Here is a 1,077,931-nt window from a genome sequence, read left to right as displayed (position 1 = left end):
TTCTCCACTCTCTCTCTCTCCACTCTCTCTCTCTCCACTCTCTCTCTCTCCACTCTCTCTCTCTCCACTCTCTCTCTCTCCACTCTCTCTCTCTCCACTCTCTCTCTCTCCACTCTCTCTCTCTCCACTCTCTCTCTCTCCACTCTCTCTCTCTCCACTCTCTCTCTCCTCTGTGTAAAGAAATTCTGATATTTTCTAGTTTTATCAGGTCAGCAAGATGATTGAAGAGCACAAGGCAGTAAACATATACAAGGATTAAGCAAGGTGGAAGTAAAATACGAAAGTCTGCAGACACCAAGGTTTGAAGTAAAAACAGTGCTGGAGTTTCGACATAAACAAGGTCTTTGACAAGGTCCCTCATGCCAGGCTGGGTCAGAAGGTCAAGTCACATGGGATCCAAGCCAAAGTGGATACAGGTTTGGCTTGATGGTAGGAGACAGAGGGAGGTATTGCAGGGTTGTACCTCTGATTGGAGGTCTGAGGCTAGTGGTGAGCTGAGGGATGGGTGCTGGGTCCCATGTGGTTTATTTACATTCATGACTCGGAGGACATTGAAGTTGGCATAGTTAGTAAGGAGGGGGTGGTAAAGTGAACCAGTGAAGAAGGTTATCGAAAATCACAACAGGATCTGAATGAACTGGAAAGTGGGCCGAAAAATGGCAAAGCGGTTTTTAACTTGGACAAGTGCATAGGTTAAACCAGATCTGGACTTACACGGTGAATGTTAGGGCCCTGGAGAGTGTTGTAGAACAGAGGGAGTTGGGGGAACAGGCACAGAGTTCCATGAAAGTGACGCTGCAGGTTAAAGGGATGGTAATGAAGACATTGTAATGCTTTCCTCCATCAGTCAGGGCTTTGAGTACAGGTCATAAAACATCATGTTACAACAGTACAAGACATTGGTGGGATTACTCTTGGAGTAAAGTGCACAGTTCTAGTCACCCAACTATAGGAAAGATATAATTAACCTGAAAATGGTGCATAAAAGATTCATAAGATGTTACTGGTCAACTTGAATTATGAGGAGGATCGATTAACTGGGACCTTTCTCCGTGGAGTGTCAGAGACAGAGGGGGGGAATCTTAAAGAGGTTTATAAAATTATGAGGAGTAAAGATGGCCTTAATAATCTGAGCCTTACACCCTTCCCCACCCCACCCCCACCCTGCAGAGTTGGTGAATTTAAAACTAGAGGGCTTAGATTTAAGGCATTTTTTTCCCCACTCACATACCACCTAAAGTAATCCCTGACTAACCACAGAATGTCTATGCCATAGTTGCTCTGTAGTTAGTCAGGGATTACTCAAGGTGGTATGTGAGTGGGAAAAAAAGATTGACAACCACTAATTTAAGGGAGAAGGTATGGCTTTAATAGGGACCTGACAGAAACCTTGGTCACACAGAGGATGGTGGGTGTATGCAACAAACTTCCAGATGAAGTGTTAGAGGTGGTGACAACTGCAAAAGTTAAAAAGCACTAAGACAAGTATGCGTCTTCAAAAGGGCATCAATCATCTGGTACCCAAGAAAAGTAGTGCGCGCTGCCTCAACGACCACCGCCCAGTAGCACTAACTTCTATTGTGATTAAGTGTTTTGAGAGGCTGGTAAATGGCCAGAATTAACATATACCTAAGCAATGATCTAGACCCACTGCAATTCCCCTATCATCACAATCGCTCTGCAGCAGATGCAATATTGCTGGCTCTCCACTCAGCTCTGAATCACCTTGAAAATATCTGCTCTTCAATTACTACAGCTCAGCTTTCAACATCATTATTCCCTCAGTGCAGGTCAAGAACCTTCAAGCCATGTGTCTCTACACCCCCCTCTGCAACTGGATGCTTGGCTTTCTCATCAGAAGACCACTGTCAGTACGAATTGGAAATAACATCTCCTCACTGATTATCAATACAAGTGCACCCCAAAGATGCATGCTTAGCCCACTGCTCTATTCATTATCCACCCATGATAGTGCAGTTGGGAACAATCCCAATACTATCTACAAGTTTGCCGATGACACCACAGTTGTCAGTAGAATCACAAACGGCAATGAGGAAGTGTACAGGAGAGAGATAGATCAGCTCGTTGAATAGTGTAACGACAAGAACCTTGCGCTCAACATGAGCAAAACCTAGGAGATGATTGTGGACTTCAGGAGGAAGTCAGGTGAACACGACCCAGTCCTCATCAAGGGCTCAGTGTTGGAGAAGGTCAAGAACTTCAAATTCGTGGGTTGTGAACATCTCCGAGGATCTGTTCTGGAGCCTCCTTGTTGATGCAATCACAAAGAAGGCTCCCCAGCAGCTATACTTTGTGAGGTATTTGAGGAGATTCAGTATGTCACCGAAGACTCTTGTAAACTTCTACTGGTGTACCATGGAGAGCATTCTGGCTGGTTGCATCACTGTCTGGTGTGGTGGTACCAACTCTCAGGACAAGAATAAATTCCAGAGTGCTGTTAACCCAGCCTGCAATATCACAGGCACCAGACTTCACTCCATCGAGGATATCTATATGAAGTGGGATCTTAAAAAATAAGCCTCTATCCTCAAAGACCCCCACCACCCAGCACATGCCCTATTCACTCTGCTACCATTAGAAAAAAAGATACAGGAGCCTAAAGAAGACACAAGGACAGCTTCTTCCCCATTGCCATCAGATTCCTGAATAATCAATGAACCAAAGACAATCTTACTTTTCATGCCCTGTTATTGATTTTTATATATAGTAATGATGTAAGATGGTTATAATATGAATGTTTGCACTGTGATGGTGCCGCAAAATATCACCGATGCATAGATGCTCTGTCATAATTAAGGGATTATTTAAGTTGGTATGTGAGTGGAAGATAAAGGTTGAGAACCACTGGTTTAGAGGGATAAGGGCTGAATGAGGGCAAATGGGACTAGCTTAGCTGGCATGGATAAGATGGGACCAAGGGCCTGTTTCCGTCCTGTAGAACTCTAACTCTATTTCACTTTTTCAGGCATCTCAGACAAGCCTGGAAATTTTTGGTATTGGAGGCCATTCGGCAGATTCGGGTCATCAAGGGTTCATCCCAGTACTTATTCAATGTGACGGGGTTTCCTTCTCCAAGACCCAGGCAAGCAGTGACAACTAAACATCCACTCCTCAGTGCAGACGCTTTCCTTTCACATGCCTCCTATCCCCTCACAAACTACTTTAAGCCCCCTCCTTAATGAAAAGAAAGAAATCCATCATATTCTCCTTTTCTAAGCCTTTCATAATCTTAAAATCAGACCTGAAAAGCTGGTCATTTTTTACTTCCTGTGGATGCTGCGCGACCTGCTGAGTTTCTCCAGCACATTTGTGACCCCGGCACCTGCAGATTTTCTTGTTTAACTCTCATCATCCTTGCCACCTGCCCTTTCTCCAAAAGAATCCCCAGTCCTGGCCACGTCTTAGAATCACCTTCAAACCCCGCGAGCTCAATAATCTGGAGCAATCATTGGGACTGCACCCATCACTCCTCATGTGTCCCCTCCACTCCAGTTTAAGCTTGTAATATTACAGTGAACAGAGTTCTAACCTGTGAGGGTTTGCCTGCAGTCTCTGTGATAATTGATTAAAGGACTGATTTAAAGTTGTCAAAATAAAAAGTACTTGTGTTAAAAACAAACTTGATGGGTAGGAAGAACAAGACCCAGAGATAATCAACTGCAAGTCCACAAGGGAGTGGTGAAGACGGTGCAACTGCAACATCAACACAAACCCAAGGAAGTGGGGGAATAGACACAGGATTTTCAAAAAAAATGATGGAATCCATGGAGATTCCAAGTGGAAGATTATCCAAGGTGGAAAATGTACTAAAGGAGATGGCAGAAAAAATAACAGCACTGGCGGCAGCTATTGAGGTCCTGAACAATGGGGGGAGGGGGGGGGGGCAGATTGAGAACAGCCTGATAATGACACAAGAACATCCAAAAACCCTGGTGGAAGATATAAAGAAGTGGAAAGCAAATAAACAGCTGCTTCTGGATAAAATCGACCACATGGAAAATTTCAGCAGGAGAAATAATGTCTGAATCATCAGGCTGAAAGAAGGGACTGAGGGGAACAATCCAGTGAAATTCTTTGAAGATTGGATCCCACGAGCTTTGGGAGTGGAAAAATTCAAGGAAACATTACTATAGAAAGAGCCCATCGGACCACAAGAGTGGATGAACAAAGACGACAACTGGTCTTGGTAAGATTTTTGGCCTAGAGAAGAAAATAACAGAATTAGAAAAAGAATACCAAAGAATAGGTTTGACAGAAAAATATAAAGCTTTGGTAAAAAAATTTTAAAAATTGAAATACAATACATTACAAACATATAGAACAGAAAAAAATTGTTTTAAAGTCAAAGAAGAAGTATTATGAATTGAGAGATAGAGCGCATAAAGTTTTGTTTTGGCAACTAAAGACAGAAGAGACATCAAGGATGATAAATGCAATTTAAACAGATCCTGACAAATTAACATATAACCAAAAGGAAATCAATGATACTTTTAAACAATATTATACAAAGTTATACAAATCAGATTTGATAGGGGATTCTATTGAAATAGACAAATTTCTCCCAGTGATTGAGCTGCCAAAACTGTAAGATAGAGATCAGAAGGAATTAGATGCCCCCTTCACTAGAGAAGAGATTTTTTTTAAACGCCAGAATACATTACAGGCAAATAAGTCACTGGGAGAGGATGGTTTCCCACCTGAGTTTTATAGACAATTTAAAGACCTTTTGATTCCTGTTATTACTGAGGTATCAGACCAGGTGGCTGAAACGAAGACTCTTCCAGAATCCTTCTCAATAGCTAGTATTACGGAACTAACCAAAGAAAAACAGACCTACAAAAAACATCTTCATACATACTCTCCTTGTTAAATATGGATTACAAAATTTTGGCAATAGCACTAGTCAATAGTCTTGGGAAATATCTACCTAAATTGATAAATTCGGACCAAGTGGGTTTTGTTAAAAAAGACATTCTGCAGATAACTTGAGCAGACCATCAAAGAACTCCAAGTATAACTGTATAATTAGATCCAGAAAAGGCATTTGATTATCTAGCATGGTCTTTCCCATTAAAGTACTAGAAAAGTTTGGAATGGGATGAACATTTATTGATTGGTTTATGATAGAGTTTTTATCCACAATCTAAAATTATTCTTTCTTCTTTGGCTTGGCTTTGCGGACGAAGATTTATGGAGGGGTATGTCCACGTCTGCTGCAGGCTTGTTGGTGACTGACAAGTCTGATGCGGGACAGGCAGACACGGTTGCAGCGGTTGCAAGGGAAAATTGGTTGGTTGGGGTTGGGTGTTGGGTTTTTCCTCCTTTGTCTTTTGTCAGTGAGGTGGGCTCTGCGGTCTTCTTCAAAGGAGGTTGCTGCCCGCCGATCTGTGAGGCGCTAAGATGCACGGTTGGAGGCGATATCAGCCCACTGGCGGTGGTCAATGTGGCAGGCACCAAGAGATTTCTTTAAGCAATCCTTGTACCTTTTCTTTGGTGCACCTCTGTCTCGGTGGCCAGTGGAGAGCTCACCATATAACACGATCTTGGGAAGGCGATGGTGCTCCATTGTGGAGACGTGACCCACCCAACGCAGTTGGGTCTTCAGCAGCGTGGATTCGATCCTTGCGGACTCTGCCAGCTCAAGTACTTCGATGTTGGTGATGAAGTCATTCCAATGAATGTTGAGAATGGAGTGGAGACAGCGCTGATGGAAACGTTCTAGGAGCCATAGGTGATGCCGGTAGAGGACCCATGATTCGTAGCCGAGAGGAACGTGGGTATGACAACTGCTCTGTACACGCTGATCTTTATGTGTTTCTTCAGGTGGTTGTTTTTCCAGACTCTTTTGTGTAGTCTTCCAAAGACGCTTTTGGCTTGGCGAATCTGTCGACTATCTCTTTGTCGATCCTTGCATCAGATGAAATGGTGCAGCCGAGGTAGGTAAACAGGTTGACCGTTTTGAGTTCTGTGTGCCCGATAGAGATGTGGGGGGGGCTGGTAGTCATGGTGGGGAGCTGGCTGATGGAGGACCTCAGTTTTCTTCAGGCTGACTTCCAGGCCAAACATTTTAGCAGTTTCCGCAAAATCTAAAATTATAACCAATAGCCAAATGTCATCAATGTTTCCTTTGAGTAGATCTACCAGACAGGGGTGTCCGCTATCAACAGACCTCTTTGTCTTGGCAATTGAACCATTAACAGAAATTATAAGGAGAGATCCAGATATAAAGTGATTTAGAGTTGGCCAGGAAGAGTTGTGCTGTTATACTTATCAGATCAAGCTGAGTCCTTGGCCAAACTATACTGGAAAAATATGAAAGAGTATTAGGTTATAAAATAAATTTAGAAAAAAGCAAAATTATGCCATAAACAAATTTTGATTATGAGAGATATCAAAAAGGAAGCCAGTTCAAGTGGTAACTGGAAGGAATTAAATATTTAAGAATAATGGTAGATAATAATTTACAAAATTTATATAAACCTAATTATCTCACCTGCTTGGAAAGATAGAGGAGGATTTACAAAGATGGAGAGATCTGCCTATAACATTAATTGGAAAGAGAATTGTGTGAAAATAAAAGTGATGCCAAGACTTCAATAGTTGCTGATTTCTTTGCCCAAGAACGTCTTTAAGATACTTATAAGATACTTACAAATAAGAAAGTAAGATACTTAATGGTCAAATAAGAAAGTAAGATACTTAATGGTCAAATAAGAAAGTTTCTATGGTGTAACAGCTGTGACACACACAGAAACAGGCAGTGGACATGGCAGAGGTTTCACTTGAACTGTTTATTTGAATTTAGCACACACCCCTTTAAAGCCAATGGGAGTTCTGCCCTGCGCAGCGGTAATGTCACCATGTTGCCCAGGGCGCAAGCTGTGGCCTAAGCCACAAGGCAATCACCAAACCCCAATGGTGCCATCTTTCTGCAGCTGCCTCATCAGCATGGCGATACAGGTTGGGCTGGTTCGCACACAGAGATGTGCACCACCACAGAACCCCCTCAGAACCAGCTTTTCGTGTCCAGCCACTTGGGCGGCCGACCCCTCCATTTAGGTTGGGCCATCTGTATGGGTTGGTCTAAGTCCACATGCGCCGGCTTCAATCGGTCAACCGTGAATAATTCTTCCCTGCTCCCAATGTCCAGGGTAAAAGTCTTTCCCGATCAGTGAAAGACCTTGTACGGGTCCTCGTATGGGCGCTGCAGGGGAGGTGGGTCAGGTGTGGGCTACGCCGGATGAAAATGAACTCCGCTAAGGCCAGCTCCTTGGGGGCTTTCATCGGGTGCTTGCTGTGGTGGGTTGGTGGTGGGGGTGCCAGTGAGGCAAGTCTGTGGCAGAGGTTTGTGAGAAGGGTTGGGATCTCACCTCCGGATTCTGCGACTATTCCGAAGAACTCCCCTGGTAGTGACAGCGGTGCACTGAAGACTAATTCCACGGAAGAAGCCTGGAGGTCCTCTTTCGGAGACATTTGAATGCCAAGCAGGACCCACGGCAGCTTGTCTGTCCAGTTGGGTCCTTTTAGTCATGCCATGAGAGCTGCCTTGAGGTGCCGGTGGAAACGTTCTACAAGTCGATTCGCCTGGGGATGATAAGCTGTGGTGTGGTGGAGCTTGATTCCCAAGCGGTTTGCCAATTACACCCAGAGAGTGGAGGTGAAGTGGGCACCCTTGTCGCTGGTCATGTGGACTGGAATGCCGAAATATGCGACCCAGTTCATGAGCAGGGCTCTGGTGCAAGACTCAGCAGAAGTGTCCCTGATGGGAATGGCTTTTGGCCACTTCGTTGTCCAGTCGATCACATTCAGGAGGTAGCGGGCATCCCTGGACACCGGTAGGGGGCCCATTATATCGATATGGATATGGTCAAACCTCCTGGCTGGCGGGTCGAAATGTTGTATGGGGGCTCTGACATGGCGCTGGACTTTGGAGGCTTGGCAATGCATGGAATTCTTTGCCATCTTGGCCATTTGTTTTTTCAGTCCGTGCCAGACGAAATGTTTTGCCACCCTACGCACCGATGTCTTGACTAAGGGGTAGGCCAGGTCATGAATCATCCGGATTTCCCTCCTGCCTCCACCATGTGGGAAATACCGGTCGCGGAGAGCTGGTTGAGACATCACATAGGATCGTGTCGTGGCTGTCCGGCAGCTTCAGGTCCTTGAGGCGTAGGCCGGTGATGGCAGTTCGGAAGGCCTGCACCTCTTCGTCCTCTCTCTGGGCCTGAGTTAATTGACAACCCTTGAGGTTGTCTTGCCTGGGGAACTGTTGTATGGCCTTGACCTTGTCCTGGACAGTGGTGATGGTAGTGCCCAGAAACTGTAGCGACTCCTTCCCGAACTGACATTTGCCACCTTGACAGCGAGGCAGAATTCAGCCAGGCGGGCGAACAGTGTGCGGAGATGGGTCTTGTGATCATTGTGATCTCGACTGGCGACGAGGATGTAATTGAGATAGATGAACACGAAGTACAGGTCTCTACCCACTGTGTCCATGAGCTGGTGGAACATTTTGGCTGCTTTCTTCAGGCCAAAGGGCATCCGCAGGAATTCGAAAAGACTGAACAGGGTGATGATGGCAGTTTTGTCAATATCATCAGGTGTACGGGGATTTGATGGTAGCCCCTCACCAAGTTGATCTTGGAGAAAACCTTGGCACTGTGTAGGTTGACTGTAAAGTCCTATAAGTGGGGGATGGGGTACCGGTCAGGCATGGTTGCGTCGTTGAGCCGGCATAGTCCCTACATGGACGCCAATCCCCAGAGGCCTTTGAGACCACATGCAGGGGAGATGCCCAGGGACTGTCCAAACTGCGGACTATGCTGAGTTCCTGGAGGTGGGGGAACTCCTCTTTCGCAAGCTGCAGCTTCTCCAGCCTTGGCATGGAGTGGAGTGCCCTGTGTGGCGATGTGGTGGCGGATGCCATGTTGGGGCATGGTGGCGGTGAATTGTGGCTGTAGAATGGCAGAGAACCCATCTAGGATGTGGGAGAACTCATTCCTGGGCATGGAGACAGTGGCTATACCCAGGCTGTGCGCGCTGGATGGCTAGAGTCGGAGGGTCTGGAAGGTACGGGCATACACGAGTTTCCTGTCCTTCAGGTCGACCAGCAGGCTGTGGGCTCAGAGGAAATTGGCAGTTCTCACGGTGGCTAGTAGTAACTTCCAGTGGTATTTGTCTGCCCCGAGGTGTACCTGAATGGTCCTTGTGCCAAAGATCTTTACCTCAGTGCCGTTCGCTGCCCGCAGGGTCAGGCCTTGTGCTCTCTTGAGAGATTAGAGTGCGGTCAGGGGAAGCACACTCAACTCTGCTCTGGTGTCCACCAGAAAACACCGTCCATTGGTTTTGTCAACCATGTGTAAGAGGCTGATCGTGTGGCCAGCCATCGCAGCCATCAGCGGCAGCTGGCCTGGTAATTTCCCAGGTATAAGCAGGGCTGGCGGCATTTGCAAGCTTGTGCTCCCCATTGTTGGTGATAGAAACACCAGGCAGTTTGGTGCTCCTCCAGTTTCTGCCTGGGGGCGGGCTGTGGTCGGCTGGGTCCAGGGCAGGTGACCTGATTCATGGCGGCCTCGTTTGGTTCACCACGACATGTCGGCGCAGGCTGCAACCTTCCAGGGATCCGAGAAGTCCGAATCCACTAGTAGGAACTGGATGTCTTCCAGCATTTGTTCCAGGAAAGCTTGCTCAATCATCAGGCAGGGTTTATGACCTTCTGCCAGTGTGAGCATTTTGTCCATTAGTACAGACAGAGCTCTGTCCCTCAGGCCATCGAAATGCATCAGCCTGGCCACGCGCTGCCGACAGGAGAGACCAAAAGTGCCGAGAAGGCCTTTGAGGGCGACATACTTGCCCTCCTCTGGTGGATCAGGTCATCCACTATGGCCGCGGTTTAGTCATCAAGGACGCTCACCACATGGTAGAACATTGTGGAGTCAGAGATGATCTGTCTGAGATGAAATTGCACCTCCGTCTGCCCAAACCACGTGTGAGGTCGATGGGTCCGGGGGAGTTTCACGGAGACAGCACTGATTGCCGACGAATCCATAGTTGGAGACCAGATAACATCTGGGCTCTATGGGGTCGCCAATGTAGTGACTGCTACACACACAGAAACACACCATTGGATATGGTGGAGGTTTCAGTTGAACTGTTTATTTGAATTTCGCAAGCACCCCTTTAAGGCCAACAGGAGTTCCACCCCATGCAGCAGTGACATCACCATGTTGCCTGGGGGACGAACTGTGGCCTAAGCCATGAAGAAACAAGCAAACCCCGAAGACACCATCTTTCTGCAGCTACCCCACCAGCACGGCAATACAAGCGGGGCCAGTTCTCTACAAGAGATGTGCGCCACCACAATGGAATAATAAAATGTAGGATTGCCATGGAAAAACTGACATGGGAATAGGTTGGCAGGATTAAGATTACCGGATTTTAAAAATTATATTATTTAGCAGCCCAGGCAAGGTTCCTCTCATCCTTTTTGGAAGAACTCTCCCTCATGGATTCAAATAGGACCACATACAATGAGAGAGGGTGCTGTGAAGGATTTCATTTATAAATGGAATGTCAAATTAATAACAAAAAAGATAACCCCATCCTAATACATATTATTAAAATTTGGAATGAGATTAATGACAGTATTGGGGAAAAAAAGTGGGGACATCACCAAAAGCACCATTGTACCAGAACGAACTATTGCCCATGGATTTGGGCAATAGAATTTTAAATATTTGGCATGGAAAAATAAATAAACACATTGAGGATTACTATGAAGAAGGGCTACTTATGTCTTTCGAGCAACTGAAACAAAAATATAATCTGTCAAATGGAACCTTCTTCTGCTTTCTTCAGTTGAGGACCTTCCTGCGAAAGAATTGGGGCCCCTCAAAGGCCCCGCCCTCAAGCAATGAAGTGTAGCGGATGCTTTAATTGGGAAATGCATCTAAATTCATAACCAGGATGTATTCTGCTCTCCAAGGCAAAAGTGTTAAGTCAGGCCTACAAAGGTCGAGGGAGGTGGGAGTCGGATTTAGGTGTTACAATTCCAGAGGAATGCTGGTCTGGCTAGTGTTTGGACAGTATGACATCAACGATTTATGTGAGATATGGATTGGTTCAATATAATTTTCTATATCAATTATATCTTACGCCATAAAAACATGCTGTCCTTCTGTTTTATTATTGTACTACCTGATGTACATAAGTATGAGTTGACTTGCCTGTACAGAACACAAAGAAATGTTTTTCACTGTACCTTGGGATAGATGTGGCAATAAACATTCAAATCAAATTGAATTTGATTCATTAACTCGATTTCTCATTCAATTGATGACATCTCAGAATACTTACAGCATTTCCTGATTTTATTGCATCCTCTCTCCATTGGCTACATACTCTTTTACGGTACAATTTCTCATGATCACTGCTCCATGAGTTTCGCTATTTGCTTACGACACCTACTTAGGGAAAACAGGGATACCCCGCTTTACAAAACTAGAGCATTCCTACAGAACCTTTCGTAAGCAGAAATGGCTTAAAGTGAAGCAGCGCTTACCATTGATTTCTATGGGAAAAAATTTTCAACGTTTCCAGACCCCAAAAAACCCCCACCAAATCATACCAAATAACACATAAAATCTAAAATAACCCTAACATACAGCAAAAGCAGGAATGATATGATAAAGTAGAAATTTACTTTTTGAACCTTCTAATGCGCTCCAGTCAAAGCCCACACCCCCGCACAGGGCTGCCGCCACACCCCGGTCATACAAGGAACCCACACACCTATGCTCAGTACACTCAGACACTCGGTCCATATGATATCAACCCTGGTGATGTCACTGGGTGGGACGTACAGGAGAATGGGATGTAGGAGAAAGAACTTCTCATCGTAGTTCCCGGGGAAGGAGCTGCTCGGGATACGCACAGAGCTTCTATAACAGCTTGCTGCGTTCTTAAAAGCCAAAAATCTTTTTGTAAAAATGAACAGAGGTTTCTTTGTAAAAGTAAATTTCCTTAAAGTGAGTATTCGTAAAGCAGGGTGGCTTTCACCAGGATACATAAAGCAGCTTTGTGCCCCCATGTGGCACTGGATTGCACATAACAGGATCTTGGCTGCACATCATGACACTAGAGGACCCCAAAACTAAACAGCAATAGAAATTCACCAAGACAAATGGTCACTTAAACTAAAGTTGCTTTTAATTTTCTTTAAGCATTAAAATAGGATATTAACTTCACCTAAGTTAACCCACTTCTAAATCTAAGCGCACGTATATGTAATATGTAAATGTTCAGGAAAGTTCTTAGATTCACAGTCCAATCTCACTTCTCACTTCTCCAAGTTCACCAGTGTCAGGCATTTCTTATTCTGTGCATAGAATTTAACATTTATGAATTTTCACCAGGCTCTAGTGAAAAAGTAAATGGTTACTGCTCAGGAAGGTTCTCATTGGTTTCAGAGAGAGATTTGTTGCTCATTGGACACAAACAAACTGATTTCCTCTGATCAGTCTTGCTGAAGAAACTTGCCACTTCATGGGAGAGATGCACAGGGAAAGCAAATCTCCTGAAGGATACTTCAGGAACAGGCAGCAGAATGAACACATCTCAAGTGGGAAGGAGCAGGAAACGAGTTTACTCACACAGGACATAACCTCTTTTTCCAGGTAACCACAGAGTTCCTCGTGTTTCCCTTATTTCAGGAGAAACACTTCAGCCAACCATTTCCTCTTCTATGGACCACAAGGGCTTTGAACGGGCTGAACTCAGAACTCACAACCCATCTTCAAAATGGGGAATCTTGTTTGGTCTTTTTCTCTCGCGCTCTCTTCTCTCTCTCTCTCTCTCTCTCTCTCTCTCTCTCTCTCTCGGCTACGAGTGTCTGCAAGGGGCGTTCAGGTGGCAGCACTGATGGTGGTGCTCTGCCACCTGAATGGTGTGCAGCGGGGAGAGTTGCCACGGAGCAAATGCCAGCTCCTGAGTCGGGGCAGGGGCAGCCGTCTGACAGCTCTCCTCCCCACTGCCGACAGCCCCCCAGCGTGGGACTATGTGGCTGGAGCGGCCGGTGCGATGCCCGAAGTCCTGCGCCAGCTGTTCCAGCCCCGTAGTCCCGCACCAGGGAGCTGTCAGGCAGCAGGGAGGGGGGCTGTCGGCAGATCGTCAGCTGACTGTCATCAGCCTGCCCACTGCTAGGCATCTGAAAGCTGCTAGCCGTTTTGCCTTGCTGTTTTCAGGTGCCTAAGGGGAGCGCTCAGAATTGGAGAATATACCTCCCCGAGGAGGTTAGGTAAGTGTTCCTGAGGGCAGGGTTCTCCACTTTCAGGTGGCCTCCCGACAGCCGCATTAGAGTATTTTAGGCAGCTTTACATTCGGGTATTCTGACCAGCTTGTAAAATCAAATGACCCCTCTTAGAGCACCAAACTGCAACCAGACAGATTGCGGCACCGGAATCAACACCTACTTGTGAACTCTCCATAGGCACTCTTCAAAGTTTTTGGAAAATCATTGGTGCCTCAATGTCTCACTTTCAGCAAAGCTCTTGCATTTTAAATGAGATCTGTTTTGTGAAGTATTTGTGTGTTAAGTGAACTCCACTAAACCCCCACAATCTATCTCCTTTCAAAAACATATTCATACATAATATAAAATGTAATATACCTTGTCACATCAGAGATACGTATTCCTCCTCCACAAATATGCCTCTTGTTAATGTCTTACAATCACATTTAATTTACTGTACTTATAATTTCAAGATAAAGCAGGGTCACAGGCCCTTCCTGCCCACACCACCCAAATACATGACCAATTGACCCTACCATCTTTGGAACATCGAAGGAAACCAGGGCACCAGAGAAAACCCATAAGGGTCACGGGGAGAATATACAAACTTCATCCAGACAGCAAATGATTTGATCCCAGGTCACTCGCACCGTTATAGTGTCAGTTTGTCAGTCTGAACCTGAGACCCATCTTCTTTTTTTAAAATACCATCACCTCACAGTTAAAACTATATTTAATTTAGTAATTAAATAATTACTTTCATATTAATTTGTGCCTTTTCCAGCTGTGGGAGTGATAGGACCCACTGCAGGGTGAGGGTTTAAAAAAAAAAAGCGTAATAACTCTCTCACCAACCCAGTTCTTGATAAATTGCTCTCTGGGCTTAGACTACATTTACACAGGGTACACAAGGGTCTGTTGCAACTGGAATTGGAAAATGACGAGGGCACTGGGATTCAAAGTTGGGGGGGGGGGGCGGTGTGTGTGTGAACAATTTCTCTGTGGATAAGGGAGGTCATCTTAGAAGAAGGATGGCAAGTAATATTAACACCTCATTACTAAAGAGGAGAGATGCACAGGGAAAGCAAATCTCCTGAAGGATACTTCAGGAACAGGCAGCAGAATGAACACATCTCAAGTGGGAAGGAGCAGGAAACGAGTTTACCCACACAGGACATAAACAAGATTTTCTGGTGGAGGAGTCACGTGATGGAGTAGTGGCCGGACGGTGAACTCCAGCCCTCTCCAGAAAAGTCGGGAAAAACAAGAGAAAATACAAAGGCACAGAAATAAAAGTTAAAGAAAAGTGAGTATAAAGGTGGAAAGAAGATGGCGACAAAAAAAGAAAAATCAAAATCAACGGTAAGAAGAGAGGAAGAGAAGACAACGGAGGAAGAAGGAGAAGGCCTTACCTGTCCGAAGAGGCCCGCTGTGGAGAGAGAAGCCCGCTTCCTCAGGTCGGTAGAAATAGGACTACAAAAATGGCTCGCAGAGCCGAGTAAAAGTGTGCATCGCGCATGCGCGATGAAAAAAAACACACCAACGGGAGGGGGGACCAGCTGGGGAGTCGATCTCCACAGCCGGCAACGACAGCTGCAGAACACCTGCAACAAGAAGAGACCACAGAAGACAATGAAAACAAGAAAGAAGAGAAGAAAAGGGCAACAAAGAAACAACAGATGGCCAACCCAGAGGAAGAAGAAGAGGAAGAGTACAGTGAAATAGAAGAAGGGAAAGGCAAGGTAAAGGATATACTTTCTCTTGTTAGAGGATACATGGAGTCATTTAAAGAATGGCAAACACATGAATTTAATGATTTAAGAAGAAGAATAAACAACACAGAAGAGAAAGTGAATAAAATAGATATGACCTTAACAGAAATGGGAAAGAAAATGGACAAGATGGAAGAGCGGGCAGTAGCAGCAGAAATGGAGGTAGAAGACTTAAAAAAGAAATTGGAGGAATCTAATAAAAAAACTAAAGAGACACAAGAACTACTAGCTCAAAAAATAGATATAATGGAAAATTATAACAGAAGAAATAACATAAAGATAGTGGGCCTTAAGGAAGATGAAGAAGGCAAGAATATGAGGGAGTTTATAAAAGATTGGATCCCTAAGACCCTAGGATGTCCAGAACTACAGCAAGAAATGGAAATAGAAAGGGCACATAGAGCATTGGCCTCTAAACCACAACCACAACAAAAACCAAGATCTATTTTAGTAAAATTCCTAAGATATACTACAAGAGAAAAGGTACTGGAGAAGACAATGGAAAAAGTAAGAGAGGGCAACTGGAGTATAAAGGGCAAAAAATCTTCATTTATCCAGATATAAGTTTTGAATTCCTAAAGAAGAGAAAAGAGTTCAATACAGCAAAGGCGATTTTATGGAAGACAGGGTATAAATTTATACTAAAGCATCCAGCGGTATTGAAAATATTTATTCCAGGACAACAAAACAGACTATTCTCGGATCCAGAAGAAGCACGAAAATTTGCAGAACAATTACAAAAATAGACTGAGGGATGAAGACGGGTAATGAGAGTAAAAATGATCACGATTGATATGTATGTGGGTAAAGACAAAAATAGACTGAGGGATGAAGACGGGTAATGAGAGTAAAAATGATCACGATTGATATGTATGTGGGTAAAGAGGTATAAGAGTGAATAGAGACAATGTGCATACGTGAATGTATCTGTACTTAGAGGAAAATATAGATAGTATAGACAAGAATTAATAAGGGAAGGTAATGGAATAGAGAGAATAAGGTGGGAATTAAAAGAGTGACCTTTGTGACATATGAAAAGTGAAATCTTTTCTGGGGGGGCTGGGTGGGGGGGAAATAGCGGTCACTGCAAAATCAGTTGACGCTTGCGAGTGGTTTCGCAAACCCAAATGGAGAGGGGAGATGTGGTTGTCCGACAAGGGATAAAGGACAACTCAGGAGGGGAAGGGGAGATTGGGGATAAAGAAGATATAAATAGGAGAATAAGGAAAATGTTGGATGTTGTAGGAATGTTGTCTTATAAAGAGTTGAAAATAAGAAACAGAAATGGAAAAGGAGGAAAGGTAATGATGGAAAAACGGAAAGAGAAGATAAACAAAATATAAAATGGCTACGCTGAACTATATGACTTTAAATATTAATGGAATACATAACCAAATTAAAAGGAAGAAACTACTAAATTTACTGAAAAAGGAAAAAATTGATATAGCATTTGTCCAAGAAACACACTTAACTGAATTGGAGCACAAGAAATTAAAGAAAGATTGGGTAGGACATGTAACAGCAGCATCGTATAATTCAAAAGCAAGAGGAGTGGCTATATTAATTAGCAAAAATGTGCCATTTAAAATAGAAGAGGAAATAATAGATCCAGCAGGGAGATATGTTATGATAAAATGTCAGATATATTCGGAGTTTTGGAATCTACTTAATGTATATTCACCTAACGAAGAAGATCAAAAGTTTATGCAAGATATCTTTTTGAAGGTAGCTAATACGCAAGGGAACATACTAATAGGAGGGGATTTCAACCTGAATTTGGATCCAAATATGGATAAAACGGGGAAAAAAATTAACAGAAAGAACAAAGTGTCCAAATTTATAATTAAATCAATGCAAGAAATGAAACTTTTGGATATATGGAGGAAACAAAACCCAAAAGAAAAGGAATACTCATACTACTCGGCTAGACATAAAACATACTCAAGAATAGACCTATTTTTGTTATCAGCTAGTATGCAGGATAGAGTAAGAAAAACAGAATATAAAGCGAGAATGCTATCGGACCATTCACCCTTAATATTGACAGTAAAGCTAGAGAGTAAAGCCAAGAATGTATAGATGGAGATTAAACCCCATGCTACTTAAAAGACAGGATTTTAGAGAATTTATTGAAAAACAATTAAAAATGTATTTTGAAGTAAATACGGAATCAGTGGAAGATAAGTTTATACTATGGGACGCAATGAAAGCATTCATTAGAGGGCAAATAATAAGTTATGTAACCAAGATGAAGAAGGACTATAATCAGGAAGCAGAGCAGTTGGAAAGGGAAATAGTAAACATAGAAAAAAAATTAGCAATGAAGGAAGATACAACTAAAAGAAGAGAATTGGCGGATAAAAAAATAAAATATGAAACATTACAAACATATAAGGTAGAGAAGAATATAATGAAGACAAAACAGAAATACTATGAACTAGGTGAAAAAACGCACAAAATCCTAGCATGGCAGCTTAAGACAGAGCAAGCTAAGAAAATGGTATTGGCATCAAGGAAAAAAGACAAACAAATTACATATAATCCAAAAGAAATTAAGGAAAACTTTAGAGAATTCTATGAACAATTATACCGAACTGAAAACGAAGGGAAAGAAGGGAAAATAGATGAATTTTTGACTAAAATTGAACTACCAAAACTACAAATAGAGGAACAAAATAAATTAACAGAACCATTTGGAATAGTAGAAATACAAGAGATAATAAAAAAATTACCAAATAATAAGACACCAGGAGAGGATGGATTTCCAATAGAATTCTACAAAACATTTAAAGACTTATTAATACCGCCCCTCCTGGATGTAATCAACCAGATTGATGAGACACAAAACTTACCAGATTCATGTAAAACAGCAATAATTACAGTAATACTAAAACAAGGGAAAGATCCACTCTCACCAGCGTCATATAGACCAATATCTTTGCTAAACACAGATTATAAGATAATAGCTAAACTATTAGCAAACAGATTAGCAGAACAGGTACCGAAAATGGTAGATTTAGACCAAACTGGATTTATCAAAAAAAGACGCACAACAGACAATATTTGTAAATTTATTAACTTAATTCATGCAGTAGAAGGAAATAAAGCACCTGCAGTAGCAGTTGCTTTAGACGCAGAGAAGGCCTTCGACAGAGTAGAATGGAATTATTTGTTCAAAGTATTGCAAAAATTCAGTTTACCGGAGAAGTATATTAATTGGATTAAAGCATTATATAAGGGACCGTTAGCGAACGTGACAGTAAATGGACATGTATCAAAGCAATTTAACTTAAGCAGGTCAACGCGGCAGGGATGCCCACTATCACCTTTATTGTTTGCGCTAGCTATAGAACCACTAGCAGAATTGATAAGAATAGATAATAATATAAAAGGAATAAAAATAAAAGACAGGGAATATAAAATCAGTTTATTTGCGGATGATGTTATAGTGTACTTAACAGAACCAGAACTATCAATAAAAGAATTATATAAGAAATTGAAGGAATATGGAGAAGTGTCGGGTTACAAGATAAACGTAAATAAAAGTGAAGCAATGCCTATGAATAATGCAGATTTCTCAAAATTTAAGAAGGAATCTCCATTCAGATGGCAAATGCAGGCAATAAGATACCTAGGTGTACAAATAAACAAAAATCTAGGCCAATTATATAAACTCAATTACAATCCACTAATGAAAAAATTACAGGACGATTTAAAGCATTGGAAAGATCTACCACTAACACTGATAGGAAGGATAAACTGTATTAAAATGCACATTTTTCCAAGGATATTATACTTATTTCAGGCATTGCCAATACAACTGACAGAAAAATTCTTCAAAGAGTTAAAGAAAATAATAAGGAAATTTTTATGGAGAGGGGAGAAACCGAGGATAGCACTAGATAAATTAACAGAATGGTATAAACAAGGAGGCTTACAATTGCCAAACTTCAAAAATTATTATAGAGCCGCACAATTAACATACCTATCAGATTTTTATCAAACAAGGGAAAAACCAGACTGGACGAGATTAGAATTAGATAAAATAGGGGAAAAGATACCTGAACACATATTGTATAAATGGGACGAAAAATTGGTACAACATAGAACTTCTCCAGTATTACATCATCTCCTCAATATTTGGAAGAAGATTCATGTAGAAAGAAATAAAACAAATTATCAATTACCAAAACTAATATTGACGCAAAATAAGCTACTCCCTTTTACAATAGATAACCTTTCCTTTAGAGAATGGGAAAAAAAGGATTAAAAGAATAGAAAATTGTTTTTCAGGAAGTAGATTCTTATCCTTTGAACAAATGAGAGATAAGTACAATATAACTGGAGATACAGCGCTGGCATATTACCAACTGAGATCCTACTTGAAAGATAAATTAGGAAGCAATTTGAGTTTACCAGAGGGAAGTAACCTTGAATATGTGATTACAGATACAATGTTAATCAAAAGATTTATAACAAATATGTATATTAAACTGCAAGAAAAGGAGAATGAGGAAACAAATGGTAAAACTAAACAAAAATGGGAACAAGATTTAAATATAAAGATAAAAAAGGAAACATGGGAGAAATTATGTTCTGGAACGATGAGAAATACAATAAATACGAGGCTACGTATGATACAATATAATTGGTTACACAGACTATACATTACACCGCAAAAGTTAAATAAATGGGACCCAACAGTATCTGATAGATGTTTTCGATGTAAAAAAGAAATGGGAACAACAATTCATGCAATCTGGACATGTGAGAGAGTAGAAAAATTTTGGGATGATCTCAATCAGATATTAAATAAAATAACAGAAAACAATATACCAAAGAATCCAGAGATCTTTCTCCTAAGTAACATAAAAAACAAAGAATTTGGAATTGATTTGGAGGATGCACAAAAAAGATTTGTTAAGATAGCCCTAGCCGTAGCAAAAAATGTATTATGTCAACCTGGAAATTGGAAGATAATTTGAAAATACAACAATGGTATATAGAAATGAATAAATGTATTCCATTAGAAAAAATAACATATAGTTTAAGAAATAATATTGAAATATTCGAACAAGTATGGGAGCCTTACATTAAATACAATAGCGAAAACCTACCGGGGACAAACATTACCTAAGTTGATGGAAGGAGAAGGAAAGAAAAGAATGGACTCAGTAGAATTTCTGGTGTATTTTTGTTGAATGACAACATTGTCTGAAGGGTTTAATGCAACCTAGATTGTATACCTAAAATGGATGAGGGGGGGGGGGTGGGGGGTGGCTTGGGAGGAGGGGGGGGGGGAAGAAAAAGTCACTGTATATGTGTGAAAAATAAAAAGTGTACATCATGGCTAATGTGATTTATGGTGTGAAAAATAAAAAATTTAAAAAAAAACAAGATTTTCTGGTGAAGATTACCATAAATATTAGAGTATATTGCAAAATAATTTGTACCGAAATTTGAGCTCAAAGTAGGAGGGTTATAATTTTTTTAAATTTCTGCCACGTTTAACAATGTCGTCAGGTGCTGATATATGCTATACAATTTGAAGATGCAACCATTGAAAGCTCTATGGGCTGTATGATATTTGCTGGTTCATTTTGAACCACTCATTATTAGCAGCCGACGCCAGCGCAACTCGGGGCGGGCGAGGGAGATGCCAGCGCGACTCGGGGCGGGCAAGGGGAGGGGGATCATATTATACGGGGGTAAACTTTTTCCCTTTTTCCCCTCAAAAATGGTGGGGTCGCATTATACACGAAACGCATTATACACGAATATATACGGTAAACATTTTTGAACAATGCATATGGAGGAAGTTGAGAAAGTGAGAGGAGGATTGCAGGAACATGTGGACATATGTTTGCAAGTCCGAAGGCGGTATGTTAAATGAGAAGGTCTGCAGATTCTGGGGTCTGGTGCAGTACACGCCAATGCTAGAGAAACTCAGCAGGTCAAGCAGCTTCCACAGGAAGCAAAAGGCATTAAACGTTTCAGTTCTGGGTTTGCCCGCTGTGGCCTCCTCTACATTGGAGAGACTGGGCGCAGACTGTGAGATTGTTTCGTTGAGCACCTTCCCTCTATCTGTTGCAATAACAGGGATCCCCCAATGGCCAACCTCTTCAATTCTACACACCATTCCCACACTTTCATGTCTATTCATGGGCTCATGCATTGCAAAACCAAGACCTAATATTCTGTCTGGACACTATCCAACCGGACGGACAGCATTAGCATTGACCTCCAGTTTCTGTTGGTTCCCTCCCGGCCTCTCTCTCTTTCCCTATCCCTCTGTCAGCTTTCCTCCAGCTACCCATACGTAGCCCTACCCTCTCCCTTCAGAGAGCTGCCCCTTCCCCTATTATTTCATTGTTGTTTTTCTCTCTACCCTCCAACCTATATCCACCTACAACTTCTTACCCATTAGCCTGTGTTCCTCCCCCACCTCTTCTTCCCTCCTCTCACCCCCAACCCATGTTCTCTAGTTCTCTCACCCAACCTCAGTGGATAAAGCCTGCTTGCATTTACTCTATCTATTCGCTGCAATTTTGTACACCTCAATCAAATCTCCCCTCATTCCTCGATGCTCCAGGGAATATAAAGTACTAACCTGGTTAACATTTCCATGTAACTCAGTTCCTGAAGTCTGGGTAACATCCATGTAAATCTTCTCTGCACTCTTTCAATCTTATTACCTTTCCTACAGTTTTGTGAGCAAATCTGCACACAATAATCCAACTTTGGCTTCACCAATGTCTTGTACAACTTCACCATAACATCCCAGCTCTTGTACTCAACACCTTGATTTATGAAGGCCAACATGAAGTTATCAACTGAAAATGCCAGCTGCCTTTCCAATGGCTTCAAATTTTCCTCGCAGACACTCAGTACACAATGGCAGCCAGTGCAGTACAGGGGGCCATTCTCTCAACATCCCGATCAAACCCTCTGTCTCCATAATATTCAACCTCTTGTTTTCCATTCACTAAGATTAGTAAGAATGTACAACAGTACAATTCAGGCCCCACGGCCCACATTGCTGAGCCGACCCACATAAACCGACACCACGATCAGTCTAACCCTTCCCTCCTCACATCCCATTACTTTCTATTTCTTTTACATCCATATGCCTATCTAAGAGTCTTTTGGATGTCACTATTGCACCAGCCTCCACCACCATCTTCAGTGATGCATTCCAGGCACTCACCAGTGCAAAAAAAAGTACTTCTGACATCTCCCCAAAACTTTCTTCCACACCCCTTTAAACAGATGTTCTCTGGTATTGGCCATTTTCACCCTGGCCCTGGGGAAAAGGTGCTGACTGTCCACCCAATCAAAGACCCTCATAATCTTATACACCTTTATTAAGTCAACTTTCATCCTTTGTCATTTTAAAGAGAAAAGTCAACATGTTCTCCAATCCAGGCAACATCCTGGTACATCTTCTCCACATCCTCTCCAAAGCATACACAACCTTTCTGTAATGAGGTGTCAAAATCTCAGTGTGTGGTCTAACCAGAGCTTTAAGAGAGCTGCAACATTACTTCATGACTCTTGAACCCAATCCCCTGACTAATGAAGGCCAACATACCATACACCTTCTTAACTACTATCAATATGCATCAGCCTCGAGGGATCTATGGTCCTGGGCCCCACAAAGTCTCTGGTCATCCATGCTGTTAAAAATTCTACCATTAACCACACACTTCACCTTCACATTTGTCTTCCATTTCACACACATCCTACCATCCAATTCTACTGCTGACAGCTCTGTTTTAAACGGTCTGTTCAACAAGCCAATGGTGTTTTATTTAAATATTGCGACAGCGGGGTTTGGGCCCAAGATGGCAGTGTCTGTGCTTTTCAGCAGCCTTGAGGAGATGCAGACTCTGGGGAATCAGTGGACTGGTGCAGAGCACCAGGAATGGGGAGAACACACCCCATTGAGAAGGAGAAGCAGAGGAGATGACCATATGGAGAGTGATCACAGTGGCAGACCAGTCAGCAGCTCGAAGGCCGAAGGACCCACACAGGCGGCAAGTTATTGGCAATTTGTGGGCGAGAAACCCAGACAAGCTGCGGGCTGCTGGCTACTTGAGGTCAAAAGACTCACACCAGGCTGCGGACTGCTGGAGACCAGCTCATGAACGCCATGTATCAGAACTGGGATTTTACAAGATGCTGATAGCAAATGGGCTCCCAAAGGGCCTCAGCTGCTGAAGGCTTCCTCAATGATGGAGGTTTGGATCTGGGCTCAGGAAGCCGATGGTTTGAAATGAGCTGGAATCTTGTGCAGCTGCAGAGGCTGTGGGAGTGCTAGAGGTGAATCTATGGACCAGTGTTTCTCAACCGGTGTTACCCAGAACCCTAGGGTTCTGCAAGAGGTCCCTAGGGGTTCCGCAAAAAATAGGCTAATGCAATTTTGAGTAATTTTTGTTTAATTTTATATTCACAGTTTTACTATACCAGACGGCATATTGTTGGAAAATCCTTGGTTATTATAATAAAGGCTTCAACCTCTTAGATTATTTAAAATGAAAACCTCAGTGTGAGGTCTCAAACGAGGAGTATGTTTTTTTTGCATTGCCAATAAATTTGACAAAAAAATGATGTAATTTTTTTCCTTGGGCAAGTTATCAAAAAATGTTTACCACGGGAACTGCGAATAAAAATATAAAAGAGATAGATATTAATGATGGTATATAATAATTTTTATGCTGGGGTTCCCTGAGACATGAAAACTATTTCAAGGGTTCCACAAGGATAAAAAGGTTGAGAAACGCTGCTATGGACACTTGGTGACTCTGGAAGGACTCTCTTTTGCTTCTCTTTCTCAGACTGTAAGGGGTGCCAGAAAATACAAATGGGGAATCTTTGTCTGCCTGATGGTAGACTAAAGGTAATTTTGTGTAATATTACACTTCTATTTTTATTACATGACAATAAATAGTATCTGATCTGAACTCCCTCCCCACTTCTCCACCCAATCCCACATCCTGTCCATATACTGTAGTAACCTCTGACAACCTTCTACACCATCCACACCTCCAATCTTCATATCATCTTGCTAACTTATTGACCCACCACACCATCCAATGATTTACAGTCAATCGTCACAAAGAGCAGGGGGTCCCAGAACAGATTCAAGTTATTGCCTTAGGTGCAAGATGCACAAAATTCTTCTTTTGCCCAGCATAGGCAAACAATGAGGCATCAAGTAATTCAACTCCATTATTATTCAGTGATAAACCTTGACATCTGCATGCTGCTGTTCTCTTTCCTTCTCTCCACTTGACTGCATTTGATTCCTATTCTGCTTGCTCTCTGTGACACCCAAGTCCATTAGTCCTTAGACCCTTCAATTCTTGGTTCATTTGCTTTGCCGCAGGGAACAAATTAGTCTGCAATAAACAGAGAAAGTGGCTGAAGCAATCAATGAGTCAACTGCTGGGTTCCAACAGAGGATTGTGGCCCAATGTTACCTCATTCTTCTCCTTGAGCAGATGGTTGGCCTGCTTTGTCTCTTTTAACCCAATCAGCAGCTCTGTACAATTGTGCAGCAATAAAATGCAAAGAACATAGCATCATTGCGGTACACAAAAGTGCTGGAGAAACTCAGCAGGTCACATAGCAATCAGAGGAAGTAAAAGGCAGTTAACATCACAGGCCTGAGCCTTTCATCAAGAATATGGGTTAAAAAACAACAGCAAGATGCATGAATAAAAAGGTGGGGGATGGGAGAGGAGCACAGGCTAACAGGTGGGAGATAATAGGTGGACACAGGTGGGAGGGTAGAAGCTGAAAAGTGTAAAAGGGGAAGAGGGCTAATTCTCTTATTGGAGGATGGGAAGGGGGTGGGTAGCTGGAGGAAAGGAGGCAGAAAGGTCAGGAAAGAGAGAGACCAGGGAAAGGTGTTAATGGAAATTGGTGGTCAATGTTGATGCCATCTGGTTGGAGACTGCCAAGAAAGAATACAGGGTTATGAACAAGATCCATTCCTAAGTTGTCTTTAAGTTGAATTTGTAGGCAAGTCAGAACAGGTACATACGGTTCTTATTTAGCATCGGTTAATCACATTTTTGTCTTAGTATATGGTATGTATTTTACTTTTTTATGCATATAAAACTACTGGTGTATTTCTTGAAGTAGGCACACTCAACACAGTATTAATGGCAATGTGATCCGGTTTAAAATGGCAGACAGCCTTTTCTTTACTCCAACCGACGCACTGGAAACCACGTGCAGCCCGTTCATAAATACGAGTTGTGCAAAAGTCAGATATTCATAACTTGGGGACTGCCTGTATAAGGTATTGTTCCTCTAATTTTTGGGTGGCCTCAGTTTGGCAGTGCATGAAGCCATGGACAGACAATTTGGTGTGGCAATGATGTGTGGAACTAAAGTATTTGGCTACCAGGTGGACCCCCCCTCTCCCCCCCCCCCCATTATTGTGGCAGCCAGAATGGAGGTGCTCAATGAAGCAATCTCCCAGTCTGAATCTATCTCCCCAATGTAAGAAGCCACATCAGAAGCACTGGATACAGTAGATGACCTCGACAGATGGACAGGTGAAGTTTTGCTTCACTTGAAAGGACTGTTTGAGCCCTTGAATTTTGGTGAGAGAGAATGTGTACGGCAGGTGTAAATGTAGCACTTCTTGCAGTCACAGGAGTTAGGTACCAAGGGAGCAATTGTTAGGAAGGGATGAGGGGGCAAGGGAATGCAGTGGGAGCAGTCCCTGTGGAGAGTTGAGGGGAAGATCCATCTGGTGGTGGGATATTGTTACTAGAACATTAACATCTCATTTTTTGTGATTATCTTTTCAGTAGTTAGAAGGAAAAGTAAGAACAGGAGAAGGTAAAAAAGAAATGGAAACAGTGAAATCAGATGCTGGGTTCCAACAGAGGAGGGTTATCCAAAACTGAAAAAAATTGATGTTCATGCTGTTGGGTCAAAGGCTGTCCAAGAGGAATATGATATGTTGTTCCTCAATTTTGCATGTGGCCACTCTCTGAGAATGGTTGAGGCCGAGGACAGACATGCTACTGTTGGAATGGTTGGGGGAGTTGAAATGGTTGGCTATTGGAAGGTCAAGTTTAGACCCACACCCAGAGCACAGGTGCTGGGCGAAGCGATCACCCAATCTGCGTTTGGTCTCACTGATGTAGAGGAGACCACACCTGGTCCACAGTAACCTGGTGGGACAATATGCAGTAAAGCTCTGCCTCATCTGGAAGATCTGTTTGTGGAAGTTAGTGGGGGGGAGATGTAAGGACAAGTTTTGCACTTGCAGAGGTAACAGTGGGAAGTGCCTAAGGCAGTGGAAGGGTGGTGGGGAGGGAAGAGCAGACCAGAGAGTCTCAGAGGGACTGATGCCTGTGATAAGCAGGTAGGGATTGAGAAGGAAGTTGTGGCTCATGACGAGATGTGTGTACAGGGTTTATCAATGTGTGTACACATTAATTAAAGAAAGAGGACATTTTGGATATCCTGGAGGGAAAGGCCTTATCCTGGGAGCACACACACAACAGGGGAATTGTGAGAAAAGAATTGTGTCCTCACAAGGGACAAAGTGGGAAGAGGTATAATCTAGTTAACTGTGAGTGTTAGTGGGCTTGTAATAAATATCTGTGGATAGTTTTCCCCTGAGATAGAGACAGAAAGATCTGACTCCTTCTGTCCGATGCCCTATCACCTCTGGGCCCCTCCCCCAGGCTCTTTTCACTCTTCATAATCTTAATACCGTTCCCTTTTTTTCTTTAGTCGATGAGGGGTCCCAACCCAAAACGTCGACTGACCATTTCTCTCCACGGATGCAGTCAGACCCATTGAGCTCCTCTGGCAACTCATTGTTATCACTCTCTACAGATGCTGCTTGACCAGCTGACTCTTTCTATCTTTGAACCAAGAATAGTCTGTGACCCTAACCAACAAGAAATAAGCTCCTGTGACCCTCATCAACAAGAACTTACCTTCAGTGATCTCACCAACAGGAACTGACCTCCCGACACCCTCATCAACAGGAACTGACCTCCTGTCACCCTCACCAATGGAAGCCAAACAGGGAGGATAGAACCTTGAAAGGGATGGCAGGAGTACGAGAGGACTAAATTGCTCTTTGTTTGCATGATTCAATGATTCACCTGCCACTGACCTGAGTCGCTTTGTAAATTTCCTCTCCCAAAGCCCACACTTAAACAATGATTTATTTTTCCAATAACTAAAGACAGCTGAGTCAGCCAAAAGATAGGTGACAGAAACACAAGATTCTATGTGACATGGCACAATGTTCCAACACTCTCCTGTGAGAACCACTCTTGGAGGTCAAACAATTGCAAGTCAATAAGCCAGACTTGACTGTCAAAGGTCCAGCAGTCTGCATTTTGATCGAGATAAGGCGAGGATGGTCTTTCTGGATTTTCTCCAGCAAAACCACAGCACAGCCCCACAATGCTTCATTCTCCCATGGAGCTGAGGTGCAATGCATCCAACTAGCATTCCATCCTCAGGGGATTCAATCAAAGATTATTCTTTCCTGCATTGTGTTTAATTAAACTCCTACATTTACAGGTCTGGCAGAATTTTGCCCAAAACAAAACATCAGCTAGGATTACTCTATTTGACCCAGTCAAGAAGTATTCATATGTTTGAGATCTGGAAAAAAAAAGTAATATGTAACAGAGTATCTCTTGGTTCATAAGTTCTGATCGATTTGGGGTTGCTAGGTTACATTGATTTGGGGTTGCTAGGTTACCTGATACTGCTCATGTAGTCATTATAAAACCACAGAATCATTATTAATATAGATCGCCTTGGGAATGTATTATCTTGTGGTCACTAGCCAGCTACTGTGCACTTACAAAGCTCCTTTCACTGCATCAGTTTTCCCCGTGAAACCAGCTGTACATACATTCACTGGCCTTATGGCAACCACTCAGACCATTGTCCTAATGACCTACCCCCAGTATGAACGCAAATTAAAGTTCGGATGCCATTACAGTTTATCCTCACTCGATATCAACAGATGTTGCACCAATTATTTCTCCCTACCTTTCCCTCTTGCGTTTGGGTGATGCAGGGCTGACTGGTACCCACACAGCACGAGTGTCGCTGCCTGCAGGGACACCTTGTGATGCTCTGGAGATCAACTCATAAAAGCTTCCTGCTTTGTTTGGTGCAGAACGAGCAGGACACAAATGCAATAGGGAGCTCACCAGGTTTTACTTTCCCCACCCTGTCCCAGGAACAAAAGTCACCCAGATGTGCCCTCACTGCAGCCACAAAGTTTAAAAGCGAGGCACACTGCTCACACCAGGACGATTCCACTTGGAATCCCAGATAGCAGCACTGATGGCAATATCTCCTGCCTGACACTGAAGTGAAGGGATGATTACCTCTGAGAACTTGCCGTCTTCATTCCCCTTAGTTGCTGCTCCAAAATCCAGAAACACAGCAATACATCAAACATCTGACCAATGCTTGGACTACAAAGCATACACAAAGATTGCATCCTCAGTGAAGTACAGGAGCAACTGGTCGCATGAAACTTTATCCTCACTGACCAATGCAACTATGTCGAAGCAATTATACCTGCATTTATCCCCTTTTTTGGAGAACATCAACAAGAAACAGACAACAGAATAAGCCAATGTTAAAATGTTGTACAAAGTTCTCATGACTTTGGTCTCAAACTGGCTCAGAGATATCATTCTTGCCCCTGAGTTAGAAGATTCTGAAATGCAAAAAGACAAAGGTACACTATCTCAATTAATATAGAATGTTACCCTGCAGGCCCTTCAGCCCACAATATTGTGCCAATCTATGTAAACCTACTCACCCATAACCCTCTATTTTTCTTGCATCCACATGCCTATCCAAGAGTCTTTTGAATGTACTGATTGTACCAGCCTCCACCACTGCCGCCAGCAATGCATTCAAGGCACCCACCACTCTGAGTAAAAAAAAAATCTTTCCTCTGACATCTTCCCTAAACTTTCCTCCACTCACCCCCTGGGATTTGCCCCAGGAAAATGATGCTGGCTGTCCACCCTAACTAAGCCTCTCATAATCTTATATCCAAGTATTGTCATCTCTTTTCCTTCATCGCTCCAAAGAGAAAAGTCTTAGCTCTGTTAACCTTGCTTCAATCCAGGCAATATCCTGATAAATCTCCTCTACCCCCTATCTAACCCTTTACATCTTTCCTGTCATGAGGCAACCAGAAATAAACACAAACCTCCAAGTGTGGTATAACACTGAACTGTGCCCTGGGGGGAGGGTGCATTTTAAGAGAATGCCATCCGCATATGTCCAACGAGTATACAAGACCCAATAGCATTATTTCAAACAGCTACAGAGGGCACTTCCCCAAGATTCTAGGCTGATTTATCATTTATCAACGTTATTTATTTTTAAAAAAAGAGAGATACAGCCGGGTAACAGGCCCTTCCAGCCCACAAGACTGTGCCACCTAAATACACCCATGTGACCAATTAACCTACCATCTCTGTATGTCTTTGGCACATGTATGGAAACCAGCGTAACTGGAGGAAACTCACGCAGGACATGGGAAAAAGATACAAACTCCTTTCCGACAGCGACGGATTGGAACCCATCGCTGGTGATGTAATAACATCATGCTAATTGTGCCACCCTAATTAATGAGATCTCATTGGACAAATGAATACTACCCTCTTTGTACAACAACTAGTAATGCCTCATTACACCTTGGAACATTCTGAACCGCAATTCCAGAGTTGAAAGAAAACAATTTAAGACAGTGGTAGGTGGAAGGGGGGCAGGTAGTGGTGAAGAGGTGCCCAACGATACCCACTATTTAACAGAAGATACACCCTGCTGGAGATGATACTTTGTAAGTGAAATAAAGAAAACATAAAAACAAGATCTGTTGGTGACTGTTTCCTCAAATCTGAATATCAATATAAAGCAAGACTTCAGGCATTCAGCAAAAAAGACAGAAAAACAAGTGTCCCCCCCAAAAAAGTAGAACTACATAATTAGGCGAGCATTCCACACTATTCTTACACAGAACGTTGGACATATTTCATCCTTGGCCATCCTCGACAACCACCATCCGTTGCAGCATCTGTGTTAACTGGGAATCTCTCAAGTTCAGACACATCACCTGTCTCTAAGATATGAGAGAGAAAGAGCTGAGGGCAGGGATCGTAATACACAGAAAGTCACAGTACATCAACAGAGCTGTCCCACATCAACAGAGTGATCCGAAATTGAGAACTGCCTGCCACTGGCCTGGACTGAAAACTGATGCTTGGAGACTGAACCTAATATCATATGGGATCCTGGGATGGAGGAGACAACCAGGGTGGGGGGGGGGAGAGAAAAAAGCCTTTAACGCAAGTCTTCAGCCACATCAGAACAAAATGGATGATGATACCATTGGTCACTCCTTTAAGGAGTTGTGGGGTTCCTGCTCCCAAACCCCCCCAATCCAAACTTCTGTTGATCTGATCAGAAAATTGAATTAACATTTAATTCTCCTACACTGTCGACAAACCCTCTTGGATGTACAGAACAGTTGCCACCCTCATTCCTAAAGGCACTATTTAAATTCACCTTTTGCTTACCTTTTTTTTCCCCAAATAGGAATCAAACCCTTGGGTGAAGTAGAAAGGAGAAAATGAGCAATAAATATGTAAAATAAAATATTTCTTGAATCACAAATCTAAATATTATCCAGAGCTTTCTCCACTAACATAGTTATGAAGAATATTCACACAATTTGAGCTGAAAAATGTCAAAATGTCACACCTTTGTCCAACCAACCTAATGTCTTGTAAATAAGAGGTTACATTAAGCTTTGGTTGTTGGTAATGTCCTTGGGAGTCATTTATTGAGCCAGCATAAAACGAGTATTTGGGAAGCAGCCGGATGATCCCTTGATAGACTGTGATCTACAAAACCATGTCAAAAATTGGAACTGGGATGTGTCCCGAGAGCTTTTATTTTGCCTGGCAAACATAATGGACTAATAATCTTTTGTTCCAGAGTTTTCTTTGCTCTTTGACCAGCACCAGAAATGAAAGGAGATTGTTGAATCCTACATTTTGAATCTGAATTAGCTTTATTGTTATGAACATGTCATGAAATTATTGTTTTGCAGCAGCAGTAATAGTGCAAATTACTATAAATTACAATACTGTAAATACAAGATTAAAAAAAAAATAAGTAGTGCAAAAAAAAAGTGAGGTAGTGTCTGTGTTTGATTGTCTATTCAGAAATCTGATGGCGTTGGGGAAGAAGCGGTTCCTGTCATGTTGAGTGTGTGTCTTTAGGCTCCTGTACCTCCTTCCTGATGATCGCAGTAAGAAAAGGTCATGGCCTGGGTGGTGAGGGTCCTTGGTGACAGAAGCTGCTTTCTCGAGGCACCACCTCTTAAAGATTGTATTGAAAAATGCCCAGTTTGCGAACTGAACGTCTCCCACCACCCATCCCTTATCCCTCCCCGCACACAATGCCGACATTGAAGTGGATGCATCGCATGGTCAGGAGGCACTTTGGTAACCAATCAGGAGAAAACATCGGGCAGTCTGAACCCCAGTCTCTCCCACAATTGCTGCTTCCCCTGCTCTCTCCCTACTGACCTAAATCCAACAAGCTTGTAAACTCCCAGTTGCTTCAGCACGCAATCTGATCTTTACCATCAGGCAGGGACTGGGATTGAGACACACAGATGTTCAAATTTAGTTAAACGTAATATTCATTAGACTAATATCTTACTAATGAGGACAGTCAATTTTAAGACACGTCCCTCCATTAATATTATAGGTGACACTGGTTAATCACAATAATTACTGGAACAGATGGTCTGTAATTATTAACAAGCTTCTGGTGTAAGAAGCCTCATACTGCACTGGGTGTTTAAGTGTTAATATTAGAAATGTACATGCAAAGTAAGATACCTGCTGATATTGTGTTATAGAATAATGATTGTTGTTCCGGATCAGCACACAGTACCAGCTCCAATTTCAAAAAGGACAGCTGGTAGAAGAGACAGCAAACATGTAAACTTTATTCAATAAAGGTAACAGAATTAGTCAACTTCTAAGTGTTTAATGTCAGCGGTAGGGGAATTGACCCGACTAAACCCACTTGGAAAGGCAGGGACTAATCTAAGACAGCTAGGATGCCATTTTCTTTAAGTGAAGAGATGCTGTCCAATTTTTAATTTAGACATACAGCACGGTAACAGGCCATTTCAGCCCATGAGTCCATGCCACCCAATTTACACCCTATTAACCTACACCCCCATTACGTTTTAAATGATGGGAGGAAGTCAGAGCCCCCGGAGAAAACCCACGCAGACACAGGGAGAATGTTTAAACTCATTACAGGCAGCGTGGGATTCAAACCCTGGTCTGGTCCCGAACGTTGTTTTGCATGCTATCCAGGGAATTCAACCCATACATCATACAACAGATAGAACAAAAGTAAAATAAAATCAAAAGTATTGGGAAAAGTGCTGCAATAAAACAAACATCTAGTTGTAAAATAAAAGCACACTTGAACAGTGCAAGGTACCATCTTTTACTAATGAGAGGTCCATTGAAGAGTCTGATAACAGTAGGAAACATGGATAGAACAGGTTTAAAGGGATATGGGCCAAACGTGGCCAGGTGAGTCTTTTGTGGGTGGGACAATTTGGTCAGCGTGACCAAGTTGAGCTGAAGGGCCTGTTTCCACACTGTGTGTCTCTGGGACTCCATGAAAGAAACTGTCCTTGAATCTGGAGGTGTGTGTTTTGAAACTCATGTATCTGAGAGAGTGTGACCAAGATGGGATCATCCACAGTTCTCCAGAACTGCAACATATCTGTATACCTTTATGCACTCTCATGTGTATCCTTTACACTGGGGAGACCAAACACAGATTAGACAACTATCTGGTGGCCTAGTGTGGTAAAAGGCCCTCCCGGCCAGCAAGCTAGCTGCCCGAATATGCCAATTAACTTCAGACTTCAGTGTATTCAACAGGAGTTTAAAGGACACCAGCTCATCTTTCAACAAAGCATGCTAGGGAGAGAAAGCAAAGACTTAATGGAGCTTTCATTCATTTTAAGTGAAGAGAAACAGTTTCCGATTGCTGATGGGCTGATGATAACCACAGGAATGTATACTCTTTGCCAACAAGTGGTTAGAAGTTGGAATATACTGATAACTATTCAATCATGGCTTTCCAAAGAGAATGAGGTGAAGGTTCAAAAAATATTAAGAGGGGACAGTGCGAATCCAACGAAAAAGGTGCAACCTGCTGGGGACAGCATTATCCAGGGAGACCAAGATTTCTGAATTGGTGTAGAACTCAGAATCTGAGCCAGAGTTGGAGATTTCCTTTCCCACAGCAAGTGTTATTCTCTGTTCGATTCCTACCATGCCTGAAACGTGACAATTCATCAAAAAGGGATTGGCTGCTTTCTGCATTTTCCAACAATCGTATCATTAATGTGCCACAATTACTTCCTTCCACTTCAGCTTGTTTGCTACCAAATTTATCTGAAAATTCAAGTTAGAATGTGAGGTGCTTCACTGTGGGGTGGGGGGGGGGGAAGAAAAAGGGGTGCTCTTTTCACAAGATCAAGGAACAGAAGTAGGCCACTTGGCCCATCAAGTCTGTTCTGTAACTCTACCCTAAGTTGAATTATACTCACACCTATTTCCAATTGCCAGCCTTTTCCCCATATCCCCTGATGCCCTGACCAATTAGATACATCAATCTCCTGCTTAAACTCTCCCAATGATCGGGCCTCCACTGCTGTATGCAGCAATGCTAATGGTGAATCTTTGTCAGCCTTAATATTGCATTTCTCTTTTATTACAAGACATTAAATAATATCTGATCTGATACAAGAAGAGTGGAACCAGCACTCAAACCTGCTCCACCATTTAAAGGGCATCAGCTGATCTGATCAATAGTACAATGCCACACTCTGATCTACACAATCACCTCAATCTTACTCCTCACTCCCACACTTATTTATCAAAACTGTGCCTACCCTTGCCCCAAATAGATTCAAAGGCTCTGCTTGCACTGCCCTTTGAAGAAGACGTAACTGAAGACTCACCACTGGCCTTAAAGAATGGTTAGTGGAGGAGGTCACTTTACCCAGAGTTGCTCATCCCACCTGCAGCACCTTATCCTTCACCTTCCATGGGTGACCCTCATTTCTACACAGACTCCCTACTTTTCAGATTTTTTTTTGGATTCAGATTTCAGATTTATTGTCAGAGAACATACATGACATCACATACAACCCCAAGATTCTTTTCTCCCGCAGGCACGGCAGAATTACCATGAATTGGTAGTGCAAAAAATAAATTGTACACAGTGTAAGCATGTAAACAAATAAAGAACTGTCAACAGGTAACAACATAAACAAACTGACTGCAATACAGAGAGAATTTTTTTTTAAATCAATAAAGTGCACAAGTTTAAATGAATCTCTGAATGAATTTGTAGTTGAGGAGTCTGATGGTGAAAGGGCAGCAGCTGTTCCTGAACCTGGTAGTGTGAGTCTTGTGGAACTTACACCTCTTCCCTAATGGCAGCAGTGAGAACAGAGCATATGCTGGGTGGTGTGGATCCTTGAATGCTGCCCTCTGACAGCAGCATTCCCTGTAGATGTTCTCGATAGTGGGGAGGGTTTTGCCTGTGATGTCCTGGGCTGGGTCCACTACCTTTTGGAGGGCTTTACACTCAGGGGTATTGGTGTCCCCATATCAGACTGTGGTGCAGCTGGACAGTTTTGAGTCACTACATTTAAAAAAAAATGTTTTATGCTTTATTATGTTTAAGAGGCATTTGGACAAACTCTTAAAAATAGATACGGCCCAAGTGCCTCCGTTGGGTTAGAGCAGATGGCCAGAATGGTTGGCATGGAAGTGGTGGGTAAGGAGACAGATTCAGTGTTCTACAGCTCTGTGACTCAAAATTCTCCTGTAAGAGAGAGGATCCTCTCCACATCCACTCTGTCAAGGCCCTCTCAGATCTCAGATTTCATACTCTTCCCTCTCACTTTCCTGAACTCCAATAAGTATAATCGGATCTGAGCCAACCCAATCCATCTTCTACATCATACCTGCACTTTTAAACAACTTTTCCTTCCCAGTTTTGTCTCCACTAACCCGCAACCATGCACAATGATGACTGGCTGGCAGTTTTCAAGCAATGGGGTGATTATCATAGCAATTAGTGTGATGCTATGACAGCACCGGTGACCCAGGTTCCAATCTGACACTGACTGCAAGTAACTTTCACAGTCTTCCTGTGTCTGTGTGGGTTTCCTCCAGGTGGTCTGGATTCCTCCCACATTCCAAAGACGTTGGGGGTTAGTAGGTTAACTGGCCACCATGGGTTTATTTGCATGACGCAGGCTCATGGGCCAGAAGGGTCTATTACCTCTCTCTAACTCTCTGTACACACTGGGGAAAACAACACAGCGTTCAAAGAACCCCAAGTACGTCACCCCACATCTCCCTTATTTACATCCCCACCTGGGAAAGCTTCTCCTTCGTTGTTACCATTCCTCAAGAAGGCAGCCCACGTCATCAGGATCCCCACCACATTGACCCCAACCTCTTCTCACAGCCTGGTTTGGCAGTTTAAGTACCCCAGGAATGCAGAAGGTAGCACACATGGCTGGGTCCATCACCAGGCTCCAACCGCACATCTTGTCAGCCTGGTTAAAGACAGTTTCAACACTACAAAAGGACTGTTCACACACTATTGCAAGTAGGGTGGCCATTCCAAAAGGAGGACATGGTCATCGGTTACTGTATACTTTTTTTATAAACACACTATACATATATAGGTAACCGATGACCATGTCTTCTCTTAGAATAGGCACCCTAATTACAACCTTTTTTTTTTTTTTTTTTACACACTGGAATATCTATCCTATGTATTGTCTTTTTTAATTAATTTAAGTTTACTATTGAAAGATTGAAAGTTTTTTTTTTAAAACAAGTACCTTAGCTGCAGCAAAAAGAATTTCAGTGCATTACACAACATGTATGATAACATTATTATCATCACAAGGTCAAAACACTGGGAGATGCATATGAACAGGTATGGGGGTGTTTTGGAGGAGGGGTGGGGAATTAGGTACTTCAAGAGGGGAGGACATGGGAGAAGGATGGAGGAAGGGAGGGGATACAGCCCTTATGATAGGATGTGGACAGCCATTTGGCAAAGGAAGACACTCTAAGGCATTTCCAGGATGCAATGCACATTTCCATTCTCAAGTAGGGTCTCGTGAGAACCCATGAGCGGGGATGGTCCAGAGTGACCCCTTGCCCTGGCACATGCACGGACCAGAATGACCCCTCACCCCAGTGTGAGCACAGTCCAGAGTGACTCTTCATCCTGGTGCAAGCACGGTCCAGAGTGACCCCTCACCCCAGTGCAAGCACAGTCCGGAGTGACCCCTCACCCCAGTGCAAGCACAGTCTGGAGTGACCCCTCACCTTGGTGCAGGCACCACACCAAAGGCATCCCCTAACCAGTTGGGTGTCACAGGGGCTATGCTGACCTGACCCCACCTCATGCTTCACATGACACCCTGATGTCAAATTAGTCTGTCATCCATTAAATGAACACATTCCTGAAAAGAACAGAAGTGAAACAACAAAGTCTGCAGATGCTGTGAATGTCATTTAACACACAAAAATGCTGGAGAATCTCAGCAGGTTACTCAGCATCCATAGGAGGCAAAGATATATTCCTAACATTTCGGGCCTGAACCCTTTGTCAAGGTACAAGCAAAAAGCAGGCCCTCCTATCCATGTTCATCTACTGCTTCTTGGCTGCGACCTGTGCTCCTGCCCCTTCTTCCCTCCTCCTGCCTTTTTATTCAGGTGCCTGCCTACTTTATGCTCATACCTTGACGAAGGATTATTATATCTTTACCTCCTCTGGATGCTGCGGGACCTGCTGAGTTTCTCCAGCCCTTTGGGGAATTAACCTGAAAGAAACAAGTACCTATCAGGAATCGCAAAGGCAGCATTTCTTCAAATTATTGACACCTTCAGAATGTGTTAATCAAATAATATGCTGGAGGAACTCAAGAGCTCAAGCAGTGAGAGAAAAAGAATGCCAAAATAAATACCTCTGTAGGAGTTGCAGTTCATGCCTGCAGTAAGGATATATTGAAGGAGTAAGATTTCCCAGTCTGTTCCCAGGGTTTAATTATCAGTTGATACGACAAAGCTGTTTTGACATAAATTTGCAATACCTTCAGCCCCAGGCACTTACTAATCTTCTGGTGTTTGAAATTATGAAGGGATTTGATGGGACAGAATTTACTTGTTGCTTTAAATGGACTGTAGTGCAGGAGAGCACTTTAAATTCAGGCAATTGAACTGGGAGAATGTTTTTCCACACAAAAAAGATAATCCTCCACCCTAGAACTCCCCACGCCTACCACTTTGCACATCCCTAATTAAGTTTTCAAAAATTTAGATAGTATACGTATCTCATGGGTGAAGTGGAGATTCTGGATGAAAATGAAAACATCAAGGGACACCCGACAGCTGTGGCAGGGCCTAAATGCCATAACCGGTTACAAAGCCAAATCTGGTAAAGCGGAAGAAGGCAAAGCTTCTCTCCCAGAGGAACTCAGTGCCTTCAATGCCCAATATGATGACAGTGACGGTAAATAACCACCCCTCCCGTACCTCCACGTCCCCTGACAATCCCATCCTGTCCTTATCCGAGGATGACATGCGTGCAGCCTTCAAGAGAGTAAATCTGAGGAAAGCATCCAGCCAGATGAAGAACCTGGCCAGGTATTAAAAATCTGTGCTGATCAACTTACATGGATATCTTCAATATCTCACTGCCGCGGGGCTGGTATCACCTGTTTCAAACAGGCATCAATCATACCATTGCCCAAGAGTGCATTAACCTGCCTTAATGACTATCAACCACAAGCATGGCGGCAGAATTAGGCCACTTGGCCCATCGAGTCTGCCCATAAACTCAGCACTTACTATCCTTTTCAACCCCATTCTTCTGCCTTCTCCCCAATACCCTTGATTTCCTTTCTAATCAAAGCTCTATCTAACCCTGTCTTGAATATACCCAAAGACGGCCTCCACAGAGGATAGCGGCAATCGACCAATAGCACCTACATCAACAGTGATGAAATGTTTTGAAGGGCTGAAGCACATCAGCTCCTGTCTGAGCGGTGACATGAATGCGTTCCAATTCGCCTGTCGTGGTAACAATTCTACAGCAGATGCCATCTCACTGGCTCTACTCAAAGCCCTGGAACACCTGGACAGCAAAGACACATACATCTGGATACACTTTACTGACTACAGTTCAGCATTAAAAACCATCAACCCCTCGAAACTGATCAGCAAAATCAAAAACCTAGGAGTTAACACCCCACTGTGTAATTGGATCCTGGATTTCTCACCTCCAGACCACAATCAGTGAAAATTGGTAAGAACTTCTCCTCCACAATCTCCACTGGTTCCAGAGTACCACAGGGCTGTGTTCTTCACCCCCCTGCTCCACTAACTTTATACCTACGACTGTGTATGACACTAACGCCATCTACAAATTTGCCAAATGATATCACATCAGTGTAAAGGAGAGAGATTGGAAACTTGGATGAATGGGGCACCAACAACAACCTTGCACTTAATGTCACCAAAACTAAGGAGCCGATTGGAAGGGAAAGCCAGAGGTGTACAATCCAGTGATTATTGGGGGAAATCAGAGGTGGTGAGGTTGAGCAAAGTTCTTGGGATTCACTATCTCAGAGAATCTTTCCTGGACCCAATACAACAATGGCATTGTTAAGCAAGCACGCCAGCGCCTCTACTTCCTCAGGAGTTTGCGGAGGTTTGGTATGACACCAGAAACCCTGGCAAATCATCAAGAATCCACACCACCCAGCACACACTCTGTTCTCACCGCTGCAATCAGGAGAGAGGTATAGGTGCCATAAGACTCGCATCACAAGGTTCAGGAACAGCTGCTACCCCTCCACCATCAGCCTCCTCAACGACAAACTCAGAGACTCATTTAAGAACTCTTATTTGTGCGTTTTAATTATTATCTTTTTGTTCTCTCCGAATTGCACAGTTTGTTTAGAGTTCTTTGATTGTTTACTAGAATAGGCTGTACACCGTTTATTTTTGCACTACCAATTAGTCGTAATTCTGCCATGCTTGCAAGAGAAAAGAATTTTGGGGTTGTATGTGATGTCATGCATGTTCTCTGACAATAAATCTGCATTTGTGGGCAAATAGAGTTAGAGTGAGAACCAGCAGATGCCGGGGTCAAGTGCAATACATAAACATGCTGGTGAAATTCAGCATTGGTAGGAAGTAAAAGGCAACCAACATTTCAGGCCTGAGCCCTTCTTCAGAAATGTGTATTGCACTGTGAATAGAGTAATAGTTCTGCCAATCAACAATGGAACCAATTTGGTTGAACTAAATTCGGCTTAGTATTAGTATCTCTCAGTATAATATGACAAATGAGAGCAATACACAAAAATGCTGGAGAAACTCAGCAGGCCACCCAGTATCCATAGGAAGTCAACATTTTGGGCCTGGGCCCTTCATCAAGGTAAGAACAAAAAGCAGGCAGGTGCCTAAATAAAAAGCTGAGGGTGGAAAAAGGTGGAGTGAGGAATGGACAGGCAGACTAACAGGCAAGAAGTCATGCACTGGCATTCTCCAACCAGACAGCATCAACAATGACTTCTCCAATTTTCATTAAACTCTTCCCCCTAGTCTCCCTCTTTCCCTATTCCTTGTCTCCTTTCCTCCAGCTTGCCACCCCATTCCTTTCCCTCTCCATTCAGAGCCACCCCCTCCTCCTATCACCTCAGTTTTTTCCCCCTCTTCCCTCCCACCCATATCCGCCTATGACTTGTGCATTGCACTGCAAGTACAACACTTGTTTAACTCTATTTCAGAATTCTGCAAAGGAGGGCGAAGACACAGATGAGGGAAAGGGGAGAGCAGACTGCGAGGAAAATCTAGCAAGAGACGAAGAGTAAAACTTTTTTTATAACTGGCAACAGAGTAGAGCATGCAGAGACTCTATCTTCAGATCAGAGGCCCAGGTTAAATATCGATAGAGAGTGCTGGCATGGGTTTTTAACTGCTCTCCCTCAGACTGCATGGGTTCCTCTGAGCATTCCAAGTTCCTACCGCATCCCAAAGATGTGCAGATTGGCAGCCTAATTGGCCACTGTAAATTGCTTCCAGTATGTAGAATGGATGATCCTGGGAATTGGTAAGGGCATACAGAGAACAAAAATAATGGAACTAATGCAGCATTAGTATAAATGGCGTAGATGGTCAGCAGCCATTCAGTAGTTGAAGAGCCTCTTTCAGTGCTGCACTAGACTATCGCATGTAGACTATCTCAAAAGGAAATGATTTGCAAAGGTTAATGTGGGTCCCTCACAGTGAGAACAAAAGAAATAATTCTGGGGAGTGAGGACATGGCTGAGAAATTCTGCAAATGCTTTCTTTCTGTCCTCTTCATGGAAAGAGAAATCCTGTGAATTGTGGAGAAAACAGGTTTTGCATTTGAGGTGCATAAATAAATTAGCTTTAGTGCAGAGGTGGGGTGGATGGGGGGAAAGCAGCATTGAACAAATTTGTGGGACTTTGAGCCTGATGCGTGTATCCTTGGGTTCTGACATTAGAAATATCAGCCAAAGTAATTATTGTCCTCCAAAAATCTGTTGTGTCTCAGATTATTTCGTGGACTGAAAGACAGTAACCGTCACTCCACTGTGTAATAAAAGGGAAGGATAAAAAAAACCTGGTTCCTGATTTCAACAGTTGGGAAAATGCATGGATCGACGATTGCAAAAGATACAATAAGAAACTTAGAAAATAATAATAGGATAAGACAGATTTAGCATGAATTTATGAAAAGGATTATGGAGGAATCAGTGGATACAATGTACTTCAGAGGCTTCTGATAGAGTGACACATTAGAAGCAAAATTAAAGCATGTGGAATTGGAGAAATGTATTGATATTAAATGGAGGGTATAAATGAGCCATATTGGGTCAGGGAGGTCGGATGCCACAGAAATCGATAATAATATCTGTGGATTCCCAGTTGGGTGGAAGTGAGAGCTGAGGGAAGGCAGGGGAAGTGAATGGGAAGGACACACCTGATGGAATTTCATGCAAGAAATGTGAGTTCACCCTCTTTTGTAGAGGAAGTAGCAAAACAACATTTTATCAAGTGGTGGACATTTGAAAAGTGTTCAGAGGGATTGGATGTCCTTGTACACAAATCACTGCACGTTAGCATTCAGGTAGAGCAGGCCAAAAGGAAAACTAATATTCTGTTGGCCTTTTATGGAAGAGAATTTGTGTTCAACAACAGTCACATGTGCTAAGGTGAGCAGCCCAGCTCGGCATCTCATACATTGTACAGCAAGTGAGTTACAGTACAGAGTGAGGGGAGTTGGAGCAGAGCAATGGTACCAGTGTGAGATTCATTCAGGTGTTCGCTAAGGGAGGGGAAGAATGTGTCCTTATATGGGGTCCTGAGACCCCACCTGGAATTTCAGTAAGGAAGGAAATACAACCTAGGTTCACTGGATTGTAGTGAGGAGAGGAGAGCCCAGACTATGGAGAATCTCCTCAGGGTAGACATTATGTTTCCATGGGCGTCTTAAAAACGGCCCATCCTCCAGGGATGGAATGAGATGATACGCCAGAGAGCAGTTGAGATGGGTGTGGTGGTGTGGGGAACCGGGCGCCGATCATGGTGTGAATGAACCAGAGGTGTTTCCGCTGCCGACGAATGAAGCCCATCTCTTCCCCCACCCCCCACCCGCTGTCTGGAGCCGCCCAAGGTTCAGCTCTGGTGGTGGGGAAGAGAAACACATCAAGCATTGGCTCCACCGAGAAGTAACACGGCCAGTTCCAAATGCAAAGAGCCACGTTCAAACAAAAGTGAAAGAGAGGGAAATAATCCAACCTTCCCGAGGCAGGTGGCCACTGGCGATCGAGCAGACTGCAGTGGATCTCCCACAGCTCCTGTGAAAATTGCGGCTCGTTCAGCTACACAGCGAGAGGTGGCCTCTCCACACACACACACACACACACACACACACACACAAGCCTTTTGTATGATCAGAGAGAGACCAGTTACCATTTTGGGTCCAAGTCCTACTTTCTTTCTAAAACAAGGCAAGGGGGCGCCGGGGTTCATGTATCCCGGGTACCCGACACATGGAGGGAACCGGGCTGCGAGGTTAGAATCGGCATGGCATTAACAGAGTAGGAATCGCTGGGGAAACGCACAGCAGGCCAGGCAGCCGCCGCGGAAGAGGAACCAACGTTTCGGGACGGCGACCCCTCGCTCGGGCAATAAACAGAGAGGGGATCATTTCTGCCTCTGATCGGATAGATGGACGTTCAGAGACAGGCGCCGGTTAAAGAGGGGCGGTTTCCTACCAAACCCCACGCTTCAAATAAACAAGTGGGATTCAAAAGCGGTGAAGTGAAACACGAAAGTCTGCAGAGGCTGCGATTGTAGTGAAAACAGAAGCGCTGGAGGCGCGTCCATAGGAGGTGAAGAGACATTACCGACGTTTAAAGCCCTTCTTCAAGGTGGGCTTTAAAATCGGTGGGATGGGGAGGGGATTAGATTGGACGGCGGGCGTCTGCAACAGTTTTCACTGGCTGATCCGCGACAAGGTGACACGGCTGCCTGAGTGGAGAGTCACGCAGACTTTCCTGCCGCTGCAGCTCCCTGCAGCCACCCCCACCCCCGCCAACAGTAAACCGGGGAGGGGGAAACGGAGCCGTGCGGTCCACGCTCCCACAGTCCCTTCGGGGAAAGGCTGAGGGCGGCGGACGTCTTCTTGGGAGAAAATCAGGTTTCCCCGCGGGCAGCAGCTTGATCCACGCTGCGTGTGGGGGCCTACGGCGGACCACGGGGAAAGAACCCCCCGAGACCCGGTTGCGTCCGCAACGTAGCCGGACCTGGCATTTGCGGAGCCCTATTTGCAGAGGAAACGACGGCGGCGCCTGTGGAGGTGCTGGTCTTGGTTTTTACAACTTGGCAAGCCAGCTTTGTATCTGCGCCAATCTCACAGCGTACCATCTCCCACTGCCACCTCCTCTCCGTTCCTCAGACAGCTCACCACCCCCCCCCCCCCCCCATCATCTCCCGACGTCAGCTGACGACAGGCACAAAGCTCAGCTATCATCAACCCTCCATCACGTCTTTACTCGCACCTGGATCACTCTCAGCCCTGGAAAGTTGTTCATGGTGAATAATTGATGGTGTATGAACCACGCGCGGATGCACTAGGTGCTGGCGGTGTCTGGCCGGGCAGCGACGCTCCAATGTCTGGGAGTGGGCGTCTCTGCCTGTCGCCTGAGTGTCCAAGCGATCCGAACACAACATTCCTTCCCCCATCCCACCTACAAAGACAGGTCTGGCAAATACACGGGGGACGGCCAAGCCCCGGTTTCTCCAAGCCAAGGTCTGACACACAACCCCCCCCCCCCCAGCATCACGGACAGCGAGCGGGCAAAACAGGGACGAGAAACTTGTTACTCCGGCTAAGGACACTGGCCCCACCGAGAGCCCGAGGTATCTCTCTCCGATTCCAGGACCACTCCCCCACATCCCGGGACCTCTCCCCCAGTATCTCCCGAATTCCAATTCCTGGTTCTCTCTTTCCTCCTTCCCCTGGAACTTTGCGGCCAGAAACTCTAACAGAGCTTGGAGGATGAGTTACGTCTCGGGCTTCGATCTCTCCGCCGCCCTCTCGAAATCCCCCCCTTCCGCTCCGCTCCCTGACCCGAGCAAGCGGCGGCTGAATGAGCCTTATCGCCCCGTCCCACAGGTAGCAGCCACGCAGCGCTATGCATCCCACCCGGAACATTACGTCCCACTGGAAATATTGCATCCCAACCGGGAGCATCACATCCCGCCAGGAACCTCAGCCTGACAGGACCGTCCCTTCGTCCCTGGACAATTTAATAGCACCGGGAACGTCACACACCACCGGGCGCAACCCTCCCAACCCCGTCGAACCGGGACCTTCTCAGCGAACTGGGGAACACCGCATCCCATCCCTCCGGGACGGTGCCCGCAGGAGCATGTCATCCCGGTGGGAGCATCTCCACCCCAGGGGTACGCGTGTGTCAGACCGTCCAGCGCCCCAGCCCGAACCGCCGGCTCCGACGCATCCCTCTCGTCCCCAGCCCCGGCCAGACCACCACCCCGCCCTGCCCGTGCCGCTGGGACTCACGTGTAGTTGGCCGGGAAGCTGTACCCCGCCGCCAGGTCGGTCAGCAGCAGCAGAGCCACACACAAGGCGCTGCCAGCAGCCGCCATTTCCACAGCGCGGCCGCGACCCACACGCCGTTCCATTTAACCAGCGAGAGGGAGGAGAGAGCGCGCGCCCGCGCCGCGCGGAGCCGGACGTCGCTCCATTTCACCAGCGAGAAAGTGCGCGGCGCGCGCCCGCGCAACGCCGCTCAGCACGGCCGAGAACGCGACGGCAAAAGGGGCGAAGCGGGCCGCCAGAGGAAGAGGGGTGGGAGGTGACGAGGTGGGGGTGGAAGTGATGGGAGGGGTGAGAAATGATGGGAACGGGGTGGGAAGTGATGGGAACGGGGTGAGTGTCAATGGTGAGGGGAGGGGGTGTGTGGTGATGGGGAGGGGTGGGTGTCAGTGGTGATGGGAGGGGTTGGGAGGTGATGGGGTCGGGGTGGGAGGTGATGGGGAGGGGTGGGAGGTGATGGGGAGGGGTGAGTGTCAATGTTGAGGAGAGGGTGTGTGGTGATGGGGAGGGGTGGGTGTCAGTGGTGATGGGAGGGGTTGGAAGGTGATGGGGAGGGGTGGGTGTCAGTGGTGATGGGAGGGGTTGGGAGGTGATGGGGTCGGGGTGGGAGGTGATGGGGAGGGGTGAGTGTCAATGTTGAGGGGAGGGTGCGTGGTGATGGGGAGGGGTGGGTGTCAGTGGTGATGGGAGGGGTTGGGAGGTGATGGGGAGGGGTGGGAGGTGATGGGGAGGGGTGAGTGTCAATGGTGAGGGGAGGGGGTGTGTGGTGATGGGGAGGGGTTGGGAGGTGATGGGGAAGGGTGAGTGTCAATGGTGATGGGACAGGGTGGGGGGGTGTAGTGATGGGAAGGAGGTGTGTTTAAGAGCTGAGTGGGGCTGATGAGAGAGGGGATTAATAGGTGGGAGAGTAGGTTTTCTGCTGTTTAAGGATGTTTTGATTGGGGAATTGTTGGGGAATAAGGGAATGGCAGATACTTTAAACAGGCCTTCAAAATTGATCGAACCAAATCATAGGAGGAAATCCGGGCAGATTAACAATCATTATCGAGAGAGGAAAAAAATCAGTCAGCGAACAACAGAACTGAAAGCTTGAACCTAGATCCGAAAGTGAAATGAGGTATCCTGCTGTATTCTACATGAGTTGTGATGTTCCAAAATCGGCCACATTTTGTAGAGATCCCAGAGGGCTTTATGACTATTATTCAGTAAAGTCACCATCTCAGACAATCTTTCTTGGACCCAGCACACAAATGGCATTGTGAAGAAAGCACATCAGCACATCTACTTCCTGAGGAGTTTGCGGAGGTTTGGAAACACTGGCAAATTTCTACAGATGGGTGGTGGAAAGTGTGGTGACTGGCTGCATCATGGTCTGGTACGGGGACATCAATACCCTTGAGCGCAAAGCCCTGTAAAAGGTAGAGGACATAGCCCAGGATAACATAGGTAAAACCCTCCCCACTGTCGAAAGCATCTACAGGGAACACTGCCATCAGAGAGCAGCAACAATTATCAAGGATCCACAACACCGAGCACATGTTCTGTTCTTGCATCTGCCTTTGGGAAAGAGGTGTAGGTGCCACAAGACTCACACCACCAGGATCAGGAACAGCAGTTACCCCTCCACCATCAGATTCCTCAACAACAAACTCAGAGACTTATTTAAGGACTCTGACTTTTGCATGTTTTTAACCTCTCTATTGCACACAGTTGCTTACAGTTCTTTGTTTGTTTACAGGTGCACATTGAGTTTATTTTTGCACTGCCAATAAATGGTAATACTGCCTCGTCCACAGGGAAAAAGAATCTCAGGGTTGTATGTGATGTCGTGTCATGTATGTACTTTACCCCAATGCACAAGGACAGGATTACCCTTGTCCCCAGCGGCATTCACATCCAACATATCATCCTCTGCAATTTCTGCCACCTACAACCTGATCCCACCACCAGATACATATTCCCCTCTCTCCCCTCACGGTCTTACCACAGTTTCAACAGCCTGTGAACTTCACCACCAGAGGAGAGAACTCCCTGGACCAGGTGTACACCAATGTCTCTGGTGCGTACAAGGCTGCACCTCACCACCTCCTTGGTTACTTGGATCACATATCTGTCCTCCTAACCCAGGCATGCAGACTGCTGGCTAAGAAAACTGTATTAGTTTGCAGGGAGATCAGGATATGACTGGGGAGAGGGATGGGGATGCATAGCAGCACTGCAAGACTGCTTTGAGACCACAGACTGGAGTTGTTACAGGGACCACGGACTGGAGTTGTCCCACACTGGCTTCATCAGCAAGTGCATTGAGGATGTCACTGAGATCAAATGCTTCACAACCAGGGCTAATTAAAAACCATGGGTGGATGCAGAGGTCCAGGCCCTTCTCAGAGCTCATGATGCTGCCTTCAGATCAGCCATGGCTGAAGTCTCCCGTGCAATCCGGAAGGCAGAGCAAGGGCATGCAGAGAAGATCCATAGGCAGCTGTGTGACACCGGCAACACAAGGCGCATGTGGCAAGGGATCAAGGCTAATACGATCACAAGCCAACTTTGCAAATTAAGGACAATGACACCTCCCTTCTAGGCAGACTGAATATCTTCTATGCATGGTTTGATGCCAAAGAATGCCCCTGCATAGCCATGGCTGAGGTGAGGAGACCCTTATCCAGGGTGAAACTACACAAGGCAGCAGGTCAAGACAACATATCTGATTGGGTACAGAACAACTGACAGAGGTCTTCACAGACCAACTCAACACCTCACTGCAGCAGTCCATCATTCCCACAGGCTTCAAGACAGCCACTATCAACCCAGTACCCAAGAGGGCAACAATAACAGGCCTCAATGACTACTGCCCTGTGGCACAAACCTCCACCATTATGAAATGCTTTGTGTGTCTGGTGATGGAACGCATCAAGGCACACCTCCCAGGGATGCTGGATCCATTTCAATTTGCTTATAGAAGAAACTATTCCACACCCTTGCCATTTCCCTCCATCCTGGTCCACCTGGAGAATGATGCCTCATGTGCCAGGCTGCTGTTCATTGACTTCAGCTCGGCATTTAAAATGATCAATCCCCAGAGGCTGGTGGGGAAGCTGTCCTCACTGGGACTCAACAGCCCTCTCTGTAACTGGATCCTGGACTTCCTAACAAAGACGACAGTCTGTCCAAGTCAGTAGCAGAATATTGAGTGCCGTCACACTGAGCACTGTTCATGCTCCTGTTCACGCTACTGACTTACGACTGCATCACCAGATCCAGATCCAACTGTATCATCAAGTTTGCACATGACACAACAGTAGTTGGCCTCATCAGCAACAACGATGACCATATAACCATTTACTGAGCGGAAACAGGCCATATTGGCCTTTCGAGTCCGCACCGGTTCACTGATTTTGTGCGCCCTCTTCAGGCATTGGTCCCAGTAGATCTTCATTCAATAACGATGGGTGAATTCAATGCAGGTGGAATCTTATTGAAATTTATAAGGTTAGAGGAGTTGTGGTTAGGCTATCGCAGGTTACAAACGGATATAGAGTTGGACTACAGAGAAGAGGTGGAAAATCTCATGAAATGGTGCGAGAATAACAACCTGAGTTTCATCATCTTAATAATCGGGGAAGAGATAAAGGAGTATCAGAGCCAGCACCACCAGGCTGAGGAACATCTTCTTCCCACAGGCAGTGAGAATGGTGAATGACCAAAGGAACTGCTCACATTAAACATCTGAGACTCTCATTTGTAGAAAACAATATTTATTTATTTTTATAGCTAAGATACTTGTCCTGCATGTGTATTATTTGTCTGTATGTGTGTTATGTCTGGTTGTATGTCTGCATATTTTTGCCCCAAGGACCAGAGAATACGGTTTCGTAGAGTTGTACTTGTACAGATGACAATAGACTTGACTTCTGCAGGGACCATTCCCTCCGTTAATCCCTTGTCCACTCATCCCTTCCCACCAATCACTCCCTTGGCACCTGCTCCTGTGACTGCAGAAAATTCAAGATTCAATTTATTATAGTAATAAAACAGTGTCAATTATATGAAATTTCTTTTTGCCTGCTGCAAGGCAGACTGATTTGCCACTGGCAGGTATTGCCTAAGCGCTTCTTACAATCAGAGAGAGAAGCAAATGACAGTGCCCCCAGAGTCACTGAGTGTCTGTAGATTCACTTCCAGCTCTTCCACAACCACTCAAAGTCCAATCTAAACCATTGGCGACCCGAGCTCCAGATCCGAACCTTTGACATGATCAGGAACCCTTTATCGCCCTCGGCACCTCCTTGCATCCCGGTTCCGATACCTAGTGCTCTTCCGGCCAATTCAAGCCAGACTCCAGCAGCCCACAGTTTCCGCAGGTTCCTTGCCTCGAGTCACCAGCAGCCCGCCACATCCACTGGTCCTTCAGGTGCAGAACCCCCTCGCTGGTCTGCCGCCATGGTCACCGTCCCCACAGGTCATCTCCTCCGCTTCTCCCTCTCAGACAGTGCGTGATCTTCCCATCCTCTGGTGCCCTGCTCCAGTCCTCTGCTTCCCCACTGCAGCCCCTCGTGACTGCTTCTGACTAATAAGCACCGCCTCCACGGCCTGTGGTCGTGAGCTTTCGACTAAAACTGCCGTCGGGTTCCTCAGTGGCCCATTCAAAGCCCGTGTGAAGCCAATGGCAGTCAACTGGGTGGCTGGACCCCTCGGGAGCGCTGCATCTCCACTCCCTCATGCCCTGCGGGTCCACACCAGTGGCAATGTCACCATCTTCCACTTGAACCCACACCTCCTCCCTCACCAGCATTCGGGGCCCTAAACAGTCCTTCCAAGTGAAGCAACATTTCATTAGTGAAACTGCAGGGGTCATTTACTGCATCTGGTGCTCCCGTTGTGGTCACCTCTACATCAGAAAGACCAGACACAGACTGGGAGATTGCATCAGTGGAGCACTTTCACTCTGTCCTCTGTGATAGTAGGAATTCCCCAGTGGCAACCATTTCAATTCCTTTCCCCTTTCCTATGATGACATGTCTGTCCTTGGTTTCGTGCACTGACAAACTGAGACCACCCACAAATTGGAGGCACAGCACCTCACTGGAGGAACAACACCTTAATTTCCACTTTCTGTTAGCACCCCCAATCCCTTCTTCCACGTCTCTCTTTCCCTATCTCTATACCTCCTTTCCTACAGTTCTGCATTCACAAAGCTTTCCCAATCAATTCTCAGCTTTTGTCTCCTGCCCTCCTGTTCATGTCCACCTAAGACCGATGAGCTCTTACCCTGTGCTTCTCCCCCTTCCCCACCTTCCCCAACCTTTTTAATTCAGGTGCCTGCCTGCTTTATATTCATACCTTGACGAAGGGCTTAGGCCCGAAATGGTTGAAGTCCAGGTGACGTAACACAAAGTGGAGGCCAGCTGGATGATATCAGCTGTTGGCCTCGTGGCAGTCGGTGAATTGAAGTAGGTCCTGGTCCTTCGACACTTACGATCTTTCTGAAGGTCTGTAAAACTGAAGTTCGATTTCACTGAAGCATATCCTTCACATGTTTGCATTCAATTCCTTTCAATAAATGATAAATTAAGTTAGCTTGCCTATTCAGCATTCTCTGAATCATGCACGAGGACACCCATATCCCTCAGCATATCAGAGCAATGCACTCTCTCACCTTTTAGTTAGCATGCTTCTCTCATTTGTTTCTGCCAATATGAACAACTTTACATTTTCCCACATTGTACACCATAGATTGGATATTTGCCCGTTCACTTGATCTGACCGTAGTCCATTATGAACTCTTTATGTTCTCAACATCATTTACTTTACAGAACATGGAAAATTAGAGTACAGGAACAGGCCCTTCAGCCCATATGTCTGATGTCCAAATCAAATTAAAACTCTGCCGCTTGATAGATATCCTTCCAGCCCCTTCACCTTCATGTGTCTATCTCAAAGCCTCTTTTTAAATATTTTTTTTATAGATTTGAAGCCACAATAAATTCATTCATTTTACAAGTATATAATTCAAATCCCAATACATGTGGTACATAAAAAAGAGAAAAAAAAGATAGATCTGCCCAGAACCCCCCCTTCACAACCCATACTAACCCCCTACTGAAAAAAAGAAAGAAAGAAAGAAAGGGACCAGAGCTCTTCAACAGGAGTTTTATTACTATTATCTCAAAGCTTCTTGAACTCAATGATTGTATTTGCTTTCACTACTTTTTTAATATACTAACAAACTTAGCTCAAAACTATCACATTACAAGACACACACACAGCTACAACTAAAAGCCGCCATTAACATGTGGCAACTAAACTACAAGAAGCCGTAATCACTACCCCCTCCCTATTACACAGCATTAAAATCCGGTTTTCATCATCAACCACGCATGCGATTCCCCTGTGGGTCCACCATGCCCAGAGCTCGGCCACTGTCCCCTCGGACACTGCATGCTCCTGCTCCAACACTCTGGACGTAACCCCGAAAAATGGGCAGACAATCAGCTCGCCCCACCCCCTCAACTGTCCGCTGTCTCGACCCCGCGAATAGCCATTTTGGCCAATCCCAACAGCAACCCTACAAGGAGATCCACTGAACGCACTTCCCCCCCCCCTCCCCGTCCACACTGGAAGACTGTATTTCAGGAGTGAGGGGCTGAAGTGCAACCAGAATTTGAGGTAGGCAAAGAGGGCTGCAACCTTGCACACTTCACAAAGATGTCGTTCACCGTGACAGATGGCCGGGGTGTCGGTGAACCAACTCGGGAAATGGTTACACAGTACTGCTTGGTGCAACATCCTCCACCCCAGGTCCCCGATGTAAAGGGGGAGGACTCCTGCATACAGAGACCTCTACTGGGACCCCCCTGCTTTCACCATTACACCTGGCAGCCCACTCTAAGCACCCATCTCTCTGTGTGTAAAATATTTCCCCTGTGCTTTTCCCTTAAACTTCCTCCCCCCTCACCTTAAACACACGTCGTCTAGTGTGTGATGATTATACCTTGGGGAAGAGATTCTGACTGTCTACCCTATCAGAGCCTCTCGTGATTTTATAAACCTCTATCATGTCTCCCTTCAGCTCTGACACTCCAGAGAAAACAACCCAAGTTTGTCCAACCTCTCCCTATAACTCATCCCCTCTAACATCCAGGTAAACCTCTTTTGTCCCCTTTCCAAAGCCTCCACTTCCTTCTTGTAAGGGGGCAACCAGAACAGCACCCAATATTCCAAGTATGACCCAACCAATTTATATCGCTGGAAAATGACCTCCTTACTTTTATACTAATGTCCCACCCAATGAAACCAAGCACTCCATACGCCTTCTGTATCACCCAATATTCACAGGCCCTTTGGCCCACAATATTGTACCAACCTATGTTCAAAGTTCAAATTTATTGTCAGAATACACACATGACATCCACCCACAAAATGGAGTGCCAACACCAAATATTCCATCTGGGTACTCTCCGAAAAGTTGACATCAACATTGACCTTCAATTGCCAGTTCCCACCTCCCCTTGTTTTCCCCTGTCTCTCAGGCCCCATTCCTCCTTCTCTTTTGTTTTTCTTTCCCGCTCCCTGCCCTCCCTACTGGCTCATCACCCACATCTTCCGTCCTCCAGCTCCCCACCCTCTTGGCTTCCATTTCCTATCAGCTTGCACCTTCCTCAGCCCTCTGCCTCTTTTTCCTGTCACCTCCTGGCCTCTTACTTTTTTCCCCATTTCTTCCCTCTCCCACCTGTCATCGCCTATCACCTGCCAGCCCGTGCTCCTCCCCCTTTCATTAAGGTGTTTCTAGCTATTCCTGTTTTTGAGGGGAAACGTTGCCTTCTCTGGACTCTGTCTGATTTGTTGAATTCCTCCGGCACTTTGGTAAGTGGTTAGTGGGCCAGTTGTCTGACAAGAGCTGGGCTAGCACCTTTGATCTCTGATATGCCTGGTGAAATCTTCCAGGTAGGGGGTTTCAGTGGCAGAGAAAATGGAGGGCTTGTGAGAAGTAGCTTGAAAAAAAATAACTGTGTGTAAAATGTGACACATGAGCAGTGGAAGACAATACTTAACCCATTGTCATTTTAGTTACGGTCCTCAGTCCGAAACAGTTAAAAGAAAATTGCAACTAATCTTTGCTCATTCAGCTAATGGCTATTATGCAAGTCTTTTCAAATGTCTTCAGATAAAAAAGATTGGAGAAGTAACGGATTAGTTAATGCAATGCCATGGCAGTAAGAACAACTGCTGCATTCTGTTGTGTGTGTAGCGCACACCACGTAGCAGTGGTGTGATAATGTGCTGGGAGTGCGTCGGAGACAGTGGGCAGGCTTCCAGTGCAGCAGCTCTTACAGAAGGAAGCTGGCCAGCCTGAAAAGATGTTCAGCAGAAGGTGAGTCCTCCATCGCAGTTAGCACCCCTCCTTTTGAGGACAAAGTGTTGAACCAGCTGCCATAGAATCTGCATTGGGAACAGATGATCCTTACTCGAGCTGTGCCATGCCCTCAGGGGAGGTGAAAGAGCAGCAAGTAGAAAGATTTCGGGAGGACACTGACAATCATGGGTGTAGGAGAAGGCCATTCATCCCTTCAAGCCTGCTCCACCATTCAACACATCATGGCTGATCACACAGCCTCAATCCTCTATTACTGCTTCCTCGCTATACCCCTTGATCTTTTAGTTCATTGGGCCACGCCTAACTTTCTTGTGGAAAAACTGATCTCAACAACTTTCTGTGGCAGAGGGTTCCCCAAGTTTACAACTCTCTGAGTGAAGATATTTCTCGTTATCTCAGTCCCAAATACCTTGAGGGAAAGGTTGAGCGAGCTCATGTTTTTCTCCTTGGAGGATGAGAGGTGACTTAATGGAGGTGCATAAGATAATGAGGGGCTTTCTTTGCCATCCACTGAGAAGTGACCCATCCTGGACACACAACTCCTCACTTGTCAGGAAGGGGTAACAACGACTGCACTTCCTGAGAAGACTGGGGATTGCACTAGGAAATGAGGCCATAATTTTTCAGTGTGAGATGACGTCATCTGATGCCAGTGATGAGAAGATTTTCCTTTCACACTAGACACTTTAAAGGCCAATTGGCTGTTAATTCCTGGGACCACTTGCAAGTGTGAAAGGGGCTTATGTTATAATTAGGCATGATTAATTTTGTTAAATTGAAAATCATAACACATTGATCAGGATTTAGGGCAGGTCCACCTTGCTCAATGCGCCATGACGTTACCAGTAGAAGGTAGAACAGTCCTAACCACGGAGATGGCTCCTTGCAAATGTGAACGCGCACAGTGTCCCAGTTAAGAGTGGTTGCTTGAACAGCAAAAATGTCATTCCTATCCCAGGACCCTGAATGGCCGATTTAGTAGGACGCAAGTGTAAAAGAGGCTAATGAGATCCCCCTTTCGTTCTTCTAAATCCCAGTAAGTATAACCCTGGCCTGTCCCGCGTTTCTTCATACATCAGACCTGCCGTCCCAGCGATAAGTCTGGTGAACCTTCCTTGCACCCCCTCAATTGCAAGAATAAAGAATAACAGGAAATAGCAAGGTTCTGCAGTTTGAACAGTTTGGTGTACAGGCTTCACCATAATCAGTGGATGACATGGTTAGTAAACGCTATTACAGCGCCAGTGACCTGGGTCCAAACAGTGTCATCTGGAAGGAGTTTGTACATTCTCCCTGTGTCTGCATGGATTTCCTCCAGTTTCCTCCCACATTCTAAAGATGGACAGGGTTAATAGGTTAATTGAGTGTAATTAGACAGTGTGGGTTTCATGGGGACTTCTCCCATGCTGTAAAATTTAAAACAAAAAAAAAATCAGGCAGTTTTCCATCTTAACTTGCAGAGTGCTGGAGGAAGCATTGTACACATTCACTTGGCCCTCAAATCAAGAAGAACTAAGAGGTTCCTGTTCAGCATCAGATGGAAAATTCTATTGAGAGCTCCACAATAATTATTATTAATGAGTTGCAAATATTGTGACGACATTGCTGATTACTTCATTCATTCTCTTTATTGTGAGGTCGTTGGCAAGTTAAACAAGTCTTAACAACCAGTGTGGAATGACGATACAGATAATATCTCAGCAGAGTGTATTAATAATTAAAGAGTCAGAGGCATGGTTTTTGTTGATTTTCACATGAAAGATATGAAGAGGAACATTTACCACTGAGTGAACTTGGTCACCCTTGGAGCAAATCTATAAATATTGGCATGCTTCTCCTTTTGCTTCGTGCAAAGCCACACTGGAGTGAATACTTTGCAACTCTCTTTTTAAAGGCTTAGTTCAAAGTTCAGATTTATTGTCAGAGTACATACATGACACCACCTACAACGCTGGGATTCTTTTTCCTGCGGGCCAGGCAGAATTTCTACTTCTTGGTAGTGCAAAAAACAACTCGAGAGAAATCTATGTTGTGGTCACACTAGGCACACAGCGAGCATAAGATCCTCACAGAGTCAAAAGTGAGTTGAACCAAATGACTTTTTTTTTTGAAAATTTTATTTAAAGTTTTTTTAAAAATACAAACATAAAACAAAGTAATACTAAATCTACCCCCTATAACCCTCCCCCCACCCTTCAAACTACCCCACCCCTTATACCTTCCACCCACCCCTTCCAACTATCCCACCCTTTATACCCACCCCCCACCCCTTCCAACTCTCCCACCCCTTATACCCACCCCCCTTGGAGCTTGTATATAAAAAAACATTTATACAAAATCAAAATAGGTTAAGTTGTCAACCTACATGTCAATCTACATCTTTAAACATAAATAAAGTATCTACATTTAAATCCATACATTCCAAATACAAAGACCACACTTTAACAAAAAAAGAGTAATTATTTAGTAAATTATATGTTATCTTCTCTAAGTACAAACACGATTGAATTTCTTTATGCCATCATTGTATACTTAACATCATTTTTCCAAGTTACTGCTATACATTTTCTGGCCACCGCCAAGCCCAATTGAATAAATGAGATTTGAGGTTTTTCTATACGTACTGTGATTGGATTCATGTAGCCCAATAAACACATCCATGGATCCACATACAATTCTATTTGGAATAAATCTCGCAAAAATTTAATAACTTTCTCCCAAAAAGGCTTAACCTTAATACATTCCCATATTGACTGCACAAACATACTGGTCTGATCCCCACATCGGAAACACAATTCAGACTCAATAAAACCATATCTCTTTAACTTTTTAGGGGTTAAATATAACTGATGTAGAAAATTATAATTAACTAAACTATAACATACATTAATTAATTTTGTAACACTCTCCAAACACAATTCAGACCATTGTGGAACCTTGTGACATCAGCCGCCAAGCTGTGGGCTTGCCCTGCACTTGGAGCTCTCATTGTCAGATCTGCTATGGACTTGCCTGTGACTCCATGAGCCGGTTCGCCTGATGCGTGGGCGAACTACCACATGGCGTACAAAAGAGATAAATATGAGCAAAGAAAAAAATGTTAACAAACTGACTGTGCAGAACTGAAAAAAAATTCAGTAATAAATAATGTGCAAAGTAAGAATCCTTAAATGAGGCTCTGATTGGGTTTGTTGTTTAGACGTCTGATGGTGGAGGGGTAGCCTTTCAAGATTCTTTTATTGTCATGTAATAGTACAGAACATGTACTATTCTGCCTGCTGTAAAGCAGACAAAGAGTCTTCAATCTTGAATCTTGCTCCTGTTGTGGCCTTCACTACCTCAGAGTGACTGGATGCAGTCCAATCTCTCTGACAATAAATTGAACAATTTAATAATTCAAATTGAATGACAATAAATTATATGACAATAAATTGAATCTTGACTGGGAAATCGCGTCGCTGTGCACCTTCGCTCTGTCCGCATCAGTAACAGGGATCTCTCAGTGGCTAACCACTTCAATCCCACGCCCCACTCCCATGCTGACATGTCTATCCATGGCCTCATATACTGCCCTACCAAGACTACCCATAAAATGGAAGAGCAACACTTCATTTTCCATCTGGGCACTCTCCAAACGGATGGCATTAACACACTTGGTTTCTGCTCCCCTAACCTCCATTCTCTCTCCTTTTGCCCTCCAGCTCTCCACCCCTTTCCTTTCCATTCTCAGAGATATCCTTCCTCCCCCTGCCTCCTTCCCTTATCCACCTATTCCCTCCTACCCATGAGACTGTGCTCCTTCCCTGCCCCTCTCCCCCACCATTTTGTTTGGGCACCTGTCTACATTTTTTCATACCTTGATGAAGGGCTCAAGCCTGAAACACTGGTGATGTATCTTTATCTTTACTATATAAAGTACACTGTTTGACCCGCTGAGTTTCTCCTGCATTGTGTTTTTGCTACTAATTAAGAAATGCTTGGCAAGATCCTTCACAGCTGTTCCTCTCCACTGAATTCGGAGAGAAACCATCACAGTGCCAGATTCCACCTGGCATAAGACCTGCTTGTGGCTTCTCCTCTCTGCAAGTGGCAAACATTTAAATATTTACATGCAATCCCCAAGCTGATATTCAATAAAGAATTTCATAGTGTGCTTTTTTTCCCCCTGTCCTAATTGAATGTGAAGGCAACAGACCCCCCTGGAATTCACTGCAATGGACTGACTAGAAAATTGAACATTGCAGCTTGTGGGAACATCCTTGCTCCAAGTCCTCCCTTTACCTTGTCCACATGGGTTTCCTGCAGGTGCTCCTGTTTCCTCCCATGTGCCAAAAACATACAGGGGTTAGTTGGTTAATTGAACACATGGATGTATTTGGATAGCACGGGCTTGTGAGACAGAAGGGCACGTTATCATGCTGTACTTCTAAACATTTTAAAATGATGAACACTGAGCAGAGCAATATTTTTATTGGCGTCAACTGGAAAATTTGAGGGATGACTTGTAGAACATTTTACAATAAATTTACCATTTTTCTTTTAATGATATAACACAGTCGGAGGCCCTTCTACTCCATGAAACCTGTGCCGCCCAACTACACTCAATTAACCTCCCAACCCCATATGTTTTTGGAACGTGGGAGGAAACCAAAGCCCTGGATGAAACCCATGCAGACACAGGGAGAACATGCAAACTCCATCCAGACATTCAAACCCAGGTCACGTTGCACTAACCACTGCACTAACCGTGCCTCTTGGAAAGTTACTGGATCAAATCTCTGATAGAAACGATAGCCTAGCTTTTTAATGTTCTCTGCTATTTTCATTTATCCCACCTCACTGACAAAAGGCAAAGGAGGAAAAACCCAACACCAAACCCCAACCCACCAATTTTCCCCTGCAGCCGCTGCAACCGTGTCTGCCTGTCCCGCATCGGACTTGTCAGCCACAAACGAGCCTGCAGCTGACGTGGACTTTTACCCTCTCCATAAATCTTCGTCCGCGAAGCCAAGCCAAAGAAGAAGAAAAGAATGGTATACATACTGTACAACTAAAATAATTCCAAACCCACAGGCAGCTCTCCTGGTTCCTTGACTGCTCTTTCCAACAGCATTTTATCTTGGCACCATTTTCAGTGAGGGAACTTACAAAAGCCCACATGCTTAGTCACACATCCCGATATTAACTCACAAAGCATGCCACTTTCCTTGTGAACTGAAACCTGAAGGCAGAGATGAATTTGCATGACGGTCATACGGTTAACATTTCTAGCAATCCACAATGCTAGACCTGGTTTGCAGTTGCTGAATGCATTTTCAATTAGATGAAACATTTGTTGGAAGAAGGATAGTTTTTTTTTGGAGTGTACTTCAGCAAGAACCTAACTTTGTACAGCAATGTCGATGGTTGGCTAAGGAAACACACCAATGATCACTTCCTCAGATGCTGGAGGAAATTTAGCATGTCCCCAACATTTCCTGGTGCACCTGCAGTGCTTTGTCTGAATGCATCACAGCTTGAAATGGGAACTGCTCTATCCAAGACTGCAAGGATCTGCAGAGACCTGTGAACACAGCTCAGGTGATCTGACAAACTCCCTCACCTCTTGCAGTCTCGGGATACTTGGCAATTACAGCTTCCGTCCCACCCCGGTCACACTCTCGTCTCCCCTCTACCATTGTGCTGAAGATTCAAGGCCTTGTAAAAATAACCTGCGGATTCCAGGAGTTTCTTTCTTGCTGTTTTCAGACTCTTGTCTGGACTTCTCACTGTTGAAGGATGATGCTTATGCACTCTTTAACTGTACTTTTCCCAATAACACTCCATCATGGACTCTTGATTCACTGTAACACTGCACCCTGCTCTCTTTGACTTACTTAATACAGAGCTCAGTCTGGATCCGGCTTCCAGAGCTGAGGGAGGCAGGGCCAGTGGTGCAGTATTGCCTCCCACTACCGTGACATCAAACTTACGTGCCAGGAGAAAGCGGCCTATACTTGACAATCATGACCAAAGAGCAGGTAAGAGTGCGAGTGCAAGCAGCCTTAGGTCCCAGGCAGAGCTCCTGCCCAACGTAATAGCCTCTATTAACCATATGGGTCTTTTAAATTTGCGCTCCTGGGTCGCGGGGTTACGGTGTCATCAAGACATCATCAACCCTCCCCTTTGTAGCCACTTCCAATGGTATTCCTTTTATGGAGGAGATGGAGCGACTTCATTCTACCTAAAAGTGTACCCTCTGAGGCGGATGGAAGCTGAAACGAGTTCTAGCAGTCAGTCCGGTTTTGGACCGTTTATGGAGGTATGTGCAGCAATTTTAAGATGGAGAATTTCTGTCTTTACATTTGCTATTTTCCCTTTAAAAGGGCCCAATGATTCACTGTAAAACCACACCCTGCTCTCTGTAACTCCCTGTAGCACCGCACCCTGCTCTCTGTGCTCTCTGTGACTCCCTGTAACAGCACACCCTGCTCTCTGTGACTCCCTGTAACACCGCACCCTGCTCTCTGTGACTCCCTGTAACACCGCACCCTGCTCTCTGTGACTCCCTGTAACAGCACACCTTGCTCTCTATGACTCTCTGTAACACCGCACCCAGCTCTCTGACTCCCTGTAACACTGCACCCTGCACTCTGTAACTCCCTGTAACACTGCACACTGCTCTCTATGACTCCCTGTAACACCACACCCTGCTCTTTATGACTCTCTGTAACACCGCACCCGGATCTCTGTGACTCCTTGTAACACCGCACCCTGCTCTCTGTGACTCCCTGTAACACCGCACCCTGCTCTCTGTGACTCCCTGTAACACCGCACCCTGCTCTCTGTGACTCCCTGTAACACCGCACCCTGGTCTCTGTGACTCCCTGTAACACCGCACGCACCCTGCTCTCTGTGACTCCCTGTAACACTGCACGCACCCTGCTCTCTGTGACTCCCTGTAACACCGCACCCTGCTCTCTGTGACTCCCTGTAACACCGCACCCTGCACTCTGTGACTCACTGGAACACCATATCCTGCACTCTGTGACTCTGTGACATTGGCGACTTCAGGGGTTTCTATGAGGCTCTAAAGGCCCCTCACCCCAAGTCCAAAGCCCGCTGCGCAGCTCAGACGGCAAAGTCCTCCTCAGCGACAAGATCTTCATCCTCAACCGATGGTCAGAACACTTCCAATCTCTTTTCAGTGCCAACCGCTCAGTCCAAGATTCCGCCCTGCTCCAGCTCCCTCAACAGCCCCAAAGGCTAGAGCTGGATGAGGTCCTCACCCAGGATGAGATATATAAGGCAAATGAACAACTGAAAAGTGGCAAAGCAGCAGGTATGGATGGATTCCCCCCAGAGGTCTGGAAGGCTGGCGGCAAAACTCTGCATGTCAAACTGCATGAGTTTTTCAAGCTTTGTTGGGACCAAAGAAAACTGCCTCAGGACCTTCGTGATGCCATCATCATCACCCTGTGCAAAAACAAAGGCGAGAAATCAGACTGCTCAAACTACAGGGGAATCATGCTGCTCTCCATTGCAGACAAAATCTTCGCTAGAATTCTTCTAAATAGAATAGTACCTAGTGTCGCCGAGAATATTCTCCCAGAATCACAGTGTGGCTTTCGCGCAAACAGAGGAACTACTGACATGGTCTTTGCCCTCAGACAGCTCCAAGAAAAGTGCAGAGAACAAAACAAAGGACTCTACATCACCTTTGTTGACCTCACCAAAGCCTTCGACACCGTGAGCAGGAAAGGGCTTTGGCAAATACTAGAGCACATCGGATGCCCCCCAAAGTTCCGCAACATGGTAATCCAACTGCACGAAAACCAACAAGGTCGGGTCAGATACAGCAATGAGCTCTCTGAACCCTTCTCCATTAACAATGGGGTGAAGCAAGGCTGTGTTCTCGCACCAACCCTCTTTTCAATCTTCTTCAGCATGATGCTGAACCAAGCCATGAAAGACCTCAACAATGAAGACGCTGTTTACATCCGGTACCGCACGGATGGCAGTCTCTTCAATCTGAGGCGCCTGCAAGCTCACACCAAGACACAAGAAAAACTTGTCCGTGAACTACTCCTTGCAGACGATGCTGCTTTAGTTGCCCATTCAGAGCCAGCTCTTCAGCGCTTGACGTCCTGTTTTGTGGAAACTGCCAAAATGTTTGGCCTGGAAGACAGCCTGAAGAAAACGGAGGTCCTCCATCAGCCAGCTCCCCACCATGACTACCAGCCCCCCCATATCTCCATTGGGCACACAAAACTCAAAACGGTCAACCAGTTTACCTATCTCGGCTGCACCATTTCGTCGGATGCAAGGATCGACAACGAGATAGACAACAGACTCGCCAAGGCAAATAGCGCCTTTGGAAGACTACACAAAAGAGTCTGGAAAAACAACCAACTGAAAAACCTCACAAAGATAAGCGTATACAGAGCCGTTGTCATACCCACACTCCTGTTCGGCTCCGAATCATGGGTCCTCTACCGGCATCACCTACGGCTCCTAGAACGCTTCCACCAGCGTTGTCTCCGCTCCATCCTCAACATTCATTGGAGCGCCTTCATCCCTAACATCGAAGTACTCAAGATGGCAGAGGCCGACAGCATCGAGTCTACGCTGCTGAAGATCCAGCTGCGTTGGCTGGGTCACGTCTCCAGAATGGAGGACCATCGCCTTCCCAAGATCGTGTTATATGGCGAGCTCTCCACTGGCCACCGTGACAGAGGTGCACCAAAGAAGAGGTACAAGGACTGCCTAAAGAAATCTCTTGGTGCCTGCCACATTGACCACCGCCAGTGGGCTGATATCGCCTCAAATCGTGCATCTTGGCGCCTCACAGTTCGGCGGGCAGCAACCTCCTTTGAAGAAGACCGCAGAGCCCACCTCACTGACAAAAGACAAAGGAGGAAAAACCCAACACCCAACCCAAACCAACCAATTTTCCCCTGCAACCGCTGCAACCGTGTCTGCCTGTCCCGCATCGGACTTGTCAGCCACAAACGAGCCTGCAGCTGACGTGAACATTTACCCCCTCTATAAATCTTCGTCCGCGAAGCCAAGCCAAAGAACACCCTGCTCTCTGTAACTCCCTGTAACACCACACCTTGCTCTCTGTAACTCCCTGTAACACCGCACCCTGCACTCTTTAACTCCCTGTTACACCGCACCCTGCTCTCTGTGACTCACTGGAACACCATATCCTGCACTCTGTGACTTCCTGTAACACCGCACCCTGCACTTTGTGATTCACTGGAACACCATATCCTGCACTGTAACTCCCTGTAATACCACACCCTGCTCTCTGTGACTTCCTGTAACAGTGCACCCTGCACTTTGTGATTCACTAGGCTTCTTCAGGTATATTCTCCACTAAGAATGCGCCTGAAGAAGAGAAACCGGCCCTTTGACTTGCGGTTCAGGTGGCAGCGCTAAAAACGCAGCCCTGGCCACCTGAAGGGATAGCTGCACCGGGATGTGCATCTGAGCGCACTCTGGCTCCTGTCCCTTGAGCTGTCAAGTTAGGATGGCTGGCTGTCAGCTGGGGCAGGCAGTGCAGGCTATCAGCGCGGGGACATCCCCGTGGAATGTCCCTACACTGATCGCTCTGACCCCCGGCGGGGAAGAAGGGGGCTGAGGTGGCTAGCGGGGGAGAAGGAGGCTGGAGCGGCTGGCAGGTGAGTATGGCGCTTGAGTTGGGTACCGGCATTGTTTCGGCCAACCCCCTTCTCCCACGCTGGCTGCTCTAGCCCCCTTCTCCCCTGCCGGCCGCTCTAGCCCCTCAGTCCCTGTGCTGACAGCCCAGCCAGCTACCCCTGCCCCGACATCCTGCACCGGGGGGAGGGGCAGCTGAGAGAGGAGCTGTCAGGCACTCAGCAGATGGCTGGGGAGGCCACTGTGCTGTGGTGATTATCCCTCTTGGAGGAGGGTTACAAAGTTCACCTTGCAAGCGCCTCCTGCACATTCACGTGGCCTCCCAACAGTCGCATATTACCAAAATATGTGGCTTTACAAGCGGGGCAATTGGCCACCTGAAAGTGCCTACTGTAACACAACACCCTGCTCTCTATGACTCACTGTAACACCGCACCCTGTGACTCACTGTAACACCGCACCCTGCATTCTGTGACATGGTAAAAGCACACCGGACACTTTTACTTTATTATTCTATGGCCTACTGCACTTAAGTGTGGGTTGACATGCCTGGATAGCACACAAAACAAAGCCTTTCACTCTACTTTGGTACATGTGACAATACCCAATTCAAAAATTCAAGTATAATAGAGCAGTAGTAACTGGTCTGGATGCAAGAGACACAAGTCCTGATGCAAACTCAACCTGAGACCTCGACCACCATTCTGCCTGCACAGATGCTGCCTGACCTGCTGCGTTGGTCCAGCTGTTTGCTTTCTTTCTGATCCGGAAACACACTCTAACTCCCTTTTCCTTTGGAAGAGTTGGAGGGCATTTTGAACTAATGAATGAGCATTGGCACCTGAGCCCAGAAATGCCTTCGCACTGGGAAACAGAACTTACTGCAATGCAGTAGACCTTTCAGCCCATTGAATGCATCTCATGCCATTACAGCAGTCCCATTCACCTTGCATGTTTTTCTAGCCTCTCTCCTCATCCATGACCCTCATCTCTTGGTTTGCCACTAAACTGCACCAGGGCTGATTTGTAGCAGCCCTTTAAGCAGGAGGTGATATAGGAAAGCATGCAAACTCCATGCCAATAGCAGTTGAGGTCAAAGTTGAAAGCTGAGAGGCAGTGCCACCTCGTAGTTCCCTTCTACATCAGCTCTTGGTGGTGCAGGTGGGAACAGCAAGTAGTTTGCCTGGTATCCTCATGCTAAACCCTGTCATGTGGAAGGTGGTGCAGTAGGGCAGTAGGTTGCACAGAGATCTCTTCTCTGGTTCTCCATACCAGCTGGAGACCTCTCAGAGCAAACCACGAGAAGCTGGAGGGACCCAAAGGATCAGGCCTCACCCATGAAAAGAAATGGGCATTCAAAGTTAAGGTCAGGACCATTCCTTGAGACCAAGGTTGCAGCTGTTACTCGCTGCTCTGGTACTTAGGGAGGTTGTGGCCGGCACAAAGGGGAGGGGGAGGATCGGTTGATTGGGGGGGGGGGAGGAAGTTGTTGGAGTCTAATCTCCACTGGGGAGAGGGGAGGGTGGTGGGCAGAAGGCCACAGGCAGACAATCAGGGGAGAATCTGCACCAGAGGTAATGGAGGGAGAGGCACTTGGTGAACCATCAGGATAGGCTCAGGTCATGGTGCTGGAGGGGATGACATGGCCTGGGGGGCTGGAGAAAGGGGGAACTTGTGGACAAAAAACCCAGCTCATGTCAGGCTTTCTCAAGTTCGTTCATTCAAGTATATTGTCATCTGATTCTAAATATACAAATACAATCTGATGAAACAGTGTATCTCCGGACTGTAGTGCACACACACGGTGCACCCTAAACACAAACAACATATATACGTAACAATCCAAAATAAAAAATATATATAAATAATTCACGTGTTTTTAGCATTGTTCAACAGTCCCACCGCCTGCAGGAAGAAGCTGCTTCCCAGCCTGGCTGTCCTGGCTGTTTCATGTTCCTGTACCTCATCCTTAAGGGTAGTGTCTCAAAGATACTGTGGGCTGCGGGAAGGGTCAATGATTATCTAAACCTCTTTAACCACCGCGTCTTGTGGATATCATTGATAGAGAAAAGAAAGACCCCAGGGAGCTTCTCAGCAGCTTTTATCACCTTATGTACTGACCTCTGATCTAATGTTTAGCAGCTACTCTACCACACTACGATGCAGCCAACCAGGATACTCTCTCTGTTATGGTCCTGTAGAATGTTGTTAGAATGGAGGGCAGTTGTTCTCCTCAACGTCCTTAAGAACTCCAGGTGCTGCTGCACCTTTAGAATCCGGAATCAGAATCAAAATCAAAATGTATTGTCATGAACATGCCACTAAATTTATTGTTATGCATCAGTGTAACATTTATGTAAACCACACTACAAAATAAATAAAAATAGTGCAAGATAAAGAAAAAAAGGTAAAGTAAGGTAATCTTTATGTTCATTGTTCATTCAGGGATCTGATGGTAGCAGGGAAGAAGCTGTCCTTGTGCCATTGAGCGCTTGTCTTCAGGCTCCTGTATCTTTTCCCCGTGGGTAGCAGAGTGAAGAGGGCATGGCTTGGGTGGTGGAGAACCTTGAGAATAAAGGCTGGCTTTCTGAAGACACTGTGTCTTGTAAATTTGCTTGATGGAGTGAAGTCTGTTGCCTGTGATGTTGCAGGGTAAATTAATAACCCTCCGATGTTTTTCTTGTCCTGAGCGTTGGCATCCAGACAGTGATGCCACTTGCCTTAATGTTCTCCACAGTACACCTGTAGAGGTTTTCCTGACTTTTTGGTGACATACTGAATCTCCTCAACACCCTATAAAGTATATCTGCTGGTGAGCCTTCTTCACGATTGCATCAACATGGAGGATCCAGGACAGATCCTCAGAGATGTTGACACCAGGAATTTGAATTTCCTGAGCCTCTCCACTTAATGAGGACTGGTTCGTGCTCTCCTGATTTCCTCCTGTGGTCCACAATCATCTCCTTGGTTTTACTAATGTTGAGTGCAAGATTCCTGACTAGTGAGCAGATATAGTGGGTCCAAGATAAGTCGTCCTTTAAAAGGATGGCAAGGAAATTTATGCTCCCCACTCTCTCAATGACGGAGCCATTGATATGTGGTGGGGAGTGATCCTTTGTCCTCCTGAAGTTCACAGTCATCTCCTTTGTCTTGTTCACATTAAAACTCAGGTAGTCGCCTTTCAACCTCCTCCTCATTGTTGCAACAAAGCCAGTTACCATTATGTCATTCACAAACTTGATGATTCTGTTGGAGGTGAATGCGGCTGGACAGATGTGAATTGGCAGCATGAACAGTAGCAGGCTGAGCACACAGCCCTGAGGTGCGCCAGTGTGATGAGCCTCGTGGTTTTGCTACCAATCCAGACAGACTATGTTCTCTCAATCAAGAAGTCCAAGATCCATTTGCAGAGAGGGGTACTAAGTCTCAGCAAGGACAATTTATCCCCCAGCCTCTGTTGTACGATTGTGTTGAACATCAAGCTTAACTCAATGAACAACAGCTGGTGTATGAGGCATTATTCTCTAGGTGGGTCAGGGCAGAATGGAGGATCAAAGCTATTGTATCGTCTGTGGATTGGTTTAGCCAGTAGGAAAACTGCAATGGGTCCATTGTCACTGGTAGGTGTGCTTTGATGTGCTCCATGATCATGGAAGTCAGTGCCACAGGACATTAGTCATTTAACCAGCTACCGTCACTCTCTTAGGCAGCAGGATGATGGTGGCTGCCTTGAATCCTACGACAATCGAGTGCTGAATTGAGATTCTGAAGATGTTCATTTGAACTTCAGTCAGCTGGTCCACAGAGACACTCAGCATGCAACCAAGTATGTCATCTGTCTTGCTGCATTGCGTGGGGTCACCCTACATAGGATCCTCCTCACCTCAGAGGCAGCTCTGCAGGGTGCCTGTTTCTCACCATGGGGTGTTGGGTGGGGGTGATGGGGGTGGGGGAGCAGGACTTTTTTTTAGACACAGCATGGTAATAGGCCCTTCTGGTCCATGAGCTTGTGTTCCCCAATTACACCCAAATGACCTTCATCCCCCATATGTTTTCTTCAATGTCATGCTGTTTTCCCCATCAAACCATGCGTAGAGGGTGTTCAGCCCTGTCAGAAAGGGAGGCATCATTATCACTGACCCACTGATCCATCATGGTTTAAACACCTTGCTATATGCATCTCGTGTTGCCAGCGTCACACAGTTGTCTGAGGATCTTCTCTGCGTACCCCTGCCTTGCCTTCCCGATTGCCCGTAAAGTTTGGCCCTTACTGTTCTTAGTGCCTCACCTGAAAGCAGTGTCCTGAGCTCTGAGTAGTGCACGGACCTCTGTGTCTTGCCATGGTTTCTGGTTCACCCTGGCTATGTAATGTTTGGTCTCTGTACACTGGAATGTCACGTACATGGTACATGACTACAATTGTAAAACCCACAGCAAGTACTCGAGCAATCAGTTTTCTAATTAAATTCTATGGCACTGTGCAGACAAATGCTGCTGTGCGTAATATAAATTCAAGGCTCACATGTTTCTCTTCATTAGAACATGCACAGACTGATAAGATAATGTTCTATATTATTTTGTGTGGAATGCGAGATTTTGTCTAAACTTACACAGAGGTCTTACCTCTGCATCCAATGCATCGTATCAGTGGGAGCTTTAAACAACATTTTAGGTGCATCGCAACCCAATTCTGGAGCAGAGAGATAGGAAGTCAGTTTGCTTGCAAAACCGTTAAAATGATATGCAAAATGTGATGGAATGATTCTGGTTCTGAAGGCATGCAGAATTATGAGGACTGTGACTGTGAATGCAAGCAGGGCTTTCTCTTCTGAGGTTGGGTGAAACATGAACTAGAAGTCATGGGTTAAGGATGAAAGACGAGATGTTTAATGGAAACATCGGGGAGAATGTCTTCACGCAAAGAGTGGTGAGTGTGTGGAATAAGCTGCCAGCAATGCAGGCTCAATTTGACATTTAAGAAAAATGTGGACAGGTACATGGATGGAGGGGTGGGGGGGGAGGGTACAGAGGGCTATGGTACAGATGCAGATCAATGGGACAAGACAGAATAATACTTTGGTGCAGACTAGAAGGGCCAAAGGGCCTGTTTCTGCACTGTAGTGTTCTATGGTTCTGTGCTAAAATCTGGAGCAACACACAACCTGCTGGAGTAAGTTACCGTTCAATGATATTTAAAACCCATTAAAAGCAAATTAAATGATTTAAACAATTAAATGCCAAAAGCATTTTTTTTAAATTAAAAAGTAGAAAACTAAAAGCACAAAAAAGCACTTAAATATAATTGAAAGCATTGAAGTAAGATAATGTTTATAATAAACTCACTTCCACCTCTGCTTCCTGACAAGGAGAACTAGAGTGGATATCCCCAAGTACTGATGGGATAGACCCCCAGTTATTGAAAGAGAAAAGTGAAGGGATTTCAGGGGCCTTGACAAGGATCTTTCCATCTTCTCTGTTACAGGAGAGGTCCAGGAGGATTGGCGAGTAGCAAATATTGCAACTCTGTTTTAGATCGGAAGGACAATTCAGAAAATTACAGACTGTTAAGCCTCACATCAGTGTACGAAAAACCTGTTAGAAAGGATATTTTGGGATAGGATTTATGCACATTTGGAAAGCCATCAACAGATTAGAGACAGTTAGATGACAAAGGTGGTTGATGAGGGTAGGGCAGTGGATGCTGTGAATTCAGACTTCAGTAAGATGTTCATCAAGATACAGGGGCATTAGAATCAGAACTCCCAGGCTTCTTCCCACAGTCTGTGAAATCGATGAATAGTATCCTATAATCTAGTAGATCATCCAAGAATAGTTAGATATATTTGTTTTAAATTATATCTTTTTATATTTATCTGATTAGTGTGTGCAATGCACCTAAGTGCTGGAGAAATTGAGCAGGTCACACAGCATCCACAGGAAGTAAAGGGGAACCAATGTTTCGGATCTGGGCCCTTCGTCATGTGTAAGAAAAAATAGGCAGATGCCTGAATAAAAAGGTGGGAAGAGGAGGGAGGGGAAGAGGAGAGTGACAGAGTGAATGCGGATGAGATGTTTCCCTTGATGGGTGAATCGATGACAAGGGGTCATAGTCTTAAAGTTAGAAGGTGTCCAATTAAAACAGAGAGGAGGAAGAATTCTTTAGTCAGAGGGTCGTGGATCTGTGGAACTCACTGCCACACAAAGCAGTGGAGGCCAGATCACTGGGAGTATTTAAACAGGAAATGGAAAAGTACTTCATTAGTAAGGGGATCAAGGAATATGGGAAAAAGGCTGGAAATTAGAACTAGGGATGAGCATGGTTTAGCTTAGTGTAGAGTCACGGAACAGACTCGATGGGCCTAGTGCTTCTGTTCCTTTATCTTGTGATATTGTGATCTTGTGAGAGGAGGGAGGAAGGTGCTGTATATTGTGTGTTTATGTATGTACACTGTGGTCTGGAGAAATCCTATTTCGACTGGTTGTAGATGTACAGTCAGATGATAAAAAAGTTGATTCAGGAGGTGCAGACTGTGGTGATATGTAATTACACCACTACGTCACCAGGGGTCATCCCGGTGACCTTGTATATAAAGCATTCCAGAGCTACAGTCTAGCCTTCCAGGTTCATCTTGCAGAGAGACAAGACCTCTTAGTGTACATCTTAGTTTATTAAAGCTGTCTTATACTCGCACTGCCGGTGTGGTTATTGTCAGTACACAGATGAAATCCATGATGATTTCATTGTGTGGATATGGAGTGAGCTGTCCCAGAGAAGACAGAGGGTAGTTGTGGAAGTGTGTTGTTATTCAAGTTGGAGGCCTGTGACCAGTGGTGTTCAGCAGGAATCAGTGTTGGGACCCCTGTGGTTTGCAATGTATATAAATGACTTGGATTAAAAAGTAGGTGAGTGGGTAAATAAGTTTGCAGATAATACAAAGATTGGTGGAGTTGTGGGCAGAGTAGAGTAGCCATTCTCAGCCTTTTTTTGGCCATAGCCACCTTCAGACAGCTCACAATTTATGGACAGAGGATTATCAAACAATACATCAGGATATGAATCAGTTAGAGATATGAGCAGAGTGCTTGTGTGCAAGGACACCCAAATCTCTCCGAACACCTTTCTATCTCACACCGTTATATACAAAACGCTCTTTACAATTTTTTTCTTCCAAAATATATTCTTCCAGGTAATAAAAATGTTTCTCAGAATCCAGTAGGGTGGGGGTTTTCGCTCCATGAATGGTGACCACTTTTCTGACAGAGCCCCCCCACTGAGCTGTTTCATGTTGTTTACCCTAGACTTGCAGCGCTGCTGGCCTGCTGTGCCCCCTCCCCCCAGCACATCTGGAGAGAGCGGAGTTTGAATCAATATCACCCTAGTTGGATGCAACTTATGGTTTTTCTGGGTATATAAGATTATGAGGGGTGGAGAGCCAGTACTTTGTTCCTGGGGTGATAGTTGCAAATACCAGAGGACATCAGTTTCAGGTGAGGGGGAGATGTCAGACATAAGTCTTTTACATAGAGAGTGGTGGGCGTCTGGAAAATATTGCCAGGTGGGGTGGTGGAGGCTGGTACAATAGGAACACTCAAGAGATAAGCACATGGATTAAAGAAAAATAGAGGGTTATGAGAATGAGGGAGGGAAGAGTTGGATTGTTGTGGATAGGTTTACATAGGTTGGCACAACACCGTGGCCCAAAGGGCCTGTACTATTCTGAAATGTTCTATGTTGAATCTCTGAGGACATTTAAGGGCTGTTTATTCAAAATGTGACAGGGTTCACACAAAGGTAAGACTGGGCAAGGACAAGGACTCACTAACCCCAGGGATATGAGTGACCCATCTTGCTTTGCACAAAGGGCCAACCACCTCGTGGTTGAATTGCTTACACCTGCTTGTTCCTCCAGTTGTAATTCAAAAACTAAATTTGGACAGTAGTGGACAGCGAGGAAGGCTTTCAAGGCTTGCACCGGGATCCGGACCAGTGTAGAAAATGGGTTGCAAAATGGTGGATGAAATTTAATGTGGAGAAGTATGGGTGGTGTATTTTGGGAGGACAAACCAAAGTAGAACATACAAAGTAAATGATAGGGCTCTGAGGAGTGCAATAGAACAGAGGGATCTGGAAATACATTCATAATTCCTTGAAAGTGGCATAACAGGCAGATAGGATTGTAAAGAGAGCTTTTGGCACATTGGGCATATTTTAAAGTATTTAGTGCAGGAGTTGGGATGCTATGGTGAAGTTGATTAAGACATTGGTGAGGTAAATTTGGAGTATTGTGTGCAATTATGGCCACCTAACTGCAGGAAGGATTTCAATAAGATTGAAAGAGTGCAGAGAAGATTTACAAGGATGTTGCCGGGTCATGAAGAACTGAGTTAACCATATAACAATTACAGCATAGAAACAGGCCAACTTGGCCCTTCTAGTCCATGCTGAACACTGTCTCCCACCTAACTCCACTGACCTACACTCAACCGATAACCCTCCATTCCTTTCCCGTCCATATACATATCCAACTTTTCCTTAAATGCTAATATCAAGCCTGCCTCTGCCCCATCATCTGAAAACTCATTCCACACAGCCATCACTCTGAGTAAGGAAGTTCCCCCTCATGTTTCCTCTAAATTTTTCCCCCTAACTCTCAACTCATATCCTCTCATTTGTATCTGCTCCTTTCCACATCAACTCTATCCATATCCCAAATAATTTTAAATACCTCAATCAAATCCCCTCTCAACCTTCTATGCTCCAAAGAATAAAGACCTAATTTAGTTAACCTTTCCCTACAACTTAGACCCTGTAACCCCAGCAACATTCTAGTAAATCTTCTCTGTACTCACTCCAAATTGTTGATATCTTTCATATACTTTAGTGACCAAAACTGTACACAATACTCCAAGTTTATAAAGGCCAGCATACCATAAGCGTTCTTCACCACCCTATCCACATGTGACTTCACCTTCAGGGAACTATGTACCATTATTCCTAGATTCCTCTGTTCTACTGCATTCTTCAATACCCTATCGTTCACCGTGTGTGTCCTATTTTGATTAGTCCTACCAAAATGTAACATCTCACACTTATCTGTATTAAACTCCATCTACCATCTTTCAGCCCACTCTTCTAACTGGCCTAAATCCCTTTGCAGCTATGAAACCCTTCTTCACTATCCACAGCTCCACCTATCTTCTTATCATCTGCGTACTTACTAATCCAATTTACCACCCTATCATCCAGATCATTAATGTATATGACAAACAGAAATGGTCCCAATACTGAACCCTGAGGCACTCCACGAGACACCAGCTTCCAATCTGACAGTTACTCTATTATTGTCTGCATCTCCCATTCAACCAGTGTTGAATCCATTTTTATCACTTCAATGTTAATACCTAATGATTGAACCTTCCTAACTAACCTTCCCTGAGGAACCTTATCAAAGGCCTTACTGAAGTCCATATGTACAACATATGCCTTACCCTCATCAACTTTCCTAGTAACCTCCTCAAAAAATTCAATAAGATTTGTCAAACATGATCTTCCCCTCACAAATCCATGTGGATTGTTCCTAATCAAACCTGCCTATCCAAATATTTATATATACCATCTTTAAGAATACTTTTCATTAACTTACCCATGACTGATTTCAAACTTAGAGGCCTATAATTACTAGCTTTACTCCGAGCACCTTTTTTTAAACAATGGAACTCCAATCCTCTGGCACCATTTCCATTACTAATGGCATTTTAAATATCTCTGTCAAACCCCCATACTATTTCTACACTAACCTCCCTCAAGGCCCTAGGGAATATCTTGTCAGGACCTGGAGACTCAACCACCTTAAAAGCACCCAGTACTTCCTCTTCTTTTCATAACTTCCCTACTTATTTCCCTTACTTGACACAGATCAATATTCTTCTCCTAAGTAAATATTGAAGAAAAAGCACTGTTCAAAATCTCCACCATTTCTTTTGGCACCACACATAGCCGTCGATTCTCATCCTCTAAGGGACCAATTTTATCCCTCACTATCCTTTTGCTCCTAATGTAGCCTTTGGATTTATTTTCACCTTATTTGACAAAGCAACCTCATATCTTCTCTTAGCCTTTCTAGTTTCCTTCTTAAGATTCTTTTTACATTCCTCTAACGCCTCATTTACTTCATGCTGTTGATACTTTTTGTACATCTCTCTCTTTTTCTGAACCATATTTCCAATAACCCTTGAAAACCAAGGCTCCCTAACAGGAACATACCATCTCTGTACCCTTAAAATTCACCTTTGAATGCCCTCCAGTTTCCTTCTCATAAAACGACTTATCCCAGTCCACACCTTCCAAATCCAGTCTCATCTCCTCAAAAATTACCTTTTCTCCAATCAAAAATCTCAATCCTGGGTCCAGACCAGGGTTACAGGAAAAAGTGAAACAAATTAGGACTTTATTCCCTGGAGAATAGAAGATTGAGGGGAGATTTGATAGAGGGATACAAAATGAGGACAGGGAAAGATAGGGTAAATGCAAGTAGGCTTTTTCCACTGAGGTTAAGTGAGACAAGAGCTAGAGGACGTGGTTTAAGTGTGAAAGGAGAAAGGTTTAAAGAGAACATAAGGGGGAAATTCTTCATGCAATGAATGGTGAGAGTGTGGAATGGGTTGCCAGATGAAGTAGAAAGCTAGCTCAATTTTGACATTTAATAAAAAATTGAACAAGTTCATGGACAGGAGTGGTATGGATGGATATGGTCCAAGGCAAATCAATGGGACTAGGTAAAATTACAGTTCAGCACAGACTGGATAGGCCGAAGGGCTGGTTTCTGGCATGTAGTGTTTTACTATGGTTCCAAAACAGCAATGAAAGCTCTTGAGGACCTATTATTATGACTACCTAATCAGGTCTTTGAATAACCAGTGGACAATTGTGGAACCGAGGCAGGGTGGGAGCAGGGGTTGGGGAGGAGTGGCCATATGTTTGAGATGAGAGGAGGTAGATTTAAGAGGGACCTGACAGACAACATTTTCACTCAGAGGGTAATCTGTACCTGGAGTGAGCTGCCAAAGGAAGCTGTAGAAATGGGACCCATCACAATGTTTAAGCGGCAGATGTATAGATAGGAAGGGATGTGGACTGGACACAGACAAATGGGGTGCCCACAATGTCATCTGAGCTTGCATGATTGAACAGGGCTGAAGGGCCTGTTCTGTGTGGTGCGACTTAGTCTAAAAGAACACATCCCCTGTGCTTCAGAATCTAGTTTTATTTAGAAATGTAGTTTCAATAGTTCAGGGTTTTAGCCAGGCTTGAAATGAGAATAACATTGTCAGATTTCAAATACTTGTTACATAATTTTTCCCATCGCATGCCAGCTAGGATGGTTCAGGGCCTCAATTTGGACCTGAATTTCTCACTAAGAGGGAATACAGCATTCCAGTTGGAGAAAGGGCACCTTATATTCCATCTGGATACTCTCTGACTACACGGCATATACAACGACTTCTCCAGTTTCCATTAAATCTCTCCTCTGAGTCTCTCTCTTTCCCTATCCCTCTGCATCCTTTCTTCCAGCTCCCCACCCCTTCTCTTCCTTCTTCAATCAGAGGGCTACCCTCTTTCCCTATCACTTCTCAGCTTTTGTCTTTTCTTCCCTCCTACCTATATCTACCAATTACCTCCTACCTGTTAGCCTCTGATACCCCCCCCCCCACCACCCGCGCCCCTTCTTCCCTCCTCTCCCCACCCCTTACTTTTTTATGGAGGCACCTACCAGGTTTTGACTCACACCTTAGCGGTGCCCAGGCCCGAAACGTTGGCCACCCTTTACTTCCTGTGGATGGTGCATGACCTGCTGAGATTCACCGACTCATTTCTGTATTGCACTCAGCCCCTTGTTTAACATCAATTTGTAAAACCAGTTTGCAATGAAGATTCACCAGATATTTAATAAACTGAAAAATCAGACTATTCAGGCAGGTCAGATTATAGCAAAGAAAGAACTCCTTGGGGTTAGGGTGCATCAAGCCAGCGACATTTCCAGCAAAGATAACTGTGCCATCACTGATACAACTCAATGCCTGTTGATAATTACCACACTTTAAAATAATCAATAGATAATCTCATTTTCATTAAGCATGCAGACAACATAGGATGGATATTCTTAATACATATATTAAACCCATTTTAGAAGCAACGTTTATGAGTGTGACCTTTATCTGTTCTGTCAGCTTAAAAGAGTAAGGGAGACCAGTGTGGTACTGATAATAAGCAAGGTTTAAAGGGCAGTCTACAAATCCTATGGTGTGGCATTTGCTTTTTAAACACGAGGCAGACTTGAAATTTGTGAGCATGTTAAAAGAGTGAGCACCGTGGAAACAACTTCCTGGCAGGGGCTGTGTATATTGCATGCAACCAGTAAGGCATTCAAGGGCAATGCAAAAAGTTCCCATGTGGTTTGAAAATGGCCTCCCCTCCCCCCACACCTCCTGGAAACCCAAGCTTATGGACCACAGCTGGCCCACTGCATAGCACTGGATTTATCTAACATCATCATGTTGGGGGAAAGGTCACCTCAGGTGTCGCCGCGAGCACCAGCAACTGCTCTCAGGCCTGTGAGGGGCTCAGCAAGGAGTTAGTTGTGCCTGTTATTGGGGTCTTGATGGTGGGTTCTTTGTGCCAGGAGGGACGACAGGAGCAGGGCAGAGGGGGAAGAACCTTAGACCCTGGGGTTGGAGGGAGAGAAGGGCTCTTCCCAGGAGAGCCTTTCCCACAAGCATCCATGATGGGTCCTCAGAATTTTAGTGGGATGGGATGGGGCAGAAGCCACAGATGCCTAAACACTAGCACCTCCAGGTTCAAGGACAGTTCTTTCCAACAGCTATCAGACACTTGAACTTCCCTAACTTTCATCAAGATCGGCTGACACATCACATTTAGTGTACATTTTCTCTATTTTCCTCTTCCTTTTACATGATCTTTTTCTAAATCTTCTCATGTGTTCTTACGTGTTGTGTTCTCCATGTCCCTGGGAAGCTGCAGCATGAAAGCATTTCATTGCATTTCTGTTCACAACAATGAATCCTTGTTCATTCGTTCAACCTACAAGAGTGCCAGGCTGTCTCAACATTACTGAGGAAGGCCCCCATCTTGACATCATTTTGCAGGAACTCAATTGAGAGTATCCTGCTTGGCTGCATCAGTGTGTGTTACAGTAGCTGCAAAGCATCGGACCGAAAGTCAATAAGAGGATCATCAAAACGGCTGCTATCACTGGGGGTTCCCTTTCCTCTATTGACAACATTCACCAGGAGCATTGCTTAAATAGGGCCCAATGAATTATCGGAGGACCCCTTCCATCTAGCACGCAGGATCTTTGACCTACTACTGTACCTTCAGGAAAGAAGTACAGGAGCAGCAAAATCTGGACTGCCAGGCAGTGGTATATGGCAGGTATGACACGTGCCCTGGGAGCCACTGCAAGCAGGGGTGGGGGAGCATTGAGCATTTCCTATTAAAGTCAGAAAAACCATCCTCTGAGGAGCAGAACTTTTGTGCACTTGTGCCTGTGTATCAACATTGCTGCCACTAAATGGTTCAAACTCTAGAGGAGTGACGTGTGGGCTACCATGGGAACGGGAGACAAGACTCTGGCACCCATCCAGGGGCTGAGGCTGCGAATCAGTCGTTAAAGCATGGATGCAGCAGTGAGGCCCAGCCCGGTCCAGCCGTGTCAATCGATGGCACCTGCCTCAAGTGGTTCCAGGATTGCATTTACGAGGCATTTGTCCTGAGTGTTTTGAGGAGCTGCTGAACCATGGTAACGTGATGCAGAAGCTTCTCAATGATACGCATGTCGAACACTGCCCATCCATCCTGTTGGCCTTCAGGAGCCAGCTACACTGAGCCTCCACAGGTCAAGGCCGACTCTGTGATCTTGCTCTGCTGAGTGTAGAATGAGAAGAAACTGAAAAAACTGACTTTGATCACATCGTAGAGCAATTGGCATCAATGAAAGCAAGGAAGGTGCAGTTCTAATTTTCATGTAGTGCAATAATTTGTTAATTAACTGATAAATGAACATGACTTTTATTTTTGAGCTGATATTATGGTAAAACTTATCTAAAAAATAGGTGTCAGATGTTTGAACAGGGGTGCAATTTCAATGCTTGCCAGAGGTGCTATTTTCCATAGATACGTCCCTACAGGGTGTAGGATTAATGAAAGGTATCCTATTGCTCAGTAAGTAAACCCAAAATATTTATTTTAATTGATAGGTGTGTGTGTGTGTGTGTGTGTGTGTGTGTGTGTGTGTGTGTGTGTGTGTGTGTGTGTGTGTGTGTGTGTGTGTGTGTGTGTGTGTGTGTGTGCGCGTGTGCCTGTGTAGGGGTGCATGTGTGTATGTGCGTGCAGTATGGTCTGGAGAAATGCTGCTGTATAAGCTTAAATTTAAACATGGTGGAGCCTTCCACCATCAAAATCCTGGGGGTCACCATGGACCAAAGCTTAATGGACCAGCTCCATAGACACCATAGCTGCGAATGGAGTCACACAGAGAAGTACTGGAGGAGTTCAGCAGGTCACAGAAAGCAACAGGCAGTCGACATTTTGGGCCTGAGCCCTCCATCAGGAATTCTGAAGATTGGGTAAATGCCTCCATAAGAAGGTGGGGGAAGAGAGGAAGGGGAAGGGGGAGAGCACATTGGCACATGATATGTGGATACAGGTGGGAGGGGGGAAGAAGAGAAAGGAGCTGAGAGGTGATAGGAGGGAAGAGGGAAAAGGCTGAGAAAGCTGCACTCTGATAGGAGGAAGGAAGGGAGGTGGAAGGAGAGAGACGTGCAGGGGAAAGAGAAGGAAAGGTGAGGAAAAATAGAGGGGGGTGGGAAGGGCAGGAGAAGGAGCCCTTACACCAGGAGGTCAGTAGCATTTTAGGAAATCGATACAGTTGCATTATACTAGGGGATAGGGACAGGTGGTCCAAGGTAAGAACAGGTCTTCCTGCTGATGCCTACACCATCCAAGATACTACTGAATGAGGTTGCCCTTTTGGGAAAATTACTGCCTCACTGCCTTTTTAATAGAATCTATATAAGTGAATAATAAAAACAAAGTATATTTTTTCTCTGTGTAAATGTCAGCTCTCGAGTCACTTCTAAGCCCTTTGAAGTGGATGGGTCATAATTACAAAATCCCTGTCCATTTTTGAACAGCAATAAATTTCTGCTGTTGATTCAATATCAATCAAAAGTGTTGAGGGAAAATTGGTAGAGGCCTTCGATACGTACTTTAATAATGACATTTTTGTATGGAATATACTGGATCCATGTAATAACTATTGCCCAAAAATATCTATGAGACGTGTTTTAATGTTTAATGAATTTCAGGAGATTCCCTTTTCAGGCCTTCAATACGTACTTTAATATTGACATTTTTGTATGGAATATACTGGATCCATGTAATAACTATCGCCCAAAAATATCTGAGATGTGTTTTAATGTTTAATGAATTTCAAGAGATTCCCTTTTCAGGCCTTCGATACGTACTTTAATATTGACATTTTTGTATGGAATATACTGGATCCATGTAATAACTATTGCCCAAAAATATCTATGAGACGTGTTTTAATGTTTAATGAATTTCAAGAGATTCCCTTTTCAGGCCTTCGATACGTACTTTAATATTGACATTTTTGTATGGAATATACTGGATCCATGTAATAACTATTGCCCAAAAATATCTATGAGACATGTTTTAATGTTTAATGAATTTCAGGAGATTCCCTTTTCAGGCCTTCGATACGTACTTTAATATTGACATTTTTGTATGGAATATACTGGATCCATGTAATAACTATCACCCAAAAATATCTATGAGATGTGTTTTAATGTTTAATGAATTTCAAGAGATTCCCTTTTCAGGCCTTCGATACATATTTTAATATTGACATTTTTGTATGGAATATACTGGATCCATGTAATAACTATTGCCCAAAAATATCTATGAGACGTGTTTTAATGTTTAATGAATTTCAAGAGATTCCCTTTTCAGGCCTTCGATACGTACTTTAATATTGACATTTTTGTATGGAATATACTGGATCCATGTAATAACTATTGCCCAAAAATATCTATGAGACATGTTTTAATGTTTAATGAATTTCAGGAGATTCCCTTTTCAGGCCTTCGATACGTACTTTAATATTGACATTTTTGTATGGAATATACTGGATCCATGTAATAACTAATGCCCAAAAATATCTATGAGACGTGTTTTAATGTTTAATGAATTTCAGGAGATTCCCTTTTCAGGCCTTCGATACGTACTTTAATATTGACATTTTTGTATGAAATATACTGGATCCATGTAATAACTATTGCCCAAAAATATCTATGAGACGTGTTTTAATGTTTAATGAATTTCAAGAGATTCCCTTTTCAGGCCTTCGATACGTACTTTAATATTGACATTTTTGTATGGAATATACTGGATCCATGTAATAACTATTGCCCAAAAATATCTATGAGACGTGTTTTAATGTTTAATGAATTTCAAGAGATTCCCTTTTCAGGCCTTCGATACGTACTTTAATATTGACATTTTTGTATGGAATATACTGGATCCATGTAATAACTATTGCCCAAAAATATCTATGAGACGTGTTTTAATGTTTAATGAATTTCAAGAGATTCCCTTTTCAGGCCTACGATACGTACTTTAATATTGACATTTTTGTATGGAATATACTGGATCCATGTAATAACTATCACCCAAAAATATCTATGAGACGTGTTTTAATGTTTAATGAATTTCAAGAGATTCCCTTTTCAGGCCTTCGATACGTACTTTAATATTGACATTTTTGTATGGAATATACTGGATCCATGTAATAACTATTGCCCAAAAATATCTATGAGACGTGTTTTAATGTTTAATGAATTTCAAGAGATTCCCTTTTCAGGCCTTCGATACGTACTTTAATATTGACATTTTTGTATGGAATATACTGGATCCATGTAATAACTATTGCCCAAAAATATCTATGAGACGTGTTTTAATGTTTAATGAATTTCAAGAGATTCCCTTTTCAGGCCTTCGATACGTACTTTAATATTGACATTTTTGTATGGAATATACTGGATCCATGTAATAACTATTGCCCAAAAATATCTATGAGACGTGTTTTAATGTTTAATGAATTTCAAGAGATTCCCTTTTCAGGCCTTCGATACGTACTTTAATATTGACATTTTTGTATGGAATATACTGGATAAATGTAATAACTATTGCCCAAAAATATCTATGAGACGTGTTTTAATGTTTAATGAATTTCAAGAGATTCCCTTTTCAGGCCTTCGATACGTACTTTAATATTGACATTTTTGTATGGAATATACTGGATCCATGTAATAACTATTGCCCAAAAATATCTATGAGACGTGTTTTAATGTTTAATGAATTTCAGGAGATTCCCTTTTCAGGCCTTCGATACGTACTTTAATATTGACATTTTTGTATGAAATATACTGGATCCATGTAATAACTATTGCCCAAAAATATCTATGAGACGTGTTTTAATGTTTAATGAATTTCAGGAGATTCCCTTTTCAGGCCTTCGATACGTACTTTAATATTGACATTTTTGTATGGAATATACTGGATCCATGTAATAACTATTGCCCAAAAATATCTATGAGACATGTTTTAATGTTTAATGAATTTCAGGAGATTCCCTTTTCAGGCCTTCGATACGTACTTTAATATTGACATTTTTGTATGGAATATACTGGATCCATGTAATAACTATTGCCCAAAAATATCTATGAGACATGTTTTAATGTTTAATGAATTTCAGGAGATTCCCTTTTCAGGCCTTCGATACGTACTTTAATATTGACATTTTTGTATGGAATATACTGGTACCATGTAATAACTATTGCCCAAAAATATCTATGAGACATGTTTTAATGTTTAATGAATTTCAGGAGATTCCCTTTTCAGGCCTTCGATACGTACTTTAATATTGACATTTTTGTATGGAATATACTGGATCCATGTAATAACTATTGCCCAAAAATATCTATGAGACATGTTTTAATGTTTAATGAATTTCAGGAGATTCCCTTTTCAGGCCTTCGATACGTACTTTAATATTGTCATTTTTGTATGGAATATACTGGATCCATGTAATAACTATTGCCCAAAAATATCTATGAGACATGTTTTAATGTTTAATGAATTTCAGGTGATTCCCTTTTCAGGCCTTCGATACGTACTTTAATATTGACATTTTTGTATGGAATATACTGGATCCATGTAATAACTATTGCCCAAAAATATCTATGAGACATGTTTTAATGTTTAATGAATTTCAGGAGATTCCCTTTTCAGGCCTTCGATACGTACTTTAATATTGACATTTTTGTATGGAATATACTGGATCCATGTAATAACTATTGCCCAAAAATATCTATGAGACATGTTTTAATGTTTAATGAATTTCAGGAGATTCCCTTTTCAGGCCTTCGATACGTACTTTAATATTGACATTTTTGTATGGAATATACTGGATCCATGTAATAACTATTGCCCAAAAATATCTATGAGACATGTTTTAATGTTTAATGAATTTCAGGAGATTCTGGGACAGAACAAATATAATTCAACAAAAAATTTAAAAAAACTTGTAAATTTGTTTTAAGAATTCATAAGAAGTGGGAACCTGGGGAAAAATTGTGATGATTGGGAAATCTGCAGCAATGTAAAAGGGGCAGGATATGAGGGGGAGGGAACTGGAGTGAATTGTTTTACTGTCACACGCTCCCAGATGTAACTTTGTTTTGTTAACTATGATGAGTCAACATACAGAGAGGAGGTTGGTTGGCTCTTAAAATGGTGTGAGAACAACACCCTGAGTCTCAACATGGTCAAGACAAAGGAGATGACTGTGCACTTCAGGACATTGAATGTTAACCATTCTCCAATGCACATCAATGGGGAGAGTGCAAAGCTCTAAGTTGTGAATTTAACGGATGACCTATCCTCATTGGTCACGAATGTGCAGCAGTGCCTACACTTCCTAAGGAGATCGAGGAGGGCAAGACTACCGGCTCCTAGACATTGTACAGGAGCATTGTAGACAGCCGCTGCCACCAGCTGCTCTGCCTCTGATATTGTGTCGCGAGACACAATACAACCCTGAAGGGACTGCACCATCTGATGCGCACCGTGGAGGATATTGCCACACAAGTGGCCAGCGCAACTGTGTTCTCAGCCCTAGACGTGAAAAACCCCTTCTGGCAGATCAAGCTCGACTACAAATCATCACTACTGATCACATTCAGCATTGGGTTCGGTTGATACAGATTTCTGCCGATATCATTTGGGATCAATTCAGCCAGCGAAGTATTCCATAGATTCATGGAGCAAGCTTTTGTCGGCTATCCCTGTGCCATCATAATCGATGACATACTCATGAGTGGCAAGAATCTAGAGGAACACGATGTAAATTTAAAGATACTTGACTGAGCCAGGAATGTGAACCTTAGGCTTAACCGTCGGAAGTGCAAATTCCGTCTGAATCAGGTAATTCTTAAGGGCCATAGCTGAGGGCTGAAGTCGGACCCCTCGAAAACCAAGGCAATCAGCAAGATGCCTGCACCAGTGGGTGTGACAGCCCTACAAAGATTCCTTGGTATGGTTAACTACCTGGGAAAGTTCATTCCGAACTCAAGTGAACTCACAGCTCCACTGCAAGACCTGACGCATTAAAATATGGAGTGGACATGGCACGAGCAGGAATAGAACACATTCAACACTTTAAAGAGGCATATGTCATGCCCACCAGTTTTGACGTACTACAACATACCAAGACCAGTGCTGCTGACCTGTGACACATAGCAGTTTGGCCTGCGTGCAGTATGCCTGCAAGACGGGATACCTGTGGCCTATGCATCAAGGTCACTCATTGACAGGGAAACCAGGTGCGCACAGATTGAAAAGGAATTATTGGCAGTGGTTTTTGCATGTCCAAGTTCAACGACTATGTCTATAGTAAGCCAATGACCACAGAGACCGACCACGATATTGAAGAAGCTGATACACACAACACCATCGAGGTTGCAAAGAATGATGCTCAGATTTCAAAAGTACAACATCACTTTGGTATACAAGTGTGGAAAATAGATGCACCTAGCCAACGCGTTATCCCACACCCCCAGAAAATGCAAGGTCCAACAGGTCGAGGAAGAGGACACTTTTGATGTAATGACAGTCATCCATATTTCCTTGTCCCGGATGGAGGAACTAAGAAGACATACGGCTGAAGATGCCACTGTAAGGACCTTAGGTACTTTTATCAGGGGTGGTTGGCCAGACAAGCAGCGCAGCCTATCACCAGAAGTACAACTCTACTTCCCATTCTGTGACGAGCTACTATAATGAAGGGCCAGAGAGCCCGAGTCCACTGCAAACATATACGGTGACATCCTGCACAGAGGGTATCCAGATGCAGAGCCAACAAAATGAAGGGTATGAGTTTTTTGGCCAGGAAAAACCTTGATCAAGAAGTGCGAGCTTGCTCGGTGTGCACCAGCACTAAGCCACACTAGCAGAAGGAGTCACTGCTGCTTCACCCAGTGCCAGACCTACCCAGGTCAACGGGGGCAATGGAGATTTTCAAATGGTGAAGTCAGCAATACTTGATACTAATCGATTCGTACTCAGGATGGTCCAAAATAGACCTGTTATGTGACGCTACCTCCTCGGCAAAGCTAAAAAGTCTCTTTTCAGTACATGGGGATCCTCACACTCTGCTATCAGACAATTCACCAACGAAAGATTCCGAGACTTTGCAGCAACGTGGGACTTCCCCCACATCACCAGCAGCCCAGAATATCCACAGTCAAATGGGTTGGCTGAGAGCTGTAAGAAGGGCAAAACAGCTCATGGAAAAGTTTCACAGGGAGAAGACAGACTGTAATGATATGGATTGCACATAGTCATTGGCTGGTAAAGGCACGGGCTGGTCCGGTCTCTGATGACACTCTCCCCTGTGACCTAGGCCATAAAGGTTGAGCCACCTCTCCCTTCCCTGCACTTCCCTAGCTTGGATCCGGGCCAGCTCAAGTCTTCTTTCCAATAAAGCCAATGGTTCCCCTCAGTCTTTGTCCTTGGGGTTATTGGGACAACTGGTAGTGCCCATCACAGAAATATTCCTCAGTCTGCTTAACCTGATGAATGACATCACATTGGGGTCTCCGGCGCAAAGACTAATATCAAGACAGACACGGACGACTCTTCTGGTGGTGACGACGACTCTTCCGGTGGTGAGGAGGCTTCTGGAGCCTCAATTGAGGAACCCGCAAAAAAAAAATCTGCCTAGCTGCTGAGCAAAGGACTGCTGAAGAAGAAATGCTGCGACCGAACAAGCCGACTGCTCAAGCCATTGGGGAGAAGGGCAGGTCATCAGAATGCAGACTCCGCAGGGCTACGGCTGCATGGGCGTAGTCGAAGGGAGCTGCCAGGACCCCAGCTCATACCTGATCTGATCAGAAGGGAGGGTGTGCAGAAGAAACTGATGACACATCCTTCCAGTAAGGGAGCCACCCGCATCCCAAACTAATCGTGATGAGACTGTGTTCCAGGATATGGAAAGTAAGCCTGAGATCAGCGGGACTCTCTCAGTGACCACACATGAGACAAGGGACAACACCTACTCTCAGGCTGAGGCATCCCAAGCCTCCACATCTACAGAGGGCTCCTGCAGGACGTGCTTCGGGCATATCTGTAAACCTAACCCGAAGTACAGAGACTGAACTGAGTTGGCTGTTTAGTTACTTAAATGTAATCAGTGTAATGTATTAGCTTTAACTGTGGTACATGGGGAGTTGCTTAAGAATGGGGATGTAGACACCGCTGCCATCGACTGCTCTGCACCCATTGCAATTGCATGGCAGCAACCGTACTCGCAACAGCGCTCTGCGCATGCACAAACCACACGAAGGCGTGGCGGTGAAAAAACAGGATTTGGCATGGAGTGTAGGCCATGTTAGCTCCTCTCTTGTGTAAACAGTTTGCTTAACGTTACTCTCAGTAGTTGTTATTCAGTATGCGATACCAAACAAGCACAATTAAGAGTGTCCTGTCTGGCTGCGTGGCACGGCATCAGACTGGAATTCAATACAAAGGATCGTCACTGGGGTCACGCTTTCCTCTAGTGACGACTTTCACTGGGAATGTTGCTTAACTAGGGCTCAAAGAATTATTTAGGACCCTTTCCTTCCAGCAGACAGGGTCTTTGACACACAACCATCAGGAAAGAGGTACAGATGCATCAAAATCTGGACTGCCAGACTATGAGATTGATGAACGATATCCTGTAACTGAAAAAAAATCATCCAAAATATTTATCTATGCTCATTTTAAAATATATCTTTATGTAGACAAGGCAAACCCTGTATAACATGGTTTGAAATTTCTGACCCACAGTTTTAAATTTGCAACGTTAAAATTTTATTGATGTTGCTATTTAAACCACCTCATAATACTTTGCAAGACTCTAGTTTAAAATATTTGAAATATAGGCACTGAGCTGTGGAATAGAGAGAGTTAAGTGGCTGTGATAAAAGTTTTGGCTGTCTCCGCTGTGATCAGGCTCCATGCATTATCCCACAGCACACTGCCTTACACTGATAGGAATCTGGGTTTTTTTGTCACTGCTCTGAAGTGGCAGACCAGCGACATTCCAAACCACTGAACAACACCATTTTGAATGGAGGGGAACCCCTGGGTTAGGGTTAGGGGCAGACCAACAAGTTTCCGAAAGAATGAAAGACACCAGTTTGTATGGAGGGGTACCCCTGGAATTTGATGTGGTATAGAGGGAGTTACGTGACTGCATTGAAAGTTATCGCTGTTCCGGCTGTGATCGGGCTCCCTGCACTACCCCACGGTGGTACTGATCTAACTTTGGTGAAAATCTCATATAAGTGATTTGACACAAATCTACGTTAGACAAATATTTTCTGAAATAAACGATGTTCACTTATTGCCAATAAAGATCAGTTTTATATATCCCTTTTATGGGATTGAAACGTTTTACAATTGAACAATTGTGGTTTCCCAGAAAGCTGAACTTGCTTGGAATGTATTAATCGTGTTATACAGGGTATGCCTGTGTATGTAATTATTATGTGCTGTATATTGTGTGTGTACATGATCCAGAGAAATGTTGTTTCATATATGTACAGTCAGATGATAATGAACTTGAACTTGGATATCCAGCCCAGTCAGCTCAGTCAACTCCAGTTGACTTGTCAGCACTCCCACTCATCCAGTGTCGGGTGGCCCACTTAGGTTACCCAGTCTCAGGTGCCTTCCCCGTTGCTTACCATCCAGGTTCACCTTCCATCCACTCCCCATCTCATCTCTGATGACCCACATTCACACTTCCCACAACCCCACTCTTTCCCCTCCCTTACTTCTCCCACTTCAAGAGATCTCACCTCCCCACCTTCTTCTCCTCAGTCACCTGCTCTGACCTGGCCACACTATCCAATACTGAACGTCCCATTCTCAGCAATGGTCTTGACTTTTGTGCCTCGATACCCATGGCTCAGTGAATTCCATGCTCACCATGATACAGAACACTTCATCTGCCTTTACCCCCTTCCCTCAATGTTCTGGGATGCACCTTGTCTGGACCTGAAGATTTATCCATCTTGGTACTATATGAGACTGCTAACATCTTTCCACTTCTGGATGCCAGCAAGCCCTAGGTTATCTTCAGTAACATCCATTCTGGTTGTCCTGCTCTACAGTCATTGCATTCACAAAATATTCATTCATTCAAGAAATAGATCTCAACCTTTTTTTCTCTGCTTATTTACCACCTTAAATTATCCCTTACCAACCACAGAGCCCCAAAGCATTGGATTTCCTAGAACCTGCCTTTGCCTCTATCTCCCTTGTTAATCAGGGTTCCTTTACCTCGCCATTCCTGCCCTTTATCTGACTGGGAACATATTCATCCTGGACCTTCCTTATTACATTCTTAAACGTCTCCATTTGGCAGTCGTGCTTTTACTCTCTCACATTTGCATCCAGTCAACTATTGTGAGGTCCTGTCTAATCTTGTCAAAATTGGCTGTGCTCCAATTTAGGATTCTTACTGAGGGCCGGTGTTATCCTTTCCCATAACCCTAAAGCTCATAGAATTGTGGTCACTGGTCCCCAAATGTTCCCCTACTGATCACCCAAACAGATTAATTCCCCAGTACAAAGCCCAATATTTAAGAAAAATTTACCAGTTAAAATTCAAAATGTAATTACAGATCTGGCGGGTAGATATGTAATGGTAAATTGTCAAATATTTTCTGAGTACTGGACTTGGTTAAATATATATGCACCAAATACAAATGATCAGAAATTTATACAAGACACTTTTTTTAAATTTAACAGATGTCCATGAAAATATTTTAGTAGGAGGAGATTTTAATTTTTGTTTAGATCCTTTGCTGGATTAATCATCAAGAACAATAGTTAAATCAAAATCAGCTAAAACATTATTATTTTTAATGAAGAATTTAAATTTAATTGAATATGGAGAAGGATACATCCTAAAGATAAGAGACTATTCCTTTTATTCTCATAGACTTGTTACATATTCTAGAATTGATTTTTATTTTGCTTAGGGCTCAAAATCAAAGAGTTTTGAACATTGATTAGAAAACAAGAATACTATATGATCATTCTCCATTGTTGATTGAATTGAAATTTGCGGAATAACAACACTCAGTATATAGATGTTTACATCCGATGGCAGTCTCTTCAATCTGAGGCGCCTGCAAGCTCACACCAAGACACAAGAGCAACTTGTCCGTGAACTACTCTTTGCAGACGATGCCACTTTAGTTGCCCATTCAGAGCCAGCTCTTCAGCACTTGACGTCCTGTTTTGCGGAAACTGCCAAAATGTTTGGCCTGGAAGTCAGCCTGAAGTAAACTGAGGTCCTCCATTAGCCAGCTCCCCACCATGACTACCAGCCCCCCCATATCTCCATCGGGCACACAAAACTCAAAACGGTCAACCAGTTTACCTATCTCAGCTGCACATTTCATCGGATGCAAGGATCAACAACGAGATAGGCAACAGACTTGCCAAGGCAAATAGCTCCTTTGGAAGACGACACAAAAGAGTCTGGAAAAACAACCAACTGAAAAACCTCACAAAGATTAGCGTATACAGAGCCGTTGTCATACCCACACTCCTGTTCAGCTCCAAATCATGGGTCCTTTACCGGCATCACCTACGGCTCCTAGAACGCTTCCACCAGAGTTGTCTCTGCTCCATCCTCAACATTAATTGGAGCGACATCATCTCCAACATCGAAGTACTCGAGATGGCAGAGGCCGACAGCATCGAATCCACGCTGCTGAAGATCCAACTGCGCTGGGTAGGTCACGTCTCCAGAATGGAGGACCATCGCCTTCCCAAGATCGTGTTATATGGCAAGCTCTCCACTGGCCACTGAGACAGAGGTGCACCAAAGAAGAGGTACAAGGACTGCCAAAAGAAAGCTCTTGGTGCCTGCCACATTGACCATTGCCAGTGGGCTGATATCGCCTCAAACCGTGCATCTTGGCGCCTCACAGTTTGGCGGGCAGCAACCTCCTTTGAAGAAGAATGCAGAGCCCACCTCACTGACAAAAGACAAAGGAGGAAAAACCCAACACCCAACCCCAACCAACCAATTTTCCCTTGCAACCGCTGCAACCGTGTCTACCTGTCCTGCATCGGACTTTTCAGCCACAAACGAGCCTGCAGCTGACGTGGACATTACCCCTCCATAAATCTTTGTCCGCGAAGCCAAGCCAAAGAAATTCTTTATTATTGAAAAGGGTTTTTGTTCTTTTATAAGTTAACACATAGAATTATTTTGTGATACAAATTTACATTCAACAGAAGATGTTTATTATCTGGGATTCGTTTAAAGCTTATTTATGAGGACAAATTATGTTATACTTCAAAACTTAAAAAGAAATATATGAAGGATATAGATAAATTAGAAAAAAGAAATAACAGTGTTGGAAAAAGAAATTACAATATAATACAATGCTAACATATAGAACAGAGAAAATTATATTATGGTCTAAATAGAAATATTATGAACAAGGAGTACAATCCCATAAAGTTTTATTTTGGCAATTAAATGCAGAACGGACCTCTATAACAATTGATGCAATTCAACAGAATAACAGTGAAGTGACATTTCTTTTCTTTCTTCTTTGGCTTGGCTTCGCGGACGAAGATTTATGGAGGGGGTAAAAAGTCCACGTCAGCTGCAGGCTCGTTTGTGGCTGACAAGTCCGATGCGGGACAGGCTGACACGGTTGCAGCGGTTGCAGGGGAAAATTGGTTGGTTGTGGTTGGGTGTTGGGTTTTTCCTCCTTTGCCTTTTGTCAGTGAGGTGGGCTCTGCGGTCTTCTTCAAAGGAGGTTGCTGCCCGACTGAAAAACCTCACAAAGATAAGCGTATACAGAGCCGTTGTCATACCCACACTCCTGTTCGGCTCCGAATCATGGGTCCTCTACCGGCACCACCTATGGCTCCTAGAACGCTTCCACCAGCGTTGTCTCCACTCCATCCTCAACATCCATTGAAGTGACATTTAAACCACAAGAAATAATACATCTGCAGGAGAGGATGGGTTTCAAGTTGAATTTTACAAAGAATTTAAAGATTTATTGATTCCTCTACTTATGAAGGAAATAGAACAAGCTTTTAAATTGCATTATCTTCCAGAAACTTTTTCAACAGTGATAATTACAGTTATTCCTAAAAAGATATAGATCCATTAAAATCAGCTTCATATAGACTTGTATCTTTATTAAATGTTGACTGTAAAATTATAGTAAAAGTATTAGTGAATAAGATTAATGATTATCTTCCTGAATTAATAAATATGGATCAGACAGGTTTGGTTAAAAATAGACAAACTTCGGAGAATATAGTAAAGTTACTAAGTATAATTCACTTAGCACAGAAGAAAAATGATTTGAGTATAGTAGTGGCTTTAGATGCAGAAAAGGCTTTTGATGGGTTAGAATGGGATTTTTTTATTTCAGGTCTTGAGTAAATTTAGTTTAGTTCTGAATTTTATAGATTGCATTAAAGCTTTATATAAAAATCCTAAATCCAAAGTAATAACAAATTACAGATGTCTCAATCTTTTAACTTAACCGCATTGAGTAGACATGAAAATCCTTTATTTCCAGCTTTGTTTGCTCTGGTTATATAACCAATTGCACAAAAGATTTGCATTGATCAGCAGTTGAAAGAATTTGTAATAAATCAGATTGAACATAAAATCAGTTAATTAAAATCAGTTTATTTGCTGATAATGTGTTCCTGTATTTAACTCAACCACAATTGTCATTACTTAGACTTTATAAGCAGTTGTTAGAGTCTGGAGAAGTTTCAAGATATAAAATAAAAAAATGAAGTAATGGAATTGGCACAAGGAGTCTATTCACAATGTCAAAAAGAAATTCAATTTAAGCGGACAGATAAGTTTAACTACTTAGGCATGCGTATTGATATACAGGTACACAATCCTTTATCCGGACATCTAAAATCCGGAAAGCTCCAAAATCTGGCAAGTGGGGACCGGCAGTTTGGGGAGGCAGCCAGGTGGCCGAGGGACTGAGGTCGGGGGAGACATCTGGGCGGCCGAGGGACCGTGGTCAGAGAGACAGCCGAGGGACCGGCAGTCGTGGGAAACTGCCAGGTGGCCGAGGGACCAGTGGTTGTGGGAAGTGGCCGAGGGACTGCAGTTGGGGGAGATGGCTGGGTGACTGGAAGGGGGTGGGAGTGGACACGGCAGCACAATTCGGGTGGGCTTTCCAAAATCTGGAAAAATCCAAAATTCAGAACACACTGTCTCCGCAAGGGTTCCAGATAAAGGATCATGTATCCGTAATTTGAAAAATTCATATTAATTAAATTATATTCCATTATTTAAGAAGATAGATAAAGATTTTTAAAAATGGGTGAAATTGCCTATTACCTTAATTGGAAGAGCTAATTGTATTAAAATGAATATTTTTCCTAGAATTCAATATTTATTTCTGACTTTACCTATCTCTATATCTCAAAATTATTTCAGGATTTAAATAAACAAGTTAAGAAATTTCTTTGGAAAAGAAAAATGGGAAGAAAATCATTAGAAAAATTAACATGGAAATATGAACTAGGAGGATTACAGCAGCCTAATTTCAAGAATTATTATAGAGCAGCACAATTAAGATTTATTGTTTCTTTGTTTGCAAAAACAAAACCATCTTGGGTGGAAATTGAATTAAATAAAATTGGAAAAAGTATATCAGAAAAGTTCATTTATAAATGGGAACCAAAATTAATAATAATGAATAGTGATGCTCCAATATCTTTTTATACATTTAATCCTCTAGCTCCCAGTGACTGTTTTATGGTCTGTAGTATATACCCACATCAAGGTAACTACTCCTTTTTCGTTCTTTATTTCCATCTACACTGTTTCACACGATACTTCTCCCACAGTATCTTCTCTAAACACTACAACAATATCTTTCTTGACTAATATTACAACCCCCGCCACCTTCCCTCCACCTCTTTGCCCACCATTCTGATCACACCTGTAACTATGGTATCTCAGAACATTAGACTCCCAGACCTGGTATGCTTTCAACCATGGCTCCGTTATGGCTGTAACATCCCTTTGTACTGTACCTATCCATATTCTAAGCACGTCCTCTTTCCCTTGTGTTAAAATAAATACAACAAATGCACCCATTTCCCCTCAATGCTTGTCCAGAAGGCCATAAGATGTAAGAGCAGAATTAGGTCATTCATCCCATAGTCTATTCCACCTTTTGAATCATAGCTGATGTATTTTTCCTCTCAACTTCAGGTTGTGTGCTGTCAGTGGTGTAGGGTCTGAGGTTCAGGTTCAGGGTGTAGGGTCAGTGATATAAGCTTAACAGTGTATGGTCAGGAGCATAGAGGCAGGCATGCAGGGTCAGGGATCTTGGTTTTCATTGCTAGAGGGATGAATAAAGTGCATGAAAGTTCTGCTGCAACTGAACCGGGTACTGATGAGGTCGCACCTAGTCATTTGTGTGCAGTTTTGGTCTCCTTACTTAAGAAAGGATACACTGGCTTTTCAGGTCATGTGAAGGAGGTTCACCAGGTTGATTCCAGAGATGAGGGGGTTAGCCTGTGAGGAGAGACTGAGTCACCTGGGACTACACTCACTGGAATTTAGAAAATTGAGAGGGGACATAAAATATAAATTACGAAAGGGATAGATAAGATTGAGGCAGGAAAGTTGTTTCCCCTGTTAAGGTATAGAGCCTCAAGGTTCGAGGAGTAGATTTAGGACGAAGGTGTGGTGAACTGCTGAACTGTATTGTATTCCTTATTACCTGGCTCCACCCCATCCTGTGACTATACCTGTGGCCCCTCCCTCTTTTGACCGTGAATAAAGCCTCCACCACCCTGACCCTTCCCCAGAAAGCCCTGGTCACAGCACAATATGAGGTCCCTGTCCATTGTGAATAAAAGCCTGTAGATCAGGGACTCAGTCTCAGCCTCTCGAGTTATTTACTGTGCACCAGAAGGTGAGGAAGAACTGTTTTTCTCAGAGAGCAGTGAATCTGTGGAATTCTCTGTCCAAGGAAGTAGTAGAGGCTGCCCCATTGAATGTATTTATTGAGTCCACGACCTTATCAGCAATCATCCTGCTGAATAGTGAAGCAGACTTAATGGGCCAGATGGCCGACTTCTACTCCTACTTCTTATGTTCCTATGTCTGTCAGGGGTATTGGGGCAGGGGGTGTAGGGTCAGTGATGAAGGGGTCACCTGGGGTAACTTCTCTTTGACTTTCTCTTTTATGTGGATGATTGTAGGGAAGGATTCTACTCAATCCAAACTCGTTTGATCCCAAATTCCCCTTTGTGATATCCCTGCCCTCACCACTGTGGAAATTAAAATGATGTGAATGACACTTCCCAGGATTGTCAATGTCAGATCCGATGTAATCTCCATAGAGAGCAGGAGCTGAACATCCCAGTGGTCTCTTCCACACAAAATAACCTGATCACAAGAGGAGGCTTTGTATTCAGGCAGGTTTAAAAGGTTTATGGTATGCTGGCCTTCATTAGTCGGGAGATTGAGTTCAAGAGTTGTGAGATAATGTTGCAGCTCTACAAAACTCTGGTTGGACCACACTTGGAATGTTGTGTCCAGTTCTTGTTGCAGTTCTTGTTAGGGAACGAGCTAGGTCAGGTAGCGGACATTAATGTTGAAGAACCAATTGGGTCTAGTGATCATAATTCCGTTAGTTTTAGGGAAGAGCAAGGAGAGGCCTAAAGTTGAGGTTCTGGATTGGAAAAGAGCAAATTTCAAAGGAATAAGAAGGGATTTGGGGACTATTGAGTGGGACGGGATATTTTCAGGTAAGGATGTTAATGAAAAATGGAGGATATTCAAAAAATAAATTTTGAGGGTACAGAGTAGTTATGTCCCAGTGAGGATCAAAGGAAAGGCTGGAAGTCATAGGGAGGCTTGGTTTTCGAGGAATATTTGAAATTTGGTTAGGAGAAAAAGGGAGGTGTACAAGAGGTATAAAGAGCAGGGAGCTGAGAAGTTGAAGGAGGACTAAAAGGAGTGTAGAAGGAATCTTAAGAAAGAAATTAGAAAGGCCAAAAAAAGGCATGAAGAGGCTTTGGCAGGCAGAGTAAAAATAAATCCAAAGGGTTTCTATAAGTACATTAAAAGTAAAAGATTAGTGAGAGATAAAATTGGACCCCTTGTAGATAGCGAGGGTATGCTGAGTGAGAAGTCTGAGGAAATGGGGGAAATTTTGAATGATTTCTTTGCCTCGGTATTCACTAGGGAAAAAAATGTTGAACCAGTTGAAGTAAAGAAAAATAGTGGGGAGGTCATGAAGCATACAAGGATAACCGAGGAGGTAGTGATGGCTGTGTTAAAAAAGATAAAGGTGGATAAATCTCCTGGACCGGACAAAATATTCCCTAGGACACTCAGGGAGGCTAGTGGACAGTTAGTGGGGCCATTAACAGAAATATTTAGAATGTCACTGGCCACGGGGGTGGTACCAAAGGATTGGAGGGTGGCGCATGTGGTTCCTCTGTTTAAGAAAGGGTCCAAATGCAAACCTGGGAATTATAGGCCTGTAAGTCTGACGTCTGTGGTGGGCAAGTTGATGGAAAATGTTCTGAGGGATAGTATTTACAAATTTTTGGAGGTACAGGGATTGATAGGGAGTAATCAGCATGGTTTTGTCAGGGGTAGATCATGCTTGACAAACCTGATTGAGTTCTTTGAGGGGGTTACAAAAAAGGTTGATGAAGGGAAAGCTGTGGATGTTGTCTATTTGGACTTTAGTAAAGCTTTTGACAAAGTTCCCCACAGGAGGTTAGGAAAAAAGGTGGAGGCATTAGGTATAAATAAAGAGGTAGTGAAATGGATTCAGCAGTGGTTGGATGGGAGGTGTCAGAGAATAGTGGTAGAAAATTGTTTGTCCAATTGGAGGCCGGTGACTAGTGGAGTTCTTCAGGGTTCGGTCCTGGGTCCACTATTATTTGTTATATATATTAACGATCTGGAAGTAGGGGTGGAGAATTGGATAAGCAAGTTTGCGGATGACACAAAGATTGGTGGTGCTGTGGACAGTGAGGTAGATTACCGTAGATTAAAAGGTGATTTAGGAAGGCTGGAGGTGTGGGCTGAGAAATGGCTGATGGAATTTAATACAGATAAATGTGAGGTGCTACATTTTGGAAAGGCAAATTTAAATAGGTCATATACATTGAATGGTAGACAATTGAGGAGTGCAGAGCAACAAAGGGATTTAGGAGTTATGGTAAATAGTACCCTCAAGGCTGATACTCAGGTAGATGGTGTGTTGAAGAAGGCATTTGGAATGTTGGCCTTCATAAATCGGAGTATTGAATTCAAGAGTAGGGAGGTTATGATGAAATTGTACAAGGCATTGGTGAGGCCAAATTTGGAGTACTGTGTACAGTTTTGGTCACCAAATTATAGGAAAGATATAAACAAAATAGAGAGAGTGCAGAGAAGGTTCACAAGAATGTTGACAGGATTTCAGGGTCTGAGTTACAGGGAAAGGTTGTGCAGACTGGGGCTTTTTTCTCTGGAGCGTAGAAGATTGAGAGGAGACTTGATAGAGATGTTTAAGATTTTAGAAGGGACAGACAGAGTAAATGTGGATAGGCTTTTTCAATTAAGAAAGGGGAGATTCAAACTAGAGGACATGGTTTAAGATTGAAGGGGGAAAATTATAAGGGGAACATGAGGGGAAATTTCTTTACGCAGAGGGTGGTGGGGATGTGGAATGAGCTTCCGGCAGACGTGGTCGAGGCGGGATCATTGGTTACATTTAAGGAAAGACTGGATCATTACATGGATAGGAGGGGACTAGAGGGATATGGACCGGGTGCTGGTCAGTGGAACTAGGAGGGTGGGGATTTGCTACGGCATGGACTAGTAGGGCCGAACTGGCCTGTTCTGTGCTGTAAGTGGTTATATGGTTTATATGGTTATCATTACAGGAAGGATGTGGAAGCTATTGGAGAGGGTGCAGAGGAGATTTACCTGAATGTTGCCTGGATTGGAGAATGTGTCGTATGAGGAAAGGTTAGCAGAGTTAGAGTTTTTCTCTTTGGAGTAAACAAGGATGAGAGAGAACTACAAGATTATGAAAGGCAAAGATAGGGTGGACAGCCAGAACCATTTTCCCTGGGCAAGAGTACCAAACACCAAAGGACATCTGTTTAAGATCAGTGGAGGCTGGTATAATAAGCACTTTTAAAATTAGACAGGCACATGGATGTGAGGTAGGGAAGGTTGTTTATTGAGTAGGTTAGCAGTCGGCACAACATTGTGGGATGTCAGGCCTGTACTCTGGTGCAGTGTTCTGTGTTCTATGTACTATGTGCATCGTCACCTGAGACTGCTTCATTGTTTTAAAATGAAAGAGATGCTCTCCATTCCTGAAATTTATCTCTGTCTCCTGTTTGTAACAGGGTGTCTGTGCAATGCAGATAGGTTTTATGATCAGTGTTGTGCAAACATGCATCTTTCTTTATCACTTCAGGAAAATAAAGCCTTCAGAACATTTGTCGGGGTTCCAACGATACCTGTGTCTGGTCCTGCAATTGGGTCTCATAGTTGTGGGTGAAAATGGCAGCAATGGAGGAATCACACAAAGTGCATAAAATAACCATTCCAGGTGTGTGAAAATCCAAACAATGCAGTGAATTCAGTGTGTGACAGGGCAAGGCATCCCATGATGCAGTAGATCCAGTACTTGGAAGGCCATGGACTCACGTGATGCAGTGAATCCAGTGTGTAGCAGGGCAAGGCATCACATGACGCAGTGGATCCAGTGTGTGGCAGGGCAAGGCATCCCATGATGCAGTAAATCCAGTGAGTGGAAGGCCAGGGACTCATGTGATGCAGTGGATCCAGTGCATGGCAGGGCATCACGTGATGCAGTGGATCCAGTGTGCGTCAGGGCATCACACAACGTAGTGGATCCATTGTGTGGCAGGGAATCACGTGACTCGGTGGATCCAGTGTAAGTTATAGTAAGCCACTCCTGAGACAACTCTTGCACCTTTTGTCTCATTTAAGATGAAAGCAATACTTTTTGAGTTCAATTTTCTCTTTTTTTAGCAGTGCGCACCATTTAATTTGGGGCTGCAATAATAACCCAAATTTTGGGAGGAAAAATGGTTCAAATGAAAGGTTAAAATGTTCAAAGTGCTAAAAGTTCAAGAAGAAAATCACAGCAAACAGAGCAAAGTTTTGAGGATGCCACAGGTTCAATGTAAAACACCACATTGGAAACTCTCAGGTCAACAGGAAAGTCTGCAGACTCTGGGGTCCAATGCAATACATTAAAGTGCCTGAGAAACTCAGCAGGTCACGCAGCAGCCACAGGAATCAGTCAATTGGTCAGGCAGGAACAGTGGAGGGATGTAATCTTTCAGGTGGATAAACTTTGAGAATGCAACATGAGAATTACATGAATACCTTCTATTAATCTGATGAGAATGAAATATAAAAGCATTAAGACTCTCACAAGCTAACAAACAGGTTCCAGTTTTACAGGCAGGCATAAATTCTATTCTGTCCAGAAATTGAAAACTACCCCAAAATCACTCAAGGTGTTAACCACACCTGCACAGTATTGTGCTGAACAGCATCAAAAGCACACACGACTGATAAGAAAGAACAATGACTGAAAGTGTGGCGAGAGGAAACTAGTTCTGCTATTGATTGGAACTAAGGTCTGTATGGAGTTAAGCAGTTGCTGGGGTCCAGTGCAGTGCAGAGCAGTGCTGGAGAAACTCAGCCAGTCACGCAGCAGCCACTAGAAGTAAAAGGCAGTCGACATTTATGAAGCCTTCGTTAGGCTGACGCCCAAATACAAAGGTGGGGAGAGGGCGGAGCACAGGCGAACAGATAAGAGGCATTATGTGGATCCAAGTGAGAGAGAAAGAAGCTGAGAAGTGATGGGGAGAGGACAGAGGGCCAAGAAGGGTTGCTGTCTGATAGGAGAAGGAAGGGAAGGGGTTGGGGAGCAGGAGGAAGAGAGACAGAGGGATAGAACATGGAACACATCAGCATAGCACAGGCCCTTCAGCTCATGATGTTGTGCCAACCTGTGTAACCAAACTTCACATCAATCTAACCCTTCCCTACTTCACTCATATAACCCTCTATTTTTCTTTCATTCATATGCCTATCTAAGAGTGTTTTAAATGTTCCTATTGTACCAGCCTCCACCTCCACCCACATCAATACATTCCAGGCATCCACCACTCTGAGCAAAACACTTACTGGTACCTCTGATGTCCACCTTAAACTTTCCTCCACTCACCTTAAACAGATGTCCCATGGTACCTGCTGTTGTCACCTTAGGGAAAAGATGCTGGCTGTCCACCTTATCAATGCCCGTCATATCCTTGTAGACTTCCATTAAGTCACTGCTCAGCCTTCGTTGCTCCAAAGAGAAAAGCCCCAGTTCTGTCAACCCTGCTTCATAAGACATGTTCTCCAATCCAGGCAGCATCCTGGAACATCTTCTCTAACCATCTCTAAAGCTTGGGATGAGGGAAAGAGAGAGACTGGGGAAGGTGGGGTTACCAGAAATGGAAGAAGTCAATTTTGATGCCGTCTGGTTGGAAATTGCTGAGGCAGAATATAAGATGTTGTTCCTCCAAATTATGCAACTTTTCTCCCCATGGCTCTATACTTTTGCACTTCTATGCTGTGCTTTATTTGCTGCACCATGCACAAGATGTCCACTGGACTGCTCGCAAAACAACAAGGCAGTCGGTGGGAAAGTGCCAGACAAAGGGAGAGAAAGGTAAAAGATTCTGAGCCCTGATCTGGTTGGGCTGAGATTATGAGGGAAAACTAAAGGCTTTGATTGAAGTTACTGGATATCATTTGACTCTGTTGGCATGTTCCCTCTCTATATGGCAGGAGTTTGGGCAGAAATCTGAACACCTAACAAGAGTATCTTCCCTGCAACATTGGCAGGTGGCAGCAAAACCTGAATGTAGTTGATGGAGTGGTACATGTAACTGGGTACTTGATCTGGAACCACTTTTCAATTTATAAGAGTTTTCAATGAATCAATTAGTGCGATAATACTGTTTGATGCAGAAGTTCATATATTACCATTTTTAGTTATTCCAACACAAAACTGCAATGCTTTTAGATGATCTTGTGGAATAATAGATGTATAAGATTATGAGTGGATTAGATCGGGTGGACAGCCAGGAACCTTTTCCTGGGGCAACAATGGCAAATGGACATCTGTTTAAGGGGGTGGAGGAAGATTAGGGGAGACATCAGAAGTAAGGTTTTTATGGGGAGGAGTCACGTGATGGAGTAGTGGCCGGACGGTGAACTCCAGCCCTCTCCAGAAAAGTTAGAAAAAACAAAGCAAAACACAAAGGCACAAAAATAAAAATCAAAGTAAAGTGAATATAAAGGTGGAAAGAAGATGGCGACGAAAAAAGAAAAGTCGAAACCAACGGTAAGAAGAGAGGAAGAGAAGACAACGGAAGATGAAGGAAAAGGCTTTACCTGTTCGAAGAGGCCTGCGGTGGAGAGAGAAACCCGCTCCCTCAGGTCGGTAGAATATGGACTACAAAAATGGCTCGCTGAGCCGAGTAAAAGTGCGCAACCGCGCATGAAAAAAAACACATCGACGGGAGGGGTGACCAGCTGGGGAGTCGATCTCCACAGCTGGCAACGACAGCTGCAGAACACCTGCAGCAAGAGGAGAACATAGAAGACAACAAAAACAAGAAAGAAGAGAAGAAAAGGGCAACAAAGAAACAACAGATGGCCAACCCAGAGGAAGAAGAAGAGGAAGAGGAAGAGTACAGTGAAATAGAAGAAGAAGGGAAAGGCAAGATAAAGGATATACTTTCTCTTATTAAAGAATACATGGAATCATTTAAAGAATGGCAAGCGCAAGAATTTAATGATTTAAGAAGAAGAATAAACAATACAGAAGAGAAAATGAATAAAATAGATATGACCTTATCAGAAATGGGAAAAAGAACGGACAAGGTGCAAGAACGAGAAGCAGCAGTAGAAATGGAGGTAGAGGACTTAAAAAAGAAATTAGAGGAATCTAATAAAAAAGTTAAAGAGACACAAGAACTGTTAGCTCAGAAAATAGATATAATGGGAAATTATAACAGAAGAAATAACATAAAGATAGTGGGCCTTAAGGAAGATGAAGAAGGCAAGAATATGAGTTTATAAAAGATTGAATCCCTAGGATCCTAGGATGTCCAGAACTACAGCAAGAATTGGAAATAGAAAGGGCACATAGAGCATTGGCCTTTAAACCACAATCACAACAAAAGCCAAGATCTGTTTTAGTAAAATTCCTAAGATATACTACAAGAGAAAAGGTACTGGAGAAAACAATGGAAAAAGTAAGAGAGGACAATAAGCCACTGGAGTACAAAGGGCAAAAAATCTTCATTTATCCAGATATAAGTTTTGAACTCCTGAAGAAGAGAAAGGAGTTCAATACAGCAAAGGCGATTTTATGGAAGAAAGGGTATAAATTTATACTAAAGCATCCAGCGGTATTGAAAATATTTATTCCAGGACAACAAAACAGACTATTGTCGGATCCAGAGGAAGCACGAAAATTTGCAGAACAATTACAAAATAGACTGAGAGATGAAGACGTGTAACGAGAGTACAAAAGACTGCAAACTAAAAAGACATAAGTTTTGGACTCCTGAAGAGGAGGAAGGAGTTCAAAACATCGAAAACTATCTTATGGAAAAAAAAACTATTCTCGGATCCAGAGGAAGCAAGGAAATTTGCAGAACGACTACAAAACAAACAGAGAGAAAAAGACATGTAAGAGTAAAAATTACCACGATTTATATGTATGTGGGTAAAGAGGTATATGTGTGTATATGTATAATGTGCATACATGAATGTATCTGTATTTAGAGGAAAATATAGATAGTATAGACAAGAATTAATAAGGGAAGGAAAAGGAATAGAGGGAATAAGGAGGGAATTAAAAGAGTGACCTTTGTCACATATGAAAAGTGAAATCTTTTCTGGGGGGGCTGGGTGGGGGGGTGTTACGGTCACTGCAAAATCAGCTGACGCTTGCAAGTGAATTCGCAAATCCAAATGGAGAGGGGAGATGTGGTTGTCCGACAAGGGATAAAGGACAACTCAGGAGGGGAAGGGGGGATTGGGGCTAAAGAAGTTTTAAATAGGAGAATAAGGAAAATGTTTGATGTTTTAGGAATGTTGTCTTATAAAGGATTCAAAACAAGAAAACAGAAATGGATAAGAAGGAAAGGTAATGATGGAGAAATGGAAAGGGAAGATAAACAAAGTATAAAATGGCTACGTTGAACTATATGACTTTAAATATTAATGGAATACATAACCAAATTAAAAGGAAGAAACTGCTAAATTTACTGAAAAAAGAAAAAATTGATATAGCATTTGTGCAAGAAACACATTTAACTGAATTGGAGCATAAGAAATTAAAGAGAGATTGGGTAGGACACGTAACAGCAGCATCGTATAATTCAAAAGCAAGAGGATTAGCTATATTAATTAGTAAAAATGTGCCATTTAAAATAGAAAAGGAAATAATACATCCAGCAGGGAGATATGTAATGATAAAATGTCAGATATATTCGGAGTTTTGGAATCTACTCAATGTATATTCACCTAACAAAGAAGATCAAAAGTTTATGCAAGATATCTTTTTGAAGATAGCAGATATGCAAGGGAACATATTAATAGGAGGGGATTTCAACCTGAATTTGGATTCAAATATGGACAAAACTGGGAAAAAAATTAACAGAAAGAACAAAATAACTAAATTTATAATTAAATCGATGAAAGAAATGCAACTTTTGGATATATGGAGGAAACAACACCCAAAGAAAAAGGAATATTCATATTATTCGGCTAGACATAAAACATACTCAAGAATAGACCTATTTCTGTTATCAGCTCGTATGCAAGATAGAGTAAAAACAAACAGAATATAAAGCTAGAATACTATCGGACCATTCACCCTTAATATTGACAGTAAAGTTAGAGGACATCCCTCCAAGAATGTATAGATGGAGATTAAACCCCATGTTACTTAAAAGGCAGCATTTTAGAGATTTATTGAAAAACAAATTAAAATGTATTTTGAAATAAATACGGAATCAGTGGAAGATAAGTTTATACTATGGGATGTAATGAAAGCATTCATTAGAGGGCAAATAATAAGTTATGTAACCAAGATGAAGAAGGACTATAATCAGGAAACAGAGCAGTTGGAAAGGGAAATAGTAAATATAGAAAAAGAATTAGTAATGAAGGAAGATATTACTAAAAGAAGAGAATTGGCGGATAAAAAAATAAAATATGAAACACTACAAACATATAATGTGGAGAAAAATATAATGAAGACAAAACAGAAATATTATGAACTAGGTGAAAAAACGCACAAAATCCTAGCATGGCAGTTTAAGACAGAACAAGCTAAGAAAATGGTATTGGCATCAAGGAAAAAAGACAAACAAATTACATATAATCCAAACTAATTAAGGAAAACTTTAGAGAATTCTATGAACAATTATACCAAACTGAAAACGAAGGGAAAGAAGGGAAAATAGATGAATTTCTAACTAAAATTGAACTACCAAAACTACAAATAGAGGAACAAAATAAATTAACAGAGCCATTTGGAATAGTAGAAATACAAGAGATAATAAAAAAATTACCAAATAATAAGACACCAGGAGAGGATGGACTCCCAATAGAATTCTATAAAACATTTAAAGATTTATTTCATCCGCCCCTCCTGGAAGTAATCAACCAGATTGATAAAACGCAAAGCTTACCAGATTCATGTAAAACAGCAATAATTACAGTAATACTAAAGCAAGGGAAAGATCCACTCACACCAGCGTCATATAGACCAATATCTTTACTTAACACAGATTATAAGATAATAGCTAAATTATTAGCAAACAGATTAGCAGAGTATGTACCGAAAATGGTAAATCTAGACCAAACTGGATTTATCAAAAAAAGACGCACAACAGACAATATTTGTAAATTTATTAACTTAATTCATGCAGTAGAAGGGAATAAAGCACCAACAGTAGCAGTTGCTTTAGACGCAGAGAAGGCCTTTGACAGAGTAGAATGGAATTATTTGTTCAAAGTATTGCAAAAATTCAGTTTACCGGAGAAGTATATTAATTGGATTAAAGCATTATATAAGGGACCATTAGCGAAAGTGACAGTAAATGGATATGTATCAAAGCAATTTAACTTAAGCAGGTCAACACGGCAGGGATGCCCACTATCACCTTTATTGTTTGCGTTAGCTATAGAACCACTAGCAGAATTGATAAGAACAGATAATAATATAAAAGGAATAAAAATAAAAGACAAGGAATATAAAATCAGTTTATTTGCGGATGATGTTATAGTGTAACACCAGAACTATCAATAAAAGAATTATATAAGAAATTGAAGGAATATGGAGAAGTGTCGGGTTACAAGATAAACGTAAATAAAAGTGAAGCAATGCCTATGAATAATGCGGATTTCTCAAAATTTAAGAAGGAATCACCATTTAGATGGCAAATGCAAGCAATAAGATACCTAGGTGTACAAATAAACAAAAATCTCGGCCAACTATATAAACTCAATTATTATCCACTAATGAAAAAATTACAGGACGATTTAGAGCATTGGAAAGATTTACCACTAACACTAATAGGAAGGATAAACTGTATTAAAATGAACATTTTTCCAAGGATATTATACTTATTTCAGGCATTGCCAATACAACTGATAGAGAAATTCTTCAAGGAGTTAAAGAAAATAATAAGGAAATTTTTATGGAGAGGGGGGAAACCGAGGATAGCACTAAATAAATTAACAGAATGGTATAAACAAGGAGGCTTACAACTGCCAAACTTTAAAAATTATTATAGAGCCGCACAATTAAGATACCTATCAGATTTTTATCAAACAAGGGAAAAGCCAGATTGGACGAGATTAGAATTAGATAAAATAGGGGAAAAGATACCTGAACATATATTATATAAATGGGATGAAAAATTGGTACAACATAGAAGTTCTCCAGTATTACATCATCTCCTCAATATTTGGAAGAAGATTCATGTGGAAAGAAATAAAACAAATTATCAATTACCAAAACTAATATTGACGCAAAACAAGTTACTCCCTTTTACAATAGATAACCTTTCCTTTAGAGAATGGGAAAAAAAAGGATTAAAAGAATAGAAAATTGTTTTTCAGGAAATAGATTCTTATCCTTTGAACAAATGAAAGATAAGTACAATATAACTGGAGATACAGCGCTGGCATATTACCAATTGAGATCCTACTTGAAGGATAAATTAGGAAGCAGTTTGAGTTTGCCAGAGGGAAGTAACCTTGAATATGTGATTACAGATACAATGTTAATCAAAAGATTTATAACAAATATGTATATTAAACTGCAAGAAAAGGAGAATGAGGAAACAAATGGTAAAACTAAACAAAAATGGGAACAAGATTTAAATATAAAGATAAAAAAGGAAACATGGGAGAAGTTATGCTCCAGAACGATGAGAAATCCAATAAATACGAGGTTACGTATGATACAATATAACTGGATACACAGGCTATACATTACACCTCAAAAGTTAAATAAATGGGACCCAACAGTATCTGATAGATGTTTTCGATGTAAAAAAGAAATGGGAACAACAATTCATGCAATCTGGACATGTGAGAAAGTAAAAAAATTTTGGGAAGATCTAAATCAGATGTTAAATAAAATAACAGAAAACAATATACCAAAGAATCCAGAGATCTTCCTCCTAAGTAACATAAAAAATAAAGAATTTGGAATTGATTTGGAGGATGCACAAAAAAGATTTGTTAAGATAGCTCTAGCCGTAGCTAAAAAATGTATTATGTCAACCTGGAAATTGGAAGATAATTTGAAAATACAACAATGGTATATAGAAATTAATAAATGTATTCCATTAGAAAAAATAACATATAGTTTAAGAAATAATATTGAAATATTCGAACAAATATGGGAGCCTTACATTAAATACAATAGCGAAAACCTACCGGGGACAATCATTACCTAAGTTAACGGAAGGAAAAGGAAATGAAAAGAATGGACTCAGTAGAATTTCTGGTGTATTTTTATTGAATGACAACATTGTCTGACTGGTTTAATGTATCCTAGATTGTATACCTTAAATGGACGGGAGGGGGGAGGTAGGGAGGGTGGGATGGGAGGAGGGAGGTGGGGGGGAGAAAATGGCACTGTATATGTGTGAAAAGGAAAAAGTGTGTACCATGGTTAATGTGATTTATGGTGTGAAAAATAAAAAATTAAAAAAAAAAAGAAGTAAGGTTTTTATACCAAGAGTGGTAGGTATCTGGATTGCATTCTTAGGGGTGGTGCTGGTGTGGAAACTGGCACAATAGGGAGATTCTAAAGAGTCATAGGCATGTGGATGTCAGAAAAATTCTGGGCATGAGATAGGGAAGAGTTAGATTGTTGTGGAGAAGGTTCTCATGGGTCGGCTCAGCATCGTGTGTTGCAGGGCCTGTACTGTGCTGGAATGTTCTATGTTCCAGTTGATCATAAGGTGTGTGCGGTTCTCCTTTTACCTTTTAAGTACAGTTGCAAGTTCCTGCTCTAAAGCTCAAAGTATGGAGTCTATCCCGATGGCTGGGAAGAGATTTCCTTACCTCATTTCTGGAGACCAGCCAGTTTGAACCCGCTGAACTAAGCTCGCTGGAATTCAGAAAAATAGGAAGGGATTTTATAGAAATATGGAACATCATGAAAGGGGTAGATAAGATTGAGGCAGAAAAGTGGCTTCCACTGGCAGGTGAGACTAGAACTAGAGGGCCTCAAGATTCGGGGAGTAGATTTCAGATGGGGATGAGGAGGAACAGCTTTTCCCAGAGAGCAGTGACTCTGTGGAATTCTCTGCTCAAGGGAGCAGTGGAGGCTTCCTCTTTAAGACAGGGTTAGATAGAATTTTGCCTGGTTGAGGAATTAAGGGTTGTGGTAAAAAGGCAGATAGGTGGAGCTGAGTCCACAGCGAGATCAGCCTGCTGGGGTGACTCCTGCTCCTACATCTGCCGTTCTGATGTAAGTCAGAGAAGAGAAGCTCTACTATCTTCATTCTTTCTACCCTTCCCTGAAGCACTCATGCTGGTCCTCAGTCCCCAACCAGAACAACCTCACTCTAACAAATATAGCAAATAAATGTAGAAAGCCCATGTTCTCATCCAATTTCACAAGTTCAATCATTAAATGATGAATACAGAAGTGAACTGATCAACCTTGTGCATTGTCTTAGCATCCATCTCCCATACTCCATGGGCTAGCACACTTATGACAAATTACAGGGACATCCTAACACAGACCCGAGCTTACCAAGAAACACCACCAATAACCCCAACACTAACTCTAACCCTAACAGCATACAAATTGTAAAAACTTTTGAATGAATGATATAGACACCTACCGGAGAAGATACGAGGCCAACAGAGACTAGAAACAGACACAGAGTAATGAAAACATGGGCCAGCACAAAGTGGCAGTTCAGAGTGACACAGAACCCCAGAGAGGGGAAACGTGTGAACACAAGAGGGATGATTATCCCACTGCCCACATATTGACAACCTCACTCCAACAAATATAGCAAATAAATGTAGAAAGCCCATGTTCTGATCCAATTTCACAAGTTCAATCATTAAATGATGAATGCAGAAGTGAATCGATCAACCTTGTGCATTGTCTTAGCACCCATCTCCCAGGAGCCTTTGCTCTTCTCATGCAGCCTATCATGCCAGGGAAGGCAGGCAGTGGGTTGAGGGCAATCTGGGAAATGGAGTGAAACACGAAAGTCTGTAGATGCTATATTGCCATAGGAGGTAAAGATATATTACTGACATTTCAGAAGGGCTCAGGCCCGAAACATCATTATCTTTACCCCCAAGGACTCTGTGAAACCTGCTGAGTTCCTCCAGCATTTCTGTGTGTTTACCCTGGGAGATGGAGTCTATTCCCACCATCTCAGCCAGTGTGTGCTGACAGGCTGGCCAGTACCAGGGGCATATGTGGCAGGGCAGAGACCTGATTGAAAGTGCTCGGTTGAAGTCTCTCTGAAATGCTGCTCAAACCCAGGTCAGAGAGTAGGGAAATCAGGGCCTGGGTTCTGAGGATGTTCCCTGGGTAACCTGGCAACCAGTTATCAGCTGCTGGAACCCAGGGGAAATGAGGTGCTGCCGATGGGAAGTTAATCCCAGCAGTGGGAGAGAGGGAAGTTCCTGATGGAGGGCGCAGGCCCAAAACATTGATTACTTTTTACTTCCTGTGGATGCTGTCTGACCTGCTGAGTTTCTCCAGCACATTGGTGTATGGCACTTGACTCCAGTGTCTGGAGACTTTCTTTCTGAACGCTACTGGCTGCAGGAACCTGCTGCCCCCAGATCGTTGTCTGTCTGCCTGTCGTAGAGCCTGTGTGGGAGTACACTCTCTCTCCATAGCCAGTCATCCTCCCTCTACCAAGCCACAGCTTTCAGTGTACTTGTCACTGGTTGTGCATGCTGATCCTTCAAACACACACACACACACACACACACACACACACACACACACACACACACACACACACACACTCATATGCTCATGCACACACACACATGAACACGTGTATATACACACACGCACATGCACACACACTTGCATACTCATACAGATACACACATGCATGCACGGACACACACACATTGCACACACACATGCATGTGCGGACACATACACACGCTGCACACACACACAGTGCCCACACAGACAGATACATGCGCTGTCTCTCTCTCTCCCACACACACACACACACACACACACACACACACACACACACACACACACATATGCTCATGCACACACACACATGAACACGTGTATATACACACACGCACATGCACACACACTTGCATACTCATACAGATACACACATGCATGCACGGACACACACACATTGCACACACACATGCATGTGCGGACACATACACACGCTGCACACACACACAGTGCCCACACAGACAGATACATGCGCTGTCTCTCTCTCTCCCACACACACACACACACACACACACACACACACACACACACACACACACACACACACACACACTCATATGCTCATGCACACACACACATGAACACGTGTATATACACACACGCACATGCACACACACTTGCATACTCATACAGATACACACATGCATGCACGGACACACACACATTGCACACACACATGCATGTGCGGACACATACACACGCTGCACACACACACAGTGCCCACACAGACAGATACATGCGCTGTCTCTCTCTCTCACACACACACACACACACACACACACACACACACACACACTCATATGCTCATGCACACACACACATGAACACGTGTATATACACACACGCACATGCACACACACTTGCATACTCATACAGATACACGCATGCATGCACGGACACACACACATTGCAGACACACATGCATGTGCGGACACATACACACGCTGCACACACACACAGTGCCCACACAGACAGATACATGCGCTGTCTCTCTCTCTCCCACACACACACACACACACACACACACACACACACACACACACACACACACACACACACACACACACTCATATGCTCATGCACACACACACATGAACACGTGTATATACACACACGCACATGCACACACACTTGCATACTCATACAGATACACACATGCATGCACGGACACACACACATTGCACACACACATGCATGTGCGGACACATACACACGCTGCACACACACACAGTGCCCACACAGACAGATACATGCGCTGTCTCTCTCTCTCCCACACACACACACACACACACACACACACACACACACACACACACACACACACACACACACACACACACACACACACACACACACACACACACACACACACACAGCCCCATAACTGCCCCAACATGTAAAGGCCCTTGAGGAATTTCACAGCAAGTTCACCAAACCAACTTGGATGTTAAGTTCCATGTCATTTTCCTTCTCAGTTGTTGATGGGCTGTCACATTACTGCAAGGCCAGCATTTAACTGCCTCCTGAACCCAGACAGCAAGACAAGTAGAACTGCATTGCTGAAGCCTGACAGTCATGTCTAGGACATAACCAATGAGGACAGCAAACCCCCTCCGAAGAACACTCGGACCCATGAGGGAGCTGGTGGCGAGCAGGGGATCCGGGAGAGGCCTCAGGTGCTGACAGCTTCCCGATCATATCAGAGGTCCAGAACCAGGAGCGCTGGGTCACCACTGGAATAGACAGGGGGCCATGAGGCTGCAGAGGCTGTGGGAATACAGTAGGCAAATCCACGGACACTTGGTGTCTCTAAACCTCTCCTCCTCTGGTTGGTGGAGACGCCGGGGCTGTGGTTCCTCTTTACAGCAAGGAAAAGTTAACAAACTTTGTGTGTGAAGCACCTGACAAAAAAGGAACCTTGAATCCCTCCACTTTTTAACATTTTATTGGCATTTAGGACCACCTCTCGTCCATTGACCCATCTCTTTCTCTGTTAGTATCACTGCTTTAGAATTATATTGGAATTTTATCACTTAATCAGCCACTTTAGGTGTGAAATGTATTCACTTAGCTCTTGGGTTAATCTTCTGAAATTCATTAAAACCCTTCACTGGAACACACAAGTGGTAACTCTGGTAATGAAATAATTAGCAGAATAAACAATGAGATCCTGCTCACACAGTAACACCAGAGACCACAAAAGTTGGAATCTGAAGCAGAAACCAACTCTCTGATTTCAGTTTCTTCCTCAATCCTTCTGATCCATCCAGGTTGTCCCATATGTTCCCCTCCATAACTTCTGGACCTCTCTCCCCCAGCCCCCTGAGAGCCAAATTCTTTCCCCTCTCCCACCTACACCTGCCCATTACCCACACACTCCACCCACTAGGTCCCCTTTCACCTACCCCTGCTATTCCCATCTCTCCTTCACCTTGCTCAACTCATCAGATCACGTTGCAGTTGTATAAGATGTTGATGAGGCCCCATTTGGTGTCCGTGCTGCAGGAAAGATGTTGCCAAGCTGCAGAGGGTGCAGAGAAGATTGATGAGGATGTTGCCAGGACTCGGGGCCTAAGCTATAGGGAGAGATTGAGCAGGCTGGGGCTTTATTAATTAGAGCACAGGAGGTGTATGGAATCATGAGAGGAATAGATTGGGTGAAGACAGAGTCTTTTTCACAGAGTAGGGGAATTTGTAACTGGAAGACATGGTTTTAAGGTGGGGGGGGAGATTTAACACGAGCCTGAGGGGTAACATTTTAACACAGAGGATGATGAATGTATACAATGGGCTGCTGGAAGAGGTGGTTGAGATATGCACTGTTGCAACGCTTAAGAAACATTTGGGCTGATACATCGATTGAGCGGGGTTTGAGGGATTTGGGCCAAACACAGGCAGTTGGGACGAGCGTGGGTGGGACATATTGGTCGGCATGGGCAAGTGTGCTGAAGGACCTGTTTCCACGCCCTGTGACTCAGTAACTCTATGCATGAATTGTCAGCCTCCTCTGTTCCAAGAAGAACCACTGACTCTTTAATACCACTTCCAGATATGGTCCTCCCTCTGTTCTTTAATACACAAAAGTGCTGGAGAAACTCAGCTAGTCACACAGCGTTATTTATGGCAGAGATATAGAACCAACATTTCAGGCCTGAGCCCTTGGTCAAGGTTTGAGCAAAATTCAGGCAGGTACCTGAAAGAAATGATGGGAGGAGGGGCAGGGGAGGAGCGCGGGCTCACAGGCAAGAGACCATAGGTGGATATTGGTGGGAGGGCAGGAGAAAAGAGCTGAGGTGATAGGGGTAGGGGATATCTCTCTGAATGGAGAGGTAAGGGGGGGTCGGGAGCTAGAAGAAAGGAGTCAGAGTGATAAGACCATAACCCATAGGAGCAGAAATAGACTCTTCTGCCCATCGACTCTGTCCGCCATTTAATCATGAGCTGATCCAGTTTTCACACTCAGCCCATTCCCTGGCCTTTACCCCATAACATTTGATGCCCTGACTAATCCAGTACTTGTCAATCTCTGCCTTGAATGCAGCCAATGACCTGGCCTCCACAACCGCCTGTGGCAACAAATTCCACAGTTTTATCACCCTCTGGCTGAAGAAATAACCACACATTCTGTTCTAAGCAGACGCCCTTCAATCCTGAAGCTGTGCCCTCTCCCACCATGTGAAACAACCTTTCTATATCTTCTCTGTCCAAGGCTTTCAACATTTGAAGTGTTTCAATTAGTTCCCCACCCACACCCCCATTATTCTAAATTCCAATGAATACAGACCAAAATAGGGAGAGATCATGGGGAGAGAGAGACGGAGGCGGGGAGGGACCTAAAAGAAACTGGAGATGTTAATGATGACTGGTTGGAGAGTGTCCAGATGGAAGATAGGAGCTGTTCCTCCAATTTGTCCGTGGCAGTGCATGTGGCCATGGATAGACATGTCGGTGTGAAAATGGGGTTTGGAATTTAAGTGGTTGCCACTGGGAGATCCCAGTTATTCCAGTAGACAATGTAGCTTTTCCTCTTCTACCATCAACTTAGTGCACACCCACAAATCCTTCATTATCCGCACATCTGCCCTGGCCCCCTCCACCCCCATGCGCTACAAGGACAGGATTTTCCTTGTCCTCACCTACAAACCCACCAGCCTCCACATCCAGTATATAATTCTTCACCATTTCCGTCACCTACTACGTGATCCAATAAAGGAATCTTGAATCTTGAATCTTATGCAATGATGTGAGCATCGAGTAATGACTTATGAAAGCTTATTGTCATGTACAGAAGTACAATGTACAGATACACTGACATTCTTACTTGCTGCACCTACACCAAAGATACACCAAATACAATAGTATGCATTACATACCAGAATATACCAAGACAGAAAAAAGGGACAATAAATAGAAAAGCTTAGATAAATAAATATTGTTGGTTCCAATTAGTGCAAGAAAAAGACTCACAGTGCAGAGAGGTCTTTTGTTGGTGCCAGGTGGTATATGGTTAAGGAAGTATGGGGAGGTTCAAGAGCTTGATAGCTCTTGGATAAAAACTGACCTTGAATGGAGTGAGGCAGAAATCAAGTGAGACAGCACTGAGTATTAAAGCAGATGGAATAGATTTAATAAATGTGGTGTTCTATTCAATTACTGTGCAGGATAATGGCACTAAAAAATGAGGGTCTTTCCCACATGAAGATCAAAACCTCAATCCATTGTGACTGTTAGCTGACTGGATACTTGTACTTTTCTGCATTGGCCAGATTGATACACTGCTAAAGAGGATTAAATTACGAGACTGCATAGTCTGGCAGTGAAGTCCTTTGCATGCTGAAGATTGCTGGCTGCTCTAATTAAAGTGCTTAAGGTGATTAACGGATTTGATGAAGTGTGCAGCAGGAACACATGGTTGCTGAGAGCAGCGGAGATAATGTGGAGTGTATTGACTTTCCAAAGATGCTTCACAAAGTGTCGTATAAAAAACTTGCTGGAGAAAAAAATAAACAGTCGGGTTATAGGGACAGGGCAGAGTGGAAACAGAATTAGTTAAGGAACAAAGTTTATGGGCCGCTTTCCCTGTGATGCAATCAAGTTTGGGTTTCTTCCATGACTGGGTTTATTCCCTATATATTATCTGCGATTCAACCACAACCCGAACATCATAGGCAAGGAACAAAGACAAATAGGATTAGTGTAGATGGGATATAGAGTCAGCACAGAGATGTTGGACTGAAAGGCCTGTTTCTGTGCTCTACATCTCTGCAACCCCATCTACACTAGATTTCTCTGATTATCCAAACAGTTCCGGTCCCAGTGATAATCTTCCTTGAACCATCCTCATTGGAGGCTGTCTTCATGCACATTCAATGGCAAGGTACTTCTCCCTGTTGGCATCTAGAATTCCACTGAGGTTCTCCACAGGTTTGATTGACTTTCATTTTAAATCACTTAAAGGGTGTGATTTTAAATTTCTTCTCTGGGAAGCAAAATTATTGTAAGCGTCAGTTCCAGCACATACACTTCAGACGTCTATCAACCACATTCCTTTGGTCTGGGCATAGAATTGTGGTTTATTTTTCTGTGGGCAATGCTTTCCTTGAAGCTGGTCTCACAGTCTTGTTGGTATCAGGAGATTTCTGCTTTTCTTTCTGTTTCTATCTCCCAGAACCCATTGATGATCACAGATTATACTGTTTACCACGGCGCCAAGTTCTTTGTTTTATGTTGAAATAATTCAGGAGCTTAATCAAAAAGCAAAATACCACAGGGCTGCCTAAAATAAATAAGAACAAATAACTGTGGAGAGAGGGAAAGAGGGAAGGAGAAAGAGAGAGAGACAGACAGACAGACAGAGAGAGGGAGAGAGAGACAGAGAGAGAATTCATTTTACAGGGGACAATATTACGTCAGAACTTTCTTCGACCTAAAACATATAAGGTGCTGAATATTTCCAGAATGTTTTATTTTATTTTTGGATGGCCTGGTTTTATGCGTTTAGATGAAAACATACATGGGATGATTAGCAAGTTTGCAGATGACACTGAAGTGTTTGCTTTTGTAGATAGTGAAGATGGTTGCCAAAGTTTAAGCAGGGGGTTGTTCATTTGGGCAAGTAAGCATAAAAATAGTTGATTGAATTTAATACAGAGAAATATGAGGGGTTGCACTTTGATGTTGATAAGACCCACACAGTGAATGCTAGGGATCTGGGGAGTGTAGTAGAGCAGAGGGATTTAGAAGTGCATCATACCTTGAAAGTGGGATCACAGATGATAGAGCGGACAAAAAGGCCTTCAACACATATTAAGCAGTCAAAGTATTGAGTATAGAAGACTGGTGATCATTTTGAAGTTGTAGAAGATGTTGGTGGAGTATTGTGTTCACTTTTAGCAGGGTTGGTGCCAAGGTGGGGCATTCGCAGGCATTCCCCTCCAAGTGAGGTGCTGTGCCTCCCATATGCTCGAGGCCATCGCTCATCATCTGATCCACCCCGACCCGCCCCTGCCTGCATCACTAGCTTGCGTCAAGCCTCGCTAGCGTCCAGCCTGATGCACACTAGTGACTCTTCATGCAATAAAAGCCGTGCTTTCGTTTGCTATGACGGAGGGATGGAGGACATTAATGTTCGTTCAGCAGGTACCAGCATCCACCCCGACCCCACTGAGTGAGTTCAAGAGTGTTGGACTGTCTCCCCCCCACCACCTGATTACCCTAATGTCCCCCTCTAACACTCATTCTGTTACTGACCCTGAGTTTTGGTCACCGTGTGACAGGAAAGATCTTGTCAACCTGCAGAGGGTACAGGGAAGATTTATGAGGATGTTGTCAGGACTTGAGGGCCTGAGCTACAGGGAGAGGTTGAGCAGGTTGGGTCTTTAGTCACTGGTGTGCAGAAGGTTGAGGGGGAAATCTCATGGAGGTGCACAGAATCATGGGAGGAATAGATCAGTTGAGCACACAGAGTCTTTTGCCAAGAGTAGGAATCTGTAACCAGAAGACATGGGTTTAAGGTGAGGGCGGAGAGATTTAACAGGGACCTGAGGGATATGTTTTTTAAATCTTTTTTACACAGAAGATGGTGGTGTATAGAATGGGCTGTCAGAAGAAGTGGTTGAGGCAGGTACATAACAATTATTAAGGAAAAATTGAACAGAATCTTGGATCAGTAAAAAAGGGTTTAACTTCAGAACACGGATCATATCACAGAACAACATGATCACAACAGAGAAGTATAAAAAGTATCTTATATAAGGGAATTTTATATGTATTATTTGTATAATCTTTATATTCAATATTAATTTTGGACATAGAATGAGTTATGATTTAATTGTTTAATTATAATAATAGAATTTGAAATTAAATAGTTATGTAATAATGCTTTATTATGCTTCTAATTTACAATTGATATGTGATATGTATATGATATGATTTGATTTATGTTATCGTTAGTTTACCCTGTGTGAAGGGTTTTTGTTAACTCAATAAAAATATTTTAAAAAGAAAGAATCTTGGATAGAAATGGGTTTAGAGGGATCTGGGCCAAACACAAGTAGGTGGGACTTGTGTGGGTGGGACATTTTGGTTGGCATGAGCAAGTCGGGCCAAAAGGCCTGTTTCCACGCTCTGTGAATCTCTCTACATTATGTGTCGATCAAGCACAGCTCTATCCAAGCGGTCGGTTCTGGCCCTGGTGACAACAGTAGATGTTCTGTGCTCTTTTGTGGGAGGAGATTGCTGAGCAGTCAGAGGAACATTTAAAATTTTTAATTTTTAAGAACTTTTAAATTAAATTTCAAATTTTAAATGTAGATGCAGTAACAGGTCCTTTCAGCCCACAAACCGTGCCACCCAATTGCACCCAGTTAACCTATAACCCCCCGGTATGTTTTTGAATGGTGGGGGGATAATCAGAGCATGGAGGAAACCCACGAAGACACAGGGAGAATGTGCAAACTCCTTACAGGCAGTGCAGGATTCAAACCCCGGTTCCGCTCGCTAGCGCTGAGACAGTATTGCGCCAACAGTGCCGCCCCTTCTAAAAAGATCCAAAGATGTTCTCAAAGCTTCACTGAAGAGGCTGGGTTATGGGCTGTGAGGTTGGGATGGGTTAGATATTCGAGACATTCCTCATCCAGTTTCCCCTCTGTAGCTACCGTTCATCTTTTAAGAAGCACTGATCCAGCCGGGAATATCAAGACAAAACTCAGCAGGTCCCACAGCATCCACAGGAGACAAAGACACATGACCAACATTTCAGGCCTGAGCCCTTCATCAAGGATTGAGCATAAAGGAGGCAGGTGCCTGAATATAAAGGCGGGGTGTGGGTTGGGGGGGGGTGGGGGGGAAAAAGGTGGGGGAGGAGCACGAGCCCACAGGCATATTCATGGATAGGGAGGCAGGAGATGCTCGGGCCCGAAACGTCAGTTATATATCTTTACCTCCTATGGACGTTGCAGGACCTGCTGAGTTTCTTCAGCACATTTGTGTATTAATGATAATGACAGCATCTGCAGAATTTCTTGTTTCACAGGGAATATTAAAAGACAAAGACACTCAGACATTGCCTTTCTGAGGTCTGCCTTATTGTTCTATTTATCTTGCTCTCCTGTGCATTAAGAGACAAATTAAAGTTTTGATTTGTTTCAGTTAACACTGTATCTGAAAGATAATTTTTCATTGCATGAGGTCAGTCTGTCCTTTACCGCAAGCCCCTTTCCTTAAGTGCTACTGATTTGAAATGGCATTGAATAATGATGATCTGCACTCCCAGACTATCAGCTAGATCTCTCCCAGCTCCCCAACTCATCTGCTCCCATTCCGCACCCTTCAAAAATTGAACCTCTTCCCTACATCTGGGTCAAAAGAGTCTTAAATAAATAGGTGGGAGAGACAGCTCCCTGTCTCGGGGAGGTGGGAGAAATGCCCTCCCCCCATCTGGACCAAGAGACAGTTCCCTGTCTGGGGGCAAATGGGAGAGATGGTTCCCCATCTGATGTCAGGGAGGAGTTGACGGTTTCAAATCTGGGTGCAGGTGAGGCGAGACGGCACAACATCTGGGGCCGGTTGGAGAGGTGGCTCCCCATCTGCGCACAGGTCATAGAAATGGCTCTCTGTCTGCAACTCTCTGACTGGAGGGAGGAGGGAGAGATGACACTGCATCTGGGGGTAGATGGGAGAGATGGCTCCCCGTCTGGGGGCAGGTCTTACAAGGGAACATGCTATCTTGGATCTGGTCATGTGCAATGAGACAGGTAAAGTTAACGATCTTGTTAGTGATACTCTTGGATGATCACACAATGATTGAGTTTATCATACAAATGGAGAGTACAAGAGTTCAGTCTAAAACCAGTGTGTGATCCCTAAACAAAGGAAATTACAAGGGGAAAAGGGAGGAATTAGCCGGGATAGACTGAGAATGCAGGATATATGGAGGGATGGTTGAGGAACAGTGGAAGACTTTCAAAGAGATTTTTCATGAATGTGATAGTTCAGATTCTATCACCAATGTGTATATGTATAGATTGTAGTGTAGGATGATTGTGATTGGCTGAGAGTGTAGCTACGCCTATTGGCAGGTCTTAAAGCAGGGGCCTCAAGCTTGCGGCCCGCGGGCCAACTGCGGCCCTCAGGACGATAGTTTGTGGCCCCGCCTTAATATGAAAGTTTAATGTTAGTGCGGCCTGCGAGTTTGATATGATTGGCACTTTTCAGTGTTGTGTGCGGAGCTGAATGAACCTACCAATCACGGTGGGGTATATTGCTCTCAGGGGTGGGACATCGGCTGGGCTTATTGTGAATATAAGCATATTTGTGTGCATTTTCTATTTGTCATTATATGGACGCGGCACATGCGCAATTTCCGCGGCCGCTCCCGCTTCACGCGCTTCGGCGTACAGTCTGAACCCGGAAATTGTTGCTCAGCGGGACAGAAAAAGAAGTGGAAAAGATGCATCGGCTAAACACTGAAACAGAGCCACATTTCCTATTTTTGCGGACCCCTTCTCCTTTGATGTGCAAGATGCCCCTCCTGTGCTTCAAATGGAGCTCATTGACCTGCAGTGCAACTCTGAACTCAAAACCAAGTTCAGGGAGGTGAGTAGAAAAGCAGACAAGCTTGGGCAATTTTTGAGAGAATTGCCCCCCAGCTTCCCTGAGCTTTCCCGAATGTTCAAGCGGACCATGTGTCTTTTTAGGAGCGAAAATACTTGTGCGAAAAGCTCTTCTCTACCTTGAACTTCAATAAGTTCAAGTACAGGTCCAGACTTACTGATGAGCATCCTCAAGCCCTACTGAGGGTCTCAACTGCCTCCTCCCTTAAGCCAAATGTGGCTCGGCTATGCCAGAGGAAGCGTTGCCAGATCTCTAGCAGTAAGAAGTAGGCAGAAGAAGACATGTTCATAACAGTTTATGTTCAATGTTCCATTCATGTTCAGAAAATTAAAGATTAAAGAACTGTTAATACAGACATTTGAATCTAAATAATAATAATTACATTTCTCCAGTCAGCAATTATATGTAGTTTCTTCAGTCTTCTATATCTGCTGTATTATTATTATTTTCATTATTATTATTTTCATTTTATTTATTTATTACTGATTGATTTATTTTTTTTCTTATGAATTGTTAATTTATTTATTTATTCATCTTATTTTGTGTTAAAAAATAAAAATAAAGACATTTGATAACATTGGAATGTTTTTGTAAGAGCTTTTCTTGTGGAAAACCTGATGCGGCCCAGCCTCACCCAGACTCTACCTCCAGCGGCCCCCGGGTAAATTGAGTTTGAGACCCCTGTCTTAAAGGGTTGCTCCTAGCCAGACCAGGTCATTCTGGACTGGTCTACATGTGATACTACTCTTTGCAGACGATGCCGCTTTAGTTGCCCATTCAGAGCCAGCTCTTCAGCGCTTGACGTCCTGTTTTGCGGAAACTGCCAAAATGTTTGGCCTGGAAGTCAGCCTGAAGAAAACGGAGGTCCTCCATCAGCCAGCTCCCCACCATGACTACCAGCCCCCCCACATCTCCAAAACTCAAAACGGTCAACCAGTTTACCTATCTCGGCTGCACCATTTCATCAGATGCAAGGATCGACAACGAGATAGACAACAGACTCACCAAGGCAAATAGCGCCTTTGGAAGACTACACAAAAGAGTCTGGAAAAACAACCAACTGAAAAACCTCACAAAGATTAGCGTATACAGAGCCGTTGTCATACCCACACTCCTGTTCAGCTCCAAATCATGGGTCCTTTACCGGCATCACCTACGGCTCCTAGAACGCTTCCACCAGAGTTGTCTCTGCTCCATCCTCAACATTAATTGGAGCGACATCATCTCCAACATCGAAGTACTCGAGATGGCAGAGGCCGACAGCATCGAATCCACGCTGCTGAAGATCAAACTGCGCTGGGTAGGTCACGTCTCCAGAATGGAGGACCATCGCCTTCCCAAGATCGTGTTATATGGCAAGCTCTCCACTGGCCACTGAGACAGAGGTGCACCAAAGAAGAGGTACAAGGACTGCCAAAAGAAAGCTCTTGGTGCCTGCCACATTGACCATTGCCAGTGGGCTGATATCGCCTCAAACCGTGCATCTTGGCGCCTCACAGTTCGGCAGGCAGCAACCTCCTTTGAAGAAGACTGCAGAGCCCACCTCACTGACAAAAGACAAAGGAGGAAAAACCCAACACCCAACCCCAACCAACAAATTTTCCCCTGCAACCGCTGCAACCGTGTCTGCCTGTCCCGCATCGGACTTGTCAGCCACAATCGAGCCTGCAGCTGACGTGGACTTTTACCCCCTCCATAAATCTTCGTCCGCGAAGCCAAGCCAAAGAGAAGAACATGTGATACGCTCCAATCTTCTAGTTAATAAAAGCCTTGGTTTGGATCAACAAGCCTTTGATTCTTTCGACTTGCTCTACAATGGTGCTCAACAAAAGTATATTCCAGTTAAAAGCAAGGACAGTAAGGCTGGTGACAGCCAGCCCTGGATAACTAAGGAGATCAAGGAAGGCATCAAACTAAAAGCTTGTGCATGCAAAGTTGTCAATAGCAGTAGGAAAATAGAAGAATGGGAAAACTTTAAAAAGCAACAAAGAAACACAAAGTGAGCAATTAAGAGGGGGAAAGGTAGATGATGAGAAAGGTTTAGCACAGAATATAAAAACAGACGGTAAAAGTTTTTATAATTACATAAAGCGCAAAAGGGTGGCTGAAGTGAAGGACCCTTGGACGATGAGGAAGGGGGATTGATATTGGATAATGAGGAAATGGCTGACAATTTTGTGTCAGTATTCATGACGGAAGCCTCATCGATCATGCTAAAGACAGATGTTATGGATGTGATGGGAGGTGAGGACCTGGATGTAAGAGCTATCACTAAAGAGGTTGTACTCAGAAAATCTGAGGGTCTAAAGATGGATAAATCCCCTAGTCTTGATGGAATGCATCCCAAGGTACTGAAAGAAATAAGAAAAGTTATAGTTGAGGCTTTAGTGATAATTTACCAAAATTCTCTGGACTCTGGTCAGGTCCTGGTGGATTGGAAGATGACGAATATCACGCCACCATTCAAACAAAAGATGTAGTCGAAAAGCAGGGATCTATAGGCCAGTTAGTTTAACATCTGTAGTTGGGAAAATAATGAGGCATCTGGAACGAAATAGATCCATCATGGATTCAGCAAAGGTAGATCCTGTTTGATAAATATTTGGAGTTCTTTGAGGATATAATGAGCGTGGTAGATGGAGGGGAGCAGGTGGACATTATTTATCTGGATTTCCAGAAGGCATTCAATAAGGTGCCGCATAAAAGACATATACAGAAGATAAGGATGCATGGAGCTGGGGGCTGATGCATTAGCAAGGATAGAGGACTGGATAACCAATAGAAAGCAGAGTTGGGGTACAGGTGCTTTTTGGTTGGCAATCACCGATGAGCTGTTCACAACAAATGATCTGGAAGAGGGGACAGAGTGTAGTGTATTCATGTTTGCTGATGACACTAAATTGGGTATAAAAGCAAATTGTTCAGAGGATATGGAGAGTTTGCAGAGAGATTTCAGTAGGTTAAATGAGTGGGGAAGAGTCTGGGGGATGGAGTATGTTGTTGGCAAATGTGAGGTTATCCACTTTGGAAGGGAAAATGGAAGATCGGAATATTATTTAAATGGAAAGCGATTGCAGCATGCTGACATGCAGAATGACTTGGGAGTGCTTGTGCATGAATCGCATAAGGTTGGTTTGTAGGTGCAGTAGGCTATTAAGAAGGCAAATGGAATGTTGGCCTTCATTGCAAGAGGGATTGGATTGAAGAGCAGGGAGGTTATGCTGTAACTGTACATGGTACTGGTGAGGCTGTATCTGGAGTACTCCATGCAGTTCTGGTCCCTATTGAGGAAGGATGTACTGGCTTTGGAGGCGGTGAAGAGGAGGTTCACCAGCTTGATTCCAGAGATTAAGGGGTTAGCCTATGAGGAGAGATTGAGTCGTCTGGAACTGTACTCCCTGGAATTTAAGAGAATGAGAGGAGATTTTATAAAAACATGAAAGGCATAGATAAGATAGAGGTCGGTAAGTTGTTTCCATTGGTAGGGGAGACTAGAACTAGAAGACATAGCCTCAAGATTCAGGGTAGTAGATTTAGGGTGGAGATAAGGAAGAACTGTTTTTGCCAGAGGGCGGTGAATCTGTGGAATTTGCTGCCCATCAAAGCAGTGGATGTGGCCTCAGTAAATATATTTAAGACAAGGAGAGTAAGGGAATTAAGGAATTATGGGAAATTGGCAGGTAGATGGGGATGAGCCTATCATCAGATCAGCCGCGATGACATTGAATGGTGAAATAGGCTCGACGGGCCGGATGGCCTACTCCTGCTCCAATTTCTTTTGTTCTTATGTAGGAGGGAGAGATGGTACTGCATCTGGTGGCAGGTGGGACAAGACAGGGGGACGTTAGATAAAATTCTTCGTGCATGGGATCTGACTGTGATGCCCAGCACAGTTTACTGCAGACACTACTGCATATTTCCAGAGAACCTATACTGGGAATACTAAGCAGGATTGAGAGCACATTGATTTATTTTATTGATGAAAGCTTTAAACCATTAAAGGATTGGTTCAGACTGAAGATGCATGCCAGGAGAAAATCAAAGCCTGTTCTATTGAGCACTATTTAACAGTGATGCTATTGAGATTAAAATCAATTAAATGGCTCACGTGCACTTTGACCCATGGCAAGTTTGTGAAAACAAACCTGCCTTTGTTCACATTGGCTGAGCCAGAGGTGTGAATGGGCGCCAGGCCAACACAGAGGTGGAAGCTCAGCCAGCTTGTCTCCTGGAGAAAATGTCCACTGACCAGCTGATATCAGGTGGCAACATCAAGAGGGTCACTGCTCAGGTGAATGCTCACAATCTTCTCTCCAGGGTAAGGAAGTCTAGGACAGGAGGATGTTGCTGAGGAAACTCAGCAAGTCACACAGCCATCGGAAGTCCATGGCAGCCAACATTTTGGGCCTGGACTCTTCATCTATTTCATATGGATGTTGCATGACCTGCTGAGTTTCTCCAGAGCATTTGGCTGAGACTAAAAGGCGCACGTTTAAGGTGAGAGTGGAACAATTTTATTGGGATCTTCTCTCACGGAGAGTGGTGGGTCTGTGCAATGAGCTGCCAGGGAAAGTGGGAGAGCCAGGGACATTTGGTCAACCAGAGAGACTGCAGATCCTGGAAAAATAGAGAAACACACAAAGTGCTGGAGGAACTCTTTGGAGAGGGTGCAGGCGAGATTTACCGAGAATTTTGCCTGGATCGGAGAATTTCTCATATGAAGCAAGGGCTTTTCTCTTTGGAGTGACAAAGGATGAGAGGTGACTTAATAGAGGTATGTAAGATCATGAGGGACCTAGATAGAGGGGACAGCCAGCACCTTTCTCCTGAGGTGATAATAGCAAATACCAGAGGACATCAGTTTTTTACACAGGGAGTGGCTGGAATGCATTGCCAGGGGTGGTGGTGGATGCTGGTACAGTAGAGACATTCAAAAGACTCTCAATTAGGCACAAGGATGTAAGGAAAATGAAGAGTTATGGACTGTGAGGTAGGGAAGAGTTGGATTGTTGAGGAGTAAATTTACAAAGGTTGGCACAACATTGTGGGGTGAAGGGCTTGTACTGTGCTGCAGTGTTCTGTGTTCTATGTACCATGTAACTCAGCAGGACATGGCAGGAAATAGACAATATTACAGACTGAAACCCCATTCATTAGGACTTCATGATTTTCTCGTGAAGGTTTGCAATCTGAAACGTCGACTATTTATTGCCTTCCACAGATGCTGCCTGGCCCGTCGGGTTCCTCCATCAGTTTGTATGTTTCTTAAAAAGATGTTTGATGGTTAGGGAAGGTTTATGCATGAATGAAGAACTTATTGTCATACACAGAAGTACACTGTACAAGTGCAGTCTAATGTGGCAGCGGGGTTAGTGCAGAGCTTAGCGCAACACTATTACAGTGCCTGCAGCCTGGGTTTGAATCTACCACTGTCTGTAAGGAGTTTGTACGTTCTCCCTGTGAACTGCGTGAGTTTCCTCCGGGTGCTCCAGATTCCTCCCACCCTCCAAAGACGTACAGGGTTAGTCGGTTAATATATCACGCAGTGTATTTAATCAGTCCAGGCTCATGGGCCAGAAGGGCCTGTTACCATGTTCTGTCACTAAATTAAAAACAAAGCCTCATCAGAGGAAAGGTCAGTTGAGTTCACGAAACAAGATAATGCCTCCTATCGCATTCAAAAGTGATGATTTTCAAACTAAATATTTTAGCAGCGCTGAGGTGCAAATGACCAGTCTGTTCCTGCCTGGAGCCATTTCACCCTCTCGCCCTTTTGAGTGGGATGGGTCACATTTCCATGCACCAGCCCTCTGCATGGCCGTCTCTTGGTTGCAGTGGTCAGGTGTGGTTGGCCTGCTCGTATTTCCACCACACCCACTCGTATAGGGACTTGTGAAGAGCAGTGGAGTGGCAGGGAGTGGGGGGAACAGGGAGGGGGAGGAGGGGATGGGAAGGGAAGGAGGGGGATAAGGAGGGAGTGGGAAGGGGAGGGATAAGGAGGGAGAGGGAAGGGATGAAATATGGAGGAAGGGGAGGGATAAGGAGGGAGAGGGGAGGGATAAGGAGGGAGAGGGGAGGGATAAGGAGGGAGATATGGAGGGAGAGGGAGGGGAGGAATAAGAAGGGAGAGGGAAGGGGAGGGATAAGGAGAGAGAGGGGAGGGATAAGGAGGGAGAGGGGAGGGATAAGGAGGGAGAGGGAAGGAGTGGAATAAGAAGGGAGAGGGAAGGGGAGGGATAAGGAGGGAGAGGTGAGGGATGAGGGAGAGGGAAGGGATGGGATATGGAGGGAGAGGGAAGGAGAGGATAAGAAGGGGAGGGATAAGGAGGGAGAGAGAAGGAGTGGGATATGGAGGGAGAGGGAAAGGGTGGGATATGGAGGGAGAGGGAAGGGGTGGAATAAGAAGGGAGAGGGAAGGGGAGGGATAAGGAGGGAGAGGCGAGGGGTAAGGAGGGAGAGGGAAGGGGTGGGATATGGAGGGAGAGGGAAGGAGAGGATAAGAAGGGGAGGGATAAGGAGGGAGAGAGAAGGGGAGGGATAAGGAGGGAGAGAGAAGGAGTGGGATATGGAGGGAGAGGGAAAGGGTGGGATATGGAGGGAGAGGGAAGGGGTGGAATAAGAAGGGAGAGGGAAGGGGAGGGATAAGGAGGGAGAGCAATAGAATGAGATGGAGAGAGAAAGAGAGCAGAAGGGAAAGAAGGGGAAGGATAAGAAGAGGTTGGGACTGGGTTAGCAGAGGAGGGAGAGCGATATGCAGGAAAGGCAATGGACTGGGACTGATGAAGGGTGCCAATCTAAAACGATGACCATTCTTTTTCTCTCATTGATGCAGCTCGACCCGCTGAGTTGCTCCTGCAGATTGTTTTTTTTTATTTGCTTAGCCTTTCAGGAGATTTGAATTTAGGCTAATTTCTGGATGATGTCCAAGCAGAAATGGACTCTTTGGCACCTGCATGCTACTTTTGGATCAATAGTATGCACATTCAATCGTGCTGCCTGACTCCGGAGATGTACATTCAGTTCCGACTGCAGAGCTGAGTAAGTAGCTTGGTCAACCCTTGGTGAATTAGTGCTTCATGGTTGAATTTCAGGTTTCACATGAGTTGTAAAATCAAAGCTCCATCTGCTGCCTCGGTTATATCTCTGTCCAAAGAGCCCACGAGGAAGGGTATCATTCAAACACCCAGAACCGCAGTTAGCACTGAAATGACTTATTCTCCACAGTCAGCTTGGACATTACCACATGCCAGATGTGTCTTTTCCTCAATAAAAGGAAAAAGCAAAAGAAATCTGAAATAAAGCCAAAAGCCAGCAAATATCATGTTATTGTTATGATATTGTTTCAGGTGGAAACTCTGTGAAGAGTGAGTTGCAAAGATATTGATGTTCGGGCAGGATTTACTCAGGTGTGGCCAGGACTGGAGCTTTGAGTGACAGGGAGAGGTTGGAGAACTTGAGTCTTTATCCCCTGGGGTGTCGAAGGCTGAGGGGTGGCCCTGTATAAAATCATGAGAGGCCTGGTTAAAATTATCACACACAGTCTATTTCTCAGATACATGATTCCAGATCTGAAGGCCTTAGGACTGGAAGTATGCAATGCTGCAAGAACTGTCCGTTGCCCTCTTGCCGTCCTGCCCTTCACCTGTTTGCTGTACTGGTTGGAGACCTAGTACCATGGAAACCAGGGTTCCCACCTTCATTGGGTGTTGGTGGTAATAGTACGATTCCCCGCTCAGACACTGCGGAGTTGTGATGCCCTGTCATGACAGTAAACAGTCACAAGATTCAAAGACTGAACAACAGTCTTTATTCAGTATAAAGTCTCTACTGTAGCTAGCTGTGCTCTGCACCCGAGTGACTGACCTCAACAGGGGCCGGTTGTGGGTTATATCCTCGGTGGATGATTGGCAGCCGGGTGGGGTTTGGTCCATTCAGGTCGACTGATTTACAGCCGGCCAGTGACCTTCCTGCAGGTACAGTGGTTGCCCCCTGCAGTAGGCTAGTGATGTATCACCACAGGAATGAGCTGCCCCCCTACTCATACATGGGCAATATAGGCAATACACAGGAGTGATGAAGAAACTCAGTAACAAGAAATAAAGGGTAACCAATGTTATGGGCATGAGCCCTCATTATGGCACAAACGAAAAGCAGATAGACAACTGAAAAAAGTGTAGGGAGGAGGGGGTGGAGGAGGGAAGAAGGGGCAGAGGGAAGAGCACAGGCTAACAAGTCTTAGGTGGATGTAGGTGGGAGGGTAGAAGCTGAGAAATGAGGGGCAGCTCTCCGCTAGGAGACGGAAGGAGGTGGGGAGCTGGAGGTAAGGAGACAGGGATATGGAATGAGAGAGATCAGGGAGGGGGTTGATGTCAATACCGTCTGCTCGGAGAGTGCTGAGACAGAAGACAAGGTGCTGTTCCTCCAATTTGTGGGTAGCTTCAGTTTGGCAGTGCACAAGCCCATGTGGGAACGGTTGGTCACTGTGAGGTTCTTACTGTTGCAGCAGATAGAGCAAAGGTGCTTTGATGGGTGATGTATAGTTCCTTACAAAAATAGCACCCAGCGGGGTTCGAAAGGAAGGTGTGCGCTATTCTTCCTGCTTTCCTTTGCGCTGTTTATACACTGTGTTGGACTCTCAGTTTGAGAGGGCACATCAGCATGAGGTGAAGATGGACATCACGGGCACCCAAGCTGGATACAATCAATGCTCATTCCACCAGGAGTAATGACAGCAGCAGATTCAAATCTGGGGTCGCTGCACTGCAATCGCATGTTAACCACTACACTAACTGTGCTGCCCTGTGACAGAATAATGATTAATGCAAGTAAATATCACAGGCTCAAACTTTGAGTGAGTGTTTTCAAATCTCATATCAAAGGCTGGTTAGAAATGGGAAGAGAGTGTACAAAATTAGTCAGGGGCAGGAGAGATAAGAAATCAGCTTCAAGACAGAGTGGGTTCGTGCAAATGATTGTTTTTCTGACTGCAGAGAGGCAGCGAGTTGTGCTGATCTAAGCTGGCGCCAGCAATTCTCGATGGCCACAGACAGCTAGTGTAATATAAATAAGCAGCAGGCTTCGAGTGTACTGGCTGGTAGAACAAGCAGACAAATCGAGGAAAATTGCAGATGAGACCTCCTGTCCACTGAAGATATCCATGTAAGGTGCTGCTTCATATGGTGGTCACAACCTCTTCTCACTGCTACCTTCAGGCAGATGGTACAGGATACCAAAGATCAGCCGCTTCAGGTTCAAGAACAGCTTTTCATCCAACACCCCATACTTCCCTCACCATAAACCATAAACAGGACCCCCAAAATATCTGTCTGCATTTCTGAACAACATTCTTTTTTCTTGCACTTACTACAACTGTGACTAATTATTTATCTATCATTTTATATTTATTCTCTTTTGCCATCTTGGCATATTGTGGTAATTTAATGCACACTATAGACCAAGAGAACATTACAGCAAAGAAACAGGCTCTTTGACCCATCTAGTCCATGCCAAACTATGATTCTAACTATTATAGGTAGGAGGTAGAAGAGAAAGATGCTGAAAAGTGATGGGGGAAGCTCTCTGACAGTAGGGAAGGAAGGGGGTGGGGAGCTGAAGGAAAAGAGTTAGAGGGAAAGAGAAAGAGAGAATCAGGGGATTAAAGGAAATTGGAGGCATTGCTAATGTCATCTCATTGGAGAGCACCCAGACAGAATATGTTATTCCTCCAATTTACAGGCAGTGCATGAGGCAATGGGCAGACATTGTTGTGGGAATGGAGTGTGGAATTGAAGTGGATGACCACCGGGAGGTCTTGGTTGTTGCAGTGGACAGAGTGAAGATGCTCAGCAAAATGATCTCTTGGTCTACATCCAGCCTCTACGAAGTGGGGGAGGCCAGTTGCAGTAGATGACCCCCGCAGTTTCATAAGAGAAGTGTTGCTTCACTTGGAAGGACTGTTTGGGGCCCCAAATCGTGCCGAGGGAGGAGGTATGGGTGCAAGTGTAGCATTTCCTGCGGTCACATGGGTAGTAGCCCGGGCTGATTAGTGGGGATTTTCAGCGATGGTGGGATGAAACAGCAGCCATTAAAATGTAGTGTGGGCCCATTGCTGAATAATGGCAGGATATCTTGTGGTGTTGGACGACATGGGGACTCTCAGCACAAGATCATTACATGGGAACATGATTAGCGTAGGGGTTAGCACAATGCTCAGTGACTGGGGTCATATCTGGCATTGTCTGTTAGGTGTTTGTACATTCTACCCATGACCACGTAGGTTTCCTCCGGGTGCTCCACTTACCTCCCACCCTCCAAAGACAGTCACATGAGTGTATTTGGGTGGTGTAAACTGGTGGACTGGAAGGGCTTGTTACTGTGCAGCAAATCCAAATTAAAATTAAACACATGCTAAATGCTCATGAAAAGATAATACACAGGAGCAGAATAAGGCTGTTTGGTCCATTGATTGGTATCATGAGCCTTGTGTTTTTCCCTTTCGACCCATTCTCCTGCCTCCTCCCCGTAACCTTTAAGACCATAAGACTGATAATGCAGGGTAAGTCAGCAATTCCATGTGACACCCCCATAATGACCAGCTTGGGAGGTTTTGCAGTGGTTGAGCTACATTCTGTACAGAGAAGAATGTTCCCATGCAGCTGAATTTGGACTGCCTTGTCTGTTGACATTGAGCGTAATCGGAGTGGATTTTGCTAGCAAGGTGATTTATTGACAATGGCAGAAGTGATAATCTCCACCATCATTACTAATATACCAAGTCCACGTCAAACGGAAGATGACAGTGCTGTACATGTTGCAGTAAATAATGGAAGGAGTGGAGTTCACAGTGAGAGTTGGACTGACTTAGCACTTCACACATTTAATGCTCTTGAAGGTGACATGAACATCCCTATCTGCACAGGTCTCACTGACGGAGAAAAGGATGGGCATCGATCAATGGGAGCATAGGTAATGATTTTATTGGTCAGACACCAATAGCCCATTCCCAAACACTGTGAATGGCAGCATAATGAACTTGTGTGTTGATAGAGAGGAAGGAAATTCATGAATATACAGATTCCCCACTGAATAAACAATGACTCTCTATTCAGGCAAGATCACACAGATGCAGAGGAGATATTGGAGTGAGAGTTTATTGCCAAAAACATAAGTAAAAATGTGCAGGAGCAATGAAACTCTCTCTGATTTGAATTCAATGGCATTAATCCAATGTTCAATATCATTTGAATTAATTCAATATTCAATATTATTGGAACAAATCCAATGTGCAATATCATTGGAATTAATTCAATTATTTTTGCACTAGGATAACTATGAACATTTATTATTTATCTATTTTGTTGTATTTATTCTCTTTTTAATTCAATTACTGTATATGCCAGTGTATAACATGGTATTTGAATCTTAAAACTGTCTCTCCAAAACTAGGGGTCATCTTATACGCCAAGTACAAAATCTGAACCTTAACAGTGAAGTCTCAGCGCTCCCCCGTGTCAAGTATAAAATCTGAACTTTAATAGCAAAGTCTCAGCACTCCCCCACAGGGTCCATCTGCCCAAACTGACAGCCGTCGGCTCTTTACAGGTTTTAAATAGCCCGTTAAAGGAACCGACAGTGGTTTATTTTAAAATATGCTAATAACATTTAAACCTTTACTGGGTAATTTGCTTTTAAAATATTGTGACAGCATCACTCCACTGGTCAGTGGTAAGTGCCAGTTTTGGGGTAGTCTTATATAATGAGTAAAGCTCAAAACCTACATTTTCAGTGGAAATTCTGGGGTTGTCTTATACACAAGTTGTCTTATATGCTGATGTATATGGTAAATATTGGAGAAGGTTTTTTTTAAGTTCCTTTTTCACAAAGTACCTGTTCATCTGCAGCAAGTCAGAATTTCGGGGCACATCAAGTTCAAGTTTATTATCATCTGATGTTTCATGTACAATCAGACAAAACAGTGTTTCTCTGGACCACGGTGGACACACATAAACACACACACACACACACACACACACACACACACACACACACACACACACACACACACACATACATGTATGGTATATGCACGCACACACATATAGAGCAAGAATAATCAGCACATATAAAAAAAATAATATAAAGTAAATAAGTTTGGAACAATTTACATAATGATGGATGAAATGTTACATCAATCTCACAATCTGTAGGATGAAGTTATTTCCCAGCCTAGCAGTCCTGATTTTTATGCTGCTGTACCCCCTGCTGTACAATCTCAAGTCTCTTGGGTGGTCTGATTTGCCGCTGTGACTGTCGTAATACCGGCTGTGACTGCAGCGCAGCAATGGGGTCCTGGACAGTCTGGGGTGCCTGTATGCAGTTGTCAGCATTGGCTTGGTGGGTGCATGGCACTGAGTTTGGCATGCCATCTGTTGGGGCTGGGGTAATATGCCATGGCCCTGGTGCACCATAGATGACGAGAGGTGAAAGGGGTGCGGGGCAATCAGAAATGGTTTCTGGAGCCCCTGAGGTGCCAGATGCATAATAGAGACTGTGTCATCATGCCCATCAGGGTACGCCACATAGGCATATTGGGGTTGGCATGAGGAGATGGACCCTTTTAAGTGGGTTGGACTTGTGTCTCCTTGCATAGTTCCGGAGTAGGACCGGCCATGGGGACGTCAGTCATGCCGGCAGCGTGGCCCCTGTAGTGGACTTCCTAGGAAATTAAAACATTCGTTCATGTGGTACGGAATTGGTGGCAGTACCAATGGTGGCAGTATTGAGTGGAGCACCTCAGGGAGGACCTCTTGCCAGTGGGAGACAGGAAGGCCTCTAGACTGCAGGGCTAGGATGATGGCCTTCCAGACTGTGGCATTTTCCCTTTCCACCTGCCCATTCCCTCGAGGGTTGTAGCTGGTGGTCTTGCTCGTGGCGATACCTCTGGCCAGCAGGTACTGGTGCAGTTCTTCACTCATAAAGGAGGAACTCTGGTCACTATGGATATAGCAGGGGAAGCTAAACATGGTAAAGAAACTGCGTAGGGCCTTTATGACGGTACAGCTGTGATGTCTGGGCAGGGGATGGTGAATGGGAAACGTGAGTATTCGTCAATGATGTTGAGGAAGTACACATTGTGGTCCGAAACAGGAGGGGTCCTTTGAAATCGATGCTCAATCATTCAAAGGGGCAGGTGATTTTTATTAACTGCACTCTGTCTGGCCGGTAGAAGTGCAGTTTGCACAGACCTGGCAGTTTTTGGTCATTGGCCTGATCTCCTCGATGGAGTAAGGCAGATTGCAAACCTTAACAAAGTGAAAGAACCTGGTGACTCCAGGGTGGCAGAGATCATTGTGGAGGGCTTGTAAGTGGTCAATTTATGCACTGGCACAGGTTCAGTGGGATAGAGCATCTGGAGCCTTACCGCCTCAACAGGGTCTCCTTTTCAACAGAGAAGTGCTGAATTTTGGGGGCCTGGAGGGTGCAGGAGAAGAAGGAGACGGGTCTACCCACCTGGCTAAGTGTGGCAGCCAGGGCAAAGTCAGATGCATTGCTCTCCACCTGGAATGGGGTGGATTCGTCTATAGCGAGCATCGCAGCCTTGGCAATGTCTGCCTTGATGTGGCTGAAGGCTGCACGGACCTCTGGTGTGAGGGGAAAAGAGGTGGATTTAACATCCACATAGTTGGGGACCCACTGGGCATAGTAAGAGAAAAATCCCTGGAACCTTTCCAGGGCTTTAAGGCTGTGGGAGAGTGGAAGGTCCAAAAGTGGGCACATGCGGTCAGGGTCAGGGCTATGACTGGCATTCTCAATGATACAGCCAAGGATGGTAAAGCGGGTAGTGTGAAAAATCCATTTGTCATTATTGTACGTGAGGTTGAGGAGTCTGGCGGTCTGGAGGACTTTTTGGAGGTTGGCATCATGGTCCTGCAGGTCATGGCTGCAGATGGTGACATTGTCCAGACGCGGGAATGTGGCCTGCAGCTCAAACTGATCAACCATGCGGTTCATCTTCCACTGGAAGACCGAGATCTTGTTAGTGATGAAAATTATAGAGGCAGCCATCCATCTCAAAACCAGTATGTTGGTGGTCCTCTGTGCCAATAGGGAGCTGATGATAGGGCAACTTAAGGGGTAAAACACAGGATTCTGGTGACACCGTGGTTAAGTGAAAATGCTGGAGAAACTTAACAGGTCAAACAGTGCCTTTATGTAGCAAAGGTGAAGATACATCACCAACATTTTGTGCTTGAGCCCTTCATCAAGGTGTGGGGGAACATGACAGATGTCCGAACAAAAGGGGGAAGGGGGGAGGGGGGGTGGTGATGGTCGGAGATGAAGGGTGGAGGGTAGGGAGGACCGCAGGAGGGGGGGAGGAGTCTAGGCTAGGTGGAGAGAGAAAGGAACTGGAATCACTAGTTAAAGGGGGGGGGGGAGGGGGGGAACTTGAGGTCAATAGTGGAGTATAACCGTTATTGCACAATTTGTTCACCATGTCAGATGTATGGGGGAATGGGTACACGTCCAACTGTGTGTATCTATTAATGGTCTGACTGCAGTCAATAAGTACTCTGCTTTACTCCATGTGGTCTCCAAGGGCTGGTGCTGGCTTCAATGATCCCCTCATTGAGTAGCCGCTGCACCTCCTCCCTAATAAAGACCCTGTCCCTGGCACTGTACTGCCTACCTTTGGTGGTAATGGGTTTAGAGTTGGGGGTTAGCTTGACAAACAACAGTGGAGGGCTGATTTTGAGGGTGGAGAGTCTGCTGGTCGTGCACACTGGCTGGTTAAGTTATTGGCTGGAGGCGGTGGGATGGGGGATGGGGAGGCTGAGGGGTAGTTGCCGGTAGAGCACAATGGGGGGTTTAAAAACTACTGGTTACAGACAGTGCGGGGAGGATGGGGCTCGTCATACTCCATTGTCATGCTTTTAAGGTGACAATGAAAGTCCAATCTCAGCAGCACAGCAGAGCAAAGCTGTGACATCACTAGAAGTTTGAACTCCTTATAATCCATGCCCTGCACAGTCAGGGTCGCTACACAGTAGCTGTGGACATCAGCCGTATAGGACTTTGAAGCCAAGGAGACCTTTTGGCTTACTAGCTAATTATGAGGGAGTAGTGCTGTACTGCGCCGGGGTGGATGAAGCTCTCCGTGCTCCCACTATCAAACAGGCAACTCGTCATGTGTCCATTTCCCTGAATGTCCATCATTGATCTGGTGAGTGGATGAGGACTGTTCTGGTCCAACATGATGGAGATTGCTGCTTGTCAATGCAACAGATCGGGTGTTCAATCAGAAGATGGCGGCGTCCAAGATGGTGGCCCCCACAGCTTGCATGTGGCACTGCTGTGTCTTGAAGATAGCGCCCAAGATAGCAACCCCCATGGCTTGTGCGTAATGCTGCTGGGTCTTGAAGATGGTGCCCAAAATGACAGCCCCCATGACTCACACGCACTGCAGCTGGGCCTCGAAGATGGCACACAAGATGACATGCACGTGGTGCTGCTGGTTCCTAGGGATGGCAACATCCAAGATGGTGGCCCCCATGACCAACACACGGTGCTGCTGGGTCGAGGTGGTTTGGATCTACACACCTTCATGTAGTGCCCCATCTTCCTACAGCTGGAGCAAACCACATCTTGCCCAGGCCACAGAAGTAGCACTTCAGGTACTCATGGAGTACAGCGGTCATGGGTGGGTCACTGAAGGGGAATGGTGATGGTGGTGTTTGGCACTTGTGGAGTATGGCTGCCGTAGTCAGATCGTTGGCGGGCTGTGATGGTGACGGCACGTCCCAAGTTGGCGGCACCCGGAGCGTTTTCGGCCTAGTAGGCCTCATATCCTGAGGGCCACCTCCAGTATGCCTGCCAATTCGACCGCCCTCTGTATGTTGAGCTCACCTTGCTCTAATAGTCTTTGATGGATGTAATTGGACCTGATGCCTGTGACATAGGCATTTCTAATCAGGCCTGTCAGTGCTCAGTTCCCTGGGATGCTGTTTTCAGGTCACTAGGAGATGTCTTATGTAGACCTCATTTACCTTTCTCAGGTACTGGCCTTTCAAGATGCCCATCGCTTCCAGATACGACGCAGCATCCCTAATCATACACTGGGTCCTAACCCAGGAGTGCAGCACCTGTAGTTTGTTGTTCTCTGACCAATCGATGCCCGATGATGCCTGCAGGAATGCCTTGAAGCAGGGCAGCCAGAGTTCAAAGTTGGTAGATGCCTCGGGCTTCCCCGGCTTCAGGACCTGCTCCATTGTCAAAATTTATTGTGAATAAAATTGATGCAGCATCAATAATTCCAAATAGACTGGAAGTTATGTAAAACTGGCAGCCTTTTATTCACAATAGAATGGAGGCCTGTCCATGTTGGTTGACTGTCTTGAGCTGGGGAGGGGGCTGTGGGACAGACACCTTTATTCAGGAGTCTGTGGGCAGAGCCACAGGTACAATCAGCCAATGGGTGTGCCCCGACAGATAAATATACAGACAGTGGTTTACCACAGGGGAGAAGTAGGCAGGCAATGTCAGTTGTTGTATTTAACACTGAAGCTGTCATTAAGTCTGATCACGCTAGTCACTTTTCATTTCTCAGCTGGGAAATGAATCATTCATAGAAGAAGTGAGTGATCTTGCCTTAAGGATCAACTTCATGCACAGGAAAAGTTCTTTTGTACATCTGTCAGTTCCTGAAATGTTCTTATTGGGCTGAGTACTGCTCCTATCTGTTTAACATCGAAAAAATAGGTCTCTTGTTTACAGTCTGACCCAGAATCCATTAAGATGTCTATTCTATTGTTTACTCATTGCAAGAATATATACTGCTGGGTGTTGGAGAGGGTCATTCACTGGCACTTCTGTGGTGTGATGGTTCCCCACTGCTTCACAGCCCATCACTGGGTGTCTAGGTCCTGCTACATGCAGACATGGACTGCTTCATTTTCTGAGATCAGTCATAGAGTTACACAACGTGAAGGCCCTTCAGCCCAACTTGTGCCCACACCTGCTAAAATGTCCGACCCACACTAGTCCCACACTACATCCCTCTAAACCAATCCTATCCATGTATCCATTCATTTTTTTTCTCAAAAGTTGCATTAGTTCCCACCTCAGCCCATTCCATAAACCCACCACCCTCTGTGTACACAATGTTACCCCTCAGGTTCCTGTTAAATCTCTCCCCACTCACCTTAAACCTGTGTCCTCTGGTTATCAATTCCCCTCCTCTGGGCAAAAGACTTTGTGATCTACTCCTCTCGTGATTTTGATCTCATCCAAAAGCTCCAGCCTGCTCAACCTCTCCCTATAGTTCAGATCCTCGAGTCCTGGCAACATCCTTCTCTGCACCCTCTCCTGCTTGACAACATTTTTTTTCTCTGTAGTACCATGACCAAAACTGAACACAATCCTCTAAATGGGGCCTCACCAACATTTTATACAACTGCAACTTAACCTCCCAACTTTGATACTCAATGTGCCAAAAGCCTTTTTGATCATCCTATCTATCTGTAATACCACTTTCTATGTACTATGAAGTACACAATAAATTCTACTGATTATATATATATTTTTCCTTGATCTGTCCGCTCTACCACACCTCCTAGATCCTTAAAGAATATGCACAGAGAGCCAAGGGGTTTGTTCCCTGTGGTATAACTTCATGGGTCTAGTAATCCAGAACACAGGTATGCAGGTTTTGTGGCACTGCCCCACAGAGGGAATATACGATACCTTTTACCATGAAGAAGCTTCATGAAGCACAGTGTTTTCTACAAATATACAAGAACAGTCATTAGCGGCAGCTCCACTTGAGCTGGTGAAATTCTGTACTAGTCCATCCTGATTCATCACACCCTCAGCATACTAAGTGAGGGCAACCTTGCAAGGGAATCAATATACAACAAACCAATTCTCTTTGAAGATCTGTCTGGCTTCAGCGATGTTGGTCAGACACAGTACTGATTACTGCCACATAAGTCATCGATCTTTTCAGCACAGCACAGGCCCTTCAGCCCACGATGTTGTGCCAACCTTTGTAACTACAATTTCATCCTTCCCGACCTTGTAGCCCATAAACCTCTATTTTTCTTATATCCATGTGCCTATCTAAGAGTCTTTTGAATGTCCCTCCTGTCCCAGCCTCCCGTCGCCCCTGGCAATGGATTTCAGACACCCACCACTCTCTGTGTAAAAACACTTAACCTCTGCCATCTTCCCTGAACTTTCATCCACTCCCCTGAAACAGATGTCCTTGGTATTTTCTACTGTTACCCAGCTGTCCAACCAATCTAAGCCTCTCATAATCTTATACACTTCTGTTAAGTCAACTCTCATCCTTTGTCACTTCATATGACGTTCTCCAATCCAGGCAACATCCTGGTAAATCTTGAATGCCTCTCCAAAGCAGCTACATCTTTCCTGTAATGAGTCAACCAGAACCAAAGACAATACTCCATGTGGTCTAACCAGTGTTTTAGACTCTAGTGTTAGCAGCAGACAAAATGATTTGCAGAACGAGAGAGCTACACTCAGGTTGGGGAGAAGAGTTTAGAAGGAATGTTTCATGGGTCTCGTCGGGAACTGTGAGAGCGGGACTGTGGAGGAAAAAACAGCAGGAGAGGTGGGTGCAGGTTTAAATTTCTCCATTGGCTAATTAGCTGCAGCCAATAAAAGGAAGATAAGGTCAAGCAGAGTGGCCATTGTGAACCAGCCAGTGTGTTAGTGACCCAATAGAGGAAAGGGAATTTGAGGCCTTGGTTCGAGAGGCTTCAGTGAACAGAGGCAGAGATAAGAGTTGAAACAAGATAAGGACATGTATTTCTAACTCTTTCCTCTTTAATAGTTTGTGGGAATGGCAGCCAGGGCAGGGCCATGCTCCTCTTGCAAAATGTGGATATTCAGGGAAGCCAACAGTATCCCTGACAACTTCAGTTGCAAGAGGTGCAGCCAATGACATCCCCTTACAGACCATGTTTGGGAATTAAAGCTGGAGTTGGATGAACTCCAGATCATTCGGGAGGCTGAGGGGATGATAGACAGGAGTTACAGGGATGCGATCACACCTAAGAGGTAGGAGGAAGGTAGCTAGGTGACAGACAGGTGAGGAAAAGGGAACAGACAGGCAGTGCAGGGTACTCCTGTGGCCATTTCCCTCAGCAACAGTATCCCTGTTGAGAGGAATGACCTATCTGGGTCAGGTAGCAGCCAGTCCAGTAGCTCTGAGCCTCAGAAGAGAAGGATGAAGTCAGGTAGGGTGATAGTCATAGGGGACTCGATAGTCAGGGGATAGGAGATTCTGCAGCCACAAATGAAACTCCAGGATAATGTATTGCCTCCCGGGTACTCTGTTCCAGGATGTCTCTGAGTGGGTGCAGAATATTGATAAGGGGGAGGGTGAGCAGCCAGAGGTCATGGAACATATTGGTACCAATATCATAGGCAGGAGTGGGGTAGAGGTCCTGCAAGGTAAGTTAGGGAGTTAGGAAACAGGCTGAATGTAGTACCTCCCAGGGGATAATCTCTGATTTACTCCCAGTTCCACAAGCAAGGGAAGGTAAGATCAGCAAGATATTGCAGACAAGAGCGTGGCTGAAGAGCTGGAGCAGGGGGCAGGGTTTCAAGTTCTTGGATCATCAGTTTTTAATTACTGTAAATATTTCTTACTTAACCTTGGGTTCTTATTCTGCTGTATATATGAAGAAATTCTAGAATCAATAATATTAAAAAAAAAAGACTTTGGGATGAAGGTTGGAACTGCCTGAAATAGGTTCAAGAATTTAGGTAAAATAATCATTGTAACTGTGTTAATTTGACTAATCAATGATAAGGACAAAGGAGGCCATTTAGTAAACGATTGTTTAACATGGTCAAAGAAGGGTAAAAAGTTAACTTTAAATAAATCCTTATGCTTCTTAGTGATTTAACACCCAAATAAGTAAATTGATTAGTAACCAACCTAAATGGAGATTGGTCATAGATTGGAACATGCATATTTAACAGAAAAGCTCACTTTTATTGAGGTTCAATTTATAACCAGAGAAACTACTAAATTAAGCAAGTAATAACAGTCCTGAAGGGATAGATTACTCAGGGTTAGAAGTATGTAGTAGCAAGTCATCTGCACATACTGATACCTTATGTATCCCATCCCCACGAATAATACCACACATATTTTGTGATTCGCAATTGCCAGGGGCTGCAGGTGATGTCAAATAATAAACCTTGTCTAGTTCCTCACAAGAGCCTAAAAAAGGGGGAATCGCTGATTATTGCTAGACCCCAAAGCCAAAGGTGAGTGTTATATGAGTTTTATGCAAGAGATGACTTTTGGGCTAAAATTAAAATTCTCAAGTGTATTAGTCCCATTCAACTCTGTTGAATGCCTTTTCAGCATCAAGTGAGATAACACATTCTGGAGTTTTAGATGAAGGAGAATATACAATATTCATTAACCTCCTAATATTGAAATGCCAATAACAATTCTTGATAAATCCTCTCTGATCTTCAGAAATGATTTGTGGAAGGACATTTTCCAATCAAGTAACGATTTTTTTAAGAAAAAAATAATATTCAGTATATAATTCTCTGGACACAAGATTTGGATGAAATTCAATGTCCACGATAGGTGAGTCTTGAGCATGGGTTTGTGCAGGGGTTCACATTGGCTTCTATTTTAGGGGCTTCATTCCCCTTTGCACTCAACTAAATTGAATAAACAAATGACAAATCCAATATTTAAACATTCAATATGAATATGGTTTCAATTTTGTAAATTTTTTGGATTAAACAAATTGATCTTGTTAAGTCCTATTCTATCTAATTTTTTTCTTCCAACCATCTAGAATTGATCAAGGTTTTCTTCTATGGAAATCAAAGGGAATAGTCTGTTTTTGTGATTTATTTATGGATAACTGCCTCATGTCTAATAAATATAATTGGCCTAGATCACATTTTTTCAGTTATCTACAGATAATGAACTTTTTAAATGTTACTTTATCGACTTTTCCAATACTACATCAGACTGAAGTTACTGATAAAATTTTATGTTTAAATCCTTTTCAGAAGAATTTAATAGGCGCAATTTATGACTTGATCCTGAAGGTACGTCCAGTGATTTCTAACAAAATTAAGAATGAATGGGAAAGAGAACTTCAGATACTGTTACCTATAGAGACATGGGGGGAATTTCTCAAATTAGTTAACACTATTTCAATGTGTCCTTGACACTTTTTGATACAGTTTAAGGTGGTTCATAGGACCCATATGTCCAAGGACAAGCTTTACTCCCATATAAACCCTATCTGTGACAGATGTCATTCTGAGGTGGCTTCCCTGCCACATATGTTTTGGTCCTGCCCTTCCCTGAAAAAATATTGGAAAGATATTTTTGTTATTATTTCAGCAGTTTTCCTCATTGACCCACAACCTCATCCTAATACTGCACTTTTTGGACTGCCAATTTTGGACTCTGGCCACTTATCTGCTTCAGTTTGTCATGTGATTGCATTTGTTACTTTAATAGCCAGGAGATCCATTCTACTCAAATGGAAAGACCCTAAACCACCTACTACATTTCAATGGTTTTCCCAAACTATAGCATGTTTAAATGTAGAAAAAATTAGAAGTGGTTCAGTTGACCTTTTGGTTACATTTGAAGAAACATGGAGACCATTCATTTAACATTTTCATATGATGTAAGTTGATCTTTTCCAAATCCTTTTCAGCATTTAGTGGAGAGGAATTAACCACAAACTAATTGTTTTAACTGGTCGTCCAGCTTTTGTTTTCTTTTTTGTTTTGTTTCTTAGTTAAGGGGATATTTTTGTAATAAAATTTGGTTCCTTTTCAAGTTTGGCCTTTAAGAGATTGGGAGGCTCAGTCCACATATGTTGCTCGATGTCTGTGAACAAGAAGAGGCTGACTGAAGAGGTACCAGGTATCAGAACTGGGATGTGAGAGAATGCTGAGGGCGCCAAAGGCTTTCTCATCATGTCAGAGGTTTTGATCTGGAGTTTGGGTTGGCGATGGTTTGGATGGAAGGCTGTGTGGCTGCGGAGGCTGTGGGAGCACTGGGAAGTGAAGCCATGTCCACTCAGTGACACTGGGGGGCTGTCTTTTGTTTGTCTTTCTCTGGGGCACTGGGCAATGTGTGTGTGTGTGTGTGTGTGTGTGTGTGTGTGTGTGTGTGTGTGTGTGTGTGTGTGTGTGTGTGTGTGTGTGTGTGTGTGTGTGTGTGTGTGTGTGTGTGTGTGTGTGTGTATGATATACTGAGCCATGTTCATATCTCTCTGCAGTTCCTGGTGGTCTTGGGTGAAACAGTTCCCGTTCCATGTAGTGATGCACCCTGACAGGATGCTTTCAATGGTGCCCCTGTATAAATTAGTAAGGGACACAGGAGACACACTGAAATTCTTAAGGCCACTTTCCAAGTCATAACATCACCTTGGTTGGACAGGACAGGAAACTGGTGATATTTAACTCAAAGTCTTCCCCATCACCACCTCAACACATTTGCTGCAGATAGGGTCAAACTTTCCCCTCCATTTCCTGAAGTCCATGACCAGCTCCTTCGTCCTGCTGGCAGGGAGGCTGGTGTTTATGTGGGCCACGACCCACCTCTCAGACCATTACATCATGAGAGGTGTCAAAGCCACCGGCAATACAGACTTGCTTTCCTTTGAGGGTGGGAAACCAGAAGTAAAGGAGGGTGACTGGCAGCTCGGGTTCACCGCTGGACATGACAGGAGGCCACACGGCAGCAGAGATTGTGGGGTGCAGGAGGTGGCAGCATCAGAGGAGGTGGTGGGATCCACAGGTAATTGGCATCTCTCTTTGGTTCTTCCTTCTTGAGGTGCTGGATTTGTGGCACCTCTTTGTGTGCCTTTACAGAGAAAGCCAAGGAAAGAAAACATTGTGCATTTATGCACCTGACCACAAAAAAGTTAAACAGGAATGTTGAGTCCAATACACAAACATGCTGGAGAAGCATAGCAGGTCATGCAACGTCCATAGGAAGCAAAGTGATAAAACCAACATTTCGGTCCTGAGCCCTTTGTCAAGACATGAGCACAAAGCAGGCAGATGTGTGAAAAAGGTGGGAGGAGGAGAGAGGAAGGGGCAGAAGGTGGAGCATAGGCCAACAGGTAAGAGGTCAGAGGTGGATCTGGGTGGGAGGGTAGAGGGAAAAAAATTGAGGTTATGGGGGAGGTATAGCTCTCTGAATGAAGAGGGAAGGCGTTGAAAAGCTGGAGGGATAGGGAAAGAGAGAGAGACTGGTGGAGGGGGTTAACCAACTGGAGATTGATGTTAAAGCTGACTGGTTGGAGAGTGCCCAGATGGTGCTGTTCCTCCATTTTCTGGATGGCCTCGGTTTGGCAGTGCATGAGGCCGTGGACAGACATGTCAGTGCAGGAGAGGGGAGTGGAATGGAAATGGTGGATTCTAGGAGGTCATGCTTTGATGAAGGGCCAGACACGAAATGCTAGTTACACTTTGCTTCCTCCAGACGCTGCGTGACCTGCTGAGTTTCCTGCTGATTTTGGTCCCAGGGTAATCATGGACTTCTTGAAGCAGGTGGGAACTGCAGCTTGTGGCAGGGAGAGGTTACAGATGTCCACATTCATTGAGTTACACAACTTGGAAACAGGCTTTCACCCCAACTTGCCCACGCTGACCAAAATATCCCACCCACCTAGTGCATTTGGCAGTCCTTGGCATAGGTTTTGAGGACAAGGCCAAGGACTCCTTCCAAACCAGCCTCACTCTCAGGAAGACAGTGACATTGAGTGTAATACTGAGGGGGTTATATTTTTTTAATTTAGAGACACAGCATATAGTAACAGACCCTTTGGCCCATAAGCCTGCATCAATAATTACATCTTAACCCACTAACCCTTGTCCATCTCTGGAACGTAGGAGGAAACCAGAGCACCCAGAGGAAACCCACACAGGTCATGGGGAGAACATACAAACACCTTGCAGACAGCGACGGATTCGAACATGGGTCATTGGTGCCGTGATAGAGTTGCACCAACCATTATACCAACAGTGCTGCCTAATGCTAACTCCTTAGTGGTGGGGATTTATTAAACTCTTCTCCTGTATCATTACTGTTCAACAACTCTTTCATGGCTTTGCCTCAGTTTCCATTAAGTTTGTGATCACTTCCTTTATTACATGCATAAAAAAACTTTAATTATCAGTTGCTTTCCACCTCACCAGATTTTTTTTCCTTTGCTCTATTGGTCTTTTCCTGGATTCTGAATTAATCTCAACCAGTCCATAACAAACATGGGACACCATGATTCATACATCTCCTGACAACAGTGGAGGATGCCGTCAGAACATCAAGTGTCTTCCAGCAATGCCTTCAGCTCAGTATCTCCCTTCTAACCTATAGCCTCACACGTGCCCTCCCTGATTACCCCTTCACCCACCTTAATTGAAGTAGTCACCTAACTGACCGACCAGCACATCTTTGGGATGCGAGAAGAAACCAGGGCACCCTGGAGGTCACAGGGGGAATATGCAAACTCTGCGCACACAGCACCCGAGGTCAGGATTGAACCTGTATCCCATATCTGCACGCTCTCTTCCACATGTGCAATTTCTCCTTTAACTACATACCCTCTGTGTGAATTCATTTTTGTGGGTGCCAGTTTCTAGTCTACAGGAAGATTAAAATGACCCATGGTTATGCACCAGCTGTTTAACATTCCTCCCCCCACCTCAATCAGCCTTTCCTTCACACTCCTTCCTTTAGTGTCCTGACTGTTGGGAGCCTAGCCATTACTCTTCCACTCCCTTCATTCTCTTGTTACTTTTCACCTCAATCCCAATGGACTCGACATCTGTCAGCCCAGATCATCTCTCCCAACTGCATTTACTTCATCTCTCATCAGTACAGCGAGCTCACCGTCTTTTCTTACCTGTCCACCTTTTCAAAAAACCAATTGACCCTGAATATTGAGTTCCCAGCGTTGATCTCCCCGTAACCACGAGTGTGTTAATGGCCATCAGATCAGACCTGTTCATCTCTATTTGTGCTGTCACTTCATTGATTTTGTTTTAGATATGACCTGCATTTAAATAAGGAGCTCTTAATTGTGTCTTTTTATAAACCTCTCACTACATTAACTTGTACATTAATACAAGACAAAGTTGGGTTTTACCAAGCAGATGGTTCCACAAATGCAGGACCTAATGGAACCAGAATTCATCCTTACAACACAGCCAAAAAAGTTATAGAGCCATAGTCAGAGTCACACAGTATGGAAACAGGCCCTTCAGCCCATGCTGACCAAAATATCCCACCCACATTTGTCCCACCTGCCTGCATTTGGTCCCCATCCCTCTAAAACCATCCTATCTATATATCCATCCAAACATTTCTTGAACGTTGCACAAGTACCTGTCTCATCTATCTTCTTTGGCTACCCGTTCCAAACACCCATGACCCTCTGTATAAAACAAAAAATTATCCCTAAGATTCTTGTTAAATCTCTACCTCCTTAACCTTAAACCTATGTCCTGTGATTATTGATGCTCCTACTCTTGGCAAAAGACTCAAGATTTTGTACTCTTCTATGAGATCACCCCTCATCCTCCTGAACTCCAAGGTATAAAGCCTCAGCCTGCTAAAACTCATCCTACAGTTCAGGCCCCTGAATCCTGGCTATATCCTCATCAATCTTCTCTGCACCCTCTCCAGCTTGACGACATCTTTCCTGCAGCACAGACACCAAAACTGAACTCAATTTTCCAAATGGGGCCTCAACTGCAACATGACCTCCCAACTTCATTACTCAATACTCTGACTGATGAAGGCCAATGTGCTGAAAGCCCTTTTGACACCCTATCTACCTGTGACTCCACTTTCCAGGTACTATGTTCAAACACCAAGTTCAAAGTTCAGATTGATTCTCAGAGTATATACATGATCTCACATACAACCAAGATTCTTTTTCCTGCAGACGAGGCAGAATTTCTACACATCGGTAGTGCAACAAACGATACTCATGTAACACATACTGATACCTTTGTAGTCTTGATGGTGAGGGCAACGATACCTTGGGGGCGGTTCTGAAAGCCAACTTGGTTGGCATGGATGTGTTGATCTGAAGGGCTGTTCCATGCTGTCTGACGTTACGCCATGGGACATTCATTGTCACTAGAGGGCAGGGAAGAGCATTTAATTTGCACTTGAAACTGAAGACTTTTTTTTTAATTGAATGTGACAATCTCAGGCTCTTGTGTTGCTGCTCTTGCATCTGTGACATTGCTGGGCAGCATCTTCACTCCCCAGAGGAACCATGACCCAGCTAATCAGAACTGGAAATGGCCACACTTCAGGCTGACCTCGCCCAAATTCAACACTCAGCTGCTTTGGGCTCTTGAGCTCTCATTAGCTTGCACTCCAGTGCACTGTGTAACTGGTTCAGTCTCAGCCCTGGGAATCGGAGAGGGCCATTCAAGCCTGCGGTCAGCTCCTACCCCTTCCATCATCATTATCTATATCTCAGCATCTCCTGCTACCCTGCTCCCATAACCTGACTCGACATAAAGCATTTGGCCCTCTCTCCACCCCTTGCTCTCACCAGTTCTCTCAGTATTCACTGAGCACAAGAGTGGATGCATGCAGAAGGCAATTCCAGCTTGATATAAGAACAACCCAACTGGTTCCACTCCTTGCTCCCTCCCTATAGAACATGGCAGCACAGTATAGGCCCTTCAGCCCACAATGATATGCCAACCCATATAAATCTACTCCACAATAATCTAACCCTTCCCTGGTGGTGTAATAGCATTGTGCTAACTGCTACACCAACCATGCCTCCCTACTTAAGGACAATTAAATGCTGGGTCCACCTGTGATGTCCACACCCTAAGAAGGAGGTAGATGCTTTGCTTAACACTAAATGCTCCAAGGTGCATGAAGACCTCTGCAACTGGATTCCGGACTTCTTGACTGAAAGATCACAGTCAGTCTGGGTTGGTGGCAAACCCTCAAGCCCCATCATACTGAGCAGTGGCGCATCTCAGTCTTGTGTACTCTGCCCACTACTGACCCCAGCAGCACAGCCAGATTCAGTTCAAACAGAATCATCGTTTGCAGATGATACAATAGTAGCTGGCAACACTGATGAATTGGCTTACAGAGAGGAGGGTGAAAGGCTTGTAAAATGGAACAAGAACAACCACTCTCAACATGGGCAAGACAAAGGAGATGATTGTGGACTTCAGAATGAAGGTTGACCACTCTCCATTATGCATTGTGTCATGGAGAGAGTGGAGAGCACAAAGTTCCTTGGTGTGCAGATAATATCCACGACCTACAACACCTCCTCATTGGTCAGGAAGGCAGAGCAGTGCCTACACTCCCTAAGGAGACTGAGGAGGGCAAAGACTACTGGCCCCCATCTTGACAACATTCACTTCCTATGGATGCTGAGTGACTTGCTGAGTTGCTCCACTGTGTTTGTGCAAAGCATTAACTGGTTCAACCAGTTCTCTGACGATTTTTATTGCTGCTAACATGTCAATGTAGAACTGAATTTGACTCTATGCCAATCTATTCTTGTCTAATTCCCTCTGTTATTTCCTTTTTCACATCACTCCTTCAAAATGTTATATTTAGCCTGATTCTTCTTTGGATTTTTTTGACACCTGTCATTTTTCTGAGAGCTTTCACTTTCTCCAGTGACCCCTTCCACCTTTGGCACACATCCTCATGGTGTTGAGAGCACCTTATTAAAGCCTTGCCTTTATTCTCTCCCCGCCCCACCCCCCCTCACATCTCTCCTTCCATTATTTGATCCAATTCACCCCAAATAACTCCCTGAAATTAGCATTGTTCCAGTAATTTGTTTCTATTCCTCATCCTTCTCCAAAACTAATTTGGAACCCATGATGTGTTAGAGCCATAGATTTGCAGAGTGATGCAGCACGGAAAACAGGCCTTTCTATCCCACTAGTCTCTGGTGACCAAGCTAGTCCCATTTGCCTGAGTTTGGCCCAAATCCCTCTAAACCTTTCCGATCCAAGTACCTGTCTAAGTTTCTTTCAATTCTTGTAGTTGTCCTCACATCTATCACCTCCTCTGGCAGCTTGTTCTCCATATCCACCACCCTCTGTGTGAAGAAGCTGCCAGTCCAGTTGTCTTTTAAATCTTCCACCTCTCACCTTAAAGCTATTCCCCTTGGTTTTCCATTCATCCTACTCTGAGAGAGAAAAAAAACTACACACAGCCCCTCAGCTGTGTTCTCTGGACTTCACAAACTCACACGCTATCACAAGGCCTATCACAGGAAAAGGTTGTCAGGCGGATAGGACTAACACTCAGTATTTACAAGATAAAAGTCCTCTAGCAACTCAACCTAGCCACCCCCTGTGGTGAATCAATGACCATTTGCAGGCATGAAGCAGGTAGTCAAAGGCTTTATTGATCAGAAGACTTAAGTATGCCTCTACATGCTGACGGCTCACATCCAAGGCACATATGAGGGAGGAGACTAGGGCTCTCGGCCTTTATTAGGGGATCTTATGGGGAGGGGCTAGAGGTACAGAAGGCGGACCAGCCTGCCCAGCCCAGTGAGGACCTGCCCGGACGTGCCCGCAGTACTGTGTTCCACCACATTTCCCCCTCCTGTTTTCGAATGAAGTCCAGTGGGGGTGCGGGGCAATGTCTATCGGCACAGGTCTTGTAGTCCATACAGTTCAAAGGATCATCTGCTCTGGGGGTTTTATCGGCATTGAGATTTCTGAAGTACTGCTGGCTGTATTGTTGGTTCCAGCGGAACGGTGACTTGATTGCTCGGCTGGGTGTTGGAGGGATGAACAGTGTCTGTGTCTACCGGGTCTGTAGGGGTTGGGGAATTTGCTTGTAACAGTGAGGGGTGGGGGGGGAAGAATACTCCAGTGGGGGGGGAGGCAACACTCAAGGGACTGAGGTGGAGGTGGGATCACTACTTCACCTGTCAGGGTGATCCCTGGGACTGACTGGTCGTGCCCTGGGGTATCGGGTGCACTTCCCATGGCGGGGCCCTCGCTCATGCCAGGTCCGGGATGGACACTGTATTGTTCCATCCGTCCAGGTACCTTACCAATACATGCTGGGATTTTGCATATAGGAGGTGCACTTCCTTGACAAGTGGGTTCGCCTTGTGCATTCTAACATACTTCCGGAGAAGCACCAACCCTGCAGTCATCAGCCAGACCGGCAGCTTGGTTCCTGACGCCCACCTCCTAGGGAAGGAGAACAATTTTTCATGGAGCGTTGCGTTAGTTGCTGTACAAAGTAGGGACCTGGTGGCACGCAGTGCTTCTGGAAGGACCTCTTGCCACTGGGATATGGGCATCCCATTCGTCCTGAGGGCCAAAAAGACTGCCTTCCAGATTGTACCATCCTCCCTCTCCACCTGCCCATTCCCACAGGGGTTGTAGCTGGTTGTTTTGCTTGTAGCTATGCCCTGAGAAAGGAAGTATTGCCGCAACTCCTCACTCATGAAGGCGGATCCCCAGTTGCTATGAACATAACTGGGGTATCCAAACAGAGTGAGTACTGTGCGGAATGCTTTAGTGACCATGGATGTGGTCATGTCGGGGCAGGGGATGGTGAATGGGAAATGTGAGCACTTGTCCACGATGCTCAGGAAGTAGATGTTCTGATTCATGGACGGGAGGGGCCCTTGAAGTCCATGCTGAGACGTTCAAAGGGACAAGTGGCCTTGAGTTGGACTCTCTCTGGCCTGTAACATTGCAGCTTGCATTCCGCACAGATCAGGCAATTGCGAGTCAGCTCCCTGATTTCCTCCACTGAGTAGGGGAGGTTACGGGCCCTCACAAAATGGTAAAGTCTTATGATCCAGGGGTGGCAGAGGCTATCGTGAAGGGTGTGGAGGCAATCAACCAAGCAGGGAATAATACCTAGGTAACATGACTGAACCTCTCTTTACCATTTAGCTGTTTGTACTTAAACACAGCACTTGTTATAAATTAGCAGTGCCAAACATGGTTTGTACCATTCACACCTCCTGTTTTCACACAGAAAACATTTGGCAATGAATGCCAAATGCACAACAACACTCTATTAGACCTTTCAATCTGAATATGTTACTTATTTGTCGATGCGAGACAGGATTTTGAATTACAAAATTGATGTGATCAGAACCATAGTGCACCACAGTACAGAAACAGGCCCTTTGGCCCATCTAGTCTGTCCAAATTGTTAAGTCTGCCCAGTTCCATTGATCTGCACCCGGATCACAGTCCTCCATGCCCTTCCCATCCATGAAACTATCCAAATTTTTCTTCAATGTCAATATCGAGCTCGCATTCACCATTTCAACTGGTGTCACCACTCTCTGCAGGAAGAGGTTGCTTCTAATGTTCCCCTCAAACATTCAGACATTTCAACCTTCACCCAAGTCATCTAGTTCATGTCTCACTGAACCTCAGTGGAAAAAGTCTGCTTGAATTTAACCTGTCTATACCCCTCATAATTTTGTAGACCTCTATCAAGTCCGAACCTGTTTAACCTTTCCCCGTAACTCAGTTCCTCAAGTCCTGGCAATAACCTTGTAAATCTTCTCTGTACCCTTTCAATCTTTCAATCAAAATTATTGTGCATTTCTCATTTAGCTAAGGGAGCTCTCCTCTGCTGCACCAGAGCGATCTTTCGTGCAGCTTTAGGAGTTGTTATGACAACCCTTCATCAAAGTGTCTGCAACATCTCTTCCTTGCAAGCTGGACGACAGAACCCCTTGTTGCTAGATGCTGGTTGTCACTTCTGCTGGGCAATTCCAGAGAGCACAAGGGGCTTTAAGCCACCTCCCATTCATTGCAGTGACATCTACTCAAGGCCAGCTATTAGTGCCTTGTTGTGAGTTCTGATGGTCCTCTGGGCGATCGGGACTAGCAAACTCTGAAGTGAGTTATTTTTACATTTGGCTGGGATTGGATTTTCAGTGGAATGAAATGCTTTTCAATTTTCATCTCAATGCAATCATTTATGGCTTTGAATGAGACATGGAAATGCTGTGGCTCACGATGCTGGTCCTGCCCGCACAGCTTTGTGAAGGGAAGGTCATGCCTCACAAGCCTAAGCGAGTTTTCTTGAGGAGGTAACAAAAGAAATTGATGAAGGTTGAACAGTAGTTTCAGATTTATTGTCACAGTACATACATGACATCACATACAACCCTGAGATTCTTTTCTCTTGCTGGGTGGTATGGATCCTTGATGATTGCTGCTGCTCTCTGATGGTAGCATTCCCTGTTGATGTTCTTGTTGGTGGAGAGGGTTCTGCCTGTGATATCCTGAGCTGTGTCCACTACCTTTTGCAGAGCTTTATGCTCAGGGGTATTGGTGACCTCATACCAGACCATGATGCAGTCAGTCAAGGTTTCTGGTGTCATACCAAACCTCCACAAACTCCTGAGGAAATAGAGGCACTGACGTGCTTTCTTCACGATGCCATTTGTGTGTGGGGACCAGAAAAGATCTTCTGAGATAATGACTCCCAAGAACTTACATTTGCTTACCCTCTCTGCCTCTGATCCCCCAATAATCACTGGAATGTACACCCCTGGTTTTCCCTTCTTGAAGTCAACAATCAACTCCTTAAATTTTAGTGATGTTGAGTGCAAGGTTGTTGTTAGTGCACCATTCAGCCAAGTTTTCAATCTCCCTCCTGACTCATCATCCCTTTTTATAGAACCCACTACCATGGTACCATCAGCAAATTTGTAGATGGTGTTGTTGTCGTACCGAGACACACAGTCATAGGTGTAAAATGAGTAGAGCAGGGGGCTAAGAACACAGCCCTCTGGTGCTCCAATACTGATGGAGATTGTAGAGATGTTGTTCTTACTAATCCTTATTGATTGGGGTCTGGATGTGAGGAAATCAAGGATCCAATTACACGGTGGGTTGCTGAGTCCCAGGTCTTGGAGTTTACTGATCAGTTTTGAGGGGATTATGGTGTTAAATGCCGAACTATAGTCGATAAAGAGCATCCTGATGAATGCATCTTAGCTGTCTAGGTGTTCCAGGCCTTTGTGTGGAGCCAGTGATTTTGCATTTGCCGTATACATGCTCTTGCCGTAAGAGAACTGGAATGCATCCATGTCACCGCTCAAACAGGAGTTGATATGCTTCATCACCAGCCTTCCAAAACACCTCATTACTGTTGAAGTGAATGCCACTGGTCGATAGCCATTTAGGTAGGCTACCACATTCTTCTTGGGCACCAGTACGATTGAGGACTTTTTGAAACAGGTGGGTACCACACCCTGCTGAAGTGGGATATTGAAGATATCCGTGAATAAACTGATAAGTTGGTCAGCACGGATTTTTAATACTCAGCCAGGTACTCCATCTGGACCAGATACTTCCCTAGAATTCACTCTCCTAGTGCATATGGATGTTAATAAGACATTTTACAAGGTCCCCCATGGTAGGCTCATTCAGAGAGTCATGAAGCATGTGGTCCATGGAACCTTGGCTGTGTGGTTTCAGAATTGGAATGCCTGTAGAAAGCAGAGAGTAGTAGTGGATGGAACATATTTTGCCTGGAGGTCGGTGACTAGTGGAGTTCCACAGGGATCTGATCTGGGACTCCTGCTCTTTGTGATTTTTATAAATGACATGGACAAAGAAGTAGAGGAATGGGTCAGTAAGTTTGAAGATGACATGAAGGTTGGAGGTGTTGGAGGAGTCACGTGATGGAGTAGTGGCCGGACGGTGAACTCCAGCCCTCTCCAGAAAAGTCGGGAAAAACAAAGGAAAACACAAAGGCACAGAAATAAAAGTTACAGAAAAGTGAGTATAAAGGTGGAAAGAAGATGGCGACAAAAAAAGAAAAATCGAAAGCAACGGTAAGAAGAGAGGAAGAGAAGACAAAGGAGGAAAAAGGTGAAGGCCTTACCTGTCCGAAGAGACCCGCTGCGGAGAGAGAAACCCGCTCCCTCAGGTCGGTAAATAATGGACTACAAAAATGGCTCGCAGAGCCGAGTAAAAGTGCGCAACCGCGCATGAAAAAAAACACACCGACGGGAGGGGGGACCAGCTGGGGAGTCGATCTCCACAGCCGGCAACGACAGCTGCAGAACACCTGCAGCAAGAAGAGACCACAGAAGACAATAGAAACAAGAAAGAAGAGGAGGAAAGGGCAACAAAGAAACAACAGATGGCCAACCCAGAGGAAGAAGAAGAGGAAGAGGAAGAGTACAGTGAAATAGAAGAAGAAAAGAAAGGCAAGATAAAGGATATACTTGCTCTTATTAAAGGATACATGGAGTCATTTAAAGAATGGCAAACACAGGAATTTAAGGATTTAAGAAAAAGAATAAACAACACAGAAGAGAAAATAAATAAAATAGAGATGACCTTAACAGAAATGGGAAAGAAAATGGACAAGATGGAAGAGCGGGCAGTAGCAGCAGAAATGGAGGTAGAAGACTTAAAAAAGAAATTGGAGGAATCTAATAAAAAAACTAAAGAGACACAAGAACTACTAGCTCAAAAAATAGATACAATGGAAAACCATAACAGAAGAAATAACATAAAGATAGTGGGCCTTAAGGAAGATGAAGAAGGCAAGAATATGAGGGAGTTTATAAAAGAGTGGATCCCTAAGACTCTAGGATGTCCAGAACTACAGCAAGAAATGGAAATAGAAAGGGCACATAGAGTATTGGCCCCTAAACCACAACCACAACAAAAACCAAGATCTATAGTAGTAAAATTCCTAAGATATACTACAAGAGAAAAGGTACTGGAGAAGACAATGGAAAAAGTAAGAGAGGGCAACAAACCACTGGAGTATAAAGGGCAAAAAATCTTCATTTATCCAGATATAAGTTTTGAACTCCTAAAGAAGAGAAAAGAGTTCAATACAGCAAAGGCGATTTTATGGAAGAAAGGGTATAAATTTATACTAAAGCATCCAGCGGTATTGAAAATATTTATTCCAGGACAACAAAACAGACTATTCTCGGATCCAGAAGAAGCACGAAAATTTGCAGAACAATTACAAAAATAGACTGAGGGAGGAAGACGGGTAATGAGAGTTAAAATGATCACGATGGATATGTATGTGGGTAAAGACAAAAATAGACTGAGGGATGAAGACGGGTAATGAGAGTAAAAATGATCACGATTGATATGTATGCGGGTAAAGAGGTATAAGAGTGAATAGAGACAATGTGCATACGTGAATGTATCTGTACTTAGAGGAAAATATAGATAGTATAGACAAGAATTAATAAGGGAAGGTAATGGAATAGAGAGAATAAGGAGGGAATTAAAAGAGTGACCTTTGTGACATATGAAAAGTGAAATCTTTTCTGGGGGGGGCGGGGTGGGGGGAAATAGCGGTCACTGCAAAATCAGTTGACGCTTGCGAGTGGATTCGCAAATCCAAATGGAGAGGGGAGATGTGGTTGTCCGACAAGGGATAAAGGACAACTCAGGAGGGGAAGGGGAGATTGGGGATAAATAAGATAGAAATAGGAGAATAAGGAAAATGTTGGATGTTGTAGGAATGTTGTCTTATAAAGAGTTGAAAATAAGAAAACAGAAATGGAAAAGGAGGAAAGGTAATGATGGAAAAACGGAAAGAGAAGATAAACAAAATATAAAAGGGCTATGCTGAACTATATGACTTTAAATATTAATGGAATACATAACCAAATTAAAAGGAAGAAACTACTAAACTTAAATGAATAAATGTATTCCATTAGAAAAAAATAACACATAGGTTAAGAAATAATATTGAAATATTCGAACAAGTATAGGAGCCTTACATTAAATACAATAGCGAAAACCTACCGGGGACAAACATTACCTAAATTGATGGAAGGAGAAGGAAAGAAAAGAATGGACTCAGTAGAATTTCTGGTGTATTTTTGTTGAATGACAACATTGTCTGACTGGCTTAATGCAACCTAGATTGTATACCTAAAATGGATGAGAGGGGGGGGGGTGGGGGGTGGCTTGGGAGGAGTGGGGGGGAGAAAAAGTCACTGTATATGTGTGAAAAAGAAATAGTGTATATCATGGCTAATGTGATTTATGGTGTGAAAAATAAAAAATTAAAAAAAAAAAAGGTTGGAGGTGTTTGGTTTGTGCTGAAAGTTGTTACAACAGGATGTAGACAGGTTGCAGAGTTAGGCAGAAAGGTGGCAGATGGAGCTCAATCCGCGTAAGTGTGAAGCGATGCATTTTGAAAATCCAATTTGAAAGCAGAGCACATGGTTAATGGCAGGATTCTTTAACAGTGTGGAAGAACAGACAGACCTTGTGGTTCAAATCCATAGATCTCTCAAGGTTGCCGCACAGGTTGATAGGGTAGTTAAGAAGACTTATGTTGTGCTGGCCTTCATTAGTTGGGGTATTGAGTTCAAGAGCCATGAGGTAATGTTGCAGCTCTATAAAACCCTGGTTAGATGGCACTTGGAGTATTGTGTTTGGTTCTGGTCGCCTCATTACAGGAAGCATGGGGAAGGTAGGGAAATGGTGCAGAGGAGATTTAGCAGGACATTGCCTGGATTGGAGAACGTGCTTGTAATGGTTTGGATTGTGTATGCTAATTGGCTCAGGCTGGCCCACCCCCTGATGACATTCTTACCTGGACTCCTCCCCTGAGACCCAGGCTATAAAGGTCGGGCCACCTTCCCCTTCCCTACACTTCGCTAGTTTGGATCTGGGCCAGCTCAAGTCTTCTGTGCAATAAAGCCTATTGTTCCACTCAAGTCTTTGTCATTGCAATTATTGGGGCAACTGATAGTGCCCAACAGTGCTTTATGAGGTAAGGTTGGTAAAACTAGGGCTTTTCTCTTTAGAGCGAAGAAAGATGAGAGGTGACTTAATAGAGGTTCAATAGATAAGATTGGTTTGATAGCCAACACCTTTTTCCTGGAGTGACAATAGCAAATACCAGAGGACATCATTTAAGACGAGTTGAGGAAAGTTAAGCCGAAATGTCAGTGTAAGTTTTTTTAAACACAGATTGGTGAGTGCCTGTAATGCTTTTCTGGGGGAATGGTGGAGGCTGGAACAAGAGAGACATTCTAAAGATTCTTGGATAGGCAGATGGATATAAGAAAAATAGAGGTTTATGAGCTATAAGGTCCAGAAGGGTGAGATTGTTGTGGTGTAGGTTCACTTAGGAATGCACAACATCATTGGTCAAAGTGTCTGAACTGTGCCATAATATATTAACACTGCATTAAGCACAGGACGTATATGAACAAAACCCTTCCAACCCTTTTACATTCAAATGTCCTTCTCAAAGCCTCTTAAACACTGTTACCGAATCTGCTTCCACCACTATGCCTGGCAGCCCGTTCCAGGGACCCACTCTCTTGTCCCCACACATTTCCCTTAAACATCCTCCCCTCACCTTAAACAAACGTCCTTGAGCAGTGAACATTTTTACCCCGTTTAAAAAATTATGATTGTCAACCTTATCTACTGTATGCTTCTCATAATTTTATAAACTTCTATCGGCACAGGTTACGAGGTGCTCAGTCCACCAGTGGCTCTTTATCCAGTCCGAATGTCTCTTTTAGCAAAGTTGATACTGCATTTTTACTGTCAGTTCCTTTAGGAACCCCCACTATGTTATTTCTCCAGGGCCTCACATCCAAATCCTCACATCTGTTTTCCAGCTTTATCATTTCAGTGGTGAGAGTTTTATTTTTCTTTTGCATTGAGCAGATGTCATTGGTACACTCAGGCTTGAAAGTTCTATCTCTCCGATAGTATTTTTCATTTTTCTGGGTCTGATGTCCATGGATACTTTTTCGGACACAAATTACATTTTCACAGTCTCCAGCTCGACTTAAGGGCAGCCGTTCCTCTCCAATACGTATTCTTATCTCTTAATGGTCTCTACAATGTTCTTTACAAAGTTCAGTCCACACTGCTAGCTTTAGTTGCTTGAAGTCAGTAACCTGTTTTTGCTGGTCTGACAGTGAGCTGAGCGGAATGTCAGGATCAGGCAGGATGATAATTTAGTCTGCTGGGTAGGCCTCTGGGACTGCTACATGCTGTCTCCACTTTTAGCCTTCTTGTTAGGCTTTTCTTTTTCAATATTTTTATTAGCATTGAAATTTCACATCCAGAAATACAGAGTACAGGCGGAGACAATTGTTACGTTCAGAAGAGATTTGAACAGACGCAGGACAATAAGAGGGATAGGAACCAAATGCAGGCAGGTGGGACTAGCTCAGCAAGACACTTTGGTCAGCATGAGTGAGTTGGGCCGATTGGCCTGTTTCCATTCAAAGTTCATATCACATGCAACCCTGAGATTCTTTTCCCTGCAGGCCAGGTGGAATTTCTAATGACCAGTAAACTGTACCAAAAAAAAAGAAATGTAAACAAAAGGAAGAAATGAAATGAGCAAAATACAAGTCCTGAAATGAGCCCCTGATTGAATTTGTTGTTCAGGAGTCTGATGGCTGAGGGGGAACAATTATTCCGGATCCTGGAGGTACAAGTCCTGTGGCACCTGTACTTTTTTCCTGATGGCAGCAAGAACAGAGCATGTCCTGGTCGGTGTGTATTCTTGATAATTGCTGCTTCTCTCTGAAGGCAGCGTTCCCGGCAGATGTTCTTTATGGGGGGAGATGTGCTGTGTTGGACTGTGTCCAATACCTTTTGCAAGACTTTCTGCTCAGATGTATTGGTGCCCCCATACCAGGCAATGATGCAGCTGGTCAGCACACTTTCTACTACAAATCTGTAGAAGTTTGTCAATGTTCCTGATGACATACTGAACCTCCGCAAACTCCTGAGGAAGTAGAGGCACTGACATGCTTTCTTCACAATTGCATGAATATGATGGGTCTAGGATAGTTCCTCCAAAATCATGAACCCCCCCCCCCCCAGGAATTCAAAGTTACTAACTCTCTCCACACCTTATTTCCCCAATGACCACTGGATCATACATCTCTGGTTCTGTGCTGTAACGCTCTGAATTGAATTGAATTACTTAATGTCACATGACTGAGATACAGTCAAAAAAACCTTGTTCTGCATGCTATCCAAGCCAGTCAACCTATCCTTGAGCGTATCATGAAACAAAAGTGTAAAATATCGTGTAACAGAGAGAGGTTCGATTAAAACTGCAAGGGCTGCATTGCTAAAAAGATAGAAATGCTAGAGGAATTCAGCAGGTCACACAGTGTCCATAGGAGGTCAAGAGATAGGACCAGCATTTCAGGCCCCAAGCCTTTTTTCCTCCAGAACATTTGTGTTTTTACCACAATCTTAGCGCCTGCAGACTTTTGTGTTTTGCTTCAAGGGCAGCATTAGATTCTGATAACAGCGGGGAATAAACTGTCATAGCGTGGAGAATCTGCCCATGCACACCAAAATGTCTAAATCAGAGTAGTCCTACCTTCCTTCATTTGGTCCATATCTCTCTCAACCCATCCTATCCATGTATTCATCCAATTTTTTTCTTAAACATCGCAATAGCCCCTGTCTTAATTACCTCCTCCAGCAGGTCATCCACAACCATCTGTGTTTAAAATGTCACCCCTCATGTTCCTGTTAAATTTCTCCCTTGCCTCCTCCCCCGGTCCCTCACCTTAAATCTCTGTCCTCTGGTTACTGATTCCCCTACTCTGGGCAAAAGGCTCTTCAAAATAAAGGCATAAAGTGAATGTCTTTTGATTGACAGAATGGAGCTATAAATTTTTGAAATTATCCCTCTCACTCCTGGTTGTTTGACAAGTAAGTTGGGTAACTGAGGGAAGTTTGAGAAAGACTGAATAAAATATCAAATCTGAAAGTAGCAAAATAAGTGTGTTGCAGGTAGCCGTATGTGTGTGACAGAGAGGTGAAGCTCCTAATCATTCCATCCATAGAGGTGGTGAAGACGTTTGATTCCTTTACTTTGCCGTACGATTAAAAAAACTATCAGTAACTGATGGTGAGAATAAGAGATTGATATTTCAGGGACCCTGAACTGATGCAGCTGCCCACTTAAAATGACATCTCATCTAGTAGCAACATTTTAACGTATTGAGCCCCACTGGGTTGTTGGTGCGGTTAGAGGGTTTATTGGGCAATGAAGAATATACCATGACAGCAGAAATTGAGGAGAAACTGTGGGAATAGGCTATTTAGAGAATTAGCTGTGCCACCTTCTGTGCTCAGTTGGGGCTTATTCAGTTCAAGGTGCTGCACAGGGGTCACTTCTCTTAATCCAGACTGCCACCCAGTTATCCAGATCAAATGCAACCAGTGTAATGGCTCCCCTTGTCACCTAAGTCACATGTTTTATCAGTGCCCCAAAATACAGGGCCTCTGGAGTGGAGTCCTTAGCACATTATCCATAATATTTAAAGTTAATTTTTAACCCTGCCCATTGACTGCAATATTTGGTTGGAATCTCTGACAACTCCCTAAATTCTCTACAGAAAGACATCAGGGTGTATGTCTTTATCAGCTAAGTGTTTAGGCTTATTGCACTGTAAGTATGATTGGAGTCCCTCTATTACACAATGGATTAAGGACATCAGTTTCTTTAGAATCAATTTATTTTTTATTGCAAAATCAGTTTTTTCCTTAAAACTGGAGAAAATCAAAAACACATTAAGAGGGTCCACCAGAATTTTTTTCATAAATGCAACCCTTTACGCATTATTTCTCTGAATTCTAAGTGTTTATGGAGTAAATGTCTTACTGGGCGATGTATGCAAGAGTATAATCAGTAATGATACTGTCAGCAAAGTGCCAAGGTGGTCGGGCTCTGGCTTTGTATCTGAGGATGCATGTGAATATTTATATAACCATATAACAATTACAGTACGGAAACAGGCCATTACGGCCCCTCTAGTCTGCACTGATTTAAGTGAACTCTACTAGTCCCACCTACCTGCTCCCTCTCCATAACCCACCAGTCCCCTCACATCCATGTACTCATCCAACCCTCTCTTAAATGACAAAATTGACCCTGCTGCAACCACCTCTTCCGGAAGGTCATTCAACTCAGCCACCAATCTCTGAGTGAAGAAGTTTCCTCTTACGTTACTTCAGAAGTTCTGCCCCCTAACCCTTAACATAATCCCTCGTTCCAATCTCACCTATTCTCAAGGGGAAGAGCCTATTTACATCTACTCTGTCTATCCCCTCATAATTTTAAATACCCCTATCAAATCCCCCCTCAACCTTCTTCACTCCAATGAATAAAGACCAAGTCTACTCAATCTTTCCTTGTATTCTAAATACTGCAATCCATATATATGTGTGTGATAGTTTTTCTGTAAATAAAGACGGGTATAATGTGAACAAAGTTATTTTGATGCTCAATAAAAAAATTTTGGGGAATATTTTGTGATCACCCGATCTTTGGTTTAATCTTGATAAAGGGTCCTGACCCAAAACCCTGACTGACCCTTTCTCTCCACAGATGCTGCATGAATGGCTGAGTCCCTCCGGTTTCTCATTGCTCCCTCAATATTCCAACTTCTCCACTTTTTGTGATCTTACCTGGAGCTTTCTCCCAGGATCCTCATCATTCTTTACAATGCTGTGTAAGATTGACCAAGCCTTTGCTTCCCTGTGCTCACCTCCCCTTCCCTGGAATGCCATTGAGCTTCATTGAAGGATACTCCTGTGACGAACCCTATGGTGTTTTATCACCAACCAGGGGCTGTGTGGATGGAAAATTGGTTCTCAAAGAAGGGTACATTACAAGCCTTGTCATGAATGCAATGTCCAGAATCAACCAGAGGCAGATGTTTGAAAACCACAAATTGCAAAAGAAAGAAAGGTGTGCCTCAGGGATCAGTGCTTGGTCCATTGTTTGTCACCTGTATCAATAATCTGGATAATTATGTGGTAAATTGGATCAAAAAGTTTGCAGATGATGGAAAGATTGGAGGTGTGGTGGACAGTGAGGAAGGTGTTCAAAGCTTGCAGAGGGATCTGGACCAGGTGGAAAAATAGGCTGCAAAATAGCAGATGAAATTTAATGCAGACAAGTGTAAGGTGTTGAATGTTGGAAGGGCAAACCAAGAAAGGTCATACACGGTAAACAATCAGACATTAAGTGTCATAGAGCAGAGGGATCTGGGAATTCAGATACATAATTCACTGAAAGAGGCGTCACAGGTGGATAGAGTCGTCAAAGAACTTTTGGCATATTGGCATTCATAAATCAAAGTAGAGATATTATAGTGGGACATTATGGTAAAGTTGTATAAGACATTGGTGAGGCCAAATTTGGAGTATTGTGCGAGGTTTTGGTCACCTAAATACAGGAAAGATATCAATAGGATTGGAAATGTGCAGATAGGATTTACAAGGATGTTGCCTGAATAACAGGGAAAGATCAAACAGGTTAGGACTTTATTCCCTAGGGCTTTGGAGAATGAGGGGAGAGCTAATAAAGGTATACAAAATTATGAGGAATATTGACAGCTTTTTCCACTGACGTTGAGTGAGACAAAAAATAGAGGACATCAGTTAAGGGTGAAAGGTGAAATGTTTAAAGGGAAAATTAGGGGGAGCTTCACACAGCAAGTGGTAAGACTGTGGAACGAGCTGCCGGCTGAAGTCGTGAATGCGGGCTCAATCTTGACATTTAAGAACAAGCGTGGACAGGTAGATTGATGGGAGGGGCATGGAAGGCTGTGGTACAGGGCAGGTCAATGGGACTGGGCAGAATAGCAGTTCAGCACTAGGTGAGCTGAAGTCCTGTTTCTGTGCAGTGGTATTCTGTTGTTCCATTCTTCTAAAAACAGTGGGAGCTTATTGGAAATCAGCAAAGGAGTTAGAAGTGCAACAAAACAAGTTCCATTCCATCCTCTGGGTACAGACTTTCTCCAAATGAGGCGACAAATTCATTTGAGCCTATATTCTGTGAGATCAGTTCACTTTGACAGCTGAACAGAAACTAGCGGATGAGCTGGGGAAAGCCATCAAGATGTCCAATATACCTTCTCCGCCAAAAGAAAAATCAATTCTTGCATCTTCTGGTTGAAATTTATCAGACTAATGTTGTTCCTGTGTTCAGAAACAGAGACACCTCTGCAACCTTTGTGGAAAAAAATGTTTATTGGATTTTTTTTTATAAGATGCTATATCAGTGGCTCAGATGCTCTCAATGAACGTGAAAATGATGCAGGTAAAATATAGCTGACAGCTAGAGACTGTTAAACTATGGAAAAGCAAACAGCCGTGTATCATTGCAAAGCGCCTCCAGGTCATCAAATTGCAGCAGAATTAATAACAAAGTATTTTACAATCATTTTCCTCAGCTGAGCAACTAGGGCACTCTGATTCACTGCTGCACACACAGCAGTTAGTACCTCCCTTGTGTCCTCACCCTCCTCTCTCCATCCTCTGCTCACCAGAATTCTGACAGGAGAGGGGAATGTTATGCCAGAAGGTGCACATTGGTGTCAGAACACGCCTGTCCCACCCAGGCTGTGGGCCTCGCTCACCGATCCCATCTCCAACTCACTCCCATCCGCTCAGCACTGGCAGGAAGAACAGGAGAGGCCATATGGCCCCTAATTCCACTATGCAACAGGATCTTTGTTTCAGAAACTTTGTGGCCCATCCCCATAATCCCTTGAGGAAGGACTAGAGTTGCAAAGTCAGACAACATGGAGCAGGCTCTTCAGCCCAACTTGTCAATGCCAACCCATTGGCCTGGGCTCATTCCATATGCCTGCATTTGGCCCTTGTCCTTCTGAACTCTTCCTATCTGTTCATCTATCCAAATCTCCTCTGAATGCCCTAATTCCCAAGGGAAGACTGTGTCCAGCAGCTCGTTCCAGATACAGACTACCCTCTTGATAAAAAAGTTCCTCTCTTAGGTCCATCTTGAATCTCTCCACTCTCGATTTGCACCTATGCCCTCTGTTCTAGAAGCACCTGAGAAAAAGACCGACTTTTCACCTTATCCATCCTCCTCATGATTTCATAAACATCTATAGGGCCACCCCTCAGCCTCCTTCACTCCAGGCAATAAATACCCAACCTATCCAAACTCTTGCTATAACTCCCTTGTGTCCTCACCCTCCTCTCTCCATCCTCTGCTCACCAGAATTCTGACAGGAGAGGGGAATGTTATGCCAGAAGGTGCACATTGGTGTCAGAACACGCCTGTCCCACCCAGGTGAATCTCCCCTACACCTCTTCCAACTTAATGATGTTCTTCCTATAGCTGGGTGAATGGAATTGTGCACAGTCTCAATGTAACAATTCCCCTCCCAGACCCTGGAAAATATGGGGCATTTTTCCCTGGAGTATAAGTGGCTGAGGGCTCACCTTTTAGAAGTTTATAAAATTGATGTGCACGTAGAAAGTGAATGCTCACAGTCTGTTTGAGTAGAAGCATTTATCTGTTCTGTGTAACTCTCTGACTTTAAACCTCTGGGCTAGCAAATTCCAAGGATTCACAACCCTCATGTTTGGAATATTGTGTGCTGTTTTGGTTGACCAGCAATGGAAAAGATATTATAAGGTTAGAAAAGGTGCAGAAGAGGTTTGCAAAGTTGTCAAATTAGGGAAGTTGAGAGACTGGAAAACTAGGCTTGTTTTCCTAAGAAGGTTGAGAGGGAACCTTATTGAGGTCTACACACTCATGTGGGGCCAAGATAAAATGAATGGTGACAGTCTGTTTCTAAGAGTGGGAGAGTCTAAGACATGAGGACATTACCATCAGGTGAGGGGAAGGGGGTGAGATTCAGAAGGGATGTGAGCAGACTGTTCTTCACTCAGAGGGAGGTGGGCACATGGAATGAGCTGCCAGACAAAGTGGTGTATATTCGTTTCCTTTAAGAAACATTTAGATAGCTCCATGGATGGGAAGGGATTCGAGGGGTCTGGACCTATGGTGGGAAAATGGGATTAAAGTAGGAGGTCAGGATGATCGGCATGGACAAGCTGACCCATTTAATCTACTGCTACAGCTCAGTAAGGCTGTGAGGGTGTCCCTTCTCAGGACCCTGACAGGGAGGCTGCCAATTGATGGCATCCAGCAAATACATATACTGAGTAGGACAGGCAACCTATGTGGAGAGAGGAAAAGAGTTACCGTTTCAGTTTGATGGCATCTTACTGTGGAGAGCTCGCCATAGAACATGATCTTGGGAAGGCGATGGTCCTCCATTCTGGAGACGTGACCTACCCAGCGCAGTTGGATCTTCAGCAGGTGGATTCGATGCTGTCGGCCTCTGCCATCTCGAGTACTTCGATATTGGTGATGAAGTCGCTCCAATGAATGTTGAGGATGGAGCGGAGACAACGCTGGTGGAAGTGTTCTAGGAGCCGTAGGTGATGCCGGTAGAGGACCCATGATTCGGAGCTGAACAGGAGTGTGGGTATGACAACGGCTCTGTATATGCTAATCTTTGTGAGGTTTTTCAGTTGGTTGTTTTTCCAGACTCTTTTGCGTAGTCTTCCAAAGGCGCTATTTGCCTTGGCGAGTCTGTTGTCTATCTCGTTGTCGATCCTTGCATCCGATGAAATAGTGCAGCCGAGATAGGTAAACTGATTGACCGTTTTGAGTTTTGTGTGCCTGATGGAGATGTGGGGGGGCTGGTAGTCATGGTGGGGAGCTGGCTGATGGAGGACCTCCGTTTTCTTCAGGCTGACTTCTAGGCCAAACATTTTGACAGTTTCCGCAAAACAGGACGTCAAGCGCTGAAGAGCTGGCTCTGAATGGGCAACTAAAGCGGCATCGTCTGCAAAGAGTAGTTCATGGACAATTTGCTCTTGTGTCTTGGTGTGAGCTTGCAGGTGCCTCAGATTGAAGAGACTGCCACCGAGACAGAGGTGCACCAAAGAAGAGGTACAAGGACTGCTTAAAGAAATCTCTTGGTGTCTGCCACATTGACCACCGCCAGTGGGCTGACATTGCCTCAAACCACGCATCTTGGCGCCTCACAGTTCGGCGGGCAGCAACCTCCTTTGAAGAAGACCGCAGAGCCCACCTCACTGACAAAAGACAAAGGAGGTAAAACCCAACACCCAACCCCAACCAACCAATTTTCCCTTGCAACCGCTGCCACCGTGTCTGCCTGTCCCGCATTGGACTTGTCAGCCACAAATGAGCCTGCAGCTGATGTGGACATTACCCCTCCATAAATCTTCGTCCGCGAAGCCAAGCCAAAGAAAAGAAGAATCTTACTGTAAGGGGTGCCAAACAATATTAATGGCCTCAACTCTTTGTTGCCTTACAGCAGGCTGAAGTCAATTTCATGTAATATTACATGTTCAGTACTATTGCATGACAATCAAATGACTCTTAAATCTTGAATCAAATCAAAATCTGTTCATTTTTCACTGAACCATTTCTCATGCTTCTAAATTCAAATACGTTCATTATAATCTGATTATACATGTACAATCAGACAAAACATTGTTACTCCAGACCACAGTGCATACACATACACACACAGTGCACAGCACATAATAATCACATATATGCATAAAAATATAACATAGAATAAATATGTATAAATATTTTGAAATAATTGACTTTTTCAGTTATAAGAAATCCAAGGTTACAGGACACTGTTCATTAATCTAACAGCCTGCGGGAAGAAGCTATTTCCCAGCCTGGCAGTCCTGATTTCAAGGTTCAAAGGTTCCTTTTATTGTCACGTAATAATACATAAAAATCTAAAATGCATTATATATTTCAACCTTTTTCTGTTGTAAGGAAAACAAAATGTCGCCATGAGCATTTCCTGGTGCCCTAACAATAGGAGAAAGAGAAGCAAAAGAGAGTCCCTACAAAGACATTGGGTGTCAGTGGATTCGCTTCCAGTGCTCCCACAGCCTCCGCAGTCTCACAGACACCTTTCAAACCATCACAACCCGAGCTCCAGATCCTAACCTCCAACATGATCAGGAAGCCTTCAGTGCCTGAGGCCCTTCTGGAGCCCACCACCTTTAGGTTCCAGAACAGTTCTTTTCCAATAACTGTCAGGTCTTGAACCTCCCCTTGTTACACTACCAGGGGCTGTTCCAACACCATAAAAGGATTGTCTGTACTATTGCACACCAGTTTATTTTTGCACTCAGGTAAATGTGAATATTTGTTATCTCTTTTATTTTGTCTCTTTAATTCAATTATACTATTGTTATATGGAGGGTAACCTGACCTCTTTAGGGGAACCTGGTTGGAAGTCACCTCAACTGCCAATCAAAGTCAGACCCACCCACAGGTGAGACTATGCTACAATTGGTTGTCCTTCATACCTTAAGTCACATGTGCTGGTATACCTGAGCAAGGCTGTCACATCTTGCTCTTTGTTTACAGTTAGTTACTGAATACGCTGTGGTTAATCAGGGTGCCATGCCTGCTAATGGGCAATTAAAAGCGATCCGTGGGGAGTAGCGATCATTGGATTTAGTTGAGTGCAATGTATATGAACTGTGTGTAGGCGCTGTGTCTGTGTGTGAGTGTGTCCCTCCTGTTGTGAATTCCCCGCGTGTAAATAAAGGCCACTGTTCACGAGCAAACCGTGTCCAGATTTGTTACTTCCTGGACCCGCAAATCTTGTTCTCACCATCACAACTATTGTAATTGTTTTTACAAAGTAGCTGTTCAGCTGCTACAAGAATTTTGGTGCAGAGGTGCATTGCACAACATGTGAGATAATAACTCAACATCATTCCCTTTTCACCCAAGATCACAAATTATAGGAGCAGAAGTAGGCCAATCGGCCCATTGAGTCTTCTCCGGCTTTCTATTAAGAGCTAATCCAACTTCCCACTCATCCCCACTCCCTGGCCTTCTCCCCTTGATGCACTGACTAATCAAATACCTGGGAATCTCTGCCTTAAATACACCCAGTGATCTCGCTTTCACAGCCGTCTATGGCAAAAAGTTCCATAGTCTTAACTTCCTAGTTTATGTGGTATGCACCATTGACACCACAAAAGTGCCAGTTAATGACACATTCACATTCACTTTGCATTCCCTTGCTGGGTCCTTCACCAACAGCAACCCCTCCAACACTGGAGCACAGTGGCTGGAGTGCATACTGTCTCCAGAGGATGGAGTGATTAGTTACCCAGACTGCTCTCCTAGGCTAAGCCCAAGGCGAAGAACAAACAAAGCGTAGGTCACGTAGTCAGGTTACCACCCGTTTGTACCTCCTCCCTGTGACTGCATGAGTTCCCTCCCCCATATCCTAAAAGTTTGAAAATAGATCAATTGAGTCTTTGGTTTGTGTGGGTAGGCAGAGAAGTGGGAGAATTGGTGGCATTGGGAGGGAATCAGTGATGGGAAACTATGTGGCTGAGTGGGATAAACGTGGAGGAGTAGAAACCCGAAGGGCTGAATCGCCTCCCCTCCCTGTTGTATGAAATCCTGGAAGGAGACTTGGGGAAGTGTTCTTCCTCGTTCTACAGAGAGAGACAGCACATGCAAGTCCTGTCCCTTGGCATGCTTCACTGACTTCAGGAGGTGGAGAAGGGCAGAGACTACACCCTGTCCATATTAATTGTGCTGAAGCCAAAAGCTTGGTCAGGTTTAGTGCTCAGGAATCTGGGTTGGTAGCAGAAATGTCAAACACCATCACGCTGAGCACTGGCTCATTCCAGGGCTGTGTGCTCAGCCCACTCCTGTTCATGCTACTGACCCACAGCTGCATCACCAGATCCACCTCCAACAGTGTTATCAAGTTATCCACTGGCATCCCAGTTAATTGGCTGTGCAGTGTCCCAGGATAGGAAGCCATTTGTGCTGTTTCCACTAGGCCACCTTTAACTGGGACACTGACTGTTTTTCCACTGAACACAACTCATCCCTAGGGAGCAGAGAGACTACCTTCCACTGGTTTAATCAGTACACCAGCGTCAGCTGATGCCAGGGATATGAGTAGGAGTAGAGGCTGTCAATCTCTGGAGTGATTTGACATCATTTGACGCTGGCATGCTGTTTGTTTTCCTTTTCCACTGGGCCCTTAACCAGTTAATTCCCCATTAATTCCTGGGACAGTGGAAAAGGGGCTAATGTCTCCAATGACCTGCCTAGGGGTGGGCACATAGACATGGCAGTCAAAAATTGGGAACAACACCTCCACCTTCCTGGAAATCTGAAGAAGTTCAGCATGCACTGCAACAGCAAGGATCTGCCAGTGGCCGACCATTTCAATTCCACACACTGACATATCTGTTCATGGCCTCGTGCATTGCCAAACCAAGGCTATTCACAAATTGGGGGACACCGAATATTCCGTCTGCCAGACGATATCAACACCAACTTATCCAATTTCTGATTGCTCCCCTTCTATTTCCCTTATCCCTCCGACTTCTTCCCTTCCCTATCACCCAGCTCCCCACCCTCCTATCACAGAACATCTTTCTCAGCCCTCTGTCCCCTCCCTCATCACCTCCCAGTCCCTTCCCTCTCTCCCCTGAATCTTGCCTGTCATCTGTAAATCTGTTCTACTTCCTCCCACCTGTTGCAGGGCTTAGGCTTGAGGTGTCAACTGCCTGTTGTTTCCCCATGGATGCTGAGTTCCTCTAGCATTTCTGTGTACTTCCTGGGTGCTTCACAGCGTGGGAAGGGAGATGCTCTGCTCAAGATCAGAAGCTGCAGGAAGTGATGAATGCAGCTCAGAACATCATGCAAACTTCCCTCCCCTCCACAGGCTCTGTCTGCATCCCCTGCTGCCTGGGAAAGGGAAGGAGCCTTCCTAACCCTGGACACAGTCTCTTCTCCCTCCTCCCATTGGGAGAAGGCTCAAAAATGTGAAAACAGCACCACCAGTCTTAAAGACACACTTTTCTCCATCGCCATCAGACTCCCAAATGAGTCCCACAACCTACTACCCTTGCTTGCTACTAATTGACCTTCCTTTGCTTTGGGGCTGGTGGACAGCCTTTTATTTTCAAATCATGTTCATCCGATTGTACAAGTACAACCTGATGAAACCGGTCCTCAGAGCAAAACTTGTAGTTACACAAGCAGACATAACACACATAAAGATAAACAATACATTTTCAGACAAGTATTACATCTAGGCAAATAATTATTGCTTAATGAAAATGAGAGTCTCGGATGGTTAGTGTGAGCAGTTCCTTTGGTCGTTCAGCGTTCACACTGTGTGTGGGAAGAAGCTGTTCCTCAGCCTGGTGGTGCTGGCTCTGATCCTCCTATATCTCTTTCCCGACGGGAGCAGCTGAAAGATACTGTGTGCAGGGTGGAAGGGGTCCTCAATGCTTTTGCGCGCGCTCTTCAGGCAACAATCCTATTAGACGTCGAATGGGGGGGGAGGAGGGAGAGAATTTCCATGATCCTCTCTGCCACAATTATAGTCCTGTGGATTGACCTCTAATCCATTTCTCTGCCGTATCTGTACCATAGTTTTTGTTTACTAACGTACAAACTTTATTCAAAATTACAAGAATCAAAACACACAGAGCTACAACTAAAAATTGCCATTAACGTGGCAAAAAAACCACGAGAAGCAGTAATCACTACCACTTCGTTATTACACTGCATTACCCATCGACTTAAAACACGAGTTTTATCATCAACCACACACGCAATCCCTTGGGGAGCTCACTGTTCATGGAACTCGGTCTCTGTCCTCTCAGATACCGTGGGCTCCTGCTCCAACACCACATGGACCTGGATGTAACCCCAAAAGATGGGCAGACAATCAGCTCACCCCACCCGATCTACTGTCTGTCACCACAACCCGTGAATAGCCAGTTTTGCCAACCCCACAAGGAGATCCTCCGAACACCCTCTGCACTGGGAAACCACAATACCACACTGTGATGCAGCCGGCCTGGATCCTCTCGATAGAGCTCCTATCAAAGGTTAGCATGATGGTGGATGGTAGCTTTGCCCACTTCAGTCACTATACGTGCCTTCCTGACAAGTGAGAAGTTGTTGAGTTTCCATGATTCATCACTAGTTAAGTGAACTCCATGGAACTTGGTGCATCTACTAGATTTGTTGGAGATGTGTAGTGGAGGGTGGTCATTTCTGGTCCTCCTGAAGTCCACGATCATCTCCTTTGTCTTGTCCACACTGAGACTCAGGTTGTTCCTCTCGCACCATTTCACAAGCTTTCCCACCTCGATAGTGCGACTCATCATTAGTGCTTATGACTCCAACGACTGTTGCATCGTCTGCAAACTTGATAACACTGTTGGAGCTGGATCTGGTGATGCAGCTGTGGGTCAGTAGCATGAACAGGAGTGAGCTGAGCACACTGGAATGTGCCAGTGCTCAGTGTGATGGTGTTTGACATTTCTGCTACCGACCCAGACAGACTGCGATCTTTCTGTTAGGAAGTCCAGGATCCAGTTACAGAGAGAAGCGAGTCCCAGTGAGGACAGCTTCTCCACCAGCCTCTGGGGAATGATTGTTTTAAACACTGAGCTGAAGTCAATGAACTGCAGCCTGGTGTATGAGGTGTCGTTCTCCATGTGGCTCAGGACAGATTGAAGGGACAAGGCTACAGCATCGTCTGTGGAATGGTTTCTTCTATAGCTGAATTGAATTGAAATGGGTCCAGCATCTCTGGGTGATGTTTTTTAATGGTTCCATCACCAGATGCTCAAAGCATTTCATAATGGTGAAGGTCAGTGCCACAAGGCGGTCGTCATTGGGATCTGTTTTTGTCACCCTCTTAGGTACTGGGATGATGGTGGCTGTCTTTAACCCTACAGGATTGATGGACTGCTGCAGTATGGCTTTGAAGATCCCCTGTGCAGTCCTTCAGTAAAGGACGAGTCTTGGGCTGATAATAGCAAACCCCAGACATCAGTTTAAGAAGAGTGGAGGAAAGTTTAGGGGAGGTGTCAGAGGTAAATGTGTCACACAGAGAGTGGTGGATGCCTAGAATGGTGGAGGTTGGTGCAATAGGGACATTGAAAAGACTTTTAAATAGGTACATGGATGTAAGTAAAATGGCGGGTTATAGGTGTGAGGTAAGGAAAGGTTAGATTATTGAGGGGTAGGTTTACACAGGTCGGCACCTGTTTTGTGCTGTAAAGATCTATATTTTTATTGTGACTCTCCACTTTGTAAATTGTTCCCTAAACACTGCTGTATGAATGTTAGAGATAACCTGTCAATCTTCTCGCAGAATCACACTTCTTGTTGCACAAGGTATTTTGCATTTTAAACTGATTGCATTACCTTTGTTATCTTGAGGAATGTGTTTCATGGAACAAGATGGGCCCTGAGGCAACTCCTTCAACTCTCACTGAGGAGCTGATGGGACCTTCACATTTCTGTGTGAGTCCAAGGGTGAACAGTGCGTGCCTCAGCTCCTCAAACCATCCCACACTAATTGTGCTTGACAAGTGTCTGGTAGGGTTAGCCTCAAGCTCCTGGGAGGATTGATGAAGTTGTCTTTCCAAAAGTCTCTCTGCCTCATCTGGAAAGAACCAGCCCCACAGACTCTATAAGAAATATATTTAATTGATTGTATTCCACAACCAAATGTAAAACTGCTCAGGCAGACATATTCAAGATTCCTTTATAGACATGCAATAAAGCAGGTGAAATATTACATGAAATTCACCATAAGGCAGAGGAGTCACGTGATGGAGTAGTGGCCGGACGGTGAACTCCAGCCCTCTCCAGAAAAGTCGGGAAAAACAAGAGAAAATACAAAGGCACAGAAATACAAGTTAAAGAAAAGTGAGTATAAAGGTGGAAAGAAGATGGAGACAAAAGGAGAAAAATCAAAATCAACGGAAAGAAGAGAGGAAGAGAAGACAACGGAGGAAAAAGGTGAAGGCCTTACCTGTCCGAAGAGGCCCGCTGTGGAGAGAGGAGCCCGCTACCTCAGGTCGGTAGAAAAAGAACTACAACAATGGCTCACAGAGCCGAGTAAAAGTGCGCAACCGCGCATGAAAAAAAACACACCGACGGGAGGGGGGACCAGCTGGGGAGTCGATCTCCACAGCCGGCAACGACAGCTGCAGAACACCTGCAGCAAGAAGAGACCACAGAAGACAATGGAAACAAGAAAGAAGAGGAGGAAAGGGCAGCAAAGAAACAACAGATGGTCAACCTAGAGGAAGAAGAAGAGGAAGAATACAGTGAAATAGATAAAGGGAAAGGCAAGGTAAAGGATATACTTGCTCTTGTTAGAGGATACATGGAGTCATTTAAAGAATGGCAAACACAGGAATTCAATGATTTAAGAAAAAGAATAAACAACACAGAAAAGAAAATAAATAAAATGGATATGACCTTAACAGAAATGGGGAAAAAAATGGACAAGATGGAAGAACGGGCAATAGCAGCAGAAATGGAGGTAGAAGACTTAAAAAAGAAATTGGAGGAATCTAATAAAAAAACTAAAGAGACACAAGAATTACTAGCCCAAAAAATAGATATAATGGAAAATTATAACAGAAGAAATAACATAAAGATAGTGGGCCTTAAGGAAGATGAAGAAGGCAAGAATATGAGGGAGTTTATAAAAGAATGGATCCCTAAGGCCCTAGGATGTCCAGAACTACAGCAAGAAATGGAAATAGAAAGGGCACATAGAGCATTGGCCCCTAAACCACAACCACAACAAAAACCAAGATCTATTGTAGTAAAATTCCTAAGATATACTACAAGAGAAAAGGTACTGGAGAAGACAATGGAAAAAGTAAGAGAGGGCAACAAACCACTGGAGTATAAAGGGCAAAAAATCTTCATTTATCCAGATATAAGCTTTGAACTCCTAAAGAAGAGAAAAGAGTTCAATGCAGCAAAAGCGATTTTATGGAAGAAAGGATATAAATTTACACTGAAGCATCCTGCGGTATTGAAAATATTTATTCCAGGACAACAAAACAGACTATTCTCGGATCCAGAAGAAGCACGAAAATTTGCAGAACAATTACAAAAATAGACTGAGGGATGAAGACGGGTAATGAGAGCAAAAATTATCACGATTGATATGTATGTGGGTAAAGACAAAAATAGACTGAGGGATGAAGACGGGTAAGGAGGGTAAAAATGACCACGATTGATATGTATGCGGGTAAAGAGGTATAAGAGTGAATAGAGACAATGGGCATATGTGAAAGTATCTGTAATTAGAGGAAAACATAGAGAGTATAGACAAGAATTAATAAGGGAAGGTAATGGAATAGAGAGAATAAGGAGGGAATTAAAAGAGTGACCTTTGTGACATATAAAAAGCGAAATCTTTTCTGGGGGGGGCTGGGTGGGGGAAAAGAGCGGTCACTGCAAAATCAGTTGACGCTTGCGAGTGGATTCGCAAATCCAAATGGAGAGGGGAGATGTGGTTGTCCGACAAGGGATAAAGGGCAACTCAGGAGGGGAAGGGGAGATTGGGGATAAAGAAGATAGAAATAGGAGAATAAGGAAAATGTTGGATGTTGTAGGAATGTTGTCTGGTAAAGAGTTGAAAATAAGAAAACAGAAATGGAAAAGGAGGAAAGGTAATGATGGAAAAACGGAAAGAGAAGATAAACAAAATATAAAATGGCTACGCTGAACTATATGACTCTAAATATTAATGGAATACATAACCAAATTAAAAGGAAGAAACTACTAAATTTACTGAAAAAGGAAAAAATAGATATAGCATTTGTCCAAGAAACACACTTAACTGAATTGGAGCACAAGAAATTAAAGAGAGATTGGGTAGGACATGTAACAGCAGCATCGTATAATTCAAAAGCAAGAAGAGTGGCTATATTAATTAGCAAGAATGTGCCATTTAAAATAGAAGAGGAAATAATAGATCCAGCAGGGAGATATGTTATGATAAAATGTCAGATATATTCAGAGCTTTGGAATCTACTTAATATATATTCACCTAACGAAGAAGATCAAAAGTTTATGCAAGATATCTTTTTGAAGGTAGCTAATACGCAAGGGAACATACTAATAGGAGGGGATTTCAATCTGAATTTGGATCCAAATATGGATAAAACGGGGAAAAAAATTAACAGGAAGAACAAAGTAACCAAATTTATAATTAAATCAATGCAAGAAATGAAACTTGTGGACATATGGAGGAAACAAAACCCAAAAGAAAAGGAATACTCATACTACTCGACTAGACATAAAACATACTCAAGGATAGACCTATTCCTGTTATCAGCCCACATTCAAGGGAGAGTTAGGAAAACGGAATATAAAGCTAGACTATTATCGGACCACTCACCCCTGTTATTGGCAATAGAGCTAGAGGACATCCCTCCAAGAATGTATAGATGGAGATTAAACCCCATGCTACTTAAAAGACAGGATTTTAGAGAATTTATTGAAAAACAATTAAAAATGTACTTTGAAGTAAATACGGAATCAGTGGAAGATAAGTTTATACTATGGGACGCAATGAAAGCATTCATTAGAGGGCAAATAATAAGTTATGCAACCAAGATGAAGAAGGACTATAATCAGGAAACAGAGCAGTTGGAAAGGGAAATAATAAACATAGAAAAAAAATTAGCAATAAAGGAAGATACAACCAAAAGAAGAGAATTGGCGGATAAAAAAATAAAATATGAAACATTACAAACATATAAGGTGGAGAAGAATATAATGAAGACAAAACAGAAATATTATGAACTAGGGGAAAAAACACACAAAATCCTAACATGGCAGCTTAAGACAGAGCAAACTAAGAAAATGGTATTGGCAACAAGGAAAAAAGACAAACAAATTACATATAATCCAAAAGAAATTAAGGAAAACTTCAGAGAATTCTATGAACAATTATACCGAACCGAAAACGAAGGGAAAGAAGGGAAAATAGATGAATTTTTGACTAAAATTGAACTACCAAAACTACAAATAGAGGAACAAAATAAATTAACAGAACCATTTGGAACAGTAGAAATACAAGAGATAATAAAAAATTTACCAAATAATAAGACACCAGGAGAGGATGGACTCCCAATAGAATTCTACAAAACATTTAAAGACCTAATAATACCGCCCCTCCTGGATGTAATCAACCAGATTGATGAGACACAAAACTTACCAGATTCATGTAAAACAGCAATAATTACAGTGATACTAAAACAAGGGAAAGATCCACTCTCACCAGCGTCATATAGACCAATATCTCTGCTAAACACAGATTATAAGATAATAGCTAAACTATTAGCGAACAGATTAGCAGAACAGGTACCGAAAATGGTAAATTTAGACCAAACTGGATTTATCAAAAAAAGACGCACAACAGACAATATTTGTAAATTTATTAACTTAATTCATGCAGTAGAAGGAAATAAAGCACCGGCAGTAGCAGTTGCTTTAGACGCAGAGAAGGCCTTCGACAGAGTAGAATGGAATTACTTGTTCAAAGTATTGCAAAAATTCAGTTTACCGGAGAAGTATATTAATTGGATTAAAGCATTATATAAGGGACCGTTAGCGAAAGTGACAGTAAATGGACATGTATCAAAGCAATTTAACTTAAGCAGGTCAACGCGGCAGGGATGCCCACTATCACCATTATTGTTTGCGCTAGCTATAGAACCACTAGCAGAATCGATAAGAAGAGATAATAATATAAAAGGAATAAAAATAAAAGACAGGGAATATAAAATCAGTCTGTTTGCGGATGATGTGATAGTGTACTTAACAGAACCAGAACTATCAATAAAAGAGCTATATAAGAAATTGAAGGAATATGGAGAAGTGTCGGGATACAAGATAAACGTAAATAAAAGTGAAGCAATGCCTATGAATAACGCGGATTTCTCAAAATTTAAGGAGGAATCCCCATTCAGATGGCAAACGCAGGCAATAAGATACCTAGGTGTGCAAATAAACAAAAATCTAGGCCAATTATATAAACTCAATTACAATCCACTAATGAAAAAATTACAGGACGATTTAGAGCATTGGAAAGAGCTACCACTAACACTGATAGGAAGGATAAACTGTATTAAAATGAACATTTTTCCAAGGATACTATACTTATTTCAGGCATTGCCAATACAACTGACAGAAAAATTCTTCAAAGAGTTAAAGAAAATAATAAGGAGATTTTTATGGAGAGGGGGGAAACCGAGGATAGCACTAGATAAATTAACAGAATGGTATAAACAAGGAGGCTTACAATTGCCAAACTTCAAAAATTATTATAGAGCCGCACAATTAAGGTACCTATCAGATTTTTACCAAACAAGGGAAAAACCAGACTGGACGAGACTAGAATTAGATAAAATAGGGGAAAAGATACCTGAACACATATTATATAAATGGGACGAAAAATTGGTACAACATAGAACTTCTCCAGTATTACACCATCTCCTCAATATATGGAAGAAGATTCATGTAGAAAGAAATAAAATAAATTACCAAATACCAAAACTAATATTGACGCAAAATAAGCTACTCCCTTTTACAATAGACAACCTTGCCTTTAGAAAATGGGAAAAAAAAGGGATTAAAAGAATAGAAAATTGTTTTTCAGGAAGTAGATTCTTATCCTTTGAACAAATGAGAGATAAGTACAATATAACTGGAGATACAGCGCTGGCATATTACCAACTGAGATCCTACTTGAAAGATAAATTAGGAAGCAACTTGAGTTTACCAGAGGGAAGTAACCTTGAATATGTGATGACAGATACAATGTTAATCAAAAGATTTATAAAAAATATGTATATTAAACTGCAAGAAAAGGAAAATGAGGAAACAAATGGTAAAACTAAACAAAAATGGGAACAAGATTTAAATATAAAGATAAAAAAGGAAACATGGGAGAAGTTATGCTCTGGAACGATGAGAAATACAATAAATACGAGGCTGCGTATGATACAATATAATTGGTTACACAGACTATACATTACACCGCAAAAGTTAAATAAATGGGACCCAACAGTATCTGATAGATGTTTTCGATGTAAAAAAGAAAGGGGAACAACAATTCATGCAATCTGGACATGTGGGAGAGTAGAAAAATTTTGGGATGATCTCAATCAGATATTAAATAAAATAACAGAAAACAATATACCAAAGAATCCAGAGATCTTTCTCCTAAGTAACATAAAAAATAAAGAATTTGGAATTGACTTGGAAGATGCACAAAAAAGATTTGTCAAGATAGCCCTAGCCGTAGCAAAAAAATGTATTATGTCAACCTGGAAATTGGAAGATAATTTGAAAATACAACAATGGTATATAGAAATGAATAAATGTATTCCATTAGAAAAAATAACATATAGTTTAAGAAATAATATTGAAATATTCGAACAAGTATAGGAGCCTTACTTTAAATACAATAGCGAAAACCTACCGGGAACAAACATTACCTAAGTTGATGGAAGGAGAAGAAAAGAAAAGAATGGACTCAGTAGAATTTCTGGTGTATTTTTGTTGAATGACAACATTGTCTAACTGAATTAATGCAACCTAGATTGTATACCTAAAATGGATGAGAGGGGGGGGGTGGGGGGGTGGCTTGGGAGGAGGGAGGGGGGAGGGAGAAAAAGTCACTGTAAATGTGTGGAAAAGAAAAAGTGTATATCATGGCTATTGTGATTTATGGTGTGAAAAATAAAAAATTTAAAAAAAAAATAAAAAAAAAAAAAATTCACCATAAGGCAGACAAATTCAACATCAGTAGAGATTGTCGGGAGCCTTTTACAGTCTGAGTGTCTGTGCATTTGTCTCCAGTGGTCCTGGGGCCTTCACAGTCACCCAGCCTTCAATCCAAACCATCCTCAGCTCAAGCTTCAGATCTGGTCCTCTGGCACGATCAGGAAGCCTTCAACACCTTCAGCACCCTCTCTCATCCGATATTTTATACCCCTTCAGCCAGGCTCAAGCCAGTCTCCAGCAGTCTGCAGCTGGTGTGAATCCTTTAACCATAGATCCCAGCAGCCTGCTTGGGTTCTTTGCCTCCAGTCACCAACAGTCTATTGCCTATATCTTCTTCAGCTGCAGAGCCCATCACTGGTCCACCGCTGTCTGGACATGTATAAATCTGATCTTCCTTGCAGAGTTGAGCTGCGTTCTGGAGTGGTTGTACAAACAATTCAGCATGCAACTGTCACTGGCTATCAAAGAATGTAATGATTAACTACACAAGGGACCAGAATCAGAAGTTACAAATTGGTCAGGTGACTTCAAGTATAATTCCTGAGAAAGCTCAGAGGAACTGCTTTGAAAAGACACTCTATTAAATGGCTGTAGTCCAAGTGTGTAATAAACTGTGTTCTGAGCTGGGACAGATGCACCACAGAGTTACATGGTGACCCTTCAGCCCAACTTGCCTATGCTGACTTGCTTATGTCCCACCCACACTAGTCCCACCTGCATTTGGCCCGTATCCCTCTAAACCTGTTCTATCCATGTATCCGTCCAAATGTTTCTAAAATATTGCAATAGTACCTGCCTCAACCACCTATGGCAACCCATTCCCCATGTGCATCACCCTCTGTAAAAAGTAACCCCTCAGGTCCCTGCTAAATCTCTCCCCCCTCACCTTAAACCTCTGTCCTCTGGCTACTGATTTCCCTATTCTGGGTAAAAGACTGGGTGCGTTCACCTAATCTATTCAACTCCATAAGATCATCTCTCGTCCTCCTGCACTCCAAGGAATAAAGCACCAGCCTGCTCAACCTCTCCCTCTGGCTCAGGCTCCTGGGTCCTGGTAAAAAATCCCATAAATCTTCTCTGCACCCTCTCCTTCTTGACATCTTTCCTGTAGCACTGTAACCAAAACTGAACACAATCCTCCAAATGGAGCCTCACCAATGTCTTGTACAACTGCAACATAACCTCCCAACCTCTATACTCAATATTCTCTCTTTGGCTGCTCTCCCCTTTTTCTCTCCTATTCTCTCTCCTCTCTTAATCACTCTCTCTCACTCGTGCACTCTCACACATATTCTCCCTCTCCCCCTCTCTCTCTCTCCCAGTCTCTCCCTAACTCACTCCCCTTTTTATTTCTCTCATTTATTCTCTCTCACTCTTGTTCACTTTCTCTATCCATTTGTCTCTCTCACTCCTCCAAATTCCCTCTCTCCCCACTTGATCTTCCCATTTCCCTCTCTCTCATTATCTCTGCTCAGTAGCTCACTTTTTCTGTCCCTTTCCCTCTCTCCTCTCCTCACTTTCTCTTTCACCCACACTCTCTTTCTATCTCCCCTCTTCTCACATTCTCTCACTCTGTAAATTATATTGTTTAATGCTTTGTTAGTTTAATCTGTTGACTTATCTTCTGGTAACTTTGAAGGAGTGAATGGGCAATGGATCAGAGGTGTGGGATCTCACAGGATTGGACGGGCAGTGGATCAGAGGTGTGGGATCCCACAGGATTGGACAGATGAGGTATGGGATCCCACAGAATTGGATGGGCAAGGTATGGGATTCCCATGGGATTGGACAGGAAGTAGACTGAAGGTGTGGAATCCCACAGGATTGGACAGTCAGGGAGGTAGCACTGCTTCCTCACCGTGCCATAGACCCCTGCTCAGGGCACAGTCTGCGCTGAATTTGCATGTTCTCCCTGTGAACATGTGGGCATTCTCCCACTCTCATTTGCTCCAGTTTCCTCCTGCACCCTACAGACATGTGGGTGGTAACGATAAAATTGGCATCCAGTGTCATTTAATAGCACAACGAATCAAAAGAGAGCTGATAAGAGAGTTTGGGAGTGCAGGAACATGCACAGCCAATTTCATTCCATTTTATAACAGAAGTCTCTTTGCTCTGTGTAATCAGTGGCAGAGGTTTGTAAAGGTTGTTCTGTTGCCATGGTGACTGTTTTTATTTACTGATTACATCCTCCGGAACTGTATTTCTCCCATTCTTCTGACCCAGGGCTACATGCTGCAGGCTTGTATCTAACGCAGTGTCTCCAAACAGATATTAGTTCCAGAGAGAACGTACCCTTCCCATCATCAGTGTTTATCTCACCCTCAGGATCCTTGGACGAATTTCCTGTCAAGGATGGGTACCCTAACCGCGGGGGTACTTTATGTCTTAAATGTGTTGTCGTACATTAAGTTTAATAAGAGAAAACTAAGATGAAAATGGGGAAAAGAGGGATGGAGGTGGTGAAGAGGTGGAAAAGAAATATAAGCAAGATTTAAGATGGCCATGTTGAACTATATGACTGTAAACATTAATGGAATACATAATACATAACCAAATCAAAAGGAAGAGGCTACTAAATTTATTGAAGAAGGAAAACATAGATATAGCATTTGTGCAGGAAACACATCTATCTGAAGCGGAACATAACAAATTAAAGAGAGACTGGGTAGGACACATAGCAGCAGCATCTTATAATTCAAAAGCTAGAGGTGTAGCCATACTATTTAACAAAAATGTACCAATTAAAATAGAGGAAGAAATATTAGATCCGGCAGGAGGTATGTAATGATAAAATGTCAGATATACTCCAAATTTTGGAATTTGCTCAATATATATGCACCTAACGAGGAGGATCAAAAGTTTATGCAGGATATTATTTTGAAAATTGCAGACACACAAGGAAATATATTGAAAGGAGGAGATTTTAACCTTAATTTGGACCCAATGTTGGATAAAACTGGACAAAAGACAAGTAATAAGAATAAAGTAGCCAAATTTATGGTTAAGTCAGTGCAGGAAATGAAACTGATGGATACATGGAGGAGGCAACACCCAAGAGAGAAGGAATATTCGTATTATTCGAGTAGGCACAAAACTTACTCAAGGATTGATATGTTTTTATTGTCAGCCCAAATGCAAGAGAGAGTTAGGAAAACTGAGTACAAAGCTAGACTACTATCAGATCATTCACCCCTATTATTAGCAATAGAACTGGAGGACAGCCCACCAAGAACATATAGATGGAGATTAAACTCCATGCTATTTAAAAGGCAGGAATTTAGGGAGTTTATTGAATGCCAAATTAAAACATATTTTGAAATAAACACAGGATCAGTGAAAGATAAATTTATATTATGGGATGCAATGAAAGCCTTCATTAGAGGGCAGATAATAAATTATGTGACTAAGATGAAAAAGGATTACAATCGGGAAACAGAGCAGCTGGAAAGGAAGATAGTAAGTACAGAAAAGGAATTAGTAAAATGGGATGATATAACGAAAAGGAGAGAATTGGCAAACAAAAAAGTAAAATACGAAACATTACAAACGTATAAGGTGGAGAAGAACATAAAGAAAACAAAGCAAAAGTATTACGAACTGGGAGAAAAAACACATAAAATATTAGACTGGCAACTTAAAACAGAACAAGCTCAAATTACATATAATCCAATAGAGAGTAATGAGTATTTTAAGGAATTTTATGAACAATTACACCAAACTGAGAACGAGGGAAAAAATGACAAAATAGAGGAATTTTTCGCTAAAATTGAATTGCTGAAATTGCAGGAAGAGGAACAAAACAAACTAATAAAACCATTTGAAATAGAGGAAGTACAAGATATATTAAAAAAGCTGCCAAACAATAAAACACCAGGAGAGGATGGATTTCCAATAGAATTTTATAAAACATTTGAAGTTATTACTTCCTCCTCTCCTGGAAGTAATGAACCAGGTAGAAGAAACACAAAACTTGTCAGATTCATGTGAGACAGCAATAATTACAGTAATACCAAAGACAGGGAAGGATCCATTAACACCAGCATCATATAGACCAATATCTCTACTTAACTCAGATTATAAGATAATAGCGAAATTATTAGCAAACAGATTGGCCAATTGTGTACCAAAAATAGTAAAACAAGATCAAACTGGATTTATTTACCTTTGTGTCAAAATATTGTTTTATGGTTTTATTGGTTTTATTGTATTGTATATGTTGAATACTAATGGGTTTTGGGGGGTGGGTAGAGGGGAGGGAGGGAAAGGGGGAAAAAAAGGGAGCAAAGGTCACTGTGTAAATTTAATGAGAAACATTTGTACATATTTTGGTTGACATGATTCACAGTGTGAATAATAAAAAAAATTAAAAAAAGGATGGGTGCCCTCAAACTGACCCTCATGGTCATGGGCACACACGCACTCTCACAACTCATTTCCCCTCTGCACATTCTTTTAAGTGTGAGACCAACACCTTACACTTGTCCAGATCAAACTTCATCTTCCAATTCTCTGTAACTGATCTCTCTCTTGTTGTATTCAATGATAATCCTCCAAAATACCACCAATCCTTGTATCATCTGCAACCTTACTAACCTACCCCACCTACTTTTTCATACAAGTCAGTCATAAACAACAGAGACCCCAACACCGATTTCTCTGGAATTCCACTGGTGGAAGGTCTCCAGCCTGAATAACACCCTTCTATGGACAGCCAATTCCAAATGCAAGCTGTCATTTCATCATGGACGCCATACATATGCATCTTTTGGGTGAGGGCCCATGTCAAATGCCTCGTTAAAATCCACATAGATAATATCCACTGCCTTAACCTCAACAATCAACTTCATCACCTCCTCAAAAAAAGTTGTAAGACATGATCTTCCCACACATTGCAGGAAACTATCATCCGATATAATTTTATCTAGTCACCCCTCAGCCTGCAGTCCAGGGTAAACAAGCCCAGGGTATCCAGCCTCTTCCCATAACTAACATCTGCTAATCCAATCAACATCCTGGTGAATCCCATGTGTCAGCTTACATTCCACCTTGTGCCAATACTACTCCTTTCTGCCTTTCAAATGGCTGGGACTTGCCTATTTATCTCAAGGGATGTTGATTGGGAGGATGGTGCATGTTTTTCAACAGTAGGACACCACAACTGAGTTGGTGTGAGAGGGAGGGAGTCTCACAGCAGGGAAGCAGGCCTTGGGACCCTTCGTCTGGACTGACACTAATCTTATTGCATTCTCCCCACATTTCGATTAGCTCCCTCCCAGATTCCACCTCTCCCCTGACCCACTAGAGTCGTTATATAGCTGCCAGTCAACCCACCAGCATGCATTCCCTGGTTTTCCTTTCAGAGCAGAGGCCTCACTTAAGAAAATAGAATATTCCAGCACAGTACAGATCCTTCAGCCCAGGATCCACAACAATCTAACCCTTCCCTCCCTCACACCCATAACCCTCTATTATTCTCATATCCATCTGCCTCTTTGAAAGTCTTTTAAATGCACCTATTTTTTTTTACATTTTATTTAAAATTTAAAATCACATAACGTTAGTTACTACATATTAATACAGACATAGTGTGATTAATCATTTATATCAAAACAAACCCCCAACCACCCTACTAATACCCTCTCTCCTCCCTTCCCCACCTACAAAGAAAGTAAAAGGAGATTATCATCTACGACAATCATATTTAAACCTTTTGGCCACAAGAATGGTGGCATCCATCAAAGTGGACCGAGAGACCAAATTTTAACACCAATAGTTTTCAAAGGGCTCTAAACTTTAGTAAAGTAAAAATATTTAGCTCTTAAATGATATGTAATCTTTTCTAAAGGAATACAGGCTTTCATTTCATTATGCCATCTTTTCATACCTAAAACTGAGTCTGATTTCCATGTAATAGCTAAACACTTTTTAGAAACAGCCAGAGACAAAAATTAAATTTGATACAGAGTCAATCTCAATCTTAAAGCTATCAACTTAATATCTCCTAATAAAAACAACAATGGGTCAAAATGTAAATTCACTTTTAATATCCGTTCCAAGAACTATTTAATTTGAAATGCCCCTATTGTACCAGCCTCCACCACCACCCCTGGCAGCAATGCATTCCAGGCACTTTCCTCTCTGTGTTTTTTTAAAAAGAAATTACCTCTCACATCTCCCCTAAACCTTTCTCCATTCACCTTAAACACATATCCTCTGGTATTTGCTACTGTCACCCTTGGAAAAAAGATCTGGCTGGTTGAGCCCTTCATAATCTTATCTTCTTTGGCTTGGCTTCGCGGACGAAGATTTACGGAGGGGGTAAATGTCCACGTCAGCTGCAGGCTCGTTTGTGGCTGACAAGTCCGATGCGGGACAGGCAGACACAGTTGCAGCGGTTGCAGGGGAAAATTGGTTGGTTGGGGTTGGATGTTGGGTTTTTCCCCACCTTTATTAAATCACCCTCTCATCCTTCATCGCTCCAAAGAGAAAAGCCCTAACTCTGTCAACCTTGCTTCATATGACATGTTCTCCAAACCAGGCAACATCCTGGAAAAACTCCTCTGCACCCCCTCTATAAAGAATTTGTATACTTCCTGTAAAGAGGCAACCAGACTGAACACACTACTCAAAGTCGCCTAACTAGACTTTTATAGAGTTACAACATTATGTGGCAACCTTAAGGGAACTATGGGCCAGGATAACTCCACCTTCCAGTTCCATCTTCAGAGCATAATAAATCCAAACCAGTACAAATAAATTGCTGCTTCTCTCAGATGAGGAGTTTAGGGAACTGGGAAGTGGAAGAGAAGGAGTGAGTGCTGAAGTGGGGTTTGAATTTCTGGGGGATGGGTCTGTCTGGCTGCTTTGCAATCCCTGACCAAGAGCTCAGGGCCAAAAGATTGACTGTCTTTTACAGTGCATTTGCTGCCATGTCGTGCTGAGTTTCTCCAGTGCTCCTGTGCATTAGCTCAACGGTTTTTGCAAAGTGTCAAGCCAGTTTGCGAAAGTGTTGTGGCTTCTAAGTGACCCGGTGGTGGTGATTTTTGTGAGTGGAAAGTCTGCTCGGGGCTAGAAGCATGAAGCAACACCTGGAACACAGCTGGATGCTCCCTCTGTATCGGGAATTGCTCCCTTTGAAAAAGGATTTCTCATGCCAGACATCAAAGGTTCAGTGTTGAGAGGCAGTGTGAGATTTTAAAGCGCTGTGGCCCTGCAAGGTGGAATTACTGCCTATGAGACTTTCCGCTGCTGAGCATATGTGTTTGTTGCAGTGACTCCAAACAAATTAAGAAGACAGAACTCAGATAAAGTAGTGATTGGCTCATGATGCCATCATTCATTGAGAAGCTGTCTGTAGCTTAAAAATTATCCCTGCAAGTGAGCTACTTGGACTCTTTGTGTTCCTGGGCTGATTCGATTCTTCTCCTATGACCAGCAGAGTGGCCAGTGTTCAGTTTCCAGCATCCAGTGTTCAGTATTCTGTGCCAGTCCCGAGTGTGCAGTCAACAGTGCCCAGTGTTCAGCCTCCAGTGTCTAGTCTTCAGTTCCAAGTGTTCATTGCATTGTGTCCACTGCCCAATTCCTACTGTCCAGTGCCCAGCACCCAGCATCAAATGTTCTATTCCCAGGGCCCAGTTCCCAGTTTACAGTGTTCACTGTCCAAGTACAGCGTCTAGAGGCCAGTGCTCAGCCTCCAGAATTTTGTTTTTTAGAGCCACCGCACAGTAAATGACCCTTCCATCCAACAGCACACACTGCCTAAATACACCCACGTGACCAATTAACCTCCTGACCCCCACACGTCTTTGGAAAGCAGGAACTAACCAGTGCACCAGGAGGATACCTACACAGGTCATGCGAAAAATGTACCTTACAGACAGCAGCGGTTTCTAACTCTGCCACTGGCATTGCAATAGCGTCAGGCTAACCGCTACACTATCCTTGCTGCCTGTGCTAATTTTTCAGAGCCCCATTTTTCACACATCCTCTCCTGACCCATCGACCAGAGCCTCAATGGTCATTAGGCAGAAGTCGCCAGGTTAGGGGAATATTGGATTTCTTCAAGGAGGCTTTCAGTGTTCATTATTACCTTGGTGTGATCTCATTCATGAGAAAACTGGGAATTCTAAAGGTGGAGCTGCTCTCGTTCTTGTAAAAACACAGCGAAATGCTGAAGGAACTCAGCTGGTCTTTTCACTGTCCATAGGAGACATAAATATACTGCAGACGCTTCGGGCCTGCGCCACCCTTCAAGGAATAAGTAGAATGTTTGCTTGAAGCTCAATCGGCACTGCGTGCTTTGAAAAGCTAATTTCAATTACTGACTGTGGACTAATTGAAGTGCTGCTTCGTGGATCGTAAAGGAGCAGGACGATGATGATCATCTGTGTAAAAGGACTAGGTTTGAGCAGAGCTCTGTGTCAAGCTGACACAGTGTCATCAACCCTGTCGTCAGCTGAAGATCTTGCCCATTTCATTACTTGTCCACCTATGAAGCTTTCCAGTGAGTGCAGAGTGGATGCACAATCAAAAGGAATGTGGTGTATCCAGAGTTAGGGATAAGGAGGTGAATGTTGACAATAAGGATGATTCAGCAGCAACTCCGAGCCCGTAAATCACTGTCCATCGGCCCAAATTCCATCTCACGGGCAGAGAAGCCCGGGCGAGTGCTGGGAAATAGGATCAGTGTGACAAGCACTGACAGCAGGTATGGACACTATGTTCAGGTACGGACACTATGTTCGCACACGCACACAAACGAACAGAAAAACACACCTGATCATTAATTCACTAAGTGATCTTCCCTTCCAGAGCTTCTCACAGCAGACACAGTGGGGATGGGGGTAGGGGTGGGACAGTGTGGGGTCTGTGTCAAGTGTATGGTGGGTGACTGATCCCACATTCCAGTAACTTAGAAGGAGCACAGTATGCCTCATTGATGTCACTGGGCGATGCAGTGGGTGAGGAGCACACTGGGTGACATCAGAGGCCATGACACCAAAATGAATGCCTATAAAATTTTTGTGCAGTGTTCCAGCAGAAGTTTATTATTTTTTACAAAAATATCCTTGTAGTTATTTATAACAACATTTTTCGTAAGCCCAGTTTCATGCATCAATAAACCTACAGGGCCAAAGCTCTATGCTAATTTACTTTTTAAACTTTCTAATGCGCTCCAATCAGAGCTGTCGTTATTACCCAATTACAATGACGCTTCAAATCACATGGTTTCGTCTGTACGCGCTACAAGCACGAGATGTTGTTTTTGATGCGGCTGGTGTTTTTATAGTTGCTGCTTTTGTCAAATTTTATGGTGTTTTAGCTACAATATTGTGGTCATTAGTATTTGTGAACTCATATCAATAACTTGAAAATGAAATAGTAATTAAAGGAAAAAAGGAGAAAAATCAAAAAAGCTTCTGGTCTGTTACTAATAATGTAACTAATAATGTTGGAATTCAATGTAGAAAGATTTTACAAAACAAATCTAAGAAATATCACATTTAAGCTATTTATCACATTATTCTATATTGTTACAACTACAGTATACATATATATATTTTTTTTCAAATATTGCTAATGTGATGGGGTGGGGGGGAACACCAACCCTGGTTACACCACTAGTGGGCCCTCACACTCAGAGACAAAGTTTCCCTCTGGTCTGGAGGCTTTTGAACAGCGAAGCCACGAGATTTCTTGGCAAAGGTATGTTTTCCTTGGCTAGGTTCGGTCAGCAAGGTGCTGAGGAAGAACACTGTGATATGCATAGACATGGACCAGACAAGTGTTATACTAATACAGGGCTTTTATTAACAGACTAGAACCACCACTAAACTGGCCAGTGGGAAAGCATCTCCATCTGTTATACCAGTAGGGTGGAATATCTCTACAGCCATAGCCAATAGCAAGCAGTCAGTATAATACGCCCCCCCATTACATCATCACACACTGGCAACCTTAATCCTTCTCTCCCCATTCCTGCAGCCGCCAGAAATTCCAAAAGGAACAGCCCTGTTCACAGGAATAAGGGGGAAAGTCCAAGGTGTAATTTTCCTAGCCCTCCCTCTCTCGCGTCACTCCCTCAATATCCTCCTTCAACCCAGAATAATCTCAGGCAACACTGCTGCAAGAAGGCAGGAAGGAGTGTCACAGGGGATGTCCAGGGAACTGGTTCCGACCTCCCATCCATTGCAGGCTTCTCTTTGAGGTGTTGCCTCAAGGAGGCAACCAACATCAAAAAGGACTGCCAGCATCCTGGTCACAACCTCTTCTCTCTGCTACCTTCAGGCAGGAGGTACAGAATCCTGAAGTCCAGCACCTCTAGGTTCAATAACCATTCATATTCAACAGCTATCAGATGCTTGAATCTCCCTGAACTATCCTACCCCATGACCACCAAAAGGTCTGTCTGTACAAATGAAGCATCACCATTTTTCCACCAGCTTATTAGGTATTTCTCTCTTGTGCATTTTTAATTTACTTTTTTAATTCAGGCATGCAGCATTGTTCACAGGCCCTTCCAACCCATGAGCCTGTGCCATCCAAATACCCCAATTAACCTACAACCCCAGCATGTCTTTGGAGGATGGGGGAAACCCACGCAGACGCAGCAAGAATGTACAAACTCCTTACAAACAGTGCTGAATTCGAACCTGGCCCTGTAATAGTGGTGCACTATCTGTGATGTTCACTGTGCATTGTGTTAATTTATACTTTTATTTGTTTGAGTGCTGTATGCATATTGCAGCTGCAATTAGCAAGAATTCCACTAAAATCAGTGCATTGTACTTAGATGGATGACAAGAAGTCCCATCATTAGACCAGGTTCATAGAGTGGGTGTAGGAGTGGAAGAGATTTGGGCCTCCTGCCCCAGATTCAGATACCCAAGCAGGGGACCACTGGGGAAGGTCAACCAGTCAAGTGACACTCTGCTGAACCTCTGCGGGCATTGGGATGGATGATTCTAGCAGGCCTGAATTGTTCTCCCACCCAGCACAAGCTTTAATCCCACCTTCCATCCCACTACAGGTAGGATATAGACCTATAGAAGCAGAAAACAAGACAGCACAAATAGGGCCTTCAGCCAATCTTGCCTGTGCTGAACTATTATTCTTTCCCATTGACCTGCACGCAGATCATAGCCCTCCATCCACAGAACTGTCCTCATTTTTCTTAAATGTTGAAATGGAGCCTGCATTCACCACTTCAGCTGGCAGTTCATTCCACACTCTCATCACCCTCTGAGTGAAGAAGTTCCCCCTAATTTTTCCCCTAAACATCTCACTTGCACCCTTAACCCATGTCCTCTAGTTTATGTCTCACCCAACCACGGTGGAAAAAGTCCTGCTTGCATTTACTCTATCTATATCCCTCATCATTTTGAATACGGCTATCAAATCTCCCCTCAGTCTCTGATGCTCCAGGAAATAAAGTCCAAAGTTAATTTTTTAAATTTTTTTTTTTCAAATTTGTTATTTTTTTTAAAGTTAGACATAGGCACAGTAACGGGCCCTTCTGTTCCATAAGCCCATGTCACCCAAATACCCCAATAAACCTACAACCTCTGTACATTTTTGGAGGGTGGGAGTAAACCAGAACATCCAGAGGAGTCCACACAGAAACAGGGAGAACGTACAAACTCCTTACGGCCAGCGCCGGATTCGAACCTGAGCCATGAGCGCTGGAACAGCATTTCAATAACTGCTACGCTAACTGTGCTGCACTTGCTTACCCTTTCCCTGTAACTCAGTTCCTCAAGACCCAGCAACATCTTGTAAATCTTCTTTGCACTCTTTCAATCTTCCTTGCAATTGGGTGACCAAAATTGCACACAATACTCCAAATTTGGCCTCATCAATGTCTTATACAACATTTTTATATCATTGTGTCCATGGGGTTATTATGTGCTTTGTATTGTGTGTATGTGTGCACACTGTGATCCAGTGAAATGCTGTTTTATCTAGTAGTATATGTACACAAAGATAAGCGTATACAGAGCCGTTGTCATACCCACACTCCTGTTCGGCTCCGAATCATGGGTCCTCTACCGGCACCACCTACGGCTCCTAGAACGCTTCCACCAGCGTTGGACATTGGCGACTTCAGGGGTTTCTACGAGGCTCTAAAGGCTGTGTACGGCCCCTCACCCCAAGTCCAAAGCCCGCTGCGCAGCTCAGACGGCAAAGTCCTCCTCAGCGACAAGATCTCCATCCTCAACCGATGGTCAGAACACTTCCAATCTCTTTTCAGTACCAACCGCTCAGTCCAAGATTCCGCCCTGCTCCAGCTCCCTCAACAGCCCCTAAGGCTAGAGCTGGATGAGGTTCCCACCCTGGATGAGACATATAAGGCAATCGAACAACTGAAAAGTGGCAAAGCAGCAGGTATGGATGGAATCCCCCCAGAAGTCTGGAAGGCTGGCGGCAAAACTCTGCATGCCAAACTGCATGAGTTTTTCAAGCTTTGTTGGGACCAAGGTAAACTGCCTCAGGATCTTCGTGATGCCACCATCATCACCCTGTACAAAAACAAAGGCGAGAAATCAGACTGCTCAAACTACAGGGGAATCACGTTGCTCTCCATTGCAGGCAAAATCTTCGCTAGGATTCTACTAAATAGAATAATACCTAGTGTCGCTGAGAATATTCTCCCAGAATCACAGTGCGGCTTTCGCGCAAACAGAGGAACCACTGACATGGTCTTTGCCCTCAGACAGCTCCAAGAAAAGTGCAGAGAACAAAACAAAGGACTCTACATCACCTTTGTTGACCTCACCAAAGCCTTCGACACCGTGAGCAGGAAAGGGCTTTGGCAAATACTAGAGCGCATCGGATGTCCCCCAAAGTTCCTCAACATGATTATCCAACTGCACGAAAACCAACAAGGTCGGGTCAGATACAGCAATGAGCTCTCTGAACCCTTCTCCATTAACAATGGCGTGAAGCAAGGCTGTGTTCTTGCACCAACCCTCTTTTCAATCTTCTTCAGCATGATGCTGAACCAAGCCATGAAAGACCCCAACAATGAAGACGCTGTTTACATCCGGTACCGCACGGATGGCAGTCTCTTCAATCTGAGGCGCCTGCAAGCTCACACCAAGACACAAGAGAAACTTGTCCGTGAACTACTCTTTGCAGATGATGCCGCTTTAGTTGCCCATTCAGAGCCAGCTCTTCAGCGCTTGACGTCCTGCTTTGCGGAAACTGCCAAAATGTTTGGCCTGGAAGTCAGCCTGAAGAAAACTGAGGTCCTCCATCAGCCAGCTCCCCACCATGACTACCAGCCCCCCCACATCTCCATCGGGCACACAAAACTCAAAACGGTCAACCAGTTTACCTATCTCGGCTGCACCATTTCATCGGATGCAAGGATCGACAACGAGATAGACAACAGACTCGCCAAGGCAAATAGCGCCTTTGGAAGACTACACAAAAGAGTCTGGAAAAACAACCAACTGAAAAACCTCACAAAGATAAGCGTATACAGAGCCGTTGTCATACCCACACTCCTGTTCGGCTCCGAATCATGGGTCCTCTACCGGCACCACCTACGGCTCCTAGAACGCTTCCACCAGCGTTGTCTCCGCTCCATCCTCAACATCCATTGGAGTGCTTACACCCCTAACGTCGAAGTACTCGAGATGGCAGAGGTCGACAGCATCGAGTCCACGCTGCTGAAGATCCAGCTGCGCTGGATGGGTCACGTCTCCAGAATGGAGGACCATCGCCTTCCCAAGATCGTATTATATGGCGAGCTCTCCACTGGCCACCGTGACAGAGGTGCACCAAAGAAAAGGTACAAGGACTGCCTAAAGAAATCTCTTGGTGCCTGCCACATTGACCACCGCCAGTGGGCTGATAACGCCTCAAACCGTGCATCTTGGCGCCTCACAGTTTGGCGGGCAGCAGCCTCCTTTGAAGAAGACCGCAGAGCCCACCTCACTGACAAAAGGCAAAGGAGGAAAAACCCAACACCCAACCCCAACCAACCAATTTTCCCTTGCAACCGCTGCAATCGTGTCTGCCTGTCCCGCATCGGACTGGTCAGCCACAAACGAGCCTGCAGCTGACGTGGACTTTTTACCCCCTCCATAAATCTTCGTCCGCGAAGCCAAGCCAAAGAAGAAAAAAAATATGTACAGTCAGATGATAATAAACTTAATCTATTAACCTACCATCAACATGAGCAAAAGGGAAGAGTCTGCCCCTGATGCAGCCCAGAAGGCACAGAACCAACTCTCTGCTCACTTAACGAGGTGCTGAGAGAGCAGGGGGAAGGAAGCCTAGACAAATAAAACCAACAAAGTGAGTGTTGAGGTGAATACTGTACTTTACAATGTGATTCATCTCCAGGGTTCGGCATAGTAATATGTCAGTGCCAACCCTGAGAAACCTGGTGTCCTTCTGCCACCAAGGCAGGTTATCAGCTTGTCCCTGCCATGTCCCCTCACCAAGACGCTGCAATCGGGAAGCTAATTACTGGTCTTGCTTCAGTCTCCGTCCCTACACCTGCAGATTCTAGCCTGAGTCACTGAAATGTCAGCTTCACAAAAAGGCCGCCTACTTCTATTGTCTGCAATAGATTGAGTGCAAAACCTTCAGAAGGCACTCGAGGGTTTGCACCTCAGTGTCACGTTTACCGCAACAACTCTATGAAGAGCGATAATGAACAGATTACAGTTTCCAGGAGAGAGGTGACTTCTATTTCACACCAAATGCTGGCATTTCAACACAAGATAAGGAAATCAAGTGGGATTGCAATTCTGATTCGAACAGAAGCAGAATGGCTTTGTTTTAAAGCAGTTAACTTTGTACAGAGTTTTGAGTGCAGAGAAATAGCAGTGGGTACAAGAGACTCAGCAAGAATGGAAAACTCTGGAACCAGCTTCATTATCTCTTGTTTGAGGAAGAACTTCAGAAAGGTCCTGTAGAGGACTGGACACACTCACTCAGTTCCAGTGGGAGTCCACAGCTGTCCAATTTAGGTCGCATGCTTCAGGCAAAAGAAATACTGCTGGAATGATTCAGAGCTGAGGATTGTCCATGGGCTCATGCAGTGTTAAACCAAGGCCATCCACAAATTCGAGGAACAACACCTCTCAACAACATCTCCAACCGAATGTGTTTAACATAGTCTTCTCCAATTTTCATTAACCCTTTCCCCGTGCATCTGTCTTTCCCTATCCCTCTGTCTCTATTCCTCCTGCTCCCACTTCCCTTCCCTTCCAGGGGCCTCTCCCTGATCCTCTCCTCCTATCACTTTCAGCTTTCTTCTCTTCTGCACTCCCACCTCTATCCATCTATGACCTCCTACTTGTTAGTCTGTGCTCCTTCCCCTGTCCCTTCCTCCCTCCTCTTCCCCCACCTTTTTATTCAGGCACCTAATTGCTTTTTGCTTATATCTGTACCTTTAAGAAGTTCCCCAGACCTGAAACATTGGCTGCCCTTTTCTTTATTCAGATGGTGCCTGACCTACTGAGTTTTGCACTTGACCCCAACGACTGCAGGCCCTCTCGTTTGACTCAGTACCGAAGAACTTCGGTGCTGTGCGACGATGTGTGGAAAGTTGGGATTGGTCTCCTGAAAGCTGAATTAGGGTCAGTGGCATCTTGGTTGAGACATTCGTAACCACAAATGGCTTTATAAGCTTGAAAAGGGAGGAACTGTTTCCACTGCTGATGGGGTTGGTAGCTAAGGACCTGAAGTTAAGGAAGTTGGTAAGAGCCTGAGGTGAGAAAAGGAGGTAAAACAGGAAAATGGGAAACACTCAGCTGGACGGACAGCATCCACATGAGAGAGTAAGAGAGCTCGTGTTTCAGGACCTTTGTCAGAACTGGAAACAATTGGAAGAGGGAGTGGGGAAGGAACTGAAAGAAGTAAGTAATGTCTCTGAGAGGGTGAGGTAAGGATGATCTTGATGGTGATGTCTTCTGTTATGTCATCACAGTCTAATCTGTCAGGCATTCCCAACTGCCTGAATTTCACAGCTTTTACATCCCATTGCTCATGTTCTCTCTCCAATCTTCCCAGCTAATTAAGTGAACATGTGCATGTGTGTGTGGGGGAAGGGGGGTGCAAAAGAGGTGTGTGGAAAATGATTGTGTGGAGATGGAGAGACCCTCCCATGCCCATGCCCCCCCCTAAGCCTTGTCTAGAGGGCACGCCTGACATCTCACATCACTGCTGAGATAGGAACCTGCTGTGAGAAAGTGTCAAAAACTGTTCTGGAATACATCCCGCAACAGAAGGAATCAGTGCATAAATGGCAACGTTCACTCATGGTTGATCCCACTGAAAGAGGCTCCGCTGGTTCAGTGGTGGAGAGTTCGCAATTAGGGAAGGCGCTGCCAATGGAACTGTCGCTCCTGGACAACCAACCTCCAGAAAATTAAACCTCTGCTGAAGGCGTCCTTGACCTTGCACCATATTGGACAATGTAGAAGATCATAGATGGTTACAGCAGGATGTTGGGAGGATGCATAGTTGGGCATAGAACATGGTTAATAGCAGGATTCCTATCGGTGTGGAAGAACAGAGGGATCCAGGTCCATAGATCCCTCAAGGTTGCCAAACAAGATGATCAGGTGGTTACGAAGGCATATGAAGTGCTGCCCTTCATTAGTCAGGGGGTTGAGGTCAAGAGACGTGAGGTAATGTTGCATCTCTATAAAACTCTGGTTAAACCAGAGTATTGTATTCTGTTCTGGTCGCCACATTACAGGAAGAATGCAGATGCTTTGGAGAGGGTGCAGAGGAGATTTACCAGGATGTTGCCTGGATTGAAGAACATGTCTTATGAGGCAAAGTTAACAGAGCTGGGGGTTTTCTCCTTGGAGTGACAAAGTATAAGAGGTAACTTATAGAGGTGTATAAGATTATGAGGGGCTTAGATAAGATGGAGAGCCAGCTTCTTCTTCCTGGAGAGACAATAGCAAATGCCAGAGGATATCTGTTTAAGGTGAGTGGAGGGAACTTCAGGGGAGATATCAGAGGTAAGTATTTTAATCGGTCAGTGGTCGGTGCCTAGAATACATTGCTGGGCGTGGGGGTGCTGGTGGAGGCTGGTACAATAGGAGCATTTAAAAGACTCTTAGATAGGTACATGGATGTAGGAAAGATAGAGGTTTATGGGCTGTGAGTTAGGGAAGGGTTAGATTGTTGTAGAGTCGTCACAACATGATGGGCCGAAGGGCCTATACTGTGCTGGAATATTCTATGTCCTGATCACCCATCCGTACTGTACTTTCTGATCTGTGTGGACTTGCTGCTTTGCAATTTGCAGTTACATTATTTTTATCCTTTTTGTATGCTCATATCTGGTCTCTGCCCACCCATCTCATGTCACCTTCTACAGCCCTGCAATCCTCAGAGGTGCCTTTGTTCTTGTACATCCCTCTGAATTTAATGGCCTTCAGGATGCTGAGCTCCAGAATTCTCCCACCCCGCCTTCCTGACCACCCTCCGTTCAATCTCCTGTCAGACCGTGAGGCACTGACAGGAATGTGGATCACCTCAGGTCATGCTGCTTTTCCCAAGTAAGTTCAAAGTTCAACTTTATTGTCAGAGAACTGACATCACATACAACCCTGAGATTCTTTGCCCTATTGGCTGGGCAGAATTTTTACTTATCACTAGGGCAAAAAATGTACTCAAGAAAAGATGTGCATAGAAAAAGAGATAAATATAAATAAACTGACTGTGTAATACAGAAAATGAATATTTGGTAATAAATAATGCACAAAGAGTTGTTAAATGAGTCTTGATTGTTGTTGAAGAGTCTGGTGGTGGAAGGGTACCAGCTGTTCCTGAACCTGGTGGTGTGAGTCTTGTGGCACCTGTACTTCTTCCCTTTTGGCAGCAGCGAGAACAGAGCATGTCCTGGGTGGTGTGGATAAATGCTGCTGCTCTCCAATGGCAGCGTTCCATGCAGATTTTCTCAATGGGTGTCCCAAAACTAGGCCCTGATGCAGCCAGTCAACACACTTTCCATGACACTTCTCTGGACATTTTCTTAGGTTTTCGATCCCTGGCATAAACTCCTGAAGAAGTAAAGCTACTGGCATGCTTTCTTCATGATGACAATGGTGTGCTGAGCCCAGGAAATGTCCTCCAAAATAGTGATTCACAAAAATTTAAATTTGCTCACTCTCTCCACCTCCGATCCCCTAATGATCACTGGATCATACAACCCTGATTTTCCTTTCACTTTTCATTCAGAATATCTGGAATGAGTTAATTTGTAAAAAATTTGGACATACAGCACTGTTACAGGCCCGTTCGGCCCAGGAGTCCATGCCCCCCAATTTATACCCAATTAACCTACATTTTGAATGGTGGGAGGAAACTGGAGTCCCCGGGGAAAACCCGGGGAGAACACACAAACTCCTTACAGACAGCACAGGATTCGAACCATGGTCCCGATAGCTGGTGCTGTAAAGGCATTGCGCTAACCGCTAGGCCAACCGTGCTGCCCTTAGCGTGAACACAATCCCCCATTACTACAAATTTTGCAGTCAAGTATCCCACATTTGGGGACATTGCAGGTGTCAGCACACCTGAAGTGCAATGGGATAGGTTTGTCCTGGGAGATCAGCCATCCTGACCACTGGTTCTCCCCTGCTAGGTGAGTTGCCAGACAAAACTGTAGAAGCAGGTATAATTTCAACATTCAAAAGGCATTTGGACAGATTTATGACAAGGAAAGGCTTAGAAGGATGTGAACCAAATGCAAGTCTCGCCCAGAATGCCAATTTAGTCAACATAGACAAGAAGGTTCAGAGGGTCTGTTTCTTGCTGTATGACGCTGTGACTCATTGAATACCAACACATCAATGAAGCCTCCAATGGGCATTTGATAAAAGAGATCAGAAAGTTTGCAGTTGACACTAGGATTGGAGGCGTTGTGAACAGCGAGAAAGGTTTTCAAAGAGATTTGGACCAGCAGGTAAAATGGACTGAAAAATGGCAAATGGAATTTAATACAGACAAGTGTGAGGTGTTACACTTTGGGAAGACAAACAAAGGAAGGAAATTTACAGTAAACAGTTGGACACTGAGGAGTGCAGTGGAACAGAGGGATTTGGGAATATAGATCAATAATTCCCTGAAAATAGCTTCACACTTAAATAGGGTCCTAAAGAGAGCTTTTGGCATATTGCAAGGATGGCCAAATTTGCTTAATGTAAGAGGCTCATACAAAAAACTTCAGATTTTTGAGAGCCGCAAGACATGAGAAAATATTACTACTACAAATGTTTTCTCTACATGCACATATTATTACAAAAACTGTATATAAATATTGAGAAATACACGTACGTAATAATATTTATTCATGCATGTAGTTTTTAAACTGCTAATTTGTATTAGTTTCAATAATCAAAAAGTGCAAAAACGTGTAATAGTTGAATTTTGTAGAACAGTTTTTTGGGTAAATTTTAAGGGGGTCAACCTTTACTCGCACACTACATTTGACCATGGTAAGTACCTGGGCTGTTCAGGGTGTAGAAAGTTCGGATGGGCAGACGGGTTGCTGGGACTGTGTGCTAAGTCGATGTTCGGGGCATCAGGAACTCAGATGGGCAGGCGGCTGGAGCCTAGGCGAGACTCCATGGTCGGAATGTCAGGACCACAGATGGGAGGGTGGTGGGGGCGTCGGGAGCTCAGATGGGAAGGTAGCGGGGGCATCGGGAGCTCAGATGGGAAGGTGGCAGGGGCGTCGGGTGCTCAGATGGGAAGGTGGCCAGGGTATCAGGAGCTTGGATGGCCTGGCATCTGGGGCCAAGGTGAGAGTCCGCGGTCGGGGTGTCGGGAGCTCTGGTGGATGGGCAGCCTGGACCTAGCAAGACTCTGCAGTCACAGGCAGCTCTTTGGCATACAAGGTGCAGCTCGTATGATTCCTGTCTCGGCCAACATATTTCTGCAAGCCACACATTACATATCAAAGACCCGCATGTGGTTTGCCAGCCCCAATTTGGCCATCCCTGGTATAATGGCCTTCATAAATTGAGTAAAGGAGTTTGAACATTATGGTGAAGTTGTGTAAGACCTTGGTGAGGCAAAATTTGGAGTGTTGTGTGCAGTTCTGGTCATCTAACTCCAGTAAATATATCAATAAGATTGAAGAAATGCAGAAAAGATTTTCAACTATGTTGATGGGACTCTAGGAACTGAGTTACAGGGAAAGGTTAAACAGGTTGTGTCTTTATTCCCTGGAGTGTCAAAGAATGAGGAGAGATTTGATAGAGGTATACAAAATTGTGAGGGGGATAGACAGAGTAAATATAAGCAGGCTTTTTCCACTGTAGTTGGTTGAGACAAGGACAAGAAGATATGGGTTTAGGGTGAAAGATGTAATGTTTAAAGGGAGCATTAGAAGGAACTTCACACACAGAGTTGTGAGAGCGTGGAACGAGCTATGAGCTTGATTTTGACTGTAAGAAAAATTATGATAGGTGCTTTAGTGGGAGGGGTATTGAGGGCTATGGTCCAGGTGCAGGTTAGTGGGTCTAGGCAGAATAATAGCTCAGCATGGACTCAATGGGCCTCAGGGTGTGTTTCTGTGCTGTCGTGTTTGACGGTTCTATGGATAATTTTCCTGCATTGGATATAGAATGCTGCTTGCAACTGGTTACTGGGAATGGTTAGTTACATGGACAGATGTAGCATTTTGTTCTGATGTAGGCAATCCAAGTCAGAATAAGATTCTCAGATATTATCAGAACCACATATCTACCTTCTTCTATCTTCAGTGTTAAACCAAAAAAACACCAGTCAAGGGAATAAAAAAAGAATCTAATATAAAGGAAATGATAACAGGACACTTGGAAAATATCAATGGGATTAGACAAAGTCCATGTGGATCTATGAAAGTGAATTCACGTTTGACAGACTTGTGAATTTTTCTGCGGATGTAACTGGTAGAATAGATAACTGGTGGATGTGGGTGGATTCAGAATTTCAGATCCTTATCAAAAATCCTACATAAGATGTTGGTGTGCAAAGTTAAAGCACATGGAATTGGGGAGAGGAAAGGGATAATGTATAGCATGGATTGAGAATTTATGTAAGTGAAAAACAGAGTTGGAGCAAATGAGTTGACTCATGAAGAGCAGTGTTTATGTCTGATATATATCAAGGATTTGGATTAAAGAACTAAATGCAAGATTTCTCAGTTTGCTAACCTGTTGGGAGGGGACTTAAATGTCTGTACTTAATGACAACTCATAAATCTGAGCCAGGCAACCGGCAATTTCTTCTCCAACTTCCCATTTATCTTTATAATCATCAGGAACTTCAGCACCTCCTCAACTTTATTGAACTTTAATACTGACTGATCTAAGGACATTACCATTGACTGGACTGGAAGTTCCAGCAGGGGTTCAATGCACTGCTCAGATCTCAGTGGCAAAGTATTAGAGAATCCACCGATCTCCCAAAGACCCTGCTCCAGCCCAGAACCCACAACTCCCTCATGCATGAAGTGAAAGGCATGGGTGGTAGGTTGGAGTGGGCAACAGGTTGTCCCTGTCTGCTTACCTCAATGAGTACTGCCCCATGGAAGGGTATGATGTTGAGTTGAGAGTGTGGAGGGGAGAGAGAGAGTCAGTGTGATGCAGACAAGGGGGCAGAGGGGGGGTTGGTGAATTAGGGGAAGAGTGAAGATGGAGGAAGGTACCAGACAAAGAGATGGAGAGGGAAGAGGAAGAAAAGTTAAGATCAGTTGGAGGAAGATGAATAATACAGGGTGATCCTGGAGACGTCCAGAGTGGGTGGTTTGTGGAAACAAAGGTTATGAGTGCTGAAATCTGATATGGTGATATAGGGGAGAGTTGAAGAATAGATAGGACCAGGGGGAAGAGATAAGGGGAAGAGGTGTGAATTCTATTGGTGAAATGTGGGTGGAAAAGGATGTAATCAGAAGAGGGTGGGGATATGCATTTGGGAGCAGGGGAATGGGAAAAAGGGACAAAATATGGTGGGGGGGGAGAGGGTTTGAGAATGAGGGGGGAGAGAATAAATCAGGCTTGATGTTCAGATGGATCTGTTTCTGTGCTGTAACTAACTTCTGCGCTGTGACTTCACACCTCACTGGACTTTTACAAAACATAGGGGGATAATTAGGCCTTTCAGCCCATCAGGTCTACCTCCCCCCAATTCCATCATGGCTAATTCACTATCCTTTTCAATCCCATTCTCCTGCCTTCTCATACCCTGGATTCCTTTCTTACTCAAGAACATATCTCCCTCCATCCATCTCTGTCTTGCAGTGGTAAGTAATTCTCCTCTTCAGTGGTTATTACACTGCCTGGATCCTTTGGTTAAAATCCTATGGAAAAATGCTCAATCTTTGAGTATTGTGGTCAGGGCTAGGCACCTCATTATAGGAAGGATGTAAATGGTTTAGAGAGGATGCAGAGGAGATTTTACCACGATATTGCCTGGTTTGGAGAACATGCCTTATGGGAAAAGGTTGACAGAGCTAGCACTTTTCTCTGTGGAATGATGAAAGATGAAAGGTGACTTAGCAGAGGTGTATAAGCTGCACGAAACTGCACGAAAACCAACAAGGTCGGGTCAGATACAGCAATGAGCTCTCTGAACCCTTCTCCATTAACAATGGCGTGAAGCAAGGCTGTGTTCTCGCACCAACCCTCTTTTCAATCTTCTTCAGCATGATGCTGAACCAAGCCATGAAAGACCCCAACAATGAAGACGCTGTTTACATCCGGTACCGCACGGATGGCAGTCTCTTCAATCTGAGGCGCCTGCAAGCTCACACCAAGACACAAGAGAAACTTGTCCGTGAACTACTCTTTGCAGACGATGCCGCTTTAGTTGCCCATTCAGAGCCAGCTCTTCAGCGCTTGACGTCCTGCTTTGCGGAAACTGCCTAAATGTTTGGCCTGGAAGTCAGCCTGAAGAAAACTGAGGTCCTCCATCAGCCAGCTCCCCACCATGACCACATCTCCATCGGGCACACAAAACTCAAAACGGTCAACCAGTTTACCTATCTCGGCTGCACCATTTCATCAGATGCAAGGATCGACAATGAGATAGACAACAGACTCGCCAAGGCAAATAGCGCCTTTGGAAGACTACACAAAAGAGTCTGGAAAAACAACCAACTGAAAAACCTCACAAAGATAAGCGTATACAGAGCCGTTGTCATACCCACACTCCTGTTCGGCTCCGAATCATGGGTCCTCTACCAGCACCACCTACGGCTCCTAGAACGCTTCCACCAGCATTGTCTCCGCTCCATCCTCAACATCCATTGGAGCGCTTACATCCCTAACGTCGAAGTACTCGAGATGGCAGAGGTCGACAGCATCGAGTCCACGCTGCTGAAGATCCAGCTGCGCTGGATGGGTCACGTCTCCAGAATGGAGGACCATCGCCTTCCCAAGATCGTGTTATATGGCGAGCTCTCCACTGGCCACCGTGACAGAGGTGCACCAAAGAAAAGGTACAAGGACTGCCTAAAGAAATCTCTTGGTGCCTGCCACATTGACCACCGCCAGTGGGCTGATAACGCCTCAAACCGTGCATCTTGGCGCCTCACAGTTTGGCGGGCAGCAACCTCCTTTGAAGAAGACCGCAGAGCCTACCTCACTGACAAAAGGCAAAGGAGGAAAAACCCAACACCCAACCCCAACCAACCAATTTTACCCTGCAACCGCTGCAATCGTGTCTGCCTGTCCCGCATCGGACTTGTCAGCCACAAACGAGCCTGCAGCTGACGTGGACTTTTTACCCCCTCCATAAATCTTCATCCGTGAAGCCAAGCCAAAGAAAGAGATAAGCTTATGAGGAGCTTAGATAAGGTGAACAGCCAGCACCTTTTTCTTCAGAGTCAATGGCCAATACCAGAGGACCTGTATAAGTTGAGAGGAGGGATGTTTAAGGGAGACATCAGTGCTGAGTTCTTTGACACAGAGAGTGGTGGTGCCTTGAATACATTACAAGGGCTGGTGGTGGAGGCTGGTACAATAGGGACTCCCAAAAGGCTCTTGTATAGGCACATGGATGTAAGGAAAATAGAAGGTTATTGGTATGCGGCAGGGAAGGATTAGATTGTCATGGAGTAGGTTTACATAGGTCGGCAGATGGTGGCCCAAAGGGCCTGTACTGTGTTGTAGAGTTCCATGTCTCTCAACACAAAGCAGGCACTGAGCCTCCAACATGTTCTGCAGGTCATCGTTACAACAGCTGCTAAAACAGGTCAGAGGGCAAAAGAGAAAGAGGGGGTTAAGACCTAAGAGTGCCTTCCACATATAATGGTGAGCCCACCATCGAGACTCAGGTCAGTGGGCCCTGGGTCTCAGTGTCGAGGCTATGAAACATCCATGGTTACACATCAGAATGGATCCAGCATGACAAGTTGTCAGTTAGTAGACATAATGTGAATGAGATGCTTCCTGCCGCTAATGGAAACTCTGCTTTGTTAATAAAATAATATTTATTCATAAAATTAATTAAAGTCACATTTTATCTGGTAGACTGTCATATTGAAGATCTTGTTCAAATGCTAAGGATGAGTTCATCTTGTTATCTCCCAACCCTGGTATAGGGCAGTCTAACAAACCTATTAACTCCTTGATTTTATCTCACTAAATGGGTCAAGTTTCTCATTTAACTTTGATTTGTGGCTGCATTCAAAATGGAGATGAATTAGTTTCTGTTCATTCTGATCAAATTCTTTTCTCGTTCAACAGAACCTGGATCCAATTCAGCAACAGGTCTGTCACAAGCTCCTGGCAGCAGGATGGACTTAATTTTCCCCAACCACTGGACACAATAAGTTTATTGTCAAACACATTGTACAATGTACAAATGCACCAAAATTCTTACTTGCTGCAGTTGAACAGAAAAGCTACAAAGAACAACTAAAATACAACTACAGTGGTATAATTAAGTGAATTGAGGGGTAACTTCTTTCACACAGAGAGTGGTGGGTGTATCGAATGGGCTGCCGGAGGAGATGGTTTAAGACAGAAACATGGTTAGGAGGGGTTTGGAGGGATGTGGGCCAAATGCAGGCAGGTGGGACATTTTGGTTGGTGTGGGCAAGTTGGGCCGAAGGGCCTGTTTCCAGGCTGTATGACTCTGTGATTTGCATCCAGTTTGCCTACTTGCCTTAGATCCCAATGGCTCTAAACATTTGCACTGGTTCCCTGTGTGAGACCTTGTCAAAGGCCTTACTGTAAACAACATCAACTGCACCACCCTCATCAGTACAATTGTTACCACTTCAAAATCATGGCTAAAGGATGGATGTTAAGTGGGAGCTGATTCAGGTGTATCAAAAGGATAGGCAGGAAGGTAGAGGGGCTGGGAAGGCTCTTTTAGTAAAGAATAACATTAAATCATTATAAAGAGATGACATAGGATCAGAAGACATAGAATCATTGTGGGTCGAGTTAAGAAATGGCAAGGGTAAAAGGACACTGTCAGTTAAGTCGACCTCCAAAGCTGGGATGCAGGCAACAAATTAGAACAGCAAATAGAAAAAAGTCATGTCAGAAAGACAATGTTATGGTAGTCAAGAATGGGGGGAGTTGGGGGGGGAGGGTTTCAACTAGGCCGGCCTTAGGAGCTGTGAGGCCCAATTGGAGACATTTTTTGCAGGGCCCCAGTTTCACAGCCAAGGTCTGTAGAATTTTAGAGATAAAAAGTTTATTATAGACTTTATATCTCTATGGTAGAATGGAAAGCAATCAAAATGTGTGCTTAAAAAGTGCATGTGAGTTAATGGACCAAATGGATCTAAGCATATTTTAATATAAAATTGCCTTTTACAAAAGCGCGGGGCCCCCTTAGGTGCGGGCCCAATTGGGAGCAATTAGTCCAATTTGGCTTAAGCCAGCCCTGGTTTTAACATGCAATTAGATTGGGAAAACCAGGCTGGTACTGGATCTCAAGGGAAAATTTGTAGAATCTCTATGAGATGACCTTTTAGAATAGCTCTTGATGAGCGCACTATGGGATTGGCTGGACTGGGTTGGGTGCTGTGTGATAGGTTCTTGATTAGACAGGGTATTAAAGGTTATGGGAAGAAGGTCAGGCAGTAGGGCTAAGTGGGAAAATGGATCAGCTCATGATTAAATGGTGGGGCAGTCTCAATGAGCAGCTCCTATATCTTATAGCTTTGAAATAGTGTGTGAGTGTGTATGTGTGTAGATCGGAGAGAAAGACTGTGTGTGTGAGTGCATTTGGGTTTGTGTATGAGTATTTGTGTACATGCATGCATATGAGAGTGAGTGTGTGTGAGAGAGAGAATGTGCCCCATGCTCCACCCTTTCACACCCTCACATTCTTACACTCCTACACTGCCAATTTGATGCCCTCTTTCTCTCTTCTTTAATCTCTTTTTTTACTCATCTATCCAACTAACTATCTCCAAGACCTTGGACTTAACACCCTAATGTGTAATTGGATCCTGGATTCCCTCACCTCCAGACCATAATCAGAAAGGATTGGTAAGAACATCTCCTCCACAATCTCTATCAGTTCCAAAGCACCACAGGGCTGTGTTCTTAGCCCCCTGCTCTACTCACTTTTCACCTAAGACTGTGTACCTCAGTATGACAGTAACATCATCTACAAATTTGCCAATGCCACAGTAGTGGGTTGTATAAAGAAAGGTGATGAGTTAGCATACAGGAGGGAGATAGAAAACTTGGCTTAATGGTGCACCAACAACAACCTCACACTCAATGTTCCCAAAACCAAGGAGCTGATTGTTGACTTCAGGAAGGAAAAGCCAGAGGTGTACGATCCAGTGATCATTGGGGGATCAGAGGTGTAGAGGGTGAGAAATGTAAGTTCTTGGGAGCCACTATCACAAAGGAATTTTTCTTGACATAACACAACAATGGCATCATGAAGAAAGCATGTCAGCGCCTCTACTTCCTCAAAAGTTTCTGGAGGTTTGGTATGACATTGGCAAATTTCTACAGATGTGTGGTGGAAAGTGTGCTGACCAGCTGAATCTCAGTCTGGTATGGAGATACCAATATCCCCAAGCACAAAGCCCTGCAAAAGGTAGTGGACACAGCCCAGGACATCACAGGCAAATCCCTCCCCATTATTGAGAACATCTACATCTGTCAGAAAGCAGCAGCAATCATCAAAGATCCACATCACCCGGTACATGCTCTGTTCTCGCTGCTACCATCAGGAGAGAGGTTTAGGTGCCACAAGACTCACACCACCAGGTTCAGGAACAGCTGTTACCCCTCCACCATCAGACTCCTCAATGTCAAACTCAATCAGAGACTCATTTAAGGACTCTTACTTTTGCACTTTATTGTTTGTTTTTTTCCTCTCTATTGCACAGTCAGTTGTTTATATTTTTTTGTTTAGATGTGTGCATTGTGTAGTTTTTTTTTGCACTAACAATTAATGATAATTCTGCCTCGCCCACAGAATCCTGGGGTTGTATGTGAAGTCATGTATGTTCTTTCTTCTTTGGCTTGGCTTCGCAGATGAAGATTTATGGAGGGGTATGTCCACATCTGCTGCAGGCTCGTTGGTGACTGACAAGTCCGATGCGGGACAGGCAGGCATGGTTGCAGCGGTTGCAAGGGAAAATTGGTGGGTTGGGGTTGGGTGTTGGGTTTTTCCTCCTTTGTCTTTTGTCAGTGAGGTGGGCTCTGCGGTCTTCTTCAAAGGAGGTTGTTGCCCACCGAACTGTGAGGCGCCAAGATGCACGGTTGGAGGCGAGATCAGCCCACTGGCAGTGGTCAATGTGGCAGGCACCAAGAGATTTCTTTAAGCAGCCCTTGTACCTCTTCTTTGGTGCACCTCTGTCTCGATGGCCAGTGGAGAGCTTGCCATAGAACAAGATCTTGGGAAGGCAATGGTCCTCCATTCTGGAGACATGACCCACCCAACGCAGTTGGGTCTTCAGCAGCATGGATTCGATGCTTGCGGACTCTGCCAGCTCGAGTACTTCGATGTTGGTGATGAAGTCATTCCAATGAATGTTGAGGATGGAGCGGAGACAGCACTGATGGAAGCGTTCTAGGAGCCATAGGTGATGCCGGTAGAGGACCCATGATTCGGAGCCGAACAGGAACGTGGGTATTACAACGGCTCTGTACATGCTGATCTTTGTGTGTTTCTTCAGGTGGTTGTTTTTCCAGACTCTTTTGTGTAGTCTTCCAAAGGCGCTATTTGCCTTGGCGAGTCTGTTGTCTATCTCTTTGTCGATCCTTGCATCCGATGAAATGGTGCAGCCAAGGTAGGTAAACTGGTTGACCGTTTTGAGTTCTGTGTGCCCAATGGAGATGTGGGAGGGCTGGTAGTCATGGTGGGGAGCTGGCTGATGGAGGACCTCAGTTTTCTTCAGGCTGACTTCCAGGCCAAACATTTTGGCAGTGTCCGCAAAACAGGACGTCATGTGCTGGAGAGCTGGCTCTGAATGGACAACTAAAGCAGCATCGTCTGCAAAGAGTAGTTCACGGACAAGTTGCTTTTGTGTCTTGGTGTGAGCTTGCAGGCGCCTCAGATTGAAGAGACTGCCATCCGTGCGGTATGTTCTCTGACAATAAATCTACAATATATGCCATTGTATTGGATGATCCTTGGAACTTAAAATTTCATCTTAAAATTGGGTTGTCCTATACTATACAAAGAGATTAAACTTCTTACCTTGATGACAAAGACACAACACTGCTGCCTCTTCCTGCCGGTTTCAATGCAATCTCGTCATGCTTTGTTTGTCATTCGCAAAATCTCAGCGCTCCTCCACGGGGTCCATTTGCCAGTCCTACAGCTTTCGGCTTTAAACACCCTGTTACAGGAGCCAACAGTGATTTATTTTAAAACATCCAAATAAAATTTAAACCTTTAAATGATTATTTGTTATTAAAATATGCTGATTTGTTTTTAACAGCATCCACTGGTCAGCATTAAGTGCCAGATTTGGTGGTGGTGCATCATCTTATTCAAAAGGTATCCCACAGAACCAACATTTTAGGTGGAAATTCCTGGGACATCCTATACAACAGCATATATGGTTTCTATCAATCTATCTGTCTATTTTTCTCAATCTCTCAAATTGGCTTTAACCCCCTCTCCTTCTCTCACACACTCCACACACAGGACACTGTAGTGTGCCTGCAGTGTGAGTCAATTGGAGTGCTGCTGATGTTTTATGGCAATGCCCTGTACCTGATCGCCACCTGCTGGGCTTCTGGTGACTTGCAGGTTTGTTGGTCCCAGATGGGGTATCTCTAAGTTGGCTGTGTTCTTAATGTCTCCAGTTATCACCTCCCTTCACCAGTTCATTCAATGCCAGGAGACTCTGCTCCATGGCCCCAATGCCTCATGGGCATTGGTGTTCCCATACCAATGACAGGAGGACAGAAGTGTCAGATAGATGGGCAGGGAATCCCACTGTCCCAGGTAGAGGGTTCCCATTGCCCAAGGTTGGAGATTATTTTTGCCCCAAGTAGAGGTGGTCCTTCTCTCCCAGCTAGAGATGGGGATCCCATTGACCCAGGCTTTGCAATAATTAGTGTGCAGAGCCTGAATTATGTCATAATGAATTTATGTAGCAGCACCATTCCTGTACTGGAAGCAGGGTACTTCTGTAACACTCAGCAGATCAGGCAACAGCTGTGCAGAGTTAATGTTGGACTTGCCAGCATGCTCCTGTTGTCATGCAGAAGTTCCGTGAGATGTGTGTGCATGTCAGTAACTCTATCATTCTGATAAGCCTCATTCCTCACCAGTGTTGTCTCCAACCTTACATTGACACCATCAGTAACAAAGCTGTCATTGGCAGGTCAGGACATTGCTCAACGCTGATTACTTCAGGAGGCAAAGAGTGATGGAGGGAATTGCAAAGCTTCAGGGCTCTGTATCTCAGGACAATGATGAAAGGATAAACATTTCAGATTTATTGTCAGAGTACATACATGACATCATGTACAACCCTGAGATTCCTTTTTCCTGTGGGCATGGCAGAATTACCACTAATTTGTAGTGCAAAAAAATTAGGTGTACAAATAAAGAACTGTTAGATAACAAATGTAAACAAACTGACTGTACAATTCAGAGAAAATAAAGACAATCAATCAAGTGCACAAGTAAGAGTCCTTAAATGAGTCATTGAGGAGCCTGATGGTGGAGGGGTAGCAGCTGTTCCTGAACCTGGTGGTGCAAGTCTTGTGGCACCTAGACCTCTTTCCTGATGGCAGCAGCGAGAACAGAGCATGTGCTTGTTGGTGTGGGTCTTTGATGATTGCTGCTGCCCTCCGACGGCAACGTTCACTGTAGATGTATTCAACAGTGGGGAGGGATTTGCCAGTGAAATTCTGGACTGTGTGCACTACCTTTTGGAGGACTTTACGCTCATGGGCATTGGTGTTCCCATACCAGACTGAGATGCAGCCGGTCAGCACACTTTCCACCTCACATTGGTTGAAATTTGCCAGGGTTTCTGGTGTCGCACCAAACCTCCACAAACTCCTGAAGAAGTAGAGGCGCTGATGTGCTTTCTTCATGATGCTATTGGAAAATCAAGGACTGCAGATTCTGGGCAGAGATGATGTGATCCATGAAAGTTGACACAGTTAGGTGGGGTGGTGAAGAAGGAGTGCAGCACGTTTGCTTTCATTGGTCAGGGCACTGAGTACAAGAGTTGGGATTTAGGTTACAACTGTACAAAATATTGATGAGACAGCATTTGGAACATTGTGAGAAGTTCTGGTCCCCACACTGCAGGTGTGGAAAGGGTGCAGAAAGGGTTCACATGGCCCAAGATGTTGTGCTTCACTATTCCTTCACACCCATAACTCTATTTTTCTTTCATCCATGTGCCTTTCTAAGAGGCTTTGAATGTCCCTATTGTACCAGCCTCCACTGCCACCCCCAGAAATGCTCTGTGTAAAAAAAACCTCTCCCCTAAACTCTCCCTCACTCACCTTAAACAGATGTGCTTTGGGATTTGCTGCTGCTGTCCTGGGACAAAGGTGCTGACTGTCCACCCAATCAAAGCCTGTCATAATCTTAGACACAAGAAGGAGAGGCTAGATAGGCTTGGTCTTTTTTCCCCAAGGAGAATGACAGTAGACCTTATGGAAGTTTTGTAAATCGTGAAGGGCAGCAACAATAAGATAAATAATCAGCCATTTTCCCAGGGTAAGGGAATCTGAAATTAAATTTAAAGTGAGAAGGAAACATTTAAATGTGACCTGAGGGGTAACTTTTAGAGTGGTGAGAGTGGGTAAATGCAGGCTCAATTTTGACATTTAAAAAAGATTTGGACAGGTACATGGATGGGAGGGTTATGGAGGCCTATGGACTGGGTGCAGGTTATTGGAACTAGGGCCTGTTTCTGTAGTATTCTCTGGTTTTATGGGACGGGCTGCCTTAGGGCCTCAGTCACAGGGTTTGTATTACCTGCTTCATTTTGAGAAAGCATGATCTCATCTCACCACACAAGTGAATATGCTTTCAGATGCTGGTTGAGAGATGACTAATAGCTGGCGAGGCGAATGTTACAATAGGATCTTTATTATCTGTCTAATAGTGACAAGGTAGCTTTGGTTAGCCAGTATACTATCCTCCATTCATAGAATTTTCTAGAAAAAATTGACCTGTTTTTGCTGCTATTGTTTCTGTTCTGTCAGGTTGTTAAATGGACTTTGATTCCTAAGTCAACTGACTTTGGTTTATCAAACTGTTACTTGGATAACTGTGCAATTCTTGAGCTTTTCTTTTTTTCTTTGGCTTGGCTTCACGGATGAAGATTTATAGAGGGGTATGTCCACGTCTGCTGCAGGCTCGTTGGTGACTGACATCCGATGCGGGACAGGCAGGCACAGTTGCAGCGAAAATTGGTTGGTTGGGATTGGGTGTTGGGTTTTTCCTCCTTTGTCTTTTGTCAGTGAGGTGAGCTAATATATGCCAAACAGCGTTGGAGGTGGATTCATGAATTTATCAGCTTGCTATCTAATAGGCTGGCTGGTGGGCCATGTGACCTTCTGCAGCCCCAGTCACTGGTTGGATGTCGTGTTGGGAATAAAGTCTCGGTAAGTGAAAATACTAGACAGAATGTTTTGCTGTAACCCCTTACGTGAATGAGAGATAAAAGCAAAAGAGAGGGCATACTGTATTGCAAAAATTAGCAGGAAGCCAGAGCTTTTAAAAACCAGGTGAAGGCAACAAAACTGACAATAAGGGAGAAAGGATGAAATATGAATGTATGCTAGCCAATAATATAAGAGAATACCAAATTTTTTTTAAAGAAATATGAAGAGAGACTGATGCTGGAGAAGTGGGAATGGGGAATAAAGAAATGGTGGAGGAACTAAATTGGTATTTTGCATCCATCTTCACTGTTGGGAGAACAAGCAAAGTGGCAGATGGAACTCAGCATAAGGAAGTGTGTGGTCACTTTGGTAAAAGGAATAAAGGGAGCAAACTATTTTCTGAATGGGGAGAGAATACAGGAAATGGAGATCCAAAGGAACTTGAGAGTCCTGGTGCAGGATTCCCTAAAGGTTGACTTGCAGGTTGCGTTGATGGCAAGGAAGACAAATGCAATTTTAGCATTGATTTCAAGGGAACTAGAAAATAAAAGCAACGATGTAAGGCTGAGCTTCATAACGTGTTGCATTTGGAGGATTATGAGCAGTATTGGGCCCCATGTCTCAGGAAGGAACTGCTGGTGTTGGAATGGGTACAGAAATCCTTCAAAATCCTAAAAAGAAAGGGGGGGGGAGATTGGCATTGCCTAATTTTAGATTATATTATTGGGCAGCTAATACTAGATATATTAATTTTTGGATTCATCATAAAGACAGACACTAGATGGATTAATTTGGAAATTGATTCTACCAAGAAGTATTACCTCATTTGGATAGTTGGAGCTCCATTACACTTTCTTGCTTCTAAATTTACTGTTAATTTTGTTGTTAAGCAAATGTTGAGGATTTGGTTTCAATTGAGAAAACATTTTGGATGCCATAAATTTTTATTAATCAGTCCTCTTTTAGCTAATTTCTTTTAAAAAAAAACTTTTGCTCAAGATTTTGGTTTTTGTCAATAGTCAGAGTTTGGTATCCAATCTTTCCAAGATCTCTTTATTAACCAAAATTTGGCCTCTTTTGAACAATTATCTTCTAAATTTAAAATAACCATATAACCATTTACAGCAGCAGAAACAGGCCACGTCGGCCCTTCGAGCCTGCACCAGTTCACTTGAACAACTTCACTAGCTCAAGCCTCCCGCTCTCTGCCCATAACCCTCCAACCCCCTCACCACTATGTACACATCCAACCTTCTCTTAAAAGACAGAAGGGTCCCTGCCACAACTATATCTTTTGAAAAATCATTCCATTCTGCCACCACTCACTGAGTGAAAAAGTATCCTCTAATATTTCTCCTAAAGTTTTGCCCCCTTAACCTCAACTCATGCCCTCTTGTTCCAACCTCCCCTGCCCTCAGGGGAAAGAGACTGTTTATGTCTATCTATTCCTTTCATAATTTTAAATACCTCTATCAAGTCCCCTCTCAGTCGTCTACGTTCCAATGAATAAAGTCCCAGTCTCCTTAATCTCTCCCTGTAATCCAGATGCTGTAAGCCAGGCCACATCCTTGTAAATCTTCTCTGCACCCTCTCCACCTTATCTATATCCTTTCTATAATTTGGAGACCAGAACTGAACACAATACTCCAAACCAGGCCTCACCAATGCCTTAAACAGCTGCAGCATCACTTCCCACCTCCTATACTTTATACTATGATTTATGAAGGCCAGCATACAATATGCCTTCTTAACCACCCTGTTTACATGGGAATCCATCTTCAGTGAACTCTGTAGCATAACCCCAGGTCCCCCTGCTCCTCTGCATGCCTCAATGCCCTCCCCTTAACTGCATATGTCCTATTCTGGTTATTTTTACTGAAATGCAGCACCTCGCACTTGTCTACATTGAAATCCATCTGCCATCTTTCAGCCCACTCTTCCAAACAAACCAAATCCTTCTGTAATCCAAGAAAACCTACCTCACTATCCACCGCTCCCCCTATTTTCATATCATCTGCATATTTGCTTACCCAGTTAACCACACCCTCCTCTAAATCATTAATATAAATGATAAACAACAAGGGACCCAGCACCGAGGCACCCCGCTTGTCACAGGCTTCCAACCTGACAGACAGTTGTCCACCATGACTCTCTGCTGTCTATCTTCCAGCCACCTCTGAACCCATGTCACAATCTCTCTACTAATCCCTAGTGACTGAACCTTCCTTATTAACCTTACATGCGGAATCTTATCAAAAACCTTACTAAAATCCAAATAAATGACATCCACCACTCTACCTTCATCCACATTTTTGTCACTTCCTCAAAAAACTCAACAAGGTTCATCAAACATGACTTTCCTTTTACAAACCCATGCTAGGTGCCCCTAATCAATCCCTGCTGATCCAGATATGCGTGCATACTATCTCGAAGAATACTCTCCATAACCTTCCCCACCACCGAAGTCAAACTCACTGCCCGATAATTACTTGGTCTACACCTACTGCCTTTTTTGAACAATGGAGCAACATTTGGAACCCTCCAATCCTGTGGTGCCACCCCCTCCTCCAGTGATCTTTGAAAAATCACTGTCAGTGCCCCCACTATTTTCTCCCTGACCTCCCCTTAAAGTCCAGGGAAAAATCCCATCAAGACCAGGAGACTTATCTACCTTTAGTGACCTTAGAAGCTCCAAAGCCCTTGCTTGACTATCCCTATCCTCTCCATATCCAAGCCCTTTGCCTCGCTTATCTTGTATAGCCCAATGTCCCTTTCCCTCATGAATACGGATAAGAAAAAATTGTTCAATATTTCTCCCATCTCATTCGGTTCCTTACATAGTTCACCAATCCCATCATCCAGTGATCCTATTCTATCCTTAACCCTCTTTTTACTGTTCACATATCTGTAAAAACCCTTAGGATTCACCTTTGCCTTATTAGCTATGGATACCTCATACCTTCTTTTTGCCTTTCTAATTTCCCTCTTATGGTTCTTCCTGCGATCTAAGTAATGATCATACATCTCCTCAATCCCCTGTTTTTTATATTTAGTATAGGCCTCTCTCTTGTCTCTTACCAACTTCTTAATTTTACCAGAAAACCACGGCTCCCTCGAACCTTTGGTCTTCCCTTTCAGCCTGACTGGAACATAAAGATCCTGTACTCTCAAAATCTCACTTCTAAATGCCATCCAAATTTCCCCTACATCCTTTTTGGCAAAAAGATCAGTCCACACAACTCTCTGCAAATCCCTTCTCATTTCTCCAAATCTGGCCTTCCCCCACTCAAAGACCCGGCCTATCCCTTTCCATCATTAAGCTAAAGCTAATGGACCCATGATCATTGGATCTGAAGTTCTTTCCAATGCTCACCTCCATCACCTGCCCCATTTCATTCTCAAACAACCCCCTCTAGTGGGCATCTCAACATATTGCTGCAAAAAGCAATCCTGAACACAATGCATAAATACTAAGCCATCCTGCCCTCTTACTGACTGTGTTTCCCAATCTATGTTTAGAAAATTGAAATCCCCAACCAACACCACCCTATTTCTACTGCACATCTCACCTATTTCCTTGCACATTTGTTCTTCTAGTTCCCTTTCCCCAATTGGAGGACTATAATATACCCCCATAATAGTAACCTTATCGTTCTTATTTTTCAGTTCTACCCACACTGGCTCCCTCGTTGAGCCCTCCAGTCTATCTTGCCTCAGCACTGCTGCAATATCCTCCCTGACAAGTAATGCCACACCTCCCCCTCTTACTCCATCAACTCTGTCACACCTAAAGCAGCAAAATCCTGGAATATTTAACTGCCAGTCACAAACTTCCTTCAACCATGTCTCACTAATGGCCACAACATCATAATGCCACATGTCAATCCACACCTTTAGCTCATCCAACTTCCTTACTACACTTCTCACATTAAAATAAATACATCTCAGGGATCTCCTACATCCTACCTTCTGCCTCTCCTCCTTTCTACCATTCTCACAATTGTCACTACAACATCTTTTTTATTACTTCCTGCAGTTCCTCCCTCAAATTATTTAAACATGCCTCTTTCCTTAGCCTACAAACCCTCTCCCTGCTGTCCTGCCTAACTTGAAACCCTGTCCCCAACGATACTAGTTTAAAACCCCCCCCTCCCCACAGTCCTAGCAAATGCCCCTACCAGGAGACTGGTCCCTCTGGGATTAAGATGTAACCCATCATTATGGTTATAAGTCCCATCTCCCCCCAAAAAAGGTCCCAGTGGTCCAAGAACTTGAAACTTTGTCTCTTACTCCACCCCTCTAGCCACATGTTTAACTTCCACCTGATTCTATTTCTGTCCTCACTGTCACGTGGCACAGGAACTAATTTTTTTTTTAGATATTTACAGATTAGGGGATTTTTAAAATTACTTGGTATTAAAACTCTGACAAGATTTGGAATTAAAGATGATAGTGAAGATTTATAATCTTAAACCAAATACTAAAAAGTTGATATCTGCTCTCTATGAGCTATTATTGATGTCGAGTGGCGGTTCCCTGGACAAGACTAAGAAATGATGGGAACAAGATTTTCAACAAGAATTTTCTGATGCTACATGGGATTCTATTTTGAAATTGGTTAATTCATCTTCTCTATGTGCCCGACACTCATTATTACAATTTAAAATAGTACATCGAGCTTATTTTTCTGAAGTTCAATTGGCTAGGTCTTCGAGTGGGGTAAGGCCAGATTTGGAGAAATGAGAAGGGATTTGCAGAGAGTTGTGTGGGCTGATCTTTCTGCCGGAAAGAATGTAGAGGAAATTTGGATGGCATTTAGGGTGAGATTTTGAGAGTACAGGATCTTTATGTTCCAGTCAGGCCGAAAGGGAAGACTGAAGAAGGTACATTATTTCATATATTTAGGTCATGTTCCTTGCTTTCCAATTATTAGAAAACTATCTGTACCTTGTCTTTAGTTCTTAATGTTAATTTGACTCCTAATCCTTTTCTTGCCCTATTTGAAGTGAGTCAGCGGATTTAAATGTGTCTGGGCTATAATCCCATGTAGTTGCTTTTGCTCTTCTTATTGCTAGAAGAGCTATATTTGTGAGATGGAAGGACACTGTCCCTCCTGCACATGCTCAATGGTTATCTGATGTGATGGTATGTTTGACTCTGGAAAAAAATTAGATGCTCCACTAATAAAATGAACCTTAATTTTATAAATTTATGGGACTCTTTTCTTAACTATCTTCAAAATTTATAAGATTATTGGATCCCATTTTATGGTTTGGTCGTCCTTTCTTTCATGCATTAATGGAATATACATGTTTAATCAAAACTTCACAAGGATTAGATCATTTAAATAGCTTTTGCTTTATATACATTTTGTCTTTTGGTCTCTTTCATAGGTTGTTTTCAGCTATTTGTTAATCTAGGTTTACTTTGTTGGATATATATTCTTGTTATTACCCATGTATGAGCATGTGATCCCAGGGATGAGAGGGTTAACATAGGAGGAGTATTTGATGACTTTGGAGTTCAGAAAGGTGAAGGGGATCTCCTCAAAACCTAATCAATACTGAAGAGCTGGTTAGAGTGGACACAGAGAGGATGTTTCCAATGGTGGGAGAGTCTGAGACCAGAGGGCACAGCCTCAGAATAAAAAGGACATCCCTTTAAAACAGAGATGAGGAGAAATTTCTTCAGGTGTCGAATCTGTGGAATTCATTGTCATAGATAGCTGTGGAGGCCAAGTTATGGGTAGATTAAAAGAGGTTGATATATTTTTGATTAGCAAGTGTGTGAAAGGTTATGGGGAGAAGGTATGAGAATGGGTTTGAGAGGAAAAATACACGAGCCATGATTTGAATGACAGAGAAGACTCGATGGGCCAAATGATTTAATTCTGCCTCCACTTTTCATGTTTCTGAGTTCAGTCAGGTTGTGTACTGCAAAATATTTCATCTTCAGTGAGGAGAGAGCAATATTTTTTTTTAAAAAAAGCAAAGACAGCAGGGAGCCTTCAATGTGCAACACTTTATTTTGGAAGAATAAATCACACTTAAATGAAAACCAATCCCTGATTCTGTCCCAAAGTCACCAAACTACATTTATCCCACAGAATTCAGAGTGTGCCTGCTCCTTTGCCCCTCCCTTCCTGTTGAGCCACAAAAGAGCTGGGGCAGAGGACAACACATGCAGTCCTCCTGCCGTAGGTGCCTCCAGTCCTGTTGAGGAGAGAATGGCTTCCATAATTGTATCAACACTTTTTGACTTTTTGCTGCAAAGCTATGCCTCAGTTCCAAAAAGGCAGGAGTGGAGAACAGCAGAGATGGGCGAAACTGTTCAACTAATATGGCCACTAGAACCAAGGTCACCCAACTTCATTCATCACGGTGAGGAGTGCAGATGATAGTTAGATCTGGACATGTTTGGAGGCCAAAGTCAATTCATCAGTTTGTTCACTGAAGTATGCAAGAGAAAAGGGCCTTAAAATTACATTTCCAAATTGAGGTCCTTCATCAAGCTTGCCCCTCTGAACAACATGACGCTTCAACAACAAATTAGGCAACATGTTCTATTTCCCATGTATCCATAGTTGCCCCAACAGATGTAAATGATAAAAGGCACCAGCATAGTGATTCAATGTCTGAAGAAAAGAGAGGGTGGGGAAGAAGGTGGGGGGGGGGTGGGAAGGGTGTGAATGCAAGTTTTAAAGTATTAATCAAAATAATATTGTAGAGAACTTTCCATGTTTAGATAATTCAATAAGGTTAAAGAACAACTCCTTATTTGGTAAAACAGTAAAAGACTATTAACCATTGAGTAAGAGACACGACCCTGATTCACGAATCCCAAGAGAATTCTAAGGAATATGTAGATTATATGGAACAGTCTGTTTGAATGCCCTAGAAACCTAGGGGTCAGAAGATATAAAAGACATGAATTGTTAACCATGAAGAGACTCTCTTAGGGGGCGAGACTATCTGTTTGTGGCAGAGGTTCCTGCTGCAAAGGAGTTCCCATGCTTTGCAAAGTGATTAAAAATCTGTTAGTGCAGCAGATGTTTGTTTTCAAAAACCAAAGGTTGTTTTTATGGGGGAGAGGAGGGGATAGGAGAGGAAAAAAAAAGAGGTGGGGAAGAGAAAAGGGGTGATCTGGAGGAGACAATGAGACCTGCACTCAGGCTTCCCCAGAGAGGTGAGAGACACTGGCGAGGGTAGGCAGCAGGTGGGAGTACACTTCGATGCCCTTCAGGAACACCTTCTCATTGAGGTATTCATTGTGGTCGTGCAGCAGGATGGGGGTATGGTTCATTGGGGAGAATCCAATTGCTGGGTAACCCATCTGTGGGCAAGAACATGGGCACTACTCAGTAGTGGAACAAGCAACCCCACACTTCAACCATACACAGGCCCACCACACAGCCCCGTACCCTCCCATACCCTCTTTGCACCCCCACCCCCACACACAGACAGACAGACACACAGACAGACAGACACACAGACAGACAGACACACAGACAGACAGACACACAGACACACAGACAGACACACAGACACACAGACAGACACACAGACAGACAGACAGACACACAGACAGACAGACAGACAGACACACAGACAGACAGACACACAGCCAGACACACAGACACACAGCCAGACAGACAGACACACAGCCAGACAGCCAGACACACAGCCAGACAGCCAGACACACAGCCAGACAGCCAGACAGCCACAGCCACACAGCCACACACACACAGCCACACACACACAGCCACACACACACAGCCACACACACACAGCCACACACACACAGCCACACACACACAGCCACACACACACAGCCACACACACACAGCCACACACACACAGCCACACACACACAGCCACACACACACAGCCACACACACACAGCCACACACACACAGCCACACACACACAGCCACACACACACAGCCACACACACACAGCCACACACACACAGCCACACACACACAGCCACACACACACAGCCACACACACACAGCCACACACACACAGCCACACACACACAGCCACACACACACAGCCACACACACACACAAAACCCCACCCCCACCCCCTCTGCCAGCATCATGGCTGCTGTGGGGAGACTCACCTCCCGAATAAAGCGGGTGTCGGTGGAGGCGGGGAAGATCTCTGTCTGCACAGTCATATCCCTGGAACACAGGAGGAGTGTGCATGGACCAAATGTCAGCATCATTCACCCTCACACACTGCATCTGAACACAGACCCGCACTATACTGCAGACCCACATCAAAACACAGATTTCAGAGTACAGACCCATACAGGAACACAAACCTTTGTTCGAAAGAAGCCCCTTATTGGAACACAGATCCCAGAGCACAGACCCGCACCTGACTGCAAATCACGGTCAGAGTGCATCCCACACAGGAATTCAGGTAATCGTCAATGGCCTCATCCTCAGAGATCCTCATCTCACAGGTCAGGGTTTAGGTGTCAGTGCAAAGCCACTCCATCACCACAAAACATTGCTCAGAACTACCACAAGAGATGGGCAGAATGCACCCTCCTTGGGGTAGAGGGAGGAGGGTGAAAGGAGCCACCGCAAATGGGGAGTGAGGAGGTGGAGGGGAGAGTGACAGGAGGCCCTGCAAATAGGGAGTGAGGAGAGGAGAGTGACAGGAGGCTCTTGTGGTTGCTTCCCAAACCTACTCACATCTCTCGGCATGCACTGCTGAATGCGTTCCACCACGGGTTGGAGAGATCAGTCGACGTCAGCTTATCACTCATGGTTTTCTGGGAGGAGAAATCCAAATCAGCAATTATCCCAAAGCCATCCCCATCACCAGCTTTAGTTACCTCGTTAGTTACCCCTGTTGGATGCCCAATTTTCAATCAGTGTGGATCAACATCACCTCCACACTGACCATCGACACAGGGCACCTCAAGGCTGCCTGCTTAGTTCCCAATTCCTTTCCATGGACACTTATGACCCCATAATGAAGTTCAGCTCCAGCGCAATCTACAAATTCGTTGACAACACCACCGTTGTTGGCAGAATAACTGGAAATGATGAGTCAAGATACAGGATGGAGATCGAAAACTAGTTGGGTGATTGCCAAACAACCATCTGGCTCTCAAACGTCACCGAGGTGATTGTTGGTTTTAGGAAAGAAAGGCTGAGGGATCTGTCTGCATTGATGGGATGGAGGTGGAGAGGGTCAGAACCTTCACTTTCCTGGGAGCCTGTATATGAGAAGAGCTCTCTCCTGGAGCCAGCACATTGAGGCAACTGTGAAGAAGGCACACCAATGCCTCTACTTTCTGGGAGTCTGGGAAGATTTCGCATGTTGTAAAATACTCTTATCAAAGTTCTACAGGTGCACTACTGGTTGTATTACATCCTGATTTGGGAATTTGAGTGCTCTGGAAGGCAAATATAGCCAAGTGCCTCAAGAAGACAGCCACCTCACAAAGGACCTACATCACCCTGGTCACAACCTCTTCTCACTGCTACCTTTCAGCAGAAGGTATGGCGTGGTTGGTTTAGTAGTTAGCGCAATGGGTTCAAATCCAGCACTGTTTGAAACGAGTTTGTACGTTTTCCCTGTGTCTGCATGGGTTTTCTCCAGGGGCTCCAGTTTCCTCCCACCATTCAATAATGTACTAGGGTGTGGTTAATTGGGTATAAATTGGGAAGCACTGACTCATAGGGCTGAATTGGCCTGTTACTGTGGTGTATGTCTAGATGCAATTTTTTTTTAAATTTTAAGCCTGAAGACCATCACCACCTCTAGGTTCAAGAACAGTTTTTTTCCAACAGTGGCTTTTAAACCTGCCATTGTTACATACAACATTTAGACTGAAAAGCTGAAGTGCAGTATTTACATAGGCTAGACATGGGGCAACACTGCGCGAAGTATAACCTACGTGCGACATACAGCGTCACTGCATAGACATTTTATTCAATGGATACAAATTCCCCGCCCTCTATCCATTCTTCGGGACAATGTTCAGACATTTCCCACCTTTTGCAATTTTCTCCATTCTTATAAAAACGTGTCGGTGCAGGAAATGACCGGCTTTGCCAACCCTGCAATGGCAGATGGTACCAATTATCCTTAAAATTTATTGCAGCCCCTCTTTTTAAACATTTGCCTGATTTTCTTACCCAACTGTTTGGGCACACATTGAACCTTGCTACATGACTATTGTTGGAGAAGAGTGTTTCATGTCATGGGGACTAGCAGCTGGGGTTTAACCTGCTCCCCGCTCCAACATCAGCACTGCTCAGCCCACCAGACCATTCAGAAAATGCCCCTGTAATTCCCAAGGCTTGCAGGTCAAGTGTTCAAATCCCCTTCACCATCTACAGTTACATATCTGATTCTGGAATGAAGTACTCTAAAACAATAATATATCCCTGAAACTACCAGATTTGTTTTAAAGGAAAAATAATCTTTCAGACCTATGTTTATAGGGAGATCAGATGGGTTCTCAAAATACGTGGAAATAAATATCTTTTATGATAGCAAGTACAAATGTCCTCAATAATGGAACAGGTTTAAGTCCAGTATTCCCCTGGGATTACCAGGATCTCCAAACAGACGGAGTGCTTTCAGGACCCATGCTAACGCCCAGGACCGTTGGGTCTGCAGTCAGTGCTGCTGTATTACACATCATTAATATGTCCTATTCATAATCTCATTGCTGTGGATCAGTTCAGTATAAATTTCCTCGGGGTCCAGGAGGTAAAATTTTGGAACGGGAATGAGTTCCTCATTTCTGTTCCAATCTTTTTACACAGACTGCATTCCTGAAATTTGGGAATAATTTCCCAGAACACAGTGGCTGTGTAAAAAAAAAACATAGGGACAGCTCCATCACCACCAAAGCCCTATTATAACATGATTTTTTATTTCCCTTGCATTGTGGTAACTGCATATTTATTAAATACATACCTTTTTTTTTTTAATTTATCATCTTAATTTAATGTATACAATTGTATTTATTATTACTCATGAAGTAAGTGTTTGGCTGCAACAAGAATTTCAGAGCATATGTACTGAGCATCATTGAATGATCCCACAAACCAGTCTAGACAAGAGGGGAAACCGGGCTGGACCAACTGCATTAGTTGGGGAGGAGATGCTTCTGGACAAATCACCCACATGGGAGAAACTTGTTTCGGGTGTCCATCTCATTGTACTACCCAGACAGATCAGTTTGGACACGGCAATCCTGGACCTACACAGGATGAACAGTCTGGATCCACTGTGCAGACGGGGACACCAGCTATGATTATAACCAGCAGTTGGGTGACCTGTGCTAGGGATGGGGATCCAAGGTGGAAGACACTGTGTACAAGCCCAAACATCGCCACCAGGAGCTGAATGTGGGACAGTACCAAATCCCTGCAGGTTATTCCTGGAGTACAAATTGTCGGGAATGATTTGCAGCTTTTGTTTTATTACCTGAAAGAATTCAAAGAAAACTCCTTCCCCTGCATTCTGGCACCATTTCTTCAGCTGCTCCTCAAATGCCTGAAACAAGACAGAGGATCACATCCAGACACAGAATCACTCTTCCCCATCTCCCCCCAGATCTCCCTTTGTCCTATCGCAGACACAAGGCACCTACCTTGCACCTTGCCGTCACATGCCATTCAATAGATCAAGACCTACCTGGAGGTCCTCGGTGGGAGGGATCCTGATGTCAAAGGAGGCTATTAATTCATTGGGGATGACGTTGTAGGCCACGCCTCCTTTTAAGGTGGTCAGATTGACAGTGGTCACATTTCCCAAGGTCAAACACTTGCTGCTGTTAAGCCTAAACACAAGAACATGGTGACACTCAGAACAAGGAGCTACTTGTGCCCTCTTTACCCTGCTTTCTCTGCCTTGTAACCTGTGGTCTGCTGCAGACATGCATGCATAGAACATTACAGCACAGCACAAGTCCTTCAGTCCACAATGTTGTGTAAACCTACCCCACAATAACCTTACCCTTTCCTACCTCACATCCATAACTCCCTATTTTTTTTTTTTACATCCATGTGCCTGTCTGAGAGTCTTTTTAATGTCCCTACTGTACCAGCCTCCACCACCTCCGACAAGGTGGTGTTTACTATCATCACCCCAGGAAAAAAGATGCTGGCTGTCTACCCCATCTAAGCCCCTCAATTTCATACACCTCTATTAAGTCACCCCTCATCCTTTGCCACTCCACAAAAAAAGCCTTAGCTCACTCAGTCTTGCTTCACAAGGCATGAGTTCCATTCCAGGCAACATCCTAGTAAATGTCCTCTGCACCTTCTTCAACGCATCAACATCTTTCGTGTAATTAGGCGACCAGAACTGAACACTTCCCCCATCTCTGCACTGTGGTCACTGGCCTGTCCAGTTTACCTCATTATCTACATGCACTATCCTTTGCTGACTCTGTTCTGGGTCCTTTATGCATTCCAGTCCTATGCTCGTGGAAAACAGGCCCTTCACCTCATCTGATCCACGTTATTTACCCGAGCTCATCCTACCTGTCTGCATTCAGTCCTCATCCCTCCAAACCTTTTCTGTCTGAGTAACCGCCCAAACAACTTTTCATGGCGTGACTGCCTTTGCCGCCAACACTCCCTCATGTGTGAAGCAGGTGCCCCTCTAATCTCTTAAATCTTTCTCCTCTCATCTCTTGTTTTAGATGGTCCTATTCCATTAAGCAGGCCATTCTCATTATTATAGAACCACAGATCACTACAGCATCTTCAGTCCATCTAGTCTGTGCTGAATTATTACTCTGCCTAGTTCCATTGAACTGTATCAGGTCCATAACCCTCTCTTCCCCTTCCATCCATGTACCTATCCAAATTTCTCTTGCATGTCAAAAATCAAGCCCATGTTCATCACTTCAGGTGGCAGATCCTTCCAGTCTCACTCTTCTCTGTGTGAAGAAGATCCTCCTGATGTTCCCATTAAATATTTCACCTTTCATCCTAATCTCACTTTATTGCAATTGCACACACCTCAGCCTTCTACACACATAGGAAAACAGTCGCAGCCTCTCCAAGCTCTGAGAGGCTTAATTCACCCGTGTGTGAGATGGTTATTGTGCATTCATTCTCCTGCATTCTGACAGCTGACTTTGCATGGTTTTTCTTCCATGTTCTATCCTTGTCTCGTGATCCTACGCCTGGGACCAAACACCTTGCTAATGACGGTCATCGACTCTGACCACAGGCTGCCGAGAACTCAGGGCTTCTTGAGCAAACAAGGGTTTGCTGAAGGAACTCAGCAGGTCAGGCAGCATTCGTGGAAAGCAAGAGCTGGTTGACATCCTGGTCCCGGAGCCCTGCATCAAGAATGCCAGAATCTGAGCATCGGCCCAAATCAGAAAGTGGAAGGGGAAGGATGGAGAAAGAGAATGGCACTGCAAGGTGATGGGAGAAGGGCACAGAGAAAGAATCAAATGATGCTCACTGCAGTCCAATACACTGCATTGCAACACCAGGGTGGAACACAGGAGAAACACCTTCTCTACAAGGAAGGAGAAGTCCGTGTGCCAACCAGCATCAGTAGGAAGAAAGGACAGGAAATGTTTCAGGTCCTGGCCCTTTATCTCCACAAAAAAAAAACTGAGATGGGTCTAGCTCTTCAGCTCTGAATGCAGTTCTTCACAGCAGTACACAGATGCTGAACCCTCCTCCATTTCATCGGCAGTTCTGGGCTGATGGCACACTGAGATTTTTCCTTTTGCTGAGAGATGCGCTTGAATTCTGCCCACCACTCCTCCCCTTCCAGTGAAGAACCCCCCCATAGAGGCTCTGTGGAGCAAGCATGATGTCCAAAGTGACCATAATGCAATAGGAAGTGAGGAACACTCCAGAGACATCAGTAGCAGGTGACAGAGCACATGCTAACCAAATACCTGGAAACAATCCTGTTTCTCAGATGTCCCGACTACATACAACAGTACAGCATGGGAAAAGGCCCTTTAACCCACATTTCTGTGTTGAACACAATGTCCAAATCAAACTAAAACCCTACTGCTTGCATCTGATATATATCACTCCATCCCTTCATATTAAATGTGCCTGTGTACAAGCTATTGCATCAGTTTCCACCACTACCCCTGCCAGCCCATTGTCGGTACCCACCAATCTCTGTAAAAAAAAATAATAAACTGTCCCGCACATCTCCTTCCCTCTCCACTCTTAAATGTGCACTCTCTAGTTTGTGGAATTCCTACCCTGGGAAAAAGGATTCTGAATGTCTATGCTATCAATGCCTCTCATTATTTTATAAATTCCTATCAAGTCTCTCCTTGGCCTCAAAAAAAAATCCAGTTTTCCCAATCTCTCCCCATATCTCAGACTCGCACCTCCAGGTTCAGGAACAGCTGCTACCCCTCCACCATCAGACTCCTCAACAATAAACTCAATTAGGGACTCACTTAAGGACTCTTACTTGTGCACTTTTTTGAATTTCCTTTTGTTCTCTCGGAATTGAGGTTTCTTTACATTTGTTATTGGTTTACAGTTCTTTATTTGTTTACATGGTTATACAGTTTCTTTTTACACTACCAATTAGTGGTAATTCTGCTGGGACACAGGTAAAAGGAATCTCAGGGTTGCATGTGATGTCATGAATATACTCTGACAATAAAATTGAAATCTGACTTGTGCATTGCATGCAATTCTGACCACCACCCCATGGAGGAGGATGTGTCAGTTCTGGAGAGGCTGCAGAAGAGATCCACCAGGACACTGCCTGGGATGGAGGGCTTCCATGGTGAAGAGAGGCTGGGATTGGTTTACATGGAGTGGAGAAGGTCAAAAAGGAGAAACTGACAGTGGTGAAAGAACTCTGAGGCAATGACAGGGTTGACAGGCCAGCTGCGAGTTTACTTACCTGAATAATATACAAGACTACGCTTTGCACTGCATCTGGGTACATGTGACAATTAACAAAATTTCAGATTTCCAGCATCTTGTGTTTTTTTAAATTTAGAGATATATCACAGTAATAGGCCCTTCCTGCCCACAAGACTACATTGTTCAATTATACCCATGTAACTGATCAACCTACTAACCCCATATATTTTTGAGGGTGGAGGAAACCTGAGCACTCAAAGGAAACCTATTCAGTCACAGGGAGAACATACAAGCTCCTTACAGACAGCAATGGATTCGAACCCAGGTCACTGGTGCTCTAATAGCATTATGCCAACCGCTATGTTAACCATGTCACCTTCTGGATTGTATTCTTGATTTCCCTCACTGTTTACTCCAAGCATTCCCCTCAGAATTTTATACACCTCAATCAAATCTTCTCTGGGTTTCCCTTATTCCAAAGATAACAAGCCCATCCTTTACAGTCTCATCTCTACTGGAATCATCCAGTTCTAGTAACAGGCTTGCAAATTCCCTGCACAACATCGGTGACACCATTCCATCCTTCCCATAGAATTGTGACCAGAACTCTTTGCATGTGGGACTGATGAGTGTTGTAATTGTTCTGGTAATAACCACCTGCTCTTGCTTTCCACACCTCAGCAAATAAACATCAAATGTCCCATATGTATTCTTCACCATCTAATTATCCTGCCACATTCAGGGATCCATCGACATGCACTCCCGAATTCGCCTTGCATCTCTACACTTTGAGAATCCTACTATGCACATTTCCCCTCTTCCCCGCTCCTGATTCACTCCCTCACATTTTTTCACATTGAATTTGTCAACATCATGGCCACCTAATCAGTACAGTAACATCCAGCGCGGAAATAGCTCTTACGCCCAACTCCTCTATGCCGACCAAAATGGCTTCCTGAGCCAGTCCCTTGGGCCAGCGTTCAGCCCCTATCCTTCCAAAGCTTTCCTATCCATGTACCTGTCGAAATATCTTTTGCACATTATAATTGTCCCTGCCTCTACCACTTCCTCTGGCAGCTTGTTCCACAAATTAGGCAAGGTTGCCAGCCAGAAATTTCCTTCAGGAACTTGTGGAATAATGCAAAAAATATATATTTAAAATGCTGTATTCCCCAGTCTCTGATCACTAGGTAAAGATTCTAACCTCTTGATGAACCAACACAGGCCCAACTATTTTAACAGCATGCTATAGACAAGTTGAAATCAGTTTGGAGCACTTCAAAGGATTATAACAGGACACCCCCCCTAGGCAATTCAACCATCTCCCCCACTCAATGGTCACAAAGGCACCACTTCAATCTTTTTTCCCCCCCCTAAGGTGACATTAGCCAATACATCTGTTTAAGATGAGTGGAGTAAGCTTTATGGGACATATCAGAGATGTTTTTTTTTTAAAAAAACAAAGTGGCGGGTGCTTGGAATGCATCGTCAGGGATGGTGGTGGAAGCTGGTACAGTAGAGACATTCAAAACACTCAGACAGGCACGTAAATGTAAGAAAAAAAGAGGGCTATGGGTGTGAGAGAGGGAAGAGTTAGTTGTGGAGTAGGTTTACATGGGTCAGCACAAAATTGTTGGCTGAAGGGACTGTACATTGCCACAATGATCTCTTAAATCTCATCCTTGCGTTCAGGTCACTTCCCATCTCTTGTGGGCCTTCATTTCCAGGCCCACTGGCAGTCCCTTGTATAAACTGTCAGTTGAAGGGAGATTGAGCAAGAGCCATCGAGGCCCCCCCAAGCTCCTTACCAGTCTGATTGCTTGAGGGGTCTCATTTTGACAGCACTTTTTCAGTCACCTGTGCTGACAGCTCCCTGCATGATGCAGAGTCAGTTTTTGCTTGGGGAATGGGGGTCAGCCATTCATTTAACAGCAAGACACTTCACAAGTTATTACTGGTGCAGCTCAGCAACCAGGACAACCCCCTGTTCCCCATAAGGTGATGTGATTATGTCCACCTGACTGGGCCGCTGGTTTAACATTACGTCCATCCTTAAAATGGCACGTGTAACTAGGTGGCACACCAGTATACCAGTCAGATTAAGGCAGACCTTGCTGCAGATGGCTAGAAGGAGACACAATGGACTGTGCAGGACAAACACAGGAATAAAGATGCCACAAATGGAAATAAGATGTGGAGACTCACCTCTTCTTCTCTTCCTCTCTGAACTCCAAGAACGAATTGAGAACTCGACGCTTCGATGATTAAACAAAAAAAAAGAAATCGAATGAATCTTCACAGAACATTACAGCACAGTACAGGCCCTTCAGCCCACGATGTTGTGCTGACCTACTGAATGTAAACCAACTCCACAACAATCTAACCCTTCCCTACTTCACACCCATAACCTTTTATTTTTCTTGCATCCATGTGCCTATCCAAGAGTCGGTTGAATGTCCCCATTGTACTAGCCTCCACCACCCTCAGTAGGGCATTCCAGGCACCCACCATTCTCAGTGTAAAACACTTACCTCTGACATCTCCCTTAAAATTTCCTCCACTCACCTTAAATAGATGTCCTCTGGTCTATTTTTCTTGCCTTCTGTTCCTCAATATGGCTTAATCATAATATCTACACCCTCCATGTCTTCAGGCCCTCCCTTTAAAAATTGGTCCCGGATTGGTCACCATATTCCTGGATATGGTGGCATGGTATGGCATGGTAAGTGCATCACAACTACAGGACCATCAACCTAGGCTCAAATTCACCACTGTCTGTATGGAGTTTGTACGTTCTCCCAGTGACCTGCATGGGTTTCCTCCAGATGCTCCGGTTTCCTCTTATTCCAAAGCCATACAGGGTTAGTAGGCTGGTTGGTCACATGGCTGTACTTGGGCAGTGCTGGCTAGTGAGCTGGAAGGGCATGTTATTGTGCTAGGTCACTAAATTAAAAATTAAATAGAAAGATGTGGAGTGGTCAGGCAAGAGGGGTCAGTCTGGAGGAACAAGGGTCTAAAGCAAGTGTGTAGGATGGCGTTGTGGGGAAATGGAGTGGGAATTAAATTGCTTATTATCACATGTACCAAGGTAAAATGAGAAAAAACTGTACCGTACTATCCTAGCAAGTCAACCCTTCCATTGTACAGCAGGAACAAAAACAAAATTGCACGGGGCACTTGGTGCCATGCAAGACAAATGTGCAGGGTATGGTGTTAACGAGAAAATGACCAGTTAAACAGGACAAGGCAGCAACTTGAATGAACTAATGAGGGGTCCTTCCAAGAGCCTGAAAGAAGCAGGGTGGAAATGGTTCTTGAACCTGGAGGTACACGTTTGCAACTTGGCATGCCAACTGAAGGGGAAGAAGCGTGTGACTGGAGTGGGAGATGTAGGTAGAGCCAATTTGAAGGAAGGGGAAGGGTTTAAGCAAGTAAAGATATGGGGGGGGGGGGGAAGTCTGGGGGTGCAGGGGCTGGGCAAGGATTCACACGCTTTAGTTCAACACTTACCACCTTCTCTCCTGCATTGTTCTCGATGAAACGCGAGCCATGGCCTGGGCTACCTGGACAATGCACAATCACCCCTGGACACACAAACAGACATATGTTGGACAGATCAACCACTGAAAGGCCTCCTCTTTGCCCTGTCCATTCCCCAGTCACACTGCCTCACATCTGGGAGCTAGACCTCTCCATAACCAGATCAACAACTCTCAGGGAAAGCGCACAATGAGGATTAAGGATACATTTCCCCTCCCCCCCCCCCCAAAACTTTCCTCCAGTTCTGGATACCACCTGACCCGAAGCAAGACTCAGTGGATGACAGTGTTTGAGTGAGTGCACAAAGGAAGCTTGTTAAATGTGGATTGGCATTACTCCTCCCACCCCAACACACAAGGTCAACTGAAAAAGTTGATGATATTTCTTGCTGCGAAGATTCCCCGCACACCCCCCCCCACCACCCCCCCCCCCCCCCACCTTTATTACTTTCTACAGAGTTCCATTGCACATTCCCAGGGTAAAGAAAGAATTGTGCAGAATACAGAGCCAAGCTCCTGGTTCACTGTTCAACTATTTTCAAAATCCACAACCTCTCCTTTGGGCAACATTATTGCAATACCAGCAACCCAGGTTCGAATCCACCGCTATCTGTAAAGAATGTGTACATCTCTCCCACATCCCAAAGCCGTGCTGACTGGTGGGGTTAAGTGGCCACTGTAAATTATCCTCCTCCCTCCACCCACCCACATGGAGGTGAGGGGTAGAATCCAAGTGGAATTAAACAGCAACAATCAAAGGGCTGGAGAAACTTAGCAGGTCAGGCAGCATCCCCAGAATGTATTAGGACAGTGGTTTCAGGTCAAAAAAAACCTTCCTCAGGAATAGCAGGAGATGGGTAGAAGTTCACCAGCCATCTCCTCCATGATCTTCAGCAACAAATCATTTGTATTTTAAGAAAATGCTTTCACTATAAATGCCCTAAAAGGGAAACACTTTGTTGAAATCTGTGTGAGCACATTTTCCTTGTGCATCAAGCCAGGATTACGAATCGATAATCCTTCTAGTTTTAAAACGTCAAGTTCATAAATTTTCATTCCCTCGGATCACTGACTCAAAATTTCTGCAGGGGTGCGTGTTACCTGCGGCGATTTAAAAAAAAGATTTCCGTGCCCCCCGACAAGAAAAACAAGGTTGCCAATGCAAATGCTACAAGTTGTTTGGAAACCAAATGAAATGCTGGCATTTCCTTGACTGATACTCACACAACTGCTATTCCTGAAAAGCCCAGAAATCGAGCTTGATAAATGCTTAATGCTTGAGATGCATAGAGGAAAATTCTAAAAATCATCAAAACACTTTTAAATTTGCTTCTACCTGGAGCAGATCCATCATGGTGAATTTCTACAGAGGATCCAAAATAATAAACTATTGAAATGTTTTGAGAACTATTTACGAATGAGCCCTGGTCTGAATAAAAGGGTGGGCAGGGGGCAGATGATTGGTAAATACAGATGGGAGGGAGGCGAAATGGGAAAAAGCTAGGAGGAAGCTGCACTGAGGGAGGAAGGGAAGGTGGCAGGAAGCTGGAGAAAGGAATATAATGTGAATGAAATAGAATGCAGAGAAAATAGAATTTGTGCAAAATGATTAATGGGTTAATTCAAGCTCAATGGACCAAAGAATTTGTCACCTTACTTTAATGGTCTGGATTGTATGTACTCATTGGCCGGTAAAGGCTTGGGCTGGCCCACCCCCTGATGATACTCTTACCTGGACTCCACCCCTGGACCCCAGGCCATAAAGGTCAGGCCACCTCTCCCTTCCCTGCACTTCCCTAGCTTGGATCTGGGCCAGCTCAAGTCTTATGTACAAGCCTATTGTTCGCCTCAGTCTTTGAGCTTGTGATTATTGGGGCGACTGGAAGTGCCCAACACTTACTGTATGGCTGCATGACACAACAAAACTTATCCTTTGGTGCAGAAGAAAGTCAGATACAAGTCATGAACATAGCGAGCTATGGCCCAGTCACCTGCTTGAAAGGGAGCTTTGCTCAGAACATGGAGTGTGTAACCAGAAACAGTAACGGGAGCAGAGTTCACAACATCTTTTGTTTAATCAAGGAAGTGAACAACTAATTGGAACTGTTTAACTTGAGTCATTCTAGGAAAGCAACACAGATAGAGGGCAAAGATTTCCCAGTAAGAGGTTTCGCAGTAAGGGATTTCGCTACAATAGATTTTGCAGTAATCCAGCCACACAAATCATTCATAGTTCAACTGAAAGGATTTTTTTTTTTTAAAAAAAAAAAAGATTTCCGTGCCCCCCGACAAGAAAAACAAGGTTGCCAATGCAAATGCTACAAGTTGTTTGGAAACCAAATGAAATGCTGGCATTTCCTTGACTGATACTCACACAACTGCTATTCCTGAAAAGCCCAGAAATCGAGCTTGATAAATGCTTAATGCTTGAGATGCATAGAGGAAAATTCTAAAAATCATCAAAACCCCTTATTATAAAACAGTTTCTCTCTCCTCTCCCCCCCACCCCCCTCCAAGTTCCAGATACCCTCACCAGATGGGCATCATCCACTTTTGGCCCACATGTCTGTGCTGAACATGATGTGCAATATAAACGAACTCTCTGCTGCTTAATCATGTGTCTATCTAGAAGCCCTTCAACACGATTCCTTTAAGGGGATTAGGGTTGGATAAATTTCAAATTGCATTTGTACATTTAGCATTGTCTGTAGCTCGAAAATGTGTAGCAAGTACATGGAAAGATAATATAGTGATTAATATAATGCGATGGCATAAGGAATTGAAAGCTTGTATTGTTATGGAAAAAATTACATACAATTTACATGACAATTATTCTCTTTTTGTTAACAAGTGGTTACCATATTTGGAATATATGCATTTAAATATATTTTGATTTATTATATACTTTTAGTTTCTGTTTATATATTTTTAGCTCTCCTTAAGAGAGTTGGCTGATGGGGTGGGAAGGGAGTGGGGATTTAATTTTTTTTTAAGTTGTCATTTTTTAAATTTTATTTTTTTTAATGTATACTCAAAATTTTCTTTATGGAAAGTACTTTGTATTACTATTAATGACTCTTCAAATAAATAAAGTTTAAAAATGGTAAAATGAAATTACAAACATAAAAAATAAATGCTTTTTTGAGAAATGTTTAAACATGGTTTCACATTTATCTGCTTACAGGTAAAAAACATTTGCTTTAAATTTCACCCCACCCTTACTTTTTAAAAAAAAACTCTGGGAAAATGGCTCTGACCGTTTACCCCATCAATGCCTCTCAATTTTATAAACCTTTAATCAGGTTACCCCTCAGACTCTGACCCTCCGAGAGAAAACAACTCAAGTTTGTCCAACCTCTACCCATAGATTATACCCTCTAATCCAACATGGTAAACCTCTTGCGTACCCTTTCCAAAGCCTTCATATCCTTCCTGTAATGGGGCAACCAGAATTGCACACAGTAATGAAAGGGGAAATTAAAGCTTCATGGCCTGACATTCAGTCTGTCCTCATCTCCCCACAGGTGCTTTCTGACCCACTGAGAATTTCCAGCATCAGAAGCAGTTCTGTTTCTTTCCCTTTGCTAGCTCCTGAGTGAACCTCAGACTAATCATATCAATTCCCTGACTCTATTCTAACCTATCTGTCACTGTTACTCCATACTGTTTCATTTGCTGTACTATGCATGGGTTAAAAACAGTGCTGGAAAAACTCAGCAGGTCAAACAATGTACTTTGTATAGCAAAAATAAGGATACATAACCAACGTTTTGGGCTTGAGCCCTTCATCAAGGTATAGAAAAATGTTAGCAGGCGTCCGAACAAAAAGGTAAGGAGGGGAGAGTAAAGCACAGTCCCAAAGGCAGGAGGTAATAGGTGGATAAGGGAGGGAGGGTATAGCAGCAAGCAGGGGGAAGGACGGGTAGAGAGCACAGGAAAAGAAGACAAGGGGTGTGAAGGAGAATGGAGAGTAGATCAGCAGAAACCATAGAAGTCGATGTTAATGCCATCCAGCTGGAGAGTGCCCAGACAGAAAATCAGGTGTTGTTCCTCCAAAGAACAGTGGTCTTGGTGGTACATGAGGCCATGGACCGACATGAGAGTATAGGAGTGGAACGCAGAACTGACACAGTTGGACACTGGGATGTCCCGATCACTGATGACAACAGAGCATAGGTGCTTCATCAAACCTTTCAAGCCTGAAATGTTGGTTATGTATTTTTATCTTTGCTATATAAAGTACATGGTTTGACCTTTGAGTTTCTCCAGCATTGTACTTTTACTTCAACCATGGTGCCTGCACACATTCATGTTTTACTTATGCATGGGTTAACTTTTTAAAATTTTATTTACAACATGCTAGAAGTCAATTCTGGCCTTTTATGCCTGTGCCACTCAGTAATATGTACTCTGTACATTTTGGAGGGAGGGAGGAAACCAGAGCACCCAGACGAAACATTGAGGAGAATGTACCAACATCTTACAGACAGCACCAGATTCAAACCTGGGTCTCCGACACTGTAAGAGCATCAGGCTAACCACGACACAAACTGGGCCGCCCTTGCAAGACAGCATGCAAAACAAACCTTTTAACTATTATCTCATTCCTGTTAAATCTATTCTTTCCCCTTCCCCCCGCCTTGAACCTATGCTCTCTGGTTACCGACTTCATTATTCTGGGGAAAAGACTCACTGCGTTCACCCAATCTAATCCTCTCATGGATTTATGCACCTTGATGAGATGAACCCCCCCCCCCACTTCCCCCTGTATAAAGCCCCAGCTTGGTTGACCTCTCCCTATAGCTCAGGCCCACCCATTCCTTCTCCCCCACCTCCCCAACTAAGTCCTGGCAACATCCTTGTAAACATCAAATGCTCCCCAGCAGCCATAAACAACACTACATTCCATCTCACCAGTCTCCAACCAAACTGTATCAAGACCGACTTCACCAATTTCCATTTACCCTCTCCCTTGGTCTCTCCATTTCCCTATCTGGATTTCCCCTTCTGCACCTCTCAACCCCTTTCCCTTCTCCTATCAGAGAGCAGAGTATCTCTCTCATCCCTCTATCCCCTCGCCCAGTCCTCTCTCAGCTCCTTTCTCTTTTTCAACCCTCTCACCTGCTAGCCTGTGCTCCTCTCCCTTACCCTCCCCATCCTCCTTCCTATTCAGGCATGCCTGATTTTTGGAACACCTGATGGGCTCAGGTCTGAAACATGGACTGCCTTTTACTTGCTTGACCTGCTGAGATCCTCCAGCACTTTTGTGTACTGCACTAGACCCCAGCACCTGCAGACTTCCTAGTTACCTCCAGATCCAAAGAGTGACCTATCTTCACACCACCCACTCCTCTAACCAGAGAACACCTCCCCCAGGGCAATTGTTTGGAAAGAGAGCAATGATCGTTACCATCACATGGAATAAAGTGACCAGAAACAGCAGTGGGAGCAGAGCTCACGGCATCTTTTGTTTTATCAAAAAAAAAGTGAAGAACTATTCGTAACTGTTTAATTTCAAAGAGTCAAGGAAGGACAGAGATTTCCCAGAAAAAGATTTTCCAGTAATCCAACCATGTAAATCATTAAGATCATGGTTCACCTGACCTGATTTATTTTGTTTACCATGAAAGGCATCTTAGATAAGAAAAACAAGATTGCCACATAAATGCAGCAAGTTATCTGGAAACCGAATGAAATGTTATCGTTTGACCCATTTTCCTAACGGATACCTGCACAACATCTACTCCCATCAAACCCAGAAATCTAGCTTGAACACACTCAAGATTCAACCTCAGAGATACATGGTGGTGAATTTCAAAAATCCTTAAAATCTATCTCCAAACTATGCTCTTACTGCAACCCCTCCCCCCTACCAAGTTGCAGATACTCTCTCTCTCTTTCCCCCCCCCCCAACCCCACCCAGGAGGTACATCACTCCCCTTCCTCTCCAATGCAAGAAGTTCCTCCCTGAGACAATAATCCCATTGTGATCTCAGCAAAATCCAGTGTGTGTGTGTGATGAGATGAACTTTTTATATCCAAGCCCCTTACACCAAGGCCACCATTTCATTAGCCATCCAGATGTTGTACCTTGCATGCTAACCTTGCTTGTCTTGTATTGGGACACAGAGTTCCACCCTGTAGACCGGAATTCATTACACCCCATCTTTGGTTCCCACCAATGCAATTAACCTCAAAGTAAATTTTTCATTCTGCATCTCACCCTGCCTCAATAATCACCCTCCTCACAGTGTACAGTCACTTCTATCCCCCTGAATACACTCCAAAATCTCTTAACCTCTGAATTTGGATCGAAAACAAGCCATCACTAAATATTTAAAAGGCAGAGTCTTTTGTCGAGAGTCGGAGAATCAATTGCCAGGATTCGAGGGCTTGAGCTAAAGGTACAAGTTGAGCAGGCCGGGACTTTATTCCTTGGAGCGAAGGAGGACGAGGGGTGATCTCACAGAGGTCAATAAATTTTTTAAAAATCACAAGAGGAATAGATCAGATGAACGCAGGGACTTTTGACCAGAGTAAGGAAATCGGAAACTGGAGGATATCGGTTTAGGGGGCAGCGATTTAGATAAATAACCCCTCAAGTTCCTGTTATCTATTTATCTATCTATCTATTTATCCATTTATGCAGAGAGTGGTGGCTGTATTGAACAGGCTGCCAGAGGAGGTGGTTGAAGCAGGTACAATTGCAAAGATAAAGAAAAAAAATACATGGATAGGAATGGTTTAGAGGGACCTGGGCTAAATGCAAGCAGGTGGGACTAGTGTGGGTGGGACATTTTGGTCAGCATGGGCAAGTTGGGCCAAAGGGCCTGTTTCCCTGCTGTGTGACTATAAACTGGGAAATAAATGAGCCCCACAGACAGCCAAGGCTCTGACTCAGGTACATCTTATCATGCAGAGGACATCCTATTCATTCATGTCATTTGCTTTTAGTTAAGCACAAAAAGCCATCAACCTCATCCCAATCTGGCACTTTATCTAATCCCTGTTGGAATCAAATCATGCCACACCCACTTTACACATCCACAAAAACCTTGAGTAAATCATCTAAGAGCATTTTCCCGTCTCTAGTCCACTATCATTCTAATGAACTTTATTCTGATACTAATGGTGTCCAGATTCTATTTCCTGTAGAATTACCGGTAGTTTAGATCAAATGGGCCTGCACTTCCTGCTCTCACCCTCCACCTCTGTCCTCAAATGGTGAGGTTACACATGCAGCAAACCAATCTACCAACAGTTTCCCACAAAGTGGGCAACTTGGAGAGCTCAGAAGTGATGCACCTCTGCATCCACCTCCTCACTGTCTCACAATGCAGGTGGACAGGGTGAGATGAGATGAGCCTTCTTCACCACCCGAGCCAGGAGTAATCAGAATTATATTGCCATGAACAAGTCACAAAATTTGTTGCTTTGCGACAGCATTACATGTTCAAATAGTGCAATAATTAAAGTTTCAAAAGAAATAAATTCATGCAAAAGAAGAGAAAGTGAAGTTGTATCTGTGATTCATTGTTCCTTCAGAAATCTGATGGCAGAGAGGAAAAAGCTTTTTTTGTCCTTCTGGGGGTTTTCCTTCAAGCTCCTTCCTAATAGTAGGAGTGAGAAGAGGGCATGGCCTAGGTGGTGGGGGTCCTCGATGATAGAGGCCGATTTCTTAAGATATCGCCTCTTGCAGATATCCTCAATGGAGTGAAGACTGATGTCCGTGATGGCGCTGGCCAAGTTCACAACTCTCATCTTTTCCAGTCCTCTGCATTAGCACCTCCATACCAGATAATGATGCAACCAATCAGAATGTTCTCCACAGTACACCTATAGAAATTTGGAAGAGTCTTTGGTGAGATTCAAAACCTCCTCAAACTCTTCACTAAGTATAGCCACTGGTGAGCCTGCTTCACGATTGCATCAAAACGGAGATCCCAGGACTAGCCTTCAGAGATGTGGACATGCAGGAATCTGAAGTTTTGCATGTCAACATCCTGTAGTTAATCTACCCTCGTACATTTTTAACTGGCATTAACGGGGTTACATTTCTCCGGACCTTGCAGCTGACTATTTTTTATTTAGTTTTAGCATTTGATACTGCTTGTCCAATCTCTGAGGTTTCCCAGTTCATGTCTTTGTAGGGTTAGGTTCAGAATCATTTGAGTCTGAGATAATAACTGTCAAACATCTCCTGCCCTTATTAAAGGGGCCAGAGTTTTGCCTGCCCCTCCTCCCAAGTGAAACCCAGTGAATTTTCCTTGGATTGTAATGAAAGGTCTGTGACCTGAAACTCAATCCCTCCTTCTCTCTTCAAAGGTGCAAGAACAAAGAGCATCAGGCCCTTCAGCCCACGATGTTGGTCCGTCTACTATAAATTTTATTTTGTTTTTATTTACAGCATGATAGAAGCTGATTCCAGCCATTTAAATGTGCAATGCCCAGTTACACCCAAATTAACCAACAACCCCATACAACCAGTGCACCTGGGGAAAACCCACGTAGACACAGGGAGAGAATGTACAAACTCCTTACAGACAGTGCCAACTCAACAATCTCAACCTTCCCTTTTATATAAAAAAAGATATTTCTGGGCTCAACTTTCCTGCTGCCTGACCCTTTGAGTATCTCCAGCATTGACTGCAGAATTTTAACCTTGGACCCCTGAGCAAACTAACATTCCAACCAACTCTGTACACTGTACAGTGTGATTTACTATGGATAGGTTGATATGCAGGATAGAACACAAACATTGTACCTCGGTGCACAAGACAATAAACCTCAATTCAAACAATGGCCACCCTTTGGCCATTTGAACCCTGTGAACAAGGCTCAGCCTGAGGGCCAACCGGTGAGCCCACCCACGAGGGACAGCTTTAGCCCCAGGCCCTCGATGACAGATACAGCGCTCAGCGGCAATGACACAAAGGGCAGCATACTGACTATCTGCATCCAACAGACACCACAACAGGCCAGATCCAAAAAGCAAACCAGTACTCACACCACACATTCCTTTCACCGTAGAACGCTGTGTAGGCATCAGTGGGGTTGGCCAAACCTGCAGGGATGAAGGTCAGAAATTAGTAACTGCACTCAGAATCCCACAGCACAGATATTAATATCAAACATTACACCACAGTACAGGTCCCTCAACCCACAATGTTTGGTGGACCTAGGTAAACCTACTCCACAACAATCTAACCCTTCTCTACCTCACACCCATAATCCTCTACTTTTCCATACATCATGTGCCTGTCTAAGAGTTTTGAATGTTCCTGTTGCTCCAGTATTCAGCCATGTATCCCAATACACTTTCTCAATCCATATAAACCTGACCAGTCTTTTTAGGATAGAAATTCTATCTCCCTTCACCACCTGATCAGACAGCTTGTTCCAAATACTCACCATGAAAATGTTACCCTTCAGATCTCATTAAAATTTCTTCCTTTAAACATGTGCCCTCTAGATCCCCTGCCCTGGGAAGCACCTCTCTGTCCTAGTCATGTCCCTTATAATTTTGTAAGGGTCACCTGTCAGGCTTCTCATTTTCAACTTCGATTTCAAATCGTCAGACGCCAGAAACCAGTGCGTGGGAGTAGGGTGACTGAACAAATCTCCGTTTTAAAAGGATTACATGGAGCATTCGAGGCAGAGCCAATCCACTGGCCCCAGGTCTCAACTGCCAGGCAGCACTTGGTGGGTCTCAAGGCTTCCAGGGTTCACGAGTTACTCCGCCTGCAGCAAGTTTAGACTCCCAAGCCTCACCGCTTAAACACCAAGTTTAGACTCCCAACCCTTACCACTTAAACACCAAGTTTAGACTCCCAAGCCTCTCCGCTTAAAGTCCCCACTTGATCATGTGCGACACTAATTTGGTGAGCAAGAGGCAGCTGGGAAGGGCCAAGGGCAGCCCTGGCAGGGGTTGGGTCATGCGTCAAAGGCAGGGAGCCAGCGAGCAGAGAAGGAACTGGAGAGGTGGGAGGTAGGGCAGTGAAGACACAGGCGAGCAGGGTAGGTGCTGCCATATACAAAGGAGTGGGCAGAGAGAGACCTGAATCATAGAGCTCAATCGGAGCACAGAAAGGTCAGTCAGACCTGCTGCAGAGAGAGAGTAGGGAGTCTGGGACCAGGGCAGCTGAGGGACTGAAGGACAAGAGATGAAAATTGCAGAGTTCTGACCATGACTCAGACCATAACAACAACCACCCCCATCCCATCCACTGAATCCATCTACATTTCCCATTACCTTGGAAAAGCAGCCAACATTTTAAACACATCCCACCCTGACCGCACTCTCTTCACCACAACACCCTCCCAAAGGTAAGTGTTGATCACTCACGAGCAAATTCTTTCCTGCCCTTATCAGACTCCTGTATGAACCCCTGTATGAGCCTCAGCACTGTACCGACTCAGTACTGCGTTTTAAGTACTGTACTAAGCACAGGTTGACCTGTTGGATTCCTTGCAAAACAAAACGTTCTCACTGTACCTTGGCATGCGACAATAAACATGATCTTGATGATAGTCTTAAAAAGGGGACTCTGCCTCAGTGTACAGCGTGAAGGTCAGGTTGGAGCCACAGCCAGCTTACTCCTTTGAAGAGACACATCCAGAAATAAAAAGCATACCACCTAGTTCATGGGGCAATGATAGATCATCAATCCTCCCACTCTGATATTGGAGATTTCTGCTCAGACCAGTCACAGAGGGAGGAGGGGAGCTGTGGATGGAAACAGAAGGAGACGACACAGGGAGCCCTTGCTGAAAGGAGATGAAAATAAAATGGGAAGAGAAATAGAATCAGAAGCGGTGGGGGGGGTTGTGGGAGAGAAGGGCGAAGAAACATTCCTTACCTTCATCAAGGGCAAACCCGATGTTCAATGCTCGGAATGCCTCGTGTTCTGTCAGCTTCTTCATGCCATTCTGACCTCCAATTTCCTCGTCTGGAATAGAGGGAGCACATTTCAGAATCGGCCATGCGAAGTCCCCTCCCTCTACCACTTCCATCCTTGGCCTGCTCCCATTAGCCTCACCAGAGGGGCTCACTCCCCAGCCATCACATACCCATGCAGGCGGCAAAAAGAGGTGGGGAGGGACCAGTTTGTCCTAATCCCCGAAGGGCCATGGGTCTAAGGACCAGACCACCATCTCACTGAGGGAATATTACTTTTCAGGTGCCTGCTGGACCAAGCTCCAATCACCAGATGTAAAACATCCCAGGACGTTGAAGACAAATGGAGTGGGGAAGGGGGAACACTGCTATTCATGGGATCGTGCACCCAATTGCATGGTTTGATCATAGAATTGCTTGGATCAGACATTAATTGAATTACCTTTTCTAGTCTTTGACATAATGGCTGGTACAGGAGTGAATCGCAGAGAAGGACCTAAAGGAATGGTTACTCCCAACCAAGCAAACAGCTAGCTGCTAGAAGAACTCAGTGGGTCAAGCAGAATCAATCAATGGAAGATAAAGATCGGTCAATACTCTCACCTTCTCATACAGATCCTAGCAAGTGCATCCTTCATCTTGAATACTCATCATTCTCCACCCAACCTCAGATTTTCTTGCCTCCCTCTCATTTTGTCCCATCTGCCAATCCCCTGCCTCTGTCCATCATGTTTCATCTCTCCTTGGTTTACCAATCCCACACGGGGCCTCTGTCCCGTCCCCTCCCACCCTGACCAGTCTACGTTGACCTAATTTCCCCATCCCCAGTCTCGATTAAGGCTTTGCCCCCAAAATCCAACCATTCTTTTTCCTCCCACTGACGCTGCTCAACCTGCAGATTTCCTCCAGCAGATTGTGTTTAGCTTCAGATTCCTGTGGCTGCAGTCTCCTGTGTGGTACTGCTGGCATCTGTCAATCACTCCAGTGAGAAAGGATGAAGCTACAAAGACAGATCCCATCTCAAAGCAGTGGCAGGAAGAGGACTGGAATGGTTAAATAGCTTTAGAACTTTGGATCCAAGCAGCTGTTCCAAACTCGGAGCTTTCTATTCTTTTCCATTAAAATTATTTTCATTGAGTTTTATCATTAAACAAATACATTGCAAATCCATGCAAATTAAATATATTATACATCTAGATTGAGATCCTATGTATATAGAAATAAGAATACATGGAGTCTTATTCCAATTCATACACATATTGAGTAGCACAAGAAAAACTAAAGGGTGGGGGAGAAAAAAGGTTGGTTCTGATAATCTGACCCCAGCCACCAACCAAGGTTGAAATTAGTATTCTAAGTGTCTTGAAGGATCGACCAAGCACACCCATTTACTGCATCCCTCGCACCTTGATCATTCCAATTGTGAAAGTAAGCCATAAATGGACACCTAGTCTTATCAAATGAGATCTTAATCTTAACATTATGTCTGATTTTTTACAAACTTAGAAAGGACATAATATCCAGTAGCCATCGTCAATGGGTGGATAAGAATGTCCTCTTTCCACTTCAGCAATATTCCTAATCAGCTAGGAATTAAAATTTTCAAATATCTTTTTATTCAACAAAATTTTGCATCATTACAACAATTGATGATGAAATTTAATCTGCCAAATAGACATTCTTTTTTAGGCACAATCAAATTAGACATTTTATTTGTTCTTTTCTTTGGCTTGGCTTCGCGGACGAAGATTTATGGAGGGGTAATGTCCACGTCAGCTGCAGGTTCGTTTGTGGCTGACAAGTCCAATGCGAGACAGGCAGACACAGTTGCAGCGGTTGCAAGGGAAAATTGGTGGGTTGGGGTTGGGTGTTGGGTTTTTCCTCCTTTGTCTTTTGTCAGTGAGGTGGGCTCTGTGGTCTTCTTCAAAGGAGGTTGCTGCCCGCTGAACTGTGAGGCGCCTAGATGCACGGTTGGAGGCGATATCAGCCCACTGGCGGTGGTCAATATGGCAGGCACCAAGAGATTTCTTTAGGCAGTCCTTGTACCTCTTCTTTGATGCACCTCTGTCTCGGTGGCCAGTGGAGAGCTCGCCATATAACACGATCTTGGGAAGGCGATGGTCCTCCATTCTGGAGACGTGACCTACCCAGCGCAGTTCTAAACTTTCAGTATTTTCACAACTTCTGGATCAGAATTTTGTAGATGAACTTTTTGAATTACAATTTGTACATAAAGGTATAATATCTACTTTATATTATCAAATATTGAATCTCAAAACAATCTCTTTAATCAGGATCAAAACTGAATGGGAGAATGATCTTCACACATGTCTGTCAGAAGAAGATTGGATTTCTATTTTGGCTATTATCCATGATTCATCTCTGTGCGCTAGGCAGAGCTTGATTCAATTAAAAGTGGTGCAATATAAAGTCGAGCATATTCTAAAATTAAGCTCGCTCGAATTTACCCAGATGTCAACTCATTGTGTGACAAATGTAAAAGTTTTAAAGTTTTTTTGATACATGTGTTTTGGTTTTGTCCCAATCTGTTAGAATATTGGACTGATATATTCAGAATATTTTTGGTCATCTTTGGGATTGATCTAGAATCATGTCTGTTAATTGCAATGTTAGGCTTTTCCAGAGATATAAACATAAATTTAACATCTAACCAAAGACAGGTCTTAGCATTTTCTACATTACTGTCAGAGCTTTCCATTCTTACCAGGAACAATTGACAGGTGAATTGTTCGCAAATATCTTTTTCCCTCCGATTTCAACTTACGAATTGCTTCAATGTACCTGGAAGGAAGAGGTGACAAGTGATCTTGATAGCTAATAGACAAATCAAGGCATGGAAGACCCAGCCTTGGAGGACTGCACATCACTAGGATCTCGCTGTCCAGGTTCAAGATGAGAAGGTCACATTGGTCGGAATGGGTGCAGCCAGTCTTGGGCATGTCAGTGTCACAATGAACACTCCTAGAACAGGTACTCTTTTGATTAACAACTGAATAACCTTAGATCAGCCCAACAACAAGGGCCAAAGGGCAGTACTGTGATGTATGTAAACCTACTCCACAGCAATCTAACCCTTCCCTCCCTCACACCCATAACCTTCTATTTTTCTGACATCGATGTGCTTATCTGAGTCTTTTGAATGTCCCTATTGTACCAGCCTCCTCCACCACCACTGGTGATACATTCCTGGTACCCACCACTCTCCTTGTTTAAAACAAAAACTACCTCTGATGTCTCCCCTAAACTGTCCCCTGCCCACCTTAAACAGATGACCTCTGGTATTGGCTATTGTTGCCCAGGAGAAAAAGTGCTGGCTGTCCACCCTATCTCTGTAAATTGTGCCCCTTTTCTTCTGCTTTATACAATTGTATGAATGTTAGAGATTACCTGTTAGACTGCTTGCAGAAGGATCTCAGGGTTGTATGTGATGTCATGTATGTACTCAGACAATAATTCGAACCCTACTCACTATATCATGTGACAAATGAACAAGCTTTTATCCAAGGACCTCTTCATCACACACCTTGCGAAACAGGACCGCAGGGGAATATTATTCAACTCAAACACATACCTCCTCCATTTACAACTTTGAGTTATTGGACAGCAATGAGGATCAGAGACCAAGCTGATATTGCTCTCCCAACTTATTTTCATGGTAGTTCCCTCCCCCATGCAACAGCTCAATAGGTTCACAAGGGCTGAAACTGAAAATCGACTATGAGTCCCTCTGAAATTTCAATAGAGAATACTCCAGATACCCAACAGCTTATACTCTGCATCTGTTCTGCGGTTTAAAAAAAAACATTGAACTGAGGCACCAAGTGTTTCTCTTCCCACAGACACTGTCCTGCCCCAATCATTTTTATTTCAGATTGCCAGCATCTGCAGGCTTTTATTTTCCATGACTGGATCCCCTCCCCCACCTCCTCACACCACTTGGCTTTCCAGCCTCAGTACCAGTCCAGGGGCACAGCCCTGGTGTTGAACTCACTGAATGGTCACACATTTCATGTCCTGTGCCCCTCGGCCATAGATGTTCCCCTCCTCATCCTTCTGAGCTGCAAATGGATCAAACCTCCACTGGTCCTGCACACAGAAAGAAGAATGAGCCTAGATCCACCATAGAGTTAGTCAGCACAGAAGTAGGCCCTTCAACCTAACCTGTCCACGCCAGCCACTCACCCACCCAAGCCAGTCCTATTTGCCCACACTCAGCCAACATCCCTCCAACCCATCCAATCCATGCACTCATCCAACTTCTTGAAACATCACTGTCCCCATCTCTACTGCTTCAGCTTAGCCTATCTATCCACTAACCTCTGACTGACAAACATTACCCCTCTGATCCCTTTTAAATCTTTCCCTCTCACCTTCAGCCCCATGCTCTCTACTTTTAATGTGGTACATAAACATGCTGGAGAGACTCAGCAGGTCATGCAGTATCCATAGGATAAATGGTAATCAAACTCTTCATAAAGTATGGGAAGAACACATAGCAGTGCTAGAGAATCTGGGTGATGTTTGGACTGAAGGCTGTGTGGCTGCAGAGGCTGTGGGAGCACTGAAGGTGAAGCCATGCACATTCAGGACTCTGGGAGGGAACTTTCTTTTGCTTCCCTTTTTCTGGCTGTAAGGGACACTGGGCAATATTGCTGATAGTGAATCTTTGTCTGCCTTGCTGTAGACTAAAGGAAATTTTGTGTAATATCATATTTATGTTTCATTACATGACAATAAAATAATCTTGATTACACAGTGGTAGAGCTTGAGAGCAGTGGGATAGCATCATCCACCTGATGAAGGGTGCAGGCTGGAAACATTGATGGCCCTTCACTTCCTGTAGATGTGGTGTGACATGCTGAGTATCTGCAGCAGGTTTGTGTGTTGCAGTTGACACCAGAATCTGCAGACTTTCTTGTTTAACTCAGTTAAAGACTTGAATTGGGACAAGGCTTGAGACAGGAACTTGGTCATAGCTGTAGAAAGGGAGAAGGAGGTTGACAAGTTGGGAGGAGCTTAAGAGGCCATGTAGGGAGAGATCAGGGACAGCACATTTCTGTTGGTGTGCTCCTGTTGAATGAAGGCAAGGCTGGCGGGATGAGGGAACATATTGCACTTGATCCCATAATCTACACTTTCTGGTTTGGCCATTCTACTTTTAAACTGTCTTTTCATTACTGGGACCTGCCCCCCCCCCCAACCTCACCCCACTTTGTTTGCTGGGCTCCATACCAGCCCAGGGGCACACCCCTGGAGAACTCATTGAATGGTCACACATTTCACACCCTGCCATCAGAGGCCTTACAAGTTTCCCTGCTCATCCTTCTGCAAGTGGATCAACCCTCCAGCACTCCTACGCTGGGAAAAAGACCATGACCATCCACCTTATTCGTACTCCTCATGGTTTTCAGTCAGTCACCCCTTAGCCTTCTTTGCTCAGGGAGGGCAGTTCCAGCCTCTCTTTACAAGTCGACACACTTTTGCAACCCGACGCCACACTGCCAGACAAACCGCTCTCCGGGCCACTCACCTCAAATGCTGGAACCACATCCATGTGGGAGTTGAGGAGAATGGACTTCAGCTTTGGGTCAGTTCCTTCCCAGCTGACAATGAGGACCACCCTGCCAGGTGTGACCTGCACAAGAAGAACACAGTCCCTAGTCTATTTCAATGCAAGGGGTATTGTAGGAAAGGCGGATGAGCTTAGAGTATGGAACAAGGACATGGAATTCCTGCAGTGTTGCCATCAGTGAGGTTCAGTTCCAGGGGTGGGGCAGAACTAGCAGCTCAATGTTCCAGGGTACCATTATAGAAGAGTACAACACAGTAGAGGCCCTTCAGTACAACACAGTACAGGATGTTCTGGCTTTGGAGGTGATGCAGAGGAGGTTCACTAGTTTGATTCCAGAGATGAGGGGGTTAGCCCATGAGGAGAGATCGAGTCGTCTGGGACTATATTAGCTGGAATTTAGAAGAATGAGATCTTAGAGAAATGTATGGGACTATATTAGCTGGAATTTAGAAGAATGAGATCTTAGAGAAATATATGAAATTATGAAATAGATAAAATAGAGGTGTGTGTTTCCATTGGTGGGGAAGACCAAAACTAGAGTACATAGCCTTAAGAATTAGGGTAGTAAATTTAAAACAGAGATAAAGAGGAACTGCTTTTCCCAGAGGGTGCTGAATCTGTGGAATTTACTGTCCGTTGAAGCAGTGGAGGCTACTTCAATAAATATATTTAAGACAAGGCTGGGTATAATTTTACAAAGTAGGGGAATTAATGGATATGGGGAAATGGCAGGTAGGTGGTGATCATCAGATCAGCCAGGATCTCATTGAATGACGGAGCAGGCTTGATGGGCCAAGTGGCCTACTCATGCTCCTTTTTTAAAAAAATGTTCTTTTGTTCAGCCCACGTGTTGTGCCGACCTATGTGAACTACTCCACATCACTAATCCTTCCCTAGCTCACACCCATACCCTCAGTTTTTCTTCCTTCTATGTGCCTATCTAAGAATGTTTTAAATGTCCCTATTGTAGCAGCCTCCACCACTACCCCAGCCAGTGCATTTCAGGTACCCACCATTCTTTTTGTAAAAAAAAACTTACCTCTGATATCTCCCCTAAACATTCCTCCACTCACCTGAAACAAATGTCCTCTGGTATTTTGCTATCATTTCCCAGAAAAAAGTTGCTAGCTGTCCACCTGATCTATACTTTTCATATATTGTTATCGATGTGATAGAACCGGAATAATGAAAGGTGAAGGGGAGGTTTTGCTAGTCAGGTAAAATATCACATCAGTGCCTAGATAGCACAGATTAGAGGGATTGTCTACTGAGGCTATATGGTTAGAACCAAGGATCAAGAAGGGGATGCCCATATTAGTGGGGTTGTATTACATACCTCCCAATAATCAATGGGAATTGGAGAAGGAAATTTGTAGATAGCAGTCAGAAACACAAAGCTGTGACCGTGGGGGATTTTAACTTTCCATATATTGACTAGGACTCCTACACTGTAAAAGAGCAAGATGGATTGGAGCTGACCATTTCTCTCCCCTCATTGATGTCGTCTGATCCACCTAGTTCCTCTAGCAGATTATGTTGAAGCCTAGAGAATATGTTTGGGTAGCAAAAGGATAAGCAGCAGAAATGGAATTCCAGAGCTTGGGGCCGCAGGCAGCCAAAGGCACTGGTACTACTCACTGAACAGGAGGGTATTAAGACCCACCCATTTCCCTATCTGTAATCCCCCTCTCCTTATTACCTTCTGAACCCTCTCACTCATTCTCATCAAGTCCCCCTTGCCACTTGCTACATGAAGAGAAAATTGCAGTTGCATATTAATCGATCAGCAGGTTGGGCATTGGTGGAAATTGGAACCCCACGCAGTCACTGGGGTGGGGGGGGGGGGGAGGGGGTGTGCGAACTTTACACATTCAGCACCCAATGTCAGAAATGCACCCAGATCCCTGGAGCTGCGACGGTGTGGATCTACCACTTGCGTCACTGTGCTGCCTAGTTATCAACAGCAGAGTGATGAAAACCAGCTGATTAACAGGTTTAATTAAAAGGAACCAGGACTTGAGAGTTGAGCAGGTTGCAGAGATGGTCAGCTCAGCTACAAGGGAATTCTGAGTCAGAGTCAGGGATGTTTTTTTTTCGGTCCAGTCACCAACAAACCAGGAGTTAACAAGCCTAATGCAACAGTCTATAACACTTGTGGCTATTATTTTCAATGGCTATTTTTTCCTTGAAATTTCTGTTGATAAGTGGAAATCAAATTCTGCACATTGCTGCAGTGAGATCGGAATCCAGATCTACAGTTGGGACTCAGGATGTGTAAAGCTGTCATACTACAATGACACAGGCTCTTGGGAGAGACCTTGCCTGCACAACGCTGGTCCTTACCCAAAAACAAAACATACTTGATGTAGTAAAGGAGCAAAGATTCACCAAATTAGTTGAGGGATAACAGGTATGGCACATGAGGATAGATTTTGGAGACTACACCTCAAGTCTCAAGAAGATAGAAAACTGGAGATGCTGAACCTACAAAATACTCTAAGGGCTGAACACAAATATGGAGAGGTATCTCCCCTGACAGAAAGCATAGTGGTTAGTGCAACACAATTAAGGGGCCAGTGGCCCAGGTTCGAATCCAGCATTGTACATTCTCTGCATGACCTATATGGGTATCCTCTGGGTATTCTTGTTTACTCCCACATTCCAAAGATGAACAGGGGTTAATTGATCAAATGGGTGTATTTAGGCAGTATGTGTTAGAGCTTAGAACACTGGAGCTCAGTACAGGCCCTTAGGGCCACGTCTGTGCTGAACAGGATGGCCAAACTAAAACTGCTGCTTGTACCTGTTAGAGATCCCTCCACATTTGCATTTTTCTAGAAGCCAGAAAACACCACTACAGTATCAATTTCTACTGCAACCCCTGGCAGCCCATTCCAGGCGTCCACCACTCTGAGAAAAATATTTGCCCTACTCATCTCCCTTAAACTACCCCCCCCCCAACTCCTGCCCTCACCTTACATGCTTGTCCTCTTTGTGATGCAGTTGCCACAGAAAAAAGATCGATGAATAAGCAGGAATGTGGCACAGATGTCCTGTTGAATAGTGGACCAGGAATAACCCATTTAACCTCTTTCTCATTTGTTTCCCTGAATAATTCCCACATCTCTAAATGAATTTGAGTAAATCGATGGTGTTGAGGGTAGACTGGGAAAGAATAATCTCTCACCTCAACCTTCTTGTAGGGAAGTCCGACTTCTGTAGAGAGCTTCTCCAAGAATGCAATGGCACCATCTGAAAAATACAAGTTCATGCCATCCACCTTGAAGTCTTTGCAGACACGGAGCTCACAAGAGACAATCAACAGCAAATCTGATATCATTGCAACAGGGGACAGACAACAAGATCAAGGAGCTAGTTATACACATCTAGAGCAAGGCCAGGGATCACTCCCCAGTCCACACCAACTGTTCTGATGTTGATTTAGCTGGTAGCTTCAAGTTTCCAGGTTAACCTCTCCACAGACTTGTCGTAGTCTACCCACATGGCCAAGAAAGTGCAATAATGCCTCTACTTCCTCAGAAACCTGAGGAAATTCGACATGTCACCAGCACAACCTGTAGAGGTTATTAACAAGAAACTGCATATGGTTGTAAACATGACTCAGACCCTCACACACACTTCCCCTCCATCTACAACTCAGGCTGCTTTGGAGAAACAGCCAACGTATTAAAAGATTTTTTTTGTCAGAGTGCATACATGACATCACATACATCCCTGAGATTCCCTTCTCCTGCAGGCGCAGCCAAATTATCACTAACTGGAAAGAAAAAGGTTGAGGACTACTGGACTAGGCAGATTAACTTCAGCATAGACTAGATGGGATGAAGGGTCGGTTTCTGTGCTTTAGTGTTCTACGGCTCTATGGGTACTCTCCCCTTGCATGGATGAGTGCTGCTCCAATAACACTCAAGAAGCAGTCACCACCTAGGACATGTAAAGCAGGTGTACATCACCAAAACATGGCACTGTGCACCAACTACAAGGCACACAGCAGATATTCCAACAGTCCCATCACCCCCATCATCCAGATCAAGGGCAGCAGGTGTGTGGGAACACCAGCACTTTTTGCAACTGACACCATAATCACCTGGAAATAGATCACTGGTCTTTCATTGTGGCCATGTCCACATCCTCCTACCCCTAAATTGAGATGGGGTTGAGACCTTCACCACCCAGGCAGTAGGTAGCTCATCAACTATAGTATGCTGGCCTGGGCCAGGTTACCCTCAGCTAGTGAGAGAATTAAAAAGTACATTTCTGATCAAATAATCCCTTGACCCTTCTCCTGACCCACAAATGCCGGGGTGTAAGACTGTTGGTGATAAAAGCTTACCATAATGATGGAGTACCCACAAACCTTAACTGTTTTGAACACAGGCATTCATTGACTTAATGGTGTTGATAAACCAATCCACTGTATAGCCATCGACACTTTAGAGTCAGTTTCCTGGATACAAGGATTGATTTTATTGGTATGCCACCCTTAGCCAATACAAAAGGTTCCAAAATAATCAATGCATTTCACCAGTCTTTGGTTAATGAAATTTCACCATCACTTGGAACACATTCCTTATGTGATTGGAGGAATTTCTGTATACACATTGACAATGCATCCACAGAAAGGGAAAACAATCCGATTGAAGAAATATGTCATCAGATTCCTTAATGATCTCCCCATTATCCTGAGGTTAGACCCCTTCAGGTCTTCCCCCCCACCAAGGTGAGGAAACATCCCCCTGAACATCTCTCCTTGCCTTCAGGGGTATCTGTGGTCATAGTAGTGAAAGATTTATGGACATTCCACGATGGTGGTTTAACAGGAGTTTTGTCACCCAAAATTTGATACTGAGCCACAGTAGTAGTTTTAGGAGTTCTTTCACTAGGAGCTTTCACTGCATCACAGCTACTGCACAAGTCCACATAATTGTGACCAGCCCTGCACTCAGAACAACATGTGCACAGAGTCAACTGCATACTGCTAACACTCTCACAAGGAGGCTGGCAGAGCAGCACCACATGTCAGGAATCTCAAAGGGTGCAATCGTCTGCAGAAAAGGGAAAAGGTGGGTTTGGAAGGAGAGGCTGGAAAGGTGTCACAGGCCCACCAATTAAACAAAGCATCACTGAGATCACTTGGACCCAAAAAGCACAGGTACAGCGTTCCAAGGTTTAGTTGCGTGCATCATGCCACTGGCGTCCAGCATGCAGTTCCAGCACTAACCAGTAATATTAATCTATTGGTAATGGATCAGATGCAAAGTGAACTTTGACCCTATTGCCTGACATAGAACATAGAACACTACAGCACAGTACAGGCCCTTCGGCCCTTGATGTTGTGCCGACCCACATATTCCTTAAAAAAGGACCAACTGCTCCCTGCCCTGTATCCTCCTTTTTCTTTCATCCATGTGCGTGTCTAAGAGTCTCTTAAATGCCCCTCATGTTTCAGTGTCCACCACCATCCCTGGCAAAGCATTCTACATACCCACAACTCCGTATATATAAAAAAAAACCTTACCCCTGATGTCTCCCTGAACTTCCCTCCTTTAACTGTGTATGCATGCCCTCTGGTGTTTGCTATTCTTGCCCTAGGAAACAGGCAATGGCTGTCCACCCTATCTACACCTCTCATAATCTTGCAGATCTCTATTAAATCTCCTCTCATTCTCCATGCTCCAAAGAGAAAAGTCCTAGCTCTGCTAATCACAAAGTACTAATCACCAAAGCCGTAGCAATGTGACAAACCGCACTCCACCAGTTCCCCTCCACTCCGTGTTAGATTGCCTGGACTACAGGAACACCTAGTCATTGACCACAGCTCAGTGTTCAACACCATCAGACCAATAATCAAACTCAGGGATCTAGGACTCAGTTTTTCCCTTCTGCGCCTAGATCCTCAACTTCCTCATTGGCAACATCACCACCTCCTCCTCACTACACAGGGGATCCTCAAGGTTGTGTGCTCAGTCATCTGCTCTATTCCAATGCAATCTACAAATTCACTGACGGCACCACCATTGTTGGCCGAATCACTGAAAGGGATGAGTCAGAATACAGGATGGAGATTGAAGATCTAATTGAGTGGTCCAGAACAACACCCTTATTCTCAACATCACCAAGATAAAGGAGCTTATTGTGGACTTTAGGAAGGGGAGTCTGAGGGACAAACACACTGGTTTTGATTTACAGGATAATAATGGAGAGAGTTAGCAAGTTGAATTTGCTAAGAGTCCTTATAATCTGAGGATCTCCAATGGAGGCAACCATGAAAAACACACACCAACACCTCCACTTTCTAAGGAGTATGAAGAGATTTGTCATGTTGTCAAATACTCTACTCATCTTCCACAGGTGCCCTGTAGAAAGTATGCCTTGTACCCGAAAGGTTTCGGGATTTGACTACCCAACTGTCCAACAGTCTATCAGGTTCCTGAATCTCCTCGAACCACTCCAATCTACTCAAAATCCTCCAAAAAAAATTGTTTTTTTTTTTAAAAATCACAAGATAAAGGAAAAGAAGTAGGCCATTCAGCCAATCAAGTCTGCTCCGCAAATCCACCAAGCTAAACTATTCTCACATCTAGTTCCATGTTCCAGACCTTTCCCCATATCCCTTGATCCTTGACTAAATCAGATACCTATCAATCTCCTCCTTAAATTCCCCCAATGATCAGACCACCAGAGATATACGTGGCAACAAATCCACAACCCTCTGGCTAAAGAAATTTCTCCTCATCTCAGTTTTAAATGGGTACTTTCTGATTCTAAGACTGTGCCCTTTTGTCCTGGATTCACCCAAAGGAAACATCTTATTCACATCTACTCTGTTCAATCCTTTTAACATTCAAAATGTTTCCGAGATCCCCTCTCATTCTTCTAAACTCCAATATAGTTCAAGAGTTGCTAAGTATTCTTCATTTGTTAGCCCCTGCATTTGAGGAATCATCCTGGTAATTCTTCTTTGTATTCTCTCCAAGATAAGGGGCCCAAAACTGCACACAGCTCTCCAAATGAGACCCCATAGAGCCTCATCAACACCTCTTTACCCTTGTACATTATTCCCCTAGAGATGAATGCCCACATAGCATTTGCTTTCTTTACTGCCGATCCAACCTGGTGATTAACCTTTCGGTTATCCTGCACTAGGACCCCCCCAAATCCTTTCTCATTTCTGAATTTTGAATTTTCTCCCCATCCAAATAATAATCTGCTTGTTTATTTCCTCTTCCAAAATATACAACTTTACATTTCTCAACATTGTATCTCATTTGAAATTTCTTTGCCCAGTCTGCCAAGCTGTCCAAATCTCTCTGCAACCTTTCGGTTTCTTCAACACTTCCTACTCCATCACCTATCATGGTGTCATCCGCAAACTTTGCCACAAAACCATTCAATCAATAATCTAAATCCTCAATATAAATTGTTAAAAGAAGCAGCCCCAACACTGACCCCTGCAGAACACCACTAGTAACTGGCAACCACCCTGAACAGGATCCCTTTATTCCCACCCTTTGCTTCCTGTAATATCAGCCAATGCCCCACCCAGTCTTATATCTTTCCTACAATTCCATGGGCTCATATCTTATTAAGCAGCCTCTTATGCAGCATTTTATTGAAGGCCTTTTGAAAATCTAAATACACAACATCCACAGCCTCTCCCTTGTCTGTTCTACTTGAGATTTCCTCAAAAAATTCCAATAGGTTGGTCAGGCAGGACCCATGCTTCATGAACCCATGCTGGCTTGGACCTATCATGCCATGCACCCAAAGGTATTTCATAACCTCATCCTTGAGGATCAACTCCAATAACTTTCCAACTACCAACATCAGACTAATAGCTCTGTAATTTCCTTTTTTCTGCCTCCTTCCTTTCTTAAATAGCAGAACTATATTTGCAACCTTCCAATCCTCCAGAACCATGCCAGAGTCTATTGATTTCTGGAAAATCAATTCCAAAGCCATGTCCTTCAGAACCCGTGCATGCACCTCATCTGGTCCAGGAGACATATCCATCTTTAGTCCATTCATCTTACCAAGCATTTTCTCTCTAGTAATCCTGACTGTACTTAATTCTGTTCGCTGAAACCTCTTTCAGGTACATTGCTATTGTCTTCCACAGTGATGCAAAATATTCATTTAGTTCCTCTGCTATCTCTTTGTTATCCATGATAATTTCTCTCGCATCATTTTCACTCGGTCTTATATCTACCCATATCTCTTACTCTATTTTTTTTTTTTAAACTCTTACTACCCTTTTGTGTTATTTGCCAACTTCCTTTCATAATTCACCTTTGCTTTCCTAATGACTGTCTTTGCCCCTTTGTGCAAGTTTTTAAAAAGTTTCCCAGTCCTCCATTTTCTAACTAATTTTTGTTTCCTCATCTGCCTTCCCTTTTGCTTTTATTTTACTTAACCTCTCTCATTAGCCACAATTGTGCCATTTTTCCATTCAGAATTTTCTTTTTTCTTGGAATATATCTATCCTGCATTTTATTTCTTGTAGAAATATCATCCCTCCATCTAGCTTTCTTTTCCAGTCAACTTGAGCCAGTTCCTCTCTCATAGCTCTGTAATTTCCTTTGTTCCACTGAAATATTGACACACCTGACATCATCCTTTCTTTTTCAAATTGGAAACTGAACTCAATCATGTTATGATCACTGCTTCCTAAGGGTTCAATTACCTTTAATTCCTTAATCACCTCAGGTTCATAACACATCACCCAATCCAAAACCACCCATTCCCATGGTGGGCTTATCAACAATTTGCTCCAAAAAGCCATCCCATGGGCATTCTGCAAACTCCCTGTCCTGAGATCCAGTACCTTCCTGACTTTCCCAATCTCCTTTCATGTTAAAATCCCCCATAATTATTTTAACATTTTTCTTCTGACACTTTTTTTTTTAATTTCCAGCTGTAACTCGTAATCCACTTCCCGGCTGCTGTTTGGAGCATGTATATAACTGCTATTAGGGTCCTTTTAGATGTACCATTTCTTAACTCAACCCGTAGGGATTCTACCACTTCTGACCTTATGTCCCTTCTTTTTAGTGATTTAATATCATTGCTGACCATCAGGGCCATGCCACCCCTCTACCTACTTGCCTATACACCGTGTATCCTTGGACATTCAAAAGATTGGTCTGGATGACTGGGATGTCATTATTTTGTTTTTTTTAAACCTTCTATTCCCGACCCATACAGCCTCCCCTCCAGTCCCAGTAACATACTGGTCAATCTTTTCTACACTCTTTGCTGTTAAATCACATCCTTCTTGTAGTGTGGCGACCACAGCTGCACACAAGTATGGTCTCACCTACATCTAGCCCATCACACCCAGTGACAGCCCTGTCCTCAGATGGCAACTCCAATATATGGAATTCCTTCCTTTAATCTCTAGGACCTGCTTTCCTAAATAAGCCCACCACCATTTTGTGAACGCCTTTCCCAATACTTCAAGTGGCTCAATATTTTTGCTTGATGACATTCTGTGAAGGAAACGGGCCACATTAAAAGGCACTGTACAAACTAATAATCTCACAATGCTATACAGTGATGAAAGCTTATTATGAAACCATTAAGACTAAAAAGGAGAAGAAAGCTTACCATAATGATAGAGTAAGCTTCTTTGCAGGAACTCAGTTTGGGCAAATGTAGGGAATAGGAAGGATATGGGCCAAAAGCATGCAAACGGGACCAGATTGGTATGAAGAAGCCTGGGAGCAAATTGTGCAGCATCGAACTGTGCTGCACAACTCTATAAAGAAACAAAGTTCGAGTTTAACAATGACTGCTTAATTGTATATAAGATTTTTGCATATTTGATAAGATAGCTCTGCCCAATGAAATTAATGAAAATTTTCCATTCAGGCCATGCCTGGCAATATTCTTCACCAACTTGCTGAGCCCACAGCTTGTGAAGCAACCAAACATTTCAAGTCAGGCAGTGAACACAGAACAATATGGCACAGTACAAACCTTTTGGCTCACGATGCTGTGCAGACCTATGTAAATGTACTCCCCCACAATCTAGCCCTTCCCTACCTCATACCTATAACCCTCTATTTTTCTTACATCTGTGTGCCTATCTAAGGCTCTCAAATATCCATATTGCACCAGCCTCCACCACCAACCATGGAAATGCATTTTTTTTTTGTTAAACAAAAAAAATTACCTCTGATGTCCACCCTAAACTTTCCTCCACTCACCTTAGATAAATATCCTCTGGTATTTGCTATTGTCACCCCAGAGAAAAGGTGTTGGCTGTTCTCCTTATCTATGTCCCTCTTAATCTCCTCTATTAACTCATCTCTCATTCTCTGTCACTCCAAAGAGAAAAGCCCTAGCTCTGTCAACCTTGTTTCAGAAGACATGTGCTCCAATCCAGGCAAATCTTCTCTGCACCATCTCCAATGCATCCACATCCTCTAATGAGGTGATCAAAACTGAATGCAATGCTCTAGACCTATCTAGATAAGAGTTTTGTTCAGGTGCAGCATTCTGGAACCAGGACAGATAACAGGAGTTAAGCCTATGAAACCAGTTATTTGAAGTTCAGACAATTACGCACATAGAAATGGCAAGAACATTTGAGAAGACTCACGAGAGCAAAGCTAAAGCAGCCAGTCACCAAAATAAGTGGCTTTATTTACCTAAATTATGTGTATATCCAGCTTGCAGAGTGTGGGGACTCTGCTTCTAATGGCGTACAAAAGAAAGCTTTGCACTATCTTGGTAAAAGTAACAATAATAAATCTAAACGCCCAATCCTTCAATAATGGAATCTTGTAACAACAAAACACCAAAGAATAACAGAGAGGGATCAGTTAAAGCAGGCCAAAGGCAACATTATTTTGCTAGCATAAGATTTGTTCAGCAGGCGAAGAACCTTCCATCCAATGAATGCATTTATGTGAGGTGCTACCACAAAAAGGCAGCCAACATCATAAAGGGTCCCCTTCATCTTGATCACAACCTCATCTCGCTGTGCCCTTTGATATAAAGTATACAAGCCCAAAGACCAGTACCTCTAGGTTCAAGAACAGCTTCTATCCAACAGCCATTAGGCTCTTGAACCTCCCTGCACTACCCCAACCAGGAACTACTCTGGAACCACCAAAAGATCCAAAACATCACTTTTCTATCTTGCGCTAATTACAACTGTCAATATTTATCTATTCTTTCACATTTATTATTTCTTTATTGTCTTGGAAGTCTATACTACTAGTTAGTGCAATTACTTTCTCGCTCTAGCCAAACAGGTATGAATTCCAGTGCCTCTGCACATTGCACTTACATAACGACAATAAATCTTGTCTCATCTAATCATGGACTTTGTTCTTATCATGAAACTTCATAGTGGAACATCAGCAAAAACAAGTTTATGTCTATGCAGTTAGTGCCTTTAACATAGCAAATGTCCCAAAAGAGCTTCACAAGAATGTCATTGTACAAAAATTTGAGTTGCTTGCAATATCTGCACAAATAGTCACAAGATAGTCAAGGAGATAGAGTTCAAAAGCCTCAAGATAAGCAGGGCAGAGAGGTTAAGGGAAGAAATTCCAGGATGTTAACCCTTCACACACAATTCTGGTTGTAACTCCTCATCCTCTGCTATTTGTTCAACACGCCCCCAAAAAACAAAATTGTATCAGCCATGCTTTCAAGTAGCATTGTTCCAGATCCCATGTCTCTTCTTTGCATCTTGTACATTTAATTTTCGATTTTCTTTCAATTAATTGCTGACAGAATCCTCTTTTTTATTAGTGTCCTGAACTATCTCTGCACACTGTGGAAGTAATGGGAAGACAGAGTGTGCCTGTTTAAAACGACGTTGGAGAAAGGCCCTGCAAAGTTCCTCATCTGAATGGGCATTCAACACAAAGTGCCTTAAAGTGGACAGCCAGTGCTTTTTTCCCAGGGCAGGAATGGTGAAGGGAGGAAAGTTTAGTGCAGACATCAGGGGTAAGTGTTTTTTTTTAAAAAAAGAGTTGTGGGTGCATGGAATGCTTTGCAGGGATGGTGGTAAAAGCTGAAAATATTGGGAGTATTGGATAGGCACATGGATACAAGAAAAATATAGGGTTCTGGGTGTGAGGTAGGGAAACATTAGGTTGACGTTGGACAGATTTACATTAGTCAGGACATCATGGGCTGAAGGGCCTGTACTGTGTTGTAATATTCTATGTTTTACTCGTGCGTTTTGTTCAGAAGTTAGCATCATGCTTAAATTTGCACTTAGTTCTTGTAATTAAGCTTCTTGTGATAGAATACTAGCAACAATAATTTGTGTCCATAAAGTGCATTTAACACTCGTCCTTAGTTTCACAAGAATAACATCGAACTAACATTTGAGCCACTTGTGATACACCAACCGATGTTCACAAGATGGTCAAGAAGATAGATTTTAAAGTGCTTATTTAGGTAAGCAGGGCAGAGAAATTCAAGGAAGACATTCCAGAATGTTAACTCTAATTCCTCAACCATAGAACATTACAGCACAGCAACAGGCCGAACATTTATTTTGCCTAGTCCCACTGATATGCATCATCATTCTATACCCCTCCCATTCATGTACCTGTCCAAATTTTTCTTCAATGTTAAAATTGGACCTGCATTTTCCAAGACAGCTGCTTGCTTCTCATTTCTACAACTCACTGTGTGATGAAGTTCCCCCAAATTTTCCCTTTAAACCTTTCCCCTTTCACCCTTAACCCACATCCTCTGGTTTGAATCTCACCTAACCATAGTGGAAAAATTCTACAACATTAACTCCATCTATACACCTTATAATTTTATATACCTCGATTAAATCTCCCCTCATTCTCCGACACTCCAGGGAATAAAGTCCTAACCTGTTTATCAATTTCCTGTAACTTAGTTCCTCAGGTCCCAGCAACATCCCATTAACTCTTCTCTGCATCACAGCCTGGTTTGACAATTTGTGTGCCCAGGAACACAGAAGGCTGCAGAATATGGTGAGCATTGTCAAACCCAACACAGGCTCCAACCTTCCTCCATTAAAGACAAGCATTCAAGGCAGGCCTCAAGAAGGCAGCCAACATCGTAAAGGACCCCAAAATCACCTGGTCACAACCACTTTTCACTGCTACCTTCAGGCAGAAGGTACAGAAGCCTGAACACCAACCAGCTCTTCCAAGTTCAAGAACAGTTGCTTTCCAACAGCTACCAGGGACTTGGACCTCCTCTATCATAAACTATTCCAGGATAATTGAAACATCACTTTTTTTGTTCTTGCACTAACTGTAACTGTGAATATTTATTATCTTTTATATTTATTATCTTTCTGTTCAGAGCCAATTTAATGCATACTATTGTAGACAGAGTACCTTGCATACCTGTGTGTGATAGTACAGATTCTATCACCAATGTGTATATGTATAGATTGTAGTGTAGGATGATTGTGACTGGCAGGTCTTAAAGGGTTGCTCCTCGATAGACCAGATCATTCTGGACTGGTTGACCTACATGTGATATGCTCCAGTCTTCTAGTCAATAAAAGCCTTGGTTTGGATCAACAAGCCTTTGATTCTTTCGATGCGCTCTACACTATGTGGTTGCAGCAAGTAGGAGTACACTGCACAAGTACATTGTACTTAAGTATACAACAATCAACTCATTATAAATTACATATAACTATCATAAACTACAGAGCCACAGATGGATTATGGAGGACAAGTCATTGGATATATTCAAAGCAAATGTTGATAGGTTCTTGATTTGTAAGGGTGTCAAGGTAATGGGGAGAAGGCAGGAGAATGGGGTTGAAAGGAAAAATGCATCAGCCATGAGTTAAATAGCAGAGCAGACTCAATGGGCTGAATGGCCTAATTCTGCTCCCAAGTCTTTCAATCTTATCATTGCTCAGGTTCTTGGGAGACATCGCTGCAGTGGCTTTGTACTTTAGTATCAAGGAGAGTTCGACACAGGCACAATGCAGCAAGACTGCATTTACTACCAATGAGCTCCCAACATTAAGAACAGAATCAGAATTAGAAAGAATACCTTTTGTTTGGACAAATAGCAGATTGCAGTTGCACTCCATCAGCCTCCCCTACCATGTGCTTGCCCACAATTCAAAGACCCTATGGCCATTTGCCTGTTCTCACCCAGGCTCCATCCAGAATCAGAGGTGGATCAAGTCTCCTGAGGAAGGGGGGGGGGGGAGAAATTTGCCCAATGTGGCCCTTATCCTGACAGACCCAATGATGCCTGGTCCCTGAGAATACACTCTGCCGATGCTCTGTCTACCCCACATCACAGGCATGGGCCTGACCATGATACATTTTGTTCCGTTGGCCTGATAACACCACGATCATAGAATCTAACAGCACTGAACAAGCCCTTTAGCCCAACATCTCTATGCTGACCCAGTTGGCATTCTGGGTTCATTCTATTTGCTGGAATTTGGGACATATCCTTTGAATCCCTTTCCCTCCATTTATCTTCCTCCCACTTAGATTCCAGTGGGAGGGAAGGCTGGAATCAGCAATGGTCTAGCAGCGACCAGTAAACTAGTCAGGACCTCTGGATAAAATGCTATCTGAATGTAATCTGAAGAGTACTTTGAGGAAGCTGCACAGGAAAAGATGGTGTTGCCCAGCCCATCAGCTCCCCCCAACTGACTGCTCGGATCTGATGGCAGAACACCCCATGACCACAACTCTCAAACAAGCATCAAGACCTTGGCGAGAACCTTCTCCACAACCTTAGAATCTCCGTACCATCACACAGAGTCCTCAGGGTGGCTGCAGTCCAGTCAAGAAAGGAGCCCATCTCCCCGGAGGACTTTCCGCCAAGACCACCGGGAAAGAGATGGTGCTTGTTGAGAGGTGGAGGGCTTTGTTGAGATTCAGCTGTGGTTCACAGGAGTCCTGTACACCACAGGCTAGTTCCAGAGATGCACAGAGGGAACTGTCAAGTCACGGAATGATTCTGCATAGAAACAGGCCCTTCAGCCCATCACATGAATGTGAACCACAAGGTACCTATTCATATCTGATACCAGCACTTCACCCCTAACCTACAATTTGGCAGTTCAGTGCTGGATGATGACCACTGCAGCCCAGCCAAGATTTGCTGGCAGGTCAATAGATGTCCACAACCAAACCACGTGGTCAGCAGAACGCAAGGCTGATGAGATTAGTCGGTATAGACATTGCAAAGGTTCTGTGGGGAAAGGCCAGACCAGAGAGCTCTCCCCAGTTGTACTGTGGAGCAAGAACCTTCCTACAAAGAAACGATTGCCACGCCGAGGTAATGTAAATGGAACGTCTTATACCGTACATGTCCACAAATTAATTGATTTAATAAGAAATGCAATCAACTGCATTGATAAGTTAGAGACGGCACTTTCGGAGGCCGCACCTGCAACCGGGATGTCCCATGCATGAACCACAGCTTGGTCGCTCACCCCACACACACAACTTACCGTAGTCTGGGTTTGGATGCACCGTCCTGATCCTCAGGTAGTCCCGGAATAGTCCGACGGATGGATGTTCTTTGCCCTCGATCTTAGCCATCCTTGGGTAAAGCCTGGCGACGGAGAACAAGCGCACGTCAGCGAAACAGCGGTTACTGGGTCGGGATTAGAACCAATTACAACTAATACTCTCCGATCCCCGTCCTGCCTTATCCCTTCCCCTCTCTCCACCCTGCCCCCGCCGATCCTCTCCCCCACCACCTCGGACCTAGTTCTGCTCACACCACTACGTCTCGACCGGGGCGTTACTTCGAAAGAAGCCGCAGCTACTGCCACTTAAACAGAAACCCAAAGCCCAGCCACGCCCCGGGGAGGAGCGGGGGACGGATGTAGGATAATCCGACACCGGGAACGGGTGATTCTCTACCAGTTTTCACATTCACTGAGTAACAAACTCCCCTGGTGTCACAACCCCCTGGTATCACACTCCCCGGCTTCACACTCCACAAGTATCACATTCCACGGGTATCGCACTCCCCGAGTATCGCACTCCCCGAGTATCGCGCTCCCCATGTATCACTCTCGCCATGTATCACACTCCCCGTGCATCACACTCCCCGGTGTCACACTCCACAAGTATCACACTCCACAAGTATCACATTCCATGGTTATCACACTCCCCGGGTATCGCACTCCCCATATATCACTCTCCCCATGCATCTTACTCCCCGTGCATCACACTCCGGTATCATAATCTCCGATATCACACTCCCAATGTATTACAATCCTGGTGTATCACACTCCCCGGGTATCAATCTCTCCAGGTATCACACTACTTTCCAGGTATCACACTCCTAATGTATCACTCTCCCCAGGTATCACACTCCCAATGTATCACACCCTATGCATCACACTCCCCCAGGTATTGCAGGCCCTGGTATCACACTTCCCGAGTATCACACTCCTCAGATATCACATTCCCCAGGTATCACACTCGCTAATTAGCACATTCCCCAGAGTGACACACTCCTGATGTTACCTTCCTCACCAATGCCTGTACATTTGATGAAGACTTTGGAGATGGCTCATGCATATGGATAGTCTACAGGTGGACTGTGGAATGTATACTCAATGGTTGCACCATGTGCTAGTTTGGAAATTCAACAGCCCAGAAATGCAGAAGGTTGCAGATGATAACAAACAGGTCCTTTCCAGGGTATGACATCCCATCCATTGTTTGCATCTGTGTGAGGCACTGCATCAAGACAGCAAGCACTCCAAAATCGTTTGGGGTTGGTTGGTTAATTGGGTCTAATTGGGCAGGGGTTTTAATCGCTGGAATAAATGTATATTTAAATTTAAATATCATAAAGGACCTCTCCCCCCCCCCCCCACCCCCCACCCCCATCTCCCTGGTCACGACCTTTTCTCACTGCGACCTTATGGCAGAAGGTAGAGGTCTGGTCCACCACTCAAGGTTCAGAAACAGTTTGTTTCTTTTGAACCTCCCCTTAACAACACTAATTATAAATTACACTAAGACCACTAAAAGGACTGTTCTCACTATGGAAATGCCCTTTTTCCTTTTACACTCTGGTAATTCTGATTATTTATTGTCGTGTGGCGGCACACTCGCTCAGGGCGAACCAGCCCCTCTTGTAATGCTACGTGGCGGGGCAGCCCTGGGAAGATGGCGCTGTCGGGGGGGTTTCTTCCCCAGTCGAATCTCCCGCATGGCGCACATCCCAGGCATCTTCTGTGATGTCATCATACACAGGGTGACTGAGCCAGAAATTCAAATAAAATAGTCGTTAACTACCCTCAACGTGGTGATTGTGTCTCTCTCACTGCTCATACCACCACATTGGTGACCCGATGAGCCCAGACAAATTTCTGGATTCCTGAACACCATGGATTCAGCAGAGCTTCAGGTGATACCGACCGAGAATGTGGTTCGGGCAGGCGGAAGCACAGTTTCAACTCTGCAGATGCCACGATGTTTTACCACATCGTGGGCGCTCTGGACCAAGATACAGCAGCAAGGGTGGACGACATCATCCACCACCCCCCGGCTGTGGGCAATTACATCGATAGTCAAGACCCCCTACTGCACGCTAGGCCTAGACAGCTGCCACCTGAGAAGCTCCAGCAAGCAAAGGAGGAGTTCTCCAGTCTCCAAGAACTCAGAATCGTCCGGCGCTCAGACAGTGCCTGGGCATCACCGCTGCATATGGTTCTGAAATCATCTGGGGGCTGGAGACCATGCGGGGACTACCAGCGGTTGAATGATGCAACCACCCCCGACAGGTACCGGGTGCCCCACATACAGGATTTCTCTGCCAACCTCCACGGAACATGGATTTTCTTCAAGGTGGACCTCGTGCAGTGATACCATCAAATCCCGGTGCATCCAGACGACGTGGATAAGACAGCCATTATTACCCCTTTCGGCCTCTTCGAGTTCCTGCGTATGCCCTTCAGCCTAAAGAACGTGGCCCAAATGTTCCAGCGCCTCATGGACACGGTAGGGACGTATTTGGACTTTGTGTTCATTTACCTGGATGATATACTCATTGCCAGTAGCAGGCGTGACGAACACTGCTCGCCTGGTGGATTTCGGCCTCACGGTCAACGTGGCCAAATGCCAGTTTGGCAAGGAGACCCTCCAGTTCTTGGGGCACACCATTTCGGCGGCCGGGGCTGCACCAGCACCGGAGAAGGTGGTGGCCATCCAATGTTTCCCCAAATCCCCCACCCTAAAAGGCCTTCAGGAATTCGTGGGGATGGTGAACCTTTATCATCATTTCACCCCCAGAGCTGGTCACACCATGCGCCCATTTTTCACGCTGATGGCCACCAAAGAAAAGACTCTATCCTGGCCAGAAGAGGCGAATAAGGCTTTTGTCGCGATGAAGGAGGCCCTAGCCAATGCAACACTACTAGTGCACCCATGGCCAGAGGCGCACACGGCGCTCTCCATGGACGCCTCAGCTACGGCAGTAGGGGGGGGGGGTCCTGGAACAGTGGTTCAATGGACACTGGCACCCGCTGGCCTTTTTCAGCAAGCAGCTGCGCCTACCAGAACTCAAATATAGCGCCTTTGACTGGGAGCTCCTGGCGCTGTACTTGGCCATCTGCCACTTTCGCTACTTCCTCGAGGGCAGGCCGTTCACAGTCTTCACAGACCACAAGCCCTTCACCCAGGGACTGGCGATGGCCAAGGATCTGTGGTCCGCCAGACAACAGTGCCACCTTTCGACCGACACCCGACACGGGGCTGGTAAGGACAACGTGGTGGCAGATGCACTTTCACGACCCCCCATTAACACTCTCGCCTCCAGCCTAGATTACGCTCAACTAGCCCAGGCCCAGAGGAACGATGCAGAGATGCAGGCCTTGCAGACCGTCATCTCGGGCCTCAAACTCGAAGACGTCCAGTTGCCTAGCAGCCCGGACACACTGCTCTGCGATGTGTCAACACGTATGCCGCATCCGGTAGTCCCGCTGCACTGGAGAGCGAGGGTCTTCAGTCTAGTCCATGACCTCACTCACCCAGCGGTGAAGATGATGGTGCATATGGTCGCAGAACGGTTCGTGTGGCATGGGCTCGAGAGAGAGGTGGCGGAGCTCGCCAGGAACTGCACCAGGTGCCAGATCTCCAAAGTCCACTGACACACGCAGGCTCCCTTACAGAACTTTGACTCAGCAGCTCGCAGGTTCCAACACATCCACATCGATATTGTTGGACCCCTGCCAGTGTCAAGGGAGGTTCATTACCTTCTCACGGTGGTCGACCGTGCCATAAGGTGGCCGGAGGCTATCCCGATCAAGGAAACCTCTGCAGAGACGTGCGACAAGACTCTGGTCAACCAGATCGCCCGATTCGGAGTCCCGGTGCACATCACCAATGACAGGGGAATGCAGTTCACGTCTGCCCTGTGGACTCAGATGGCGAAACTCCTGGGGGTGAAGCTCCACACCACACCACGGCATACCACCCGCAGTCCAACGGGTTGGTGAAGAGGTTTCACAGGCACCTGAAGGCATCGCTCATGGCCAGGCTCTCTGGACCAGATTGGGCGGACGAGCTACCCTTGGTCCTCTTTGGGATTAGGACGGCGCCCAAGGAGGACCTACAAGCCTCGGCAGCGGAGATGGTGTACGGCGCACCGCTTTCCCTACCAGGTGAGATTTTTGGCTCAGACCCCAACACCACGGTCACTGACGCAAACGTGCTGGCGGACTTCCGCAGGAGACTGAGCTCCCTGTCTCTCCTACCCCCAGCATGCCAGGGCACTCGGCCAATCCACCTCCCCAAAGAAGGGGGCCGCAGGGCGCACCGCTGCAGCAACCGTACAAGGGGCCATACAAAGTCTTGCACCAGACTGAAGGAACCTTCACCCTAGACATTGGGGGGAGGGAGGAACTTTTTACGATGGACTGCCTGAAGGCGTCCCATCTGGACATCTCAGCCGGTGCAGTCAGCCAAGCCTAAGCGATGGGGGCCACCCATCCAAGCGGTGGGACGTAGCCGATTCTGGGGGGGGTTGTGTGACGGCGCACTCGCTCAGGGCGCCCTGGCCCCGCTTGTAACGCCATGTGGCGGGGCAGCCCTGGGAAGATGGCGCCATCGGGGATTTCTTCCCCAGTCGAATCTCCCGCGTGGCGCATGCCCCAGGCAGCTTCTGTGATGTCATCATGCACAGGGTGACTGAGCCAGTGCTGCCCTTAAAGGGGCACACACCAAATTCAAATAAAACAGTCGTTAACGACTCTCAACATGGTGGTTGTGTCTCTCTCACTGCTCACATCACCACAGTCCATCTTTTATGTTTATTATCTATTTTAATTTAATTTAATCTAAACTATTACAAGTTTTTAAAGACGTATCTGTTTGACTGCAGCAAGTAAGAATTGCAGTTCATACATATTGTACAACGTAAAAGACAATAAACATTGTCATCATATTCACACACTATCAACCTTCTCCAGGTGTACTGTGGAAAGTGTACTGAATAGTTATAGCACAGTCTTATTTGGGAATTGAGTGCCCAGGAATGCAGAAAGCAGCAGAGTGGCAAAATGAGCCACGAGCCAAGTCCTTCACTGGCTCTCACCTCCCATCCATTGCAGACATCTCTGTGAGGCGCTGCCTCAAGAGGGCAGTCTACATCATAAAGTATCCCCATCACCCTGGTCACAACCACTTCTAACTGCTAACTTCGGGCAGGAGGTCATTCAGGAGCAGTTTTCATCCAACAGCTCTTTACTACCCTGACCCTAACTATAAACTACTCCGGGACCACCAAAAGATCTGTCTGCCTTGGAGTTTGTGAGCTCATCCAGAGATGAGGGGTTGAAATATAAAGAAAAATTGAATAAGAATTATATTCCCTGGAGTTTAGAACAAAGTGGAATAGAGGATCCTGAGGGAAAATGACAGCACAAGAGGCATTCCCATGGCTTGAGATTCTCGAACAGGGGGCATCGTCTCAGAATAAAAAGCCATTCAGATTGAGAGGAGAATTATTTTGCAGATGGTTATCATCTTGGGAATCCTTTGTTTTACTTTTTCTTACACTAAATGCAACTGAATTATCTGTTCTTTTATATTTATTATTTATTATTTATTTATTTTTCCATCTTAGCATATTGTAGTGATATAATTTATACTCTTGTAGTTGGTCGATTTTATATACCTCAGTAGCTGCAGCAAGTAAGAATTATGGAGCATCAGTACATTGGACACGTATGCAATTGGAGAATATGTCAGATGAAGCATGGCTGACAGAGCTAGTGTTTCACTTTGGAGAGACGAAGGATGAGGTGGCATTAAAAAAAATGGTGTAGCAGCCCACTAACCGGGACGCAACCTGGTACACAAAATAGCCAATGAATGCGGTGACCACACAGACCCCGTGGGGACCAATGACCTTCATCCCAGGTGACCAGCTGCATAGTAGGAAACGGCGAACAACGGCGGGAATGCCACTCAGTTGGAGATCGGCACTGCCTTGATGTCACTCCCAACGTCAGCAATGAGGAGTGAATATAAGCAGAGCCAGCAGTGCAATAAATCAGTCTTCGACCCACTCCTCGTGTGTGTTGTGTTTTTTTCTGCACTTTGTGGTAGAGCGTACGCTACAATGGCATTTTAAAAAATGGCGGCACTGCCAGAGCTGCTTTAATTGCAGCACTGCCACTGGTGTGAACCCAGAAGAGTGGAAAATGGAGACACAGCGCTGCTCCGAAGGGTTCAATCACGTGGACCTAATGCTGGTGTCTCTATATAGGCATTAAATGGTTTGTTAGAGATGGTATTTTTTAAACTAAAATCCTGCAAACATAGGTCTGTGACACAACTTCAGGATTAAAGAGTGTCTGCTTATAACAGAGATGAAGAGGAATTTCTTCAACCAGATAGTGGTAAAACTGTGGAATTTGTTGCACAGGCCAGGTCATTGAGCATATTTAAGGCAGAGATTGATAGGTTCTTGATGAGCCAGAGCATCAAAGGTTAGGGGGAGAAGGCCGGGCAGTGGGGCTGAGTGAGAAAATAGATCAGCTCATGATTGAACTGCGGGGCAGACTCGATAGACTGAATAGCCAATTTCTGCTCCCGTAAGGAATGGCACGGTTAGCATTGGGGATGGCATGGTTAGAGTAGTGGTTAGTGCAATGCTGTTACAGTGCCACCGACCGGGGTTCAAATCTGGTACTGACTGCTTTTACGTTCTCCCTGTGTCTATGTGGGTTTCCTCCGGTGCTCCGGTTCCCTCCCACCCTTCAAACTGTATCAGGGTTCTAGGCCCATTGGGTGTAATTGGGTGGCATGGCTCATAGACCAAAAGGGTCTGTCACTGTCCTGTATGAGTAAATTTAATTTAAAATTGTCTTATGGGAGGCTGAAGGCACTTTCAGGTAATATTACAGGTTCTGTACTGTTACATGAGAATAAGGAATCTTGAAATCTCATTGAGATTTTGAGCGGCTTAGATAGGGAAGGCAGTTGGCACCTTTTTCCTGGAGCAACAATGTGAATACTAGAGGATATATGTGAGTGGAGGAAAGTTTTGGGGAAATGTCAGAGGTATGTTTTTTACACAGAGAATGGTGAGGATCTGGAACGCATTGCCAGTAGTGGTGGTGGAGGCTGGTACAATTGGGATATTCAAAAGACTCTTCGATAGACATATGATAGAGTTATAACTGTGAGAAAGGGGAGGTTTTAATCCTTGAGTAGAAGGTTGACATGGATCGGCGCAACATCGTGAGCTGCGGGGACCTGTGCTGTGCTGTAATGTTCTATGCTCCAAGTGCCAGATGTTACACTTTGAGAGGTCAAATGTAAAGGGAATATCTACTGTCATTGGCAGGACTTTTCAAAGTATTTTTTTTTAAATTTTTTTATTTTTCACACCATAAATCACAATAGCCATGATATACACTTTTTCTTTTCCACACATTTACAGTGACTTTTTCTCCCCCCCCTCCCTCCTCCCAAGCCACCCCCCCACCCCCCCCCTCTCATCCATTTTTGGTATACAATCTAGGTTGCATTAATTCAGTCAGACAATGTTGTCATTCAACAAAAATACACCAGAAATTCTACTGAGTCCATTCTTTTCTTTTCTTCTCCTTCCATCAACTTAGGTAATGTTTGTTCCCGGTAGGTTTTCGCTATTGTATTTAATGTAAGGCTCCCATACTTGTTCGAATATTTCAATATTATTTCTTAAACTATATGTTATTTTTTCTAATGGAATACATTTATTCATTTCTATATACCATTGTTGTATTTTCAAATTATCTTCCAATTTCCAGGTTGACATAATACATTTTTTTGCTACGGCTAGGGCTATCTTGACAAATCTTTTTTGTGCATCTTCCAAGTCAATTCCAAATTCTTTATTTTTTATGTTACTTAGGAGAAAGATCTCTGGATTCTTTGGTATATTGTTTTCTGTTATTTTATTTAATATCTGATTGAGATCATCCCAAAATTTTTCTACTCTCTCACATGTCCAGATTGTTCCCCTTTCTTTTTTACATCGAAAACATCTATCAGATATTGTTGGGTCCCATTTATTTAACTTTTGCGGTGTAATGTATAGTCTGTGTAACCAATTATATTGTATCATACGCAGCCTCGTATTTATTGTATTTCTCATCGTTCCAGAACATAATTTCTCCCATGTTTCCTTTTTTATCTTTATATTTAAATCTTGTTCCCATTTTTGTTTAGTTTTACCATTTGTTTCCTCATTCTCCTTTTCTTGCAGTTTGATATACATATTTGTTATAAATCTTTTGATTAACATTGTATCTGTAATCACATATTCAAGGTTACTTCCCTCTGGTAAACTCAAATTGCTTCCTAATTTATCTTTCAAGTAGGATCTCAGTTGGTAATATGCCAGCGCTGTATCTCCAGTTATATTGTACTTATCTCTCATTTGTTCAAAGGATAAGAATCTACTTCCTGAAAAACAATTTTCTATTCTTTTAATCCCTTTTTTTTCCCATTTTCTAAAGGAAAGGTTGTCTATTGTAAAAGGGAGTAGCTTATTTTGCGTCAATATTAGTTTTGGTAATTGATAATTTATTTTATTTCTTTCTACATGAATCTTCTTCCATATATTGAGGAGATGGTGTAATACTGGAGAAGTTCTATGTTGTACCAATTTTTCGTCCCATTTATATAATATGTGTTCAGGTATCTTTTCCCCTATTTTATCTAATTCTAGTCTCGTCCAGTCTGGTTTTTCCCTTGTTTGATAAAAATCTGATAGGTACCTTAATTGTGCGGCTCTATAATAATTTTTGAAGTTTGGCAATTGTAAGCCTCCTTGTTTATACCATTCTGTTAATTTATCTAGTGCTATCCTCGATTTCCCCCCTCTCCATAAAAATCTCCTTATTATTTTCTTTAACTCTTTGAAGAATTTTTCTGTCAGTTGTATTGGCAATGCCTGAAATAAGTATAGTATCCTTGGAAAAATTTTCATTTTAATACAGTTTATCCTTCCTATCAGTGTTAGTGGTAGCTCTTTCCAATGCTCTAAATCGTCCTGTAATTTTTTCATTAGTGGATTGTAATTGAGTTTATATAATTGGCCTAGATTTTTGTTTATTTGCACACCTAGGTATCTTATTGCCTGCATTTGCCATCTGAATGGGGATTCCTCCTTAAATTTTGAGAAATCCGCGTTATTCATAGGCATTGCTTCACTTTTATTTACGTTTATCTTGTATCCCGACACTTCTCCATATTCCTTCAATTTCTTATATAGTTCTTTTATTGATAGTTCTGGTTCTGTTAAGTACACTATCACATCATCTGCAAATAGACTGATTTTATATTCCCTGTCTTTTATTTTTATTCCTTTTATATTATTATCTATTCTTATCGATTCTGCTAGTGGTTCTATAGCTAGCGCAAACAATAATGGTGATAGTGGGCATCCCTGCCGCGTTGACCTGCTTAAGTTAAATTGCTTTGATACATGTCCATTTACTGTCACTTTCGCTAACGGTCCCTCATATAATGCTTTAATCCAATTAATATACTTCTCCGGTAAACTGAATTTTTGCAATACTTTGAACAAGTAATTCCATTCTACTCTGTCGAAGGCCTTCTCTGCGTCTAAAGAAACTGCTACTGCCGGTGCTTTATTTCCTTCTACTGCATGAATTAAGTTAATAAATTTACAAATATTGTCTGTTGTGCGTCTTTTTTTGATAAATCCAGTTTGGTCTAAATTTACCATTTTCGGTACCTGTTCTGCTAATCTGTTTGCTAATAGTTTAGCTATTATCTTATAATCTGTGTTTAGCAGAGATATTGGTCTATATGACGCTGGTGAGAGTGGATCTTTCCCTTGTTTTAGTATCACTGTAATTATTGCTGTTTTACATGAATCTGGTAAGTTTTGTGTCTCATCAATCTGGTTGATTACATCCAGGAGGGGCGGTATTATTAGATCTTTAAATGTTTTGTAGAATTCTATTGGGAGTCCATCCTCTCCTGGTGTCTTATTATTTGGTAAATTTTTTATTATCTCTTGTATTTCTACTGTTCCAAATGGTTCTGTTAATTTATTTTGTTCCTCTATTTGTAGTTTTGGTAGTTCAATTTTAGTCAAAAATTCATCTATTTTCCCTTCTTTCCCTTCGTTTTCAGTTCGGTATAATTGTTCATAGAATTCTCTGAAGTTTTCCTTAATTTCTTTTGGATTATATGTAATTTGTTTGTCTTTTTTCCTTGTTGCCAATACCATTTTCTTAGTTTGCTCTGTCTTAAGCTGACATGCTAAGATTTTGTGTGTTTTTTCACCTAGTTCATAATATTTCTGTTTTGTCTTTATTATATTCTTCTCCACCTTATATGTTTGTAATGTTTCATATTTTATTTTTTTATCCGCCAATTCTCTTCTTTTGGTTGTATCTTCCTTTTTTGCTAATTTTTTTTCTATGTTTATTATTTCCCTTTCCAACTGCTCTGTTTCCTGATTATAGTCCTTCTTCATCTTGGTTGCATAACTTATTATTTGTCCTCTAATGAATGCTTTCATTGCGTCCCATAGTATAAACTTATCTTCCACTGATTCCGTATTTACTTCAAAGTACATTTTTAATTGTTTTTCAATAAATTCTCTAAAATCCTGTCTTTTAAGTAGCATGGGGTTTAATCTCCATCTATACATTCTTGGAGGGATGTCCTCTAGCTCTATTACCAATAACAGGGGTGAGTGGTCCGATAATAGTCTAGCTTTATATTCCGTTTTCCTAACTCTCCCTTGAATGTGGGCTGATAACAGGAATAGGTCTATCCTTGAGTATGTTTTATGTCTAGTCGAGTAGTATGAGTATTCCTTTTCTTTTGGGTTTTGTTTCCTCCATATGATCACAAGTTTCATTTCTTGCATTGATTTAATTATAAATTTGGTTACTTTGTTCTTCCTGTTAATTTTTTTCCCCGTTTTATCCATATTTGGATCCAAATTCAGATTGAAATCCCCTCCTATTAGTATGTTCCCTTGCGTATTAGCTACCTTCAAAAAGATATCTTGCATAAACTTTTGATCTTCTTCGTTAGGTGAATATATATTAAGTAGATTCCAAAGCTCCAAATATATCTGACATTTTATCATAACATATCTCCCTGCTGGATCTATTGTTTCCTCTTCTATTTTAAATGGCACATTTTTGCTAATTAATATAGCCACTCCTCTTGCTTTTGAATTATACGATGCTGCTGTTACATGTCCTACCCAATCTCTCTTTAATTTCTTGTGCTCTAATTCAGTTAAGTGTGTTTCTTGGACAAATGCTATATCTATTTTTTCCTTTTTCAGTAAATTTAGTAGTTTCTTCCTTTTAATTTGGTTATGTATTCCATTAATATTTAGAGTCATATAGTTCAGCGTAGCCATTTTATATTTTGTTTATCTTCTCTTTCCGTTTTTCCATCATTACCTTTCCTACTTTTCCATTTCTGTTTTCTTATTTTCAACTCTTTACCAGACAACATTCCTACAACATCCAACATTTTCCTTATTCTCCTATTTCTATCTTCTTTATCCCCAATCTCCCCTTCCCCTCCTGAGTTGTCCTTTATCCCTTGTCGAACAACCACATCTCCCCTCTCCATTTGGATTTGCGAATCCACTCGCAAGCGTCAACTGATTTTGCAGTGACCGCTGTTTTCCCCCACCAAGCCCCCCCCCAGAAAAGATTTCACTTTTTATATGTCACAAAGGTCACTCTTTTAATTCCCTCCTTATTCTCTCTATTCCATTACCTTCCCTTATTAATTCTTGTCTATACTATCTATGATTTCCTCTAATTACAGATACTTTCACGTATGCCCATTGTCTCTATTCACTCTTATACCTCTTTACCCGCATACATATCAATCGTGGTCATTTTTACCCTCATTACCCGTCTTCATCCCTCAGTCTATTTTTGTCTTTACCCACATACATATCAATCGTGATCATTTTTGCTCTCATTACCCGTCTTCATCCCTCAGTCTATTTTTGTAATTGTTCTGCAAATTTTCGTGCTTCTTCTGGATCCGAGAACAGTCTGTTTTGTTGTCCTGGAATAAATATTTTCAATACCGCAGGATGCTTCAGTGTAAATTTATATCCTTTCTTCCATAAAATCGCTTTTGCTGTATTGAACTCTTTTCTCTTCTTTAGGAGTTCAAAGCTTATATCTGGATAAATGAAGATTTTTTGCCCTTTATACTCCAGTGGTTTGTTGCCCTCTCTTACTTTTTCCATTGTCTTCTCCAGTACCTTTTCTCTTGTAGTATATCTTAGGAATTTTACTACAATAGATCTTGGTTTTTGTTGTGGTTGTGGTTTAGGGGCCAATGCTCTATGTGCCCTTTCTATTTCCATTTCTTGCTGTAGTTCTGGACATCCTAGGGCCTTAGGGATCCATTCTTTTATAAACTCCCTCATATTCTTGCCTTCTTCATCTTCCTTAAGGCCCACTATCTTTATGTTATTTCTTCTGTTATAATTTTCCATTATATCTATTTTTTTGGGCTAGTAATTCTTGTGTCTCTTTAGCTTTTTTATTAGATTCCTCCAATTTCTTTTTTAAGTCTTCTACCTCCATTTCTGCTGCTATTGCCCGTTCTTCCATCTTGTCCATTTTTTTCCCCATTTCTGTTAAGGTCATATCCATTTTATTTATTTTCTTTTCTGTGTTGTTTATTCTTCTTCTTAAATCATTGAATTCCTGTGTTTGCCATTCTTTAAATGACTCCATGTATCCTCTAACAAGAGCAAGTATATCCTTTACCTTGCCTTTCCCTTTATCTATTTCACTGTATTCTTCCTCTTCTTCTTCCTCTGGGTTGGCCATCTGTTGTTTCTTTGATGCCCTTTCCTCCTCTTCTTTCTTGTTTCCATTGTCTTCTGTGGTCTCTTCTTGCTGCAGGTGTTCTGCAGCTGTCGTTGCCGGCTGTGGAGATCGACTCCCCAGCTGGTCCCCCCTCCCGTCGGTGTGTTTTTTTTCATGCGCGGTTGGGCACTTTTACTCGGCTCTGTGAGCCATTGTTGTAGTTCTTTTTCTACCGACCTGAGGTAGTGGGGTCCTCTCTCCACAGCGGGCCTCTTCGGACAGGTAAGGCCTTCACCTTTTTCCTCCGTTGTCTTCTCTTCCTCTCTTCTTTCCGTTGATTTTGATTTTTCTCCTTTTGTCTCCATCTTCTTTCCACCTTTATACTCACTTTTCTTTAACTTGTATTTCTGTGCCTTTGTATTTTCTCTTGTTTTTCCCGACTTTTCTGGAGAGGGCTGGAGTTCACCGTCCGGCCACTACTCCATCACGTGACTCCCGATCGACTTTTCAAAGTATTGATGTGCAGTGGGATCTGGGGTCCAGGTCCAATCCTTGAAAGTGGCCTGACAAGTAGATGGGTGGTAACAAAGGTGTTTGGTAAGCTTAGCTTCATTGGGCAGGGGACTGAGTATAAAAATAAGGAGGTCACATTGCAGCTACATAAAACTTTGATCAGGTCATGCTTGGATTGTGTGCAATTCTGGTTGCCCTATTATAGTGAGGAAAAGGAGGTTTCAAAAACAGAAGAGATTTACTAGGATATTGCCTAGATGAAAAAGTATGAGGTGCCTGTGATTTTGATGAACAGTATCCTGTAACCCTAGTCTCCAAAAATGAATGAGTAAATTATTCTGAATATTTCTACCTATTTATTTTATATTATGCTTTTTTGTGTGTGTGATTATTATGTGCTGTGTGAGAAATGTATTTTATATTATGAGTATGCACCAAGGTACGGAGAAACACTTTTTTGTCTGATTGCATATGTACAGTCAGATGCTAATAAACTTGAACTTGAACTTGGTTGACTGACAATTTCTATCCATGGATACTGTTTGATCTGCTGAGCTCCTCCAGCAATTCCTTGCCTGCTCAAGGTTCCAACACCTGCAGCTTTTGTGTTCCTCTATTAATTAACCCTTTTTTTGTATACGTATTATGTACCAGGAGCAAGGGGGAGACGGCGGCCCCGGCCTCGGTCGAGTGGGGCAGGGGGAGGCCCCGATCCGGGCAGAGAGTGGGAGGCGGCAGCCCCAGTCCAGGCACAGGGTGAGCTGCGGCGGCCTCGGCCCCGGTCCGGGCAGTATGGACCGACCTAGGAGGGGAGGCAGGCCCCTCCAGCCCGGGTAAGAAACCTGCATAGGAGAAGGCCACTCCGATATAAAACCTACGACCCAAGGACCTCGCTGCCACGTCCCAGCTTGCTTGGCCACGGCACACGAACCATGGGTGTAAAGGGTGGGGCCAGTACTGCGCGCACTGCACTCCACCTAAAAGCTCCTTTGCGCAGGCCCGAGGACAGGTCCACGTCCTCCCCCTCCACGTCCTCCCCCTCCACGTCCTCCCCCTCCACGTCCTCCCCCTCCACGTCCTCCCCCTCCACGTCCTCCCCCTCCACGTCCTCCCCCTCCACGTCCTCCCCCTCCACGTCCTCTCCCTCCACGCCTTCCCCCTCAAAAGATGCTCACAAACTCAAGCTAGCATGCTGGAACATCAGAACCATGCTAGACAAGGCTGACAGCCACCGACCTGAACGTCGGTCTGCCCTCATTGCACATGAACTCCTCAGACTTGACATCGACATAGCCGCTCTCAGTGAAGTCCGCCTGGCAGATGTAGGCAGCCTCCAAGAACGCGGCACGGGCTACACACTCTACTGGTCTGGCAAGCCTTCAGATGAACGACGCCTATCTGGTGTAAGCTTCATGGTCAAGAGCTTCATTGCCTCCAAACTCGAAAACCTTCCGACAGGCCTCTCGGACCGAATCATGTCCATGCGACTCCCCCTTCAGAACAAGCGTCACATCACCCTCATCAGTGTCTATGCTCCAACCCTCCAGGCGGAACCAGCAGAAAAGGTCAAGTTCTACACCGACCTGCGCAACCTCATCCAACGCACCCCTACAGCCGACAAGGTTGTCATCCTGGGCGACTTCAACGCTCGTGTCGGCAAAGACTCAGAAACCTGGCCAGGAATCCTGGGCAAGCATGGCGTCGGCAAGTGCAACGACAATGGGCGCCTCCTGTTGGAGCTCTGCGCAGAACAGCGGCTTGTCATTACAAACACCCTTTTTCAGCAGAGGGACAGCCTTAAGACCACCTGGATGCATCCCCGATCCAAACACTGGCACCTCCTGGACTACATCCTGGTGCGAGAAAGTGACAAACAAGATGTGCTCCACACCAGGGTCATGCCTAGCGCGGAATGCCACACTGACCACCGGCTGGTTCGCTGCAAGCTCAACCTTCACTTCAAGCCAAAGCCCAGGAACAATAAAGCCCCCAGAAAGAGGTTCAATGTTGGAAACCTGCAGTCAGACGAAGCGAGAGGAAACTTCCAGGCAAACCTCAAAGCAAAGCTCGACGATGCAACCCGCCTCACGGACCCGTCCCCTGAAACCCTCTGGGATCAGTTGAAGACTACCATACTGCAATCCACTGAAGAGGTACTGGGCTTCTCCTCCAGGAAAAACAAGGACTGGTTTGACGAAAACAGCCAGGAAATCCAGGAGCTGCTGGCAAAGAAGCGAGCTGCCCACCAGGCTCACCTTACAAAGCCGTCCTGTCCAGAGAAGAAACAAGCCTTCCGTCGCGCATGCAGCCACCTTCAGCGCAAACTCCGGGAGATCCAAAATGAGTGGTGGACTAGCCTCGCCAAACGAACCCAGCTCAGCGCGGACATTGGCGACTTCAGGGGTTTCTACGAGGCTCTAAAGGCTGTGTACGGCCCCTCACCCCAAGTCCAAAGCCCGCTGCGCAGCTCAGACGGCAAAGTCCTCCTCAGCGACAAGATCTCCATCCTCAACCGATGGTCAGAACACTTCCAATCTCTTTTCAGTGCCAACCGCTCAGTCCAAGATTCCGCCCTGCTCCAGCTCCCTCAACAGCCCCTAAGGCTAGAGCTGGATGAGGTTCCCACCCTGGATGAGACATATAAGGCAATCGAACAACTGAAAAGTGGCAAAGCAGCAGGTATGGATGGAATCCCCCCAGAAGTCTGGAAGGCTGGCGGCAAAACTCTGCATGCCAAACTGCATGAGTTTTTCAAGCTTTGTTGGGACCAAGGTAAACTGCCTCAGGATCTTCGTGATGCCACCATCATCACCCTGTACAAAAACAAAGGCGAGAAATCAGACTGCTCAAACTACAGGGGAATCACGTTGCTCTCCATTGCAGGCAAAATCTTCGCTAGGATTCTACTAAATAGAATAATACCTAGTGTCGCCGAGAATATTCTCCCAGAATCACAGTGCGGCTTTCGCGCAAACAGAGGAACTACTGACATGGTCTTTGCCCTCAGACAGCTCCAAGAAAAATGCAGAGAACAAAACAAAGGACTCTGCATCACCTTTGTTGACCTCACCAAAGCCTTCGACACCGTGAGCAGGAAAGGGCTTTGGCAAATACTAGAGCGCATCGGATGTCCCCCAAAGTTCCTCAACATGATTATCCAATTGCACGAAAACCAACAAGGTCGGGTCAGATACAGCAATGAGCTCTCTGAACCCTTCTCCATTAACAATGGCGTGAAGCAAGGCTGTGTTCTCGCACCAACCCTCTTTTCAATCTTCTTCAGCATGATGCTGAACCAAGCCATGAAAGACCCCAACAATGAAGACGCTGTTTACATCCGGTACCGCACGGATGGCAGTCTCTTCAATCTGAGGCGCCTGCAAGCTCACACCAAGACACAAGAGAAACTTGTGCGTGAACTACTCTTTGCAGACGATGCCGCTTTAGTTGCCCATTTAGAGCCAGCTCTTCAGCGCTTGACGTCCTGCTTTGCGGAAACTGCCAAAATGTTTGGCCTGGAAGTCAGCCTGAAGAAAACTGAGGTCCTCCATCAGCCAGCTCCCCACCATGATTACCAGCCCCCCCACATCTCCATCGGGCACACAAAACTCAAAACGGTCAACCAGTTTACCTATCTCGGCTGCACCATTTCATCAGATGCAAGGATCGACAATGAGATAGACAACAGACTTGCCAAGGCAAATAGCGCCTTTGGAAGACTACACAAAAGAGTCTGGAAAAACAACCAACTGAAAAACCTCACAAAGATAAGCGTATACAGAGCCGTTGTCATACCCACACTCCTGTTCGGCTCCGAATCATAGGTCCTCTACCGGCACCACCTACGGCTCCTAGAACGCTTCCACCAGCGTTGTCTCCGCTCCATCCTCAACATCCATTGGAGCGCTTACATCCCTAACGTCGAAGTACTCGAGATGGCAGAGGTCGACAGCATCGAGTCCACGCTGCTGAAGATCCAGCTGCGCTGGATGGGTCACGTCTCCAGAATGGAGGACCATCGCCTTCCCAAGATCGTGTTATATGGCGAGCTCTCCATTGGCCACCGTGACAGAGGTGCACCAAAGAAAAGGTACAAGGACTGCCTAAAGAAATCTCTTGGTGCCTGCCACATTGACCACCACCAGTGGGCTGATATCGCCTCAAACCGTGCATCTTGGCGCCTCACAGTTTGGCGGGCAGCAACCTCCTTTGAAGAAGACCGCAGAGCCTACCTCACTGACAAAAGGCAAAGGAGGAAAAACCCAACACCCAACCCCAACCCACCAATTTTCCCCTGCAACCGCTGCAATCGTGTCTGCCTGTCCCGCATCGGACTTGTCAGCCACAAACGAGCCTGCAGCTGACGTGGACTTTTTACCCCCTCCATAAATCTTCGTCCGCGAAGCCAAGCCAAAGACCTGGCGGTGCAGTATTTCTGATGTTTCTTGGAGGGGAGGACTTTTATCATCTTCATTAACCAGAAACCCCTCACTCAGGCACTCATGATGGCAAAGGACCCCTGGTCGGCCCGCCAGCAGCGTCACCTCTCCTATTGTTTTGAAATTTACCACCGACATTCGGCACAAGGTGGGGAAGGACAACTTGGTCGCCGATGCATTCTCGCGACCGGCCATCTGCACACTGACACCCAGCCTTGACTTTGACCAGCTCGCCCGGGACCAGAAGTCCGACGAGGAGACACGAGTCTTCAGGATTGTCATCACGGGCCTGCGGTTCCAAGACCTCCCAACTCCGACCAGAAGAAGCACCGTCCTGTGCGATGTCTCCATGGGTACCCCGTGGCCAGTGGTTACCCAGCATTGGCGCAGGCAAGTCTTCCATTACATCTACGACCTTTCGTACCCGTCCATCAGGTCCACAGTCCAGATGGTGGCAGAGCGGTTCGTCTGGCACGAGCTGTGGAAGCAGGTTGCGGGCTGGGCCAGAACATGCACCCATCCAAGGTAAACAGGCACACTAGGGCGCCCGTGCAAGAGTTCAAGCACGTCCAAGAATGGTTCAGCCACATTCATGTGGACATAGTTGGGCCCTTACCCGTTTCCCGGGGCAACCGTTACCTGTTCAAGGTGGTGGACCACACCACTCATTGGCCCGAGGTGATCCCGATGCCAGACGCCTCCATGGACTCCTGCTCCCGAGCGCTGTTGCACGGTTGGGTCGCCCGGTTTGGCATTCCGAATCACCTTACCAGCGATCGTAGTGCCCAGTTCACCTCTGCACTCTGGGCACAGTTCGCCAACAGGTTGGGGATCGAGCTACGCTGCATCACGGCCTATCACCTGCAGGCCAATGGGCTGGTCGAGCGTCTGCACCGCCACCTTAAGTCGGCACTTATGGCCTGCCTCACCGGACCCAACTGGGTGGACGAACTACCTTGGATGCTCCTGGGCATCTGCTCCAAACCCAAGGAGGATCTGCAGGCATCATCAGCTGAGCTGGTCTACGGCGCACCACTGGCACTTTCTGGTAAGTTCATCAATGCGCCTCACCACCCCCAGCGATCGCCGCATGAGCTGCTTCCCCACCTCAGGGCCCACTTGAACTCCTTCGTACCCCCAGACACGGCACACCTCACGCCCCCAGGAAGCTGCTTTCCGCAGAGTACGTTTTTATTCGGCAGCGTCCACCTGTGGCACCTCTGCAGAGACCTTACAAGGGGCCGTACAAGGTTGTCCAGCGCTCAGGGTCTACATTCACACTGGACATCAGCGGCAGGCAGGAACTGTTTACTGTGGATAGGCTGAAGCCAGCACACCTCGACCCCACCGAACCAGTGATGTGGCCCAGCCCAAGAAGCGAGGCCACCCAGCTAAAAAGGACATTGGCGCTGGTTCTGACGGGGGGAGGGGGGGTGGCTGTGTGGCGGCACACCACTAGGCAGGCGAACTGGCCCCGCTTGTAATCCACGCGGCGGGGCAGCCGGCCAAAATGGTGCCGTCGGGGATTTTCCCTTCTTCTCAGCACAGGGCTCAGAAGCCCGCGCTGGGGGAAACACGTGATGACTGGGTGACATCAGCGCCCCCCAGTGCGGTTCTCAGCCAGGTCCGGGCTTGGAGTAAAGTCCAGCCCAGCAGCCTGCAATAAATCAGTTCTGCTCACTGAGCTCAACCCGTCTGGTTGTGTGTTCTTTCAGTAGCAATGTAGCTGCTGCTACATACCCATTTTTTCTCCCTTCTGTACGTATTTACTTGTATACAATAGATTCATGATGTAATCATCATTTATTATGTATGTTTATATGTTAAACTCAATAAAAATATTTTAAAAAGTGTCATAATAATTAGGGTCCAGTATTGTAAGAGCCAAAAGTGTGCTGTTTGTGGTTGATGGTTCAGCTACGGGTGTTGGCGGATTTCTAGGGTACAGAGGCTCTGCGCCTTCTGTTGCTCTGATGTGCATGTGCTATTCATGGCGAATGGTTGGCGCACGTGTGTGGGTTTGCAGGGGTTGGATTTTAGTTAGCCCATGTTGATTGGTATGTCGGGATAGACAGTGGGTGAACAAGGTGAACAAGGACATTACCATATAGGATAGACATTACCATGGACATTACCATATTAGCATGAACGTTACTGAGTTATGAGGCTTTTTATGTTCATTAATAAACAGTTTAAAAACGTATCTGGACTTCACTATGAATTTTTTCTTGCGTGTCACAGTTAAGAGCCTACTTAGCCGCCGAGGGATAGTTGTTGCTACACTCCTGTAAATTCCCTTGTTTAATACTGCATTCTTCTTCAACTCTCATATACTTCAATCATGAAATAAATCTTAAATCAAGTACAACAGCAACCTCTCAGTAGCCAACCATTTCAATTCTGAGTCACACTCCCAGACTCACATTTCTGTCCCTGGCCTTGTGTACTCTTCCACCCTGGCCACCTGCAGATTGGAGGAACACCACCTTATTTTCCACCTGGGCACTCTCCAGCCAGATGGCATGAACATTGACTTCTCTGCTTTGTGCTAAACTTATTCGCCTTTTCTTTCCCATCTTTCTAGTTCTCCCCTCCCTTACCCACCCAGCCCTCGTTGCTGCTGCCCCCTCCCTCCTTTCTCCATCCTGCCTTTGCCCCCCACCCCCGCAAACCCCTCCTCTCCTCCCTACCTTTTTGTTTGGGTGCCTGCCGGCCTTCTCTCATAGGTTTGACCTGCTGAGCTTCTCCAACAGTTTGCTTTTTACATCTCCTCCATGAACTTGCTTACGATTCTCTGTTCTGTCTCTACTGAGAGGAACAATAACGATGGTGTGGAAACAGGAGGGGGGAAAATTCAGTGAAAGAAGATTCAACAAGAAAAAATATCCATGCATCACAACATTGGTGACATCTGATGACACCCCTCATTCATCGTGGGCTGGAATGAATTGGGCCACTGGCGTGGGCGGGGCCAACATAGCCTAGGGGCTATGAATATGCATACTTCTTGATCGGCGGCTGCCACTCAGCGGCCGCCGAGCCTTCATATTGATGAGACGTGATGGCGTAATCGGAAGCGTGTGCATGTTAATGAACGCGATGAGGTGGCTGCGCTCGCCATCTTGTTTGTTTGTGTCCAGGTGGTTGTGAGCGAGTCGCTCGTTGCTCCGTCGCCGAGTGAGTGAGTGAGCGAGTGAAGGAGGGAGAGTGGCCCCTTCGATAGGGTAAGTGCCTCAGGTCAGACTGAAAACTGGCGCGTCAATGCCGGAGAAGTCAGGAGTGAGGGCAGAACGAGCAAGCGGCGCGTCCTGTGTGGGAGGCCCAGGCCGGTTAGGATCGCCCCGACGTATGGGAAGGGGGTCCCGGTCTGGGACAAGGGTAAAGGGAGGGTCATCGCCACCCCGGCCGCCCCCTTCTCTTGTGGTTGGTTTTTGCTCCGCTCGCATCCCCTTCCCTCCGCTCGCATCCCCCCCCCCCCCACCCTGGCCTGCCCCCCCCCCCCCTTCCCTGGTTCTGATGAAATGCATCCCAGGATACAGAAAGAAATAGTGGAAGATATAGTAGATGTGGTTGTGGTAAAATTTCTCTAAACTTTGAGCATGAATTAGCAGATTGAGAGAGAGAGCAGATGTCATGTCACTTTATTTTTAAAAAGTGAACAAATGGCAGATAACTGCAGGCCTTTTAACCTGATGTCGGTGGTGAGGAAAGTTCTTGAAGATATCATTAAGGAAGCAATAGTGAGACACATCAGGATAGAAATTGTTTCATCAGGCAGATGAAACATGAATTCAGGAAAGGGAAGCCATTTTTGACAGACTTACTGGAATTGAGGCTTAAACTAATGCAGTGAATGAAAGAAACAGGTAAATGGTGTATACTTGGATTTTTGGAAGGTGTTTGATAGGGGGCAGCATAAAAGATTTATCTAGACCAGGTTGCATTGAGTTGATTGGTTAAATGACAAGACAGCAAGTTGGACAAAATGGTAAGTTTCTCTGGTTGGCAGTGGTGAGCAGAGTACCATAGTGGTTGGTGCTAGGCCTGTTCTATTCATGATATGCATGAATGATTTGGAAGAGGCTGAGGACTGAGGTGTAGCTATTTTTGCTGATGATGCTAAATTGAGTGGAAAAGCTAGTTATGCAGAGGATGATGAGAGTGGTAACTGAGGTCCTCCACCGGAAGGAAAAACAGATGAGATTATTTAAAATGCTGAAAAATTGTAAGATAATGTTGCATAGAGGGACTTAGGAGTGCTGAAGTGAAACATGAAAATCTGCAGACACTGGTTAAAGTAAAAACACCGTGCTGGAGAAACTCAGCTGGTGAAAGTGTCCTTTATGAGCAAAGATAAAAATGCATAACTGACATTTTGGACTGAAGCCCTTCATCAAGGAATGGAAAAATGCTGGTAGATGTCCAAATAAAAGGTATTATATTTTTTAAGACAGCATGGTCGCAAAGGCAGGAGAAGGAAGGAAGGGCACAGCAACAAGCAAGGGGAGGAGGGATGGTGAGGTGAATAGAGGGGGAAGGGGTGGAGAGCTGAGGGAAAGAATATGGAGCAGGAGATAATAGGTGGAGGAGGGAGGGTACAGCAGCAAGCGAGGGTAGGAGGAATGGCTAGGTGAGTAGAGAGGGCATGCTTGTGCCTGAATCACAAGGTTGGTTTGCAGGTGGAACATGTATTCAGGTCAAATGGAATGTTGGCCTTCATTACTAGAGGGATTGAATTTAAGAGCAAGGAGGATCTGTTGCAATTGTGCAGGACACTCATGAGGCCATGGTGTACAGTGTGCAGCTCTGGTCTTCTTGTCTGAGAAAAATGTATATTGGTGTTCGTGGCAGTGCAGTGGAGGTTCACCAAATTGATTCTGAAAGTGAGACGCTAAGCCTGTCAGGAGAAATTGAGTCACTTGGAAGTGGGCTTTGGAATGGGAGAGTATCTTATGGAAATGCACACCATTGAGAAGGGATAGATAAGATGGAGGCAGGAAAATAGTTTTCACTTGGTGTTGGAATATAGCCTCAAAATGGCCTCGATACAGGGGAGTAGATTTAGGGTGGAGATTTCCTAGAGAGGAGAGAATCTGGAATTCTCTGCCTAAGAAAGCAATAGAGGCAGCCTCATTATATTTTTTTAAGACAGCATGGTTGGCGTAGCGGTTAGCGCAATGGCTTTACAATGCCAGCATTTGGGACCAGGGTTCAAATCCTGTGCTGTCTGTAAGTTTGTATGTTCTCCCCATGTCTGGGTTTTCCCCGGGGGCTTGGTTTCCTCCCACTGTTCGAAACGTACTGGGGATGTAGGTTAATTGGGTGGCATGGACTCATGGACCAAAATGGCCTATTACAGTGCTGTATTTTTTTTTTTTAAATATAATTTTTTTTTGGCATAGTAAGGGTATTGATTGTTTTGGGGAAAAGTCAAGTAAGTGGAGCTGAGTTCATGGCCAGATCAGCCTTGATATTGTTAAATGGTGGAGCAGGCTTGACAGGGCAGATGGCCTACTCTTGTTCCTCTGTTTTTATGTTTTCTCTTTATCCATTTTATTTGATACATTTTAATAAATTAGTGAAAACAAAAAGGCTTCAATTCCCTACTCCTTAATAAACTTGTCCCAGACTTCGACCTCAGCACTCCCTTACAACTGGATCCCTGACTTCCTAACAGACCACAATTAGTGAAGATGGGGAGTACACCTTGATTGCATTCAACACCCACACCATGTGCACTCAGCCTTCCACAATACTCCCTTTACACCATTGCTGCAGGCAAATACCATTCCAGCACTACAGAAATAGGCTAGATATCAAATAATGATGAGATGGATGTCTAAATGTCAGCAAGGCAAAGAAGCTGCTTGTAGGTGTTGATAGAACACACTTTCTACATCCATACTGTTGAAGTAGAGCTGGTAGATAGTTTCAGGTTCTCAGGAGTAAACATTGCCAGTGACCTCTCTTGGACTAGTCACGTCAAACCGGTCAAGAAAGCACAGCACTGCCTCTAATCCTTTAAAAGGCAAAGGAAGTTTTGCATGTCCCTCAAGAAATTAGACAGGTGCACTATTGAGGGCATTCTGGCTGTATGCATCACCACGTAACATGGGAGTTGCTCCAACCAAAATTGGAAGAAGCTATAAGGTGGTAAATGCAGCTCAACATCACATCAAACCTCCATCTGCACTTCCAACTGCCTCAAAGGCAGCCAACCTACTTGAGGATCCATCAAACCATGGGCTTACCTCTCCTCTCCACTCCTGATGGGGGAAAGGTCCAAGAGCAGGACATTGCACACCATTAGGTTAAAATTAGTAAAACTCTTGAACTTCACAATAGTGATCTTGTGTTGCTCTTGCTAGGCACTGTTTGTCCCTTTCTCTGGATCACTACACACTAAATGCATTTGCTCTCCTCCTTTGTATGCATATTAGAGTTCACTTGTTTGATTGCTCGGAAATCTTCACACTCTACCAGGTAAAATGTGATGTGAACTTAGAAGTTGGAAAATGCAGGCATTAAAATGGGCAGCTGGAGTTTAATCTAGACATTTGTGAGGAAGTATTCAGTAAATGGCAAGATCCTTTGGAGCATTGAGGTACAGAGGGACCTGGGGATTCCCTGAAATTGCATAACAAGAGAGCAAGATGGTTTTAAAAAATAATTTGCAGCATTCGTGCCTTCATGTGTAGGCACAATGAGTATAAAAGTCACAAATCACACTGCAGCTGTATAAACCTTTGATAAGGAGGCATTTGCACAAATATGTGCAGTTGTAGTTGCTTCACATGGGAAGGTGGAAGCTTTGGTGAGGGTGCAGAAGTGGTTCACCAGGATGTTGTTTTGATTGCAGCATCTCTGCAATAAGAAGTTGGACCCACTTGGATTGTATTCTCTGGCTCAAGAAGACTGAGGGGAGATTTAATAAAATTCCGAGAGACGTAAATAGGCTAGGGAGTCAGTATTTTTCTGAGTGGAATTGTCAAATAGTAGAGGGCTTCAAGAAATGTAGTATTGACAGATGATCCTTGGAGATAATTGGACAGTCCAGCACCAACACTGGTTCAAATCTGGTGCTGTCTCTTTTCTTTGGCTTGGCTTCGCGGACGAAGATTTATGGAGGGGTATGTCCACGTCTGCTGCAGGCTCGTTGGTGACTGACAAGTTCGATGCGGGACAGGCAGACACGGTTGCAGCGGTTGCAGGGAAAAATTGGTTGGGGTTGGGTGTTGGGTTTTTCCTCCTTTGTCTTTTGTCAGTGAGGTGGGCTCTGCAGTCTTCTTCAAAGGAGGTTGCTGCCCGCCGAACTGTGAGGTGTCAAGATGCACGGTTTGAGGCGATATCAGCCCACTGGCGGTGGTCAATGTGGCAGGCACCAAGAGATTTCTTTAAGCAGACCTTGTACCTCTTTGTTGCACCTCTGTCTCGGTGGCCAGTGGAGAGCTCGCCATAGAACATGATCTTGGGAAGGTGATGGTCCTCCATTCTGGAGACGTGACCCACCCAGCGCAGTTGGGTCTTCAGCAGCATGGATTCGATGCTTGCGGACTCTGCCAGCTCGAGTACTTTGATGTTGGTGATGAAGTCATTTCAATGATTGTAGAGGATGGAGCGGAGACAGCACTGATGGAAGCGTTCTAGGAGCCGTAGGTGATGCCGGTAGAGGACCCATGATTCAGAGCCGAACAGTAGCGTGGGTATGACAATGGCTCTGTACATGCTGATCTTTGTGTGTTTCTTCAGGTGGTTGTTTTTCCAGACTCTTTTGTGTAGTCTTGCAAAGGCGCTATTTGCCTTGGCGAGTCTGTTGTCTATCTCTTTGTCGATCCTTGCATCAGATGAAATGGTGCAGCCGAGGTAGGTAAACTGGTTGACCGTTTTGAGTTCAATGTGCCCGATGGAGATGTGGGGGGGCTGGTGGTCATGGCGGGGAGCTGGCTGATGGAGGACCTCAGTTTTCTTCAGGCTGACTTCCAGGCCAAACATTTTGGCAGTTTCCGCAAAACAGGACGTCATGCGCTGGAGAGCTGGCTCTGAATGGGCAACTAAAGCGGCATCGTCTGCAAAGAGTAGTTCACGGACAAGTTGCTCTTGTGTCTTGGTGTGAGCTTGCAGGCGCCTCAGATTGAAGAGACTGCCATCCATGCGGTACCGGATGTAAACACCGTCTTCTTGTTGAGGTCTTTATTGGCTGTAAGGAGTTTGGATCTTCTCCCTGTGTCTGTGTGAGTTTCCTCCCAACTTTCAAAACGCATTCGGGTGTTGTAGGTTAATTGAGGCATTTGGGTGGCACAGGCTCATGGGCCATAAGGGACTGTTACTGTGCTGTATGTCTACATTTGGAAGTTAATAATATAGGGCTCAGGGCAGTTGAAGTTGAAATGAGTAGTCTGTGTCTGGATACAGGACTAAAGGTGCCTAATTACACTGCTAAAATGTATAACTTTTAATTGAAGTTAACGGGATGAAAAACAAAGAATTTTGGTGTATATGTACATTGAACATGTGTATCCGACAATAAACTTGATTTGAGCATACCTTGAAGCTGAAGCCATGCATTACAGGGTTCTAAAAGATGGTGGCAAGATAGTGGTACAGCAATTAAACTGCTGCTCCATAGCTCAAGGCCAAATTCAATCCTGAGCTAGGGTGCTGTGATTACAAAGTTTTCATTTTCATCAACATATGAGTTTCCACTGGGTGCTTTGGTTTCCTCCCAACGGCATGTGGCCATGTTATCAAACTACAGAAAATTACTAGTTAGTGTATGTTAATGGAAAAATGAATCAGAGTAATTGATGGGAACACATGAAAGAATAATTTGCAGGGGTACATGTAAAAAGCTAGAGACTGAGATTAATGAGATTGTACCACAGGAGCTGCCATTGACCCAAAGGGCAGATGAACCGCCATCTATGGGGTTGATTCTTCAAAATTCTTTGTTTTCTGCAGCAGTGCAAGTAAATTGGAAGTTAAGGAAATGCTATACCATTATTTAAGCAAAGGAGGAGCCATGCAACAATTGACTTGACTTGGTAGTCAGCAGAGCACTGAGCCATCATTAATGAACAAAAAAATCATAATATGTGGAGTTGTTTGCCATATTTGATAGTTTTAAAGGTGTAATTGGCAGGCTACATACATCATGGGATTGTGGATAACAGCATTGTCAGAGGTTTGGTTCAAGGGCAGAAAATAAGAATAAACATTCAGGGTTGTACAAGTATCAAGGTTTTGGCTTCTCAGTGCCCTCCATAATGTTTGGGACAAAGACACTTTTTTCCTTTATTTGCCCCTGTGCTCCTCAGTTTTAAATTGAAATAAAACAATTTTTGTGATTAAAGTGCACATTCCAGATTTTATTCGAGTTTATTTGTATACATTTTGTTTTGACCATGTAGAAATTGCAGCACTTTTTGGACCATTTCAAGATACCATAATGTTTGGGACATTTGGCATCACAAGTGTTTTGCTTCATTGGTGCAGATATAAGAGAGCTAGACTTCTAAGCTTTTGAACACCTTTGGAGTCTGTAGGTGCCATTTATCAGCGTTAGAACCTGTTATGCCAGTGAAAGTCAAAGAAGCCATTATGAGGCTGAAAAACAAGAATAAAACAGTAAGAGATAATGCCCAAACTCTAGGGTTACCAAAATCAATTGTTTGAACCATTAAGAAGAAAAAGTGTACTGGTGAGCTCAGTTATTGCAAAGGGATTGGTAGACCAAGGAAAATCTCCACTGCTGATGACAGAAGAATTCTCATCAAAATGAATAAAATCTCCAAGCACCTGTCTGACAGATCAGAAACACTCTTCAAGGGGAAGGTGTGGATGTGTCAATAGCCCCTTTACCTTGGCAAAACGCTAAATTTACAGGTGAATAAACTGTTTAGAAAAACACACTAGACCAAGGAAAAATGGTTCTATGCTCCCTTTCACAATGCCTACCTGGAATGCAGAGTAAAGCAGCGCCTATCCACCAGCAGTGTTGTCCTGAGTGACACCGAGCAATGGCGGACCTGCCCTCCCAGAATTCTGTGACAGAGAAACTCCTCCATGAGCGCCCTCACAGCCCTTTTATTATCCCAGGCACACTAAAAGAGGGGGGCTTTAAAGGAATTTAAAAAAATTTAAAGTATCTGTCTCCCTCTCCACCTTTTCTCTCCCAACCCTCTCATTCATGGACACATCTTTACTTGATTGTTGTATGTACCCAACTGTTGTGTGTGCATATACTTCATCCCCACTGTGACTTTCCCATGTTTGCTATAAATTGTGTGCATTTTATTGCTGCTACCACTTTCCCACAGTCCTTTATAAATTGTGCCTGTATGTTTTATTAAATTGTGTGCGTATTTTCCCATGCTCTTATTCATGTGTATTATTCCTGCTACGATTTTCTGATATTGGAGTAGGTTTATGTAGTTGCACAACAGCATGTTGCACAACAACATGGGCTGAAGGGCTTATACTGTTTTAATTAAGCATGAATAATTTTGTTTAAATACAAGATCATAATACATTGATCAGGATTGTGAATATAGTAAATTGAATACAAAATTTGTACCTTTTTTAATCAATGTTGTATATTTGGAAGAATATCTTTTTGTTTCCTTCACATTCCTACATGCATGCACTAATTGGATCCTGCATACTAGGTGTCCCATTCACAGTGGGTGATCTAGTATACTAATTCAAAACAGAATGACAATGATACACTCCTCCTAGGTGATTCATCCCCGGGGTGATTACTGAGTTAAAGTGCCAGTGTGAAAGGGGCTACTGTCCACAGAGGCTACACTGCAAGATGGATGCCACTAGTTAGCCACAGAAACTGGATGACCAGATTACAGTTTCAGGAAATATTTAAAAGAGCCTGCAGAATTTTGGAAAAAATGGTCTTGTGGACAGATGAGTCCAAGTTTAACCTATTTCAGAGTGATGGCAATATCCAAAGCATACCACCTCATCCATGAAACATGGTGGAGGAAGTATTATGGCCTTGGCATTTGTGCTGCCACAGGTACTGATGCACTTATCTTCATTGACAATGCAAAATTGTCAATGGCAGTAGCAAAATTAATTCTGAGGTGTATGAAAACATCTGCTCAAGTTCAAGCAAAAGCCTCCAAACTCATTGGACAGCACTTCATCCTACAATGTTCCCAAACATACTGCTAAAGTAACAAAGGAGTTTTTCAAAGCTAAAAACTGGAAAATTCTTAAGTCCAACTCAGACACCTGAACAAAATCCAATTAAGCTTGCCTTCCATATGCAAGCCCCCAAAACAAGCAGGAACTTCAGTTGCGGCCTGGCACAGCATCACAAGAGAAAATGCTCAGCACCTGGTGATGTCTATGAATCACAGACTTCAAGCAGTCATTGCATGCAAGAGATATGCAACAAAGAACGAAACATGACTACTTTAATATACCTTTAATTGCTATGTCCCAAATATTATGGTGCCCTGAAATGTGGGGACTATGTATAAAAAGTGCTGTAATTTCTACATGGTCAAATAACCTTGAATAAAATCTGGAATGTGCACTTTAATCACATGTGAATTGTGAGTTTTTAAAAATATTTTAATCATTATACAATAAAATGTTTAAGTTGAAGAAGTTTTCAGTCATTACATAATGGTTATAACCCCTTCCCTTCCTCTCCCAACCCCTCACCTCCTCCCCCTCTTAAAGAATAAAATATATAATATAAAGAAGTAGTGTCGTTTCCTGGAATACCTGGAGTATCATTTCTTCCCCCCCACCCCCCCACGAAATGCATATTTCATATGATAATTTTCATTTTAAGGAAGAAGGTTAACACAGGTCTTAAGAGGCTGGAAGAACATTTCTACATATTTATTCTTAAAATTTGTGTATACAGGCTCCAAATTCACAAAAATGTAGGATATTTATTTCTTAAATTATGTAATTTTCTCTAAAGGGATACAGCTTTGAATTTCTGCATTCCATCTTCCCATATCTAAATGAGTCTGATTTCCAAGTCACTGCAATATATTTCATTGCTATTGCCAATGCTATTTTAACAAATTTCATTAGATATATTGACAATTTTAATTTGGGTCTTGTTCCTTCTATATTTCTCAGTAGAAATTAATCTAGGTTTAATGGAAATACTATAGCTGTAACTTGTTCTAAGTTTCATAGATCCACCCAAAAAGGGTGAATTGTTTGATGAGAAATTTAAAATGCAGAGTACTGGGACAAATAAAGGAAAAATAACTTTTTGTCCCAAAAATTATGGAGAGCACTGTACTTGGGTGAAAAGTTTTGTGTAGACAAGTTTGCAGTTGAGACAGAGTTCGATTGTAAAGTAAGTTGCAGAGGACATGGGCTTTAAAAGTATTTGTAGCCTGGTTCACCCAGTTGACCAAGAAAATATTGTTCCTTTTCTTAAGCAGAATGGAAAGCAGTGCTACATATGCAGAGTTGTCTTCTTGTATTGGTTCACAAGGTGCAGAAAGTAAACCTGCAAGTTGAGCAAGGGAACAAGAAGTTAGTTTTTTTATGCAAGGATTTTTTTATGTAAAAGTAAAGAAATTTTGGTAAGTTTGTATGGGGTCTTGATTTTGGGAACTGAGTAGTTTTGGTCTGAATAAAATGATTTCGAGTCAGTACAACAGATTCATGAGATTGGTTTATGAGATGAGGGGCTTTGCAATTCAAATTGTCTCATTTTGAAGGAGGCGATGGCATTAAGATGCACAAAGTTCTGAAGAGGAATTGACAGATAAGATGCCTTGAATTTGGTTGGGGATAAGACACTGGCTATCTTGGAACAAGATGAGAAATTTCTTTGTAGAAATATTTGAAATTTTCTAACTCAAACAGCTGTGAATGCTTCACTGCGTAGATTTAATTGAGATTTTTAAACAAACGCTCATTTCCTATCTTCCTCAATCCATAGTTTTCTGGTTTACCATATTGAGCTATATTACCTGCTGCATTCAATTTCTAAAGCTAAAGGGCAGATGGATCAACAGTCAAAGTTAATAATAGTTTGATAAATGTTATATAAACTAAAGTGAAGTCCCAGCACATTGAATCTTCACTCAATTGCAGAATGTCATGAAAATCAAGCATCCTGAATTCAACAATATAAATCTGCACATATACTGGTAGAAGCGAGAAACTGTATTAAGTGGGGGAGGGGGGGGAGAAGAGAGAGAGAGAGAGAGAGAGAGAGAGAGAGAGAGAGACAATGTTCATGCCATTAGACTTGAGGCTTTCCAGGATGAATAAGATGTGATGTTCCTCAAATTTTCATTTCGGCCTCACCCTGGCGATGGATAAGCCCAAGGACAGATGTGTCATGTAAGAATGGTAAAGGGAGTTAATTGCAGGTTGTACGCTGAACCCAAAGTTTGGATTAAGTGAAACATTAAAATCTGCAGATGCAGCAATTGAAGTAAATACACATTGCTCGTGAAACTCAGCAGGTCAAACTGCACTTTAAGTAGCAAAGATGAAGATGGATAACCAGCATTTCTTTCTTTTTAATTATTTTTATTGAGTTTTATCATGAAGCAAATACATTAAGTCCATATAAATTAAATATATTATACATTTAGATTGATATATTGTATAGAAATAATAACATTTGAACTAGTATTCCAATCCATACATAAATCCATACATATATTGAGTAGCACAAGAAGAAAAATAAAACATTTTTTTAAAAAAAGAGTTGGTTCTGATAATCTGACCCCAAGCACCAACCAAGGTTGAAATTAGTATTCTAAGCAGATTTGAAATCGAGCAACACCCTCCAGAGGACCGACCAAACACGCCAATTTACTGCATTCCTGCACCTTGATCATTCCAATTGTGAAAGTAAGCCATAAATTGACCCCATCTTATCAAAAGAGATCTTAATCTTCTTGACATTGTTTTTTTTCCAACCTTAGAAAGAACATGATATCTAGTAGCCATTTCCATTTCAGCAATATTCCTCTTCTAGCCAGTAATGTATATAATGCTAAAACCTGTCTTTGGTTAGATGTTAAATTTATGTTTGCATCGCTAGAGAAACCAAACATTGCAACTACGGACATGGTTCTAGATTGATTCCAAAGATGACAAAAGGTTCTGAAAACATCAGTCCAATATTCTAACAAACTGGGACAAAACCAAAACACATGTATCAAAGAGACTTCAAAACTTTTACATTTGTCACATATTGAGTTGATATCTGGATAAATTCGAGCAAACTTAATTTTAGAATATGCTCGACTTTATATTGCACCACTTTTAATTGATTCAAGCTCTGCCTAGCGCACAGAAATGAATCATGGATAATAGCCAAAATAGAAATCCAATCTTCTTCTGACAGAGATGTGTGAAGATCATTCTCCCATTCTCCCATCCTGATTAAAGAGACTGCTTTTAGATTCAATATAATAGAATATAAAGTGAATATTATACCTTTATGTATAAATTGTAATTCAAAAAGTTCATCTACGAAATTCTGATCCAGAAGTTGTGGAAATATTGAAAGTTTAGAACAAATAAAATGTCTAATTTGATTGTGCCTAAGAAAGAAAGTGTCTATTAAATTTTTTCATCAGTTATTGTTTTTTTAAACTTTATTTATTCATTCAAAATACAGATAATAAGTAACATGTATAAGAATAAACTAAACATGAATGATATATTTTATATATATATTAAAAAAAAGAAACCCCCCCCTTAGCCAACTCTCCTAAGGAGAGCCATAGAGAGAGAAAAAAAAGAAAAATTAACCATACATATTAAGATCTAATCAATGTAAATCAAAATGTAAATATTCTGAATACAACAACCACTTATTAATAAAGAAACTAGTTATCACGCGAAACATATGTGTGATTTTTTTCCATTATTAAACAATATTTCATCTCATTATGCCATCTATTAATATCAATCATATTCGTATCTTTCCACGTACTAGCAATACATTTTTTCGCTGCAGATAATGCTAAATATACAAAAGCAAGTTGGAATTTATCTAATCTCAGACCTTTCAGAGGTTGCAAACTACCCAATAAAAATACTGTCGTATCTAAAGGTATTTTAATCTTATACAGGTATTCCAGAAACAATTGTACTTTCTTCCAAAAAGATTGCAAATAGCATGAAAAAAAGTTCCAACAGCGTTACCACATCTAAAACACAAATCTGATTCATGAAAACCATACTTTTTTTTTTTAGCTTTTCAGGTGTTAAGTATAATTGATGTAAAAAAAATTATAATTAATCATTGCATAACGTGGATTTATAAGTCTATCATAACAAATATCTGACCAATCATCCTCGGAAAAAATAAAACCAATTTCCGCTTCCCATTTACCTTTAGATTTATTCCAACCTTTTTTATCCATGCCATACTGAAATATAACCCTTCTCTGGTACCTTCATAAGAAAAGTCTCAAATTTAGTCATTTCAGGTAAAATCATATCTCTACCAAACACATGCTTTACCAAGGATCGAATTTGATAACAAAGAAACAAAGAATTCTTATCAATACCATAACTGTCCCTCATCTGATCAAAAGATAAAAATTTACCTTCTTTAAAACAATCTCCCAAATTTTCCACACCTTTAAATCTCCAATATAATAAACTGATTATGTATTGAGAATGAAATAAGTTGATTATTATACAACGGAGTCAAGGCCGACAATTCACCACTAGAACCTATAATTTTCTTTTTCTTTGTCCATAGCTTCATTAAATGTTTTAATATAGGCACATTATGTTGCTGTAACAAATTTACATTCCATCTAAACAAAAATTGATGTATTTCAAATTCAAAAATATTTGCCATCTCAATTTTGGCCCAACTAGGGGGCCGTTCCAAATCCATCAATGAACTAATAAATTTAAGTTGGGCTGCTTCATAATAATTTCAAAAATGTGATAAACATAGTCCCCCTAGATCATATTTCCAAGTTAATTTATTCAAGGCTACTCTTGAAAATTTACCGCTCCATAAAAACTCCCTAACCATTTTATTCAAATCTTGAAAAAAAAATTATCAAGTAAATACGGAATAGATTGAAATAAATATTGTATACGTGGAAAAATATTCATCTTAATTGTATTTATTCCACCCAATAAATTAATAGGCAAATCTTTCCATTTAATCAAATCAGTTTTAATTTTTTTATTAATGGAACATAATTTAATTTATATAAAGATTGATAATTAACATCCATGATTTTCCCCAAATACTTAATTCGATTCGTCCATTTCAAATTAAGAATATTTTTATAAGATGAATAATCTCCTTCACTCACCGGTAATATTTTGCTTTTTTCCCAATTAACTTTATATCTAGAAAGACGTCCATATTGCATCAAACACTCCTTCAAATGCAAAAGTGATTGAGCTGGATTTGTTAGGTACACCAATACATCATCAGCAAATAAATTAATTTTATATTCCTCATCTAAAACTTTCATGCCAGACCTTTGTGACATATGAAAAGTGAAATCTTTTCTGGGGGAGGCGGGGTGGGGGGAAATAGCGGTCACTGCAAAATCAGTTGACGCTTGCGAGTGGATTCGCAAATCCAAATGGAGAGGGGAGATGTGGTTGTCCGACATGGGATAAAGGACAACTCAGGAGGTGAAGGGGAGATTGGGGATAAATAAGATAGAAATAGGAGAATAAGGAAAATGTTAGATGTTGTAGGAATGTTGTCTTATAAAGAGTTGAAAATAAGAAAACAGAAATGGAAAAGGAGGAAAGGTAATGATGGAAAAACGGAAAGAGAAGATAAACAAAATATAAAAGGGCTACGCTGAACTATATGTCTTTAAATATTAATGGAATACATAACCAAATTAAAAGGAAGAAACTACCAAATTTAAATGAATAAATGTATTCCATTAGAAAAAATAACATATTGGTTAAGAAATAATATTGAAATATTCGAACAAGTATAGGAGCCTTACATTAAATACAATAGCGAAAACCTACCGGGGACAAACATTACCTAAGTTGATGGAAGGAGAAGGAAAGAAAAGAATGGACTCAGTAGAATTTCTGGTGTAATTTTGTTGAATGACAACATTGTCTGACTGGCTTAATGCAACCTAGATTGTATACCTAAAATGGATGAGAGGGGGGGGTGGGGGGGTGGTTTGGGAGGAAAGGGGGGGGGAGAAAAAGTCACTGTATATGTGTGAAAAGAAATAGTGTATATCATGGCTAATGTGATTTATGGTGTGAAAAATAAAAAAATTTAAAAAAAAAAAAAAAAAAACTTTCATGCCCTGTATCTGTGTATTCTGTCTTATCAACTTTGCCAAAGGTTCGATCACTAATGCAAACAAAGCTGGTGATAAAGGACAACCTTGACGAATAGATCGGGTCAGTTTAAACGGTTCCAAAATCAAACCATTCGTCAATATTCTAGCTACAGGTTTACTACATAAAGCCTTAATCCAACCAATAAAAAAAAGGACCAAACTTAAATTTCTCCAAAACTTTGAACAGAAAATTCCACTCAACTCTATGAAACGCTTTTTCGGCATCTAAAGATATCACCATCGGATGGTCTGAAGATTGTCAAAATCTATTAATCAAACTAATCACACGTAAAATATTATCCGAAGCATATCTATTCTTCATGAAACCTGTTTGATCCATGTGAATCAGCTTAGGTAAAAACTTAGCCAATCTATTCGCTAAAATTTTAGCTATAATTTTATAATCTACATTCAACAACGAAATCGGTCGATATGAAGATACTTTCAAAGGATCTCTATCTTTCTTTGGAATTATTGTAATTAAAGCACTAGAACAAGACTCAGGCAATTCATAATGTTCTCCAACCTGACATAGTACATCCCCAAACACTGGAGAGAGGTAATCGTAAAAAATTTTATAAAATTCAACCGAAAATCCATCATCACCAGGCGATTTACCGTTCGGTATTTCCATCATAGCCATTTTAATTTCCGAGTCAGTAAATGGTGCTTCCAACTCCTGTATATCTACATCTTCTAACGTCGGTAAGTTCAACTGTGATTATAAAAAAAAAGATCAATCGATCCGTTTTCTTGTTTTCCATCAGATGTATATAACTTTTTATAAAATGAACAAAATTCATCATTAATCTCATGAGGTTATACGTAATAAACGAATTCCGTCTAACAGCATTAATAGTCCTCGAAACCTGTTCCTTCTTTAATTGCCATGCCAATACCTTATGTGCTTTCTCTCTCCATTCATAATATCATTGTTTAGTCCTGTTAATCATACACTCAAATTGATAAGATTGCAAAGTATTATATTCCAGTTTCAACCTAGACAATTCTATTTTCTGATCTTCTATGGCATCTCGCTGAAATTCCTTTTCTAAGTCACTAATCAGTTTCTCTAACTCAAGACTCTGATTTAATCGATTCTTTTTAATTTTGGAAGTATAACTAATTATTTGTCCTCTCAAATAAGCTTTCATAGCATCCCATAGTTATTGTAAAAATGCAAGATTTTGTGGATAAAAAGATCCTTGAAAGTTTTAATTCTAACTGACTCCATTCTTCATAGCTAGTATCTAAAATAGGTTGAAATAGATGGTTAAACAGGACTAGTAAATATAAATCCCAAAATTCAAAAAAATTCCTAAATTGACTTCAAATCTTCAATCTCTGTCTCATTATTAAATTCTTTGTTAATTTTGGAATAGAGCGGAGGCATGCCATGTGATGAGGTAGGGTTAGACTGATAATTTCTGCTCTCCTCGAAAAAGTTGAGAAAGTGATTTAAAAAAAATACTATAAAAGTTACAGAAAGTGTAAGGAAAAATTGTCTGAAGACGTACAGAAGACATTAACAATGACACCAAACAAGGATAAAGGCATTGCTGCAATACAAGAAACTGAGCAAGAAAAGGAAGAGGGCCTACCTTGAGAAAGGATCCTGGAGCTGTTCATAAGATAACATGCAAAGGAGAGAGTCCAAAAGGCGGGGAGACCTTGGACACTGCTGCACAAGGCCTCCTCTGACAATGGCCGCCAACATTGACTGAAGAAGTGACTCTGTGCATGCACGAGGAGTTGCACAAGTGCAGAGCACATTTAAAAAAAAAAGGAAATTTAAAAAAAGATACAAGATACTCACAGCTCCAGTGATCAAGAAGAGGACCTAGAAAAGGAAAGATCAAGAATGACCTACAATCAAGAAAAAAGCAGAAAAAGGTACAGAAGTTTTATCTTCTGGAGGAATGAAGCAACTTTTAGATTCTTTTCAACAATTAATGGAAGTATTAACTGATGAAATCAGGAAGAATGGTGATAAAATGGAAAGATTAATGCAACAAGTTAACACTAGATTTGAAATAGTGGATGATAAAATTAAAGGGAATGAATTTGAGATTCAAAATATCAAAGACCAAATGAAAGTACAAGCAGAGGCTGCTGCAAAGAATGACCAGCTAATACAAAAAAAAATAGACATTTTGGACAACTTTAGCAGATTGTTGGACGTGAAGGTCAAGAAATGAAAATTTTTTTGCAACGGTGGATACTTGAATCTTTGGGTTAGGCATAATTTCAAGGAGATTTGGAGATTGAGCGAGCTCATGGGACATTGAGCTAAACCTCAGCCTGACCAAAGGTCCCATCCAATACTGGTCAGATTCCTTCGATATGAAGTGAGAGAGAAGATATTGGAGTTGGCAGCAAAGCAAACCAAAGAAAGACCAGCACCTTTGATTTACAATGGAAATAAGATTTTCTTTTATTTCAGACATATGTTTTGAATTCCTAAAAAAGAGAAGAAAGTTTAATTTGGTTAAAGATGTGTTATGGAAAAAAGGCTTTGCTTTGTTCTGAGATATTCAGCTCGATTGAAAGGATTCGTCCCGGGAGGGAGGAATAGTGTTTTTTTACTGAGTCTAATGAAGCAAAGGTATGCTGATTCATTGCCTGCTAAAGACCAGCAAGTGGCTGTTGATACCTGAATTAATTACATAACTGAAAGAATTTTGCTCTAACTGAAAGTATATTGTGTTTCAACAGAGCTTAATGGGGGAGGAAGGTTTAATCTATAATATGCGTGATCTTTTATATTTGATAAGATTAATGGATTATTAGATTTATTGGAAAGATTATAGTATAGGACGGTATGGTTTTTCGAGTGAGTTAGTGGATAATTTGATGCTGACCGCCACGGATTCATGGGCACCAATGTGATATCTTTTGCATACCACATAGATCAGGGGAGTAGAGACGTTTAAACATCTGAGGTTTTTCCTTACTTTTTTCATCTCATTTCTTTTCTTTATTTTTTTTTTGTTTTCAGCCTGGACTGTTTATATGTGTAGTATGTTATATAAGGAGAGTTGGGGTGAGGAGAGAGGGGGACGCTGGATGGACATGTACTTTAATTTTGATGTCTAATGGCAGGGAAATTTACTTTTATTAGTATTAATATTAATGGAATTCAGAATCGGATAAAGAAAAAAGGTTAAGTTGCATAAAAAAACTAAAGTAAATGTGGCTTTTTTTTACAAGCCATTCATTTAATGGAAATAGAACATGCAAAACAAAAAAGAGATTGGGTAGGAAGGGTATTATCTCATTTAATTTTAAAGCTAGAGGGCTAGCGATATTAATAAATAAAAGTTTACCATTTAAAATATTGGATGTAGTTATTGATAAAGTAGGGAGATGTGTGATGGAAAATTGTAAAATTTATTCTGAATATTGGACTTTGTCTATATTCAGTGCATATGCGCTGGGTAGGTCACGTCTCCAGAATGGAGGACCATCACCTTCCCAAGATCGTGTTATATGGCGAGCTCTCCACTGGTCACCGTGACAGAGGTGCACCAAAGAAGAGGTACAAGGACTGCCTAAAGAAATCTCTTGGTGCCTGCCACATTGACCACCGCCAGTGGGCTGATATCACCTCCAACCGTGCATCTTGGCGCCTCACAGTACGGCGGGCAGCAACCTCCTTTGAAGAAGACCGCAGAGCCCACCTCACTGACAAAAGACAAAGGAGGAAAAACCCAACACCCAACTCCAACCAACCAATTTTCCGCTGCAACCGTGTCTGCCTGTCCCGCATCGGACTTGTCAGCCACAAATGAGCCTGCAGCTGACGTGGACATTTACCCCCTCCATAAATCTTCGTCCACGAAGCCAAGCCAAAGAAAGAAGAAGAATATTCAACAATGATAAATTTATACAAGATGTTTTTATGCAATTAGCTAATGCAAAGGGGAAAATAATTATGGGAGAAGATTTTAATTTTACTTTTGATTTGAAGTTGGATAGATCAGGTGGAATTATGGTTAAAAGCAAGGTAATTAAAACTATGAAGAATTTTATGAATGAAATTAAGCTTGTCAACAGTTGGAAGAAAATGCATCCTGATATTTAGAGATTATTCATTTTATTCTTTTAGACATGACATATTCATGTATAGATATGTTTTTACATTCAGGCAACTCTCCGGGTCCAGATGGATTTCCAGTGGAGTTTTATAAATTACTTTCTAAACAACTTATTCTGGAATTAAGCTTTGTACTGAAGGATTCATTTCGAGAAGGGAAAATACCTCCTTTCAGTGATGCTGTGATTTTTTTAAAAAAAGGGAAAGAGCCAGATAATTGCATCCAGTGGACATGAAGATTTTGTCAAAAATTTTATCACATAGATTAGAGAACATTCTGTCAGGAATGATAACCAACATTTCTGGCTTTAGTCCTTAAGTTATGAGCACAGTGTAAGCAGGTGGGAGGAAGGACCCAGGGAGGACCACAGGCAAGAGGTCTTGGTGGATAAGGGAGGCAGGGCACAAGAGAAAACAGGAGGAAGGGGATGGTCTGTGAATGGAAAGGAAAGGGGGTGGAGAGCTGGAAGAAAGGAGACAAGAATAGGAAGAAGAATGGGAAGTGGTTTAGCAGAAACCAGAGAAGTTGATGTTAATACCCATACGGAATATTAGGTGTTACTCCTCCAATTTGTGGAGGGTTTAGTTTGGCAGTGCATGAGGCCATGGGCAGACATGGTGGCATGTGTGTGGGTGCAGAATTTAAATGGTAGGCCAGTCATTGATGTGGACAGAGTGAAGGCCTGGATTAAACCCAGGTCTTTGGCACTGTGAGGTAGTATTGGTTTATAAATAGGATTGTAGCATGAGTTTAACCTGCCAAATTGGCGGGTTATCTTCCCGTGTACAGGCCAATTGGTGGGTAGGATTTAAAAAAAAAACTGCATGGGTAGGCAAACCTCCTTGGAGTGGATTGTCTGCCCATGTATACGCACTGTGTAGCTGTTAGTGGTCAATTTGTAAGTGATCGATGGCTTCAGGTAGAAAATTTCATCGGCACTTGCGTGCAAGGCTGTCTTTTTTACCCATAATCCCTCATGCCAGTGGAATGTCAGAGTGGTTCCAGCAGTGTGGGGGTGGGGGGCGGTTATGGGTAAGAAGGACAGCCATTGCTCTTGCCTCAACTCCGCTCCCAGCCGGCCCACTCTGCTCCTTGACAGCGTCTCACCCCGACCCCGCATTCCTCCCCCGGCCATAACAGCATTGTGACTCTGCACTCACCCTGGTCCCAACAATGGCCTGCCACTGTGCCCACCCCAGACACTTATCTTTTGGAGGCCAACACAGGGAACAGGGGAATCCCTGCAGGGCCTTTGGTGATGCAGTGAATGCAAGACACATCACTCACTGTGTCATCAAAGGGGCAGGAGCAGCGCTGTTGGACCAGGCAATTTATGGTCCAGTGTGTAAGGGGCTGCAGGGGCCCGCTACATGGGGCTCGTGCATCCCCAGTTTGTTAACCCCAAGTGACTCTACCACCACCACCACCATGCTGCACAGTCATTTACCCAAGCTGCTGTTAGCAGGGGTAGAATAATGCATTTCATTATTATTTACTGTTAGTTAAATGGTGGGGTGGGAATTTAATTAACAGTTGTGAGAATTTTAAGAGGTAAACTTGGCATTTTGCTACCAAATTTCTGTGTCTGGATTTGGGGCACATGACCATTTTTAATATTTCCACTCACACTTGATGCTTTGCCTGAGGATTGTTCAATGTGGAAACACCAATTATGAGGATATGCTGTGGCACTTGCAGGAGCTGAAAGAAATCATTGCTGCCACACCGGAAGGTCATTAATGACTGTTTTTATTCAAATTCAGCACACCCCTTTAAGGGCAGCATGAGATCAGTCACCTGGTACATTGTGACGTCTTAATCGCTGCCCAGGGTGCAATACAAGTGGGGCCGGTTCACCATGAGGATGTGTGCCGCCACACAACCCCCCCACCCCAGAACCGGCTATACATCCTGTCACTTTGGTGGCCGGCACTTGGGTGCAACCGTCTGCACCGGTTGTGACAAGTCTAAATGAGCGACTTTTAAGCGGTCCACCGTAAACAGTTCTTCCCTGCCCCCCGCATCTAAATTGAAAGTTCCACTCGACCGCCGGAGAACTTTGTACGGTCCTTTTTATAGGCGCTGCAGCGTGGCCCTCTGTGGTCCTCTCTGGACGAACACGAATTGTGGCACATCCAGTTCTTTCGGTCGATGGGAAGATCGGGTGCCATGATGCAATGGGGGCAGCGGGGTTAGGTTGCCCAGTTGTTTATGGAGGTCCGCGAGTCGCTCACCTTTGTGCGTCGTCTCGGCCTCCGGTCAGAAGAATTTGCCTGGCAGGGAGAGTGGCACGCCGTAAACCATTTCTGCTAATGAGTCTTGCAGGTCCTCCTTGGGCGCCGTCCTAATCCCAAGGAGAACCCAGGGCAACTCGTCCACCCAGTCGGGGCTGGCAAGTCTTGCCATCAGAGCGGACTTTAGGTGTTGGTGGAACCTCTCTACCAACCTGTTAGACTGTGGATGGTGGGCTGTGGTGTGGTGCAGTGTTACCCCTAAAAGCCTTGCCAGCTGCGACCATAGTGGGGATGTAAATTGGGTGCCTCTGTTGCTCGTGATGTGCGCCGGCACGCCGAAATGAGCGATCCATTGGCTGACCAGGAATCTAGCACATGTCTCTGCTGACGCCTCATGGACTGGGATGGCTTCTGGCCACCTGATTGTCCTGTCTACTATGGTAAACGGGTACCGCGACTCCCTGGACACCACCAAGGGGCCCATGACATCCATGTGGATATGCTGGAACCTCCACGTTGCCGAGTCAAAATGTTGAACAGGGGCCTGAGTGTGCCTGTGGACTTCAGACGTTTGGCACCTGATGCAGTGGCGGATTAGTCTTTACTGAGGGGTTGGCGAGATCGTGGATAGAGCTGATGAACCTAGCCCTCCACTCCTGTGGGACAACCAGGTGCGGTGAACCAGTGGAGGTGTCGCAGAACAATGGTTGGGCGGAGTTAGGAAGCTGGATATCCCCGAGCTGGAGACCTGAGATGGTGGTCTAGAGAGCTTGAGTTTTGGCGCTGTGCTGCTGAGCCTGTGCTAGTTGTGCGTAGTCGAGGCCGGGAGCTAGCGTGCTGATGGACGGGCGGGAGAGCACATCCGTGACTACATTGTCCTTGCCCGCCTGGTGCTGGATGTCTGGTGAATTCAGACACGTAGGACAGGTGGTGCTGTTGCCTGGCTGACCACAGGTCCTTGGCCATAGCCAGTGCTTGGGTGAGGAGCTTGTGATCGGTAAAAACGGTGAAAGTTCTGCACTCCAAGAAGTATTGGAAGTGGTGACAGCCAGGTACAACGCCAGGAGCTCCCGGTCGAACACACTGTATTTAAGCTCCTGCGGCCGCAACTGCTTACTGAAAAAGGCCAGTGGGCACCACTGCCCGTCTAACCACTGTTCCAGTACTCCCCCAACTGCCTTGGCAGAAGCGTCAACTGAGAGAGTCGTGTGTGCTTCCAGGCGCAGATGTACCAACAAAGTCGCCTCTGCGAGGGCCTGTTTCGTTGCAGAGAAGGCCTCATCCACCTCCTCCGACCAGGTCAGGGTCTTCTCTTTCGTCGCGATCAGTGTGAAAAGAGGGCGCATGATGCGGGCAGCGTTGGGGATGAAACTATGGTAAAAAATTTACCATTCCCACAAATTCCTGCAGGCCCTTGAGGGAGGAGGGTTTGGGAAAATGCTGGACAGCTGCCACTTTCTCCGGTGCTGGAGCTGCCCCAGACGCTGAGATGGTGTGCCCCAGGAACTGTAATGGCTGTTTCCCAAACTGGCATTTGGCTTTGTTGACCGTGAGGCTGAATTCTGCCAGCCAGGCGAACAGGGTACGGAGATGGACCTTGTGCTCTTCGTGGCTGCTACTGGCTACCAGGATGTTAACTAGGTAGATGAAGACAAAGTCCAAATCCCTACCCACTGCGTCCATGAGGCCTTGGAACGTATGGGCCACATTTTTCAACCTGAACGGCATCCGGATGAATTTGAACAAGCCAAAACGGGTGATAATCGCAGTCTTTAAAACGTCATCAGGGTGGACCAGGATCTGGTGGTATCTGCACACCAGATCAACTTTTGAAAGGAACTGCGCACCGTGGAGGTTGGCCGCGAAGTCCTGGATATGGGGGACCGGGTACCTGTCTGGAGTCGTAGTGACATTTAGCCGTCTGTAGTCTCTGCAGGGCCTCCAACCCCCTGATGACTTTGGGACCATGTACAGTGGCGCTGTCTGACCGCTGAACGATGCCCAACTCCTGAAGCCTGGACAGTTCCTCCTTTGCCTGTTTTAGCTTTTCTAGTGGCAGCTGTCTAGCTCTGGCATGCAGAGGGGGACCTTTAGTGGAGATGTGATGGGAAAAATCCATGGCGGGGAGGCGACGTCGAAGTGTGGCTTTAGGATGGCAGGGAACTCGCTGAGGATCTCAGCGAACTCGTCTGTGGTGGTGGCTACCGTGGTGATTTTGGGTCTGTCGTCGTTCGCCGTGCCCAGGCGCACCGAGTGAAGGGTGCGGGAGTTGAGCAGCCTCCTGCCCCTCACGTCCACCAGCAGACCATGAGCCCTTAGGAAGTCAGCTTCTAACAGCGCGTTGCCCACTGATGCCAGGATGAACCCCCAAATGAAATTTTCATCCCCTATCTGTGCCCTACGGGTGTCATAAGTCTTTATTGTGGAACCATTGGCAGCTCTCAGGGTTGGACCAGGGGTCTGGGTTCAAGTTTCCAGCGCTGTAGGGGGGAGGGCGCTCAGCTCGGCCCCTGTGTCCACCAGGAACCAGCGGCCCGTGGACGTCAGTGATGTAAAGGAGGCTGTTCACGTGGCCAACCATGGCAGCCATCAAGGGCAGTTTGCCTGGCCGTTCCCCTGTAAGTCGCAGGGCTGGCTGAAAGTCACAGGGCTGGCAGCACTTGCGGGCTTTCACTCCCTAGCGCTGGTGATAAAGGCACCACGTTGACTGGGTTCCCTCTGGCTTGTGCTTGGGGGAATCCTGCGGATGGCAGGGCCTTGGCTTGGAGACTTGGCTGAGGGCTGCCTCATTCACCTGTTTGGCGCGCCAGAGGGCATCTGCCCGGGCTGTGGCCTTGCAGGGGTCAGAAAAGTCCTCTTCGGACCAGATGGATCCAGATATCTTTTGGCATCTGTTCAAGGAATATCTGCCAGGAGAGGAAACACGGCTCATGATCCTCTGCCAGAGCCAGCATTTCGTCCATGAAGGCTGAGGGGCTGCAATCCCCCAACCCATCCAGGTGTAAGTGCCTGGAAGTACTCTGCTGGGGAGTGAGGCTAAACTTCCCCAGGAGTAGAATTTTGAGGGAACTATACTTGCCCACTGCTGGTGGCCGGTGAATGATGTTGTCCACCCTCGCCGCCGTGTCCTGGTCAAGCACGCCCATGACGTAAAATTTTGTGGCGACGGCTGAGATGTTGCGAAGGTGAAATTGTTCCTCTGCTTGCCCAAAACCACCTCTATGGGTGATGGGGCCAGAAGAAGGTGGGGGGAGTTTGAGGGCTACAGCATCTCAGCTGCGTCCATCGTTCGTTGGGTCCTGATAACAATCAGGGTCCGTCGGGGTCACCACTGTGATGCTTGCAGGAGCTGAAAGAAATCACTGCTGCCACACCGAAGGTCGTTAACGACTGTTTTCAAATTCAGCGCGTCCCTTTAAGGGCAGATTGAGCTCAATCACCTGGTACATTGTGACGTCATAATTGCTGTCCAGGGTGCACGCTGGAAGGGATGCTGGAGTCAGAGAGAAACCTCTGATGACGCCATTTCCCCATTGCTGCCCCGCCACGTGGCGATACCGGTGGGGCTGGTTCGCCATGAGGATGTGCGCTGCCACAGTGCATCAGTTTTCTCTGCAGTACCCTTGTGTGCAATGATGAGGTGGGAATGGGGAACCAATAAACCAATGTTTTCCAATTTTCTGTTTCATTACCTATCAAATATTTTAATACACAGCACTGAATGGTTGCTCCACTAGTTAACAGGGGTGGTTAGGGGAAAGCTTAGCTCCTTTCACACTCCCAACCCTCCAAGGAAGTGAGTAAACTTACTGGGAATGTAGTAGCCAGTAAGCCACTCACACTGGACCATGATTTACCTGGTTCATTTGGATCTCTTGGATCCAAGGGCCTGCCCACCTCCAGCAGTGACAACATGAGTGACTTATTACATGCTCAGGGCAATTTACTCTCATCCAAGGAGGGTTGGCGGTGTGAAAGGGGCTGTTGACTTGGAAGCCATCTTGTGTTTTGTATGTGAAAGCCTGACCCTTTAATATATGTCATAGTCTGGCTTTTGCTGTTATTTTTAAAGGATAACTTTCCAAAATCTGCAATGTGCCAAACTAATAGTTATTTTTCTATTATAAATGCCATGCTTTGTTATACAGCCAAAGGCAATCTAATTTTTCCCAGGAAAGCTATTGAGAGGCTGAGTTCCTAGTTCACTGTTAGCTACACTCCTGCAAGAGCCCCATGGATGTACTGAATGATAATGGGGAGGAGGTCAGTGGTTCACTGGAAATTACAAATCAGAAGTTTTTTCTCATTTTTAGAAAAATGCTCTGCATATTCAGCACAGAACTCTTTGAAGTTGATGCCTTAATCAAACAATATCTATATCAAATGTTGCCCTGTCTTGTTCCACATGGGTTTTATAAAGGAAGATTTCAGATCCTGCTTGTGGATCATACATCTGAGCTTCTCACATTTTATCTGAAATTGAATCTTTTTGCTGCCATCAGTCTGCTATCAGGATTTACAAGATATGTATATGGAGTGTGAGAAACTTTATGGATTACAATCATGTGTTTGTGACAGCAACTATTTCACAATCTTCTGTTTATTTTTTTAATCCTTCCCCTACGTTTCAAAGAATGTTGACACGAGTTTTTAATGTTAAATTGAATGTTGATTCTCTTTATCTTCTGCTAAAATCTGTTTGTCCCACCACCACTTCAAGCTCCTGGAAAGGTATGCAATTGTTGCTTCACTCTGGATTCTGGCCATTTTTAACCTTTCATAATATATACTTCAGACTAGGTCCATGGTTAAACTACAGATTGAGCACTAGTAAGAACCAGTCCTGGAAGATGATATATCTTTGCTGGTAGCCCATGAAAATGGGATACAGAGTCCAGAGGTTTAAACAAAGTTCCTTCTGTACCCATTCCTTTCTAGTGGAACAATTCCCCCACCCCCCCCAACCTCAAATTAGATGAGCAATATAAATATATGAGGGGGGTATGGGTCAGAACATAAGAAATAGGAGCAGGAATTGGGCATGTGACCCATCAAGCCTGCTCTACCATTCAATAAGATAATTGTCAATCTGGTCATGGATTCAACTCCACCTACAAGTCTTTTCCCCATAACACTTCATTTCCATACTATGAAAAATCCATCAATCTGTACCATAAAAATATTTAATGCTAAGTTCTCTACTACTTGAGCAGAGAATTCCACAGATTCACCATTATGGGAATAGCAGTTCCTCTTCATTTCTGATTTGCATCTACTTCCTCTAACTCTTGAGGCAATGCCCTCTAGTTCTAGTCTCACCTGCCATTGAAAACTACTTTTCTGCCTCTATCTTATCTATCCCTTTGATAATTTTCATGTTTTGATAAGATCCCCTCTCATTCTTTTGAATTCTAAGGAATTTAGTCCCCAGCAATTCAGCCTCTCCTTGTACACCTAATCTCTGGAATCAACCTGATGAACCTCCTCTTCATCACCGCTAAATCCAGAATATCTTTTCTCAAGAAGTAAAGCAGTGCTGGAAAAACTCAGCTAGTCAAACCAGATACTTATATTAGCAAAGATGTAAAGATGAAGATACAGAACCAGTGTTTTGGGCTTGAGTCCTTCATCAAGTTATGAGCAAAATGTAGGCAGGTACCTGAACAAAATTAGGTGGGGGGCTGAAGGGGCATAGGCCCATTGGCAAGAAGTAAAAGGTGGAAAAGGGTGGGAGGGCACAAGAGAAAACTGGGAGGGGGATAGCTCTGTGACTAGAGATGGGGAGCTGGAGGGAAGGAGCCGGGGAGCGGGAGGGAAGGAGCCAGGGAAGAGCGGGCGGGAAGGAGCTGGGGAAGAGTGGGCGGGAAGGAGCCGGGGAAGAGCGGGCGGGAAGGAGCCGGGGAAGAGCGGGCGGGAAGGAGCCGGGGAAGAGCGGGCGGGAAGGAGCCGGGGAAGAGCGGGCGGGAAGGAGCCGGGGAAGAGCGGGCGGGAAGGAGCCGGGGAAGAGCGGGCGGGAAGGAGCCGGGGAAGAGCGGGCGGGAAGGAGCCGGGGAAGAGCGGGCGGGAAGGAGCCGGGGAAGAGCGGGCGGGAAGGAGCCGGGGAAGAGCGGGCGGGAAGGAGCCGGGGAAGAGCGGGCGAACAGGGAGTGGTCTAGAAGACACTGGGGAAGTTGATGTTAATGCCATTCAATTGAAAAGTGCACAGACGGAATATTAGATGTTGCTCCTCCAATGTAGAGTCCTTGGTTTGGCATACATGAGAACATAGACATGTCACCACTGGAGTGGAGTGCCAAATTGAAATAGTTGGCTTCTGGGAGATCCCTGTTATTGATGCAGACAGCAAAGGGGCTTAATTAAGTGGCCTCCCAGTCTCTCTGATGTTGAGAAGCCCACAATGGGAGCACTGGATGCAGTAGATGACTCCTGCAGATTCGCAGGTAAAATGTTGAGAGAAGATGTATGGGCGCATGTGTGGCACTTCTGCATTCATGGGAAGATGCCAAGGAGACAAATTAGTGGAAAGGACCAAGGCAGTCACGGAGGGAGCAGTCAATCAGAACTGCGTGCATTCAGTGATCCAGATGTTCTCACCAGTACCAGAATCTCCTTGCTCTTTAATTCAATCCCTCTGGCAAGGGAGATCAACATTCCATTTGTTTTCTTGATTACCTATTGCACCTGCAAACCAATCTTGTGATTCATGCACATGCACTCCCTAATCCCTCTGCACAACAGCATTCTGAAATCTTTCACTATTTAAATAATCTGATCTATTTTGTCTTCCAAAGTGGATCCCCTTGCATTTACAAACATTATCTCATCTGCCAGACCCTTTCTCACATGCTTATCTTTCTCTCTCATCTTCTGCACAATTGGTTTTTCATCTGGATTTGGTGTCATCTTCTGCATCCGGTGCTCATCTTGTGGCCTCCTCTGCATCGGAGTCTGAACACGGACTGGGAGATGGTATCGTTGAACATCTTTAATCTGTTCACTGCAATGACAGGAACCTTGCAGTGGCCAACCATTTCAATTTGCCACCCCATTCCCATATCATTATGTCTGTCCGTGGCCACCTGCAAATTGGAGGAACAATGCCTAAGATTGCGACTAGGCGCTCCAACCATATGACAATAACATCAACTCCTCCAGTTTCCATTTGGTTCCTCTCTCCTTTCCTCCAGTTCTCCACATCCTTCCCTCTCTATTTGGAGAGTTACCCCTCACCCTACCATCTCTGTTTTTTTCTTTTGTTCTCTCATTCATACCCACCTATGCCTCTTGCCTGTCGGCCTGTGCTCCTTGTCTCCTTCCCCCCACCTTTTTATTTAGGCACCTGCCTGCTTTCTGTTCATACTTAGTGTAGAATTTTTGGAAGGTTAGTTTAAGTTGGAACTTGATCCGATGTTATTTTTACTTAGATATAGTACAACAGACTCAGAAATCTGGCCAGGAATCCTTGGCAAGCATGGTGTCGGCAAGTGCAATGACAACGGGCACCTCCTGTTGGAGCTCTGCGCAGAACAGCGGCTTGTCATTACTAACACCCTTTTCCAGCAGAGAGACAGCCTGAAGACTACCTGGATGCATCCCCGATCCAAACACTGGAACCTCCTGAACCACGTTCTGGTGCGAGGAAGAGACAAACGAGATGTGCTCCACACCAGGGTCATGCCCAGCGCAGAATGCCACACTGACCACCGGCTTGTACGCTGCAAGCTCAATCTTCACTTCAAGCCAAAGTTCAAGGACAGTGGAGCCCCCAGAAAGAGGTTCAATGTTGGAAACTTGCAGTCAGATGAAGTGAGAGGAAACTTCCAGGCAAACCTCCAAGCAAAGCTCGAGGATGCAAACTGCTTCCCGGACACGTCTCCTGAAACCCTCTGGGATTAGCTGAAAACGGCCATACTGCAATCCACTGAAGAGGTACTGGACTTCTCCAGGAAAAACAAAGACTGGTTTGATGAAAACAACCAGGAAATCCAGGAGCTGCTGGCAAAGAAGCGAGCTGCCCACCAGGCTCACCTTGCAAAGCCTTCCTGGCCAGAGAAAAAATGAGCCTTCCGTTTCGCATGCAGCCATCTTCAGCGCAAACTCCGGGAGATCCAAAATGAGTGGTGGACTAGCCTCGCCAAACGAACCCAGCTTAGTGCCGACATTGGCAACTTCAGGGGTTTTGTTGAGACACTAATGTGTACGGCCCCTCACCCCAAGTCCAAAGCCCTCTGTGCAGCTCAGACGGCAAAGTCCTCCTCAGCGACAAGATCTCCATCCTCAATTGATGGTCAGAACACTTCCAATCTCTTTTCAGTGCCAACTGCTCAGTCCAAGAATCTGCCCTGCTCCAGCTCCCTCAACAGCCCTTGAGTCTAGAGCTGGATGAGGTCCTTACCTGGGAAGAGACATATAAGGCAATTGAACAACTGAAAAGTGACAAAGCAGCAGGTATGGATGGAATCCCCCCCAGAGGTCTGGAAGGCTGGCGGCAAAACTCTGCATGCCAAACTGCATGAGTTTTTCATGCTCTGCTGGGACCAAGGAAAGCTGCCTCAGGACCTTCGTGATGCCATCATCATCACCCTGTACAAAAACAAAGGCGAGAAATCAGACTGCTCAAACTACAGGGGAATCGCACTGCTCTCCTTAATAGACTAATACCTAGTGTCACCGAAAATGTCCTCCCAGAATCACAGTGTGGCTTTCGCGCAAACAGAGGAACTACTGACATGGTTTTTGCCCTCAGACAGCTCCAAGAAAAGTGCAAAGAACAAAACAAAGGACTCTACATCACCTTTGTTGACCTCACCAAAGCCTTTGACACCGTGAGCAGGAAAGGGCTTTGGCAAATACTAGAGCGCCTCGGATGCCCCTCCAAGTTCCTCAACATGGTTATCCAACTGCATGAAAACCAACAAGGTCGGGTCAGATACAGCAATGAGCTCTCCGAACCCTTCTCCACTGACAACGGCGTGAAGCAAGGCTGTGTCCTCGCACCAACCCTCTTTACTATCTTCTTCAGCATGATGCTGAAACAAGCCAATAAAGACCTCAACAATGAAGACGGTGTTTACATCCGGTACCGCACGGATGGCAGTCTTTTCAATCTGAGGCGCCTGCAAGCTCACACCAAGACACAAGAGCAACTTGTCCGTGAACTACTCTTTGCAGACGATGCCGCTTTAGTTGCCCATTCAGAGCCAGCTCTCCAGCGCATAACATCCTGTTTTGTGGAAACTGCCAAAATGTTTGGCCTGGAAGTCAGCCTGAAGAAAACGGAGGTCCTCCATCAGCCAGCTCCCCACCATGACTACCAGCCCCACCACACCTCCATCGGGCACACTGAACTCAAAATGGTCAACCAGTTTACCTACCTCGGCTGCACCATTTCATCTGATGCAAGGATCGACAACGAGAAAGACAACAGACTCGCCAAGGCAAATAGCGCCTTTGGAAGACTACACAAAAGAGTCTGGAAAAAAAAAAAACCACCTGAAGAAACACACAAAGATCAGCATGTACAGAGCCATTGTCATACCCACGCTCCTGTTCGGCTCCAAATCAAGGGTCCTCTACCGGCATCACCTACGGCTCCTAGAACGCTTCCATCAGCGCTCTCTCTGCTCCATCCTCAACATTCATTGGAATGACTTCATCACCAAAGTCGAAATAGTCGAGCTGGCAGAGTCCGCAAGCATCGAATCCACGCTGCTGAAGACCCAACTGCGCTGGGTGGGTCACGTCTCCAGAATGGAGGACCATCGCCTTCGCAAGATCGTGTCATATGGCGAGTTCTCCACTGGCCACCAAGACAGAGGTGCACCAAAGAAGAGGTACAAGGACTGCTTAAAGAAATCTCTTGGTGCCTGCCACATTGACCACCGCCAGTGGGCTGATATTGCCTCCAACCGTGCATCTTGGCGCCTCACAGTTCGGCGGGCAGCAACCTCCTTTGAAGAAGACCACAGAGCCCACCTCACTGACAAAAGACAAAGGAGGAAAAACCCAACACCCAAACAACCCCAACCAACCAATTTTCCCTTGCAATCGCTGCAACCGTGCCTACCTGTCCCGTGTCGGACTTGTCAGTCACCAACGAGCCTGCAGCAGACGTGGACATACCCTTCATAAATCTTCGTCCGCGAAGCCAAGCCAAAGAAAAAGTACAACATTGATTTTGGGATTAAATTGGAGAAATTTCAATTTTCATTTATTCGACTAGCCTTAGCAGTGGCTGGGAAGTGTATAGCAATTACTTGGAAAACTGAAATTGAATTGAATATTCAACGATGGCATGCTGAGTTGCGATCGTGTATTCCATTGGAAAAGATAACTTATAATTTACAAGATAATTATTTTTATATTAAAGTATGTGACCCATATACGAGATGTATGTGTTTAGTATTGTAATAAGAGCTTTTTTTGGGAAAGAGAGTGCACCCACCAGAGCAATGGGTAAATGTTAACTCCACTATACTTTATTTGTGGTCATTTGTGGGGGGTGGGGGTGGGGAGGGTATGAGGAAGGGAGGGAGAGAAAAAGGAGGACAAAAACTTTGTATATCTATTTTCTAACATGTATGTAGACTTTAACTTTAATAACTTTTAAAAAAAACAAAAGGCTCAAGCCTGAAACATTGGTTATATACCATTGATTCATGTGGATGCTGTGTGACCTATTGAGGTTCTCCAGCACTTTTGTGTATACAGATTCTGTATATTTGTTCACAAAATAAGCAAAAGTATTTTTCCATTGCCCTATAAAGGTACACAGAGCAATTGATATAGTGCTGCTTTCAAGGCACGAAAGAGAAATGAGTTCCACAGTGTCAGTGTCCATGGATCCCAAAGCCTCCTAATGATGACTATCACCTCCTGCTCTTCTTTAATCGCTGTCACCACATGGCCTCCTGTCCTCCAGCAATGAGCCTACCTTGAAGCATCCAAGACACCCTCCTTTGCCACAGGTTCTGAATCCCTAAAGTGATTTGAAAGCTGTCAGCTCCCAAGGCACTGAGAGAGTTCTGCTTGTCAGTCTTGATGCCTGATTCCTACAAGCTGGTCACCATCAGCTACAACACGATGTGAGTCATTAGTCCACAAGGCCTCATGCTGGTCCACTACTATGGTTTCCTACCCTGTTGGGTCTTTTCCAGGTTTTTTCTCCTCATCAGGATGGTGTTCAACTCTGGTGCCCAGTATAATACAAAATTGAAGAATGCTTCGTCGTAAAAATACTGAAATCTTTTTCAGCCAGAGTCTGAAACTAGGAGATAGTCTTGGAATGAAGGGTAGAGGTGTATCACTGAAGTTGGAGGCATTTCTTCATTTAGGTTAATGAATCTTGGAAAATGGATGCTGTTCTTAGTACAGTCAAAGCTGAGACTGATGACATACGGAGTGTAGGGAAATGAGGAAAGATGGGAATCAGGCAGAGAAGTGGAGTTGAAGTTGTGGTCATATGCAATTCCTATGCAGTTTAAGGGCCTGTGACATCTAGTCCTGCAATTTCTTTTACCCTTGAATATCCCAGAACAAATGATGACTCGGATGAATTGAGAATCTATGAAACTTGTTGCTAATGGTGAATTATTTGTCATGTACAAAAGTACATACTGTAGCACGGGTGCACCAAAATTCTTACTTCCTGCAGCCATACAAGTATGTGTGATACTCCATCTGCAATAATAAGTAAATTCTACAAGTGTCCAGACAAAAAAAAGATAAATATTAAAGGATAAATAAATATTGGAGTTAGTGCAATAAAATAATCATGAAGTTTCAGAAGTGCAGACAGATATTTTAATGGTTTTGAATTAGGGATGAACAGAGAAGTTCAAGATACTAATGGCTGTTGAATAACAATTGCTCTTGAACTTAGAGATGCTGGACTTCAGGCTTCTGTACCTTCTGCCTGAAGTGAGATGAGGTTGTGACCAGGGTGATGGGGTCCTTTAAGAAGATGGCAGCCTTCTTAAAGCAGCACCTCACATCGATGCTTTCAATGGACAGGAGGACTATTAGTATACTGATGAATTATTTGGGATAAAATTTAACAGTTGTGAGGTATTTTGGGCATGTGTTAGAAGCATGTTCCCTGATTTAGATGTGGTTTACTTGGTTTCATCAACCCCAACATCTGGGGGTGGGTGTTGCAGGAAATATATTGACAAAAAAGTTATTTTGTCTTCACCCATGTGCCTTGTGATCTGCCCATCTATGCTGATCATTTACTTCAAAGCTATAACCATTTATCCTTCTTTTTTTAGCCTGTTTATCTCCAAATTTTATCTTTGAAGGCTCTTACTTTAGCTATCAAGGTTCTAAAGTTTCAAAGTTCCATCCTGAAACCTCTTGTGCCTTAAAATGATCCTTAGCTTGTATTCACCCTCTGCTGTCTCATTACATGGCTGTTTTTCATTTGATGGGTATCTTGTGAAGCATCTTGGAATGTTTGCACCAAAGAAACTAATCAAAATTATTGTTGAGCAAGGGACAGGTGTGAGAAATGGAAGGGTCAGCAGCAAAAGTAAAGATTTAAAGTGTGCACAGCTATTTCAGCAAAGCACTTAATCCTTGGCAACTAGCTTATCATAGGAATAAAGCTTCTCAGTGGGGTCACCTTTCGTTCTTTATAGCGAAATGGCTGATTCATTGAGCGCCTTCTGTTTGAACAGATTTAATTGTTTATTTCCAAGCAATGGACATACGTAATCAGAGAGGCTGGTCTTTTGGCATATGTGCATGATTGACCTAGCTATTGGAAGCAGTTCATATTAGTGCATACACTTGTGGTCACCTTCAGTGTGGGAAGCAATTTCAAATTGCCTGATTGACTATTTGGATCTGTCAACAGCAGCTATATCTGGATGTATCAATAGTAAGTGGACTCTAGTATTATTGATTTTTTTTTCCATAAAAGTAACTAGTAGCTCATAATCGGATTAAATTGTGTTCAGAGTGGTTTGAACATCCAACAGTTCTTACAGTTAGAATTCTAGTTGATTTAAAATCTGTATCAAACGACCCAAATTAAATAGATGAACTCTTTCAAAAGCCTACAGTTCTTGGATTAGTTTTCTGTCCATTGTATAATGCATTTATCAGCATTTTAATTCTAAAGTGATGTTTCTGTGACACGCACTCTTAGCAGATCCTTTCCTATTGCTTTTCAAATTTAACTGTTTCTTGAACTAACTTTTCATGGTTCAGTCATGACATTTACTTTTTATCTGGAATTTAACTCTTTAACAAAAAACAATTTCATGTATCTAAATAGCATCAAAATAGAAATGGTGTGCCCCTTTGTTATTCAAAATGAAAAACTGGATTATGCTCATGTTGGAATCAACCCCAAGTATATTTAGTCCTCATTCATGGCTTTCTCCCAAGACACGATGAACTGCTGGTGTGCTCTTTCCAATCTGATGTGCCTTTCATTATGTTAACTACTTGAAGCTGAGCCCAATATTTCAAGTATTTCAGCTTAATACTGTGTATGAATATAGTAATATTGTCTGTTCTTTATAGTGTTTTGTCGTGTCCTGCATTTTGCCCTTTTGCTGATAAAATGATCCTGCAAATGAGTCATATTTCTGAAACAAAAAAATGTTATATGCATCCTTTCATCCATTTCTCCTCCAAATCATACTTTTTCATTTAGATCCTTTCACCCATAAGTTCCATTACCATGGATTAAACAAAGAATGGTAGATCTGGTTATTTAATCACTGTCCTTTCATATTTATAAACTTTCTTAATTGATGTGTCTTCTGTAATGGAACACGTTGAAAAGTGAAGAATTCTATCCTGCATTCCATACTTCAAGAGAGCATTGCAGCCCAACATCGATCCATTTATTAGTCTGCACTATAATTGGGAAATCCTTTTTACTCATGAAAGCCAGATTTCTGAGGCCAAATCTAGTAGCGTTTTGACAAGGTCACAAAGGTGGATGGTATATGTAACGTGAGAAAGTAATTATTGCAATTGTATGATCTTTCACCAGAACATCATTTCACTATTCACACAGCTACCTGATTGTAAAGTATTTCTTAAATTTACTTGTTTTATTTCAAATAGATTTTCCCATTTAATTTCCTGTCTGCTATTAAATTTACTTTGTTTTCTAGGGAATCCTATCATCGATTAGAGACTCTTTGTCACATATGCACTGTTCTTTTAGTATCTGCCTAATGGAGGCATGATTTTTCCTTTCACATAACCTTGCTTTCAAAAAGTTGCTGTGTTCTATCTTGATGAATGTTGAAGAAATTTTCAAACTTTCATAACTAAACTTGCTGAACTGTCCTTCCTGATTTTCTTCCCTTTTTCTTGAGTAGGGCGTAAAGATTTTTATCAGCTTTACAATGACTGATTCTCTCAAATTCAACAATCTTTGGAAAAGATTTTTTAGAAGCTGCTGGTCCTTAAATTCATCAACTTCCATTGAAAAGGATGATATTCATTTAGCCCTTGTGTTCTGAAATCTTTGTAATTTTAAAATCTATTTTGAATACATCTACAATTTCAGAAATCTAATGCTATCTGTAAGCTTCAGACCTGCCTTTGAAATATGTTCTTTTTTTAAAAAAAAATGCATTTTCAAAAATTGGGTTTGTTTTTTAAAAAATATATTGCTAGAGGCCTGGCCTATTACTGGAAGGGAAGATTTTAGGAAGAAAAGATGCAGGATCAATCTGCACTTAGAAAAGCAGTGTTTGATGGGAAATGTTTAGCCAACTTTTGAAGATTTATTTTAAAATTATTTTAAGTTTAATAAGAAAAACAAAAAAAAGCAGTAAATCATTTGCAATGAAGCCTTTGCAGATTTACAAATAATAACATATGGTACAGTGGCAACACTAAAACTTTTGAAGATTTGACAAAGATGTAGCTAGGTATATAGGAAAGGGCCATGCAGTTGATGTCATTTATGTAGACTTTATTAAGGCTTTTTCAAAGTCCCGTATGAGCAGCTTGTCCAAAAGATTGTCGAAGCACATTGAAATGGGTTGCTTTTGTGATTGTAACATCAATCATTGCTGCTTGTTATATTGTTACAAGATCAAACCAGCAACCACAAAGAAGGCATATCACAGGGATAAACAAAAATTTACCTTCAAACTTTAATTCAAAATCCCCTCTTTTATAACAATATCCACTAGTTACTATGTAAATTTCTATAACAGTTTAAAACTAATGAATTCCCCAGCCTAAATATAACATATGTAATTAAAGTCTAAGTTATATTTCCAATAAGCCCACAGAAAAACTTAGACACAAAACACACAAGACTCACAAAACTTCGATCTCAACCGAAGCAAAGGTCATAAACAAAATTCAGTTTGTTTGGTAAACTAAAGCCAAAAGGTCTTTGAGAGAGAGAGAGAGAGCACAAAATTCGAAGTTGTCTTGTGTTACTTGCAGAGAGAGGAACCACTGGCTTGGTCTGGATCCTTCTGGCTGCCTTTGGAATGTTCATCCCTTTTAAAATGCCCAACATTCTAAACTGACCTCCAGACCATGACTCGTGCTCTGGGCCTCCTTCCACTCCACAGCACACGCAGTGTTTTGTGATTTGTTATCCAAGTCCAGAAATTTTTAGATCATTTTCTGCACATGGTCAGTCTGTCTCCCGCTCTCTCAGCAGTCCACCTTCAACTTGGCTCTTAAAGGAAAACTGTCACTTTCCAACACAAAACCACACAACACAGAACTCTGTAACAATATCCATTAACAACTTAGACATATGATTAGTAAGTTTGTCATTTACATAAAAATGATGGGGTTGTGGATAGTGAAGAACATAGCTTCAAGGTATAAAAGGATATCGGGCAGAGCAATGGCAGATAGAATTTAATCCTGACAAATGCAAAGTGATAAAACAGTGTGCTCGCACTCTTCCCCCTCCCTCTGCCTTCTTTCACAAAGCCTTCCCCCCCAGCCCAATTAATTCTCACCTTTCCTCTCCATATAAACACCTTTTGTCTGTTGGTCTTTACTCCTCCCCTCCCATTCTCTTTTTACCAGCTTTTTTAATATAGGCACCTATTTGCTTTTTACTCCTACCTTGAAGGGCTCAGGTTTGAAACGTCGATAATATAATCTTCTCCTTCTATGGATGCATGAGACCTGAGTTCCTTCAGCCTTTGTGTTTTTATTTAGTGCAGGGTGATGGACTTTGAAAAGACTCAGGTATCGAAAGAGTGGAAGGGCCCAAGGGAGTATCAAAAATTTGTGTACCTCCAATGGCTCCTCAAGTTGGCAGCAAAACCAGTTAAGGTGGTGAAGAAGCAGGTGGGATGCAATCCTTTATTAGCAAGGGCAGAGAAGAAAAGCCAGGAAGCTGTGGTTTACAAAACCAGTCACATCTAGAATATTGCATACAGTTTTGATTCCATCATTACAGAAAGGATTAGATTTCTCTTGAGAAGGTACAGAGGAGATTCATCTGGATGTTGCCTGGACTGGAGTGTTTCAGTAATAAGGGAAAACTGGACAGGCCTAGAAGTAGTGAAGTATAAAATAAGGAAGACAGTTGTAAAATTTCTTCCCCATGGAAGAAATGTCTATAAGCAGAAGGCATATATTTAATGTCGTAAGACCGTTATAGTATGTACATTTACACTGTGATGCTGCCGCAAAACACTGAATTTCATGACTTGTTCCTGACAATAAATCCTAATTCTGGATGCTGCATGACCTGCTGAATTTCTCCAGCACATTCATATACTACTCTAGACCCGGCATTTGCAGATTTCTTGTTTACTTTGCGATTTGCCTGACATGGTTTACACCTACTTTAATCTAATTGTCAAAAAAAAAATTGAATTTAAGCCAAAGAACACAAACTGATGTTTCAACCCATCTTGTTCATGCCAACCATCGACACAAATCCCATTTACCAGCACTTAGTTCCTAGTCATCCATGCCTCATTCTTTCACTCAGTTAGCATACTTGCTACTTTTTTGGACTACTCAACATGGACGCTGCAGCAGAAAGTGCTGTTGTGTTGAAACTGCTCACCTTCAGAACACTACGACCCCATGCATGATTTGGACAAGTAGAGGCACAGCTCCAGGTTAAACAAATCTCCTCTGGCTCTACCAAGTATTACCACCTGGTCAGCTCCTTGGACCAGAAGACTGCGGCCAGGGTAGACTACCTTATCCAGGCCCCACTGGTGGAAGGTAAATACAATGCATTGAAAGTGTATGGGTTGTATAGACGTGAGAGGGCAGCCAGGCTCATACACCTGGATGGCCTGGGGGACAGAACACCATCTGCCCTCGTGGCCAAGATGCCATGCTGGCAGAAGGACTCAAACCCTGCTTCATGTTCAAACAGGTTTATCAAGAGCAGCTGCCCGACAACATTCAGCTGATGCAGATTTCAGTGAGCCTAGGAATGTTACAGCCAAAGCAGGCAATCCTCTGGCATACCAAACAAAAAAACTAGTCCACTGTCAGTCAGCTGACCAAACCTCAGACTGAGCCAGAGACCAAGCCCTGCTCATCCCAACCAACAGCCCAGGAAAACAACTGAGGGAGCAGATAACAAATGGTGTTTCTACTGTCAAAGGTAGGGAAAATGCCAAAAACCCTGGTGGTTTCCAGGAAACACCACAGCCAGTCACTGCTGTTGGCTTTGGCGATTTGCCAATCAAACAGCCTGCTTTGTTAGAAGATCACAGGCCGCAGGTTTCTCGTTGACACAGGTTCAGAAATCAATGTCATTCCATTAATGGCACTCGAAACCTGTACAAGACAGTTCGCAGGGTGGGGCCGTGCTGCTATCAACAGCTCTATAGGACCTTCGGAAAGCAGTGGGTAACGGTTTGGTTAGGAAGTGAGACATTCAACTGGGTTTTCACAGTCTTCTCAATGGAAAAACCACTCCTGGGGGCAGATTTTGTGCATAATCTGCTGATTGACCTCAAAACCAAAAGACTGGTCCACGTTGAGACTTTCCAAACATTCCCTCTTGGAGAGGCTGGAATGCCGGCCCCTCATCTCTCCTTGGTCACGTCTTCCACCGACGAATACAGCGCCATCCTGGCTGAGTTCCCGCCCATCTTCAGGCTGCAATTCACCTCTACCAAGCCAAAGCACAGGGTGCAACACCATATAACCACCCAGAGACCATGCACGTGTCCGACGGCTGCCATCAGATAAACTGCAAATGGCGATAGAAGAATTTAAGCGCATGGAGGAACTGGGCATCGTACATAGATCTGATAGCCCCTGGGCCTCACCATTACACATGGTCCAGAAGGCCATTGGTGGCTGGAGACCATGTGGGGATTACAGATGCCTGAACTACACCACCACTAAAGATTGTTACCCTGTTTCCCACATCCAGGATTTTGTGCAACCTACACAGAGGTTGCATCTTCTCCAAGGTTAACAGCCAGAAGACCGCCTTAATTACCCCTTTTGGACTCTTTGAATTTCTGTGGATGCCATTGGGCCTCAAGAACGCGTCACAAACGTTCCAGAGCCTCATGGGCGCAGTTGGAAGGGACGTGAACTTCCTGTTCATCTATCTGGATGACGTCCTCATCACAAGCAGAGATTGCCAGGAGTACATTTCCCACCAGCTGTACACTTGCCTCAGCAACCCTGCCAAGTGCCAATTTGAGTTAGAGTCCATAGACTTCCTGGGCCATAGGATCACCAGGGACGGCGCAACACCCCATCCCAACAAAATGGAGGCAATCCACCAGTTCAGCAGACCTACCATAGTAAAAGGTCTGCAGGAATTTGTGGGTATGGTTAACTTTTACAACAGTTGCATCCCAGCAGCCGCCAGCGTTATGCGCCTGCTGTTCACCGTGATGGCAACAATGAAGAAAGACTTGGCATGGAATAACAAAACCGCAGCAAGTTTCCAACAGACTAAGGAGGCTCTAGCCAACACCCAAGAACTGACATCCCCACCGCCCTAACTGTCGACGCATCGAGCACTGCAATTGGGGAAGTGCTAGAGCAGCTTCTGGACAGCAATTGGAGACCCCTGGCATTTTTCAGCAGACACTTACAACCACCAGAGCTGAAATACAGTGATTTAGACAGGGAGCTCCTAGCTCACCATACGACATTTTTGATACTTCCTGGAGGGGAGGCCATTCATGGTTTTTACGGACCAGAAACCTTTAACTTTAGTATTTTCGAAAGTCTCAGAGCTCTGGTCAACCCAACAACATGCCATCTTTCCAACATCTGAGTTCACAATGACCATCCGACTCCTCTCAGGGAGAGACGATGTAATGGCAGATGTCCTGTCTAGGGCTGCACTTAAGACGTTGATTACTCTGATCTGTGAAAGGCCCAACAGGTGGATGCTGAGACCCGCAGCTTACTGCAATCACCGGCTTACAGCTGCAGGACATACTACTAGGCCAAGGCAACAGGGTGCTGGTTTGCGATGTGCCCACGGCCGACCCCCGCCCCATTGTTCCAGGACCTTGGAGAAAGAGAGTGGTTAACTCAGTTCACAGCCTTTCACACTCCTCAATTAGAACCACAGTCTGCATGGTTTCCTCTTGTTTTGTGTAGCAGGTTTTGCGGAAACAGGTCAGTGAATGGGCATGGACGTGCAAGCAGGGTCAAACCCTCCAAGGTCCACAGGCACACCAAAATCCCCGTCCAGCTGTTTGAAATGCTGACCCACAGGTTTGCCCATATACACATTGATATTGTGGGGCCCCTACCAGTATCGCACGGCTACCGGTACCTCACCATAGTAGACCATTTCACCTGGTGGCCTGAAGCTGACCCAATCACTGAAACCTACTCACATTCAAGTGGGGGAGGTGTATAGTAAATGTAATAGAGAAAAAGTTTACTTCAAATTGAGTGGATGAGGGTACTGAAAATGTGTTAACAAAGAAAAAAAGTTATAGCTCATTAAAGACTTAAATTGATAACAACACACATGAGATGGTAAACCTCTCAATTGTATTATTGATCACAGTTCCTCCTTTAAATAATGTTCCACCCTTGTTTTAAGCTATTGTAATATCTGACTTTCCATGGGGTATTTCCTCTTCATTTTTAAAAATAACGTCGCCTGAATGAAGCGTGTTTTCAGTGCAGCATTTATAAACAGCTTATGTCATCATCTGGACTTAAGCCAGCCAGTCCCACTACAGCCAGCCAAGCACCGTGGTAGACCTCCTAAACAAGACTGTACAAACTTTGAGCAAGGCAGTCACTAGTGCTGGTTCTTGGGGGGGTGGGGGGGGGGTGCGGTTGTGTGGCAACGCACATATTTGATCAGTGTTATGCATGCGCCATCAGAGCAGCTACATCAAAGATGGCATCCCGCAGCCTTCTTTTCCAGTAGAAGCTCGGGTCCCTCATGTGCACAGGTAGTGCGCTTGCGTCACGACAGTTTCCGGCACGCAGAGGCGGGAGCTTTAAATGCCTTAAAAGCGGCAGTGTGCTAGTCAAAAAAGCTCAAGTTTCAAAGAGCCCACCGACTGCTGGCCTCGTTCTTTCACTCGTTAGCATGCTCGTAACAGTAGAAGAATTTCACTCACTGGACATGACAATTTATTGAAATATTGCAGCTAATGAAGGTTCAGAATTTCAATATAAATTTTTTAATATGCTTTACCATAGAATAGGTTGTTTTTTATGCTGGAAAGAATTCTGCTTTCTGATTGCTTTATCCAAGAGCCAAAAGTTGCATCTCCATATGTTATTCTGGACATTCAATTGTAGATGGTTGTTTGAATATTGGATTGTCAACATCAAGGAAATGGGAAAATTCAGTAAATATACAGTCCTAACTTTTGCATCTTAAATAATCTAATGAGTCTAGTGTTTTAGTTATTGCTTGTCCTTGATTAATTGCAAACTATGATGCTCTGTATATTATTGTTTTGCAATACCTTATTGCCACAGTGGAATATTAGTAGCGCAGGATCAATGGAGCTGGTAACATTTAATTGCTGTGCTTATCATTGCTATTTCTAATGGTCTCATCAGTTTCATTTTTAGCTTTTAAGTGATCCTCCTTTCCATGTTACTCGACTCAGCTGGAAGTCTTGAATAGTTGTCTCAGAAGCTTTTGCAGTTAGAGGTTTCAGTTCCTTGTAACTACCAAGTTTGTGTTGTTGAAAGGGCACAATATCCTAAAGTGACATTTGGAGATGAATTGGGGGATACTTGAATGGTAACATGTATCACTTTCTATGGCAAATGCTGTAAATCTGCAATGTGGTTTGAAATTTTTTAAAAAGCAGGCCTTAAATTTGGCAAGCAATATTGCAAGACCATTAATAGCATGTTGGATTGAAAGCTGAGTTTGAGTAATTTCAATTTGAAAGAGTTTGGATCTTGGTGAACCTGCAGATGGCTAAATTTATTGGTGCCATTATTCAATAATTGCATGAGTGGGATTTTGATTCACTGCTGCCAGAACCAACAAACTGCAAGCTACTTTCCACTGGAGCTGGTGCTCCTCAATGAAGAAAGCACTGATTCTACTGCTTGTAATTTCAAGTACGTGGCATCGAGTGCAAAATAGTCACATATCCACCCTTGCATTTTCCTGAATGCTCTTGTATTTTTTCCCCACTTACATGCTGCCACCTGATCCAGTGGCTGATCACCCTGGACTGTGGAGGCATTACTACTGCATGATTCATGTTCAGCTGATTTCCATAAACATTGCGCTGATTTTGATTTCCTTGGTGACCAACAGCTTTACCAATTGTGCAGTTTAACTCCATGCCGCTGCTCGAATTTTTCATCATACTATTGAGAAATCTCTACATTTTGCTCACCAGTACAACAGTTTTCCCTGTTTTTAGTTTCTGTAATAATTTGATAGCTCAAAAGTGTCTTCCTTCCAAAGCACTCTTAATTTAATAGATTCAGGTGCCAGCCTGTTTTCTGATTCTTGAAGAAGAGCTCTGGACACAAGGTTTGGCACCCATGACTTCCTGTGGAGCCTTAGTCTCCCCAGCATATTTGTGAATTGCATGTGAACCCAGCATCTGCAGACTTTCTTGTTTAACTCTGATCACAAGTTGGTCCATGTGGAGGAATATTGAAAACTACAACCAGGCTGGATGTGCCATATTTTGGATGATATTTATTTAAAACACACAATTGAGGCTAGAACTGGAGAGTTTCAGGAGATAAGTCGGAGGGGAAGGGGAGAGTTCGAGTATTCGGGGTCCAAAGCAGTGGTTTTCAACCTTTTTCTTTCCACACGCATACCACTTTACTAATGAAGGAGCACTGATGGCATAGGGATTACTTAAAGTGGCATGTGAGTGGAAAGGAAAAGGTTGAGAATCACTGGTGTCAATTTTATTTTTTTAACTGAATTAAAAAAGCGATACTTAATACAAAAGAGAAAAAGATGATTTCAAATTGAGTGGAAATAATAGGGTTAACATAGAAAAAAATTATAGCTCATTAAAGACTTAAATTGATAACAGCACAAATGAAATGGTAAACTTCTCAATTGCATTATTTATCACAGTTCCTCAAAATAACGTTCCTCTCTTGTTTTAAACTATTGTAATATTTGACTTCCCATGGGGCATTTCCTCTTCATTTTTAAAGGTAGCTTGTCGCCTGTATGAAACATGTAGGCTGCTTATAAATGCTGCACTGAAAGCATCACTTGCATTACGAGTCACAACCGCATGCTTGTCATTTTCAGCCCTTTTACACTGCGCTAGTTTCTGAAAGGATGGAAACCGCGCCATTAGCGGAACAGACCGTATTCTTATTGTGCATTGAGAACTTCTGTGTGGTTTAGGCAAGTAACTTTTCAATAACTATATGTGCAGCAGGATGGCTGCTAATTGTACTGATCTGTTCATATTATCTTTCTTTCTGGATGACTGCCTACTTATCCTGGTATGTAGATAATCACCTGGTTTGTTACATTTACTACTTTTGTACAAGTTATAGATATTGAGGAATGCAATTTTTCCATTTTAAAAATCACGTCTTAGCATCCTTGTGCTGTCTGGGACTCTGAATAAGCTTCATTTCACTTTAACCAACCAGTACCACTTTTATGAGGAGTGTGAAACTCTCCAACAGCCTCCTAATGACAATTCTTAGCTTTAAGGCCACCTGGAAACAGTAAGATTGTTCAAACTGTTCAGTGGACAATTTAATTGCAGCCAGTTCAAAGCGTTAATTTAACATGGTAACAGAAGTATGAGATGAAAGTCAGTGGATTTTAGGTGAGTTTACATTTTTCTTTTTCTTTTTCCTTTTTCTCTTCAGAAGCAAGCATTGAACAGGACTTCTGTGGATCTTGGAAAAACACTTCCCTGGCGGTACTTGGTTCTGGGGCTAGTCTTCTGGCCCGAACACCAGCAGCCAGCGTAGCCAGGCCTATGCGCTGTGCTCCATGTCTCCTGTGAGTTGTGGCCCAGTAACGCAATGTGCCTTTTGGACACCATGGAATTGGGGAAATATAGTAACAACACAGTTCCAGAGAGAAGCAAAGGAGTTCTCTTGGAGCCCTTCAATCATCAGGTTGGCGGACACACCAGTATGATGCGCTATGATGATCATACAGTTTGTAAACCTCTCATCAGTCGAGAGCAGAGATTCTACGAGTCCCTGCCGCCAGAAATGAAAGAATTTACTCCAGAGTACAAAGGTGAGACATCAACAATCCTTTTGACAAAAAAAATTTATTGTCAGTTTCTACATGACATCACATACTACCCTGAGATTCTTTTTCCTGTGGGTGAGGCAGAATTACCACTTATTGTAAAAACTACTCAGTATACATATGTAAACAAAGAGAACTGAAAACAGATAACAAATGTAAACAAACTGCAAAACGGAGGAGAATAAAAAAAATAAAATGCAAAAGTAAGAGTCCTTCAATGAGTCTCTGATTGAGTTTGTTATTGAGGAGTCTGATGATGGAGGGTAGCAGCTGTTTCTGAAGCTGGTGGGGCAAGTCTTGTGGCACCTAGACCTCTTTCCTGATGGCATCAGTGAGAAGAGTGTATGCTTGGGTGGTGTGGATATTTGACGATTGCTGCTGCTCTCGGATGGCAGCGTTCCCTGTAAATGTTTTCAACAGTGGGGAGGGTTTTGCTTGTGATGTCCTGAGCTGCGTCCACTACCTTTTGGATGGCTTGCGCTCAGAGGGTATTGGTGTCCCCATACCAGACCGCGATTCAGCCGGTCAGCACACTTTCAACCACATATCTGTAGAAATTTGCCAGGGTTTCTGGTGTCTTTCCAAATCTCTGCAAACATCTGAGGAAGTAGAGGTGGTAGCATGCTTTCTTCACGATACCATTAGTGTGTTAGGTCCACGAAAAAATTATCTAAGATGGTGACTCTTAAGAACTTAAATTTACTCACCCTCTCCACCTCGGATTCCCCAATGATCACTGGATCATAATCTGTACCTCTGGTTTTCCCTTCCTGAAGCAATATCTGTGGTCACTATTTTTTTCTAATTCACTTTTAATATATTAAATAAATTCAAGTGTAAATTGCAAGGACTCATGTACTTAGTTTGATTTAGTATAGCTAAGACTGTGGCAATTGTTTGCTGCCTGGATGAAATGGCAACAATTTGACAGGATATTTGACTGTTCACTTTCTGTTGATCTCCACAATATTTGTGCTTCAATAGATGCAGTGTGTGATCCATTATCACGTAAATTAGTCTCAACGCTGGAGAACTGGATACGTATAAATTTTAAGAATAGTCCTTGTTGCTTTTTGATCTAGTTCCATATTTGTCATTGTGTGAAAGTTGCATTCTCCAAACGCTTAAATACCCAATTTTCTTTTTAGATTTCTAAATTACACTAGTGCTGATGGAAGTTTGGCTTGAGTAAATGCACACATGTAAGGCTATCTTTTGTAAACCTGTAGACATTGTTGGCTTTGGCTGGTGGTAGTTTCAGTATGTCCCAAAGTTGGATCCATGTGGAATCCAGCAGCAGAGCCTGACTGGAGAGTCAGGTGTTGAAATAGGGACACTAAAAGTTTGGGATTTCAAGCTTGGAAATTGGGATTCAAAAACTTTGTTATTTTGTTTTCATTTTAATATTTAATGATTTATTAGTGTTTTAATGTTTATTTTTTGTTGTAATTTTAAAATTCATTTAAACCAAATTAAAGTTATAAGTGCAGACAGAGGATCACAAGAAGAATACAGCATATCATCACAGCATTCGTGTGTAGAAATTTGAGGTTGAAGCACCCTATCAAGACAGACTTGATAAAAGGTCTCCACCTGAAATGTTGACTGATCATTTCTATCCATGGATACAGTCTGATCTGCTGAGTTCCTTCAGTAATTCTTTGCTCAAAATTCCAGTGTCTGCAGCTTTTGTTTCTCAAGTTGTAAATCTATTGATCTCACTTTACTTTGTAAAAGCTTTTAAATTGCTTTGATAGCAGTGAGGCTGTTCTCCCAGCCTTGCTTCATCTCAAAGGCTGTTCCCTTGCCTAGGTTTCAACTATGAGCTCACTCCACCTATTTGGATACTTCTCGGGTGCTCAATTAGTGTCTGGCATCCAAAACAGGTAAGTTCTAGGAGGCAGAGATTATAAGTGTCAAGTCTTTAATCCAGCTAATTTTAGCCCATTACAGGTATTGATGTAAACATAAATGGGAATGCCTGAATTAGTGAATTTCAGGTAATCATCGAACTTCCGATAGGACATCCAGTCCTACGCTTTCTAACGTGAGTGGTTGTTCATCATGCCCACGAGTACAGGGTGTGGTTGATATAGCAGAAAAGGCTGAAATAGAACCCCAGCTGGATGGGTTTATTTCTTCCCTCTTTTTTAGTCAAGCAATTTTTCACCCAACCCCCAAATGAGCACATAATTGGGATCCATTTGCTCGATGGTACATCACCATTGAGCTATGAGGAGAACTTTTCTGTCAATGCTTTTATTTACCGGCCCATTCATTTCATTGATCAGTTCTTTCTAAATGACCATTGATGTCCATCTCAAAAATTAACTGCATTCCTTTTATTATGCAAGCATCTGCTATGTCTCCAGCCTCTATTTTTTTCCCCTTAAATATAAGGATCTAGTAAAAATCTGTTTTGCTAACATTAGGAGAGTGTGATTTTAATTATGTCCAAACTTAAGTATGCATCAAATTAGGAGAAATCATTTAGTCTGATGGAATGATTGAAACCACAAGTTTTCTTGAATTTTTCATTTTGGATACCATTCATCAGCTGCAGTATGATTAAGAACTTGGAATCAAGGAAGCCTTTGTATTTTTAATGTGACTTCTCAGTTCATATTGTCAGTTCAATTTTTTTAAGTTAATAGTTTGGTGTCATTATAAGAACAGCTTTCCAATTAATGTTAAAGGGGTGAATTGAAAAGCTCTCCAACAAAAATTAGTCACATGCAGTTGGAATGAATGCACACTTTAATTAGGGACAGGTCATGTTTTATGACCAAAAATTTAAGATCTTGGGTTTGGCATAAAGGCTCTTGGGCATTTGGGCTTTTTGTGGTTGTGGGTATTACTCCAGGCCAAAATTCAATGACATTGTAAACCAAGTAATTGGTTTGCACCAACATTGCAGCTACAAATACAAAGAAAACTCTTGATTTTGATTCCAAATCCATCTGTAATACTTATTGAAGTTTCCATTTGGATTCCAGGCCTTCCTCTTTAAACAGCTCTAATTCCATTACAAGCAATATGCTCAGAATGTCACCATTGTGCACTAATAATTTTTAAAAATTATCTCCACCTCACTACAATTATTTCCACAATTGATGCCAACAAGATACAGTATTGCTAATTGACCTCTTAACAGTTCCATGAACTGAACAATGCATTCTACATGTGACCGGTCAAATCACAATTTGCACATCCTCAGAAATTTCATTCCAGCTCCTTACCCTTGCTGCTCGCGTTTTCCACGGTTTGTTTTCCTTGTATAAATCTGTTCTTTGACAGTTTAATCAAACATGGGATCACGTTTCAAATTCCTCTCTTGATTCCCTGTCTGCTATGTGTTGTCAGTCTGCTGATCCAATATCTAGACTTAACAAACTATAATATCTTTCAATAATCTTTCAGCTGCAACACCTTTTCTACTGAAGAGAGTATCACAGCCAATTCTGATGGTGCCATAACAAATTTCACCAGGCTGGAGTCACAAGCTGCTGATAAACAGTGGGATCCTGTAAAGAAACTCTGCAGATGCTAGAAACTAAAGCAGGAAATGTTGAAAACACTCAGCAGATGAGGCACTATCTGTGGAAAAAGAAAGAATTAATGTTTCAAATTGTGAACCCGACTCCTTTTTTTCCCACATGGAGTCCAATCTTACTATTCCTTTTGTTAACACATGCTAAATTGTGAAGGCTGAAGCTGAAATCATCTTTTTGTGTTGTTTAGTACTATTTATTGGGCAGTAAAGGACATTCTTGTTTTAACAAATCTGTAATGACCTAAATCCTGAAAGTTCATCTGAAACTCATACTAACTGCACCTTTTTATACTTTTGGAGTTGCTTGAAGCTAAGAAACAAAACTGGCAAGCTGGAACAAACCATTCCCCAGTGCTGCACACAAAGCTACGGATGATATTTTGCAATGTAATATCAAGAGCATGTCTCAAATTAGATAAGTGTAGATGTTTTAGCGGAGTGCTCAGAATGCATTACATAGAGATTGGAGAGATCATTTCTATTTGTGGCACTGCCATGTATATAATTGGTGAATATCGCCTTGTGTGTCTGCAATGTTACACAGTGGAAGCACCCACTTTTAAGTCTTGCTGCAGGGTTCTGGCCCAAAAGTTTCCCCATTCTTTTTCTCCCACCGATGCTGCTCGACCTGCTGAGTTCCTCCAGCAGATTCTTTTTTTTGCACCAGACTCCAGCATCTGAAATCTGTGTACCTACTTTTAGTTGCTGGTTTAAAAGCACAAGAATCTATTTGAATTTTCGAGACATGGCATAAACTTGGTTTTCTGTTTATGGTTGAAGTAATAGCAAATAATTTTGATGAGATAAATTTGACAAGATTTCTTCCTGTGGAGTATTTAAAACAAGGGAGTGCCAGTTTAAAAATAAATTGAAGGCAGTAAGAAATAAAATGAGGAATGAAATATGCATTTCTGTCCAAAGGCACAGAAGATGCTGAAAGCCAAAATAAATTTTTGGGTTATATTTTTGTTAGAAAGATACAGAACAAAGCTGGCAATTAGAATGGGTGGGGGGGGTGGGGGGGGGGGAAGCAATAAGCTCTGATTAAATTGATGGCTTGAGGTTGTAGTCCAGCAGCTATTTCAATAAGCAATCTTTGCTGGCTGTCTGAACCATGGCTTTTCCCCATAGTATGTAAAACCCTGGACCGCATCTATTTCTGCCATTGTGTTCTCAGCACTCTCCTCCCACCAACCCCACCCACGGGTCAACACATGATTAAGATTCCTTTATTGTCACGTAAAAGTATGGAACATTTAATATTGTACGAAATTGCCTTCTGCCTGCCTCAAGGCAGACAGAGTTGCCATTAGTGCTACGTGATGCCCCTTACGGTAAGACAAAGGGTAGCACCTACAGGGATTGTGGATTTTGGATATGCACATTTTCCAGTTGACTGAGACTCACTTTTCCAACACCTAATTAACAACTCTTGCATTAAGAATACACCATTTAAAAGACAGTGCAAAATGTAATTTGAAAAAAAAATCATTATTGTTGTCTTTTAATTATATAAAGTTCACTTTAATCAGCTAATTCCCATACTACAAAATTTAAATTCGAACCCAGGTTGCACTAACTGATCCGCCATCATAATTAACCCCACTACCTGAATTGCCTCCGCACTGGTGTCCTAGTCAGGCCTCCGGCACTACCTGACTTGCCTCCACACCAGTGTCCCGGTCAGGCCCTCGGTGAACCTTCCTTTAAATTCAAACCCCATTCATGAGTGCTGCAACATCATTGCACTAGCCACTATACTAACCGTGCCACTGCCATAATTAATCCACTCCTGTTACAAACCGCATGTAACGAGGAGCAACAGACAGTGTTTAATTTTAAAACACTAATTTTATTTCTAACTCTTAAACTATAGTCTTTTAAACTATCCTTAAAATTAAATCTATCCCCAGTTATGCGCAGATGTCTAGTGTATATGTGTGTAATATTCCCAAACCATTACAGTCCAGGCCAAAATCTAAAAAGTTATCTCAAAGTTCAGTCTTTCTAATTCAGTGTTGAAGTGTAGGCCTTTGAAATTTGATGCCCAGACATAATGTTGAACTGATAGGAAGACTGGAGTTGTGGCTGCGACAGACTCATGAATTCTTGCATTGTCTTTGAAGAAATGTCCATCTACACGAACTGTGGTCATGACACTCCTGGTCTTTTGGTAGGCAAGACTCAAACTGGGAGGCCTCCACGAAGCTTCCAAGACCCTGGCACTGGTCTCTCCAAGTGGTCTTCTCTGTTAGTCACACTCAACGTGAAGCACTTTGCTTCCCAAAAGACCCTCCTGGCACAGGTCACTCCACCAAAAAAGCCCAGTCGTTCACAGAGCATGCTTTGCTCTGAATTCCACAAAAATGACTGGATACAAGAGCTACTTCAAAAAGCTGTTTTCTCTTCAACAGTTGGAATGGTTCTTCCTTTGCATCAAATTCTGGAACAGACTGTGACAAACCTTCCCTCATTTCTATTGCTGGACTGTGACTTTTGTTGTGCTTGTGTTAAATGTTAACTGTGACCATTCAGTCCCTCCTGTCTATACTATCTCTTACAGTGATAATCACATTTTTCAAAAACAGGACTTCATAATACTCCACCCAAGTTTACAGAGAAACCTTTACTAATATACTAATAAAGATGGTTTTACCAGGCGGGGATAGGGAGACACATTGAGAGAGTCGCCCCAGTGGCATCGGCTGGCTCTTCATCCTTGATGCTGCCATTTTATTCAAACATAACTTTATTCAAATAGCTGCTTCAGGTGGGGCATGACCGGGGTGCTTTGCTTGCTGAATGCTTGCTCAAGAGATGGTGGTATTGCTTTGAAGAACCTTCACTTCTACAATTTTAAACTTTTATTTCAAACTTTTATTTATTGCTGGTTGTTTGAGTTTCTGGTTCTTGAATAATGGGGATTTTACTGTATAATTCATTTTCCAAAGGAGTTTATTTTTTAAAAGTACAGGAAATGGGACCCTGTCAGTGTAAAATGACTGGAGAATTGAACCTAGTCAGTTTAAAGCTATTCTTGGAAACTGGCCTCTCTTGTGTGTCATGGAGCACTGGAAATGGGGTTTGCTCAGTTCAAAAGGAGTGGGAAAATGTTTCCCAGTGTCAAGACAAATCATTCAGGTTTCAAAATAATTAAACCACAGATTATCAGAGTTTTGACCAAATGCAGAATGGGTGTTCACTTTGCAGATGACCAGCACTCATTACTTGGGGTGACCATGAGCTTTCAATTGCCTGCACTTCAATTCCCCACGCCACTCCCATAATCGTACATCTGTCTGTGGCCTCCTGTTTTCCAGCAGGTGCTTAAGAGAAATCTCATCTTCCATTTAGGCACATGGAAGCCTTCCACACCCAATACTAAATTCTCCAGTGCACAAAAGTAGTGGAAGAATTTTGCAGGTCACTCAGCATCCATAGAAAGTAGAAGGTAGCGAGTGTTTCAGGCCTGAGCCCTTCATGTGAAGAAGGCTCCTGAAGAAGAGCTCAGGCTCAACTTCAACTGTCTTTTACTCCTATGGATGCTGCATGACCTGCTGAGTTTCTCCAGCAGTACTTCATCAGACTGTTTACTGAATTATCCAGGTTGAGTGAACTTGTTCTTTCAGTTTATCATAACTGGTCATTTCTGTCAGTCATGCATTAGTGTTTTAGTTGGTTTTTCTATTTATTTCTGTGCACTCTGCTGGTTACGTCCTGCTGCGTTGCTATTAGCAACATGTAACGCAATTGAAGAATTATAATCTGATTCTGACGGCCATGTTTGCCCATTTGGCCTCGCCTTATCAGAGAGATTCCCTTTGTCGACCTATCCCTCCCTCCGCACCTTCTCTGCAGCTGAAAACCAATTTTGCTGATTAAAGGACTTGGCCCTTGAACATGAACTCCATTTCTCTTTCCATGTTCGTTGCCTCACCTGTTAAGTGCTTCAAACTTTTTATTTCCAATTTCCCGCATCTGTGATTTTAAAATAAAAAAAAGCTGTCCTGCAGTTCTGAGCCTGTGCTTCTGTGTTGAATCTCAACATTTCTAACAGACACACAGAGATTATTCAGTCTCTCCGCCGTTCGCTAAATTCACAACTGGTCAAAATCCAGGACAGAATCAATTTATTGTCATGAAAGTGTCACGGACATGCTCGTGACAATAAATCTTGACTCCATTTCAGATTAACTTCACCTATTCATCCAAGCTCTTGGCAAATCAATGGAAATAAATCTTTGTCTCCTGTGGACGCTAAAAGACTGGATGAGCTCCTCCAGCATTTTGGTATGTTTTTACTACAATCACAGCCTCTGCAGACTTTTGTGTTTCACACTAAATATTGTACAAATAATAACCTTTCATTTATTGTCACCAAGATCAAGGAGCTGCTTGAGACTTTAGGAAAGGAAAACCAAAGGTATACAATCCACTCATCATTGGAGTGTCAGGTGGAGAGGCTGAGCAACTTTAAATTCCTGGGCTCACTAGCTCAGAGGACCTGTCCTGGACCCATTATTATTAATGCAATTGTGAGTCTCATTTGCTATGTCATTGGAAACCCAACACATTTGTGTATTGCACTTGATTTCAAGCATCTGCAGATTTTCTTACTAACTTCATCTGTGTTTTCAGGTGATATCAAAGTCAAAAATCTGAAAATGCTAGGAAACAGTTTTGGGAACATGCATGACATGTCAACTTTCTGCCATTGCTGCCTGCCCACAGTGATTCCAGGATTTTCTATTTATATTCACTTTGTTAATTAGTCTTTGTTCCCATAGATCCTGTTGGACCAACTATTGAATGTCGAGAAACCTGTGTGATGTTGTCAATTTCAAGAGAGTTTGCAAGTTGGCTATTAGCAGGTTAAGTAAACTTAAACAGAGTTACAACAGATGAGTGAGCTCAACAGCTCCAAAACGATGCAGCTTTAATTGGATCAATCTGAAAGTAGTTTCTGTACTTGCACGGTCATCACCTGGCCTCAAATATCTCTATTGCATTCTAATGCTAAAATAAGAATGTGCTGTATCTATTTTAAAAGCTCGATGGCTGCCCCTTGGGATCGATGATGACAATTTGCTTCCACTCTTTTTTGTGGGGCCAATGTAGGAACAGACTTTTTCACTGAAGGGCCAGGTGGGTGGGTACTTTGAGGTAGGTGCTTCTTTTACTGCACGTGTAGGGCTTCTGCATACTCCTGACTCGTGCTTCCATGGACCTGAGATTTTTAATATGTCCTCCAGTTTGAGCTGCTGTGAACCAGAAATTTCCTGGAGCCTGTGGGAGCACACTTTTTTTTGAGGAAGTGTTAGCCATATTCTTTCATCATTTTCTCCACCATTCAGAGCTTGAAACTCAGGAGGAGGGGGGAGGGGGGAGATCAAGCTTGTGACCTATGCTCCAGGGAGCTGGTGGCTTGAGAATGGAAGCTGACGTTGGTTTGATTATTGTTCCATTGAATTGGGAAGATTTTAGAGAGAATGCAGTGGTGGTTTCTCCTCCAGATTTCTGAAGTTCCTGCTGTAAATAGGTCTCTGAAATATAGGAGGATTGGATTGCTACTGTCTAGGTTTTATGCCAGATCTGAGATCTATCTTCAACACCCTCTTCCTCAAATAATTTAGATACTAATTATTGTCATAAAGCAGAATTAATATATTACATGAAATTGCCTTTAGAAAAAGGTTTGCCATTAGCTTTGTGTGACACCCCTTACAGTCAGAGAAAGGGTCGCAAAAGAGAGTTCCTTCAGAGTCGCTGAGTGTCCATGGATTCGCCTCCAGCGATCTCACAGCCTCTGCAGCTACACAAGACTCCAGTTCCGTTCAAACCTTAGACAACCTGAGCCCAGATCCAATTCTCCGACATGATGAGGAAGGCTTTAGTGCTTTGTGCCCTTCGGGATCCCTTCTTGTTCTCAGTACCCTCTCAAATCCTGGTTCTGATACCTGGTTCTCATGAGCCAGTCTCCAGCAGCCTGTGTGGGTTCCTCAAATGCACGTTGCCAACAGCTTGTTGCCTGTGTGTGTCCTTTTGCTGCAAAGCCCTTGCTGGTCTACCACTGTGGTTCTCCTTAATAAGGGGTATTCTCCCTGATGCTAGTACCCTGTGCCTGTCTGCTGCTCCCCTGGAATCTGCAAATCTTCGTGGCTGCTATCAAACCCATGAGCTGCTATCTTGAGGCCACACCTCTTGGTTGCAGGATTTTAAATAAAACAGTCAACTCCTTCAACAAGTTGTTTAAAGCCTGTATGGAGACGTTGACAGTCAGACTGGATATGTGGAAACACTGTGTCTCCACTACCTGCTCTCCCAGGTCCGCACCACCAGCAGCAGTGTTGCCATTACTTTGTGTTCTTTGTGTCTAGCTTTGAAAGCCTCTGGTTTTTCCCCCCCACCACCACCACCTAATGAAACTCATCCCTGACTTCACTCCTATCTCCTTGAATATTTTGATAGATCATTTTGACATGCACTTAAGAACCTGCACATCCTGAATTTCTGGTGGACCTTGTTATCAGGTATTTGTAAAGTGGTTTCCTCTTCTCCTTCACTCCTTTATTCCCTTGTCACTAACAATATACCAGTCCTGTTTTTTTTTGGTGAAGGAAATAGTCTCTTCACAGGTGGCAATTATGGCGGCCTTCAGGGCAGTTCATGATCTGTGGACAGTGTGGAGTACCAGTCGACTGAGAATTAGTGTCTGCAAACTGCTGTCTGAGAAGAGCTGCCTCTGTGGACTCCTTGAGCACTTTGACCTGAATTAATATAAAATAATCTGCTGAGCCATAGTTAGCGCAATGCTGTTACAGCACCCGCACTGTCTGTAAGGAGCTTGAACGTTCTCCCTGAGTCTGCGTGGGTTTTCTCTGAGGGCTCCTGTTTCCTCCCACTGTTTGAAACCTAGCAGGGAGTTGTAGGTTATTTGGGTGTAATTGGGCAGCATGGGTTTGTGGGCCAAAATGGCCTGTTACCGTGCTGTATGTCTAAATTTATAATTTTAAAAAACATTTAAAATTAAGATGATCTTTTTGCACCTGGCTGCTAGAGATGATGGAGCAGATTGGGCAGCGCTATGGCATGGGTGATGTAAATATCTTTTTAATATCTTGCATGGTCAATGGTATAACTGGTGTCAGCGCATGGGCCTGATGTGTTGCCATGATATCTTGTGCTTGTGCTCTGCTTGTGCTTGACAGTGGCCATGAGGGGTTGTAGATTCCAAGGAGCAGCAGACTGGCGCCAGGCACCAGAAGCGGGAAGCAGAGGAGACAACCCAATAGGCAAGGTGACTATGGCAGCGAATAGCGAGGGGCTCAGTGAACTGAAGGACCCTACAGGGCAGTGAATAAGGCAGTGAATCAGCAAAGGGCTCAGTGGCTGAGGGCAACCTGTGGTCAGGGTGCCTGCATGGACTGTGGCTGCTGCAGCCTGGCTCATGGGAACCAGGTATTGGAGCCGTGATTAGTGGGAGTGTTGAGGGCAAGAAGGCTTCCTGATCATGTCAGAGGTTTGGATCTGGAGCTCACGTTGCCAATGAAGTCTATGCAACTGGAACCAAATTCACAGACACAGTGACTGAAGGGACTCTTGCTTCTCCATTTATCCCTTACTACAAGGGGCACCGGGCAAGACTAATGCTGACTCTTTGCCTTGTGGCAGGCAGAAGGCAATTTTGTGTAATATTACAAAGAAACTTGAATCTTGAAAATGGTGTGTCGTGACAAGACTACTTCTGAGCATTTTGTGAAGAGGATGACATTGCAGGAGTTGGCCTTCCCTATTTCTTTGCCATTTGCAGCTTACCATTGTGTTCCCATGATGTCAACAACTCCTCCCTACCAGCTCTGGCTACACACAAGGCGCACATTCCCTATTCATTCTCTCCGGGATCCTCCCCTACACCCCCAACCCCTTGCCCTTGATTTCCCCCACAGAAATCAAAGCAATACAAGGAAGTTGACATTCTCATGGGTGCTTGGTTATGGCCAATAACCTACAACCTGAAGTAATCATGTTCTGTGAATGAATAATACAGAAAGGTTATTGAATAATATATTCAAATATACTTTCTTAAGTCATAGTAACACTGGAGGAAAGACGTGAGATGTTTGTTGCAGCTAAACAAGGTGAAACAGGCTACCTCTTTTTGCCTAAGCATCCTACCATGGGTTGTGCTTTTGTTTCTGTTAATCTCAATAAAAGGCACATATTGCTTGAGATGACTTTGGTCAATAAGATTAACTTAATCTTAGCATACGAATTTGTGTATTTTTGCCTAACATGCCAAGTTCCAGCTTCATAATCCATAGATAATTGCGAAGTTCTTAAAAATTGAAAAGAATAAACATTACCCAGCATTAGGTGCTGTCTCCTCCTCCTCCTGAAGTGGCTGCTGATATCACTATGGATAGCTGTCAACTCATTAATCAGCCAGGTTGTGGGAATTGGCTGGATGAGTTTAGACTGTGACCTTTCCTGTCCAGACTGCCTGTGACTACTTAAGCCGTTAATAAGCTGTGTTATTAATAGCTTTCATTATGCATGAGGATATTTATTAATAAAACAAACTCTTCAGATCATGCAGCTGTCCATGATTGTGTTCAGCAGGCTCTCTTCATTATCAAATAGGACCAGGGTAGTTCATGGCATTCAATAACCAATCATAGAGAATAAAGTCTCTCTCCTTGACATTCAAGAGCAAAGCCATTCAATGCATCCATCAAAAAATGTCTCCATTGGCCATGAACTTGGCCAGCCACATGTACTACAGAGGGGGAAACAAAGAGAAGCTGGAGAGACTTGGAAGGTCAGATAGCATCTATGGGGAGAAATTATCAGTCAGCATTTTGAGTTGGGACCCTTTATTAAGATTCCAGCATTTGCAGTTTTTGGACTTCGTTTTCTCGAAAGTTTGTTCCATTTATAAAACACAGTTCATTATGATGGCATCGTCTTATTTGCCAGGGAGAGTTCATCTCTAAGTGTGGATTGTGGAGAGTCATGCGACCTCACTAACTGAAACCTAGTCAGAAGTCACCTCCTGCCAAATCAAGGTTAAGCCCTGCCCACAGGTTAGTGCACACCTGGTCATTGGCCCCTTTAATTACCTCATTGATACCTGGGCCCGACTCTCCAGATAATGGCACTATAAAGCCCACCTTATGTGGACCATCGGTTTCATTTTTTCTTCTCTCCCAACCCAACCCCAGAACAAACACAAGCTTTAGTCCAGTTTGGAAACCATGGGCAATGCTGGAAGTCGTTGGTAAGGGGTGAGCTGACAAAGGGTTGGGAGCTGCAGTAATGCATAGAAATTTCTGTCCTTCGTTGAGTTAAGAGCTGTGTCGGCACTATATCAATTGTGTCAGGTATTGCATATTATTATCTTACTTTAAAATTATCTGTCTGTGATTGGATGTGAGTATGTAGTACATTCTGGCAAGTGTTTGAGTGTGTGCCTTTTATCCCTGTTGTAACTCCAGGTGTGTAAATAAATATTACTGTTTAACTAACCCATGTTCAGACTTGACCTGTGGAACCAATTTATCCACACACAACAACCTCCGACAACTGCAAAGTAGCTTGTTTGATTGACACTCAATCCGCCATTCCAAACATTTGTTTTTCATGCTGACCACCCATGCCTACCACATCACGCATTGGAGTCATTTGCCATGGATTTTTTCACAGAAAACTCTCAATCTGTGACTTCTGACATCAAGTCCAAGTGCTGCAAATGCAGAAAAGCATAACTGTCTCCAGATTTCACTTTCAGACACAATTTTAACTGGGCTGGGAATAAATTCTGAATTTGTAATTGTCACTGAATTGGTCCTGGCAATCTTCAGCTATAGCTGCCAGGTTTTCCAAAAGTTCAGGAAGGCAGCTAACCATTGCCTTTACTGCAGTGAGGACATGATCATAGTGTGCTGGCATTGCTGTAAAAAATATCTCAAGTAACCTGTCAAGCTGCTCTAAATTTGTTTATATTACTTTTTTTTTAAACATTAACTGCCCAATTTGTACAAGTGAGAACTGATTTGATTGTGGGCCAGCTTAGAAAACATTGGAAATTGATAATATAAGAGGTTCTTTTGAGGCTCCAGATATTTCACATTATAAATACTGGCCTTGTGGAAATTTCAGTGTTTTCTTATCAATTGAACAAGTAGACATGGGTACTTGTGAATGAGGACACTTTAGTTGGAGCTGAAAAGGCCTTGTGAGGCACAATGTTGACAGCACCACCCTGACAAACTATCTTTACATTTGTTGATTGGCCTGTAAGTGTGCATTAGTATTTTTCTTTTATTAATCAAAAGCACAAAATAGCAATAAAGTAGGAACATGTGTTACAAATGTACTTATTTTGAAATAACTCAACAAAATTTTGCTAGTTTCATAAATACCAATGTTCTTCTTATCCAGGTGTTGTGTCAGTGTGTTTCGAAGGAGGTTGTGATGGTTACATTAACTTGGTCGCATATCCATATGTGGAAAGTGAAAATATGGAGCAGGAAGAGGTTCAAGAGAGAGAGCAACCCCGCAGGAAACATTCACGGAGAAGCCTTTATCGGTCAGCTAGTGGCAGTGAGCATCTGATCCAGATTGACAATTCAGATAATACAGAGAGGTAGGTGGAGTGGTTTCAGGATGTTTCAGAATACTTTTTTTAAATGGATTATGTTAGTAATCTCGAGAGCCACAATTCTATCAAAGGTTTTGCACTGTTTATATTCTAAAGCCAGAACTACACCACAGCTCTTGGTCTCCGTTATAGCTTTGTGTAGATTTGGCCTGGGGAGATACAGAGCAAAGAATATTCTATAGGACTAACATTTTGATTTGGTGTAATGCATGCGCTTTTGGTTCAGGCTGAGAGAACTGACCAGGACTTGAGATTCTAATTGGCAGAGTGGATCAGAGGAACCTGTAAATCTGTGTATTGATCTTGAAGGGGATCTTTGGTTAGTACCAACAAGGTATGAGTGCAATTAGGACAATGGATTGGGAATTAGTTAACAGACAAAGAGAATGTTAAAATAAACAGATAATTCATTAATTTGCTAGTTCATTTTTTCAAAGAACTTTAACATTTCAAGAGAAACTTTGTTTCTTGCTAGATTACTCTTGTGGAAAATGATGACATACGTTCATTGCATCTAATTCTTTTAACAATCTCAGCTGCAGGCTGATGGAAAATTAATGGAACTAAGAATGATCCACGCCACCCAATTATGCTAGTCTTTTATTAATCCAGTTTTTTTCTCCACATATTACCATAAACTATCCATGCCAGCCCCTGAAGAGTTTATTGCTCATGCACATTCAGAGCAATTTAGTCTCCAATTAACCTTAACCTCTCAAATGCCACATTTTTTGGTTGAGGGAGGAAATGGGGACACCTGAAGGAAACCTATGCGATCACAGGGAGCTTATGAAAACTCAATACACTGAATGTGTTGGAGAAACTCAGCAGGTCACCAAGAGGAAGTAAAGGGAAACCAATGTTGACTCTTGGCCCCCTGCACAGAGCAGTCGGTTCCAGCTATGTGGGGCATTATGGGTAAGGAAGACGGCCATTGCTCTTGCATTGAGCCGTCGCCATGATTTGGTACAGTGCTCAGTAAACTCCAGGCTCGGCAGCACTGTACCCCTGCTACTGTGTCGGGAGTTAGATGGGGGGGGGGGGGGCTGTCTCGATGAGCTGATGGAGCACCTGAAAGCTACCAGTATTTGGCTCCTGGCGGGCTGCTCTTCCTGCAGCTCTGCACCTCATGTCCAGCCTTCTACCCCGCTTGGCTGCCGACTCTGAGCAGCTGACGCTGGTCTCCTTTTTTTGCCGAGCTCCTGGGCCACCCTGTCGCCTCCGACCTCCTCCTGACTGACGCACTGGTCAAGAGCCTCGTGCGACGCACATCGAACCGCTGTTCAGCCTGGTCAGCCTAGCCTAGGGTGCAGAATAGTCTGTCACCAGCCAGGTGGAGGGTGAGGGGTGTCAACAGGCGACGGGGGATAGGACATCAGGGGATCCGTCCCTTTAAGCAAATGGGACTGAAATCAAAATGATTCCAAAATCCAGAAGGTTTCAAACAAAGGCAGTTGTGCGGTCCCGATGATCCTGGATAAAAGGTTAGGCACCTGTAATCGCTTAACATGCTTGTATGATCCCACTCCTTAGTTCCAACACGCATGAAATAGTTCTCTCATCAGCCATTATTTGTCATCCTCTTGGTTCTTGAAAAATTATGTAGTGAATGCTCATTCGTGTATCACTTCTGCCCTGTTGAATTTCTTTGGTCCCAATGTATTCCTGAGGTCCCTTACAAACAAAGGGAAAGCCAAGAGTGGGGCTGTGTGGGAGTATGAACCAGCTCATGATTAGAACAGCAGCCCTACTTGTGCTCCTATATCTTGTGATCTTGAGCCTGAGGATGAGAGTTGTGGGAAGAGGTTGGGTTTCTTTCTCTGGAGCATAGGAGGTTGAGGGTGACCTGGTAGAGGTTTATAAAATCATGAGGCCTTGCTACGGTGGGCAGACATTCTTTTGACACTAAACCACATACTTTTCAACTGAGGGAGAAGGAAGGGAGATATGTGGGGCAATGTCTTTACAGAGAGGTAGGTGCATGGAACAAGCTACCAGGAGTATTAGTGGAAGCAGCTACTACAGTAGTAGTGTTTAAGAGGCTTTAAGATGCACATGAAAAGGCAGGGAATGGAAGGGACATGTGCAAGCAGCAGTTTTAGTTTGATTTGGACATGATCTTTAGCATACACATGCCTATTCCTGTGCTGTACTGTTCAATGTTCTAACAATTGTTACATGATCCAGAAAAATCTCTTAAATCTCAAGTTCATGTGGCAAATTAGTAATATATGGAATTGATGTATGTTTTAAAGTTTAAAACAAAAATCTCTTAGAATTTCATAAGGAGAACCTACAAACAAAACTTTATGTCGAAACTTTTAGACAATTGTTAGATATTAAATCTAAAATGCTCAGAACTTGGCTGGTCAGGCAATAAATGGAGAGAATGCAACAGCTAATGTTTTTCAAATTTCTGCTAACCTCAACCCCTCCCTGGTCTCTTTCTTCCCTTACCCCCCTGTCTCCTTCCCTCCAACTCTCCACCCCATTCCCTTCTATTACAGTGCTATTATCTTTCTTCACCTTGTGCCCTCAACCCATTTCACTTCTCGGCCTCTGTTCTCTTCTAGCCTCTCACCTGTATTAGCCTCTGTTCCTTCCTCTTCCTTCTTTCTCCACCTACTCCCCAACTTTTTTTCCAGTTGCCTGACAGAGCACTTTACCGACACCTTCATTGCCTTTCACTCACTACGGATGCTGCGTGACCTGCTGAGTTTCTCCACCCCTTTTATGCATGTACAAATTTTCTGATATAACTAACATTTCACGTGAATGAGTTTCATAATTTCCAAGAAATGCCAATATGTAGCATTATGGCATTAAAGGCACAGTTGCCCATGATGCAAGAAAGGAAATTGAGGCTGGAATTGGAAGAAGGGTCTGGAGGTGGGCAAGTCTTGAGAGAGTCAAAGTACAAGCAAGGAAATTTTTTCACAGGCATTTTCAGCAGTTTCTGAACAATTTTATAGATCCCATGAGAATAGTTATTGAGTGTCAACATTTATCTGATTGTGAGAAGTATTGTGAGACATTTCAGGGTGAAATTTTAATGTAAAATACACTGAAATAATTTGGTATTTGAACAGCAGTTTAGTACCTTTTGAGAAGGGTGGATGAGCACTGGAAACTAACCTCTCTTTGGTCCGATGGAACTAATGTGCTTGACCAGGATAGCTCTCATATTTCCAATGTTGATTGCTGGAACATATCTTCCCGATCGATCCCTTACTGGAATACATCATCTGGCTTAATATGTTTACAACATTGGTAACTATTGTTTTACTACTAGTGCGATAGTAAAACTAGTTGCCCTTAATTGTGTTAGTGTTGTGTTCATTAATTAACCCCAACACAGTTTTTGATTCCACAGAAGGTCAAATTTTATCGATATTATTTTGATAAGGTCGGCATCTTTGGAATGTCCGTGGTCTGGGTTTGGCAAGTGTGCCAGGTATAATGAGACAGGAAAATTTTGTTCAGGAAATTGGTGCCCCTCAACTAGACTTCCATCAACATTATGATGTCCATGCAATTATCCACGATGACCTTCTGGATTTCAAAAACCTCCTTTGCATGTAAACAGATGTTCAAAATGCAAAACTGAGGAGACCAATGAAAGTTGAACTGGGTTAGAATGGACAGGGTAGCATGGGTGAATGGAAAGGAAGTGGGCTCACTGGGCCAGACTGTTCACTTTTTCAAAAATATTGGGAAAAATAGGGTGAATATTTTTGTAATCCAAAATAGACCTCATTGTTTGTCTTTCCATTCATAAGGTCACTAATGACAAGCTTATATTTCTGAATTTATTTTTTCCCCCAAGAATTCCCATTTTTCTCTCTAGCCTTCTATATAAAATGCATGTGATGACGATGAAAAACTATAGAGGTGGCTTAGAGGTACAGTGAATAGAGCTGCTGCTTCACGTCGGTGCTGTCTGTGTGGAGTTATCACGTTCTCCTTTTTTTTTAGTTATCACGTTCTCCTTGTGACTGTTTTTTCTTCCCAGTGTTCCATTGTCCTCACATTTACAAAAAATGTGGTTGTTGAGTTAATTAGCTGCTGCCATTTGCCCCAGGTGAGTGGTGAATTGGAGGAGTGGAGAGAATTACATCTCCTCACTTGTCAGGAAGGCCCAACAGTGACTGCACTTCCTGTAAAGACTGAAGTGGGCAAGACCACTTGCCACCAATATGTCAACCTTCCATAGGAGCTCTTTTGAGAGCATCTTGGCCGGCTGCATCACAGTGTGGTACAGTTCTGCAGAAAAATGGATCGGAGGTCAACCCACAGGATCATAGGAGTGGTAGAGAAGATCACTGGAGTCTCCCTTCTCCCCACCCCCGACCCCATTGACATGATCTTTGAGGATTGTTGTCTGAAGAGGGTGTTCAAATTCATTGAAGACCCTTCCACCCTGCACACATTATTCAGCTGCTCCCGTCAGGGAAGAGGTACAGGAGTATCAGAGCCAGCACCATCAGGCTGAGGAATAGCTTCTTTCCACGGGCAATGAGAATGTTGAACGACCAAAGGAACTGCCATCCAAGGCTTTCATTTGTACAAAACAACATTTGTTCATTTTTATGGATAAAATACTTGTCCTGCATATATTAAGTTTGTCTGGATGTATATCTGGATGTTTTGCATTGATGGCCAGAGAATGTTGTATCATTGGGTTGTACTTGTACAATCAGATGACAATAAACTTGATAAAATAAGAATAAGATCAGTATCTTAACACACTGTGGCTGGAGGAACTCAGCAGCTTGAGCAGCATTCAATAGGAGAAAAAGAATGGGTGCCAACAGATAGGTTTAGCTTCAGATTCCAGCATCTGTCGTCTCCTGTCTCCCTCCAATAGAATTTGACTGCTTTCAAAAGAAAGATGTGGGGAATTGATGGCTGTCAGGGACAAGATGTTTTCTCTGCTGTGGCTGAGTCAATACTGTTATGGATAGAAATTAACTGAGAGGCAGGTTACTATTTTTGATCAAGTCAGCAGTGTACTTTCCAAATAGAAATATTTTTGCTTGGTTGTACATTTTGGAACATTTCCAATTTACCATCCACTGTGGAAAATCAAATTCCAAGCAGATCAACTGTTTCTGCGCTGCACACTAATGACTACTCCACATGTATGGAAATAGTTGGGCTCTGAAGAACAGGAAAATCTGGCCTGTTTTCATTTGCTAATTATACATCCTGCATTCCAGAATAGATGATTGGATAGTGTGCAGAGGTGGGACTAATTATTTACTTATCCCCGCCACTGAAAAAGCTGAAGTAGATCATGCTACTTACAACCTCCTTTGAAGAAGACCGCAGAGCCCACCTCACTGTCAAAAGGCAAAGGAGGAAAACCCAACACCCAACCCCAACCAACCAATTTTCCCCTGCAGCCGCTGCAACCGTGTCTGCCTGTCCCGCATCGGATTTGTCAGCCACAAACGAGCCTGCAGCTGACGTGGAGTTTACCCCTCCATAAATCTTCGTCCGCGAAGCCAAGCCAAAGAAAATGTTCTGATATGAGCTCATTGACTTAAAAGTTGAATCCAGGGTAACCCTAAAGCAACCAAAGTTTGCAGGAGACTGCCAGTGGTGTGCAGTATCTGTGTGAGGTTTTTGGATTTTAAAAGAAAATGTACATTCACCATGGTAACAAGCCTTTTTGTCCCACAAACCTGTATTGCCCAAATACATCAATTCACCTCTTAACCCTGTATGCTTTTGGAGAGTGGGAGGAAATGAGGAGAGCGAACAAACTCAACAATGCTGGATTTGAACCCAGGTAACTGGCACTGTTATCGCATTGCATTAACCATGCTGCAGCTGTGCCACTAACACGACATATGTATGCAGTGTCACAAAAATGACTTGTGATTGTCCTTACATTCAGCACTATTCAATAGTTATGTAACTCCCCAGTAGCAGATTCTTCATGATTGGCTGGAAGTATTTGTAGCTTTTCTGTCATTTATAAGAAGTTTAAGGCAATTGGTTTTCAATGCAACATGTATTCATGTCTTAAGGAATATTGTTCCAGTATGGAGAGAGGGCTTCCAGTCTGTCCCTCACCAACACTTTGCTTTGTGCCCTTTAAAAAAAATGCTTGAGACTGGGCTGAGGTTTGAGAGGGATTCCTGAGCCCTTTTATGGAAGATTGTTGGACTCTGCTTCAGACTAATCACGTAGATGCATTTAACCAATGAAAATTAGCATATGGAGGAAACCATTAAAGATCCTCTCCTCAAACACCGCTTATGCCAGTTGGGGCAGTATGTGTTTTAGCCACAAGAACTTCTTCACTTTCAGTACAGAGAAATCCCAGCTGTTGGGAAAGCAGTCTCCCACCTTGATAATGGGTTTGAGAATTTGGGGGTAACAGGAGTGTTCCAGAAAGTGAATCTTCAGCAGGTGCCAAAATTAAGCCTTCTGGTACATCTTGATTGTTCACAGAGACTACTCATGAAGGCTACAGAATATCTGGTTTAAAGAACAGGATCCCGAGAGTGGTGGCCTGAACAACTAGAAGAATGAAGGTGTCATTCTGAATTCTGTTCAAGATTGTGTATTATATTCCTATGTGTGGGGGGAGGGGGGGCGTTAAGAGGATGACTTGGTATATATGGCACCATTTACTGTCACGTGAAGGTAACTGAAACCTTAGGCAAACATTTGAAGAAATTAAATTGCCACAGCATACAATTGTGTTGATATTAGCAAAACACGAATCACAAGGACTGTATGGATGGAGGCCTCTTGCAATGAGTGCAAGTCATTTCATTCCTTTTGCCTTGGCACAGTCAATAGAAACAGATTATTACTTAATGGCAAGGCTTGTATTATAAAGTAAATGGTGTCCAGATCATTGAGTCTGACTTTTAGCTTGGTAGTAAGGTTGCATATTCCTCACTGGGTTTATGTCAATCCTGCTAGTGTTGTAAGCTGGTTGTTTTATACATCTAATATTATGTGCCAGTGCTGTAATCGAGATTTCATTGTAAAATATTTTAAACTTTTGGAGCAATGAATGTGCAACTGCTGACAAACCACTTTTAGAATATTGGCATTTCTCATCTAATTGAAGTATTGGGTTATGTTGTGATTACATTTAGATCAATGTGTCTAGAAAGGCACCAGCCCTAGCTTAAATGTGTATAACTGTATGTTAGTTCAATGAATGGCCTCTTCCCAAATCATTATATCCCTCACTGTCTGGTTTTCCCATAGCTCTCAGGAGATGAAGAGTCCAAGGATGGAGTTGCAGATTTCGTCCGACATTCCCTTCCAGATGCTGGATAGCAACAGTACACTGATTTCAGAGAAGATCAGCTTCAACCCTTGGAGTTTACGCTGCCACAAACAGCAACTGAGTCGCATGCGCTCTGACTCAAAGGACCGTAAACTGTACAGTATCCTCAGACACCCATGTGTAATGTGCTAGAGTTAATGATATCCTGGTTACTCTTCCATACTATGATTTGCTAGGAATTAAAATGGGTTTGCAGTACCTCAAAAGGACGGATCAGAAAGACCCTCTTCATCAACATCTGAACACACTTAAAAGTACAGTTGCAACAATCCCAATGATAATACAGTACAGCTCCGATTATCCGAAATGGTTGGCGCCAGGAGCCCGAGGTCCACTGTGTTGCTGCTGGCACCGGGAGCCTGGTGTTCCCGGTCAGCTCAGCTCAAAAATTTTTTTTGGAAAACTGAGCATTTCAGAGAATCAGATTTCGGTTAATCAGGGGTTGTTTGCATTAATGTACTGCCCATTAAATGGAGATGTCAACAGGCTAGAGCCAAGGGCGGGTTGGGACTAGGAGCCAAGGGCGGGTTGGGACTAGGAGCCAAGGGCGGGTTGGGACTAGGAGCCAAGGGCGGGTTGGGACTAGGAGCCAAGGGCGGGTTGGGACTAGGAACCAAAGCCTTGGAGAACAAGATTGGTTTGGGTTTTTAAGGAAGTGAAAGGAGTTGATGGCTGCCATTTCACAAGAGGGAAGTTGTAAGAAAGAAATCATTGAGAAAGAGTGTGGATGGGAGAGTGTTGCTCAACTGGAGGAGTTTACTCTTAGAGAAATGAGTGATGAAAGGATTATGGGAGAGCTGAGCAGATCAACAAGGGTGGGTGATTGACATCAACCAGGCTGTGGTTTGGGGTGAAAAAGTGAACAGCTTTTTGGATATTGAAACTCTGGAGGATAGGAGGCTAGTTGAGAATATTTTGGAATTGCGGCATCTGGAAATAACTTTTTAAAAAATGAAATTTCAAATGAGGGGAGGTGAATGATATTGCAGAGATGTTACTTATCATTACTTCTTTTGAAATTCATATTACAGTACAACACAAGATTGCAAGCTGATAGTCTGTGGAAATGGAGAGAGGTTTGAGATCAGTTCTGACATCTGCAAGTTGGGATATAAGCTGATCTTTTTACTTTTTTCTTATAAAACTGTATTTCCATCTTGTCAAAGTTAAGAATTCAGTCTCATGGATGTTCTGATGCAGCTAGTCATAGGGGAGCAGTTTTATACTGGGAGTTCAGGACAAATACCTGGGGCTTCTCGGTATTTATCTGCATAACATGTCAAGTTCTCAGATACTTCTGTCAATGTGTGGGGAAGTCTCCTTTCCACTGTATCTTATCTGATCCATCACTTCATTTTGTTTTTCATTTGCACTCCTTTCAGGGCATTGCAAAAGTCCTTTTAAAACTTGAATATTATAAGGAAACAGCAGTAGGCAATTCACACAAACTGGTTTAGCGATGGTGATTGACATAAATCCTCTCAAAGAATTCTTTTGTACTCCAATTGCCAGTCTGATTCTCTAGTTCCACACCCAGCTCCATTGTCAAGGTTGAGCATTTAGTTAATTGCTTAGCTGGAGGTTGAAATTCTTTTGCACCATGTGTACTGAAATTAAATCTGTGCCAATTTTGGGAAATCTGCTGCGTCATAATCCTTTATAAAGATTTGAGGGGAGATACTCCAAGCATGTTTTTGTATGGTCTGCTGGCTCTTTTCCAGTTGGCAAATGGATTTGTGTTGCCAGTGTGTCGGCTGCAGTTTGTAGTTGGTTATAAGATGTTGATCTTTGGCAACAATGAATTGGAGCTTTGCTTGTATATAAAATAATGGTTTAATTTGAACACAACCCAACCCCAAGTCTTTTTTTCCGAATGCATCTTTTATCCTCTTGCCCTTTTTAGACAAAACTCTGCATGGGGTAAATAGGATATAAACAGGAAGTCAGCATTGGTTTATTTTTAGCAAATTTTGCATTCAAGCTACAAGTCAAATTTGTGCAGTCAAGGTAATTTGAGGTAGGGTCAGAAAATCTACCCTGGGAAGCCAAACCTAAACCTTCATCAAAACCACCACCTCCAAAATCCAGGGGAGGGTCATCAGAGAGGAGAAATTCAACCAGACCAAGCACAGTAGCTCGGGCGAGACAAGAGCAGGATAGGCAGTGGATGTTGTGCAATGACTAACTTGCCCCTGGACTTGCAAGCCTTTTCCACCATGCAAAAGGCACATTATAAGTGTCAAAGAATCCCAGCCACTTTAGTAGATGAGCACTGTTTCCACAAAACATAAGTGAGCACAGTGATACCACGTTAATTGTTTATTCTCTCTACTGTTACCACTCTGAGGACTTTGTGCCGACAAGCTATAAACTGTACTGAAGCTTCTGTATAGAAACACCCATGGCATCCATCAGGGAGAAAGAAGGCAGCAGGGCCTCAGGAGCATCAGCTTATAAATTTTGGTCAAAGTCGCAGATTATACTGTCCTGGAAATAAAACAACTGGAACCTTTGCCAACAGCATGGACTATTATCCTCACAGGGAGTGCAGCAGTTCAAGAGGCAGCAAGATGAAATTTGTGATGAAAAGCTTATGTGGATATCCTCATCCATGCATGTTTTTTTTTTAAAAACCTTCCAATTCCATACATGGTATTTAAAATGCTTAAAGGAGAGGTATCAGGTAAAATATAACTCAGACCACTAGAAAATATTATATTTGCCTAAAAGCTTGGACATTAGAGAGTCCAAAAGATTAAGGTGGAGAGGTTTTAGAAGATAATGGCAGAATTTGGAGTGAGAAAGTAGATAGTTGAAGACACTGGAATTAACAGATGCGGGCACAACAAAAAATGAACTGCAAGTTTTCCCTTTGGAGACTGCCTGCCTCTTGTGTTCTGTGCATGTGAAGTTTGAAAAGAAAGTAAAGTTTATTTAGGAGTGGTACAATTAACATAGCAGTTAGTCCAACACTATTATGGCACCATGACCCGGGTTCAAATTCACCTTTCTCTGAGGAGTTTGTAAGTTCTCCCTCTTAGTAGGTTAATTGGTCACATGGGTGTATTTGGGCGGCTCGGGCTCATGGGCAAGAAGGGTTTGCTATATTTCTAAATTTGTTTACAATCTCTAAAGCTCATCCATTGTTTCCATTTACTTAGTACAGCCTGTTTAAGCCTTCAAAATTCATCGTTGGCTGGTCCAGGACACAATAAAATGGTTATTATGCTGTTACGTTAAAGGAAAATCTTTATCACCCCATAGTTGCATCTGCCTTGTTTTCATTGGGAAGCAATTAAAAGGAATGGTAACTTCAGCATTCACATGACAGTGCACAACACCTTTTTTCAGACAAGTACATGGGGCTTATCACTTCATCCTGGGATTCAATGGTGAAATAAAGGCTTGCTAGGGAAAACTTGAATCCAGCAGAAGTTTGGACTCGTGGAAATCAATGGAACTACTGGGATTATTTTTTTTTAATTAGACAGTATTACAGCACAGAAACAGGCTCTTTGCCCCAGCTTGTCCATGCCAACTAAGTTGACCCCCTCCCATTTGCCTGCATTCTGCCCTTATTCCACTTGTGTAGCTGTCTGTATAAATTTTAAACATTACAATATTGTTTTTCATTTAATGTTTTAAATAGTTCAGCATTCTGGGATATTTTTAACATTTTTTTATTTTTAATTTTTCAAGTATTTTTGGAAATCAGACATTTAAAACATTTTAGCTATTAGAAGAGCTGAGGATGAGGATTTGTCCAATGACTTCATCACTGCACTGCTAGAATTCTTGCCACTGAGTTCCAGCTTATTTCAGACCACCAAAATTTGGCTTCTGTGGAATGTGGGAAGTTCAGGTGGTGATTCCAAGTGATGGACAGAAATACTCCATGAGTACCTTTTCATCCCTTTCTATTGGGATTTCCAGATATTATTCAAGGAGCAAAGGTATTGGCTCATCAGCTGAGGAAATTGTTACTAGGTTTTCCTGCACTTGTTTTACCTAATGTTGGGAGACTGCATGGGTTAGAATCCTAGAACACTGCAGCACCAAAACAGGCCATTTGGCCTTTCTAGTCTGTACTGAAACAACATTCCGCTAGTTCCACTGCACTGACCTGCACCCATTACATAACCGTCCAGACCCGTCCCATCCATGTATCTATCCAATCTATTAAAACTTAAGAGTGAGCTTATATTTACCATGTCAGATTGCAGCTCAAAAACTCCCACCATTCTCTGATTGAAGAAGTTCTCCTTAATGTTCCCCTTAAACCTTTCTCCTTTTACCCTAAAGCCATGTCCTCTTGTATTTATCTCTCCTAATCTAAGTGGAAAGAGCCTACTCCCATTTATTCTGTCTATACCCCTTATAATTTTGTAAACCTTTGTCAAATCTCCCTTCATTTCTTCTACACTCTGAGGAATAAAGTCTTAAACTGTTTAAGCTTTCCCTGTAACTCAACTCCTGAAGACCCGGCAACATCCTCAAATATTTCTGCACTCTTTCACTCTTACTGATATCCTTCTTGAAATTTGGTGACTAGAACTGCACACAATACTCCAAATTTGGCCTCACCAGTGTCTTTTACAACCTCACCACAACATCCCAACTCCTGTACTCAATACTTTGATTTATGAAGGTCAAGATACCAAAAGCTTTCTTTGTAACCCTATCTACCAGTGACATCACTTTCAGGGAATTGTGTTTCTGTATTCCCAAATCCTTTTGTTCCTCTGCACTCCTCAGTGCCCTACCATTTCCTATGAATGTCTACCTTGGTTGTCCTTCCAAAATGCAACACCTCACCCTTATCTGCATTAAATTTTATCTGCCATTTTCTGACCCTTTTTTTTCCAGTTGACCAGATCCCTCTGCAGGCTTTGAAAGCCTTCCTCCCTGTCCACAATGCCTCCAATCTTGGTGTCATCAGCAAACGTGAAGGATTAATGGGGAAACTTCAGTATACTTCACTCCATACCAGAGCTCGATCAGACTTCCATGATCAAACAATGTGTTTTTTTATTAATTTTTTATTTTTCACACCATAAATCACAATAGCCATGATATACACTTTTTCTTTTCCACACATTTACAGTGACTTTTTCTCCCTCCCCCCTCCCTCCTCCCAAGCCACCCCCCCACCCCCCCCCCCCTCATCCATTTTAGGTATACAATCTAGGTTGCATTAATTCAGTCAGACAATGTTGTCATTCAACAAAAATACACCAGAAATTCTACTGAGTCCATTCTTTTCTTCTCCTGCCATCAACTTAGGTAATGTTTGTTCCCGGTAGGTTTTCGCTATTGTATTTAATGTAAGGCTCCCATACTTGTTCGAATATTTCAATATTATTTCTTAAACTATATGTTATTTTTTCTAATGGAATACATTTATTCATTTCTATATACCATTGTTGTATTTTCAAATTATCTTCCAATTTCCAGGTTGACATAATACATTTTTTTGCTACGGCTAGGGCTATCTTGACAAATCTTTTTTGTGCATCTTCCAAGTCAATTCCAAATTCTTTATTTTTTATGTTACTTAGGAGAAAGATCTCTGGATTCTTTGGTATATTGTTTTCTGTTATTTTATTTAATATCTGATTGAGATCATCCCAAAATTTTTCTACTCTCTCACATGTCCAGATTGCATGAATTGTTGTTCCCCTTTCTTTTTTACATCGAAAACATCTATCAGATACTGTTGGGTCCCATTTATTTAACTTTTGCGGTGTAATGTATAGTCTGTGTAACCAATTATATTGTATCATACGCAGCCTCGTATTTATTGTATTTCTCATTGTTCCAGAACATAATTTCTCCCATGTTTCCTTTTTTATCTTTATATTTAAATCTTGTTCCCATTTTTGTTTAGTTTTACCATTTGTTTCCTCATTCTCCTTTTCTTGCAGTTTGATATACATATTTGTGATAAATCTTTTGATTAACATTGTATCTGTAATCACATATTCAAGGTTACTTCCCTCTGGTAAACTCAAATTGCTTCCTAATTTATCTTTCAAGTAGGATCTCAGTTGGTAATATGCCAGCGCTGTATCTCCAGTTATATTGTACTTATCTCTCATTTGTTCAAAGGATAAGAATCTACTTCCTGAAAAACAATTTTCTATTCTTTTAATCCCTTTTTTTTCCCATTTTCTAAAGGAAAGGTTGTCTATTGTAAAAGGGAGTAGCTTATTTTGCGTCAATATTAGTTTTGGTATTTGATAATTTATTTTATTTCTTTCTACATGAATCTTCTTCCATATATTGAGGAGATGGTGTAATACTGGAGAAGTTCTATGTTGTACCAATTTTTCGTCCCATTTATATAATATGTGTTCAGGTATCTTTTCCCCTATTTTATCTAATTCTAGTCTCGTCCAGTCTGGTTTTTCCCTTGTTTGATAAAAATCTGATAGGTACCTTAATTGTGCGGCTCTATAATAATTTTTGAAGTTTGGCAATTGTAATCCTCCTTGTTTATACCATTCTGTTAATTTATCTAGTGCTATCCTCGGTTTCCCCCCTCTCCATAAAAATCTCCTTATTATTTTCTTTAACTCTTAGAAGAATTTTCTGTCAGTTGTATTGGCAATGCCTGAAATAAGTATAGTATCCTTGGAAAAATGTTCATTTTAATACAGTTTATCCTTCCTATCAGTGTTAGTGGTAGCTCTTTCCAATGCTCTAAATCGTCCTGTAATTTTTTCATTAGTGGATTGTAATTGAGTTTATATAATTGGCCTAGATTTTTGTTTATTTGCACACCTAGGTATCTTATTGCCTGCATTTGCCATCTGAATGGGGATTCCTCCTTAAATTTAGAGAAATCCGCGTTATTCATAGGCATTGCTTCACTTTTATTTACGTTTATCTTGTATCCCGACACTTCTCCATATTCCTTCAATTTCTTATATAGTTCTTTTATTGATAGTTCTGGTTCTGTTAAGTACACTATCACATCATCCGCAAATAGACTGATTTTATATTCCCTGTCTTTTATTTTTATTCCTTTTATATTATTATCTATTCTTATCGATTCTGCTAGTGGTTCTATAGCTAGCGCAAACAATAATGGTGATAGTGGGCATCCCTGCCGCGTTGACCTGCTTAAGTTAAATTGCTTTGATACATGTCCATTTACTGTCACTTTCGCTAACGGTCCCTCATATAATGCTTTAATCCAATTAATATACTTCTCCGGTAAACTGAATTTTTGCAATACTTTGAACAAGTAATTCCATTCTACTCTGTCGAAGGCCTTCTCTGCGTCTAAAGCAACTGCTACTGCCGGTGCTTTATTTCCTTCTACTGCATGAATTAAGTTAATAAATTTACAAATATTGTCTGTTGTGCGTCTTTTTTTGATAAATCCAGTTTGGTCTAAATTTACCATTTTCGGTACCTGTTCTGCTAATCTGTTTGCTAATAGTTTAGTTATTATCTTATAATCTGTGTTTAGCAGAGATATTGGTCTATATGACGCTGGTGAGAGTGGATCTTTCCCTTGTTTTAGTATCACTGTAATTATTGCTGTTTTACATGAATCTGGTAAGTTTTGTGTCTCATCAATCTGGTTGATTACATCCAGGAGGGGCGGTATTATTAGATCTTTAAATGTTTTGTAGAATTCTATTGGGAGTCCATCCTCTCCTGGTGTCTTATTATTTGGTAAATTTTTTATTATCTCTTGTATTTCTTCTGTTCCAAATGGTTCTGTTAATTTATTTTGTTCCTCTATTTGTAGTTTTGGTAGTTCAATTTTAGTCAAAAATTCATCTATTTTCCCTTCTTTCCCTTCGTTTTCAGTTCGGTATAATTGTTCATAGAATTCTCTGAAGTTTTCCTTAATTTCTTTTGGATTATATGTAATTTGTTTGTCTTTTTTCCTTGTTGCCAATACCATTTTCTTAGTTTGCTCTGTCTTAAGCTGCCATGCTAAGATTTTGTGTGTTTTTTCACCTAGTTCATAATATTTCTGTTTTGTCTTCATTATATTCTTCTCCACCATATATGTTTGTAATGTTTCATATTTTATTTTTTTATCCGCCAATTCTCTTCTTTTGGTTGTATCTTCCTTTATTGCTAATTTTTTTTCTATGTTTATTATTTCCCTTTCCAACTGCTCTGTTTCCTGATTATAGTTCTTCTTCATCTTGGTTGCATAACTTATTATTTGTCCTCTAATGAATGCTTTCATTGCGTCCCATAGTATAAACTTATCTTCCACTGATTCCGTATTTACTTCAAAGTACATTTTTAATTGTTTTTCAATAAATTCTCTAAAATCCTGTCTTTTAAGTAGCATGGGGTTTAATCTCCATCTATACATTCTTGGAGGGATGTCCTCTAGCTCTATTGCCAATAACAGGGGTGAGTGGTCCGATAATAGTCTAGCTTTATATTCTGTTTTCCTAACTCTCCCTTGAATGTGGGCTGATAACAGGAATAGGTCTATCCTTGAGTATGTTTTATGTCTAGTCGAGTAGTATGAGTATTCCTTTTCTTTTGGGTTTTGTTTCCTCCATATGTCCACAAGTTTCATTTCTTGCATTGATTTAATTATAAATTTGGTTACTTTGTTCTTCCTGTTAATTTTTTTCCCCGTTTTATCCATATTTGGATCCAAATTCAGATTGAAATCCCCTCCTATTAGTATGTTCCCTTGCGTATTAGCTACCTTCAAAAAGATATCTTGCATAAACTTTTGATCTTCTTCGTTAGGTGAATATATATTAAGTAGATTCCAAAGCTCCGAATATATCTGACATTTTATCATAACATATCTCCCTGCTGGATCTATTATTTCCTCTTCTATTTTAAATGGCACATTTTTGCTAATTAATATAGCCACTCCTCTTGCTTTTGAATTATACGATGCTGCTGTTACATGTCCTACCCAATCTCTCTTTAATTTCTTGTGCTCCAATCAGTTAAGTGTGTTTCTTGGACAAATGCTATATCTATTTTTTCCTTTTTCAGTAAATTTAGTAGTTTCTTCCTTTTAATTTGGTTATGTATTCCATTAAAATTTAGAGTCATATAGTTCAGCGTAGCCATTTTATATTTTGTTTATCTTCTCTTTCCGTTTTTCCATCATTACCTTTCCTCCTTTTCCATTTCTGTTTTCTTATTTTCAACTCTTTACCAGACAACATTCCTACAACATCCAACATTTTCCTTATTCTCCTATTTCTATCTTCTTTATCCCCAACCTCCCCTTCCCCTCCTGAGTTGTCCTTTATCCCTTGTCGGACAACCACATCTCCCCTCTCCATTTGGATTTACGAATCCACTCGCAAGCGTCAACTGATTTTGCAGTGACCGCTCTTTTCCCCCACCCAGCCCCCCCCAGAAAAGATTTCACTTTTTATATGTCACAAAGGTCACTCTTTTAATTCCCTCCTTATTCTCTCTATTCCATTACCTTCCCTTATTAATTCTTGTCTATACTATCTATGTTTTCCTCTAATTACAGATACTTTCACGTATGCCCATTGTCTCTATTCACTCTTATACCTCTTTACCCGCATACATATCAATCGTGGTCATTTTTACCCTCATTACCCGTCTTCATCCCTCAGTCTATTTTTGTCTTTACCCACATACATATCAATCGTGATCATTTTTGCTCTCATTACCCGTCTTCATCCCTCAGTCTATTTTTGTATTTGTTCTGCAAATTTTCGTGCTTCTTCTGGATCCAAGAACAGTCTGTTTTGTTGTCCTGGAATAAATATTTTCAATACCGCAGGATGCTTCAGTGTAAATTTATATCCTTTCTTCCATAAAATCGCTTTTGCTGTATTGAACTCTTTTCTCTTCTTTAGGAGTTCAAAGCTTATATCTGGATAAATGAAGATTTTTTGCCCTTTATACTCCAGTGGTTTGTTGCCCTCTCTTACTTTTTCCATTGTCTTCTCCAGTACCTTTTCTCTTGTAGTATATCTTAGGAATTTTACTACAATAGATCTTGGTTTTTGTTGTGGTTGTGGTTTAGGGGCCAATGCTCTATGTGCCCTTTCTATTTCCATTTCTTGCTGTAGTTCTGGACATCCTAGGGCCTTAGGGATCCATTCTTTTATAAACTCCCTCATATTCTTGCCTTCTTCATCTTCCCTAAGGCCCACTATCTTTATGTTATTTCTTCTGTTATAATTTTCCATTATATCTATTTTTTGGGCTAGTAATTCTTGTGTCTCTTTAGTTTTTTTATTAGATTCTTCCAATTTCTTTTTTAAGTCTTCTACCTCCATTTCTGCTGCTACTGCCCGTTCTTCCATCTTGTCCATTTTTTTCCCCATTTCTGTTAAGGTCATATCCATTTTATTTATTTTCTTTTCTGTGTTGTTTATTCTTTTTCTTAAATCATTGAATTTCTGTGTTTGCCATTCTTTAAATGACTCCATGTATCCTCTAACAAGAGCAAGTATATCCTTTACCTTGCCTTTCCCTTTATCTATTTCACTGTATTCTTCCTCTTCTTCTTCCTCTGGGTTGGCCATCTGTTGTTTCTTTGATGCCCTTTCCTCCTCTTCTTTCTTGTTTCCATTGTCTTCTGTGGTCTCTTCTTGCTGCAGGTGTTCTGCAGCTGTCGTTGCCGGCTGTGGAGATCGACTCCCCAGCTGGTCCCCCCTCCCGTCGGTGTGTTTTTTTTCATGCACGGTTGCGCACTTTTACTCGGCTCTGTGAGCCATTGTTGTAGTTCTTTTTCTACCGACCTGAGGTAGTGGGGTCCTCTCTCCACAGCGGGCATCTTCGGACAGGTAAGGCCTTCACCTTTTTCCTCCGTTGTCTTCTCTTCCTCTCTTCTTTCCGTTGATTTTGATTTTTCTCCTTTTGTCTCCATCTTCTTTCCACCTTTATACTCACTTTTCTTTAACTTGTATTTCTGTGCCTTTGTATTTTCTCTTGTTTTTCCTGACTTTTCTGGAGAGGGCTGGAGTTCACCGTCCGGCCACTACTCCATCACGTGACTCCTCTCCGATCAAACAATGTGTTGATGCATAGTGAGTTCTGCAGTTGAGTTCCATGTCATTGTAGTGTTTAAAAGAATGGCTTCACACTTAGTACCCTTCAAAGATTCTCAACCACCCTGCTCCAACATTCAAAATGTAGACACTTCCCATATCTTAATGTTTGGTAATATTTTGAGTTAAATACCAGTTTTTGCTTGACAGACAGGCTTGGTGAATTGGATGTTTATAGTTACATAAATTCCAAGTGGGACCAATTTTAATTGATTCAATAATTCCCAAATTCTTGGATTTTGGTCCATTTTTAAAAACTGTTTTAACACTTGCATCATTGCAATTGCTGAAATCCTCTGTGGTTTAGTTTACCTCTGACGTGGGGTGGGGAGGTGGGGGGTGGTTGAGGAACATTCCTCTCATGCCCTCGGCATGCAAACTCTGTAGGTCACAGCAAATGCTGAGATGTACTGATAAATTTCAGACACTCATGAATGCACGTTGTTATCTTTCCACCCCACCCTCCACGTCCACCGAGCCCTGTTCTTGACTTATCTCTCCTGTCTCCAGAATAGTAAAAGGAAACAGAGCAGTGTTTTAAATTGCATTAAAATGGTGGGTATGAGCACCGGTGCAAAGATGTCAGAATCCTTGGGGGAAGAATGAGTAAAAAATGTTTTAAACTATTGCAGTATTATTGGCCAACACTGATATAATCCTTGGTTCGTTAGCACTTGCACCAAAGGTAGAGGCTGTAGTGAAGAATAATTTGCAAACATTTCACTTGACATTGACATTAGAAATAGCAGCAAGAGAATTCTTTGCAGTTCAATGTTGTATCTGATCTTGCCTTAGCCTTAACTTGCCTATTCTGCCTCTTCCTCAGAGCTCTCAGTGCCCTGTAGACCAGACCTCTTCCTATTCTAGTGTTAATGCATTCAATAACTCTCCAGGGTAGAGGATTGCAAAACCTGATGGTCAGAGAAGAAATTTCTCAAATGGGCAGCCCCTATTCTGAATCTATGCAAGGCTGCAACTCCTGGTCAAGGTTCCTCCATGAGGGAAGACTTACGGATGTCTTCCTCCAAATCCTGCATGTTTCAATAAGATCACCTTTCATTCTTCAATATCCGAATATGTATAGACTCAATCTTTCCTCATTGTCAGCTCCCTTATTTCAGGAATCAACTTGATGAAACTTCTGATCTGCAAGGTTAGCGCAATGCCTTTACAGCGCTAGTGATTGGGACTGGGTTTCGAATCCTGTGCTCTCTGTAAGGCATTTGTATGTTCTCCCTGTGTCTGTGGGTTTTCCCTGGGGGCTCCAGTTTCCTCCCACTGTTCAAAACATACCAGGGTGTAGGTTAATTGGTATAAATTGGGCAGAATGGATTCGTGGGCCAAAGTGGTCTGTTACTGTGCTGTATGTATATCCTTTAAAGAAACCAAAATTGTACACTGTATTCCCAACTGCACATTTTGCAGTGTACAGTGAGCATAACTTGACCACGTTCATACTGCATCTCCATTAAAGTAAGGGAGAGCCTTCTGTTTGCCTTCAGGGTTGCTTGTTACACATGTATGCTAAGTTGTTTTTGTGAACCAAGTCTATTTCCTTTTGCAGAGGAGTATTCTTTAATCTTGTACTGGAGACCCCATCCCTTTCTCTACGTTATGGCCCTTGGTGTACAGAAATTTGCCCTTACAGAATTCACAAATCAATACCAAAAAGAAAATTCGCTCTTACAGAATTTGTGAAAGTACAGTATATTAAAAAAACTGCAAACTATTTTTTTTGCATCTTTGTGAAATGGATTCCCCTCATATTCCATATGGTGGAATCTTGCCCATTTGCTTGACTCAGATTCTTTGAAATCTATTATTGTGAAACTTTCAGTATGTCTTGGAAAATGGATTTTTAAAAAGTGTATTTTTTGGTTTTGATCTAACAGTTTAGTTCTTGATGGTCAGGTAAGTTTGTGTATCTTAATAGTTTTGATTTAACTGGAATAGTTTCCAGTTAACTCTTGAGATATCAATTCATGAGTAACCTGACTGAAATACAGATTCAAAGCTTTTTTTGTGGTTAGCAAGCATGATCCTAATGAGATTCTATGGAGATACCATTGTATCTGGATGTGCTCGGAATTCTTTCGTATTCCTGTTGTAGATGTTCCTTGACAAAGTTCCCTCCAAGAGTTTCTTTTGCTGGAGAATGTGGTTCATCACTTTGGGTATCCTTGTATTCTGGATCTGAAGATGGGGACCAGGCAGCATGGAGATGATGCTTCAGAGGAGAAAGCAGCACGGCAGATCAAGAAGTGTGAATTGAGCACGTCGAGTGCACTGGGAGTCAGAGTCTGTGGGATGCAGGTAAGTTACTGATTTAAACATTATTTGAAAATGTTTGCTTCAACCTTCTCAAGCAAAGAATTATTCTGTTTAAATCTGTATTTGAAAGTCAGTGAACAATGTTCTTTTGATTCCAAGAGTTTTCCAAACACACCCAAATTATTATAATTTGAGAGGATCAAAACTGGAGAGAATTTCCCATGCAAACTTAATTTAGAGGTTTAGGAGGAGAGGAAGAGAAAGCCATCCAGTTCCAGCCATTTTCAATGAGGGCCCTAGGGCCACCCCCAGGGGTGGTGGGGGGGGGCACAGCACATTTAAGTAAAAGCCTTGTTTTTTTTCACCTTGCCTAACATTTTCTTTTGTTTTTGTATGTCGTCAGCAGGGGGGAGAAGTATAGAAGAAAACAAAACTTGAATTATTCGCAGGGAAGGGGGCCCATAAACTTGGAGCAGAGTCCTAAGGAGGGATGGGGTCATAGCCAAAAAAAGTTGAGAATGGCTGCTCTATTTTATTGGCTTCATCATTTCACAAAATGGGCACATTTCACACATTTAGCTTCAGGGCCCCAAGAGAACAAAGGGAGCTTAGCTTGCCCATGTAAGTGGAGTCCTTGAGGCTGCTGGGGAAGAAGGTGTGCTGGATGAGGTGCCTCAGAGACTGTTGCTCAACTCTTTGCCATTCTAATTTTACCATAAGGCAATTTAAGATTTATTAACTGAGTGCAAACTTGTCCAAAATGCAGGTTCCACTGAATTAAGTGATTGGAATTTCAGTTCTGACATTCTACTTCTATCAACTTACTTTTCCTGAAATATTGTTGCAAGTAGAATGTCAGAGTTGACACCAATGAAGTGAATCTTTGCTGCACTCCTATCATTTTTGGGTAAGGAGACAAAGCTGGACAAGTACTCCAGGCATCTCAATGAGGTCCTGCTTAACTGTACCAAGGCATTTTTGCTGTCGTTCTCAACCTTTATGCAATAAAGACTAAATACCCATGTTCCTTGGGTTCCTTCAATATCCAAAAATTTGTTTTGACCACAATCATCAATGGCCATAGAAAACCAAAAATTCATCTTTATTTGATTGAAGTCTTTTGCCTAACCTCAGAATGTATACCACGTTCCCTCTCAAATTATACTACATTCCCTCTCAACCTCCCAACCACTAATGTCGACTACGTTCCCCCTCATAGATCCACTGATGTACTCTACATTCCCCTCAACCTCTCACCCACTAATGTCGACTACGTTCCCCCTCATAGATCCACTGATGTACTCTACATTCCCCTCAACCTCTCACCCACTAATGTCGACCTCGTTCGCCCTCACACATCCACTAATGTACTCTACATTCCCCTCAACCTTCCACCCACTAATGTCGACTACGTTTCCCCTCATACATCCACTAATGTACTCTACATTCCCCTCAACCTCTCACCCACTAATGTCGACCTCGTTCGCCCTCATACATCCACTAATGTACTTTACATTCCCCTCAACCTCCCACTCACTAATGTCGACCTCGTTCCCCCTCATACATCCACTAATGTACTCTACATTCCCCTCAACCTTCCACCCACTAATGTCGACTACGTTCCCCCTCATACATCCACTGATGTACTCTACATTCCCCTCAACCTCCCACCCACTGATGCCTACGGCGTTCCCCCATCCTCCACCCACTGATGCCTATGGCGTTCCCCCATCCTCCACCCACTGATGCCTACGGCATTCCCCCATCCTCCACCCACTGATGCCTACGGCGTCCCCCATCCTCCACCCACTGATGCTTATGACAAGATAACCTTTTATTGTTATTGTACAAGTACACATCCTGACAGTGCACACATACATCAAACAAATAAGATTTAAAAACAATACAATATTCAGTGTTTGGCAGTATTCAATTCATGTATGACTCTGGGGTAAAAAAACTGTTTTTAAGTTTGTTTGTCCATTATTTAATGGAGCTAAAACGTCTACCGGAGGGCAGCAGGTCAAACATGATAATCACGGTGGTAAGGGTCTTTCAGGATTTTGACTGCTCTACTAAGGCAGCAAGAGCTGAATAAATCCTCTAAAGAGGGCAGTATGTAGCCGATAATCTTCTGGGCCATATTGATGACCCTCCAAGCAGCTGGAAAACCATGAAGAAATGCAGTAAGCCAGCAAGCACACTCTTGATGGAGCAGCGATAGAATTACATGAGCAACTTCTTCTTCAGTTTGATGTTCCTGAGAATCCTCAGGGCATGAAGTTGTTGTGGTGCCTTTTTAACGACTGGGATGATATTGGTGGCAAAATGTGTACCCAGAAACTTGAAAGCAGTGATTTTTCACACAGTCCCCATTAATATATAATGGGTCTGGAACTATACTGTTCCTTCTGATGTCTATTAAAAGTTCTTTTGTTTTTGAAGCGTTCAAGGCGAGATGGTTCTCTGAACACCACGCTGTCAGTCTTTGGACTTCATCCCTGTAGGCTGTCTCATCTCCTCTTGAAACAAGTTCAATCATAGTTGTGTTGTCCACCAACTTGATGATATTGATAGAATCTGTGGAGGTGCAATCATGGGTACAGAGGATAGGGCCCAATACACACCCTTGTGGGTAGCCAATACTAAGGGTAGAGGAGAGATGAGTGCCAATTTTAACAGTCTGGGAGCGGTTTGTTAGAAAATCCTTAATCCAAGAGACAAATAGATTGAGAACATCCTAATTAAGCAAGTTTTGTAACCAGACTGCCCAGGATGACTATGTTAAAGGCAGAGCTGAAGTCTATAATAAAAGCATCCTCACATAGCACCCTGTGTTTAAGGTGGGTCAGTGCAGTGATGATGGGATCCACTGTAGACTTATTTGCTCTATAGGCAAACTGATATGGATCAAAGGTGGGAGGAAGGCTAACTTTTGTGTTGCAGGACCAGCCTCTCGAAGCACTTCATGATAACCGGTGCAAGTGCTACTGGATGGTAGGTCATTAAGGCTGCTGATAACATTCTTTTTCAGCAATGGGGTTAATAGTGGCAGACTTCAGGCATGGTGGGATATAGGGACAGGTTGAAGATCTTTGAAGACCTCAGAGAGCAGGTATGCACACTTCTTGTCATACCATCAGGGCCAGCAGCTTTCCTTGGATTCACCGCACTGAGCACCCATCTCACATTATACTCCTGCACAATGAGGATGTAGCTGTTGGAGGATGATGAGGGTGTTGTGTTTGCCTCTGCTGCCTTCATGTCAAACAGAGCAAAGAAATTAATCCTCAGCCAGTGTGGCACACCGCTGACTGTCGTTCTTTTGCTGGTTTTATGATTGGTGAAATGTTGGATGCTCTACCGCACTTGCTGTGGATTGTTATTGAGATCCTCTATCTTTCTTATAGGCTGCTTTAGCATCCTTGATGCTTCCCTTCAGGTTGGCTCTAGCGGCACTGTATAGTGCTCTATCGCCAGACCTGAAGACAGTGTTAAGATCCTGGTGTTTTGACCTGGTTCGAGCCATGTACGCCGCCATCTTCCGTTTACTTCATTCCCCCTCAGCCACCCATTGATGTATATTATGTTCCCTCTTGACCTCTCACCCACTAATGTCTTCAACGTCACCATGCCACAGAAGGCATATTAGAAACATTAAGCCAAGGAGAGTCACCCTCTCTGCTATTCTTCTGTTCCTCAGTCCAATATTGACATAACTTTGTTCACACATAAATCTCCATGGTCTACTTTGCTCCAAACATCCTGTCTCATTAATCATTTTAATTATAAGCTCTAACCTGTCAGCATCCTCAGGAATCTCCTCTAATGCTGCAACGTGTTCTATGGTGTGGTGACTACAAATCTGTCTAATGATCAGCTGTGATCTAAATGGTGGCAAAAAAAACCTATCTCCTAGATGAACTCAGCAGGTTGAGAAGTATCAATGGGAGAAAAGGAGCGGTCAATTTTTGGGGTGAGAACCTTTCAATGAGACAGAATGTAGAGGGAAGGTGGCCAGTATATTAGGACAGGGTGAGATGAACCAGGGTGGGGTGACGGATGACTGATAGATGGGGACAGGAGGCAGTTGATTGGCTGATGCAGACCAAGGGAAAGAGAGGCAAGAGAAAAGGGGTCAGGTGAAGGAAGATAATCAACACAGTGAGTTTGCATGTGATTGGTGTGTCTCCAGTTATCTCATTAGTGACAATTCCTCCCTGTTAAATTCTCTGACAAATGTGCCTTTGCCACTATCGAGCGCTATAGTAATGAATGCATGCATATTGAGCTCACTTTCTATGAATGTGTTGGTATTCCACCACTTATTATGTATTCTTTCTGCTTTCTATGTCAACCTCTTAATTATAATTAGGCTAGAACTCTTATTTGCCACTTGGCCTCTCACCCGGTCCATTATTAATTCTTCTTCATTAACTGAACTCCCAGATTTGCTTTCATCAGCAGATGTGTAAAATCCACCTCATTGATACCTACCTCAAAAAGGAAGAGGTCTCGTACCCCATTGTTTATGAATTAGCTGCTTGAACGTGCCATCACTTCCCTCCCACTTCTCCAACTGCACATGAATCTTTCGTTACTAATTTTTGCTTTCTTCCATGGAAGCAATTAATCTTGCCACTTTCCCTTGCATTCCTTAAACACTTCCTTTCCTGATTAATCTGCCTTGAAGACTTTATCAAACGCCTGAACAAGTCTACTTGTGGGGTGCAGACCTTTTTTTATTTGGTGTACTCCTGCCTCTTTCCCCAATTATACATCAATACACATTAGCCCATCTCCAGTTCTCCAACATTATATCTCAAGTCACAGGATTGAATAATGCTAGCCAGAGCCTCCCTTCTTGGCACTGTTACTGGCTATTTGTGGAGTTGCAGCCTTTCACATTTCTGCACGCAAATCACATCATCATCCTTACTTCCTCACTCAAAAACCACTTGCCAGCAATATTATTTTCTGTTGTAAGAGCAGAAGAAAGGTGGGAATGTTGGTCAGGCAGGGTTGGCACCTGTGAGCTATCGCTCGCCGTCAGACCTGCCGCGTCCGCGTCACTAGCGTGTATCACGGACATCTAGCTTGACACACGTTAGCGACTTGTCACACGCCCCTGGCTGTGTCATTAGTTTGCATCAAGTGTCACGAGCATCTAGCTTTTGACACTCTACGCAATAAAAGCAGGACTTCTGCTACATCGGAGGGATGGAGGACGTTAATGCTCATCAGTAGGTAGAACCAGCATTCTTCCCCCCACCCCCCACCAGCTGAGTGAGTTTACGAGCCTTCACCCCCAAATACATTAATGCACCCCCTCTAAAATTCATTCTGGTGCCAATCCTGTGGTCAGGTGAGACAAACACTGTTCATTGTTATGCCTGTAAATCCAATGCATTGAAATGATCTCCAGTGATGGTAATTTCCAGTCCAGTCTGTCTTTCCTTCCCTTTAAATCAACAGAGCTTCTGCTAAAAATTATTGGAATCCATTGTAATTTAGTTTCAATGGACTTTGTGTGATTAATTGGGGTGTAATGCTGAAATGTATAGCAGATAAAAATTCCCTCATCTCATCCTGCATACAGATGTTAAAAACCTATCTTGAGTATTTCAGGTTGTCATATTGTGTTGAATATGCTGAACGCCACACTGAGCAGTCACGTTTGCTTCTCTCTCCCAGGTTTATCAGTTAGACTCGGGGCATTACGTGTGCAGGAACAAGTACTACGGCCGTGGTCTTTCCATCGAGGGGTTTGGCACCGCTTTGTATGAGTTCCTGCACAATGGCAGGTACCTACGAAAAGACTTGTTTGACGCCATTCTGCAGAAGCTTCAAAGTCTCAAGGGGGTTTTGGAGAAGCAGGCTTCTTACCGCTTCTACTCCAGCTCCTTGCTGATTATCTATGACGGGAAGGAAGAAAAGCTGGGTGTGAGACAGGACTCTGCTGAAGCACTGAGCCAGGGCAGCCTGCAGGAAAGCACCAGTTCTTTGCCATCTTCCTCCTCCACCACCCCTGGGATCCTGCCGAAAATTGACGTTAGGATGATAGACTTTGCCCACAGTACCTACAAAGGATTTCGGGATGACCAAACCGTGCATGATGGGCCAGACAGGGGCTATATCTTTGGACTCGAGAACCTCATTAGCATCCTTGAAAAGATTCAGCTCCAGAATCAGTAGCATATGGAAATCCCTTTCCTCTTTCTTTCTCTGTTACTCTGGGGAAGGGTGTGAGCTTCACCTGCTCAGGCACCTGCTTACTGCTCATTTTGAAGCTCGTCACACCGATGACACCACAGGAACAAGTTCTTGTCAATTTCTGACATGATTATTTAGTCAAAAAAAAACTGTTTGAATTGTTTGTTATACCCCAGAATATGTGTGTGTGTGTGTGTGTGTGTGTGTGTGTGTGTGTGTGTGTGTGTGTGTGTGTGTGTATATATATATATATACATACGTGTGTGTATGTATGTATATACACACACATATATACATATCCATTATATAGTTATGTGGAGAAGCACTGCCTGGACAATCACAAGTGCAAAGGAGCAAGGTCATTCACTTCCTGAATCGTGCAGTCGCCAGCGTGTGGGCAGCCACCTTGGTACCAAAGTTGCAAGCAGGCCAGGTAACTCCTCCGCTGTCCACAAAAGCTGAGGCTGCATGATAACTTGTGCATTTGTAAATGCTGGGACAAACTTTACTCATTTATGACCACCCGAATGTGAGTAAAGAACTCCATCACTCAGGTTCTTTAGCTGACAGGTGCGTGGGTTTGCTTTCGAGTTTCCCCATCGCCCCTGAGTATTATTCCCTTATGTACCTTGCCGAGTTAATGCACAGACCCTGTGGCTCATCTGCTGCATGCTCAGAGGGCAGGTCAGAGTGATGCTCCAGAGCTGGATCACAGACCAGCATTGTTTTATTGCAGAGGACTGGGTACCGCAGAGTCTGAGCTTCACAATGGCTATGGATGAGAATATCCTAACGCCAGCTAATGAGCACAAACCTATTGATGGTGTTTGAGTAAGCAGACAAACAAATGAGCTCAATGCTGTTTCTCGTGAATGTAACTGGAAGTGGAAATACTTCCCTTTGTTCATTCCCACATGAATTTGACTTTCACCTGTTACTTGTACACCTGCGTATATAAATCTTGCTGCTTCAGGGAAATAGTAGGCCACCTGTACCCTCTTAATGTAAAGCACATATAAAGCTCTTAGGTTGCCATTCTTCTCTTCAGAATATGCTTATTTGATACACCTTTGTGTACAAGTACATAATAACTTTTAATTAATTTTACTGTGTTTTTAAGATTGCTGTGTTACATTGATTTTAAGTCGTGTGTGTGTATACATTCAGTCCCACTTCATGACCCACTACCTTGCAGAGTGCTGTCCATCCCCTTTCAATCATCTGTAAGGGAAGCTGAGAGCTGCAGTGGTGCGGATCTCCTCAGCTGAACACATTGCTCAGCTTTGCTCCAGTGTCGAAGCCCCTGTGGACTGGTTGGCTGGCAGCTGAGAACACTGCCCTACGTGGCCCAAGTTGGAGAGCAGACTGTGAAACCAATGAGCATCATCAGGATGGGGCTAATTGCCCACAATCCAAGCATTTTAACATCACCCAAGGGCACGTTGGGAGCCCCTCCCAACATGCCAATGTAAATTCAATTCTCTTAATGCATCAGTTCCCCCCAGCATTGCACTCTGTCACCAGAAGCAAAGTTGAGAGAAGTGATTTCACAATTTTCTGCGAGCTCCAGGGTCTACTATTTGTCAGGTTTGATCAGTTTCCATCTGTGACCACTATGATTTTGGGCATGTGTTTTGAAGTGCCTTTTTGTGTGGAACATGAAATGTAGAGAATAGATCTGGAAGACCATTTGCAGAGAGAACTGAGGGGATGTTTCCAGCTGTTACATTTCAAAATAGTCTGTTTTTGCTGGCTTACTTCAACTGCTTGACAAGATTCCGCTTCAATGAGTTCTTTGACTACAAGTTGCTCACAGGTTGTTAAGAGCATGAGCCATGGACCATTTATATTGTAGTTATCAACATAAAATTTTAGCTTGAATGTTTCAGATTCTCTATGCACTTTGTCCTCTAGACAGATCAGAAGGCTTACTGTGTTTGCCAAACACATACCAGGGAACATAAACCTAGGTTCTTTCTGAGAAGCCATTGCTTCTAAGCAACTCCACATGAATTAAAGTTCGTTTGTAGACAGGGCCTGAACATTCCTGTTTCTCTTTCAATGTGCCCATCCAATATCAAAGACCCAACTTCCCTCCAGAATTAACCACTTGAATTCACAATAGGATCTCCTATAAGCAGTCTGTAGCAAAATTTTCATTATTGTAGTGCCCTAGGTTAGTTAGAACTACTTAGAGGGATGTTGAAACCAGTTTGCCTTGATAGAACTGAAAGTTTTATTCATTGCCCTCATTGTATAATCGACTGGACTCTTGATAGCATTTTGAAGCAAAGCACTTTGGTATCACCTCGCTCTGGAGGCTGTGTGCTAGAGGCTGCTCTTGAGGATAGGACTGAGCACATGCAAAGAGCACCAAATTCACAGGCCATGTTCAATGAGGTTGATGGTACCAAGGAGTGAGAAACTTGTTCAAAGAGCCAATTAGAGGGCAGGAGAAAGGAAAATTGTCAAGGAAACTGGTGAGTTGAACGACTTTTTAAAAATCTTAGCATTAGTTTTGTATTCTATTATTTTCCAGTGGAACTGGATATACCGGGACCAATGAGGTTGCCAGATGTTTGATAAAATTTCGGGCATTGTTTTTTTAAAGTTATTTTAGAAGCAGTTGTTCATGGGCTGTTTAACAGGAGATTTAAAAAAAAATTGTATTAATCTTTTATTGTTGTCATGCAGTGGTTTGAACGAAGGACTTGTGGTCAGACACCCCACTCATTTGTAATGCAGATTTTCACATCTGACCTTGCCAAAGCAAAATCAAGTTGTGTGTTAAAATGGGATTTCAATCCACATTACTGATATCTGTTGAGAAACCTTGCACAAGTCTCTCTGGCAGGTGGATTTGAACAAGTCTTGAATTTGATGGCCCCTAAGGAACAGTGAATGAAACTACTTTGGAGTCATTTTTACATTGTAGTTTAAAGCCTCTCTTCCAAAAGGAAGGCAAATAAGCTCAGAATGATTCCACTTCTGAGATGCCTTTCATTGAACATGAAAAAACACTTCCAATGTCCTTATCTGATATTCTTTCAAAGAGAAATGCAGGAGGAAGATTGCCTTAAAACAAAAAGCATTCTTCAAAAATTGGGCCTACAAAGAGAAAGGGAGGATTGGAATGCCAATCCAAGGCTTGGTTTTGCAACACCACGTCTTGGAATCTGGTGTGTTAACTCATTCCTGAAGCATTAACCTCACGGAAACTGTTCCATTTGGCAAGGAAGATAGAATTATCTCCAATTTTGCTCATCTACAGAAATAAACCTTAAGGAATGAGATATGTTGGATTTGGAAATGTTTCAGGTCTACATAGTCCTGGAACAGGCTGCAGACTGGTTGTAAGGGAATGAACTGATATAACATTTCACTGAGACATGCAATTCCAAAGGTGTAGTCTTCTGCCCAGCTCTTTTAGATTTTTCAGACTTGGTTTTGCTTTCAATGATTTCAAACAGAAGTGACAAGTGTACAGAACTGATGTTAGTACTTCTGGAATTTCAAACCAGGTAGGTTTAAAAGTGCAATCATTATTTGAGAGCTGGTGTTTCCCCAAACCAAGCTGGCAGTTTTACTCCCCACTCGAGGTATAATATATCTTTTGAGAACTCGCAGTTGGTAACTGCTGCTTTTCTCTCAACATTCTATCCCTGGAGACTGATAGTTAAAGCATTATGCCAGGATAAAAGCAGAGCTGGTTGTCCTGTTCCTTGCCTGAGCAAGACCCGAATTAACCCATTGAGCAGGGATGCTATGGTCTTGATGGAGGTCATGTGGGGAAGACAAAGCCAAAACTTTTCCTTATTCCACGGAGGTTGCTCAAGTCACAAAGGCTTTTGAAAGCTGTAGGGAATGTATGTCAGAGATGTAGGGAAGCGTTAATTTTCTGCACAGCATTAAACCAGACATGAAGCCCCTCAGCTGCCAGGAAAGTATGGGAATAGCTTTATTGTGACTAATTTATTCAAAGTTTCCACTGGTTTATTTTCATTGTATTTCTGTTGCTACTCTTATCTAATGCTAATCAACTATCTTCAGGAATCTGGGCATGAGTAAACTGTTTTTCCCTGTGATCTGTGTTTGATAATGTTACCTCCAAGTTGTCACAGTTATGTATCAAATAAATGCATTTAGGAATCATTCTGCTTGAACTTTCATTGGTTATTTTGTTGGACAGTGCAGATCAGGTCAGCAAAAGGCAGTTAACGTTTCAGTAATGTACATGTAACATAAGAGAAGTAATGACCATCTAACACATAATATAGCTGGGTTGTCTGCTTTAAAGGCACCAGTGCAGTTTTCTCCATCAGAATCTGGGAAGATCAAATACATTCTGTGTTCCCCTGCATTGAAACAGATGGCATTGGTAGGTACTGGAGACATACTGTAGAAGATGGAATCTGAAGCAAAGCACAATCTGCTGGAGGAGCTCAGTGGGTCAAGCAGCGGCAGTGGGATAAAATTAACAGTCAATTATTTAGGCTGAAACCCTTCATCAAGGCTGAGTGTAGAGGGCAGAGAGGGCAGTGTGTTATAAGGGCTCCACATTGGATTAGAACCATAGAACATTACAGCACTGAAACAGCCCATACTAGTGTGTGCCAAACCATTTATTTTGTCTAATCCAACTGACCTGCATCCAGTCCATAGTCCTCCATACCTCTCCCATCCATGTACCCGTCCAAATTAGTCTTAAATGTTAAAATTGTATCCACATTCACCGTTTCAGATGGCAGCTCGTTCCACACTCCCACCACTCAGTGTGAAGAAAGCCCCCTCATGTTTCCCCTAAACTCTCCCCTTTCATTCTTAACCATTGTCCTCTGCTTTGTATCTCACCTACCCTCAGTGGAAAAAGCCTACTTACATTTACTGTCTCCCTCCTAATTTTAAATATCTCTTATCAAATCTCCCCTCATTTTTCTACTCTCCAGGGAATAAAGGCCACACCTGTTTAACCTTCCTCTGTAACTCAGTTCCTGAAGTCCAAGCCGCATCCTAGTAAATCTCCTCTGACCTCTTTCTATCTTGTATCTTTCTTGTAGTTAGGTGACCAAAGCTGCACACAATACTCTAAATTTGGCCTTACCAATGTCTTGTACAATTTTACCATAACATTCCAACTCTTGTACTCAATAATTTATGAAGGCCAATATGTTAAAAGCTCTCTTTACAACCCTATCCACCTGTGACACCACTTTCAGGAAATGGTGTATCTGTTTTCCCAGATTGCTCTGTTCTATTGCACTCCCCAGTGCTCTATCATGTACTGTGTATGTCCTTTCTTGGTTTGACCTTCCAAAATGCAACACCTCACACTTGTCTGCATTAAATTCCATTGCTATTTTTCCCAGTTGGACCAGATCCCTCTGCAAGCTTTGAAAACCTTCTTCGTTGTTCACTACACCTCCAATCTGAGTGTCATCTGCAAACTTGCTGATCCAGTTTGCCACATTATCATCCAGATCTTTGATATAGATGGCAAGCAACAATGGTGGTCCCAGCACCAATCCCTGAAGCATACCCTAGTCTGAGAAGTGATCATCTGGCTTCTCCCATCCAGCCATTGTCGAATCCAGTTCGCTACTTCACTATGAATACCTAGCATCTGAACCTTCTTGTCTAACCTCTCAAGTGGGACGTTGTCTAAGGCTATATTAAAGTTCATATCGACAAAATCCACAGCCTATTTACCTACTACTGACATCAGGCTCACTGGCCTTTAATTTCCAGGGTACCTATGAAGCCTTTTTTAAACAATGGAACAATGTTTCTACCCTCCAATCCTCTGGCACAATACTCATGGCTAAGGACATTTTAAATATTTCTGCCAGAGCTCCTACAATTTCTACACTAGCCTTTCTCAAGGCCCAAGGGAATATCTTGTCAGGCCCTGGGGATTTATCTACACTTATTTGCTTTAAAACTGCAATCACTTCCTCCTCTTTAATCTGTATAGGTTCCATGACCTCACTGCTTGTTTTCTTCCCATAACTGCAATTTCCTGCATAAATACTGATGGCAGGGGGGGGGGGGGGGGTGGAATTTAAGATCTCCCCCATCTCTTTCGGCTCCATACAAAACCAACCACTCTGATCTTCGTGGGAACCAATTTTGTTTGTTGTTATCCTTTTTAATATACCTGTAGGATTTTCTTTTTACATTGTCTGTCAAAGCAACCTCATGTCTTTTAGCCTTCCTGATTTCTTGAGCTTTTGCATTTTTGTCCTCCTCCAGTACCTTAGTTGCTCCATGTTACCCATATCTGCTCTACAGCTCTTCCCCTCTACATCAGCCTGCTCTTTCTCACCCCAGCACTGTGCAGGAAGCCATCTCAGTCCCATATCTTAAGCCACCACTCCACAAATGCAACCTGTGCTCACAAACCAATTTCTGGTTTCTTTTGGAAAGTGTGCAAATAAAGAATATGTACTGGAGATCCTATTCCCAAGGAGAACATGGATACAAAGCAAGCATTCCATGACTCATTTCTTGAACATCTCTAATAAATCATGAAGGAGAAGTTTTTTAAAATTCCCTACCAGTTACTGGAAAAACAAATAAGATAGCGACCTGATACACAAAATGGCTGACAAACACTGACCACGCAGACCCTAAGGGGGCCAACGATCTTCACTCCAGGTGACCACCTGCACAGCAGGAAACAGCAAGCAATGGTGGGAACGCTGCCTAGTCAGAGATCAGCGCTGCCGCGATGTCAGCTCCAAGGAGTGAGTATAAGCAGAGCTGCCAGTGCAATAAATCAATCTTCAACTTCTCGTGTGTGTCTTCTTTCCACACTTTGTGGTAGTGTGCACACTTCATTGGTGACCCCAACAGGTCCAACCAGCAGTTGGACCCGAAGATGATGAAACAAGCAGTTCTTGCAGTTTTGTTGAAGCTGCCAATAATCTGGGCGTCGCGGCCACACGTGTAATTTGAATAGCCCAGTTCCACCTTCAACAGATCAGCGCCGACTACACCCATCACTACTACATGGTGGCCTTGGTCGCCCAGGAGACAGCAGCAAAGGACTTCCTACAGCAGCCACTGGAGCAAGACAATATGATGCCCTCAAGGAGCTATTAAAACACCTTTGGGCTCTCACAGCAAGAGCATGCTGCCCAATTGCTGCATATGGACGGTTTGGAGGTCAGGGCCCTTGCTGAGGGACACAGGCCTTACCTGCTCTTCGAGCAGATTTTCCTGGAGCAGCTTCCTAAAAATATCCAACTCTTGCTTGCCGACGAGGTCTTCAGTGACCCCAGGAAAGTCACAACCTGGGTGGGCGAGTTACCGTGTCCTCCTGGGGATCTGCACCACATCCAAAGAGGACTTCAGTGCTTCTCAGCTGAGACAGTATATGGCTCACTGTTGGTAATACCTAGGGAGTTCTAGGCTGCTGCCAAGCAGCCGGAGGACCCCACAGCCTCATTGGTTAAGCTGAGGGGAAAAATTGGGAACTCTAGCACCTCTGCAGCCTCTGCCACAGCCGTATGAGGGACTGTATAAAGAAATTAGAAACAATGGGTTGATGTGTGCTGGATATCGGCAGTAAGGAAGGACTTTCACCATTAACTGCCTCAAACCAGCACACCTGGACATTAGCCAACCGGTCTCTCTGCAGCCCCTGCATTGCAGAGGTAGGCCACTGAAAGCAGTGAGCAGCGCTCTGATCACTGATTCTGGGGGGGGGGGGTTGTGTTGTGGCCTGCTAACCGGGACATGACCTGGTACACAGAATGGCTTAAGAAAACGGCGGCTGCGCAGAGCCCCGTAGGGGCCAATAACCTTCGTCCTAGGTGCCCACCCATGTGGCGAGAAACAGCGACCAATGGTAGGAATGCCACCCAGTTCGAGATAGTGCTGTCGTGACATCACTCCAGATGTCAGCAGCGAGGAGTGAATATAAACAGAGCTGCCAGTGCAATAAATCAGCCGTGTGTGTGTGAGTGCGTGTCTCTTCTATCCACACTTCGCAATATCTCAAGGTATTGCCCACCCACTTAAAGGCAAAAAGGCAGTACAAATGTGTGGGAACATGCACTATAACCCTCACTCCTCCATTGTAAGATTGAAGGAGGTTGGCGGCAGTAATGAAAAGTTCAGGCTCGACTAGACCATCAATATCAATAACTACCCCACCAAACATCCACTGCTTGTTTATTCCACCCTGTGTTACTCATCTTCCACTTGACCGCTGTATCTTTCCCCCCCCCCCCTTTTATCTGGCATCCAGCAATCCACCGTCAGAGTGGATTCAAAGGGAAAGTTCAGAATGTAGAGAAAAGTTTAAAACAATACAGGGACATCATTTTTTTAACCAATGAGAGGTCCAATTAAGAGTGGGAATAGCAGGAAAGAAATTGTCCTTAAATCTTGAGCCTCGTATTTTCAAACTTGTACATCTTCTGCCCATCAGCAGGGGGTGGTGAAGAGAGTGTGACATGGGTGGGATGGGGCCTTTAATGTTGGCTGTTGGGGAGTATCGACAGAGTTGATGGAGAGGAGGGTTGGTTTGTGTGACGGACTGAGTGGCATTCACAGCTCTGCAGTTTCTTACGGTCTTGGGCAGAGCAGTTACTGTCCCAAACTGATGTATCTGGAAGGATACTTTTGTCACTGTTGTGTTTGAAAGAGTATCAGGTTCAGTGGGTTCACAGAGAGACGAGTCGGGACACAAGTGTTTTACAATTACAAATAAATTTATTGAACACACAGGAGACGAACAGGGAGAATGTCAAATAATACTTAATTACTACTGAACAATTTTCTAGACATTCACATTGGACCCAGGTTGGACTCCGATACCAGTGGCTGCTGATACTCTACATGCTCTCATATGTGTACGCATGCTACAGATGGGACTTTCACAACCACTCCAGGTTTCCTGTACAAATTAGGGTGTGACTCCCTGCAAGCACTGATCTATTGCAATACTACGGCTCAACTTAAGTGTAGTGCACACCTTATCCGCAACTCCTCCATCGATGTCCACAGTGGTGACCTGGTATGGAGCGATGTCTAGGGCTTGGACCATCAGGCAGAGAGAGAGAAATGTGCTATGCATTGATGTTTTATACAGTTCTGAGCTGGGCGAATAGCCAATAATAACAAACATAAGTAATTAAAATTAGCCAATGGAAAGGTCTTAGTTGACAGGTGATGCAACCTCCAAATATGTTTCAGACAGGGAGGACAAATGACCATCTGCAATCCACAATATTCCAGACAGACGGAAGCCACATTTCTCCCCCCCACCTCCCCCCACATATAACAGGCACACAATTTAAAATTGTACTGGAGAAACTGGTCACGCAGCATCGTTGGGAAGCAAAAGGAAACCAACATTTTGTGTCCGAGCCCTTCATCAAGTTATGAGTGAAAAGCACGCAGGCACCTGGCTAAAAAGGTAGGGGAGGAGAGAAGAACTGTTTGCATCTGTCAAACTAGGTAAGACCCCAGGAACCTGCTGAATTTCCTTGGGCTTCTGAGGAAGGAGAATTGTAAGTGAGCTTTCTTTGAACCCTAGAACACAACTAAAGTGCAGAAACGGGCCCTTCAGCTCATCTAGTCTTGCCAAACAATTCAGCCTATTCTCATTGCCCTGCATCCAGACCATAACCTTCCATACCCCTCCCATCCATGTACCTATCCAATCTTGTATGTCGAAATTGAGCCCACATTCACAATCTCTGCTGGAAGCTTGTTCCATACTCTCACCACTGAGTGAAGGTCAACACCCTCATTTCCTTTTAAACATTTCATCCTTAATACATTTTCTGGTTCTTGTCTCTGGAAAAAGCCTGTTTGCATTTACTGTATCCAAACCCCTCATAATTTTGTAAACCTCTATCAAATCCACCATCATTCATTCTCACACTCCAGGGAATAACAATAACTTTTCCCTGTAACTCAATTCTGTAAGTCCTGGCAACATCCTTGTAAATCCCCTCAGCACTCGTTCAAACTTATCTCATCTCCTGATCCTCTGAGATGGAACCTTGTTGCGGTGATTCCGTCTGTGAGTTATGTATATGGGGGAACCCAATGTCTTGAGCAGCAATAGTTACTTCCTGAAGCCACCAGGTGGCAGCTGAGTGCTGCCATTCTCCAAGACAGCAGGTAAGTGGTGCTGGTGTACTTTTGGCTAAGATCAAGTGTAGTTCACCAACTGCAGGGGTGGCCAAACTTTTTTGGTTATGAGCCACATACATAAAAATATTTGGAATTGTTTGCCAAAAAATATTAAAACCAGCAGTTTTCAACTTTTTTCAACAAAAAAAAAGGGTGTTTTTAGACCAGGACACATTTGTACCAACAAAATCACTACATAACATTACTGAACAGTTTAACTTGACATTACAGTAATTTATAGATGTCTATTACAGTTGGCATTTCTTTATCTGCTGCTTTTGAATTTAATTGAAATTATTACAATAAAATGCTAAAACTCATTTAAAAAGCTGGGTGTAAAATAAGAATAGGAGAAAAGATCAAGAAAGACACAAGGCCGTCTCCAACATTCCTCCACAACGCTCAGTAAATACAGTTCATGACCCAAGCGTTCACCTTGATGTTTATGATTCAATGTGTAAATCTGTATATAGACTATTAAAGTTTACAGGTTCCTTGCAAATCAAATAAACACACTTCTGCCTGACTACTGAGAAAAGTATTCATTTTTTCCACCACGTCTGAAATTTTCAGCACCTCCCTTGCTATTTTTGTCTTTTTGGTTCTGCTACATTTAATTAACTGAGATAAACATTTTTCAACTGAGGTTAAAAAATGTTTTTAACTTGGTAAACATTCTTTTTAACTGAGGTAAGCATTTTCATTGTTGAGTAATGTTGCAACAGTGGGGTTAGTAATTGTTTAAAATAGCAGCAATATCTAGTGTTGAAGCTAAGAAGCGCAATATATATACATTGCAATTTGTTGTCAGAGTCTATGTTCTAATGGGCTATTTAAAAATTGGCATTGGGCCACAGTTGGTTCGGGGTCAATAGTTTGGCCACTCCTGATCTAGTATGAGCTGATCATCTGTGAGAAGCTGTAGCATCAAGAAGAAAGAGGAAGATACCTGGGAGTACCGTTGGAGTGGAAGAGATGGAGTCCATGGATGGGAGGGGTTTATGTTCTGAGCTGCTTTCATCACCTTCTATCCCTTTTTCTGATCGTGAGTAGAGCAGCTTCTGTCCCACACTGTGATGTATCCAGCTGGTCTGCTTTCAAAGGTCTACCTGTCGAAGTTGATGGACAATGGAGACATGCTGAACTTCCTTCATCTTCTGAGAAAGTGGAGGCGTTGGTGCTTTCAATTTGTTTGTTCCAGGTTGGATTGTTGGAGATATTTACTCCTTCAACTTCAGTACCACTGATGTACACAGGATTGTGCGCTTCTCTTTCTCCTGAAGTTGCTTGGTGACTGAGTGTGGACAGAGTGGGTGTCTGGATCAGTAAGGTGTGCTTGTTGCCTGTGGCCTACAATCACACTGCGGTGCAAGGGCTACTCGGAGGAGCAGGAGGGAGAGGCGCACAGAGCATCCTGGAGGAAGAATGTATTCATGGATATCTTCACAATGCACCTTGGCAGGGTGAGGTTCCCATCTGTTTCAAAGAGGACTTGAGCGTAACTGTGCCCATGAAGTGTTGTAACCTGCTGAAATGACCACTGATCAGTGGCACTCGCATCACACTGATGAAGTGTTTTGAGAGGCTGGTTTTGAAGCACATCAGCTCCTGACTGAGCAACAACATGAATCTGTTCCAATTTGCCTACCTCTGCAACAGATCTACGGCAGATGCCTTACCACTGGCTCTACACAAATCCCTGGAACACTTTGACAACAAAGATTCATGCATCAAGATGTTCTTTATGGATGACAGTTCGGCAGTCAACACATCATCCCCTCAAAACTGATCAGTAAATGTTTCTAAGACCTGGGCCTCAATACCCCCCTGTATAATTGGCTCCTGGATTTCCACACCTCTAGACCTCAGTCAGTAAGAACATTTCCCCCACAATCTCCATCAGTACCGGAGCACCACAGGACTGCATTCTAAGTCCCCTGCTCCACTCACTTTCCACCAATGTCTGTGTAGCTCAGTACAACAATAATGCCATCGACAAATTTACTGATGATACCACAGTCGTGGATTTTCTAAAAAGGTGTGATGAGTCACCATATAGGAGGTAGATTGAAAAGTTGGCTGAATGGTGTGCTAACAACAACCTTGCACTTGCTATCACCAAAACCAAGGAGCAAATTTTAGACTTTAGGAAGGGAAAACCAGAGGCGTATGATCCAGTGATCATTAGGGGATCAGAGGTAGAAAGGGAGAGCAAATTTAAATTTCTCGAGTCACTATCTCAGAGGATCTTTCCTGGATCCAATACACCAATGGCATCGTAAAGAAAACTCATCAGTGCCTCTCTTTGGGTTTGGTCTGACATCAAAAACCTTGGCAAACTTCTGTAGAAGTGTTGTGGAAAGTGGGCCTACTGGCTGCATCACAGCTTGGTAAAGGTTTAACAGCTTGGTTCCTCTGAGAGGGAAACCCTGCAGAAGGTAGTGGGGATACAGCACAGTACATCACAGGCAAAACTCTCCCCACCTTTGAGAAAACCTACAGGGAATGCTGCCGTTGGGTGACTAGTAGGAATCATCAAGGATCCACACCACATGTCCTGTTCTCACTGCTGCAATCGGGAAAGAGGTCTTGGTGCCACAAGGTTCAGGAATAGTGGCTACCCCTCTGCCATCAGACTCCTCAATGACAAACTCAATCAGGGACTCATTTAAGGACTTACTTTGCACATTATTTACTAGTGAATATTTACATTTCTTTCTTTGTTTATATTTGTCTTTTTTGTTTACATATCTTTTCTCCAGTTCAGTTTTTTTGCACTGGATAAATATAAATTCCACCTGGGCCTCAGGAAAAAGAATCTCAGGGTTGTTTGTGATATCATGTACGTACTCTGACAAACTTGAACAAAGCATCCACTCTGGATCAACTGCTTTGGCATGGAGTGGTACAGCTACCTCCCCACCTCCAGCAATGCCAATTCAATCTGGACCTCAAGCTCCCACAACTCCAAAGGTTCATTGGCCAGCATAATTTGTCTCTTTTGTGTGAAATAGCAGCAGGATGTGGGAGGGATGGAGAAGAAAATGTGACTGTCATTTGTCAGCATAGAACAAAGGAACATTGGGAATACCAGCCTCCTTGAAAATTAGCAGGTTAACTGCCACATTTTGGGATGACGGGCTCAGGCTTGAAATTCCGACCGCCGATTGCTTTCCATGGAGGCTGTGTGACCTGCTGGGTTCTGTCAGCATGTTTGTGACGTGTTGGAATGAGGCTGCCAACATTTGTTCATTCTATTAAGCATTGCATTGGCCACAGCTGGAGCACTAAGTACATTACCTGAATTGGTCAGGGCATGGAGGACATGAGCAGGGGCGTCAAATTACAATTGTTAAATTGGTGAGACTGTGCTTGGAGTATTGCGTTCAGTTCTGATTGCCTCATTGCAGGAAGGATGTAGGTGCTTTGTACAGGGCGCAGAGATTTACCAGGATGCTGCCTGGATTGGCGAAGATGTCTCATGAATCAAGATGCTGGCTGTCCACCCTATCTAAGCCCTTATCATTGCCTCTCATCCTTCACTGTTCTCAAGAGAAAAGCCCTGGTTCTGTCAATGAGAAGGGCTTAGATAGGGTGGACAGCCAGCATCTTTTTCCTGGTGCAACAATAGCAAATACCAGATCACATCTGGTTAAGGTGAATGGAAGAAAGTTTAGGGGAGACATCAGAGGTAAGAGTGGTGGGTGGTGGCGATTGGGACTAACCCAGATTGACAGCGTGGTCAGCATGGACAAGATGGGCTGAAGGGCCTGTTCCATTCCTTGTGAATTTTTAAATTTCAATCCTTCTGGGCCTGGCACACATATCAAAGGTACCCCAGCCCATCTCCACTCTGAACCTGGAGGTTTCAGTGAGCAGCATGTAGGATAACCTTGGATCACGGAGTAAAGCTCATCAAGACACAGGCAGAGGTGGAGTGCAACCACTCCCTCTCCACCCCCCCCCCCCCACAATTGTCTCGTCACAGGGAAAGCCTGCAGACAGACAAGGGTTTTCTTTGTACTGTAACAGTTTGTTATATTTTATATTGTATATAGATATGTTTTAAAGGAGATAAATTGTAGCAGGTTTTTTTTAAAGTGTAGGTCATGTGCAGATCTCATTTAAAATGCCAGAGCTCTGCTCAAGCCAGACAATCCAGGCTCCGAGTGCCTTTGCAAAAACTTTGAAGAATGCATATAAGGACTTCACAAGTAGTTGTTAATTGGACATGATGTGGAGTAATGTACTATTGTTTTGGAAAGCAACAGATGAATGAACTCAGAAGATTGGGTCTGGTGCCACAGTCTGAGTGCAGTTTGCTGTTCAAGGAAGGTTATGGTTTTGCAAGCAGAGAGAGTCAAACAGGCTTTTCTCTGTGTGTGTTTGTGTGAGAGAGAGAATTCAGTTCCACAGTTCTCCAGTTCAGCAACAACAACTGGGACTGGAATGTGACAAGCTGGCAAGCTTGTGGAAACCACCATTTTGGAGGACTGGTTGATAGGTCTTAGGTCAGCCTGGTCAAAGCCCTTGTGGTCCATACAAAAGAGATACCTGGCTGTATAATGAAATAAGGGAAACAAAAAAGAACTCTGTGGTGACCTGAAAGAAAGAGGTTATCATCTGGAAAACCCTGATGGGGCAAGTTTCTTCAGCAAGACACTGAAGTGGCTGATCGGAAGGAATCAGTTTGTGTCCACCGAGCAACAAATCTCTGAAAATTGACAAGAACCTTCCTGAGCAGTAACCATTTACCTTTCAAGCACCAAAGCCTGGTGAACTTCATAAATGTTAAATTTTCTGGGGCGTGGCAAGATGGCGTAAGGAACAGACGTGCCTTCCAGTCCTCGCCTGACTCTAACTTATTGTTTTGTCTTTAAGTGCCCATTAAAACTTTTTTAAAAAGTTTATAAATAGTATGAGGTGTTGAATTAATACCTAATGGTACATTTGTTAAAAAAAAGTAAAAGGAAACATCAACAGATTGTTAAAAAATTATATTTTCCAAAATTATCTGAGCCTGCTTGTTTACAAAAAGCCACGACTCAGCGTGAAATGGATCCAGGAAAAGAAGTGAAGAATTCGGCCTTGGAGCTCCGTTCTGATTCCGTAAGTCTTTCTGAAGGTCGTTTTCAGCTGCCTTTAGAACAAAGGGCTGGCCGGATGCCAGTATTTCAAACAACGTCTACTGAGACTTTGACTGCTGAATTAGCTGGGGCGCCACCAGTTGGAGATATACCACCAGTTACAACAGCTCTTCCAGATACTGACATAACGAAGCTTTTAAAGGAGGTTTGGATCAAAGATAACCCTGATCATCAGCCTCCTGATACTTCTGGGGGGTCTGTGGCAGGGGCTCTTACACGGAGTCAAATTGCAAGAAAAACTACTAAATTAAAAGAAGGGATAGAAGGTCCTCTGATTCCACAAGAACAGCAGGATCCCACCATGTCTGGATCTACTGATGTTGATATACTTTTCAAGAGTCTTGAACATAAGATATTTTCTTCAATGATGCATTTAGGAGATTCTATGAATAATTTTACTTCTAAGATTAATGCATTGGTGGATGTCAATACTCAACAGATGGCTGATTATGGAGCTTTTAAAGTCGAAACTATTGAAAGACTTGAGATGTGTGATCAAGGATTATCTGATGTACAAGATCAATTGCAAGATGTGAATAAAACAATTGAAATGCTACAGATTCAGAATAAACGTTTAGCAAAAAAGGTTGATTATTTGGAGAACCAATCTAGACGGAATAATGTGAAAATTGTTGGCTTGCCAGAAGGCATAGAAGGGTCAGATCCAAGAAAATTTTTCACTGAATGGATTCCACAAGTGTTGGGACAAGATAAGTTTCCTGAAGGTTTAATATTGGAATGGGCTCATAGAGCTTTGAGAAGGAGACCTTTCTCAGGGCAGAATCCAAGACCTGTTCTGGTTCGCTGTTTAAATTACTGTGATAAAGAGACTATTTTATATATGGCTATTAGAAATGCACAGCAAAACAGATCTCCTTTGATGGTTCAGAGTAATCGTGTTTTCTTCTATCCGGATTTGAGTCAGGAAATTATGTTTCAACGACGTGAATTTAATTCTGTGAAAGAATTATTGTGGAAAAAAGGATATAAGGCAACATTTAGATACCCTGCGGTACTGAAGATTTTTCAGGATGGATATCAACCAAAGTTCTTTGATAATCCTAAAGAAGCTATGGATTTTGCTCAGTCTTTACCAATTACGCAATTCCAGGAACGACGTAGTCCTCCACGGTCTCCTCCAAAGAGGGCAGAGCTGCAAGAAGGGAATTTGATTTCTGGAAGAAATGGAAGAAAAGGTGGTCGCAATGGCAAAGGAAACTCATTTAATAGATAAGGAACATTTGAAACTCAAACATGAATGGGTTGGGCACGTTTTTTATTCTTTGTTTAATTCTAAGGCAAAAGGTGTGGCAATTTTGGTACATAAGAATCTACCATTTTAGTTACAGAGTGAAGAGAAAAATGGTGGAAGATTATTAAAATTAAATTGTACAATCTTTAATGAGGCATGGACTTTGCTTGATGTTTATGCTCCTAATGTTGAGGATACAGTTTTTGTTGTGGATATGTCTTTATTACTTGGACAATCGAACTCTAATGTGATGTTGGGGGAGATTTGAATGTGGTGTTGGAGCCTTTATTGGATAAGTACTCAAGAGTAATTAAGAAGTCTAAGATGGCAATCCAAGTGATTAATATGATGGCAGATTTGAATTTAATTGATATTTGGTGAAGAGTTAATCCTACAGAGAAAGATTTTTTTTTATTCCTCGCGACATAATTCTTTTTCTAGAATTGATTATTTTTTAATAGCACATTTGCAGGATAGGGTTACATCTGTGGAGTATAAGGCTAGATTGGTTTCGGATCATTCATTATTATTATTAGAATATTTGAGTTCACAAGATGTTCAGAAAGCTTCAAGATGGAGATTTAATACTATGCTATTACGACGCGAATTTAATTCTGTGAAAGAACGGTTGTGGAAAAAAAGACATAGGGCAACATTCAGGTATTCTGCGGTACTGAAGATTTTTTAGGATGGAAATTAGCCAAAATTCTTTGACAATCCTAAAGAGGTTATGGACTTTGCTCAGTCTCTACCAATCATGCAGTTTTAGGAACGATGTAGTCCTTCAAGGTCTCCAAAGAGAGTAGAGATGTAAGGTGGGATCCAGATTTTTAAAAGAAATGGAAGCAATGGTGATCGAAGTGGTAACGTTGATTTAAAAAAATAAATCTTTTATCTTTTTTTTGAAAAGAGTTTAAATAGTTTAAATAATGATGATAGTTTAATGAAGTGGGAGTTGGGAGAGGGAACTGGGTGGGCACGAGTTTCCAGAAGTCATCAGCTACCTGTGAGTTATCTCACACCCAATATTTTGGGGGAGTTACCGCTTTGGGCGGTTTAAACAGGAGGAGGTAGTTGTGACCTCCGACCTGTTTTTTTTTCTTTTTAATTTTTGGGTTAAGAAGTGAAGGTTTTTTTTATTATTTTTTTTAAAATACATTTTTTTTTAACTCTTTTTGTTTTCTGATTGTAATTGAGAGGGAATTAGGAGGTTTTTTTTCTCTCCTTTTTTTTCTCTTTTTTTGGGGGGGTTTTCTCTTTTTTCTTTCTTTTTTAAGAGGATGATGTCACAGAAGATAATAAGTCAAAAATTGAGGATGTTGAATTAGGTGAAGAGGAAGATGAGGGGAAAGGTGATAAGAAGAGAAAGAAGAAAATTAAGTACAAATACATTGAGGGAGAAGAGTTTAATAAAATTAAGTTAATTTTGATAGAGAATTTTGAAGATGTTATAAATGAAGAATATGGAGAATTTTATAAGTGTTTGAACTTTTTCTTTTTTTTTCTTTTTTTATATAAGGGGAGGGGAAGGGAATAAAAAGTTTATCTGATTGTTTTTCTAAGGGATGTTTTTGTTCTCTCAATGAATTATAAAGGAAACTTGGTATTAATGGAAATTCTGTATTTATGTATTATTAATTATGATTTTTTGTATAACAGATATGTGGTTGATATATGATTTTAATATTTGAACTTAGTTTTAAAGTGGATTTAATTTGTTAAATACATGAATTATGTTTGATTTAAATATATGTTTAAGGGTATTATTTTAGTATTGATATTTTTTTTGTTGTTAGCAATTTTTGTTGTTAAGTTTTATCTTTTTTTTGTAAGTGGGTTTTTTAAAATTTTATTTACAACATTGTTAATTAATTCTTCACTCTTTATTTTGGGGGGAGGGTTGGACTAATTTTAAATTAGATGATTAATGTGTTATAATTATTGGGGGCGTTAATTTGTGTAGTTTAATGGCTGCACCATTTCATCAGATGCAAGGATCGACAATGAGATAGACAACAGACTCGCCAAGGCAAATAGCGCCTTTGGAAGACTACACAAAAGAGTCTGGAAAAACAACCAACTGAAAAACCTCACAAAGATAAGCGTATACAAAGCCGTTGTCATACCCACACTCCTGTTCGGCTCCGAATCATGGGTCCTCTACCGGCACCACCTATGGCTCCTAGAACGCTCCCACCAGCGTTGTCTCCGCTCCATCCTCAACATCCATTGGAGCGCTCTCATCCCTAACATCGAAGTACTCGAGATGGTAGAGGTCGACAGCATCGAGTCCATGCTGCTGAAGATCCAGCTGCGCTGGATGGGTCACGTCTCCAGAATGGAGGACCATCGCCTTCCCATGATCGTGTTATATGGCGAGCTCTCCACTGGCCACCGTGACAGAGGTGCACCAAAGAAAAGGTACAAGGACTGCCTAAAGAAATCTCTTGGTGCCTGCCACATTGACCACCGCCAGTGGGCTGATAACGCCTCAAACCGTGCATCTTGGCACCTCACAGTTTGGCGGGCAGCAACCTCCTTTGAAGAAGACCGCAGAGCCCACCTCACTGACAAAAGGCAAAGGAGGAAAAACCCAACACCCAACCCCAACCAACCAATTTTCCCCTGCAACCGCTGCAACCGTGTCTGCCTGTCCCGCATCGGACTTGTCAGCCACAAACGAGCCTGCAGCTGACGTGGACTTTTTACCCCCTCCATAAATCTTCGTCCGCGAAGACAAGCCAAAGAATTCTAATTTTTATTATCTTATTTTTTATTATTTCTTTAAATGTAATTTTTATTTTATTCATGTTATAAAATTTTAAATAAAGTTTAAAAAAAAAATGTTAAATTTTCTGCACAGTATAAGAATTGCCTGATACTGATAAACATGGAGGTGTGAGAAGTGAGATTGGACTGTGAATCAAAGAACTTTTTTGAACTTGTATACATATTACATACGTGTGTGCATAGAATTAGAAGGGGCTTAAGTTAGGTTAATTAAGTTAATAGTAATGTTAAAGTTTGATCCTGTTTTCATGTTTAAAGATTATTAAAAGCAACTTTAAGTAACCATTTGTCTTGGTGAATATCTATTGCTGCTGGGTTTTGGGGTCCTCTTGGCTCATAACAATTCCATCCACTTGTTATGGCTTCTCTGCCCAAGAGAAAGATTCAAGATTTTGATGGTGACCCACTTCACTTCCAAGCGTTTACGAAAAATTTTGAATGCAGTATTGAATTAAGAGCCAAAGCTTGGAGGATTGTCTATATTATTTGGCACAATTCACAAGTGGACAACCACATGAACTTGTAAAGAGTTACCATCATGTGGTCCCAAACAAAGGATTTGAAAAGGCTAAATTTTTACTAAAGAAGAATTTTGGCAACAAGCATAAAATTGCTGAAGCTTATGTGTAGAAGGGTCTTTCAAGATCATCAATAAAGCGGATGACACAAAGGCTTTGCAAGCTTAAGCCCTCTTTCTAAGAGGGTGTGGCAGTGTCATGACGGAGATCAGCCATCTATGAGAGCTTGACATATCTACTAATGTGCAGGGTCAGCACTACCTCTAGGCGAACTAGGCAGCCATTTAGGGCGCAGACCTCAGAGGGTCACTGTCAGATTGGGCAGACGTCCGGTATGTAGGGGCCAAATGTGCAAAAGTGTACTAATTTTATTAGTCAGTGTCCCAGGGTCCATTGGCTGGGTGCAGCCATCTTTATTCTTGTGTGCATACGTTAGTGCTTGCTGGCGTATGTGCGATGAATTATGTCCCACGAGTACAGGCTGATGCATACATGTCACAGTATGTCCCATTACATCGAGCGTACAAACTTTGCAGCGTTTATTGGGAGCGACTCTTGATTTTTCTTACCCCTGTGATTGGGGAGGGGGCGGGGCTAATTAAAGATACCCGTACTGAAATCTAATTTCAAAAGGAACCCAGTCCTAATGACACATTCACTTGAACTGCAGTTTTCTACTGGTGAGTTGGATGTTTTGTTTGTTAATATGTGGGTGAAATTTTTCTGCACTATAATGTAATTGTAGCAGATTGATGACAAAAATTCTTTCTTTCTTCTTTGGCTTGGCTTCGCGGACGAAGATTTATGGAGGGGGTAAAAGTCCACGTCAGCTGCAGGCTCGTTTGTGGCTGACCAGTCCGATGCGGGACAGGTGTGACAATAAGTACCCAGTTTCTGGTACTGTATTGCATTGAATTGTTTAAACCCAAATCAGTTTAACATCTGACTTTTAACTCTTTCTAGTAGATTCATTTGAATTTTACATGGGATGTGTAATACAGTGGAAATTCTATGCTCAAATTTAAACTTTTCCAAGTATTAACAAAAAGTTAAACAGAAACTGCATAATCCACTGCAAAATTGAACCATCATTGGTATCTGCATCAGCTGTAACGAAAATAAAATCAGTCACTGTCACGAGCAGGAAGCATTGCTGCACAAACTAAAAATTCTTTTGACAATTGCTTGAATGTGTTGACTATTCTGGAAAGGGACTTCACTTTGGAGAAAGTAGACGGAATTTAAGTGAGTTTTTCCCTCCTGTGTGCATATCATAACCAAATAATGAAAGAACAAATTCAATGCTGTCATTCCCCACCCATTTCCCTTGAACCAACATTAAAACAATGTCAAACGGTAAATGATAAGAAATGTCCATTTGTTGTTAAAGTAGGGACAATGCCAGCCTAACATTTTACAGCCAGTATTAAAAAATGTCTCTGAGACCCTATTGCTTTGCTGCCTGTTGGAAAGCAGAAATGCCTTCATGTCATTTGCTTGGAAAATTAAAAGAAACAAAAAAATACCTCTGTCACTTAGAGTTTCACCTCAAAGCATAATTTTAAGGTACTGCAGAGATCCTTCCATGACTTCCAATAAAAGACAAACTCCTACTGTTTCAGCTCTGAACCAAAACATCCTTTTGAATGAATGGTCTGACTCAAGTAAAGTAGGAGCTCTTCAGTACCTGAATGTCATAGAGGATGAAATGCCACATATTTTACTGACATGAAAGTACACGGGCATTTTTCTAGTCACATTCATATAGGTGCTTAAACAAATGAAGATTTCAAAGTGGTGTAATAACTGGGGGGTTCAACACCTTCTCGTGCTCTTATAGATGTGCTGCTGTGACTTTATAGGGAAATTTCAGAACAGTTTGAAGGAATAGTTCTGTCATAGGAAACTTTTACATCAGTGTTGTGAAATTTGGATAATCTATTCAGAATAAAAACATAAATGATCTTAATGTAGAAGGATCTGTGTTGCAGACTTATAGCAGCAGTAGCTCTCAGTGTCTAAACCACCACATACTACAACAAAAAGTCCTGGATCATGTGCCCAATGTTTCTGTTGCTCTAAGGATTCTTCTCACATTTCCAATATCAGTGGCAAACTTATAAAAACTTGTATACGCTCAACATTGTTGCATCAGAGACTAGATGGCTTGGCAACGATCTCAATTGAACATGCCCAGGCATCAGTACTTGATCTGATTTAACTGGTGACATTTGCAAAGGAAAAGACTTGCAAAGTGAAATTCTGATGTGCCTGAAATTGAAACTTTTATGAAACTTAAATTTTAACAACACAATTCACAAAATTATTACCTCTAACAAGGAGGTTACATTGACGTTGCCTCAGGCACAAAATAGTCTGGCACTGACCCTATTGCTAACCTCTTTTCATAATTCGTCTTTTATCCCATAATCACCTTAGATGTCTTCTCCAAGTATTTAAGTTTCCCAGTCCGCTACCTTCCCACTAATTTTTGCTTCCATCTATGCCCTCTTTTTTGCTTTTACTCTGGCTTTAACTTCCTTCATCAGCCACAACTGTCTATTTTTCCATTCATAATATTCTTTCTTTTTGATATGTACCTATCCTGCATGTTCATCATTTCACGCAGAAACTCCAGTCTTTGCTGATCTGCTGTTTTGCCCATGAGTGTGTTTTTCCCAATCGACTTTGGCCAATTCCTCTCTTGTGTGACTGTAATTTCCTTTACTCCACTGAAATACCAACACGTCAGACTTTAGCTTCCTTTTCAAGTTTCAAAGTGAACTCAATCACACTGTGTTCACTAAGGCTTCCTTTACCTTCAGCTCTCTAATCACCTCTAGTTCATTACACAGCACCCAATCAAAAACAGCTAATTTCCAGGTGGGCTCATCAGCAAAATGCTCCAAAAAGCCATCCTCAGACTCTCTCTCTTGGGATCCTGTACCGAGCAGACTTTCCCAATCTACTTTCATGTTAAAATTCTCTAGAATTATTGTAATGCTGTCCTCTGACATGGTGTATCCATTTCCACTTGTATTTTGTAGTCTACATCGTAGTTGCCATTAGTGTCCTTTTACCTTTACCATTCCTTAACTCAACCCATCAAGACTCTGTCTCTTCTGATCCTATGACCCTTCTTTCCAATGATTTAATATTGTTGCTTATCAGCAGAGCCAAGCCACCCTCTCTACCTACCTGCCTATCCTTGTGATACACCATGTATCCTTGGAATTTCAGCTCCCAATGACATCCACTACTCAGTAATGGCCACAGCATTGTTCTTTCCAACCTGTAGCTGAATAGTAAGATCATCCACTTTGTACCTAATGCTGCATCCATTTAAGTATAATACCTTCAGACCAGTTTTTGAATGTACTGTGTCTCTTTCATCCCTCTGGCTATGTTTGTGTCTTATTACCTATGTATCATCCTTGCTGCACACTATCTTCACTTCACTGCTATTTCCCCCCTTCTTCAGCTTGAGTACTCTCAAATCAGTTTAAACCCTCCTTAACATCTACAGTACAACTCCGATTATCCGAAATTGGATTCTCTGAAATCCTCATTTATCCAAAATTTTTCAGAGCCGAACTGACTGGGGATGTCGGGCTCCCAGTGCTGGCAGTAGTGGTCCTTGGGCTCTCGGCGTCGGCAGCAGCAGACCTCGGGCTCCTGGCACGAGCAGGGCCTCAGGGAGGAGTCGGTGAAGGCCAGCATTTTTTTTTTGGTGACAACTAAACATTATTTTAATGCTTAAAAAGCCTTGTTGTTTGCTGTTGTTTAAATGCTGTTACAAGTGACTTGCTGTTGCTACTAGGCTGGTTTTTTAAAAAAATGACCGGTTCTTAGAAAAAACATTTATCTGAAATGGGCCAGTCCCAACTATTTCGGGTATCCTGCCCCCAAAGATATTGGTTCCCTTTCGGTTCAGGTTTAACCCTTCTTTTTTGAATAGGTCATACCTTCGCTAAGAGATCCCAATGATTCAAGAATCTGAAGCCCTCCCCCTGCACCAGTTTCTCAGCCATGAATTTATCCGCCTGATCTTGCTATTTTTGCCCTCACTAGCTCGTAGCACAGGCAGTAATCCTGAGATTACCACGCTGGTCGTCCTGCTTCTCAGCCTCCTCCCTAATTCCCTGTATTCGTTCTTCAGGGCCTCCTCATTGATCTTGCCTATGTCATTTATGCCATCATGTCCTTCTCCCCTCAGAATGTTCTGGACTCGATTTGAGACATCCTGTACCCTGGCACCAGGGAGTCAACACATCATCTGGGTGTCTTCACCGGGCTCACGGAATCTCCTATCTGTTCTCACAATGGAATCTCCTATCACTACTGCATGACTCTTCACCCTCTCCACTACAGAACCCTGCTCAGTGCTGTAAACCTGGTTCCTATGGTTGTCCACTGTCAGGTCATCCTCCCCAATTCTATCCAGAATGATAAACCGTTTGCTGAAGGGAGTGGCCACAGAGCTGTTCTCTACAGACTCCCTGTGGCTCCAATCTATCACTTCCTCACTCTCCCTAATGAGCTGCAGCTCAAGTTGCAGCTCCAGTTCCTTAACTCAGTCTCTTAGGAGCTGCACCTGGTGCAAATGTGGACATTGGGGAGGCTCAGAGTCTCCCATGGACCCTGCATTTGACACTCAACACAGAGTACTAACCCTACGGTCATAATACCTAATCTATTAACACTAATAAGTACTGAACAATATACTGTCATGACACTGATTTGCCACAGCTTACAAACAAATGAAGAATACACTCACTCATTTCTGTCAGGTCACCATGAATGTGACTTTCTTTTATTATTCACTAGACACAACATTGCATTTTTCAACTCTCCGAACACCACCCAGCCAAATGCCTCTGACTTTCTCATTGGCTCACTGCCACACAGGTGAAACCCTGACACTCTCCCTCTCCTCCTCCTGCATCTGAGGTTCATCACCCATATACTGACGCTTAACACATCCAAGTATGCGCACTACTACCATCGTGGGTCGCACGGCTTACGTCATCAACGGCGGCCAGCACCACTCCCGATGAAGGTAAGTATATGAGCATGACAGTGTTTTCCACCCCCCACCCACCCCCAGCCTCTGAGCCATGCAAGGAGGTGACTGATTGGAACTGTCCTACTATGTAATGGTCTGGAGAGCTGACAGTTTGGCCTGACCTCATATGATAGTGCAAAACAGGTGATGCATATCCAATTGGCAAGGATGCGACTGGCGTTCTGACCCTGGCTCCAACGCAGAACGTGGACCATCGATATATGTCAGTGGTAACCTGTCGATCAAAGCAGTGTCAGCTTTTCCATTCCTGTCTCAGTGATCTCACGTTTCCCCGAAGACAATCAACATAACCAGCCAGATCATAGAGTGTCATGCATGGACTCAGATTCACAAACTCGCCTGGCAAGGTCAGTGTAGTGTCATATACTAGCTCTGCCGCTGAACATCCTTAACAGCAGTACGCACTCAAGGAGCACCATGGGCAAACGTTTGTTCCGTGTAGTTGCATCAACATGTTGCTTTCAGTTGTCGATGGAAACAATTGCAGATGGTAAGCCGTAGTGCAAATACAGATCAGTGAGAGCTCAGAACAACAGTGACTTGAACTGAGACCCTCAATCCATTGTAATAGTGACTGGAACACCAAAAGATGGAATCCAACAATCCATGAAAGCCCTAGTGACTGTCTCCACAGAGATGTCAGTAATAGGAATGGCCTCCTGCCACCTCACTGTCCGGTCTTCACGCGTGAGCAGGTAAGTATATTCCTGAGATGGCAAAGATGAGCCTGCCAAAACTAGGTGCACATGCTAGAAATGAGAATCTGGAACAACAAAATACCCCAGCTTGGATTTTGTATGCTTGGAGACTTTAGAACACTAACACGGCAAGCAGGACCTTGCCCTTGATCCCACATCCTGTTTCACTGAGGCCAGGTAAAAAGTTACAAAACTAGTTTAATTGATGCTCTTCTATTAGGATGCGTTAGATTGTGGAGAGACTCAAAAATCCCCCGTCTCATAAACACCAGCACAAAAGGCTTAGGCCTTCCTATGGAAAAATCACAGACTAACTTTTCACCCGTTTCATCCAGGCTCACATCTTGAAGATGGAGACCAGAGTTGATCCAGCGATACCGGATGAGATCAGGATTGGTGTGCTGTGCACGAGCCATGGCAGTGAAATCAATGGCAGTAGGTGTATGTAAAGCATCAATGTTGCTCCTGGACAGGGTGTCGACCATGGCATCCACTTTTCCTCGGATGAACCGCATGTCCAATGAAAATTGTAGGATGAAATCCAAGTGCCGAATCTCTGGGTGAGTAGAGATGTGTGCTTGTACTCGCAGTATGCTAAGAGGCCAGTGGTCTGTATAAATGGTGACAGGATGACCTTCCAATAAAAAGCGAAAATGTTTCACTGCGAGACAGATGGCCAAGAGTTCACAACAAACGTACTATAAATTGCCTGAGCTGGTGACAGCTTAGCTGAGAAAAATGCCAAAGGTTCCAATTGCCCATGGACTCGTTGTTCCAACACTGTTCCCACAGAAATGACAGATGCATTTGTGGTAAGAGAGAGCAAGGCATTGGGCTTTTGATGTACAAGCAAGATGGCATTCGCAGGTGCAGTCTTCACACAGCACCATCTCCCAAAGTTAATGGATTTTTTTTGGACATGGACTTATCAGATCCTTTTAATAATTCAGTAAGGGGTAATAGAGATGCTGCGGCATTTAGCAGGAATCGGTGATAAAAATTCAGCTTGCCTAAAAAAAGTAACTGGTCAAACGTAATGGGTGTAAGAAATTCTTGAATCTCTCGCACTTTTGATTCATTGGGCAAAATACCATGTTGCGTAACTCTATGTCCCAAAAATATAAGATCAGCAGTGCCAAAAATGCATTTACTGGGATTAAGCACAATGCCAAACTCATCAAGCCTCTGAAACAAGGAGATGAAGTGGTGCTTGTGCTCCTTTTCATCCACACTTGCGACCAGAATATTGTTGATGTAAACAAACACAAAATTGAGGCTGGCAAGAACATGGTCCATAAACCGCTGGAATGTCTGAGCTGCATTCCGTAGTAGACCGAATGGCATTCACAGAAACTCAAATGTATCGAAAGGGGTAATTACTGCTGCCTTTGCAACATCAGAAGGCTCTACTAGAATTTGATAGTAAGCACATACTAGATCTATTTTCACAAATACTGTAGATGGTTACCATGGAGATTTGCTGAAAAACACTTGTTCTGCTGGGAATGTTGTATTGGTCAGGCACTTCAGAATTGCTCAGGGCATGATAATCACCCCAAGCAGATAGGCGATTAGTGGAGGTTTTAAATAGCCAGAAAGTGAGGAACCATGCAGCAGAGCATTCATCAAGGGAGTGGTCTTCATCAAAGTGGTAGAAGTCAAAGTGGTAAGGCTTGTGCCCAACAAACTTCAGCGAGAACAGGCAAGAGGCAAGGGTTTTATTTGGCTGAGTATTGTCATGACCTTCGTCAGGAGCGATCCGGCTGCAGCTGATGACCTAAGCGATGCGACGCGCAGGGGTATAAGCACACATGAGCAGGTGTGTTAAGCATCAGTATATGTTGAATTGGGACAGTGGACGCAGGCCAATGCTGTTGGCGAAACTCTTGAATCTTACAAGCACCATCATCACCTGTTGGACCTGTTGGAAATTCCAACTCCCCCTCGCTTTTGCTGCAAGCACAGTTCTGCAGACAGAGAAACCTCTGCGATGCACACCCAAAGTTTCACTTTGGTGCCTGACACAGGAGAGTGTGGAGTCCGTGCCTGTGAGAATTCTGAGTGGTGGGTTCAGTCACAAGGAGAGGATGGAGTTACCCTGTCAGTGAGGTGGACTGGGACAGTCACTCCTGGAGAGAGGATCAGAGTAGATGCAGTCACATCTGGATAATGTGTGGGAATGTGCAGTGGTAGAGAGTATAGTTAGGCATGGATGGATGGAGTGGAAGTGGATGTGGTCACTGCTGGGTGGAAGGGAAAGTGGGTGTGTTTACCACTGGGTAGAGGGGGAGAGAGATATGGTTCCCCCCCTTCCAGGTAGAGGAGAGGGAGGTGGTTACCACTGGGTGGGGCAGGAGTAGGGTGTAGTCACCCCCGGGTCGAGGGGGAGTGGCGAGGTCACCCCCAATTGGAGGAGAGAGTGGCGTGGTCACCCCGGGTGGAGGGGAAGCGGTGTGTGGTCATCCCCAGGTGGAGAAGGGAGGGACTTGGTGATCCCTGGGTGGGATCGGGGGGGGGGGGGGGGTAGTGGTGGAAGATACGTGGAGGGGAAGAGGGGTGGTTACCCATGGGTGGGTGGGAGGAAGGGACATGATTGCCTCTGAGTGGGTGGAGGGGGGAGGGACATGGTTCCCCTGGGTGGAGGGGTGAGGGATGTGATCACCCCTGGGTGGAAGTGGAGAAGGACTGGTCACCCCTGGGTGGAGGGGGAGAGGGATATGGATGGTCACTCCAGGTGGGAGGAAGGGATGTGAATGATCACTCCCGGGTGGGGGGGGGGGGGGGGGAAGGGAGGGACATGGTCACCACTGGGTGGAGGGGGAGAGGGAAGTGGTTACCCATGGGTGGGTGGGAGGAGAGGGATGTCACCACTGGGTGGATGGATGGGGCAGTGGTCGCCACTGGGTGGGTGGAGGGGGTGAGGGATGTGGTCACCCCTGGGTGGATGGTCATTCCGGGTGGGGTGTTGGGAGGGATGGTTACCCATGGGTGAGGGGGTGGACAGGGGATGGGAGAAACGTGGGGAAGAGGTGGTGTTTGGGGGCGGCACTGCGCTCTCGCCCAGCCTGCCTCCGCGCCGCTGTTGATCGCGTTTCGAATTGGCGGCCGCGCAGCCACCGTAGAGCATCATGGCGGCGCAGCCGGCTCGGTAAAGCTAGTGGCCAGGACGTTACTCCGCAGGAGACGAGTGTGTGTTAGCGGCGGCCATCCTCGGAGCAGAGTCGGCCGGCGGGGCAGGTGAGGTTGCACCAGGGGACAGGGGCCACGCTCTGAACACGGCCTATGCAAGGAGTATTGAAGCCCCAGATTGAACGGTAATCCTTGTCCTCCTCCCCATCCCCACACACCCCGCTTCACTCTCACCATCCACCCACCCACCCCTCTCTGCTACCTTCAACCCACATTTACCCTTCCCCTCATTCTTCTGCCGAACCTCTGATCACTGTCAACGACCCCCCTCCACCAAACTGTCTGTAGTTTTAACCACCACTGTGACAGAACTTCCCCCCCACTCTGACATCCCCTTCACCCCATTCCATTACCCCATCTGCCCCCCTCTTTGACACACCTCTGTCTCCCCCCACCGACATCCCCCCACCGACACCCCCTCCGTCTCCCCCCACCGACACCCCCTCCGTCTCCCCCCACCGACACCCCCTCCGTCTCCCCCCACCGACACCCCCTCCGTCTCCCCCCACCGACACCCCCTCCGTCTCCCCCCACGACACCCCCTCCGTCTCCCCCCACCGACACCCCCTCCGTCTCCCCCCACCGACACCCCCTCCGTCTCCCCCCCACCGACACCCCCTCCGTCTCCCCCCACCGACACCCCCTCCGTCTCCCCCCACCGACACCCCCTCCGTCTCCCCCCACCGACACCCCCTCCGTCTCCCCCCACCGACACCCCCTCCGTCTCCCCCCACCGACACCCCCTACGTCTCCAGCCCCACCGCTCTGACACCCCCTCCGTTTCCTCCCCCCCCCACTGATACCCATCTTCCACTCCTACATGCCGATACCCCTCATCTCCCCTCCCTCCACTGCTCTGATACCGCCTTCATCTCCCACCACTGCACTCTGACACTTCTTTTACCTCCCACCCCTTGGCTGTGACATCCCCTTAACCACCCAGACTCTCTCTGCCACTCAACATCCAGTTCACCTCCCACTTCTCTGATAGCTCCTTTACCACCCACCACTTCATGTTGTCACTTAATTCTCTATCAGTTTTGATAAACATGCCTTGAGTTCCATGCCCATTCACCCCACCACCACCTCACTCCATGCATTTCTTTAGTCCCACTGTCACACCTGGTAGAAGACCCTACCCCTTAACTTTCTCCAGACCTTGTTTGGATTTACAAATTAAGTTTTCAGATTCCTTCTTTGTTTGTCGTGACCAAAACAAAAGTAAAAGATAAAATAGATTTCATTTTGTGACGCAGTTTATTTTTCACCTCACTTGTGAGTCTGCAGAGGTCATTTACAGCAGCCATTTAAGGGGGTCCACAAACTGAAAACATAAATTATATTTTTTAGTCTGTTGGATTGAAGGCCAGCAGAAACCAACTAAACTTGATTGCTTCATAGGGAAGCGGCCCATTATCTTTGAGCAGAGTCCTAAGGGGGCCATAACCAAAAAGAGGTTGAGAATAGCTGATCGACTGCATCCGGTGCTTCTGCTATGGCCTCTTCTACATTGGATACATTGGAGAGACTGGATGCAGACTGGGAGATTAATCAGTTGAGCATCTTCGTTCTGACCGCTACAATAACATGGACCTCCTAGTGGCCAAAGATTTTAATTGAACACATCAACATGTCTGTCCATGGCCTTGTTCACTATCAAACTGAGGCTACCTGCAAATTGGAGGAACAACACTTATTATTTAATCTGGTCACTCACCAACCAGAAGGGATTAACCAATTTCTCCTCTGAGTTTCTCTCTTTCCTATCCCTCTGTCTCCTTTACTTCAGCTCTCCACCCTCTTACCTTTCTTCTCCATTCAAAGAGCTGCTCCCTCCCCCATCACCTCATCATTTTTTTCTTTTTGACCCTTCCACCTTTATCCACCTCTTGCCTACTCCTGCCCTTGTCTCTTCCCCCCCCCCCCCACCTTTTTATTCAGTTGATTGCCTGCTTTTTGCTCATACCTTGATAAAGTGCTCAGGCCAGGAGCGTTGATTACCCTTTACTTTCCATGGATGCTGCGTTACCTGCAGAGTTTCTCTAGCATGTTTGTGTATGCACTGCAATCACAGTGACTGCAGACTTTCCATAGAATACTACTGCACGAAACAGGCCTTTCTAATCTGTGCCAAACTATTATTATGCCTAGTCCCATTGATCTGCATGCGCACCATATACCTCTATATCCTTCCCATCCCTGTACCTGTCCAAATTTTTCGTAAATGTCAAAATTGAGCCTGCATTCACCAATTCAACTGGCAGCTCGTTCCTCACTCTGAAAAAGTTCCCTCTTGTGTTCCTTTTGAACCTTCCCTCTCACTCATGCCCTCTAGTTTTTAATCTCACCTAATTGCTGGATAATCTCAAGTCAGGTTTAAGTTTATTTTATTTCCTTGTTATCGTCTTTTGATGAGTTTTAAGTTACGTCATTGAGTTTTGGATAACTATGTCCATTATGACATGATGGGAGCATTGTAGTAAAGGCTCCTCGACTTGTTCATGCACCAGTTTATGTTACAGACACACCGATGTGGAAAATGACATCGAAAGGAACCAGTGCAGTGTACTCCAGGAAGAGTTATCAGTTGACCTCTGACAATGAAAAGCCAAAGGTCACAGGTATGTTTGGGTCATCTGACAATGTGGCTGTTTGAACCAGTAAAAATGCTATTTGGGATGTGCATGCCCATTCATACTTGTAGAGTTTGTAAGGAAACTGTTTTCTCCCTGGTGAATTGAAGTATGGCATGAAATTTATGACATCTTGTGCTTAGATGGCAACTTCTGTACTGCATAATGATGTGATGGCAAAATGATTTTCTTTCCATTTTTGGTTCAAGATTCTTGAAGTGCAGGCAGCTTGGTGAAATATTTTCACTCAGGGAAGATTGTGGTTTCAAACATGCTGACAGATTGACACGAGGATACATCAGCGGTCCCACTAGATTGATTAAAACATTTAAAAACAAATCCTTTTCGCATATTTTTGGTGACAGTGTGCGATATTATTCATGACTTGCCTCAACCAATGTTGTTAAATCATCATGATATATCAGGTTTTTATCACATTGCAGTGCTTACATTGGACAAAATTTCTATACTGCAACAATCTTGTACATGAAAAATGCTCAATTAGTTATACCACACATCTGAAGTCTTTTTAATTGCGAATATGAGCGGAAAATGCTGGATAATCTCAAGTCAGGTACTGTCAGTGGACAAAGAATCAGATGTCTGTCTATCAGATCTCTGACCTTTTAGCTAATTCTGGTTATATTTGCTGACTTGCCTTATTTGCTGCACTTTCAGATTGATCTCAGATGACAAGAAATCATGTTGCTCTGCCTTTGTATTTTTTACTGTGCCCTCTTCCAGGTTTGCCCAGAAAGGGTTCCACCATTTGGGGGTAATGAGCCTGATTTTTCAGTGTAAGTGGAATCCAGGTATATGTTCATATGACCCATATTCTTCCCAGTGGAACAGAAAGTCAGACTGCACAGAAGTGAAGTCAATGTGAAGAAGGATGCAAGGGTCCTTGTCATAGTTCATCCCCAGCAGCAGCATGACAGAGGACTCTATCTGATTTAAGGGCTATTCCTTGGGACAGATGCAGAGACAGACATCCAGAGCTGCTGGAAGGACATCATCTTGGTGAAATACACTGTTTGGTTGTTGATGAGGGAAGGCTACTGACTCCAGGCTGCAGGAGTACGTGCTGAGGTAGCACTGAGGCTTGGTGCAGCCAATGTGAGGGCAATGTGAGGAAGGACACAGTATGGGGACCTTTTGTCACTGGGCATTGAGGGTCTGACACCAAGGGGAAGAGGAGGAGTAACAACAATGGTGCTAAACAGAGAATGAATGTAACAATGTACAGTGAGATTGACACCAGGATGTGAAAAAAATGTGAAAGGTTTTCTTTTGTAAATAATTTATTGTGAAAAGTGTATTTTTGAAATAAAAATTTCATGTCCTGACACCAGTTCCAACTCCCCTTCCCCTGCCTCACACCAAAAAAACAAGATAAGTAAGTGGGATTTGGTAGAACTTTGGAGATCCTCCTGTGAAAAGAAACTGTCTATCTATTTGGCAATTTGACTTGGACTGTATTGAGTCTGGTGGCATGTTCTCAACTGTGTTTGTGTGCCCAAGTGTGCAGGGTCAGCCAAATGTTCCGTGCACACAGTAACTGAAAATGCTGTAAAACTGTGCCAAATGGGGTTGAGATGGGAGGATTCCAATGGAGTCAAACTTGTCTGTGACTTTGCCAGAGCTGTTTGAGGGTACAGAGAGCAGCAATACTTCCTGACTCTTGCATGTATAATCACAGTATAGCATGGGGGCTTACTTATGGAGGATTAGTTTTTATTGTAAAGTTTAGTTCAGGGAGATTGAAGAGCAAGATAGCTGTTGGAAAAAGACCAACAAACATTGATGTCAAAACTCATGAGTGTAAAATTTGAAAGTAAAAGCTTGTCAGCCCAAGAATTTTAATATATTTGTAAGTATTAACTAGTAGGCTACAGCATATGGGTGTGATATGGGATGTGAATTGTGAGGATTGTACACAGTTGTTTTCTCTGTAATGAGAGTGTAACATTGTGGCCACACAAGATTTTCTTTTGATTTCCCGTGCTTTCTCTAAAGCCCCTTTTCACACTTGCCAGTGATCCCAAGAATTGAACTCCAATCGACCTTTAAAGTGACAAGTGTGAAAGCAAAATCTGCTCAACGCCAGGGTCAGATGACATCTTCTCATACTGGGGATTGCTGGCCTCAAGTCCTAGTACAATCCCTGGTGTCTGCAGGCACCGGCATTGGGATCAGGCAAGTGTGAAGCGGGCAGCAACATTGCAGGCACTTCTGATTAAAGATAGAACAGAACAAACGCTGGGGATAAACCCTTGCAAGTGTGAAAGCGTTCAGTGTCCCTGTTAGAAATGGACTCGTGTGAAAGGCCAAAGCCCCCATTCCTATCCCTGAACACTGAACTGCCGATTTACTGGAATGCAAATGTGAAAGGGGCTTTAGTTATCAGCCCTGCAGAAGGGAATTTAGTGGCTGTTCCATGGGCAGGCTATTCATTGTGGTGAAAGAGTTAAACACGCAAGTCTACATTTGCTGCGATTGTAGTAAAAACACCAAAATGCTGGAGGAACTCAGCAGGTCTCACAACCATAGGCGGTAAAGATATATTACTGACGTTTTGGGGTGGACTGACGTCAGAATATGGTTATGCATTTAAATTCAAATGGATTTTTTTCTTTAATGTGATTGATAAACTATTTTCTGTTTGTTATATCTTTAACTTTGTTTGAGATGTCTGAGGACTGTTAAATTGCCAATACACTTTGACACGCAGACTTAGTAGTTTTCAATGAAGAGAGTGGAGTTATTCAAGTAGCAGGGTAGGCAAGTTGGGAAGGGAGATTCATAGGTTCAGTACAAGGCTAAAAGTAACCTTCCATCTGTACTGATATTTGATCACCAGCCTCTTAAATACCATGGCTGCAGGAATAGATCAGAAACTGGGTATCATGTGGCAAATCCTGGCACCATACAATCTCGCCACCAACACAAAGCGTATCAGGAATGTGATGGAGCACTGCATTTGTCTGGATAAATGCAGCTTCAACTCTTGAGAACATTCAAGACGAAGTAGTTTGTGACTGGCAACCCATCCAACTGCCTCAGTGCTAACCCTTTCCACCACCAGTGCACAGAAGCTGCAGTATGCACTGTCTACAAAATGCACTGCAAGTTCATCGCCTGGATAACTCCAGCAGTACCTCCCAAACCAGTGACCTCTGCCAAGAATGACAAGGACAGCAGCTGGTTGGAGCACCACCCCCTATTGGTTTGACATCAAGTTGAAATTAAGATTATGAAATATATTGCTGAAACCCAACTGTTGGGTCTAAATCACTCCTCCACTGCACAGTGGCAGCATGTTCAAGGTGGTGGCTCACCATCAAGAGTAACTAAGGATGTTACCCTTGCAAGCAGCAATATAAGTATGAATAAGTGACAAGAAAAAAGAACATTAGCAGTTTGACTTAAACCAACTAAGCATTAGGAGGGCAATGGAAATAAAACAATAAGATATAGGAGCAGAAGTAGGCCATTTGGCCCATCATGAGTTGATCCATTCTCCCATTCAGTCCCACTCCCCTGCTCTTTTCCCCATAACCTTTGATACCCTGACTGTTCGGATATCTATCAATCTCTGCCTTAAGTACACCCAACCACAGCTGCTTGTGGTAGCAGGTTCATCACTCTGACAAAATAAATTCCTCCACAACTGTTTTAAATGGGTGCCTTTCAATCCTGATATTGTGCCTTCTTGTCCTAGAGTCCCCTACTATGCCACATCTACTCTGTCAGGCCTTTCAACATTTGAAATGCTTCTCTGTGGTCCTTTTTCATTCTTCTGAACTACAGGGAGTAAAGTCCATGAGCCATCAAACATTCCTTGAATGTTAATCCTGTGGCAGTACGCCATTAGGCAGGTGAACTGGTCCCACTTGTCATGCATGCGGCGGGGCAGCCTGCCAAAATGGTGTCATTGGGGGTTTCTTCCTGACCTCAGCACCGGGCTCAGAAGCCCGCGCTTGGGGACCCACGTGACGCTCCAGTAACGTCAGGGCCCCCCAGCGCAGTTCTCAGCCAGGTCCGGGCTGGGAGTACAAGACCAGCCAGGCAGCCTGCAATAAATCAGTTTTGCTCACTGAACTCAACCCATCTGGTAGTGCGTTCCTTCAGTTAGCTGTGTAGCTGCCGCTACAATCCCTTCATTCCTGGAATCATTCTTGCGAATCTTCTGCGAACCCTCTCCAATAACAGTACATCCTTTCTTAAATAAAGAGCACAAAATTGTGCCCCTAAATGAGACCTCACCAGTGCCTTATAAACCCTCAACATCACATCCCTACTCTTGTATCCTGTTCCTCCAGAAATGAATGTCATATTGCATATACCATTTTCACCACCGATTCAACCTGGAGATGACCCTTTAGGGTATTCTGCACGAGGACTCCCAAGTCCCTTTGCACCTTTGAATTTTGAATTTGCTTCAATCAAATAATATCTGCTCTTTTATTTCTACCAAAGTGCAGGACCATCCACTTTTCAACATTATATTTAATTTTCCCATTCTCCTAATTTACCTCTTTTTCTGCAAACTCTCCATTTCCTCATCACTGCCTGCCCCTCCACTATCTTTGTATCATCTGCAAACAGCTCCAAAGCCATTTATTCCTTAATCCAAATCATTAACACACAACCCAAAAAAGAAGTAGCCCCGAGATGGAACCCTGCAGAGCACCACTGGTCGCTATCCAGAATAGGATCCTTTTATTCCCACTCCCTGTTTCCTGTTGATCAGCCAACTTTCTACCCATTCCCTCTGCCTCTTTGTTTCATGTACTGATCCAGCTGCGCTGGATGGGTCACGTCTCCAGAATGGAGGACCATTGCCTTCCCAAGATCGTGTTATATGGCGAGCTCTCCACTGGCCACCGTGACAGAGGTGCACCAAAGAAAAGGTACAAGGACTGCCTAAAGAAATCTCTTGGTGCCTGCCACATTGACCACCGCCAGTGGGCTGATAACGCCTCAAACCGTGCATCTTGGCGTCTCACAGTTTGGCGGGCAGCAACCTCCTTTGAAGAAGACCGCAGAGCCCACCTCACTGACAAAAGGCAAAGGAGGAAAAACCCAACACCCAACCCCAACCAACCAATTTTCCCCTGCAGCCGCTGCAACCGTGTCTGCCTGTCCAGCATCGGACTTGTCAGCCACAAACGAGCCTGCAGCTGACGTGGACTTTTACCCCCTCCATAAATCTTCGTCCGCGAAGCATAGCCAAAGAAAGATGTACTGATGCCATTTTGCACTCTGCAATTGCAACAATGGTTTTTGGGATGATTTTGAGATGCTCCTTAGAAATAGCAGTGGAATTCATGGAATTATTTGGACTTGCCCAGTGTAACAAACTTTATCGTTATTTAGTTGAGCGTAAGCATTCCAGTATGTTCCTGAACAAAGTGGTTTAATGAGTATCCTGTTTAATTTGCACACTGTTTATTTGATTTCATCTCTGTTGGGGAACAGTGGAGATGATGGCATATTGGCATTTCTCTTTGTTTGGGCTGGTGCTGCTTCAGGATCTTCATTCTGGACATCCTCTAGTGAATGACATTGAACAGACTGCATCAAATGTAAGCAGCTGATCTCTAAAATAAGTAGCCTCTTAAATTTAAGCCTTTGGGTACTTGATACGATATTGGTGAAAACACCTATCTGTCTCTCCACTTCTGATGGGGTAGATACAAGGAAAATGTATTTTAGAGAATTGAGGGTGAAACCCTCACTGAGACCCACCCAGAGAGCAATCCCTCATACACCAGACTGTTGTTCATTGACTTGAACTCGGCATTCAACATGATCAAGCCTGAGACTGGGGGGGGGGGTAAACATTTCTGACTTCATGACCGAAAGATGACAGTCAGCCCAGGTTTGTAGCAAAATCTCAATTACTGTCATGCTGGTGGGATCTCAGGGCTGTGTGCTTAGCCTGCCGCTATTCATACTGCTGACTCATGACTGCTCTGCCAGATTCAGTTGAAACAGAATCATCAAATTTGCGGATGATACACAGTAGTTGGCCTCATTAGTAACAATTATTAGATTACAGAGAAGAGGTTAGGAGGCTTGTAAAATGGTGAGAGGACGACAATCTGACTCTCAACGGGGACAAGATGAAGGAAATGATTGTGGTCTTCAGGAGGACAAAGGTCAACCACTCTCCACTGCACATCAATGGTTCTTTCATTGAGAGAGTGGGGAGCATAAAGTTCTTCCTGGACTACAACAACCTGCTTATTAGTCAGGAAGGTTCAGCAGTGCTTACACTTTCGAAGAAGGTTGAAGAGGGCAAGGCTACCAGCCTCCAACTTGACAACATTCTCCAGGAACACAGTTGAGAAGGTCCTATCTGGCTGCATCAGTGTGTGGTATGGTAGTTGCCTGGAGGTCAATGCAGAGAAGCATCAAAACAGCTAAGAAGATTACTGGGGTCTTCCTTTCTTCTATTGACTACATTCACCAGGAGTATTGCTTAAATAGGGCTCAAAGAATGATTGAGGATCCTTTCCATCCAGTACACAGGATTTTTGCTGTACAACTATCAAGAAGGAGGTACAGGAGCATCAAAATCAGGACTGCCATGCTGGGAAATAGCTTCTTTTCACAGGCTGTGAGATTGATGAACAGTATCCTGTAACAGTAAATCACCCAAAATATTTATATGTTTATTTTAAATTTAGTATATAAAAGTGATTATTATGTGGTGTGCGAGTGCATGCACCATGGAGCTGTTTCTCCTGGTTGAATCTGTACAGTCAGATGATAATAAGCTTGAACTTGAAATGAAAGGCAGACAGTTTTAATGTAAATAGGGAGGTACTTTTTTGTTCATTGTCTACCACACCAGAAAATATTAAGACAAGTGTAATGTGTCTGATTTCATGATTCTTTTCTTTCGCAGGTTTTGTGAATGATAGACTCCTCAACAATTACCTTCACCATGTATTCCCCTCCTCTGAAAATACTCAGCCAGCTGCTACATCCAGGTATACCATGTTTGATCAAGTGCATTTGTGGGCAACCTTGGCTCCTGAGGATGTAAAATGTCTATGTTTTTTTTGAGTGGCTGCATTTTTCAGTTTCTGCCTATTGAAGATGGTATAAAATTTCCCATCAGTTGGCAACCATGTGCTTGGTTGGATGGTTAATTCATTGATGTACTCAACAAGAATATCCTGTGCATTATTTTGGGGATTAAGAGATGAATCAGTGTAGGAGCCATTAAGTGAATGCTCTCTGCTATGCACTAAGATATTTGGGGACAATTATGCTCACCTACTTTTACAGAAAAATACTAGTAATGCACCTTATTTCATTGAAATTGATTGTAAGGGCCCTCTCAATGAAATTGTTAACATGGCAAGGAAATTCATGCTTGCCCATCTAGACTTGTGGCAACTGCATAAAGTACTCTCTAGTTCTGTTTGACAGCTGCCTAATATTGTGGTGTGGTGACTGTGAGTAAGGCACTGGAGAATGAAGCTGGTAAATGTAAAAGGTCTTTATTCATTATGACAAGGAGGCATTCTCTTGGAGACCCAATCAGTAGAGTTTCTCTGAGCTCAAAGTACATAGAGTTTTTAATACTCTTAAGAGCAAAGATAACAACAGATGATTCAATGGCACTTCAATAATTAGAATCAGATTGTTTGGGTTTGACAAATGATTCCATTGAATTGCTTCTACTAACTGATAAGAACCTCTGTATGTTCAAACATCTTTGTTTGGATAAAGTAATTCACATGGATAGTCTAAAAGCCTCTTAAGGACTGAGAGCCCATATACCCAAAATTAGTGTCATGAAGGCTGAATCTCTGGGTATCCCAAATAAGAAGCATGCTTTTGACCATGTTTGATGTGCTTAGTGATAGAATGTTTTTTTAAAATAGTGTGAGCATTTATTTTTGAGCATAATATGTAATACATATCCACACAAAACAAATATTAAATTTAACCTTCTTTAATTTGTCTGTTCCTCAGTAATTAGATTTTGATTTAAATGATGGGAGAGTATCAGGTGTCAGGATGTATAAGAAACTTTGTGTAGCCTGTAATTTCCCTTACAGAGAATGGGCTAGTGTAAACTGCTTGACTTTTGCATGGAGCTGGAACTGACTTTGTGTGAGTTTGCATTTACTAATAATAGCTTAATAGTGCAACTGGATGATGAGGCTCAGATAACACAGCCCTCGTGGTGCAGATGTTTTCCAATAAGGTTCCATCCCCATTCCTTATCTGCGCATTTAATTTAATTTAATTGAGATTGAAACACAAATCTAGCCAATAGCTTGACAAAATAAAAGAGATCAGGTAACCAAATAATAGCAAACACTTTTTAATTGCCTTTTGAGAAAGCAGAGATGACTAAAACAACTCCTGCAGTATTCGGGATATTTCAACTGATGCTGGAATGACCTATCAGAAGGTAGCAGGAATGTTATTGGGACCATGCTAGACTCTGAGGCTCAATGGGAAGGATTAGGTGAGGCAAAGCAATAGTGGAGGAGATTCCATCATCAAGGCTACAGGATCATGACCAAGTGGCGTGCCTCTGGGTTTGGTATGAGGACCCTTGTTTTTTGTAGCAAGTGTAAATAAGTTGGACAGGGATGTTTGTGGCAAGGTGAGTAAGGATACTGATGTCATGAAAATGTAGGTTGCAGTGGACAGTGAATTAGATTACCTGGATTTGCCATGGGATCGAAATCAGATGGGGAACTGGGCTAACAAATGGCAAATGCAAACCAACTTGGAGATATATAAGAAGTTGCATATGGGTAAATTAATCCAGGCAAGACTGACTTTGTTAATAGCAATGTCCTAAAGAGTATTATGAATCAGAGGGACTAAGGGGTGCTGGTATGTAGCTCTTTAAATATGACAGAACAAGTAGACAGAGTAGTGAAGAGAGCTTTCATCTTGCATTCATTGGTCAGGGCACTAAATGCAAGTGTTGAGATGTCATGTTAAAGGTCTTGCAGGATGTGTTTGGAACATTGTGTGTAGTTTGCATGGTTTTGCAATTTGGATTATTTTCCACTGAGTGCAGTTTTGTATTTTATATTGCACTTGTTATCTTGGACTAATCAAATCAACAATAACACTTGGGTGGTGAATGATCATATTTAAGTGAGACTGTATCTGAGTCTGTTCCTGGAGCAATGTCATGCCTCAGTTTTGAAAGCATTTTTACCTCCTTCTTTCCCATGTTCTTTAGGTGGAGGTTCAAACTGCCTGATTAAAAGTGTTTGCTTCACACTGTTCAAACACTCACTTCCACCAAACCAGGCTGAGCTTCTGTTTGCCCCTGGAATATTGAAGCTAATTGTACGGAAGCTAAAAACTTGGAGTGGGAACAAGTCATCCTTATTCCAAGGAACTGCTGAGGAAGAAGTTGTATTGATGCAGTCTCACGGTCCAGCATATTCTAGACTCTCTCATTAATGTCACTCCACTGTTTAAGAAGGGAAGGAGGCAACAGAAAGGAGACTGTAGACCTATTAGTCTGACTTCGGTGGTTGGGAAGATGTTGGAATCAATTGTCAAAAATTGAGGTGACAGAGTACCTAGAGGAGCATCACAAGATAGGTCCAAGCCAGCATGGTTTCCTTAAAGCAGTGGTTCTCAACCTTTTTCTTTCCACTCACATTCCACTTTAAGTAATCCCTATGCCATCAGTGCTCTGTGATTAGTAAGGGGTTGCTTAAGGTGGGATGTGAGTGGGAAGGGAAGGTTGAAAATCACTGCTCTTGACCCAATTGTTACTGAAATATTTTGCTTGAGAAAAATTGTCATTGGCCCATTTCCTTTGGAGTTATGAAACCATGCACATAACAAATCAATTAGATACGATTAAAACAGTGGTTTTCAAACTTTTTCTTTCCATTCACATCCCACCTTAAGCAGTCCCTAACTAATCACAGAGCACCTATGGCATAGGGAATACTTAAAGTGGTAAGTGAATGGAAAGAAAAAGGTTGAGGACCACTGCCTTAAAGAAACATCATGCTTGATAAACCTACTACAATTTTTTAAGGAGATAACAAACAGGATAGACAGGGAAGAAGAAGAGAATGTTGTGCATTCAAAAGGCCTTCGACAAAGTGACACATATGAGGCTGCATAATGAGATGAGAGCTCCTGGAATTACAGGAAGGATACCAGCATGGGTGGAGCTGTGGTTAATAGGCTGGAAGCAGAGAGTGGGAATAAGGGAATTTTATTCAGGTTGGCTGCCTGTTACTAGTGGTGTTCAGTAGGGGTCAGTTTTGGGGCCATTTCTTTTTGTGTTGTATGTAAATAATTTGGATAATGGAATAGAGGTCTTTGTGGCTAAATTTGCAAATGACACCAAAATAGGTGATAGAGCTGGTGGTGTTGAGGACCCGTAAAAGCTGCAGACAGATCTGGGAATGGGCAAAAAGATGGCAGATAAAATACAAAGTTTGGAAGTGTACAGTCATATGCTTTGATACAAGAAATCAACAGGCAGACTGTTATTTATATGGGAAGAAAAATCAAAATTCCAAAGTGCAAAGGGAGTCCTTTTGCAAGATATCCTAAAGTTTAAAAGTTTAACATCCAGGTCGATTTGGCAGTGGAGAAAGCAAATACAATGTTGGGATTCATTTCTAGAACAATAGCATACAAGAGCAGGGATGTAATGTTATGACTCAAAAGGGTGCTGGTGAGACCTCACTTGGAGTACTGTCCACAGTTTTGGGTGCCTTGGGAGAGGGTTCAGATATTTTCTTTAGCCAGAGGGTCATGAGTCTGTGTGACTTGTCACAGTCAGCAGTGGTCATTGGGTGTATTTAAGACAGAAATTGACAGGTATGTGGTGGCGCGCATCCTAGTGGCGAACCATCACTGCTTGTACCGCCGTACCGGTGGAGCAGCCGCGAGAAGATGGCGTTGTCGTGGGAACTCCGTGTCGCGTGGGTTAGAGCAAGGCACGTGCCTCGAGCAAGCGTGGTGATGTCACCGCTGACACGGGGGCAGAGCTCACGCCGCCCTTAAAGGGACGCACGCGAAGTTTGAATAAGCAGTTCGTTGAAACCTCCAACGTGGTCGTGGTGAGTTTCAATCTGTGTACCAGTTGCTACATTGGTGACCCCAGCGAGCCCAGACCATTTTCTGGCCTCCCGATATGGATTCCGCAGCAATCAACGCGGTCGCGGTGAAACCCCTCCCCTTTCTGGACACATCGCCCATGCACTTGGTTCGGGCAGGCAGAAGCACAGTTTCACCTCCGACACATCACATCAGACACCACGATGTTCTACCATGTCATGAGCGTGCTCGATGAAGAAACCGCAGCCAGGGTGGACGACCTCATTCACAACCCAATGGAGGAAGGTAAATACCTCGCTCTCAAAAACTTCCTCCTCATCACCTTTGGCCTCTCCCCGTGGCAACGCGCCTCCAGGCTCCTACACCTGGATGGTCTGGGCAACAGAACCCCATCTGCCCTCACGGATGAAATGCTGGCACAAGCAGAGGGCCACAGACCCTGCTTCCTTTACGAACAGATTTTCCTCGAACAGATGCCTGAGGACATACAAGTCGCAGCCCGCTCAGACATCCTCTGGCGGACCAAGCGACAAAACAAGGCCGCCCTCAGCCAGGTCGCCCGCCCAGTGCCCAATTGGCCGCAAGTGCCCATCAAGTACAAACTGGAAGAACACAACCCCACCTGGTGTTTCTACTATCAACGCTGGGGGGCCGAAGCCCCCAAGTGCAGGCACCCCTAAACATTCCAGGGAAACAACCTGGCCAGCCGCTGTTAATGGCTGTGATGGCTGGCTGCACGAACAGCCTCCTCCTTGTGACCGATAAGTCCAGTGGCCGATGTTTCCTGATAGACACTGGAGCCGAACTGAGCATGCTCCCCCTGACCACCCTCGAGACCCGTACCCACGCACGGGGCACAACCCTGCAGGTGGCCAACAGATCCAGATTGACAAGGACAAGTTCTGTTGGAAGTTCGTGTTGGCCTCTGGGCACAGTGCTGTTGGGAGCCGATTTCCTTCAGGCGCACAGCCTGTTGGTGGACATCAAAGGCAAGCAGTTGGCAAATACTCGCATCCTCCAATCCATCTGCCTCGATGACACTGACTTGTGCGGCCCGTGGATAGTTTCCATCAGCGCTCCCAAGGATGAGTATTCTCGCATGCTCGACGAGTTCCCCTCCACCCTGCAGTCGCAGTTTACTTCCACCATGTCCCAACATGGAGTCTGCCACCACATCTCGACTCAGGGACCACCCTCCACGCCAAAGCCAGGCAGTTGCCCCTGAGAAGCTGCAACTGGCAAAGGAGGAGTTCTCCCGACTGCAGGAGTTGGGGATCGTCTGCAGATCAGATTGCCCTTGGGCCTCCGCCCTCCACATGGACCCCAAGGCTTCCAGAGGTTGGTGCCCATGCAGGGACTACCGTCACCTCAGCGATGCGACCGAGAGTCGGACCTTGCTGGCAGACTTGCGGGGTAAGCTCACCTCACTAGCGCCCCCACCACAGACCCACCACGTCGGCTGCCCATCCTGTGTCCCAAAGGAGTTGGCCATGGCCGATTTCGTATTTGTCCGACAAGGTCCACACACCGCGCCCCTGCAGCACCCCTACGAAGGCCCCTACAAAGTCTTTCAACACTCAGGCAAGACGTTCACCCTGGACATCAGGGGCAACGGGGAATTATTTACAGTCAACCGACTCAAGGCGGCACACCTGGACCGTAGCCAGCCAGTAGTGATGGCCCAGCTGAAACGACGAGGTCGCCGCCCAGGTGGTGAGACGTGCAAGTAGGTTCTGGGGTGGGGAAGTTGTGTGGTGGTGCGCATCCTTGTGGCGAACTGGCCCCGTTCGTTCCACTGCACCGGCGGGGCAACCATGAGAAGATGGCACTGTCGGGGGACCTCTGTGCTGCATGGGTTAGAGCAAGGTGCATGCCGCGGGCGAGCTTGGTGACGCCACTGCCGACACAGGGGTGGAGCTTACGCCGCCTTTAAAGGGATGCCCATGAAGTTTGAATAAATAGTTTGTTGAAACCTTCAATGTGGTCGTGGTGTGTTTCAATCTGTGTAGCAGTCGTTACAGGTATTTGATTAGTCAGGGCATCAAGGGTTGCAGGGAGTGGGGCTGAGTGATAAGGATCAGCTCATGATTAAATGATTAAATAATTAAATGACATAGTAGACCGAATCATGGGTCCTCTACCGGCATCACCTACGGCTCCTAGAACGCTTCCACCAGCGTTGTCTCCGCTCCATCCTCAACATTCATTGGAGCGCCTTCATCCCTAACGTCGAAGAACTCGAGATGGCAGAGGCTGACAGCATCGAGTCCACGCTGCTGAAGATCCAGCTGCGCTGGGTGGGTCACGTCTCCAGAATGGAGGACCATCGCCTTCCCAAGATCGTGTTATATGGCGAGCTCTCCACTGGCCACCGTGACAGAGATGCACCAAAGAAGAGGTACAAGGACCGCCTAAAGAAATCTCTTGGTGCCTGCCACCTTGACCACCGCCAGTGGGCTGATATCGCCTCAAACCGTGCATCTTGGCGCCTCACAGTTCGGCGGGCAGCAACCTCCTTTGAAGAAGACCGCAGAGCCCACCTCACTGACAAAAGACAAAGGAGGAAAAACCCAACACCCAACCAACCAATTTTCCCCTGCAACCGTGTCTGCCTGTCCCGCATCGGACTTGTCAGCCACAAACGAGCCTGCAGCTGACGTGGACATTTACCCCCTCCATAAATCTTCGTCCGCGAAGCCAAGCCAAAGAAGGAGACCTGACAGACCAATTGGACTCCTTCTGCTCCTTTACTTTGTCTTAAAATCAGGTTAGAGGTCCATTCTGGTTCAATTATTATATATTTCTGCACAAATTTCTGTCACCATAGGCTGCATTAAGAAACTGCTGGTGGCCCTTGGATACAGCAAGGCTATGGGTCAAGGCTATGGGTCAAGGCTATGGGTCAAGGCTATGGGTCAAGGCTATGGGTCAAGGCTATGGGTCAAGGCTATGGGTCAAGGCTATGGGTCAAGGCTATGGGTCAAGGCTATGGGTCAAGGCTATGGGTCAAGGCTATGGGTCAAGGCTATGGGTCAAGGCTATGGGTCAAGGCTATGGGTCAAGGCTATGGGTCAAGGCTATGGGTCAAGGCTATGGGTCAAGGCTATGGGTCAAGCTATGGGTCAAGCTATGGGTCAAGGCTATGGGTCAAGGCTATGGGTCAAGGCTATGGGTCAAGGCTATGGGTCAAGGCTATGGGTCAAGGCTATGGGTCAAGGCTATGGGTCAAGGCTATGGGTCAAGGCTATGGGTCAAGGCTATGGGTCAAGGCTATGGGTCAAGGCTATGGGTCAAGGCTATGGGTCAAGGCTATGGGTCAAGGCTATGGGTCAAGGCTATGGGTCAAGGCTATGGGTCAAGGCTATGGGTCTAGGCTATGGGTCTAGGCTATGGGTCAAGGCTATGGGTCAAGGCTATGGGTCAAGGCTATGGGTCAAGGCTATGGGTCAAGCTATGGGTCAAGGCTATGGGTCAACTCTCCTGAAAATCTGGGCTTCAGAGCGAGGCCCTGCCTTCTGGTCAAATTGATGGAACATTGGAATCTCCAACGCAATGTGGAACTTGCCAAGCTAAATGTGCTCACAGCAAAAAAATGAGACCACTCAAGTTCCTACAGCACTTTTATTATTGTGCTGGTGCCCCAGCATCTGCAGACTTCTTGTTTACCTCCATCACCTGCTCTACTGTAATCTCTTCAATGCCTTCCCTGGAGGTTTTCGTCCTTTCTTTGAATGACACCATAGTTGTAGATGGCCTTGGAATTGTGCCTGGCCAATCATCATGGGTGTATATCGAGTAGAGCAGTGGGGTAAACACGTATCCTTGAGGTGCGTTTGTGTTGATGATCAGTGAGGAGGAGACGTTGTTTCTAATTTGTACAGAGGGGGGTACAGAGGCTTAGCATATGTAGCTTCTTGACCAAGATTGAATTAATATTGGTATTGAAGGCTGAGCTATGGTCTATGAAGAGCAGACGTTTGTGTGATTTGCTGTTTTTGAGGTGATCCAAAGCTGAGTGGAGTCTTCCTAGATGGTTAAATACGTCGCAGAATAGCCGCCTTAAACATGTCGTATGAACGACCAAACAAACTGCTCACACTAACTGTCTCTGAGACTCATATTCATGAAACAATATTTATTTATTTGTATTTATGAGTACTTGTCCTGCATGTGTATTGTTTATATGTGCATTATGTCTGGTTATGCACCAAGGACCGGAAAATGCTGCTTCGTTGGGTTGTACCTGTGCAATCAGATGACAATAAATTTGACTTGGTGACATGGTTGGCATTGCAGTTGACACAATGTCTTTACAGTGCCAGCAATAGGGACCAAGGTTCGAATCCTGCACTGTATATTTTCCCCGTTTCTGCGTGGGTTTTCCCCTGGGACTCTGGTTTCCTCCCACCGTTCAAAACATTCTGATGATGTAGGCAAATTGGGTGGCATGGACTTGTGGGCTGAAATGGCCTGTTACTGTGCTGTATGTCTAAATAAATTTAAAAATGGACTCTGGATACTATGTGTATCTACACAATGCACAACAGTTGCCCACCCAGATTGTGCTGATTGTATCTGTGAAATTTGTGGCCTATTTCCACCAAGAGGGAATAGTTTCTGCATGAGGAAGCCACCAACCCCAACATCCTGATTTGGAAATGTATCACCATTCCTAGTTCATCACTTTGTTTTATATCTGTGAACTTCCTCCACAATGGTTAGTGGAGCAGTTAGCACAACACTATTACAGAGCCAGTAACCCGGGTTTGAATCTGCTGCCATTAAGGAATTTGTACTTAATCCCCGCGTCCGCATTAGTTTTGTCCGGGTGCTCCAGTTTCTTCCCACGTTCCAAAAACATACAGGGTTAGTACGTTAATTGGTCACACAGTGTATTTGTGTGGTGCTGGCTCAAGGACAGGAAGAGCCTGTTGCTGTGCTGTAGGTCTAAATGAAAGTATTGGAGTACCTTCAGCAGAAGGGATGCAGAGATTCAAGGCAGTTGTGTATTTTGATCTTTCCATGGGGCTTTTAGGGGATGGGCAATAAAAATGCTGGAATTTCAACATTTTCCACATCCCAGAAAACTTGTTTTTCTCTTCACCTCTTAATGAGATCTGGTACAAAGTATCTGTGTAAGGAAATTTAGACTTTATATATATTTTTATAATTTTTATTCTATGATCATTATTTATGTTGTATATTTGTTTCAGAAAGCCACTGAGTTTTCAGAATATCAATGAACATTTGGATCGACTATTATCTGAAGGACTGGCTAGCGAGGCAGACCGAGGTAGGAAAATGTGCCGTGGAGTAGCATGTTTTTAGCGCAAGGATCAATACAGCTGTCGGCTTGTGTGGTGCACAAGTTATTTATTTTTCGTAACATGAGTGTCTTCATCATTCTCTTCTCCTCTACTTGTCTAACACCTTTTATGCTGTCGGCCATATCTGTTTAAAATAAAGCCTTTCCAATATTCAGCGACTGCCATCATTGTTTCCAATTTTACAAAGTCTGTTATATCACATTATGTCCTGCATTGGATACTTTTGTGTTGCTGCTCTGAACCTCTGGAGATCTTTAGGGATCGTCTCTTTTATTTTTTTAATTTAAATTTAACTTTAAAAAATATTTAGACATAGAGCACAGTAACAGGCCATTTTGCCTTACAAGCCAGTGCTGTCCAATTTACACCCAATTAACCGACACCCCCAATAAATTTTGAATGGTGGGAAGAAGCTGGAACCCCTGGGGAAAACCGACTCCAACACGGGTAGAATGTACAAACTCCTTACAAACAACGTGGGATTTGAACCCCGGTCCCAATCACTGGTGCTGTAAAGGCATTGTGCTAACCGCTATGCCAACTGTGGTGCATTTTCTTTTACCCTATAGCAAAACTCAATCTAAATCCAGTCCTGTTCCTTGTGCCCACTGATGAATCTAGAACAGGGTGTCAAACTCAAATTCACGGAGGGTCAAAATTAAAAACTTGGACTAAGTCGAGGGCCGAACTAAATATTTATTGAAAATTTTCAACAACATCTGCATGTTTTCTCTTCTTTCAACATATGTAATGTTAAACTTTTTCTTATTAAAATAAATATTTAATAATAGTTTTGGATAAACTCTTTCCAGAAGCATTAACAAATGAGAAATAAAATATTCAATAAATAATATTTCTCTATAGAGGATTTGTCAAATGTTGCTAGTGTGCTGTCGAATAGTAAAATCTGAGGGCTATTGAGAATGTGGGAGAATAACATGATTCCTGAAACAATCAAATGGGTGACTGATTGTGGGCATGAACTCTAGCAGGGTTATTTGCCATGCCCTTTTTCCATTGGTACAGATATCCTTTGATTTACACACTTTTCAAGTTTTATGCCTAATGAGCTTGTATCCAGGTGCAGGACCATTTTTAACCAGGAATATATTTATCATTGTGACATGAAACTATTGGAAGATCGTTTTATCCTGAGATTAAAGTTCATAATCCTTACTCAGGCCTGTGTGCGGGAGGGCGGGGTTTGCGGGCGATCGGGTTGGACAACGACAGTGCGGGGGCATCGGCTCTCGCTGCAGGGCGGCATCTCGGCGGATCAGCGACCCCGTCACCTTGAGTCGCGGATCGGCCTGCGGCAGGGAGGGGGAGTGGGCAACGGTCCTGGCGAGGTCAGGCCCGAGGCCTCCGGTTCCGGGCGCTGGGAAGCGGCCTTGGCTTCCCCTGACACCGGCCAGGCCCCAAAACCAGAGTCCATGGTGAGACCCTGCAACGTAAACAGAGGAGTGGGGGCGATTAGCAGGCTGACGCCAATGCATTCTGGGATTTGTTGTATTACTGTGCATGCGCTATACTGGCGCGGCGGCCAGCGGGCCACCTCTAATACATTTTTGAAATGATCTTGCAGGCCAAATATAATTATATCGCGTGCCAAATTTGGCCCGCGGGCCAGAGTTTGACATGTGTGCCCTATGCCATCGGAACTCTGTAATTAGTAAGGGATTGCTTAAGGTGGGATGTGAGTGGGAAGGAAAGGGTGAGAATCACTGCTCTACACCCAATTGTTACTGAAATATTTTGCTTGAGAAAAATTGTCATTGGCCCATTTCCTTTAGCGTTCTGAAACCGTGCACATGACGAGTCAATGAGGGATGATTAAAGCAGTGGTCTTCAAACTTTTTCTTCCCACCCACAGACCACCTTAAGCAATCCCTTACTAATCACAGAGCACCAATGGCACAGGGACGCAAGTGGAAAGAAAAAGGTTGAGAACTGTTGTATTGTGGTAACTCCACATCTGATTAGGTTAATTGTTAGGCAAGTGGTCAGAGAAGGACCCCCCCCCCCACCCCAAGAAAAGCTGAAATCACAGGAACAAAATAAGCTTCTGTCTCACTGCTCCCAATCTTACACACAGTCCTGATGTGGAATGTGGGGTCGCAGCTCCACGTTCACCCGAGTTCAGGTTCTGTCTGTGTGGAGTTTGTACGCTCTTCCCTTGTCTTGGACCAACAGGTCGGTCGCCTGACGAAGGCACCCGAACCCCCCGTTGAAACGCTGGCGTCCGGGGCGGTGGAGGAATTGGCTGAGAAGAGCGCATTGCTCCCACCCCCCTCCCATGGTTGGAGAGGGATTAAACTGCGATCTCACGGCGCCGGGCTCGTCTCCAACAAAAGGAGCGGGAGGCAGGGTCCGCCGCGCACGGAGCGAGGGGGAAGGCATCACCAACAAGACGTTCGGTTCGGCGTCGCCGCTGAAGCGCAGACCCAGCGAGGATTGTCCCCAACTCCAGCCTCGTCTGTGTGTCCGGGAGCCGGGCGGGCTGAGTGCGGCGCTCCGATCCCCGGGATTCGGGACTCTGAGATCCCTCCACACCTCCGACGTCTTCATTTTCACCTTCAGTGTGCATGCGCTATACTGGCGTGGCGGCCAGCGGGCCAACTCTAATATATATTTAATATGATCTTGCGGGCCAAATATAATTATATCGCGGGCCAAATTTGGTCCGCGGGCCAGAGTTTGACATGTGTGATCTAGAAGATGGACTATTGCAGTACAGGCTCTTTGGACCATGATGTTGTGCTGACCTCTGTACACTTCCACAACAATCTAACCTTTCCATACTTCACACCCACAACCCTATAGTTTTCTTTTATCTATGTGTCTATCTTGGTCTATTGTATCAGTTCCACCACCACTCCTGACAATGCATACAAGGCCCCCATCATTCTCTGAGTAAATAACTGTACCACTGACATCTGTAAACTTTCCTCCACCTATCTTAAACATATGTCCCCTGTCCCTCCTGTTTCCCCAGGAAAAAGGTGCTGGCTTTCTGGGTGAAAATATTTTTCCTCATCTAATCTTTAGTTCTTTCATAAATTAGCTCAAATATCTGCTTCTTCCCTTGTTTGTTCTTACCCCTCTGCCTATTTGCTTTTGCAGGCCTTTCATCATTTTATATACTTTAATATTTATTTTATATCAAGCTCATTGTTCCAAATAAAATAGCTAATAACTATCCAATCTAATCTTATGGTAGAGCAAATTCATGGTAAATTTTCAGTGTATCCAGTCCAATGCAGTCACATTTTTCCTGTAATATACAGCAATGAAGAACTTCATGCACTACTTGAGCTTATGGTCTCATCAATCTTAAGTACAATTCTTTTTCCTCATATCCTGGCCACTGATTCAGAAGGGATAGTGCCTGACTGCCTTTTAACCACTATATTGACCTGTCTAGCCCTTTTTTGTGCTCCATTTCAGTTAAGTGTGTTTCTTGCATGAATGCTATATCAATTTTTTCTTTTTTCAGTAAATTTAGCAGTTTCTTCCTTTTGATTTGGTTATGTATTCCGTTAATATTTAAAGTCATATAGTTCAACATAGCCATTTCGTACTTTGTTTATCTTTCCTTTCCGTTTCCTCATCATCACCTTATCCATTTCTGCTTTCTTGTTTTGAACACTTTATAAGACAACATTTCTAAAACATCAAACATTTCCCTTATTTTCCTATCTAAAATTTCTTTAACCCCACTATCCCCTCCCCTTCCTGAGTTGCCCTTTATCCCTTGTCGGGCAACCACATCTCCCCTCTCCATTTGGATTTGCGAATTCACTCGCAAGCGTCAACTGATTTTGCAGTGACCGTAACTCCTCCCCACCCAGCCCCCCCCCCAGAAAAGATTCCAATTTTCATATAAAACAAAGGTCACTCTCTTAATTCCCTCCTTACTTCCACTCTTCCCTATATATATTTTCTTCTTTGGCTTGGCTTCGCGGACGAAGATTTATGGAGGGGGTAAAAAGTCCACGTCAGCTGCAGGCTCGTTTGTGGCTGACAAGTCCGATGCGGGACAGGCAGACACGGTTGAAGCGGCTGCAGGGGAAAATTGGTTGGTTGGGGTTGGGTGTTGGGTTTTTCCTCCTTTGCCTTTTGTCAGTGAGGTGGGCTCTGCGGTCTTCTTCAAAGGAGGTTGCTGCCCGCCAAACTGTGAGGCGCCAAGATGCACGGTTTGAGGCGATATCAGCCCACTGGCGGTGGTCAATGTGGCAGGCACCAAGAGATTTCTTTAGGCAGTCCTTGTACCTTTTCTTTGGTGCGCCTCTGTCACGGTGGCCAGTGGAGAGCTCGCCATATAACACGATCTTGGGAAGGCGATGGTCCTCCATTCTGGAGACGTGACCCACCCAACGCATCTGGATCTTCAGCAGCGTGGACTCGATGCTGTCGACCTCTGCCATCTCGAGTACTTCGACGTTAGGGATGAAAGCGCTCCAATGGATGTTGAGGATGGAGCGGAGACCACGCTGGTGGAAGCGTTCTAGGAGCCGTAGGTGATGCCGGTAGAGGACCCATGATTCGGAGCCGAACAGGAGTGTGGGTATGACAACAGCTCTGTATACGCTTATCTTTGTGAGGTTTTTCAGTTGGTTGTTTTTCCAGACTCTTTTGTGTAGTCTTCCAAAGGCGCTATTTGCCTTGGCGAGTCTGTTGTCTATCTCATTGTCGATCCTTGCATCTGATGAAATGGTGCAGCCGAGATAGGTAAACTGGTTGACCGTTTTGAGTTTTGTGTGCCCAATGGAGATGTGGGGGGGCTGGTAGTCATGGTGGGGAGCTGGCTGATGGAGGACCTCAGTTTTCTTCAGGCTGACTTCCAGGCCAAACATTTTGGCAGTTTCCGCAAAGCAGGACGTCAAGCGCTGAAGAGCTGGCTCTGAATGGGCAACTAAAGTGGCATCGTCTGCAAAGAGTAGTTCACGGACAAGTTTCTCTTGTGTCTTGGTGTGAGCTTGCAGGCGCCTCAGATTGAAGAGACTGCCATCTGTGCGGTACCGGATGTAAACAGCATCTTCATTGTTGAGGTCTTTCATGGCTTGGTTCAGCATCATGCTGAAGAAGATTGAAAAGAGGGTTGATGCGAGAACACAGCCTTGCTTCACGCCATTGTTAATGGAGAAGGGTTCAGAGAGCTCATTGCTGTATCTGACCTGACCTTGTTGGTTTTTGTGCAGTTGGATAATCATGTTGAGGAACTTTGGGGGACATCCGATGCGCTCTAGTATTTGCCAAAGCCCTTTCCTGCTCACGGTTTCGAAGGCTTTGGTGAGGTCAACAAAGATGATGTAGAGTCCTTTGTTTTGTTCTCTGCACTTTTCTTGGAGCTGTCTGAGGGCAAAGACCATGTCAGTAGTTCCTCTGTTTGCGCGAAAGCCGCACTGTGATTCTGGGAGAATATTCTCGGCGACACTAGGTATTATTCTATTTAGTAGAATCCTAGCGAAGATTTTGCCTGCAATGGAGAGCAGCGTGATTCCCCTGTAGTTTGAGCAGTCTGATTTCTCACCTTTGTTTTTGTACAGGGTGATGATGGTAGCATCACGAAGGTCCTGAGGTAGTTTTTCTTGGTCCCAACAAAGCTTGAAAATCTCATGCAGTTTGGCATGCAGAGTTTTGCCGCCAGCCTTCCAGACCTCTGGGGGTATTCCATCCATACCTGCTGCTTTGCCACTTTTCAGTTGTTCGATTGCCTTATATGTCTCATCCTGGGTGAGGACCTCATCCAGCTCTAGCCTTAGGGGCTGTTGAGGGAGCTGGAGCAGGGTGGAATCTTGGACTGAGCGGTTGGCACTGAAAAGAGATTGGAAGTATTCTGACCATCGGTTGAGGATGGAGATCTTGTCGCTGAGGCGGACTTTGCCGTCTGAGCTGCGCAGCGGGCTTTGGACTTGGTGTGAGGGGCCGTACACAACCTTTAGAGCCTCGTAGAAACCCCTGAAGTCGCCAATGTCCGCGCTGAGCTGGTTTCGTTTGGCGAGGCGAGTCCACCACTCATTTTGGATCTCCCGGAGTTTGCGCTGAAGATGGCTGCATGTGCGACGGAAGGCTTGTTTCTTCTCTGGACAGGACGGCTTTGTAAGGTGAGCCTGGTGGGCAGCTCGCTTCTTTGCCAGCAGCTCCTGGATTTCCTGGCTGTTTTCGTCGAACCAGTCCTTGTTTTTCCTGGAGGAGAAGCCCAGTAGCTCTTCAGTGGATTGCAATATGGTAGTCTTCAACTGATCCCAGAGGGTTTCAGGGGACGGGTCCGTGAGGCGGGTTGCATCGTCGAGCTTTGCTTTGAGGTTTGCCTGGAAGTTTCCTCTCGCTTCGTCTGACTCCAGGTTTCCAACATTGAACCTCTTTCTGGGGGCTTTACATACACACATATATATATATATATATGTATATACCCATATACACACATACATATAGTTCGTGGTCATTTTTGCTCTCGTTACATGTCTTCATCTCTCTGTCTGTCTTGTAGTTGTTCTGCAAATTTTCGTGCTTCCTCCGGATCCGAGAATAGTCTGTTTTGCTGGCCTGGAATAACTATTTTAAGTACCGCTGGGTACTTTAGCATAAATTTATATCCTTTTTTCCATAGGATCGCTTTTGCTGTATTAAACTCCTTTCTCTTCTTCAGGAGTTCAAAACTTTGTTTGGATAGAAAAAAAAATTTTGACCTTTGTATTCCAGTGGCTTTTTGTCTTCTCTTATTTTCTTCATTGCTTTCTCCAATATATTTTCTCTCGTTGTATATCTTAGGAATTTTACTAAAATGGATTTTGGTTTTTGTTGTGGCTGTGGTTTAGGAGCTAATGTTCTATGTGCCCTTTCTATTTCCATTTCTTCCTGTAATTCTGGTCTTCCTAGGACCCTGGGGATCCAATCTTTTATAAATTCTCTCATATTCTTGCCTTCTTCATCTTCCTTAAGGCCCACTATCTTTATATTATTTCTTCTATTATAATTTTCCATTATATCTATCTTCTGAGCTAACAGCTCTTGTGTCACTTTAACTTTTTTATTAGATTCTTCTAATTTCTCTTTTAAATCCTCTACTTCCATTTCTATGGCTGTTTCTCATTTTTCCACCTTGTCCACTCTTTTTCCTAAATCTCACATGACCATCTCTAATCTATTCATTTTTTCTTCTGTACTTTTAATTATTTTTATTTCACTAAATTCTTGTGATTGCCATTCTTTTACTGATTCCATATATTCTTTAAATAAAAATATCCATTGTCTTGCCTTTCCCTTCTTCTTCCATTTCTCTGTGTTCTTCTTCTTCTTCTTCCTCTGGGTTGGTCATCTGTTGTTTCCTTGATTTCTTTTTACTCTCTTCTTTCTTGTTCTCGTTGTTTTCTATGTTCTCTTCTTGCTGCTTTGCTGTGGCTGTCATTCTCAGCTGTGGAGATCGACTCCTCAGCTGGTCCCCCCTCCCGTCAGTGTTTTTTTTGACTCCTCGCGCATGCGCGGTTGCGCACTTTTGCTTGGCTCCGCGAGCCATTTTTGTAGTCCCGAGCTCGGGACTTCGACTGACCTGAGGGAGCGGGATTCTCTCTCCACAGCGGGCCTCCTCGGACAGGTAAGGCCTTCACCTTCTTCTTCCGATGTGTTTTTTTCTTCTCTTCTTCCCGTTGCTTTCGACTTTTCTTTCTTCGCTGCCATTTTCTTCCCACCTTTACTTTCACTTTATTTTAATTTTTGTGTTTGTGCCTTTGTGTTTTCTGTTTTTTTAAAACTTTTCCGGAGAGGGCTGGAGTTCCCTGACCGGCCACTACTCCATCATGTGACTCCTCTGTCTAGCCCTTTTTAAGGATTTGTGTTTATACTCTTGAAAGTCTCTTTGTTCCTCCACACCACTCAGATTCCTGCTATTCCTATGTTGATAGCACAGGCCTTAATCTCGTGTGGTTTTGACTCCCAAAGGGGGTGCCTTGAAATCGTTGTTAGTCCCTGTAATTTGGTCTTTGTGTCTGTTTCGAGCTCCAATTGTTACAAGGGTAGACTTGAGCACTCATTGTCTATCACCTTGTGGCCTCTTTTTGCGAAAGGCACCATGGGTAAATACACCATGGGTTTACAAAGTTGATTTCTTGCTGATTATTAAGATTGGACTACACTTACTGATCTCTAAAAAGGACGAGAGAGTAAGTGTCAAGAGCCTAGAGTTGGGGACTGAGTCTCAAGGAAAGCGAGTGACATTTTTTTGGGGTTAAGTGTGTGACCCAATGTGTTTAAATCTGGAATTCTAAAGATTCTGGATGTTTAATTGTTAAAAATGATTAGAACTGAACTTGAGTTTTGTTTTGGAGAATAAGCAATCAAGAGAATGAACTTAAATTTGAGTAACTTAGGATATTCAATGGAAGTGTAAAGTCACATCCAACTATATAATTTAACCTTTAATGTTTCTACATTTCTATTCTTGCCTCCTGCATATTCCCAATATAAATGACCACAACAGAGATGGTTGTTGCATCCTTTGCCTTGATGGAAATTCCTCCCTATGGTTTTCTTAAAATCTCCCTCTGACGAGCCATTTCGTCATTGGCTCTAATGGGGCAGATCTTCTAATGCCTTCCCTTGGAGGACAACATGTGGCCCCAGGCTTGAAACCTTCTGGAGACCAGCTGGTTGGTGAGAACTTGCATAGCACTGGCTGGCTCCAGTCCTGAATAATATTGATAGACAACGAAGGTCATTGTCTTATCAGTTTACTGGCAAATGGCCTGGATGAGTTGTGTGTTTTCATCTGGCTTCTAAAATATCATGGCCAAGAAATTAGTATTCTGAAACTAAATAGGAAATCAGTTGTAGCTCCCAGTGCTGATTGTAAAGGCCAAATTATTTGGCAGGAAATGTCAACACCTCAGAGGCAAGTGTGACCAGGTTTGGGATTGATGATGTACTATGAAACACAAAAGTCTGCAGACACTGTGGTTGTAGTAAAAACACAGAAATTTACCAGAGGAACTCCGCATGTTTCGCAGAGTCCATCGGAGGTGAAGATATATTACCGATGTTTTGGGCCTGAGTCCTTCCTCAAAGTATGAGTAAAAAGCAGGCAGGCACCAATATTAAAAGGCTGTTGAATGGGAGGGGAGGAGTACAGGGCAACAGACAAAAGATGTGATAAGAGGACCCGAGAGTTAACACCTTTTGTTGATAGGTACTCCTCCCTCTCCCATTCAGGAGCGTGATGAATAGTGGGATGAAGCTGTTCTTGAATCTGGTGGTACATGTTTTCAAATTTCATCTACCCAATGGGAGAGCAAAGAAGAGTGTGTGACTGGTCTGGGATGAGTCTTGTAATATTTTGACTTCTTTACTGAGGCAGCCAGAAGTACAGACGGAACCAATAGAGGGAAGATTGGTTTGTGTGATGGCTTGTGCTGTGATCACAACTCTGCAGTTTCTTGGTGTTGGGCGGAGCAGTTCCTGTTCCAGACTGTGATGCATTTATAAATCTTTTTAAAATCCACAAGTGGTTTCCCCTTCATTCATTCTGCCAGAAGTTTCATCAATGAACTTCCACATCAGAGTTTTCCTTTCAGAAATCCAGATTGACTGTGATGGATGGTAGTTATCAAGTTCCTCTGATGTCTTTTTTTAAAAATATTTTATTTATAATTTTTCACACAGGCCTGTATAGTCATATACTATGTCCTGCCAACGATGGCAGTTCACAGTCTCGTCTACATGTATATGTACTCCTTTTCTCTTTTCTTCTTTTCTTTGGCTCCCCTTCGCGGACGAAGATTTATGGAGGGGTAATGTCTGGTGACTGACAAGTCCGATGCGGGACAGGCAGGCACGGTTGCAGCGGTTGCAAGGGAAAATTGGTGGGTTGGAGTTGGGTGTTGGGTTTTCCTCCTTTGTCTTTTGTCAGTGAGGTGGGCTCTGCAGTCTTCTTCAAAGGAGGTTGCTGCCCGCCGAACTGTGAGGCACCAAGATGCACGGTTGGAGGCGAGATCAGCCCACTGGCGGTGGTCAATGTGGCAGGCACCAAGAGATTTCTTTAAGCACTCCTTGTATCTCTTCTTTGGTGCACCTCTGTCTCGGTGGCCAGTGGAGAGCTCGCCATAGAACACGATCTTGGGAAGGCGATGGTCCTCCATTCTGGAGACGTGACCCACCCACCACAGTTGGGTCTTCAGCAGCATGGATTCGATGCTTGCGGACTCTCCCAGCTCGAGTACTTTGATGTTGGTGATGAAGTCATTCCAATTAATGTTGAGGATGGAGCGGAGACAGCGCTGATGGAAGCGTTCTAGGAGCCGTAGGTGATGCCGGTAGAGGACCCATGATTCGGAGCCGAGCAGGAGCGTGACTACATAAACAAGTCCACTTCGTTACCCACCCCTCCCCCCACCTATAAAACTAAACAATTCATTCATACTCCAATGTCGACAACAATAACAAACACTAATATTAAGGAAATGAATACGAATACAAATAATAAAAAGAAATGAGAAAAGAAACCGGGTCTGTCACTGCTCAACGGACGGCTTCTGGGTCGGTGCTCATTCTTGACTTACCTTGATCAGGATCAGTGCGGGAAATAGGGAGCCGCAGCAGAGAACGGTAAAACAGTCACTTCCATGCACCTATGTAGTGCATGTACAGCTGTCATATCTTCCGAAAGGTGCTGTACTTGTTCCTCAGATTGTAAGTTATTTTCTCCAGGGGAACGCAACTTTGCATTTCCTTGTTCCATTGCTCGATACTAAGAATAGAATCGGACTTCCAAGTCACCGCAATGCACTTCCTGGCCACTGCCAATGCAATTAACACAAATTGGATTTGAAATTTGGACAGCTTCATTGTAAGCCTTATGTCCAATATATTTCCCAACAGGAACAACTCTGGGTCCTGAGGGAACTGTTTACCTACAATTTTCTCCAGGACTTGGCCTAGATCTACCCAAAAGGGCCTCACCTTGGCACATCACCAGGTTGCATGCATGAACGTCCCGGTTGCAACATCGCACCTAAAGCATTGATCCGGGAGTTCTGGTTTTGATCTATTGATTTTCTGTGGCATTATGTAGAATTGGTGCAAAAAGTTATAATGGACCAGCATGACCGTGGTCGTGCTTTCCCGGCACAGGTCGGACCAGCACCTCTCATCAATTGTAATGCCCAAGTCCAACTCCTATCTTTCTTTCGATCTATGAAGACCCGGTTTGGGTCCCTCTGTTTGGAACAGGTAATACATTGCTGAAATAAATTTCTTGCTGATCCCCCTTTGAATCAGGGCCTCTATGCTACTGCAACGAGGTAGGACCATTCCCGTAGAAAAGACCTTATTTGAAGATAGCAGTGAAATGTTTTATTCGGTAAATCATATTTATTTTTGAACTGTTCAAAATACATTAATTGTCCTTGCTCATTTCAGTCCTCTATACACCTGACTCCCTTGCGGAGCCAGATGTCCAGAATCCCGTTACCCACTGTCAGTGGTATTAATTTATTTGGAGTCAAGGGGGTTTTTGGGGACAAGCCCACTTTAATATCCAAATATTGGTTGATTTTAATATGTTTTAATATGGGGCTGCCCTTCTTCCCTGTCAACAATTTAATGTCCCATTTATAAATAAAATCCTCTGCTATCTTCTCGCCCACCAGGTGCAGATCAATTTGTACCCAGGATGGTACATCTCCTCCCTGAAAAAGGGAGGAGATGTATCTCGACTGAGCCGCCCAATAATATTTTTTGAAGTCCGGCAATCTCAATCCGCCTAGAATGTAGTCCCATGTTAATTTTTCCACAGAGACCCTTGGCACCTTACCATTCCAAAGAAACCTCCTAACCATATGTGATAACTGTTTGAAGAAACCCTGGGACAATGGCACAGGCAATGTTTGGAAAAGATATTGGAATCTTGGCAACACATTTATTTTGATGCAGTTGACCCTGCCCACCAGTGTGATAGGCAGGGGCATCTACCTCTTTAAGTCCTCTTCAACTTTTCCCAGCAAGGGGACATAATTAACTTATATAAGTTATTCAGGTCACTATCCAATGTTAACTCCTAGGTATTTGATCCCCATCTGTGGCCCCTTTAAATTACTAATTCCTTTAAATTGACTATAATTACCTTCAGTGAGTGGCATCACCTCTCTCTTATCCCAATTGATCGTATACCAAGACAGTTCCCCATAGTCCTCCAGTACCTCGTGCAGTCTAGGCAGAGAAGTCGCAGGGTCTGTCAAATATATCAGTACGTCATCAGCAAACAAATTAATTTTGTGTTCCTCCTGGCCCACTCTATAACCTTTGATGGCTGGATCCTGACGAATGGCTTCTGCCAACGGTTCTATTGCCAGCACAAAGAGAGCTGGTGAGAGTGGGCACCCTTGCCTACTAGATATGGTAAGTGGGAAGGCTGAAGAGACCTGCCCATTGGTTACTATTTTCGCCTTGGGCATGTGGTATAGCGCCCTAATCCAGGTTTGAAAAATAGGTCCCAGCCCTGCCTTCTCCAGCACCTTGAATAAAAATTCCCACTCCAGTCTATCGAAGGCCTTTTCTGCATCCAAGGAGATGGCCAGACCCTTTTCATTTCTAGATTGTGCCAGATGCATAACACTCAGTAATCTCCCAATATTATCTGCTGCCTGCCTTCCCTGCACAAAGCCTGTCTGATCCTTATTTATTAATTTTGGAAATGCAATGCCAATCTATTTGCCAGGGCTTTGGCTAGGATCTTGTAATCGGTATTCAGCAGAGAAATTGGCCTATAGAAAGAAGGGATAAGTGGATCCATACCCTTCTTCAAAATTGTCGTAACAATCGCCACTGTAAAAGATTCTGGCAGGGACCTTGTTTCCCTAGCCTGGTCTATCACCTCCATATACAGAGGCATTAATAAGTCTTTAAATTCTCTATAGAACTCAGGCGGGAACCTGTCCTCCCCCGGAGACTTGCCTGTTTGCAGAGCACTCCATGCTCAGGTAGGGGAGGTCTAATCTGGCCAGGAACTTGTCCTCTTGATTGATGTCCCCAGACAATTCAGATTTATATAATCCTTCATAAAATTCCCTGAAGGTCTCATTAATTTCCTTTGGTTTGTATGAGATCTGGCCATTCCCCATTCATATTGCATTAATTGTTCTGGAGGCTTGTTCTGCCCTCAGCTGCCACCTTATGAGCTCTCTCCCCCAACTCCAGTCTATTTTTGACTCAACCTCATAATAGCCTTTTCTATACTATACGTCTGAAGCATATTATATTATAATTTCTTATTTGTGAGAGCTCTGTAATGGTTCTCTATGCCTGGTTCCTGAAAATCCTTCTCTAATTGGGTAATGTCCTTTTTCAATTCCTCCACTTCCCTCATATATAGTTTTTCTTGACCATCTTCGTATACCCAATTATCTGACCCCTCAAGTACGCCTTGAGGGTGTCCCATAGAAAAAAATGATCTGGAGTAGAGGGGTAGTTGTCCTCACAAAACTGGGTTATTTGAGATCTTATAAAGCTACAAAACTCTGGCTTTCTCGATAGCAAAGTGTTAAGACACCATCTGTATGCTGTGTCCTGTTTATTTGGCATGTCTATAGTCAAGACTAGGGTGGAGTGGTCTGAGAAGTCTCGCTCTGTTCTCGGCTTCCATGATCCTACCCTCTAAATGGGCTGAAGCCAAAAAGAAATCTATTCTAGAGTAGGAGTCATCTTGTTTCAAGTAGAATGAGTAGTCTCTCTCTCTCTTGGATGCATTCTACGCCACACATCTATTAAATTCAACTCTCTCATATAGCTCATATAGTCAATGGTGGCTTTTGCCGCTCTAGTCCTAGTTATACATTTTGTGGACTTGTCCAATACAGGATCCAGGCATAAATTAAAGTCGCCCCCCCCTATCAAAATATTTTCACTTCCATCTGCCAAACTTAGGGAACTGTCCTGTTTAAATTTTTCATCATCAAAATTGGGGGCGAACACATTGACCAGGGTCCAGGACTCTGAGTATATTTGACAGTGCACCATTACGAATCTACCCATTTTGTCTGCAGTCGCCCTCTGCACCTGCACTGGAACTTTTCCTCATTAAAAGTGCCCCTTCCCTTGCTTTTGAGCCAAACGAGGAGGATATAACCTGGTCCACCCACTCTCTTTTTAACTTTTGGTGTTCCCGCTCAGTTCAATGTGTCTCTTGAAGAAAGGCCAGATCCACCCCCATTGTCTTGTCCATGTTGAACAATAGAACACTACAGCGCAGAAGCAGGACATTTGGACCATCTATTATTTTGCCTAATCCCATGACCTGCACCCAGCTCTCCATTATTGGAGACGTCCATTAACGGACGTTGTCAATGAAGCAAAACAAGCACAAAAGCTGCAGGATGGTACATCCATGTTCATTGTGGAGCGCAGTTATCAGTGGGTAGTAAATCAGAAGCTTGCAGGTCCTGGTCTGGAATGCTAAATGTTCTGGAGAAAATGTAACCACCTTGGGATGTTTGCTTTAGGAGATGTGGCTCAATATCAGAATGACTTGGTGTTGAGTTATCTTTATATTAGAACCATAAAAACCATAGAGAATTTACAGCACAGAAACAGGCCCTTTGGCTCTTCTCGTCTATGCCAAATTATTAGTCTGCCTAGTCCCACTGACGTGCACCCAGTCCATAGCCCACCATATTGTTCCCATTCATGTAGCTGCCTAAATTTTTCTTAAATGTTTAAAATTTAGCTCGCATTCACCACTTCAGCTGGCAGCTTGTTCCACACTCCCACCACTCTCTGTGTGAAGTTTCCCCTAAACATTTCCTCTTTCACCTTAAACCTAAGTCCTCTGGTTTGAATCTCACCTACCCTCAGTGAAAAAAGCCTACCTACGTTTACTCTGTCTAACTTCCTCATAATTTTAAAAAAAACATCAAACCTCTCCTCATTCATCTATGCTTCAGGATAAAAGTGCTCACCTGTTTAACTTTTCCCTGTAACTCAGTTCCTGAAGTCCAGGCAATATCCTAGTAGATGTTCTCTGCACTCTTTCAATCTTACTTACATCTTTCCTGTGGTTAGGTGACAAAATCTACACGCAATACTTCAAATTTGGCCTCACCAATGTCTTATACAATTTTACCATAACATCCCAAATCCAGTACTTAATACTTTGATTTATGAAGGCCAATATTCCAAAAGCTCTCTTTACAATCCTATTCACCTGTGACACCACTTTCAGGGAACTAAGCATCTGTATTTCCAAATCCTTCTGTTCTACCGCACTCCTCAGTGCCCTTTCTTGGTTTGTCCTTCCAAAATGCAACACCTCACACTTGTCTGCATTACGTTCCATCTGCCATTTCTCAGCCCATTTTTCCAGCTGGTCCAGATCCCTCTGTAAACTTTTAAAACATTTCTTTCTGTGTACAGTGCCTCTGATCTTTGTGTCATCTGCAAAGTGCAATTTACTACGTTATCATCCAGATCACTGATAAAAATGACACAACAATTGTCCCGGCACCGATCCCTGAGGCACCCCACTAGTCACAGGCCTAAAGTCTGAGAAGTAATCATTCATCACCACTCTATGGCTTCTCCCATATGGCCACTGTCAAATCCAGTTTACGACTTCGCCATGAAATACCGAGCATCTGAAAGGTCATGTGAGTAGCTTTTTTTAAAACAGAGGTGAGGGGAAGAAAGAATAACCTAAATTTTGAAGATGTTAGCGAGTGATTATCAATGATCAATAAACTCATGATGAGTTCTGTGATTTTTGACATTGCAGGGTATGTGCCATATTTATTTATAGTTGGAGAATGCAAGAGAAAAACATAATGTGTGCAGTGCACCACATGTCAGAATGGCAGGGTGCCTTGACACTATTTGGCTGCAGTGTTGAATATTGGCCCTATGGAGTTAGCTATGCTTGTTGCCCAGTGTTAAAAATTAGTACTGACTCACAATATCGATAGTTGGTCCTGTCCATTATCATCTGACTGTACACATGGCAGGATGAAACAATGTTTCTCTGGGCCACGGTGCATGCATAATACACAGTATTAATAAAGCTCATATAAGGTATAAAATAAATATTTTGGAATAATTTAGTCTTTTTCTTTAAAAGGGCTCAGGCCCGAAACATCGGTAATATATCTTTCCCTATTGTGGATGCCTCGACACTGGTTGAGTTCTTCCAGCATTTCTTTGTGTTTTTACTGCAATCACAGTCTCTGTAGACTTTCATGTTGCACCCCGCTCATTAATAAGAGACCGAAGGTTACAGGGAACCATTCAACAATCTCACTACCTGCAGGAAGAAGCTATTTTCCACCCTGGCAGTGCTGATTTTGATGCTCCTGCACCTCCTTCCTGATGGTCATAGGCCAAAGAACCTGTGAGTTGGATGGAAAGTGGATAGAGTTGGTTGGATAGGAGTGGGATGGTTGGCGTTGCAGTTAGCCAACGCCTTTTCAGGACCAGGGTTTAAATCCTACGCTGCCTGTAAGGAGTTTGTACGTTCTCTTTATGTCTGCCTGGGTTTTCCCCGGGGTCCAGTTTCCTCCCACAGTTCGAAATGTACTTGGAGTGTAGGTTAGTTGGGTGTAATTGGGGTCCATCCAGTGGTGCTTTTATTTTGTCATTGCTGTTGATTTGCTGTTGACCTTGATAGTTGCTCACTCTTTGATTTTCCTGCATTTCAGATCAGAATGTGGATGGACGTCTTGGCCCAGCCACAGTGGTTCTGGATCACACAAGTGGATTTGAGGGATTGTTGCTTGTGGATGATGATTTACTTGGGGTAAATACTTGAGAGCATTGCTTCAGGATTTTGAAACCTATTTCTTCCATTTTATCAAAGTCAGCATGGAAGTGCTGTGTCAAATGGTCCATTCCTATGGTGAATGTCATACAATGTAGAAAGCCGACTCGCCTCCACGCAAGTGTCCCAGTCAAGCCCTTAGTGCACCTTCCTCGGGCTGACAAACTGGCTCCCCTCAACAGCGAAAAGAGGGCATTGCTAGTCAGCGGGCAAACCTGCATGTGTCCAACAAAGTCAAAGGGCTCCCCTGCGGGGTCCATCCACACAGTCTTATTTATTTGAAATTCTAGCTATTTATTTCTTTATTTATTTTCTTGATTTATCTTTTTTTTGTTGGTTGTTTGTGTTTCCAGTTGATTGAATTCTGGATAATGGGGATTTTACTGTACCTGCTTTTGCATGTGGAAAAGATGCCTCACAGATGGCAATACACAAAGGCACTGGAGAAACTCAGCAGATGATGCAGTAATCATAGCATATGTGGATGAAGTAACATGGCTCAACCCTCACCTTTATTTATTTTTTGCTACATTTGCGAGTTTTTGTTAGACTCAGTCCCTTTGCTGTGTTTTCTACTACCTGTTCTTTTAAACTGAACCTGTGAAGGTTGCAATGGGATATTGTTGATAAGATGCTCAGAATTCAGATGAACCAAGTTGCTGATTCTTTGTAGACATTTTCAAGATTTCCCTGAGCGTTGCTGTCACTTTAATTCATGAATTTAAGGAGGTAATTGGTAGATGAATGTAACCCTCTCCCTGTAGCTGAGGAATAATGCCACTGTAATCGTTGACTTGTACTTGTTCTGTTTTTGTTTCACTTTTTAGGTTGTTGGTCACAGTAATTTCAGCTCAATCAGAGCCACCTCTTGTGTGTATAAAGGTGAGTGTGAGTCAATGTGTCAGATTAATCTTTCTGCTGTTAAAAAGATCTGAACACATCACATCGTGGCATTGCAATTAACGTAGAGCCAGATCAAGACAGGATAATTTAGTCTGCTAAATTGTTACCCAGCTCATGACACTCCAGGTCAATGGTCTGATTCTGAGCCAAACTGTTCCAAATTCAGTGTCTCCAAGGTGAGTTCCAGGCTGCAGATCCATGTATCATTTGTTACATTAGACTTAGTGCAGTGAAGAAGGAATTTTCTGCAAGCATTCTGATAAGTTATCTTTAACACCACAATACCACAATAACAGATTATAGAATTGAAAGGAAAGATCAATTAGATCCAAGCAAGTGCAACATGATAGCTCCTGTTGTGGGGTTCAGAAGCCTGATGGCTGTAGAAAAGAAACTGTTGAAGCCTGCAGGTGCTACTTTCACACTCTTCAGCCTTCTCCCTGATGGGAGAGAGTATGTCTGGGGTGTGATGGGTCCTTCGGTTTCCCAGGTGACAGGAAATGCTGATGGAGACCATAGAAGGGAGGGGAAGTTTGTGTGATGTTTTGAGCTCTTTCCACTTCAGCGCTATTGATATGGACAGGGGTGTAGTCTTTTCCCTCTCTTCTGAAGTCAACGATCATCTTATTGACATTGAGAGAGACGTTATCTTGACATGATGCCATGAGACTTTAATTCTCCTTCCTATATTCTGTCTCATCATTATTTGATAGAGCAGCTTTCTCCACCTCCATAGGATCATATATCTGCCCCCTAAGTAATTTTCTGCTAAAATGCTCACTCATGCTTTCATGACCTCAAGATGATCTATCTAATGCACTTCTGGCCAAACTCTGTGTCGCATCATCTGTGAACAAGATCATCTGAACCCTGCTCTGTTACCAACCCCCATCAGGTCATATTCACCCATTAACATTTCTCTTGCTGATTTACACTGTTACTCAATTAAATAGTATTTCAGTTATAAAATTCTCCATGAAAATCTGAGAACATGCTCCCTCATTTCTTCTGTTTGGTACATCACTGAATTGATCATTTCTTCCACTCTTTAGCCGTTGACATCAGCAATATCAGCATCCATGTTGTGTGACTCCCCCCCCCACCCACCCCCACCACCCAAAGTCTGGTCTACCACTCGATAACATTATGGCTGATCATTCACCATAATTCCACTTACCACCTCAATTCCTACACCCATCTGGATCACATAAATCTGTAAAATTATACCTATCATTCAAAAACTGTTCTGTTAGGGAGACAATTCCGGAGACTTGCAACCTTTCAGTACATTCAAATTCCTTCTGATCTCAGACCTCAGTGACTTATCCTGTGAAACTGCAGGTTTTATTTCTGAAAAACTTCTTTGAGGGAACCTACATTTTAACTCTACATCCCGCCAAGCCCCTTTGAAATCTTCCAAGTTTCTATACAATCTCCATTCCTTCTTTTAAATCCCAGTACATTGTCCATTTTACCCAGGTTCCAAATTGGACTCTGCTCCCCAGGAACCAAAGCAGTAAACCTATCTCTTGCTTCCAAAACAACCAAGTATGTTCTTGTGAAAGTCCTGCCCAATTACATCAAGGTTCTCTTGTTCACTTGCCCCATTGCATTGAAAGCTGCAGCTGTGATTTGTGTGTTAGCAACAGGCAACTCCTCCCCTCTTTCTCTCCCCCCCCCCCTTAGGTGCCAATAGTTAATAGTCTCTTTTTAATAGTGTCTTCCTGCGTTTCCTCTAAATGTGATCATCACTTCTACATTGTATTTTTATCTGTTGATTTCTTGTCCATCTCTTAACTTAAACCTCTTTCCCTTTTGACTAAAAAGAGTGAAACACAAAAGTCTCTGCAGATGCTATGATTGTATTTCAAAACACAAAAATGCTAGAGGAACTTAGTGGGTCTCACAGAACTTTTGGACCTTCTGTATCATTGTAAATGCCAGATTGCAGGTTCAATTGCTATGTAAGAATATTATTGACATAGATTGTAAACAGCTGATCCCCAGTTTCCAACTGTCCCCCCAGTGGTTCCCTTTTACTTTCTGGTCAGAGCTTCAAAGAACATTAATAAATTCCCTCTCTACCATTCAGGGCCCCAAACAGTCCTTCCAAGTGAGCAACACCACCTGTGAATCTGCACGGGTCATTTACTGCATCTGGTGCTCATCCTCTACATCGGGGAGACTGGACCCAGACTTACATATCACTTGGTTGATCACTGTTGTCCTGTCCACTACAACAGTAAGGACCTTCCAGTGGCCAACTACTTTAATTTCACACATGTATCTGTCCACAGCCTCCTATACCGCCAAATTGAGGCCACTGGCAAATTGGACCAACGCACCTTGTATTCTGCCTCCACAATCTCCAGCCAGACGACATCAATATTGACTTCTCTAATTCCCTTACCACCTCCCTCAGTCTCTAGCCGCTTTCAGGTGCTTGGATGCAGATAATGCACCGGCAGACGCGGCTGGGGGAGTCCAGCTGGGACGTTCAGGTGGCTGTGGAGAAGACGCCTTTCTGTCACCTGAACGTTCCAGCTGAAGGAGAGCCATGTCCGAGTGAATGCTGGCTCCTGTGGACTGTGGCCCTAGTCCCACTGCTGCTTTCTGGTGCAACGGGGGATTCTCGGAGCTGGAGATTATACCTACAGGAGGAGGGTTAGTTAAGTGCTTCTCCTGGCCTGGTTCTCCACTTTCAGGTGGCCACCTGACAGCTGCATTTGAGTACAATAGACGGCTTTACATCGGGGTATTTTGGCCACCTGAAAGTGCCTTCTCTCTTTCCTTCATCCCTCTGCCTTCTTTCCTGCAGCTTCCCACCCCCTTCCTTTCCTTGTCCAATCAGAAACCTACCCTTCTTAGCCCTCTGTCCTCTCTCCCAATCACTTCTTAGCTTCTTTCTCTTTTATCCTTCCACCTATAACATCTTATCTGTTAGCCTGGGCTCCCCCCCTCCCCACCCTTTTACTTAAGTGTCTGCTGAATTTGTGACACTCCTGAAGGGCTCAGGCCTGAAGCGTCGACTAACTTTACCTCTGATGGATGCTGCTTGACTTGCTGAGTTTCTCCAGTTCTTTTATGTACTGCACTCCCCAATAATTTTTATTTTTAGAATTTAAATTAGAGATAAAGAACAATAGCAGGCCCCTTTGGCACAGGTAAATTTTTGACTAGTAGAGGAATTAAGGGTTATGTGGATCTGGTGGATAAGTAGAGCTGAATCCATAGCTATGAACTTTTTTTAAGTTCAGATTTGATGGGCTAGATGGCCAACTCCAGCTCCTTTTCTTACGTACTAATGTTCTTGTTTCATGGTATATAGGGTAAGAAAAGGAAAGAAATTTTGAGCTAAAAGATTCCTGATGTCTTTGAATAGCTGGTCTGCTCCTTCAATTTATTACTGGAATCCTTTTCAGAAGCATCTTGTGAAGTTTTATTAAGGTGAATGTGATTTGAATTAGGAGGACTACACAATGACCAAATTTTAAAAGTTATTATTGAGCAGACTGATTGAGGTTTCTCTACTTTTTTTCAAGAGAGAGAGAAGCAAGCACGGATTTATATAAAAATGAATAAAATAGGAAAGGATAAGTCAGAGAATTTTATATATGAATTTTATTGGATATAGAGATATTCCTTTATTAAAACATCTTTCTAAAATATGGAGTACAATACATTTAGAAATGGGAATGAAATTTTCAAATACAGTACCAGGAATGATATTGAGTCAGAATCAACTTATTCCTTTTGCAATAAATGTTTTGATATTTGTTTTAACAAAGGAATTAAGACAATAAAAGATTGTTTTCAAGGTTCAACTTTAATGACATTTGAGCAATTGAAAAGTGAGTACCTGTATGGAATACAAAACAATACAATATTCTCTTATTATCAGTTAAAGACATACTTAAGAGAAAATTTAGGTCCAGATTTGATATTGCAGGTACCTGAATTAAGTTATTTGGAACAATTAATCACAGATATAAGTATTAAAAAGTTTATTTCAATTCTGTATACAATTTTGCCAATAAATAAAATAAACCAGGAGTTCATAAGTCAAGACAAAGATGGGAGAAAGATTTAAAAATAGATATTCAAGACGAAACTTGGTTAGAACTTTGTCAGGATAATATGAATAACTCAATTAATGTGCAGTACAGAATGATACAATATAATTTTTTTACATCAACTGCATCTTACTCCACAGAATTAAATTCTAATTTAAATGGATTAAATTCTAATTTTTCACATAAATGTTTTAGATGCAATAAAGAAATAGATATTTTTTTTACACTCTGTGGGAATGTTCAAATTTAAGACCCTTTTGGACAGAACTGGGTTTATTTTTGGAAAGAGTTACAAAAGTTAAGTTTCCTCAAGATCCAAATAGGTTTTTTACTTGGAAATATTTTTAACACAGAATTGAAATTGAAATTAAATAAATACCAAAAATAACTTGTTAAAATAGCCCAGCGGTAGCTAGAAAATGTGTGGCAGTAAGTAGGAAATCAGATGTATATTTGGAAATGGGTAGATGGCATACTGAGATAGGTAGTCGTATACCACTTGAAAAAATTACATATAATTTATGTGACAAATATGAAATTAAAAAAAAAATTTGGAATCATATTTACAAGTTAAAGGAATTGAGTTGTAATTAGCCAACCTGAACCTTCCAATTTCTTAAATTAAGAAATGTTAGATTTTATTTGATGCTTTTAATAAGGTTTTATAAATATTATGCAGATGTTTACTTTCTTTTTTCTTTTTTTTTAATTTCTTTTCTACTGGGTTGTTGGGAGAGGGGGGAGGATGGGAGGGTAAATGTTTTTAATATGACTGTATTCATCTTTCACTATTTTTGAATAAGGAATTTATTTTTTAAATTGCATATGTGAAATTAAATAAAATTTTCAAAATGATAGGTGAATGTGATCTATAAATGCAAAATCTGTTCTCTTGGAAATGCACCTTGCAAATCTACAGGCAGCAGGACAAGTCCAAGGCAATCTCATTAATGGGATGGGGATCAGAGGTTTTTAAAGTTTTTAATTTAGATATACAGCACTGTAAAAAGCCAATTCGGTCCTACGGGTCCATGCCACCCAACCTACACCCCAGTACGCTTTTGAAAGGTGGGAGGAAACTGGAGCCCCTGGAGAAAACCCATGCAGACACAGTGTGCAATCAGGTTGGAAATATTCCATGAATTAGAAGGTAGATCCTGAGTCTATATCATTAATTTGGGTTAACAATGCTTGCCAATAGACTGTAGGAATCTTGCTTGAAAATGCTGATTATGTTGTGGGAGATGCTGTCCCAGTAATACGGAAGGGTTGGGGTTGATTTTGGCACGGTCTGGTAAACAGAATATTAGGATACTACTAAACTTATAGGCTAGTAATTAAGCTTAAATTAGTGAGGACAACTGAACATTCTAAGGCTTTTTTATATTGTTATGAACCCAGAGGATCCCAAAATCCAGCAGTAATAGATATTCACCAAGATGAATGGTTACTTAAACAAAAGTTGCTTTTAATTATCTCTAAACATGCAAACAGAATCATACTTTAACTTATCATTATTGACTTAACTAGCATGACTTAACCCCCCCTTCTAATTCTAAGCGCACTTATATGTAATGTGTGTGTAAGTTCAGAAAAATTCTTTGGTTCACAGTCCAATCTCACTTCTCATTCCTCCACGTTCACTGATTGCAGGCAATTCTTAAACTGTCCATAGAATTTAACATTTATAAAGTTTACCAGGCTTTGGTGCTTGAAAGGGAAATGGTTACCACTCAGGAGGGTTCTTGTCGGTTTTCAGAGAGAGATTTGTTGTACGTTGGACATCCACAAGTAATTTACTTCCATCAGCAACTTCAGTGTCTTGCCAAAGAAACTTTCCCCCTCAGGGTTCTCCAGTTAATATAATATAATAATAACAATTACAGCACGGAAACAGGCCATTAGGCCCTTCTAGTCCGCACCGAACCAAACACCCCTTTCTAATCCCACCTCCCTGCACAATGCCCATAACCCTCCATCTTCCTCTCATCCATATACCTGTCCAACCTTTTCTTAAATAATACAATTGACTCCGCCGCCACTATTTCTCCCGGAAGATCATTCCACACAGCTACCACTCTCTGAGTAAAGAAGTTCCCCCTCATGTTACCACTAAACCTCTGCCCCTTAATTCTTAACTCATGTCCTCTTGTTTTAATCTTTCCTCCTCTTAACGGAAATAGTCTATCCACATCCACTCTGTCTATCCCTTTCATAATCTTAAATACTTCTATCAAATCCCCTCTCAACCTTCTACGCTCCAAAGAATAAAGACCCAATCTGTCCAATCTCTCCCCATACTCCAGATGCTTAAACCCAGGCAACATTCTGGTAAACCTTCTCTGCACTCTCTCCACTCTGTTTATATCCTTCCTATAATTAGGCGACCAGAACTGCACACAGAACTCCAAATTAGGCCGCACCAACGTCTTATACAATCTCAACATCACCTCCCAACTCCTATATTCCATGCAATGATTGATAAAGGCCAGCATACTAAAAGCCTTCTTCACCACCCTATTCACGTGAGTTTCTACCTTCAGGGAACGATGTACCGTCACTCCTAAATCTTTCTGCTCTTCTGTATTCCTCAATGCTCTCCCATTTACCACATATGTCCTATTCTGATTCTTCTTACCAAAATGAAGCACCTCACACTTATCAGCATTAAATTCCATCTGCCATTTTTCAGCAGATGGAATTTCTTTCTTTCTTTCTTTCAGGTCACCACAGAGTTCCCTTCTGTTTCTCTTATTTCAAGAAAAAAACATTAGACAGCCAGTCCTCTCCTCTTGCATGAACCACAAGGGCTTTGACCAGGCTGAGCCAAGCACACTCAACCGGTCTTCCAAATGGGGTTTTCCACAAGCTTTCCAGCTTGTCCTGTTCCAGTCCCATCTGCTGCTCTATCACTGTAGAACTGATCTCTCTTTCTCTCTCTCTCTCTCTCTCTCTCTCTCTCTCTCTCTGTGTCAGAGAGAAAACCTGTTTGACTCTCTCTGCTTGCAAAACCACATGACCCTCTTAGAACAGCAAGTTCCCCTCCAGACAATCTGTGGCTCCGACAAGTTCTTTCATCTGTTGCCTTTTTGTAAACAACAATCCATTAGTGAAGTCTCTTGGGCACTCTTCAAAGCTTTTGCAAAGGCTGTTGGCCCTGACATGTCTAGCATGAGCAGAGCTCCAGTATTTTAAATAAGATCTGTTTTAAAGTGTTTGTATGTGACCTACACTAAAAATACCTGACCCAATTTATCTCCCAAAAATATATCTATATTCTGTCACAATATAAAGCAAAAAGAGGGTGAAATAAAGTAAAAAGACATGTTCAAAATACTTGGTTTAGACAGCATCTGTGGAGGAAAAGATCATTTCAGGTTGACCTTTCATTTGTTATGGAATAGCGGGAGATGTGCAGCAAGCAAAACAAAATGAATGTCAGTTGTTTCAAACCAATTCTTCCATTGCTGCATTAAAATTATCTTTAGATTAAACAAATGACTCTCTGAACTGGAAGCAATTTTTCAATTTTCTTTGATGTTTTAAACATTTACATGTAGTTAAATGTTCTCTTGTTTGTGCTTTTGATGGAAATGTCTGATCTGTGTATAAGACTTGTGAAGGACTTTATGCGTTGTGTGTTGCTGATCTGATGTCCTTTGATACTTGTGTTGTCATTGACCACAGGCAAGTGGATGTACGAGGTTCTGATCTCCTCTCAGGGGCTGATGCAGATTGGTTGGTGCACCCTGAACTGCAGGTTCAATCAGGAGGTGAGACAATATTTTTCTCTTGCATCAATGCAAGGTGGTGTTGATGCACTTTGACAAGTTTGTGATTCACTGATTTTAATAACTTGCATTTATGCAGTTGCTTCAATCAAAAATGTACCAGATTTACCAAACAAATTTGATGTTGGGCTTGGCAAGGAATTAAGCTTCGTGAATAAAAACATTTTAAATTTAATTTTTACATTTAAAAAATTTTTAGAAGTGCAGCAACCTTCCAACCCACAAGCCTGCGCCACCAAAATACACCAAAATAACTAATTAATCCTGTACGTCTTTGGAACGTGGGGGGAAACTGGAGCACCCGGAAGAAACTCACACAGGTTGCAGGGAGAATGTACAAACTCCTTACAGAGGTTACTTTCAATGATCATTTTAAAACAGTGGGAGAGGTGAGGGAAGGAATTCCAGAGATCTTCAAGTCAGCTGAAAGCTTAGTCGCTAATCTTGGGGATGTACAAAATGTGTGTAGTAGAGGAAAACAGGATCTAAGGTCTGCAGGACTGGTGCAGAACACAGAGGAGAGGATCAGAACATTGCATGGCTTGATTTAAAAAAAATATTTTAACTACATTGAAATTTTTTACACTCCACTGTTCAAACTCCCTACTTGCAATAAATGTTAATAATGCTGACTTTGCATTTATGTTAATGGTCTCACTGGGTTTCCAGCTGTTTAACAGACAAGGAGACACTCACAGTAGCTTCCCGCCATTCCAGGAGCTGCTCGTCCTCAGAGGGTGGATTGAGTTATAGATAGAATTTTAGAAAAAGTCTGAAGTTCTGGAACTGTGCAGTTGTGACCAGGTTAAACTATAACTCAAGTTGAAAAGAGAGTCTGATAACAGAGAGGGTGTGGCTGATGAATGTGTACAGGTAATGAGCCACTTAGGGGTGGAAGAACCCCTGAAACATACACATGATTTATCAGAGATTTGTGACAGTGCAATCATTATGAATAATAAGAAAAGCCCCGAGGTGTATAGTGACCTGGCTGGAAGATTTTATTTGTGTGTTGTGATGAGAAAAGAACTAGATGGAATGCTATAATACTGTAGGTAATCTGGAGATTAGGCAAGCACGCTCGAACAACATTGTTGGTAAATGTTCTGAAAAGCCGAACTGATATTTGTGCAAGGGATATTTGTTTTTACCGAACGTGATCCCATCAGTCACTCTGGCTGGCTGCTTTTCATTTAGTGAGGCTCTAGTTGTCCTTTGCTGGTTCAAATTGATTCTGAATAATATATTGTAGCAACTTTCTTTAAAACTGAGACCCTTCACAGACTTTCTAGTGGGCATCAGAGCTCCTTGAAGGAAATCTCCCAAACTGCTCGGCTTCAACAGCTTCACGAAAAAAGGGGAGCTTTTTTATTTTTGCTGCCATGAATTTGTGGCAGGGTGATGATATCGCTGACTCAATCCAAGCCCAAGAAATTGAAGCGTCCCATGTTGGCCAGGATTAAGCCTTTCTTGGAATGAGTTTTAAAACAGGAAACTTTGGTAATTCTGGGCTGACACTTGTTCTCTGCAGAACCCTTTTCAACATCTGTGAAACATCCTTTCAGCCTCTCTTTTTGTTTCCAGTAGCTTACAACAAGGATGTCTAGAGGAGAGAGAGAGAGACACACACGGTCCTTTAGACCAAAGACCCATTCTGAGTTAACCTGACATTCTGTAAGGGGTGGGAGTGTTATTCCCCAACTATTGGGGACAGTTTGACTGTTACCCATTTTGTGTAGGAAGGTGCTCAGGTGGGTGGGTGGAAAGAAAAAGTTTGAAAAACATTGTTTTATTTGGACCTAATTAACTTGATATGTGCATGTTTCATAACTCCAAAGGAAATGGGCCAATGACAATTTCTCTCAAGCAAAATCTTTCAGTAACATCCTTGAGTAGACTGTAGTTCTCCAAATGCTCAAAGATTCTATTCTTAAGAATCCTCTCCAATAGTTTGCAGACCACTGATGTAAAACTCCCTATTACTTTTTTAAACAATGGGAGTATATTTGCCATTCTCCAATCCTCTGGCACCTCCCTACAACCAAAGAGGACCTAAAGATCATAGCTGTTGCCTCAGCTATCTCTTCCCTCACTTCCCACAGCAACCTAGGGTATATCACATCTGGTCCCAGGGACTTATCAATCTTAATGTTATTAAGAAGTTTCAACACTTCCTCTTCCTTTATCTCTACACTGTCCAGCATACAAGCCTGTTCTATTATGACCTCACCCTGAAGTAAAGTATTTATTTAGGACATCCCCAACCACCTCTGCTTCTCGACATGTGTTACCTCCTTTATCCTTTAGTGGCCTCACCTTCATTCCCATCATCCTTCTGTCTTCACATATGCATAGAATGCCTTGGAGTTCTCCTCAATCCGACATGCCAAGGCCTTCTCATGCACCCTTTGAGCCCTCCTAAGTCTTTTCTTAAGCTCCTTCCTGGCTACAATATACTTCTCATGAGCCCTTCCTGTTTTCTGCTTCCTTCTTCTTCCTCTTGTCTAGCTGCCGCACCTGTTTTGTCAACCATGGTTCCCTTTTCTTACCATCTTTTCCTTGTCACAGTGGGACAAACCTATCCTGAACCCTGCACAAGTGGTCCCTAAACTTCCTCCACATTACTTCTGTGCTTTCTCCCTTGAACATCTGTTTCCAGTTACTTTCACTAGTTCCTGCCTCATCCCATTGGAATTATCCCTTCCCCAATAAAGCACTTTCCCATTTTGTCTGCTTTTATTCTTTTCCATAGCTCTGCTAAAGCTATGGAGTTGTGGTCATTCTCACCAAAATGCATCCCCAACGAGTGGTTTGCCACCTGACCAGGTTCATTACCCAGAATTTGATCCAGGATGGGCTCTCCTCTCATTGGCTGGTCCATATACTCCATCAAGAATCGTTCTTGGACACACCTGATAAATTCAACCCTATCTATCCCTCTTGCAGTAAGGAGGTGCTAGTCAATATTAGGGATGTTGAAATCACCCATAACTACAACGCTGAATTTCCTGCACCATTCCACAATCTGCCCACTTCTCTGCTCCTCCATATCCCAAGAGCTATTTGGGGAGGGGGGGGGGGGCAATAAAGTGATTGCTCCCTTCCTATATCTGACTGTCACCCACACCGACTCAGTGGACAATCCCTCTACAGTAGTGATTCCCAAGGCTCTGGAAAGATCGAAGGGGGCGGTTAGGGAAAAGGGGGCTGTCCAATCCTTCAGCATTATTATTTATTTGCTCTACTGCAAATTTTTCTGAAGAAGCCAGTGCAGTAATTTCCTGACCAGACTCGGGATGGCAGTAGTAAACAACATAAAGAGTGACAAGGCGTTCTTGTGAAAGCTGGTCTCAGTGGCTCCCATGTTGTACTGTGATCAATACTTCCCCCTCCCCCCCCCCCCCAGTGCTGCCTCTAACCTCCCCCCCAGCACCGCCTCTAACCACACCCCCAGGAATGCCACTAACCCCCATCCAAGTGCCATTGTATGGGGGGTTGCTTGGGATGTGGCCAAGGGGGCAACAGGCCAAAAAGATTTGGGAGCCACTGCTCTACCTCCTCCTTCCTTTATATAGCCGTGATACTATCCTTGATCAGAAATGCTACTCCTGCTCTCACCCCCTTTATTACTTCTCATCCTATTAAAACACCTAAACCCTAGTACCTGCATCAGCCAATCCTGCCCTTCCTCCTGTATCGACCACAACATTGTAGTCGTTTTGTCCCCTGCCTGTTCTTCCTCACAAACTCAGAACATATAGCATCATGCTTTTGACCTTTTGTCCTATTCTCTTGTGAGAAACAGAAGTACCTTCACAGATTTCGCTCGAGACAAAAATTGAGAACAAAGAACATTTATTGTACAACTGCAAAGTTGGGTGCTTCCCCTTACCATGGGAATACACACACATACTTTTATACAGTTCATTTCAGTGTAGAGGTACCCTCCCCCCCTTAACATTCTTCTGCCTGCTGGATTGGTTTGGCATTTGGTAATTCTGTCCGCCTACATGCAGTTTCTGTAAACTTGAAAGACCATGGGGTATCCTGTCTGGGTCCCATCATGTCATTGTCCTTATTCATGAATCTGCCTTTGTCCTTATTCACACATCTCAGCCCCCAGGACTTAGTAAATATATGCAGAACTTGCTAATTCTTTCTATCACTATAAGACCCTTATTCTATTATACTTGCATAACCCTTCCTCACACTCTTATCGGAATTCATCCTTATCGGAATTCATCCCTACTCAGCACTTACTTAACTTCCTCTAATCTAGTCTAGTATTCCTTATTTCATTCATACTAGCTTTACTTCCTATATTCTATTATCTCTCACAATCCACACTTTTTCTTTAGCTACGCTTAGTAAATTCTCAACTGGAAGCTTGGTCTTTTTCCCAGCGAGTCAGTAAACGAACTGTAATCTCAGCATCATCAGATGGAGCTTGGGAAACATACATCCTTTGGGTTGTAGTGATCTGACGAAGGGTCCGTTGAATTAAACACTGCACACAAGTCATTAGGCAGGGAAGTATCATGATGGCTAAAATAACGAGTCCAACTGCTATAAGTCACCAGTAAAAAGTTCAACTGCCTGACCATTGTGACGTGATCATTGTCATCAATCGATCTTCCACAAACGCCGCCCTCAGCAGCCAACAAGTAATCGAGAGCCAGGCGGTTTTGATAAGCTGTAGCTCGTATCTGTCGTTGTTCTTCAGCCCATAAATCCAAGGCCGTCGCTGTCTGTTTGGTGATAATCTCCAAAACTGCCTGGAGTTTGATTAAACGGTTTAAATGCCAAACAGCTGTGGTACTCTGGAGCTGCTTGAGCCGTTTACAACTGGAATCCCCCCTTATAGTGATGGCCTTTAGCCTTCCGAATGTATTCGTGACCCAAAGGATGATTTACAAGATGCCAAGTTGTGGGGGGGGAGCGTTTATTGTTACCTAACCTGTGAGTAGCAGCTTGTCTGCGAGCATTAGCATATATACCCCCTTTATCCCTACTCCAGGTATAGCCCTGACTAATGTTCTGCCTATCATTTTCCCACCATCTTCTTTGTACCATATTTTTAGCACTCATCACTTTAATATCTGTAGAGGCTGGGACGCCAACCCAATCCACTCCCCTAGGGCAGTTCTGTTTCCCTGGTCCATGTTGGGATCCTAAATTACTAAATAAGGCACCCCACTATGAATACACTCTATACCTGTGTCCTGTCTGCATTCTAAAGGTAAACTTGTCCATTCCTCAAAGTAATTATCACCTCTGCTGCCCCTATTCCAGGAGGACTTAATACATTGTGTACAATTGGGTGGTTTCCCAAAAATTGGGAACCAGCAGAAAAACAATACAGCAAATAATAAAAATAACATTACAGCACTTTTTCGCGGCATAGCGTAACTTTCAGACCAGAAGGATGCAAGACTGCACGCCAGGTGGAGGGTATATTATCAACGTCTTTAGTTCATGGATTAGCTTGTTTAATGCGTTGTATGTGAGTCCACCCCTTTTCTTTTGTTCGCACTGCAGTGTTTGTAATCAGAAGTACACAATAAGGGCCGTCCCATATCGGTTTTAGTTTATGGTCTTGCCACGCTTTTACATATACCCAATCACCAGGTTTAACAGAATGAATAGGTTAGTCCAGGGGTGGGTTTTGAGCTAATAAACCCTTCTGTCTTAAGTCATACAGAGAAGTAGAAAGTCCCTATAAATATTTAGATATGGTCATTAGCCTCAGGGGAAGGGGTATCAGTGTGGAATCCCATGTAAGGAAGACCAAACATCATTTCATATGGTGAGACAGCAAGGTCTTTACGAGGAGCTGTGCGAGTCCTAATTAAAGCTAAGGGTAAGCATTTAATCCCATACTCTAGGATTTATTAGTTCCCGATCCTCCTCTGTTAGAACATAAAATTGAACCCCGATACCTGATCCCTGTGGTCTGGTACCGACCGATAGCCAATTGGTCCTGTAAATCCCATCCCAACAAGCAAACTCCAGCTTGGGGAACTAGTAAATATCCAGACTCTGATCCCTGCCTGGGAAGTAAAGCTAGTATGAATGAAATACTAGACTGGGGGTTGAGATGTGTGAATAAGGACAAAGGCAGATTCATGAATAAGGACAATGACATGATGGGACCCAGACAGGATACCCCATGGTCTTTCAAGTTTATAGAAACTGCATGTAGGCAGACAGAATTACCAAATGCCAAACCAATCCAGGAGGCAGAAGAATGTTAAGGGGGGGAGGGTACCTCTACACTGAAATGAACTGTATAAAAGTTGGGTGAGTCCCAGTATGTGTGTGTATTCCCATGGTAAGGGGAAGCACCCAACTTTGCACTGTTGTACAATAAATGTTCTTTGTTCTCAATTTTTGTCTCGAGCGAAATCTGTGAAGGTACTTCTGTTTCTCACAAATGGGGGCTCGTCCGGGATCGCACTCCCTCCACTGACAGAGTGCCCAACGACGGGGGTAGGTGCACCCCGGCTGATTCAGCTGGACTCCCGGACGACAGGTGACTGGTCAGTGGACGAAGCGAGTGATATCCGAGAAGAGGCATTGAGAACAAAGAACATTTATTGTGCAACAGTGCAAAGTTGGGTGCTTCCCCTTACTATGTCCTCTCCACTCCCCCCACCCCTGCCAAATTAGATTAAACCCTCGTCAACTGCTCTAGTAAACCTGGCTGCCAGAATATTGGTCCCTTTCCAGTTCAGGTGCTGCGCATCCTTTTTTTCTAGATATGCCAAAGGACCTGGGTCGATGCTGTAGTTTTCTATGGTTCTGTGGATGGGAAGACCAATTGCATTTCTGTTCAAGCTAAACAGCATTTGGTTTTGATTGCATACAGTGATTCCTTTATCAAGAGGTTAACAAAACTCCAGAATGAAAAGAATTTATTATCCCTGATACAAGGTACAGAAACAATGAAAACTTGCTGCTGCAACGACACAGTTACTCGAAGCACATTCACAAATACTAGGTAAAAATTACCGCAATGCACCGTGACTGGTGCTGCCTGACCCAATGAGTTTCCAGCATTAATTTTATTTGTTTCATATTTTCAGCATATGCAGTATTAATTGATTTTCAAAAATAACAGAAATCTGTGTGATGAATATTCATGCTGTTTCACAAAGGTGTTTAACTGTTCAAATGATGATTTCACAGCGATGATGAGAATTGAATTGTTTTTAATGTCGACTGTACAGTAAAATGCTTTGTTCTGTATGCTATCCAGGCTGGTCAACTTATGCAGCAGGTAATGCAAAACATCTCGTGTTGCAATAAGTTATATAAGGTATAGAGAAGATTTTAAAATATTATATTCCAGGGTATAGAGAACTTTGCTGACTATCATCTCTTTTGAGTGAGAGCTGCATTTTAAGATTTCAATAACTGCAGGAAAAAAACTATTATTGAATCTGGAGGTTTGTGTTTTTCAAGCTCGTGTATCTTCTACTGTTGGGAGGGGGAGAAGAGTGTGTGACTGGGGTGGGATGGGTCCTTTAATATGTTGGTATCTTTTCTGAGACAGCGGGGAGGGGTTGTTAATGGAAGGGAGGTTGAATGAAATAAGAATTAGAGGACAATGAGTTAAAAGTAAAATGTTTAAGAGGAACATGAGGAAGAGTTTCTTCACTCAGAGGGTGGTGAGAGTGTGGAATGAACTGCCAGTCAAGGTGGTGGATGTGGGTTCAATTTCAACATTTAAGAGAAGATTGGATAGGTACCTGGATGGAAGGGCTATGAGCTGGGTGTGTTGATGGGACTGGATAGAATATATGGTTTGGCATGGATTAAGTGGGTCAAATGGGCTGTTTCTGTGCTGTAATATTCTGTGGTTCTCTGGTTCAAGAAGATGTTGTCACCTATCCTCACTATTTGCAGACTGCGGGTCAGGAAGTCGATCATCTAGTTACTGATACGCGTGAGAGTTTGGGGATGTTTGTTTGGGACCGTGGCATTGAAGGCAGAGTTGGAGTCAATAAATAAAAGTTGAACATGAGCCTCCTTGTTATCCAGATTTTCCTAGGTTGAGTCAGGGCCAGGGATATGGAACTATTCCAGCAGTATCTGAATTGAAATACATTGAAGTTGTCTGGAAGGCTGAAAATGGGTTTAGTCATGATTAATCACATCCTTACTGATCGATTAACAGTTGGATTACATTGTAAGATTACTGGGAGATCTTCTTGACTGACTGATGTGCAAAGTTGTGAATACCTAGAAATATGTCATCTTTACTGATGAAAGATCTATTATTCTTGCAACACCAAGCTATGATTAGGAAATAAAAGCACATTTAGGCAACTTCACAATCTGAATATGGATAATTCAATGAAAAATCTAGAAAGGACGAAAGTGTGAGAAGAAAATGATATGGAAGCAATTTGCAAACTTTAGACTTTACTTTCTTTTACTGTGATGTTTATTTATTTGGCACAGTCCATTAAGTTGTCTTAACCTGGACATAATGTGTGCCCAAAGCAATTTTGTTCCTTGTGAAATATGCTGACAACCATCCTTCTGCCTGAGGAATTTCCAGTTTATTCAGTATGCAAGATGCTTTCGCCACTGCTACACGTGATACAGGGGTGGCCCATTCCCCGCACATCTGCCCTGACGGTCACCAGAGCAGTCTTCCGGTTCAAGTGGGGATCCAAAATGCAAAGCATCCAAACGGTTACCATGTACAAGTCGCCAGACAACAGGGTAAAAGGTCTACCCAATGTGGTGCTTGTACTGGTGACCACTTTTGTGTGTGGCTGCATCAGGCTGTGAGTGAAACCAAAGTATGAGGGCATCAAGTGCCACTTTGTGCTGAGGTTTTATTTGTCCCAGGCATTGTGAAGAATGGGCCTGGCCCTGTTCCCGTGCAATGTCCCACACCAACTATCCCTCATGCAAAAATTTTCCCAGACAAACACCTTTGAGCACGTTCACCAGGCAGTGGTCAGCATGGAGTGTCCTGCAGACATTGAGAGATGAGGACTTGGAGAGATGAAAGAAGCTCCTTACTGAAGACCTCATCAAGCAAGTCTGGAAAATAATTTAGAAAGTTGTCCACTTTCTGTTGATTCAGCCAAGTCCAAGATAGATACGTTTTGTCATCTGCTCCCAATTTCCAGATCAACGACTTTCTTCTTTAGTTTCAAATTATTTTCACTTAATCCAGAGAATGTATTTTCCACACCATCAATTAATTGAATTAAATTGCTCAGTTCCTCCTCAAATATAGTCAGACATTCACAGTGTTCTTTAGTTATTTTTTGGACTTGGTCAAGTTTCATGTTAATCTGATCCAAGACTTAAGATCATCGGTCTGTGCTGATTGAGTGCCTTCATGATAGACTCCATGTTCAGATTGGTTAATACTTCTTCTGTCTTCCCAAATTTGCTTCTTGTAGCCATTTCAATGCGATTCTAATTAGAAGAAAGAAAGGCAAGTAATATGGAGCACTTTTGTTGTAAAATAAAAGGCTGAGTAAACAGAAAAACTGTAAAGTAGGTAGGAGGCTTAGAGTGCTGCTGTTACCCCATGAGCAGCCAACTGGATGTCCCAGTCAGCTGGACTTTGCCACACCATCTATCCTTGATGTAAATGTTTTTCCCAGGCAAATACCTTTGAGCACTTTCATCAGGCAGTGGTTAGCATGGAGTGTCCTGCAGACATTGAGAGATGAGGACTTGTGGGGCAGTTCCATGAGCAAATTGTCTAGGTCATTTGGAGGAATGCCTCATTGCCAGTTTTTACAAGCCCAGAGGACCCCAAAACCCAGCATCAATAGATATTCACCAAGACAGATGGTTACTTAAACAAAAGTTGCTTTTAATTATCTTTAAACATGAAAACTTTAACTTAATACTATCAACTTACTTAACCCCCTTCTAATTCTAAGCGCACATGCACGTAATGTGTGAGTAAGGTTAGAAAAGTTCTTTAATTCACAGTCCAATCTCATTTATCATTCCTCCAAGTTCACTGGTTGCAGGCAAATCTTATACTGTACTCAGAATTTAACATTTATGAATTTCACCAGGCTTTGGTGCTTGAAAGTTAAATGGTTTTCAGAGAGATTTGTTGTTCTTGGAAATAAATTGATCCCCTTTTAATCAGCCACATCAGTGTTTTGCCAGAGAAACTTGTCCCATCATGGTTTTCCAGATGATAACCTCTTTCAGGTCACCACAGAGTTCCTTTTTTGTTTCTCTTATTTCAAGTGAAACATTAGGCAGCCAGTCCTCTCCTCTTGTATGGACGACAAGAGCTTTGACCAGGCTGAACTAAGAACTCACAACCTGTCTTCAAAATGAGGTTTTTCCCACAAGCTTGCCAGCTTGTCCTGTAGAACTGAATTTTCTCTCTCTCTCTCTTCTCTTCTCTTCTCTCTCTCTCCTCTCTCTCTCTCTCACACACACACACACACACACACACACACACACACACACACACACACACACACACACACACACACACACACACACACACACACAGAAAAGCCTGTTTTTTTCTCTCTACTTGCAAAACCACATGATCCTCTTAGAACAGCAAACTGCACTCAGATGGCCTGTGGCTCCGAACCTAATCCTCTGAGTTCTTTCATCTGTTGCTTTTCAAAACAACAATCCATTAGTTAAGTCCCTTGGGCAGTCTTCAAACTTTTTGCCAAGGCACTCTGAACTGGGCCTGTCTGGCTTGCGCAGAGCTCCAGTCTTTTAAATGAGATCTGTTCTGTCGTGTTTGTATGTGACCTACACTAAAAACCTGCCACAATTTATCTCCTTTAAAAAATATCTATGTACCATACAAAATACAGCATAATTTGTCACACAGTGCTCATGAACAAGTGCCAGGACTTGGCCTGCCTGGTGGTGAGAGAAGTCCTCCTGGTCAAATCCTTCCTGTACAACAGAAATATCACCTACAATGCACATTATCCCTAAGATGAGTGTGATGGAGTGGAGAAAGTCGCCTACCTTTGCAGAATGCAGATATGCTAAGTGTGTGGCGAAGGATGTATTCATCTCTAGCAACAGCATTACAGAGGATTTATCAGATGTTCACAGAGACACACACAGGGACAGAGATCTGGAGCTGCTGGAAGATCATTAACTTGGTGAAATACTCACTTTGGTCTGCCCGAAGCCTGTTGGTCTTTCTGCACACGGAGATGTCGGTGCGGGAATGCTGCTGACTGGCACATTCCAGGCTGCAGGACCACATACTGAGGGATGCACTGAGGCTGTGTGCAGCCAACATGAAATCTTTGTGGGAGAAAGATCACAGTCTAGAGTCCTTCCATTATCAAGCATTGAGGGGCTCGAGACCAAGGGAAGCTCCTCAAACAACAGAGGGGTAAGTAATGACAAGGAGCCACACTTGTGGCAGTGGTGTAAACAGAGAACAAAAGTAACAAAGTACAGTGATGGGAATGTATGGGTATGACACTAAGGATGTGAAAAGACTTTGAGCTGTTCTCTTTTTTGTAAATTATTTATTGTGAATAAAGTTTATTTTGGGGAGAAAGAAATGTGTTCCTGATCGCTATTTGTCTGCTCAACAGGAGGGCGTTGGTGACACCCCTCATTCTTATGCTTACGATGGAAATAGAGTTCGCAAGTGGAATGTAACTACGACTAATTATGGAAAAGTAAGTGGCTTATGGATACGGATATTGACCAGTGTTAGGTGGTGATTTTAAACTATAATTTCATCACATTTTTTACTGTTTTCTATTTCTACAGATTCTATCTCCCTCTCCTCCACACTCTTGTCCTCTCCCTACTCTTCATTCCTCTCTCTATCCCTTCTCTCTCCCCTCTTTCTCCCCTTTCCTTTTCCTACTCGTACATTCTCTCTTCCTTTTCTGCCCCTTATCTCTCCCCTTCCCACTTCACCCCACCCCCACTTTCCCCCTCTTCCCCCCCCCCCCTTCTTTACATCTGCTCCACCCCTTGATGAACATCTATAATCACTTTGAGGATTGGTTTCTGCCATGATCAAAGCTGTTTATCTTGGTTTCTGTCTCCCTGGTTTATCATTTTTTGTCTTTGGAAGTGAACAGATGTAGATGGTTTTCTGAGCAGCAATATAGACCTCGAGTTCACTGTTGAATTTGAGATCATAATCTTTGAATGCTCTTTTCACAGCCTGCCAGAATGTGCTGGAGCACTGGAGGGTGTGGTGAATTTCATCTTTCTCGCTTGCCTGTGCCAAGAGGCTATGATGTGGAAAGTGATATACATTTTCCACGCTTTCATTATGGATCTCAGTAGTTTTGGGGGCTGCATTTTACAATGGGGCTTGTTGGTAGGGAAGATTTGTCTTGCACATCTTCTGTATGAGGCTCATTGGCAAGCTGTAGAGAAGGTGTCTGTTATCACTTGGAGTTCATTCTCTGCGTGTGTACATGTGCAGGTGTTGTCTACCTATTTTACTTCTATGTCTGGGGTTGGCATGATCTTGGTTCTGGAGTGTTTGCAAAGAAGGTTAAACATTTTCTCACACTCCAATCAATTCATGATTATTGGGATGATTGATGTCTGGTATCTGACAATGAAATGTAAAAGTAAATTTCTGTGAAAAATATTATTTAGAGTTTAATTTCTTTTCCCAGGCTTGGGCAGCTGGAGATATTGTGACATGTGTGATAGACCTTGATGAAGGGAAGATTGGCTTCTGCCTGTGAGTTGAGTGTTTTCATTCACTTTTAAAAATTTTAATTTTATCGATACAGCGTGGTAGAAGGCACCTCTGGCCAAAAAAACCTGTGCCACACAATTACACCCAAATTAACCAACTATTTATGTACTTTTTGGAGGGTGGGAAGAATCTAGAGCACTTGGAGGGATCCCATGCAGGTCAAGGGGAAAAGGTACAAATGCCTTAAAGCAGTGGTTCTCAACCTTTTTCTTTCCACTCACATACCACTTTAGGTATTCCCTATGCCATAGGTGCTCTGTGATTAGTAATGGATGCTTAAGGTGGTATGTGAGTGAAAAAAAAAGTTTGAAGACCACTGTTTTAATCATTCCTAATTGACTCACGGTTTCATAAATCCAAAGGAAATGGGCCAATGACAATTTTTCTCAAGCAAAATATTTCAGTAACAGCTGGGTCTAGAACATTGATTCTCAGCCTTCCCTTCCCACTCTCATCCCACCTTAAACAATCCCTTACTAATCACAGAGCACCGATGGTATAGGGATGACTTAAAGTGGGATGTGAGTGGAAAGAAAAAAGGATGAGAACTACTGCCTCAAAGACAGCACCAGATTTAAACCTGGGTTGCTGTTGTTATAACAGTGGTCCACTAACAGTGATGCCAAGTGTTAAACCTCTCCCATATTGAGTTAAGACACTAGTTCATGTGAAGTAAAGTTGAAAATTTTGATTATTTATCATTATTTTTAAAAAAAATCAGGGAGCCACACAACTTTTCCTGACAGCCGAGCACCAGTACATAATGAAAATAAAACATCAGGTATTTAATCTGACGCACTCTGGGTCATTGGTCGTTTCCCCTGCCCTGTGGAAATTAGGTTTGTGGTTTTCTGGACTATTCTAACCTTTTTAGACTCTGATGATGGTAAAAATAAGTTTATTTAATTGTACAATTTACATATGCACCAAAATCCTTACTTGCTGCAGCTGAACAGGTACTTATAAATGAAAATTATAATTGTAAGCTAACTGAATTAAATTAAAATAGACAATAATACATAAGACATATAATAAATAAATATTCAAAGTAATTCTAGTGCAAAAAAAGTGCCGAGCATTAGACACAGTCTGTTGTGACAGAGCAGAAGTACCAAGGGGAGGTTTAAAAACCTGATGGCTATTGGAAAGAAACTATTCTTGAACCTCGAGGCGCTGGTTTTCAATGTTCTGTACCTTCAGCCTAAAGGAGGCAGTGAGCAGAGGTTGTGACCAGGGTGTGATGGTAATCCTGATGATGGCTGCCTTCTTTAGGCAGCGTCTCTCATGGGCATTTGCAGTGGATGGGAGGTCAGAGCCTGTGATGGACCTGGCAATATTTGCTACCTTCTGTGTTTCTGGGCAGTTGAATTCCTAAGCCAGTCTGCGACACAACCAGTCAGTAAAGTTTCCACAATGCACCTGCAGAAATTCAAGATTAATTTATTGTCATGCACTAATACATAAATGTAATAATATACAAAATTTGTCAACTTTTACCTGCTGTAAAAGCACACAAAGAGGCGCCACTAACATTGCCTGCTACCCCCAACAATTTGAGAAAGAGATATAGGAAGGATATCCAGATACTGGCATCTGGAACAAAATATAATCTGCCAGGAAGTTGACCAACATCTGAGGGGGAGGGAGAATGGTTGCTATTTTGGGTCAGAACTCCTTCATATTCTTCACCACTTCCTTTCTCTCACTGATGCTGCTTGATCTGCTTTGTTCCTCAGCAGATTGTTTTTGTACATAGGAAGGATGTATATAAATTGGAAGGGGTGCAGAGGAGGTTCACTAGGATGTTGCCAAGACTGGAGGGCGTGAGTTATATGGAGAGGTTGGATTAGCTGGGTCTTTTTTCACCAGCGCCAAGGAAGCTGAGGGATGATCTTATAGAAGTTTATAATATCAGCAAGGAGGTGGACAAAGTGAATAATCACAGTCTTTTTCCCAGGGTAGATGTTTCGAGAACTAGAGAATACAGGATTTTGAGAGGGGAGTAATTTCATCCAGAGGAAGCTATAGAAGCAGATACAACCTTGACATTCAAAAAAACATTTGGACAGATATATGGATTGGAACAACTTAGAAGGATATGGACCAAATGCATGCAAATGGCAATCAGCCCAGAATGCCAACCTGGCCAACATGGAAGAGTTGGGCCAAATGGCCTGTTTGATACTTTTTGACTCTAAGCAACCATTTTTTTTCTTGATGTCTACTATGCTTGTAGTGTAGCTTTAGTTAGGAGAAGCAGGTTCAACAACCACAGGGGATTTTTGTTTCTCTTTGCTCCTTCTGCTAAAGTTGATTCTCATCCTGATCTTGTGAGCCAGGATCGTTTCTCACTCCCTAATTTAGCAGATCCTGAGCTGTGAGAACATTCCCTTGCTGTTTTCCTCATTACCTGTTCCTCTGAGGCACACTTCAATCCTGACCCCATTGACCATAGGTCAATTCAAACTTGATTATTACCTTCCCAGTTCTACTTTTTAATTTAGAACCTGACTGCTGCTGTTCCCTTGTCAGAAATCTTAGTGTGTCCAACACTTAATTATTGGTACACACGTGGGATATAACAACTGGATCTTGCCATTCAAGTTGCTCTCCAGCCTCACTGAGGCATTGCTACTCCTGGAAGTGTGTGGCACCACAGCCTTCAGGGCTGAGAAACTCAGTGTCCATAACCTGAAATAACTAACAGTGTCTCTCGCCAAAAGGAAGCTGTTTAACTACATTCCCTTGTATTCTCCCAATTGAATGGTTCCCCAAAATCACTATGCAATGGTCAGTTAGCTTCTCCTTGCAATCTCTCATCTTATCCATGTGTGACAGGAACCTTGTACTTGTTAGATTATTGTAAGGGCTGAGACTTCTGGATCCCCATACCTATTTCATTTGCAGTTGCATCCTTCAGCACCTGCCCTCAGACAAATCCATCATTGGTTCCCGGAACTAAATATCCAGGCAACTTTCTTCTGCCCTCATGTAAATCATGTGCAAAGCAGAAACTCTAAACTCTGCACGTCTGATCCAAAGACTTGATGAAGGGCTCTGACCCAAAATGTCGACCGTTCTTCCTCTCCTGCTAATGCTGCTTGACCTGCTGCATTTCTCCAGTGAATCGTTCCTTGTTCCAGATTCTAGCATCTGCAGTCTCTTGTGTGTCTCTGAGCCAAAGTTGAGCTGTGAAAATGTAATTTATGAATTAATTATTATTTTCCAAACATGATTTTTAATTTAATCAAATTTATAATTTGTTACCAATCTAAATTGCACTCCTTATACTGAATTATACTCTTCAATAAACCTACTTGAGTTTGAGGAGAAAACACAGCCAATTAAAAACTGAAAACATTGGAAATGCTTGGCAGATCAGCTGAGAGAAACCACGTTAATGTGGCGGGTTGATGTCCTGACATTAGAACTAGCCATTTCCACTCCAAACTGGAAAAACTGGTGACCTGAAATTGCTGAATCATTTGACTGCCCTTTTTTATTTTAAATCTTATCCAGACAGATCATTTGCAATCCCCAAACTTTCACCACCACCCCAACCGCTCCCCACTCCCACCAGGAGCACCAAAATTTGCACCAGTCTCTTGTGCTCTAAAGGTCTCCTTGCCATTCACTTTCTCCTTGCCACCCTTACCCTTGCTCTGAGACTTTAAAAACCCCTCTTTCTGACTTTGCCCAGTGATTTTAAAGTCATTACTCTGAAACACTAACTCCAGTTTCTCTCAGTGAATTGCTCTTATCGACACCAGTATCTGCAGACTTTCTTGTTTAGCTGTTTTTCTCTCTCTCTCTGGATGCTGCTTGATGGGCTGAGTATTCTAGTGTTAACTGCTTTTATTTCAGATTTCCATCACCAGCAGTTTTTAAAAAAAATGCTTTTGTACATACCAATCTGTTCCTGACATGTTGTGTTGTGATTCTGCTGCCCTGTTTTCAAAACACTAGATTTGATTTGCTACCATTCCTGCTACTTATTAATTAAATTGTATTAATGCAAGCAGAGCACTTCTTCCTCACTTCACAGATTTCTACTCACCAGATATTGGAGTTTTCACTCTATTGTAGCAGTAACTCATTGCATGCCCTCTGTTTTTCTCCTTCCCTTTCTCACTGGCTGTCTTCCTCCATTGCCCTCTTCATACACCTGCCCATTTTCCCCTGTACCTCCTCACCCTTCACAACCTTGCTCTGTTACTGAGGTTTCTTATTTTCATTTTAAATCTGCCAAAATGTTTGCCTATCTGGTGGGTATTGTTTGTCATTTTAACTGTGAGCATTGATGTGGAAATTATGTTTGCTTTCGTTTACTGAAACATTGTAACTTTGCACAATTCTTTCACTGTATGTCACGAGAAAGAGAAATCAGTGGCACCCGACAAAGAATAATCACAACACTCTTCCTTTCCCAGAAATGGAGTGTCTTTGGGGACTGCGTTTGAAGACATCAGATCTGGCCCTGGTATGGCCTACTTTCCAGCAATCAGCCTATCCTTCAAAGAGTCGGTGGCTTTCAACTTCGGCAGCCGGCCTATTCGATATCCTTCTCAGCGTGATGCATAGGTCTTGTCCATCAAAGGTGTAGAACCAAGCATTCCCATCCTCAGTCCCGTTGAGTTACTGTTAGCTTCCAGAAGGACTTTCTTTACTTCAGATACACAGCATCTGAAGATGATGTTGACCTTCTCTGCGGCATCAATGTCAGTCAGCTGTGAGGACTGGGGATTTCAGGCACGAGGTGCCTTTGATAGATCTGGTGTGAAGGAAATGCATGGAAACCAAAATCAACCTGAACTCACTCCCCTATCTCTTCTCAGATTTTTTTTTTCTCTTCTCTCCTCCCACCTGTATCCACCAATGACCTCTTACCTGTTAGCCTGTGCTCCTGTCCCTTCCTCTCTCCTCCCCCTCCCCAGACTTTATTTGAGTGTCTGCCTATTTTTGCTTATACTTGATGAAAGGCCCATGCCTGAACATTGGTTAACCTTTACTTCCTCTGAATGCTGCGTGACCTGCTGAGTTTCTCCTGCATGTTTGTGTGTGGTACTTAATTTAACAATGTCAACCCAGTGCTGAGTATTTCCTACTTTTGTTTCAGATTCCAATATCTGCAGTTTGATTTGTTTTCATTAGTTGATCTGTTTGTATGGTATAGAGTTCCAAGTGGGTGTGATCATTTTACCCAAGCATGAAAAATTTATAACCTGTGCCTTAAGTCACAAGATAACCCCATTAATCCTGCTCAGGTATCAGTTACAGAAGGTTTTCTTTGTTCAGTCAAGTTAAGCTGACCTTGGCTTGCAAGGTTAACTCAACCAGAGTAGGGGGAACTCCAACTATCTGTGATCTGTATCCTGATATGTCTAAGTCAGTGACCCAATTTATTGTTAAACCTTCAGTGTTCCCATGGAATGCTGGAAACATACTTAAAGGCTGATAGGATTGCCCAATCTTTCAGAGATGTTTGGCTTAGTTCCCAATCATTTCACCTTAGAGCAACCTGAAACCTAAACTTCCTCCATGTTTTCTCTTTCCAAAAAGAATTAAGGCCACAAGCCAGGAAGACCATTGACAACAAAACTGAGATCAGAGAGAGCTTCATAAGGTTTCTATTTACTGTGATTCATTTAGTCAATGGAGCAGTCCAAGTGCATGCTGTGACTATGGCAAATTGTGTCCTATTGGTTAACAATTTTAAATTTAAATTTAGACATACTGCAAGGTAACAGATACTTATGGCCTATGGACCTATGCCACCCAAATACTTTAACTCTATATATCTATACAACTCCTGTATATTTTGAAGGGTGGGGAGGAAACTAGAACACCCGGAGGAAACCCGTGCTGAGATGGGGAGAACCTACAAATGCCTTACAGTCCGCACTGAATTTGAATCTGGGTTGCTAGAGCTGTAATAACTTTGTGCTAACAGCGCCATCTGCAAATTCTGCCATTACTCGTGCCTCTGATCGCTGACAACACTCTGCACATTGTCAAAGTTCCATAGTTTACTGCCAGAATAAATAACCAGCCCAGGATGGATCTTGCTTTCTCTTAACTTCTCCCCACATACCCAATGGAAGGTTATCGTCCCATGCAGGACCCTCCAGAGGGAGATCTTATGAAGGCACACAAGCTCTTGGGCTATCTGAAGAATGTGTTCACAATCGGCTTAGATGTCCAGGTACAAAGTTGCTTTTGCCCTCATCACTGATGTTTCATTTGGTTACCACTGCGGGTTATGATTCTTCATGTTTTGGAAGTATTGGAGAAGCAGTGAGTGTGGTGTTGGGGTGATGATACTGCACCTGATGTGTGACTGCACTTTGCATAATGCTTTGTGGAGAATCCAGTTAATCGTACTGCTGCTGTCATGAGGACTTCAGGCTGATTTTCCAGTTTGTGTTGAATTAAGGTGTTCCTGCAACAAAAGTAGAGAAGTTTTAATTAGACTAGTTGCCCGGAACTAACAATGGGGAAAATGCAGATAGAGTTTGAAGATTATGATTGGGCATAGGGCCCACTTCACTCCATACAGGCTGACAATTACAGTAAATGTAAGCAATAAACATTCTCCTGAGCATTCAGCAAAGGAGCAGCATAAGTGAATGGAAAAGAATGGTTGACATTTGTCAGAGTGAAGGGATTCAGCCCAGGACCATTGACCACTCCTTTCTCTCCCACTGATGCTGCTCGATGTACTGAGTCCCTCCAGCAGAATGTGTGTTGCATCTTCTGTGTTGTGAAGTTTATGTTGTGAGGTGTGGCCTTTCAGCTAAAGTCTTAGAATTGATTCAGTGTTCAGATTTATTGTCAGAGTGCATACATGACATCACGTACAACCTTGAGATTCTTTTTCCTACAGGCCAGACAGAATTTCTGCTTATTAGTAACTGTAAACTACACAACAAGAAGCATAAGTAGACAAAAGAGCAAAATATAAACAAAGAAATGTAAACAAGCTGCAATGCAGAAAAAAAATCAGTAATAAATAGTGTGCAAGTAACAGTCATCGAACCAAAGAACCATAGAACATTTACAGCACAGAAATGTTTGAGTCCTTAAATGAGTCTCTCACTGTATCTTTTGTTTAGGAGTCTAATGATGGAGGGGTAGTTACTGTTCCTGAACCTGGCTGTATGAGTCTTGTGGCACCTGTACCTGATTGCCTGATGGCAGCAGTGAGAACAGAAATTGTCCTGGATAGTGTGAATCCTTGACGATTGCTGCTGCTCTCTGACAGCAGTGTTCCATATAGATTTTCTCAAAGGTGGGAACAGATTAGCCTGTGATGTACTGGGTTTTGTTCACTACCTTTTGCAGGGCTTCCCATTCAATGAAATTGGTGCCCCCATACCAGGCTGCAATGCAGCCAGTCAGCACACTTTCCACTATACATCTGTGGATGTTTGCCAAGGTTTTCAGTGTCATACTGAACGTCAGCAAACTCTTGAGAAAGTAGAGGCACTGGTGTGCTTTCTTCAGAATAACATTATTATGTTGGTTCTAGGAAAGGTCCTCTGAGATGGTGACTCCCATTTTTGTTTGCTCATCCCCTCCACCTCTGATCCACCAATGATTACTGGATCGTACACCTCTGGTTTTCCCTTCTTAAAGTTTACAATCAGTTCCTTGGTTTTGGTGACAATGAGTGTGATGTTGTTATTAGTCCACTATTCAGCCAAGTTTTCAATCTCTTCATGTCTGCTGACTCATTGCTCCTTTCACGAAATGCAGACCCTTCTACCAGCCCAGGGAATTCTCGGCCACGCTGATTGCTGCAGTCTACATTCCGTCTTCATCCAATGAAGGTGAAGCCATGAAGGAGCTTTGCAGTATCATCTGCAAAGCCCAGTAGTCCCACCCAGATGGTGCCATGATTGTAGCTGGCGACTTCAACAACGCCAACTTTAAAACAGTCTTACCACTGTTTCAACAGCATGCCAACTTTGCCACTAGGTGAGAGAACATCCTGGATCGAGTGTGCACCAATGACCATGGTGCAGACAAGGCTGATCACATATCCATCCTGTTACCCTGGCGTATGGACCGCTGGGAAAATGATCAGGGCATGGCTGGGGAGAGTGGGGTACAGCAGCGTTAAAAGACTGCTCTGAGACCATGGACTGGAACTGTTTCAGGCAAGTGGCCACTTACAACAGGCATGTGAACGTAGAAAAGTACATGAGCTCAGTGACTGACTACATCAGCAAGTGCATTGAGGATGTCACTGAGATCAAATGCTTCACAACCAGGGCTAACCAGAAACCATAGTTGGATTCAGAGACCCAAGCCTTTTTCAGAGCTTGTGATTCTGCCTCCAGGATAGGAGCAAGATGGCAAGGCTGAACTCTCCCATGCAATCCAGAAAGCAAAGCATGGGTACGCACAGAAGATTCACAGTAAAGATGTGCTACATTGGTGACACAAGGTACATGTGGCAAGGGATCAAGACCGTAACAGATAAGACAACCTTGAGAGTTAAAGTCAATGATTCCTCCGTTCTGGACAGACTAAACATCTTCTATGCACGGTTTGATGAGAAAAACAGACTGACAAAAGCTTGTCCCCCACTGATGAATGGGCCTCTTGCATAGCCATGACTGAGGTGATGAGTTTCCTATCCAGTGTTAACCCATACAAGGCGGTGGGACCAGACAACATCCCTCATCAGGTGCTGAAGGGCAGTGCAGACCAATTGACAGAGGTCTTTGCGGATATCTTCAACACTTCACTGCAGTAGTCCATCATCCCCGTAAATTTCAAGACTGTCACCATCATCCTGTACCAAAGAGGACAACAATAACAAGCCTCCACCATGATAAAAATGCTTTGAGTGTCTGGTGATGGAATGCATCAAAGCGATCACCCAGACACTGGGCCCTCTTCAGTTTGCCTATAGAAAAAACCATTACATTGATGATGCTATAATCTTGTCCCTTCATTCCACTCTGACCCATCTGGAGAACGACGCCTTACATGTCTTATAACTGTTGATCAACTTCAGCTTGACCTTTAATACAATTATTCCCCAGAGGCTGGTGGAGAAGCTGTATTCAGTGGGACTCAACATCTCTGTATTTGGTTTGTGGACTTCCTAACAGAAAGATATCAGACTGTCCGGGTTGGTAGTAGAACGTCGAGCTCTGTCACACTGAGCACTGGCGCACCTTAGGGCTGTGTGCATGGTCCGCACCACTTAATGCTACTGACCCAGGACTAATCACCAGATTCAGCTCCAATAGTCACCAAATTTGCAGATGACATATCAGCAACAACCATGAGTGGCACAACAGTGAAGAGGTGGAAAATCTCATGATTTGGTGCGTGAATAACAACCTGAATCTCAACGTGGATAAGACAAAAGAGATGTTCCTGGAGTTCAGTTGGACCAGAAATGACCACCCTCCACTACACATTAATAACTCTGTTGTGGAGAGAGTAGAGAGCACCAAGTTCCTTGGAATCCACACATCTCCTCACTTGTCCGGAAGGTGCAATAGCTATCCTGAGAAGATAGAAGCGTTCAAGGCTGATGGCCACCATCATGTCAATCTTCTACAAGTGCTCTATTGAGAGCATCCTGACCGAATGCATCACAGTGTGGTATAGTTGCTGCAGTGAAATGGATTGGAGGTCAATCCACAAGTCTATAAAAGTGACAGTGAGAAACACTGGCGTCTCCCTCACCTCATCCTCCGCTGCCCCCAATTGAGGCAATCGACCGGAATTGTTGTCTGAAGAGTGCATACAATATCCTTGAGAACTCTGCCACCCTGCACACAGTATCTATCAGCGACTTCTTTCAGGAAAGAGAGACAGGAGCCATAACCACCAGACTGAGAGCCAGCTTCTTTCCACGGACAGTGAGAATACTGAATGACTAAATGAACTGCTCACCCTAACCAATCATTTCTTAGATAATATTTATTTATTTTTATGTGTGGATATTTGTCCTGCCTAAGTACAGGGATACCCCGCTTTTTGAAACTAGAGCGTTCCTATGGAACCTTCCGTAAGCTGAAATGGCTTAAAGCGAAGAAGTGATTACCATTGATTTCTATGTGAAAAATTTTTGAGGTACCCAGACCCAAAAAGTAACCCACTAAATCATACCAAATAATACATAAATCCTTAAATAACACCAACATGTAGTAAAAGCAGGAATGATATAAATACCCTGCTTATGTAAAGTAGAAATAATGTACATACTTACCAGAATCAGGAAGACAGCGAGTTTTGACAGCCCTGCTGGCCACCCTGTGACCGCCCCGCCAGCCACTTTTTTGTCAAGGCGAAAATCCTTTCTCTGTAAAAGCAAATTTGTGTAAAGCAAGTATTCATGAAGTGGGGTATACCTGTATGGCTTGTCTGTATGTGTGTTATGCCTGTTTGTGTGTTTGCATGTTTTGTACCAAGGACTGAAGAACGGTGTTTTGTCGGGCTATACTTGTGCAATTGGATTATAAATGAACTTGCAATGGTATTGTTGTCATACTTAGAATGCAGTTGCAGGTGTAAAGCGAGAAGAGCAGGGGGCTACGTATGCAGCCCTGTGGTGCTCCAGTGCTAATCTGCACTGACTGGGGTCTGCAGGTGGGAAAATCCAGGATCCATTTGCAGAGTGGGGTGTTGAAGCCAAGGTCTTGGGGTTTGCTGATCAGTTTTGAAGGATGATGGAGTTGAATGTAATCAATAAAAAAACAGCCTGATGTATGCATCTTTGCTGTCTAGATGTTCCAGGGTTTTGCATAGAGCCAATGAGATGGCATCTGCTGTAGAACGGTTGCTGCAGTAGGCAAACTGGAATGGATTCACGTTGCTGCTCAGTCAGGAGCTGATATGCTTCAACATCAGCATCTCAAAGCACTCCATCACTGTGGATGTGAGTACCACTGGTCGGTAGTCAGTTAGGCAGGTTACCATATTCTTTATGGGCACTGTTACGATTGAGGCCTAGGAGGGAGCCATGTGCTTTTGGAGTGAGATATTAAATATATCTGTGCATACATTTATCAGCTGGTCAGTACATGTTTTTAGTACTCAGCCGGGTATTCCATCTGGACTGGATGCTTTCCTTGGATTCACCCTCCTGAAGGCAACCTGCACATCATCCTTGGATACTGACAGTAGAGCACTGTTAAGAAGACATAGGGATGTGCAGGGGCTCTTCCTTGTTATGGTGGTCAAATCAGACACAGAAGGCATTGGGTTAATCTGGGAGTGAAGCTCTGCTGTTTCCTACTGCACCAGATTTAGTTTTGTAGCATATTATGTCATTTAGTCCCAACCACAGCTGTCAGGTATCCTTTGTTGTTTCCAATCTTGTCCGGAATCTCCATTTCGCCTGAGAGATGGCATTTTGTATAGTGTTCTGCATCTCTTGACTTAAATGCCTCTGATCTGGCTCTTAGCAGTTGTGATTTCATTGTTCATCCAGGCCTTCTGGTTGGGGAAAACCTGTGAGTGCTTGTTTGTAATCAGACTGTAAGGTGGAAAAAAAATCAATGGGTAAGACACTCAAAAAATATTACTGATGTTCACTCCAGCTCACACATTGAATTCATTTGTTTTATTGTCATGTGTACTTGGGTGTAGTGAAAAGCTTTGTTTGTCTGCTATCCAGGCAAATTAAACCATACTTAAGTACAGCAGCTGGTGCAAAATTAAAAAAAATAGCAGATTATATTGCTGCAGGGCAGAGGTTCACTTTAAACAATCAAGGGAACATCATTTTACTATTTCGAGGTCCATTCAAGAAAATGTGACTGGGAATTTTCAAATCTCCTTTCTACCAGGTTCTGGACAGCATCCAACCATTCCTTCATCCCAGCTACAGGATAGGGCAGTGTGGGCTCACTCTTGGCTTTACAACCATTCTGTTAGTGATCATTCTTAACTTTGCAGTTGTGCCCGAACTCTTCTCCGTCAATCATTCCCTTCAGGATGTTTTCTCCACAGCCTTCGGCCCACACAAGCTGAACTTTGCTTGGCTGCCGCTAAATCTCTTGAGCCTGATCCATTAAAGCTTGTCTCCAAACCCACTTAGTCCAGTGAAGCAGAAGCCATCTCTCACCTGGATAATTGGATTCCCAGTATTTGCCAATCTGTTTGGACTTTCCCAAGAGCCCTAACTGCAGTGAGCAAAATGTGTTGAGAATCTCTAACCCTATTGACAACGTCCTCTGAATCCCACCCTCTGGTCTCAATCATGCCTGATTTCTCACTCCCATTTTATCTGTGTTAAGGAAAAAAAGTAACTTCTCCTGCATTCCAGTTACCCCTCCCACTCCTTGAGCAGTCATTCTCAACCATTTTTGTAAAGATATGGCCCCCTTTGGACTCTGCTCAAAGTTTATGGGCCCCCTTCCCTTTGAAGCAGTGAAGTTTATTTGGTTTCTTCTGTACTTTTCTCTTAATGACTACATAAAAACATTTTAAAAATTATGATTTCAATTCGTGGCTCTCCTTAAATGTGCTGTGACTCTGAGGAGGGGCCTGATGGCCCCTGTTGAGAATGGCTGTTCGAGAGTCCCTTCAACTTTGCTTCAGGTGTGTCTGCCCTGTTGATAGATGCCAGTTGACTCTAAATTATACCTGGGGCTCATTAATTGTGAGCTCATTGCTATTCTTTTTCATTCCAAGCTTCTCAGTGACTGGCTGCCCAGTGTGATGGACTTTATTCCCAGTGGTTGGAATACTATTCACAGCTAATATTTCACCTTCCCATTATAGTTTTGTGAGGAATGTAGTGTTTCTCAGCTTGGACATTGTACCAGCAACAATATCTGCAGTTAAATATCAATAGCTAAAGATAAAATGACAAGTATGTTGCTGTGTAATACTCTCTGTAGTACTGCCTTTCAACATGTAGTTTTCCTGTAGTTCCAACTCCGTTTCAATGCTGTGAGCAATGAGAATATTGGAAGGTCTCAGCAGGTCAGGCAGCACCCATGGAGAGAAACATCAAGTTAACTTTTTGGGTTGGGACTCTTTATCGGGAGTGAAATGGGGAGGTCAAATACTAATTCAGGAGAAAGGAGAGAGGCTGAGGACAGTAGAAAGGAGGGAAAAATCTCACCAGTGGCCTTGCTTTCTCCCTCCATAATATACTTCATATATTCTTTTTCAACATTACACAATAAAGAGTCCTGTTCCAAAATGTTGACTGACCAGGTTGCTCCAAGGACGCTGCCTGACCTGTTGAGTTCCTCCAGCCTCATTTTGTTCACTCCAGCTTTCAGCATCTTTAGTTTCTGTGTTTTTCAGTCACAATACTGTTGGATTTTTCATCCTTAATCTTCAGCGGGATGGGTTGGCTGAGGAGGCAGCAAAGTGACACAGGTGAGGTAGAGTCTGTTTGGATTGAATTAAGAAATTGCAAGGGCAAGAGGAATATAATGGGGGTCATTTACAGGCCTCCGAAAAGTAGCTCAGATATCGGTAGTAGTATAAATCAGGAATTAAGAGTGGCATGTCAAAGTGGTAGCAATACGGTAGTTATGGGGGACTTCAACATGAAGGTGGACTGGGATAATCAGACGGGGGCAGGAACACAAGAGAGCGAGTTTATAGAATGTCTACGAGATACTTTCTTGGAACAGCTAGTGGAGGAACCTGCCAGGGGGAAGTCGATTCTGGACTGGATGACCTTGATGTAGGGGAGCCATTAGGGAATAGTGACCATGGTATGGTTACTTTTAAGCTGCAATTAGAAAGGGAAATGGAAAGGAAGTCGGAAGCATCTGTACTTCAGTTAAATAAAGGGATTTTGCAGCTATGAGGGAGGAGCTATCCAAAATAAAATGGGAAGATACACTAGCTAGGAGGACAACTGGGGAAAAATGGCAGGTTTTTATGGACATTTTTCACAGGATTCAGGACAAATTTATTCCAAAGTGGAGGAAAGGCTCTAGGAGATGCAAATGGCAGCCCTGGCTAACTAAGGAAATCAAGTGCATTATCAAGTCCAAAGGGAGTAATTATAAGATAGCGAAGCGGAGTGGGAAATTAGAGGATTGGGAAACCTTCAAAGAACATCAGAGGGTAACTAAAAAAGCCATAAGAGATGGGAAAATGAAGTACGAGAGGAAAGCAAAAGCTTTTTTAAGTATGTGAAGAGGAAGAAATTGGTTCGGTCTAAAATTGGCCCTTTGAAAATGGGCAAGGGTGAAATTATTACCGGAAACAAGGAGATGGCAGAGGAATTTAACAAATACTTTGCAACTGTCTTCACCAAGGAGGATATAGGTTATAGTCAGTTAGGGGGTAGTGGTCATGCGGTACCAAGAGACTTGGGGAACTTTACTGGGGAGGAAGGGGATCTAATGGATATCCGGATCCAGAAGCAGGAGGTTATGAGTAAATTGTTGGGACTGAGGGCTGATAAATCCCCAGGGCCTGATGGGCTGCATCCTAGGGTGCTTAAAGAGGTGGCTATGGAAATTGTGGAGGCACTGGTCGACATTTTCCAAAGTTCCATAGATTCCGGGGAGGTCCCTGAGGATTGGAGAGTGGCTGATGTGGTGCCGCTTTTTAAGAAAGGAGGGAGGGAGAAAACGGGAAATTATAGACCGGTTAGCCTGACATCAGTGGTGGGGAAGATATTGGAGTCCATCATAAAAGGAGAAATAGCAGAACACTTAGTCAGTAATAATAGTATAAGGGCTAGTCAGCATGGATTCCTTAAGGGTAAGTCATGCTTGACTAACCTTCTGGAATTTTTTGAGGATGTGACAAAGAGGGTGGACTCGGGAGAGCCAGTGGATGTGGTGTATTTGGACTTCCAGAAGGCCTTTGATAAGGTACCGCACGGGAGTCTAGTGGGCAAGATCAGGGAGCATGGTATTGGAGGTAAGGTGCTGACATGGATAGGAAATTGGTTAAGAGATAGGAAACAAAGGGTTGGAGTAAATGGGTCTTTTTCAGAATGGCAGGATGTGACGAGTGGAGTGCCTCAGGGATCGGTGTTGGGTCCTCAGTTGTTTGTAATTTATGTTAATGATTTGGATGAGGGGATTATAAATAACATGAGCAAATTTGCAGATGACACTAAACTGGGTGGCGGTGTGGGGTGTGAGGAGGATGTAAGGAAAATGCAGAGGGACTTGGACAGGCTGGAGGAGTGGGCGGCTAAATGGAAGATGAATTTCAATGTGAACAAATGTGAGGTTATTCATTTTGGGGGAAGTAATAGGAAAGATGAGTATTATTTAAATGGAGAAAAGCTAGGGAGTGGGGAGGAGCAAATGGATCTGGGAGTACTTGTTCACCGGTCACTGAAGGCTAGCATGCAGGTTCAGAAAGCTGTGAAGAAGGCAAATGGAATGTTGGCTTTCATAAAGAGGGGATTGGAGTATAGGAACAGAGACGCCCTTCTGCAGTTATACAGGGCCCTGGTGAGACCCCACCTGGAGTATTGCATCCAGTTCTGGTCTCCAAACTTGAGGAAGGACATACTAGCTATAGAGGGTGTGCAGTGCAGATTTACAAGGTTAGTTCCAGGCATGGCAGGGTTGTCATATGCAGCAAGGCTAGAAAAACTGGACTTGTATCCATTGGAGTTTTGAAGGATGAGGGGGGACATGATTGAGGTATACAAAATCATCGGGGGGATAGACAAGGTGAAGTCTGATTACTTGTTTCCAATGATGGGGGAGACGAGGACTAGAGGGCATAGTTTAAGAATACAGGGTAGGCCCTTTAGGACGGAGATGAGAAAGCATTTTTTTACCCAGAGAAGTGTGAATCTGTGGAATGCTCTGCCACAGAGGGTGGTAGAGGCGGATTCACTGACTATGTTCAAAAGAGAGTTAGTTAAGACTCTTGTGGGTAACGGAGTTAAGGGTTATGGGGATAAGGCTGGAAAGGGGTACTGATGGTAATGATCAGCCATGATCTAAAATGGCGGTGCTGGCCTGACGGGCCAAATGGCCTACTCCAGCTCCTATTGTCTATTGTCTTATTATGTCTTGTTTGGAAATACAGTTGTGTGTGTGTCCACCTGAGGATTAATACTTACTTTGCTTTATTCATTCATGGGATCTGGTCTTTGGTAGAAAGTCATTTATTGCCCTTCTGTAGTTGCTGTTGAGAGTTGGAGGGGTTGTGGGTTTGGGAGATGCTTTGGTGGAGTTGGGGGATCAGAGATGGAGGGTGAGCAAATTTATCTTGGAGGACTTTCTCTGAACTCAACATATGGATGCCATTATGAAAAAGGCATGTCAGAGCCTACTTTCTCAGGAGTTTGTGGAGGTTTAGTATGACATTGAGAACCTTGGCATATCAGAGACTCATTTAAGAACTCTTTCTTTGCATATTATGTATTACTGAATTATTTTCTGTATTGTATAGTTTGTTTACATTTCTTTTTTTTTGTTTATGTATCTTTTCTTGAGTACAGTTTTTTTTGCATCACCGATGAGAAGAAATTCTTCCTGGCCTGTAGGAAAAAGAATCTCAGGGTTGTATATGATGTCATACGTGACTATGACAGTAAATCTGAAGTTTGAACTTTGAGTTGGTAGAGCAGGAATAGAGAAGGTGAGTAACACTGCTCAGTTTGTAATATGTTTGTTTTTAAAGGAAGGAAAACTGACAGAGAAGGACCCGACATCGTGGCAAGCGGAGGGAGAACCTACTGTGCTCATTACTCTCGCACACATCTTCAACTACTTTGCACCCTTAATGGCAAGTACCTGACCACTCCAATAGGGACAAATATCAAGGAAATAAAGGAAAACAGATCAATTTGTTCAACTATCACTGTCTACACAGTGTAGTGTGCAGCAAGAACATAGAACATTACATCACTGTGCAGGCCCTGCTGCCCCCACACTGTTGTGCCGACCTATGGAACCTTCTCCCCAACAATGTAATCCTTTCCTAACTCACACCGATACCCCTCTATTTTTCTTAAATTCATGTGCCTGCCAAAGAGTCTTTTGAATGTCTGTATTGCATCAGCCTCCACCAACACCCCCAACAAAGCATTCCAGGCACCCACCACTCTCTGAGCAGAAAATGTACCTCTGATGTTACCCGTAAACTTTCCTCCACTCACCTTAGACAGATGTCCTCTGGTATGTGTCATTGTTGCCCCGGGAAAAAAGATGCTGGCTGTTCACCCTATCAAGGTTCCTCATAATGTTATAACACCTCTATTGTCACCTTTCATCTTTTATCGCTCCAAAAAGAAATACCTTCGTTCTATCATCCTCTTTCTTCAAGCTTTCAAAAACTCAGATGTTTGCTTGAAAGGCACTTGTTCAGAAGTTGCATATTGAACCCAACAGCAAGAGGCAGTCCTGGTAGAGTATTCTTCATGTCCTTTGTCAGTCTTGTTGGATATGATACACTTGAATGCAGTGAGAAAACTGTGTTGAGGCTTTGATAGAAATAATGAGCTCATGGATGACCAAGGTCAAACCTGTTGACTCTGTGGTGTGGTGTGGTAAATTACTCCTTTGGCAACGCCATGTTTCAGAGACACCCAGAAAACCTGCCTCCACAGATGTCTTGAGTGGAGACAAAAGTCTGCAAACACTGTGATTGTTGTAAAAACACAAAAATGCTGGAGAAACTCAGCAGATCTCAGTGTCCATAGGAGTTAAAGATGTATAACCGATGTTTCGGGCTTGAGCCATTTATCAAGGTTTCCTCTCTTGTGCAAGCTCCCTCTCTTTCCTTTCCTTCAGCTCTACATTCAAAGCCTCCCCCTCCCCCAATCAATTCTCTCCTATTCTCTTATCCATGTCCAATTATCACCTTTTGTCCGTTGGTCTGTGCTCCTCCCCCTGCCCTGCTTTTTCTTCTCCCCAGCCTTTTAATTCAGGCATCTGCCTGCTTTTTACTCTTACCTTGAAGAAGTGCTCAGACCTGAAATGTCAGTTATTTATCTTTAGCTCTTCTGGATGCTGTGAATGCCACCTAGTGCATCACTTAAAATATGAGTTTTTCCAGCATTTCTATGTTTTTCTACAAATGTCTTCCATAATCACTAAACTTAGGTTCTTTAAATTATCCCGGAACCTCTTACACCATTTTACATGATCCAAGTTTAGCGATGTTTAGCTGGGTGCCTCTGAAACACAGTGTTGATACCTGCGTAAGGCATCCGTTAGCACACCACACCACAACTTGTTTGACTCTGGTCATCCATGGGCTGATGGTCATCACCATCAAAACACCAGCACTGTTTTGCACACTGCTCTCAAATTTATAATATCCAAACAGACTGATAAATGATGTTAATGCCACTGTACCAATTTTATTAACCTGTACTCTCATTAAACTTTCAGTACTGCAAAATGATCTGAGTTTGTGTCAGCTGGAGAAACAACAGTCTACAGATGATGGAATCCAGAGCCAAACACAGTCTGTTGGAGCAATTCAGCATCAGTGGGAGAAAAAGAATGGTCGACGTTTCGGGCTAGATCCCTTCAAGACTGTTTGAGTCTCTATGAAGGGCCCAGCCTGAAACATTAACCATCTCTCTCTCCCACTGATGCTGCTCATCCTGCTGAGTTCCTCCTGAACATTGTTTTACTGCTCGAGTTTGAGTTAAGATGATTTAGGCAGAAGTTTTGTGTTTACTGCGATTACCTTGTACACGTGATTTCTTCCATGTTTTGTTGTTGATATCTTTCTTTCTGTCCCACTCTCACCCCTGTTTTCTCACTGTACTATCGCTATGCTCAAGATATCTGTCTGTGATCTCTCTGGCAATACTTACAGTCACCTCTGGATTGGAGTCCTGGCTGGAAGAGGCACATTCTGAAACACTTTCTCTCTTTAATTCCTGTTCTTCTGTTATCGGCAGTGTAAAGTTTACCTCGTGGAAGAAGTATTGATGACCTATCTCCTGGGTATACTGGAGAGGGGTGGGGCAATAGATGAACACCCGTTGATCCAAAACTTGCTGGAGTTGATGTGGCTTCTCATGGAGGTGAGCGTGAATGCTAAAGTGTGTAACAAATGCAACAGCAGAGGGAGCTGGGTGTGTGGTGTCCACAGTTTGTCGATTTGGATGAGTCAAGTGCACGTTGATGGCTTTTGGCCTCCACTCTATTAACACCAATGTGCATTTGTACCCATTGAGGGGAGAAGTGAAGAAATCAATAACCTGCCTTGTTGCTTTCTCTGAGATAGCCATCCTGTTTGTGTCTGTATCATCAGTTGATTGACTAGTGAGTATTAGAACTATATGTCTTGTGGGACTATACTGTGTCTTGCTGGGTCTATACTGCCACCTCTTAATTAGTTGGGTAACTTGTGTCTCAACTTCCATCAAGTCAATGTTTGCTCCATACTCATGCTCTTCATTCTTCATTGCTTGTCACTTATGGTCTGTTTTGGGTAATATTTTTCATCTGTTCCAGGATTATGAAGTACAAGAGTGCTTGAAACAGCTGATGATGTCACTACTTCGTGCCTACAGGTTTTCTCCCATCATTCCTGACTTGGGACTGCAGGTGAGGCCTCCTGTCCAGTAGGAGCTTTCAAAGCTGACATCAGGATGGGCTTGATATAATAACTCAAAATTAGCAGCGCACTTTCATCCCACTGTCATATACGAGGAAATTAACTGCTCTCAAACATTCCACCACCGAAACTCTTACATTGAAATCAATTAAACCCGTGACTGGAAAATATTTTAGCAAAAACTATAATTGTGTAAAATTGGGCTTTGAAACCCAGCTGCCATTATCTCTTTTGGTAAAATGTTTGGAACATATCCAGAATCCCTTGCTTAACATTGAACATAGGAAACCAAGCAAAATGCCACAATTTAAAATTTTGATGTGTAGAACAACCATTAAAGAGACAACAGCATGCCTTACAGAGCTCTCCCTTCTGTCCATCGTGGGTGTGGCTGACCACCAAGTTAATTATTTCCTGTGGGATATCAGTGACTATGCCATATTTCATGTCCCAAATGCAGATCTGGATGGACTGGCATTTCCTGCAATACTGGGAAAACCTCATTTGAGTGCCTGCCTGGTTATTGCATATACCTCAATAAATGGGGTCAGGGTGGAAATGTTGATTATATCCCTTTGCATCCTATAGACATTTTATGACCTGCTGAGATTCTCCAACGCTATTGGACAACAATCACAACATCTGCTGATTTTCCTGTTTATCTCCTTTGCTTTGCTCCTTGTCACAAGCTCTGTCCCTTGCTACCGACTCCAACATTCCCAGGCCACAGTGCAACTGAATTATGCTGTTGGCAGTCTTGGTGTTGGATCTGACCCTGAGTTGAAGTTTGGACCACAGGCGCCATTTCAAATACCAGTGATTTCCACCTCAATTTCCACATATTATCAGCTCATCTTTCAATAGTAATAGTTTTGAGGGAAAATAAGCTGCTGGGAGCCAGGATCCCACTGGAGAAATGTTGTGGAGGCACAGCCCAAAGATGGACAGCTAGCAACTTGGCGTGATTGAATATGGGCCTGTGACATCCCAAGGAATAGCAGTTGAGGGGATACCTCACTTGAGGGGATATTGAAAGTGGGGTAAAGTTTCAGAATAATCAGCTCACTGAGGAATGTCTGAATCTTTCAAATTCTCAGCCTGCAGACAACTGTGTGGACAGTGGAGGGTGAGGGGAGGAAGGTTTCAGGATCAAACAGGAGAGTGGAACTGAAACCAAAATCAGCTATATTGAACCTATTCGTGATCTATTCAGGGCCAGCTGGTTGACTCTCCTATGTTAAGAGGAGCAGGCTAGGTGGCATCCTTCTCAGGTACAGCAGCCTGTGGCTCAAATATTTTGTGAACAATAGAGTGATAATATTCTTGGATTTCTTTTCAGATCCATTACTTACGCCTTACAATAGCTATTCTGAAGCACGAGAGAACCAGGAAATATTTGCTTGGCAATGTCTTATATCCTTTAAAGACTTTTATTTACCTCAATCACCGCCTTTGGTCAATAAATATGAGGAAAACCTCTGCCTCAGATATCTCATGGCATGATTCTGAGCTCTGCTTATGGAAGGGTGCTATGTTCTTATGGTGCCACAGTGGCAAATGGACATTGGAAGGTGCACAAGGGCAGTTAATTGAGTCAACGCCTGTAATTTTTGTGAACTGTTTAGCTCCTCACCAATGAAGTGGCTACTTTGTGTATTTGATGAGAGACATTCAGCTCTGAGAGGTTCCATGGTCTTGACCTGAGTAACTCTGTTACAACTGCCGGTGGGGATTTTGGTTGTACCAAGGTTATATGCCTGTCCTCCATAAATTCTTCAAAAATAAGGTGAGAATTGCTTAAGAAAATAGAAGATTTACAGAAATGGAAGGAACTACCTATAACATTAATATGTATAAAAATGACCATTAACATTTTTTTCAAGAATTAAATAAGTATGTAAGGATATTTATTTGGAAAGGGAAAATGGCAAGTGTTGCATTAGAAAAATTAACATAGAAATTTGAGTTAGGAGGACTACAATGAGCAAATTTAAAAAATTATTATAGAGCAGCACAATTGAGGATTCTCTTTATTGTTTTCAAGAGGGAGAGAAGCCAGCATGGATTTATATAGAAATTAATAAATTGGGAGAGGATAAGTCAGAGAATTTTATGTATAAATGGAATTATGTTCTTTATTGGAGATAGAGATATTCCTTTGTTAAAACATCTTTCTAAAATATGGAGTAAAATACATTTAGAAATGGGAATAAGAAATTTTCAGATACCAGGAATGATATTGAGTCAGAATCAACTTATTCCTTTTACAATAAATAATCATTTTTTAAATATTTGATTTGACAAAAGATTGTTTTCAAGGTTCAACTTTAATGACATTTGAACAATTGAAAACTAGATATGAAATACAAGACCATACAATATTCTCTTATTATTAGTTAAAGGCATATTTAAGAGATAATTTAGGTCCAGATTTGATATTACCTGAACAAAGTTGTTTGGAACAATTAATCACAGATATAAATATTAAAAAGTTTATTTCAATTATGTATAGAATTTTGCAAAAAGGAATGAATAAACCTGGAGTTCATAAGTCAAGACAAAGATTTAAAAATAGATATTCAAGAAAAAACTTGGTTAGAACTTTGTCAGGATAATTCTTCTTTGGCTTGGCTTCGCGGACGAAGATTTATGGAGGGGGTAAAAAGTCCACGTCAGCTGCAGGCTCGTTTGTGGCTGACCAGTCCGATGCGGGACAGGCAGACACGATTGCAGCGGTTGCAAGGGAAAATTGGTTGGTTGGGGTTGGGTGTTGGGTTTTTCCTCCTTTGCCTTTTGTCAGTGAGGTGGGCTCTGCGGTCTTCTTCAAAGGAGGCTGCTGCCCGCCAAACTGTGAGGCGCCAAGATGCACGGTTTGAGGCGTTATCAGCCCACTGGCGGTGGTCAATGTGGCAGGCACCAAGAGATTTCTTTAGGCAGTCCTTGTACCTTTTCTTTGGTGCACCTCTGTCACGGTGGCCAGTGGAGAGCTCGCCATATAATACGATCTTGGGAAGGCGATGGTCCTCCATTCTGGAGACGTGACCCATCCAGCGCAGCTGGATCTTCAGCAGCGTGGACTCGATGCTGTCGACCTCTGCCATCTCGAGTACCTCGACGTTAGGGGTGTGAGCGCTCCAATGGATGTTGAGGATGGAGCGGAGACAACGCTGGTGGAAGCGTTCTAGGAGCCGTAGGTGGTGCCGGTAGAGGACCCATGATTCGGAGCCGAACAGGAGTGTGGGTATGACAACGGCTCTGTATACGCTTATCTTTGTGAGGTTTTTCAGTTGGTTGTTTTTCCAGACTCTTTTGTGTAGTCTTCCAAAGGCGCTATTTGCCTTGGCGAGTCTGTTGTCTATCTCATTGTCGATCCTTGCATCTGATGAAATGGTGCAGCCGAGATAGGTAAACTGGTTGACCGTTTTGAGTTTTGTGTGCCCGATGGAGATGTGGGGGGGCTGGTAGTCATGGTGGGGAGCTGGCTGATGGAGGACCTCAGTTTTCTTCAGGCTGACTTCCAGGCCAAACATTTTGGCAGTTTCCGCAAAGCAGGACGTCAAGCGCTGAAGAGCTGGCTCTGAATGGGCAACTAAAGCGGCATCATCTGCAAAGAGTAGTTCACGGACAAGTTTCTCTTGTGTCTTGTATGGCTAACACAATTAATGTCCAGTACAGAATGGTACAAAATAATTTTTTACATCAACTGTATCTTACTCCACAGAAATTAAATGGATTAAGAATAACGTAAGATGATGGGGATGGGGGTGGTGGGGGGGGGGGACAGGAGTTTAAAGGAGAATGTGTGGGGAAAGATTTTTTTCTACAGAGTGTTGATGCCTGCTATGGGCTGCCAGGGGTTAGTGGCAGAAGCAGTTACAATCGATGCCTGTAAGAGGCTTCTAGATAGACACATGCATGTGGAGGAAACAAAGAAATGCTAAAAAAAACTCAGCAGGTTAGACAGCATCTATAGGTGGAAGAGCAGTCAATGTTTTGATGCTTTGTTTTGTGTGCTACCTAGGCAAGATAACTCATAGAGCAGGTAGTATAATAATGGCAGATAACCAAGAAATAAATAAATAAAACAGAAAGGAGTGAAACATGAAAGTCTGCAAGTGCTGTGATTGTAGCAAAAACTCAACATAGGAGATACAGATATATAACCAACATTTTGGGCCTGAGCCTTTACCTCCTATGGATGCTGTGACACCTGCTAGTTCCGCCAGCATTCTTTTGTTTTTGAACAGTAATATAAGTCGTCATGTTGCAGTAAATCAAATAGTGCAAGGTACAGAGGAAAAGTGCCGAACCTTATTACAGTGGACGTTGAGAAAATATGGTGTTGGGGTGTCATCTTTTGCCACTGAGAGATCCTTTTAGGAGTCCATAAAGCAAGAAAGGCTCTGTCCTTGACTCCAGAGGTTTATACGTTCAAACACATCTATCATCTCCTGGATGGAGATGGGATTGGACCTTTAATATGTCGCCAGCTTTCCCAAAACAGTGGGAGATGTAGAAGGAGTTAATGGAAGGGACAGGATGTTTGTGTGATGGCTTGAGTTCACAATATCCGGCAAGTTCTTGCGGTCTTGGGCGGAGAGCAGTTCCTGTCCCAAGCTCTGATGCATCTGGATAGGATGCTTTCGATGGTGTATTTGTAAAAAAAATTGTACAAGACTTTGGGGTCATGCTGAATTTCACCTGGCTTCTGAGAACATAGTCTTTTGGTGTGCTTGCTTTGAGGATAGTGAAAAGGTTTGGCAAGTCAGTTACCCATTATAACTCATCAAGGTGAGTTACTCATTACAAGTTTCCCAGCCTCTACCATGGCCTTGCAGCCATACACTTGTGTCACTGATACAGTTGAGTTGCTGGTCAGTGGTAGACTGGGGAACTCAGGAATGGCCTTAAATAATAATTGTAGATAGACTCTCTTTGAAGATAGTTGTTGCCTGGGACTTATATAGTACAAATGTTACTGATCTCTAATCACCCCGTGCTTGAATGCTGTCTTGTTGTTGCTGTATGGTTACTCAGACAGAAATTTTTAGTTTATCTTTCATTATTTATCTTTCATTATTCAATCATCAGTAAACATTCTCATTTATAATCTTGTGATATAAATAGGGTCATTGATAAAGCAGCTGGAGATGGCTGGGGCTGGGACACTTCACTCAGAAACTCCCTGCAGTCAGTCCCAATGAAGGACTCAGGCCCGAAACATTAATCGCCGTATGCTTCCTGTGGATGTTGCACGACCTGCTAAGTTTCTCCAACACTTTTGTGGACTGCATCTGACCCCAGCGTCTGTAGATTTTCTTGTTTTGGTCCTGCAATGATGACTCAGGGCCCACTGAGCATAGAAACAAGCCCTTCAACCTATCTCATCTACCAGGTCTACTGTTGGTTTCCTGCACTCCAAGAAAAAACATTTCAGTCTCTCCTCCAAACTGAAACGCTTCATCCCAGGTGTTTCTGTGCCGGGATGATTGATCTATAATAACTGAGGCTAAGAAATCATTTCCAAATCCAGACTGCTGTTAAACGTACACTTAATTGCTCATTCAATTTCAAAAGACTTGTCCAATGTAGTTCATATCCGTCTACATTTGTGCAAGGTATAACTCCAACAGTTGGAGTGCTTTTTCAATTTATTTGAGGTTTACCAAGGCTCCTTGACAGATTTTTTGGAGATATGAATGCTGGTTTTGGAAATGATGAACTTGCCTGTCATTCTTTATAGTCTGATGTAGTGTCTGGCAAAAGTAGCTCACTGGTCAAAAATGCTTGCAGAATAATTTTGAGATTAGTGTTAAAACTAAGGATTGCCCCTGTTCAAGGTTGTCTGAATGTTTTCAACTTTGTCTCGAAAGTAGGCAGACTGAAATACCTGAGCTATGATTGGGATCAGTAAAGTAAATTAGCACAGAGGAAAGGCTTTGGGACAATGGTCGGAGATGATGTTGAAAGGGAGGAGGAGGAGGAGAAGAGAAGATGGTCATTTGAGAATAAGTCAGTGACAAACTTTCAAGGCAAAAACTGGTGCCGTAATAACCCTTAACTTGATGTCACATTTGATGTGCTTCGATCAGTAGTGTTTTTTTATATTAAAACCCCTCTCCGAGTGGAAGAAGCAGGATTGGAAGAGCTCATTCCCACCACCTGGTGGCCAACCAGGTTTGATAAAGAGGTGAGATTCCTCGTTTGTCCTTTTACTCTTCTATAGGTATATCTGAAGTTGGTTTCAGCGGGAGAGGTTTGGGAATAGGCATTTGAGGGGGGGGGGGGGTGGGGAGCTAGTGTGGGTTGTGGGAAGAAGTTCAAAATGATGTGCTCACTTTAATAAAAGCCAGATTTGTTTCACTTCAGGGCAAGGAGTTAAAGGAAGAAAGTGCTGAGGAGAGGATAAGACGCAGAGCTTATGAGCGTGGTTGTCAGCGCTTGAAGAAGCGGATTGAAGGTAAGCACTCATTGTGTGAAGTATGTTGATGGAGCCATTTATATGATAATGTATTTGCAGCATCTTTTTTGGCACTAATGTTATAGGATTTCTCTGCCCCATCCCTTCCCATTCTCTGCACCTGGTTGTATTTTCTCTCTGCATTTCTAGATGTTCCTGACTACAGTTTCTGGATTGTCAATATTTTAGTTTGGGTTTAGGAGCTGTTCTCATCTGACAACCTTATAAACAAATATCAGCTGTCAAATGTCAATACTGATTATGCTGGGGAACTATGAAAATCAGTGAACTGATATCTCCCTCATTTTTTCTGTCATTACTGTTGCATGATTATTTCTCCTCTTTGTTGTCTTCTTGGACAGACCTTCAGGATCAATGATAACTTGTTTCCACCTCAGTTCTGTGGGTTCTGAAGTATGGCTCATGAGGCCAATGTTGGAACCACAATTTAGGCAGGTGGATAGGCAGATTTTAAGGTGGTGCACTCCTTCTTCATATTGCGTGGAGCTTCTGTGTGCTCCTGATGTATGGATCGGAAATTCTCAATACCGTCCCAAATTCTTCGTCCGTTCACGGCCAGCTATTCTCAACCTTTAGTTTGGCTATGGCCCTCTTAGAACTGCTCAAAATTTGTGGGCCTCCTTCACTGTAAAGCAGTCAAGTTTTGATTTGTTCCGTACTTCTTCCCTACCGCCTACATACAAAACAATTTTTAAAAATTATGTTGTGTGAGGTGAAAAGAAAACAAGGCTTTTACTTAATCGTGCTCTGTCCCCAGAGGGGTGCCATAGGGCCCCCATTGACAAAAGCTGGTTAAACAATCATATTTGAGGAATTTACAGCAGTAAAATATAGAATTATTTGAAGCAAGCTTTTCCTCTTGAATCTTTTCCCCTATGCAGCTTGTAAAAGCAGAGAATAGGGAGTGCAATTCTGAAATCTGGTGTCTACATGGGAAAGCTACGGAGATGTTGCCCTGGGACAGAACTCTAATATTTGCTTTTCTATCCACTAAATTTGTTAGTTCATAATGTACAGATATATTAGTTGGTGGTACTTTTCTAGTGCCTTAAGGTTCCTGCTGAAGGTAGTCTGAATCTTAGAATCATACAGAAGGGCAAGGATTATTGTTCCTCAGTGGATCAAGGGTGTTGTATCAGGTGTGAGGTTTTGATTCTCAAATACCTTCTTCCTCTCTCAACCAAAGGCTGTGCTGGCACTTTAAGGACAATAGCGAATTTCATCATTGTTTGCCTTTGCTGAGATATGGCAAGTGGCTGATGTGAACTTGATCTTCGAAGGATACTGTTGTGCAGCAGAGGCAGGTAGTAGGGAATCTTTATGATGCTCTGTTGAATGTAAAACCTATTAAATCTGCATCACTGAATGAGGGAACATTGTCTCAGAGCTCAGACTTCCAGTGTATGGAGAAGCATGTTGGTTGGCTCCTGCAGCTTTACCACCAAGGTTTGGATGACCTTGGCTCTTAAATGTGGTCATAATGGATTGAATGGTTTCCCAAGACTTCTGAAAATGAGCTCCACTCTTGCAAGGAGTCTGATGGAAGCAAAGCATGATATTGCAGGAAGAAAGGTTAAATAAAAGATTGAACCAATGATATGGACTTGTATGACAGTGGTCTTCTCTGAAATTGGCTCCGTTGTAGACCTAGTTATGTGGTTTGCGTAGATCAGACGCAAGATAGAGATGACTTTCTGTGGGCAGTAGAATCTGAGGATTGTTTGGGTTGAAGTTCATTTATCTGATTGTACATATACAACCAGACAAAACAGCATTTCTTCAGGCCTCGGTGAACACACATATACATATGGTATGCAGCATATAATAGTCACGAAGATATAATTTATAATAAATATATAAAATTAGTTTTCGATACTATTCATCAATATCACAACCTGTGGGTAGAAACTATTACCCAGCCTGGCAATCCTGTTTTTGTTGCTCCTGTACCATCTCCTTGATGGTAGTAGGTCAAAGATACTGTGTGCTGAGTGAAAATGGTCCTCAATGATTCTTTGAGCCCTATTTAAGTCTCTTTTAATTTATGGAGTCGTAGGCTTTAGTGAGATAGAACCAAGCCATGGAGGGGAATCCTGGATTTTTTTTGGAGCTGTTGTGAAGATCACGACCACTGCATCTTCAGGTAATAGTCTGGGCAGATAGCAGGCCAAATGCTCTGTGGTGATCACAGTCGGATGTCTCCTTCCTTGAAGATGGTCATGATTACACCGAGGTCTGCTGGTATGCTTTCCTCTCCTCTGATGTGGCTGATGAACTTGAAGGATTTGTAAGTGGAGCTTTTCAGCTCTTCAGGCTGCTTGGAAAGGGAGCTCATTTCAAGGACAGGGCAGTGATGGTGCAGCTCTACAAAGTGTTCTGCTCAGTCTCTGTCCATGATGAGATCATTCCTTCTCTTTCCTGTCTCACTGTATCCCTCTCTCTGTACCCATTCTTGCCTGGTGCTTTGTACCTCATTGTTACAGCGACGGTGTCATCAACAAACTGCTGGCCCATTGGAAGGTTTAATGTTGTGGTTATACAATTGAAGAACTGGTGTGAAATATAAAAGGATTGTCACCTGATGATCTGCCATGTTTTGTTTTGTAGTTGTGGAAGAACTGCAGATTCAAACACTGAAGTTGTTTCTCAACAACAGGGACAGAGGCTTGGTGAGAATTAACTACGCACCCTACCGTCGATATTCGTACGGAAGAAATCACTGCCCTGAGTTTCTGTGTAATATGCAGCACTCTCTGTAAACTTCAGTTTCAAGCAAACTGCTTGTATTCCTGCCCATACCCAATGCACACTGTGTATAATCATTCCTGTGTTCAAATTGTTGCTTACAGTGTATATTTAGATGCAGAAATCTCTACCTGTATTTCAGTTTAGAAACCAGTGCAAATCCAGTAGTCTGCATTCTTGTGCAGAATTCATTGCTCAGTATCCACACTTGTGTGGATCTTAATATGTACAGACTATATTTCCATGTGGAACAATGCTTATTCTCTCGATTCCCATGCGGATTGCACCACACATTATTTACATTGATCTGTAGTACCTGTTAACACTATCAATATTATTTTAAACCCACCATGGACTGTTTATATTCCTTCCTAGGCACATCTGCAGCCTCTCTGCGAGCATTGTATTGTTCTCTCCCCTTTGCTTATGATTTCTTCCACACACCTATTTCTTTCTCAAAACCAGTTCTTCCCCTCCCCTTTCCCGATTTCTAATGAAAGGTAATTGACCTGAAAATCAATTCTCTTTCTCTAACAGGTACTACCTGACCTGCTGAGTATGTCCAGCTGTTTCTGCTCCTATTTCCCATGTCAATAAACACCAATCACTGATGTACTTGCTGTCGATCCTATTGCAAGGCTGGAGATAATTTTTGCTTTAAATAAATGTTTTTCGGATCTATTTCCATCTCCTGCTGTAATCTTAGTAACAAGAACTGATTTATTTTCCTGTCTCTTTCTATCCCCTTCCCTTGAAAGCAAGTTCAAGTTTGTTATCATCTGTTCATCCACAAACAGATGAAACAGCATTTCTCTGGTACATACACAATGCACAATACAGTAAAATCCCTGTTATCTGGAAATCAATCAACTGGAAACTTTAACAACTGGCAAAAAAATACATTCAAATAAATAAGACTGGGCAGATGGGCCCTGAGCGTTGAAACTTCGCTGGACACATGGAGGTTTGCCTTGCTGAAATAGCAATGACCACTTTATGTGTGTGGTTTCTTTTCACTGTCACCACTTGCAGGGATGTGAGCCAGTTGTCAGCGTAAGGAAGGGGTGCTGAGGGCCTGACCGGGACACTGGTGTGGAGGTGAGTCAGGTGGTCAACATCTGGAAGGTGGACTGAGGGCCTGACCGGAACACTTGCGTGGAGGTGAGTCAGGTTGTCAGTGTGAGGAAGGTGCACCGATGGCCTGGCCAGGACACTTGTGTGGAGGTGAGTTGGGTTGCACCGAGGCCTGACTGGAACATTTGGATGGAGGTGAGTCTGATTGTGCCGAAGGTCTGACCGGGACACCAGGATGAGGAGCTGGTTGATGCTGCTTGCCACTGGGATGACTCTCCCAAAATTTTCCATATCTCTGTTGAATAAGAGTCTTTATTTTTTATTAGTATCAGGTATATTAGTGCGTTTATCTGTAATCTTGGGAGAGAAGGTTCATTATGACAGCAGCACAGTTACCATCGTGCTGTTCGAGTGCCAGTGACTGGGGTTTGAATTTAAATTTTGTAAGTTATGGGAATTACTTGATGAAAGTGAACATTATGTAATTAAAAATTACAATAGTGATTTTTAAAAAATTTACATTTTGCACTGACTTTTTTCTTTTAAAAGGTGTGTGCTTAATGCAGATGTATTAGTTAGGCATTAGAAGAGTGAGTCTCAGTCAACCATAACATTTGCATTTCCTGCAGATGTGATCCCCATAGGTGCCAGATAATGGGGATTTTACTATACATGATAATCACATATATACATAAAGATATAATTTAAAATATATTAAAAAAAAAGTGTGGTGAGTACACTACAGGATACCATTCATCAATCTCACAGCCAGTAGGAAGAAGCTATTTCCCAGCCTGGCAGTCTTGATTTTGATTCTCCTGTACCTCCTCCTTGAAGGTAGTGGGTTAAATATGCTGCGTGCTGGATGGAAATGGCCCTCAATAACTATTTGTCCTTGCACCTTGCCAAAATCATCAGTCAATCATAGCCTTATTCTGAACACCTTGTGGAAGGATGGTTGCATTTTAAAAAAAATATTATTTTCTGGATGGTTTGTGCTATTAGAGGGTAATGAACTGAATATCACAAATCTGCACTGTATTCTGGGTTAGGATGCCCAGTATTTTCTGAGTGGTTCGTGTTGTGTTAATGACTTATTTCTTACTGGTACTCACTCATGATTTGGAAGAAGTGTTGTCATGCCGTGTTTCTTTCACATTTTGTGAAAGCTTTGGTTTGCACACTGGCAGTTAAACATCAGTACACTACCATTATCTCAGCAAAATGGTGCAGAGTATTCCAGAGGCCAAAAATGAACTCTACTTGGCAGCAGGAAAAGCATTTGATGACATGAGCAAAGGCTTGCCAGAGAGGTCCTTTTCAAGAGATTTTGAATGGGAGGAGAGAAACGATCAATTGGCAGCATGCGATTTACTGGAGGAACTTAGTGGGTCGAGCAGCATCAGTGGCGGAACAAGAATTGTTAACGTTTCAGGTTGTAACCCTCCATCAGGTCTCCTGGTTCTAACCTGAAAGACTGACAGTTCTTTCTCTCCCACTGATGCTGCTTGACTCATGGAGTTCCTCGAGCAGACTATGTATTGCTCCAGATGCCAGTGTCTGCAGTTTCTTGCGTGTCTCCAAAATTATCTATGGTTTTGATCAGTGGACGGTCCAGAGTACAAAGAGCTGGAATAGTTTGGTACTGAAGAATAGGAATTTGAAAGAATCAGTTGCAGAAATCTTCATACATGGGAATGGATCAGTTGGAGGTTATGCTGGTTCGTTAATAGAAGTATAGATAGTCAGCATGAGAGCACGACTGATTGCATAACTGTATCATAGCTCCACCACTTCAGATGGAATTCTGACCTCTGGGGATATGAGTGGAATTTGCTTTTTCTCTCTGTTTGCTTGTGGATTTCTTCCAGGCGCTCTTTTTTTTCTCCACATTCCAGAGTGGGTTGGTAGGTTAATTGGCTGCTGTAAATGACCCCAGGATGGTTGTTGGAAGAATTAATGTTGTGTTGATGGCCATGTATGAGTGTGAGTGGCAGGAAAATAAATGAGGAAGTTAAATTAATGGGACTGTTCTGGGAGGTGATATAGACTCCCCCTATGCCATGTAAAATGCTGATGTGGGGAAGGATTTAATATTCATGCAATGGCAGAAATAGGTTGTTAATAGAACATTAGGTGATAATAAAGAGAAAAACAAGAACAGCAGATGCTGGATTCGTCAGCCTCCTTTGAGACTCAAAGGGATTCCAAACCAACACTCTGTCCTTTTCTTTCCATCACCTGCGAGTCCCTTCAGCCTCCTTTTGTTTACTGAGGGGAAAAATAAATCATGAATGAATGCAAGTTGGTCATTCAGCTTTTGGGGCTGCTCTGCCCATGTATTTTCATCATCATGGTCCATGCTTTAATTCTGTGTCTTGGATCCATCACTATCCATTTCAAACAAAAATATATAATTGATATTGCAGCTTACTTTCAAATAGCCAACCACTCCCAAAGTGGTCCAGCTCTTCTATAGGTTTGTGGCATCCTTATCAGGGATTCCTACCCCAAGACCAGCAGTTTCTCTGCCATAACAAATCTTTTCATCATTTTAAACATTTTATTTGAAACAGTTTTATTCAATAGAGCCTAATAATTTAACCCTTTCCACACTGGCATCAATCTGAGAATCTAGACTATACCCTTTAATGTAACGCACTGGAGATCTGATACTGAAACTGAGCTTTAAATAGTGTCTGATTAAGTGTCCAAACCATCACCAATCTCCTTGTATTCAAGCTCATCGAAATACAGGTCAACAGTAGGTTACTCTCTTCATTAACTAACTGACAGCTAGCTTTTTTAACATATGCCACAGTGTTAGTGAAGCATGATCACAGGAGTTCAGAGCAAGTTAATGTTAATAAAGCCCAACTCAGTTGCTGGATTTGGTGGAGATATTTTAGAAGTTGCTAAAATGCAGGTAGACTTTAGATGTGATGGGTAGGACCTGAAGTTTTTAATGAAACTCTCCCGGAGAGAATTTGAACGTCCATCCAGTTGCAAGCTAAGACTAACCAAATGATTTAAAAATTTAGTTCAACACACAAAATGTTTCAATCTTTTCCTTTCAGGGTGAAGCATCCAGATATATTTTCCTGAATAAATTCAGAAGGTTTTTACAAGAGAATGCCAACAATCGAGGGGTGAGTGCTCTTTAACAAGTTGTTACTGGTTCTCAGTTTCTAACCAAATCTGTTTTGGGAATTTTATGATAATTTAGCATGGCATTGAGAGACCTCTCCTTGGTCTCTTCCAATCTCCACTTTAAGTCCTAACCTTCTACATCACTTTCCTTGAGTCCACTGACTGCTTAACCTTTTGTTCATATGCTTCCTCAGATTTGTATTGCTTTTTGCCTGGTGCTAAGATTTAATGAGCATAAACTTCAACCAATTGGTCAGTGGAAAAACAAAGGGAATTATTTTGGTCTCTGCCATGAATGCAGTCCTGTAACCACCAACTTCCTCCATTGTTCCACCACCAATACCCAAGGCTGGACCAGGCCACTAATCGAATTGACTCTCCATTTGATGTAGAGCTAATATCTGACCATGTCTTCTCCTCATCACTAAGGCCATCAGTATTCACCTCCATGACACTGTCTGAGTCTGAGCCATCTCTGCTTCTATCTCATCTCATCATAAAATCACATTTATTTGGCATAGGAGGTTGATGGAATGAGGGGGAATAATAGTTTGGCATGGACTAGATGCACTGAAGGTCCTGTTTCTGTACTCTAGGGTTTATGGACCAGTAACATCAAGGAGTTGAATGCATGGTTCGACAAGTGATGTGGGAGAAATCAATTTAATTAGTGAGACACACGTAACAATATTGGGGAAAGCAAGAGTTCACATGAATTGAGCTGGGCCTAATGTCCTACCAAATACAGTCACCAACATAAAGCTTTGAAATGAATATTCGTTTGGGGAAGGTAGTGGTCACAATCAGGTAAAGGGAGATTTAGGAAATTAAAGAGAATAGACTATGAGGAAACTTAGTCTTGATAATGACAAATGGAATAATGGCAATAATGAGAGGATCTTTGTTTGGAAAATCAAACAGTTTAGTTAATTATTGATTGAAAACCATTAAGTCCCCCCATCTCGTGCAGGGGATAACAGGAGTCAAAAAATTAATACATGTAACAAGAAGACTTCAGTCAGAGAAAGCCAAATAACAGTGGTAATATACATTACATACTTCTGTAGTGTATAGAAAATGGTTTTCTTGATCATTATGCTGAGGAGCCATCTTTGGACTAGACCATTTTAGATATAGTATAGCACAACCAAAAATATTGATTAATAATCTTGTCGTAAGGAGCATGCAGGAAACAATTATCTTAATCTGATAAAGTTTTATATTATGATTTTAAGTGGTTGTATCTTGGACCAAGGTCTTAAATATAAACAAAGGAAAACTTTAAAGGGCTTGAGTATAAGTTGGCTTTGGTAGAATAGGAATCTACATCAAGAGGTTAACAATGTGCTTTGTTGCTTCAAGTTTCAAGAAACAACAGGAAAGTGGTCACCAATTATAAACCAAAGAAGTTAAAGATAGTATTTATCCAAAGGAGAGAGCTCAAGTCTGGCCCTGAGGACTGAATAAAAAAAATCTCAGAAATCAACCTGGTATTGCTAAGGAATGGGGAAGTAGAGAATAACAGTAATCTGGTGAAAAAGATGACTTGCTGAGTTTCTCCAGTATGTTTGTGCATTGCAATATTTCAATCATCCATCAAATTGATGTTAGAAAAGTAGAGGACGACTATCAGGGCACTGTGATTCTTGCCAGTTTGAGAGCTCGGTCTCCCTTCTTACCTGACACATTCCCCTTGGTCTCACAAGTTTATCCTTAGATCGTCCCATGTTTTCCACTACTCAGCACCCACATCCAGTACCAATGACTCCACTGGGTTTCCCTTTCTTCTGGACCACTCACCCTCCAGCCAGCTTCCCACCTCTTACTCCCAATGCTCAGGACTTCCCTGCTGCCTTCTTCATCTCCATTATCCTTTCCCATCTCTCCTCTCACTGATATTTACCTCTTTTGTCACTCTCTGTCCCCCACACTCTCTTCTGCCTGCCTTTGGTCTCAAAGAGGGGCTTCCTGGACCTCTAATGTCGAACCGCACAGGGATCGAATATTGTGAGGAAAATAAAACAACATGGACCCCTTTGAGGGGGCCAAGTATCCAGAAGTGGTGGGATTTGTCTTTATCCTGCTGCCCATTATTCACTACTCAACAAGAACTTCTTCTCTTCCTTCGCAGAATCCAAACATTCTCTGCCCTCCTGAATATATGCTCTGCTTCTTGCATCGACTGACTGCTGCTTTGCGAAGTTATTGGGATGAGTACAGGCTGAGGAATCCATCAGCAATACCCAGTGAAGGTATGGAGCATGTTTCACCATGTGTGGTGGTGTGGCCAGTATTTGTCATGTGCATTATGAATGATAAGCACCTACAGCTCTCTTCCAAGCATAATCTTCCTCCTAGAAGCTGTCACATGTTTATTCTGTGATCAGATGAGGAACAATTAGGCTGATTACCTGTTCTCATCAGAGTATGCAAGAGTGAGGTGTAATCTTACAGGGGCATAAAATTCTGCATCTCTTATTGGTATGGATGCCATGAAAATATTCCTTCTGGTGAGGGATAGTTCACGGGTATACTCTTAGAATAAAGGTTGCCATTTCAAGATTATATCAAGAGTACAAAGGTGCAGTGATAAAGTTTGTTTTGCGAGTAGTGCAGCTAGACATCTCATACAGCAAGTCAGACTGAGTAAGAGAGAGATCCTTTGGTATAAGGCAATGGCAACAATTAATTTTATTATGAGGTTCATTTAGGTGTCGGATAACAGTGGGGAAAAAAACTGTCCAAGAATGTGGTGGGACACGATCTCACACTTGCAAATCTTCTTTCTGGCAGTGAAGAGTGTGTGGCCGAGGTGCGGCGAGTCTTTTAATGTGGTTGTTGCTTTTTCAAGGCAAGTGTAGGAGGACTTTATAGAATAGAGGGGAGGTGTATATGATGGACTGAGCTGTGTTCACTTACCCCTGCAGTTTAAGTCCCAAGCAGTGATGCACCCTGACAGGATCCTTTCATTGGTGGACATGTAGAAGTTATGGTGACATGGTGGACTTCCTCAGGTTTTCTTGACCAATGTGTTGAAGAATGGATAATGTTTTGAGCCAAAACTCTGATAAGGAGTTAATAAAGAATTTTGTCTTGAAATTGCGACCATTTTTACTCCACTGATACTTCTTGATGCACTGAGTTCCTTCAACAGTTTGTTCAGTTTCTGATTCCAGCATCTTCAGTTTCCTGTGTGCCTCCAAGTCAATAGAGACATTTACTCCTAGGAATTTAAAGCTGTCTACAATCTCTACCTCAGTAGTGTTGATGTGGACTGGCAAATGAGCTCCACCCTCTTCTGGATGTCTGTAACTAGCTCCTTCATCTCACTGACATTGAGGGAGAGGTTGGTTGTTGTTGTAGCACCAAGTCCCTCTATCTCCTTTCCATTCTCTACCTCATCATTGTTAGAAATCCTGCTGAGAATGGTGGTGCCATCTGTGAATTTCTAGACTTGGAGTGGTGTTTGGCCACAGTCAAGGCTGTACAGGGTGTATTAGAGAGGGCTGAGTACACAGCCTTGCATGGCCCTAGTATTAAAGATGATGGAGGAGGAAATGCTGTCGGTAATCCTCATTGATTGCAGCCCACGGGGGTAAGAGGCCATGGATCAACTGTAGGAGGAGGTGCTGAGGTCAAGGTCATAGAGTTTGGGGTTGAGTTTGTTAGGTAAAACTGTGTTGAAGGCAGATCTATACTCAATGAGAAGTAGTGTGGCATAGGTGCTCTTGTTTATTCATATGTTCCAAGGCTGAGAAATGGACCTGTTGATAAGTGAATTGGAGAGGATTGAGGATGGACTAGATGCTGGAGTTAATGTGAGTCGTGACCAACCTCTCGATGCTCTTCATCATGGTGGATGTCAGAGCCACTGGCCAGTTTAACTGTTTTCATTCAACACTGGGTTGACAGTTATCCTCTTGAAGCAGGCCTCAAAGAGAGAGAGAGAGAGGTTGAAGATATCTGTGAGTTCTCCAGGTAGATGGAGATGGAGACTCCATCTGTTCCAGTCCCTTTCCACGGCTTTGCTCTCCAGAAGGCTAATCAGTCATTGATGGTGACTGTGGGTGCGGTTTTGGCTGAGATGGAAGAAGCATATGCCACTGGCTCGCTGGCCTCCTGCTTAAAGCAAGCATTGAATGCACAGAGCTTGCATGGGAGGGATCTGCCGTTGTTGCAATTCTGCCTGGTATCTGTGAGGTTCATTTGGGACTCGAGCCTGGATTGGTCCTACCTCTCGGCATCCCTGCTGGCCATGAGCAGGTTATTACCAAGATTTCTTCTGTAGTGCTGGGTTGTTTGACTTGTACCTGTCCTTCAGTGGCAAGAGCATCTCTCCATTCAGTTAAACAAGAAAGTCTGTAGATGCTTGGGTTGCGTGCAAAACACAAACGTGCTGGAGAAACTCAGCAGGCCACACAGCATTCACAGGAAGTCAAGTGTAACAGGGGCGTGGCAAGATGGCGTAGAGTCTAGACATGCAATCTCGACCTCTCTGGCCAGACTTTTAAATACCCGTTTTTTAACCTTTTGTTTTCAAGTTTGAACTTTTAAAATTTTAGTTTAAAGTATTAAGGAATTATTATAGCCCCTAATGGTAAAAAAGACTAAACCTCATTTCATAAGAAGTTGCATTTTCGAAGTGCTGAAGATCTGGGGCCTAAATGACTTGATACAGCCCCAGGCTCAATCTCTTCATTGTCTAAACCCCAAAGATCGCCTGTGGGGGCTGAAAAAAAATCTATTGCTCACCAAATGAAGGATGGCGCTGGAATTACCCATTCTCCGGAAGAAGGTGTGTGTTCCCAAGAAGTGGACCCCAATTTGGAAAGCCTTTCGATTTCAATGGAGGGAGCACGCAGGAAGACGACTCCATTGTTGGAAATGCATCAGGTAGCATTTCAATCTGAAGAAATAGTTTTTCTTCGCAAATTGATGAGAAAACGATGAGATACGGGGGGAGACCAGCGGTGACCCCCTGAGGAAGTCGGGGTGCCGTCGCTGGGAGCCAGACCCGCAGTGAAACTTAAAATGCCTTCTGTTGAGTTGCAGCAGGAGCTGGAGTTACCTTGTTCTGCCACTATGTCAGAGAGAGCAGAGCTGAGTTTTACTGATTTAAATCAGTCATAGAATTAGGAGAACGTGAGAAGGAGCTAGAAAGAAAGATAGATTATTTGGAAAATCAAAGCAGAAGGAATAATGTGAAAATTGTTGGTTTGCCAGAAGGTATAGAAGGGCAAGATCCTCTTTGTTTTTTTAAAGACTGGATTCTGCAAATATTAGGGCAAGAATTTTTCTCTGGGGGATTGGCACTGGAAAGACCTTTAAGAAGAATACCCTCAGCTGGTCAACCACCGAGACCAGTAATAATTCGAGGTTTGAGTTATTTGGATAGAGAAGCAATACTTCGACTTGCAGTACAAAATATGAGACAACGACAAACCCCATTATTGATTCAGAATAGCAGAGTCCTTTTTTATCCTGATCTAATTCAAGATGTCATTCAACGTCGATGTTGATTCAATCCAGTTAAAGAAGTTTTGTGGCGTAAAGGTTATAAGTCTACTTTTCGTTACCCTGCAGTGTTGAAGGTGTTTTACGGAGACTATCAATTTCGGTTTTTTGAAACTGATCGTGAAGCAATGATTTTTGCTGATTCATTGCTAGATATAAGAGGACAAAGATGTAGTCCACCATTATCTCCTAAAGAAAAATTTGGTAGCTGTGGAAACGGAAGAAATGGGAGAAATGGGAAAAACAGGAATGGAAGGAGTCTACCTCCTTCTGAAATGGGATCTTCGAGATTGGAATCTTCTGGATGAAAAGAAGAATTTTCTTTTTCTATTTTTTTCTTTTGTTATGATATTTTGATGTTACTGACTGTTTGGCTGGGGACGGAGAGATCTGCACTAAGTTCTTTACTAGTCATCAGCCACTGGTGGGTGACCCACACCCAATTTTTGTTTAGGGGATTACTACCTTTTGGTAGTTTTTTTTTGGAGGGGGGATTTTCTTTTTAATTTCTAATTTGTGATTTTTTTATTGGAGGGCCTATATACGTTGATTTTAGTTTTTATATAAAGATATTATTGGTATTTAGTCTTCTTTTCTTTGGCTTGGCTTCGCGGACGAAGATTTATGGAGGGGGTAAAAAGTCCACGTCAGCTGCAGGCTCGTTTGTGGCTGACAACTCCGATGCGGGACAGGCAGACACGATTGCAGCGGTTGCAAGGGAAAATTGGTTGGTTGGGGTTGGGTGTTGGGTTTTTCCTCCTTTGCCTTTTGTCAGTGAGGTGGGCTCTGCGGTCTTCTTCAAAGGAGGTTGCTGCCCACCAAACTGTGAGGTGCCAAGATGCACGGTTTGAGGCGTTATCAGCCCACTGGCGGTGGTCAATGTGGCAGGCACCAAGAGATTTCTTTAGGCAGTCCTTGTACCTTTTCTTTGGTGCACCTCTGTCACGGTGGCCAGTGGAGAGCTCGCCATATAACACGATCTTGGGAAGGCGATGGTCCTCCATTCTGGAGACGTGACCCAACCAGCGCAGCTGGATCTTCAGCAGCGTGGACTCGATGCTGTCGACCTCTGCCATCTCGAGTACTTCGACGTTAGGGGTGTAAGCGCTCCAATGGATATTGAGGATGGAGCGGAGACAACGCTGGTGGAAGCGTTCTAGGAGCCGTAGGTGGTGCCGGTAGAGGACCCATGATTCGGAGCCGAACAGGAGTGTGGGTATGACAACGGCTCTGTATACGCTTATCTTTGTGAGGTTTTTCAGTTGGTTGTTTTTCCAGACTCTTTTGTGTAGTCTTCCAAAGGCGCTATTTGCCTTGGCGAGTCTGTTGTCTATCTCATTGTCGATCCTTGCATCTGATGAAATGGTGCAGCCGAGATAGGTAAACTGGTTGACCGTTTTGAGTTTTGTGTGCCCGATGGAGATGTGGGGGGGCTGGTAGTCATGGTGGGGAGCTGGCTGATGGAGGACCTCAGTTTTCTTCAGGCTGACTTCCAGGCCAAACATTTTGGCAGTTTCCGCAAAGCAGGACGTCAAGCGCTGAAGAGCTGGCTCTGAATGGGCAACTAAAGCGGCATCATCTGCAAAGAGTAGTTCACGGACAAGTTTCTCTTGTGTCTTGGTGTGAGCTTGCAGGCGCCTCAGATTGAAGAGACTGCCATCCGTGCGGTACCGCCTCAGGATCTTCGTGATGCCACCATCATCACCCTGTACAAAAACAAAGGCAAGAAATCAGACTGCTCAAACTACAGGGGAATCACGTTGCTCTCCATTGCAGGCAAAATCTTCGCTAGGATTCTACTAAATAGAATAATACCTAGTGTCGCCGAGAATATTCTCCCAGAATCACAGTGCGGCTTTCGCGCAAACAGAGGAACCACTGACATGGTCTTTGCCCTCAGACAGCTCCAAGAAAAGTGCAGAGAACAAAACAAAGGACTCTACATCACCTTTGTTGACCTCACCAAAGCCTTCGACACCGTGAGCAGGAAAGGGCTTTGGCAAATACTAGAGCGCATCGGATGTCCCCCAAAGTTCCTCAACATGATTATCCAACTGCACGAAAACCAACAAGGTCGGGTCAGATGCAGCAATGAGCTCTCTGAACCCTTCTCCATTAACAATGGCGTGAAGCAAGGCTGTGTTCTCGCACCAACCCTCTTTTCAATCTTCTTCAGCATGATGCTGAACCAAGCCATGAAAGACCCCAACAATGAAGACGCTGTTTACATCCGGTACCGCACGGATGGTATTTAGTAATAATAGTAGATATGTCAAAGTTGAGGTTTGCTACTTTTAGTGTTTGAGGATTAAATAGTACGATTAAACATAAGCGAGTCTTGGCATATATTCAGAAAATGAAAATTGATATTGCCTTTTTACAAGAAACACATTTGAATGTGAAAGAAAGCGTGAAATTAAAAAGGGATTGGGTTGGGCTTGTATATTCTTCTTCATTTAATTCTAGAGCTAAAGGTGTAGCAATTTTGATACATAAAAATGTATCTTTTGAATTACAATCAATGGAGGAAAAGGCAGGATGTATTCTTAAATCGAATTGTAAGATTTTTAGTGAATTTTGGACTTTACTTAATATTTATGCTCCAAAAGCAGATAATGAAGTATTTATTTTGGATGCATTTTTATATTTGGGTCAAGCTAATGATAATATTTTAGTTGGTGGTGATTTTAATTGTGATTTGGAACCTTTATTAGATAAATCTCCGAAGAAAGTTAAAAAATCAAAGATGGCAATCCAGGTCCAAGCGTTGATGAAAGATCTTAATTTAGTAGATATTTGGAGACGTCTTAATCCGACAGAGAAAGATTTTTCCTTTTATTCATCTAGAAATGAATCATTTTCAAGGATTGACTTCTTTTTAGTCGGCACATTTACAAGGGAAAATACAACAAGCGGAATATAAAAGTAGGGTGATTTCAGATCATTCTCTGTTATATTTTACATATGAAACTTCTGAGAAAATTCAAATAGCTTATCGTTGCAGATTTAATACAATGTTGTTAAAAATATGGAATATATTGATTTTTTGAAAAAACAAATTAATTTTTTTTGGGAAAAAAATTCTAATTCTGTTCAAAGTAAGTTTGTATTATGGGATGCTATGAAAGCCTATTTGAGAGGACAAATAATTAGTTATACTTCTAAAATAAAAAAGAATCAATTAAATCAGTCTTGAATTAGAGAAACAGATCGATGAGTTTAAAAAGGAATTTCAGAAAGATGCCACAGAAGATCAGAAAATATAATTATCTAGGCTGAAATTGAAATATAATACTTTGCAATCTTATCAATTTGAATGTGTGATTAATAGGACTAAACAACGGTATTACGAATGGGGAGAGAAAGCACATAAGGTATTGGCGTGGCAATTAAAGAAAGAACAGATATTGAGGACTATTAATGCTGTTAGACGGAATTCTCTTATTACTTATAAACCTCGTGAGATTAATGATGAATTTTATTCATTTTATAAAAAGTTATATACATCTGAAGGAAAACGGGAAACTGGATCGATTGATTTTTAAAAAATCACAGTTGAATTTACCGATATTAGAAGATGGAGATATGCAGGAATTAGAAGAACCATTTACTGATTTAGAAATTAAAATGGCTATGCTGGAAATGCCGAATGGTAAATTGCCTGGTGATGATGGATTTTCGGTTGAATTTTATAAAATTTTTAATGATGTTTTACCTGCAGCGTTTGGGGATGTATTACGCCAAGTTGGAGAACATTATGATTTACCTGAGTCTTGTTCTAGTGCTTTAATTACAGTAATTCCAAAAAAAAAGAGATCCTTTGAAAATATCTTCCTATAGAGCAATTTCATTGTTAAATGTAGATTATAAAATAGTTCCTAAAATATTAGCGAATAGATTGGCTAAATTTTTACCAAAGTTGATTCATATTGATCAAACAGGTTTTATAAAGAATAGATATGCTTCAGATAATATTTTGCGAGAGATTAGTTTGATTAATAGATTTCAACAATCTTTAGATCATCCGATGGTGATATCCTTAGATGCAGCAAAAGCATTTGATAGAGTTGAATGGAATTTTTTGTTTAATGTTTTGGAGAAATTTAAGTTTGGTCTTTCTTTTATTGGTTGGATTAGGGCTCTATATAGTAAACCGGTCTCTAGAGTATTGACGCTCGTCAAGGTTGTCCTTTATCACCAGCTTTGTTTGCGTTAGTGATTGAACCTTTAGCACAGTTGATAAGACGAAATACACAGATACAAGGTATGAAAGTTTTAGATGAGGAGTATAAAATTAATTTATATGGTGATGATGTATTGGTGTATTTAATAAACCCAGCTCAGTCACTTTTGCATTTGAAGGAATGTTTAATACAATATGGATGTCTTTCTGGATATAAAGTTAATTGGGAAAAAAGTGAAATATTACTGGTAAGTGAAGGAGATTATTCAGTTTATAAGAATATTATTAATTTGAAGTGGACTGATCGAATTAAATATCTGGGTATAATTTTGAATGTTAATTATCAATCTTTATCTAAATTAAATTGTGCTCCGTTAATGAAAAAAATTAAAACTGATTTGATTAAATGGAAAGATTTACCTCTTAATTTAATGGGAAGGATAAATACAATTGTGATGAATATCTTTCCGCGTATACAATATTTGTTTCAATCTATTCCGTATTTACTTGAAAAATTTTTTTTTCGAGATTTAAATAAAATGGTTAGGGAGTTGTTATGGAGGGGTAAATTTTCGAGAGTAGCTTTGAATAAATTAACTTGGAAATATGAGTTAGGGGGACTACTTTTACCACATTTTCAAAATTATTATGAGGCAGCTCAACTTAAATTTATTAGTTCATTGATGGATTTGGTACGGCCTCCAAGTTGGGCTAAAATTGAGATGGCAAGTATTTCTGAATTTGAAATACATCAATTTTTGTTTAGGTGGAATATAAATTTGTTACAACAATATAATGTGCCTATACTAAAACATTTAATGAAGTTATGGATAAAGAAAAATAAAATGATAGGTTCTAGGGATAAATTATTGGCTTTGACTCCGTTGTATAATAATCAACTTGTTTCTTTTTCAATACATAATCAAAGTTTATTGCATTGGAGATTTAAAGGTGTGAAAAATTTGGGAGATTGTTTTAAAGAGGGGAAGTTTTTATCTTTTAATCAGATGAGGGAAGATTTTGGTATTGATAAGAATTCTTTATTTCTTTGTTATCAAATTCGATCTTTGGTAAAATGTATGTTTGGTAGAGAAATGATTTTACCTAAAATGACTAAATTTGAGACTTCTCTTATGAAGGTACCAGAAAAGGGTTAAATTTCATTTATGTATCAAATATTACAGGATGGTATGGATAAAAAGGGCTGGGACAGATCTAAAATTAAATGGGAAGCGGATATTGGTTTTACTTTTTCTGAAGAGGATTGGTTAGATATTTGTTATGATAGTGTAACTAGATTGATAAATGCACATTATGCAATGATTAATTACAATTTTTTTACTCCAATTATATTTGACACCTGAAAAATTTAAAAAAATATGGTTTTAATGAATCAGATTTGTGTTTTAGATGTGGTGATACACTTGGAACTTTTTGTCATGCTGTTTGGTTATGTATACATATACAATCTTTTTGGAAGAAAATTCAATCATTTTTAGAATATCTTAGAATATCTGTTTAAGATTAAAATAGTTTTAGATCCAACAGTATTTTTATTGGGTAGTTTGCAACCTCTGAAAGGCTTGGGATTAGATAAGTTTCAGCTTGCTTTTGTGTATTTAGCTTTATCTGTAGCGAAAAAATGTATTGCTAGCATGTGGAAAGATACAAATATGATTGATATTAATAGATGGCATAATGAGATGAAATATTGTTTAATAATGGAAAAAATTACATATGTGTCACATGATCATTATAATTTTTTATTAATAAGTGACTGTTATACTCGGAATATTTGCATTTCAATTTGTATTGATTAGATTTTAATTTGTATATTTAACTTTTTTAAAAATATTTCTTTTTTTTTATGGCTCTCCTTAGAAGAGTTGGCTGAAGGGGGGGGGATTCTTTTCTTTTTTTTTTCTTATATTTAAAAAAAAATGTTCATGTTCATGTTTAATTGCTGTATATGTCATATATTATTTGTTTTTTGAATGAAGAAATAAAGTTTAAAAAAAAAGGAATTAAAGTGTAACCAATATTTTGAACCTGAGCCCTTCATCAGTATAAGGAAAAAGAGACAGATACCAAAATAACAAGATGGAGGGAGGGGATGAGAGGAAAAAGGGGCAGAGGTAGGAGTACTAGCCAAAAAGTCATAGGAGGAAAAAGGTGTGAGGTTAGCAGAGAAAAATGCTGGGAAGTGATGGGGAGTGTGCTAAGAAGGGTCGAGGAAGAAAGGGAAAGGGGTGGGGAGCTGGTGGAGAGGGGTCAAGTTTGTGTAAGAGAGAGACTTAGAGAGGGGGGTTTAATACAAACTATAGACATCAATGTTACTAGTACCTTGTCAGAGATTGCCAAGATGGAAGACCAGGTGTTTTTCGTTCAGTTTGCGGGGATCCTCAGTTTGGCAGCACCTGAAGCCTTGGACAGACATGTTGGTGTGGCAACAGTTGTGGATTGAAGTGGTTGGCCATTGACAGGTTCTTTCTGTGGCAGCAGACAGAGTGAAGGTGCTCAATGAAATGATCTCCCAGTCTGTGTCCAGTCTCCCCGATATAAAGGAGGCCACATCGGGAGCATTAGACGTAGACCTGGTAAGGAGTGGTGATCCATTGGGTGTGCGGAATGGCGATCCATTGACTGGGGGTGCAGAGTGATGGTATGTCAACTGCGTAGAATGGTGATTGATTGAATGGGTCTGATGATATACTGACTTGGTGTGGAGTGCTGATCATTGACTTGGGGTGCGAGTGACGATATATTGACATGGTGTGGAGCGGAGATCTCCTGACTGGTGTTTTGTTCCGTGCATTCTTGTCTGTTCCTGGTTACTCTGTTTTTGTGCTTGCAGATGCATATGTACCCCCTCAGCTCTTCTTCAATGGAAAGGTGGATTACTTTGACCAGCAGAGGCTCGGTGGTCTTCTTTCTCATTTAAAGAAAACCCTGAAAGGTGAGGCAATAGATATCAGTTAATAGTCACCATCCTCTCTGACAGTCAATTATAGATACCAATCTATATTCTGATTGCAACATATAATGTTTTAAAAAATGCATTTGGCATTGCAATGTGGTATCTCTTATGTATTAAACATGTGACTTTCTTTCAGATCCATTGGTAGTTTTGCTATATTAATTCCCAATGTAGCCTTATGTAACAACATAGATACATCACCAAAGTTTCGGGCTGGAGCCCTTCATCATGGTGTGGGGGAACATGAGAGATGTCCGCTTTTTTTTATTTTAGATGGTGTTGGAGACGGTGGCTTGATGGGTGATGGTGAGGTCCTGTGGGAGGAGTTGATTGGGGGAGGTGTCTGAGAACTGTCGACTGGCCTCAGCCAGATAGAGGTCATCTCTCATGTTCTCCCACACCTTGATGAAGGGCTCCAGGCCGAAATGTATCTTCACCGTTGCTACATAAAGGCACTGTTTGACCTGCTGAATTTCTCCAATATTTGTGTGTTTTTTCAGATCAACATTAAATGATCAGTTGTGGGTTATGAGAGGAACTTAAATAAAGCAAACACTTGGCCCAAAAAGGTTATTGAGCCAAAGATAAATAGCAGAGTAAAGAGAAGAAGTGATAGTGAAGAGGCAGGAAATCTGAGCTGGGCGAAGGACATTATTTCTGTATTCACTGAAAGGTCTGCAAATTCTCTTCTGATTGCAAAGCTGAGGCGGTCAAATTCTGCAGTATGATTATCAGTTCACCAAGAGAGTTTAGAAACAATTCAGGTTCATCAGAGAAATTTGTATTAAATCAATCTTGTACATGGCCAGCTGTGTGCAGTTTGATTGCTTCACTGTTGAAATATATACCTGTCAGAGCTACAAGCTGTGAAAATGGAATAGGAGGGGTGGAAGAATAAACCAAGACAACTCAGTATTGTTCAACATAGTTAGTGTGCTCATCCATCTGTAGACACTTGCCTTGAGTGGGGGCTTGGGAAAGGAGTGAGTCACTTGTATGCTGCTGCCTGTGGGAACAACTGCTTAGAAACATTACACTGTCCAATTGTGTGGGAACGCTTGCTCATTTTCTTTTGAATTAAATTAGTTTATAATCTGAATATTTTGTAAATTTGATCTGGAAATTATTAATTAGCATGGGAATAGCGCTTTAATGGTGGCAACGCACAAAAGTCTGGAAAAATTCAGCACATCTCTCAGCATCTATTAGAAGCAAAAAGGTAACCAACGTTTTGGGCTTGAGCCCCTCGTCAGGAATCTGGAAAAACAGATAGATGTGTGAATAAAAAGGTAGAGGGAGGAAGGAGAAAGAGGAAGGATAGGCCAACAGGTAAGAGGTTGTAGGTGGATACAAGAGGGAGGGTAGAAGAGAAAAAAAGTTGAGAAGTGATAAGGGAGGAGGCAGATGGCTAAGACACGAAGCTCCCTGATCTGAGAAGGAAGGGAAGAGGCCAATCATCAGCATAGCCTCACCGTGCACCAGCGTCGTCTCACCGTGCACCAGCGTTGTCTCACCGTGCACCAACGTCGTCTCACCAGCCACTTGTCTGTGCCCCAGGGCTGCAAATCCACGTCCTAGGGTGTCTTCTCCACGCGCCAATGCTGTGCTTAGGCACATTATTTCCTGAAAGTGGTGACTCAGGGTCATGATGAAGGTATGTGGCATGTGATTGAGTGCATTGATTACAAGTGTTGGGAAATTGAGTCCTGTTATAACCATACAAGATGTGGTGAGAGCCCACTTGGAGTACTGTATGCAGTTCTAGTTGCTCAGGTATAGGAAAGATATCATTAAAATGGAAAAGGTACAGAAAAGATTCATGTGAATGTTAGTGAGACTAGCAGGCTGGAGTTGGCAAGAGAGGCTGAGTAGGCTGGAATTTTTCTCCCTGAAGTGTTGGAGGGGACCTTATAGAGATATATAAAATCATGTAGGACACAGATAAGATACATAATCATTGTATTTTTCCCTTTGTCTTAAACTAGAGGAACTAGATTTAAGATGAAAGAGAAAGATTTTAATAGGATTATAAGGGCATCTTTTTCACATAGGTGATGGTGAGTATCTGTCAGGAAGTGATGGAGTCGGGGAAAGATGCTTAGTCAAGTAGGTGAACAAGGATGGTTTCAAGGGATGTGATCCAAATGCGAACAAACGGGGCAAAGTCAGGTAGACAAACAAAGTCAGCATGAACAAGTGGGCCAAAGAGCCTGTTTTGGCACTGTAAAGCTCTGACTGTCACCTGCAGTCATTCTGCAATCGTATCCTCCCTGAATCTCTCCTCTCTGTACATCTACCCCCATTCCTCCTTTCTGTTATCTTTTTCTGCCCCCACCCTTCTGACCAGCTCCCAGGGGCCTTGTTGCATGTTACATTCTCCTTCTCCCTGTCTCACTCTCACTTCCAACCCTTACTCAAGCCAGTGTGTCCATGAAGTTCTCAGTGGGTTGTGGACAGTAAGACGAGGAGGCAGTCTGCAGTGGCATTTATTCCCATCAAGAGATTCCCTCATGTAAACAGCCCCTTCAGCTCTCTAAGTCCACCAGCCATTGGTTGTATCTACCGCTCACCTACATACCAGCAGCAATTTTACAGTGACCGATTAATCTTCATGTCTTTGGGATGTGAGAGAAAGCAGAAGCAACCAGAGGAATCCAAGTGACCACAGGGAGAATACTCAAACATAAATCAGCCCCCATTCCTCTTAAGTCAGGACTGAATCCAGGTCTCTGGCACTGTGAAGCAGTGACTCAACCCGCTATGCCACTGTATTGCCTATGTTCCTGCTGCCAGTGGTGAAGGGGTATTGTGCCTGGCCACTTTATGTACACCAGATGGTTGAATGTGTTGGTGAATGTGTCCATGAAGTTCTCAGTGAGTTGTGGACAGTAAGATGAGGAGGCAGTCTGCAGTGGCATTTATTCCTGAACGCTTCTTGCGTGACCATGTGTGCAGAGATTCACTTGTGTGGGATCAGTAACATCCTGTCTGTAGAGTCTGATGTCCAGTCATCACAGTCATTGTTGCCTCGCCATCTCAAACTTACTTGAAAGAGAAAGGAATATTCAACAGTGGAAATGTGGATTAAATAGCCCTAGTGGTATCAAATCTTTGATTTGTTCAATCTGAAAAGTCCATGAGATTTGGCGAATGGGGATGTTTTCTTTGGCTGCATTATGGCGGCACTGTTTGGGTAATGGTAAGCGCAATGCTATTACAACAGCAGAAGGCCAGTTCCAATCCGGCACTGGCTGTAAGGAGTTTGTATGCCATTCTCTCTGTGATGTACATGGGTTTCCTCCAAGTGCTCCAGTTTCCTCCCACGTTCTGAAGACGTGTGGGGTTAGTAGGTTAATTGGTCACATGGGTGTATATGTGCGGCATGGACTCGATAGCTGGAAGGGCCTGTACCTCTCTGTATCTAAATTAATTTATTAAATTAAAGCTTTGTAATTTCTGTGAAAGTCCATGACACAATTTTTTTGTAACCCTCCTTTCCTTTAATTTTCATGATAAATCCAACAGGGCATTTTAAAGAAACTTCTTTCCCAGTCGAGTGCTGGCAATGTTGAGCCTGCACAAAATCAGCACCACTGTCACCAGGGGGAGCTCCAGCAGCAGGAGCAGGCTCTCTATCATAGTTTATTTTGAAATTCCCAACCTGTTTCAAATTTACGCTTCAAATAAAGTTGTTCATTTATTATATTGGAAGGTAAATCCAGGAATTTATAATGGAAGTGATTTAGAGCAGTCACTGATCATAAGATGTCCTGTGGATCCAAGCATCGGTAAAGCAATAAGTAGTTGATGGATTTGTAGGAAGGGTCTTGGCAAGATGTGGATTGTGCTTGAGTCAGTGTTTCTACAGTCTGCATCCCCTGAAAATATCAGCGACTCATTTGCCTTCCTTGGTTACTGTACATTGACAGAATCTCAGCCTTTGTTAAGTCAGGCCAATGAAGGAGGAATAAGTACAGTATTTCATATGGATGAGATCTCTATGATAAGACTTTATTGGCAAATGTGAAAGTACAATGTCCAGTTGCACCAAAATAAATTGGTGAGCCTTCACTATTCCTCTTTGATTGAGTTGCTATTATTTTGGAAGTATCCTAGTTTTATTTAGCCTTGCTTCAAATCCGACCTGCTTGTTGAATCCAAAAGTCTGCAGATGCTGGGGTCGAGTAAAATTCGCAAACATACTGGAGAAACTCAGCAGTCACACAGCGTCCACAGGAAGTAGATGCTGCGCGACCTACTGAGTTTCTCTAGCACTTTTATGTATTACTACTCATTGCTTTATATCTCCATCAACAGTGGTCGTCCTCCTGATTTTGGATAAACTTAAAAATTAGCGGAATTAAGGGTAGTTTTTTTTCTCTTCCTTTCATGTTTACCATCTTTTTCCTTTTTCATGGCATCTTATACTTCTGTATGTTACTGAGTTTGACATCACTGGAAATTAAGACTTTCATTACATCTGTACATTGAGTACATTGAATATGACTCTTATTCATTCAGCAGACATCTCATCTGTTGATGCATGACCATTTCTGACCTGATCCAATGCTCCTTCAAATACATAGTTCAGGAATCCTAAGTTCTTATTTAGGACTTACTACTACATCCTCTTACCTTTCAGCCTTTTAGTCGCACAGCACAGCTCCATACACTGATCACTCTGTGTAATTGAAGGAACAGCTGTGTGAGTCTCTAGTATGTATAGTTCTAAACTGCCTGAGAGCTGTATTTGGCATTAGCAAGGCTCTTAACAAGATTCCCATGGAGTAGATTGATATGGAAGCTGAGATCATATGGGATTCAGGGTGAGCTTGGTGGTTTAAAGGAATGTTGGAAGGAGTAAGAGGTTGATGGTGGAGAGTTGATGTTCAGATTGGAGGCCTGTGGCCCATAGTGTGCTTCATAGTGTGGATCGTGTGGGTCCCCTGTTGTTTGAACAAATCCCAGGATGAGGTCTTCCATTTTAGAACTTCCGAGATGACCTCCTTCTTCATAAAATGTGTTTTCCCCTCCACTGCTATCAACTGAGCCCTCATTTGCATCTCCTATTTCCCTCAAACCTGCCTTGGCCCCTTTGACCCCAAGACATAACAAGGACAGGATTCCCCTTGTCTTCATCTTCTATCCCACCAGCCTCCACATTCAGCATATTATCCTCTCCAGTTTCCATCACCTATGACGGGTTCTAACTACCACACACTTCTTCCCCTCCCCTCTCTATTTTCTGTAGGGACTGTTCTCTCTGGGATTTCCTCATCCTTTCCCACAAATCACCCCCTTGATACCTACCCCTGTGACTGCAAGAAATGCTCTACTTGTGCACACATCTCCTCCCTCACCACCATCCAAAGAATCCTTCTAAGTGAAGCAACACTTCACTTGTGAATTTGTAGGGGTCATCTATTGCATCTGGTGCACCCAATGTGGCCTCCTTTACATCAGACTGGGAAATGGCTTTGCTCTACCTGCTGCATCAGCAAGGACCGCCCAATGTCCAGCATCTTCATTTCCACACACCACACCGACATGTCTGTCCATAGACTTGTACACTGTCAAACAGAGGCTACCTGCAAATTGGAGGAACATAGATCCAATTTCCATTCACACCCTCCACTGGTCTCTTTTTTCTCTACTCCTCGGTCTCTCTTCCTCCAGCTCCCCACTTCCATCCTTCCTTCAGTTAAAGAGCTACCCTCAACCCTCTCTCCCGATCATTTTTGACCTCTTACCAGTTAGCCCTCTGATCCTTCTCCTTCCCTCCTCCTCCCCCTCTCCCTCTCCACCTTTTTGTTCAGGCACCTGCTTGTTTTCGGTTACAACTAACAAAGAACTTAGGCCTGAAACATTGGTTATCTTTTACTTCCTATGAATGCTGTGTGACCTGCTGAGTTTAGAAACTGGTGACACCTTTGTTGGCATGGATGAGTTGGGCTGAAGGGCCTACTTCTATGCTCCATAACTATAACAACTGAGAGATCCACTCTGTTTAGCTTTCCACAAGTCCCGCTTTGACTTCTGTGAATACCCATTTTCTTTTCAGATTTCAAGTAACTGTACAACTGTACTTTTTGAGTTTTGAGTATTTTTAAAAAAATGGATTTAGTATAGGTGGGTAGTGTTGAAGAGTTTTCAGTGCAGATGATTATCATATGTGAAAAAATTGTTCTACATAGTCCCTTCTCAAATAGTTGATCTGTTTCACACACATTTACAGAACAGAGTCTGTAAAATTGCCATTACATTATCATATCAGAATGTTAATATAATATTTATCATAGTTAAGGGTGATGTATTACATTTAGTTTATGGTCTCCTCCCCTTCCCTCCCCAACTTTTATCTGATTTCCCCCCTCTGGCTTCCACAGTTCCCCACTTCTCCCCTCCCCCTACCCCGCCCCAGACCCCTCAACACCCTCCCTCCCATATCCACCTATGACCTCATGCCTGTGGACCTGAGCTCATTTCTCCTCTGCCATTTTATTCAGGCGCCAGATCATACCATCATACCTCAATGAAGGGCTCAGGCCAGAAATGTTGGTTACGTATCTATCTTTGCACTGTGACCTACTTTGTTTCTCTGGTATTGTGTTTTTACTACTGTTACAGTGTCTGCAGACTTGATTAATGGTCTGTTTGGGTAACATTTTAATCTGCTCACATTGTGAAAGCCTTATTTGTTTTGATGGTATTTTACTACCTTTTGCTCTTGATTGTGGCAACACAGCCTAGCCACAGAATGCAGTAATGCCTTAATGAGCAGCATTTGAATGTACTGAGGGAAAGTTCCCTTGTCGAGAGAAACCTTGCTAAATGGAAAGGGCAAAATCACTTATATCAGCCATTCTTAAGAGGCTCTACAACTTCCCTGGGGGCCACAGCACATTTAAATAAAAGCCTTGTTTTCTTTTCACCTTGCATAACTTAAATGAGGTCATAAATTCAGTAGAAGTATGGAATTGGAAAAGGACTGATATTTCAAAGGGATCTACATTGGAGGAAAGATGGAAAAGAACAAGGTAACACTGGGGTTCAAGTATAACAATTTTAAAGTCAAGCTGTTGTTCAACCAAAGGCCATTGTAGTCTTATTGTATTGATTATACGTCGCAGCTTGCTTGGCCACGGCACACGAACCATGGGTGTAAAGGGTGGGGCCAGTACTGCGCACACTGCACTCCACCTAAAAGCTCATTTGCGCAGGCCCGAGGACATGTCCATGTCCTCCCCCTTAAAAGATGCACACAAACTCAAGCTAGCATGCTGGAACATCAGAACCATGCTAGACAAGGCTGACAGCCACCGACCTGAACGTCGGTCTGCCCTCATCGCACATGAACTCCTCAGACTCGACATAGCCGCTCTCAGCGAAGTCCACCTTGCAGATGTTGGCAGCCTCCAAGAACACGGCGTGGGCTACACACTCTACTGGTCTGGCAAGCCTCAGGCTGAACGACGCCTATCTGGTGTTGTCTTCATGGTCAAGAACTCCATTGCCTCCAAACTCGAAAACCTCCCGACAGGCCACTCTGACCGGATCATGTGCATGCGACTCCCCCTTCAAAACAAGCGACGCATTACTCTCATCAGTGTCTATGCTCCAACCCTTCAGGCGGAACCAGCAGAAAAGGACAAGTTCTACACTGATCTGCGCAACCTCATCCAACGCATCCCTACAGCCTACAAGGTTGTCATCCTTGGCAACTTCAACGCTCGCGTCGGCAAAGACTCAGAAATCTGGCCAGGAATCCTTGGCAAGCATAGTGTCGGCAAGTGCAATGACAATAGGCGCCTCCTGTTGGAGCTCTGCGCAGAACAGCGACTTGTCATTACAAACACCCTTTTCCAGCAGAGAGACAGCCTGAAGACTACCTGGATGCATCCCAGATCCAAACACTGGCACCTCCTGGACTACGTTCTGGTGCGAAGAAGAGACAAACGAGATGTGCTTCACACCAGGGTCCTGCGCAGCGCGGAATGTCACACTGACCACTGGCTTGTTCGCAGCAAGCTCAACCTTCACTTCAAGCCAAAGTTCAAGAACAGTGGAGACCCCAGAAAGAGGTTCAATGTTGGAAACTTGCAGTCAGACGAAGTGAGAAGAAACTTCCAGCCAAACCTCCAAGCAAATCTCGAGGATGCAAACTGCCTCACGGACACGTCTCCTGAAACCCTCTGGGATCAGCTGAAAACGGCCATTCTGCAATCCACTGAAGAGGTAATGGGCTTCTCCTCCAGGAAAAACAAGGACTGGTTTGACGAAAACAACCAGGAAATCCAGGAGCTGCTGGCAAAGAAGCGATCTGCCCACCAGGCTCACTTGGCCATAGAAAAAAACGAGCCTTCCGTCTCGCATGCAGCCATCTTCAGCGCAAACTCTGGGAGATCCAAAATGAGTGGTGGACTAGCCTCGCCAATTGAACCCAGCTTAGCGCTGACATTGGCAACTTCAGGGGTTTTTATGAGACACTAAAGGCTGTGTACGGCCCCTCACCCCAAGTCCAAAGTCCTCTGTGCAGCTCAGACGGCGAAGTCCCCCTCAGCAACAAGATCTCCATCCTCAATCGATGGTCAGAACACTTCCAATCTCTTTTCAGTGCCAACTGCTCAGTCCAAGAATCCGCCCTGCTCCAGGAAGAGACATATGAGGCAATTGAACAACTGAAAAGTGGCAAAGCAGCAGGTATGGATGGAATCCCCCCCCAGAGGACTGGAAGGCTGGCGGCAAAACTCTGCATACCAAACTGCATGAGTTTTTCATGCTCTGCTGAGACCAAGGAAAGCTGCCTCAGGACCTTCATGATGCCATCATCATCACCCTGTACAAAAACAAAGGCGAGAAATCAGACTGCTCAAACTACAGGGGAATCACGCTGCTCTCCATTGCAGGCAAAATCTTCACTAGGATTCTCCTTAATAGACTAATACCTAGTGTCGCCGAAAATGTTCTCCCAGAATCACAGTGCGGCTTTCGCACAAACAGAGGCACTACTGACATGGTCTTTGCCCTCAGACAGCTCCAAGAAAAGTGCAGAGAACAAAACAAAGGACTCTACATCACCTTTGTTGACCTCACCAAAGCCTTTGACACCGTGAGCAGGAAAGGGCTTTGGCAAATACTAGAGTGCCTCGGATGCCCCCCAAAGTTCCTCAACATGGTTATCCAACTGCACGAAAACCAACAAGGTCGGGTCAGATACAGCAATGAGCTGTCCGAACCCTTCTCCATTGACAACGGCGTGAAGCAAGGCTGCGTCCTCGCACCAACCCTCTTTACTATCTTCTTCAGCATGATGCTGAAACAAGCCATGAAAGATCTCAACAATGAAGATGCTGTTTCCATCCGGTACCGCACGGATGGCAGTCTCTTCAATCTGAGGCGCCTGCAAGCTCACACAAAGACACAAAAGCAACTTGTACGTGAACTACTCTTTGCAGACGATGCCACTTTAGTTGCTCATTCAGAGCCAGCTCTCCAGCGCATGACATCCTGTTTTGTGGAAACTGCCAAAATGTTTGGCCTGGAAGTCAGCCTGAAGAAAACTGAGGTCCTCCATCAGCTAGCTCCCCACCATGACTACCAGCCCCCCCACATCGAGCACACAGAACTCAAAACGGTCAACTAGTTTACCTACCTCGGCTGCACCATTTCATCTGATGCAAGGATCGACAACGAGATAGACAACAGAGTCGCCAAGGCAAATAGCGCCTTTGGAAGACTACACAAAAGAGTCTGGAAAAACAACCACCTGAAGAAGCACACAAAGATCAGTGTGTACAGAGCCGTTGTCATACCCACGCTCCTGTTAGGCTCCGAATCATAGGTCCTCTACCGGCATCACCTACGGCTCCTAGAACGCTTCCATCAGCGCTGTCTCCGCTCCATCCTCAACATTCATTGGAGCAACTTCATCACCAACATCGAAGTACTTGAGCTGGCAGAATCCGCAAGCATTGAATCCACGCTGCTGAAAACCCAACTGTGCTGGGTGGATCACGTCTCCAGAATGGAGGACCATCGCCTTCCCAAGATCGTGTTATATGGCGAGCTCTCCACTGGCCACCGAGACAGAGGTGCACCAAAGAAGAGGTACAAGGACTGTTTAAAGAAATCTCTTGGTGCCTGCCACATTGACCACCGCCAGTGGGCTGATCTCATCTCCGACCGTGCATCTTGGCGCCTCACAGTTCGGCGGGCAGCAACCTCCTTTGAAGAAGACCGCAGAGCCCACCTCACTGACAAAATACAAAGGAGGAAAAACCCATCACCCAACCCCAACCCACCAATTTTCCCTTGCAACCGCTGCAACCGTGCCTGCCTGTCCCGCATCGGACTTGTCAGTCACCAACGAGCCTGCAGCAGATGTGGACATACCCCTCCATAAATCTTCGTCTGCTAAGCCAAGCCAAAGCAAAATAAAGAAAGATATCTTCCTTTCTATTTTCAACCTCTGTTACAGGAAGGATGCAGAGGCTTTGGAAAGGGTTCAAAAGAGCTTCACCAGGTTGTTGCCTGATTAACACCAGCCATTCTCAATGGAGGCAACAACACATCTTTGTGGGGGGGGGGTGGGGGCCATGCACTAAATTTTGTTTTATATATAGGATATATGTTTTAAATGTAGTCAGTCGGAAGTAAGGAAGAAACCAAAACTTGACTGCTTCACAGGGAAGGGAGCATATAAATGTTGAGCAGAGTCCTAAGGTTGAGAATGGTTGATTTATATGATTAATGAGGAACTTTTCTGGCATTGCAGATTATGTTGCTTAAAAAAAATCTGGAGGAACTTCATGGGTCGAGCAGCCTCTGTGGAAGAAACAGAAGGGCTGACGTCTCTGATTGGAATTCTGCATTGAGACTTGATCAGTGTTGGTGAAGGGTTCTGACACAAAATGTCAACAACTCTTTTTTCTCCCACTGATGCTGCTCAACTCACTGAGGTCCTCCAGCAGCTTGTGTTTTGTTCCAGATCCAACACCTGCCGTCTTCTATGCCTTGCAGATGACTTAATTGTGGCAGACGTGGATAATCTGATGATTTAAGTAACCTCTTCATTGGGTTTTAGGTTTGCATTTTCACTGAATGTGAATCTTGGTGCTGCAACAACTTGCATTTATATTGTTCCCTGAATGCAATTAATTTCTCTGGAACCATTGGTTTTTGTATAAAGTCCTGAAAGTAAGAGAAGGACAGATGCCCGAAATCAGGGTGGACAAACTTGCTGAACTTAAGAGCCACATACTTAATGTTTGAGAGCTGCAAGACATGAAAAAATATTACATACATGTTTTTACTCTTATATACATAATTTGTTAAAAAATTACAAATAAATATTAAGAAATACATATATGTAATATTTTTCCATGTATGTAGTTTTTAAGATGCTAATTTATATTATTTTTAATAATCAAAAAGTTCATATACAGTGTGTGTGTATGTGTGTATATATATATATATATATATATATATATATATATATATATGTGTGTGTGTGTGTGTGTGTGTTTCGTGGACCAATTTTTTGGGTAAAATTTAGGGGATCAACTATTACACATACAAAGCATACTACTTTTGACCATGCTAAGTACCTGTATCATTCAGGGCATCAGGAGCTCAGATGGGCAGGCAGGTGGTCGGGACTAGATGGTAAGTCCAGGTTCGGAATATCAGGAGCTTGGATGGACGGTTGGGACTGGGTGATGAGTCCGTGTTCTGGGTGTTTGGCGATTGGATTGCTGGGAGGGCAGGGCCAAGGTGAGAGTCCACGTTTGGGGCATTAGGAGCTTGGATTGGCGGATGGCCAGGGCCTAGGCGAGAGTCTAGGGTCTGGGTGTCAGCAGCTCGGATGGGTGAGTGGGTGACCAGGACCAGGTGGTAGTCCGAGTTCGGTATTTCGGTTACTCGGTTGAATGGGCGGGCGGCTGGGGCCTAGGCGAGACTCTGCAGTTGAGGTGTCCGAAGGTTTTAGGAGGGAGTTCCCTCCTAGAATCAGGGTTCCAAACAGCTGAACGTACCATCTTTAATGGTTTAATTAAACAATAAAAATCACAAACATGAATTGTTGTAAGATATTGGCAAGTTTGAAGGCATATTTCCATCACATGTTGTTCTTCAATCCTGTATCTCGATACTCAGTATGACAATGAAATGAGTGTCCTGTCCAGCATTCCTGAGGGCCTTGAGTGCCAAGGTCTTCCTGATTGTGTTAGAGGTTTAGATCACATGCTCGAGTTGCCAATGGTTTGAACTAGACTGTGGCTGCAGAGGCTGTGAGAGAGCTGGAGGTGAATCCATGGATTCTTAGTGTCTCTGAAGGGGCTCTCTTTTGCTTCTCTTTCTTCTATTGTTATGGATGTTGGGCAATACTCATTGCGACTCTTTGTTTGCCTCGTGGCAAAATAACTGAAGTACCTCATGTAACAATAGAAGTAACTGTTAAAGCATCAAGATCATGTAATTTCATTTTGAGGATTGAATCTCCATCTTTAGCTCACTCCAACTAAGCTTTCTTTCTTACCCCTTGACCAGAGAACTTGTACAATCAGATGACAATAAACTTGACTTGATTCAGTTTGTCTCTTGCATTCTCTTTGTTCCAAACCTCATCCCACTAACTCAATATTGCTTCCCTGTCCATCCCACACTCCAAAAAGCTATTCCTCTGTCTTCAGCTTTCACTGTGATACTGAAATCATGATAATTTCTGATTCTGAACTTCCAGCCTGGTATACACTCTCTCCTCCTCCTCAGCAGAGTGCAGCTGTCTCATTCCAAAGCTCTGTGATTTTGTCTTCATCTCTTCCACTTCTTCATCTTGCATCTTTCGAGCTTTAAAAGGACCATTTCCTCAAGTTAGAGTTCCAACTCTGGAGCACCTTCTGACACTTTGCTAGGTTTAAGTATTAGATAAATGGATTCTTCTGATTCTCATGCTGGAGATTCTGAATTTTGCTAAACAAGTTAGCAGATCATTTTCTCAGGGCAGGTCTGACAACAGTTTCCATCTGCGGGCTTGTTGGCACTTGCTTGGCACTAGTTCTTTTTCCCCAATATTGATAATTAGAAGTGCAAATGTATAAGTCAATTTTAGCCATAAATTTGTCGCTCAGCTGGACCCACAGAGTTCACGCTCCATCGGTGAATCTGATTTGGCTGAGGTGCAAGCTATTTTGCTGGATATCAATATCATTTGGAAAGATTTCATGGAGTATTTTTACTTTATTAGACTGACAGATTTTAATCCACTTGGGAACACCATGCACTTTGCAAAATAAGCCGTAAATTCAGAGAGATTAAAAGGCAAATGAAATCAAGCCTTGACATGCACCCTGTTTTTCATTACTGCGACTTTTATTTCCGCAACAGAGCACCAGTCCTTACTTTAGGCTGTCCGACATCTATTAATCTTTAATTGTACAAGAACATCTGCAGATGCTGGGGTCAGGTGGAAAGTACAAAACATCATACAGGTCACAGAGATTCTAGTAACCAAAAAAGAGGTTACCTTTTCCTTCCAATGATCCTGCATGACCTGCTGCAAGTGAAAGATTATCGATTTCTATTTTAGCTGCACACTTTCCAAGTACACTATCAATTGTGCTCTCCCTGTCTCTGTGCTTATTCTCTCTCACGCATTCACACAATTTCTTCTCACCTTAGCTTCTTTCAGGAAAGCTATGGTCAGGTAAAATGTTTGCATATTAACATAGAATAGGTAATGGAGATGGCAGCTAAGGCAGTGGAATTGTCCCTGATGACTACATCTGCAAGAGGTGCATCCATCTGCAGCTCCTGACAGACCAAGTTAAGTATCTGGAGCTGGATGAACTCCAGATTATTCAAAAAGCAGAAGGGGTGATAGGAGCTTCAGGAAGAAAGTCAACCTCAGAAGTCAGGCAGTAGGTAGCTGGGTGACTGTTAGGGAAGGGGAAGAGGCAGTCAGCGCAGAGCACCCCTGTGGCCATTCCCCTCTGTAACAAGTATACCATTTTGGATACTGTTGCGAGGTGTGATCAACCAGGGACAAATCGTAGTGGTCACATGTCTGGCCCATAGTCTAGCCTTTTGCCTCAGAAGGGAAGGGGAGAAAAGAGAATGATAGTGGTTGGGGATTTGCTAGTTAGGTGAACAGATAGGAGGCTCTGTAAACAGATCAAGGTTCCCAGGTGCCAGGGTTAGGGGCATCTCTGATCTAGTTTATTGCATTCTGGAGGGGGAGGATGAGCAGCCAGATGTCGTGGTCCACGTGGACATAGATAGGAGTAGGGATGAGGTCCTGAAGAGGGATTATCGGGGGTTAGGAAAGAATTTGAAAAGCAGGTCATCAAAGATGATAATCTCGGAATTGCTGCCTGTGCCATGCGCCAGTGAGGGTAGGAATAGGAAGTTGTGTCAGATGAATGTGTGGCTGAAGAATTGGTGCAGAGGGCAGGGGTTCAGATTTGTGGATCATTGTGATCTATTCTGGGGAAGGTCTGACCTGTACAGAATGGACGGGCTGCACCTGAACTGGAGAGGGACCAATATCCTGTGATGTGAATTTGTGAGGAAGGGTAGGCAGAGGAGGAAACATAAACATAGTGATTTACATGGTTTGAAATGTGTCTGTTTCCATTTGAGGAGTATTAGGTATAAAGGAGATAAACTTGGAGCATAGATCAGTACGTGGAACTACAATATTGTGACCACTGCAGAGATGGGTGGCAGAAGAGCAGGACTGACTGATGTATGTATTGGGGTTTAGGTGTTTAAAAAGGAATAGGATGGGCGGTCGGGGGAGGGGGGGAGTAATATGACTGGTCAGGGACAGTGTCTTCTGAGTTGGTGTGGGTGGAAGTCAGAAATGGGAAGGGAGCAATCTCTGTACTTGGAATAGTCTATAGGCTCCCAAATAGCCCTCGGGACACCGAGGAACAGATAAGTTGGTAGATTTTGAAATGGTGCAGAAATTACAAGGTGTTGTCATGGGAGACTTCAACTTTTCAACTTCACTGGCACCTCCTGACTGCAAGAGGAATAGATAGAGCAGAATTTGTCAGGATTCCTGACATAGCATCTGGAACAGACGACTAGAGGAGAGGCCATACTGGATCTAATACTGGGTAATGAACCGGTCAGGTGGCAGACCTTTCGGTGGGGGAGGGGAGCATTTCTGTGATAGTGACCACAGCTCCCCAAGCTTTAGCATAGATGTGGACAAGGATAAAAGTAGACAAAATGCAAAAGTGTTCAATTGGGAAGAGGCTAATTAGGATGGGATGTGATAGGAACTAGGGAGAGTAAATTGGGAACAGATATTCACAGGAGAAAGCACAGAGGTAATGTGGAGGATGTTTAAGGACCACTTGTGCTGGGCTCAGGATATATATGTCCCACTGAAACAGGGGCAAGACAGTAGGAAAAGGGAAACGTGGTTGACAAAACAGGTGACGCAGTAAGTCAAGGGGAAGAAGGAAGTATATATTAAATTTTGAAAGCGGGAACCAGGAAGGGGTCATGAGAATTATATGATAGACAGGAAGCAACTTAAGAAAACTTGGGAGAGCTCAAAGGGGGCATGAGAAGGTTTTGGCAACTTGGATTAAGGAAAACCCTAAGGTTTTCTATGCGTATGTAAAGAACAGAAGAATAATGAGAATGAAGGTGGGGCCGCTCAAGGATAAAGGAGGCAACATCCGCCTGGAGGCAGAGGAAGTTGGAAAGGTCCTTAATACATTGCTTTAGTATTCACCAAAGGAAAAGTCCTTGATCAGGGTAAGATCAGAACAGAACAGGCTTGTGTGCTGAATTAAATTGAGATTAAGGAAGTGTTGAATCTTAAAAACTTTAAGATGGACATGTCCCTGGGGCTGGATGCGATTTCCCCTCCCCCCCCCACTTTGGTTGCTGTGCAAAGGGTGGGAAGAGATAGCTGGGGAGTTGGCTATGATCTATGAGTCCTCCTTGGCCATAGGGGAGGTGCCAGAGGATTGGAGAATGGCAAATTTTAAACAAACGTCATGGGGAGAATCCTGGGAATTATAGACCAGTGAGTCTTGCATTAGAGGTGTGAAAACTATTGAAGAGGATTCTTAAGGATAGGATTTATGAAATACAGTCTACTTAAGGATGGTCAACATGGCTTTGACAGCACTGCGTCACCTGTTTTGTCAACCACGTTTCCCTTTTCCTACTGTCTTGTGAAGGGAAGATCGTCCCTCACGAGCCTAATTGAATTTTTTGAGGAGATAATGAAAGAAATTGATGAAGATGGGGTAGATGTGGTCTGTATGGATTTTAGTAAGGCGTTTGACAAGTTCCCTCCATGAGAGATATGTTCAGAAAGTCATGAGACATGGGATCCACGGAACCTTGGTTGTGTGGATTAAAAATTCACTTGTACTGCTTTGCATCATTTGAATAACTTTCTGAAAAGTTCAACTTACCAAATTCCCATTTTTTCAGATATTTGCAAATAAGACATTTTCTTCACTCTCAGATACCCAACTTTCCTGGTGTACCTGATACGAACATTGTTGATGTTTTTTTTAAATTTACAACCCACTCTTAAGATTTAATATCTGTTATTTATGATAAGTTGGCAAGTTTAAGATCTGCCCTTTGATAAAATTAAATCTGGCTGGGAACAGGATTTCAGCCTTTCATTGTGGGATGAGGTTTGGAATTTAATCTTTAAATTGATTAATTCCACATTCCCTTTGAGCCCATTATTGTTTGTTTTAATTTAAAGTTGTGCATAGGGCTCATATGTCCAAAGTTAAATGATCTCATATTTATCCAGTTGTATATTCTTGTTGTAATAAATGTAAGAGAGATGAAGCCTCTCTTATTCATGTTTTGGATGTTCCCTAGCCTTGAAAAATACTGGAGGGATGTTTCCAAACCCTATCCCTCAATCTAAACCTCGAACCTAATCCTCTGGTTGCCCTCTTTGGTATCACTGGAGAGGATGATGTTTGTTTGACTCCAATTAAATCTGGGGCTCTGTCTTTTGCCAGATGTGCAATATTGCTCTGACGGAGGGACACTGCCCCACTCACCCATGCTCAGGGCTGAGGGTTATTATTATCCTGTATAAATCTAGAAAAGATTTGTTATTCTGTCAGTAACTTTGATGGAAGGTTTCAAAATTTATGGGGACCTTTCCTGAGCTACTTTTAGCACCTCTAGTTTTAATATAAAACCTCTCTTTGTTATATTACTCCAGGTACAAGCTATACTTTAATTTGGCTTGGGTTCAAGAGATGGGGGAGAAAAAGAAAATATAATATTCAGGATAAAATCGTAATATGTTCTGTTACCATATAGATGTTCTCTATGAATTAGACAATTTTGTTAATTTCTTTCTATTTGACATCTCTGTTGTGTATTTCACAAATTTTCTGTGTATATCTGTTTACTTATGTAAAACTTAAAAATATTTAGAAATTAAAAAATTACACTTGAATGTAGAAAGCAGAGAGACATCATGGATGGAAAGTATTCTGTTGGAGGTCAGTGATGAGGGGGAGTTGTGCAATGATCTGTTCTAAGACCCCCGCTGTTTTTGATATTTATAAGTGACCTAGATGAAGAAGCGGAAGAATCGGTCTGTATGTTTGCGAATGATATTCTCATGGTCGCATACCTACCTGGACCTGACGCCGCAAGTGTTTGTTTGGAGTGATGTGCACGGGAGGCTGTATGCATGCATAAGCTGGCCGCCATTGGTAAAGCACATGCGAGGTTAAAGCTAGGAATTACGATGACATGCCTGTGAGCAAGCCAATAGATAGGCAAGGTGAGTGCTGTGAGGGGCATGCTGGGAGGAGGAAAGGGGACCTTTAGATATTATGGGAAATGCAAAATAAAGGAAGGCAGATGCCCAATTTGTGGAGGTTAAAACTTGTGTGTTTGCTTTATTTTTGGATATATTATTTAAATTGCACTCCTCCAAGTGGTAACCCCACCGGTTCACATTGTCTTCTGGTGAAAATGGATAGCTAAGGATAAATTGGATGCAGGAGCAGTTGGAGAGGTCATACTGGAAGTTCCCAACCATTTTTATGAACAATGCTCACATTTGGTTCTCCCTCCTCGGGGCACGTTTCTCCTCGCTTAATATTACAAGCCAGAAGTCTAAATTTAGTTTACTCATCGCACATCTCTCAGAGAGAATTGCTTGCAAAGTGGAAGATGTTCTGATTAATTCAGGTGAAGATGACCCATACAATTCCCCGAAGGCTGCTGTTTTAGAGTTAACACAGCTGTCTCAAAAGTCTTGCATTGCAGAGCTTCGAGCCGATGATGATCTTGGCGACAGGAAGTTGTTAATGATATTCAGGCTGGCTAGTAAAGACTTTATTGATGGAGACGTTTTGAAGCAGAAATTTCTCTGCTGTTTGCTTTCCCAAATTCAAGGACAACTGATTGGAGTCTTTCAGAAGTTCACTTTGGACCAATTGGCGATGCTGACCTAGTGATGGTCATGAGCGCTGCAATGCAACCGAGGCTTCGGCAGCTGCCATTGGTAAGCAAGCAGTATTAGAGCAATACACTACAACACTGCTTCAACAGAGGCAAACAGAGCTCGAGCAGCAAGTGGCAGCACTCACTGAGCAGGTCCAAGCTTCAGCAACATTATGACGTTCTCTTCATTTCCCACCGAATTGGAATTGTGCTGGATGGGGATAAGGTAGTGGCAATGGATGACACATTTGTTGGAGACATTGGAGATTTCGTGCTGCGGTTTGGCTGTGTCACCCTCCTTGCGACTTCTATAAACTGTGCCTGGGAAATAAGGAGGCCCAGCAGTAGAGGCGATTACTGCTCTTGGACACGCCAGCTGCCTTCCATTCCTCAAAGACAACATCTTGGGAACTCAATTTTTGGTGGATTCCAGTTCAGAAATCTCTGTGGTTCCATCTACTTCTAAAGAATACAGACACCCTAACATCATGTGTTCTGTCTGCCGCATATAACTCCCATATGCAGACGAATGGCCAGCGATTGATAACACTGGAGTTTGAGTTTTGTAAGCCATTCTGTTGGGTTTTCACAGTCACAGAGGTAGCGAATGCCATTTTAGGTGTGGATTTTCTATTACATTTTTCTCTCCTCAAATTTAGCTGTGTAACGTACTACCATTCTTGTTTACAAGTGAGCTGCATTTCTTATCTATTATAAAAGGTCATCACCCATCTCACAGGTCTCCAACCATCATATTGGCATGGAGATATAAAACATACAGTTACCCACTATAGAAACCCATGGTACCCCAGTTTCGGAGCATACATGTAGATTGCCTGCGGTCTGCTTCAGGATAGCAAAGTCAGAGTTTGATCATGTGCAGGAGCGTAGGTCCAATAGCTGCTGGGCATTGCCACTTTATATAGTTCCAAAGAAGTCTCCAGGAGATTGGCGACCATGTGGTGATTACCGTACACTGAATAATGCCACCATCTCCGATCAGTACAATATTCTGAATTTGCAAGATTTTTTGGCCAACCTGCATGATAACTGGGTCTTTGCGAAAATAGACTTGCTGTGTGCTTACTATCAGATTCCAGTGGAACCTTCAGATATTGCCAAGTCTAGCTTTGTGGTCTCACCTATGGGAAGCAAAGGACAGATGGAGAACACAAAAGGGTATTGTTTAGTCACTTTTACAATGCTTTCTGGCTTTTATAGGTTTGGGATTCATGCTCTTCACATACTCCTTCTCCTTGCTCTTTCATGGTTCATTCACCATGTTGAGTTGGATATATGAGATCATTAAGACTCCAACTTCTGTTGCCTAATGATATGAGAAGCTTTGAAGGTGTGATATTCTTGTTCTCAGCTCATAAAAAGATAATAAGATTCCCACTGCAGTTTGAATTACATAATATGTATTGATGTAGACACTATAGGTATGTGTGCTTGTGCAGGAACATCGAAGGCTCTAATGCTGACTGTATTCTTCATAGATGATCTTGCATCAAAGGCCAACATTATTATTGATCCCGCCGAGATCTCTGCCATCTCCATGGATGATTTAGATGAGGATGATGAGAGTGCCATTCAACAGGTACAAAACTGCATTGTAGCTTTGCTTGACTTTGTGGTGTTTATTGGAATTGTCAGGTTCCAAATGAAATGTGATGTTATTATTGGAAACCAAGAATATTGGGAGTGTGGAGAAAGTCTTAACATTGATATTCTGACATCATATCCTTGAAAAATGAGAAGCACAGTCATCTTACCATTGGATGTCACAAGCGTTTTGTAATTTACACTAAAGCCATGCATCATGTAAATAACCCCAATGATCTTGCAGAACCTAGAGTTCTATAGCACGGAAACAAGCTTTTCAGCCCAACATAGGGTTGGAGGATTCCTGACAATAGGAAGCACAGAATTATCAAATTTAACCAAGATAGATAATAGTTAAATGCAAAAAGCAAAGAAGTTTGATTTTCTGTGTTACAGCAGGAGAAGGTGAATGAAACATAAAGGGAAAATTTCCATCTCAAATCTGTCAGCTCATTATAAATAATTGATAATAATTTGACATGTTGATAACAATATAAACTTAAAAAAAAAATGACAAAACTTTATTCTTGAAGTAAGTTACTTTTGGAAACTGAATAGTGAATTTGTGTGTTCTGGAGGTAAAGGTGACAGAAGAATGTAGAGGATTCTTCACCCCAGGATAAAGGTGCTGGCTGTCCACCTTATCCAAGTCGTTCATATATACCTCTTATTATCCCTCCCCATTCTGCCCTCTTCTCCATATCCCCAGACTCGATGAGGGGCTGAGGCTCAAAACGGCAACCATTCTTTCTCTCCCACTGATGCTGCTGAGCTCCTACTGCAGATAGTGTTTGGCTGAAGACTGTTGATGTTTGTAGAAGCCAAAGCTGCTGTTTATGTTGACCACCTTTGACTTCTAGGCAGTTACACATTTTCTGTGTCTCAAAGACCAGATGAAAGTCAGATCCTTGGAGACTTTGTGTTTGCTACAGTTCAATCCAGAGAGGATTGAGGATTATTTATGATTCAATTAACTCATCAATCCCCGAATGTGGGAAGCAGTGACCTGGTGTTTTTAAAGGGAGGGTGTAAAGCATGGCATCAATATATTTAAAGGAAATGTGGGAAGTAGGATAGTGGTATGTTTAAAAGGAGGGCAACAAGCAAGGTACCAGCGAGTTTAAAGAAAGCATGAGGAACAGGATGTAAGGGAAACATGGGAAACAGGACCCGGTTGAGGCATCTGTTGAATTATTGGAGTTTTACTATGGTGGGGAGAAGTCCTTGCATGATGTTCTACATGCAGCTTTTTCTTGTTCCGTCCTTGTAATTGGATTCTGCCTCCTTTGCATGTTCCTTGAACTTCGGCAGAGGCTGGGTGGTGCTACTGCTGGAGGTGGAGCTCTTGCCAGACCAAGCTGGTTGAGTTCTCCGACGCTAGGCCGTGCCAACAGGTTCCTAAGCACAGCAGCAGTGAGTTTGATGAACCCCCGTCGATCACTGGCCACTGTGGAAAAGGTGAAGGTTCGTACTCTGAGTGTGGACCAGAGGACAGCAGAGGATAGTAAGTACCCATTCAGTCAGAGGGTAGTTTGGTGAGGGGTACATACACAAAAATACTGTTATTTCTGATTAGAGCAAGGAACAACCATGTCACTTGCACATCTGCTAAGTGTTGCTTGTGAGGACACAAGACTACAAAATGCTGTAGTCAGGCAGCTTTTGCAGCATGTTTTTATGTCAATGACCTTAAATAAAATCTAGAGGTTAACATTTTATAATCACAGAGGCTGAGAAAAGGTTTGTAGGGCTTGGAGCTGGAACAGCAAAAGACAAGCGAAGAAAGCTTATAATTACATGGAATTGGGAAGAGGTATGGTGAGAATATTGGGTCAGTAAAGAAGGGGAATCATGTCAGTAATATCTGCAGACACTGAGTACATTTCAGAACACATGGCTACAGCAACAGTGCATGTCGTTCACCCCTGTGGCATACCTATCGTGATCCTCTGCAATAAATCCATCCAAGTAAAGCCTTTCATGTGACCGTCTATTTGCTGTGCAGTGACCTGATAAAGGATTTGAACCTGAACTGGGTAATTGCCAAATGATCCAAGAAAATGTTCAATTAGCTACAAGGAAGTAACTTTGTTCTGAACCATAATGCCTGTTGTGTGAAACAAGAAAGTCTGCAGACATTGGGGTCAAGTGCAGCACACAAATCTGCTGGTGAAGTAAAGGGGAACCAATTTTTCAGGCTTGGGCCCTTTATCAGATACAAGAAAACAATCAAGCCGACACCTGAATAAAAAGGAGGGTGAGGGGGAGGAGCCCAGGATAACAGGTAAGAGGTATCAGATGGATATAGATGGGAAGGTAAAAGAGAAAAATATCTGAGGCAATGGGGGAAGAGGGCAGAGGGCAACAAACTTGTAACTCTCTGATAGGAGAAGGAAGGAATGGATGGGGAGCTGGAGAAAAGGTAGGGAGACAGAGAGACCAGATGGGTTGGGGGGGGGGGGGGGCGCTGTTAACAGAAATTGGAGTTGATGTTAATGCTGTCTGGTTGGCAGACGCAATATAACATGTTGGGGGATATTTTGTACTCCATATGCATTTGACCAATAGAAGGATTAGATTAGGTCATGTGTATACGATATATATTTGTGCGTATTCTGGAAGTAGTTGTAGGTGGGTGAAGGTTAGGGTATGGATGCTGGTATTGGTGTAGTACTTGTGGAGGTACTTTTGTTTTGTCCTGGAGTTGAACCACACTTTGTACTTAATGGATATGTACACGTAGGGTGATGTAATGTAGTTACTTCTCCTTACAGTTGAAGGAACCCATGGAAATGATGGCTTATTGTTAGGGCGTCCTCCTGATGAACCAGAGCATGCAATCACAGAGAAGTCGCTCCTGGAAATACTTGATGGAGCCGTCATCATGTACAACCTCAGCGTGCACCAGCAACTTGGCAAGGTAATGCAGTAAAGGTTGCAGAGGGATTGCCCAAGATAGCCCTGCTCCTCTTACAAGTATCACTGTTGTGCTTAATGCATAAGGTGTTGCGTTAATGATGTGTCCAAATTCCAGCACCAAAAACACAATACTTACCCCCTTACTCACCCAAAGTCTTGGCCTTGTTCTGATTCCACCTGTCATTCAGCCAGTGCACACTGGGATTTCAGACCATCCGCTTTGCATGTTGTGCTTCAAGTAATTCTGGGAATTTCCCTTGCTGTGCAGTAAACGTGGAAGGTGTCAGGGCCCATCAAATTGCAGCATTAACAAAGGCGAACAAGACCCTATTTGGTATCATTCTGAAATTATGAGGCAATATAAAATGTACAGTTCTGTTGTTGTCCCTCACTTCCACCATTGCTGTTTCTTCTCACAGGAAAATAAATCTTACCATTCAGAAGGAAAATACCAGGATTGTATTCTTTTTAATTAGATTTAATTTAGGCATTCAGGACAGTTACGGGCCCTTCTGGGCCACAAGGCCATAGTACCCAAATACAATCTACTAACCCCATTCGTCTTTGGTAGGTGGGAGAAAACTTGTGGACATGGGGAGTACATCCAAACAATAACCACTTCGCCTCCCGTAAATAAACTTTGTCTCTTTTTTCAAACTTCACATACACAGAATTTGTGACGTTTGCTTGAGCTGTTCTCTTCACATTGAGTTGACTTTGCCTTTTTATATGGCTTTCTCTAACATACAGATAGTGAAGATTAAATTTAATTAGCTCCAAACTGACTGGAAGAATCAGACTGCATGTTGTAATATATTCCATGAGTCATCACTTTTGAGTCTCTATTGCACCGTGATCCTTGTTCAGTGATCCCATCCAAGGTCTGTGACTCGACAGATTCTTAATAATTAATTTTTCATTTATTTGCCAGATGATTACCCTTGAAATTATTCATGATGGAGTCAAAACTGAGTGTAGTATTGAAGTGAAGTGGAGTTGATGGTGAAGAATTAATGGATCAGACAATTTATTCAGTTTAGTCTCTATTTTAAATGGCATTCAATCTATACTTGCTTTTTGTGTCTTGCTATTATAATTTCCCATGTCAAATGGAAGCACCCTTGTGAATTTATTTTGCAGAAATGCACTCACCCACTTGCTGGTAACCTCACTGCAATTGGCAGTCAAACACATGACGAGAAACAAGATTTAACATGAAATGTTGATAGGAAGTGTGTGCATCACTGCAGGTTTCAGTTATTGTTGGGATGCTTTATTAATGAGCAAGTTGTCTCACACCTCTGTTAATCAGATTTCCTCAGTGTAATGATTCCCCATCATTAAAATGGCCAAAGTGCAAAGTGATGAGATGGGAATGATGCTTCCAGTCATTCCTGCACTTCACTTTGCTCATGATGTCTTTGCTTGCATTTGGTTCCACTTAGCACTCCAGCACATTAAATTGTTTGCTCTCTGAGATAAGATTAGCAATTAGATTCTCACAGAAAGGGAATCTGGCTTTTATTTTTCCACCAGTTATTCGTGCTGATTTCCCCAGTGCTGCACTCTGCCTAGCCTGCCACGAAACATTCGGATCAGGTAGCTCCATTGAAGGAGCAACAATAAGAGTAGAAACGTGGGAGGTCAGGTAACATCCGTAAAAAGGGAAACTATAAATGTTTCAGGTTGGAGAATATATGTTAGACTCCTCATCTGACCTGAGACATCAACTCTTTCTCTCTACCCATAAACCTCAGCATTTTCTATTTTATTTCAGATTTCTAGAACCAGAGAATATTACAGCATATACTTTCTCTTTAAAGTTAAAATTGAGCCTGCATTCACCACTTCAGCTGGCAGCTTGTTCCACACTCTCTCTACTCTCTGTGTGAAGAAGTTCTGTTACGGAGTCCAGAGGACCCCAAAAACCAGCAGCATTAGATATGCACCACAACACAGGGTCACTTAAACAAAAGTTGTTTTTAATTATATTTGAACAAGAAAACAGAATTAAACTTTAGCTTATTACTTAACCTACCTAACTACTTAATCCCCCCTCTAATACTAAGCACAGGTGTGTGCAATGTACATTTAAGATTAGAAAAGTTCTTTGGATCACAATCCAATCTCACTGGTTGCAGGCAATTCTTGTACTATGCACAGAAGTTAGCATTAACAAAGTTCACCAGTCTTCGGTGCTTAACAGGCAAATGATTACCACTCAGGACTGCTCTTGCTGGTTTTCAGAGAAAGATTCCTTTTCCAGAAAATCCACAACTGATTCCTTCTCAATCAGTCTTGCTGACAAAACTTGCCCCCTTCAGGGTTCTCCAGGTGATCTTCTTTCTTTCAGGTCACCTTTCACACTGCCAATCTTCTCCTTTGACCAGGCAGCCTTCCAAAGTTTGCCAGCTTGTCCCTCTGGAACGGATTTTTGTCTCTCTCCTCTCTGTTTCACACCCTCCTTCTCTGAGAGCAAAACTCTTCTCCTCTGCCTGCAAAGATCACATGCTCTCCCAGGCAAGCTGCTGTTGATACTTTGTTGCCTCCTGCAAAAAGCATTCTGCAAAAGTCCTGCAAATATTCTGTGTTTTATAATGTGTGTGTGCAAGCTGCTCTAACAATTCCTCCCAAACCACCTCTAAATACTCTGTCACAATTCCCTCTTAAACATTTTACCTTTCACCCTTTGTATCAAGTTTTGAAAGCCTTTCTTGCTTTCCTTGCTTCCTTGCTCCAATCTTTGTATCATCTGACAAATTGCTGATCCAATTCACCACATTATCATCCAGATCATTGATATAGATGACAAACAACAATGCACTGATCTCTGAGGCAAACCACTAGTCAAAGGCCTCCTCTCTCTCACATGCTTTCTCACTTGAGCTCTCTTACTCTCACTCACTTTTTCTCTCTCTCACTAGCTTGTTTCTCATGCTCTCGCGCTCTCTCCCTGCCCTTTCTCTTGCACACTTTCTCGCTCTCGCCTTCTTGCACACTTGCTCTCTCTCGATTGCTCTTTATCGCTCATTCTCCCTTGCTCTCTTGAACTGTCTCCACTCTTTCTCACTCTCACTCTTGCGCTCTCATTTCTTTCTCACACTCTCTCTCCTTGCCTTGCTTTCTACTTTGCTTTCTTTCACTCCTCCTACCCTCTTGTCTTTCTCACTTTCTTTATCACTCTGTCTTGCACTCTCAAATTATTTTGCACTCCTCCAATTCTGTCTTGCTTCCTCTCCCCCTCGCTCATGCCCTCTTTATTGTTCCATCTTGCGCTCACACATTTCTCTCTGTTATTCTCTCACTCTCTTGCTATCTCGCCCTTGTGTGCTCTTACGTTCTCTCGCGTTTTCTCTATTGCTGTCAATACATTCTCTCTCTCTTTCTCCTCTCTCTGGTTCAATCTCACACCCTCTATCTCTTGCATTATAGTTTTATCTTGTTCCCTCAAGCTCTCTCTTCTGTTCTCTCTCACTCTCCTGCCTTCTTTCTCACGCGCTCTGTTTTGCCCTTGATAAAGGGATTCGATCTGGTGAATTGACTGATCATTTTTACCCATGGATGCTGTTTAACCTGCTGAATCTCCCTCAAGATTCAACATTTGGTGTCTGCTTTTACCCATCTCATTGCTGCTAGTTTGTTGGATGGGTTGTACTCAGCTCAACTTTCTTTGTGTTTGCAGATGGTGGGGGTGTCAGATGATGTCCATGAATATGCAGTGGCTCTGAAGGACACTGAAGACAAAATTGCACGTTGTCCTGCAAAGGTAAGAAAATGGAATTTATTCCGGTGCAATGAAATGCTTGATGACCATGTACACACTACATAATGATGGTAATACAGATGAAGCCTTAAATTGGTCTGTCTGAGGTAGATCCACAAATACTAATCAGTCATCTCTTTTTCCCCTGAAGTTGTATGTTTGCACATTGCTAGTTTCAGATAACATCCAACCTTCATTACATTCTCAGGGAAATATACGGCAGAATGTGCAAATGCTCAGGGAATGTTTGCATGGTGCTCTGCACAAGTATAGTATATTCCATTGAGGGAGGGAAAGGATAATTCAGTGAAAGAACCATGGTGTACAAGGGATGTAGAAAATCAAGTTAAGAAGAAAAGAAAAGCTTACGATAAATTTAAGAAGATAGAAACTGATGGAGCTCCAGAGAATGACAAGATTTCCTGGAAAGAGCTTAAGAAAGGATTTAGGAGAGCTAGAAGGGGCCTTGAGAAGATCTTCGTGAGCAGGATTAAAGGATAAGCCCAAGGCATTCAACAAATATGTGAAGAGGATGAGTCATGTGAGGTTTGGACCCATTAGGGGTGATTTGTGCATGAAATATGCATGAAGTCAGAGGAGGTAGCAGAGGTCCTTTTTTAAATATTTTTTTCCCATAAATATACATATTAAAATTTTCCATTTTAAAAATATATAAATATAATTATATGTATATATAACTTTTTTCTTACAAAACAAAAACACAACAATCCCTTCCCTCCCTCCCTCTTCCCAATATAAATCCATACACCATCAGGGCTTACAATTGGGTTTAAAAAAGAAAATCTTCATTGGGGAAGTCACTTGTATTTTTATAATAATAGAACCTATTTATATTTGGGCCCCTATATCATCCAGATATGATTGACATATTTTTATACATATGCCATGTTTATTTTTTAGATTGTATGTGGGTTTTTTTTCCCATGGGAATACAACTGTTATCTTTGATTTCCATCGTGCTATCTGTAGAGGGGAGTCAGATTTCCAAGTAATCGCAACATTTTTTTTGCCACAGCTAAAGCTATTTTTACAAATGAAAATAGGAATTTTGTTAGTTTATTACTTGTTTCAATAAAATTGCCCAAAAGGTAAAGCTCTGGGTTGTCCGCGAAGGCCACCCCTGTTATATTTCAGTAATATTCTGCCAGTAAGGTCTCACCTTTGCACACAACCATGTATCATGAACAAACATTCCTATTTCTATTCCACATCTAAAACATATCTCTGATATTTCTGATTTTGATTTATGTAATTTCTGTGGTGTGAGGTATAATTGGTGTAGAGAATTATTTTGTACTAATCCGTATCTTGCATTTATAATTGATGTCATGCTATCCAAACATCAATCAGACCAGCATCTTTCCATTATTGCCTCACCTAAATCTGACTCCCATCTCTCTTTTGATTTCTGTAATCCTGGTTTTGCATTTTCATTTTGGAGAGCAAAATACATCCTTGATATAAATGTAGGTGTTTTCCTCAGCCAAATCATTCATTCCATCTCACTAATTTCAGGTGGGGCCAAATTTGGTCCCCATCTTTCTCTTAAGAACAATCTTAACTGGAGAAAGCAGAAGAATGTCCCATTGGCTACTCCATATTTATTTCTTAATTGTTCAAAAGACACAAGGCATCCTTACATATAACAATCATCAACATATCTTATTCCTTTGTCATCTGTTACCCAGATTCATAGACAATAGTACATTTTTACATAATGGTGTCCTCAGTGATATACTTGCTTTTTTCCTGATACATTCATTTTTTTTTGCCATATTCTAATCATGTATATTTATATAGGATTATCTGGTTTTGTTTATTATTGACTTGACATTTCATCCTCTTTTATTGAATTCACTCCCATTCAAATCTATGAAGGGGGGGTATTTTCTTCAAAGAAAGATAATAAAAATCTTGCTTGTGCTGATGGATAATACTTCTTAAAATCTGGAAGTCGAAGTCCTCCCAATTTATAGCCGATGTTAACTTTTCTAGTGCAATTCTTGATATTTTGTTATACAATTATGTAATAATTTAAATAAATTTTTATTTAGTACAATGAGTAACGATTGAAAGAGATACTGTAGTCCTGGCATTATCTTCATTTTTATACAATGCAGATTTTTCTATTTCTGTAAATCTTTTTCTATTTTTTCTAGTAGAGAGGTATAATTAAGCTTATATAGATTCTGTAAATGATTATCTGTCGTTATTCCTAAATATTTAATTCCATCTTTCTTCCATTTAAATCTACTGCTTTTTTTGGTATCTTTTGTAATCAAAATTCTGCAATGGCATTATCTCACTTTTGTCCATATTTATTTTATATCCTCATTTTCTTCCATATTTTTCTAATATTTTGTATGTAGTCTTATCAGTGATTCAGCTGGGTCAGACATATATAATAGCACATCATCAACAAATAAACTAATTTTATGTTCTTCCTGTCCAGCTTTGAGGCCCTTAATATGTGGGTCTCTTCTTATCGTCTCTGCCAGAGGTTCAATAGTTAGAATAAATAATGCAGTTGATAGGGGACACCCCTGTCCACTCAATCTACTCAAGAGAAACATAGATGACATTTGGTTATTAGTTATACTTTTAGCTTATGGCTGATGATAAAGAGTTTTTATCCAATTTATGAATTTTCTGCCTAGACCAAATTTTTCCAACAGTTTACATACGAAAGACCATTCTAGTTGGTTGAATGCTTTTTCTGCATCTAAAGAAAAAGTTATGTATGGATTCAACCTTGATTTTTCTTTATTGAATAATCTATGTAGACTATTTGAAGAGTGCCTTCCTTTAACAAATCCCACCTGATCTGGATGTGTTAATTTTGGTAAATATTTAACCAGTCTGTTGGCTGATGCCTTTGCCAGAATTTTATAGTCTGCATTCAGAAGTGATATTGGTCTGTATGATGAGGTTTTTAATGGGTCTCTATCTTTCTTCAGTAGCACTGTAATTAAAATAGTGAAAACGTTTCCAGGAGGGTTTGGGTCTCCACAGCCTAGTCCAACACATCCATAAATAGAGGCATCAACAAATCTTTAAATTGTCTCTAGAACTTAGGAGGGAACCCATCCTCCCCCAGGGACTTATTAGCTTGTAAAGTACCTCAAGCTTTCTCTATTTCTTCCTTTGTAAAAGTTGCATCTAAGTCGTCTTTTCTCTCTCTTCTAATTTAGGAAGTTCAACATTTGTTAAAAATTCTTCCATTTTATTTTCATCTACTACTAATTCTAAGTTATATAGTTTCATATAGTATTGTCTAAAGATATTATTTATTTTTTATTGTATCAGTTTCTGTCTCTATGGCATTTATCATTCTGCCAAGATAATACTTTGTGTGTGTGCCTGTTTTCCTAGTTCATAATATTTTTGTTTAGGTTTTAGTATCATTTTTTCTGTTCTATATGTTTGTAGTGTATTGTATTGTAACTTTCTGTTCTCTAACATATATTTTTCCTGTGTTCCTGATATCTGATATTCCTACTCCAATTTTGTTATATCCTTCTCTAAACCTTGTAACTCTCTCACATATTCTCTTAAGATTTTAGTATAAGAAATAATTTGTCCCCTCAAGTAAACTTTAAGTGTATCCCATATTAGAAAACTATTGTCAGTGGAATGAAGATTGGTTTCACAAAATATTTTGATCTGTCTCTTAATAAATTCACAAAAATCCTTCTTTAGTAATGTAGCATTAAGATATCACCTATACATACTTTCTCACATTCCCATTTTTGTAATAGTTAATGGTAACTATTAAGTATACTATAAATGTTAACTAAGTCTTGCTAAATACTCCATTTTTATCACTGTACTTTGTAACTGAGTAGACAATAAAAAATAGGTCAATCCTTGTATGTTAATCATGTACCCTTGAATAGAACGAATATTCTTCTTCTAAAGCATTGAGCCACCTCCATATATCAATTAAATTTAAATCCTTCATCAATGATAATGTCGTTTCTGCAGCTTTCGCCCTTGTTCTTGCTGATTTATCCAATATTGGATCTAACAAAAATAGAAATTTCCTCCAATCAATACATTTTGTCTTCTCCCTGCCGTTTTTAAAAAGATATCCTTCATAAAGACTTCATCATAATTTGGAGCGTAAATATTCATAAATGTCCATGATTCTGCATAAATTTTACAATGTGCCATTGCAAATCTTCCAGCTTAATCCGTTAATGTCTCTTCTATTATTGATATATTTTTATTAATTAAAATCGTTACACCTCTTGCTTTTGATACAAATGAAGGCGATATTACTTGCTCCACCAATCCTTTTTTTAATTTTGAATTTTCCAATTTGTTAAGATGTGTTTCTTGTATGCCAAGATCTGTTTTTTCTTCACCTTCCCATTAATTCCATTAACATTAAAACTAATAAATTTCAATGTTCTACCCATATTCTTCTTTAAAACAATATTTTTTTAACAACAAAATCTTTAATAGTAAAGTAATCCTTCTCCTTTAAGAAAAACACACAATGTCCCTGCCCTCATGGTGACGTATACGTAGAGCGTTGAAAGCCCACGAGAAAATCCCATGGAGTCTCTCAAGAAAGAAGAACCCCTTCCGTTAGGGCCATCTTTTCTCGTTACTCCTTTCCAGGCGCCTTAGACCAAAGTCTCCACCCTACTACCATTTTTCCAAGATTTATTCTCCCCCTTTTACTGAACTCACCATATCTTTTACTTTAAAACAATAAATACAAGACGGTTTTAGCAAAAATAAAAATTACTAATTTTACTTCTTTTTTTATTTAGTTCCATTATAAATATTTTCACAATCTTCTTCCTTGGCAACCTCAATCTTTTTTTTACAAGTGTTGCAGAAAGTCTTTCACCTCATTCTGGTCTTGAAAAATCACCAGTTCTCTTCTGCTACTTTGACCCTCAAAATCGCGGGATATATCATTGAGTATTTCAAGTTTTTTGTATGTAGTTGTCTTTTCACATCTTCAAATTCTTTTCTTTGTTTAATTAAGGTCGGGCTAAAGTCTTTAAAAATAGTACCTTTTCATGATCAACCTTGGGCGGGCCATTATTCTGCTTAGAGTAATCATGTGCTGCTCCCAGAATTATCTCCCATTCTCGGTAGCTTAAAAGCCTCTCCAGGACTGGCCTTGGTCTTTCTTTGCCAGCTCTTCGGGGGTCCAAGTGTTTGGTGAGCTCTCGATATTCAGATTTTCTCCAAATTTGTCTTCTCCCAACACTTGTGGGGTCCATGTTTGAAAAAAGTTCATTAGATCTCTTCCCTCAATTCCTTCCTTTAGTCCGATAATTCGGACATTGTTCCGACAACTGAAGTTCTCCATATAATCAATTTTGTCAATTATTTTTTATCTGACTTCCATTCTTTTGCTTTTTATTTTCTCCAAAGCTTCAAGTTTTCATGCGTTTTCATCAATTCAAATTCTGCTCAACCCACTCTCTCCATCAAATCTTCAACGATCTCTTTTATTTTGTTAATTTTTTCCATTTCAACACTTACGAATCTGTTACACAAATTTTCCATTTTTACCAGGATGATGCTCAACTCTTGACCTGAATCCCCTGGTTCTGCTGGATCGTTCGCCATTTTTGCACCACTTCCTTTTGAACTTTCACCCCAAGTTCCAAGTTGAATAGGAACTTCTTCAGTCTTTGTTCTTGGCGGCCATAGCTTCTTTGTGCTAGCTTTATCCATTTTTGTTGAAGAAAATTTTGATTTTTAAGTTTTAACCCTCTATTTAGCACTCCTTATGGAGAACTCAACTAAAATACATTTGTCTTGATCCTTAGTCTGACCACACCCCCAGTAGCCGAGTACTCAATGAATGCTTTGCTTCAGTATTCACCAGAGAAAAGGACCTTGGGAATTGTGAGGATGACTTAAACCGGACTGAAATGCCTGAGCATATTGACATTAAGAAAGAGGATGTGTTGAAGCTTTTGAAAAGCATGAAGGTAGATAAGTTGCAGGGACTATAAGAGATTTACCCATGTGTGGATGGCAAATACAATGGGAAGGGAGGGAGGAAGGAGATTCCTGAGTCAGTAGCGATAATCTTCATATCGTTACTGGGGACAGGAGGAGTACTGGAGGATTCTCCAGCAAATGTTGTTTCCCTGTTCAAGAAAGGGAATAGAGATAACCCAGAAAATTATAGATCAGTGGGTCTTACTTCAGTGGTAGACCATTTGTTGGAGAAGATCCTGAGAGACAGGATTTGCAAGCATTTTGAGAGGTATAATCTGATTCGGGCTCATCAGCATGGCTTCATCAGGGGAAAGTCATGTCTCACAAGCTTAAGTTATTTGAGGAAGTAAAACAAAGAACATTGAAGGTAGAAGGTAGATAAAGTGCATATAGATTTCAGTAAGGTATTTTGTAAGGTACCCCTTGCAGGGCTCATTCAGAAATTATAGAAGCATAGAATCCAAGGAGGCCTTGCTTTGTGGATGCAGAATTGGTTTGCCCAGAGAAGGCAGAAGGTGTTGTAGATGGCTCATATTCTGCATGGGGTTGGGTGACCAGTGGAATTCTTCAGGTATCTGTTCTGGGACCCTCCTTTTTGTGATTTTTAACAATGACCTGGATGAGGAAGTGGAAGGCTGGGCTAGTAAGTTTGTGGATTTCATGAATGTGGTTGTATTGTGGATAGTCCAGGGGGTTGCCATAGGTTACAAAGGGACATTGATAAGATGGAGCTTGACGAAGAAGTGTCAGATGGAGTTTAACCCAGAAAAGTGTGAAGTGGTTCATTTTTACAGATCAAATTTGAAGGCAGTGTTAATGGGAGGACTTTGAGCATTGTGGATGACCTGGGAGATATCGGGGTCCATGTCCATAGGAAGCTGCTGCACAGGTTAATAGTGTTGTTAAGCAGGCACATGGCACGTTGGCTTCATTAACTGTGGGATCGAGTCAAGAGCTGTGAGATAATGTTGCATCTGTACAAGACCTTAGTTAGACCTGACTTGGAATATTGTTTTCAGTTCTGATCACCTCAATACAGGAAGAATGTGGATTCTTTAGAGAGGGGCAGAGGAGATTTACAAGGATGCTGCCTGGATTGGTGAACTTGGTCTTTTCTCCTTGGAGTCACCTGATAGAGGTGTTCAAGATGATGGGAGTTATTGAATGTGTGGATGATAAATACTGGATGAAGTATTTCAAACTTTTTATGTTCTTCGTAAAGTTACTTTTAAGCCTAATCCTTTAACTGTCTTGTTTGGTATTGTTGGAGAGAGTGGCATAACTCGAATGGCATCTGATTTGCATGTATTAGCTTTTACTTCTCTGATGGCTAGGTGAGCAGTGTTGCTCAGATGGAAGGACATTGCTCTGCCTACTCATGCTCAATGGCTACATAATGTCATGTCATGTTTAAATTTAGAGAAGATTAGAAGCTCAATTTTCAAACACTGTGGGGACCTTTTATGAATTATTTTCAGAATCTCTGATTTGATATTATTATGAGCTCCTGTTTTAGTAAAATGGGGTTATTACTGTAAGGGATGCTATAAGCCCCTTTCACACTTGCAAATGATCCCAGGAATTAACCGCCAATCAGCCTTTAAAGTGCCTAGTGCGAAAGCAAAATCAGCTCAATGCTGGCATCAGATGATGTCATTTCACACCAGAGATTGATGGCCTCAACCCCTAGTACAATCCCTAGCGTCTACAGACACTGGTGTTGCAATCAGGCAAGTGTGAAACGGGTAATTGCATTGTGGAATTGAAATGTCCCAAATTTTTGCGTGAGTGCAGGAATGTGAAGGAAGAAAAGATCAAAATGAAGGTATAAACTTTGCCATGGGTAAGTCACAGTTGGGTGGGGGGGGAGAGAGAGAGAGAGAGAGAGAGAGAGAGAAGAAATAAATAGCAATAGCAGACAATTTTTAAACAGCGTGGGAAAATTGATAGCACTATAGCACACACTTTATAAAGATCGTGGGGGGGGGAGGGGGAAAGCAATGGTGGACATGACCTCCCAGAATGCTGTGTGGCAGAGAAATCCCTCTATGAATTTTTCATGCATGCAGCCAGGCATACAGCCCTTTCTCTGGGAGGGCAGGTCCGCCATCATTTTTTCCCACAGTATTTATAAATTGTACGTGATAGAGCTACCAACTTTCCCATGTTGTTTAAAATGAAGCAATTTCCTGCTCTGCAATTATCTATGGTGCGAGAAAGAGACAAATGAGATGTGCTCCACACCAGGGTCATGACCAGCGCGGAATGCCACACTGACTATCGGCTGGTTCGCTGCAAGCTCAACCTTCACTTCAAGCCAAAGTCCAGGAACAGTAAAGCCCCCAGAAAGAGGTTCAATGTTGGAAACCTGCAGTCAGACGAAGTGAGAGGAAACTTCCAGGCAAACCTCAAAGCAAAGCTCGAGGATGCAATCCGCCTCACGGACTTGTCCCCTGAAACCCTCTGGGATCAGCTGAAGACTACCATACTGCAATCCACTGAAGAGGTACTGGGCTTCTCCTCCAGGAAAAACAAGGACTGGTTTGGCGAAAACAACCAGGAAATGCAGGAGCTGCTGGCAAAGAAGCGAGCTGTCCACCAGGCTCACCTTACAAAGCCGTCCTGGCCAGAGAAGAAACAAGCCTTCTGTCGCGCATGCAGCCATCTTCAGCGAAAACTCTGGGAGATCCCAAATGAGTGGTGGACTAGCCTCGCCAAACGAACCCAGCTCAGCGCGGACATTGGCGACTTCAGGGGTTTTTACGAGGTTCTTAAGGCTGTGTACGGCCCCTCACCCCAAGTCCAAAGCCCTCTGCGCAGCTCAGACGGCAAAGTCCTCCTCAGTGACAAGATCTCCATCCTCAACCGATGGTCAGAACACTTCCAATCTCTTTTCAGTGCCAACCGCTCAGTCCAAGAATCCGCCCTGCTCCAGCTCCCTCAACAGCCCCTAAGGCTAGAGCTGGATGAGGTCCTCACACGGGAAGAGACATATGAGGCAATTGAACAACTGAAAAGTGGCAAAGCAGCAGGTATGGATGGAATCCCCCCAGAGGTCTGGAAGGCTGGCGGCAAAACTCTGCATGCCAAACTGCATGAGTTTTTCAAGCTCTGCTGGGACCAAGGAAAGCTGCCTCAGGACCTTCATGATGCCATCATCATCACCCTGTACAAAAACAAAGGCGAGAAATCAGACTGCTCAAACTACAGGTGAATCACGCTGCTCTCCATTGCAGGCAAAATCTTCACTAGGATTCTCCTTAATAGACTAATACCTAGTGACGCCAAGAATGTTCTCCCAGAATCACAGTGCGGCTTTTGCGCAAACAGAGGAACTACTGACATGGTCTTTGCCCTCAGACAGCTCCAAGAAAAGTGCAGAGAACAAAACAAAAGACTCTACATCACCTTTGTTGACCTCACCAAAGCCTTTGACACCGTGAGCAGGAAAGGGCTTTGGCAAATACTAGAGCGCCTCGGATGCCCCCCCAACTTCCTCAACATGGTTATCCAACTGCACGAAAACCAACAAGGTCGGGTCAGATACAGCAATGAGCTCTCTGAACCCTTCTCCATTAACAATGGCTTGAAGCAAGGCTGTGTTCTTGCACCAACCCTCTTTTCAATCTTCTTCAGCATGATGCTGAACCAAGCCATGAAAGACCTCAACAATGAAGACGCAGATGGCAGTCTCTTCAATCTGAGGCGCCTGCAAGCTCACATCAAGACTCAAGAGAAACTTGTCCGTGAACTACTCTTTGCAGACGATGCCGCTTTAGTTGCCCATTCAGAGCCAGCTTTTCAGCGCTTGACGTCCTGTTTTGCGGAAACTACCAAAATGTTTGGCCTGGAAGTCAGCCTGAAGAAAACTGAGGTCCTCCATCAGCCAGCTCCCCACCATGACTACCAGCCCCCCCACATCTCCATCGGCCACACAAAACTCAAAACGGTCAACCAGTTTACCTATCTCGGCTGCACCATTTCATCAGATGCAAGGATCGACAACGAGATAGACAACAGACTCGCCAAGGCAAATAGCGCCTTTGGAAGACTACACAAAAGAGTCTGGAAAAACAACCAACTGAAAAACCTCACAAAGATAAGTGTATACAGAGCCGTTGTCATACCCACACTCCTGTTCGGCTCCGAATCATGGGTCCTCTACCGGCATCACCTACGGCTCCTAGAACGCTTCCACCAGCATTGTCTCCACTCCATCCTCAACATTCATTGGAGCGCTTACACCCCTAACGTCGAAGTACTCGAGATGGCAGAGGTCGACAGCATTGAGTCCACGCTGCTGAAGATCCAGCTGCGTTGGGTGGGTCACGTCTCCAGAATGGAGGTCCATCGCCTTCCCAAGGTCGTGTTATATGGCGAGCTCTCCACTGGCCACCGTGACAGAGGTGCACCAAAGAAAAGGTACAAGGACTGCCTAAAGAAATCTCTTGGTGCCTGCTACATTGACCACCACCAGTGGGCTGATATTGCCTCAAACTGTACATCTTGGCGCCTCACAGTTCGGCGGGCAGCAACCTCCTTTGAAGAAGACCGCAGAGCCCACCTCACTGACAAAAGACAAAGGAGGAAAAACCCAACACCCAACCCCAACCAACCAATTTTCCTCTGCAACCGCTGCAACTGTGTCTGCCTGTCCCGCATCAGACTTGTCAGCCACAAACGAGCCTGCAGCTGACGTGGACATTTACCCCTCCATAAATCTTCGTCTGCGAAGCCAAGCCAAAGAAGAAAGAAAAGACCTCCTATCTTAATCCCCCAGGCCAGAACATCCTGTTGTTTTGATCAGAAGTCAATCCATACCCCAGATATTTCTAATTATTTATTTGTTCTCGTCTTGGCCATAATCCTCTGTTCTCATCAACACCTCCCGTGTATCCTTATGACTCATCATTCCTACTAAAGTGGTTTATTCATTTTGTTTTACTCTGACATTCTCAGTCATGGTACTCTTATCACTACACTTATCCTTGCACTACTTGTCACTGGCCTGTTTCAGAATAAATCACTGTTCCTATGGATCCTCCAACCTCATCCTGTCTAACTTCTCCTATCTGCTATCCTGTTACTCCCATGTATGACTTTGATGTTTTCTTTCTGGGCTTGTGCTTTAGAGTTAGCAGTTTAGTGTAACCTTGGGGATGAAAATATTTTCTCTCTTTGTATTTGGAGTCAGCAAATTCTACACATACTATAATCAGCCAACTTTTCTACATACTGTGGCTGTTACTTAATTACATTAATATTTCCCATAAACAGTATAGTTGAAGTACATAGTAAATTGCTGCATAGTAATGGATTAATGAATACATAATCAATAATTTTCCATGATTACTTAACTCCTTGGTTCCAATACTATCCTGTTTAAAATTTGTCCGCTATTGCTATTTATTGCTAGCACCTTCCCATGGTCCCTCATAAAGATTTATAAAGATCGGCACAACAACGACAGGGGCTGAAGGGCTCATACTATACCGGGCATAAAGCTTAATTATGTTATAATTAGGCATGATTCATTTTATTCAAATATAAGATCATAATACATTCATCAGGATTTAGGGCAGGTCCACCATCATTTGTTGCATCACGACATCACTAATAGAACTGTCCTTTCCCCAGGGGTGGCTCCTTGCAAGTGTGAAGGCGTTGTGTTCCAGTTAGGAGTGGTCAAGTGTGAAAAGCCAAACCCTCATTTCTATCCAAGGACACTGAATGGCCAATTTAGTGGGATGCAAATGTGAAATGGGTTACAGACAGGAGGTCACAGTTAACATTTAACATTTCACACAAGCGCCATCACAAATCACAGCCCAGTGACAATTTAATACATTGGAAGAATTGAGGGAAGGTTTGTCACAATCTGTTCCAGATTTGATACATTTGCAAAGACATTGGTTTTCCCCTGAAAAATCACATTCCAACTACTGAAGAGAAAAGAGCTTTTTGAAGATCAGCCATGATCGTATTGAATGGCGGAGCAGGCTCGATGGGCCATTTTTGGCCTACTCCTGTCCCTACTTCCTATGTTCCTATGTAGCAGCTCTTGTGTCCAGCCATTTTTGTGGAATTCAGGGCAAAGCATGCTCTGTGAACGACTGAGCTTTTTCGGTGGAGTGACTTGTGCCAGGAGGGTCTTTTGGGAAACAAAATGCTCCATTTTGAGTGTGACTAACAGAGAAGGTCACAGGGTCTTGCTTAGTGGAGGCCACCCAGATTGAGTCTTGCCTGCAAAAGGACCAGGAGTGTTAAGACCACAGATCGTGTAGATGGACATTTCTTCAAAGGCAATGCAAGGACAATTCATGAGAATTTCGCAACCACAACTCCAGTCTTCTCATCAGTTCAACATTAATTCTGGGCATCAAATTTCAAAGTAGTATGCTTCAACATTGAATTTGAAAGAGTGAACTTTGAAGTGATTTTGGCCTGGACTGTAATGGTTTGGGTATGTGTTGTTGGGGGTTTTTAGATGTCCAAAAAATGAGTTAGGCAACTTGGAGAATTCTTGAGAAAAGTTAAACCTTTATTTGCAAGTAAAGACTGGGGCAGTCAGAGAACAAGTCACTGATCAAAACCCACTGAACACAGCATGCATCCTCTTTTTATGTTAAATTCTAGCTTTGCTTGTTCAATCAATTACGTCCCTTATCTTAACAGCATGCCAGTCTTTGGTTTGCCATTATTATTTCTCATTCCTTTATTTAATCATGTTTCAAACCACATTTTCCATGATATTCTGCCTCCATTAACTTTTATCCATCCTCCCTATCCTGTATCCTTACCACGTGATACATCATGCCTTGCTACCCTTATCTTTTGTTCTTGCTTTGATTATAATTGTTCAAAGGTAAAAGTGAATAACTGAATTAACTGTATGATAACTGAATTAATTGAATAATAGTAATTAATCATTGATTAATGGCTAAATAATGCAAGTATATTATTGAAAGTAATAAAAAGTATTTGCTTCCAATAGTGTCTCTTTCAAGCATGCATGCATGCATAGTTGGAGATAGATTCAGTGTTAAGGATAGCTTAAGAGTTAGAAATAAAATTTGTGTTTTAAAATTAAACACTGGTTCATTGTCTATAGCTGTTCATTACATGCGGTTCGTAACAATATGAATCTTTCTTTAGCTTGGCTTCGCGGACGAAGATTTATGGAGGGGGTAAAAAGTCCACGTCAGCTGCAGGCTCGTTTGTGGCTGACAAGTCCGATGCGGGACAGGCAGACACGATTGCAGCGGTTGCAAGGGAAAATTGGTTGGTTGGGGTTGGGTGTTGGGTTTTTCCTCCTTTGCCTTTTGTCAGTGAGGTGGGCTCTGCAGTCTTCTTCAAAGGAGGTTGCTGCCCGCCAAACTGTGAGGCGCCAAGATGCACGGTTTGAGGCGTTATCAGCCCACTGGCGGTGGTCAATGTGGCAGGCACCAAGAGATTTCTTTAGGCAGTCCTTGTACCTTTTCTTTGGTGCACCTCTGTCACGGTGGCCAGTGGAGAGCTTGCCATATAACACGATCTTGGGAAGGCGATGGTCCTCCATTCTGGAGACGTGACCCATCCAGCGCAGCTGGATCTTCAGCAGCGTGGACTCGATGCTGTCGACCTCTGCCATCTCGAGTACTTCGACGTTAGGGGTGTAAGCGCTCCAATGGATGTTGAGGATGGAGCGGAGACAACGCTGGTGGAAGCGTTCTAGGAGCCGTAGGTGATGCCGGTAGAGGACCCATGATTCGGAGCCGAACAGGAGTGTGGGTATGACAACAGCTCTGTATACGCTTATCTTTGTGAGGTTTTTCAGTTGGTTGTTTTTCCAGACTCTTTTGTCTGGAATAATCAGGTCACTAATTAGGTAATTGATGACCTAATTAACTAACTAACCACTAATTGATTAATCAAGCAATTTATCACTTTGATAAGGAATTATTCTTCTCCTTACCAAACAGCTTCATTTTTGGTAGAGTGTTTAGATCTTTTTATAATGAAATATTGCAATAATAAAATTTGTTTAATTGAGAACGCGGGGTGCCTTGGATGGACTAAGTGTAATGTACTATTTTTTGATTTTTAATATGTATTCTTATGTATTCTACGTTCTTTGATGTGGATCTTAAATTTCAGGAAAAATATTGAAAAAGAATGTGTGGATGGCCAGAGGTTTCCCCAAGACTGAAATGGCTAATGTGAGGGAGCAGCGTTTTAAGGTGCTTGGGACCAAGTACAGGGGGCATATGCAAGATGTACGTTTTTCACACAGAGAATGATGACTAACTGTCGGTAATGGTGGTAGAAGCAAGTACAATAGGATCTTTTAAGAAGCAAATAAATAGGTACATTGAACTGACAAAAATGGAGGGTTATGCAGGGGGCATTTGTTTGAGTAAGGCCCAAATTCTCCTGGGCAATCAGGAAGGTGAAGCAGGGGTATGCAGAGAAAAACAACAGACAACTATGCAATACTGGCTACACGAGGTGCATTCGGAAAGATATTAAAAGCATGATGGGCCACAAGTCAACCTATGGGTCACTAATACTAATGCCTCCCTTCCTGACAGGCTAAACATCTTCTAAGCCCTGTATTTCACCCCCCCCCCCCCCAACCTGAGGAACAGGCATCCTGCATAACCACAGCTGAGATGAAGAGGATTCTATCCGGTGCGAACTCACACAAAGCAGATTCTCATACAAATACCTCATCCCATCACAAACAGCAAGGAATGCCCAGAGTAATCCTTTGAAAATGAGCCAAGCCCAAAGGAGAACGAGAAAACTCCATGCAGATAGCACTGGAGGTCAGGATTAAACTGGAGCTGTGAGACAGTGGCTCTCCCAGCTGCACTTTTGCTTCTCCATGTTTTGTGTTTCAAGTGTTTTCAATTATGTTTTTTAAAACTTATTACAATTTTTAAAAAATAGTATGCATAATTGTAATGCCCAGAGGTAACACTTGACCTGTGAATCTGCATGAGTTACCTACTACATCCATTGCTCCTTTTGTGGCCTTCTCTACATTGAGGAGACTGGACACACACTGGGAAATCATTTTGTTCAGCACCTTTGCTCTGTTTGCTGCAATAATGGGAACCTCCCAGTGGGTAACAACATCAATGCCACACTGACGTGTTTGTCCATGGTTTCTTGCACTCCCAGCCCAAGAAACAGCAAATGATTTTCTTTCTGGACACTCCCCAACCTGATGGAGATGGCATTGACTTCTCCAGTTTCTGTTGGGCTTTTCTCTTTCCCCCTTCCCCACCTCTGCATTCACAGATTATCCCCTCCTCATCACTTCTCAGCTTTATTCTCCTGCTCTCCCTCCCATATCCACCTGTGACCTATTGCCTGTTAGCCTCACTCCTCCCCTGCCCCTTCTTCCCTTCTCTCCTCCCCCCCATCTTTTTATTCAGGTGCCTGCCTGCTTTTTCCTCATACCTTGCATCCTTTTGATTCCCATAGATTCTGTGTGACCTGGTGAGTTTCTCCTCCACCTTGTTTATTGCACTGCAATCACAGTGTCTGCAGACTTTCCTATTGAGCAATGTGTTTAATTTATAATTTCTCTGTGGAAACAGGTTTCTTGCTGTTTACGATGGGGTGAGAATTTTGCATGAGGATACAGAGGAGAAAGAATGAGCATGGTGCAAGGCTCCGCCCATAGAAAGGGAAACTTGGGACTTTTATAGCAAGAGGATTTGAGTCCATCATGCTCCTGTTTTATTGGGCCAGATGAGATTTCTCCAGGGACGTTGAGTACAGGCCTGCGAACCACCACAAGGAAGGATTATCTCGCCACAGAGTCATGAAAGTTCAGCTGACTGGCTCCTGGGGTATGGTTTGTTGAATGAGTGAGAGATTATGCTCCTGAGTTAAGAGGATGAAAGATGACTGTGAGACCTTTGGTAATACCAGGCGTGTGACAGGGTGTGGTTGCACCTCTGACTGCAGTGTGTAGAGAATGAAAATAAGGGACTGGATATTCAGGAGGGAGGTGAGGACACATTTCTTCAGCCAGTGGATGATGTACACAGTAAAACCCCTGTTACCCAGAATTCAAGCAACCGGAAAATATGAGGCATCTACCACTCCCCATAGGTGGTGGATACCAGGGGTTTTACTGTATTTGGATTCTCTATCCAAGAGACTGCAGCTAAGTATATGGAAGGCAGAGATCAATATTTTTGTATATTTTAAGGCAATCGAGAGATACGAGGGTAAATACAGGTGAACTAAGTGGAGCACAATGAGCTTTTGGGATATAGAGCAGGCACAGGGGTCCTTATGGTGTGTTCATTCCCTAATGTTCTTGTGTACAGCCTCACCAGTCAGGTTGGAGAAAGCTCCTTGTATCCACAGTATGAATGGGCTCAGTGGGCAAGCAATCACTGAGTGCTGATTGCAAGCCATTCTGTAGGATTCGGGACCTTCTCTCAAAATGGAGATAAGACTGGCTTCAGAAAAACAAATTGCTGAATAAACTCAGCAGGTCAGGCAGCGTCCATGGAGGTAAATGGATAGTTGACTTTTCGTGTGGAGACTCTGCATCAGGAATAAGAAAGTAAAGGGGAGACAGACAGGTAAACAGAGGGGGGAGGGGTTAATTGGTAAAAGCTGAGGGGGAGGGTGAATGTTTGACAGAGGGCTATGTGGGGGGGAGGAATCAGTAAGTGATTGGTGGACCAAAGAGGGTGAAGGATGACGGACAGATGGTGGAGGGTCAGTGGATGATGGGTGGATTGAGGATGGGGAAAGGATGATAGACAGATGGATCTAGGTGGGGGAGCAGGAGGGATCCAGATGAGAGACAATGGGTGGAAGCAGACAAAGGTGGAGGGAGGAACAAAGGCAAGTAAAAACACAAGGGTGAAGGTTGCTGCTGAAGGAATGAGATAGGTGGAACAAAACGAGGAGTGATGGTGGCCTGAAGGGAGGAAACGGTGGGAAGGGTGCATGAGTGGTAGGTTGGTGGGTAAAGGGAAAGGAACTAGGTAACGGGCTGGTGGGTGGTGGTTTGAAAAGAGGGGGAGAATACGTTAGAGGATTTGGGTGGATGGGTTAGATCTGTTGGTACTTCACAGATTTAACAGAGAGAAACTGCCCTCACCTCAGAAGAAAGTCATTCTACCCAACATACCAGCTTTAGTCATCAAATTCCACTCCAGCCCCTGTTGTCTCCACATGGTTTTCTTGCTTTTAGACCAATTCACTTCAGAAATTCCAGTATTAATTTGTGCCTTTTATTCTTTTTCAGAGGAAGGATATTCTAGATGAATTGACCAAGAGTCAGAAGGTTTTCTCAGAGAAGCTGAATCATCTGAGCCGTCGGCTTGCTTGGATAAATGCCACCATCTACTCCAAGGTAACATCAGGGTGAGGGTTATGAAGGTTGATGCAAAGAACTGTTCTCCTTCCACCAGGATGTCTGGATCCTTTCTCCTTCCATCAGGAGGCCTGGAGCCTTTCTCCTTCCACCAGGAGGCCTGGAGCTTTTCTCCTTCCACCAAGAGGCCTGGAGCCTTTCTCCTTCCACCAGAATTGGAACATCTCCAATTTTAAAAAAAAATTCCTCTGGGAGAAGTATGAATGAAAGACTTATTGCATGGTGGAATGGCACTGAATGGGAATGGGGAATTACATTGGAGCACTCAGCCCCTTCTCAACGACACAAAACAGGTTGAGTACCCTTTATCCAATCTGAAATGATCAAAAATCCAAAACTTCTTTCGTCTGTGGTTCAAAAGATAATAGAGTTCAGAAATCCTGATCGGAGAATGGGATGTAGTGGATGTAACTAATGCATTAATGAGTGTAGATTTTTAAGTATATGTCTATCTCAGTTAATTTGTGCATCTGTAAATATTTGTATTGTAATGTGAATGCATGTATCTTTAAGTTTGAGTGAATGAGTGCATTTTTTAAAACTATGTACTAAAATCTGAAAAAATCCAAAATCCGAAATACTTCTGGTCCCATGCATTTCAGATAAGGTTACTTGTCCTCTGCATCCAATAATTCCAAGTTACTGGTTTCATTAAAGACAAATGATGCCCAAAGGTAGATTTTGGATAGTTTTTAGCAGGTTTCATAGAATATAGAACAATACCACACAGTATATGCCCTTCGGCCCAACAATCTTGTCCTATAAACCTCCTCCATAATTAATCCAACCTGTTCCTACCTTTTTTACATCCATCTGCCTATCTCTTTCTTTCTTTGGCTTGGCTTCGCGGACGAAGATTTATGGAGGGGGTAAAAGTCCACGTCAGCTGCAGGCTCGTTTGTGGCTGACAAGACCGATGCGGGACAGGCAGACACGGTTGCAGCGGCTGCAGGGGAATATTGGTTGGTTGGGGTTGGGTGTTGGGTTTTTCCTCCTTTGCCTTTTGTCAGTGAGGTGGACTCTGCGGTCTTCTTCAAAGGAGGTTGCTGCCCGCCAAACTGTGAGGCGCCAAGATGCACGGTTTGAGGCGATATCAGCCCACTGGCGGTGGTCAATGTGGCAGGCACCAAGAGATTTCTTTAGGCAGTCCTTGTACCTTTTCTTTGGTGCACCTCTGTCACGGTGGCCAGTGGAGAGCTCGCCATATAACACGATCATGGGAAGGCGATGGTCCTCCATTCTGGAGACGTGACCCACCCAGCGCAGCTGGATCTTCAGCAGCGTGGACTCGATGCTGTCGACCTCTGCCATCTGGAGTACTTCGACGTTAGGGATGAAAGCGCTCCAATGGATGTTGAGGATGGAGCGGAGACAACGCTGGTGGAAGCGTTCTAGGAGCCGTAGGTGATGCCGGTAGAGGACCCATGATTCGGAGCCGAATAGGAGTGTGGGTATGACAACGGCTCTGTATACGCTTATCTTTGTGAGGTTTTTCCAGACTCTTTTGTGTCGTCTTCCAAAGGCGCTATTTGCCTTGGCGAATCTGTTGTCTATCTCATTGTCGATCCTTGCATCTGATGAAATGGTGCAGCCGAGATAGGTAAACTGGTTGACCGTTTTGAGTTTTGTGTGCCCGATGGAGATGTGAGGGGGCTGGTAGTCATGGTGGGGAGCTGGCTGATGGAGGACCTCAGTTTTCTTCAGGCTGACTTCCAGGCCAACTATCTAAGAGTGTTTTAAATGCCCATTTTGGACCAGCCTTGACTATGGTCCCCTGCAATGCTCCATTACCTTCATTAATTCTTCAAAGAGCTCAGTGAGCTTAGTCAAGCAGTACTTTCCTTTGGTAAACCTTACTGAATGTTTATTGCGATTTTACTTTATGAATATAAAATGTGAATTCTCCTAACTCAATCTGTAGTTTTGTGGACATTTATCTTTTTAAGCAGACATTACATTAGTTATCTGACAGTCGGAGACACTTCTGATAAAAATGTAAATATATGCAATAAGGATCCTGCTATCCCGTTTCTAGATTCCATTAAAAAAAATCATGAATACGACTTATTTTAATAATTTGATGCATCTCCTTTTAATTTAAAAATAACATATCACTTCTAATTTCAACTTCTGATGTCATATACACTTGATTTATCAACTTTGTAAATATAAAAGCAGTTATATTTCTCCTATTTTGTGATTGGTTTATGATTTTAATTTTAAATTTGGACATACTGCACCGTAACAGGCCCTTCTGTCCCATGAGCAGTGCCCCCCAAATGCACCAATTAACCTACAAACCCTGAACGTTTTTTGAAGGGTGAGAGGAAACCGGAGCGCCTGGGGAAACTCACGCCAACACAGGAAGAACAGACAAACTCCTTACAGACAGCATTGGATTCGTATCCGGGACACTAGTGCTTTAATGGTATCCTGCTGATCACTACGCTATGCTCATGCTGTCTGTACCTATTAACCATTAATGGAGCAATTTTTTATATACTATTTGCTTTCCTGGCAAAATTTTATTGTCTTGTTTTTTTTTAATGATAATTCAGTTCTTGGTTTGAATTTGGCATTCTAATTTCTGTTCCTGTGATTGAATAAAATGACTTGTTGCAGGAGAAGATGCTGGACATCTACTGGCTGCTGCAGGTCTGCATAAGAGTGATTGAACACAGTGATCGGACGAAGACATTGTTTGCTTTCATGCCGGAGTTCTACATGAATGTTGCCATGAACAGCTACAGTGCCCTGAAGAATTACTTCAGTCCAGTCAACAGCATGGATGAGCTGCCCGGTGAGTGCAGGTTAATGAGTAGATAACACCACAAGCTTAGCTTATGGAGTTGGAAAGATTTTCTGCTCTTGAAGGATTTGTCTGCAAGTTTCCCCAGAGCTTCCTCTCACTGTAGAATCTTTTGCAGGCATCCAATAAGTTATAAGTGCTTTAAAAATGACCTCGTCTTCCACAGTCTAAGCAATCGTTCCCCATGAATATCTATCTCATTTCCATAAAATATTATTTAAAATCTACCTCACTGATCCAACCTTTGAACATCTGCATCTAAGGATAGTCATTAAATTTTGCTCAATAACTTGACTGTGAGGTGATTTTATAATATTAAATGAGCCTAGGAATGCAACCTGGACTACATGTCCTCACACCTTGTCCCCAAGGACTCCATTCCCTTTTCTCAATTTATAGACAATAATTGCTGGAGTAGGCCAAATGGCCCTTTGAGCCAGAACTGCCATTTATTGGATCATGGCTGATCTTTCCCTTTCAATAACCAATCCCAGCCTTATCCCCTTAACCCTCAACTCCCCTGCCCACAAGAGCCTTATCCAACTCTCTCTTAAATCTATCCAACGAATCTGCCCCCACTACCCTCTGTGGCAATGTATTCCACAGACCCACAACTCTCTTGGTAAAAAATATTCTCCTCATTTTTGTCTTAAATGGCCTTCCCTGTATTCTTAAACTATGCCCTCTAGTCCTAGTCTCACCCATCATTGGGAACATGTGCTCTGATTTCACCCTGTCAAGCCCTTTGATAATCCTAAATACCGCAATCATGTCTTTCCTCATCCTTCTAAATTCCATCGCATATAGTCCAAGTCTTTCTAACCTATCCGTCTCCACTGCATCTGCTCCTAAGATGAGGTCTTCCAGTCCGGAGCCTCTGAAATGTCTGCTGCCTTCCACAAATGTGGCTTCCCCTCCACCACTATTAACTCGGCCCTCACCTGCATCTCCTCCATTCCCCGCTCATCTGCCCTAGCTCCCCCCGCCCCTAGAAATAATAAACACAGAATCCCCCTCGTCCTCACCTACCATCCCACCATCCTCTGCATCCAACACATTATCCGCCGGAATTTCCAGCACTTACTACAGGACCCCACCACCAGACACATTTTTTTTTATCCTCCCCTCTCCCACTCCCTCTGTGACTCCTTTGTGCACTGTTCCCTCCCCTCCCATTCCCCCCGCCCCCAGCACCTTCCACTGTGTTATAGGAGGTGTAATACCTGCACCCACACCTCCTCCCTCACTACGGTCTGAGATTCCAAACAGACCTTTCAGGTGAAGCAATACTTCACCTGTACCTCCAAAGAACTCATTTACTGCATCCAGTGCACCCTCTGTGGCCTTCTCTACATCAGAGAGACAGGTTGCAGATTAGGAGATCGCTTTGCCCAGCACCTCCTCTCCATCTGCAACAAACGCGACTTCCCTGTGGCCAACCATTTCAATTCTGAGTCACACACTCAAGCTCACATGTCTGTCCATGGGCTTTCACACGACCTCACCCTGACCACCCGTAGATTGGAGGAACAACACCTTATTTTTCGTCTGGGCACTCTCCAACCCCAGGGCATGAACATGAACAATAATTCATAACAAACTAATCAGCTTGTTTTATCCCCCTTCCCGCCCCCCTTAATTAGTTATTCCAGTTCCTACTTCCTTTCTCTCTCCACCTAGCCTAGACTCCTCTCCCCCCTTTCCTGTGGTCCTTTCACCTCTCCCCACCATCCCCCTTCCCCTTTCCCCCTTTTGTTTGGACATCTCTCACACCTTGATGAAGGGCTCCAACCCGAAACATCAGTAATATATCTTCACCTTTGCTGCATAAGGGCACTGCTTGACCTGCTGAATTTCTCCAACACTTGTGTGTTTTTTCACTTAACCACAGTGTCAACAGAATCTTGTGTTTTACCTCTTCATAGTAGGCTGAGTGCATCTGTGAGTGCTTTTTCACATCACTTGATTATCTCTCCCTCACAACCCCTCCTTGATGAGAATAACTTCAGAGTCTGTTAAACTGAGATATGGTTCTGGACCTCTTCACTCTATAAATGCTCCACCTCCTTGGCTGCTGGAACTCAGTATAAAGCACTGGTGCCTTTAGTGTGATTTCAGCGACCGAAATACATAAGAGAGAAATGTTGCTTCAGTGAGTTGTTAGCACCTGATGCGTACACATCAACCCCATTACCAATGTTTGGGACAAATTTTTTTTTCCTTTATTTGTCCCTGTGCACCACAGTTTTAAATTTGTAATCATGCAATTTACATGTGATTAAAGTCCACATTCCTGATGTTATTAAAGATTGTGTACATTTTGGTAGAAATTACAACATTTTTTATATATAGTTCCCCCATTTCAGGGCACCATTATGTTTGGGACATTTGGCTTCACAGATGTTTGTGAGTACTCAGGTATGTTTAATTGCTTCATTGGTGCAGGAATAAGAGAGCTAGACTTGCTTCTAAGCTTTGGATCACCTTTGGAGTCTGTGTTGCCATTTTTCAACATGAGGACCAGAGTTGTGCCAATGAAAGTCAAAGAAGCCATTATGAGGTTGACAAACAAGAATAAAACAGTGAGAGATATTGCCCAAACCTTAGAATTACCAAAATCATCTGTTTGGAGCATTATTAAGAAGAAAGAGCGTACTGATCTTGTGGACAAATGAGAGCAAGGTTAACCTGTATCAGACTGGAGGAGTCACGTGGTTGAGGAGTCACGTGGTTGAGTAGTGGCCGGTCGGAAAAACTAGCCCTCTCCAGGAAAACAGGAAAAAAGTTAGAAAAAGACAAAGCATAACAAAAATAAATTATAAGAAATAGAAGATAAAGTTACAGAGAAGAGAAAGAGGATGGCATCCAAAAAGGAGAAAATAAAAACAACTGGAATAAAAGAAGTAGAAAAATCGCCAAAGAAGAAAGAAGAAGGCCTTACCTGCACAAAGGAACAGGACACTGTGGTGGCGAAGAGTGCCCGACCCCCCGAGGTCAGTGTCTGCCCTGCGGAGTCGCGACTCACCTGCCGGTGGACTTCAAAAATGGCTTTCGGAGCCAAATAAAAGTACGCAACTGCGCAACCAACGGAAATAAGGGAAAAAGAGGGCACCGGTGGGAGGGGGGCTCAGCAGAGGAGCGGGCAGCCGCAGCGCGAACAGCTGAGGGACGCTCGACACCAGGGCACTCAGCTGGAGGACAAGAAAGGCAGCAGAGAAGTGAGCGAAGTGGGAGAGAGAGACGGAGAGGCGACCAGCAAGAAGAGCAATGGCAGGAGGCACAACAGAAGAGTACCCCAAGAGGGGAGGACCAGCAACAAGAGGCCCAGCAAGAAGAGGCCCGACAAAGAGATGCAAGCAGATCCACAGGAAAAACAGAAGAGACACAGACACAGAAGAAGAAGACACAAACACAGGTACAGACACAGAAGAAGACCCAAGCTCTTCACAATGAAATAGAAGGTAAAACTGATGGACAAAGAGAAACAGAAGGAAAAACTGATGGACAGAATACAGATAAAGTTTTTTTTGAAGAACAAATGAGGTCATTAAAAGAATGGTTATCATTAGAATTTAATGCAATTAAAAGGAAAATGAAAAGAACAGAAGATAAAATGCAAACGTTAGAACTGGTAATGACAGAAATAGGGAAAAGAGTAGAGAATGTGGAAGAGCGGGAAACAGCTGTAGAATGGAAGTAAATGGCATAAGAGAAAAATTGGAAGAAAGTGACAAAAAAAATGAAAGAGACCCAAGATTTGTTATCTCAGAAAATTGTTACGTTGTAAAATTATAGTAGACGAAACAACATGAAAATAGTGGGCTTGAAGGAGGGTGAAGAAAGCACAGACATGAAGGAATTTATAAAAGGATGGATCCCAAAGGTCCTAGGAACAACAGAAATACAGGAAGAAATGGAAATAGAAAGGGCTCACAGAGCACTAGCTCTGAAACCACAGGCACATCAAAAACCAAGATCCATCTTAGTAAAATTTTTTGAGATATACAACAAGAGAAAAGATACTGGAACAGTCAAGGAATAAAGTTAGAGAAGATAATAAACCATTGGAATACAAGGGTCAAAAAATATTTTTTTACCCAGACATAGGTTTTGAACTCTTAAAGAGGAGGAAGGAGTTTAATACAGTGAAAGCAATTTTATGGGAAAAAGGTTACAAATTAATGTTAAGACATCCAGCTGTGTTTAAAATCTTTATACTCGGGGAGAAAAACAGACTGTTCTCGGATCCAGAGGAAACGCTAGAATTCGCAAAGCATTTGCAGGACAGAAGAAGAAATGAAGAGGTGTATTAACTATGAAGAACAGCAATAAAGTATATATAAAGATGTAAAAACAATGTTATATGTAAAGAACTAAAGAGGGAAAATAGAAGGGAAGGAAGGAGGTAAGGGTGGAAAAAGAGAGAGAGAGCTTTGTTATATGTGTTTTAAAAAAAAGTGTTTTCTGGGGAAGCCTGGGGGGAAGGGAAGAACCGTCACTGCAAAATCAGTTGATGCTGCAAGTAAGATCGCAATCCAAATGAAAAGGGGAGTTGTGGTTGCCTGGCAAGGGATAAGGGGCAAGTCAGAGAGGGAGGGAACTTTTGGGATTAAGGTATTAGCCAGAAAACTCTGTCCCCAAGCCCAACCACCACAATATATAGCTTAAAAATCTGTCCATGTCTCTAATTTGTTGGAACAATCAAAGATATTCCAATAACATTAAAAGCTGAACAGGCTTTTAAAATTTAATTTAATTTTGTTTAATTTAGAGATACAATATGGTAACAAGCTCTTCTCGTCAATTAACTCATGGCGCCCAAGTACACCTAATTAACCTGTAAAGCTTTCGAACTTGGGAGGAAACTGGGGCACTCAGGCAACCCATACAGAGATTGGGAGAACGTAAAAACTCCTGACAGACAGCGAGGGATTCAAACCTGAGTTACTAGTGCTGTGATTGTGTTGTGCTAACTGTGCCGCCCTTAGGGGGCATGGCAAAAAGGCGTAAGTGGGAGTCGTGAGAAGGCACCTCTCCTGATGGAACTAATTAAAATCCGATTTTTAAAAAAAATATTTTTTTAATAAATCAACAACATCAGTATCTTTTTGAATTACTGCCAATACTAATTATGAGAAAAACTAGAGTTCAGACTATGAAGAAACGACATCTAAACAAGCAACAAGTACAGAGAATTTAGGGCCTACCTTGGAAATAGAGCCTGGGGAGTCAATTCCTCATCCTTCAAGATCATCACGATGGGGAAACAGGATAATGGTTCTATTGAATCTTATTTATCTAAATTAATGTTACCGGTATTAGGCGAGGAAGATGTTATGGAATTGGAATCTCTGTTTACAGATTTTGAGATTAAGGAGGCTATACAGGAGATGCCAAATGGAAAGTCACCGGGGGATGATGGATTCTCTGTGGAATTTTATAAAATTTTTAATGAAGACTTATCTTCTGTGTTTGGGGATGTATTATAACAAATAACTGAACAACAGGCTACTGGAATCTTGTTTGAGTGCATTAATTACTGTAATTCTGAAAAAAGATAGAGATCCATTGAAAGTGTCTTTGTATAGACCTATTTCTTTATTGAATGTAGATTATAAAATTATAGCAAAAGGGTTAGCAAATTGGCTTGCCAAGTACTTACCTAACTTGATACATATTGATCAAACAGGTTTTATTAAGAATAGGAATCAGATAATATTCTTCGATTGATAACTTTGGTCAATGAATATCAAAAGCATATCTAGTGGTTGCACTAGATGCAGAAAAAGACGCATCTAGGGTTGAATGGAATTTTTTATTTAAGGTGTTAGAAAAGTTTAAATTTGGCCCTTTTTTTATTGGTTGGGTTAAAGCTTTATATACAAACCCAATTGCTAGGGTGGTGACAAATGATCAAGTTTCCTTACCATTTAAATTCACATGTTCGACCTGGCATGGGTGTCCATTGTCACCACCCTTGTTTGTATTGGCTATTGAACCGTTAGCTCAGACAATAAGACAGAATGATAAGAGGGATGAGAGTTATGGATGAGGAATATAAGATTAATCTATTGGCAGATGACCAAAACAGTCATTGTTACATTTGCAGGAGTGTTTATTACAATTTGGAAGATTATCTGGTTATAAAGTTAATTGGGATAAGAGTGAAATTTTGCCAGTTGGAGAGGGTGATTATTCAGAGAATAAAAATATTATAAAATTGAAATGGTCTGATAAAATTAAATATTTAGGAATAACTGTATATGCTGATTATCAATCATTATATAAGTTAACTTATGTTTCTTTATTAAAAAAGATTAAAGTAGATTTAATTAGATGGAAAGGCCTTCCGTTAACTTTAATTGGTCGAGTAAATTTTATTAAGATGAGCATTTTTCCTCAAATTCAATATTTATTTCAGTCGATACCATGTTCCCTTTCAAAGGTTTTTTTCAGGATTTAAATAAAGTTGTGAGGGAATTCTTATGGAAAGGTAAATTACCGGCGGTAGCATGTATAAAATTACATGGAAATATGCATTAGGTGGACTTCAGTTACCTCATTTTCAAAATTATTATGAAGCAGCACAGTTGAAATTTATTAGTAGATTGATGGACTTGGACCAGACTCCAAGTTGGGCGAAAGTGGAGATGGCTTGTATTTCTGAAGTTGAGATGCATCAATTTATATTTCAATGGAATATGAATTTGTTGTGGGAATATAATATGCCGGTATTAAAACATTTGTTAAAGATATGGACTAGAAGAAATAAGATTCTAGGATCAAAAGGTAAATTATCAATTTTAACCCAATTATATAATAATCATTTAAAGAGTTGGGATTCTAAGGGTCTAAAGATATTGCAGGATTGTTTTGAGGAAGGACAACTTCTTTCTTTTAATCAACTGAGGGAACGATTTGATATATCTGAAAATTCTTTGTTTATTAGCAACTTTGGTAAAAGATATCTATGGTAAAGGGATGATTCTACCTGTATTGACGAAATTTGAATCTTTGATTTCCTCTATACCAAAAAAGGATCATATTTCGGTTATGTATCAAGTGTTACAAGATAGTAAGGATAAACTGGAATGGGAGAAGTCTAAGCTTAAATGAGAAAATTATTTAACCTTTATTTTTCTGGAAGATAATTGGGTGGATATGTGGTATGATAGTGTAACTAAATTGACAAATGTACGATATGGAATGGTTAATTATAATTTTTTGCATCAGTTATATTTAACTCCAGAGAAATTGGAAAATTTATGGTTTTAGTAATTTGGATTCTTGTTTTAGATGTGGTTTATGTACTGGAACTTTTTTACATGCTATTTGGTCCTGTGTTAAAGTACAATAATTTTCGGAAGAAATTAGGTTAGTTTTGGAAAAATTATACAATATTAAGTTACCATTAGACCTATCTATTTTTCTAATGGGCTACATGGTTCCTTTAAGGGGATTGGGGTTGGATAAGTTTCAAATTGCATTTGTACAATTAGAGTTGTCCGTGGCACGAAAATGTGTAGCTAGTACATGGAAAGATAATATAGCGATTAGTATAATACGTTGGCATAATAAATTGAAAGCTTGTATTATTATGGAAAAAATTACATATAACCTGCATGATAATTATTCTTTTTTTGTTAATAAGTGGCTATCTTATTTGGAATATATGCATTTGGATGTACTTTAATTTATTAAATACTTTTAGTTTTTTTGTTTATATTTTTGGCTCTCCTTAAGAAAGCTGGCTGATGGGGGCGAGGATGGGGTTTTTTGTGTTTTTTTTTGTGTTTTCTTTTTTATATATATACTTATACAAAATTGTGCCTATTGGATTGTATACTGTTTTTTCTTAATGATCTTCTAAATAAATTGTTTTTTAAAAAAAAGATCATTGCGATAAGCCCCGGTTAAGATCCAGGTATCACCAGCACCACCTGTCCGGGGAATCGAGGAAGATGGCACTGGAGTTTGGAAATGGGAGCTCCAGCCTCCTGAGCAGGATCAATCATGCATGTGTGGACAACCGTGCATGCGTGGGGAACTGGCTGTGATTCTACCTGCAGTGGGGGGGGGGGGGGTAGCGCCGAGCCTCCACAGCCCAGTACTGCTGGACTGTTGGGGGAGAAGAACTAAACTGCAAAAATGGGTCGAACAGCCACCTACATCAACAGAGGATGAGGAAGAAGAATAGTCAGGATCGAAGAGGAAGATACTCAACCGGTAACAGAAGAGGAGTAAACATTATTGTATCAGGGTAGCCCCTCATTATGCTGAAGTTAAAGCGGGACCATCTGTTGAGACTTCTGTAGTTCCTCATGTGAATTTGGTCAATTTGGTGCTTTATTTAAACAAATTCAAACTTGGTCAACTCAAATGAGTCAAGGTTTTACATCTATTACAAATCAGTTTGAAATAAAATTTACTACTATGACAGAAGAAATGCTTACTATTAAGACTGATCTTTCAAAGTGTGAAGACAGTGGATAAAATGCAGATTAAATTTCAGAGAATTGAGGAAGATTTTAAAGATTGTCACGATGATGTTGAGCAATGTAAAGAAACAGTTGGTAAGATTGAAGACTTTTTTTTACTGTGTGGGAAATTTAAAGAAAAGATTTATGGGGAAAAAATTGATGTTTTGGAAAATCAAAGCTGTAGAAATAATGTGAAGATTGTAGGCTTGCCTGAAGATTTTGAAGGCTCAGATCCAGTACAGTTTTTTCAGAAATAGATTCCTGGAGTTTTGGGAAAGGAATACTTAGCGAATGGTTTGTAGTTAGATAGAGCTCATAGAGCTATCAGGAAGAAACATTTTCCTGGTCATCCACCAAGCTCTATTTTAATAAGGTGTTTGTGTTATCAAGATAAAGAGATGATTTTGAGAGTTGCAGTGCAAAATGTGAGAAAACATCAGACCCTTTTGTTGATTTGGAATAATAGTTTTCTTTTATGCTGATCTGAGTCAAACTATTATTCAACATCATAAGGAGTTTAATCCTGCTAAAGCTGTGCTCTGGAAAAAGGGATATAAATTTCACTTTCAAATACCCAGCTACACTTAAGAATTTTTATGGAGAATTTCAATTGCAATTCTTTACTGATAACGATGATGTTCTGCTATTTGCTAATTCATTGCCTGATAATAGACAAAAAGAGAGTCAAGATCAATTCTCTCAACGAATGAAGTCGATTCAAGAGAAGGATAAAAATGGTTTACAGAAGGTGGAATGCCATGAACTGACTGAAATTGATATTGATGATGATCAAGTTAATAGAGTCTTGGAGGCAGCTGATCATATTTGATATATTGAAGATTGTTGTTGTTTTCTTTTTTATTTGATTATTCTGTTCAGGGGAGGTGGATTTGTCTATTTCTCCTTTCAAAGTTGTTGGCCACTTGGTGGCATTGGTCGCTTCCCGTAAAATAGAGGGGGGGGGGGGTAATACTGTTTAACGGTGTTTTTTTCTTTGGAGTTTCTTTTTTTATTGGAGAGATGTATTTTGTTTTGAAGAGTAACTGTGGATCAGAGTTCCACCATTGTGGGTGGGAATTAGACGTTTGTGGTAATAAATATATTAATGGCTAATTTAAATTTTGTGACATTTAATGTCAATTGGCTCAATTATCCGATTAAAAGAAAAAGGGTTTTGGCTTAAATAAAGAAAATTAAAGTAGATATTGCATTTTTACAAGAGACTCATTTGACTGAGAAGGAACATCAAAAGTTAAAAAGAGATTGAGTTGGTCAGGTTATAGCTTCTTCTTTCAATTCAAAAGCAAGAGATTTTAATTTTAATTAAAAAGAAGTGGCCATTTTAATTAGAAACAGTTATTAAATGATTCAGCTGATAGATTTTTTGTTGTAAATTGTCAAATTTATTCAGAATTTTGGACTCATGAATATTTATGCTCCAAATGTTGATGATAAGTTTATTCAAGATTCTTTTCTTAATTTGGCGCAGTTATACAAAAATCTAATGGTTGGTGGAGATTTTAATTGTTGTTTGGATCCATTATTAGATAAATCTCCGAAAATGGTGACTAGAACTAAAATGGCAAAACAAATTTTATCATTAATGAAAGAAATGAACTTTGTTGATATTTTGAGAAGATTAAATCCTAAGGAAAAGGATTATTAATTTTATTCTTTTCAATATGATTCTTATTCTAGAATAGATTTCTTTTTATTATTGGCTCAACTGCAGGGTCATATAACATCTGCTGAATATAAGAGAAGAATATTGTCAGATCATTCTCTATTGATAATATCATGCATAGGTTCTAAAAAAATAAATACTACATATTGATGGAGATTCAATTCTTCATTGTTGAGAAATGTTGAGTTTTGTAATTTTATAAGAGATAAGAATTTGTAAAATGTGTGCAGGATAGTTTTTTGCAGGAATATATTGAGGTACCCACTAGAGAAGAGACAGTGTTGGATCTACTGTTGGGGAATGAAATAGGCTAGATGACAGAGGTGTGTGTTGGGGAACAATTCAGATCCAATAATCATGGTACCATTAGTTTCAATATAATTATGGAAAGGGATAAGTCTGGGCCGACGATGAAGGTTTTTGAGTGGGGGAGAGCCAGATTTGATGAAATGAGAAGGGATTTGCAAGGAGTGGTTTGGGTTGATTTGTTTTATGGGGAAGGAGGTAGAGGAGAATTGGAGGGCATTTAAAGGTGAGATTTTGAGGCTGCAGAATCTTTATGTTCCTGTTAGGATATGAGGCAGGCCCAAATGTTCAAGAGAGCAGTGGTTTTCAAGGGAGATTAGAAAGTTGGTTCAATATAAAAGGGAGACCTACATTAAATGCAAGAAGCAAGGTATGGACGAGATGCTTGGAAAATACATGGATTGTAAAAAGAAACTTAAGAAAAGAATTAGAATAGTGAAAAGAAGGTAAAAACAGGGTGAAAGTAAATCTGAAGGATATTTACAAATATGTAAATAAGCAAAAGGAAAGTGAAGGATAAAATAGTCTATTAGAGAATCAGAGCAGATAAATGTGTGTGGAGTTGAATGAGATGGGGGAGATATTGAATGAGTTCTTCTCTTCGGTATTCAGTAGGGAAAAGGATATGAAATCGGGTAGGATAAGAGAGGCAAAAGGGGGTAATTATGGAAAATATAGGGATTAGGAAGGAGGGGCTATTAGAAATTTTGAGGCATATAAAGGTGGATAAGTCTCCGGGTGTGGTTGGGATTTTCCCCAGGACCTTGAGGGAAGTCGGGGAGGAAATACCGGAGGCTCTGACAGTGATTTTTCAACAGTCACTGGAGGGGGGCATGGTGCTGCAGGATTGGCGTGTCGCAAATGTGATTCCTCTGTTTAAAAATGGCTCCAGGTGTAGGCCCAGCAATTATAGGCCCAGCAATTATAGGCCAATAAGTTTGACATCGGTGGCTGGTATACTAATGGAAAGGTATTCTTAGAGATAATATGTGTAATTATGTAGAGGAGCAGGGACTGATCAGGGACATTCAACATGGGTTTGTGGGGGGAAGGTCATGTTTGACAAATCTTGTTGAATTTCTTTAAGGAGGTGACTAGGAAGGTTGATGAGGGTAGAGCAGTAGAGGTAGTCTATCAGGATTTCAGTCAGACCTTCAATAAGTTTTCACATGGAAGGTTGGTAAGGAAGGTTCAGGCACTAGGTATTAATGTTGAGATAGTCAGATGGGTTCAACGGTGGCTAGAAGGTGGATCCCAGAGAGTCATGGTGGATAACTGTTTGTCAGGTTGGAGGCTGGTGACGAGCAGTGTGCCTCAGGGCTTGGTGTTGGGTCCCTTGTTGTTTATCATTTACATTAATGATTTGGATGATGGAGTGGTAAATTAGGTTAATAAATATGTGGATGATACAAAAATAGGGGAAGTTGTGGATAGTGAAGATGGTTTTCAGGGACTACAGAAGGGATTTGGACTGCTTAGAAGAGTGGGCTGAAAGATGGCAGATGGTGTTTAATATCGATAATTGTGAAGTGCTTCATTTTGGGAAGAATAATCAAAACAGGACATATGCAGTGAAGGGGAGGGCACTGAGGAATGCAGAGAAACAGAGAGATCTTGGAATAACAATTCATCGTTCTTTGAAAGTGTATTCTTATGTAGATAGGGTGGTAAAGAAGGCATTTGGTATGCTGGCCTTTATCAATCATAGCATAGAATATAGAAGCTGGGAATTGATGTTGAGAATGTTCAAGGCATTGGTGAGGCCAAATTTGGAATTCTGTGTGCAGTTTTGTGTCCCAAAATTATAGGAAGGATATCATTAAGCTGGTGAGAGTGCAGAGAAGATTTACTAAAATGTTGTCTGGATTGCAGTATCTAGAATACAAAGAAAGATTGAGTAAACTGGGTCTTTATTTATTGGAGTGTAGAAAGTTGAGGGGGGATTTGATAGAGGTATTTAAAATTATGAGGGGGCTAGATTGAGTAGATGTGAATAGACTCTTCCCCTTGAGGGTAGGAGAGATTGGAACAAGGGGTCATAAGTTAAGGGTTAGGGGGAAAATGTTTAGAAGTAACTTTTTCATCCTCTGTGAAGCTTCTTCACTCAGAGAATGGTGGCTGAGTGAAATGACCTTCCGGAAGAGGTGGTTGCAGCAGGGTCAATTTTGTCATTTAAGAGAAGGTTGGATTAGTGCATGGATGTGAGGGGATTGGAGGGTTATGGTCAGGGAGCAAGTAGGTGGGACTAGAGGAGATCACTCAAATCGGTGCGGACTAGAGGGGCCGACATGGCCAGTTTCATACTGTAATTGTTATCTGATTGTATATGGTTATTTGAGAATAAATGTTGACTTGGTTGACCATAAATTTATTTTGTGGGATGCTTTAAAGTATTTGTTTCTTGATTAAAATTAAGAAACAGTATTCAAGGGAAGCTGAAAAATTAGAGAAGATAGAGAATTTAGAGAAAGATGCGCAGAAGAAATTGACAGAGAATAAAAAGATACAATTAATTAATTTTAAAAATGCATTATAACTCATTGCTGACATACAAAACGGAGAAATTGTTGCAAAGAACTAGACAAAAATACTATGAATTATGGGAGAAAGCCCATAAAGTATTGGCTTGGCAATTAAAAACACAACAGGTTTCTAGAACAATTAATGCTATTAGGAAAGGTTCAAAAATTACATATAAATCTCAATATATAATTGAAGCTTTTAAAGGAGTTTCATAAGAAATTGTATATATCTGAAGTTGAAAATGATAACGCTAAAACTAATGACATTTTATCTCAACTTCTGTTACCCTTTCTGAATAATCAAGAACATGAGGAATTGGATTTTCCGTTCACATTTAGAGAGATTATAGAAACACTTAAAGCTATGCCAAATGGGAAATCTCTGATGAAGATGGATTTACATTGGAATTTTATGTAAAAAATTCAAGATTTATTAATGCCCCTTTTGATGGATGTTTTGAAACAAGCAATGGAGGTTCATTCTTTACTGGATTCCTTTTCTAATGCTATTATAAAAATTATACCAAATAATGACCTATTTCTTTATTAAATGTTGATTATAAAATTGTAGCTAAGGTTTTAGCAAGCAGGTTGACTAATTATTTACCAAGTTAATTCATTTAGATCAGGCTGGATTTATTAAGAATTGTTATTCTGCAGATAATTAATTTAATTAATATTTCTCAGAAGAAATCCAATTTGCCAATGGTTTTATCATTAGATGCTGAAAAGGCATTTCATAGGTTGGAATGGGTTTTTTAAATTTAAAGTACTGGAAAAATTTAGGTTTGGACCAATTTTTATTAGTTGGATTAAATCTTTATATAAAAAATCCTTCTACTAGAGTGGTGACAAATGGCAAAGTATTACCATCTTTATTCTTAGGGAGATCTACTCGATAAGGATGTCCTTTGTCCCCGGCATTATTTGTATTACCTATTGAACCTATAGCACAATTGATAAGACAGATAATAGTATTAAGGGTATTAGAATTAGCTCTGAGGAATTTAAGATTAATTTATTTTTGCTGATTATGTTTTGATTTACTTAACAGAACCACAAAAATCATTAAGGTGATATGAGAGATTGAACAATATGGACAAATATCAGATTATAAGATTAATTGGGATAATAAAGTGAAATTTTGCCATTAGCTGTTGGTGTATGAAAATTGTTCGATTTAAATGGTCAGATCAAATATTTAGGTATTAAAATTGATAATCAGTTAGATCATGTATATAAACTTAATTATTTACCTTTATTTGATAAAATTAGAGGATTTAAATAGATGGAAAGATTGACATATAACATTAATAGGTAGGGTTAATTGTATTAAGATGAATGTTTTTCCTAAAATTCAGTATCTTTTTCAATCAATTCCTTGTAAGGTTACTTTAAAAGTTTATAAAGATTTAAACTCTATAATAAGAGTTTTATCTCTTGTGGAGAGGTAAAATGGCAAGGGTTTCTTTACAAAAAATTAACTTGGAAATATGAACTGGGAGGTTTGCAGTTTCCAAATTTTCAAAATTATTATAAAGCAGCACATCTGAGGATTGTTAATTGAATGTTTGATTTGGATAATTCGTTAGTATGGGCTAATATCGAATTGTCTAATATTGGTGAGAAAAGTATGACTATTTATAAATGGAATACTAAGTTATTAATTTTTAATAATGGTCCACCAATTTTGAGACACTTAATTGAATTATGTAAAAAAATAAATGATGAGATAAGTAGCAAGGTGAAAATTTCAGTAAAAACCTCTATATCAGAATAAACTTTTTTTCTTTTACTCTTAATAATCAGTTTTTGAAAATATGGAATCAGAAAGGAATTAAAACAATACAAGATTTTTGAAGCTGGTTATTTTATTTCTTTTCAGAGAAAGAAAGAAAAATATGAAATTCCAAATGATACTCTTTTTGTTATTATCAAGTTAAAGTGTTGCCATTGGATAATTTTGGGCATATTTTGAGATTACCAAGACAACAAAATTTTGAAACTTTACTTGCGGAAGATTGTAAAAAGAAATTTATTTCTGAAATGTATGAACTGTTACAATGTAAAATGCCTAAATTGGATATTCATAAATTGAGATTGAAATGGGAAGAGGGTTTGGGAATTGCAAACGACCATGATGATTGGAGATCTAATTTGTAAGGATAGTATGTCTATGATTATTAGTGTTTGATATAGGTAAGTTCATTATAATTTTTTGCATTAATTGTACTTAACTCCTCAGAAATTGAAGAAATGTAATTTAAGTTCTTCAGATTTTTGTTTAAGATGTTTTTTTTACATTTGACTTGATTATGTGATAAGGTTCAACTTTTTTGGAGACTGCTTAAAGGAATTTTTAGAGAAAGTTTTAAAGATTCAGTTACCAATGGACCCAACATTGTTTTTATTAGGTAATGTTCAAAGGTTGAGTTTGATTTTGAGGTTGACTAAGTATCAAATTGTGTTTTTAAGGTTGGCATTGGCAGTAGCAAGGAAACATATAGCTATTACTTGAAAAAATTAGATTGATTCGGGTTTGCAGAGGTGGCATAGGGAATTGAGGGCGTGTATTCCTTTGGAAAAAATAATGTATAATTTACGTGATAATTATCTTTTTTTTTCTAAAGTATGGAGCCCTTATTTTAACTATATGGGTTTAAAATTTTAAATTCCCTGAAGCTCATCATGGTGGTGTTGCTTTGATCCATGGTGGTTTACTGTATTTTTGATGTTAAATTTCCATTTTCTTTCTTTGGGGTCCTTGGGGGTGGGATATTGGTGGGGATGGGGTTTGGGGGGAGGGGCAGGAGGGTTATACATTGTACATTTAAAATTTTAAATAAAGTATTAAAAAAAACTGTGCCACCCTTCATAAAACTTTAATTGGTTAAAGAATAACCCTAAAAGATTTCAAATAATTAAAATGTTTAAGTAAATACAATTAATACAAAATGTGTACATTATCAAAGCTCTCTTTCCTAGTGCAGTATTTCTGTGCCTTGAAATGAATAGTCACTGATGCCATCTCTAACACGATGCAGGTCTGGGAGGTACACACCCCAGTCTTAGTGGAATGTAGGAGGTTGGTGCTTCTCAGTCTCCCTGCAGCAGCCACTAGCATTGCAGAGATATGAAATACCTGCAAATGCACATCAGGAAGTCCAGATTTTCAATTTCCAGCACATTTCTGATGGATCCTCAAGATTCTGGCACTCGTGGAGGGAAGTGACATACATTCCACAAGGATCTGCCAGCATTTTTCTAGCTGATCTGGTCATGGACATCTCTACATACCTGTCTTTCCCCCATAACCCTTAATTCCCTTACAATGTAAAAATCTATCCAAATATATTTAATGAAGTGGTCTCTACTGCTTCCCCAGACAGAAAATTCTACAGATTAACTCCTCTCTGAGAAAAGCAGTTCCTTCTCATCTGCATCCTAAATCTACTCCCCATGAATATTGAGGCTCTGTCCCCTAGTTCTAGTTTCACCTACCAATGGGAACAACTTAACTCAATCTTATTTATCCCTTTCATAATGTTAAATGCTTCTCTGAGCTCCCCTCTGATTCTTCTGAGAACAATTCCTATCTTTCTCCACAGGATATCAGGAGACACTGAGCCGCCTAGCTGCCATCCTTGCCAAGCACTTCGCTGACTCTAGAATCGTGGGCACAGGTGAGGTATTGTAGGTCAGGCCTTGCTTGATTCAGTACAATCCTTGGGGTGAAATTGGTCAAGACCACTGGAATGAAAAGGACCAAACTCATACGAGCTAATTGCACTCAGTTGTCTGAATTGCTCGGTACACAAGCTATAGCTGGCGCTCATTTCAGGATGTTTCACACCAGGTTGCAGGCTATGGGATGAGGAAATTTTTTGTTCACAGTATAAACTATGGGATGGAAGAGAAGATTCTGCTCATCTCTGAATTGCTTGCGTTGGCTACTGTTTCATTTCCCAAAAGGGAAATTCTTACCCTTCCCAGGATAAGCCATTTTCATTTTCAGTTAACAAAGTAAAACTGAATTTAAAGTTAAAACTCTGTGTCTGGTGCTATGAAGTTGGGCTAAACAAGTAAGTCTGCAGACACTGTGATTATAGTTTACACTAAATTGCTGGAGAAACTCAGCAAGTCACGCAGCGTTCTTCATGAGGCAAAGATACATAACTAATATTTCAGGCCTGAGTGCTTCATCGAGGTATGAGCAAAAGGCAGGAAGGCACCTGAATAAAATAATGGGGAGAGGGGTGGTATAGGAGCACAGGCTCACAGGCATATGGCTAGGAGGACACACGACAAAAAGCTGAGGTGATGGGGGAGGGGATACCTCTCTGAATGGAGAGGGAGGGGGATGGATAGCTCCAGGAAAGGAAACGGGTGGGGAAGCGAGGGAGAGGGGGTGGCCTCAGGGAAACTGGAGAAGTCCATGTTAATGCTGTCTGGTGCAATGAATTCAGGTTCAGGCATGATTGGGAGATTCCATGCTGCAGCTGTATGATTTAAATGAACTGAGAGTCAAAACTTTAACTGTGGTCACTCCCAATGCTTTTTGCAGGCAGCTCAAAGGAGTCACCAATAATTTTAAAATGTTGCATATTTAAAAATGATTAGAGCAAATCAGCAGAAGGGTTGTCTGAATGTGGCAGGTCTTCTCCCTCAGTGCCAGAAATTATACCAGGACTTGCCTGGGAGGCCTGGTTTCTGTTGCAGGCATCAGATTAATGCCAGCAGCAAGCAACAAGCAAACAACGAGCTGCTGGATGAATTTAGATGGTCAGGCAACATCTGTGGGTAGAAATGGTCAGTTGATGTTTTGGGTCTGGACCCAAAAGTGGGTGATATTATGTACATAAAGAGGAAAAAAGCCCAGAGATGATTGATGACAGAAGTAGGGAGAGTAGAGGGAGAGCTGTCTTGGAAGGGGAATGGGGAAGAAAGGTTAGAGAAAGAAGAATAGATAAAGAAGAGGGAAATTGGAGAACCAGCTTGGAGTCTGGATTACCTAAAATTGAATAAAATCAATGGTTTTTATGCCATTGGGTTTGGGGCTGCCAAGGAGAAATATGTGTTGTCCCTAAAATTTACATTTGCTCCCACTCTAACATTGAATGAAGTGAAGGACCGATATATTGGTTGGGGGAGTTGAAACGGTTGGTTTCAAGAAGTTTCGACCCACACACAGAGTGGAGACGTTCAACGAAGCAGTCACCTAGTCTGCATTTTGTCTCACCAATGTAGAGGAGGCCACACAGGCATACCGAATACAGTGGATCAGGTCTGACGATGTGCAGGTGAAGCTCTGCCTCACCTAGAAGGTCAGTTTGTGACCCTGGATGGAGGTAAGAAAGGAGATGTAGTTACAGCAGAGAAAGGAGAGAATATCTTTAATCTTGCCCACACAAATGTCTCTTGAACAGATAGGTTGATCCCTATCTCCACCTTGAATATTCAAACCACATATCCATTTTGCTAATCCCTGCATAGAATGAGTCAAATCATTTCATGGGGAGATCAGGACTTGGCCAGAGGAAGCCACAGCACCACTGCTGGACTGCTTCAAAAGCATGGGCAGAAGTGCATTAAGGGAGGTGACCATCTCCAATCGTCACGTCAACATTATTGTGCATCCAAGCTCAGTGACTAGCTACATCAGTAAGTGCATTGAGGATGTTACCGTAATCAAATGCTACTCAGCCAGGGAAAATCAGAAACCACGGTTAGATATGGAGGTTCAAAGCTTGTGGTGCTGCCTTCAGGTCGGGTGACAAGATGGTGTTGATTATCAACAACGGGTGAACTCTCCCATGCAATTAGGAAGGCAAAGCGTGGGTACGCACAGAGAATCTATAGACATCTGTATGACAATGGCAACACAAGGCGCATGTGGCACTTTATTCAAACCATAACTAATTATAAATCCACCCTGTGGTCGGGAACAATGATGCTTTGAGGTTGAGTGCATGAGGAAAAACAATGTGACATCAAAGAAAGCCTCGAGTCACACTGCATAGCTGTGGCTGAAATAAAAAACATCCTATCCAGGGTGAACCCATGCAAAGCAGCAAGACCAGGCAACACACTTGGTCGGTATAAAGGACTGTGCAGCCCAGCTTACGAAGGTCATAATGAACATCTTCAACATCTCAATGCAGCTGTCCACTGTTCCCATAGGACTCAAGGCAGCCACCATCCCGATGCTCAAGAGAGTGATGGTAACTGGACTAATGGCACTAAACTCGACGTTCATGAATTGCTTTGAGTGACTTGTAAAAGAATGCATCAAATCACACCTTGCAGTGACATTTGACCCATTCCAGTTGTCCCCCTGTTTAAACTAGTCCACGGATGATGCTGTAGCCTTGAATCTCCAATATTCAAGATTCTTTTATTATTATGTAATAAAACAGATGTAATATTACACAAAATTGCATTTAATCTACTGTAAAGCAGACAAAGATTCACCATCAGGAGAAATTGAGGACGGCACGGTTAGCGTAGCGGTTAGTGCAATGCTGTTACGGCACCAGTGATTGGGACTGGGGTTCGACTCCCCCGCTGTTTGTAAGGAGTTTATACGTTCTCCTTGTGTGTGTGTGGGGTTTTCTGGAGGCTCTGGTTTCCTCCCACCCTTCAAAACATACTAGGGATGTAGGTTAATTAGAACCATAGAACACTACAGCACAGAAAATTACACAGAATTGGGTGTAATTGGGCAGCACAGTTCATGGCTCAAAAAAGGCCTCTTACTGTACTGCATGTCTAAATTTTAAATTTACCCAGTGTCCCTTACAGTCAGAGAAAGAGAAGCAAAAGAGAGTCTGTTCAGAGTCGCTGAGTGCACGTCAGTGGATTTGCATCCAGCACTCACATAGAGTCTACAGCCACACAGACTTCAATTGAAGCCATTGGCAACCCGGGCTCCAAATCCAAACCTCTGACACGATCAGGAAACCTTCAGTGCCCAAGGCTCCTTGGGAGCTCTTCCCACCTTTGGCACCCTCTCGCATCCCGGTTCTGATACCTGGTACCCCTTTACCCAATCTTGAGCCAATCACCAGTAATCCGCATTCTGGTGTGAGTCCTTTGATTGCAAGTGGCCAGCAGTCCGCCGTCCGAGTGGGTTCTTCTCCTAGAGTTACCAACAGCCCACCTCTGTTCTTCAGCCACAGACCCCTTCACTAGTCCGCTGCCAGGGTCACCATCCTGTGGGATAGTCTCTTCTGCTTCTCCTTCTCAACAGGGGTGGATGTGTTCTCCTCATTACTGGTGCCTAGTGCCAGTCCTCTGCTTCCCCAGTGTCTGCCACCCCTTGAGGCCACTGCAGAATAAGGGCAGCACCATCTTGGTCCCAGACCCTGCGGCCACAGGATTTTAAAATAAAACACTGTAAGCTCCTTTAACAAGCCGTTTAAAGCCTGTACAGATTGTTGGACTGGGCAGTAGAACCCTGTGGAGGAGCGCTGTACTTCTGCGGGACTGCACCAGTGGCAGCACTGCTGTTATAGTGGCTCCAGCAGCTCCACCATAATTTTTAAAACATCCTTGATTTCTTTATCCTGATCTTCCTAGAGAATGATTCCTCATACATCAGAATATTGTTCATTTACTTCAGCTTGGCATTCAACACAATCATACCACAGAGGCTGGTAGATAAACTGTCCTCGCTGGGACTCAAAACCCCTCTCTGCAACTGGGTTCTAGACTTCTTGATCGGAAGGACATTGTCAGTCCAGGTTGGCATCAAAATCTCAAGCCCCATCATGCCGGCACTGCCGCACCTCAGGATTGTGAGCTCATCCTGCTACTGTTCACACTGCTGGCTCACAACTACACTGCCATATTCAGCTAAAACAGGATCCTCAAATTTGCGGATGATTAACAGTAGTCAACCTCATTGGCAACAATGATGAGTTGGCTTACAGATAGGAGGTTGGAAGACTTGTCAAATAGTGTGAGAACCATAATCTGAGTCTCAATATAGACAAGACAAAGGAGATGATCGTGGACTTCAGGAGGATCAAGTTCGGCCACTCCCCATTACACGTTAATGGCTCAGTTGTAGAGAGCACAAAGATCCTTGTATATATTAACAGATGGCCTATCCTGGACCCACAACAACTCCTCATTCGTCAGGAAGATGCAGAAGCATCTGTACTTCCTAAGGAGGTTGAGGAGGGCAAGGCTACCGGATGCTATTTGACATCCTTTTACAAGAGCACAATTGAGGGTGCCCTGTCTGGCTGCATCATTGTGTGCCATTATAGCTGCAAGGCATGGGACCAGAAGTGAATGTGGAGGATCATCAAAAACGGCTGAGTAGATCTCTGGGGTCTTCCTTTCCTCTATTGATGACAATCACTAGGAGCAAGGCTCAAAGAATGATAATGGACTTTACATTCATCACATAGTATCTTTCACCCACTACCATCAGGAAGGGGGTACAAGATCATCAAAAATCAGGACTGCCAGGCTGGAAAATAGCTTCTTTCGTAGGCTGAGAACAGTAATCTGTAACTGAGTTAATCATCCCAAAATATTTCTATTTGTATGTATTTTAAATTGTGTTTCTGTGCTCAGTATATGTGATGATTACGTGCTGTGCATTTTGTGTGTGCATGTGTGTGTGCGTGTGCATGTGCACTGTGGTCCAGATAAGTGTTTTGAGTTCTACATCCAGGTGATAATAAACTTTAATTTGAAGTGCTTGAGGGAGTGGAAGGGTGGGTGGGAAGGGAAGAGAGGTCCAGGGAATCTCAGAGAGACTGATCACTGTGAAAAGCCTGTGGGGGTGGAGAGAGAAAGGTACGGCTATTGGTGGGATGCACTGAAGTTTGCGGCATCTTCTACCTTGACACTGCCATCTGCATCTGTTCTGCTGCTTGACTGGATGTCTCTGTGCAGTGAGCCAGCCTGACCTACCTGATTCTGCTGTCAGGCTGGATCTGTGCCAGGTTCAACCCTATTCAGATCAGCCAGAGCAACTGGCTGCTGAGCAAAAACAAATCCCCACTTCTATTATTATTTATAACAGTCTTGATTATAGCAATTGAATTTCTGTTTGTAAATGTTAAGAAATGTTTTTCTAATGTTAAACAATAAGCAATCTTTTATAAGATGTCTCTTGTTAATGAATATTTACTGAATGTGAAAACTTTCCTGAACCACATAGTGAGCTTTGACAGCCCATGAGTCTTGAGGGTTCGGAGATATTCTTGGCTGGGCAAAGCCATCACAGTTTTGGTGAGGGTCCGTAAGGCTCCAAGCCCTGCTTAAATGCTTGGAGCTGGAGTACCAGTAGAAGACTTGAGCCGGGACCACAAAATAGTGTGGTAGAAGGGGCAAGCAAACATGCTTATGGCATACCAGAAGATGTGAATGTGTTTTCAAGGCTAACATTGTTATCATGTCTTCTGTTGATTTCATCAGGGGAATGTCACTGACAACTGGTGAACTAGTTTTCACTTTATTCAAACTCATAGTACAAGCACTTAAAGTTTGTACAGCATACCACAACACAAGGCAACAAATCTCAGACTTGCACAATACACTATCGGGTCATGCATTATCCATAGGAAATAAAGGATAACCAACATTTCAGGCCTAAGCTTTGTCAAGGAGTTGCTCTCAACACCAGTGTCTGCAGACTTTCCCATTTGACTCCAGTCTCAGATGTACCAGCTTGGTGTGAATCCCATATTCAGGCTCCTCCTTTCTGAGTGTTTGTCTTAGATTCTAGTGCTGTTCCATGTTTCCAAAGCCCATCTCCCACCAATTCCCTCTGTTTCTTGTGAACCAGATATGACCAAATTGATTGTCAAGCCCAGCTTGTCCATAATGAACAACGCACCCTCCTGCTTTAATCTCACTTGCCCACATTAAGCCCACACACCTCCAATCCCATTGTATCTATGGAGCTATCCAAGTGTTTCTTTAAGGAAGCTAACGTACCTGCCTCCACCACTTTGTCTGGCAGATCATTCCATGTGCTCACCACCTTCTGAGTGAAGAACTGTTCCCTCACATCCCTTCCAAATCCCATCACCCTCACCTTATGGTTCTACGCTCTCGTGTTAGATTTACTCACTCTTTAAAACATACTGTCACTATTCACCTTATCCATGTCCCTCATGATTTTATAGACTCAATAACATTCCCCTTCAATTGCCAATACAGACATAGTTTTTCCAGTCTCTCACCTCGACTCTACTTCCCTCAAATTTGTAAACCTCTTCTGTACCATTTCCAACTTTATCATCTCCTTCCTGTGGCTATGTGATTAAAACCACACACAATATTCCAAGTTTGGGCTCACAAATGTCTTGTAAACCTCAACATGTCGTCCCAACCACTTGCATTCGCTGCTTCAAGTAATGAGGGCAAGTGTCCCAAACACTCCCTTCCCCACTTTCTCTGCATGTGTGGCCTTCATTAACAATCCTGCACCTCAAGATTCCTCTGCTCAAATACATTCTTTCAGGCACTGCTGTTAACAGAGTTCATCCTGCTCTGATTTAATTTACCTAAATGTAGCACTTAGTACTTCTCAGAGTTGAACTATACATGGCATATTTCAGCCCAGTTCCCCATCTGATCTACATCCTGTTACAAATCCAGGTAACTTTCTTCACTGTCCACTGGAGCACATATTTTCATATTGTCATCAAACCTACCTTGCCACAAATATCCCAAATTATTTGTGTGTATTAGAAAAAACAAGGGTTCTTGTACAGTACCCTGAGGCACTCACTGGTCACGGTCCTCTAGTCTCGAAAAATTGCTCTCTGCAACCACCCTCCTAATCCTATCTCTGAGCCATTTTTTTTTAATCGTTGCTTCCTATTCCATGCCCTGACCCTTCCACACAAACTGACATGTGACCTATCAAAATATTTTACTAAAATACACATCAATAACATCAACTGCCTTGCCCTCATGTGCCCACTTTGTCATCTCTTCAAAAAAATCTATCAAGATTGTGAGGGCATGATTTCTCACGCATTAATCTCTCCCTAATTTTCCCCTGTCCATCCAAATGTTGATCGATTCTCTCTCTCTCAGAATCTTCTCCAGTAGTTTCCCTACCACTGACATCAGCCTAATGGGCCAACCACTTCACCATTTGTATGGCGTTCTGTAGTTACCCCGACTGAGTGGTAACTAATTAACCTTTTTAACAATCCATATAGACCTTTTTAACAACAGCACCATATCTACCATCCTAAAGTCCTCTGGAATTCTGCCCTCAGCGATGAATGAAAAATGTCTTTCAAGGCTCCAACAATTTCCTTCCTGGCCTTTCAAAATGTTCTGAAATGCACCTGGTCTAGCCCTGGAGGTTTATCCCCCCTGATACAATCTAAGACCACTAACATCCCTTGATGTAGACATCAATGATGCAGACATCCCCCTCTGAGTCTCAGAGCCAGACTCGAAGTCAAAGACGTCTCTGCTGCAACTTTTTTTCTGTAGGTCATCAACCAAGTGTATCCAAAACAGTCAATTTGTTACTGAGGGGTTGGCCACAGGAGGTTCCTGCCTCTCAGACTATCTTCCTATGTGGTCCCTGTCTGCACTTTCGGTGAGATCACCTCTTATCTATGATGTCTTCAACATACTGAAATGTATGTCTAACTGCAACTCCAGCTCCTTGACCTGGTCCATCAGGAGCTGCAGCTGCACGACCTTCTCATAGCAATAGTCATCAGGGACATTAGAAGGTTCCCTGACCTCCTGCTGATTGAGCCCTGGACAATCTAGCTGCCATCTTGTCTGCACTATCCACTGAAAAGAAAACCAATGGTAAATCTCACCCTTATCATACCTGTTGGAGCCCCTTAATTCCTGCAAGCCGAAGCCTCATCATCCCTTTGCAAGTGGAGTGTTGGATGCCACAAATAATCTCCACTATCCACTCCAAAATCAAAAGTGTTTAAGTTCAAATTTATTGTCAGAGTGTATACTGTACATAACATCACATACATCATATTTTTCCTGTGGGCCAACCACTTCACCAATTGTATGGCATTTTAGTTGTGGTACTGATCCAGTCAGGTATTAGGACATATGGAATTAATCCCCCTTGTCAGTTCATGTAAGGGTCCCAGTCCCGACCTGCAATGGGTGATCAGGTCCAATCTCCTGGATTGTCTTAACCTCGACCTCCAACTATTAGTTACCATAGTAACAACCAGCTCTTCTGCCTGCCATTTGGGTCCAAGGTGCCATTGGAGATGGCTTAAAATGGACGCACTATTTCTTATCTTACAATAACCAGATGCCCATTTACCAATTGATTAATCCTCTGAGAACTTGGGTCTTGATAATGTGAGCTCTCTTTCTCAATTTATAGCTGTTTTGTTTAGTGGAGTTAAAAGAGAATGTTTCATTGGGGTATTGTCCATTATCTTACACCAGAGTTGTTATCAATCTCCATGCTTCTATTTTTAAAACATTCTCAGTGAACTTCACAGACTGTTAATTATCCTTGCCTAGGGAACCTCTAAACAACAATTCAAAGGAAGAACACTACCCGTTTTTCTACTCCATGCTGGCAGTTTAAACACTTGATTGCCAAATAAGCTGCAAACTCCATCTCCTTGTGTAGTCACTTGAAGCAGAAATTTGCCAGTGGTTCAATGTTTCATTAAAGGGTTACACTCGTTTCTGGAAACACTCTATTCTCTGCACTGAGTAGGTTGAACTGATTGATGACCTATAAACCTTCAGTCTCAGTGACTTGAATTATTGCCAGTTCAACCCTGATAAATGAGATTAGAAGAGGGAGTCTCCTCCCTCTGGGTGGAGTGCAGTTTGTGGGTACAGTACAGAGCAAGCATCTGGGATTATCTGGCACTGCTATTTCCTGGCTGGAAATTATTCCTTTCCAACTATTATTTCATGGTTTCTTCAGACAGTAAAATCCTTTGACCCCATCTCTCTTCCTCTCTTTCTCTCTCTCTCATTTAGATATTAAGGATTCTTTGATGCAGGTGTCAGAAATAAAACTTCTCACACATGAGTCTCTTTAAAACTGATGACACGACAAGCTTTATTTACAAGTCTGCAGAGTTGGACTCAACTGGCTTCTCACCAGTTAAGCCCCGATACATACAGTGCATTGATTTTTATACCCTTGTTGTTTGCCCTTCCCCTTCTTATTAATACTGTTTTAATTGGTTAGTATTGCAAAAGCATTCTAAGTACAACTGCATTTTTAATTATCACGTTCGTTACGTACGCTGCGAACTCTACATACACTAAATTCTGTTTCTCACCCTTCTTATCAATCTTTTGTCTCCTGCATGTCTCTCACTATGACCATGAAAAGATATGTTTAAAAAACATATCCAGCTGAACTTTTTGTCCTTGGCTGCTAGTAAGCTCCCTGTCCGTTCTGGCTTCCCTTTTTATGATTAATCATCACATTTTAACTTAAGCCATTTTAACCTAAATTCTCTATCTATAACAATCCACCCCTTTCTCTCTTTAAAATGTGTGTATTATATATATATATATATGAATGGGGATTTTAACTCGGGGAAGAGAAACGTCTCATGATAAATTAATTTCGTGCTGAAGTAAAATTCTAACGGGGTCTTCCAGTTCCCCTGGTTGCATAGCCTGTTGGACCATGGAAATCACTAGGCTGTGTAGACAGGGAATAAAACAGGGCAAAACAAGCAGGAGGAATAAAATACCTCCGATGACCCACAACTTCTCATTGGAACAGTACGCTGGTGTATGCAAAACCAGAGTCCATCAGGGCATGGTGGGCCTGAGTCACCCTACCAACTGTCAAGAGGGAAAGGAGTGGTATTAGGAATCTGTATATAATGACCCATAGTATTTCCTCCTCTTTCCACACAAGGGGTATATGGATGTTGGGTGGTATTTTCTGCCCAGCATTTCTCAGGAACTGAGGTATGGGAAATAAAATTACCCTCCTTACTTCCCCAAGTGCGGTCCTGAAACAGGACCACTGTGTCTCTGCATTTCTTACATTTCACTCCTGATAAAGACATAGGCAAACTAAGAAAAATCAAAGAACATAACAATAACATTGTGAATCAAGTCTTTCTGCGAAATCGCAAGGTAAGAGGTTTTTCTCCAGGAACACAAGTCCAATCTGAGTTCGTATCAGGGTCCTGAGGCGCCTCTACAGGTCCCTTAAATCTGGATGCGTGCGTCCACCCCTTCTCTCTTGTTCGTGCTGCAGCCTCTGTAGTTAAGAGAACTTGGTATGGACCTTCCCACTGGGGCTGGAGTTTTTCAGTTTTCCAGGTCTTGATGAGAATCCAGTCTCCTGGTTCCACTTTGTGTAAAGAAAAGTCTAGAGGCGGTGTTTGTGCCAATAGTCCTCTCTTTCGTAAATCTGTAAGAGAGCGTGACAGTGCCTGTAAATAGTTCCTAACAAATATATCCCCTTCCCCCAAGGTGGGACACCCCTCAACTGTACTCCAGAAGGGAAGCCCAAACATCATTTCATAAGGGGACAACCCTACATCTTTTCGTGGGGGAGTACGAATTCTCAATAAAGCCAGGGGCAGACACTTTATCCAAGGCATTTTAGTTTCCACCATTAATTTTGTCAATTGCATTTTTAGGATTCCATTCATACGTTCAACCCTCCCTGAGCTTTGTGGATGCCAAGGGGTATGCAATTTCCAAGAGACCTGCAATGCATTACAAATCAATTGCTGGATTTTTGAACAAAAATGTGGACCCCTGTCTGAGTCTATAGAATCCATTATACCATATCTGGGGATTATCTGCTCTAGGAGGAGGCGAGCTACTGTAGAGGCTGTAGCATTTACTGTTGGGAAGGCTTCCACCCATCGGGTAAAGTGACCTATTACCACCAACAGATACTTCCATCTTTGGACTTGAGGTAACTCTGTGAAGTCGATCTGGATACTTTGAAAAGGGCATATGGCTAATGGTTGACCTCCCATGGTCCCTGTCCTCATTATCTTCTTATTAATTTTTGTGCATAGGTGACAGTTCTGCACCTCCTGTTGGGCCAAGGTGTAGATTCCCTTACACACATATTCTCGAAGCACTGTGTCACATAAGGCTTGGGTGCCCCAGTGGCTCTGATGATGCAGGTGTTTTAAAATATTGCGAGTTATTTCTTTATTTAGAACCATTCTTCCATCTGGTGTCTTCCATGTTCCATCAGGCAGCTGGCTTGCGCCCAGCTGAGCCATGTCCTTTTTTTCCTTAGCAGTGAAAATGGGAGCCTTCTTTATGCCTTGTCTTATTGGGATTAAGGTCAGCAAACGGACTTCTTGTTGCATGGCTGCCCTTTTGGCTTCTTCATCAGCCAGTCTGTTTCCAATTGCTGTCGGGGTATCTCCCCTCTGATGGCCTGGTATGTAGACCACTGCTATTTCCTGGGGTAATGTCAAGGCTTCTAAAGTCAGAGTAATCATCTGTTCGTGTGCCAATTCCTTTCCTCTTGATGTAATTAGACCACGCTCCTTCCAGATCTTACCAAAGGTATGCACTACCCCGTATGCGTATTTGGAATCAGTGTAAATCGTTCCAGTTTTCTCTGCCAGTATTCTGAGGGCTCTCTGCAAGGCATATAGTTCACAGGACTGTGCTGACCAGCTTCCGGGTAGTCTCGTGGATTCTACTACTTTCCAAGTATTTTCTTCTATTATAGCATACCCACTTCTTCTCATTCCGTCAACACATCTGGCGGAGCCGTCAATGTAGAATTCATATCCTTCTCCCAGAGGAGTATCGCAAAGGTCTTCTCGGGTCTTGGTCTGAAGATCCGTCAACTCGACACAGTCGTGCTCCACCTCTCTCTCTGTTTCACTGCCGTATAAAAACTGAGCTGGGTTGCAGCTATTAATCTTTGCAAACTGTAGATCTTCTCCGACCATTAAAATGGTTTCATACTTTAATATGCGAGAATCAGTCAGCCATCGATGGGCAGTTTGTGTTAATAAAACACTCACAGAATGGGAGGTGTACACAGTCATCTTTCCTCCAAAAGTAAGTTTACGTGCTTCCTCTACCAACAGAGCAGCAGCCGCTACTCCCTGGATACACGTCGGCCATCCGCGAGACACTGGGTCCATCATTTTGGAAAGGAAAGCCACTGGGTGTCGCTGACCGCCTTTTTCCTGTGTTAAAACTCCCACAGCTGTTCCTTGGTTATGAGTGACAAATAGCTGGAAGGGCTGTTTTAAAGAGGGCAGAGTGAGTACCGGGGCTCGTGTCAGGCGATGCTTCAAGTCCTCAAACCATCCCTCCTCCTCCTGGGTCCATTTCAATGGATATTCATTTTCATTTGTCAGCTTTTCATACATAAACTTCACCAACGCTGAGTAGTCCTCTATCCATAACCTACAGTAACCTAAGAGTCCCAGGAATTGTCTTATTTCCTTCTTATTACGGGGTAACGGCATTCTAGTGATTCCCGCAATCCGTTCAGGGGTAATCCGTTTCTGTCCTTTACTTATTTGGTGTCCCAGATATACCACAGTTCTCTCAACGAACTGTAACTTGTTCCTGGACACCCGTAGACCCTTTTTCCCCAGATAATTCAAGAGTCTAATTGTATCTCCCCTCATTTCTTGTTCCTTGGGTCCTGATAATAGTAAATCGTCCACATACTGCATTAGTTGGGAATCATCAGATTGTGGATAGTCCGCCAGGATTTGTTCTAGCATTTGTCCAAACAGGATCGGAGATTCAGTGAACCCTTGGGGAAATACAGTTCACCGAAGCTGTCTCCGTCTACCTGTCCATGGATTTTCCCATTCAAACGCGAACATATCTCTACTTTCCTCTTCTAATGGACACGTCCAGAAGGCATCCTTCAAGTCGATAACACTAAACCACTCATGGTCTGGGGGAATCCGACTCATAATAGTATAGGGATTAGGCACCACTGGGTGGCGGGTCTGAACAATAGCATTCAAACTTCTTAGATCCTGAACTAGGCGATAGGATCCATCTGACTTTTTCACTGGGAGTATAGGGGTGTTATAAGGTGACATGCATTCTTCTAATAGTCCGTCTCGTATTAGAGTCTCAATTACCGGCTGTAGCCCTTTTCTCCCTTCCAAAGAAATAGGATACTGACGTTTCCTTACCGGCTGATGACCTGGTATTAATGTGACATGTAAAGGTGGGATGTCCAGACCTCCTCGATTTCCCTCCTTATACCAGACTCTCTCGTCAATCTGCCGTTCATCCTCTTCCTTTAGAGCACAGAGGTGGACTCGCACTTCTCCGTCCACAGGGAGAGCACCCAAACCTAGGAGAGCCTGTAAGTCCCTTCCTAGGAGGTTAAATCCAGCCGATGGTAACAACAAGAGGTCTTGTACCCCTTCTCTTTCTTCCAGTTTCACTGTTACTTGGGGAATTATTGATACCATTCTGGGAGCACCTTCTATCCCAGAAATTTTCAAATTACTTTTTACAGGTTCAGTCCCGATTGGCACAGTTATTACACTACTTCGTTCCGCTCCTGTGTCCACCATAAACACCACCTCTTCTCCCTTGGGACCAATTTTTAGTTTTACCAGGGGTTCCCTCTTATACTTGGTCCCCAATATTTGGAACCCCTGACCCCCCTAATCTTCTTCCATAAGTTCGAGGGCACGCAATTCCCTCTTGTATCGGGGGCATTCCCTCTTAAAGTGTCCTTCCTCATTGCAGTAATAGCACTTAACGAACCTCCGGGGTCTTCCCTCTCTTGGATATCTTGGATTGTTTAGAGGAAGGTTTTGTTTTCTTTCCCCTCTGGATTCGGCATTCATCTGTCGGATAGTATGTACCATAACCTTTGTCGCCCTCTTTTGATCTTCTTCTTCTCTCTGCACATATACTTTTTGCGCCTTTTTTAACAGGTCGCTTAGGGGTTTTTCGCTCCAGTCCTCCTCCTTTTCTAGTTTCTTTCTAATGTCCTGCCATGATTTGGAAACAAATTCAATTCGAATAAGCTGTTCACCCATTGGTGTACTAGGGTCCACGCCCGCATACTGTTGGACATTCTTTCTCACCCTCTCCAAGAAATCAGTAGGGAACTCGTCTTTCCCCTGGTGGTTCCCAAATGCCTTGGTGAAATTGTGACCCTTTGGCACAGCCTCCCGTATCCCTTTAATTGTCCACTCTCTATATTGTCTCATACTTGCCAATCCCTCGGGTGTTCGTTTGTCCCACCTGGGTTCATTTAAGGGATATTTTTGTTCATGGGGTCTGGGGTCCCCAGGTTGTTCATATTCCCACATGAGGAGGGCAGCCCGTCGAATCATCTGCCTCTCCTGGGGTGAGAATAATGTTCCCATTATTGCCTGCATCTCTTCCCACGTATATGTGTTTGGTCCCAGGAATTGGTCGAGCTGTTCGGCCAGTCCTATAGGATCTTACAATAACTTTTTCATTTCTTTCTTAAATCCCCGCACCTCTGTACTAGTTAGGGGAACATTCACATATCCCGTTCCCCCTCCCGGTCCTCCCATAGGAACTTCCCTCAGGGGATTTAGGCTTATTGAAAACTTTGATGGTCCTGGACCAGTCTGGGATCTTGTCCAGGGTCAGTTTACCGGTGGAAGTTTAGGGTCCGACTCCCTTAATTCATTCTTTTTTTCCCGGCCCCTTTCGGGGCAATCAGATTCATCACCTTTCCCCTCCGGTAATGAGCTTTCCTTGGGCGCAGTAGGCACCGGGGGAATATAAGGAGGGGGAAGGTTGTCCAGAGGTTCCCACTTCTTTTCTCCCGCTACCCTCAATTTAAAACATTTTGTTAAGGATCCTGGCCAGGGAACCCAACAAAATGCATACGCTGACTCTTCTTGATTCACCTTTGGTCTCGAATTTACATATATGTTTAATGCTTGTCTAACCCAATCCTCATCAGATCCAAATTTCGGCCACCAGACCGAGGAACCTTTAATAGGTTGTTTCGACCAAAGGAGACAATATTGAACCATCTTTTTCTTGTTTTTGTCTCGATATCTTTTACTATCCCAATTTTCAAACATTCTCCCCAAAGGGCTGTCAAGGGGAACTCCCAGGAATTGTCCTGAATTATCAGACGAGCCCTTAGATTTTGATCCTCCCATTTTCCCACCTAGATCCGTTTATCGTTGCTGAGGACCCTCTCGTTCTGGACCCTACTCCCTTCTTCTCAGACGCCTCGTCGGAGGTACTGTCCCTCCTTCGGTTACCGCTGAGGTTTCCCTGGGGTCGACCCCTCTCTTCTCGGCACTTCGTCGGAGGTGCTGTCCCTCCTTCGGTTACCGCCGAGGTTTCCCTGGGGTCTATCCTAGAGTCCCACGACAGGGTCCTCACGCCACGACAAAAGCTCTATACCTGATCTATTACGTTAGGTTTTTTTTTATCCAAACAGGTGTATCCCGTTACACCTGTTACCCAATCCCCACACCACAATCGTAAGTCGTCACTTACCGGTGTCTTCTCGGGGATTGAACCATCACCCTTCTCCTCTCCGTCTTGTCGTTTCACCTTGTCCGGATACCACTCACTCAAGCCGCCCGAAGCGACGAGCAAGGGACTAGGAGCCGCTGAACTCAGCGGGGTGCACCACCTCCGATGTCCCTCTTCTCGCCTCCCCTCACGGCTGGAGTGTAGATCCCGGACGAGCCCCCATTTGTCAGAAATAAAACTTCTCACACATGAGTCTCTTTAAAACTGATGACACGACAAGCTTTATTTACAAGTCTGCAGAGTTGGACTCAACTGGCTTCTCACCAGTTAAGCCCCGATACATACAGTGCATTGATTTTTATACCCTTGTTGTTTGCCCTTCCCCTTCTTATTAATACTGTTTTAATTGGTTAGTATTGCAAAAGCATTCTAAGTACAACTGCATTTTTAATTATCACGTTCGTTACGTACGCTGCGAACTCTACATACACTAAATTCTGTTTCTCACCCTTCTTATCAATCTTTTGTCTCCTGCATGTCTCTCACTATGACCATGAAAAGATATGTTTAAAAAACATATCCAGCTGAACTTTTTGTCCTTGGCTGCTAGTAAGCTCCCTGTCCATTCTGGCTTCCCTTTTTATGATTAATCATCACATTTTAACTTAAGCCATTTTAACCTAAATTCTCTATATCTCTCTCTCTCATTTAGATATTAAGGATTCTTTGATGCAGGCTCTTGCCAGCTATGTCTGCTACCCTCATTCGCTGCGAGCAGTTGAGCGCATCCCAGAGGAGCAGTAAGTACAGATATCATTAGTTACTGCATGTGCAATACAGACTCAATAAGTTTGTTTCTTACTGATTGTCAGGTTTTCATGTTACTATTTGCTGGAGGTGAAATCACAATTTGTGACTGGCAAGAAATCCAAATTAAACATAGTGAAAACTTGTGACCAATGTGACACTCTTCTGATGTGTTGTCCTGGAAATGGTTGAGCAACAACACATGGAGAATAATAGGAGTTCACTAGCACTAGATATTCCAAGTTGTGAGGCCCTGCAGTTGTAATTCTGTCCTAAGTTTATGCTGTCGGAGAAAGTTCTCTTTCTGAACTCTTTCTTATCCACTATTCGGTTTCATTCCAAAATATATATATATTTAAAAATTTTTTATTTTTCACACTATTGACCATACTGACCAAAATACACCCAAACATTTCCCTCTTGAATATACACAGTGTCATTTTCTCCCCTTTTCCCCCTCTCCCTTCCCTCCCTCCTTCCTTATATATATTGAGCACCAACTGAACTTTAAAAACCTGAAAGAGAAAAGTAGTGCCCCAAATAATTTTTTTTAACAACACTGGTGTATTTGAAAATATGATAAACCCATTGAAACGATGTTCTTCTGGATGTAATCTGTCTGCTGTGCTCTTTAAGGGTACAGTTTTAGCAGAGGATTCTAGCTCTCTGAGAGTATTTTGAGAGGGTCTGGTTTGATCCTCTCCCACTATCTCTTCTCAGTTCTTTTTTGCTTCTACCTTCTCACCTGTGTCCACCTATGCTCCTCCCTTGGCCCCTTCTTCCCTCCTTTCTCTCCTCCACCCCTTTCGAACACAGTTTTATTGAGGGCACCTGCCTGTTTCTGCTTACTTGTGATGAAGGACCCAGGTCAAAATATTGGTCATGCCGTACTTTCCGTGGATGCTGCGTGACCAGCTGAGTTTCTGCAGCACATTTGTGTATTGTATTCGGTTTGAACTGTTGTCAGGTTCCGTTCAAAAAGCTAGACTTTATCATGTTGAATTCTACATAGTGTAGCTTTTTCAATTGAATTTCTTGCTGATGGTTAAAGGTACAACTTCAGCAATAGGAGTCTCTGATTCAGTAAACAGCACTTGGCCTCATAGAACAATACAACACAGTATACCCCATAACCCTCTATTTTTCTTTCCTCCATGTGTCTGTCTAAGATTGTCTTAAATGCCCCCAATGTTTCAGTCTCCACCACCATCCCCGGCAAGGCATTCCCGGCACCCACAACACTCTGGGCAAAAAAATTACTCCTGATACCTCCCCTAAACTTCCCTCCCTTCACTTTGTACACATGTTTGCTGATCCTGCCCTGGGAAATGGGTGATGGCTATCTCTGCTTATCATAATCTTGTAGACTTCTTATCAAGTCTCCTCTTATCCTTCAACGATCCAAAGTGAAAAGTCCCAGTTCTTCTAACATTGCTTCATAAGACTTGTTTTCCAATCCAGGCAATATCCTAGTAAATCTCCTCTGCACCCTCTCCATAACTTCCACATCCTTCCTATAATGAGGTAACCATTACTGAACACAATACAGACCACCCAAGTGTGGTCTCACCAGAGATTGGTAGAGTTGCAACATGACCTTTCTATTCTGAATTCAATCTCCCTGTTAATGAAGCCCAGCATCCCATAGGCCTTCTTAACTATCCTATCCACCAGTGCAGTGACTTTGAGGGATATATGAATTTGGACTCCAAGGTCCATCTGTTCATCCTCATTCTTAAGTAACCGACTGCAACTGTGTACTAAGCCTTCTGGTTTGTCCTTCCAAAAATGCATTACCTCACACTTATCCAGATTGAAATCTATCTGCCACTTTTCTGCCCAACTCTGCATCCTGTCTATATCCTCTTGTAACCTTTGACAACCTTCGTGTTATCCGCAAACTTACTGACCCATCCTTCCGCCTCTTTATCCAGGTGATTTATAAAAATCACAAAGAGCAGGGGTCCCAGAACAGTTCCTTGCAGCACTCCACTAATCACTGACCTCCAGGCAGAATACTTTCCTTTCACTCCTACTTTCTGCTTTCTTCCTACAAGCCAATTTTTTAATCCACACATTAAAGGTTCCACTGATCACTGATCGCGTGCCACTTGACTTTCTGGAGGAGTCTTTCGCGGGCGACTTTGTCAAATACCTCGCTAAAATCCATGTAGACCACATCTACCACCCTACGCTGTTACGGAGTCCAGAGGACCCCAAAAACCAGCAGCAATAGATATGCACCACAACACAGGGTCACTTAAACAAAAGTAGTTTTTAATTATATTTGAACAAGAAAACAGAATTGAACTTTAACTTATTACTTAACCTACTTAACTACTTAATCCCCCCTCTAATACTAAGCACAGGAATGTGTAATGTATATTTAAGATTAGAAAAGTTCTTTGGATCACAATCCAACCTCACTGGTTGCAGGCAATTCTTGTACTATGCACAGAAGCTAGCATTAACAAAGTTCACCAGTCTTCGCTGCTTAACAGGCAAATGATTACCACGCAGGAGGGTTCTTGCTGGTTTTCAGAGAAAGATTCCTTTCCCAGGACATCCACAACTGATTCCTTCTCAATCAGTCTTGCTGACGAAACTTGCTCCCTTCAGGGTTATCCAGATGATCCTCTTTCTTTCAGGTCACCTTTCATACTGCCAGTCTTCTCCTTTGACCAGGCAGCCTTCCAAAGTTTGCCAGCTTGTCCCTCTGGAACGGATTTTTGTCTCTCTCCTCTCTGTTTCACACCCTCCCTCTCTGAGAGCAAAACTGTTCTCTTCTGCCTGCAAAGATCACATGCTCTCCCAGGCAAGCTGCTGTTGATACTTTGTTGCCTCTTGCAAAAAGCACTCTGCAAAAATCCTGCAAGTATTCTGTGTTTTAAAATGTGTGTGTGCAAGCTGCTCTAACAATCCTCCCCAAACCACCTCTAAGTACTCTGTAACAACTCTCATCAATTTTTTTGTTACCTCCTCAAAAAACTCAATTAGACTCGAAAGGCACAACCTTCCCTTCACAAAGCCATCCTTGAGAAGACTGTACTTCTCCAAATGCTCATAGATCCTATCCTTAAGATTCCTCTCCAATAGTTTGCACACCACTGACTTAAGAATCGTCAATCTATAATTCTTGGGATTCTCCCTATTACCTTTTTTTAAACAAGGGGACTACATTAGTCATTCTCCAATCTTTCAGCACCTCCCCTGCAGCCAAAGAGGATTCAAAGATCATAGCTACTGCCCCACCTATCTCTTCCCTCACTTCCCACAGCAGCCTGGGATATATTGCATCTGGCCCTAGGGACTTGTCTATTTTGATGTTTTTACGAAGATCCAACTCTTCCACTTCCTTAATCTACACATTGTCCAGCACACAGGCCTGTTCAATTCCGACCTCATTGTAATCAAGGTCCTTTTCTGTTGTGAATACTATAGCAGCCCAACTTCATTCTCATCATCCTTCTGTTCTTCACATACACATAGAATACCTTGGGGTTCTCCTTAATTCTACATGCCCAGGCCTTCTCATGCCCCTTTGAGCTCTTCTATGTCCTTGAGCTCCTTCCTGGCTACCATATACTGTATTTCTACGCACATTATAATCATTTTTTTTTTACAAACCAGGTAACTCACTGTGTGTTATATGTGTGAGCATGTTATACAAGAATTTTTTTACAGGTTGAATATAAAAGTGAACTTAATTGAGCAGCCAATTGTTTGAAATTAAATTGTTTTTTTAATCACTTTAATTTAAAATAACATCTTAAATAACAAGTAAAAAAAAGGTGGACAAGATGTTAAAGTCAAAAAACATAACAACTGAAATACACCAATTAACCTACGAACTGCTGTACGTTCCTGGAGGGTGGGAGGAAACCAGACCACCTGAAGGAAACCCACTCAAACACAGGGAGAATGTACAAACTGCTGACAGTCAGTAATGGTTATTGAACCCAGATTACTGGTGCTATAATAGCACTCCACTAACCGCAACGCTAACCATGCTACCCAAAGCACCTCATTGTTCACTTTAGAAGGAGACACCAAGGTTCTACACATCCGTCTGTGTTAGTCGTCTTCATCATTATCTGTAACCCCTTCAAATCCTTCAAAGTTGGATTGTTCACTCTTCATTAAAATATGTTAGGACAGCCTGCAACAGTTCTTCTGTTACTGTAGTCGATACTGACATGTCATCACTCTCACTGCTTTCGTCATCAGTGGTGGAATCACCATCATCCTTGTATATTACGCCAGCTTTTCTGAATTCACTGCATAGTCTTTCTGATGTCATCTTATCCCACACTTTGGCAACCCATTTGCAAACTTCAGTATAGGTTGCTCTTTTCAACCGTCCGGCTGGGTGAATTGATCAGTGCCATTCTGCATCCATTCCTCCCATTTTGAGCTGATTAACATCTTGAATGGATGATTAATGGAAATATCAAGTGGCTGCAATTTATATGTCAATCCACCCGGAATTACTGCAATGTGGACGCCAACAGCATTTATAAGCTTTTGTGTTGAATGCTCTTTGTGAGCTGCCATGCAATCAAATATGAGGAATGATTTCTTTGAAAAAAAATCTGTCTGGTCTTGGCCCGTAACACCTTTCCACCCACAGCTTCATAACATTGGAACCTATCCAACCTTTCTTGTTACAGGCACAATCGCAGTATTGGGCTTTTTTTCTCACAGCAATGCTACTCTTTTAAATATGACCATTGGCTTGAATTTAGTGCCACTTGCAGTGCAGCCAAGGACTACAGTAAAGCCTGACCTTTCATTTCTGGTAGTGGGTCTGGCCACAGTTTTTGTTCCAGAAGCAGCCACAATTCCTGTGGTGGGGATATCAAAGACCATCGGGACTTTGTCCAGGTTAATGACATCCGCAGGTGTGATTTTAAGTTTGCATATTTCATTGGCGACGAAGCTGCGAAAATCAATGGGGTTCCCAATCTTCAGGAAGTCGCTGATATCCATTTCGCTTCATAAACTTTGATATCCGGGGAACCCCATCCTGAAATCTAGAATGTCTCTTTCACATGCCCATAGTCTTATTTTCATCTGAATGGTGACTGTAGATACAGCCTGATTTTGTTCTCTTTGACTAATGTTCCCACTCCTTCAAATCAGACTCTAACTGGGGCCATTTAGCTCTTGGGCCACAACATGCATGCTTTCGTGGATTCCTCTTCTCAAGCTCATCTTTCTCTTTCCTCCATTGGTGAATGGACAATTCGCTAACCTTGAACACTCTTTCTCCTGCTCTGTGGCCAGTTTCTTCTGCTTTGCTAGCAACTTTCAGTTTAAAATTAGCGGTGTAACGTTTGAGTTTGACTCATTGCATTTTCAGAACTACCGATACTCAAGATCTCAAAGGTAGCACTAAATGCAAGGGCCTTTTATACTGATAAGGCTAGATTGAATGCAGGTGATAGCTAGACAGGCTGATAATGTTATCTGTGCATGTGCCATTTTGTTTTTTTGATTTTTATAGGACATTTTATGAAGATGTTGGACGGGACTGCTATGGTACACCCGCACGTTATACGAAAATATTTTTATTTAGTTTAAGGTTTTCTGCGTGTTATATGTGTGTGCACATTATATGAGTGAAAATATAGGTTCTCATGAGCCCTTCCTGCTTCCTACATCTAATGTATGCTTGCTTCTTCCTCTTGACTAATTGCCTGACCTGTTTTGTCAGCCATGGTTCCCTTTTCCTACCATCTTTTACTTGTCCCAGTGGGTCAAACCTATCCTGAACCCTGCACAAGTGGTCCCTAAACTTCCTCCACATTACTCCTGTGCTTTCTCTCCTAAACATCTGTTTCCAATTTATTCTTGCTAGTTCCTGCCTCATCCCTTCATAATTAGCTTTTCTCCAATTAAGCACTTTCCCATTTTGAATGTTTATATCCTTTTCCATAGTTACGTTGAAGCTAAGAGAGTTGTGGACACAAAATGCTCTCCCACCTGACCAGAACCAGATCCAGTGTGGCTTCTCCTCTCCACATTACTGTGTCAGGAATCCTTCTTGTGCACACCTGACAAATTCATCCCAATCTATCCCTCTTCCAGTCAGTAGATTCCAGTCAATTTTCTGGCCACCTAAAAGTGGCTTATATAAGGGAAGTTGAAATCCTGTATTTCCCACACCATTCCAAAATTTGCCTGCTTATCTGCTCCTTGGTTTCTTGAGGGCTATTTGGGGGCCTACAGACTACTCCCAGCACAGTGATTGCTTCCTTCCTATTTTTGACTTCCACCTACACTGACACAGTGGACACTCCCTATGGAGCAACCTCCCTTTCTATAGTAGTGGTACTATGTGGTACTATTCATGACTAGTAATGCTATCTCTCCACCCCCTTTTCTACCTCCTATCCTATTATTTTTAAAACACCTAAGCTCTGGTACTTGCATCAGCCAATCCTGCCCTTCCTCCAGCCAAGTTTCAGTAACGGCCACATCGTAGTTCCACGTACTGATCCATGCTCCAAGTTCATCCCCTTTATTCCTAATACTCCTAGCATTGAAATAGACTCATTTCATCCCCTATAACTTATTACATTTATCTTTTGTCCCCTGCCTGCCCTTCCTCATCAATTCAGAGCACATAACATCAGTCTTTTGTCCTTCTACCCTAATTTCTGCACTTACAATCTGATTCCCACCCCTTGCCAAACTAGTTTAAACATTCCCCAACAGCACTAGCAAACCTGCCCACCAGGATATTGGTCCCCCTCCAGTCAGATCTTCCCTAGAAGTGATTCCAATGATTCAGAAATCTGATCCCTGCCCCTTACACCAACTCTTCAACCACGCATTCATCTGCCACAATTTCTTATTCCTACCCTCTCTAGTATGTGGCACAGGCAGCAATCCTGAGATTATTTCCCTTGAGGTCCTGCCTTTTAACTTCCAAAATTCCCTATTTTCCCTCTTCAGGACTTCATCCCTACTTCTATCTATGTCATGTCATTCATCCCCATGTGGACCACAAAACCTGGCTGCTTTCCCTCCCCCTTCAGAATGCTATGAACGTGATCAGAGACATCCTTGACCCTGGCTCCTGTGAGCCACAGACCCGGGCTTCTGTGAGCAGCATACCATCTGGGACCCTTGATCTCATTCACTGAATCTCCTATCTGCTCTCCTAACCAGCAAGTCCCCAATTACCATAGCTATCCTCTTCAACCCCCTTCCCTTCTGAACCGAGGGGCCAGCCTGTGTGCCAGAGACATGACCACTTTGAGTTGTCCCTTGTAGATCGCCCACCAACAGTATCTAAAACAGTATACTTGCTATTGCGGGAAATGGCCACAGGGGTGCTCTTAATTATCTGCTTCTCCCCCTTCCCTCTCCTAACAGTCACCCAGTTACCTGTCTCCTTCCTTTTAGGGGTGACTATCTGCCTGAAGCTCCTCTATAACTATCTCTGCCTCCTAAATTATCTGGAGTTCATCCAGCTCCGTCTCCTAAACACAATCTCTCAGGAGCTGCAGCTGGATGCACTTAATACAGGTGTACTCAGCAGGGACAATTGTGCTGTCCCAGATTTCCCACATGCTGCACTTGGAGCATTCCACTGCCCTAGCTGCTGTCTCCATTAAAATCAAAGACCTTACCTTTTGGCAATCAAGCTGGTCCTCAACCTCTGTTCGCCGAAGCCTCTCAAAGCCTCAAAGCTGCACCCCTACCCAGGGCCATTTACACACTGGCTCCTCCTCTTTAGCTTCCCTTCCATTGATTTGTCCCTGTCAAATATCTCAAGTACACATTCCCACAAATCAACACTCTTTTTAATCCTTCGTTTGCCCTCCTCGCTCATTTTAAAACGGCTTCACTTGCACTCACCTCTCTCTCTCTCTCTCTCTCTTTCAAGTCTTTCACTCCTCCTCTCAATTTGATGCTCCCATGGTCCAAATGGCCCTAGTTCCACTCCTTGCTCTGTTTAAAAATGGCTTCACTTATACTCACCTCTCTCTCTCCCAAGTCTTTCGCTCCTCCTCATCAGTAACAATGATTAGTCTGCTTACAGAGAGGAGGTTGGGAGGCTTGGCATAGTGTGTAAGTACAGCAACCTGAGTCTCAATGTGGATAAGACAAAGGTAATGATTGTGGACTTCAGGAGGACGAAGGTTGACCACGTGCCAGTGGCTCCATCATGGAGAGTACAAAGTTCCATGGTCCTCGTATAACGGATAACCTCTCTTGGACTCATAATACCTTCTCTTTAGTCAAGAAGACGCAGCAAGCCTACATTGATTTTGGTGAGGGGGTAGGGGGCAACGCAACCGGCTCCCATCTTGACAACATTTTACAGGAGCACAACAGAGAGTGTCCTGCTGGCTGTATCATTATGTGATACGGTAGCTGCAAAGCATAGACTGGAAGTCAATCCAGAGGATCATCGAAACCGCTGAGTGGTCTTCTCGGCTGTTTTGATGATCCTTTGTATTAACTTACACTATATGGTACTTGCACCATTTTCCTCAGTTTAAGATATTCACCAGGAGTGTTGCTTAAGTATGTTTCAAATTAATATTGAGGACCCTTTCCATCTAGCACACAGTATCTTTGACCCACTATCATCAGGAAAGGTGTACAGGAGCATCAAAATCAGGACTGCCATGCTGGGAAATTGTTCATCAATCTCAAAGCCTGTGGGAAGAAGCTATGTCCTGTAACTGAGTAAATACTTCTAAAATATTTATGTACAGTACAACTTCAATTATCTGAAATCGGATTATCCAAAATTTTTTTTGGACCTGGAAGTGACATCTGTTCGGCTCCAATTTTTTTTTTTCAGATAATTGAGGATTTCAGAAAACACAAATCCTCATTTATCAGAAAAATTACATCATTTTGCCTCCAAAAAGTTTCACATTAATGAGGATATCCAAAACAATCAGGAGCCACACTGACGTCACAAGTTGAAAAAATGTTGGAACCTTGGAGAAACCTCTGAGTAGAATTTCGAGTGTTTGGTGTTGGATTTATCTTATTTTGTTCAGGTTGTTTTTTGGTGAGAAGTAAACATTATTTTAATGCTTTAAAAGCCTTCCCTTGCAGTTTGTTGTTGTTGAAACACTGTTACAGTGATTTGTCATTGCGACTGAGCTGTTTTTAAAAAGTGACCAGTTATCTAAAAATATCGTTTATCTTAAATTGGCCCAGTCCTGGCCATTTTGGATAATTGGAGTTGTATTTTTTTCTTTTTCAATATTTTTTATTGAATTTTATTTCATAGTACATACATACATAAAGGAATGATGCATAAAATGAATATAAGCTCAATTTGTCAGAAAAAAATATTTTTCTTATGCAACAGTATCATTCATAGGTAAATAGAAAAAAACAAAAAGAAACTTTATGTAGAAACCCCAAACTATTCCTAAGTTGCATGGCTATACAGAAAAAAAACTACCAGTAGAAATAAAAATAAACCACAAGAATCACAAAGGACCTGATTAAGATTCCCATTAAAGGTTATGAAATAATTTTTAAAAAACCCAAAGAATGGGAAAGTTTAAATTTGAGCCACTTATGGAACATCTTATTTTCTCTATGGTAAGATATGACACATCATATCATGTAAACCAATGATTCTGAGTGGGTGGGTCAGCCTCTTTCCATCTGATCGAAATTACTCATCTTGCAATAAGACTAGTACATGTCATTGAAATGAAGACAATTTCATTACCCTCTGTTCTACCATTCCAAACAAGACCACCAAAAGGTTTGGTGCTAGGTTAACATTATTTATTTTAAATTATATCTCTGTGCATATGTCATATTACGTGCTGTGTGTTATGAGTGTATGTGTCTGGAGAAATGCCATTTTGTCTGGTTGTGTATGTCCATTGGTTGTGTATGTTCATTATGGATGAACTTGTACCTTTGTTTTCACAGACGCATAGCCATGATGAAGAATCTCTTAGCTCCATATGAACAGCGGCCATGGGCACAGACCAACTGGATCCTTGTGCGACTCTGGAGGGTAGGCTTACCTCTCACTGTACTGAGATTTTTTTTACATTCCTAACAGAAAATATTGAATGCAACAAAAATTTCTTACTTTTCTGTTTGAGACACGTTCTATTGGAGAGGGTTACATAGCAAATACAGCTAACCCTGTATTTTCCTCACTCCTAACCAGTCCTTTTCGAATTACTATTAAACCATATATGCAGCTGAAGTCATACAAGCTCAATGACTACATTCACCAGTGGTAAAGCTTGGAGCTGGTGGCCTCCAGCAACAAAAACCATGAGATGAATAGATCAGCTGGTCACAGTCTTCTTAAATTTTAGTTTTCTAAAATTTAGACATAGCTCATCCAACCCACAAGCCCATGCTGCCCAAATACCCCAATTAACTTACATATGACTTGAAGCAAGTGAGAAAACTGGAGCACCTGGAATAAACCCCGTGCAGACATAAGTTCAAACTCCTTACAGACGGCACTGTATTTGTACCTTGGTCACTGGCACTGTAATACCATCACACTAACTGCCATGCTAACCATACCATCCAACTTTCTCCAAGAGTAAGGGGGAGAGATTTAACAGGAACCTGAGGGCTAACTTGTTGTGGGTGAATGGAACAGGCTGCCGAAGGAGATGGTTGAGGGAGGTACTATTGCACCGATTAAGAAAAAAATTGAACAGATAAATGGATAGGATGAGTTTAGAAGGATATAGTCCAAACGAAGGCACGTGGGACTTGTGTGGGTGGGACATTTTGGTCACCATAGGCTTGGGCCGAAAGGCCTGTTTGTGCATTGTCTGAATCTATGGCTCTGGTTAGAATAAACAGGATTAACCACAGAAAGACATCATTGTTCTTGGACATTGGGCTGACGAATATTAGAGCCAGCACCACCAGGCTGAGGAACAGCTTCTTCCCACAGGCAATGAGAATGCTGAACAACCAAAGGAACTGCTCACACTAATCCTCTGAGACTCTCATTTGCACAAAGCAAAATTTATTTATATAGATGCAATACTTGTGCTGCATATGTATTATTTGTCTGTGTGTGTTATGTCTGGTTGTGTGTCTGTATGTTTTTGCACCAAGGACTGGAGAATGCTGTTTCATCAGATTGTACTTGGACAATCAAATGACAAACTTGACTTGACAGTGGTATTGAAAGCCACACCTGTAGACCAAACTATGCACGATCACTTAGTGTCAGAGAAGACAGCACATCCAGGAAATGAGAAGGTTCTAGGGATTGGCATAATCTTGAAGCTGTAACAATAACATGTAGTTGTGGTTGAAAAGAGATGAGATATTGAGGTAAATTAAAAGGTCCATATTGAATTTGCCCTCAGGTGTTCCTGCATTTTAGCAACTCTATAGTGCTGTCGCACTGAGAATATTGTGCATATTTTCCATTGTTATAGTACAAATAAATGGAGAAGAATGCAAAAAGATTGACAGACACAATTATTTTGGAGTATGTGGACAACACATGAAATGGAGCATGTTGTCATGGGAAAAACAAAGGTTGTGTGCTGATATTATTGCTTTCCTAAATAGACTGGATAATGGAGGTCAGGAAAAACTGTTTCACCCTATCTGTGTTGAAAGTGAAGGGTGTTAGGTAAAAACATCATGAGCTGGGAATGTAGAGGGAGTCACCCAGTGCTGGGCTGTAACAAGATGCAGTTGTGACCTTGTACTCTCAAGATAAGAGTGGGGATGACAAATTGATGTGCAGGAGGCTAGCAGAGAGGGACAGCAACAGTTTATTCATTGGACAATGTCATGGTATGATAATTTACTAAGTACGTATCCTAAGGTATATAAAAAACACCACTTGCTGATAACGGCAGAATGCGCCTTCTCCAACTAACACTGTTAGTTGCAAGTGTTACAATCCGGCAATAAAGAACAAAGAACCTTGATTTCGACTCAGTCTGGTGTTTGACTCACTCATTCATGAACAAAGCAGACCTAACAAGGGTGAACTCAAAACTCGGCTGTTAAAACAATTTATCCAATGAGTGAGTGAGCTAAAGAGGCTCCTAAATGAGATGTGGAAGAAATTAATTCAAAAGCAAAATATATTTATTTCAGGCAGTGACATTGAATGTCCAGTTAACAGACCCAAGACTTCCAGGCACTGGCATCACTAGAGGGTGTGCGGACTGCACCGGGTTACACCATCAGAGGGGGTGACATCAGAATGACTATAAAATTTTTGTGCAGTATTTCAGCAGAAATTTATTTTTTATTAAAATATCCCTGTAATTAGTTATACATTGAATCTCCGATTTTATGCACTCTGATTTAATGCGAATTCCGATATAATATAATGAGTCATTGGACTTTTGTTTTGCTCTTTTTCCGGAACTGAAAAGTTTTTTGGTGATGTTCCTAGACTGTACACTGGCTAGCAAAGATGATCCCTACCGACGTGAGGGGTTCAAGCAATGCAAAGATCGCGTGACATTGTTGTTTTGTGTAAACAAGACTGGAACACCTAAGTTAAAATCACTCATTATTGGCAAATCCCACTCGCTCCACTGTTTCCACCATGCCAACATAAAGTCGTGAGCGTTTGAATGCACACACAGCAGCCATGCTTGGATGACAAGTGTCTTTTAATCACGCCAATCTACCATGGAAAATGATGATGACGAGCCAGATTTCTATAGCTCTACAGAGGAAGATGTGCAGAGAAGCTGCCTAAATGGAGCAATGAAGAGCTACACCAGTGGTACTCTGCCAACGATGAATGCTCAACATATGAGCACCTGATGAATGCCAAGAACGTCCATAACATAATAGCAGTGACAAAGGCAAGTGTACAACAAGAAGATAATGAAGAGCCTCCACCCCCAAAAGCATCTGAAGCCATTGAACACATCAAGGCTAGCCTCCGTTGGCTGGAAACTCAGGAGGTGGACCACATAAAAATCCTCCAACTCAGAAGTATTCTAGATTTCACTCGCAGTCAGCGACGTGCTATGTTCAAGCAATAAATACTAATCACTTTTTAAAGAATTAAACTGTAAATGCTGATTGCTAATATTCTTGGATGCTCTTGAAAATGCTGATTTTCTTGAACCCTGATTTAGCGCGACCTCACTTTTATCACGATGACATTTTATGGATCGCGACGATCGCATTACAGCGGAGCCACACTGTAACAACAAAAACAGTTTTGTAAGCCCAGCTTACAGCTTCACCACCCCAGACACACCTGCTTCTTCTATGCTCGTACACTCGGTTCACGTTGGGGGAGGGAGGTGTTGACACCAACTCTAGTGACACCACAGCTTCCAGGAAGTGCTGGGTTGAGTTTTTAGATGCCCAACTATTTGGAAATGGTTGATATTACAATTAAGTGTGCATAATGTTTATTTCAGACACACACACAAACATTGGGCTGGAAAACAACAGATGGAATTTAACGTGGGCCAGAATGCGATATTGCACTTTTTGAGGAGAAACTTGCACAATAAATTGTAGGAAACTGCAGAGTGCGGTAGAATAGAGGGATCTAAGAACACAGATACAACGTTCCTTGAAAGTGGTATCAGGGGTAGATAGGGTTGTAAAGAAAGCTTTTGGCATTTTGGGGTTCATAAATCAAAGTACTGAGTACAGGAGTTGGAACGTTATGTTTTCCTCTGCACATCTTTGAAACGGGGGAGCAAAATAGAGCACTTGGAAGAAATGCACACTTGTCACAGGGAGAACGTGCCAACTCTGCACAGACAGCAGGAGAGGTCAAGGTTGAAGACCGGAAGCTAAATTTAAATGATACATCATAGTTGAAAGTCCTTCTGACCCATGTGCCACCAATTAACCTAACAACTCCGTACATGTATAGAATGTGGGAGGAAACCAAAGAACCTGGAGGAATCCCACACAGGTCACAGGGAGAACCTACAAACTCTTTGCAGACAGTGGCAGATTTGAACCTGGGTCACTGGTGCTGCAATAGCGTCATGATAAATGTCAACGGTTCTGGTGCCCTGTGGCACCATTCTACCATTTTCTCCCTGTGTCCCGGGTACAGCAGTTCCCTTCTAGATCCCAGAGTTAATTACCCACTGTAAATTAAACCTTAGTATCGCAAAATGGCAAAAGGATCAGAGGGGAGTTGAAGGGCATGTGAGAGAAAAAGCTGCAAGGTTATAGGGAAACAAGGAGAGAAGGAATGAGATGGAGTAGATTGCTTTGTTGGAGCCATAAGCTGTCTGAATTATAGTCAATGAGCAGAGATCCAGTTCAGAGAGTCATAATATACTAAGGAGTAACCCATCTCATTTGAAATGGTAACATTTATCTTTTATTTTGTGTGTTCGAGATTCAGCTGTGAAACATCAAGTTCAAAGAGGCTAAGTTCATCTGTCCCGTAAATAGTCCCCATTTAGAGCAAGCTTATTCAGCTAATAACTGGATGTTAAAATGTAATGATTTAATTTATTTTAATTTAGAGATACAGCATAGTTTTCTGTCTGGAGATTAGTGACTAGTGGAGTTCCGCAGAGATCTGTTCTGGAACCTCTGCTCTTTGTGATTTTTATAAATTGCCTAGATGAAAAGTCAGCAGATGGGGCAGTAAAAGTTTGCGGATGATACAAAGGTTGGAGGATTTGTGGATGGAGCTGAAGGTTGGTAATTGGTTACAAAAGGATATAGACAGGATGCAGAGTTGGGCAGAAAAGAGTGCATTCTGGATAAGTGTGAGGTAATGCAATTTGGAAGGTCAGACCTGAAGGCCATGTGCGGGGTTAATGGTCAGTTACTTAAGAGTGTGGATGAACAGAGGGACCTTGGGGGTCAAATCCATACATGCCTAAAGGTTGCCACCCTTGTTGTCGTACATTAAGTGTAATAAGAGAAAACTAAGACATGAAAATGGGGTAAAAGGGGATGGAGGTGGCAAAGAGGTGGAAAAGAGATGTATGCAAGATATAAGATGGCCATGTTGAACTATATGACTATAAACATTAATGGAATACATAACCAAATTAAAAGGAAGAGGCTACTAAATTTATTGAAGAAGGAAAAAATAGATATAGCATTTGTGCAGGAAACACATCTAACTGAAGCGGAACATAACAAACTAAAGAGAGACTGGGTAGGACACGTAATGGCTGCATCCTATAATTCAAAAGCTAGAGGTATAGCCATACTAGTTAACAAAAATGTACCAATCAAAATAGAGGAGGAAATAATAGATCGAGCAGGGAGGTATGCAATGATAAAGTGTCAGATATACTCAGAATCTTGGAATTTGCTCAATATATTTGTACCTAACGAGGAGGATTAAAAGTTTATGCAGGATATTTTTTTGAAGATTGCAGACACACAAGGAAATATATCGATAGGAGGGGATTTTAACCTTAATTTGGACCCAATGTTAGATAAAACTGGACAAAAGACAAGTAATAAGAATAAAGTAGCCAAACTTATGGTTAAATCAATTCAGGAAATGAAACTTATGGATATATGAAGGAGGCAACACCCAAGAGAGAAGGAATTTTCATATTATTAGAGTAGGCACAAAACTTACTCAAGGATTTATATGTTTTTGTTGTCAGCCCATATGGAAGGGAGAGTTAGGAAAACAGTACAAAGCTAGACTACTATCAGATCATTCACCCCTATTATTAGCAATAGAACTGGAGGACATCCCACCAAGAACATATGGATGGAGGTTAAACTCATGCTACTTAGAAGAGAGGAATTTAGGGAATTTATTGAATGCCAAATTAAAACATATTTTGAAATAAACACAAGATCAGTGAAAGATAAATTTATATTATGGGATGCAATGAAAGCCTTCATTAGAGGGCAGATAATAAGTTAAGTGACTAAGATGAAAAAGGATTACAATCGGGAAATAGAGCAGTTGGAAAGGGAGATAGTAAGTACAGAAAAGGAATTAGTAAAATGGGATGATATAACGAAAAGGAGAGAACTGGCGGGAAAAAAAATTAAATGCAAAACATTACATACAAACGTGTAAGGTGGAGAAGAACATAATGAAAACAAAGCAAAAGTGTTACGAACTGGGAGAAAAAACACAAAATATTAGCCTGGCAACTTAAAACAGAACAAGCTAAAAGAACGATACTGGCATCAAGGAATAAGGACAAACAAATTACATATAATCCAACAGATTAATGAAAATTTTAAGTAATATCATGAACAATTGTATCAAACTGAGAATGAGGGGAAAGATGATAATATAGAGGAAATTTTAGTTAAAATTGAACTGCCGAAATTGCAAGAATAGGAACAAAACAAACGAATAAAACCATTTGAAATAGAGGAAGTACAGGATATATTAAAAAAGCTGCCGAACAATAAAACACCAGGAGAAGATGGATTTCCAATAGAATTTTATAGAACATTTAAAGAGTTATTAATTTCTCCTCTCCAGGAAGTACTGAAACAGATGGAAGAAACACAAAACTTGCAGATTCATGTAAGACAGTAATAATTACAGTAATACCAAAGTCAGGGAAGGAACCATTAACACCAGCATCATATAGACCAACATCTCTTCTTAACTCAGACTACAAGATAATACCGAAATTATTAGCAAATAGATTGGCCGATTGTGTACCTAAAATAGTAAAACAAGATCAAACTGGATTTATTAAGAAAAGACGAACAGCGGATAATGTCTGCAAACTTATTAATCTAATCCACGCAATTCAAAGAAATAAGAAACCAACAGTGGCTGTTGCTCCAGATGCAGAAAAAGCCTTTGACAGAGTAGAGTGGAATTACTTATTGAAAGTATTACAGAAGTTCAATATACCAGAAAAATATATAAATTGGATTAAAGCATTGTATAATGGACTGTTGGCGAAGGTAACATTAAATGGATATGTATCGAGTCACTTTAAATTAAGTAGGTCAACTAGACAGGGATGTCCACTATTTTCCTCATTGTTCGCCTTAGCAATAGAACCTTTGGCAGAATTGATAAGAATAGAAAATAAAATAAAAGAGACAAAAATAAAGAAGGAGTATAAAATCAGCTTATTTGCAGATGACATCATAGTATAATTAACAGAACCAGAGATATCAATAAAAGAATTGCATAAGAAATTGAAGGAATATGGAGAAATATGGGGGTACAAGATCAACGCAAATAAAAGTGAAGTGATGCCAATGAGTAACACAGACTATCTTTCTTTGGCTTCGCGGACGAAGATTTATGGAGGGGGTAAAAAAGTCCACGTCAGCTGCAGGCTCGTTTGTGGCTGACCAGTCCGATGTCCCGCAACGCAGACTATACAGAATTTAAAAAAGAATCACCATTTAAATGGCAAGCACAAGCAATCCGATACCGAGGGATCAGGTTAGGTAATAACTTAAGCCACTTGTACAAACTAAATTATCAGCCACTAATAAAGAAATTGCAGGAAGACTTAGAACATTGGAAAGAATTAGCGCTAACGTTGATAGGGTAAACTGCATTAAAATGAACGTGTTCCCAAGGATACAATACTTATTTCAAACATTACCAATTCCCTTAACAGAAAAATTCTTTAAGGAACTAAAGAGAATAATAAGGAAATTCTTGTGGAAAGGGAGGAATTCAAGGGTAGCATTAGATAAATTAACAGAGAGGTATAATCAAGGTGGTTTACAGTTATCAAATTTTAGAAATTATTATAGAGCCGCATAATTGAGATATTTATCAGATTTTTACCAGACAAGGGAAAAATCAGGCTGGACTAAGATAGAACTAGATAAAATAGGGGAAAAGATACCGGAACATATACTTTATTTTCTTTTTCTTTGGCTTGGCTTCGCGGACGAAGATTTATGGAGGGGGTAAATGTCCACGTCAGCTGCAGGCTCGTTTGTGGCTGACAAGTCTGATGCGGGACAGGCAGACACGGTTGCAGCGGTTGCAGGGGAAAATTGGTTGGTTGGGGTTGGGTGTTGGGTTTTTCCTCCTTTGCCTTTTGTCAGTGAGGTGGGCTCTGCGGTCTTCTTCAAAGGAGGTTGCTGCCCGCCAAACTGTGAGGCGCCAAGATGAACGGTTTGAGGAGATATCAGCCCACTGGCGGTGGTCAATGTGGCAGGCACCAAGAGATTTCTTTAGGCAGTCCTTGTACCTTTTCTTTGGTGCACCTCTGTCACGGTGGCCAGTGGAGAGCTCGCCATATAACACGATCTTGGGAAGGCGATGGTCCTCCATTCTGGAGACGTGACCCACCCAGCGCAGCTGGATCTTCAGCAGCGTGGACTCGATGCTGTTGACCTCTGCCATCTCGAGTACTTCGACGTTAGGGATGAAAGCGCGCCAATGAATGTTGAGGATGGAGCAGAGACAACGCTGGTGGAAGTGTTCTAGGAGCCGTAGGTGATGCCGGTAGAGGACCCATGATTCGGAGCCGAACAGGAGTGGGATGAAAAGCTGGTGCCATATAAAATTCACTAGTACTGCATCATTTACTTAATACATGGAAGAAGATCCACTTAGAAAGAAAAAAAACAAATTATCAAATACCAAAATTACTATTGACACAAAATCCGCTAATCCCTTTTATAATAGACAACCTTTCCTTTAGAGAATGGGAGAGAAAAGGTATCAAAAGAATAGAAAACTGTTTTTTGGGAAATAATTTATTAACATTTGAACAGTTGAAGTATAAATATGGAATAACTCATAGTACAATGTTTGCATATCATCAATTGAAAGCTTATTTAAAGGATAAATTGGGAAACACCTTGAGATTACCTGAAGGAAGCAGCTTTGAATACGTGATTACCGACATAATGATAATCAAAAGATTTATAACCAACATGTACATTAAGCTGCAAGTTAAGGAAAATGAAATAAACTATAAACCTAAGCAGAAGTGGGAAAAGAATCTAAACATAAAGATAAAAAATGAAGTATGGGAAAAGTTATGTTCTGGAAATATGAAGAATACAATAAACACAAGGTTACGCTTGATACAGTATAATTGGTTACACAGGGTATATATCACCCCTCAAAAATTAAAAAAATTGGATTCAACATTATCAGATAGATGTTTTCGCTGTAAGAAGGAAATGGGAACAACATTACATGCAACTTGGGCATGTACGAAAGTAAATACATTTTGGGAAGAATTAAATCAGATACTAAATAAAATTACAAACCAAAATAACCAGAGATAGTTCTTTTAAGTAACATAAGAAGTTGAGAATTAGGCCTCAAATTGGATAAAGTGCAAAAAAAATTCATTATGATTGCCTTAGCGATAGCAAAAAAATGTATAATGTCAACTTGGAAAATGGAAGAGAGCATGAGTATACAGCAATGGTACATGGAAATGAATAAATGTATTCCATTGGAAAAAATAACAATTTAAAAAATAAAGTCACAATGTTTGAACAAATTTGGGAACCATACATGGAACATATCAGAGAGAGCTTGCCTAAAATGAGAATTAAAATGATAAGAAGACAAAATGACTAGATTTCTTTGGCTTGGCTTCGCGGACGAAGATTTATGGAAGGGTAAAGTCCACGTCAGCTGCAGGCTCGTTTGTGGCTGACAAGTCCGATGCGGGACAGGCAGTGTGTAATAAATAGATGATGCATTTTTCTTGTTTATTTTCCTTTGTGTGAAAATATTGTATTTGTTGAATATTTATGGGTTTTGGAGGGGGGTGGGTAGAGGGAAAAAGTCGGGGGGGGGAAAGGGGAGAAATGACCACTGTGTAAATTTAATGAGATACATGTATACATATTTTGGTTGATATGGTTCACAGTGTGAAAAATTAAAAATTATAAAAAAAAACAAAACCAGATTTTAGTCCAAAAAAAAGGTTGCCACCCTAGTTGAAAGGAGAGTTAAGAAGGCCTATCGGATGCTGGACTTCATTTATAGAGGGATTGAATTCAGGAGTAGAGAGGTCATGTTACAAATATTGAAATCTCTGGTGAGATCACATTTAAAATATCATGTTCATTTCTGGTCACCGCATTACAGGAATGATGTGGAAGCAATGGAGAGGGTGCAGAGGAGATTTACCAGGATGTTGCCAGGACTTGAAAATAAGTCTCATGAGACAAGGTTAGCAGATCTAGGACTTTCTCTTCGGAGTGAAGAAGATAAAAGGTGATAATAGAGGTCTACAAGATTCTGAAAGGCATAGATAAGATGGACGGCTAGTGCCTTTTTCATAGGACAGGAGTAGCAAATACCAGAGGACATCTGTGCAAAGTGAAGGGAGGAATGTTTAGGGAAGACATTAGGGGTAAGTTTTTGCACACAGCTATGGGGTGCCTGGAATGCCTTGGCTGAAACATTAGGGGCGTTTAAGAGACTATTAGATAGGCACATTTTTACGTCTGCTGCAGGCTCGTTGGTGACTGACAAGTCCGATGCGGGACAGGCAGGCACGGTTGCAGCGGTTGCAAGGGAAAATTGGTTGGTTGGGGTTGGGTGTTGGGTTTTTCCTCCTTTGTCTTTTGTCAGTGAGGTGGGCTCTGTGGTCTTCTTCAAAGGAGGTTGCTGCCCGCCGAACTGTGAGGCGCCAAGATGCATGGTTGGAGGCGATATCAGCCCACTGGCGGTGGTCAATGTGGCAGGCACCAAGAGATTTCTTTAAGGAGTCCTTGTACCTCTTCTTTGGTGCACCTATGTCTCGGTGGCCATTGGAGAGCTCGCCATATAACATGATCTTGGGAAGGCGACGGTCCTCCATTCTGGAGACGTGACCCACCCAGCGCAGTTGGGTCTTCAGCAGCATGGATTCGATGCTTGCGGACTCTGCTAGCTCGAGTACTTCGATGTTGGTCAAGTAATTCCAATGAATGTTGAGGATGGAGCGGAGACAGTGCTGATGGAAGCGTTCTAGGAGCCGTAGATGATGCCAGTAGAGGACCCATGATTCGGAGCCGAACAGGAGCGTGGGTATGACAACTGCTCTGTAAACGCTGATCTTTGTGTGTTTCTTCAGGTGGTTGTTTTTCCATGACCACCAGCCCCCCACATCTCCATCGGGCACACTGAACTCAAAACGGTAAACCAGTTTACCTACCTCGGCTGCACCATTTCATCTGATACAAAGATCGACAAAGAGATAGACAACAGACTCGCTAAGGCAAATAGCGCCTTTGGAAGACTACACAAAAGAGTCTGGAAAAACAACCACCTGAAGAAACACACAAAGATCAGTGTGTACAAGAGCCGTTGTCATACCCATGCTCCTGTTCGGCTCCAAATCATGGATCCTCTACCGGCATCACCGACAGCTCCTAGAACGCTTCCATCAGCGCTGTATCCGCTCCATCCTCAACATTCATTGGAATGACTTCATCACCAACATCGAAGTACTCGAGCTGGCAGAGCCCGCAAGCATCGAATCCACGCTGCTGAAGACCCAACTGCACTGGGTGGGTCACGTCTCCAGAATGGAGGACCATCGCCTTCCCATGATCGTGTTCTATGGCGAGCTCTCCACTGGCCACCGAGACAGAGGTGCACCAAAGAAGAGGTACAAGGACTGCTTAAAGAAATCTCTTGGTGCCTGCCACATTGACCACCGCCAGTGGGCTGATATCGCCTCCAATCGTGCATCTTGGCGCCTCACAGTTCGGCGGGCAGCAACCTCCTTTGAAGAAGACTGCAGAGCCCACCTCACTGACAAAAGACAAAGGAGGTAAAACCCAACACCCAACCCCAACCAACCAATTTTCCCTTGCAACCGCTGCAACCATGCCTGCCTGTCCCGCATCGGACTTGTCAGTCACCAACGAGCCTGCAGCAGACGTGGACATATCCCTCCATAAATCTTCGTCCGCGAAGCCAAGCCAAAGAAAGAAAAAAAGAAAGAAGATAGGCACATGTGCAAATACCAGGTGTTCTCCAACCAGAAACCGTGGATAAATTAGAGAATTCACAACCTGCTGAAGGTGAATACAAGGGCTTTTAAGGCTGGAGTTTGGGATCTTTAGATGAAGTCTGGTCACTTCTGCAGAAGGCCATCTCTGAAGCAAAGCAGCAATTCTGGAATAAGCTAGAGACCGAGACAGATACACGACAGCTGTGGCAGGGAGTGCAGGCCGTTACAGCCTACAAAGCGAGGGCGAACACTATAGATGACTTTGATGCTTCACAACCCGATGAGCTGAACACCTATGCCCATTTTGAGAGGAAGGACCAAACAGTGCCGACTAGAATCCCTGTAAAGGCTGATGACCCTTTGAAATCTGGCTCTGAGAACCACGTCAGAACAGCATACAAGAGGTTTAACCCTCACAAGGCATCAGGCCCTGACAAACGTACCTGGCAGGGTACCAAAACTCTACGGCAACCAACTAGCTGGAGAGTTCACGGACATTTTCAACCTCTCATTTGTGCAGTTGGAGATTCCCACCTACTTCAAAAGGGCATCAATCATCCCAGTACCCAAGAAGAGTAAGGTGAGCTGCCTCAATGACTACTGCCCAGTAGCACTAACATCTACTGTGATGAAATGCTTTGAGAGGCTGGTCATGGCCAGAATTAACACATACCTAAGCAAAGATATGGACCCACTACAATTTGCCTATCGTCACAATTGCTCCACAGCAGATGCAATATCACTGGGCCCCCCCACTCAGCTCTGGATTACCTTGAAAACAGCAACTTGTATATACAGCTTGTCTTCACTGACTGCAGCTCAGCCTTCAATACCATTATTCCCTCAGTACTGATCAAGAAGCTACAAACTCTAGGCTCTGTACCCCTCTCTGCTACTGGATCCTTGACTTTCTCATCAGAAGACCACAGTCATTACGAATTGGAAACAACATCTCCTCCTCACTGATTATCAACATAGGCACAATCCAAGGATGTGTGCTTAGCCCACTGCTCCACTCGTTTGACACTCATGACTTTATAGCCAGACACAATTCCAATGAGGCAATGAAGAAGCGTACAGGAAGGAGATAGATCATCTCATTGAATGGTGTAACAATAACATCAACCTTGTGCTCAATTTCTGCAAAACCAAGGAGATGATTGTGAACTTCAGGAGGAAGTCAGGGGAACATGACCCAGTCCTCATCAAGGGCTCAGTTGTGGAGAGGGTCAAGAACTTCAAATTCCTGGGTGTGAACATCTCCGAGATCTGTCTTGGAGCCTCCAGATTAATGCAATCATGAAGAAGGCTTACCAGCCCAGCTATACTTTCTGAGGTGTCTGAGGAGATTTGGTATGTCATCTAATACCACTTTTCCATGGTCACAATATCCTGGTGAAACCTTTCACCACGTATGGCCCTGACTGCACCAAGATCAGCAGGGAAGAAGTCCACGTGCGAATTTTCATTGACGTGTTTCACTTCATGGTTTTGTATACTTGAAACTTGTTAAAATATAACAGGATATCACAAAAATTGGTTATATGTTTTTAAAAAAAGGTATGTGATAGGAAAACAACCCAAAATCTTCATTGACAATAGTAATCGCAGAAAACAAGGATTCCATTGTCAATGACAGGGGAAACAAGGTTCGTATCAGTAAAATGACCATCAAGCAGTCAGATAGTCATAAAAAAAATCCTGTTTCAAGTTCAAGTTCCTTATCATCTGACCGGACATATACAACCAGATGAACGTTTATCTGGTTGTATGCGCACATACACACGCAGTACATGGCCCTTAATAATCACATTTATACATAAAGATATAATTTAAATTTAGAATCAGAATATATTGTCTTGAACAAGTCATGAAAATCGGTGTTTTGCTGCAGCGTCATAGTGTAAACATATAACCATTTTACAACATTACTTTAAATTAAAAAAAATAGTGCATGAAAGTAAGGCCGTGTCTTTGGTTCATTGATTATTCAGGAATCTGATGGCAACGAGGAAGAAGCTGTCCTTGTGCTGCTGAGTCCTCGTCGTTCGGCTCCTGTACATTTTTCCCAATGGTAGCAGAGTGAAGAGGGCATGGCCTGGGTGGTGGGGGTCTTTGAGGATAGAGGCTGCTTTTTTAAGACACCGCCAGCATTCAGATCCTATCAGTATTTTACATATCTCATGCCTGCGATGTGGGCATTAGTTTTCCCATTCAAGAGCGTGTCTTGCATTGGTTGATCAGAATAAGTACTACCCCAGCTGTGGTCAACTATTTTTATTACTTGGTAATTTTTTTTAACCTTAATTGCAATATAATTTGTAGCTTCCCTATAGGTAGCTTGGTGTTGTAAAGAATCTGGGTTTTCCATGTATGTTTGAGCAGCATGCCAGATTCGGATGAGAGGAAGTGAGACCATTCCCATGGTGAACATACTGTTCAGAGATCAACTGACCACAAGCGGAGATGATCCTTCACTTACTCAGGCAGTTTGGACTGAACCTCTGAGCCAGTCTGTCTGCAAAGAAGCTGTTTTTAGCCATCTGCAAATCTTTTCAGAAAGTGGCTTTCTGTCAAAGCTCAATCGTCACTTCCAAAGACTGCTGTCAATTTGAAGCCTCACTATAGTAATTGGATTAAACCCCTGAGTAGGAAAGAGCCAGAAGTAATTTTGCGTTCATGACAAATGTGAGACAAAAATCAAGCCTCGGGGGGAAGCTCAGCAGGACAACGCAGTATCTGTAGGGATGAAGGGTCAGTCGGTGTCTCGGTCTATACCCTTCACTGGACTGCGCGAAGTGTCTCAACCTGAAACATCAACTGCTTCCGTCAGGTGCTGCCTTACCTAGTGTTAGGTCTGCTTTGTTCATGAATGAGTGAGACAATCACCAGGCTGAGTCGAAATCAGGGTTCTTTGTTCTTTATTACCGGATTGTAACACTTGCGACTAACAAAGTTAGTCGGAGAATGCATTCTGCCGTTATCAGCAAAATGGTGATTTTTTTATACCCTTGGATACATGCTTAGAACATCATCATATCATTACTTGTCCAATGACTAAAACTGTTGCTATCCTTTCCCTGCTAGCTTCCTGCCTCTCAATCCATCAATGTCTCTCTTATCTTGTAAGTACAAGGATGCATTTACATCTTGTTACAGCCCTGTACATTCCCATCTCATGATGTTTTACCTAACACTAGTGAATTCTTCCTGCAGCTCATTTTAGCTGATTCTGGCCATTGAAACCCATGCCACCCAATTAACCTTCAAACCCCCATAAGTTTTTGGAGGGTGGGAGGAAACCTGAGCACCCAGAGAAAATCCACGCAGGTGACAGGGAGAACGCATAAACTTCTACATACAGCGCCCAATTCAAACCTGGGACCCTGGTGCTGTAAAAGTTTCCATCATCTGCAGCCTCTCATGTCTTCAGTGTTATGATGGAAACTGTCCAAGAGCTTTGATGTAATTTTCTTTTCCTATTTCTAGGGATGTGGGTTTGGATACAGGTACACACGACTCCCTCACTTGTTGAAAAGCAAGCCGGAAGATGCCAACATGCCAAGCCTACAGAGTGAGTATGAGCCAAATTCTAACTTCACTGGCAGCCTCTTTTGTGCCTGATTCACCTGATGACTCTGTCTCCATCTATCAAATTCCCTTATTGTTTGGCTATCCCTTTAATCCACACATCAATCCACTGTGCTATCGGATGTGACTACACTGTAGTGGGATTTCTTTTCAGGAATGTGCTTAACTGCAGCAAGAACTTGAGAGTCCAAATTGGAGAAAAGGTCCCATTTTCACCGAAGAAAGCAGGGCTTGGGTAATGATAGGAGGAACTATTAATTGGGTGCGGAGTAAATTCAAAGTTCTGAGGTGCAAAGGATCTTGGGAATTCTCGTGCAGGATACCCTAAAGTTTAACCTCCAGGTTGAGTCAGTGGTGAAGAAAGCAAATGGAATATTGGCATTCATTTCTAGAGGAATAGCATACAAGAGCAGGGATGTAATATTGAGAATCTATAAAGTATTCGTGAGACCACATTTGCAGTACTATGTACAATTTTGAGTGCATTATTTGAGAAAAGACGTGCTTGTGTTGGAGAGGGTTCAGAGAAGATTTACTAGAATGATACTAGGAATGAAAGGGTAAGCAAATGAGGAACAATTGTTGGCTCTTGGACTATACTCAGTGGAGTACGGAAAGATGAGGGGGGACCTCAGAAAGGCATTTTGAATGCTGAAAGGCTGGAGAGAGTAGATACGGCAAGAATGTTTCCTGTGATGGGGAATTTGAGGACAAGAGGGCATAACTTCAGGATAAAAGGGCATCAATTTAAAGCAGAGATACGGAAACATTTCTTTAGTCAGAGGATCACAAGTCTGTGGAACTTGTTGCCACAGGTGCCTGTGGAAGCAAGGTCGTTGGGTGTATTTAAGGCAGAGATTTGATGAGTCAGGGCATCAAGGGTTTTTTTTTAAATTTTTTTATTTTTCACACCATAAATCACATTAGCCATGATATACACTATTTCTTTTTTTCCACACATATACAGTGACTTTTTCTCCCCCCCTTTCCTCCCAAACCACCCCCCCCACCCCCCCCTCTCATCCATTTTAGGTATACAATCTAGGTTGCATTAAGCCAGTCAGACAATGTTGTCATTCAACAAAATTACACCAGAAATTCTACTGAGTCCATTCTTTTCTTTCCTTCTCCTTCCATCAACTTAGGTAATGTTTGTCCCCGGTAGGTTTTCGCTATTGTATTTAATGTAAGGCTCCTATACTTGTTCGAATATTTCAATATTATTTCTTAACCAATATGTTATTTTTTCTAATGGAATACATTTATTCATTTAAATTTGGTAGTTTCTTCCTTTTAATTTGGTTATGTATTCCATTAATATTTAAAGACATATAGTTCAGCGTAGCCCTTTTATATTTTGTTTATCTTCTCTTTCCGTTTTTCCATCATTACCTTTCCTCCTTTTACATTTCTGTTTTCTTATTTTCAACTCTTTATAAGACAACATTCCTACAACATCCAACATTTTCCTTATTCTCCTATTTCTATCTTATTTATCCCCAATCTCCCCTTCACCTCCTGAGTTGTCCTTTATCCCTTGTCGGACAACCACATCTCCCCTCTCCATTTGGATTTGCGAATCCACTCGCAAGCGTCAACTGATTTTGCAGTGACCGCTATTTCCCCCCACCCCGCCTCCCCCAGAAAAGATTTCACTTTTCATATGTCACAAAGGTCACTCTTTTAATTCCCTCCTTATTCTCTCTATTCCATTACCTTCCCTTATTAATTCTTGTCTATACTATCTATATTTTCCTCTAAGTACAGATACATTCACGTATGCACATTGTCTCTATTCACTCTTATACCTCTTTACCCGCATACATATCAATCGTGATCATTTTTACTCTCATTACCCGTCTTCATCCCTCAGTCTATTTTTGTCTTTACCCACATACATATCAATCGTGATCATTTTAACTCTCATTACCCGTCTTCCTCCCTCAGTCTATTTTTGTAATTGTTCTGCAAATTTTCGTGCTTCTTCTGGATCCGAGAATAGTCTGTTTTGTTGTCCTGGAATAAATATTTTCAATACCGCTGGATGCTTTAGTATAAATTTATACCCTTTCTTCCATAAAATCGCCTTTGCTGTATTGAACTCTTTTCTCTTCTTTAGGAGTTCAAAACTTATATCTGGATAAATAAAGATTTTTTGCCCTTTATACTCCAGTGGTTTGTTGCCCTCTCTTACTTTTTCCATTGTCTTCTCCAGTACCTTTTCTCTTGTAGTATATCTTAGGAATTTTACTACAATAGATCTTGGTTTTTATTGTGGTTGTGGTTTAGAGGCCAATACTCTATGTGCCCTTTCTATTTCCAATTCTTGCTGTTGTTCTGGACATCCTAGGGTCTTAGGGATCCACTCTTTTATAAACTCCCTCATATTCTTGCCTTCTTCATCTTCCTTAAGGCCCACTATCTTTATGTTATTTCTTCTGTTATGGTTTTCCATTGTATCTATTTTTTGAGCTAGTAGTCCTTGTGTCTCTTTAGTTTTTTTATTAGATTTCTCCAATTTCTTTTTTAAGTCTTCTACCTCCATTTCTGCTGCTACTGCCCGCTCTTCCATCTTGTCCATTTTTTTTCCCATTTCTGTTAAGGTCATCTCCATTTTATTTATTTTCTCTTCTGTGTTGTTTATTCTTTTTCTTAAATCCATAAATTCCTGTGTTTGCCATTCTTTAAATGACTCCATGTATCCTTTAATAAGAGCAAGTATATCCTTTACCTTGCCTTTCTTTTCTTCTTCTATTTCACCATACTCTTCCTCTTCTTCTTCCTCTGGGTTGACCATCTGTTGTTTCTTTGTTGCCCTTTCCTCCTCTTCTTTCTTGTTTCTATTGTCTTCTGTGGTCTCTTCTTGCTGCAGGTGTTCTGCAGCTGTCGTTGCCGGCTGTGGAGATCGACTCCCCAGCTGGTCCCCCCTCCCGTCGGTGTGTTTTTTTCATTCGCATCGCGCATGCGCGAAGTATCGCGCATGCGCGGTTGCACACTTTTACTCGGCTCTGCGAGCCATTTTTGTAGTCCATTATTTACCGACCTGAGGGAGCGGGTTTCTCTCTCCGCAGCGGGCCTCTTCGGACAGGTAAGGCCTTCACCTTTTTCCTCCTTTGTCTTCTCTTCCTCTCTTCTTACCGTTGCTTTCGATTTTTCTTTTTTTGTCGCCATCTTCTTTCCACCTTTATACTCACTTTTCTGTAACTTTTATTTCTGTGCCTTTGTGTTTTCTCTTGTTTTTCCTGACTTTTCTGGAGAGGGCTGGAGTTCCCCGTCCGGCCACTACTCCATCACGTGACTCCTCCAGGGCATCAAGGGTTAATGAGAAAAAGCCAAGGAGTGGGGCTGAGTGGGTGGATGGATTAGCTCATGACTAGAATGGCAGGGCAGACTCCATGGGTTAATGGACCTACTACTGCTCCGATATCTTGTGATCACTTCTCAGTTTTATCTTCTGCCCTCCCACCTGTTATCTATTACCCTGTGCTCTTTCCCTTTCCTCCCCCACCTTTTTATTCAGGAGTCTACCTCTTTTTACTGATTCCTGAGGAATTGCCTTTTTACTTCCTCTGGAGGCTGAGTGACCTTGCTGAGTTTCTCCAGGCAGCACATTTGTGCATTATTAGCAATTTGTTTAGGTTATGCAACCAACTGTAATTATGATTTCAATCGACAAGGAGACACGTGGCCCCATTTCACAGGCCACTTCTCAACCTGTCCTTGAGAATTCTGTGTTTGACTCAGTGAAACTTAGGTACCCTGGAGGCTTGAGGGCAAAGTGTTTGCTGGAATTTCTCCCTCCGAGATCTTGATGCTCAGGCCACAGCTGTTGATTATGCCTGCTTCCTCAGTAACCCTTCAATTAATGGCTACCTCTGCATTTCTACTTCCTTCCAGAACCTTGTCCTTCTACACTACTACAACAGCACATGGCAGACCTGCTACGCTCTGATTGTGAGATGGCAGCAAGTTTCCTCAATAGTGTGCTCAATCAGTTGAACTGGGCCTTCTCAGAGTTCATTGGCATGATTCAGGAGGTAAGGACCAGGGTTCTACCACAGTAACATTCAGCCGTGCTTCTCCTTCGGCAGTTCCGTTTTGGATTCAGGTTTCATGTGTACCATGTGGGACCTGGAAGCTCATTCACAGTGGGGTAGAAGGTTGCTGAGTGGTTCGGGAGGAAGTGCACTCCTTCTGGAGAGCTCCTGTGTCTTCCTGATTCAATGCCATCCAAAATACCTCTTTTCCTCTTTGAGCAGGCAGGGATTCCCAGTGGAGATGTTGCATCTTTTTTTCAAGGAGGTTTTCATCTGTCAACTTGGTAATCTTCCTGGTAACAGAACGTGGAAGTGTTTTGGGAATTGACTATCGGGTATGTGAGTGGCTGCTCAATGTAGCTGTCTGTTTCTTACTAGGTTCTCAGTGCTGTCACCCTATAAGCCAGTATTTCTCAATCTGTGGTCCACAGGGCACTGGTGGTCCCTGGGTTAGACACAGTTGGCCATCAGTGACATAGCAAAGGCAAGTGTTACGAATATAATAAACCAATAGTGTTTAAAACAAGGGCTGACAAAGTGTTCCCACCAAAACAAAATAATGAACTCAGTAGTGGTCTGGGAACAGGCGAATCAGATTGATTCACAGTGGATTCCTGGCATTCTAGGAACCGCTCAGTGGGTGGCTGGGTATCCAGCACCAACAAAGACTATTGCAGAATGAGTTCTTTGTTTCCCATGAAGTGGAGATCAGCAGACTTTGGTGAATGCTACAGACAATTTAACTGTAATTGATGCTGTTCTCTGAAACCAATGGAAATTAAAACAAATCGATTTGTTTAGAGTTGAATGTACTTTGGGGTGATCCATTATGGAGGGAAGGACAGGAAGCATACACTGATGCAATTAATTATCTAGCTAAATCTGTTTTTCATTTACAAACCTTCTTCTAGTAAACCTCTCCTTTCTTTACTTTGGATCCATTCTATGCATTAAGATGATTGAGAACAAGAAACACCGAACACCACCCTTTCTAAAAGCAAACATTACCCACCATAACTACACTCTACTGAACTCACAATCCCCAGGTGCCGATAGACTTTAAGTGTTTTTCTGGTGGAGTTACAAGATCAATGATTATTTCTGTGACAGATTTGTGATTCTCTTGATTTGTTCTCTCTCATTGGCTGAGTGGGAAACGGGGTGCTCTGGAAGCTGACATGAATGTAATTGGTGAAATTAAAAATGTCATATGAAAACTATGGAAAAAATACAAGGGGAGTGATGGCTGCGTTTATAAATCAGAGTTGAGAAGGATGAGTGGAATGGGAAGAGTTTGAAGATGGGCAAGGGAATGATGGGAAAGTTGGGAATCATTGTTGTTGATTCGTGTTGTAAGAGATACAGCATAGTACAGGCCCTTCTGCCCATTGATGTTGTGACGACCTGTGTAAACATACGCCATAGCAATTTAACCCTTCCCTCCCTCACACCCATAACCCTTTATTTTTCTTACATCCATGTTCCTAGTGGAGTCTTTGAATGTACCAGCCTCCGCCACCTCCCCCTTACCCACCACTGAGTAAAAAAAAACATTATTCCATCTCTTAAAAACAAGTTTTTAATAGTTTCTTTTGCATGATTTATTATTTTACATGTGGTAATGTCATTTTTTAATGTAATCTTTTATTGCAATACTCTGCCACCCTAGTAAATATGTAATTATTTAATAGTTCTGACATTTTGCAGTTTCTTTGTTGGTTCATGCTGCCTGTTGCTTACCCTGTCAGATACAACAGGCCGCTGAGAGACCAGAGAGGAACTTTGTCGACAGTCGCCAGCTGAAGGTCTGTGCCACTTGCTTTGACCTTTCCGTGAGCCTGCTGAGAGTCCTGGAAATGACTGTTACTCTCGTCCCCGAGATCTTTCTGAACTGGTCAAGGCAATCTGCAGAACTGCTGTTGAGACGCCTTGCACAGGTAAGCCCCCTATTGCCACATCAACATGTCTGTCCATGGCCTTATGCACTGTCAAACTGAGACAACCTGCAAATTGGAGGAACAACATCTTGTATTCCATCTGGGCATTCTCCAAACAGACAGCGTTCATATTGACCTCCAATTTTTGTTAACCCCACCCCCCCCGCCAGTCTCTTTCCCTACGCCTCTGTCTCCCTTCCTTCAGCTCCCACCCTCTTCCCTTCTATCAGAGAGCTTCCCTCTTCCCCCTGTCACTTCTCAGCTTCTTTCTCTTGTACCCTCCCAGCTGTATTACCCCTTACCAGTTACTCTGTGCTCCTCCCCCAGCCCTTTCCTCCCCCCTCCCCCAACTTTTTATTCAGGCGTCTGCCTGTTTTTGCACATGCCTGATGAACAGTCCAGGCCCAGAACTTTGGTTACCTTTCCAGTGGATGCTGTGTGAGCTGCTGAGTTTCTCCTGCACTTTTGTGCATTGTCCCCCATCTGTACTTTCACCTTTGTAGATCATGATCTATAACAATCATAACGAAGTCTGATTATCAGTTCTGTGCTTTTATGATCGTCATGGTCTTAGTAAATATTTATTTATTTCCTTAAAGACTAATTGGAAATATTTTGGTACTAATCTTTGTTGTAGTACATGGAGCAATCAGTTTTGCATTCCTATTTGCCACTTTGATTGGTCATTTACCTTGGGGATGATTTCAGTGTATCAACTTAATTTTCATTCCTGCATATCAGCCAGACAGTTAAGACCCCCTTTGTCTGGCATGTGCTAATCTGCTGCCTCTTTCTGTCATTCTGCATCTTGGTTGACCAATCGTACATGGGCCGCATTCTGCCCTTCTCGTCTTGTCCTCTATATGCTGGCTTCTTGACTCAGTGTCCCAGGTCTTGGACCAGAGGGGGTAGGGGTGTTTCAGCCCTGGGAAATTGACCTTTATTTTTCTTCCACTGACACTGCTCGACCTGCTGAGTTCCTCCAGCAGACTGCGTTAGCCTCTGATTCCAGTGTCTCCAGTCTCCTGGGTGTCACCAATATTATTTTCTAAATTTGGGTCACTGTTTCCTGGGTATAAACACATGTGTTCATAGCTCACCCAGACCCAACTGTATGTGGAGTATACTTCTGCTTGTAATAAAATTGTGTCATTGGACAGGCCTTGAAGTTGAAACCCTGGAGATCGACAGTGCTGTATGGGAGAGATTAATCCCAATGGCAAGATTGCTGAAGTAAATCAATGTTTATGCACTAGTCATTAGCTCTTCAGTATAAAGGCTGTTTAATCACAGTAGACACCCAATTAGTAGATTGGAAATGAGGTAGTCTTATACTGACGCCTAATGACTCAGAGTATTGTTTTCTACATCTGTCTTTCTCAAGACAATCTCATGGTTCATTTCCCTCAAGTTTGCTTTCTCTTTACCAACTCCAGGCTTTGAAATCCTACAATCCTTTCACTAGTCCTTGATATTTTACAACTCTTTGATAGTCAGTGGCTATAGATTTGAATCCTACTGATAAGGCCAGAAGGTAATGGCCAACTGAAATCCATAAAATGTGCAATGAAGGTGGTACCCCCCTCACGCCATGACATATTTTGGAATCAGAGTGGTCCGGGAACTGGCAGTTGGTGATGCTGCCATATGTCTGCTGTGCTTGAACTGGGAGGTGGGAGAAATGTGCAGGTTTGGGAGATGCACCAGAAAAGCCCTGTGTTACCACACTCATGTTTGTAGATACTACACTGAAGCATGTATGTCGTTTTTGTGTCTTGTGGTTGATTCTAAGATGGACAAGCAAACTGGCCAGTTGTATCAAAGACCTCGGGTAAAAGCAGAGAAATTTAAAACTGGATGTGGATGGCACAGTTAGCGTAATGCTGATAAAGTGCCACCGACCCAGATTTGAGCCGGTGTGGTCTGTAAGCAGTTTGCTTGTTCTCCCTGTATTGGCGTGGGTTTCTTCTGGGTGCTCCAGTTTCCTCCCACCCTGTACAGGGTTTGTAGGTACATTGGGATATTTAGGCAGCCTGGTCTTTTTGGTTAGAAGGGCCTGTTGCCATACTGTATGTCTAAAGTTTAAATATTTAAAAAAATGGATAGACCATCAGCATTGAACTCAGACACAATCACGGTGTAATGGATTTAAGTTTATTGTCATCTGATTGTATAAGTACAACCTGACGAAACAGCATTCTCCAGTCCTTGGTGCAAAATATGCAGACGCACGCCAGAGACGCATACAGACAAGCAATACATATGCAGAATGAATATTTCATCTATACAAATAAATAAATAAATATTGTTTCATGAAAATGAGAGTCTCGGATGGTTAGTGTGAGCAATTCCTTTGGTCGTTCATCATTCTCAATTCCAGTGGGAAGAAGCTGTTCCTCAGCCTGGTGGTGCTGGCTCTGATACTCCTGTATCTCTTTCCTGATGGGAGCAGCTGAAAGATGCTGTGTGCAGGGTGGAAGGGGTCCTCAATGATTTTGCGCACCCTCTTCTTCAGATGATGCTGATAGATCATGTCGATGGAGGGAAGTGGGGGGGGGGTGGTGGAGGGAAGATTCCAGTGATCCTCTCTGCCAGTCTTATGGTCCTGTGGATTGACCTCTAATCCATTTCTGAGCAGCACCATACCTCAATGGAATGCAACTGGCCAGGACGCTCTTGATACAGCTCCTATAGAAGGCTGACATAATGGTGGCCGGTAACCTTGCCTGCTTCAGTCTTCTCAGGAAGTGCGATTGCTATCGCACTTTCCTAATAAGTGAGGAGATATTGAGTGTCCATGATCGGTCACTAGTTAAGTGAACTCCAAGGAACTCGGTTCTCTCAACTCTCTCTACTACGGAATTGTTGATGTGCAGTGGAGGATGGTCATTCCTGGTCTTCCTGAAGTCCACGATCATCTCCTTTGTCTTGTCCACATTGAGACAGGTTGTTACTCTTGCACCATTTCACAAGGTTTTCCACCTCTTCTCTGCAGTGTCATCTACAAACTTAATAACACTGTTGGAGCTGGATTTAGTAATGTAGTCGTGAGTCAGTAGCATGAACAGGAGAGGGCTTAATTGATAGACAAGCAAATTTCTCCCCTTCTTATCCCAAGTAAAGAGATGCAAGAATAAGATAACATTGTCTAAACCAATGAGGATTTCAAGAGAATATGTAATGATGTGAACTATGTAACATTTCAGTTCAGGGGATATGACCTTGAGAAAGATAAGAATAGACTAAAGTCAATCGGATGAGATGAAGATGAAATGGAGAGTGGGAGGGACAGTAATTGTCTGTTTGGGTTGAATGATTTCCTTCTAGAAAAGGGACCAAATATCATGGGTATCTGGATAACAGCAAGAACACTCCATCAGCGTCCATGTCTTCAGCACAACCATTTTCATTTGGTTCATTGATGACCTCCTAATTACTTCACGAGGTGGTTGATAATTCTACAATGTTCAACACAGTCCATAACTCCTGGTAATGAAGCACCCCCATGTTAGAATATTGTAGAATTTGGACCACATCCCGTCTTGGCCTGGTAAGTGCCAAATAATATGGCATTTAAAACAAGAAAGTCAACACTGCACCTCTGACGAGTACATAACAGCACCAAGTTATCAACACCACCTAGTTACTCTCGAAGAACACAACTTCCTGACCCGAACACAAATTTATTTTCACTTATCAAAAGTGGCTCTGTAACTTGAAATCTTTGTCCAATATCATCCCTGTGGAGATGTTGGGTGGGACCTGCTCATGGTGGAGATGTCAGTATCACCATGTTCTGAGTTCAAAGGAATGAAATAGCATTCCTTGCATTTCCACTGTAACTTTCAGGATATCCAAACTTGTAAGAAAACATGAAAGACAATTTTCCCCACTTGTTACAAAAAGAAATGCTAAATTGGCCTCATAATCAGTTTTGCTGCTGTTATTGAGGGATAAATATTGGCCAGATAGAAAGGGAATTCCTTGTGATTTTTAAATAGTTCCAGAGGCTCTTTTGTATGTGAATGAGGTGGCAGGAGACAGCAGCTCCTGTGAAACATCCCCTTAGTATTGCTCTGGTAAAATCAGTTTTGATTGATGATTATGCTTGAGTGGGACAACTCTACACCCTCTCATTTTGAATCAGGAGTGCCACACTGACTTGAGGCAGCACTCCTGACTCCCTGAATTCACATAATACTTACCTTTGTTTCTCTCCTGCCATCTCACCTTGACCCTTTCAGTTCATGTTTCAATTTGTTCCTACAATGATCTATTCTCTCACACCCTCTCCTTGTATCTTGCACCTACTCTCTTTTTTTTAGCTTTTTAATAATGAGGCAGAGCCTTTGTGTGTTTGTGTATTCTCCCTTGCCAAATTGCAGTTCTTGATTTGAAATTAGAACAGATATAATTCTGCACTCATTTTTCTCTGCACTTGAACTTATTAATGTACACACTTCAATTTTAAAAATACAAATTGTGAACTTCATAAAATTAAAGGTTTTGAAATTTGGCTTCCAGCTTTTGTTCAAATCATTTGTGCAGAAGCAAGTGAAGTTCAACTATTGGATCCGATGTTTCATGCAAAATTGTATATGCAATGCATGGTCATACTAAATTTAATTTGCACTACTTAAACTCTGGATAATGTTTAAGGTCAATAGAGGGGGCAGTTCCTCCCACAGTTAAGAATGGTAAATGAGTGGGTAACAGAACAATTTAATGAACACAGTTTGTGGTCCTGAATATAATTTTCTAAATAAATAGCATATTCAAACTTTTTGTATGCAGTTAACGTTGAGTTGTGTGGAGAACACATTGCGATCTGTGGTAGTGTTAAGTGTGCATGTTCAATGTTGTTAAAGTAATAAGAATTTAATTTTAAAAATTAATTTAATTTTAGACATACAGCATGATAACAGGTCATTTCGACCCACAAGACCAAGCCACCCAATTTACCTACAACCCCTGGTACGTTTTGAACGGTGGGTGGAAAACGAAGTCCCCAGGGAAAACCCCAGGCAGACACGGGGAGACGTACAAATTCTTTACAGACAGTGTGGGTTTTGAACCCAGGTCCCGATTGCTTTGAAGGAGAAATCAGCTTCAGATTTTCAATCTTCAAACACTAGTTTTGAGCAGTGCCTTTAAATATTTCAAGTTAACCTGAAAAGATATCTTGTGATGGTAATATTAAATATAATTGCATGAGTCGGAGAATTACTCTTAGGTTTGTGTGAATGCTTGTACAATTATTGGGGAAATCAAGTCACAAACAAATGGCAGCAGCAAAGGATGCCGTTTGAAATCATTCGATAAGAAATTTATTTCCTTCTAATCCATACTTATTTGTTTCTTCCGCAGTTGATAAACCAAGTATTGAACCGAGTGACGGCAGAAAAGAATCTCTTTGACCGCGTTGTCAATCTGCGGTTACCCGGTGAGTGGTTTTCTCTTTGATGCTTTCTCAGAAAAGCCTTGGTTGGAAGGCACCTGGAATATTGGGAACAGTTCTGGGCACCACAGCTCAGGAAGTATACATTGCCTTGGAAGGAGTGAGGCATGGAATAATGCCTAATTTCAAGAGTTAAGAGGAAAATGTGCATAAAGTACAGAATTATTCTTTGGAACTTTGGAAGTTTAAGTAATGATTGGATGTTTTACATGAACTGATTATGCTTGGAGGGAAATTAAGTCTGCTGATGGGAGAGTCCAGTACTCTTGCAGCAACCTACAAATTAGAAGAGACTTTTTGTGGCGGGCTGGGAACCTTCGTCTACAAATGCCAATAGTTGAGAGGTTAGTTATTAATTTAAGTTAATATTTTTATTCATCAAAGGGCCTGAAGTACAACTCCGATTATCTGAAATCGGATTATCTGAAATTCTCAGTTAGTCAAAAAAAATTTTTGACCCAAAAATGAACTGGCCTGTTCTGTGCTGTAAGTGGTTATATGGTTATATGGAAGTCTGTTTGGCTCTGAAATTTTTTTCGGATAATTGAGGATTTCAGAAAAATCAGAAATCTTCATTTATCCGAAAAATGTTGAAGCTGAAATGACGTTACTTCACCACCAAAAAATTTTGGATAAATGAGGATATCTGAAGCAATCAGAAATTCTCAGTTATCAGAATTTTTATCAGAGCTGAACTGACGTCACAGGTTGCAAAAATTTGGAATTTTGGTAAAACCTCTGAGTAGAATTTTGAGTTTTTGGTGTTGGATTTATCTTATTTCGTTCAGGTTGTTTTTAGGTGAGAATTAAACATTATTTCATACTTAAAAGGCCTTCCCTTGTTGTTTGTTGTTGTATAAACATTAGAAGTGAATTCCTGCTGCTACTGGGTAGTTTTTTTAAAGATGACCAGTTATCTGAAACTATCGTTTATTATAGGCCCAGTCCTGACCATTTTGGATAATTGGAGTTGTACTGTATATCATGAAAAGACAAAGTGCTCAAGGAAATGCGTAGCACTCTGATTCCTGTGTTTCAGAATACCTGCAGAATGGAGTACTGTTTAGGACTGCATATTGAGCACTGAAGCATATTTAAGATGGAGCAACTGTAAAACCTATTGCCAGTCTTCAAGAACCCTGTGTGTGTGCAGCACTCCTGCTTTGTTTAGGATTCTGCATGTATGTGGAGCACTCACCTATTCAGGACCGTGCACTTAAGAAGCACCATCCTTATGTTAGAGTATTTGTGACAAACATAGTCTTCTTTCTCAACATGCCATTGCCCCAGGAATGTGTGTTGATAGCGTTCCCCCTCTTGATATCTATGTTTATATAGATTACCATTTGATTAAGCTTGTGTGACCAATTCCACCATTCAGATATATGCAGCACTTAAACCTCAGATCCATGATGTATGCTTTTATGAAATACTTTTTTTCTATTTGTGTATGTGTGCAACTCTGCTTTGGTTTGGTATGACATCAGAAATACTGGCAAATTTCTACAGATGTGTGGTGAAAAATGTGCTGACTGGCTGCATCATTGTCTGGTCTGGGGACACCAATACTTCTGAACATAAAGCCCTCCAAAAGGTAGTGGACATAGCCCAGGTCATCACAGGCAAAACCCTCCCCACCATCGAGAACATCTGCATGCTGCCATTAGAGAGCAGTAGCAATCATCAAGGATCTGAAGGTTGAAACTAGATTTTCAGGGGTATGGGAACAAGAGTGCCAGACCAGATAGAGGAGTGGAGGAGGGAAAAGATGATGTAAAAATTGAATGCCACATTAGAAGTCAACACATTGTATATGGTGCGTTCATTTCAATGCAAGGAGTATTGTAGGAAAGCTAGAGATCTTAGTATGGATTGGCACGTGAGATTAAACATTGTGGCCATTAGTGAAACTTGATTTCAGGAGGGATAGGACTGGTAGCTCAATGTTCTGGGCTTCTGTTGTTTCAAATGTGATAAAATTGGGGTGGGTGGAGGTTGAAAGGGCAAAGAAGGGCATTGCTTGCCAGGAAAAATGTCATAACTGTACTCAGGCTGGACAGACCAGAGGGCTCATCTATTGAGGCTATATGGATGAAGTTGAGGAATGGGAAAGGTATGACAATACTCATGGGATTGTATTATAGACTGCCCAATAGTCAATGAGAATTGGAGGAGCAAATCTGTAGAGAGATAGCAGGCAGCTCCAAGAACATAAAGTTATGATCGTGGGAAATTTTAATTTTCCCACATATTGACTGGGACACCCATACTGTAAAAGGGCTGGATGACTTGGAGTTTGTGAAATGTCTTCAAGAAAGTTTTCTAAATCAATGTATAGAGAGGGTACAATACTGAATCTCCTATGAGGGAACGAGACAGGACAGGTGACAGAAGTATGTGTAGGGGAACATTTTGGGTTCAGTGATCATAATGCCATTAGTTTCAAGTTAATTATGGAGAGGAAAAGTCTGGGCATCAAGTTGCAATTCTAAATTGGAGAAAGGTCAATTTTGAGGAAATAAGAAAGGATCTAGAAAGGGATAAGTTATTGGAAGCAGTTCTGATAGATAGGAAATACTAATATTTGAATAGCCAAGGATTGAGTCGGAATAGTTAGCATGGGTTTGTGTGTGATAGGTCATATTTAACCAATCTTGGAGATTTTTTTGAGAAGATTATCAGGAAAGTTAATGAAGGAAAGGCTGTGGATATTGTCTACATGGACTTTAATAAGGCCTTTGACATGGTCCCACATGGGAAGTTAGTCACAAAGGTTCAAATGCTCAGTGCATGGTGAAATAGCAAACTGGATTTGACAATAGCTGAATGGAAGAAGCCAGAGAGTGGTGGTGGATGATAGCTTCTCAGACTGGAGGCCTGTGACTCGTGGTCTGCCTCAAGGACTATTGATGTTTGTCATCGATATCAGTGATCTGGATAATAATGTGATAAATTGGATCAGCAAGTTTACAGATGGCACAAAGATTGGAGGCATTGTGGACAGTGAAGAAGGTTTTCAAAGCTTGCAGAGGGATCTAGACCAGCTGGAAAAATGGGCTGAAAAATGGCAGGTGAAATTTAATGCAATCAAGTATGAGTTGTTGCATTTTGGGAGGACAAATTAAGAAAGGACATACACGGTAAATGGTAAGGCACTGAGGAGGGTGTTAGATTAGAGGGATCTGGGAATACAGATACATAGTTCCTGAAAGTAGCATCACTGGTTGATTGGGTTATAAGGAGAGCTTTTGACATATTGGCCTTCATAAATCAAAGTATTGAGTACAGGAGTTGGGACATTATGATAAAATTGTGTAAGACATTGGTGAGGCCAAATTTGGAGTATTGTGTGCAACTTTGGTCACCTAACCACCAGAAAACTATTAATAAGATAGAAAGAGTACAGAGAAGATTTACTAGGATGCTACCCGGACTTTATTCCCTGCAGCGAAGAAGAATGAGGGGAGATTTGATAGAGGTATTTAAAATAATAAGGGAGATAGACAGAGTAAATGTAGATAGGCTTTTTCCACAGAGAGTAGGTGAGATACAAACCGGAGGACATGGGTTAAGGGTGTAAGGGGAAAGGTTTAGGAGAAGCATAAGGGGGAACTTCTTCACACAGAGAGTGGTGGGAGTGTGGAACGAGCTGTTAGCTGAAGTCAATTTGCACATTAGCAGGCTCATTTTGAACATTTAAGAAGAATTTGGGTATGTACATGGATGAGAGTAGTATGGAGGCCTATGGTCTGGGTGCAGATCAGTGGGACTAGGCAGAAAAATGGTTTTGCACAGACGAGAAGGGCCCTGTGCTGTACTGTTCTATGATTCACACCACCCAGCACACACTCTGTTCTCGCCGCTGCCATCAGGAAGAAGGTATAGATGCCAGAAGACTCGCACCACCAGGTTCAGGAACAGGTGCTACCCCTCCACCATCAGACCCCTCAACAACAAACTCAGTCAGGAACTCATTTAAGGACTTACTTTTGCACTTGATTTTTAAAATTCTTTCTGTATTGTCAAGTCAATTTGTTGACATTGCTTTATCTGTTTACGTTTCTGTATTTGCTCACGTGTACAGTTTTTGTTTGCATTACCAATAAGTGGTAATTCTGGGTCACCTGCAGGAAAAAGAATCTCAGGATTGTATGTGATGTCATGTATGTACTCTGACAAAAAAATCTGAATCTGCTCCCTTGTTTGACACTGAGAGTGTGTATGACACAGAAGAACTGCTCTCCTGTGCTTTGAAAAAAGATTAGATCAGTTAGTGCAACTGGTCCATCAAGCCTTTTCTGCAATTCATGTTGGTCATGGCTGATCCTCAACCTCAATGCAACATTCTAGTTCTCTCATGATACTCCTTTGGAATCTAGAATCGTTGTGTCTTTTTCCTAAATACATTCTGGCCTCCATCTCTTTCACAGAGAATTCCACAGACACACCATCATCTGGATGAAGAAATTTCTTCTCTTCTCAATTATGAAAGTCTAACCCTGTATCCTGAGGCTCTGACCCATAATTCTAGACTCCCCAGTCAGGTGAAACATCCTTTCTGCATCCCACCCATCAAACCCTGTGAGAAAGTTGTATCTTACAGTAAGATCCCCTCCCTTTCTTTGGTATTCTAGAGAATACAGCCTTGTTGACCCAACTTCCCCTCATTTGACTGTGCAGCCATTTGTGCCAGGAATATATGCAATACACAAATGCACTGGAGAAAACTCAGCAGGTTTCACAGCATCCATAGGAAGCAAAGGATAGCCAAAGTTTCGTGCCTGGCCCTTTGTCAAGTTACACTTTATTCCTGTGGATGCTGTGTAATCTGCTGTGTTTCTCCAGCACGTTTGTGTATTGCAGTTGACCACAGCATCTGCAGACTTTCTCATTCAACTTGTGCCAAGTATATCCTTTCTTTGGTAAGAAGACCAAAGCTAACAAGAAGCAAGATATCATGTGTCTTTTCTCTAAAATTCTTCCATTGAAGCCAACATTCCCTTTGTTTCTTGGCTGCTTATTTCAAATGTATATTTACTTCTGGTGACTGGTGTACATCCACGATCAGATCCTTTTTACATCAAAATTTCCCACTTTATCACCAATTTAATAATGCTCTGCCTTTCAGATTTTCCCATCAATTAGTTGACTTCACATTGTTACGAACCGTGCATGACAAGCAGCAATAGACAATGAACCAGACAGTGTTTAATTTTAAAACACTAATTTTATTTCTTACTCTTCAACTATAATTTTAACTCTTAAACTATCCTTAACTCTTCATCTGTCCCCCAATTATGCTAGGGGATGTGTGTGTGAGTGTGGGTGGGTGGGTGGGTGGGTGGGTGGGTGTGTGTGAAGAACCACTTCCTGTTCAGTAGAGAACATTGTCCTGTTCAATACAGTGCATTTGAAGTTTTGACCCCCTGTTTAGGATTGCTTATATGTTTGCCTTTCAGGTTACAACTGTAAAGAAATCTGAAGGCTATAAATCTGATTACTTTCAGGGGATTCAATAAGAAATAGTGGACTGATAAAAACAGAAGAGTATTGCCTGGCAGGGTGGATGAATCTAGGGCTGTAGAGCAGTGAGAAGGTCTGGGTGAGGAAGCGAAGCATGGACCCTTAGAAAGATGCCTCTGGAAGGAGGAAGATGAAATTGCGTCCAAATTGCCATATTTCCTATAACATAGCAGGAGGTTATTCTGGCCTATTAAGCCAATGTTAGCACAGAGCTGTACGATTCCCCTAGTAATTCTACTATTGTCCACATCACCGCCCTTCTGTTTACTATACTCGGAAAATGCATGAAGCAATCTTTGAGGAAGAAATAGCATGGCATCTGGATAGAAATTGTTCCATCAGGCAGATGCAGCATGGATTCAGGAAGGGAGGTCCTGTTTAGCACCTCAGAGCTGTGTACTCAGCCCATTCCTGTTCACACTACTAACCCACAACCGCATCGCCGAATCCAGCACCAGCAACGTCATCAAGTTTGCAGATGACACAACAGTAGTTGGTCTCATCAACAACAACGATGAGTTGCATAACCAAGAGAGGTGGAAAATCCCATGATATGGTGTGAGAGTATCAACGCGAGTCTCAATGTGGATAAGATGAAGGAGATGATCGTGGACTTCACAAGAAGCAGAAACAGCCACCCTCCACTACACATCAAAAATTCAAGTGGAGAGAGTACAAGCACCAAGTTCCTTGGGGTCCACTTAACAAGTGACCTATCGTGGACACAGAACATCTCTTGACTTGTCAGGAAGGTGCAACAGTGACTGCACTTACTGAGAAGACTGAAGCAGGCAAGGCTACTGGCCACCATCATGTCAACCATCTACAGGAGCTTTATCGAGAGATTCTTTTCAGGCTGCATCATAGTGAGGTATGGTAGCTGGAAAGAAATAGATCGGAGGTCAATGCAGAGGACCATAAGACTGGCAGAAAGGACCAATGGAAACTCTTCTCCTCCCTTCCCCCCCCCACCCCCTAATCGATGTGATCTACAGGGATCGTTGTCTGAATTGTTGAGGACCCCTACTACTCCGAGCACTGCCATCGGGAAAGAGATGCAGGAGTATCAGAGCTCGCATCACCAGCTTCTTCCCATGGGCAGTGAGAATGGTGAATGACCAAAGGAACTGCTCACACTAACCATCCAAGACTATCATATTTGCAAAACAGTATCATTCATTTATATGTATGAATACTTATCCTGCATATGTATTATTTGTATGTATGTTATGCCTGGCTGTTGTATGCATGTTTTGCACTGAGGACCGGAGAATGCTGTATTGTCATGTTGAACTTGTGCAATCAGATGATAATAAACTTGATTTGATGACTTAACGAACTTAATGTAGTTCTTTGAGGATATAATCAGTAGAGTGGATAGAGTGGACAAGGTAAATGCAGTATACTTGGAGACACAGCGGCATGGGAAAATTCACACAGTTGCATGTGGAGCATGCAGTCTTCACACCAACAGCACAGAAGCTCAAAGTTGATTCAGAGTCATTGGAGTTGTGAGGCTCCAGTGTGCTATCCTGAAGATTCTCGGGAATGAGATGGAGGATTTGGGTAGGACTGTCTGTATGGGGCAAGAGAATATGCTAGCAGTTTATGTTACTGTAACATAAAATGAAAAAAATAATGATAATGTAATTAATTCAGATTCAGTTCCATTTGATTAATTAGTTTGGGAATGCAGAAATCCCTCAAATTTGTCTAATTTGGCCATGTTTCAGAATAATCTGCATCTGTTAAAGATTGAATTATTTTCAGGCTGTTACTGTAATCAACTATATCTTCCAGCCAATATCTGGTCTCCATCCAACTCTGTTGACCCTTTTGGTGAGCTAGATATGGAGAAACCTTAAAGCATTAACATTGCCCACAGTCCTGAACCAGGCTTGCTGGACACTTCCTGCAGGTCTGCTACTAATAACAAGCAACACAGACAAAGGTGCATAATCTGCCACATTAACCTGTTTTCTCCCAGTCAGAGATGTTCCCTTGTCCTTTCCATCCCTCCCTGCTTCTTTGTGACCTACAACCAACTTGTTTTCTCTCTTTCCAAGTTCTGACAAGGGTATTGAATCTGAATCGTTAACTGCATTTCTCTTTCCATATTCACTGCGTGATTTGCTGAGTGTTTATAACTCTTTCTGTTTTAATTTCAGATTTCCAGCATCTGCGGGTTTTTAAAAAATTCTCATTGAATCCATCCAAAACTTTGCTGCCCCTTCACCTGTGCTCAGAAGCTTACACTTGCTTTCAGTTGCGCTAATGCTTCAAATTTAAAATTCTCCACATCTATTTGGGAAATTTGTGTTGATAAACCATTTTTCACTGTATCGGTTCATCTCAGCATTAATGAGTATGCTTGGGATATGAGCTTGATATCTGGAATTCTCTTTCCAAGCTCCTTTGCTTCTGTACTTTTTGAGTTGAAAGAGGCTCATCAATATTGCTTTTTAGTTGTTTCCTCACTCCTCTACTGTGTACTGCATTCAAATTTATATGGATTGCATTGCTGCGATTATATTACACTCTTTTTACTAAGAGAGTTGCTGTCAGGAATGAGCTGTCAGAGGAGATGGTGGAATCAGATGCAGCCACTGTATTCAAGAGGAATTTGGACAGGCACAAACAGGCAAGGCTTAGAAAGTGCAGTCCTAATGCAGAAAAATTGGGATGAGTGTAGATGGTCAGAAAGGTTGGCATGGAGATAGTTGGTCAAAGGGCCACGCAATGAAAGTGCTTGTGTTGTTCGACTGTATTGCACAGCTGAAGTGACTATCACTGGTGGAATAAAATAGCACTGGTAGAAGAAAATGCTTGAGAAAATGGTTAAACTGTCGTGTAGAAAAACACAAGAGCTGAATATGTTGGAATCTTGAGCAAACAAAGAGAAGCTGGAGAGACTCAGTGGGTCAGGCAGTTACTACTTTGGATTCTTTCAAGACCTCCCAGTGGCCAACCACTAGGACCTTTCTGTTTTGAGACATAACTGGCATGTACCCTTGAGTGAAATTCCAGAAAATATCCTGAACTTAAACAATAGAGTCGTCTAAAGCCCCTTTTCCACTGGCATCTCAGTTAATTGGCTACGCAGGGTCCCGGGATAGGAAGCCCTCTGTGCTGTTTCCACTGGGCCACCCTTAACTGGGACACTAATTGCTTTTCCATTGAACACAACTCATCCCCTGGATCGGAGTGTTCTCACTTCAACTGGAAATGGGTGACTTTCTGCTCTCCCTTTTCCAGTGGTTTTATCAGGACGCCAGAATCAGCAAATGCCAGGGATACGATAGGGGTAGAGGTGGTTAATCCCTGATGTAAAATGATGTCATTTGACACTGGTGTACTGGACCCGGTCCCAGTAAATTCCCAGTTAATTCCTGGGACAGGGTGCCAGTGGAAAAGGGGCTTATAATTCCATAGCACCCAGTCTTGCTCAACATTGCAGTATAAAGAGAAGCAGAAGTGGGCTAAATGACCTATGAGTCAGCTCTTCTTTTCATTGAGGTTATATCTGATCCCATACCTCAACCTGCAGTTTTGTTTTATCCCAATATCCCTCAATTCTCTTTGTATCCCTACATCTATTCATTTGAGGCTAAACTATGCAAAGTAATACACTCCCATTACACTTGCTATATACAAATGTGCTGGAGAAACCAAGCAGGTCATGCAACATTCTGGACGTGGGGGCTTCATCAGGAACAAGAAAAATAAACAGGTAGACACCTGAATAAAAAGTGGAAAAGGGAAAGAGTAGAAATACAAGCTGAAAAGATAAGAGGCAATAGGTAGCTCCAGGTGGAGGGTCGAAGAGCAAAAAGCTGAGAGGTGATGGGGGGGGAGAGGGCTCAGGGCAGCTCTCTGACACGGGAAGCAATGGAGAAGGAAGGTGTTAGAAATTAAAGTACCTTTAAAGAAATTGCTCGAGACAAAAATTGAGAACAAAGAACATTTATTACTACAACAATGCAAAGTTGGGTGCTTCCCCTTACCCTGGGAATACACACACATACTGGGGCTCACCCAACTTTTATACAGTCAATTTCAGTATCAGAATGCCCTCCCCCTTACATTCTTCTGCCCCCTGGATGGGTTTGGCATAGGTAATCCTTCCTGCCTACGTGCAGTTTCAGTACACTTGGAGGACCAGGGGGTATCCTGTGGGTGCCCCATCATGTCATTGTTCTTATTCACACCTTCCTGATTCTCGGGGCTACAGTCTCTTGATATGCAGAGTTGACTCATTCTATCTAGGGTTGGCTAATTTCATATGTATAAATCTGTGTATGGTTAGCTAATTAGAAATGTATGACTTGGTACTTCTGTCCAGGGCTAGGAGACCCTTATCTGATCCAGACTACCTCAACTTCCTACATTCTATTGTACCTTACCATTCCTTATCTTAGTCTTATGGTCTTGTCACAAAGACTAGAAGATTCTTATGTTAATCGTGCTGACTCTGCTTTCCTGCATCCTAAGCCCCAACCTTATCCTGTTTGAACTGGTTACAGCCATTTACTGATGAACTTTAGTTTCTTCCATGTTCATAATTTTAGATCAATTTTCCCATCTCTCACAAAGGGAAGGGGGTCAGGAGCTGGAGGAAGGGAGCCAGAGGGATGGGGAAAGAGAGATACACTGGGGAGAGGATTAACAGAAATTGGAGGTTGATGTCAGTGGCATCTGTTTGGAGACTGCTCAGACAGAATATAAAATGTTGTTCCTGCAATTTTCTGCTGGCCTTGGTTTGGCAGTACTGTACATGAGCCCATGGACAGACATGTCATTGTGGAATGATGTGTCGAATTGAAATGTTTGGCCACTAGGAGGTCCTTGCTGTTGCAGCAAGCAGAACAAAGATACTCAATGAAATGATCTCCCAGTCTGGGTCCAGTCTCCCCTATGTAGAGGAAGCTGCGTCATGAGCACTACATTCAGTAATGGCCCCTGCTGATTCTCAAGAGAGTGTTGCTTCACTTGAAATGACAAGATGTTCTTGTTTAACTCATTTAATTGTACATTCCTTGCAATGATCCTGCCTTAATGTAGATCAATGTGGCATGTTAGAGATTGCCTCGGTAAATTTAAAAAAAATTAGCTTATGATTTTGTTCCCTCTCTCCTATTTCCTCAGGTTTGGAGAGTGTGGATCATTATCCTATTCTGGTAGCTGTCACGGGAATTCTTGTCCGCATCCTCGTTGACTCCGATGTTCAGGGGTAAGAAATTGCCAAGTGTTGAACTGCAGAATTGTTGGGCTATGATGTAATGCTTAATATCATTTTATTATATTTATATAAGAATAAGTGTATATGTAAAAAAACCATATAATCTGGTTCGAGAATGTATTTGCCATGGGATATAGTGCATAATGTTATTTTCAGCAAAGTAAATGATCCTTTTAGGAAGTAAATACGAAAGTCTGCAGACAATGTGATTGAAGTAAAACCAATGTTGGAGAAGCTCAGCAGGTCAAATTGCGTACTTTATACAGCAAAGATAAAGATAGATGACCGACCTTTCGCACTTGAGGTTTTCATCCGGTATGAGCAAAATGTCGCCAGGTGCCTGAACAAAATGGTGGGGGGAGGGACAGAGGGAGGAGTACTGTCCCACAGGCAAAAGATGATAGGTGGATAAGGGAGGGAGGGCATGCCAGCAAACAGGAGGATGGGGGAATGGCTCTGTGTTTGGAGGGGAATGGTGTGGAGAGCTGGAGGAAAGGAGACGGAGGGATAGGAAAGAGAGGGAGATTAGGGATTAGGCTAGCAGAAACCAGAGAATTCGATGTTAACGCCATCCAGTTAGAGAGTGCCCAGACAGAATATTAGGTGTTCCTCCTCCATTTTATGGGTGTCTTTGGGAGTGCATGAAGCCATGGATAGCCATGTCAATGTGAGTGTGGGGCACAGAATTGAGCTCTATCTCTCTCTCTCTCTCTCTTTCTCCTTTTCCCTCTCCCTCTCTCCTTTCCTCCAACTCTGCATTTACAGAGCCACCACCCTCCCCTGATCAATTCTCACCTTTCCTCTCCTGTCCAATTATGGCCTTTTCTCTATTGTCCTATACCTCTCCCCCTGTCCTTTCTTTCCTCCTCCCCCAGCCTTTTTATTCAGACACCTGCCTGCTTTTTGCTCATACCTTGAAGAGCTCAGGGCCAAAACGTTCATTCTATGTGTACGTGGAGGAGAGGGGGTTGGAGGGTTATAGGCGGAGAGCGGGAGATTTGAGCTAGTGGAGTTGTTCTAGTGAACCGGTGCGGACTCGAAAGGTCAACCTGGCCTGTTTCCGCTCCGTAAATGGTTATATATCTTTACCTCCTATGGATGCAGCGTGACCTGCTGAGTTCCTCCAGCAACTCTGTGTTTTTACTGCAATCACACCATTAGCAAACTTCTGTGTTTCTCTTTATCAGTACATCTGCTTTTTTTTGCATGTAATTATCTGTTCCCTTATCAAATATATATCCACCATACTTTCAAGCAGTGAATTCTTGATCACAATTACCAGCGACATGATGGAAATTTTATCCTTTTCCTGCCTGGATCTTTAGTAGTTTTTGTAAATCTGTCATTGGCCTTGTAATAATAGAAACAATTCTGTCCATTCACTCTATATAAATCCATCATGATTTCATCCTCCTAGCGTGTTCTGCTCAAAGAACAGTGTATGCTTTTTCATTCTATTCTTGTAACTGAAATCTGTCACACCTCTGTACATATTCTCCATGATTTTTACAACCAGGCATAACTGCGGAGAGAAGGATAGGATGCTCAACTCTTGTTGTGGAGTAATCAATGGTTTATAAAGGTTCAGGCGCCTCAGATTGAAGAGACTGCCATCCGTGCGGTACCGGATGTAAACAGCGTCTTCATTGTTGGGGTCTTTCATGGCTTGGTTCAGCATCATGCTGAAGAAGATTGAAAAGAGGGTTGGTGCGAGAACACAGCCTTGCTTCACGCCATTGTTAATGGAGAAGGGTTCAGAGAGCTCATTGCTGTAACTGACCCGACCTTGTTGGTTTTCGTGCAGTTGGATAATCATGTTGAGGAACTTTGGGGGACATCCGATGCGCTCTAGTATTTGCCAAAGCCCTTTCCTGCTCACGGTGTCGAAGGCTTTGGTGACGTCAACAAAGGTGATGTAGAGTCCTTTGTTTTGTTCTCTGCACTTTTCTTGGAGCTGTCTGAGGGCAAAGACCATGTCAGTGGTTCCTCTGTTTGCGCGAAAGCCGCACTGTGATTCTGGGAGAATATTCTCAGCGACACTAGGTATTATTCTATTTAGTAGAATCCTAGCGAAGATTTTGCCTGCAATGGAGAGCAACGTGATTCCCCTGTAGTTTGAGCAGTCTGATTTCTCGCCTTTGTTTTTGTACAGGGTGATGATGGTGGCATCACGAAGATCCTGAGGCAGTTTACCTTGGTCCCAACAAAGCTTGAAAAACTCATGCAGTTTGGCATGCAGAGTTTTGCCGCCAGCCTTCCAGACTTCTGGGGGGATTCCATCCATACCTGCTGCTTTGCCACTTTTCAGTTGTTCGATTGCCTTATATGTCTCATCCAGGGTGGGAACCTCATCCAGCTCTAGCCTTAGGGGCTGTTGAGGGAGCTGGAGCAGGGCGGAATCTTGGACTGAGCGGTTGGTACTGAAAAGAGATTGGAAGTGTTCTGACCATCGGTTGAGGATGGAGATCTTGTCGCTGAGGAGGACTTTGCCGTCTGAGCTGCGCAGCGGGCTTTGGACTTGGGGTGAGGGGCCGTACACAGCCTTTAGAGCCTCGTAGAAACCCCTGAAGTCGCCAATGTCCGCGCTGAGCTGTGTTCGTTTGGTGAGGCTAGTCCACCACTCATTTTGGATCTCCCGGAGTTTGCGCTGAAGATGGCTGCATGCGCGACGGAAGGCTTGTTTCTTCTCTGGACAGGACGGCTTTGTAAGGTGAGCCTGGTGGGCAGCTCGCTTCTTTGCCAGCAGCTCCTGGATTTCCTGGCTGTTTTCGTCAAACCAGTCCTTGTTTTTCCTGGAGGAGAAGCCCAGTACCTCTTCAGTGGATTGCAGTATGGTAGTCTTCAACTGATCCCAGACACCAAGACACAAGAGAAACTTGTCCGTGAACTACTCTTTGCAGATGATGCCGCTTTAGTTGCCCATTCAGAGCCAGCTCTTCAGCGCTTGACGTCCTGCTTTGCGGAAACTGCCAAAATGTTTGGCCTGGAAGTCAGCCTGAAGAAAACTGAGGTCCTCCATCAGCCAGCTCCCCACCATGACTACCAGCCCCCCCACATCTCCATCGGGCACACAAAACTCAAAACGGTCAACCAGTTTACCTATCTCGGCTGCACCATTTCATCAGATGCAAGGATCGACAATGAGATAGACAACAGACTCGCCAAGGCAAATAGCGCCTTTGGAAGACTACACAAAAGAGTCTGGAAAAACAACCAACTGAAAAACCTCACAAAGATAAGCGTATACAGAGCCGTTGTCATACCCACACTCCTGTTCGGCTCCGAATCATGGGTCCTCTACCGGCACCACCTACGGCTCCTAGAACGCTTCCACCAGCGTTGTCTCCGCTCCATCCTCAACATCCATTGGAGCGCTCACACCCCTAACGTCGAGGTACTCGAGATGGCAGAGGTCGACAGCATCGAGTCCACGCTGCTGAAGATCCAGCTGCGCTGGATGGGTCACGTCTCCAGAATGGAGGACCATCGCCTTCCCAAGATCGTATTATATGGCGAGCTCTCCACTGGCCACCGTGACAGAGGTGCACCAAAGAAAAGGTACAAGGACTGCCTAAAGAAATCTCTTGGTGCCTGCCACATTGACCACCGCCAGTGGGCTGATAACGCCTCAAACCGTGCATCTTGGCGCCTGACAGTTTGGCGGGCAGCAGCCTCCTTTGAAGAAGACCGTAGAGCCCACCTCACTGACAAAAGGCAAAGGAGGAAAAACCCAACACCCAACCCCAACCAACCAATTTTCCCTTGCAACCGCTGCAATCGTGTCTGCCTGTCCCGCATCGGACTGGTCAGCCACAAACGAGCCTGCAGCTGACGTGGACTTTTTACCCCCTCCATAAATCTTCGTCCGCGAAGCCAAGCCAAAGTAAAGTAAAAAGTAAATGAAGGTTCAACATAAGCACCTTGCTTTTCTTGTCGCTATTTGTCTTACCTAACCACTTCTGCCCCACTCTGCCAGTAAATGCCCTTTCTGTTCTTCCTTATGAAAATTCTCCCCATACTTTTTTTTCCGATTTCTCTGGAGGATGTGAACATAGCTGCTGATGCTGGGAATTATTGCCTATCCCTAATTGGTTCTCAATCCAGGAGGCAGTTACGAGTTAAGTGTATTGCCCTCGATCCCAGCATTGGCAGACTTCCTTGTTTAACAGCAGTTAAGAGTTAACCACATTGGTAGTTCCAGAGTCAAATATCGGGTAGACTGGTCATAAACAACAGATTTCTTACATTAAAGACATCAATGAATTAGATATGCTTTCATAAAGAACCATGTGATAACTTCAGAGGGGTAGTTGGTTTCTTTTAAATTGAGGTCGATTTTGTTACTGAATTTAAATTCTCTGGCGGCCTTGAATTGACCATTGAAGTTTGTTGATTCACTAACAACCCACACCACCATCTTGTCTCTCACAACCATTTGCCACTACTCCCTGCTGTGTCCTTGAACTGACCTCTGAATTATGCTGCTGTTGACCATTCCATCAGTTTTGGTTTTGCAAACTGCCTTTCATGAGAAGCAACCTGGGACCCAGTACATGTGACATCAACTGTATTACACTCATTAACTTTCAAAAAATTTAGTAAGTTGGTAAAACACAGTTCTCCACTGGTAATTCAGCCCTCAAAGGGACTGTTGTTTTTTTTCTCCCTTGTTATTGTTTGTAGAAGCTTCTCTGTTAATGAAGTGAGATTGACCAATTTACAGTTGTTGGATTTATTCTTGTCACCCTGAACAAAGAGTTAATGTTTACCATGCTGGAATTTTTGGGACAGTAGTGTGTGATGCATTCCACCCAAACTCATTCAGACATCTGCCTGTTTTTCCACATTGCCAGGTCTGAATCATTTCCTGTGGATGCTGGGTGACCTGCTGAGTTTCTCCAGCATGTTTGTGTATTGCACTGGACCCCAGCATCTGCATACTTTCTTGTTTAAGACCATGTGACTTGTTTAATGCGAGCATAGTCAGTGTCTCTAGTAATTCCTCATGATCTATTTTGATTCTAACCATGCTGAGACTTCTCAGTAAAATGCTTGGTTAAGAGAGATGCAGAATCGTCATTGTGCTTCAGCCAATCAGTGCCTATTGAAGACTTCTCATTGGCCTGTCAATTCTCACATTTGCATTGTACAGCTTTCTCCATCCCCACTGGGCCTTGGTGCAAGCTGCAGGTGATAATGAATGGATAAAGGACCCGAGATCCCCATTTAACACCGCATGGGCCTTACAGTCTTGTGCAGCTGTTTCTGAGCTTCAGGGCTGGACAGAGCATTATTGAATGAGTTCAAGACAACAATTGTGCTGTGAAATAGAAGTAAAGGGCACCACAAGCAGCATCAGATTAAATGGAAGAGGGGGAAAAATAGTTTAGTTGTAATTTATTTATTTGCCGCAAGCGCCGTGAGAAAGGTTCCTCTGAGAGCAAACTAACAGGGTATGAAATTATAATGCAAAGGAAGATCATTTAGCACCAAGCAATTGGCCTCATGAGAGCACTGTTATGGGGTTCCTTTGGGGAGCAATAGCTGCAGGGAAGACACTGTCTTTAAGACTGTTGGTGTCCGCTTTCACCCTCTTCAGTCTTCTCCCTGATGGTATGAGGGGAATGAGGCTTTCATGCCATCAATCCCTGCAGAAGCAGGAAAGGGATCCTGCTCACTGACTGCAAAGCCAATTCCTGAAATCACTTTTGGGGTTGAGCTCTCAGTGAGTGACAAGAACACCACAGTGACACAGCTGGGGGAGCCTGCTGACTCACCTGATGCTGTTTGTGTGGAGCCTGGACGTTCTCCACACGGACCATGTCGGTTTCTTTCTGGTATTTTGAGCCATTGGGAATGTGGGGAGAATAGGTTGCTGGAAAAAATAAGTAATGGGAGATGCAAGCTGGCCATATTGAGCCTTCTCCGACGTTGTATGGAAACTGCAGAACTGATGGCAGTGCTATAATACACCCAATGAGGCTGCATCAACATCTCTGCAGGGTGGCATGGTTAGCTCGCTGTCTGTAAGTAGTTTATTCTCCCCATGTCTGCATGGGTCTCTTCCAGGTGCTCCAGTTTCCTCCCACCCTGAAAAACGGACTGGGGTCATTGGTTAATTGGGGTATTTAGGCAACATGGGCTTGTGACCTAAAGGGCTGTATGTCTAAATTTTAAAAAAATTAAGTGGAGAAGCTAGCAAGCAGAATCACTTTCTGTTGTCTGGTAACACCAAGTCCTCTTAAATAAGTGTTAATAGGGCACGCTATAGTCAAAGCACAAAGTCAGCAAGTCGAAAAGATAGGCCAGTAGTTGTGACTCTCCAGCATTTGTTAATTTGTGGGAGAGAGTGGGTAGAGCAAGTTGCCAGCTGAAGCAGTGAATACAGCCTCAATTTTAACATTTAAGAAAAATTTGGACAGATAAGTGGGGGGGGGGGGGTGGGGGGCGGTGCTATGGACTGGATGCAGGTTGGTGGGGCTGGGCAGAATAATATTTCGGCACACTCTAGAAGAGCCGAAGGGCCTGTTTCCTGTGCTGTAATGTTCTATGGTTTTATTCACTGATTAGGTGCTTTTGATGGAGGCAGGGTAAACCCCTCATCCTTCTTTCCCTTTTAGATATTGAATGTTATTTCAGGCCCAAGTGCTCCTACTTTCTCTGTCCTGACTTCAGTCCCATAGCCCTGAGTTGTTCTCCCAGCTGGAAAATGCTTCACACACTGCACAGTACTTTTGACCTGTCGTCTCGAAGGGACAGCAAGTGGTTCAGCTGGCAGAGTTCCTGAGACCTGGGTTCAATCCTGACCTCTGCTGCTGAGTGGAGCCTGCACAATTTTCCTGTGTGAACCTCATAGATTTCTCCTGGGACCTCTGGCTTTCTCCCATGTCCCAAGAATGTGAATGGGTCATTGAGTGACGAATCTGGTGAGAGGGAGTGGAAAAATGATGAAAATGAGATGGGATCAATCAAGGGAAAGTGTGAATGTGCTAAATTGCTGTCACAAACTCATCGGGTCAAAGGATCTGTTTCTGCATGCACGACTCTTTGACTCACTCTCCCTTTGCCTTTTCTATTTCTCCACTGAGCATCTTTGACCAAGTTTTGGACATAGTCCTGTTGTTAGATGTTGAATACTCAGATTGTTCTCGACATTCTGACTTTGTCAAGGACTTTTGTCACTTCAACTGAACAGGACCTTATAGCAAAAGGAACCGCAAATAGGATAGTCCTCTAAATGAAACTGCTTTTATTTGCCAGGCCTTGTATGCTGCTTTTGGCATGCCAGCCTGTGTAGTACATTCTTATAACTAAAGAACTCAGTGGGTTAGATTGTGCATGACCTTGCGTGGGGCTTCCCATGGGATCCCTGTGTTCACACTAACCTGTAGCCATGTAATGCCCAGGCTCCTGAGTGCTTGCTGCTGGAGGTATCCTGCAAACTGGACTGTTCCTGGGCTCCCCTCATGGACTTCTAGCAGCTTATGCTAGAATATGGTGCTTCCGAATATCTCCAAGGATTGGAGACGTTCAAAAATATAAGTATTTAAATAATTAAAAATATTGAAAATTACTTTGAAATTAAAATATAATAAATTTATATGAAAACACTATTACATTTTGCAAATGAATTGAAAACTTTAGAATTAATTTAGGAAAGTAAGAATAACCAATCCACGTGACTTCACATCCCAGCTCAGTGTACGTAGACAAGCCCAGTCCACTGGCTAGTATAAAGCAAAGGGATCAGGTCGATTTGGGCCCCCAATTCCATCTGGTCAATGACCACAGCCAAACTTGCCACTAGCCCTAGCTGTGGGCAGGAGATCAAAATCAAAGCTGGCTAACCTCTGGCCCCTTCCATGCTCAATGTGTCAACGAAGAGATCTGGAATGAGATGACCAGCACACTGGGCCTCTCGACATAACCACTAGCTAAAAATCAGCATGATGTCCTGAGGTGATCCACCTTTGAATAAAACCCTTCCAAGTTTTGTTTTAGTTTAACTGCAGTGCACAGTGCCAGACAGCTTTTATTGTTTCTTATTTATTAATTTACACAATATGGGCTCCACTGATGAAGCCATTTTTTTTTCATATCTTTTATTTGTGTTTGACCGATAATGGTTGTGGTTGTCTGGAGATGGTTGTGTTTTTAAATAATTTTTTATTTTTCACACTATGAACCATATTTACCAATATACACAAAAACCTTTCCCTCTTGAATATACACAGTGTCATTTTCTCCCCTTTTTCCCCCCTCCCTCCATCCCACCCCCCTCCCTACCCACAAAACGTTCAAACATATACATTACAATAAACCCATTAACCAATATCATCACACAAAGAAAATAAATAAGAAAATTGTATCATCCACTTTTATACACTGGGTCAGTTCATTTCGTCTTCTTCCAATTCTATAATTTTAGGGGGTGGAGGTCCACGGTAGGCCCTCTCTGTTGTGTTCCATGTACGGTTCCCAAATTTGTTCGAATACTGTGACTTTATTTTTTAAATTATATGTTATTTTTTCCAATGGAATACATTTATTCATTTCTATGTACCATTGCTGTACTCTCAGGCTCTCTTCTGATTTCCAGGTTGACATTATACATTTTTTTGCTACAGCTAAGGCTATCATAATAAATCTTTTTTGTGCTTCATCCAATTTGAGGCCTAATTCTTTACTTCTTATATTACTTAGAAGAAAGATCTCTGGATTTTTTGGTATGTTGCTTTTTGTGATTTTATTTAATACCTGATTTAGATCTTCCCAAAACTTTTCCACTTTCTCACATGCCCAAATTGCATGTACTGTTGTTCCCGTTTCCTTCTTACAGCGAAAACATCTATCTGATACTGTTGGGTCCCATTTATTTAACTTTTGGGGTGCGATAACCAATTATATTGTTTCATGCGTAACCTCATGTTTATTGTATTTCTCATGGTTGCGGAGCATAGCTTTCCCATTTTTTATCTTTATGTTTAGATCTTGTTCCCACTTTTGTTTGTGTTTACAGCTTATTTCATCATTCTCTTTCTCTTGCAGCTTGATGTACATGTTTGTTATAAATCTTTTATTATCATTGTGTCTGTAATCACATATTCAAAGCTGCTTCCTTCTGATAACCTCACCCTGCTTCCCAATTTGTCCTTTATGTAGGTTTTCAGTTGGTGGTATGCAAACATTGTACCCTGAGTTATGCCATATTTGTACTTCATTTGTTCAAAAGATAATAAATTATTTCCCAAAAAACAATTTTCTATTCTTTTGATCCCTTTTCTCTCCCATTCTCTAAAGGAAAGATTATCTATTGTAAAAGGGATTAGTTGATTTTGCGTCAATAATAATTTTAGTAATTGGTCATTTGTTTTTTTCCTTTCTATGTGAATCTTCTTCCAAATGTTGAGCAGATGATGCAGTACTGGTGAACTTCTATGTTGCACCAGTTTTTCATCCCACTTATAAAGTATATGTTCTGGTACCTTTTCCTCTATTTTATCTAGCTCTAACCTGGTCCAATCTGGTTTTTCCCTTGTTTGATAAAAATCTGATAGATATCTTAATTGTGCTGCTCTATAATAATCCTTAAAGTTTGGTAGCTGTTCGCCCCCTTATTTGTGCCATTCTGTTAATTTATCTAGTGCTATCCTCGGTTTCCCCCCTCTCCATAAGAATTTCCTTATTATTTTCTTTAGCTCATTGAAGAATTTCTCTGCTAAGGGAATTGGTAACGATTGAAATAGATATTGTATCCTTAGGAAGATATTTATTTTAATGCAATTTACCCTTCCTATCAGTGTTAGTGGTAAATCTTTCCAATGTTCTAAGTCATCTTGTAATTTCTTCATTAATGGCTGATAATTTAATTTGTGTAGATGGCCTAGATTATTATCTAATCTAATACCTAGGTATCGGATTGCTTGTGTTTGCCATTTAAATGGTGATTCTTTCTTAACCTTTGTGAAATCCGCATTATTCATTGGCATCACTTTTATTTGCGTTGATCTTGTACCCCTATATTTCTCCATGTTCCTTCAATTTCTTATGTAATTCTTGATAATTCTGGTTCTGTTAAGTGTACTATGATGTCATCTGCAAATAGACTGATTTTATATTCCTTCTCTTTTATTCTTTTCCCTTTTGTTTTATTTTCTGTTCTTATCAGTTCTACCAAGGGTTCTATAGCTAAAGCGAATAGTGAGGGAGATAGTGGAAATTCCTGCCTAGTTGACCTGCTTAATTTAAATTGGTTGGATATATATCCATTTACTGTCACCTTCGCCAATGGTCCCTTATATAATGCTTTAATCCAATTAATATATTTCTCTGGTAGGTTGAACCTCTGTAGTATTTTGAATAAATAATTCCATTCTACCCTGTCAAAGGCTTTCTCTGCATCTAAAGCAACCGCCACTGTTGGCATCTTATTTCCTTGTACTGCATGGATTAAGTTAATGAACTTAGAGATATTGTCCGTTGTTCGTCTTTTCTTAATCAATCCAGTTTGATCTAGTTTTACTATTTTTACACAGTCGGCAAATCTGTTTGCTAATAGTTTTGCTATTATCTTATAATCTGAGTTAAGTAGAGATATTGGTCTATACGATGCTGGTGTTAGTGGATCTTTCCCAGTCTTTGGTATTACTGTAATTATTGCTGTTTTACATGAATCTGGCATGTTTTGTGTTTCTTCAATCTGGTTCATTACTTCCAGGAGATGAGGAATTAATAAGTATTTAAATGTTTTATAGAATTCTATTGGGAGTCCGTCCTCTCCAGTCGTTTTATTGTTCTGTAGCTTTTTTAATATATCCTGTATTTCCTCTATTTCAAATGATTTTATCAATTTGTTTTGCTCCTCTTCTTGCAATTTCGGTAGTTCAATTTTAGCTAGAAACTCATCTATTTTGTCTTCTTTCCCTTCATTCTCAGTTCAGTATAATTGCTTGTAGAATTCCTTGAAGTTTTCATTGATCTCTGTTGGGTTATATGTAATTTGTTTGTCCTTTTTCTTTGATGCCAATACCGTTCTTTCAGATTGTTCTGTTTTAAGCTGCCAATCTAGTATTTTGTGCGTTTTTTCTCCTAGGTCATACTACTTCTTCTTTATCTTCATTATGTTCTTCTCTACCTTATATGTTTGTAGTGTTTCGTATTTTAATTTTTTGTCTGCCAATTCTCTTCTTTTTGTTGTATCTTCCCTTGTTGCTAGTTCTTTTTCTGTACTTACTATTTCCCTTTCCAGCTGTTCTATTTCCCTATTTTAGTCCTTCTTCATCTTAGTTACATAACTTATTATCTGCCCTCTGATGAAGGCTTTCATTACATCCCATAATATAAATTTGTCTTTCATTGATTCCGTATTTATTTCAAAGTACATTTTAATTTGGTGCTCAATAAATTCTCTAAAATCCTGTCTTTTAAGTAGCATGGAGTTTAATCTCCATCTATACGTTCTTGGTGGGATGTCCTCCAGCTCTATTGCTAATAACAGGGGTGAGTGATCCGATAAAAATCGAGCTTTATATTCCGTTGGATATGGGCTGACAACAGGAACAGGTCAATCCTTGAGTATGTTTTATGACTACTTGAATAATATGAATATTCCTTCTCCTTTGGGTGTTGTCACTTCCATGTATCCAAAAGTTGCATTTCCTGCATTGATTTAACTATAAATTTGGCTACTTTGTTCTTTTTGCTAGTCTTTTGTCCAGTTTTATCCATGTTTGAATCCAAATTAAGGTTAAAGTTTCCTCCTATCAATATATTCCCCTGTGTATCTACGATCTTCAAAAAAATATCTTGCATAAACTTTTGATCCTCTTCATTAGGTGCATATATATTGAGCAAATTCCAAAGTTTTGAATATATCTGACACTTTATCATTACATACCTCCCTGCTGGATCTATTATTTCCTCCTCTATTTTGATTGGTACATTTTTATTTATTAATATAGCTACACCTCTGGCTTTTGAATTATATGATGCTGCCGTTACGTGCCCTACCCAGTCTCTCCTTAATTTATTATGTTCCACTTCAGTTAGATGTGTTTCCTGCACAAATGCTATATCTATTTTTTTTTCAGTAAATTTAATATCCTCTTCCTTTTAATTTGGCTTTGTATTCCATTAATGTTTATAGTCATATAGTTCAACATGGCCATTTCATACGTTGATTACATCTCATTTCTGTTTCCTCACCACCACCTTTCCACTTTTCCCCATTTCCATTTCTCAGTTTTCTTTTTTTTGAATGCACTGAATGACAACACTTCTAAAACAGGAAATATTTCAACTATTCCCACATCTAACATTCCCTTATCCCCAAGTGTCCCCCCCTCTCTGAGTCGATCCTTGTCCCTTGCTGGGCAACCGCAACACCCCTCGCCATTCGAACTGTGAACCCGTTAGCAAGTGTCAACTGATTTCATAGTAACTTATTCTCTCCCACCCAACCCCCTCCAAAAAGACTTTATCTTCACATTACAACAGAACTCCCCCTCTTTTCTTCTCTTTTTCATTTATTTATTATTAATTTTTTTAACCCCCTCCTCTTTTCCCCCCTCTCCCTTACTTCCCTTTTCTTCCCTCCTTTAGTTCTTACTTACACATTATTTTTACTTCTTTATATGTAGTTTGTCATCGTTCTTTGATCTTGTTACTTCTCTTCATCTCTCTTTCTGTCTTTCAGGCTGTGGTTTAGGGGGCTAATGTTCTGTGTGCCCTTTCTATTTCCATTCCTTCCTGCATTTCTGGCATTCCCAGGACTTTTGGGATCCATTCTTTTATAAATTCTTTCATATCTTTGCCTTCTTCATCTTCCTTAAGGCCCACTATCTTTATATTGTTTCGCCTACTATAGTTTTCCATTATATCCATCTTCTGAGCTAACAACTCTTGTGTTTCTTTAAGTTTTTTGTCGCTTTCTTCCAATTTTCTTTTTAAGTCGTTCACTTCCATATCTACCGCCATGACACATTTTTCCACATTTTCTAATCTTTTCCCTACATCTGTTATGACCAGCTCTATTCTACTCACTTTTTCTTCTGTACTTTTCATTTCACTAAATTCTAGTGTCAGCCATTCTTTTAATGCTTTCATTTGTTCTTGAAATTTTTTTTTATCTATGTCCATTCATTTTACCTCCTATTCCTCTGTCCAGAGCTTGGTGTTCTTCTTCTTCTGTGTCTGCTGTTGGGTTTGTGTCTTCTATTTCTCTTCCTTGTATCTGTGTCTCTTCTGACTTTCTTGTTGAGCTGCTTGTCTCAGTTTGTTGGGTATTATTTTTTCCCCATGATGTCTTGATGTATATATGTTGTGTCTCTAGTTTCCTTTTTTCTTTCACACCCCACCCGTTTCCATTGTTTTCTTTATCTTCCAGCTGGGAGCCCTGCTGTCGGGCCTCTCTCAGCTGTTCGTGCTGTGGAGTTTCACTCCACAGCTGGTCCCCCCTCCCTTCGGTGTTGTCCTTGTCGTACACATCGTGCATGCGCAATTGCGTACCCCTGTTTGTCTCCGTGAGCCATTTTTGTAGTCCTGCGATTAGTGGGTCGTGACCCTGCGGGTGTCTCCACTAACCTCAGGGAGTGGGCTCCTCTTTCCACAGCGGGTCCCTGCTTTTTCGTGCAGGTAAGGCCTTCACCTTTCTCTTTTGGCATCTTTCTTTTATCTTTTCTTCCTGTTGTTTTTGACTTTTCTTTCTTAGGTGCCATTTTCTCCACACCTTTATTTTTTATTTGTTGTGATTTGTGTGTCTGGGGCTTTGCTTTTTCTTCACTTTTTTCCTTCTTTTCTGGAGAGGGCTGGTATTCTTTTACCGGCCACTACTCCATCACGTGACTCCTCCCGAGATGGTTGTGTTTGATGATGATTGTGTTTGATTGGTGATGGTGTGGTTGTTTCCCAGTGAAGAAACAAAAAATGGCAGATGCTGGAACCTTGAACAAACAATGAGAAGCTGGAGGAACTCTGCGGGTCAGGTAACAGTCAGTCAACATTCCAGGTCAGGACCCCTTAGCAAGACGTGATAAAGGGCCCCAATTTGAAATGATGGTGGGCCGTGGATGGTACCTGACCTGCTGAGCTCCCCGAGCTGTTCATTTTTCAGTCTCATGGTGCTGCTCGGGAGAGAGACCCAAAAATATGATCCAGTGTCATATTTAACTCAGGATAGTGTATGACTTGAAAGAAATTACTTCACATAACATAAAGAAATGTCCCACAGCTCCTTATAAGGACTATGCATCAACATCCCACTGTAGTACTGGACTTGCACCCAATGGCTTCTATCCAACAGAGAATTGCCCAAATTCACCTGCATATAAATAGCAGGACACCTTCAGTCCTGCTAATGACCACATCATCAGCTTCCTACTCAGTCATCAACAGAATGATGGAAGACATCATCTACAGTGCTGCGCTTGAAAAATAACTTGGGATTCACAAGAACCACTTTGCGCAAGATCTCATTACAGCTTTCAGAGGTAAAAGAGTAGTGAACTGTTCTTGACATCAAGACAGTTCCTTAACCAAGTGTAGTCTCAGGGAGCCTTGGTCAAATTCATGTCAATGGCCTTCAAAGGAAAACGCTTCCATGGGTGGATTTGTACCTTGCAAAAGTGGTAATTTACTATAAGTCAATGATTGCATCCCCTGAATATTACTGTTGCCATTCTTCTGGGATAATCATTAGATTATTTTTAAATTTAGACATACAGCATGGTAACAGGCCCCTTCAGCCCATGACCCCATGCCACCCAATTACACCTCATTGATCTACAACCCCAGGTAGGCCTGGGAAAAACCCATGCAGATACAGGGAGAATGTAAAAACTCCTTACAGACAGTTGGGGCGGGGGGGGGGAGGGAGATTCGAACCCTGGTCCCAATCGCTGGCGCTGTAAAGGTGTTACGCTAACTGTACCACCCCTTTATTTTCATCTGCTGGTTCAATGAGATCATGGGGTCAAAGTTCGGTGATGAATTAAGTTTAATTCCATTCACAACTCTTCAACAAATGAAGCAGCCCACACCTGCCCAAGACCCAAATGGCTCATCAACTTCTCCAATTTCCATTAACCCACCCCACCATGTCTCTCTCTTTCCCTACCCCCATCCCTTCCTTCTCCTATCAGAGATCTACCATTCTTACCCATCAACTGCCCTCCCCCCATCATTTCTCAACATCTTTCTCTTCTTCCCTCAAGTTCAAATTTATTATTATCTGATTGCATAAATATAACCTGGCAAAATAGCATTCTCCAGTCCTCGGTACACACAAACGGGAAGACACACAACCAGACATAGCACGCATCCAGACAAACAATACATATAGTGCGCAGGACAAATGTACATACATAAAAATAAATAAATATTATTTAGTTAATATGAGCGTCTCGGATGGTTAGTGTGAGCAGTTCCTTTGGTTGTTCAGCGTTCTCACTGCCTGATGGTTCTGGCTGTGATACTCCTGTATCTCTCTCCCAATATGAATAACTGAAAGTTACTGTGTGCAGGGTGGAAGGTGTCCTCAACAATTTTGCACGGCTTCATGAGACATTGAGGGGGGTGGGGGGTAGGGGGGGAAACAGATGCCAATGATTCTCTCTTCCATTCTTATGGTCTTGTGGGTTGACCTCCGATCCAATTCTCTACAGCAATGTAGTTGGCCAGGACGCTCATGGTAGAACTTCCGTAGAAGGTTGACATAATGGTGGCCGGTAGCCTTGCCACTTCAGTTGTCTCAGGAAGTGCAGTTGCTGTTGCTAATTCCTGACAAGTGAGCAGATGGGCCACATGTTAAGTGGACTCCAAGGAACTTGGTGCTCTCTACTTTCTCCACTACTGATTTATTGATTTATTCCTGGTCCTCTGGAAGTCCAAGATCATCTCCTTCATCTTGTCCATGTTGAGACTCAGGTTGTTATTCACTCATCATATTATGAGATTTTCCACTTCTTCTCTGTTGTGTGACTCATCGTTGTTGCTTACACCCTCCCACCTGTATCCACCTGACTTCTTTGTTAGCCGGTGCTCCTCTTTCTGTTACTTCCATCTCTCCTCCTCCCCACCATCTTATTATCCAGGCATCTGCCTGTCTTTTCTCTTATTCCTGACGAAGGGCTCAGGCCAGAATCGTCGACTGCCCTGTGGATGCTATGTGACCTGCTGAGTTTCTCCAGCACTTTTATTTTCTGCCCTTGACTCCAGCCCCTGCAGATTTTTTTCAATTAAGGCCACATCTTTGACATGCCTGGCACCCACTTCTCAAAACAAATTGTCCATTCTGACAAAAGCTTTTCAGGGGAACAGAAGAGAATATGTAACATCCTCATACAGTGAAAAACCTGGCCCCTTGGAGGCATCAAGCACCCAGCAGCTGCACAGGGGCGATTTGGGACTACAAAAAGTGCATGCAGCATCCCAACTCCCCACTCAGTTGAGCACCACCTGTGGAAATTCTATACAATCTCCCCCGCCACCACCGAACCTGCAGAACTGGAGCAGAAGCAAGGTAACCTTGATGCTGAAGGTCTGCCTGAAAGGTAGTCATTGAGATCCTTCTCCACTTTGTTAGTGCACAGACAGACACTGCTTGGTTCTGCCTGAGTGCAGTCCCAACTAAAGTGACATTGGGCGAAAGGAAATCATGCCACAAGGTTATGAATCAATTTTGAAATGACAGCACAGATGACAGTGAATCCAGCACTATCCTGCTACAGTTCACCCTCAGGCATCCAACACAGATGAGGATCTGCTTGCTTCCGGCAGCTGTATCAACGGCTCAAATCTCCCCTTGCCATAGTCTTGTTACTGTTTTGTTCCGTTCACATCCAATTATTGTTATTTATTGCCATGTCACTGGGTAACAAATTAAGTTTTGGTCACATGAATCTGTGCTGGCAAATTAGCTGATGGACAAGAGTCCTTTTTGTGTGCATAACACATAAGTGCTGGAGAAACTCATCAGATGATGTAGTATCCACACAAGGTAAAGGTATAACCAAGGCCTGAATCCTTCGTCAGGTATAAGCCAAAACAGGTTGGATACAAAAAAAAGGTAGGGAGAGGAGGGAGGAAGGGGCAGTGGAAGGAGCACAGGCTAACAGATAACAGGTCAGAGGTGGGTACAGGAGGGAAGGTGGAAAGTGCCAGGGGAGAGGATAGAGCAAGAGAGAGATGGGGGCGGATTACAGAAATTGGAGAAGTCGATGTTAATGTCACCCGGTTGGAGAATGCCAAGATGGGGCCCAGGCCTGAAATGTTTCTTCTAGACTACTTAACTTGGAATCAGGACAAGACTGTCGAAGTGTCCAGATGGATCTGTGCACAACAATTGGTCATGTTGATCGCATTGCCTGATACCTGACTCCCGAGCTCTGTTACAGGAACGGATTACCAGGTCAACAGAAGGATGTATGCAAAGCCTGCTTCAAGAAACGAAACATCCCATCCTGCTCCTGACATCCCTTCCCTGCCAGGATAAAAATATTAAACAGAGTGGGATATGTGGCTCCTGCTCTTTCAACAACACATCCATCAAGACGTAGATGGCATCAGAGACTGAACGTTTTTTCTCAATGAATATTCATTGCTTGTTCCTTATTTAGGCCAGGTACAGAGTGTGAAGTTGGAACTCATGATGTAAAGGAATTATTAAACTCAAGCCTCAAAATGCAATTCATGCAACAACTGAAGATAGAAATGTAGAAAATAAGTGTAGAAGGCCATTCAGCCCTTCAACCCTGTTCCACCATTCAACATAATCATGGCTGATCATATAATGTCAGTCCCCTATTCCTGTTTTCTTCATACCCCTTGATTCCTTTAACCAATAAGGTTACATCCAATTCCCTTTGAATATATCTAATGAACTGGCCTCAACAACTTTCTGTGCCAATGAGTTCCACAAGCTAAGTCTGTCTGAGTGAAGAAGTTTCTCCTCATCTCCATCCAAAATGGCTTCCCCCTCATCTTTAGACTGTGACTCCTTGTTCTGGAGCACCAAGAACATTCTTCCTGAATCCAATGTGTCTCATCCTGTCGAAATTTTATGTGTATCAATGTGATCCCCTCTCATTCTTCTAAATTTCAATGAGTATAACCTTGTTTTGTGTAGACTTTCTTTCCATGTTGGTAGGTTTAACCCAAAGTGGAGCACTATAGTGATCTCTCCTGGGTTACATTGCATTACACTGGAAACATATTCTGGGACTCCATGCCAGGATTTTGAATTTTTGCATGAAAATAATGCCCAGTGATGTCCATGATGGTGCACTTTTCCAGAATTGCAGCTTAATGTTGAGTTACATTAGTCCAAAATCAAATGGTTGTTGATAGCACTTGGACCAGCCAGGTTTCACCAACTTGCCATCTGGAGCTCCTCACTCTAAACTGTACAATTTGCCAGTCTGTTCCACACTATTGTGGATACTGTCTACAGAAAGCTCACATTTAACCCCGAGCCTTTTTTGGATGTCCAGTAGCATTTTGTCCTGGAAAAATTTCTCTGATCCATTTTGCCCAGATGCACATCTTCCATTACTGAAAGACACAGAATGTGCTTTAAGTGTTGTGAGTGGTACAGGTTTTTACCAAGACTGTGTGTGAGGAGGCACAAAGGGGCTGATTCCACTGCCAAACCCGGACTAAAAGGCCTGTCCTCCTCCCTAGACTCTGCCGAGTTGCATTGAATACATAGGCTACACTCCAAGATTTGTACCTCCTGTGCTGTCAGTCGCAAGCTCTCACAGCCTGGTGTGTACTCATGGTCAATGTCAATGTCACTGTCACACTAAGCTTCTTAGTCTTGGATGGTTCCAGCTGAGCTCTGCCACACCTTAGAACATTTTTTTGTTAATTTAAATTTATTTAGAAGATATGGAAGCTGATTCTTCTCATTGAAACCCGGCCTGCCAATTAACCTAGCAGCCCTGAACATTTCTAGAGGAAACCGGAGCACCTGGGGAAAACCTATGCAGACATGGAAAGAATGTGCAAACTCCTGATAGACAGCAGTAGATTGGAACTGGGTCGCTGGCTCTGTAATAGCATTGTGCTGACCAGAATGCTAATTGTCCTCTTGCTGTTTCATTGGGGCATTCACTCATGCTCTGTACCCAATGAGAAAAAAAATTCTCATTCACTCTTTTGGCCGGGGATGAGGCAGAGCTGGCACAGGGATGTTCCAGCATTGCAGATTTTTTATGGAGGACAGCATTTAAATTTTCCTTTACAGCCAGACTTATTAATTTCAAGATGCTCCATTGGCAAATTGTGCAGCTGATAGTTGCAGACAGATGGGGGCTCAGATGGGAAGGAAAGAGATAGTATGAGGTGGATGTTGGGAAAATAATAAAGTGCAATAAATAAGCAGGCTCAATGTCAAGCAGCAAATGGGGTTAAAGTACAGAGTAATGTAAAAATGGCTAAACAGAAGAGGTCTTACCTAAGTATTTTATCTCTAACTAGCATGCTACAAGGTAGGGTGACCGAAGCTGGCAGTTGAATGGTGAGGGACATCTGACATTAAGGAAGGAAAGTGAAAGGTTAAAGAAATGGGACCAGCATGATTGAGAAAGGGTGAATAAGGTAGAGTGATGCACACCTGATCCCTCTGGACCAATGTCTCTTTCTGTTCTTGATCTCCGGTGCTGTCAGAACTCCTGTGTGGACCCCAGAGAGCGGGGAGCAGAGACACAGCTCTGCTCTGAAGAATTCAACCATACGGTCCTAATACCAACGACTTAATTCAGACTTCAAACAGCCTATTAAGGGAGCTGACAGTGTTTTTAAGTTAAATCCTGCGGAGGTCTGTGCCCAAGATGTCAGCGCGTGTGATCGGCAGTGGCCAAGAGGGGTTGCAGACTCTGGGGAGCAGCAGACCAGCACAGAGAACCAGAAACAAGAAGAATATCCACTCTACCCCCAGCGAACCAGTGAGGGGCTCAGCAACTGAGGGGCCCATGCAAGCTGTTGGCGACCTGAGGTAGGGGGACCTACAAGGGCTGCGGGCTGCTGGAGACTGGCTCATAGACATCATGTATTGGAGCTGGAATTCATGTGAGGGTGCTGAGGGCAAGAATGGCTCCTGAAGGGCTTTGGGAGCTGAAAGGTTCCTGATCATGTCGAAGGTTTGAATCTGGAGCTCAGGTTGCAGATGGATTGAATAGGAGTTTGTGCAGCTGCAGGAAAATCTGCGGATACTCAGTGTCTCTGATGGGACTGTCTTTTGATTCTCTTTCCTTCTTACTGTAAGGGGTGCCGGGTGACACTATTGGCGACTCTTTCTGCCACAGTAGGCAAAAGGAAATTTCATGTATTAGTACTTGTTCTGTACTATTACATCACATTAAATGAATCTTGTATGTACAATAGCTCTCCTTCCCTCCTGCTAACTGCAGACCATTAATGCCTCGTGTTTTCCTTTGAGCGCCGCACCATATTAATTCAAATGCTTTCTTCAGGCTGCTCAGACTACTCCACTAACAGTGAAAACCTTCTTCCTTGATGTGAGGTGTGTATGATTTGCCTTGATTCCCATTGACAAGGTTTTACAAGAGCACCTCATGGCAAGCATATGAAGGAGACAAGTTTATCCTTAGGTTAGTGACATTCACCTTTAGTGTCATCAGCCTCTTTGGGCATTTCTCTTTATTTGCAAGTATTCCCCAACTTACGACTGTAATTAGGACTGACGGATCGGTCATATCTCGAAATGGACGCAAGTCGAAATTTTTCCCCTGTGCGTGGAGTACGAAAGTCTTTTTTTTTCAATTTTTTATTTTTCACACTATGAACCATATTAACCAAAATACACACAAATATTTCCCTCTTGAATATACACAGTGTCATTTTCTCCCCTTTTTCCCCACTCCCTTCCCTCCCTCCTTCCCACCCCCCTCCCTACCCACTAAACGTTCAACATATACAATACAATAAACCCATTAAACAATGTCATCACACAATGAAAATAAACAAGAAAATTGTGTCATCTACTTTTACACACTGGGTCAGTTAATTTCGTCTTCTTCTCATTCTATCATTTTAGGGGGTGGAGGTCCACGGTAGGCCCTCTCTGTTGTGTTCCATGTACGGTTCCCAAATTTGTTCGAATACTGTGACTTTATTTTTTAAATTATATGTTATATTTTCCAATGGAATACATTTATTCATTTCTATGTACCATTGCTGTACTCTCAGGCTCTCTTCTGATTTCCAGGTTGACATTATACATTTTTTTGCTACAGCTAAGGCTATCATAATAAATCTTTTTTGTGCTTCATCCAATTTGAGGTCTAATTCTTTACTTCTTATATTACTTAGAAGAAAGATCTCTGGATTTTTTGGTATGTTCTTTTTTGTGATTTTATTTAATACCTGATTTAGATCTTCCCAAAACTTTTCCACTTTCTCACATGCCCAAATTGCATGTACTGTTGTTCCCGTTTCCTTCTTACAGCAAAAACATCTATCTGATACTGTTGGGTCCCATTTATTTAACTTTTGGGGCGTGATATATAGCCTGTGTAACCAATTATATTGTTTCATGCGTAACCTCGTGTTTATTGTATTTCTCATAGTTGCGGAGCATAGCTTTCTCATTTTTAATTTTTTATCTTTATGTTTAGATCTTGTTTGGGTTTACAGCTTATTTCATCATTCTCTTTCTCTTGCAGCTTGATGTACATGTTTGTTATAAATCTTTTAATTATCATTGTGTCTGTAATCACATATTCAAAGCTGCTTCCTTCTGATAACCTTAGGCTGCTTCCCAATTTGTCCTTTAAGTAGGTTTTCAGTTGGTGGTATGCAAATATTGTACTGTGAGTTATACCATATTTGTACTTCATTTGTTCAAAAGATAATAAATTATTTCCCAAAAAAACATTTTCTATTCTTTTGATCCCTTTTCTCTCCCATTCTCTAAAGGAAAGGTTATCTATTGTAAAAGGGATTAGTTGATTTTGCATCATAATAATTTTAGTAATTGGTCATTTGTTTTTTTCCTTTCTATGTGAATCTTCTTCCAAATGTTGAGCAGATGATGCAGTACTGGTGAACTTCTTTGTTGCACCAGTTTTTCATCCCACTTATAAAGTATATGTTCTGGTACCTTCTCGCCTATTTTATTTAGCTCTCACCTGGTCCAATCTGGTTTTTTCCTTGTTTGATAAAAATCTGACAGATATCTTAATTGTGCTGCTCTATAATAATTCTTAAAGTTTGGTAGCTGTTCGCCCCCTTGTACCATTCTGTTAATTTGTCTAGCACTATCCTCGGTTTCCCCCCTTTCAATAAGAATTTCCTTACTATTTTCTTTAGCTCATTGAAGAATTTCTCTGTTAAGGGAATTGGTAACAATTATCCTTCGGAAGATATTAATTTTAATGCAATTTACCTTCCTATCAGTGTTAGTGGTAAATCTTTCCAATGTTCTAAGTCGTCTTGTAATTTCTTCATTAATGGCTGATAATTTAATTTGTATAGATGGCCTAGATTATTATCTAGTCTAATACCTAGGTATCGATTGCTTGTGTTTGCCATTTAAATTGGGATTCTTTCTTAAACTTTGTGAAATCCACATTATTCATTGGCATCGCTTCACTTTTATCTGCGTTGATCTTGTAACCCAATATTTCTCCATATTCCTTCAATTTCTTATGTAATTCTTTTATTGATAATTCTGGTTCTGTAAAGTATACTATGATGTCATCTGCATATAGACTGATTTTATATTCCTTTTCTTTTATTTTTATCCCTCTTATTTTATTTTCTGTTCTTATCAGTTCTGCCAAGGGTTCTATAGCTAAAGCGAACAGTGAGGGAGATAGTGGACATCCCTGCCTAGTTGACCTGCAAAATTGAAATTGGTTCGATATATATCCATTTACTGTCTCCTTCGCCAATGGTCCCTTATGTAATGCTTTAATCCAATTAATATATTTCTCTGGTAGGTTGAACCTCTAGTACTTTGAACAAATAATTCCATTCTAAGCTGTCTAAGGCTTTCTCTGCGTCTAAAGCAACCACCACTGTTGGCGTCTTATTTCCTTGTACTGCATGGATTAAGTTAATGAACTTAGAGATATTGTCCGTTGTTCATATTTTCTTAATCAATCCAGTTTGATCTAGTTTTACTATTTTTGGAACACAGTCGGCAAATCTGTTTGCTAATAGTTTTGCTATTATCTTATAATCTGAGTTAAGTAGAGATATTGGTCTATACGATGCTGGTGTCAGTGGATCTTTCCCCGTCTTTGGTATTACTGTAATTATTGCTGTTTTATATGAATCTGGCATGTTTTGTGTTTCTTCTGTCTGGTTCATTACTTCCAGGAGAGGAGGAATTAATAACTTTTTAACTGTTTTATGGAATTCTATTGGGAGTCCATCCTCTCCAGGCATTGTTCAGTAGCTTTTTTAATATATCCTGTATTTCCTCTATTTCAAATGGTTTTATCAATTTGTTTTGCTCCTCTTCTTGCAATTTCGGTAGTTCAATTTTAGCTAGAAACTCATCTATTTTGTCTTCTTTCCCTTCGGTCTCAGTTCGGTATAATTGCTTGTAGAATTCCTTGAAGTTTTCATCGATCTCTGTTGGGTTATATGGAGTACTAAAGTCTTAAAGCAAACGTTTTAATCAAATTTCTTTTCATCATAGATTTGACGATAACAACTTAAATCTTCCTGAATTTGTCGATCAACTGCCATGAATCTTTGCACAATCTGATCTATGCTTACCTTGTTTGTCGGCGACCTGGGGTCCTTGGGTCTGTAGGCTGGATACAACCATATTAATTCCGCATGCACGCAAGAATTAGGATGGCCGTGCCCAGCTTCAGGACCCTGGAACACCGACCAACAAGGTAAGTATGCATATTTTGGCTCTTACATGCCCTGTATCCCTGTTAGAGTTTGGCAAATACAACATAATTTGTGTACATTTTAGATTTTTTGTTTATATTTTTAAATTTTCGGTTGTATTTGCGGATGGACATAAGTCGCATAGGTCGCAAATCTGTAATTGTATTTCATTCTATGTAACAGTGGCCTTCTTGTTTCTTGTTAAATACCAGTTCTACATACATGTGGTGTTTCTCCCCCTGAAGTTTGTGGCTCTTGTCTTTTTCTGTTGATATTAGTTTAAACCTCACACTTATATTAATGAGTATAGCTACTCCCCTTGCTTTTGTGGTAAATGTCCAACTCAATCCTTTTTAACTTTATATGTTGTGTTAGAGAGGTGAGTCTCTTAAATAAGTGCAATATAAGTGGAATGTCTCTTTAAATACCTAAGGATTTTTTTTCTCTTAATTGGAGAATTAATCCCCCTTTCATTCAAGGAGATTATTTTAAGTTGACTAATTGTACCTTAAAGAAAATTTAAAAAATAGATGCCTCAGAGCATAAAGATAGAGCGAGAACTATAAGTGTGAGAATAATTAAAAAACAGAACCATATCATATCCCTGTGAACGACCCCTAAACTAAACATCCTCAGGGGGTAGGCTACTCTCTCTAAATATACAAGAGCTCTCAACAGTTACAAAAAAATGTAATGAGCATTAAACCACATTAATTAAGAATTCTGGGTTCTACAGCCTCTGAATGAGTACATAAAATGTGGTAAAGCAACATGAATAGAACTTAGATTATAACATATGTAAATTTTTAATAAAAGAAACATTAAAAATATCTTAAAACACTAGTGTGAGAGGTGTCAAGTCAAAAGTTAAGGAGATGTATTTTCCATAATGGCCAGTTGGGAAAGAATCCATGTTGTGAAACTTGCTCGTGTCCTCATATCAGAATCACAGCCGTCCATCCAGTGATCACTTTATACATTGGGTGACATTTACTTGAGTGCATTAGCTTCACAATGTGCATGGAGCAAGAAGATTTCAAAAACTCCACCACTGCCATAGAAGTAATAAACTACTTGGTGGCTCCGTTGTGCATAGCCTGAAGTTTAGCTAGATAATGAATAGTCGATGCCCCTCTCCCCTAGGCTCTTCTTGACCTCCTTGAAGATGTCCTTAAGGCATTGCAATCTCGGGCTATAGTCGGGAAATCCTGTTATTTTCATAGTGAATCTTTACTTTTTGCCTGGCCAGACACATAATCTTCTCCTTCTTCTTAAAGTCGACGAGCTTCATGATTATATGACTTAGTCTCTGTGAGACATCACCACCAGTGGGGGGGGGGTTCCCCAAGCGGTGGGCTCTCTTTCAGGTGATGGCAGTTGGAAAGTTTTTGACGCACACCCCTCCATTTCCTTAACTTGGTTAGCTAGTGTTGATTATGCAGATTCTATTTTAATTAATGAAGATTGATGTCAGTTGTTTCAGTGTGAATTTATGTTGATATTTATTCCTTGCTTTCGCGAATGGCTGTCATGACTGTCTCAAGGGAAAACTTTCCCCCTTTTTCAGAGCCAGTCACAGACTTTGCAAAATACCAAGGTCTGGTTGTTTCTTCAGTTAGTGAAAAAAATGTCTTTTTTGCTTCTAAGATTATATCATGACATGCACTAGTAGCAGATATATTTTGACAATTTTAGGAATGCGATTTTAACCATAACATAGCAAAATAAAAGATAACTGAGGCACTCTCAGAGAGCTCATGATTCTTTCCTTGTGACCCCCCCCCAAAATAAAATCCATTACATTATATCATTGAGAAGTCTAATGTGAATACTGAAGAAACAGAATATTGAGCCAGATGAGGTGAAGAAATATGGTAGAGAGCTCATGGATAATATGAATTAATGAGGAGGTAGTGTTGGCTATATTGAAAAAGATCAAGGTGGATAAATCTCCAGGTCCTAACAAAATATTCCCTAGGACCCTGAGGGAGGTTGGTGAACAAATGGTGGGGGCGTGACATAAATATTTAAAATGTCACTGGCCATGGGGGCAGTGCTGGAGGGCTGGAGGGTGGCTCATGTTGTTCCGCTATTCAAAAAAGGATCCAAAAGTAAACCTGGTAATTATAGGCCTGTAAGTCTGATGTTGGTGGTGGATAAATTAATGGAAAGTATTCTTAGAGATGGTATATACAACTATTTTGAAGACAGGGATTGATTCGGAGTAGTCAGCATGGTTTTGTACATGGTAAATTATGTCTAACAAATCATACAGAGTTTTTCGAGGAGGTTACTAAAAAGGTAGATGAGGCGAAGGCGGTGGATGTTGTATATTTGGATTTCAGTAAGGCGTTTGATAAGGTTCCCCATAAGAGGTTAGTAAGGAAGGTGGAAGCATGAGGTACTAATGATGAAGTAGTGAGATGAATTCAACAATGGTTGGATGGGAGATGCCAAAGAGTAGTGGTGGAAAATTATTTGTCAAATTGGAGGTTGGTGTCAAGTGGAGAAGCACAGGGATCGGTACTGTGTCCATTGATGTTTGTCGTAAATATTAGCTATCTAGATGATAGGGTGGCAAATTGGATTAGTAAATTTGCAGATGATACAAAGGTTGGTGGGGTTGTGAACAGTGAGGAAGATTATCAAAGCTTGCAGGGTGATATAGAAGAGTGGGCTGAAAGATGGCAGATGGAGTTTAATACTGATAAATGTGAGGTGCTACATTTTGGGAGGACTAATTAAAATAGGACATACACATTAAATGGTAGACAACTGATGAGTGCAGTGGAACAAAGGGATTTAGGAGTCATAGCACATAATTCTCTGAAAGTTGAATCACATGTGGATGGGGTGGTGAAGAAGGCATTTAGTATGTTGGCTTTCATAAATCAGAGTATAGAACACAGGAGTTGGGATGTTATGTTGAAGTTGTTTAAGGCATTGGTGAGGCCAAATTTAGAATATTGTGTGCAATTTTGGTGCCGAATTACAGGAAGAATATAAACAGTGTAGAGAGAGTGCAGAGTAGTTCAACGAGAATGTTGCCAGGGTTTCAGGGTTTGAGTAGGCAGGGACTTTATTCTCGGGAGCGTAGAAGGTTGAGGGGTGATTTGATAGAGGTATTCAAAATTATAAGAGGGATGGATAAAGTCAATGTGGATCAGCTTTTTTCACTGAGAGTGGAGAAGATTCAAACAAGAAGGTATGGATTGAGAGTAAAAGGAGAAAAGTTTAAGGGAAACATAAGGGAAAAATTTCTTCATGCAGAGGGTAGTGGGGGTATGAAATGAACTTCTGGCAGTGGTGGTAGAAGCAAGATCGATGTTAATATTCAGGGATAGGTTGGATAGGTATATGGATGAGAGAGGTGTGGAGGGTTATGAGCCAAATGTGGGTCCGTGGGACTAGGTGGGAGATGATGTTTGGCACAGACTAGTAGGGCAAAACTGGCCTGTTTCTGTGCTGTAAATGGTTATATGGTTATATATGATGGAAACATTAATCAGAGTTAATAGAGAATGTGTACTAGAAGCAGATACAAAAATTCAACATATGGAAAATGTAATAAGGGATATCAAAAAACAATGTGAAGAAGTAGAAGAGAGAGTGAAAGGTGTAGAAATGGAAATGACTGTCTTAAAGGAAAAAGCAGAAACAAGGAGAAAAGAGGTCACAAAGACATAGGATTTATTGGCCCAAAAAATTGACATTTTTGAAATAGTGGGCCTGAAAGAAGGTGTGGAAGGTACAGACATAAAAGGATTTTTAAAACAATGGAACCCACAAATTTTGGAGACGGAAGAACTTCAGGAAGAAATAGAAATTGAAAGAGCCCACCATTTTTACATTGCCACCAAAGGCGCAGGCACACCAAAGACCATCTTGGTTAAGTTATTAAAGTATCCGACAAGGGAAAAAAATATTGGGGCTAATGGCCAGAAGAACTAAAGATATTAAAGGTCCATTGGAACATAATGAGAATAAAATATTTTTCTACTTGGATATAAGTTTTGAACTTTTAAAGAAATGCAAGGAATTTAACCCAATAAAAGACACATTATGGAGAAAAGGTAACAATTTTGTCTTGTGGCACCTGGCAGTGTTAAAAATATTTATCCCGGTTGAACAAAATAGACTGATCAATGACCCAAGAAAAGCTCAAGACTTCGTTGAATAACTGACAAATAGTCAACAAGGAAGAGAGTAATCAACAGAACTAAGAGACAGTTAAAGACAATATATATGTAAATATGTTTGGAGGTTAGCTGGTTGATTAATAGTTGGATTATATGAGACCTTTGTTTAAGTGTTTAGAAAGTATGTCAGAAATTCTCTGGGGGAGGGCTGGGGTTGGGGAGGGACAGTCTGCTGCAAAATCAGATGACAATTGCTGTTTATATCGCAGCCTGCAAAGTTAAGGATGTTGTGGTTGTCCTTCAGGTCAGCAAGGCAACTCAATAAGGGTGGTTTTCTTTCTTATAGTTTCTTAGTCTTTTTTTGGTTCTTACTTTTCTCAAGGTGTTTGTGTCAACATGTCTGGAAAGATATGTTAAATTTTGAGGTGAAAGAGAGTTGGAGGATCTGAGAGGGTGGAATGTAATAAACACGGGCTAACAGAATGAATACGTTGAAGTTTATGACTATTAATATTAACGGAATACATAACCAAATCAAGAGAATAATATTTTTGACATCACTGAAAAAGGTAAAAATAGATATTGCATTTATATAGGAAACTCATTTAACAGGAAGAACATCTTAAATTGAAGAGAGATTCAGTAGGTCATGTGATAGCGTCATCTTACAACTCAAAGGCCAGGAGGTTGGCTATTTTAATTAATAAAAATTTGCCTATTAAAATAGAAAAAGTAGTTACAGACCCGGCTGCAAAATGTGGTATGATAGTATGCCAGATTTATTCGGAATCCTGGAATTTATTCAATGTATATGCACCTAATGAGGACAATCAGAAATTTATGCAGGACTTTTTTCACAACTAGTGGATACGCAAGGATATATCTTACTGGGTGGAGATTTTAATTTTAGCTTTGATCCGTTATTAGATAAAACAGGGAAAAATATTTTAAAAAAGCAGCTAAATTTACGTTAAGTTCAAAGCAAGATATAAAAATAATGGACATATGGAGAAAACAACACCCAAAAGATAGAGATTACTCATATTACTCTAACAGACATAAGACCTACTCCAGGATTGATATGTTTTTACTTTCTTTCAAAATACAAGGGAAAGTTCAAGATGTTGAATATAAAACAAGATTGTTATCAGATCACTCACCCTTACGGCAAACAATTGCTGTGGCGAATACTCCAATTAAAGGATATAGGTGGAGACTTAACCTAATCTTGCTAAAAAGACAAGATTTTAGGCAATTTATAGAACAATAAATTAAAATATATTTTGATATAAATGAAAATTCTGTAACAGAAAATTTATATTATGGAATGCAATAAAAGTGTTTATTAGAGGGAAAATAGTAAGTTATAAAACTAATATCAAAAAAGAACATTACCAATAAATAGAAAAATTAGAAAAAGGTTTAATGAAAGGAGAAGATATTGAGAAAAAAAGATAATTGATGGAGAAAAATTTTAAATATATGTTACAAACATACCAAGTAGAAAAAAACATAATGAAAACAAAACAAAGATTCTATGAAGTAGGAGAGAAACCCCATAAAATCTTGGCTTGGCAATTAAAGACAGAGCAAGCAACAAGGAAAATAAATAATCAGATTTCATATAAACCAAAAGAGCAATTATACCAATCAGAGGTCTTAGAGAATAAAGAAATTTTTATCAAATATCGATTTACCCCAGTTAGATTCGGAAACACAAGGTAAATTAAAAAATCCCCTGACAGTTTCGGAAATATACGACACATTAATAACTCTTCCAAATAATAAAGCACCAGGTGAAGACGGATTCCCCTGGGATTTTAGAAAAATTTTAATAACTTATTAATTCCACCCCTTTTAGATGTAATAAAGCAGGTTGAAGTAACTCAGAATTTATCTGAATCTTGTGAGATGGCAATAATCACAGTAATCCTGAAAAAAGGAAATACCTGTTGTCACCATCTTCATACTGACCAATTTCCTTATTAAATACTGATTATAAATTAATCGCAAAATTACTAGCAAATAGATTAGTGAATTGTTTACCGCAGTTGGTGAAATCAGATCAATCAGGATATGTTAAGAATAGAAGGGCAGCAGATCATGCATGTAAATTTATCAATCTGATACATATGGCACAAGAAAATAAAGAATCAACAGTGGCAGTAGCTCAAGATGCAGAGAAAGCCTTTGATTGGCTGGAATGGAGCTTTCTCTTTATACTACAGAAATTTAAATTACCAGAAAAAATTATTAATTGGATCAAAGCCCTATATAATAATCCCAAGAGTGCTAACCAATGGTTATATTTCAGATTATTTCAAATTGAGTCGGTCAACAAGACAAAGATGCCCCTTATCACCTTCATTTTTTTTGCCTTGGCAATTGGCAGAAATGATGAGAACAGATAGAATAATAAAGGGAATAAGGATTAAAGAGGAAGAACTTAAAATTAGTTATTTGTAGATGACATTATAGTATGTTTAACACATCCCAAAGAATCAATAAAGAGGTTACATACCAAATTGAAATAATATGGGGCGATTTCAGGGTACAAAGTGAACACGGATAAAAGTGAAGTAATGCCAATGAATATGGCAAACTATACACAATGTAAAAAAGAATCTCCTTTTAAATGGCAGGTACAGGCAATACATTATTTAGTCATCAGAATAAATAATATTTAAATCATTTGTTTAAATGAAATTATCTGCCATTTAATTAAAAAAAAAAGAGGACAGAGAAATGGAAAAACTTGCCGATAACTCTAATAGGGAAGGTAAACTGTATAAAAATGAATATATTTCCACAGTTACAATATTTATTTCAAACACTACCTATTCCCGTAACAGGGGAATTTTTTCAAAAATTGAATAAATTGATAAGAAAATTTTTATGGAAAGGTAAGAAACCAAGAATAGCCTCGGAAAAGCTGATAGGGACATATAAACAAGGGGGATTGTGGTTGCCAAATTTTTAAAATTACTGTAGGGCTGCCCAATTAAGATTCTTGTCAGAATTTTATAAGGTAGGAGAAAAGCCATCTTGGCTTAGGATGGAACTATATAAATGAGGGAACATGTTTCAGAACATGTACTTTACACGTGGAATGAGAAGTTAGTGCAACATAATAGTCTACCAATACTACACCATATATTAAAAATACGGAGTAGAATACATTTAGAGTGAAAGTTAAGAAACTATCAAATATCTCGTATGTTGCTTAAAACAAAATCAATTAATACCTTTCACAGTGAATAATATATACTTTAAGGAATGGTCAAGAAAAGGAATTACAAGAATAAAAAACTGTTTTCTTGGCAATAACCTACTGACATTTGAACAGCTAAAAGATAAATATGGAATATTATATGGTTCAATATTTTCATACTTTCAATTAAAAACATATTTAAAAGAAAAGCTGGGAAATGATCTAATGTTGCCAAAAGGTAGCTTTGAATATATAATCATGGACACTATGATAATTAAAAAGATTATTACAAATATGAGTATTAAATTACAAGACAAAGGAAAAGATGAGGCAATATACAGACCCAAATGCCATTGGGAAAATGATTTAAACCTACAAATAAATAATGAATCTTGGAAGGAAATATGTGTGGGCACCATGACAAATACAATAAATGCTTGGTATCGAATGATACAATATAATTGGCTTCACAGACTATACAATACACCTCAAAAATTAAAAGAATGCAACCCGACATTATCTGATAGATGCTTTCGCTGTAAACAAGAAATTGGTACAATGATGCATTCAGTTTGGACATGTGCAAAAGTGAAACCTTTTTGGGAGTATTTAAATTAAATACTAGATCAAATTACAAAAAAACAAGATACCAAAAGACCCAAAAATGATTCTGTTAAGCAATATAAAAGACAGAGAGTTAAAATTAAATTTAAACAGATTCTATAAACGATTTATCAAGATTGCATTAGCAGCAGTTAAAAAATGCATCATGGTAACTTGGAAAATGGAAACACCCCTAAAAATACAACAGTGTTTCATAGAAATTAACAAATGTATTCCACTAGAGAAAATTACTTATAACTTAAGGACAATATGAACAAATTTGGAACCCCTATTTAAAATTTATTGGTAACCGCACCTCGGGCCTCCAGACCTTAACTCTTGACGAGAAATAGTATACGTAAAGAAAAAGTGAATCACACAATATTTAAACGACACACTCTCTCTTCTTGATTTTTATTTTCTCTTTTCTTTCGATTGTTTTTTCTCCATAGTTATTGGGGGTGTGGAAGGGAGGGGGTTTGGAGAGAAAATGGAAAAAGTCACTATTGTATATATAAGTACAAAGTTTGTGTAAATATGGTTAGAGATTGGTTATATTGTTACGTATTAAATTTTAAAAAAATTTAAAAGGAAAGTGGCCAAAAATAGCAGCGGGCCCAAGGAATGCACAAATCTTCAAAATAAACTAAGGGCCAAGAAATGAATAAATGAAGATGAGATGGAAAACAAGAATTTGCAAAAAAGAAAAATAGGTAGGTAGAGGGGGGTGTGGCCCTGATGGTCAGCAATGATGTTAAATCACTAGAAAGAAAGGACATAGGGTCAGATGGGGTAGAATCCAAACGGGTTGAGTTAAGAAATGGCAAGGGTAAAAGGACCCTATTGGCAGTTGTAAACAGGCCCCCAAACAGCATCCAGGAAATGCATTACGAGTTACAGTTGGAAATAGGAAAAAACGTCTCAAAGGAATATGTCCAAATAATTATTGGGCATTTTAACATGAAATGGGATTGGGAAAGTCAGGAAGGCTTTCTCAGGACAGAGAGTTTGCGGAATGCCCATGGGTGGCTTTTTGGAGCAGCTTATCAATAAGCCCACCAGGGGATGGGTGGTTTTGGATTGGGTAATGTGTAATGAACTTGAGGTGATTAGGGAATTAAAGGTAATGGAACCCTTAGGAAGCAGTGATCATAACATGATTAAGTTCATTTTCAAATTTGAAAAGGAAAAGCTGATATCAGGTGTGTCGATATTTCAGTGGAACAAAGGAACTAAATGAGTATTTTGCGATAGTCAGAGGTTTCGGGGAATATAAGTAAATACAGTCAGGATTACTAGTGTTTAGAAAGCTGAATGGACTAAAGATGGATAAGTCTCCTGGACCGGATGAGGTGCACGCACAGGTTCTGAAGGAGTTGGCTCTGGAGATTGTGGAGACATTGGAATTGATTTTCCAGAAATCATAGACTCGGGCATGGTTCCGGAGGATTAGAAGATCACAAATGTAGTTCCACTGTTTAAGAAAGGAGGGAGGCAGAATAAAGGAAATTACAGGCCTATTAGTCTGATGTCGGTTGTTGAGAAGTTATTGGAGTTGATCCTCAAGGATGAGGTTATGAAATACCTTCAGGTGCATGGCATGATAGGTCCAAGCTAGAATGGGTTCATGAAGGGAAGATCCTGCCTCACCAACCTATTGGGATATTTTGAGGAAATCCTGGGTAGGACAGACAAGGAAGAGGCTGTGGTTATTGTGTATTTGAATTTTCAAAAGGCCTTTGATAAGGTGCTGCATAAGAGGCTGCTTAATAAGATGAGAGCCCATGGAATTGCCAGAAAGGTATTAGATTGGGTGGAGCATTGGCTGATAGGCAGAAAGCAAAGGGTGGAAATAAAAGGATTGAGTTCTGGTTGGTTGCTGGTTATTAGTGGTGTTCCACAGAGGTCGGTGTTGGTGCTACTTCTTTTTACAAAGTATATTGATGATTTAGATTATGGATTGAATGGCTTTGTGGTGAAGTTTGCAGATGACACCAAGATAGGTGGTGGAGTAGGAAGTGTTGAAGAAACCAAAAGGTTGCAGAGAGGCTTTGACAGCTTAGCAGAGTGGGCAAAGAAATAGCAGATGAGATACAACGTTGAGAAATGTACGGTTATACATTTTGGAAGAGGAAATAAACAGGCAGATTATTATTTGGATGGGGAGAAAGTTCAAAATTCGGAAGTGCAAAGAGATTGGGGGTCCTGTGCAGTACAACCTAAAAGTAAAGAAAAAAAGCAAATGCTATGTGAGCATTCATTTCAAGAGGAATAGTGAATAAGAGTAATGAGGTGTTGATGAGGCTCTATGGGGCACTGGTGAGCCCTCATTTGGAGTACTGTGCAGTTATGGGCCCTTTAGAAGGGATGTAATAATGTTGGAGAGAGTACAGAAAAGATTTACCAGGATGGTTCCTGGGTTGACATGAGGAACATTTAGAGGCTCTTGGATTGTATTCATTGGAGTATAGAAGAATGAGAGGGGACCTCATAGAAACATTTTAAATGCTGAAAGGATTGGATAGAGTAGATGTGAATAGGATGTTTACCTTGGTGGGTGAATCCAGGACAAAAGGGCACAGTCTTAGAATTGGAGGGTATCCATTCTCAATTTGAGATGAGGAGAAATTTCTTTCGCCAAAGGCTCGTGGATTTGTGGAATTTATTGCCACATACAGCTGTGGAGGCCCAATTATTGGGGGAGTTTAAAGGGGAGATTGACAGGTATCTAATTAGTCAGGGTATCGAGGGATATTGGGAGAAAGCAAGAAATTGGAATTGGAAGTGAGAACAGTTTAGCTCAGGGTGGATTTGCAGAGCAGACTCGATGGGCCAGATGGCCTACTTCTGTTCCTTGATCTTGTGAAAAGCAGGTGGTAAGAGCTTCTATAGGTCTGTAATTTAAAAAAAAAATGATGGAGAATTTATAATGGAGAATATAAAGAAATGGCCGAGAAATTGAACATATACTTTCACCTATCTTCACGCAAGAGGACACAAAAAAACCCTGCCAGAAATGGCGCAAGAAAGATTTGGGAACTGAAGGTATTTAGCAGATGTATTCCAGAATTTCTAAATGTTGTATTTCAGAATTTTCACGACTGTACCTTTGAATCTTTGGCTATGTATACTTGACCTGAAAATCTAGTTTTCGCGATAACATACTTTGCACTGATAGTCCAAGATACCCATAATCCACTTTACACAGCCCTTTTTATTTAATGTTTTACTTCATGGAATGTTTTCTAGCAATGCATCACCTTTCTAAATTGTGGAATGATTGAACTCGTGAAAGAAAGGGCATTAGAGATGTTGGTGAGACTGACAAGTCCCAGAAACCCAGTGAGCTGCAACCCAGAATTTTGAAAGTAGTGGCAATAGATAGAGTAGATGTTCTGGTTATCGTTTTGCAAAGATCTCTGGTCTCTGCAGATTGGAACTTGGCAAGTGTGACGACGATTTAAGAAAGGAGAGAAACAAAACGGGGAACTGTCTAATAATAGAATTACGAAAAATATATAAAACTCTACATTGGTATAATAATATAATACCCAGCAAAGAATTGTATGACTGAGCAGAGTTTCCACTTATTTATGAAAAGGAAACCATGTTTATTTAATCTGCTTCAATTACTCAGGATAATAAATGTCGCGCATTTGGATTTTCAGATAATGCACAAGGCGTGGTCAATAAGGTTAGAGGGTGTGGAATTAGGGATAATATATTAACCTGAATTAAGAATTGGTTATTAGACATCGAACCAAGGATGGGTATAAATAGCTTAATCTCAGGTTGGCAAGCTGTGAATGGTGGGATATTCAACTAATCAATAATCTGCATCAGTAGGTGTTTTTATGGAGGCCCTCCGCTTCGAGGCTGGCTCCATCCTTGGAGAAAAATCTGAATTTATCTTTTTATAGAGCAGCATTAAAAGGCTGCTCCAGCATTGCTTTTATGTGGAGTGGCACCTCGGTGTGTTCTCTGGAGCCACTGTAAGCAGGGCGACTTTTGCCATGGCGCTGCCTGTCAACATGATGACATAAATGCGCGGTGAGCAACAGCTGTCTTCATTACACATAATCCCCCACGCAGCTGGAACTGTTCTGATTATGGTTAATGAAGTTGGCCACTGAACATTCTCATGAGAGACCAGGACCACGGGAGAAGAGAATTAGCGAATCCTCTCACCGACCATCGACTGTAGTGCTCTTTCTTGGGGAGAGAGTGACTGGTGGGGGAGGGAGAGAATGGGCGGGGGGGTGGGATCATTAAAGACCATGACCGCAGCACGAAGTCAGCCCAAAACTGGAGTCCAGCCTTGCATCACCATGAGGAGATGAACTCCTCCTTGCGCACGGTGGGGTGTGTGGGGGCAAGGGGAGAGAACTAGCACAGGCAGCCACGGGAGCCACAACCTCAGGGGAGGCTCATTAGACAAAGTTAGTAGGAATTACCTAGGGTTCTGCCTGACACAAACTGTTTAGCCCAGATTCACTAAACAGCTTTGTTAGGTCCTGGATCATGGGCTGATCTGTCATCGTAATGTCTTAAGCCCACTCATAACTAGCCGGTTGCAGTGGCTATACATTTATGAAGTGTGGTGGAGCACTCTGCCCACCGCTGACACTAGGTTGAAGAGGGATTAGAGTTGCTGACTTGGAGCCGCTCACAGAGCATTAATGATGGTAAGTTCTGCAACGTAAGGGTGGAGAATCTCCATCTTAATAGTCGCATTTTTTCACTCTCTATAAGAGCCTAGTGGCCTGGCAAAGGGAACCAGCTATTATATCAAGCATTGTGTCTTTTTACTTCCACTATGGTCTCTGCAGATTTGTATGTTTTACTTATTATATCGCCAAGTTTGCTCATAGTACCAAACTAGGTTTGATTGTTTGTGTGCAAGAAAGAGATTGTAAAGACGTTCCAAGGCAAGAGTGGGCAAGAATGTCGTACGTGAATAAAATATGGGAATGAATGAGAGGCCATCTGCTTGATGAATATAATATTCACAGAGCCACCCCTCTCCCCCGATCAATTCTCACCTTTCCTCACCTGTCCTCCAATCATGTTCAATTATCACCTGGCTGTTGGCCTGTGCTCCTCCCCCTCGCCCTTTCTTCCCATCATCTCCCAGCCTTGTTATTCAGGTGTCTATCTGATTTTTGCTCATTCCTCAGGCCGGAAACGTAGGTTATATATCTTTACCTATTATGGATGCTGCAAGACCTGCTGAGTTGCATTTTTGTGTTTTTATTGCAATTACAGCATCTGCAAATGTTCGTGTTTCACTCCTGATGGACATAACAAATAAGCCAAGTATTACGAGCTCCCGTTTTAGTAAAATGGGATTATCACTATAAAGAATCGTGTAGACAGGAGGGACTGAATGGTCACATTTAACATTTCACACAAGCACCAAGCACAACACATGTCACAGCCCGTGACAATTCGATACATTGGAAGAACTGAGGGAAGGCTTGTCCCATCTGTTCCAGAATTCAATACATTTGTAAAGACATTGTGATTTTGCAAAGAAAAGCTATTCTGACTGCTGCAGAGAAAACAGTTTTTTGAAGCAGCTCTTGTGGCCAGCCATTTCTGTGGAATTCAGAGCAAAGCATGTGCTGTGAATGACTGGACCTTTTCAATGGATTGACCTGTGCCAGGAGGGTCTTTTTGGGAAACAAAGTGCTTCATTTTGATTGTGACTAACAGTGAAGGTCACTTGGAGAGACTGCTTCATTTTAAGTGTGACTAGTAGTGAAGTTACTTGGAGAGACCGGTGCTAGGGTCTTGGAAGCTTGGAGACCATCCAGTTCGAGTCTTGCCTCCAAAAGGACCAGGAGTGTTGTGACCACAACTCATGTGGATGGATATTTCTTCAAAGCAATGCAAGAAGAATTTGTGAGTCTGTAACAGCCACAAACTCCAGTCTTCTCATCAGTTCAACATTAATTCTGGGCATCAAATTTCAAAGGCCTACGCTTCCACAATGAATTAGAAAGATTGAACTTTGAAGTAAACTTTCTAGATTTTGGCCTGGACTGTAATGGTTTGGGTATCTTTCTCACTCACTGACTCTCTCTCTCACTCACACAAACTGGGGATAGATTTACTGTTAAGGATAGTTTAAAATTAAACACTGATTCATTGTCTATAAGCTGCTCGTTATGCATGGTTCGTAACACAAGTATTTTATAAATGGTTTCAGAGTTGGAGGTGGGCAGATACCACTGGATGTGCTTGTGCATAAGTCCTTGTACTCACTCGCAATTTTTATTAATTAACCAAACAATGAAGAAGAGAAATCTGTATGTTTGCCATCATTACAAGAGGATTGAAGTACAAGAACAAAGATGACTTACTGCAGATTTTGGAGACTATGCTTCAGATTTTAGATTTATTGTCATACATACATGGCATCACATACAGCCCTGAGATTCTTTTTCCTGCAGGCGAAGCAGAATTACCACTTATTGGTAGTGCAACAAAAAACTGTGCACAACATAAGCATGTAAACAAATAAAGAAATGTAAACAGATAACAAATATAAACATACTGACTGTGCAATACAGAGAGAATTTAAAAAATCAACAAAGTGCACAAGTAAGAGTCCTTAAAAGAGTCCCTGATTGAGTTTGTCGTTGAGGAATCTGATGGTGGAGGGATAGCAGCTGTTCCTGAACCTGGTGGTGCGAGTTGTGGCACCTAGACCTCTTTCCTGATGGTAGTAGCGAGAACAGAGCGTGGGTGGTGTGGGTCTTTGATGATTGCTGCTCCTCTTCAACAGCAGTATTTCCTATAGATGTTCTTGATAGTGGGGAGGTGATGTCCTGGGCTGTGTCCGCTGCCTTTTGGAGGGGTCAGGGGTATTGATGTCCCCAATCCAGACCATGATGCAGCCCGTCAGCACACTTTCCACCACATATCTGTATAAGTTTTCCAGGGTTTCTGGTGTTATACCAAACCTCCGCAAACTCCTGAGAAACTAGAGGCGTGGATGTGCTTTCTTCATGATACCATTAGTGTCTTGGGTCCAGAAAAGATTCTCTGAGATAGTGACTCCCAAGAATTTAAATTTTCTCACCCTCTCCACCTCTGATCCCCCAATGATCACTGGATTGTATCCTTCTGGCTTTCCTTTCCTGAAGTCAACAATCAGTTCCTTACTTTTGGTCACTGGTTATTATGTAAAGTTTTGGTCACTTGCCCACAAAAAAAGCTGGGAACCTGACCAGATTCTAGTGTGGCATATGAGGAGAGATTTGATGAACAAGAACAATGAGAGTTGGCCTCATTGACACCTGCAAAATTCCTATCGGTCTTGACATAGTGAATCTATGGAGGGGGGCTTTTTCTGGTGGGAGAGACCAAATTCAGGGTTCACCGTCTCAGGCTCAAGAGAAATGCTTGCAGTTTGACATGAGGAGTCATTTCGCCGGTGTTCAAATGTTGGAATTCATTGGCATAGGGAGACTGTTACGAGCCCCAGAGGACCCCAAAACCCAGCAGCAATAGATATTCACCAAGACAAATGGTTACTTAAACAAAAGTTGATTTTAATTATCTTTAAACATAAAAACAGAATTGCATTTTAACTTATCACTATTAACTTACTTTACCTAACTTAACCCCCTTCTAATTCTAAGTGTACATGTGTGTAATGTGTGTGTAAGTTCAGAAAAGTTATTTGGTTCACAGTCCAATCTCACTTCTCATTCCTCCAAGTTCACTGGTTGCAGGGAATTCTTATACTATGCACAGAATTTAACATATATAAAGTTCACCAGGCTTTGGTGCTCAAAAGGTAAATGGTTACCACTCAGGAAGGTTCTTGTTGGTTTTCAGAGAGAGATGTGTATTGTTCGAGGACATCCACAACTGAGGTACTTCCATCAGTTACCTCAGTGTCTCACTGACAAAACTTGCCCCCTTCATGGTTCTCCAGATGAAAACTTTCAGGTCACCACAGATTTCCTTTCTGTTTTTCTTATTACAAGTAAAACATTAGACAGCCAGTCCTCTCCTCTTGCATGAACCACAAGGGCGTCGACCAGGCTATCTTCCAAAAGTTAGCCAGCTTGTCCTGTTTCAGTTCTAGCAACTTCTGTGAGCTGACATTGTCAAGTCTATCTCTATCTCTCTCTCTCTCTCTCACACACACATACACTCACACTCTCTCAGACTGAGACTGAGAGAAAGCCTATTTGACTCTCTCTGCTTACAAAACCACATGACTATGACCCTCTTACAACAGCAAGTATCCTGCAGACAGTAGGAGCCAGCATTCTTTTTCATCTGTTGCTTTTGGGTAAACAATAACCCATTTAGTGACATCTTTTGAGCACTCTTCAAAGCTCTTGCAAAAAGGTTTGAGAAGCCACTATGTCTCCAGTATTATCAGAGCTCCAGCATTTCAAATAAGATCTGTTTTGAAGTATTTGCAAGTGACCTATCCTAACAAACCTTTCCCAGTTTATCTCCCAGAACCATTTCCATATGCTATGTCACAAGTCGTAGTCATTGAGTTCCTGAAAACAGAAATTGACAGATTTCTGCATATTAAGGAAATTAAGAGATATGGAGATGGTGCTGGGAAATGGAGCTGAGACAGATAAAAGGTCAATTCTTGCTCTTCTTTGTTATGTTCTTAATAAAGCATAAAAAAAAACTAATTGAAAGACTCATTCAGTTACTCATTGGTCATCAGCCATCCCTTTCTCCCTTGGTATCCTGACATAAAGAGGATAGGTCACCTGGTGATTTCATAAGACATCAGAGCAGAATTAGGCCTTTTGGTCCATTGAGTCTACCCTGTCTTCCATCATGGCATTTCACAAGTGGCACGGCTGATTGTAAACCCTAACTTATCCATATCTGTTTGAGAGACTATTTGGGAATGTCACCTCGAGTCTTGACTGTATTAAACATTCTGTGGACATCCAAAAGGATTGCAGATATTAAACAAAACAAACTGCTTTACAATCCTCCACTGGAACACTGATCTTATTAAGCGACAACTGAGCTAACCTTTAGATGAAGGCTGATAGCTCTCTTCTGTGGCTTATGTTACTGATGACTCAAACAACTGCACAAAGATAGATTAATGAGACAATTAATTTGTTTTCCTTTGGGAAAGTACACTGTGCAAAAATTGTCCATCACTTTAATGCACAAAACCAATGGCAGCTCATCAGAGGCTGTTTGATGGCTCCGCACTGCATGTTTTTGACTGCTTCTCACTCCTCAGGGAACCCAGTAAGCTGGCATTTTCTGAGATAAGAAAGAGTTTGTATTTTTTTTATATAGAATCTTTCCTGGATCCATAGCCTCTCAAAGCAATTCACAGCCAGTTAATTACTTTTGAAATTGTCTTCACTGGTGACATGTGGGAATCAAACCAGCTACTTTGCAAACACCAGGATTCAACGAACTGCAAGTTGTTCTTGTCTCTAGTTTCCATGGGAGAATGGCTGAAGTTAAGGCAGGAGATAAGGGAACTCCAATAGAAGATCTACCCTAATTTCCAAGGCACCCATTTGTCCATTCAAATTGGGTGGAAATGTATACAATCCAGCAGATAATCACTTGACTAAAAGGACAAATTATCCTTTGGATCCTGCAGTAAATTTTGGCGAGCATTATCATGACTGGCTGATCAATCATCTAACTTATTATGATTCTGTTTTTTTTTAAAGTAGTTTGTTCATGAGAAACATGTCACTCCTATTACATCCATTTTGTGTTGCCTTCAGTAAACATTTTCCCCAGTTAAAAATTGTGTAAAATTGAAAGTTATTTTGAGTTCCACAAAGTTCAGAAATGGCTTGAGCCATGAGAGAAGGAACCCATGATAGGGTGGGAATGTTAGAGAGATTCTTTTTAATGTTAATACAGATTGAATCGTTAAGGCCTGATCTCCTTGGAATCTTAATTGTGTCAGATCACAGAAAATCTCGACCCCAAAAAATTGCCTTCAATCATCTGGATCAAGAGCAACATGGTTAGCAAAGCTGTTAGCACAACACTATTCCCAAGATCGTGTTATATGGCGAGCTCTCCACTGGCCACTGAGACAGAGGTGCATCAAAGAAGAGGTACAAGGACTGCTTAAAGAAATCTCTTGGTGCTTGCCACATTGACCACCGCCAGTGGGCTGATATTGCCTCCAACCGTGCATCTTGGCGCCTCACAGTTTGGCGGGCAGCAACCTCCTTTGAAGAAGACCGCAGAGCCCACCTCACTGACAAAAGACAAAGGAGGAAAAACCCAACACCCAACCCCAACCCACCAATTTTCCCTTGTAACCATGCCTGCCTGTCCTGCATCAGACTTGTCAGTCACCAACGAGCCTGCAGCAGATGTGGACATTACCCCTCCATAAATCTTCGTCCGCGAAGCCAAGCCAAAGATTACAGCACCAGTGACCCAGGTTCAAATCCAGAGCTCTCTGTAAGGAGTTTGTACATTCTCCCTGTGTCTGTGTGGGTTTTCTCTCATCTTTCAAAACATACTGGGGTTGTAGGTTAATTGGGGAATTTGGGCGGTACAGGCCCGTGAGCTGAAAGGGCCTGTTACCATGTTATATGTCTAAATTTAAAATAACATTCAATTTTCCACTGGGCATAACTTTTTTTTAAACCATTCACACAGGCTGAATAAAAGTGGTAGAGGCGAGTACAAATGTAAAGCTGGAAAGGCATTTGACCAGGGACATGGATAGGAAAGGGTTTAGAGATGAGGGTCTAATACAGGCAAATGAGGTGAGCTTGAGTAGACATCTTGGTCAGCATAGACAGGTTGGACTGTAGATCCTGTTTCCATGTCAAAAGTTTCTACAACTAAGCACAAACACTTCCCAGGTTGTGTAACCCAGTTTCCATGAGTTGGAGATTGCAAAAGTTGAACTGTTAGGTTTATTAGCTACATATTAGTACACATCTTAGCTAATTTTAGATCTTAGTTTGGTCTTGGTCAGAATTAGTTAATTTGTACTGCAGATTTAAAACAGGCAACAGAAGTTGCTGAACCGTGGAATGCAGGAACAGAATCTCAGCTGTGTGGTAGATAAATACAAAAGTTTTTTATTTTAGCAACATTTCATTGAAACAGTTATTGTTAATTGCTTATTTCTAAGATAGAGTCATCATGACACAGCCAGTCATTAAATTTGTTTTTAAAGAAAAAATATCGTACTGATTGCAAATTTTTGAAGACATTTTTCAGGGAGAGATCAAGACTCCCACTCACCTTTGCCACACCAACATGTCTGCTCATCATCTCATGCACTGCCAAACCAAGGCCACAAACAAATTGGAGGAACAACACATCTCAGCATTTTCCAACCTGACAGCATCAACATCAATTTTTGTTGAGCCCCTCCTCTAGTCTCACTCCTAACCTCTCTGTCTCCTTTCCTGCAGCTCCCCAACCCCTTCCTTTCCTTCTCCTATCAGAGTGCTACTCCCTTAGCATTCTGCCCTTTTATCCTATCACTTCTTTCTTTTCTATCATCCCACCTGTAGCCATCTGTTACCTTTTACCTGTTAGCCTCCTTCCTCTTGCTCCCCCCTTCTCCCTTTTATTTTCTATGGATGCTGCGTGACCTGAATTTCACCAGAACTTTTGACTAACAAGAATCTGCAGATTTTCTTGTTTACTGGAATAAACATGCTACCTACACAAGGATCTGTTTTGAGAAGCCTGCTCTTTGTGATTTTTATAAATGACTTGGATGAGGAAGTGGAAGGGTGGGTTAGTAAGTTTGCAGATGACACAAAGGTTGGAAATGTGAATATGGATTGAGGATATCTATGGACTTGGACCCCAAGATCCTTTTATTCCTTCACACTTCTAAGAATATTGCTGCATAATTTGAGAGCATGGTTAAGAGAGTGGCCTTCATTAGTCAGGGGATTGAATTCAAAACCTGCGAGATAATTTTTCAGCTCTATAACTTTCTGGTAAGATCACACTTGGAGCATTATGTTCAGTTCTTTTTGCCTCATTATTAGGAAGGATGTGGAAGCTTTGGAGAGGGTCGGAGGAGATTTACCAGGATGTTGCCTGGATTGGAGATCCTGTCTTATGAAGGAAAGTTTAGCAAGCGTAGGGCTTTTCTCTTTGGACAACAGAGAATGAGAGCAAATTAATAGATGTGTATAGATAGGGTAGACAGTCAGCATCTTTTTCTTTTTTTTTACCAGGGTTGCAATGGCCAATGTCAGAGGACAGCAGTTTAAGGAGAGTGGAGTAACGTTTAGGGGAGATGTCAGAGGTAAATTCTTTTTTACATAGAGGGTGGTGGGTGCCTGGAATCCACCACTGGGAATTATGTTTGATGCTAATACAAAGGGAACTTTAAAAAAAAAACTTAGATAGGCACATGGTTGTAAGAAAAATAGAAGGTTATTGCTTGTGAGAGAGGGAAGGATTTATTACTGATGTGAGTACATCATGGACCTAAGGGCCTGTGCTGTGCAGTCATGATCTTTGCACTGGAATATCAAAACATGTCCAATAGCTCCAAAAATGAGCTTTTGATAGTAGTGTTTTTCAAAGTCCTTCATCATTCTTACCTCACACATATTTGGATACTTCTGCATTGCATGAAAAAATTAGCAGTGATTGACCTATTTGTGTATGCAGAATCTAATTCAAAGCAACTTGGCCATAATGTAATTACAGAACATACTTCCTCTTGTAATTAATCCAATACAGAGCTAATTCAAATTTAATTTCTGCCAATTACAAATGTGTCCATCAAAGCTCACCAAACTAATTTCCCATTCATGAAATAAATGTAATTTTTTCCCATGGTTTCCTCACCTCTGAGAGATGGAGTGGTTCAGTCTCTCCTTGACCAAGGGAGGATACCCTTTTCATTGAAAGAAAATAGAAATATTTATATGGTGCTCAAGGTTTGATGCCTCTAACGTAGCAGCAAAAGGAATTTTTCAGCATCGAGAGATGTTGACTTCAACTAACCCATCCTGAACTAATGTTTCATAGATTGATAAGGGTGGACCTCAGAATCCAGGGGTATGCAGACACTGTGATTGTAGTAAAAACACAGAAATGCTGGAGGAACTCAGCAGGTCTCACAACGTCCATAGAAGGTAAAGATATACAAAAAGCCTGAATTAAAAGGCTGGGAGAGAAGGAAAAAATGGCATGGGGAGGAGTGCAGACCACAGACAAAAGGTGTAAATTAGATAAGGACAGGAGGACAGGAAAGAGGAAATGTGAAATTGATTGGGGAAGGGGGAGTTGGTTCTATGAATGCAGAGCTGGAAGAAATGAGACAGAGGGAAAAGAAAAAGGAAACATAGGGATAGATGGGGGGGGGGGGGGGGTGGTGGTTTAACAGAAACCAGAGATGGTTATGTTAATTCCATTTAGGTGGAGGGTGCCCTGGAAGAATATGAGGTGTTCCTTCAATTTGTGCATGATTTGTCTGGTAGTGCAGGAGACCATGGACAGACGTCATCCAGCGAATGGAGTGGGGAATTGAAATGGGTATTCACCGGGAGATCCCCACTACTTCGGTGGACAGAGCCGAGGTGCTAAATGAGGTGATCTCCCAGTCTGAGTCTAGTCTCTCTGATGTAGTAGAGACCACAACGGGAGTACTGGATGCAGTAAATGACCCCTGCAGATTCATGTAAAGTGTTCCTTCACTTGAAAGGACTGTTTGGGGCCCAGAATGGTAGTGAGGAAGGAGGTGTGGATGCAAGTGCAGTACCTCTTGCAGACACAGGGGTAGTTACCATGGGGCAATTGGTTGGAAGGGAGGAGTGAAGAGGGCATCACGGAGGGAGCACTCTCTATAGAAGGCGGAGAGCAGAGAAGGAAAGTGCCTGGTGGTGGGAATCCTATAGTAAGTGGTGGAAATAACAGAGGATGTTGGATAACTTTTCCCAGAATCCAGGGCCCAGACCAGCTTGGAACACTGGGACCAGCCTATCTTTGGATCTGACCAGATCAGGACTCTGCAACTAGACCTACTCAGGACCCTGGGACAAGACCACTCTGAAAACAAACCAGCTCAGGACCCTTGGATCAGCCTACCCTTGGACCGAAACAGCTCAGGATCTTGGCACCAGGTGATCCCGAGACCAGAGCTGTTCAGGACCCTATGTCTAGAACAGCTTGGAACCCTGGGATCAGACCAACCTGGAACCAGACTACCCTGATACCAGACTGGCTCAGGACCCTGGGACCAGACCACCCTATGATCAGTCCCAAGGACCAGAACAGGTCAGGACCATGGAGCCAGCCTACCCTGGAACTAGACTGATTTGTGACCCTGAGATCAGACTCAGCCTCCAACATGAAGATTCAACTGAGCCTTGGACATGGCGACAGGACTGGGCCACAACATGGAGACTGTGTGTAGAGCTCGTCGAAAGAAGCAAAGACTTGTTGATCCAAACCAAGGCTTTTATTAGCAAAAGACAGGAGCTCTTCACAGGTGGCCGACCAGTCCGGAATGATCCGACCTGGCTAGGGACACAACCCTTTAAGGCCCAGACAGTAGGTGTGGCTAAGCTCTCAGCCAATCGCTGTAAGCACAGTCATTACACTCTAGATACTGTAACTATATACATTGGTGATAGGTCTGTACTATCACACTGTGGGATGTTATGCCGTGGACCAGTCATCAGAAGCTGATTGAGCTTGGGACCAGGCACTTAGAACCCAGGGAATGGATTGGACATGGGACCAGGACCAAGGGACTAAATATGCAGGGAACAGGGATTGGGGGACCAGAAGTTCAAGAACCCAGGGCTCAGTTTCTGTTGAAGGGATAAGGTAATAATCAAAGATCCAGTAACTACACAGGGGCTTGGACCAGTAACCAGGAAATCAGACTGGACCAAGGGCATGGAGACCAGTCGAGGATGGAACTAGACCTAAGACAAAAGGTGACGTTGAGATGTATTTGTTTTTCTGGATCTGTGCCAGGCCCTCCCCACATCCACTCCCCTTGGAAAATGTTCACAAATTTTATCTTGGGAACAAGAATATCTTCAGATACTGGCATCTAGTACAGTGCTAGAAAGTGACCTGTTGAATTTCTCTAGAACTTTTGTGTAGTCTAAATCAACCATTCTCAACCTTTACCTGCCCCTCCCGCCCAGACTCTGCTTAAAGTTTATGGGCCCTCTTTCTGGGCCCCCTTTCCTGTGAACCAGTCAATTTTTTGTTTCTTCTGTACTTCTCTCCTACTGACTGCCTAAAAAAAAACATTTTAAAAAATCGTTGTGAGGTGAAAAGGAAACAAGGCTTTTACTTAAATGTGTTGTGGCCCTCGGCGGGGGGGGGGGGGGGGGGGGGGGTGGTGGTGGGAAGTGTTGAGAATGGACTTCTTAATCATTTAGGTGCTAGTATTTTGGGGGCTGGGCTACATTTATCATCCTTGCTGATAAGTAGAGTTTGCAGAACTGAACCTTCTAAATTGTGGCAATTTTACAAAGTAGTGATATGATTTTGCACAGGTATATGCCATACCTTATTGAAGGTAAATTGTTTCCTTCGCAGTGAGAGATGTCCAAGGAGGAGATTGGAGGGTTTAGAACAAATTGGGTACCTTTTAAAAGTGAGGGGAAACTCCCAATTCCCCATGGATGATGTGGAACACTGAGGGCAAACTGAAGCAAAAAAAAGGAAGGTATTAAGAAGGCCATAATGTAGAGCATCTGGTGGGGAGGTGGGGTTAGCAGGAGATTAAAAGAAAAAAAATGCAGAAAAGCATATTAGTGTGCAGCGAGCACCTATTTCCTGGGGTGGTAATAGTAAATACGAGAGGACATCAGTTTAGGGTGAGTGGAGGGAAGTTTAGAGGAGATGTCAGAGCTAATTTTTTTTTACAGAGAGTGGATGCATTGATGGGTGGAGGTGGAGGCTGGTAAAAGACTCTTGGATAGGCATACAGATATAAGAAAAATAGAGGGCTATGTGTATGAGGTGGGGAAAGGTAAGATTGTTGTAGAGTAACTTAGGGTTGGATTTGGCACAACATTGTGGGCAGAAGGGATTGTAACCTGCTATAATTTTCCATGTAAGATTAAGAAACTCCAGATATGTTGTACAGGTACATAATCCTTTATCTGGAACCCTTGGGGGACAGTCTGTTCCAAATTTTGGATTTTTCTGGATTTCAGAAAGCCAGAATTAAGACCACCTGAATTGTGGTGCTGTATTCACCTCCACCCCCTTCCAGTTGCGCTGCCGTCTCCCGACTCACGCTGCTGGTCTTCCCCCTCACCCGCCCTACTCGCGCTGCCGGTCTCTCTCCATCACCCACCTGACTCGCGCTGCTGTCTCTCTCCCCATTTGCTGGTGTTTGGAGCTTTCCGGATTTTAGATGTCCGGATAAAGGATTGTGTACCTGTATCAGCAGGTCAAGTGAACAGTGGATTAGTTGGAAAATGGGTTCTATTTGAGGCCAATACGGTGAGCGACCTACTCCCTTCTTTCCATCAAAGAGTTACCCTCTTATCCCTCTGCGCTCTCCCACCTATATCCATCTATTGCCACTTAGCTGTTAGCCTGTGCCCTTACCCTTCCTCTCTCCTCTTTTCTCCTCTTCCCTCACCTTTTTTTTCAGACATCTATCCAAATCACTTGACAAAGGGATCAGGCCCAAAACATCTACTGCCTTTTACTTTCCTTGGATGCTGCATGACCTGCTGAGATCCTCCAGCACTTATGTGTACTGTATTCGACCCCAGCACCTGCAGACCTTTTTGTTATATCTATTAGAGACTAGAGGGTTGAGGTAGAAGAGGATTACATTTCTGAATGAATCCGTGTCAGTTATCTACAGGAAGAAGAGAGTGATTTAATCATTGATGAAAAGAGGAAGATTGTAAAGATAAGGAACGACATTAACAGAGTTCTGATTACATGATGTATCATCCGTAAATATATACCAAGCCTGGAATAAAATGTTTCCCAAGCGCTTAAAGAAGCAAATAAAGAGATAGCACGAGTTCAGACAATAATCTTCAATGATGTTTGCCTGCAGACATGATACCAGAGGACCAAGAGCTGCTGTTTTGGTCCCATGTTCAATAGAGCTGAAAGGGAAAACTCAGAAACCACAGGCCTGACTGTCTGAGATGGGGAGAAGGTAGAATGTAGAAAATATTTGGATGACAATAATGATGCAATTTATTGAGTTTTTAGCAAAGTGTTTTTATTCAAAGAATTGTTACTTTGTATTAAAAAAAATTGGCTCAGAGGGATCGGGCAATGGCAATTTTGCTGATTAGAGAGCTGTGTACTTTGGGAATCCAAAGGGTTGCTTCGTGGGCACCTTGCTATCCATGGCATACATGAATGCTTCAGATGTAAATGAGAGTCGTGATTAAACCTCTACTGGAGATGAGATAAAGTAATGAGTTTATTGTCATACATATAAGTACAATGTACATTGTGGCAAAATTCTTACTGTTGCAGCCAATCTGGTACATGTAAAAAAATCTATAATAGTAAACATTAATTGACCCCAGTACACAAAGAGATAATATAAAAGATACATAATAAACAGTAACAGTGCAAAAATATTTCAGTAAATGCAATAGTGCAGACAGTTCTTTCTATGGTCCTGAAGAGTTTATGATTTAGGTAGTAAGGAAAGGTTTAAGAGACTTCAAAAATTGTGGGAAAAAAAACTGTTCTTGAACTGAGAGATGCTGGTCTTCAGCCATCTGTACCTTCTTCCCAAAGCAGCAGCAAGAAGATATTGTGACCAGGGCATTGGTGGGGGGGGGGGCTCGCTTAAAATGTTGGCTGCCTTCTTGGGGCAGCACATCGCACAGATATCTTCAGTGATTGGGAGGTTAGAGCCTTTGCTAGATTTGCTATTTCTCTCAATCTTCCGAGCACTTGAATGACCAACCAGGCCATGATGCAACTGGTCACAGTCGTAAAAAGGTTTTATGGGCAAAATAAGTGGTCTGACCAGGTGGGCACAACGTTGGGAAAAGTCATGGTGGGGCACATTGAATTGTGGGATAAATCAGATGTGTTGAGGAGGAGAGAGATTTTAGAATTTATGTCCATAAATCACTGAAAGTAGCAGAATAGGTAGAAAAGATCATTTAGGTGTTCAATATACCTATCTCTATTGGCTAATACAAAATACAAAAGCAGGGAGGTGTTGCAAGAACAATAAAAAAATAATTTGGCCATGCTGAAGAGGAAATTTACAAAGATGCCACAGGGCTGGAGGGGAGAGATAATCTGGGCTGGGATTATTTTCTTCAGATCATGGAACATTGAGGTATTTATCATGACAAACAGCCTGCATGTGGTAATCAGTACAGACCTGTTCCCCTTCACAGAGTGGTCTGTAATTAGGGGTCAGAGATTCAATTTATTTAGTAGAAAAATTCAAGGGATGATCAGAAAAAAGTTATTTCACAAAAGATGACAACCTCTGCCTAATGCATTGGAGGTTGTGGTGTGCTGTTGTTGAGAAGGGAACCCTCATCATATTTAGAAAGTATCTTAATGAGCACATGAAGAGCCCTAACATACAGGACAATGGACCAAGGGCTGGAAAGTGGGATTAACTTCGAGTTCCGTTTTACCCAGAATGGGCAGAATGACAGATGAAAACTGGAATATCAAATCGAAAGCAACGAGAGACCAGTGTAATAGACTTGGTGTTAATCCTTGACAATGACGGATCCACATTGTCACATCAAGCATTATGACCCAAAGACAGTGCCATGCAGAGCAAGTGTCCAAAACTGTGACCTTCATCAATGCAAAGAATTGAGAAAATTATGATCAATGTTGACTCCCTGAACTATCTTGCAGTCTGTCTTATAGAGTCGGAGATTTACAGCACAGAAACAGGACATTCAGTGTAACTAGTCCATGTTAACCAAGTTGCCTACTTAAGCTAGTCCCACTGCTTGTGTTTAACTCATTCCTCTTAACCTTTCTTATCTATGTACCTATCAAAATTTTTTTTTAAAGTTGTAATTGTCCCCACTTCTACTAATTCTGACAGTCCATTTCATATACCCAACACCGTCTATGTGAAAAAAGATGCCCATCAGATCCCTTTTAAATCTTTTCCTTCTCACATTGAATCTATGCCCTCTAAGTTTAGACTCTGCTATCTTGGGAAAAAGACTATAGACCTTTTTATGGTGAAACAACCCATTATAGTCAGCTCAAGTTTTAAAAAAAAAGCAATTTTACCTTTTATGGTGATGACCTATAAGGTGGATCCTTTATGCAGAGATGAGTCAGGAGCTGGCTTCCAGAGCTGAAGGGGTGGGGGGGAGAGGGGGAGGTGGTGCAGTAGCACCACCCACCACTGTGACGTTCACATGCGCCGAGAAGGGAAAACAGCCTATACTTGACAATGGTGACCGCAGAACAGGTAAGAGCGCTAGTGGAGATCTGTGCAAGCAGTCTTAGGACTCAGGCAGATCACCTGTGCAACATAATAGCCTCTAATAACCATTTTTAAAAAGATTCACGCTCCTGGGTCGCAGGCTGACAGCGTCATCATGACATCATTGGCCCTCCCCTTTGTAGCCGCTTTCAGCAGAATTCCTTTTAAGGTGGAGGTGGAGTGGCTTCACTCCACCTTTAAGTGTACTCTCTAGGCGATGGAAGCTGGAGCAAGTTTGAGCAGTCAGTCCTCCTTCAGACCTTTTAAGTGCAGTGATGTAAAGTCAGAGAATTCCTGTCTTTACATTTGCCTTTTTTCCTTCTCTGAAAGGGCCTAATGACAACTTACCTTATCCATGATTTCATATACCTCTCAGTCCCCTATGTTTAAGGGAGAAAAGTCCCAGCCTATCCAGCCTTCCAGTCCCTGTAATATCCTGTATTTTTTTTTCTGCACCCTTTCTCATTTAATGACATCTTTTTCATAGTTGGTTGACCAGAATGGTGTACGGTTCTCTAAGTGTGGTCTCACCAATGCTCTGGGCAGTTCTGAGTGCAGGATCTGAATATGTAAGAAAGAATCACTTTTCCTCTTAAAACATTTAATCTCCAGCTGCTGATCAACTTGGTGCAATTTTTATTTGTGTGTTCAAAATGACCAGTTTACCCTTAGCCTGAGTGTGAAAGAGAATAGCCACCCTGACTTACATTTCAAATAGATTTAGATTCTTTAATCAAAATGTCTTCTTCTCTGGAACTTATTTTGTTATTGCCTCTATCTACTTTTCAAAGTACAGTAAAAATTCTAAATCTAAACTGCTTAGGGATTGGGTCAGTCTGGATTTTTGCGCAGTACTTTTAAAATTCAAATTTAAGGAGAATAAAGAAGAAATGAACAGATAAATTTTGAGAGTTTTTTTTAAACAAAAAATTGTCATATAAAATACAAAGTACAAAAAATAATTTATTCGTTCATTTCCATGACATGTGTGCATCTTGGTGCTTGTGGACGCACATACGCACACAAAAGCCCGCTAAATTTTAAAAGTGTGAGAGTTTTCAAGTAAGAATTCTCGGGTCATCCAGATTTCTGGACTTGGTGATTGCTGTTGTTGTGGTTGGAGTGCCTCTCTGAGCATTATGAGCTTTTCAGACTTGAGGCCTGTGGTGTGCTGCAGGAATTGGTGTTGTTTCTTATCTGTATTAACAATTTGAACAAGAAAGTAGCTAGTGTGTGGATGATACCAAGATTGGCAGTGTGAAGATTGAATAAGGTGGCAATTGGATTTGGATCCACTGAGAAAGTGTACAAGGTGAAGGCCCTCAGGATGCTGGAATTTGAAGTGAAGCTCCTCCAGCAGATTACGAATGGCAGATGGATTTTAACTCAGACCAGTGCAAAGAGATTTATTTTGGGGAGTTAAATCAGAGCATGACTTACACTATAGATGATGAGGCCCTGGGGAGTCTTAGAGAATAGAAAGACTTTGGGGGATGTGCATAGTTCCTGAAATTAGTGACACAGGCAGTCAAGGTGGTGCAGAAGGCATTTAGCACACTTGCCTTCATCAGCAAAAAAAACATTCAGTACAAGAGCTGGAGTGTCAAATTACAGATTTCTACAACATTGGCGACACCAAACCTGAAATATTATGTGCAGTTCTGGAAGCCATACTATAGAATGGATGCAGTTAAGTTGGAGAGGGTGCAGAAAAATTCGCAAGTATGTCACCGAGACTGGTGGGCTTGGGAGGAGTCACGTGATGGAGTAGTGGCCGGACGGTGAACTCCAGCCCTCTCCAGAAAAGTCGGGAAAAACAAAGGAAAACACAAAGGCACAGAAATAAAAGTTAAAGAAAAGTGAGTATAAAGTTGGAAAGAAGATGGCAACAAAAAAAGAAAAATCGAAATCAACGGTAAGAAGAGAGGAAGAGAAGACAACGGAGGAAGAAGGAGAAGGCCTTACCTGTTCGAAGAGGCCCGCGGTGGAGAGAGAAACCCGCTCCCTCAGGTCGGTAGAAATTGGACTACAAAAATGGCTCGCAGAGCCGAGTAAAAGTGCGCAACCGTGCAAGCGCGACTCCTCGCGCATGCGCGATGCGCATGAAAAAAAACACACCGACGGGAGGGGGGACTAGCTGGGGAGTCGATCTCCACAGCCGGCAACGACAGCTGCAGAACACCTGCAGCAAGAAGAGAACAAGAAGACAATGGAAACAAGAAAGAAGAGAAGAAAAGGGCAACAAAGAAACAACAGATGACCAACCCAGAGGAAGAGGAAGAGTACAGTGAAATAGAAGAAGAAGGGAAAGGCAAGATAAAGGTTGTACTTTCTCTTATTAAAGGATAAATGGAGTCATTTAAAGAATGGCAAACACAGGAATTTAATGATTTAAGAAGAAGAATAAACAACACAGAAGAGAAAATGAATAAAATAGATATGACCTTAACAGAAATGGGAAAGAAAATGGACAAGATGGAAGAGCGGGCAGTAGCAGCAGAAATGGAGGTAAAGGACTTAAAAAAGAAATTAGAGGAATCTAATAAAAAAGCTATAGAGACACAAGAACTGTTAGCTCAAAAAATAGATATAATGGAAAATTATAACAGAAGAAATAACATAAAGATAGTGGGCCTTAAGGAAGATGAAGAAGGCAAGAATATGAGGGAGTTTATAAAAGATTGGATCCCTAGGATCCTAGGATGTCCAGAACTACAGCAAGAAATGGAAATAGAAAGGGCACATAGAACATTGGCCTTTAAACCACAACCACAACAAAAACCAAGATCTATTTTAGTAAAATTCCTAAGATATACTACAAGAGAAAAGGTACTGGAGAAGACAATGGAAAAAGTAAGAGAGGGCAACAAGCCACTGGAGTATAAAGGGCAAAAAATCTTCATTTATCCAGATATAAGTTTTGAACTCCTAAAGAAGAGAAAGGATTCAATACAGCAAAGGCGATTTTATGGAAAAAAGGGTATAAATTTATACTAAAGCATCCAGCGGTATTGAAAATATTTATTCCAGGACAACAAAACAGAGTATTCTCGGATCCAGAAGAAGCACGAAAATTTGCAGAACAATTACAAAATAGACTGAGGGATGAGGACGTGTAATGAGAGTAAAAATGATCACAATTGATATGTATGTGGGTAAAGAGGTATAAGAGTGTATAGGTATAATGTGCATACGTGAATGTATCTGTACTTAGAGGAAAATATAGATAGTATAGACAAGAATTAATAAGGGAAGGAAATGGAATAGAGAGAATAAGGAGGGAATTAAAAGAGTGACCTTTGTTACATATGAAAAGTGAAATCTTTTCTGGGGGGGGCTGGGTGGGGGGGAATAGCGGTCACTGCAAAATCAGTTGACGCTTGCGAGGGAATTCGCAAACCCAAATGGAGAGGGGAGATGTGGTTGTCCGACAAGGGATAAAGGACAACTCAGGAGGGGAAGGGGAGATTGGGGCTAAAGAAGGTATAAATAGGAGAAAAAGGAAAATGTTTGATGTTTTAGGAATGTTGTCTTATAAAGGGTTTAAAATAAGAAAACAGAAATGGAAAAGGAGGAAAGGTGATGATGGAAAAACGGAAAGGGAAGATAAACAAAGTATAAAATGGCTACGCTGAACTATATGACTTTAAATATTAATGGAATACATAACCAAATTAAAAGGAAGAAACTACTAAATTTACTGAAAAAAGAAAAAATTGATATAGCATTTGTCCAAGAAACACACTTAACTGAACTGGAGCACAAGAAATTAAAGAGAGATTGGGTAGGACATGTAACAGCAGCATCGTATAATTCAAAAGCAAGAGGAGTGGCTATATTAATTAGTAAAAATGTGCCATTTAAAATAGAAGAGGAAATAATAGATCCAGCAGGGAGATATGTTATCATAAAATGTCAGATATATTCGGAGTTTTGGAATCTACTTAATGTATATTCACCTAACGAAGAAGATCAAAAGTTTATGCAAGATATCTTTTTGAAGGTAGCTAATACGCAAGGGAACATACTAATAGGAGGGGATTTCAACCTGAATTTGGATTCAAATATGGATAAAACTGGGAAAAAAATTAACAGAAAGAACAAAGTAACCAAATTTATAATTAAATCAATGCAAGAAATGCAACTTTTGGATATATGGAGGAAACAAAACCCAAAAGAAAAGGAATATTCATATTACTCGGCTAGACATAAAACATACTCAAGAATAGACCTATTTTTGTTATCAGCTAGTATGCAAGATAGAGTAAGAAAAACAGAATATTAAGCTAGAATACTATTGGACCATTCACCCTTAATATTGACAGTAAAGCTAGAGGACATCCCTCCAAGAATGTATAGATGGAGATTAAACCCCATGCTACTTAAAAGGCAGGATTTTAGAGAATTTATTGAAAAACAAATTAAAATGTATTTTGAAATAAATACGGAATCAGTGGAAGATAAGTTTATACTATGGGATGCAATGAAAGCATTCATTAGAGGGCAAATAATAAGTTATGTAACCAAGATGAAGAAGGACTATAATCAGGAAACAGAGCAGTTGGAAAGGGAAATAGTAAATATAGAAAAAAAATTAGCAATGAAGGAAGATACAACTAAAAGAAGAGAATTGGCGGATAAAAAATTAAAATATGAAACATTACAAACATATAAGGTAGAGAAGAATATAATGAAGACAAAACAGAAATATTATGAACTGGGTGAAAAAACGCACAAAATCCTAGCATGGCAGCTTAAGACAGAACAAGCTAAGAAAATGGTATTGGCATCAAGGAAAAAAGACAAACAAATTACATATAATCCAAAAGAAATTAAGGAAAACTTTAGAGAATTCTATGAACAATTATACCGAACTGAAAACGAAGGGAAAGAAGGGAAAATAGATGAATTTTTGACTAAAATTGAACTACCAAAACTACAAATAGAGGAACAAAATAAATTAACAGAACCATTTGGAACAGTAGAAATACAAGAGATAATAAAAAAATTACCAAATAATAAGACACCAGGAGAGGATGGATTTCCAATAGAATTCTACAAAACATTTAAAGACTTATTAATTCCGCCCCTCCTGGATGTAATCAACCAGATTGATGAAACACAAAGCTTACCAGATTCATGTAAAACTGCAATAATTACAGTAATACTAAAACAAGGGAAAGATCCACTCTCACCAGCGTCATATAGACCAATATCTTTGCTAAACACAGATTATAAGATAATAGCTAAACTATTAGCAAACAGATTAGCAGAACAGGTACCGAAAATGGTAAATTTAGACCAAACTGGATTTATCAAAAAAAGACGCACAACAGACAATATTTGTAAATTTATTAACTTAATTCATGCAGTAGAAGGAAATAAAGCACCTGCAGTAGCAGTTGCTTTAGACGCAGAGAAGGCCTTCGACAGAGTAGAATGGAATTATTTGTTCAAAGTATTGCAAAAATTCAGTTTACCGGAGAAGTATATTAATTGGATTAAAGCATTATATAAGGGACCGTTAGCGAAAGTGACAGTAAATGGACATGTATCAAAGCAATTTAACTTAAGCAGGTCAACGCGGCAGGGATGCCCACTATCACCTTTATTGTTTGCATTAGCTATAGAACCACTAGCAGAATTTATAAGAATAGATAATAATATAAAAGGAATAAAAATAAAAGACAAGGAATATAAAATCAGTCTATTTGCGGATGATGTTATATGTACTTAACAGAACCAGAACTATCAATAAAAGAATTATATAAGAAATTGAAGGAATATGGAGAAGTGTCGGGTTACAAGATAAACGTAAATAAAAGTGAAGCAATGCCTATGAATAATGCGGATTTCTCAAAATTTAAGAAGGAATCTCCATTTAGATGGCAAATGCAGGCAATAAGATACCTAGGTGTACAAATAAACAAAAATCTAGGCCAATTATATAAACTCAATTATTATCCACTAATGAAAAAAATTACAGGACGATTTAGAGCATTGGAAAGATTTACCACTAACACTAATAGGAAGGATAAACTGTATTAAAATGAACATTTTTCCAAGGATACTATACTTATTTCAGGCATTGCCAATACAACTGATAGAAAAATTCTTCAAAGAGTTAAAGAAAATAATAAGGAAATTTTTATGGAGAGGGGGGAAACCGAGGATAGCACTAGATAAATTAACAGAATGGTATAAACAAGGAGGCTTACAATTGCCAAACTTTAAAAATTATTATAGAGCCGCACAATTAAGATACCTATCAGATTTTTATCAAACAAGGGAAAAACCAGACTGGATGAGATTAGAATTAGATAAAATAGGGGAAAAGATACCTGACCACATATATAAATGGGATGAAAAATTGGTACAACATAGAACTTCTCCAGTATTACATCATCTCCTCAATATTTGGAAGAAGATTCATGTAGAAAGAAATAAAACAAATTATCAATTACCAAAACTAATATTTTTTTTTTAATATTGACACAAAATAAGTTACTCCCTTTTACAATAGATAACCTTTCCTTTCGAGAATGGGAAAAAAAGGGATTAAAAGAATAGAAAATTGTTTTTCAGGAAGTAGATTCTTATCCTTTGAACAAATGAGAGATAAGTACAATATAACTGGAGATACAGCGCTGGCATATTACCAACTGAGATCCTACTTGAAGGATAAATTAGGAAGCAATTTGAGTTTGCCAGAGGGAAGTAACCTTGAATATGTGATTACAGATACAATGTTAATCAAAAGATTTATAACAAATATGTATATTAAACTGCAAGAAAAGGAGAATGAGGAAACAAATGGTAAAACTAAACAAAAATGGGAACAAGATTTAAATATAAAGATAAAAAAGGAAACATGGGAGAAATTATGTTCTAGAACGATGAGAAATACAATAAATACGAGGCTACGTATGATACAATATAATTGGTTGCACAGACTATACATTACACCTCAAAAGTTAAATAAATGGGACCCAACAGTATCTGATAGATGTTTTCGATGTAAAAAAGAAATGGGAACAACAATTCATGCAATCTGGACATGTGAGAGAGTAGAAAAATTTTGGGAAGATCTCAATCAGATATTAAATAAAATAACAGAAAACAATATACCAAAGAATCCAGAGATCTTTCTCCTAAGTAACATAAAAAACAAAGAATTTGGAATTGATTTGGAGGATGCACAAAAAAGATTTGTTAAGATAGCTCTAGCTGTAGCAAAAAAATGTATTATGTCAACCTGGAAATTGGAAGATAATTTGAAAATACAACAATGGTATATAGAAATGAATAAATGTATTCCATTAGAAAAAATAACATATAGTTTAAGAAATAATATTGAAATATTCGAACAAATATGGGAACCTTACATTAAATACAATAGCGAAAACCTACCGGGGACAAACATTACCTAAGTTGATGGAAGGAGAAGGAAAGAAAAGAATGGACTCAGTAGAATTTCTGGTGTATTTTTGTTGAATGACAACATTGTCTGACTGGTTTAATGTAACCTAGATTGTATACCTAAAATGGATGGGAGGGGGGGGGTGGGGGGGTGGCTTGGGAGGAGGGAGGGGGGGGGAGAAAAAGTCACTGTATATGTGTGAAAAAGAAAAAGTGTGTATCATGGCTAATGTGATTTATGGTGTGAAAAATAAAAAAATTTAAAAAAAAAAGAGACTGGTGGGCTTGAGTTAGGAGAAGGCACTGGATAAGCTGGAACTCTTTTCCCTGGAGAAGTAGAGGCTGAGGGATGATGTTATGGAACTTTATAAAATTGTGAAGGGCATGGATAAGTTGGATGGTAACATTCTTTTTCCTGGTTAATATCTCCAGTACCCTTTCCAAAGCTTCCACATTAAAAAGACATTTGGATAGGTTCCCAGATCGGAGAGGTTCATCAGTATATGGGTAAAAGGGTGACAAGTGAAATGAGCTCAGGAAGAAATCCTGGTCAAGTTGGAATGACTTTGGTGTTATAAAGCTGTCCATTTCTTTTCAAGAGCACTACATTTTTTCCCCATTGTTGTGCTTTTACTTTGCTCTGAAAGTGAATCCTTGTTGTCCATCCACTTCTCGTGCAGTTTCTGTTTTTGTGTGGTGTTCCACTGTTTGTCCTGCTACTCTGGCCATTACTTTGGTATCCTCTTGTTATTTGCCACCCTGCCTCCTCTCTCTATTTTGTAAAAGCCGATTGAGTTTCCCATCTTCTCATTCACTGAGTACTGCTCATAAAATTTTCATTGTGGAAGGAGTATCGATGCAACAGCTGACTTCTCTCTGGCTTTCTTGAAAACTGTTAACCTTCAGCTCTTTGGTCTGGGCAGACATCGCACAGACACTCATCCTTCATGCCATTAACTGATTGAATTAAGTATGCAATTGTCAAACTTTAATAGCTGAGGCACAATCACTGGAGCGTCTCAATTGGCAGATCAATTTTAGGATTAGCATCTTTCACCCTTCTGTTGGAAAACCATGCCTCCAATTAGGTCATTGTACGTATCTCTGGAAAAATATGATACTGTAGCAATTGTGTCACAGTGCAAAATGAAGAATGAGAGAATGATCAGACAAGGTCGAGTCGAAGTTCAGTAAAAGTAATTCACTCAAACAGTCACACGCAGCTTTAGAAAACCCCGCACGTTCCAAATGACGTCATCGCATTGTGACATTTCTCGGAACCTCCCGAGCCGGTTTGATTAAACTTCCAGTGAGCTGCTGCAATAATCTCCAGTGCATTTCCAAATTGGAACTCAGAGTCTTGTGCAAAGGCACTTCTCATGCAAGCAATATGGAATTTTATTCTTCTCTCTTCTGTTTACCTCTAGGAGCAGTTAGGTTGGCCCAAGGTAGCACTCAATTTGGAATCAAGGAAATGTTATTAACATGGTTACTGGAATCTTTACTTTTGGATCACACCAAGCCGAGTTCCAAGTATACCTGGAACTCTCTTATTTAACCAGACTTCCTTCAAATGGGAACCATGAACATTGATCATTGTGCGTACGCAGAAGAAGCAGGTCAGGTGTGCTTCGTTCAGTCTTCACAACTTCTGGCCTCCTCCACTCAGACAGACAAGGTCAGTAGGTGTACCACCTCCAAAGTTCAATTCTCTCTCTATTCTAACTCAGGCATAACTATGGAAGACAGGTTCAAGTTCAGATTTATTGTCAGTGTGCAGACATGACATCACAAATAACCCTGAGTTTCCTTTTCCTGTGCACGAGGCAGAATATCTACTTATTCAGTGTAAATTGTACAAAAGATACATATATAAAAGAGAGAAATGAAAATGAACTGTGCAAAACATAAAAAAATAAATATTCAATGATAAATAATATGCAAAGTAAAAGTCCTTCAATGAATCTCTGATTGAGTCTTGATTAGGAGTCTGATGGTGGAGGGGTAGTCACTGTTCCTGAACTTGCTAGTATGAGTCTTATAGCACCTATACTTCTTTCCTGCTGGCAGCAGCAAGACCAGAGCATATCCCAGGTGGTATGGATCTTTGATGATTGCTGCTGCTTTCCGGTGACAGGTTTCCACATACAGAACATTTGCTCGAAGGTGGGGAGAGTTTTGCCTGTTATGTACACGGCTGTGTCTACTACCTATTGCAGGGCTTTCGACACTGCGGAATTAGTGCCCCCATACTGGGCTGTGATGCAGGCGGTCAGTACACTTTCCACAACACATCTGTAGAAGTTTACCCAGGTTTTGGATGTCATACCCAAGCTCCTGAGGAAGTAGAGGCACTGATATATTTCTTCACAATGACATTCATGTGTTGGGTCCAGGAAAGATCTCCGAGAGAGTGACTCCCAAGAACTTAATTTTTCTCACTCTCTCCACCTCTGATCCCCCAATGATCACTGGATCATACTCCTCTGGTTTTGGAGACAGTTATGGACCCAGGACTATTTTATTTTCGGACCAGGGACAAGACTGAACCTATGGTGGGAGAGAGAAGATCATGTGAAGCACTGAAGTAGGGGTGGGAAAACTGACAGCTGCATGAAAAGTGCTGAAACAGTGCTGGGAGAAATGACAGAAGTGTGAGTACCTTGTGCTGGAAGCCGGTGGGTTCACGGAGAGAGCGTGTCCACTGTTGTCAACATCTCTCCATCATTTGGGGCAGCTGAAGGCATGCACTGGGGCAGTTGAAGAGCCCAGCACTCTGAGTTTTGAACAGGTTAGTCGAAGGGCAGTCAGTCAGATGGTCGGTTAGTGTGTGCGTGGTCACTCTGCAGCTTCAGCAAATAAAAGACTGAGTTGCTTCGTTGATAGGTGCAAGCACTGCTGTCCGTAACTGTCCGTCAGTGTGCTCACCCAGTAGTTTCAGTGGGAGAAAGGTGACTGAGCTACTTTGTCTGCAGGTGCCATCACTGACACCAGTTGCGCCACTCTGAATCCCAGATTGTGTGTGTGTGTGTGTGTGTGTGTGTGTGTGTGTGTGTGTGTGTGTGTCCGACCTGGGCATCCTCAGGCCCCTTCCAAGAGGAGAACTTCGTGTGACAGGATTCACTTGAAAACCCAAGACAGGGTGTTTAGAGGCGAAGACTTGTGTGACAGAAGGTCACTTGTTAACCCTAAAGTGGGCTTCGGAGGCGTAAACCTGGTGTGGTGACCAGGAGGTCACTGGGAGAAAATTCCTATGTGAAGAAATGAAAGATGGTCATTGCCACATTCAAAACTCAGGAAAGTTGCAGGTGTACAGTGATCGTAAGACTACAATCATCACGGTAAATCTGTCTCCATATCCAACTAAAAGACCAGTGCGCAACTAGGCAAAGAATCCCCAGCTTGGAGATCAGACTCAGCCAGCTCTTCCTTTTTGACTGACTGACTTGAAGTTTTGTTTTGGGATTTTTCTCTTGAGGCATTTTGAGCTTGGTCTGTAATGGTCTGGGTTTTCCCCCCACATACATCTCATTGAGTTGTTAATGTAGAGTTGCCCTAAAGGCTTATGATCAGGTGTTAAGTTTATTGAGGTAATTCTGTTATTGTTAATTTGTTAATAAATTTTGTGTTCAACTTAACCCATCTGTTTACGTGTCTCTCAACCTGCTGCTGGTGGAGCCTAAAAGTGATATTGAGTGAGAAGTTGTTGTTAATACACCATTCAGCCAAGTTTTCAGTTTCCCTCCTGTAGCCTACTCATCACCTCCTTTTACACTGCCCACCACGGTGGTATTCTCAGCAAATTTATAAATGATGTCGTCGTCACACCGAGCCACACAGTCATAGGTGTAAATCGAATTGAGTAGAGGGCTAAGTACACAGCCTTGCGATGCTCTGGTGCTGATGGAGATTGTGGAGGAGATGTTCTTGCCATTCCTCACTGTTTGGAGACTGGAGATGAGGAAATCCAGGATCCAATTATTGAGGCACACATCTTGGAGTTCGCTGATCATTTTTGAGCGAACGTTGGTGTTGAATGCCAAGCTGTAGTCAATAAAGGACTATGTATGCATCTTTGGTCTCCAGATGTTCCAGGGTTTTGTGTAGAGCCAATGAGATTTCATCTACCATAGACCCTGTTCTGTGCTAGGCAAATTGTAATAAATCCATGTTGCTGCTCAGACAGGAGCAGATATGCTTCAACACCACCCTCTCAAAACACTTCATCTTGGTGGATGTGAGTGACACTGGTTAGTTTAGGCAGGTTACCACACTCTTCTTGGCCACTGGTACAATTGAGCCCTGTTTGAAACAGGTTAGTACCACACTCTTTTGGAATGAGATATTGAAGATATCCATGAAAACACAGACTAGATAGTCAGTACTGGTTTTCTGTACTCAACTAGGTACTCCATCCAGACAGATGCTTTCCTTGGATTCATTCTCCTGAAGACAGTTCTTCCTTGTTCTGGTGGTCAGATCGGGCATAGAAGGCATTGATCTCGTCCTGGAGTGAAGCTTTGGTGTTTTCTATTGCCCCAGTTTTAGTTTTGTAGCATATTATGTCATTTAGGCCCTGCCGCAGCTATCGAGTATCCTTCATTGTTTTCTTTCACATCGAAATGTTCACTTAGCCTGGGAGATAGCTTTTCTTAGATCATACCTGCTCTTTTTATAGTGTTCTGGATCTCCAGACTTAAATGTCTGTGATGAGGTAACCCAAGGTTACGAGATACCATTCATCAATCTCGCTGCCTGCGGGATGAAGCTATTTCCCAGCCTGGCAGTCCTGATTTTGAGTCTTCTGTACCTCCTTCCTGAAGGTAGTGGGTCAACGATCCTGTGTGATGGATGGACAGGGTCTTCACTAATTCTTTGAACCTGATTTATGTCATCAATAGAGGAAAAGGAGATCACAGTAGTCTTCTCGGCTGCTTTGATAATCCTCTGTATTGACTTCCGGTCCAATGCTTTCCAGCTACTGTCCCACAGAAATAGTGCAGCTAGACAGGGCACACTCAATTATGCTGCTATAAATTTTGTAATAGTGGGGGCCAGTAGCCTTTCCCCCCTCAGCCTCCTTAGGAAGTGTGGGTGTTGTTGCACCTTCCTAACTAATGTGGAGATGTTGCAGGTGGGACATGATTTGATCGCTATTTTAGTGACAGGGGTAAAAGGTTTTGAAAGAAAACACAAAAGTCTGCAGATACCGTGGTTGAAGTAAAAACACATGATGCTGGAGAAACTCAGCATGTTAAACAGTGTCCTTCATGTAGCAAAGATGCATAACTGACGGTTCAGACTGGAGCCCTTCATCAAGGTGAAATACAGGTGACCCCATATTATTTGAGGGGTGAACATTCCAATCTGCATCATGACCAATACACAAATGTGTAAGTTAGGGAAACATGACCCAGTCTTCATCGAGGGCAAAGTAGTGGGGAGAGTCAAAAATTTCAAATTCCTGGGTGTCAACATCTCCGAGGACCTGTCCTGGAGTCTCCACTTTGATGCAATCACAAAGAAGGTTCGCCAGCGGCTCTACATTGTGAGGTATCTGAAGTGGTTCAGTATGTCACCGAAGATTCGAAAACTTCTACAGGTGTGCAATGGAGAGCATTCTGGCTGGTTACATCACTGCCTGGTATGGAGGTTCCAACTCTCAGGACAAGAATAAACTCCAGAGGGTTGTTAACTCGGCCTACGACATCACAGGCATCAGACTTCACTCCATCGAAGACATCTACATGAGGAGGTATCTTAAAAAAGCAGCCTCTATCCTCAAAAACCCCCCCACCACCCAGGTCATGCCCTCTTTACTCTGCTACCATCAGGGAAAAGGTACAGGAGCCTAAAGACGAGCACTCAGTGACACAAGGACAGCTTCTTCCCCACTGCCATCAGATTCCGGTATATCATTGAACCAAAGACACTACCTTACTTTTTGTGCATTATTATTATTTTTTTAATAAATATAGTAATGTCGTAAGGTGGTTATAATATGAATGTTTGCATTATGACGCTGCCGCAAAGCACTGAATTTTATGACTTGGTCATGACAATAAATCCTGATTCTGATGTGCTGGAGAAACTCATCAGCTCATGCAGCGTCCAGAGCAAGTAAAAGGTAACCAATGTTTCAGGTCTGAGGCCTTCATCAGGAAATCAGCATCTGCAGATTTTCTTGTTTGACTATTTGCATCATGATATTTTTTAACCCAAAATCCCTCTTCCCATAGAGTCTTATCTTAAAAGTAGAGATGCTTTCCTCGGGGATGTTTTTCTCTCATATTAAGTTATTTTATTGGTGATGAAAAAGTTACCTGCCTCTCTTATTTAACAGTTGAGGCTATCATTAGACTTGGGGTGGAGGGAGTTGCTGGACAAGGCTTGTGCAAAAGAAGGACATTCCAATTAATATTGATGAAATTGAAGTCTCCTGCGACAAAAACACCATGTTGCTTTTGCAACTTTCATAATCCGTCCACATCACTGTGCCTCCACCTGCTGGCTATTAGGAGTCCATATTGTACCCCTTTCGGAGTGATTACACCTTTCTTATTTCTGATCTCTGCCCACACTGCCTCTGTAATTGAGACCCTGATTATGTCCTCTCTGAATGCAGCTGTCACATTCTCTTTGATTGGCAATGCTATGTCTCCACTTTTTTTGAAACGTTCTAAAAGTCTGAAACCAGGAACAATGAGCTGCCAATCCTGTCCCTCTTGCAATCATATTTCCATAACAGCACAACATCATAATTCCAAGTACCGAACCAAGCACTATGTTCATCTGCCTTTTATTAAAATAAGCACACTACCCCTTATATTAAAATAAACATACTTCACCCCCTCAGTCTCTTTGTTACCATTCACCTGCCCTTCCTCTCAATCTTGCTTGCCCCAGCAACTTTGCCACCTGCTGCTCAGGTTTCCACTCTCCTGCCATTCTAGTTTAAACCCTCTAGCACCAGTGAACTTCCCATGAACATATTGTTGCTCCTTCAGTTCAAGAGCAATCCCTCTGTCTTGTATAGGTCCCACCTTCCCTGCAAGAGAGCCCAATAAACCCCAAATCTGCAACCCTCTTTCCTGCACCAGCTCTTTAGCCATCCATGAAGCTGCACTAACCTTCCTGTTTTTTTGCTTTACTTGCTTGATAGTTGAATGTAAACTTTAAGATTTGTCCCCCTCAAACATTGTCATTGGGAGAAGCATGGCTCCCAGAAATGACCACTCAGCTTCCTGCCTCATCAATTTACTTTTACAGCTATGTCATTGACTTTGATGTGACAGCGCAGCACTTATTACTTGAGGTCACTGAACACTCTCCACCCGTACAGGATCATTCAGGACAAGATCCCTTTGAACTGAAGAAAAAAACTATGCCTACTTTTATCTGAATAGAACATTTTCTTTATTTTGAATAACAGATGATCATGTTTTGTCTTTAATGCAATATGACTCCACAAATCTTCTCTCATGGCATTTTATTACTCTCTTCCAATATAAAGATGTGATGTGACAAAGATATTCTCAATGTGTGGAATTTGTATGGTAACCAAAGTAAATGGAAAAGTATCCACCTTGTGTCTATCAAGAACACATCTTTAGTGGTTGCAGAGTATTTTGATGAATCTGTGAGTTTTCATTGTTCCCTCTGTTGGAGATCTTCTTGGCTGCCGTTCCTTTGCTGATTGAATGCTTTGAAAACAAAAGTCTTGCAATAAGTTGAGTGGTGGCCTTCTTGCTTTCACAGCTCTCAGTTTAAGAGACTCCGTTGACTCTGTTCCTTTGCTCCAAACAAATGCCTGTTCAGAGCACATCAGTTAGTACGGCAAAGCGTTTGGAACGAAGCTAGGACTGAGTTGGGAGGCAAGTGTTAGCTTTATGCAACTGCACTGCTCTGTAAAGTATGATGTCATCCATTAGAAACAAAGCCAAGTTAACCTGTGATATTAGGCAGGCTCGGAGCTGCCTGAATGATCCGATGAGTTAAGTTGAAGTTCATTATCATCTGTCTGTACTTAAGCAACCAGGCAAAATAATGTTTCTCTGGACCACAGAACATGCCTATGCACAGTACACAGCACACAGTAATCACCTATATACATGTAAGTATACGTGATTTTCATCAATCTCATAGCGTGCAGGAAGAAGCTATTTCCAAGCCTGGCAGTCTCGATTTTGATGCTCCTATGTCATCTTCTTGATGATAGTGGGTCAAATATATTGTGTGTTAGATGGAAAATATCATGTCTTTGAGCCCTATTTAAGTCACACTCCTAGTGAATGTTGTCAATAGAGGAAAGGGAGACCCCAGTGATCTTCTCATAATCTTTGATAATCCTCTGTATTCTAGTTTGATGTTTAGCTAATGTACCACACAATATGGAGCCAGACAGGGCACTCTCAATTGTGCCTGTAAAATGTTGTCAAGTTGGGGGCTGTTAGCCTTGACCTCGTCACCCTCCTAAAGAAGTGCAGTGTTAGAGAGTTCAATAAGCACTTGCTATGTAGAGCTCTGAATCTGTTTCAATGACATCATGTCTTTTTGAAGTCAGTTGAAAAAAAATTTGAAGTGAAAAGTGCATTTATGCTTCCACTCTTTTTTTGTTATCTCAAAACAATATCAAAGGATGAGAGGTGACTTAATAGAGGTATTTAAGATTACGAGGGGCTTAGATAGGGTGGACAGCCAGCACCTCTACCTGGGGTGTGTTAGGTCTGCTTTGTTCATGAATGAGTGAGACAAACACCAGGCTGAGTCGAAATCAGGGTTCTTTGTTCTTTATTACCGGATTGTAACACTTGCGACTAACCATGTTAGTCGGAGAATGCATTCTGCCGTTATCAGCAAAATGGTGATTTTTTATACCCTTGGATATGTGCTTAGAACATCATCATATCATTACTTGTCCAATGACTAAAACTGTTGCTATCCTTTCCCTGCTAGCTTCCTGCCTCTCAATCCATCAATGTCTCTCTTATCTTGTAAGTACAAGGATGCATTCACATCTTGTTACAGCCCTGTACATTCCCATCTCATGATGTTTTACCTTACAGGTGACAGTAGCAAACACCAGACATCTGTTTCAGGTGAATGGGGAAAAGATTAGGGGAGACATCAGAGGTAAGTTTTTTTTACACATTGAGTAGTGTGCACCTGGTACAATACTCTTAAATAGGCACATGAATTTAAGAAAAATAAAGGCTTGTGGATATGAGGAACAGAAGAAATAGATTGTAGTGGAGTAGGTTTACATCATGGGTCAAAGGGCCTGCACTGTGCTGTAATGTTTTTTAGGCAGCTCTGATTAATGAAATGAGCAGGGTAGTTTTTCACTCTTCCAATTCATGATGATGTATTGATTACACTAAATTATATTTTTCATTTTGTGCCGTACATATCTCAGCACTGCGGACATGCAATGTTCAGTTTGTAGGTAACTCATCTATATATTGTCTTTTTATTTATTTAATTTATTTATTTTTCACACTATGAACCATATTAACCAAAATACACACAAACATTTCCCTCTTGAATATACACAGTGTCATTTTCTCCCCTTTTTCCCCACTCCCTTCCCTCCCTCCTTCCCACCCCCCTCCCTACCCACTAAACGTTCAACATATACAATACAATAAACCCATTAAACAATGGGTCATCACACAATGAAAATAAACAAGAAAATTGTGTCATCTACTTTTACACACTGGGTCAGTTCATTTTGTCTTCTTTCAATTCTATCATTTTAGGGGGTGGAGGACCTCTCTGTTGTGTTCCATGTACGGTTCCCAAATTTGTTCGAATACTGTGACTTTATTTTTAAAATTATATGTTATTTTTTTCCAATGGAATACATTTATTCATTTCTATGTACCATTGCTGTACTCTCAGGCACTCTTCTGATTTCCAGGTTGACATTATACATTTTTTTGCTACAGCTAAGGCTATCATAATAAATCTTTTTTGTGCTTCATCCAATTTGAGGCCTAATTCTTTACTTCTTATATTACTTAGAAGAAAGATCTCTGGACTTTTTGGTATGTTGCTTTTTGTGATTTTATTTAATACCTGATTTAGATCTTCCCAAAACTTTTCCACTTTCTCACATGCCCAAATTGCATGTACTGTTGTTCCCGTTTCCTTCTTACAGCGAAAACATCTATCTGATACTGTTGGGTCCCATTTATTTAACTTTTGGGGCGTGATATATAGCCTGTGTAACCAATTATATTGTTTCATGCGTAACCTCATGTTTATTGTATTTCTCATAGTTGCGGAGCATACTTTTTCCCATTTTTCATTTTTTATCTTTATGTTTAGATCTTGTTCCCACTTTTGTTTGGGTTTACAGCTTATTTCATCATTCTCTTTCTCTTACAGCTTGATGTACATGTTTGTTATAAATCTTTTAATTATCATTGTGTCTGTAATCACATAATCCAAGCTGCTTCCTTCTGGTAACCTCAGTCTGCTTCCCAATTTGTCCTTTAAGTAGGGTTTTCAGTTGGTGATATGCAAACATTGTACCGTGAGTTATTCCATATTTGTACTTCATTTGTTCAAAAGATAATAAATTATTTCCCAAAAAAACAATTTTCTATTCTTTTGATCCCTTTACTCTACCATTGTCTAAAGGAAAGGTTATCTATTGTGAAAGGGATTAGTTGATTTTGCATCAATAATAATTTTGGTACTTGGTAATTTGTTTTTTTCCTTTACATGAATCTTCTTCCAAATGTTAAGCAGATGGTGCAGTACTGGTGAACTTCAATGTTGCACCAGTTTATCATCCCACTTATAAAGTATATGTTCTGGTACCTTCTCCCTATTTTATCTAGCTCTAACCTGGTCCAATCTAGTTTTTCCCTTGTTTGATAAAAATCTGATAGATATCTTAATTGTGCTGCTCTATAATAATTCTTAAAGTTTTGTAGCTGTTCCCCCCCTTGTTTGTACCATTCTGTTAATTTATTTTATTTTTTTGTCTGCCAATTCTCTTTTTGTTGTATCTTCCCTTGTTGCTAGTTCTTTTTCTATGCATACTATTTCCATTTCCAGCTGTTCTATTTTCTATTGTAGTCCTTCTTCATCTTAGTTACATAACTTATTATCTGCCCTCTGATGAAGGCTTTCAGTACATCCCATAATATAAATTTATCTTTCTCTGATTCTGTATTTATTTCAAAGTACATTTTAATTTGGCGCTCAATAAATTCTCTAAAATCCTGTCTTTTAAGTAGCATGGAGTTTAATCTCCATCTATACGTTCTTGGTGGGATGTCCTCCAGCTCTATTGCTAATAACAGGGGTGAGTTATTCGATAACAATCTAGCTTCATATTCCGTTTTCCTAACTCTCCCTTGGATATGGGCTGACAACAGGAACAGGTCAATCCTTGAGTATGTTTTATGTCTACTCGAATAATATGAGTATTCCTTCTCCTTTGGGTGTTGTTTCCTCCATATATCCAAAAGTTACATTTCCTGCATTGATTTAACTATAAATTTTGCTACTTTGTTCTTTCTGCTAGTCTTTTGACCAGTTTTATCCATCTTTGAGTCTAAATTAAGGTTAAAGTCCCCTCCTATCAATATATTCCCCTGCATATCTATGATCTTTAAAAAGATATCTTGCATAAACTTTTGATCCTCTTCATTAGGTGCATATACATTGAGCAAATTCCAAAATTCTAAATATATCTGACACTTTATCATTACATGCCTCCCTGCTGGATCTATTAATTCCTCCTCTATTTTGATTGGTACATTTTTATTGATTAATATAGCTAAACTTCTGGCTTTTGAGTTATTTGATGCTGCCATTACGTGGCCTACCAAATCTCTCCTTAATTTCTCGTGTTCCACTTAAGTTAGATGTGTTTCCTGCACGAATGCTATATCAAATTTTTTCTTTTCTCAGTAAATTTAATAGCCTCTTCCTTTTGATTTGGTTATGTATTCCGTTAATATTTATAGTCATATAGTATAACATGGCCATTTCATACTTTGTTTACATTTAATTTCTACCTCCTCACCGCCACCTTTCCCCTTTTCCCCATTTCTATTTCTGTTTTCTTTTTTGTATGCACTGTATGACAACACTTTTAAAACATAAAATATTTCAACCATTCCCACATCTAAAATTCCCTTAACCCCAATTGTCTCCGCCCCCCCTCTCTGAGTCACCCCTTGTCCCTTGCTGGCAACCACAACTCCCCTCTCCATTCGGACTGCGAACCCATTTGCAAGTGTCAACTGATTTTGCAGTTTTTCTCTCCCACCCAACCCCCTCCAGAAAAGACTTTTATCTTCACATTACAACAAAGCTCCCCCTCATTTCTTCTCTTTTTCTTTTTATGTTTTATTTATGTATTATTAATTTTTTTTAACCCCTCCTCTTTTTTCCCCACCCTTCTCCCTTACTTCCCTTTTCTTCCCTCCTTTAGTTCTTACTTATACATTATTTTTACTTCCTTATATGTAGTTTGTCATCATTCTTTATTCTTGTTACATCTCTTCATCTCTATTTCTGTCTTGCAGGCGTTCTGCATATTCTCGTGCTTTCTCCGGATCCGAGAACAGTCTGTTTTGCTGCCCCGGGATAACTATTTTAAGCACCGCTGGATATCTTAACATAAATTTATAACCTTTCTTCCATAGGATCGATTTTGCTGCGTTAAGCTTCTTCCTCTTCTTCAGGAGCTCAAAACTTATGTCTGGGTAGAAAAAAAATTTTTGATCTTTGTATTGCAGTGGTTTTTTGTCTTCTCTCATTTTATTCATTGCCTTCTCCAATATATTTTCTCTTGTCGGGTATCTTAGGAATTTTACTAAAACGGATCTTGGTTTTTGTTGTGACTGTGGTTTAGGGGCTAATGTTCTGTGTGCCCTTTCTATTTCCATTCCTTCGTGCATTTCTGGCATTCCCAGGACCTTGGAGATCCATTCTTTTATAAATTCTTTCATATCTTTGCCTTCTTCATCTTCCTTTAGGCCCACTATCTTTATATTGTTTCGCCTACTATAGTTTTCCATTACATCCATCTTCTGAGCTAACAACTCCTGTGTTTCTTTAACTTTTTTGTCACTTTCTTCCTATTTTCTTTTTAAGTCATTCACTTCCATATCTACTGCCATTACACGATCTTCCACATTTTCTAATCTTTTCACTACATCTGTTATGACCAGCTCTATTCTACTCACTTTTTCTTCTGTACTTTTCATTTCACTAAATTCTAGTGTCAGCCATTCTTTTAATGCTTTCATTTGTTCTTGAAATTTTTTTAAAATCTATGTACTGTCCATTCATTTTACCTCCTATTCCTCTGTGCAGAGCTTGGTGTTCTCCTTCTTCTTCTGTGTCTGCTGTTGGGTTTGTGTCTTCTATTTCTCTTCCTTGTATCTGTCTCTTCTGACTTTCTTGTTGAGCTGCTTGTCTCAGTTTGTTGGGTATTTTTTTTCCCATGGTGTCTTGATGTTGGTCCTCTTGATTATCTGTTGTGTCTCTAGTTTCCTTTTTTCATTCTCACCCCTCCCGTTCACATTGTTTTCTTTATCTTCCAGCTGGCAGCCCTTGCTGTCTGGTCTCTCTCAGCTGTTCGTGCTGTGGAATTTTAACTCCACAGCTGGTCCCCCCCTTCCGTCAGTATTGTCCTTGTCGGGTGCATGTGCACCTTTGTTTGGCTCCGTGAGCCATTTTTGCAGTCCTGCAGTTAGTGGGAGGAGTCTCCACTAACCTCGAGGAGTGGGCTCCTCTTTCCATGGCGGATCCCTGCTTTTTCGTTCAGTTAAGGACTTCACCTTTCTCTTCCGGCATCTTTCTTTCTTCTTTTCTTCCCGTTGTTTTTGACTTTTCTTTCTTAGGTTCCATTTTCTCCACACCTTTATTTCTTATATGTTGTGATTTGTGTGTCTGAGGCTTTGCTTTTTCTTCACTTTTTTCCTTCTTTTCTGGAGAGGGCTGGTATTCTCCTACCGACCACTACTCCGTCACGTGATTCCTCCCTCATCTGTATATTGTGTGGTTGACACAACATTTCAAGAAATAGAGTAGGCATCTTGAACAACTCAGCAAGAGATGCAAGGGAACTACAACAGGTCGAATGCTTAATTTAGTTCTTTAGACTATACTGAAATAGGACAAAGATCTTCACATGATGATAAAATGTACACATTGAATGATCTTCCCCCACTTATCTACAATTTTTTTTCCATCTTTGACTAATTGCTTTATGAGACAGACTAAAAGAGCTGAAGGGCCATTTTTCTGTGGTGTAATGTTCTTTGGTTCTAATTATCTTATGGATTTTAATTAAAGTTTCCACTGCTGCCGATGAGATCTTTTTAACCTGGCAAAGACTGAGCCCTGGGAATTTCTCTTTTTTAAAAATTGTTTATGCCCACATAGAGGTGGTTGTTGAGCGCACCAGATATCTATTTACTCCTGATTTGTATAAAATCACTTTGGATAGAATGTTACAATGAGAGCTGCATGGCTGAGTTTCTTGGTCTAGTTACACCCAGTGCATGCCAGATCAAAGAGAGCAGAATTATAGCATTTGAATTTGCAATTTGTTGGGTTGGGTATGAAAAATTGCCTTTGAGATTTAGGATAGAATTTAGTTTGAACTTATGGTGTACTGTAAAATCTGCTCAAATTCCATGGTTATTAAAAAGCAGCAAAAAGAGAGTGTTGGGGATGCATCTGGCTTAAAGAATTGCAGGAAGTTATCCCAGAGACTTCAGTACATTTCCAAAACAAGACATAAAGTTCAAATGTGAAGTTTGTGCTCAGGGTACATTCCCAGAATTAAGCAGATAAATGAAACCAGAGCTAAAGAGGGTCATTTTAGCATTCATCTATGGAGACAAGGCACTTTGCCGAGAAACTGCCCTTTGTCCTACCCTTTAGTGCCTTTGAAGCAAAGAAATGCTGATGTGGAGAGGCTGCATGTAAGAGCAGGAACTTAGTGGATTGAGCCTAGGCCAACAGCTGCTTAACACTGAGATGTGAGGCTCAAGGCTGCATTCTGGGCAAGTTGTTGACTGGGGGCTATTACTGGTTGCAGCTCCCATACTGTGTTGGATGGAAGGTTCAGTGGTGATTGTTATAATGCCTTAACTATTCCGATTCATTGGTTACACTGGACAATGAAGAATTTGCTCCCTGAACTCTTCTGGGTGTGTTTTATTAATTTTGGGCTGCTGATCACAAAAATCACATTAAAATCTTCCTATCACCTACCATTTTTTAGATACAACTTATTTTTGTGATTTCCTCTCTTGCTTTAAGTCTTACTTCAAGCAGACAAAACCACAAAGTGCAACATGTCGTTGAAAATTCATTTTCTGCATTCGCACTTGGACTTCTTCCCTGATGATTTTGGTGCAGTCAGTGACGAACATGGTGAAAGGTTTTACTGGGACATTGCGACCATGGAAAAGAGGTATCAGGGCAAAAGGAATCTATAATCTATCAACACTGGCCAACTATTGTTGAACACTGACATAAGAGGCATCAGATGCCATGTATAAACAAAAATCAGCGCCAAAACATTTTTAGGTCAGTTGAACTAACACAATGTGCCATCATCATTTTGCGATCAAATGAGCTAAATTCAATATAAATTAATTTAATGTTTCTCCAGCTTCCTACGTGAATCAGCAAATCTGAAATCATCTTTGTGTTCAGCTTTTGGTTGTCAATCATATCCCCCAATTTTTTTTCAAGAAGCAAACCTTTTGTCCAATATTATCAGTTCAATGCCTATTCTGCGCTGGGTGGGTGACTCAAGAGTAATTGGTACAATGCCTGTACTGTGCTGGGTGGTTGATACAATAGTAATTGGTGTAATGCCTGTACTGTGCTGTGTGGGTGATTCAATTAGTAATTGGTGCAATGCCTGTACTGTGCTGGGTGGTTGATTCAATAGTAATTGGTGCAGTGCCTGTACTGTGCTGGATGGTTCATTCAATAGTAATTGGTGCAATGCCTGGACTGTGCTGGATGGGTGATTCAATAAGTAATTGGTGCAATGCCTGTACTGTGTTGGGTGGGTGATTCAATAAGTAATTGGTGCAATGCCTGTACCATGCTGGGAGGGTAATTCAATAAATAATTGATGCAATGCCTATACTGTGCTGGATGGGTGATTCAATAAATAAGTGATGCAATGCCTGTACCATGCTGCATGGGTGATTCAATAAGTAATTGGTGCAATACCTGTACTGTGCTGGTTGGTTGATTCAATAGTAATTGGTGCAATGCTTGTACTGTGCTGGGTGGGTGATTCAATAAGTAATTGATGCAATTCCTGTACCGTGCTGGATGGGTGATTCAATAAGTAATTGGTGCAATGCCTGTACTGTGCTGGGTGGTTGATTCAATGGTAATTGGTGCAATGCCTGTACCGTGCTGGGTGGGTGATTCAATAAGTAAATGGTGCAATGCCTGTACCATGCTGGGTGGGTGATTCAATAAGTAGTTGGTGCAATGCCTGTACTGTGCTGGATGGGTGATTCAATAAGTAATTGGTGCAATGCCTGTACCATGCTGGGTGGGTGATTCAATAAGTAATTGGTGCAATGCCTGTACCGTGCTGGGTAGGTGATTCAATAAGTAATTGGTGCAATGCCTGTACCGTGCTGGGTGGGTGATTCAATAAGTAATTGGTGCAATGCCTGTACCATGCTGGGTGGGTGATTCAATAAGTAGTTGGTGCAATGCCTGGACTGTGCTGGATGGGTGATTCAATAAGTAATTGATGCAATGCCTGTACTGTGCTGGATGGGTGATTCAATAAATAATTGATGCAATGCCTGCACCATGCTGCATGGGTGATCCAATAAGTAATTGGTGCAATACTTGTACTGTGCTGGGTGGTTGATTCAATAGTAATGGGTGCAATGCCTGTACCGTGCTGGATGGGTGATTTAATAAGTAATTGATGCAATGCCTGCACCGTGCTGGATGGGTGATTCAATAAGTAATTGGTGCAATGCCTGTACTGTTCTGGGTGGGTGATTCAATAAGTAATTGGTGCAATGCCTGTACAGTACTGGATGGGTGATTCAATAAGTAATTGGTGCAATGCCTGGACTGTGCTGGATGGGTGATTCAATAAGTAATTGATGCAATGCCTGTACTGTGCTGGATGGGTGATTCAATAAATAATTGATGCAATGCCTGCACCATGCTGCATGGGTGATTCAATAAGTAATTGGTGCAATACCTGTACTGTGCTGGGTGGTTAATTCAATAGTAATTGGTGCAATGCCTGTACCGTGCTGGATGGGTGATTCAATAAGTAATTGGTGCAATGCCTGGACTGTGCTGCCTGGGTGATTCAATAAGAAATTGGTGCAATGTCTGTACTGTGTTGGGTGGGTGATTCAATAAGTAATTGGTGCAATGCCTGTACCATGCTGGGTGGGTGATTCAATAAGTAATTGGTGCAATGCCTGGACTGTGCTGGATGGGTGATTCAATAAATAATTGATGCAATGCCTGCACCATGCTGCATGGGTGATTCAATAAGTAATTGGTGCAATACCTGTACTGTGGTGGGTGATTCAATAAGTAATTGGTACAATGCCTCTACTGTGCTGGGTGGGTGATTCAATAGTAATTGGTGCAATGCCTGTACTGTGCTGGGTGAGTGATTCAATAAGTAATTGGTGCAACACCTGTACTGTGTTGGGTGGGTTATTCAATAAGTAATTGATACAATACCTGTACTGTGCTGGGTGGGTGATTCAATAAGTAATTGGTACAATGCCTCTACTGTGCTGGGTGGGTGATTCAATAGTAATTGGTGCAATGCCTGTACTGTGCTGGGTGAGTGATTCAATAAGTAATTGGTGCAACACCTGTACTGTGTTGGGTGGGTTATTCAATAAGTAATTGATACAATACCTGTACTCTGCTGGGTGGGTGATTCAATAAGTAATTGGTACAATGCCTGTACTGTGCTGGGTGGCTGATTCAATAAGTAATTGGTGCAATGCCTGTACCATGCTGTGTGGGTGATTCAATAGTAACTGGTACAATGTCTGATTGTATGGAAATAAAAAAGCTGTTGTAGGGTGTCTTTGTTTGAATTCCATACCTAACTTCTCACCAGTTCACAAGGGATTCCATTTTGGAAATTGCATGGCAGTCACAGTGGTGCATTCGTGCACTAACTGCAGCTGAAAATGTCCACTAGAACAACAACAATATATTCATTAGTCAGGATGTAGGAAAATGGCTCCACATGAGCACACAAGGTCTTCCATCAGTTACCTCTCCAGACATGGGATATTTCTCTCTCCAGCAGTAAAAATGCTGGTCTTATGCCATTTTACATGTGCTGATGTCATGCCATTTCTTGGTGTGCTGTCTGTAAGGAGTTTGTATGTTCTTCCCATGTGGTTTCTTCCCACCCTTCAAAAATACAGGAGTTGTAGGTTAATTGGGGTATTTGAGCAGCATGGGCTGGCGGGCTGAATATCACCACACTGAATGTATAAATGTAAATTTATATATGGGGGAGATAAAGTTCGGCGAGTTCCCAAATCAAAACTCCTACTGCTCAGTGACAAAATTTCCCTTAATTGGACTTAGCTTAAATAATTTCTTGTTGGCATTAAGACTTTGAAAATGTTTGAAGTAAAGTATATTGCTTTAAATACCACAGTTGTAATAGTTAGGGATATCATTGTGCAAGCTGATGGCTCCATTATTTGAGCTTGAAAGTATTATGTCCAAACTACAGGTCAGATGGAGCTATGATCTTGCACATACATTCCACATGCACAGTTTTGGAGGACAATGATAAAAATCTCAACCAAAGAATACTATCTATGTATGAGTTTTATGTGAGACAGACTGTGAGACTGAATAGTGAGTCATACCAGGTGTGTGTGAGTGCATGCATGTGTGTGTGAGAGTCAATCTGTACATATGTACTCATCTACATTGGTAAATATGTCTCAGCCATACCAATAAAGTAAAATAGATTAATGAATAGTAAGCTGCCCTGTGTCACACCATGAATAGTGAGCTGCTGTGTCACACCATGAATAGTGAGATGCCCAGTGTCGCACGATGAATTATGAGCTGCTCAGTCACACCATGAATTTTGGTGTACCATGAATAATGAGCTACCCCGTGGGATTCAGCAGTCACTCACACTGGCAATCCCCATGCTGCACTGGTCTAATGACTCACCTGGTCGGGCTCTTATCTGCTCCTCCTGTTCATTGATAATGTCATCATTAGTCACACCTCTTCACAATCACCATCCTGAGGCACACACATTTGTTTTCAAGTGGAAGGCATTGTAGTAAAGTCTGAATGTGTTTTTAAAACTCTCATACAATGACTTTCAATGCCTTTGAAGAACACTTTATTTTAATCTATGGGCATTCAACATAATTAACCAGAAATTAATTAAAATGTAATCTCTGTGAACATAATTGTTCAAATATATTCTGTTATTATTGCTGGGAATTCCAATACCAACATGTTAAACTAAATGGTGATTTGCCGACAGTCTGTGGTTTATATTTCTTCAGGTCTCTCACTAACCAATCCCCACAGCAATCATTATCCTTCAAATCTGAGAATCACCTGAATTTTATTTGACTGATATTTGGATAGATGTGGCATCGGAATAACAGATAGAAGTAAACACAGAGACTGGAAAAGTAAAAAGTGGGTAAATCTCATTGATCAGCTGTTTGTCAGCTAAACAAGAAAAAGTGCTTGATGTTCACTGAACAACCATACAACCACTGAACCATTCTTTGACAATAATTACTTTTAAAGTATTTTTCATTCTTTCCAATTTTCTATGGGTGTAATCTGTGCAGTTTTTACCTCAAGGACAATCTCCTCATTTTGGATTTCAGTGCTCCTCTGAAGTGCCTCTTCCTTAAATAGAGACTAAAGCTCCAGACAGGATTGTGCTTGTGAGCTTGCCCAAGCTCTGCACAATTGTACCAAGGTTTCTTTTGCACTTTATCATCCCTTGCAATGAAGTCTGGTACTCACTTTGCCTTCCTAATGAATTGCTGTACCACAATGCTGATTTGTTTCCTGTAAAAGGACCTGCACCCTGCCCCCATAATCTCTGTACAGCAGCATTTTGTAAACTCTCTGCTAGAGCAATAATTTGGTTTTCATTCCTTCCTATGAAAATGGATAGCCTTCCCCTTCCCATCAATACTCCATCTGTTCATATCCTCCACTATCTTAACCTGGCTCAATGTGTACTCCTTAGAACTTGCTTTCCCATCATTTTTTTGTTTGTACTATAAACAAATTTGGCTCCAAACCCTATGTCTCTGTCACCCAGATCATTGTCAGTTGTATGGACACCCCTCTGGTTGAAAATGACCCATCAAGCTGATTGTTTTGTCAGTTAACCTGTCCCCTCTCCATGCAACACATTAGTCCCAGTGAGTTGAGTGCTTACCTTGTGCAATTATGTGGCACTTTTTGAAATGCCTTTTGGAAATCCAAATTCACTGTTTCTACTGATTTCCATTTTCAGTCCATTATGTTCATGCATCTTTATTGAATGGTAATCACAGGCTTAAAGATAATTTCCTTTTCATAAAACCATGTTAATTCTGCTTAAGAGCATTATGACCTGCTAAATGTCCTGCTATTACTTCCTGCATTATGGATTTCATGTTTTTTTCTCCCCAATGCTGGATAGAATCCTGACTGACTCCAGTCCTTTTCAGAGTCCTTCCTTTCTTTCTTGAATGGGGCTGTTATATATGTATTTTTCTAATCCTCTGGGACTGGGAAACTTTGGAAGATGACAAGCACATGCATGCAATGGTCTAGCCATCAAGTGAGCTGAACAGAAGCATGTTAGGTGCAAGTGGGAGCTGCACATAGGTCAGCTGTGCAGTTGCCCCAGGTAATAGTATAATCACAGTGTGACTACCTAGAGTTGCTTCAGGTGAGAGTTTAAATGGAGAGGGAGCAGGACACTGGACAATGCGTGGTCAACGTGCAAGCTACCTAGCAATATTGTCATCTGGGAAGGAGCTGACCAGAGTAACACTGAGTTTCATTGTTGTCAATGAGTGAGCACCTGGTCAGTAGCTAAACAGAAAGTGAGCAATGCATCATCGCACAGGATAGAAAATACAGTAAAACTCTGCTAACCTGTGACTTAGCTTTCTGGAAGTCATGATAGTTTGGCATCTGGCTCTCCAGGTGATACTTGCTGTGCTCCCTGTCCCACACGCCAGGGCCCTGGGTCCCCAGTTCATGCACTCTCTGCAAGCTTGCATCATTTGGTTGGCTGCAACCCCTTGAAACTTAGCCCCTTCTGTATCCAACACTCTCTTTAAACTTAATGGCTTCACTGGAAGATTTATTACCTTACCCTGTAAAATGTGAGAAAATGAAATAAACGTGGATTGGAACATGAATAAATTCATAGCTGATAGTCTGGAAACCTGTTGGTCCAGCATCACCAAAATTCAAAGCCAGTAGATTAATGGAATTTTACTGTGGTGTGATCAGGATGTGAACTGCACAGTGTCTAACCCCACAGGTGCGTTATCAGAGTGAAGTGCACTGTCACATGAGGCGATCAGAACAGGAAACAGACCTTCAGAATGTTTTTTGGTAATAGTAAACTGATTGTGAACAGCACAATATTACAGTGAGCAATAGGATATAGGTATTTGTTCTACACACTTGGGACTTGTGTTATGAGAGTGAGATATACAGATTCACCCCAGATAACAGCTGAATCAGAGGGTGATCTGCAGTAGTCTAGTCAGATTATTTATTAGTGTTTCTTTTTGGCTTGGCTTCGCGGACGAAGATTTATGGAGGGGGTAAAAGTCCACGTCTGCTGCAGGCTCGTTTGTGGCTGACCAGTCCGATGCGGGACAGGCAGACACGATTGCAGCGGTTGCAAGGGAAAATTGGTTGGTTGGGGTTGGGTGTTGGGTTTTTCCTCCTTTGCCTTTTGTCAGTGAGGTGGGCTCTGCGGTCTTCTTCAAAGGAGGCTGCTGCCCGCCAAACTGTGAGGCGCCAAGATGCACGGTTTGAGGCGTTATCAGCCCACTGGCGGTGGTCAATGTGGCAGGCACCAAGAGATTTCTTTAGGCAGTCCTTGTACCTTTTCTTTGGTGCACCTCTGTCACGGTGGCCAGTGGAGAGCTCGCCATATAATACGATCTTGGGAAGGCGATGGTCCTCCATTCTGGAGACGTGACCCATCCAGCGCAGCTGGATCTTCAGCAGCGTGGACTCGATGCTGTCGACCTCTGCCATTATTAGTGTAATCCAGAAGCATTCAACACCAGATGTAAGCAGAGCAAGGGATTGAACTCGGGAATGATCAGACACATTGCTATAACCATGGGGAGTGAGCTATCTGGTCATAGGTGGTAAAACGACAGCTGTTCTAAGTTGCATTTGTCAGCTATGTCACCAGCCAACAAACTGTGCAGAGTTGTTAATAGGAGAAAGGTATGTGGTGTGCAAAGTCACACTTGATATAAGTATGATAATGACAAGCTTTAGGCAAAGTTAAAAATGTGTCCAGGGAATGTGTTTTCTGGAATTACAGTGCTCAAAAGTTGTTATGAGTCACACTTTTGGTAAGTGTGAATAATACTCGGAAACTGAGAGTATTTTAAATCTTAGTGCGTTCATCAGTTCAAGCCTGGCGGAAAAAAAATTCTCTCCATCTTGCATTGTGTAATCAACTAATCAAGTAGCTACATTGTAAGCTCTGAGAGAAACTCAAAAGTGCCCAGCCTGGGGTGTTTTTCATGAGTGACACATTGGGTAAGAGAAGGGTTAATCACATTTGCAGATCTCTACGTGATGGATTTTTTGGTGTCAGAATTGCGTATTATCTCTGCTGACAGCTATCTATGATTAAACGATGCTAATGTTCAGAGGGTGGTGGAAATAGGCTTGAATAATTTGACAGTGCAGTGCCTTTGGCTTTTGTGCAGGGATACATTGCCCCTTTGCTAAATATAAATGAGAATATTGTTGCATCCAAGCATCAAATGTTTCATCATGTACATGCCCTAAAATTATAAATAACATTTGACCAAAGAAACATTCACAAATTGGACAATGCAATATGTGTTGGGGCACTGATTTAGAGTTTTTCAATCCGTGGGTCCCAACCTCAAATTGGGTGACAATATCAGCTGATTGGGTGCTGATCTGGGGAATCATTTGACCTGCTATGTTTCTTCATGTTTTGAAACCTCCCGTCAACTATTGCCACAATGGCAGCATGGCTAGTACAGCATTTAGTGCAACACTATTACAGGGCCAGCGACCCAGACTCAAATCTGCTACTACTTGTAAAGAGTTTGTATGTTTACCCTGTGACCTGCGTGGGTTGTCTCTGGATGCTCCTGTTTTCTCCCATAGTCCAAAAACGTATGGGGTTTGACGATTAATTGGTGTATTTGAACAGCACAGGCTCATGGACAGAAGGGTCTGTTACTGTGCTCTTTGTCTAAATTAAATTAAAAATTCAAATTAATGACTTTGTTGGACCTCACAACCATATCCACCGCATTGTTGGTCAGGACCCCCCCCATTCCTTCTTCTTTGTTAGCCAGCATTAATCTCGAGGTGTGGGAGTGGTGGCCTCTCTTCCCTTCTAACTCTTTGATTGCAATCTGCTGGCCCACAGGACTTTCCTGGATAAGGGTGGTTGGTGTGGAATGGAGAGGATAAAGGCTCAACCTCTTGCTGTGCTGGGCAGCTGGGCTCTGTGGGAGGGAATGAGGGAAGCAATATCTCTGCTCTGTCTCGACTTCCTGCTTATTGACAGCATGTAGCAATCATTACCAACAGTTTTAATACCAAGGTCCATGATTGCAGTTGGTTAAATCTAAATATTGTCTGAAGCATTTCTCCCATCCCTAAGTGAAAAAGTGGTGCTTCAGGTCACTCTAGAAATACCGTAGATTTTGGCGTATGAGTCAACCCCCATTTTTAAGGCAGTCTGGGCCTCCCAGGAACAACTCAAAAAATTTTAAAACACCCCAATCGCAAGAAACAAAACTGAAAATTAAGTATATTTTTAAAAAAAACTCAGCCTATCAGACAGCAATGGCGATGCCCCATGGAGCTGGAGCAGACCTTGGCCTACTAGGCATCAGCGGTGTCAGCCCACGGAGCTGGAGCACCGACATCGTGCTCCTAGCAGGAGCAGGAATTTCAGCCTACTAGGCAGGAGCGGCGACAGTGACCTCAGGGTCCCAGGTAGGAGCGGTTATGGCAGTGCCCAACGGTGGTGAGGTGTTTGGGAATGGCAGCGCCAGCAGTGGGGAGGAGCTTCCAGCATCAACTTAAATGCTGAATTGAAATCAATCTCTTTTTCGGTGAATCGGTGTATATCTGGCGTACAAGTTGAACCTCCCCCTTTTTTGATAATTGTTTTAGGGTTTCACGACTTGACTTATTCGCCAAAATATATGGTAAGTCAAAGTTTGATTACTGAAGGTGCACTTCACAGTCAAAACTCCCATTTTTAAACCACCACCATGTCTTTCCTCTCAGACGGGTGTCAAAGACAAAAGGGGAATATTTGTCGAAAATTCAGAATATCTTTATGGGGTCTTCACCACAGCCATAAATTACCTCATTGTTACGTTGGTTGAATCTTCCTATGCGTGATGTGTCATGTGTCTTGGGGTTACTTGAAATTTTTATTGGAAAACACAGAAATGCTTCTCTACTGCATCATTTGGCCTCTTCATCCCTCCTCTCCCCTCCCCCCTATTCAGGCATCTGCCTATTTTTGCTTATACCTGATAAAGGACCCAGGCTCGAATCATGAGTTACACTTCATTTCCTATGGATGCTGCATGACTGCTGAGTTTCAACAGCACTTTTGTTTATTGCACTCAACCCCAACATCTGCAAACTTTCATGTTTAACATAATTCAGCTTTGTGAACCAGTTAAAATTCTCAACGATATCCTTCAAGTATTATTAATCATAATGTTAAATTAAATTTTTTAAATTAAATTTAGACATACAGCACTGTAACAAGCCCTTTTGGCCCATGAACCCATCCTTCCCAATTGACCTACAACCCCAGTAAGTTTTGAACAATGAGAGTAAACTGGAAATCCACGCAGACACGAGGAGACTGTACAAACCCTGGTCGCTGGCACTGTAACAGCATTGCACTAACCATGCCGCCCACTCATTATAAGGTTATTATCTTTTCTTTGGCTTGGCTTCGCGGACGAAGATTTATGGAGGGGGTAAAAAGTCCACGTCAGCTGCAGGCTCGTTGGTGGCTGACCAGTCCGATGCGGGACAGGCAGACACGGTTGCAGCGGCTGCAGGGGAAAATTGGTTGGTTGGGGTTGGGTGTTGGGTTTTTCCTCCTTTGCCTTTTGTCAGTGAGGTGGGCTCTGCGGTCTTCTTCAAAGGAGGTTGCTGCCCGCCAAACTGTGAGGCGCCAAGATGCACGGTTTGAGGCGAGATCAGCCCACTGGCGGTGGTCAATGGGGCAGGCACCAAGAGATTTCTTTAGGCAGTCCTTGTACCTTTTCTTTGGTGCACCTCTGTCACGGTGGCCAGTGGAGAGCTCGCCATATAACACGATCTTATAATGTTGTTATAAAGAACAGAAAACTCAATTTTTTTTTCTCTCCTATCTGCTTTTGTGTCTTCTACTTTTTGGGGAGCTGTTGGTAGTCTCAACAAATCTGAAAGTGCCTGAAGTCAAAAAGAAACTATATGAAGCATAAACTTCATTTAATTTTATTTAAATAAAAGTACACATGAGTAAAAAATAATTAAAACTGAGGAAAGGTTAGCAGCTTAATTGGTCACATGGCTGTACTTAAGTGGCACGAGCTCATGGGCTGGAAGGGCCTGTTACTGTGGTATATTTCTAAATTTAAAAAAATATAATTAAAATATAATATAGGTGAAAACAAATCTATTTTGCTAGTGATTCATCCCTAACCTTTATACTTTCTGAAATTGAGCTATAACGAAGCTGAGGGCAGCTCCACATTCTGTTACATCAGCACCAATAACGTGTGCTCTCTGCAATTCTCTGCTCGTACCTTTGATCTGTGGGTTGAAATAAACCAAACTATTTATTACAAATCAGGTTGAATTAAGGATTATATCATTACTATGGACATGAAATACACAATATGATGCAACATTTTTTTCAGATACTGTATATATAATGAGGACAATATATTTGATGCAGTAACATTTTTTTCAGTTTGCATCGTTTAAAATTCTGGCCTCCCTTGTCCCACACCTTTCCTGCTGCTGCTCCAGTCTTTGGCTGGTAGGGAACCTCTGACAGACACAAGGCATCGGGATGAAAGGTGAGATCCAAATTAAACCTATGAGGAATACAAAGACTCCACATCATACCATTTCCTGCATTTCCCATCATCAACCACTGATGAAATGGTGTGTGCTGCAGAACTACTGACAAAGGTGCATTTTGGTGGTTGAAATGGAGTCCTGGTGCACAGCATCATTCAGTCACTCTCAATCATGCCAGCAATGTTTAGTGAGCTGGTTGAGTTATTTAGGAATTATGAGCAGAGCAAGGAGACCTTCCATAGAGAACTACAGCATAGCCGATCTAGTCTGGACTGAACTATTATTGTACCTAGTTCCATTGACCTGTACTAGATCACAGCCCTCCATTCCCCTCCCTTCCCTGTACCCATCCAAATTTTTCTTCAATGTCAAAAACAAGCCCACATTAGCTGGCAACTAATTCCACATTCTCATCACTCTCTATATGATGTCTTCCTAATGTTTCCTTTAAACATCTCACCTTTCACCCTTAACCCATGTCCTCTAGCTCTTACCTCACACAACCCCAGTGGCAAAAGCCTACTTGCAATTACCTCATCTATCCCCTTCATAATTCTGTGCTTCTTTATCAAATCTCCCTTTATTCTTTGATGCTCCAGGGAGTAAAGTCTTTTCATGACTATTGAATAATGGGTGTGTCTGAAAAGACAGAGCTGATGGAGTCTGAGTCTGACTTGAGTTGATGGATTTTTGGATGTTTGATATCTGGGAATTCCTCGCTGACGGCGAGCCGAATCTTGCCGTTCTGGCAGTCCTTGACTGGCTCCAGGAACACCACATGCTTGCCAGTGGCGGACTTGCGTCCAACCTCGTTGTAGCAGGGCGGGGTGGCACTCAGTGTAGAGGAGTGGGCACTGCACTCGTTTGGTGGGCTGGGGTTTGTTGGTAGCCGGCACCAGCAGCGGCACGGGGTCATAAACAGGTAGATGAGCACCAGAACGAGGCTCACCACGCAGCCAAGGAGCGTGGTGAAGCCGGTGTTGAAGCCTTCGCCGTGTTGCCTGCTAGGACGAACGGTCACGTTGACCTCGCGGGTCTCGTTCCGCATCAGCAGCTTGTCAATGGCTACGCATGTGTAGATGCCAGCGTCCTCTTTACGGACTTTGCGGATCTCCAAGCTCCCGTTGTGGTAGAGCCGGAACGTCTGGTTGAAGCTGTCCGAGATGAGCTCTTTGTTTGGCGAGATCCACAGGTAAGTTGTCTGCTGGCTCTGCAACTTGGTCTCGCAGCCAATCAGCACTGGCTCCCCTACTACCCCGACAGAGGTGGTGTCTCCCAGCCCGATCAGTCCATGGGCGGCAAGAGTGCAGTTCTCAAACCTTTTGCGGTGCTTGAGAAAACGCAGTGAGGCTCTGGGCTGCCTGAGAGCAAGACAGGTGTGCTCCCCTCGGAAATCATGAACAGAATTGAAGCCGCTCTTCTCCCAGTGCAGGAACATATTGTAAAGGGTGCAATCACATGTGAAGGGATTGTTGTGAAGATAGAGGCCATTCTTTACTGCCCGGGGCAGCGCAGCCACCTCATCGATGGGGATGGACGAGAGCCTGTTGGATGAGATGTCCATTATCTGCAGCTGAGGCAGGCTATCCTCCCGCAAGGCAGTGAAAGGGAAGTCGGTCAGGTGGTTCCAGCTGAGGTACACTTTCTGCACACTGCTGAGCCTGCTCAAGGCACGGCTGTCCACCCGCTGTATCTGGTTGTTATATAGCAGCAGCTCCTGCAGGTAGGTCAGCTCCTGGAAGAAATGGCCTTCCACTGAGTGCAGCCTATTGGAGGACAGGTCCAAGTGGGTGAGCTTGGAGGCATTGTGGAAGGCCCCATCGGCGACATGGCTGATGTGGTTGTGGTCGACTCGGAGTATGCGCAGGCGGGGTAGTTGAGCCAGCCAGCGGCTCTGCAACTGACGCAAGCTGTTATGACTGAGGTCCAAGCTGGTCGCGGTGCTAGGGAGCCCAGGAGGCAGTGTGGACAGACTGCGGCTCACACAGCTTAGCAGGTCTGAGGCACAGATGCACACCCCAGGACAAGCATGGAGGCTGGCTTTGACCCCCTTTAAGATTGAATCTGACACCAACTCTGCTACCAGCCACCACAGCACGAATATCGCCAGTCCAGGAGGGCTACTCATGGTCCAGCTCCAGTCGTCGCTCTTGAGATGCTGCAGTGAAGTTTGCCAGGAATTAAACAGACACTTTCATTTTACATCAGATTCAGCATTAAACTGTGAGCCATACAGGGATCTGTACTCTGCAGGGCTGCTGTCTTTGGGACTTCAGTGTCGCATGTTTAACTACAGAGTCTGTGGCTCTATTAATGCGATGGCATCATGTCACAGTTTCAATTCACACGGTCTTATTTCCCAGCACTACCTTTAAATGAAAGTACTTACAGCTGATCATTTCCTGCAGATCAGTTAGTGTCCGTCATCCGCCTGGGCAGAACTACTGCTGCTGAATCACATGTTATCAAGAGTGTTAAACTCCCTTCTCTGTAATCTCTAGGCAAATGAAGTTTACGCAGTTCGCTCAGGTGCCGAGCACAAAATAAATGACGAAACCTCTCGCTACTCCGAGCCTTTTCTTCAGTCAGTTCTTTCCCTCCGGACAAATCTTTAAATCTAGAAGCACCATCCCGCGACAGCAGGTCGTAACTTTCTGCTTTGGCTGTTGTCAAGTGTAAAGATCCGTGCAGTCCCACAGCCTGTGTATAATTGATCTTGTTCAATTTAAACTGGAGTAGATGGGAGGGTTTCTGAGAGGCAGGCTTGATGTTGATTGGCTGCCAGGAGTTGGGGCAATGGTGAAGTAGGTCTCAATGCAGTGGTGTGCAATCATGATTCACCACTAGTGGGGGGGAGTGAGCTGTAACCAGCATTTGTTTCTCAATGGCAAAGTCAAAGGCAGGTTAATACCACTGTAACACACTGAAATTTAAAGGGACCACAGTCATCATGGTTTAATGGGAAAAATATAAGGATTTAGAGAAATCGAAAGGACCTTGAGAACACTGTATCAAGGGATTTGGCCCTAATGTATATTGTAGAACCCTGCTTCTTATTTCAGGATATTGATCATGGAGTTGGCTTGCACTGTCAGTGGACTAAAAGTTAAACAAGAAAGTCTGCAGACACTGGGGCTGAGTGCAAGACACTAAAGTACTGGAGAAACTCAGCAGGCCACGCATAGGAAGAAAAAGATAACCAACATTTTAGGCCTGGGCCCTTCGTCAGGTATGAGCAAAAACAGGCAGGTGCCTGAATAACAGTGAGGGGAGGAGGAGAGAAGGGAAGAAGGGAAAGGACCACAGGCTAACAGGAAAGAGGTGGATACAGGTGCGAGGGTAGAAGAGAAAAAACCTGGCAAGTGATAAGGAAGAGGAAGAGGGTTGGTCTCTGATAGAAGGAGGAAAAGAAGTGGTGGGGAGGTGGAGGGGCAGAGAGATAGGGAAAGTGAGAGGCTTGGAGAGGAGGTTAATGGAAATTGGAGAAATCAATATTAATGCTGTCTTGTTGGAGAGTGCCCTGTTAGTGGACACTTTCCCAGGATCAGTTTCCTGTTTGGCTTGTACACAGTATTGGGTATGAGATCCGTAACACTGTGCTTCTTATTGAATAGGTGACCTTCTGATTGAGTTGTGCAGAATTCCCAGATGATTGGGCTGTCCTTGGATATCTGTCAACGTCGTCCTTGATCTAGCCCCTGTATAAAACAACAAAGGGGAGCCTGTGATGAGTTCTTGTGCACACATTATCTCATCATTGTTTCAGCTCAACAGTGGGCCTTAAAATTAGGGGCACATTTAGAGATTGCCAACCCCTTGCTTGGTGATTCACCACACTGGAGTACAAACACATTAATTCATTCTGTCTTTCTAGTTGTTGATAATACACTTCACCTCACTTTCCACATATTGTACAACTTGTGTTTAACCATGATTATAATCATAAAGGCTGCACCGTTAGCACAATGCCATTTCCGCGCCTGCAACCCATGGTCAAATTCCCTGCTGTATGTCACTAAAGACTCTTGCCAATTTACACAGGTGTACCGTGTAGAGCATTTGCACAGGATAGGAAAAGATTACAGAGAGTTGTGAACTCAACCAGCGCCATCAAGGGCATCAGACTTCACTCTTTCGAGGACATCTATAAGAGATGGTGTCATAAGAAAGCAGCCTCTATCCATCCTCAGGGACCCTCACCACCCAGGCCATGCCCCCTTCACACTGCTATCATCAAGAAGGAGGTGCAGGAGCCTGAAACGAACACCCAGTGGAACAAAAACTGCTTCTTCCCCTCTGCCATCAGATTTCTGAATTGGCAATGAACCACAGACACTACCTCACTTTCTCTTATTTTTCAGTAATTTATTTTTTAAATGTAATAGATAGCAATATTTGCACCTGCAAAACAACAAATTTTGTGAAATGTTCATGACAATAAATTCTGAATTTGCTGATGGCTCCCACATTCAAAGACGTATGTGATTTTCGGTTGATTTGTCACGTTATCTTTGAGAGGCACATCCTTGTGGGCCAGAAGGCCCTTCTAACATGCTTTATCACTACATTATCTCTGAATTTAAAATGATGATGTTTGGATAGCTAAATGATGCCACTGAGTTCCAGCCACCAGGGGGTCAAGGTGTCACTGGCCACATGTTGTTTCACTGTATCAGAAGGTTGTCTCAGCAAAGAGTTGGTACCACAGCACCAAGCCAGCACCTGCTGCAGGAGTGAGTGTAATTTGCTCAGCAAAGGGCTGCTGATGAATATACCACTCAGGAAATATTGGAACTGCATACCAGCCCATGCCTTGTTACATTGACCATTATGGTAGCTTTGGGATCCCAGAGTAGCTCAGGTTGGCTTCAATTCCCATTGCTGTGATTCAAATAGATGCAGTCAAGAATTATTTTATGTTTGGAACTTCTGTCTTGAAGGTAAGACCCAGTTTGCTCTATTAGTTTCTATGAGGAAAAAATAGCAGTGTTGCCGGAGCAGCTGTAATACGGACCCACGGAGAGCAGGCAGCAGAGACATAGTGCTCCTGCAGGGTCCATCCGCCTAGTTCCACTGCCATCAGCTCTGTACAGGCTGACATAGTTTAAAATCCCGCAACCACAGGGTGTGAACCCAAGATGGTGGCAACTATGCTCGGCAGCAGCCACGAGGGGTCGCAGACTCCGGGGAAGCAGAGGACTGGTGCAGGGCACCAGAAAATGGGGAGAACACCCTCCCCATCAGAGAGGCAGAAGCAGAGGTGACAGACCCACAAGACGGTGACCATGGCAGCGGACCAGTGAGGAGTTCTGCAGCTGAAGGACCCACACAGGCAGCAGACTGTTGGAGTCTCGAGGTGAAGAACTTACCAAGGCAGTGGGCTGCTGGTAATTGCGTTCAAGGGACTTGCACCAGGCTGCTGGAGATTGGCTTGAAACTGGCTAATGGGTACCTGGTACGGAACCAGGACGTGAGAGGGTTCTGAGAGTGCTGAAGGGTTCCTGATTGTGTCAGAGGTTTGGATCTGGAGTTCAGGTTGTCACAGGTTTGGACTGGACTCTATGAGGCTGTGGGAGCACTGGGGAAAATCCACGAACACTCATTGACTGGGAAAACTCTCTTTTGTTTCTCTTTCTCTCACTGTAAGAGGTGCTTCAGGCAATTTTTTGCCTTATAGCTGGCAAAAGCCATTTCATGTAATATGGCACTTTATTTCATGAGAATAAATTGAATCTTGAATCTTCAATTTTGAAGGACTTTCTGGTGTTCTGGTCAATGTGTGTCTCAGGAAAATCATTACCATGATTATCAAACCATTGCAGTTTGTAGGATATTGTTACATGTAAAGTACCTGCCAATTATCCAACCTTGCAACAGACAAAACTAATGTAAAGCATTTGGAGAGTCCCCGTTTCACATGGGGCACAAACATTGTAGCACATGGGAATTCCATTTGTTAGCATGTGGTTAGTTTGCCAGCATTCAACACAACCTCTGAAGCCCAACAGTACATCCACTGAAACACAACAAGCAATGAGTGCAAAACATGCAGCCCAGGCCTCTATTTATAGAAATATGTAGAAAATGGAAAATTCTCGTCACATTTATTCCTGACTGAAGCTTCAACTGCCCTCCAAGGGCTGAGGTGAAGCAGTCAAAAATTATGAAAGCACAAGTGTCCCTTGATTATGTGAAACCCCCCAGGTGGAATTTCACAGCTCAAATACACTAGTTCATAGGGACCTTCATTAACAGTTTGCTTTTTGATTTAGTTGGCATATCTTCAAAACTATTGATGACCAAAATTATTTGTGGGATGAGATTGGAAAGTTCCTGATGTGAGCAAAAACCGATTCCCAAATCATAGGTTTTCAATAGATTATTACATAAAAAGAAACCCGTTGTAGCAAATTGAGTTGCTTTGCTGAGTAACCTAGATCAATATAAAATGGGCCTTCTCCTGTGAGAGAATGAGTTACCTGCCATCTTAATGGCTTATAAGTATGATTACAGATGCTTTATTGTTTAACAATGTGACATAATTATAGTGCTTTGCAGTACACCAGTGAAATACATGCTGTAACATGAATCTCACAGTAATCTCCATTGTCCAAAGTGTTCAGTAGAACAGCAACAAGGATAGAGAGAAATATAAATTTTTGCTTTGCTCCTTTTTTTAAAAAATCTCTACGTCATTCCTGAAGATTCTGCCTATTGTTAGCCTGCAGATATCCTTCATCCTGTATCACTCGGTAGCCAAATGTCAGCCCAGTGCAATGAGAAGCTGGATGGATTCAGTGAATGAGGCAGCATCCATGGAAAGAAATGGCAAGTCCCCGTTTTGGATTGTACCTTCTTCCTATTTGTCCTTATGACACTCCTGGCTCTTGCCTACTGATGTTAGCTTATGACGACACTTGGACATTCATTGCCCCTCAAATTAATCCTCTGGCTGTTTGATTTGAGGCCTATAAGTTATGCCAGTTTCTCATTTTTCCCTAGATAATATGCACAATAATTTATTTGTGAGTTCTAATTTTACAAATAAGGACCACTCGAAAGAAATGTTTTGACCATACATATCTAGATTTTGTTATACTCACATCTAAAGACAGATATGGACAAAAGCAGCGACTCAAGGGGAGAGTGATTACTGCACTGTGGTACAAGAGACATTCAGGCTAGATGAGTGAAAATACAGATATTGGTTACATCTAAGGGATCAGATACTGTAAACTGCAGCTGCGCTAATGCCCAGATTTGGGGTTAAGGACATCTACTGTCTGATGTCTGTGGTGGGCAAGTTGATGGAAAGTGTTCTGAGGGATGCTATTAACAAATTTTTGGAGGTACAAGGATTGATAGGGAGTAATCAGCATGGCTTTGTCAGGGGTAGATCATGCTTGACAAACCTGATTGAGTTCTTCGAGGGGGTTACAAAAAAGGTTGATGAAGGGAAAGCTGTGGATGTTGTCTATTTGGACTTTAGTAAAGCTTTTGACAAAGTTCCCCACAGGAGGTTAGGAAAAAAGGTGGAGGCATTAGGTATAAATAAGGAGGTAGTGAAATGGATTCAGCAGTGGTTGGATGGAAGGTGTCAGAGAGTAGTGGTAGAAAATTGTTTGTCCAATTGGAGGCCGGTGACTAGTGGAGTTCCTCAGGGTTTGGTCCTGGGTTCACTATTATTTGTTATATATATTAACGATCTGGATGTAGGGGTAGAGAATTGGATAAGCAAGTTTGCGGATGACACAAAGATTGGTGGTGTTGTGGACAGTGAGGTAGATTACCGTAGATTAAAAGGTGATTTAGGAAGGCTGGAGGTGTGGGCTGAGAAATGGCTGATGGAATTTAATACAGATAAATGTGAGGTGCTGCATTTTGGAAAGGCAAATTTAAATAGGTCATATACATTGAATGGTAGACAATTGAGGAGTGCAGAGCAACAAAGGGATTTAGGAGTTATGGTAAATAGTACCCTCAAGGCTGATACTCAGGTAGATGGTGTGGTGAAGAAGGCATTTGGAATGTTGGCCTTCATAAATCGGAGTATTGAATTCAAGAGTAGGGAGGTTATGATGAAATTGTACAAGGCATTGGTGAGGCCAAATTTGGAGTACTGTGTACAGTTTTGGTCACCAAATTATAGGAAAGATATAAACAAAATAGAGAGAGTGCAGAGAAGGTTCACGAGAATGTTGACAGGATTTCAGGGTCTGAGTTACAGGGAAAGGTTGTGCAGACTGGGGCTTTTTTCTCTGGAGCATAGAAGATTGTGAGGGGACTTGATAGAGGTGTTTAAGATTTTAAAAGGGACAGACAGAGTAAATGTGGATAGGCTTTTTCAATTAAGAAAGGGGGAGATTCAAACTAGAGGACATGGTTTAAGATTGAAGGGGGAAAATTATAAGGGGAACATGAGGGGAAATTTCTTTACGCAGAGGGTGGTGGGGATGTGGAATGAGCTTCCGGCAGACGTGGTCGAGGCGGGATCATTGGTTACATTTAAGGAAAGACTGGATCGTTACATGGATAGGAGGGGACTAGAGGGGTATGGACCAGGACTAGGAGGGTGGGGATTTGCTACGGCATGGACTAGTAGGGCCGAACTGGCCTGTTCTGTGCTGTAAATGGTTATATGGTTATATGGTTAAAGCAAAGTGCATGCTCACTGAAGAGGGCGCACAAAATCAGTGAACCGGTGCAGACTCGAAAGGCCAACATGGCCTGTTTCCGCTCCGTGAATGGTTATATGGTTATATGGTTACTTGGGGCTGGAAGGGAATGAAGAGCAGAAAGAGAAAGAATTAATCTTCTCTGCTCCACACACTGCCTTTGGGTCTTTCCCATTACAAACTGTTCCCGTCATTCATTTGCCCCTCCTCTTTGCTCACTGGAACAGGTAAGAGCTACCCTTTTTCAGAACTCTGCCCTCTCCCCATCACTCCTCAGCTTCTTTCTCCTCTATCCTCCCACCAGTATCCACCTGTTATCGCTTACCTGTTAACCTGCTCCTCTCCCTTCCCCTTCTTCCTTCCTCTCCTCCTCCCTCCACCTTTTTATTCAGACATCTGTCTGCTTTTTCTTTTCCCTGACGAAGGGCCCAGGCCCGCAATGTTAGTTACCATGACTTCCAATGACTTGCTGAATTTCTCCAGCACGTTTGACTATTGCATTCGTCCCCACCATATACTGACTTTTTTGTTTAATCCTTTCTCTTTCTGCTCTTCATTCCCTTCCAGCCCCAAGTAGATGTCCTTAACCCCAAATCTGGGCATTAGCGCAGCTGCAGTTTACAGTATCTGATCCCTTAGATGTAACCAATATCTTTATTTTCACTCATCTAGCCTGAATGTCTCCTGTACCACAGTGCAGTAATCACTCTCCTCTTGAGTCGCTGCTTTTGTCCATATCTTGAATATTAAATCATCCTGGAATCACACATTATTCCTGAATGAAAATAAGATTTCCAGTGGCACGCTGGGGAAGTTTGCCTGAAAGCTTTACGTCAATCAGAGATATGTATACACTTTTCCAGGGGACATACAGTTCTTTTCCTCCCACTGATGCTGCTTAACCCACCGAGTTTCTCCAGCATATTGTTTCTTGTGCCAATTGCCCATCCCACAATAATCATTAAATACTTTTTAAATATCTCACTATTTGGAGATACTTAAAGTCATTGAAAATGGAACAAACACTTTAAAAAGTTTAAAATCAATAGAAGTTAAAAACAATAGCTACAGACATGCAAATAATTACACCCATTAGATGAAGCCTAAATAATTAAAGAAAACATCTTACATTTGACTTTGCTTTTTATCTCTAGTCCAAGTTGAAATCAATCGAGTTTTAGGTCCTGTGCCAGGTCAAACCTTGTGCAGTTCTGCAGCATAGATCCTTAGGATCCTCAGTAAGGTAGAACTCTGCAGCACCTTCGATCTGTCTGCTGCAGCAGCAAGGACCTCTCAGTGGCCAACCATTTCAATTCCATGCCCCATTGCCACACTGACGTATCTATCCATGGCCTCATGCACTGCCAAGTCGAGGCCACTCATAAATTGGAGGTACAACATCTTATATTCTATCTCATCAATCTCCAACCACAACTTCCAATGTTAACCCCCCCCCACCAATCTCCCTTTTTACATTATCCCGTGGCCTCCTTTCCTCCAGCTCCCCACCCACTTCCTTACCTCCTCCTATTATAGAACCATCTTTCTTATCCCTCTGCCATCTCCTATTCTCATCTCTCAGTTCCCTTCTCTTCTTCGCCCCCCCCCCTCACCTGCATTAACCAATCACCTGCTAGCCTATGCTCCTCCCCCTCCACCTTCCCCTTCCCTATCCACACTTAATCGGTCATCTGTCTGATTTCAGGCACTTGTGAAGAACTTATAAGTCACAAGTCACCTTTCATTTATTGTTTATACCATGCTTGCACGGTGAAGATGAGATAGCGTTTCTCCAGGACCTCAGAGCATATTTACATAAATATAAGTTAGAATAGAAGTTAAACACATTAAAATATTAAGATGTATACAATAAAAGTCCATGTTACACTATCCACAAATGTTCTGGGAATTCAGGAGCCTGAAGGCTTGGGGAAAAAAAAACTGTTGCCCAATCTGGACGTGAGGGCCCGAGTGCCTTGGTACCTCCTACCAGATGGCAGAAGGGAGACCAGTTTACGTGATGGGTGTGTGCAGTCCTTCACAATGTTTATTGCCTTTCGCTTGCATCAAGTGTGTAGATGTCCTTCATGGTAGGAAGAGAGCCCCCAATGATCTTTTCTGCTGACTTCACTATCCTCTGGAGAGTCTTCAGGTCTGAGGAGGTGCAGCTTCCAAACCAGGCAGTGATGTACTTGCACAGGATGCTCTCAATATATCCTCTGTAGAATGTAGTGAGGATGGAGGGTGGAAGATGAACTTTCCTCAGCCTTCGCAGGAAGTAGAGGCTTTCTGGGCTAAGGAGCTGGTGTTAAGGAATCCGGGATCTTTTGCTATCTGCCTGGATTACCAGTTTCAAAAATGACCTCAACATCATCCAATCACTCTGTTACCCAGGAATTACTCAATTTTCAAGAGAGATGGATTATTGGAAAACAACGCAAGTTGAAATCAAGCCAAAGTACATCATGAGTATTTGAAAACTGTGTATCCTTAAGTCTGGAAAGTGGAATATTTGTTAATACAAAAATAGCTTTGTAATTCAAAGACACCTTACCTACCAAAGTTGGTGTGGCAGTAAAAATTTAAAGGAAGGTTGTTCAGACAGACACTTGATTGGACAAGGCATAAAGAGACTCAGATCTAACGTGAGCAAAGACGATCATTGTAGTTGGGGAACAAGGTCAGCATGAAAATGGTGGGCTCTTTCTGTGCTGAACAATATATAATTTCTGATCCTTTCACTGTATATGCTTGGAGCAAATTTCATAAAATTTTTGCGTGAAATTGCAGAATCAATGAGGCACAAGGGAATTCCTTTTTCCAGTATTCTAGCAACTCAGCCAGTCTTGTGTACACAACACGAATGTTTCCTGAGTGTTCTACTAAAACCACTGCCTTTTTGTGTACTGACTATTCTTGTCTCCTTATGATCTTCGTGAAATTCAGCAGTAAAACCTTTCAACTTCTTTGACTTCTGCAGTGTAATTCTTTGCTGCCTCAGCATGAATTTGTCCAAATCCTCCCAGAGGAGCCATTCCCTCAGCCAGCTACACTTGATGCAGGCTGTAAACAGATTAGAGGCAAAGTTAAGGCCAGCTTTCAGCTTACTCCATTAAGGATAGACTCTTTTGGCTTTTCCATTGGGTAAATCCTATCCTGGAACTCAACAATGTTCGTCAATTGAATTAGTTATAAATTAAAGTTCTGCAGTTCTGCCAAGAATTCGTATTCCTCACTGCCAAGAAAGCAACATTGATAGAATAGAAATTGTGGTCAAAACTTTGAACACCTCACGTGGACCATTTATTCCTTCTTACTTAATGATAATTTTCAGAGATATTGGCAATAAACAGACTAGAATTTCAATCCATAGTTCAAGCTCACATTCAAGTCTATTGTCATACATAGCAAGGCCCAGAGAGATTTATTTTTGTGAACAGTCCACCCATAACCCTCTATTTTCCTTACATCCATGTGCCTTTCTAAGAGTTTTTTGAACGTCCTTATTGTACCAGCAATACATTCCAGGCACCCACCTCCTTCTGTCTTTAAAAAAAAAGTACCTCTGATATCTCCACTAAACTTTCCTCCAATTACCTTAAACAGATGTCCTCTGGTATTTGCTATTGTCACCCCAGAAAAGTCAAGGTTCAAGATTATTTTATTGCCATGTAATAAAACAGATGTAATATTCACTGAAATTATATTTAGTCTACTGAAAGATTTACCATCAGCAGATATTGTCCCGCATTCCTTACATTCAGAAAAGAGAAGCAAAAGAGATCTCTTCGGAAGGGCTGAGTGTCAGTAGATTTGCCTCCAGCGTCCCCATAGTGTACCAGAGAGAAGTCTGATTAAAGGCTGCTTTCTGAGCCATTCATTTTCCAGATTGATGATGTTCTGCGATATACTCACATATTTACAAGCGTTTCATTTCTAACGTTGAAATTTTTAAAAATTGTAACAATACAACAGCATAGTAGAAGGCCCTTCCTGCCCATGAAACCCATACCACCCAATTAATCCACCAATCCTGTACATTTTTGGAACTTGAAAGAATGTTCGAACTCCTCACAGGCTGAACCAATTCAAACCTGGGTCGTTGGCGCTGTGATCGCGTTGCAAGACATGAAGTGTCAGCATTTATTGTTTATCTGTGAATAAATGCTCCCTCCTCCCAAAATCCACCCTTGAATGAATGGATGAATCAGAGTAAATCATCATCATTTTGAGGGTCCACCTTCATTTCTCACACACCATTACATTTCCAAGTTGGTCCAAGTACATTCTATCACCAACTTGAGGGGCGGGTGGGTGGGTGGGGGGGTTGGAAACAGATCCAATCTAATCGCATTTCCCAGTCCTTGGTTAACAGCCTTGTACATGACAGAGATCCAATACAGGCACTGTTTCAAACCAATGAGTAATTTTAACTCTGTCATTCATTAAGGCACTCAATTCCAAACCTCCCACATCCTTTTTAAGAAAAAGTTATCCATGAGTCCTCCAATCCTCGCGCCCTAAATATCTTTAAATTACCATGACTTTGCCCAATAACCATTGTAGCTGACTGCTTCAAAGAAACACACTCGCAGTGTGGGAGGCGGTTAAGCTCTGAGATTTATTGAGGCTGGAAAGGCTCCTTTTATACAGTTGGAGTTCCTGCCGTTTGTTTGATTGGCTGACATCAGCCCATTGAATAATAATAGTGGGCGGGTACATTCTTGCATGTGAATACCTTTCTTCCCCAGCCTGTTATTGATCTGTGAGCTGGGCAGCTTGGCCAGCACCATTTTAGCGCTGCTGGTCTTGTACTGCTCCAGCTTTTACTGCCGTCGATTCGTTGTCCTGGGAGTCGCTTTAGCGATCTCCTTCTATGTCTGCTGCCGCGCGATGTGCTGGCCCAATCTCTGCAATTGCGGGCCGCCACACCATCACAATTATTCTCTGTGAATGTCATTGAATGCTTTTTATCAGCAGAATAATTTAGCTCATTTCAAAAGCATCAGATGATGTTCATTATTACATTATTGATGCATAATCAGAACACTACAAGAAATCATACGTGGTTTCTTATAAAGTATCCATGCTTTGTTTTGTTAATGGTTTCATTTGACGTACATCGTTCCTGGAAAGTAAATGTCCATAATACCTCAATGATGGTTACGAGAGCAAATTACAGCCTGAAAATTTGCTGTAAAAGCTTTCACCTCAACTTAGGGTTACAAGATGTACCCCAAGTAATGACTGCTTGACTTCAAATCGAAGCTCAGCATTAAGTGCTGCTGCGAGGTCTGCTGATCATTCATCGACTTAGGAATGGGAAGCAGACTCTTAAGATGCAGCCAAACCAAATAGATGTTTGTGAGGGCACCAGGGTGGTGGAGTAACAGGACTGAGTAAGTGTGCAAGAGCAGAAAGGGGTCGTTTGTAAAACACAAGCAAAATGCAACACATTTCTGACAAGATGGTGCTAGCATACTGCATGATGGTCATCAAGCTTGAAAAGAGACATAGGAAGTAGAACCCTGTTTAAATGGAGAAAATCTACAAAATGCCACTGTGTGGATCAGACTGTCATGTTATAAACGTTCTACATCACAAGGTAGCATGTAGGTAGAGCAAGTAATTATGAAGCAAATGTTGGAAGTCTTGCTGCATTTGTAGGCATACTGCAAACAGTTTTGGTCTCCTTATTTAAGGAGGGATGCTCTTGCACTTAAAGGAGTTCAGTGAAGGTTCACTGGGATATCTGATAAGTAGGGTTTGAACAGATTGGGAGTTTCCAAGAATGAAAGATGTTATTTCCCCAGCAGTGAATGCGCACCCAAGGCACCGAGTTTCACAATTTACGTAAAAATAATGAGAAATTTCTTCTCTCAGAGGGCCACGGATCTTTGGAATTCTGAGGCAGAGACAGAGAATTCAAGGTGAAGTTAGGCAAATTCTTGAGCTAGATGGCCAAGTGGCTTATGGGGACTCGTGGGGGAATTGGAATTGAGATCAAGGCCAAATTAGCTGAGAATTTATTTGAATGGCAGAAAAGGGTCAAAGGCCATTTGGCTTCCTTCTCCTGGTTCTGAATATTTCACATGGAATGCCCTAATGTTCTGTGGCAACATTTCCATTCAGTGCTGTCCTCTCTAAAACACTGTCCATAACACTCTGAAGGTGTTCTTGGCAGGATAGATAGTTGGGATTTTGCTTGCACAAGTGGTGTAATGTTAGATTTTGACTGTGCCTACTTGAACTTTGACAAACACCCATTTATCTTCCCTGCAGAATTGGGTGATAATTAAGTAAGTGAGTTTTGTTTCTACTGAGTACAGGTCTCCTTCTGGCACAAGTGCATGTTTGCCAAAGGTCAGTCTTTAGTGATTCGTGGACCTCCATCTTGGGAATTAAAAAAGATGTAATTAGCTTATACTTCACAAAGACGATACAATTAGACGTATTTTGGATTTAATCCAAGATCCTAGTGTTAGTAGAATTAAAGTCACTCAAAACTTTAATGAAGTCACTTGTTGAACAGTTGTAGGAACTTGGGGAATAAGAACAGGATAATATCATTCAGCTGCTTGAATCTGCTTCACCATTCATTGAGATCATGGATGACCCACCATCTCCACTCCTATTTTCCCTTAATCTCCAGAAATCTATCCATTGAATGAACTCAATAAATAACTGTCCACAATCCCTCTGGGGTAGAAATCTCCAAAGCTTCACCACCCTTGTGTGAAGAAGCTTCTCCTCATTGCAATCTTAAATGGTCGCTCCTTTGCAATGAACAAACATTTTGTGAGGCTCCTTCAGTCCTGAGAATGCGTGCAACAGACTGTAAATTGCAAGTATCTTTTCAATTCAGCCTAACCTTAACCCTAATGTATTGGTGAAATCAGCCAGAGTTCTGTGAATGACTCAGCCCCATCTCATTCAATTTTGCCAAACATTGGAACCAGTTACAGGTTAAGGGCGAGAACAGGGCATTGACATTTCTTTGGAATGTTAAAGTGCGAGTTCAGGAATTTCATCCCCTGCGAAGTGTGTGACATTGGTGAGGCCAAATTTGTGTGTACTTTTGGTCACCTAACTACAGGAAAGATATCAATAAGATTGAAAGCGTGTAAAGATGGTTTGCAAGGAAGTTTGCCGGGACTTGAGGAACTGAGTTACAGGGAAAGGTTAAACAAGGTAGGACCAATATTCCCCCTAATTTTTAATCGTCAAGTGTGCACAGAAATCTTATGTTGTGCACATTTTTTTCCTGTGGCAGAAGTGCGTGCGCACTGAATGTTTGTGCAAATGTAAACTTGCAATTGTTTCAAGATAATTTTAGAACAGCTCATCTCTCACAGCTAATGAAACTGTATTGCCGTGCTTGAATATAATACAAGTATGACTGCAAACTTACTAGTTAACAGAAACAGTTAGCGAAGAGTATTTTCAGTAAGTATAATTATTAGGGTTAGATATGGGATGGAGATGAGGCAGAACTGCTTTTCCCAGAGAATAGAGAATCTATAGAATTCACTGCCCATTGAAGCAAAGGAGGTGACCTCAGTGAATATATTTAAGATAAGGTTGGATAGATTTTTACATAGTGAGGGAATTAAGGGATAGGGAGAAAAAGCAAGTCATCACATCAGCCATGATCTCATTGAATGTCAAAACAAACTTGATGGACCTGATGGCCTACTCCTGCTCCTATTTCTTATGTTCTTATGTTGAGGTGCCACCTCTTAAAGAACTGTAGATTAATGCCTTTGATGGCACTGGCTGAGTTTACAACCGTCTGTAGCCTATTCCTGACTCGTGCATTGGCACCTCCATACCAGACCATGATACGACGAGTCAGAATGCTCTCCGTGATACACCTGTAGAAATTTACATGTCTTTGATGACATACCAAAGCTTCTCAAACTCCTAACGAAATATAGCTGCAGTTGTGCGTTCTTTGTGATTGCATCGACATTATGGTCCCAGGATAGTTCTTCAGAGATGATGTCACCCAGAAAGCTGAAGTTTCTTACCCACCCTACTGCTGATCCCTCGTGGAGGACTGATTTGTGTTCTCATGGCTTCCCCTTCCTGAAGTCCGCAATCAATTCTCTTGTTTTACTGATGCTGAGGTTGAATAATCAGCTGTGATCATTTTGAATGGTGGGGCAGGCTCGGAGGGCAGAATGGCATGCTCCTATTCTCTGTGATTCTAGGAATAGAAAAGTACCTCATTTTATCCTACTGCTGTCCTGGACCTGAAATTTGTATGGATCTAATAATATGCTTGTTCATGTTTGGCCTGGGAATTAATGATAAATAGACTTGCTGGCTTTGAAAGTTTTACACAAGTATTAATCTTTTATATATGTTGCATCAGGATTATGCTGCTACAAATATCGTAATATGTATGTACTGGCAGTGCATAAAAGCGCTGGAGAAACTTAGCAGGACATGCAGCATCCACGGAATGGACTGCACTGGTTCACCATCGTGGCAATGTGTGCAGAGTACTGGGGAAGGGAAGGGATGACCTGGAATATTTTATAGCAGAATGTGTGACTGAGCTTGAATTTTTATACTTGCTGCAGAGTACCCACTTCCACTTGATATTAGTTCAGTGTGAGCAGTTGGATCTACTTTACGAAAAGGACCAGGCCTCTTGGGACCTGTTTCATTAGGGGAAATAATTTATCAGCATTGATTTTAAAAAGTACATCTGTACCGCATGGCCTGATCAAAGCTTATAACATGTTTTCCTCTTGACATTGGAATCATCAGTCAGTATGTTGAAACACTCTGTTCCAGCTCCATGAATATTTGCTCCTGCAAGAAGCCTTCGTCCATCCCTTCTGCATCCCCAACTCCAACTTCCTCAAGCAACACCTTAGCATTTTTCTTGAGCTGCCACCGTCACAATGAGCTGGGCCAGGTTTGTTCTGCTCCTTTTAATATTTAATGGCTGTCTCCCAGCAGCCTGTGGACAGAGAAGTCACTGTGATCTCCATTATTAGCCTGAAGGCTCCTCTATTTCAATGGGACTTATTGAGCCTCAATGTGTCACAGTCAGGGGCCTTTACCCAAAGAAATGAAATACAAAACGCAAACACTTTGGAGAAACTCATCAGGTCAAACAGCATCCATCGGATGAAAAAGTAACCAGTGTTTGGGGCCTGAGCCCTTCATCAGGAATAAGAAAAAAAAAAGAGGTAATTAAAAGGTGGGGCGAAGAGGGAGAAAGGGGAATGGGGAGGAGCACAGATCGGATACAGGTCGGAGGATAGAAGAGAAAGAAACTGAGAAGTGGTAGAAGAGGATGGAGGGATAAGAAGGGTAGCTCTCTGACAGGAGAAGGAGGGAAGGGGTGGGAGCAGGAGGGCTGATGGATAGGGAAAGAGAGAGAGACTGGGGGAGGGGGCTAATGGAAATTAGAGGACAATGTTAATGCTATCTGGTTGGAGAGTGCCGAGAAGAATATTAGGTGTTGTTCCTTGAATTTGTGGGTAGCCTTAGTTTAACAGTGCATGAGACCATGGACAAACTTGTCAGTCTGGCAGTGGTGTATAGAATTGATCAACTCTGGTGACCTCCATTCACCAGATAGTGTGTGAAAAATCTGAATAGATGATGACACGACAATATTGTGGTAAATCCTAATATTGGTTAATCAGGTCACTCCACCTGTAGGAAATCTCATACTGTGGGTATGCAGTGATTCAACCTTGTAAGCATTGACAATTGTGGCTTATATTGAACATTATAGAATGGAAAGTGTTTGATTTTATAAAAGAACCAATCTTTGACTTGTTGATGAATGACACAGGATGATAATAATTTTGAGTTCTCTGCACTGGTGGTGTGGTATTCGTCTGGATAGTTGGCACCCATTGTGAATGTACTCAGATAAGTAGAGATGAAAACCATCAAGCTGAAATAGTCACATTTCATCATCGATATACCAGGCACTAAAATTCCACCAAGCTGGAAATACTGAATGTCAGTGGAGTTATTTGTATGTATGCTGATCATTTGTAACACTCTTTCCTAAACAATTACTGCAAGTTGATCCTGAAGTACAATTTGAGGTATTCTGGAGTAAATAGAAGCCCTAACATTATGATGCAATCACGTCAGTGTGAGAAAGATCAAGGGGACGGATTATCTTTACTGACAATCCACAGGCTGACCAGTCCATCCTCTGGAAGAAGACCAGTGTCACAGCCAAGTGTCTCTTCACCAGGAGAGGGGACACTGTCACAGACCAGGGTGTGTCCCTTCACTTGGAGAGGGATCATCAACACAGATCAGTGTGTGTCCCTTTATTAGGAGAGGGATCACAGTCGCAGCCCAGCACCCTTCCACTGGGAGAGAGATAAGGGGCACTCTACAATGTCTATGGTCCAACAGATGAACCTGTCTAAGTAAGGACCTGGACCCTCTTCAATTTACCTTCTGTCTTAACAGATCAATGGCAGATACATCTTGCTGCCCCTCCATCTGCATTACATCGCCTGGACCACAGGAACACCTAGGTCAGGATGTTGTTCATTGATTGCAACTCAGAGTTTATCATCATACCAGGAAGACTAATAATCAAACTCAGGGATCTGGGACTCTGTCCGTCCTGCTGCAACTGGATCATTGACTTTGTTATCGGCAGACCCCAATCAGTGTGCAATGGAAACATCCTATCCTCTTCACTAACCATAAACACAGGGGCACCCAAGGCTGTGAACTCAGTCCCCTACTCTGTTCTCTGTACACTCATGATTAGATAGCCAAGTTCAGCTCCAACACAATCTATAAATTTGTTGACAACACAACCTTTGTTGGCCGAATAACAAGTAGAAACAAGAGAGAGTACAGAATGGAGATGAGAATCCAGTTGTGAGGTACCAGTACAACAATCTTCCTCTGTGTTAGCAAGGCCAATGTGTATATTGTGCTCTTTAGGAAAGGGAAGCCAAGGAATCATACACCTGTCTGCATTGCTGGGATGGTAGTGGAGAGGGATAGTACCTCAGGTTCCTGGAAATCCACAAATCAGAGGACCCTTCCTACAACCAGCATATTGAAGCAATCATGACTGGAACCTCTACTTTCTAAGTCTGAGGAGATTTGACATGTCATTGAATGCTCATTTGAATTTCCACAGGTGCACTTTGGAAAGTATGCTGGCTGGCTGCCCCACAGCCTGCTTTGGAAATTCGAGTGTTGGAGTGGAGATTTATTAGGATGATTCCCCGAATCCAAGGGCTAATGTAGGAGGAGCGTTTTGCTAGCTCTTGGGTTGTATTCATTGGAGTATAGGAGAATGAGAGGAGATCTCATAGAGGCATTTTGTATTTTGAAAGGTTTAAATAGGGTGGATGTGGGTAAGATGTTTCCCTTGGTGGGTGAATTGAGGAAAAGAGGTCATAGTCTGAAAATTAGAGATTATCCATATAAAACAGAGATTAGGAAGAACTTCTTTAGCCAGTGGGTCGAGAATCTGTGGAACTCGCTGCCACAGACAGCAGTGGAAGCCAGATTACTGGAAGTATTTAAACAAGAAATAGACAAGGCCGGAAATTGGAACTAGTGTAGAGTAGCTTAGTGTAGGTTTACAGAACAGATTCGATGGGCCTAGTGGCCGCTTCTGTTCCTTTGTCTTGTGATCTTGTGAGAGCTCAGGAACACAGAAAGCTATGGAAAGTGGCAAATCTAACCAAGTCCATGAGGGTCTGTAGACAAGCTGAAAGAGTGGGAAGAATATAGTAGATGCAGCATATTGTGGAAAATATGATGATTAAAACAGAAAAAAAATGAGTATTAATTAAATGGTGAATAATTGGGTGGTATTGATATTCAAAGGGACCTGGGAGAGTGTAAGTCATTGATATCCAATAGGTGGGCACAACAAGCAGGAAGGAGAATGAATGGTCTTTCTTAAAGGATAATTTAAGTACAGGAGGGTGTAGTAGCACCAACACTTTCTAAGGAGGTTGAGGAGAGCAAGGGTTCTGGTCCCCATTTTGACGACAGTTTGTAGGAGCATAATTGATAGTGTCCTGTCTGGCTGCATCATTGTATGGTTCAGTATCTATAAAATTTCAGACCGGAAGTAAACACAGAGGATCATCAAACGGCCAAAAAGATCACTTTACTTTCCTCTATTGATGACATTCACTGGAAGTGTTGCTTAAATAAAGCTCAAAGAATTTTTGAGGACCCTTTCCATCCATCACACAGTATCTTTGACTCACTCCTCTCAGGAAGGAGATACAGGAGCTTCAAAGTCAGGACTGCCAGGCTGGAAAATAGCTTCTTCCCACAGGCTGTGAGGTTGATGAACTGAGTAAGTCATCCAAAAATATTTGTATTTTGTACATTATATCTTTGTATATATGTGATTATCACATGCTGTGTATTGTATATACATGTGTGTGCCTGTGGTCCAGAGAAATGCTGTTTGGTATGGTTGTATATGTGCAGTCAGATGATAATGAAACTTTGAAAATATTTGGTTGGCATATAGGAGAACATTAAGATTCAATGCATTGATTCCAAGGTTTGTGGGTTTGCCATATGGAGGTAGATGGCAAGTGAGGCCTTTGATAGATGATATAATTGAATGCTACACAATTCTTATGGGGCATAACAGTGTGGTTACAGGGAGGAGGTTTCTTCTCGTGCATGTCGAAAAACAGAAGTTGGATACTCTGTATTGGGGTAGGCCTTTTGGAAATGAGTTGCGTTCAAATTTATTATCTTCTGACTGTACATATACAACCAGATGAAAGTGTTTCTCTGGACCACAAAACACACATGCACATACAATACATTTCTCAGCTCATAATCGTCACATATATACATAGAAATGTAATCTAAAATAACTGTTTAAATATTCTGGAATAATTTACTCAGTTTCATTAATAAGAGACCCAAGGTAACAGAGATATTTCTTACTGCACATTTGAAGGAGGAAATGGCTAACAAGTCCTTTCTTGTGTTCTGGTACTTAGCCCTTTGGACACCATCCATTTTTAGCCTTTCATAATATATATTCCGGACTGGGTCCATGAGTAAACTATAGTACAAACACCAGCATGAATCAGCTGGTGGTTGGGTATAAAATCAGACCTGGAAAAAGGGAACATGGAATAAATGCACTTGTTGGTAGTCCCTGTAAACAGGGACACAAAGTCCAAAGGGTTAATAACCTACCGGTTTCTATTTCTGGAATTGATTTTTGAGTCATGTTTCTTGTGGCCCCGTGCTCTCGGTCAAAGAAATGCCCATTGATTTAACCAGAATTAGATTGTCTATCCTTTCAATTTTCTGTATATTTAGGAGAATTATCAGAGATGCAAATAGCTTAGATCCCTTGTGGTTTGTTGTCTTGTTATGTTCTGGTGCTCTCAGCCTGAGCATATTTTTTAAATGGAGATGGATTCCTTAAAGTTACTTTTTACATTAATCTGATATTTTTCAATGCTATTTTATGAAAGATATGGTATGTTTTCTTTGTGGTTTAAATCCATATTAATTGGAAGATGAATGCTATTGTTTCATGGATATTTATTTATCTGTTGGAACATTGGTGTAATTGAATGTGTACAGTATGCCATGTGCTGGATAATCTAATACTTGTATGACTTAACAATGTCGGGTAAAGTTGGTTGGTTTTGTTCATTAATCTCTCTGAAATTATTCATGGGAGTAGCTTGAATCAGGCAAGAAACTATTAATTCAAAGTTTGTTTAACGCATAGAGCGTTCTAGCACAGAAACAGGCCTTTTGGCCCATTTAGTCCATACCAATCTATTATTTTGCATCGTCCCATTGAACTGCGCCCAGACCATAGTGAATGGGATATCTCCCATTCACGTACCAATCCATATTTTCCTTAAATGTCAAGATTGAGCCCACATTTACCACTTCAGCTGGCAACTCTTCACACAGAGAGTGGTGGGAATGAGGTATATGTTCCCTTTAAACATTTTACTTTTCACTCTTAATCCATGTCCTTTAGTTCTTGTCTCGTTTAACCTCAGTGGAAAGAGCCTGCTTGCATTTACTCTATCTATACCCCTCATAAATTTGTACACCTCTATCAAATCTCCCCTCATTCTCTGATGCTCCAGGTAATAAAATCCAAACCTATTTAACCTTTTCCTGTAACTCAGCTCCCCAAGTCCCAGCAAGATCCTTGTAAATCTGCTAGTTTTGGGAACAATCACTTCCATAGCCCACTTTTGGTCTTCAGTGTTTGGGACAGAGCACTCAGAGGGGCCAATAACTCATGGTTCTCCATAGTCAGTGTATCATGTGCTTCACTGGCTCAGACACTTGTTATTTGGTAAGTTAAATATCCAAGTACACACAAGTGTTGGAAAAACTCAGCAGCCCATGCAGTCTCCAGAGAAAGTAAAAGGCAGATGATGTTCTGGCTTGAGTTCCTTCTCAGGAATGTGGAAAATCAGGCAAACGCCTGTATAAAAATGTTGGTGGATAGGAAGGTGGAGGAACGCAGGCCAACAGGTAAGAGGTCATATGTGGATAGAGATGGGAGGGTAGAAAAGAAAAATAAAAGCAGAGAAATTATAGTCTTTTGAATGTCCCTATTGTACTAGCTACCATCACCATCCTTCAGGGAAATAAATCTGTCCACATGCTCTGACTAGGCCTGACTATTAACATCCAGGGTAATTTGTGATGAACAACAAATGCTGGTTTGCTAGTGGCAAGGAGATCTTGTGATATTTGGTTCAAAAGATTGGCTAAGGTGTCCTATTAAGGTCAAGGACTTTGATTTGAGATTTGAGACTTGGAGCCTCCTATCCACTTAGTGCAGCCCAGCTAATTTATTGCAGCAGTTCATCAGATGATACAATAGGAGTAGAATTAGGCCATTCGACCCATTGAGTCTGTTCCTTGAATGATGTTTCTTCCTCAACCTGCCTTCTTCCCATGTCCTTTGACACCCTAACTAATCAAGAACCTATCAAGCTCTGCTTTAAATATACCGAATAATTTCCTATCTGTAGCAACAAATCCTACAGATTCACCACCAACTTGCTGAAGAAATTCCTCCTTGTCTCTGTTTTAACTCAGGCAATGTTGTGCTGGAGATAAGTGGAGTTATTGGCATTAAACCTCAAGCTCAGTAATTACCATGTAAAAATCAAACAGTGATGTGAATTCTTTAGAATTTTGGGCAAATGAGTGACAGCATCTCATCTTCTCATTCTCAAGGGATTGCCTCTCCTATTATTTTAAATTTTAATTTAGAGACACAACACAGTGACAGGCCCTTCCAGCCCAGGAGCCCACACTGCCAAAATACAACCAGGTGACAACAAACCTACCAACGCCATAATGTCTTTGGAATTTGGTAACCAGAGCACGCGGAGGAAACCCACATGAATGTGGGGAGAGCGTACAAACTCCTTACAAACAGCAGTGGAGTCAAACCTGGGTCGCAGGTACTGCAATACCCTAACCGTGCTGCCCACAGATAAAGAACACGTTTTATTAAAGTGAGTTATTTTCAGTTGTAAATGACTGGTGAGATTCCTGCAATTTCCAACGTCAAGTTTCTGGTGAGATCACACTTGGAATCTGTGTTTGTTTTTGGACACCTCATTATAGGAAGGATGTGGAAGTTATGGAGAAGGTGCAGAGGAGATTTAACAGGATTTTTCCTGGATTGGAAAATAAGTCTTATGAGGCAAGGTTAGCAGAGCTAAGACTTTTCTCTTTGGAGTGAAGAAGGATGCAAGGTGATTTAATAGAGGTCTACAAGATTCTGAGAGAGACAGAGATAAGATAGACAGCCAGTTTCTTTTTCTCAGGGCAGGAATAGCAAATACTAGAGGACATCTGTACAACTTGAAGGGAGGAAAGTTTATGGGAGACATCGGATGTTTTTTTACATATGCCTGGTATTCCTTGTCAGGGATAGTGGTGGAGGGTGAAACATTAGGGGCTTTTAAGGCACATGGAGGAAAGAAAAATAGAGGTTTATGAGGTAGGAAGGGTTTAGTTTTTTTTTGGTAGAAATATATATAAGTCAGCACAATGTTGAGGGCCGATGCACCTGTGCTGTGCTGTGATATAGGCCAACACAACATCGAGGGCTGAAGGGCCTGTACTGTACTGTGATATAGGCCAACACAACATCGAGAGCTAAAGGGCCTGTACTGCACTGTGATATAGGCCAATACAACATTGAAGGCTGAATGGCATGTACTGTGCTGTGATGTGTGCTCTAAGTAACTTATCTGGGACTCTGTACAATACTACTGGGCCTTAGGCCATGGTCATTTTATTGTATACTTTGAGTGGTGTGCTGCCCCATAGCAGGGGATATTTGACTCAGATAAGATGTGTTCCAATAAGTTGCTCCAAAGACTGAATGTAGTTGAAGATGCTGTATACCTCAATTTGCTAATTATTGGAGTATCCAGTTAGCACAAAACTCTCAAACCTTGGTGACAAACAGATGATGCTTGAAAAGCCATTAGATCAACTAAACTCAGACAATCAATGAAATTGTCCTTTGATCCTAATTATATCTCTCACTTTAGCCCATTATACCTGCCATTAGACATTCAACTTTGGAGTCAAAATCTTCCAGCTGGCTTGCTCCCTTACGATATTGACAGCTAATTTGTTTTATACAGGAGTGCTTGCAAGATTAATAATGAGCCTAAAGAGGTTATATTGGTTCCCTCTAAATGATCACTTCAAGGTCTCCTCCCATGTCACATCTCTTGTGTTTTTCTCTCTTCAGGGTCCAGCGGGGGACAGCTGTGCTCCTAGCCGACCCCTGCTTTCAGCTGCGATCAATACAGTACCTCCTTGGCGAAAGTGAGCTCTCTCCTCCGGGAGCTAAACCCCCAGCAAATGTGAAGAAACACTTCTCCCTCCAAGCCTGTGAGTATAATGGGAATGGGGTGGAGGATCGTAAAACATCTGCTCCAAATACTTCTGGAGAATCTGTAGCAGACTCAAAGTTCCCATTGCTCTTATGAGAGGTTAAATGCAGAAACGTTGACATTTGCCATTGATTTCTCTCACCTTCAAGGCACAGATAAGTGGGACAAGTTTTCCAGCCATGGCTGTCTTCAGAATTTAAGGATCTTGTTTGTTCAAAGATGAATGATATTGCCAACAAAAATGAGCAGCAAGTCTCTGATGAGGATGTTGCAAAGGTGTCAGGATATGTAAAAACAAATCCAACCATCCAGGGTTGGTTATATGGTTAGCATATAACGCTATTACAGTGCCAGCAACTTGGGTTTGAATCCACCTCTGTCTTTAAGGCACTTGCGCATTCTCCCCGTGTCCATGTGGATTTCCTCCAGGGGTGCTCCAGTTTCCTCCCACGTTCCGAAGACTATAGGGTTAATAGGTTGATTGCATATTTGGGCAGCATGGATTTGTGGGCCTGAATGATCTGGTACTGTGTTGTATCACTAAATAAATTTTTTTTAAAATTAAATTAAAAGATTAACAGATGGACTGAAGGAGGAGAAAATAGAGAAAGGAAGTGTGAGAGAAATTAATCCATTATTTTGTGTCTGCATCACTTGAGACACAAAAAACCTGTTGGAAATGACAGGCATGTGAAGTGAATGGAATTAGCACTTGTAGAATTTAATATTGGAGAAATCGCTGGGACGACATCCCCAAGACCCTGATTGTTTTGGTGGATACACTAGTTGAAATCCTTCCAAATTCCATTGATTCTGGAATAGTTCCTATAGGCTGCAGGGATGCAAGAGAGGGAGAAGAGTGAAAATGGAGACCAGCATCCAGTTAGCCTAACGTTAATAAAAGGCAAAATACTGGCATCAATTATTCAAAAGGATTTCTACAGGGCATTTAGAAGACAACATAATAGATTAAGCATAGTCACCATGAATTTCTAAAGAGAATTTAGATCTGACAATTCTATTAATTTAGGTGGTAAATGGCAGAATAGATAAGGACAAGATTCAAGATTCAATTTATTATCATAGTAATAAAATAGTGTCACATTACATGAAATGTCCTTTTACCTGCTGCAAGACAGACAGATTCGCCACTAGCAGGTATTGCCTCTGACAATCAGACTGAGAGAAGCAAAAGATAGTCCCCCAAAGTCATCAAGTGTCTGTAGATTCGCCTCCGGTGCTTCTGCAGCCATGCAGAGTCAAGTCCAAACCATATGCAACCCGAGCTCTAGATCCAAACCTCCAACACAGTCAGGAACCCTTCAGCGTACTCGGCACCTCCCTTGCATCTCAGTTCCGATGCCTGGTACACATCAAGCCAGTCTCCAGCAATCTGCAGCCTGCTGCAAGTCTCCCGACAGCCGTCTTCAGTGGCCCACAGTGTCCACGGGTTCCTTGCCTCGAGTCGCAGCAGCCCACTGCATGCACAGCCCGTCAGACCCCTCACTGATTCACTGCTGTGGTCAGCATCCCTGCAGTCGTCTTCTCTGCTTCTCCTTCTCAGATGGTGCATGATCTTCCTGTCCCCTGGTGCCCTGCTCCAGTCCTCCACTTCCCCGGAGTCTTCAGCCCCTCATGGCTGCCAATTAATAGGTGCCGTTAACTTGGATGCAGACCCATGGATGTGGGAATTCAACTAAAACCACTGTCAGCTCCCCCAGTGGGCTGTTCAAAGCCCATGTGGAGCCAACGGCAGTCAACTGGGTGGCTGGGCCCCACGGGAGCGCTGCATCTCCACCTCCTCACTCCCCACAGATCCACACCAGTGCTGCCGCGACAGCAGCTGCAGCAGCTCCGCCATCTTGAACAAATATGATTAGGCTTTTATAAATTCCCACACAAGAAATTACAAATTAAAGTTAGAGTGCATGGTGTTGAAATAATATACTGTGTGGATTAGTTAATAGATTGAAAATTAATGAATTTATTTTTTTTTGCCCATGAGCCTGTGCCACCCAAATACACATTTATGACTAATTTAACCTACAAATCCCATATGGTTTGGAATGTGGGAGGAAACCCACTCAGACAAAGGGGAAACCGAGCAAACTTCTCATGGACAGCAGTGGATTCGAAGCCAGGTCGTCGGCACTGTAATAGCATTGTGCTAACTGCCACACTAACTGTGGCTCATTGTTTAGATTAAGATCAAAATGTTAAGACTCCACCTGTTCACTGTCTATTTCATATCATTGGTTTGGATGAAGCAATCAAGTGTAGCATATAATTTTGCCGATCACTCAAAACAAATTTTGATGGGGGGGGGGGTGGTTGGGGGCTAGACTTGAATTCTCTAATCTCTCAGAAAAAGTTTTTAAAAAGTGTTAAGAATCCTCAACTGACTGCAAGAAATTAGAAGAGGAAGCTATCGGAAGACCTTCAGAACAATAAACAATGCCTCCTGAGAAAGATAAACTGACTGATAAAGTTGATAAAGAAGAGAGGCCTACCTTGAAGAAAGATCCTGGAGCTCTCCGGAAGGCAGACCTGGATCTGGGGAGACCTTGGACATCGATGTCCCCTGACAATGGCCGACTGCCACAGGTGAAGAAGTGACACTGCACAGAGCACAAAAAATGAAGGCAATTTTTAAAAAAGCTCAAGAAGCCTCCAGTTCCAGTGATCAAGAGGAGGAGCAGGAAGAAGAGGAAATCCATGTTGAACGGAGAGTTTTGGGCAAAAAACAGGAGAAAATAATATATATCTACAACTGAAGTGAGGAAGTATATGGATTCTTTCCAGCAAACTTTGTTACAGTTAACAATGGAAGTTAAAAATGTAATGAGGGTATAATTGAAAATAAGGGTTCTATGAAGACGGTGGAGAGAACACTGTCACAAATGGAACAAAAATCTGAAGTGATGGACGCAAAAATTAAAATTAATGTATTGAAATTCAGCATGTTAAATAGCAAATGAAGAAAGTTCAAGCGGAGGCAGCTGCAACTGAAGAACAATTAACTCAAAATTGAACATTTTAGTAGAAGAATTAATATAAAAATTGTTGGACTTAAGGAAGGCGATGAAGGGTAAGATATGAAGAGATTTTTACAATGTTCAATTCCGCAAATTTTGGGAGTAACTGAATTTTAAGGAGATATTGAGATTGAAAGAGCTCATTGAGCATTACGACTTAAGCCACAGCCAGATCAGAAACCACGTTCAATTCTGGTCAAGTTGCTTTGTTATGAAGTGAAGGATGGAGAGACAGTCACCATTGATTTATAATGGTAATAAGATTTTCTTTTCCCCTGATATAAGTTTTGATTTGCTTTTAAAAAAATAAAAGAATTTAATGCTGTTTAAAATGTGCTATGGAAAAAAGGTTACACTTTTGTTTTAAGGTATCCAGTGGTGTTAAAAGTTTTTGTTCCTGAGGGTAAAAATAGATTTTTTACAGAATCCAATGAAGCAAAAATGTTTGCAGATTCGTTGCCTGAGAAAATGAGATGAGAACTGGAATATATTTGAAGAGAGAGAGGAAGTGGAAAGATTCCAGTTGGGGATGTATAATGAAATGATATGTTTTAGGAGGAGAGAGAATATTAAAGAGGACAGTTTTTACACGATAGATTTATGTAAAAAAAAAATGAATTGATCATTGTAATTTTGAGTAGATTTGAGACATAAGAGATTGTATAATTTTGGGGGAGTTAGATGGGAGTATGACCCTGGCCTCCGTGGAATCTAGTGGGCGGGTGTAGTTTTCGATCACAACTCCTATAGATCAGGGGTATTAAGACACACTATTAATAATGAACGCCTTTGGGGAGGTAGGGTTTTTATTCTTTTCTTTGTTTCCTTTCTTTTTTCTCTTTAATACACCTAAATTTAATAATTGTATTATGAAATATTTAGTTAGTATCTCGGAAGTAGGAGGAGTGGAGATGGAAAGTTGGACGGTTATTGGATTTTGTGAGAGTTTAGATGGCTGATAAATTGAATTTTATTAGTATTAGTATTAATTGGATTCAGAATCAAATTAAGTAGAAAAAATTATTAGTTTATTTGAAAAAAAATTAAAACAGACATAGCTTTTTTACAGGAAACACATTTGACGGAGAAAGAACATCAAAAATTAAAACAATAATAGCATCATCTTTTAATTCTAAGGTTAGAGGTACACTAATATTAATTAATAAAATATTGTCAGTTAAAATATTGGACATTAATATAGATGTAGCGGGGAGATACGTTATGGTAATTTGTCAGATTTATTTGGGAAACATTGGACCTTAATGAATGTATATGTAGATGATGGCAAATTTATGCAAGAAGTCTTTATGAATTTATCAAATGCCAAGGGAAAAGTTATATTGGGAGGTAATTTTAATTTTGCCTTAGACCCTAAATTAGATAGATTGGGAGATAGAATGATGAAAATAAGGTAGCAAAAATGGTAACAGATCTGATGAAAGATATGGAGAAAAATCCACCCAAATGAAAGAGATTATTCTTTTTATTCTTTTTGATTTAAAACATATTCACAGATAGATATGTTTTTAATTTTTGCACAACTTAAATATAGAGTACAAAGAGTGGAATATCAAACGTGGGTTTTATCAGATCCTTCACCTTTAATTTTGTCTGTTTCATTGGAAGAAAAGGTAGGCTATAGATGGAGGTTGCAGGGGGTTATCAACCCTCTGGAGTTCTCTCATGTGCTGAGAGTTGTCACCTCCATTCCAGATAGTGATGCAACACGAGCTCGACACCAAAATGCAGCCCACTTGGTGTGGACACCTTATCTACCACCCGCCTTCCACCTCCAGCTCTCCCATTATGCAGTACCCATAAAATGTATTTCATCACTCATCCAACTCTGACAACATTTCTTGGAAGCACTTTGATGGAGACCGCATCTGCCTTCCACAATGGAGCATTTTGCTTGACGAGTTGCTGCCAGAGCACAGGAATGAAATGATAGCCCCTGGAACAAGCTGTTGGCATCATTACATTGCGACTCTTTCATGGGGAATATGGGACATACGCAATTGAAAAGCTTCAGGAATATTGTCACGTCATCCTTGCAGGGAGGTTCTTTTATAAGTCTTGCCCGTGAGATGGTTTTATGGCACAGAAGGTACTATAAACAGTATTGAGTATAAGAGTTGGGATATTATGGTGAAGTTGTAGAAGACATTGGTAGGCCACATTTGCGGTACTGCGTGCAGTTTTGGTCACCAAACCTGTCCATAAGATTGAAAGAGTGCAGAGAAGATTTACAAGGATATTGACGGGACTTCAGGAACAGAGTTACAGGGAAAGGTTAAACAAGTTAAGACTTTATTTCATGAAGCATTGGAAAATGGGGGAGATTTTTTATGGATATATAAAATTTATAAGTGGTATAAATATACTAAATGCAAACAGGTTTTTTCCACTGAGGTTGGGTGAGACAAGAATTAGAGTTGTCCTTCTCAACCATTTTTGGCTATGGCTCCTTAGGACTCTGCTCAAATTTTATGGGCTTCATTCCTCCTGAATCAGTCAAGTTTAATTGGTTTCTACTACATAAAAAGACATGCAAAAATATGTCTCCCCTCTTCCCCCCACCAATGTGTTGTGGCCCACAGGGGTCCGTTATGGACCTCAATGAGAATGGCTGAACTACAGGACATGGGTTAAGGACAAAAGATGAAATGTTTAAAAGGAACATTATGTTTAAAAGGAACAGTCCACTACAAATAATTTAAAAAAATAATAAAATAATAAAAAAAGAAGGTAAATAATGGGGTCATAAACCAGAACTAATTAATCTTACTAATTTTGAAAACAATTAAGAAAGGAACCCACATGAAGAAACGAAATTAAGATTCATTTCAGTAGTGGAACATCTAACTTTTTCCAAAGTCAGACATGCCATCATATCAGACAACCATCAAGTGTGAGTGGGAGGGACAACATCTTTCCATCTCATTAAAATGGCCCTTCTAGCAATAGGGGAAGTGAGGGCAACTACATGGGATTGTGAAGCAGTCAATATCAAACCTGTTGGCACACTTATTCCAAAAAAACAAGAAAAGGATTTGAAGTCAAATTAATATTAAGAACTAAAGACAAGGTATGAAATATACTTTCCCAAAAATTGGAAAGAGAACATAATCAGAACATATGATACAGTGTACATTTATCACATTTAGAAGAGAGATTAATTGAATTTTCTAATAACAAGTAAATATCTTTTGCAAATAAAAGATCCCCCTGCACCACCAAGGCCTGGCTCCTGATGGAGATGATAAGTGTCTTGAGCAGCTGAGAAGCTTCGCTAAAGTGTTTGATCTGGCACTGCAGCTGATGTTCAGACAGGATATGTGAAGGGGGAAGTTCATAGTTTGAGGGTGGGTGGATTAAGAAACCTGAGGCATCTGTACTTAGCTGCAGTTCCCCACCCCTCACTGATCACCACCACCACCAGTCAATGTAAGTCTCTTTCACAGAAACAACGAGCATCTGCTGGAGGAACTCAGTGGGTAAAACAGTATCAGTGGGACAAAAACTTTGAAACATCGACCATTTTTGTCCCTTATTGATGCTGCTCAACCTGCTCTGTTCCTTCAGCAGATTATTTGTGGCTCCATATTCCAGCATCTGTGTTTTTTTAACACAGAAGCTGAGATTAGCTCTGCTTTATTTAAAATCTAGACCATGCAAGCGTGCTTTCACTGTGATCATAACACTGCTGTGTTAAGATTAAATCTTACCAGACACTGGTCAAGATGATGTTCAAGTTGCAGCTTATGAGAGGGAGTCACGTGATTGAGTAGAGGCTGGTCAAGTGGAACCAGCCCTCTCCAGAGAAAAGAAAAAAAGTTTGAAAAAACAGAGCTCAATAAACATCAAATACAGGAAGAAGAAGATAAAGTTACAGAGAAGAGACAGAAGATGGCATCCAAAAGAGAAAAACTAAGAATAACAGAGAAAAGGGAAGAAAGAAAATCACTGGAGAAGAAAGAAGAAGGCCTTATCTGCACGTCGGAGCAGAGAGCCATCGTGGAGAGGAGTGGCCAATCTCTGATGTTGGTGAGTCCCCAGAGGAGCAGGGACCTCCTGACCGGCAGACTTCAAAAATGGCTCTCAGAGCCAAGAAGAGGTGTGCAACTGCACATGTGCGAAGAGTTGCGCATGAGCATGCGCAAGTAAAAGAAAAGGTTAACGTTGGCGGGAGGGGGACTCAGCTGAGGAGCGGCCAGTTGAGAGATGCCCAGTATCGGGCCATTCGGCTGGGGGAAGCAAACAAGAAAAAAGAAGAGTGGTGAGAAAGAGAATGAAGGGTGGGAAGAGGATGAGCGGCAACGGGGAGACCGGCAGGGAGCCCAGCAGTGGGTCGACCTGCAGCGGGAGGCCCAACAACGGGTCGACCTGCAGCAGGAGGCCCAACAGCAGGAGACACAGCAGCTGGAGGCCCAGCAAGGATACAGAAGCAGTTCACCAGGGAAGGATGAAGATACACAGATACAGAGAAGAGAAGAAGACAACACAGACATAGATACAGACACAGAAGAAGAGGAGGAAGAAGACCAAGAATTTCAAAGGAAAGAGGAAGGTAAAATAAAAGGACAAAATTTAGATAAAGCCTCTTTTGAAGAACAAATGAGGTCATTAAAAAAATGGCTATCATTAGAATTTAGTTCAGTCAAAAGATAAATGAAAAGAGCTGAAGACAGAATGCAAAGCTTAGACTTGGTCATGACTGAAATAGGGAAAAGAGTAGAAAATGTGGAGGAACGAGAAGCTGCTGTAGAAATGGAAATAAATGATTTAAGAGGGAAGTTGGAAGAGAGTGAAAAAAAATTAAAGAGACACAAGATTTATTGTCACAAAAGATTGACGTATTGGAAAACTACAGTAGGCGAAACAACATAAAAATAGTGGACCTGAAAGAAAGCAAAGAAGGGTCAGATATGAAAGAATTTATAAAAGGATGGATCCTGAAGGTGTTGGGAATGACAGATTCACATGAAGAAATAGAAATCGAAAGGGCATTAGTACTGAAACCACCACCACATCAGAAACCGAGATCCATATTGGTAAAACTTCTAAGATATACGACAAGAGGGAACATACTGGAGCAGGCAAGAAAGAAGGTTAGAGAAGACAATAAGCCGTTGGAATATAAGGGACAAAAAATATTTTTTTACCCGGATATATGCTTCGAACTTTTAAAGAAGAGGAAGGAATTCAACACAGCAAAAACAGTCTTATGGAAGAAAGGTTATAACTTTATATTAAGACATCCAACAGTACTCAAAGTATTTATTCCTTGGGAACGGAATAAACTGTTTTCGGACCCAAAGAAAGCCCAAGAATTTGCTGAACATTTGCAGGACAGGAGAAGAGAGGAGGAGGACTGACAAGAAGGAAGACTGGCAAGAAAATATACAAAAATATGTAAAAATATAAAGTAAAGATAATGTATATATAAAGATTTAAAGATGGATAAGAAAAGGGGAAAAAAGAGAGAGAGAGCTTTGTTATATGTATAGGAAAATAGTGTTCTCCAGGTGGGGGGGGGGGAGAATAATGGTCACTGCAAAATCGGTTGACGCAAGTATGTTCACAAACCGAATGGAAAGGGGAGCTGTGGTTGCCGTCAAGGGACAAAGGGCAATCCGGGGGGGGGGGAGGTTCATTTGGGGTTAAAGGGTTATTGCTTGTGGGGATTGTTGGGGTATTTCATGTCTTAAGTGCATTGTCATATATTGAAATTAAAAAGGAAAACTTAAAAAACAGTAATGGAAAAGAAGGGGATGGAGGTGGTGAAGAGATGGAAAAGAAGGGAAAATAAAGATATAAGATGGCCACATTGGACTATATGACTATAAACATTAACCAAGTTTAAGTGTATCCCATTGGGAAAAAAAATCACATATAATTTAAAAGACAAAGTTACAATGTTTGAAAAAACCTGGGAACCATGTATGGAACATAACAGAAAGAGCAGGCCTCGGACCACCACCACCTAAAATGATAAGAAGATAAACACGATCAGATTTAATGTGTATAAGTAGATGATGCATCATTTTTGTTTGTATTCCTTTTGTATAAAGATATTTTTATTGTATTTTATATGTTCAATATTTACTGTTTTTGGAGGGGGGTGGGAAGGGGGAAGGGAGGGATGGGGAAAAAGAGAAAATGTTACTGTGAATATTTAAAGAGATGCATCTGTAAATATATTGGTTGATATGGTTCATAGTGCGATAAATAAAGAATTACAAAAAAAAGTTGCAACTTATGATTATTTGAAACATTATTCCTCATTCAATGAAGGGTTTATTTTGCGAGCCCTCCAACAGATTATCTCTAACATTCATATAACTGTTTAAATAGCACAATTGACAGAGTACACAGTGAAACAAGAATATCTGCAGATGTTGGAGTTGAGTACAATACAGTTATTCCCCGACGTATGTCTGTGTTCAGTTGTGGATGACCGATCGAATCTCGGAATGGACACATGTTTGGTAATTGCTCTATCTGTGATACTGAAGAGTAAAACGATCAATTTCCTTTCGTTCTCGATCTCCAAATCCTTCCCATTCTCTCTGTTGCTGTGGACCCTCTGAATCCTGTGGACTCTACTGGCTTCTAAAATCTGTCTGACTCAGAATATTGAGCAACAGAATCAGAAAAAACAGGATAAAACGTGGTGAAATATCTCAACATGGTGGTCATCACGGCCAGCTCTTGCGAGAGGTTGGCCACCAGCCAACATGGCAGGCACCATAGATAGACCCGATTTACACCATAATCGTGCAAGTTTTATATTTTTTCTTTATTTTTTTGAAATTTATTTTAAAAATTTTTTTTAAAAAGTATGTGCAAATGGACGTAAGTTGCATAGGTTACAAGTTGAGGAATACCTGTACATCATTAGTGCACATTCTGCGCTCCCAGGAATAATCTCCTAACCTGTTTAACCTTTCCTTTTAATTCAGTTCCTGAAGTCCCGGCAACATTCTTGTAAATTTTCACTGCTCTCTTTCAATCTTATTGATATCTTTCCTGTAGTAAGGTGACCAAAATTGCACACCCTGCTCCAAATTTGGCCTCTCCAATAACTTAGACAGCTTCAAATTAGCATTCTAACTCCTATACTCAATACTTTGATTTATGAAAGCCCAAGTCCCAAAAGTTCTCTTTATAGCCCTTATCTACCTGTGATGCAACTTTCAGTGAATTATGTAAATAAAACCCCTTCTATCCAGAATTCAAGCAAATGGCTTCCTCAAACATCCAGCAAAAAAATCACGGAAAATAAATAGGCAAAAAATACGGAAGTTTAAAATTGGGGCGCTTCACCATTAGTTTGCCAGTCATGCACCACGCAATCTCAAGCAATCGGAAATTTCACTTATCTGGCATCTAGCAATCCCCATAGGTGCTAGATACCAGGGGTTTTGCTGTATCTGTATTCTCAGATCCCTCTGCTCAGTCCCTTACTATTTACTGTATATGTCCTACCTTGGTTAGTTCTCCCAAAGTGCAACAACTCACACGTCTGCATTAAACTTCATCTGTCATTTTGCAGCCCATTTTTCCAGCTGGTCCAGATCCTGTTGCCAGTTTTGAAAACCTTACTCTCTGTTCAGTACATCCCCAATTTTTGTGTCTTAAAATTTGTTCTATTGCTGTCAAACTCTTTGAAATTTCCTGTTCTTATGAAAGCTGCCTCATAAATACAAGCCCTTCCTCATCCAGAAGGGATAAGGACAAATGATAAAATGTATATCTCATGTACAGTATTTATCTTTTCAAAGAGAAAGATGTACAATTTCCGTGCTGTTCGCTACCTTGGGAAGTTCCTCAGTCACCACCAGACCTTCAGTTTTGTTCTGTGTATTACCAGTACTCTTGGGCTGGGTTACTTGTCTCAGTCCAAGTTTGCTATTGGAAAAGTTTTTGTGTGAGAAGTTGGCTTTTGCAAGAGATGTGGGGCTCAGTGTACTGCAGGGCAGTATTTGTTGACCTATTTCCAAAGTTTGTGGTGATGTGCTCTTGTTATCGTACCCAGCAATTTTCTCACATTCTCATCCACAGCCACCTTGGAGTGCCCTCGAGGGCAGCTGGGGACTGGGCAAGGTGAGTTAAAAGAGTGCCACAGAATAGAAGTTAGTGCAATGCTATCACAGCACCAGCAACCCAGGTTCAAATCCAGTGCTGTCTGTGAGGAATTTGTACCTTCTTCCCACATCTGTATGGGTTTCCTCAGGGTGCTTCAGTTTCCTCCCACCTTTCAAAACATCCAGGGGTTTTAGGTTAATTGGAGTATTTGGGCCTTTTACCATACTGTATGACTACATTAATTTTTTAAAAAATAATTTACATTTAAGAACACCACACATAAAGCAAAGCATTCAGTCCGTAAATTTTGCTGGTGTTTAAAGGTTTATTAGGGTAAGACAGGAGGCAACATCTGTTTAAAGATGGTCAATACAAACTGCTAAATTTTCTAATTGCAACAAAAGTTTGCATTTACATGCTGTCCAAGAGGCAGCAGAAATTTAAGGCATTCAGTAAGGAGATGATCATTAAAATATTCATACCAAACCACAAGGAGAGACCAGCATAAACTTGGTCAAAGTGTTTGATTTTAAGTGGCATCTTAACACAGGAGAAGTGGGTAAAGAGGAGGTGCATGGAGAGAATCCAGCACTTGGTGGACAAAAGCACAGGCTAGAGCAGCCATTCTCGCAGGGGCCATACACCCCCCACCTCAACCCACTCCCACCCCCTGGAGTCACAGCACATTTAAGATGGGCCATGGACTGAAATCATTGTATTTTTGGGTTTTTTTAATGTAGTCAGTAGGAGAGAAATATGGAAGAAACCGACTAAACTTAACTGCTTCACAGGGAAAGTGGCCATCTGATAAAGATGAGAATGGCCAAAACTCAAAAGACTGCAGACACTGTAATTGTAGAAAAAACTTAGAAATTTTGGATGAACTGAGGAGCTCATGCAGTGTCCATAGGAAGTGAAGATATATTACCAGAGTGTTGGGCCTGAGTCCTTCTTCAAAGTATGAGAAAAAGCAGGCAGCGCCTGAGTAAAGGAAAGGGCAGAGGAGGGAGCACAGACCAAGAGACAAAAAGGTGATAATTGGATATGGAGAGGAGGCCAAGAGAAAGCAAAGGTGAGAACTGATAGGAGGAGGGGTGGGGGTATGGCTTTATGAATGCAGAGCTGTGGTAAAGGAGACAAAAGGAAAAGGGAAGAAAGAGAGGTGTAGCCGCAGGAAAGGAGAAATGGGGTGTGGGGGTGGGGGGGAGGGAAGCAAAGGGAAACCGGAGAGGTCGATGTTAATTCTATCTGGTTCTGTTGGAGGGTGCTCAGACAGAATATGAGGTGTTTTTCCTCCAATATCTGGGTGGTCTCAGTCTGGCAGAGCATGAGACCATGGACAGACATCTTGGCAAGGGAATGGGGCAGGGAATTGAAATGGGTGACCATTGGCAGATCCAGGTTAACCAGGGATCTGAAACTTGTCAGCGTTGTACATTTACAAAATCCCAATGCCTTTTCCCTGCTTAATGTAGCTATGAAACGGTGGAAGAATTTGAAAATGAAGCTCAGGATTTTAAAACTGGAACAGCCAGAAACCTTGGAACCAGACTGGGTCAGTAAGCATAAATAAATAAGACTTGGTACCACATACAATTTGGACAGCTCCTTGTTTGATGTAGAAAATGGGAGGTTGGCCAGGAGAGTGCAGAAATAGTCAAGAGATAGAAAAGGCATGGATAATGTTTTTAGCAGCAGAAAGCTGAGGCAAGGTCAGGCTTGGGAGACACTTCACAAGTGGAGTAAGGCAGTCTGAGCAGTGACATGGATCTGTAGCTGAAGGCCTGCCCCAAGGCCAGATAAGTGGGCCAACACTTCTCATTTATATTTGTGCTTGTCTCCGAGACTAGCTCAACCTGCAAAGAATGGGGATCCTTGGCTTTTATCCAAGGTTTGGCTTGAAGATCTATCATCAAGTCTTGTCATGTAAGGTTATATATCTTTTCAGATAAATAATCAAGATTATTGCAAGATTAAATACTACTTAACTCTGTGTAAGTGTGTTGTGCCATACATACGTCAGTGTCCATCCACTATTTGCTTGTTGGAACAATGAACAGCTTTTTTTTAAAAAGTGATTTATTTGGGATCAAGCTATCACTGACAGCACTGGTTATCCCAGTTATGTGTCTTCCTTGCCTGTGAGTGGCCTCCATTTGTTTTTAATTTTAAAGATCATTCAGGAGCCTTGCTGTTTGGTGTAGGTGATCATGTCTCTCATTCCGTCACGATCTCTGATCGTCCGAATTGTAGTTGTTGCCTCCCCTGTTCTCCTTTGGTGAAGTCTCCTTCTTTGAGCTGAGACTGTATAGGGCTCATGGGGATTGGGAGTTACTGTTGAAGTAGTCTGGGGCGAGTAACAGCAATGAATTTTGTTGTCCACTCACACTCCAGCCACTGTGCACTGGCGATGGAGTGTGGATAAGATACAACCATACGAGGCACCAAGAACAGACCAAAATTTTCTAGAGGAACTCAGCGGATCAGACAGCATCCATGAGTAGAGATGGTCAATCAATTTATCAGGTTGGGATCGTTTATCAAGATCCATGTAGAATAGGTGAAATTACATGTATAAAGGGGGAAAGCTGGGAAGTGGAGGTGATAGGTCAGAGGGTGTGAGTGTTGGAGAGACAGGTGAGGGAGAAACCATTAGAAAAGTCAGAGACATAGAAAAATATGGAGAGGGGTAGGTAAAGAGGAGAAGGAACAGTGGAAGAAGTGGGCTGCTACATCCTGGATTGTGCCAACCTTGGTGAGTGTTAGACCTGCACCAGGCATTGGATGATACTCCTGACTTGGGACTTCTAGAGAGGTTCTCTGGAGTTGCATGCCACAATCCAACCAACTATTATTGTCATTCACGTATCTGAGCTTCTGGTCAATGGTGATTTCCCCAGGATGTTGTGGAAGGACTCAAAAACAATACTGCCGTTGAACGCTATGGGGTGGATGCTGAGACTGTTTTTGGAGATCATCATTGCTGGCAACTTTGCCAGAATCAGAATTTATTTTCATGAACCTGTGTCACAAAATTTCTTATTATTGCAGCAGCAGAATTGTGCATTACAGGTGCAAAAGTTGCATTTCTGTAAATACATGATTTACAAAAAAAAAATTAGTGCAAAAGAAGAGGAAAAAGTGAGGTCATGTCTGTGGTTCATTGTCTGTTCAGAAATCTGATGGTGGAGGGGAAGAAGCTGGTTTTGTACCATTGGGAGTTCATCTTCAGGTTCCTGTTCCTCCTTCCCGATGGTAGTAGTGAGAAGAGGATATTGCCTGAGTGGTGGGGGTCCTTGAGGATAGTGGCTGCTTTCTTGAGACACCGCCTCTTGTAGACATCCTTGAGGGAGTGAAGACTAATGCCCATGATACATTGGCCGAGTTCACAACTCTGTAGCCTTTTCCTGTCCTGTGCATTGGCACGTTCATTCCAAACAGTGGTGCAACCAGTCAGGATACTCTCCATGGTAAACCAAATCTCTTCAAACTCCTAACGAAGTACAGCTGCTAATGAGCCTTCTTCATGATTGCATTGACATGATAGATCTTCAGAGATGTTGACACCCAGGAATTTGAAGCTCTTCACCCTTTTCACTGCTAACCCCTTGATGAGGACTGGTTTGCGTTCTCTTGGTTTCTCCTTCCTGAAGTCCAAAATCATTTCCTTAGTTTTGCTAACGTTGACTGCAACATTGTTGTTGTGACACCAGTCATCTAGTTTAATTTAATTTAGACATACAGCACAGCCATTTCGGCCCGATGAGTCCGTGCCTCCCAATTTGCACCCCATTAATCTGCACCCCAGTACACTTTTGAAAGCGGGGATCCTGGAGAAAACCCACGCAGACACAGAGCATACTGACAGCGCGTGATTCGAACCCAGGTCTGGTGCTGATCGCTGGTGTTGTAAAGGTGTTGCGCTAACTGCTACACCAACCGTGCCGCCCAGGCAGCCAGGTGGTTTACGCAAAAAAACGGAGTTTGCTGGTCTGGAATATGTTTCGTAGCCACTTACCTGAGAAGACTAAATCTAGACTACATAATACTTTTATGGCGGTTATCCAGGGTGGTTTGACATCTATTTTGCAGCCTCTCGATGTCTGCTTGAACAAGCCATTCAAAGACCATGTGTATAAGGAATGGAATACATGGATGTCGAGTGCAGAAAAGTTGTTTACAAAAGGCGGGGCAATGGATGCTGCATCACTTAAAATGCCGTGTAACTTCGTGCTCAAGGCCTGGGACAAAGTTAAAGTAGAGATTGTGATAAAATCATTTAAAAAGTGCAGTATCTCTTGTGCAATTGATGGCATGGAAGATGATTTATTGTGGGACACTGACAACAAAGCTGAAACTGCCTAATCAGATACGGACTGGGATTCATATGATGACTGTTCAAACAGTAAGAGTATCGATGTGCTTGCTGCCATCTTTCCTTCAGACGAGGATAGCGAGAGGGATTTTGAAGGGTGCTAATTGTGTTGTTTTCAATAAAAATCTCAATGAAAATCTGTTGCATTTGGGTTTTATTTTTGGTTTTTCAAGGGTTAACTTATACACCGAATCAGTTTTTCAAGGGTCGACTTGTACGCTGGATCAGCACGGATTAGATTTTGAGCTGAATTTAAGATCTCAAAAGTATATCCAGTATAAGTTGACCCCCATGTTTTAAGAGTTTTTTATGGGGTTTCACAACTTGACTTATACGCCAAAATATATGGTAGTTCTGGTCGCCTCATTGCAGGAAGGATGTAGGTGCTTTGGAGAGGGTGCAGAGATTTGCCAGGATGTTGCCTGGGTTGGAGAACATGTCATATGAAGCAAAGTTGACATAAGCTTTTCTCTTTGGAATGACAAAGGATGAGAGCCTTAGGATGGACAGCCAGCACCTTTTTGTTTGGGTGGCAATAGCAAATATCAGAGAACATCTGTTTATGGTGAATGGAGGAAAATTTGGGGGAAGAAGTCAGAGATTTTTTTTGCACACAGTGGTGGGTGCCTGGAATGCATTACTGGGAGTGGTGGTGAAAGCTGGTACAATAGGGACATTCAAAAGACCCTTGGATAGGCACATGGATGTAAGAAAAATGGAGTATTATAGGTATGAGGTAGGGAAGGGGTAGCTTGTTGTGCAATAGGTTTATATAGGCCAGCACAACAACATGGGCTGAAGGATCTATACTGTGCTGTAATGTTCTCTGTTACCCAGACTCTTTAATGCTGCCCTTCCACCCTCTCAGCTTGCCTCTGGTAGTGGCGATGGGGAAATTCAGATTAGTCCATCTTTGGACAGCTTCCAATGTTGCCTGTCATTATTATGGGGAGCTGTTGGATAAACTTTAATTGTTTACCCTGGAGTGTCTGGGTTCCATAAAGTTGTGAAAGGCAGTGGAGAAGGACTATAGTCAGGATGAAAATGTCAAATAAATAAGAGCATAGCTTGATAGTGAGAGGAGGAAAAAATTAAAGAAGAATTTAAGGCAGGTTTTTAACATACATGCCCTTAACAAGTTGCCTATGGTAGTGATAGAAGTGGATTTGATGGCAACCCTTCAGAAAATAGAGAGATATAAACACGTGCAGACAGAGGTGCAATTGAAATTGGCATTGTGGATGGCACAGAGATTATGTTTCTCTGTTGCACTGCCAGTGTCCCTGTGCTACACTGCCCGGTGTCCCTGGCACCACCGCCCAGTGTTCTAAACCTCATTCAACTGCTGATCCTCAGTATCTGAGATATGGATGTGTTTAAGTTGTGCAATCATTCTGTGTGCTTTCCATTTGTCTGGTGGTGTGAGGTGCACCATGGTCAAATATGTCCTTGAGCACTAGGGGCTTGAGGAAGGGGTCAGGCCCAAAATGTCAGTTATATATCTTTACCTCCTATGGTCGCTGCGAGACCTGCTGAATTCCTTCAGCATTTTCTGAAGTCTCCTCACTCAATGCCTTCTGCCCCCAAGCCTCGTCTGCTGTAATCTCAAAGTGGTGTTCAGTATGGAGGAACACTGATCCATCAGCTTGAAGGAGTTCTGCAACCCATGTTACACGTGGCCATGAAATTTCTTGCATGTTTTAGTAAATGTACATTTCTCATCATTTTTTATGCTGTGTGGTTTATTTGATAAATGACACAGATCAGGTTCAACAGCCTAACCTGTGAGCTATATCCAAATCCCAAGAACCCAACTGCTTTCATATCCATTCTATCTCTCTCCTTTGGCTGATCTCTAAGTCAATCACTGTCCCCATTATCTCTTAGCCCTGACTAGAATTAATCTGTTCTCAATCCTGGTTCTAAATTGTGTCACTTCTTTAACTGTCAATTATCAGTGGCTTAGGTCCTTGTATTAAATCCCACTGTAATCTCACAAAAAGTGGGTTCAGTTTTTCCATTTGTATATCTTCACATTGGGCAATATCCCAGTCAACAGAAAATGCTGGGATACTCAATATATCTGCAGAGAAAAGAGGAAGAATTAACATCACAAATCAAAGGCCCTTTGGTCTCTCTGTCCAGATGCTGTCTGACCTTTTCAGGATTCTCAGCACTTTCTATTTTAATTTTGGCTTTGCAACATCTGCATTTTTTTTTGTCATTCACTGTTCAAGTGAATCAGGAGCCACTGAGGTTAGGTGAGACACAATCCAGAGGACATGGGTTGAGGGTAAAAGGGGAAAGGTTTAGGGGGAACTGAGGTGGTGAATGCGGGCTTATTTCTAATATTTAAGAAGAATTTGGACAGGTACATGGGTGGGAGGGTTATGGAGGGCTATGGACTGGCTGCAGGTCAGTGGGATTAGGCAGAAAATAATTTAGCACAGACTAGAGGGCAGAAGGGCCCGATTTCTTGGCAGTTATGTTCTCTGTTGCTGTCCTGTGATGTGGACCCCAGATGTGCATGGAACTCCTGCTGTGACACTGACCTCAGTAAAAAATTGTTTGGGTTCACCTCGGCATCGGACATGTTTTTATTTTACACATCTTCCCAAAACCAAGATTTTTCATTACTTTTTCATGCCCTCGAGATTCTGGTTTCATGTTTTGAATAGAAGCATAGAACACTATAGCCCATCACTTTGGCCCATCTAGTTCTTGCCAAACTATTACCTTGAAGAGAGCTCAGGCCCAAAATGTCGATAATATATCTTTACCTTCTATGAGTGCTGTGAGACCTGTTGTGTTCCTACAGCATTTCTGCAATTTTATTACAATCAAAGTGTCTGCAGACTTTTGTTTCATTTCTTCCTCATCCCATTGACCTGCACTTGGACCATACCCCTCCCATCCATGTATCTATCCAAATTTTTCTTTAATTTCAAAATTGAGCCCACATTCACAACTTTAGCTGTAGCTCATTACACTCTCTGCGCAAGTTCCCCAATATTCCCTTTAAACATTTCCTCTTTCACCCTTAACCCACCTCCTCTAGTTCTTGATTCACCCCTCAGTGAAAAAAACCTGCTTGTAATTACTTTATCTATACCCCTCATAATATTGTATACCTCCATCAAATCTGCCCATTTTAACAAAGGACATCACTGCAAGATGAGCAGTTTCTCATATGATTGTTTCGCTGACCAGGTGTGGGTTCATGCGATCTTGTGGCAGTGGTCCCATCATAATGCACCTATTTAATGATATAAGCTGATGTCCAGTTTAATTTCAGCTAACAGTTTCGTATCTCCTTGTTCGGTGACTGCTGTGACATTCTCCTATTAGGTAAACCACCATTGCTCTCATCACACACTAGCCCCTTTCACACTGGTACCTTGTCATAGTAACAGTTAATATACTGGTTAAGGGTCCAGTGTAATAACTCTTAATTGGCTCGCAGACATCAAATCACGCCGGGGATGGACTGCCTAGATAGGTTGTATGATCCCTAGGGTCATCTGACACCTGTGTGCCAATTAGCCCAGTGTGAAAGATACATGGACTATCCAGGGTCAAAGTAGTGATGCATTGATGACATTTTTGCGTGTGCAGGAACAAGAAGGAAACAAAAGATTAAAAAGGTATAAACTTTGCTGACCTTTATAAAGGTTTATAAAGGACTGTGGTTAAGTCATAGAGAGAGAGAGAGAGAGAGAGAGAGAGAGAGAGAGAAAAGCCAGACCTGCCCTCCCAGAATTCCATGCAGCAGAGAAGCCTCTCCATGAGTGCTGCGTGCATGCAGCCCTTTCTCTGCCGCATGGAACTCTAGGAGGGAAGGTCCGCCATCGCTCTTTCCCACAGTTTTCATAAATCATGTGCTATTACCACTACCACCTTCTCTTGGTCCTTTATAAATTTATAAAGGTTTATATGGGTCGGCACAACGATAGAGGCTGAAGGACTCATACTGTGCTGTACATAAAGCTTAATTATGTTATAATTAGGCATGATTAATTATGTTCAAATATAAGATCATAATACATTGATCAGGATTTATGGCAGGTCCACTCAGATGTCACCATTGGAGGATAAACTCCCCTATCCTCAGGGATGCCTTGTGATGAGTGTGAAAGGACGCAGAGAACTGGTTAACAGTGGTCCAGTGTGAACGGCAAAATGAATTTCTTTAACTGGTTCACTGAACGGCCAATTTACTGGTTAGCCAGTGTGAAAAGGGCTACTGTGAAATCCTAGTGCCATAATGAACTGAATACTCTCAGCTGGAAGAAGCAATTTAGAAATGAAATGAGTGCTTGTATTTAAAAAAGATAAAATGATGAGTTAAAATTGAAGGACCACAATGAAAAGGAGGTGAGGGATAAGAGACATTACAGAGAGAAGGAAAGGAACAAGGCGCAGCAGGAAATCGAAGCAAAACAAACTGGAAGAGAAACAAACATAAGCAAGTAGGAATAGGAAAGAGCAACAGATGAAGGGAAGATAGTCCAGAAAGCAAAATAAGAGATAAATAAGAAGGCTAGAGAAGAAAGGGGAATGGGGGACAAAATAAATAATGACCATGAGAAAAGGAGAGAAACGAATTGAGGAAACAATTCATGGAAAATATCATAACTTGAGAGCAAAATGAGGGAGAATGATAGGCAAAATGACCTGAGAAGGATAGAGCTGGGCAGAAGGGAGGCAACTGAAACAATGCAGATGGGCCCTTCCCTACTCCCCTTTGGCCAGTTATTGAATAGTGTAAGCTTACTTACTGATAGAATGTAAGTATATGTTTTTGGAGGGGTGTTCTACGCTGCAGACACAGTCTATTCCACGAGGGGTACAAGCAGGCTTAATTCACTGAAGTTGAGTGAGACATGAGTTAAGGGTGAAAGGTGTAATGTTTAAAGGGAACATTCAGGGGAGCTTCTTTGTGCAGAGAATGTGGAATGAGCTTGTAGCTGAAGCGATAGCTACTGCTCAATATTGACATTTAAGAAAAATTTGATGGGTACGTGGTTGGGAGGGGTTTGGAGGGCTATGGACTGGGTGCAGGTCGATGGGGCTAAGCAGAATAGTAGTCCAGCATGGACTAGATGAGCTGAAGGGGCAGTTTTAGTGCTGATGTGTTCACCACCTAGCACATTCTCTGTTCTCGCTGCTACCATCAGGAGAGAGGTTTAGGTGCCACAAGACTCGCATCACCAGGTTCAGGAACAGCTGCTCCCCCTTCATTATCAGACCCCTCAACTACAAACTCAATCAGGGACTCATTTAGGAACTCTTACTTGTGCACTTTATTGATTTTCTTTTTTATTCTGTCTGTATTGCAGTTTGTTTACATTGGTTATATGTTTACAGTTTTGTTTGTTTACATGGTTACGCTGTGTACAGTTTATTTTTTGCACTACCACTTAGTGGTAATTCTGCCTGACCCGCAGGAAAAAGAATCTCAGGGTTGTATGTGATGTCATGTATGTTTTCTGACAACAAATCTGAAATCTGAGGTATAGCTGCAGGATAAAGGTTCCTGTTTGTTCATTTTCTCCATCGGAATAGTCCAGTTAGAGAACTGGACAAGGAAGAATTTGCTTGAAATAAAACCCTCACATTTAAGTCCATTTGATTCAAAACCATTTCTAAGTGGAACCAAATATTCCTAGAATGTACTTATTTTCAATTCCAACTTGCCCGAAACATCAGATGAATAATCTTGGTCTAGAGGGCATTTCATAGGGAATGCTGCGCTGTTGGATGCGCCCTGCCTCCCTCTCTCTTTTGATCTTTTATATTAATTTAGAGATATAGCACAGTAACAAGCCTTTCTAGCCCATGAGCCGGTGCCACCCAAATGCATGCATTGGTGGTCATTGACTGTCATGCTTCCTGCAGCAAAGTTGAGCATGTTTAGGGAGAAAGAAGAGACTTCCATTTAAAGGTTGGAGGTACATTCCTGAACACTAACTCCCAAAGCAGCTCTGCCTTCCCTGTTTTAAGACTTGATTCAGGTGGTGAACATGGCTGAATGTAACTCTGGTTCCTCGTTTTTAGATCCGGATTACATCAGCCTGGAAGAGCTGATGAAGGTTGAAGGATTACTCTCCCACTTGACCCGCGAGTCCAAGCAGGCTGCCGCCACTGCCCTGGTGAGTACCACAGAAGCACATCACATCTTGTTTATTGTTTCTATTACTGTTTTGGGGTCATGACATCCAGGAATACATGCTTCTTGATTGAATCTGCTTCTGATGAAGCATTTTCTCCCTTCCTGAACACAGATTTCAGTTTTATGCATGGAGAAATTCAGAAGCAAAAGTAAGTTGCTGAATAACACCGTCAGACTGTATCCAACATTGTAGTGATGCATACCGCCGGGCTGTGTCCAGTGTTGTAGTGATCAACGCTGTCAGGCTCTATCCAACGTTGTAGTGATCCACACCATCGGGCTCTGTCCAACATTGTAGTGATCCACACCATCGGGCTGAGTCCAGTGTTGTAGTGATCCACGCCGTCGAGCTGTATCCAGTGTTGTAGTGATCCACACCGTCGGGCTCTATCCAACGTTGTAGTGATCCACACCGTCGGGCTCTGTCCAAAGTTGTAGTCATCCACATCATCGGGCTGAGTCCAGTGTTGTAGTGATCCATGCCGTCGGGCTGTATCCAGTGTTGTAGTGATCCACGGCGTCGGGTTCTATCCAGTGTTGTAGAGATCCACGCCGTCGGGCTGTATCCAGTGTTGTAGTGATCCACGCCGTTGGGCTGCATCCAGTGTTGTAGTGATCCACACCATCGGGCTGTATCCTGTATCTAGTATTGTAAACTCTCGACAGGCATCTTCTACAAATCCACCAATTCCTATAGCTACGTCTACTACACCCCTTCACACCCTGTCCCCTGTAAGGAATCTATTCCATTCTCTGAATTCCTCGTCTCCATGCATCTGCACCCAGGATAAGGACTTCCATGCCAGATCATCAGAGATGTCCTCCTTCTTCAAACAACGTGGCTTTCCCTCTACCACCATCAACTCGGCACTCACCCACATATCCTCCATTATCCGCACATCTGCCCTGGCCCACCCTCCCCATGCGCAACAAAGACAGGATTCCTCGTCCTCACCCACCACGCCACCAGGCTCTGCATCCAACACATCTATCATTTCCACCACCTACTATGTGATTCCACCACTAGATACATATTCCTCTCTCTTTGTCTTCTGCAGAGACTGCTCCCTCCGTGAATCCCATGTCCACTTCTCCCTCCTATCCCCTTGTACCTACCCCTGTGAACACAGGAGATGTTCCACTTGCATCCACACCTCCTCCCTCACCACTATTTAGGACCCAAAATATTCCTTCCAAGTGAAGCAACATTTCATTTGTGAATGTGCAGGAGTCATCTATTACATCCGGTTCTCCCGTTCTGATCTCCTCTACGTCAGAGAGGCTGGACGCAGTCCGGGAGATCACTTTGTTGAGCACCTTGGCTCTGTCCACCACAATAGCATGGATCTCCCAGAGGCCACCCATTTCAATTCCCCATCCCATTTCCCTTGCTGATATGTCTGTCCATGGTCTCATGGAGTGCCAGACTGAGACCACCTGCAAATTGGAGGAACAACCCTTCATCTTCCGACTGGGCACCCTCCAACCAATGGCATTAATATCGACTTAACAAGCTTTCATTAAAACCCACCTTCCACCTCACTTGTTCCCCTGTTGCCTTCCCCCAGCTCTCTCTCCCTTCCCTGTCTCCTTTCACGCAAGCATGATAAATTCTTACATCATCCTTGATCATATCCTATTACCACCTTTTGTTGGTCTGGATTCCTCCCCCAGCCGGCATTGTCTGAATTCGGAGATTTCTTGCTTCTGGCTCATTCTGCTTATTCCTTGAAGAAGGGCTTAGGCCCAAAATGTTGATATATATCTTTGCTTTTTATGGACGCTGCGAGACTGGCCAAGTTCCTCCAACATTTCAGTGTGTTTTTACTCAGGTTGCACGCAGTCAGGCTGTATCCAGAATGTTGTTGTGTTCCACATAGTCAGACAGTGTTAGTATATTAATAAAAAATTTAAAAATCTGCAGATATTGAAAATTTAAAATAGAAACAAAACTCTCAGCAGGTCAGGGCCACCTCTCTGTGAGGAGAAAGCGAGTTAATGCTTCAGGCCAAAGAACCTTCATCTGACTGGGAAAGAGGCAGAAGGAAGTTGTTGAGCTACAGAGTAAAACTGGAGTGACCATTGGGATAAAGTAACTGTGAACAAGGTTATATGGTCACAGTGAATGGAAGCAGTGAGGGACTGAGATTTTAGACAAAAGAATATAGGAGTTGCAAAATATTGAGCAGGTAGATGTGCCTGGCAGGTCACACAGGGCAAGTTCTCTATTCCAAGAGGGAAAAAGAATATTATATTGAGCTGACACCTCAGATGGATGGCTCATTCATTCACCACACCTCTGCACTCATTCCCTCTCTTACCTGATGAACAATTTGGAGTTCTTTTGGTTAAAATATTTGGGGCAGATCAGCAAATTGCATTGTTCATAATGGGTCACAATCGTGTGAGGAATATCACACACTGTATCATCATATCCGTTGCACAGGTGTGCTTGGTTATGAGAAGTGACCATGGCCAAACTGAGCCCAACTCCTGGTAAAATCTTCTCCATACTGATCCTAACGATCCTGCCAAATGTTTGCTGGAAAGCATGTTTATTCTATTGAGCAGTATCGCTAAGCCAATCATCCTTACCTGAACCAACCACAGAGCTTGCTACTGGTACTGAGCTAATCCAGAATGTGGTGCAGGAAAATGCACCTGATCTAACCTCAACCTGGCTAAATGCCTCGGTCCCTGTCAGGATTGGGTCAGTCAGACAGGCTCCAACCTACAAGAACAGAACTCTAAAAGCAGTTGTGGGCCCATTAGATTTTCATGCCCTCTCCGACCTTTCAAGAAAATGGTGGTTGATCTGTTACATCCAGTATATATTTTATTATATGTCACTCTTCATGTTCTCTGCTTTCAGTCAGTAAAGCAATTTCAATCATCAATCCAAGCCAGTATATTACTCCAATCGCTGCACCCAAGTTTTGTTTAATAACATTTTATGTGATCCCTAAACAGATATTTCAGCTATTCCCCAAATATCATATCCACTGATTGCTCCCTTATTTATTTCACTTCATACAACCTGAAAACATTCATCAAATATGATTCACCTTTCATAAATCTACATGGACTCCCAGTCCTGTTATCATCTATTCTTTCAATAATAGATTGCCCATTCCCCATTGTCATTGTTCCAACTAGCCTCCAGTTCCTGGGTTTACCTCGCTGTCCTTTCTCAAATGGTGGAGGGTGCCCGCTGCCATCCCCGTCACAGCGACCTGCTGCCTGTCCCTGTCACCCTGTTGCCTGTCCCCATTGTGGAGACCCGCTGCCCGTCCCCATCAGGGTAACCACTGCCTTGTTCCCGTCCCGGTACCCACTGTTACTTTTTATATCAGTCTCTGCCCCTTCCAGTGTTTGATACAAATCTTGCTGCTGGTTTTCTTTTCTGCTGGTCCAAGCTCCTCTCTCCCTTGGCAGCATGATGCATGAAACTGCAGCCTTTGAACAACGCAGAGATGAGTCACCTTCCCCTAATTTGACTGTTGATGATCATGCAGTTCAAACAAACTAGCACAATCTGCTCTGTTCCCAATCTGAATGAATGCTGGCATGATGAATAATTGACAACACAAACACTCAAGTGGTTCCCTGATCTCTCAGTGGGACCGAGTCAGCAGCTCTTAGCTCCACTGCAGCCTCTTCACCTAATTTCATGACGTGAAAATGTTTCGGCTCAAGTTAACGCTTCAGTGCAAGAGAATTGATTGCATCAAATTGATAGTCAGTGTTAACTGGCAATGTTTGATACATTCCCAGTAAAGGAATATGATACTATATTAGTGTGTAATAAATGATCATATATGATACAAGTATTATATATATATATATATATATATATATCAAATATCACTTTTTTTAACTTTAGTTTCAATAAAAGGTCTCAACCCAAAACATTGAGAGGCATCCATGAATAGGATAGGATTACCAGGATATGGACGAAATGCAGACAGGTGGGGCGAGTCTGGGTGGTACATTTTGGTCGGTGGAGGCAAATTGGGCTGAAGGGCCTGTTTCCAGACTGTATGACTCTCTTGACTCTAAGAATATAGATCACAAACCTCCAGGTGCTGGAAATCTAAAATAAAAGTGCCATCCTTTGAGTGAGTGGGGTTTTCAAACTTGTTGTAGATCCCTATTAAATCTATTTCTTTTTTGCTTCTGCTGGTGAGAACAGTCAGAGATGCAGCACCGAAGCAGACCTTTCTACTTTCATCCCATTTTACTCACTCCACATGCCCATTATCTCCCCCCACCCCAACCAGATTCTCCTTGTCACCCACACTAGGAACAACTTGGAGCCAGCAGTTAACTGACCAACCCGCATGCCTTTGGGATTGTGGTGAATGTCTGCCAAGCTGCCTGTCTCCACCCTCTCTGGCGAACCTTGCTGTACTAACATTGGCTGTGCATTATCTCTACTGTTAAGGACACTCCCCTTGGGTATAACTGTGTATGCACCTATTGTCTTTCATTATTGTACCATGAGTTTCTGCTAATAAAAGCCATGATTATTGTTTGACCACATCGACTTTGTCTACTTCATCAACCGGCACCTCAATTTTATTAGCAGAAATGGATGCAGCCCTCAAGCCAGAGCGGCTGATAATCGACAAGTCTGCCCCGAGGGCCAGAGAAAATTTCAGCCACTGGATTGCTTTGTTTCGATTACTATCTGGCTCAAAACAATGTGGTCGATGAGGCGATACAGTGGGGCCACCTGAACTCTCTGCTGGGCGAGGTCCCTTTCGCCGTAACGCAAGGAGCTACCACTCTGGCAATAGCCTGGGAACGTCTGACTGTTTACTATGCAGTGCCACGGAATGTGGTGTTTGCTCGACACCAGTTGCTAGATGCCAGAAACCCGGGGAATGTGATGCTGCCTATGCACTGGCCCTCGATTCACTGGCAAACGAATGTGATGTCAGGGCAGTCAATGTGCAACAACACCACAATGCCTTGAAGCTGGATGCTTTTGTCAACAGGATTGACTCCAGTTACATCCGACAGAGGCTGCTGGAGACAGAGCCCTTAACCTACGACTGGGCAGTCACTCTAGCCAAAACACTGAGAAGTGCCATGCAGTCCAGTGAAATGCTAGAAACCAAAAAGGAAACATCCAGGAGTGCTGGAACCCCGAAGGAAAGAAAATGGCGAACTCCTGAAAAATGCTACTCCTGTGATAAGAGCTGGCACTCCAGACAGAAGTGCCCGGCTTGATTTTCTACCTGCAGCTATTGTGGGAAACTCGGCCTCTTTGCTAAAGCGTGTAAGGCGAAAAGTACTCCCACTGATAAGAAGAAGAAGAGAAGCACCAAGAAAATGCATCCTGGAGCTGCAGGAATGGAAGACAATTGTGAAAAGGGGGAATCTTCAGACGAGCAGGCTGAATCGACCAAGTGACAGCGAGGTGAGATCCCCTGTGATAGCTCAATTGATTCCAAAGCTTTGGGGATGTTACGGACTGGAACGGTCGACTATGAAGGGGGAGGTGAATGGTGAGACTCTTGATTGTCTCATAGACTTGGAGAGTACTGACAGCTACATCCATTAGAGAGTTGCCAGAGCCTTAAGTTTGTGGAGATATCCAGCGAACCGAAAGATATCGATGGCTTGTAGTGAACTTACAAAAACTGTATGGGACAAGTGTAAAGTAACTTTAAATTTGCAGGGACATTGCCTGGCTGATGTGAGGCTCTTTATTTTGCCGGAGCTCTGCACCCCTGTGGCACTGGGGTTAGATATTCAATCTCAGATGAACAGTATAGTGTTAAATCTCGGTGGGCCACTACCCACACTTACATCCCCCATGCTAGTTACTGCGGACTGTCTGCATTAAAGATCAAAGCTCCTTCCCTTTTCAGTGATTTATCCCCTAATGTCAGCCGATTGCCACTAAGAGCCGTTCTTACAGCAAAGAGGATCGTGAGTTTATCAAGAGTGAGACCTAGAGACTGCTTAAAGAGGGAGTAATTGAACCTAGTAAGAGTCCGTGGCGGGCCCAAGTGGTAGTCGTGAAAAATCACACTAAGAGACGACTGGCTATTGACTACAGCCAATCAACCGTTACACAAACCTGGATGCCTACCCCCTGCCACGCATCAATGAAATGATTAATCAGATAGCGCAATACAAAGTGTACTCCACTATCGACCTCAAAGCAGCTTATCATCAAATCCCCATTAAGAAAAGGGAACGACCCTATACGGCTTTTGAGGCTGATGGAGGGTTATACCAGTTTAAAAGGGTACCTTTTGGGGTCACTAATGGTGTGTCCGTGTTTCAGAGGGAAATGGATAAGATTGTTAGGACGTATGAGTTACAAGGTATGTTTCCCTATCTGGATAACGTCATTATCTGTGGGAAAACACAGGCTGAGCACGACAACAACTTAAAGAAATTTTTAGCAACAGCTAGAGAACTCAACCTTACATTTAACGAGGGCAAATGTGTGTTCAATGTGACAGAGCTACCCATTTTGGGCTACATTGTCTGCAAGGGCAAAATCCACCCCAACCCGGAAAGAATGCCCCCCCCCCTCCAAACTCAGCAAAAGCCTTAAAAGGAGTATGGAATTCTTTTCCTACTACTGCAAATGGGTTCGGGACTATGCCACGAAGGCACGCCCTCTGTTTGACACTAAATCTTTTCCTTTCTCTCCAATGGCCTTGAAGGCTTTCGAGAGAATTAAAGCTGATATTGCCAAAGCTGCACTCTCGTCCATTGACGAGGATGTCCCATTCCAAGTGGAAACTGATGCCTCAGATTGTGCCTTGGCAGGAACCCTTAATCAAAAGGGCAGACCTGTGGCATTCTTCTCCCTCACGTTATGCGGACCTGAACTTAACATCCTGCCATTGAAAAAGAAGCCCAGGCTATTATTGAAGCTGTTCACTACTGGAGACACTTCCTAGCCGGCAGAAAATTTACTCTTGTCACTGATCAGAAATCTGTAGCCCACATGTTCAGTACTAAACACAAAAGTAAAATCAAGAACGATAAGATGGCACGCTGGCGAATAGAACTCTCAACTTATAATTATGAGATCCAGTACAGACTGGGCAGGTTAAATAATCCCTCTGACGCATTGTCACGATCTGCTGCTGGTGCTCAGCTGGAGGGGCTAAAAGAGATCCATAGCAGACTGTGCCACCCAGGAATCACGAGATTCTTTCACTACATAAGGGCTAACAACCTTCCTTACTCTCTGGAAGAAGTCAGGAAACTGACTAAAAGCTATCCTGTTTGCGCAGAATGCAAACCGCAATACTTCAAAGCTCCAGAGGTCACTCTCATCAAGGCATCACCTTTTGAGAGGATTAGCTTAGATTTTAAAGAGCCGTTACCTTCCAACAACAAGAATGTATATTTCCTTACTGTAATTGACGAATATTCCAGGTTTCCCTTTGCGATACCCTGCCCTGACGTCTCGTCAGTGTCTGTCATTAAGTCACTTGACAGAATTTTCAGCATTTTGGTTTTCCCAATTACATTCATACTGATAGAGGCTCAGCATTCATGAGCGCTGAACTGCGGCGAGCCCTGCTACGAAAGGGGATTGCCAACAGTCGTACCACCAGCTACAACCCGCAGGGCAATGAGCAAGTTGAAAGAGCTAATGCTACAGTCTGGAAGACTGTTAATCTTGCTTTAAAAACACATGGTTACCCTGTTACCTGGTGGCAGGATGTGCTGCCTGAGGCACTACATTCTATTCGGTCTTTATTGTGTACTGCAACAAATCAAAAAACCTCAAGAATGTATGTTTGCATTTCCTAGGAAATCAGGAACTGTGATGGACTGGCAGCCAGTTTATCTGAGCCTGGAACCGTGCTGCTGAAGAGCCATGCTCGGGCACGTAAAACAGACCCCCTAGACCAACCAGTTCAGCTACTGCATACCAACCCCAACTACGCTCATGTTAAATTCCCAGACGGGGGTACTGACACTGTACCCCTAAGAGGTCTGGCCTCACCTGGTTCGCCCCTTCCTTGCATCCCTACTCAGAGTGAGCCTGAGAGGTTGGACTCTCCCCCCAACCCCCCCAGCCTGTGACCCCTAGTCAGCTTTCAGATGGCCATGCTGAGGCTCCACTGCCTCACGCTGGCAATTCTGGAGTGGGTCCAGAAGCCAGTCCTTCCCACACTACAGACCCAGGACCTGTACCAGTTCCCAAGGTTGCAAAGGAACTGTTTTGAGACGAAGCACCAGAATTTGTAAACAACCTGATAGGCTGACATATTCATAAAACATCTCATTATATTTTGATTGCTTGCTAGATACTGGCGTATTTTGGCTGTTAGAGTATCTCAAGACCAAACATGGTATCCATGTATCACTTGCTTCAGTCTTTCCTAGCAGCTGTCCTTTTAATTTTAACTCTTCTTCTGCCAGGGTGGGGGGGGTGGGGGGGGGGGGACTGTGGTGAATGTCTGCCAAGCTGCCTGTTTCCCCTCTGGCGAGCCTTGCTGTACTAACATTGGCTGTGCATATATATAACTGTATATGCACCTATTATCTTTCATTATTGTTCCATGAGTTTCTGCTAATAAAAGTCATGATTATTGTTTGACCACATCGTCTTTGTCTACTTCATCAACTGGCACTTCAGGGATATGGTTGGAAACCCACGCAAGTCACAGGGAGAATGTGAAATCTCCGTAAGGGGAGCATTGAAACCAGGTCCCAGGAGCTGTCACTCATCTGTGCCGCCATCCCTTTGTGATAGTCAGTGTGTGTTTTACTGAAATACCAAGGATGTCAAGTAAACTGTGCCAAGGAACAGGATTGGCACAATGCAATTTGCTACATACCCCAGTGTAGGTATGGGAAACTGATCTCTGTGCAGTGCTCAGCACATATGGCAAGGAAAGAATCCTTTTAACTTACAGATAAATAAGTTACAGGCCACTCCAGATGTGATTTTCCCCTCATTCAAGCAGCCTTGAAGTCTCAGTCCTCACTGTAAGTGTGGATGTGAGCAAGGTCTTGGGCAGTCCTGTCCCCAGGATCCAGAGTAATGTCGGTCTCCCTGAGGAAAAATGTGTTCCATGTAATTTCTGTAGTGGATCAAAAAGAGATTCCTCTGATCATGGGAGGGGAAACCTTCCAGATGACAAAGGCTCGAGGATGCAAATCCCAACGAGACGTTGCAGAAATCTACAGCAGTACTTTGGATAGATCTTGTTGTGTGGAAAGTGGGCGGTGACGTTAATATCCTCTACACGGGCTGCCCAGGGCAGTGTGGCCAAAACTCTTCCTGCAGAGCATCATGTTTCTCAGTGAAGGTGCATTAGAAAACCCGAGTTCGAGTGTGTTGTCCACAATCCCGACAGGTCATGCTGCTTCTGAGACACTAGAACTGGGGTCTTCACATATGGAGCAGCCACCCCAATGTTGACTTTCTTGTCTGTATTCCTTCGAAGCATGTTCAGCTCAGTACCACAATAGTGTACCCCGCCTGCAATATCAGCATCTCTAGTAAAGGTTTGTTGTCAGCAGTTTGAACAAATGTCCCGGCTGTTAACTGCTGGAGAAAGCACCCATGTTAGTTGGAACAGACTCTGTGAACTGTGCAGGTCTGAGTAGCCTGCAGTCAGATCTGAGATTAGGGAAGTTTCCACCAATGTGGGAAGTGTGCTTTTACACACTGTGATCTTCGGATTGCCACTTGAACACCCCAGGGCTCAGATTTACAGGGTGATGATGTGCAAACAGTGACATGATTAGGGAACCAGAGACTGGACTCTTGGGCAAACAATGAGCTGAGCAGGTCAGGCAGCATCCAGGGATAGAAATAGTCAGTTAATGTTAAGGGTTGGGACCCTTTATCATGACTATTCTTGATAAAGGGTCCTGACTGTAAACATTGTCTGACATTTCTACTCCCAGATACAGCCTGGCTCGTTGAGTTTCTCCAGCAGCTTATTGTACATTACATCATTAGGTATTTACACCAAAAAACCAAGAATAACACTCAAGTCAGAAATATCAAAATCAATAACTTGCACTGCTATTGTTTTACTGATGATGTCAGTGAAGTTTGAATCATTTGAAGAAATCATTAAAAGGATCATGGGCAGATTTAAAAATAGCATGGTCCACTGATCCATTTGGAACTCTCATATCACGAAGGACTCTGACCCCACTGATAGCCCAGAATTCTGCCCTCTCACATTGATATACCCTTACTCCACTGACGGCCTGAAACTCTGTATCCATACCCCATTGATCCCCAGTAACTGCGCATTCACACATTGATATATCCTTATAATTAGGGAACCAGAGACTGGACTCTTGGGCAAACAATGAGCTGAGCAGGTCAGGCAGCATCCAGGAGTAGAGCAGGTCAGTCAATGTTTTGGGTTGAGTCCATGCTGCTGGAACATTTCGAACAGTGGGAGGAAACTGGAGCCGCTAGGGAAGAACCATGCAGACACAGGGAGAATGTACAAACTCCTTACAGACCGTGTGGAATTCGAACCCCGGGTCCTGATCTCTGGCGCTGTAAAGGTGTTGCGCTAACTGCTATGCCAAGTGTGTCACCCAAAGACACAAGAATTAATCCTGACATCCAGTGCTGTCTGCCAGAGGCCTGTATTCAATCCTGGCCTCTGATGCTGCCTGTGTGGAATTCCTCCCACATCTCAGAGATAGGAGGAATCTGTAAATTATTCCCAAGTGTGGGCAATGACAATAGAAATTGAAGGGGATATGTGGGTGCAAACAAGTACCAAGAGACGAGGAGAGGACTGACAGGATTGCTCCCCTGGTGAGTAACCCGTGGGCTTCACACCATTACCACTGTGGGATAAGGTGCTGACTGGGATCCATGACTTTATTGGACTTTGTTAGTGCCAGTCTGAGTGAATACATTAAGATTCAAAATGATTAGGTAAGCCAGGAACATAAATTTGGCTGCACTTAGTGCAGCTGTGTGAGTGAATCTGGTGCCTGGGGGAGACCTGGACTGACATTTTGGGCCTTGATTGGTAACTGCTACCTTTTATGTTGTGCAAGGTGATTGGTGAGGGCTCAGATACCAAGATCGAGATTGATCAGAACTTGCAGATTTTTTTCTGGTGAAATTCTTCAAGAAGTGTTGAACTCCACTGTATTTGGAACAAAGCATCAGCGTGAGGACGGTTGGATTGGAGGATATGGGCCTTGGAAAGCACCAGGTCAATTTTGTAATCTCTCCCTCTCTGCTCTCTTGCAGCCAACCAGCGAGGATGACCTGTGCCCCATCTGTTACGCACATCCAGTCTCTGCCATTTTCAGACCATGTTCTCACAAATCTTGCAAGTAAGCCTAACCTGAGCTATACTGGAGAACAACTCCTGTACTGGCGTTGAAATGTTGACTTTCTTGTCTGTATTCCTTCGAAGCACGTTCAGCTCAGTACCACAATAGTGTACATTTCCTGTTAGCCTCCTCTCACCTCTCATAAAAGCACCAGTGCCATAGCTCACTAGGGATGGATCCAAAGATTCCACATTACACTCCTGAATCCCACACACTGCAGCAATCTCCCTCTGCTCGTATTGATAGTTTATGGTCCAACTACTCGCATCTCCACAGTGACATGGGGGGAAAATCCTGTTATTCTGTCCCTTCCCAAATTTCCTCTACTCATGCAATGCTGGAGAAACTCAGCAGGTCAAAATACTTTTGCTATATAAAGGACACTGCTTGACCTGCTGAGTTTCTCCAGTGTGATGTTTTTACTTCAACCACTTTTTCCTCTACTCATGCCCCCAGTTATCCCAGTCCTCCTCTCTGGAATTTACTGCTCCACAATTCCTTGATTCCCTTCCTAAAATCCAAACACTTGACCAAGCTTTGGGATACTGCCAAACATCACCTTGATGTTTCTGCCTGTCAACATTCCTGTGAAACACTTGGGGATATTTTGTTAAAAGTACTATATAAAGATGTGCAATTTGATTGTTTACCAGGTTTGATTTTTGGCTCCTATTATTAAATCATGATGTCAGAGACATGGTTAGCTGAATTTTAGTGGACAGTGATGTTATTCTCCTCTTTAATCAGCCTAATTCCAGACTATTCCGGTTTTTAATTTTTAGAGTTATAACACAGTAACAGGCCCTTTTGGCGCACGAGCCCACATCATCCAATTACACCACGTGAGGAAACCCATGACAACATGGAGTAGAACATAGAAACTCAATATAGACAGCACTAATTCAAACTCAGGTCACTGGAGCTGTAACAGCATTGCATTAACAGCTACACTAACCCTGCATGGGTCAGTCTGATCCCATGCCTTAGAATGTTTTCCAGTTCAATTTATGTAAATATAAAGCTTCTATCCAAGGTCGTGTTGTTTTGTAAACTGCATTTTTCCTGGAACTGACCTTCCAATACCTCCCTTCGTGTCCTGATTCATTTTGTTTGAAGATGCTACATTATGAGGTTGTGCTAACAGAAGACCAATAGAGGGTTTACAATGCATCTGACCATGTCCCAATGTAGGTGTCATGGAGAGAGACTGCAGCTTCTTCAAGCTTCTGATTTCACACTGATCATGAAGCACCCATTTGTAGATCTCCAATCTGCCTTCTTTCCTCAGCTTCTGTCCCTCGCCCTCCAACTGAGGGCAATTTCCAGCGGCCAATTCAACCCACTCTTCTTTGAGATGTGGGAGGAAACCAGTGCAAATCCCATTTAGTTAAAGGGGGAGAATGCAAACTCCACACAGATAACACCCAAGGTCTGAGCTACACGATTTTAAAAGCTACACTTTTTGTTGCCAAGACAATTCCAAATGTGGTTAAACAAGAATGTCCGCAGATGCTGGGGTCGAGGGCAATTCACAAATGTGCTGAAGAAACTCTCCCTTTTCCTCCGATCACTTTTACCGTCCCACCTGTATCCACCCATGACCTCTTATCTGTGCTCCTCCCCTTCCCCCACCTTTTTATTCAGGTGCCCGTCTGTTCTTGGTCATTCCTGACGAAGGGCCCTTGAATGCTGTGTGACCTGCATCCAAATGCCTTTTCAGCTGAGCCTTATTAGGTGATTAAAACGATAACCACTTTTCTGCCCCGTGTAGACAGCTGTGGTAAACTAAGTTGAAAATCAAACTATTGCAGATGCTAGAAATATGAAATTAAAAAAAGGTGCTGGAAATGCTCAGCAGGACCTCCAACATCTGCAGAGAGAGAAAAACAAAGTTAACGTTTTAGGTTTGCAGACTCTTTCCACCAATGCTTCCTGACCTGTGGTGAGTGTTTCCGTTTTTATCGTTGGTAAACCGGGCTCTTGTGTGTGTAATGGACCATATCTTCTCAGAGTTTGAGAAATAATGGATGTTGAGGAAGCACTGAAATGCTTTCTGGGAGCCAGTGTGAGTGTATGTTTAACTGTTCCCCTTGTCCTTCCAGGGCTTGCATCAACCAGCACCTGATGAACAATAAGGACTGTTTCTTCTGCAAGGCCACCATCACAGCTGTAGACGATTACTCAAAGCCATCCTCCTCCTAGTTGTCATTGACCTTCCGACATTGTAACTTCCCAGACTCCAGCTGACAGGGTAAAAGAGAAGGTACTCTTCAGGACATTAACAACCATGTAACATGCAGAGATTGAAGTGATCAATATCTGATGTTTACAAAAGAGAACGATCCTTGGTGCTTCATCAAGCAGTGATCTACTTGTTAAATTGCTATTTAATTTCAAATATTGATTGCTAGTGACTGAGGCTAACATGTTCTGAAGGGCAATTTACAGTTTGAAAAATGACTCTGACCCTAACTGACACACTAATCTTGTGTCTTGGCTTTGAATTTCACCTTGGGCCCTAAAGCCTACCTTTACACGTTCATGGGTTGCAGGACTGAGGTCAATTAGATCTTTTGGGATTCTCAATGTATCCTGTAGTTTCAACAAGAGTCCAGGAGGAGCTTGGAACAACCCACGAGAAGACAGCTGTGCATCTGCAGCAACTTCTGTGGGAATTGTTGCAAGCTGCCTGGATCGCTTTTGTTGGGAATATTTTGTCAACAAGAGAATTGGCAGATGCTCAAATTGTTAAAATCAACCCATGAAAAAAAAATGGTGGGAGTGCTTTCTTCTGATCCAAGAGGCCTTGCTAATGTCCTGAAGGCAAAGTTTTTCTAAAGAAACCTCCTTGGAAACGGAGTGTTTCTGCACTTTCCCGTATAGTTACCTGGTTTGGCATTTGCAGTCCCAATTAAACAATTGAAATGAATAACATTTTCCCTTCAACCTCATGTCTCTTGCGGTTGAGGTACTGGCGATGCAAGACTCACTCCAGTTCATCATGCTGAGCTCAGCAGACTGTTACTTCACCCATGCCTTAGTGCCAGCACTGGAGTTCCCCATCACCTCAACATAAGACCCAGCATCTGCCTATCTCTCTTGTCCTTTATTCCCATCTTCAGCTTCAAGTAGATGTTTCTCCAACAATTAAATTGGTACTAGCACAGTACAATAAACAAATCAGGATGGCATCTGTCCACACCTGGTTTAACACTGGAAAACAGGTCCCTCTCAGCTTTGTGTGTCCACAACTGACCTGATACTGGAGAAGACACAATTAGGACTCTGTCCATAGTTCGATGAACACTGAACCTTGTGATTCAAAATGTTGTGTCCATCTCCAGACTAATCAGTGCGACACGTGGACTCCCTGTGGTTGGGGACATAGAGTGTGTACGAAAAACCGCTGCTTCTGTTGAATTTGATAAGACTGTTCTTTTAAGCAAGTTATTTGCAGACATGAACAATAAAGTGAGTTACCCATCAGATTTGAAGTCCGTTTCATGAAATTCTCTCTGCATAGTCTTACCCTGGACTAGCGTCACCACTTCTAACTTGGTAGTTGCTAAATGCTACCAGAAACTGTCCTTGCAGCTGGAAACTGGGCCCAGAGTGTTAGTCGACATCACAAGCTGAAATTCAGGGGAGGCCAATCTCCAAACCCTGAGATTTCAAAGGGTAAATTTAGGTTATTTCTTCAACTGCATTAGTTTAAATGCTTTTAATATCGGAGCTTGTAGTGTTCGTGAATTGCCAAATATAAACTGTGACAAAAAAGTGGACATAATTTGCACTTTTCATTTAAAATATGCAAAGGGTATTTAGGGGAAAAAAAAAATTCTGCCACACTGACATCATAGAACAGCACAGGACAAGCCCTTCACCCCATGATATTGTGCTGACCTATCTAAACATGGTCAACAATCTAAACCTTCCCTCCCTCACACCCATAACTTTTTTTTTTACATCCATGTGCCTTTCTTTGGCTTGGCTTCGCGGACGAAGATTTATGGAGGGGGTAAAAAAAAGTCCACGTCAGCTGCAGGCTCGTCATGTGCCTAAGACTCTTTTAAATGTCACTATTGTACCAGCCTCCACCACCATCCCTGGAAATGCATTCCCCTCTCTCGTGTAAAACTTACCTGACTTCTCCATTAAACTTTTTTCCTCTCACTTTTATACTAGCCATTTTCAACCTGATATGGTTGTGGCCCCACCCCAAGGACACTGCTTAGTTTATGGGCCCTCTTTCCTGTGAAGCAGTCAAGTTTTGGTTTCTTCCCTACTTCTCTCCTATCGACTACACAAAAAAAAACCAAGACTTTTACTTAAATATGCTCTGACCTCTGGGGAGTGGGTGTGGGCGCGATAAGGCCACCATCGAGAATAGATGTTTTCGACTACCTATTTAAAAAGTATCGTTTTCTGGTGAGGGTTCCATTGCCAGATATATAAAACACCAACATGCAAGAAGAGGGAAAAAAGAAAAGCAATAACAAGTGGTAACACTGTACAGCACAACTGATTATCCAAAATGGTTGGGACTAGGCCAATGTTTGGATAAATTTTTTTTCCAGAGAACTGGTCTTTTTTTTTTAAAAAAACAGCCCAGTAGCAACAGCAAATCACTTGTAACAATGTTTAAACAACAAGGGAAAGCTTTTTAAGCATTAAAATAATGATTAATTGTCACCAAAAAAAAAATGCTGGCTGAAACCTCCCCACCGACATTCCCACTCCTGCCCAGGAGGCCACTCTCCTTGATGATGCTGAGACAAAGGATCCTTCTAACCGCTTGCGGCTGGGATACAGTGGCACGCAGTTTGAGAGGGAGAGTTGGAGAGAAAAGTCAACAGGGGAAAGTAAAGAAGAAATGGAATGAGAGAGGGGAGGGAGTTACCTGAAACGAGGACAATTGTCGTTTTAATTTCATGTTGGGCGCATTTTTTTCCAACCTATGAGGTCAGTTAGGCTCCAAACAAAAAAATTTCAGGTAAATGAGGTTTCTGATTAGTTTCATTTATCCAATTTTTTTTAAAATTAGCAATAATGAGGATTTGGGATAATTGGAGTTGTACTGTATATATTTGCAGTTAGGAATACATAAACTTTTTACAGTGAATTGGTTTCATTCTAATTCCCTAAACCTAAACATTTTAAAAATGCAAAAAAAAACTTATTGAATACAGGAGCTTTTCTTCTTTGGCTTGGCTTCGCGGACGAAGATTTATGGAGGGGGTAAAAAGTCCACGTCAGCTGCAGGCTCGTTTGTGGCTGACAAGTCCGATGCGGGACAGGCAGACACGATTGCAGCGGTTGCAAGGGAAAATTGGTTGGTTGGGGTTGGGTGTTGGGTTTTTCCTCCTTTGCCTTTTGTCAGTGAGGTGGGCTCTGCGGTCTTCTTCAAAGGAGGTTGCTGCCCGCCAAACTGTGAGGCGCCAAGATGCACGGTTTGAGGCGTTATCAGCCCACTGGTGGTGGTCAATGTGGCAGGCACCAAGAGATTTCTTTAGGCAGTCCTTGTACCTTTTCTTTGGTGCACCTCTGTCACGGTGGCCAGTGGAGAGCTCGCCATATAACACGATCTTGGGAAGGCGATGGTCCTCCATTCTGGAGACGTGACCCATCCAGCGCAGCTGGATCTTCAGCAGCGTGGACTCGATGCTGTCGACCTCTGCCATCTCGAGTACTTCGACGTTAGGGGTGTAAGCGCTCCAATGGATGTTGAGGATGGAGCGGAGACAACGCTGGTGGAAGCGTTCTAGGAGCCGTAGGTGGTGCCGGTAGAGGACCCATGATTCGGAGCCGAACAGGAGTGTGGGTATGACAACGGCTCTGTATACGCTTATCTTTGTGAGGTTTTTCAGTTGGTTGTTTTTCCAGACTCTTTTGTGTAGACCCCATGAAAGACCCCAACAATGAAGACGCTGTTTACATCCGGTACCGCACGGATGGCAGTCTCTTCAATCTGAGGCGCCTGCAAGCTCACACCAAGACACAAGAGAAACTTGTCCGTGAACTACTCTTTGCAGATGATGCCGCTTTAGTTGCCCATTCAGAGCCAGCTCTTCAGCGCTTGACGTCCTGCTTTGCGGAAACTGCCAAAATGTTTGGCCTGGAAGTCAGCCTGAAGAAAACTGAGGTCCTCCATCAGCCAGCTCCCCACCATGACTACCAGCCCCCCCACATCTCCATCGGGCACACAAAACGGTCAACCAGTTTACCTATCTCGGCTGCACCATTTCATCAGATGCAAGGATCGACAATGAGATAGACAACAGACTCGCCAAGGCAAATAGCGCCTTTGGAAGACTACACAAAAGAGTCTGGACAGGAGCTTTTATAAGGGAATAAACTGACAATGGTTTTCACCAATGAATCCAGTATTCTACCACCTCTGTATGGCAGTGGTTGATCTGGATAACTTCTCTTACAAAGTAGAGGTGGCCGGGGGGGGGTGGGGAGTGCAATCCTCATGGTACTGAGCTGTTCCCATTTGACACACAGTGCATCCATAAATATTAAAGCATAATATTGGCCCTTCAGCCCAAAATGTTGTGCTGACCTACATAAACATACTCAACAATCTATACCTCATACATCTATAACTCTTTATTTTCTTGCATTCATGTGCCTGTCTGAGTCTTTTAAACATCCCTATTGTATCAGCCTCCATCACCACCCCTGGTAATGCATTCCAGGCATCCACTCGGTGTTAAAAAAAACTTACCTCTGAAATCTCCCCTAATCTTTCCTCCACTCACCTGAAACAGATTTTGGTTTAAATTGTAGTATTAGACTTTACCTGTCACAGTCTCTACCTCAGTGAGCTATTCTGTCTCCTAGGACCCCATACTTCTCCCTAAACTTTCCTCGCCTTGTACAGATGACCTCTGGTATTTGCTCCTGTTGCCCCAGGAAAAGGATGCTACTGTCCATTATGTAATCTTGTAGACCTCAATTAAGTCACCTTTCATCCTTCTTCACTCCAAAGAGCCCTAGCTCCATTAACCTTTCCTCATAAGACATGTTCTCCAATCCAGGCATCATCCTGGTAAATCTCCTTTGAACCCACTTTATACCTACCACATCCTTCCCGTAATGAGGTGACCATCATCGTGTCAGCTTTCAAGGCAGTTTTTCCCCTCTACAATTCTTGAATGCAAGTTATTATCAAATTCATTCACTGCAACCTCCCATTTACCACTTTCAATTATCCCTCAAACATAATTTTATAAAACATTTGTGGCCAAACGCCATCTCAGCCAAGCAAATGCTAAAAGAAATTTGACCGTCACAAGAAGCAGACTAATAAGATTAGAGGCTATGGATGAAATTACATTTACCATCGATCAAGAGACCACAACGACTATGGTTACAGCCTGGAAGATTTTTTAAAACTACAGTATATTTACGCAAAAATTCAGGATTTATCAGGTTAAAATACAACCAGAGGCTCCACTCATTTACAGGCACTTTATTCTCCAACTAATCAAAGAACATTACACCTTCTGATGATAATAATTTTCCAAAGTCAAACAAAGGATATTATGTAGAAACTGTACAAATCAATAACAATTTAAAAAATGACACAAGAAACCCAGAAGGAATTAATTTGGAACTCTCACCATTATTATTGGTCTTTGTTCCAGCAGGAGGCAACTGGTTCTATTTCTAGACCTTCCACCCTGCACTGGCACGTGCACATAGGAAAAAAAGGTGGCACTCCAGGGAACAGAGTAAAGAAGCAACAATCTCACATTACCCAGCCAGTGCAATCATGTCAGAACCCACATTCTTTTTAACCTTTATAACCATAAAGAACAGCAGATAAGATGCTTAATGTTGAGGATTCAGACCAGTGTCTGTTTAGTAAAAGCAACTTGATAATTGGCTCTTAATTCCGTAAAACGCAAAAGGTTCCAATCGCTTTAAAGAACATGCCACTTCATTAAGTGGGAGGCTGGAAATCCCACTGTCTATAGGCCCTGTTTTATGTTAGGTAGAGGGATACTGCAAGTGAGAACGATTCTACAGTAAACACAGTGTTTTGCCTTTCAGGCAAAATTTCCCAAATATTTAAAAAGCCACCCTCCAACCAGGATAATATTTACTGGATCCAATGTTGTACAAGACTTGCTCTGTTTACAGAGCCACCTTAAATAATTACAAGCTGTGAGTACTTTAGGCAAAATCAAATAGCAACCAATTTAAGATGAGCTCCTCCCTCATACTCACATATACGATGACGCAGTTCAAACAACAGCGTCTTTAGTGATTTGTCACAGTCTGAATTCAGGCACAGGAAGGGGAATTAACAAAGTACCCAGACCCTTATTTATTACTTGATTAGTTGCTCCCTTCCATCCATTGGCAAGTGGCAGAGACTTTCAACTTGGGCACAGGCAACAGCTACGGCCTACATGATGATCTTGGGCTCAGGCACAGAGTCAGCTATGGACTTGTGAGGTAGAACATTGGCTCCATTCAAGTAAAGTTCATCCTTCACGATTACATCCTCTCCCAAAACTGCCACATTCTCCATTCGCACCTGGAAAGCAAACACACATCAATCAGCCCAAACAATGACAGGGGCCCTCTCATACCTCACGACTGTGTTACTGGGAACAGCAACATTGATATCAATATCAGAAAGAAATCAAGGCCTCCCAGTGGACAGGCTAAGAGCTCATGGTGCAGTCACAAAACTTTCTCATTTGATATTTAAATATATCATCTCTAGATGGCCAATGTCTCTGCCATTATTGCCCACTCCAACTTCTCAATCTAACAAATGTTCCAAACCACTGAAAATTCCTGTTAAACTTGGACCTTGTCTATGGGCTGTTGCCAACAGTTTTTCCAGCACAGGCAACCAGTACAGCTATTTCCTGGAAGGGGTCCTTCCAGATTCTCCAGTAATGTAAAAGGACATTTGAGGTATCCTTGCGGAGAGTGTTTCATCACTGAGAAAGGGAAGCTTCTGCTCCTTTTTGCCATTTCTACACCTAAAGATGGACCCAACATTGACTCTCCCCTGTTGAACAGACCTCAGGAATCAAACAGTCTCAGATGAATATGGGGGAGTTGAGTAAACTGAGTTCACCATCTCCCATTCTTAATCTGATCAGCACATGCCCATGGGCAATATTCAGCAAACCACCATACTGACAAGGATTTTGGCACGTTGGTGTTCATCAGTCAGAGTATTTAGTATAGAGGTTGGAAGGACATGTTGCAGATGTACAAGATGTTGGTGAGGGCACATTTAGAGGGTTACCATGCAATAGGAAAGATGTTGTCAAGCTGGAAAGGGTGCAGAGATCATCAAGAATGTTGCCAGGACTCAGGCCAGAGCTATAGGGAGAGTTTGAAAAAGCTTGGGCTTTATTCCTTCAAATGCAGGAGAATGAGGGGCAGATCCTACAAAGGTGTACAAAGTCATGAGAGGAATAGATACACAGACTTTCCTGGAGTAGGGAAATCAGTAACCAGAGGACATAGGTTGAAGGTGAAGGAAGAGAGATTTAACAAAACCTGAGGGGTAACTTTTTTTATACACATAGGGTGGTAGGTATATGGAATGGGGTGTCAGAGGAGGGGGTTGAAGCAGCTACTATTGCAATGTATGTATATCTTGCAATAATAAATATTTGACAGAATATATGGATAGAATGGGTATTGAGCGATATGAACCAAACACAGGCAAGTGGGACTAATGTGGGTAGGACATTTTGGCCAATATACACAGATTGGCCCAAAGGGGCTGTTTCCATGCTGTTATGACTCTGTGACAAGATGTTTACTGGGACAAAACAATGGGCCAGAGATGATATCCTTGAGATCTATTCACATCGGCAATACAGTCACACTCCCCCTCCCCAATCCCCTCACTCACCCACTGACCCACATCGGAGCTCCAGCCAATGATGCAGGACTCCAGCCAGGAATGAGAGCGAATCCGTGAGCCCTTCAGTACTGTGCAGCGCTTGATCCTCACTCCATCCTCAATTACCACTCCCGGGCCAATTGTCACATTTGGACCAATGGAGCATTTCTCTCCAATTTGAGCACTTGGGTCCTAGGAGAGAACATCTGTCTGAGGCAGAATCTGCGATAGGCAAAGTCTAATACTACAACAAAGGACATCAGTTTCAGGTGAGTGGAGGAAAATTAGGGGAAATATCAGAGGTAAGTTTTTTTTTTACTCAGAGTGGTAGGTGACTGGAATGCATTTCTGGAGGGCTGGGAGGAGTAGTGGAGGCTAACACAATAGAGACACTCAACAGACTTGGATGGGCAAGTAGATATATAAAAAATATAAAAAGTTACGTGTGAGGTAGGGAAAAAATAATTCTTATGGACCAGGTTTTCAGAGGTTGGCACATTATGGGATGAATAGCCTGTAATATTCTTAACATGAAGCATGAACCACAGAGATGGGACTGGATCAAACAGAGGTCAGGCTCTGATTCTTTGAGCTCAAACTGGATGCTAGGGACTTTTGTCTTCACTTAAGGATCCTGTGTGAAATGTCATACCAGTCCCAACCCTACTGCATTCCATCCTAAAGTTGTCAATCAGCTCCAAGCAGCCATGTCACTCAGACAGGCCTGAGTGGGACTACATACATAAAAGAGCACAGGAACAGGCCCTCCAGCCCACATGACTTTGCCAAACATGATATATCTATATCAAACTAAAAATCTGCTGCTTACACCTGGTAAATATCTCTCACTCCCCTTCAAAGATAAGGATGTGGGAAAATATGACAGGGGTCACCCAGAGATCACCCTGGGACATTGCTGGGGCAGGACAACAGACTTTACTCTGCACCTGATTGTATAATGCAGGCTTGGGGAGTGCTTGGTGTTGGAAATGGTTCCCCAACAGCAAGTTTCTTTGCACAATTTTCAGAAGCCTCTTTCCTCTGGTCATGACACCACACAGCAGCCGTCCCACTACTACAGTTATCGGCCAGTCGAGTCGTAACACACTCACATCATAACACCAAGGCAGAAGCTGCAGCTCGCAGGAGACCAGATTGCACAGGAGAGACCCTGCTTGGGATCGAACACTTCAGTTATGGGGAGTGAGTGGAAAAGTGGAGTTGTTTTCCTTGGAGAAAAGGAGGCTGAGGGGTATCTTGACAGAAGTGTGCAACAGTTTGAGGGATATAGATGGAGTCAGATGTCCATGAGCGGCGGTTATCTCCATTCCATTGGAAACATCCACCTAAGGCTCTGCCTCAGGAAGCTAGCTAATCCAGTTGAATCCCCCACTGTCTGTAAGAAGTTTGTACATTCTCTCCATGACCTGTATATTTTTCCCCCGAGGTGTTCCAATTTCCTCCCAACCTCCAAAAACATACAGGGTTGGTAGATTATTGGGGTGTAATTACTCCTTCCTCAATTGCCACACCCGGGCTGATCTTGGTCCAGAAGGGCCTTCTACTGTGTTACATTGGTAAAATTCAATGTAAAACATTAAGGACACGCATCATCCTGGTCACAACCTCTTCTGCTGCCACCTATGGGCTGAAGGTGCAGCACCTCTAGGTTCAAGAACAGTTTTATCCAAAAGCTATCAGGCTCTTGAACCTCCCCGTACTACTGTAACCATAAACTACTCCAAACCACCACTAAAAGACCGGTTGTTTTCTTTTCTTGCATGAACTGCAACCGAATATTCATAATATCCTTTGAATATTTATCATCTCTTTTTCTGCCTTGGCATTTGTGGCAAGATAAGTTTTTATTTTTGATGTTGGTGTACTCCCTTTGCAGCAAATAAACATTCCTGTGCATCTGTACATTGAACCATAGATTTGACAATAAACTCCGACATCGGTCTCTAGATAAGCACTTGAATAGCCGAGGTACAATTAGACTCTGGTTGAAGAGATGGTAAATAGGATTGGAATATGTGGGCTCTTGCTGGTCAGCATGGACATGTTGGGCTGAAGTGTTTGGTTCTCTATTGTGTGAGCCTTCATTCATCCCAAAAAGAGGCTCATTGATTTCATGAAGGGAGAAAAACCAGTTGCTTGATCTGCTCCAGCCCCATTCCTGTGGGCATCCACCCTTGGGTGAGGCTACAGTTTCAGGGCATTGCACTGGGAATACTGGTCAGACACCGCCACCTACTGGGTGAAGGGATAATTCACCAAGACCTGCAAAACTACCATGCAACAAAAAAAAAACGCTCATCTTAAAGCCATGCAAAACATATAGAAAATGATAAAATCAGTAAGACACCACTAGCATGGTTAGTGCAATGTTACAGTGCCAGCAATCCAGGTTTGAATCCACCACTGTCTGCAGAGTTTGTATATACTCCCTGCATCTGTGTGGTTTCCCACCCTTCAAAAGGTGTACAGGGATGTAGATTAATCAGTGTATTTAGGCGGCCAGGCTCATGGACCGAAGGGCCTGTTGCCGTGCTGGGTGTCTAACAGTTGGACAGGAAATGTTACTTAAGCTGAATCAAACTGCAATGTGAAGTTACACAAGATATAAACAACATTGGGTTTTCTGATAAATCACAATAGGTCACCTGCTCATAAAGGAAGCCCCTCATCACAGTAAGTAAATCCTTGGAGCTCTTAGCAGCCTGGAATTTGCAAACTGCTGGAACAGATGCTGTTCCCACAAGTCTAATTACTAGATCAGAACAGTGGCTGCTGTTCCAGTGTGGCTTCTCAAACCAGCATTAATACAGCAGGGATCTCCCATCGCCTCCACATTTCCCTCTCAGAGGAGTGCTTTTTAAAAAAAATTTTGAGATACAGCATGGAAATGGGCCCTTCTGGCCCATAAGTCCACACTGCCCAAATAGATCCACGTGATAATTTACCCACTAACCCCTGTAAGTTTTTGGAACATGGAAAGAAACTAGAACACCTGGATGAAACCAATGCAGTCATTAGGAGAACATCCAAACTCCTTACAGACAGCAGCAACATCAGCTCAGCTATGAACCCAGATTGCTGGTGTGCTAAGTGTGCCACCCCAAATGCTCTTATGCAGGTTGGGTTGGGAGGTCCAAGGCCAAGCTAGGGATGAGAGAAGCTGGTTAAAAAAAATTTAAAAATTATTGTAAATAAACCAGACTTTATTCACAATAATTTATTTTAAAAAACTTTTCAAAGCCTCTTTGCACCCTTCATTTCATATCCATTCCATCACTGTACATTGTTAAATTAATTTTCTATTTACACCATTGCCACCACTGTGACCTTTGTCATTACTCCCCTCTTTGTTGTTTGAAGGGGTTCCCTTCAGGCAGCCCCTCAAGGCCTGGGAATGGAAGGACTCGAGACTGTGGTCCTTCCCATAGTGCCCTCTCCAATCCAAGTCTCAGTGCATCCCTCAGCACATAGTCCTGCATCCTGGAATATCCAAGCCAGCAGCATTCCCACACCGACAATTCCGTGTGCTGAAAGGCCAACAAGTTTCAGGCAGACCAAAGTGTATCTTTCACTAAGTTGATGGCCTTCCACAGTTCTGGATATCTGACTGCATCCACAGGAACAGTTGCTGCCGGGGTGAACCGTGACAAGGACCCTTGCATCATTTTCTACATACTCTTAGCTAATCTGGGTATGCCCTTGCCCCTATTGTCTAGCAACTTGTACATGATGACCCTTCAGACCCTTTCCATTTGCAATCCCCATATGAATCAGAAGACTGCTCTGATGACTGCCAGGGTAGAGGAGCAGGGGAATGGGTCACACTGGAGCCACATAAACGAGAGAACCTCAAACCCGATGACCAGGTTCTTCCCTATTATTGGGAGGGTGGTCTGCGCCCACAGACCCAATTTCAGATGGACCTACGCAATCTGCTCTGACCAATATTTGTTGCACACCTCAGCCCCTCCAAACCAGATCCCCAAAACCTTCAGGTAGTCAGATCGGACTGCGAAGGGGACGGTGGATCGGCCTAACCAGTTACCAAAGAACATTATTTCATTTTTCTGGAGCAGACTCAAATTGGCTGCAGATGCTAATCTGTCTGCAATCTGATCGTGTGTCTGAACAGAAGGCAACATCGTCCATGTACAGGGAGACTTTGATCTAAGTGCCTCCACTGCCTAGCAACGTCACTCCTCTTATGCCCTCCTGATAGATTCAGTAATGGACTCTACGCAGCATACAAATAAGACTGAAGGGAACAGGCAACCCTGCCTGATTACAGACTTGATGGGGAAGCGATCAGCTTCCATTGATTTGGACATGTAGAATAGTTTAATCCAAGTCAGATTCCCTTCCCAAAGTACATTTTGGACAGCAGGTCCATCATATACATGTGTGATACCCGGTCGAAAGCCTGCTCTGGTCTAAGCTGATTGGGCAGGTATCACCTCCCTGTCCTGAGCATATCTCAGAGCAGTGCAAGACTGTTAAAAGATTTTCTTGCATGGAACCATGCAAGTTAGGTCTGGGTGGATATCCTGTCCCAGGATACACTTGACTCAATTGGCAATGGCTTTTGACAGGATCTAGTAGTCAACATTTACACTGAAGAGGCTTGAGCTCTGGAGCATTGCACAAGGTCCAACATTCTGGCTGATGGCAGCCCGACCCAAGTCAATGCACAGCAGGTATGCCATAGCAAAAAGCCAAGACCACTGACCACTGCTCTGAAAACTGGGCAGGGAGCACATTTATTCATCAGCGATGTGCAAGTCACAAGTTTCCTCAACAGCAGTACCCAAGGAAATATCTCAACAAAGAAAGCTGAAAATATATGTGTGACCTACCACCAGCACATTTCCCACGATACCAGGGCCTTGGTGCAGTCTGTCTGGTGCTTTATGTCGGAGGGAATGCAAATACATGCACATCCCTGTCAGGAAGTCTTTGGGCTGCCCGATGTCCATCCAGAATCCTACACATGAGAAAACAATGTTGCCAAGGTCAGAGATTTAATGATATTAATGATGAAGCCTTTCTTAACTTTTTTTTTGGCTATAGGCCCCCTTCCCTATGAAGCAGTCAAGTTTTGATTTCTTCTATACTTCTCTCCTACCAACTACTTAAAAAACAAAAAATATGCATGTTACACGAGGAGAAAAGAAAACAAGGCTTTTACTCTGAGCATAACAATTGTGGCTTGTGATTCCAGAACATGAAGAAATATAGGAAATCATTCTTATTGAGCATGTAGGAGAAAAAAAAACTATGAACATACTTATTTACAAAAAATGTAAAAGATTTTTGGAGTGCAATGGATGGTACACAGTCACTAAGGAACCCTGAGTATAAACTCAGGGATATGAAAACTTAAATGAAAAGAACTTTCAAAAGTAATTCCTATAAAATTAAAATTTCAGTGAAATTTTGAGCTTGATGTTCCTGCGTAAGTTTTTTGATATCAGGCTTCAAATTGAATAGTGATAGTTGAAGGTCACCTCTTGTCATGCTATCGGTCTGTTCCTGGATTTTTTCAGGGAAACTACTTCGCTGAATTCACATTCATTTATTTTGGCCTTTTCCCATAGTTTTTGGAAATCTATTCAGCAGATCACTTTTCACCTAGAAATCATTTTTAAATTGATTGAACTTATAGCATTCAATAATATTACTCTGAAGATGAATCAACCTCTTTTGAATTTGTGTCAACATCAGTGGGTTGTTCCACAAATTGATCTAATATCCAATACAGGATATGGAGGTTTAACAAGCCACTAAATCCTTTCTGCAGATCTGTATGTATTTGCTTTAGGTGTTTCACATATACAGTAAAGTAATTATTCTTCAGTGCCTCTGATCTAGCTCCAATAAACTGAGCTTTTCAAAAGAAAGAAACAATAGCTTCCTTACTATCAGTGAGGTTGGGTTTACCATGCAAGATCTTGTTCAATAAATTGAGTTTGTCAAAGATATCTGCCAGATGGGGCCATGCGAAGGATTTAGACAGACGCGTTTTGATCGAGCTCCCCGTGGAGTATCAAAAAGACGGGTAAAATTTTAAAATTAAGCATCTTTCACTAAAAAATAGACAAAACAATTACTAATAAACTAAGGCAGTCAAGAACAGCCAGGTACATCGAGCAAAAAGCCTGAAAGGGAGCAGCACAAAAGTGGCCTCAGGACTGGTGGACCCCGACAGAGCTGGGGAAATCGGACAAGAACTAAATATTATCCTGGAGAAAATGGAAAACTTGAGTAACCAATTTGATGGTGTTGTGAACTGAAAGGATGACTGAAATTAAGGAAATTGTTGAAGACTTAATTGCAAGAATAAAGCAAGCAGAAATAGACTTGGTAAAACACAAAATAAGCTAAAAGCTTTGGAATAAAATGTGAACCAATGGGATTTGGACTGACAAGGTCTGCTGGATAAAATCAACCACAGTGAGAATTTTAGCAGAGGAAATAATGTCCAAATTATTGGACTGAAAGAAGGAATCGAGGGAAGAGATCTGAAGAACTTCTTCAAAACATGGATCCCACAAGTGCTGGAAGACAAATTCAGAGAAAAACTGCATATTGAAAGGGCTCACTGGACCCTCAGACCCAGCAGAGGCAGTGATCAACGACCACTACCAGTCCTGGTAAGACTTGTGAGTTACCAGGAATAGGAGACAATACTGTGAGCAGGATATGAATTAGCAAAATAATGGCCCACCCAAGACGGACCATGAAAAAGAGCTTTTTTTTTCTCAAGATTTTAGTTCTTCGATTAAGCAAAATAGATGGAATCAAATATTTTGGAATAATGACAGATAATAATTTATAGAACACATACAATCTGGAGGCCACACTCCTTACCTTGCAGCTCCATGGCATACAGTTGTCCCTCCTGTGCCATGACTGGAAAAATCTCCTTCTCAATTGAAGTCGGCCTGAGCTGCGGACAGACAAACAACAAGCAGAGTCAACACCACCAATATCGCTCACACTAATGCAGCTAAAAGCTAACACCAACACTGGAGAAACTCAGCAGGTCGAACAGTGTACTTTATATAGCAAAGATAAAGATACAGAACAAAAATTTTGGGCTTGAGCCTCTCAGACCTGATGAAGGTTCTTAATCCAGTGTGTCAATTTATACTTTTGCCTCCACTGAGTTCTTCCAGTGTTCTGTTTGTTGTACCACTTTACATACACATGCTCAAAACAGCAAATCCCACCTCACAGGTAATTCTACCTTGATCCATCCATTCTTTCCGAGTTGTATTGTTTTTCCTTCTCTCAAAACTGGATATGCAGGAATTTTCGTGAACTTATTCCCTGACCATCAGGAGTTTGTGTGCGATAAAGTCCAGCGTGACTAATTTATTCAAGTTATTAGAGGTGCATTGGATGAGGGTAAGGCAGCGGACGTAGCAAACATGGGCTTTAGTAAAACTTTCGGCAAGGCTGATCCAGAGACTAAGTCACATGGGATAAATGGTGAGTTAGTAGAGTGGATTTAAAATTGGTTTAGTCACAGAAGGGGATAGTGGTGGAGGGTATTATTCTGACATTTTTCTTCTCACTGGGACAACTTTGAGACTGGAGATCTATTATAAAAGCTTCTTGCAAACTGAAATCTCATCATGGTGCATCAATAAACCATGCAGAAATGGGCTGGTGGGTTAAATGTTTTGATTAAGTTCACAGCTGGGAGTATATGATGAATGATGTAATCTTAACTATATCCCCACTAGCCTTGATAGGACAGAACAGTGGAAGCCTTACTCCACCTTCCATTATGACAATAGATATTTTGATACGATTTAATGACCAGAATATGCCAGATGTCTGGTAAGGAGACCAAAAGTCATTTTAACATACAAAGAAATGGAGTACAGCAATGACTTTAATACAAAGCTTGGTGGGTTCTACTGCTCTTTCAATGTGAGATCTTTCTACTTTTAAAGACAATCGTACCTGTATCCTGTTCAAAACTGTGGGACTGAAGATGTACATTCCTGCATTGATCTTGTTTGACACAAACACCTGAGGCTTCTCCACAAATCGGTGTATCCGCCCAATCTCTGCTTCATATATGACCACCCCATATTTTGAAGGTTCCTCCACTTTCGTAACCTGTCAAAAGGAGAGGTAGATTAAAGAGGAAAGGGACAAGTAGCAAAGTCATTGAAAGGCATAGAGTAAAAACAAGTTGTCTCTCAGTCTCCATCAGCACAATTGTTGCAACTGCAAGGTGGAAGCTCACACTGCTTCACTTAGTCCTGGGGCAACAGGCAAGGAATATCCCAGAGTCTCAATCAGTCCTGGGACTAAAGACAGGGAGATCCCAGTGTTTCACTCAGTCTGGGGACCAAAATATCCCAGCGTCACATTTAATCCGGGGACTGCGAGCAGGAATATTCCAGTGTCACATTCTGTCTGGGGACTATGGGTAGGGAGATCCCAGCGTCATATTCAGTCCGGGGACTGCGGGCAGGGAGATCCCAGTGTCACATTCAATCCGGGGACTGCGGGCAGGGAGATCCCAGCATCACATTCAGTCCGAGGACTGCAGGCAGGGAGATCCCAGCGTCACATTCAGTCCGGGGACTGCGGGCAGGGAGATCCCAGCATCACATTCAGTCCAGGGACTGTGAGGAGGGAGGTCTCAACATCACACTCAGTCCAGGGACTATGGGCAGGGATGTCCCAACGTCACACTCAGTCCGGGGACTGCAGGCAGGGAGATCCCAGCATCACATTCAGTCTGAGGATTGCGGATAGGGAGATCCCAATGTCACACTCAGTCCGACGACCATGAGATCCCAGCATCACACTCAGTCTGGGGACCGGGGCAGGGAGATCCTAGGGTCACCCTCAGCACAGAGGCAGGGACAGAGAGATCTCAGACCTCACTTAGTACAGGGACTGGGACGGGAAGATTCCTGCATCTCACTCAGTACTGGGACTGAGCCAGGGAGAAGAGAGGGTCTCACTCAGTTCAGGATCTGTGGACAGGGAGATCTCATTGCCTCACAGTACAGGGATTAGAAGATCCTAGGATCACACTTGATACAGGGATTGGAGCAGGGAGATCTCAGTACTCACTCAGAACAGGCATTGGGGCTGGGTGATTCCAGAATTTCACGGTGTATGGGGACCAAGGGCCAATAGATCCCAGTGTTTCATTGTTTGGGGCCAATACCTATACTTTTGCCTTAGGAACACACACTGTAGCAGAGGGTGTAACCTGCTCCAATAGCTCTAATACACCAGACAATATAGTGGAAGTGCATTCCTCCATGTCTATTACAGCAATCACTTCTCCACAAAACAAAATCTTTATTTTTATTCATTTTCTTTGAGATCGTAGCATCATTGGCAAATCTAACTTTTATTCCCCATCCCCAACTACACTGCGCATGGTGAAGATAGACCACCTCTTGAACCACTGCAGTGCTCCTGATGAAGGTTCTCCCTCAGTGCTATTGGGTTGGGGGGGGTTCCAGGATTTAGACCCAGGGATACATCTCCAACTGTGTGTAATTTTGCAGGGAACTGGTGCTCCCATGCACGTGCTTCCCTTAACCTACTTCCTGTTGGGAGTCACAGGTTTTGGAGTTCTGTTGCAGAGATCGAGACCTTCTCTTCAGCATACCCTTCCTCTAATCATTTCTTAGTGTGTTTGTGTGGCTGGTCCAGTTGTGTTTTCTATTCAGTGGTGTTCCCAGCATATTGATAGTGGGTAACTCTGAGATAGTACTACCACTGAACATGAAGGGTAACTGGCTTGACTCTCACTTTGGGTCATTCCCCTGCTACGGAGCTAATTTGATTTGCCACTTACTAGCCACAGATGAACAGGCATGGTACCCACCACTATAGTTCCTTCCTTCCCGTGATGTTTGTGAAAGCGGACCATCTCCTGGAAGGGAAACTCGCAGATGACATCACTATTGAGGACAAAGAAAGGTTCCGAGCTATTGGCAAACAGCTCACGAGCTAAAGCAAGGGGGCCAGCTGCAAACACAAAAACGCAAGAGTGGAAAAGGGAAAAAGGAACAAAAATGTGAATTAATGCTAGGAGAGAAAATGTTAATTATTTGATCTGATACAATTACACTAAAATGCCTCTTTTTTTTCCAGGATTACAGTGCCAATGGACAAAAAAGGATATTGAGATGCAGTCACTGACATGTAAAGAAATCTCTTACCTGTTCCCAAGGGTTCCTTTTCATGAGATAGTGAAATACGAATACCCAGCTGAAGGAAGCAATGAAATTCACAGTCATTCTACCTTTGTTTAACCAATCTTATAGTTTTTTTTGAGCAAATTACCAGGAAATTTGATGTAGGAAAGGCCATGGATATTATCTACATAGACTTTAGTAAGGCCTTTAACAAGGCCTCACATAGGAAATTAGTCAGGAAGGTTTAGTTATTTGGTGTTCATACTGAGGTAGTAAGTTGGATTAGACATTGGCTTTAGGGGGAAGCTAGAGAGTGGTGGTGAATGATTACTTCGCTGTCTGTGACTAGTGGTGTGTCTCAAGGATCTGTGCACTGTTGTTTGTCATCTGTATCAATGATATGGATGATGATGTAAATGGATCAGCAAGTTTGCAAAATGACTCAATGATTTCAAGTGTCATGGATAGTGAGGAAGGCTTTCAAAGTTTACAGAGAGATCTGGACCAGCTGGAGAAATGGGCTGCAAAATGACAGATTAAATTTAATGCAGACAATTTTGAGGTGTTGCACTTTGGAAGGACATACACTGTAAACAGTAGGGCATTGAGGAGTGCAGTAGAACAGATTCATCTGGGCATACAGATACATAATTTCCTGAAAGTGGCGTCACAGGTGGATAGTGTTGCAAAGAGATCTTTTAGCATTTTGGTCTTCATAAATCAAAGTATTGAGTACAGGAGTTGAGATTTTAAAGTTGTATAAGACATTGGGGAGGCCAAATTTGAAGTAATGTGTGCAGTTTTGGTCACCTAACTGCAGGAAAGATATCAATAAGATAGAAAGTGTGCAGAGGAGATATACAAGGATGTTGCCAGGACCTGAAGAACTTAATTACAAGGTTAAATGGTTAGGACTTTATTCCCTGGAGCGCAGAAGAATGAGGGGAGAGTTAATAGAGGTATTCAAAATTATGATGGATATTGATAGAGTAAATGCAAGCATGTTTTTTTCCCCCCCACTGAAGTTAGATGAGATAAAAACTGGAGGACATGGGTTAAAGATGAATGGGGAAAAGTTTAAAGGAAATAGTTGGAGGAACTTTTTCCAGGCAGAGAGAGGTGAGAGTGTGGAGCAATCTGTCAGGTGAATAGGTGATAACAGACTCAATTTTTACATTTAAGAAAAATTTCAAGAGGTACATGGATGGGAGGGATATGGTCTGGATGCAGTTCAGCGGCACTGGGCAGTAATAGATCAGCACAGACTAGAAGGAATGAAGGACCTGTTTCTGTACTGTAGTGTTCTATGCTCATGTAAAGACAAAGAATCATCCTGTGGTAGTTTGTTAGGGGGCTTTTCATTTAGGTGCCCCTTCATCCTAGAGAGGGATGATGGATGGAGATTTAACCATCTGGGCTGATCTGATGCTGACTCAACTTACAGATTTGTGCCAGTTCGAGGTAGAAGGTGGTGAGCTCTCCTCCAGCAACTTGAACCCACTGTGCAGACACTTCCTGTGCAATACTGAGAGTGTGGAACTGTTGCAAGAATGCACAAAAGTACTGGAGAATCTCACCAGGACACGCAGCATCCACAGGATGTAAATGGAAATCAATATTTTGGGCTTGTGCCCTTTATCAGAAATGTGGAAAAAAAAACAGGTAATTGTCTGAATTTTTTTTTTAAATGGAGGGGGAGAGGAGGAAGAAGCATAGGTAAGTGGATAAGATTCGGATGGGCGGGTAGTCGAGAAAGAGGCTAAGAAGTGATGGGGGAGTGGAAAGGGCTAAGAAGGGCAGCTCTCTGATAAAAGGAAGGGAAGGGGAAGCTGGAGGAAGGGAGACAGAGTGGTAGGGGAAGAGAGAGACTTAGATAGGGGCGCGAACAGAAACTGGAGAAACAGAGATTAATTCCAGCCAGTACTGCTTAGTTTAACCGCATTACACATCGATTGGCCAGTAAATATCAATGCAGTTAGCGGAACCTGACTAAATGCAACTGATTTGTCAGCCCTTCAAGGATTTTACATGCCTAGTTTGTGGGAAGCAATTTATGAATTATTAATGGAGTTCATTTTTAATACACAAACTTTTCTGCTTTTTGACTTGTTGAAAAAGCATTTCTATTGTTGATTGTTTTGGTTTAGTTTGATTTTTGGTCAGTCTCCTGTATTCAAACACTTCCTATCCTCTCTGTACAAAACAACATATTAGAGTTAAGGTGAGGAACCAAATAAATTTACCAGAAAGCAAATAAGATATACTTTGTCTTCATAAAAATCAGGCTGTATCACTTAATAAGAATTCGAGGATTATGATTCAAGCACTCCCTCTGCCTTCCATAACCAGAGGATCTGTTAATGTCATTGAAGTATTCTTGCCCAATTTGGTGGCCTTACCCGCTGTTCCTGTTCCTTCATTTCCTTTTCCAGCATTTCAGACATGTAGCTGACAGCAAGGATCACATGTGATACACCAGCCTTGTCAAAACAGACCCGCATGGTTACACTCAGGAAAAACACACATTATTGCAACAAATGTCAGTAATTGCCTAGATTTCTTCTGGTGTAACATTAAATAAGAACATGGGTTATTCATAGTGCACCATTCAAAAAAAATCTGTACAATTAGCAAAGCTTTTCAGAGTTAGGAATGTTTACTGGATCCAGCGTACATAACGCAAGTATGTTTCAATCAAGACTGAAATCACATTAACTGCAGACGTATTAATCTTAAGTCGGGACAACTTAAGCTGAATTCAAAGTTCTTAATCAATGAAACCTGTCCCTGTAGCATTTGTTGTAACAAATTTGAAAGGGAAATGCCCAATATTGAATCATTTTGGTACATCTGCTATATTACAATGAAGTATAATGGCATCTATATAAGGGAAAACGTTTGTACAATACTAAAAGCTTGCGAGTTTATGCAAGAAATATGAGATAATAATGAAAGAATGACTGGAGAACAATCATCCAATAGACAACAAAACACTATTATATTCTCCCAACATTTCCGTAGGATGCTTAAGTTCATGCCTTGGCAGTATTGTGCACTGTTCTCTCACATTCCGGTCTCCATCCTGCCACTGAGATGCTGAGTGTACCTTTACTAAAGCCTCCACTTGATGCAGAAGAATAGGCTTGTTGCAAAAGTCCACCAGCGGCTTTGGAACGCTAAGTGTCAATGGCCGTAACCGCGTTCCATAGCCTCCGACTAAAATCAAAGCTTTCATCTTCACCTGCAAAACAAAATTATACATCTGACCTCTCACAATATTTCATTATTTTGGCAGTGAAATTGCTGTGTTAACGGGACTTTAAAATGTGGCAATACACAAGCAACAGTGGGTACGTGAACATCCATATTAATATATGCCTGGGTGTTCATAGCCTCAATGCCTTCTCACGAAGCTGTTGATCACCCAATATACATCTGTGCCCTTGTATTAGCGGCTCTCCTCTGAAACTATTCTTTCCACCACATCTTCCATTGACATTACTCTCTTAAGAAAAACAAATGCCATTAAACCCCCTCCATGCCATCCACCACAGCATGCCAGCCCGGGGCAAACACCCTGGCCAGACAGGACACCCTGACCGTGCCAGGGCGGCCCGGGGAGGACACCCTGACCGTGCCAGGGCGGCCCGGGGAGGACACCCTGACCGTGCCAGGGCGGCCCGGGGAGGACACCCTGACCGTGCCAGGGCGGCCCGGGGAGGACACCCTGACCGTGCCAGGGCGGCCCGGGGAGGACACCCTGACCGTGCCAGGGCGGCCCGGGGAGGACACCCTGACCGTGCCAGGGCGGCCCGGGGAGGACACCCTGACCGTGCCAGGGCGGCCCGGGGAGGACACCCTGACCGTGCCAGGGCGGCCCGGGGAGGACACCCTGACCGTGCCAGGGCGGCCCGGGGAGGACACCCTGACCGTGCCAGGGCGGCCCGGGGAGGACACCCTGACCGTGCCAGGGCGGCCCGGGGAGGACACCCTGACCGTGCCAGGGCGGCCCGGGGAGGACACCCTGACCGTGCCAGGGCGGCCCGGGGAGGACACCCTGACCGTGCCAGGGCGGCCCGGGGAGGACACCCTGACCGTGCCAGGGCGGCCCGGGGAGGACACCCTGACCGTGCCAGGGCGGCCCGGGGAGGACACCCTGACCGTGCCAGGGCGGCCCGGGGAGGACACCCTGACCGTGCCAGGGCGGCCCGGGGAGGACACCCTGACCGTGCCAGGGCGGCCCGGGGAGGACACCCTGACCGTGCCAGGGCGGCCCGGGGAGGACACCCTGACCGTGCCAGGGCGGCCCGGGGAGGACACCCTGACCGTGCCAGGGCGGCCCGGGGAGGACACCCTGACCGTGCCAGGGCGGCCCGGGGAGGACACCCTGACCGTGCCAGGGCGGCCCGGGGAGGACACCCTGACCGTGCCAGGGCGGCCCGGGGAGGACACCCTGACCGTGCCAGGGCATCCTTGGGCGGACACCGCCATGGCCACGTTCGCCCTCCGTACCCAGCCCTGCCACTCACCCTACAGGATGAAAGCCTCACCAAAACTCACGAACACGACGAGCAGCCAAAAGCCTCCGGCCTCCCAAGCACACGCGACGTGGCACTGCCGCCGTAACACAGCAACAGCCAATAGCGACTCACCTGAGGATCGTCCGGCGAATGGGAAATCAGGGGTGATAGATTTTAAGCTGCCCGCATGCGCCGTCGCTAACCAATTAAAAGGAAGGACGGACTAACCAATGAGAGAACAACAGCTGCTGCTGCTGATGACGTGGGAGCAAAGCGGCGGCACGAAGGGGAAGACGAGTCTTGGAGGAGGTCGGTGGCCTCTCTGGACAGCAACGGGGCGGTGGAAGGAACACGGCTGTTGATCGTGGTCCAGGCCTCAGTGCAGAGGAAGTGAATGAAGAACAAAACCTTGCGGATGCTGGAAACCAGAGGCAAAAACAGCAAGATGCTGTTTGTACGTGACCCCAGATTGTAACCATTCTTAAGGTTGTTGATGGTGTTGCAAGGGAAATGGGTGGGGCCAGCCCTGAGAGGATGATACCCTTTTCCCCCTCTGGAACTTTACACCAATTTACTTGTCTCTTTCAGTTCTGATGCAGATTAAACATGTTAGATGGCCCCACTGATTGTTTGCAGCAATTAGACCTGTTGTTTCTGAGATAGGTGGGTTTTATACTGATAAACAATTAGGTACATAGGGGTGTTGATAGTGAAACAAGGCCTGAGAATGTTGGGGTTAAGTGTAATCTACAAAAGTATTGGAGAAACTCAGCATGTCATCCAGTATCCATGGGATGTAAAGGATTGACAAGTATAAGAAAAACTGAGAGATACAGATGCAAGGGTAGAAGAAGAAAAATGAGAAATGATAGGGGAGCAGGCAGAAGGTGGCTCTGATAATAGAAGGGAGGAAATGGGATGGGGATCTGATAGAAAAGAGATGTGAAGAGGTTAATGAAAATTTTAGTGATTGATGTTAATGCTGTCTTGTTAGATTGCCAATACAGAATACAAGGTGGTGTTCCTCAGTCGAGTTGCCCCAATGAAGAGGACGGTCTGGCAAGTGATGGGCAAAAGCAGGTGAGAAGAGAAATGATGGACACAGAGCTAGGTAGGGAAGGGGTGATGGGAGAAGTGGGTGAAAGGTAGAAAGATAAGGGGAAAGAGTCTGATTTGAACCAGGTTGGGTAGTATGGAGATTCTTTCTCCTGTGGGCCAAGCAGAATTTCTACTTGTCTGTAACTGAACTGTAATCAAGAAGAATGATATCTTTATTAAAAAGGGAAATATAAACAAGAAATGAAAAAAATGCTAATACAGAAATTTTCAGTAATAAATAATGAGCAAAGAAAGAAATCTGAAATGAGTCTGAGCATTTAGGAGTCCGATAGTGGAGGGTAGCAACTGTTCCTGAACCTGGAGGTATGAGTCCTGTGGCACCAATATCTCTTGATTGCAGCAGTGAGAACAGAGTACGTCCTGGATGGTGAGGATCCTTGATTATTGATGTTCTCGATGGTGAGGAGAGTTTTGCCTGTGTACTGGATTGTGTGTGCTACCTTTTGCAAGGATTTCTGCTTGGAGGTATTGCAGCAGGTCAGCACATTTTCCACTACACAACTGTTGAAATTTGCCAAGATTTTTGATGTCATACTGAACCTCTGCAAACTCCTGAGGAATTAGTGGGGCTATCTTCACAATGATGTTACGATGTTTGGTCCTGCAAGGGTCCTCAGAGATAGTGAATCCCAGGAATTTAAATTTGCTCATTGGATTCCCCAATGATCACTAGATTGTACACCTCTGGTTTTCCCCTCTTAAAGTCTACAATCAGTTCCTTGGATTTGGTGACAAAGGATGATTATTTTACACATGTTCTGTGTCTTCCTCATTGCAATTTCCACAAGTCCTTCTTATCTATACCCCTCAGGATTATATAAATATCAGAGTCATTCCTCCTCCTCCATTTCACAGAATACAATCCCAACATATCCCAACTCCCCTTTCCAGCCTGCAATCTCAGAACATTACTAATCTTTTCTGCACCTGAATTGGGGAGAGAAGCTAGGTGATCAGTGGCTTAGTGGGAACAGGGTGGAGGGGGTTGCAGGTGTATTTCATGGACATCTTGAGCAGAAGGCTCAAGAGGTGACAGGAAATAAACAAGGTGAAAAGAAATTTGCTATTCTGCAACTGAAGTATGTTGGCTGTGATCTCATTGGTAAAAATATATGGTAAAGGAACATTTGTGTTAAGGGAAAATAAACAAATTAACAAAATTCCAGAATAGATTGCCATCACTTCACTAGATCTGCATGTGAACAAAACAAAATATCTAATACATTCATAAACCATGAAGCTGAAAATTGTACCAGGAAGCAAATATAGATTCAGATCTTTCATGGGAACTAAGGTGAATGATTGTGGATGTCCAGCTACAGGAAGAGCATCAATTAATTAAAGGGGTGCAGAGAAGAGTTATCAAAATGTTGCCAGGACGAGAGGGCTCGAGTTCTTTGGAGATGCGAGATAGGCTGGGTCTTTATTGCCTCGAGAAGGCTTAGCAGTTGATAGAATGAAAGGTTTGGATTAATTTAATGTTCTCTTCTCCCCATGATAGAACTAGAGGGCATAAGTTTACAGGGAGAGATTTGAGAGGGAATTGAGGGGCAATTTTTTTTTCACTTGAAGGGCTGTATCTATAACAAGCTGCTCAAAGAAACTGCAGAAATGGGCACAATGTTGATGGTTTAAAGAATTTGGACAGATTTATGGACAAGAAGTGTTTAGAACAGGGCTGGCCAAACCACGGCTTGCGAGCTTGCAATGCCCCTACCGCCCTCTCTTCAGAGCTCTGACACTCCTGCCATGACTCTTGCCTAGGCTCCAGGTACCCTCCCATCCAAGCTCCCGATGCCCCAAGTGCGGACTTACCAATATCAACAAAATATTTGGTATGCATACGTGTATGCATACGTGTAATACAAGTTAGCACTAAAAACTACATGTAATTACATACATGTATTTCTTAATATTAATGTTAAATATTTGTAAAAAAATATACATGTAATATTTTTTAATATCTTGTAGCTCTCAAACATCTGAAGTTTATCATATGTGGCTCTTAAATTAAGCAAGTTTGGCCACCCTAAGTTTAGAAGGTTGTAAGTGGGACTAGCCCAGCATGCCTTTTTGGCTGGCTTGGAAAAGTAAGGCCATCCTTTTTGTGCATCAGAAATGCATCATTCTCTGAATGAGGAGTTTACCCCAGACATTGACCTATTTAAGAATGAAATCCTCCCTGCAAAGAATCATCAGGCCAACTATCAGTTGGTTGCAAATTGCCTTCAATAAACTTGCAGCTACATTGTTGTTGCCCAAACACAGAGGCTTAATCCAAGGTGATATAGAAGACAAATTTATTATAATTATTGGAAAGAGGAGTATTAGTGTAACAAGTGGAGCTTGAGAGAGATGTTGGCACCAAATTCAATTAGGAAACGTGAGTGAATGGGTGAGTGGGTTCACTGAAATGTTCATCAGGCATAAGGACTTGTATCACTGTGCATTCCAAGCCTACAGTATTGGCAATAACAGTTGAAAGTACCCTGGGAAGTTATTTTGTCAGCTGGGGCAACTAGAAATGCAGTGCTGCAAGAACAGCTTGAGATTTTATTTTAAATAAAGCAATTTATAGTTTACAGGGTAAAAATGCAACTTTTTAGAGACAAACACAATAGTATAACTAGCATCTTTATTCCACCTTGCCTCCTACATTCCACACTTTTTAGTTGGCAAGAGCCCACAACATGCTCCCTATCTGCACTCAAGTCCCTGGAAGCCACATTGTGACAGCTCCCTTGGGGTGCCTCACAAAATGAAGGATAAACGAGAATATCCAGCAGGCTGCACAAGACCTCCAGTGCTGCCCTCCAATTGGCTATAATGAAAGGAGCCTAACTGGTCTATTAAGGAAAGCAGACCGCAAATGCACCAATCAGCACTGAGGGGATTTTGACCAGGCCCTTAATCCTGAGAATAAAAGCAAGGCTGCAAGCCCAATAAAGCTCAGTGTTAACTATACTCTAATGGGTCTGTGTCATTCTTTCTGGGAACAGCATGTTCTTTCTGAACTAACAGGAATACAGCTATAACCTCTCCTGCACTATAGGCTCCTTAGAGCCATAGCTTGTAGCAGCTAGCTACAATATCTCAATTCCATCTGAACAGCTGGCACAGATAGTGGCTGGGCTGTACATTTTAAACACTGCCATATCACCATTTCAAAATTGTTTTAGGTTAGACATAGAAGCTGAAGGGTAACCAATGTTTTTGGTCTGGGATCTTCGTCAGATTCAGGCCCAAAATGTTGGTTAGCTTTTGCTTCCTGCATAACCTACTGAGTTTCTCCAGCATGTTTGTATATTGCACTTTACCCCTGCATCTGCAGATTTTCTTGTTTAGCCCTGTTTCCAACATCATTTGGCCCTGCAAATAAAGTTTTTGGCTGTGGCTAAAACCTCCGATGAGGGGGAAAAAAAATTATAGACATGCTGAAAATCTGGGAGCACAGCCTTCTGCACTGAGACAAACGTAAACCTCTGAAGGCTTGGACCACAGGAAGTGGCTGGAGACCTTGATTTATATGATGCATGCCTTCCAATCTTCATCAATTTGATTTTTACGGATTGAAGGGAAACTACATATCCACTTATCACCAATACCTCTATCAATGAGATGAGCTACAACCCAACAGCAAAGGCTGACATTGCAAGATGTGGGTTTAGGATCTGCCATTCCACCCTTCACATCCATCAGCCATTCAGGTAATATTATTGATCTAGGATTTGGTTAGTGGTGAATTTATCACTTGCAGTGCTACAGTCAATAATGCATGCCCACAGGCAATCACAGTGCAATGTGTAAAAGTTATCAAACAGCTGAAGTGATTCCCCTTCAGAACCAGTGGCTTTGTCAATCTGTGAGAATGAAACTCCTCCAGCTTCCAATTTTGAACTCATTATAATAAGCTGCATTACCAGCCTTCCTGAACATGTGGCCAGCCCAGTCCTGGACTGAAGAGTAAAATCCTTTCTCTACACATTCTCTCCCCCCTCCCGCCACCCCAGTTAATTTACCATGGCAGAGAGATGAAAGCTGATGTTTCTATGTACAGCCCTGAGATGTCTATGCATGAGATACATCACACACTCACACAGGGCTTACATTGAATGACTAAAGTGGAGAAGGGTGTGGGCAGGTTGGCATGAAGGTATGGCTATAACATCAGAGGCTGCAATATTATTGGACAAAGGGTTACAGTAACTAAATAACATGCATTCTGATTGGTGTATTAAAAAATTACTGATATTAATGAGTTCAGTAATAAATCACTGTTTCTATTGGTGTCCAAGATGATTTAGGACAGGCCATGAAGGAATTCCAGCACTGCCTCATGCCACTCTTCAGGATTACTGAGGTAGCAGGCATGTGGTGCCCCCTTCATCACGTGGACCTTGTGGTTTGGCAGGTTTCGCAGATTGTTGAATGATGCTTCTCCCATTGGCTTATCCTCACTGCCGTAGACTATCAATGTTGGGGTCTGTCAAACAAAACAGAGATCAGCAACAGGCTTAGTTCAGTTGTCCAACCATGAATTTGTGCTGGTCCTCTTGCACAATCCCCACTGCTCAGGTTTGCAAAGATCTCCCAATAACTTATCAAGAGGCCACTGTACTTCCAATATCTTGTATTGATGTCGGGTGTTCAATGAGGTAACATCAAGATATTATCAAGGAAGATAGTAGGGAAGAGCTGAACAAATTCTTGGTTAAAGAACAAGGTTTTAAGGAGGTTTTAACACCTGCAATTGTATCTGCTAAAAGTGAGCCACAGAAGTCTGAAGTGAAAGCAAAGACTAGAATCAATAAGAGAGCTTTCAGTGACAAATTGTGGAGCTGGAGACAAGATAGGATAGTGGAAGTGTTCTTTGGGAAGGGGATGCTGTGAATTGTTTGTCACTATTAAATCTGAGGTGGGAATCTTTAACACCAAGTCTGCAACACTGTCTACCTTGGTCACTTCAGGCGGACAACATCAAGGTACTTGACAGGCAACGTGCTCTGAAAACTATCCAAATTTTTGCTGTGTACACCCTATCACTTTCACTGGGCTTGCTGACCAGTCTTGGTACCTAGAGCCTCATAATGCCTCAAGTGTAAAATGTACATCCTCAAGTTTCAGTGGAAAGCATAGAAAATAGGAGCAGGAAAAGGCCAGTCAGCTTCTTAATTCTGCACCACCATTCAATACAATCATGACTGATGGTGGGATTTCAGTGCTCCACTCCTGCTTTCTTTCTAATCCTCAATCCCTTTAGCCAATAGGACCACATTTAACTTCCTTTTTAATTTATCTGATGAACTAGCCTCATCTATGGCAGGGAGTTCCATAAGTTCACTCCTCTCTGAGTGAAGAAGTTTCTCCTCATCTCCATCCTAAATGGCATCCCCCTCAAAGATCGGAACCCCTTGTTCTAGACTTCCCAACATCGGGAACATTCTTCCTGCATTTAATCTATCTAATCTTGGCAGAAATTTACAATCGCTATGAGGTCCCTTCTCATTCTAAATTCCAGTAAAGAATATAACCCTAGTCTATCCAATCTGCCTTCATACATCAGTGCTGCCATCCCAGGAATGAGTCTGGTTCCTGGAGTTTGAGGGGATTTGATTGGTTACCAACGACTTTGGCAAATTTCTACAGGTGTAACATGGAAAGCATTCTGACTGATTGCATCACTGGTATTAGGTGGCAATGCACAGAACAGGAACAGGCTACAGAGGGTTATAAACTAAGCCAGCACCATCATGGGCATTAGTCTTCACTCCATTAAGGACACAAGGCAGTGCCCCTAGAAGCAGCTTCTAATATAATGAACCATCACCACCCAGGCCATGCCTTTTTCTCACTGCTACCATCAGGAATGAGGTACAGAAGCCTGAAGATACAGATTCAATGTTACAAAAATGGTTTCTTCCCCTCCACCATCATATTTCTGAATAGACAATGGACCCATGAATACTACCTCAATTTTTCTCATTTTTACTCTACTTATTTTTTTAAATCTTGTATTTAAGGAATTGTAATTTATGGAAATTTTGCACCTTGTTCCGCCCTACGGCTGCCACAAAACAAAGAAATTTTATGACACATATTCATGACAATAAACCTGAATCTGGTGAACCTTTGCTACAATCTCTCACTAGTAATAATGTCCTTCCTCTGACTAGATCAGCCATTCTCAACAGGGGCCCCTGGGGGCCACAGTCACCTCACGGAACATAAATATTTTTTATGTGTTTATGCCATTGCAAGGAGGGAAGTATGGAAGAAATCAAAACTTCTTCACAGGGAAGGGGCCCAAAAATTTTGAACAGAATCCTAGTGGAGCCATAGCAGAAACAAAGGTTGAGAATGGCTGGATTAGGAGACTGGAACTGTGCACAATAGTCAAGATTAATCCTCACCGAGGCCCTATAAAACTGCAGGCAGACCTCTCCTCTTCTGTATTCAATCTCTCTTGCAATAAAGGGAAACGTCGTTTGCTTTCCTCTCTGCCTGCTACACCCCCATTCCAATCTGATGCACCATGACCTCTGGGTCTCGTTGCACCTCCATTTTTTCTAATTTGTCACCATTCAGATAATAAGCTGCTTTCCTGTCTTCACAAAAGTGGTTAACCTCACATAAATGCATCTGCCATACATTTGCCCACTCGTCTCATCTATCCAAGACATGGAATCTTCATCATAGCTCACAATGCCACCCAACTTAGTGTCATCAGCAAATTTAGAGATATTACATTCAGTTCCTTTCTCTAGATTATTAATACACATTGTAATTAGCTGGGATCTCAGCACTGGACCATGTAGTACACCATTAGTAACTATCTGCCAATCTGAAAAGGAACTATCTTTGCCAACTAGTTTTCTACCCATGTCAGTAGATTACCTCCACATTCTCTAATTTTGCATGTCAATCTCTTTTGTAGCATCTTATCAAAGTCCAAATACTCACATCAACTCCCCTGCTCACGTCTTCAAAATTCGAGACTATGTCAAGCACAATTTCCCTTTCATAAATCTGCGTTAATTTTTGGTCACTCCTCTCCAAATGCACAATTACATCTTTAATAATACATCCTGTATTTTTCCCACCACCAATCAAGCTAACTGGTCTATAATAACAATGATTTCACTCCCCCTCCTTTCGGAAAAAGTGCTGTTAGACGAGCTACGCTCCAATCCAAAGGAACTGATCCAGAATGTTGGGAAATAATCATTAATACATCCATTATCTCTAGGACACCTCCTTAAGCATTCTGAGATACACTATCAGACTTGTATCAATCAAACACCATCAACTTACTCAGCACAATTTCATGACATAACAATTTTTATCAATTCCTCCTCTCTGCTAGTCTCTTGATTCCCTAGTATTCCCAGAATGTTATGTGTATTTCCCTTCGTGTATATACAATTTATTTTATTGGTCTGCCATTTTTTCCGTTCTCTCATATGAATTGCCATGATTCTAGCCGTCATGATCTACATTTGTTTTAACTGGTTTCATTCTGTTTGCAACTAGTTTTTATATTCCTTTCAAGTTTACTCTCATACACTATCGCCCCCCCTTCTAATTGGACCCCTTGTCTTCCTCTGCTGAACTCTACATTTCTCCCAATCCTCAAGCTTGGTGTTTTTCCTTTGAAGACCCTTCCTTGATTTTAATGTTATCCCTCATTTGCTTCAATAGCTGCAGTTGAGTTACTTCCCCTTTGTATTTTTTCAGCAAACAAGGGATGTACAGTTCCTCCACATGATCTTTAAATACCTGCTGTCCAGACAGTGTCAACTCTATACTCTGCCTGTCGATCCTCACCAATTCACACCCCAGATTACAGTTCTCCCAAAGCTGAAAGGTTTTGGTTCAACCTCAGGCTGGGAGGAGGTGGACAATGATGGCAATGTAAAGAGTTTGAGACAGGGAGCAAAAGTGGAGACTGATCTTAATTAGAGCTGTTTGATCACTGGGTGCCTGACAAAACAGGGGTAGTGGAAAGGGAGAGTGGAGGTGTAGAGGGAGTGCCATTTGCATGCATGCAGGGCCAGTCCTTACATGGAAGTAACTTCACTCAGAAACATTGTGGATAAGGTAAATGGGCATTTTGCATTTTGGCAAAAATGATACAAGTGCAGAAAGAGCAGCCACTGTCTGTAATAGTTCAAGAGGATAACACACAAACAAGAGAAAGCAGGTGCTGGAACCTTGACCAACAATCTAAAGGGTTCTGGCCTGAAAGAATGACCATTCCTTTTCTCCCACTGATGCTGCTCAACCTGCTGAGCACCTCCAGTGTGTTGCTGTGGACAGAAAATGTCAGCATAATCCGAGAGGTTGCCAAGAGAGTCAAGTGACCATATTTCACAAGGCTCTTTGTTAGTTGTTCCACTTGCATTGAAACATCCTCAGAATGTGAAGGGCACCGTGATGCAAGAGAGCCCACTTACCTGTACATTCCTGTACTGTTCGTGGGAGAACTTCTCAGTGCAAATAGGGGCCACGGGGATGAAGCCCTTCACCATTTCATTGTGGCCAAACAGGAAAGGTAATGAATATATTCCACTTAGAGATGGGCTGATTATCACCACTAGGCCCAGCTCCAAACCCTTCAGTAGGTTCATGAGGAAACTGTCAGGAGCAAGTTCCCCAACACTAGCTGGAGCAGTAGATCCTTTGGAGTTACCCAAGCCTGGGAAGAGAGAGAAGGAACAGTGGTCAGTGAAAGACACAGCCCCAGAACACAATCCCCACTCTCCCAAAAAGAACCCCAAAGAAAAGGAAATGAATGTATGAAAGAATAGAAAAGCAAGAAAAAGATAAGAAAGAAAGTAAAGAAAGAAAACAGACTGGATCGCTGAAAAGTGACACACACTCCACAGATCACAAATTCATATTCTATTTAATTTTCTTTGAAGATTTATGCTGGTCTCAAAGGTTGGGAAGAACTCATCTAAAGATTTACCCCTGAAGTTTGTAAATATGGTTGCCAAATTTGTAAAAATATGTCATACGTATTTCTCCAGGGGAATACAACTATGTATCTCTGCGTTCCAACATGCCATACCTCGATATGAATCACACTTCCACGCAACTGCTATACATTTTACGGCTACTGCCAATGCAATTTTAACAAATTCTATTTGATATTTGGACAGTTTCAATTTCAGTCTTATCCTTGTAATATTTTCTAATAAAAATAATTCTGGGTTTGTGGAAAGTTAGTTCCTATAATCTGGGTTAAAAAATTCCCTAAAGCAACCAAGAAGGTCTTACTTTAGAACATGACCAGGTTGAATGTAAAAAAATTCCTACCTCTTCACCACATCTAAAATGTCGATCTAAAAGATTTGAGTTTAATTTCTGTGGTGTGAGGTAGAATTGATGCAAAAAATTATATTGTACTCATCTATAATTTGAACAAATTAGTCATACTATCCCAGTTACACTAGTCATAGTTCAGACCAGGTTTCCTCATCTATTCTTACATTTAAGTCTGTCTGGACTTATGACCCCCTTGTTTTGGGGTTCATATTTGAAGTAAGAGATACATTGCTGAAGTAAATTTATTGTATTTCCCTTTCAAATCAGCGACTCTAAATCACTACAATTTGGTAAAAACATTGTTGGGGCTAACATTTGACAGCCTGTTAGACCCACTTTTCTCCCCCCCCCACCACAAAAAAAGCTCTAAAATGTTCCCCTGGTCTTGTATACAAAGTTGAAATTAGGGCTTTTGGGGTGATGGGATCAGTGTTGGGCCTGGTGGCAGGCTGTCGGGAGACTCTCCCGGCGGCCCACTGTCAGTCCCCACACTGGTCATCAAGTTGAGCAAGTGTCAGGTTTGAGGGAGACGAGTCTGGACAAGGATTTGCAATCAAATGTTACTTTTATTAACACACAATTTTTGAAGAGCGTGGGAAAATCGTAGCAGGAATAAAACACATGCACTTAATAAAACGTGCGCAATTTAATAAAACATATGCATAATTTATAAAAGAGCAGGGGAAAATCTACTACGTATTGATCTATAATAGTGGATTTCAAACTTTTTCTTTCCACTCACATACTGCCTTAAATAATCCCTTACTAATCACCACTATCTATCGTTGGGGACTGGTGGGGGGTTGGGGGGAGGTGGGGAGAGGAGAAGTGGGGTGGTGGGCCTCAGACTGTTCAAACTGAAGACAAACCCAAAGACCAGTTTGCTCACAGCACAAGGTAACTAGAGACTCCTGGGGACAATGGAGAGTGAAGCGGTGGGATCAGTGTGGGGCCTGGTCTTTTATAACAATGCCACTCCCTAACACTAATCTCCTCTCCCTTAATATCTGAAGGTCTGTCAGTGACTGTCTTGAATACATTCAGTAACTGAAAATTCACACCTTCATTTTGTAGAGTTCCAGACTCAGTAGCCTTTGATACATACTTTTTATCTTATTCATGAATGATCATACTGTGGCAGTACGCCATTTTAGGCAGGCGAGCCGGCCCCGCTTGTCACTCACTCGGCAGGACAGCTGGCCAAAATGGTGCCGTCTGGGGTTTCCTCCCAACCTCGGCACTGGGCTCAGAAGCCCGCGCTTGGCGAACCACATGATGCCCCGGTGACGTCGGGTCCCCCCAGTGCAGTTCTCAACCAGGTCCGGGCTGGGAGTATAAGACCAGCCAGGCAGCCTGCAATAAATCAGTTTTTGCTCACTGAACTCAACCCGTCTGGTTGTGTGATCTTTCAATTAGCAGTGTAGCCACCACTACAATTGGTGACCCCGAAAGGTTCAAATGTCTTTGAACCTGACATGAACGACCCTTTGATCAATGCTATAGCCATCAAGCTTCCTGACTTCTGGGTTCAGGAGCCGGAGACCTGGTTCAGCCACGCAGAGGCTCAGTTTCACCTCCGCCACATTTCATCGTATTCGACCAAGTTTTACCATGTGGTTGCCACCTTGGACCAGGCCACCACCAAACAAGTGCTGCACCTCGTTCAGCACCCACCCGTGGAAGATAAGTACGGGACCATCAAGTGGGTGCTCACCAGCTTCCTCGGCCTCTCTAGGCGCCAGGGTGCCGCTCGGATGCTGCGCCTCGACGCCTTGGGGGATAGAACTCCAATAGAATTGATGGACGAGATGCTTGTGCTCATGGGCGATCATACCAACTGCCCACTCTTCGAGAGCATCTTCCTCAACCATCTGCCTGAAGACATCCAGCCATTACTGTCGCAGGAGAGCTTCGTCGACCCTAGGAAGGTTGCTCAAAAGGCTCAGGAGCTATATCTCGAACGATTCCCAGAGGGCTTAGCAGTCCAGCAGGTTACGAGTCATGGGCAAGACCATGCCAAGCCTTCCTCTAGTGCTGCGGTGAATACCTGGCCCCTGCAGGGGCCTCAGAGAGCATAGCCAGAAGCAAGCCATCCACTTCAGGCCTCTGCTTCTTCCACCAGCGCTGGGGAGCCAAGGCTCAAAAATGTTGTCAGCCCTGCTCGTTCCAGGGAAACGAGCAGGTCAGCCGCTGTTAATGACTGCAGTGGCTGGCCAACAACACAGCCTTCTCTACCTGCGTGATTCAGTCAGCGGCGGACGCTTCCTCGTTGACACCAGGGCCCAGATCAACATCATCCCGGCCATAGCCATCGAGTCCTGGAACCGGCCTCGAGGACCTCCCCTCCGTGCAGCCAATTCGACAGAGATCCAAACATATGGAGACAAGACCGTCCACTTCCAGATCGGCCAGTAGAAGTTCTCGTGGAGGTTCACCGTTTCGTCCCTCCCAACCGCCACCTTGGGTGTTGACTTCTTCCTCGCCCATGGACTCCTGGTCGACATTCGAGGTAGGCAACTGGTAGATGCCCGTACCTTCCAATCCGTTTGCCTCAACGCCTCCTGCACAGCGCAGCCGCAGATGGCTATGGTCAGCACACCCAAGGAAGAGTTCCAGCATATTCTGGACGAGTTCCCATCCCTCCTCAAGCCACAGTTCTCCGCCGCCTCACCATGCCATGGGGTGTTCCAAGGCCCGCCGGTTCATGCCAAGGCACGCCGGCTCCTGCCGGATAAACTCCAGTTAGTGAAGGAAGAGTTCTGGCATCTGCAGGAGCTGGGGATCATTCGACGCTCCGACAGTCCTTGGCCTCACCACTCCACCTGGTCCCGAAAGCCTCCGGCGGCTGGCGCTCCTGGGGAGATTATCGACGGCTTAACGACGCGACAGTACCTGACCATTACCCGATCCCTCACATCCAGGACTTTACGACCAACCTGCATGGCGCAAGGGTATTCTCCAAGGTTGACCTGGTGCACAGGTATCACCAAATCCCGGTGCACCCAGAGGACATACCCAAAATGACCATCATCACACCCTTCAGCTTGTTCGAGTTCCTAGGCATGCCGTTCGGGCTCAAGAACTCTGCCCAAACCTTCCAGCGCCTTATGGACACAGTGGGCAGGGGTTTGAATTTCGTATTCATTTCCTTGAACAACATCTTTGTCACCAGCAGAGACCGGGCACATCTCAAGTCTTACCTTCTTCTCCCGACTGGCCGACTTCGGCCTAATGATCAATCCTGCCAAATGCCAGTTCGGGAAAGAGTCCATGCAGTTCCTGGGCCATACCATCATGACCGAAGGAGCTACATCTGCCGCTACAAAGATTGCTGCAGTCAGGGAGTTCCCACGCCCGGACAACCTCAAGGGGCTACAGAAATTCACGGGTATGGTCAATTTCTATAACCGCTTCATTCCAGGCACTGCGCACATCATGCAGCCACTCTTTGCCCTCATCGCGGCCAAAGACAAGACACTCACCTGGACTCCAGAAGCCAACAGGTCATTCGAAGCCACGAAAGATGCCCTTGCGAAGGCTACCTGCTCGTCCACACACGCACCGACCTGCATATGGCGCTCTTCGTCAATGCCTCTGCCAAGGCCATCAGCACCGTCCTGGAGCAGCAGATGAACGGAAAGTGGAAACCACTGGCATTCTTTAGCCAACTTTTTCGCCCACCAGAGCGCAAGTATAACGCTTTAGATTGTGAGTTGCTGGGCATGTACCTGGTGGTGTGTCGTTTCTGCTATTTCTTGGAGAGAAGGCCTTTCACCATTTATATCGACCACAAACTCCTCACTCAGGTGCTCGCTATGGCAAGAGATCCCTGGTCGGCTCGCCAACAGTGTCACCTCTCCTTCGTGTCAGAGTTCACCATCGACATTTGGCACGAGGCAGGGAAAGACAATGTGGTTGCCGACACACTCTCACGACCAGCCATTTGCGCACTGACACCCAGCCTCGACTTCGACCAGCTCTCCTGGGACCAGAAGTCCAAAGAGGAGATGTAGGCCTTCAAGACTGCCATCATGGGCATCTAGGACCTCCTAACTCCTCACGGTGAGGGCACCGTCCTGTGCGATGTCTCCATGGGCACCCCGCGACCAGTGGTTCCCCACCAGTGGTGCAGGCAAGTCTTCCACCATATCCATGACCTTTCCCACCCTTCCTTCAGGTCCAGGTCCGTATGGTAGCAGAACATTTCGTCTGGCACGGGCTTTGGAAGCAGATTGCGGACTGGCCAGAACCTGCACCCATTGCCAGCTTTCCAAGATACACAGGCACACCAGAGCGCCCATACAAGATTTTGAACATATCCGGGAACGGTTCAGCCACATACATGTGGACATCGTCGGACCCTTACCCGTTTTCTGAGGTAATCATTACTTTTTTTACAGTGGTAGACCTCACCACTCGTTGGCCCAAGGCGATCCCGATGCCAGATGCCTTCACGGACTCCTGCTCCCAAGCACTTTTAAATGGTTGGGTTGCCCGGTTCGGCGTCCTGAACCACCTCACCAGTGATCGGGGCACCCAATTCACCTTTGCACTCTGGGAACAGCTTGCCAACAGGCTGGGGATCGAGCTACATCACACCACGGCCTATCACCCACAGGCCAATTGGCTAGTCGAGCGATTGCACCGCCACCTTAAGTCGACACTTGTGGCCCGCCTCACCGGCCCCAACTGGGTGGACGAGCTGCCTTGGGTACTCCTGGGCATCCGCTCGACACCCAAAGAAGACCTACAGGCGTCATCAGCCGAGCTGGTCTACGGTGCACCGCTAGCCCTACCCGGTGAGTTCGTCAATGCACCTCACAACCCCCAGCAGTCACCGCACAGTCTACTTACCCGCCTCCGGGCCCAGATGGACTCCTCCTCATTACCACTACCGCCGCCCAAACATGGCACGCGGGCCTCTTACATCCCCAGCGAGTTGTACTCCGCAGAGTACGTTTTTATCAGGCGGGGCCCATCCACAGCACCTCTACAAAGACCATACGAAGGGCCGTACAAAGTCATCCAGCATTCAGGATCCACTTTCACACTGGACATCAGAGGTAAGATGGAACTGTTTACGGTGAACAGGTTAAAGCCAGCCCACCTCGACCCCACCGAGCCAGTAATTGTGGCCTCAACCCAAGAAGCGAGGCCGCCTGGCAATAAAGGATATTGGCGCCGGTTCTGAGGGGGGCTGTGTGGCGGTACGCCATTAGACAGGCGAACCGGCCCTGCTTGTCACACACGCGGTGGGGAAACCGGCCAAAATGGCGCCATCGGGGGTTTCTTCTGTCCTCGGCACCAGGCTCAGAAGCCCGCGTTTGGCGACCCACGTGATGTCCCAGTGACATCGGGGGCCCCCCAGCACGGTTCTCAGCCAGGTCCAGGCTGGGAGTATAAGACCAGCCAGGAAGCCTGCAATAAATCAGCTTTTGCTCACTGAACTCAACCCGTCTGGTTGTGTGATCCTTCAGTTAGCAGTGTAGCCGCCGCTACAATACCCTGTTTTGAAAGGCCAACAGCCACCCCACATCTGACCTGTCAAAACCATGAATTATGTACTTATGAATTAAATCATCTCTCATTCTCCTCCCAGCAACACATCAGTGCTTCACCCACCTAACAAAATGGTGACTGTAGTAGAGGATGCATCACTATTTCACCACCAGCTCATTTCATCTCCAGCTCCAGCCATTTCATCCTCAGCTCATTTCAGATTTCTGCATTTATGGAAGCATGTATAGTCTTCCGAAATGGGCTAAACCCCAAGTGCCTGCTGGTCAGGTGTTCCCTAGTGAACTACTCATTGCCAGCCAGATCAACTCTGCCCTTGCTGTATAAGTGTAGCTCAATCTGACAGACCTATTGTCAAATCAGTGATGTGCTGGGAATGATCCCCTGCCAGGTTGGTGCTGTACCCAGCCACACTTTGCGATTTCCATCACCCCTCTCCAGGAGCGGCTCACAGCAACACTAACATTTTGTAGCTGGGTGATCCCCACTACTGCGAGGCTTCCATGACCGTTTCACCAAATGGAGAGAGCCAAGAATGGCAAGTGGGCTTTAGACTGTTGAAACTGAGAACAAACCAACAGACCAGCTTGCTCACAGCACAAGGCAATTAAAAAAACACCTGAGAGCAGCTGGGAGCAAGTCAGTGGGATCAATGTTGGGGTGTCAGTCCCTGCACTGGTCCCACTGCCCTGCTCGCTTCTGGGAGAGAGCGTTGCAGTGGCATTATTATTAAAAAAAATTTTTTATATTGTCATACTTTCATGTTTTGTCCAAGTTTTAAAAAAGGGCCATACGCCTCCTTTCCTCTAGCTGACTCTCTTTCCCTTTCCCTCTCTGCATTCAGAGAGCCATCCCCCTCACCCAATCAATTCTCACCTTTCCTCTCCTGTCCAAAATCAGAATTCACTTCAATTAAAAAGTGACCTCAAAACCATTGGTTTACACCAGTGGTTTTCAAACTTTTTCTTTCCACTCACATACCACCTTAGTAAGGGATTACTTAAGATGGTACATGAGTAGAAAGAAAAAGTGTGAAAACCACTGGTTGATACCAACACTTGCAATGATCAACAAACATCCTTCAAGAAAGGACAATTCCCACCCTTGAATGCTCGTTCAGATTCAGGGTCTCAACTGAGGGCGGCAAGGTTAGCATAGCAGTTAAAGCAATACCGTTACAGCGCCAGCAATCGAGACCGGGCTTCGAATCCCACACTAGCTGTAATGAGTTTGCAAGTTCTCCCTGTGTCTGCATGGGTTTCCTCCCACCAGTCAAAAACATACTGGGAGTCAAATGGGTAGCACAGGCTCATTGGCTGAAATGGTCTGTTACCTTACCACATGTCTACATTTAAAAAAAATTAAACTGTCACATGGTTGTACAGTGGGACTGGAGATCAGAGAATAAACAACACCCAAGTACAAAGCAAGAAAAAGGCTGCCAGTGTCTGTGGATGTTTCAGGGTGACCAATAGGTGGGCCATCCTTCAGTATGTGCAGCAAACAATTTCCACAGTGACACGTCTGTCTTCAGGCTCTGCCATTGTCAGGAAGAAGCCCATCATACATTTGAGGACCACATATTATATTCCTCCTGATTAGCCTTAAACTAATGGCATAAATATCAATTTTTCTAATTTTAGGTATCCCTATTGCCATCTGGTTCCATCGTTTCCATCTCTTCTTTGCCTAATGCTGTTCTTACTTTTCTATTTTAACACTCATCCCTTCCTTCCCAGTGGTCTCTTCTGTTACATGTTTGTCCTCTCACACCTTCTGTACAACACCCTATCTCCTTTGGGCCCTTCCTTCAGCTTCTATCTCCCTTTTATACATGTATTATTACCTTCATATATGTAATATATGAATCCTCTTTGTACACATATCATCCCTTTCAGAGATGCATCATGCCCTTTGTAGACATAAAGTCAACCCCATTTTATATGTGTATATATATAAAAACATCCCTTTATTAATGTAATGTCACCCCCTTTCTATACTTATTACCTTCTTTCCTCTAGATTTGAGAAAGAGCCCCACCTGAAACACTGTCCAGTTCTCCCTGCAAATGCTGCCTGACTTGATGAGTCCCTCCAGAAGCTCCTGGTTTGCTCCAGCATTTGCAGTTGCTATGTTTCTCTTCCTGTGACTCTGCCTATTCAACCAACCTTCTTACCTGGTAGGTCGATGGCCACTGCCTGGTAGCCGGCAGCCGCCAGCTGGTGGAGGGTTCCAAGATTCAGCCAGGTTTCCGAGGAGAAACGAATGCCATGGAGCAGCAGGACGGAAAGTCTGGGCGGCTGCTCAGTAGGGCCAGTTCGTCTGTAAAACAGGTCCTGTCCATCAAACTCTACCTTGCCTTCCTTTATCTCAGCACCTGCCATGGTTACCAGCAGCACCTGCAGACCCTGCAAGAGAAAACAACCGGTGGCAAGGGCTGAACATGGAGGAAATCTCCCTTTACATCTCTCAGCATGGGCAGCACTGGTTAAACATGGAGTTAAGTTTCTCTTCTCGCTAGGGATACTAATAGAACTTTACAGCACAGGCAATTCAGCTCACAATGATGTACTGGCCTATGTAAACATACACAATTCAATTTTTCCTCATCTTACACCCATAACCCTCTATTTTTTCTTACATCCATGTGTCAGCCTCCACTACTGGCAAAGCATTCCAGGCACCCACCTCTCTGTGTATAAAAAAAGCATCCTCTGACATCTCCCCTAAACTCTCCCCCATTCACCTCAAAAACTTTCCTCCACTCACTTAATGAATTCAGGCAATGTACAACAGAGTTTAGATATTGATTAAAACACTCACCACATAAAACAATGTCTGCAGACTATTTGAGTACTCTGTAAACCTCCCTCTAGTCTAGAGTTAAAGTGTTTTATCAAACACTCCCAAGGCAGGTTTGGTCCTGGCCTCTGCTGCTGCCTGTCCAGTTTCCATGTGACCACTTTGGTTTATCCCGGCAGCTCATATTTCCTTCCACATCCCAAATTGTGGGTTGGTGAGTAAATTGGCTGGTGTAAGTTGGCCCAAATATGCAATTGAATGGTTGAAACTGGGGAGAATTGACAGAAATAAGGGGAGAGTAAACAGAAATAAGGGGAGAATAAAATAGAAATTAAATGGGGCAAGTGTAAATGGGTGCTTGATAGCAGATATGCAGTGGGGTGAAGGGCCTGTTCCATGATGTTTCTCTTTATTTGTCCAATGAATGTGAGATGTCCTTTAAATACAGAGCAGATATAGTGTGGTTTAGTTAGAATGTGGAAAAACTGCATTGATAGGTACAGAGTAAAGTTCATCTTGCACAACACCATTAAACAGTACATGGACTGCTGCAGCTCAAAGTACAAGGTAAAACTCCTCCACACTTAAGGTGCTTTCAGGTGGCCAGAATACCCGAATGTAAAGCCGCCTAAAATACCTGAATGCGGCTGTCGGGAGGCCACCTGAAAGTGGAGAACCTGGCCCGGAGGAGCACTTACCTAACCCTCCTCGGGGAGGTATATTCTCGGCTCGGAGCACTTCCGCTAGGCACCTGAAAGCAGCATGGCAAAGCGGCTAGCACCTTTCAGGTGCCGAGCAGCGGGCGGGCTGTTGACACTTAGCTGGCGATAAGTTGATACCTACTCTCCCCACTGCCGACACCTACAATCCCTGCTGCCTGACAGCCCTCCGGCTCTATGGGGCTGGGGCGGCCGGTGTGGGACTATGCCTCAAAGCATTTATTCGGTTTAAAAAAACTACTTTGGGCATTAGATTACATAACCAAAAAACTCGGTAAAAAATAGTACATTGCTTCCAAAACTCAGAACCTTGACAGCTGAAGGCATAATGCTGACATAAATAAGAGGTCAAAATTATAGGTCTGAAGATATCTCAAGAGATACAGGGCTTGGAGAGGGGAAGGGAACACAGCAGTGTCTACGGCCACAGTCCACAGGAGCCGCGTTCACTCAGACACGGCTCTCCTTCAGCCGGCACGCTCAGGTGACAGAAAGGCATCTTCTCTGAGGCCACCTGAACATTCCAGCTGCACTCCCCCAGCCGCATCTGCCGGCGCATTATCAAAGACCAAGCTCCTGAAAGTGGCTACAGGCTCAAGGTAGGTTTAGCACAGTGATGCTGTCTCCATATGTTCAAATAAACAATCTTAAACATGGGCCATCTCTGACCCTTTTCTGGATCTCTCTGACTTAATCTCTACTTTATTTTTTTTTTAATTTTTTATTTTTCACACTGTGAACCATATCAACCAAAATATGTACAAACGTATCTCATTAAATTTACAGTGGTCTTTTCTCCCCTTTTTTCCCCCACCTTTCTCTCCCTCCCCTCTACCCACCCCCTCCAAAACCCATAAATATTCAACACATACAATACAATAAATACAATAAAACCATAAAACAATATTTTCACACAAAGTAAAATAAACAAGAAAAATGCGTCATCTATTTATTACACACTAAATCTAGTCGTTTTGTCTTATCATTTTAATTCTCATTTTAGGGGATGAAGGTTGTAGGCAAGCTCTCTCTGATATGTTCCATGTATGGTTCTTAAATTTGTTCAAACATTGTGACTATATTTTTTAAATTTTATGTTATTTTTTCCAATGGAATACATTTATTCATTTCCATGTACCATTGCTGTATTCTCAGGCTCACTTCCATTTTCCAAGTTGACATTATACATTTTTTTGCTACTGCTAAGGCTACCATAATGAATTTTTTTTGCACTTTATCCAAATTTGAGGCCTAATTCTCTACTTCTTATGTAACTTAAAAGAAATATCTCTGGTTTTTTTGGTGTTATTTTTTTGTAATTTTATTTAGTATCTGATTTAATTCTTCCCAAAACATATTTACTTTCGTACATGCCCAAGTTGCATGTAATGTTCCTATATCCTTCTTACAGCGAAAGCATCTATCTGATAGTGTTGAATCCCACTTTTTCTAATTTTTGAGGAGTAATATATACCCTGTGTAACCAATTATACTGTTTCATGCGTAACCTTGTGTTTATTGTATTGTGGTTATAGTTCTAGAAAATAACTTTTCCCATACTTCATTTTTTATCTTTATGTTTAGATCCTTTTCCAACTTCTGCTTAGGTTTATAGTTTATTTCATTTTTATTCTCTTGCAGTTTAATGTACATGTTCATTATAAATCTTTTAATTATCATTGTGTCTGTAATCACATATTCAAAGCTTCTTCTTTCAGGTAATCTCAAGTTGTTTCTCAGTTTATCCTTTAAATAAGCTTTCAATTGATGAAATGCAAACATTGTACCATGAGTTATTCCATATTTGTACTCAACTGTTCAAATGTTAATAAATTATTTCCAAAAAAAACAGTTTTGTATTCTTTTGATTCCTTTTCCCTCCCATTCTCTAAAGGAAAGGTTGTCTATTGTAAAAGGGATTAGTGGATTTTGCGTCAATAGTAATTTTGGTATTTGATCATTCATTTTTTTTTCCTTTCTAAGTGGATCTTCTTCCATGTATTAAGTAAATGATGCAGTACTGGTGAGTTTTTATATTGCACCAGCTTTTCATCCCACTTATAAAGTATATGTTCCAGTACCTTTTCCCCTATTTTATCTAGTTCTATCTTAGTCCAGTCTGGTTTTTTCCTTGTCTGGTAAAAATCTGAAAAATACCTCAATTGTGTAACTCTATAATAATTTCTAAAATTTGGTAACTGTAAACTACCTTGATTATACCTCTCTGCTAATTTATCTAACGCTACCCTTGGATTTCCACAAGAATTTCCTTATTATTCTCTTTAGTTCCTTAAAGAATTTTTCTGTTAAAGGAACTGGTAATGTTTGAAATAAGTATTGTATCTTTGGGAAGACATTCATTTTAATGCAGTTTACCCTCCCTATCAACGTTAGCGCTAATTCTTTCCAATGTTCTAAGTCTTCCTGCAATTCCTTTATTATTAGCTGATTATTTATTTATTGATTATTAGTAGCTGCTGAAGATCCAGCTGAGCTTGGTGGGTCACGTCTCCAGAATGGAGGACCATCGCCTTCCCAAGATCGTGTTATATGGCGAGCTCTCCACTGGCCACCGTGACAGAGGTGCACCAAAGAAAAGGTACAAGGACTGCCTAAAGAAATCTCTTGGTGCCTGCCACATTGACCACCGCCAGTGGGCTGATATCGCCTCAAACCGTGCATCTTGGCGCCTCACAGTTTGGCGGGCAGCAACCTCCTTCGAAGAAGACCGCAGAGCCCACCTCACTGACAAAAGGCAAAGGAGGAAAAACCCGACACCCAACCCCAACCAACCAATTTTCCCCTGCAGCCGCTGCAACCGTGTCTGCCTGTCCCGCATCGGACTTGTCAGCCACAAACGAGCCTGCAGCTGACGTGGACTTTTACCCCCTCCATAAATCTTCGTCCGCGAAGCCAAGCCAAAGAAAGAAAGTTTGTACAAGTGGCTTAAGTGATTATCTAACCTGATCCCTAGGTATCGGATTGCTTGTGCTTGCCATTTAAATTCTGTATAATCTGCATTACTCATTGGCATCACTTCACATTTATTTGCGTTGATCTTGTACCCCGATATTTCTCCATATTCCTTCATTTTCTTATGTAATTCTTTTACTGATACCTCTGGTTCTGTTAGGTATACTATGATGTCATCTGCAAATAAGATGATTTTATACTCCTCCTTTATTTTTATCCCTTTTATTTTATTTTCTATTCTTATCAGATCTGCCAAAGGTTCTATTGCTAAGGCGAACAATGAGGGGGATGGTGGACATCCCTGTCTAGTTGACCTTCTTAATTTAAAGTGACTCAATATATATCCATTTACCTTCGCCAACGGTCCATTATACAATGCTTTAATCCAATTTATATATTTTTCTGGTAGATTGAACTTCTGTAATACTTTAAATAAGTAATTCCACTCTACTCTGTCAAAGGCTTTTTCTGTGTCTGGAGCAACAGCCACTGTTGGTTTCTTATTTCCTTGAACTGTGTGGATTAAATTAATGAACTTACAGACATTGTCTGCTGTTCGTCTTTTCTTAATAAATCCAGTTTGATCTTATTTTACTATTTTAGGTACACAATTGGACAATCTGTTTGCTAATAATTTCACTATTATCTTGTAGTCTGAGTAAAGTGGAGATATTGGTCTATATGATGCTGATGTTAATGGATCCTTCCCCATCTTTGGTATTACTGTAATTATTGCTGTCTTTCATGAATCTGGCAAGTTTTGTGTTTCTTCTATTTGGTTCATTACTTCCAGGAGAGGAGGAATAAATAACTCTTTAAATGTTTAATAAAATCCTATTGGAAATCCATCCTCTCCTGGTGTTTTATTATTTGGCAGCTTTTTTATTATATCCTGTACTTCCTCTATTTCAAATGGTTTTATTAGTTTGTTTTGTTCCTCTTCTTTCAATTTCAGCAGTTTAATTTTAGCTAAAAATTCATCTATTTTATCATCTTTCTCCTCATTCTCAGTTTGATACAATTGTTCGTAGAATTCCTTAAAGTTTTCATTGATCTCTGTTGGATTATATGTAATTTGTTTGTCCTTTTTCCTTGATGCCAGTATCGTTCTTTTAGCTCGTTCTGTTTCAAGTTGCCAGGCTAATATTTTGTGTTTTTTCTCCCAGTTTGTAATACTTTTGCTTTGTTTTCATTATGCTTTTCTCCATCTTGTATGTTTGTAATGTTTCGTATTTAATTTTTTTTTCTCTGCCAATTCTCTCCTTTTCGTTATATCATCCCTTTTTACTAATTCATTTTCTGTACTTACTATCTCCCTTTCCAACTACTCTATTTCCCGATTGTAATCCTTTTTCATCTTAGTCACATAACTTATTATCTGCCCTCCAATGAAGGCTTTCATTGTGTCCCATAATATAAATTTGTCTTTCACTTCTGTGTTTACTTCAAAATATATTTTAATTTGGTGTTCAATAAACTCCCTCAATTCCTGTCTTCTAAGTAGCATGGAGTTTAACCTCCATCTATATGTTCTTGGTGGGATGTCCTCCAGTTCTATTGCTAATAACAGGGGTGAATGATCAGATAGTAATCTAGCTTTGTACTCAGTTTTCCTAACTCTCCCTTGAATATGGGCTGACAACAAAAACTTATCAATCCTCGAGTAAGTTTTGTGCCTACTCAAATAATATGAAAATTCCTTCTCTCTTGGGTGTTGCCTCCTCCATATATCCATAAGTTTCATTTCCTGAATTGATTTAACCATAAATTTGGCTACTTTATTCTTTTTAATTGTCTTTTGTCCAGTTTTATCTAACATTGGGTCCAAATTAAGGTTAAAATCCCCTCCTATCAATATATTTCCTTGTGTGTCTTCAATCTTCAAAAAAATATCCTGGATAAACTTTTGATCCTCCTCGTTAGGTGCATATATATTTAGCAAATTCCAAAATTCTGAGTATATTTGACACTTTATCATTGCATACCTCCCTGCTGGATCTATTATTTCCTCCTCTATTTTGATTGGTACATTTTTGTTAACTAGTATGGCTTTACCTTTAGCTTTTGAATTATAGGATGCTACCGTTACGTGTCCTACCCAGTCTCTCTGTTTTGTTATGTTCCGCTTCTGTTAGATGCATTTCCTGCACAAATGCTATCTATTTTTTCCTTCTTCAATAAATTTAGTAGCCTCTTCCTTTTAATTTGGTTATGTATTCCATTAATGTTTATAGTCATATAGTTCAACATGGCCATCTTATATCTTGCATACATCTCTTTTCCACCTCTTTGCCACCTCCATCCCCCTTTTCCCCATTTTCATCTCTTAGTTTTCTCTTATTACATTTAATGTACGACAACACATTTAAGATATAAAGTACCCCCACAGTTCCCACATCCACTAATACCTTAACGCCAAATGTTCCCCCCCTCTCTGGGTTGCCCCATACCTCTTGCCGGGTAACCTCAATTCCCCTTTTCATTTGGGTTGCGATCTTGTTTGCAGCGTCAACTGATTTTGCAGTGATGGTTATTCCCCCTCCACCCAGCTCTCTCCAGTAAACACTTTAAAAAAAAACCACATATAACAAAGCTCTCTCCTTTTTTTCCACCTGACTCCCTTCCTTACCTTTTCTTTTCCCTCTTTAGTTCTTGACATATACATTGTTTTTACGTCTTTATATATACTTTATTGCCGTTCTTCATTCTTGTTACATCTCTTCTCCTATCCAGCAAACATTCTGCAAATTCTTGTGCTTTCTCTGGATCCGAGAACAGTCTGTTTTGCTCCCCGGGTATAAATATTTTAAGCATGGCTGGATGTCTTAATATGAATTTGTAACCCTTTTTCCATAAAGTTGATTTGGCTGTATTAAATTCCTTCCTCCTCTTTAAGAATTCAAAACTTATGTCTGGGTAAAAAAATATTTTTTGACCCTTGTATTCCACTGGTTTATCTTCTCTAATTTTATTCCTTGCCTGTTCCAGTATATTTTCTCTTGTCGTGTATCTCAAAAATTTTACTAAGATGGATCTTGGTTTTTGATGTACCTGTGTTTTTGGAGCTAATGCTCTGTTTGCCCTTTCTATTTCCATTTCTTCCTGTATTTCTGTTGTTCCCAGGATCTTCAGGATCCATCCTTTTATAAATTCCTTCATGTCTGTGCCTTCTTCACCCTCCTTCAGGCCCATTATTTTTTTGTTGTTTCGCCTACTATAATTTTCCAACATATCAATTTTCTGAGATAACAACTCTTGTGTCTCTTTAATTTTTTTAATCACTTTCTTCCAATGTTTCTCTTAAGTCATTCACTTCCATTTCTACAGCCACTTTCCGCTCTTCCACATTCTCTACTCTTTTCCCTATTTCAGTCATTACCAGTTCTAACCTTTGCATTTTATCTTGTTCTTTTCATTTTCCTTTTAATTGCATTAATCTCTAATGATGACCATTCTTTTAGTGACCTCATTTGTTCTTCAAAAAAGACTTTATCTATATTCTGTTCATCAGTTTTACCTTTTACTTCTCTTTGTCCATCAGTTTTACCTTCTATTTCTCTGTGAAGATCTTGGTCTTCTTCCTCTTCTTCTGTGTTTGTGTCTTCTCTTCTTTGTGTCTCTGTCTTCTGTTTTTTCCTGATGAGCTGCTTGTATCTCTTTGTCAGCCCTCTTGGGCTGCTCGTCTGTTGTGCTTCTTGACGTTGGTCTTCTTGTCGATCTTCCCTCCGACTGTCTTCCACGTCTGTTTTGTCACACCCTCTTCTGCTGTCTTCCTTATCCTCCAGCTGAGAGCCCTGGTGTCGGGTGTCTCTCAGCTGCTCAGTCTGTGACAGTCCGCTCCTCTGCTGAGCCCCCCTCCCGCCAGTGTCCTCTTTCTCCTCTGATTGCGCACTGCGCATGCGCGACTCCTCTCGGATGCGCCATTGCACACTTTTGTTTGGCTCCGAGAGCCATTTTTGTGGTGTACCGGCTGGTGGGTCATGACTCTGTAGGGCAGGTACTGACCTTGAGGGTCGGGTGCTCCTCGTCACCACAGCATCCTGTTCCTTCCTGCAGGTAAGGCCTTCTTCCTTCTTCTCCGGCGACTTTTTTTAAACTTCTTTTTTCTAGCTGTTCTTACTTTCTCCTTCTTGGAAGCCATCTTCTTTCTCTTCTCTGTATCTTTATCTTCTATTCTATTTCTGTTATGCTTTGCTTTTTCCTAACTTTTTTTCCTATTTTCCTGGAGAGGGCAGGTTTTCCCGACCGGCCACTACTCCATCACGTGACTCCCCTTCATCTCTACTTTCTAAGGAGTCTGAAGATGTTTGGCATGTTGTCAGATACGTATCTATCAAATTTCTACAGGTGCACAGTGGAAAGTATGCTGACGAGTTGCATCACAGAAGTGTTCAAGATTGCAGAAGGCAGCAAATATATCCAGTTCCACAGGCTCCATCCATCCATCTACTGAATGCATCAAAGTGAGGTACTGCCTCGAGAAGGCAGCCAATATCAGAAACGACTCCCTTTCATCCTGGTCACAACCTCTTCTCACTTCTACCTTTGTAGAAGGTACAGAGGCCTGAAGACCAGCACCACCAGGTTCAAGAACAGTTTCTTTCCAACAGCTATTGAACCTTTCCTTGTTACACTAACCATGGACTGCTCTGACACCACAAAAGGACTGTCCATATTATGTCTTTTGTATATATTACCTTTTTAAAATTCCATTTTGTTCACTGTTGTAATTTTTTTTATTATAAAAGCACCTGTTCGGCTGCACATTGGTGTATATGACAATAATCTTGTCATCATCTCAGGAGAGAGGCTATCTTCAAGCAGAGTACTTGTACGTTATTTGGGTGACATGGACTCATGGGCCAGAGGGGTAACCATGTATGTCAAAATATTTTTTAAAACATTGCACATCAAGAGCAGTTTCTCGGACTCAAACTCATCCATTTTCTGCACCTCTGCTCTCACTCCATCTCCTCTCGGTCAGAACAAGGATGGCGATCCCCAGGCCCTAACACCTTTTGCCATTTCTCAAGGACCGCTCCTTCCCCGACTCCATGGCCCACTTCTCCATCCCCCCTTCTCCATCCCCACCAGCAACTCCCTTCTTTTGCCACTTTCCCTTGCAACATCTGCCCTTTAACCTCTTCCCTTCTCACGATGCAGGGGTCCAAACCATTTTTCCAGCTGAAGTATTTGACTCACTTGCATTTCTTCCAATCTACTCTACTGCACTCAGTGTTCACTGTGGCCTGGAGAAACCAAACGCAGATTTGGGCGAAACACTAACATTCAAACCTGGGCTTTCTATTGCCTAGCACTTCAAGTCCTCTCCCCACTCCTGCACTGCTACAATGTGACTCATTGCAAGCTAGAAAAATGCACCTCATCTTCAACCTGGGCACACTGCAGCCTTCTAAACTCAACATTGGATTCTCCAAGTTCAGGTAACTTCACTTCTCTGTCCACATCAGTGGTCCATCCATGTATGGCAGTGGACCAGCTTGTCCCCTATCCTGCTCTCTTATTCACTGGGAATGGAGGTGAAGTCCAGGCTGGGTACACCTTCCTGCTCTGTATTCACAATTTTTCCATTCTTTTGTCCACATCCTCACTTTCCAATTGCTCCCCTTTACTCAGTGACCGAATGATCTCATTTACAGTTTATCCCCACGTTCACCCAAGTTTTACCCAAACGGATCCTGCATCTTAATGAGCTTCTTCCCAGATCTGTCAAAGTGCCTTCAGGTCCGTGGCAGGCCTGGGAGTGGAGCAACGTTTTGTGCAGGATTACCATCAGGAAGCTGTTTTATTTTAAACTGATTTAAAAGTTGATCTGCCTGTTGTTCGTGGTCATAATGAACCTGGTTAGAGTTAACTTCTTGTGGATCTAAAATGGCACCAGAGCATGGCAAGCTGACCTAAACTTTTCACCACGTGAAAAATAAATTCAATGCCGACCCACAAGAAAATGCAGATACTAGAATCTGAAGCAAACGCCAATCTGCTACACCTCCTCCTTCATTCAGTCTTGAAGGATTCTGGCTCCCAATGATGCTGCTCGGCCTGGAGTTTTGTGCTGAACAAATACAAGATTCGGCCTGAACTGTTCGAGAGGAGAGTTCCCTGCGTGGTTGTCGTCCGGAAGGCGCGGACGGGGAGGAGGGAGCGGTGGAGACGGATACATTTGTAGCGATCAGCAGGAAGTTGGGAAGGTCTGCGAAAGGCGGAGAGAGGGCAGGGGATTGCCTTCTACCAGACGCAGTCGGGACGCCAGAGTCCTTCCACATCACAACGAGGTTTCCAAGGGCTTAAACACGCTACGACAGGCAGGCACAAAGTTTCAACATTGAGCAGCGCTACAGCACGACTGACCCGATCAGAGACGGAGCGAGATGGGGAAAGTTGCACCGACCGAACTGTGTGGGCTTGCACTCCCGCTGGTCTCCCGTTCGCTCCAGGGTCCAGAGTGGGGTGGGGGAAGCCGCCCTTGGCGCCCTCTGCAGCTCCTGAGCACAGCTGCCTGGTCGGCGCCAACCCCTGTGGGGATGCCTTGAAACCCAACAAATTAAACAGAAGAGCAAAGTGCTCTCGGAAGGGTGGGAGGAAACCCGAGCACTCGGAGTCCACCCACGCAGACGCAGGGAGGTTACTCACTCGCCAGACAGCGAAGGGAGGATTGGAACCCGGGTCCAGCGCTGATGTATTTAATCATTCAGCAGGCTCCCTGCCTGGCTCGGATACCACGGTATCTTTTTCCTGACAGGAGGCGCTGAAGGATGCTGTGCGCAGGGGAGAAGGGATCCTCGATTATTTTGCACACCCTCTTCCAACGATCCCAGTAGGGTCTGATCGAGAAGTTCAGCCTGTTGGACCGAAACACCTGGGTCATGATAATGAATATGCATGAGATGCATGTAGATAGAGGTTGAGCTATTAACCGGCCCGGAAGCGCGATGTAGGCAGGCGTGGAATGGTGGAATAATGGACGCAGAGAAATAAATACACGCTGATGTTCAACGGGTAAATCATGTGTTGATGGTGCTATCAATTTCACATTTCGGGCCACAAATGTGACATTGGCGACGAGGAGAAACATTTTGGATTTTGAATCCGTGGCTTTGAGCTGGAACATTTCAGTCACTGGAGCTGAATTTCTAGCACTTTGCAGTGTTCCTCATTTTGACCTGACGGGTGATGCAAGCACTGTGAGTGTGAAGTGGAAGGCATGGCTGGAAGAGTTCGAAGCTGACGCCGACAGTCGTGGCCTATTTCTCGATAGCAGTAAGGTGGAACAGAAAGCGCAGCGGAGGGCGTTATTTCTCTTCACCGCAGGACCTGCAGTTCGGGAAACTTTTAAGACGCTTTCAAATACTGGAAGGAAGGCGGAATACCAGAAGGCTGTAGATGCATTGAATGCACACTATGTGGTGACACCGAATGCCACATTTCAACGCCATTTGTTTCGCAAACCAAAACAGGAAGATGGGGAAACGGTCACCCAGTACGTGATGAGATTGCGACAACTGGCTGTGGGATGCAATGACGGGGCAGCTGGTTTGAACAACCCGTTATTGGATCAAGTCGTGCAGCACTGCAGATCAGACAAACTCAGAAGGCGACTGCTGGAAAAAGGGGGTGAGTTGAAACTTACCAATGCTTTAGCAATTGCTGCTGCATTAGAGGCTGTTGAGGGGCAATTTCATACCATGAAACTGAAAGACAACTCAAGCCAGCCCAGTAAAGACAAAGTTGGTCAACAAGAGGCTCTCGCATAGCTATAGCCAGCCAAGAAATATGCCGACACGTGACTTGGAGTGTTACAGATGTGGAGACAGAGGTCATTTTGGAAAAGACCCATGCTGCCCAGCAAAAGGCAAAGTTTGTAGAAAGTGTGGAGGTAAAGACCACTTTGCAAAGAAGTGCAAAAGCAAGTCAAATGCAAACCAGAATGGGAAAAATACAGCTTCTAAGGGCAAAGCTTGGGGGAAAGGAAAGCCTCCTGGAAAGAAAGGCAATTGTGGACAGAGAAAGCAAGGCACTATTCGCCATATAGAAGGTGACCCAGAAAGTGACGATGATGACGACAACCAGGATGGGCAGAAATACTATCATTTTACATTGAATGATGACCATCATGAGAAAGTCCCAGTGATAATTGGTGCTGTGACAGTTCCGGTCATTGTAGACTCAGGCAGTGACAGTAATGTAATTGACCGACACTTATGGGAGAAATTGAAAAAAAAAGATCATTTGTACATCAAAGAAGTGTTCAAAGAAACTGTATCCATATACAGCAACCAAGCCATTGCAGACCATTGGATGTTTCACTGCGACTGTTGAAGCTGGTGACAATCACACCGAAGCAGAGTTTGTTGTCATAGACGAGAGGGGAGAACCATTGCTGAGTAGACGCACGGCGCAAGATCTGGCAATACTTCATATTGGAGCTCATGTCAATTCAGTTCAATCATACGAGGATATGAAGCAAGAATTCCCCGCAGTTTTATAGGGAGTAGGAAAGCTGAAAGGTCGACAACTAAAGCTAACAGTGGACAAAATAGTCAAACCCAAGGCGCAACCAGTGCGCAGAACCCCATTTGGACTTGGTGGGAAAGTCGAGGCCAAAATCAAAGAGTTGATTGAGCAAGACCTTATTGAACCTGTAGAACATTCAACGCAATGGGTCAGCCCAGTAGTGATCGTGCCCAAACCAAATGGTGACGTGAGACTGTGTTGATATGAGGATGGCCAATGAAGCTATAATTCGAGAATGACACCCCATACCAACAGTAGAAGTAGTACTCCAGGAGTTAACAACCAGTCAGGTGTTCTCAAGAATCGATTTAAAATGCGGCTATCATCAACTAGAACTGGACCCAGAATCCAGGGATGTGACAACATTTGTGACTCACTGTGGATTGTACCGGTACAAGAGGCTATCGTTTGGCATCAATACAGCTCCTGGGATCTACCAGTACGAAATCTATCAAGTGATTCAAGCCATTCCTGGAGTCGTCAACATTTCTGATTACATCATAGTCCATGTGGCTACACAGGAAGAGCATGACAGACGGTTGAGGCTTGTGCTATCTAGACTATAGGGGGCAGGCCTTACTGTGAATGGAGACAAGTGCCAGTTCGGTGTCTCAGAGATGGACTTCATGGGACACAGGCTTACACGGGAAGGACTGAACCCAGCTGATGCCAAAGTGAAAGCTATTGCCGATGCACGTGAATCCCAGAATGCAACGGAGATGAGGAGTTTCTTGGGATTGGTCAATTATTGCGCAAAGTTCATCCCTAACTTTGCTACACTGGCAGAACCACTGAGGAAACTAACCAGGAAAGGTGTACCATTCCATTTTGGCCCTGAGCAGAAGGAAGCATTCACAGCTCTGAAACAAAGTCTGACGAATACCGATACTCTTGGGTATTATGATCCGGATGCACCAACCAAAGTCATAGCAGATGCTAGCCAGGTTGGTTTAGGAGCTATGTTGGTCCAGACGCATGATGAGGGACCAAGAATCATTGCCTATGCCAGCAGATCTTTGACAGACATTGAAAGGAGATATTCTCAGACAGAGAAAGAAGCACTTGGACTTGTATGGGCCTGCAAGAGATTCCATGCATATTTGTATGGCATTGAATTTGAACTCATCACGGACCATAAACCATTGGAGGTGATCTATGGCGCCAGCTCCAAACCGTGTGCCAGGATAGTCCACATTGCTGGGAAAGTGAACATTGCTGATCCCCTGTCCAGATTGTTGAAAGATGGTTGCCCACAATCCAAGTCAGAACTGCGGACAGAAGCAGAGAGCTTTGTACGCTTTGTAGTTATCCAGTCGACACCGGGAGCTGTGACAACGAGGGAAGTCGAGAGAGAGTCTGAACATGACCCAGAACTCATGGAAGTTAGAGAATGTATGCAAAGTGGACAATGGGACAAGTGACAAGGCACATGTTCCCATTAGAGACGAACTTTGTTGCATCGGGCAGTGTGTGTTGAGGGGTTGTAGATTGGTGATACCACAGAGGTTGAGACCGAAGATCGTATCATTAGCTCATGAAGGACACCTAGGTATTGTTGGTACCAAGCAAAACCTCAGGAGTAAAGTTTGGTGGCCAGGTTGTGATAACGATGCAGAGAAATTCATCAAAACCTGCCATGGGTGTCAACTCACAAGTAGGAGTAATCCCCCAGAGCCGATCTGGGGTACGCAACTCCCAACAGGACCGTGGATCGATGTAGCTGTTGACTTTCTCGGACCTTTACCAACTGGTGAGTCAATCATGGTAGTGGTGGACTACTACAGCAGATACTATGAGTACTCTGTGATGAGGTCAACGACCACTGAAAAAAAAGATACAAGCATTGGCAGAGATCTTCGCGAGGCATGGATTGCCTGTAACGCTATACTCTGACAATGGTCCACAGTTCATCTCAGAGACATTTGCTGAATATATGAGGACCACAGGCATCCACCATCACAAAGTAACTCATAAATGGCTGCAAGCCAATGGAGAAGTAGAGAGACAAAATCAGTCCATCGAAAAATCCAGTTTACTACTTTGCCATGAATACCAGCGTCTGAACCTTCCAGACTAACCTCCCACGCGGGACCTTGTCAAAGGCCTTACTAAAATCCAAGGAGACAACAACCACAGCTTTTCCTTCGTCTACTTTCCTGGTAACCCCCTCAAAAAAAAAAAACGACCTACCATGCACAAAGCCAAGTTGACCATCCCTAATCAATCCCTGGCTAGCCAAATAATTGTATATCCGATCTCTTAGAACACCTTCCAATAATTTACCTACCACTGACATCAGGCTCACTAGCTGATTTTCAGGGTTATTTTGGAGCTTTTTAAAATAATGGAACAATGTGAACTACCTTCCAATCCTCTGGCAACACACCTGTGGCTAAGGACATTTAAAATATTTCTGCCAGAGCCCCTGCAATTTCTCCATTAGCTTCCTTCAAAGCCCGAGGGAATATCTTGTCAGGTCTTGGGGATTTATCCACCCTCATTTGCTTTAAGACAGACGGGAAGCACTTCCTCCTCTTTGATCTGTATGGGTTCCATGACAGAATCTGTAAAAGAAAATCAACACGAGGTCAAATCTACACTTGAAAATGTTTTGGAATCGTCATCAGATGTTGATGCTCCTCTGGCATCTATGGAGTGAGACTTAGAAATGGTCAATGAACGGGTGGATAAATTAGAGGAATTTTGTTTGGGACTGTCTGCTCCCAACTTTACATTTCATTTGAAAGTTATCAACTTGAGCAGAAGCAGAAGACAGAATATTTCGAATATTTGAAAATTGAAACTGATTAACTAACCAACCAACTTCTTTTCAGAGATGCTTTTGGAAGTTTTTGGAAAGGAGTTTTTTCCTTCTAAATCTCAGCTCGACAGAGCACATTGCTCTTTGATTTCCAAGCCAGCTTTAGATGCCGTCCTCATTTGGTTTCATCACTACCAAAGATCTCATAATTCGTGAAGCCTGTCAAAAAGGAATTCTTCAATATCATGAACAGATCAGATTTGTAGATGATTTTTGTTCTGAAGTCATGAGTGTGAGTACAGAATATAGAGAAGTCATTTTTGAACTGTACAAGAAATGTTTCAAACTTACTTTGTTATACCCAGCACACCTTCGAATTTCTCTTTGATGGTCATAAAGTTTTTGAATTCCGTAGAAGAGGCACAAAGATTCTTGGAAGATTTTCCTTCAACATCAAGTCTTGCATGAACTGTTATTTGGTGTCTGAAGCTTTTTTGTTTTTTTTTCCCTTGATTGGGTGAAGTCTGCCTGTTCTCTCCTTTCTTTAATTGGAAGGGGTAATGAACTGGTTTGATTTAGTTATGCCATTTTGTTTTTATTTCTGTTCATTTCACTGCACCTTAATTACTTTTTATTGGATGTGAGTACTAAGTTATCTTAATAATAATGATTTGCATTAATAAGTAATTACTTATTAATAGTGCATGAAGTGTTGTACATGCTTATGTGCTCAGGTAATTAGATAACTGTGGGTAATAAAGCTAACAGTTATAATAACACTTACACGTATAGTCCAAGTTATGTGTGGAAACTTTAAAGTTTGCCATTTATGTGTTTTGTGCATTTGTTCTACTGAGCCTGCAAATCTAAATGGGGAGTAGGCAGAGATTTATACATTCATTGCTTTTAGTACCGATGGCACAACTTTTGCTATTTTGGATACTTATTGCTTGAAAACACTTGAGACATCAATGCGTTAAGCTATAATTCTATAGCCGACTAAGGTAAAAGGTGAATGAATACAACATTCACACACATGCATGCAAATTCTTTCACTTTGATTGTAGCTTTAAATACAAGTTTATATTGTTTGGAAATATTAATAATAGCTTTTGGGAATAAAGCTATAATTAGAATTTATAGCAGAAGGAGTTAAATGTCTTTTTTTGGGGCTCGTTACCATTTCAAACAGCAACCCAATTTTGGTTGTTTGGGAAGGAGGGTGGGTATTTTGGTTTAAGGCGTCAGGTTTACAAGGCTGTTACAGCTTTACATTCTGTGTAAGCTGTGTTACTGCTTACACTGAACGTTAAGGTAAGGTGCAGCCACCTGGAGTTTGGTGATAATTCGTGCCTGATTTTATTCATAACATTAATTAAAAATCATGAATAATCTTATCAAATTTCTTGCTTAGAACAAGAAAGGTTTAAACAACCCAATTAAGGAAAGTCTTGGCACATGTTAAAAAAATTGAGATCTAAGTTTGTTTTCTTACAAGAAACCCATATTAATACCTGTGATAATTCTAATCTTATGTTAAATTGGAGAGGGCAACTCTTTCATTCCTCCTTCAATCCTTAAGCCAGGGGTCTCTATTTTAATTAACCAAAACATCCCTTTCATGAATCATAATGTATCAGATAAAAAAAAGTTCGACACATTATTGTGACAGGCAAATTATAATAAAATAGTAGTTTTCACTAATGTATATGACCAATCGTTGATGATGCGTGATATTTTTTTTAAAACAGCTCTGCCAGATTTGAGTATTTACTCATTTGTGCTGGGGGGGGGGGGGGTGGTGGGGGAGGGTTTGATTATTGGTTAGACCCTACTTTAAACTTTGAGCGAATCTGTTTCTGTAATTCATTTTTTAAAAAAAAATCAAACTTTGGTATCTCAGATGGATGCCATTTAAAAAAAAACTCCATTAGGAGAGAATATTCTATTTTTTCTCCTGTTCATCATACTTACTCACAGATTGATTATTTTTTAAATAATCAATTGATTTCATTTATTCGATCATGTGAAAATCAGGGTACAGTGATTTCTGACCATGCTCCTGTTATTCCAAATGCTTTTTTTTTCAAATATTTACAAATCAGGCATTTTATTCAATTTCAGATCCCTGATTTTTCTGGAGCTCCCGAGGTGAATATTCTGGATACATTTTTATGTTATTTATGACAAGTTGACTAGTCTAAGATATGCCCCTTTAGGCCAATTAAGAATGCCTGGGAGCAGGATTTGAACCTTTTGCTATCCAATGATGTTTGAGACTTTTCAAATTGATTAATGCTACATCCCTGTCTGCTCACCACTGTTTGCAGCAATTTAAAGCGACACATAGGGCCCACATGTCTAAACTCAAATTATCTAATTTTTACTCAGATACAAATCCTCTGTGATAAATGCAAAATAGGTGATGGTTCTTGTGGTAAACTACTGTTGTGCCATGATTGGCTGCTGCCAGCTGGACATGCCTCCAGAGACTAATCTTACCCATAGGTCTTTGCATGTTCCCCTTTCTCTTTGCCTGACTGTTTCACAATATCAGCCTTTTGTGATTATTGATATTAACTAAATTTAAATTAATTTTATTAACTAAATTTTTCCAAAAAAAAAGCATGGAACAGTACCTGAAACCTGAGAAGTTTGACAATGACCCCCAGCCACTGGACACCCCAAACACGTTTGAGCCATGGCTACGCCATTTTGAAAATTTATTTGCGGCAGCCGCAGATGCTATCATAATGGACGTGAATAGAGTCCACTACTCTTGCGTGAAGGGGCCCCAAGTGTTCCCGTTGATCAGCAACGCCAGCTTGTACCAAGCAGCTATGGAGATCATCAAGTTCCAGTATCGCAAGATTAACGAAGTCTACTCCAGACACCTCATGGCCACCAGAAAACAGTGACCTGATTAATTGAGTGCCAAGTACCTGTGGGCCCTTCATATCCTGTGTAAGGTGTGTGACTATAACGCTGTGTAGGCCAGCCAGAACACAGAGGACCTCATCAGAGACGTGTACGTGGTTGATATCTGGTTCAGATACATATGGCAACTGCTAATGGAACAAAAACTTCTCAATCTGCAAAGGGCAGTTGAACTTATGGCAACTCTGGAGGTGGCCCTTCAAAACCCAGATGATTACTTGGCTGCTTGGTCACCGCAGGCGCTGTTACCTGCCCCGTAAGTGACTGGACCCCTACACTGTCCCACTACTCGTGATCTGATTTTAGCCGCCATTGCAGGAGATCTCTCCAAATACTACTTTTGCAGATAGGGTCAGCATCTGAGGAAACACTGCACTGCCAAAGATGTAGTGTGCTCCAGGTGCCGAAAAAGGGACATTACACCAAAGTTTGCCCGTCCAAACCATCTAGCAATGCCACATACAGACTGTTGTCACTCCATCATGACGCACCATCTTTTCTGCACTCCAGCAACGCCATGTGTGAATAATGTGGGTCGCTATTTTGGACTGTGCGCTAAATGCTATCTTCCCAGGCATTCGATACTTTGAGGGATCGAGGCTGGCCATCTTGGGGCCAAGGGCAGCCATAGGGACACCCATCAGACTCAGACAATAAATCCAACTGGCCCCCATCACCCTGAACCAGGAGGACCCGCACGAGGAACTCGCCAGGTCCATGATGGACATCCAGGTAAATGGGCACGATATCAATTGTTTATTCAATAGAACAGAAAGCTCTATCCACCCCGATACCACTACACAACTGTCCCTTAAAGTACAGGCCGTCAAACACAGGAAACCACTCACATCCAAATCATACGCAGCAGCCACCCTGGGGTCCTGCGTAGTGACCCTAACTGTTGGGGGCAGTGTAAAAATGGTTCAGACTGCTCGTTATACCACAACTCTGTGCCCCCTTGCTACTGGGACTGGATTTCCCCATACCCGCATATCAAATATGGTCAACCAGATTGCACAATTATCAGGTATTCTCCATGGGTGACCTGAAGTTGGCATGTCACCAGCTCCCAATCCACCCAGAGGACCACCAGTATATGGTATCTGAGGTGGACGGCCTGACATCTCTACCACTTCCTCCAGGTCCCTTTCAGCATCACAAATGGAGTCTCCGTTCTCCAGCAGGAGATGGAAAGCATGGTGAACCGCTACGATCTACAGGCCACCTTCCCATATCTAGAGAACATTAATATCTGCAGCCATGATACGAACCTCTACAAATTCCTCCAGGCAGCAAAATACATGAACCTCACTTATAACGAGGATAAGTGTGTGTTCCAGGCACCATGGCTAGACATACTTGGCTGCATCGTTGAGAATGGCATCATTGGCCCAGACTCAGACCACATGCATCCGCTGATGGAGCTACCCCTCCCACATACCCTCAAAGCTCTGAAGAGATGCCTTGGGTTCTTCTCATACTATGCTCACTGAGTCCCCAACTATGCAGGCAAGATTCACCCATTGTTCAAAGCTACCACATTTCCTGTCAGCAGAAGTCCAAATCGCCAAGGGATGCCAATGATGAGTCAGCACCTTTCCAAATGGACAGCGGTGCATCTGACTTTGCCTTGGCTGCCATACTCAATCAAGCAGGCAGACCTGTCACCTTTTTCTAACAAACCCTCCAAGGCCCTGAAATTTGCCACTCCTCTTTCAAGGAAGCAGCCCAGGCTATCATGGAGCCACTATCTCACAGGTCGGGAAGTGGTTGCCTCCCCCCACAGATCGGGAAGTGGTCGCCTCCCCCCACAGATCGGGAAGTGGTCGCCCCCCCTCACAGATCGGGAAGTGGTCGCCCCCCCTCACAGATCGGGAAGTGGTCGCCCCCCCTCACAGATCGGGAAGTGGTCGCCCCCCCTCACAGATCGGGAAGTGGTCGCCCCCCCTCACAGATCGGGAAGTGGTCGCCCCCCCTCACAGATCGGGAAGTGGTCGCCCCCCCTCACAGATCGGGAAGTGGTCGCCCCCCCTCACAGATCGGGAAGTGGTCGCCCCCCCTCACAGATCGGGAAGTGGTCGCCCCCCCTCACAGATCGGGAAGTGGTCGCCCCCCCTCACAGATCGGGAAGTGGTCGCCCCCCCTCACAGATCGGGAAGTGGTCGCCCCCCCTCACAGATCGGGAAGTGGTCGCCCCCCCTCACAGATCGGGAAGTGGTCGCCCCCCCTCACAGATCGGGAAGTGGTCGCCCCCCCTCACAGATCGGGAAGTGGTCGCCCCCCCTCACAGATCGGGAAGTGGTCGCCCCCCCTCACAGATCGGGAAGTGGTCGCCCCCCCTCACAGATCGGGAAGTGGTCGCCCCCCCTCACAGATCGGGAAGTGGTCACCCCCCCTCACAGATCGGGAAGTGGTCGCCTCCCCTCACAGATCGGGAAGTGGTCGCCCCCCCTCACAGATCGGGAAGTGGTCGCCCCCCCTCACAGATCGGGAAGTGGTCGCCCCCCCTCACAGATCGGGAAGTGGTCGCCCCCCCTCACAGATCGGGAAGTGGTCGCCCCCCCTCACAGATCGGGAAGTGGTCGCCCCCCCTCACAGATCGGGAAGTGGTCGCCCCCCCTCACAGATCGGGAAGTGGTTGCCCCCCCTCACAGATCGGGAAGTGGTTGCCCCCCCTCACAGATCGGGAAGTGGTTGCCCCCCCTCACAGATCGGGAAGTGGTTGCCCCCCCTCACAGATCGGGAAGTGGTTGCCCCCCTCACAGATCGGGAAGTGGTTGCCCCCCCTCACAGATCGGGAAGTGGTCGCCCCCCCTCACAGATCGGGAAGTGGTCGCCCCCCCTCACAGATCGGGAAGTGGTCGCCCCCCCCTCACAGATCGGGAAGTGGTCGCCCCCCCCTCACAGATCGGGAAGTGGTCGCCTCCCCCTCACAGATCGGGAAGTGGTCGCCCCCCCCCTCACAGATCGGGAAGTGGTCGCCCCCCCTCACAGATCGGGAAGTGGTCGCCCCCCCTCACAGATCGGGAAGTGGTCGCCCCCCCTCACAGATCGGGAAGTGGTCGCCCCCCCTCACAGATCGGGAAGTGGTCGCCCCCCCTCACAGATCGGGAAGTGGTCGCCCCCCCTCACAGATCGGGAAGTGGTCGCCCCCCCTCACAGATCGGGAAGTGGTCGCCCCCCCTCACAGATCGGGAAGTGGTCGCCCCCCCCTCACAGATCGGGAAGTGGTCGCCCCCCCTCACAGATCGGGAAGTGGTCGCCCCCCCTCACAGATCGGGAAGTGGTCGCCCCCCCTCACAGATCGGGAAGTGGTCGCCCCCCCTCACAGATCGGGAAGTGGTCGCCCCCCCTCACAGATCGGGAAGTGGTCGCCCCCCCTCACAGATCGGGAAGTGGTTGCATTCAGGTTTAATAATAAGCAAAGGGGGCAAATCAAGAATGATTACAATCCTCGGGTGGAGAATTGATCTGTCCACTTACAATTATCAGTTTTTTCCATTTTATCAAATCTCAGAATTTACCACACTTCGTTAAGGAAGTGTGACTAAAATCTGTCAAGTCTGTGCCAAATGCAAACCCGTTCTACCGACCGAATAAAGCCCACCCCTTCAAGTGTCTCAGCATCGATTTCAATGGACCCCTACCCACCTCCAACCGAAATGTCTACTTCCTCACCATCATCAATGAATACTCCCTTTTCCCCGTCATCACACCTTGCCCAAATAACCACGGCCAGTTATCAGGGCCCTATGGAGTATCTTTGGGTACCCTGGCTTCATCCAGTGACCATGATACATCATTCATGAGTGCTGAGTTGCAGCGAAACCTACAGGCCAGGGGCATCACCGCGAGCAGGACCACCAGCTACAATCCTAGAGGTTTCAGGCAAGTAGAAGGGGTAAATACCACAGTACGGAAGTCCATACACCTGGCACTGAAGTCACAGGGTCTCCCTATCTCCCAATGGCAGGAAGTTCTCCCAGATGCACTTCACTCCGTCAGGTCACTTTTATGTACGGCCACCAACAACACTCCTCACAGATGTTTGTTTTCCCTAGGAAGTCTGCATCAAGGACTACGCTGCCCACCTAGCTTACCTCCCCAAGACTAGTCCTGCTATGGAAGCATATCAGGCAATCTAAGACTGACCTGCTGTTCTAGATGGTCCGCCTTCTTTACGTGGATCCCCAGTCTGCCTACATTGCTTTCCCTGATGGACACGAAGACACTGTCTTGATCCAGGACTTTGCTCCATCGGGAGCCTCCCTGGCATTGACGTTCAACAGACTACCCCTCCCACTTCAACTTTAGGGGACTTGGAAACTGCAGCTGACCATCACCTTCCCTAGGCCACTGTCATCACCAACAATGTACCAGCGCCACACTCCACCCTTGACAAACTTTTAACAGGCCAACCTCACAAGCTGTTCAGGGTGCTATGGTAGCATCCAACCATTGCCATGTTGCTTGATGCACCAGGAGACTCCCTGATAGACTTAATCTGTAAAATGTATACATGTATTGTCATTTCATCTTTTTTCCTCACCCCACAGGATTCTTCTTAAAAAGGAGGGGTGAATGTGGTAAACCACTGATATGCCATGATTGGGTGCTGCCAGCTGGACACACCTCCCGAGACTGATCCTACCCATAGCCTTTTGCATGTTTCTCTTTCTCTTTGCTTTGATCAGTCAATAAGGTTGATGGTAGTTCCCATCTTTAGTTAATAAGAGCCCAATAGTTTCACGATATCAGCCTCTTGTGATTATTGTTGTTACATCATTTCTTTAATCCACATGTTCTGGACCTGCCCCAATTTGGAAAAATATTGGAGAAGTTTATCAAACATTATTGGTGATTCTCAATTTAAAATTAGAACCAAATCCCTTAGTTGCTCTGTTCTGAACTCTTGGAGAAGACAATGTTTTACTAATTCCAATTAAATGTCATTTAATCTTTTACATCATTGATTAACTGGAAAGATAATACTCAACCTATTCATGCACATTGGCTAAGGGACGCAATGCCCTGTTTAAATTTGTAAAAAATTAGATACGCAATTAATGATTCAAACATTAGATTCCAAATGTTATGGGTCCTGTTCATGGACTATTACCATAATTAGCAAAATTGTTGATGCAGAATTTTGGCACTGTGTTGTCCTACTTAAGATTAAGCTACTTTGTTTCATCATCATTAACTTTTAACCTTGTTTAGTGTCAGGGGTTTGAAAAATTTAAATTTATTATGACCATTCGTATTATTATGGCTATGCTTTGAGAATTCACGATTATTCTTGCAATTATGGAAAGTACTACATAAAAAAGATACTTCTGAAACTTACTGAAAAAAAAATCAAAAAATATTTTAAAAAGCTAATGGTATTATAATCACTGGACCTAAAATGTTTTCCTGTGCCAGGGGTCTCCAAACCTTTTAAGACCATTGACCCCTTTAGGGATTACGTGGTCCCTAATCAACCCTCGGCATGGAGCCCTGAAGCTGGACTTGTGGGGCGTGGGAAAGAAACGCTAGGTAGGGTAGCCAGATGTCCAGTTTTAGGATACACAGTCTAGCTTTTGAGCCCTCTGTTGTTCGTCAAAGGGCACTTACCTGTTAAATGCAACATCTCGGGGTCCACAGGCTGTGCATTTCCGGCTGGCGCATGTGCAATGAAGGGGAAATGTGATGACAACACTCAAAGATTCATGGCAGGCAAGTCTTTTCCACAACCCCCCCCACCTCTTGTGCTGAGGGGTGGGGGGAGCAGCAGCTGTGCAGGATCGTGGGGAGTGGCAGCAGCTCTGCTGCACCAGGTGGGGAGGTGCTATTTTAAAATCAGTCCCTTAGCTTTTATAGACTACCTGGATTGACCCCTGGGGAGGTCGGTCAATTTCAATCACTTTGGAAACGCTTACTCTATGCATACTTCTGTCACCTGTCCTGTCTTGTTTCCTAATAGGAGATCTAGTATTGCACTCTCTCTAGTTGGTACCTCTATATATTGATATAGAAAACTTTCTTGAACACATTTGACAAACTCCAAGCCACCCAGCCCTTTTACAGTATGAGAGTCCCCTACTATAATAACCTTATGTTTCCTGCAACCATCTGCTATCTCTCTACAGATTTGCTCCTCTAATTCTCACTGACTATAATACAACCCCATGAGTGTGGTCATACCTTTTCCATTCCTCCTCAGCTCAACACATATAGTCGCCAAGCCCTCTGGTCTGTCCTGCCTGAGCATAGTTGTGGTATTTTCCCTGACAAGCAATGCCATTCCTCCCCCTTTCATCTCTCCCAATGCTCCCCACCCCCCCCAATCGCATCTAAACCAATGGAAACCCAGAACATTGAGCTGTCAGTCCTGCCCATCCTGCAACCAAATTTCACTGATGGCCACATCATAATTCCATGTACCAAGTCACACTCTAAGCCTGTCTGTCTTTCCTACAATACTCCTTGTTGAAATTGATGCACTTGAGAACATTTCCACCACGTACAACCCTTTGACTTTTAACAGTGCATGTAATTTAACATCATCTTTTCCTTCCTCCACTCCAAGTGCTCTGGCACTCTGGTTCTACCCCCCCCCCCCCCCCCAATGCAAATCTAGTTTAAACCATAGGAGCAGCACGAGCAAACCTGCCCACAATTATATTAGTTCCTTTCCAGTTTAGATGTAAACCTTCCTGTCTGAACATACCCCACCTTCCCTGGGAAAGTCCAATGATCCAGAAACCTGAAGTCCTCCCTCCTACTCCAGGTCTTCAGCCACATGTTAAGCTGCATTATCTTCCCATTTCTAACCTCACCAGCTGTAGCTCCAATCCACATTTGTGGAAAATTTGGGACAGTTTTATACACAAATTTGAGATGAGATGCTCTAATTTAATTGAACTTTATGATCATTATAGGTTTTTATACTGCTCTGACACCAATTCAAGTACAAATCCACCTTTGGAGAAAGAAAGGCCAGTATTCAACCACAATTATCTTTCAAATCCAGCCTCCTTATAGATATAGGATAAAAGCTCCGTGTTAATTTTTTCGAAAAGCAATGCGTTTAGCTAGATTCTCAGTACCAAATTTCTGGTTAAGGATCTCCTGCACTTTACTATCCATGTTCTCAAGGTCAAGGTCATCTTGGTGTGTCCAAATAGGATAGCCATCCGGACGGTGGCCAGTCTCCATGAAGTGTAAAGCTGCTGCTAGTTCTCCATTATTCTTCAGCAGCAACTGTGTGGCTGAACAGAGGTCCAGATTATGAGTTTGCATCACTATACTGATGGCCTTGGTGGCACTTTCCACTTCATCCTGGGAGGCTGTGGGCAAGGACAGCTCATCTACTGAGTCCAACTCTGACTGCTTCTTGTTCATGACAAATGCTGACAAAGTTTCTTTCTTCTTCTTTGCATGGTAATCATCAAGGCCGACTCCCAGAGGGTCCTCTCCCCCCATCTGCTGACTGTTCATTATAATTTTTGCTGTAGATCCATTTGTTCTGGTACATGGTGCATGGAGACTCATTTCTTCTGTTTCATCAGTTTCTATTTGTTCATTCTCCACATTTAATTCGCTCATAACTCCTTTCCTTCGATGGCAGTGCTCACCAAGACTCACTTGTGCTGGTTTGTCCATTTCCCTTTGTTGGCCTTGTCGAATATTTTCTACCGCTGCCATATCATTAGCCTTCTCCAGCTGTTCCTCATCATTCTAGGAGAGAGTACACAAGATTTTTCAGAAAAAGCCAGCAAGTAAACAAAATAGTTCAAGCAACATCTCATACTTATACTGCCACAGGATGAAGCCATTCAACCCAATTAATGTCAGCTACCAGGGAGTAACTCTTAGAGACAGTACTCCTGCTCTACCCCCGAACCATGTTCTTTCAGACATGCTCATCCATTCCCTTTTAATTAATGGGACTCAAGACTCACAACCTCATGGATCAGTAACAAATGGCCTTTCCAGCATCATCCCCAAGGAAAAAAAAAATCAGCTTCTGCTGGTAAAATATGAACTAAGCCACACAGGCCACACAATTTCTCACAATGTTCTTTGTTAATGGTAACAATCAAAATGTCAACAAGCTGCATGCAGCAACTTGCTTGGTTGGCTCCTTTCACAGCATTCTCGAGGATCAGGCAATTGTGAGTCAAAGACCTAACCTATGCAACATGTGCCAAGTATAGACAACAATTTCAAATGACATTAAACAAGGTTCATCTGTTTTTTGTTTAATAAAAGAATGTTAGTCTCTGGGTGCTTTAAGAGTTAGCTACTCATTCACCTTGTTTTGGGAGTTTACACTGTACAAATTTCATACATTCATTAAGTTTTCAGTTTGTGAGAGAAATGCTTTAGGCAAGAGTCTAATACTGGCAAGATGGGCCCAGGGACCACATTTCAACTATCCAATACCCTCTTCCCACAATCCTCAACCTGAATTGATCGTGTCACTTAAAATTAATTCAGAACACTGGTTCTTTCTAGCAACAAGGATCAGGAAGGCCATAATGCCCATGATGTGCCCCTTCTACCCTACAAGCACCAGAAATTTGTGCTGGTTTCTTAACAGGAAGTTCATAATCTATTCAAAAGCCTTGGATACAGAGATATGCTCAACTTTTTATATGGAAGTTTACCAACTGTATTGTGTACAGTTTTGGTCTCCTAATCGGAGGAAGAACATTCTTGCCATTGAGAGATTGCAGCGAAGGTTCACTAGACAGATTCCTGGTTGGCATGAATGATGCATGAAGAAAGGTTGAACAGATCAGGGCAGCTGTTCTCAACAGCGGCCCCACGCCCCCATTTCCATACCACCTCATGTAACACATGTACAGGGAAGGGGGCCCATAAACTTTGAGCAGAGTCCTAGGGAGGGGCATAGTCAAAATAAGGTTGACAATGGCTGGACTAGAGTTATACTCATTACTGAAATTTAGCATGAAAGCATATCTCATAATTCTGACAGGACAGATGCAGGAAGAACATTCCCAATGTTGGGGGAGGTCCAGAACAAGGGATCACAGTCTAAGATTAAGGGGTAAACTATTTATGACTGAGATGAAGAGACCTCTTGATTCAGAGTTGTAAACTTGTGGAATTCCCTATCACAGAAAGTTGTTGAGGTCAGTTCATTAGATCTATTCAAGAGGGAGCTGGATGCAACCCTTGTGACTAAAGGGATCAAGGGGTATGGAGAAAGCAGGAATGGAGTACTGAGGTTGCATGATCACAGTGAAAGGTGGTGCAGGCTCAAAGGGCTGAATGGCCTTCTCCTGATCCTATTTTCTAGAATATCAATAAACGTGGAAGGGGAATACATGGCTGTTGCAATACAAAACTAAATGTAAAACAGTACTTTTTTAAAAAATTGCAAATAATGAATAAAGGTTAGATCACCTTGAATAAAGGTTAGATCACCTTGAATCAGCTTGGAAGAAGCTAGAGGGTAGTAATGGAAGCTGCTTTTCTAATTGAGGGATGTGTAATCATTGGTGTGCCACAGGGGTTGGTGCTGGATCCACTGTTGTATTCTATATTAACAATTTGGATGATCTGCTTAGGAATGGCTTTTAGTGTAGGAGGCCAAGAGATGATCTTAAAAGTGGTTTATAAAATAAAGAGGGGCATGGTTAGAGCAAGCACTCAATCTTTCCCACCCCCCACCACAGAAAATGATTCAACAACTAGAGGCCATATGTTTAAGATGAGAGGAGAGATTTAAGAAGGACTTGAAGCAACTTTTTCCACTCATGTTTAGTTCATATCTGGAGTCAGCTGCCAGAGTAAGTTAAAGAAACCGGAACAATTACAATGTTCAAGAGATCTGTGGACAGATGTGCATAGGAAGGATTTAGTGGACCAAATGGGACCTGCCCAGAATGTCAACCTGGACATCTTGTAGAGGTTGGGCTGGAGGTTGCATTGAGTGCTGCATTGCTCTACTATTTTCTCACTGGATAGTGTATGTCAAGATAGAGTGTATAAACAAAAGGAATACTGAGAAAATAAATAGACAAGCACAAAAAAAATTCTGCTTCAAGATGAAGGTTGCAAAGCAGTACAACAAGCACTGTATTTTAATTTCTGAAGGGCAAGAATTTCAGAGTTGGAAAACTATGATAGACTTGTACCTTGGTTATACCGTCTTTCAATACTACACACAGCTCTGGTTGTTGTAACACATGGACATAGCAAATGACTGATGTATAGAAGAACTGGAGTACTGTGAGCAGTTTGGGGCTCCTCATTTAAGAAAAATTGTGCTGACATTGGAGAGTGTTCAGAGGAGGCTCACATGGATGACTCTCCAAGTTATCATACAAGGAGCATTTGACAGATCTTGGCCTGTACTTGTTGAAATTTAGGAGGGGGGGGTGCTCATTGAAACATTTCAAAATGTTGAGTAGATATAGAAAGGTGGTCTCCCCATGATGGGAGAGTCTAGGGCAAAAGGGCACCATTTCAGGATTGAAAGGTGTCTGTTTAGAATAAAGAAAGGGAGAAATTTCTTGAGCCAAAGGGTGGTAATCTGTGAAGTTTGTTGTCACAAGTGGTAATGTAAGCTAGGACATTCAGTGTATTTAAGGCAGAGATTGATAAGTTCTTGATCAGCCAAAGTATCGAAGATTATGGGGAGAAGGCATGGTAGTGGGGCTGAGTGGGAAAATCCATCAGCTCACAATTGATTAATGGACTGAATAGCCTATTTTTGCTCCTATGTCTTATGGTCTTAATTACAAAGATGAAACCAGAAGTAAAAGGGTACATATATAATCAGGAAAATGTGAACAGATTAAGTCCATTTTCTCTGAAAGAAAAGCATCAAAGGAGTGTCCCAATAGAAGGCCTGTAAAAAAAAAAAGTGAATATCTCTACTGGGAGTGGATGCAGAAATTGGGTTTCCAGAGTACATATTAAGATAATCACCAAGAAACCCAATAGGAAACGCAGAAACTTTTTTTTTCCCCCACCCAGAGTAGCAAGTATGTGGACTCAATTTGCAGAAAGTGTTTGAAGTGGTACTTAGAAGGAAAGGTTGGACAAGGGAGAAAAAGGAAGAGAGCCACACTAATAAATAAAGATGAAAAATGAGAAAAAATATCATGAAGGAATCTTCAGCATGGGCTGACTGCATGCTCCACATCCTGTGTAAAGTATACTAAATACAGTAAAACCTCTTTATAATGTGATAGTTGGGGTCCAAGATTTCATAGCCCGTTACAGCCGAGTCGTGGAACAGATGCATGTACGTCATGATTCAGGAAAACTAAATACTGTGACTCAAACCATACAAGACCTTTCAACTCCACATTATTAACATACACATCTTGTAAATGAGTCATAAAAGTTCATTTTTGAGTTTGTGGCTGTTAGCCACTGTTAGCCTGGCATCCTAAAATCAATGTTTGGGGTCCACAGACACCCGTGCTATAAGCGATTCTGCGGATTAAGGCATCGCGTTCTAACGAGGTTTCACTGTATTTCATTCACAAAACTTCAACAAAACAAGCAAATATTAAAGGAATAAGAATGGTCATCCAACGTACCTCAAATTCCCAGATAGCAATTGGAAATATGTTGAATTCCTCCTCTGAATTTACACCATCAGATACTTTGTCACCTGGGAAAGATTCATCCTTATTAGACTTTGGGCTGGCATATTGGACACTGCCAGTATTCATTTTGCCTATCAGATGCATTCAAACACAGGAAGAACAAGATTAAACTTGTCTTAAAATAAGACACTGAAGTCTGCAGACATTAGCTGAAGCAAAAACACAATGCTAGAGAAAGTGAATAGGTCAAACAGCGTTCTCTATATAGCAAAGATACACCTAACCATCATTTCAGACTCGAGCCCTTCATCAAGGTATGATGAAACTGGTCAACAATCTTTAAAGATTACAATGGCCTGACGCAAGTTAGATGACCATACAACTGTAATCCCCCAACAAATTACAGTACAGCTTTGATTATCCAAAATGGTCGGGACCAGTCCTATTTCGGAAAAACGATATTCTCAGATCAATAATCATTTAAAAAAAAACAACCCATGAGCAACAGCAAATCACTTTAAAGTGTTTAAGGAACAAGGGAAGGCTTTTTAAGCATGTTTAATTCTCACCAAAAAAATACAAACTGAACAAAATACGATATCTGGGTAAAGGAAGCAGGAGAAATGCTTCAGTGGATCGTAACTATGGTGATAGTCATTTTGCCTGACCCGTGCTTAGGTTTTGGAAGCATCATAGAAGTCACACGTTTCATTTCCCCTACACAAGGAAGAGGGGACATTTCTCTGGAAGCAATTTGACATGGATTCATGAGTTTTCAGCAGTCTGATCTCTCAGTCTCTTTCACCTCCTTTGTGATTACTTCTGTACATTAGTTTAAAAGTCTGATTTTCAACACAGGATTTCCAAGACTGAACTTTGGGAATGACTTTCAAGAACTGGGCCCGTTTTAAGGGTTTGGGTATTCTGAGCGCACACGCACATGTATAGTCACACATAGTTGGGGTAGATTTAAGATGTTATATTATTGATAATTATTAATACATACATGGTTTTAAAAATAACACTGTCTTGGTGAATTTCTGTTGCTGCTTGTCTGTGATGTAACACTATATTATAATATTTGTTTGTGATTTGAGCAAGGGCCAAAAGCAAATGTTAGCTCGATTCACTACCCTTCCATTCCAGATCATACAAATACAGAGAAAAGTGACATATGCCAGATGCCTCAGACATCTTTTGCATTTTCCCAGTTGAGTCATATGATACTTGTCCCCTTGCATTTCATCTTGTTGAAGTGGACAGTCTTTCTGTCAATGAACAATGCTGTCTTGATTTGTTGTGCTCCATTTTGTTTATTTTCAAAACAAAACTTTATTTAAAATTTTAAAACCATGATACATACAATTAGTACACAATATGTATTAGTAAGTATACATGGCATATAATTAAAAATCCTCAATCCCAGCCCTTAATCAATTAAATCCTCCCTTTTTCATACCCCTCATCTTCTTCTCTTTTTTCTTTGGCTTGGCTTCGCGGACGAAGATTTATGGAGGGGTAACGTCCACGTCAGCTGCAGGCTCGTTTGTGGCTGACAAGTCCGATGCGGGACAGGCAGACAAAGTTGCAGCGGTTGCAAGGGAAAATTGGTGGGTTGGGGTTGGGTGTTGGGTTTTTCCTCCTTTGTTTTTTGAAAGGTGAGGTGAGCTCTGCGGTCTTCTTCAAAGGAGGTTGCTGCCCGCCGAACTGTGAGGCGCCAAGATGCACGGTTTGAGGAGATAACAGCCCACTGGCGGTGGTCAATGTGGCATGCACCAAGAGATTTCTTTAGGCAGTCCTTGTACCTCTTCTTTGGAGCACCTCTGTTTCGGTGGCCAGTGGAGAGCTCGCCATATAACAGGATCTTGGGAAGGCGATGGCCCTCCATTCTGGAGACGTGACCTACCCAGCGCAGTTGGATCTTCAGTAGCGTGGATTCTATGCTGTCGGCCTCTGCCATCTCGAGTACTTCGATGTTGGTGATGAAGTCGCTCCAATGAATGTTGAGGATGGAGCGGAGACAACGCTGGTGGAAGCGTTCTAGGAGCCGTAGGTGATGCCCCTAAACTACCACCTATCTATCCCCCTCAAAAAAGAAGAAAAAGTAAACCACAAGATAGATAATGGTCATAGACAATTCGACCACTCCATGACAGAAGTATTCAAACTTTTAAACCCATATAATCCAAATAAGGGCTCCAAACTTTCCGATTAAAAAAAGATAATTATCTAGTAAATTATGTTATTTTTTCCCAATGGTACACAAGATCTCAATTCTGTAAGCCATCTATGCAAATTCAACTCATCCTTTTTCTGAATAATCACAATACATTTTCTTGCTAATGCTAATCTCAAAAATGCCATTTGAAATTTATTTAATCTTAATTCCAAACAAATCTTTTTAATATTACTTAGCAAAAATATTGATGATCCATTGGAAGTTTAACTTTAAGAATATTTTTAAAAGATCCTTAAACCGCATCCAAAAATGTTTAACGTTTACACAGTCATGTAGAATGTAAAAACATCCCTATTTCTTTCTGAAATATGAAACAAATCTGTGGAAAGTGAATTATATCTTTAATTTCTCAGGCGTTAAATATAACTGATGTATAAAATTATAATGAACTAATCTGTATCTTACATTCACAATTTTTGTCATACTATCCTTTACTCAAATTTCTCCAATCCTCCTGATTAATTTCCATTCCTAAATCTTTTTCCCATTTTAACCTAAATTTTTGTAAATCTGGTTTAGGCATTTTATTCTTTTTTTTCCTACCCCCCATAATTAAAATTTCAAAACTAGTCTGTCTGGGCAACCTCATAGTATTCCCAAATTGATCTAATAACAAAGCTCTAACTTGATAATAACAAAAAAAAGTATTTAATGGTATTTCATTTTTCCTTTATTCTTTGAAAAGAATAGTCTGCTTCACAGCAATCTTATACATTTAATTCCTTTTTGATCCCATATTTTCAAAAGTTGACTATTAACCGTAAAGGGAAAAAGTTTGTTCAGTTACAAAGGTGTCTTTCTAGTAACTTTGCCACATGTACCTATTTCTTCATTTATCCCATTTCATATTTCCATCATATGTATCAAGATTGATAAATTATACTTGCGCAACAACTTCAAATTCCATTTATATATAAATTGATCCCTCTTATTTCATTCATTTGATTTAATTCAATATCTACTCATACCAATCAACTTTCCAAATCAAACATTCTATTAATAAACTTTAATTGTGCCACATTATAATTTTGAAAATTCTGAAGTTGTAAGCCTAATTCACATATCCATGTTAATTTTTGTTAAGACAGTCTTGCTATTTTGTCTTTCCATAAAAATTTCCTAATTATAAGATTCAAATCTTTAAAATTTTTTTGAGGAACTTTATACGAAATAAGACTGAAAAATATATTGTAATCTAGGGAAAGTATTCATTTTGATACAATCAACTCTACGTATTAATGTTATCGGTAAATCTTTCCATCATTTTAAATCATTCTTGTATAATAAAGGTAAATAATTTAATTGATGTAAATGATTAAAATTTATCAACTTTAATACCTATTTAATTTGATCTGACCACTTAAATTTAACAATATTCTTATAAGTATAATCATCCTCATCAAAGGCATAATTGCACTTTTCCCCCTCCAATTAATTTTATAACCCAATATTTCTCCATATTGTTCCAATCTGTCATAAAAATCTCAAGGATTCTTTTGGTTCTGTTAAATAAATCAAAACATCATCCACAATAGATTAATTTTGAATTCATCAAATTTCACTTTAATACTTTTAATATTACTATCTTGTCTTATTAATTGAGCTGAAAGTTCAATAGCCAATGCAAACAACGCCAGTGACAAAGGACAATCTCATTTTGTTTATTATTCACCCAAAAGCACACACTGAGAAATGTTAGAATTTGGGACGATTGGGTGTGCTTGAAACTGGAAATAAAATTGGCAACATGATTAGCACAACACTAATGACCCTGGTTCAAATCCAGTACGGTCTGTAAGGAATTTGTATGTTCTCCACGTGCATGTGCTCCAGTTTCCTCCCACCCTCCAAAACCCATTAGGTGGGGAAGTTAATTGGTCACATGAATGTGTTTGGGTAGTGTGAGCTTGTGGGCCAGTTGTGCTGGTTACCATGATGCAAACATGAGTTAAAACTGAAGAACCCAAATTTCCTTTGCACAATCCAATAAAAAATTATTGAGTGCTGTACTCCTATTAGAGATCAATATGTGGATGACTGTGCAGTCTAAGTCCCACTTTTGAAATCCGAGAGGAAATAATCTTGTCTGACACATTACTGAGGAATTAGCTGTATTGAAGGTGCCACTTTTGGATCGAGACACTAAACTTTAGGTCCTGTATGACGCAAAAGGTGCAACCTTCTGAAAGTTAGGATTTATCTCCAATATTCTAACCTGCATTTATTTTTCAATCAAACCACTAGCAAATTACCTAATCATTGGGCATTTGGTGGGGAATTCTTGAATAGAAAATTTGCTACCGTATGTTCTGTATTACAAAATAATGACCCCTCTATAAAGCTCTTTAGGACGCAAGGAGCATTTCGGTGCCACAAAGCACTTAATAGAGATATTGTTTTTATTGGTTTATAAATGAAAGCTTTTCTTTTCTGTGAAGTTCAGAAGAGGTGGCCTCCATGAAATATACAAGAGGGCTTTATCAATTAGATGTCAGAACAAAGGAACTTTCTAGGTACAAGGGTTAAATTCCACTGTTTTAGTGTGGTGAATCTTTGGAATTCTGTACTCTTAGGATATGGCTGTACTTAGCTAAAATCAATGGATTTTTCAGTACTGAAGGAATCAAAGGAGATGCAAGTGGGGCTCAGTTGAAATGAGTAACTAACTAAACTCAAGGGGCTGTGTGACCAACTCCAGGCTTCATTTCTTCAGTAATATCCCCCTTGTGCATACAAGCAACTGAGATGAATCACATGATGCAACACAAGAGTCCAGGCTTTCCCCATGTAGCTGTACAGGTCAAGGACAACAAAATACTTTCAATGGCCTGGTCCCCATCCAGGTGATACAGGAACAATTTTTTTTTATTGATTATTGTTTAAGAATTTTTGATAGATAATGTTACTAACTTTACTAATTTTTTATATTAAGTTTGATTTAAATATGTTTTTTAAGTCTGATATCTTAGTATTAATTACTTTTCTTTTTGTTAGTATTTTAATCGGTTATGCTTTTGTTTTTTTCTCACGTATATTATTAACTTTATTAATTCTTCACTCTTTATTTTGGGGGGAAGGGGGGGTTGGACTAATTTGAGTTGAGTTATTAATGTGTAATAATTATTGGGGAGGGTATAGTTTATTTAGATTACTGATATTGTACTGTAATTTTATTCTTAGTTTTTTTAATGTAATCCTATATGTTATTCATGTTATAAAATCTTAAATAAAGTTTAAAAAAAAGACCTCAGGCCCAAAACGACGGCAATAGATCTTTGCACCTTTAGATGCTGTAAAAGAGCAGAGGAGTTCCTCCAGCATTTCAGTACGTTTCCGAGAAGGATCTCCTCACCTGCCTCGCTCCTGGACGGCTGTTTTCCGGCCCCTTCGCGGAAGGTGCCGGGGATGACAGAGCGGCTCTCCAGGTTGTACTGTTGCTCGCGACTGCGCAGGAACCGAAGGTAGCGGTTCCTCATGGACTGCCAAGGGTGCTGCGTCAGCTCCACGCGCTCCATCTCGCGCCACAGCGCGTTCCCGCGCACCGAGTCGGCGGAGCCGTACTCACGCACGTACATCAGGATGGCTACGTCCTCGCGCTTGGAGTAGGTCATCCTCCCTCGACAGGGTAAGGTGGAAGTGGTGGCCCGGGCCACCCTGTAGTCAGCCAAGTCCAATTGCCGGTTCTGCTGCACGCAGTCCCGCACGAACTGGGCCCTGATCCGGTTGTTGGGCACACAGTCCTCCTCCTCCGAGTCACACAACAGAATGGCGCCCGGCTCCTCGACTCGACACGTCACGCCTCCACCGTGTGATATTAGCGGGGACAGGGAGGCCTTGGTTGGCCCAGGACGGATATAAAAGCGCAGCGGCACACCATCGGTCTGCAGGAAGAGCGTCCTGGAATGGGAGAAAGGCCCTGAGGCCGAAGCCTTCACTCGGGACGCCATCCACGGCACGATTCTTCCGTTGTTGACAAAACCCGCGGCTAATAAAATGCTGTCGTCTGATTGGCCAGGGTGCCAGAGGAGTCTGCTTTAATTGGACGGCAGTGTGTTGGAGACAAGGCTCCGAGCTCCTGATTGGTCAATATAAGGGAAAGGGCGATATCGCCAGAGTTAAATACAGTAGCAGTTCTATCGTCACTGGTCTGTCTAAAACGGTACTATAATGATCCGTCTCCCCACAGCATCAGCCCTGTTGAGAGGGCTTCCGCCTCAACCACCTCCTCAGGCAAGTATAACCAAACACCTACCACACTAACAATTACAGTTTGGAAACCTGAAGGTCTGGGATTAGATAAATTTCAACTTTTGTATATTTAGCATTATCTGTAGCGAAAAAGTGTATTGCTGGTACGTGGAAAGATACGAATATGATTGAAATTGATAATGAGATGAAATATTGTTTAATAATGGAAAAAATCACATGTTTTGCATGATTACTATAGTTTTTTTATTAATAAGTGGCTATATTCAGAATATTTACATTTTGATTTACATCGATTAGATCTTAATATGTATGCTTAATTTTTAATTTTTTTTCTCTTTATGGCTCTTAGGAGAGTTGGCTGAAAGGGGGTTTTCTTTTTTTTTATATATATATCTTCTTTTTTTTTCTTTGGCTTGGCCAAATATATATTATATATATATTATATATATTTTATATATTTTATATATATTATATATATATATATCATATAATATATTTATATATATTATATATATTTTATATATATTATATATATATATATCATATAATATATTTATATATATTATATATATTTTATATATATTATATATATATATATCATATAATATATTTATATATATATAATATATTTATAAATATATTTATATATATATAATATATTTATATATATATTTATATATATATAATATTTTATATATATATAATATATATATTATATAATATCATTCATGCTTAGTTTATTGTTATATATGTAACTTATTATCTGTATTTTGAATCAATAAATAAAGGCTTAAAAAAAACCACCTACCACACTTGCGGTGGGGGAAAAAAATCCCTCTAAACCTCTTATTCCTTAAACCTCTGCTCATCCTGTTTCTGTTCCTCATAATTTTGTACACCTATTTGATCACTCCTCTGCTCCAAGAAAATTAAACACAGGCTATCCAATATTTCATCAGAACTGAGATTTGATTTTATACTGAACCTGTACAAATCTACTTGCAATTGTGAGTTCAAAACACTGAGTCTGAGTGCTTACCAATTTGGCAGTGTTATTCATCTCACTCCTGCAGGGGATGATATCCACCTGTTTTAAACAGGCCTCCATGGTACCAAGAAGAGTGTGGTAACCTCCCTAAATGACTCCTTACTGTGATGTTTATTTTATTATAACAAAGAAACTTTTTTTTAAAAAAAAAACAACTATATTTTATTAGTCTAAGAACTCATGACCATGTGGAGGAAGCCATCTTAAGTCCAATGAGCTTCTGCAAACTAATCCAACTCCCTCTAGTGGTCAAGAGAATCACTAACCCTCTATCACTACACCGACTGATGCTTCTTCTATTATGATAAAGAAATTTGGGTTATTTTGTATTACTTATTTTTTATTATCAACCATTCATGGGGCACAGCCATTTTGTGCATCTAACTGGAGGAGGAACATTCCATCTCTGTCACCCTTGTGAGAGATGAGTAAAACTAATATAAAAATATGAGAGATGAAGAAATCTAGTATGGATATATGTGTAATGAATAAAGCCAGTATGAATAGGACAAGAATGTAGGAAGTAAAGTTAGTTCTGCGTATGTAATTAGTAAGCCTTAGACAGAATTAGCAAGTTCTGCATATAAGAGTTAGTAAGCCCTGAGGGTTGGGAAGGTGTGAATAAGGTCAAAGGCAGGTTTGTGAATAAGGACAATGACATGATGGGACACCGACAGGATACCCCCTGGTCCTCCAAGTTCACAGAAACAGCATGTAGGCAGACAGGATTTGCCTAATGCCAAACTCATCCAGGAGGTAGAAGAATGTAAGGGGGAGGGTACTTCTATACTGAAATAAACTGTATAAAAGTTGGGTGAGCCCCAGTGTGTGTGTGTATTCCCAGGGTAAGAGGAAGCACCCAACTTTGCATTGTTGTAAAATAAATGTTCTTTGTTCTCAATTTTTGTCTCGAGCAATTTCTGTGAAGGTACTTCTGTTTCTCACACTCTCCACTGGCAGATCACCAACTCCCAAGCACTGCACCCCCTTTCCTTAAGATGTTCAATCTAGCAACATGGTAATACAGTAATCATTTTAATTTAAAGTCAAACACAAACATAAACACAGCCATCAAGAACACAAACTTAAAGTGTGCAGTTCTTTTTCTTTTAGAGATTCAGCCTGTCAGGTGTTTTGATAATGGATGTGGAACTTCTCAACACAGGTGCTTGTATCAGCTCCGCTGGTCCACTATTGTCTAACACAAGTGGTGTTTCCTCTGTTGCTGTGCATGCTGGATCTTCTGCATTTGCCTGTTCTTGCAGCATCACTTGCTTTTTCAGTAGACTTTTGATTCCTCCCCAGTATTTGACCATCCTCTATTCTGACAGTATAGGATTTTGGATTTACCAGGTGTTGGAATCTCCGAGTTTCACTGTGTCATGTTGGGCGAGTAGCCCTAAACTTCTTGCTGACTTGTCATAGTTGGCTTTTTGTTTCCTTTGCAGATGCTTTTGTTTCCGTTTTACATCTCTGTTCTTGTTTGGTTCTGCAGAGTAGGGAAGTGTGGAGTGAATCTACATCCCATCAGGAGCTCAGCAGGTGATATGTCATGGTAAAGTGGTAAACCTCAGTAACTCAACAGAGGTAAATAAGAATCTGTGTCACTGTCTTGTGCTTTCTTGAACAACCATTTAACTGTGTGAATTCCTTTCTTTGCATTATTATTTGACGGTGGATGCAGAGGACGAAGTCGCATGTCAAAAATCATACTCTTCTGCAAAGTTCTGGAACTCTACAACTGTAGCATGGTCCATTGTCACTGTAGATGATTTGAGGAATTCAAAGATTGACTTCATGTATCTGATCATGCAGGCAGAAGACATGTTGGGAAGCAGCATCATCTCAGAATAGTTCAATAGATAGTCAGTAACCAGCAGGTAACTCTTTCCATCCAGGTGGAACAGATCAGTGCCAACTTTCTGCCATGGCTCTTCTGGTAAATTAGTTATAGTCATGGGTTCCTTTGGCTGCTTTGTGTGATGTTTCTGACAGGTCTTGCAGCATTTATCCCTGGCTCATAAACAGCAGTCTAGCCCTCCTCTTGCATTTTTCCATTCCAAGGTGCCCCTCATGAAACCTTTTCAGCATATCTTGTCGCAGTGATTGAGGAATGACAATTCTGCTCTCTGAGTAGAAGCCCATTAACAACATTCAACTCTGCTCTGATGTTGTAGTATTGGTGATATTCACCTTTAAGTCAAACTTCATTCAGATTCTTGATGACCACCTGTAGAACTCTGTCTTTTTCTGTTTCAGCTGTGATCTGCTTGGATTTCACGTCGGATACGGGAAGAGATTCAGTGATCAGATTCATGTGGATATTCATGTGGAGTCTCTGTGGAACTCTTATCGTGTGCTTCACTCTGTGTCATTGCCCTGGCCACCGCATCAGCCAACCCAATAAAATTCCCTGGTGTGTACACCAATTCAAAGTCATAATATTATAGCTTCATTATCAGTCTTTGGATTCATGGTAACATCTCAGAGGTTTTTCTTGATTATGGTTATTAATGTCTCTGCCTCTGCCATGAATGTTTGTAGACCATACAAATAGCTGTGGAATTTCTCAAGTCCATCAACCAGACCTAGACACACTTTCACCATCTGCATATTGACAATCAGAAGTGGTGTTCGTCCACGATGGGTATGCAACTGGCCTCCAATCTGCTCACACAGTCTGAAGTAGTAGGCATCTATTCCATCTTTTGAAGCATCCATAGATAGCTTCTGGGGCCCTAATTTAAGTGTGAAGATGCCTTCAGGGTGACTAAATATTTGCCTGAATTGGGTTTTAAGGTACACTTTGTGGAACTCGGCAAAGTTACTCAACTTCCTGCCAAGAAATGAATAAACTACCTTTTGGAATTAAAAAAAAATGCACCGGTTCTAAACCAGAGACACAACAGATAACCAGCCCAGAAGAAGAGGACTAACATCAAGACACCATAAAAAAAAAAATCCAACAAACTGAGACAAGCAGCCCAACAAGAAAGTCAGAAGAGACACAGACAGATACAAGGAAGAGAAGTAGAAGACACAAACTCTGGAACAGACACAGAAGAAGGAGAACATCAAGCTCTGCACAGAGAAATAGAAGATAGAGTGAATGGGCAGTACATAGATAAAAAAAATTTTCAAGAATATATGGAAGAATTAAAAGAATGGCTGACACAAGAATTTAGTGAAATAAAAAGAAAAATGAAAAGTACAGAAGGAAAAGTGAGTAGAATAGAGCTGGACATAACAGAAATAGGGAAAAGATTAGACAAGGTGGAAGAACGAGAAACAGTCGTAGAAATGGAAGTGAATGATTTAAAAATAAAATTGGAAGAAAGTGATAAAAAGTTAAAGAAACACAGGAGTTGTTAGCTCAGAAGATGGATATAATGGAAAACTATAATAGGAGAAACAATATAAAGATAGTGGGCCTTAAGGAAGATGAAGAAGGCAAAGATATGAAAGAATTTATAAAAGAATGAATCCCCAAGGTCCTGGAAATGCCAGAAATGCAGGAAGGAATGGAAACAGAAAGGGCACACAGAACACTAGCCCCGAAACCACAGTCACAACAAAAACCAAGATCCGTTTTAGTAAAATTCCTGAGATATACGACAAGAGAAAATATATTGGAGAAGGCAATGAAAAAAATGAGAGAAGCTAAAAAATCACTGGAATACAAAGGTCAAAAATTGCCTGACATAAGTTTTGAGCTCCTGAAGAAGAGGAAGGAGTTTAACACAGCAAAATCAATCCTATAGAAGAAAGGCTATAAATTTATGTTAAGATATCCAGCGGTGCTTAAAATAGTTATCCCAGGTCAGCAAAACAGACTGTTCTTGGATCCAGAGAAAGCACAAGAATTTGCAGAATGCCTGCAAGACAGAAAGAGAGATGAAGAGATGTAACAAGAACAAGAATAACGACAAACTTCATATAAAGAAGGAAAATAATGTATAAGTAAGAGCCAAGGAGGGGAAGAAAAGGGAAGAAAGGAAGTAAGGGGGGAATAAAGAGGGTGAGCTTTTTTATATGCGAAGATAAAAGTCTTTTCTGGAGGGGGTTGGGTGGGAGAGAATAACAGTCACTGCAAAATCAGTTGATGCTTGTGAGCGGGTTCACAATCCAAATGGAGAGGGGAGTTCTGGTTGTCCGGCAAGGGTCAAGGGGAGTTCTGGTTGTCCGGCAAGGGTCAAGGGGAAACTCAGAGAGTGGGGGGGGGGGGGGGACATTTGGGGTTAAGGGAATTTTAGATGTGGGAATAGTGGAAATATTTTATGTTTTAGAAGTCTTGTCTTACAGTGCGTTCAAAAAAAGAAAACAGAAATGGATATGGTGGAAAGGTGGCAATGAGGAAGCGGAAATGAGAGATAAACAAACTATGAAATGGCCATGTTGAACTATATGACTATAAATATTAACGGAATACATAACCAAATCAAAAGGAAGAGGCTGTTAAATTTACTGAAGAAAGAAAAAATTGATATAACATTTGTGCAGGAAACACATCTAACTGAAGTGGAACAAAATAAATTAAGGAGAGACTGGGTAGGGCACGTAACGGCAGCATCATATAATTCAAAAGCCAGAGGAGTAGCTAAATTAATCAATAAAAATATACCAATCAAAATAGAGGAAGAAATAATAGATCCAGCAGAGAGGTCTGTAATGATAAAGTGTCAGATATATTCAGAATTTTGGAATTTGCTCAATGTATATGCACCTAATGAAGAGGATCAAAAATTTATGCAAGATATCTTTTTGAAGATTGTAAATATGCAGGGGAATATACTGATAGGAGGGGTCTTTAACCTTAATTTGGACTCAAAGATGGATAAAACAGCAAAAAAGACTAGCAGAAAGAACAAAGTAACCAAATTTATGACTAAATTGATGCAGGAAAAGCAACTTTTGGATATATGGAGGAGACAACACCTAAAGGAGAAGGAATACTCATTATTTGAGTAGACATAAAACATACTCAAGGATTGACCTGTTCCTTTTGTCAGCCCACATCCAAGGGAGAGTTAGAAAAATGGAATATAAAGCTAGATTGTTATCGGATCATTCACCCCTGTTATTAGCAATAGAGCTGGAGGACATCCCACCGAGAATGTATAGATGGAGATTAAACTCGATGCTACTTAAAAGACAGGATTTTAGAGAATTAATTGAGCGCCAAATTAAAATGTACTTTGAAATAAATACGGAATCAGTGAAAGATAAATTTGTACTATGGGATGCAATGAAAGCTTTCATCAGAGGGCAGACAATAAGTTATGTAACTAAGATGAAGAAGGACTACAATTGGGAAATAGAACAGCTGGAAAGGGAAATAGTAAGTACAGAAAAAGAACTACCAACAAGGGAAGATGTAACAAAAAGAAGAGAATTGGCAGACAAAAAATAAAATACGCAACTCTTAAAAACGTACAAGGTAGAGAAGAACATAATTAAGTCAAAGCAGAAGTTTTATGAGCAAGGAGTTAAAAAAACGCACAAAATACTAGCTTGGCAGCTTAAAACAGAACAAACTAAAAGAACGGTATTGGCATCAAGGAAAAAGGACAAACAAATTACATATTAACCAACGGAGATCAATGAAAACCAAGGAATTCTACGAGCAATTATATCGAACTGAGAACGAAGAGAAAGAAGATATAATAGATGAGTTTCTAGTTAAAATTGAACTACCGAAATTGCAAGAAGAGGAGCAAAACAAATTAATAAAATCATTTGAAATAGAGGAAATACAGGATATATTAAAAAAACTACCGAACAATAAAACGCCTGGAGAGGATGGACTCCCAATAGAATTCTATAAAACATTTAAACACTTATTAATTCCTCCTCTCCTGGAAGTAATGAACCAGATTGAAAAAACACAAAACATGCCAGATTGATGCAAAACAGCAATAATTACAGTCATACCAAAGACAGGGAAAGATCCACTAACACAAGCATCGTGTAGACCAATATCTCTACTAAACTCAGATTATAAGATAATAGCTAAACTATTAGCAAACAGATTGGCCAACTGGATTTATTAAGAAAAGACTAACAACGGACAATATCTGTAAGTTCATTAACTTAATCCATGCAGTACAAGGAAACAAGACGTCAACAGTGGCGGTTGCCTTAGACACAGAGAAAGCCTTTGACAGAGTAGAATGGAATTATTCATTCAAAGTACTACAGAAGTTCAACCTACCAGAGAAATATATTAATTGGATTAAAGCATTATATAAGGGACCATTGGCGAAGGTGACTGTAAATGGATATATATCAAACCAATTTAAATTAAGCAGGTCAATTAGGCAGGGGTGTCCACTATCTCCCTCACTGTTCGTGTTAGCTATAGAACCCTTGGCAGAGCTGATAAGATCAGAAAATAAAATAAGAGGGATAAAAATTAAAGAGAAGGAATATAAAATCAGTCTATTTGCAGATGACGTCATAGTATAATTAACAGAACCAGAATTATCAATAAAAGAATTACATAGGAAATTGAAGGAATATGGAGAAGTATCGGGGTACAAGATCAACGCAAATAAAAGTGAAGCAATGGCAATGAATAATGCGGATTTCACAAAGTTTAAGAAAGAATCACCATTTAAATGGCAAACACAAGCAATCCAATATCTAGGTATTAGATTAGATAATAATTTAGGCCATCTATACAAGTTAAATTATCAGCCATTAATGAAGAAATTACAAGATGACTTAGAACATTGGAAAGATTACCACTAACACTGATAGGAAGGATAAATTGCATTAAAATGAATATCTTCCCAAGGATACAATACCCATTTAAATTGTTATCAATTCCCTTAACAGAGAAATTCTTCAATGAGCTCAAGAAAATAATAAGGAAATTCTTATGGAAAGGGGGGAAACTGAGGATAGAGCTAGATAAATTAACAGAATGGTACAAACAAGGGGGCTTACAGCTACCAAACTTTAAGAATTATTATAGAGCAGCACAATTAAAATACCTATCAGATTTTTATCAAACAAGGGAAAAACCAGATTGGACCAGATTAGAGCTAGATAAAATAGGGGAGAAGGTACCTGAACATATACTATATAAGTGGGATGAAAAGCTGGTGCAATATAGGAATTCACCAGTAAACATAGAAACATAGAAGATAGGAGCAGGAGTAGGTCATTCGGCCCTTCGAGCCTGCTCCGCCATTCAATGAGATCATGGCTGATCTTAAAGTTCAGTACCCCGTCCCCACCTTCTCTCCATAACCCCTAATTCCCTTATACTGAAGAAATATATCTAATTCCCTCTTAAATATATTCAATGAACCTGCCTCTACTGCTCTCTGTGGCAATCAATTCCACAGATTCACCACCCTCTGGGTAAAGAAATTCCTCCTCATCTCGGTTCTAAATGGTTTGCCTATTATCCTTGAACCATGGCCCCAGGTTCTGGACTCCCCCACCATTGGAAACATCCCTTCTGCATCCATTCTGTCCAGTCCTGCCAGAATTTTGTATGTCTCTATGAGATCCCCTCTTAATCTTTTAAATTCCAGCGAGTACAATCCCAATTTGCACAATCTTTCCTCATAAGTTATTCCTGCCATTCCAGGTAGGAATTCCTGCCTAGTGAATCGCTTTGCACTCCTTCCATTGCAAGAACATCCTTCCTCAGATAAGGCGACCAAAACTGCACACAATACTCCAGGTGTGGTCTCACCAAGGCTCTGTACAACTGCAGTAAGGTATCCTTATTCCTATACTCAAATTCTCTTGATATGAAGGGCAACATACCATTTGCCTTTTTAACCGCCAGCTGTACCTGCATGTTCGCCTTCAGTGACTGGCGCACAAGAAACCCTAGGTCTCTCTGCACTTCCCCATCTCCCAATCTATTGCCATTCAAATAGTAATCTGCCCTCCGGTTTGTATTACCAAAGTGGATAACCTCATATTTATCCACATTATGGTGCATTTGCCAAGTATCTGCCCAGTCCCCCAATTTATCCAAATCACACTGGAACTTCCTGACCCCCTCTTCAGTGCACACAACCCCTCCCAGCTTAATGTCGTCAAATTTGGAGATATTACATCCAATCCCCTCATCCAGATCATTAATGTAAATTGTGAACAGCTGGGGTCCCAGTACAGATCCCTGTGGCACCCCACTGGTCACCGCCTGCCACTCATAAAATTAGCCGTTTATCCCAACTCTCTGTCTTCTATCTGCCAGCCAGTTCTCAATCCACATCAATACCTTGCCCTCAATCCCATGAGCCTTGATTTTGCATGCCACTCGTTTATGTGGAACCTTATCGAAGGCCTTTTGGAAATCCAGGTACACCACATCCACTGGCTCTCCCCCATCTATTTTACCTGTCACCATCTCAAAGAATTCCAATAGATTTGTCAGGCATGATTTACCTTTTGTAAATCCATGTTGACTCTGTCCGATCCCTTCTCTGCTAGTCATATGCTCTGCTATTACATCCTTAATAATGGATTCCATCATTTTGCCCACTACTGATGTAAGGCTCACCGGCCTATAATTCCCCGCTTTTTCTCTACCCCCCCTTTTGAAATAGTGGAGTAACATTAGCTACCCTCCAATCCATGGATCCTGCACCATCTGCTCAACATTTGGAAGAAGATTCACGTAGAAAGGAAAAAAACAAATTACCAACTACCAAAATTAATATTGATGCAAAATCAACTAATTCCTTTCACAATAGATAACCTTTCCTTTAGAGAATGGGAGAGAAAAGGGATCAAAAGAATAGAAAATTGTTTTTTGGGAAATAAATTATTATCTTTTGAACAAATAAAGGACAAATATGGTATAACTCACGGTACAATGTTTGCATATCACCAACTGAAAACCTATTTGAAGGACAAATTGGGAAGCAGGGTGAGGTTACAAAAAGGAAGCAGTTTTGAATATGTGATTACAGACACAATGATAATTAAAAGATTTATAACAAATATGTACATCAATCTGCAAGAGAAAGAAAATGATGAAATAAGCTGTAAACCCAAACAAAAGTGGGAACAAGATCTAAACATAAAGATAAAGAATGAAACATGGGAAAAGGTATGCTCCAGAACTATGAAAAACACGAGGTGACGCATGATACAATATAATTGGTTACACAGTCTATACATCACGCCCCAAAAGTTAAATAAATGGGACCCAACAGTATCAGATGGATGTTTTCGCTGTAAGAAGGAAACTGGAACAACAGTACATGCAATTTGGGCATGTGAGAAAGTGGAAAAGTTTTGGAAAGATCTAAATCAGGTATTAAATAAAATCTCAAAAAGCAACATACCAAATATCTAAAGATCTTCCTTCTAAGTAACATAAGTAAAGAACTTGGCCTCGATTTGGATGAAGCACAAAAAAAGATTTATTACGATAGCCTTAGTTGTAGCAAAAAAATGTATTGTGTCAACCTGGAAATTAGAAGATAGCCTGAGAATACAGAAATGGTACATAGAAATGAATAAATGTATTCCATTGGAAAAAATAACATATAATTTAAGAAATAACATCACAGTATTCGAACAAATTTGGGAACCGTACATGGAACACAACAGAGAGGTCCTACCGTGGACCTCCACCACCTAAAATGACAGAATGAGAAGAAGATGAAATGAACTGACCCAGTGTGTAAAAGTAGATGACACAATTTTCTTGTTTATTTTCATTGTGTGATGATATTGTTTAATGGCTTTGATGTATTGTATATGTTGAACGTTTAGTGGGTGGGGAGGAGGGAGGGAAGGGAGTGGGGAAAAAGGGGAGAAAATGACACTGTGTATATTCAGGAGGGAAATGTTTGAGTATTTTGGTCAATATGGTTCATAGTGTGAAAAATAATTTTTTTTTAAAAAAAGCACCGGTTCTGTAGTTAGAATAGTATTCAGTCATCCCCATTCTTCCTCGTGGTTGGCCGTCCACTTGAATTCACATTTGTCATGTAACAACTCACTCAGGTACATTGTTTTGGAAGACAGGTTTGGTATGAATTTACCAATGAAATTGATCATTCCCACCTCTTTCAATATACCCTTTTAGTCTGTGGGTCTGGACATCTCTCGAATTGCTTTCACCTTGCTCTTGTCTGGCTCCACACCTACCTCCAACAGTTTATCTCCCAGAAAGATTAAATCCTTCACACCAACTGACATTTTGCTCTGTTTAGCTTTAAGCCATACTTCAGGATGTGTTGTAGCACTTTGATGAGCTTCTCATGTTGCTTCTGTGTTAATCCCCATAGGATCATGCCATGCACGTACACCCCATATATGCTTTCTATGATGTGCTCCATTGTCCTGTGGAACACTTCAGGAGCTGAGGAAATTCCAAAAGGTATCCTTAAACAGGAGTATCGGTCAAACAGTGCATTGGATGTATAGTATTTGTGCTATCTTTAAGCAGTTTTAATTGCCAGAACTCCTGGGATGTATCCAATTTGGTGAAAAACTTTTGACCAGCCACTTCACTTGTAATTTCGTCCCTGGTTCGAAATTTGATAATGTTCCCTCTTTATAATGGCTTTCAGGTCTTTTGGGTCCTTGCACATGCGTAGGACACCGTTCTTCTGCTTGACACATACCCTTGAATTCACCCATTTTGTGGGCTCCTCCACTTTATTTTTGACCCCTAGAGATGTCATTTGGTTGAGTTCCTGCTTGAGCTTTTCTTTTAGTGCAGTTGGAACCTACCTTGCACTACTGGCTGCATGTCCTTTTTTTTAAACTGTATCTTGTATGTGAATGATAGAACATCAAACCCCTTGAAGATGTCTGGAAATTAATCCAGTATTATTTATGCTGTTCTGTGCATTGGCGCTGTTAATGCGGTACACCCTCTTGACTAGGCCTAATTTTTCACATGCTTTGTCACCAAGCAGTGAGTAATGTCCATTTGGGACTACTGCAAACATGAGGTGGTGCTCTTTACCTTCCATGCCCACAAAGAATATATCACTGAGGTCAGTTTCTTCTATAGTGTGCACACTTTCACTTCTGTTTTGTTTCCCTTTGGAAAAAACATTTCCTTGCATGGTGTTCTGTCCTTTGCTCTTGTTACAGATTTTTCCATAGCCTGGGCATCATTTTGGTGCCTGCTGAGAACCACGTCATTTACAATTGAACGTCCCTGTCTTTTTGTTGTTTCCTATGTCTAGTTCTCTGTTTATATGTGTATTCCAGACATTGTGGCTACAGCTGTGTCTTCATTTTCACTGCACTCTCACCAAATGTTTTTGTGTGCTGCAGAGATAATTCATGGGCGTGACATATTTTCACAGCTACAGTTAAGGAAAGCTCTGCATCTTGTAGCAAACTCTCTCACTTTCTTATCAATAATTCTGAGCACAATTTGATCACGGATCATTGAATCTCGCAGCAATCTAAAATTGCATGTTCTTGCTTTCAATTTCGTCCCTTTAAAGAAGTATCAAAGCTCTCTGCGTGCAGCTTCGTGCACGAGCGAAACGCGTACCTCGAGAACGTTTTTTTCCTTAATGAGCAGTGTCCATCTAACATCTTGATAACTTGATCATCTGCCTTGCAAAAACAAATGTATTGAAAACTTCTCATGCTTGAGGTCCCGCCATGGTAAGTGGCTCTGCAATCTGATACTCACTCCTGGTTCTATGTGATATTTCTTCCATTGTGATAAAGAAACTTGGGCTATTTTGTATTACTTATACCTGTATTTTATTATTAACTTATGACTTCGTGGGACTCATTCATTTTGTGCATCTAACCCGAGGTGTGATATTCCGTCTCCAATGCCCTTTAGTGGTCAGGAGGAGCACCAACTCCCAATCACCACACTGACCAGTAGCACTCATCCACAGAGATAAAATGTTTTGAGAGGCTGGTATTGAAGCATATCAGCTCCTGTCTGAACAGCGACATGGATCCATTCCAATTTGCCTACTGCAACAACTGGTCTATGGCAGATGCCATCTCACAGGCGCTACACAAAGCCCTGGAACAATAGTACAGCAAAGATACATATATCCATCAGGATGCTCTTTATCAAATGTAGTTTGGTATTCAATGTCATCACCACCTCAAAACATTGAGTTCATGCCACTAATCAGCTTGCCTTCTTCTCCCCTTCCCTCCTTTAACTAGTTATTCCAGTTCTTACTTCCTTTCTCTCTCTACCTAGCCTAGACTCTTCCCCCTCCCTTCCTGCAATCCTCCCCCCTCCACCTATCATGTCCCACCCTCACCACCTCCCTTCCCTGTTTTGTTCAGACTTCTCTCATATTCTCCCACAACTTGAGGAAGGGCTCAAGCCAGAAACGTTGGTGATGTTTCTTTACCTTTGCTGAATAAAGCCTCTGATAGCAGGTCAAACTCCAGGTTGGAGTTTCTCCAGCATTTGTGTGTTTTTTCACCTTTCCCTCAAAACTGATCAGGAAACTCCAATACCCCACTGTGTAATTGGATCCTGGATTTTCTCAGCTCCAGACCAAAAATCAGTGAGGAGTGGTAAGAACATTTCCTCCACAATCTCCATCAGTACAGCAACACCACAGGGCTACATTCTTAGTCCCCTGCTCTCACTTTACATCTATGACGGTGTGGCTCAGTACGACAGTAACACCATCTCCTCTATGATTCAGATGTCTTCCAGGATGTCTTGGAATGCTTATAATGCATTTGGGCTTAGAGCTTTGTAGATACCATCTGCCCTGTTGCTTTATTGGAATTCATCTGCAAGATCGCTTTATTGATCTCATTAGTGGAGGGCAACAGGTCTAGGTCATCCAGGACTGGCTGCTGAGGGATGTGCTGTAAGACATCAGGATCAACTCTGGATGGCCTATTGAGTAGGTTGGAAAAATATTCACCCAGCGGTTTTTCAGTCCTTCCTGTTCTTTGGTCAGGCTTGACCTGTTGGTTTTGACATCAAAGGGAGCATCCCCCTGGTTTAGAAACACCATAAACTGACTTTATGGAGCTGAAAAACTCTTTGGTGGCATCCATATCTGCATAGTGTTCTACCTGCTCATCCTTTTTCTGCCACAATTTGTCCCTCATTTCTCGCAGTTCCACCTGTACTTTGGACTGCAGATGTTTAAACTTGTCTTTCTTTGAGACAGACAGATGCCTGGTCATTTTGCCTGACTTGTTCTTAGCCCAAAGGGCAGCTGAACTGGTCTCATGGTTTTCATCAAACCAATCTTAATGCACTTGGGTTTTCATTCCGAGTACAGTTGTTGCAGTCTATGTGACAACAGCTTTGAACTGCTTCCACCTTTCAGACCAGATTCCCCCAGCGGCGAATTGTTGGAGAGTTTTTCATTAAGTACATCTTGAAAACGTTGGACTTGATCTGGATCTTGCAGTTTGCCTATGTTGAATGACACTCTGACCATCTTTGATTGTTTACGATGCAAAGGACTACATGCAGGTTGAGGACCAACCGAACCAGCCTGTGATCTGTCCAATACTCATCACCTTGCATGGCCTGGGTGATGATAATGATGTCTTGAAGGTCACACTGGCGTACTAAGACATAGAAAAATAAGTGCCAGTGTTTGGACCAAGCATGCATTCAATTTGTTTTGTACTTGTTTGCAAGTTTGAACATCATGTTAGTGATCCACAGGTTGTGCTCGGCACAGTTACTCAGAAGCAGCAGGCCATTATTGTTTGGATTTCCCACTCCTTGTCTCCCAAGGACTTCATTCTAGTTGTCGCTATTTATCTCCCCCCAGCATTGAAGTTGCGTAAGGTAATGAGTTTGAAGCTGGAGGTAGTTGTCTAAATAGTCTGGTCTGGTCCAGGTCCTCATAGAAACTTGCCTTGCCCTTGTCTGATATGCCAGAACTTTAATTTTGAAAAAAATATATAGGGTATATATTTTCTTTACAAAAAGCAAACCAAACAAAACAAAACAAACCCCCCCCCCCCCCCCCCACCTTCACAATACCGTCAGGGCTCAATTTTATGTTAACCATAAAAAATTCTATATGGAGAAGTCACTTGCATTTATACTTTAGCAGCATTTATTATTGTCCTTTTTGTTATATTTATAATTACAATTGGGCCCCTATATGATCCAAATATGGCTGCCATATCTTAATAAATGTGTCATATTTGTTCTTTAAATTCTATGTACATTTTTCCATAGGTATGCAACTATTCATCTCAGTCCATCATGCAATATGTAGAGGGGAGTCGGATATCCAAGTAATTGTAATACATTTCTTAGCCACTGCTAAGGCTTTTTTAACAAATGAAATTTGGAATTACTTATTTCAATGAAGTTGACCAAAAAATAAAGCTCCAGGTCACCAATGAGGGCCACCCCTGTTATATTTGTTAATATTTCAGTATTATCCTGCCAGAAGGGTCTCACCATCACACACGACCATGTAGCATGTTTGAACATTCCTATTTTATCCCACACCTAAACCACATTTCTGATATTTCAGATTTTGATTTATGCTTCTGTGGTGTAAGATATAATTGGTGTAGGAAATTATATTGTACTAATCCATATCTTGCATTTATAATTGATGTCATGCTATCAAAACACCAATCAGACAAACATCTTTATATTATTGCAACACCTAGATCCGACTCCCATCTCTCTCTCAATCTCTGTAAATCTGGTTTGGCGCTTTCATTATGGACAGCATAGTACTTCTTAGTTATAAATATAGGTGTATTCCCCAGGCAAATCATTCGCTCCATTTCACTAATTTCAAATGGAGCCAGACTTGGCCCCCATCTTTCTCTTAGGAACAATCTTAGCTAGAGAAAACAAAAGAAATTCCCATTAGGCACTCCATATTTATTTCTTAATTGTTCAAAAGACATAATAGATCCCTCCATATAAGAATCATCAATATATCTTATTCCTTTATCATACCATGAATTCAATATTTTGTTGCCCAGATTCATAGGCAGCCACACATTTTTACATATGGTGTTCTTAATGATATACCTGCTTTTTTTTCCAAGGCACTCATTTATTTCCTGCCATATTCTAATAATATAGAATTATCCATCTTTTTTGTTATTAACTTAACATTCCACTTATAAATAAAGTCCTTCACTGTTTCTTCTATTGAATTCAATCCCATTCAGATCCAAGAAGAGAGACAGTCTTCTTCAAAAAAGAATGGTAAAAATCTTGCTTGTGCTGATAAATTGTATTTCTTAAAGTCCAGAAGTCTCAGTACTTCCAATTTATAGTCCCATCTTAGCTTCTCCAATGAAAATCTTGGCACTTTATTATTCCATTGGAATTGCCTTATGTAATTATTCAATAATTTAAAGAAATTTTTAGATCATGCAATAGGCAACGATTGAAAAAGATACTGTAATCTTAGCATCACATTCATCTTAATACAATTTACCCTTCCCACTAGATTAATCGGCAGGTCTTTCCATTTCAGTAAATCTTTCTCTATTTTTTCTAAAAGAGGATTGAAATTAAGTTTGTATAAGTTCTGTAAATTATTATCTGTCATTATTCCTAAATATTTGATTCCATCTGTCTTCCATTTAAATCTGCTACCTTTTTGATATCTGTCATAATCAAAATTCTTCAATGACATTGTCTCACTCTTATCCATATTTATTTTATAACCTGATATTCTTCAATATTTTTCTAATGTTATTTGTAATTTTATCAAGGATTCAGCCAGGTCAGACATATAAAATAGCACATTATCAGTGTAGTGTGCGTCGAAAGAACCAAAAACTTGTTGATCCAAACCAAGGCTTTTATTAACTAAAAGACTGGAGCATATCACAAGAAGGTCGACCAGTCCAGAATGATACCTAGGAGCAATCCTTTAAGACCTGCCAGTAGGTGTGGCTACACTCTCAGCCAATCACAGCCATCCTACACTACCATCTCTACATATGTAGATATACACATTGGTGATAGAATCTGTACTATCACAATCAGCAAATAAACTAATTTTATGTTCTTCCTGTCCAACTTTGAAGCCCTTAATATTCAGGTCTCCTTATAATCTCTGCCAGTGGTTCAATAGCTAGGATAAAAGTGTTGGAGATAGAAGACACCTCTGTCTACTTGATCTACTCAAGGGACTGCTGATATTTGATTGTTTGTTATAATTTTGGCTTGTTGTTTATGATAGAGTTCTTATCCAGTTTATTAATTTTCTCCCTATACCAAATTTTTCCAATATTTTAAATAAGAAAGACCATTCTAATTGATCAATTGCTTTTTCTGCATCTAGAGAGATGATTATACTTGGGTTCAACTTTGATTTTGCCATATATATTGTAGCAGGGTCGCTACGGTTAAAGCTCGGATTATAGCTCGACGTAGAAAAAAAGACTCGCCCACCAAGGGAGTGTAATCGACACTGACTTTATTGGGATGCAGCTCTGCTTTTTTATAGGCAACCAGCCATGTCACCACTGGGGTGTGGCTTGAGTGAGGCCGACTGCTGATTGGTTGTCCCAGATGTGCAGGCCCGGATTGGACCCCTGGCTGTGATTTGCCGATTCAAGCGCTATTCTTTCGGCCCGTGGGAGTGGGCATCTCATCCCGTGTGCTGTCTGCCCGATCGTCGTATTCAACAACGGTTTGCTGTGTTGGCCCATGGAGTGGGCAGTGGGCCGCTACAAACCCCCCCCCCCCCCAAGAACTGGCGATCAGGACACTGGCTTTTGGTGGCTGACCCTTGCTCCATGGGGTCGTGTTGGTAACCGGCTGGTTAACGGCCAAATGGGCCGGTTTCAGCTGGTGAGCGTGAAGGTCTCCTCCCTGCCACCAATATCCAACACGCAGGTGGAAATGTTATGTCTGACGATGCGGTATGGACCTTCATAAGGTCGTTGAAGGGTTGGCCGGTGGGCCCCGCATTGGACAAAAACATAGTGACAGTCTGCGAAGATTTTTGGGACAGAGATGCTGGCTTGCCTGTGATCTCCTGGCTTAAATGGGGCTAGTGAGCCCAGGCGCTTGGGCAGTCGAGACAATTTAGCGTGCACATGTCTCTGTGGAGATTTCAGGTAGCGGCACCGCCTCTGGCCATCTAGTCATCCGGTCAATCATGGTCAATAGATAATGTGCACCTCTGGATACAGGTTGGGGGCCCCACAATGTCTATGTGCATGGGGCTGAAACAGCAGCATGTTGGTTCAAAAGGATGCAGAGGGGCTTTAATTTGGGTCTGGACCTTGGATGTCTGGCACAGAGTACATGTTTTGGCCCACTGAGTGACCTCTTTACAGAGGCCGTGCCAGACATACCTGCTGGCCACCATTCTAACTGTAGTCCTGATGGTGGGGTGAGCCAAATTGTGGACCGAATCGAAAATTCACCTCCTCCATGGAACCGGAATGACAGGGTGTGGTTTACCAGTCCAGGTGTCACAGAGCAGAGTGCGGTTACCTGGGGTTATCTGGATGCCCTCCAGTTGCAGGCTGGCAAGTGCTGTCCGGTACACCGGTATGTCAGGATCTGCTTGCTGCGGATCTGCCAGGGCTACATAGTTGATACCCGGGCGGGGTCATGCACTGCTAGGATAGTTGGACAGGATAGGGCATCAGCTACCACATTGGACTTGCCAGCAATATGTTCAATGTCTGTCGAAAATTCAGATATGTAGGACAGGTTCTGCTGTTGCCTGGCTGACCAGTGGTCTTACACCTTGCTGAAAGCAAAGGTAAGTGGTCTGTGTAAATTTTGAACTTCCTGCCCTCCAGGAAGTAACGGAAATGCCAAATTGCCAGGTATAACACGAGCAGCTCCCTATCAAAGGCACTGTACTTTGGTGGACTGAGATGTTTACAGAAAAAGGCCAGTGGTTCAAGTACACACCCGAACGCTGTGCTGGAGGCATCTACCTTGAGGGCTGTCGGGCCATCTGTCCTGGGATGCACAAGGAGGGGAGCTTTGGCTAGGCCTCCTGTGTCCATTGAATGTCTTTACTGGGCCCTGCCATGTGGGGAAATAGAAGGCACCTGATGTGGCCTGCTGCAGGTATGAAGCAATGATAAAAATTAACCATACCTGCAAACTCTTGCAGTCCCTTCATGTTCGTTGGTCTGGGGAAGGAACGAATAGCATCTACTTTGGTGGGTAACAGCCTGGCCCCATATTGGTCAATGTGATGGCCCAGGAAATCCATCATCTCTCAGCCAAACTGGCACTTGCCTGGATTGATGGTTAAACCAAACTCACTTAGCCTGGAGAACAATAGTATTAAGTGAGTGGCATGCTCTGTGCATGTTTCGACTACTAAAATGTCATCCAGGTAGACGAAGGTGAAGTGCAGATCCCAGCCCACTGCATTTGTCAACCTTTGGAAAGTCTGAGCTGCATTTTTCAGCCCAAATGGCATGTGGAGGAATTCGAACAATCCAAAGGGGGTTATGATGGCAGTTTTAGGAATGTCATAGGGGTGAACTGAGATCTGCTGATAACCCCTGATGAGTTCCACCTTGGAGGATATCTGTGCCCCTTGCAGATTAGCGGTGATGGGGCAGATTATGGGGCATGGGATATCTTTCGGGTATGGTGGCCTCACTAAGGAGGTGGAAGTCTCCACGTGGTCTCCAACCTCCAGCTGCTTTAGGTACCATATTGGAGGGGGGGAGGCCCATGGGCTATCAGAGCACCGCATAATGCTGAGTTTCTCCATCTTTCAAAACTCCTCTCTAGCCAGGTTGAGTTCCTTGCGGGAAGATGCTGCACCCTGGCATGGAGAGGAGGGCCCTCCATAATAATTTGATGTCTCATCCCGTGTTTGGGTTCCGCTGAGATGAAATGGGGCATAGTGATGGAGGGGAATTCCACTAAGACTCAAGCAAATTCGTTGTCGGCAGTAATCACTGAGTGTTGATGGGGGTTAGTACGTTCATTGTCCTTGAGCGAGAGTGTCTGATATGTCTGGGTGTGTACCAGCTGACGCCCTTTAATGTCCACCAGTAGCGAATTGGCTCTCAGGAAATTGGCACACGGTAATGTTTGTTGTTCGGCTGCCACCGTAAACTTCCAGGTGAATTTTCTGTCCGCAAAGTGGAGGGGAATTGTACTGGTGCCAAATGTCTGAATGTTGGAGCTGTTTGCTGCTTGAAGCTCTCGGTCCACTGTGCCGCTGTGGACTTCTAGACTGGACAGGGGAAGGACGCTGTACTGTGCCCCAGTGTCCACCAAGAAATGTCAGCCCAACGGATATGGATATGGAGGAGGCTATTCAGTTGGCCAGTCGTTGCAGCCATCAATGATGGCCGGCCTTGGCGTTTCTCTGGAACACGCAGGGGGAGCGGCATCAATGGGCCTCGGTAACCCACCTTTTATGATAGAAACAGGACTTCTCACCGATGGGGTGCGTCAGTTGGACAGTCAGTCGGCAGGCTTCCTGGCCAGGTATTGCTGACAAGCTGCCGTCACCTGTTCAAGTGAAATGCAGGCATCCCTCTTCGCCACCCATAGCATGTCTGCTTGGGCAGCCACCCTCCTGGGATCGTCGGAGTCTTCCTCTGCGATGAGCAGCTGGATATCTTCAGGCAGCCACTCCAGAGAGACCTGCTGGAACAGCGGGCAAGAGGTGTGGCCATTGTTGAGAGTGAGCATGTCACTCATGAGGGCGGAAGGGGCCCTGTCCCCCAAACCATAGATGTGCAGCAGTTGGGCCGCACGCTCATGCTTTGAGAGCCCGAAAGTGCAGGTTAAGAGCTCCTTGGTTAATAGCTCCTTGATTGCTATGTAATTCCCTTGCTCCGGGGGCTGCTGGAGGAAGTCGATGATGCAGGCTGCGGTGTCTTGATCGAGGGCACTGACCACGTGGTAGTAGTGTGTGTGGTCTGTGGAGATGCAGTGAATGGTGAACTGTGCTCGGCCTGCTGGAACCACACCCATGGTTGTGACGTCCAGAAGCCCTGCAGCTTCAACGCTATGGCGTTGATTGTAGTCTGTTCCTCCATCATTGGGTCCAAAGCGCCATTTGGACCAGTCGGGCTTACCACTGTAGCAGAGTCGCTACAGTTATAGCTTGGGTTATAACCATCTTCTTTGGCTTGGCTTCGCGGACGAAGATTTATGGAGGGGGTAAAAAGTCCACGTCAGCTGCAGGCTCGTTTGTGGCTGACAAGTCCGATGCGGGACAGGCAGACACGATTGCAGCGGTTGCAGGGGAAAATTGGTTGGTTGGGGTTGGGTGTTGGGTTTTTCCTCCTTTGCCTTTTGTCAGTGAGGTGGGCTCTGCGGTCTTCTTCAAAGGAGGTTGCTGCCCGCCAAACTGTGAGGCGCCAAGATGCACGGTTTGAGGCGTTATCAGCCCACTGGCGGTGGTCAATGTGGCAGGCACCAAGAGATTTCTTTAGGCAGTCCTTGTACCTTTTCTTTGGTGCACCTCTGTCACGGTGGCCAGTGGAGAGCTCGCCATATAACACGATCTTGGGAAGGCGATGGTCCTCCATTCTGGAGACGTGACCCACCCAGCGCAGCTGGATCTTCAGCAGCGTGGACTCGATGCTGTCGACCTCTGCCATCTCGAGTACTTCGACGTTAGGGATGTAAGCGCTCCAATGGATGTTGAGGATGGAGCAGAGACAACGCTGGTGGAAGCGTTCTAGGAGCCGTAGGTGGTGCCGGTAGAGGACCCATGATTCGGAGCCGAACAGGAGTGTGGGCATGACAACGGCTCTGTAAACGCTTATCTTTGTGAGGTTTTTCAGTTGGTTGTTTTTCCAGACTCTTTTGTGTAGTCTTCCAAAGGCGCTATTTGCCTTGGCGAGTCTGTTGTCTATCTCATTGTCAATCCTTGCATCTGATGAAATGGTGCAGCCGAGATAGGTAAACTGGTTGACCGTTTTGAGTTTTGTGTGCCCGATGGAGATGTGGGGGGGCTGGTAGTCATGGTGGGGAGCTGGCTGATGGAGGACCTCAGTTTTCTTCAGGCTGACTTCCAGGCCAAACATTTTGGCAGTTTCCGCAAAGCAGGACGTCAAGCGCTGAAGAGCTGGCTCTGAATGGGCAACTAAAGCGGCATCGTCTGCAAAGAGTAGTTCACGGACAAGTTTCTCTTGTGTCTTGGTGTGAGCTTGCAGGCGCCTCAGATTGAAGAGACTGCCATCCGTGCGGTACCGGATGTAAACAGCGTCTTCATTGTTGGGGTCTTTCATGGCTTGGTTCAGCATCATGCTGAAGAAGATTGAAAAGAGGGTTGGTGCGAGAACACAGCCTTGCTTCACGCCATTGTTAATGGAGAAGGGTTCAGAGAGCTCATTGCTGTATCTGACCCGACCTTGTTGGTTTTCGTGCAGTTGGATAATCTACTAGAGCGCATCGGATGTCCCCCAAAGTTCCTCAACATGATTATCCAACTGCACGAAAACCAACAAGGTCGGGTCAGATACAGCAATGAGCTCTCTGAACCCTTCTCCATTAACAATGGCGTGAAGCAAGGCTGTGTTCTGGCACCAACCCTCTTTTCAATCTTCTTCAGCATGATGCTGAACCAAGCCATGAAAGACCCCAACAATGAAGACGCTGTTTACATCCGGTACCGCACGGATGGCAGTCTCTTCAATCTGAGGCGCCTGCAAGCTCACACCAAGACACAGGAGAAACTTGTCCGTGAACTACTCTTTGCAGACGATGCCGCTTTAGTTGCCCATTCAGAGCCAGCTCTTCAGCGCTTGACGTCCTGCTTTGCGGAAACTGCCAAAATGTTTGGCCTGGAAGTCAGCCTGAAGAAAACTGAGGTCCTCCATCAGCCAGCTCCCCACCATGACTACCAGCCCCCCCACATCTCCATCGGGCACACAAAACTCAAAACGGTCAACCAGTTTACCTATCTCGGCTGCACCATTTCATCAGATGCAAGGATCGACAATGAGATAGACAACAGACTCGCCAAGGCAAATAGCGCCTTTGGAAGACTACACAAAAGAGTCTGGAAAAACAACCAACTGAAAAACCTCACAAAGATAAGCGTATACAGAGCCGTTGTCATACCCACACTCCTGTTCGGCTCCGAATCATGGGTCCTCTACCGGCACCACCTACGGCTCCTAGAACGCTTCCACCAGCGTTGTCTCCGCTCCATCCTCAACATCCATTGGAGCGCTTACATCCCTAACGTCGAAGTACTCGAGATGGCAGAGGTCGACAGCATCGAGTCCACGCTGCTGAAGATCCAGCTGCGCTGGATGGGTCACGTCTCCAGAATGGAGGACCATCGCCTTCCCAAGATCGTGTTATATGGCGAGCTCTCCACTGGCCACCGTGACAGAGGTGCACCAAAGAAAAGGTACAAGGACTGCCTAAAGAAATCTCTTGGTGCCTGCCACATTGACCACCACCAGTGGGCTGATATCACCTCAAACCGTGCATCTTGGCGCCTCACAGTTTGGCGGGCAGCAACCTCCTTTGAAGAAGACCGCAGAGCCTACCTCACTGACAAAAGGCAAAGGAGGAAAAACCCAACACCCATCCCCAACCAACCAATTTTCCCCTGCAACCGCTGCAATCGTGTCTGCCTGTCCCGCATCGGACTTGTCAGCCACAAACGAGTCTGCAGCTGACGTGGACTTTTTACCCCCTCCATAAATCTTCGTCCGCGAAGCCAAGCCAAAGAGAAAGAAAGAAGAAGGATAATCATGTTGAGGAACTTTGTGGGACATCCGATGCGCTCTAGTATTTGCCAAAGCCCTTTCCTGCTCACGGTGTCGAAGGCTTTGGTGAGGTCAACAAAGGTGATGTAGAGTCCTTTGTTTTGTTCTCTGCACTTTTCTTGGAGCTGTCTGTTATAACCATAGATAGAAAGAAAATTCACACACCAAGGGAGTATAATTGACACTGACTTTATTGGGCTGCAGCTCTGCCTTTTATTGGCAGCCGGCCATGTCACCATTGGCTTGACCGAGGCTGGTTGCTGATTGGTTGTCCCGGATGCACGGGCCTGGATTGGACCCCTTGTTATCTGCTGGCTGATTCAACTGGCAGATCATCATATTTGACGACTGTTTGCTGTGTCGGCCCGTGGAGTGGAGTGGGCTGTGGGCCACTACAGTATTATATTAAAGAGTCTACTTTTACACTGGCAAGTGATGCCAGGAATTAACCACCAATCGACCTTTAAAGTGAGTAATGTGAAAGCAAAATCAGCTCCACGCCAGCATCAGATGATGTCATTTCATGCCAGGGATTGACATCCTCAACGCCTAGTACAATCCTCAGCATCTGCTGATGACAGAGTTGCAATCAAGCAAGTGTGAAATGGATAATTGAACTGTGGGATTGAAATGACCCAAGTTTTTGTGTGAGAGCAGGAAGAAAAGATTAAAATGAAGGTATAAACTTTGCCACAGGAAAGTTGCAGAAGGGGGGGTGGGGGGAGAGAGAGGAAATAAATAGCAATAAACAGCAATAAATAGCAATAGCAGACAATTTTTAAAAAGCATGTGAAAATTAGTAGCACTATAGTGCACAATTTATAAAGACCGTGGGGGAAAAAGCAATGGTGGACTTGACTTCCCAGAATGCCAGGCAGCAGAGAAACCTCTCTATGAATGTTCCATGCATGTCGCATGGAATTCCAGGAGTTCAGGAACGTCATCACTTTTTCTCATGGTATTTATAAATTGTACTTGATAGTGCTACCAACTTTCCCACGCTGTATAAATTGAGCGCTATAGTGCTCCAAACATTCCCACGCAATATAAATTGTCCAATAAAGCTCTACTAACTTTCCCACCCTGTTTAAAAATTGTCAGCTATTGCTATTTATTGCTCGCACTTTCCCATGGTCCCTTATAAAGGTTTATATAGGTCGGCACAACAACAGGGGCTGAAGGGTTCATACTGTACTGTACATAATGCTTAATTATGTTATAATTAGGCATGATTAATTTTGTTCAAATATAAGATCATAATACATTGATCAGGATTTAGGGCAGATCCACCATCACTTGATGCATCATGACATCACCAGTAGAAGGTAGGACAGTCCTAACCCCAGGGATGGCTCCTTGCAAGTATGAAAGTGTTCATTGTCCCAGTTAGGAGTGGTCAAGTGTAAAAAGCCAAATCCCCATTCCTATCCCAGGACACTGAATAGCAAATTTAGTTGGATGCAAGTGTAAAAGGGGCTTCTAACTATTTGAACAATGTCTTCCCTTAACAAATCCCACCTAATCTGTTTGTATTACGTTTGGTAGATATTGTCCCAGTCTTTTAGCTAATGCTTTTGCCAATATTTTATAATCAACATTGAGGATTATAGGTCTAAATGGTGAAGTTTTTAATGGGCCTCTACCTTTCTTCTGCAGCTCTGTAATTATAGCTGTTGAAGAAGACTCCAGGAGGCTCTGGGTCTCCACCCCCTGGTCCAATGCATCCATCGTATCAATAAATCATTAAATTGTTTGTGGAACGTGAGAGGAAGCCCATCCTCCCCCAGAGATTTGTTAGGTTGTAAAATACCCAAGGCTTTCTTGATTTCTTCTCTTGTGAAAGAGGCATCAAAATCAATTTGTTCTTTATCTTGTAATTTTGTAAGTTCAACAATTGTTAAAAATTTATCCATCTCATTTTCATCTCCTAAATTTTTGATTTATATAGTTTTGTATAATTGATTTATATAGTTTTGTATAATATTTTCTAAAAGTATTATATCTTTTTGATTATATGTTATAATATCAGTCTCTGTTTTTATTGCATTTATCTTTCTAGATGACTCCTCAGCTTTTAACTGCCAAGATAAAAATTTATGCACCAATTTCCCCAATTCATAATATTTTTTGTTTAGTTTTAAATATTTTTTTCCACTCTATATGATTGTAATGTGTTATATTTGTACTTTTTTATTCTTCATTTATTTTTTAGTCTATATTTTTCTTGTGACTCTGTTCTCTGATATTATTTCTCCAATTTCATTATATCTTTTTCTAGCCCATCTAGTTCAGTAGCATATTCTCTCAAGATTTTTTGTATAGATAAACTTTAAGCATATTCCATATTTAAAAAGGTATTATAAGTAGAAGAAAGATTAGTGTCACAGAATAGTTCTATCTGTCTCTTAATAAACTCACAAAAGTCCTTCCTTTTCAAAAGTGTGGCATTGAGATACCATCAGTATTCACTTACTTGTTCTTCCATTATTGCAATAGTCAAAGTGATAGAAGTCTCACCAAATATTCTGTTTTTACCACTTTTTTTAAAAACTGGGCAGACATTAAGAACAAATCAATCCTTGTATGTGACTCATGTACCCTTGAGTAGAATGAATAGTCTCTTTCTCCGGTGTTAAGCTGCCTCTATACATCAAATAAATTTAAATCCTGTGGTGAATCTCTGCTAAGCTGCCTGTCTCCCCTCTGGCAAGCCTTGCTGTACTCACATTGGTTATACATTACCTCTACCATTAAAGATAAGAGGGCATGCTGGCAATAGAACTCTCAACTTACAATTATGAGATCCAGTACAGAGCTGGCAAGTTAAATGATCCCTCTGATGCATTGTCACGAGCTGCTGCCAGTGCTCAACTTGAGGGGCTAAAAGAGATCCTTAGCAGACTATGCCACCCAGAGATCACGAGATTCTTCCCCTACATAAGAGCTAACAACCTTCCTTACTCCCTAGAGGAGGTCAGAAAACTGACTAAAAGCTGTCCTGTTTGCGCAGAATGCAAACTGCAGTACTTTACAGCTCCGGAAGCCAATCTCATCAAGGCAACCTGACCTTTTGAGAGGTTTGGCTTAGATTTTAAAGGGCTGTTACCTTCCAACAAAAAAAATGTATATTTCCTTCCAGCAATCGACAAATATTCAAGGTTTCCCTTTGCAAAATCCTGCCCTGACGTCTCATCAGCGTCCGTCATTAAGGCACTTGACAGAATTTTCAGCATTTTTGGCTTTCCCAATTACATTCATATAGATAGAGGCACAGCATTCATGAGCGCTGAGCTAAGCCCTGCTACAAAAGGGGATTGCCACCAGCCATACCATGAGCTACAACCCACAAGGTAATGGGCAATTCGAAAGGGCTAATGCTACAGTCTGGAAGACTGTTAACCTTGCGTTAAAGACACATTGGTTACCCTGTTACCTGGTGGCAGGAGGTGCTACCTGAGACACTACATTCTATTCGGTCTTTGTTGTGTACGGCAACAAATCAAACACCTCATGAACGTATGTTTGCTTTTCCTAGGAAATCAGGGACTGTGATGGACTGGCCAGCCTGTTTATCTGAGCCTGGGACCGTGCTGCTGAAGAGTCATGCTCGGATGCGTAAAAAGGAACCTCTAGTCCAACCAGTTCAGTTACTGCATACTAACCCCAACTATGCTCATGTTAAATTCCCAGACGAGAGCACTGACGCTGTACCCCTAAGAGATCTGGCCCCGCCTGATTCGCCCCTTCCTCAAATTCTGAATAACTTCCGAGCCAGTCTCAAGCAGCTCCTGGCTTGTGTGAGTCCTTCAACTGTAAGTCACCAACAGCCCACAGTCTGTGTGGGTCCTTCAATCGCTGACCCCCTCTCATGTTTATAAAATCAAATATACTGCAGATACAGTATAACCATTCCTCTTTCTACAGATGCTGCCTGACCTGCTGAATTTACCAAAATTTTGTTTTTATACTAACTGCAGCATTGTCATCATTGCTATGGATGGCTGACGTTACCTAAGATGGCGCCAGATGTTCACATGTTGCGAGTTGCTCCTGGAAGATCCTCAACTTGCATTCATTACAAACCTTCTACCCTCCTGTATCTCTTTTTACACCCTGCATTTGTAACACTTTACCCTGCATTTGTTGACTTTAATGCTACACCCTGCACTTTTGTTTAATTTTGAATTACCTGCTCTCTTTAAGCATAGGTTGATGTGCCTGGATAGCACACAAAACAAAGCTTTTCAATGTAGCTCTGTGCGCATGAAAATAAATGACCCATTTCCTATTTTATAACTTGTTTTATACAGCCTTGATTTGTGGCTGATGTTGATGAGGAAGTGGAAGGTGATATACATGACGCCAGTACCTAATTATCATTAAATTTAGCTGGAAAGTGATGCTGGAACAGCATCAGGTGAGAAGAATTGGTCAGGATCCTTTAATATCATGACTTCCTAGATGTGATTAATCCTGTGTAACAGGGTTCAGGAATTCAATCAATCGAGTGTAGCAGATTCAGCGTAATAAATGAAGATTTATGGAACCAACATAAATGTCTCAACACCATTGATTTTTGTTGTGGATCCAGTACAATTAAAGGTTACTTGAACGTGGAATGAACTAAAAGAATCGTGAACAATGCATCTCCTTTAACTGACTTTAGAATTGGTAGACAAGCAACAAAAAAGGAAAAACTAGTGAGAATTTCTGTCTCTGGTTGTTACCCAGATATCTTGTAGAATTATGCATGAGGATTATAATAGATTAGAGTCAGTTGGTTGTGTTTCTGTATGTTGAACCATTACCAAATCTTCCGGTAGGTTGGCTGCCATGTGTTCAGACCATGGGGGTGTGTGCTGGGTGAAGGGGACACGAGTGTAATGGACTGAGTGGGAATTTATAGAATGAGAAATTGCTAACAGAGTAAACAAAATACTAAAATGCTTGAAAAGGAGGAAGTTAATAAATGAACAAGAGGTAAACATTGGAGGAATGTTGCAAGGGAATTGTGAAAAGAGGCATTTGTTGATATCTCATTTCTGAGTCCAGAGTAAACAGTATTAGGGTCCACCAGGATAGCAGCATCAATGATTCTTAAGCTGAACAAAATGAAGTATCTCTTTGTATTGGTGTTCATTTTCAGTAACAAACTTGTGGTCGGTAAGTAGCACCTCAGGAATTCAATTAATAGCGAATGTTTAAATACTGTGAAGAGTGGTCAGACAACAATGCCTTCCTTTGATTCGTCTGTGTTAAATAACTTTTCTCTGCTCTTGATTTTAGCAAGTGTTTTGCACCAAAGTGACTTGGAACTTGATCTGACTTCTGTACATAGTCTTTCTTTGAGTTAAGTTTGAGTCCAACCCTCTCCAAGCCTTCATTGCTTTACATGTTACTCGAAACTACAACTTTTAAATCAAATGTTCCCTATATATTGGACTAATATATGTGGTTGAAATCCTTTAACTTTTGCGAGTCTCTGAGGGAAAATGAAAGGCTGCTATGGAATCTTTGGGGCTCAAAAAATCAGCCATTCTTTTTCTCCCTTTGATGCTGATCGACTCACTGAGTTCCTCAGTAGAGTTTGTTCAGTGGTCAGTAAATGTGGCATCTTTATCTTCTCGTAGTACCATTGTTCATTTCAGCTCCACTGAACCCATAGCTCCTCATATACATTGCCCTCCATAAAGTTTGGGACCAAAACACTTTTTTCCTTTATTTTCCCTTGTTCTCCACAGTTTTAAATTTGTAATCAAATAATTCACATGTTATTAATGTGCACATACCAGATTTTATTCAAGGTTATTTGTATATATTTTGGTTTAACCATGTTGAAATTACAGCACTTTTTATACAGTCTCCATTCTCTCAGGGCACCATAATGTTTGGGACATTTGGTTTCATAAGTGATTACTTGGGTTAATTGTTTCATTGAAGCAGGTATAAGAGAGCTTGGCTTGCTTCTAAGCTTTTAATCACCTTTGGAGTCTCTGGTTGCCATTTTTCAACATGAAGATCAAAGTTGTGCCAATGAAAGTCAAAAAAACCATTGAGGCTGAAAAACAAGAATAAAACAATAAGTGCCTTCGCCCAAACCTGAGGATGACCAAAATCAACAGTTTGAACATCATTAAGAAGGAAGAACGTACTGGTGAGCTCAGTAACCACAAAGGGACTGGAATTTCAAGAGTGACATGATGACAGAAGAGTTCTCATTACAATGAACACAAATCCTCAAATGTACATCTGACAGATCAGAAACACTCTTCAGGAGGCACGTGTGGATGTGTTAATGACTACTGTCTGCAGAAGACTTCATAAATAGAAATACAGAGGCTACATTGTAAGATGCAAACCATTATTTAGCCACAGAGAGAGGTTGGCAAGATTACAGCTTGCCAAGAAGTATTTAAAAAAGCCTGCAGAATTCTGGAAAAAGGCCATTGGACAGATAAAACCAAGGTTAACCTGTATCAGAGTGATGGCAAGAGCAAAGTGTGGAGGCATAAGCCAACTGCCCAAGATCCAAAGCTTACCATCTTTGCCATGGTTTGCATCTTGTAGTGAAGTCTTCTGCGGATGGTAGTCATTGCCTCCTGAAGAGTTTTTTTGATCTGTTGTACGTACTTTTGGAGATTTTTCTTCATTATGATGAGAATTCTTCTGCCATCAGCAGTTGAGACCTTCCTTGTAATACCAGTCCCTTTGTGGTTACTGAGCTCACCAGTTCGTTCTTTCTACTTAATGATGTTCCAAACTAGATTTTGGTAATCCTAAGGTTTGGGCGATGTCTCTTACTGCTTTATTCTTGTTTTTCAGCTTCTTTGACTTTCATTGGCTCCACTCAGATCTTCATGTTGAAAAATGGCAACTACAGACTCAAAAGCAAACCTAGCTCTCTTATACCTTAAAAACATCAAGATTGTTAAGTCCCTGGGACTGGATGCGATATACCCCAGGTTGCTGTGGGAAGTAAGGGAAGAGATAGCTAGAGCAGTAGCTATGATCTTTGTCACTTTTCTGATCACAGGGGAGGTGCCGAAGAATTGGAGAATGGGAAATGTCCCTTTGTTTAAAAAAGGTAATAAGGAGAATCCTAGGAATTAATGGTCAATGGTGTGCAAACTACTGGAGAGGATTCTTAAGGATAGGATCTATGAGCATTTGAAGAAGCAGTCCACTCAAGGATAGTCAATATGACTTTATGAAGGGAAGGTCATGCCTCACGAGCCTAATTGAATTTTTTGAGGAGGTAACAAAAGAAATTGATTAGGGTAGAGTGGTAGATATGGTCTACATGGGTTTTAGCAAGGCATTTGACAAGATCCCAATGAGAGGCTCATTCAGAATGTCTTGAGACATGGGATCATGAGAAATTGGCTTGCAAGTAGTGGAAGGAAATAATTCTCCATGGAGATCAGTGACTAGTTGAGTACCACAAGGATCTGTTCTTGGACAGTTTGTAACTTTTATAAATGACCTGGATAAAGAGGTGGAAGGATGGGTCAGTAAGTTTGCAGATGATATGAAGGTTGAAGGAGTTGTGGATGGAGCTGAAGGTTGTTGAAGGTTACAAGAGGATACAGAGTTGGGGGGAGGAGTGACAGATGGAGTTCAATCTGGATTAAGTGTGAGGTGATGCGTTTTAGAAGGACAAACAAAAAGGCTGAGTACAGAGTTAATGGTCAGTTACTTAAAAGTGTGGATGAACAGGGACCTTGAGTTCCAAATCCATGCATTCCTCAAGGTTGCCACACAGGTTAATAGGATAGTTAATAAGGTCTATGAGATGCTGGGCTTCATTAATGGGGGATTGAGTTCAAGAGCAGAGAGGTCATGTTACAACTCTACAAATCTCTGGTGAGACCACACTTTGTATTCTGTTCAGTTCTGGTCACCCCATAATAGGAAGGAAGTGGAAGCTATGGAGAGGGTGTAGAAGAGATTTACCAGTATGTTACCTGGATTGGAAAATAAGTCTTAAGGTTAGCAGAGCTGGGACTTTTCTCTTTGAAATGTAGAAGGATGATAGGAGACTTAATAGAGGTCTACAAGATTCTGAGAGGCATAGGTAGGGTGGACAACTAGTGCCTGTTTCCCACGGCAGGAACAGCAAACACCAGAGGACATGTACAAAGTGAAGGGAGGGGAGTTTAGGGGAGACATCAGTATAAGTTTTTTTATACAGAGTTATGGGTGCCTGGAATGCCTTGCCAGGGATGGTAGTGGAGGCTGAAACATTAGGGACATTTAAGAGACTCTTAGATAGGCACATGGATGAAGAGGGTTTAGTACTATTTTTAATGAATATATGGGTCGGCACAACATCGTGGGCTGAAGGGCCTTTACTGTGCTGTAGTTTTCTGTATTCTTTTCACCTGGACCAATGAAGCAATTAGACATACTCACAAACACCTGTGAATCCAAATGTCCCAAACATTATGGTGTCCTGAAATGAGGGTAAGGTGTATAAAAAGTGCTGTAATTTCTACATGGTCAAACCAAAATGTATAAAATAACCTTAAGTAAAATCTAGAATGTGAATTGTTTGATTGTGGCAGCACACCATTAGGCAGGCAAACAGGCCCTGCTTGTAATCCACGCGGCGGGGCAGCCAGCCAAAATGGTGCCGTTGAGGGTTTCCCCTTCTTCTCAGCTCAGAAGCACGCGCTGGGGGACCACGTGATGCCCGAAGACGTTGGCGCCCCCCAGCACGGTTCTCAGCCAGGTCCGGGCTGGGAGTATGTCCAGCCCAGCAGCCTGCAATAAATCAGTTCTGCTCACTGAGCTCAACCCATTTGGTTGTGTGTTCTTTCAGTAGCAGTGTAGCTTCTGCTAGAATTGGTGACCCTGACTCGTTCAAACGTCTTTGAACCCGATGGAGCTAATGGATGAGATGCTCGCACTCATGAGTGATCACACCAACTGCCCTCTCTTTGAGCACATTTTCCTCGACCATTTGCTCGAGGACATCTGGCCGTTACTGGCCCAAGAGAGCTTTACCGATCCGAAGAAGGTCACTCAGAAAGCCCAAGAGCTATGCCTCGAGCGATTCAGGGAGGGCTCGGAGGTCCAGCAGGTCACAAGGTACGGGCATGACCATGCCAAGCCCGCCCCTAGCACTGCGGTAGAGCATCCAGCCACTGCAGGGGCCACCAAGAGCATAACCAGGGGCACGGCATTCGCTCCAGGCCTCTGTTTCTACTACCAACTCTGGGGAGCCAAGGCTCGGAAGTGTCGTCAACCCTGCTCGTTCCAGGGAAACGAGCAGGCCGGCCGCTATTAATGGCTGCGGCGGCTGGCCAAGGACACAGCCTTCTCTATCTGTGGCTCTCAGTCAGTGGCCGACGTTTCCTCGTCGACACTGGGGCCCAGATCAGTGTCATTCTGGCCACGGCCATCGAGTCCAGGAACCGGCCTCGAGGACCTCCCCTCCGTGGGGCCAATGCAAAGGAGATCTGGATGTATGGAGACAAGACCATCCACTTCCAGATCAGAATTTAAAACTGTGGAGCACAGGCAAATAAAGGAAAAAAAGTGTTTTTGTCCCAAACATTATGGAGGACATTGTAGTTTTAACAGTGATAATATTGGGCAATATACTGCATTTCTCTCAATAACTAGCATTTTAATAATTAATATACATATATTAATAATAGCACTGAATCATATATATGTATATGAACATGCTAAATGCCATTATTTTTACAAGAGCCACACACCAAGATTTACAAAGATCGCGAACCATTTAGGAGGACATTAGCAGCATTTCCATTGCACCATGCCCTGTCCGAAGTCCATCAATCTTTTTTTAACAGGTTGTCATAAGGAATGTGTATTGGCAAGATGCATGAGACAAACAATGGGGAGGAGAGATCCTCAGTTAGACCTTGTATGTGAAAAATGGGAGAAAGAGGAAAGGGAGCACGATGGTTGATTTTTATCACCTATTTTCCTGCTGTTCCCACTGACTCTGAGTGGAGGAAAATGCAATGTACAATTCAGCTTGCTGAGAGAAAGTTGTTTTGAATGAGGTCTGTTTGCTTTAGGCCAAAGTCTATGTTTTCAGGCTCATCCTTGGTCAATCATAGTTCAATTATTGATTCAGGTGGAATGACTAATGTGTGCTTGTTGGATGGGGATGGAGAGGCAGAGGTAAAGGCTACGAGAAATTCGTGTGACTATCTGGCAATGGCTAGTGTCATTGCAAATACTATTTGTGAAGAACAACTTGATATTTATAAAACTTCTGTAGCTTGGCAAAATCTGTCAAGGCACTGCATGATGCATTAGGGAACTCAAACTGGAATAAGATATTTTAAGGTGTAAAAGAAAAGTTAGTAGAACTCAGAACGGTTGGCAGAGCAATTAGTGCAATGTTATTCTCCCTGTGGGTTTCTTCTTGGTGCTCTGGTTTCCTCCCACCTCCAAACATATGGGGTTAGTTGATTAATTGCATGTAAATGAGCATCATAGGTTTCATGGGCCGAAAGGATCTTCCACTGTGTTGTCCTTAAACTAAAAGAATACTGATTCTTTTGGGGAAGGGGGGGGGGGGGGTGGGTGAGGCCAGCATGAGCTGAATGAGCTGTCCATGGGCAGGACTGGGGGTGATGATCTTGCTGATACTGTTGGAGAAGGTTTTGGTTCAATGTTAGGGAGGTAGCAACATATTCAGGGAGAAGAGGATGACGAACAGGAGAGGAAAGAAGGGAAAAGCACAAGCAAAAGACAGGGTGATAAGCAAATGGAGTCTCAGCAAAATGATACTAATGGGCAAAGAATGTTAAAAAGTCTTCGTGTGTTAGTAGACAAGTTCAAGTTTATTTATCATCTGATTGTACAACCCAACGAAACACTGTTCATGGGTCCTCCGTGCAAAACAGTGCAAACACGTGTACAATCATAACACACAGAGAGACAAATGATGTATGTACATATCATTATTAAAATAAATATTATTGTTAAATAAATAGTAGAGGGTTGTATGAACAGTTCATTAGTCATTCAGCTTTCTCACTGCCCGTGAGAAGAAGCTATTTCTCAGCCTGGTGGTTCTGGTTCTGATACTCCTCAATCTCTTTCCAGATGGGAGTAGCTGGAAGATGCTGTGTGTGGGTTGGTAGGGGTCCTCATTGATGTTGCAAGGCCTCTTCAGACAATGATCCTGGTAGATCGGTGGGGGAGGGAGATCCCATTGATCCTCTCTGCCGCTCTTATGGTCCTGTGGATTGACCTACGATCTGATGCTCTACAGCAGGGCAGGATACTCACAATAGAATTCCTGTATAAGGTGGACAGGTTGGTTGCTGGTAGCCTTGCTCTTCTCAGAAAGAGCAATTGCTGTTGCACCTTCCTGACAGATGAGGAAATGTACGTCTCCAGAATAGGTCACTTCTTAAGTGGACTCCGAGGACTTAGTGTTCTCTACTCTTCCCACTATCGTTATTAATGTGTAGTGGAAGGTAGTCCTCCCTGATCCTCCTGAAATCCACAATCGCCTTGTCTACATTGAGACTCGACTTTAACAACACAGTGCTGGAGAAACTCAGCAGGTCAAACAGTGTATTTTGAATAACAAAGATAAAGAATCATAATCAACATTTTAGGCTTGAGCCCTTCATCAAGATATAAGCAAAATGATATTTTGTGTATTTAATTCAATCACAATTTCTGCAAACTTTCATGGTTTACTCCTGCCATAGGCTAAGGAACAGCTTCTTCCCACAGGCAGTGAGAGCGACAGTAGAAGAACTGCTCACACGAACCATCCCAGACTCTCATTTGTACAAAATATTTATTTATTTGATTTATAGATAAAATATTTGTCCTGTATATGTATTATTTGTCTGTATGTGTGTTATATCTGGTGGTGTGTCTGCATGTTTTACACCGAGGACCAGAGAATATGGCTTCATTGGGTTGTACATGTACAATCAGATGACAATAAACAAGACTTGACTTGATCTTGCTCGCATCTTGATGAAGGGCTCAAGCCCAAAATATTGGTTATGTATCTTGATCTTTGCTATATTAAGAACTCTGCTCAGTTGAGTTTATCAGACATTGTATTTTTATTTCAATCACGGTGTTTGCAGAGTTTCGTGTTTTACCCCTTTAGACTCAGGCTATTATTCTCGCACCATTTCATGAGATTTTCCACTTCTCTGAAGTATGACTCATCATTCTTGGTTATGAGCCTATCTGCTGTTGTGTCTTCTGCAAACTTGATGACTCTATTGGGAGTGTTGCATTCATGATCAGTAGTGTGAGCAGGAGTGGGCTGAGCACACAGCCCTGAGGTGCACCAGTGTTCAGCGTGATGGTGCTTGATGTTCTGCTGCTCACCCAGACAGACTGTGGTCAATCCATTAGGAAGTCCAGAATCCAGTTATAGAGAGGGGTTTTGAGTCCCACTGAAGACAGCTTCTCCATGATCCTCTGGGGAATGATCATATTAAAAGCCAAGCTAAAGTCAATGAGGCATCATTCACCAGGTGGGACAGGGCAGAGTGGAGGAACAAAGCCATGGTATCATCATTGTAACAGTTTCTTCTGTAGGTGAATTGAAATGGGTCCAGTATCTCTGGGAAGTGCACTTGGATGAGTTCCATCATCAGGCGCTCAAAGCAGTTCATAATGGTGGAGGACAGTGCTACTGGATCGTAATCACTGATGCCTGTTACTCTTGCCCTCTTTGGTATTGGGAAAATAGTTAATTGGTCTGCACAGTCCTTCGGTACCCGACCAGGAATGTTAGCTGATCCTGCTGCCTTGTGTAGATTCACATTAGATAAGTTTCTCCTCACCTCCACCGCATTTATGCAAGGGGCCTGTTCATCGGGGGAGATGATGTCAGCCTGTTCTTCTCGACACACTATACGTAGTAGATGTTCAGTCTGTCTGGAAAGGAGATGTTGTTGTCTTTGACTTGCAAGGTGGTCTTGTGGTCTGTTATAGTTTTGATCCCTTCCACATGCACCTTGTGTAGTTGATGTCGCACAGCTGTCAAGGGATCTTCTGTGTGTGCCCACTCTTTGCCTTCCAATTGACCTTAGCACCATCTTGTCTCTTGGTCTGATGGCAGCATCACAAGTCTGAAAATTGCATGGACCTCTGTATCCAACCATGGTTTCTGGTTAGCTCTGGTTGAGTAGGATTTGATCTCAATGACAACCTTGATGCACTTGATAATGCAGTCAGAGACTGAGTTCATGTACTCCTTGATGTTTACATGGCTGTTGTAGGTGGCCACCTCCCTGAAACTGCTCCAATCCGTAGTCTCAAAGCAGTCCTATAATGTCGCTGAGCGCCTTCATACTGTTCGCAGCAATGGTGGGGATATTTCAATGGCTAATCAATATAATTCCATTCCCCAATCCCATGCCGACATGTCTGTTCATGGCCTCATGAACTGCCAAACTGAGGCCACCCATAAATTAGATCTACTAATATTCCATCTGGGCATTCTCTAACCAAATGCCATTCACATTGACTATTCTGGTTTCCATTGGGCCACTCCCCTGTTTCCCTGTCTTCCCCATGCCTCGGGCTCCTTTCCTCCATCTCTCCACTCCTTCCCTCTCCCTTCAGAGAGTGATCCCCTCCACCTATCACTTCTCAGCTTTTCACTCTTGTGGCCTCCCACCCATATCCACCTTTGGGCCTGTGCTCCTCCCCATCATTTTATTCAGGTGCCTGCCTGCATTTTGCTCATACCTTAATGAGGGACTGTGGACCAAAACATTGATTATGATTCTTATCTTTGCTATATGAAGAATATTGCTGAGTTTCACCAGCAATTTTGTACATTATACACTTTGAAGAGTCAATTCCACTGGGTCGTAGACTATCCTAGCAGAATTTGAAATAGTACATAGAATATAGAGAAGTATAGCGCAGGAACATGCTCTTTGGCCCAAATTAAATTATGCTGCTATGTAGGAATATTCATGAGACTATCTAGACTGTAGAGCCTCTTAAATGCTATTATTATTTCTGCTTCCACTATCCCGGCAGCCTATTCCATGTATCCACCAGTGTCTGTGTGGAAAAACCTACCCTTCACTTCATTTTAAATGTATGTCCTCAGGTATTTGACAATTTTACCCTGGGATAAAGATTCTGATTGTTTTCCCCCTCTATTGCCTCTCAAAATATTGTAAGCTTCAGTCAGGTCCCACTTTAGCCTCCATCACCCCAGACAAAACAATCCAAGATTGTTCAATCTCTCCCCATATCCTTTAATCCTGGCAGCATTCTTCTAGATTGTGTTGGGCCTCACTCTGGCAGTTGTGAAGGCTGAGGACAGACAAATCAGTGAGAAAATGGGAAGGAAAGTTGAAATGGCAAGCAGCTGGGAGCTCTGGATGCCCATTGTGGATAGAGTGGAGATGCTCCATAAACCAGCCCCCTCGGCTGTGCTTGGTCTTGCTGATGTAGTGGAGGTCACATCAGGAGATCGGAGGAGGTGCATGCAGATCTTTGTCTCATCTGAAAGTGCTGGCATCAGAAGTAGAGGAATTGCTGAACATTTATTAAAGATATAGCAGCAAAGCATTTGGGAATTGAGGATGAAATCATTGACAAATTTACTAGGTATTTATGAGGATGTAACTAGTTGAGTGGATGTTGGAGAACCAATGAATGTGATTTATTTAGACTTTCAGAAAGAAGGAATAGGAATAAATGAATCTTTTGATGGGTGCCAGGCAGTGTGTAATAGGTATTGCAGAGGTCAGTGCTTGGACTCCAGTTATTCTCAATATCTATTAATGATGCAGATGAGGAAATATCTCCATGTTTGTCAAGTGCATAAAACTGAGGAGGATGCAGAAAAGGCTAACCTGGGCAGGTTGAGTGATTGAGTGAGCAAATGCAGGGCAATTGCAGTTTAATGTGGATAAACGTTAGAAGGAGGTGCAATGAGAATCGATCTTAGTCCTTTATTTTTGAATATTTTATTTAACAATTTTAAACCACAACTGTAAATACATTTATTTCAATAAAAAGCTTCAAAAGTTATGCATGTGGTATACAAAATCTCTCCCCTCCCCCTCCATCCCCAAACCCCCAAAAAAATAAAAAGAAAAAGAAACAGAAATAGAAGAAAGAAAAACTGGAGAATGTTTAAAAAAAAAAGAACTATTTAACATAAGAGTTTTTAACAATGTAATGATGCTGGAGCTTACCAATGGATGGGGTCTCCAGAGAGTCTGTTAAACATTCAAACCCACATTTTGCAAATATGGATGCCGTATTTTCCAAAATATCTGATATTTATTTTGTAAATTGTAAGTAATCTTCACAAGTGGAATTCAGCTTCAAAGTTCTGCATGTCATTTCTCCATCCCTAAATCTGTAGCTGATTTCCAAGTAATAGCTATACACTTCCTAGAAACTGCTAAAGCAATTTGTATAAATTCAATTTGATACATAGTTAATATTAATTTAGGTCTTATAGTTCTAATATTGCCCAATAAAAATGGCATCGGATCCTGCGGGAACTTAGTCTCCGTTATTCGTTCCATAGAATTTCCAACCAAAAGTGTTTAACTTTAGGACACTCACAAGTAGAATGCAGATATGGTCCAAGTTCTTGACCACATCTAGAACATAAATCTGATAGTATTGGGTTCAATTTTAAATTTCTTTTGAGGAGTTAAGTATAACTGATGCGAAAATTTATATCGAACCAACCTATATCTAACATTATTAACCTTTGTCATATTATCTTTTCATAGTTGCATCCAATTTTTTCATCTATTCAAATCTGCTTCCCATCTTAATCTCAATTTATGTACCCCAAATTGATCTCAGTCCTGATGAAGAGTTTCAACTCAAAACATTGGCCACTGTTTTTCTCCCGATGATGGCGCTTGACCTGGTGAGTTCCTTCCATAGATTATGTTTGGCATCGGATCTCCTGTGTGACTGCAATGAGATCTCAGTGACCTTCCACACCAGTTGATGAGGGGAAGCATGCAGATGCACATCCAGTAGCAGTAATGAAGGCAAACACTGTAAATGTCTTAATCTGACAACCATGGTAAGTCATGTGAGGGCCAACTGCATGAAGGTAGTCGACATGATAAAGGACCCCCATCATTTTTGTCACCACCTCTTCTCTCTGCCGGAAGAAGTACATAAGCCTTTATATAACTGTAGTAGGATCAGTCAAAGTATTCCTGCAATAAAAACTCACCTTTCTTTGGTGTCAGCCTGTTCTTCTCGACACACTATACGTCTGTCTGGAAAGGAGATGTTGTTGTCTTTGACTTGCAAGGTGGTCTTGTGGTCTGTTATAGTTTTGATCCCTTCCACATGCGCCTTGTGTAGTTAATGTCGCACAGCTGTCGAGGGATCTTCTGTGTGTTCCCACTCTTTGCCTTCCAATTGACCTTAGCACCATCTTGTCTTTTGGTCTGATGGCAGCATCACAAGTCTGAAAATTGCATGGACCTCAGAGGTTCAGTGGAAATCAGTTATATTGCTGTGTAACATGGTAAAATAGTGAAATAAAATAATCCAACACTTCTAGGTTCAAGGACAGTTTTTTATCCTACAGTTATCAGGCTCTTGAACCTACCTATACTACTCTAAACAAACTATTCTGGGACCACTAAAAGACCTATCTGCACTATTGAAACATGACTTTTATTTCTTGTACTAACTGCAATTGTAACTATTTATGTGTCTATCCTTTAATATTTATTCTCTCCCTTTCAGTTTAGTTATATTGTGTTAATGTAATGTATACTATTGTAGTTGGTGTGTCTTCCATGGATGTCTGGCTGAGGCAAGTAAGAATGTTGGTGCCTCTGTTTATTGTACATGCAAATTGTAATAAATTGCCCCATCACTCATCAAGGGATATGGGGTGAGTGCAGGAAAACAGTGCTGAGGTTAAAAAAAAATCAGATGTCATCTTATTAAATGTAGGGTGGGCCAAATGGCCTATTCCTGGTTACATTTTTTATGTTCTTTTAGACACAAGATTGTGGTCTTTCTTTTTTCCACCTTCATTTTCAGGTGATTTGTGAGTGTTTCTATTTGTAATTTAGTTAATGGCATTATCAGTATCCATGGCTTTCTATTGGTCCTGACATTTTCATTACCTGTGATCTGAGAAGAATGAATGAATGAATTATACAATCAATCAATCAAATAAATGGTTTATTGTCACATACAATAGTGCAATGTACAGATGCCATGAAACTCTTACCTGTTGGAGTTTCTGAGTTACGTAAAACACACTAACACAAATTGAGCATAATCGGGTCACCACAAAGAGAAACAAAAGATTATATTTGTAAAAGGAAGTGAAAATAAAAATGATAAGCATTGGTAATTGACTCGTAGTGTGAAATTCTGTTCTGTAATACAGTGGTCTTACACGCTGCTGAAGATCCAGCTGCGCTGGGTGGGTCACGTCTCCAGAATGGAGGACCATCGCCTTCCCCAGATCGTGTATGTGGCGAGCTCTCCACTGGCCACCATGACAGAGGTGCACCAAAGAAAAGGTACAAGGACTGCTTAAAGAAATCTCTTGGTGCCTGCCACATTGACCACCGCCAGTGGGCTGATATCGCCTCAAACCGTGCATCTTGGCGCCTCACAGTTTGGCGGGCAGCAACCTCCTTTGAAGAAGACCGCAGAGCCCACCTCACTGACAAAAGGCAAAGGAGGAAAAACCCAACACCCAACCCCAACCCACCAATTTTCCCCTGCAACTGCTGCAACCGTGTCTGCCTGTCCCGCATCGGACTTGTCAGCCACAAACGAGCCTGCAGCTGACGTGGACATTTACCCCCTCCATAAATCTTCGTCCGTGAAGCCAAGCCAAAGAAGAATACAGTGGTCTTGTAGCTGTGCTATGGTTTGTGTGTTATAATGAATTTCAGGAGTCTGTTAGCTGTTGGAATGTTCAAGCTCAAGTTTATTACATATTCCATCTGAGAAAACAGTTTCTGTAGACTAAGGTGCAAACACATCTACACACAATATACAGCACATAATAAATATGATATATATATATATAGATAACAACACACACATACATATGCATACAATCACACATGTATATATCACATACATGTATGTATATTCATGTGAATGTGTGTATGCATATATATGCACACAAATATATGATTAAAAATAAATATACTGTTTGTAAATATTTTAGAAAGATTTACTTGGTTATAGAACACAGTTCATCAATCTCACAGTCTGCGGAAATAAAGCTATTTCCCACCCTGGCAATCCTGTTCTTGATGCTCCTGATGGTTGTAGATACTGTGTGCCAGATGGAAAGGGTCTTATGTAATTTTCTGAGCACTATTTAATCATCAGTCCCAGTGAATGTCATCAAGAGAGGAAAGGAAGATGCCAGTGGCTGTTTTGATGATCCTCTGTATTGACTTCCAGTCTGGTGTTTTGCATCTTAACTCGCAATGATGCAGCCAGACAGGACATTCTCAATTGTACTCCTGTAAAACGTTATCAAGATGGTGGCTGGTAGCCTTGTCTTCCTCAGCCTCCTTAGGAAATGTGGACGCTGCTGTCAACAAGAAAGGATGATTCCAATTTCGAGCAGTGATGTTTCTTTCTCCCTTCAGCCCTTGACACAGTGTCTCCTTGCTTTGGTAAAGCTGAAGAGTAATGTAACACTTCTTTTCCAGGACAACGGAGCCCTCTGAATGACTACCACCGTTCCAAAGGAGTGCAGCTTCGGCTTGGATCTATTCGCATGGAGGCAGAACCTATGCCAGAGGAGCAATGTGCCAGCCGGTGTACCAGTAACCATCAATGCAGGTAGAGTCCTGTCCAGAAACAGAGTTAGTCATTCTCCAGTTCGCCAGTTCACTTTATGAAAAATATAGAATCCTCTGGAGATAGAGTTTCCAGCTTTTAGAATAGGGGTTTGGTTTTCTGGAAGCTGCTGGAGTTTTAAGAATTTCAGAGTTTGGAGCTCACCTTGGATGGATCTCAGCCAATAGGAATTGCATGTCTTCTAACCATGGTCAACTTTCAGGTCAAAGGGTCTTGCCCGTGGATCCATAGGATGGATGCAGGTTATGCCCAGCTGCAGAGGCTGCTTGGATTGGCATGGCCAATGTTTTTAGTGCCGTTGGCTTAAAATGCAAACATTTAGAGCCTTGAAAATATGATTGCACAACTTCTACCTTTGAGCTCAGCCAAAGTCTGAGTCAAATGCATTGTTGCTCATTTTATTCATGCATTCCTTGGGTTCCTGGTGTGGCAATGCCTCAAACTTAATATTCTGATCCTTCTTTCCTATATGTTCGCTGGTCTAACTGTTCTCTTTCCTGAGACATCCTAAAGTCTAGACACAAGATATTGCAGATGCTGAACTCCGGGGCAAAAAGCAATCCGCTGGAGGATTCTGTGCAGTTCTGGAGTGATGTAGAGGTTTTGGAAAAGGTTCAGAAAAGGTTTTCTCAAATGCCATCTGAATTAGAAAGAGAGGTTGGATAAACCAAGTGAGTTGGAGGCTAAGGGGTGACCTGATGGAAATTTATAAAATTATGAGAGTTATAGATTGGGTAGACAAAATCTTTTTCCCAAGGAAAGGATGTCAAGTATGAGAAGACATGCATTTAAGGTGAGGGTGGGACAGTTTAACAAAGACGTGTGGGACACAGTTAGTGTAGCAGTTAGTGCAACACTGTCACAGTGCCAATGCCCAGGGTTTGAATCCAGCATTGTCTATAAGAAGTTTGTACACTTTCCTCGTCTCTTCATAGTTTCTTCCAGGTGCTCCAGTTTCCTCCCACCTTTCAAAGCAATCCGGGGTTGTAGGTTAATTGGGTGTAATCGGACAGCATGGGCTCGTGGGCTGATTGGGCCTGTTACTGTACTGTATGTCTAAATTCAAACATATAACAAAGTAAATTTAAAAGTTTTGTTTACATACAGAGTTGTGGGAGCCTTGAACAGAAGTAATGGTGGAAGCAGATACAATAGTAGCATTAAAGAGGCTTCTCGAGCCAGCTATTCTCAATCTTTTTTTGGCTTTGGCTCCCCCTAGGACTCTTCTCAAAATTTGTGGGCACTCAAATTTTGGTTTCTTCTGTATTTTTCTCCTACCAACGACATAAAAAACATAAAAAATATTTGTTATGTGAGGTGAAAAGAAAACAAGGCATTTAGTTAAATGTGCTGTAGCCTCCAGGGTCTGCGTTGAGAATGGCTGTTCTAAACACACAAATATGCAGAGATCGAAGAATATGGGTCATATGCAGGCAGAAGAGCTTCACTTTAATTTGGGCTAAAGTGCTTGTTACTGGATTGTACTGTCCTTTGTTCTATTTTCTAATTCTGCAGTCAAGCAGCATCGATGGGTATGGAGTGGGAAGGAATTGTTGACCTTTCTGGGTCAAAATTCTTCATCAAAACCGAAAATCCTTGAACTTGCTGAGATCTTTGGTCCATTGGCAATTCATTCCTTTTTCTCACCAGTACTAGTGTGGTGTCCTTCGGCATCCAAAGCCATTAGATATGGACTTCCCTCTTCACGCTCCTCCTTTCTCCAAAATCTCCTGGATGATTTATTGAAAATTTGTTTGGGTGAATATTCTCCTGTAAAGAGGCAGATGCAACATTGACATTCAGAATGGAAAAGGAGAAGTTTCCAAGGCGATGAAGTAAGACCATGGCAGTGAGCATTGTTAACAAATGGCCTGCTCTGTCCAGATACAACTCACAAAAGAGCTGAAAAGTCTGGTAGGAAAAAAAAAGGTCTTTTCATCTTGTAATATTTCTGTGGACCTCCATTACAACTGTAGACTTTTGATTTCCAACCTTCAATCTGCATTTGGCATCACATGATGAGGAACAATTCATGGAAATCTTTCAGGGAACAAAACGGACACATCACCCAGTCTGGTTTGTAAGTGACTCCAGATCCTCATGTATTTCGTTGATTTTTAACAGCACTTTGAAATGGGCTGGCAGCGTGGGGTAGTTTGGAGTTTCCAGCAAGTATTGGCCAAATGAATGAATAAGTTAAAAATGAAGTTCTCTCTTTTCTACTTAGGTCCTTCAATTACAACCTTCAGAACAAGGAGTGCCAACTCTTGCCCTGGACCAGTCACACTTCAGGCACAAATCGTAAAAGACACAATCACATTGATTTGTATGAAAAGAAAGGTATGTCTTTTTCTAGAGAACTCCTCTGGCATGACCCACAAAATGCTACATTTGTTCCTGGAAGGTGTGAATTCAAAACCCACCTCTCCAAGCAAGTTAAGTCAAGTCACGGTAAAAAAGAGACAGCGTTTCTCCAGGACTACGGAGCATATTCATGAAACACCAAACTTTGAGTGAAAAATGCTTTTCTTAATCCTTGGATAATCCTTATTATTTTACCAAACAACACCTCATATTCCATCTGGGCATCCTCCAAACAGATGTGATTAGCATCAACTTCTCTGGTATCTGTTAGTCCTTACCTTTCTATCACTATTTCTCCTTTCCTCTAGCTCTCTCACTCTCTCTCTCCTTTTCCCACCTGTCTTCTTTCCTCCAGCTCTGCATTCACAGAGCCACCCGATCCCCGATTACTTCTCACCTTTCCTCTCCATGTCTAATTATCACCTTTTGTCTGTTGGCCTGCCCTCCTCCCCCTGCCATTTCTTTCATTCTCCCAGCCTTTTTATTCAGATGCTTGCTTGCTTTTTCCTCAGACCTTGAAGGGCTCAGGCCCAAAATATCGGTTATATATCTTTACCTCCTATGTGAGACCTGATGACTTCCTACATCATTTCTGTGTTTTTATTGCAATCACAATGTGTACAGATTTTCATGTTTCACCCCAGTTTAAAAGCCTCTCCTCCTACATTCTTCAGCCTTGAAAACTTTCTCACAAATCTCCTCATTATCCTTTGTACCTAATCTGTAAAATAGATCAGAAATAGTGACCTCTTTGCATTATTGAAATGCCACTTTTTTTCTTGCATCGCTGTAATTGTGAATATATGTTATATTTCTTTATGTTTATTATCTCTTGCTGCACAGTAATTTAATGAATCCTTTTGGAGTTTTTTTTGTTACAAAGCATCTTTTTGGCTGCAGCAAGTAAGAATTTTGGGCATAGTACTTAAGTGTACGACAATAAATTCATTCTCGTTTGAATATTTGATTATATGCAATACAAATATTGTGTATGAGGGGAAATCCCTTGTGAGTCTGAGTGTTACATGATTGTGAATCCTCAGTAAACATCTGGTCCAAAGGCATACCTAGCTGTGTCCTTAAAATCCTGGAGATTTTGCAGACATTTTCAAACTCTCACTGCATGTCGTCTGAGGAACCCACCTATTTCAAGAGGACATTTATTATATACCAATGCCCAAGAAGCGGAAGGTGACCTGACTCAATGACTATCAACTGGTGGCACTTGCGTCTTCCATAATGAAGTGGTTCAAAAGGTTGGTAATGGTTCAAATCAAGTGACTGAGGCAGGGGCTATCTCTCTGGCCCTTCCCTCTGTGGTAGATTACCTGGTTCACAAGAATACCTACATCAAGCTGTTGGAAAAAAAACACAATTCCAGACAAACTCAGCTGGTCAAACAGCGCACTTTATATAGTAAAGATAAAGATACATAACCAACGTTTCTCAAGAAGGCAGCCAAATATTCCTGTTGTGGTTTTTTTTCAAACAAGAAATACATGTTTGTCTGCAGCAAGAAAGAATTTTGGTGCATGCATACATTGTACTTGTGGGTATGACAATAAATTCATGATGATCATGGATTGACTGCCCCCATCCCTGCCCCTAAGGTTCAATTGCCTCAAAATTAGGTCACCTCCTTTATGGAAATAAGCAACTGAGATTCATGTAGACAGACCTGGGCCTATTGCACCTGTTGTAAATTGTGCAGACCAGGTCAGTCCCTGATCCCCACCCTTTTCCATCAGTTGTTGCACCTAAAGAAGCTAGGAGTCAATTGGTTCATTGGTGAAAATTACAGGAACAATTTCAACTATATGATTGGACCTAACAAGATGTTTCAAAATCTACCTCTTTGGAATCTGTTCATTCCAAAGGCAATGTCACAAGAGTTGTTTAAAGAATGACTTTCCTTTTCAAAATTATAATTTTCCTGTTTGTGCCCGAAAGAAAGCTGCTGAGGTATTATGCTCAGTCACGAGAAATGAAAGCTGTATGTTAGGATCCAGAAAACTGTATTTACTATTGGATATGCTGTTTCAAAGGCATTGTGATGACGAGTGCCTGATCATTTTCAACAGCTAATTCAGCATTGGAGTGAAGCCAGTGTGGTGACTGATTCTGAGAGTTTAAACTTGATTTAAAAATAATCTTCTTGTAATGCAAAAAGAAGGAACCAGTAAATGTGACCAGAGGCTCCACAGTATTCATTCTCTCTCAATGAACAACACAGGGACATCAGCTTTCTAACAATGACTACCTTTGTACATTCAGTTAAGCCACTTTAATCTGACTACATTGACCTATCAATGTGCATAGAGTGTACAACTCTCCCTGAGGGAAGCCTCATTGTTCACCAGACAAGAAGCAGCATTATGTTGGGGATTATGATGAGCTCTTGTCCTGGTTTATATATTCCATCATATCTTTTATTGTCAGTGGAATAATATCTGTTTCAGCTATGAGATCTGGTGCCCTACATCTGAGCTCACCTGACAGCTTTGACGTATACTGTTCCACTGAACAAAAAGTGAGACTTTTCAGATGATAGGTGAGAAATGTGATACTGCTTCCACAGCATAGAAACACACCATCCAGCATAAGTGGTCTTATGAATGATTACACTCCAGAATGAGCTTCCTCACAAATGTAACAGTTAAGATTATTCTTGTGTTTACTTCAGCTGGAAGCGGTGAAACAATCGCAGCAGATGACTTCAGTGCACTAGACCAGCCTTTGGCCAACAGAGGAAACCAGCAGAATGGTTGGAGCTCAAGATCTCAAACTGAGACGGCAGCAGTGACCCACCTAGCCCAGTGAAATGTACAATTATCTTTGGGTGATTGGGAAGGGGTTGGTTAAAATTCACTTCCTAATTCATAGGCACAGGATCGCCATTCCATTGGAGTCACAAGAAATGCAGATGCTGAAATCTGGAGCAAAAATCACAACAACCTTGCACTCAATGCTAGCAAAACCAAGGAGCTTATTGTGGAAATCGGGAGAACACAAACCAGTTTTCATCAAGGGGTCAGCAATGGAGAGAGTCAAGAACTTCAAATGTCCGTGTGTCAACATCTCTGAGGATCTGTCCTGAAGCCTCTATTGTCAATGCAATCACAAAGAATGCTTGCCAGCGGCTATACTTCGTGAGGAGTTTGAGGACATCTGATATGTCACCAAAGACTTGCAAATGTCTACAGGGGTACTGTGGAGAACACTCTTTCTGGTTGCATCACGATCTGATATGGAGGTGCCAATGCATAGGACAGGAAAAAACTCCAGAGAGTTGTTAACTCAGCCAGTGACTTCACAGCCATCAGTCTTCACTCCATTGAGGACATCTACATGACGTAATGTCTTAAGAAAGCAGCCTCTATCCTCAAGGACCCCCACCACCCAGGTCATGCCCTCTTCACTCAGCTACCATTAGGAAAACTGTACAGGTACCTGAAGATGAGCATCTAGTGGAACAAGTACAGCTTCTTCCCCTCTGCCATCAGATTTCTAAATGGACAATGAACCACTAACACTACCTCACTTTATTATATTTTCTCGCACTATCTATTTATTTATTTAAAAATGTGATTTATAGTAATATTTGCACTCTGATGCTGCCACAAAACAATGAATTTTGTGACATGTTTATGACAATAAATTCTGATTCTGAAAAACGAATCTGATGGAGGAACTCAGCTGGTCCAGCACCATCAATGAGAGAAAAAAGAATGGTCATCGTTGGCAATGTCATATCTTTTTCTCCCATTAATGCTTCAAGTTCCTTCAATGGATTGTGGTGTTTATTCTGAATTTGGTCATGACTAGGAGTTACCTCAGCATTACTGATTGTACCTGATGTATATATCTCACCTCGGTTTATATCTCACTCTACCTCTGATGTTGTCCAACATTGTCTTTTCAGATTATATGCGGGAATGCATTGTGAACGAGGGAATTTCATACAGGGGTACTGTCTCCAAGACCAAAAGTGGGAGAACTTGTCAACACTGGAGATTTAATGTTCCTCATGAACACAGGTAGAAGCATTCATTAGGAACTCTTTGGCCTTTACCTTTTCTCACCCCTGGGATTTTGGTCACCTCATTACAGGAAGGCTCCACATGCTTTGGAGAGGGTGCAGAGGAACATTACCAGATGTTGCCTGGATTAAAGAACAAGACTTGTGCAGCAAGATTGACAGAACCCTTTAGAACGACAAAGATAGGAGGTGACATAGAGGAGGTATATAAAATTATGAGGGGCGTAGTTAGGGTGGACAGCCAGTACCTTTTTTCCTGGAGCAACAATAGCAAATAACAGAGGACATCTGTTTGAGGTGAGTGGAGGAAAGTTTAGGGAAGATGTCAGAGGTAAGTTTTCTACACAGAGGGTGGTGAGTGCCTGAAATGCATTGCTGGGGTGAGGGTGGAGGCAAGTGCAATAGGGATATTAAAAAGACTCTTAAATGAAGCGTTATAGATGTGAGGTAGGGAAGGGTTAGATTGTTTTGAAGTTGTTATACATAGGTTGGCACCACATTGAAGGCTGAAGTGCCTGTACTGTGCTATAATGGGTTTCCTTGGCTAGTGTTGCCTAACTATTCCACTGAGTCGTAAATGCTACTCGTTGGATCAGGCTGATGTGTGACTGGGATTTTACTCTCAACAGAAACTCGCCCAGTCAATTCCCAGAGAAAGGCCTGGAACAGAATTACTGCCGCAACCCCGATAATGATCAGAATGGCCCCTGGTGCTATACAACTGACTGGCACACTCGACTGGAGAACTGTGGCATCTCAAGATGTGACCAGGGTAAACCTCCCTTCACGGAGTTCATGCACGCGTATCTCAATACATTTATTTAAGGCAATGGAGCATATTTCCAAGCATAGCAATTTGCTGCTCACCCCATTCTACCAGAGCTTGAGGGTATTTTAGTCAGTAGAATTAAAAATGGTTGAAACTTTCCATCTGTTGAATTGACCTGAGGGACTTAATTGCACAGATTTGCAACTGACAAGATCTCTTAGAGTTAAAACATCATTGTTAGTCCTTCCCTCAGTATTCAGTGACCAAAATACTTTCCTCTGGTCAATTTGGACTTGGTAGGTACCACTAATGGTTTCAAGCCTCTCTGCAGTCTGGCATGACCTTCCACACAACGCTGAGTAGAGTTGTGTGTTACAGGAGGCATCATCTTTCAGAGGAGACATTTTCATGACCAAATGTAAAACAAAACAAATTGTTGAGGGAATTCAGTTGGTCAGATATCATGAATGCCACTTGTGTCCTGGCCAATATTTTTTTCTCAATGCATATGAATTACCTAGTCATTTATTTGGTCACATTTTGTGAGACCTTGCCGTGTGCAGATTACTTGTACATTACCACAGTAATTTAGTATTTAATGGTCTGTTCAGCCCAGTAAGCATCGGTGCTGCTTTCGACACCTGTGCAAAATGAATCATTGTTATCAGCTTCACCAGAAACTACAACATGGTCTCAAATTCACTTCAACCTCTTCTGATATCTCTTGTGCTTTCCTGGATGTCATTGTTTCCAATTCAGAAGACAAACTATTGACTGACATTTCCCGCAACTGCCTGGTCTACGTCTCCCTTCTCTCTGCCACCTGTGATGAGGCCATTCCTTCTTCCCAGTTTTTCCGTCTCTGCCATATCTGGTCTCAAAGGCATCTGAAATGTCATTCTTCAGGAAATATGGCTTCCCTTTCCCTATGGATAACGGACCCTTCTCTCGCATTTATTTTACTTCTCCTCTCCCCTTCCCTCTCCAAACAGAACAGTAGAATTCCCCTCATTCTTGTGTTATTGTACTAGCCTCTGAATCCAGCACTTTAAACCTTTGATGTTTCTGTCAACTTCAATGGAATCCTTCCACTAGCCACATTTTAACATCCCACTCCTTTCCCTTACCCTCTCATCTACCCCACTGATTTTCCACAGATGCCCCATCATCTACTTCTGTCCAGCTCTTCATCTGCTTCCACCTACCCTTTGTCTCTCCCCTGATGGTTCCCATTTTCACTTTCTTAATCAGATTCCAGCACTGGTAGCCTTCGTTTTCCCGTTTCTCTTCATCCAGCAGCTACCTCTACCTTCTCCCACCTCATTTCATTTCATCAGCCTTATTTTCTAAAGACTGCAGATGCTGGAATCTGGAGCAACAAACAATCTGTTGGAGGAACTCAGCAGGTCGAGCAGCATCAAGAAGGCAGAAGGAATCGTTATCAGGTCCTCATGCAGGACCTCCACCCATAACATTTCCTTTCCCCCACCAAACATGGACCCGCTGAATTTCTACAGCACTTTGTTTTTTGCTTCAGCTACCAACAAGTGTAAGATATAAAAAGTATTGATTTTCTGTCTTTTTGGGCAAGAATATGAAATTTTCATAGGCAACCATTCTGTAGGGGAAAGTGAAAATTATCAGAGAGATAAAAACATTTCTTTGCAGCCACAAGCACACATCCTGAAGTCTGTGTTGCCTTGCTAACCTCATCGTCTTAGGGCACTTAAATACAAGTTGTGGAGGAATTGGGAATTTCTTTCAGATGGAGAATCTGAGATTCTCTACCTCAGATATCTGTGGAATTGAAGTATATTCAAGTCTGGGTGAGACGTTTGGTATGCAGAGCTATTGAATCAGGCAGCAAGATGTGGGTAAGGTCAGAGCTCATATCTTGAATGTTGTAAAAAGACGAGGGGAATTTCCTCTCTCTAAATAAAAAGAAATTGCTAGAAGCACACAATAGATCAAGCAGCATCTGTACAAAATGAGACAGGGCCAACATATCAGCTCAATGACCCTTCATCGGAAAGGATGAGTAAATGGGTGGCGCAGTTAGAACCACGCAATCACAGCACCAGTGGCCTGGGTTCTAATCGGGCACTGTCTGTAAGGAGTTTGAATGTTCTCCCCGTGACCTGTGAGGGTTTTCCCTGGATGCTCCGGTTTCCTCCCACATCCCAAACATAAGGGATTGGTAGGTTAATTAGGTGCTGTCGGTTTCAAAGGCCTAAATTTGGCTTCTGTGGTGTGATAAATATATTTAAAATGTAAATGTGAAAAAGAAGCATGTTTTTTGTGGCAGAGAAGGAGAGGTGGGACAAGCAGAGGAAATGCCTGATTCCCTCATCATTAGTTCTTATTCCTCCTCCATTTATCAATTGAATTGCACAGAGTCCCTGATCTCATTGGCAGATGGGGAATGGAGGCAAAAGCACAAGCAAGAAGTCTCAGATCTGATCCTGCATTGTGTTTTTGCCTGCCAAGTGTATGTTTGGTGTCGTGGAAAGTCACAACCACAGCAGTGCACTGGGTGTGTGGGGAAGTTGCTGATCAAGTGTCCATGACAGTGTGTTTCTGGGTTTTTGTTTTTGCTCAGATGTTTGTGTGATTTGCAACGGTGAGGATTACGCAGGCTTCATGGATCATACAGTGAGCGGACGAGAGTGTCAGCGCTGGGACCTCAACTATCCTCATGTACACAAGTACCAGCCGGAGAAGTATGTGACTCCAAGTTCATGTTCAAACCAAGGACACAATGACTACCGAGAAATGTTGATGCGATTGGACGTTCCACCTCCAATCTATTGATCTACCACATGTAGTGACCATTGGCAAATCATCAAATTAATTTCCTGTCTGTGCCCTTCCTTTCCACCTGTGTCACAGTCTGTTCCCAAACTGTTATTGGGCATGCAGTGGAGGAAAGGAGCCTCATAACTGCCTTTTCTCCTTGATTTCAGACCCACATTACCTTTGAGCTTTGATTTCAGCTGATGTCTGCATCTTAATATTTGCTAATTAGATTATTATTATTATTATTATTATGTGGTGAGCCAAAGGGCTCATTTCTGTGGGTCTTTGACACTATCTTTAGCCTGATTCCTACATTTCAAGCTTCTTGCCTAGGTTGTCCTATTTAGTGATGGGAAAGTTCGTGTTCATTGAAGCAGCTGGTCTGTCCACCATGTCAGGGTGCATTGCCTAGCAAAGTTCCTCAGAATAATATTAATTTAGTTTTAATTTTAAATTTACTGATACAGTACAGTAACAGGCCCTTCTGGACCACGAGCCCATGTTTCCCAATTACACCCATGTGACCAATGAATCTTCTAACCTCTATATGTCTTTGGAACGTGGGAGGAAACCAGAGCACCCGGGGAAAACCCACGGAGGTCATGGGGGAGAACCTAAAAACTCATTACAGATAGCGGTAGATTGGACACTGAGTCACTGGCCCTGTAATAGCATTGCGCTAACCATTATATAACCCGTGCTGCCCTGAATAGGGAGTCTAGGCTGGATTCAAATGGATTAAAATGTTAATCCTTCCACTCAACTCCTTTGCACCTATAGGATAATGGTACCTTCATACAGCACTGATGTCAAATATAATTTCTAACATCTGTCTCCCCTTGATTAAAGGTATCCTGAAAAGAACTTGGATGATAATTACTGTCGGAATCCCGATGGCTCACCCTTGCCCTGGTGTTACACTACTGACCCTGCTGTAGAGCGTGAATACTGCAACATAAGGAAATGCAGTAAGTGTGGCTACAACAGGGAAATTAGTACAAGGAATTAGACCTTCATCTTAGGCAAAAATGTCAGTCTGTTTTTCTGGAGGTACTAATTCACAATGGGTTGCCTGTTGGGAAGGGGCTGTGGGGATACAGAAGTGGAGACCCCTTTCCTTCAGGCAATGATTCTTGATCTCTAGTGATCCTGAGCCTCATTTTCAATCACAAAGGGCTCACAGGCAAGCTGGATCCAGTCTCTGACTCTCTGGTTGAGATTGCAATGAGACCAAGTGATTTTCTGCAGGACTCAGCAATGCATTGACTTTACTCCTTAATGCATTGGGGGAAGAAACTGATTGAATTCTTTCAGCAGTGTACATAGAACATCCCACCTACAAAGTATTTCTGCGCAGTGAGATGTACTATCTGAATCTCTGGGAATGTTGATAAAATATAAGGTACTGGAGAAAACATGGGAGCTACAGTTAAAATCAGAATCAAGACCACCAGATCAGAAACTCTGAGTAAAAAGCTTATTCTTTTGAAAGACAAAGATAAGATAGAGGTAGGTAAGTTGTTTCCATTGGTGGGGGAGACTAGAATGAGGGGACATAACCTCAAGATTCAGGATAGTAGGTTTAAAATGGAGATGAGTAGGAACTGCTTTCCCCAGAGGGTTGTGAATCTGTGGAATTCTCTGCCCATGGAAGCATAGGAGGCTACGTCAGTAAATATATTAAAGACAAGGTTGGATAGATTTTTACAAAGTAGGGGAATTAAGGGATATGGGGAAAAGGCAGGTAGGTGCAGATGAGATCAGGCGATGATCTCATTGAAAGGCAGAGTAGGCTCAATGGGCCGGATGGTTCCTATCTCTTATGTTCTTATGAAGATCTGCCCTTTGGAGAAAGCTAAAGATGCAGAGGTCACCTTTCGAGTGCCACAGTGAATTAAAGAGTGGCAGAGAGCTTGGGTTCTATTTAAAGGTAGAAATAAACATTTTGGTCTCTTCATTGTGAGGAAAGAGCTGTATGATTAGTGCTGTTACCCCATCACCCTGGTCACAACCTCTTCTCACTACTACCTTTGGGGAGAAGGGACAGAAGCCTGAAGACCAGCACCACCAGGTTCAAGAACAGTTTATTTCCAACAGCTATCAGGCTCTTGAAAGTTTCCTTGTTACACTGATCAGGGACTTCTCTGACACCACAAAAAGGACTGTCTGCACTTTTGCAAAGTCACTTTTGTTTTTGCACTGATAATTGAATATTATCATATTTTTAAAATATTTATTGTCTCTTTTTAATTCAATTAAGTATACGATTGTAGTTACTTTTAGTTGATTTATAGTTTTTTAAAAGTATCTGTTCAGCTGCAGCAAGTAAGGATTTTGATGCACATGAACATTGTTAATGTAGCAATAAAAGCTCAAACTCATTGTGAGAATAGATGTACGAATAAATGTGAGTTTATTGTCATATACTGTACAGAGGTGCAAAGTACAGATCCAATAGATGTCTTATTTGCTGTAGCTTCCCATGTATGTAAAACACACCAACACAAACTGCAATTAAGATGCCACAAAGAGGAAATAAAGTTAATAAAAAAATAAGTGAAAAGGAAGAGAAAAATAATTAATAAATATTCACAGTTGGTTGGCTGGAGATGTAAAGAAGTATGGACAAATCTTTGATGGTTTTGCATTAGTGTAGCCATTCTTAACCAGGGCCAAACCGCCCACCTGGAGGCCTTAGGAAAGGGGGGAGGGGAACAAACTGAAATCATTATTTTTTTTTGTTTCTTGTGTAGTCAGCAGAAGTACGGAAGAAACCAACAAAACTTAATTGTTTCATAGGGAAGGGGGCTCATAATCTTTGAGCAGAGTTCCAAAAAAAAAGTTGAGAATGGCTGCATTAGTGTTATAGTTCAGGTGATATGAGAGGCTCAGGAGTCTGATGGCTTTTGGATAAAAACTGTTCTGGATCTGAGAGACACAGAAAGAACAATATGATTGTCAAGCCAAGTACCTAGTTAGGCTATTGTGCTTGAAGATGTACATTTTAATGAGAGGGAATGAATGGCATAAAGTAGAAAGGAGAGTGTTGATGAATGAGAATTGGTTTGGATCCAGGTCAGGGAAGGAGTGGAATTCCCACAGTCTGTCCAGGTGACATCTGTATGTCTTTGTCTCCTTTGGCTTGGTTTCGCAGACGAAGATTTATGGAGGGGTAATGTCCATGTCAGCTGCAGGCTCATTTGTGGCTGACAAGTCCGATGAGGGACAGGCAGACATGGTTGCAAGGGAAAATTGGTTGGTTGGGGTTGGGTGTTGGGTTTTCCTCCTTTGTCTTTTGTCAGTGAGGAGGGCTCTGCAGTCTTCTTCAAAGGAGGTTGCTGCCCGCCGAACTGTGAGGCGCCAAGATGCATGGATTGAGGCGATATCAGCCCACTGGTGGTGATCAATGTGGCAGGCACCAAGAGATTTCTTTAGGCAGTCCTTGTACCTCTTCTTTGGTGCACCTCTGTCTCGGTGGCCAGTGGAGAGCTCACCATATAACACGATCTTGGGAAGGCGATGGTCCTCCATTCTGGAGACGTGACCCACCCAGCGCAGTTGGGTCTTCAGCAGCGTGGATTCGATGCTGTTGGCCTCTGCCATCTCGAGTACTTCGATGTTGGAGATGAAGTCGCTCCAATGAATGTTGAAGATGGAGCGGAGACAACGCTGGTGGAAGAGTTCTAGGAGCCGTAGGTGATGCCGGTAATGATTCGGAGCCGAACAGGAGTGTGGGTATGACAGTGGCTCTGTATATGCTTATCTTTGTGAGGTTTCTCAGTTGGTTGTTTTTCCAGACTCTTTTGTGTAGTCTTCCAAAGGCACTATTTGCCTTGGCGAGTCTGTTGTCTATCTCGTTGTTGATCCTTGCATCCGATGAAATGGTGCAGCCGAGATAGGTAAACTGGTTGACCGTTTTGAGTTTTGTGTGCCCGATGGAGATCTGGGGCATCTGTATGTGGAGTGTGGCTAAACCTCCTAGTGGATAAAGGACATGTAGAGGAGAGATGGGATGGAGGTGCAGAAGGACTGATGGAGCAGAGGTGTGGAAGATGGAGTGGAGGCCTAGGGGGAGGGAGTGAACGAGAGACAGAGGGAGGGATGAAGTGTCAATGGATAGATGGAATAGAGGTGTAGAGGGAGGTGTGACAGCATATATAGAGGTGTTTGGGAGATAAATTGGGAAAGGTTTGATAGAGCATGTCAGACACAAACACTTTAAAACACAGACTTTTTGCAGGAGCTTTTGTAAGACTGCTCAGACTCATGATGGACTGTTATTTAAGGCAACAAATGTAACAACAGGCAGTAGCAGCTTTGTCTGGAAAACAACTTACTGCCTGGAAGGTCATGTGATCTTTGCAGGCAGAGAGCAGAAAAAAAGCAGGCTCTGCTCTCAGAGTTGGAGGGAGTGAGAGAGGAGAGACACAGATATCGGTTCCAGAGGGACAAGCTGGCAAGCTTTGGAAGTTGGCCTGGTCAAAGGAGAGTAGTGGCTGCCTGATGTTTCCATTGGAATAGGAGAAACAGAAAGGAACTCTGTGGTGACCTGAAAGAAAGAGGCTATCATCTGGAGAACCCTGAAGGAGGCAAGTTTCATCAACAAGACACCGGAGTGGCTGTTTAAAAAGTTGAACTTTGTTCAACTTACACATTACACACACGCGCTTAAAATTAGAAGAAGATTCTATTTTCATGTTCAAATATAATTAAAAGCAACTTTTGTTTCCGTAACCCTTTGACATGGTGCATATCTTTTGCTGCTGGGTTTTGGGGTCTTCTGGACTCATAACAGGGATTGAATGGAAGTGTATAGGAAGGAGTGGAATGGAGGTGTAGAGGGAGAGATGGAATGGAGAGACAGATAGAATGACCAGGAAAATGTACCAGCGTTCCAGAGGTGTTCAGATAGAAGTACAGGCAAGGCGAGATTGGATTAAGTGGTTGTTACAAAAAATGAAGGGTGGGTAAGGTTGGGATGTCATGAAAGAGGATAACCATCAAAATGTTGGAGGAGAGAAACTTGAACTGGATGGCTCGGAAATGGCAGTGTTTGCAGAGCTGCAGCTTGTGAAGTCCTGGGAGAGCAGGGTGGGAATGGGGATCCAGTGCTCCTCCACAGTGCCCTACCATCCAGTTGTTTCACCAAAGGACTCGGGGGAGTGGGGACCTAGCACTCCTCTGCGGTGTCTACTGTCTGGTCATTACGCCAATTGCCTCATGGGAGCGAGGTCCCAGCACTTCTCTGCCGGGACCTACAGCCCAGTCATTATGCCGATGGGCTCAGGGAAGTGGGGACACAGCACCCTTCCTTGGGGTCCGACTGCACAGTTATTACGCCAACGGCATTGGGGTCTGACTGCCTGGTAGTTACGCTGATGTCCCTGTACCTGGAGGAGTGAGGATGAAGTGCTCCTCTGTGTGGTCCTACTGCCCAGTTATTATATCTGACAGCCCCGTACCTTGAGGAGCAGAGAAACCTGCTCCCCCATGGGTTCTACAGTCCAGTCATTATGTTGATGGCCCCTGTAGGTTCACGTGGCCATAAAGTGAGGCCAGCTGTGCTTTTGTTATCAAATATCAGCAAACCCATGGATGTGGCACTCACTCTCGGCAGCCTAGACCACAAAGGATACAGACCGGGGGAGTGGATGATTGGAGCATGGCACCAGAGCGAGAGAATAAACCTCCCCCCTCCTCCAGCCAAGGAGAAGACTCAAGAGGGTGATAGACCACAGCAGTAGACCCACAAGGGGTTCGGAGGCCAAAAGATTTACACCTGGCCATGGGCTGCTGGAGGCCAATTCATGGGGAACCAGGTATTGGGACCAGGGTCCATGAGGGTGCCAATGACAAGAGGTCTCCCAAAGATGCCTCTGGTGCTCACAGCTTCATTTCAGATCCAGGAGGCAAGGAGGGTGCCTGGAGTTACAGACAGGAGACCGTGTGACTGCATAGACTACAGGGGCGCAGGAGGCGGAGGCATCAGAGGAATTAGTGGGATCCACAGATGATCAATGTTTCTTAAAGGACTCTCTTTTGCCTGCCTTTCTCATCTTTTTGGGAAGCTGGACTAGTGACACCTTTCTCTGTGCCTCTACAGGGCGAACAAAAGTAAACAAATTTTGCATGTTATGTACGTGACAATAAAAGATAATGGTGGCAAAATAATTGGGCTTGGTCTGAAATGGGGTGACAGCAAAGAATGGAAGGTTAAAAATAGATGATGGGTAAGTTGCAAGATGTCTGTTGAAAAGGAAAAGAGAAAATGAAGAACAAATGAGGTGTGGGAACAGTAGTAGGTTACTTAGCAGGGATGGACAAACTTGTGTAACATAAGAGGCACATATAATAAACTTCAGATGTTTGAGAGCCATAAGACAAGAAAAAATAATACCTGTACATATGTTTTACTCTTACATGCATATTTTGTTACAAAAGTTTTATACAACCCGTGTATAATGTGACCCCCCCCATTTCTGAGGGGGAAAAGGGGGAAAAATTTTACCCCCGTGTATAATGTGACCCCCCCCCCACCCGCCTGAATCGCACTGCTGTCTCTCCGCCCAACAGCCTGCTCGATTCATGATGTCGTCTCTCACAACCCCTCACCCGCCACAAGTCATGCTGCCGACTACCACTCGGCTGCCCTGCGAGCTGCAGAAATTAAAAAAAAATTCTACTCCCATGTATAATGCGACCCCCCCCCCCCCTTTTCTGAGGGGAAAAAGGGGGTAAAACTTTTCACATTATGCACAAATATTTATGGTCATTTCAAAAATCAAAAAGTTACATGTATACATACCAAATATTTTCAAAATCCTGATTATTCTATGGTAATCTCTGCCCAAGGCATCAGTTGAGGATGCCTCATTAAATATCTTTAAGATAGCGAAAGATAGATTTTTGCATCATAGAGGAATTAAGGGTTATGGTCCACAGCCAGATCAGGTGTGATCTCACTGAATGTGGGAGCAGGCTCAACAGGCCGGGTGGATGACTCCTTTTTGTGATGTGTTCTCTTTGGGAAAGCTGCTGCCACTGGTCTCTGCAAATATCTGCACCATTGCAGTGTTCACAGTTGAGTTCACAATTGAGCGCACAATGCAAAAAGTGACCTGATGCAAAGCTGCCTCCAGAGGGCCCACTATTCTGCTCCTCCCCATCCCATCCTCCGTCCCCCTCTTCCCAGTTGCCAGCGGGATGGGGCGAGTGGCAGCTGAGAGCAGAGGCTGGGATATGGAGCAGTCCAACCTCTGCATTGCGTGGTGCTCACTCTCCATCCAGTGGGGATAGAGCTTGCCCATGGCCACTGACAGCTCTAGCTCTGTCCTAGCTTGGCACTTAGATGAGGTCCTCATTTGGGACCCCCTCCAGGCATTCCTCCCCATCTCTATCTTGCTTCCCTTCTGCCAGAGTGCCTGAACAGACACTTCACCTCTGGGGCAAGTCATGCCTCGTTGGAGCTCTCCTGGCCTAGCATTACCTTTCTGACCTCTGCGGCCACTTCCTGCAGAGTACCCTCAGCTTTGTCCAACCCTCCTACCACACACCCCACATTGGCAGCGCACTGTTTTGGTATGGCCTAGCCTGAGCGAGGAGAACCTGACTCCAATGTGTGCCACTCGCTCTGGTCCTCTGCAGGGGTTTTTCCTCCAGTGCCCATTCCCTCTTCCTTCTACTTGTCACGGAGCCCAAGCTCTGACCATCCCAGGACCCTCTGGACTGACTGCAGGGATTCTAGTGTCCTGGGGTGGTTTCAGGAGTGCTGGTATCTCCTCCAGCCAGCATATTTCTGCGAGCCGCACATTAAATTTAAAAGAACCGCAAGTGGCTCACAAGCCGTGGTTTGGCCACCATGTTTACATGGCCTCTCAGGGTGCTGTTATACCCAGTAAGATCATGTGTGATGTTCTTGGCCTCAACACCACTTAGCAGTTTATTCTCCATAAATTTGGATAGGATGAAAGAGAAAGGCAGAAATAGTGTGGAGTGGAGCAGAATTTCATCAAGTGAAGTGGCTAGAAGAAATAAATTGTACTTAATTAGAGATGGACAGGAAAGTCTACAGATCCTGTGATTGTAATGCAATGCACAAAAGTGCTGGAGAAACTCAGCAGGCCATGCAGCATCTTTAGGAAGTAATGGGTAACCAATGTTTCTGGCTTGAGCCCTTTGTCAAGGTATGAGCAAAGAGCAGGCAGGTGCCCTCAGGCCTGAAATGTTGGTTACCCTTTACTTCCTATAGATGCTGCGTGACCTTTTGAGCTTCTCCTGTACTTTTGTGTGCTGCACTTTGTATTTATTTGGTATGTTTCACATTCTCCAGGCACCCAATAGTCAAATGTGGTGACAGTTAAAGTCTTAAAATAGGAAGTGAAGGGTCAGTGAATTAGAAAATATAGAGAAAAATGTTATATTTTTGTTTCTTTGTCCTTCCCACTCCCCCCTCCCCCCCCCCCCCCCATTCAAAGGCAAGAAACACAAGCTGAAAGATGTGGAGATCACCAAGAAATGTTTCAAACATCATGGGATAGGATACAGAGGGACTGTGAGCAGTACTACATCTGGAACTCCATGCCAGCGTTGGGATGCACAATCCCCACATGCGCACGAATTCACACCAGAAAATTATCAATGCAAGTATGGAACAATACAGAATATTTAAATACAGTAACCAATTACCTACTAACCCCATATGACTTTGGAATGTGCAAGGAAACCAGAACACCCGGAGTAAACCCACATAGGTCATGAAGAGAATGTACAAACTCCTCACAGATAGTGACAGATTCAAACCCAGGTCACTGACCCTGTAATAGTATTGTGCTAACTGCTACACTAACCACGTCGCCCTGGTAGAAACTGCATTTCCAGGGTATAAGCTGGAAGTCTTTAAGAGCAGGAAATGTAGAAGACTTGGTCAGTTAGAGATGGGGTAGATGAATTTGTCAATCTGAATTTAAACCTCTTTGGACATGCATGGTTGGGTTGGCCTGGAGGTTGGAAACTGAGAAAGTTGTATTCAGGGAAACCTTTCACCAGTAGTTAGTGAGACCGGGTAGTGGGGATGAGGAGCACAGGAGGAATTTCTCCATTTCAGAAATGACCTGGGCAGGGGAAGAAATGTCAGTGGTCGGGCACTAGGTGGTGGTGATTGTATTCATTTGGATTTATCATCATTGTGGAATAGGACTAAGCTCAAATTGGAATAAAAGGTCCAAATTGGAATAAGGAAAAAGTTACTAGACTTGGGAGTTACTTGGAAAGAGTGGACTGGAAAAATGTACGAGTAGATAACTTGGTCTTGAAGCAAGCGGAGGCATTTAAGAAGTAAATGCTTAGCTCTGCTAAGCTGCCAGTCTCCCCTCTGGCAAGCCTTGCTGGACTAACTTTGGCTGTGTATTATCTCTACCGTTAAAGTCACTCCTCTTGGGTATAATTGTGTATGCACCCATTGTCTTTCATTATTGTACCAGAAGTTTCTGCTAATAAAAGCCATGATTATTGTTTGACCGCATCGTCTTTGTCTACTTCATCAACTAGCACTACAAAGTAATTGTCCCATGGATAAAAAAGGGTGGTACAGAGATTGGAGAAGCTAGGGTTGTTTTCTTTGTAAATTTGAACAATATACTTAACTGATGTATATAAAGTTATGAGAAGCCCAGGTAGATTAAATAGGAAAGCCGACTCATATTCAAGATTCAAAATTATTTTATGGTCATGTAATAATGCAGAACATGTGATATTACACAAAATTTCCTTTAGACAAAGGCAGGCAAAGATTGCCCATCAGCAGAAATTGCCAGTGCTCCTTACAGTCAGAGAAAGAGAAGCAAAAGAGACTTCACCGTCCCCTCCCCCCCCCCCCGAGAGTCATTGAGGGTCCATAGATTCACCTCCAGCGCTCCTGCAGCCTTCGCAACCTCACAGAAGTTTGTCCATATCATTAGCGATCCAAGCTCCAGACATGATCAGGAAGCCTCCAGCATCCTCTTGCATCCCAGTTCTGATAATTGATACCCCTTCAGTCAGTCTCAAGGCAGTCTCCAACAGCCTGCCGCCTAAGAGTTCTTCAGCCTCAGAGCTCCTCCATGGTCTGCTGCCATGGTCACTGCCCATAGGTCGTGAATTAGTGTACATAAATTTAAAGACTGAAGAACAAAAAAAAACTAGAATAACTGGTTTTGAAATATTTAATAGAGGGATGGAAGTACCCAGAAGGGAGAGGGGTGTGGAAAGGATATTTGGGAGGAACATTCAACACATTGACATTTGGACATATAATTTAAGAATCATGACCTTCTGGGACACAGACAAAGTATTGGGAGGTGCGATTGAGCTGGTTTGTACCTTTTCATATATGCACTAATCTAACTGGCTTTTTTCAGCATTGTAAAATTCCTTTGATTGTGTTGTGGGAAACATCTGACCCAGTATACCCCATCTGTTGTTACAGAGGGCTGCATGAGAATTACTGTCGGAATCCTGATGGGTCAGAAGCTCCTTGGTGTTTCACAACTGATCCCAGAATCCGGACTGCATTATGCTTGCAGATCAAACGCTGTGAAGATGATATTGAACCTGAAGGTAAAGATGAACAATGTGCCAACAGCAATGGGACACATACAGTCATTCTGTGTGAGTGAGATAAAACATATGTAAACAATGTAGGTGTGATGTGTTGTGGAGCAGCAAATAAACACGTAACTCGAGGAGACTGTACAACAGGCTTTAATCAGCTTAAAGTTGAACACCAGGTCTCTGCAGCCTCTGATTCCATGTGCCTGACTGATTTAGGAAGGGGCTGGCTCGTCTTTATATGGGCCGGTGATTGACACCAGCATGGTGGGTCAGCCTCCCAGGTTGCCTACATACAGGTACAGTGGTTGTCCCCTGCAGTAGGCCAGTAGGAGTGTGGCTATGGTAGTGGTTGTATCACCACATTCACCCCCTTCTTAAGAGTCCTGGGGTGGGGTGTGTTTTGGGTATTTACAAGTTCAAGTGGTCTGGTGGCCACCTTTGTTGTTGGGACCATCACAGAGCAGGCTCCTGGTCAATGGTCGGTGGGGGCAAGGCTGCTTAAAATTTTTATTTTTCACACTATGAACCATATTAATCAAAATACACACAAACATTTCCCTCTTGAATATACACAGTGCATTTTCTCCCCTCCCTCCTTCCCACCCCCCTCCAAACCCATTAAACGTTCAACATATACAATACAATAAAACCATTAAACAATGTCATCACACAATGAAAATAAACAAGAAAATTGCGTCATCTACTTTTACACACTGGGTCAGTTCATCTCGTCGTCTTCTCATTCTATCATTTTAGGGGGTGGAGGTCTGCGGTAGGACCTCTCTGTTGTGTTCCATGTACAGTTCCCAAATTTGTTCAAATAATGTGACTTCATTTTTTAAATTGTATGTTATTTTTTCCAATGGAATGCATTTATTTATTTCCATGTACCATTACTGTATTCTCAGGCTCTCTTCTGATTTCCAAGTTGACATTATACATTTTTTTGCTACAGCTAAGGGTATCATAATAAATCTTTTTTGTGCTTTATCCAGTTTGAGGCCTAAATCTTTACTTCTTATATTACTAAGAAGAAAGATCTCTGGATTTTCTGGTATGTTGCTTTTTGTGATTTTATTTAATATCTGATTTAGATCTTCCCAAAACTTTTTCACTTTCTCACATGCCCAAATTTTTCCCGTTTCCTTCTTACAGCGAAAACATCTATCTGATAATGTTGGATCCAATTTATTTAACTTTTGGGGCATTATATAAAGCCTGTGTAACCAATTATATTGTACTATGCGTAACCTCGTATTTATTATTTTTCTCATAGTTCCGGAGCATAACTTTTCCCATATTTCATTTTTTATCTTTATGTTTAGATCTTTTTCCCACTTTTGTTTGGGTTTATAGCTTATTTCATCATTTTCTTTCTCTTGCAGCTTAACGTACATGTACGTTATAAATCTTTCAATTTAATCTTTTAATCTTTCAATCTTGTCATCACATATTCAAAGCTGCTTCCTTCTGGTAATCTGTTTGCTTCCCAATTTGTACTTTCAGTAGGTTTTCAGTTGGTGGTATGCAAACATTGTACCATGAGTTATTCCATATTTGTACTTCATTTGTTCAAATGATAATAAATTATTTCCCAAAAAACAATTTTGTATTCTTTTAATTCCTTTTCTCTCCCATTCTCTAAAGGAAAGGTTATCTATTGTGAAAGGGATTAGTTGATTTTGCGTCAATAATCATTTTGGTAGTTGGTAATTTGTTTTTTTCCTTTCTACAAAAATCTTCTTCCAAATGTTGAGTAAATGGTGCAGAACGGGTGAACTTCTATAATTGCACCAATTTTTTCATCCCACTTATTAAGTATATGTTCTGGTATCTTCTCCCCTATTTTATCTAGCTCTATCTTGGTCCAATGTGGTTTTTCCCTTGTTTGATAAAAATCTGATAGATATCTCAATTGTGCTGCTCTATAATAATTTTTAAAGTTTGGTACCTGCAAACCACCTTGTTTGTACCATTCTGTTAATTTATCTAGCGCTATCCTTGGTTTACCCCCTTTCCATAAGAATTTCCTTATTATTCTCTTTAATTCATTGAAGAATTTCTCTGTTAAGGGAATTGATAATAATTGAAATAGGTATTGTATCCTTGGGAAGATATTCATTTTACTGCAATTTACCCTTCCTATCAGTGTTAGTGGTAATTCTTTCCAATGTTCTAAGTCATCCTTTAATTTCTTCATTAATGGTTGATAATTTAATTTGTTTCGGTGGCCTAAATTACTATCTAATCTAATACCTAGATATCGGATTGCTTGTGTTTGCCATTTAAATGGTGATTCTTTTCTAAACTCTGTGTAATCCGCATTATTCATTGGCATCATTTCACTTTTATTTGCGTTGATCTTGTACCACGATATTTCTCCATATTCCTTCAATTTCTTATGTAATTCTTTATTGATATTTCTGGTTCAGTTAAGTATACTATGATGTCATCTGCAAATAAACTGATTTTATATTCCTTCTCTTTTATTTTTATCCCTTTTATTTTATTTTCTGTTCTTATCAGTTCTGCCAATGGTTCTATTGCGAAAGCGAAAGTGAGGGAGATAGTGGACATCCCTGCCTAGTTGACCTACTTATTTTAAATTGATTTGATATATATCCATTTACTGTCACCTTCGCCAAGGGTCCCTTATATAATGTTTTAATCCAATTAATATATTTCTCTGGTAGGTTGAACCTCTGTAATACTTTGAATAAATAATTCTATTCTACCCTGTCAAAGGCTTTCTCTGCGTCTAAAGCAACAGCCACCGTTGTTATCTTATTTCCTTGTACTGCATGGATTAAGTTAATGAACTTACAGACGTTGTTCGTCTTTTCTTAATAAATCCAGTTTGATCTAGTTTTACTATTTTTGGTACACAGGCGGCCAATCTGTTTGCTAAGTTTTGCTATTATCTTATAATCTGAATTAAGTAGAGATATTGGTCTATACGATGCTGGTGTTAGTGGATCTTTCCTCTTCTTTGGAATTACTGTCATTATTGCTGTTTTACATGAATCTGGTATGTTTTGTGTTTCTTCTATCTGGTTCATTACTTCCAGGAGAGGAGGAATTAATGAGTCTTTAAATGTTTTATAGAATTATATTGGGAGTCCGTCCTTTCCAGGTGTTTTATTGTTAGATAGCTTTTTTAATATATCCTGTATTTCGTCTATTTCAAATGGTTTTATCAATTTGTTTTGCTCCTCTTCTTGCAATTTCAGTAGTTCAATTTTAGCTAAAAACTCATCTGTTTTGTCTTCTTTCCCTTCGTTCTCAGTTTGGTATAATTGTTCGTAGAATTCCTTAAAGTTTTCATTGATCTCTGTTGGGTTAAATGTAATTTGTTTGTCCTTTTTCCTTGATGCCAATACAGTTCTTTTAGCTTGTTCTGTTTTAAGCTCCCAGGCTAGTATTTTGTGCACTTTTTTCTCCTAGCTCGTAATACTTCTGCTTTATTTTCATTATGTTCTTCTCCACCTTGTACGTTTGTTTTCGTATTTTATTTTTTTGTCCGCCAATTCTCTTCTTTTTGTTGTATCTTCCCTTGTTGGTAGTTCTTTTTCTGTACTTACTATTTCCCTTTCCAGCTGTTCTATTTCCCTATTGTAGTCCTTCTTCATCTTAGTGACATAACTTATTATCTGCCCTCTAATTAAGTCTTTCATTGCATCCCATAATATAAATTTGTCTTTCACTGATTCCATATTTATTTCAAAGCACATTTTAATTTGGCGCTCAATAAATTCTCTAAATTCCTGTCTTTTAAGTAGCATGGAGTTTAATCTCCATCTATACGTTCTTGGTGGGATGATCAGATAACAATCTAGCTTTATATTCTGTTTTCCAAACTCTCCCTTGGATATGGGCTGATAACAGGAACAGGTTAATCCTTGAGTATGTTTTATGTCTACTCAAATAATATGAGTATTCCTTCTCCTTTGGGTGTTGTCACCTCCATGTATCCAAAAGTTGCATTTCCTGCATTGATTTAACCATAAATGTGGCTACTTTGTTCTTTTTTGCTAGTCTTTTGTCCAGTTTTATCCATCTTTGGGTCCAAATTAAGGTTAAAGTCCCCTCCTATCAATATATTCCCCTGCGTATCTACAATCTTCAAAAAAAACTTTCATAAACTTTTGATCCTCTTCATTAGGTGCATACATATTGACCAAATTCCAGAATTCTGAATATATCTGACAGTTTATCATTACATATCTCCCTGCTGGATCTATTATTTCCTCCTCTATTTTGATTGGTACATTTTTATTAATTAATATAGCTACACCTCTGGCTTTTGAATTATATGATGCTACCATTACGTGCCCTATTCAGTCTCTCCTTAATTTATTATGTTCCACTTCAGTTAGATGCGTTTCCTGCACGAATGCTATATCTATTTTTTCTTTTTTCAGTGAATTTAATAGCCTTTTCCATTTGAATTGGTTGTATTCCATTAATATTTATAGTCATATAGTTCAACGTGGCCATCTCATACTCTGTTTACACCTCATTTCCGCTTCCTCACTACCACCTTTCCCCTTTTCCTCATTTTCATCTCTCAATTTTCCCTTTTTGAACTCAATGTATGAGAACACTTCTAAAACATAAAATTCTTAAACCACTCCCACATCTAAAATTCCCTTAACCCCAAGTGTCCCACCCCCCCTCTCTTAGTCACCCCTTTTCCCTTGTTAGGCAACCATAACTCCCCTCTCCATTCGGATTGAGAACCTGTTCGCAAGTGTCAACTGATTTCGCAGTGACAGTTATTCTCTCCCACCCAACCACCTCCAGAAAAGACTTTTATCTTCACATTAAAACAAATCTCCCCTTCTTTTTTCTCCCTCCTTTTTTCCCCTACTCCCTTATTTTCTTTTTCTTTCCCTTCTTTAGTTCTTACTTATACATTATTTTTACATCTTTATATGTAGTTTGTCATCATTCTTCGTTCTTGTTACATCTCTTCATCTCCCTTTCTGTCCTGTAGGTGTTCTGCAAATTCTTGTGCTTTCTCCAGATCTGAGAACAGTCTGTTTCGCTGCCCCGGATAACTATTTTAAGCACCGCTGGATATCTTAACATAAATTTATAGCCTTTTTTTCCATAGGATCGATTTTGCTGTGTTAAACTTCTTCCTCTTCTTTAGTTCAAAACTTATGTCTGGGTTTAAAAAAAAAAATTTGACCCTTGTATTCCAATGGTTTTTTGTCTTCTCTAATTTGTCTTCTCTAATTTGTCTTCTCTAATTTGTCTTCTCTAATTTGTCTTCTCTAATTTGTCTTCTCTAATTTGTCTTCTCTAATTTGTCTTCTCTAATTTGTCTTCTCTAATTTGTCTTCTCTAATTTTATTCTCTAATAAAATTATATTGGAAAATATATTCTCCAATATGTTTTCTCTTGTCGTGTGTCTCAGAAATTTTACTAAAACGGATCTTGGTTTTTGTTGTGACTGTGGTTTCAGGGCAAGTGTTCTGTGTCCCCTTTCTATTTCCTTTCCTTCCTGCATTTCTGGAATTCTCAGGACCTTTGGGATCTATTCTTTTATAAATTCTTTCATATCTTTGCCTTCTTCATCTTCCTTTAGGCCCACTATCTTCATATTGTTTCACCTACCATAGTTTTCCATTATATCCATCTTCTGAGCTAGATTCTTTAACTTTAACTTGTGATTCTTTAACTTTTTTGTCACTTTCTTCCAATTTTCTTTTTAAGTCATTCACTTCCATTTCTACAGCCATTACATGTTCTTCCACATTTTCTAATCCTTTCTCTACATCTGTTATGACCAGCTCTATTCCACTCACTTTTCCCTCTGTACTTTTCATTTTTCTTTTCATTTCACTAAATTCTAGTGTCAACCATTCTTTTAATGTTTTCATTTGTTCTTGAAAAAATGTTTTATCTATGTACTGTCCATTCATTTTACCTTCTCTTCCTCTGTGCAGAGCTTGATGTTCTTCTTCTGTGTCTGCTCTTGGGTTTGTGTCTTCTACTTCTCTTCCTTGTATCTGTGTCTTTTCTGACTTTCTTGTTGAGCTACTTGCCTCAGTTTGTTGGGTACTTTTTCTTTCATGGCTTCTTGATGCTGGTCCTCTTCTTCTGGGCTAGTTATCTGTTGGGCTTCCTGTTGCTGTTTTTCTTTCTTATCACTCCCTTTCCCGTGGCTTTCCTCTTCTTCCAGCTGAGAGCCCTGCTGTCGGGAATTTCTCAGCTGGTCATGCTGTGTAGGTTCACTCCACAGCTGGGCCCCTCTCTCGTCGGTGTTCTCCTTTTCCTTGTTGTGTGCATTGCGCACCTCTGTTTGGCTCAGTGAGCCATTTTTGCAGTCCCGCGGTCAGGAGGTTGCGACCCTGTGGGGTCTCCACTAACCTCGGGGAGTGGGCACCTCTGTCCACGGCAGATCCCTGCTTCTTCATGCAGGTAAGGCCTTCTCCTTTCTCTTCCAGCATCTTTCATTCTTTTTTCCCCATTGTTTTTGGTTTTTCTTTCTTAAGTGCCATTTTATTTCTTTTCTCCACACCTTTATCTTTTATTTGTTGTGTTTTGTGTTTCTTGAGCTTTACGTTTCCTTCACTTTTTTTCTTTTCTGGAGAGGGCTGGTATTCTCCTACTTCTCCTACCAGCCACTACTCCATCACGTGACTCCTCCTGGGTGGAGTGGGGGGGGTGGGGTGGCAAGGCTGCTTGAAGGTCAGATGGGTCTGGGATAGTCAAGATGCCGGTGGCACATATGGGGTGGTGCCTGACAGAATGGGGGTGTAGGTGTAGGGTGGGTCCACAGGGGTTGGGGGCCTTTGGAGAGGCATCAGATAGGCGTCGTCCCCAGGGGGGGTCCTGAATGGGCCAGGGTAGGGGAATGGGTCCCTGTTGATGCCAGATTCCTGGTCAAGACGGTGTCCTCCCGTCCATTGTTTGGGTTTGCGTGAAGGAGGTGCACCTGCTCGACCAGGGGGTCAGATTTGTGGGTCTTCCCTTGTTTACGGAGTAGTACTGGTCCAGGAGTTGTCAGCCACGCTGGCAGGGAGACACCAGTTGCCAATTTCCTAAGAAAGGAAAAAAGGCATTCGAGAGGGGTCTGATTGGTAGCCATGCACAAGAGTGACTATATGGCGTGAAGCACCTCGGGGAGGGCCTCTTGCCAATAGTTGATGGACCATCCTTTTGACCTCAGAGCCAGGACGACTGCCTTCCAGATTACCCTGCCCGTTGCCCCTGGAGTTGTAGCTAGTCATGCAACTAGACGCAATACCTCGCGAGGTACTGGTGCAGCTCCTCACTCATGAAGCTGGTCCCCGATCGCTGTGGATTAATGCCGTGTATCGAAACATGGTGATCTACACCAGGGCCTTTATAAACAGAGGCAATGAAGGTGTCAGGGCAAGGGATGGGGAAGGGAAAACAGGAGTACTCGTCTAGAACCAAGAGGATATAAATGTTCTTATTCATGGAAGGCAGTGGTCCCTTGAAGGGCCGAGTGGCTTTCACCATGTGGGCCTGTGGTGGGTGGAAGAAGCGCAACTTGCACTCTGGACAGACCCTGCAGTACTTTGTCATGGTCCATACTTCTTGGACAGTGAATGAAGGCTCTGAGACAAAATGAAATGGTACAGGTGCGTGACACCCAAATGGCAGAGGATGTCGTGCAGCGCCTGCAGTTGTTCTGATTGCGCTCTGGCGTAGATCTGAGACAGTGCATCAGGGGAGTCATTCAGTTCCCTCGGCCTATACTGGATGTCATAGCTGAACGTGTCTAGCTCGACTCTCCAGCGCAAGATATTCTCGTTTTTGATCTTGCCTCTGTGGATGGTGCTGAACATGAATGCCACTGTGTGCTGGTCAGCGAGAAGGGTAAACTTCCTGCCTGCCAGGTAGTAGTGCTGGTGGTAGACTGCTTCCACGATCACCTGGGCCTTCTTTTCGATGGTGGAGTGCCCGGGCTCTGAACTGTGAAGGATCCTGGAGAAAAAGGCCACAGGTCTGCCCCATTGGCTAAGGGTGGCAGTGAGGGCAACATCAGAAACATCACACTCCATTTGGAATAGGATGTTCTCATCCACAGTATACATCGTGGTAATAGCGATGTCTTGTCTAATGTGGATGAAGGCCACTGCGCCTCTTCAGGGTGGGGAAAGGTGGTGGCCTGGGACGGTGGGCAGACCTTGATGGAGAAATGGGGGACCCACTGGGAGTAATATGAAAAGAGCTGTAGGCACCTGTGGAGAGCCTTGACCATTTAGGAGAGGAGCAGTGCCATTAGAGGATGCATGCATTTGGGTTAGGGACCGATGGCACTATGTTCCATGATGCAACCCAGGATGGCGAGGTGGGTGGTACTGAACACACACTTCTCCCTTTTATAGGTAAGGTTTAATGCCTCTGCTGTCTGGAGAAATCTCTCGAGGTTGGCATAGTGGTTCTGCTGTTCATGGGTGCAGATGGTGACATTGTCCAGGTACAGGAAATTCACTTTTAGTTTGCGCTGGTCCACCATGCCAACCATCTCCAGCTGAAAAATGGAGACTCCATTTGCGACCCCAAGCGGGACCCAATGGAACTGGTAGATGCATCCGTCCATCTCAAAGGCAGTATAAGGTTTATCTCAGCCTGGATGGGGAGCTGGTGGTAGGCTGACTTCAGGTCAATGGTGGAGAAGACCTCATTGGGCTATCTCATTGACCGTGTCAGCACTGCGGGGCAGTGGATAGGCATCCAGCTGGGTGTACTGGTTGATGCACTGGCTACAATCGATGACCATCCTCTGTTTGCTGCCCCCTTTTACTACTAGGACCTGGGCTCCAGGAGTTGTTGCTGAGTTCCTCTGCCAGCAGTTGTTTCACCTCAGACTTGATAAAGGCCCTGTCAGCTGCACAGTAGCTCCTGCTTTTGGCCATGATTGGATTTCAGTAAGATAATTGAAAAGGGTGGAGAATCAGCAGGTGGATTTTGAACGGTCGCTGGACTTTGTGTTGTGGACGGTGAATGGCGGGAGTGGACCACCGAAGGCAAGAGTGAGGCTGTGGAGGTAACACTGGAAGTCTAGTCCCAGGATAACTGGGGCACAGAGCTTGGGCATGACCAGTAGACTGAACCTTTGATATGTTTCCGCCACCACTGTCAAGTTCACTGAGCAGCACCCCTGTGCTATGATTGAGTGGTCCTGGGATACAAAGGCAATGAGGAGGTTTGCTGGGTACATCCTGAGTTTTATTGTCTGGACCTCATTCGGTTGCACAAAGCTCTCAGTACTACTGCTATCAAACAGGTATTTTGTTACCTTTCCATTGACAGCGATGTCCAACATTGAGTGCCCGAGTCCATGGGGAATGTCCTCTGTCAGCGTGGTGGACACTAGGACTGCCTCGGGGTTCAAGTCGCTGCTCCCCGATAGTTGTGGTGAGCAAAAGCTAGTGGGTGGATTTTGGAGAGTGAGGCGCAACGTGTGCGGTTCTGTGCGCGCACAAGTTGACAATGATGTCTGGTCGGCATGCCAGTGCTGCTTGGGTCGGTGCGGCTGGGGGTTGGCTGACCCATGATGCCGGCGCCCAGCGGATGTACACTGTGTCGACTCAGCCCAGCAGCCAGACCAGAAGTGATGTCATTGGTGCGGGCAGAAGTTGGGTGGCGAAAGATGGCAGTACCCATGGTGAGCACAAGGCGTAGTAGCATGGTTCGATGGCCAGGCTGGAAGTGAAGTTGGTGCAGGCAGAAACAATGGGCAGGATAATGGCTTCGCTCGGCACTTGCACGTGGAAGGGCTCAGAAGATTGGAAGGTGCTCCCAGCTGGTGCAGCGCTCCCGATGGGTTTTAGCGAAGTGGCCTTTCTTCCCATGTCAGGATCTGTGCGAGTTCCTCGTGGGGCAGTTCTTTCGGAATGCCTGTCTGACCCATTACCAGGATCCACAGTACTTACAGCGGCGGCTGGCGTCAGTGGCGGCAATCTTCTCTTCCCTGTAGGCCCCTTCAGTGACTGCTGCTTTCATCGGCGTCAGCCAGGCTGGTGAATGGGAGAGGCGAGCATCGAAGACTCACATGGTGAGCTGCAGCTTCTAGGGAGCGGACCACTTCCATGATCCTGACGAGGGAGGCATTGTTCTCCTCCAACAGTCTCTGTTGAGTTGCCCTCAACTGCAGCCCTTGCACGCACGCATCTCGGACAAGTTGCTCCACTTCCCCAGCAGTCACGCCAGCTTCAATGGCGCACGGATGTGCTAGCTCTCACAGAGCCTAAGGTAAGTGTTGGCCATCTCTCCTGGCTGTTGTACTCTGACACTGAGCAGGTACCAGGTGTAGAGTATATTTGTTGGGGGCCGGTACATACCTTCCAGGGTGGCCATTGCAAGTTCAAAGTCTGTGCCATCTCTGATGGCCTGGAAAGCACGGGGGCCCAGTTTGGTGCGTCGTACCATGAGCTTCTTCTAGTTTGTATTGATGACCTCGGCTTGAGTGTGGACGATTGCCTCGATCGCATGCTTCCAGATCTCAAAGTATGCTGGAGCATGTGGATGCTAAGGGTCTATGTCCAGCCTCTCAACGGTGAGGAATCTCTCCATGGTCCTTAAAGTTTTAAGCTGATTAAATTGTAATGCGCTGTGGTGCAGAAACAAACACAAAACTCGAGGAGACTGTACTTTAATCAGCTTGAACACCAGGTCTCTGTAGCCTCTGATTCCATGTGCCTGACTGATTTAGGAAGGGGTCGGCTTGAGTCTTTATATGGGCTGGTGATTGACAGCCGGCATGGTAGGGCCAGCCTCCCGGGTTCCTTGCCTGCAGGTACAGTGGTTTCCCCCTGCAGTTGGAGTGGAACTATAGTAGTGGTTGTATCACCACAGTAGGCAATTCACTCCTTGCAGTGAACTGGAATTCACTGTCTGTGTGTTGTTCAGATAGCTGGCTCCCCCCCTGGTTCTACCTTCACCTACCCCAATATAAACCCTGGTTTTCCTGCCTTTCCTCAGATTCAACTGAGGACTACCGGCTATTGATTGTAAGCTATTAAAAGTGTGTTTGTACTCTTCACTTGACTCTGAGTGCAATCAGTCATGTTACAATTTTAATACCGTAACTTTGAAGCAGGATGGAAGCCCTCTTGAAGGCAGGCATGCTCCAGGTCAACCCTCTGTCCCCAGAAGAATTTGCCTACTGGCTGGAGTGCTTCCAGTCATACTTGACGACCACACAAGACGGCTTCAATTCCGATAGTCTCTGGAAATCTTCATTTCTCTCTCGAGATGGCCCCGAGGGATTCATCAGAGACAGTGCTATTTATGAATCAGCCATAGAAGGCTTGAAGGGCTACTACATGAGGCCCCAGAATGATGTGCTGGCAAGGCACCGGCTCTCTCAATGTCGGTAGCGTCTGGGTGAGTCATTGGACAATTATGTCCTTGAACTGTGGGGTCTGACTAGAAAATATTACTACGAAGCAGTCACATCCTGGTTGAGAGAGGAGGAACAAATCTGGCACACTCTCGTGGCAGGAGTGAGGTCAAGGTACGTGAGATAGCGACGACTAGAGTTGAGGAAGAAAGGCTCGGCCAGCACCCTGGACCTGGTGAAAGTGCTCACAGGCCCAACTGGGAGCTGACAACCTCACGGGGGAAACCAGAGCCTTTTCAGAGGACCAGGTCATTGGGGCACTGGCGACCCCTGCAGCCCCAGTGCTAACTGCTGCAGCCTCATGCGACTAGGGATGCTACTTCTGTGGACAGGCACAGCACTGCAAAGGACTCCAGGATGTGGTAAGCGAGGGCACTGGGTGAAGGTCTGCAGGCTAAAGGGAACCTAAAAAGGGCGAATGCATGTGCAACCCCTGAATCATTGTTCGACCCATGCCCAATTCCCAAAGTACCTGCCTCAGCCTGTCTGTGGTGTGCCTCGTGGTGAGACCCACCACCGGAAGTAAAGTATCGCGGAAACAACGGCGGCCATTTTGCCGTGCCTTGAGGTCAATGCCACCTAGCCCTCCTTCAGATCAAGATGGAGGGCAGCCATCTTGCCATGCCTCGTGGTCGATGCCATGTTGTCTGTCCGCAGGCCAGCATGGGGAAAGATGGGGTTTTCAGTGCATTGGCATCGGTTGTCCTGGATCAGGCAATACCTCAGCAATTGAATAACTCGACGATGCAGGTGAGGGTAAACTGACACTTGACTGATTGTTTGGTAGACACTGGCTCCACTGAGAGCTTTCTAAACTCCTTGACAGCTCTGCGGTACAACTTAAAAGTGTATCTGATGGATTATCATTTTTCTAGCTTTGCACTTGCACTCTGTGATGATCCAAGGGTATTGTATAGTACATCTAACTGTAAAAGTAACTTCTGATTGTATGTACTGAAGGATTTGTGTGCTTCTGTGTTGCTTGGCTTGGACTTCCTGTGTCACATTAAAAGTGTGACCATGAAGTACTTTAGCCCACTTCCTCCAATGACGGTGCGGAACAGAAGGTTCCAAAAGCCGGATGCAACATGCGGTCTCTCCACTCTAAATATTGTTTCCAAACCTGACTCCCGATTACAGACCAATAGCCACAAAGAGCAGGCGATAGTGTCGGGTTCAGGAATTTATTAGAGCCGAGACACAGCGGCTGCTTAAAGAAAATATCATTGAGCCTGGCAGCAATCCATTGATAGCCCAGGTGGCAGTCGTGAAAGGGAAAGAAAAGTCCAGGCTAGTGATTAAACAATTAATCATTTCACACTCCTGGATGCATACCTCCTCACTTGAATTTCAGACATGGTAATTGAAATTGCACAGTATCCGGTCTATTCAACCATCATCCTGAAAGCTGCATACCATCAGGTAATGATCCATTCCAAGGACCGCCCCTGAACAGCATTTGAGGCAGACGGACGGCTCTATCAGTTCTGGAGGGTCCTTTTTGGTATCACCAATGGGGTCTCGGTCTTCCAGAGACAGATGGACAAAATGGTCAACAAATACAGGTTTAAGGCCACCTTCCCATTAAAAGTGTGTTAGTACTCCTCACTTGTCTCTGAGTGCACTCAGCCATGTTACACCCCTCACTTGATGTCCACATAAGACTGTGAACACATGATCTGATGTAGAGTTCCTGGCTTCTCCCACAATTTCCTGCAGTGCCAGTCTTGTTCACTTTTGTTGCATTAGCAGAGGCATCGGATTGAGTTGGGGATGTGACAAAGTCATTGAAAATGTGGGAAGGTAGAGAATGAAGACGTACCCTCAAGGGGGAAACATTGCATGCTCAATGAGAACCCTTTGTGTGCTGAATACATCTTTCTTCATTTGAAATTGGTGCCGGTTCTTCATCAGGAGCTGCACTTAGTATTATCAACCTATATGAGTTCCTAGCTTCATATGAGTTCCTAGCTTCAAGTGAGATAAAGTGGTTAACACTGAGCCTTGTCACTTTATAGACTGTTACAATGGAAATGGGACAACCTATCGAGGATTTGTCAATAAAAGCAGGAAAGGAATCCCATGTCAAATGTGGACCGCAAATCAACCTCACACCCCACGGTATGTTGCCTTTACTTCATGCAATATTCCTGAGAGTTAGTGACTGGGAATAAAGAATTGTATAGGCACCCATCTCTGTACATCTGAGGCTGGTGTGGGTCTCAGAACCTAGACGTTGCTGGAATTAAAGTTAATTTCAGGATGAATGTGTACTGACAATAACCACACCAGCAGTGTGAGTATAAGACAGCTTTAATAAACTAATATGTACACTAAGAGGTCTTGTCTCTCTGCAAGATGAACCTGGAAGACTAGACTGTAGCTCTGGACTGCTTTATATACAAGGTCACCGGGATGAATATGTGTCTTGTTGGGTTGAATGTGATTGTCTGGAATGAAACATGCAAGTCTGCACATGTTGTGATTGAAAAACGCAGAAATGCTCGAAATATGATCAGGCCCAAAATGTCAGTATTTTTCTTTACCTCCAATGAATGTTGCGAGACTAGCTGAGTTCCTTCAGCATCGCTGTGTTGTTGTCTGTAAATTGCTGTGATTACAGAGAATTTTAAACATTAAATGCTATTCAAATGTACTGAAGTGATATACATTATTAAAGTTGCTGTTGTTCTGAGGGTAGTACATGAAAGGGCTGGATTCAGGAGTGCTGGAAATCAGAGATGTCTGAATAAGAAAGATGTGGGGGGATGGACAAGAGGAGGGAGGAGACCGGCGGAGGGAGGAGACCGGCGGAGGGAGGAGACCGGCGGAGGGAGGAGACCGGCGGAGGGAGGAGACCGGCGGAGGGAGGAGACCGGCGGAGGGAGGAGACCGGCGGAGGGAGGAGACCGGCGGAGGGAGGAGACCGGCGGAGGGAGGAGACCGGCGGAGGGAGGAGACCGGCGGAGGGAGGAGACCGGCGGAGGGAGGAGACCGGCGGAGGGAGGAGACCGGCGGAGGGAGGAGACCGGCGGAGGGAGGAGACCGGCGGAGGGAGGAGACCGGCGGAGGGAGGAGACCGGCGGAGGGACACAGGCTAACAATTCAGAGGCAAAGTGGCTGGTGCAGGGGACCAGAAATGGGGAGAACCCCCATCACTGAGAAGTACATGTAGATTTTTACCATCTGCCAGTGGAATGTTAATCTCAGGATAGCTGGAATTAGCATTCACGTCAACCTTTGTGTGTGTGTTTCTGAAAATATAAATTACAGAGTAAGTACATTTTACTATGTTTATAGATATATATTAGGATCTGTTAATCTCAGAAAGTTGTATATTACGGGAGTTGATAACCTTATGGCAGTTGAACATGACCAAGATTGATATTTGTTTCTCAAATTAAAGCAATTGTAATGACAGTGTCCTCTGAACGTTTCCCCCCCCACAGTGTTACTCCTGAGACGAATCCAAATTCCGGTCTTCTGAGAAACTATTGCCGAAATCCTGATGGTGACAGTCATGGACCTTGGTGTTACACTTTGGACCCCAAAGTGCAGTGGGATTATTGTGCAATCAGCACCTGCAGTATGAAATTAATTATTACTACTCTAAAGCAGAATGTGAAATCACACATTCTCTACGCAAGTGTCGCAGCTGTAAACCACATGTTGCCTGCAGTTATACCTTGACATTTTAGAAAAACTGCCATTCACAGTGACTTAAATATTATCATTCTCCTGCAGCCCCAACCTTCACAGCTGCACAATATTCTGCTGAATGCATTAGACCAGCCATTTATTTAAGTAAACACCTTGTTTTCTTGGCACCTCACATGACATAAATATTTTTTAATGCTTTTTTATGTAGTTGGCAGGAGGGCAGTATGGAAGAAACCAAAACTTGACTGCTTCACAGGGAAGTGAGTGTGGCGGATCAGTGTCGATCCTCAATCCAGGTTTTGGGATGAGGTCCCAATCAGTAATTTACTCTCCTGAGGAATGAAGCACTCAGACTTTTCTTCAGCCAATTCTCCTTTATTTAAAATACAAGCTTCGTCTCCACAGAGTTCCAAAGAGCTCTCTGAACCTACAAATGCATGGATTTATATTCTCCAATGCTATCTGATGTTAACTAATCACAAAACCATCTCCTCTCATATGGTAAACATTGCATCACCAGTCCATCTACACATTGCATTATATTATGAACCAATCACAGAGATGTGTCCCCTTCCCTCGGGTTTTTTTACAATTTTGGTTTGCCTAATTCTTTTGGAGAATTCAGCGCTCGTGGAATTTTATTTGCTAGGCTGATATTGGCAGACAACACACGTCCTGGGTCCCCCTCATTGTCCTTGGGTATCTGCAACTGTCCCAGCATTGGCATTAATCAAGTTGTGTTAATGTATTAATATTTTAACTAATTAATCTTAATGTATTTGATGTTTTAATCAACATCAATCTTAATTAGAAAGACCCTTTATTCTATAGGGGCCCATAAACAGAGCAGAGTCCTCGGGGGTTAAAAGCCAAAAAAAAAGGTTGAGGATGGTGGCATTAGACTGCTGTCAAGGGAATGACTGTAAATCCATTAGACTCCTAAAGCGCATCTTAAGTGCGCTGGTCCCTTGTTTTATCTGACATTTGGTGGTAACAAGCATTTGTTGCATTAACTTTGGGATTTATTAGATTTCACACACGTCTTCAGCCAAGTTTGAATTCACTATAAATCTGCCTTTGGATCCAGGAAGGCGGCCGAGTGTACATTGCTGGTGAATGGAAATGCTGTGACTAGTTGCCGTGTGAATAAATCCTTTTTTGTAGCTGCACATTACCAGAGCACTGAGGAAGTCCCACCTCATTGTTTATGACTTCTGAGGTACAAATGGGCAGTTCATCATTGGAGGAGAGCAAGTGATACAAATCTGGGTACATTTATTAAGACTGAAATTACTTCAGCCAAAGTTAACAGATTTGCTGGACCTAATGCTAACCCCTGACCCCCAACACATTTTCAGAAACAGAGTAGAATGTGCAATTGCTTTTTTTATATTTATCAAATTTAATGTGGCTGATTTCAATGAAGTTCAATGTCCATGGCTCACATTGTAAAAACTGAGACAATGCCCCACAATTAAGTCACAGATCTACGTTCATAGATTACACATAGAAAGACAACAGCGCATGCAGACATAATTAAACCACGCAGAAACAGGCCCTTCAGCCTATCATGTTCCAGGCTCATTTTACCTATCTATATTCATCCTCTTGATTTTTATTAGCAAGTCAAAGACTTTGTGATTGAATGGTCACATTTACAGCACCCCCCATATTGCAGGCATAGACTACTGACAGAAAATTATAGCAAACTGCACTAAAAACAGATGGTGTCTCCCTCTACAAGACAGAGATAATGAATGTCCCATTTTCTGGAAGTGTAATTCACACGAAGCTGGTGTCGCGCATAACTATCTCAAAGATAGTTTTGTGTTATACGAGCAGTGATTTAAAAAAAAAATCTTGTAGAGCCCACCTCTGGTCTTCCAGATGTTGCTGTTTCATATCTCAAGCTGTGAGTTCCTGTGTCCACTGCCTACCCACCCTGCACTGAATTAATTCACGAGGTGGTGAGGAGTGGATGCAGCTTCTGGAATCATGGCACATAGGAACCAGTGGTCTGGTAATTTATGGGCAGAGGAGAGCAACATCCCAACACAGGCAGAAGTGGAGTGGAATATTCCATATGCATTCATTGTGGAGAGAAAAAAAGCCCTGCAAAAAGTAGTGGGCACAGCCCAGTACATCACAGACAAAACTCTCACCAGCATTGAGAAATCCTATATGGAATGCTGTCATCAGAGAGCAGCAGCAATCACCAGGATCCATACCACCCAGGAAATCCTCTTTTCTTGCTGCTGCCAACAGGAAAGAGAAAGAGCTACCACAAGATTTGTACCACTAGGTTCAGAAACAGTTGTTACCCCTCCATCATCAGACTCCAAAGTCACAAACTCAGAGACTCATTTAAGGCCTCTTACTTTGCACGTTATTCTGTATTTGCATAGTTTGGTAAAATTTCTTTGCTTACATTTCTCTCTTTTATATACTTATCTTTTTCATAAGTGCAATATACAGTTACTAACAAGTAAATTTTGCCTGGCCCACAGGAAAAATAATCTCAGTGTTGTATGTGATGTCAGTATGTGCTCTGACAAGAATGTTGAACTTTGATTTGCAGAGAAGCTTAAACACACTTTGACTGATGATTCCAGTTACTCTCTTAATTTCACTCTTTTCATCTGCTTCAATTGCAGAAGGGAATAATATCCCATCACCAGAAGAAAATCCAGGTATGTCATTGGAACACTTATTCTGTATTTTTTTTTAAACAAAATGAAAATGAAGTGTATGTAAAGTTTAGGAAGCTGAAGCCAATCAGCGTGCTTGAGGAGTATAAAAGAAGCAGAAAAGAACAAATGGGAGGGGTAAAGGAGGCCATGAAATGTCGCTAGTGAGTAGGATTGAAGAGAGTCCCAAGACATTTTATACCTACATTAAAAACAAAAAAACAATTGGAGAGTGGGTAGGACCACAAAAGGACAAAGGAGGGAATTTATTTCTGGAGCCAGAGGAAGTGGGTGAGATGCAAAGTAAACAATTCACATCGCTATTCACCAAGGAGAGAGATGTGGAGGATAGTGGGATTAGGGATGGGTATGTTGATATTCTGGGGAACGTTGATGATCAAGGAGTAGGAGGTGCTGGGTTTTTTGAAGAGCATTAAGGTGGATAAGTCCCCAGGGCCTCATGGAATCTATCCTAGGCTATTGAGAAATGGAAGAGAGGAGACAGCTAGGGCAATGACAGAGATCTTTATATCCTCCAGACATGGGTCCAGAAGAATGAAGAATAGAAAATATTGTTCCTCTGTTTAAAAAGAGCAATAGGGACAAAACAGGAAACTATAGGCTAGTGAGTCTTTCATCAGTGGTAGGCAAATTATTGGAGAAGGTTCTTGAGGTAGGTAAAGCATGGACTTACCAGTGAAAGTCTGCATGGCTTTCTGTGGAGGAAGTCACCTCTTCAAAGTTAATGGAGTTTTTTGAGGCTAATTAGTAAGTTTACAGAATATATGATAATTGGGGGAGTTGTGGATGTTAAAGGATACAACTGGATGTAGATCATTTGAAAATATGGACAGAGAAATGACAAATGGGGTTTAATCCAGACATGAATGAGGTGTTGAACTTCAGGAGGTCAAATGCAGGAGGAAAGTATACAGTGAATGGCAAGACTCTGAGAGCATTGTTGAACAAAGTATCATGGGGTGCAAGTCCATGGCTCCTTGAAAGTGGTGATGTAAGTAGATAGGATAGTAAAGGCGAACAGCATACTTATCGGTTAGAACAATGGTTCCCAACCATTCTTTTTCCACTCACATATCACCTTAATAATCCCTTACTAACCACAGAGCACCTATGGCACAGTATTGTGTGTGTTTCTGGTTGCCGAATTACAAGAAGGGTCTGGAGGCTTTGGAGAAGGTGCAGGAGTGATTCAAGCAGGATGTTACATAGATTAGAGAGTATTGGGCATAAGAAGATAAACTGCATTGTTTTCTCTGGAGTTTCAGAGGGTGGGGGTGATCTGTAAGTATAAAAAAATTATGAGAGGTATCAATAGCAGCAAGATCTTGATGGATTGGGCAGAGGAATAGTTGATGGAATATAATACAGAGAAATATGAGGGGATTGCATTTTGAGAGGGCTAATGTGGGTAGAACCTACATAGTAAATGGTAGTGATCTGGAAAGTGTTGCAGAGCAGAGGGATGCTAGAGTACAGGTACATAGTACCTTGAAAGTGGCTTTACAGGTAGTGGATAGAGGTCAAAAAAGCTTTTTAGCACACTAGCCTTCATCAGTCAAAGCACTGAATATAGAAGTTGGGAAGTCATGTTGCAGTTGGAAAGACATCCTGTTAAAGTTGAGCTCCTGTCAAGATACAAAAAGTACAACCAAGCCACACAGTACAATTCAAACAGACTTTATTTGAATAACGCTAACGGGAATGAGCAGTCTGTAGTGTTGGGTAGACAAGGTCATCTCACTGGTCTCGTTCAAAAAAACAGTCACAGGGTACAATATTTAAGGCATTTTCCTGCATACAAGTTGGATAACATTCTTTGAAGGTATTGCTACAGCTTGTGTTTTACATTTTGCTTATCCTCTTCCTAAAGACAGTGAAATGATTTGTTGTTGGTCATTTAATCTCATGTGCCAGTTATAATTAAGAGCATCCTTCTGGTAAACAAGAATTCTGGAAGGATTGCTCATAGTACACATCAGTATCTATTCTCTGCTTGCCTGATTTCCAGTTTCCAATTTACACATGTAAATGGCCCTTTCATAGTAATCTTAAATTCTAAAGTTGACAATGGTGGCCAACACTTCAAAGCAAAACAATGCCATTCAGGGACTGAGTGGTGCTGGATGCTTATTGCAGCCTTAGATCACGTCTAACAGGTAGTAGTCAGTTAGCACTATTATGTTCGAGATCAGACAGGCGGCATTAGGATATGGCTCAGTCGAAGAGGTGAGAATTGATTCCTGTCTGGAATGTCCTTGGTTACTCTCTCTCTTCCCCAGCTTATTGGCAAAGTGTGTGGCATTCTTCATCATAATTTCCATAACTAGATATTCTATAGTTAATATTCTACAATCCATAGGCCCCATTTGGAGTATTGTGCTCCGTTTTGGTCACTGTGCTATTGGAAAGATGTCGTCATGATGGAGAGAATGCATAGATTTATGAGGATGTTGCCAGGACCTGAGAGCCTGAGCAATAGGTTTGGTCAAATTTGGCTCTGTCAGGGAACATCCCTCAACTGAATTAATCTTTTGCATCTTGTATCCTTGTCCACACTCTGGGTTGAATGGTGTCTTTTATTTCAATTGCAGACTCAGTTGAATTTGACTCTTGTGGTAAGAGGGATGACCGAATAATTAAGAAAAGGAGTCGGATTCTGAGAGGTCAACCTGGAAACTCCCCTTGGACCGTGAGCCTTCGCAACAGGTAAATTAAACAGGCACTGTCCTGCTCAGCAGGACTCCTGGAGATTCTGGGCCAAAAAAAGAGACAGCATTGCCAGAGCTGCTGTAACAGCAGTGCTGGTGCAGACCTGGGGGAGCAGGGAGCGGAGACACAGTACTGCTCTGCAGGGTCCAGCCACCCGTTTCTAATGCCAGTGGCTTCATACAGGTGTTAAACAGTCTGTTAATGGAGACAAGATCCTGCAACCACGGGGTCTGTGTCCAAGATAGTGGTGCCTGTGCTGTGCAGCATACCACGAGGGTTGCAGACTCCAGGGAGCAGTGGACTGGTGCAGGGGACCAGAAATGGGGAGAACACCCATCACTGAGAGGGAGAACCACGGGAGAGAACCCTACAGGATGGTGCAGCAGACCAGCAAGAGGGTCAGAGGCTGAATGATCCCACGCAGGCTATGGCCTGTTGCTGACTTGCAGTCAAAGGACTCACACATATTGAAGCTGCTGGTGACTTGTGGTTGAAGGACCCACGCAGTATGTGGGCTGCTGGAGACTGACTTATAGGAATGGGCTTCTGCTTGACCCATTTAGAGTCTTCAGATGAATTGATTATATAAGACTGTGCACCTACTTTTAAGGTAAAACTATTACCATTTCATTGGAATGGTGAGAATTAGAGCGAGCTCCAGAGAAATCTAGTCTATATTCCATCATAACACCACTGCAAAAGCTGTAAGGGTGTAGCACAAGCTGAAATGGGGTGTATTACATTTACCCAAGAAATTTGTGTAGATTTTGCAGGAATTGAATGTTAATCTCCCAAAGAAAAGCAGGAGGTAAAGCCATGAAAGCCATGGATGTTGACAGTTTTTAAAATGTTTATACACACATTAGTTAGTTTTAAAATTATATAAGATAGTAAAATTTGACAGATGAAAAATATGTAATCTGGTAAAGCAAGACAACTGCAGATGCTCGAATTCTGAAGTACAAATAGAAAAATGCTGGAAGCAGATTCTGTGGAGAGAGAGAAAAACAGTTTAAGGGCAGTGACAGTTCATGAAGGTCAATGACTTGGAATGCTAACTGCATTTTTCACTCCACAAATGCTTCTTGGATTGTCAAGAATTTGCATCATTTTCTGCGGTTATTTTGGCTAATAAAGAGTACATTCCATCTGGAGTGGAAAGATGCCTTTGAACAGACACATAGTAGCCAATAGCAGAGAGAAGAAATGGGGCTGGACATGTCAGAAGGAAGTGTGGGAGAGGACTGCAGACTGTAGCAGTTTATATTACAACACTCCCAGGAACACTTTGGGCTACCTCTGGGACAACAACCTGACTATGAATCATTTCCCTTTTCCCTCAACTGCTCTTCCCCTTGCTGTCCTCATCCCATTCATGGCCAACCCTCATCCTTTTAGAAAGTCTTGAATTTTATGATTGTTCAATTTTTATTTGTTAATTTATTTTTCAGGGAAGGGAAGCATTTTTGCGGTGGGACTCTTGTGAGCAGGAATTGGATCATCAGCTCAAAGCAATGTTTCCCCTCCTGGTATGATTTAACTGTTTCTTGCACTGAACTCTTGCAGTGGATCTTTGAATATATTCCAGAGTTTCTCCATAGGTTGAGTAGAATGTGCAAATCATCACGAGGATCCATGTGTATTGTTGACCACCTCTGGAGAAAGGAAGGGAACAGGCCAGCAATGCAAACAAGCCACCTTTCTGCAGAGAGGCAAAATCCAGTGGGAAGATCATCAGTGAAGGATAGTGACTCATGGGTTCTTGCAGAAAGCGTGGGGAGGAAAGCATATAGGGTGGGTTGTGGTTTACAAACTGGCATGATGTTAGGGAACAGAGAAGGGGGGTGGATTTGTTAGATGGATAGCCTGAAAGATGCTGTTTCCATTTGTGGTGGTGAGGTAATAGATTCAAAAGGTTCAAGGAGTACAACTCTGGATACACGTTGGTATCAAAATGTACATTTTATTTACAACTGGGAGCAAACACAAAATTGGAGACAGAATGCCCACATGCAAGCCGATCCAGCTCGCCTGCAAGTTCACCAAACTACAAATACCAGAGGAGGTATTTAGATTACTGAGGGGTGGAAGGAACTATCAGCCACACCTCACCCACTCTGCCCCCCCACATCCCCAATTCCCCCGATGTACAGGCAGGGCATACAGACTACAGAACTTATCAAGATACACATTTAACTGTACATGATAACCAAATGAACCATGATGTGGTGCACCACAATCGAGCCCCCCATCCCTTGTGACACAATTGGTCATCCAGCACTGCCCACAGATTACCTAAGGGTAACAAAGAGAGAAAAATCACATATATATGCTGCTTTCATGTTCCTGGGACTAGAGGCCAGGTCAGATATTAAGTCACATGACTTCAGGTGAGGGGGATGACCAATTGGAAGGCAGATTTAGTCTGGGGTATAGAGACTGATTTTGATTGTCAAGGGGAAGTGACCTTTGACCAGTGAGGCATTTCCTGTTTGACCAGTGAGAGGTGTCCCTTGTGTTGCACTATTTCTTCTCCAACAATGATCATTTGTGAGGTTCCCAAATCAAGACCAAAGCTCAAACCATAAATCTTCTGGCCTGCTTGACTCAGTACAGCTTGTAACAATTGCAGACTGACACATCAGGTGGTGTTTACAGCTGTACAACAACATGGTGCAATCTAAGAAAGCATCTGAACTACAAAGGGGTGGTGGGGAATGAAAAAGGGATCAGTTTGTTTAAGTGACCTGCTCAATAACAATATCTTTAAAATTGCCTTGTATCAACAGTGAAGGCAATTTCCCCTTCGCTACCTCTATCCTGCTCACAGTTGACTTCTCTGTTAAAGGTGAATCATAAATTCCTGTACCTTGGACAAATGGATCCCTGTCCCAATGCAAGTTGAAGAAGATAATTAGCAAAACCCTCAAAAAATTTCCAAAGAATAAAAGTATTCTGATAGAAAAGGGAAAAATAGGATGCCAGCTTATTTGATTGATTACTGAGCTGATTCATGTTTCAATTGTAGAATAATAGATGCATTACAGAAAGAGGCCATTTAGTCCATGGTGCCTGTGCTGGTTCTTTGAAAGAGACAATTATTTCCAATCTGCTGCCCTTTCCTTGTAGACTGGAACCTTTTCCTTTTTAAAAGCATGTTAATTCTCTTTTAAAACTTATTATTGAAGCTACTATTTGTTCAGCTTCTGTATCTTTGATCTCCACAATTTTCTTCATATTTCTGTTGATATTTTGGTAATTACCTTTTAATCTGTGTCATCTTGTCACTGACCCTGTTACTGGTGGAAATTGTCTCCTCATTGCTCAAAATCCCTTTGTTATTAACCATTTCTCTTTACTGAATTTATTATTCAATGTGTTCAATACGATCTGTGTTTATTTTCTTCAACGCCTAACATCAATTATTGATTGTAAAGCTGGGTCGCATGTTTATTGTGTAACCTGTGGTTTACTTATCAACTCCAGGACAGACTAACATGACTTACAATAGTCTTTGGGAATTTTGACCTCATTTTATTGTTTAAATTCTCAGTTTCAAATGAACAAAAGAAAAGGCTGAGAATGTTGTCCTTTGATTAACTTTGAATAAATAATATATTCGAAATATGAAATCATTGTCGGCCTGTTTTGTGACTTTGAATTCTAGTTACACTGAGTTCAGAGGCTATCAAGCCTGGATGGGAACAGTTCTGAAAAATCCCCAGTCTGATGATCCAGAAAAACAAACAATCTCCATACAGAGGGCTGTCTGTGGACCAAATGGCTCCAACTTGATCATGTTGGAGTTAGGAAGGTAACCTGTGTGATATCTTATTGCTTTCATTTGTTTAATTAATTTACTCTAACTGACTCCTTAGAATATGGATGGAGGGACCTACAAAATAAATCTACTGATATAAAATATACATTAAAGCACAAGTCTGTCTGATGATTTCACAGTAAACTAGTATGATTCGACCTTGATGAAGAGCTCAGGCCTGAAACATTGGTCACCCTTTGCTTCCTATAAATGCTGCATGACCTGCTGAGTTTCTCCAGTAATTTTGTGTATTGCACTACAATCACAGGGTCTGCAGATTTGCCTGTTTAAAATCATTATGAATGATTGGCTTGGCAGGCTACAGAGGGAGCTTGGGAAACCAGAGACAAGAGATTGTATTCACCTATAGGCCAGACCTGCAGAATGAAAGAGGCTTAACAAGTAAGTTTGAAAACAGTTATCGAGAAAGGTAACACTAGTCCAAAGTTAAGGTTCTAAATAGAGGCAAGGCCTATTTTGGCAGCATTCACCAGGAACTTGCAGAGGTTGACTTATAAAGGCTGTTTGCAGATAACGAGATGGATGACAAATGGCTTTTAAAAGAAGTTCAGTGACAGCCTGTTCCTGTTGGGATGAAGGAGCAGGCTGACAAGTTTAGGGAACTCTGGCTGATGAGGGATACAAGGAAAAAGGTAGCATACTTCACACTTAAGTAGTTCAGGTCAAGAAAATCCCACAGCGAGTATTGAAAGTACACTTAACAGGCAAAAACAGACACACGATGGGTCTGGCAGGCAGTGTAAAGGATAATCCCAACATTTTATGCAGGGTGTCCAGGGAGTGATTTGGTCCACTTAAAGTTTAGCACAGCTCTCCTTGTGCGAAGCAACTGAAGATGGGTGAGAGTTTAAATGAATATTTCCCATCAATCTTCGAGAAGATCATGGAAGTAAGGGAAATGAAGCAAATGAATTAAGATTCCATAGACCACATATAAATTACCAGGGGGTTGTGGCAGCCTTGGAAATGCATTAAAGTGGACAAATTCCCAGGGGATCTTCAAGTCCATCTAGGCATTTCATGGGAAGCTAAGGAATAAATTGCAGATATTTGCATCATCTATAGTCACAGATGAAGTGGCAGAGACTTATTTAAGAGCAACAGCAAGGGCAGGCAAAAGAACTAAAGGCCTGTGAGTCTGACATCAGAAGTGGAAACATTGCTAGAGGGTATTCTCAGTTACAGGATACACCGGTATTTGGATAGGTAAGGACTGCTTAAAAATAGCATGACTATGACCATGAGAAGTTGGGTCTCACAAATTTGATTTAGACTTTTGAAGATGTGATTAAAAACAAAAAAAACACACACACATACTCACTCCTTTATTAGGGCTGGAAAGGCTGCTTTTATATTGTTCAAGTCCCTGCCGTTTTTTTGCTGATTGAGTCATCCATATGAATAACAATTGCGGGCGGGAACGTTCGCCCTTCTTCCCCAACCTGTTTCTGCTGAGTTAGCTGGGCAGCTTGACCAATGCTATTTTAGGGCTGTTGGTCTGATGCTGCCCCAGCTTCTACCCCCACCTGTTCGTTGTCCTGGGAGGCGCTTTAGCGATCTCTGTCTGTGTCTGCTACCACGCAATATGCCGGCCCGCTCTCCGCAATTGCGGGCCGCCATATGACCTCCCCCCCACCCCCCCGCAGAACTGGCGTTACATTCAATATTGTCTGTAGGTATAGTCCCCAAAGTCTTTTGTGGGATGCCTCTGCGTCGAGGCGTTGGTGTCTTCACGGGTTCTGCAGGGTCTGTGTGGGCATGCTTGAGTCTATCTGTAGTGAAGACCTTCGGTTCACCACCGATGTCCAGCTCGAAGGTGGCTCCGTTGTTCTGGATGACTTGAAAGGGACCTTCATATGGCTTCTGCAGTGGTGAACGGTCCTTGAGTTCTTTGGGGATGTTGGACTTGGCTTGTCAGTGACTGGAGGGTGGGATCAGAGCCAGGTTACCGTCCTTTTCGCGCAGCCTGTCCAGGAAGGTGGTTGTCTCCTCCTGCTGTCCTCTGGCCTGTGAACTATGAGTGGGGCTCCATAGACGAGTTCAGTGGAGGATGTGTGGAGGTCATCTTTCGGTGCTGTTCAGATGCTCAGTAGTGCCCATGGTTGCTCATTCACCCAGTTGGGGCCCTTGAGTCTGGTCATGAGGGCAGTCTTGAGGTGCTGTGGAAACGCTTCACCATGCCGTTGGCTTGCGGGTGTTATGCCGTCGTATGGTGTAGCCGAGTGCCCCACAGGTTGGCAATGTTGGTCCACAAACTGGAGGTGAACTGTGCGTCTCGGTCAGAAGTGATGTGCTGTGGCAGTCCGAATCTTGCAATCCAAGACGAGAGGAGTGCTTTGGCACAAGACCTGGTGGATGTGTCGGCCATGGGGATTTCTTCTGGTCACCGGGTGAAGTGGTCGACCATCGACTGTGAACAGATGGTGGAAACCCTAGAGAGACTGGCAAGGGTCCCACTATGTCCACGTGAATATGGTCAAACCTGCGTTCCACTGACTCGAAAGGCTGTGGGGGGGACCATGGTGTGTCGCTGCAGTTTGGCTGTTTGGCACTGCGTACACGCCTTGGCACACCCCCGGACTTGTTTCTGCAATCCATGCCACACGTGCTTGCTGGCCACAAGCCAGACTGTAGTCCTGATGGATGGGTGTGCCAGCTCGTGGATGGAGTCAAAAATCCGTTGCCTCCATGCTGTGGAGACAATAGGTTGAAGCTGCCAGGTGCCACGTCGCAGAGGAGGGTGGTAGTACCTGTGTCTACTGGAATGTTCTGAAGCCAAAGGCCTGTGACAGCAGTCCTGTACTGTGGGATCTCGAGGTCCTGCTGCTCTGCCTCTGCCAGTGCTGTGAAGTCCAGATCTTGACAAGGCATCCGCGACTACGTTGTCTTTGCCCGAGATGTGCTTGACGTCGGTGATGTAAGACGAATGTCTCTGTTGATGGGCTGACCAGGGATCGGAGATTTTAGCGAGGGCGAAAGTCAGTGGTTTGTGGTCCATGATAGCCCTTCCCTCAAGAAAGTGGCTGATGGCTAATACAGCGCCAGCACGTCTCTATCAAAAGCACTGTACTTCAGTTCAGGGGGCAGCAGATTTTTGCTGAAGAAGGCTAGAGGGTACCAACTTCCTTCTATCTGCTGCACCAGGACTCCACCACTCGCTGTTCCTGAGGCATCGACTGTGAGGGCCGTGGGTGCATCTGGTCTGGGGTGGGTCAGGAGTGCAGCTTTGGCCAGGGCTTCTTTGGTTTCCACCAATGCACGTGCGGATTCGTCGCCCCAGGCCATGGGGATTGCTTCTGGTCACCGGATGAACAGAGGGTGCATCACTCGAGCAGCTGCTGGGATAAACTTGCGATAAAAGTTTATCATCCACATGAACTCCTGGAGACCTTTGGTTGTACTGGGCTTCGGGAAGCTGCGGATGGCCTCTACCTTGTCGGGCAGTGGTGTGGCGCTGTCCTTTATAATCCTGTGGCCCAGGAAGTTGATGGTGTTCAGGTCAAACTGGCATCTGGCCAGGTTGATGGTGAGGCTGAAATCCTGCAGATGACCAGAGATTTTGGAGGTGCTGAAGATGTTCCTGTTGGGTTCTACTTGCCACGAGGATATCATCGAGGTAGACGAAAGTGCCGTCCAGGTCGCGGGCCACTGCGTCTATCAGTCGCTGGAATGTCTGTGCCACATTTTTGAACCCAAATGGCATTCTCAGGAACTCAAACAGCCCAAATGGAGTGATGATGGCCGTCTTAGGGATGTTATCAGGATGCACTGCGATATGGTGATATCCTCTCACAAGGTCCACTTTTGAGAATATTGTTGCCCTGTGCAGGTTTGCAATAAAATCCTGGATGTGTGGCACAGGGTAACGGTCTGGGGTGGTGGCCTCATTGAGCCGACGATAGTCACCACATGGTCCCCAATCCTCAGTTGCTTTAGGCACCACGTGAGGCCAATGGGCTGTCTGACTGTCGAACAACCCCCAACTCCTCGAGCTTGTGGAACTCCTCCTTGGCCAGTTGGAGCTTCTCCAGCGGAAGTTGTCCCACCCTTGCATGGAGAGGTAGGCCCTTGGTTAGGATGTGATGTCTGATGCCGTGTCGAGGCATTTCCGCTGTGTACTGAGGGGAAAGGATTGCTAGGAATCCTGCTAGCATCTTGGAGAACTCATTCTCCAAGCTGTGGATAGAGTCCAGATGGATTGCCAGATACTTAGCACCCCTCAGTGCGATGTCCTGGTAGGTCTTGGTGTGGTCCACGAGGAGGCTGTGGGTTCACAGGAAATCCGTTCCGAGGAGTGGTTGTTCCACTGCTGCCAGTGTGAACTCCCACAAGAAGTGACTGCCTCCCAAACTGCAGCTGTTGTTGGCAGCCCCAGCGTGGGTCCCGCTAGCCTGTGCCTAGTGTCCAACCCTGTCGGGGGTATCACACTGACCTCTGTTCCTGATTCCACCAGGAAGTGTTTGCCAGACAGGTGGACCCAGACGTACAGGAGGCTCTCTTGGTGGCCACCTGTCATGGCCATCAGCGACGGCTGGCCTTGTTGTTTCCCTGGAACTCTTAGGGGGACTGGTTTCGGCGGGCCTTGGTGCCCCATCTCCAGTGGTAGAAGCACCATCTGTCGCTGGACTCGCTCCTGCCTCCCGCCTGATGTTCCTTGCTTGGGACTGCTCTGGTCTGATTGCGGGACTTCTTTATGAGCACCACGGTAGCCGAGCACTTCTGTTTCTGTTTCCACAGAATGTCTGCCCGTGCTGTGACTTTCTGGGGGTCGGTGAAATCCACATACGCCAGGAGCAGTTGGATGTCTCCAGGAATGCCTGCTCGAACATGATGCCGGGCTGCTCATCTCCCAGGAGGGCCAGCATCTCGTTGATGAGTCTGTCTCCAAGCCCATCCAGGTGGAGCAAACGTGCTCCTTGTTCTCGCCGCAAGAGCCTGATCGTTTCAGTTAATAGCTCTTTGAAGGCGGTGTAAGTGTCTTCCGATGGTGGCCGTGGATAAAGTTGGCCACTCTGTCTGCAGTCTGCGGGTCCAGGGGACTAACCACATGGTAGTCTCTGCTGTGATACCCCAGATGTGGAACTGAGCCTCCACCTGCTCGAACCACACGCCGGGTCGAACTGTCCAGAAGGTCAGGAGCTTCAGGCCGACTGCGCTGACTGCTGCTTCATTCTCCATTGCTAGGTTTAGATTCCTTCTAAACCGTTGGGGTCTACAATTGTAGCCGACCATGACAAAGAAACACACAGACACACACAGACAGACACGTTAAGCTCACTCCTTTATTAGGGCTTTTATACTGTTGAAGTTCCTGCTTTTTGATTGACTGAGTCAGCCATATGAATAACATTAGTGGGCGGGAACACCCATGCATATGAATGCCCTGCTTCCCCAGCTGTTTCTGCTGAGTTAGCTGGGCAGCTTGACCAATGCCATTTTAGGGCTGTTGGTCTGCTGCTGCCCCACCATCTATCTCCATCTGTTCGTTGTCCTGGGAGGTACTTTAGTGATCTCTGTCCATGTCTGCTGCCATGCGATGTGCTGGCCTGATCTCTGCAATTGTGGGCCGCCACAGACTTTAGCAAGGCTTTGACATTGTCCAAACTGGTAGATTAGATCAAGGTGAGGGTTAAACTCCTTTCTTGAGTCTCTCTCTTTCCCTGTCCCTCTGTCTCCTTTCCTCTAACTCCCCACCCCTTCCCTCTCCATCCAGAGAGCTATCCCTCCCCCTATCACCTTAGCTTTTTTCTATTTTACCCTCTCACCCATATCCTCTTACCTGTTGGTCTGTGCTCCTCCTCTTATCCCTCCCTCCTCTCTGCTCTTCTCGCCCCCCCCCCCCCCCCCCCACTTTTTATTCAGGTGCCTATCTGCACTTTGTTCATACCTGACAAAGGGTTCAGGCCCCAAAACATTGGATACCCTTTATTTCCTATAGATGCTGCATGACCCGCTGACTTTCTCCAGTATTTTGTGGATTGAACAAAAGCATCTGCAGTCTTTCCTGTATAACTTGCTGTCTTTACATTGAATTCCCATTTTCCCAAAATTTTAATTTTTTTGTTCATGATCCATTCTAATTATAATAGCTGAATGACCATAAAACCATAGATTGTTGCAGCAAAGAAAACAGACCCTTTGGGCCTTTTAGGTTATGGCAAACTATTATTTGATCTAGTTCCACTGATCAGCACCCAGTGAATAGCCCTCCATACCTCTCCCATCCATGTACCTGTCCAACTTATTCTTAAATGTTAAAATTGAGCCTACATTCACCACTTCATCTGGAAGCTCGTTCCACACTCCCACCACTCTTTGTGTGAAGAAATTTCCCCTCATGTTCCCCCTAAACTTTTCACCTTTCACGTTTATCCCATGTCTTCAGTGGAAAAAAAGCCTACTTGCATTTACTCAGTTTATACCCATCATAATTTTGTATACCTCTATCAAATCTCCTCTCAATGTTCTATCCTCCAGGGAATAATGTCCTAACCTGTTTAACCTTTCCTTGTGTCTCAGTTCCTCAAGTCCCGGAAACATCCTGGTCAATCTTCTCTGCACTCTTAGAATTTTATTGATATCTTCCTGTAGTTAAGTGACCAAAACTACACTCAGTGCTCCAAATTTGGCTTTCCCAATGTCTTATACAATTTTACCATAACATTCCCACTCCTATACTCAGATTTATGAAGGCCAAAGTGCCAAAAGCTCTCTTTACAACCCTATCTACCTGTGATGCCACTTTCAGGGAGTTATGTATCTATATTCCCAATTCCCTCTGATCTACCTCATTCTTCAGTGTCCTAACTTTTATCATGTATGTCCTACCTTGCACTTTGTGCATTAAATTCCATCTGCTTTTTTGCAACCCATTTCTCCCATCGGTCCAGATCTCTCTGTAAGCTTTGAAAGCCTTCCTCTCTGTCAACCACATCTGCAATCATGTCATCTGCATTGTCATTGAGATAACCTAGATCAATTTTTGCCCACACAGGCCTGCAGTCTTAAACACCCGAGTTGCTGTGATCTGCCTACCCCCTCAAAGGCACATTGTTCCTGAAGGGACTAATTGTGAGATAGCAGGATGGGGTAAAACCAAAGGTATGTCCAAACTTTACTCACATTTTTCATGCTTTAGATTAATTTTTTATCTGAATTTAGAATTTTTTTCCAGTTTGCAGTCCAATAGTCTACTGCAGCAAATAAAAATTGCACTTGTCCAATTCCTCCATTCAGATTGAAACAGAGTTGGTGATTGTGGTGCAAAATTTATATGTTGACAATTATTTTACCCCTTTAACCATAAATAACAGAAATAAAAGGCACCTTGGCCACTCATTGCTCTTTAGTTCGCTCTTAATAACAAGGAGGATGTAGAACTTTTCTCAAGTCAAGATTAAAAATAACATGGGATAACTAGTGAGAAAATATGAACATTAATGTCATCTGGTGTTTCAAGACTGAAATGAGATGAGACTGTTTTCTTGTGAAGTGAGAAATATTTTTAAACGAAACCCTCCTGGGCACTGCTGGTGTATCTGTGGGCCGTGACTGTCTACCACCCTGTTTCTTTTCCTTGGTTCTCCTGGTTTCTTATTTATTTTTAATTTGAAGGCACAGGCAATGATGATGTACTGAATATCTTGGCAATGCCGGTAATGAGTACCAAGCAATGCAATAAGTACTATAAAGGCCACATGGCTGAGACAGAAATCTGCGCTGGGACTATTATACGGGGAGCTGGAGCTTGTGAGGTAAGAAAGAATGCAAATGGAAGATAATGACTGCCTCAGAGCTGGGCTAAACTGCAGTTCAGGGAGATGGCATTAGAGTTCTAATAAGATGCATGTATGATTCACTGTCTTAAAATTTAGAGATATAGAAAGAAGCAGTTAATGCTCCTTATTTAGAGGCTTGGGACATTTATATCAGTGGAGGTAAGCCTCAGCAAGCTTTTTAAATTCATGCACAGAATGCGAAATCACAAGCAAAGCCAGCAACATTTTATATATGTTCCGAATAATTACGTGATGTGTTGGGAAGAGTATCAGGTTTGGTGGGTTCACAGAGAGACAAGTCTGGACACAAGTGTTGCAATCACACGTAACTTTTATTAACACACTGGAAACAAACGGGAGAACATTAAACGGTATACAATTACTAATTCACATAAGAGACAATATAGAAATTCACCTCAGACATTAGTTGGACCCCAACAACAGTAAACATATATTCGACCTTGCTCACACACAATAAACAGGGACTCTTACACACGCTCCCAGTTCCCTGATCAACAGGGATGCGGCTCTACTGCAAATATTGATCTATAGCAATACTATGGCTCAGCTTTAGTGTAGTGTACACCTTACCCGTGTCCCTTCCAGCAACGTCCACAGCAGTGACCTGGCATGGAGCAGTGTCTGGGGCTTTGTCCATGAGGCAATGAGAAAGAATGTGCTTTGCATTGGTGTTACCACCTCACTGACAAAAGGCAAAGGAGGAAAAACTCAACACCCAACCCCAACCAACCAATTTTCCCCTGCAGCCGCTGCAACCGTGTCTGCCTGTCCTGCATCGGACTTGTCAGCCACAAACGAGCCTGCAGCTGACGTGGACTTTTACCCCCTCCATAAATCTTCGTCCGCGAAGCCAAGCCAAAGAAGGAAACATATAGTGTGAATCTTTGCTTCTAGCCAATAATTTGAATTAGCCAACAGCAAGATGTGCACTCATGGATGGCTGGTGTTCAACCTTGATGGATAGGTGATGTGACTTCTGAATAAAGTTCCAGACAAGGAATACACATGACCACCCACAATACACACATTCCAGACATGTTTCATCCACTCACAACATGGTGCCTCTGGAATAAGATACATTTCTCAGTCTTTAAAGAATAATCAGATAGTTTCAAGGTCAGCAGTAGTGATATTGGTATTTTATTCCAGATATTTGAATATTTACTTATGAATCAGAAATCTAGGCCCCTGTAGGTGATGGAACAGTGCAGAACATGCTTCATGATGTTCAAGCCAATACCATTTGTGAGGCAGCTGTGCTTGATGGGGCCTGTCAAGGAAATAACATTATTTAAATTGCACATGCCTGCAGCATTTGATGTTCCACTTGGATAGCATTTTGAAATGAGTCGGTGCACAGTAAATTGTGAAAGGCACAGGTAGGCAGAACAAAGTGAACATCGGGAGAGGTGACTCAACTTTGATTAATCATAATTTCAATCTGGCAGAATGCTTCTCCAGGTCAGTTATGGGATTAATAACCCCAGCCTGAAGATCATTTTAACAGGTGGGACAGGGTCATCAGTTAGAATGCATTAGAGGATGTGTCAATGAAACAACCTGAAACAGCTCCTTGTGTTTTTCAGCAGGATTATGGTGGGCCCCTTGCCTGCTTCACCCACGACTGCTGGGTACTCGAAGGAGTCATTATTCCAGGCCGTGGGTGCGGCCGGGAAAATCAGCCTGGCATCTTTACCAGAGTCTCAATGTATGTAGATTGGATAAAAAAAGTCATGGAACTATAAGGCTTTAGTATCAGATCTTCTGCTTTCAATGGAAGACATAAAAATCAACATCTACACTGTCACACAGTTCAATGTTTCCATTACACAGAAATGCATCGTTCATGACAATAATCAGCTTTTCAGTTCAAACTAAAATACAGTTTGGGAGATTTTGCAATAAAGAATTGGATCAATTATTTTGGTGAGGATGTGTTACTGACTGCAGTAATGAATCAATTATTAATATGTATGTTGCTTGTTTAATTAAATAGCAAATTTTCAATATTTGCTGCTTTGCAAATATCAATATAAAGATTTTGTACAGCTGAGTAGATTTACTGCATAATAGGCCAGGGTGGCTAAACTTGCTTATCATATGAGCCACATATGTTTGAGAACTGCAAGATATGAAAAGATTTACATGCACTCTTTACTCTTAGATGCACATTTTGTTACAGAAATTAGGCCATCCTGCTCATCTCAGCAGTGTCAGGGATTTTATCAGAGCAGTTGCAATTTTTCCGATTCCTCTGTCCTTTTCTTGCCCTCCATTTTTATTTAATCTTCAAGTCCTATTCCAGTTCATTTTCAAAATCGATGAATGAATCTGCTTTCACATTCTTTTAGGCCATGTGTCTTGCTTCATCAAAAAGAAAGCATGAAGAAAAACATGTATCCTTTACCATTCAGTTTAAGTCCATGCTGTCTGGTTATCAACCCTTTAGCTGATGGGAACAGCATCCCTTTACTGTATCTGGAACGTTCATGATTTTAAACACATCTATCAAATCACATCTTAATGTTATTGATTTACAAAGAACTTGCTAAGGTTCTCCAATCCATCTGTACAACAATATATTCCCAGTAAATCCTTTCTGTGCCCTTTTTTGATCTCTTCCCATTTTGATGCAAGGTGCCCAGAAATTAACACAATAGCCCTGTAGACAAAACAGTTTTATTATTCTTCCAACTCCACTTTCTTGCTCTTCTCTATTTATAAAACTAGTGATCTTGCTTGCTCTTTTTTTAATCACTGCTTTCACACATCCTGAAACCTTCATTGATTTCTTGAGATCCCTTTAATAAAATGAAGGACACAATTTTATTCTCACATTCTAATCACAAATGGGATTGTACTGTGCTGTATAAAACTGCTATTTTGGTACATATTTGAAATTCTTAGCATTTAATCCTTCATGCTTTTACAATTTAACTTGAGTATCTATTAATAAGTAATCACACAGCAAAAAGAGATATACACTGCATTAGAATTGGAATAATGTACCATATTTTGTTGTTGCATTAAAAGTTTAGTTTCCTAGCATTATTGAAATATTTTCAAATCTTGTTATTGGACCAACTACAAATGATATCAATATAATGACCAGATGATTTAAGTAGACTATATTTGTACACAAATGTGAACTACTAACAATTCAAAACAATCTTTATTTTTTACAACTGCTTTGTACAACTGAGTGATTGGACTGCTCCATGCTTGTCCCATACAAAAATCTCTTACTATTGCACATCACAGTTAACCATTATCTTCTTGTTCTGCTTTGAGGAAGCTTCTGTAATATTATTCGGAAAGACAATAACAGAATACCAAGTTTTGAAATAATTTAAACAGAATATATGAAAACCTTCAGATAATTAAAAAGCATTGAAAAGAGAAAGAAGGCCAATGTTCACCACTCACTCATGGATAAACACTCAATAAACCTAAGCAAGATTGATCATCCCAGCAAACAGTCATAGTGAGTGACTGAACCCCTTCTTATTACACACTACATATGTAATGGACCTTTGCACCACATTAAGTAATTTCACATTTTGTTGTATCGACTGGCATTGTCCAATGTGTTAGGAAACTTAACCAAAGTACAGTTGGAGAAGCTAGATGTTTAGCACGTGGAAAGAGATGAATGAGGGGTAGGGAAAGAAGGAGAATGGAGAAGGGGAAATGAGAGAGGAGTGGAGGAGAGAAAAGAGGAAAGCAATGAGGCAGAGAATTATGAAGGGAAAAATGGGAAGAAGTTACAGAGAAAGGAATGTGAAAGCAGCACCATTTTGGTCATATCTTGATGAACCATAGAACATTGCAACACAGAAACGGGCCTCTTCAGCCCTTCTAGTCCATGCTGAACCATTTTGTTTGCCTAGTCCCACTGATCTGCACCCAGTTCACAGCCCTACATACCTCTTCCATCTATGTACTTGTCCAAATCCTCTTGAATGTTAAAATTGAGCTTGCATTCACCACTTCAGCTGGCAGATCATTCCACAACCCCACCACTCTCTGTGTGAAGAAGTTCCCCCTCACAATCATCCTAAACTTTTCCATTTCACCCTTAACCCATGTCCTCTGGTTTGTATCTCATCTACCCTCAGTGGAAAAAGCTTATCTACATTTACTCTATCTATCCCCCCAAAGTTTTAAGTACCTCTGTCAAATCTCCCCTCATTCTTCTATGCCTGTTTAATCTTCCCCAGTAACTCTGTTCTTGAAGACCGGGAAACATCCTAGTAAATCTTCTCTGCACTCTTTTCTATCTTATTGATATGTTTCCTGTAATTAGGTGCACACAAAACTCCAAATTTGGCCTCACAAATATCTTGTACAACTTTAACATAACATTCCAACTCCTGTACTCGATACTTTGATTTATGAAGGCCATTATGCCAAAGCTCTCTTTACAACCCTACACCACTTTCATGGAATTATGTATCTGTACTCCCAGATTCCACTGTTCTGCCGCACTCCTCAGTGCCTTACCGTTTGTGTCCTTTCTTGTTTGTCCTTCCAAAATGCAACACTGCAACCTTGTCTGCATTAAATTCCATCTGCTATTTTTCAGCCAATTTTTCCAGCCAGTCCATATCCCTCTCCAAGCTTTGAAAACCTTCTTTGCTGTCCAGAATACCTCCAATCTTAGTGTCATCTGCAAACTTGCCGATCCAATACATCACATTATCATCCAGATAATGACAAGGCCCTGCATGGGAGGTTAGTCAGGAAGGTTCAGATGCTAGGTATTCATGAAGTAGTGAAATGGATTCGACAATGGCTGAACAGGAGAAGCCAGAGAGTAGTGGTGGATGATTGCTTCTCAGACTGGAGGCCTGTGACTAGTGATGTGCTTCAGGGATCAGTGCTGGAACCATTGTTGTTTGTCATCTATTACTGATCCTTGAAGCACATCACTAGTCACAGGCCTCCAGTCTGAGAAGCAATCATCCACCACTACTCTCTGGCTTCTCCTGTTCAGCCATTGTCGAATCCATTTCACTACTTCATGAATACCTAGCATCTGAACCTTCCTGACTAACCTCCCATGCAGGGCCTTGTCAAAGGCCTTACTAAAGTCCAAGCAGATAACATTGACAGCCTTTCCTTCATCAACTTTACTGGTAACCTCCTTGAAAAACTCTAAGATTGGTTAAACACAACTTTCCATGCACAAAGCCATGTTGACTATCCCTAATCGGTTTCTGGCTATCCAAATAATTGTATATCCGATCTCTTAGAACACCTTCCAATAATTTGCCTACTACTAATGTCAGGTTCACAGGGCAATAATTTCCAGGGTAACTTTTGGAGCCTTTCTTAAACAACAGAACAACCTGAGTTACTCCAATCCTCTGGCACCACACCCATGTCTAAGGACATTTTAATTATTTCCAACATATCCCCTGCAATTTCTACACTAGGCTCCATCAAGGTCCTAGGGAATATTTTGTCAGGGCCTGAGGATTTATCCACCCTCATTAATCTGTATAGGTTCTATGACCTTACTGCTTGTTTTCCTTATTTCCCACATCTCTGTGCTCTTTTCCTGAGTGAATACTGATGAAATAAAAACAGTTAAGACCTCTTCCATCTCTTTTGGCTCCATTCAAAGCTGACCACTCAATGGGACTAATTTTGTCCCTTACCATCTTTTTGCTCTTAATATCCCTGTAGGAAGTCTTAGAATTTTCCTCAACATTGTCTGACAAAGAGGAGTCACGTGATGGAGTAGTGGCCAGTAGGGTAAAACCAGCCCTCTCCAGAAAAGAAAAAAAGTCAAGAAAAGACAAAGTTCAACAAATATAAAATATAAAAAATAAAAGATAAAGTTGCAGAGAAGAGAAAGAAGATAGCACCCAAGAAGGAAAAAGTAAAAATAATGGGGAAAAAAGAAGAAAAGACACCGGAAAAGAAAGGAGAAGGCCTTACCTGCACGAAGGAACAGGGAGCTGTGGTGGTGAAGAGCGCCCGATCTCCGAGGTTGGTGTCAGCCCTGCGGAGTCACAAACCCCCGATTGGTGGACTGCAAAAATGGCTCTCTGAGCCAAACAAAAGTGCCCAACTGCGCATGTGTGAGGAGTTGTGCATGAGCAGTCCGCAATCTAAGGTAAAGGAAAACACCGACGGGAGGGGGGCTCAGCTGAGGAGCGGGCAATCATGCCGCGATCAGCTGAGGGATGCCCGAGACCAGGGCTCTCAGCTGGGAGATGAGGAAAGCGGCAGGAGAGGGAGTGAAGTACCAGGTGAGAAAGAAAGTCGATGGAGTGAATGCCAAGAGGAGCAGCAGCAGGAGGCCCGACAGATGAGCAGCTCAGAAGGAGAGGACCAACAGCAAGAGGCCAAGCAGGAAGAGGCCCGACATAGTGAGACAAGCAACTTATCAGAGAAATCATAAAAGACACAGATACAAAGATGAGAAGAAGATGAGACAAACACAGGTACAGACAAAGAAGAAGAGGAAGAAGAAATAGAAATAGAAGGTAAAACAGATGGAAAGAATATAGATAAAGCTTTTTTTTAAGAACAAATGAGAGAAAAAGAATGGTTGTCATTAGAATTTAGTGCTATTAAAAGAAAAATGAAAAGAACAGAACATAAAATGCAAAGATTAGAACTAGTCATGACAGAAATAGGGAGAAGAATAGAAAATGTGGAAGAACGAGAAAAGGCTGTAGAAATGGAAATAAACGACTAAAGAGGAAAATTAGAAGAAAGTGATAAAAAAAAATTAAAGAGACACAAGTTGTTAGCTCAAAAAATTGATATGTTGGAAAATTAGAGTAGGCGAAACAACATAAAAATAGTGGACCTGAAGGAAGATGAAGAAGGCACAGATATGAAGGAATTTATAAAAGAATGGATCCCGAAGGTCCTGGGAATTTCAGAAATGCAGGAAGAAATGGAAATAGAAAGGGCACACAGAACACTAGCTCCGAAACCACAGATACATCAAAAACCAAGATCCATTTTAGTACATTTTTGAGATATACGACAAGAGAAAATATACTGGATTGGGCAAGGAATAAAATTAGAGAAGATAATAAACCATTGGAATACATGGGTCAAGAAATATTTTTTTACCCAGGCATAAGTTTTGAACTCTTAAAGAGGAGGAAGAAGTTTAATACAGCAAAATCAATCCTATGGAAAAAAGGTTATAAATTTATGTTTAAGACATCCAGCTGTGCTTAAACTATTTATCCCCGGGGAGCAAAACAGACTGTTCTCGGATCTGGAGGAAGCACAAGAATTTGCAGAACGCTTACAGGACAGAAGGAGAGATGAAGAGATGTAACAAGAATGAAGAATGGTGATAAAGTATATATAAAGATGTAAAAACAATGTATATGTAAGAAACTAAAGAAGGGAAAGAAAAGGGAAGGAAGGAAGTAAGGGGGAAAAAGGGAGAACTTTGTTATATGTGTTTTAAAAAAAAAAGAGTTTTCTGGGGGGGTTGTGGGGGAGAGAATAACCGTCACTGCAAAATCAGTTGACACTTTCGAACAGGATCGTAATCCAAATGGAAAGCGGAGTTGTGGTTTCCCAGCAAGGGATAAGGGGCATCTCGGGGGGGGGGGGGGTATTTGGGTTAAGGTAATATTGGATGTGGGAGTTGTTGGAGTACTTCATGTTTTAAATGTGTTGTCATACATTGAGTTTAAAAAGGGAAAACTAAGAAATGATGAAAAGGGGATGGTGGTGGTGAGGAAGCAGAAAAGCAGAAAAGAATAAACATTAACGGAATACATAACCAAATTAAAAGGAAGAGGTTATTAAATTTACTGAAGAAATTAAAAATAGATATAGCATTTGTGCAGGAAACGCATCTAACTGAAGTGGAACATAACAAATTAAAGATAGACTGGGTAGGACACGTAGCAGCAACATCATATAATTCAAAAGCTAGAGGTGTAGCTATATTAATTAATAAAAATGTACCAATCAAAATAGAGGAGGAAATAATAGATCCAGCAGGGAGGTATGTAATGATAAAGTGTCAGATATACTCAGAATTTTGGAATTTGCTCAATATAAATGCACCTAATGAGGAGGATCAAAAGTTTATGCAAGATATTTTTTGAAGATTGTAGATACACAGGGAAATATATTGATAGGAGGGGATTTTAACCTTAATTTGGATCCAATGTTTGATAAAACCAGACAAAAGACAACCAAAAAGAATAAAGTGGCCAAATTTATGGTTAAATCAATGCAGGAAATGAAACTTATGGATATATGGAGGAGACTGCACCCAAGAGAGAAGGAATACTCATATAATTCAAGTAGGCATAAAATATACTCAAGGATTGATATGTTTTTGTTGTCGGCCTATATTCAAGGGAGAGTTAGGAAAACTGAGTATAAAACTAGATTACTATTTGATCATTCACCCCTGTTATAAGCAATAGAACTGGAGGACATCCCACCAAGAACATATAGATGGAAGTTAAACTCCATGCTACTTAAAAGGCAGGAATTTAGAGAGTTTATTGAACACCAAATTAAAACATATTTTGAAATAAACACGGGATCAGTGAAAGACAAATTTATATTATGGGACGCAATGAAAGCCTTCATTAGAGGGCAGATAATAAGTTATGTAACTAAGATGAAAAAGGACTACAATTGGGAAATAGAGCAGTTGGAAAGGGAGATAGTAAGTACAGAAAAGGAACTAGTAAAAAGGGATGATGTAACGAAAAGGAGAGAATTGGCAGACAAAAAATAAGGTGGAGAAGAACATAATGAAAATAAAGCAAAAGTATTACGAACTGGGAGAAAAAAACACATAAAATATTAGCCTGACCACTTAAAACAGAACAAGCTAAAAGTACTGTATTGGCATCAAGGAAAAAGGACAAACAAATTACATATAACCCAAAAGAGATTAATGAAAATTTTAAGGAATTTTATGAACAATTATACCAAATTGAGAACGAGGGGAAAGATGATAAAATAGAAGAGTTTTTAGCTAAAACTGAACTGCTGAAATTTCAAGAGGAACAAAACAAATTGATAAAACCATTTGAAATAGAGGAAGTACAGGATATATTATATAAGCTGCTGAACAATAAAACATCTGGAGAGGATGGATTCCCAATAGAATACTATAAAACATTTAGAGTTATTAATTCCTCCTCTCCTGGAAGTAATGAACCAGATAGAAGAAACACAAAACTTGCCAGATTCATGTAAGACAGCAATAATTACAGTAATACCAAAGACGGGGAAGGATCCACTAACACTAGCATCATATAGACCAATATCTCTACTTAACTCAGATTATAAGATATAGTGAAATTATTAGCAAATGGATTGTACCTAAAATAGTAAAACAAGATCAAACTGGATTTATTAAAAAAAAGACGAACAACGGATAATGTCTGTAAACTTATTAATCTAATTCATGCAGTTCAAGGAAATAAGAAGCCAACAGTGGTTGTTGCTTTAGATGCAGAAAAACCCTTTGACAGAGTAGAATGGAACTATTTATTTGAAGTATTACAATCTATCAGAAAAATATATTAATTGGATTAAACCATTATATAATGGACCATTGGCGAAGGTAACAGTAAAAGGATATGTATCGAACCAATTTAAATGAAGGAGGTCAACTAGAGAGGGATGCCCATTATCCTCCTCATTGTTCACTTTAGCAATAGAACCATTGGCAGAACTGATAAGAACAGAAAATAAAATAAAAGGGATAAGAATAAAGGAGAATGAGTATAAAATCATCTTATTTGCAGATGACATCATAGTATACTTAACTGAACCAGAAATATCAATAAAAGAATTACATAAGAAATTGAAGGAGTATGGAGAAATTTCAGGGTACAAGATCAATGCAAATAAAAGTGAAGTGATGCCAATGAGTAACACGGATTATACAGAATCTAAAAAAGAATCACCATTTAAATGGCAAACACAAGCAATCCGATACCTATGTATCAGGTTAGATAATAACTTAAGCCACCTGTACAAACTGAATTATCAGCCACTAATAAAGAAATTGCAGGAAGACTTAGAACATTGGAAAGAATTACCGCTAACGTTGATAGGGAGGGTTAATTGCATTAAAATGAATGTCTTCCCAAGGATACAATACTTATTTCAATCGTTGTGAATTCCCTTAACAGAGAAATTCTTTAATGAACACAGAATAATAAGGAATTTCTTGTGGAAAGGGGGGAAACCAAGGGTAGCGTTAGATAAATTAACAGTGAGGTATAACCAAGGTGGTTTGCAGTTACCAAACTTTAAAAATTATTATAGAGCTGCACAATTAAGGTATTTATCAGATTTTTACCAGACAAGGGAAAAATCAGACTGAACTAAGATAGAACTAGATAAAATAGGGGAGAAGGTGCCGGAACATATACCTTATAAATGGGATGAAAAGCTGGTGCAATATAAAAGCTCACCAGTACTGCATCATTGACTTAATATATGGAAGAAGATCCACTTTAAAGGAAAAAAACAAATTGCCAAATACCAAAATTGTTATTGACACAAAACCCACTAATCCCTTTTACAATAGATAACCTTTCCTTCAGAGAATGGGAGAGAAAAGGAATCAAGAGAATAGAAAATTGTTTTTTGGGAAATAATTTATTAACAGTTGAACAGTTGAAGTACAAAATTGGAATAACTCATGGTACAATGTTTGCATATCTTCAACTGAAAGGTTATTTAAAGGATAAATTGGGAAACAGACTGAGATTACCAGAAGGAAGCTGCTTTGAATATATGATTACAGACACAATGATAATTAAAAGATTTATAACGAACGTGTACATTAAGCTGCAAGATAAGGAAAATGATGAAATAAGCTATAAACCTAAACAAAAGTGGGAAAAGGATTTAAACATAAAGATAAAAAATGAAGCATGGGAAAAGTTATGTTCTGGAACTATGAAGAATATAATAAACACAAGGTTACGCATGATACAGTATAATTGGTTACAAAAGTTATATATCACGCCTCAAAAGTTAAAAGAATGGGATCCAACATTATCAGATGTTTTCGCTGTAAGAAGGAAATGGGAACAACAGTACATGCAATTTGGGCATGTGTGAAAGTGAAAATGTTTTGGGAAGATCTAAATCAGATATTAAATAATATTACAAAAAATAACATACCAAAAAATCCAGAAATCTTTCTCCTAAGTAATATAAGAAGTAAGGAATTAGGCCTCAAATTGGATAAAGTGCAAAAAAGATTTATTATGATAGTCTTAGCAGTAGCAAAAAAAGTATAATCTCAATTTTGAAAATGAAAGAGAGCATGAGAATACAGCAATGGTACATAGAAATGAATAAATGTATTCCATTGGAAAAAATAACATAATTTAAAAAATAAAGTCACATTATTTGAACAAATTTGGGAACCATACATAGAACATAACAGAGAGGACTTGCCTCGAACCTCCACCCCCTAAAATGATAAGACAAAACAACTTGATCCAGTGTGTAAAAGTAGATGACACATTTTTCTTGTTTATTTTCATTGTGTGATGACATTGTTTAATGGTTTTATTGTATTGTATATGTTGAATATTTATTGGTTTTGGAGGGGGGTGGGAAGGGGAAGGGGGAGGGGAGGGTAGGGAGAAAATGCCACTGTGTTTATTTAATGAGAAACGTTTGTATATATTCTGGTTGATATGGTTCACAATGTGAAAAATAAAAAATTATATAAAAAAACATTGTCTGTCAAAGCAACTTTGTCTTCTTTTAGCCTTCCTGATTTTTTTTTTACTATAGATTTTTCTTCCATTTTTTAATACTCCTCAAGTCCCTCTTTTGCTCCATGTTGCCTATGCCTGTTGTACCTCTCTCTTCCTCTGGACCAGATCCCCAATATCCCTCAAAATCCAAGGTTTTCTGTGCCTTTACCCTTTGTCTTTAATTCTGACAGGAACGTACAAACTCTGACCTCTCAAAATTTCACCTTTGAAGGTCCTCCACTTACCTCACACATCACAAAGAATAGCCATCCGATGACCATCCTCAATTTGCTGCCCCCTTTTACAACAAGGACCTGTGCTTTACAGGGCTGGAGCTGGGTTCCGCCAGGTCATCTCACTTAGGCCTTGATAAAGGTCCTGTGGGCTGCACAGTAGTGCCTGCCCTTGGCTGCTATAAGCTTGCAATCTGGAATCAGGTAGTTGAAGAGGGAGCACATAGGGAGCTCCCACTAGGGAGCGGACCACCTCCTTGATCCTCACAAGGGATGGAGGGGAGCACATAGGGTGGAGAGTCCGCAGGTAGACTGGGGCAGTTCCCTGGACTTGGAGCTGTGCATATTGAGTAGAGGGAGTGGGACACGGAAGGCAAGGGTGAGGCTGTGGAGGTGAAACTGGAAGTCTAGTCCCAGGATAACCAGGGCACAGAGCTTGGGCATGACCAGGAGCCTGAACCCTTGGAATGTCTCCCCAACCCCTCCCCAATGGTCAAATTCACTGATCAGCACCCCAGTGCCATAATGGAGTGGGCCTGGGCTGCAAAGGTGATAGTGAAGTTCACTGGGTATACTTTGAGTTTCATGTACAGATCACATTCGGGTCCATAAAGCTCTCAGTACTACTGCTATCAAACAGACATTTTATTGCCTTCCCATTGACATCAATGTCCATCATTAAGCACCTGAATCCATGGGGAATGTCCTCCATTAACATGGTGGATGCTAGGACCCCCTTGGGGTCCCAGTTGCTGTTCCCCGATGGTTGTGGTGAGTAGCAGCCAGTGGGTGTCTTTAAGAGCATGGGAACGTGGTTTTGTCCACGTTGTCTGGTCAGTAAGCCAGGTGAGTTAGGGTGGATGGGGGCCCATGATGGTGGCTCCCAGAAGACACATGGTATTAGCGTGGTCTGGTGACCCAGCCGGAAGTGGTGCCATCAGTGCGGGCGGAATTTGCAGAATGAAAGATGGCAACACCTGTGGTGTCCACATGGCAGCAGTATGGTTGGACAGCCCGGCTGGAAGTGACGGGTGGAGTAATGGCACTGCCTGGGATCCACATGTGGGGGTGCCCAGAGTGTTGGAAGGGGCTCCCAGTTGGTTGCGGAGGGCTTCAGCACTCCCGGTAGGTTTGGAGAGGCGCACTTTAGCATTGGGAGCTGTGTGAGTTCCTCATGAGGCAGTTATTTTGGAAACACCTGTCTGACCCTCACCAGGACCCTCAGTACTTACAGCGGTGGACTGTGTCAGCGGCGGCAATCGTCTCTTCCATATGGGGCCCCTCAGCAACTGCTGTTGTCAGTGTTGGCCAGGCCAGAGGATGATCTCTATGTGGTGAGCTGCAGGTTCTAGGGAGCGGACCACCTCCTTGATCCTCACAAGAGAAGCATTATTCTTCAACAGTCTCTGTGAGTCACCCAAGACTGCAGCCCTCGCACGCAGGCATCTCAGATGAGTCACTCCACATCCCCAGCAGTCACCCCAGCTTCGATCATCCACGGGCATGCTCGTTCTCGTAGAACCCCAGGTAATTGTCGGCCATCTCACCTGGCTGCTGAACCCTGATGCTGAGCAGGTACTGGGCATAGAGTATGTTTGTCATTGGTCGGTACATACTTTCCAGGATGACCATTGTTGGTTTGAAATCTGTGAAGTCTTGGATCACCTGGAAAGTGCACGGGCCCAGCTGGAGCGTAGTACCATGAATTTTTTCCAGTGTCTATTGATGACCTCAGCATGTGTGTGGATGATCGCCTCAATTGTATGCTTCCAGATCTCAAAGTATGCTGGAGCTTCCAGACATTGAGGGTTGATATCCAGCCTCTTGATAGTGAGGAACTTCTCCATGGTCCTTTAATTTTAAGCTAATTAAATTGTGAGAGCTGCTGTGTGAATAATTCTGACATCAAGTCCATAGACTGTACAAAAGGCTTTAATTAGTTTAAAACTGTACACACCAGGTTCCAGTACACTCCTGGCTCCATGTGTCTGACTGCTCCCAAAGGGGCCAGTTCGAGTCTTTATATGAGCCAGTGATTGAGAGCAGCAGGTGTGGCCAGCCTCCCAGGTTGCCTACCTGCATTAGCCTGGTAGGAGTGCGGCCAGTGTAGTGGTTGTATCACTGCAGCAAGTGATCAGATCAACCAAAATCTTGCTGAAGGTGAGTGAATACAAGGAAAGGAACCATTGGGAAGTAGTGAACATAAAATAATAAGTTTTAATCTACTGTTTGAGAGGGAGAAGGGAAAATCGGAAGTGTCAATATTGAATTGAACAAAGGGAACTATAGAGCCATGAGGGAGGAGCTGGCCATAGTTGACTGGAAAGATACCTGAGCAAGAATGACAGTGGGAATAATACAGAAGGTACAGGATCACTTCATTCCAAAGAGGAAGAAAGATTCTAAGGGGAGTAAGGGGTGACCGTGGCTGACAAGGGAAGTCAAGGACAGAATAAAAATAAAAGAAAATTAGTATAACATAGCAAAGTTGAGCAGGAAGGCAGAGGATTGGGAAACTTAAAGAGCAACAAAAGATAACTAAAAAGGCAGTATCGGGAGAGAAGATGAGGTACCAAGGTAAGATAGCCAAGACTATAAAGGAGGATAGTTAAAGCTTCAGGTATGTGAAGAGGAAAAAATTAGTTAAGATCAAAGATGGGCCCTTGAAGATAGAAACGGGTGAAATTATTATGGGGATCAAGGAAATGGCAGATGAGTTGAACAGATACTTTGGATTTGTCTTCACTAGGGAAGACACAAACAATCTCCCAAATGTAAAAGTGGACAGAGGATCTAGGGTAACGGAGGAACTGAAGGAAATTCACATTAGGCAGAAAATAGTGTTGGGTAGACTGATGGGATTGAAAGCTGATAAATCCCCAGGGCCCAGTGGTCTGGATCCCAGGGTACTTAAGGAGGTGGCTCTAGAAATGGTGGATGCATTGGTAATAATTTTCCAATGTTCTATAGATTCAGGATCAGTTCCTGCAGATTGGAAGGTAGCTAATGTTATCCTTCTTTCTAAGAAAGGAGGGAGAGAGAAAATAGGGAATTGTAGACCAGTTAGCCTGACGTCAGTGGTGGGTAAGATGTTGGAGTCAATTATAAAGATGAAATAGTGGCACATTTGGATAGCAGTAACAGAATCAGTCTGAATCAGCATGGATTTATGAAGGGGAAATCTTGCTTGACTAATCTTCTGGAATTTTTTGAGGATGTAACAATGAAAATGGACAAGGGAGAGCCAGTGGATGTAATAAATCTAGACTTTCAGAAAGCCTTTGATAAGGTCCCACAAAGGAGATTAGTGGGATTAAAAATAACATTAGCAAATTTGCAGGTGACACAAAGCTGAGTGGTGGTGTGAAATGTGAGGAGGATGTTATGAAAATGCAGGCTGAGTGGGCAGATGCAGTTTAATGTGGATAAATATAAGGATATCCATTTCGGTGGCAAGAACAGAAAGGTAGATTACTATCTAAATGGTGTCAAGTTAGGAAAAGGGGAAGTACAACATGATCTAGGTGTCCTTGTTCATCAGTCACTGAAAGTAAGCATGCAGGTACAGCAGGCTGTGAAGAAAACCAATGGCATGTTGACCTTCATAACAAGGGGAGTTGAGTATAGGAGCAGAGAGGTCCTTATGCAGTTGTTCAGGGCCCTGGTGAGACCACACCTGGAGTATTGTGTGCAGTTTTGGTCTCCAAATTTGAGGATGTTCTTGCTATTGAGTGCAGCACAGGTTCACAAGGGACTGTCATATGTTGAAAGACTGGAGCGACTGGGCTTGTATACACTGGAATTTAGAAGGACGAGAGGGGATCTGATTGAAAATATTAGATTATTAAGGGATTGGACACGCTAGAGGCAGAAATCATGTCCCTGATGTTGGGGGAGTCCAGAACCAGAGGCCACAGTTTAAGAATAAAGGGTAGGACATTTAGAACGGTGTTGAGGAAAATCTTCACCCAGGGAGTTGTGGATCTGTGGGATGTTCTGCCTCAGAAGGCAGTGGAGGCCAATTCTTTGGATGCTTTCAACAAAGAGTTAGATAGTGGAGTCAAGGGATATGGGGAGAAGGTAGGAATAGGGTTACTGATTGTGGATGATCAGCCATGATCACAGTGAATAGTGATGCTGGCTCAAAGGGCTGAATGGCCTACTCCTCCACCTATTGACTATTGAAAGCATCTATTTTGGATGGAATTTCCATCTATAAATTGGTTCTTCTTTATCTGTGTAGAGCGCATCGAAAGAACCAAAGACTTGTTGATCCAAACCAAGGCTTTTATAACTAAAAGACTGGAGCATATCACAAGTAGGTCAACCAGTCCAGAATAACCTGGTCTGGCTAGGAGCAATCCTTTAAGACCTGCCAGTAGGTGTGGCTACACTCTCAGCCAATCACAGTCATCCTACACTACCATCTCTACATATGTACATATACACATTGGTGATAGAATCTGTACTAGCACAGATAGTATGACAAACACTATAAAATGTTAGATACAGATTAGTTCAATATAATTTTTTACAAAAAATATAGCTCATACCACAGAAGTTAAATAGATTGAAATCAGACTTATCAGACCAGTGTTTCAGGTGTGACCAGAAGACAAGTGCTTTTTTACATTCTACTTGGTCTTGTCCTAAAGTGAGACTCCTTTGGATAAATTATGGCAACTTTTTTAGAACAAATTACAGGAATTAAATCCCCACAAAACCCAATGACTACCACCCAGTAGCACTAACTTCTACTGTGATGAATTGCTTTGAGAGTTTGGTCATGGCTAGAATTAATAATATCTATGCAAAGATCTGGACCCATTGCAATTCACATACCATCATAACCGCTCCACAGCAGATGCAATATTGCTGGCTCTCCACTCAGCTCTGGATCACCTTGAAAACAGCAATTCATACATATGGCTACTCTTCATCGACTGCAGCTCAGTCTTCAATACCATTATTCCCTCAGTGCTGGTCAAGAAGCTACAAATTCTAGGCCTCTGCACCCCTCTCTGCAACTGGATTCCTTAATTTCTCATTGGAAGACCACAGTCAGTACGAATTGGAAACAATGTCACCTCCTCAATGATTATCACACAGTCGCACCCCGAGCATCTGTGCTTAGTCCACTGCTTTATTTATTATACACCCATGGATGTGTGGCCAGGCATAATTCAAATGCTATCTGCAAGTTTGCCGATGACTCCACAGTTGTCAGCAGAATCATAAATGGCAATGAGGAAGTGTACAGGAGGATCAGTCATCAAACCTAGATCAGTTTGATGAATTGTGAAATGACAACAACCTTGTGCTCAACATTAGCAAAACCAAGGAGATGATGGTGGACTTCAGGAGGATCAGTAGTGGAGAGGGTCAAGAACTTCAAATTTCTTGGTGTCAACATCTCCGAGGATCTGACCTGGAGCCTCCACATTAATGCAATCGCAAAGAAGGCTCGCCAATGGCTATACTTTGTGAGGTGTCTGAGGAGATTTGGTATGTCACCAAAGAATCTCATAAACTTATACAGATGTACCATAGAGTGCATTCTGGCTGATTGCATCACTGCCTGGTATGGAGGCAACGACTCTCAGGACAAGAATAAACTCCAGAGGGTTGTTAACTCAGCCTGCAACATCACAGGCACCAGACTCCACTCCATCAAGGACATCTGCATAAGGCAGTGTCTTAAAAAAGCAGCCTCTATCCTCAAAGACCCCCATGCCCTCTTCACTCTGCTACCATCAGGGAAAAGGTACAGGAGCCTAAAGATAAGCACTCAATGGCACAAGGACAGCTTCTTCCCCACTGCCATCAGACTCCTGAATCCAAAGACACTGCCTTCTCTTTTGTGCATTATTATTATTATTTATTTTTTATAGTAATGTTGTAAGATGGTTATAATATGAATGTTTACACTGTGACGCTGCTGTAAAACACTGAATTTCATGACTTGTTCATGACGATAAATCCTGATTCTGAAGTGGTAAAGGTTCCATTATCGTCAGGTAATACTATATTTAGAATGTAACATAAATGAAATTCTTTAACTTTGTCCACCGTAAGGCAGACAGAGAATCACCATTTTGTCCAGCGCCCCTCACAGGAACTTACAGCACCTGGTGTTCCTAGACGGTCTCCCCTCCAAGTACTGACCAGATCTGAAGCTGCTTAGCTTCTGAGATCAATCTCAGGTGTATTCAGGCTATTAGGCTTCTATGTACTGTATTTGTTGTGGTATCTATGCAAATAGAATGTATCCATTACATTTCAAACACTGGCCTTGCAATATCAGAAGGTGGGACTCACACTGCAAGATACACTGGCCTGTTTACAGCTGTAAGTCTGAGGTTCCCGACAGTACATTCAAGCCTACAAAAAGCAATGGCTCAATAATTTCTCCCCCTTCCCTGTTGACCTATTACCCTGCGTGGTGGTAGAATCCTTGATTCCTATTGAATAACTTTTATCCTATTATTTATCATGTGCTACTAACCTTTCTTAGATTTTTCCATAATAAGGATTTTACTTCAATTAATTCATAAAGTGAAATCTATGGTAATATTTATTTGATTAGAGACCACAGGAAAGTAATCCATAGTAGTTGGAGGTCCATGAGGAAAAGTATTTTGTTGTGGAATTCCTCTGAAGAACACTTGATGGCAGTGTTAGTATATCACAGTCCTGCCTGAAGCTGATCCGATAAATCTAGAGCTCACAACAAAGTACCCAATGAATATACCAAAGAACCTCCTTATGGACTGAGACATCTTTAGCTACCATAAATCCTTTTATAATTTGAATTTGGTTTCCTTGCCACTTTTAGATCTCCAATTTCAGCTCTTTGATTCCTTCTGCCGTTATTATGAATATGTGTAGTTGCAGCCAAAGAACAGGTTCCTGTAAAATCTTTCTAGTTGCAGCTTGCCAATCAAAAAGGATTTATTTATTCCTACTTATTTTCTATCAGTGCGTGCAGGCTAGTATATTACTCTCTAATTGATATACTAGCCTGCGCTGAGAGTTGGTTAATGGATAGAAAAAGAGTAGGAATACATGTTGACCATCCTCTTGTGTACTCCTTATTAACAACCATTTGTTCCAGATGTAGAGCTGGCAGGAGCCATCTAAGTATTAGAAATAGGTCAATGTGGGCTGGGAAGTTATGGCCTAGTTCAGTGCTACATTCAGCTCAGAAGAATTTGCTGAACATTACTGAGATGCGACCAACATGTTTGGAAAAAAAATATGCATTTTGATGGTCATTTATGTTTGGAAATTTTTTTTTTAAAGTCCTCTGGCTATTGACCCCAATAAGGTTGGGCTTTAATTTTATATTTGAGTAGACCTGGGCATATTAGATGGCACAGAACGAGGGAGAATGAATAGAATACATGCATAATGAGATTAGGTGATGGATGAAGGAGGATCTCAGCAGGAAGCTTCATGCTGTCAAGAGTTTCAGGAACCACGTGTCCAATATGAACTTCCAAGTGCAGTGCATGAGCAGTCCCTTCTGAAACTCTTACCGTGCTCCAATGGCAACCTCCAGAGGAGGAAAAAGTCTACTTTGCCAGTGAAAATCAAAATTGCTAATGGCTATGAACATATTGACCAACTTGTGTCAAAACTGTCCAGTTCTCATGAAATGTCAAAAACCTGTGACGTTAGTAAAAACACAGAAATGCTGGAGGAATTCAGCAGGTTTCGCACTGTCCGTAGAGGTAAAGATATATAACTGATACTTCAGGCCTAAGCCTAACCTTGAAGGAATTCTCAGGCCTGAAATGTTGGTTATGCATCTTTACCTTCTGTGGATGCTGAGAGACCTGCTGAGTTCCTCCAGCATTTTTTTGTTTTTTTACTATAATCACAATCTGCAGACTTTAATGTTTCTTTCTTAATTTTTTTCTAAGTTAAAATTTTTTTAGACATACTTCACGGTAACAGGCCCTTTTGGCCCACGATCCTGTGTCACCCAATTACCCAATTGTCCTGCACCCTGGTACATTTTTTTTGAAGGCTGGGAGGAAACCAGATCATCCGGAAGAAACCAATGCATACACGGGGAGAACATACAAACTTCTTACAGACAGCGCAAGATTAGAACCCTGGTCCTGATCGCTGGTACTGTAACAGCATTGCGTTAACTGCTACGCTAACTGTGCTGCCCTTTTTCACTCAGCCCAAGAAGTTAATGAAGATTTTCATTCTCCTCAGATGTTGTTCCACATGTTACTGTAGTGATACAACCATGACACTGGCCGCACTCCTACCAGCCTACTGTAGGGGGCAACCACTGTACCTACAGGTAGGAAACCTGGGAGGCTGGCCCCACCTGCTTGCCCGTATAAAGACACACGCTGGCCCCTTCGGGGACAGTCAGATACGTGGAGCCAGCAAAGATATTGAGACTGGTGTGTACAGGTTTAAGCTAATTAAAGCCTGTTGTACAGTCTGTGGACTTTGCATCAGAATTATTTACCCAGCAGCGCTCACAATTTAATTAGGTCAAAATTAAAAGGACCGTGGAGAATTTCCTCTCCATCAACAGGCTGGATATCAACCCTTAACACCCAGACGCTCCAGCATACTTCAAGATCTGGAAGCATGCGATTGAGGTGATTATCCACACACAGGCTGAGGTCATCAACATAACCAGAAGAAACTCATAATCCACTACCTGGCTGAGGGTCCCCATATGGAAGAGACGATCACTGCCGCTGATGCTGATGCAGCCCACCCCTGTAAGTACTGCGGGTCTCCGTTAGGGTCCGACAGATGTTTCCGAAATAACTGCCCCATGAGGAACTCACACAGCTCCCGATGCTAAAGTGTGCCTCTCCAAACCCACCGGGAGAGCTGAAGCCCTCAGCGACCAACCGGGAGCCCCTTCCGACTCTCTGGGCACCTCCACATGTGGATGGCAGGCAGTGGCATTACTCCGTCCGCCACTTCCAGCCGGGCTGTCCAACCACACCGCTGCCATGTGGACATTACAGGCGCTGCCATCTTTAATTGTCCAACTTCCACCCGCACTGATGGTGTCTCTTCTGGCTGGGTCGCTAGACTATGCCAATAATATGTGCGTCTCCTTGGAGCCGCCATCATGGGCCCCCATCCACCCCAACTCACCCAGCTCACTGACCGGACAACGTGGACAAAATCATGCACTCGTCACACCCCATGCTCTTAAAGACACCCACTGGCCGCTACTCGCTACAACCATCAGGGAACAGTGACACGGACCCCAAGGCAGTCCTAGCTTCCACCATGCTAACAAAGGACATTCCCCGTGGACTCAGGTGCTTGATGATGGACATCACAGTCAACGGGAAGGTAATAAAATGCCTGTTTGATAGCAGTAGTACTGAGAGCTTTGTGCACCCGAATGTGGTCCATACGCTGAAACTCAAAGTATACCCAGAGAAATTTGCTATTGCCTTCGCGACCCAGGACCACTCCATCATGGCACTGGGGTTCTGCTTGGTGAACTTGACAGTGTGGGGGGAGGGGGAAACATATCAAGGTTCAGGCTCCGGGTCATGCCCAAGCTCTCTACCCCGGTTATTCTGTGACTAGACTAGTGTCATCTCCACAGGCTCACCCATACTTTCGGTGGCCCACTTCCCCCACTACCATCCACAGCACAAAGTCCAGTGATTGCCCCCAGTACACTTATGGGCTATCCACCCTATGGGTGCCCCCTCCATCCCTCTTCAACTACCTGACGCCAGACTGTATCCCTATAGCTGCCAAGGGCAGGTGCTACTGTGCAGCCGACAGGACCTTTATCAAGGTCGAGGTGAGATGGCTTCTGGCGGAAGGAGTTATAGAGCCCAGCACCAGCCCCTGGAGAGCTCAGGTCCTTGTCATAAAAGGGGGCAGCAAACCGAAGATGGTCTTGGACAAAAGTCAGTTCATCAATCAGTACACCCAGCTGGGCACTACCCACTGCCACACATCGTTAATATGGTCAAGGAGATAGCCCAGTACAGGGTTTGCTCCATGACTGACCTGAAGTCGGTCGACCATCAGCTCCCCATCCATGCCCGGGATAAACTTTATACCACCTTTGAGGCAGATGGGCGCCTCTGCTGGTTCCTGTTTGGGGTCTCAAATGGAGTCTCTGTGTTTCAGCAGTAGATGGGCCACATGGTAAACCAGCAGAACCTAAGAGCGACCTTGCCGAACCTGAACAATGTCACCAACTGTGGCCACGACCAGCAGGACCACGATGCCAACCTGGAGAGATTTCTCTGGACGGCAGAGGCACTGAACCTCATTTACAACAGGGAGAAGTGAGTGTTCAGCACCACCTGCCTCGCCATCCTGGGGTGAACTGTGGAACATTGTGTCATTAGTCCTGACACCAAATGCATGCTCCCCCTAATAGAACCACCCCTCCCCCACACACTCAAGGCCCTCTGCAGTTGCCTAGGGCTCTTCTCTTACTACTCCCAGTGGGTCCCCTGCTTCTCTGACAAAGGCCGCCCACTGGCCCAAGCCCCCACTTTTTCCTCCCTGCCCAGTCACAAGCGACCTTTGCCCACATCAGACAGGACATCTCCAATGCCACGATACATGCCCTGTATGAGACCATCCCATTTCAGGCGGAGTGCGGTGCCTTTGATCTTGCCCCGCTGCCACCCTCAACCAAGGGGGCAGACCCATGGCCTTTTTCTCCAAGACTGTCCAGGGTTCAGAGCTTGGAAACTCTGCCATTGAAAAGGAGGCCCAGGTGATCATGGAAGCAGTCCGCCACTGGCACCACTACCTGGATGGCAGAAGGTTCACCCTTCTGACAGATCAGCGCGCAGTGTTATTCATGGTGAGCACCACCCACAGAGGCAAGAATTAAAAATGACAAGATCTTGCGCTGGAGAGTGGAGCTGGCCACTCCTCTGATGCGCTGTACAACACACTTTGCATCCCAGACGTAACGAGCCTGTATCATTTCATTAAGTCCCAGAACCTCCCCTTCATCATCCAAGAAGTCCAGGCCATGTCTAAGTCCTTCAGGGTCTGTGTGGAGTGCAAACCACATTTCTTCTGCCCACCACAGGCCCATGTAGTGAAGGGCACATGGCCCAGCGAGCGACTCAGCATCGACTTCAAGGGACCACTGCCTTCCATGATTAAGAACGTCATTTTTCCTCTCAGTCATGGACGAATACTCTCATTTTTCCTTCGCCATCCCTTGTTCTGACACCTCCATCACCTCTAAAATCAAGGCACCGATGCAGATTTTCACCACGTTCAGATACCCGGCATTAATCCACAGCGACCAGGGGCCCAGCTTCATGAGTGAGGAGCTGCCGCAGGGGCAACGGGCAGGTTGAATGTGAGAACGGGGTAATCTGGAAGGCAGTCCTCCTGGCCCTAAGGTCAAAAGGATGGTCCATCAACTCTTGGCAAGATGCCCTCCTTGATGTACTCCACACCATATGGTTGCTCTTGTTCATGACTACCAACCAGACCCCACACCTTTTCTCCCTTCTCAGGAAAACTGCTACTGGTGTCTCTCTGCCAGTGTGGCTGGCGTCTCTGAGACCAGAACTCTTCTGCAAACATATGAGGACCCACAAATCCAACTCCCTGGTCGAACAGGTGCACCTTCTCTATTCAAACCCAAATTACCCTACATCAGGTACACCAGCAGGGGCCCTGCCTCTCACCCCAGGCACCCCTGGCCCATCCAGGATCCCTCAGGAGCTGAAACATCTCCAGAGGGCCCCACTCCCCGCAGACCCACCCCACACCTACACCCCCTCTTTGCCAGACACCATCCTGCCCACACCACCAGTCATCCCAGACCTAGCCGACCCTCATGTAGTCCTGCCCCTACCGACCATTGACCAGGAGTCTGTCCTGCAATGATCCCCAAGGCACAGACGACTGCAGGACCACCTTAAAATTGTACTGAAGACACCGCCAACCGCCCCGCCTCCTACGGACTCATTTTAAGGGGGTAAATGTGGTGATAAAACCACTACACTGGCTGCACTCTTACCAGCCTACTGCAGGGGGCAATCACTGTACCTGCAGGTAGGCAACCTGGGAGGTTGGCTCCACCTGCTGGCTGTCAACCACCAGCCCATATAAAGACTCGAGCTGGCCCCTTCAGGGATAGTCAGACACATGGAGCCAGCAAAGATACTGAGACAGGTGTGTACAAGTTTAAGCTAATTAAAGCCCATTGGACAGTCTGTGGACCTTGTGTCAGAATCATTCTCACAGCAGTGCTCGTAATTACTTCCAGCATGTTCTTTTAAATCAGGTTTTCAGCATCAACAGGCTTTTGTAACTCATAGTTCAATGCATTTCTCTCGAAGCCCTCAACAATTTATTTCTATTTTCTATTTCTTCCAGAGAGATCAGCTGTGATTAGCAATCTTTCATCACCCTCTCTGGGACCAACACCTAATACGTCATTCAGTTTTTCTTGGTCTTCAGCCTATCGGAGAATTAAATTAAAATGTAATTTTAGACATACAACATGGTAAAAATCCATTCTGGCCCATGAGCCTGTGTCTCCTAAATTCACCAATTAACCTATAACCCTCGTATGTTTTGAAGGGTGGTAGGAAACTGGAGCAACCAGAAGAAACACACGCAGGCAAGGTTGGTGGGGGGGGGGGGAGGAATGGGAGGGGAAATAATGGCATGATATAAAATGATCTATAAAAGGGGAGGAGTGATCCTCTGTGATGTTTGTAAAGTTTGAGTCTGTAAAATTACAAATAATTTAAAAACAAAAAAGAAACACATGCAGGCATGGGGAGAATATACAAACTCCTTATAGGATAGCAGCAGATTCAAACCCAGGTTACTCATGTTGTAATAGCGTTGTGCTAGCTGTAACCTAACTGCCACCTTTAATTTTACTTCTTGTCTTCATTCCTGCCTTTCTCTGCACAGCCAGTCTGCAAGAACACCATTACTTGCCAATCCCTTAAGTTATGATTTGGCAATGTATTATTGTTCCTTCATCATTGCTAGTCTGCATCCTGAAGGTTTTTGCTAAAAAGTGCTGTGAGAAAACTGTAATAGTTCAAGAAGGCAGCTCATCACCATCTTGTTCATGGCAATAAAGAGTGGCAATAAATGCTGTCTCTGCCTGTGACGACCATGTTCTACAAGGTGAATGGATTTAAAAATTAATGAAATTGCAAGCTTCTTGGTGAAGTTGGTTTGACTGCTAACTTGATTTATGGTCGCCTTAATATGGCTTTTGTAAAGTAGGATGAAGTCAGTGTATTTCAGAGGTAAACCAACTTTCCATTCCAGATGATGCAAAGCTTTTTATTGTGCAGATGGAAGAAACAACTAGTGATTTGTGAGGGCTTGGTTTAAAGGTAGTCTATAGATTTCTAATGATTATCTCCATTTTATTATTTTTTAAATGTATTTATTGAGCATCAAAAACAACAAGATGTATATTGTGCTCCTATTATCTAACAGAAAAAGCAGCACACATATGCACAAATCTGAGTACCTTACTCCCTCAGATACACAACCAGGACCCTCCTCCCCCCACTCCCTGACCACCCTGGAATCTTTGCTGACAATATCATCGGTATATTACCAATTGTACTAGTACAACCATCTCACAGTTAGTCGCTTTCTCCATTAGCTCTCGTAATTTTTAGAAAAAGTGTGTAAAGGATTGCCATTTGCGGAAAAATTTTCTGATGGATTCTTTTAACGTGCATTTGATTTTCTCCAGCTTCGTAAAGAAATTGATATCATTAATCCATTGTGCAATAGAGGGACCCTATCAGACAGCCAGTGTAACAAGATTAGACACTTGGTAAATGCTATCGTGTCTTCTGCAGGGAATTTAGGGAGTTGTCAGAGAGTCCAAATATTACAGTCTACCGGCAGGGTTGCAAATTGATTTTAAATATTTTGGATAGGGTGCTGAAGTCTCTGCTCCAGAACCCTTGCATTTTGGGGCACTGATAAAACAAGTGTCTTAGATGGCAAGGGGAGCCATGACACTGGTCGCATTTGTCCTCTATCTCAGGATAAATGGTTGAGAGTCTGGAATTTGAAAAGTGAACCCTGTGCAGCACCTTGAACTGAATGGGTCCCAAGTTAGCGCAGAAATTGTAGAACAAATTCTCTCTATTGCCTCTCCCAACAGTTTTTCCTCAATTTCCATTTCCAATTCTTGCTCCCATTTTGTCTTTATTTTGGAAAGTGAATGACTTTTAATTGACAGAATATAACTATACATTTTTGAAATAGACCCTCTGACTCCTGGATTAGCTAATATTAGATCTTTGCAGGGTTGTTTGGCAGATAACTGAGGGAAGTTTGGGAAAGCCTTCGAAATAAATGTCAAATCTGAATGTAACAAACTAAGTATGTTGCATGTAGCCATGTGTGTGTGACAGAGAAATGAAGCTCCTAATCATTCTATCTGCATAGAGGTTGCAAAGACGTTTGATACCTTTAGTTTGCCGTACAATAAAAAAAAAGGTTGATAACTGATGGTGAGAATAAGTGATTTAAAGGACCCTGTACAGATGCCGTGGCCCACTTAAAGTAACGTCAAATCTGGTACCTAACTTTTACCTTATTGAGCACCACTGCGTTGTCAGTGTGGTTAGAGGGTTTCATGGGCAATGAAGAATCTACCGTGGTGGCTAAAGACAACAATTTACAAGATGATTCTTCCCGTTTACACCAGAAGAGCTTGGGAATGCACCCAGTAATTTAGCTGTAGTAGAATTGGAAGTTAGGAAGGACAGGTTTTGCAATAGTGCTTTTCAGACCCCGAGAGGTTTCCCATTCCAAATAGAGATGGAAATTATTTTATCTAGTGAGGTGAAAAAATATTTTGCAAGAAATAAGGGAATGGTTTGAAACAAGAAAAGGAATCTTGGTACGATATTCATTTTGACTACATTTATTCTGCCCATTAATGACAGATGCAAGTTGCTCCATCTCTGAAAATCCCATTTAACCTAGTTGATAAGAGAACTAAATTTTTTATTAGGAGATTAGAGAATGTACGTGTGATGTTTACAAGTAGGTACTTGAAATCTGAATGATTAATCTGAAAGGGTGGATCTGATTATTTAAGTTGCAGAGCTGCTCTGTTGATGGGGCAACATTCACTCTTTTGAAAAAGAGCCAACCTCCTCCAGAATGGATAGAATAGAGGGAGTGTTTCTCTGTGGGTCTGTTACAAACAGCAGCAAGTCATCAGCATACAATGAAACTCTCTTTTCAAGTTCATTTCAGGCAGTGCCTTTAAAGGTAAGGAAGGACTGTAGCGTAATTGATAGTGGTTCAATTGCAAAGGCAAAAATAAGAAGAGATAGGGGGCACCTTTTTCAGGTACTACATTCCAACACAAAATTGTCAGAGTGAGTATTGTTTGTGTGAACTGATGGTTGTGTGGCAGTGTTATTGGTATCTGTCCTGTAGTTAGGTAACCAAAACTGCACACAATACTCCAAATTTGGCCTCATCAAGGTCCTGTACAACTTTACTATAACATCCCAACTCCTGTACTCAATACATTGATTTACGAAGGCCAATATACCAAAAGCTCTCTTTTCAGCTCTATCAGCTCTTTTCAGCTGTGATGCCACTTTCAAGGAATAATGTATCTGTATTCCGAGATCCCTCTGTCCTACCACACTCCTCAGTGCCCTAACATTTACCATGTATGTCCTTTCTTGGTTTTTCCTTTTAAAATGCAAAACCTCACACTTGTCTGCATTAAATTCCATCTTCCATTTTCCATTCCATTTTTCCAGCTGGCCAAGATCCCTCTGCAAGCTTTGAAAACCTTCTTTGCTGTTCACAAAACCTCCAATCTTAGTGTCATCACAAACTTGCTGATCCAATTTACCACATTATCATCCAGACAGGGATCTCTGAGGCACACCACTAGTCACAGGCCTCCAGTCTGAAAAGCAATCATCCACCACTACTCTCTGACTTCTCCTCATCAACACAGCCTTTGCTTCATCAACTTTCCTCGAAAAACTATGATTGGTTAAACATGACCTATCATACACAAAGTCATGTTGACTGACCCTAATCATTTTCTGGCTATCCAAATACTTTAATATCCAATCTCTTACAACACCTTCCAATAATTTATCTACTACTGATGTCAGGTTCACAGGCCAATAATTTCCAAGGTAACTTTTGGAGCCTTTTTAAAATAATGGAACAATGTGAGCTACCCTCCAATCCTCTGGAACCACACCTATGGTGAAGGGCAATTTAAATATTTCTGCCAGAGCCCCTGCAATTTCTACACTAGTCTCTCTCAAGGTGTGAGGAAATATCTTGTCAGGCCCTGGGGATTTATCAACTCTTATTGCTTTAATGCAGTAAGCACTTCCTCCTCTTTAATCTGTATAGGTTCCATGATCTCACTGCTTGTCTTCCTTACTTCCCATGCCTCTGTGCTTGTTTCCTGAGTGAATATTGATGAAATTTTTTTTAATCTTCTTTCTTTTGGTTCCATAGAAAGTTGACCTCTCTGACCTTCAAGTCCAATTTTGTCCCTTTTGCTCTTAATATACCTGTAGAAACCCTTCAGATTTTCCTTCACATTGTCTGCCAAAGCAACCTCATGTCACCTTTTAGTCATCCTGATTTCTTTCTTGAATTTTATTTCTTGTATTTTTATACTCCTCAAGTACCTCATTAGCTCCGTGTTATCTATACGTGCTATACATCTCTCACTTCTTTTGAACCAGATCCCCAATGTCCCTGGAAAGCTAACACTCTCTGTGGCTATCAAATTTGCTTTTAATCCTAACTGGTACATACTCTGTACTCTCAAAATTTCAACTTTGAAGTTATTCCAGTTACCTGACACATCCTTTCCAGAAAACAACTTATCCCAATCCACAGATTCTCGATCCATTCTCATTTCCTCAAAATTAGTCTTTCTCCAATATAGAATCTCAACCTGAGGCCCAGACCTATCCTTTACCTTAATTAACTTGGAACCAATGGCATTATGATCACTGGACCCAAAATGTTCCCCAACACATACTTCTGTCATCTGTCCTGTCTCATTCCCTAATAGGAGATCCAGTATTGCACTCTCTCTAGTTGGTACCTCTATATATTGTGATAGAATATTTGGAGATGTTTTTTGGAGATAAATTGGTAAAATTAGAGTAGGTTACAAACATACACATACTTTAAACAAATCTTATTTAAAATACTGAAGAATTCATATTCAATTACTTTACAGAAACTATGGAGAATGCTATGCACATTTCACAAGTTGGTGCTAATTGAAATGATATGAAATGAATAGACCATTGTCTTGAAGGAGTTAGGGGGTCTGTGTTGAACATTTTTACAAGACTTCTGACCTTTCTGCAAAGTGCTCACTCAAAGGTCATTGAGAGGTTGTTTACCTAAAACAACAGATGGGAGCAGAAGACTAACTCCTATTGTTTGCTGGAGAAGGAGGGGGTTTTTCAAGTGAGAGAGAGAAGGACATGTGGCTGGCAGTTGGAATCTGAGGAGAGATGGAGAGAGAGAGAGAGAGAGAGAACAGTCACAGCTGAAACAAGCAGGAGAAGCTTGGTGGAAGCTCTAGAGTGGTGGATGGCTGTAAGTGCTACCTGTCTGATGTTTCTCTTGGAATAAGTGAAACAGAAAGGAACTTTGTGCTAACCTGAAAGAAAGAGGTTATCATCTGGAGAACCCTGATGGGGCAAGTTTAATCAGCAAGACATTGAGATGACTAATGGTGGTACCTCAGTTGTAGAAATCCTGTAACAACAAATATCTCTCTCTGCAAACCCTACGGAAATCTTCTTGAGTAGTAAACATTTACCTTTCAAGCACCAAAGTCTGGTGAACTTTATATATGTTAAATTCTGTGCACAGTATAAGAATTGCCTGCAACCAGTGAACTTGGAAGAATGAGAAGTGAGATTGAACTGTGAACCAAAGAACTTTTCTTAAGTTTACACACACATTACATACTTGTGTGCTGAGAGTTAGAAGGGTGTTAAGTTAGATTAGTTACGTTAATAGAGATACGTTACAGTTTGATTATGTTTTCATGTTTAAAGATCATTAAAAACATCTTTTGTTTAAGTAACCATTTGTCGTGGTAAATATCTATTGCTGCTAGGCTTTGGGGTCCTTTGGGCTCATAACAATATTGATTTAAAAAACTTTCCTGAACACATTTGACAAAATCCAAGCCATCCAGCTGATTTTACAGTATGGGAGTCCCAGTCAATATATGGAAAATTTAAAATCTCCTATCACAACCTTGTTTCCTGAAGCTGTCTGCTATCTCTCGACAGATTTGCTCCTCCAATTCTCAGTAATTATTGCATATTCTATAATACAACCCCATGAGTGTGTTCATACTTTTCCCATTCCTCAGCTCCACTCATATTGCCTAAGTAGCTGAGCGTTCTGGTCTGTCCAGCCTGAGCACAGCTGTGATATTTTCCCTGATGAGCGATGCCACTCCTCCCCCTTTCATTCCCCCCCCCCACCATTTTATCATGTCTAAAGCAATGGAAGTGCAGAGAATTTTGAGCTGCCAGTCCTGTCCCTCCTGCAACTAAGTTTCACTAAGCAATATCATAATTTCATAATTCCACATGCCAATCCACGGTAAGTTTGTCTGCCTTCCCTACAATACTTGCATTAAAATAGATGCACCTGAGAACAATTCCACCACGTACATCCTGTTGACTTCTAATGGTGCCTGCAATTTTCACATCTTCCTTTCCCTCCTCCTCTATTTGCTCTAGCACTCTGGTTCCCATACCATTGTAAATCTAGCACTAGCAAGCCTTCCTGCAAGGATATTAGTCCACCTCCAGTTCAGATGCGAACCATCCCATCGAGCAGGTCCCATCTTCTCTGGAAGAGAGCTTAATGATCCAGAAACCTGAAGCCCTCCCTCCTGCACCATGTCTTTAGCCACATATTAAGCTGCATTATCCTCCTATTTCTAACCTCACTAGCACGTGGCACGGGTAGCAATCCTGAGATCACAACCCTGGAGGTCCTGTCCTTCAACCTAGTGCCTAATTCCCTGAACTCTCCTTGCAGGACCCCCTCACCCTTCATACCCATGTCTTTTGTCCCTATATGGATCATGTCATCTGGCTTCACCCTCCTTCCTGAGAATGCCATGAACACTATCTGATATATCTCGGACCCTGACACCAGGGAGGTAACAAACCATCCAGGATACTTAATTCATTTACAGAACCTCTTATCTGTCCTCCTAACTACAGAGTCCCCTATCACTACATCTTGCCTCTTCTCCCTTCCCTTCGTAGCCACAGGATCAGATTCTGTGCACTGCCTGCCTGTTCCCTTTCCCTCTCCTGACTGTCACCCATCCACCCTCCTCCTTCCTCCTAGGTGTGATAGTGTTCCTGTAACTCCTGTCTATCGCCCCCTCCAGAGTTCATTAATTTCCACTGTTTATGACTAGAGGAAAAAAATTGTATCTAAAATATGCCCTTACCTCTGCTACTTGCTTCATCTTTTTTGTTCCTCAAATAGGGTGGCCCTTTCTCACTTCAACTCCCAACTACTCCTCACCTCTCACCTGTTTTTGCTGAAGCCTGTTGCGGTGAAGCCTTACCACTCTGACTCAGCCCACTCAGACAATGACCACTTCCTCTCAAACCCTTGGCAAATAAACAAATGTGTGGTAGAAAGTGTGCAGATTGGATGCATCATGGCCTGGTATGGGGGCACCAATACCTCTGAGTGAAAACTCTTGCAAAAGGTAGTGGACACAGCCCAGTTAATCACAGGCAAAACTCTCCCCACCATTGAGAACGTCTACATGGAACACTGCCATAGGAGAGCAGCATCAGTCATCAGGATCAACACCACCCAGGGCATATTCTGTTGTCACTGCTGCTTTCATGAAGGAGGGACAGGTTCCATATGACTCATCCCATCAGGTTCAGGAATAGTTGCTACCCCTCAACTATCAGAGTCTTGTACAATAGACTCATTCAGAGACTCAGTTAAGTACTCATATTTTGCTTATTATTTATTGTTGTATATTTATAGAGTATCTCTATCTGTATTTGCACAGTGAGTTTGTTTGCAGTTTACAGTTACCGGTTTAGAAATTACTTAGCCTGGCCTTTTGAAAAAAGAATCTCAGGGTTGTATGTGATGTCATGTATGTACTATGACAATTAATTTGAACTTTGAAGACACTTTTGTGTCAAGTAACTAAAAGTAAAGCCAGCTAGGTGCTTGTTTCTAGGTTGTTGCACCTTATAATGGATTGGCATATATGTGAAATCTTCTCTAAAATGCATTCAGATACCTTACTCAGTTAAAATTGCTAATTGAAGTATATTTAACTGCATATATGATTTTAAAAAATGTTTGCAATCTGATTGTTACATTTTTCTAGTTCAAAGTAAAACCTGATCAGAAAAAGTACACAGGTTTTTAACCAGTTACTTCGAAATAATTTTTTTTTTTAATTTTATTTTTCACACTATAAACCATATTGACCAAGATACATACAGACATTTTTTTCTCTTGAATATATACAGTGTCATTTTCTCCCCCTTTCCCCCCTCCCTTCCCTCCCTCCCTCACCCCCTTCCCATTTATTTGAAGTTCAATCTATAAGATACATTAAACCCGTTAAACAATGTTGTCACTTAACAAAAATAAACAAGAAATTTTACTGAGTCAGTTCTTTTCGTTGTCTTCTCCTTCTGTCATTTTAGGTGGTGGAAGTCCACGGCAGGATTTCTCTATTGTATTTCATGTATGGCTCCCATATTTGTTTGAATATTGTAATGTTATTTCTTAAATTATATGTTATTTTTTCTAATGGAATACATTTATTCATTTCTATGTACCATTGTTGTATTCTCAAGTTGTCTTCTAATTTCCAGGTTGACCTAATACATTTTTTTGCTACAGCTAGGGCTATCATAATAAATCTTTTTTGTGCTCCATCCAAATCGAGTCCAAATTCTTTATTTCTTATATTACTTAGAAGGAAGATCTTTGGATTTTTTGGTATATTGCTTTTTGTGATTTTATTTAATATCTGGTTTAGATCTTCCCAAAATTTTTTCACTTTCTCACATGTCCAAATTGCATGAATTGTTGTTCCTGTTTCCTTTTTACAGCGAAAACATCTGTCTGATACTGTTGGGTCCCATTTATTTAACTTTTGAGGTGTGATGTATCCTGTGTATCCAGTTATATTGTATCATGCGTAACCTCGTGTTTATTGTATTTCTCATAGTTCCGGAGCATAGCTTTTCCCATGTTTCATTCTTTATCTTTATGTTTAAATCTTGTTCCCATTTTTGTTTAGGTTTACCTTTTGTTTCCTCGTTCTTTTCTTGCAGTTTGATGTACATGTTTGTTATAAATTTTTAAATTATCATTGTGTCTGTAATCACATATTCAAAATTGCTTCCTTCTGGTAACCTCAGACTGTTTCTCAATTTGTCCTTCAAGTAGGTTTTCAGTTGGTGGTATGCAAACATTGTATCGTGAGTTATATTATATTTATCCTTCATTTGTTCAAAGGATAATAATTTATTTCCCGAAAAACAATTTTCTATTCTTTTGATCCCTTTCCTCTCCCATTCTCTGAAGGAAAGGTTATCTATTGTGAAAGGGATTAGTTGATTTTGCGTCAATATTAATTTTGGTAGTTGGTAATTTGTTTTATTCCTTTCTACGTGAATCTTCTTCCAAATGTTGAGCAGATGGTGCAATACCAGTGAAATCCTACGTTGCACCAATTTTTCATCCCATTTATATAGTATATGTTCAGGTATCTTCTCACCTATTTTATCTAGTTCTAATCTGGTCCAATCTGGTTTTTCCCTTGTTTGATAAAAATCTGATAGGTATCTTAATTGTGCGGCTCTATAATAAGTCTTAAAATTTGGTAGTTGTAAGCCTCCTTGTTTGTACCATTCTGTTAATTTATCTAGTGCTATCCTCAGTTTCCCCCCTTTCCATAAGAATTTCCTTATTATTTTCTTTAGCTCCTTGAAGAATTTCTCTGTTAGGTGAATTGGTAATGACTGAAATAGGTATTGTATCCTTGGGAAGATGTTCATTTTAATACAGTTTATCCTTCCTATCAGTGTTAGTGGTAAATCTTTCCAATGCTCTAAGTCGTCTTGTAATTTTTTCATTAATAGATGATAATTTAGTTTATATAGATGGCAGAGATTTTTATTTAGTTGTATACCTAGGTATCGTATTGCTTGTGTTTGCCATCTAAATGGTGATTCTTTCTTAAACTTTGTGAAATCCGCATTATTCATTGGCATTGCTTCACTTTTATTTGCGTTGATCTTGTACCCCGATACTTCTCCATATTCCTTCAATTTCCTATGTAATTCTTTTATTGATATTTCTGGTTCTGTTAAGTATATTATAACATCATCTGCAAATAGACTGATTTTATATTCCTTCTCTTTTATTTTTATCCCTCTTATTTTCTGTTCTTATCAGTTATGCTAGTGGTTCTATAGCTAACGCGAACAGTGAGGGAGATAGTGGACATCCCTGACTTGTTGATCTGCTTAAGTTAAATTGTTTTGATATATATCCATTTACTGTCACTTTCGCCAATGGCCCCTTATATAATGCTTTAATCCAATTAATATATTTCTCTGGTAGGCTGAATTTTTGTAGTACTTTGAATAAATAATTCCATTCTACTCTGTCAAAGGCCTTCTCTGTGTCTAAAGCAACCGCTACTGTTGGAGTTTTATTTCCTTCTACTGCATGAATTAAGTTAATAAATTTACAGATTTTGTCCATTATTTGTCTTTTTTAAATAAATCCAGTTTGGTCTAGTTTTACTATTTTTGGTACATAGTCGGCCAATCTGTTTGCTAATAGTTTAATCTGTGTTAAGTAGAGATATTGGTCTATATGATGCTGGTGCTAGTGGATCTTTCCCTGTCTTTGGTATTACTGTAATTATTGTTGTTTTGCATGAATCTGGTATGTTTTGTGTTTTTTCAATCTGGTTGATTACTTCCAGGAGGGGAGGAATTAATAAGTCTTTAAATGTTTTATAGAATTCTATTGGGAGTCCATCCCCGCCTGGTGTTTTATTGTTCGGTAGTTTTTTTTAATATCTCCTGTAATTCTTCTATTTCAAATGGTTTTATTAATTTATTTTGCTCCTCTGTAATTTCGGTAGTTCAATTTTAGTTAGAAATTCATCTATTTTGTCTTCTTTCCCTTCATTTTCAGTTTGATATAGTTGTTCGTAGAATTCCCTGAAGTTTTCATTGATCTCCGTTGGATTATATGTAATTTGTTTGTCCTTTTACCTTAATCCCAATACCGTTCTTTTAGTTTGTTCTGTCTTAACCTGCCACGCTAGAATTTTGTGCGTGTTTTCTCCTAGCTCATAATATTTCTGTTTTGTCTTCATTATGTTCTTCTCCACCTTATATGTTTGTAGTGTTTCATTTTTTTTTGTCTGCCAATTCTCTTCTTTTAGTTGTATCTTCCTTTATTGCTAATTCTTTTTCTGTATTTGTTATTTCCCTTTCCAACTGTTCTGTTTCCCGATTGTAGTCCTTCTTCATCTTAGTTACATAACTTATTATTTGCCCTCTCATGAACTCTTTCATTGCGTCCCATAGTCTAAACTTATCTTTCACTGATTCCGTATTTATTTCAAAGTACATTTTAATTTGTCGTTCAATTAATTCTCTAAAATCCTGTCTTTTAAGTAGCATGGAGTTTAATCTCCATCTATACATTCTTGGTGGGATGTCCTCTAGCTCTATTGCCAATAACAGGGGTGAGTGATCCGATAATAGTCTAGCTTTATATTCCGTTTTCCTAACTCTCCCTTGAATGTGGGCTGATAACAGGAATAGGTCTATCCTTGAGTATGTTTTGTGTCTACCCGAATAATATGAATATTCCTTTTCCTTTGGGTGTTGTTTCCTCCATATATCCAAAAGTTGCATTTTTTGCATTGATTTAGTTATAAATTTGGTTACTTTGTTCTTTCTGTTAGTTTTTTTTCCAGTTTTATCCATGTTTGAGTCCAAATTAAGGTTAAAATCCCCTCCTATTAGTATGTTCCCTTGCGTATCTGCTATCTTCAAAAAGATATCTTGCATACATTTTTGATCTTCTTCATTAGGTGAGTATACATTGAGTAAATTCCAAAATTCTGAATATATCTGACATTTTATCATTACATAGCTCCCTGCTGGATCAATTATTTCCTCTTCTATTTTGATTTGTACATTTTTATTGATCAATATAGCTACTCCTCTGGCTTTTGAATTATATGATGCTGCTGTTACATGTCCTATCCAATTTCTCTTTAATTTCTTGTGTTCCACTTCAGTTAGATGTGTTTCTTGTACGAATGCTATATCAATTTTTTCTTTTTTCAGTAAATTTAACAGTTTCTTCCTTTTGATTTGGTTATGTATTCCATTAATATTTAAAATCATATAGTTCAACATAGTCATTTCATACTTTGTTTATCTTTCCTTTCCGTTTCCTCATCACCACCTTCCCTTCTTATCCATTTCTGCTTTCTTTTTTTGAACACATTATAAGACAACATTTCTAAAACATAAAATATTTCCACTATTCTCATATCTAAAATTCCTTTAACCCCAACAGTCCCTCCCCTTTCTGAGTTGCCCTTTGTCCCTTGTCGGGCAACCACATCTCCCCTCTCCATTTGGATTTGCGAATCCGCTCGCAAGCGTCAACTGATTTCGCAGTGACTGTTATTCTTCCCCACCCAGCCCCGCCCAGAAAATATTTTAATCTTCATATATAACAAAGGTCACTCTCTTAATTCCCTCCTTACTTCCTTTCTTCCCTTTCTTTCCCTTCTTAGTTCTTACTTATACTCTATTTGTTTAAAATAGATATATAGTTTGCTGTCATTTTTGTTCTTGTTACATCTCTCCATCTCTGTCTGTTTTGTAGTTGTTCTGCAAATTTTCGTGCTTTTTCCGGATCCAAGAATAGTTTGCTTTGCTGCCCCGGGATAACTATTTTAAGTACCGCTGGGTATTTTAACATAAATTTATAACCTTTTTTCCATAGGGTTGCTTTTTGCTGCATTAAACTCCTTCCTCTTCTTCAGAAGTTCAAAACTTTTTTTCATTGCCTTCTCCAATATATTTTCTCTTGTTGTATATCTTAGGAATTTTACTAGAATGGATATTGGTTTTTGTTGTGGTTGTGGTTTAGGGGCTAATGTTCTGTGTGCCCTTTCTATTTCCATTTCTTCCTGTAATTCTGGTCTTCCTAGGACCCTGGGGATCCATTATTTTATAAATTCTTTCATATTTTTGCCTTCTTCATCTTCCTTGGCCCACTATCTTTATATTGTTTCTTCTATTATAATTTTCCATTATATCTATCTTCTGAGCTAACAGCTCCTGTGTTTCTTTAACTTTTTTATCAGATTCTTCTAATTTCTTTTTTAAGTCATCTACTTCCATTTCCATGGCTGTTTCGTTCTTCCACCTTGTCTACTCTTTTTCCTATTTCTGTCATGATCATCTCTAATCTATTCACTTTTTCTTCTGTACTTTTTATTCTTCTTTTTATTTCACTGAATTCTTGTGTCTGCCATTCTTTTACTGTTTCCATATATTCTTTAAAAAATATATATATCCATGTACTTGCCCTTCCCTTCACCTTCCATTTCTCTGTGTTCTCCCTCCTCTTCTTCTGAGTCCACTCCAGGATCCGTGTCCTTTACCTCTGTCTCTCTGATTTTCTTGTTGGGTTGTTTATTTTATTTTGTTGGGTATTTTTGTTCTTCTTATTTTTATTAAAAGTGTCTTGGTGTTGGTCTTCTTCCTCTGAGTTGGACATCTGTTGTTTCTTTGATTTCCTATTTTTATTCTCTTCCTTCTTGTTCTCGTTATTTTCTATATTTTCCTGTTGAGAGTCTTGCTGTCGTGTTGTACTTGTCTGTTTCAGCTGTGGAGATTTACTCCTCAACTGGTCCCCCCTCCCATCGGTGTTGTTTTTGTCTTGTGCATCGCGCATGCGCGAGGATTCGCGCACGCGCAGTTGCGCACTTTTGTTTGGCTCCGTGAGCCATCTTTGTAGTCCTGAGTTCGGGGTTTCCACTGACCTCAGGCTTCTCTCTCCACGGCGGGCTTCCTCGTACCGGTAAGGCCTTCACCTTCCTCTTCCGACGTCCTTCCTTCTTCTTTTCTTCCCGTTGTTTTTGGTTTTTCTTTCTTTGCTGCCATTTTCTCCACACTTTCACTTTCAATTTGTTATGGTTTCTGTGTTAGTGTCTTTGTTTTTTCTCTACATTTTTTTTAACTTTTCTGGAGAGGGCTGGTATTTTCCTACCGGTCACTACTCCATCATGTGACTTCCTCCCACTTCGAAATAATTAAGTTGAAAAATACTGATAACTTTGGAAGAAATTGACAGATACATCTGAAAAGCATGTTTTTCTCCTTTTGGATATTTCCTGTTGGCTAGGAATTTGCAATTATTTTATCAGTTGACACGGATTCTTGAGAAATGCTCTTTCATGGCTCAGATCATTTGAAATTTTAAAATATCAGGGAGGTTGAAGGGGTATGAGGTTAGTTTTGCATTTAGAGAACAGCCATGTTCTGAATGGTGGAACGGATGCACGAGGGCAAGCGACCTGCTCCTGCTTCTACTTTATTCTCCACAGCAGCCATTCTCAATGGGGACCCTCCTGGTCCTTTCAGCATATTTAAGGGTGGGGGACACTGACTGAAATCATAAAACATTCTTTGTGTTTTATATGTAGTCAGTAGAAACCAAACCTTGACTGCTTCATTGGGAATGGGGCCCATAAACTTTTAGCAGATTCATAAGGGGATCACAGCCAAAATAAGGTTGAGAATGGCTACTCTGCAGTGAATAAATTGGAAAATTCTTGTGGAAAAGATCATGTTTCCCCTTGACTATTTTATGCTCAACTTTGCTTTCATTTTTTGGTTTATGTCATTTTTTAAAATACTAGTATAAATGTTTTTTTTTCAGATATATAAAGAATAGAAGATAGGCAAGAGTGGACAGTGGAGTGCTGGAAAATGGAGAACAAAGATATGACAGATCAACTGAATAAGTATTTTGGATCAGTCTACACTGTGGAAGACAGCAACAACATGCCAGAAATCTGAGAGGGTCGGGGGCAGAGGTGAGTGTAGTCACTGTTCTTAAAGAGAAGGTGCTTCGCAAACTTAAAGGTGGATAGGTCACCTGGACCAGATGAACTACATTGCAGGAATCCGAAAGAGGTAGCTGAAGAGATTGTGGAGGCATCAGCAGTGATGTTTCCAAGAAACACCAGTCAGAAATAAAGCACAAAAGTCTGCAGATACTATGGTTGAAGTAAAAACACAATGTTGGAGAAACTCAGCAAGTCAAACAGTATTCTTTATGTAGCAAAGATAAAAATACATAATCGACATTTTGAGATTGAGCCTTTCACCAAGGAATGGAAAAATGTCAACAGGCATCTGAATAAAAGGATAAGGGGAAGGCGTAGTCGCAAAGACAGGAGGTAGTAGGTGGAGAAGGGAGGGAGGGTACAGCAGCAAGCAAGGGGAGGAGGGATGGCTAGGTGACTAGAGAGGGAAGGGGGTGGAGAGCTGACAGGGGGAAAGGGAAGGGAGGGAGAAAGGAGAGCCAGTTAGTAGAAACTGGAAAAGTCGATGTTAATGCCTGGAGAGTGCCCAGACGGAAAATCAGGTGTTGGTCTTCCAATTTATGGGTGGTCTTGGTGGGATAGTACATGAGGCCATTGACAGACACATGAGAATGGGAGTGTGATGCAGAATTGAAATGGTTGGCCATTGGGAGATGCCAACAGAGTAAAGGTGCTCAGTGAAGTGATCTCTCAATCTGCACCCAGTCTCTCCGATGTAGAGAAAGGCCACAAAGTGAGTACCAGATGCAGTAAGTCAGTCCTGCGGATACACAAGTAAAGTGTTGAAAGGCCTCTTTTGGGCCCCAGACTGTGGTGTGGGAGGAGGTGTAGGGACAAGTGTGGCATCTCCAGCGGCCACAGGGGAAGGTCTTTGGGTTTGTGATGGTGGGCGATGCTGGGGAGGGATGAGTGCATGAGGGAGTCATAAAGCCCTATGGAAGGCAGAGAGAGGAGGAGAGGGGAAGATGTGTCTGGTAATGGGATCCTGTTGTAAGTTCTGGAAATTCTGGAGGATAATGTGTTAGATATAGAGGCTGGTGGGGTGGTAGGTATGGACAAGTGGAATCCTGTATTTGTTGTGTCTGGGGGAAGAGGGAGGCAGAGCAGATGAATGTGGGATCGAAGAAATGTGGGTGAGGGCTGAGTTGATAGTGGTGGAGGGCTGAGTTGATGGTGGTGGAGGGCTGAGTTGATGGTGGTGGAGGGCTGAGTTGATGGTGGTGGAGGGCTGAGTTGATGGTGGTGGAGGGCTGAGTTGATGGTGGTGGAGGGCTGAGTTGATGGTGGTGGAGGGGAATCCACATTTGTGGAAGAAAGCAGATATTTCAGATGATCTGGACTGGAAGACCTCATCTTGGGAACAGATGCAGTGGAGATGGAGAAATTAAGAGAAGGGAATAGAATCCTTGGAGGGGACAGGTTGTGAGGAAGTGTAGTTGAAGTAGTTGTGGGAGTTGGTAGGTTTGTAATATATGTCGGTAGAAAACTTGTCCCCCGAGATGGCAACAGAGAGATCCAGAAAGGGGAGTTTTTTGTCAGAAGTGGACCAGGCGAGTTTGAGATTGGGGTGGAAATTGGCCATGAAGTGAATGAAGTTGAAGAGCTCATCATGGACGCTTGAGGCATCCCTGATGTAGTCATCAATATAAAGGAGGAAGAGCTGAGGACACTTGCCCATGTAGGCTTGTAGCAGGATTACTCCACAAAGCAGACAAACTCTAGAGTCAGGAATGGTTTCAAAGGAAAATCACAAATGTCACTCCACCTTAAGAAGGGAGAGTGTCAGAAGACTGGAAATTATAGGCCAGTTAGCTGATTATAGTAGTTGGTAAGATTTGAGTCCATTATTAAGGATGAAGTTTGGGTACCTGGAAGCACATGATAAAATAGGCTGAAGCCAGCAGGGATTCCTTCAGGGGAAGCTTACTTGACAAATTTGCTGGAATTCTTTGAGGAAGTTACAAGCAGGACAGGCAAAGAAGAGTTGGTGGATGTTCTTTCCTTGGATTTTCAGAAGGCTTTTGATAAGATGCCATACATGAAGTTGCATAAGATAGGAACCCATGGTTTTACAGGAAAGATACTAGTATGGGTAGAAGCTAATTTGACTGTCATAAGGCAAAGAATGAGAATAAAGGGGATCTTCTATGGTTGGTTGCTGGTGACTATTGGTGTTTTGCAGAGATAGGTGTTGGTTGGGTCCATTATTTTTTCCATGTTTTATGTTAATGAGTTAGATGATGGAATTGATGGCTTTGTGGACATGTTTGCAGATGATATGAAGATCAATGAAGGGGCAGGTAGTGTTGGGGAAGCAGGGGATCTGCAGATGGGCTTGGACATTCAGAGATTGAACAAAGAAGTGGCAGATGAATACAGCGTTGGGAAGTTTAAGGTTATGCCCTTTGGTAGAAAGACTAAAGGCATAAATTATTTTCTAAATGGGTAAACAGAGGTCCAAAGGGACTTGGGAGTCCTGGTGTAGGATTCCCTAAATATTAACTTGCAGGTTGAGTTGGTAGTGAGGAAGGCAAATGCAATGTTAGCATTGATTTCAAGAGGACTGGAATATAAAAGCAAGGATGCAATCCTGAGGCTTTGGTCAGACCACATTTGGAATACTGTGAGCAATTTGTGGCCCATATCCAAGGAAGGATGTGCTGGCATTGTAGGGGGTCCAGAGAGGTTTAATGGGAATGATCTCAGGGATGAGAGGGTTCTGGGCCTCCATTGGCTGAGGAGGGATCTCATAGAAATCTATTGAATATAGAAAAGGTTGGATAGAGTGGACGTGGAGAAGATGTCTCCAATAATGGGGGAGTCTGGGACCAGAGGGCACAGCCTCCAAATAAAAGGATGTCCTTTAGAACAGAGTGGGCAGTGAATCTGTGGAATTAATTTCCACAGAAGGCTGTGGAAATATTGGGTATACTTAAACCAGTGGTTAATAGGTTCACGTTCAGTCCGAGACCTTGCTGAGTGCATTGGTGAGTGATTTATGGTCTGTGTAGACGACCAAAACCCTTCCTTCTAACATGTACCAGCAATGTCATATCATGGTCAAACGCGCTGTATTTGAGTTCTGGTGTCTGGAGATGTTTGCTGAAGAAAGTCAGGGGGCGCCACTGTTCATCAACCCACTGCTTCAGCACCACACCGAAAGCTCTGTTCAATGCGTCTATTGTAAGGGCTGGGGGGGAGGAAGAATCTGGATGAGCCAAAAATGTGGCCTCCATAGGTGCCACTTTGGTTGCCTGGAATGCTTCAACAGTTTCGTGTGTCCACTGAAGCGCCTTGTCGCTGAGTTGATGAGGTTGAATAGGAGTTGCATGAGGGTAGCAAATCCGGGGAGGAAACGATGATAGTTCACCATTCCTAGGAATTCTTGTAGGCCTTTGATTGTGTTCGGCCTGGGAAAACGTTGGATGGCTTCCACCTTATCCAACAGCATTGTGTCCCCCTCTCAAGTGATATGGTGTCCCAGGAAATCAATAGTTTACAGGCTGAACTGACACTTAGCCAGGTTCACCATGAGTCCGAACTCTTGCAACCTGTTGAAAAGGCAAGTCAGGTGTGACCTGTGTGTGCTGGTGTCGGGGCTGGCGATGAGAATGTCATCTAGGTATAAGAAGATGAAATTGAGGTCCCTGCCAACCACATCCATCGGATGCTGAAATGTCTGGGCTGCGTTCTTTAGTCCGAAAGACATCCAAAGGAACTCGAATGGCCGAGAGGTGTAATAATGGCCATTTTTTTGGGATGTCATTAGGATGCACCAGAATCTGATGGTACCCTTTGATGAGGTCCACCTTGGAAAAAATCCGGCAGCCTTGGAGCCTCGTGATAAAATCCTGGATGTGTAGGATGGGGTATCTATCTGGGACAGTGGCATCGTTGAATTGTCTATAGTTGCCACGTGGATGCCAACTGCTTGAATTCTTCTGGACCATATCCAGTGGGGTCGCCCAGGGGCTGTTTGAATGCCGGATGATACCCAATTCCTCCATGGCAGCAAACTTGGTCTTGGCTTGGAGGAGTTTGTCCTGTGGGAGGCGCCATGCCCTGGCATACACTGGGGGCCCGCTGGTCTCGATGTGATGCTCCGTGTCATGTGCTGTGGAAGTTGGGCACCAGCAGTGAAGAGTACTTGGCCAGTAGGAGGGCATATTCATTACGGTCCAGAGTGTGGATTCCTAATGGCAGAAAAGAATGTTGCCATAGAGTGAGGGGGTATGACTGGTAGCATTGACCAAATGGTATTTGTTCATGTCTACCAGGAGCTCATGGGCCCAGAGAAAATCTGCTCCGAGTAGGGTTTGTCCCTTGGATGCAATTGTACACTTCCAGTGAAAAACTGTGTCCGCAGTGTGGATTGTGACTAGGCGGATGCCAAAACACAGAATGAAGGAACTGTTGGCTGCCAGTAGGGGAAGGCCCTTGGAATTGTGATTGAGTTCAAAATATGTCAGCGAACAAGGCTTACCTCTGTGCCCGTGTTGACTAGGAAATCCCTCTTTGTTCACTGGTCACTGAGGTAGGGTAGGCCTTTATGTGTGCCAACCTCCAAGGCCACTATCAGTGGCCGGCTTGTCCATTTTCCACAGCTGTGCTTGACTTGGCGTTGGGTGCGAGCATGGAGGGGCAACCATTAGGCATTTTGGCCCCACCTGCGGTGGTAGAAACAGTAATCGTTCTGTTTGTCTGAGCACTCATTATTTTGAGGTTGGGCTGCGGCTACTGCTGGCGAGCCTGACCTGGGAAGTGCTGAAATGGTGGTGCCGACAGAATAGTTTGGTTGCACATGTATAGAACTCTGTTGCGAGGTGCTGAAAAGTCTGTCTGCTTCCTTAGCTACCAGGTGTGGGGCACTGAAATCATGTCAGATATTGCTGAGAAAACGTGTACTGGTAGCTTGGAGAGGAACAGGGCCTCAAACAAAAAACAGTTGGTGTGTCTGTCCACTAAGGCCACCATTTTGTTCATGAGCTCCTATTGCCTAAGCCTTGCATCATTAGGATGCAGGTGGCACGCATGTGTTGGCTGAGTTCCAGGGAATTGAGGAGGAAATGCCGGAATTATTCGTACTTACAATCCATAGGAGGATTTTCCATGAAGGAGCTTACTTTTGCTGCGATAGTGGCATCCAGGGTGCTGACTACGTGATAGAATTTGGTATCCTCCAAGACCATGACTCTGATCTGGAACTGATTCCTGGGCTGATTTGCCCAGAAGGGCAGCAAATACATGCCCCCGGTGTTGGTCGCAGCTGTTGCGACTGTAGCGGTAGTAGCATCCTGCATTTTGTCATGTTCAAGGTTGGGTTCCAAAGATGTTGGAACCATCAGGATCACCACTGTAGCATCTGCTAATAGCAGTACTATTGAAATGAGAGACGTCCACACAGCATGAGGTGAACCAGTAACTGAACTTTATTTTGAATTACTTGTGCTGCTTGAGGAGGCCAGCCACTTTCTGTGAGGGGTGCACTGGCCTTAGGGAGTGAAATCAGTGCTTTGCGGCATCACTATCTGTCCAGCAGCGTGCAACCAGGAAGCACCACCGTCCCCCAGGCAACGCATGTCGCCAACCATGGGCTTCACCTCAGAAGGGAAGGGGACCCATGCCATCTTGTGTCAGACAACCGGGTACAGCAATTCGGCCTGTCTAACTGCATGATCGCTTGGCCTGCTACATCTACATAATAATATTTAATCATGTATCTAGTTTTTAAAGTGCTAATTTGTATTAGTTTCAATAATCAAAAAGTAGGGGAGGAGTCACGTGATGGAGTAGTGGCCGGACGGTGAACTCCAGCCCTCTCCAGAAAAGTCGGAAAAAACAAAGGAAAACACAAAGGCACAAAAATAAAAATTAAAGTAAAGTGAGTATAAAGGTGGAAAGAAGATGGCGACGAAAAAAGAAAAATCGAAACCAACGGTAAGAAGAGAGGAAGAGAAGACAACGGAAGAAGAAGGAGAAGGCCTTACCTGTTCGAAGAGGCCCGCGGTGGAGAGAGAAACCCGCTCCCTCAGGTCGGTAGAAAGTGGACTACAAAAATGGCTCGCTGAGCCGAGTAAAAGTGCGCATCCGCGCATGCAAAATAACACACCGACGGGAGGGGTGACCAGCTGGGGAGTCGATCTCCACAGCCGGCAATGACAGCTCCAGAACAGCTGCAGCAAGAGGAGAACATAGAAGACAACGAAAACAAGAAAGAAGAGAAGAAAAGGACAAAAAAGAAACAACAGATGGCCAACCCAGAGGAAGAAGAAGAGGAAGAGGAAGAGTACAGTGAAATAGAAGAAGAAGGGAAAGGCAAGACAAAGGATATACTTTCTCTTATTAAAGAATACATGGAGTCATTTAAAGAATGGCAAGCGCAAGAATTTAGTGATTTAAGAAGAATAAACAATACAGAAGAGAAAATGAATAAAATAGATATAACCTTATCAGAAATGGGAAAAAGAATGGACAAGATGGAAGAGCGGGCAGTAGCAGCAGAAATGGAGGTAGAGGACTTAAAAAAGAAATTAGAGGAATCTAATAAAAAAGTTAAGGAGACACAAGAACTGTTAGCTCAGAAAATAGATATAATGGGAAATTATAACAGAAGAAATAACATAAAGATAGTGGGCCTTAAGAAAGATGAAGAAGGTAAGAATATGAGAGAGTTTATAAAAGATTGGATGCCTAGGATCCTAGGATGTCCAGAACTACAGCAAGAAATGGAAATAGAAAGGGCACATAGAGCATTGGCCTTTAAACCACAAACACAACAAAAGCCAAGATCTATTTTAGTAAAATTCCTAAGATATACTACAAGAGAAAAGGTACTGGAGAAAACAATGGAAAAAGTAAGAGAGGGCAACAAGCCACTGGAGTACAAAGGGCAAAAATTCTTCATTTATCCAGATATAAGTTTTGAACTCCTGAAGAAGAGAAAGGAATTCAATACAGCAAAGGCGATTTTATGGAAGAAAGGGTATAAATTTATACTAAAGCATCCAGCGGTATTGAAAATATTTATTCCAGGACAGCAAAACAGACTATTCTCGGATCCAGAGGAAGCACGAAAATTTGCAGAACAATTACAAAATAGACTGAGAGATGAATACATGTAATAAGAGTAAAAATGACCACGATTTATATGTATGTGGGTAAAGAGATATATGTGTGTATATGTATAATGTGCATACATGAATGTATCTGTATTTAGAGGAAAATATAGATAGTATAGACAAGAATTAATAAGGGAAGGAAATGGAATAGAGGGAATAAGGAGGGAATTAAAAGAGTGACCTTTGTTACATATGAAAAGTGAAATCTTTTCTGGGGGGTGCTGGGGGGGGAGGAGTTACAGTCACTGCAAAATCAGCTGACGCTTGCGAGTGAATTCGCAAATCCAAATGGAGAGGGGAGATGTGGTTGTCCGACAAGGGATAAAGGACAACTCAGGAGGGGAAGGGGGGATTGGGGCTAAAGAAGTTTTAAATAGGAGAATAAGGAAAATGTTTGATGTTTTAGGAATGTTGTCTTATAAAGGGTTCAAAACAAGAAAACAGAAATGGATAAGAAGGAAAGGTAATGATGGAGAAACGGAAAGGGAAGATAAACAAAGTATAAAATGGCTACGTTGAACTATATGACTTTAAATATTAATGGAATACATAACCAAATTAAAAGGAAGAAACTGCTAAATTTACTGAAAAAAGAAAAAATTGATATAGCATTTGTGCAAGAAACACATTTAACTGAATTGGAGCACAAGAAATTAAAGAGAGATTGGGTAGGACACGTAACAGCAGCATCGTATAATTCAAAAGCAAGAGGAGTAGCTATATTAATTAGTAAAAATGTGCCATTTAAAATAGAAGAGGAAATAATAGATCCAGCAGGGAGATATGTAATGATAAAATGTCAGATATATTCGGAGTTTTGGAATCTACTCAATGTATATTCACCTAACGAAGAAGATCAAAAGTTTATGCAAGATATCTTTTTGAAGATAGCAGATACGCAGGGGAACATATTAATAGGAGGGGATTTCAACCTGAATTTGGATTCAAATATGGACAAAACTGGGAAAAAAATTAACAGAAAGAACAAAGTAACCAAATTTATAATTAAATCGATGGAAGAAATGCAACTTTTGGATATATGGAGGAAACAACACCCAAAGGAAAAGGAATATTCATATTACTCGGCTAGACATAAAACATACTCAAGAATAGACCTATTTTTGTTATCAGCTCGTATGCAGGATAGAGTGAAAAAAACAGAATATAAAGCTAGAATACTATCGGACCATTCACCCTTAATATTGACAGTAAAGTTAGAGGACATCCCTCCAAGAATGTATAGATGGAGATTAAACCCCATGTTACTTAAAAGGCAGGATTTTAGAGAATTTATTGAAAAACAAATTAAAATGTATTTTGAAATAAATACGAAATCAGTGAAAGATAAGTTTATACTATGGGATGCAATGAAAGCATTCATTAGAGGGCAAATAATAAGTTATGTAACCAAGATGAAGAAGGACTATAATCAGGAAACAGAGCAGTTGGAAAGGGAAATAGTAAATATAGAAAAAGAATTAGCAATGAAGGAAGATACAACTAAAAGAAGAGAATTGGCGGATAAAAAAATAAAATATGAAACATTACAAACATATAAGGTAGAGAAGAATATAATGAAGACAAAACAGAAATATTATGAACTAGGTGAAAAAACACACAAAATCCTAGCATGGCAGCTTAAGACAGAACAAGCTAAGAAAATGGTATTGGCATCAAGGAAAAAAGACAAACAAATTACATATAATCCAAAAGAAATTAAGGAAAACTTTAGAGAATTCTATGAACAATTATACTGAACTGAAAACGAAGGAAAAGAAGGGAAAATAGATGAATTTCTAACTAAAATTGAACTACCAAAACTACAAATAGAGGAACAAAATAAATTAACAGAGCCATTTGGAATAGTAGAAATACAAGAGATAATAAAAAAATTACCAAATAATAAGACACCAGGAGAGGATGGATTCCCAATAGAATTCTATAAAACATTTAAAGACTTATTAATTCCGCCCCTCCTGGAAGTAATCAACCAGATTGATAAAACACAAAGCTTACCAGATTCATGTAAAACAGCAATAATTACAGTAATACTAAAGCAAGGGAAAGATCCACTCACACCAGCGTCATATAGACCAATATCTTTACTTAACACAGATTATAAGATAATAGCTAAACTATTAGCAAACAGATTAGCAGAGTATGTACCGAAAATGGTAAATCTAGACCAAACTGGATTTATCAAAAAAAGACGCACAACAGACAATATTTGTAAATTTATTAACTTAATTCATGCAGTAGAAGGGAATAAAGCACCTACAGTAGCAGTTGCTTTAGATGCAGAGAAGGCCTTTGACAGAGTAGAATGGAATTATTTGTTCAAAGTATTGCAAAAATTCAGTTTACCGGAGAAGTATATTAATTGGATTAAAGCATTATATAAGGGACCATTAGCGAAAGTGACAGTAAATGGACATGTATCAAAGCAATTTAACTTAAGCAGGTCAACACGGCAGGGATGCCCACTATCACCTTTATTGTTTGCATTAGCTATAGAACCACTAGCAGAATTGATAAGAACAGAAAATAATATAAAAGGGATAAAAATAAAAGACAAGGAATATAAAATCAGTTTATTTGCGGATGATGTTATAGTATACTTAACAGAACCAGAACTATCAATAAAAGAATTATATAAGAAATTGAAGGAATATGGAGAAGTGTCGGGTTACAAGATCAACGTAAATAAAAGTGAAGCAATGCCTATGAATAATGCGGATTTCTCAAAATTTAAGAAGGAATCACCATTTAGATGGCAAATGCAAGCAATAAGATACCTAGGTGTACAAATAAACAAAAATCTCGGACAACTATATAAACTCAATTATTATCCACTAATTAAAAAATTACAGGACGATTTAAAGCATTGGAAAGATTTACCACTAACACTAATAGGAAGGATAAACTGTATTAAAATGAACATTTTTCCAAGGATATTATACCTATTTCAGGCATTGCCAATACAACTGACAGAGAAATTCTTCAAGGAGTTAAAGAAAATAATAAGGAAATTTTTATGGAGAGGGGGGAAACCGAGGATAGCACTAGATAAATTAACAGAATCGTATAAACAAGGAGGCTTACAACTGCCAAACTTTAAAAATTATTATAGAGCCGCACAATTAAGATACCTATCAGATTTTTATCAAACAAGGGAAAAGCCAGATTGGACTAGATTAGAATTAGATAAAATAGGGGAAAAGATACCTGAACACATATTATATAAATCGGATGAAAAATTGGTACAATATAGAAGTTCTCCAGTATTACATCATCTACTCAATATTTGGAAGAAGATTCATATAGAAAGAAATAAAACAAATTATCAACTACCAAAACTAATATTGACGCAAAACAAGTTACTCCCTTTTACAATAGATAACCTTTCCTTTAGAGAATGGGAGAAAAAAGGGATTAAAAGAATAGAAAATTGTTTTTCAGGAAATAGATTCTTATCCTTTGAACAAATGAAAGATAAATACAATATAACTCAAGATACAGCGCTGGCATATTACCAATTGAGATCCTACTTGAAGGATAAATTAGGAAGCAGTTTGAGTTTGCCAGAGGGAAGTAACTTTGAATATGTGATTACAGATACAATGATAATCAAAAGATTTATAACAAATATGTATATTAAACTGCAAGAAAAGGAGAATGAGGAAACAAATGGTAAAACTAAACAAAAATGGGAACAAGATTTAAATATAAAGATAAAAAAGGAAACATGGGAGAAGTTATGCTCTGGAACGATGAGAAATACAATAAATACGAGGTTACGTATGATACAATATAACTGGATACACAGGCTATACATTACACCTCAAAAGTTAAATAAATGGGACCCAACAGTATCTGATAGATGTTTTTGATGTAAAAAAGAAATGGGAACAACAATTCATGCAATCTGGACATGTGAGAAAGTAGAAAAATTTTGGGAAGATCTAAATCAGATATTAAATAAAATAACAGAAAACAATATACCAAAGAATCCAGAGATCTTCCTCCTAAGTAACATAAAAAACAAAGAATTTGGAATTGATTTGGAGGATGCACAAAAAAGATTTGTTAAGATAGCTCTAGCCGTAGCAAAAAAATGTATTATGTCAACCTGGAAAATGGAAGATAATTTGAAAATACAACAATGGTATATAGAAATGAATAAATGTATTCCATTAGAAAAAATAACATATAGTTTAAGAAATAATATTGAAATATTCGAACAAATATGGGAGCCTTACATTAAACATAATAGCGAAAACCTACCGGGGACAATCACTACCTAAGTTAACGGAAGGAAAAGGAAATGAAAAGAATGGACTCAGTGGAATTTCTGGTGTATTTTTATTGAATGACAACATTGTCTGACTGATTTAATGTATCCTAGATTTTATACCTTAAATGGACGGGAGGGGGGAGGTAGGGACGGTGGGATGGGAGGAGGGAGGGGGGGGAGAAAATGTCACTGTATATGTGTGAAAAGGAAAAAGTGTGTATCATGGTTAATGTGATTTATGGTGTGAAAAATAAAAAATTAAAAAAAAAAAATAATCAAAAAGTACACATATACATATCAAATATTTTCAAATCCTGATTGATTATTGTGAGTGGTTGAAAATCTGGCTGATATGTTGTCAAGGCTGTACAAATGAGCTCTATCAGGTGTTGATTTGTAAGGCTTGCACGATGCTTGCTTCTACTTCACAAACCTCATTATAGAGTATAGTGATTCATAGCAGGATGTTGTGCTGTAAATTGAAATGAGTCACAGACTGGTTTTCTTTAGTTTAGGATATTCTTTTTCTGGAGCTTGCTTCCAGAACTCAATTGGAATTTATGGATCATCTTTAGACCCAGGTCCTCCTGTAATTCCATTGGTTCCATTTCCTTAGCAGATGAATCGGTAACCAGAGGGTTGAGAAATGCTCAACCATCATTGATCACATCAACTAGGCCATTAAGCAAAATAAGGATGTGCTTAGGGCTCCAAGGAAAGGGGGCATCACAGAGTTTTTTCCAGTCCCAGATTTACCATGGAGCAGCTGAACTAGGGCCCCACAAAAGGGGGGGCCCCCCAATAAATGGAAATTTCCCTTACAACAGTTTAAAAAAAAATGAATGATCAAGTATTGAAAATATGCATTTTTTTCCTATTGCCCTAGTTATAAGAAAATAATTTATTTATATTGCTTACTGCTATTTAGTGTTAAATAAATACAATTAAAATAGGTTATATTGAATATAGTTGAGGGGTCTGGCCTGGAAGGAAACTGAATTTTTAATCTATTATTTCATTTCAGCACTTATTTACCCTTAATGGCTTGTCAGTTAGACAATGGAAGGGTCGAGGGGGGAATTGTTGTTGGGCTATGCTTAGGGCATCAGTTGGCCTTAATCTGGCCCTGATATCAACCATGAATGGATTTAGAAGAAAGGCGAAGCAGGGCTTCAGTCTCTGCAAGTCCTCAAACCTGACTAGGAAATTATCAAACAGTCCTTGTAATTTATCTTCATACTCTTACTCTTCCAATTGTGGACTTTTATTTCAATATCAAGGAATGTATTAACTCTCCTTTGGAGATTGGGAAAGTAACTGAAGTTTCTTGATAATAGACCTCTGAAACACTATTATTTTATTCTGAAATCTGAAAATTGTCAGAGTAAGATCAGAAACAAATAATTTCCTTCCCTTGGAGTGCCAAGTTGAGAACTTGTAGATGATTTATTCTATCAATAAGGAACATTAGATTTGCATTCATTCCTCATTTTCCAGTTGAGGATAGAATCTTTTCTTCAAGAAAAGTAATAATAGGGTCCAACAGATCCACAAACCTACTCAAGACATTTCTGGTTGACAGCCACCTCACACTGCAGAAGAAAGAGACATCACTGGGCTTATCTTCAAGCTCCAGTTCTTCAGTAAATGCTTTGAACTATTGGTGGGTATAAAATCAATAATTTCAAGGACAGATTTCATAACATCTTCATAAATATTTTGAATATTTTATTTGCAGTTTTCAAAATTGAACTCAACAGTTTACACGTCATCAACAGTTTTTACAAATCTGTGTCAATTACAACTTATCCTAATCCCATCTATGCAAATTTTAGGTTGAGTCCAAGCCTAACACTCCTTCCCCTTTCCCAACCCATTCGCTCAACCTCAAACACAACACTTAGACAATCAAAGGAAAAAAAACATACTTAAGACATTAAAACATTTAAAACATGGGAATAAATCAGATCAGGGAGTTATGGGTCTGGCCTAGCCCAGTGGACAGAGATTGGGCCAATTTTCCTGACTTTTCCTGGCTGGACTGAGGCTGACCACCCTCCCCCCCCCCCCCCCCGGCCCCAGAGATTGGGGAGGAATCAGGGTGAGCCAGGTCCCAAGGCAAAGTTGTCCTTTAATAGTGAAATAAGTCTATAAGAGGACCGCTTTAACGGGTCCTTATCTTTTTTCAAAATCATCATAATGATTGCTGTTGAAAAAGATTCTGGGAATCTATGGGGCTTCCATTCCATGATCTATCATCTCCATATAAAGAAGTATCAACAGATCCTTGAATTCCTTATAGAACTCAGGTTGAAACCCATCCTCTCCTGGAGACTTGTTGGCTTCCAATGAATTCAATCTGCTTATTATTTCTTCCTTTGTAAAAGGACAATCCATACCTTCTTGTCCCTCTGGATCTAAATTTGGGGACTCTATCTTAGACAGGAACTCACCAATTTTGTTCGACCTCCCTTCCAATTCTGAATTGTATAAACCTTCACAAAATTTCTGGAAGGTATCATTCATTTCCTTTGGTTTATAAGAGATCCTACCATCCCCAGTTTGTATCACATTGATAGTTCTTAAGGCTTGTTCTGTCTCAATTGCCATGCCAGGACCTTATGGGCTCTCTCTTCCAATTCATAGTATTTTTGTTTAGAGTGTAATATGGCCTTCTCAATACTATATGTTTGAAGCGTGTTATACTTTATCTTCTTATTTGTTAAGACCCTATATTGGTCTTCTGAGCCTGACTTTTGAAAGTCCTTTTTTTTTAAACTTTATTTAAGATTTTATAACATGAATAACATATAGGATTACATTTAAAAAAAATTAAGAATAAAATAATAAAATTACAATACAGTATCAGTAATCTAAATAAACTATACCCTCCCCAATAATTATTACACATTAATAATCCAACTCAAATTAGTCCAACCCCCCCTTCCCCCCAAAATAAAGAGTGAAGAATTAATAAAGTTAATAATATATGTGAGAAAAAAACCCACTTACAAAAAAAATCAAAAACATAACCAATTAAAATACTAACAGAAAGAAAAGTAATTAATACTAAGATATCAGACTTAAAAAACATATTTAAATCAAACTTAAATACATATATTTAACAAACGGAGTTAAGATGAAACATATATTTAATTCAAACTTAATATAAAAAATTAGTAAAGTTAGTAACATTATCTATCAAAAATTCTTAAACAATAATCAATTCTTAAAAAAAATTGTAGCATGAAAAAAAAGATGAAAAAAAACTTTCTCTATAGAGATAAACCTTCACCAAATATCAACTAACTTCACATCTATCATCATATTAGTCACATAAACCACCATCTTAAAACAAAATTCAAACCTCATTAAGCATTGTACAATTCAATTTTAGTACTCTTCCACCATTTTTCCCTTTTACTCTTGAATAGTTATCCAATAAAAGCTCCAATACCACATTTAAATATCCCCAATCATTACGTTAAAATTCAGATATCCAAATAATAAAAACACATCTACAACAAAATCTGTATCTTCAACAAATGAAGCATAAACCACAAACGAAATTCAAGCCTCATTAAGAATTGTACAATTCAATTTATAACTTTCACCATTATTCCCTTCGTTCCATAACTAAAATAGCAAAATAATATACACCAGAATTACCATTCCTTTCACCTTAAAGTTAAAGAAAAAACATGAAAAAAACTTATCCATCCCATTCACATTTAAATTTCAGATATTCCTTATCTACTGAATAAACTTTACAAAAAAAACCACATCAATTTTTAGTTTTTTAAACAATCAAATACTTTCTTATGCTCTTTTTTAATATTTAAACAAAAAAAACCTCTTCACTCTTTAATCTAATAATACAAAAAAAAGGAAAAAAAACGGGTAGGAGGTTAAAAATACCCCTTCCCGTCTAAACCGCGCAATACGGTAACTCCCAAAAAAAAATGGGTGTGAGATAACTCACACGTAGCAGATGACTTTCAGGAAATAGTGCCTATCCAGTTCTCTCCCCCAACTCTCACTTCATCTTAAACTAACATCCTCATTATTTAATATCCCTTTTTTTAAAAAAAAATTAGAAAAAAAAAGGACAACTCTTCTTTTAATCAGCTCCAACTGCCGAGTCACCATTACAACCATTCCTTCTTGGAGCACGGCTCTTTTTTTCCATCTCTTGTCTCCTTAGAGATCGCGGCGGACTATGTCTCTGTTGAAACTGAGTAATTGGCAGCTCTTGAGCAAATGCTATAGCTTCCTTTGGAGAATCAAAGAACTTTGGTTGGTAACCATCTTGAAAAACCTTCAAAACAGCTGGATATCTAAAGGTTGCCTTGTAACCTTTCTTCCACAACAACTCTTTAGCAGGATTGAATTCCCGCCGTTGGAACATAACTTCTTGACTCAAATCCACATAGAAGAAAACTCGATTATTTTGAATCATCAAGGGTGATTTTCTCTGTTGTGCATTTCTAAAAGTCACTCGTAAAATTATTTCTCTGTCGTAATAATTCAAACAACGAACCAAAACAGGTCTTAGACTTTGACCTGAAATAGGTCTTCTACGCAAGGCTCTGTGAGCACGTTCCAGTATTATACCACCTTCCGAGAAATGTTCTTGACCCAGCACCTGCGGAATCTGTTGTCGTTTTGTTTTACACTTTTTCACCAATTGTACCATCATAAGTTAAATTAACAGCACTGAAATTATCTAAACTTTTAAAGAATTTTAACGGGCATTTCTAAACAAAACAATAAGATAGAGTCAGGTCCCTCCATACCTTCCGGCAAACCAATAATCTTTATATTGTTCCGTCTGGATTGGTTTTCCAAATAATCAATCTTTTTCACCAAATTTTTATTTTGAGTTTGTAAGTCTTCGACCACTTTAGTCACATCAAAAACTTGATCCCATATTTCGTCTATATCTTCTTCACACGAATTAAATTTATCTCTCACTTCAAGCTTAAAAGCTCCAAACTCAGCCATCTGTTGAGAATGTATTTTCACCAGAGTATTAAACCTAGTACTAAGTTCAGTCATAATCTTGGATAATCCCTGCATTGTATAAGATAATTTAGATTCAAGATTCACAAAAATTTTTTCAATTGGAAGAGATTTTGGCTCAACAGATTCCTGCTTCTTCTGCATAACCAAAGGATCTTCTGTTCCTTCCTTCATTCTGGTTGCTTTCCTTGTAGTATGACTGCGTGTGGAAACCCCAGCCACAGCCTCTCCAGCAGTGACTGGAGGATGCTGGCCGGGGTTTTCCCCAGTCCATAATGCATTAAGTTCTCCCAGTACATCAAGTTGTATAGGTTCTTCTATCTCAAGAGATGCAGTTTGCAGCGCCACCTCTACAGTTGACAAATGCCTTTGAGTAACTCTTTGTTCTAAAGGCTGTTTGGCACCCTCTTTAGGGGGCTCTACCGATGTAACATAGAGCTCTACATCCGAACACTGTACCTCTCTCCTGGGATCCATTTCACGCTGAGTCCCGGTGTCTTTCCTGTGAGTAGGCTCCAAAACTTGAACTTTTGGAAAATGTAGTTTTTTGATGATCTGTTGTCGTTTTGTTTTACTCTTTTTCACCAATTGTACCATCATAAGTTAAATTAACAGCACTGAAATTATCTAAACTTTTAAAGAATTTTAACGGGCATTTCTAGACAAAACAATAAGATAGAGTCAGGAGAGGACTGGAAGGCACGTCTGATCCTTACGCCATCTTTCCACGCCCCCGAAAGTCCTCTTCTAAATGAGTCATTTCTTGCTCCAATTCGCCCACCTCTCTCTCATATTCTTTCTTTATTGTTTTAGTATACCAATTATTTGACCCCTCAAATATGCCTTGAGGATGTCCCATAAAGAAATTTATCTGGAGTGGAGGTGCAGTTGACCTCACAGAACAGATCTATTTCTGACCTTATAAAGCTAAAAACACTGATTTCTTTAACATTAAGACACCATCTATATACTGTCTCCTATTTGTCTGAAAGTAGTCTCACCATGTACTCACCCTCCATGTTCCTACTCTTTATTTGGGCTGAAGCCAGGAAAAATCTATTCTAGAGTAGGAGTCAGGCTGCCTTGAGTAGAAGGAATAATCCCTCTCCCTTGAAATACCTCCTCCTTCACATGTCTATCAAGTTCATATCTCCAATAGTGGTGCATGCTGCCTTTGTTTTCACTATTCTTTTCATTGACTTGTCCAAAACAGGATCCAGACAAAAGTTAAAATTTCCTCCAATTAGAATATTCCCTTTTGCTTCTGCCAATCTCAGGAAAATGTCCTGCATACATTTTTTGTCACCTATATTAGGGGCATATAGATTCACCAAACCGGTCCAGGACTCTGAATATATTTGACAGTGCACCATTACAAATCTACCTGTTTTATCCATTGCCACATTCTGCACTCCCACCAGAACATTCTTCCCAATCAGAATTGCCACCCCCCCCCCCATGCTTTCAAATTGAATGAGGAGGCCAATACCTGGCCCACCCATCCTCTTTTTAACTTTTAGTGTGTTCTAGTTCTGTCAAATTATTTTCTTGAAGGAAGACCAGGTCCACTCCCAATTTCTTAATGTGTGCCAAGACTTTTTCTCTTAATCATTTCATTCAGACCATTCACATTAAAACTTACATACTTTATACTTTTAGGCCATTGTCCCAGTCCCAGGGTTATCGTACCAATGTTTCCTTTGTACCTTTATCACCCAGAGATCCCTCCTAATCCAGCCCCTTATCATCAGCTGTTTGCCCCCAACCACTTGAACCATGCTAGACCCTGAGAGATAAAATAATTAGCCACTTTAAAATAAAAGTGGGCACACCAATGCAAACTAAGGTAATATATATTCACTAGTGACAAACAAGGATGACAACAAAACAGAGACAAAAATTGAAACAACTAACCACAAAAAAGTAAAGAAGGACATAAACACCATTTATAAACATGCTTTTGCTTGACCCCCTATTACTCTCCTCTCGCAATACTTGTCTCACATTATTCCCACACCCCACTTGCTCAGTGACATTCTTCTCTGATTTATGGTATAATTATTTGAAATCCTTTTTCCTGCTCATTACAGTTAATCCAAGAAACATGAGGGCTCCAACTAGGAATCATGTGTTTAAACTCACCTCATTTTTAGATTGTAACTATACAATTAGGTGAGATAAAGCTTAGAAAGCAACTGCCAAGTTTTTTTATTCTCACAGCAATTTACTCAACTTAATTATTAAGCATGGAGATGGTGTGGAGACCCAAATACTTAGACATCAACCCCAGTTCAGCCACCAACAGCTGCCAAGGAGTGGCGACACTGGCATATGATTTTCTTGAACTATGTCAATGACTATAGGGACAAGATACCGAACAAGTACAGAGCACTATTAGACTGTTTTTGCATACGTAGAAGGATGTGAAAATTTTGACTCAGCTATGTCTAGGTTGAACAGTTTATATGTGAAGACTCCCAATGAGGTTTTTTGCCAAACATTTACTGGCTATTAGGCAGCAGAAGCCAGGACAATCATTAGATGCATTCTTCAGGGAGTTGGAAAAGTTAAAGAGAAACTGTAATTTTTGCTATCTTAGCGTGGAGCAGTGTGGTAATGAAGCAGTGTGTGACACGTTCATCGCTGGCATTGCCCCACCTGCAATAAACCAGCATCTCTTGGAATACAAAACACTGGACTTACAGACTGCTTGTAACCAAGCGTATGTGTTAGATGTAACTCAATGCTACCCTGGCAGCCCATACAGCTGCAGTCTTTGGCTTGGCTTCGCGGACGAAGATTTATGGAGGGGGTAAAAAAGTCCACGTCAGCTGCAGGCTCGTTTGTGGCTGACCAGTCCGATGCGGGACAGGCAGACACGATTGCAGCGGTTGCAAGGGAAAATTGGTTGGTTGGGGTTGGGTGTTGGGTTTTTCCTCCTTTGCCTTTTGTCAGTGAGGTGGGCTCTGCGGTCTTCTTCAAAGGAGGCTGCTGCCCGCCAAACTGTGAGGCGCCAAGATGCACGGTTTGAGGCGTTATCAGCCCACTGGCGGTGGTCAATGTGGCAGGCACCAAGAGATTTCTTTAGGCAGTCCTTGTACCTTTTCTTTGGTGCATCTCTGTCACGGTGGCCAGTGGAGAGCTCGCCATATAATACGATCTTGGGAAGGCGATGGTCCTCCATTCTGGAGACGTGACCCATCCAGCGCAGCTGGATCTTCAGCAGCGTGGACTCGATGAGATAGACAGCTGCAGTAATGAACCCTGAACCACCACAGGTATGTGAGGAGGATTATTTAGCAGGGCTGCCTGATAACCTTCCAGTTGCTCTTGAGAAACCAGCTGTGGCTGCCACTTATAATATAAAATGGAAATGTTTCTTCTGTGGTTTCTCTTACCATTCGCAGGGTTATTGTCCAGCATGCAAGGCTACTTGTAATAAATGTGCCAAGAAGGGACATTATGCCTGGGTGTGCAAATCCAAGGCCACATCAAGCTCAGTGGCAACAGTGGTCAACTCTCATGTACTGGTTACACTTACTAATGTGCCATAAGGACACACTCAAGCCGCAACCTTTGTGACTGTGAATGGTAAAAGGTTAAGTGCTCTGTTGGATTCATGCAGTCCCAATAGTTACTTTAGCAAGAAAGTCACACGGGAAGTAAAACTAAAGGTTCACCCATCCAGTAAAGACATTACTCTGGCTCAGAAAAATTTAAACACTTGTCCCAAGGGTATGTTGTTGCTGACCTAGCTCTTTGTCTTAATACCCAGTCATACGCTGCCACATGACTTGGTGCATTGAAGGATCTGTGTTCTGACTTGATACTTGGCCAGGATTTCCAGCACCAGCATCTGAATGTGAAATTTGAATATAGAGGACCCTTGTCTGAGTTAACTGGGAATGGTGCTGATCATTACTGTGCCCTGACAACAGCAAAAATAGAAGAGCCATCCCTTTTTCCAAACTTATCAAGCTGTAAACTAATTGCTGCTAAATCAAGATGCTTAATTGCAGAGGAAATATGGAATTACTTTCAGAAGACAAAATTGAGATGCGCATATCACCATGGCGAGCCCAAGTGGTAGTGGTGAAGGTTCCTACCCACTGACATAAGAAGCGAATGTGTGTGGCTTATTCACAGACAATTAATCAATACACAGAATTGGATGCTTACCCCTTGCCAAAGACTGACGAAATGGTGAATGAACTTGCAAAATATAGTGTTTTCTCTACCTTTGACCTGAAAAGTGCCTACCACCAAGTGTCACTGAAGGAGTCAGATATACGGCTTTTGAAGCCAATGGACATTTATACCAATTTTGTAGGATTCCATTTGGAGTCACAAATGGGGTATCCGCCTTCCAGTGAGCTATGGACAAGTTAGTTAGAGAAGAAAACTACAAGGTGCCTTCTCTTACTTCGATAATATCACAATTGCTGGACTTACAAAATGTAAAGAAATTCCTAAAGACCATCAGTCAGAGGCACCGAACACTTAATTATTCAAAGACAGTGGAGTCTGTGAATTCCATTAATGTCCTTGGATACTGTGTAGGGAATGGTATCATTAAGCCAGATCCTGAGGGACTTCACCCACTTCAAGAGCTACCTCCACCAGATAATTTGCAATCCTTAACAAGGGAACTCAGGATGTTTGCTTATTATGCCAATGGATTCATGGGTTTCTAACAAGATTCAACCAACGGTAAATAGAGAGGTTTCCAATGGAGGAAAAGGCCCTAAATGCCTTTAACTTACCAATGAGAGAGTTAGAGGAAGCCACCCTGCACTCAGTGGATGAAAACATACCCTTTGAGGTAGAGTGTGATGTGGCTATTTCTGCTGTCCTTAACCAAGGAGGATGGCCTGTCGTATTCATGACAAAGACACTACAAGGAAGTGAATTGCACTCCCACATTGTAGAGAAAGAAGCGACTGCTATCATTGAGGCAGTGTGCAAATGGAGCCACTACCTGGCACAGCGCCACTTTAGTTTGGTTACTGATCAGAGATCAGTGGCCTTTATGTTTGACAGTAAAAAAATGTACAAAGATAAAGAGCGCAACAATTAAAGAATGGAGGCTGAAACTCGCAGCATTTAGTTACACAATAAAGTTCTTTCCTGGGAAAGAGAATGTGGTCCCTGACAGATTTAATTGGGTGTACACTTGTTCATCCTTTACAACCATCACAGTTGTTGTCATCCAGACTTTGTCATCCAGGAATAACTCAGCTGCTGCATTTTGTTAGAGCAAGAATATCCTCTTTTTGACAGAAGATGTCAAGAAGACTTGTGCTTCATGCAGGGTCTGTGCTGAGCTAAAGCCTCAATTCTACCACCCACCAGGAGGGACTCTTATCAAAGCAACAAAACCTATGGAATGGCTTAGTATTGATTTCAAGGGATCTTTGCCTACAGCTTTGCATAACCCACATCTACTTACAGTAGTTGATGAATACTCGCATTTCCCCTTTGCCTTTCCATGTCCCAATATGCAACTACAACAGTGATCTGCTATTTAGCCTATACGGAATGCCAAATTACATACATTCTGATCGAGGCGCCACCTTCATGTCTAAGGATCTGAAAGATTATCTCTCCCAGAAGAGGGTTGCCACAAGTCATACTACCCCATACCACCCAATCGGGAATGGATAGGTACAGAGGTTCAACGGCATCATGTGGAAGGCAGTTCATTTGGCCCTTAGATCACATAATCTACCTGGGAAGCATTGGGAACTGGTGCTACTTGAGGTTCTACAATCCCAAAGATCACAGTTGCGTACAACAACAAATACTACACCCCATTAACGTTTTTTTACATTCTATTTAGGAGGAAAGAATTTAATATTACATATTTATTCTTTAATTATTAATGAACTTGCCTTTCATATATAGTTGATCCTGGCTTTTGTGGCTCCTCAGGTCACCTGACCTCTCGCTCCAATCATCTTCATCCTCCATTCAGCTTTTAGCTGCTGCCTCGTGTCTTTTTAAATTCTAACTGTTGCTGTACGATTAGCTTAATTATCATACTATTTAGATTATATACAGTATAGAAGAATTAGTTTAAATCCACTCATGTGGAATGTGTTGTATAGGCTAAGCAGTTTTTATTTCTCATTTTTAGACTGTAACTGTAGAATTATGTTGTGGAAAGCTTGGAATACTGCCGCCAAGTTTCACATTCTCACAACAGGTTTACAGAGACAGGGAGGAGTGTCATGGACTGGAAGGGGTTACAGAGAGTGTAGGGGACAGAGAGGGGTGTGGAGGACTAGAAAGGTTTACAGAGACACAGAGAGTGTAGGGGACCAGAGAGGGTTACAGAGACTTACAGGGGTGTGGGGGACCAGAGGTGGGTAACAGGTACAGGGGGATTGGAGGAGGTTACAGAGATAGGGCAGGGTGCAGGGAACCAGAGGGGCTTACAGAGTCAAGGAGGGATGTTGAAGACCAGAGGGAGTGACAGGGAAGTTTGTTGGAGACCAGAGGTGCATTAGAGACTGGGAGGACTGGAGAGGGTTACAGATATAGGGAGGGTGTAGAAGACCGGAGAGGGTTACAGAGACTGGCAGGGATGTCGAGGACTGGAGAGATAGGGAGGGGTATAGGGGGCCACATGGGATTACAGTGGCAGGGAGTTGTTAGAGACAAAGATGGGCTTAGGGGATCGGAGGAGGTTACAGAGGCAGGGAGAGGTATAGGGGAACACATAGGTTACAGAGACAGGGATGGGTGTGAGGGACTGCAGGGGTTTATAGAGACAGGAAGTGATGTAGGGGACTGGAGGAGGGTTACTGAGTCAGGGAATAGTGTAGGTGAGAGCAGGTTACAGAGATATGGAGGAGTGTGGTGGACTGGAAGGGGGTACAGAGTCAGAGAGGGGTATGGGGTACTGGTGGGGATAACAGAGAAAGGGTGGGTCATAAGTGATTTTACAGAGACTGGAGGGTGTAGGGGACTGGAGGGGGTTACAGAAATAGGGAGGGATGTAGAGGAGGGGAGAGGGTTACAGAAACAAGGAGGGGTGTAGGGGAGCAGAGAGGGTTACAGAAACGGGGAGGGATGTTCTGGACTGGAGGGGGTAACAGAGGGAGGGAATGGCATATGTTACTGGAGCAGGTTATGGAGACATGGAAGGGTGTGGGGATCCAGAGTTGGGTACAATGTCAGGGAGGGATATTGGATACTGGAGGGGATAACAGAGAGAGATAACAGGGTTGTAGGTGATCAGAATGGGTTACAGAGACTGGGGAAAGGATAGGAGACAGCAGTGGGTTATAGAGATAGGGAGTGGGGTAGGGAAATGTATAGGGTTACAGAGACAGGAAGGAACATAGGGTAACGGAGGGGGTTGAAGAGACTTGGAGCGGTATAGTGGACCGGAAGGGTTTACAGAGACAAGGAGTGTATAGGGGTCTGGAGAGGGTTACAGACAGGGAGGGGTGTAGTGGACTGGGGTAGGGGGTGTCAGAGACAGGAAAGGTTGGAGTGGACCAGAGGCAGGTTACAGAAACAGGAAAGGGTGCAGGGTACCGGCAAGTACTTACAAAGACAGGAGTTATTTAGGGGACGGGAAGGGGGTTGCAGAGACTGGGACTTTGAAATGCAGAAGGATGAGAGGAGACTTAATAGAGGTCTACAAGATTTTAAGAGGCATGGATCAGGTGGATAGCCAGAGCATTTTTCCCAGGGCAGGAATAGCAAACACCAGGGAAGAAAGTTGAGAGGAGACATCAAGACAATTTTTTTTTTAACACAGATAGTTGTGGGTGCCTGGAATGCATTTCCGGGGTGGGTGGTGGAGGCTGTAACATTATGGGTATTTAAGAGACTCTAATACAGGGACATGGTTGAAACAAAAATTGAGGGTTACGAAGTAGGAAGGGTCCAATAAATTAATTTTGGTAGGAATATATAGGTTGGCTTATATTGAGGGTTGAAGGCCTTGTGGTGTTCTATGTTATTTATAGATATTAGTGTGTGTGTGCATATATATATGTATATATGTGTGCTCTCCATTGCAGGCAAAATCTTCGCAGGGTTCTCCTAAATAGAATAATACCTAGTGTCGCCCAGAATGTTCTTCCAGAATCACAGTGCGGCTTTCGCGCAAACAGAGGAACTACTGACATGGTCTTTGCCCTCAGGCAGCTCCAAGAAAAGTGCAGAGAACAAAACAAAGGACTCTACATCACCTTTGTTGACCTCACCAAAGCCTTCGACACCGTGAGCAGGAAAGGGCTTTGGCAAATACTAGAGCGCCTCGGATGCCCCCCAAAGTTCCTCAACATGGTTATCCAACTGCACGAAAACCAACAAGGTCGGGTCAGATACAGCAATGAGCTCTCTGAACCCTTCTCCATTAACAATGGCGTGAAGCAAGGCTGCGTTCTCACACCAACCATCTTTTCAATCTTCTTCAGCATGATGCTGAACCAAGCCATGAAAGACCTCAACAATGGTACATCTGGTACTGCACGGATGGCAGTCTCTTCAATCTGAGGCGCCTGCAAGCTCACACCAAGACACAAGAGCAACTTGTCCGTGAACTACTCTTCGCAGACGATGCCGCTTTAGTTGCCCATTCAGAGCCAGCTCTTCAGCGCTTGACGTCCTGTTTTGCGGAAACTGCCAAAATGTTTGGCCTGGAAGTCAGCCTGAAGAAAACTGAGGTCCTCCATCAGCCAGCTCCCCACCATGACTACCAGCCCCCCCACATTTCCATCGGGCACACAAAACAAAACGGTCAACCAGTTTACCTATCTCGGCTGCACCATTTCATCAGATGCAAGGATCGACAATGAGATAGACAACAGACTCACCAAGGCAAATAGCACCTTTGGAAGACTACACAAAAGAGTCTGGAAAAACAACCAACTGAAAAACCTCACAAAAATAAGAGTATACAGAGCTGTTGTCATACCCACACTCCTGTTCGGCTCCGAATCATGGGTCCTCTATCGGCATCACCTACGGCTCCTAGAACGCTTCCACCAGCGTTGTCTCCGCTCCATCCTCAACATTCATTGAAGCGACTTCATCCCTAACATCGAAGTACTCGAGATGGCAGAGGCCGACAGCATCGAATCCACGCTGTTGAAGATCCAACTGCGCTGAGTAGGTCACGTCTCCAGAATGGAGGACCATCGCCTTCCCAAGATTGTGTTATATGGCGAGCTCTCCACTGGCCATCGTGTCAGAGGTGCACCAAAGAAGAGGTACAAGGACTGCCTAAAGAAATCTCTTGGTGCCTGCAACATTGACCACTGCCAGTGGGCTGATATTGCCTCAAACCGTGCATCTTGGCGCCTCACAGTTCGGCGGGCAGCAACCTCCTTTGAAGAAGACCGCAGAGCCCACCTCACTGACAAAAGACAAAGGAGGAAAAACCCAACACCCAACCCCAACCAACAAATTTTCCCCTGCAACCGTGTCTGCCTGTCCCGCATCGGACTTGTCAGCCACAAACTAGCCTGCAGCTGACGTGGACATTTACAAGAGCATCAAAAATCAGAACTTCTAGGCAGGGAAATAGCTTCTTCCCGCAGGCTGCGGGAAATTTACATACGAGTATTGTTTGTGCACCATGGTCTGGAGAAACACTCTCAGGAAAAGTGGCCAAATGGAATTTAATGCAGACAAATGTGAGGTGTTGCATTTTGGAAGAAAAAACTAATGTAGGACATACATAGTAAACAGTAGGGCAATGAGAAGTGCAATACCACAGAGGGATCTGGGAATACAGGAACATTATTCCCTGAAAGTGGCATCACAGGTAGATAGGGTTGTAAAGAGAGCTTTAGGCATTTTGGCCTTCATAAATCAAAGTATTGAGTATAGGAGTTGGGATGTTATGGTAAAGTTGTATAAGACATTGATGATATCAAATTTGGAGTATTGTGTGCAGTTTTGGTCCTTAACTACAGAAAAAGTATCAATAAAATTGAAAGAGTGGAGAGAAACTTTACTAAAATGTTGCTGGGACTTGAGGAACTGAGTTACTGAGAAAGGTGAAGCAGGTTAGGATGAGGGGAGATTTGATTGAGGTATACAAAATTATCCTGGATATAGATAGAGTAGATGCTTTTCCACTGAGGTTGGGTGAGATACAAACTAGAGGACTTGTGTTAAGGGTGAAAGGGAAGAAGTTTAGGGGGAGCATTAGAGGGAATTTCTTCACACAGAAAGTGATGGGAGTAAGGAATGAGCTGTCAGCTGAAGTGAATGCAGGTTCAATTTTAACAGTACCTCCAGCAGTTGCTCTTTGTGGAAGTAGAGACGTTATAGGGATTCATAGGAACAACATTGAAACCAAAGTTTCCTGATATACAGATGATCTTTTGCTTTTCATAACCAATCCAGATGTTTCTTTACCAAATCTATCAGCTTTGCTATCTCATATTAATCAGTTTTCATGTAGAAGTTGAACATAAAAATGAACTTTTACCTTTAAATGGTCATTTTCCTTTTAAGATTGTGAAGGATAAATTTACCTATCTCAGTATTACAATTACTAGGGTTTTAAACATCTTTTTCAGGAAAAAATTTCTACCTTATTCAATCGGGTCAAATTACTGCTATCAAGATTGTCACCTTTCTCTATTTCTGTGATTGGTCATATCAATTCTATTAAAATGAAAATTTTACCTAAATTTTTATATATTTTCCAATCTATACCAATTTTCATTCCCAAATCCTTTTTTGACTCATTGGATTTGATTATATCTTGATACATATGGCAAGAAAAACGCTTCCATTTAAATAAAGCTCATCTTCAAAAAGCTAAAAGGTATGGTGGATTGTCATTTCCTGAGTTTAGATTTTATTACTGGGTGGTCAATAAACATAATTTGCTTCTTTTGTTACACTTTGATAATCTACTTAACTGCCCTCCATGGGTGGAAATGGGACTAAATGTTACTAATACTTTAATTTTGGCAATTTTAGGGTCTTTTTTAAATCCTTTTCTTTATATAAATTAACTGATAATCCGATAATTAGACATAGTTTGAGAATAATGGCACAATTTAGAAGGTTTTTTTTGATTTCAGAGCCTTTGTCTTGCCAGCCCCAATATATCTTTTTCAACCTTCTTTGCAAGATACTGTCTTTAAGGATTGGCACAGATGGGTATTAAATGTTTTAAAGACCTTTTTATTCAAAACAATTTTGCTTCCTCTGAACAATTGGTGGTAAAATTTAACTTACCAAACACTCATTTTTTTTAGATATTTACAAGTTAGACATTTTGTTCAATCTCCAATACCTGACTTTCTGAGAATTCCAGAGACAAACATTCTTGATACATTTTTTGATTTGCAACTTTCTCATAAAGGTTTAATATCCCATATTTATAAGAATTTGCTTGATTTAATGATAGCCTCATTAGTTAAAATCAAGATTGTTTGGGACAGGATTTGAATCTTTCATCCTCAAATGAGGTGTGGGACTCCATTTGTAATCTGATTAATACTACCTCCTTTTATGCATGACACTGTTGCAATTTAAAGTGGTCCATAGACTACATGTGCCTAAAATTAAGGGGTCTCGTTTTTATTCAGACATAAATCCTCCTTGTGACATATGTAAAGTTGGTGATGCATCTTTGGTTCCCATGTTCTGGACTTGCCCTAGTTTAGAAAACATTTGGAAAGATATCTTTCAAACATTATCAGTGATCCTTAAGTTCAAATTAGAACATTGTCCTTTAATTGCTCTATTTGGATCATTTGAAGATGATGATGTTTTACTAACTCCAACTCAAAACCAAATGTTATCTTTCACTTCATTGATAGCCAGACGTACAATTTTGATTAAATGGAAGACAATACTCCACAATGATTGAGTGATGTTATTTCTTGTTTAAGTTTAGAAAAAATTAGATATGACTTTAAAGATTCAAATGTTAACTTTCAAAAGACAAAGGGCCTATTTATGAACTATTATAACCTAAAGAATTAGGGTTGCTCTGAAGCTTTGGTGCTGTGCTTGTCCATCTACAGAACACATGTCAAACTCTGGCCCGCGATATAATTATATTTGGCCCGCAAGATCATATCAAAAATGTATTAGAAGTGGCCCGCTGGCCGCCGCACCAATATAGCGCATGCACAGTAACCGCTGTGTCCCAGGGTGAGAGAGAGAGAGAGAAAAATCCTGGTTTTTGAAAAGTAGTGGTGGGTTGTTTTATAAACACGCTGTCATGTCCCCCCCCCCCACCCCCCCCACACAGCGCAGCCTGGCCGGAGTCAAGGGAAGCCAAGGCCGCTTCCCAGCGCCCAGAACCCCAGTGGCACAGCGTTTCTTGGAGCTGCAGATGGAGTCGGGACGCCGGAGGGAAGATTGGGGCTCCCCGCCGGGCGATGGGGGCACCGGCCGCGGGCCGCCCTGCACCTTCCAACCCAACCAGCGGCGGGTGCCCGGAGTACACGTGGAGAGCGAGGCTGGTCGGGCAGGTAGGGTGGAACCCCCCCCCCCCGCCAATCTTGGGAGTGGCGTGGGCTGGATTGGGATTAGCCGCGCTCACCTGCTCCTCCACCACTGACCGGGATCCCAGCACGGTCCTGAGAGCGGAGACTGCTCTGGAAAGGTCCTGGGACACCGGCACGGAAAGAAAAGGGGGTCCGGGAGAAACTCAGCAGGTCAAGGGGGTCCGGGAGAAACTCTACAGGTCAAGGGAGGTCCGGGAGAAACTCAGCAGGTCAAGGGGGGTCTGGGAGAAACTCAGCAGTCAAAGGGGGATCCGGGAGAAACTCAGCAGGTCAAAGGGGGGTCCGAGAGAAACTCAGCAGGTCAAGGGGGAGGGGTCCGGGATAAACTCAGCAGGTCAAGGGGGATCCGGCAGAAACTCAGGTGGGGCCTGACCTCGCCAGGACTGTTGCCCACTCCCCCTCCCTGCCGCAGGCCGACCCGCGACTCACGGTGACGGGGCCGCTGATCCGCTGAGATGCCGCCCTGCAGCGAGAGCTGATGCCCCCGCACTGTCGTTGTCCAACTCGATTGCCCGCAAACCCCGCCCTCCTGCACACAGGCCTGAGTAAGGATTATGAACTTTAATCTCAGGATAAAACGATCTTCCAATAGTTTCATGTCACAGTGATAAATATATTCCTGGTTAAAAATGGTCCTGCACCTGGATACAAGCTCATTAGGCATAAAACTTGAAAAGTGTGTAAATCAAAGGATATCTGTACCAATGGAAAAAGGGCATGGCAAATAACCCTGCTAGAGTTCATGCCCACAATCAGTCACCCATTTGATTGTTTCAGAAATCATGTTATTCTCCCACATTCTCAATAGCCCTCAGATTTTACTATTCGACAGCACACTAACAACATTTGACAAGTCCTCTATAGAGAAATATTATTTATTGAATATTTTATTTCTCATTTGTTAATGCTTCTGGAAAGAGTTTATCCAAAACTATTATTAAACATTTATTTTAATAAGAAAAAGTTTAACATTACATATGTTGAAAGAAGAGAAAACATGCAGATGCTGTTGAAAATTTTCAATAAATATTTAGTTCGGCCCTCGACTTAGTCCAAGTTTTTAATTTTGGCCCTCCGTGAATTTGAGTTTGACACCCCTGATCTACAGGTTGTTGTCACTTGATTCCTACGTGTCAGCTTTTAACCTTGCTCAATGGTGGGGGTTTTGAATTATTTGAATAAGGTTTTTAATTTTTTTTCTTATCTTTTGATTTGTTCAATTTTTAAAATATTTTTTAAAAAAAGATAATAAACTTGAAATTAAAAATTCTCATAACATTTGGAGAAGAGTAGTGACCTGGACAATGCCACAACTGAGACCTGAAAAACATGATTTATTCATTTATTTCCTTGATGTGATACAGATCTTGCCTGACAGCATGGAATGTACTGCTTTGAGACACCTCTCTTTTGCTTCCCTTTCTTGTGTTATAAATAGTGCTGGATTATTTGGCAAGCAAAGGAAAACTTTTCAATTTCTCTTGGTTTCATGATAATAAATAGAACTTTAAACATCTTGGAGTTATGAGGAACTCTGTATCTTTAATTTTTTAAGTGGTCTCTTTTGTAAACTCTTTAAAATGCCAGGTTGATGAAATATCTGATTTATGGTATAATTATTTGAAGTCCTTTCCCCTGCTTATTACAGTTAATCCAAGAAACGTGAGGGCTCCAACTAGGAATCATATGATTAAACTCATCTCGTATTTGGTGATACAAATGCTACTGACAAGGCTTCTGATGGGATAAGTCAGCGGACATTTCTTCAAATGGTCTCTAAGCAATTGGAGATGGCGTGGCCAGTGTGCCCAACCATGATGTTGGTTGGATGGGCTTCAGGACAAAATAGGTTGGAAATTGCCATCATAATGATGGGGTTAACTGCTCGATAGGAGGGTGCTGACACTTGTTCTTATTAACTATGAAATATAACATTTGGAAGTAAACCACGCACTTTATTTGAATCCAGTGGCAGCAGAAGTAATTGAAATATTCAGTGACAGATGGTTGGGAAAGCCAGTTTCTGATCTCTGGATTGGGTGCTGTTCATTAAGTTTGTCTAATTAACAATTTTAACTAGGGAGCCCACAGATGGATTGTCTGTGGTATGTGACACAGAGCCTGAAGTCTGGCCAACTGGCTTTCATTACTGCGACACACAAATAAAATGTGTTTAATTATCAGGATTTGCGGTGGCCATGTGATCAAGTTCCAAAATTCACAAACTGTGATGTACACTCTCACAAGAGACTTACAGGATCTTAGTTTGGTTTTTGAGTAGTATATTTGTAAATAGGGGCTTTAGCTTCCATGAATATCACATGGAGCCATAGGTCAGGACAATGTAAGTGTCACCATTATAGATAGAATATAGATAGAGTAAATGCAAGCAGGCTTTTTCAGCTGAGATTGAGTGAGACATGAACGGGATTGTTGTCTAGAGAGGGGTCACAAAACCAGTGAGGACCCCTACCACCCTGGACTCAGCATCATCCAGCATCATCAGAAAGAGATACAGGAGTATCAAAAGATTTTATTTAGGTGCCTGTCTACATGTTGCTCATACCTTGATGAAGGCCTCAAGCCCAAAACATTGGTTATGTATCTTTATCTTTGCTATATAAAGTACACTGTTTGACCTGCTGAATTTCTCCAGCTTTGTGTTTTTATTTGAACTAGAGGACATGGGTTAAAGGTGAAAGATTAACGTTAGAGAGAACGTCTTCACACAGAGAGTGGCGAGAGTGTGGAATGAGCTGCCGGCTGAAGTGGTGAATGGATTTTGGCATTTAAGAAAATTTGGATGGGTACATGGATGGGAGGGGTATGGAAAGCTATGGTCCAGGGCAGGTCAATGAGACTAGGCAGATTCTTAGTTTGGTATGGACTAGATGGGCTGAAGAGCCTGTTTCTGTGATGTAGTGTTTTGCAGTTCTATGGTTCTGTCAGAGTATTTGAAACAACACCAAACACTTAATGCAACACAATAATTCATGTTAATTCTGTCATTTTGTCCCATTCTATTAAAATGCATATACATTACTTTTATATGCATTTCTCCTCCTATCCTGAGTACCATTACTGTTTTATTTCCTTTTGTGTTTGATTGTACACTGGTCACAGCTTAGTTCCATTTATTGTGAAATCAAAGATTATGGGTACATAAACAATTCCATGTTTCGATTATATATTACGTTGCGATACATTGAAGTTTGCTTGCATGTGCAACCCTGATCGTCCATTCTTAATTACCAATATCTTGCCAGCATGTTGCAGTTACAGTCAGCATGTTGAAGGTGCTCCTACAGTACATTCAGGGTAGGAGTTTCTGGATTTTTGACCTGGAAACAGTCAAAGATCAAAGAAGTGTGAGATTTTGAAGGAAGTTTGCAAGTAGTGGTCCTCTGGTGCACCTGCCTTTGACCTTCAAAGTGGCAGGAATGTACTGCAGAAGAGTTATTGCAGTCTATTTTGTAGATTCTTCACACTGCAGCCTCAGTGCTGCCAATTATGCAGGCAGCTTTGTTTTGGATCAAGTCAAACTGCCTATGTTGTTAGATCTGCACTTCTCCAAATATCCAGAACTGATTGGTGCCTTGTAGAATTAAAAAAAAATCTTGGCTAATCAAGAAAACAAAAATACCTAGCTTCTGATATGTTCTCACAATTCACTATTTACGCTCATCATAATTTGTGACTCTGATCCCAGGATGTTAATGGTACGAGTGTCATTTATGGTGAAAGTGTTGAACTTCAAGGGAATTTGTTTGAACTATTTTGGGTTGGAGATGTTCATTTCTTGGCAACTGATATAACAATGCTATTACTTTTTAAAAAAAAATGTATTTAATAACCACAATTACATGATTAAAATATTAACAAATTATCAAAAACCTTCATGGTTATATAGAAAAAAACTAAAAAAAACTACAAGAAATCCTAAAGAAAAAAATCCCTAATCACCCCACCCCCTAACTCTACCCCTCCCTTTAACCAAATTCTACCCCACCTAACCCCTAAAGAGATAAAGAAAGAAAGAGTTAAGGAGAATAACTCAAATCATTCATTCATTAAATGATGCGGAGATCTAGCTGCACCCACGACCAGTCTTAAATTTTCAAATTAGAATAGTCCAAATATGGGCTCCAAATCTTTTTAAATACATAGTATTTATCCCATAAATTATGTTATCTTCTCCATTGGTGTACAAGACCTCATTTCTGAATGCCATCTTTGTAAATTAAGCTCCATTTGATCTTTCCATGAAACTGATATACATTCCCTTGCTACTGCTAAAGCTAATCGCAAGAACGCCATTTGAAATTTATCTAATTTATTAAGCAAATCAATTTCACGAACTTCCCCAACTAAAAAGATCTTTGGGTGTAGAGAAAATTTTATATTCAGGATTTCAGGCAAACAACTTTTAATCTAGCTCAGAAACCCTTCACTTTCTCACAAGACCAAAATGAATTTAAAAATGTACCTTTTTGCTCATTACAGCGAAAACACAAATCTGAAGCAATCAGTTTAGATCTTTTTAGACACTCTTGAGTTAAATATAATTGGTGTATAAAATTATAAGTCACCAGTCTATACCTCATATTAACTAACTTTGTTGTAGTATCTCTATTAATCTTCCTCCAACAATTCCTTTCAAATTGAATTCCCAAATCCTTCTCCCATTTAAGTCTTGATTTATGCAATTCAATCAGGCATTTTTTGTTGTCGTAATTTATACATTTCCAAAATAAACCCTATCTTTCCTCCATCTTGGATCAATACTTGAAATATAAATTCTTTAGGTAAATCCAAATGTCTTCCTAAACAATTATACAACTGTGGTGGCTCACCATTAGGCAGGCGAACTGGCCCCGCTTGTAAGCCACATGGCGGGTCAGCCAGCTAAAATGGCTCCGTCGGGAGTGTTCACGGGGCCAGAAGCCCACGCGATGTCCAGGTGACGTCAGCAGCCTCCAGCGTGGTTCTCAGCCAGGTCCAGGCTGGGAGTATAAGTACAGCCCAGCAGCCTGCAATGAACCAGTCTGCTCACTGAGCTCAACCTGTCTGGTTGTGTGTGTTCTTACAGGAGCAGTGTAGCTGCCGCTACAATTGGTGACCCCGACTGGTTCAAACGACTTTGAACCCATAATGAGCGAGCCTGGGATCAGTGCTATAGCCGTGAAACTGCCTGAATTCTGGGTTCAGGAGCCAGAGACCTGGCTCAGCCACGCAGAGGCTCAGTTTCACCTCCGCCAGATTTCGTGTGACACGACCAAATTCTACCATGTGGTCACTGCCCTGGACCAGGCCACCGCCAGACACGTGTTGCACCTCATTCACCACCCACCAACCAAATACAAATATGAGACCATCAAGCGAGTGCTTACCGGATCCCTTGGACTATCCAGACACCAGCGTGTCGCTTGGATGCTGCACCTTGACTCCCTGGAGAACAGGTCCCCGATGGAGCTGATGGACGAGATGCTTGCACTCATGGGTGAGCACACCAACTGTCCACTCTTCAAGTGCATCTTCCTTGACCATATGCCTGGGGACATCCGGCCACTGCTGGTCCAGGAGAGCTTCACCGACCTGAGGAAGGTTGCCCAGAAGGCCCAAGAGCTATGGCTCGCACGATTCCCAGAGGGCTCAGCAGTCCAGCAGGTCATGAGGCAGGGCACGACCACGCCAAGCCCGCCCCTAGTGCTGCGGTAGAGCATCCGGCCGTAGAGCATCCGGCCCCTGCAGGGGCCCACAAGAGCATAACCAAGGCCACAGCATCCGCTCCAGGTCTCTCCTTCTACCATCAGCGCTGGGGAGCTAAGGCTCGGAAGTGTCATCAGCCCTGTTCATTCCAGGGAAACGACCAGGCCGGCCGTTGTTAATGGCTGGCCAAGGACACAGCCTCCTCTACCTGCGGGACTCAGTCAACAGCTGACGGTTCCTCGTTGACACTGGAGCCCAGATCAGCGTCATCCCGGACACGGCCGTCGAGTCCAGGAACCAACATCCATGCAGCCAACGCAACAGCAATCCAGACATATGGAGACAAGACAGTCCACTTCCAGATCGGCCAACAAAATTTCGCATGGAGGTTCACCGTCTCGTCCCTCCCGACCGCCATCCTGGGTGCAGACTTCCTCCTCGCACACGGGCTTCTGGTGGACATTTGAGGTAGGCACCTGGTGGATGCCCGTACCTTCCAGGCAGTTCGCCTCGACTCCCCCCGCTCAGAGCAACTGCAGATGGCCACGATCAGCAGAGACGTTCCAGCAAATATTGGACGAGTTCCCGACACTCCTCAAGCCACAGTTCTCTGCTGCCTCACTGCGCTACGGGGTGTTACACCACATCCCAACCCAGGGCCCACCAGTTCACGCCAAGCCACACCGGCTCGCACCTTACAAGCTCCAGGTGGCGAAGGAGGAGTTTTTGCACCTGTTGGAACTGAGGATCATTTGGCAGTCCGACAGCCCATGGGCCTCGCCGCTCCACCTGGTCCTGAAAGCCTCTGGCGGCTCAATGAGGCAACAGTTCCTGACTGTTACCCCATTCCCTCACATCCAAGACTTTACAGCCAACCTGCATGGTGCAAGGGTTTTCTCCAAGGTTGACCTGATGCGCAGATATCACCAGATCCCGGTGCACCCTGAGGACATATCCTAGATGGCCATCATCATTCCCTTTGGCTTGTATGAATTCCTGCGCATGCTGTTCGGGCTCATGAATGCTGCTCAGACCTTCCAGCGCCTCATGGATTCTGTGGGCAGGGACTTGGATTTAGTCTTTCTTTATTTGGACGACATCCTCATCGCCAGCAAGGACCAGGCGCAACATAAGGCACACCTACACGCCCTTTTCTCCCGGCTGGCCGATTTCGGCCTTACCATCAATCCGGCCAAGTGCCAGTTTGGGAAAGAATCCATGCAGTTCCTGGGCCATGTCATCATGGCCGAATGAGCCACGCCCGCCACGGCGAAGGTTGCCACTATAAGGGAGTTCCCACGCCCGGACAACTTCAAGGGGCTGCAGGAGTTCATGGGTATGGACAACTTTTACAACTGCTTCATCCCAGGAGCTGTGCGCATCATGCAGCTGCTATTCACCCTCATCACAGCCAAGCAAACAACGCTCACTTAGAACCCAGAAGCCTGCACCACATTCGAGGCCACCAAGGACGCCCTTGCAAAAGCCACCATGCTCGCCCACCTGCACACTGACCAGCATTAGGCACTCTCTGTCGATGCCTCTGCCACAGTCATCAGTGCCATCCTGGAGCAGCAGGTGTATGGGCATTGGAAGCCGCTGGCATTCTTCAGCCACCTGCTCCGCCCGCCAGAATGCAAGTATAGTACCTTTGACCGTGAGTTACTGGGCATGTACCTGGTGGTGTGGCATTTCTGCTAATTTTTGGAGGGGAGTTCTTTTACCATCTTTACCGACCACAAACCCCTCACCCAGGTGCTCGTGATGGCAAAGGATCCCTGGTCGGCCCGCCAGCAGCATCACCTCTCCTTCGTGGAGTTTACCACCGACATTCGGCACAAGACGGAGAAGGACAATGTGGTTGCCGATGCACTCTCGCGACCGGCCATCTGCGCTGATGCCTGGCCTCAACTTCGACCAGCTTGCCCGGGACCAGAAGTCTGATGAGGAGACAAGGGCCTTCAAGACTGCCATCACAGGCCTGTAGTTCCGAGACCTCCCGATTCAGAGCGGCGAAGGTACCATCCTGTGGAATATCTCCACGGGCACTCCATGACCAGTGGTTACCCAGCAGTGGCACAGGCAGGTCTTCCGTCACATCCACGACCTTTCACATCCGTCCATCAGGTCCATGGTCCGGATGGTGGAAGAATGGTTCGTATGGCATGGGGTGCAGAAGCAGATCACGGGCTAGGCCAGAACATGCACCCATTGCCAGACGTCCAAGGTGCACAGGCATACCAGGGCGTCCGTACAGGAGTTCGAGCACATCTGGGAATGGTTCAGCCACATTCACATGGACATCGTCGGACTCCTGGGGCAACCGTTACCTGTTTATGGTGGTAAACCACTCGCTGGCCCGAGGCAATCCCGATGCCAGACGCCTCCACTGTCTCCTGCTCCCGAGCACCTTTGCATGGTTGGATCACCCAGTTCGGCATCCTGGGTCCCGCACCAGCGATCAGTGTGCCCAGTTCACATCTGTACTCTGGGCACAGCTTGCCAACAGGTTGGGGACCCACCTACACCACACCACGCCTACCACCCGCAGGCCAATGGACTGGTCAAACGTCTGCACCGCCACCTTAAGTCGGCACTCATGGCCCGCCTCACAGGTCCCGACTGGGCGGACGAACTACCTTGGGTGCTCCTGGGCATCCACTCCACTCCCAAGGAAGATCTGCAGGCATCATCTGCTGAGCTTGTCTATGGTGCACCGCTGGCACTACCTGGTGAGTTCGTCAACGCACCTTACAATCCCTAGCAGTCACCGCACGAACTACTTCCTCACCTCAGGGCATGCTTGGACTCGTTTGAACCCCCACCGCCGCCCAGGCATGGCACCCGCCCGTCTTACCTTCCCGGTGAACTGCTTTCCATGGAGTACTTTTTCGTTCGGTGGGGCCTGACCACAGCACCTCTGCAGTGACCGTACGAGGGGTCATACAGGGTTGAACAATGTTCCAGCTCCACGTTCATGCTGGACATTGGCGGCAGGCAGGAGTTGTTTACCGTGTACAGGCTGATGCCAGCACACCTCAATCCCACTGAACTTGTAGTCGTGGCCCAGCCCAAGAAGCGAGGCCGCCCGGCGATAAAGGACATGGGCTCCGGTTCTGGTGGGGTCTGTGTTGCGGCTCACCACTAGTCAGGTGAACCAACCCTGCTTGTAATCCATGCAGCGTGGCAGCCGGCCAAAATGGTGCCGTCGGGGGTATTCCCTTCCTCTCAGCACGGGGCTCAGAAGCCCGTGCTGTGGTCCTCGTGATGCCCGGGTGACGTCAGCGCCCTCCAGCGCGGTTCTCAGCCAGGTCCGGGCTGGGAGTATAAGTGCAGCCCAGCAGCCTGCAATGAACCAGTCTGCTCACTGAGCTCAACCCGTCTGGTTGTATGTGTTCTTACAGGAGCAGTGTAGCTGCCGCTACACAACATTGATTTAAGTTGATAATAACGAAATAGAGTATTATTAGGATTTGATATTTTTCCTTCAACCTTTCAAATGTTAAAAAATGACTCACCTCAAAATGGTTATTTATTGTTCTAATTCCTTTCTGGTTCCAAATTTTAAGGAGGTTATTGTGGTGGTACACCACCGGCCTACTGCAGGGGGCAACCTATGTACCTGCAGGAGTGTAAGGGGACAGGACAACACCTGGCCGGCTGTCAATCAGTCATCTGAAGGGAACAAGCCCCACCCAGTCAAGTGTCAATCACCCTCTGGGATATAAGCCTGCGCCGGCCTCCCGAAGCTCACTCAGAGTTACCGCAGCTACAGGCAGCCTGGCTCTGTGGAAGTCTTTGTGGATTAAAGCCTGTTGTACAGTTTTTACCTTATGTGTCTGATTCTGGCTAACAGCGCACCACAATTTAATCCACAAAATTTTCCCACAGCTGCCATGGAAAAACTCCTGAGTGCAGGAAGCCTCGAAGTGGACCCACGCCACCCGGATCGCAGACACGCTTCAAGATCTGGCAGCACATGGTCGAGGCAATCATCGAGGCACATGCAGGCAGCATCCTGGACTCAGATTGAAAGAGGCTGGTCCTACTCCGGTCAAAGCTGGGTCCCCATGCCTTCCAGGCAACCAAAGGCCGCTCCACGTGCAAGATCGCAATGGACTCTCTCGAGAACTTGTACAAGTTACCCATGAATGCAGTCTGTGCAAGGTACCTCCTCAACACCCGAGCCCAGCAACCCAGGGAGATGGCTGAGTCTTACCTGGGACACCTGCGATAGTTGGCCCGACTGTGTCTGGCTGAACCCAGGGTAAGAGCAGAAGAGGCCGAGAGGCTGATCTAGGACGCCTTCATCCGAGGGCTACGCTTGAGGGCCATCCAGCAGAAGCTGCTGGAAGATAGTATCTTTGCCCTGACCAAGAAAGTGGAAGTGGTCTGAACCCTGGAAGCTGCAGCCCTGCATATCGAAATCTTCAATTCCAGGTTCCCCCAGGCTCCCTCATGGCCCTCTCACACTGCAGCAGCAGCCCCAGACCAAGCAGGGGAGGAGAATGTCACTGCCCCTGTAAGTACTGTGGGTCCTGGTGTGTGTCAGACCGACGATCATGCTGAAACTGCCCGTACTGTTCCCGATGCGGCAAGAGAGGCCACTTTGCTAAAGTGTGCCTCTCAAAACCAGTCGGCAGCTTAGCGGCCCTCTATGATCTCCCCACCTCCCCCACGGATCCCTCCATGTGCGCGTGACGGGCGGCACCATTGTCCCCACTACAACTTCCGCCTTCCCCGACTCCGACGGTGCAGCATCCAGCTCCGCCAGCGATGATCGCAGCGTGTACCCTGAGCACCTGGACCACCCCCGCCCTCGCCAGTGCCGCTCGGCGAGAACTACAGCGAGGTCACTTCCGGCTCATGGTGTAATGTCACTTCCGGTAGACATAATGACATCACTGCTGCCAGCTGCGACTATGTCACTTCCCCCGGCGCAACAAACACGACTGGGGAAGGAGGGCAGCCACGCAACGGGCCCCCAGGTGCTGCTGCCATCTTGGGCCAGGCAGCAGCCGACACGGAGGGCCCCCGACGATGATGAGAATGATGTGGTCAACACGGGCAATGACCAGACTGCCCTACCAATGCTCCCCACACCTCCGGATGCCATCGGCTGTCGCATGCCGCACCCCATGACTGACGTCGACGTGGTCAACATGGGCGAAGACCAGGCCACCCTACCGATGCTCCCCATGCCTGCAGACATCATAAATTGCTGCGCACAACCAGAGAGTGATGACTCCGACCCTGAGACGGTCCTACCTGCCACCACGCTGACCAGGGACATCCCTCATGACCTCAGGCACTCTATGGTGGACGTGCAAGTCAATGGGCAGGTAACAAAATGCCTGTTTGACAGTGGCAGCACTGAGAGCTTCATTCACCTGAGCGTGGCCCACTCCCTGAGATTAAAAGTCCAACCCACCACCTGCTCGATCGCCCTCGCCGCCAGGATAAGACTGTTGGTACCTTTGGGCGCTGCTCAGCCGATATAACTGTGGGAGGGGAGACTTACACAGGGTTCAGGGTCCTGGTCATGCCCAAACTCTGCGCCCCAGTCCTTCTGGGCCTAGATTTCCAGTGCCACCTGCAGAGTGTCACCCATGCCTTCGGGGGCCCCCAACCTCCACTCATGTTACACAGCACGCCAACCTACCAGCCCTGGCCAACCTGTGGCTTCTCCACACTACGCATTACCTCACCGGCGCTCTTCCCACATCTTACGCTAGGCTGTAAGCCAATCGCTGCCAGAGGTGGCGCTATTCCACCGCAGACAGAGACTTCATCAAGGCGGAGGTGCGGCGATTCCTGGCAGAAGGTGTCATAGAGCCCAGTAACAGCCCTTGGAGAGCCCAAGTCCTGGTGGTCAAAGGGGGAAGTAAGCCAAGGATGGTCATGGATTACAGCCAGACCTTTAACTGGTACACCCAGCTGGATGCCTACCCCCTGCTGAGGGTCGCCGACATGGTCAACGAGATAGCCCGCTACTGGGTTTTCTCCATGATTGGCCTGAAGTTGGCGTATCACCAAATTCCCATCCACCCGAAGGATAAGTCCTACGCCCACCTTCGAGGCAGACGGGCACCTGTACCAGTTCTGCCGAGTTGCCTTTAGGGTCATGACGGGGTCTCCATCTTCCAGCGGGAGATGGATCGCATAGTAGACCGGCACAAGCTAAAGGCAACGTTCCTGTATCTGGATAACGTCACTATCTGCGGTCGTAACCAGCAGGACCATGATGCTAACCTGGAAAAATTCCTCCAGACGGCCGGGGAGCTGAACCTCACTTACAACAAGGAGAAGTGTGTGTTTAGCACTACCCTCCTCGCCATCCTGGGGTACATCGTGGCCCATGGGGTCATAAGCCCGGATCCAGAAAGGATGCACCCATTAATGGAGCTACCACCCCCCCCCCACCTCACGCAAAAGGTCCTCTGCAGGTGCCTTGGCCTATTCTCCTATTACTCGCAGTGGGTCCCTCGCTTCTCGGACAAGGTCCGCCCACTGGCCCAAGCTACAACTTTTTCCCTCCCACCCGAGGCGCAGGCAGCCTTCATCCGCATCAGGCAGGACATCGTGGACGCCACAATGCAGACTGTGGATGAGGACTGCCCCTTCCAGGTAGAGAGCAATGCCTCTGAGGTAGCCCTTGCCGCTACCCTCAACCAAGGTGGGGCGTTCCGTCACTTTCTTCTCTAGGACCCTCTATGGCTCCGAGCTAGGGCATTCAGCCATTGAAAAGGAGGCCCAGGCGATTATGGAAGCAGTCCGCCACTGGCACCACTACCTGGCCAGCAGGAGATTCACCCTCCTCACGGACCAGCGGGCCATGGCGTTCATGTTTAACACTACCCACAAGAGCAAGATTAAGAACAAGAAGATCCTGCGCTGGAGAGTCAAGCTGGCAACCTACAGCTACAACATCCAGTACCGCCCTGGGAAGTTTAATGACTCCCCTGATGCCCTCTCTCAGACCTGTGCATCTATGCACGATGACAGGCTGCAGGCATTCCATGAGTCCCTCTGCCATCTGGGTGTCACCAGGTTGTACCATTTCATTAAGTCCCGGAACCTGTTGTATACCATCAGGGACGTCAGGAACATGACCGAGGCCTGTCGGGTCTGTGTGGAATGTAAACCCCGTTTCTTCTGCCCACCCCAGGCCCATGTCATAAAGGCCACTCAGCCCTTCAAGTGTCTCGGCATGGACTTCAAAGGGCCCCTGCCTTCCATGAACCGAACCGTCTACTTCCTCACAGTAGTGGACGAGTACTCACGCTTTTGCTATCCCTTGCCTGGACACCTCCATGGCCTTGGAGCAGATCTTCACCACTTTCATCCACAGTGACCGGGGGTCTAGTTTCATGAGTGACGAGCTGCGCCAGTACCTGACGTCAAGGGGCATTGCGACTAGCCGCACGACGAGTTATAACCTGAGAGGCAATGGGCAAGTGGAATGTGAAAACGGGGTGGTCTGGAAGGCAGTCCTCCTGGCTCTCAAGTCGAAAGGGTGGGCCATTGAGTACTGGCAGGACACCCTGCCCGAGGCACTCCATGCTATTCGCTTGCTGCTATGTACGGCTACCAATGAGGCCCCTCATAAACATCTGTTCACATTCCCCAGGAAGTTGGTGACTGGAATGTCCCTCCCAGCATGGTTCACGTCTCCGGGACGGGTGCTCCTGTGTAAGCACGTACGGACACTCAAGGCCGAACACCTGGTCGAGCAGGTCTTCCTCCTACATGCGAACCACAACTACGCCTAAGTTAGGTTCTGCAGTGGCAGGGAGGACACCGTCTCAACCAGGGACCTGGCACCAGCAGGAGCACCCACCACTCCAGGGCATCCTCCAGCCCAGGATGACGCCAACCGGACATACATCCACGTCCCCAGGCAGCTATGGGGAGCACAGGACCTCCTTGACCACCAGGGGCTCGCTTCAGCCCTAGGGGACAAACCTGCCCCCCCCCACCCAACCAATATGACTGGCCCCCTTGGCCACCCCTCCACGCAGCACCACACCAATCACACAGACCTCTGCTGCCAGCCCCCCCACTTCCCCTCTGACCAGTGACCAGGAGCCAGTCCTACGACGGTCACAGAGACCCCGGCGGCCGCCGGATCATCTCAATCTGTAAATATTGTATTGTGGGTATGATTCATTGTTACTGCACCCCCCCCCAGGACAATTTTAAAGAAGGGGGTGAATGTTGTGGTACACCACCGGCCTACTGCAGGGGGAAACCTTTGTATCTGCAGGAGTGTAAAGGTACAGGACAACACCTGGCCGGCTGTTAATCAGTCGTCTGAAGGGAACAAGCCCCACCCGGTTGGGTGCCAATCACCCTCTGGGATATAAGCCTGCGCTGGCCTCCCGAGGCCTCACTCAGAGTTGCTGCAGCTACAGCCAGCCTGGCTCTGTGGAAGTCTTTGTGGATTAAAGCCTGTTGTACAGTCTTTACCTTGTGTGTGTCTGATTCTGTCTAACAGCGCACCACAGTTATTATTCTGAAGCAAAAGAGTATGTCTAGATAATCCACCTGAAATTCCTATAATTTTACTAACCTCCTCCCACATACTTATCAAATGAAATAAAACTGGAGATTTATAACTATTAATAGTTTTACTAGTCCATTTATAAATAAATTGGTCCCTTCTAACCTCTCCAATTCTCTTCAATTCAATATCTAACCAAGTGGTGTGAGGCATGTGGAGAGAGACATGTCGAAACATCTCTCCCAGCAGATTTGAATAAAAGCTCGTGTTGAAGTGACCTAAAACTACATCAAAGTTATTAAACTGTGATTTAACAAGCAATCAGTTACAACCATGAAGAAAACTAGAGCTCAAACTACGAAGAAACCGACTTTAAGACCATCAGTAAGTTTGGAAGAAGTTCGACCTACCTTAGAAACGGAGCCTGTGACCTCCATTATTTATACCCCCCCGCCCCCCCCATGGACAGTGTCGACTGCCGGCAGCGTTGTCGGTAGTCCTGGCACCTGGACTGAAGAGCCCCAGGAAAGATGGCACCCGGAGCTCCCCTCCTGAAGCTGATGAGACAGTATGCATGCGCGCCACGGTGCGCATACGCACTATACCAAGTAATTTTAATCCCGGAGAGGGGGCTGCTACTTGTCGATCCAGCGAGTCTGGAGTGACTGAGAGTAGGCCCTAAACCTGAGGGGAGCTGAGGAGACTGTGGTGCACTGTTAGCCAGAATCAAACACACACACAAAGATAAAGTCTGTACAACAGGGTTTAATCCACAAAGACTTCCACAGAGCCAGGCTGGCTGAGGCTGCAGCAACTCTGAGTGAGGCCTCGGGAGGTCGGCGCAGGCTTATATCCCGGAGGGTGACTGACACCCGACCGGGTGGGGTTTGATCCATTCTGGCCGACTGACTGACAGCCGGCCAGGTTTTGTCCTGTCCCCTTTCACTCCTGCAGGTACATAGGTTGCCCCCTGCAGTAGGCCGGTGGTGTACCACCACAGAGACTGAGAAGAAACTTAAAGGGGCAGCAGAAGGGGGAGAGGATCAACCACATGGACACAGCTCTGGGGAAGAGCTGATCAGTGATTCTGAAGAAGTGCCTGAAAAACTTAAGACTTACTGAATATAAAGGATATTTTAATGGACAGTGCTACTTCTTTTCACATCAGCCCAAAATAAGCTCTTACTGCAAGGTGTGTGTGGAGTGGAGAGCTGGTGAATGGGAAGGTTAATTATGCTATTATTAATGATGTCACAGGTATTGTGGCTGTGTTGTTTCCCCTGCATTGCAGTCATCACAAAATGAAGGTTATGCCCTCTGGACTTCTAGATTGACAAAATCTCAGTCAGGAAGAGGAGATGGCTGAGGAGACTGCTGGCACCCAGTAGTCCATAAGGTCTGCAGTCCAACACCAATAAAGTCCTGAGAGTGCCACATTAACAGAGGTGGGCTGCGATCATTCTCAGCCCCAGTAGATACAGATTCACTGGTGGTTGTCACATCGAAGGAAAGTGCTGGTTGGAGGCATTGCCACCCCAGATGCAATCCCAAAACTGACTGAGCAGTGGTGGAAAGTTCCTCACTTTAGGACCCCTTCCTATATTGTAAATTTAAGAATGAATGTGGTAGCCTAATTTCCCCCTTGCAGTAGAAATTAAAACAAAATGTCTTGAAAGAGAAATTGTAAAATGGAAGAAGTGCAGCTTTTATCTAATGGAAATTGAAATTAGGCTCTCTGTGCTCGTGTTTAAAAAGCTGGAAAACATTCTGAAATAAATGGGCTGTTTATTTAACTTACATCGTTGCTGTCGATGTACGCCTAAAGATTTAGGATCCATGATGCTGACATGTTTTGGCCATTTATTTTCCCTGAGAATATATTTTCAGTTAAATTCCACAATGAGAATGGAGATGAGAAATGATGCCAGAAAGTGCAATGTCACGTTAGTGTGGGTTCATGTCTACAAATAACTGATGAGATGATTTGCAGATCTCTCAGCTGGTGCCAAAGGGCATGTAGTCTCTATAAGAAGGAAAAGAAAAGGACTCAGTTCTGTTCCCTGTGGTATAATTAGACCATCTCACAGTCTAATTACAGAAACATCTCTAAAGGTCTTGAAGCAAAAGGAAGGTGTAATAATGCTTTTTTTAAAAAATAAATTATATACTTTAAATGTGGCAGAGTTAGAGAAACTAAGTAGAAAAAGGAGCTTGTCCAGACCAGGTGCAGGGTTTTGACCTGAAACATTGTCGACTTCCCAGCCTAAGTTCCGATAGCAACTTGATTTTTCTTTTGCTCCCTATCCCAGCATCTGCTGTCTCTTCTGTCTCTAAGGAATGTGGCCCTAGTTTTGAGCATTACATCTTGCAATGTGGTGCAATAAAATGTTGTAAAACCTTGTACAGTTGTTATAAACAAAGTTATCAAATGTAGCTGCCTCAGGCAGAGCATGTGACTAGCAGTGCGTGGGTGGAATTCTTCTTGCATCACTTCTTTGTTGATTTTATTAGTGAAATATTGACAGTCTCCAGATGGTAACTGACCATTAAAGTGGAATATTAGGGAGCAGAGAGAGAGAGAGATAGTCAGAGGGTATAGTTGGTAGGAACGATAATAAGCAGGCTCCAATCATCAACCTACTTCTGTTGTATCCATATTAATATATCAGAGCTCCCCAGCCACACATTGACATTACACCCAGTAATTAGTGAGGAAATGGGACTACCTTATATTGACATGCTGGTTGGCATGGACAGGTTGCTCCAAAGTGTCTGTTTCTGAGTTGTGTAGCTGATGAGATGGAGGCTTTTTGAAGATATTAAGTGAATGAATGCAATGGGTTTTGTACAACACCGTGACATTGAGATGAAATATAGTTTAGCCTCAGAACAATGGAGCAGGCATCTGGGTTTGAATGACCTCCTCCTCCACCTGTTTGGTCTCATGATTTGAGCTCCAGACAAGTTACACAGTGTGTGTGATGCACCATCAATAACTCCAGAAGACTGGAAGTTATGCAAAACTGACAGGTTTTTATTAGCAATAGGATAGAGACCCGTCCATGCTGGTTGACTGTCCTGAACTGGGGAGGGGGCTGTGGAACAGTGACCTTTATTCAGGAGTCTGTGGGTGGAACCACAGGTACAATCAGCCAATGGGTGTGCCCCGACAGATAAATATACAGACAGTGGTTTACCAGATTCACCTCTTGATTTTGAAAGGAGTCTGGCAGGGTGAAGTGCATTAGGTACAATCACGAATTAAGTCTCTCGGGTGGTCAGATTTGCCGCTGCAATCGTCATAATACCAGCTGTGACTGCAGCGATAGAATCCTGGACAGTCTGGGGCGCCTGTATGTAGTCATCGACATTGGCTTGGTGGGTGCATGGCATCGAGTTTGGCATGCCATCCATTGGGGCTGGGGTAACATGCCATGGCCCTGGTGCACCATGGATGACGAGAGGTGAAAGGGGTGCAGGGCAATCAGAAATGGTTTCCAGAGCCCCTGAGGCACCAGATCCATAATAGAGATTATGTCTTCGTGCCCATCAGGGTACGCTACATAGGCATATTGGGGGTTGGTGTGAGTAGATGGATCTTTTCAACCAGTAGATCAGACTTATAACTCCTCACGTTTCTAGAGTAGGACTGGCCGTGGGAATGGCAGCCATGCCAGCAGCGTGGCCCCTGTAGTGGACTTCCTCAGAAATGAAAACATTCGTTCATGTGTTGGGGCATAGGAATGTCCTTATTGAGTGGAGCACCTCAGGGAGGACCTCTTGCCAGCAGGAGACAGGAAGGCCTCTAGACCGCAGGGCTAGGATGATGGTCTTCCAGACTGTGGCATTTTCCCTTTCCACCTGCCCATTCCCTTGAGGGTTGTAGCTAGTGGTCCTGCTCGTGGTGATGCCTCTGGCCAGCAGGTACTGGTGCAGTTCTTCACTCATAAAGGAGGAACCCCAGTCACTATGGATATAGCAGGGGAAGCTAAACATGGTGAAGAAACTGTGTAGGGCCTTTATGACGGTGCAACTGTCATGTCTGGGCAGGGGATGGTGAATGGGAAATGAGAGTACTCGTCAATGACATTGAGGAAGTACACGTTATGGTTTGAGGAGGGGAGGAGATCGTTGAAATCGATGGTCAGTCATTCAAAGGGGCGGGTGACCTTTATCAACTGTCTGGCCAGTAGAAGTGCAGTTTGCACTCAGCACAGACCTGGCAGTTTTTGGTCATTGGCCTGATCTCCTCGATGGAGTAAGGCAGATTGCGAACCTTGACAAAATGAAAGAACCTGGTGACTCCCGGGTGGCAGAGATAATTGTGGAGGGCTTGTAAGTGGTCAATTTGTGTGCTGGCACAGGTTCAGTGGGATTGAGCATCTGGGGCTGGTACAAGATATCATAATTGTATGTGGAAAGTTCATTTCTCCACCTCAATTTCTTGCTGGTTGTTGTACATGAACGCAACTGCACACTGATCAGTTAGCAAGGTAAATCGTTTGCTGGTCAGGTCATGCCTCCAGTGCTGTACCACCTCAACAATGGTCTGGGCCTGCTTTTCGACAGAGGATTGCTGAATTTTGGGGTCCTGGAAAGTGCAGGAGAAGAAAGAGACTGGTCTGCCCACCTGGTTAAGTGTGGCAACCAGGGCAAAGTTGGATGCATCGCTCTCCACCGGAATGGGGTGGATTCATCTACAGCACACATTGGAGCCTTGGCAATGTCTGCCTTGATGTGGCTGAAGGTTGCACAGGCCTCTGATGTTAGGGGAAAAGAGATGGATTTAACAAGAGGGCAGGACATCCGCATAGTTGGGGACCCACTAGGCATAGTAAGAGAAAAAGCCCTGGCACCTTTTCAAGACTTTAAGGCTGTGGGAGAGTAGAAGTTCCAAAAGAGGGTACATGTGGTTAGGGTCAGGGCCAATGACTCCATGCTCAATGACACAGCCAAGAATGGTAAGGCGGGTTGTGTTAAAAATCCATTTGTCATTATTGTACGTGAGGTTGAGGAGTCTGGAGGACTTTTTGGGGGTTGGCATCATGGTTCTGCAGGTCATGGCTGCTGATGGTGACATTGTCCAGATACGGGAATGTGGCCTGCAGCTCAAACTGGTCTACCATGCTGTCCATTTCCCATTGGAAAACCAAGACCCCATTGGTGATGCCAAAGTGGACCCTCAGGAAATGATAGAGGTGGGCATCTGCCTCAAAATCTGTATATTAGCAGTCCTCTGGGTGGAATGCTGACCTTAGGTCAATAGTGGAGAATACCTGATATTGTGCGATATTGTTCACCATGTGGGATATACAGGGGAGTGGGTACGCATCCAACTCTGTGTATCTATTAATGGTCTGAATGCAATCAATGACCATTCTGCTTTTCTCATCACCACCACTTGTGCACTCCAAGGGCTTGTGCTGGCTTCAATGATCCCTCATTGAGTAGCCATCCTAATAAAGGCCCTATCCCCAGCACTGTACCATCTACTTTTGGTGGAAATGGGTTTACAGTTGAGGGTGAGTGGGGGTCAGGTTGGCAAACAACAGTGGAGGGGTGATTTTGTGGGTGGCGAGTCTGCAAGTCATGTGCGCTGGCCAGTATGGTTGCTGGCTGTGACCGGTGGGGGGGAATGGCTGAAGGGTAGTTGTCGGTAGTACGCAGTGGGGGGTTTAAAAATTGCTGGTTACAGACAGTGAGGGCGGATGGGGCTCATCGTATTCCATCATCACGCTTATAAGGTAACATTGAAAGTCTAGTCCCAGTAGCATGGCAGCGCAAAGCTGTGATATCACTAGGAGTATGAAGCCCTTATAGTCCATACCCCACACAGTCAGAGTCACAATGCAGTAGTCACAGACATCGAAGGCCAAGGAGACCTTTTGGCTAATTGGCCTTACCACGAGGGAAGAGGTGCTGTACCATGGCAGGGTGAATGAAGCTCTCTGTGCTCCCACTATCAAACAGACAACTCGTCATGTGGCCGTTTATCTGAATGTCTATCATTGATCTGGTGAGTTGATGAGGACTGCCCTGGTCCAACATGATGGAGACCAGGGTCAGGTCGCTGCTTGTCGATGCAGTGGAACAATCACGTGTTCAGTCTAAGTAGGTGGCTCCCACAGCTTGCACGAGACGCTGCTGGGTCTCGAAGATAGTGCCCAAGATGATGGCCCTCATAACTTGCACGTGGTGCTGATGGTGGCATCTACGATGGTAGCCCCCACGGTCCATATGTGGCGCTGCTGTGTAGAGGCACTACACACCTTTGCGTAGTGCCCCTTCTTCCCACAGCTGGAACAAACCATATCTTTTGCTGGGCAGCGTTCCCTCGGGTGCTTGCCCAGGCCACAGAAGTAGCACTTTGGATACTCACAAAGAACAGCAGCTCTGGTCGGGTCACTGACGGGACATGGCAATGGTGGCATTTGGCCCTCGCAGTGTTTGGCTGCCATGGGCGGGTCGCTGATAGGACATGATGGTGGCAGTGCGTTCCAAGTTGGCAGCCACATTGTTGACCGAGTAGGGTTCCTTGTTCTGGAGGGCTACCTCCAGTGTGCCTGCCAATTCGACTGCCTTCCACAAGCTGAGCTCCTCTTGTTCTCACAGTTTCTGATGGATGTAATAGGACCTGCGACATAGGTGTCTCTAATCAGGTCCTCTGTGTTCTCCGCAGCTACATTGACCTTACATTCACAGGGCCCAGAGATATTCAGTGCTGATTCTCCTGGTCGTTATTTTCGGGTCACAAGGAGGTGACTTGCATAGACTTCATTTACTTTTCTCAGGTACTGTCCTTTCACAATGTCCATCGCCTCCAGGTATTTTGCAGCATCCCTGATCATTGAGTACATCAGGGGCCCGACTCAGGAGTGCAGTACCTGTAGTTTGTCGTTCTCTGACTGAATGATGGCTGAAGATGCCTGCAGGAATGCCTCGAAGCAGTGCAGCCAGAATTCGAAGTTGGTAGAGGCCGCAGGCAATTGAAGGTCGGTTTCCAGCTTTCGCCGCCTTCAGGACCTGCTCCATTGTCAAAATTTATTGTGAATAAAATTGATGCACCATCAATAACTCCAAAAGACTTGAAATTATGCAAAACTGACAGGCTTTTATTCACATTAGAATGGAGGCCATTCTAACTGCCTTGAGCTGGGGAGGGAGCTGTGGGACAGTCACCTTTATTCAAGAGTCTGTGGGTGGAGCCACGGGTACAATCAGCCAATGGGTGGGCCCCAACAGATAAATATACAGATAGTGGTTTACCACATTGTGGCCACTGGCCAGCCACCTTTTGCTAGACCAAAGACAGAATGGGGATGGAAGAAAGCAGGAATCATTGTGAGGGCTTTGTTCTTTGCTCATTTGCTGATGAAAACCCATCAAAAACCTCAGTGACTGACGTGAAGTAAGTGTGAAACTGTTGACGTAATGCATTGTAAATCTGTCTTACAGCATCTGTTTAAATTTTAGAAATTCTCCAATAATCCAGTTAAAACCTAAATGGTAAATACCCAAGCAAATTGATGGCAGCTGTCTGATCAAGGATAGCAGGATTTATCCCAGGGCATTAGCTTTATGTGATCAGCTTGAACATGAAGAAGATATGCAATAAGTGGTGATGCTTGAGTTGATCCTGATTTAACTATTAATCTGCAGAACTCTTCTGTGATTAATTGCAAGAAAAATGAATAGAGTCATTAAAAAAAAGTCATGCAAACTTATTTGCTTCCAATATAAGCATTGAAGGTGAGAAAGGACTAGTTGACTGATTGGAGGAGGTGGATTATAGGATAAAATCTACAGGAAATTGCTCAATTTAAGTTGGAATCCAACCAAGACTGAGTATACTTTTTGAAGTTCAAAATTATTTTGTTTCTTTTACCTCAACGAGGAGAGGAATTTTATTTTGCAGCTTCAGTGCTAAAACTGAATTTAAACATGACTTTCTAAAAAGGTGAGTTGGTATAATTAGTCTTGAAAAAGTCGTTATTAAAAATGAATGCCGTTAGTCGGAATCTGACATTTGCATTTTTTCCAGATCTTGTTGGGTACGGAGCAAAGGCATCCGGTGACATTTTGAGAGTGGAGAGCAGCTGGTGCAGTGCATTGCTTCCTGTAATCAACAGGTGCTGTGTTTTTGTCACCTCATCCTGCTTGTTCCCATCTGCATATGTCGAGTAGTAACACTCCACAGTCTAGGTCCAGGAGCGGGGTAGAATGCCACATTGCTTGCAGGCACTCAGTTCATTCTGGAGATCCAAATGTCCACATTGAACTGCCAGCAGGAAATAAATCACATACAGTGCTTGTCTTTTGAACAGGTCTTTTAATTAGTCCAAGAGGTCAGAGCTCAAGTTTGTTTGCAGCAGATTTCTCATCAAACATTGGAATGAACCAATTTTTTAAAAAGTGGAAGAACAGGATTCTTTTCTTGAAATAAATAATCACAGCTATTGCTATTTAATTTAATTGGATATTGTTTCATGAGAATCTTTTTATGACATTTCTTGTCAAAAATTTTGCTTGCTCCATAAATGTTTGTAGTCCAGAGAGCACATGCTGAGACCACTATTCTTTAGAACCATGGTGGGATTAGAATCAAAATAGGTTTGACTGTTTTGTCTATCTGAATATATTGGTTAAGCTCATGAGTTTGAAAAGCCTGCCAATATGGTGAAACGCGTTGCTATTTATTCACCTTTAGGCTTGCGGTTCTAATGCAGTTCTTGCAAGAGTGTTGGGAAACAGAATAGAGCCATTGAACCAAAGAACATTACAGCACAGAAACAGCCCCCTTTGGCCCTTCTAGTCTGTGCCAAACTATTTTGTTTGCCCAGTCCATACTCCTTCCATAGAATATGTTTGAAAAACTCACCAAGTCTAGCAGTATCTGTGAAAGAGGAGCCGAGTTAAAATCTGTTTTAAGTGGGAGAGAAGGTCTCTGTCTGCATGAGGCCAATGTTTCCCATTGGCTATCTGAGCCATCTGGTTAATGAGGGGAGAGAACAAACAAAGTAGGTCAGAGCTGTTGAAATCAAAAATACAGAGAGAATGGTGGAAATATCTAGCAGTTCAGGCAGTGTCTGTAGAGAAAGAAAACCGAGTTATTTTAGAATACCTTGTTTTAGCACTGGCCAATTCTGGTACAAGCAGGAAGAACATGATATTTGAGATTGTTGAATTCCATATGGAGTGTTAAAATGGAACATGAGGTGTTGTTCCATAAGCTTCACTGCAAAAGTGGGTGTTCCAGTGCAATGTAATAAATGGAAGCAGAAGTAGGCCAGTCATCACATGCCTGCTCCACCATACTGTGAGATCACTGCTGATCTTTGCCACTGTCCAGTACAAAAGACTTTAGTTATCTGAACATGAAAAAATCTATCAATCTCTACCTTCAACACATTAAGTAACTGAATTTCCACAGTCGTGTAGAAAATTTCAAATATTTATTACACTCAAGGTGAAGAAATTTCTTGTCACTTCAATACTGAATGTCCAACTCCTTATTTAGACACTCTGATCTCTAGTTTGAGGCACCACAAGCAGTAGAAATATCAACTACCTTATGGAGCCTCTCAATAAACATACATTTTAATAAAGATGTCTCTCATACTTCCATATTCAAATGAGTATTGGTCCAAGTTTCTTCTCATATGGTAAACCAGGAATTAACTTTGTTAACCTTTGCTGCAATTCCTCCAATGCAAGATTATCCTTTCATAGACAGGGATATCAGATCTGTTCATGGATTTTATGCTTGGTGTCGATGTAATTGGAGCAAGATGTCAACACTCTTGTTCTTAAATCCTCTTGCAAAAAAAAAGCCAACACGTTTTGCTTCCTAATTTCCAGTAATTGCTATTCAAGACTACTCAGTCTATATGAACTCTCTCTCAGTACTTTTGATTTTTGGAAATCCACCACATCAAATGACTCAAAATTACCTTTAATTATTTAGTTGGATTTATGGAAATGGCAAGAGAACTATAAGATATATAAATGGCAGAATGTTAGTTCAGTGGGAGAGTGCTTTCTGATATTGGGATCAGGATATAAGGCTGATACATTATGTAAGAAGGAGTGCTGAAATAGTTTACGATGTAAAGGTCCCATTTATTGTCACGTAATACTTAATTTAGAATGTAACATGCATGAAATTCTTTAACTTTGTCTACCGTTAGCAAGACAAAGAGTTGCCATTTTGTTCAGCGCCCCCACACAGAAATGAGGCCCCAGCAAGGAACAAACTCACGACCTCTGGTTTACAAGACCATGGCTCTAACAACTGAACTATCAAAGCCTCTCAATGTGGATGAAAAGCAACTTGAAAACTGGAATATTAGGCCATGAACTTTCATTCAACCTCAATACAAAAATACATTCAGGGGAGATCAGGTTGGGAGTCCCCCAAGTCAAAACACATTTTGTATATCATAGAGGCGAATAAAGATTCCATTTATTGTCATGTCCACAAAATACACCAAAATCTTTTCTGTGACAGCCAATTAGATGTAACCATGACCATTTTAGTCAATATGGTGTTCAAGTAACTTTTCAGGAATTCTCATAAATTTGATGCAGAGGGCTGCTCCAGTACTTCTTTTTAGTTCTAGTTAAAATTTGTCACGTTATAATCTGTACCTGGTACAGTGAGAAGGGATCTTCTGCAAGTTGTCTTAAAAATCAACTCTAACATTCATACAGCTGTATAAATCATTGACCATAAGATAAAGGAGCAGACATTGAGGAAGTCAATGGGCTATTTAGCCCATCGAGTCTGTCCCATCATTCAGTCATGAGCTGATCTTTTTCCCACTTAACTCCACTACCTGGCCTTCTCTCTTTAACCTTTAATGCTCTGGCTAATCAAGAACCCATCACCTCTTCCTTAAATACATCCAACAACTTGACCTCCACAGCTTCCCACGGTAGCAAATTCCAGAGGATCAGCATTGTCTGGCTAAAGTCCATCGTATCTCTTTTTTGAATGGCCGCCCTTCAACGTTCAATCGTGAAGTTGTGTTCTCTTGTCCTAGACTCTCCCACCATGGGAAACAACCTTTCTATATCTACTCTGTCCATGCCTTTCAACGTTCAAAATGTTTCAATGAGATTCCACCCCCCCCCCCCACCCCGCCAAAATTTCTAGAGTTCAGGCCAAGATCCATCAAATGTTCCTCATATGATAATCCTTTTATTCCCAGAATCATCCTTGTGAACCTCCTCTGAACCGTCTCTAACATCACCATATCATTTCTTAAATGAGGAGCCCAAAACTGCTCACAATACTCCAGGTGAGGTTTCACCAGTGCTCTTTAAAGCCTCATCATCAAATCTCTGCTTTTATATTCCACTCCTCTTGAAACGAATGCCAGCATTGCATTTTCTTTCTTCACTACCATCTCACCATGCAAGTTCACCTTTAGAATATTCTGGATGAGGACTCCCAAGAAGAAGAAAAAGAGCCCAATTACATTACAATGAAAAAATCAGTTACTACGAAGCATGAGGGTATTGTAGTGGAGTTTATTCATGGTTGCGGGGAAGAAACTGTCTTTAAGTCAATTAGTGTGTGATTTCACACTCTGGGGCCTTGAGCACATGTTTTGCAAAATGTTCTGTGTTTGATTTCTTCAATGTGGCTTCTCTACATTAGGACTCTTGAGGCTTTCATTCCTAATGGTTCATTAATTGTGGGATCATTTTGTTTTATGCATCAGCTGGAATGCATAATTTTATTCAGTGCGTTTTCTCAGCACCAATTAGAATGTCCCAGCAATCATGCTGCTGAATTGTCCATTAGCTCCCATTGTGGGTGGTGTGAGGGAGTTGTAAAGTTCTTAATTTGAGTAAAAGAGTTTTACATGAATAAACTTGAAAACTTGGTGTTCACAGCTTCTCAGTGTATACTCTGTGGAGGAGGTCTTGGAGATTTTTGATATTGACAGATGGATTCTGTACCTTCTTTGGCTTGGCTTCGCGGACGAAGATTTATGGAGGGGGTAAAAGTCCACGTCAGCTGCAGGCTCGTTTGTGGCTGACAAGTCCGATGCAGGACAGGCAGACACGGTTGCAGCGGCTGCAGGGGAAAAATGGTTGGTTGGGGTTGGGTGTTGGGTTTTTCCTCCTTTGCCTTTTGTCAGTGAGGTGGGCTCTGCGGTCTTCTTCAAAGGAGGTTGCTGCCCGCCAAACTGTGAGGCGCCAAAATGCACGGTTTGAGGCGATATCAGCCCACTGGCGGTGGTCAATGTGGCAGGCACCAAGAGATTTCTTTAGGCAGTCCTTGTACCTTTTCTTTGGTGCACCTCTGTCACGGTGGCCAGTGGAGAGCTCGCCAAATAACACGATCTTGGGAAGGCGATGGTCCTCCATTCTGGAGACGTGACCCACCCAGCGCAGCTGGATCTTCAGCAGCGTGGACTCGATGCTGTCGACCTCTGCCATCTCGAGTACTTCGACGTTAGGGATGAAAGCGCTCCAATGGATGTTGAGGATGGAGCGGAGACAACGCTGGTGGAAGCGTTCTAGGAGCCGTAGGTGATGCCGTTAGAGGACCCATGATTCGGAGCCGAACAGGAGTGTGGGTATGACAACGGCTCTGTATACGCTTATCTTTGTGAGGTTTTTCAGTTGGTTGTTTTTCCAGACTCTTTTGTGTAGTCTTCCAAAGGCGCTATTTGCCTTGGCGAGTCTGTTGTCTATCTCATTGTCGATCCTTGCATCTGATGATATGGTGCAGCCGAGATAGGTAAACTGGTTGACCGTTTTGAGTTTTGTGTGCCCGATGGAGATGTGGGGGGGCTGGTAGTCATGGTGGGGAGCTGGCTGATGGAGGACCTCAGTTTTCTTCAGGCTGACTTCCAGGCCAAACACTTTGGCAGTTTCCGCAAAGCAGGACGTCAAGCGCTGAAGAGCTGGCTCTGAATGGGCAACTAAAGCGGCATCGTCTGCAAAGAGTAGTTCACGGACAAGTTTCTCTTGTGTCTTGGTGTGAGCTTGCAGGCGCCTCAGATTGAAGAGACTGTCATCAGTGCGGTACCGGATGTAAACCCTTCTCCATTAACAATGGCGTGAAGCAAGGATGTGTTCTCGCACCAACCCTCTTTTCAATCTTCTTCAGCATGATGCTGAACCAAGCCATGAAGATTCTGTACCTATTCTGTTTGAAACTGACTTGCTGGTTGTTGGGCTATTGGAAAAATGCCACACGCTAGAGTTCCTGTATCAGAAGTTTGATGTGATCCCACTGCATTTTTAAATATTGATTTCCTTTGGGTAACCCCTAGTTGTCATTTATTTTAGTATTCCAAATGCCTTTTGAAAGATGTGCAGATGTGAACCTTGTTTGTGTTAATAGCTTTGAAGTAAACTATTATTGTTTGTGATTCTTCAATTAATTTTTTGGAAATGTGGTAAGAAAACAAAGTAACATTGAGTAGTAATTTAAAAAGGCAAATATTTATAATTGCCGTGCAATTCACATCATCCAGAACTCTGTGATTCAAGGTCTTTCCATAAGATCATAACATATAGGTGCAGAAGTAGGCCATTCTATCATGAGCTGATCCATTCTTCCACTCAGCCCCAGTCCCCTATCTTCTCCCCATAACCTTGATAGCCTGACTATTCAGACAGCTATCAATCTCTACCTTTAATACACCCAACGGCTTGGCCTCCACAGGTGCCTCCAGAGGCTAAAGAATTTCCACCACATCTCTATTTTGAATTGGCACCCTTCAATCCTGAAGTTGTGCCCTCTTGTCTGAGACCCCCTTACCATGGGAAACAACTTTGCCACATCTACTTTGTCATGGACTCAAAGGAAAACAGACCAAGATCCATCAAACGTTCCTCTTTCCACCTTCGGTTATGGATTACAGACATCCCCTGCCCTCTCTCTTTCAAAAATGGATCCTGCCTCAAAATGTTGGATGCTGCCTGACCTTTAGGATCTCCCCACCTCCTCTTCGCTTTTTTTTTGAAAATTTTATTTATCACGTATCAATACAAAGTATAAATTAAATAATATAGTAACTTAATAAACCATACAAAATGATACAATAAATTTTTAATTTTCTCCCCAACCCCCTCCTCCCAAAAGAAAAAAAGAGGAAGAAAAAAAGAAAAAAGAGAAAGAAAGAACAGCTACTTCTAATATTCATTGACTTTTTTATAATTGCTAACTGGGAGGGGTGGGAAAAGTGGAGATGTGGATGGACTTTTATTCATAAAATCCTTATATGGCTCCCAAATTTTATAAAAGTTTCCAATTCAATTCTTTAAGCTATAAGTAATTTTTTTCTAAAGATATGCAACTTTCCATTTCAATATGCCATCTGTCTATTTTTACCAAATTCTCCATTTCCCACGTTACCGTTATAAATTTCTTTGCTGATGCTATGGCTATATTTAAAAAAATTCTTGATATTTATCCAATTTTATATCTTTCTCATATATATTCCCAAGTTAAATTATTCTTGGATTCTTTTGTATCTTTATCTTCATAATTTGTCTTAACAATGTATTCAAATCTTTCCAAAATTGTTCAACTTTCACACAGGACCAGACAAAATGTAAAAAGGTCCCAATTTCCTTATTGCATCGAAAACACTTACCCGGATAATTAGAATTAAGTCCATGCAGTTTATAAGGAGTAGAGTATAATTGATGAAGAAAATTATAATGAACCATTTGATATCTAGCATTAACTGTATTTGTAACTCTCTTGACACAATTTAGATCATATTTCCTCTTGGATTTGTCTATTTAAATCTTTTCCCTTCTTAATTTTGATTTATATAAATCTTTTTTTCTTTTCTTGTAATTTTATATACATATTAGTAATATATTTCTTGATAATAAATGTATCTGTTATTATACATTCAAATTGACTTTGTTCTGGGAGTCTCAAATCTGTTCCTAATTTCTTTTTAAAATATTATTTTAATTGCAAAAATGGTATTATTTTGTATATTATATTGATCTTTTAATTGCTCAAAAGTCAAAAAGAAAGATCCCAAAAAATAATGTTTTATTCTCTGTACACCTTTACTGTACCAATTATCAAATAAAGAATTATTCAAATTGAAAGGAATAAGTTGATTTTGTTTTCATAACATTTTAGGTAATTGGGAATTTTTGGAAATATGGAATCCCATTCCATATATGTTCTAAAATTGATACTTCTATTTTTCCTATAAACAATTTACTATTTCATTTATACAAAATTTGTTCTGGGATAGTCTTCAATTTTATCAATTTCAATCTGAACCCAACTTGTTTTCTCACCCATTTGATTACAGGAGGACAAAAATCTTAATTGAGCTGCTTTATAATAATTTTTTAAAATTGGGTAATCTTAGTCCTCCCTGATCTAATTTCCATGTTAATTTTTCAAGACCAATTCTTGACATTTTACCTTTCCAAATAAGTTCTCGTATAATTTTATTCAAACTCCAAAAGAACGTTTCTGGCACATGAATGGGTAATGATTGAAATAAATATTGTATTCTTGGAAAAATATTCATCTTAATACAATTCACCTGTCCTATTAACGTTATTTGTAAATCTTTCTTTATTCTCAGATCTTCTATCTTTTTTTAATAGCAGTGAGTAATTTAACTTAAATAAATTATTTATATTTCTATCAATTTGTATTCCTAAATATTTAATTGCTTCTTTTTGCCACTTAAATTTTGTGAATCTCTTGTATTATGAATAATCCATATTGACTATAGACATCACCTCACTTTTATCAATATTAACTTTATAACCTGATACTAATCCATATTCTCTTAATCTCAACTTATTCAATGATATTTTGGTCTTGTTAAATATACTATAATATCATCCACAAACTGTGATAGTACAGATCTATCACAATGTACATAGTGTATATAGTTACTGTATCTAGACTGTGCTTACAGCGATTGGCTGAGAGCTAAGCCACACCTATTGTTTGGGCCTTAAAGGGTTGTGTCCCTAGCCAGGTCGGATCATTCCGGACTGGTCGGCCACCTGTGAAGAGCTCCGGTCTTTTGCTAATAAAAGCCTTGGTTTGGATCAACAAGTCTTTGGTTCTTTCGACGAGCTCTACAATTTTATTAGCAAAAAGAATTTTTTTTTTTTTTTTTTTTTCCCGGGTCAATTCTCCAAGAAGGGGTGAATGTGATAGTACAGATCTATCACCAATGTACATAGTGTATATAGTTACTGTATCTAGACTGTGCTTACAGCGATTGGCTGAGAGCTAAGCCACACCTATTGTTTGGGCCTTAAAGGGTTGTGTCCCTAGCCAGGTCGGATCATTCCGGACTGGTCGGCCACCTGTGAAGAGCTCCGGTCTTTTGCTAATAAAAGCCTTGGTTTGGATCAACAAGTCTTTGGTTCTTTCGACGAGCTCTACACAAACAAACTAATTTTATGCTCTTTATTACCCATCTTAAAACCCTTAATTTCTTTATCACTTCTCATATATATCCACCAATGGCTCTATTGCTAATGCAAATAAAAAAGGTGACAATGGACAACCTTGTCTAGATGACTTTTCTAACAAAAAAGATTTTGATATTTGTCTATTCATACCAACTTTTGCTTTTGGCTGATTGTATAATGTTTTTTTTATCCAATTTACAAATGTAATTGGAATCCCAAATGTATTAAGTACTTTAAACAAAAAATCCCACTCCAATCTATCAAATGCTTTCTCTGTATCTAATGCAACCACCATTGCTGGTATCTTTCTATTTTGTGCTATATTTATCAAACTTAAGAATTTAACTATATTATCTGAAGCTCTTCTATTTTTAATAAAACCAGTTTGATCCATATTTATTAATTTTTGTAAACATTTAGCTAACCAATTAGCTAATAATTTTGATACAATTTTATAATCCATATTCAGTAGTGATATATGTCTATATGAAGAAAGTTGTAGACAATCCTTCCCATTCTTCAAAATTACTGTTATTAACACTGTTTTGAAAGATACCAGTAGGTCATGTATCTCTTTCATTTGGTCTAATACCCCCATGAATACCGGTACCAATAATTCCATATTATAAAATTACTCATTACATCGTTAATTTCAAGAAAAAAAATTATCTGTTGTCTCAAAGTCACAAAATTCAACCTTTATTCTTCAATCATTTAAAACTTTTTTGGAGAGAGAAGGTATTCACAGTCTAACCCCATGTCATCATGAGGTATTCCCCCTCTTTGTTTACCCTCTTTCTATTGTGGTTTGCAGCCTCCCTCATCCCCTATCTATTGTGGATTATAACCTCATCACCTCCTCTCTTTCTATTATTGGATTATAGCCCCTCTGCCCCTTCTCCTTTTGTTGGATTACAGATTTCCCACCCTTTTTGCTTTTGTTGGATTACAGCCTGTCTCAAATCCCTCTAATACTTTGCTTACTCCTGCTTTCTGCTCCCTCTGTTTTCATTCTTAGCACTAATCTTTTGGATGTTGTATCTCTGCTACCTACGTCTTTTCAATGCATTTACTTTTCTACTTATTTATTCCCTCCCCAAAAGTTTAAAGGGAAATGTATTGGATCTTACTGTTGGTTTCATCGACCATTTTATTTCCTGTTTGGTGTGTGGACCTTGACTTGCTTCATTTTATTTTAACTCTCTGTTTATTATAATGAGCCAAGTTTGATGAATCTCTGGTTGCTTTTTTCAAATGGAAAACCTATAGTTTGCTTGATCATTGGAATATAATTTGCTTATATATTTTTTTCCTCAAGAAATTGCACAAAATCGAAGTATAAACTTTATCTTATGATTCCTGAGTTGCATGAACATAGGCTCAGAGAGACATGGCAGAAGTTTTGTTTTTATTACTCAAAGGGCCATTCATATAGTCTGAACATTGTAGCTGGATTAAGTTCTGCATCTAGCACATTACCTGCATGTAATGAATACTCAGCCCATCATGCAGAGCTGTTTTTGTTTAACAATTATAGCTCATTTCTTCTTGGAGCAAGAAACTCAATACCAAGTTTGTAAAGTGCCCATAAATTCCTTGGGGCCAATTTCACTTGAAAATAGACTGTGTGGATTGACAAAGTGAAAGCACAGTGGTGCCATAAACAGTTTGGCCCTTGGCATTTACATCTGATTCTCATGCACCTATATTAAGCAAATCCATATTTTATTGGCATCAATTGCAATTTTTTTTTTTTGCATCATTTTGGGAGTCCCCTACTCTGGCCAAAACTAAATTACTGATGTCGTGACTGCTCCTCTTAGAACCTACAGCTACAGACTTCAAGGATCATAAATTCATATTCAATTCATTTTCTTTGGAGAAGATCAATGCAGGTTTCGAGGATTAGGATGAATATAACTAAAGATTTACACCAGAGATTTGTAAATATGGATGTGAAACTTGTAAAAATATGTCATACTTATTAAATTATAGGTAATATTCTCAAGGAGAATGTATTTCTGCATTCCAATGTGCCATACTAAGATGTGAATCAGACTTCCATGCAACTGCTATATATTTTTTAGCTACTGCCAATGCAATTTTAACTAATTCTGTTTGATGTTTGAATAGTTTCAATTTGGGTCTTATCCCTGTAATATTAAATTATAGGTAATATTCTCAAGGAGAATGTATTTCTGCATTCCAATGTGCCATACTAAGATGTGAATCAGACTTCCATGCAACTGCTATACATTTTTTAGCTACTGCCAATGCAATTTTAACTAATTCTGTTTGATGTTTGAATAGTTTCAATTTGGGTCTTATCCCTGTAATATTAAATTATAGGTAATATTCTCAAGGAGAATGTATTTCTGCATTCCAATGTGCCATACTAAGATGTGAATCAGACTTCCATGCAACTGCTATACATTTTTTAGCTACTGCCAATGCAATTTTAACTAATTCTGTTTGATGTTTGAATAGTTTCAATTTGGGTCTTATCCCTGTAATATTACCCAATAAAAAAAGTTCTGGGTTTTGTGGAAATTTGATTCCTGTAATCTGCTCTAGGAAATTTCTTTGGTCAACCCCAAAAGGCCTGCCTTTAGAAGTTGAATGTAAAGAAGTTCCTGCCTCTACCCTGCATCAAGGTTGAGCAGGAACAGAAAAATGAACCAGAAAATAGCAGGACATTAGAAAGTGGGACAGAGGCTGATGAGTAACAGGTGGAACTAGATAGGGAAGGGGATGATAGGAACAATGGAAGATGAGGTGGGACAGAAACTGTAGGTGATAGGTGGAACTTGATGAGGAGACAATGACGGACAGATGTAAAGGTGGGATGGGAGGATGAACAAAGGAAGAAAAGAAAACTCAGAGGACGAGAGTGGGCATGGGGAGGGGGGTTAAAACTGGGGGTGTGCACATCTTTCTTGTTCCCGCTCAGTCCTGATGGCAGCTCTCATCCTAAAATGGCAACTCGATGGGTTCTTCCAGATTTCTGCTTTTGTTCCAGTGACTTCATCCAGCTGCAGGATAATAATAATGATGAGTTTATTGTCATGCACATTGTCCAATGTACACATGCACCAAAAATTCTTACTTACTGCAGCTGAACAGGTATTTGTTAAGACAACTATAATCCTAAACTAATTGAATTAAATTAAAAAGACAATAAATATGTAAGGTAGGTACTAAATATTCCCAGTAATCCTAGTTTAGAAAAAGTGACGTATGGTACAGATAGACTTTTTATGACATTTCTTGGAGCCAGCATACGGAGGCAATTGTGAAGAAGGCACACCAACGCCTCTAATTTCCAAGGAGTCTGAGGAGATTTGGCAAATCGTTGGATGCTCTATCAAACTCTACAGGTGCACTGAGGAAAGTATATGGTTCAGTAATTCGAGTCCCCAAGAACGCAGATGGCTGCAAAAGGTAGCAAACATAGCTAGGTCCATTACAGGCACTAACCTCCCATCCAATTAAGACATCTACTGTATGTGAGACACTTCCTCAAGAGGACAGCCAGCATCATAAAGGAGCACCATCACCCTGGGCATAACCTCTTCTCACTGCTACATTTGGCCTGAAAACCAGCTAGGTACGTTTCTTTCCAACAATGATTAGGTTCTTGAACTGCCTTTTAGTACACTAATCAGTCAGTGAACCATAGCTAAACATTGGCATTGCTGTGGACTTGGTGATCTAAAACCAAGTGGAAGGCCAGCAAGATGGCATCTGCTGTTGACCTGTTGTGATGTTAGGCCAACTGAGGTGAGTCCATGTACTTCCTGAGATAGGAGATAATTCTGTTATGGGCTATATTATATTTTATATTATATATAAATGTTTTTTTCAAAAGTGATACATTGTGGGGGATTTATTGTGTATGTCACTTTACAAAAAGACATCTCATTTAAAATGAGAGCTTTGCTGAAAGAGTGACTTCATGTCCATGACTTTACAGAAACTTTCAAGAATGCCTAAGGAGACTTCACAAGTAGGTGTTAATTGGACTGAGGCTGTGGAGTACATGGATTATTGTTTTGATTTCGGTGCCACAATCTGCTGTTTGCTGTTCTAAGAAGGGTCATGTGGTTTTGAAAGCAGAGAGAGAGAGAAAAGACCAAATAGGCTTTCTGAGAGAGAGGGAGAGAGAGGGAGGGAGAGGGAGGGAGAGGGAGGGAGAGGGAGGGAGAGGGAGGGAGAGGGAGGGAGAGGGAGAGAGAGAGAACGAATTGACCTGCAGTAGCTTTTGGAAGCTTGTGGAAAACCTCATTTTGAAGACAGCCTGGTGAACTCAAGAGGAAATGGCTGACTAGAGTGTTTCACCTGAAATAAGGGAAACAAGAGGATCTCTGTGGTGACGTGGAAGAAGAGGTTATCACTTGGAAAATCCTGATGGTGCAAGTTTCTTCGGCAAGACACTGAAGTGACTGATGGAAGTAAATCAGTTTGTGTGTGGCCAACAATGAACAAATCTCTCTCTGAAACCAACAAGAACCTTCCTGAGCAGTAACCATTTACCTTTCAAGCACCAAAGCCTGGTGAAGATTCATAAATGTTAATTTCTGTGTGCAGTATAAGAATTGCCTGAAACCAGTGAACTTGGAGGAGTGAAAAATGAGATTGGACTGTGAATCAAATAATTTTCCAGAATATATACACATTACATACACATGTGCTCAGAAGGGGGTTAAGTTAATAGTAATAAGCTAAAGTTTGATCCTGTTTTTATGTTTAAAGGAAATTAAAAGCAACTTTTGTTTAAGAAACCATTTGTCTTAGTATTTCTATTTCTGCTGGGTTTATGGGTCCTCTGGACTCGTAACAATTCATTCTATAACCAGTCTCTCAAAGCACTTCATCACAGTCGATGTCAGTGCTACAAGATAATGGGCAAAGCAGAATGAATGAGAATATGTTTTTTTTTATATTTAGGAGCTTTCTAGATGCATTACATTGATTGAGAGAATGTTCTAAAGTTATTCAAATATACTTTCAAGGAGTGTAAATCTTTTGGTTTGGCAAGATGAAAGAGATTATTATGGACTTCAGAATGACCAGGGTCAACCACCCTCCACTACACATTATTAGCGTGGTAGTGGAGAGAGAAAAGAGCACCACATTCCTGAGAGTCCACTTAAGTAGTGACCTATCATGGACACACATCTCATTTTTCAGGAGATGCAACAATGATAAGGCTATGAGCCATCATCCTGTCAATTTTCACCAAGAATTCTATTGAGACCATCCTGGCCAGCTGCATCACAGTGTGATATGGTTGCTGTGAGAGCATCAGATGGGAAGTTAATCTACAGGACCAGAAAAGTGGCAGAGATCACTAGAATCTTTCTCCCTGTGTCAATGTGAACTAACAGGATTGCTGTTTGAAGAGGGTTCGCAAAATCTTTGAGGATCCCTCCCACCTCCCTCCACCACACAGACAGCATCTTTCAGCTACGACCTTCAGAAAAGAAATACAGGAGTATTAGAGCCAGAACCTCCAGGCTGGGATACAGCTTCTTCCTATGGGCAATGGGACTGCCGAGCGATTGATGAACTGAATCAGAATTTATTCTCATGAACAAGTCACGAAATTTGTTGTTTTGCAGCAGCGTCAAAGTGTAAATATTCATATCAACCACCTTTATACAAATAAATAAAAATAGTGCGCAAAATGTCAAAGTCAGGCAGTGTCTTTAGTTCATTCATCACTCAGGAATCTGATGGCAGTGGGGAAGAAGCTGTTCTTGTGTCTCTGAGTGCTCGTCTTTAGGCTCCTGTAACTTTTTACCCAATGGTAGCAGAGTGAAGAGGGCATGGCCTGAGTGGTGGGGATCTTTGAGGATAGAGGCTACTTTCTTAAGACACCACCTCGTGTAGATGTCCTCGATGGAGTGAAGTCTGGTGCCTGTGATGTTACAGGCCGAGTTAACAACCCTCTGGAGTTTTTTTTCTTGTACTGAGAGTTGGCGTCTCCATACCAGACGGTGATGCAACCAGCCAGAATGCTCGCCACGGTACACCTGTAGAAGTTTTTGAGAGTCTTTAGTGACATACAAATCTCCCCAAACATCTCACAAAGTATAGCCACTGGCGAGCCTTCTTCATGATTGCATAGGAATGGAGGCTCCAGGTCAGATCCTCAAAGCTAGTGACACTCAGAAATATGAGGTTCCTGACTCTCTCCACTACTGAGCCCTTGATGAGGACTAGATTATGTCCTCCTACTTCCTCCTGAAGTCAATAGTCATCTCCTTCGTTTTGCTCATGTTTAGCACAGGTTTCTTGGCATGACACCACTCAACAAGCTGATCTATCTCCCTCCTGTACACTTCCTCATTGCCGTTTGTGATATTGCCGACAACTGTGGCGTCATCAGCAAATTTGTAGGTAGCATTGGAATTATGCCTGGCCACACAGTTGTGGGTGTATAGTGAATAGAGCAGTGGGCCAAGCACACATCTTTGAGGTGCACCTTTGCTGATAGTCAGAAAGGAGGAGATGTTGTTTCCAATTCGTACTGACTGTGGTCCTCTGATGAGGAAGTCGAGGATCCAGCTGCAGAGGGAGGTGCAGAGGCCCAGGGAGATTGATGCCTGAAGGGGCTTACTTTTCCTTTTAAAATTTGCACGTGCATTTTTGTTTATATTTGGGGACACAATTGATATTTATTTTTTATTTTCCATCCACTGAAAGATTTTTTTTCTGAATTTATATAATGCTCTGGAGAAGCTGTAGTTTATATTTAAGAAAAAGGTGCTCCACAAATGGGTGGAATGGTTGGTGTTGCAGTTAGTGCATGCTGTTACAGCGCCAGCGACCCGAGTTCGAATCTGGTGCCATCTGTAAGGACATGGTTCATTCGCCCTTTCAACTGCAAGGGTTTCCTTGGGTGTTCCAATATCCTCCCACTCTCCAAAAAAGAATGAGTTTGTAGGTTAATTGGTGTATTTAGGTGGCACAGGGTCGTGGGCCAGAAGGGTCTATTCCCTTGCTGTAACTCTAAATTAAAATTAAAATAAATATCTGGTAAATGCAATTCCACATTGATCTATGAATTTATGTGTAATGACCAGAGAAACAATGAGCTTGTTTTAATGAAGCACCTTATTCACATCCTGAATTACTATGAAAGAGTAATAATGTCTCCTCATTAGCGGGAAACTAAATGCAGATTTAATGACCACTTGGCAGAACATTACTGTCATTATGCATCAGTCTGCGCACATAACTTCAGCTTCCAATTACCAGTCACTTTTAATTCTCCATTTCACTCTCGCACCTACCTCTCTAAGCTCAGCTTCCAGCAATAAAGCTCCAATACCCTAACAAATACCCATCATCACGTTGAGTTCAATAGTTACAGGTAATGTTTGTATTTTCAGATTTCCGGCAGAAATTTCAAATTCCTCCAATAATTTCAAATAATTATTGCTTTTATATTGTGCTTCACTTCCAACTTTTTAAGTTTATACTTACACACTGTTATGGGCCTTGTCTTTTGTTTTCATCTCTATCCTGAGTAAACTTGTACCTCTCACTTTGTTCATTTTAGATTGGTCACAGTGTTTGAGCTACCGAGAGAAAACAGAGACACACGCCGAGAGCACTTCAGTTTATACAAATCTTTATTACAAATTCTAAAGCTGATATCAAACTACAATATGCAAGCCCTTCCCAATTATACTTATCAACGCCTGGACTGGTCCCAACTGCCGAGGCGAGGCAACGACTGCACACTTGTAGTAGGTTGTCAGGGTGCCGGTAGCAGCTTCTCCACCTCCCCCGACCGGGATGTTGGCTGGACTCTAGAAGTTCTTTATCTTGCTGAGAGATGTTGCCACCTCTCGGAGAGTCTCTAACTTCAGCAGCGGGACCACGGCTTATATTACCCAAAAACTGCTTACTCGAGCACCTATTCCCAGCACAAAAAGAAAGATAAGTGAGCAAGCTAGCATGCCGAGGCTTCTATTGAATAAGACAACTTTCTAGCTGATCACTTTGAATACAATGGTTTTTTTCTTTGCGTCAAGGTTAGGTCTCTGCCTGAAAGACTGTGACCAAAACAAGCAGGAAGATTAAATGTTCTTGGTACACAGATGTCTTTTTGTCAGATTACTGCATCTCTGGGCCCCATGGTGGAATTTAGCTTATGTCTGCTGAGTCTCAAGCAGGTTACTGATTCTCAGCCTTGCAGGAGCAAAAAAAAACATGGTTTAAAGCTGAAGCAAAAAGCATGGTTTCAATCCTCCAATACAACCTCTCTTCCCCTTCTTCCCATGTTTCTTAAAAACTGTAGACCTCTGATGAAATGTAATTTTTGATATTCAGACTTGCTCAGTATTTCCAGAACTTTCCTTTTTTATTTTAGATTTTCAGCATCTGTGGTATTTTATTGGGCAACTGGGAATAAAAGTTTGTCCAATAGACAATAACATTTACATCTCAGTTTTCAATATAAACACATTTTTAGTAATGATAATTTCAATAAAAATGCTTTAATTAAGCATGTAAATGCTATTAGTGTACTGTGTTAATAAATAAAACTTAATAAAACAGTCCCCACTATTTGCAATAAGATTTGGGTAAAGTGACCAAGGGAATAATTTAAAAATAATTTTTTGATCGTAGTTGTGTGGAGAGAGCACTTTATATAATGCCCTGGGTGCACTGTGATGTTGATCAATTATTGATCATTTAAAGTTGATTTTAAAATAAGTTTTGGTGTATTTTAGTGTTTAAAAACAGACATATCAGAACCTATGGTCATATATGTACATAAGTACAATGTACAAATGGGTTAAATTTATTTTTTTGCTGCAGCCACACAGGTTTATAAGACACGCCAGTTTACTGCAATGCACCATGAAACAAAAAGATAATGAATATAAAAGAATGGATAACTTGCAATTAGTGCAAAAAAAGTGATAGCTCTTTTAAAAATATTTTTATTGAATTAATACAAAAATACATATAAAAATTCAATAAGCTTGAATATAAAAGACAGATCATTTCTACATTTCAAATAAAACCTTGATCATACATAGTACAAATTGTGTGCACCCTCCCAAATCAAACACATTATTATCAAAATAATAAAAAGGAAAAAAAAACCAAAAAAGTGATATTTCAAAGGTGAAATCCAAAGTAGAGCTTCTAAATTGGAGAAGGGATAACCTCAGTGGGATGAGAAGGGGCTAGAATAAAATTGAACTAAATATTTGGAGTTAAAACTCTAACAGAATAAAACGTTAATATTTCAAGTGCAGGTAGAGGACATTTCCACAAGGAGACAAAGTAAGAGAATTGAAACAAGCTCTCCCTTGGATAAAGATTTGATTCCTTGATTGTCGTATGTACAAAATACACAAAGATAAAGATGATGATGAAGGGGAAAAGGAAGGTGTATGGTACATGGGTGTTTTGTATTGAAGGAACTTTATTACTTAGCTCTCCTAAGTCCTTTATTGAGAGCTCAAAGGGGGCATGAGAAAGCCTTAGCAAGTAGGATTAAGGAGAACCCCAAACGAGTGCTAAGTGTATGATGCAGAGTGAAGATATATTGCAGCTTGGGCGCAGTATTCGAAGGTGCAGCAGAGATCTCAGATTTATCCAAATAGAATGAGATAACAGAGAAACACAAAAGCTGCAAGTGCTGGAACTTTGAGCAACCGAAGAATTGCTGGAAGAATTCAGCAGATCTGTGGGTTGAATAGTTCCTTGATTCCCCTAACGTCCAAAAATCTATCTCCATTAAAACCTCTGGTATCCAGAATTCAAGCAACCGACAGTCTCAAGCAACCATTAAATAAATAAGAATAAAATAATAGGTAAAAAAATAAGTAAGTTTAAAATTGTAAAGGTAAATGTTCTCTGAAGAGCTGGTTCATACCACTTGCCATTGGGACATCTCCTTATCCCTGCTGAGTAAGAGTCACCCCGACCAGAGGCTTTATCTGTAAATTTGGGGGAGAGGGGTGGGTTGATTATCTACAATTATAATTTGTCTTTATTATAATATAATAATAATGGGCAGCATGGTGATTAGCACATCACTGTTACTGCACCAGCAATTGGGATTGGAGTTTGACTCCTCTGCTTTTTGTAAGGAGTCTCTATGTTCTCCCCGTGTCTGCATTAGTTTCCTCCAGGTGATTCAGTTTCCTCCCATCCTTTAAATTTATGATATAATTCATCTTTTGGGTGACTCCATGGAAGGGAGGAACCTGCAGATTTAACAATGGTTAAATGTTTTCAAAGAATGTGACTGAAAATAAAGTAAAATGCTTTAATGTTTATATATTCATGCAAGTGAAGTTTGTTCAGTGTAAGTACAGTATAATTTTTTACTTTTGTCTTTTAAACTCTTTATTATTTTTTTTGAAACTTTATTTATTAATTTTAATATATAAAGAAAGTCAGTAATTCACATACAAAAAAAATACAAAACTAAGTAATACAAATACAAAGTAACATAATTAATACAATACCAATCTCAAAATCTCCCCCTGACAACTAAAAACTAAGACTAAAAGAAAAGAAACTATTTTTAACCCCTAAACCCCCCCCCTCCCCACCCCCACAATAAAGAGTGAAGAATTAATAATTAATATAATAAGAGAAAAAAAAATTAAAAAAATATCTTAAAAAGAAAATCAATATATATATTTTTAAAAAATATTAATTAAGTATTAATTATTAGTCCACAAAATTTTTATTATATAAAACTATATATAAAAAAAACCAAAAACAAACAAAAAAAACTTAAAACGAAAAAAAAGGAAAGAAAAAAACATATATAGAAAAAAATATATATATAAATGAAAAGTTTTTTTTAAAAAAGAAAAAAAAAATTAATTCAAACTTATTTAAATTGTATATAATCAATAAATGGGGTCCACTTTAACTCATAAAAAACATCTTATCTTGTATAGAAAATGATATTTTTTCCATGACCAAACAAAACTTCATCTCTGAATACCACCTATCTAAAGACAATACATTTCTATTCTTCCAAGTAATCGCTATACATTTCTTAGCCACTGCCAACGCTAAATAAATAAAAGAAATCTGGTAATTATCTAATTCTAAATCAATCAACGGTTGCATATTCCCTAATAAAAATATATCAGGGTCTAATACAATATGAAGATTATATAGATTATTAAATACAGATTGAATACCTTTCCAAAATTGTTGTAACCGATCACACAACCAAACAGCATGTAAAAAAGTACCAGAAACCTGATCACAACGAAAACAAAGATCTGACTTACTAAAACCAAATTTTTTAAATTTTTCGGGTGTTAAATATAATTGATGTATAAAACTATAATTGATCATCGCCAATCTAGCATTGATCAATTTTCGAACACTGTTACGACAAATTTCAGACCAATCTTCTTCAGTTATTGTTAAGCTTAAATCTTTTTCCCATTTCATTTTATCTTAATCCCAATCTATTTTACTTTCACATTCCAACAAAATATGATACAAGCCTGATATATAACCCTTTTTTGGAAATGAGAGCACGTATTTCTCAAAATCAGTTTCAGACAATAAATTCATTTGGCAACCACATACCTGTTTTACAAAAGATCTTAACTGATAATACACAAATATAGAATGACCACTTATATCAAATCTCTTTTGCAATTCTACAAAAGAACAAAAATGACCTTCTAAAAAACAGTCAGATAAATTATGTATTCCTTTCTCCTCCCATTGTTTCAAAATAGTATTAGATACCACGAAAGGAACAAGTTGATTATTAAATAATGGTAATCTTCCCGACCACTTATTTTTCAATCCCATTTTATGTAATTTACTTGTCCATAAATTCATTAAATGTTTCAATATTGGTACATCATAAGTTCGTAACAAATTTTTATTCCATCGAAATAAAAATTCATTTGAAAATTTTTCAGAAATAACTGCCAATTCTATCTGTGCCCAACTAGGCGTTTCTTGTGTGGCCATTAATACGCTAAGAAATCTAAATTGAGCTGCTTCATAATAAAATTGAAAATTAGGTAGTCGTAACCCTCCAAATTGAAAATCCCAGATCAATTTTTTCAACGCCACCCTAGGGAATTTTCCTTTCCACAAAAAAATCCCTAATTACCTTATATAAGTCCTTAAAAAATCTTTTTTGTAAACAACAGGGAATTGATTGGAATAAATATTTTATACGAGGAAAAATATTCATTTTTATAGTATTAATTCTTCCTAATAAACCCAAAGGTAAATCTTTCCATTTAACTAAATCTGCCTTAATCTTCTTCATTAAAGGAAGATAATTAAGTGAAAATAAGTTTTGGTAATCAGTATTAACATTAATTCCCAAATATTTAATTTGTTTCGTCCACTTCAAATTCGTAATATTTCTAAACATTGAATAATCATCTTCACTAATTGATAAAATTTCACTTTGAGTCCAATTAACCTTATAACCAGATAATTGACCATAAATCTCTAAAGAATCTTGAAGTGCTGGCAGAGAAACATCAGGATCCACCAAATACAGCAAAACGTCATCCGCAAATAAATTTATTTTATAATCTTCATTCAGAACTCTCATACCTTTGATACTTTCATTCTGACGTATTAATTGTGCTAAAGGTTCAATAACTAAAGCAAACAAAGCGGGTGATAATGGACATCCTTGTCTAGTAGATCTTGTTAAATTAAAAGATTCTGAAAGCAAACCATTAGTAACAACTCTAGCTTTCGGGCCATTATACAAAGCCCTAATCATACCAATAAATGAGGGACCAAACGAAAACTTCTCAAGTACTTTAAATAAAAACTTCCACTCTACTCTATCAAATGCCTTTTCTGCATCCAATGAAACCACCATTGGATAATCTTCTGAGATTTAGATCTATTTATTAAAGTAATTAATCGTAAAATATTATCCGAAGCATACCTATTTTTAATAAAACCTGTTTGATCACGATGTATTATCTTTGGTAAATACTGAGCTAACCTATTAACCATAACTTTAGCCACTATTTTATAACCTACATTTAACATTGATATAGGACGGTAAGAAGCTACCTGTAAAGGGTCTTTATCTTTTTTTGGTATAACTGTAATTATAGCATTAGAACAGGACTCAGGTAAATGAAAAGTATCATAAAGTTGTTGTATTACATTCTTAAATAAGGAAGATATATCAACATAAAAAGTCTTATAGAACTCAATAGAAAAACCATCTCCACCGGGCGCTTTTCCATTTGGCATATCTTTTATAGCCATTTCAATTTCATTATCCATAAAAGGTTTATCTAACTCCTGTCTATCTTCTTGAGTTAACTGTGGTAAATTAATATTTTTCAAAAAAGAGTCTATTGCATCTTCTTTTATCTCTTTACATTCAGTCAAATAAAGTTTTTTATAAAAATTACAAAATTCATCATTAATTTCTTTTTGACTAAAAGTAATACCCGATTTATTTCTAATAGCTGATATAATCCTAGATAACTGTTCTTTTTTTAATTGCCAAGCTAATACTTTATGAGCTTTCTCACCCCATTCATAAAATTTATTTTTTGAACGATTCAACAGACATTCAAATCGATATGACTGTAACTTATTATACTTCAACTTTAAATTAGTTAATTGGATCTTTTGAAATTCAGTAGCTTTCTTTTGAAATTCTTTTTCACAGCTTGTTATTTTCTTCTCCAAATCCTCAGTTTCTCTAACTCTCTCTTTCTTCAATTTAGATGCATAACTGATAATTTGACCTCGTAAAAAAGCTTTCATTGCATCCCACAAAACAAACTGATCAGAAACAGAATGAACATTATTAGCAATGAAATCCTCAATTTGTTTTTTCAAATAAACAATAAATTCTGGCTTTTGTAGTAACATAGTATTAAATCTCCATCTTAAAGTATGTTGTGTAACTTGAGAACTTTGATATTCCAATAATAACAATGAATGATCCGAGACTAACCTTGCCTTATAATCCACAGATATAACTTTATCCTGTAAATGTGCCGAAATTAAAAAATAATCAAGTCTTGAAAAAGAATTATGTCGAGAAGAATAAAAAGAAAAGTCTTTCTGTGTAGGATTAAATCTACGCCAAATATCAACTAAATTCAAATCTTTCATCATATTAGCCATATGTATCGCCATCTTTGATTTCTTAATTACCTTTGGATACTTATCCAATAACGGTTCTAATACCATATTTAAATCCCCCCCAATCATCACATTGGAATTAGCTTGTCCCAATAATAAAGATATTTCTGTAATAAAAGCAGAGTCTTCAACATTTGGGGCATAAACATCAATCAAAGTCCAAGCTTCATTAGAAATCATACAGTTCAACTTAAGTAGTCTTCCTCCATTTTTATCCTCGTCTTGCAATTGAAACAGTAAATTCTTATGTACCAAAACCGCAACTCCTTTTGCCTTTGAATTAAATGAAGAATAGAAGACTTGTCCAACCCAATCCCGCTTAAATTTCAAATGTTCTTTATCTGTCAAATGAGTTTCCTATAAAAAGACCACATCTACTTTAAATTTTTTTAAATAAGCAAGTACTTTCTTACGCTTTATAGGATTATTCAAACCCTGAACATTAAGAGAAGCAAACTTAAATTTTGACATATCTTTCAACAATTAGAAAAAAAACCCAACTCTTACCCCTTTACCCTCTCTTAATACAATCAAAAAAAAGAAAAAAAAGAGAAAAAAAAGGAAAAAAAATTTTTTATTAAACAAAAAAAAACCCCTTCACTCTTTAATCTGATAATACAAAAAAAAGAAAAGAAAAACCGGGAAGGAGGTTAAAAATACCTCCTCCCGTCTAAACCACACAATGCGGTAACTCCCCCCCCAAAAAAATGGGTGTGAGATAACTCACATGTAGCTGATGACTGCTGGAAAATACTGCCCATCCAGCCCCCTCTCCCAACCCCCATATCATATTAACATAATAATTATCTAAAACCATCTCCAGAATTTTCTTTTAATCAATTTAATCTCTACGGCCACCCTTATCTCCATCTCTTCTTGGGGATCATTTCCCTTCTTCCATCTCCAAATTTTCCTGAACAATTTTATCTCTCTTATCTCCCTTATCTCCATTTCTTCTTGAAAATCGACTCCCTTCTTCTGTCTCCATTCTCTTTGGAGACCGTGGTGGACTACGTCTTTCTTGAAATTGCGTAATTGACAAAGATTGAGCAAAATCCATAGCCTCCTTAGGATTATCAAAAAATTTGGGTTGATAACCATCTTGAAAAATCTTCAATACTGCTGGATATCTAAATGTTGCTTTATATCCTTTTCTCCATAACACTTCTTTCACAGGATTAAATTCACGCCGTTGAAACATAACTTCTTGACTCAAATCCGGATAAAAGAAAACACGATTATTTTCGACCATCAAGAGGGATCTTCTTTGTTGTGCATTTCTTATAGCCGTGCGCAAAATTGTCTCTCTATCGCAATAATTTAAACAACGAACCAAAACCGATCTTGGATTTTGTCCTGAAAAAGACTTTCTTCTTAAAGCTCTATGGGCACGTTCCAAAATTAAACCGTCCGGGAACTTATCCCGTCCTAACACCTGCGGGATCCATTCAGTAAAAAATTTTCTTGGATCCGGTCCTTCCATACCTTCTGGTAAACCTACAATTTTTATATTATTCCGTCTAGATTGATTTTCTAAATAATCAACCTTTTTCATCAGATTCTTATTCTGAATTTGTAAATCTTCAATTGTTTTATTTACTTCTTGCATTTTTTCCTGTACTATATCCATTTCATGATCAACATCTTCAAATTTTTCTTTCACTTCAAGCTTGAAAGCTCCATAATCAGCCATCTGTTTCGTGATAGTTTCCGTCAAAACCTTAAGCTCAGTATTAGTTTGAACTACAACTCTGGATAATTGCGTCATTGTAAGATATATCTTGGTTTCAAAATTCTGAAAATACATATCCATTTGAGTAGATTCAACTACAATAGGCTCCTGCCGTTTCTGTTTCACTGAAGGATCTTCTATTTCTTCCCTCATTTTAACTTTAGCAGTTTTTCTTATAAGTTTGGCTGCGTGTAGAAACCCCTGCCACAGCCTCCTCAGCAGTATCTGGAGGTCTGTGGCTAGGGATATTCTTACCCCATATTTTATCAAATACTTCTTGTAAATCGGGTTTTAGTAAAGTCTCCTTTGTTAATAGTACATCTTGCAGCACTGGTGCTTTATCCAAGGTTAAATCTCCACTCCCCGTCAGATTTTCAGCAGACAGCGTCTCAGCTGGTTGTAGGAGTAAAGGTTCATTCATAATATTTACAGCTAGTGCTGAATCTCGCGCGTGCGCCCGGCTAGCCCTTTGTTCTAAGGGCTGCCGGGTGCCATCTTCAAAGAGTCCTACCGACAAAGAACTGGACTCCGCTGCCGAACCTCGGATCTCCTCCCCTGGGTCCATCTCGCACTGTAGTCTGGCTTCCCGTGTGCAGGTAGGCTTGGAATCTTTAAGTCCTGGAAAATGTAGTTTCTTGACAATCTGTTGCCGTTTTTTTTTAACTTTTCTTCAACAACTGTACCATCAGGGATTAGCCTAACACCTCTAATTATTTTTAAACTTTTAAAAAGTTTTAACGGGCATTTCTAGACAAAACAATAACAAAGAGTCGGGAGAGGACTGGAAGGCACGTCTGATCCTTATGCCATCTTGCCACGCCCCTAAACTCTTTATTCTTAATGCAGGGGCATTAGTTAAGCATTGTAAGTCTCAGGCAACCGGAAAATACACTTATCCGGCATCTACCAATCCTCATCGGGGCCATATACCAGGGGTTTTACTGTACATATCTTCATCGACAACTGAACTTCAAAGAATTTTGGTGTGGAGAAGTCCCAAGATTTCCTATCCTCTGAATGAAGCAAGTTTTTTTAATCTCAATCCCAACTGGCCAACCTTTTATTTTAATTCTGGGAACCTAGATATAGACTCTTAAACCAGGGAAAATATCTTGCAAGTTTCTGTGAGATTGCCTTTCATTTTCAACATTTAACAGATTTTCTGATTTTTTTTGCAACAAAATGGATTACTCCACAATATATTGGATCCTCTTCATTCTTGCTTACTCATTCATACACCACTGCTCACAACTTGCCAACCTGATAAATTATCTGTTACTTCACATTCTTCGGTTTCTGTCTGATAACTAATTCTCACTCCATCTCGGTATATTGACCCCCAAATTGTGTGCGATGTGATCTTGTTGACTAACTTCCTGTGTGAGTCTGATTAAAAGCCTTCTCAAAATCAAAGCACACTGAATGTCTGTGTTCCTCATTACCTGTTGCATCCTCATTGAATTCTGGTAGATTGGTGAACCATCATTTTCTTTTCATAAATCTAACTCTCCTGATAAGGGTTTTCAACATTATATCGCTCATTGTGGATTCCTGTATATTATCTACTATTGATGTCATTCAAACAGGTTGGTGTTTTCTTATCATTTTCCCCATTTCTCTTTTCTAAAACAATAGGATTATATTTACGACAATCTAATGGAATAATTCCTGAGTCCATGAAATTTTTGAAGATGATAAAGCATTCATTTTAATATCTCTTTTAGAGGTCTAGTCATTAGTTCCTTGCCATTTATCTCCTTTCAGTTTCACCTGGTTCTAGTACTCTATTTCCTTTCCTTTTTAAAATATTTTAATTAATATTATACAGCATAAACAATTAAACAGTACAATTATACAATGTGCTACAAGATACTAAATTTTTTACAAATATTCTCATAATAAGAAAATCCAGAGCACCATCATAATAATGAAGTAAAATTTAACAACAAAAAAAAAACCCAAAAGAAAAAAAAGGAGAGGAAATACATTTCAAAACCCCTTGCTCTAAGCAAGGTTAGTCTTTTGGAACTTAATACTTGAATCCTTGATAGCATATCTAAATTTTTTCCAGTTTAAACAAGACATAATATCCCTTAGCGATTCAAAATTGTACATCTAGCTATCAATGACGTAAAAGATAAAATTCAGCTTTGGATTGAATTCAGTAATACATCAACATCTTGAGGTGATCCAAAAAGAGGAATTAAAGGGAAAGGTTCCAATTTTAACCTCAGAATTATTGATAGTGTTTGAAAAACATGTTTTCACAATACTTCTAAGCTGAGGCAGGTCCAGAACATGTAAGAAACCCAACTCACTGATGAAATCATTTCTCAGAGTCAGTAGGTGAAGCGATGTAACCTTTTATTCAACGTTCTTGCAAGAGCGAGTGTCCTTCAGAGAAGGCGCACTCACTGATATTCAACAACCTTTTTTCTACATTTCTTTGTGTTAATAACCACTCCTTTGTTAATTTAATTGGTTAGTTAACTGAGTAATTGATATGCTAATTTAACCTATCAAAAGCTGTTCCTATCCTTGTCTTAAAGCCCGCCCTCGTTTACTTCTCCCATTCCCATGACTTTTGCGACTTCAATTCTTATTTATTCTTATCCTTATTCGGTATGATGCTTTGTCACATGTTCCTGTTCTTTCACAGTTTTTAAAAAAATATATCAAGTTGGCCTTGCCTGCAATCTCTTGCAAGAACTGTCCTTCCTTTGTATTCTAGCAGACACCCCCACCCTTTTCTTCCCTCATGTCTCATCTCTGGACAGCCATTGTTAACACTGATTATTATATTTTTCTGAATCAGCATTTTGGATAATTCTCACAATATTAACTTAAAGAGGCATCACTTATTTTACATTTGTCACATAAAGGATTTATGTCTGAATAAAAATGAGACAATTTAACTCTAGACATATATGCTCTTTGGACCACTTTAAATTTATGGACAATTGGAAGGTTTTTTGGATTTCAGAGTTTTTCTCTTGCAAGCTCTATTATATCCAATCATCTTTTTCTATCTTCTTTACAAGACACTGGCTTCAATGACTGGCACAGATTGGGTATTAAATGTTTCAAAGACCTTTTAATTTGCAACAATTTTGCATCTTTTGAATTTAATTTAATTTACCTAAAACTCATTTTTTTAGATATTTACAAATTAGACACTTTGTTCAATCTCAGATCCCTGATTTTCCCGGAATCCCTGAGGTGACTGTACTAGACACACTTTTTGATCTACAACCTTCCCTTAAAGGCTTAATATCTCTTATTTATGATAATTTGGCTGATCTAAAACTAGTCCCACTAGTTAAAATCAAGAACACCTGGGAGCAGGATCTGAATCTTTCATTGTCCGATGAGGATTGGGACTCCATTTTGATTAATACTACTTCCTTTTGTGCGCGGCATTGTTTGCTGAAATTTAAAGTGGTTCATTCTCTGTTGCAAACTCGTTATATCATGGTTTCAAATATACCACAGGAATTATGTCCTCTAAAACTCAAATTAAATAAGTGCTAGTTTAATTTATAACACAGATAGCTTATAGCGCTATGGAGTCATAGAGCACAGCAACTGGCCTTGCTAATATTAAATGCCCCAACTCTAATATTTCCATTGACTAGCTCTTGGCCTTTGTGATCAAGTGCTCATCTTAACTTTTTCAGTGTTGTGAAAGTACCTTCCCCCATCACCCACATATGAAAAAAAATGCATACCAGATTCCAATCACTCTCAAATTGAAACATTTTTTTCTATATTCCTTCAAAACCTCTACAACTATAGGCTCACCAGTACAATTGACTATTAATTCCCTCCATATATTCCCTCCAGGGAGCAGCGGATCAGCACAGGGCATCAGAAACAGGGAGAACATCTCCCCGTTTTGAAGGAGAAGCAGAGGTGATGACCCTACCAGATGGACCCTACAGGCAGTGGACCAGCAAGGGGTTCAGCAGCTGAAGAACCCACACAGACTATAGGAAACATGCAGTCGGGGAATGCAAATGGACTGTAGGCTGCCGAAGACTGGCTCCTGGGAACCAGCAGAGCCAGATTAAGCTAGTGAGGGGCCTATAGCATTTGTTATAAAGGGGCCCTGAATTAAAAAAAAATACACATAAATATGAAAACATCTAGTGGTTTAAAGGAGAGAATGAAAGGGGAAAGTTGGACACCAAATGACAGGAGAAGCTAAATTTAGAGGAGAAAGATTAACTCAGTGATAAATCATTACAAATGCAGCCTCTCGCATTTTATGAATGCATACAAACTTACATGGGTGACTTGAGGAATTAGGTCCTCTGGCTTTCTGGCTCGGAGAATGTCTGCCATGGTCTATTCTAAACACGCAGCATGCTTTCTTTTGGAACGGCGGAGTGAGGGTGTGCATTTTAAGTTAATCAGGCAGCAGCCGGATAAATCAAGGGCAGCTCCAGAAGGGCTACCTGGAGGAACATTGCTATGGGAACCCTTTCAGACCACAACTACGTTATCATATTCATGAGGCTGTAATTTAATCCTCAATTGTCCACATTTACATTGTGAACAGGATTTACTATGCAAATAGACTGGTTTTACAGGCTGCTGCTTAATTAACTCATCAAGGCCATCTTTTCACTAAATCTAGCCTAGCTACAGATTAATCTGCTTTTGTTTGCTGCTTGTTCCTTTTTTATATGGTAAACATCAGAAATTGTAAAGGGAATCAAGAGTCCTTACTTTGCACTTAGTCAATGTTGTTTTCAGCTAATCCTTCCTCACAACTACTAAGTACATGACCAGAAAGATTTTGTTTCCTGAGTGCAACATTATCATGTTCCAATGAACTTTTAGTGTAACTGGATTTCCACAATCGCTGTGTGATTTTCAATGTCAGTGTGAGAGATGGGAAAATTGATCTAAAATTATGAACATGGAAGAAACTAAAGTTCATCAGTAAAATGGCTGTAACCAGTACAAACAGGATAAGCTTGGGGGTTAGGATGCAGGAAAGCAGAGTCAGCACGATTAACATAAGAATCTTCTAGTCTTTGTGACAAGACCATAGGACTAAGATAAGGAATGGTAAGGTACAATAGAATGTAGGAAGTTGAGGTAGTCTGGATCAGATAAGGGTCTCCTAGCCCTGGACAGAAGTACCAAGTCATACATTTCTAATTAGCTAACCATACACAGATTTATACATATGAAATTAGCCAACCCTAGATAGAATGAGTCAACTCTGCATATCAAGAGACTGTAGCCCAGAGAATCAGGAAGGTGTGAATAAGGACAATGACATGATGGGGCACCCACAGGATACCCCCTGGTCCTCCAAGTGTACTGAAACTGCACGTAGGCAGGAAGGATTACCTATGCCAAACCCATCCAGGGGGCAGAAGAATGTAAGGGGGAGGGCATTCTGATACTGAAATTGACTGTATAAAAGTTGGGTGAGCCCCAGTATGTGTGTGTATTCCCAGGGTAAGGGGAAGCACCCAACTTTGCATTGTTGTAGTAATAAATGTTCTTTGTTCTCAATTTTTGTCTCGAGCAATTTCTTTAAAGGTACTTTAATTTCTAACAAATGGGGGCTCGTCCGGGATCACACTCCCTCCACTGACAGAGTGCCCCGACGACGAGAGTAGGTGCACCCCGGCTGATTCAGCTGGACTCACGGGCGACGGGTGGCTGGTCAGTGGAAGAAGCGAGTGATATCCGAGAAGAGGCATTGAGAACAAACGGCGGAAGGACGTGCGCTAGAGCAGTACTACTAGAACTCGGTAAGAGTATTTTACTTGTTCCTAAGCATGGGAATAGCGGGCAGTAAAGATGAGAGTCCTGACACAGGACGTGACCACCAGATAGCTACGTACAGCCCGCTTGGGTTGATGTTATCTGAGTGGGGCACAGGAAAGACCCGTGGTAAAGACAAACTGACGATGGTCAGGTATTGTTGTAATGAATGGGTTAAATACCCGGTTAAAGGGAGCTCCGTGTACTGGCCAAAATTCGGATCCGAGGATGAATGGATGTGTAAAGCTTTGAACCTATGGCTCTATCAAAACCAGAAAGACAATGTTGAGAGCAGGGAATGTGCAGCCTGCTGGCTCAAGGGATCCATTGAACAGCTGGTTTTGAATGAGAAAGAATTCAGGGATAAGAGAGAGGAGGAACCTTTTGTCCCTGAATCACAAGGTTGGGATGTGTTACATTCCCTCCCTCCACCTTATGTTCCTCCTATGCCGGCTCCTATCTTTCCTTCCCCTCCTATAACCTACCCTTCTGCACCTTCCCCACCTCCCCCACCACTAGAGAAGAGAGCAGGAGTGGTATGATAACTTGCTCACAAAGCACTCGATTACCACCTCTGTTGACAGGAGAGAGAGGTAACTTTAATTCAGAACAGCGTGAGACTCTTCAGGAAGAAAGGGCAGAACCCTTTGATTCATTTCCCAGGGAGCAGGAACCCAGACCTAATAAGCCAGAAACCAATTGGATGAGACCACTGCGGGAAGTTCCCATGGGAGAGGGTCTCGGTTTCGTAAATATGCCCCTGACCAGTACTGAAGTGCGTAACTTTAAGAAAGAACTGACCTCCCTGATAGAAGATCCCCAGGGATGTGCCGAACAGTTAAGACCAATTTTTGGGACCAAATATATATACAATATGGGGGTCTCGACATAGAATCCCCAGCAGGGGAACAATTGGTACTAACAGGTTTTGTTACCAACTCAGCCCCAGACATTAGGAGAAAATTACAAAAGACAGAAAATTGGCATGAGCAGGGAATAACCCAGCTTCTACAGATCACACAAAAAGCATTTGTCCAGACATCTGAGGATAAGCAGAAAGCAAAGGCTAACATTTTGATGCAAGCAGTTAAAGGAATAGTAGATGAGTAACATGAAAAAAGGCAGGGACTGTGTGCCAGCTCCTGAATGTTGGGAGAAGTGCAGGGAGTGGGAGAGTAGAGACCAGAGATAATTTCATAAATCACGACTTCCCACTTCAGTCACTGACCAATATTGATTAAAATTCATGCTAAAAATTAAATGTCATAAAGGATCGTTTATCAATACTGTAGAATGAGCGAATTTAACTACCAGTTAATTCCAATTTATGAAATAAATTGTATTCAAATGTGATTTTGCACAGGGAGTACCTGAGAGTTGAGTGATGTTATAACATTTGCAGGGAGAAATGTTTGTGCAAATAGGGTGAGTTCTATACATCTTAACTTTAAGTGTATGTGAGATAAAGAAAGGATCTGATGTGTAAAGTGGCTGGATCAGCCAGTTGAAGGGGGAGTGTGCATGTCCCTTTAAGTGCACTGTGGCACTTGAAATTGAGGCTTCAGGCTCTTGTCTTGCAGTTAGAGGTATGGAGCCCTATCAACACATTTAATACATTTCTTCTACACATTCAGCAGTCAAGGTCCGTGAGTTTAAAGATCACCCACCTCTGAAGAATAAAAAAACCTCTGGGGATTCCTATGGGGATTCCTATAAGTTTAATCATTCATTTCTCTGGTGCATTTTCCTCCGGAGTGAAATTAATGCCTCAGCACAATTTCTCTGTATTGCCGCTGTTATTTAATTCATGATAACTTTCCCCCATTCATCAGGTTTATATTTAAATCCGGTAGTGCGGAAGTTACATTGTAAATGATCACGGAGGTAAACCCTGCGCAACTGGATTCAGCTTAATGGAGAAATAAACCTGCGAACTGGTCTATGGTGGTGTGTGAGTACTGCAATAGGTGGAATATGATTTAAATTGGTGGCATAGTTCAGAACAATTGGGTGCATAAGAATAATAATATCATTAAGAACTCACAGATCTTGTACCAGATGCTATTCAGTACATCTTGACTTAAGGACTGGAGAAATTGGCATGTTAGAATGAGATTGGCATGGCACCAATATTTCTTGATTCAATAATGACTCCACAAGCTCCAGGATTCATGCAGCAGAACTTTTAAGTGGAATATAATAGAAACTAGCCTGTACTTAAATTATTGTGTGTGCAATCTTCATAAGAACATCTTTTAACTTTTTTTGGTGCCTGTTTTACAGACTGTTTTAAATAAGGCCAGCTCCTGTGAGCTGTGGCTCAAGGCATTTTACTTAAGGCAGAACTAAAGGTTGAATATGTTTCAAGTTCTCTTGCAGGGGCTCTTGTGCTGCAATGTCTGTTATGTACTCACTCTAACAAATTGGAGGGTTGTGCCCCATACAGACAAGCAGCTCCAACTGCATTTTAATAAGGTCTAACATATTCAAAACCCATGCAAATATGGTTTGTGTTATATTTTACAATTTTTACACTAACACAAAGGAAAGTCAGATTGTTATTCATTTTATTAAAATCTAGTGATTGGTTATATGTAAAAGCATGGCAAGAGGATCAACTAAAACCTGCCTGGGATGGTCCCTTCTGTGTACTTTTAATTACAGACACCGCAGTAAGAACAAGAGAGAAAGGCTGGACCCACATTCAAAGAATTAAACCAGCTTCTGAACCACAACATCACGACACACAGATTCAAACCCCAACCTGGCGTGCAGTTCCTCATCCATCAGACCTGAAACTTACACTGCGCCGTGACAAAGTGCCGTAATGTTACATTTTCTTTCATTTTTTTTAATGGTTTATTCAGTTATTTTATTGCTGTTTTCAATGAGCTTTACATTTATTGTGGTTTATTCAGTTATTGTTGTATTTTATTGCTGTTTTCAATGAGCTTTACATTTTTTGTGGTTTATTCAGTTATTGTTGTATTTTATTGCTGCTTTCAATGGGTTTTACTTTCATTGTTGTTTACTCATTTTTTGGAATATTGTTCGTTAATGTTTTAAGTTCCCCTGGAATAGGGGCAGCAGAGGTTACAATTGTGCTCCTTTAGAATGTAGACAGGGCATAGATTTAATGTATAGTCATAGTGGGATATGGGTTAACAAGGGATTCCAATACGGACCAGGGGAACTGAACAGCTTTAGTACATCTAATTTGTATCTTAGCCTACACAGGTATTAAAGACAGGAGTTTTGAAGCGATAGCACAAAGGACATGGTGGGACAAAGACAGACAGAATGGTAGTCAGGATTGTACATGTAACAGAGAGAGAGAGAGTTAATACATATGCTAATGTACACAGACAGGCTGCAACTCACAAGTTCAATGATACATATGCTAATGTTAGCAGACAAGCTGCAACACACAGTTAAATCACAAGAAACAATCCACCCCCAGCTTGGTCTCTTTTCATCACCCCGTGAAGGAGAGCACCAGTTACCAACAACGTGAGCTGCTTGGCACCTCAATATCAGGCTCCAAACAGCCTTCGGAGATCGGTGGCCCTAGGGTTCGGGGCTGAAGAGGACATCAGATACTAGCCACAATTCAACGGAACCGCCTGACTACTGCTACTCGTTCGCTGCTGAAGGCAGCGTTTCTCACAGACTGCTACTTGTTGCTGCTAAAGGCAGCGTCTCTCACAGACTTCGTCAGGACAATGCTTACAAAAGTCGGGTGGTTAAAAGACACTGCTTCAATGTTTCAACGTGAATCTGCCCATGCCCATGTTCAGACGTGGCAACTTCGGACTGATGTGGGATGGACTAGACTCTTTACTGAGAACTGGAGCCTGATACTCACAACCCTAATAAGCAGCTGGACTCGCTACTCTGACCTTCATGGTGCTCCCCTACCTAAAGACTTTACACAGGTGTTACATTTCGGTTATTGACCAGCTGGGTAAAACTACACCTTACACTTGAAAGATCAGTATTACTGATCTAAAAGAAAAGTGAGGAAGGGGGGGGGGGGGGATCAGTCACACTGACACTAGTAGCCAAAGATCAGTAACACTGATCATGGTGAAAGATCAGTATTACTGATCTAAAAGAAAAGTGAGGATTGTGAGAGATGGGAAAATTGATCTAAAATTATGAACATGGAAGAAACTAAAGTTCATCAGTAAAATGGCTGTAACCAGTACAAACAGGATAAGCTTGGGGGTTAGGATGCAGGAAAGCAGAGTCAGCACGATTAACATAAGAATCTTCTAGTCTTTGTGACAAGACCATAGGACTAAGATAAGGAATGGTAAGGTACAATAGAATGTAGGAAGTTGAGGTAGTCTGGATCAGATAAGGGTCTCCTAGCCCTGGACAGAAGTACCAAGTCATACATTTCTAATTAGCTAACCATACACAGATTTATACATATGAAATTAGCCAACCCTAGATAGAATGAGTCAACTCTGCATATCAAGAGACTGTAGCCCAGAGAATCAGGAAGGTGTGAATAAGGACAATGACATGATGGGGCACCCACAGGATACCCCCTGGTCCTCCAAGTGTACTGAAACTGCTCGTAGGCAGGAAGGATTACCTATGCCAAACCCATCCAGGGGGCAGAAGAATGTAAGGGGGAGGGCATTCTGATACTGAAATTGACTGTATAAAAGTTGGGTGAGCCCCAGTATGTGTGTGTATTCCCAGGGTAAGGGGAAGCACCCAACTTTGCATTGTTGTAGTAATAAATGTTCTTTGTTCTCAATTTTTGTCTCGAGCAATTTCTTTAAAGGTACTTTAATTTCTAACATCAGTTATCATCATGGTTCTTCTAATTCACTGGCAATAATGTTGCCTTCCTTGCAGTTTGCTGCGACTGGATCTTCATGCCATGTCGCCTATTTTGTTTTTAGTTTGGGTGGGGAGTGGGGGTTTGCTTTCTCGGCTTTGTTGAAAATAACAATTGTTTTAACTTGCCTTTATTATCGTACCTTTTAACAAGAACCGCTGTGCTGCTTATCAATATTTAATAGGATGTATTGTTATTTGCATAATTGTCCGTGTATTAAAACAGCATTTGGTCTTTTGATGAAAGATTGCCTCTTTCAAAAGAAAGCAGGCAAAAAGTGTCACAAAGTAAAAAAAAAGTGCAGAATAATTTGTTCTTTGTTCAGACCAGATTCGATCACCTCATGGTGATCTTTTAGAACACCTGTTTTTTTTCCAGGAAAGATGTGTCACTATCTCTGGCTCAATCCCACTCCGATGCGAAAAGGCTGCATGTCAGAACTAAGTCAGCTGGTTCTGCCTGGGATTCTTTTCTCCGTCCAAGCTAGCTTGACGATTTGCCTCTGCAAAGGATTTGTTATTGAGCAATGTTGGAAAAATAAAACAGTTGCTTTTTTACATTTCAAATCACACCCTGCACTCTCCACATTCCTTAACATAAAAGGTGATAGATATACTCCTACCCCCAACCTGCGTGGCAGATAATCATGTTTTGAATCCGTTAATTTGAGCTCCGGCAACATTGCACCCCTGTATAGAACAAGTACAGAATCAGAATTGATAGCTTGCAATCATTTAGCGCAGGGCCTTTGAAAATGTGGGGCCCATAGCATAAGCTACTTTTGTTAATCCTGCACTGCAAACCAGGTGTCAAACCTGGGAAGACCTCCTAAAGGGCCTTGGGTGCCGAAAGCTTCATGACCACGTTAAAAGTTTGGATCTGGAGCTCGGGTTGCCGAGGATCAGTCAGGAGTCTGTGTGGCTCCAGAGGCTGCGGAAGTTTTGGAGGTGAATACACAGACACTCAGTGAGTCTGAAGGGACTCTCTTGTCTCTCTTTCTCTCTGACTGTAAGGGGTGCTGGGCAACACTAATGGCAATTCTTTGTCTGCCTTACAGCAGGCAAAAGGCAATTTTGTGTAATATTACAGGTTTTGTATTATTACATGACAATAGGAGAATTTTATAGAGGTCATTAGGAATGGAAACTAAATTCTAGAATTGTCAGTGATATTCACATCCTATGAACATTTTTTTTAAACTACTTGCCTCGGAGTTAGTGAGTTCATCCTGAGATGAGGGGTTGACAGATAAAGAAACAATGAATAAGAATTATATTCTCTGGAGTTTGTTCAAATGTGGACAGATACTGAGAGGCATTCCCTTAGCTTGAGATTCTCAGGATAAAAGTCAGTCAGTCATTCAGATTGAGAGGAGATTTTTTTAAATAGATGGTTATAATCTTTGATTTTTTTTGCTTTAAAGGGTACTTGAAGAGTCAGAATGAGGAAACTGGACAACACAAGGTCATGGCTGATCATATTGAATGATAGAAAATCTTTGAGAACTGTCTGATGTACTCCTGCTCCACTCTCTTGTTTTCTTCAAGGTTTACAGAATGATTGGTTGCTCTTGCATTGATCTGAACCCCATGCGCACATGGAAGTACTTTCCAAATGTGAGAGGTTTTCACTCGCTGAGCATACACCTTCTTTGCAGTTGCGAAATGAAATTCTCAATGGCCAAATATCTAGAGGGTAGCACAACTCCTTCATTTTCAAACATCTTACGTGCCATGTCGGAGGCATTGCAATAAGAGTTTGATCATTATTTGGGAACTGCACAAATCTGTACTGTTCTATGTTCAGTGTATCTATGTTAACCACCACATATTATTCTTTACCAAAAGAAAGATTTCACCTGCTTTAACCAGATCCATGCACATTCAAACAGCTGAGTTGGAAGGTGGATCCTAAATGCAGCATTCACACAAATGCAGAAGAGGGCAATGTTTGCTACAGATCCATCCTTGATACAGACAGAGAAAGACATTTCATGATCCTCCAATGCCACACTTATTTTATTTCAGTTTTATGCATTAAGATCTGAATAGTATTTTGTGAAAGTTTACATAATGCATCTCATTATACCTGCTTTGTCACAGCCATAATAAAACTACTTTCACTGGTGAATTGGCTTGGGTAGCACAATTAGTGTTACCTATTACAGCGCCAGTGACCTGGGTTTGAATCTGGCAATGTTTGTAGGGAGTTTGCATGCTCTCCCCATGTCTGTTCCAGTTTCCTCCCACCCTTCAAAATTATTTGGAGTTATAGGTTAATTTGGATGTAATTGGGCTGCAACGGGTTTAAATTCTTGGATCGGCTACTACTGTGCTACAGATAAAATATAAAAAATTAAATATTAAAATCTTACCAAATGAGATCCAACACTTTAATTCCTAAGCAAAGGAAATTCTATTTAACGTTCTACAATAAATGTTTGGGGAATAGAGTTAAGTTTGAACTATTTATGGGAGTTTGCAAGTTTTCTGAGCAGGTGGCAAAAAAAAGAGCTGCAGTAAACTTGCACAAACAGGATAATAATGTGCACAAATGAAGTTAATCTCATGAATGTTGAATATTTATTCTGCAATTATTAGGATACCATGAATATTAATGTCACTGTATGTGTTGCTTGAGTTTGGCACCAGTTTGATGACACTCCATACTGTAAACAAGCTGTTCTTACTCCAGGCACAGAAGACAGTGAAAAGAACTCTGTAGGAACTCTAATTAGGTGTCTGGTCCACAAATTTCACTGTGAATAGATAAAACATTAAAATCTTGTACTATAGTGGAGTGTGTACATTTTTATTTGAAAGCCACAATATCTTCTACATTTCATAATTAATGCTCATCTAATATGGCCTTAAAGACTAGCGATCCATCAACATCTGTATGTCTTAGCACCTCTGTTAAGCCCCTCCCAATAAGACAGTTATCTATGAAGTCTTGGTAAGGGACCTGGCTTGTCATTAATGCTCCTATGGATAAAGTGTGCCTCAGGTTAGCATTTTCACTGAGGGCATTTTTGGAAAATGAGTTCAATTCATTTCAGGTTCTACAACACATAATAGACCAGAATCTTGAGGGCTCACTTTGCCCTTAGTACTTTCATGTATTCATATCACAACACGAGAGGAATGACTGTTGAATAAATGTCCTTTTTATCTAGGAAAGAATGGTTATTGCAGCTGCCTGGAAACCGGTTAACTTCTCCCACAGTATTTAGCTGACACTCTGTGGAAACCTGGAAGCTTTAAATAGTGTCAGTTGCTACCTGATTATTCATGTGTGTTTAAAATATCATATCAATTGCATTGATGAGCCCTGATCTGATAGCAGTGGCATTAAATCAGCCTTGTATATAAATAAATGTCAGGTTCCTGCAGCCAGAATGTGCCATTCTTCTTAATTTTATGGTCACTGTGACACTTTACAGATATATATTTTTATATTTCAAAAATAAACTTTATTTGTAATAAAAATACATACAAACGTAATGAAAAGCTCTTTATAATCATAGTCCCAATCTATGCATTCAGGGCTGCACATTTTTTTTGTACAGACTATCAATGACACACATGTGGCCCCTGAGGTGATATACTGCTCAGTTTTTTCAGAGGCTTTCCCACTGGAATCAGCTCCTTGATGTCCATTGTTAGAAGGACCTTGTACTGTGGTCCTTCCCCACAGAGCTTATGCACTGGCTGTACCAAGCTGCAGAGCCGTCCTCGTTCATATATTTCTCTGGTGTGGAGCCTGCCAGTCAGCATTATTCCCTATGGGCACCAGTTGCCAAACTGAAAGCAAGTCAATGTTAGTTCCACTGACTCGATGTGTGCTAAACTCCCAAATATGTTGTCACCTGATAATGGTTTCAGTGGCTCAATACTGCCACTAAATTATGGAGAGAAATATCAGGATGAAATAGAACTCAAAGCAGTTCAACATTTTTATGCAAGTTTTACAAACTTGAATTGTTTTCACTGGAGTGCCAGAGCTAAGGGGCAACTTGAGATACATTTATAAAATGATGAGAGGCATAGATAGGGTTTTTCCCCCCAGGGTGGAAATGTCAAATACTAGATGTCATTGATTTAAGGCATCTCAAAGGAGATATGCAAGACAAGTATGTTAACACAGAGAGTGGTAGGTACCTGGAACACACTGTCAGGCAACGTAGTAGAAGTAAATATGATAGCAATTTTAAGGAGGCATTTAAACAGACATGTGAACAGTCTGAGATATGGACCACATCCACGCAGATGGGATGATGGTTGGCCCAGACATGGGACCTCTTCCTGAGTTGTACTGTTCTATGTTAAAGAAGTGCAAATAAGCAGAGAATTTAGATATTATTTCACACTAAATTTATATGCATTTCTTGCAGATGTTATTGGGGCAAAGGCAAGTTGAGAGATGGGTTCAACTGTTTCTGTGCAGCATTCCAATAATCATTTTGGTCATAAGCCCACAAGTTGGAAATTCATTAGTGCCTAAGCCCAAGAGATAAACTATTCCTTGAAATGCTGATCTCAGTTTTCATAACATGTTATGGTGTCAGTTTGAGGAAGATGGGTTCATAAAGATGCCTACAAGGAATGTATCTAAAGCCCTGAGTGAAACAGAGGAACAATTCAGAAAGATCTGGTGGTCAGTGTGACGGCATTGTCAAGACTTGTTCCTCCTACCCCAGAATGTGGCAGATATAGGGAAATGAGGCACTTGGAATTCAGAAGAAATGATGAAATTGAGATTGACAGGTTAGTTCTGTTCAGTTTTGTTTGAGAGGCTGCAGCAGGAACTGCAAAATTACTCGGTGCAGGGATGTGAAGCAGAAAGAATTAACTTATGATCACAGTTTAAGATGAAATGTTGTGCAGACAAATTTGAAAAAGCCCTGCTTGACTGTATTCATTTCAAAAGAACAGGCTGATGAGGCTCAGACCATCACACCCCCTCCCCCATCGAATCCATCTATACCTCCCATTGCCTTAGAAAAGCACCCAACGTATTAAAAGATTCATCTTATCCCAACCACACTCTCTTCACACCCCATCCCATCAGGAAGAAGGTTCATGAGTGTGAAATCACTCACTGTCAGATTCAAGGATTTCTTTCCTGCTGTTATCAGACACCTGAATGAACCCCAAAATAGCAAAATGATGTTGCCTTTGCACCAACTGCTCTCTCTCTGTAACTCTACACTTCTGTACTGTGTCTTACTTGCTGTACTCAGATGTCAATCTGCAGTACTGGCAAAATAAACTTTATCTCTCCACCTTGGTACATGTGACAAACTTGGACTTGAACAACTGTAAACATTGGTCTATGAATGGAAAAATGTAACAAGACAACCCCAGATTATTATAGATCATTGGGTTGTAAGTTACATGAAAGACTGTTTTTCCAATGGGCATATTTAAGTTTGGTATGAACTTTGAATTTTCCTACACCCGTGTGCTCTTCTTCCCACTCCCACTCACCTGTCCACCTAGTTTTCTTCTCTTTGTTCATCTTCCCATCCCCTTCCACCTAGTTCTATCTGTCCATCATCCTTTCCCACCTCTCATCTACCAGCCTCTACTCCCTCCCCACCCTGCTCCTTTGCGTTGCTATATGTGCACAATATTTCCTGTTCCCTCTTAGTCCAAGATTCAAAGCAAAACAATGACTTAGACCTTTTGCCTTCACACATGCTACTTGACTGTACTCACAGCATTCTATCTTCTTGCTCTCGTCCTTCTTTAAGGGCCACTAGTTTATTTCTCCTGCTGAAGTTTTCCAACCCATCTACTTTTTGTTGAAGCTTATGAGTCTCCACATCCAAAGCAGTAGTATTATCTTCTACTTGTGATACTTTTATCATCAAATTGTAGCATATCCTGCTGCATCCTTTTCACCTTCTCATTCATCTTAACTAATTTTTTTCTTAATTTTATTGACTGTCTTTAACTTCTTTAAAATCCCTCATTATTGCACTCAATAATGCAATTACTTATATCACCTGTTTTACTTTTACTACTTAAAAGACCTTACTTCTTTCCATGTCTCCTCCTGATAATCGTATTTCTTCTTCTTCATCATCTTCTTTGTCCCTTGCAGATTTTTCTGAGCCCAACTCAATCTCAGATCTTGTTTCAGAGAGCACCTGTTTACTACGCATGTGCGATCTACTTGCAGGTCCTTTCCCAGTTGCTTTGAGCAGGTTCCAGCAGATATCTCCACTTCCAGATCACTCATCTCAGTATCCACTCGGACTCCAGTCTGCTGCCTTGAAATCAATATGGGCCCTCCAGTCTTGCTCTTCCTGTCAGGCCCGAGGTAAGTCTGCAATATTTTTAACCTTCTTTTCTCTTTTTGGAGACGTTGTGAAATGTTGCTTCCGTGTTTAAAAACATGGAAAAGTTTTCCACACTAAATCTTTACTTTTTAAACACTTTTAAAACTTATAAATTAAGAGACACCCCCAAGTGGATTTTATTTAAAAGAAGCACAGTATATGAAGCCCAAATCAGATCAAACAATTTTATTAACATTAGTTTTCCAATACTCCCATGTCCCACCTCCTGTGCAACGATATTTGAAAAGAAAAGAAAATTTCCTGAAAAGTAGAGGTTATTTATACTTACCTGTGTTATGATTACAATTGTTGGAATTAGTGCTAGAACAATAATTGGGTACATAGTTACGGATAGAAGGCAGGTGATGACAGGCATACGTGTTTCCCTGGCGCTGGCTCATGCAGAGCAGTTCCAGCTGTGTGGGGGATTATGGGTAATGAAAATGATCATTGATCCCTCATTGAGCTGCCGCTGCCACTCTGAGTGGGCCTGTTTTTTTTAATTTCAGTGAATAAGTGAAAGCCAATTGACAGGAGCGATGAAAGCTACAAATTGTTGCAATTTTAAAATACTTTTAATCTTGTGGCATCATTAAAGAAACATTTCTATTGAATCTTTTATTTACCTTTACCTTCAGCCTACTCAGCCAAATGGTTAATCTGCCACTACACATAGCGTCTGCTCATAAGCATTCAAAGTGGCATTAGATTGAGATGTGATAAGTTCTGCTTTACGTTTGCAAAAAAATTCCATGTTAAACAATGCTGTAATTGTTGTTGAAAGCTGCTGGGTTGGGAACAAGTACAGGGTTTATGTGGTTTTGGCGTGAAGGCTCGACAAAACCCAAATGTTTCTCAAGAGATGCAGTTGTACTTGTGGTTGCAATACTGTCATGACTTAGAAAGTTCTTTCAGAAGTTTGTGATTTATAGCCACCAGTAATTAGCATGGCCTTAGTTGCACGCATTTGACTGTGTTAATTAACAGCATAATTTCAAGGTCTAATTTCAAATATAACATTTTAAATCTTTTTGGGATGTATTATGTTACTTTACATTTTCAGGCATATTTTCTTAGTTTTCCCTAAATAACTCAATGAATTGAGAAACTAAAAAAAATGTAGTCAATGGAAATCTGAAATAAAACAGAAAAACTGGAAAAGCTTAGCAGGTGAGGTCGCTTCTCTAGAAAGAGAAACCATTCACATTTCAGTTCAATAACCTTTCTTCAATATTTGTTGTTTTGTTGTGGAGGACCATCGCCTTCCCAAGATCGTGTTCTATGGCAAGCTCTCCACTGGCCACCAAGACGGAGGTGCACCAAAGAAGAGGTACAAGGACTGCTTAAAGAAATCTCTTGGTGCCTGCCACATTGACCACCGCCAGTGGGCTGATATCGCCTCCAACCGTGCATCTTGGCGCCTCACAGTTCGGCGGGCAGCAACCTCCTTTGAAGAAGACCACAGAGCCCACCTCACTGACAAAAGACAAAGGAGGAAAAACCCAACACCCAACCCCAACCAACCAATTTTCCCTTGCAACTGCTGCAACCGTGCCTGCCTGTCCCGCTTCGGACTTGTCAGTCACCAACGAGCCTGCAGCAGACGTGGACATACCCCTCCATAAATCTTTGTCTGCGAAGCCAAGCCAAAGAAAGAAGAAGAATGCTGGTTATTTATATTGCTTCATTTTCCAAATTCCAAATTAAGACAATTTCCAGATGTTTTGGGTTGTAATGAGGGGCATTTCTTGTCAGTTATTTTTGTTGTTGTTGCTGCTATTAGAGTTTTTTGCTGCTTTAATTAATTTGTTTGGAATTTCTGACCAGTAGATAACTAAATCTAGTCTCTGTGTGATTCCAGATCCAACTAAAACATCCACATCTTCGATGAACAGGGGCTACAGCAGGTGAAAACAACATTGAAACACTTTTGGACACAATTTGCTCCACTAAATATATGCTTTCCACATTTCTTGTTCTTGTTCTTTGCCTTCATTACATAACAATTGATTCTTACTGCTTGAAGCACACGTCCTTTTTTGACTGTTAGTATCATATTATAATTCTTGAGTTATTAGTTCCTGCCTGTGGGTGAACTTGTATTAGTTTTCTTGGTTGACCTTTCTAATGATGAAACTGCAGGTTAAATGCTCACTAGATGTATGAAAGGAAGAAGCCAAAATGGCCTGTTAATTTAAATGTACTTTCTGTCAGATTGGACTTTTTTGATGGAAATAAGGAAGGACACAACAAGTTTAGGGAATGACATATTTCTTAAGTTTCTATTTTAGTCTCATTGCACCAGTTGTGTAACAGGACTGAGGATAATTGGTCTCAAGCCAGCCAGTGGACAGTGCAGAAATGTGCGCAGGGAGATGACAAATGTAGCAATGGTAATTAGATCTCTAGAGACCATAAACATGAAGCTATATTGCAGGATTGAATAGAGGCCTGGTTTCTGTTGTCCTTCTTGATGGCTGGAATGTGGCTGATGACCTCCTGATCACCTGACAGTATGGGATAGTTTCCCACTGTTTCCTTAATTGAATTTAAGTGTGCCTGCTTCCAAGTCCCCACGCCAGCCACGACTTCAGATATTCTTTGCATTGTTTAATTGTAAATTTATGATGATGGCTGCTTTGCTGCCCGTTTCTCAAAATCAAGAAACAACTTATGAGATACACAAGAGTGCAAGCTCTTCAGTCCTTGCTCAGCTCTAAACTTTGGTGCATATACAATTTTTCAGCATTAGAAATGACAAGACCTACATTGACCAGAAATTATTTCCCATTTTCCACTAATTAAAAACATCAAAATGCTGGAGGAACTCACACAGCATCCATAGGAGGAAAATATATATAACCGACACTTTGGGCTTGAGCCCTTCCTCAAGGTAGGAGCAAAAAGCAGACAAACGCCTGAATAAAAAGGCTGGGGGAGAAAGGAAGAAAGGGGGGGGGGTAGGGGGGAGGAGCACAGGTCAACAGACAAAAGGTGATCATTGGACATGATAGGAGGACAAGAGAGGAAAGGTGAGAATTAATAGGGGGAGGGGTTGGCTCTGTGGATGGAGAGCAGGAGGAAAGGAGACAGAGGAAAATGGAAAGGTGGGGGGGAGGGAGCTCATTCCCAAGCTGACATGTCTGTCCATGGTCTCATACACTGTCTGATTGAAACAACCTGCAAATTGGAGGAACAACACTTCATATTCTGTCTGGGCACCCTCCAACTGGATGGCAATAACATCAACCTCCAGTTTCTGATAGCCCACCTCCTCATCTCTCCCCTTCTCCTATCCCTATTTATCCTTTCCTCTGCCTCTCTCTCCTTGCATTTCCATCTGTTTCCTTTCCTCCTGCTCTGCATCCACAGAGCCAACCCCTCCCCCTATTAATTCTCACCTTTCCTCTCTTGTCCTCCTATCCATGTCCAATGATCATCTTTTGTCTGTTAGCCTGTGCTCCCTTAACCTGCCCTTTCTTCCCTTCTCTCCAGCCTTTTAATTCAGACACCTGTCTGCTTTTTTGCTCATGCCTGGAAGAAAGGCTCAGGCCCAAAATGTCAGTTATATACCTTTACCTCTTAGGTGAGACCTGCTGAGTTTCTCCAGCATTTCAGTGTTTTTACTACAATCACAGCATCTGCAGACTTTTGTGTTTCACTCTCGTTTGCCACAGCACAAATATGAACTCTGGGAGTTGTTAGCTACTATTAAATTTTTAACTTATTTAAATCATATTTATTTGTAAATCTTTGATGGGAATATGTGCAACCTTGTTTCTTAAAAGAGCATTTTTTCAGTTTCTTAAGTCTGTTACACAGCATGTGGAATTAATAGCTACCTAATTTTCAGAAATTAGATTGCTCTTTAAGTTAATAAACCTTCATCAATTAATTAGGAAAAGCTGCACTTGTTTATATCCATTTTAGAACTGTTTCAGCCTATTTGAAGGAATAGGAGAATGAAAGTTGAAAAATGAAATGCCCAGAAATTTATGCAGAGGGGATAAAGCCATATCACTGGAGCTACTCATTGTCTAAGTTTTTGTATGCTGCATGAAGCATCTCTGAACCAGCTGAGAAATAGTACATTCACAGCTTCACTTTTATCAGGAGATTGCAAAATCACTGGTGCAGTTGGAAAATGACCTAAAACCCTTATTTTGTGGAATCATTATAGTTTGTACTTTTGGAATGTTGTTCCCTTTACTTTGGAGTCCATAAAGATTAGGACTGAACACACATTGAATCTTTGCTACTCATAGATAGATCCAGTCAGTGACTGCTATCTTATTCTCCAGAATGACAGCAAACTAGGCGAGGATATAAGCAGTCAAAGGCATAGTCTCTTGAGTAGTAGGATCTTCCAAAGCGCACAAAATCTATATAATTTTTAGGGTTTCATGGGCAAATGTTCTGAATATAAGGTCAATATTCACCTGATGCACATGATGATTAAGTCCCATAAAGTGAACTGATGACAGGGAAATGGATAGGGCTTGCAGAAACATAGAAGATTACAGCACAGCACAGGTCCTCTGGCCCAAAATGTTGAATCTATATTACTACCCCTCAAAAAACTAAATCATCCTTACATCCTAACCCTCTATCTTTTTTTTATCTATGCCCCCATCTAAGAGTCTCTTAAATGCCTCTATTGTTCCAACTTCCACTACCTTCCTGGCAATACATTCTAGGCACCCACAACTCTGTGTACAAAAACTTACCCCTGGTGTCTCCCCTAAACTTTGTCTTCATTTTGTACATATGCTATCTGGTGTTTGCTACTCCACTACTGGGAAAAAAAGTACTGGCTGTCTACCTTATCTCTGACTCTTAGAATCTTGTAGACCTCTATTAAGACATCACACATTATTCTTCACTCCAAAGAGAAAAGCCTAATCTCTGGTAAACCTGCCTCATAAGACACATTTTCCAACCCAGGCAACATCCTAGTAAATCTCCGTAGCTTCCACATCCTTCCTAGAGTGGTTTCACAAGAGATTCATAGAGCTGAAACATTACCTCATGACTCCTGAACTCAATCCCTCAACTAATGAAGCCCAGCATACCATAGGCATCCTTAACTCCCCTATCAACCTGCGCAGCAATCTTGAGAGATTTGTGGATTTGAACCCCAAGGCCCTGTTATTCCACACTATTAAGTATTCTACCATTAACCTTGTACTCTTCCTTCAAGTCCTTGCAGAACTCCACTAGTCACTAACCTCCAGGCAGAATACTTTCAGGTTTACAGGTAAGACCATTCTGAATCCACACAGCTAAAGTTCCATCAATCCCATGCCTCATGACTTCCTGAATGAGTCTCCTGTGGGGGGACCTTTCAAATGCCTTACTATTACCCATAAACACCACATCTATTGCCCGACCTTCATCAATTTCCTCAAAAGAGTTAACTATGTGTGTGATTTATGACCTTCCCCTCAAAAAGCCATGCTGACTATCCCTGAGAAGACTGTACTTTTCTAAATGCTCAGAAATCCTCTCCTTTAGAATCCTCACTAATAGTTTGCTCACCACTGGTGTAACACTC

The 1,077,931-nt window shown here is 42.5% G+C and overlaps 9 protein-coding genes, 1 long non-coding RNA gene and 1 other non-coding gene across 30 annotated transcripts in view; 4 read left to right on the top strand and 7 right to left on the bottom strand.

The window, feature by feature from the left end:
* LOC138763163 (voltage-dependent calcium channel subunit alpha-2/delta-2-like) overlaps window positions 1-44,533 on the bottom strand; it is a 604,584-nt gene extending 560,051 nt beyond the window's left edge. For all 5 annotated transcript variants that reach the window (XR_011357359.1, XM_069936885.1, XM_069936886.1 and 2 more), the window contains exon 1: window positions 44,383-44,533. Coding sequence is in view for 4 of the 5 variants with exons in the window: in XM_069936885.1 (XP_069792986.1) it covers window positions 44,383-44,504 (122 nt within the window). In the remaining variant the exon portion in view is untranslated. The remainder of the gene's footprint in view (window positions 1-44,382) is intronic.
* A 148,348-nt stretch (window positions 44,534-192,881) lies between these two features.
* On the bottom strand, window positions 192,882-193,040 carry LOC138765561 (U1 spliceosomal RNA). The gene has a single exon (XR_011358563.1). It is a non-coding gene; the product is annotated as a U1 spliceosomal RNA (small nuclear RNA).
* A 19,413-nt stretch (window positions 193,041-212,453) lies between these two features.
* Window positions 212,454-277,500, bottom strand: LOC138763162 (aminoacylase-1-like). Of its 3 annotated transcripts, none has more exons than XM_069936883.1 (15): window positions 277,305-277,500; window positions 256,811-256,914; window positions 244,526-244,590; window positions 241,297-241,401; window positions 239,758-239,852; window positions 238,471-238,547; window positions 235,708-235,797; window positions 233,856-233,912; window positions 224,820-224,893; window positions 223,515-223,564; window positions 218,128-218,272; window positions 217,918-217,986; window positions 215,160-215,239; window positions 214,577-214,637; window positions 212,454-213,784 (listed from the first exon to the last, which is right to left on the bottom strand). In XM_069936883.1, the coding sequence occupies exons 2-15, from the start codon at window positions 256,899-256,901 to the stop codon at window positions 213,620-213,622; spliced, it is 1,224 nt and encodes a 407-aa protein (XP_069792984.1). In that variant the 5' UTR covers window positions 256,902-256,914; window positions 277,305-277,500; the 3' UTR covers window positions 212,454-213,619. The 3 variants fall into 3 exon arrangements, with proteins under 3 accessions (XP_069792984.1, XP_069792983.1, XP_069792985.1); XM_069936882.1 differs by lacking the exon at window positions 277,305-277,500 and adding an exon at window positions 257,070-257,156; XM_069936884.1 differs by lacking the exon at window positions 277,305-277,500 and adding an exon at window positions 257,084-257,106.
* Window positions 277,501-277,586: 86 nt separating this feature from the next.
* ip6k1 (inositol hexakisphosphate kinase 1) lies at window positions 277,587-367,143 on the top strand. 4 transcript variants are annotated; one of them, XM_069936878.1, is made up of 7 exons: window positions 277,587-277,838; window positions 321,535-321,916; window positions 330,272-330,355; window positions 335,925-336,129; window positions 343,381-343,562; window positions 356,645-356,820; window positions 362,473-367,143. In XM_069936878.1, the coding sequence occupies exons 2-7, from the start codon at window positions 321,694-321,696 to the stop codon at window positions 362,971-362,973; spliced, it is 1,371 nt and encodes a 456-aa protein (XP_069792979.1). In that variant the 5' UTR covers window positions 277,587-277,838; window positions 321,535-321,693; the 3' UTR covers window positions 362,974-367,143. The 4 variants fall into 4 exon arrangements, with proteins under 4 accessions (XP_069792979.1, XP_069792981.1, XP_069792980.1 ...); XM_069936879.1 differs by lacking the exon at window positions 277,587-277,838 and adding an exon at window positions 309,285-309,353; XM_069936880.1 differs by lacking the exon at window positions 330,272-330,355.
* A 24,543-nt stretch (window positions 367,144-391,686) lies between these two features.
* LOC138763159 (E3 ubiquitin-protein ligase RNF123) lies at window positions 391,687-769,684 on the top strand. Of its 3 annotated transcripts, none has more exons than XM_069936874.1 (39): window positions 391,702-391,945; window positions 394,343-394,441; window positions 401,370-401,454; window positions 410,755-410,834; window positions 427,542-427,639; window positions 428,488-428,542; window positions 436,324-436,409; window positions 448,013-448,099; window positions 449,066-449,133; window positions 453,582-453,710; window positions 455,242-455,353; window positions 465,754-465,858; window positions 467,990-468,115; window positions 468,549-468,641; window positions 469,991-470,066; window positions 474,726-474,841; window positions 475,021-475,111; window positions 477,740-477,801; window positions 482,029-482,100; window positions 484,233-484,353; window positions 494,653-494,754; window positions 514,740-514,840; window positions 516,157-516,349; window positions 517,620-517,765; window positions 521,447-521,530; window positions 538,788-538,895; window positions 541,539-541,716; window positions 558,326-558,400; window positions 574,849-574,936; window positions 584,871-584,958; window positions 600,281-600,365; window positions 604,280-604,419; window positions 606,168-606,356; window positions 611,724-611,799; window positions 622,483-622,567; window positions 733,062-733,204; window positions 754,765-754,859; window positions 766,113-766,198; window positions 768,301-769,684. In XM_069936874.1, the coding sequence occupies exons 2-39, from the start codon at window positions 394,351-394,353 to the stop codon at window positions 768,398-768,400; spliced, it is 3,915 nt and encodes a 1,304-aa protein (XP_069792975.1). In that variant the 5' UTR covers window positions 391,702-391,945; window positions 394,343-394,350; the 3' UTR covers window positions 768,401-769,684. The 3 variants fall into 3 exon arrangements, with proteins under 3 accessions (XP_069792976.1, XP_069792975.1, XP_069792974.1); XM_069936873.1 differs by having other exon boundaries at window positions 391,703-391,868; XM_069936875.1 differs by lacking the exons at window positions 733,062-733,204; window positions 754,765-754,859; window positions 766,113-766,198; window positions 768,301-769,684 and adding an exon at window positions 646,242-646,336 and having other exon boundaries at window positions 391,687-391,868.
* Window positions 707,006-735,819, bottom strand: amigo3 (adhesion molecule with Ig-like domain 3). Of its 2 annotated transcripts, none has more exons than XM_069936876.1 (2): window positions 735,717-735,819; window positions 707,006-711,310 (listed from the first exon to the last, which is right to left on the bottom strand). In XM_069936876.1, exon 2 carries the CDS (start codon window positions 709,738-709,740, stop codon window positions 708,232-708,234), a length of 1,509 nt encoding a protein of 502 aa, XP_069792977.1. In that variant the 5' UTR covers window positions 709,741-711,310; window positions 735,717-735,819; the 3' UTR covers window positions 707,006-708,231. The 2 variants fall into 2 exon arrangements, with proteins under 2 accessions (XP_069792977.1, XP_069792978.1); XM_069936877.1 differs by lacking the exon at window positions 735,717-735,819 and adding an exon at window positions 729,233-729,290.
* A 3,976-nt stretch (window positions 769,685-773,660) lies between the features above and the next one.
* gmppb (GDP-mannose pyrophosphorylase B) lies at window positions 773,661-790,960 on the bottom strand. Of its 4 annotated transcripts, none has more exons than XM_069936866.1 (10): window positions 790,822-790,955; window positions 789,360-789,533; window positions 788,692-788,772; window positions 786,317-786,365; window positions 785,980-786,122; window positions 784,080-784,238; window positions 782,976-783,054; window positions 780,962-781,089; window positions 776,097-776,279; window positions 773,661-774,749 (listed from the first exon to the last, which is right to left on the bottom strand). In XM_069936866.1, exons 2-10 carry the CDS (start codon window positions 789,525-789,527, stop codon window positions 774,618-774,620), a joined length of 1,122 nt encoding a protein of 373 aa, XP_069792967.1. In that variant the 5' UTR covers window positions 789,528-789,533; window positions 790,822-790,955; the 3' UTR covers window positions 773,661-774,617. The 4 variants fall into 4 exon arrangements, with proteins under 4 accessions (XP_069792967.1, XP_069792969.1, XP_069792968.1 ...); XM_069936868.1 differs by having other exon boundaries at window positions 789,399-789,533; window positions 790,822-790,952; XM_069936867.1 differs by having other exon boundaries at window positions 790,843-790,949.
* Window positions 790,961-794,214: 3,254 nt separating this feature from the next.
* Window positions 794,215-820,073, bottom strand: abhd14b (abhydrolase domain containing 14B). Of its 3 annotated transcripts, none has more exons than XM_069936872.1 (4): window positions 819,924-820,073; window positions 808,952-809,183; window positions 800,385-800,626; window positions 794,215-796,414 (listed from the first exon to the last, which is right to left on the bottom strand). In XM_069936872.1, the coding sequence occupies exons 2-4, from the start codon at window positions 809,157-809,159 to the stop codon at window positions 796,232-796,234; spliced, it is 633 nt and encodes a 210-aa protein (XP_069792973.1). In that variant the 5' UTR covers window positions 809,160-809,183; window positions 819,924-820,073; the 3' UTR covers window positions 794,215-796,231. The 3 variants fall into 3 exon arrangements, with proteins under 3 accessions (XP_069792973.1, XP_069792972.1, XP_069792971.1); XM_069936871.1 differs by lacking the exon at window positions 819,924-820,073 and adding an exon at window positions 819,642-819,871; XM_069936870.1 differs by lacking the exon at window positions 819,924-820,073 and adding an exon at window positions 819,682-819,871.
* Window positions 820,074-834,395: 14,322 nt separating this feature from the next.
* Window positions 834,396-845,316, bottom strand: terf2ip (telomeric repeat binding factor 2, interacting protein). 2 transcript variants are annotated; one of them, XM_069936864.1, is made up of 3 exons: window positions 844,670-845,316; window positions 839,070-839,209; window positions 834,396-835,224 (listed from the first exon to the last, which is right to left on the bottom strand). In XM_069936864.1, exons 1-3 carry the CDS (start codon window positions 845,262-845,264, stop codon window positions 834,550-834,552), a joined length of 1,410 nt encoding a protein of 469 aa, XP_069792965.1. In that variant the 5' UTR covers window positions 845,265-845,316; the 3' UTR covers window positions 834,396-834,549. The 2 variants fall into 2 exon arrangements, with proteins under 2 accessions (XP_069792965.1, XP_069792966.1); XM_069936865.1 differs by having other exon boundaries at window positions 839,070-839,143.
* A 28,921-nt stretch (window positions 845,317-874,237) lies between these two features.
* On the top strand, window positions 874,238-942,626 carry mst1 (macrophage stimulating 1). Of its 2 annotated transcripts, none has more exons than XM_069936863.1 (18): window positions 874,238-874,372; window positions 887,893-888,025; window positions 890,271-890,383; window positions 894,330-894,444; window positions 895,076-895,218; window positions 897,815-897,935; window positions 898,861-898,979; window positions 906,486-906,654; window positions 908,474-908,604; window positions 922,007-922,109; window positions 923,438-923,574; window positions 926,303-926,338; window positions 928,948-929,062; window positions 930,517-930,594; window positions 932,733-932,879; window positions 939,901-940,007; window positions 940,521-940,660; window positions 942,295-942,626. In XM_069936863.1, the coding sequence occupies exons 1-18, from the start codon at window positions 874,300-874,302 to the stop codon at window positions 942,448-942,450; spliced, it is 2,136 nt and encodes a 711-aa protein (XP_069792964.1). In that variant the 5' UTR covers window positions 874,238-874,299; the 3' UTR covers window positions 942,451-942,626. The 2 variants fall into 2 exon arrangements, with proteins under 2 accessions (XP_069792964.1, XP_069792963.1); XM_069936862.1 differs by having other exon boundaries at window positions 942,292-942,626.
* A 113,261-nt stretch (window positions 942,627-1,055,887) lies between these two features.
* On the top strand, window positions 1,055,888-1,060,921 carry LOC138763153 (uncharacterized). Its single transcript, XR_011357358.1, has 2 exons — window positions 1,055,888-1,055,985; window positions 1,059,233-1,060,921. It is a non-coding gene; the product is annotated as an uncharacterized lncRNA (long non-coding RNA).
* Window positions 1,060,922-1,077,931: the final 17,010 nt, after the last annotated feature.

This window comes from Narcine bancroftii, chromosome 5 (assembly GCF_036971445.1).
Source record: "Narcine bancroftii isolate sNarBan1 chromosome 5, sNarBan1.hap1, whole genome shotgun sequence".
NCBI lineage: Eukaryota > Metazoa > Chordata > Chondrichthyes > Torpediniformes > Narcinidae > Narcine > Narcine bancroftii.
This window is presented reverse-complemented; position numbering and strand designations above follow the sequence as displayed.

Bases quoted from the DNA above. Each gene is read 5' to 3' on its own strand.
- LOC138763162 (XM_069936883.1), bottom strand. From the start codon at position 256,901: ATGGCTAAGATCGAGGGCAAAGAACATCCATCCGTCGGACTATTCCGG. The intron at 217,987-218,127 runs GTAGGTCTTGAT...GTCTTGTTTCAG, and splicing joins CTCCCACCGAGGACCTCCAG to GCATTTGAGGAGCAGCTGAA. The intron at 215,240-217,917 runs GTAATAAAACAA...TTCTCCTCCCAG, and splicing joins TTTTCTTTGAATTCTTTCAG to AAAACCATGAGTGATAAGCT.
- ip6k1 (XM_069936878.1), top strand. From the start codon at position 321,694: ATGTGCCTTTTGGACACCATGGAATTGGGGAAATATAGTAACAACACA. The intron at 330,356-335,924 runs GTTAAGTAAACT...CTTCTTATCCAG, and splicing joins TGCAAGTTGGCTATTAGCAG to GTGTTGTGTCAGTGTGTTTC. The intron at 336,130-343,380 runs GTAGGTGGAGTG...GTTTTCCCATAG, and splicing joins AATTCAGATAATACAGAGAG to CTCTCAGGAGATGAAGAGTC.
- LOC138763159 (XM_069936874.1), top strand. From the start codon at position 394,351: ATGTGGAAAATGACATCGAAAGGAACCAGTGCAGTGTACTCCAGGAAG. The intron at 428,543-436,323 runs GTGAGTGTGAGT...CATTGACCACAG, and splicing joins CACCTCTTGTGTGTATAAAG to GCAAGTGGATGTACGAGGTT. The intron at 484,354-494,652 runs GTATGGAGCATG...TTGTGCTTGCAG, and splicing joins ATCAGCAATACCCAGTGAAG to ATGCATATGTACCCCCTCAG.
- amigo3 (XM_069936876.1), bottom strand. From the start codon at position 709,740: ATGAGTAGCCCTCCTGGACTGGCGATATTCGTGCTGTGGTGGCTGGTA.
- gmppb (XM_069936866.1), bottom strand. From the start codon at position 789,527: ATGAAAGCTTTGATTTTAGTCGGAGGCTATGGAACGCGGTTACGGCCA. The intron at 783,055-784,079 runs GTACGATTGTCT...GTCTGTCCGCAG, and splicing joins CAGTTTTGAACAGGATACAG to CTCAGGCCGACTTCAATTGA. The intron at 776,280-780,961 runs GTAGGTCACACA...GTTCTCTCCTAG, and splicing joins TCGTGGGAAATGTGCTGGTG to GACCCAAGTGCTCAAATTGG.
- abhd14b (XM_069936872.1), bottom strand. From the start codon at position 809,159: ATGGCAGGTGCTGAGATAAAGGAAGGCAAGGTAGAGTTTGATGGACAG. The intron at 800,627-808,951 runs GTAAGAAGGTTG...CTCTCTTCCCAG, and splicing joins AGTGGCCATCGACCTACCAG to GCTTGGGTAACTCCAAAGGA. The intron at 796,415-800,384 runs GTAAGTGGGCTC...TTTGTTTGACAG, and splicing joins AACAGTACAGGAATGTACAG to ACCCCAACATTGATAGTCTA.
- terf2ip (XM_069936864.1), bottom strand. From the start codon at position 845,264: ATGGCGTCCCGAGTGAAGGCTTCGGCCTCAGGGCCTTTCTCCCATTCC. The intron at 839,210-844,669 runs GTGAGGAGATCC...TGCATCTGATAG, and splicing joins GCCGTCCAGGAGCGAGGCAG to GCAAAATGAATACTGGCAGT. The intron at 835,225-839,069 runs GTACGTTGGATG...ACTCTCTCCTAG, and splicing joins TTGCTATCTGGGAATTTGAG to AATGATGAGGAACAGCTGGA.
- mst1 (XM_069936862.1), top strand. From the start codon at position 874,300: ATGATTCTTAAGCTGAACAAAATGAAGTATCTCTTTGTATTGGTGTTC. The intron at 895,219-897,814 runs GTAAACCTCCCT...GTTTTTGCTCAG, and splicing joins CATCTCAAGATGTGACCAGG to ATGTTTGTGTGATTTGCAAC. The intron at 926,339-928,947 runs GTATGTCATTGG...TTTCAATTGCAG, and splicing joins ATCACCAGAAGAAAATCCAG to ACTCAGTTGAATTTGACTCT.